Raw genomic sequence first — 841,847 nt, forward strand, 5'->3', positions numbered from 1 at the left:
ACTTTAAGGGGGCTCAAGTTAGTAAACTTCTGGTACCTCACGTTGCACCTTACTGCTTGAGGTGAAAGGGGGTCTCTCTATCAAACAAATTAGCCCACAGCAGTAACGTTCCGCCAGAAGCAAAACAGGTTGAATTGGAGAAAACTGGTAAAATAGCAAAAACCTCAAGAACCCAAAAAGCTAGATCTGGTAAAAAAAAAAATGAGAAAGGCGGGGGAGCGTGTGTGCCCGGGATACAGGAGGCACAGGAGGTACAGGGGGCACAAGAGTATAGGGTGAGTTGTGTCTACAAAGAAACTAAAGATATTAATAAAGAATCTCTGTGAAGTAAGGAATCACTTGGTGGGAAGCCAGTAGGAGACATCGAAGATAGTTCCTCTCCTTATCGGGTCTATAATGGGAAAGGCACAAAAAACACAAGGAAGAAGGGATTTTTCTCGGATCCTAAAGTGAGAGTAATGCCATCCTTGAGGTTGTATTTTAAAATTCTTCCTCAAGTGTTGGATGTGGTGAGACAGGGGGAGTCTCTCAGGGAAAGACGAGGTCAGTCCGGCTTGGAAACGCCGTCTTCTCACCCTGTAAGCATGTCAACAGAGAGTCCCTTGCCCCTGACTGTCTCTAACGAGTGTTTGGTCACACTGCCTACTGCCGATTGCCCACTGCCTACAGCTGGTCCATTGTCAAAATCAACAAACCTACATGCGATGCTTGATTAGCAATCGACCGCACAGCCACCTCGGATAAATGTCTCCGGCTCCCCAGATTTAACAAAAAGTAAAAGGGTTGTGAGCTCAGATGGTTCAATGATGAGTACTGATGTGGTTAACCCGGTAGTGCTGCCTCAATGGGAGCAGCGGGAGCTATTGAGAGTGATAATGAGGTAGGGGGTGCGGCCCCTTGGGATCCAGATGATAAGCCCCCCATAGGAAACTCACTAGAGTAGCTATTTTTCACCATGGCATCTGATATCAAAATGGGATTAGCAGTTTCGGAGTCAAATCAGGGAGATATTAGACTTTTCTGTGAGTCCTTGGGAAAAAAGTTTGATATCTTAAGCTCCAGGATGGTAGCTTTAGAAAAGTCAGTCGAAAAACTTGAAACGGACCTGGGAGCGGTTAAAGCAGATATCTCAACTCTAAAAACAGGAAGAGGCCTCACTCCGAGATCGAGTGGAGACGTTGGAAAACAATTCCAGGCGCAATCATTTGCGCCTCCTGAAGGTACCGGAAAGAAATGACCTTAAATCTTTTATTGTAACCATCATTAAGGAAGCAGTGGAGATTGAGGAGTCGAAAGAAGAGCTAAGGCTAGATATACAGAGGATTCAAAGAGACCGCTTTAGGAGACATCCTAATAGAACAAAACCAAGGACAATCCTAATCAACTTTCTTACTTTTGAATTAAAAGAGAAGATACTAACTGCTGCTCTCACTGAAATCGAGAGACTTTACCTCTCACGAGTCACTTTAGACCATCAGTGGGAGATGGGAAAGAGAATGGAAGATTTTAAGAAACTGGGGGCAACTGTCCAACTCAAATTCCCGCCCAATTGAAAATTATACAACAAGATGCACAATGTACGAACAGTGCAGGAGGCAGACTATCTTCTCGACAATTTAAAAACCTAAAATTATTTAGGAAGTGCCAGCTTAAAATATTTAGGAATGGCAGTATATCTTTTAGAGTGTGTGCAGGGAGGTAGAAACTACTCCGGAAATTCCATCATTATAGCAATCTAAGTCAACGGACACATTAGTAGAAGGTGAGTTTTTTGAAATCTTTAATGACGTAATCGTACTTATTTAGCGGGGTGCAACACTAACATTAAGTAAAAATGAGGCAGATCAGGGCGTACCGGCAGGCAGAATCTGAACTCGTCCAGGTAGATAGGGGAAGGGTTCTCCATGGGGGGTTGGGTGGGATGTCAGGGGGGGTGTAGAGGTAGCATGGGTGGGTGAGCAGATGGGTAAAAAAGAAAAAAAATCCTCTTTCAACTTCTGACCCCAGTATGTTTTACTTTACGTTGCTTTCTGGTTGGTGCTTATACCTTATGGGGTGAGGTAGAGTATATTTGCAGTACCTTTAACCCTCCATGAGCTCGCTTCATTGCTTATCATGGAACGTAAAGGACCTCCGAGTTAAGAGCAGGAGAGCAAAAATCTTTCTGTATTTAAAGGATTTGCATGCAGAGATAATCATCCTGCAAGAAACCCACCTTATAAAAGAAGAAATTATGGAAATCTGTGGGTAACTTAGGTGGGTAGAACATTGTCTCTGTTCTGGTCAATCTGCAAATGTTAGGGGGGTTGCTATTTTAATCAAAAAAGAAGCAGATGTTAGCCTTTTGAAGGTTTTGACTGATGATAGACTCTTCGGTCTTCCACACAAGAGAAATTCCAAGTCCCCAAGGTCACACTTTCCATCGTGGGAGGGCACTCTTTTGCCTACTTGGGTCCTGTTCTATGGAATGCTCTGCCTTTGTCCCTTCGCACGCAATCAAATCTCCTTCTGTTTCGCCGATCTCTCATCATAGAGGCAACATACAAGATATAGGTTATTTGACCACCCATTTATCCGATCATGCGGCAATCTGGATGGACTTGAAATTAGCAGGGAAGGTTCAGCAAAGGGTCTGGTCATTTGACTGTACACTTCTTTTGGATGAGGCTGAAATCGGTTATCTGTCCCAGGAAATACATTTTTTCCTCAATATCAATATTGGCTCAGTGGATCCTATGGTGGTTTGGGATACTTTCCAATCCTTTTTGAAGGGTTTAGTTACAAATAGGATGTCGTACAAATACAGGCAGTATAGGGAAGAAATTTCATCTATTGAAAGACAAATGAAGGAGGTTGAAAAGAAGATCATAAAAGAAATTAATCAAGATCAAATTCAGCTGTTAATAGCAAATCTGGACAGCCTTGGACACACTTATGTTTTGGACCAGCCCTGCCATTTTAGAATATTGGAAAAAAGTGGGGGCTAGTATAAAGTCTATCCTAGGACACCCATTATGTATCACACTTAGTCTAATAATTTTCTGCATCCAAGAGGACATAATTGGTGCTAATAGAGGTTTTTTGTTTTTTGCTATATTGCTGGCCAGACGAGAACTTTGTAAGAGATGGGCTGAGGTTCTACCCTCTACATACTCTGACTGCCAGTCCTCATTGTATAGAACATCTAAGATGGATTTGGCCAGACTAAAAAATAGCAAGAAGAGAACCATCTGGGATTGCATGGTAAACTGGACTCCAGCTTAGACAGACATCACAATAATGCTTTTATACCACCTTTTTGTCATCTTTCTTTCTTTTTTTCCTATGATTAAGCCTCTCGGGAAGGTCTCAGATTGTGCTGGACACTACAGTTATCACGGGTGCACTAGGAAACAGTGATTTAAGGGGGGTGCCCAGCCTACAATATTTCGTCCCTCTAAACCAGGGGAGAGTATGACCACCCTCTCCTTAACAACGAGAGGTCAGCAACAGATAGGAAGCTTGCGTGCCAATGAGAGGCGGGCGATATACGGTTGGGGTGGTACCCCAAACCATCAAAGCGAATCCTACCTCTCCAAGCGAGTAACAGCGCATATTACCAGTTAGCTGGGGTCAGAGGCGAATGAGGGGAAAAAAGAAAAAGAAAAAAAAAGCTTGCCTCTCGGCTGCATGTATCCAAGCCAAGAGTACAGAGTTACCACAAAAATCTCAAAATCGGGGCAAAAAAAATTTCAGGCCCTCTGTCACACCAACACAAATAGGCTTGTGAATAAAATAATAGTGTTGAACTAACGGACTAGCGGAGATTGGTCCATTTGACCGAGAAAAGAGAGAAAAGAAACTACATATGTCTATTAAGTCACACAAGTATCCATCCCTGAAAGCGCAAAGAAAAATATGGAACGATCCATATCACTCAGAAGATATGTTAAGGCAACTTAACTGGTTACCAAATTACATTTTGATTATTTTCTTCTGATTTTTCTTTAGCATTGTGGAAAGGTTGCCCTGGACCTCATGAACAGATCACTTTTGGAAATATATTGACATTCAAATTGGTAAGAGAGAGCCCCGCCCCTTTAAAAAATTTTTGGGCACTTTTTGCCTCAGCACTTAGGCTAATTATTTTCCAGTGCCCATCTTGTAGATTGAGGTACACCTAGGTCACTGTTCTGATGAAGACCCCACTATAGTTAGCTATTTAGGGATTGAAACAGCGGCAACACAAAGCGCTTGGACTGCCTCCTCTTTGGATCTGAGACCAACGGGGTGGAACTTTAGAGTGAACATGCCCCAAACTTCGTGCAATTACCTTAGACAGCATGGATGTTTTTTTATTTTTTTATTCTATGCGAGTACAACTCCTGAGCATTACACCTTCACTATGTGCCTTATCTGTTGACTACTTACCTTGTAGAATGCGGTTTACTCTGTTTTACAAGTGCTGGACAGTGTTACCTCTAGAGTTTCACATGAATCTCAGGCTCATTTGCGTTTTATTTATGGGAACATATTTGAAGAAGATACAGTCCCATTCTCCTATCATTGATAATTTGTGTACCAAAATATTTGCCTTAGGAACTACTGTATGTATGCACAGTCTTTGAAGATGAGCAGACCATCCTCCATGCCTCAATCATCAGTGTAAGTAGGTGCCTTACTAAGGGAATCTTTACAATAGCTCAGTGAGTTAGTTCAAGCCTTGATTAAATCATCATCTGCACGTAGTCCATTTCCTCAAGCTTCACATTATTTCCGAATAGTGGTCGTTGGGAAGGCACAGAGGCAGTCTTTCGAGAATTTATATATATATATATATATGAGTACCCCACTCATTGTTCCCCATTAAAACAAAGAAATGTAAATCTGGGAAATGCCCATAAAAATTACATATGCAAACTGTGAAAGGGCATGCATCAATGCAAGAAGCATTGCAATATATATATATATGTATATTGCAATGCTTCTAGCATTGATGCATGCCCTATGTCACTTTTATGGGCATTTCCCAGATTTAAATTATTATTATTATTATGCTGTTTTGTAACGCGCTCAATTACTGCCGGAGTATCCTGGCGCGAAGAAGAGGAAACAGAGTAACAGCCAAAGACTCCAAAACAAAAAATAACTAAAAAGCCAACCGGAACAGGTGTGTTTTCAGCGCTTTTTTAAAAGAATAAAAGTTCAGGGTATCACGTAAAAATAGTGGAAGCTCATTCCAGGCCAAGGCGGCCTTCACCGCCACTGAGTGCCCTCCCAGCCGGGCCCGACGGAAACGAGGGACCTGTGATAGATGTTGGGCGGCCGAGCGCAGGGGTCTATTCGGAGAGTAACGACTAAATCGTTTCATCAGATATGCAGGCACTTGCCCATTTGTGGCTTTATGAGCCAGTGTTAGAATTTTGAAAATAATCCTTTGAGGAACTGGTAGCCAGTGCAAGCTCTGCAAATGATTTCTTATGCTCACCCGGCAAGGGATATTACCCAACAATCTGGCGGTCGCATTTTGAATCACCTGGAGACGACCCACCAGGTAAGCTGGGGAGCCGCTAAGCAAGGCGTTGGCATAGTCCAGACGCGAGAGAATTAAAGCTCTCGCTACTGACTCTCTTGCTGAGGCGGGAAGATAAGGAAAAACTCCCGAAGCGCTTTAAGGATCCCAAAGCAGCCCCCAGTCAGCTTCTTAATATGCCCTTCGAACCGGAGGTCTTCACCAAACCAGACCCCCTAGTTCTTAGCAAGAAATTGCTTTGTTTTAATGGGGAATAATGAGTAGGATACTTTTATAAATAAAATGTTGTGTTTTTTTTAACATGGAATTGGTATGTAGCTGAACCTGACATTGGTTAACTAATGTTTTTACTATTAGTTAATGGCTTTGCTGTAGCAATGTTTATTCACTACCGGAACAGCCATTCTTGAGAAATACATATGCTTAGAAAGTGTTCACTGCCTGCATCCTATTTTCCACCTACAAAGAACTTTCCCTCATATCAGACGGGCACAGTTACAAGGAGGAAGAAGAGGAACCCATGTGTAGATGCTCTCCTTAAGAACTCCATCTCCATAGTGAAGGGCAGATCAGACTACAAAAATGTCAGAACCCTGAGGATGTTCTTCAGCTCCTTGTGAGTGACTTGCATTAACTCTCACCACCTCGGGAGGCGAGAAATATCACGGAAATCCTCTTGCATGGAAAACAGGAAACGTCCGGCTATTATTTGGATCTGTGCTGTGAACCCAGTAAGCCACGTTGAGAAAGCTGTCTGGAGAGATTCAGGCCGTTAGTAGAATAGCCACCTGTTAAAGCGCAGAGGGGGCTCTGGTGATCGGTTAGGCAAGGCCATGATAGGTCATAGGGTAGCGCTACCTCTTTCAGTTAATTGGAGTGCCTTGCCTCTTTTTCATATAAACACTCCATTTGCAGACACGAATGCACAGAAATCACTTAAAATAACTCGTAACCTACTACTGAAAGGCAAATAACACTCCATATTGTTCTAATAGGGCCATATGGGACATGTAATGAATGTACCTGCTGCTAACAGACAGGCCAGCAGGTTCTGTGCATAAACATATATAGTAACATTGGCTAGCTGCAGCAGTCACTATTCATTTGTTAGCTCACACTAAAACATTATTTCCCCATTTTCAGTGTTGACTGAATATCATAACCATTATTAAAGATAGCAATTTGTGTGTGATGTTTTTAAAATCTTTATTTATGCCTCTTACAATCTCATTTTTATTTACATTGATGCCCTGTCTGGGGAAGGGATGTAACCTACCGCACTCTAGCCCTTTTATGGGCTGCTAATAAGCCCAAGGGGTTTGTGTTGCCTTTATGCTGATAGACTGGTTGATTTTCTTTTGGGAAGTTCATGTACACTACTGAATCTCAGACCTGTGAGGATCGTGCTGCCATCAAAACAACATGCCCTAACTAACAGATAGAATTCTTGATTGTATCAGATTTTCCACCTACGTCCAGAAGAATGGGGTTCACATCAGAATTTAGGAATAATCAAAATGGTTTCAATTTAGATTAATTGCATGTAACCTTATGTAGACAGTCTGCGAATCTGGGAAAGATCCAGGTCTCACATAACAACGCTAGACAACCCAGTCATATAGCAACTTGTGTGTTATTGTTTTCATCTTAGCTGCGTATCATTTTTTTGCAGTGAAAAGCTGTTATCTAGATGCACTTAGACCACTCTTTCTTAGAGTGGGACTTAGAGACAGAAAGTGCAAAATAACTAATTTGAGAGATCCTAAACCTTGCGGTAAATGGATTTGATGTTGTAGTTTGTATCTCAGTCACCCATACTGGAGGAACAGCTAGAGGAGGTATATTGCCACTTCTGCTTCAATCTTTGTTCTTTGCCTCAGAGGTCACTGCGAAAATTAAGCAACGTCCCAGACATCTTCTTTTCATAGTCTTCATCAAATCTCTCATTCTGAGCCACCGTGAAATGGTTCTTCCAGTCGCCAATGGTCCCTGAAGCATGGAAAAAGCAGAGAGAAGGAACAGTTTATTCACAATTCAGAGAATTCAACTCATACCTTCACATTCCAAGTCCGCATCAGAGGTCAACATCTTTCTAAAACACTGCAACACTTTTCTGGAAAACCACCTACACTCATGCCCAAACACACAAGTGGGAGCCAAAATCTTCAGCACCATGGTACTAGTAAGACCTTCGGACAACACTTAGGAAAATAAATGCAGGCCAACCAGACCCCAAAAACCTCACACTACTGAAGCCCCTTCTCACAACACAGACATTTCATCACATCTACCAAAGCTATTATAACAACACCACCAACGGAGCTGCAGACAGACACAGAGCACTCTGAGACAATTAAGTACTGCATCAACCTCTAGCTGTCCCTTCTTTTGGAACCTCCTCAGACAAGCGGAATGCCATCAACCTCTTCAGTAAAGAAAATAGAGAAGGACCAACATCAACAACACAAGCTTGCTTCTCCTCTTAGATCGACCGCTTCTTGTAGCATTCTGCATTGGCCATTCTTTAAAGCCCCACATCTCACAGACCTTGCCAACACTTAACTCCCTCAAAGCCACTTTCAAAATGAAGGTAATATCTTACCTTTGTTCTTCATCAAAGCTCTTGCCAGACAGGCTTTCTAACCTTTACCATTGTTAATACTAATTCCACTCAAGACATCTTAGTTCTCAAGAAAGACCAGATCCTTACACTTCTAAAGAAACATTAGATCCCAATGACCTTGCCAACCACTAGCCCATCACTCACCTATCATTCATTGGCAAGATCAAAACAGCAGTCATGCTCAACTCCAAAATCATATCAGCACCAGCCACCTCCTGCATTACTACCAATCTAGCTTTAGATCATACTGCAGTACTGAGACAGCTACATTGTATCCATTGGCCCACAGACAAAGATGACCTCTGACTCCTGATATTGTTGGGCCTCTCAGCTGTTTTGACACAGTAGAACATGCCGCACTCAAACTTACCCTGAACCTTTGAATGAGATTCACTTGCAACATCCTTCATTGGTTCTCCTCCTAACTTTCCCATTACCACCAGTTCATTCACTTGGCTACCTTAAGGACTCAGAAGCTCTCTATGGCAGCCTGCATCGCCCCCAGTTCCATCCTGTCCTCTGACACCTTCAACTTTTACATTTAGTTCCTCAGGCTCTACTCACCAATAACATCACTAAATTCACCAATATGCTCATGATAGATAATTCTGCTTGAAATTTTCCTCCAGTGCAGGCATCCAGTGCCTCAAGCAGTAACTGCATCGCATCCAGAATTGAATGTCCAGCACCTACAGGAGGTTCAACCCCACCAAGACAGAACTTCTGTTATTTGCCAAGAACAATAGTCAAGAAATACTAAAAATCTGGCTCAATGATTTGAACCTTGAACCCCAACTTTCACACAAGCACAAGCCACTTGAATTCCCCCTGTACACCAGCCTCGCCATCAAATAACATATTCCAAATAAAACAAAGACAAACTGGTACCAGCTATCTATCAAAGAAGGTGAAACCATTTTGCTCACAAAGAGACTTTAGAACTACTGGTAATGTTAATGTTAAAGAAACTTTTAAAGCGCACAAATACCCTGGGGTGTCTTGGTGCTAAACTAGAGTAAGAACTTTACTTTACTTTACTTTACTTTAAAATTATTTATAGAGCGCACTTTCACCAGCGGTTTCATGGCGCTAAAACATGGATGAGGGGGAGTTATCTTGAAAACAACCAAGTTTTAAGCTTTTTCCTAAAGGAAAGGAGAGAGTTAGCATCTCTCATATCAGCAGGAAGAGTGTTCCATAGTTTAGCAGCACAATAGGCCGTACTCCGACCTCCCCAACTCGCAGTTCGAATCCTAGGTATCAACGTAAGTCTGGCATTTGTGGACCTTAATTGTCTGCCTGGGTGATACCACAAAAAGAGATGTTTCAGAGGTACCTGTCCTGTCCAATTTAGAGTTTTATAGGCAAGACAGAGTACCTTGAATTTGACGCGTTGTACCACAGGCAACCAGTGGAGCTTCTGTATCTCTTCTTTAACAGATTGATGCTTTGGTATATTCATTAGGAGCCTGGCCGCTGCATTCTGCACCATCTGAAGTTTCCTTACAAGGATTCATGTTTTCTCTTCTGAATGATGGAAATGCCCTGCTCCATTGACTCCCTGACTCCACACCTGCCCCTTTAAGGGCATCCTACACAATACAACATGTCTCACAAAAGGCCTGAGGAAATACTCACACCACCTCCATCCTGTTGGGACCCCTCTGGCTCCTTTTCCCCAAACCATCCTCCAAACCGTCTGAATATTTTCCAAAACATTAATGACCTGCTCCCACTCTATCTGGCAAATAAGCTGACGACTACTGGTAGCTGTCAGCACACCGAAAACCAGAACATCATCATACTGGAGACATGTGTGATAAAGAAGAAAGACATTTTCCATCTATTCACCCAGACCAAAAAAAACCAGGCTCTGGAACACTACCCGATTCATGTGGACCTTTCCATCTCTAACTTAATTCAGGAAGAAGTTGAAGACACACCTCTTTTAAACTAGGTTTGTGACATACAAATATCACATATATACTTCATGAAAAGCAAAAAGGGCACCACTTTCAAAAGCGGTAAATCTATGTTATGATTCGAGTAGTCTTGTGTAAATTTGAATCTCAATTAACATATCCGTCCCCCATTCTGTACATTATACAGCTAAGTGAACTAATGAGGTAAGACATCAGCAACTCAACTCACAATGCCCTAAAATCATCTGAGCACTAGCACGACATACACACCTTTTCTGAGAAAAGGTGAGATCGAGTGATCAAGAATAAATGAGGGAATGGAGGAATAGTTGGTCATTGGGTTTTTCTTCATTTCCTGGAAGGAAGTATGGTGAATGATCTTTTCAAGAACCGCATCCCCAAGGTCCTTCCCCAAGAACTGCAAAATCTTCTGAATTTCACTCTTTGGGTCCTGAAGGTTGGACAAGAGAAAAAGTAGACATGGCAGTGTCAATGAAAACAGAACGCCATAAATGACAGATAACACTGATGAGTTGTAGGGCAGTTACCCATCACTTCTGGCGGAACCTGAGGCTGTTAATTACCTGAACTACAGCACAACTATTTCCAGGTGAGCATGCCTGTATTAACCAAGCCTGGCCAATTGGTTGTCATTTATGTTTCCACTTTAAGGATAACGTCTGATAGTAGTGATGGAGCAGGGTGAAGAGCAAACTTTTGTTCTAACCTGTGAAGTTAATTTCCCATAATATATAACCTGACTAATAAGTATGTGGTGAAAAGTATTAATCAACTTAGTTTAAAATTGCAAACATCACACGTGGGATTAACTAATGTGCTTTATGTTGCATACGCGAAGAAGAAAATAATAAACTAACTTTGTCTATTGTCTTTGTCAGTATTAAATGCGGCTGTTTAACTAATGGCATGTGCTTATTATATGTGCTTATGTTATGTCTTTTGTGACAAAAGCCTTTGGAGTTCGTGCAGATCCTGAAGAAAAAAGTAAATATATTGCTGCTTACATCTGCTTCGGCTAGGTAAAATATTTAATCTCGTTAATTATTAGAAGGGGGGCGGGTAACAGAATGGGTCTCAATTCTTTAATAAATTAATGTCTTGTGTTTGTTTAATAATAGTTTCCAAAGTGAGGCCTAAAAAGTGGCTCGGAAAAATAGGTCTGACTGAGATGCAGAGGTGAAAGAAACCTTGTCCAGAGTGGAGCCTTGTACTTACGCAATGGAGATATTTGCTGCATAAAACATTATTAATAAAAGAAAGGAAAAAGACTTCTGCTAGAATAAAATGTGCTCTCGGAGAAAAGGCCCAAGGACAGGATCCGTGATTGTCTGCCAAGGTTAGGAAGTAGAAGGTTCAGTGCTCGAAGAGGAAAGATACATATTTGAGGAAGCCAAATATCACGGAAGAAAAGACAATGGGATTATGTGAAGCCCGGAAATTCAAAGATGACCTAATGGTGGACTGACATGGCTCAGCCACTGAAAGACCTGAATTTTGTTGAAAGAATGTAGAATGTAGAGAGTTTTAGATAGGGAAAAGGTATAAAACCTGACATCATGAGCAGGGCAAAAACTGATGGACTTTTGGCGCACATAAGGACAGTAGAATATAATTAATATTTTTTTTTCAGGTGAAGTGAGAAATAGACAGGGAAATAGAATTAGGGTATGGAACTGTTATTTGCTAATACTTCATGTTTCTGAATTTGCTTTAATAAATGTCAGTTTAATAATTCATTGCCTAATGCTGCTTTCTAATTTGCTTTTAAATAAAGACGTTCTAAACGTAAATGCTTTATTTATGAAGAATAAAGACAATAAAAATTAAAAATAGGTTATATACCATATATAGTTAGGAATTAGCATTTACAAAACCTTGAAAATTCACTGAAAAAACCATAGGTTATAGACCATATATAGTTAGGGATTAGCATTTACAAAACCTTATTTTACTCACACAAAACCATTGGAATTCGCATATATAGTTAGTTGCACTAACTATATATCGCGCACCCACAATCCACTGCTGATGATGTCACATATTACATCATTCATGACATGGTCAGTGACATCACTGATGACATCACTGATGATAACTCAAATGACATCACTGATAACATCACTGATGACATCATTCATGTGATAATACGATGAACATCTTCAGACTCTAATATAACCTTAGATACACTCAGTGTAAACAGACACTCACAGATTGTCACTCATCCATGGAGTTACTCATACACCTAGTCAGTCATGCAAAGAACCAATCACACCTCCATTTCCTCAACTATACAGTTATACACACCTTACTTATTCAAACATATTCTAACACATATTTACTCTCTTATACAATCACTGATACAAGTTTACAATGATCCATGCAGCCACTTACACATTCACTGGCTCTTATACACAGTTATTTATATATGTCAACTCTCTCATGTACTGTGTTTTACAAATGTACTTACTTTGACATGTAGCACTGAGATATCCATTCACTCACCAATACACTCATGCACACAGTCAACCACCCATAAAGCTGTTTCCACATGCAGTTTTGAACCCATACATCTAGTGAATCAACTGTTCACACATCTATGCACAGAGTCACACACCTCCAAGCCACCCCCACACACACACTCACTCTCCCATTCAAATACTTGGGCAACCAATCAATAACCCATATAGTTACTCATATAGCTACTGATCAACACATGCAGCAGTTTACAGAACAACAGATATAATGATGCACAAATTAAGACAGTTTAGTCACTAATCCATGCACTCAGTGAGACACATTTAATCACTCTCTCATACAGTCAGTCATGCACCTACTAAATCCTTCATCCAGACACTTATACATCCACTCATTAAGAGCACGTGTGCGCATTAATCAATCTGGCGAAGTTTCCAATGATATCAGCATTGGCAGGGGGGTCAGACAGGGATGTGTGCTGGCCCCCCTGCTTTTTATTCTTTATATTCTTTATATTAATGATTTGAGCAGTTCCCTGAGTACCCTAACAAAAGATGTACCTTACGTAAATGGGACCCCAATACCCACCCTTCTTTATGCAGATGATGCGGTCCTAATGGGCCGCACACCAAAGGCACTGCGCACCTTAATCTCAGGTTTTGTCAGTTTCATGGCTGATCTAGGCTTGACCACAAATTAAAAAAAAAAAAATCTCTTATTATGAGTTGTGGCCCCAAAAAGTATAAAATCATTGAGATTAAATCCGGGACAAACGTCCTAAAAAGTACCTGCACCTTTCCCTATTTGGGGTTGCTATTTTCTAACACTGGTTCCTGGCAACCACATGTGTCTTATGCAAGGAACAAGTTGGGTAAAGCGATAAATTGCATAATTTCTTTACGACAGCCCAACCATGCTGATGTGATTGCGCCACTAGTAAAGATTTATCAAACCCAATGCATCCCAACGGGTACCTATGGCGCAGAGGTATGGGGCTACACAAACTGTATCCATATCCAGACCGAAGAAAATAGGTTTTGTCGGAAGGTGTTGGGTGGGGTTATCTGTTCCCCACACTATATATGCCATAGTGAACTAAACATCTCATATATAGAGGACTTTGTTAGATCAAGACCAGCACTCTTCTGGCTAAAGATATGGATGAACCCGGTCGCCACATTGACCCGTGATATAATCTTGGATTGTTTGAATTGTTATAGGGCACACTGTATTCTGTGGTTAAAAGCTGTAAAAGAATGTCTAGCGAGTGTAGGGCACGGTCATTTGTTTATTTCACCCAGTTTAATACATCGCTCACATAAGACCCTCATTCAAAGGGCCTTATATAATTTATACAGAGAGGAGCGGGAAAGGAACAACTTTTCAAAGTGTACTGTTATAAAGTATATGGGCTATTTTGAACCCTCAAACAGTCACCCAGGCTCTCCACAGAGATACCTACGTTTACATCTTGGTAGATGGAACAGGAGCCTACTGTTTCGTTTTCGGGATGGGAGTATTGTAAACCTATTAAACTTCCCCCTGGGTTACAATAAACATCTGGAAACCTTAAGTTGCCCATGTATCCAAATATGAAACAGAGTCTTATGCACTTTTTGTTCTTCTGTGACTTTTATAAACTGTTTACCGCTCATTATCTAATGCCTTACTGCCGAAAACATAAGTTGTTGGATTTTAGGACAGTACTGAGGACCTTATTATTGTTGGGCTCAGATGAAGTAATACTCAGAGTGAGCTGTTTTCTTAAAGCTGCTGTTTGGTCACGAGCCACTTTACACATTGATGTATAATATTTTGCACATTGCACTATGCACTTTATATTTTTACTTTGCACATTTGAATTTTGCATGTATATTGATCTTGATTTTATTACTGTTGTCGCTATTTTTAGCCGTTTTTAAATTTTAAATTGTATATACTGTTGTTTTTAAAAAAAAGAGAGACATTTTTGTGTTTTTGTGGAATTGATCGGATCATGCTTCTTGTCGGTTGTTATATCATTGTACTGTACTTTCTGAAATTATATTCTGTATGCACTTTTATGGATGTTTTATTCCGAATAAAGATCTTTGACTTGACTTGACATCCACTCATTCTTAAATATGTAAGACATATTTTAACTTTACAGAAACATACAGTCACTGGATGATGTCATCAGTGATGTCATCAGTGAAGTCACTGACCATGTCATGAATGATGTAATATGTGACATCATCAGCAGTGGATTGCGGGTGCGCAATATATAGTTAGTGCAACTAACTATATATGCGAATTTCAATGGTTTTGTGTGAGTAAAATAAGGTTTTGTAAATGCTAATCCCTAACTATATATGGTCTATAACCTATGGTTTTTTCAGTGAATTTTCAAGGTTTTGTAAATGCTAATTCCTAACTATATATGGTCTATAACCTATGTTTTTTTCAGTGAATATATATATATATATATATACATATATATATATATATATATATATTCACTGAAAAAACCATAGGTTTTAGGCCATATATAGTTAGGTATTAGCATTTACAAAACCTTAATTTACTCGCACAAAACCATAGAAATTCGCATATATAGTTAGATGCAATAACTATATATCGCGCACCCGCAATCCACTGCTGATGATGTCACATATTACATCATTCATGACATGGTCAGTGACATCACTGATGACATCACTGATGACATCATCCAGTGACTGTATGTTTCTGTAAAGTTAAAATATGTCTTACATATTGAAGAATGAGTGGATGTATAAGTGTCTGGATGAAGGATTTAGTAGGTGCATGACTGCCTCCGACCCCCCCCTTCTTATCGCCTGGTCCGGACATCACGGATATCAACGCCAGGTGTCGGCGTGGAGTGCGCTGGGAGGGAGAGGCGGCGCGAACGAGCCTCTCCCACCCCTCCAGGTGGGGGCCCCTCAGCTGCACCCCCAACGCTCCACTCACCCAACAAAAGGGTTCCTCCACTCTTGCGATGCAGCGGCGCTGCACTCACCCGACAAAAGGTCTCGTCCACTATTGCGAGGCAATGATGCTCTGCTCACCCAGCGGGGGTCTCCTTTACTTTTGCGGTACAACAACGCTTTTCAGTTCAGCTAGAAAATGAGTCCTGCGTCCAGAAACGTTCTCCTCAACTTTGAAGATTCTATAAGAGCCACGGGGGCCCCCGATGAGAAATGACTGCCATGATCACCCACGGAACGACCACGACGTAGCCGAGGGACGTCGGTGCGCTCATGCCGGCGCCGGCCTCAGTCTTGAAATGATCAAAATCCTGCAAGACTACCAACTTTATCAGTTCCGGTGGGACACCAGTATGACCCGGTAGAAGAGATTGTTTCCTCCCACCCCACTTTCACTGATGGTTCATGTCGCCAGTCCCCTCTGCTACCCTTCAACGAAAACTTTTGGACTGCCGAAAGAGGTCCCGGTCCAACCACGAGTTGGTGGAGACATTTTGACTATACTTGGACCTTCCTGACCTCACCCAAAATGGCGCCGGTACAAATGAAACTCTCAACTCCTTGTTGTGCCCCGATTGCTCAGCCTTGATATCATGAGATAGGTATGCAGTTTTTAGCACATGAATTGATATGGGATAAGACTGATTACACGTTCGAACAATGAATTGATATTAAGTTCTAATGCATCATTGATTACTGTATTTATTATTGAAGGTTGGAATTGTCGACACTAATGGTACTTGCTCACAATGAATTATCGATATGATTTTGTTGCACTTGTCGCACTTTTTACTATAAAATCAACGACCACTGACTCTGTTATGTTTTCCACAAATAAATACCTCCCCCCCCCCATTTACAGTTCCAGCCTGCTCCGTGGCCGGCCCACGTGGTTGTAGGCCCGTATTTGGGCACCAACATTTTTATTAAAGGTTTTTGAAAAAGCAAACGTAGTTGTAACGCGTAGATTGGTAAGTTTCAAATAAATGGCCACTGTTTCTGATTTTTTTTTTTTTTAAAAGCAGGTGAAATGAAGCAGCTCAATTAGTTAAGGGTTAAAAAGTATAGTACGCAGAAACATTGAAAATATGAATGGTCCAGGTTTGTTGTATGTGTTTTTCATTTTTGTACAGCATAAAGCAATCGATAAAGATCCTGGTATTTAGCCTCTACTTTATATGCTACCTGTATCAGGGAAGTTGTTTTAAATGCCCCTAAACCACCCTGAACGAATGTCACCTGGCCCCCCCTAGTACGAACGAAAACGACCCCGTACCACTGTAGGTTATCTCTCTTCCTCAAAAATGACAAAAATTACTTTCTAGGACGTTTTGGACATTGATGATTTTCATATGATCTATTTATTAAAGTAATACTCATCTCTCCGCATGAAATTAATTTTCCACATGCTACACAAGTCAATCTCATCTGCCTAAAGTTCTTTTACAGATTTGGGACTGTTTCCCTTGCCTCTGACTCACTTATTGCTAAGTCATTGGTGGATGTTTTTGCCTGTCGGGGATTATCCACCAAATCTCGAAGTTGTGCTTTAGAATAATTAAGAGGGTGCCACCTCTCCATGTGCCGATGCATGGTATGATTACCATAGCTATATTTTTTTTCGGTCCCTCTCGAGAGTTTTTTTTTTGCAGATGAGGCAGGTAACGAACCTGGCATTAACTTTCTTTTCATGAGAAGGAAAAGAAAAAAATTGCCAGATAAAATTCACTTTCACATGGGACGTTCTTGGCATTTCTTTCAGAAACTTTTACATCACTGTGTCATTTCTTTGTCTATCCTGGTTAAAGCAATGTCATGTAAATAGTTCTTTAAAAAGTTTTTTCTTAACGTGTTTACTATGTTGGAGCGTTGTATATATTTATAAGTTATTAAAGTGTTATAATACTACTACTTTGTTGGAGTGCTATATATTTTTCATGTGACACATTATTGTGAAGACTTTGATGTACAAAAAGGCATCCCTGGAATCTTCCGCTTCAGGCTCGGTCCCACACACCCTTACAGTGAGAATCCCCTCCCCAATCACAATACAGGATCGTTATCAGATAGTAGGAACGCGTGTGGTGTGACGGATCTCATGAGGTGAGGGCCTTGATCTACTGTAACTCCTTTGAACAGGGGTGATTCTTTACAGTTGGGGCCATAAACTACATCCGCAGGGCTAGGTGATAGCCTGGGACCGGCCTGGACAATCGGACACAGAGGAAGAGGAGTGTCAGAGGGTGCGGTAGTGAATAGGGTGAAAGGGTGGTGTCGGGCGGGCACAGGGTGTGATTCTCAGGGAAGAGCAGCGCAGATGGGGGAGGTTTATGGCCCATGCATAAGACAGAGAGCGGGGGTGACCAGTGCGTGGGGGAGATGCTTGCGAGGGTGGGGAGCCATGCTGAGGATCTGCGGCGTACAGAGAGTGGGTCTGATCAAGGCATCTAAAATGGCTGCCGTACACAACAAAAGTGTGGCATTGGAAAAAAAGCAAGATGGCGCAGACAATGTTTATCAATACGGATTCATTTATAACAATTATTTTTAACAATATATTTACTCGCAGTGTCAAAATGGCGATCAACACTTCCTAATTTCCTTCGAATCGAACGTTAACAGAAGTCAGGCGGCAAAAAAAAAAAAAACGCTCACGCGCAACCGCTGGAAGACAAGTATCAACATATATGAGCCTCCTCAACCACCCTCAGAAAACATAGGGGGTCAGGATACGTCTCCCATACCCCCTTATACCCAATACTCACATTGATTTTCCTCCATCTAGTAATTTAATTAAATCGAAACACAAAATGGCGAATTCACGTTTCGCTACCAGTTTGCGACCCGGTTCGCGAACCGAGAAGCGCTTCTACCGCGAAAAATCAAATTTTTTTTCTTTGCCCCACGGGACCCTTTAATAACCCCAACATCATTCCTAGGGGGTCAAGAGGGGTCTACCCTGCCCCCTGTCATTAAATTCCCCCTTCGTTTTTCTCCTCCTCTTGTCTCTCGATCCTACCGAGAGACAAGATGGCGGCCGCACCAGACTGTTTAGAATGTTGACAGACACCGGAGAGCCAATCAGCTTCGCTTTGCAAAGCTCCGTTACGCGAAAAGTACGCGATCTGGAGCGCTATCCGGGACGCTGTCACAGATATATCTGTTTTTTTAAACGTTAATTTCTCAAAATCCACTGGAGCACATATATTGAGACCCAGCAAAGGCACATCGGGCTAACAGTCCCTACAATTTTGCCAAGTTTCGTGTAAATCCATTCAGCCGTTCGAGCTAAAAGTGAGGCCAAAGGCCCTATGGAAAAATGAATGGGAAAAACGCGTTTTGGGACCCCCCTTTTTTCTCGGCCCCCCCTTGACAGCACCCCCCCAAATTATCAGGGGCTGCTCAGAAACAAAATGTGCCATTTTCCTGAAAATTTCAGCCGATTCCGTCCACAAACGCCAAAGTTATTAGACATAGAATTTTCAAAAGTTCCATAGAGAAAAAATCCTAACTATATATACCTACTGGCTATCGCCAGTAGGTAATATATATATATATATTCACTGAAAAAAACATAGGTTTCAGGCACGTTATAGTAAGGAATTCGAATTTAATAAACCTTTGAAATTCACTGAAACAAACATAGGTTTCAGGGGCGTTATAGTTAGCTGGGCATTTTACTCGTACAAAACCATTTAAATTCCCCCATTATAGTTAGTTCAGCCAACTATAACTCGCACGCCCACAATGCACTGCTGATAACGTCACATATTACATCACTCATGACATGGTCAGTGACATCATTCATGACATCACTGATGACATCTCAAATTACATCACTGATGACATCACCCAGTGAATGTGTGTTTTTCTGAAAATGAGATATGTTTTATATATGTATATCTCAAGGTCGATGGAAGAATAAATGGGTATATGAGTGTCTAAATGGATGATTTTTTTGTAAAATTGATTGTATAATGGATTGATTAAGTGTATACATGGGTTAGTGAGTAATGTTTAAATATGTAAATATCTGTATCAGTCTCTCACTGTGTGTATAAGTGACTGCATGGGTTGGTGAGTAACTACATGAGTGTGTATATGGGTTATTACTTGGTTTTTCGAGTATCAGTATGAGTGTCTGTATGGTTCAGTGGGGGTATTACTTAGTGCATAGATGTATGAATGAGTGTGTCACTGTATGTGTTAAACACAGTATGTGTGCAGGACTGTATGGGTGGATGAGTGTGTTTATGGGTGTGTTAGTGAGTGAATGACTGTCTCAATAGTGTCTTTATAAGTAACTACATACATTTTAAACTAGTATATGTGAGTATTGGTGTATATAAGTGAGTATATGTGAGAGTGAGAGAATGGTAGAGTTCCTGTATTAATAAGTATGTGTTTCTATAAGTGATTGTTTAAAAGAGTAAGTATGTGTAAGTTTCTGTAGAAGTAAGTGTGGTGGTGTGTGTATAACTCTATATGCAAGTAAATGGATGTTTGTTTCTTTATTAGCATGAGTGACTATATGTGTGAGTAACTCTATGGATGAGTGGCGGTATATACCAGGATGTATAGGTGTATGAGTACATATGATGGGTGAGTACATATTATGAGTGACTGTATAGGACTGTAGGAGAATGAGTGGATGTGTATGTAGATGTTGGAATTACTGAATAGGTTGTTGTAACTGGTATTGGTATGTCCATTGTTTTGAAAATTGCAGTTTCTATTTTTGAATGTGTATCAAAGGTTATATTAGGGTGAGAGGAGGTCTGCCACTCTATCACAAGGATGATGCCATCAGTGATGTCATCAGTGATGTCATTTGAGATGTCATCAGTGATGTCGTGAGTGATGTCACTAACCATGTCATGAGTGATGTAATATGTGATGTCATCAGCAGTGCATTGCGGGCGCACGAGTTATAGTTAGCTGAGCTAACTATAACGGGGGAATTTCAATGGTTTTGTACGAGTGAAATGTCCAGTTAACTACGGCGCCCCTGAAACCTATGCTTTTTTCAGTAAATTTCAAAGGTTTTTTAAATGCTAATTCCTAACTTTAATGTGACTGAAACCTATGGTTTTTTAAGTGAATTTCAAAGGTTTTTTAAATGATAATTTCTAACTTTAATGTGACTGAAACCTATGGTTTTTTAAGTGAATTTAAAAGGTTGTTTAAATGCTAGTTTCTAACTATGCCTACAGAGGTAGGACATGTGAAGAAAGAAGAAAAAAGGCACAGAAAGAAAAAAAATGCAGAAAGATGCAACAGAAGTCCTCAAAGACTAAGAAAAGTGCAGGAAGAAGGAAAACGTGCAGAAAGAACAAAGAGAGGAGAAGAAAGAAGCCTTGTTGCAAAATCATCCTGTACCCTTAACTTTTTCAGACGGGTACTGGTGGTAACTGAGTCAGAGTAACCAGTCCTAGAGCCATTTTTTTTTAAAAGACACTTACAATACAGTGAAAACACCTACATATACTAGGGAACACTATGTGTTAGGATCCCCCTGTGATTAGCATGACCTCCTCGGTAAGCCCCTAGTATGTAATAGGGCAGGGGGATTAAAACTACCTGTTAAAACGCTCCACGGGGTGTGTTTGCATGACCTGTGGGCGTTTTAAGTTGGGGGATAAAGTCCCCTTGAATCCTGAGGGTCCCTGGGGGCCAACTAATCCACCAGGTATGTCCAGTAAGTGCCACAGAGTTGCATTGCAGAGAGGTGTAAAATGGGGCATGGCCTCGGACCACCTCTCTGCAACGCAGCTCTGTGGTGCTTACTGGAGGTACATGGTGGACCAGTTGGACCCAGGAACTCTCTGGATTAAAGAGGACTTAATTCCCCAACTTAAAATGCGCCACAGGGCGTGTTTACACAAGTCATCTCAGGCCCGTCCCCTCCCTTCACCACTATCTAAACACGCCCAGTGGCCATTTCAATTTGGGAGATTAAGTCCCCTTGAATCCTGAGGGTCCCTAGGGTCCAACCAGCCCACTAGGTACCTCCAGTAAGCGCCACAGAGCTGCGTTGCAGAGAGGTGTAAAAAGGGGCACGGCCTAGACCACCTCTCTGCAACGCAGCGCAGTGGCGCTTACTGGAAGCACCTGGTGGGCTACTTGGCTCCCAGGGGCCCTATGGATTGAAGGGGAATTATTTCCCCAACTTAAAACGCGCCACAGGACGTGCTTGCATACGTCACCTCAGGCCACGTCCACGCCCTTCACCACCGTGTAAACAAGCCCTATGGCCGTTTTAAGTTGGGAGATTAAGTCCCCTTGAATCCTGAGGGTCCCTAAGGTCCAACTAGCCCACTAGGTACCTCCAGTAAGCCCCACAGAGCTGCGTTGCAGAGAGGTGTAAAAAGGGGCACGTCGTAGACCACCTCTCTGCAACACAGCACAGTGGCGCTTACTGGAAGCACCTGGTGGGCTAGTTAGCCCCAGGGGCCCTCTTGATTGCAGGGGAATTATTTCTCCAACTTAAAATGTGCCACAGGGTGTGTTTGTACACGCCTCCTCAGGCCCTGTCCCCTCCCTTACCCACTGTATAAACACGCCCTGTGGCCGTTTTTAGTTGGAAGATTAAGTCCACTTGAATCCTGAGGCTCCCTAGGTTCCAACTAGCCCATTAGGTATCTCCAGTAAGCGCCACAGAGCTGCGTTGGAGAGAGGTGTACAATGGGGCACGGCCTGGACCACCTCTCTGCAACGCAGCGCCGTGGCGCTTACTGGAAGCACCTGGTGGGCTAGTTGGCCTCTAGGGGGCCTCAGGATTGAAGGGTGATTATTTTCCCAACTTAAAATACACCACAGGGTGTATTTGCACACATCAGCTCAGGCCCCGTCCCCTCCCTTCACCACTGTGTAAACGCGCCCTGTGGCAGTTTTAAGCTGGAAGATTAAGTCCCCTTGAATCCTGAGGGTCCCTAGGGTCCAACTAGTCCACTAGGAACCTCCAGTATGCACCACAGAGCTGCGTTGCAGAGAGGTGTAAAAAGGAGCATGGCCCCTCAACACCTCTCTGCCATGCAGCTCCCTGGCGAATACTGGAGGTACCTGGTGGGCTAGTTGGCCTTCAGGGACACTCAGTAATTAAGGGGAATTAATTCCCCAAATTACAACTCACCAGGGGGCGCGTTTGCACAATGGTGAAGGAAGGGGGCGGGGCCTGAGATGACATGTCTGCAAACATGCCCTATGGCGCATTTTAAGTTGGGGAATTGATTCCTCTTCAATCCTGACAGTCCCTGGGGGCCAACTAGCCTACCAGGTACCTCCAGTATGCGCCTGAGAGCTGCTTTGCAGAGAGGTGTTCAGAGGCCACACCCCTTTTTACAACACTCTGCAACGCAGCTACATGGTGCTTACTGGAGGTACGTGTTGGGCTAGTTGGCCCCCAGGGATCCTCAGGATTGGAATTAATTCCTCAACTTAAAACGTGCCACAGGGTGTGTTTGCACATATGTCAACTCAGGCCCCTCCCCTTCCCATCACCACTGTGCAAATGCACACTGTGGCGCGTTTTAAGTTGGGGGATTAACTTACCTTGAATCCTGAGGGTCCCTAGGTTCCAACTAGCCCATTAGGTATCTCCAGTAAGCGCCACAGAGCTGCGTTGGAGAGAGGTGTACAATGGGGCACGGCCTGGACCACCTCTCTGCAAAGCAGCGCCGTGGCGCTTACTGGAAGCACCTGGTGGGCTAGTTGGCCTCTAGGGGGCCTCAGGATTGAAGGGTGATTATTTTCCCAACTTAAAATGCACCACAGGGTGTATTTGCACACATCAGCTCAGGCCCCGTCCCCTCCCTTCACCACTGTCGAAACGCGCCCTGTGGCCGTTTTAAGCTGGAAGATTAAGTCCCCTTGAATCCTGAGGGTCCCTAGGGTCCAACTAGTCCACTAGGAACCTCCAGTACGCACCACAGAGCTGCGTTGCAGAGAGGTGTAAAAAGGAGCATGGCCCCTGAACACCTCTCTGCCATGCAGCTCCCTGGCGAATACTGGAGGTACCTGGTGGGCTAGTTGGCCCTCAGGGACACTCAGTAATTAAGGGGAATTAATTCCCCAAATTACAACTCACCAGGGGGCGCGTTTGCACAATGGTGAAGGAAGGGGGCGGGGCCTGAGATGACATGTCTGCAAACATGCCCTATGGCGCATTTTAAGTTGGGGAATTAATTCCTCTTCAATCCTGACAGTCCCTGGGGGCCAACTAGCCTACCAGGTACCTCCAGTATGCACCTGAGAGCTGCTTTGCAGAGAGGTGTTCAGAGGCCACACCCCTTTTTACAACACTCTGCAACGCAGCTACATGGTGCTTACTGGAGGTACGTGTTGGGCTAGTTGGCCCCCAGGGACCCTCAGGATTGGAATTAATTCCTCAACTTAAAACGTGCCACAGGGTGTGTTTGCACACATGTCAACTCAGGCCCCTCCCCTTCCCATCACCATTGTGCAAATGCGCACTGTGGCGCGTTTTAAGTTGGGGGATTAACTTACCTTGAATCCTGAGGGTCCCTGGGGTGCAACTAGCCCACTAGGTACCTCCAGTAAGCGCCACAGAGCTGCATTTCAGAGAGGTGTAAAAAGGGGCATGGCCTCAGAACACCTCTCTGCAACGAGCTCCCTGGCGCATACGGGAGGTCCCTGGTGGGCTAGGTGGCCCTCAGGGACCCCCAGTATTCAAGGGGAATTAGTTCCCCAACTGCACTCGCATGAGGGGGCGCGTTTGCAGAGTGCTGCAAGGAGGGGGCATGGCCCTCCCTTCTTTTCCTAATATAATTGGCCATGGGGACCCCATCCCCCATGAAAAAAAATTGGAAGGGAGCCTAGTGGCCCCCCTCCTAAGGCCATAATCGGCCCCGGGGACCCCGTCCCCCAGGGCATGGGCATTTTTTTTTCTAATTGAATTGGAGGAGGGCTGCCTGGCCCCCCTCCTGAAGCCATTTGTGGCCCCGGGGACCCCATCCCTTTCCTTTTTTTTTAAAGTGATGGAGGGGGGCAGTGTGGCCCCCTCCCGGGACAATTATGGCCCCGGGGACCCCATCCACCGGGGCCGGCCCTCTCTGTTTGGGACCGCGGGGGGGGGTCACCAATCCCAACACGGTCCCGCCTGCTCCCCGCGTCCTTCGGGAGCCGGCATTGCTTTTCCACATGGGGAGCTGCTAAGTTGCAGCTCCCTGTGAGGAAAAGCAATCGGCTTTGGTTTTTGGAAGAGAGAGCAGGTTTCCTGCTCTCTCTTCCAAAACCCTAAGCAGTTTGCTATGGCAGAGCAGGAGCCGTGGGCACCCCGGGACACTGCAGGAGCCGGCCCTAGGGGGTGGCGGTCCCCAGGGCCATCACAGGCTCAAGGAGGGGGGCCGCGTGGCCCCCCTCCCACCACTTACAAAGCTCCGGGAGTAGTGGTCCCGGGGGCTTGGGGTTCCGTTATTTGAAGCTTTCCTGCTGTTATTTCTTGCCGATAGCACCTTCAAAAAAAAGGAAAAGTTTAATACCTGTGTAGGCTCTTTCTGAGTGGGCAAGCTCTTTGTAGGAATTAATTATGGTCCGTCCGGCCGTGGAAAGAGCCCACCACAAAGGATTACCGGATCTGCTGATCGCACAATGTTATCAGCATGGGCGTGGCAGTATTGTTTCCTGTTGTGGGACAGTATCGGCAACGTGCCACATGGCAGAGGGACACCAACCCACTTGGGAATTTTAAGTTTGCTGCAATTGCAATCGACATAGGAACCCACTTGGGCAAGACATGCGCAGCACTACGTATACCATTATGCCTAGGGGCCCCTTGGGGGATGGGGCATCGTCACTAATGAAATCAGTGACAGCCCAAAACCTGACTCTTTGAATTGCCAGCTTTAGCCTCTGACCAAGGGCGAGTGCACCTGAATGCGTTCGGCTTTATTTGAAGGTTCGCGCTTTGTTGATAATATGGCCCGAAATTAGTTTTATTAATGTAATTGTTTATTTACCTGCAATCATGCAGATTCTGTTGTGTATCACCCCTCACCCTGCCCCTCCCACGCCCGCCATGCCTGCCCCATCGCAAGTCCCTCCACGGGCCGCGGCTGAAAGACACGGTTGCGATCTAGTCATTTCCTGCAGAGTTGTGGGGAATCCTTGGTGAGGCGCGCGCTCACTAACGAGTGCACACTTCACCGAAGACGTTTCGGTGTTGAGACCCGTTTTCATTTGCTCCTTAGACATTCTTGAAGAGAAAGTGGAAATATTTCTGTGAGAGTTAAAGATTGTTGTTTGACAAGTTAGTGAGTAAGTAAACTTACCTGACATTATAGACAATATTGAATGCAGTCAGTCGATGTATTTTCTCTAACTTAAAAGAAGAATCGATAAAATTTGTGATAAGCAAGGTCTTAAGGGAAAAGAACACATTGAGTTAGGAATAGAAGAAAGACTTTTGAATTAAGAAGGAACATTAATGAAAAACACAAGATATTGAAGGATTGAGAGAATATATAACAAGCAACTGCATAAAGAAAAGTTAGTAGAAGAACACAAGGAAATTTATAATATAAAAATTAGACAATAAAGTGAGAGGCCTAAGTTAATGAATTATAGGTTAAAAGCAGTGAGAAAAATAAAGAACTGTAAGCTACAAGGTTGCAGATAAATACTAGAAAAGAGGCTAGTTCGAAATTGGAAGGGGTAGGTAATTAGTAGGGTTAGACTAAGTTATACATAAGGAATAGAGATAGAGTAAACACATGAAGTATTCAAAAAGTGGTGTGATAATGATGTCTAAATATACACAGATACACAGTGTTGTTCAGGACAATGAATACTATCTTTTCCATTATAGTAAAACACATTTACTATTTTGGAAAGGGTAAGGTGAATAGACATATTCTATAGTTTTTAGTAGTGTATTTTACTATACCAGCCTGAGTCTTTTCCTATAGTAATAAGGAGTGATTGCTTTCAAAATTTAAGAAAAGCTAAGAACAGGATATCCTTTTAAGTAATTATAGTTGTATAATTTTGGAAAGGAGTACAACTGTACTAATGGAATGTTATTAGATAATTGTATTTATATAGTATTTTTTGTAGGCTAAAATAGGTGAAAACTGTAGTTTTGTATTATATATTACGAAAAGTGATAACATTAACTGTTTATATGTTTATACAAGGAGCAAGAACATAAAGGAAAATATTATGGAAAGAGAACAGCCTCAAACCCAGGAGATTTTGGATATTATTTTGAGTATAATTGAAGAACTAATCATATCTGTCACAGGCAATGAGAGTGAAGAAGGGGAAATTAGTGCTGCAGACATCAATTGTGATTTTGAAGACAAAAGCTGTGATGCAGATTTCGTTGATGTTTTAAATTATGTTGAAATTTTAGAACACAATAAATCAGAACCTGCTGACGAGGAAATTGATTTGTATGACATATCTGATGAAGTTGTATTGGAATGTCTGTTAAATTATGAGATGTTAGAAGAATACATTTATTGTTGAAAAATAATAAAGGTTTGAGCAGTATCTACTAATGTATTTATTGTACTAAAAGTGAAGCAGTTATGGATTCAGTTATATATTCTTTAAATGTTTGTATTGATTTAAAATATACAAAGTGGGTTTGAGGGTATGGATTTCTTTAAAATCCATATGGAGTATACATACTGTCTTGTATGCAGGTGCAAACTTGTGTTTTATGCCTTCAATTCCCCAGTCTGTATCCTTAGACTTCCATCAAACACACTGCCACTGGTATTTTAGTATTGTAGTGAGCCACTCAGCAGTATGTTCTTTTTAATTGTACAGTGGTAAAACTGAAGCTGTAATAAGTTTAGTGATGAACTTTCTTTGCAGAAGTGTAATGATCCAGTCAGTATCTAGATAGTCATGGATTAAAAGAGGACTTAGTGCATAGGCTGTTTCAAACCTAGATGGACTGTGGATGCACTGTTCTATGCACCAGCAAATTTATGTTTCATACGTTCAATTCCTCAATGTGTATCCTAATACTTCCAGCAAACATTCTCACACTACTGTTTCCATATTGTAGTGAGCCATTCAGCAGTATGTGTTTATCTGTGTACTGTGGTACAACTGAGGCTGTTATAAATTCAATCACGTTCTTTCCTTGCAGTCTTGTAATCATCCACTCACTTTCTAAGTACTCATGCATTAAATAGGCCTTAGGGCATAGACTGTTTCAAAATCCTTATAGACGATGTATGCAGTCTTCTATGTACTTGCAAATTTGTGTTTTATACGTTCAATTTACTAGTTTGTATTGTAACACTTCCAGTAAACACTCTGTCACTGTTGTTTTAGTTTTGTAGTGACTCATTCATTGGTATGTAGTAATCATATCACTACATTAAAACACTAATGGGCACATATACAATAACTGGCATATCCCCAGGAATATGTCAGTTATTGTGCTCCGTGACACTATCACCATGGATGCGCCGTATTTACAATGCGGTGTACCATGGGATAAAAATGGCACATATATGTAATGTACCTGTGCTGTAAAGGTGGGGCATTGTTTGAGTTATGTTGGAAGTGCAAAGTATCTCCAGCAATGGTCTGGGGGCCCTATGCTCAGACTGCTGTGTCAATTCTTACACCTGCTTCAAGGTAGTGCAGGGTTTTGACACAGCATGAGCCCAAAAGTGACAAAGTGAAATCTTGTAGATTGTAGTCAGCCACTTTTAGGAGGTGTTTCTGCGCAGGAACACCCCCCATGTAGGAATGTGTCCTTCTGGTACAGCGATTTACAATGTGACGTACGTCCCAGATACGTCATTGTCATTTGAGATGTCATCAGTGATGTCATCAGCGATGTCACGGACCATGTGATGAGTGATGTAATATGTGACATCATCAGCAGCTATATATATATTCAAAGAACTCCGTTTTTTTCTCCCTCTGCAATCCTCCAGAAAAACGAACACGGACCCATGTAGGTCATTTGCAAGTTTTTAATCTGCATGCAACACAACCTCCGCCATGTCGCGTTTCGGGCCCTATGAGCCCTTGATCACATGACGTTGTTTGGCAAGCCCCCACCCTATAAAGTGCAAATGCAGGTCACCTGACCACTGGGCCTAAGGACATGAACAACAGACTTCCGCCTAATTCCAGTTTTGTTATTTTAGAGAGGTATTATACAATTTAAAATATCAAATACTTTCGTAAAAAACCTCTCAATCAACGCCACCTCTTCAAACAGTTCACAAGTTGCTCTGCATATCTATTGCTGTGCAAAATGAAATTTTGTGCAAAATTCCGCAAATATATAAATATATAGATTATATGGGATCCATAAATAAACATATATATAAAAATATAAATATATAAATACACCATTCTATTTACAACAATAATCTGTGCAAATCTGCCTATAAATGTGCAAAATTGCGCTGAAGTTGTACAAATATGTAGGTAACAGCTGTGAAAATTATGATTGAAATATTGGTTTTGTAATATAGCCCCAGTGGGCTCAATACATTGTCCTGAAATTACTGCGTCCCAACTGCCCTTCTACTGTGGTTGATCAGTGCCATGCATTGCTCGGAGTCAAATAAAAAGGAAAAAGAAAAAAAGGAATATATAAATAATATCATCAACGTGTGGGTCACGTAGACCTACCCTTGTGTACCTACAATTAAAACAAATACTATTGTGTCTGTTGCTTTTTGTTAAATACAGTTGCATGTTCTAAAGATCCAATATCCCAGATTGGGCAAACAACCAATGTAGTCCCCTGATCCCTTCTTTCAGCTATTCATTGCCCTTACATTAGTCCGGGCCCCTAGAGACACGTATGCATGTCCTCACTGATGTTCAGCCCATTAGGTGTCTTAGAGTTCAGCTCGAGGATGTATCGTGTCTCCAATAATCTCAATTGGACCTCCTTATCGCCTCCTCTACGCAGTGGTGGGACCATGTCAATCGCAAAATAACTTAGGCACCCCAAGTCATTACCATGGCAAGAATTGATGTGCCTCGCCACTGGGTATGCCTCATCCCGATTATTGACAGCACGCATGTGCTGGAGCATGCGTTTGTGGACCTGCAACTTGGTACTACCAACATATTGCAGGCCACACACACACTCCAGCACATACACGACAAAGTCTGATTTGCAAGTTATTTTCTTAGAGATGGGCACTGGCACATCACTGAATGGAGTGGTGTAGGATGTCCTACTTTTCCCCAACTTGCAGGCCTTGCACAAGGCACATTTAATGAAGCCTTTTGTGGTTCGTAGCCAGGCGCTACTACTAAAACTTCTGGACTACTTTTCACGAGCATATCGCTCATGGAACGTGCTCGGTTGAATGTGATTGCCGGATTTATAGACAAGGTCCTGCCAATGACGGGGTCACCCTTAACAATTGGCCAGTTCTTGCGAATAATGGTCTGCACTTGTTTGTGCTGCCTGCTATATGTAGTAATGAGCCTCGGTTGATCTGGGACTAACGTATCAGTGACTTGTGTTTTCACAGGGCCTTCCCTCTGGTGTAAATGACTTTGCTGTTGGTTGGCCTTTGTAATAGCTTTGTCTATCACTGCCACCGAATACCCTCTGGTTAAGAATCTCTCCCTACTGCTCATTTGGGCCTGTATGCACTCCCCATCCATACTAAATATCCTCCTCATTCTCAGCATCTCCCCGTAGGGGATGCTGCGAACCAGATGACCAGGGTAATGACTTGAGGCATGCAGGACTGTATTTCCTGCTGTGTTTTTGCGATGTAACCTTGTCTCTAGCCTGCCATTCTCAATGTAAACTTCCACATCAAGGAAGTTTACTGAGGACCTACTCACATGTCCAGTGAATTTCAGATTCAGATTGTTTACATTGATGCCTTCAATGAATGTCTCTGCACTTAATTCTGAACGCCTCCAGATTATTAGGAGGTCATCTATGAACCTGTACCACGCTATAACATTGTTTGACATGGTTTCTTCAAACGTGGTCCTGAGGACCTGCTCCTCCCACAGCCCCATGTGCGAGCACGCGTAACTGGGGGAGAAGCAGGCCCCCATCGCCAATCCCCTTAGTTGTTGAAAAATATGGCTCTGGAAGAGAAAGTAGATATTATAGAGACATGCTTGAATCATCTCACTGATCATTCTATTGTGACTTAACATCAAGACAGGTCTAGTTCGTAAGAAAAATTCTACTGCTCGAATACCATCCAAGTGGTTGATGCTAGTGTAAAGAGCAGTCACATCAAGTGTGATCTGTAGGAAATCATCTTGCCATGTTATTGGTCGGATCTTCTCCAAAAAGTCACCAGTGTCCCGCAAATACGATGGTAGGGCTCTTACATGCTCTTGAAGGAAATGGTCAATGTACCGAGATGTATTCTCAAACATGCTGTGTTTGGCCGAAATGATCGGTCTCCCCCGGTGGTTTCACAGGGTCTTTGTGTATTTTTGGGATCAGGTAAAAAAACTGAATCACAGGGTAATCTGTCTTTAAGAATTTAAACTCATCGCCACGTATTAATCCCGCACTCTTCCAAGCTAATACCTTGGAGTAGAAGTTATTCTAAGCTGATTTTACAGTTGGCCAGTCACTCCGACCGTAGCACTGCCTGTCATTGAGATGTTTCATGGCCTCCTCTATATACATATTTCTTGGCCAAAGGACGATGTTGCCGCCCTTATCAGACTGTTTTATGATTACATTGTTGTCACTTTGTAATTTCCGCATAAGGCGCCCATATGCGTTATTATGTCTGCGATTCCTGTTATCACTTGTAACTGTGGCTTTATGTAGATTCTTGAGTTGAGAGGTCACTAATTCATTAAAGACGTCTATATTGTCATGTACAAGCACAGGATTGAAGGTAGATTTAGGTTTGAAGTGAGTTGGCCATGGGGCATTGGTTTTCAGTGACGATGTGGCATCCGAGTTATTCCCCTTTGTATTCCCTTCTCTATGCAGCTTCCTGTAGGTCACAATATAGTTCATATTCACCAGCTAGTACGCCAGGAGAGCCGGAGATTCCAGTATTACTTTGTCCCAATGTGTTCCGTGGTTTGTTCTTATTGAGAAGATTACATTTTCTTAATTTCAGTTTCCTGGTGAATTTAAATAGATCCAATCTCTTACGGGCATAATCAAAGCTGCTCGGCGGACAGTATGTGAGGCCCAGTGACAATGTGGTTATTTCTTTCGGGCTCAAATGAACATTTTTAGGTTGATTATTGACAGTGAGTCACTTGTCTGCCTACTTATCGGCGCTTCCACTTCTTCTGGATCTTCTTTTTGGGCACCTGATTCTCTGCGCAGCTTGATTTTGCGGCACTGCCTTTGCCTCTTGCGTTTGATGTTGTTCCTTTGTCTTGATTTGGATTCGAAATGTGAGATCTTAGAGTCTGTCTTCGGTTGTGTCTCAGGCAGTCCACTTCCTGAGCCAGTGATCGTTTGGTAAACCCCAACCACGCACTTGCAGCTATTTGTTCACTCTCTGAATCACTCCCAGGTACAGAACTCAGATCAGATTGTGAGGTAGATGATTGAGCTAGTTCCTTCACACCTGTGGATGTTTGCTGGACCCGAGGTGTGTGTTTATCCTGTTTCAAGGAATCATACTTCTTTGCAAAAGTAAAAATGCGCCCATTTTGATGGTCCAGTTTATCTCTCTGGAACTTATAAGTCTTGCGCTTTTTAATCACATCCTCCTCCTTGGCCAACCTGCCAACCATCTCCTCTTGATATTTATTCTCCAAGGCAACATCACCCATAGCTGTGATATATATATATGAAAAAAATATCAAATATCTTAAATAATAAAATATAAAAAATAAAAAAAATAAAGTAGATTTACGTAACATTTTAACAAATAAACTTAAATAAAAAAGGTTAAACACACATACATAATAATTCATATATATTTACTTTAAAACAATTAGTAAACTATTAATTTACATTTATTTTATCATTTTAAAATTATATAAAAATGTACAAATATATATTTGTCATTTTACAGCTCAGCATGCACAGCACTGTGCTAGTCCTATGCCTAAAGACTTTGCTGTAGAAATGGCAAAAGACTTTGGGGCCCATTACGATACCGGACGGAAAATCCCTCCGACTGCCATGGCGTCGTTAAACCCCCCCCCAATTTCCGTCAGTCAAATTACGATGCAACGTATGCAAAATCAGACCGCGGCGGATGGATGTCACAAAACATGTCCATCACGGTTGGAAAAGCTGCAAATCCAACCGCGGCGGATGGGGAAAGCTGTACAATGGCTCCGAAAGACCGCCTCTGCTGCGGCATGACCGCACAGCCAATTATGATGAGAACGTGGAGCTGGCGAACTGAGCACTGAGTCCGACCGCCTCGCACGCACACAGGGCAGATGAATGGCGTGCAGAACCAACCCCACAATTATGCCACAGTGTGCCTGTACTCCCGGCCGCCTTCTATTACAACACACATGCCACAAAGAAACACCCCAACCTTCACCTGGTACGGAAAGCCATGCACAGCATTGAAGAGAAATCTAGAGGTCAACACCCATGTGGACACACCCACATACCACACTACAAAAATAACACCTACCTGGCCCAGCAGCCTTTGTACACCACAAGCAGAGACAGACAGACAGGACACCAATGACTCACACTGCACAACATCACACTCGCCTATCTCCACACAATACCACTCACACTCACACATACTACACATCTCTCCACCATTACCTTGCACCTGCACCCCTCATTCATCTTTACCATGCCCAACATCCCGACTCAGAGTTGAACGTGATGCCAGATGAGACAATAATGCCTGAACCACATTTGCTTGGGCACCTGCTCCAACACAGCCCACTTGCGCGCAAGAATCAGATGTAGGCAAGGACCCACAGCAAAGTCAAAGCCGTAGGGACCACCCTACGCACTGTGCGTGATATCAGGAAGCAGTGGGCCAACCCCAAAGGCCGTGACAAGCATCCGGCCCACATGAACCAGACAGCGGCCCAGAGTACTGGTGGCGTCCCTCACATTCCACCATCAACCGTCGCCAAATGAGAGGAGAAGGTGTCTGCCATAATGCATCCAGAGAATCACACAGGAATCGGGGGGGACTGGATGCTGGTAATACCAACAAAATGATCACATCACACTACAATGCACCGTAGTGCACAACAAGTGAGCTCCACTTGCCCGCCCACATCAAACTCATGTGGAATGCACGCTTGCAATATGAATGGATCACAAGGACAGCATCTCCTTAATCTGCTCAACCCCATCAGGTAGGCGGTAGCTCGTGCAACCTGGCCTCCCACCCAAACAGCATGGCTCACCCTCTCTACCCCACAGCCATGTGGCAGCAACACCGTTGACTGCTTACCAACAGTTAGCTACCCATCTCACTGGGGAGGGGGGATGTTGAGCCCCGACCGCAACACCACAACTCCCACATGGCTCTTTGTCTCCCCTGAGCATGGCTCCAAATGACCCCCACAAGGATGTTGCTGCTCATGAGTCTCCAAAGGAGTGATTTCCCTAGACAAAATGAATCCACAAAGAACTTCACTCCCCCACAACGCTCACCTGACATGACATCATGCTGTATACTCTACCATTGAGAAGTGTAGTGTGACCATGCGCACATCGATGTGCCTGCTGGCTATGCCTTCCAGCTGGACAAAGGGACCGCCTGTGGCAGGGTACAAAACAGTTCAAAAGGGACAGTGCACAGCACTGGTGAGAACCGGCCCCCTGAAAGACCTGTATGTACATCAACACCATGTGCGACTGATGACATACCAACATGAATGCCTAATAAAGCCAAGGCAAAAGTTATGTCACCTCAATTCAAATGTGGCAAACATGAACAGCTGTGTGCTGTGTGCAGAACATGATGACAAAAGTGACCTAAAACCAAGAGGTGACTTGATAGCAACAGCAGGCGGCTGTGCCATGAAAGAGCCCAGCCAGCCCCTGCCCGGAAGGTGAAGCTTCGGATGCAGAGTCCCTAGTCTGAACAGGTGAGGAGAACCTACATGGCCCCTCCTGTGTGCACAGTCCATGCATTACGTATATGGGAACAGTTGCACAATGTGTCCATTTTGTGCCAATGTACTGCTAACTACTCCAGAAGTGATTGTGGATAGTCAAGCGAGGCCTCACATTTCCACAGCGAAAGCATACTTCAAAGAGTGTGCAGGCACAATGAGCCTCTGTGTAGACAAGTATTCACTCCCACACCAGCCAAATGACCTTCGGATACCAGGTGTCTTGACCGTCATGCGCGATTCAGGCAGTGCTGAACATGGCTCGCTCACTATTTTTGCGGTGAACTGACACACAGAGTATAATTGATAGCGTCTGATACTGAAGGTTGTTGCATCCTTTTTATCAGATTTGTGGGCTCTAGCCATGCCCGTTCCGTCCATGCTTTTACGGAAGTACCACAGGGTGTCAGTCCTCCAATTTTCACCCTGCATTTCGCTCTATTCAGACCATTACTTTGGCTGTACAGCTGAACGCTGGGTCTGAGATTTCTCTCACGCCATGTCTGATCGTCCAGTTGGCCAGGCCGAGCCGGGTCTGTTGCAACTGTACCGTGCCCGTATGCAGCTCCTCTTTGGATGTGTCCCACTGGATGTGCTGGGTATCAGTTACAGGCTAACGTTCCATTATGCCTACTTCACCTGCGTGCAATCCGTCTTTTCCTGCAGAAGACGTCTGTTTCAGGGGGCCATGGATGTCTGCTTATCCAACACATCCCTGGCTGACCTGTATCATGAGCTGTGGGTGACTCCTTTGTTGGTCCACGTGCAAGACTGCTTTGGTGAGACACATTTATGGGATGCCTTACAATGTGTCAGGCAGGCTGGCAGCTGAGCCTGTGTGTTAGCGCAATGGCTCCTGTGCATGCCTACATCAAACCTCTCCCAGGTTGCGATGGGATGCTACTTGCAACCTTGTGGTGTGAGGAACACATCTGTTCCTTCATACTACTGGATTTGATGGTGATTCTCTTAGCTGAAGATGAACTGGATCGTCTCTTGTAACTGATTGCCTTCGAAGCTGCCTGTGCCTTTTTGGATTCGTAACTACTTCACAGCAGCAGGAACTGTTGATGACTAATTCAATCATTGTTTCCCTTTCTTCATGCCTCCTGACCAAAATTGCCACCCAGCTCTCTGACTTTGGCCATGTCTGCATTGGCTCGGACTGTGCTGTACTCTGTGGTCTATAGTGCTGTGTACCACAGACCAGGGTGAGTGGAGGCTGTCATCTGACTGTCTTGGTCATTGTCGTCTGGCATGAGCCCAGCTTCCATTATGCAGCTGTAGCGCATGAAGAGGACATGGCATTGTTGATTTGCAAGTACCAAGCGCTCGAGTCTGGGGTACACGCAGGTACACGGTGCCCCCGCTTCGCACGGGTTTGACACCGTCCCCCTACCAAGTCGTTGGCCCCCACAGAGATATGTCTAACTTGTCCCGGGGTACCGTCCAGATCCCTGGAAACGTTCAGCTGCACCAGCACGCTGTCTGCAGTCCATTCCCAGCAGCAACATGCATGCAGCGAGTGTGCCTTCTTTCTCCTCCAGCCGGGCCGAAGAAAAGGGACCATTCGACCTCCTTTTGTTGGTACATGCTGACTGGGATCTAGCTTGAACCTTACATTTGAATGTAGATGCCAAAGAAGGGTACATAGGCTCGCAGCCTGCCATCTCTACACAGCTACTCAAGTGAGGCATGCTTTCGCCTTTTTTCTGTCCCTATATGTCAATGCAGACACTGTCAGATGGGTTAGTCTGTCCCGGTATTTGCACAAATCATGTCATTTGCACTATTTTACTGCTTTCATAGTGCTATGTCATGATGTGAGCTCATTAGCATTTTGTCTTACTTGGTCAGTCCCCCCACTTTCTGTTTAAGACCTTGTGCCCTGCAGGTACGGTAGTACGTCTGTCACATGTGAGATGTCCACAGAGCTTGTTCAATGCGCGGTCCAGGAGTACTGTCTGAGCATTCTGTCCCTGCTCTTAGAACCCTGTCTTTTGTCATTTTGGTCTTTCAGTCCATGGCACACCTAATCAACGAGATCTCACAGCTGCTGGAGGACAAGGATCCCCTTTGATTGACATGTGAATTTGGGCCAGATGCCCCACACTTTGGGGTCATCCATCCAGTGATGAGTGCGACTCAGCCAATGTGGTGTGATGTCACCATGTATAGTCTGGTTAATGGGTTCTGCTGACAGAGCCCATAGACCAGGGACATCCCATACAACTCCTTCCTGCAAGGGGTAGGGGAATATGCTCGTGGTTCGACGTCTGGAGGGGTTGTTGATGCAATATCTTGCTTCATGTTAAATGGATACGTCACTGCGTTGACTGGTTAAGTACTCATGTTTTTTCAACTTGTTTAGCACATATTTTGCATGCTCTGACACTATAGTAAAAACTTTGCATTTGGAAACATTTCTTGTCTTCAACTTGTCTGCTTGTGTACATGCGTATGAATGCCTCCGAGTGAGTAGGGAAGCAAGTGAGGCAGTATGGTAATGGTGTCCTGTGCGTTGTGTTGCTTTGGGGTGCTGAGACCCTTCATGTTGTGTTCTCCACATAGTCCGGTATGTGGATGGAATCTCAGGGACATTTGTCAAAGTCTGTGAGACAACTGTAAGGCATACAGACCCAGTCATAGTCGCTCATTGTTGCATCACACTCAAAGGAAGTAGTTGACGATGAGCTGTAGACGCTGGTCATGGCCTTCTTCCTCACTACTGTCATCGTCACTGTGCATGGGTGGGTTGGGTGCGGGGGTGATGTTGCTGGTCTGCCAGATGTTTCAGTAATGTGCCGAACCTGGGTACTCTGCACACATGTGTGTGATGATCTTCTCCGCCTGTCATACCACTTGCACGTTGATGGGTGGTAGAGTTTGCGATTCCTATAGACAGGTTCACTTGCCTATGGTGGTATGATGCAAAAACCACAGTTGATGGACAGAATGCAGAACAATGTCATACATTCACCCCAGTACAGAGATCTGGGCCTAAATCCATCGTTTTTTTGCACTCCACACCACCCCAGTTCCGACATGGCCATATGCAAATCAGTCTGACCCTGTGCCTCATGGGAACAGTCCAGCCCGAACTGCCAAGCCATGCCTTCCCTGGACCGGAAACAAGCTTCCGAGGACCGGTTTCTGGCATTCCAGCCGTCTTCAGCCCGCTTGCTTGAATCCAGTGGTGTGGAGTGCATGGGACTCACGTCTGAGCATACCCATCCCACTCGGGGTGACAAATGCAAAAACCACAGTTGATGGACAGAATGCAGAACAATGCCATACATTCACCCCAGTATAGAGATCTGGGTCTAAATCCATCGTTTTTTTGCACTCCACACCACCCCAGTTCCGACATGGCCATATGCAAATCAGTCTGACCCTGTGCCTCATGGGAACAGTCCAGCCCGAACTGCCAGAAACCGGTCCTCTGAAGCTTGTTTCCGGTCCAGGGAAGGCATGGCAGTTCGGGCTGGACTGTTCCCATGAGGCACAGGGTCAGACTGATTTGCATATGGCCATGTCTGAACTGGGGTGGTGTGGAGTGCAAAAAAACGATGGATTTCGGCCCAGATCTCTGTACTGAGGTGGATGTATGACATTGTTCTGCATTCTGTCCATGTAAATGTACAGGAATTTATTTAGCGCAAATCACCGAGCGGTTTCTAAGCGCTTGCTTAGGGAACCCGTCCTGGTATTACCCTGTGAGATATCCCCGGCAGGGTATCCGCAAGGTGAAACCAGGCATCCCGCCGCGAGGGGCCGTTGTGGAGATTAAGCAAGCTATTGCCCAGAGTCGCAGAGTGTGAACCCGTGAATCGAGTAGGCACCGGAGCGAGAATTGTCGAGTCCATGGACATTTTAGGACTCAAGACCCCGCCGAACCGGGAATTGAACCCTGGTCCCGGGCTGACCTCTGCTTCCAGGTCTGCCTCCTCTAACCAGTGAGCCACACTTCTCCATCAACTGTGGTTTTTGCTATTGTGGTATGAGGCAGATGTGTGTGCCATCAACGGCTGCCATCAACATTTGGGATGCCTCCTAGGCAGGGCAGGCTAAAGGAATCTTCATTTGTGCATTCCAATGATGCATTCGGGTGGGTCACTGCATGCAAGAGTTGTCACTTATGTATCTCGCCAGGCCTGCTTCAGGGTCTCCCTTTGTCTCTCCTCAGTTTTACAAGAGCCAGGGAGACGCATTATTTCCTTCAATATTCTATTGCTAGATGTTGTCACTCTCAAGACGTGTTATTTCCATTGGAGGTCCTCCTCATGGGAGGATAATGTTTCCTGAGGTAGGAGTTTCAGGCCACTGACACTTCTCATGCTCTCACTCAGGCCCTCCTCCTCGGATTACCTCTCTGCCACCCTCATCCAGCCCTCCTCATCTCTCCATGGCCACAGACTCATGTGCATTTCATTTGTTGCATTGCGCTACTGATATGTGTGTAGGGTGTAACAGTGCTTTACATCATGCACATATTGTAGAGATAGTCAGTCATGCAAGTATGTGAGTACTTCAGGCAACAGAGAATTACCCCCACCGCATGGCCACCCAGCACAGGCGTGACTGGGCATGAGACCCTGCCAACAAATGGGCCAGTTCGCCTATACATGAACAGTGTCTGTGTGCTTACTTGGAATGCATGGGGGCTTCGTGCCACACAAATTACACATGGGGTGCACCAATCACTTCAGCAGATGAGTTGTGATGTGTGATTTCATAGTCAGGGCGCCGATGCAAATGCTGTATGTGTTTGCATGCGCAGTGGCTGGCATTCACGCCGATGGCATGCATTGGCCCCACTTGAAGATTGCAGGGTTGCGGTCGCAGCTTCCGGGCCACCAGGGTGTGGCACACAAAATGTGGATGAGACATCAGCTAATGGGTGCCTTTGGCATCTGTGTTTAGATGTTGCGTTGTGTGCGCTCAGCAACTGCAGGGCTCGTCATTGGCTCCGATTGCATTCGGGGGCACCAAGGGTCACTCATGGGGATTGGGTGGGCATCACATTTTGCATTTGGCAGGTTGCCACATTCACCGCGGTGCCGCCACTCTTGCTGGGAGTTGTAGTTGTTCAGGGGTTGCATGCGTGGAGATGTCTGGTATGTATCTCTGCTGTTGGGCTCGGTGGTGTCTTGTCTGCTAGAGGTGCCGCAGGTGATGCAGCGGGAAGGCACCTGGGTGCAGGATCCATGGCGGGTCCGGGTGTTTAGATGGGTACAGTATCAGCTCTTCCTCTCCGATGTTGTATTTCTGCCATCAGTAACACAGTGTTTTTTGAGTGGCAGTAGGAAGGGTTGTCTGCAACATCATGATTTACTTGGCAGACGGAACGTGTTTCCTTACTCCGGTCCTGCCCTGTTGGCTCTGTCCACCACCCTTGAGTACGCAAAAACACGGGAAGCCTGACAGATGGCTGTGGACGGAAAACTGCCTTTGTGGGTCCATTGTGATTTGTTGGTTGGAATGACAGCACCTGGGGCGGAACACATGATGGTTTTCCGCCACCGCCACCAGCACGGATGGCCTTCTGTCCGGTATCGTAATGTGCCCCTTTATCCTTTCTATCTCCGAGTGCATGGCACTGTGCTATTCCTATGCTTATAAACTTTGATAGAAAAGCAGACATTTAAGGTGAGCAGATCTAGAGTGTCGCTAGTGTTGAGGGTGCTCTATAAGGGAGCTGCTTTCCATCTAAAATTGAGAACTATCCAGAGTTCTCTGCTTCTTTTTTATGTTATATATTTCCCAATTGTTGCTCTTTCCGGATCGCTGGGACCCTTGGAAAGTGGCGCACATGCCTGCAGAGCGTAACTGCAGCAAAATCCACCAAAACAGTCCAAATAAGTGCGCTCTTAGGATACCAAATCGCAGGCCTGTTAGCGAGATGCAAAGTGTTTATTACACTACACGTTTCGACTGCGTCCGCAGCCTTGATCACTTATTTGGACTGTTTTGGTGGATATATGTATATATATATTCACTGAAAAAACCATTGGTTATAGACCATATATAGTTAGGAATTAGCATTTTCAAAACCTTAATTTACTCGCACAAAACCATAGAAATTCGAATATATAGTTAGTTGCAATAACTATATATCGCGCACCCGCAATCCACTGCTGATGATGTCACATATTACATCATTCATGACATGGTCAGTGACATCACTGATGACATCACTGATGACATCTCAAATGACATCACTGATGACATCTCAAATGACATCACTGATGACATCACTGATGACAACATCCAGTGACTGTATGTTTCTGTAAAGTTAAAATATGTCTTACATATTGAAGAATGAGTGGATATATAAGTGTCTGGATGAAGGATTTAGTAGGTGCATGACTGACTGTATGAGAGAGTGATTTAATGTGTCTCACTGAGTGCATGGGTTAGTGATTAAACTGTCTTAATGTGTGTATCATTATATCTGTTGTTCTTTAAACTGCTGCATGTGTTGATCAGTAGCTATATGAGTAACTATATGGGTAATTGTTTGGTTGCCAAAATATTTGTATGGGAGAGTGAGTGTGTGTGTGTGGGTAAGTGGGAGGTGTGTGACTCTGTGCATAGATGTGTGAGCAGTTGATTCACTAGATGTATGGGTTCAAAAGTGCATGTCGAATCAGCTGTATGGGCGGTTGACTGTGTGCATGAGTGTATTGGTGAGTGAATGGATATCTCAGTGCTACATGTCAAAGTAAGTACATATGTAAAACACAGTACATGTGAGAGTTGACATATATAAATAACTGTGCATAAGAGCCAGTGAATGTGTGAGTGGCTGTATGGATCATTGTAAACTTGTATCAGTGATTGTATAAGAGAGTAAATATGTGTTAGTATATGTTTGAATAAGTAAGGTGTGTATAACTGTATAGTTGAGGAAATGGACGTGTGATTGATTTTTTGCATGACTGACTAGGTGTGTGAGTAACTCCATGGATGAGTGACAGTCTGTGAGTGTCTGTTTACACTGATTGTATCTAAGGTTATATTAGAGTCTGAAGAGGTTCATAGTATTATCACATGAATGATATCATCAGTGATGTGATCAGTAATGTCAAATGAGATGTTATCAGTCATTTCATCAGTGATGTCATTTGAGATGTCATCAGTGATGTTATCAGTGATGTCATTTGAGATGTCATCAGTGATGTCATTTGAGATGTCATCAGTGATGTCACTGACCATGTCATGAATGATGTAATATGTGACATCATCAGCAGTGGATTGCGGGTGCGCGATATATAGTTATTGCAACTAACTATATATTCGAATTTCTATGGTTTTGTGCGAGTAAATTAAGGTTTTGAAAATGCTAATTCCTAACTATATATGGTCTATAACCAATGGTTTTTTCAGTGAATTTCAATGGTTTTTTAATAGCAAATATCAAAAGCTGTCAAATGTCAAGTACGTGATAGGTAAAAACATTTTCGTGTTTATGCACACTGATGTGCTTTGAACGCTGCCCCCCCCCGCTTTTCTCTTAGGAGTACTCTCTCTTTGCAGATAGTGAAGGGTACTTACCGCAGGCCTTTGCCCCCGTTGTAATCCGTCGTGCCTGCTTCTCTCTCCATTTGATTGATTGTTATCCAAGCATTTACTGTTTTAGAATTGGTTCTCTTTGGTTCATTCTCTATTTACAAACAAGCACAGAGTCGCAATACTCTGTTTAGTCTTTGCAGATAGTGAAAAATCGTTTAAAAAAAACAAAAGGAATCGAGCAAAATCAGTAGGCCACTAATGGGATCTCTTTTTGACCTCGCTAAAATAGAAACATTAAGAACAACCCCTCATGAGAAATACGAAACTAGTGAGATGAACTGAGCTCCACACGATGATGGCTGCAAGACAGCTCGGCTCCGCCACCCACCCCACCCAAAATAACGACAAACCCTATGCAAATATTATAAATATATACAACACACCAGCAAAGTAACAGGGTAAAACATTTTATTAAATAACTATTTACATAACTATTTTATACTTTTAGTTGCCCGATCCGGCTAGCTCAATCGATCGAGCATGAGACTCATGCTCTCTGATCTCCTTGGCCTCAGTCAAGCATCAATAGTAAGAGTTGCTTCGATGTCACTGCCTTGCACAAATGGCATAAGTCCTGGATGTTGGGTGCCATAGTTCAGAGTTCTGAGCAGCGCTTGTAACACTGTCTAAAGCTTATTTGCACCTGCTGCAGCTTCACTATTCTCAAAGTAAGTGGGGGCCGTTTGTGGACCTGACTGCATTTGAAAACAATGTGATACGGTACCTCCCTAAACCGCTTGACGGAGGCCCCCGAGGGGCGGTGTGATGGCGCGGACTCGGAGAAGGCGCTTGGCTCCGACCCCCTCCCCAAGTCTTGTTGCCCTGGTGTGGCCTGAGATCGCACCCGACATAGGCGGCCGGCTCCTGGGGTCAAGCGGAACTTTTTGCCTTTTGGTGACTCTTCCATTCTGAACATTGTCCCACAATCCGTTTGACCTGAAACGATTACACAAATAAAACATTTGTGAGTTTTAAATTTCCGGAGAAGTATAATTCACCAATACCTTTCTCTGTAGATCTTTTTCCATTAACAATCCCAGTTCCATCACCCGCCCAGGATATCACTACTGTTAGTTGTCATTTTTGCTTCTGTTTTAATAAAAAATGTTTTAAGGTGTTTACTGTTTTTGTTGCGATGTATATATTTATAAGTTATTAAAGTGTTATAATCCTACTAATTTTTTATCGATTATTGCTCTTTGAGATATTCCCTGTCTACAAACAGAGAAGAATAGGAATATTCTGTCTCCCTTTGCAGATAGTGAAGGATAGGTAATGCAGACTTTTGTCCCCCGTTATAATCCGTCATGCCTGTTTTTCTCCCCACTGTTTGATTGATTGGCTGGACATTTATTGTTCAAGGAATAGTTCTCTCGAGGTATTCTCTGTTTGCAAATAACGTGGAATAGAAATATTCTGTCTAGTCTTTGCAAGTAGTGAAGGGTGGGTAATGCGGATCTTTGTTCCCCGTTGTAATCTGTCATGCCCATCTACTCCCCACTGATTGAGAAACTAGTTCCACCCGGACCATTTATTAGAGGTACATCATCTGGCTCAACCGGAGAGTACCCCTAATAAAGAAGACATATGTAAAAAACGAAGTAATCACTGTATCCTGTTAAACAGAAACTTTAGCATGAAACACACTTGAAAAGGAAGGGAAAGAAATCGAACAAAATCAGTAGGCCACTGATGAGTTTTTGACTTCGCTAGAAATAAGAAACATGAAAGTAGTGAAAGAAGCCAAGCTTGACGTTACGGCAGCCACGAGGTAGCTAGGCTCCGCCACCCCCCCACTGCTCCAAGCATGTCTGTCCCACCGCCCGCCACGCCCATTAACGGTAACATGAAATAGATACAAATCAGCAGATACCTACCCACATTCCGGAAACTCCCGAAGTGCAACAGGGCCACGGTTACGCCCATCCGGAAGATGAGGCCTCGACACGTGCAGGGCGGGGCCCAGCTAACCGCCATCAGCCATGCCGTGGATGGGCCGAAATGTACTGGTCTTCCGATTCCCTTCTTCTGCCGCCTTGCAGGCCACGGGGGGGGATGTCTTGCCTCTGCCTCCGACCCCCCCCCCCTTCTTATCGCCTGGTCCGGACATCACGGATATCAACGCCAGGTGTCGGCGTGGGGTGCGCTGGGAGGGAGAGGCGGCGCGAACGAGCCTCTCCCACCCCCCCAGGTGGGGGCCCCTCAGCTGCACCCCCAACGCTCCACTCACCCAACAAAAGGGTCGTCGCGTAAGGTGCACCAGGAGAGGAGCCGAGGCCGACGGTATCTTCTTCTTTCTTCAATAATGGCTGTGACAACACTGGGGGGGGGGGTGTCTTGCACATGCCACTGACCCCCCCCTCTTATCGCCTGGTCCGGACATCACGGATATCAATGCCAGGTGTCGGCGTGGGGTGCGCTGGGAGGGAGAGGCGGCGCGAACGAGCCTCCCCCACCCCCCCCAGGTGGGGGCCCCTCAGCTGCACCCCCAACGCTCCACTCACCCATCAAAAGGGTCGTCGCGTAAGGTGCACCAGGAGAGGAGCCGACGGGATCTTTGGCTGCGACAACACTGGAGAGGAATGTCTTGCACATGCCACCGACCCCCCCCTCCCCTCGTATCTCCTGGTCTGGCCCCGGCTTGGTATGAGCTCCCCATTCGGTCCTGAAGCGGCGCCCTGCAGGCCACGGGGGGATGTCTTGCCTCTGACTCCAACCCCCCCCTCTTATCGCCTAGTCCGGACATCACGGATATCAACGCCAGGTATCGGCGTGGGGTGCGCTGGGAGGGAGAGGCGGCGCGAACGAGCCTCTCCCACCCCCCCAGGTGGGGGCCCTTCAGCTGCACCCCCAACGCTCCACTCACCCAACAAAAGGCCTCGTCCACTATTGCGAGGCAATGATGCTCCGCTCACCCAGCGGGGGTCTCGTCCACTGTTCCGGTGCAATGACGCTTCTGAGTTCAACTATAAAATGAGTCCTGCGTCCAGAAACGTTCTCCTCAACTTTGAAGATTCTATAAGAGCCACGGGGGCCCCCGACCCCCGCAGACACCCCCAATGGGAAATGACTGCCATGATCACCCACGGAACGACCACGACGTAGCCGCGGGACGTCGGCGCGATCATGCCGGCGCCGGCCTCACTCTTGAAATGACCAAAATCCTGCAAGACTACCAACTTGATCAGTTTCGGTGGGACACCAGTATGACCCGGTAGGAGATATTGTTGCCTCACACCCCACTTTGACTGATGGTTCATGTCGGCAGTCCCCTCTGCTACCCTTCAACAAAAACTTTTGGACTGCCTAAAGAGGTCCCGGTCCAACCACGAGTTGGTGGAGACATTTTGACTATACTTGGACCTTCCTGACCTCACCCAAAATAGCGCCGGTACAAATGAAACTCTCAACTCCTTGTTGTGCCCCGATTGCTCAGCCTTGATATCATGAGATATGTATGCAGTTTTTAGCCAATGAATTGATATGGAATAAGACTGATTATATGTTCGGACAATGAATTGATCCAGGATGGGTATTGATTATACGTTCGAACAATGAATTAACATGGGACGGGTACTGATTACACGTTCGAACAATGAATTGATATTAAGTTCTAATGCATCATTGATTACTGTATTTATTATTGAAGGTTCGAATTGTCGACACTTTTGGTACTTGCTCACAATGAATTATCGATATGATTTTGTTGCACTTGTCTCACTTTTTACTATGAAATCAACGACCACTGACTCTCTGTTATGTTTTCCACAAATAAATACCCCCACCCCCCATTTACAGTTCCAGCCTGCTCCGTGGCCGGCCCACGTGGTTGTAGGCCCGTATTTGGGCACCAACATTTTTATTAAAGGTTTTTGAAAAAGCAAACGTAGTTGTAACGCGTAGATTGGTAAGTTTCAAATAAATGGCCACTGTTTCTGATTTTTTTTTTTTTTAAAAGCAGGTGAAATGAAGCAGCTCAATTAGTTAAGGGTTAAAAAGTATAGTACGCAGAAACATTGAAAATATGAATGGTCCAGGTTTGTTGTATGTGTTTTTCATTTTTGTACAGCATAAAGCAATCGATAAAGATCCTGGTATTTAGCCTCTACTTTATATGCTACCTGTATCAGGGAAGTTGTTTTAAATGCCCCTAAACCACCCTGAACGAATGTCACCTGGCCCCCCCTAGTACGAACGAAAACGACCCCGTACCACTGTAGGTTATCTCTCTTCCTCAAAAATGACAAAAATTACTTTCTAGGACGTTTTGGACATTGATGATTTTCATATGATCTATTTATTAAAGTAATACTCATCTCTCCGCATGAAATTAATTTTCCACATGCTACACAAGTCAATCTCATCTGCCTAAAGTTCTTTTACAGATTTGGGACTGTTTCCCTTGCCTCTGACTCACTTATTGCTAAGTCATTGGTGGATGTTTTTGCCTGTCGGGGATTATCCACCAAATCTCGAAGTTGTGCTTTAGAATAATTAAGAGGGTGCCACCTCTCCATGTGCCGATGCATGGTATGATTACCATAGCTATATTTTTTTTCGGTCCCTCTCGAGAGTTTTTTTTTTGCAGATGAGGCAGGTAACGAACCTGGCATTAACTTTCTTTTCATGAGAAGGAAAAGAAAAAAATTGCCAGATAAAATTCACTTTCACATGGGACGTTCTTGGCATTTCTTTCAGAAACTTTTACATCACTGTGTCATTTCTTTGTCTATCCTGGTTAAAGCAATGTCATGTAAATAGTTCTTTAAAAAGTTTTTTCTTAACGTGTTTACTATGTTGGAGCGTTGTATATATTTATAAGTTATTAAAGTGTTATAATACTACTACTTTGTTGGAGTGCTATATATTTTTCATGTGACACATTATTGTGAAGACTTTGATGTACAAAAAGGCATCCCTGGAATCTTCCGCTTCAGGCTCGGTCCCACACACCCTTACAGTGAGAATCCCCTCCCCAATCACAATACAGGATCGTTATCAGATAGTAGGAACGCGTGTGGTGTGACGGATCTCATGAGGTGAGGGCCTTGATCTACTGTAACTCCTTTGAACAGGGGTGATTCTTTACAGTTGGGGCCATAAACTACATCCGCAGGGCTAGGTGATAGCCTGGGACCGGCCTGGACAATCGGACACAGAGGAAGAGGAGTGTCAGAGGGTGCGGTAGTGAATAGGGTGAAAGGGTGGTGTCGGGCGGGCACAGGGTGTGATTCTCAGGGAAGAGCAGCGCAGATGGGGGAGGTTTATGGCCCATGCATAAGACAGAGAGCGGGGGTGACCAGTGCGTGGGGGAGATGCTTGCGAGGGTGGGGAGCCATGCTGAGGATCGGCGGCGTGCAGAGAGTGGGTCTGGTCAAGGCATCTAAAATGGCTGCCGAGCACGACAAAAGTATGGCATTGGAAAAAAAGCAAGATGGCGCAGACAATGTTTATCAATACAAATTAATTTATAACAATTATTTTTAACAATATATTTACTCGCAGTGTCAAAATGGCGGTCAACACTTCCTGATTTCCTTCGAATCGAACGTTAACAGAAGTCAAGCGGCAAAAAAAAAAAAAAAAACGCTCACGCGCAACCGCCGGAAGACAAGTATCAACATATATGAGCCTCCTCAACCACCCTCAGAAAACATAGGGGGTCAGGATACGTCTCCCATACCCCCTTATACCCAATACTCACATTGCTTTTCCTCCATCTTGTAATTTAATTAAATCGAAACACAAAATGACAAAATTCCCATTTCGCTACCAGTTTGCGACCCGGTTCGCGAACCGAGAAGCGCTTCTACCGCAAAAAATCTAATTTTTTTTATTTGCCCCACGGGACCCTTTAATAACCCCAACATCATTCCTAGGGGGTCAAGAGGAGTCTACCTTGCCCCCTTTCATTAAATTTCCCCTTCATTTTTCTCCTCCTCTTCTCTCTCGATCCTACCGAGAGACAAGATGGCGGCCGCACCGGACTGTTTAGAATGTTGACAGACACCGGAGAGCCAATCATCTTCGCTTCGCAAAGCTCCGTTACGCGAAAAGTACGCGATCTGGAGCGCTATCCGGGACGCTGTCACAGATATATCTGTTTTTTTAAACGTTAACTTCTCAAAATCCACTGGAGCACATATATTGAGACCCAGCAAAGGCACATCGGGCTAACAGTCCCTACAATTTTGCCAAGTTTCGTGTAAATCCATTCAGCCGTTCGAGCTAAAAGTGAGGTCAAACGCCCTATGGAAAAATGAATGGGAAAAACGCGTTTTGGGACCCCCCTTTTTTCTCGGCCCCCCCTTGACGAAACCCCCCCAAATTTCAGGGGCTGCTCAGAAACAACATGTGCCATTTTCCTGAAAATGTCAGCCGATTCCGTCCACAAACGCCAAAGTTATTAGACATAGAATTTTCAAAAGTTCCATAGAGAAAAAATCCTAACTATATATACCTACTGGACCGTCAAGTGGTCAACTGGAAAAAAAACCAAAGAACAAATGATTTAAAAGTGCTTTGTCGCTTTTTAAAAACTCAGAAAATATGTCCTTATTTTTGTTTTTGAGAGCACTAACCATAATTTTGGTGCAAAGAAGACCCTCTCATATATGTAATTTCTAAAGGAAATGTTTTAGGTATTACAGTTTTGATTACATCAAGATGACGTCAGGCGTTCCACACTTTTGTAATACATATAGAACATTAGCAATATAGTTGTTCATTAGGATACTTTTGAGAGGCAGAGCCCAGTGGCACGGACTCTGAAAATTGAAGGCAGGTGTAGGGTGCAGAGGCAACAATTTAACCACACAGGACAGGCAGGAAGGGCAGTGGCAGCACAACAGACTATGGAGGGCAGTGGAACGGGGGGCAGGGGCAACACACCAACAATACAGGACTGGCAAGAGAGGCTGTGGCAATATAATAGACCAGTGTGGGCAGAAGGAAGAGGCAGTGGTAGTACAACCATACATGCCAACAGACCCGATTCAGCCAGGAAACATCAAATGTTTTTAAGCCCAAGTGGGCTTTATTTGATCTGTCTCCTGTCTACAATCTCCTCTTTGTCAATGTAAGTCAAAGGGGAAAATCAATACCCCAGTTTTTTTTCAAATTCTCCCTCTTACCAAGTTCAAAATGTTAGCAAGTATGGTACATTGGATCAGGAAAGGCAGGAGGAATTGGGGTAGGGACATGGACTCGGATAACAGAGGACTGGAGGGCCATGGAAAGGTGCACCAAACTGACCCTACAGGGCAGGCATAAGGGTTTGTAGCAGCACAATACACTACACAGGGGATACAGGATGGGAGTGCAGCACAACAATCCATAGAAAGCAATAGGGAGGGGACAGGACCATGCACATGGACAACAGAGAACAGAGGGGAAAGAGGCAATGGTAGCTAGCTGAACATAATGGACAGACAGGAGAGAAAGCTGCAGCATAACGGGCCATGAAGGGCATGAGGGACAGATCAGGGGCATTACAATGGAACAGACAAGCCAGGAGGGAGGGAATAGGGGTCTGCACATGGAAACAGAAGGCTGGGGGCAAGGGGGCAGCAAGATGACCATGGAGGTCAGGCAGGATGGGCACTAGAAGCAAGACACACCATTTAGAGCAACAGTGAGACTATAATGGCATATACACAGACCATTGAGAGAAGGTGGGAAGCGGTAAGGGGCAGCTAGCTGACCACACAAGAAAGGTGGGAGGGGCCGTGGCAGCACAGAAGACCATGCATGGCAAGAGGGTGGGTTAGTGGCAGCACAATGTCTATATGGGCAAGAAGGAGGGTGCATGGGCCTGTACAAAGGACCATGAGGGACCTGGGCACAGACAAGAGAGTTCAGAGGAAGGAGCTTCACAACAGAACATGTGTGGCTGGCAGGAGGAGCAGGTGCAGCACAACAGACCAGGGAGGGCAGAAGGGTGTGGTAGTAAAATGAACCATGGGGGACAGGAGGAAGGGGATAGGGGCATGGAATGTGGACTGGCAGGGTGGAGAATGCATGGACAGGTTACAGTCATCTGGCAATGCTAGGCAGGTTGGAGGGGAGTGGCAGGTCAACAGAACACTCAAGGAGTGGAAGGTCCTTGGAACATGGTGGGCAAAAAGGATGGAGCAGGGGCATGCACACAGACATCGGAGGGCAAGGGGAAGGAGAATAGGGGCAGCAAGCTAAGCACAGAGGCTAAGCAAGAGGTCAATGATGGGGCATGGAATTGGGCAATGGAGGGCAGGAGGAGTGGACTGGTACATCATGCTAAATGGAGGGAAGTGGCAGCACATCAGACCATGCATGGCAGGAGGGAGGAAGCTAATCCATGGATTCAGACAACAGAGGATAGTGAGGAAGTGGATGGGACAGCAAGCTAACTGTTCAGAGAAGGCGGGAAGGCGAGTGGCAGAATAACGGCCACACAGGGCTGTAATAAGGGAGCAGGGATATGGACTTGGACGGCTAGGAGGAGGGAAGGCAGGAGCAGCAAGCTTGGGTGGGGGCAGCACAATGCCAGGCCTTTCTTCCAACCCCCACCATACATTGTGATATGCATCTTCCTTAATGTTAAAAAAAAACTAGAAATTTGCTGAAAAAAACAAAGATTACAGCGACGGTAAAGTTAGACTCAGATTTCACTCCTACACAACCAGTAAAATTCAGTAGTTATAGTTACCTGAGCTAACTATAACTTACGCCCCCTCAATGTACTGCTAGTGACCTCAGACATTACATCATTCATGACTTGGTCAGTTACATCACTCATGACATCACTCATGACATCTCAAATGAGCTGTGAATGGAATAGAACTATAATCGCTAGAACTTTATTTAGGGATAGTGTGTGTATATTAACACCCCTTTTTTTTCTTTTCTTTCGTGTAAGAACCATTATAATATGTAACATGCCCAGATTAATGTGGCTGATAGCCTTTCAATATAAAGTAATGTGTAGTCCGTTGTCTATGTTGATGTTTGCAATCCTAAGTATGTTTATTATGAATAAGTCACATTGACGATGAAACAGGTATGGCGGTATTGGGGCACGATATGCTGAAATGACATTGTGTGCATATTAACACTTGTTTTCTTTTCTTTATTGTATCAATTCCTGAATTTTCACATTGTGACCAGACCAATATGGCCGGCAGCTTTTTGGATTAAAGTAATATGTAGTCCTTTATTAGTGTTGGCAACTTTAGGCATTTGTTCATTTAAATTAGGATGCTACAATGACATTTTGTATCATTATCAAGGTTTGGACAAGCTGAAACGCGAAGTTCACGTCCTTTGCAGATTAAATACTTCCAAACTACAACCTGAGTGCTGATTCCTTCCTTGTAAGAGTGAGAGAAGATTAAATACAGATATATAAAATTCACTGAAAAAAACACAAGTTTCTGGGACATTATAGGTAGAAATTAGCATTTAAAAAATCTCAGAAATTCACTGAAAGAAACACAGGTTTCATGGACGTCATAGTTAGTTGGACATTTTACTCGTACAAAACAAGAGAACTTCGGCTGTTATAGTTAGTTGTGCTAACTATAACTCGCGCCCCCGCAATGCACTGCTGATGATGTCACATATTACATAACTCATGACATTGTCAATGACATCACTGATGACATCTCAAATGACATCACTGATGACATCATCCACGTGATCATCTGATGCACCTTCTCACACCCTAAAATACAGACTACCATTCTCGAAACCATAGACACATCAATACTAGTACAGCTACAATATTCTGTGCACTATGCATGCAGACCTCTAACCAGCTACATACTATTGATATGCTCTTCTAAATACCCAGTTAGTACCTATGCAGTCTAGGAATCCTTCTGTCTGTCCCATGCACTTCTCCATTCACCCATCCAGCACTATCTACGTATCCTATTACTCCACCAATACCTAAGCACTTATAAATTCAGCACGCACTTTCTTTGCAACACTGAAATTACTCCAGTTATTAGTCATATACTTAAGGAATGGCGTAGTCACTAACACAAGTACAGGTACAATATTTTGTACACGATGCATGCAAACCTCTAACCAGCTAAAAACTATTGATACACTCTTCTAAATACCCAGTTAGTACATATGTGGTGTAGGAATCCTCCTGTCTGTCCCATGCATTTCTCCAATCACCCATCCAGCACTATCTGCTTATCGTATTACTCCATCAATACCTAAGCATTTATAAATTCACTATACACTCTGTTTGTAATACTGTAATAATTCTAGTTACGAGTCATGAACTTATGGAATTGCCTAGCTACTAACATAAGTATAGCTATAATATTTTGTGCACTATCCAAGCAGACCTCTAACTAGCTACATACTATTTATACATTCTTCTAAATACCCAGTTAGTACTTATGCAGTGTAGGAATCGTCCAGTCTGTCCCATGCACGTCTTTAATCACTTATCTACCACTATCTACTTATCCTATCACTCCACCAATACGTAAGCACTTATAAATTAAGTGTTCACTCTGTTTGCAGCACTGTCATCATTCCAGTTACTAGTGGTATTCTTAAAAAATGACCTAGGCACGAACACAAGTACACATAAAATATTCTGTGCATAATCCCTGCAAATCTCTAATTAGATACATACTATCGGTCCACTCCATTAAATACTGAAATATTACCCATGCATCGTAGAATACCTTCCGTCAGTCTAATGCAATTCTTCAATCACCCATCCAGCACTATGTTATTATTGTATCAGTCTGCCAATACCTAAGCACTTATGTGGCAGATTTACAAGCACCCTGCGCCACCAGTACGTCACTTTTTGCAATGTAGTGATGGCGCCAGGCACTCCTTCATATTTACAAGGAGAGGAAAAGCCACCCTGCGTGGGTTTTCCTCTCCTTGTAAATACAACCCCTTCATACACAGAACTTTGTGTTGAAGGGGCGTTCCATAGGTGTTGCTGTGGGTGTTCCCACGCAACACCCAAAGAACAAGACACATTTCCAGATTTATGAGAAATCGTAAATCTGCAGATGTGTGTGAATGCTGCACCATCCTAGAGTTGGTGTAGTAAGGCTCAACATGGAGAATTGCTTCCATTTCTTTTAATGTTTTCCTCTCTCAACGCATGCTGCATTCCACAGCATACATTGACAGAAGAAAATGCATTTACTGATTGTTTTTGTGGAGGAAGGTGTCCCTTCCTGTACAAAAACAATCTCTGCACGACACAGACATCCTTGCACCATGGTGCAAGGGTGCCTGTGTCACTGCATGACAGCAGTTTGTGCAGCAGTGCAGAGGGAAGCACAAAGTTGCAACATATTTATGTACATATTTCACAACCCACTGCTTCGGGAGTGCTACCATGCAGTGCAGCTAAAGAGCTTGCAGTGTCACGCTGCAGTATTTCCTCATAAATCTTCACCTATAAATTCACCATACACTACTAATGCATTCTTTCAGTCAATCATGCTGAATACATATATTAAACCAAATTTTCACACATTACCTTGCAATTATAGTTAATTCTTTAACCAGATGAGGTAGTTCTGATAAAAACTTATTTTTCTTCATTTTTCTTTTGTATTTTTTGGAACAATTTTGTATTTTGTTTGGTGTTTTTTCAAAAAATGAACAAATAAAAGAACAACTATAACAGAAAACTTTTGGAATTACTAATTCCAAAAACAAACAAATAAAAAAAATTAACAACGATGGTTGCGTTGCGCAGCACAAACTGCATCCACCGACTGCTGACCGAAGCATGTACGTTTCTTACACTTCACGCAGTTTTGCTCGAGAAAGGTGAATTCTGGCCTAATGTCCATTGTAGGTGTTCCTGAGGACGCTCCAGACGTACATGCCACAGCAGGTGAGGGGTTCAAAGCAGTTCGCCTCATTTCCTCCCGAGCAAGATTGAGAGGGTGTGTGGTCTGGAGATGCTTGTACATAGAAACAGTGCCACAAGAGTATTTTTTTTCACTGCCTCTTGACAGGACTCGGTCACAAATTTTGCACGTCACCTTTCTCGCATTTACTTTCTTCTCTCCAGGTGGAAAAGTGAAGAATTTCCACACAACAGATTCCAGCCTCTGCGGACGTGGTGCCTCCTGCAAGAATTCTTCTTCAGAAGATACTTCCTCCTGCTGCTGCTGCTATCCAGATGCCATGTTGTTTGATATTTTTGAAAAACACCAAAAAAACAAGCTAAAAGGGTTCTTGTAGGAAAAGAGATGTCTCTCTAAAGATGCTCCAACAAGAATGATTAAAAAGGGTGGGGTTCTTCAATAATTGCAGTGGGAAATGTTATGAACCAAAAAAATCTTTTTTTTTGAGGTCACATGGGATCCGCGCACTCTGCGCTCATGAAGCACGCACCCGACAAGACTTCTCGAAAATATATTTAAAAATAATATACATTTATTATAAGTACAACTATATTATTTTTATGAATATCTTAGATAATCCCTTGCCCTAATATGTATATTAAAGACATATACATATAATTTTAGAACATAAAAATGTTTTGCGGGAGTCGCACACCCAGTGTGCCCCAGCACGTAGGTGACGTCACGCGGGACCCGCCACCGAGCAAGCGTTGTGTACCGTAATGTGCATGTGTCGTGAATTCGTGGGAGCAGGAGTCGCGGACTGGTCGCATACCAATTGCAGACAGCGCACAATATTAAATGTATATGTTGTAACTGAAAACCCGCAGCCATCGCACACCGTACATGGATCCTTCATGACTTTTCTAAAATGGCAGCTAAAATCCACGCACCCACCGCAATGTGTACGCTTTGGATGCGCTACTCCGAAAATATTTTGGGAAAAAATGTAAATAATATAAATATATTAAAATAAAAAAATAAAACAAAAACATTAAACAATATTTCAGTTTGTTTAAAAATAAAATGTTTTTTACAATTATCAGAAAAATATATCATGAATAAAATATTGATAAATAAACAGTTAAAAAACTGTAGAAAATCAGGACAAAAAAATAGGTATAACTACTATTACACTTAAAAATTTGCATTTAAAAAATCTTTGAAATTCACTGAAAAAACCATAGGTTTCAGAGATGTTAAAGTTAGGAATTAGCATTTAAAAAAGCTTTGAAATTCACAGAAAAAACATAGGTTTCAGGGGTGTTATAGTTAGCTGGACATTTCATTCATCCAAAACCATAGAAATTCCTTTGTTATAGTTTGTTCTGCTGACTATAACTCGTGCACCCGCAATGCACTGCTGATGATGTCACATATTACATCATATGTGACATCTTCTTTGGAAAGATCTATAAAGTAAAGACAACAGCCCAGCAAGGCTTTTTCTGGAGGATTCAATAGAACAACTGGGGATGCGACAACTGTGGGATCTACAAGGGAATGTGGCAGGCTTCAAAAAAGCAGTAAACAACATTGTCTGGAAAGAATCTCTCTTACAGGACAAAGCTTCACTGACGGAGCGAGCACACGGTTGGCTAACTGTACAAACGTACACCAAACTTACACCACAAACATATCTTCTGACCAGCTTTACCAAAAAACAAAAGAGTCATTTCTAAAATATTGACTAGGAGTATTGCCCTCAGCAGACCATATGGCCCCCCTGGCTGGTCCTCCAAGACCTCCAAAATGACGCCTGTGTGGGAATGATGATGAAAACATCTTACACCTCATTACCATCTGAAAGGAGCTGCAGCAAGACCGCAGGAACCTTCTGAGACCACTGTTAAACAAAAAAGGGATCAGGTCCTGCAGGCAAGCGATCCTGGCATGCTTCTCAGGTGACGAAGTCCAAATGGCTTGTTGACTGATAAAATATATCGAAGCTGCAGAAGCCCGAATCAACAAAAAGAAAGAATAAACGGTTAAAGATAGCGCATTGCCCATATCCCCAGAGCTAAAATACTCGGATTATAAAGAGGCACAGTAGGCTCGCAGGAGCACACGAGGACAGATTACTATAAAGCACGAGCATACAGGGAAAAGAACGTCTTGCATCCTATATGGAATATGGACTGCAACGCACTTAGAATGGGAAAGTAGGTCAGGTCAACTTAAGAAATCCCCCATGAGGAACATAGAAGTGCCTTAGTGGCAGACGAACATTCCTTCCTAACTACTTTTCAACTCTAATTTTTAGTATTGTCTAATTGGAGTTTTTTAATAACTTACCACAAGTATTATTTTCCATGCTGCTATAGATATTAATAATTGTTTTTATCGTTGCTGGTTTTGTAATGGTTTTTATCAACTGTACAATAAAGTATTACCTTACCATATGTGACTTCATCAGTAGTGCATTGCGGGTGCACGAGTTATAGTCAGCAGAACTAACTATAACAGAGGAATTTCTATGGTTTTGTATGAGTGAAATGTCCAGCTAACTATAACACCGCTGAAACATGTTTTTTTCTGTGAATTTCTATGGTTTTTTAAGTGCTAATTTCTAACTATAACGTCTCTAAAACCTATGTTTTTTTCAGTGAAAATATATATATATATATATATATATATTCAATGAAAAAACCATAGGTTATAGACCATATATAGTTAGGAATTTGCATTTACAAAACCTTTAAAATTCAATGAAAAAACCATTGGTTAAAGAACATATATAGTTAGGAATTTGCATTTACAAAACCTTATTTTACTCGCATAAAACCATTGAAATTCCATATATAGTTAGATGCGCTAACTATATATCGCGCACCCGCAATCCACTGCTGATGATGTCACATATTACATCATTCATGACATGGTTAGTGACATCACTGATGACATCACTGATGACATCTCAAATTACATCACTGATAAAATCACTGATAACATCTCATTTCACATGACTGATCACATCACTGATGATATCTTTCATGGGATAATACCATGAACCTCTTCAGACTCTAATATAACCTTAGATACAATCAGTGTAAACAGACAGTCACAGACTGTCACTCATCCATGGAGTTACTCACACACCTAGTCAGTTATGCAAAAAATCAATCACACCTCTATTTTCTCAACTACACAGTTATACACACCTTACTTATTCAAACATATACTAACACATATTTACTTTACTCTCTTATACAATCCCTGATACATGTTCACAATGATCCATACAACCACTCACACATTCACTGGCTCTTATGCACAGTTATTTATATATGTCAACTCTCACATGTACTGTGTTTTACATATGTACTTACTTTGACATGTAGCACTGAGATATCCATTCACTCACCAATACACTCATGCACACAGTCAACCGCCCATACAGCTGTTTCCACATGTACTTTTGAAACCATACATCTAGTGAATCAACTGCTCATACATCTATGCACAGAGTCATACACCTCCCAGCCACCCATACACACACTCTCAGTTTCCCATACAAATACTTGGGCAACCAATCAATAACCCATATAGTTACTCATATAGCTACATATCAACACATGCAACAGTTTACAGAACAACAGATATAATGATGCACAAATTAAGACAGTTTAGTCACTAACCCAATGACTCAGTGAGACACATTTAATCACTCACTCATACAGTCAGTCATGCACCTACTAAATCCTTCATCCAGACACTTATACATCCACTCATTCTTCAATATGTAAGACATATTTTAACTTTACAGAAACATACAGTCACTGGATGTTGTCATCAGTGATGTCATCAGTGATGTCATTTGAGATGTCATCAGTGATGTCATTTGAGATGTCATCAGTGATGTCATCAGTGATGTCACTAACCATGTCATGAATGATGTAATATGTGACATCATCAGCAGTGGATTGCGGGTGCGCGATATATAGTTAGCGCATCTAACTATATATGGAATTTCAATGGTTTTATGCGAGTAAAATAAGGTTTTGTAAATGCAAATTCCTAACTATATATGTTCTTTAACCAATGGTTTTTTCATTGAATTTTAAAGGTTTTGTAAATGCAAATTCCTAACTATATATGGTCTATAACCTATGGTTTTTTCATTGAATTTCAATGGTTTTTTAAAAGCTAATATCTGTAGCTGTAAAATGTATTCTCCTTTAAATCTTGAAATATATTTTTCATGTACTTTAGACAATTTTTTTAAAACATTTTTTTTTGTTTCGCTCCCAGTCCGCGAACCGGTCTGCTTTCCGTTAGCTCAATTTAAAGCCGCGGCTTAGTACGCGAACCGGTAAACGTTCCTTTAGCGTAACTGTTACGTTCGCATGACGTTTTGCGTTATCGCGTAATACGTCATTGGACGCGCCAAGTTAGCGGACCCGGAAGTGGACCGGAAAGCGGAGCAAAGCGCGAAACGTAAATACAACAGGTCATGTGACTCGATAATAACACTTTTCATTGGTTCATTTCACTTTTGGTTTCCTAATGATGTAATACTTGGTCATGTGATGTAAAATTAACACTTTTCATTGGTTTAGAATTTTTCCTTCTCCCAAATGATGAAAACCCCTCCTTTTTTCCTCACTCTGACTTTCATCTTGGTGAGAGAAAGACCCCTTTTGATTCTTCAGCAATGGCTTCAATGGTTGCTTCAGCCAGTGTGCCCCCACCACCTCCTCCACCTCCTCATGGGAAGAAAAGACCACATACTTCACTAATTATAGAAGAGGAAGAAAATCAAGAAGAGGAGGAAGAAGAAGAAATTCCTGAGTTTTTGCCAGAAGAGCCCAGGAGATATAACAGGAAAGAAAATTACATCCGGCAATTTTTTAAATTTCCAGCTGACCAAAAAAAAGTCAATGCCAGATACGTCTTTTGCCGCATTTGCGGCGATCGTCTTTCCAGGGGTACTGACAAAAAGTACAGCTATGGGAATTATACAATGCACAGGCACATGGGTCGGTGGCACCCTAACAATTACAGCAATGCCCAGCTTCGCGACCAACAACAAAATCCCCCAGAAATGTCGAGAAGATCCGTTGTTCAGGAGGTATCGGGACCGGAGGCGAGGGAGGTGATCCCGAACATCCAAATCAACATGGGGGAAGTGAAGCAAGTCTGTGTGTGGTGCAACCAGACACTTTGCTACCGCGAAAGTAGCATTACCCTTATAATGAGAGCCATCAACAATCATGTGTGCCCAAAACGACCCAAGAAATAAATTCTTCTTTTTTTCGTTGCTCCTGTTGAGCCCTTTTCACTGAATCATTTTTGTTTCCCCCCTACCCCCCAAAAAATAAAAAAAAATACAAAATGTTCAGAAAAAAACAAAAAAATATAAAAAATGTTCAAAAAATAAAAATAAAAAAATAAAACAACAAAAACAAAAAAAAAGTTCTTTTCAGAACTACCTCACCATTATTAAAAAAAATTGGTAGAATTCTTTGAACTCTGCCAAGCTCTATTTCTATTAGTTCGCTCCCAGTTCGCACTCCGGTACGCGAACTTTGAGCGAACCAAAAAAATTTTTTTTAAAAAAAGAACAGTAAGTATAAGGAAAGGAAACAGACAGTTATGTTACAAAAAAGACAGCTATAGGGAGTAAAGAAAAGATACTGTTACCCGCAATTCACTTCTGATCATGTCATATATTACATAATTTTTGACATGGTCAGTGACATCATCAGCAGTGGATTGCGAGTAACAGTTTTTTTTGTTCACTTCCTATAGCTGTCTTTCTTGTAACATAAATGTCTTTTCCTATCCTTATACTTACTGTTCTTGTTTTAAAAAATTTTGGAGATCATTCAGAAACAGTAACATTAATAGAGACAGAATTAGTGAATAATAATGACGAAGTATGAGAAGAGAGGGAGTGAGAAAAATACTGGAAGGAGTAGAAAAATTAAGTAATCGAGAAAGGAATGAGAGAAGTAGCAAACACAGGAAAGTAAAGATTAAAGAAATGAAGCAGTAGAACTAATAGATGTTAAATGTGATAGATTAAATGATTGATTGAGGGTGACGATAAGGTGTGTCCTCTCTAAAAGTTTGTTTAAGGTGAACCGTACTCTGGGTTGCATATCAAATTTATGCTTGTTGAAGAATACAGAGGAGATAATAGAGGTGAAGACCTACCATTGTAGTAAAACATGCCCACTTATTACATCATTCATAACATAGTCAGTGACATCATCAGCAGTGGAATGCGGGTTATAAAAGTAGAAAACATTTACCTTATAATTCTTGATAACTTTTAAAGAAAATTTTTCATATATTCAATCTGTAAATGAGAGAACAAACATTTCCAAAAATATTAAAACATGTATTTAAAAATTAGAAAAAAGAAGGGAAAAGGTTCAAGAAGAAACAGTTTTTAAACAACTTTGACACTTACAGAAACCTCTACTTCTCTAAGACCCGTACACAATCCTAAAGATATTTATTTTAAACAAACAGTATCTTCATGCTGATGAAATGAGGCCTATTTTGAAACATGATGCTTCTTTTGCATTGCTTATGTCTCACAATAGTGATGCAATAACAGCGCAAAAGAGATGTAAAACCATCATAAAATTGTGTCTAACATTTTAAATGATTGTTTCAGGATACAAATAAGATGTGTGCTTTCAAGAGCTTTCTTAGAGGTGAGGCCTATTTCTTTTTTTCTCAAAAAAAACAGTACCCAGAAGTACAGCACTGTAAGCATTAGAATTGACACTTACAGAAGACTCACTTTTTCCATATCTACCTCACATTTCTAAATGTATATCATAAGTACAAAAAGCAGAACATTAATTATACATGTTAAATGGTTTATTTTTGCTGTTCTCAGAATGTATCAAATTTCACTTAAATCAGTGATTTGAAGGTATTCATCATGTAACAGCGGGGAAAAAAAACACAATCAAAATGATTGTGTTTAAAAAACCCATACAACATAAGAATTCTGAATTCAAAACTCCTTAAAATTAACTTACTTTCAATAACGTCAAAGGATCTCCTATGAACAGCATCCACTCTGTTGTGCTATAAATATTTTCAGCCCGGCACTTTCTGAAAGAAAACCTCCATCATTTCGAAAAATATGTCACATACAAAAAAAGACTTCTCACATTCTATCACATGTTTCCACTAGGCCAAATCATGTTGCAGCGATTCGCAAATCTTGTAATTCTTCAAATCAAATCCCGTCATTTTCTATTTTCGCATCTTTCAAAAAGAAAACATTTGAGAATATTTTCACAATCCTGGACTACTAATATCTTACTCTTCTTTGTCACTCATGTTCTCCTTTTCCTATGACACTGATACTGCTTACTATGAAGCAGACTTACTTGCATCAGGTTTATATAGTTGGATTTTAAAATTGACATTATAATTAAAAGTTTTGGACCAATAATCTAGACAGCATTGCAGACTTACATTCCCTCTACTTGATGAACAATTTCCAATTCCTCACAGGAAATCCCAAAAAACTTTCTTTAAAATTTTGGTTTTAAAAACACCAGGTAAGAATTTTTAAGGTCAAACGGCAATTTTTTTTTGAAAGTTACAACAGAATCATTGCAGAAAGACCAGCCGTTTCGAGACTTTAAGTAAGCTGTATAATGTCCTGATGTTGTTGAAGGACCATCGTGATAGATAATTGCTACAGTTACAAAAGTCCGCCATGATATTGACAGCTGAGAAGCCACAAATTTTTTTATTAAAGTTGACAATTTTGATCCATCAGGCTTACATCGTTGGATCATTAAAATGACATACTGGCCATATCTACGTATAAATAATGTTGACAACATATCACATTTACATTGGCTACACTCCATGTTGTGATCCGCTGCATTTACTAGCTTATTAAAGGACACTGATTTACTGTCTGGCAAAGTTAAATATATAAATCTTTCTGAGTCTACACTAGTAGTACTTGATACCCTACAGTTCTCGCAGTCATGCTGCCATTGATAAGAAAGCCCAAACAGGTGATCTACATCTACACCCTCATCTTGCAATACATCAAGCATATACATTAAAAACTCCTGACAATCTTGCTGATTATTTTCAGAGAAGTCTGTTTCACCTGAACATTCATCTAACAGATAACGAACTTCAGACACACTTTCTACTTTTGTTCGATCAGTGCTACATTTCTCGAAAACAGAATTCAACAAACAGCATAAAATTTGTTCTGAATTCAACAGAATCTGTTCTTTTAAACTCTCTAGTGAAAAGAGAACATTAACCACTACATTTGCATAGCAGTTGACACCAGAACTGTTTTCAAATTGAAAACCGACAACATCTTCAACAGAATCCACTTTCTTTCTGCTAACAATTTTCGCTTCATTGACTTTTGGTCTTTTTGATACAACCTCCCTACTATTACTGATATTTCTACGTTTCCGCCCTACCACACGTTTCTCAAACAAAGGATATTGAGGCAAATGTGGCGCATACTCTCTTCTTAACCTATTGTATTCCTTAACACAATCTAGATCCGCACAAATGTTTGTGACATCACAGTCAATCAAGTACAATCCCGATAAAGTTCTAACTCGTGACAATGCCACATATGCCATACCCTCCTTGAACACAGAACTGCCAATATTCACCAATGCACTGTCTACACTTAAACCTTGCGATTTATGGATTGTCACCGCATATGCCAAGCAAACAGGAAACTGTTTACGGCGAACATATAAGTCTTTAACAAGCAAAAACCTAGCAGAGCAACGACCAATTAGCTGTACTTCCTCAATGCCATCAAATTTAATTTTTAAAAATTGTATTCCATCTCTATTTCTGGATTTCTCAAAATCAACAACATTACCCATTGATCCATTTACCAGACCTCTTTCTACATGTAAATTCCTTCTCAAAATGATTCGGCAATTTAAACACACATTCAGAGTCTTTTCAAAACCCGCTGTTTTAGGTATAGTCTTCTCTAATGAATCCAATTTTGATTTCAAATTGTCTGACAAAATAATTGTTGATCCCATATGCTCTATTTTGTCGATAGCTTCAAGTTTCACAATCTCTTGCTTTTCTAAATTCAACATTTTGTTGTTGAAGATGGCACATTCTGCAAGAGTTGGCATCAAACATATCCCGGATTTCTTCTCAGTAATTTTCTTAAAAATATTCTCAGGCACAATCTCTTGTTCGGGATATAAATTTGACAGTAATCGTGCATTTAAAGCTTCTTTCCCATGCTCGGTCACTTTTCCAATTCTAATATCTTGTAGAATATTCTTGTTATCTTCATCCTTTGCCTGACGCATATTTTCATGCAGTTCAGCATAATTGAAGTTTAACCATATATTGACGTTGCCAATGCTCCCTAGGCACTTCCTGGTATCTTCATGCGTGAGTATTTTGAACACAGTTTGACCTTTTACTGGTGTCAGCTGCAGAAGATCTCCGAAAACAATGATGTGTTTGCCACCAAATAACACATCATATTCAGTTTTAAGTACTTCTTGCATTCTCAAATGCACAAAGGCAAGCATGACATTGGAAACCATGCTTACTTCGTCAATGATAAGTAGTTTCATTTTCCTCAAGACTCTTGAAACTTCACAGCAAGCATCCCCAGATAACTTGTTGTATTGTAATTTGTTGTCATGCTCCACCGGCAGCATCAGTAGACGATGCAAAGTAATACCTTTAATGTTATGTGCTGCCAGTCCAGTAGGAGCGGTGACAACCCAAGACAGCGATGACTCAGTCCTTTCCTGCAAATAACAAGAGATTGCTTTAATGAGGAAACTTTTTCCAGTTCCCGCTTCTCCACTCACGTACAGTCGGACAGGCTTCAACGATGTACATGAGCACTCGATCTTCTCATGACTTAATCCGTGCTCAATTTCCTTGGTAACTTCATCATATATTTTCCTCTGCTCAACGTTGAGTTGTTTTTCCAAGTCTTCTAAGTTAACTGAATCCTCCTGAGCATGTGCCATGGCTCTTTCTACTTCATTTATAGCAGTGGCAGCTTCATTTTCGATAATAGGTCCTCCAAGTGGATCTTGACTCAATGAAACAGAACTCTGACTGTCCTGAGAACTGTCTTTGGCAATCTCGGCTGCAATCGTTGCTTCCTGCTCAATTTCCAAAGTTAGCATTTCTTGATATTTAGAAAAAGCAGGACATTCTATGGACTCCTTGGCTGCATTGAAAGAGTCTTCGTAACAGAGGAAATCTCCAAGCAGTTCCTCTTCTGCACGCCAAGGCTTGAAAAGTTGCAAAAGTGCTAAATAGAAAAACTCCTTTTTTTCTGGAGATTCACCACTCAATTTTCGATGGTTTACTAATTGGCATTTTCTTTGCTTGACCAGGCATCCCTCACTTCCAATTACAGCATACACTCCTTTCTCAATATCTTCTTTGATGTTCCTCTTGAATATATAATTTTGGAGAACCTCATATAGACAAACATTCTCAAGGTGACTGCTTCGATTTGGATAATATGTATCCAACATGTTGGTCTTCAAAATGTCGGTACTGTTTGGTTCCTTTTCTGCCAAATACTCAATTTCCCGGACAGGTTTTAGAACTCGATTTCGCGTTGCAGCAAGACCAAGACTCGCCCAAACGAGACTCCTGGATTTGGCATAGAGACTTGCTGAAGACAATCGATCAGAACATTCGTAAGCTCCGATTTCTCGATGCGACAACATCTTCAGACTGAAACTGTACAACTTCTTGCTGAGGCTCTTTTCATGGGAAATGTCCTCCCACATATCCTTCAGTTCGGTCTTTTCTTTTTTGGTGATGTAAGATGTCACATACCGAGCCACAGCCATACAGTTGTCAGCCACAAACTGTATATCCATGTTAGCATTCCACATGGACAAAATCACTGGGTTGTAGTCATTGATGTACTTGGACTCTTCGTTCCTTTTCAAATTGTATATATTCTTGGGTGATTTCCTCGTCACATTATGTCGCAGCGAAGACATCAAACTGTTCACTCTTCCTTTAGAAATCACCGGTCGTGGAAAGTTGAAACGACATTTGGTGTAGAACTTGTCCTTGTTTCTGAATTTACGACGACAGTACTTTCCACAACGATGGCTTTGGAAACGTAGAACTTGTTCTCTTAGGCTTTTCTTCTCCGTTGCGTTTGGAACAGCACACGTAGAATACTGTTCTATGAAATTCATCACTAAGTCATCCGGATCTGTTCCAAATTTAGGTGCATCCTTGATCCACAACAACATATGTATATGAGGGGCACCTCTTGCTTGGTACTCCTTTCTCCAGAAGAAATCCAACACCTCTCCAAGAGGTGGATTCTTTTTATTTGTGATGAAAGACATCATAGCTTCAAATCTATGATTGAAGTACCTGCATACATTCACTGGATCCAAAGAACACAGTTCTCCAGGTGTCTTGAATTCAATGTTTTCAATATTTCCATTTGCCTCTCGTAGAAATTCAAGTAAGTCTTCCCAGCCATACTCGGCACAGCTCAGAGTGAGGAACCATGTTGGAGTTCCTAAGTTCCTCAGCATACATTTTAAATCACCATGACGACGGTACCAGTACTCATTAGTACCACGCTGACACGCCATGAGATTAATTAAGTGAGAATCCAAAATACTGTCTTGGACATTGACTTTATGCATAAAGTCACTTGCCGAGATGTTTCGCATCTGTATACCAATTTTTAAAATGTGGTTCACTGCATATGACAGTCCTGACAGATCGCTTTCAAACAAGAGATGAAACAAATAGGGAATGCATTGACGAAACCTAGGATCTTCTGCATACAATCGTAAAGTCCGGTATTGAGACGCAGGAATTTGATGAGGTCGCTCATCATATCTTCCTCCTTGACCTGTGGGAAATAGCTGTGGGAAACACCGAGCTTCCAAACTTTCCTCCCAAACACTAATGGGACTCCCTTTGGCTTGTTTCATTTGAAACAACTCAATTGCATTCCCCATGACTTCCTTGGAATGCAAAGGATGAACACTATAATGTTCATATATTTCTTCACTATTAGACACCTCTACTTTCTCAATTTGGCCAGCACACAAAACGCTATCCTCTTCATCACTTACTTCCTCTTCTGCAACATATACATTCTTATAGTACTTATTATTTTTCTTCAAATACAAAGTTGCATTTTTCACTTTCCTAACATCCACTAAATCTTGCCATATTTTCTTATTCTTTGTCGGAACCCCATTAACCAAGATAACCAGAGGTTCCTCTTCCACTTTCTCAACTCCAATTGTGTTAATGTTTTTGTTCAAATCTAGAGGCAAATAAACAACTCTTCCCTTTAATCCTCTCTGTAAATCTGCTGGAGGCAACTTCCCTGTCTTTGGCTCCATTCTTACAATAGCCTGAAAGGGATGGATACTTTGAATCAAAATAGATTCATAAGTATTTAAATCCTTCAATTCTGAAGGAATCTCAACCAATTCCAGATTATTATGAACCGCCCTAGCAGGCATCTGGTTTTGATTTAATTTATTACAACAATAAGTACACACACGTTGGTCCACTCCCAAATCAAAACAATTTTCTACCATCAAGTATGTGGCAAAATCCTTCCATTCACTATTATTTTCCCTTTCACTTTTTGCATATAAATCCACTAACTTAGTCTGATTCTTATAATAAGTGCGTCGACAACATACACAAGTGAAATTAGGCCTCTCACTTGATTTCATCTGAAACGTGGCAATTTCCTTCTGAAAATAATCTGTACTGGAAACCTGTACATTATCTTCAACATTACCCTCTACTTCAGGGTCAATTTGAACATTCTCATCTTTACTACCAAAGTAACAAAACTCAATTTCTTCACAAATATTCTTCACATCTATTTCAGAACCATGCAAAAGAGCAGCACATAATAATTTAAGCATAATTGCTGGACTCTTAGCATAATACAACATTCTCACTAATTTTCTCACTTTATTATGATGCACTGCTAGCATCCTGAAATGATGAAAAACACTCTGGCATACTCTCCTGGAAAGACAAGCCAGTGAATGACCACGCAAACCTGTCATTTGTCTCACTCTGCAAGGATCTAAATCTTGCAACAACTTCATTTTCTGCTTCAAACTTTTCTTATTAAATGTCCGTATAAAATCACAAAGCAAATTGATGGAAACCTGTCGCACACTGCAAATAGAACTACACTTCCAAATGTACACAGGACCCTTAGGACGTCTTCCTAAAACCTCATCACTTAGCGCCTCTTCTGTCTCTGTTGTCACAAGTTGTTCTTTTTCAACTGGACAACCATCCTTCACTTCATAAGCTCGACCACTGGTGTCAACTGCAAACACCAAATCATTATCCTGAAAATAACTCTCCTCATTAAAAAATGCCTCACAACTTGAACTATGCATCCATTCTCCGGAAAAAACTTCACAAAAGTTAGTACGATTTACTACTCTCTTCCATCTACTTTTTGTTTTGAAATCAGAAATTACCTTGCTTAGTTTCCTAATTCTATTGATTACCAAAATAAACAACTTTCGCTTAATTTCAAAAGCATGATCAATAATTTTCTCTACATTTTTCTTCTTCTTATAAAATGCCGCTTTCTGTTGCCATTTTTTTAAATATTTTTCAATAAATTAACTATTATCCTGTTACGGAACATTCGATTTCGAATGTCCCTAAACTGTTGTTTCCTTCTACTATCATGCACAGAGTTATCTCTTCCTCTACCAGTAACATTTTTGATGGGTCTCTCCTTTCCATTTAAATTGCTTTTCTTTTTGTGGACTGAAACATTTTTTGGAGAAAAACTTTTTTTAGTACAAATATTTCTTAAGAATGATTTCGTGCTCTTACCCGGACCTTTCTTGGTGTTTTGACAAGTATTTGGGGAAGAGGACTGCTGCAATAAAACATCATCCTGCTGTCTTTGACGTTTTCTAGCCTTTCTAATTCTATTTTTGGTAGGCATTTTCCAAACTATGAAAGAATCTGCAGTTGAATCTGTGGAAAAATATAATAAAAAATGTTATTAACCACTATTACCAAACAGTAAATGAATAACAGTCATCTAAAACTTAATGCCCTACTAATTATTTAACATAGCAAATGTTTTCCACCAGCACTGCATCACAAAAATAACACTCAATGGTACAAAACAGGCATAGAACAATCATAAATCACTCCCTAATATTTTAAATGATTAATTCAGGATGACGATAAGATGTAGCCTATCTAAAGATTTGTTTAGGCCCAGATCTTTAGACTGGGGTGAATGTGTGTCAATGATCCACATTCGGTCCATCACCTGTTTTGTTTATTTGAGGTGAGGCCAACACATGGTTGCAGATAAGATTTTCACTGAAAAAAACCAAGGTAAAAAAACATGTGAAGGCCTACCAATGAAGTAAATCATTAAATGAAAACCAATACAGTTCTGGAAATATGCACTGCTAGTGCTTCATAAGTTGTTTTGGGTCATATTTATAAGGCATTTGAGTGTCTATTATGCTATTTTACGTTCTTCATGGTGCAAATTTCTTGTAAATACGCTCCCACCTGCGGTTGGCAAATTTAGATGTTGATTATGGGAGTTACATAGGCATGTTAATAATTTCCCAAAAATGGTGTATGACCCCAAACAACCTATGAAGCTCTAGTAGTACATATTCAGAAATTTAATTGATTTAAAAATTCGTTTTTAAACACCGCATATAAATCAATTGTATACCTGCATACAAGAGGAAATGACTGAAAATGTCCTTGAGACACATGAAAGCGTTTTTTAATGCCCTTGCACCATTTTTGGGACATTTTTAACATGGCTATGTAACTCCCATAATCAAAATCTAAATTTGCCAAGCACAGGTGGGAGCGTATTTACAAGACACTTGCCCCATGAGGAACGCTTTCCATTTAAAAAGGGAAAAATAACATCAAAAACACACAAATGCCTTATAAATATGACCCTAAACAACCTATGAAGCTCTAGCAGTACATATCCAGAAATGTAATTGATTTCAAAAATGGTTTTTAAAAACAACATATCTGTTTCAGCTTACATAAGAGACCATGGAATGGGCTTCATATACAACAATAACTTGTGTTACTGCATGCCAGAATGGTACACCGAATATGCAATTACAATTTCTCAAAGAAACAAAATCTATTTCTATATCACTACAGACAAAGCCACAGTTTAAAAACACAGCTTTCTTCATCATTTTCTCCTTAGCAAGATTTATCGCAAATGCGATTAAAAACGGCCGCAATGCATGAATATCGCTGAAAAGTCAACGATATTCATGCATTATCCAGCAAATGCTCTTAGCCATGTTATCCACCTCCCATTGGATAACATGGCTAAGAACTGCTCGCAAATGCGAAAAAAAACAGCCGCAATGCATGAATATCGCTGAAAAGTCAGCGATATTCATGCATTTTCCAGCAAATGCTCTTAGCCATGTTATCCACTTCCCATTAAATAACATGGCTAAGAACTGCTCAGAGCCCCATGAGGAACGCTTTCCATTTAAAAAGGTAAACATAACATTAAAGACACTAAAATGCCTTCTAAATATGACCCCAAACAACCTATGAAGCTCTAACAGTACATATCCAGAAATTTAATTGATTTCAAAATTCGTTTTTAAACACAGCATATAAATCAATTGTATACCTGCATTCATGAAGAAATGACTAAAAATGTCCTTGAGACACATGAAAGTGTTTTCTGGAATGCCCTAGCACCATTTTTGGGACACTATTAACATGGCTAGGTAACTCCCATAATCAAAATCTAAATTTGCCAAGCGCAAGTGGGAGCGTATTTACAAGACACTTGCCCCATGAGGAACGCTTTCCATTTGAAAAGGAAAACATAACATCAAAGACACTCAAATGCCTTATAAATATGGCCCAAAACAACCTATGAAGCTCTAGCAGTACATATCCAGAAATGTAATTGATTTCTAAAATCGTTTTTAAAAACAACATATCTGTTTCAGCTTACATAACAGACCATGGAATGGGCTCCATGTACCACAATAACTTGTGTTACTGCATGCCAGAATGCTACACCGAATATGCAATTACAATTTCTCAAAGAAACTAATTCTATTAGTATATCACTAGAGACAAAACCACATTTTAAAAACACAGCTTTCTTCATCATTTTCTCCTTAAATCATACTATTCTCTATCTAAATTAAATAAATCTTTTCTCACCTTAGCAAATATTTTTTGAGTTTTGAAAACAGTCTCAGAAATACACCAAATTGTCTTCAGCAGAAGAAAAAGGATGCACTCCAAAGGCTGCAGCTATTGAAAGCACAGAAATACAGATATTCATTTCACATATCTCTCATATTAGCCAATCATAACTCTTCCCTCACTTTTTTCAAATCAAAACCCTTCCCCCCTCTGCCCTCTCTGCCTTTTTTCCATAGCAACCACCTCCTGGAAGACCTCTCATGTTTGCAAATTCACACAACAATGTTTCAATTGAACTCTGAACTCTCAGTGCACCTGCGTATCCAGTGCAATCTTTCATTAACTGTTTCTTCCTTGACCATTCAAATTACATCTTTCAAAGAACACATCCATGCACCCTAACTTTCTGTTTTCAGAAATGGAAATGCACCAATCACTGCTAATGATTCATTAGCATTGGAAATCCACACTTTTTTTTCTTTAGAAACTCCTACTGTTTCAACTGCCCTTTCATTACCACACTTCATCTGACTGCAGAACAACCTTCTCCCACCATGTTTAAGGTCTGGATTGTTGGACATAGTTACATCCACTGGGCTCAAAGGTATGCTGAGAACAGAAATTTACCTAACCTCAATTTACAAGATGTGGAAATTAAGTGGTTGGGCCAAAGAGGATTAAAATGTCACCAATTGATACCATTGGTGAAAACCTTTATGCATTTGCCAAAACCTGACCTGTTAATAGTGCACTGTGGAGGTAATGATTTGGGCACTTTGACAGGGGTAGGTATGGAAATGCTTTTAAAGGACACTTTTGAGCAATTAATGACACTTTTTCCTCAAACTGCCTTGGTATATTCCAATATATGCCAAAGACAGAAATGGAGGTGGTCCAACCAATTTTCTCCACAAATTGAGAAAGCGAGGAAGCATGTAAACAAATCTGTTTCAGCTTTCATGAGAGACCATGGAATGGGCTCTCTGTACAACAATAACTTGCGTTACTACATGCAAGATATCTACAGAGGAGATGGAGTTCACTTCTCAGATGAGGGCAACAGAATTTTCATTCTGAATTTAAGACTGTGCATTGGTACCTACTTATAAGTACCTAAATGTACCATAAACCCAAAAGCTCTTCTCAGAGCTACCCTTCATCTGATCACACACTTTTATTATTTTTTTTCTAACTTTTTTCCTGTAATTTTCAACAAAATACGCTCAAAGAGCGCTATCCGGTACGCGAACTGGAAGCTAACCGCGCAAAATTTCAAAAAAAAAGTTTTTTCTTCGCACATATAGTCCTCCTCAGCCACCCTCAGAAAACGTAGGGGGGCAAAATACTTGTACCATGCCCCCTTCTACCCATTCAGAACATTATTTACCCTCCATTTTATACCTTGATTCGACCGAAACACAAAATGGTGGACTCCCGTTACGCTCCTAGTTCGCGGACCGGACCGCTTCCCGGGAAGCGGTCCAAAAAAAAGGTGGGAAAGTAATTTACAGAAAAACGACTAGAGACACTCTCACCAAATATAAATTAGCTCATACTACATAACAATCCCTTTCATTCTCACAAATTTGATTGACATTTCATTTAGCCATTTAGCCTGTAGACCTCTCCAAGTACCGTGAGGTAAATTACTTCACAAAACACATCTGAACTGTTGGAATTGACAACCAATGAAAATGTTACTTTCATTTTCTACTTTTATTACCTGACATTTGATTGGTTATATACCTGTATATATATAAAGGAAGAGAAGGAAACACAGCCATTTTGACTACTACTTCTTGTTGTACCTCACATTTCAATAGCTTCCAAAAACTTCAACTTCTTTGTGAAGGTAAGTTATAATTTTTAAAAATGAAATATATTGTGCACTATAACTTAATATAGTAGACTTTTTCTGCTAGATATACACTATCCCTCTGTAGTAGTAATGTATTTAGATAGACTTCTCTGTTATAGTTATGAATGGAGTTAGGCTTGTCTTGGTTACATCACATACACTTTTTTATAGTCCTATTTCCACTCTGATACTATACACTGCCAAAAGATAAATTCACTGATAAAAACTGACTATCTAAAATTAATCCCAACAGTGCCCTATCTCTACTAATATATATTTTTAAAATCCAAATTTCAGGCAAAATGGAAGGCGAAAACCAAGTTTCTTTTGAGATGGACCTGCAAGAGAGCAGCCAGGAATTGATTGAACAAATTGACATGGAATTTATGGATGTAAGCTTGGATAATGAACTGCTGCAATGTGTCCAAGCAGTAGATGCCCTCCTTGCAAATGAGGACATTTTACAACCTCACAGATTGCAAACAATATTTCAAGAAAATAATGACATTTCAGACACTGAAATGTTAGAAAGTTTAATAAATTATGAAAAACAATCAAAATAAAAAAAAAACTTTAAAAATAAAGAAAACAAAAAAAAACAACAAAAACAACAAACAATTAACATACAGTCTTTGAAAAGTGTATCATTCTATTATCCTTATAGTACGCTGCCCAGAACGCTTTCCGGTTCGCGTACTAGGCGCTAACCACGCAAAAAAAATAAATACTTTTTTTTGACCCTCCTGGGCCCTTTTAAAACCTCCACATAAAACCTAGGGGGTCAATGAGGATCTACTATGCCCCCTTATGGTAATTTCCCCCTTTGTTTTGGCCTCCTCTTGTCTCTCGATCCTACCGAGAGACAAGATGGCGGCTGCACCGGACTGTTTAGAATGTTGACAGACACCGAAGAGCCAATCAGCTTTCCGTGCGCAAAGTTCCGTAACGCGAAAAGTACGCGAACCGGATCGCTGCCCGGAGCGCTGTTACAGATATATATCTTGATTTAAACGTTAATTTCTCAAAATCCACTGAAGCACATATATTTAGACCTAGCAAAGGCACATCGGGCTAACAGTCCCTACAGTTTTGCCAAGTTTCATGGAAATCCATTCAGCCGTTCGGGCTAAAAGTGAGTCCAACCGCCCTATGGAAATTAACATGGGAAAAACGCGTTTTGGGACCCCCCTTTTTTCTCGGCCCCCCCTTGACGACCCCCCCCAAATTTTCAGGGGCTGCTCAGAAACAAAATGTGCCATTTTCCTGAAAATTTCAGCCGATTCCGTCCACAAACGCCAAAGTTATTAGACATAGAATTTTCAGAAATCCCATAGGGAAAAAATCCTAACTATATATACCTACTGGCGACCGCCAGTAGGTAATATATATATATATATATATATTACCTACTGGCGGTCGCCAGTAGGTATATATAGTTAGGATTTTTTCTCTATGGGACTTTTGAAAATTCTATGTCTAATAACTTTGGCGTTTGTGGACGGAATCGGCTGAAATTTTCAGGAAAATGGCACATTTTGTTTCTGAGCAGCCCTTAAAAATTTGGGGGAAAAAAGGGGGGTCCCAAAACGCGTTTTTCCCATGTTAATTTCCATAGGGCGTTTGGCCTCACTTTTAGCTCGAACGGCTGAATGGATTTTCACGAAACTTGGCAAAATTGTAGGGACTGTTAGCCCGATGTGCCTTTGCTGGGTCTCCATATATGTGCTCCAGTGGATTTTGAGAACTTAACGTTTTAAAAAATTTATATATCTGTGACAGCGTCCTGGATAGCGCACCAGTTCGCGTACTTTTTGCGTAACGGAGCTTTGCGAAGCGAAGCTGATTGTCTCTCCGGTGTCTGTCAACATTCTAAACAGTCAGTAGCGGCCGCCATTTTGTCTCTCGGTAGGATCGAGAGACAAGAGGAGGCCAAAACGAAGGGGGAAATAAAGGAAAGGGGGCAAGGTAGACCCCTTCTGACCCCCTAGGATTGATGAGGGGGATATTAAAGTGCCCCGCGGGTCCCAAAAAAAAAAAAAAACGTTTTTTTCGTGGGGTGCGCCCGGTTCACGTACCGGAAAGCGGTCTGGGGAGCGTACTATAAGGAAACAAGAATGATTGACTTTTAACTTATTGTATGTTTATTGATTGTTCGTTTTGTTTTTTTTTTGTTTTTTTTTATTTACGTAGCTACATGTAGGTACCAATGCAGAGTCTATAATTTAATAAACGCCGTCTCCTTTGTAAATATCTTGCCTGTTGTTATAGAAGTTATTGTGGTATATGGAATTCATACCATAGTCTGTCTGGAAAGCCGAAACAACATGGTGGCAGGAGATGATAAAGAGATGTTAAATACACATTGGGGATTATATAGTGGGAGAAAGGAAGTAACTATGAACAAAGCTAGTATGTAACACCAAAAAGTTGCACAGTATATTTTAAGTCTGACTTCACGGTATAATGCATTTGCTATAGTTTTCAATATACATATAAAAATAAATAATGTGTCAAACAATTTTTGAATTAAGAAATTAAAATATATTTTTCATTTTGTTTTTCAAAATTTAAAAGAAAATCTAAAAAATCGTGATCATTTTTTTCTTCATTGTTCAGTAGAAAATCTACTGCATCTACACATTGCACAAGTTCATTGTTTATTGTGTCGTCGTAGAAATCCATGTCAACTTCTGTCTCCATTTTTTTTTCTGTTTCAGTTTTCATGTTGTTTTGTTGTTCTTCCATTTTCAATTCTGAAAAATGAATTTTTAAAAAATATATCAGTACAGATAGGGCACTGTTGGGTTTCAGTACAGATAGGCAGTTTGGTTAATTAAAAAGTGTTTTTTTCTTTGGGCAGTGTATGGTATCAAATTGGAAGTAGAAATATGAAGACAATTATCAAATAAACTCTTAGTCAATTCTGAATTATACTATAGAAGTCTAACTCTATCCTTAACTCAGGGCTGGCGCTAGGCATGGGCAGCGTGGGCTGCTGCTCATGGTCTCGCACTCAGCCCACCAGCATGGGGCCACGCACTGGTGATGTGTCCTTTTGTTTTCCTGGAGATATATCATAAAGAAAGGTGTCGCCTGCAATTAAGGTCCATTGGAGGGGGCCCCCTCCTTGGGCCTCCCATGGATGGTGTCAGGAGGTATAGGGGAGGGAGAAGGAGACGCTACCTCAATTGCAAGAAGAACATTCACAGACACTGAGGGGGCCCCATTGTCCAGCATTTTTGCGCACCCACAGTTTTAACTTTTAGACCATAATCAATTCTCACACCTATGAAGGTGTGAGAAATGCGTGTGGAGTAAAAGTTAAAACTGTGGGGGCGTCAAAATGCTGGACAATGGGGCCCCCTCAGTGTCTGTGAATGTTCTCCTTGCAAGGGGCCACTTATGTAAATTGGAGGGGGCGTCGCGCACTTTCCTTTTTAGCCCAGTGCCTCGCAAATCCTAGGATTGGCCCTGCCATAACTAAAACAGAGACGTTTTTTTTTTCTATAAGTATTACAGAGTGATAGAATATAACTGTCAGAAAATGTTTTTCTAATTAGCTTTCAGTACAGAACATACTTCAGTTTTATAAATAATATCTTACCTTTTAAATATAAGTTGAAGTTATCAGTTGATTTTTTGTTGTTATGCACTTCACGAAGTAGTAGTCAAAATGGGTGTGTTTCTCTCTCTTTGTATATATATATTCAGGTACATAACCAATGAAATGTCATGATATAATAGTAGAAATTGAAAGTAATCTTTTAATTGGTTGTCATTTCCAACACTTTCGATATGTTTTGTGAAGTAATTTACCTCAGGGATTTTAGAGAGTTCTACATGCTAAATGGTTAAATGGTATTCCAACAATATTTGTGAAAATGGTGGGGATTGGTATGTAGTATGAGCTAATGTTTAATTGGTGAAAGTGTCTCCAGTTGTTTTTCTGTAAATTACTTTCCCACCTTTTTTGAGCGAGTGCTTGTCAGTGTGTTTCCCGGTACGCGAACTTGCAGCGTTACGGGAGTCCTCCATTTTGTGTTTCGGTAGAATTGAGATACAAGAGGGAGGGTAAATAATGTTCAGAATGGGTAGATTGGGTAGTTTAGACGTATCCTGTCTCCCTAAGTTTTCTGAGGGTGGCTCAGGAGGCTCATATATGTCGTTAAAAAAAATTGTTTTTTATCGCGTGGTTAGCTGCTGGTACGCGAACTAGTTAGCGTACCGGGAAGCGAATATAGGTGAAAATAAGTGAAAAAAGGTACATTCGAAATTTCAAAAGAGTACACTAAGTTAAGGTAGCTCTGAAAAGAGCTTTTGGGTTTTGTGTATGTTCTAGAAACTTATAAGTAGGAACCAATACACATTCTTAAATTTAGTATGAAAACTTTGTTCCCCTCATCTGAGAAATGCACGCCATCTCCTCTGTAGATATCTTGCATGTAGTAACGCAAGTTATTGTTGTAGATGCAGCCCATTCCATGGTCCCTCATGTAAGCTGAAACAGACTTATTTACATGCTTCCTCGATTTTTCTATTTGTGGACAAAATTGATTGGACCACCTCCATTTTTGTCTTTGGCATATATTGGAATATACCAAGGCAGTTTGAGGAAAAAGTGTCATCAAATGCTCAAAGGTGTCTTTTAGGAGCATTTCCAGACCTACCCCAGTCAAAGTGCCTAAATCGTTTCCGCCACAGTGCACTATTATAAGGTCAGGGTTTGGCAAATGTAAAAAGGTTTTCACCAATGGTATCAATTGGTGACATTTCAATCCTCTTCGGCCAATCCATTTAATTTCCACATTTTGTAAATTGAGGTTGTGTAAATTTCTGTTATCAGCATACCTGTGAGCCCAGTGGATGTAGCTATGTCCAAGAATCCAGACTGAAAACATGGCTAGAGGAGTTTTTGCTGCAGTCAGATGAAGTGTGGGAATGAAATGGCAGTTGAAATAGTGAAGTTTGTAATGAAAAAAAACTGTGGAGTTTAAGTGCAAATGATTCATTAGCAGTGATTGGTGTATTTCCATTGCTGAAAACAGAAAGTTAGGGTGCATGGATGTGTTCTTTGAAAGATGTAATTTGAATGGTTAATAAAAAATGATGTTATGAAAGATTTCAGTGGATTAGCAGGTGTACTGAGAGTTCAGAGTTCATTTGAAACATTGTTGTCTGAACTTGTGAACATGAGAGGTCTGGCAGGCGGTAGTTGCTATGGAAAAGAGGTAGAAAGGGCAGAGGGGGGAAGGGTGTTGATTTGAAAATAGTGAGGGAAGAGTTTTGATTGGCTGACATGAGAGATATGTGTGATGAATATCAGCGTTTCAGTGCCTTTGTTGGTTCCAGCCTCTGGAGTGCATACCTTTAATTCTGCTAAAGAATAATTGGTGTGTTTCTGAGTCTGTTTTGAATTTCAAAAAGAATTTGTAAAGGTGAGTTATCGTTTATATATTTTAGATAAAGACTAGTATGCTTTTTTGCGTAAATAAGAAAGTCAGCTGTGTATTTAAAATGATGTTTTGCGTCAAGTGTTTTGCATTCTGCTTTCAAAGGTGATTTGGGATTCTTTTACCAATTGTAATTGTAGATAATGTAAATTATTAGTACTGACAAGGTGTGTATGTACATAGGAGCTGTGCTGTGTTTTCAAATTATGATCAGAAAATCGTTTTTAAGGAAAAGGCATGCTTTAAAAAATTATGAGAAACTATGTACTTGTGATGTGACTCCTGCAATGCATCGCTTTTGCGGAACAGATATATGATGCATTTGTGTTGGTATTGTTACGGTGTATATGTAAAAAATGATGCATAAGTGTTGCACGGGCATTGTAAATACTCTCCTATGTGTGCTTAGCAATTTCAAGTCACTTCCCCCGGGTTCAAGGGCCTTGTGAATACGTCCCCATGTGTGTCTGGTCATTTGAAGTCACTTTCCCCGTAGTGCAAGGCCCTTGTAAATACGCCCCCATATGTGCCTGAAAAATTTTCATTTTGATTGTTTGAGTTACATAGCCATGTTAAAAGTTATTGAAAAAAAGGTGCAAGTTCCTTAAAAAAACTTTTTCATGTGTATTAGGGCATCTTAAGTCTGTTCCGCATGAATGTAGGTGTATTATTGTTTTACATAAAAGGTTTAAAAACTTTTTTTGAAATCAAATGCATGCATACTTAGGGCCCGATGTAGGTGGTCGTTTCAGGCCATTTACCGACCGGTTACGGCCGATTTCGGCCGTTTCCGACCGGTAAATGGCCAATCGGTATGTAGGGGCCTAAATCCAAGGCCACATGTAGGTAAATCTACATTTACAGAATCGGAAAAATTATCGGTTCGGTAAAATACCGAATCGGTAATTTTACCGATTCTGTAAATTTCCTATGTAGGGGGGACTCTTCTGAGTCTCAAAGGCCTTAACGAATCGGTATTTTAGCATGAAATCCAACTTCATGGTAAAATACCGATTTCGGTGTGCATGCACATGTGTGCATGCACACCTATGTCATGTGAAAGGCAGACCTGTCCTTAGGGCAGGTATGCCTGCCACATGGCACCTGTGCCTGTTTTGAGGGTGCCAGAGGGTGTCAAAGTGACATCCCCTGCACCCTTGTGAATTCTTTAATTACCGATTCGGTAAATACCGAATCGGTAATGCCTAATCATTGTAATTGTAGACAATGTAAAGTATTAGTACTGATAAGGTGTGTATGTACATAGGAGCTGTGCTGTGTTTTCAAATTATGACCAGAAGAGTCCTACCTACATATGGGTGGCTTTAAATCGGTATATTTATCGATGTTTTATTTTACCGAATCAGTAAAATTACCAATTCGGTAATTTTACCGATTCGGTAATATATTGCCCCTTACATGACAAATTTTGTTATCTGGTCGGTAACGGCCGAAAATACCGTTTTTCGGTCGTTACCGACCGACCTACATCTGGCCCTTAAAGTCTTAGAGACAGATTTCTGATGGTTGTGCGTCTCTTTTGTGCTGTTGGTCCGTCACTTTTGTAACGCAGGAGAGATTTACAAGAAGCACCATGTTGCAAAACAGCAGCCGCAGGTCGAGGAGGGAGTTACGGGGGGGCAGGCATGCGGGGAGGAGGAGGGGCAGGGTGGAGGGACGTAAACACTGGCATATGGATTATTGCAGGTAAGTACACAATTTAATGTGTGTAAAGTTTTATGTGGGCTTTTTTTTGCAGGGTGGGTAGTCATTTGCATGAAAGCCCTGTAATACTATCACTATCACAGTAAAATTAAAAACATTTTAATGAATCATCTTTATAGCGTTGCTGAATCAAATTCTTACTGTTGATTTACTGTTTGGTATTAGTGGTTAATAGCATTTTTTATTATATTTTACCACAGATTCAACTGCAGATTATTGAGAAATTAGACAATGCCATCTAAAGATAGAATCCGAAAGTCTACGAAACGTCAAAGACAGCAGATTACTACATTTTTGCAGCAGTCCTCTACATTTAAATCACCTCAACGCACGAAGAAAACTTCGGGTAAGCGAACGAAATCATTTCTTAGAAACATTTGTAGAAACAAAAGTATAACTACAGAACAAGTTTTAGTGCCGAAAAAGAGAGCCAATTTAAATGGAAAGGAAAGGCCCGTCAAAAAAGTTTCTGCTACAGCTGGAGATAACTCTGTGCATGGCAGTAGAAGGGAAAATGTATTCAGGGACATTCGTAGGCGAATGTTCCGCAACAGGGTAATTGTCAATTTGCTAAAACCATTCAAGAAAGGCCAACAGAAAGCGGCATTTTATAAGAAAAAGAAAAATGTAGAGAAAATTATTGATCAGGCTTTCGAAATTAAGCGAAAGTTATTTATTTTGGTAATTAATAGAATTAGGAAACTAAACAAGGTAATCTATGTTTTCAAATCTAATAGTAGATGGAAGAGAGAAGTAAATCGAAGTAATTTTTGTGATGTTTTCTCAGGAGAATGGATGCATAGTTCAAATAGTGAGGCATTTTTTAATGAGGAGAGTTATTTTCAGGACAATGATTTGGTGCATGCAGTTGACACCAGTGGTCGAGCTTATGAGGTGAAAGACGGTCAACCGGTTGAAAAAGAAATACTTGTGTCTGCAGATGCAGAAGAGGCGTTAAGTGATGAGGTTTTAGGGAGACGTCCTAAGGGACCAGTGTACACCTGGAAGTGTAGTTCTATTTGCAGTGTGCGACAGGATTCCATCAATTTGCTTTGTGATTTTATACGGACATTTCATAAGAAAAGTGTAAAGCAAAAAATAAAGATGTTGCAAGAATTAGATCCTTGCAGAGTGAGACAAGTGACAGGTTTGCGTGGTCATTCACTGGATTGTCTTTCCAGGAGAGTATTCCAGAGTGTATTTCATCATTTCAGGATGCTAGCAGTGCATCATAATAAAGTGAGGAAATTAGTGAGAATGTTGTATTATGCTAAGAGTCCAGCAATTATGCTAAAACAATTAAGCAGTGCTCTTTTGCAAGAAATTGAGTTCTGTTACTTTGCTGGTAAAGAGAACAATGTTGATATTGAACCACTAGAAGAAGGTAATGTGGAAGACAGTGTACAGATTTTCAGTACAGATAAGTTTCATAAGGATATTTCCACGTTTATGGTGAAATCAAGTGAGAGGCCTAATTTTACTTGTGTGTGTTGTCGACGGACTTATTATAAGAATCAGACTAAGTTAGTGGATATATATGCAAAAAGTGATATGGAAAACAATAGTGAATGGAAGGATTTTGCCACATACTTGATGGTAGAAAATTGTTTTGATTTGGGAGCGGACCAACGTATGTGTACTTATTGATTTAACAAATTAAACCAAAACCAGATGCCTGCTAGGGCGGTTCATAATAATCTGGAATTGGTAGAGATTCTTTCTGAATTGAAGGATTTAAATACTTATGAATCTATTTTGATTCAAAGTGTGCATCCCTTTCAAGCTATTGTAAGAATGGAGCCAAAGACAGGGAAGTTGCCTCCATCAGATTTACAGAGAGGATTAAAGGGAAGAGTTGTTTATTTGCCTCTAGATTTGAACAAAAACATTAACACAATTGGAGTAGAGAAAGTGGAAGAGGAACCTCTAGTTATCATAGTTAATGGTGTTCCGACAAAGAGTAAGAAAATATGGCAAGATTTAGTGGATGTTAGGAAAGTAAAAAATGCAACATTGTATTTAAAAAAAAATAAGAAGTACTATAAGAATGTATATGTTGCAGAAGAGGAAGTAAGTGAGGAAGAGGATAGCGATTTGTGTCCTGGTCAAATTGAAAAAGTAGAAGCCTCTATAAAGGAAGAAATTTATGAACATTATAGTGTTCATCCTTTGCATTCCAAGGAAGCTATGGGGAATGCTATTGAGTTGTTTCAAATGAAACAAGCCAAAGGGAGTCCCATTAGTGTTTGGGAGGAAAGTTTGGAAGCTCAGTGTTTCCCACAGCTATTTCCCACAGGTCGAGGAGGACGATATGATGAGCGACCTGTTCAAATTCCTGCTTCAGAATACCGGACTTTACGATTGTATGCAGAAGATGCTAGGTTTCGACAATGCATTCCCTATTTGTTTCATCTCCTGTTTGAAAGCGATCTGTCAGGACTGTCATATGCAGTGAACCACATCTTGAAAAGTGGTATACAGATGCGAAACATCTCGGCAAGGGACTTTATGGATAAAGTCAATGTCCAAGACAGTATTTTGGATTCTCACCTAATTAATCTCATGGCGTGTCAGCGTGGTACTAATGAGTACTGGTACCGTTGTCATGGTGATTTAAAATGTATGCTGAGGAACTTAGGAACTCCGACATGGTTCCTCACTCTCAGCTGTGCCGAGTATAGCTGGGAAGACTTACTTGAATTTCTACGAGAGGCAAATGGAAACATTGAAAATATTGAATTCAAGACACCCGGAGAACTGTGCTCTTTAGATCCAGTGAATGTATGCAGGTACTTCAATCATAGATTTGAAGCTATGATGTCTTTCATCATGAATAAGAAGAATCCACCTCTTGGAGAGGTGTTGGATTTTTTCTGGAGAAAGGAGTACCAAGCAAGAGGTGCTCCTCATATACATATGCTGCTATGGATCAAGGATGCACCTAAATTTGGAACAGATCCGGATGACTTAGTGATGAGTTTCATAGAACAGTATTCTACGTGTGCTGTTCCAAACGCAAAGGAGAAGAAAAGCCTAAGAGAACAAGTTCTACGTTTCCAAAGCCATCGTTGTGGAAAGTACTGTCGTCGTAAATTCAGAAACAAGGACAAGTTCTACACCAAATGCCGTTTCAACTTTCCACGACCGGTGATTTCTAAAGGAAGAGTAAACAGTTTGATGTCTTCACTGCGACATAATGTGATGAGGAAATCACCCAAAAACACATACAATTTGAAAAGAAACGAAGAGTCCAAGTACATCAACGACTACAACCCTGTGATTTTGTCCATGTGGAATGCTAACATGGATATACAGTTTGTGGCTGACAACTGTATGGCTGTGGCTCGGTATGTGACATCTTACATCACCAAAAAAGAAAAGACAGAATTGAAGGATATGTGGGAGGATATTTCCCATGAAAAGAGCCTCAGCAAGAAGTTGTACAGTTTCAGTTTGAAGATGTTGTCGCATCGAGAAATCGGGGCTTACGAATGTTCTGACCGCTTGTCTTCAGCAAGTCTCTATGCCAAATCCAGGAGTATCGTTTGGGCGAGTCTTGGTCTTGCTGCAACGCGAAATCGAGTTCTAAAACCTGTCCGGGAAATTGAGTATTTGGCGGAAAAGGAGCCAAACAGTACCGACATTTTGAAGACCAACATGTTGGATACATATTATTCAAATCGAAGCAGTCACCTGGAGAATGCTTGTCTGTATGATGTTCTTCAAAATTACGTTTTCAAAAGGAACATCAAAGAAGATATCGATAAAGGGTGTATGCTGTAATTGGAAGTGAAGGATGTCTGGTCAAGCAAAAAAAATGTCAATTGATAAATCATCGAAAATTGGATTGTGAATCTTCCGAAAGAAAAGAGTTTTTCTATTTAGCTCTTTTGCAACTTTTCAAGCCTTGGCGTGCAGAAGAGGAACTGCTTGGGGATTTTCTCTGTTACGAAGACTCCTTCAATGCAGCCAAGGAGTCCATAGAATGTCCTGTTTTTCCCAAATATCTAGAAATGTTGAATGCAGAAATTGAGCAGGAAGCAACAATTGCAGCCGAGATTGCTAGAGACAGATCTCAGGACAGTCAGAGTTCTGTTTCATTGAGTCAGGATCCACTAGGAGAACCAGTTATCGAAAATGAAGCTGCCACTGCCATGATTGAAGTGGAAAGAGCCATGGCACATGCTCAGAAGGATGCAGTTAACTTAGAAGAATTGGAAAGACAACTCAACGTTGAGCAGAGGAAAATATATGACGAAGTTACCAGCCAAATTGAGCATGGATTAAGTCATGAGAAGGAAGAGTGCTCATGTACGTCGTTGAAGCCTGTTCGACTGTACGTGAGTGGAGAAGCAGGAACTGGAAAAAGTTTCCTCATTAAAGCAATTTCATGTTATCTGCAGAAACGGACTGAATCATCGCTGTCTTGTGTTGTGACCGCTCCAACTGGACTGGCAGCTCATAACATTAAAGGGATTACTTTGCATCGGTTACTGATGCTGCCAGTGGAGCATGATAACAAATTACAATACCACAAGTTATCTGGAGATGCTTGTTGTGAAGTATCTAGAGTCCTGAAGAAGATGAAACTTCTTATCATTGACGAAGTAAGCATGGCTTCAAATGTCATGCTTGCTTTTGTGCATTTGAGAATGCAGGAAGTTCTTAAAACAGAGTATGATGTGTTATTCGGTGGCAAACACATCATTGTTTTTGGTGATCTTCTGCAGCTGACACCAGTGAAAGGACAACCAGTGTTTAAACTGCTTACACATGAAGATACCAAGAAGTGCCTAGGGAGCATTGGCAACGTTAACATATGGTTAAACTTCAGTTATGCTGAGCTGCGTGAAAATATGCGTCAGGCGAAGGATGAAGATTACAAGAATATTCTACAAGATGTTAGAATCGGGAAAGTGACTGAGCGTGGTAAAGAAGCTTTACATGCACGCTTACTGTCAAATTTATATCCAGAAAAATACGTTTTGCCAGAGGATATTTTTCAGAAAATTACTGAGAAGAAATCTGGAATATGTTTGATGCCAACTCTTGCAGAATGTTCCATCTTCAACAACAAAATGTTGAATTTAGAAAAACAAGACATTGTAAAACTTGAAGCTATTGACAAAATAGAGCATATGGGAGCAACAATTATTTTGTCAGAGAATTTGAAATCTAAATTGGATTCATTAGAGAAGACTATATCTAAAACTGCGGGTTTTGAAAAGACTTTGAATGTATGCTTAAATTGCCGAATCATTTTGAGAAGGAATTTACATGTTGAAAGAGGTCTGGTAAATGGATCAATTGGTAATGTTGTTGATTTTGAGAGATACAGAAGTAGAGATGGAATTGAATTTTTAAAAATTAAATTTGATGGCATTGAGGAAGTACAGCTAATTGGTCGTTGCTCTGCTAGGTTTTTGCTTGTTAAAGACCTATATGTTCGCCGTAAGCAGTTTCCTGTTTGCTTGGCATATGCGGTGACAATCCCTAAATCGCAAGGTTTAAGTGTAGACACTGCTTTGGTGAAAATTGGCAGTTCTGTGTTCAAGGAGGGTATGGCTTATGTAGCATTGTCACGAGTCAGAACTTTATCGGGATTGTACTTGATTGACTGTGATGTCACAAACATTTGTGCGGATCTAGATTGTGTTAAGGAATACAATAGGTTAAGAAGAGAGTATGCGCCACATTTGCCTCAATATCCTTTGTTTGAGAAACGTGTGGTAGGCCGGAAACGAAGAAATATCAGTAATAGTAGGGAGGTTGATGCAAAAAGACCAAAAGTCGATGAACCCAAAAGTGGAAGCAGGAATAAAATGAATTCTGTTGAAAATGTTGTTGGTTTTAAATTTGAAAATAGTTCTGGTGTCAACTGCTATGCTAATGTAGTTGTTAATGTTCTCTTTTCACTAGAGACTTTCAAAGAACAGATTGTGATCAATTCGGAACAAAGTTTATGCTGTTTGTTGAATTCTGTGTTAGAGAAATGTAGTGCTGATAAAACGAGAGTAGAAAGTGTGTCTGAAATTCGTTTTCTGTTAGACGAATGTTCAGGTCAAACAGAATTCTCTGAAAATATTCAGCAGGATTGTCAGGAGTTTTTAATGTATATGCTTGATGCATTGCAAGATGAAGGTGTAGATGTAGATTATCTATTTGGCCTTTCTTATCAATGGCAAAATGACTGCGAGAACTGTAGGCTATCAAGTACTAATAGTGTAGACTCAGAAAGATTTATATATTTAACATTGCCTGACAGCAAATCAGTATCCTTCAATAAGCTAGTAAAGGCAGCCGATCAAAATATGGAGTGCAGCCAATGTAAGTCTGGAATGCTGTCCACGTTAATTTTACGAAGTTATGGCCAGTATGTCATTTTAATGTTCCAACGATGTAGGCCTGATGGAACTAAATTGACAACTTTAATTAATAATTTTGTGGCTTCGCAGTTGTCGATATCAGGAAGGACTTTTAAAACTACTGCAGTTATATATCATAATGGTCCTTCAACTAATTCAGGACATTATACAGCTTATTTGAAATCCGGAAACGGTTGGTCATTCTGCAATGATTCTGTTTTAACTTTCCAAAAAAGATTGCCTTTCCACCTTCAAAATTCTTACCTGGTGTTCTTACAACCAAAATTTTAGGAAAAAAAGCTTGGGATTTGTTCAGAGGAATTTCAAGATGTTCTAATGGCTCCTACTCTATATGGCCTTGTGGATAATTGTAGTACAGAGCGGAAACTGTTTGTTTTTATAAGCAAAGTCAAGTAGCAGATCAAAATAAGGAGTAGAGGAAATATAAGTCTGCAATGCTGTCCACATTATTTATGGAAACTTATGGATGAAATGTCATTTTACAATTTCAACTACATAAACTGGAAGAAAATAAGTTGTCCAGTCTAATTAAAAATGTTTTGGCTACATAGTCATCGATTTCAGGAAGAACATTTGCAACTGCAGCTATTATATAATATACTGGCCCTTTGACAACATCTGGATATTACACAGCTTATTTAAAATTTATAAAATGGCTAGTCTTTCAGCAAACATTACTAATTGACTATGAAGCAATGTTGCCTTTTGACTTGTTTTTTGAAGTCAGAATTTAGGGTAGGTAATTGGACTATAATGATTCTAGGTGTTGCTGTAATTTAGTGTGCTGTTTCAAATTGCTTTGTATGTCTCAGTTTTCTTAAAACAATTGAGTTTATCTTTCAGAAAGTGGCGGGCAGAAAATAGTAACAGCACAACAGAGTATAAGCTGTTCATAGGATATCCTTTGACGTCATAGAAAGTAAGTTACTTTGGAGAAGTTCCTATTTCTGCTTATTTATATTATTTGGGTTTTTTAAACACAATCATTTTGATTGTGTTTTTTTCCCCCGCTGTTATATGATGAATACCTTCAACTCACTGTTTTCAGTGAAATTTGATATTTTCTGATAACAGCAAAAATAAACCATTAAATATGTTTAATTAATTTTCTACTTTGAATTGTGATTTCTAATATATATATCGATTGGTGTGGCTCACTGGTTAGAGGTGGTAGACCCGGAAGCAGAGGTCAGCCCGGGACCAGGGTTCAATTCCTGACGTGGCAGGGTCTTGGGCCATCGTCAGCGGTCTCGATAATTCTCGCCTCGGTGCCTATTCCAACCATGGGTCCCACTCAGCAACTCTGGGCAATAGCTTGCTTAATCTCTACTAACGGCCCCATCAGCGCCGGGGATGCCTGGCTTCACCTTGGGGATGCCCAGGAGGGATCATCTCTCAGGGAAAGCCAGGATGGGTTCCCCAGCGGTATACAGCGCTGGGACGCCTCTTTGCTGGGGCAGCTGTGCGCTTTACAAGTATACCACATTTAACATTTAACATTCATTTTGTCTCATGCTCACACTTTTTTTACCACCTTCTATTAATTTAAATTTTTTTGTTCTTTCTTACACAGATTAAAAGTATAAAAAAGATAATTTAGTACGGTAATGAGAATTAAAAGGTAAGTGTTTAGTACTCTTTACGTTACATGTCTATCAGATTTAACTTTTATTAGTTCCACTGCTTCTTTTCTTTAACCCTTAGTTTCCTGTCTTTGCTACTTCCTTCATTTCTTTTTCTTTTACTTACTTATACTACTCTTTTCACTTCTTCTATCAGTCCCTCTTTCAACAGTAACTGTGTGTTACTCCCTCTATTTGTCTTTCTTTTCACATTTCTCTCTGTTTATTTATTCGTCTTTTTTAAAAAAATATTTTTTTTAGTTCGCTCCCGGTTTGCGTACCCGAACGCTAACCGGGAAGCGAATCAAAAGAAATAGAGGATGCTAGAGTGCTAAACATTCTAGCAATTTTTTTAAAAAGGGAAGGTAGTTCTGAAAAGAACTTTTTTTTATTCTTTTTGATGTTTTATATTTTTTTTGTGTTTTTTTTGAGGAAGGGGAAACAAAAATGATTCACTTCAAAGGGCTCAACAGGAGCAACAAAAAAAAATTACTTTCTTGGACGTTTTGGACATTGATGATTTTCAAATGATGTATTTATTAAAGTAATACTCATCTCTCCGCATGAAATTAATTTTCCACATGCTAGACATGTAAATCTCATCTGCCCAAAGTTCTTTTGGAGATTTGGGACCGTTTCTCTTGCCTCTGACTCACTTATTGCTAAGTCATTGGTGGATATTTTAGCCGGTCGGGGGTTATCCATCAGATCTCGAAGTTGTGCTTTAGAATAATTAAGAGGGTGCCACCTCTCCATGTGCCGATGCATGGTATGATTACCATAGCTATATTTTTTTTCGGTCCCTCTCGAGAGTTTTTTTTTTGCAGATGAGGCAGGTAAGGTATCTGGCATTAACTTTCTTTTCATGAGAAGGATGAGAAAAAAATTGCCAGATAAGATTCACTTTGATATGGGACGTTCTTGGCATTTCTTTCAGAAAGCCACTTGTCCCTTGCTCCTGTTCCTCGTCTTCCTCTTCTTCTTCTTCCTGGTTGAAGATGACCTGGCTAGTCGATCCTCTCTTCTTTGGTGGTGGTGGAGGTGGTGGAGATCCACCAGCTGCAGCTAATACAATTGCCATGTCTTAGCAAACAAAAACATGTCTTTCTCTCATAAAAATGAAAGTCGGAGTGAGGAAAAAAGGTGGGACTTTCATCATTTGAGAAAAGAAAATGTTCTAGACCAATGAAAAGTGTTTATTTTACGTCATATGATCAAGCGTTCCATCATTAGGAAACTAAAAGTAAAATGAACCAATGAAAAGTTTTATAAACAAGTCACATGACCTGTTATGCTTACGTTCCGCGTTCCGCGCTGCGCCTCGGATCGATTCCGAGCCTTTACGTTTCGCGCCTTGGTTCGCGTTCCAGAACGCTTCCGGGTGCGCTAATGCAGAACGTCTTAAGGGACATTACGTAGTAACGCGATATGTTGCGTTTACGGGACGCATCGCGATGTGCCTTTCTAACGCGGTATTTGCACTAACGGAACGTTTACCGTTTCGCGGATCGGCAGCGAAACAAGAAAAAATAATTTAAACTATAATATAAATTGAATTAAAAAAATATAATACAAATATATATAAAATATATTTGTGAATTAGAATAAGAACATATGTTACAGCTATAGATATTTGCTATTAAAAAACCATTGAAATTCACTGAAAAAACCATAGGTTATAGACCATATATAGTTAGGAATTAGCATTTACAAAACCTTGAAAATTCACTGAAAAAACCATAGGTTATAGACCATATATAGTTAGGGATTAGCATTTACAAAACCTTATTTTACTCGCATAAAACAATTGAAATTCGCATATATAGTTAGTTGCGCTAACTATATATCGCGCACCCGCAATCCACTGCTGATGATGTCACATATTACATCATTCATGACATGGTCAGTGACATCACTGATGACATCACTGATGACATCTCAAATGACATCACTGATGACATCACTGATGACATCTCAAATGACATCACTGATGACATCACTGATGATATCTCAAATGACATTACTGATGACATCACTGATGACATCTCAATTGACATCACTGATCACATCACTGATGACACCTCATTTGACATCAATAATCACGTCACTGATGATATAATTGATGTGATAATACAATGCACCTCCTCACACTCTAAAATAACCTCTGTTACACCCAGCGTTAAATACAGAGTCTCATTTTTTGAACCATTGACACACCAATACCAGTTACTACATACGCACTCACTGATTCCTACGTCTACACACACATTCACTCATTCACCCATACAATCACTCATACATACAGTCACTCATTATTACAACACTATCATATGCACTCATACACCTATGCAGACACTCAAACACTGCCACTCATCCATAGAGTTACTCACACACCTAGTCAGTCCTGTAAATAATCAATCACACTTCGATTCCCTCATCTATACAGTTAAACACAGAACACCTTATTTATTCAAACATATACTAACACATACTTACTCTCTTATACAATTACTGATACAAGTACATATTGATGTGCACAGAGTCACACACCTCCCAGCCAGCCACACACACACTCAGTCTTCCATACAAATACTTGGGCAACCAATCAATAACCCATATAGCCACTCATATAGCTACTGATCAAACCATGCAGCAGTTTGCACAACAACAGACATATTGATGCACACTTTCAGACAGTTTAGTCACTAATCCATGCATTCAGTAAGACACATTTATTCACTCACTCAGTCAGTCACGCACCTACTAAATCCTTCATCCAGACACTTATACATCCACTCATTCTTCAATATGTAAGACATATTTTAATTTTACAGAAACATACAGTCACTGGATGTTGTCATCAGTGATGTCATCAGTGATGTCATTTGAGATGTCATCAGTGATGTCATCAGTGATGTCACTGACCATGTCATGAATGATGTAATATGTGACATCATCAGCAGTGGATTGCGGGTGCGCGATATATAGTTAGCGCAACTAACTATATATGCGAATTTCAATGGTTTTATGCGAGTAAAATAAGGTTTTGTAAATGCTAATCCCTAACTATATATGGTCTATAACCTATGGTTTTTTCAGTGAATTTTCAAGGTTTTGTAAATGCTAATTCCTAACTATATATGGTCTATAACCTATGGTTTTTTCAGTGAATATATATATATATATGACAGTAAACTCCTCCATAAAAAAGAGTAGCGACCCATGAGGAGAATTAAAGAAGCACTTTATTGAAGAATCCTCTCTTAGCGAATGCATTTCGGCGTGTCTGCCTTCATCTGTGATCCTCTCCAACTGCTTTGTGTGCTGTGGCGTAGGCAAACCTGCCTCGATGGAGATATGAACACCTTGCTCAGCCCCCTGATCTGATAGGGCTCTCCTGTGTAGTCCTGTGAACACGGACTGCAAGTCCCATGATGCTGCAATGTGGTGCATCCCGGGGAAGGAGAAGCTGCGCGGGGTGACACTGACGGAGTGGTCATCAAAAGCAGGCACAGAGTCAAAGTAAGTTGGGAGGTGAGGCAGTTCGACAGTCCAGTGCCACCTCGAATCCCCCGCATTTACCGCTGCAACCCTTTCGCCTAGAGCCTTTCACGGGGTTGGCACAGGGAACCCGGTCACCCAAAGAGGAAGTATGGATACCTCCTCACCGGGCGTTGTGGTGGGTTCTGGACGAGATTGTAACCGCAATCCAATATATATTGGTCGCCAGTAGGTAGTTATAGTAAGAACCTATGCTCCATAGGAAATTTGCAACATTCTTTTCCCATTACCTTTGGCGCGTGTCGATGAATCTTCGCCAAATTTCTAAAACTCGTGGGGCGCTCCAGTCCGCTCCTATCTTGAAAGTTTTGGGGTGATTCGGCAAGCGGTGTCTGAGAAAAAAGGGGGTCCCAAAACATGTCTTCTCATAGGAAACTTTAGACACGGCTACAGTTTCAAACTGCTGAAAGAAATTGCACCAAATTTGACAAAAAAAGTAGCACTTAGTTCAAAAGATCCCTTTTTGTCAAATGGTGTAAATCCGTTCAGTAGTTGTTGAGAAAATCAAAATTAAAAAAGTTTTGATATCTATGGCCACGCAGGATCCGCGCACCCTTCCAATCACAAGCTTTATGATAATTGGCTGCCAACACTCCAAACCAGGAAGTGTTGGCAGCCATCTCGTGCCTCGGTAGAACCGAGGCATAAGAAAACAATAAAGAAAAATGTAAACGACAAGAAAAGGGGGCAGGGTAGAAACACCCTGACCCCCTAGGCCTGCTCAGGGGGTCCCACAAGGACCCCCAGGGTAAAAAAAAAGCATTTTTAAAAAAAATAAAATCGGGAATATCGGCCGAAAATAAAAAAAAACAAAGCGCAGGCTCCCGCGCTTCGTTTTTATTTAGTCCACGGGTGGGTCAAGTCCCTAGGGCATGGTAAAATAATAGAACTATTTAACATGAGTGTATACATGGAGTGCTCTCTCTCCTTTAGAGGTAACCTCGAAGCTCGGGTATATTACTTTAATTGCCAGATTCAGTGCACTGTATTTTCCGTGTGTTACAGGTATAAAACAAGCGCCCATTCAATGTAACAGGCTCCTCGGTTCACAGATGCACTCGCGCTGTGCCTGCGAGACCTCGAGGGCTCTGAAGGAGGGAATCACCTCTGTGATCGTACAAGGAAACACAGAGGCAACGTATTAACCCAAGAGGTCCATCCTGCTCTTATATTCACTATCTATGCTGGTCTAAGCTATGTCAGTACATGCATCCTTAATATGTGTGTGACTGTGTGTATTTATGCCTGCGCCCGAGTCTGCCATGGCAGGATCGGGGGTGACGGGCCAGGTTTACTGCTCTAATCCCCAGCAGATACACAGCCCCCCTCACTCTCTCCGGCGGCCCACGCCTCACGCTAGATGCCTCATGGTCCTGTCCCTGCCCTGCCATCCTGAGAGGCCCCAGCACTGATCACTGGCCAGGGGCCACTATAATTGAAAGCATAGGCCCGGACATGGAGGCCAGGGTAGCTGGACGGAAGGCCAGCCTTCAGTGTAATAATGCATTGCACGCCATGTGTGTGCAGCTTTGAACCGCTCTGTACATGCTCTTCACAATGCACATTCGCCTGAACCCTGAACCCTGAACCCTGAACCCTGAGAAGCACTGCAGCACTTTGTACATGCTCCCTGGAGGATGCTACAAGTACAGAGAGCCGGTCAGGGAACGGGGGTGACCGCTCTGTACACGCTCTGCACAACGCACTTTCGCCTGGACCCTGAACCCTGAGAGGCACTGCAGCACTTTGTACACGCTCCCTGGAGGACGCTACAAGTACAGAGAGCCGGTTGGGGAACGGGGGTGACCCTCTACACAACTCACTTTCGCCTGGACCCTGAACGGCACTGCAGCACTTTGTACACGCTTCCTGGAGGACGCTACAAGTACAGAGAACCGGTCGGGTACCGGGGGTGACCGCTCTGTACACACTCTGCACAACGCACTTTCGCCTGGACCCTGAACCCTGAGAGGCACCGCAGCACTTTGTACAGCTCTCTGTACTTGTAGCATCCTCCAGGGAGCAAGTACAGAGAGCTGGTCGGAGAACGGGGTGACCGCTCTGTACACGCTCTGCACAACGCACTTTCACCTGGACCCTAAACCCTGAGAGGCACTGCAGCACATTGTACACGCTCCCTGGAGGATGCTAAAAGTACAGAGAGCCGGTTGGGGAACGGGGGTGACCGCTCTGCACAACTCACTTTCGCCTGGACCCTGAACGGCACTGCAGCACTTTGTACACGCTTCCTGGAGGGCGCTACAAGTACAGAGAACCAGTCGGGTACCGGGGGTGACCGCTCTGTACACACTCTGCACAACGTACTTTCGCCTGGACCCTGAACCCTGAGAGGCACTGCAGCACTTTGTACATGCTCCCTGGAGGATGCTACAAGTACAGAGAGCCAGCCACGCAACACGGGACGCACGCGGGCTCAGCACAGGCAAAGATCGGGCCAAGACAGGACCGTCTACGCTCGTCATAGACCGGAAGCGGCGGGCGGGGCCACATCTCTTGGCCCCTTGGTTCAGTAAGAGACTGCATAAAATTATTTTCCTGCATGTGGCACATGTACTCGGGGGGGGGGGGGTCTGAGATTGTTTCAGTGGACACAGACCTGATTATCCCCTGGGTTTGCAAAGTTCTGGAATTTCTGTAAGCCCAGAATTGTTTGTGTGGTGGGGGAGGGTAGAGCTCAATTGAGTATACTGTTTTTCGTTTATTGAAATCTTTTTCACACTGCCACATCGAATTGGTTTGAAATGGGGGAAAGGAATGCTCAGGGTATTTCTAAAACAAGTAGGATGGAAGGCCCTAGGCAGACCCTGTTAAATTATCTCACGGGGCAATGGGGGCCATAGAAAAACAAATAAATTCAGTGGAGGAAGTCATTAATACAGAGAAATTAAGTTCAGAGGGAGAGACAGTGGCAGAAGTCCCAGTAGCAAGCCCTCTGTCATGTCTATCCACTATCCCGGCCCCCGCTTAAGCCCTTTGAGAAAGAATGGCTATGTCTTGGAAATCTCTGACCAGATTTCGGGATGCGAACTGGAAAGCCTGTTACAGCCACCAGATAAACGGCCAAGAAATGTAAAATCTATATCTGTCTCCTCTACAACTCCTGTCTCTGGGGCTACACCCCCGATTCGCAAAGTCCCTAAAAACTAGCAAAGGAAGAAACGATTCAATCGAAACCTAAACAAAGGACTAGGGGTACTGCAGCAGTGGAAAGTGGAAATTCCTTGACTTTTGAATTAAAATCCATGAAACTTACGCTGGAGTCCCTCGACAAGCTCATTAGAGATTTTATGTCCATCGTTACCACCATATTAGATGTTTTGGTAACTTCAATAACTAAGCGAACAGAGCCTCCCGTAGAAGCAGGCCCGTTAAAGAGCTCTGAAGTATTTGCAGGGACTTTGGCTAAGAGGGCTCATATAGATAATAGCATGGCAAGTGATAGTCCAGTAAAACTTGGCCTGCTGCATAAACCCCGTAAGCGTGTACAATTACCTTCACCTAACGGCTTGAGTTCAGGAGTGCCAAATCACTTTCAAAGGTACCCACTGCTCAAAAGATCAGATGTTGGCCCACAACCTTTGGTAGCCACCGATAAGAGTAAAGTGGCAGCGCATTTTAAGCGGGATAACCAGGCAATTTGCACATTAGACCTACCACCGGCAGCTACACCTTATACCGTGATTTTAGGTAATTTCCCGACACTACCACAGGGGACCAAAGAATCTTGGATTTCACTGAGAAACAAAAGTCTAGGATGGTTAGGTACAAAGTTAGGCTACTCTGAGAAATTATTTGCAGAATTCAAGATAGTGAGAAGGATTAGTTGGGTAGGGTGAGGACAAAAAAGGCTATGGGGTGATTGTGTTGTTTTAACATTCGGCAACCATCAGTTTGTGCAAATGATTTTGTCTAGGGGTAGCGAAAAAGGCATTTCCCAAGTCGGCATAAACATTCTCCCCCTGGGCTATTTTTATCAACCAACAAGTGTCTTCCTTGCAACTATACATACAGCTCACCACGCTGTAAACTACAAACAGCAGTACAATGTCCAGGTCCATAACCGATTCGAGGCTCTGCATAACCTAGATCAGGTAGATTGACTAACCACACGCAACCTTAGAAATCACAGGTTTTTGCCTATTTTTTGAAGACCCAGCCCTGAAAAGCATCTGGAATCTCAGCTTGTTAATAATGCAGAAGACTCAAATGGGGCCAGTATTGGACAGTCACATGGCTATAAGGAGGAGGTGGAGGATTAAGTTGGAGTTCTCTGTCCCACCAACATAGAACTTACCACTGACCCACCAGAAGTACAATCCCCCCAACCACCTCCATCATCAATCAATATTGGAGTACTTATAACCCCAAAGAGTGATGACAGGAGGAACTTCCATCCGCTATGTTTTTGGAATGTGGCCAGGTTAAAAACAAAAGTGATAGACCATACCTGGACTGACTTTGTTAAGGAGTTTGATGTATTAGCTGTCCAAAAGACCTGGATCTTGGATCCCATACACTTAAATGGTTTTAGAACCTTTCATAGTCCTGCAACTGCTTCAGCGCATTGGAGAGCCAAGGGAGGTTTATGCTTCTATCTGTCAAACCTCCTGAACCTGGAAAAATCAGTTTTAATTGTCAATGAGGCTAATTATCAAGTCCTGTCACTAAATGTAGACAGATCATTCTGTTTATTGATGGTTCATTTTTATAACAGTATTTCACCAAGTTGATTTGAGAAGGTAGTGAGCCATATTAGCACTACTGTACAGAACATCCAAGCAGAGTCACCTAGAGATGTGTGCATCATATGGGGAGGTGATGTTAACTGTAATATCTGTGACCAGATAGATAGTGGGCGCTGTGGTCTTTCCTGGGATGAGGATCACCCCGTCCAGCACTTTGCACATAATAAAACTGGGGACATCCTTAATGAAGTTTTGCTTTACTTAGATTTGGGCTTTGCCAACATGTTATGCTCTAACCCCGCACCTTTTAACCCCACTTACAATGGCCAGGGGAAATCTTCAACAATAGACATTATTTTGATGCCATGTATATTTGCTACCAGAGCTAAGGATTTTGTCACACATGCTCAGCATTAAGCACTCCACCCTTATGGAGATCCCGACACCAGCAACTAATAGCAATACCCCAAGGATCACGCCTACTCGCTGGTCTTCCTTCCATCCCGTCCTGGAAAAAGTGATAAGCAACCTGATCGCCACCGCTAAACCCTTTTCCCATGCCCTCGATCAGCTTCCCTCGAGATTGACTAAAGACTTGAAGCTTACACTAGCCCCAATTTGGTGCAAGATTATCAACAGCTCACTGAGCGCGGGAACCATTTCAGACTGCCTCAAAATAGGACAAGTCAAGCCGCTATTAAAAAAAAACTGGCCTCGACCCTAAGGACATGAACAACTTTAGACCGGTATCGAACCTTCCTCTCCTATCCAAAATTCTAGAAAGATGTGTTCTTCCACAATTAACCCAACCCCTTGAGAATATCAAACTACTAGACCCACACCAACCAGGATTCAGAAAGGGTTCCAGCACCGAAACCGCAATCTTAAATGTCCTAGACGATCTTCACATGTCACTCGACTCTGACCAATGTAGCCTTCTCATCTTCCTTAATCTGTCGGCCGCGTTTGACACAGTTGACCGCACCCTGCTCCTCAAAGTCCTCCAAGAGAGAGCGGGTATTGAAACAACTGTTCTAAAATGGTTCTCCTCCTTTTTCCACAACCGCACACAAAGAATCAAAATCAACAATTTTGAGTCGGCCCCCCTTCCCGTTAGCAGACGAGTTCCACAAGGGTCAGTACTCTCCCCACAACTTTTCAACATCTACATGGAACCCCTCACCACACTGCTAAGAAACTCCAACATCCCCTTCCACCTCTATGCGGATGACACACAACTTTATCTGGAAACCACCTCGATTGCAGACATTCATTGACTTAATGTCACGCTCTTAGAGGTCCTACTTTGTCTCTCAACCTACCACCTCAAACTTAACCAAGAGAAAAATGAAGTGCTCCTTATCTCTAATAGTGACGATAACCCCCAAATCATTGAATGGCTCAAAGCTTTAGAGGCCCTCAATGGTGCCCTTACGCCAACAGACTCGGTGAAATCCCCAAACTGGACCTGAAAAAACACATTTCAAAGACTGCCAAAAGTGCGTTCATAAATCTGAAACTACGCTACAAAATAGCCAGCTTCCGTACAGCTTGCCTCACGCACAAAGCCTTGCACACTGGCAAACCAGAATACCTGGCCACCAAACTAGGTATGGGCGGATTTTGCGGATCCACGATCCGCGGATTTTGCGGATTTGCGGATCGTAGATCCGCAAAATCGGCGGATTTGCGGATCCGCGGATTTGCCCTGCTGAATCATTTCAGCTTACTAGTTTCAGCGGCCATGTGTGTGTTACTGTGCAATCGCCCGAGGGGCGCAGGGTTCCCTTGGGTGAGCTGTCCATCATAGTGGGTCAATGGTGGGAAGACGGTGCACACTGCGAGTGTGTGGGGGGGGCTTCCAAGCCCAAAGTCAGGCGCCCCGAAGGGCGCAGGGGTCCCTTGAGTGAGCTGCCCATCATAGTGGGTGAATGGCGGGAAGACGGTGCAAACCGCGAGTGTGTGGGCGGGGTCAAACAGGCAGGGCTTCCATGCGAGTTCACACATGCTTCTTGTGTGTATAAAAGGTCAGAGAAAGATCAGTTCAGCAGATGAAGAGAAAGAAGCTCCTGGTCACAGGAACAGCACGGGTATTGCGCTCGTGAAAGTCAAGGATGCAAAAGCCTCTATCCAGCATCACAGCTGATTTTCCACGGCTTTCAGCGGCCATGTGTGTGTTGCTATGCAATCGCCCCGAGGGGCACAGGGTTCCCTTGGGTGAGCTGTCCATCATAGTGGGTCAATGGTGGGAAGACGGTGCATACTGCGAGTGTGTGGGGGCTTCCAAGCCCAAAGTCAGGCGCCCCGAAGGGCGCAGGGGTCCCTTGAGTGAGCTGTCCATCATAGTGGGTGAATGGCGGGAAGACGGTGCAAACCGCGAGTGTGTGGGCGGGGCCAAACGGGCAGGGCTTCCATGCGAGTTCACACATGCTTCTTGTGTGTATAAAAGGTCAGAGAAAGATCAGTTCAGCAGATGAAGAGAAAGAAGCTCCTGGTCACAGGAACAGCACGGGTATTGCGCTCGTGAAAGTCAAGGATGCAAAAGCCTCTATCCAGCATCACAGCTGATTTTCCACGGTAGATTTGGGTAGATTTTCCACGGTAGATTTGGGAAGAAGGCACACCTGCCTCGACGACGCTCACGATTGTTTTTGGGATCACAGGAAGGGCATGTTGTAAATATTTTACGATGGCGCCGGCAAGCTGCCAGCGCCATCTTAAAATACTTACTAAATTAGCTTCAACAGGAAGCTCTAATAGATAAAATAAAGCAAGTGCCAGCACCTGCTTTATTTTTTTTTTCTATTAGAGCTTCCTGTTGAAGCTAACTTAGTAACTATTTTAGGATGGCGCTGGCAGCTTGCCGGCGCCATCGTAAAATAGTTACAAGTTGACAGGCCAGCCAGGCTTCAACTTTTGCCCCCGGAATCCGCCGCTCGCGGATTTGCGAATTTGCGGTAAATTCGCGGATCGTGAATTTACCGAATATCCGCAAAATCCGCGAGCGGAACGGATTTTGCGCTCACACTTGCGCCAAACTCAAAAGGGCCGGTCAGTCCAGGAACCTCAGAAGCTCCAACACGCTTCTTCTCATCCCACTCAAATCACGGAAACACAAAACCTCAAATAGATCCTTTGCGGGAAATGCTCCCAAGATCTGGAACTCGATCCCCCCCATATCAGAATGACCACCTCCTTCCTGAAATTCAAGGCTTTACCCAAAGCCCTCTTCCTAGAACGCTCTCGTCCGTAACGAGAATCCCCCTTTGATTGGGGTAGGACAGCTATCTCCCACTCTCGAAACCCCACAGCCGGAAGAGGCGCTCTTGAACTCTGTTCCTCGTTGCTCTTAAGTTGATGATCTGTAGTCTATTATTTCTCTTATTGCTCTCGTGTTCTTGTTTGCCGCCCAACATTTTCTTGTTCATAACTGTTCATGCTGTGAAGCGCTCTGATACCCCCGGGCCCAGCTAGCACTATGCAAAGCTTCAATAAATAAATAAATAAAAGATATATCAGTGAGTGATAATTTCCCTTTAATTATGCCCTTTAGGTCCAAGAGAAATTTAACTGACCAAACATCGGTACTTATGGGGAACCTTAATGTCTCTAGGCAAAATGGATATGCCCTAAAATGGGATAAGTTGAACCCTGACACCTTTACAAGGAAGGTCATTACAAATTGTAAAGAGGAGGTTATGGCCTGGTTAGATGTAAGCGCCCCAAATAATGAGATCACTAGTGGGTTTCCGATAATCTCGAGGTACATTAAGCAGGAACTGTTTGTGAAACTTAGCAAATCGAAAAAAAACAAGCACGGTTGGTTTGATGCAGCATGTTCCAAGGCCCACGCCAAGCAGAAGCGATCACTACATTCAAAGCCTAGAGTCATGGAGGACGTTAGGTTGCGCGTAGAGAATATAACATGGCCTTAAAGCTAAGGAAAACAACCATTAAAAATGAAGAATTGGCGTGACCTACAGATAGCTTCAAAATTAAACGACCCATCAGCTTTTTGGAAGGCGGTTAACGCACCCTTTTTGGTGGAGAAGGATAGGGCCACGATTGAGAAGTCACACACCAAAGGCAGTGATTGAGCCCATAGCCACTAGGCTTACTATACAAGGTACAGAGGCTGTGACCCTGGAATTTGAGTTCAATTAAGTTAACTTAGTCATTGAGTCGAGTCTGGGAGGTAAGGCACCTGGACCAGATGGCATTCCAGTTCATTTTCTAAACATAATATCCTCTTTTGGGGTCCTATTTTAACCCAAGTCTTAAATGGCTGTAGTTCAACCAGCCCTATAACTTCTTGGTATGAATCAACCTTGAGCCCCATCTTTAAAAAAGTAAATAGGTCAGACCCATCCTGTTATAGGCCGATATCTTTACTCGACTCTACAATCAAGATTATCAGCAGAGTTCTGTTATTAAGGCTACAAGCCTGGGCGGAAGAACACTCAATTCTTAGTAACTTGCAGTATGGCTTCCACAAAGGCATGGGCACAATTGACCAGGGGTTAAATTTGAATATGATGATCGGTAAATACACCAAAACCAAATAGGGAAAGCCATACCTACCGCTTGTAGATTTAACTGCAGCGTTCGATTCTGTAATCCACAAGGAGCTATGGAGAACTTTATCTAATATGAGGGTGGAAAGTTCGATAGTTTTATTTCTGAGACAATTATATATGGGAGCAAATGCTAGGATTCGCTATGGAGTGGGAGGGGAATGCACCAAGCACTTTAGGGTGAGAAGGGGCGTGAGACAAGGTTGCGTATTGGCACCTTTTTTATTCATACTATGTATTAACAATCTGGGAAGTACACTGGGGAAAGCATGCCAGGACCTTCCACAAGTCGGTAAGAGACCTATACCAACATTAATGTATGCCGACGATGCGGTTTTAATGTCCCAGACCCGATAGGGATGCAGAGGCTAGTTGATTATTTTGACGCTTATATGGCCAAACTAAGTCTAAAAGTCAACATTTCTAAAACTTTTGTGAGGATTTGTGGGACAGGGAATTCAAATTTTAGACCCATTTCACTCGAAAAGAAACACATTGACCGCTGCAACACCTTTTCCTACTTGGGAATACTTTTTGATGAGAGGGGGACATGGACCCAGGCTATTAGAAAAAGGAAGCTGCTGTTTTCCAAAGAGCTAGCCGCACTTTTTAATTTTAGTAAGAAATTGGGGAAACGGGCACTAGAGGTCCTAATAGAGATTTACAAGGTGAACTGCATTGCAATAGCCACCTATGGGGCAGGTATCTGGGGCCACGAGAGAGTCAACTCACTTCAATGTATTGAAAATATGTTTTTAAGATTTTTATTGGCTGTTACGGTTAGCGCTTCTACCTATAACTGCCACACTGAATTGGGCTTGCCTTATATTTTGGATATATGTAAAATCCAACCTGTACTCCAGTGGCATAAAATCTGGATTTCCGACTCACTAGAGCTCAATAGACAGATATTTTTAGACTGTGGTAAATTGGATAGGGTGCAAAAGATTAGTTGGTTTGAGCATACTAAAAATGTTGTTCGTAAATTCGGTCATCCTGAATATTTCTCGGAGCCCCTCAGTTTACTAGATATCAGTAGGAAAGAAATTAAAACTAGCTGTCTATATTATCTGGATAATAAGAGAAGATATACAGAATACCAAAATGTTTCGGTCCAAGCCCACCAGTTGATAGTGGCAAGTGACAGACTCCAGCCCTACCTAAATATGTTTACAAGAGAACATTATAGATTCTTGTTGACTCGTTTGAGATTGGTTATTTTTTATCAGCTCGTTACTTTCCCTGCCCAAAACAACTGATCAAAGGAGCTGTGTAAATGTCCTTGCGATGATGTGTCCTTACAATCGACGATGAATGTCTTGTTTTTCTGTAAATTTTACTCCCACAAAAGGCATAGGTGGATTTTGCCAATTTTAAAAGACCGAGGCCTAAGACAATGCCGGCCTGCTTTTCTGTTTTTACAAACACTAGGAGAAGAACAGCTGACCGTTTCAATTTCAATATTTGTAAAGTTGGTGATAAAATGTAGAAATTCAATCATGATGTAAAAAATATATATATATATATATATATATATATATATTTTATTTGATTGGATATGACCCGCACTGTTATCGTATGGATTTTTATAATTCTAATGTGCGTATATATCGTCCCTAATACTGTACTGTGCATTTATGATTACTTTTATAATCGAATAAAGCTGATTGAATTGAATTGAATGTGTGTGACTGTGTGCATTAATGCCTGCGCCCGAGTCTGCTAGGGCAGGAGGGGGGGGGGGGTGACGGCCCAGGTTTACTGCTCTGAGCCCCAGCAGATATACAGCCCCCCTCAGTCACCGGCAGCCCACGCCTCACGCTAGATACCTCACGGTCCTGTCCCTGCCCCGCCAGCCTGAGAGGCCCCAGCGCTGTTCACTGGCCAGGGCCCACTATAATTCAAAGAATAGGCCCGGACATGCAGGCCAGGGCCTGCCGGACGGACAGCAAGCCTTCAGTGTAATATTGTATCGCACGCCATGTGTGTGCAGCTTTGAACCTGAGCTAAGATAGGCATGCATTAACATTAGTAAATACTGTGCGTGTTGGTGTGTTTGCACGTCTGCCTTGAGTTTTGTTTCTGGTTACACATTTATGCTGCAGTGTGCATTTGTGTGTGTGCAGTTTTCAAAGTTAGAAAGCAATGGGCTCGGGGCACTGTTAGACCAGTGTTCGATTGTGTCCGTGCATGTCTGTCTGTATGTGTCTCTATGGGCCTATATATTTGTTTACATTTGTTAATCAGTGCACAGACTTTGAATTCGGTCTTCTAGGAGCACCGTAAGACTAATGTGCGTGTGCTTGCGTGTGTATGCCTGTGAGCACAGGCCTCTATCCAGCCCTGTTTGGCTGTTCACGTGTGTCTCAGTGTACTGCTGTGTTTGAATGTGTGGGTGTACGTGTTTTTATAGACTGATGGACACACATGGGTGTCTCAGGGTGCGTGTGGGTGCAGCTTTTGGGAGGCTATGTGTTAGAAGCATGGTAGGACTAGAGTGTGTGCATGTGTGTTTGTGTGTGTGTGTGTTTACAGCTCTGGAACTAATGGGGTCCTGTGCCAGGAGCACTGTAATACTCCTTTGTGTGTGTCTATACAAGAGGTGTGCCTGTTTACACATGACTCAGTCTGTTTGACTGTGTGTGTGTCTGTGTATGTACGACTGCAGTGTTTATGTGTATGTTTGCCTGCATGAGTCTGTGTGCCTCCTTACACGTATGCCAAGCTCTGTATGCCAGTAAGTGTGCATGCCACATTGGAACTAGGGATGATTTGTGCTTGGGGCATCGTTAGACTGCTGCATGTGCTCCAATGAGTCTGTGTATCTGTTTACAAGTGTGCCTCAGTCTCGGGAGTCTGTTTACATCGGTGTGTGTTTTTTGCCACTTTATGCTGAGAAGAGTGAGCACTCTGGGCACAATTAGGCAACAACTGTTTGCGTGTGTTGGTGTATTGTATTGTAATTGCATTTATATACCGCTTACTACCCCTGACGAGGCGTCAAAGCGATTTTTCGGCGAATAGCACGCTACTTCGGGACCCATAGAGGATTAGTGTTGAATTAGTATAGTGAAACATGCAAGTACATTTTAAGTAGTGGATAGGTTAGTCAGTTATTTGGATTTGGAATGATAGCAGAAGGATAGAGGAGGACAAAGGTTTGTATTTATATAGCGCTTGTTGACGCACACTTTTCAGGAAGCCTACAAAGCATTAGTGGTGAATTAATATGGTGAAATATGAAGTAATTTAAGTGGTGGATATTAGTCAGTTATTTGGAGTGAGAAGAATAGCAGAGGGATAAAAGGGGAAGAAAGATTTGCATTCATCTAGCACTTGTTCCCCTGATGGGTGTTGAAGTGCTTTTCTGGCGAGTAGCACGCCACTCCGGAACCCATAAAGGATTAGTGTTGAAAATTAGTATAGTATAAATATGAAGTAATTTGAGTAGTGAATATGTTATTCAGTTATTTAGGTAGTATATTAGTATAGTTGAATATGGAATTTGAGAAGTGAACATTTTAGTCTGTTAATTTTGATTGAAAAGGATAGTGGTGGGATAAAAGAGTGAAGGATTTACTATTATTTTTTTGTAGGTCTTAGCAGTAGGAGGAGGCTTTTGGATGAGTAAAAAGGCATTTTGGAGTGGAGGAGTCAGAGGGAAGAGTTTAGAAAGGTTTGTTTTAGGGGATCGTCTTAGTAAAAAGAGGTGTCAGATGATGCAAGGAGGGGTAGAGTAGGAGAGAGTTTAGAAAGGGCTATTTTGGCGATCATAGTAGTGGTATGGGGTTTGGGATAAATGAGAGAGTGGATGTAGAGGATGTATTGATGGATGTTTAGGAAGAGAGATAGGGTAGTCCATTGGAATGAGTAGTAGAAAGAAGTTTGAGATGAGTCAGAAGGTTGGGCTAGAAGACATTTTGAGCGAAGTATAGGCTGAGAAATAGGGTAGTGCATTGGAAATGCAAAATTAGAAGAAAGTGATAAATATATAGATCCATAAGTACATTGAAAGTATATAGATACATAAAGGAGGTAAGTATATGTAGATTAAAGATATCGATAGAAGCACAGGATGAGAAATAGGGTAGTGCAATGGATATGCTTTTTCAGGAGAAAAGTAACAGACACACAGATCCAAGTACATGGAAGGTACATAGATGCACAATGGAAGTGTGTAGATGTAGACCAAAGATGATTTGTATTTATTTATAATTATTTTACATGTTTATACAAAGTAATACACAAAGATAGGTACATATCTATAGTGAAAACAATTGCTTATATATTGTGGTGCATGCTGGTACATTACTCTGTGCATAGTGTTGTGCGTGGTGTACATTTGGTGTGAATGTGTTGCTCTGTTTGTGGATGTGGATGGTGGGGGCTGGGTATTGCTAAATGAGAAAAAGGGCATAATTTCTGGCCCTAGTCCCGGCCAGTCTCGAACAGGATCAAACAGGCAACTGCGCTTGTCCTCTCTGCCCATAACAGGATCAAACAAGCAACTGCCCTTGTCCTCTCCGCCCTTAGCCTCTCCGCCCGGGCTGAGACACCCTAAGTCTGGCCTCTTATAGCCCTAGTAATCAGGTGACCCCTTCAGCCAATGGGAACCCTAGCCCTAACACTATCCAATCACAACACAAGCCCTAAAATCTAGAACCAATAGGAGACTAGGACCGTACAGCCAATGTTATCCCTAGTCCAAGCACCCAATAAGTTAAAAAACCCTGATCTCTATGTCCAATAAAGGCCCTAGCCCTACCAGTAGTCCCAACCCAAGTCCAAGCAACCAATGGCACAGGTAACCCTAGTCCCTACTTCCAATAGAAAGCCTAACCCTCCACTTAGTCCCAAAACTAGTCGAGCAACCAATCACACCAGAAGCCCTAGTCGCTACTTCCAATTAAAGGTCTAACCCTAGCCCTAGTCCCACCCTACTCCCAACAACCAATAACATAGGAAGCCCTAGTCCCTACTTCCAATATAAATCCTAACCCTAGCCCAAGGCCCAACCCTACAATGATTGAATCACAGACCCAGAAACCAATAAGAACCGTCAAATACATAACCAATGAGGACATCAACCCTAATCCAATAGAAACACCAGATACAACCACCAATTAGTGTACACATGTACCAACCACTAGCAGACCATATAATGTCCCAGACACCTCAGACAAGGTTTGCTGGCTAGGGAGTTGGAAGCTGCTTTTCCTGTTCAGAATCTCCTAAAGAGACAGACAGGCTTAATCCACCATTTGGACTACTGCAGGTATAGGCCTCACTAACTTGAAATCTAACAATACTGTTTGAATAACACTTTACTCCCTCTGCTAGCCAAAAAACGAAGTGCACAGGCCCTAGTAAACACAGTTTAAACAGCCCACAGAAGCACCCTCTGATGCAGAATATCCCTGTTGCTGGGGGGGGGGGGCAGGGGGGCTGGTTTCACTGGTTTGTGAACACAAAATGGTGACTGGTGGTGCACTGTTTTAACATACAGGTCTTAGCACAGAGCAAATGTGAAATTTGGAGGGAAAACAGATTTGTCACCAAGGTATGAGAGGGATAAACTACAGAGGCTGGACTTCAAATCCAACAATTCAACACGTCAAATGGGAGCTATCATGGGCAGTGAAAACCCACAAGTTTAAAACACAAAACGGGTGATAAAATAGGCAATCACAGGCAGGTCAAAACTACAATTTTAAACTGTAACAACCACAGGCAAAGACAGTAATCACAGAAAGGGAAAATCATTTTTTAAACAACTTTTTGTTTTCAGAAGAGACTAGTCTGTCTCCTTACCACTTCCTGGACTCTGCTCACTGCAGTCTGGGGCACAGGTAGGCTGCAACCCACAAGGTGGAGGAAAATGATTTGGGGTGCACCCAGCATGGCCTTAAGGGGCCTGGGCAGGTGTGAGAGGAGGGCTCAGACTTGCCTGGTAGCTGAATAGCCAATGGTCTGCTGGCCTGTGGGTGGGGGCTGGGGAGTTGCTGTTCCTGTTCAGAATCTCCTAGGAGAAAGACAGGCCACACTTTGGACTACTGCAGGTAAAGGCCTCACTAACTTGAAATCTAACAATACTGTCTGAATAACACTTTACTCCCTCTGCTGGCCAAAAAACGAAGTGCACAGGCCCTAGTAAACACAGTTTAAACAGCTCACAGAAGCACCCTCTGATGTAGAATATCCCTGTTGCTGGGGGGGGGGGGGGGGGGGGGGAGGGGGGATTTCACCGGCTTGTGAACACAAAATGGTGGCTGGCGGTGAACTGTTTTAACATACAGGTCTTAGCACAGAGCAAAGGAGACATTTGGAGGGAAAACAGATTTGTCACCAAGGAATGAGAGGGATAAACTACAGAGGTTGGACTTCAAATCCCACAGTTCAACACGTTAAATGGGAGCTATCATGGCAGGGAAAAAAACACAAGTTTGAAACGCGTTGGCACTAATTTAACCAACAGGGGATTACGTTTTTAAACTAAGTTGCAAGTGACAAAATGTATTCTAAATCTGATAATATTCTATTGCTAAAACTAAAATATCCCTGTTGGATGGTACCCTGAGTTTGCTCTACAGGATTTCGTTTGCGATTCACTATAGTTGACTGGTAGCAATTTGAATTTGCACATATGTGTTAAAGTCTGGATGTTTATAATTTAACAAGTTGTCTCTCAATGTGAACTTTGTATTGTATTATTGTGTCTAATGTGAATTTGGTAATGTGAATTTTTGTAATTTGTGAAGGAAGTAGTGTAATTTGTTAAGTGTTGTCCTTCTTTTGTACTAAATATATTGAAGCTAATCAAATAAACAAAAGAAAAAATTTAATGATTAAATGATTGGATCAAATTATTAAGGATTTTGGTCCGAGTCTGTTTAACTGATGACAGCATATCTAAATGGTCAGCTAGTTATCCCTATTGTTCAGTGTACAGCAGGGCATTCTGTTAGATGGATAAAAGGTAAAACGCCCAAGCTGCAACGTGAGAAAACAGTTTATATAAAGAAGCCTGTGAAACAAGTTAAAAAGAATGGTTTATAGTTCTTTCACTGTCTCACCATTTTAGAACTGACACATTTTTATATTATATTCAACAAAGCCATGGTTGCTGCTTTTTTATTTCAAGCAACTAACAACCATTGACAAAGCCAATACTCCTTGGCTTGTTGTTGGTGTAATGATACTTGCTGTATTATATATCTGGATGCAATGACAGAAACAACATAATACCAGTCGGGCAGAACACTATGCTAAGCACATATTTTTAGCCTAGGTGTTTAAGCCACGCCCTTAATTACATCAAAGACTCCCTTTGAAGAGGCCCCCCCCAGTTTTTTTACCCCGCTTAAGGCCCTGGGAACAACACCATGTCACCGTTACCTCACGTCCTCGCACTGTGCATCATGCATGACTTCTACGTTTTCAGGTCGCCTATGTGCAGGGGCATAGTGAAAACCTCCCCCACCCCTTGCTTCAGGAACTACAGTGAGGTGAAGTTCTTGATGGGCCTCTTCTATCTGCAACTCTGCAGACATAGGCTCAGCTCATAATGTGAAAAGGTAGGTGAGTAAATAAGTGAAGGAATGTGTGAATGGCTGGATGGATAAGTGAAAGGATAAATGAAAGGGTGAATTGATAGATAATGAAAGAAAGGATAGATGAATGAGTGAGTGGAAGGATGATGAGAAAAACGATCGATGGAACGATACATGGTGGATAGGTTTGCAGATCGTTGAATATGTTTGGATATAGACGGGCACACAGATGAAAGGACAGAATGAATGGTGAAAGACTGAATGATAGATAAAAGAATGATTAAACCTTGTAGCACCCATTATCTTAAGTTACCTTTCCTATACATTGACTTTCACGTTTACATGAGTCATTGTCTATATACGATGTGTGTGTGATGTAACGCACTCCGACACCCTGCCCTACATACTTGAGATGAGTAGCATTATAAAAGAAATGAAATACACATGAGAGATGGTCTATGTGAACATGAGGGGCACCATTGGAGGGTGGTAGCAAGGCCGGATTGCCAGACCGGGCATCGGGTGTTTCCCTGGGAGGTTGTAAAGGAGGTGGGTGGTTTGTGACTGGGGGCTGGCACTGCAAAGTTCCTTGTATATCCAGTAGTTTTCAATAAACAATAAAAGCGGACCCACTTTTATTCAGGTGTGGTTCACCATTGTCTGGTGACTAATACCAGCTGGAGCGAGATGCGAGTTTTGAATCGTCTAAGGTAGCAAGCTGCGGGCATACTGAAAAAACGTGAAGTGCACTATTGTCTCAACCAAATACAAACTTCTTTTGACTTGTACTTAAGTGGTTGTCTGTTTACTTGCTTTCATACTATTGCTTGACCTCCTCTGACGTGCCTGTAAAACTTACTTTGTCCCGTAGTTTTGTCCTGAATTTTGACCTCCTGTTCGGAATTTGTGTCCTGAATTTTGACCCTTTGTCCTGAATTTTTACACTCACTGTCCTGAATTTGCACCCATGCCAGTTGGTCACCCTAGTTGGAGTAAGTAAATGGCTGTAAGTGAGAGTGTGTGATTGTGAGAGTGGCTGTATGTATGAATGTGTGCTTGTATAGGAGAGTAAGAGCTGTGTTAGTATTTGTATGACTAATTGAACTGGTGTGTATATAACTGTATAGGTGAGAAAATGGCAGTGTGATTAATTATTTGCATGACTGACTAGGTGTGTGAGTACCTCTATGGATGAGTGGCGGTGTGTGAGTTTCGATATAGATGTATGAGTGCATATAATAGTCCCGTACTGAGTGACCATAAGTATGAGTGACTGTACGGGTGAGTGAGTGGATTTGTGTGTAAACCTAAGAATCAGTGAGTGGATATGTAGTTATTGGTGTGGGAGTGTCTATGGTTTTGACAATGGCAGCCTGTAATTTAGAGTGGGTGTATAAAAGGTTATATTAGGGTGTGAGAAGATGCATCAGTTTATTACATGGATGATGTCATCAGTGATGTCATTTGAGATGTCATCAGTGATGTTCCGTGATGTCACGGACCATGTCATGAGTGATGTAATATGTGACGTCATCCGCAGGGCATTGCTGGGGCGCGAGTTATAGTTAGCTGAACTATAACGAGGAAATGTCTCTGGTCTTGTATAAGTGAAATGTCCAACTAACTATAACTTTCCCTAAAACCTAAGGTTCTTTCAGTGAATTTCTAAGGTTTTTTAAATGCTAATTTCTAACTATAACGTGCCTGAAACCAATGGTTTTTCAGTGAATTTCAAAGGTTTTTGAAATGCTAATTTCTAACTATAACGTGCCTTAAATCTATGTTTTTTCAAAGTGAATTTCAAAGGTTTTTTAAATGTTTATTTCTAACTATGCCGACAGAGGTAGGACATGTAAAGAAAGAAGACAAAATGCACAGAAAGAAGCAAAAGAAATGCAGAAAGAACCAACAGAAGTCCACAAAGACGAAGAAAAGTGCAGGAAGAAGCAAGATATGTACAGAAAGAACCAACAGAGGAGCAGAAAGAGGCCTTTTTACAAAATCATACTGTGCCCACAACCTTTTCAGACGTTTACTGGTGGTAACTGACTCTGACTAACCAGGCCTAGAGCCAGTGCAATGCTAAAAGACAGTTAGAATACTGTGAAAACACCTACATACACTACGGAACACTATGCGTTGGGGTACCCCTGTGATTAGCATGATCTCCTCTGTAAGGCACTAGTACATAATAGGGCAGGGGGATTAAAACTACCTCTAAGTCAGAGGTGCAGAAAAATGCTACTTTAACTAGTAGTTGCGTTTGCAGAGTGGTGGATAAAGAGTTCTGGTGTCCAACCATTGCTCAGGAATTCCGCTGTGTCGGACTTAAAGGAGGTACCAGCAGGGATTCTTGGCCCCCAAACTCCCTCAGAACTAAATTGGACTTCATCCCCATCCCGTAGTTTGCCACAAGGCACGTTTGCAGAGTGGTAGAGAAAGGGGGCCATGGCCTCCGAAGACGTCTTAGGAATTCCACTGTGTGGGACTTACTGGAGGTAACAAGAAGGGTAGTTGGCCCCCAAGGACATCCTTGGGACCAACTTCCCAAACTATTACCTCCAGTCAGTCTCATACAGCAGCACTGGTAAGTACTCGTACCACACCTTGCCAACTTTGCCCACCACTCTATAAACGCTCTCCCTGGCACGCTCTTGGATGGGGAATGAAGTCCCCTTCACTGCTGGGGATCCTTTAGGGGCCAACAAGCCTACCTTTTACCTCCAGGAAGCCCCACACAGTGGGATTGGTGAGAGGTAGACAAAGGCCATGCCCCCTTTCTCCACCACTCTGCAAACACACCCCCTGGCGTGCTGTAAGTTGGGGGATTAAGTTCCCTTGAATCCTGAGGGTCCCTGGGGTCCAACTAGCCCACCAGGTACCTCCAGTAAGCGCCAGAGAGCTGCGTTGAAGAGAGGTGTAAAAAGGGGAGTGGCCTGGACAACCTCTCTGTAACAGGTGCTTACTGGAGGTACCAGGTGGGCTATTTGGCTCCCAGGGGCCCTCAGGATTGAAGGGGAATTAATTCCCTAATTTAAAACGCGCCACAGGGTGTGGTTGCACATATGTCACCTCAGGCCCCACAACCTCCCTTCACCACTGTGAAAACAAGTTCTTTCAGAAACAAGGGCTACCTTTATGCCAAATTAGATGTAATTCCGTTCAGCAGTTCAAGCTGTAGCTGTCTAAAGTTTCCTATGGAAAATGCATTTTTTTACCTCTTTTTTTTACATTTCTCAGGAACTACTGAACAGATTTACACCATTTAATAAAAAGAGTTCTTTCTGAAACAAGGGCTACCTTTTTGCCAAATTTGGGGTAATTCCGTTCAGCAGTTCGGGCTGTAGTTATGTCTAAAGTTTCCTATGGAAATGAACATAGAGAAATCACGTTTTGTGACGCCCCTTTTTTCTCCGCCCTTGCTTGCTGAATCACCCCAAAACTTTACAGATAAGAGCTGATGGGAGTGTCCCACGAATTTCGAAAATTTTGCCAATATTAGTCAACGGGAACCAAAGTTATTGGGAAAACAAAAAATGCTTTTCCTATGGAAACTAGGGGGGTCATTAGGATGGCGGGCGGATTGCCCCCACCAGGCTGCCGGTAGCCACCGCCGGCCTGGCGGGGGCAATCCGCCCGCCATCCTTAGCAAAATGCCCCCCGCCATATTAGTATGGCGGGGGTGACCGCGGCGGACGGAAAGACCATCCGCCGCTTTTCCGCCCCGTCGCCTTGCAACCAGGGCGGAAAAGGTCTAACATGGTGGCAGTGTCTATTTGACACCGCCAACCATATCAGGAGGGCCCAGGATAGATGCCTTCACAGGGGGGGGGTACCTGTGGTACCCCCCGCATTTGCATTAACAAAGCGGCAGGCACAGCGCGGTGCCTGCCGCTTTTTTAATGCAAATGCATTTATGAATGTTTAGCATTGTGACGGGCGGTGCGGGCAGGATGCGCCAGCCAGAGTGGCGGGCACATCCTAATGCCCCCCACGGGACCCCCGCCCTTATGGCGGGCGGTCCCAAAGACCGATAGGTTGGCGGGCAGACTAAGTCCGCCCACCATCCTAATGACCCCCTAGGTCCTAACTATAACTACTTACTGGCGACCGCCAGTAGATATTATATATATATATATATATATATTCAATGAAAAAACCATAGGTTATAGTCCATATATAGTTAGGAATTAGCATTTACAAAACCTTATTTTACTCGCATAAAACCATTGAAATTCCATATATAGTTAGATGCGCTAACTATATATCGCGCACCCGCAATCCACTGCTGATGATGTCACATATTACATCATTCATGACATGGTCAGTGACATCACTGATGACATCACTGATGAAAACTCAAATTACATCATTGATGACATCACTGATGACATATCAAATGACATCACTGATGACATCACTGATGACATCTCAAATGACATCACTGGTGACATCACTCATGATATCATTCATGTGATAATATAATGAACTTCTTCAGACTCTAATATAACCTTAGATACAATCAGTGTAAACAGACACTCACAGACTGTCACTCATCCATGGAGTTACTCACACAACTAGTCAGTCATGCAAACAATCAATCACACCTCCATTTCCTCAACTATACAGTTATACAAACTTTACTTATTCAAATATATACTAACACATATTTTCTCTTTTATACAATCCCTGATACAAGTTCACAATGATCTATACAGCCACTCACACATTCACTGGCTCTTATGCACAGTTATTTATATATGTCAACTCTCACATGCACTGTCTTTTACATATGTACTTACTTTGACATGTAGTACTGAGATATCCATTCACTCACCAATACACTCATGCACACAGTCAACCACCCATACAGCTGTTTCCACATGCAGTTTTGAACCCATACATCTAGTGAATCAGCTGTTCACACATCTATGCACAGAGTCACACACCTTCCAGCCACTCACACACATACTCAGTCTCCCATACAAATACTTGGGCAACCAATCAATAACCCATATAGTTACTCATATAGCTACTGATCAACACATGCAGCAGTTTACAGAACAACAGATATAATGATGCACAAATTAATACAGTTTAATCACTAACCCATGCACGCAGTGAGACACATTTAATCACTCACTCATACAGTCAGTCATGCACCTACTAAATCCTTCATCCAGACAGTTATACATCCACTCATTCTTCAATATGTAAGACATATTTTAACTTTACAGAAACATACAGTCACTGGATGATGTCATCAGTGATGTCATCAGTGATGTCACTGACCATGTCATGAATGATGTAATATGTGACATCATCAGCAGTGGATTGCGGGTGCGCGATATATAGTTAGCGCATCTAACTATATATGGAATTTCAATGGTTTTATGCGAGTAAAATAAGGTTTTGTAAATGCTAATTCCTAACTATATATGGACTATAACCTATGGTTTTTTCATTGAATTTCAATGGTTTTTTGAAAGCTAATATTTCTATCTGTAAAATGTATTCTTCTTTAAATTATAAAATATATTGTACATGTTTTTTATACATTTTAAAAAAAAAAAAATGTGTTCCGCTCCTAGTCCGCGAACTGGTCAGCTTCCCGTTAGCTGAATTCAAAGCCGCGACTTGGTGCGCGAGCCGCTAATTGTTCCTTAAGCGTAACTGTTACGTTATCATGACGTTTTGCGTTGTCGCGTAATACGTTATCCGACGCGCCAAGTTAGCGGACTCGGAAGCGGATTGGATAGCGGCGCAAAGCGCGAAACGTAAAGACAGCAGGTCATATGACTCGATAATAACACTTTTCATTAGTTCATTTCACTTTTGGTTTCCTAATGATGTAATACTAGGTCATGTGATCTAAAATTAACACTTTTCATTGGTTTAGAACTTTGGCTTTTCCCAAATGATGAAAACCCCTCCTTCTTTCCTCACTCTGACTTTCATCTTGGTGAGAGAAAGACCTTTGTACAATCCAGAGAAATGGCTTCTGTTGTTGCTTCTGGTAGTGTTCCCCCACCACCACCTCCACCTCCTCATGGAAAGAAAGGACCACCAACTCAACCAATCTTTCAAGAAGAGGAAGAGCAGGAAGAGGAGGAAGAGCCTGAATATTTGCCTGAGGAGCCCAGGAGGTACAACAGGAAGGAAAATTACATTTGGCAATTTTTAAAATTTCCACCAGGGCAAAAGAAAGTGAACGCCAGGTATGTCTTTTGCCGAATCTGTGATGATCGTCTTTCTAGAGGCACGGACAAAAAATATAGTTATGGGAATTTCACTATGCACAGACACATGAGCAGGTGGCACCCAAATAACTATAGTGCAGCTCAGCTTCGAGACGAACAACAGAATTCACCAGCAATAGCCAGAAGATCGATTGTGCCAGAAGTTACGGGACCTGAAGCAAGGGAGCTGATCCCAAATATTCAAATGGACATGGGGGAAGTGAAACAAGTTTGTGTGAGGTGCAATCAAATATTATGCTACCGCGAAAGTAGCATAACTCTTATAATTAGAGCCATCCAAAATCATGTATGTCCAAAACGCCCCCAAAAATAAATTCTTCTTTTTTTTGTTGCTCCTGTTGAGCCCTCTTCGATGAATCATTTTTGTTTCCCCCCTCCCCCCCCAAAAAAAAAAAAAACAAAATGTTCAGAAAAAAACAAAAAAATATAAAAAATGTTCAGAAAACTAATAAAAAAAATTTAAAACAACAAAAAGAAAAAAAAAGTTCTTTTCAGAACTACCTCCCCATTATTAAAAAAAATTGGTAGAATTCTTTGAACTCTGCCAAGCTCTATTTCTATTAGTTCGCTCCCAGTTCGCACACCGGTACGCGAACTTTGAGCGCACCAAAAATTTTTTTTAAAAAAAAAGGAACAGTAAGTATAAGGAAAGAAAACAGACAGCTATGTTACAAAAAAGACAGCTATAGGGAGTAAAGAAAAGATACTGTGACCCGCAATTCACTTCTGATCATGTCATATATTACATTATTTTTGACATGGTCAGTGACATCATCAGCAGTGGATTGCGAGTAACAGTTTTTTTTGTTTACGTCCTATAGCTGTCTTTTTTGTAACATAACTATCTGTTTCCTATCCTTAAACTTACTATTCCTTTTTTTAACGAGATAACAGATATGCCCACTTATTACATCATTCATAACATAGTCAGTGACATCATCAGCAGTGGAATACAGGTTAAAAAAGTAGAAAACATTTACCTTATAATTCTTGTTAATTTTTAAAGAAAATTTTTCATACATTCAATCTGTAAAAGAGAGAACAAACATTTCCAAAAATATTAAAACATGTATTTAAAAATTAGAAAAAAGAAGGGAAAAGGTTCAAGAAGAAACACTTTATAAACAACTTTGACACTTATAGAAACCTCTACTTTCTACGACCCCTACACAATCCTAAATATATTTATTTTCAACAAACAGTATCTTCATGCTGATGAAATGAGGCCTATTTTGAAATATGATGCTTCTTTTGCATTGCTTATGTCTCACAATAGTGATGCCATAACAGCGCAAAAGAGATGTAAAACCATCATAAAATTGTGTCTAACATTTAAAATGATTGTTTTAGGATGCAAATAAGATGTGTGCTTTCAAGAGCTTTCTTTGAGGTGAGGCCTCTTTTCTTTTTTTAAAAAAAAACAGTACCCAGAAGTACAGCACTGTAAGCATTAAAATTGATATTTACAGAACTCAGCTTACCCATATGTACCTCACATTTCTAAATGTATATCATAAGGACAAAAAGCATAACATTAATTATACATGTTAAATGGTTTATTTTTGCTGTTCTCAGAATGTATCAAATTTCACTTAAATCAGTGACTTGAAGGTATTCATGTAACAGCGGGGAAAAAAAACACAATCAAAATGACTGTGTTTAAAAAACCCATACAACCTAAGAAATCTGATTTCAAAACTCCTTAAAATTAACTTACTTTCAATGACGTCGAAGGATCTCCTATAAACAGCATCCACTCTGTTGTGCTATAAATATTTTCAGCCCGCCACTTTCTGAAAGAAAACCTCCATCGATACGTAAAATATGTTACATAGAAAAAAAAACTTCTCTCATTCTATCACATGTTTCCACTAGGCCAAATCATGTTGCCGCGATTCGCAAGTCTTGTATGGCCGAGATACCCGCCACCCCCTCTCAACACAATCCCCAAAAGGAGGGAAACCGGAAACAGTTCTTGAAGTTTTTGGAAGTGGGATGGAGTGACCATCCCGGCCGTATTTATTAAAACAAAATTAAAACATTAAACGTTTCATGTTATGTACAATTTCATTACCATATTGCGATGTTTGGCTAACCTTAACAGATTCTCTAATACAGAGGTTCTCCTAGCCGAACTAGCATCCTACAAAACATTTGACATATTGAAATTGTACAACCTAACGTTTAAGGGCCAACGGCAAGGTCATAACCGGTGTCAAGATCCCTAACCAGACTTACCCCTCCCACTTGGGCTGGGCGACAGCACGGAGGCGTACCTCAAGTGCAACTATTACCAATTTCCCTTGACTTGACGGGGGCACCTAAAGACTCGACGCCAGTTAAAGGTCGTTCGAATACTCGTGTGAGGTATCTAGAAGGTACCGTAGACCTTATCCCAACCCCACACAACTTACCGCATCTGCCGTCGCAGATGTCACTGGCCCCGGGAAATTCCCCAGGAGGGGGCTGTAACCCCTCCTACAAAGGAAGGGGCCTTGACCGCCTTTCCTTTACTTCCGGCGACCCATCCTTAGAAGGGACCGCCTCCCCATTGAGGGGCCAATGGCCACCTCTCCCGAGCGCTCCCATCCGTGTTGGGTGACGCCCACTCATAGGGATCTACTAATTAGTGCTCACCGATCATGACCTTACCGCCTACCAAAATAAATACGACAGTGCAAATTAACCTACGAATACATTGGCCACTATGACCGAAAGAGCATGCATTAAAAATTCAACACTAAACTGAATATCTTTAATGGCAAACATTCTCAAAACGACCATTCTTTATTAACTCATCAACATGGCACTACAACCTGTATACGAAAACCGAAGCAAAATTAATCAACTTTATTATACACAACTGGCTGTCTTCAGGGGCTGGTGGGTGGGTCAAAATTGGCTCTTCGTTCTGTCCCGAGCTCACGTGCAGCGAGGAGGTGCAGCTTCAGAGCACAAGAACAAGAGGATGTCTTCTGGTCTTGCGTCCCTTTTTATCCGTCTTCAGGGCGGGCGTATACCCGCCCCTGCCTGCCCCGAGGGCGTGGCTGGCTGCGTCGGTGTCTAGGCCAGCCCACTCTAGGGCAGGAACGAGCGCGCCCCAGCTACGCCGCTTCGGGCATACCAGCTGAGACGCGCCTCCCGCCCAAAAATGGCTTCCCGGGGGGATCGAGGCACTCGGCCATACGTTCGGGGGGACCGAGTTGGTCGCCCCTTTCCATATGGCCGAGATACCCGCCACCCCCTCTCAACACAATCCCCAAAAGGAGGGAAACCGGAAACAGTTCTTGAAGTTTTTGGAAGTGGGATGGAGTGACCATCCCGGCCGTATTTATTAAAACAAAATTAAAACATTAAACGTTTCATGTTATGTACAATTTCATTACCATATTGCGATGTTTGGCTAACCTTAACAGATTCTCTAATACAGAGGTTCTCCTAGCCGAACTAGCATCCTACAAAACATTTCTTGACATATTGAAATTGTACAACCTAACATTTAAGGGCCAACGGCAAGGTCATAACCGGTGTCAAGATCCCTAACCAGACTTACCCCTCCCACTTGGGCTGGGCGACAGCACGGAGGCGTACCTCAAGTGCAACTATTACCAATTTCCCTTGACTTGACGGGGGCACCTAAAGACTCGACGCCAGTTAAAGGTCGTTCGAATACTCGTGTGAGGTATCTAGAAGGTACCGTAGACCTTATCCCAACCCCACACAACTTACCGCATCTGCCGTCGCAGATGTCACTGGCCCCGGGAAATTCCCCAGGAGGGGGCTGTAACCCCTCCTACAAAGGAAGGGGCCTTGACCGCCTTTCCTTTACTTCCGGCGACCCATCCTTAGAAGGGACCGCCTCCCCATTGAGGGGCCAATGGCCACCTCTCCCGAGCGCTCCCATCCGTGTTGGGTGACGCCCACTCATAGGGATCTACTAATTAGTGCTCACCGATCATGACCTTACCGCCACAGGCCCGGATAGTTGACCGGCTATCCGGGCCCCCCACAAAACTCCTAGCTAAAGGTCATGTTCCAACGTTTTTAACCATGCTAAGAAGTCTCCTATGAGTAACTCATTTCCCACCCGAGACAAATGCACACCATCCCCTAGATACATACTGTCATCATTAATACAACCGTGCGAGATAGAATGCAATGTCCTGGAACGAAACAACCTACTCACTTTGTTATTAAGTTTTCTAACAGAATGGTTCAAAGCAGGGATCTAAACAGCCCCCCGCCACACTTTTCGTGGGATCATATGAGACCACGCAATTATGCACCCCGGAACTTTCCTCGCCAACCAACTTACAGTGGAAAGCATTGCCTCCAGGAGAAGTCGTCTACCGGTGGTGACCAAATCATTGCCCCCTAAATGTACTATGACTATAGACGGCGGTGACCTCGTCCGCCCTAACAAACCCTCAAAGAATGCCTGAAACTGGTCAATACAGAGACCGCCCCTTCCGTAGAAGGACATTCTGTACCCGTATTCCCCAGCTACGTGAATCATGTCACCTGCTTCGAATACGTCAGCGGCACGCCTCACGTATGAGTGGCCCACGACCCACACCTCCTTTCTCACAGCCGGTGATGTCTGACCGCTGGCCTGGTGTTGGGTCGACTGCATAGTCCGCCCCGCCTCGAAGGCTTGCGTAACTGAAAACCAAACAAAAGACAAGAAGCGTGAGTACATTATTACAGCTTCACAACATGTGCAACCGCACATACCTCTTATAACAATTGGAGGACCAACGCCCCACTTGTTTTACTTGTTCCACATTAAGACCCCTGGCTGTAGCTTCAGTGGCAGCCCCTATCCGAAAGGAATGGGTCCCAAACTCACCCGGGTCCAAGCCCGCTGCGGTAATTGACATCGCGAGCACCCGCTGAAACTGAAACTTCGTCAGTGGGGTGGCGTCCGCGTGTCTCAACAATGTCCCCCCCCATGATGCCACCCTTCGTGCTAGGTAATCTTCTAAACACTTCACCGGACACATGGAAGACCCTGAAATCCTGCGAATGACTATGCAGTCTCCCACCCCACCTTGATCGGTTTTTGACTTGACAAAGGATACAGTCATCGTCTCACCCCTGATCTGAACGTGTTCCCGGCACAAACCCCCCACCACATCCCGCTTGTTCCTTGCTACCAGCTCACTTATCCTCATTGCCCCGTGAAATGCAAGCGTAAAAGCAGCTCGGAACAAACAGGCCTCGAACTGAGACGAGCATGTGGCGGGGAGTGTGGCCAGCAACTGGGACAACCTATCCAGACCTATCGGGCGCCTCTCATCTACTTTGCGACCCTCAAGGCGTTGCCACCCACGCAGCGCTTTCTGTACCACAAAAAAGACGCTGTCGGGTCCTGGATATTATGCGCCCTGGCAACAAAGGAAATGGCAGCACGATGCCTCTGGGCTGTAGCCACCGACTTCCCAGCCTTACGCAAGGACATCAGAAAATGTACTACCCAATCCTCATGCCCCCAAAGCCCCCCTCTCTCAGTCCCCAAAAAGGCTAAATAAGCCCGAAACGCCCCTTCGTATGCCTTCCTCGTCCTTGGTGCTAGACTCTCTCCCACGAGGTAACGAAGTTCGGGGCACCGAGAGACCAGAGAGCTTCGGGAAAGGGTGCTGGCTCTGGGTCCGCTGAGGGAAGGAAACCCAAGAAAGCCTGCATTTGAAAACGAGACAGTGCATCAGCAGCCTGATTCATCACCCCTGGGACATGTTTTGCTCTGAATACCACGTTCAGTTGCATACACAGTAAGACAATTTCTTTAAGCAGCCTTAAAATCATTTTACAACGTGCTGCCTGACTATTGATGCATTCTACAACGGTCATATTGTCAGACCAAAATATGACAGAGTGATTTTTGAATCCATCGGGCCAGGTTCTGAGGGCCACCAAAATGGGAAACAGTTCAAGGAAAGCAATATTACTCGTCAGCCCCTCTTCTTGCCACCATGTTGGCCACCTTTGTGCCGACCATTTTGTGCCGAAGATGGCGCCGAAACCCATGCTTCCCGCTGAATCCGTCCATAGACCAAGCTCTTCAGAGGACAAGGCCGGTTTGTTCCAGACGACTCGACCATTGAAATCCGCCAAAAATGCTAACCAAATACGCATGTCTTGGCGGACCTCGGCCGATAATCTCGTGCGATGATGACCCTCTTTTAGGCCGACCATCGCCTGGGCAATTGAACGGGAGAAGGGGCGGGCCATCGGGATCACCCTTAGGGCAAAATTCAACTTCCCCACCAATTGCTGCAATTGATGCAGCGTAACTTTAGATGCAATAATACACATTTGCAGGGCTGCCCTGAATTTCGACACTTTGGCAGCTGGTAAACGAAAACAACCCTCACTAGAGTCCAACTCGATCCCGAGAAACTCGAGGCAAGTCGTGGGACCCACCGTTTTTCCTGGTGCCAATGGCACGCCAAATTGATTCATTAAAACACAAAATTCAGTCAAGGCCCGGGCACATTCATCATCCCCAGCGGCCCCAAGGAACAGAAAGTCATCGAGGTAATGCATCACATTCCGAAAACCCGTTTTCTTCGTGTAAACCCATTGTAGAAAACTACTGAATTTCTCGAAATATGCACAAGATATAGAGCACCCCATCGGCATACACCTATCCATGTAATACGAACCTTGAAACATGAATCCCAAAAGACGTTGGTCTTCCGGGTATACCGGGAGCAAACGGAACGCTGACTCGATATCTGATTTCGCCATCAGCGTCCCGGGCCCCAGGCGATTCAAAATGGCTACGGCCTCATCGAATGATGCGTACCGCACCGAACATATCTCTGGATCAATTGCGTCGTTTACAGAAAGGCCATGAGGCGCTGATAAATTGTGAATCAATCGAAACTCACCTGGGTCCTTCTTGGGGACCACCCCTAAAGGAGAACAAACAAAATTCTGTACCGGGGGAACACTAAACGGGCCGGCAACCCGACCTCGGGTAACCTCTTTCCGGATCTTATCCTGTACTACAGTCGTATGCTGCAAGACGGAAAGTTGGTTTTTGCACGTCCCGACACCCTGAAAGTTCCCCACCGGGATGCGGAAACCATATGAAAAACCGTTTCGTAGCACCCCAGCTGAAGTACGATCTGGGTATTCGCTGAGCCAGGGAATCATCGCCAGGGTATCAATCGGGGTTGGTAAAGGCGCCCCTCGGACTATATTAGACCTGTTTGGCGCCCCCTCTACCCCCATTTTCACCCGATTTGGCTCTGCACGAGGACTCAGGATGGGGTGCCCCACAACCACTACATTCGTGTTTGAATTTACAAGATCCCGGGGGCCTAGTACATTTACTTCTGTTGAAATTGAAACAGAAACCCCTCTTCCCTGTATTGCCGGCGGGTCTCGGGTAATCGTCTGTACCCGTACCCGACCGAAAGGGCGTCCCCCCATTTTGGCGGGAGGACTCACCAACAGTACTCCCCACCAACGGCACTTTCAACATCCCCGACTCTTTCATTTTATTCCATGTCAAAGAATCGTAACAGTCCCAGGTTAAACTTTTGTTATGCTCCATCGCTTTCCTGAAAAGGTTGTCATAACAGAACCATTGGTTACCTTGGTGCGATGTCGAGTACCCCATAATTCGTGACTGATATACTGGAAATTCAGGGAGCAATTCAGGCCTACGTTCCCCCAAAATTGACGTAAAAATTCCCCAAGCATTACCCCAGTTGCCAATATTCTCATTCACTTTAAAGGCGGCCATTTTTGCGCGCCAAACACTTGGATGCATCAGATCCTTTTGGCCCTTAACAGTTTCAACCTCATAATGATCAACGAGCAAGGAGAAAATGTTTACGTATTCCCCCGCCCAAATCTTTTCCTTTATTGCCAAAGGAACATGTTGCCCCAACTTTTCTCTACGAGAGGGTGTTGACTCATCCCTTGCGATCGGCAATGGCCGCTTACCTGCACCGGACGCTGCCTCCGCCACTCGTGGCTTGTCTATCACCGCATCCGACGCGGGCACCTTGGCTGTATCACGTTTCTCGCGCAACTGTTTAATGAGTGCTTGCGCTTCGGCAGCCGTGGCGCCCTCGCTACTGTCCCCCAACCACGCCGCTAACTGTGCCGCCAACTCGGGAGGCATATCTTCAGTGGATGTCGGGGTGACTACTACGGGGATCGGATTCCCCTCCTTCGGTACCGGGGCCGGTACCGGGGCTGGCGCCTCGAGCGGGGAACAGGGAACCGGGACGTCTCCCCCGACCGGCCCCCTTCTCGGCCTCTTTGGCTTCCCTCCGGCCGGTGGACGCCCCGATCCCTCCTCGCCGTCTCGCTCCGCCAACCGTTTCTTAATTTCGGACATGTCCTTCATGAGGGCCCGAACCAACTGGTCAGTCGACATTCTCTTCGCGCCTTTCTTGGGCATCTTTTCAGACGAAGTATCTAGAAGACAAAAAGAGAGATTAAAACGCTCAAAATTGGCTCTTCGTTCTGTCCCGAGCTCACGTGCAGCGAGGAGGTGCAGCTTCAGAGCACAAGAACAAGAGGATGTCTTCTGGTCTTGTGTCCCTTTTTATCCGTCTTCAGGGCGGGCATATACCCGCCCCTGCCTGCCCCGAGGGCGTGGCTGGCTGCGGCGGTGTCTAGGCCAGCCCACTCTAGGGCGGGAACGAGCGCGCCCCAGCTACGCCGCTTCGGGCATACCAGCTGAGACGCGCCTCCCGCCCAAAAATGGCTTCCCGGGGGGATCGAGGCACTCGGCCATACGTTCGGGGGGACCGAGTTGGTCGCCCCTTTCCATAATTCTTCCAATCAAATCCCGACATTTTCTATTTTCGCAACTTTCAAAAATAAAATATTTGAGATTATTTTCACAATCCTGGACTACTAATATCTTACTCTTCTTTGTCACTCATGTTCTCCTTTTCCTATGACACTGATACTGCTTACTATGAAGCAGACTTACTTGCATCAGGTTTATATAGTTGGATTTTTAATCTAGACAGCATTGCAGACTTACATTCCCTCTACTTAAAATTTTGGTTTTAAAAACACCAGGTAAGAATTTTTAAGGTCAAACGGCAATTTTTTTTTGAAAGTTACAACGGAATCATTACAGAATGACCAGCCGTTTCCAGACTTTAAGTAAGCTGTATAATGTCCTGATGTTGTTGATGGACCATCGTGATAGATAATTGCTACAGTTACAAAAGTCCTCCCTGATATTGACAGCTGAGAAGCCACAACATTTTTTATTAAAGTTGACAATTTTGATCCATCAGGCCTACAACGTTGGATCATTAAAATGACATACTGGCTATATCTACGTATAAATAATGTTGACATCATATCACATTTACATTGGCTACACTCCATGTTGTGATCCGCTGCATTTACTAGCTTATTAAAGGACACTGATTTACTGTCTGGCAAAGTTAAATATATAAATCTTTCTGAGTCTACACTAGTAGTACTTGATACCATACAGTTCTCGCAGTCATGCTGCCATTGATAAGAAAGCCCAAACAGGTGATCTACATCTACACCCTCATCTTCCAATACATCAAGCATATACATTAAAAACTCCTGACAATCTTGCTGATTATTTTCAGAGAAGTCTGTTTGACCTGAACATTCATCTAACAGATAACGAACTTCAGACACACTTTCTACTTTTGTTCGATCAGTGCTACATTTCTCTAACACAGAATTCAACAAGCAGCATAAACTTTGTTCCGAATTGAACACAATCTGTTCTTTTAAACTCTCTAGTGAAAAGAGAACATTAACCACTACATTTGCATAGCAGTTGACACCAGAACTGTTTTCAAATTGAAAACCGACAACATCTTCAACAGAATCCACTTTCTTTCTGCTGACAACTTTCGGTTCATTGACTTTTAGTCTTTTTGCAACAACCTCCCTACTATTACTGATATTTCTACGTTTCTGGCCTACCACACGTTTCTCAAACAAAGGATATTGAGGCAAATGTGGCGCATACTCTCTTCTTAACCTATTGTATTCCTTAACACAATCTAGATCCGCACAAATGTTTGTGACATCACAGTCAATCAAGTACAATCCCGATAAAGTTCTAACTCGTGACAATGCCACATATGCCATACCCTCCTTGAACACAGAACTGCCAATATTCACCAATGCACAGTCTACACTTAAACCTTGCGATTTATGGATTGTCACCGCATATGCCAAGCAAACAGGAAACTGTTTACGGCGAACATATAAGTCTTTAACAAGCAAAAACCTAGCAGAACAACGACCAATTTGCTGTACTTCCTCAATGCCATCAAATTTAATTCTTAAAAATTCTATTCCATCTCTATTTTTGTATTTCTCAAAATCAACAACATTACCCATTGATCCATTTACCAGACCTCTTTCTACATGTAAATTCCTTCTCAAAATGATTCGGCAATTTAAACACACATTCAAAGTCTTTTCAAAACCCGCTGTTTTAGATATAGTCTTCTCTAATGAATCCAATTTTGATTTCAAATTGTCTGACAAAATAATTGTTGATCCCATATGCTCTAATTTGTCGATAGCTTCAAGTTTCACAATCTCTTGCTTTTCTAAATTCAACATTTTGTTGTTGAAGATGGCACATTCTGCAAGAGTTGGCATGAGACATATCCCGGATTTCTTTTCAGTAATTTTCTGAAAAATATTCTCAGGCACAATCTCTTGTTTGGGATATAAATTTGACAGTAATCGTGCATTTAAAGCTTCTCTCCCATGCTCGGTCACTTTTCCAATTCTAATATCTTGTAGAATATTCTTGTAATCTTCATCCTTTGCCTGACGCATATTTTCATGCAGTTCTGCATAATTGAAGTTTAACCATATATTGACGTTGCCAATGCTCCCTAGGCACTTCCTGGTATCTTCATGTGTGAGTATTTTGAACACAGGTTGACCTTTTACTGGTGTCAGCTGCAGGAGATCTCCGAAAACAATGATGTGTTTGCCACCAAATAACACATCATATTCAGTTTTAAGTACTTCTTGCATTCTCAAATGCACAAAGGCAAGCATGACATTGGAAACCATGCTTACTTCGTCAATGATAAGTAGTTTCATTTTCCTCAAGACTCTTGAAACTTCACAGCAAGCATCTCCAGATAACTTGTTGTATTGTAATTTGTTGTCATGCTCCACCGGCAGCATCAGTAGACGATGCAAAGTAATACCTTTAATGTTATGTGCTGCCAGTCCAGTAGGAGCGGTGACAACACAAGACAGCGATGACTCAGTCCTTTCCTGCAAATAACAAGAAATTGCTTTAATGAGGAAACTCTTTCCAGTTCCCGCTTCTCCACTCACGTACAGTCGGACAGGCTTCAACGACGTACATGAGCACTCTTTCTTCTCATGACTTAATCCGTGCTCAATTTCCTTGGTAACTTCATCATATATTTTCCTCTGCTCAACGTTGAGTTGTTTTTCCAAGTCTTCTAAGTTAACTGAATCCTCCTGAGCATGTGCCATGGCTCTTTCCACTTCATTCATAGCAGTGGCAGCTTCATTTTCGATAATAGGTCCTCCAAGTGGATCTTGACTCAATGAAACAGAACTCTGACTGTCCTGAGAACTGTCTCTGGCAATCTCGGCTGCAATCGTTGCTTCCTGCTCAATTTCCAAAGTTAGCATTTCTTGATATTTAGGAAAAGCAGGACATTCTATGGACTCCTTGGCTGCATTAAAAGAGTCTTCGTAACAGAGGAAATCTCCAAGCAGTTCCTCTTCTGCACGCCAAGGCTTGAAAAGTTGCAAAAGTGCTAAATAGAAAAACTCCTTTTTTTCTGGAGATTCACCACTCAATTTTCGATGGTTTACTAATTGGCATTTTCTTTGCTTGACCAGGCATCCCTCACTTCCAATTACAGTATACACTCCTTTCTCAATATCTTCTTTGATGTTCCTCTTGAATATATAATTTTGGAGAACCTCATATAGACAAACATTCTCAAGGTGACTGCTTCGATTTGGATAATATGTATCCAACATGTTGGTCTTCAAAATGTCGGTACTGTTTGGCTCCTTTTCCGCCAAATACTCAATTTCCCGGACAGGTTTTAGAACTCGATTTCGCGTTGCAGCAAGACCAAGACTCGCCCAAACGATACTCCTAGATTTGGCATAGAGACTTGCTGAAGACAATCGATCTGAACATTCGTAAGCTCCGATTTCTCGATGCGACAACATCTTCAGACTGAAACTGTACAACTTCTTGCTGAGGCTCTTTTCATGGGATATGTCCTCCCACATATCCTTCAGTTCTGTCTTTTCTTTTTTGGTGATGTAAGATGTCACATACCTAGCCACAGCCATGCAGTTGTCACCCACAAACTGTATATCCATGTTAGCATTCCACATGGACAAAATCACTGGGTTGTAGTCGTTGATGTACTTGGACTCTTCGTTCCTTTTCAAATTGTATGTATTTTTGGGTGATTTCCTCGTCACATTATGTCGTAGTGAAGACATCAAACTGTTCACTTTTCCTTTAGAAATCACCGGCCGTGGAAAGTTGAAACGACATTTGGTGTAGAACTTGTCCTTGTTTCTGAATTTACGACGACAGTACTTTCCACAACGATGGCTTTGGAAACGTAGAACTTGTTCTCTTAGGCTTTTCTTCTCCGTTGCATTTGGAACAGCACACATAGAATACTGTTCTATGAAATTCATCACTAAGTGATCGGGATCTGTTCCAAATTTAGGTGCATCCTTGATCCACAACAACATATGTATATGAGGAGCACCTCTTGCTTGGTACTCCTTTCTCCAGAAGAAATCCAACACCTCTCCAAGAGGTGGATTCTTCTTATTTGTGATGAAAGACATCATAGCTTCAAATTTATGATTGAAGTACCTGCATACATTCACAGGATCCAAAGAACACAGTTCTCCAGGTGTCTTGAATTCAATGTTTTCAATATTTCCATTTGCTTCTCGTAGAAATTCAAGTAAGTCTTCCCAGCCATACTCGGCACAGCTCAGAGTGAGGAACCATGTCGGAGTTCCTAAGTTCCTCAGCATACATTTTAAATCACCATGACGACGATACCAGTACTCATTAGTACCACGCTGACACGCCATGAGATTAATTAAGTGAGAATCCAAAATACTATCTTGGACATTAACTTTATGCATAAAGTCTCTTGCCGAGATATTTCGCATCTGTATACCACTTTTTAAAATGTGGTTCACTGCATATGACAGTCCACACAGATCGCTTTCAAACAGGAGATGAAACAAATAGGGAATGCATTGACGAAACCTAGGATCTTCTCCATACAATCGTAAAGTCCGGTATTCAGACGCAGGAATTTGATGAGATCGCTCATCATATCTTCCTCCTCGACCTGTGGGAAATAGCTGTGGGAAACACCGAGCTTCCAAACTTTCCTCCCAAACACTAATGGGACTCCCTTTGGCTTGTTTCATTTGAAACAACTCAATAGCATTCCCCATGACTTCCTTGGAATGCAAAGGATGAACACTATAATGTTCATATATTTCTTCACTTTTAGAGGCCTCTACTTTCTCAATTTGCCCAGCACACAAATCGCTATCCTCTTCATCACTTACTTCCTCTTCTGCAACATACACATTCTTATAATACTTATTATTTTTCTTCAAATACACTGTTGCCTTTTTGACTTTCCTAACATCCACTAAATCTTGCCATATTTTCTTATTCTTTGTCGGAACCCCATTAACCAAGATAACCAGAGGTTCCTCTTCCACTTCTTCTACTCCAATTGTGTTAATGTTTTTATTCAAATCTAAAGGCAAATAAACAACTCTTCCCTTTAATCCTCTCTGTAAATCTGCTGGAGGCAACTTCCCTGTCTTTGGCTCCATTCTTACAATAGCCTGAAAGGGATGGATACTTTGAATCAAAATAGATTCATAAGTATTTAAATCCTTCAATTCAGAAGGAATCTCAACCAATTCAAGATTATTATGAACTGCCCTAGCAGGCATCTGGTTTTGGTTTAATTTATTACAACAATAAGTACAGACACGTTGATCCGATCCCAAATCAAAATAATTTTCTACCATCAAGTATGTGGCAAAATCCTTCCATTCACTATTATTTTCCCTTTCACTTTTTGCATATAAATCCACTACCTTAGTCTGATTCTTATAATAAGTGCGTCGACAACAAACACAAGTGAAATTAGGCCTCTCACTTGATTTCATCTGAAACGTGGCAATTTCCTTCTGAAAATTATCTGTACTGTAAACCTGTACATTATCTTCCACATTACTCTCTACTTCAGGGTCAATTTGAACATTCTCATCTTTACTACTAAAGTAACAAAACTCAATTTCTTCACAAATATTCTTCACATCTATTTCAGAACCATGCAAAAGAGCAGCACATAATTGTTTAAGCATAATTGCTGGACTCTTTGCATAATACAACATTCTCACTAATTTTCTCACTTTATTATGATGCACTGCTAGCATCCTGAAATGATGAAAAACACTCTGGCATACTCTCCTGGAAAGACAAGCCAGTGAATGACCACGCAAACCTGTTATTTGTCTCACTCTGCAAGGATCTAAATCTTGCAACAACTTCATTTTCTGCTTCAAACTTTTCTTATTAAATGTCCGTATAAAATCACAAATCAAATTGATGGAAACCTGTCGCACACTGCAAATAGAACTACACTTCCAAATGTACACAGGAGCCTTAGGACGTCTTCCTAAAACCTCATCACTTAGCGCCTCTTCTGTCTCTGTTGTCACAAGTTTTTCTTTTTCAACTGGACAACCATCCTTCACTTCATAAGCTCGACCACTGATGTCAACTGCATGCACCAAATCATTATCCTGAAAATAACTCTCCTCATTAAAAAATGCCTCAGAACTTGAACTATGCATCCATTCTCCGGAAAAAACTTCACAAAAGTTGCTACGATTTACTACTCTCTTCCATCTACTGTTTGTTTTAAAATCAGAAATTACCTTGCTTAGTTTCCTAATTCTATTGATTACCAAAATAAACAACTTTCGCTTAATTTCAAAAGCATGATCAATAATTTTCTCTACATTTTTCTTCTTCTTATAAAATGCCGCTTTCTGTTTGCATTTCTTAATATTTTTTATTAAATTAACTATTATCCGATTACGGAACATTCGTTGTCGAATATCCCTAAACTGTTCTTTCCTTCTACTATCATGCACAGAGTTATCTCTTCCTCTACCAGTAACATTTTTCATGGGTCTTTCCTTTCCATTTAAATTACTCTTCTTTTTCTGAACTGAAACATTTTGGCGAGAAAAACTTTTTTTACTACAAATATTTTTTAAGAAAGACTTTGTGCTCTTACCCGGAGCTTTCTTGGTGTTTTGATAAGTATTTAGGGAAGAGGACTGCTGCAATAAAACATCACCGTGCTGTCTTTGACGGTTTCGAGCCTTTCTAACTCTATTTTTTGTAGGCATTTTCCAAACTATGAAAGAATCTGCAGTTGAATCTGTTGAAAAATATAATAAAAAATGTTAATAACCACTATTACCAAACAGTAAATGAATAACAGTCATCAAAAACTTAATGCCCTTCTTATTATTTGACATAGCAAATCAAGGCATATGACTGTGTATGATGTTATTTTTTTTTTTTAAATGGAAAGCGTTCTTCATGGTGCAAGTTTCTTGTAAATACGCTCCCATCTGCGAAAAGGAACTTTGCAATGCAAAGCTGCTTGGGTCCCCAGTGTCTGTCAACATTCTAAACAGTCCGGAGCGGCCGCCATCTTATCTCTCGGTAGGATCGAGAGAGAAGAAGAGGTGAAAAACGAAGGGGGAATTTAATGAAATGGGGCAAAGTATACCCCAGTTGACCCCCTAGGAATGTTGTTGGAATTTTTTAAAGGGTCCCCTGGGGAAAATAAAAAAATATATATTTTTCACGATAGAACCGCTTCCCAAACACCAAACTGGGCCGCAAACTGCACGAGAATCACGCCATTTTGTGCTTCGTTTTAATTAAATTACTAGGAATAAGGAGGTGCGGGAGACGTATCCTAATCCCTTATATTTTCTGAGAGTGGCTGAGAAGTCTCATATATGTTGATACATGTGTTCCAGCGGCTGTGCGTGATCTTTTTTTAAATTTTTGCTGCGTGACGTCTGTTAACGTTCGATTCGAAGGAAATCAGGAAGTGTTGACCACCAATTTCTCAGTGCGATAAAATATTTTGAGGCATATTATCAAGCCTGTGCGCTAAAATTATCGCCGATAAAGCGGCGACAATGGGCTTGATAATATGCTCTGTGGAATTCCAATCGAAGCCCATTTTAGATGTCTTCACATCTAGCATGTGCTTCGATTGGAAATCCATAGAGAATATTATCAAGCCCATTATCGCCGCTTTATCAGTCGTTTTCGGCCGATAAAGCGGCGATAATTGAAGCGCACAGGCTTGATAAAATACCACATTGTTATGAATGAATCCTTATTGAGACACAATGTCTGCGCCAACTTGCCTTTTTTACAATGCCACAATTTTGTCGTGCACGGCAGCCATTTTACATGCCAGGCTGGTCTCAGCCTATCACCTAGCCCTGCGAATGTAGGGAAATATTATCAAACCTGTACACTAAAATTATCGTCGCATTATCGGCCGAAAACGGCTGATAAAGCGGCGATAATGGGCTTCATAATATGCTCTGTGGAAATCCAATCGAAGCCCATGTTGGATAACATGGCTAAAAACTACTCAGCACCATTGTTTGGACATTATTAACATGGCTATGTAACTCCCATAATCAAAATTTAAATTTGCCAAGCACACTTGTGTTACTGCATGCCAGAATGCTACACCGAATATGCAATTACAATTTCGCAAAGTAACAAAATCTATTTCTATATCACTACAGACAAAGCCACAATTTAAAAACGCAGCTTTCTTCATCATTTTCTCCTTAGCGATAAAAAGCGGTAGCAATGCATCAATATCACGCTGAAAAGTCAGCGATATTCATGCATTATCCTGCAAATGCTCTTAGCCATGTTATCCACCTCCCATTGGATAACATGGCTAAGAACTGCTCGCAAATGCGAAAAAAACGGCCGCAATGCATGAATAACGCTGAAAAGTCAACGATATTCATGCATTATTCAGCAAATGCTCTTAGCCATGTTATCCACCACCCATTGGATAACATGACTAAGAACTGCTCAGAGCCCCATGAGGAACGCTTTCCATTTAAAAGAGAAAAAATATCATCATAGAAAAGAATCGTTTTTAAACACAGCATATAAATCAATTGTATACCTGCATTCAAGAGGAAATGACTGAAAATGTCCTTGAGACACACGAAAGCGTTTTCTGGAATGCCCTAGCACCATTTTTCCGACATTATTAACATGGCTATGTAACTCCCATAATCAAAATCTAAATTTGCCAAGCGCAGGTGGCAACGTATTTACAAGACACTTGCCCCATGAGGAATGCTTTCCATTTAAAAATGAAAAAATAACATCAAAGACACTCAAATGCCTTATAAATATGACCCAAAACAACCTATGAAGCTCTAACAGTACATATCCAAAATTTAATTGATTTCAAAATGGTTTTTAAAAACAACATATCTGTTTCAGCTTACATAAAAGACCATGGAATGCGCTTCATATACAACAATACCTTGAGTTACTACATGCCAGAATCCTACACCGAATATGCAAATACAATTTCTCAAAGTAACAAAATCTATTTCTATATCACTATAGACAAAGCCACAGTTTTAAAACACAGCTTTCTTCATCATTTTCTCCTTAAATCATTCTATTCTATATCTAAAAAAAATAAATCTTTTCTCACCTTAGCAAATACTTTTTGGATTTTAAAAACAGTCTCAGAAATACACCAAATTGTCTTCAGCAGAAGAAAAAGGATGCACTCCAGAGGCTGCAGCTATTGAAAGCACAGAAATACAGATATTCATTTCACATATCTCTCATATTAGCCAATCATAACTCTTCCCTCACTTTTTTCAAATCAAAACCCTTCCCCCCCTCTGCCCTCTCTGCCTTTTTTCCATAGCAACGACCTCCTGGAAGACCTCTCATGTTTGCAAATTCACACAACAATGTTTCAATTGAACTCTGAACTCTCAGTGCACCTGCGTATCCAGTGCAATCTTTCATTAAAAGTTTCTTCCTTGACCATTGAAATTACATCTTTCAAGAACACATCCATGCACCCTAACTTTCTGTTTTCAGAAATGGAAATGTGCCAATCACTGCTAATGAATCATTAGCATTGGAAATCCACAGTTTTTTTTCTTTACAAACTCCTACTGTTTCAACTGCCCTTTCATTACCACACTTCATCTGACTGCAGCACAACCTTCTCCCACCATGTTTAACGTCTGGATTGTTGGACATAGTTACATCCACTGGGCTCAAAGGTATGCTGACAACAGAAATTTACACAACCTCAATTTACAAGATGTGGAAATTAAATGGTTGGGCCAAAGAGGATTAAAATGTCACCAATTGATACCATTGGTGAAAACCTTTATGCATTTGCCAAAACCTGACCTGTTAATAGTGCATTGTGGAGGTAATGATTTGGGCACTTTAACAGGAGTAGGTCTGGAAATGCTTTTAAAGGACACCTTTGAGCAATTAATGGCACTTTTTCCTCAAACTGCCTTGGTATATTCCAATATATGCCAAAGACAGAAATGGAGGTGGTCCAACCAATTTGGTCCACAAATTGAAAAAGCGAGGAAGCATGTAAACAAATCTGTTTCAGCTTTCATGAGAGACCATGGAATGGGCTCCCTGTACAATAATAACTTGCGTTACTACATGCAAGATATCTACAGAGGAGATGGAGTTCACTTCTCAGATGAGGGCAACAGAATTTTCATTCTGAATTTAAGACTGTGCATTGGTACCTACTTATAAGTACCTAAATGGAACATAAACCCAAAAGCTCTTCTCAGAGCTACCCTTCATCTGATCACGCACAATTAATACTTTTCTCTAACTTATTTCTGAAATTTTCAACAAACTACGCTCAAAGAGCGCTACCCGGTACGCGAACTGGAAGCTAACCGCCCAAAATTATTTTAAAAATGTTTTTTCTTCGCACATATGGTCCTCCTCAGCCACCCTCAGAAAACCTGGGGGGTCAAAATACTTGTACTGTGTCCCCTTCTACCCTTTCTGAACATTATTTAACCTCCATTTTATATGTTAATTCGACCCAAACACAAAATGGTGGACTCCCGTTACGCTTCTAGTTCGCGGACTAAACTGCTTCCCGGGAAGTGGCCCAAAGAAAAGGTGGGAAAGTAATTCAAAGAAAAAGGACTGGAGACACTCTCACCAAATATAGATTAACTCATACTACATAACAATCCCTTTCATTTTCACAAATTTGATTGAAATTCCATTTAGCCATTAAGCCTGTAGACCTCTCTAAATACCTTGAGGTAAATTACTTCACAAAACACATCTGAAGTGTTGGAATTGACAACCAATAAAAATCTTACTTTCATTTTCTACTTTTATTACCTGATATTTGATTGGTTATATACCTGAATATATATAAAGGAAGAGAAGAAAACACAGCCATTTTGACTGCTACTTCTTGTTGTACATCACATTTCAATACTTACCTAAGACTTCAACTTGTTTCTGAAGGTAAGTTGTTATTTTTAAAAATGAAGTTTATTGTACACTATAACTTGATATGGTAGACTTTTTCTGATACATATACACTATCCCTCTGTAGTAGTTATGGATTTAGATAGACTTCTCTGTTATAGTTAGGAATGGAGTTAGGCTTCTCTTCGTTAAATTACATACACTTTTTTATAGTCATATTTCCACTCTGATACTATACACTGCCAAAAGAAAAATTCACTGATAAAAACTACCTATCTAAAATTAATCCCAACAGTGCCCAATCTCTACTAATATATATTTTTTTATTCAAAATTTCAGGCAAAATGGAAGGCGAACAACAAGTTACATTTTCAATTGAACTGAAGGAAAGCAGCCAAGACAAAATTGATGACTTTATGGATGACAGTAGAGACCACGAACTTCTACAATGTGTTGAAGCAGTGGACAACCTGCTTCAAAATGAAAAAAAATTACACCCTATAATAAATTATGACATTTCTGACAATGAAATGTTAGAAAATTTAATAAAGTATGAAACACAATCATAATAAAAAAAAAAAAAAAATAAAGAAAACAAAAAAACCCAACAAAAACAACAAATAATTAACATACAGTATTAGAAAAATCTATCATTCTTTTATCCTTATAGTACGCTGCCCAGAGCGCTACCCGGTTCGCGTACTAGGAGCTCACCACGCATAAATATTTTTTATTTTTTTTTTTGCCCTGCAGAAACCTTTTACAACCTCCACATAAAACCTAGGGGGTCAGGGAGGATCTACTATGCCCCCTTATCGAAATTTCCCCCTTTGTTTTGGCCTCCTCTTATCTCTCGATCCTACCGAGAGACAAGATGGCGGCCGCACCGGACTGTTTAGAATGTTGACAGACACCGGAGAGCCAATCAGCTTCGCTTCGCATAGTTCCGATAAGCGAAAAGTACGCGAACCGGATCGCTGCCCGGAGCGCTGTTACAGATATATATCTTGATTTAAACGTTAATTTCTCAAAATCCACTGAAGCACATATATTGAGACCTAGCAAAGGCACATCGGGCTAACAGTCCCTACAATTTTGCCAAGTTTCGTGGAAATCCATTCAGCCGTTCGAGCTAAAAGTGAGTCCAACCGCCCTATGGAAAACTCAATGTTAAAAACGCGTTTTGGGACCCCCCTTTTTTCTCAGCCCCCCTTGACGAAACCCCCCCAAATTTCCAGGAGCTGCTCAGAAACAAAATGTGCCATTTTCCTGAAAATTTCAGCCGATTCCGTCCACAAACGCCAAAGTTATTAGACATAGAATTTTCAGAAATCCCATAGGGAAAAAATCCTAACTATATATACCTACTGGCAACCGCCAGTAGGTAATATATATATATATATATATATATATTACCTACTGGCGGTCGCCAGTAGGTAGTTATAGTTAGGATTTTTTTCAATGTTAAATCTCAAAATTCTATTTGGAATAACTTTGGCACCGGCTGACGAATCTGCCTGAAAATTTCCTGAAAATGGCCTCGTCGAGCTCCGGTCCTTCCTTGAAAGTTTGGGGGGGATACGTCAAGCGGGGGCCGAGATAAAAGGGGGGTCCCAAAACGCGTTTTCCTCATGTTAATTTCCATAGGGCGGTCGATTTCACTTTTAGCCCGAACGGCTGAATGGATTTCCAGCAAACTTGGCAAAATTGAAGGGACTGGTAGCCCGATGTGCCTTTGCTATGTCTCAAGATATGTGCTGCAGTGGATTTTGAGTAATTTAGGTTCAAAAAAATATATATATCTATAGGCGCTCTCCGGTGCGCGCACCGGAGTGCGCTCCAGGCGCGACACGCGACTTGCGCGCAGGAAGCTGATTGGCTCTTGGGTGTCTGTAAACATTCTAAACAGTCTGGAGCGGCCGCCATCTTGTGTCTCGGTAAAATCGAGACACAAGGGGTTTGAAAAAAAAAGGGGCAAATGACCATAAGGGGGAAGAGTAGACCCCCTCTGACCCCCTAGGTTTGATGTGGGGGCTAAAATAGGGTCCTGCGGGCATTACATTTTTTATTTATTTTTTCGTTTTGCGCGGGGGAAGCGCATGGTACGCGCACCGGCGAAGCACGGGGAAAATCCAGGACCATATTTATGAAGGCCTTGCGCTGCCAGTTTTGCGCCGCCCGTGCGTCAATTTTTGTGACGCACCAGTGGTGTAAAAAAATGCGCATTGTTACGCAATATTTAAAAAGTGACGCATCTATCTAGATGCGTCACTTTTTAAATATAGTGCAACGAGGCACATTTTTTTACACTGCTGGTGCGATGCGTCACTTTTCTGTGCGCACTCCTTATGACATTCCAGATGTGTCATATTTAATGTATGACGAATCATGTTGCAAGGAGTTACAGATACATCAGTATTTCTGACATATCTGTAAACATAAAAGTGACGCGAGGCAGGCGCAAGATTTTGACGCAACAGCATCCTAAAAGTGACGCAGAGAAATCTCATAGATTTCAGTACGTCGTTATTACCAAGCTTTTTGCGGGGGAATGCCCCCTCTGCATACATTATACGGTCTGGCAGCCATGATTAACCAAGAAATATGCAAGAGCAAAAAGGCAGGTCTTTCAGTCACAAAAGTGAAAGAAGAAGTGAAGGAAATGGGTGGGGATTTCATTCATTGTAAAAAAAACTGTTAGCAACCAATGAAAAGTGTTATTTTAGGGTCACATGACCCGACGCGTTTACGCTGCGCGCTCCGGAGCACTTCCGGGTGCATTTATGCAGCGCGATCGTGGGCGCTTCCGGGGCGCAAACGTGGCGCGATCGTAGGCGCTTTTGCGTGCGTTTACGCGCCGCGAACGTAGGCGCTTCCGAGGGCACTTACGTTGCGCGCCGAAGTGACGTCATCAAACTTTTACAGAAATGCATAATCATTTTCCTTATTAAAAAAAACTAATTTTATTTGTATGGTCCGAAATGTTTTGCATTATTATTAACTTTTCATTCATATATTTTTTCACGAACGACAGTAGCGCTCTGGGTGCGCTTTCAGGTGAGCTCACGGAAAAGCTTACCGGAGAGCTTAGCTGAAAGCTTCCCGGAGCGCGCACCCAGAGCGCAAAAGAAAAAAATTATATAAAAAAATGAATACTTAAAAAAAAAACAGCAAATTGTAAAAAAAAAAAAAAAGGTTAGAAACTCGATATACAAAGGAATTAGCATTTAAAAAACCTATGAAATTCACTGAAAAAACCATAGGTTTCACACCAGTTATAGTTAGGAATTAGCATTTAAAAAACCTATCAAATTCACTGAAAAAACCATAGGTTTAACACCAGTTATAGTTAGCTGGAAACTTTACTGATATAAAACCATTGAAATTCCCACGTTATAGTTAGATGGACTCACTATAACTTGCGCGTGCAATGCACTGCTGATGACGTCACATATTACATCACTCATGACATGGTCAGTGACATCACTCATGACATCACTGATGACATCATCCTTGTGACAGAGTGACAGACCTCCTTTCAGTGTAATGTAACCCATGAAACACATATTCAAAAATAGAAATTAACATTTTCAAAAAAATGGAGATACACATAAAAGTTACAACAACCAATTCAATAATTCCACCCTCTATATACACATCCACTCATTCACCAACAGTTCTATATAGTGACTCATACATATACTCACTCATCATATGTAGTGATACACCTATACATCCTGTTACACACCAACAGTCATCCAAAAGTTACTCTCACACATACTCACACATGCAAGTAAACTATTGAACATCCATTTATTTGCATATACATCTAAACACACACTACCACCTTACTTCTAAGGAAACTTACACATACTTACTCTCTTAAACAATCACTTATAGAAACACATACTTATTTAAACAGGAACTCTTACAATCTCTTACTCTCACATATACTCACTTATATACATCAATATTCACATATACTAGATTAAAACATATGTAGTTACTGATAAAGACACTAGTGAGATAGTCATTCACGCAGTAACACACACATATACACACTCATCCACCCATACAGTCCTGCACATATGCTGTCTTCAAAACACACACAAAGAGAGAGTCAGTCATTCATGCATCTATGTGATAAGTAATACCCCCACCAAACCATACAAACACTCATACTGATACTAAAAAAACATCTAATAACCCATATACCTACACATGTAGCTACTCACCAACCCATGCAGCCACTTATAAACAAAGTGAAACACTAATACATATATTTAAATATTTAAACATTACTCACTAATATATGTATTCACTAAGATACACTTAATAAGCCAGTTAACCAATCAATTTCTAAAAAAAAATCATCCATTTAGACACTTATTTAAACATTTATTCTTCCATCAACTTTTACATATACATATATAAAATATATTTATTTTTCAGAAAGACACACATTCACTGGATGGTGTCATCAGTGATGTCATGAGTGATGTCACTGACCATGTCATGAGTGATGTAATATGTGACGTCATCAGCAGTGCATTGCACGCGCAAGTTATAGTGAGTCCATCTAACTATAACGTGGGAATTTCAATGGTTTTATATCAGTAAAATTTCCAGCTAACTATAACTGGTGTTAAACCTATGGTTTTTTCAGTGAATATATATATAGATATATATATGGATGCCTGCTTTTACCTGTAACTGAAGGCGAATAAACTGAAGGCATTTTAAAAGCTTGGTGGTTCGTGCTCTTTCTGTTCTGCGTCCTGCGAAGGTACGAAGCAGCTGTAAGGAGTTTTGGGCGATATATATATATATATATATATATATATATATATATATATATATATATATATATTGTTGCTGGCTGCGGTAAAAGAACTGAAATAAAATCGTACCTTGCCTAAGCTGCTGTGGTGGTCTGAATTCCTGCTTCGCCGCACGTCGGAAGTGGTCGGAATTGTTTGATGCATATAATAATCGAGCAAAATGCAGGGACACAATGCACAGTTTTACCAAAAACCGAACTTCATTCCTATGACCCACTGGAGGGTATTAAATTATGTGCCTTAATTGGATTAGTTGCTGACAGTACCCACCGAAGGGGAATAAAAATGCGAGGGAGTACTACAAGTCCCAGGATGCCGGGAATTAAAAACACCTGTGCAAAATCACCAGGAGGCGTGAACAAACACTTAAATATCTGAACTCTAACTTCCTCGCATAATCTGCCTCAACTAACAGAGCCAGCCCGTGAACATGGAGAAAGTGTCTCTGAAACGCGTAGGACTTTTATTTGAAACACTGAATGGAATGCAGGTTTCACTGAAATAAAGGACTCTGTTACAAATGATGGGGTCCTGCTGTGTTTTCGAGTTGCGTCTTCAAGCAAAGGACACTTTTTTTGGTTAATACCTACACGGCCAGCCCAGGCCGGGAAGATTGCACCGCCAAAGGAATATAATGGACTGCAGCGCGATACTGGAATCGAGCAAAATGCAGGGAAACAATGCACAGTTTTACCAAAAAACGAATTTCATTCCTATGACCCACTGGAGGGCATTAAACTATGTGCCTTAATTGGATTAGTTGCTGACAGAACCCACCGAAGGGGAATAAAAATGCGAGGGAGTACTACATGTCCCAGGATGCCGGGAATGAAAAACACCTGTGCAAAATCACCAGGAGGCGTGAACAAACACTTAATTATCTGAACTCTAACTTCCTCGCATAATCTGCCTCAACTAACAGAGCCAGCCCGTGAACAAGGAGAAAGTGTCTCTGAAACGCATAGGACTTTTATTTGAAACACTGAATGGAATGCAGGTTTCACTGAAATAAAGGACTCCGTTACAAATGATGGGGTCCTGCTTTGTTTTCGAGTTGCGTCTTCAAGCAAAGGACACTTTTTTTGGTTAATACCTACACGGCCAGTCCAGGCCGGGAAGATTGCACCGCCAAAGGAATATAATGGACTGCAGCGCGATACTGGAATCGAGCAAAATGCAGGGAAACAATGCAGTTTTACCAAAAACCGAACTTCATTCCTATGACCCACTGGAGGGTATTAAACTATGTGCCTTAATTGGATTAGTTGCTAACAGAACCCACCGAAGGGGAATAAAAATGCGAGGGAGTACTGCAAGTCCCAGGATGCCGGGAATGAAAAACACCTGTGCAAAATCATCAGGAGGCGTGAAGAAACACTTAAATATCTGAACTCTAACTTCCTCGCATAATCTGCCTCAACTAACAGAGCCAGCCCGTGAACAAGGAGAAAGTGTCTCTGAAACGCGTAGGGCTTTTATTTGAAACACTGAATGGAATGCCGGTTTCACTGAAATAAAGAACTCTGTTACAAATGATGGGGTCCTGCTTTGTTTTCGAGTTGCGTCTTCAAGCAAAGGACACTTTTATATATATATATATATATATATATATATATATATATATATATATAAAACATAATATCTATTTAAAAAAATATAAATTAAAATAATAAACCATTTGGATATCTTTAAACATAAATTTCCAACTCCAGTGAGTGCAACAGTAGGGAAATTGTTGGATTGCGGACGGGTAAAAATGACTATTTCCACTCTAATGATTGTAACAGTAGGGAAAGTATTGGATTGCGGAGGGTTACGAATTACTATTCCCACTCGAATGAGTGCAACAGTAGGGAAAGTATTGGATAGCAGAGTGGTACAAAGTACTATTCCCACTACAGTGAGTGCAACAGTAGAGAAAGTGTTTGATTGCGGAGGAGTAACAAATAATATTCTCAATACAGCCAGTTCAAATTTAAAAATGAACAAAATATTAACTACAAAAATATTTAAAAAACAAAATAAATTTAATATATATAAATATGTTCAAATTTAAAATACCATTTAAACAAAGGGGCCAACAAACAAATGGGTTTTTGCGAGAGAGGCGAGAGAGGCATTTGAGGTATTCGAGAGAAGAGCAGCACGGCGGCTGCAACGGTCGCGGCAGCATTCAGCGGGGGTGTGAGAAGTCGTGGGAGGCCGCATTAAACTGCAGGGGAGCGTGAGCCATAATCCGAAAAACCGGGAATAAACCGGGAACCAAGAGGAGGAGGAACAACATACCACAGCTGTGAGCAGTGAGCTGCGAGTCGCGCTGCAGGCCGAGCCTGGCTTGTTGCTCGTGCTGTGTGATCCGGGTGCCGGTGCTGCTGCGGATTACCGTTCTCCCCTTGCCGCTGTGCTGCCGCCTACCGGGGCGTCCGCTGCCTTTCCCCTGACGGCTGCTGCTCTAACGCTGATCGCCGCCGCATCTCCGCCTCGCTGCACCGCCTTGTTGGTTGTGGTTGCAGTCCGTGGAGGCTGGTGGGGACTAGGAGCAGACAGGCTGGGAGGTAAGCCGCAGGGCTCTGAGAGCTTTGACTGTTTGGTGGGATCTAAGTGGCCGGAGCAAAGGTGAGGCAAGGGGGAGTGAGTCCCCTGTGAGGACAGGCAGAGGAGCAACAACCGGCCAGCAACCGCGGGGTGAGGAGCTCTCAGTCCTCAATCCTCAGACTTACAAACTCGCCAGAACTTGTTCCTCTTTCTTTCTTTCTTCACTGTTGAGAAATACCCGGATTGCTTGGGGGTATTGAGTCTGCTGTTGGAGCTCCCTTTGATTCTGCTTGTGCTCTGGAGACACGCCACGGGCAGGCTGCTGATTTATTTTTTATTTTTTTACTTACCTGACAGGCAATCCTCCAGTTTGTTTTTTGTGCTGCTGCGACCTTCCCACCTCTCACGGCCCCCGCTCCGCGGGCGCCGTTCGCAGAGGGAGACTTGGGGGCAATTTACCCGGGAAAAAGAACTCGCACGAACTTGGGACTGCGAGGACCAGCATCCACGGCGGCATTTGATGAGCTGCAGCTGGTCCTCTTCCCTACTCCGCCCTACTAAAAGACTTTCCTGGCACGCGGGACGGAGCACGGGGCGAAGCCCGGGCAAAGGGCGGGCCCTCTGAGGCCCTCAGAGGCACGAGAAGGCAAGGTAAAGCCAGTACCCTAACATCCCAAAACAATACTAGCAATATCCTCAGCGGGATATACGGTAATTACAGAACACTTGTTTATAGACTCTTCACCCCTCCCCCATTCCCGGTATCCAGACGGGGGTCAGCTGGTGGTGGGATACGAGCCGCCGCTGAGTCGCCCAGGTCCTTGGAAAGGGGGAGGTAGCTCTGAGGAGGTTATCAATTTTGTTGTTTTTCCCAACGGAGCATCTGGAGGGGAATTAGGGTCTTACTTGATTTGGGACTCTGTGGGTTTTAGGAAGGGGCTCTCTTCTCCTTTTCCTATGCCCTCCACGACCAAAAAATAAGGGGGATTGTGTTTCCTAATTGTGTAGTGTTGATATATTTTGATTGTTTTTTCCCTCCCCCCGCTCTTGTTTTAATCTTATGATCAAGGGAGCAGTTTGGTTTTCTTGTATGGTGAAAAGTAGATATCCTTAATTAACTCCCGTTACTTTTTATCGAGTGAGATGATGGCCAAAAAATTAAGATCAGGGAGAATTTTAGTAGGAAGGACATGCTCAAAAACCAAATCTAACCCCCTTCGAAATAAGACTAGCCATGTAGCCCATTTGAAAGGCACTTGTCAGCTTTTTAACCTCGGGGAAAGGGGAAAGAATAAAGCTATAATGGTGGATCCTATATATGAGGATATTAAGACTCCTGAGGCAAATAATTCAGGTATGTTATCTAATACAAAGGGAACAGTGACTTTAAATAGAAAGGAAAAAGAGGATAATTGTTTAGTTGCAGCAAGAGTGAAACTTGCATCCTTCGAGAATAGTTTCTCGCCTCCTCTATTCTCAACAAAGGAAAAAAATATAGATCTAGTTCCAGAAGTTATTATAAAAACAAGGAAAGAGATAGAATATGACATTCTGCACAACACGAAATTTCCTCAAGACAATCACCCCTCACTGAATGCCTCTCCTCTGAGAGGATCTCTTAATAATGGCCTGTCGCCCATGGTCTTAGATAAGGAACTCTGTCGAAGATATATAGATACCGATCTAGATAAGGTCCAGACTGACCTAAAAACACCGGCAACATTAAACCATGCAGGCCTCCACCTTTATAGCAGTACCCCCTCTAATGCCTCGCACTCAAATATCTCAATGAGTCCCAACCTAAATCTAACTGGGATAAACACACTTCAACCACATGGGATGGACAAACCTGTTTCAGACTCTCTTTCTTCATTAGAACACCTACTCTCGTCTATTTTGCTATTACTAGAAAAATTTGTTGGGGGCTCCGACTGTGTACTAGAAACAGTGACTCAAATCTTGAAAGTCTTGCTGTGCAATCGACTTGAGAAGGATATTAATCATGACGTAGTCCCAAAAGATCAGGCTCCTATAGCTCAAGATGAGTCAAATATAGGAAAGGAGGATTCTAACCCATGTCTTACTCCTCCAATTCCTATTTCGAGAGCTCCAACGTTAAATTGCTCAATAGATGTTGATTCTGAAATAAAGGTCCCAGGGGAGTCCTCCCCAAAAATTGGAAATGATCTCTTTCCGATTTTCAATAGGCAACCAGGAGAGGGAGATAGGGAGGCATTCGTCTTAGAGGATAATAGTAACAAAGGGAACCAAGAGAAACCTAAAAAGAATGGGAGGAATAAGAGGAAATTAATAAGACGGATAGAAAAAAATAGGCGGAGGAAAATCCTTTTTGGAAAACACCCAAACTCTTCTACAAACAAAGAGTTAGATCAAACATCCCAGGCGGTCGCTGAAAACGAAAACAAATCTGAAAATAAGAATGTAATGGAAAACATCATTCCCCGTCCTCGGTTGTTCCCGTGGTTACCCCCTTCCCTTTTCCTCCTATAACAACTGTTACTAATCACATTTGTCAACCAGTTGGTTTTAACAGGGATGCAGCTGGAGCTATTAGCTCGATACCTTTGGGAAGGGAGTACAACCCTCCAGGACAAGTAAATCCAACTCTCAATCCGTTGGCGACATCCTTTGGGGGAGTAGTCACACGAGGCATATCGCTAAAACAAACTAAGGAGGAAAGTATTGACACTCTTTGGCTAGAGTTTTCCCCCCTTTTTGATGCTGAGTGCACCCTGAATAGATCTCTTCTTCTCAAATACTTCCAAGAATCGGCAAACTTGACATTAATACAATCAGCTGATTTAAACAAGGTATTAATAATAAAGACTGAGATAGGGATGATAACCAGGGTGAAGTTCCAGTCTAAACTAGTAGCAAATTTAATCATGCAAACCCTCTGAAGCTCTCCAGAGCAGAGGGATAGACGTAATGCCCCTGGTAGGGAACACTGGACAAGATAGAGTTTCTAAACTTTTTTGCGGATTTAAAAATATGTATGTCTAAGGACCTTCGTTTAGTGTCCTACGTTAATCCGCCCTTACCATCTCGGCAACTTAATTCTGGAGATGAAAGCCATCGATGGAACTGGCTACCTGGAGTTCTTGCAAGAAAACCCCCAAATATCAATGCGCTAAATCCGCATTTTTAGCGACAAGATGACAATAATATCTTGGAATGCAGCTGGCTTAAAAAATAGTCCGGAAAAAATGCAATTTCTCCTGTCTTTGGAGGCAAACATAATATGCCTCCAGGAGACATGGTGCCCGGATAAAATTCAGGTGGGGAAGGATTATTTTGTATTAGAAGGCAGCGCTACCACTAATAAGAGAGGACATGCTAGTGGGGGGATAGCCTGTCTTTTATCTAACCAACTAAAATGGAATTATGCCCACTATTTGGACCCCTGCAACCTTTTTCAAGCAGTAACATTATTTAGCTGTGGCAATACTGAAGTTCTTAAACCTTTAGTTTTGATTAATGCCTATGTTCCACCGGAAGCTGGTTTTAATGTAACTCTGAAAAAGGTTTTTGTATATCTTCAGAGTATTAGGGAGAAAGACCCCACTATTGCTATAATTCTAGTAGGGGATTTAAACTGCAAAATCTCCAACTTAAGCATGAATTTATTTCGTGATAAATTCAAAGAAGAATCTCTCCATATCCCTCCGGCATTATTCCCCAAAAATATTAAAACAAATAAACGAGGGAAGTTACTTTTAAATGAGCTGGTAGATATGGATGGAATTATTGCGAATGGGAGACTCCCCTCGGATTCCCCTGCAAATTTTACGCATAAATCTTATCAGGGTGAATCGATTTTAGACTATGTAATAGTGGGGATTCACTCTTTTGAGCTACTGAAGGATCTCAGCATTATTGAAACCCCACTAAGTGACCACAAAATACTCTTTATTTCTGTGAATGTAAACCCTTCTAAATGCGACCAGTGGTCTTTTAATAGTGAGTGGGTAAACTTTGGTGTTAAGTCAGGAAGGTGTCATTGGAACGCAAGAGCAAAACGCGAATTGGAGGGAATGCTCGATGTAGCAATAAACGATTTTCCTTCCTGGTATGGTTTGGAAATTGAAAACTTCTCTCTGTTTATGAAGGCAGTAATAACAGTTGCTAAAAACTTTAATAAGAAAAAGCCTGTTAGAATACCACCAAGCCCCTTGAGATTGCTTAATATAGAAATCAACAAATTAGTAAGGGCTCAATTTTTAGTCAAGTCTGTTGATGTAGCACGAACAATATCATTGCTAAAAAGAAAAAGGAGAAGGTTATTGAACACAATTCGTAAAGAAAAAGAGGATGCCGTTTGGATAAAACTAAGAGAAGCCTCTTTTAATGGTGAAATGAGGCAGTTTTGGACCCTTATAGGCGAGGGGTGCGGATTGAGAACAAGACCACTCCCCATCCCAATTGAAGAACAAATATGGGTGGACTTTGTTTCTACCCTCTATGCCAGTAACAGTTCTGTGGCCCTACAAGCATGCCCTAAGGAGGATAGTTTGCCCCTGGTACTCTTCTCAGAAAAAGACATAGACCTAGCTATTAGAGAAATGCGGCTCTCTGGGGCAATGGGCCCTGATGAATTACCTATTGCCATACTAAAGCAAAGTAGGGCTAAATGGAGTAAATTACTCTGTCCCGTGTTCAATATTTGTCTTTTGAGACGCAAGGTTTTACCATCCTGGAAGGGAAGTATCCTGGTTCCACTCTTTAAGAAGGGTGATCGCTTGTCTCCCCAAAACTATCGCCAGATTGCATTGTTGGATGCAATCGGCAAGGTTTTTACAAGATGTTTACTGAAGCAAATAAATGATTGGGTGGATCGATCAAATATACTCCCTCTTAAACAGACTGGTTTCAGGAAGAACCACGGTACTATGGATAATTTAACAGCCCTACAGGTAATAACCGATAAATATATTATGGCTAGAGAAGGGAGAGTCTACGTGGCCTTTATAGATTTTTCCACAGCCTTCGATAAGGTCGATCGACCACTGCTGTGGAAGAAACTATCTGCTCTTGGTATGCCACCTGGGCTTCTAGACTTGGTACAAGACCTACATGATAATACTTGGTGTAGAGTATTTCTGGGGGGAGAGAGAGGTCTATCCCAGGCCATCCCCTCTGCCAACGGTCTCAAACAGGGTTGTCTATTGGCTCCCCTCCTGTTTTCTCTTTATGTCAGTGACCTTCCCCACACTTTATCTCTCTGTGAAGGAATTGCTCCGCGCCTGGGGGACACACACATTTCCTGTCTGATGTATGCAGATGACATATTAATCTTAGACCTTACCCCGAAAGGTCTCAATAATCGTCTGCATGCTCTACACATATTTTCCGAAGCACACTATCTGAAAATAAACATTTCTAAGAGCAAGGTAATGTGTATGACGGGGAAGAAAAAACAGAAATCGGGTCACATTAGCTGGGAGCTGGGAGGTCAAAAGCTGGAAAGTGTACAATCTTATGTATTTTTAGGTAAAAAAGTCAGTAGCAATTTAAGTAACAAACCCCATATAGATAATAGTTCCCGCAAGGCAAAGTCGCAGGGTAATGGTCTAAGAGCCTTATATAAATCTACCGGTAAGAGACATTTTGTGTACCTTTTAGAGGCATTCCGGGCAAAAATCCCTGCAACTTTGCTTTACGGTATTGAACTCATTGATTTAGGACAATGGGGTTTTCTGGACATCATTGAGGGTTCCCTTTTGAGAAATTTAACATCAGTCAATAATGCATGCACGGTAGCATCCCTTCGACTAGAATTTGGATTAAGAAGTAGTTGGGTCCAGGGTTTGGCAGGAGTGATTCGCTGGGTCGCCTGTTTGATTAAGGGAAATCCGGCCACACTAAGATCACTCATCAAAAAAGAGCTACTGGGCCCTCTAAAAGAGTATTCGTTACTCATAAAGAACTTCAGGAAGGCTATTACATTCTTGGATTTGGAGGAATCAATCCTTTTTGGCCTTTCTGCCCAACAGCTAAAAACTACACTAAAACAGGCAACATGGAAGTTAAGTTTCGAGAGGGATCGTAACTCTATCATTTTGAAGAAGGGGGTCACTCAAGTTGTTAATTCATATCTATTTAGACAACTACAACCTTATGCCTCTTGGAACATGCCCCATGGTCTGCGCCGTTTTTGGCTACTTTTGAGGCAGGACCTCCTTCCTTTGAATAAGTTATTAGCCAAATGGTACGGTATTTCCAATATATGCAGTTTTTGTAATAATTCAGTCCAAGATACTGTGCATGTTTTGTTTGTTTGCCCTGCCCTAATGGCTCATCGTCGTAAGTGGGTGAGACCAGTTTAAAAACAATTGGGCATTTTATCGGCAAGGTCCTTCACTGATGCTGTTTTTAGTCCCCCCAATGAAATCTTTTGTTATAGAATTTTTTTATTTTTTTAATGCTTTCTAGAATTGTATTAAATGATTTAAATGAAAATTTGACAGACTAGGCTTAATAGTACGCTGGCTTAATATGTTGTTTTAAACTTTGTATTGTTTTATTGTCATGTTGTTTTATGTGGATCTCAATGGAGTTCCAAATCATATATTCAATAAAATTCAATTCAATTCAATTATTTAAAAAAATATATAGTGGCCAGCCATCCAGTGCTGATGTAAACAAAGCAACATGTTAGAATGCCTACGGTTGGTGACTTATAAATGTAAGACTGTGTAAAGAGAGCTGTTTTTTCCCTAAACCGGATGGCCCCTGTAACACCCAGTATTCAAGTGCCTGGCGTTCCCTCAGTTCGTTATATGAACTATATGAATGAGCAGTGTTTTTGGACGTAACACAAACGTGTCTGTTGTGCTTGTGTTCCGCCTATATTCTGGTAGTAGCTCAACTCTGGCCCCGGTTCTTCTCATTTTGATATAGAACAGTTGGCCCGTTCCTGTCCCGAACCAGGTCAGACATTTTCAAAATAATAACCATGCCACCATGACCTTCGGCTTCTGTGTTACGCACCTTTCCATTTTGAATGCACATAATGTGTACCATTAGCCAGGTTGCGTCATCTTACACTTCAGCACACCTCCTGTGAAATACACCAACAACATGTGCACTTGTTCAGTACCTCCATACCTACTGTGGCCTATATCAGACAGGACAGCTTCAGCTTATACCGGCTCTTTATCCAACACACACGTTTTGCTGGGACTGGTAGGCTCAAATCTATGAAGGGCACTCATTGCAGGTGTATGAATGCTATAATAAAACGTGCTATTGATTTTTTGAAATGTGAAAAGTGATTCAAGGTTTCATGTATCTTCCTGGCAGCTCTAAGGCTCCTGCTGAAATTATTATTTTAGAGGGCAGCAACCAGAACCCGGTCAAAAGGGGGAGAGCACTAAAACCCTGTTAGTTAAGATCGGCAGGAGATAGGTCAACGAAGTGCTGTGCCACACTTCACACCTGCAGGGAGGGTTGAGGGAAGTGGTTAGAGGGGTAACTGAGGCTGTATGGGGACAGGAAGCTCAGACCCTGATGCTACAGGTGTTGAAAGAGCCACAAGGCTGCTTCGGAATCAGAGCCCACAGGAGCTTTTCGAGAGGAAGTACAGACGGTGGTGGGAGGGGTCAGAGGATGAAAGACGAGGCAGATACTGACCAGAAAAAGTCCAGGCATGCTCTGTCTGGTGTGTCTGGAGCACTTGAACAGAAAACAGAGTCATGGACATAGAACGGGGATTTTTTGTAAGCAGAGTGGTCGAGTGCCATACAGCCTCCCAGAAGTGGTGGCCATATTGGGAAACATAGAAAAAACTAAATGCCAACTACACAATTGCTTTGGATCCTCTATTTTGAGGAGAAAACCAAGTGAAACTCCTGGGTTTATTTGGGTATTTTGCTATTACGCTTTTCTGTTTATTATTTTTGACTTTTTGCTATTTCATATAAGACAAGGACACTTTTCGTATTTTTTGTTCACACATAAAAACAATTATTTACAACACAGAACATTTTCATACCATATATACACCAAGTTGTATATACACAATTATTTGTTTTGATATATATACAAAAAACAAGCGTTCATTTTCTTGCAAAGACAAGAGTCACGCTATGGACTCTTAGAATAGACAATTAATGGAAATCAAGAATTAATAGACAACAACTTAATGCAATTAGCTATTCTTTTCAAAGAAATAGACCATAAATTAATTCTTTAGTCTATTAGCAAACTGATGTCTACTCTCTTTTGCGCCAACGCGTTTTGAATCCGGTACCATGGGAGATGCGGACAAGGAGGAATTTTTACAAATCGTAAAGGCACCAACAACAATAGTGAACTTATCCCCTAAAATACTAACAAAAGATGAAGAGTCTGTATTAAATTTAGGATTAAAATGTGTTCCCCGCCAGCAAACAGACTTTACCCAAATGAAACTTGAAATTATCGAATTCTGCCGCAAAATTAGACTTAGGGCTTTTTTTGCCAACCAGCCTCCAATGATTGACAAAGAAACCACTGGGTTACGTAATAAATCACCCTTTATACCTACCCAGAAAATTCCGAAACAGATTTATGCTTTTGAACAAATCATGTTATCTTCAATAGATAAACTAGAAAAGACCAAAAAGTATTTTCAACAAAACATAAGCAAAGGACAAAGGAGTGCGTTACAGAACTTGAGGAACGACCAGTCAATAGTTATCAAGCAGGCCGACAAAGGCGGAGCAGTAGTCCTTTGGCCAAGAGATCAATATCTTGTAGAAGCAAATGCACAGGTTAATAACAAAGTCTGGTACAGAATCCTGCAGGAAGATCCAGTTAAAAGTATACAGGGATTGATAGCCGAGACGGTTAAAACAGGGCTAGAAGATGGTTATGTGGGTGTGAAAGAAGGTGAATTCCTGACTAAAAAATTCCCTAGGACTCCCATCCTCTACTTCCTCCCTAAGATTCATAAAAATCTGAATGAGCCCCCAGGACGACCCATTGTTTCTGGGTGCGATTCCTGCCTTGAACCGCTTGCAAAATATGTGGATTTCTTCTTGAAACCCTTTGTGAGCTCTGTAAAATCATACCTAAAAGACACAATGGATTTCCTGGTAAAAGTAGAGGGGACTGAATTCAATCCAGCGTCACAATTACTAGTGACAATGGATGTCATGTCCCTTTATACCCAGATCCCCCAAGACAAGGCACTGGAAGTAATTGAGCTTTATCTAGAAGCTCGCGAAAGACCACACCGAGTTCCCACTAGTTTTATTCTTAAACTAGCAGAAATAGCACTGCGGAAGAATTATTTTCGATTCAATGAGCAATTTTTCATGCAGACCAAAGGTACTGCTATGGGATGCCCATATGCCCCAGAGATCGCTGTACTGTACATGGCTGAGTATGAGAAAAAATTCATTGAAAATAATAATCCTTACTGTGGTCACATTAAGCAGTGGTTACGGTATATCGACGACGAGTGGCTCCTGTGGCAGGGGAGCCACATTGAGTTGATGGAGTTCCACGTCTGGCTTAATTCCAAACATCAAGACATTAAATTCTCTATTGAGCACAGTGATACAAAAATGACGTTCCTTGATGTGGAAATCACATGCACAGATGGAAGGCTAGTCTCTTCTCTTCACAGAAAAAAGACAGATAAAAACACAATGCTGCACCATCAAAGCGCTCATCCCAGAAATTTGAAGGCCAATTTACCTTATGGCCAATTGCTCCGCATCAGAAGAAACTGCACGGAGCTGTCTGAATATGAAAGGCATGCTGACACATTTTGTAACGAACTAGAAAATAGAGGATACCCTAAAAAACTGTTGAAGAACTCATTCAAGCGGGCACGTTGCACGCCTCGCGAATGCTTGTTACAGACTAAACCTAAAACAGAACTGGACCGATTTGTCTGCATCACTACATTTGGGCCTGACACCAATAAACTGAGACAGGTTGTTTTAAAAAACTGGCACCTACTAGAAAATCTGGATTGTCCTTTCCCACGTCTGTTTTTTGCGTACCGGAAAAATAAAAGCATTGGGCAACAAATAGTACGGGCAGATATTGCATTACCAAAACCCAAGAGTGACCTATTGTCGCAATGGGGGCTAAGACCCATTGAGGGACACCACAAGTGTGGTTCCTGTGCGGAATGTGGGACGACTGTAGAAGGGAAGGAATTTCAACATGGAAGTATAAGGTGGAAACATTTGAGTTTCTCTAACTGTAAGACACGTAATGTAGTGTATGTAATTATTTGTCCATGCGCAAAAATCTACATAGGTAAGACAACACAGCAAGTAAACACGCGCATAACTCAACATAAATCAAGATTGAAGAATAAGGTGCTAACCGCCCCTATGGTGGAACACTTTATTGAAAATAAACATACTGAAAATGACCTCAAATGGTCAATTCTGTACGTTTTGCAACAATCCAGACCTATGGATCCTGATAAAATTCTGCTACAAAAGGAGGCGTATTTGATACTGAAATTTAATAGTGCACTAACTGGCCTCAATTCATTATCTGAAGTATCCAGATTGTAGCTGCAGGATAATACTACACTTTTAATAATGTCTTCAGTAAATAATTCCGCCAGTGAGGAAGTACCAATGCAAAAATTGTGAATAGCGCTGATGTAAATAATGCAAATAAGCTTTCCAACCTAAATGGCAATTCACCTTCTCTGCGCACTTAACATGATACCTTTCCACAGACAACAAACCTACTAAAAGATGGCCGCCGTCTATATCGCCTACATGAAAGCTTTAAAACACCATCCTAAGATGGCTGCCGCATCCAGAGACTGATGAGCCAGTCACCGGGTTGCCGCGATACAAAGTAAGTCCAAAGATACCATATTACAGTGTCGCCCTAGATGCAGTCTGAATGACAAGTTAGTAAAAATCAATTCATATTTTTAGGGAGACGACTGTCGACCCATGAGGACAGCACAAGCCGGAATCAAAATGCGCAAGGTGAGCGCTTGCAGCTAAAAGAAAATAGAGCATATGCAGCCGAAGCAGGAAGTGAAATCGAGCAGGTATGCCTTTCAGAGTAGTTAGCGCTTTCTCTTTCGACTCATTGTAAACATTATTCTAAAACAAATGCCACATCAATTGCAGGCTGTATCCAACCTACAATAACTGAAATTAAAACCGAAGAAAGTGAAGGGGCAAAGACTCGATCTTTAAAGGTACGTCAAGCAGATATGTGCCCTTCGTTATTCTGCCAGGTTAAAATAGAAAAGGTCACTATGTCCCTATTCACTTATAGGTACAGAGTGAAAGAAATTCAGTCAAGAATAAAACTCTACTTGCGGACCGGCGACTTCTGGTAAACAGGTAATATGAGTGACATTAACACTGGACAGATGGAAGCTCAAAAACTATAGACAAAGAAGCTAAAACAAGTTTTGTTTTATACACCTCTAGATATATTCTATAAAGACAGAGCCCTGATGAGAATCCGTTGAGTGAACACACCGGATTCGAAACGCGTTGGCGCAAAAGAGAGTAGACATCAGTTTGCTAATAGACTAAAGAATTAATTTATGGTCTATTTCTTTGAAAAGAATAGCTAATTGCATTAAGTTGTTGTCTATTAATTCTTGATTTCCATTAATTGTCTATTCTAATTCTGAGTCCATAGCGTGACTCTTGTCTTTGCAAGAAAATGAACGCTTGTTTTTTGTGTATATATCAAAACAAATAATTGTGTATATACAACTTGGTGTATGTATGTTATGAAAATGTTCTGTGTTGTAAATAATTGTTTTTATGTGTGAACAAAAAATACGAAAAGTGTCCTTTTCATATATGAAATAGCAAAAAGTCGAAAATAATAAACAGAAAAGGGTAATAGCAATATACCCAAATAAACCCAGGAGTTTCACTTGGTTTTCTCCTCAAAATAGAGGATCCAAAGCAATTGTGTAGTTGGCATTTAGTTTTTTCTAAGTATAACTTATGGTCCAGCCGACCAAACGCCCCAGGACCAGATTCCCCTTTTCTCATATTGGGAAACAAGCATTTGCAATGCAATAGGTCTCTCATGTGCTAGAGTTAGAGCTACTGGCTTTGTAATTGATAATGTCTTTTTGATATATGTGTTTGCTTGGAGTGGTACGGATGTATGTAGCGTGTAGTGGAATTATATGGGTTGGATTGTAATTGTTAGATGTGGAAGTTTATGGGTGGAAATGTGTGGTGTGAGGTGTATTTGTGTAGTTTAATTATGTGGCATGGTGAACATTTGGGTGAAAGATGCAGAGAATAGAAAGAAAGGACGATAGAGAGGGATAGGTAGTTTGTGGCCGAAGTGGTGAATGAACTCCAGAGAGAGAAGCAGAAAGTGTGTTAGAAATAGAGAAAGAAGGGGACCACAGGGTAGAAATGCATAAAGAGGGAGGACATGTGTAGGCAGAAGAAACCCGAAGAAGAGGAGAGTGTGGGTTTGAGGGACGGAAACCTTGAAAAAGCACAGTAAAGATATTGCGCTAGAAGGGATCACTGACATAATATCGATTACACTAATATAGAATTACACAAATATCGAGGATAAAATATCAAATATAAAAATTTTGAATTCCTATCTACAAACAGGTAAGTACAAAAATATCGAATTAAAAATATCGTTTAAAAGTTAGTCAAAATATCGCATTTTTTTAAATGTCTTAAAAATAATTAAAAATTAATTAACCCCTTCCATGCTGGGCCGATTTTTCTCGTGTGCTAGGCTTATTGAAGAATCAATGGCTTTATGACGGCCCCCAGCCGTCATGAGCACACGAGCACTGTAATGCATGACGGATGGGGGCCGTCATCAGCATGGAAGGGGTTAAATTTTAAAAATAATTAACTAAAATATACTTAAAAATACTTAAATAACCTTAAAATTATTTAATATTTTATTTAAGGTATTAAAAAAAATACAATTTTATTTTATAAAAACATATATATATTATTATTTATTTTATTATTTTAAACATTTATAAAGCGCGGCTGACACCTTGCAGGTTTCCTGGTGCTGGTGAATACTCTTAACTCAGGGGAACAGAAAGCGAGGAGCAGGTAAGAAGGGGTTGTTTCTAAGGGAATAACCACGTCTTGATGCGTTTCCTAAAAGGGAGGAGCTGTGAGATTTGACGGATATCAGGAGGCAGACTGTTCCACAGCTTAGCCGCTGCGACTCTGAAAGATCTGCCCCCCGTCCTGACTTTGTTATACTTAGGAACAATCACCAGACGGGCTGAGGCTGAGCGTAGAGCTCTGGAAGGGGTATACCATGTGAACATGGCCTGCAGAGGCTTAGGTCCAGCTCCATGGAGCGCTTTAAAAACAAGGCAGAGGGACTTAAAGGCCACACGTTGTTTAAGCGGAAGCCAGTGTAGTTCAGCTAGGGCCGCTGAGGCTGAAGATCTCCTAGTCCAACCCAGAACTAATTTGGCTGCGGCCGACTGAACTCTTTGAAGTCGGTCAAGCAGGGCCACTGGGGACTCAAGTAACAGCGCGTTGCAGTAGTCCAGGCGACTGAGGATGGTGCACCTGACTATCTGCTCCCGAGCTTGTGCGGGTAGCAGTGGCATAATTTTGCGCAGGGAGCGCAGGAGTGCTGTGCACGTTCCCACCGTTTTAGCAACTTGGGTTTCAGTGTTCATTTTATCATTCAGTGTGGCCCCAAGGTTGCGAACCGATGTAACTGGCCGAGGTTTATCTGCTGTTTCCGGGGGCCAGAAGTCGCAGGGGAATTGCCGAGGAATGCGACTTCCTGCACAATACAGAACCTCCGTTTTGGAGGAATTAAATTGCAGCGAGTTATTGTGTAGCCACCCAGCCGTCTCCCTTAAGCAGTCGTGAAAGGCTGCAAGGGGGGTAGAGTCTTCTCCCTCCCAAGAGAGGATAAGCTGGGTGTCATCCGCATAGTTGATTGTTTTTAACCTGTGTGCCTTTATCAACGTGATCAGAGGTCTAAGGTACACGTTAAAAAGAATGGGGCTGATGGAGGAGCCCTGGGGCACCCCGTGGGGGACAGAAGAGAAGCTAGATTGATAAGGGGGGAGAGACACCGCCTGTCTCCTGTCCCGTAGGAAGGAGTGGAACCAAAGTAGGGCAGTGCCGTCTACCCCAGCCGTCCGGAGTCGCTCCAACAGGACCCCGTGGTTGACCGTATCGAAAGCGGCAGACAGGTCCAACAGGATCAAGGCTACTGCCTGGCCCAAGATACAATATTTTTACCATAGGATAACGGGAGGGTAAAATTTACTAATACCACTCCAGTGAGTACAACAGTAGGGAAAGCGTTGGATAACGTAGGGGTAAAAAATACTATTCCCACTCCAGTGAGTGCAACAGTAGGGAAAGCGTTGGATAGTGTAGGGGTAAAAATTACTATTCCCACTCCAGTGAGTGCAACAGTAGGGAAAGCGTTGGATAGCGCAGGGGTAAAAATTACTATTCCCACTCCAGTGAGTGCAACAGAAGGGAAAGCGTTGGATAGCGTAGGGGTAAAGATTACTATTCCCACTCCAGTGAGTGCAACAGTAGGGAAAGCGTTGGATAGCGTAGGGGCAAAAATTACTATTCCCACTCCAGAGAGTGCAACAGTAGGGAAAGCGTTGGATAGCGTAGGGGTAAAAATTACTATTCCCACTGCAGAGAGTGCAACAGTAGGGAAAGCGTTGGATAGCATAGGGGTAAAAATTACTATTCCCACTCCAGTGAGTGCAACAGTAGGGAAAGCGTTGGATAGCGTAGGGGTAAAAATTACTTTTCCCACTCCAGAGAGAGCAACAGTAGGGAAAGCGTTGGATAGCGTAGGGGTAAAAATTACTATTCTCCCTCAAGTGAGTGCAACAGTAGGGCTAAGTAAATAAATTAAATATTAATACCAATAAAATATTAATTAAAAGTAATTACCAATTTAATATAATATAATATTTAATCAATTAAAAATACAGATACAAATTAATTATTCAAATTCATTACCTATTAATACAAATTAATTAGCAATTAGCAATTAATTAATTAGCAATTGAAAATTAATTAACGATTAATGCAAAATAAATACCAATAAATAAATTAAAATATTTAATTAATTACAATTAAATTACTTCTCACCCTATTCCCCTATAAACCCACAACCCCCTACAGGAAATACATTTATAAAATAACATAATTATCATTAATCAATTAATAAAAAGTAATTACCAATTAAAATTAAATTACCAATTAATAATTAACAATTCACTCAAGATAAATACCAATAAATAAATTAAAATATATAATTAATTATAATTAAATTATTTCCCACCCTATTCCCCTATAAATCCACAACCAGCTACGGTAAATAAATAAATAAAATTAACATAATTATTAATTAATGAATTAAGTAAAATTAATTGCCAATTAAAAATTAATTAATTACCAATTAAACATTAATTAGCAATTAATTCAAAATAAATACCAATAAATAATTTTAAATATTTAATTGATTAAATTAAATTACTTCCCACCCTATTCCTCTATAAATCCACAACCCGCTACAGAATTAAATTACGCAAACATTAAACAACATAAAATTCATTACTTAAAATAAATTATAAAATAAATATACACTTTTCACATATATACTAACATACAAAACACTTAAAAAATTCGATATTATAACAAATTCGATATATTTAATACCTATATTACATATTTCGATATTTTGACTTTCTATATTTATGAAAGTCGATATTAAATGACTTACCTTAAATTCGATATTTTTGTTGACTATTCTGTCCATTCGATATTTTGGCCATTCTATATTTTGACTTCGATATTAGTGCTATTCTATATTTTTGATTCAATATTTTGTCTGTATACCGCTAGGAGACCTGAAGTGAACCAGATGAAAGAGGCAGGAATAGTGTGTGTAAGAGTGAGAGAGAGGGGTGAGAGATGGTATGAGAGAGAGAGGGGTGAGTGGAAGGGGTACAGGAATGTAGCATGTTTTAGTATATATAGAGAGGAGATAAGGAGTGCTGAAGGAAGGTTCAGAGGGGGCAGTGAAATTGTAAGATGAGAGAGAGTAGTGGGAGTGTGAGGGAGAGATGAGAGGGGTAGTTGTCTCCAGAGAATCGTAACTTACAGGTAGTAGTGAACTTTCCGTTCTAATTCTATCCTTGGCCTCTGAGTACACCGTACCCCAAATGAACATTGCGTCTAAGCCTTCTTTGCTTCCGAGTTTATGCTTCCCTCAGGGACAGATATTTAGTAGTACCTGATCGCTACAACGACACTCATCTGTGTACTGGTGTGGTTTTTCTATGATAGATCACTTTTCAGGAACTGTGTCAAAAGAATACATCAGACCATGATTCTCAGATGGAACCAACTTATTTAATGAAAAGCATAAAATTATAAACAATTCCTTCTGTACACTGCAAATTACATGCATCAACTGAGCCAGGTTTTACTTTGTGGAAGATTTGAACACACCACTTGTTTTGGATCCCTAAATGAATGTGCATATTTTAACATCTTGCAACAAAGTAAACAGAATCTTTATATTATGCCGTGGTTCTTGACTACCGAACGTTTTCCTCAGTATGCATTTGTATAAGTAAATATCTGTTAATGGCTGCAGGCGGCACATCTTTGTAAAGGGAATCCAGTGATGAAAGAGTTTCAAACTGCATGTCTTGTTTACATGAACAGGTGGATGCACTGATTTGGGGCCAAGACAGCACCTGGGTCCTGTGAGCAGCAGGTTAACATAGGAAAATGCCATACAAAGGATATGCTGCCTAAACCGCATTGCCAAACATTCTTGCTCACACCATTGGGAAGTCAGAAACTGCACTTAGCCTACCACGAGCTATTCCACATGTTAAGTGTCTGGGCCTACCTGTTACACTCAAGGTAACAAGCAGAAGGTGATGGATGGAATGCTTGAATTACTTCCTCTGCCACTGGAACTTACCTGCACCCGTTTGAATAACCCAATCGGGTGGAAGCAATTGGGATGGGATGTCCAGAGTGGCATGCCTGCAGTGTAGTACAAGGAAGAGCTGCATTCCTTGCATCCGACAATAAAAGCAATTCTTGTTTAAAACATCTATTACACTCCACTGTTGCACTACTAATCCAAACGTTCACCAAAGTGCGCAAAATGCTAGAAATTAACTAATAGCAGGTTGTTGTTGTTAGTATCCGAAAGCCACATCAAGGACATCAGCTTCCCAGAAACATTGCTAAAACGAGAAACAAAAGAAAGTGCCTAACCTATTACCTTCCGCAATGCACATTTTACAATACTTTTATTTCCATTCGATCGCCAAAAGAGGCCCTTCCCTGCCCCAATACCGCACCATTATACCATGAGCCTGCACATTACTCAGAATTCTCAGCCATAAGGCCGGTGCTGGAAGGGTTGTCGTGTGTTTAATAAGCGCCTGACGGAGGATGACATCTGCTCTTCACCTCTGGCTACTATACCTCAACATGGAGCACTTCCTGTTGCACATATTATTTACCACCAACACGCGATATGGTCTTTTATGCAAATAGATGAAACCACACTGCCTCAAGCGGACAGATATAACGGTCTCCTCTAGGCACGATAAATAAACATTCGCTTCAGATTTACACAAGCGATGCATTGTGGGGTAAACTATTTTAAAGCAGATCTAGTTGGCAAAGCTGCAATATTATCCACCCATGCACTCAAACTCACTGGCACATCAACCTCTGTCATAAGGAGCAGTGCATGGAAACAGGTAGGATCAGGCTGCCCAGCGGGCAGTTCACACGCCTTGGGTTGTCTCGTTCTCATTTGTCACCTACAACCAACTGCAAGGCAGCTGCTCCTTCTGCACCGCACCAACACCGGAGCCCTGCCTAGCACAGACCACCCCCTGCATCAACTTACAATGAGCTCAAAGCATGCCGAGCCTCCCTGACAATGCCTGCCCTCCTGCTGTTCCAGCAGCTTAAAGGGACTGCACGGAGGGGCGGTGCCTGGGCCATTCACAAAATGTGTCCTCTCTCTAGAACGTACGTCTAGCAATACGAGACGGCCATGTTAGGTGTAAGAATCCCACTCCAAATCACTAACACCACCCTGTAGTGCGCACAGAGTAGTAGCAGCACTTTGCTTGCCCAGCTTAGCAGTGCAGCATTGTCGTATGATGGTTTGCCAGTGTGTGAAACCACCCGCTGCCATGACCCACTGCCCACGTCCTTCCCCATGCACAGCCAATGATAGGTAAACCAAGTGAAAAGCAGGACAGGCTAATGAAAGCAATGAAAGCAAATGCAAAGGGGGACGGGCTAATGTAAACAAGCAGCGATGGGTGGAAACCAACCACTGAAAACAAGTATATCTTACGGACGGACCCACACACGCTCCCCCCAGGACCTGCAGCCAGGCTTCGAGGTGCTACCTCACGAGTGAACTAACAGATGACATGAAAGCTTCTGAACAAGGATATCTCATGGACGGTCCCACACACGCTCCCCCCAGGACCAGCAGCCAGGCTCCGAGGCGCGCCCTCACCAGTGAACCAGCAGATGACATTATTCCGTGTGAATAAGTATATTGGACTGTTAGAAATGGGGTAGCATGGTGCAGAGCGGGCAGGCCAAACTCCAGAGGACATGTGCAAAGCATCCACGCCCTACACACAGGTGACATACAAGGCACACCACAAAAAGAGACCACACCAGATCAGGTGAAAAGAATAACTTTTGTATTGTATAAAACATACAAGAGTGACCACGTATGTAACCACAGTAGTCCCTAGAACTGCGCCAACTGGCGCCAGGACAATATATACAAGGGGATTATTTACATGGCAGGGCCAATCGGGCCGCTGCCAGAACCATTACCCAAGGATAAAGAATAAATGAAAAAAAAGGTAAGTCCATCAGCTCCAGTGCTACAAGAAGGACATAAGGCATTAGCATACAGCATGAGGCAGGAATCTCTGCAATAAAACCTCTTAGCAGGACATTCACCATAGGCCTGGAATCAGGCAGGACCAGATGGGGCATACGCCAGCCGAGGACATTATTCTCAGGGTAGGAACATTCGGCGTAAGGGCACATTATGCATTGCATCAGCATCCCCTGCAAAAAGAACATTAGGTGTAAAACGCAGATATCCTGGTATGGTATTTAGCCTCCCGTAGGCATATGACTTCTCGGGGTATAGGGCCTTAACCATGAGCCTCGCATAAGATGTCAGGCCAGCCCATGAACACAATATACACAAGCTTGAAAGGAATACACTATTAACCACATTAGCACAGGTGTCAGGTATTATGCGTAACAACAGCAACCTCTGCAGCTGGAGAACTCTAGGCCTAAAACGTACATTAGCCTGACCGCATTCAACATGGGGGCATCCTGCGTTAACTTAAATCACATTGGTAGGGGGGGCATAAGCCATTAGCATAAACATCCTCGCAGTCAGCTGGCATCAACCCCTACAGTCCTTGCCCCGTACGCGGCAGATGAATTTCTGGCGCACTACGCAGTCGCAAAGGGGTCTCTAAACTCACGAAGGCCCCAAAGTTGCAGAGTAATCTATGGCGCCACTGCGCCTTGGAGCCCCCTATTCTAGGACTCTAATCACCTAAACTGCCCTTTAGTGGTACTAAGAAAGGGGCTCTGGCTCCCTTGGCGTACCCTCCTCCAGCTGGTCCACAGGGCGAAAGTCAGAGCCCAGCCCCACTCCTTGGGGGTTGGGAAGGGGAGTCCACCACTGGTGCAGCTCTCTGGTGCCCAAAAACAGTCTGGCCCTGACGGTGCACCAGGAAAGGCAACACTGTCACGGGGCGAGCACCAGCACTGTGCCCCAATGCACCCCCACCAAGGTAGGCCTGGGCCCCCTTGGCCCCCACGTTGCCACTAGAGCCCCACTCACCAGGCTCCTACTGCGTGGCTCCTGATGTCCTCACGGCAGGCAGTAGGTGGGGGCAGCTAGGCTGGAGCATTCACCGCTCTTGCTCCTTGGGTGGCGGCAGGGCTCTCTCACCACTCACAGCCCTGCACGCATCGCGCTGCCTCTGCGTTGGCCTCAGGGCGTCCTCCCGCTGCAGTCCCTTGGGCTGACGAGGCCCCTCTCGACCTTGCTCTTCACCCGGGTCCCTCTCGTGGGGGCCGGGGACTTTGACCTGGAGCCGGCAGGCTCCGGGCTCGCTTTTTGAATACAGCGGGGCTCTCACACTGCACGATAGCCCCACGTCGGCACACAACCATTTCCTCTCAGGGCTCCCACCCACTTCTAGAGTGACGTCTCCGGCGATGTGGGGAGGTTGGCCAGTGCGGGGTTGGCTCCCGCCTGGCTCCAGTCCCAAAAACAAAAATATGCCTTCACAGGATTTGTTTCATACTACTTCAGTTGATACAATTCAGTCACCAAACAGTGATCTTCAATAAACAAAATGCAGGAAATACAATTTGTCGTGTTATTTATTCACAATTTTAAAAGCTGAAATATGGCAACATACATACTACTCCAGTATTTGCATTTAATTATCGGTAGTACAAAAACACTTTTCGCTCCTTCATATGGACCCGTCAATAGACCATATATCACATTCAGTTTTGAATATCAATGAACCCATTTGAGGTCATAACAATGATCTTTATATTTGCGAAACAGTGTTTAACTGTCGACGTTTCGGTCCCCCATTGGTCTATACAATCCTTGGGACCATCATCAGGACGGACAAGTTGCACATAAATATCTACAAATACATACAATCAAAAAGAAGGAAAAACCTTGAATTTCCTGCATAAGAGGTATCGTCTACTCACTTTAAAACCAACCAAGTGATCAGCACCCAAAGTGTTCCCAAAAATGCCCATTGAAATAAGTGCACAATGTGCTGTAAACCAATCAATGCTCATAACCATCTAGTACCCAAACTAAGTTAAATGCTAACCAAACTGAATCATGTAATACTTTTACCAATCACTTCCAGCCGGAAGTTCAGATTCTCCACGTAACTTTAATATCCTCTGATATACTGGACATAGGGAATATAATATAGCACAATGCCAATATCAGTATCCTCAGTCGTGGTACAACTCTTCTTCTTGGACAAAATTAACATAAAGCACTGCATAAATCTGCTCCTCACCTCTGGGGCTGGGAATATAGCGCTGCACTCATCAAGCGCTAGTCAACAGTCCAGATAGGGACAAAAGACAGAGCTCTTCTTCACTGGCACTTTGGGTATAGCGCTCTTCACCTCCTAGGGGCACAGTCCAGCCCAATACAGCGCTCCCCTTTTCCTGGCACTTGTAGTAGCGCTCCTTCCTTCTTCAGGGGCCAGGTAGCAGAGCAGCAGGCACTACTGGGCAAGGTCAGCTGTCAGTGGGAACTCATCAGGACAGGGCGGTAGGCTTTAAAAATCATCCTCCACTGTAGCATGGCACTCCTCCTGTACAGCAGCCTTTACTCCTGCAGTGGGGCTTTCCCTAGCCCTGAGGACAGCAGAGGGGTTTCATTGGGTGCAGGGTCCAGCACACAGGCCCAAGTGGCGGTACCCCCTGGCAGCAGGTCCCCTCACGTTCCTGTCCCTGCTCTATCTGAGCACATGATGGCACAGCCCCCTTATTTATATGCCCCTCACCCCACCTACCAGACAGTGGCAGAAGCTTCTAGAAGCCTCTGGGGAAACTGGTTCAAACTGGCTCGGGGAGGAGTAGAGCACCCTGGGTGCCAGGTTTTCCCTTCAAAAGCTGGGATGGCAGGGAAACAACAACTAGACTGCTAACCCAACACAGTCAGGTGGCACAACACACAGGCATGGCATCCATTTTAAGATCGACATTTAACCCGGGTGCATTTTTACAATGGGGGTTAACAAGTGCACACACCATTGCATTACATTTCACATGACATCTCACTCCCCACATGGCCTATACATTTCTTTAGCATGGGGGAGACATCCTAAAGTAGGAGGGGTGAAAAGCGAACATTTTTGGGAAAATGGGCCAAGTCCAACATGGACCGACTGTCCCACAGGACCAGCAGCCAGGCTCCGAGGCACTCCCTCCCGCTATTGAACCAGCAAGTAATTTGACACTGTTTAAATAAATGTATCTCACCATCAGTAAGAGACAGCCCCTCCCCCGGGACCAGCAGCTAGCCCGTCCGCTCCACGGATGAGCAGCGCATCTAAATCAGATTTTTACTTTGCATTCTGCTCCTCCTAGCCTCTATAAATTCACAATTCAAGTATGAGAATGCAAAAAAAGCTAGATTCAATGGGCCCCTCGTGTAAGGTCTGTGAAACTTGAGAATGCCTTCCTTTCCAAGGTCTGATCGGCAAGATGGTGGCAGGTACAATCGCAGCCGTTGGAACCCTCCCATGTTGCCTGCCTTGGAGCTGTGAAAAGCCCCCCCCCCCCCCCCCCCCCCTGCAAAAAAAGATGAGAAAGTCAGAGGAAATTACCGGAGCAAGGAACCAAGCCGCGGACTGATTTTTTCACACTCCACGCGGCCCAGGTGTATCGGGTCTGGGAGCGGCTTGCACAGCGGCTGACTTCACTCGTGAGCAGGGTGGCTGCTAATGGCAGAGTATCCAGGGAGATCAGTCTGGCAATGTCTCCAGAGAAGACAGCTAAAGCTATAAAGGGTCGGACAGAGCCTGGAGCACTGCCTAAGAAGTCTGCAGGGAAAGCGGACACAGACCTTGTGGCTAAGGCGTACCTGACACAGAGGGTGCCTGGACAACCTTTTTAAACAAGGCGAGGAGGGGGAGGAGGGGGCCACGCCCCCAACCAGATGGCACACTGCACGCAAATAAGTGCGGTGAAGCGGAGGAAAACTGTAGTTAGGCGCCGGTGCTTTGGGACTACACGGAAGTTACCATAGGATCAACAGCCAACAGAAATCAAGAAAACAACATCAATGCCAGACTTAAACCAATCACGAGGGGCAGGAGAAATTACACGGAGTTGAAGTCAATATACAGATTACTTTAAGTCTCGCTGAGATAAGGCGAGACCTAAAAAAAGTATTTTCAAATTACTCCAACTCAAGTTACGAGATTAACGCTTGGTATCACATTTCAAATACAATATGAAAAAAAAACGGTTTTAGTGGAAATGTTTTCCAAATCAGTATTCTTCAAAAATCGAAATTACTTGACTCATTTTCATCCTGTCTACCACAATCAACATAAAACGAAGACATTAAGGTTTTCAGAAGCAGTCAAGTAAAAAACACACTATTATTAATAGTTAAAGCTGCCAGGTTATCACTGTTCTTACAAACCGGCAGCGTGAGGCCAGTCCTTCTATTCCTATCCTCCCAGGCTCCAGATCTGATGGAGGGCAATGTGCTCAATGATCGCGCCTTGTGCTCACCGAATGCTAAATACGAAGGTTTTCGATTTAAAAACAAGTGAATATTAGCCTTTCAAACATCACTTCTTAACTATTTAAAGCATTACATAACACATCAGTAATAAGGCAACTGTGGACAATTTTCAAGGTAAGCCCAAAGAAAACGAGCAGCTGGGAACAGCGCCGTACAAACTGCGAGGGGCGGGTGGTGGTGTTGTGTGGCGTTTTAGGCTCCGATTGCATTTTCCCGATTTATGCCCTTATATAGGTACAATTCTCGTTGTCCTTATAAAATGAAGCCCTTATTTAGAAATAGCCCATGCTACCCAAATACAGACAATGACTACTTCAATCCGTTCACCAAATGTCACAACAAATTCTTGGAAAACCAGCTTAAGATGTTAGGGACTGCCCCTTGCTTGAATATTGATTTCTCCAAGAACTCAGTTAGTTTTACAATGAACAACTATTACCCAGAGGTTCATTTATTACGTTCTTATGCCCGACTTTACATCAAACTATGGCATTCCTAAACACCTTCAAGGTATAAATATACCTTCACTTGCTATAGCAAGATACAGTGGTTTGGAGCAGTTCGAAGACCTACTTGCCTGAAACAGCTTGCTACAGCAAGTGCTGAAGGAAGCTGACTCTCCAGCTGACGCACTGATCAGGAAGCTGCCCTTCTCTGCCGAGAATCCAGCTCCAGTGTTTCCGGCTCCCCTTGCAGGGTGTTGGGAAATCGAGTCCCGAGAAAGAGATACCAGACCTCCTTCATTCTAACAAGGTATGGAGCTGATAAGAACCCAGAGAAACCTTTGGTAGATTTTTGGCAAAAACTAAACCTATGCTAACCAACACTTACTTCTTCCCTGATACTAGACTTAGGTTAGGTACATTGGGGTAGGCATATTTTAGAAGCACCGGTTGAGTATTTTAATCTGTGTTATTTATGTATGTATTTTTATGGCTTAGAAACCATACAATGCTTTTACAGTATTATTTTAGAATACTATTCTCGCAGTACGCATTATACTCTGCATTCTGTCTAACGATTGTAGCAGTTCACCTCTCTTGCATGAGAAAGAAGACTGTTCAATAAACCCTTTTTATTGAAAACGCCTGTCTCTCTATTTCTCTGCAACTCTGTTGAAACGAAGCATGCACGATTGACTGAGTGAAATACTTATCTATTGTTTCCATGAATATGAGAGATATATTCTTATTCTTGGGAAACAAATTTGTCACGTTTATGCAGTTGTCAGAAACGAATCCCTTCTTGTGTATTCGAGAAAGTTTCTAGTTACCTCTGAGTTAGCTGGCACACACACAATTAAGTTTAGTATATTCAATAGAGACCTAGTTGACCTAAGTCCTACGTCAAATTTATAGGATATATTATTCCAATGAGCAGAGCCTATTGGGAATATAGGAACTACACTACATGGCGCCCTACGTTTGGTAAGTCAAAATATATATATATATCTTTATTCAATTCTGAGAATCATAAAAGAACAGTTCATGCAATAATCCAACAATTCCAATTTAAAATACATTTGTGCTTATAAGGTAACTATATGTGCAAAATTGCATTTTGGCGTAAATATACATAACATTTAGGTAACGATCCATTTGATACTTATCTCGAAACATTCATGAAATCCATTACACTATTATAAACAAATGTAAATTACTAGTCAGTAAGGAGCATCGTTTGTGCAAATACGGAAAAATCCGGGGTAAAGTGCCAATACGAAAAGTTCCGACTACCATAGAATTAAAAATATATTCCATGAGAAACAACAGGTACAGACTATGTATTTTATAATAAAATATAAATACTATGAACATTAAAAAGTTAAAAAAACAAGTAGACAAAATACAATCTTAGAAATTTTGAACCTGTTGTGACAAAAAAATACTATTTAAAATTTCAAACCATTCTTCATTCTAATATAGTTAGCAGCCAACAAGAATCTTGCTACTCCAAAAACAACAAGTTGGGTGTTGTCAGTTTTTAAAATACGCAACATTTCCATATAGCTTCTTACACCCAATTTTCTTCCTAATGGTGCAATCCATTTTTGTCTAGCTTTCATGTAACTTGGACAAAATAAGAGGAAATGGGCTATGTTTTCTTCTGCTAACAACTGGCACATAATGCACTTTCTATCTTCTTCACCATTACAAGCACTTCTCCATCCAGCTGTGAAAGCTCTTATTAGAAGTGTCCCGTATCTCAGTTTTAAAAACAATATCTTGGCGAGTTGGGGTTCTATCTGGTCAAGAGAAACCTCAAAACATGGGACAGGTTTAAACATCAGATAATCATTGGTAAGCGGGCCAGTGCAGCTATTTAAGGCATTTTTTTTTAATATTGCCTGGTTCCAATAAACCCTCTTAAGTTCTGTTCTTGAGTTAAGAGTCAGATTTTCTGGATGGGATCAGAACTCACTGAGCCCTAGGTTTATTAACCATCTATGTACATTAGCTAGCCAGGGGAATGTTAAGTGTGTATCCAGTGCAATTAATTCTTTTAGTGCCATTCTATAAGTATAGAGTTCTTCAGTAGCCCATCAACAATAGAGTCATCAAAATTGCTCTATCCTCAATGCGCTTTAATCCTAGGTCATATGTGTACGGAATCATTGGGGTGTTTTGGGGTAAAGGAATAATTGCTTGTAGAACCCTATTTTCCCCTGTGGTAATTGTAGTAATTTTTTCTCCACCCCACAATTCAGACCCATGAAGGGCGGCACTTTGAGCCTTTGATTTGTATACTTCCAATGCCGTGGTGATCGATTTAGTATGAGTGGCATGGAGTTTTTTAAGGATGGGCGCTGAGTTCTGAGCTAGAACAAATCTAGATTTCTCAATATGGGGACGCGATGAAAGCTTGGAATCTAGGGTTATACCTAGGTAAACAAAATTGTCAACCCTCTCTATTGCTGTACCATTAAGTGCAATTGTATTTTTGAAACTTTTATGAGGCTTAATACACATATATTCCATTTTTGATGGATTGATTTCCAAACCTTTTACTATGCAGCACTCCTCCAACTTATTGAGGAGGTTTTGGAGCCTCCTCGCAGTTTGGGAAAGCAAGATAGTATCATCTGCAAAAGTAAGAGCGCATACATGAGAAACATCTAGTTTGGGGGAATCATGTTTTGGTTTCAATAAGGAGTCTATCATGTCATTGATTTAGAGGAGGAACAGAGTTGGCACCAGGACGCATCCCTGGCGCACTCCTCTCCTCACAGGGATCTCCCCGGCTAATTCCCCGCTTGCACCCCAGCAAACTTTATAGTAATTATTTTTGTGGAGTCTAATCAATTGCACCAGAATGTTTTTAGGGACACCTTGCTTTAGCAAATTTGTCCAGAGCAAATCTCTCAGAACTAGGTCAAAAGCGGCCTTAAAATCAATAAAAGCCACAATTGCCAGATCTAAGTTTGGTATACTTCCAGGCAAGGACTTACAATCTAAACACCTGGTCAATGGTGCTGTTTTTTTCCTAAATCCAGCTTGAAAAGGATATAATATATCGCTCTCTAACAACCAGTCATTTAACCTTTCCAAAAGCTGTTTGGCATAATTTTTTTGTGAAATGTCTATCAGGCTGATTGGCCAATAGTTGGCGGGATTGTCCCTACACCCCTTCTTGTGTATAGGGACAATCACCACCCCCTTCCATGAGGCCGGTATGGGTTGACCACTGCTTATTGCATTACAAAGTAAGTTCATGTATTGTGCCCATACATCTAGATCATGTTTAAAAAGGTCCCCCGGCACCTTGTCAGGTCCGGGGGCTTTCGATGCCTTGATAGACGCTATTGCCTGTTTGGTCTCTGAGATAGCAAAAGAAAGTGATGGAATATCATTAGATTTCAGCAACTCACTAATTATATGTGTGTTCTGCCTTGGAAGCAATTCCTCTCGAGCATATAACTGAGCGAAGTGTTTGAACCAGGTAATAGGAGCTAGGTGGTAATCTTGAGCAGGCTTACTATATTTAGTACCATTAGCAATAATTCGCTAAAATAATGAATGGTTTCTTGCTCTTGCTGCAATTAGCAAATCTTCCCAACCTTCGTCCTACCAATGTTTACGCTCTGTCTTTAGGGTCCGACTATAGCTATTCCTTGCTTGTCTAATTAAGACCGGATCTTTAGAGCGTAAAGTTATGATTAAGCCCTTTTTCGCGATTTTACACGTTTCATTAAACCAGGGATTAGCGAACTTCCACTTGTTCTTAGAGCAAGGTTTCTCTGTTGCTGCTCTGGTAAGAAGTGGTTCAATTTTAGCCACTAACATGGAATGGATTTGAGTAATTAAAATTGGAGTTATGGCATCATTAATTAGAAAAGAATATACGAGATCACTAAAAATATTATAAATGGTGGTCAGTGATTCAATGTTTTCTAAAATTGTTGGCCATCTAACAGCCCTTCTATTATTGCATAACATTGGTTGCGGTACCGGCAAGCTTACATAAATCTGGGAGTAAAAGTGTTTAGCATCTAACGATAAACATAAGGGGAAGTGATCGCTTTCCCTCCTTTCCTCCACTCGAAAATCGATCACGTATCACTAATGTGTAGCACTTATCATAATGTAGTCTATTGGTGTAAGTGCTTGGCCCCTTATAAAGGTGTTTGCATGCTCAGTATCAGATGGGCACCTGCCGTTACATGCCCGCAAACCTTTTTCTATGGTGAAAGTAAAGATCTGAAAGGCTGAAGAAGTGCACCTCATTGTTTTATTAGTACTTAACTGGGGAATACCTAATGCAAAATCTTCTTCCTCAGTTATAGTAAGAATGCCCCTAAGGGGTTCATAGCAACAATTAAAATCACCGGCGATTATGATTATGGTCAGACCGTTATTTGTAATAGAATCGATGATCCCAGTCAACTAGGTAAATAACGGTGTTTCCTTAGCAGAGTCACAAGGTCTCGTGTATATATTAAAAAGTAGTAAGGTCGTTTTATTGTTGGTTTTTAATAGTAGTCCCTGTATATCATTAGAACATGTCTGTATTACTTCTATAAGGAAAGTAGGAATGTTTTTTGAACGTCAATCTAGAATGGGCGCACAGCCTGTATGGAAGCACTATTGTGTAGTAGTATGTGGTGCAACTGGGTGAGTGGTAAACCATGTAGCCACCCAATGGAGATGCCAGCAAGCTGACAAGTCCTAACAATTACTAGAGAGACATACCCTATGCACACACTCAATATTAATCTAAACATCGGTCAATGTATAAATTCTTGATAGTTGAAAAGTCATGCAGAGAAACAGATGTAGTAAACAGTAGTGGCAAATGAATATAATAACAAGGTAGAATCCTAGTGTCCTCATTTAATTTTCAAGGCTTAACAACAGCCAGCCGACACGTGTTTCATCGCATCACGCGAATCTTCAGGGCTGGAAATAACACAGAAAAAAACTTTTTGTGGACAATACACATGTACAGTAGGATGAAATACAGTTTGAATATATCATAACCGGCGTTGAAGACAAGTTTCAAGCCATTTAGTATCGTGACTGCTTCGATAGTCCTGAGATGGTATGTGGAAGACATCTTTTTGTGCAGTGCACGAGAAGGGAAGATTGCAAAAACCCATGATCATGCTGAACTATCCATGTCTACATTCATATAGCTAATTTTGCGATATCATAACAGCAACTTGTGCTTAACAAAGGTATCATGCAAGTACGCACACCCGCAAAGATGCAGTAGGCATGTGTGCAGTGATCAGTGAGTCTGTGGTGAAATCATAATTATGTGACACTTGGCACTCTTGTTTGTGACCTAAGTGACATGCGTGAATATCGTGATCAGTGAAAAACTAAATACCATCCAACACATACCTCTAGGTAGCTGTGTTTGAGCCAATCGGTCTATATAGATGTCAGAGAAGAAGAAAAAAACGATAAAAAAGAAGGAAAGGGGAAAGAAAAGGGGAGAAAAAAGATACGGACTGAGTTATTATCTGAGGGTTGGTACTGACTCTGCTGTCAGAATAAGGTGTATGTGGTATGAAACATGGGGCCTGATGAGACTATTGCTCAGCCAGGCACAGTAGGTAAAAAATGGAAGCTCACCGCTCCTCTGGTGATACTTCCGACCCAGTGGGGCCCAAGACCGTCTGTTGCTCCGATTTCAGATAAATAAAGTAGACTAGATCAAAGTGGAAAAAGGACACGAATATTAAAAGAAAATTCTAAGTGAATCCAGGTCATGCTGATCTCTCTCAGGGGATTGATTTTGGTGATTACTACTCTAGAAAGAACAAAGCACCTAATTTCTTAGCTGCTTCTAGTTAAAAAGCATGAGTATGATACAAGAGGATCAGTTTAGTGTTAGTAAAGTATCCCTGCGTTACGTGACATGCTGGTATTTCTAAAAAGTTTTATTATCTTTTAAGTCAAAGACAAATGGACTGGTAATAATTCTCTATGATAAAGTACTATTCCATAATATAAAGAAAACAAATCCAAAGTATTTCTATAGGCAGTGATACCCTTTGAAACCTCTGTCTGAACCGTGATTCTTGTTGAGGGATCATGCGATACCATGGTCGGTGAAGTTCAAAATATTAGAACCTCATTGGAATCAATCGATGGGTTTCGTGGAAGAAAGCTGCTAAAGTTTGATACTAAAGCTCGCGGTCTATTAGAGGAACATGCATTAAAAAATCCGAATTACGAAGTACCTTGAAGCGAAATGCGCTTGTATAACTACCCGGGAAATGTAGTTCAAGTCAAATTTGAGCAGGTATCTTCAGTATCTAAAGGTGTGTAAAGAAAACAGTAAATGGTAATTTTTGTACTAAATAAGCAAAACACGCCTTGATAATATTACGGGAACAAAATCCCTGCTTACCCAGTTAGTGCGTCGTTTGCTATAAGAGCGATGGAGGTAGCTCTGTGCTCTCGTGATGAGTAAATGTCTGAAAGACGGAAAAAGTATAAAGACCGGCTTATTAACTAGATTCCCCGTGTGTCTAGGGAAATTTCAAGAAATGAGAATTGCAAGCGAAAAGGCTGTATTCGGTTCTTTTTAGTAGACTTACTTCGTGGAGTATCAAAAAATGCGCTGTTCCCGGGTCGCCGTGTTTCTGGTAGTGGACACGTGACCCGGAAACCACCTCCTCCTTATGTAGGCATGCCCCTATTGGTGTTCCCAAAACAACTAGAGCGTAAGCTTGACAAGACGTCCACACAGAAGTGAGACGTACTTCCCTCAAGTCGAGCGGTGATTACTATTGTGACCCGCCCGCGTGCGAAATAAAAACAAACGTCCTCGCAGAGAGTTATAAAGGGTAGATGTGCTGTCACACAATGTCCTCAGAAAAATATCTTGGGAGTTTACCTGAATACTGAGAGGCAATCGCCAAAATCTCCTTATTATCAATGTGGTCAAAATTCGAAACGAAATGTTCTGAACAGTGAGTAGAACCTGTTTGAATCAATGCGTGTCTCATGACAGGGAAAATCAACCCTGTTTGTGGAAAAGTCGGTGCATATATATACTGTGATGTAAACTACGCATTGATTTTGAAAAAAGTCAAGTCATTAAGTGGTAGAAACTCACCGTATGTGTGTGAAAATCCTAATTGGCGTGACACATGATTTACATGCACGAAACTGCAGGAAAAAGAGGGTGTGCAGATGTTTTCCCAAGCACTCTTACAGTGTGGTAACAAGGTAATGCAATACAAAGTGAGCATTACAATACTTACAATAAATAAATCTGTTTGAGATTGCAGGTAACATTCTCATATGTATTGTAGGAAAAAAATTCAAAAGTGGTAGACATTGAATACGACTTATTCAGTGAGCAAAACATTCTGTAGATATTCTTGCATACAACACAGTTCATAAAACGCAAAGCCATACGTACAGTACTCTTCTCGTATGGCTAACCAATGTGCATGTTAGACTGTAAATCTGTCTTGAAATAAATAAGTCACCCATGGGTCTTATCTTAAGGCTAGTCTCCTAGAAAGAATTGGAGTTCGGAATCGTAGTTGAGTCCCTGTCCCACCGTGTACATTTTCATGATCCACATCGCTTCTGAGCATCTAAGCTTAAGTTCCCTGTTTCCCCCTCTGACCCCATGTTGACTGTGTCAATGCCATAAAAAGAAACAGCTCTGCCTCTGTCAGAATGTTAGCACCCTGCTACATGTAGTGCCACAGGATATCTCGGGTCTTGTTTCAGTATGGCTCTCATGTGCTCCGAAATTCTGTCTTTGAGGGGTCGTATCGTACTCCCTACGTATTGTTTACCACAATTGCATTCTATTATATACACAACAAATTTGGTCATACAGTTAATGTTTGGTGTTTATGGTAAATGTATCCCCCTTGGGATTGGAGAATTTCTTGGTACCGTGTTTCGCCCATCTACACATCGCGCAGAAACCGCATTTGTAGAATCCTATGCTGCGCGCAGATAGCCAGTTAGTTGCGCTCAAGCCATGTGGTACAGTGGGACTGATTCTGTTTCTGAGGGAGTTGCCCTTCCTGAAACAGATCTGGGGTCTATCTGTGACATATGTCAGTAGAGATTTCTCTGTCTTAAGTATACCCCAATGTTTGGTCATACTCTTTCGTAATATGTGATGAAAGGAATTGAATTCAGTGACCAACCTAATTGTTCTATCTGTAGATTGGGATTGTCTTTTAGATTGTAATGTACCAGTTCTCTTAGCCTTGGCTATTCTCAATTCTGCTTTTCTGATGGTGTTTTCAGAATAGCCCCTTTTAGAGAACCTACTCTTCATGTTATGTATGCAGTCTCTAAATTCAGGTTCTTCACTGCATATCCTTCTGGCTCTCAGAAACTCCTCGTATGGTATAGAGTTTATCTGGTGTGGAGGATGTGAACTGGAAGCATGTAATACTGAGTTACAGGAGGTAGACTTCCTGAAAAGTTTGCTGTGTAAGGTGTCATTGGCGACATAAAAGTCAATGTCCAAAAATTCTATTTTGGTTTGACTGTATGTCATTGTGAATTGGATCTCCCACGTATTGTTGTTCAGATGTGTAAAAAATTCTGTTAGATGTCTCTCTGTTCCCGACCATAATAAGATGCAGTCATCAAGATATCGACCCCAGAAGATAATTGAGTCGATATATTGTGCACCCTTTTGACCCCAGATCAGATCGGCTTCCAGAGTACCCATGAAAAAGTTGGCGAACGAGGGGGAGAATTTAGATCCCATCGCTACACCCTTCTTTTGACGGTACAATTTCTGATCAAAGACAAAAAGTTATTTCTCAAGACTATTTACATCATTTCTGATAACATCTCTGTATGTTGAAAAAGTGATGCCGGTCGGTTATGTAAGAATCTATTCATTGCCTGTAGACCTAGGTCAATATTGATGCTGGTATACAATGATACTACGTCCATTGTCACAAGAAATGTCTCTGGTTGCCATTGGATGTCTGATAGAGTGCTGAGAATGTGTCTAGAGTCTTGAATATAGGAAGGGAGATTCTGTACTAGCGGGCCGAGAAAAAGATCGATATATTCTGCCATCCTCTCTGTTGGACCCCCTATACCTGAAACTATTGGTCTGCCCGGGGGAAAGGGCTGATTATTATGTACTTTGGGTAAGGTATAGATCCAGGGGTAGGTGGGTCTGAAAATTTTCAAATATAGATATTCTTGGTCATTCAATAGTCCTGATTGTTTCCAGTGAAGGAGTCTACCATTGATCTCAGTGGTCAGCGGGCCTATGGGGTTGTAAGAAACTAGCTCGTAGCAAGTAGTGTCTGATAATTGACTTAAAATTTCTCCCTCATAGTCAGTTTGATTCATTACTACTACATTGCCACCTTTGTCGGCCTCCCTGATTGTGATGTGGTTGTTCTTGCTGAGGGTTGTGAGAGCTGACCGCTCCCCTTGTGTCAGGTTGTCATGATATTTAAAAGTGTTAAATAAGTTGTTACTATTGATTCTGTCAATATCTTCTAGTACCCGTTTGTAAAAATTGTCAATAGCATTACCCCATGACAGTGTAGGTATCCACCTGGATTTACATCTCAAACCACTAGAAATGCTATAATCTGGGTCTATATTCAGTTCAGATAACAGTCTGTTCATATCATATTGGGAGTCTTCTACATCAGTGAGTGACAACAGCAAGTGGGTTGCTTGTACATCTTTTATTGACAAGAATTCATTAGTATCCGTCAAGGCAGAAATATTCTTAGCACCAACATTAGTACTGGTTTTATCTGCAAAGTGCTTCTTAAGTTTAAGGTTTCTGATAAACTTCAAAAGATCAATTTTTAGTTTACACACGTCCCCTATGGCATAAGGATTGAAACTAAGGCCTTTGCCTAACAATGAAATCATGTCTGGAGTGAGGTCATAGGAAGAGAGATTGATAACTTGTACATCTAAATGGTTTGGGGTTCTCAATTCCTGTTCGTCCCTGACTTGAGATTGCTCCTGTAACCTCCAGCGTTTTGGTCTCCTACCCCTGCGGGTTTTGGATCTGGCGGATCTCTCTGTGCTGTGAACCTGTTGCCTCTCCTTATTCGTTGTACCTCTTGTAAAAAAGCAGGACCACTGCCTGTAGTGCCTGCTGATGTTTCTGGTTCGCTTTCACTAATGCCTGTGGTGCTAAGTGAGGTGCTTCTGGATGACACCGAGCTCGCCCCTGTGGCTGGAGGGTTGTTCACATTCCTAGTCTTGGTATTTGAAATAAGGGAATCTACTTCTTCAAGTTTATTGTATGATTAATTAAAATCGTTTCAAATATGTAGAACAGTTGAATATCATTACGTCCACAGTTAAACCATGCTACATTAATGCTATATCCTATCAATTACAAGAGAGGATTCTACCAACACATAAAATATTTTTTTAAAAAAAGTACAATAGATGAAATTAGTCCAGCGTTTCTGAGTAGGTCTAATTTACAGTTAAAATTTAGTCCTGCTTTTCTAAGGAGGTCTAGTTTTTAGTCCTTTTATTGCACAACTTATTCCAAATAAGACTATGTTCAGTTGCTCAGACCTCTCTGATCCCCTCCTGATCAGCTTTGAGTAATAGTTTTTTATTTCTGTCAGGTATTTCACTCCTCGGCAGGCCAGGATAATAGAAGAGCCGTCCATCCAGCGTATAACGGCTTGCCTGCATGTGCAAATTTGGAGTTCAATAAAGATAGGTCTTAGGTAGTATCTCCTCCCAGCCGTAACTGCTGGACAAACGCAAAAAAGGTGAGTTAGGGATTCATTTTGGTAGCCGCACAAGCGACACTGAGGTATTTGTTTGGGTTGTTTCCAAGACGGCCGTAGATCTTTCGAAGCGTGCAAACCCATCCTGTAGTTTATGTAAGACTTTTTTAGGTGCCAGCTAAAGTGGGATGTTAGGTAAGCTTGAGGTTTCAATACTTTGTAGGAATAAATAATTGTCCACCCGTGCCTACGTTTAGATGTTGTAATTTTGTCCTCCAGAAAGGATTTCTTTTTTGCTGCGTCGTTTATCACCTTACTAAAAGTTGTTTTTTCTTGGCTTTTTTCCCAATCTGCTTGTATTTCAAGGACAGCCAGGCAGGTTCTCAGGTAACTTCCCAATAAGTTTGATGGTTCTTGACCCGTCTGGGGCTTAATTTCCTCCCAACATAGTCTGTCCATTGAATCTGGTTCTGCAGATCGGAATTTGTGGCAGAGCTTTAGAAACCCGCTCATGCTCCGAAATTTTTGATTTAGAAGGCCGAATTCTAGCCGGACTTGAGATGGAAAGGCTGACTTTGGCAAATTAAAAACTGCTTTATAGATCCTTGTCTGGAGGTCATTGAATAGCTCCACCTCTTTACCACACCAGGTGACTAAACTGTATGACAAAGTAGGCATACTTTGTGCTGACATTACTTTTAGAAGGTGATTATTATTTGGGCAGTCCAATTTAGTTTTTGTGCCTTTTCAGTTAGAATTGCAAGGATTGCCAGGTTTGTTATAGTGCCCATCCCTTGTCTAAAACCTGTTTGAAAGTATGGAATTATATTGTTGTCGTCCGTCCACTCCTGCAGCTGGGCGAGGAGGCAGGAGGCATAGAGCTTGGCCTCAACATCAATTAGGGATATGAGCATGTAATTACCTGGATTTCGACGGTCACCTTGTTTAAATATAGGGTGTATTATGGTCCCTTTCCATGAGTCGGGGACTTCGCTGTGTGTAAAGATGCGGTTGCAGAGTGGAGTTAGGTTCATCGACCAATAATCAGGGTCGTCATTAAAGAATGCATTGGGGAGACCATTTGGACCTGCCGCTCCTTCGGTTGTGAGCCTTAGTATAATATCGCGTAATTGTTTTGTGGTCGTCAGGGTGTTTTTATCACTGCCATCTCTTGCCTGTAATGGGTTTTGCAGAACCAGGTTTTCCCGCTTAGATTTTACTTTCCTTTCTTCCATTACCAAAGTTGATCCTTGCGACCCTTCAATGGGCCCTTTCGCCTTACTGGCATACATAACCCCCACATGCTCAATCCACGCTTCTGCTCCAATTCAGGGTTCTTGTCGGAGTCTTGCTCCCTTATTCAGGATATTTATGATACCCCAAAAGTCCCTGCTACTTGGCAATTTACTTGCATACAGTACGTTTGTCCAAATCGATTCCTTGTAAGCCATTTTAGCGTGCCTCAATGTTTTCTTGTAATGGCTCCTTAGTTCTTTCAATTTACTTTTAATTGGTTTATTACCTAGTCTTGTCACTTGGGTTTGAATTCGTACCTCTCTTGAGATCCTACTCTTTTGATCTCTCAGGTCGTTACTGAACCAGGGATCCCTCCTGGAATTAGATCTTCTTTGACTACCAGATGGTGCTGGAAATTTTCTGGTAATTGCGTAGGCCAAATGTTCCCAGTTTTTTACACGTTCTTCGTCTAATTGTGACCCCAATTCGCTCACAAGCTCCCTTACTGTCTCTTGTATAATTTTCAGGTTTCCCCCTCGCCATTTCAATTTCCGCAATTTAAACCTTTCGGAGGGTTGTATAAGGGATTTAATTTTTTTGGCCCATGTGATGGAATTAGATATTATTGTTATTTGAGGAAAATGTTCGCTTTCTGTGCGCTGGGTGATGCAAAAGGAGTCAATGCAAGTGAGTAACTCGTTACTGACGATGGTAAAGTCTATTTTTGATTGAACGTTACCACTCAAATACGTTATTGCCGCTGGTGTATCCCCCCCGTTGCTTTTCCATTCAGGATGGACAGTCACAGATCTTTTATCTTTTTCCTTAATGTTCGGCCTCCCTGGTTCCCTAACCTCTTTCCTTTTATTTGGTCTTTGCTTATGAGATTGTTGTTAAAGTCTCCAGAGATGAACATAGGGCAGTGTGCATAAGATCTTTGCAAAGTTTTGATCAGGGCCATTAAAATGGAGTACCTTTCTTTCTGGGTCTTTCTCTCAGGATGTACGTAAACGTTCATTAGTAGGAGTTCCCACTTTGCTTTATTTGAAGTAGATATTCCAGAGATTTTTATCACCTGTACCCAGTTGGCCCCCACCTCCAGTTCTTTGGTTAACCAATTATACTTTTGTGAGGTGTATAGTGACAGGTCTCCTCGCGGGTGCCCAAAGTTTGAAAATCTTTCAGCGAGGATATGATGTTCCTTGAATCCAGGAATTGCAACTGGAGTCAGGTTCCAGGTTTCCTGAAGCATGATTATATCTAATTGTTGATAAAAAACTAGTGTTTCGTGGTCCTGGTCCATATCTTTGAACCCGTGAATGTTCCAGGAACAGATCGAAAGTTTGTCATGCTTTGTTCCCTCCGTGATAACAACCAGCTTCTCTTCTCTTACGAATAAAGGAATCATATTTTCTCGCATAGGTGAATATTTTGCCTTGTTGGTAGTCAATTTCCTCTCTTTTAATCTGTCTAGCTTTCCTGTTTTTAATATCAGCTTGTTGTTTGAGAAGAATATCGTCAAGAATGTCGTAGTTCTTCATTGTGGCTTCTGGCAGGTTAAGGTCTTTAATCTCCTGTTCTACCACAGCAATGTCTTCTTGGAATTTAATAACCTTGCGATCTGCACTTTCTATCAGTAGGTCCATGAGAGTCATTGAGTTGAGTGTCAAGGAGTCTTCCCATTTGGCCATGAGATCTCTGTCTAGATCATCATAGGTAGGGAAGATTTAGCCCCTTAAACCCCTAGGTATTCTTTTCAATCTATGGTATTGTTTTAACGTGGTTCCATCCCACCATTTAGCATTTTCTTGTTTTTTAAGTTTTTCTAACTTGATAAACTTGTCTCTTAGGCCCTCTTTACGTGGGGGGTTGGTACTGGTGGCAGCAGTTAGAGTTGACATGCCTTTCGACAGATTATCAAATAGTTCCTCTGCAGCTTTGCCACGGTCCATACTGGATCCCAATGTGTACTAGCGATAGGTAGCAAACAGCTCGAGTGAGAGTGTTTGAAGAGTGCTAGGCGGCAACCCTCGATTGACTGCGACAAAGAGGAAAGTAGGAATGGTTTTTGAATGTCAATCTAGAATGGACGCAAAGCCTGTATGGAAGCACTATTGTGTAGTAGTATGTGGTGCAACTGGGTGAGTGGAAAACCATGTAACCACCCAATTGGAGTTCGAAATCGTAGTTGAGTCCTTGTCCCACCGCGTACATTTTCATGATCCCTCAAAGACAGAATTTCGGAGCACATGAGAGCCATACTGAAACAAGAACCGAGTTATCCTGTGCCACTACATGTAGCAGGGTGCCAACATTCTGACAGAGATAGAGCTGTTTCCTTTTATGGCATTGACACAGTCAACATGGGGTTCAGAGGGGGAAACAGGGAACTTAAGCTTAGACGCTCAGAAGCGATGTGGATCATGAAAATGTACGCGGTGGGACAAGGACTCAACTACGATTCCGAACTCCAATTCTTTCTAGGAGACTAACCTTAAGATAAGACCCATGGGTGACTTATTTATTTCAAGACAGATTTACAGTCTAACATGCACATTGGTTAGCCATACGAGAAGAGTACTGTAAGTATGGCTTTGCGCTTTATGAACTATGTTGTATGCAAGAATATCTACAGAATGTTTTGCTCACTGAATAAGTCGTATTCAATGTCTACTACCTATGAATTTTTTTCCTACAGTACATATGAGAATGTTACCTGCAATCTCAAACAGATTTATTTATTGTAAGTATTGTAATGCTCACTTTGTATTGCATTACCTTGTTACCAGACTGTAAGAGTGGTTGGGAAAACATCTGTACACCCTCTTTTTCCTGCAGTTTCGTGCATGTAAATCATGTGTCACGCCAATTAGGATTTTTACACACATACGGTGAGTTTCTACCACTTAATGACTTGACTTTTTTCAAAATCGATGCGTAGTTTACATCACAGTATATATATGCACCGACTTTTCCACAAACAGGGTTGATTTTCTCTGTCATGAGACACGCATTGATTCAAACAGGTTCTACTCACTGTTCAGAACATTTTGTTTCGAATTTTGACCACATTGATAATAAGGAGATTTTGGCGATTGCCTCTCAGTATTCAGGTAACCGGCCAAGATATTTTTCTGAGGACATTGTGTGACAGCACATCTACCCTTTATAACTCTCTGCGAGGACGTTTGTTTTTATTTCGCACGCGGGCGGCTCACGATAGTAATCACCGCTCGACTTGAGGGAAGTAGTCTCACTTCCGTGTGGACGTCTTGTCAAGCTTACGCTCTAGTTGTTTTAGGAACGCCAATAGGGGCATGCCTACATAAGGAGGAGGTGGTTTCCGGGTCACGTGTCCACTACCAGGAACAAGGCGACCCGGGAACAGCGCGTTTTTTGATACTCCACGAAGTAAGTCTACTAAAAAGAACCTAATACAGCCTTTTCGCTTGCAATTCTCATTTCTTGAAATTTCCCTAGACACACGGGGAATCTAGTTAATAAGCCGGTCTTTATACTTTTTCTGTCTTTCAGACATTTACTCATCACGAGAGCACAGAGCTACCTCTATCGCTCTTATAGCAAACGACGCACTAACTGGGTAAGCAGGGATTTTGTTCCCGTAATATTATCAAGGCGTGTTTTGCTTATTTAGTACAAAAATTACCATTTACTGTTTTCTTTACACACCTTTAGATACTGAAGATGCCTGCTCAAATTTTACTTGAACTACATTTCCCGGGTAGTTATACAAGCGCATTTCACTTCAAGGTACTTCGTAATTCTGATTTTTTAATGCATGTTCCTCCAATAGACAGCGAGCTTTAGTATCAAACTTTAGCAGCTTTCTTCCACGAAACCCATCGTTTGATTCCAAAGAGGTTCTAATATTTTGAACTTCACCGACCATGGTATCGCATGATCCCTCAACAAGAATCATGGTTCAGACAGAGGTTTCAAAGGGTATCACTGCCTATAGAAATACTTTGGATTTGTTTTCTTTTATATTATGGAATAGTACTTTATCATAGAGAATTATTACCAGTCCATTTGTCTTTGACTTAAAAGGTAATAAAACTTTTTAGAAATACCAGCATGTCACGTAACGCAGGGATACTTTAGTAACACTAAACTGATCCTCTTGTAACATATTCATGCTTTTAAACTAGAAGCAGCTAAGAAATTAGGTGCTTTGTTCTTTCTAGAGTAGTAATCACGAAAATCAATCCCCTGAGAGAGATCAGCATGACCTGGATTCACTTAGAATTTTATTTTAATATTCCTGTCCTTTTTCCACTTTGATCTAGTCTACTTTATTTATCTGAAATCGGAGCAACAGACGGTCTTGGGCCCCACCGGGTCGGAAGTATCACCGGAGGAGCGGTGAGCTTCCATTTTACCTACTGTGCCTGGCTGAGAAATAGTCTCATCAGGCCCCATGTTTCATACCACATACACCTTATTCTGACAGCAGAGTCAGTACCAACCCTCGGATAATAACTCCGTCCGTATCTTTTTTCTCCCCTTTTCTATCCCCTTTCCATCTTTTTTATCTTTTGTTTCTTCTTCTCTGACATCTATATAGACCGATTGGCTCAAACACAGCTACCTAGAGGTATGTGTTGGATGGTATTTAGTTTTTCACTGATCACGATATTCACGCATGTCACTTAGGTCACAAACAAGAGTGCCGAGTGTCACATAATTATGATTTCACCACAGACTCACTGATCACTGCACACATGCCTAATGCATCTTTACGGGTGTGCATACTTGCATGATACCTTTCTTAAGCACAAGTTGCTGTTATGATATCGCAAAATTAGCTATATGAATGTAGACATGGATAGTTCAGCATGATCACAGGTTTTTGCAATCTTCCCTTCTCGTGCACTGCACAAAAAGATGTCTTCCACATACCATCTCCGGACTATCGAAGCAGTCACGATACTAAATGGTTTGAAACTTGTCTTCAACGCCGGTTATGATATATTCAAACTGTATTTTATCCTATACTGGATCCCAATGTGTACTAGCGATAGGTAGCAAACAGCTCGAGTGAGAGTGTTTGAAGAGTGCTAGGCGACAACCCTCGATTGACTGCGACAAAGAGGAAAGTAGGAATGGTTTTTGAATGTCAATCTAGAATGGACGCAAAGCCTGTATGGAAGCACTATTGTGTAGTAGTATGTGGTGCAACTGGGTGAGTGGAAAACCATGTAACCACCCAATTGGAGTTCAGAATCGTAGTTGAGTCCTTGTCCCACCGCGTACATTTTCATGATCCCTCAAAGACAGAATTTCGGAGCACATGAGAGCCATACTGAAAGAAGAACCGAGTTATCCTGTGCCACTACATGTAGCAGGGTGCCAACATTCTGACAGAGACAGAGCTGTTTCCTTTTATGGCATTGACACAGTCAACATGGGGTTCAGAGGGGGAAACAGGGAACTTAAGCTTAGACGCTCAGAAGCGATGTGGATCATGAAAATGTACGCGGTGGGACAAGGACTCAACTACGATTCCGAACTCCAATTGTTTCTAGGAGACTAACCTTAAGATAAGACCCATGGGTGACTTATTTATTTCAAGACAGATTTTCAGTCTAACATGCACATTGGTTAGCCATACGAGAAGAGTACTGTAAGTATGGCTTTGCGCTTTATGAACTATGTTGTAGGCAAGAATATCTACAGAATGTTTTGCTCACTGAATAAGTCGTATTCAATGTCTACTACCTATGAATTTTTTTCCTACAGTACATATGAGAATGTTACCTGCAATCTCAAACAGATTTATTTATTGTAAGTATTGTAATGCTCACTTTGTATTGCATTACCTTGTTACCAGACTGTAAGAGTGGTTGGGAAAACATCTGTACACCCTCTTTTTCCTGCAGTTTCGTGCATGTAAATCATGTGTCACGCCAATTAGGATTTTTACACACATACGGTGAGTTTCTACCACTTAATGACTTGACTTTTTTCAAAATCGATGCGTAGTTTACATCACAGTATATATATGCACCAACTTTTCCACAAACAGGGTTGATTTTCTCTGTCATGAGACACGCATTGATTCAAACAGGTTCTACTCACTGTTCAGAACATTTTGTTTCGAATTTTGACCACATTGATAATAACGAGATTTTGGCGATTGCCTCTCAGTATTCAGGTAACCGGCCAAGATATTTTTCTGAGGACATTGTGTGACAGCACATCTACCCTTTATAACTCTCTGCGAGGACGTTTGTTTTTATTTCGCACGCGGGCGGCTCACGATAGTAATCACCGCTCGACTTGAGGGAAGTAGTCTCACTTCCGTGTGGACGTCTTGTCAAGCTTACGCTCTAGTTGTTTTGGGAACGCCAATAGGGGCATGCCTACATAAGGAGGAGGTGGTTTCCGGGTCACGTGTCCACTACCAGGAACAAGGCGACCCGGGAACAGCGCGTTTTTTGATACTCCACGAAGTAAGTCTACTAAAAAGAACCTAATACAGCCTTCTCGCTTGCAATTCTCATTTCTTGAAATTTCCCTAGACACACGGGGAATCTAGTTAATAAGCCGGTCTTTATACTTTTTCTGTCTTTCAGGCATTTACTCATCACGAGAGCACAGAGCTACCTCTATCGCTCTTATAGCAAACGACGCACTAACTGGGTAAGCAGGGATTTTGTTCCCGTAATATTATCAAGGCGTGTTTTGCTTATTTAGTACAAAAATTACCATTTACTGTTTTCTTTACACACCTTTAGATACTGAAGATGCCTGCTCAAATTTTACTTGAACTACATTTCCCGGGTAGTTATACAAGCGCATTTCACTTCAAGGTACTTCGTAATTCTGATTTTTTAATGCATGTTCCTCCAATAGACAGCGAGCTTTAGTATCAAACTTTAGCAGCTTTCTTCCACGAAACCCATCGTTTGATTCCAAAGAGGTTCTAATATTTTGAACTTCACCGACCATGGTATCGCATGATCCCTCAACAAGAATCATGGTTCAGACAGAGGTTTCAAAGGGTATCACTGCCTATAGAAATACTTTGGATTTGTTTTCTTTTATATTATGGAATAGTACTTTATCATAGAGAATTATTACCAGTCCATTTGTCTTTGACTTAAAAGGTAATAAAACTTTTTAGAAATACCAGCATGTCACGTAACGCAGGGATACTTTAGTAACACTAAACTGATCCTCTTGTAACATATTCATGCTTTTAAACTAGAAGCAGCTAAGAAATTAGGTGTTTTGTTCTTTCTAGAGTAGTAATCACCAAAATCAATCCCCTGAGAGAGATCAGCATGACCTGGATTCACTTAGAATTTTATTTTAATATTCGTGTCCTTTTTCCACTTTGATCTAGTCTACTTTATTTATCTGAAATCGGAGCAACAGACGGTCTTGGGCCCCACCGGGTCGGAAGTATCACCGGAGGAGCGGTGAGCTTCCATTTTACCTACTGTGCCTGGCTGAGAAATAGTCTCATCAGGCCCCATGTTTCATACCACATACACCTTATTCTGACAGCAGAGTCAGTACCAACCCTCGGATAATAACTCCGTCCGTATCTTTTTTCTCCCCTTTTCTATCCCCTTTCCATCTTTTTTATCTTATTTTTTCTTCTTCTCTGACATCTATATAGACCGATTGGCTCAAACACAGCTACCTAGAGGTATGTGTTGGATGGTATTTAGTTTTTCACTGATCACGATATTCACGCATGTCACTTAGGTCACAAACAAGAGTGCCGAGTGTCACATAATTATGATTTCACCACAGACTCACTGATCACTGCACACATGCCTAATGCATCTTTACGGGTGTGCATACTTGCATGATACTTTTCTTAAGCACAAGTTGCTGTTATGATATCACAAAATTAGCTATATGAATGTAGACATGGATAGTTCAGCATGATCACAGGTTTGTGCAATCTTCCCTTCTCGTGCACTGCATAAAAAGATGTCTTCCACATACCATCTCCGGACTATCGAAGCAGTCACGATACTAAATGGCTTGAAACTTGTCTTCAACGCTGGTTATGATATATTCAAACTGTATTTTATCCTACTGTACATGTGTATTGTCCACAAAAAGTTTTTTTCTGTGTTATTTCCAGCCCTGAAGATTTGCGTGATGCGATGAAACACGTGTCGGCTGGCTGTTGTTAAGCCTTGAAAATTAAATGAGGACACTAGGAGTCTACCTTGTTATTATATTCATTTGCCACTACTGTTTACTACATCTGTTTCTCTGCATGACTTTTCAACTATCAAGAATGTATACATTGACCGACGTTTAGATTAATATTGAGTGTGTGCATAGGGTACGTCTCTCTTGTATTACTTCTATGTCAACCTCTATTTGATTCCTGATCCAGATTAACATACCGCCAGAAGGTCTGCCTTTATTGTAGTGCGCTGCTGCAATACTAAATGTTCGGTAACCTACTTTAAATGTAGGTTCCAGGGCCCATGTCTCTTGAAAGAGGCATATGTCAAACCTATCCATGTAATTTTGCCAATCTGGTTCTACTAACTTTTTTGTTAAGCCTGCTAGGTTCCACGATAAGATATTAAAACTCTCTGTAGAAGGAGCACTAGCATTTGGAAAAGTATGCCCAATTTCAATCAAAGTGTTAGAGTTAACAGGGAGAACTTCAGTACATCCCCCACTAGGTACTTCTTGGTAGTTTGCATTAGCAGGTGATGTTTCGCCTTCGGGTCCTAGGTGATCTCTGTGCGCCCCATGAGTAAAAAATGACTGGTTCACAGATTCAGCTAGTCAGTCTACTAAATTGAGGTCACTCTGAATAGTCCTATCAGTTGTAGGATCAGTGGGGGTAACCCTATTCACTGTAGTGTTAGTCTAGTTACCATTATTAGTCACTAGTGTCTTGTTTTGTCTAATCCCCATCTTAGACTCAAAGAAACCATGGGTTCTCAAATTGAAGGCTATTAAGTTTTCAGCTATTTCTTTTGAATAAAATGTTAACCTGCTGTCATCCAAGTCCCCACCTTCTTGGTGTTGGCATTCAGCTTGCTTGATATCCGATTTCATTATAGAGAGGCAGTTGCGCTTGGTCCTCAAACAGTACTTTACCTCTCGCGGCCCCCGCTTCACGGGAGCCGCTCGCAGAGGCTGTTCTTATCTTTGACCTTGACTCTGTGGATTCTTCTTTCCTGCAACCCTCGTGACATTTGAAGTCCTGGACCCTGGTGATTTGTGGTGGTGAGAGGCTAAATGGACGGTACTGCGAGGACCAGCAGCCCCGTAATTCCGCTCAGCTGGGTGCCTCTTCCCGCCCCCTGCCTGATTGCCTGAACAGTACTTTACCTCTCGCGGCCACCGCTTCACGGGAGCCGCTTGCAGAGGCTGTTCTTATCTTTGACCTTGACTCTGTGGATTCTTCTTTCCTGCAACCTTTGTGAAATTTGAAGTCCTGGACCCTGGTGATTTGTGGTGGTGAGAGGCTAAACGGGACAGGACTGCGAGGACCAGCAGCCCCATAACTCTACTCAGCTGGGTGCCTCTCGCTGCCCCCCTGCCTTTTTCTATTTCAAGTCAAGAGATTTATATAGCGCGCTACATACCCAGAGGGTCTCAAGGCGCTTGAGGAGGGTGGGGAGTTACTTGTCGAATAACCAGGTTTTAAGTTGCTTTCTGAATGTAAGGTGGTTCTGAGTGAGGCGAAGGTGGGTGGGAAGTGAGTTCCAGGTTTTAGCTGCCAGGTAGGAGAAGGATCTGCCTCCCATGGTGGTTTTGTTGATGCGAGGTACAGTTGCAAGGGCTTGGTTGGAGGATCGTAGGTGGCGGGAGGGGGAAAGTCGTGAGTTGAGGCATTCGGGTCCAAGTTCATAGAGTGCTTTGTGTGCGTGGGTTAGGAGGCGGAAAGTAATCCTCTTGTTAACGGGGAGCCAGTGGAGGTTTTTCAGGTGTCCAGAGATGTGGTCTTTACGCGGGATGTCTAGTATGAGTCTGGCTGACGCGTTCTGGATGCGCTGGACTTTTTTCTGGAGTTTTGCGGTGGTACCGGTGTATAGAGTGTTTCCGTAGTCCATGCGGCTCGTAACCAGTGCGTGGGTGACCGTTTTTCTAGTTTCGGCGGGGATCCAGCGGAATGTTTTTTTGAGCATGCGAAGAATATTGAAGCAAGAAGAGGAGACGGCGTTGACTTGTCTGTTCATAGAAAGTGAGGAGTCCAGGATGACACCTAAGTTCCGTGAGTGGTCCGTCGGGATGGGTGCTTTTCCAAGGGCCTCTGGCCACCAAGAGTCATCCCAGGTGGAGGGGGAGGTACCAAGGATGAGGACTTCAGTTTTGTCGGAGTTCAGTTTTAGACGGCTGTACTTCATCCACTCGGCTACTTCTTTCATTCCTTCATGTAGGTTGGTTTTGGCGGTGTTGGGGTCTTTGGTGAGTGATAGTATCAGTTGAGTGTCATCAGCGTAGGAGATGATGTTGAGGTTGTGTTGGCGTGCGATGGCCGCGAGGGGGCTCATATATACGTTGAAGAGGGTGGGACTGAGTGAAGATCCTTGTGGCACGCCGCAGATGACTTCGGTAGCTTCTGATTTGAATGGTGGAAGGCGGACTCTCTGAGTTCTTCCGGCAAGGAACGAGGTGATCCATTCCAGTGCTTTTCCTTGGATTCCGATGTTTCTGAGGCGTTGTATTAAGGTGCTATGACAAACTGTCAAAGGCTGCGGAGCGGTCGAGGAGGATGAGGGCGACTGTGTCTCCGTTGTCTAGCAGAGTTCGAATGTCGTCAGTTGCTGCGATGAGTGCGGTCTCAGTGCTGTGTTTGGCACGGAAGCCGGACTGTGAGGAGTCGAGGGATTTGTTGGTTTCGAGGAAGGCGGCGAGCTGGTTGTTGACAGCTTTCTCAATGACTTTGGCCGGGAATGGAAGGAGCGAGATAAGGCAGTAGTTTTTGAGTTCGGTGGGGTCAGCTGTGGGTTTCTTCAGAAGGGCGCTGAGTTCGGCATGTTTCCAACTTTCCGGGAAGATAGCGGAGTTGAGGGAGCAGTTGATGACGTCTCGGAGGTGCGTGCTATAATGGAGTCTGCTTTGTTAAAGATGTGCTGAGGGCATGGGTCTGTGGGGGATCCTGAGTGGATGGAGTTCATCAGGCGGATGGTGTCCTCAGTGGAGATTGGGTTCCAGTCGTTGAGGATGTTCAAGGGGGGTGGGGGTCCTACAGAGGGTTGGGTGGGTTGGTCTTCGGGTCGGTTGTCGAAGCTGTTGTGGATTTCTGCAATCTTGTTGTGGAAGAATGAGGCTAGGGAGTCGCAGAGGGCTTGAGAGAGGGTGATGTCGTTGGAGTTGGCTGAGGGGTTGGTAAATTCCTTGACAATGTTGAATAATTCCTTGCTGTTGTGGGCGTTGTTATCTAGTCGGTCCTTGAAAGCGGCTTTCTTGGCATTCCTGATCAGTTGGTGGTGTATACGGGTGGCGTTTTTGAAGGCGTCCTTAGTGCTGGTGTTTGGGTCTTTTTTCCAGGCCTTCTCAAGGGAGCGACAGAGTTTCTTAGATTTCTTAAGATCATCGTTGAACCAGGAGGCCTTCTTGCTGCCTAGATTGATTTAACATTTTTTCAACGGTACTAGGATGTCGGCGCTGTTGGATAGCCATTGGGTGAGGTTAATGGCTGCTTGGTCGGGGTTTGTGGAGTGGGCAGGGGGGTTTTGAAGAAGCGATGAGGAGATCTGGTCGATGGTGATTTTGTTCCAGTTTCTTCGCAGAGTGGGTTGAGGATGGTTGTTGGTTGTGGTCTTGTTGTAGGTAAAGTGAACGCAGCTGTGGTCCGTCCAGAGGAGCGCTGTGGTGTGGCTGAAGGAGACATGTTTGCTGGAGGTGAAGATAGGGTCGAGTGTGTGACCTGCGATGTGGGTGGGCGTAGTGACAAGTTGTTTGAGTCCGAGGTTGGCGAGATTGTCCAGAAGGGTGGTGGCGTTGCGGTCGTTGTTCTTTTCGAGATGAAAGTTGAGGTCTCCCAAAAGAATGTAATCCTCAGAGGGGAGGGCGTGTGGGGTGATGAAGTCCGTGATGTCGTCACTGAATTGTGCACGGGGTCCTGGTGGCCTGTAGAGGAGGGTGCCTCTGAGTGTGGTCTTGGGGTCGATGTGGATCTGGAAGTGAAGGTGTTCAGTGTTGGCGAGATTGACGTCTGAGCTGGTTGAGATGCGGATGGATTTCTTGTGGACGATAGCGATGCCTCCTCCTGTTTGGTCGGTCCGGTCCTTACGGATGATCTTGTAATCTTCCGGGATGGCAATGGTGATGTCTGGGGCTGATGTAGAGTTCATCCATGTTTCTGTTAGGAAGGCGACATCTGGAGAGATGGTGTCTAGTAGATTCCAGAGGTCGATGGCGTGCCTGTGGACAGAGCGGGTATTGAGTAGGATGCATTTTAGGTGGTTGGCGTCAGGTCTCTGTTTAGTGTTAGTGGATGTGGAGTTGGTCTTGGTGCCGTCAAACTTGCAGGAGTTGCACATGAAGGGTCCATGGGTGTGTCCGGGGGCGGCTTGAGCGCAGTCGGAGAGGCGGCGGGGGTTAAGGGCTAGGAGGGTGGATGCCGCGTAAGTAATGCGGGTGGGGTGGGTGGGACGGGGGCCAGGGGGTCTGGCGCTGGGCGCGGTCCAGGCGCGGACGGGCGTAGACGGGCTTACCTTAGGCGCACCTTCGGCGCCAAAGGTCTGTAGTACCCCGCTGCGCGGGACGCACGCGGGCGCACGCCGGGAGAAGCCTAGGACAAGGGTGGGACCTTCTGCGGCCGTCCGAGGCCGGGCTGGGCAACCCACCTAATATCTTGGATCTGGGTTGTGAGACCTTTTATGTTATTGTTCAAAATTTTGTGTGAATATTCCTTGTCCCCCAGCGGTATTTTAGCAGGGGTCTCCAGAGCATCTATCTAAATGGCGCTACGCTCTGGGAAAGGAAGAAAAGTAACTCTTTCAACTACAGGGGAGTTAGTCACTGGGACCACTGACCAGTTAATTACCAGGGCTGCTGTGGTTCTGGAAAAAGAGATTGCCTTAACAGAGAAACGTCTGTCTTTAGACCTTCTTTCAGGGAAGCGCTCATCACTGAGTACTATTGGAACTGCGGTTACTCCGGAACTAATAAGATCTAATGAACTTCCAGGAGTTCCGATCCTGAGACCTAGCCTATTGTTGGTAGGATCTGATGACAGAGTCAGGCTCCCCAGTAAATGTAACCACTGACAGTCTTATTTCTAGTGGAGATAGGCGAAGGGATTCCATATTGCCACTTCAACACAGCCTCCCCAGCATAAACCCAACTCCTGAAATACTACTCAGTAAAGACTCTACAGCTAAACAGTTAGCAGGGAAAAGAAAGAGAGGAGGGGCCCCCAAAAGGGTAGCTCAGGGAAAGTGCCAAAAACAGTTAGAGCAAACCCCGTCCCATTATTTAATAAGCATCTCACTGCCCTAGCTACTAGTTCCTTACACCAAACTGAAACGCCAATCCATTGCGTTGATAAGGAGGAGCTCCTAGTGGAAATGGAAAAACTTGTGAAATCTTTGATGTTACCCCTATTGGAGAGAACCAAATTAATGAACGCAAAATTGGAGAAACTTGAAAAGTTAGTACTAGCAAATTCTAGTATGATGGATAAGGTTGTGAAAGGTATAGAGGGTTCCCTTCCTAAGGTCCCAGATTGCCAGGCCACAGGGTTTAAGACCCTTGGTAAGGACCCTGAGTCAGAATTAATTGGGAGGGCTAAAAATCAAAATACTATGCCCGACCCGAGAAGCACCCCAAACAGAGCGAATCTCGAGGTAGTGTAAGGGAGGGTGATAAAGAGGTGGGTAAGGAGGCTAGAAGCCAGAATGTACCACGTGCTCAGATAGGAGAGAGGCGGACATATGGGAGATTTAAACAGGGCATTGAGAGTGACAAACAGCGGTTGCTCTGTATTAATCTTCCCCCAGAGTCTATACCTTACACGGTAATCTTGGCAGGAGTACCTGGGATTGGTGAAGGAAAAATTGAATCTCATAGGGAACTGAAGAATAAGGTCACTCACTGGCTCAATGGGTACAGAAGGCTCCCTTCATGTATAAGTGCAGAAATCATACATGTTAGAAGGGTGAGCTGAGTGGGGTGTAGACAAAAGGATATAGAGGGCAATTGCGTTACCGTAAACTTCAGGGACCCATGGGTAGTCGAACACATATGTTATGAAGCACGGTCTGGTGGAATGGGTGATATTCAATACTTAGGTTTGAATTATTTTTATGTTCATGTCCATCGAACCGCACACACAATAGTTACATAAATAGACCATGTAACTTTAATCCCAATAACAGGGCCGAGTCTTACGCCACTCTGGCAAACCGCTTTGACCCACTAATGTGTCTAGATGGGGTGGATTGACATGAGAACAGCCCCTATGGTTCTATTACGGCCCAACCATTCGAGTAGGGTAAAAGAAGGTGGAGGTATAACTAGGGAGTCGGGTCCCATAGTAGGAGAGCGGAATTCCAATAGAGAATGCCCAGGGAGTGGGTTGGGTGGTTGCCTTCCCCCCAGGGTAATCCCAGTGTATTCTGGTGTGATTAATCTCGAGAAGAATATGGTAGGAGGGACTGATGGACTGAGACAAGAGAGGTTGGTAACAAGATCCCCAGTTAGTGGGGCATAACAAAATCAGCATAACAAAATGGATAAACCCAATCTGCTCAAAATTGTTTCCTGGAATATTTCAGGGCTAATGAGCAAAATCTCTATAGTAGAGTGGTTGGATTTCTTGGAAGCTCACGATAACCTGATTTTTCAGGAGAGCTGGGCTGTAGACTCTATCCACTGTAATGGGTTTTTAAACTTTTATAAGCCAGCAATAAGAGGGAAAAAAGGTAGACCTTCTGGAGGCCTAACCATTTGGGTTAGGCAGCCTCTTAATTATCGATCTATTGAAGTAATGGTGGAAATCCCTGATATACTTGCTTTAAAGCTGATAAGGCCGAATGAATTGGAGCTTCTTATTGTTAATATCTATGTTAGAGTCCAGCCGGGAGGTCGGAGCTCGGGAATCACAACCGAGCTGGATTCTCTTTTTAATTCTGTTGGGCTGGATAGATATGTGATCTTGGCAGGGGACTTCAATTGCACAGTTGAGCCCTTAAATATTAAGGGCGATGATATCTTTGCAGAGGAAGACGCCCTATGGAACATCCCCCACCTTAATTTCAATCCTCTAAAGAAGTGGACAGATGCTGCCCTTCAGTGGTTGGGCTTCTGCCTTGAGTGGGGTTTGCGAGCAGTAAATGGGCGTTCAAATTCGACAAAACTGGAAGAGTAAAATTTGACAATAGCATCAACTCAAGCCGTATTGATTATATTCTCATAAAGGTCGAGTATTGGTCCTCTCTTGAGGATATGATCATTTCTGCTCGTCCTGAGAGTGACCACAACCCGCTTATAATGAGGCTAAATATTGGAGGTGGCCCAAAGAGGGAAAAAGATACAAGATAGCCACTGTGGAAGCTCTGCTTTCTAACTATATGCGCAGGGTCCGATGGGCTAGGGTAGTTGATGACCCCTTAACCCTAGAGAAGATTTCCCATGTGGGATTCCTGTACGTTGGGAGCGCTTCAGGCATTGTCCAATCAGGAATAAATTATTGAGAAGTCAACTGCTCTCCATGAACAGCTATTTAGGGAGTTGAAATTGTTCTTCTCTAAAAGTGGCATTCCCACAAAGCTACAATCTAAAACCCAAGGAAAATCATAGTACAATAAATCTTGTTGGGTTGCCTATGGTTCTTTGGTGTCAGATATAAAGGCATGATACTCCAAGGATATCAGGATGGCAAGGCTTGCCTATCGTAAAATCCAAAGGCAGGCCAAAAAGGATTGGGATGACCAGCACTGGCAGGAGTTATATGAGGCCAGTAGGCTGAAAAACCAGACTAAGTTCTGGTATATAGTCAAATGGGGAAATAAAGTTGAACAACAAGTACCGGCAAACCACGTGTCTGTGGAGGAGTGGGTCGATTACTTCGATCTCAGTTTATTGGACTGGAAGTATTAACAGATACTGATCCTGCCGACTATCTACCAAGGCCTTTGACTTCCGGTCAACCCTTAGTGTTTGTCAGGAAAGATGTAGAGGATGCCCTAAGGAAGGTCCAAGGTGGAAAAGCACCAGGAATGGACTGCATTCCGGCAGACCTTTTCAAATATGATCTGACCAATTGGGTACCATATATTACCTTTTTGGCTAAGGCCATTGCGAAGGGAGCACCCATTCCGGATTCTTGGCATGTAGCTGAGATCCTGCCCATATTCAAAAAGGGGGATCGTTCCGTCCCGGGGAACTACCGCCCTATTAGCTTAATAGACGCTATCCAACAAATTGTTGCCAGGATGGTGCTAGCAAATATCCAGAGTTGGATGGAATCAGAGGAAGTTTTATCCCCATTACAAGCAGGTTTTAGAGGTCGTGTTAGCACGATTGAACAGGTCTTTAGGTTTATATTAATTTATTGGAAGGTTGTCACTCTGAGTGGTGGTACCATATATGCAGCCTTCGTTGACCTAAAGTCTGCCTTCGATTTAGTCCCGAGAGCAAAGTTATGGGAAGCACTAAGAACTATGGGGATGCCACATGAACTACTTGAAATGGTAATTAGGCTGTATGAAGCAAACTTTGCACAGGTTAGATGGGGCAAACAAGGGCAGGTTACGGAGAGATTCCAGGTGTCCCGTGGTGTACACCAAGGGTGTGTACTCGCACCAACCCTGTTTTTGTTGTTTATTAACAGGGTCGTGCAGTACTTTGCAGGATTTCCAACAGATGCACCTGCCCTTGGCGGCACTAAGTTTCCGCTACTTATCTTTGCGGACGACACGCTGATATTATCAAAAACCCAGAAGGGTCTACAAACCGCCCAAATAAATTTGAGGAATTTTGCCAAATTAATGACCTTCAGGTCAATGTTAACAAAACAAAATTTATGGTTTTAACAAAAAATAGACCTCTGTTTGGTCATGTTACTATGAATGATTCCAATTTGGAACAGGTAAAAGTCATGACATACTTAGGGGTTGTGTTAGAAAATAAGCTCAGCTGGAAACCTCAGCTTGATATTCTATCCCTTAAGTTAACAGGGTGCCTAATCAAAGAACGGATAACCTCACTTACGAAAAGGATAGGTCCTGCGTTGAAAATGTATAAACAGTTCAGTGATCTTGTACGGCGCGGACCTCTGGGCTTTTGCGGCTCTATCGCCAATCGTGAGAATTCAAAATAAATTTTTTAGAAAACTAGTAGGCCTTCCTCATGCCTTTGTAACTGGATTTAGGCTATCATGCAATTGATGATGTGGCACGCTTTAAACCAGTGGCCCTGTGGAGGAGAATTTGGTCCACCCCTGAACTGGCACTTTTTGCTAACGAAATTATGGATGTCAGATCAGTGTTGGGCTCGGGGAATATTCTCTGGTTCAAAAAAGTCAGAATGCTTTTAGAGAACATGGGCCTGAGCCATCTGTGGACTGACCCGGCTAATAATGTTTTTCCCTCTAAAAAGGTATTTAAAGCTTTATACTGGTCTTCTATAAGGCATCATCATATTGACCAGATAAACACTTCATCTTTATCTGGCAGGTTCCTGGAACATAAACTTGAACCATCGCTAGAAGAATACTGGGATATCATTACTAAGAGTGGGGATAGAAAGCTCTATCACCAGTTTAGGGTTGGGTCGCTTCCAGTAAGAAAGTTCACACAAAAATGGAAAGGTCAGGAGAACGAGTTCTGCCCCTGGTGTAAGTACCAGAAGGAGTCCTTTGGTCATTTATTCTTTGTATGCCCACATACTTAGCCCCCGGAATAAATGGCTTAAACCAATTTGTAAAAATATGGGAACGCGGGTGGGGCTGGAGGCTCTGCGTATTATGAGGGTAGATACAACGGAACCTGTGGTAATCGCAGTAGCAAAGTTTCTGGGCTGGTTATGGATCATTAGAACTAAGAACATAGACAGAGGCTAAATATTAGTTATAAATTTAGATGTTATATATGCTCTTCTCTGCCACCAAAACTACACACATTCTATTTGTTTTATTCTTCTGTGGTTTTAGAGTGATATGAATTGTTATGTAATCATCTAGTTTTATGCTCAAGTAATTAATGTAATGCCAGAATGGCTTTTAATCCTTATAATATGGGTAATCCGTGTTTAAGGATGAGGATTGTGTTCACGGTTTTTAAGGTTGTCTTTTCTGATGAAATATTCGAATAAAGACGTATGAATCTGAATCTGGAATCTGTATCTTCCCTAGTTCCTAGCTTCAGTCTCGGGGTATTGGTAATAAAAATATAGGGTTGACTCGCGCCCTTATGTGGTGAACGAGGTATTCGCCTAGCTAATGCTTGATGGGGCATCTCCTGGGATACATCTTTCCTCCCGGTGCTTGTCCTATCTCTGGCAATCACTCGTGCAGTAGTAAGCGGTGAACCATCAGTTGCCTCTTTTCTCTGCTGGCTCACCGGTACTTGTGCAAACCCCCGCAAGCTAACAGGTGGTAAGCTATCAAGAGGCCTTCTCATGTGTGGGGGGATTTGGTCTTGTCTCCAGGGTTTGCGTTGTTCCTGTTGGGTCGATGTTTGTGAGCCCAGATTTTGCTGATAGCCTCTACCTCGATCAACATTACGGGGCCCAGAAGTACTGGGAGCCTGATGGCTGACCGAATTATTTGCTTGTTGGATGCACACAACCGGATTGCTGGCAACCAATCCTGATCTCATCTCACATGGATTAATCTTGTTGTGACCAGGAATGATGCCCCTCTCACTCAATCGACTGTTGTTAATGAGTATTTCTATCATTTGTTTAATCGTGCTAACCTCCTCTTCAACCTTAGTTAGTTTAAGCATCAATGCAGTCATCAAACTTTGGGGTTCGGTTAAATCAGGGCGCTGTGGGGGGCATAGTGCATAAAAGTTATTTGGACTACTACTGGGGATTCGATGATGTTCTAGGCAGGGCTTTGAGCCTTCAGCTAAAGCAGAGAATCTGTTAGAACATTCAATGCTTTCGATTACGTCTTGAGCATTAGTGTCTGTGGACTGGTTATGTGCTTGTTCACTGTGTAAAGCATCAGGTTTACATGTTGGAGCCAATGTCTCTTGGATTAGAAGTGCTTGCGCTGCACTAGGGGAACCTTTTTCTGCTGGCTGGTGAACCATGACTATATTATTACTGGCAACTTGCGGGGTTAGGTTTTTATTCTTCTTACTGTAGTAGGATGAAATTGTATTTCTACCTTTAGTCATATGCTCCTTACCATCAGCTAGGATATTCTCAACCTCTTCTATGAGGCTGTCAATATCCGCCAATGTACAATTGTCAGCTGCAGTTCTTGATTGTTTCTGTGTCCTCACGATTTTTTCCTTACCAGTAGCTATATCTGCAGCTTTTCTTTTCCCCATCTCAACTATTGGTCTTGGGGAAATTGCTAGCCAGAATACGAGCAGCCCTACAAAACCCGCAACCCCTTGTGGCTACTGGGATTCACAATGGAAAAGGGATTAGAGTTTAGACATAATAATTAACCTGATGAGTACAAAGCTAATAGTAACACTTGTCCCCGAAGTACGAATATGGAAATCACCACTTATCCAGGACCGCGTAACATACAGTTCTCTTACCGGTCATTAGATTTTATGGAATCAGGAACAGACCGGTGACTTGATTTTCAAGAGAGAGGGCCCAGTCCAGTGTTAATCGGGCTTAGACGGGCGCAGACAGGCCCTCCCGTGCGCGTCCCGCGCTGCGTGAGTCCCACAGAGTTTTTCTATGCAGCCCCTGGCGCTCTCAGTGACGCGTTAGAAGGGCGCAACTGGAGGCTTCTGGGGGCTGCAGTCCTCTCCCTCCTAGGATGATGAAAATGGTGGCAGCAACACGAGCCGCAACGGCCGCGGGGGAGCAGCAGGCTTCCACTTCCCGGCTATGTGGGCAAACAGGGCTGCTTCAGGGCTCCGGTGAGTTAGATGGTGCAAACAGCGCCTCCCGTGCTGCGTGAGTCCCACAGAGTTTTTCTATGCAGCCCCTGGCGCTCTCAGTGACGCGTTGGAAGTGCTCGACTGGAGGCATCTGGGGGCTGCAGTCCTCTCCCTCCTAGGATGCTGAAAATGGTGGCAGCAACACGAGCGGCAACGGCCCCGGGAGAGCAGCAGGCTTCCACTTTCCGGCTACGTGGGTGTAGTGTGGGGTTAGGGATATACTGGAGACTTCGTCTGGTTAGTGAAGGTTTTATTTTTTGAAGTGCTTTACGGCTACGGGAGGTCAGTCTCTCCCTCGCAAACTCCGCTCGGTACGTGATTGCAGCAGCTCTATTTTTCAGCCGGGATGTTCTTGCCCTCTTTGCCAGTCCGCGACCTCTGATTCCCAGCGTTGCTCAGCCCTGGAAAGAAAACCAAGAGAGGGAGGCCATCAGTTTTGCTATCAGTCTACACGTTGCCCACAAGGAGACCGGGGGGTGAATGGGGACACCAGTGCTAAATATAAACAGTGCTCGGGGATTGTGAGGCACGAGTGTGAGGGGAGGGGAGGGTTGGATGGTGCTGGAAAGATATGGAAGGGTTATTTACAAATCTACAATACTCAAACAAGAGGACCTCCTCCCCTTCTCCCGACCCAGCCTGCCAAACGACGCCGTACCTGTAAAAGCCACACTCCTCCCTCGGGAGTGTGGCACGGCGGTTCACCGGGTCGTTGGCATCCTGGCACGCCTCCACGAACTTCTTCCCGTCTTCTCCGCTCTCTTCGCTTTCCTTCTTCAGCTCCTCGTCTCCTCCGCTTTCACTCCCGACCTCCTTGCTCCGCTCCGCTTCCTCCTGGGTGATGCCGGCACCCCGAGTAGAGGGCTTCCGGACTCTTGACCATCCCGGGCCCTCTGTCGTCATGTGGGGGCGTGGTCTCGTCATCGTAGTACGCCCAGTTAAAGGCACCCTCCTCCCTTTCTTCGGTGTTGGGAAGCAGCGGATAGCAGGACTGAGGGGAAGGAGGGGAGGTAGAGTCAGCGATCCACCAGGTACTCTGGGACGCCTCCGTTACCACCACCCTGCTACATTCCCCCCCCCCTGATTTCTCCCGATTGGGGAGAACTGGTGTTCTGGACAGGGAGTCCGCATTACCGTTCTCTCGCCCTTTTTTATGTTTTACAGTGAAGGCAAAGGGCTGTAAGAACAGGAACCAGTGTAGGACACGGGGGTTTTGGGATTTGTTCCTCTGCATCCATTGGAGGGGTGCATGGTCCATATACAACGTGAAGGGCTGTCCTTCTAAATAATACCTCAGTTTGTCGATAGCCCAGCGAATCGCTAGACACTCCTTTTCCACCGTAGGGTAATGGCGTTCTCTAGGGTATAGTTTTCTGCTAATATAAAGTGGGTGTTCCATCCCGTCCTCCCCCTCTTGTGATAATACCGCTCCAAGGCCTGTGTCAGAGGCGTCGGTGGCTAAGGAGAAGGGTTTTCTAAAGTCGGGAGGTATTAACACTGGGCTAGAAGTTATGGCTTCGTTTAAGTGTAGGAACGCCTGTCTAGCTTCTTCTGGGGGAGGGGAGATGAGGGTATTTTTGACATTTTTCTTGAGGAGTTCCGTTAAGGGGGCTGCTGTGCTTGCAAAATTCTCAATAAATCTCCTGTAATATCCTATGAGGCCCAGGAATGCTCTCAGCTCCCTTTTTGTAGAGGGGAAAGGGGCATGTGTTATCACCTGGAGCTTTTCCTCTTGTGGCGCTATTACTCCCTCTCCCAACATAAAACCCAGATATTTCACTTTAGGGAATGCAGCTCTCGATTTTTTTGAACTGACATGTAGACCTGCCAGCTGTAGAGCAGTCAGGACCCTGACTATGTGGTCTAAATGTTCCTTCCATGTGGAACTAAAGATGATGATATCGTCTAGGTAGACGGAGCTGTATCTTGTATGAGGAGCCAGAACCTCGTTCATCATCCTCTGGAAGGTTGCCTGGCACCATGAAGGCCAAAGGGCAGGACATTAAACTCGAATAGGCCGTCGGAGGTGGCGAAGGCCGTCTTTCGCATATCCTCTTCCCTTAGGGGCACCTGCCAGTAGCCCTTGGTCAGGTCCAATGTGGTGATGTAACAGGCTTCTCCTATTTGTTCTATGAGTTCATCAACCTGGGGGATGGGGAATGCATCGAATGATGAGATAGCGTTCAGGGCCCTGAAATCCATACAAAATCTAGTGGACCCGTCCGGTTTAGGGACCATCACAATGAGTGAAGACAAATTCATTTTCGATGACCGTATGACCCCAAGTTTGAGCATTTCCTGTACTTCCCTTTTTACGTCCCTCCTTCTAGCTGCTGGTATCCTATAGGCTCTCTGCTTTGCTACCTTCCCTTCCTCAGTGTCGATGCAGTGTTCAGCCATATGGGTGCGACCTGGTGTGTCCGAAAAGGGACCGGAAAAGGGACGTAAGGTTTCTAGGAGTTCCTCCCGTTCTGTCTCGGATAGTCCAGGATTAATGGGTAGCTGGTCTAGTGTTGTGCTCTCATCCCGTGAAGGCAAACCGAAATGGGTTGCTTTGGGAAGAGGCCCGATCCATTTTTTTAACAGATTTATGTGAAACGTCGGTTGTCGAGCCGGGGAGATCTGCAACCGATAAGTTGTTCTGCCTATGGTATCAACAACCTGATAGGGTCCCATCCACTCGCTCTTGAACTTCTGTGTTGAAGAAGGGAGGAGCACTAAGGCCCAGTCGCCTTTCTCCATGGTTCTCCACTTCTTGCCCTTATCGTAGTATTGTTTTCGCTTTTGTTGGGTTTTCTCTAAGTTGGCATAGGCCAGCTCTCTTAGTTTACCTAGCTTGGATTTAAGCTGCTGGGTATATTCTAACAATGATTTTTGGTCTGATGCCTCCTCCCGTTCCCATGCTTCCTTGGTTATATCTAGGAGGGATCAGGGCTGACGTCCATAAAGCAATTCAAAAGCTGAGTACCCCAAGCAGCTCTGCTCCTGTTCTCGTAGGACATACAGAGCCAAAGGCAGCAGTCAGTCCCAATAACTTGTTCTCAGCGGACAAAATTTTTTTTAGAGTGGCTTTTAGTGTCCGATTATACCTCTCTACAAGCCCATCAGTTTGGGGGTGGTAAGCAGAAGTTCGTATGTGGTGGAGGTCTAAGGTCCTACATACTTCCTTCATCAACCTCGATACGAAGGGTGTCCCTTGATCTGTTAAGATTTCTCGGTGGAACCCTACTCTTGAAAATAACTATTAACTTCTCTGCCACATTCTTGGTGGTCGGGGAGCTAATAGCGAAAGCCTCGGGAAACCTGGTATTGTAGTCCACCACTACCAGCGTATGGGTATGCCCTCTTGCCGTACGTGGGAGGGGCCCGATTAGGTCCATTCCGACCCTTTCGAAGGGATTCCCTATAATAGGCAGAGGTTGGATGGGGACTGCTGGTGGTCTATACATGTTCTTCTTTTGACACACCTCACATTGTTTGCAATAGGTTTCGGCTTCCTTATAGATGCCGGGCCAAAAGAAAATGTTAACGATGTTTTGCGTGGTCTTTTCTGCTCCGGAATGCCCTGCGGTCATGTGGGTGTGTGAATAGAAGAGGATTTGTTCCCTGAATACCGTTGGAACTACCAGTTGTGGGGGTTCGCCTGCTTTCCCTTCCATATACAACAGGTCATTCTCAATCTTGAAAAGGGGTAGGTTGTTGTAGGGAATGTCTGGGAGACGTGCGCCGCTTCCCAAGCATTAAGGAGGGTGGGGTCCTTGGCTTGAGCAAACTTAAAACTGCGGTCCAATACCCAGGGCTCGGCTGTTATATAAGTACCCTGAGGCTGCTTCCCTAGGTGTTCCTTAACTTCTCTCTGGAACATGGACAGAAAGTCCGGGTTGTCTACCCCTATGATAAGATCTTCTGGCAGGGACTCCACCACCCCCACCTTAACTGAACATGGATTTCTGCCTCCGGGATGGAGGGTGATGTGGGCCACCGGATAGGGTTTTACGTCCCCGTGCACACATCTTATGTGCACCAATACACCAGAACCCACTTGTGAGGGAAGCACTAGCCTTTTCTGAATCACTGATTGTCTGCATCCTGAGTCTAAGAGTGCCCTTACGTATTTCTGATTAACGAGTACCCGTACATAAAAGGAAGGCCCCATCTCCCCTGTGTACATCACCGCTTTGGGGATGTATCCGACCTCCATAGGTTCTTCAGCGTTCCTTTTTTGGGGGCAAAGTCGGGCTATGTGTCCCCATTCCCCGCACTCGAAGCACCGGGGTCCTTTCGTTGGGGTTATCTCCAACCTGAAGGGTCGTGCCTTCTGGGGCTCTGGCCCCATTTTGCTCCTTTTTTCTTGTTTTACTGCAGTGACCGGTTTGGGTCCTTTGTCGGTGTCCCATGGGAAGGAGCGTGGTTGGGCCCTCGCATAATTGGAAGCCATCTTGATGGCCTGTGCAGCAGTGAGGCCAGAGTGCTGTCTCAACCATTTGGGTTCCATATGGTAAGGCCTCCATAAACTGCTTGAGATAAATACTTGACATAATGTCCTCTTTACTACGGCTCTCGGGCTTCAACCACTTATCGGCTGACATTTTCAGCCGCAGAAACAGAGTCTCATGGTTCTCCCCGGTTATCCCTTTTTCTTTTCTAAACCGCAGCCGGTAGGCCTCTGCGTCTAGTCCCAAATGATCCAAAATCACCTCTTTTATGTCAGGGTAAGATGAGGTACCGGAATGATTCGCAACTTGGTACGATGCTTGGGCACTTGTCCTCTGGCCAACCGCAGGCCAACGGGCTGCCTTTTCAAAGTTTGTGAGGAACGCGTCGGGGTCCTCTCCAGGCACATATTTTTGGAGTGCAACCCCAGCGGGGTGAGGCGCTAGACTTCTTCTCTCCAGGGGTGCTGGGGTTCTGTACAACCTTTTGCAATCCTTCTATCTGTAAATGTAAATGTACAGGAATTTATATAGCGCAAATCACCAACCGGTCTCTAAGCGCTTGCTTAGGGAACCCGTCCTGGTATTCCCCTGTGAGATAACCCCAGCAGGGTATCCGCAAGGTGAAAGCCAGGCATCCAGCCACGAGGGGCCGTTGTGGAGATTAAGCAAGCTATTGCCCAGAGTCGCAGAGTGTGACCCCATGAATCGAGTAGGCACCGGAGCGAGAATTGTCGAGTCCATGGACATTTTAGGACTCAAGACCCCGCCGAGCCGGGAATTGAACCCTGGTCCCGGGCTGACCTCTGCTTCCAGGTCTGCCTCCTCTAACCAGTGAGCCACACTTCTCCACCAAGGGTCCGGTGCGCTGATGGTGTTCTTAAAGAGGGTTCTATCAGCGTCTGCGGTGTTTATCTGCTGACTGATAGCCCACTCAAGCTTTTGTTGCCCCTCAATCAAGTGTTGAATAACTTGATCCATCTGGGATGTCTGGATGTAGGGGGCGAATCCCACTTCTGACACCAACTGTAGCGTGGGGTTAGTGATAGACTGGAGACTTCGTCTGGTTAGTGAAGGTTTTATTTTTAGAAGTGCTTTACGGCTACGGGAGGTCAGTCTCTCCCTCGCAAACTCCTCTCGGTCCATGATTGCAGCAGTTCTATTTTTCAGCCGGGATGTTCTTGCCCTCTTCGCCGGTCCGCGACCTCTGGTTCCCAGCGTTGTTCAGCCCCGGAAAGAAAACCAACAGAGCGAAGCCATCAGTTTCGCTATCAGTCCACACGTTGCCCACGAGGAGACCGGGGGGTGAATGGGGACACCAGTGCTAAATATAAACAGTGCTAGGGGATTGTGTGGCATGAGTGTGAGGGGAGGGTTGGATGGCACGGGAAAGATATGGAAGGGTTATTTACAAATCTACAATACTCAAACAAGAGGACCTCCTCCCCTTCTGCCGACCCAGCCTGCCAAACGCCGCCGTACCTGTGAAAGCCACACTCCTCCCTCTGGAGTGTGGAACGGCGGTTCACCGGGTCGTTGGCCTCCTGGCATGCCTCCACGAACTTCTCTCCCTTCTTCTCCAGTCTCTTCGCTCTCCTTCTTCAGCTCCTCGTCTCCTCCGCTTTCACTCCCCACCTCCTTGCTCCGCTCCGCTTCCTCCTGGGTGATGCTGCACCCCGAGTAGAGGGCTTCCTGACTCTTGACCATTCCGGACCCTCTGTCGTCATTTGGGGGCGTGGTCTCATCGTCATCGTCGTACGCACAGTTAAAGGCACCCTTTCTTCGGTGTTGGGAAGCAGCGGATAGCTGGACCAGCCCGTCTGAGGGGAAGGAGGGGAGGTAGAGTCAGCGACTCACCAGGTACTCTGGGACGCCTCAGTTACCACCACCCTGCTACAGTGGGCAAACAGGGCTGCTTCAGGGCTCCGGTGAGTTAGATGGTGCAAACAGTGTGTCCCGCGCTGCGTGAGTCCCACAGAGTTTTTCTATGCAGTCCCTGGCGCTCTCAGTGATGCGTTGGAAGTGCGCCACTGGGGGCTTCTGGGGGCTGCAGTCCTCTCCCTCCTAGGACGCTGAAAATGGTGGCAGCAACACAAGCGGCAACAGCTGCGGGAGAGCAGCAGGCTTCCACTTCCCGGCTACGTGGGCAAACAGGGCTGGTTCAGGGCTCTGGTGAGTTAGATGGTGCAAACAGCGCGTCCTGTGCTGCGTGAGTCCCACAGAGTTTTTCTATGCAGCCCATGGCCCTCTCAGTGATGCGTTGGAAGTGAGCGACTGGAGGCTTCGGGGGGCTGCAGTCCTCTCCCTCCTAGGACACTGAAAATGGTGGCAGCAACACGAGCGGCAACGGCACGGGAGAGCTGCAGGCTTCCACTTCCCGGCTACGTGGGCAAACAGGGCTGCTTCAGGGCTCCGGTGAGTTAGATGGTGCAAACAGCACCCAATGTTTGGTAAGGCACTAATTTAACGCTAGATACTAAAGTTACTCAGTCGTGCTTTTCTCATAGACCCCTTTTTCCGTAAATACTCCAATAAATGTTTGGATTGGGTAAAGGGATAATATCCACCATGGCTGAGTAGGACAAAAAATCCTATGTATTAGTTTTTGTTTTTTTCAACGTTGAAGGATACAGTGTTCCAAAATATTGCGCACCTAATCTTTGTTTCCTTAAAGCTTGCTCTTCAAACTTCCAGTCAACAAAAATGTCCGTAAACTGTGATAACAATCCCGGGACAAGTTTATTTATTTATTTATGAAGTTTTATATAGCGCAAACTTCATCCCGAGGGTTTGTGGCACTGTTGTATAGTGCGCGGTGTGACTTACTTAATAGCTGGTGTCAGGAGTGACTTGCTTAATAGCTGGTGTCAGGGACAATCTCCGTGTGAGGCGCGGCAAGCGTATGAATACGCTACAGCGGATTCAGCCGCTTGCCGCGCCTCACACGGAGATCGTTCCTGACACCAGCTATTAAGTGAGTCACTCCGCGCACTATACAACAGTGCCACAAACACCGACCTAACCCCAAACCTTCACCCCACGCCCCCTCCCCGTTCATCTTAGACCCTCGCAAGTAATATACCCATTCTTCCCACAGCATCCAATACACGGATTCAACTAGTGCTGGCTAACATATTGTTAATTTAATTTCAACATTCGGAATTGAAGCGCTACGGCTGTAGCAGGGCATCGGAAGAGCCCTATGATCATCCTTAAGAGCCAGCCTTCCGCATTGTGAGGTAGGCTGATCAACTCGCTAACCTCCTTGTACAGTAAACTAACTATCCCCTTTGCTAACGTAACATGTAACTGAAAACCTTCTCTCTCTCCCCCTTGACCTCACCACAGCAGAACCCGGCTGGGTCCTCACATGATTTTTTTTGTTCACTTCACACGGGGCACATCACGTTCACACAGGCTGCGCCCTTTTCAAATCCAGGTTACCAACCTTAAGTTAGTCTTCAATACAGTTTCTCGCATGTGTGCCAGTACATGGGCCTAATGCTTTCCCCATCCTATTAATTCTGTAGATGTCCCTACATTGTTAGTCCTGAGGAGACCCCACATTCACAGAAGGGTCGAAACGCCATTGACAATTTTACAGAACGGACCATCACACAGCTAGTGTCATTGTATACCTAGGCTGCTGATATTTTATATTTGAATGGTCGCGTTTTGCAATTTATGGAAACCTTTTTGAAAAATGTTCACTGTATATAGTCACTTTTATGGTTCCATCTTCACTTGGGGACACAATGCACAAAATGTTGCGCTTTTTGACTTTAAGAAAGTGTTTATACCATTTTACTATGTGTTTATAAAAACATTGAATGAACAAACTGTGTAGAAGGTTCATTTTGCCCTCCGATATTACTAGGTCCTTTATAGGCTTATTGCGATTGTGCTTATATATTGCTTGAATCATTTTTCTATTAACCTCTGGAACCACTATTTTCATATATAACATTCTGACCAGGGTCCCGCGTTTAGCTCTCGAGCTTACAAAGAAGCCATGGCCAAATTGGGCGTTGCATTACGATACTCTAGTCCATTCCATCCTGAGGGAAATTCGGTAGTGGAGAGAAAAAAACTGGACATAAAGCAATCTATAACAGCTAGGGTATTATGCTCGGGTGACGGGTGGGTCAAACATCTAAGAAGTGTCCACGTAGTCTTAATAATCTGCCAAGAAGTTCTCTAAGGGGTATCACTCCATATGAAGTCCTTTTTGGGACCAGAATGATAGTATTGGACCTCGATTGTCAGACTTCAGTGGTCGAACAAAAACCCTTTGATATCAAAGATCGTTTGGCTGTTTTACAGGACTTAAATGAAATAAGAGCGAAAAAAATTAACGTGCTCCTGAAGCCAACAACCACTGAAGATAAACCAACCGTCCCAGCAAGGCCTGTCTGGATTCCTAAGCTTGGTGATCTAGTCAGAGAAAAGATCGCGGACAAGAAGGAATTTGGGCCTTCTTACAAACAACCAGTACCTGTCCTAGCAATCCAATGATCAAGAACAGTATTACTGCCGCCCCTTGCTGGTAAAAAGGAGAACAGGGTTGTGTCCATCGACCTGGTCAACCCACATCATGTGGCCGATCATAAGCAGTAAGCCAAGTGGACTCCAAAGATGCAGAAGACACTCTAATCTGGCCACAATCCAAGAGGTTCAAACTGACAGATTCATCACCTTTGAAGAATCTGCAGTGGGAAATGAAGGACTATGCAACAAAGCTATGGAACTTGTACCTCTTGAAACCCAAGTAACAGTTTGTCAAGAAACACATGTCTACAATGAAGTTACAAGTGATAAAGTGGTTCCCGCGATTTCAACGAATCCTGATGCAATCCCAACAATTGACAGAACTTCCTCTGGCTATTTCATAACTTTGATACGTTTTCCAAAGATCCTAGTGAACCTGAAACAATGCCAGCTAAAAGAACTTTCAAAGATAAGCAACAGAACTTTTTCATCACCTGGAAAAGACTTATCTGGTTTCACCATGGATTGAATTTTGGATTGTGTTGGGTGTACTTTTTCTACTACTTTGGTTGACTCTGGTAATAACTTTGAGAATGATGATTAATGGAAGATATGTAAAAAAGGACACAGCAAGTAAGAACATTAGCTTCAAGCCACACAAATCATCTCACTGTGAACAAAAAGACTTGTCATCAGTGAACATCACAGCCGTTCCTATACCAGGGGGTATAGCTTGGGACAGAATTGATTATGACATTTTTGGCCCAGCAGAGCTGTTGAAGATTCCACACCAGTTTAAGATTTCCTTGAATGACTTTGTGTCATCTAGTACCTTTTCTGATGATTGGGACTTTGAAAATATGATGTCAGACTTGTTTGCAAAGTTTACAAATCATGAATACTTAGAAGGTTCGTCAGATTATGAACAAATGTATTGTTATAATCACTATGGTCATCATTGCTTGCACAAATCTGCAAATCCTAGCAATGTACTGATGCATAACCAATGGGAACATTGTCCTACGCAACCATGGGGTAGCTCAAAAACATTTTATGGCAAATTTCCATACTTTTCAGGTTTTAATGTTTCAAATCCAGAATCATTTTACTTCAAAAATGTTAATAAGACAGGAATGTGAAGTATGTTGACAAATACCAAGCAAATTTATTCTGCGGCCTTTTATAATCAGCTGTCTTCGCTAGGGTTCAATTTTTGGAAAGACAACATTGAGACAAAAACCGTCTTGGGCACAAAAGACTGGCATGTGCAGGGATTAGAAGCCTTATTTAGAGCCTGCATCATCCCAGAGCAAATAATGTTTTTGAATGACACTATCCAACAGACATCTGGTCTTGGGTTAGCCAAGATAAAATATCTAAACAAACCGTCCATACCTGCATCTACTCAACTTAGTGATGACACTTCAGAGGGGGAGGTCGACGTACGTACTATTTTGATTCACAACAGAACAGATCCATATTGGCATAAATGGTTAATCTGGCCCACATACACAAACACTTGTCAAGATAGATTCCTGAATAAAACACAAGGGTTCACATTCATTAGGCCAGATCCAAGATATGTTCAGAGACAGCATCCAAGAATAGTAACAACATGCAGTGTAGGGAAACTGTGCCTTGAGTGGCTACAAAAATCTTCTCTCAAAGATGTAAAACAACACTTATCTTCACTTAAAGATGGCCCTGATCTAAAGGACTTCTTGAAAGGACCTACTAAACCGTGTCATAAACATTTTATATATGCCGGTATCTATGCTGCTTATAATGAAGCATGGAAGATAACGCAAGCAGAGACTGCAGAAAGAATACGAGAAATTGATCGTATTCATTTAGAGAAAGCCCTCTCTGTAGTTGACAATGGATTAACGACTCTGTCGTCCAGGATACATTCTTTGGACAGCATAGTATCTTCTGCCATAGACATCATGGAACAGGACTTGGTCATGCTGCAACATGGTTAGTCGCAATTACGTTCTATCATGCTATTAGGCTGGACGTTACAAAACCTTCATTCAGGTTATGTGCCTTGGGGTTTAATAAATACTATGTCACTGTTTTCAGAATTCAATCTCACTGTTAAACAAATCACACTGGCACAAAGGGCAGCAGACTATACAGTGCTGAGCAATAAAAAACTGGAAAGATTGCCATTAACTGTCACTGAAAAGCCAGCTATAGAATGGATTATACACGGAACAATCACTCTGCCTGTTACTATGTTCCATTTTCAGTATTGCCTAAAACCCATACCAGCAGGCATGAATGAAAGGTTGGGTAAAGAATACATCAAGATATCCTGGGAATTACCATACACACGCAGATGTTGGAGTGGGGGGAAAGAAGTGATTCTTAGTGGTAAAAATTGTAAAAATGCACTAAGCGGTTCTCTCCTTTGTCAGGGTATTAATTTACACGGGGCCTGCGATGTTTCCTCTAACAACGTATCCTGCCACCTACAAGGTTCACCAGCTGCAGTGATCGATACAATTTTTGGACAGCTTTCTAATGGAAGTTACCTCATGTTGAACGATCACAGCTGCTGTGGCATGTTGCCAGGTTTAGCCTACCTCGAAACTGTGTTAGCCAGTGTCACTTGCTGTATGCCAGTATTGCTTCCAAAGACCAAGACAGACAGGGAGTCGCCTTTATGGCCTTCACTGAACATCTCTGCTATACGAATTGATACTTTAAGCAGAATGAAAGCCATTCTTTTACAGAAAACTGTGCCACTGACCTCGGCCAAAGAGACCTATGACCTGCAAGTCGCAAGGACTGCTGCAGAGATACATGCCCTCTTAACTACAAACTGTCCTATACATTTCTATAAATGTTAAGTGGTATCTTAAACATGTCTCATACGAGTGGTATTGTACATGTATTTAAGACAGTTTTTTCGGGACTGTTAGCACCTTTTCAAGCAGTCCTAGGAATATTTCCAAACCTCGTGCACTCTGTGTTTGGCGGATTGCCTCTCATTTTGGGACTCGCTGTAGGTATACTATTTTTGCTCCTACTGCTTCGATATGGCAAGCCAATCCACAGCCGACACCCAGATCACAGTGGAGACCATTCTACTGGTGATGAAGTGTTGTAAGCGCATCGTCCAAATTTTGGGATTAACTAATTTAAGAGAATTGAATACCACATGGTTTCTATCATTCAGACCAATTTGGCAAGATTGCATCTTATCTGTTACACGATGCCTGCTTTGCAGAGCAGAATACGTGTTAGACATCTGTCTTACACTCCCATCAGTCATGCCAACGGATGTTGATACTTTGCTTGAACCAGTAACGGCCCATGCACTGTGTTGTCCCCAGCGGCTACCAATTCTGATGACAGCATTCATTGGGATCTCACAGACGCAAAATGCTGATGGTGAGGTACGAGAGGAAACAGGCACACAGGTATCCACTACGAACAATGCTAATGACGGCGATGCTTCACATCTATGTGCGGTTGATCTTCTTAGCGAGGTTATCCAACTTTCCCCTACAATGGTAGACAACTTTTTTTACAGACTTAGAAGATTTGATGTTTTCTCCAAACAATAACACTGACTTTTAAATTTGGGACACAGTGTTCTGAGAGACTATGAATTCGACCTTCATTTTTCAAAACAAAGTTCTATGTGTGGAAATCTTTTTTTTCCTATGATCAACTTTTTCTTTTTCCAAATTTGTATTTTTCTTTTTTGGCACAAAGTAATCTGCTTAAAGTAGAACTATTCATAGAGAACTAGAATTCTTTGAAAACTTCCAGAGACAATATTTGACCTTGTCCACATTCAAGCAGTTTATATAATCTGCTGTGAAATGGTCTTGAATTTTTTCTTCTGTATTTAAGAGCCATTTCATAAATGTATTTTCATGATTCATTCGGATAGCATTTTCAAATGTCAACCTATATGCTTTGAATGAAACATTGCTTTAAAATGCGTACATCACAAATGCTCTTTTCGTGTACAACCAGTACCAATGCATTTTTGTGTATTTTGGGTGGGTTTTTAACACATCATGTTTAGATAACGTGTTTAGAACGCAGTAATGTCGTACATAAGAAAGTGGAGTCGGTGTTGTGTGGTGTTTTAGGCTCCGATTGCATTTTCCCGATTCATGCCCTTATAAAGGTACAATTCTCGTTGCCCTTATATAGTCATAGAAATCAAGTCCTTATTTTGACATAGCCAATGCTACCCAAATACAGGCATGGCTACTTCCATCCGTTCACCAAACGTCACAACGATTTATTGGAAAACCAGCTTAAGCCGTTAGGGACTTCCCCTTGCTTGAATATTGATTTCTCCAAGAACTCAGTTAGTTTTACAATGAACAACTATTCACCAGGGGTTCATTTATGACATTCATATGCCCGACTTTACGTCAAACTATGGCATTCCTAAACACATCAAGGTATAAATATACCTTCACTTGCTATAGCAAGATACAGTGGTTCAGAGCAGTTCGAAGACCTACTTACCCGAAACAGCTCGCTACAGCAAGTGCCGAAGGAAGCCGACTCTCCAGCTGACGCACTGATCAGGAAGCTGCCCATCTCTGCCGAGAATCCAGCTCCAGTGTTTCCGGCTCCCCTTGTGGGGTTTTGGGAAATCGAGTCCCGAGAAAGAGATACCAGACCTCCTTCATTCTAACAAGGTATGGAGCTGATAAGAACCTAGAGAAAACTTTGGTAGATTCTTGACAAAAACGAAACCTATGCTACACAACACTTTCTTCTTCCCTGGTACTAGTCTTAGGTTAGGTACATTGGGGTAGGCGTATTTTAGAAGCACAAGTTGAGTATTTTAGTCTGTGTTATCTATGTATGTATTTTTATGGCTTAGAAATCATACAAGGCTTTTACAGTATTATTTTAGAAGACTATTCTCGCAATACGCATTATACTTTGCATTCTGTCTAACGATTGTAGCAGTTCATCTCTCTTGCATGAGAAAGAATACAGTTCAATAAACCCTTTTTATTGAAAACGCTTGTCTCTCTATTTCTCTGCAACTCTGTTGAAACAAAGCATTCACAATTGACTTAGTGAAATACTTATCTATTGTTTCCACGACTCAGAGTTATATTCTTATTCTTGGGAAACAAAGTTGCCATGTTTATGCGGTTGTCAGAAACTAATCCCTTCTTGTGTATTCGAAACTGTTAGCTGGCACACAGACAATTAAGTTTAGTATATTCAATAGAGACCTAGTTGATCTAAGTCCTACGTCAAATCTATAGGATATCTTATTCCAATGCGCAGAGCATATTGGGAATATATGAACTACACTACAGTGGGGTGATCGCAGAACATTGGCGAGACTGTAAATAAGCTACGAGGGGCAGGAGACTCCAAAAAACTATTAGGGGCGGGAGACTCCAAATAAGCTACAAGGTGCGGGAGGTGGTGTTGCGGGGAAGGCATTGGGACGTTAAGTGGACTGGCAGCAGCGTTGTGGGCCAAATGTATACTCACTGAGGACACCTGCAGCTCGGAGCAAGTGAAACATTTGAAAGCACAGCTACCCATATCCTGTTTTTTTGCTGTTTTCCAAAATCTAATTATTTTATTTGAAAAAAACAAGAGAGGAGAGGAACACTGTTTTTTCTGTAAACGCTTACAAGGCTCTTGTTGCCGCCATGACAGGCCTAGCAGGGCCGGAGCTCTATTCATTCATTTCTTATTCATTCTCGCAATTCATTGAAGTCAAAATAGTAATGTATTGCAAGGATAAATACAAAACTAATTAATAGAGCGCAGGCTCAGCTAGGCCCATCACGGCGGCGACGAGAGCCTCATTAGCGTGCCTCCAGAGACAGTGGCTACCAGAAGCCAGTCCCCAGACCACTTAGTTCAGGGTACTTGGTGGGGAACGATGGAAGGCGGCGAACCGGTCTACAGCTCAAAACGTGGGACGGAAAACATTTCCCTATTCCAAAAGCAGTGCAGAGCAAAAAATGTGTCTTACATGTGTTTGGTTTGGCAGGGATCAGGAACCACGGCTCGTAAGCATGGGATGTTTCTAACATGAAATGGGTGCCATGCTGAAACAGCGTGCCACCCGGGTACCTATGTGTGTGGCGGCTTTGGGAAGCGGGCACCATGATAAAAATCAGCCTTGGGTGCAAGCAGTAACTGCAGTGCAGAGCTGCAGATGGTTGGACCGAGCTCAAATGTAATTGTACTGTGATTCTGGGCAAATTGCGAAATCTTCCCGTACCTATTAAATAATGAATGTATCCTTAAATAGTGACCTTCGGTTCTGGTTCACGCTATATAAAACTACAAAACAGATGGTAGGAGGGAAGAGAGCCCATCACACGCTGTACTGTGTGATGGCCAACCAAAATGCTCTCTGAGTGAAATCGCAGGAAAGAGAGCTAAGCACACAAAGGAGGGACTTTAACAGAAAGCACCAATAGGAAACCAGCATTTCTGAATGCTGCAGCAAATAGCCAATAGCAATGGGTGGGTTTGCCAAGGCCACACAGAGAGATACACAGGTCATTGCTGATGCTCGACCTAAAAATGTAAACAAGTTGGTCCTTCCAGCTAGAACCAGTAGATGGTGGATTATGCACAGCTTGTGACTCTAGAAGAGCTTTCATGCTGCAAACTCAGTATTATTAGAGAGCGTGGTAAGAGGGAACTGAAAATGCATAGCTGCCAAGGTTTCAGATTGCTATGTGTGACATTCAATGAGAATGGGGATCGGCAGGTCCGGGGGAAAAATATTAAAAATGAAAACACTTAACTCTGTCCTCATATCTGTCGGCCGGCGTCTCTCCTCTGTTGCTCCCACTCAGAAGGAAGAAGCACCCAGGCTCCCCTAAGCCAGCATTGTGATTAGTCTGAGCAATGTGGTTCGGCGCTCAGAGGGGGACAGGGAGATTGGGCATATTCCCCACCAGGCTGTGCATTACAGCCTGGTGGGGAACATGCTAAGTGCACATGACTGTTTGGTTGGCTTAAGACGATTGGCCAAGCAGTTAGGTGCATTTAGTGTGCACAAACCACTCCTCCCCCTGTGCCACCAGTTCTGCTCTAACCTAGTCTGGAACCTACGAACAATAAATTGATAATAACAATGTTATAATCATTTTCTTTTTCCTTTTTCCTGCTCTGAGAGCAGTGGGACAATGCTCGTCCCCCTTAGCGGAGGAGCCTCCCCTGGTGACATTTTTATAATTTTGGTGTAATTATAAGAGACATTCAACAACTATGAGTGACACTTTCTCACGAGCAAAAATCAAGCACTGAAGACAAGGGAAACATATAAATATCAGAAATTACACCCATTTGAGCAACCAGAAACTCTAAGAAGATCTTATACCCTTGCAAAGCACCAGTGCTGCTGGCAAATTCCATGTGTAACTAGCTTTGCGAAAGACTGTGATTGCACAGATGCAGCGCACTAACCTACCCCCACCCACTTCTCTATCGGTCTCAGAAGGATAGAATATAAAAAAAATGGTAGTGGTCAGAAGATACAGACAATTGTACGAATGCAGCTATAGTTAGGAAAGCTCCGTAATACTCCTTAGACCAATAGTTTGTCAAATTTCCAGGATTTTTTAAATGGACAGAAAAGTGGCCAGAAAAGTGGCACAGCGTTATCAAAAGTTCGCAAATAAAATAAATACACTCAACAAAATTATATCATAATCTTTTCAGGTATTATGATTTTCAAATAAAACATTAATGTGAGTAAGGGCATAACAAAAAGTAGAAAACACAGCCAAAAACCAAACAAACAGCAACTGCTCGCGCTGTGGTTTGTGTGTACGTACACAACCTTTCCCAGTGACAGCCCAGAAGAGAAAACAGAATATGCCCTAAGCACCTTGAAGAAGGGAAGGATTTAAAAATAATAGTAGTATAGACACAGACAGACAATAAGTAACACACAGAAATGGGGAAAGGGGTTGTCAGGAAACTGCAGGGAATATACATGCCTTGCATGGTGGGGGTAGTCAATCCAAGTAGAGATCCCGAACATTGTACAGTAGGAATGAAACGTCAGCTATGTAGCATGCAAGAAAACACTACTACACTGTGTTTTCAGTGCCATCTGGGGTATATTTACAGTGAAATGTGCCAGCAGCTACAACTGTGAACCCCACGGTACTCCCTCACTTGCTGTGTGGGTGCCACAGGGAAGTGCGAGATCTGTAGTAGATTTCCTTGCTTGTGGAGTAGTCCTTCTCCAGGCTGCTGTACCTGCTGCTCATGCTGCTGTTCCAAGTCATCCATCCAATGGCCGGGGACGGGAGGGCGAGGGGCTGTCCAGCACAGGAACAGCACAGGTTGAGATCAGGCGGAGATGAGCAGGTGGCTGCCTCCTGTTTAGCTCGGGCCATGCAGGAAGTTTGGCACAACAGCAATTAATTCCTGGGTGCCTAGGGACCCGGGCGGTGGGCAGGAAATTGAAAATTCGACACAGCATACGCCGAACAGCCAGGACTCCTCCCCAGCACATAGTGTGTCCACACGGGACTTGACGCGACCCGGGAACCGACAGGACATGTGAGAGCCTCAGAGATAGGTGCCACCAGCAGGCCGAATCCCAAGTGCAAAATTAAAGAGGTCACTGACTGGAGGTGGCCCCTGTTCACATTGCCAGAAAACAGCAACACTCATGTACCAACCCCAAGATAAGCACAAAGTTCTGCAGGCCAGCCATGTAACAGAAAGTCAGTGTCAGAAAGATCAGGAAGCCAGGCTGGCGGGGTCTCAACTGCTGATAATACAGTCAATTGAGCCAAGCCCCACCACGGTAAGAGACCAATAGAGGACGACACTCGAGTCTTAGTCACTGCATTCAGGCTCAGCACTTGCAGGTGATCAGGCAAATATGTGACAATGCATTTTAATGTGGTGATGCGGACCACCACATTAAAATGTGTTAGTCTAATGCCTGATGTGTGGTACTTGGAAGGGTGAAGGTGGTAAATTTCTCTGATTGTGTCAGACATTTCCAACTTTTCAACAGTGTAAGTGTGGAATGTGAAAAAGTGTTGACCGGGGCGTGGCCAAGATGGCAACCTAGGAGGACGTCTGCTCGAGTGGCTCCTTGTCCCAAACCCCCTTAACGCCCTTCTTTAACTGATCTAACCCCCCAATCACCTCCATTCCGGACTGCTTTTTGGGGGACATAAGGCGGCCGCCTCAGGGTGACTGAGCCCGAGCACGCAACACACCCGAGACCCTTGTTGGCGGAGAGCGCTTTGCCCAGACCGGGGAGAGACAACATGGCGGCCGGGCCCGCCGAGTGATCGAGGCCGGCCTGGTCCCCTGCTGCTGGCCATGGAGCGGAGCCGTCCGTGACTTCAAAACCGCTGCCACGGAGGAGGGGGTGTTAAAGTGCGGCAAGAGGTGCGTGGACCCATCGGCGTGACACCGGTGGTGGGACGCAAGAGAGCCGGCTGGTAGGAGCAGTACCCGAGGCCCCCGGTCTGGGCCTACACAGCGGCCGACGAGTGAACTCCCCTGCGCCACGGAGGGTGGAGAGAGCAGACGGCGGAGCCGAGGCCTGCAGGGCCCCCCGCAGAGGTGAGAGGCGCAGCGCCTGGCTGTTAAGAGATCGGAGCTCGGGGGCACTTAATCGAGCCCCCGGCATGGGGCCTAACGAGGCCTATCAGGCATAATCACCCAGCGCACCACACAGAGGCAGGAGAGAGAGCCCTCCAGCGCCCTGGAGGGCGTAGAGCCGGTGGCAGGTTCTGGGGACAATTCGGAGGTGCCGGTCAGGCCGCAGCACACAGGGCCCCACACAGAGGAGACAAGAGCAGAGCCAGGCCGGTGAGGGTTGCAGGCTCGGGGGGCAATAATCGAGCCCCCGGCGGGAGGCCTAGCGGGGCATACCAAAGGCACGACTCCAGTGCAGTGGCGGAACAGTGGCGAGGGGCGGGAGAGGCTTGGGGGCCGAAGCATAAACGCCTGCACGCCCAGAGACAGGGACTGCAATATAGCGCTACAAGGGCCCAAGAGTGGAGGGGCCCACACGGGGAAACCAGTAAAGGGCCACAGAGACAGAGCGAAGAGTGGGCCCTGGAAGGTCACAAGGAGAGTGCCCAAAGCGTAGTGGAGCCACGAGGCCGACCAAGGAACCCCCACCTGACACAGCGCTGTACAGATTTTCGACGGTAACCCCACCTAGACACCTGGGAGTCCCCCGAGCCCAGCACCGGGAACGACTTGCCCTCCTCCCCTGAGCATCTAAACTCCTGCACAGGTCCGCCCCTGATAGTGGGCCTGCTAAAAGAAGAGGCCGACGTGGTGGGACTCGCCGGGACTGCGCGTGGGGTGAATCATGTTTACCACGAACCGCAGAGGGGGACGCACCATCCCTGACATGCTGGCTAAGAGCACCCCAAAATGTGATAAGAGCCCCGAAACGTCAAAGCCGGCAGAACATCCCAAAGAGCACGGGGAGGGAGAGGCCCCCATCACAAAGGCTTTTATGGAGGCCCTGTTCAACTCCCTCAGAGAGGACTTCCAAACCCTCAAGCAAGATATGGCGGGAGAACATAGAGAGCTGCGTCGCGATGTTGATGGCCTCGGGGAACGCGTGGCGGTGATAGAAGACACCGAGCACGCTAGGAGCGAGGAAGTTGAATTCCTACAACAAGAAATTATCAGGCTCCATGAACAACAGACGGATCTGCAGGCACACGCTGAGGACCTCGAGAACCACTCCCGACGTAACAACATACGGGCCCCGGGCGTGCCACCCAAATCGAAGGGGGACAGTGTTACGGCATATCTACAACGACTGTTTCGGGAAATACTGGGAGAACCTGAGGACTTCGAGACCCGAATAGACAGGGCATTCAGTGTGGGCCTGACGCGCCGGGCACCGGCTCCGCCGCCCGACATCCTGGCTTTCCTGCCTGACTACCCCTTAAAGGAACGCATCCTGAAGGTAGCACGCCAAAAGCAACACCTCCAATTCCAGGGATACTCGGTGGGGTTATTCCAAGATCTGTCAGCGATCACATTACAAAAGAGAAAGGCGTTCAAGGTGGCCACAACGTTCTTGCAAGACAATGGAATACCGTACTCTTGGTGCAACCCTTCAGGCTCATTTTCAAATGGAAGGGGGCCCTCCACCAACTCCGGTCCCTATGAGAAACGTGTGAGCTATTGGGCATTGCCAACGGGGAAGACGCTAAGGAAGAGGGGTCCTCTACGTAACCTTCCCAAACAAGATCTCCATGGATGTCGGGGGACATGTGGGCCGCCAGCGATTGCCCAGAAGTAACCTCAGGCCAGATCCCAAAACCATGGCTCAAGAACATGCGGCGGCGATAAAGTCTCCAAAGACACGAAAAATGGGACTTGATGCAGCGCATGTGGGGGGATCCGTATGCACCATCTTAGCATTGAGCTGGGGGGGCGGGACGGGGCCAACAAGGTCGCCACTGCCACACACTCCCTCATTCCGTAACGTTACCACAGGCCTGGACTGGGATTTCATAGGCCTGGGACAATGATCGCTAGTTGGGGGTTCGAGGTTGGGGCCAGGTCGGGGGACGGGGAGGAGGGCAGAGTGGGGTAGGGAAGTTTGGAAGTTGAGGGTAGCTGGGGTTTGGTTGGGACTGGGGGGAGGGGTTCAGGGAGGGAACCAGGGTGGGGGGGAAGGACGGAGGGGGGCTTTCAGTCGGGAGTTGCTTGGGAGCGGGGGAAGGGGCTCAGGGTGGGAACCAGTGTGCCGCAGGGGGTTCCAGGTGCTGGACCAATTGCTGTACACTTACACGTTACACCGCAATGACAACGGCTTCACACAGCACTTCTCATCCCTTCACTTCGAGATGACTGTCTCCGTCTTGAGGGTACTGACCCTTAATGTAAAGGGACTGAATAATCCCGTTAAGCGGAGGGCAGTAATTTCCTATCTCGAAAACTCGGGGGCAGAGATTTGTCTACTTCAGGAAACCCATTTACTAGCAAAGGATTGGCACAGGATGTGATCCTGCGCTTTACCCCAACAATTATTCTCTTCTTTATCTGAGAAAAAGGCAGGGGTGGCTATTTTAGTGTCAAGGCGCTTCCAGGGACAGGTTGGTGATAAAATGGGGGAGATCAAAGGCAGGCTCCTAACATACAGCTTCCCGAGACCTGGTCAAAAGCTGACGATAGTACAGGAACTCTTTCTGAAAGGCGCCATCTCGGAGACACTTCGTTCCCCTGACTCTCATTTGCTCATAGGGGGAGACCTCAACCTGGTGATGGACACTGACACGGATAGATCCGGGCATAGATATGGGGACACGGGCACTTTTTCCGCTGCAGGTAAGACTTGGCTACACGAGCAGGGGTTGGTAGATCTGTGGAGAGCCAAACATAAGGGGACGTCGCAATATACATGTTATTCCCATATGCATCGCCAGACTGGATAACTTTCTTGGATCCTCCGACTTAGCCGCCAGACTAACCGACGTTAGCATTGTGCCAGCAGCTCTCACGGACCGTGACGCTATTGAACTCACTCTCATGATTCCCAAAGTCAGTAGTCCACCGGGGAAATGGAGGTTACGCGAAACTCTCCTGCAACGCCCAGGTCACTAAGCAACTCCGCAAGTGTATTGTTGATTACCTGACCATTAACGACACGCCCGAGATTTCGGCTCCGGCTCTGTGGGGAGCCCTGAAGTCGGTAGCTCGTGGCAAACTCATCGCGATAGCAGCGGCAGAGGCCCAAGACCGTAAGGCGAAGCGGGCGGACATGACAGCTCAGGTTGCCGAACTTGAACGAGTCCACAGCTGCACCGGGGCTCCAAGAGTCTGGAATCAATTAAAGGCTGCTAAAGCCCAACTGGCCAGTCTAGACACGGACAGGGCGGAGTTTGCCGCCTTGCGCCTTCGCCACACTTACTATGTGGGGGGGAATAAGACAGGCCGCCTACTCGCTAGCGCGCTGAGAGCAAAAGCCCAGCGATCGAGGATTCAGGACATAAAAGATGGGAACGGCGATGAAATCAAGGGGGAGGCGCGGATTGCTGAGGCGTTTTGAGACTTTTACGCATCCTTGTACCGAGCCGATACTGTCCCGGGCGAGAACATTGACGCGTATTTGGCGAATGTGGCAACCACCGCACTCTCCCCGGCGAACGCGGAAGCCTTGGAAGCCCCCATCTGAGTGGATGAGGTAGTGGCTGCTATATGCCGCCTTCAACCCCTCAAGTCTCGAGGCCCGGATGGTTACTCCGCCGGTTTTTATAAAACCTTCAGCCCGCTACTGTCTCCAGTTCTCACTCGGCTTTTCAACTCCTTTTGCAGACCGGGCTCCATTCCTCCGGATATGCGGGAGACCGAGATCGTGGTCCTACCTAAGCCTGGCAAGGAACCCACACACTGCTCGGTGTTTCGCCCTATCTCTCTCCTTAATCTGGACTTAAAGCTCTTTACGGGCGTGCTGGCCGCACGTCTTGGGCCCTACTTGCCTGGGATTCTTGAGCCCGATCAATCAGGCTTTGTCCTGAGCTGACAGTGTAGCGATAACACCAAACGGATTCTCCACCTCATAGACAAGGCAAAATTTCAACAATCGGACTCAGTCCTGTTGGCCATCGATGCCAAGAAAGCATTTGATCGGTTCGACTGGTCTTTCTTACAATGGGTCCTGGCTCATTTCAAGATAGGCGATCGCTTCCAATCCTGGGTAGCGAGCTGTTATCACCATCTCCAGGCACGGGTCCGACTGGGTGGCCTACGCTCGAGCCCATTCGAGATTCAACACGGCACGAGGCAGGGGTGCCTCCTCTCGCCTCTTTTATTCGCATCTCTATGTGGAGCCGCTAGCACAGAAGATCCGCAATAACCCGGATATTCGTGGCATCACTTTTGGTGGAGAGTCTCACACGATTGGCCTCTATGCCAATGACATAATAGCAGCCCTCGATCACCCGAGATGCTTGGTTCCCACGTTTCTGGGGGAGGTGGAATCCTTTGGCACGGTGGCCGGCTTCAAGATATACAGGGGTAAATCACTGCTACTACCACTGGGCGGAAACGCCCGTTCTGATGCAGGAACACCAGCACATGGAGGGGGTCTGCAGACGAGCAAGCAAATCCTGTATCTAGGAATCACCCTTACCCCTCCATGGACTCGACGGTCACCCTAAACTATGTGAACCTTACATCCCGGATCCGTGAAGACCTGACACAGTGGTCCAAACAGCCGTTCTCCCTATTAGGGCGTATTGCAGCGGTGAAGATGTGGGCCCTGCCCAAGATTTTATATATCTTTCAAACTATTCCGGTGATCCCTCCAGCTGGCGCCATCGCGACCTTACAGAGTGCCCTTCAACAATTCATTTGGGGGGAAAGCGCCCGCGCTTACACAAACAATTAGCCTACCGAGGCGTGGATGACGGGGGTCTCGGGATCCCCAATCTCCAGCAATACTTCCAGGCATCACAGCTCCACTACATCGTAGAGTGGTATAGACCGGAATCCAAAAAAAGATGGTTATTCCAAGACAGGGCGATGGCCCAAACGTCCCTCTGGAAGATCCCATTTCTGCACCCGAAAGACAGGCCACAGTGCCTCTAGAAATCACCCATCACTGTCTTGCGTGTCTGGGATAAGGTTGCTGTCAGGAGGGGCCTTACGACCTTCCCATCCCCGCTCACTCCCCTCTTTGACATTTCAGAGTTCCCACCGGGCAATGACCCTCACGACTTTCCACAGTGGTGCGGTACCAGCTGCAGATCGGCAGGCCATCTCTTCGGTCTGCAGGGTTTTCTTCCCCTCTGACCTGTCCCAGGGATATGGCATGGTCACCCCGACTCTATCAATATTTTCAACTCCGACAATGGCTCACACATCCTGATTGTGCTCCACTAGTAAGCAGACGTATGACAGACGTATGACAGACTTTGAAAAGTGGCTAGTGACGAAGGAGCCGATAAAAGTCTAATTTCGGAACTCTATCAGCTGCTTTCACCTCCGCCTGCACCAGGTCATGCGGCAGGACAGAAACGTTGGGAGACAGAACTAGGGAGGACACTGACAAACCGGGAATGGCGCTACATATACTACAGAGCTTCCCACACAACACGCAATACTGCGAGCAAAGAGACGGCAGTGAAACTAGCCAGTTACTGACACTTTACCCCGGTTCGACTCAATAAAGGGAATCCAACTCATAGCGCGCTTTGCTGGAGGGGTTGTGGGGAGCGGGGCACCATGACTCATCTCCTTTGGGATTGCCAAGAAGTCAGAGACTACTGGAAAGTGGTTTTAAATGATATCGATAGCACTTTCGACACTGAAATACCGAGGTTCCCAGCCTACACTATCCTAGACCTCCCCAATGTGATCACTATCCCCCTAAGATTTGTACGAGGGCGTCAAATGGGGATCGCCATGCAGGCGGCATCTCAACACATCTTATCACTCTGGGGGACGACCACTAAACCCACTCACACGGGCTGGCTGCACAAAATCTGGTTCACGCTAGGAATGGAACATATTCAGGCTACCCTTACACAATCAGCGGATACCTTCCGCAAAATTTGGTTACCATTACTATCCCTTCTCTCGAAGGAATTTAACGAAATTACATGCCCACGATACCTCCGTTTACTGCGCCTTACAGAGAATCCAAATGACACTCACAGACCTACAGAAGAGACAAGTTAAGCGATACGTGGAAGTCTTGATGATGGTTCCACTAATCCGGCACACTGGTTGGGGTGGGGAGGGACTGGGGGGGGGGGGGAGGGTTTTTTTGATTTTGGTTCAGACTCTTGAGACTACGTCCCTTTCACAGGCTCAATACACACGACTTTTGCCTTACAATAGTGGCCGGACACATATCTTGATTGTAATTTGCTATGTGGAGAAGACATGCTTGTCTGTCTCATACGCTTTCTATATGTGGAACCCTTCCTTTGCAATGTGTTACCTGTGCCTTTTCTTGAAACCAATAAAACAAATTTGAATTTAAAAAGTGTTGACCTTGTGGGTATTAGAGCGCTATCCAATGATCAAGGCAACATCTATAGAAATAATATCATCAAAAACGGGACATAGTATGGGAGAATCCCCTGGAGAGAACACCTATGTTCGCAGAAAATTAGGATATAGTCTGCGAGAAAAAAGCATGTGTTCAGACTTAGGGATAAATCTGGTCCTGGAGTTTAGTTCATGCGTTCTACAGCAGAAATGTGTTAATCAGTATCCTTTTGACTTCTTTCTTGAATGAAGCTGTTGAGGGGTTCATCCTGATTTCAGTGGGCAGTGTGTTCCAGATCCTGGGATCTTTACCCTAGGAGGTTCTGTTATAGGTTTTCTTTACATAACATTTTGGTGGTTTCAGCAGTAGGGAACTAATGCCTTTAGATGCGCTGATGCCGCCAAATAGTTCTAGTTTTTGTGCAAAGTATCTCAGTGTGTTGAAGGGGAGGACTTTATGGGCCATGCAGGTAATTTTCAAATGAATCCTTGCCTCATACGGAGGCCAGTTTAGGGATTTCAGGTCTGGAGTGATGTGATTGTTTCTTTTTTATCCTGTAATGAGTCTATTAGCAGATTTAGGAGAGGCCCTTAGAGGCCCTTAGTGGTGCCAGCTTAGCTCTGAGTAGGCCGCATAGGGTTGTATTCCCATAGTCCAACCTGGAAATCACTAGAGTTTGAACAGCTGACTTGAAGTCACCCGGAAGTAGGAAGGTTTTTTTTTCTAAAGATGTTCATGTGGAAGTTTGCTCCTTTGCTGGCAGAACAGATGTGCTCCTGCATGCTATGCATGACAGGTCCAGTTTGCACCACCGGTATAAATCTTTGAAAAGAGTGTCCATCAGCGTATGTAAATTGCATTCACACAGGGCATCATATTGTGATGGAACCCATATTTCCAGATAATGAATAGGTCCTTCCATGTACTCAACACCTGCTGCTTGAAAGCTTTGTCTCTCACTTTGCTGTGGGTCAGCTACCCCCAATCTTGAGGACTTATCATAGGTAAGGTTAACACAATATATTTTGTAAAAAACTTCCAATTCCAGTTTCAGAGAGGCTAAGGATTCACCTGATCACAAAGAATAATTTTGGTGAATAGCACTAGCTTATAGACATTACCCTTCACTTGTAGGGCATGGAGAGTAGGGTTATCTATCATTTTTAGATTAGAGGTTTCATAGCTAGACACGTCTTTGCATGGACTAATGACTCAATTTAAGTTTCTTGAGTGATCTTGTTTCTGTTTTCAGTCGTTAATTTATGTGGCGTACTTTCGTTTTTGTATTTTTTGCCATGACAAGAGGTTCAGATGTGACTAGGTCCTCTACTATCGATATTTATGTTCACATGCCTTTCGTATAGCTCATTCCGCATCAAACCCCTCGGTCACCACTCGACTACAGTCTCTGCTGTCAAACCTTAGTTTACATTATGCTGCATCCAACTATCCTTCCACCTAGCATAACTGTCTATCATACAGTGACCACAGACCTTCTGCTGGACAGAGTAGAGATGATGGGGCCATCCATGTACCCTTGCTTAGGAGCGGTAGTGGTGAAATTAAGCAGAATTAGAAATCCAACTCCGGTAGACTTTGTCTGATGATGGGCACAGGTGTCCTTTCTAAAAATATGCATCTTGTTTAAGCAAGACTCACCTCGTGGCCATCTTTGTAGATTTCTAAGTTTCAGTCATTTTTAGGGCTCTGCCAATGCGCGAGCATTGCAGATGTCGAGACATATTGGGGCTTTTCCAGAGCTTACCTAAACGGGCGATTTGGTGCTGTGCCCGTGAAAAAGCGCGTGCACAGCATCAAAGCCACCAGCCTCCCTCCACAAGCTTACCCCAGCGTGCGCTCTGGCATTTCTCCTCCCCTAATTATTCACTGCCCACGGCCGGCCGGCACATCAAAGGCTGCTGCTCCCCGTGCGTCAGGCATGTACTTCTGCTGCCTTTCAAGGCAACGTTTCGCTGCCCCGGTGCCATACAGAGCACCATGAGCCTGTTCTGCTGTTCCAGGTGTCCACACCATGACAAAACCAAGGGAAGCTTCGTTGTAAATGTTTATTTGCTTCATTTTATTCGATAAACAGTGCAACGCTGCTTTCGAAGAGAAAAGCCACAACAGACCACAATTTATAGCTCAGCTGTCATCACTGGCAAGGGAATTCTGCGCGAGAGTTCTCATTATGGGCTAAAAATACACTTAAGCTATGTAAACTGGAGCAAATTCGAGTAATAAAGAGACACATTCTCACATGGTTAAATCTCTTAAAATGTGTTACACTGCTCACAAATTCATCAAGAACTGATAGTTAGGGTACTCTGGCTTTAGAGTCAAATTCATGTATATGTTGCCAGTTTTCACCAGTTAGTCAGTTACAATTGCAAACCACTAATTCTATACCATTTTAAATCATACACCTTAAAGGGGTCTTTCAATGAATCATGTCACAAGACATTGCACAGCTTCAGTTCGCAAACGTACCAAACAAAGCAACATCAGAGAGTGGTTACTGATGGTGGCTGACGCCTAAAGAACTGCCTGTCTTTTTATCTGACTCCATGGCCTCTTTAAAGAATTCCTGTTTTATATAACATGTCTCGTTAGAATCAGCATTACGTAATAATCCGAGAGTCTAATGGAGTGCCCAAGAACTATGATTTTAAAAACAATTGTAGAATTTCACAGTTGAGGTCCAGCAAAGCTGGGAAATGGCCAGCAAATGTACCAAATTTTTAACTAAGTCTGTGCGCAGGCCGGCACATCAAAGGCTGCTGCTCCCCGTGCGTTAGGCATGTACTTCTACTGCCTTTCAAGGAAACGCCTCGCTGCCCCGGTGCCATACAGAGCACCGTGAGCCTTTTCTGCTGTTCCAGGTGTCCACACCATGACAAAACCAAGGGAAGCTTCGTTGTAAATGTTTATTTGCTTCATTTTATTCGATAAACAGCGCAACGCTGCTTTCGATGAGAAAAGCCACAACAGACCACAATTTATAGCTCAGCTGTCATCACTGGCAAGGGAATTCTGCGCGAGAGTTCTCATTATGGGCTAAAAATACACTTAAGCTACGTAAACTGGAGCACATTCGAGTAATAAAGAGACACATTCTCACATGGTTAAATCTCTTAAAATGTGTTACACTGCTCACAAATTCATCAAGAACTGATTCTTAGGGTACTCTGGCTTTAGAGTCAAATTCATGTATATGTTGTCGGTTTTCACCAGTTAGTCAGTTACAATTGCAAACCACTAATTATATACCATTTTAAATCATACACCTTAAAGGGTCTTTCAATGAATCATGTCACAAGACATTGCACAGCTTCACAGCTCCGCCGAGGCACCCACCACACAGCTCTACCGATGCACCCACCACACAGCTCCACCGATGCACCCACCACACAGCTCCACAGGTGCACCCACCACACAGCTCCACCGATGCACCCACCACACAGCTATACCGATGCACCCACCTCACAGCTCCACCGAGGCACCCACCATACAGTTCCACCGAGGCACCAACCACACAGCCCTACCGATTCACCCACCACACAGCTCCACCGATGCACCTACCACACATCTCCACCGATGCACCCACCACACAGCTCCACCGATGCACCCACCACACAGCTCCACCGACACAGCTCCACTGATGCACCCACCACACATCTCCACCGATGCACCCACCACACAGCTCCACCGATGCAGCCACCACACAGCTCCACCGACACAGCTCCACTGATGCACCCACCACACATCTCCACCGATGCACCCACCACACAGCTCCACCGATGCAGCCACCACACAGCTCCACCGACACAGCTCCACCGATGCACCCATCACCCAGCTCCACCGATGCACCCACCACACAGCTCCACCGAAACAGCTCCACCGATGCACCCACCACACAGCTCCACCGATGCACCCACCACACAGCTCCACCAATGCACCCACCACACAGCTCCACCGATGCACCCACCACACAGCTCCACCGATGCACCCACCACACAGCTCCACCGATGCTCCCACCACACAGCTCAGCCGAGGCACCCACCACACAGCTCTACCGATGCACCCACCACACAGCTCCACCGATGCACCAACTAAGCTCCACCGATTCACCCACCACACAGCTTCACCAATGCACCCACTAAGCTCCACCGATGCACCCACCACCCAGCTCCACCGATGCACCCACCACACAGCTCCACTGATGCACCCACCACCCAGCTCCACCGATGCACCCACCACACAGCTCCACCAACACAGCTCCACTGATGCACCCACCACACAGCTCCACCGAGGCACCCACCACACAGCTCCACTGAGGCACCCACCACACAGCCCTACCGATGCACCCAGCACACAGTTCCACCAATGCACCCACCACACAGCTCCACTGATGCACCCACCACACAGCTCCACCGACACAGCTCCACCGATGCACCCACCACACAGCTCCACTGATGCACCCACCACACAGCTCCACCAATGCACCCACCACACAGCTCCACCGATGCACCCACCACACAGCTCCACCGATGCACCCACCACACAGCTCCACCGACACAGCTCCACCGATGCACCCACCACACAGCTCCACTGATGCACCCACCACACAGCTCCACCGATGCACCCACCACACAGCTCCACCTACACAGCTTTACCAATGCACCCACCACACAGCTCCACCGATGCACCCACCACACCGCTCCACCGATGCACCCACCACACCACTCCACCAATGCACCCACCACACAGCTCCACCGATGCACCAATCACACAGCTCCACCGATGCACCCACCACACAGCTCCACCGATGCAGCCACCATACAGCTCCACCGATGCACCCACCACACAGATCCACCGATGCAGCCACCACACAGCTCCACCGATGCACCCACCACCCAGCTCCACCGATGCACCCACCACACAGCTCCACCGACACAGCTCCACAGATGCACACACCACACAGCTCCACCGATGCACCCACCACACAGCTCCACCGATGTACCCACCACACAGCTCCACCAATGCACCCACTAAGCTCCACCGATGCACACACCACTCAGCGCAACCACAGCATCACTCAGCGCAACCACAGCATCACTGGTTCAAATATGTTCTTTCAATGTTTCAAACTGTTTTCAAGCTTTCACGCTTTATTACAAATCACAAAAAGATGTTAATATTTCACTTCTGTTCTTGGATTTTTGTCACAATAAAAAACACTGAACATAATCTTCACAAAAGTTATTTACAAAAGTTTAAGCTATTGCCATTACAAATTAAATAAATTATTTAAGTAAAAAATTAAAAGCCATTGTTATTTGTAATATCAATACATCTAAGTTACATAAATACAAAACATGTTGCATTACAAATGCTATAGGTGTCACATTTGCGAAAGTTATAACTATTGGCATTGTAAATGACAAAGCTATTAATTTAGCTATTTTAAAAAATAACACATAAATAAAAAAAAATCATTTATAAGACCAATAGCTCAAACTTTCCTAATGCGAGCCCTATTGCATTTCCAATGTTTGTTATTTCTGCACTGTAATAACTAAGCCAATTTTGTTTAAGCTATAGCAACTGTATAAAAATAAGTATTCGGTTTCTGACAGCTCCTCAAGTAGTGTCACAAGTTCCCTTTCTACTATACCATACCTTTATTACTCCAAGCAGAAGAATTAATTTTTCCTATCTTTTGATAATGTTGCATTCTCATCTACTGCTATTGTCATGTTTTCCCCTTTGACAGGAATGTTGTACCCTCACCTCCTCCAGTATTGTTGCTCCACCAACTACTACTCTCGTGGCATATTTTTACTTACTACAGTAGTTTACACCATCTGTCTAAGTCTTACACTAAATGTAATCTCATTAGTAGGTTTATGCTCCCACCGCTTTCAGTAGTCTCACACTCTCACATCTTGCAGTAGCGTTTCACTCTCTCCTCCAGCAGCAGTGTCACATCTCTCACCTCCTTCAAGTCCTCATAGAAGATGTAGAGGATTTGCTGTCTGTCCTTGGCATCCCACCAGCCTTTGACGTGGTCGTACCAGGAACCCCAGGGCACTGGAACATACAACAGAGAAACATCAGAGGGTCATTCTTGGCTTATGCCGCACACATGGACGTTAGCGATGGACAAGCTGGGTTCTGATAAAAGTGATAAGGAGAGAAACCATGTTAGAAAACTATTGCAACAGAATTATAACCTAAGGGTTGCATAGCATGCGCCTCAAACTACCTAAAGAAAGAGGTGTGTTATTAGCAGGAAAATATTTGGATTTGCTGTGTCATAATAATTTTCATTTGGCATAACCTGGCAGAATGTTCGATTTCTCCTTCAAGTGGACAGTGGAAAACAGAAAGATAAAAGTTGCTAGCAAGCTTCCGTCACAATCTCAAAACAGATTAAAATCAGGGGTCTAAAGTGTGGCATGTATGGGGAGCTGAAGATTGTGAAAAGGTCGTCCTTTAGGTCCTAGTCATTTGGTGGTCACTGTTCCTAATGGTTTCCTACAAGTGCAGAGTTGACCACTATATTTTCCACCGCGACCTGAAGTCCTGTCCCCCTTATCTTTTCCAGCCTCCTGTCATACCTCCTTCACTTCTTTTAACCGAAAGGCCAACCTGGAACACACCTGGGCAGCCATGACCTCCTATGGGTTGAAGCAGGTCTGGGCCATGGAGAGGATGGGCTTCATTGTCAGCCTCCTCTGTGTCTCGGTTGCTGGCATGCTGGAGTATACAGCCCTTGTCTCCTTTGGTTGCGAAGTCCTCCTGCCTGTCTTCCTCTCTTGAGCTTTTTTCTCCTTCAGGGCAGATCTGACATATATTTCTAGAGTCTGTGGCGGTGTTCAGGTGTTGCCCCCGGATTCTGCATCCAGATCCGAAGCTGGTATAGGTGTTGTCTCCTTCCTTGTTCATACCGCACAGTTCTTCCTGGTCAACACACAAAAAGCACCGATTAAGGCTGTTATAGTCTGTATTTTGCGTACTTTTTCTCTCGGTTTGACACTTTTAACTTTCTTATTTCTTTCTTTCTTCTAGTCTGTTTCCGTTTCAAAGTTGATTTGTTCGCACATTTTTACAGGTGGTCGAGGAATACAGTGCTATGGGACTGAAGCGCTGACACCAGCTAAGTCTCTTATACAACTTAAGGTGGGCTTTGTGTCAGCCCCTTGATCATGATTGGTTGGCTTTGCTATCTATTTTAGTTGTCGGATCTTGATTTTAAGGCTTTCCTTTCTAATTCTTGTATTTGTCCTGCCCAGGAGCATTTTCATTTCACAGTGCTCTGATTGAATGAGTTGTTTCTCCTTGCACTGAATGTTTGAAGGGTCTATTTTTATTTAATTAATTTGATCAGGTCTGGGAAGTGAATATGATGGGTTTCAGAGTTTGCTTTCTCCAATGTGTTTCGGTTGCTGGCATGCCGGGGTTTATGGCCCTTGTCTCCTCTGGTTGCGGAGTCCTCCAGGTTGACTTCCTTTCTTGAAGTTTTTTTTCCTTCTGGGCAGGTCCGACCCATATTTCCAGGGTATGCAGTGGTCTTCAGAGATCTCAGGTTGGCCTATTATTTTATCATGGGTGGCACAAATACCTATAGTCACATCTAAGATGGCTGTGGTTTGCTTAGGAAAGCATGCTCCGACATGAAGTTGATGGTTCTTTCACTAAACTGCTTTGAGTGAACTTCTTCTGGGAATACCTAAAGCCTGGAAGACCGTTTATAACAAATCTTTTTTTTTGCAGTTTTGGCTTGTGTTTGTGTTACTAACATTGATTTTTCACATACCAATAAGGTGGACATTGGTAAACATACCAGAGGTGTCAGGAGATGCAGTGCTCACTAATTTTCGAAATTCTTGGGAGTGAGTACTAATTGGCACACCAAGTGATAAGAGAAGACATTGGCTATCAATCATGTCACCCTAAGTGACATCCAGGCATTTTTCAAAAAACATAAAATCGTGTTAAATAAATATCTTAACCTCAGTAAAATAGACACATAGTTTAAGATAAATGTGCATTGATAATATATGCAGTTGTCCAGATTACAAGCGGAGAGTAAGTGACCTTGAAGAAGTGGAACACGTACACTCCATGAGATAAAGGTGATGGACAGCTTGCATGTTGGTGGGTAGATTTTGGCCATCGGAAGATCCCATGACTATTTAGGGTGTCTGAGGAGAACCACGCCGGGGGGTTAAGATTCAGTGCTCATCGCAGTTGGAGATTCAGACTAGTGCGAGAGCTCAACTTAACCTTGTAGACTCTTACTCCAGATGACTGAAATCTCCATTCTCTTGGAGATGGTGATTTGACAATTTCTGCTCACTGGCAATAGAGACAGTTGAATCGGCACACATAATACAGAAATGGGGCATTTGCCATATTCCATTTTAGGAACAATGTGCCCTTTGGAGAATGTATTTGATGCATTAATTGTAGATAGTATTGAGACATTCTAATAGTGTAATTTTAAAGTGTAGAATTCGGGATGCCAGTTAGAGATAATTAGCACTCTTGTGATAATTTGCATTTTGGTGCTTTTTAGTACCGTTTTATGCATTAAAGGTGTGCTGCAACAACAAAATGCAGAAATATTAACTATTTTCAGTAATAAAGTTGAAAGAAGCTGGAAAGTAAAAGAACCTCATTTGAAAAGTGCCTATCACAGATGGCGAATGAAGGATGTTTCCCCTTGAGATTCTAGTGTAAAAATGGAGAGAGGAAGTTGTTACATCTGTCTCCAACCGACATCCACCAGTAAATATTTGAGGGGGAAGAAGAAAAAGAGGACAGTCTTAAGAGAAACAGATGATACACCACAGTACAAACCACTGGTGATGAACATCTTTTTTTTTTTTTAAATATTTTTTTTATTGACAAATTGATAGGGTAAACATACAGTGCATATACAATAAAGAAACCTGAGGTTTACAAAGTAAATATAAGTTATTTCGATACCATAATTCATATTCTATTTGGTACGCAGTTAAAACACAATTCAAAACATAATTCATTTTATACAAACTAAAAAAATCAAGTAGCAGGAGTGTTGCGAGTGTTGTGGTTTGCTTGAAAACCCATTTCAAAGAGAGAGTAGTTAAATAAGATAGTTAAATAAAGTCGCCCCAAATATTTCCAAGTTTTCTTAGGGACGGGGCACCTCTGAGTTTTGCCAGAGCCAGCTCCATAGAGTAAATTTCGTTTACTAATAACCACCAGTCTCCAATGTTAGGGGTTTTAAGAGAAATCCAGGCTCTGGATAGTGTTAATTTTTCACATGATAAAAGAATCGTTACAAGTGCTGGCCGAGGCAGAGAGACAGGATGTATATCCAATAGTACTGTTAGAGCGGTAAAAGGTGGTAGATTAATCTCTTTAATTACAAAGACTTTATATAGTTCTGCCCAAAATTCCTTTTTTAATGCTGGGCAAGAAAACAACATATGCTCCAGGTCTGCTGCTACAGCTTGGCATTTGGGGCACTTAGTACGATCGCCATAAGCGTTATTAAGGGACCACTTGGAAATCTTTTCCGGTGTATAATACAACATACATGTGGTTCTAAACTGTTGCAACCTTAAACTTGACAATCGGACGTAATTATTAATATTAGAGAAAGAGCTAGATATCTGCTTAGGTGTTATATTTAAACCTGGTTTACTGCTCCATTTCTCTGCTAATTTTAAACAATCATCTGTTTTAAAAGCACTAAGACACCTGTAAGCTTCACTTATAGTCGACTTATTTTTAGATGTATATAGACAATGCCAAATGTCGCAATCTAACATTTCATAAATTTTATTTTTCCGTATCAAAAAGTCATGTATCTGTAAATATTTAAATCTCATTGTTTCCGGCAAGTCGTACAATATTTTCAGTGTGTGGAAATCTAAGAACCCAAGTGCGCCATACAGGTCGCCCAAAACATTGATACCTTGAGCAGCCCATCTAAGGGCCATACCGTCATTAAAAATCCCCGGTAAGCCCGGATTACCCCAAAGCTGTAATTTCGGGTGGTAAAAATTAGTCTTCCAAAATACTAATATATTGGACCAGATCTTGATTGCATCCTTTGCAGTCTTAAATTTCACCCTCTTGAAATAGTTGGGGTCGTTAACTCGGAACAAAAACATAATTGAATTAGATTTTAACATAAATGAATGAAAAGAAAATGAGTTTTCACTATTAAGTAAGGACTGGAGATGCTTAACAAACGAGGCACAGAAATATAATATGACATCAGGGAAGTTGAGACCACCCTTATCCAAGCTGTTTTTTAACAATGCCAACGATCTTCACGCTTTTCAAAATCCCCATATGAAACTGCTTAAAATTCCGTCTAATTGCTTAAAAAAATAATTATTCAGAGCTAATGGGATTGAACGGAATAGATAAAGAAATTTTGGTAAAACCTTCATTTTGATTAAGTTGATTCTGCCAATTAAATTCAAGGGGAGTCTATGCCATTTTTTTAGTAACAGAGACGTAGATTTAATTAACTCGTTATAATTAATGTGATTAATTTCTTTTATTTTGGAAGTAATGTTTACGCCAAGTTAAGTGGCGACTTTACAAATCTCTGGAACCACCGTCGTTGGTACATAATTGGCTATAATTTGAGTTTTGTTTATATTAAGCTTGTAGCCGGAAACTTTTCCAAATTTACAAGCCTCTATAGTAATCCCTTGTATGGCCTTTATAACATCAGATGAGTAAATGGCAATATCGTCGGCATAGGCCGTAATTTTCAATGTCTGTAAGCCAGATCTAAAAGGCACGATTCAGGGTTGTAGCTGGAGAGCATATAAAAAAGGTTCCAAAGAAAGGGCAAATAATAGAGGTGATAGGGGACAACCTTGGCGAGTGCCACGTAGGATGGTGAAATCTGAGGAGGTCAGCCCTCCATAGCTAATACAAGCTGTAGGATTATTGTACAACGCCCGTATCCCCTTTACAAATTGCCCCCCGAGCCCCATCTTTGTCATGACACACCAGAGATAATCCCACCCCACTCGGTCAAAAGGCTTTTCGGCATCCAACAAGATCATACCGAGTGGGGTGGATTCCGTCCCTGCCATACCAAACGCCGTTATAGTTATTAACGTGAGTGGTGGTATCCCTCCCAATCACAAACCCATGCTGTTGCGGGTTAACTATTTTGGGCATAAGGGGAGCCAACCTAGTTGCTAATATTTTCGCAAATATTTTTGCATCTGTGTCATTCAGAGAGATGGGTCTGTATGACCCCCTATCCTCCTTAGGTTTGCGCTTTTTAAGGCAAAAACATATTTTAGCCCTGTTCCATGAATTGGGAGCTTTTCCAGTTACCCCAATGGACTGTATGACTTGCAGTAGTAGAGGAGACAGTTCCTCTAAACAGATTTTATAAATCTTGATGGGGATAGTATCTTCTCCTGCGGCCTTCCCAGCAGGTAGAGAAGCAATAGCCTGGCTAAGCTCTAGTCCAGTAATATCTTCAGAAAGTTGGTCCATTTCTGAGAGATTACCAATATTTATCGCATTCTCATCCAGATATTCTTTTGTTAAGTCAACACGTGGTGGAGACTCGGGGTATACAAGGAGCTGTAAAAATTCACAAATTGTTCTAGAATATCATTCGGCTGTTCATATAGCATATCATCAGATGCTCGAATGTTATTAATCAGAGTGCTGGCTCTGTCCTCTGCAAACTTATAGGCCAGGATTTTGCTGATTTTGTCCCCTCCCTCATATTGCGCTATTCTGTATTTATGTAAGTTGGCACTGTTTTTTAAAAAACTTTTGCCTTCGTATCTGCTTTTAATTGCCCTAATTTCAAACTTATTTCAGCTACTGCAGATGGATTTAGCCGTAAAGCTGTAGCAAGCAGTTTTTCTTGTTCGGCAATACTGGAGATTAGTAATTTATTCAATTTACGACGTTCCATATTTTGTCTGAACACATATTCCTGTGTAAACTCCCGGATACTTGCTTTACAGGCATCCCAGACCATGGTGCATGTGGTAGAGTTCTGGTTAAGTTCAATAAAGTTATTAAGGTGGATTTTAAGTTCAGCTATAAAGACAGAATCTGATATTAGATATCTTGGAAAGGAGAATGATCTAAGACAAGGACGATTATGTTGGGTGGAAAATATCAGCATTATCGGATTATGGTCCGAAGAAATTAGTGGGCAAACCTCCATAGAGCTAGTGTTCAGTAAATTATCATTTACTAGAGCCATATCCAAACGAGAGCATGATTTATGAGGCGCAGAGTAATATGTGTACCCAGGAGTGTTTGAATGCATATAGCGCCAGGCATCTTTATTATTATGAATACAGCAAATATCTAGAATGGCAGCCCTGGTTTTGCGCATCCGTTGAAAACTCACTTGGCTCGTAGTATCTTGTTTGTAATCCATAATGCAGTTAAAATCACCCATAATAATGAGTTCCCCCTCCCAATTCGTAAGTTCTACATTCAGATGGTCAAAGACCCTAGGTTCGTCCTTATTTGAACCATAAACCACACAAAAAACGTATTTCTGATTTTCAATACTTAACTGGGCAATGGCCCATCTGCCATCCTTATCACAAGCAGTTTTCATAGTTTCCGCCCTATGTCGTTTATCTTTGAGGATGGCGACACCTCTAATAGAAGCCCCAAATGCAGAACAAATTATATTATCATATCCCATGTGACCTAGCAATTTTTTATCTTTATAAGCGATATGTGTTTCAGATGATAAAAAGAAATGTGGGTTATGTAATCTTAGCTCTTCCGAGACTAAGCGTCTCTTGCTTTTACTGTTTAACTCTGCAACATTCCAAGCTAAGCACCTTAATTTATACATTCAAAAAAACAAAACAATAAAGGCATAGTTAACCAAGTGGAATATTTCTGTTCCTGAGCAACCAACAGCTGTGTATCTTCATTCGTACTTTTATTTCCTTTTATTGCACGTCTCCCTATCAATTTGAATTTTTTTAAATATATTTTTATCCCCCGAACCCCTGCGGAGAGCTGAGACCCCCTCCCTCCACCCCCCTGTCTCCCACCTACCCACCTAGTGGAGAGACCACCCTTCAGCCTCTGCTGCCGCTGTAAAGGCAGCGCCTGAATTGGTGCGCCTGTTGCATGCCCCACCCCCACTTGACAAAATATTCTAGACACTACTTAAGAAGGAGAGAGAAAAATCCTGATCCCCTAAAAATTAAATCTCAATCTCCCTTATCTGCAATATCAGCCTAATAGTTCAGTCTCTTTAATTAATATAGCTAACGCCGGACTCAGGTTAGATTAGATAACGCCAGCTCGGCTTCTTTGATATCAGTGAAAAAATAAGTATGGCCACCTTTAATAACCTTGAGACGGGCAGGTTCCTGAAGGAAAACTTGCCCTCCAATAGATTTAAATGGGTCAATTAATTTGCGCAATTGTCATCGTCTATCCATGGTGGCTTAACTTAGATCTGAGCGAACAAAAAGGGAGAGATTCTCTATAGCTACAGGCGAATTGGGACGCGCTTTTTGCCAAATGGCCTGTCTTAATAAAAAAATTACAGAAACAGATAAGGAAATGGCGAGGAAATTTTCTCTCTCTGTTTCTTTGGACTAAGGGTAAGCGATGAGCCCGCTGGATTTGGGAGTCCCAGTCAGCTAGATCTAGGAAGGCTTTTTGTAATAAATTAACACGATAAGCCGTCGGATCAGACCCTTCGGACCCCCCCGGAACACCAAAAAGTCTCAAGTTCGATCTCCTTTGCAGATTTTCCAAATCTTCAATTTGTAGTTGCAGCGGAATCATCTGAGTGTCATGTTGGCTCGTTACAGTATTGATGCGGGTTGCCACCTCTTCTACCTTCACCACCCGCTGTTGTAAATCTTCGATATCCTGCGAAACCCCTCCAAGTTTTGAGGTTAGTTCATGTAAGGAGGACTGTAGTTTATTATTGTCTTCCCGGAGCTGAAGATAGTGATCTTGTGCCTCTAAACGTTGATTGGTTAAAGTTTGTAGAATAATGTCCAGTGGAGATGTATACGTCTCCAATACATGCTCATGTTCCTGAAGGTTATTTACTGCTTTAGCAGAGGTTACAAGAGTCGCTAGTGTTAATGGATCGGGGGCAGTGGTGTGATTAGCAGTTATGCTAGCGAGGGTTGATGTGCAGTCAAGTGTATTTTCAACTGTACCTGTCATCCCAGTAGTGATAGACAACGCATGATCTTTAAGTGTTAAACTTGGTGAGCCCTCGGGCTCCAACGCAGACATAGTTTCCTGGTCGGGTGTGGCAATTGGTATATCATTACCAGCTTTGGAGATATCGAGCAAGCTTTCCGAGGGAACAAGGTAGCCTAGAGTAGGTTCGGAATCGGTGGGACTGGTACCTGACAGACTTAGAGTTATACTTTTCACAAGTCCTTTTGCCTCAATCCATTTTCTGAGAGGACTTTTGTGAATAAAGACTTTTCTGGCGGTCGCAGTATTGCTTGTGATCAGCCGGTTGGGAGCAATACCTACTTTCCCTCCTTTTTTGCCCTTAGTTTTTTTTTACCCTTGCGCCTTCTATCTGCCAAGAGTTTCGCTGTACAATCAGCAGAGTCAACCGTCTCTTCCTCCACCTCCTCTTCAAACTCTTCGCAAGAGCCCAAATCAGCGCTCTCTTCCACACCCATGGCGATGTCTTGGCACAAACCAGATCCATCACCCACCTCCAGGGTAGATGGCCCAGTTTCGTCTGTGAGGAGAATAATATCCTGTCTCAGGTCAGTAGCAAATGGTACCTCAAAGAAACCAAGTCTGTACTTCCCAATCTCTCTGGATTAGATCCCACATCAAATATCCCTTTTATATTTGAGGTTTTGCTTATGCTCATATTACCCTCCAGATCCTTACTAGTCTCTGCCAGTGCATTTATAGCCTCTACAGTAGGCGAGCTTTTGAGGGATTTGGTTGTTGACAGCATAATTGGTACAAAAGGGGGGCGGTGATGGACGGAGCATCTGAATCAATCAAACACTCACACCCAGTCAAAAGATCTGGGTTTAATCCATCACCGTTCTTTAGCCCACTCTGCCACCCCAGTTCAGGCATGGCCATATGCAAATCAGTCTGACCCTGTGCCTCATGGGAGCAGTCCAGCCCGAACTGCCAAGCCATGTCTTCCCTGGACCGGAAACAAGCTTCCGAGGACCGGTTTCTGGCATTCCAGCCGTCTTCAGCCCGGCTTGCTTGAATCCAATGGCAAAGTGAGCAAGGGACTCACATCTGAGCATACCCTGCCACACTTATGGCAGTCAAAAGCGGTAAAAAAGGGGTGGAATTATTGGTGGAATTGTGACCTTTGTTTTTCTCAAAGGACTGTTCCCATGAGGCATAGGGTCAGACTGATTTGCATATAGCCATGTCTGAACTGGGGTGGCAGAGTGGGCTAAAGAACGGTGATGGATTAAACCCAGATCTTTTGACTGGGTGTGAGTGTTTGATTGATTCAGATGCTCCGTCCATCACCACCCCCTTTTGTATCGCTTTTGGCCGCCATAAGAGTGGCAGGGTATGCTCAGACGTGAGTCCCTTGCTCACTTTGCCACTGGATTCAAGCAAGCCGGGCTGAAGATGGCTAGAATGCCAGAAACCGGTCCTCGGAAGCTTGTTTCCGGTCCAGGGAAGACATAGCATATGTGACACTACTGTCTTATATTAGGGACACGTCAGATTTCCAATGAAAGATCAACACTATACCATGTAACTCAACATATAGGATTGAGCAATGGATACCACTTCCTTATATGCGTCAATTGACCATGAACAAGGGATTGCTGAATGCCTATACTTTTCCCTAGCATGTCTATTGAGTTATTTGCAACACAGAGATGATTGCCACTGTGCTCAGATATTGTCTAACTCACAATATATTTCTATTTGCTAATTAAATGTACCCGCAAAAACAAGTTACAGCCATGGGAACCTCCTTTTCCCACACTTATGTGAACTTGTGCATGGTGTTAGACTAGAAATGTTCCTGCTTAAGTATTATATTATGTAAGTTAGCATTTGCGGTACCATTTTCTATTCAGGCGCCATTTTGAATCATGATCTAAACGTATCCTTTGCTATTTCTGAGAAATGGCCTCCACTAGGTTTCGTTTTTCCAATGTTGGGTTTTGCTTCATTAATGAATAGACTGTTCTTATTAGCCCATAACTTTCTCACTAGATAGAGGCCTTCTCCCACTTATCTGGTGACGGGCCCGACTGGAGTAACCTTGGACTTTACTTTGTATGAGATATGAGCCCTGAGATTGTTTTTCTTCTCGTTTCCATTGCTTAGCAGCACCTGCCTGGAAAATTCCCATTATGGGTGTGTTCTAGCGCAGTTACGAAATGTACTAAATGTATCTGTATGCTTGTTGATTTCAGTCCCTCTGCAGCACTCCTAGCGGCTGGGCGGACTGGGCTCCTCTTTGAGTACTTCTGTATAAACAAATATTGGTTTGTTATCTCTACTATTTGATCTACTCTTCATTTGGTATGGAAGGCTGAGAGGTGGTCATTAGTGGCCCAAGTTTCCCAAATCGGACCACTTCCTTCAGTTGAAGCCCGAACATAGATTTCTTTGGGTTATTGACCCATCCCCTTTCTGTGGACGGGGGAGATCAAGGCAATTGTTGCGTCAGACTGATCGTCCAGGGATCCCTGCATGAGGAAAAAAACACAATGAAAAAAGGCAGTAAGTGGTTAATTGTTGCACCGCCTATATATACACACTAGTATTAAAACAGGTGCTGTATGCAAGCTGCCCACCTCCTAAGTCCACTGCCAAAGGACTTTTACAACAAATAAATCTCAAACAAGCACTTGGAGAGGTAACCAAAAAAACAGTAAAGGGAAAAGTATCAATGGAACAAAATACAGCTGATGTCCTTCATTGAAGTATAAAAAGTCATGTTTTAATGAATCTTCTTGACACAGTGATACATGGTGATACAGTTAGACAGCCAAAATTTTCAGTATCAAAGAACCAATGAAACAGCCAAGAAACAGCCAACACGTTACGTGGCGCTCAAGAGAAAATTGTCTCGTTTACATTTGCGTCCTGTTCAAGCTACGTCATCTCTTATCTTTGATGCCATATCATTATAAGACACGCACCCCAAAAAGCCTTTCTGCCCACGCATCTTTCCATTGGAGATTGTACTACCTTGTTTGCTGTTAAATCAAGTGAATCTTGCCCTAAGGAAGCCCGCTTCAGGCGAAACGCGTTGGCTGTTTCTTGGCTGTTTCATTGGTTCTTTGATACTGAAAATTTTGTCTGTCTAACTGTATCACCGTATATCACCGTGTCAAGAAGATTCATTAAAACAAGACTTTTTATACTTCAATGAAAGTATTTTGTTACATTGATACTTTTCCCTTTACTGTTTTTTGGTTGCCTCTCCAAGTGCTTGTTTGAGATCCCTGCATGAGGACTAGCGATTGCTCACAGCTGCCCCTTCCGTCCTGCCAGATGGTGCCTTGCCCAGTGGTCATCCCGACTGGAGTCCTGAACAGCGAAACCCTTGGATCTGACCTTTTGGTCTGAAGAGTTGGCAGTGGAGAATTGGTTTGTTTGTGCTATTCGTATCAGGTGGATTTGTTTTGGTTGTTTGTGGAGTTGGTACCATTTTGGTTTGAGTTTGGTATGGTCTGAGGACCGTTTTTGATAAAAGCACTTGCAATTGCTTTGCCAGGCACACATAATGAATTTGTTTTCTTTAAAAAATGCCTGGAATCAGTAGTTTTTAGGTTGAGTCTAGCGTTGCAGCGCATGCACTGCACGCTTTGTGAGGCATGCAGTATTCAGTGTAGCGTGGAAGCTTCGTGGAAGCTCTGCCAATCTCCGCCCATCTTTTTGAATGGCTAGTGTTGTAAATGCTGCCTTCTGTTTGGTTGTAGGCTTGTTAGATCCTCCTTATGATGGCCATTTTGTCATTTGTGTCCTTCCATGGCTACTGGCTCCTTTACTGCTCAGACTACCTTCTTCCCGTAGTTCGATGCCTTCTCCCGCCCTTCGTGCCTTGTCGCCCGCATGCATTCCCATTTTACAATGCAATAGGTCTTGCATAAATGGAGTCCTATTGCATTGCCCATGCTTGCTACATGTGCCCTTACTAGTTGTAACAGTTTAAAAAGAATCTCATACTGCCTCTCGATATGAAGTACGTCGCTGATGTACTCCAGTGTGTTTCCGCCTCTGTTTCCCGGGATATAAAGCGCAGACACAGTACTTGGAACGTGATTCATACTCAGTCTAATGACCGTGCGTAGAACCCACTGTGCATGTATGAGTTGTTGTTGTACGTGTAGAGAATGGAGGCCAGACAACGTATGGCAGAAGTTGGTTCTTTCTTAGAGAGAGAGCACACAGTCCGCTACGTACAGTGTATGCCAGCATTCAGGCGCTAAACAAGCGTACCCTTCCCATGATTCCCTACACCGGGTGACGTCATAGGAAGACTAGAATGAGAGACCACACATCTTCCCCTTTTACAATTTTAACAACAAAGAAAAAGGAAAGAACATTCCCAATGCACGTTTTAAAACTATAGTATAAATACATGTTCACATATGAATAAATGCAAGGAATGTTGAATAAATATAAATTGGATTAAGAACAATACATATCAATGAATATTAAAATAGAGTATGAAGAAATACTATGAATGCTAAATAGGTACAAGCTGCATTAAAGGTCAATACATACTAATAAATATTACAATACAAAGTGCATTAACAGTAAATAAATATTTCCGTAATATGTGATGTCAGTGGAAGGCTAACATGTGACTATTGCTAACGAGAGTCTTATGTGTGTGTGTAGAGCCTGGGATGATAACTAGAGCTCACGATGGTTGCATCACAAAATCATCATATTTCTTTGGTAGAATGACCGGCCTCCCAGTACGAGTGGATTTTAGGTTGACAGGGGCAGAGTGCTCCCCTTCTGCAGAAGGGGCATCTCCATGCTGTGCTCCTATGACCTTACATCAGAGGTCTTCAAACTTTTTGATGCCGAGACCCCCTTGTAAAACCTTTTTAGGTGTAAGGACCCCCTTCCGACAAAAGTTTCTAGAAACTGGTACTCCTCATCATCAACTTTTGACAACCATAAATGCGCCTGTTCGACCTCATCACATCCCTCCATCATTCATCCACCCACACTTTCACACATCCATCCATCCACCCTTTCATCCTTCCATCCATACATCCATCCACCCTTTCATCCTTCCATTCACCCTTCCTTCCATCTACCCATCATTCATCACCCACCTTTTCACACATCCATCCATCATTCATCCATGCAACCTTTTATCCATGCATACATCCATCCACCCTTTCATCTTCCCTTCCTTCATCCACCCACCCTTTCATCCTCCCATCCATACATCAATCCTTCACCTATCCACCCTTTCATCCATCCATCCACCCACCCTTTCATCCATCCATCTACCCATCATTCATCCCCCCACCTTTTCACACATCCATCCATCCATCATTCATCCATCCACCCTTTCATCCATCCATCCTTCATCTGTCCACCCTTTCATTCTTCCATCCATACATCTATCCTTCACCAATCTATCCTTCATCCTTCCATCCATACATACATCATTCATCCATCCACCCTTTCATTCATCCATCCACTCATCATTCATCCACCCACCTTTTCATATATCCATCCATACATCCATCATCCATCCAGTCACCCATCCTTTACCCATCCATCCTTCCTTCCATCCACCCATTATTCATCCACCCACCTTTTCACACACCCATCCATCATTCATCCATGCAACCTTTTATCCATTCATACATCCATCCACACTTTCATCCTCCCATCCATACATCAATCCTTCATCCATCCACCCTTTCATCCTCCCATCCAAACATCCATCCTTCATCCATCCACCCTTTCATCCTCCCATCCATACATCCATCCACCCTTTCATCCATACATCCATCCACCCACCCTTTCATCCATCCACCCATCATTCATCCCCCCTTTTCACACATCCATCCATGCATCATTCATCCATGCAGCCTTTTATCCATCCATACATCAATCCACCCTTTCATCCTCCCATCCATACATACATCCTTCATCCATCCACCCTTTCATCCTCCCATTCATGCATACATCCATCCTTCATCCATCCACCCTTTCATCCTCCCATCCATACATCCATCCTTCATCCATCCACCCTTTCATCCTTCCATCCATACATCCATCATTCATCCATCCATTCACCCATCATTCATCCACCCGTCTTTTTACATATCCCTCCATCCATCCATCATTCATCCATCCACCCTTTCATCCAGCCATCCTTCATCCATCCACCCTATCAGTCTTCCATCCATACATCTATCCTTCACCAATCTATCCTTCATCCATTCATCCTTCCATCCATACATCCATCATTCATCCATCCACCCTTTCATCATCCATTCACCCTTCAATCATCCACCCATCTTTTTACACATCCATCCATCATTCATCCATCCACCCTTTCATCCATCCATTCTTCCGTCCACCCTTTCATTCTTCCATCCATACATATATCCTTCACCAATCTATCCTTCATCCATCCACCCTTTCATCCTTCCATCCATACATCCATCATTCATCCATCCACCCTTTCATTCATCCATCCACTCATCATTCATCCACCCACCTTTTCACACATCCATCCATCCTTCAGCCTTTCATCCATTCATCCACCCATCATTCATCCACCCACCTTTTCTGTGCCTCTCTCATGGGGGGGGGGGGGGGTAATCAGTATCTCTCTGGGTTGTCTTCATTCTTCTTTCCCACTCATGGGAGAGCATCTGTGCCTCCTTGCTGGGGGCAGGGGACGTGTCACAGGACCCACAGCTCCAGGTGCGCAACATCCATTGAACTCAAAGGGCTACACTGCAGCCACTCCCCCAGCCCCGCCCCCCCAGCTCCCCCAGCTCCCCCCAGCTCCCCCCAGCTCCCCCCAGCTCGTGTATGTGAACCCGGCTGTAACAGCTTCAGGGACACACACACAGTCACACCCAAGTACTTGACAGGTCTTTAAAAGACCTTTTACTTGTTAATGAGGCGTTGATGTTTTTCACACAGAGGTGTGAATTAGGCCTCCGCCGTGAGCACCCTCAGCCCTATGCCAGGAACTGCACTCTGCAGAATCTGCGACCTCCTTCCTAGGACTCCACGACCCCGCTGGGGGTCGCGCCCCACAGATTGAAGACCGCTGCCTTACATGGTAATTGGTTTGGAGTGTCCTGAGTGGCGTTAAAGTTGTCTGTTTCACTTAACTCTTGAGTTTCACTTTGCACTTCTTCCATTCCACATTCCATGTCGTTGCCAGCTACTTCACCATAGTGTCGAGGTCCGCTGTGGACTTCTAGTTCAGCGTCTCTGCTAGGGCTCAGTACTTCATTTTTCCAAACCATAACCATCTATCTGCTGTATCCGTAAGCCCATCATCCTTTCTCCACCACAAGACTGTATTGCATTTTGCCATCCTAGCAATAGACCAAACTTTGTTGTCGCTTAGCAAAGCGGAACGATTATAAACCTTAATTTGTAGTGGGCCGCTGAACTCCGCATTGTCAATGACCCAGCAAGTGAACGCTGTCTCCTCCTCCTGGTTCAACACCCTCTGCATGCTTCGTTAGATCTACAGATGGATCCCCACCAGTACCAGAAGGACAGTCACCCAGGCCCTTGTCACCAGCAGACTGGACTGTGGCAACGCTCTCTACTCAGGAACATCAGCCAAACTCCAGAAACGACTACCACGCATACAGAACGCCTCTGCATGCCTCATCCTTGACATCCCCCACCACAGCCACATCACAGCCTACCTGAAAGACCTACACTGGCTCCCCGTCAACAAGAGGATCACCTTCAAGCTCCTCACCCACACTCACAAAGCTCTCCACAACACCGGACCAGCGTACCTCAACAAACGACTCACCTTCTGCACCATGAACTGCCAGCTTTGCTCCGCTGACCACGCCATCACCACCGTCCCCGCATCTGTCGATCGACCGCCAGTGGCAGATCGTTCTCCCACCTCGCCGCAAAAACCTGGATCTCCCTACCCACCCGCCTATGACAGACCCACGACCTGCTGGCCTTCAGGAGACTCCTCAAGACCTGGCTGTTCAAGCAGTAGCAGCACCCCCAACCCGCCCAGGGCCTTGAGACCCTCACGGGTGAGTTGTGCGCTCTACAAATGTATTGATTGATTGAAAGACACAGCACCTCACCAGTGCGCATCTTACCTGCTATGAATTGACATTGTTTGCTAAACACATTACGATTAAAAGATGTACTATTCTGAATCCAGCCACGTTACTACCCCTCCCTTCAGAGAATGATGAAGTTGACAAACATGATTGCATTTTCCCAATAGAGGAAGAGACAAAAGGACGGGTTGACTTGACCGGTGTTCCTTTATCTGACCCACGTGGGGAACTATAGGTCAATGGCTCTTGTTTTAAGCTACCAGATGACACTACGACTGCAGCCTATGGTATTACCACATTACGCACGGTAGTGGAGACATCACAGGTCCTTTATCAGTCAGCTGAAGCTGCTGAGTTAGCTGCCCTTATTTGAGCTTGTGAATTGAGCAAGGGACTGGTTTTAGTATCTATACTAACAGTCAATATGCCTTGGGGTTGGGCATAATTTTGGGCAACTCTGGGAGGAGAGAGGGTTCCTTACCTTGCATGTCACCAAGATTCAAAATGGGCACCTTATATTGTGAAATATGGCGCCCACCGGAAGGTCACTGATGATATAGGAAGAGGAAATGCTTTTGAAGATCAGACAGCTAAGGAAACTGCCTGGACAAAGATGAAAGTAATGTTTGCATCAGGTCCAGCTCGATGGACTCCTGAGGTTGCTATGTTTGAAGATACTCTTGAAAGTGTAAAGGAAATACAGAGTGAAGCACAATAGAAGAATTAGCAGTGTGGCAGGAGAGTACAGCACAGCTGAATAACGAAGGGTGTTGGATTGATAAATCAGGGAAACAGAGATGGATGTTGCAGGCTGCATATGTTCTTTCGGAGGTTACTATGGCCCACGGTCCCGCTCATATTAGTGCAAAGGGCATTTGTAAATTGTTAGATCCTGTATGGCAGAATGACAATATCTGTAAGACAGCTGCACATGTAGTGAAGTAGTGCCTGTTATGCATGATGCATAATCCTGGGAAGGGTACCCCTACGGCCGCCTGGTAATTTTGCACCACTCACTTCCCTTTTGAAGTCCTTCAAACATACTATATTGAGTTAGAAAGATGTAATAATCTGACGTATGCTTTGGTGGTTGTATGTGCATTCAGTAAATGGGCTGAGACTTACCCCACTAAAGACAATACAGCCATTACGACTGCAAAGGTACCCCTGAAGGAGTTCTTTCCTCGTTTCGGCTTGCCCCGAGTTATCTGGAGTGATAACAGAAGTCATTTTAATGCAAAAGTGATTTAATTGATTTGTGAGGGTCTCCACGTTAAGCAGAAATTCCATGCCGTGAATCATCCTAAGTCAGTGGGTTTGGTTGAGAAGTACAATAGTACTCTCTAACTTAAATTGGAAAAAAGTCAGGAGATAACAGGGTTACAGTGGCCAAATGCTTTGCCATTAGCACTTTTGTCGACAAGAACGACAGCTCATTGTAGAACAGGATTGTCACCAAACCAGGTCTTATTTGGACGCCTGGCAAATTTCTGGGGTGTCCTGCGCCCTTGTTGGTTTTGGGATATTGAGTACCTGTGTTGATGGGTTATCTTTGTCAGTCAACAGAAGTTTTACATTCTATTCACCAACAGGTGCGTCAGTCCCTGCCGTCTACATCAGAGGGACTCTGCCATAACATTCAGCCTGGAGATTTTGTTCTTCTCCGGAACTTTGAGCTAAAGAAAAGTTTAGAGCCGTGATAGAAGTGGCCTGAACAGGTCCTGCTGGTGACGTGGACTGCTGTATAGGTTGCTAGGTGTGAGAACGGTGCATGGCACCCACTGTAAAAGGGTTCTTCTGCCTCTACTCTACGATCAGTGAGTAAAATACGGCATTGGGGACTCTGAGTGTGAGCAAAACAGAGCAGAAGAGGGCAAAACAAAGGGCAGAAAAATGAGCAGAAAAGGCAAAACGGTTGGCAGAAAAATTAGCAGAATAGGCAAAACAGAGCAAGAAACGAGCAGAGGAGGCACAAACAGAAGCCAGCAGACAGACAGGCGGCAGAGTGCAGCTGACTGTGGGCAGGCTGGACAAGAGAACTGTTGCTGGGGGAGCTGGCAGAGGACCTGTTAGTGGATAAGATGTGAAAACGGTGGCTGAAAAATGAAAAAAGTGAAGGTTGAAGAGAAAATATGGGATTTACTGCACAGCTCAGCAACTGCCAATCCTACCACACTGCTTTGTCGCTCAAATTCTAGAATCCTTTCCATAGGAAGAGTCCATTTTACAACAATAAGCAGGTAATGAGAGGAAGAAACCACACTCCTTCCTTTTTTACAACAATGCAGGAGAAATCAGAATTAAGCCCATTAACCAGTATTAAATGCAATTTTCTTACTTTTTAACAATACAGAGAAATTCAAAAAAAGTAAATGAATTACAGCGAAGATAACTGGGAAAGTTAAACAGTCATTTTAGAAGGAAGAGTACCATTGTACTGTAACAACTTGTAGTGTAAAACCCCAAGGAGAAAGAAAGGTTTTTCTTAAACTTTGAGTAATTTTGGGGGATAAGTAGGTCGAGTACTTGTTGTGCATACCGACCTTCCATAAAAACATTCCATTCTCACCTTCCCACACCTTAGGAATACTTTCAAAATCACTATGAAAGTTTTTGATGTACTTCATTCTTTTTGAATGTTAGGGAACATCATCCTCTTGGTGTGTTTCAAAATATTTAGCTACTCATTCTAGGTTTCAGATCTAGGTTGTGGAGTCCCCGAAGTTTATATACAGAGTGCTTTGTCTGTGCTCAAACAGGATAAAGGGAGGCGCCCCCTTAAAGACATAGTGCGTTTGCGCCCACTACTTTTTTGGGTGCGACTGAGAAGGACCCGGGAGCTCCACAACTACGCAGCAGTTCTAGATGAACTTATTTTGCTCAATACGGGTAACAAGATCAAGTGGCTGTGCAACCTGAGGCAGTTAGTTGTGCAATTGGGCTTAAGTGAATCATGGACGAGCCAAACACCGCCTCCCAAGTTAGTGATTAAGAAGCTCTATGGGGACTGGGTCCAGGAGACGGCCACACGCAGAGGTGTTGGGGGTCCTCTTTCCGAGCGGTTCCTTGAGATCAAGTGGACAAGAAAACTTGAACCCTTCTTAGACTTCATAGAGAAACCTCTGGATAGATCACTTTATCTAAAACTCAGGTTCGGGACTTTACCGGTGAATGATTTCACCTCTGGGTGGAATATTCTAGGTGATCTATCAAAAGCTTGTCCTGGATGTGCAGCCCCCAATGAGTCTGTGGCGCATTTTCTCTTTGCCTGCCCGGCATATAGGGTCGCCAGGAAGATATGGCTAAAACCACTATGCAAGGGGCTGGGCCTTAGGTGTCACAAAATGGCGCCACAGGTCCTCTGCACTGACACGTTCTCTATCACTATGGTGTGTGGGGTAGCTAAATACTTGGGTAGTGCACGGCAGACATGTACAAGGAGGGACAAGCCCACCCCCTATTTAACCTAATCGCCAGATGGCCCCATGGTGGGATGTTTTATTATGGTTCTTATGTATCTGTTTTTAGCGCACATTTTATAGATTTTAGAATTTGGGTACTAAGTGATGCTGTATGTATATAAGGATTGATGGGGTCCTGTCTTTTATCCTTTTAATGTACTGTATAAATTGTATACTTTTATGATGAAATTTTTATCGAATAAAGTACATCGGCATTTATTCACATTTTCCTCTTCTGTGTTTCTTTCTAGGTGCTCAGTTTCTGGAAGATGGGATCTCGGGAGGCTTGCAGGGGCAGAACAACACAAAACAAAGAGGTGGTAAGTATTACTCTACTGATACCAATTAACTTACACCACACTAGGGTGAGAGCAAGCAGGGCCAATGTGACAGCGAAAGCAAAGAAGGTACTGTAGTGTACACACTCCCCTATGGGTATCTTTACTTCAGTTCCCCACTGTTTGGCAGGCTCTCTCATATACGGTCACGCTGTGGCTCTGCTATATAGGGGGAGGGGTGTGTTTGGTGCTATAAAGGAAAACAAATGGCGATGAAAGTGAGGTTAAAAGAAAAACATTACATGCTTTATAGTCCAGGTGGAACTCTGTGCGTTTGTTTTTCCAGGGGGGGTATTGGTTGTGCTGGCATAGCGTGGCTTACTGTTTTAACCCAACACCCCCTTGTACCGCTTGTACCCGCAGCAAGTACCGCCTTAAGCGGTAACTCTCCTTAGGAATCAGTGACATAAGATTGATAGACATAATATTGACTTACACATATATCGACACAAAAATATTGGAAGCAAAAATATATCGACTTCCTATGCATTACAAAAATCTTACAAAAATATCGGATATGAAATATCAACCTACAAAAACATCACTATTATCGACAACATACATATCGAAATATTTAAATATCGAGTACTAAATAATATACACAATAAGTTAAAAATATCGAGAGTAACATTATCGACAACAATAATATCGTTAATTTAGAAATATCAAAAATAATAATTATTATACAATTACACTTTTGATCATTTAAAAATACAATTAACACAAAAATACACAACTCTCGTAACAAACTATAAATACAATTACATTTCACAATTTAAATATATTTAATTCTATAGAAATTTAACTAAAAATATGTAAATAAATTATATAAAATTATCTAACGAGACAATTAATTCGCATTTCCCTTATATTTAAAATAAATACCCAAACATATTTTCAAAAATACTAAGTAACCAAAAAAACACTACAAATACAAATTGACCAATAGCAAACTAATTACTAATTCCAATCCACTATATAATTAATTAAACACTAAACACAAACAACCTGGACAAAAAACGACAAGAGAAAGTACTGTGGATTAATTTGACGACACTTACAAGAACATCAAGATTCAACCTACAATTCAGAGGATAAAAAGTAAGTAATTTAAAAAACCTGAATGAAGCTAACTGCTAAAATGTTAAATAAAAGAACATGATCCAATAACTAAAACATATCTATTTGTTATTTTCTCATCCTACTACAGAATATACTACAGACAAAGAACATAGAACAGAACTCAGAAAACCAAGATACAACTAACAAAGTAAGGGGTCCATTATGATATCGGGCGGATTGCCTCCGCCAGGCTGGGGGTAGCCACCGCCAGCCTGGCGGAGGCAATCTGCCCGATATCATAACCAGATTCCCCCCCCCCCCATATTAGGATGGCGGGGGGACCGCGGTGGACGGAAAGACCAGCCGCCGCTTTTCCGCCCCGGTCACCTTGCGGCCGGGGCGGAAAAGGAATAATATGGTGGCAGTGTCTAATAGACACCGCCAGCCATATTATGATGGTTTTGAGTGCCTTTCCGCGGTGGCGATGCCGCCACGGAAAGGCATGCGGTCTTCACTCTGGGGGCCCCTGCATGCCCCCAGAGTGAAGTACAGGTGGGGGGTACCTGTGGTACCCCCCCTTCATTGTCATTTACAAAGCGGCAGGCAGACAATGTGAAAGTGCATTTTCAGCATTATGGCGGGCGGTGCATAGAGCACCGCCCGCCACAATGCTGAAAATACAGGATGTGCCCGCCACTGTGGCGGGCACATCCTAATAGCACCCCCGGGACCCCCGCCCTTATGGTGGGTGGTCCCGATTTACGATGGGATGACGGGCAGGCAAAGTCCGCCGGTCATCCTAATAAGGCCCTAAGTATTTCCAAAGCTTTTTATAACAACATAAAATAAGTTTAAACCAAAACGTTAGGAAAAAATGTAACTGCAACCTAAAACCTTATTTCCAAACAGTCAACAAAAATAAATACATAATTTTTACAGATAAACAAAATACAGAAAATAAAGGGAACAACTCAACAATGGATACATTCGACTACACCTACAAAAACATCAAAACCCAACCTAAAACTCAGTGATTAAAAAGTAAGTAAATAAAATGAAGTAAATAAAACCAAGTGCTAAATTGTAAAAAATAACTAACATGATCAAATTGCTAATGCATATCTACTTTTTATTTTCTAGCACCAGAACAGAATACTCTACTAACAAACAACATAAAACAGAACTCTGAAAACCAAGATACAACTAACATAGTAAGTATGTCCAAATACTTTTATTAAAACATAAAATAAGTGTAAGCTAAAACTTATAGCAAAAACTGTAACTGCAACTGAAAAAATGTATCAGAACAATTACCACAAATAAATGCTTTCATTTTTCAGGTAAAGAAAAAGCAGAAAATACAGACCACAACTAAACAGAAAACAACATTAAAATCAAAGACTGAATTTCCAAAAAGGTAAGCATGCACAATAGAAATGTTAATAATTTTAAGTTAATATACATACATCTTTATTTTAAATAACTATAAAATATATCTCTTATAGATTAACAAACAACAAAATAACAGAAGGAGCTGAATTTGTTACCAGCCAGAAAGGAAAACTATTACTCTGCTACATGGGTTACACTTATACCCAAGAGAAACAATCTGGGAGAAAAGTTAATTGGAAATGTTGCAAATATTACTCCAAAAAATGTTTTTTTTTGTCCTCATTACCACCATGGTATCAAATGCCAGACTGAATAAGCCTACGACCAGCTGTCTCAGTTTGTTAAAACTGGCAGGGATAGGAGCGAACTTAGTGGGGGCCAGGAATCCCTCAGCTGCTACGGGCTTCATCGTAGAGCATATAACACCGGTTACCTACCCAACGGTAACCATTGGTAGAAGTAACAGCCAACACGGACCCGGCTAGGACCGGACAACGGCTATACAAATGGCGTGAGAAAAAGACCACCATAGTAATGTAATCATCGGACCGGGGGAAAAAAAAAAACCCGGACACTGCACCCATGATAACAGATGCCAATAAGTCCTTTTACTCTGGTTGCCAGACCAAGCGAGGTCCATACGTGCAATCTGCAAGACGCAAGCCTGCCAGTCCCTGGTGGAAGGAGGTGAGAGGTCCTTCCACTTCTTGCAGAACTCCCTTCTTGCCAACTGTACTGCATAAAACACTAAGCTTTTAGCTGCGCTCTGTACTCCTTCTAGAATCCCAAAAATCGCAAGAGGCAAGTCTATGGCAACCGGGGCACCCAATGATATTGTAAGAGTGTTGCTAATTGCTTCCCAAAATGAAGCTAAACGGGGGCACTCGAAGAACATATGGGTATCCGATGCTGCCACCAGCCCACACCTAGCACATGCAACTGAATTACCTAAGGTAAATTTAGATAGTCTAAGGGGAGAGTAGTACGCCCTAGGCGGGGTATAGAGGTGATTTCTACGTAACCATGAAGGCTTCACAATGCTCCCCAAAAGCCAAAATGAAGCGGACCAAAGTTCTTGCAAGTTGTGACCAGTAATTAAAGGACCCCATAGCCGGTCCGGTAAACTGAATTCCCCATTCGATTCCTCAAGAATGAGTTTGTACCACCTTGAGATCTCTTTTTTAGTTGGCCCGCTATTCACTAGATTGGTAATTAATAGGCTATAGCCTCTAAGTGCAAACTTATTCCTTCTAGGGGGTAAAGTTTTATAAGCTTGAGTCCAGCTAGCCATTTGCAGGTATTTAAACCTTGATAGGTTGGGGCCGATCTTAATCTGGAGATGTTCCCATGACAGCAGGTCGCCTTCAAAAAAGAGGTCTCCCCACACTTCAAGGCCCGCCTCTCTCAAGTACACCGCTAAACTATGTCCTAGCCATGCGGGACTTTCAGGTAACCCCCATAGCTGAGTTCTCTCACAGAAATATCCCTGCCTAATAGACTTTGTTACTTCAGTCCACATTTTTGCCAGTCCTTGTAGGACCTTCAGTTTAATCTTTTTAAAATATTTCGGGTTACCAAATTTAAAAAGAAAGCCCGACTGACTGACGCCTTCCCCATCCAACATGGCTTAAAACATTAAGCCCACCCCATAATCGGTGGGCATTTTCAACAACATACGGGTATGGGACAGCTGGAAAGCCCAAGCATATAATTTTAAGTCCGGGGCAGCCAAGCCCCCCTTGTCCCATCGCCGTCTGAGTTTTTTCCAAGCTATTCTCGGCAGGTGGTTATTCCAAATAAAAGATGTGAAGCCTGACTGTAATTTAGCTAAACAGGATTGATCAAAATATAAGGGAATGGTGTTAAATAAAAAAGAAATTTTGGGCAGAATCGACATTTTGGTTAAATTGACCCTCCCAATTAAAGACAGTGGGAGGTGAGACCATGATTGCAATAACTTACGGCACTCCTTAGCTACTGCTGAGAGGTTAACTTGGGCAAGTTTGATAATATCTTTCACAATCTTTAAGCCCAGATACCGCATTAAAGAGCCTGCTTTTACCTCCATAGTACTCCCATCTTCATTCCAGACAAGCATCTCGGTCTTTGCATCTTTGATCTCATACCCAGTGATTCGACCAAATTCATGGGCAATTTCTAGAATTGCGGGGAGTGCGGTACTAACCTCTGACGTGAGGATAAGCACATCATCGGCATATAGAGCTACTTTCCTAAAGAAAAGGGTTTGATGGTGACCTCATCCCTCAGTTGTTGCGCGAAGGGTTCGATATAAAAATCGAATAGTAGGGGGGAGAGCGGGCAGCCCTGCCGTGTCCCCCTAGTGATGGTGAAGGGATACGACAGGTCTCCATTAACCAACAAGGAAGCCGTTGGATTACGATATAGTAGGCCGACCGCCCGGCGGAACCCCGCACCCACGCCAAACTTGGCCAAGGCCTCCAACAGGTATACCCAATTGACCCTGTCGAAGGCCTTCATTGCGTCCAACGTGAGGGCGGCCAGCGGAAGGTCCTCGGCCAAAGCCATATCCATGGGGCCTATCAGATCGTACGTTAACTCATATAGCTATCGCTCCTTCACAAAGCCTTTTTGGTCAAGATGGAGGACCGAGGGCGCAGTCAAGGCCAGCCTAGAAGCAAGAACTGTGGTAAAGATCTTGTAGTCCACATTTAAGATTGATATTGGCCTATAAGAACCGCAGGCGTCCTTTGGTTTTCCCGGTTTCAGAATGAGGGTAATGGAGGCGTTATCCCAAGATGTAGGAGGGGGATGACCTTCAAGTAAGATTTGGTTAAAAAGGATAGTAAGAAAGGGGACTATTTCTATCTCTAGAGCTCTGTAGATTTCAGCCAGCAACCCATCGGGTCCCGCCACCTTCCCCTTCTTACTTTTTTTTATGGCAGACCTTACCTCTTCTTCAGTGATAGTACTGTCCAAAAATTGAGATTGCTGATAGGAAAGAGAAGGTAAATCAATATCCCTCAGCCAGCCCTCAGCAGACTCTGGTAAGATATCATTGTCCTCCATATGAATAGATTGAAAAAACTCTCTGAATGCCTTCCTAATATCCTGATCTGATGAAAAGGTGTTATTGTCCACCGTGATAGCAGCTATGTTATTTCGGACCGGATCTACTTTGGTCTTCCATGCCAATAATTTCCCTGTACCTTCACTATACTCGAAATGAGCCAACTTACTGGCCTCCCATCTCTGTTGGAGTCTGAGATTTAATACCGAGCCCAACCTACCTTTCCAGACCAACAATTCATTCCAGAGGGGATTAAGAACAGAGTCAGAAGCCCTATGATTGATGTCTATGTCCTGTTGGATTTGGAGTATACTTGCTTCAATGGAGGTGATTTCCTCCCTATGCTGCTTCCTACGATAGGAGACTTTCCCCGTAATAAGTCCTCTCAAGATGGCTTTGAACGAATCCCAGATATTCCTAGTAGTCGCTGAGCCGTTATTAGATAACATAAAATTGTGGGCCTCTGACTTGAGATATGCAATGTCCTCTGGGAAGGAGAGAAGAGACCGGTCAAAGGACCATCTAGGGGAGACCTGTTAGTGGGTCGAACCAGTTCCAATACGACTGCAGAGTGGTCCGATAGATGTAAAGGAAGGTAGTCGATGGTCCTAACATAATCTACCAGCCTCAGGCTAACTAAAATAAAGTCTATCCTGGACTGGTGATGGTACTTATAGTTCCGAAAGGAAACCCCTTGTTATTGCCCAGACCTCTCTCTCCAGATGTCAACATATCCATATTGCTTCATCGCACTCTGTAATACGGATCTAGACTTGGAAAGAACTAGGGAGCAACTATTAGCAGATTTGTCCAACAGGGGATCCAATACCTCGTTGAAATCACCGGCAATGATAGTAGGCTCAGTAAAGAAAGCAAGTGTGAAAAAATAGACTCCAAAGAAGACGCGTCATCCTGGTTCGGTCCATAATATCCCAGGACTGTAATTTGTGAACCAGCTATAACCACTGACGCGATGGCCCGTCTGCCACCTGGGTTCACCACCTGTGATACCAACCTAGCTTTGGCCCCTTTTTTGAAAATAACTGAAACCCCTCTAATGTTTGTTGTTTGGCTAGTAGATACAGCAAAGTCAATCCACCTATTTTTCTTGATGAGGGCAAGCATTTCCGACTGAGTTAAATGAGTCTCCTGAAGTATAATGACCTGCGCATCCAAGTCACGCAAATATTGCATGATTCGATTCGCTCTAGGCTTGGTAGGAGGCCATTAACGTTCCAGGAGAAATATTTTATGCTACCCATACCTTGTTAAAAAGAAAAGAAAAAAAAAAAAAGAAGGTGAAGCATTGAATGTCAATTTCTGCCCTAAATCTTTACCAAAAAACTGCCTGTTACCATCCCCTTTAACACATCTTTGCTTTTAAGTTTCAAGAACAACATTTTATTAAAAGAAGGTCAGATAAGGTAAGCATAACATATCATAAAAACATGTTACATAAAAATGAATTCAAATATTCTTAAAGAAAAGAAATAAGTATAAAGCATCGCAAAAGAGAAAAGAATGAAGGTATAGAGAAGAGAGAAAAGAAAAGAGAGAAGGAAAGAAAAAGAAAAATGCAATATGCTATAAGCACGACTAATAACTATAACAAAATACAGCTGAGAAGGTATATACTATACATACCAGTCACAATGAAAACAAATGTAAGTCAGAAATGCAAATCTAAAGTAACAACATGTATTACATTTAAACAATATGGAACATCAAGGCATCCTCACGGAGGCTTAGAAACTTCTTGTTGCAAAGGAGAAATAGGCAAAGAATGTCTGGCACTATCATCAAACAAGGTGGTAACAGGTGCCCATATATTTTTCGTTTCGTCGCAATAGACAATGGATAAACAAAAGTCGTATCTAATCTGTGATTATAACAGACTGCATACCAGCAGGCCTGATAAGATATTTTGGTAAAGTCTTTCCAATTTTTTGTAATTTTTTGAAAAGCAACTGCTAACAATAGATCTATAATTCTGGTACCCATATTGCAGTGTTTCAAATAGGAGAGACACTCCCCAAGAAAATGTGCGAGACGGAAAAGGGGCGTGTGGAGAGAAAAATTTTGTTAATCTGGGACCATACTTGCGTCCAAAAGGTGCGCACTAAGGAGCAATCAAAAAGCATGTGAAAAAGATCTGCTCCGGGCTTAGTACACGACCAGCATGAGTCCGTGACAGCTAGAAATTGCTTGCTTAAAGTAAGAGGAGAAAATAATAGGCGATTATAAATAAAAAATAATGTCTGAGTTGCGCTGGCGGCTCTAAGAAGATTTGCGTAGTTTAAGCAGCACATCTTTGCTTGCTGAGGACATTTTTACATTTTTGCCACCTCCCACCACCAACCCTTCCCAAGTGCCCCCCCACCCACCCACCTCCCACCCCTTGCAATATCTAACCGAAACATAGTCCAGTAGATAGCGCCCCTCCGCGAGCTCCCGCAGAGATGATCCGCCACTTCCCCAAAGGGGAAAAAGTAAAGGGAGACAAAAGGGAAGAGAAAATTACCATGTACCTTAACACTATGGCTGCTAAGGCAATTCCCCTCCTGTGCTGGAAATTGCAATTTGGCTTTATTCATGACGAGCTCAGCTCGTCATGAGCACAGCTCCAGGCTACCTCATGACGAGCTGAGCTCGTCATGAGCATGGAAGGGGTTAAGGGTTATTAACACAGCATATTAATAAAAGAGGAAAAAATATATAAAGAGTAAGGATATTTTACAAAGTAAAAGGAGGCGTCACTAGTATGAAGTTGGCTAAGAAATATTAAGCATAACTAATCATTCACTTATGCTTCATACTCTATTTACTCTCATTGCCCAGCTTCATTAATAACTCATTGGCTGCCTGAACCGATGTTAAACATTCTGTTATTATGCATAATTTTCAGAACCGCCGGAAACGTGAGCTGGGCTGTTGCACCTAACCTCCTAAAAGCATCCAAACGCCTACCAAATTCCCACTGTTTCTCCAAGGTAACTCTGGAGAGATCCGATCTAATTAGGAAAGTAAACCCCTTCCCGGCCAATGACTTTTGTTGTACGGTCTTCCGATAGGTGCAGTATTTGAGGGACTACTTTAAAGTAGGATCGTAGCAATGGGGTAATTTTTGACCCTGTAGATAATACCACTTTAGGGCCTTTGGTCTTAGACTTGGACTTCACCTTATATTTAGCACCTCTGGACTTTACTTCTGTATTTAAATAAGATGAGGTTTTCTTCCTAGCCGGCACCTCGGAGCTAGGGTCAACAGACTCGACGGACTCAACAGACTTACCCCCAAATGAGTCAACTTTCTTTTTACGCCCCCGCCTACCGTACTCCTTGTTGGGAGTATGTAACAAAGGCTCAGATGTAGTGTGGTCAGCTGTCGACCCTGGTGACTTTAGTAGCCCTGCTGATAAGACAGTGGGAGAATTGTCAACACAACAATATCCTTACTGCCTTCCAAAACCTCTAGCCCCTCCACCGTTGCAGCTGTAGACGTTAGTGACTGAGGTTGTTTCTGACCTTCTTTTGGGAATCGCTTTGCCCAGAGCACAACGTGAATTTGCTGCAAATGATGAACCACGGAAAGGCTGCACCAGGCTCTGCAGCTACCTTCCCCTCCTCAGCTCCAGCGCGGCAGACCAGAGCCGTAGCCGCGGCTCTAGCTGGGACTCCTGCGGTGTGAATTCAGGAGCCTCCTGTGGAGAAAAAACGGTAGTGAAGTCACACAGCAGCTTGTGTGCAAAATTCTGAGCAGCAGAGCCCACGGGACAAACATGAAAGCAGCGAACCCGTCGGTCTCCGTCCCCGACCCCGTCCCCAACACAACCGCATGGGCATAGAAAGCGGACTGCCCGGGAGGAGACCTCCGATGAAGGAAAGCATCCCAGCGCGGCTCCAGAAGAAAGGTAGGTGTTTTTCCTCCAAAGGGGACCAAAAAGGGGCAAATTCTATTCCGGCTGTTACGGCTGTAATTCCGCTCGACTATTACTCCAACAAATGTTATGTTATGGAAGGGCAACATCTAGGGAAGCAACAGTCCTTTATACCAGGGAACACAACCACCCACCAAACATAACCGAAATAGAAGTTAGAACAGCATTAGAAAACATTAAAGAAGCAAGTACAGGTTCCCAAAAACCAACAAGCGTACTCTTAAAAGAACAGATACCCCAAATACCTAAAATAGCCACTACCCAAATGCCAAATATATTTTCCCTCAAAAGAACAATATCACGTACCAAAAGAACAACTACCACTACCACTCTACCTCCTAGAACATATAGCGATATACATTTAAATCCTGACCGAACTATAACTTTAAACAAACGACCTTTTGTCATTTACGACAACGAAAACAATGAAAAAAGACTAATAATTTTTGGCAAAGCTATTAACCTCATAAAACTCCAACAAAGCCAATATTGGATGATGGATGGGACTTTTAACATCTGTCCCAAACCTTTTTACCAATTATACACGATACATGGCCTATATCAAAACTGCAATATACCTCTACTTTATGCTCTGCTACCAAATAAAACTAATTCAACATATATGGAATTATTAAACACTATCAAACAGAAAACTAATGACTATTCCCCAGAAACAATAATACTTGATTTTGAACAAGCAATGCTTTCAAGTATTTTAAAAATTCACCCCCATACCTGTATACAAAGCTGCTACTATCACTTTAATCAGTGTCTATGGAGACATTTACAAAAGACAACCCTAAGCATAGAATATGCAACCAATTCATCTTTTGCATATCAAATAAAAAACTAACAGCACTGGCTTACGTTCCAGAAACAGATGTGGCCGAACACTACAACATTTTAATTGATAGCACATTTTACAAACAAAATGAAGCAAAATTAAGTGCACTCTTACACTACTTTGAGGACACATGGGTAGGTAGGCTCCATAGATCTGGCCACAGAAGAAATACAAAATTCTTAATACCCTGGTGGAACGTTTACCGAAGCACCTTAAATGGGGAGTCTAAAACAAACAACGCTGTTGAAGGCTGGCACAATGCCTTCCTACAATCAACAGGCAGAACTAAAACAACTTTAGAAAAATGTATTAAATGCCTCAAAAAAGAGCAAAGTTATCAAGAATTCAGAATGGAACAATCCATTACTGAACTAACTCCAAAAACATCTAAACAAACCAAACAAATGCACAAATACCTAGAACAACAAGTAAAACTGTACCCTAGCACAAAGGCATTGAATACCTCAACATAATAGCCAAACCTCTACTCTAAATTACTCTAACCAACAAAGCAGTCCTAAATAAAATACAAACAATACAATGTAAATCACAAGCATATTTTGTATCTGGAAAATAATTAATGTGTGCAATATATATTATAATTTTTTAATATATGTACACACATTAATATTTTTTTTAATAAATAAAACATAACAATAATTATAATAACATTACCCACCCACAATAAATAAAATGTAAAACATTTACTAAACATATCCCAAAGGCTGTAGAATCCTTTTACACCAAAACAATCCAGTTTAGAAAAATTGTACCCAAAATAAAAAGGAAAAAATACAACTGTTCCAAAACAGATTAGTCCATTCCACGAAGGTATATCAAAAATCCATAAAAATCCATAAAAATGTTAAAAAATAGAAGAAACGCTCCAGGAAAACCGAAAAATTTAAAGAAGTGTTAAAAATCCATTAAGTAATAAAACTAACAAACACTACTTTAAAAAAAAAAAAAACGACTCCTTCCGACATAACGAACTCCTGCAACAAAAATACATAAAACATATATTCCCACCCACACTAAACAACACATAAACTCCTACTAACAGTAATAGTAACATTAGATTTCACTTAATAAACTTTAAACATCGAAACATTAACTCTACAAACAAACCTATACAACGCTAAAAATTACGTACATCTACCATACGTCAATACAACATATCAAAACGTCTAATACAACTAACTTAGTTCTAACCACACTAAATAGTACCAAACTACTATCAAAAATAATTTAAAACACAGTTAAAACATATAAAACAAACCTTACCTTCAGCGACGTGAAGTGTCTCCGAACCGCAAGCTAGTCTTCATCTAAATGACACAAAACGACCCAAGATTAACATAAAATGATACTGTTTAATGTTTGAAAAAATTCCTTTACAGAGTAAAAAATGAATACTATGTATTAAAAATTTGTTTTACTTGTATGAAAATACTTAACAATATCTACATATTTTGTGAAATTATAAAAATAAATGTTATAAAATACATAATATTTATTATTATAATTATTAAAAACAGAACAATTTGTTAAAAATTCTTTCAAAATGTTTTTCAAAATGTATTTAAATAACGCTGTGTTAAAATATGTTTTTATTTAAATATATTGTTGAAAAAATTATTATGATTTTTTTTTAATAATATTAATATAAAAAATTATGTACAACCAACATGTATGACAATGTAAAAATTGTATATAATTTGTAAACATATTTACCTTTTTTTGTTTTTTCAAACCATACTTACAAGTACATAAAGTATGTTTTTTCAATAAAATGTACTTTTTCAATAAAAATGTGAAATAAAAAATGAACCATAAAATGTTATAACAAATATATGACTACATATATTTGTATTACATAAAAATATAATACTAATGGTTTTTGTTTATTTTTTGTTATGTTAATAAAAAAAAATCCAACTATACACAATTAGTATGAAATGTATTTATTCTCATAAATAATGAACTATTCCAACTCATTCTACATTCATTTCAGGTAAGTACTGGACAGTAATTAAATACAATGTAATATTCCCACTGCAGTCTACATAAATATGGAATAGATGCTGGGCACTAATTACATATAATTTACTATTCCCACTCTAGTCTACATTAATTTGGGGTAGGTGCTGGACACTAATTAAATATAATTTACTATTCCCACTCTAGTCTACATTAATTTGGGTTAGGTGCTGGACACTAATTAAATATAATTTACTATTCCCACTCCAATCTACATTAAATTGTGGTAGGTGCTGGACACTAATTACATATAATTTACTATTCCCACTCCAATCTACATTAATTTGGGGTATGTGCTGCACACTAACTAAATATAATTTACTATTCCCACTCCAGTCTACATTAAATTGGGTAGCTGCTGGACACTAATTACATATAATTTACTATTCCCACTCCAGTCTACAATAATTTGAGGTAGGTGCTGGACACTAATTAAATATAATTTACTATTCCCACTCCAGTCTACATTAATTTGGGGTAGGTGCTGGACACTAATTAAATATAATTTACTATTCACACTCCAATCTACATTAATTTGGGGTAGGTGCTGGACACTAATTACATATATTTTACTATTCACACTCCAGTCTACGTTAAGGGGCTCATTAGGATTGCGGTTAATCCGCATCTTCCGGGCCGGCGGAAGCCACCGCCAGCCCGGAGGATGCGGATTAACTGCTGCGGACTGAAAAAAGACCCCAGCCAGATTAGGATGGCTGGGGGATCTTTTTTCCGTCCGCCGCTTTTCCGCCGCGGTCGCCTTCCGACCGCAGCAGAAAAGCTCTAACATGGCTGGCGGTGTCTATCAGACATATTAGGATGGCAGCGGTCCTATGCCTTTACACGGTGGCATTTCCGCAGTGGAAAGGCATACGGACTTTTCTTTGGGGGCCCGTTGCGGGCCCTCAGGGTTGAAGGGGGGTGGGGGGTACACATGGGGGATACCTATGGTACCCCACTGCCTTTGCGTGCATGAAGCGGCAGGCACCACGCGGTGCCTGCAGCTTCGTGCACGCAAAGGAAAACATGGTGTGTTTAACATTGCGGTGTGTGCTGCTTCAAGCAGCACTCGCCGCAATGTTAAAAATACAGGATGTGACCGCCAAGGTGGCGGTCACATCCTAATTTGCACGGAGGGACTACCGCTGCCCCTGCGGACGGTCCCTCCTCCTCTGGGGTGGCGGACGGACGCAGGTTCGTCCGCCATGCTAATGAGCACCTAAATCGGGGTAGCTGCTGGACACTAATTACATATAATTTACTATTCCCACTCCAGTCTACAATAATTTGAGGTAGGTGCTGGACACTAATTAAATATAATTTACTATTCCCACTCCAGTCTACATTAATTTGGGGTAGGTGCTGGACACTAATTAAATATAATTTACTATTCACACTCCAATCTACATTAATTTGGGGTAGGTGCTGGACACTAATTACATATATTTTACTATTCACACTCCAGTCTACGTTAAGGGGCTCATTAGGATTGCGGTTAATCCGCATCTTCCGGGCCGGCGGAAGCCACCGCCAGCCCGGAGGATGCGGATTAACTGCTGCGGACTGAAAAAAGACCCCAGCCAGATTAGGATGGCTGGGGGATCTTTTTTCCGTCCGCCGCTTTTCCGCCGCGGTCGCCTTCCGACCGCAGCAGAAAAGCTCTAACATGGCTGGCGGTGTCTATCAGACATATTAGGATGGCAGCGGTCCTATGCCTTTACACGGTGGCATTTCCGCAGTGGAAAGGCATACGGACTTTTCTTTGGGGGCCCGTTGCGGGCCCTCAGGGTTGAAGGGGGGTGGGGGGTACACATGGGGGATACCTATGGTACCCCACTGCCTTTGCGTGCATGAAGCGGCAGGCACCACGCGGTGCCTGCAGCTTCGTGCACGCAAAGGAAAACATGGTGTGTTTAACATTGCGGTGTGTGCTGCTTCAAGCAGCACTCGCCGCAATGTTAAAAATACAGGATGTGACCGCCAAGGTGGCGGTCACATCCTAATTTGCACGGAGGGACTACCGCTGCCCCTGCGGACGGTCCCTCCTCCTCTGGGGTGGCGGACGGACGCAGGTTCGTCCGCCATGCTAATGAGCACCTAAATCGGGGTAGGTGCTGGACACTAATTACATATAATTTACTATTCCCTCTCCAGTCTACATTAATTTGGGGTAGGTGCTGGACACTAATTTAATCTAATTTACTATTCCCACTCCAATCTACATTAATTTGTAGTAGTTGCTAGACACTAATTACATATAATTTACTATTCCCACTCCAATCTACATTAAATTGTGGCGGGTGCTGGACACTAATTACATATAATTTACTATTCCCACTCCAGTGTACATTAATTTGGGTAGGTGCTGGACACTAATTAAATATAATTTACTATTCCCACTCCAGTCTAATAAAAAAGAGTAGGTAGCTCACTCTCCGGACAATAAACGTGAATTCCTTAATAACTCTGGAGAAATCCAATTAGAACTAGTGAAAGGTAACGAATCAAGGCTAATAGAAAAAAGAATAGTCCAGAATGAGGAAATGGAACTGACAACGAAAACTAAGCAAGAGACTCAAGAAATGATAAATACGAATAAGGAAAAGTATCAAGTTCAAAAAATAACGAAGAGACAAAGGAAAAAAATCGTAAGGCAAGAAACAAGATAAAAAATGAAAATATAGAAAAAATTCATCCTAATTTGAAGCAGTCAGGAGAAATGAAAAACGAAGGATCAATTCAAGAAGAATCTGGAATAGAAAGTATTGAGGTACTGGGGACCCAGTTTGAAAGGGTGGAGAGTAATGAAAAATACTATGACATCTTTAATTGGTCAGCAAAAGTCCAGATAGATAATAAACTACAAGCAACCAATACAACTACGTTAATAGACACTACGGATCAACAACAGCTGGCCCAAAGGCAAACCGATTGTAATAAAAAACAACATCAAGATGAAAGAATTCAAGGCGGAAAACTAACAAGTGGTCAAAAAGGTAATGGATGTATATCTTGGAGCGATGTAAGCGAAATACAAAGTAACATGAAGGAAAAAAAGAACGAGTTAACCTCCACAGAATCTAAGGGCCCCATTAGGATAGCGGGCGGAAAACCACCCCGCCCGCCATGGATGCGGGAAACAACCGCCCGCCATGGAGGCGGTGCAACCGGCAGACAAATTAGGATCGACCGCCACTAGAGACCGACCGCGGCGGTAGCGGTGAAAATGAAACCGCCCGACGTGTGCGGTGATGACAAAACTCCGACCGCGGCGGTCGGAAAAGCAGCTGGAAATACAACACCGCCCACAGGGAAAGCGGAGACACCGCACAGGAAATTACGATATCCCCGAGGGTGGCGCGGGCGGACCGGCAGGCACCGACCGCCGCGGTCGAAGGCAGGATTGCATGGGAGAAATGACGGACAAGCACCAGCAAAGTCACCGTAGCGGACGAACACGAAATCCATCGCGGTCGATGTCAAAGCACCGCAGCGATGCAAAATACTGCATAAACAAAGTAGCCCAGCAACAAATACATACAACACACACACACAGATACAGAAATGGCAAAGAAATACACAATACTACATAACCACACCCACTACACACCTGACAACCACTATCCAATTGGACACACCCACCTACCACATCAACCCCAGAACAAAGTACATCGAGGCAGGTGGAGGGAAGCCCTGCTGTGACCAGCCCAGTCATTGTGGCAAAGAAGGGCAGTGTAGTGGCCATCCCTGCAAGAAGGGACAGGAGGGCAGTGTAGTGGCCATCCCTGGCAAGAAGGGACAGGAGGGCAGTGTAGTGGCCATCCCTGGCAAGAAGGGACAGGAGGGCAGTGTAGTGGCCATCCCTGGGGTAAGTGGGAAGGTGGTCACTGTGGGGGGTACACCTTCCAGAGAGGCTAAAGTGGTCCGGAGGCGTAGCCAGCACAAGCGTACTGCAGGATCAAGCACTTCTCCAGAGGGAGTGGCAGTGTCTGCCCCTGAAGTGGAACAGTTGGGGGGTGTGCAGGTGGTGTCAACGCCACTTCCCATCAACCCCATGACAGGGAAGCAAATTCATATTCCAAAGAAGTGGAAGGGCACCCCTCCAACCTCTCCCACCCACACTGTGTCAAGGGCGTGCATGACTCCACCTCCACGTGCCACGGTGCCACCTGGTCCGCACAGCCCTCCACCTTGCAGGCCCTCTGTTATAGCCACACCACATGTCCCTCTGTCACACCAGTCAAGTCGACCTGCAGTCCCTGACACACAGCCAGGTTCCACTCCACATGACAGCCAGGAGTGAGTTGTCAACACCCTCAGACGCCTGTGCCACACATAGGTGTGCTACAGTACACCATTGTTAGCGATGTGGGTGTGTTCCTGGGCCTGTTGCTCTGATGTGCTGTACCCTGCCAAGGACACTGGGCCTGTTGCTCTGATGTGCTCTCCCCTGCCAAGGACTCTGGGCCTGTTGCTCTGATGTGCTCTCCCCTGCCAAGGACTCTGGGCCTGTTGCTCTGATGTGCTGTACCCTGCCCTGCCAAGGACACTGGGCCTGTTGCTCTGATGTGCTCTCCCCTGCCAAGGACTCTGGGCCTGTTGCTCTGATGTGCTCTCCCCTGCCAAGGACTCTGGGCCTGTTGCTCTGATGTGCTCTCCCCTGCCAAGGACTCTGGGCCTGTTGCTCTGATGTGCTGTACCCTGCCCTGCCAAGGACACTGGGCCTGTTGCTCTGATGTGCTCTCCCCTGCCAAGGACTCTGGGCCTGTTGCTCTGATGTGCTCTCCCCTGCCAAGGACTCTGGGCCTGTTGCTCTGATGTGCTGTACCCTGCCAAGGACTCTGGGCCTGTTGCTCTGATGTGCTCTCCCCTGCCAAGGACTCTGGGCCTGTTGCTCTGATGTGCTGTACCCTGCCAAGGACACTGGGCCTGTTGCTCTGATGTGCTCTCCCCTGCCAAGGACTCTGGGCCTGTTGCTCTGATGTGCTCTCCCCTGCCAAGGACTCTGGGCCTGTTGCTCTGATGTGCTGTACCCTGCCAAGGACACTGGGCCTGTTGCTCTGATGTGCTCTCCCCTGCCAAGGACTCTGGGCCTGTTGCTCTGATGTGCTCTCCCCTGCCAAGGACTCTGGGCCTGTTGCTCTGATGTGCTGTACCCTGCCCTGCCAAGGACTTTGCACTTCCCGATTGTGATTCACCAGTGCATAGTCTATGGCATTTGCACATGATTTTGAGAGTTGCTGTTGTCTACTTATGTTGTGTAGCTACATCTGTGCAATATGTGAATAAATACAGTACATTATGGTGTGTTTTCTCTGTCTCCTTACTGATTAAAGTCATTTTCTTGTTTGATTGAGTTCCATGGTCTATTTTGTACATCACCATTGCAAGGTTGTATGTGGCCATATGATTTTTAGACAGGGGGACAGGTTCTTCAGTCCATTGTGGCCCTGCTGATGTTGTACTCTGTGATGGTTATTTGGCAGGCCATGCAGTTTTCGTGTGGGTGAATTGCTATTGCTGCATACACTGTTCACAGGTCACCTTGGGGGACACTGGCAGCACAGGGTGTGCAGCTGTGCTGTGGTGTAGTAGATGTTTATGATGTGATGAGGTGTGTGTTTCCCATTCTGTGTGCCCTGGCGTGTATGTGTATGGTCGTCTTGTGTTGGCCCTTGGTCCTGGTGGCATGGCTTACATGGCATGTGTGTGGCAGAGGTGTGCAGTGTGAAGGGTGTTAGTTTGTAGTGTATGTATGTGTGCCCCTGTATGGTGTGAGACACACATGTGTCAGGCAGGAGTTGTATGCCTGTTGTATGTTTTGTCTTGCCCTGTGTGGATGTTTGTATTCAATTGTGTGGGCTGTGGGGAGTGCACTGGTGTTGTGTGTCCGTTGTCAGGCAATCCTGCTGTGCCTTTGTCCCTGGTTGTGTGTCGCAGTGTGTGTGTATTGTGCTTGTTGTTACAGTGCTTGTTGATGTGCAAGGGGGTGCACGGGATTGGCACCTGGCCTGTGACTACTTCGGGTGGTGTGCAGTGTTGGTCGGGGTGGTGTGTCGCTGTGATGTTTGGAATGTGTCCATGCCTTGCTGTTGCCCTGCCTTCTGCATTGTGCGCATGTGTTGACCGCGGCGGTGACGTGTCCGTGACCGTGACGTTGCTGCAGGTTGGCCGACGTTGTGTGTTCCGGATCCCGTGGGGTGCCTTGTTCTGAGGTGGGTGATGTGTGGGTGCCCATGTGGATGTGTTGTGCCCCCCAGCAGGATGCCAGTGTTGTGCTTGGGACCTGTGTCGGCATGTGTGTTGTGTGGTGTATATGTGTAGTGACGTACCTGCGGCGGCGTCCGCGGCGGCCCATCTGGCGATAGTGTTGCAGCAGGTACATGACCGGATGCATGTGGAGGGCTGGGTCCATGGGGTTCATGTCGGATCTCGGCGTGCGTGCTCCGCTGTAGACTTTCCGCCTGCTAGAGCTGTGCGGTGTCTCCGGCGCGGTGCGTCAGCTTGTTTGGCCCATCCTAATATGTCGAGCGGGGCGGACGTCATCGACCGCGGTGGAGGGTCTCGATTGGCTGCAGCCGCCGCGGTGGCGGGCGCACCTTGATGGCGGAGCGAGGCGCTGCGCGGCGGACGGGAAATGACCTGTGTTTACATATCCTAATGTGGCGGACGTGATTTCCACTGCTAGCGGGCGGAAAAAGCTGTTTTTCCGCCCCGCCATCGTTTCGGTAGTGCCACCGCCCGCTATCCTAATGGACCCCTAAGACTCTACTAAAGGGGGAAAAAAAAAAATCGCTCGATTGCAAGTCTACAGAGAACAATCCGACAAGATCAAAATAACTTGTTGAACCCAATCGTAAAGTTCCCGCAACAAAGAAATCATCCAGATCCCATAGAACAACAATTAGGTGAATTTTTGCCTAATACTGTTTCAACTGAAAAAAAAGAGAACGACACTAAAGGCTACAAATGCAGCAAGGAAGAATTAATTATTACAAAAATTGGTAGAGAAAAGCAAATTACCTATAAAAACTAAAAGGGTGACACAAAAAAGACAGTCTCAAATATTTACACCACTATATGACTCAAGAGGCAGAGGCGATATTCTGAATAGAAGTAATATTCTACAACTAATGAAATCAATACCTTCATTACAAAAAGTAACAACAACAGATATTGAAACTGTGGGCTTTGTGCAAAATCCGGAAGGCACCCAACCGCTTACACTCTTAACTTTAAATGAAGTCTCCTTAGTTGATCAAATCATGCAGGAACAAGAAGTCTTTCAAAATTGGGGGATAAAGATCAGTCAACCAGTGCCCAAACCTTATCCAAGTCCGTTCATAAAGGAAGAATTTCCAACAAAAAACCGTAAAGAGATAAAAAACAACCCAGTGTATTCAATATTAAAAAAACCCTTAGGTAGCACAAACCGGGATGATGAAAAATGCATGGAAGAAATAAAAGCTGTAGAAACAAAACATGTAAATGAAAACTGGATTAGGGTAGCACTGCACGAGCACTGACAGGATAGAAACGAACAAAAAATAGATCAACGGATGGACCATCTACAACTGATGAGAATATGTTCCTGGAATATAAATGGATTATGCAAAAAGAAAAAAAATGCTCAAACAGATTCCTTGTCAAATCTCTATCAAATCATATTATTGCAGGAGACATGGGAAATGGACCCTTTTTTTTTACAAGGCTATAAAGGGTACTATGTGCCTGCAATAAGACACTGCAAATTTGGACGTTCTTGCGGAGGATTGGCAATATTTATTACGATCGACTTGCAAATCGAACATGAACAGTTGGATAGAAATAGCTCAAATATTCAAGCAGTTAAGATAAAATATGTAACCAGTGAGCAAAAAATTGGAAATACATTAATACTACTTAACATATATATTCCACCAAAGCACTCATCACGGAAGAATATAAGTGTCGCTCTAGCAGGATTTATATTGGAGCAAATAATACTTGACCCGACTGTTAACTTTTTGGTGACAGGGGACTTTAATATAAACTTGCTGATACAATTAACACGAGACGATTTCATCCAGTCTCAAAATTACGAATGGTCAATCCCGGAACAAACGCTCAACCTTAGCATAAATATTAAACAAAATTTGTCTCCTATAGATTAAAAAAAGTGAATGAGAGTGACCATAGCCAACAAATATTAGAAATGGAAATGGCACTTACAAAACACCATGGCGTCGATTCCGATCCGGTAAAATGTGCTCCGAATCGTCGTACGGAGCAATTTTCCCCATACGAATCGTACCCGTAAACGTCCCCGTACGTACGACGAAGTACGATCCGTACCAGGAGCCAAAGACCGTACGAGTCGTGCAGGACTCCGTATGACTAAAATATCCGTACGAGTCTCACTCGGAACCCGCTGTACGTGACATCGTTACGGTTCGCGGCTGGTTTTTACCACCCAGCAAGTACGATTCGTGTCGGGTACGCACCGTACAACCCTTTTTTTACGGGAGCTGGAAACAGCCGTAAACGCATAGTTTGCGCCGAAACAAGTACGGAACGCCCCCCCCGGGGACGCCGCGTACCCCCCATGATCCCCGGGGTACGCGCCGTACCCCTGCGATCATGGGGGGTACGCGCCATACACCCAGCGTACATGGGGTATGCACCGTACCCCATGTACGGTGGGTGTACGGTGCGCACCCCATGTACGCTGGGTGTACGGCGCATACCCCCCATGATCGCAGGGGTACGGCGCGTACCCGTGCGATCATGGGGGGTACGCGGCGTACGGTGTGTATGTGATTGAGCGCTTTTCCGTACGAATCGCCCTTACCTGACGTGGACCGTACAAATAGCGTCCTGATCACCCGGTCCGGATCGTACTCGCCGGGTCGTACGGTGTGTTTACGAGTCGTACGGAAACGGCTCCGGATACGAATCGTACGGACGGGGATTTTACCAGATCGGAATCGACGCCCAAATGTACTTAACTACATATGGTCAGATCGATACGATCAATCATAGGAAAATCATTTGGAAACCGGACAATAAAGACGACATGGAAAGAAAAGCCCAAAAATTAGTTCAAGAGTGCTTTAAAGACCGGTCCACGCAGTCCGCACTTCAGCAATGGGAACAATTTACACAGAAAGTAGTCCAATTGAATGAGGTTACTTCAAGTAATAGAAAAAATCAACACATTACAATAGAAAAAAGAGACACTAGTTTTAACCTTCCATATACGATTGAAAAAGTCAGGCGGATTCGTAATAAACTGAGGAAGCAGTTAACAAGGCTCCCGAACAACGAAGAAATTCGAAACCAACTCAAAAACACCAACAGCACTTTGAGGAAACTATTGTGGAATAAAAAAATAAAAACCGGCAGGAGTTATGGACAAAAATCTTTCATGCAAGTAATCAAGCAAATTCCAGGGAATTTTGGAAAATTATAATTGGCTTGAATAGACCTAATAAACTTGTGGTAGCTTCGCCAATAACGGAAGAGGACTGGATAAATTTTCTCAAAAAGACCCTAGATGCTGAATTGCAATCTAAACATCAGGGTGACAAACAGAAAACGAAGGTCGATAAAAACCAAGAAATTGAACTTGTAAAGGCTTTTTCGAATACTGAAGTGGCCAAATTAATAAAGAAACAAAAGAATGGAGCACCAGGACCTAATGGGATTCCATTTGCACTCTATAAGGAGGATCCTGATTTATGGGCGACCTACCTGACAAAGGTGTATAACGTAGTTGTCAGAACAAGGCAAATACCGGAATCCTGGAGAGGATCTTTAATATCTCCCATTTACAAAAAGGGCAATTGGCAACTACCTGAGAACTATCGCTTAATCACACTTCAGGACACGGATGCAAAGCTATTCGCGGGTATTTTATTAGCAAATTTATCAGGTTGGGTCGAAAGAAAGCAAATATTACCCCCAAACCAAACCGGGTTCATCAAAGGATTAGGAACTTCAATAAATATATTAACCCTATCTGTATTAATGGATAAAGCTCTTCTAGCAAAACAGTCCCTCTATTTTTGTTTCATTGATTTCAAATCAGCTTTTGATCTTGTAAATAGGAATCTTTATGGAAAAAACTTGAAGATTATGGAATCCCGGACTTGCTTCTAAACCTTATCCAATTATTATATTCTGAAAACTGGGTCAGGGTGAGGATTGGTGATGGACGAACATTATCTAATAAAATACTGTTGACACGGGGATTAAAGCAGAGCTGTGTCCTTGCCCCACTACTTTTTAACCTATTTATAGCCGACCTCACCATTGCACTAAATGAAGTTAACTCACATCCACCGAGACTAGCAGGAAAACATATGTCAAATTTGCTGTATGCGGATGATGTTGTGCTGCTGAGTCAGACCAAAGTGGGGCTGCAAAGACTAATTGTTAGAACATCGAGCTACACAAAAGACAATCAAATGGTAATAAATGAGACAAAGACAAAAATAATGGTAGTTACAAAGAATAGAAAAAAGAAAAACAAATGGATGTTGGAACAAACTCAGCTAGAGCAAGTTGATAATTATCGGTACCTCGGCGTATTATTTAATGATAGTGGAAGTTTCCTCCCACAGAGAAATGATATCACTAGGAAAGCAAATAGTTTGGTGACTGCATTTAGAACCATACAAAAGAAATTAACTACACTATCATATGGTCCCTTATTAAAGATCATATCTGCTAAACTACTACCAACCTTGACATATGGCACCGAAGTCTTAAATGGTAAAGATGCACAGATAATTAACAACGCAGTGGCGAAAACCTACAAGATATTATTCCAACTACCGGGTAATGCTTCGCAAGCACAGGTGAGATTGAAGTTTGGGATAAACAATCAGCATTATGCTAGAAAAGGTCAAATTTTGAAAGTCTGGTATCGTATAAAAAATGACCTCGACAATCAACTATCTCGAACATTATGGCAAGTAGTAAAAGACAACCGGAAACTACAAGCTTGGGCATATTTAAATGAAGCAAAAGAAGAATTTGGAATAATGCCAATTTGGGAAAACACAATTACCAAGGAAAGTTTTAAAAGAACAATTAATAAATTGACTATCCGTCTTTCATTGATAAAGGACAAAGAATTATTGGTGAAAAGAAGGCACGCATGGCCAATTATAAATGGATATAAAAAAAAACAAATCCAAAATTACTTAGAAATTCCTTGGTCACAGCAAAGCAAACAAACTTTTATAAGAGTACGTTTTGGCGTTTGGCCTGGTTCGTGTCATCGGCCACTATGGAAGACTATTGAGGACAATACGACATGTAGGTTGTGTAAAAGTGGACAAGAAGACATTTTACAGCTGCTATGTCTGTGCCCTGCAATAGAGGTGGAAAGGAAAGTTATCCTTAAGAGATTATTTAATGCTCTTGGAGTAAGAATATGCAGACAAGCGTTAATGGCATGTCTAAACCCGAATGATGTTCTAATGAATTCTGCATTTGCTAAATTTGTATCTGTGATTGGCAAAAACATTAAGGAAAACATTATTTAGGTTTCTCCTTTTTAAATTACATAATACTAGAATAATTATGTGCATGGTGTTTTAAGCTTTTATTGCCGTTGATATATATATATATATTTTTAATGTCTTTTTGTAAGATTTTAATTAATCAAACAAATAAACTTGACTATGACTATGACACTCCAGTCTACATTAAATTGGGGTAGGTGCTGGACACTAATTTCATATAATGTAATATTCCCACTCCAGTCTACATTAATTTGGTGTAGGTGATGGACACTAATTAAATATAATTTACTATTCCCACTACAATCTACATTAATTTGGGGTAGGTGCTGGACACTAATTAAATATAATTTACTATTCCCACTCCAATATACATTCATTTGAGGTAGGTGCTGGACACTAATTACATATAATTTACCATTCCCACTCCAGTCTACATTAAATTGGGGCAGGTGCTGGACACTTATTACATATAATTTACTATTCCCACTCCAATCTACATTAATTTGGGGTAGGTGCTGGACACTAATTACATATAATTTACTATTCCCTTTCCAATCTATATTAAATTGGGATAGGTGCTGGACACTAAATAAATTTAATTTACTATTCCAACACCATTCTACAATAATTTGGACTAAATACAGTACAAAAGTAAAAGATTAATAATTAATAAAAACATTACTAATTATAAAATAATATAATAAAATAAAATATTCCTTTTTTTCTAATATTTTTTATTTGTAAATTTAAAATTATTAATCACATTTTTTATTAAAAAAATTTAAAACATTGACATCTTTTACTATAATATGAACTTTTAACTTACAAACACAAACCTTAACCACTATAAACAATACAACTCAATCCTAAATGTAAAAATTTTATTTTGAAATGTAAATTTTTAAATTTTTTTAATTGTATTTATTAATTCCAGAATATTAAAATTAGCCCTATAGTATGTACTTTTTACAAACAAACACAACCCTCATACACTATAAACACTGCAACTCAATCCTAATTTTAAAAAATGTATTTCAAATTTTGAAATTCTATAATTTTCTTTATAATTTTTTACAATTTAAAATTGTTCCTGTAGTATGTACTTTTTACAAACAAACACAACCCTTATACACTTTATACATGAAAACTCAATCCTAAATGGAAAAAAATAAATTCTCAAAGTTAAATTTTTTGATTTAAAAAAAAAATTTAACATTATCCTAAATATTTAAATTTTAATGAAATAACCTAACACTATCCACTATAAACACTACAACTCACTCATATATTTATTTAAATTTGAAATTTGAAATGTTTTTTTTCAAAAAATGTTATAATTTTTTTTAACTTTAAATATACTTTTTTTAAAACACTCCCCACCCTTATCCCCTATAAACGCAACATCCCGCTCCTAAAATATCTAATAAATTAATACAAAAAAATTGATTTTTTAAAAAATGTATATATTAATTTTTTAATTTTAAAAATAAACTTTTTATTATACATTTTTAAAACACTCCCCCATCCTTATCTCCTATAAGCCCAACATCCCGCTCCTAAACTTATATATGATTTTTTTTTAAAAAATTAAAATTATTAAAATTAATTAACACATTAAAATTACTAATTTAAAATACAAACAAAATTTTAAAACATAAACATACACATATTACTAAAAACTACACAATATCGATATTCTAACACAACGATATTTTATCATTCGATATTTTTACTTTTGATATTATAACACACATACTACTAATGATATTTTTATAATCGATATTAAACAGTTTGATATATATTACCATCAATATTAAAACATTGATATTCTGTCACATCAATATTTTAATTTCGATATAATGTCTACTTACCCTCCTTAGTTGCAGCGGTTCCTGCACTTCCTCCGGGGACCACCACTCGTCCCACCACACATCAGGGGCTTCTCTGGCCTCGTCGTATTCGGCAATGGCGTCGTCCTTGGCTGCGTCCCGACTATCAGTCCCCTCTGGTATTGCTCCGTCTCCCACTAACTACCCCTTGTTGACAGTCTCCATCTCCTTGACATTTTCCTCGCCTTTAACGGCAGCCTGTCTCGGGTCTTTCTTTTTTCCCGATGCCTCTTCCAGGTTGATGCCCCTCTTCGCTGTCTCCGTTCCCTTTCCTCCTCCTCTCCTTGTCGGGGATTGGTACTCACGGCTCACATGCTTGAGTGAGGGTTGGTCCATTCTCAGGCTTGCTGATTCCCTGCCCTGTGGAGGAGAATGACAGTCCTTCATTGGTGTTTGTGTTTCCTTCCAGGGCTCGCCTTCGTCATCGGTATCCATGGCATATGGAATCCATGGCAGAGGAGCAGGAGGCAAGTCCGGGTTTCCAGGGGGCATCCACAGTAGTTCCTCAATGACCGGTTTCGGGGTTTCACCCCTCATCAGCCAGGATAGCTTGACTCCAGTGGCATGGAAAGCACAGGGCCCACATATGGGCTTACCCGACCCACTCGGGTGACAAATGCAAAAAGAACATTTGATGGACAGAATGCAGAACAATGTCCTACATTCACCCGAGTACAGAGATCTTGGCCTAAATCCATTGTTGTTCTGCTCTCCATGCCATTCATCATCATCATCATCATCTTTATTTCGGCAACATATTGCCATGAAAGATACAAAGAAACATTACATTGAAAACAGCTAAAAATTGAAAAATAAGAACATTATAAAACCAATTTATAAAACGAGGACCAGCCTCATACATACAAACATTATTACTGTAATAGATTTGCAATTTAGCTGTTGTCATACGTCCCCAATTAATAGGTGTCTTCTCTTGTGCCAGACTGTTCCCAGGTATTTGGCTATTGCAAAAACTATAAGCCCAGATAAATCAGTTTTGAAGACCCTATATGCATGCAGACATTGGGAGAACTGTATGTAGAAACAACAGGAGAGGAAGGGTTCAGGGACACTCCTACACCCCAGTCAAAATATCATCTAAACAACAAAGGAGTGACTCCAAGAATTACAAGTAAAATTCAGGCGGTGGTAGTGCCTAATGAAGGTGGAAATACGGGGAGTCTCCGGAAAGCAGATTTTTCCGGTGTGAAGAATACCCGCCCCACCGACCTATGAAGTGCAGATAAATATGCTTTCACATTACACCATCCTGGTAATACCAGGGTAATCCGGTAAACAACCGTGAGTTCTCTTTTGTTCTAATACACTGAGGTTAGGGTACGCCTTAGCGTGTGTATACCGCCCAGTGTCACATTTTTGGTCCTGAGGAAAGCTCGGCTAAAGAGGCCGTTATGAGCAGAAACATGTCGACCATTTGAACCAAAAAACAGGACTGTTTGACTCAAACTAATAGTCAAACCTGTCCGTCAATTCTTTTTAACATCGTGCATGCTTCAACCTTTATTAAAATTGAGTTTAGGTTGGAACGCGCACTTTTTATTCTGACACTGCAAAATTCACTATCACTTTTTTTGGCACTGTTTTAATTCTAGTAACCAGCTCCACTGCAGTTGCAGGTGTAGCAGCACACCAGGTATGCACTTGGCATACCTGGTGAACAACCCGATGATGAAGCATGTCACCCAATAGTTGGGTGAGTGAGGGTTTTATATAAAAATCACTGTGATTTCTTTTCTTTTACACACCCACGTGCTTTTCCTACTTTTTATCCTGTTACTTGTAATTCTTGGAGTCACTCCTTTGTTGTTTAGATGACATTGGGAGAACCCCAGGTTTTTACACACCGGGACAATCCATTGCCTCCTAGCCTGCGCTTAAACATTGCAAAAAAACAGTATGTGTAGCTCAGTTTCCTGCTCTAGTTTACACCCTGGGCAGTGGCTCGGTGAGGACTCAGACCATTTACTGGTATAAGCTCGGATCGGCAAACTGCCGTACCTCCATTGAAGTTACAATTTGCTAAGGGTGATTGGAAATATAACATCTAAGACAGGTTCGAACCTGTAGATGTCCTTAGCCATTAAAATGGTTCCGTTAAGGTGCCCAAGCCTATACTTTGCGAGTGTGCAGCAAGTTTGCTTTCATGATACAGTGTGACAAGCCGCCTCCATGAGACCCTAGAGCATGATGACAGTGGATCAGACCATAAGGTGAGTAGTCCTAATCACCCTAGTTCATTTTTTTATGTAATTTAAGCAGGGAATTTTGAACCTAGACCAATGCACAACCTGATGCTTTGGTCAGCCTTATGGGCTACCACTACAGGAGCCAGGCATTCAGTTACTTCTACCAGTTCTATGATGTTTTGCTTCAATAAACCCAACAATTTTTCCTTGACAGCATCCAGCACACACACAGGTAAATTCCTAACTTTTGAAACCACAGGATTGATGCCGTCCCTCAATTTGATCTTATGTACATGTTTTTTGAGACATCCAAGATTGCTAAACACTTCTAGGTATACTTTCTCAAAACATACACGTTCCTAAATGGTTTGTATCCAAATTTGCAGCTCAGTGTTTGGATCCAGATATACCCCTAGATCCCTTTGCACTGTCCAACCAAGAATATTATCTGCTCTCTCTGATATGTATACATTTGTAACTGCAAGTCTATTTTTATCTTCAATTTTCCCTTGGAATAAACCTTTCATTTTAATAGGATGACCACCATATCCTCCATTCTATGAAGTTTCACATGTACATCAAACAATTCAATTAAAACTTTTTCTGAGAGAAGAGTTAACCTAGAACATGAGTCAGACATGTCTTCAACATCTCTGTCATCCTATCTCAACACATAATTCTTTAACACAATGAAAGGTGTTTCTTTTAATGGGTTTGTAACTTTTACAACATGCTATGTAGTGTCATTTCTTGCCTCATTTATTACATATGGCTTTAACTGCTGGACAATCTCTAGAGTTTGCCATGTGTCCCTCTTTACACACCAAAAACACTTCCCTTTGAAAATATATTTGTATTAACCAAGTACTACAGTATGGTGGTTTCAAAGTAAGTTTACTTCCACACAAAACGAGCAGCCAACAATCACAGCCAAAAACAGAGAGCTCTCTCTCAGTCTAACAGCCTTTCTTGAAACCACCTGAACCTTCTATTCCATGGCATTCCACCGACACCATTCCACCAGCATCCTGCCCCTCCCAGGTTCCAAAATGCAGGATATAACACACCTCCCCTTTTGACAAAATACATTGAAAGATAATGAATCCCTAAAACTAATAAATACACTATATAAAAATATGAAATACAATATGCGAGCAGAACATAAATAAGAACTAATAATACAGTACATTACTCTCACCAAGAATGCTATACATATATACATCCAGCTTAGGGCATGCAATAAATTAATATTTAACATATTCTGAAAAGTTTGCACTTGACCATTTAGTTCTTGAACTTTTTCTTAACACATGTTTAACTCCCTTTGAAAGCATTCCACATTTTGGAGCATTTTCAGATTCACTCAGCCCCACCCCAATATTACACATTGGCACATCCATGAAGACATTACTTTCATCAATTCTCATGGAAAACTGCTCAATACCATTCAACGAAGAAAACAAGATATTTCTACTAGGCCAGGGCAGTGAACTCTGCTCTGTTTTCAGGGTTTTCAGAGTTTTCTGCACTCCACAGAGTACGCGGAGCTCCAAATAACTCTGCACCTAGTTTTTTCCTTTCTTGTGCTAGTCAAAGTTAAGTCGGTAAGCGAAAGCGAGGAAAATCCAACACTAGACTTCCTCCTAGGGAGATTACTCAATGTGGGCCGTTGTGGATGGTCACGACTGCTCATGTTGAGAAACCTTCTGTTCGCGTTGAGGAAGCTGGCATCCGAGTAGAAAATCTACTCGAGTGCACAGAAAGAAGCAGCGCCATCTTGCGCTGTGCATGGTGCAGTTTGCACTGATTTTCCAGCACAGGACAAACAACTGGTGCTAAACATCAGCGCAAACAGCGTGCCCTAATGCATTCCCCACTTGCGGAACTCAGCGTAGCGCTGCAGAGTTTTTGGGTCACTTCGTGAACTCCACACAGGCCTATTTTTTAGAAGCGGAGTCCCTGCTCATGGTCCAAATTTTCCCTCCTTGGGCCTTCATCGGATTTTATCCGATCGTTTTTGGAACCTTGATTTGAACTGACCATTTTGTAATGCCTTCCCTGATACTAGCACCTTCCTGATATGAACCCAGTCACACTGTCACCTAGACAAATTTGAAAATCAGAAGGTCATCCTCTGTTCTTATTCATAAATGTCCTTATTTTTTCTTGATAAAAGTACACACATTCCTTAATCTTCTTAAAATCAATACCTGCATCTGAATCTCCTTGACAATCCTTCAACTGCCACAGGGCCAACTTAGTTCCCGGTTTCCTGCCACAAAGTAGTTCTAAAAGCGAGCACTCAGTAACGTAATTCGGCATTGTATGATATGACTATAATGTGACCTGAAAAGCTTTCTTCCAAGGTAATACACTCTTACAGGCCTGAATAGATTCTCAAACACCTCGGTTGAATCTCTCAGTATGATCATTAAACTGAGGATAATGGTTGGCAGTTTTTTTATCAAGTCAAGTCAAGTCAATCAATTTATATAGCGCGCTACATACCCAGAGGGTCTCAAGGCGCTTGGAGAGGGGTGGAGAATTACTTCTCGAATATCCAGGTTTTAAGTTGCTTTCTGAATGCTAGGTGGTTTTGCAGGGGAAGTGAGTTCCAGGTTTTGGCCGCTAGGTAGGAGAATGATCTTCCTCCCATGGTGGTTTTGTTGACGCGGGGAACAGCAGCGAGGGCTTGGTTGGAAGAGCGCAGCTGGCGGGGGGGGTGTAGAAGGAAAGACGTGTATTGAGGCATTCGGGTCCAAGTTCGTAAAGAGCTTTGTGTGCGTGGTTTAGGAGGCGGAAAGTTATCCTCTTATTGACGGGGAGCCAGTGGAGGTTTTTCAGGTGACCAGAAATGTGTTCTTTACGCGGGATGTCTAATATGAGTCTGGCTGATGCGTTCTGGATGCGTTGGAGTTTTTTCTGAAGTTTTGCGGTGGTACCGGCGTAGAGGGTGTTTCCGTAGTCCAGGCGGCTTGTAACCAGTGCGTGGGTGACCGTTTTTCTAGTTTCGGTGGGGATCCAGCGAAATGTTTTTTTGAGCATGCGAAGAGTGTTGAAGCAAGATGAAGAGACGGCGTTGACTTGTCTGGTCATCGAGAGTGAGGAATCCAGGATGACGCCTAGGTTCCGTGCGTGACCCGTCGGGATGGGTGCCTTTCCAAGGGCCTCTGGCCACCAGGAGTCGTCCCAGGCAGAGGGGGAGGTACCTAAGATAAGGACTTCTGTTTTGTCTGAATTCAGTTTCAGACGGCTATGCTTCATCCATTCGGCTACCTCTTTCATTCCTTCATGTAGGTTGGTTTTGGCGATGTTTGGGTCTTTGGTGAGTGAGAGGATCCAAACATCGCCAAAACCAACCTACATGAAGGAATATACCACAAATTGATAAAGAATCTTCAAAAACCTTACTGACAAACTGGGGTCTGTTGTCAGAGACCAACTTTTCTGTTAACCCTTCTCTGCAAAAAACATCTTTCAAAAATTCAATGATGACCTCTGCAGTTATTTTTTCAGTAAACTCAACTTCCAGCCATTTTGAAAAGTAATCGACTAAGATAATTGCAAAATCTTCTTACTGTGAAACTGTACAAAACAGATTCAAAGTATCCACGCCCACTTTTCTCCATGGACCTGGAGCAAGTTCTTTGGGAGATGATTTAGTAACACACAGTTTCACAGATTTATCACTATTGGCACACAAAATATACTCTCTCACCAAATCCTTAATCATACCATCAATACCAGGCCACCAGTAAAATTTATGACTACGACTCTTAGCGCCGGACATCCCAATATGTCCTTCAGGTTCAAAATGTAAAATGTCCTCCTTTAAACCTAACAGTGGCACAACCTTATCACCCCAAAACAAACAAAACTCACCATACATTAACTAATTTCTCACTTTAAAAAAATGCGGCTGTTTCCTGGCCAACCTAGTTTCTCCTTATGTCCCCGCAAGTTACCTGCTCTCATTGGACAACACCTGGTGAGTGTCCCCATGTCTCAGAGAGTACGGGCTAGAGGCTGCTCCTTCCGTTGCAGGGCGGCTTACCTTTGTAACTCGCTGCCTGCCCGCATCCGTAGCCTCAATAGCTACTTAGAATTCAGGAAGGCCATTAAAACACACCTGTTTCCCGCCATGTAGTCTGTGCCCTACTCCACCCTTTTCATGATATCTGCTCAGCTGTCAGAGCTGGGACGACCCTTTGGTGGGGCATCTGTTGCGCTATAAAAAATAGTGGTCCTTGACAAAAGGGAGATACACTCTTGAATAATTATAGGCCACAATAATAGCTATTATGTGCTAAAATAGCGTTTTTTCTACATGAGTGAAGCTAATTGATTCTATCTTAATTTTAGCTGCTCCCTCCTTTTAAATTGCCTGAGAAATTCCCTACCATGTGTATTGTAAATTGTTTGTCTAGCCTTGCTGGATACAGGATTGTGTCCCACTGTTTATATGTTGATCTGTTATTCTACTTATCACATTATCGATTAAAATTTGAGGTCCGGCTGGACTTCCTGTTCATTATAGCGCAGATTGTGGCCTATAATTATTCAAGAGTGTATCTCCCTTTTGTCAAGGACCGTTGTTGCTCATTTATACTAATACCCTTGGTCCTTGCTTACCGAGTGGGTTCCCTTGTTGCTTTAAATAATAATAAAAAATAATGGTAACATAACATTTCTCTACTCAATCTCCACTGTTTTGGCCAACCTTTATTCATGTAGTCACATTCCAAATTCATTTCAACATCCTTTCTTAGTTGACTTGCCAGTCTTCCATAGAAATCACACCCTGATCTACACTTGAGTGACCCAGGCATTTATGTCTTCCACTGTATCTGCCACTTCACAATCAACCACTGCTTTATTTTCAACATACTTCCCAGTTAAAAATAATAATGACAATAAATCTGCATGAATATTCAATCTTACAGGCTCATATTTAATTCTAAATTGATATGATTGCAATTTTGCAGCCAATTGTGCCAGTCTAGCTCTCAAACACCTGTCCTTCCTGGAGAAAGAACATATACAAGTGCCTTGTGATCAGTCCTTTTCACAAATCATATTGCACATAGAACCTGTCTGAAATGATCTGCAGCCCAGGTGCATGCCAATATACTCTTTTCTATCATAGAGTAGTTTCTGTTCTGGGGGCATACCACACCACACACTCCTCGGATCTTTCTTTCTTGAAAAGAGGGGCCTCTAAACCAAAATTACTGACATCCACAGCAACTATACACGTCCCTCCTTATTTAAGAAAAGGAACGTTGACCAGATCTTTTTTGAGAGCCACAAAAGCCTTGTTATGTTCAACCACTCCCCCCACAAAAAATCCATTGTTCTTTCTTAGCATATTGCACAAAGGTTCAACTTTAGTAGCATATTTGTCAAAAAATTTAAAGTAGAGCTCTGTCAGACCTAAAAATTATAGTAGTTGTTCCTTTAGTGATGGGACAAGGAACCTCCTCCACAGCGTTATAATGATCTTGCTTTGGTTTAATATTATTTTTAGTGATGCAATGAACAAGATATTGTACTTCCTCACATTTCAAGCACTATTTAGATTCCTTCAAAGTTAAACCCTACTGGTCCAAAAGTTGAAGAACCCTCCTTAGATTAAATAAATGTTCTTCTCCATCCTGACCATACACCAAAATGTCATCTTGGAACACTATGCCTCCATTGACACCCTCTGATGTCTTTTTTTATTAATCACTGAAAAAAAACGCTGCACTAGCCAATATGAAAGGCATTCTACAGAACTGAAACATTCCTTCCGGCATGACGAAAAAAATGACAGATGGCGAGACTCTTCTTGTTTCTCAATCTGGTGGCATGCACTGGCAAGGTCTAATGTGGAGAAAACTGTTGTTCCTGCCAGAGTAAAGACAAGTTTATGTACATTGGGCAATGGATGCCTATTAATCCATATTTCGTTATTCAGACTCCTAAGATCCACACATTAATGGAAATCTCCTGAATACTTCAAAACTATAACCACAGGTGAAAACCATGGTGATAATTCTATTGGCTGAATCACTTCCTTCTTGCAGAAATCCTGCAGCATGTCTTTCAATGTCATTGTATTCATCAGAGCAACATTCAACCCTTATGCCTGAAAGGCACTGCATTTTCTAACAAAAAGAATGTGTGATTAAATGCAACACATTTTCCTAATTTTTCACAAAAAACTTCAGAAGATTCTAAATTTACATTATTCATGAACAGTTCATGTTTTCTTCCCTCACAGCATAAACAGAAGGAACAGTGTTAGGGTCTTATTTCAAATGTAATTCTTGTTGATGTGGCCATCCTAAAATCGAATCAACTTTAGTAGCTACCTAAATTTTCCAACAAGTTTTCTTTTCTTTACTATTAAGTCTTTTTATTGAAAGATCATCGCACATACACAAAAGCCATTTGCCAATATAGCCTCCCTCGCTCGTTGCGTAGTAGAGTCCAAAGCTCGAAAGGAACGGGCAAGACCATTCCAAGCTGCGGGATAAGGCATGCCAAAGAGTGTTTTGCATGTGCAAACAATCAATATTAAATGAAAGAAAAAACACAGCTATACAAAGCCCCCAAACTCCCACCCTAACCCTCTCCTCCCCGCCCTCCCCCGTGTTCCAAGTCCACCATTCAACTCGTCCCAGTGCGCACACCCACTAGCCCGTCATCGACCGTTCCATATTAGAGAGGCGTAAGAAGCATAGGTAACGAGGACAGGTGACCTCTCGGAATTCCGAAGCTAACAGAGACAAAAAAGGCTGCCACAGCTCTGCGTACCTAGCTCCCTCCCCTGCCATAGTCAGGGAAAGCTTCTTCATACCCAACAGAAACCACAAACGGTGAAGCCAGCCCTGGAATGTAGGGACATGTGCAGTGTGCCAGTGAGTGAGTATATTCTGCATTGTGGAGCCTAGCGCAATAGCCATCAAGTGACCTTTGTGGGAGCGACAACGGGTAGGTTACTGGGTTTGGCAGACCTAACAGTACGTACGAGGGAAATCGCAGGATCTCCGTGTCAAAATGCGCATCCACCTCATCCAGTATTTGCTCCCAGTACCCCTGAAGATGAGCGCAATCCCAAAGCAAATGCACCAGTGTGCCTACCTGACCACAGCCCCGCCAGCATGTCACCTCTTTAGAGTGCTCCATCGCGTGCAGCTGCTCAGGAGTATAGTACCAGTAGGTTACAATCTTGGTGAGTGTATCAGTAAGCTCCATGTGGTATTCAGAGTGCCTGGCTCTATAATATATGCCTTCCCATTCCTTATGGCTGAGTGTCCTCCCCAGTTCCCTCTCCCAGCGTGCCTTACCCGGGTTGTAGATATGAGTGTATTTGGCTTGAACATCCTGTACAAGTCCGAAATGAGTGTTTTGTCTGATTTGCTTGTGATTAGCCAGTGTTCGTATTGTAGCAGTCCCCTTTCAGCCATAGGACGCACATGCTCGCTAAGTGCCCAGTGTCGCGCTTGTAGATATCGAAGCCTCTCCGACTTTGGCAACCCGTACTCCTGACGGAAACGAGGGAAGGACATAACTCCCTCCACTGCATACAGGTGGAAGAGGTACCTACACCCGGCTGGCCTCCATCTCGCGTAGGCCACCGAATCCATGCCTGGGGTAACATCAGGATTGTCCATTAAAGGGAGGTGGTGAGCTCATGCTTAACATCCCAAACTTCCATGGGGACCCTAGTGATGTAGGAGGCATACAGATTAGGGGGTCTGTGCTGCCTACGTAGGAAGGAAATTTCCTGGAGCGGGTGACCCACTACCACCTGATCTCGAAATAGCCAATGCTTTTCAGACTCCCATCTACTCCACTCCACAAGGAGATGCAATGAGACGCTTGAAAGTAGAGCAATAAATCCGGGAAACCAAGACCCCCACACTCCGGGGGAATTGTCGCCAATCGCAATTTCAGACGAGGTTTCCTCCCGTTCCAAATAAACGGAGCCAATTCTGAATGTGTTTGTTGGATCCAGCCCGTCGTGGCCGCAGGGGAATGGTGAGAAACTGATATAGGATCTGGGGGAGGCCGCCACTTTACCCAACCAGGACAAAGGATAGTGTTTCCACCTCCCCAGTTCCCGCCTAATTTTCTGTCGCAGCAGGGCTTAATTAACGCTTACTGTGGCCGGGAGCGAGTGGGCCAGCTGGATCCCAAAATATGGGATCGCATCCATCGCACAGTAAAAGGGAAACTAGCCCTGCAGAAACTCGAGTGGGTCTCTCCAGAAAGTGGTCAAGTGCCATCAACTTAGTCTTGTTAACCTTGAAGCCGGTTGCTTGCGCAAATAACTCCAGGTCTTCGAGGCACGCTGGCAGAGACTCTCTCGGGTGAGACAACGAAAGCAGAACATTGTCTGCACAAAGACTAATAGTATGAACGTAGCCTCCCAACTTGATTCCCTGTACCCTAAGATTTAGCCTCATCCTCTGTGCCAACAGCTCCATATAGAGGGCGAAGAGCAGGGGCGCCAAGGGACACCCCTGACTCGTGCATCGTTCAATGGCGAACCGGGGGGAAGTGCAGCAATTAAAACGGACCACCGCTGTCAGGAATTTGTAGCAGTTCAGGATGTAAGTACGGAACTTTTCTCCCACCCCCACCTTCTCCACAACTCTTTCTAAATAGGGCCAATGGACCCTATTGAATGCTTTCTCTGTGTCGATAGCCAGCATCATGAATTCCCCCTGCGTACGTGTAGCTTTCTCTACAAGATGCAAGGCCCTTTTGGTGTTGTCAGAGGTTTGGCGATCCAGGATAAAGCCCGCCTGATCCGGGTCGATTAGTCCTCCCATGTGAGGCGCAAGTCGGGCTGCTAGGATTCCCGTGTATAATTTAAGATCAACATTAAGGAGAGAAATAGGACGGTATGCCCCGCATTGCGAGCGATCCTTCCCTGGCTTAGGAATGACCGCAATAAAAGCCTCCAAGATGTGCCCCGGGATCGCCCCTTGTTCTGAAAAGGAGTTAAAAAGACTTGCAAGAAGGAGAGCGAACTGTGCACAGAATGTCTTATAAAAGCTTGCGGGAAAGCCATCCAGCCCTGGTGTTTTTGCCAACTTTAGGCGGGAGATGGCTGCGATAACCTCCTCTGGACGAATATCGTGCTCTAAATGTTGTTCTGCCGGATCTTTCGTAAGGGCTGGGAGGGGAACGGAGTCAAGAAAGGCCTCTCCGGCGGAGGCCCTTGCTGGGGAACCGGCATAGAGTTCGGCGTAAAAATCGCTAAAAGCACAGGCGATATCAGTGTCTTCTGTGAGGCGCCTACCATCCTATCGGAAAATCCCCTGCATGTTCTGGCACTGTCTAGCTTCATGCAACTTGTAGGCGCCCACACCGATCTCCCCCAGTGTAATATGCGTTCTTTAGCTTCAGCGCCGCTATTCCGCCTGATCCTGATCTATAGCCGCTAGTTGTTGCCGCACTGCCTTAAGTTGCCTCCAAATTCGAGGGGCTCCCGTCCTCTGGTGCATTTGCTCCAGCTCCCTAGTCTGCTGAGTGAGTTCCTCCCGCTTACGCGCGCGCTCAATATTATCCGCCTCTGAGATTTCAATAAACTCGCCTCTTATTACAGCCTTCAGCGCTGCCCATTGTGTTGCAAGTGTGGTGTGTGCATTACTATTGTGAGAGAGATAATCAGTAATAACCTGCTGTATCCGAACAACTACCTCCTTGCGGTGCAATAACGTTTCCCGAAGGCGCCAGCCTCATGTCGTGCGTGGGGCAGGGGGAAGGGAGAGGACAATAGTCACCGGTGCGTGGTCTTATAGGGAGGCAGTCCCAATTTCTACAGTGTCGCGAGCGCATGAACGGAAGACGAAGCTAGCAGGTAATCTAAGCGGGCATATGTTGTGTGTGCATTAGAATAGTAGCAGTATTCCCGGCTTAGGAGGTGGAAGGTCTGCCATAAATCCACTAGGCCTCACTCGCTCAAGCAGGACAGCCCTTCAGGGGTGAGGGTACCCACTTGGGAAGTGCGTTGGCATGATCTATCTAAAGCGTTGTCAAAAACCAGATTAAGATCTTCCCCCAGCAAGATATGGCGGTCTGCAGTGTTGGAAGCTTCAGTGATGGCTGAGTGAAAAAACCTCTCATGACCTTCATTAGGGGCCTAAACTGACCCAATAGTGAACGTTTAGGCGCCCAAGGAAAATCTATATGTCAGCAACCTTCCCTTAATCTCCACCCCTTTGTCCAGTACTCTACCCCTAAATCGCTGGCGCACTAAAACTGCTGTCCTTGTAGTACTGGAAGAAAAGAACTGTAATGGGAACTTCCAGGACCGGAGGCGATGGCAATCTTTCTGCAACAAGTGTGTCTCCTGTAGGAGGCAGATATCCGCCTGGGAGTGCTCTATGAGTGAGAGGACTGCCTTGCGCTTTACCAGATTATTCAACCCCCTCACATTTAACGTAAGGAGTTTAGGCTCTGCAGCTGGCATTTACTCAGTTAGGGTCATAAGAGACTGAAAAGACACCCCTGTATGGGAATGTCTCGGGCCGTGAATGTCTCTCCTCCCTAGGTTACTCAGACAAGGGGCACCCATCATAACCTGCAGGGCTCGGTCGACTTGGAACAACAGATCCCTCCCCCCAACCACCCCACCCCAAAGAAACCCCAAAAACAAAACAAGATAAGCACAATCATAGTGTCCATCATCCAGAGATGATTGGAAGAATAGTGAATTCGGGTAATCCATCTAACTTCCAACGGCCCCCCTCCCGCCAACTTCCTAAGAAACATGTCAAGCAAACAGTCGGCCTTAGAGAGTCACGAAAGTCAGCCAGTTGGGGGCAGGTTCCTGTCCAATGCGACCGCTTCCACTGCGGCTCGCTGGCCTTCCACAATCGCAGCAACAGGGGGGCCTGTTGTCGCCACCGGGGCTTAGAGTCATCCATGTCGGCGACCCGGCTTGCCTCCTCGATCTCCTCAGCAGGTAGGTCAATGCCCAGCAATCGGAAAGCCTCCAATACTGACCGCAGTTGATAAAGCTTGTTATCCAGTTTAAACACCAGACGGAATGGATGGCCCCAGCTGTAAGAGATGTCGCGTTGCTGCAGGTGGGTCATGACAGGCTTGAAGGTTGAAGAAGCCTGTGGCGACCCCACCCTATGCGCCCTTTCAAGGTGAAGTTCTAACTCAAGTGGACATCCCAGAATGTGATTGAAGAGTTCCCTGGTGAAGCGAAACAGGTCCTTAGTCTCATCGGTCAGCTTCACATTCCGGATCCACACATTGTGTCGCAGGGAACGGTTCTCTAGGTCCTCAAGATGAGGCTGAAGGTCAATCTGTTGGTCATGGATCCGGAGGATTTCTTGTTGCAAAGCCGCTATTTCTGTGTCCTTCCCATTGTTCTTGTTCTCTAGCTCGGCCACACGCTCACCTATTCCATCCACATCCCTGCGAACCTCCCAGATTTCCTCAGTGAACTCCTTCTTTAGGGTGTGGATGTCCTCTCTCAATGACGTAAACAGTGACTCCAGAAAGGCTTGAGTGATAGGCTCTGATCCTGCCCCCCCCCGCTCTGAGGTGGCCTGAGTAGAGGCTGAAGCCATGGCATTAAGCTACTGGCTTGCTTGGACCTTGGCAAAGAGATCCTTCACAGTCTTATCCCATCACCCTCTGGTAGTGGACGCTCCACTGCGCCCCCTAGACCGGGGCTCTCCTCAATCTATTCTGCCCCAACAGGTCCAACAGACCAGCTCGACTGCTGGTGGATCAAAGCAAGACATTCAAGTTCCCGTGGACCCACCAATAGGGCTGTCGCGTGTGGGCTAAGCTGGAGTGCTCGCTCGCCCCCTCAGTCCTTGGCAAAATCTGCCACACTCTCCCCTTTGCAGGTCACCTCAACGCCAACTGTGGGCTACAATGTGGACCCGCTACACACCGGCTCCTTATTGCTTCGGCATCACACCCCATAGCTCCGCATCTTAGGCCAGTCTGAAATGTAGACCGTGTGGCACTGCGGCTCGTCATATCTATGGGGCCTTCCTGTAGCACCGCATTGACCTGCAGTAACTCTTATGCGCAGCTTCAAACCAGCTGCCCCCCAAGGTGGGGACCACAGAGGTCCGAGGATGCTACTTAGCAGGGGCTCTGTTGATCACTCCTAAGGTCAAGCCCCAATCACCTCGACCGGGGAACACAGCGTGTCTCGTCGGACCCCGTGTCCTGCTCCTAGTTTGTGGGGAATCCCCGGCCGATCCCTCCTGCTCAAGCCGATATGGTGCATTTGGATCTGCCCGGCCCCACCTCTAGCCAGCTTTACCTCAACACAGTCAGAGACGGAGGCCCCCACGCCCCGTAGCGCCTCCTCTTCCGCGAAGCCCTGGCTAGGCAGGTCAGGTGTCACCGTTCAATGTCTCCGCCTTTCTCAGGGGCCCTCACCAGCACTCTAAAGACACCGGCCCTCCGCTCTCAACCCCCCGGGGGACAGAAGGAAGCGTCGTCCCAAAATGGCAGCCTTCAGCTGCTTCACCCCGGTGCCAGGCCGATGCACCCCACTCCAGGCTCTAGCCTCGCCAGCCGCCGGCGCTCACCCATTGCTGTAAGGAAGGCCGCAACCCCACTCTCTGGTAGGCTGTGGACCGCCAATAGCACTCCCAGTCGCCTCTGATGGTAAGCAGGCCAAGCGGTAAGTTCCAACTGCGCCACTCGTCCCTGCGGCCTCGTTGGTGCCTGAGGCCCCTTCCTCCAATATTTTGCTCGGGCCAGGCCTGATTGACTGGATCAGCCCCCGCTGCCCTCAACATAAGATGGCGGCCCAGGCTGGTGCCCCCGCGCCACCCTCAGTCCGTAGCTGCAGGGGATCGTCAGACCCCAGTCCTCCGGGCCGCCGCTGCCGACGCCCGCTCCCCGGTGTCCACGCCGCTGCTCCCCAGTCCACTGGACCCTCTGCCTCGTTCCTCGGGAGTCTCACTGTCGGTCTCAGTGCCCGGGCCGCTCTTCACTGGCGAGGCCGCCAGGCCAATCGGCCGAAGGTCGCGGGCAGCAAACTTCACTGTGGCAGCCACCTCTGGTCTAGAAAGCGCACTCCGGTACAGCTGATCAAGGCTGCCACAGGTGCTCTGGCCGACTGGTGCTGGAACCGTTCGTCCGCTCACTCCGCCATTTTGGCCACGCCCCCCTTTTCTTTTCTTTAAAAAGAATATTAGAACAAAAATAACCAAGCAGGTCAATCCTGAGACCGGTATGGCCGACAGGACTCATATTAGCTTCAATCAACCTTTCATTCTTCCAATTCAATTCCAAAAAAGCTTTACTGATAATGCTATACCACTCCACTAACATTCTTTTCCACATGTATGCGGACGATATGCAAATCTATTTGAAAATATCTTCCCCGAAAACATCATCCTCAACACTACCCTAAAGTCTACTATAAACTGGTTAACTGTGAACCATCTCCTGCTCAACACCTCCAAAACGGAATTCCTGCTCATCTCCCCTCCCAACCACATTACCAAGATAAACATGTGGTTAAATCACCTCACTGCCTTCAACTGCACCCCTCTCATCATAGATTCAGCCAAATCGCTCGGAGTCACCATGGACAAGCCACTAAATATGAAAAATCACATCAGCAAGGTTTGTAAGGTAGAAAACCACTCAGAAATATCAAACCTTTCCTTCCACAAAATGATTTCAAACAGGCGGTCCAAACGCTTGTCTTGCCGAGGCTTGACTACAGCAGCGCTACCCTCTATGGCCTTTCCAAATACACCCTGGATCCACTAAGGGCATCATTGAACACGGAGGCTAGACTCAGGGACATCTTAAGGATTTTGGGGGCCCTGTGCTAAATGTATTTTGGGGGCCCCTGTTGGGAACAGTTTGAAAAGGGGGGGCCCTTGGCCCCCCCGCCCGCATGGCGGCACGGCGATCCTCTCTCCCCTTGCCTCCTGGTGGTGTGGGGGCGTGATCTCCCAGCGTCCAATGATTACGCGGGAGGTGTGCGCCACACCACCGGTCGCGCGGCACCCAATCCATGATCCAGGAGGCGTGGTACAGTCTTCTGCGTCAAAGGGGCCGGCGTCGAGGGATAAGGGGAGGGGGCGGCCCGCCCTCTCCCCGCGTCCCCTGAAGAAAGGAGGGGGGAGCGCTCAGTTGGCCCTTCTTGTCAAAATAGACAAAATGCCGGGAGCCAAGGGTGCTAAGGGGACAAAAATGGAGTTGATGTTGCAGGCCACGATGCGTAAAATGAATGCCATGGATAAGAGATTGAATAAGGTTGACGGCCTAGAGGCTCGTATGATGGAAAGGATTGATGATATCGCAGGCCCACGCGGTAGACCCAAGCGGCAGGTTGCTGCGCCTTTGCTAGAGGGGGATTCCGACTCCTCGCCTAAAAGGAGCAAATCCAAGAGATCGAGGCACAGTGCACCCGCTCATGCACCAGTGGCTGTGCCCACTACCCCGGAGCCGGTAGTCCCGGCTCCCATTGCACCTGCCCCTGCCCTGCCATCAGGGGCCCTTCCTGTCGGGCCGGCGCCGCCTGCCCCAGTTTGCCCACTTCTGTTGCCTCCTGTGCCGGCACCCATGGGGCCCCCACCACCGGTGGTGCCGGCAGCAGTCCCGGAGTGCGAAGCTCCGATCCCACCCGAGCTAACTGCGCAGATAGCGGCTATACTTCCTTGGTTGCAGAAGGGGGGTATGATGACCTCAAGCCTAGACCATGCCGCTGAGGCGGCCAAGATGGTGGAAAAGATTAGGGCGGGAACAGTTGCGAGTGCGGCTGCGGCCTCTGTTTCTCCTTCTCCTGCAGGTTTGGATGCCGCTCGACCAAACGGAAACGACGCGGGACCGGCCCTGGTGTCCGGTAATGGTAAGGAGGTAGCCCTGCCTCTCTTAGGGGACGGTACGATCCCGTCTAGGACTGAGGATTTGGCACAACATGTTTCTCAGGCGGTGAAAGAGATGATTTGGGTGGGAAAGTACATATATATTTTCTCTTTGCTATTAGACAATAGGGAAATGGAAAATGCCAAAATGCTTAAAAAATGGATGCACCCTAGTGAATGGAGAGTACAGTGTGCGAAGTTTAGGGTGGAGGAAACTCTGCGCAATTGGATCAGGGCCTTCTCCATCCTGACGGCTATCACTGTTGAACGCCCTCCAAATGTGCATGCAGCAATGGCTTGCTACCAGAGCAGGATTGTGGGGTGGAGCGAGCAGTATCCTGGGGACGCCTGGAAGGAATATGATGTTAATTTTAGGAAAGCGAATGAATTTGACTTGTCATTATCATGGGACAAGGTTGATTCCCTGTTGTGGCATAAACAGTTCGCAGGGAACACAGCCCCTACCCAGCCCACTAGCGTAGCCAGTGTGTTCCCCGCTAAAACTCAGCAGCCCTTTCGTGCAGCGCCGGGGAATGAGTTCTCTGGGAAGAATAGGGGAGGCGGCGGGGAAAGGAAAGGTGTGTGTTGGGACTTTAATAAGCACTCCTGTACAAGGCCGGCTGGCACATGTAGATTCAGACATGCATGCGCAATCTGTGGTCACACCTCCCATCCCGAGACAACATGCAGATCAAGAAGTGGTAATCAGAGTCAGAGAGGGGGAAAGAAACCAGAATAGCGTAGGATGCGCGGTTAGCCCCTCCCCCGTTAATGTCCTGGCAATGATCCCATGGTTGAATAGGTACCCAGACCACGCTGCAGCTGCGTTACTACAGGAAGGTTTCTCCCAAGGGGGATGCACAGGCAGTGCCATAATCCGGCAGTAGTTATGGCCAAGATCCAAAAGGAATTGCCATTGGGCAGGATAGCCGGGCCATTCCAGGAAGTCCCAGTGCCCGATTTTGTGTGTTCACCATTGTGTGTAGTCCCCAAAAAAGAGAAGGACGAGTTTAGACTGATCCACAACTTATCGGCACCAAGAGGGGCATCCTTGAATGATGCGATAGACGAAGGAATTTGTAGTGTGAAGTATGCTTCCTTTGACCAAGAGGTAGAGCTATTGAGGGGGTTGGGACGGTGCACTCTCATGGCCAAATCGGACATTGAATCCGCCTTTTGTCTGTTGCCGGTGCATCCTTTGGATCATCACTTACTTGGTTTCGCTTTTGATGGAAAATTTTACATGGACAAATGCATGCCTATGGGTTGTTCGATTTCTTGTGCATACTTTGAGACTTTTAGCTCTTTTTTAGAGTGGGTCATGAGACAGTCCACAGGCCACAAACAGGTCATGCATTACTTGGACGACTTCCTTTTCCTGGGAGCGGCGGGGACTCAGGAGTGTGCCTGGGCATTGCAGGAATTTTGGGTGCTCATGCGGGCTTTCGGGGTTCCGCTAGCGCCTGGGAAGACGGTTGGCCCGTCCACCTATTTGGAATTTTTGGGTATCGAGATTGATTCATTGGAAGGGTGCTTCAGGTTACCCAAAAGACAAAGTGTTTAAGTTCAGGGCGGCCTTGTGCCAGTGCCTACTCAAAGAAAAGGTTACATTGCAGCAGCTACAGGAGACGGTGGGTCAATTGAAATTCGCATTGCGAGTCATCCCAATGGCACGCCCCTTCTCTCGGTCGATTGCCCAAGCTATGAAGGGTTTGAGAGAGAAACATCACTGCACTAGGTTGTCAGCTGAGGTTCGCCAGGATATGCGGATATGGACGGCATTCCTGGAGGATTTCGATGGCAGGATAGTGTGGCCGGGCCCCCCCACGACATCAGCAGAGTTGGGTTTATGGACGGACGCTGCTGGTAGCGTGGGCTTTGGCGCCATCCTGGGGACCAAGTGGGTCGCCCAGAAATGGCCTGAAGAATGGGGGTCGTGGGGATTGCCCACCAACATCGGATTCCTGGAATTATTCCCGATATGGGTAGCACTGATGGTCTGGCCGGAACACCTTAGCAATCAATCAGTGGTGTTCTGGTCGGATAACATGAGTGTGGTAGAATGCATTAACCAGCAAGCGGCACGGTGTCCATTCATACTGCGCTTGGTAAAGAAAATTGTGCTACAATGTTTGAAATGGAATGTTACCTTCAGGGCCAAACATGTGCCAGGCGTTCTCAACAATGCAGCTGATGCCTTTTCTCGCTTTAAAATGCAGGTATTCAGGGAGCAGCTTCCAGCAGCAGACCCAGCACCTTTTCCGGTTGCTCTCTGGCGGATTGGTGCCCCAGACTACCGTACCTCGTGGCATCTAGCTTAGCCCCAGGACCAAGACAGCATACGAAGTGGCATTCTTGTCTTATTGTACTTTCTTAGGGCACAATTGGGAGGCTAGCTGGGCGCAGGAGGACAGTTTTGTTGCATACCTAGAGTTGATGCACAGGGAAGGGCGCTCGGTGGCCGCCGCAAACAGGCTCAGAGCGGCAGTTTCCTTCTTCGCGCAAGCCAGGGGCGTAAGGGACCCTACGAACATGTTTGTAGTGCGCAAGGCTTTAAGGGGCTGGCGTCGCATACAGGGACACTCGACAGATTCGAGAAAGCCGATTGGGCTGGTAAGGCTCACAGCCCTGTTGTTAGCCCTCCAGGGCGTCTGTAGCTCGACGTGGGAGGTGCTGCTCTTCAAAGCAGCGTTCACACTGGAGAACTATGGGGCTCTAAGAATAGGCGAGCTAGTAGCCGCGTCAAAGGGTGACAAAATCGGCGGCCTTCAAGTAGGCTGTGTAGTGATCCAGGATGATACGATGTGGGTAACAATTCAAAGATCGAAAACCGACCAGGAAGGAAGGGGAGATACCATAGTGCTTCACCGGGCTCGGACCAACCCTTGTTGCCCAGTCTCGCATGTAGAGGCTTTTAAAAGGCAGCGGGAGGGTACGCTGGTAGGGGCACTATTGTGTCACGCGGATGGTACACCTTTGACCAGGTATCAGTTTAGGAGTCCTGGATCTGGCGGTCGCAAAAGCAGGTCTGGATCCCACAGAATTTGGCTCCCATTCTTTCAGAATTGGGGCAGCAACTGAGGCAGCTGTAAGGGGACTCCCAGTCGAAAAGATTAAAAGGATTGGGAGGTGGTCTTCTGAGTGTTACAAATGTTATGTACGTATTGACATGTTGTGACATGGCCAGATAATTCACGCTTGGTATCTCTTGGTTTTGCAGTTTCTTGAACCTGTCACGCGGGAGAAGAACTCGCCGAATGTCGGCAAGAAACTTCACAACACAAGCAACAAGAAGATCGACGGACAGCGGTGACTTGGATCGTGGGCCATTCTTATGTTCGGCGCGCAAAAAATGTATTTCTTTCCGGTGACAGGATGAGAAGGGCTGAGGAAAAGGGGTTCTCCGTTTCCTTCTTCGGGAGGGGAGGCTTGGGCATTAGGCAGTTCAAGGACTACTTTGTGGAAATATTATCCCAGCAACCCGCTCCACCGTCTTTGGTGATACTTCACCTGGGGGAGAACGATTTGACCAAACTAGGGAGACGCATCCTGATAGACGAAATCATATCCACTGCCGGGTGGGTGTCTAGAACATGCGCGGGTTGCACAGTAGTCTGGTCGCAACTTATTCCTCGTTGGCAGTGGCGAGGGGGGGACTCGGTCAAGGCGTTGAATCACTCGGTAAAGAGGATCAACACTCAGCTGGACAAATTGTTTCGAGCCCCCCGGTTGCAGACGATTCCTCACGGGTGTATTTGGGGGGAGCATTTCTACCTGCGGGACGGGGTGCACTTGACTGAGGCTGGGAATGTCCTGTGGCCGAACAACATATTAGCATGGCTAGAGGGATTTGCGAGGTGACCATGACCTTTCTGAGGAGTAGGAAGGGGGGAGGCCAGATCGTCGGGTAACAATGCTGGCCTGTGCCGGTAAGGTCATGACCGGTGAGCAGCTATTTTAAGCTCTGAGGGGGCGGCATCATCCTTTGGAGGTGTCCGCCCAGGGGGAGATGGGGTCACTGGCCCCTCCTAGAACTTCAGGGGCAGCTGGTAACGCAAGTTAGGGCCCTCCTTCACTGGTTAAATGGAGTTCACAGGGAAGACCGAGTAATTAACAGGCTCGGCTGCATGGGTGGACTGAGTAAATAACGGGCTCGGCTGCATGGGTGGACCGAGTAATTAACGGGCTTGGCTGCAGGGGTGGACCGGGTAATTAACGGGCCCGGCTGCGCATGCGCACCTGCGTAATGGCGCAGCTTGTAAGACCTGACACCGGTTAGCGACCTTGCCATATCACCATAAATGTTAGTATGCAAAAATTTTCAGATGAGGATGTTAGATTCGGTTAGGAAACAAGCTGTATTAGAATCTTGTTAAGGCTAGCCGATCACAATTGTCGATATGAATGTATCTAAATGTTCCTGAATATTTTTGCATAAAAATTGTATATTTTGTTTAACAATTTTATTATTTTGTATCTTAATAAATACCGCCGGGGGGTCTTGCGACCCCCCGCCTTCCAAAGACAAATCCTGTTCCGTGTCGTTGTGTTCTGGGTTGATGTGGGTATACAGGGAGAGGGGCGGTAGCCGTCACTGACCATGTTGAATTCATGATTTAATTTCAGCTCTTTCGTGCAGTCTTTAGCCAGATCACTAACAGGCACACTCATCCAAATTCTAAATATGTTCACATCAAATATTCAGGGATAGTCAAGTGTGTTTTCAATATTGTAACACAGCAGTAGCTCACTAATATTGTTGCAAATAATCTCTGTGAACCCCTCCCATATTTCATATGTGCGGTCCTATTTTAATCTAAAAGAAAGTTTTTTGTATGGATGTTGCATGAAACAAACACAAACTTCCTCTGCAAAATGTCTGTAATAGAGTTTCACATATCACCCACAATAAAAATAAATTAAAGGAAACATGGTATTTAAAATAATCTGTTTAAGAATTAGTAACGGTCATAAGGTAGGACTCCCTGCAGAACAGAGCAAGCTCTATTTGGGGGGCCCCTGGAAGGCTGGGGCCCTGAGCCAGAGCCCACTTTGCCCATGCCTTGAAACGTCCCTGGCTAGACTGGTTACAGGCACCAAATGAAATGAGCACATATCCCCAGTTCTAAAATCTCTTAAGTGGTTGCCCTACGAAGCACGAATTCAGTTAAAGATTGCGGTTCTGGGGCACAAAGCCCTTCACTTCAATACTCCCAGGTACCTTGTGCAAAATCTTGAGCTATCTTGTGGTGTAAGAGCCTCAAGAAGTGCTAATACTTTCCTCTTGAAACCACTCATCCACAGTAAAAAGAGAACTTGTCTTAGAGCCTTCTCCGGCGCTAACCCAAACATATGGAATTCTCTTCCACCGGAAGTTCGCAGAATCTCCTCAACGATGGCGTTCAAATTGGAAGCCAAACGATTCCTTATGAATACATTCTTACCCTAATTGGGCTAGGCTCATCTGCTCGAAGACACTGTTTCCTATGTCTGTTGTACCATCATTTGTTACTGCTCCTCTTTACCGCAGACTGTGACCCCCTTCATTGCCTGTTTATACCATTTTTTTTATTACCCCCCATGGTGCAATTATCCTGGAATCTAATACAAATTATGTTTTTTTTCCCCATAATTGTTGACAATTGTGTATTTATGTCCTTTCTTCCGTCCTATTGTAAAGTGCTCTGATATGCCTCAGGAACTTGTTTGCGCTATATAAAACTTTATAAATAAATAAATAAAGCGTAGGAATCCACCATAACGTCTAAATGTTTCTATTTATGTCGACCACACATTTTGGGAAAGTATTTACACCCACACCCCGAATACATAATATTGCATTGGGAATCAGTTCTTCCTCTTCATCTTCATTCATCACATAATTGACATTAATTTCAGGTTTGATTTGCACACTCTTCTGAAATGCCTTTTTTCTTACTGCGGTTAAGACTTCACATCCGCAGGACATCCTTTAAAATTTCCAAGATGAAAACAACTGCCCCATCTGTAACAATTAGTAAATATTTTCTTTTTGTTAGCTGCAATTTTTTTTCTCCCCATCGTTCTTTTTTTAAAATGTTCTTTATTGGTTTTCCAACATATGACATAACAAAAGGCACAAAGTGCCAACCATTAGCCAGCCACAGCACATGCATAACCCACATTATGGATCAACTCATAGCATTTTTTATCCTAGTATCTAGCCAATTTCAATATATCATTATTTTTACATATAAGATGGTTGAACATATTACAGTGTCAGTACAGTATACGACGTCAGGAGACACAAGTATCAAAGTAAACAATACTCCACAATAATCCAGGCAGACTGCATGTCTCACGGAAAGAAATCATTTAGGCGTTGCAATGTTCCTATGTCATCATCACACATCGTCATATATATCATTTTACATTTCCATCAGCCTCACGTTCTAGTCTACAGAATCCTCGTCTTGCACAGTCTGGTCTGCAGTCGACCGTGTCCATTCCAGGAAAGGTTCCCATATATCATTCGGACGGGATGTGGAAGGCATCTGATCCCAGAATAGCCCCAGTTGAATGTGCCCATAGGTCACGTCAGATAACCAATTTTTTAAGTCTGGAACCCGCTTCCTACCCCAGCGGAGAGCAACCTGTCTACGAGCATAGAGCAGTAGGAGTGCATGCAACTTTAGTCTCTTGGGCAACGTGTCACGCACATACCCTAGAAGACCCAACATTGGGGATGGTGAATCAGCCCTGCCAACAATTTGATTCACTGCAGCATCTACCTACCCCCAAAATATGCTTAACTTCCGGCATTCCCAAGCCACATGTAGCTTGCTCATAACCACACCTCCAGCATCTATCATCCTCTCTTAAACGCATGCGGTGTAAGCTAACTGGTGTTCGATAATATCTATGTAGGAATTTGAAATGAACCAGTCTCAGGCGATAGTTTGGAGACAAGTCAGACAATTGGCCACAGCAATACTCCTATTGCTCTTCCGTCATCTGCGCGTTTAATTCACTATTCCAAAGCTCCATGGATTTGGGCTTCAGAACCGGGTAAGCGGTCTGCATTACGTGTAGAGTCTTGTGACCAACTTTTTAGACGACTGTGTTTTAAGAACATTTTCCAGCACTATAATTGTCGGAGGGGCCTCAGGGAAGCCCGTGTACAGCGCACGACAGGCAGTGCGTATTTGGGGGAAACATCACTTACAACGCATTCATTACAATGCACTACCATTACAACGCAACCATTACAACGCAAACCATTACAATGCATTGCGCTGGGGGGCGCTCTAGGATAGGGAATATATTTAATTTACTATCCAACACCTTCTCTACTATCCACGGGGACTGGAGTTGGAATAGTAAATTAAATAATTCACTATCCAGCGCTTAAAAGCACTATGCGTTGTAATGGTATGCGATGTAAAAACCGCGTTGTAACAGCAGGCATTGTAATAGCCTGCGTTGTAACGTCACCAATCCCGTATTTGGTGATATAAAAAATGTTCAGCAAAAGAAACTACATGTTCGTCTGTATCAAGCGGGGGAGGTCTAAAGCTGCCATCCAGGTAAAGATCAGCAAAGGTTTTTAACTGCATTGTGTCAACTAAGGCCTTCCCAACACCCCCCTCCATGCATGGCAACATAGGATTATGCTCTAATAGCATGGATGGTGCGTAAAGTGTCGAGATATCCACCTTCTTCTGCAATTTGCGCCACACCCAGCGTAGTGTTCCAGCAGTGTCCACATCTTCCCTCGGGTGACTCGCCTTTTGATACAGAGTTACAACCAGTGGCACTGGGGCTACCACGTCCCTCTCAACTGCAACATGAGGTTGAAACGGAGTCTCATGCACCCAAAAATGGAGAAACTGAGCTTGAGCGCATAAGGCATATAATTGCATGTCGGGGGCACCCAATCCACCCAGTCTTAGGGGAAGGGTCAGCAGATTGTACATTTGCCCATACCAAGGATAGCAGTTGCGAGCGCAAGAGCCCAAAAAAGTGTTTGGTGAGAGGAGCTGGCACATTCACAAATAAATAAAGGAATTTAGGCAAGATGACCATCTTCGCCAGGGCCACCCTACCTGCTACAGAAAGAGGCAGCTTAGACCAAATGGCCACTTTCCCTCTAGCCACGAATAGGCCCGATCAAAATTCAGGTTCCAAATGTCCTGAATGTTCCCGATGAGCCACACACCCAAATATTTGACCTCGGTGGCCTCCAATTGTAGTGGGAACTCAGAAGAAACCACCCTCGTGCTATCAGTGAGCAGGAAAATCACTGACGTTGTCCAATTTATAGATATGCCAGCAAACCCCCCAAATAGTATAAACTCATGCAGCACTGGATCAAGATTTTCCTCTGGGTTTAGAATGTATAGGGTGACATCATATGCATATAAGGATATCAGGAGCCTACCAGTGCTGAACCCTATGCTTTTAACGGTGTGGTGCTGCCTTATCCTTTCCGCTAATGGTTCCATAGCTATGGAAAATAATAACGGCGACAGTGGACATCCCTGCCTCGTTCCCCTTGAGATCTTAAAAGGGTCCGATACCATGCCATTCACTCTAATGAGGGCTGTGGGTGCCTCATATAACAACCTCATCTTTTTAATAAAAAGAGGGCTGAATCCCATGCGCTGCAACACCATGAATAGGTATGAGCACGCCTTAGTGGCGTCTAGGAATATTGCCGCAGCCTGGACACTGGGATGCGAATAATGTATCACTGAAAATAGCGTGCGCAAATTGTTCGACGTCGACCTCCCTGGGATAAATCCTGATTGTTCAGGGAGTGCAATCATTGGTAACATCGGTTGAAGACAGTTAGCCAGTAGTTTTGGATAAATCTTGACATCGACATTTATCAGAGACAGCGGTCTATAGGAGTACAATTCTATTTCCGCTTTTTCTGGCTTTAATAGGGTGATGATCATAGCTTACCTCATGGACGAGGGCAAGTTCTCCGCTTCCAAAGCCTCCTCGTATACTGCAAGTAGCCTGGGTGCCAACTCTTCAGCATACGTTTTATAAAAGGCAGTTGTTAGGCCATATGGACCTGGGGCTTTATTCAACGGGAGAATCTTAATCAATTGTGTTACATCTTCTTTTGTGATGGGTAAATCCATATATAGTCTGTGATTATCATTAAACCACGCAAGCGCAATAGATTTTAGGAATTCCGACATGTTATCAGTTTCCGACACCCAGCTGTTGTATATAGAGTTGAGTAAAAAGCATGAAACTCGTTTAACACTCCCCTTTGGTCCCTGACAATCTCACCATCTACACCTTTAATCTGATGCACAAAGGTGACATCTCTTGTTGGCCTAATCATATTCACCAGTGTATGTCCCGGCCTATCTCCCTCGCCATAGCGCCGGCCCGGGCCTCCGCATATTTTCCAAGAAACTTCACCTCCCTATTCGCTTCCTCTTCAAACTACAGCAGCTTAGTTTTAAAAAGGCCCACCATTTTGGGGTCTGTGTGCGAGTACAGCTTTCCCTCCAGATCTTTAATTTCGTTCTCTAGCTTGGTCAGTGTACTTCTAATGGCCTTTAGCACTCCTGCCTGTCTTGCAATGCATTGCCCTCTTATAAAGACCTAAAATGCGTCCCATAGAATAGCTTCAGTGCCCACTGACCCCAGGTTAGCATCAAAATATGACTCAATATCCGACCGTGTTTCCTCCTTGAATGCCTCGTCTAGTAGCGCATTCTGAGGCAGTCGCCAGGTAAAAGCGCACAGAGGGACACTGGGCAAGGACAGCCTGAGCAGGTAAGGTGCATGACCCGACAATGAGCGTGCCATATGGGACACCTCCACTGTCCAAGCAGCAACATCCCGCGAGACCAGCCAAAAGTACAATCGGGACCAGGCCAGGGGGTGAGTGGAGATACATGTACCCTCCCTCAAATTGGGGTTCCGTTCTCTCCAGATATCCAGAAGCCCTCCATCAGCCATTATATCGTGCAAAGCTGTACGCGCCTGAGGATGCAACGGCCTAGCTGTACCCTGTCTATCAGCAGTATCCGAGATAACAGCGTTAAAGTCTCCCCCCCCAAATCACAGTATGGCATCCTATCACTCTGATTCTAGACCATAGTTGTCTGAAAAAATCAGGTGAGTCAGTATTTGGGCCATAAACAGCTGCCAATGCCACCTCCCTTCCGCCCAACCTCCCATTCAGCAGAACAAAGCGACCTCCGGGGTAAACATACGAATAAGAACATTTCCAGTCAGATCCTTTCTTTATGAGAATAGCAACCCCCTTGCATAGCTAGAGTACATTGCTGAGTAAACCTCCCCCATATGCTATTCCTAAGTCTCTGTGATGGTGTAACAATAATATGAGTTTCCTGCAGGAAGCAAATATCTATATCATGCCTCACTAGATATGCATGTACTAGTCTAGCCTTCCGGCCATCATTCAGCCCCCTGACGTTCCAAGTTATAATATTCAGCATACGTACATGTGACATTATTTAGTAAAATCAAGGCTTACATCGTTGCCCAACCCGCTTACAACATGGTACTGGCAATATGTCTGTGTTACGTTCATGGCTGTTATATGCTGTCTCGTAGAAAAGAAAGTCCAACCCCATTCGCCCCCACCGTCCACACCCACCCCCCAATTAGGTTGTAGTATATCCCTCCCAATAACAATTTTTGTTAACAACAAGCAAAACATAGGGAACCTTCCCAAGGGAGCGAGGGTAGACCGGCTTACTCCCCTACTTTCGCAGGGTGGCCAGGTTTTGTTACAGAATATACCCACAATGCGTTGTGAGATCAATGTATAATACTTATTGTTTCTCCATAGGGGGGGGGGGGCCTGCAAGGCCTATGTCAGCGCGCAGCAGTGTAATTGTTATGGGGAGTGCAGAACATTGTGCTACATTAAACAGAATATCAGTACTGGCATGGGAGATACAGACATTTCAATCATTGTCACTCAGCCTGTCTGTATTTTGCTTGTCCCCATCTCCCCTCTTCTTGGGCGCCTTACCAGCAACATGTTTGGCGAATTTAAGCGCTGATTTTGCATCCGTGAAATAGTGCGCGGTTCCATCGTGAGACACCTTTAATTTAGCTGGGTACAACAGAGAGTATGGGATTTGCGCTTGTAACAGGAGGCGCTTGGCTGGTAGGAATTCTCTTCGAGCAGCTTGCACTAATGGTGTAAAGTCTGGATAAAATGATATGGAGTTCCCCTGGTGCGTGATCTGACCCTTCTCTCTCGCCAGGCGCAAGATGGCGTCTCTATCTTGATAGTTCAGCAGCTTAATCAAAATAGGTTGTGGCGTACCTCCCACTGGTGGTTTCAGGCCCAGGGTCCTGTGCGCCCTCTCCACTATGAACACCTTTGAGAGATGCAGATCAAACAGGGCGTGAAGTAGATCTGCCATGTAGTCTTCCATTTTGGACATCGATATTGTTTCCGGAATGCCAGTAACGCGGAGGTTACTTCTGCGAGATCTCGCCTCCAAATCATTGTTCTTCACTCTTATTACTCCCAGGAGTTTGTCCATTTGCATAAGTTGTTCTTTAGTCTCCGTTTGTAATTCATGAAACTCTACATGACGGTTTTCCAGTCCATCCAGTCGCGTTTCATGCATGGAAACTTGAGTTTTCACTGTATCCAGCTGTTGAGTTAGCGCGTCTAATTTGAGTCAATACTTTTGAGACTAGTGCGCATTTCCAGCTGCAGGGCCTTAACATCATCTTCCCCCACTCCATATTGCTCATCCATATCGGAGCCACCATGTGCCCCAGTCTCAGTATCGGCCTGCCTGGTCGAGCGACGGACATCAAATGTTATTTTCGGTTGTTTGGGATCTTGTTTCCCCATACCGTCACCAGGGTATAAATTCCGTCACAACCGCAACCCCCAGGAGGCAGTTCATGAATGTTATAAGTTGGTATCAGTCAGACCTCCGACCTCGTTTCCTGCCAGCCCGTTTTAGTATAGCACCCAGTTGTAGATCGCTTCCTGCCATGGGGTTGCGTGATATTCCGACAGTTGCCGCCAAAGCCCTGTATCTCTTGCTGCTGCTGCACTACACCTTAGGCGTTGAAGTCACACTGGAGTGCCGGCATCTCATGTCTTTATCTCTCTAGCGCTGCAAGTCTGCTTCAGTCCCCATGCGACAGCTCAATACAGCCCCAGCCACTCACCAACCGCTTTTGGCGCCACACAGTCCCTGCGCAATAGTCCACGCTGGTCAGGGTACAGATCAAAAATTCGGCCTCTATGTTACCTGCACGTATCCACAACTTCACGTGTGTCACCACTTCAGCCAAAGCTTTCACTTCCCCAGCTTCTGATATCAACTAGTAACCTCGCCTGTCCAGGAGCTCTGCCATCTACACTCAGGCCGAACTTCACACAAGGCTAACCACTGTACCGAAAATGGTGGCGAGGTGTTTCCCTTCACATACAAATAACAGGTGGTGCCACAGCTGGGGGCTCACCACTTCACGCTGCAGCTTCATCACTAAGCAATCCAATGTCCATAGACCCTCACACGCCTACAGGATTTATCCGCCCATTTAGCCGCTAGTTAATGAATTCCCAGGCAGACGTGGCGTTTCCACTCCTGCACGACTCAGCCCAGCTTCTCAACGGACAAAGATGAGCCAATCTTCAATTTAGTAGGGCATTTCCACATAAAGCGCACCACAGCACCAAATGTCACCTGACGCTTTGCACCGCGAGCAATCTATCCTTGCTTGGGGGGGGCCTGCAGGGCGCCACCGCCTCCACGAGATCACCAGTCGCAAAATAGTGTTGTTCGCCTCATATTTATGAACACCGCAGCGTGTCTCTGTACATATCACACGCGTTGCAGCTCCGCAACTCACAGAGTCTGGGTTTCTCACCTCCCGTAGCATGCCACATCCGTATTAGGTCAGCCTCCAGCTACATCCGACGCCCCTGGCTTGAGTTTGGGGATAGTACAGCGCCAGACGGCGCCAGACGGCCCCAGCGCTCGCGTTGCAGCCGTCACCACTGCTCAGCACCCAGAACTCCTCCAAATCACCACCACTGCTTCCCAATGCAGTTTCGTCTTGTGCTCCGACCTCTCCCCTGCCGGATTCGCAGTTTTAACACGATCTCAATTGTACTCTGAGTAGGATAAAAGCAGGATTACTTCCCCGGCAGGCGGAGCTCGCTCAAGAAGCGGGCATTACGCAGCTCGGATAGCAAAACCCCCCTCTCCCCATCATTCTTAATAGCATTGACACCAGTGCTAGACTCATGTTTTGTCCAATCTCCACTACCCTTTCCACTAGATCGTCTATTCTCTTGACAGAATTTTCAGATTGTTCAATACTCCTGGCGGTAGTAACAGTGCCACTCAACATCATGTTAGTTCCCACCCAAAGTCTTTCTTGCATCATCTTACTTTTAGTTCTCATCATGACCTAATCTCTGAAAACCTGTTCGTAAATGATGGTCTCACAAAACAATGCTAATGCTCTAAGAGCCGATGCATACTCCTCTATGCTTCCTTCATTTTGCGCTCTTGAATAAAATTTGAATCTTTCCATTACAGGGTAAAACTTTTTACCAGATCTATCGGTCAGTTGTTATACAGCATAGTCAAAAACATTTACATTTCCTGGATTTTCCACATGTGGTAAAGTTTTAAATTCTTTAAAACCCACTCCAATGTCTGTTTCAATTAAAGCTACATGGCTAAAAACATTGGCTACCAGAGTTCCCATTCCATAGATGGATCACATTTGTTTTGTAAAAACAAACGAGGTGGAGCAATGCTAGACAAATCTGAATGTTGGTGGTGTATGGCTAAAAAACAACAACAAAACAGGTAGCCAGCAGAGCTATGGATGCAGGAGTGACAAAAACGGTCACTCTCTATGTTAAGAACGCAATACACAATCGGAAGTAGGTTGAACCATTTCTTTATTAATTTCAACAACACGGGCTCCGGAGATGGAGTGTATGGAATGTGCTGCGCGTCAGCTCATCAGTTGTCCACTGTCAGGTACAACTGACAGCTGGTGAGGACATGGGCAGTACGGTGTCCACGCAGGGACAAACAACTGGTAATAACATACGGTGGCCTCGCAGACACACAACTGCTAAACATAACACTCCAGTAATTAACTCCTCTTTGTGAGCGCTGACTTGTTCACATGATATTAAACAACAATGGTCCAAGACCTCTATAGTTAAAGAGAATTGAGTCAATCAATAATTAATCCCTAGCCCTATGATTTTAGAGCATATACACATTAGTCAGCTCCATCCACTGTATGCATGTATTCATAACAACATATAAAGGCAACAGCATCCACTTCCAATTCAAGGACTATGTTTTTAAACTATTGTCTCAGCGTCAAACATAACATTTTTATATACATATTGCAGTTTATAAGTCAATGCAAAATCTTGGTTGCCCCGAACAGAGCGTGCAGAATAGCAAAGGGTGCCATAAGATGTGTAAAGTGATTAGAAAAGAAGAAGGGAAATTCAAAAGACGTGACATAAAATTCAAAATGATTTATAAGACAGTAACGGATCCACAATCAACCGTTCTGCATAACCTAGCCACTCAATTAGTACAAAAAACAAACTCTCATTGTTAATTTAAGACAAATTATATATCATTAATATCTGCACATAATTGGAGAGGGAGAAAGGGGTGGTCTAGGTTTACTGTGTAGGGCGTCGAAGTTTTGACTCGTCTTGGGGCCTTGCGGTTATTTGAGCCTGGGCCCTGCGAATCTTCATCAGGACATTAGAAACGGGGCAGAGAGGGATTTTTAGATGACCCTACAGGGAAGATAGATAATTATATTTAGGGCTGTTGCCGGGCATGTATACCTCAAATGACTGCCCAAGATTATAAATTGCTTACCCATATATGAGTAAATGTGGTGATAATTCCGATATAAAAAGGATGGTTCCAATCCTATAAAACAAGAAGCACCGGAATCTCATCAGAATTCTAACAAAACTTATAATGGCTGTCAGTGACGATAGGACATAGCCAATTGGTTACCTTAAGTCCTCTTCTAGGTGTGTGGACATCAATGTTAGGTGGTTAAGGAGTCTGCAAGGCAACTATAAAGAACCTATGTAAAGTTCCAAAACATCACAATTGATGGTTGAGGGACAGGATCAAAAAAATTAATGTACTATTACCTATTCACTCGTCCAATAGTTTACAAATTCCTCTTTTTTATAGTCTGTGTCCAATTCCACAGAGGTATATGCAGAATCAATTTTATACAACCGGAGGCTGGAATATTATGAACAAAGGAGGAAATATTCAAAACACGCCTTTAGAACCAAAACGCATAATTCTTATTACAAGGAAGTATAGTGGGGAGTAACGGATTCATATCTAGTGCTCACCACGTTGTCCCGCTACCAGTCGGCACAACAGCTCTCAGGGTCCGTGAGCTCCTGAAGAAATTAAGGTACCAATGCCTATTCAGTTGGCGAATTGTGTAGTTATTCCACGGAGGTGTATGGAAAACCAATTTAATACACCCGGAGGCTGGAATATTATAAACAAAGAAGGAGATGTTCAAATTGCATTTTAAAACTAAAGCGCATGCTTCTTATAAAGAGGAAGTATAGTGGAGAGTAACGGGTTCTCTATACAGTGCTCACCGTTTTGTGTACAGCTACCAGTTGGCACAACAGCTATCAGGGACCGCGAGCTCCTGAAGTCAAGTGGAATTTAAAACGCCATTCGCAAAAGGTCGAAAGTAACAAGGGACTTCAGTCGTGTCCCGTCCGAAGTACAAAACATTACAATGTTATAGCTTTGAGAATTAAACGTGTATCTCCAACACCAAATGGTCCAGTCAGTTAACAAATATGATCCCGTGACGTGAGATAAATAATGTCTAAAGGAACGTTTTTTCAATGAGTTTGTGACCGCGTCGGCCATCTTAGATAGGGATGATATTTAGTTCCTTAATTCCTTAGCGATCGTCCCGACACTTTTCATGGCCATTTGGGTGAACAACTATGTTAACACAACCTAATTTACTCATGTGGGTGGGGCGTCGTTATACCTAGATTCTATGGGGGTTCGAGGGTGATATCCTGATTACCATACAATGGTCCGCCATCTAAGAAAGGTTTGAGTCATATACATAAAGGATGGTCATCTCTCCCTTGATTTCCTTCGTGTTCAAATTTCCACAGGCATTGTAGGAGATTTTATATATAAAGAAACAGCAACATTGAAATGTCATAAAAAAATGATTAAGAGTCATCGAATTCACGGTGGCTCATTAAAAATTAATAATAATAGATCATCAATCACGGAACAAATTAATACCAATCCGGGGATATCTTCAAGATCTATTATATACATATATACATTTAAATACAAAAAACATTATACAACAGTGCACATTTACTTACAATCCACCCTGACATTAGACACTACATGGCACTACTGTTAACATAAAACATCATATAGTGCTATGGCAAAACATTGAATAATGAGTGGTCATACAGTAGAGGTCATATCTCATCAGGTATTCATAGGACTGCCACCTGTCTATTGATCTCCTCTAATTCATTCAGCCCCTTTTGGACCGTGTCTAGATGGTGTATCCATCTGCATTCCCTTCTGCTCAAAATACTGTTAAGGTCACCTCCTCTAGGGTTCACTCTCACCTTTTCAATAATCCATCACCTTAGACTACTGGGGTCATGATCAAAGGTAGTAAAATGTTCCACTAGGGGTGCTCCTACAGTTTTCAGCGTATACGACTGGTATGTTGGAGAATACGACATTTGGCTTTTTGAATAGTCTGGCCAATGTACAAGAACCCACAGGGACATAGGATAGCATAAATAACCCCTGTGGTATTACAGTTACTGTGTCCCTTCAGTGTATGAACCTGATTGTTATAGGTAAATGTGGTGCATTCAATCGTGAGGGAACATGCCTTACAGGAACCGCATTTAGTATGGCCTAACACTGGGGGGAGGCCCCATAATGTGGTTTGGGTGACTGAGGCCACCATAGGTAACAGGGATTTAATCAAGTGGTCCCTAATGTTCCTGCCTTTTCGGAATGCATGAAGAGGGGGCGGTAGTCCCCCTACTTCATCTTTTACCAAATGCCAATGACGATTTATCGCTTTTTTGATCGCATTGCTTTTGGTGTTAAAGGTAGCAACACACACAATCCTTTCCTCAACGGGTCCCTTTTCCTGTACATTCAATAAATGTTCTCGGTGATTGTGCCGAGCACGTTTAAGTTCCTTTTCTAACAAACGCATAGGGTAACCATGTTCACTTAGTCTAGCAATGAGAAGTGATGATTCATCAAAAAAAATCTTCCTTTTTAGTACAGTTTCTACGTAACCTCAGGAATTGCCCAAAGGGCAAGTTGTCCCTGAGGTTACGGGGGTGATGACTTGAGTATATGAGAAGCGTATTACGCTCACTACTTTTTCTATATAAACTGGTGCAAAGGCACCCAGAGTCAGACTTTATTTGTATATCCAAAAAATTAATCATTTTATTGTCCGACTCCAATATGAATTGAATATCAACAAGTTGCAGATTCAATCACTCATGAAATCGTGTGAGAGACTCCTTATTTCCTTCCCAAATTAATAGGACATCATCGATGTACCTAGCCCAAAGTGAGATGTGGTTACGATACGGGTTGTTCTCATTCAACACAGAATCTTGTTCGTATTCACTCATCAATATTATTGCCAGATTTGGGGCGAAGCTCGCCCCCATTGCTACGCCCTTCGTCTGACCATAGAATTTATCCTGAAACATGAAAAAATTCTGTGTCATGGCTATAGTCAAGAGTTTGATGATAAAATCAGTTGGGACCCTGTGTGGAGCAAGTCTACGATTCAAAATGACTTCTATACAATCCAACGCTGCCTGTTGTGGAATATTTGTATAAAGGGCAGTAATGTCCATGGTGGCAAGCAAACACGTTTCTGGATCATACTGGCGTCCATCAACCAACTGTATTGTCGCCATAGTATCCCATAGTTAGGTGGGAGTTCTAGTTGCTATAGGCTTTAAAAACACATCAATATATTTACACAGTGGTTCAAGCAAGAAACCACACCCCGAAATGATGGGTCTCCCCGGGGGATCTTCCATTCGTTTATGTACTTTAGGGAGGGTGTATATTGTAGGCATCCGTGGGTATTTGTTGTTCAAAAAATCAAATTAATTTTTAGTGATAAAGACGTCCAGCAACGCTTGGCTAGTTACAGAATTTATGGTTTGACTAATGACTTTCGTTGGATCTTTTTTTAGGAGCCTATAGTTCCATTCCACTTGTAGCTGTGACAAAATCTCGGTTTTATATTTATCAATGCTTTGAACCACAATGGCCCCGCCCTTATCTGCGGGCTTTACTACAATGTTGGTGTTGTTATTCAAAGTGTATAGAGCAGCTTTTTCTTGTTTGCTCATATTATATGGTAGTTATTTTCTTGTTGCCAAGGCCTGATCCACATCACGTGTAACCACCTGTTCTTAAGTTAGGATTTTATTGTCAACCAAATGGGAGGGAGGATTAAATCTTGAAGGAGGTCTCAGCCCACTTGCTGAAAAAGTTGGGTTATAGGGAACTTTGTGAAAATAGTGTCCGAGGAGCACCTTTCTGAAGAATTGCTGTAATTAAATTCTCAAGTTGAAATTATTTGGCATAGATGTAGGAACAAAGGACAGCCCCTTTGATAGCACATTCTGCTCATCCTGCATGAGCACATAATCCGATAAATTAATAACCGGGTTAACTGGTCTATGCACTACCATCTGTAATGCTGGCGCCTCGTCTTGATTTCGCCATGGGAGTCTTGCTGAAATTGTGGTTGTTTCTTCCCCCTGCCTGTCCCTTGAATCCATGTCACACTGCGTCCTCCCCTGGGTCTCCCCCAGGGGCGGCCTCTGCCGCGTGGGCCCCACCATTGGTCCTCGCCTAAGAAAGACTGTTGATCCTGGTAGTTCTGGGCCGGAGTGTTGGTACCAGATCCTGCGCTTGTACCAGGGCGTTCTGAATCACTATCAGAGCTGCTGCCCACTGATGAGCCTGAGAAAGTATTGTACCTACTATATCCTCCACGGCCACGGCTTGAAAGACCACCTCTCTGATCTCTTACGTAGTAGCCTTCCTGGAGGTACGGGTATGTGGACTTTTTATCATAGGCTTTTATGTCTCTCGCTACTTTGTCAAGTTTTGTTCCCTGGGTGTATATATCAAATTCTCGGATGGTTTTCTCTAGTCTTTCCAAAGCCTCCTTTGCATTGACCAAGGGTTTGTCATCAATAATTTCCTTTCTCAACTCAGCTATTTCCCTGGTCAACCTTTCTACTTCCTCCACCTCTGTTTCAATACCCAAACCCATCCAATGTCTTGAGCAGGCATTTGATACAAAGCTAAAGTTCTCCTTAAACTTTGGATTCTCCAGGAAAATAGCTGGTTCATTACGGACTTGTAGTCCGACCAGGATAACATTAGATCTTAAATATGTGGCTAATGTATGACCATGGAGCCTAGTTCTTATTAATTTCTTCTCCAGGCGTTCCAATTTCGAGATCTTTTCATTCAGTGATAAATCACTGGTCGTGGTATTATCAGCTAAAAAGGTTCCCCCTCCTGCTTCCTGAAGGAGCTTATCTATATAGTCTTCACTATACGATAGGGTTTCTTTTTCAGACATCCTCTGGTGGGGAATTTTCAGTGTGAACGACTTTTATATACTTAAACAATACTTACAATAACGTAGTTGACAAAACTTAACACAAAACACAACCCTCGCAGAAAAACTGCTCAAAGGTAGCCATTAAAGTAATGGGGTGACCCATAAGGTACTGGACCTGGGTATCAATCTATATTAAACAACAATGGTCCAAGACCTCTATAGTTAAAGAGAATTGAGTCAATCAATAATCAATCCCTAGTCCTATAAATTTAGAGCATATACACATTAGTTAGCTCCATCCACTGTATGCATGTATTCATAACAACATATAAAGGCAACAGCATCCACTTCCAATTCAAGGACAATGTTTTTAATCTATTGTCTCAGCGTCAAACAGAAAATTTTTACATAAATATTGCACTTTATAAGTCAATACAAAATCTTGGTTGCCCCGAACAGAGCGTGCAGAATAGCAAAGGGTGCCATAAGATGTGTAAAGTGATTAGAAAAAGAAGGGAAATTCAAAAGACGTGACATAAAATTAAAAATTATTTATAAGACAGTAACAGATCCACAATCAACCGTTCTGCATAACCTAGCCACTCAATTAGTACAAAAAACAAACTCTCATTGTTAATTTAAGACAAATTATATGTCATTAATATCTGCACATAATTGGAGAGAGAGAATGGGGTGGTCCAGGTTTATTGTGTAGGGCGTCGACGTTTCGACTCGTCTTGGGGCCTTGCGGTTATTTGAGCCTGGGCCATGCGAGTCTTCATCAGGACATTAGAAACAGGGCAGAGAGGGATTTTTTTATGACCCTACAGGGAAGATAGATAATTATAATTAGGGCGGTTGCCGAGCATGTATATCTCAAATGACGGCCCAAGATTATAATTTGCTTACCCATATATGATTAAATGTTGTGATAATTCCCATATAAAAAGGATGGTTCCAATCCTATAAAACAAGGAGCACCAGAATCTCATCAGAATTCTAACAAAACTTATAATGGCTGTCAGTGACGATAGGACATAGCCAATTGGTTACCTTAAGTCCTCTTCTAGGTGTGTGGGCCTCAATGTTAGGTGGTTAAGGAGTCTGAAAGGCAACGATAAAGAACCTATGTAAAGTTCCAAAACATCACAATTGATGGTTGAGGGACAGGATCAAAAAAATTAAGGTACTATTACCTATTCACTCGTCCAATAGTTTAGGAATTCCTCTTTTTGATAGTCTGTGTCCAATCCCACGGAGGTATATGCAGAATCAATTTTATACAACCGGAGGCCTAAATATTATGAACAAAGCAGGAAATATTCAAACTACGCCTTTAGAACCAAAACGCGTAATTCTTATTACAAGGAAGTATAGTGGGGAGTAACGGATTCATATCTAGTGCTCACCATGTTGTCCAGCTACCAGTCGGCACAACAGCTCTCAAGGACCATGAGCTCCTGAAGAAATTAAGGTACCAATACCTATTCAGTTGGTGAGTCGTGTAGTATTCCACGGAGGTGTATGGAAAACCAATTTAATACACCCGGAGGCTGGAATATTGTAAACAAAGAAGGAGATGTTCAAATTGCGTTTTAAAACTAAAGCGCATGCTTCTTATAAAGAGGAAGTATAGTGGAGAGTAACGGGTTCTCTATACAGTGCTCACTGTGTTGTGTACAGCTACCAGTCTGCAAAACAGCTATCAGGGACCGTGAGCTCCTGAAGTCGAGTGGAATTTAAAACGCCATTTGCAAAAGGTCAAAAGCAACAAGGAACTTCAGTCGTGTCCCGTCCGAAGTACACAACATTATAATGTTATAGCTTTGAGAATTAAACGTGTATCTCTGACACCAAATGGTTCGGTCAGTTAACAAATATGATCCCCTGACGTGAGATAAATAATGTCTAAAGGAACGTTTTTTCAATGAGTTCATGACCGCGTCGGCCATCTTAGATAGGGATGATATTTAGTTCCTTAATCCCTTAGCGATCGTCCCGACATTTTTCATGGCCGTTTGGGTGAACAACTATGTTAACAGAACCTCATTTACTCATGTGGGTGGGGCGTCGTTATACCTAGATTCTAGGGGGGTTCAAGGGTGATATCCTGATTACCATACAATGGCCGCCATCTTAGAAAGGTTTGAGTCATATACATAAAGGATGGACATCTCTCCCTTGATTTCCTTTGTGTTCAAATTCCCACAGGCATTGTAGGAGATTTTATATATAAAGAAACAGCAACATTGAAATGTCATAAAAAATGTATTAAGAGTCATCGAATTCACGGTGGCTCATTAAAAATTAATAATAAAAGATCATCAATCACGGAACAAATTAATACCAATTCGGGTATATCTTCAAGATCTATTATATACATATATACATTTAAATACAAAAAACATTATACAACAGTGCACATTTACTTACAATCCATCCTGACATTAGGCACTACATGGCACTACTGTTAACATAAAGCATCATATAGTGCTATGGCAAAACATTGAATAATGAGTGGTCATACAGTACAGGTCATATCTCATCAGGTATTCATAGGACTGCCACCTGTCTATTGACCTCCTCTAATTCATTCAGCCCCTTATTGACCGTGTCTAGATGGTATATCCATGTGCATTCCCTTCGGCTCAAAATACTGTTACGGTCACCTCCTCTAGGGTTCACTCTCACCTTTTCAATAATCCACCACCTTAGACTATTAGGGTCATGATCAAAGGTAGTAAAATGTTCCACTGGGGATGCTCCCACAGTTTTGCAGCGTATACGACTGGTATGTTGGAGAATACGACATTTGGCTTTTTGGATAGCCTGCCAATGTAAAAGAACCCACAGGGGCATAGGATAGCATAAATCACCCCTGTGGTATTACAGTTACTGTGTCCCTTCAGTGTATGAACCTGATTGTTATAGGTAAATGTGGTGCATTCAATCGTGAGGAAACATGCCTTACAGGAACCGCATTTAGTATGGCCTAACACTTGGGGGAGGCCCCATAATGTGGGTTGGGTGACTGTGGCCACCGTAGGTAACAGGGATTTAATCAGGTGGTCCCTAATGTTCCTGCCTTTTCGGAATGCCTGAAGAGGGGGCGGTAGTCCCCCTACTTCATCTTTTACCAGATGCCAATGACGATTTATCGCTTTTTTGATAGCATTGCTTTTGGTGTTAAAGGTAGTAACACACACAATCCTTTCCTCAACGGGTCCCTTATCCTGTACATTCAATAAATGTTCTCGTGATTGTTAAAAAAGGCACGTAAACGTGCTTGGTACAAACGCACAGGGTAACCACGTTCACTTAGTCTAGCAATGAAAAGTGATGATTCATCAAAAAAATCATCCTTTTTAGTACAGTTTCTACGTAACCTCAGGAATTACCTCAGTGGAATTACTACACGATTCGCCAACTGAATAGGTATTGGTACCTTAATTTCTTCAGGACCTCACGGTCCCTGAGAACTGTTGTGCCGACTGGTAGCTGGACAACATGGTGAGCACTAGATATGAAGCTGTTACTCCCCACTATACTTCCTTTGAATAAGAATTACGCGTTTTGGTTCTAAAGGCGTATTTTGAATATTTCCTGCTTTGTTCATAATATTCCAACCTCCGGTTGTATAAAATTGATTCTGCATATACTTCCGCGGGATTGGACACAGACTATAAAAAAGAGGAATTCCTAAACTATTGGACGAGTGAATAGGTAATAGTACCTTCCTTTTTTTGATCCTGTCCCTCAACCATCAATTGTGCTGTTTTGGAACTTTACATAGGTTCTTCATAGTTGCCTTTCAGACTCCTTAACCACCTAACATTGAAGCCCACACACCTAGAAGAGGACTTAAGGTAACCAATTGGCTATGTACTATCGTCACTGACAGCCATTATAAGTTTTGTTAGAATTCTGATGAGATTCCGGTGCTCCTTGTTTTATAGGATTGGGACCATCCTTTTTATATGGGAATTATCACCACATTTACTCATATATGGGTAAGCAATTTATAATCTTGGACAGTCATTTGAGATATACATGCCCGGTAACAGCCCTAATTATAATTATCTATCTTCCCTGTAGGGTCATCTAAAAATCCCTCTCTGCCCCGTTTCTTATGTCCTGATGAAGACTCGCATGGCCCAGGCTCAAATAACCGCAAGCCCCAAGACGAGTTGAAATGTCGACGCCCTACACAATAAACCTGGACCACCCCTTTCTCTCTCTCCAATTATGTGCAGATATTACTGATATATAATTTGTCTTCAACTAACAATGAGAGTTTGTTTTTTGTACTAATTGAGTGGCTAGGTTATGCAGAACGGTTGATTGTGGATCTGTTACTGTCTTATTAATCATTTTGAATTTTATGTCATGTCTTTTGAATTTCCCTTCTTATTTTTCTAATCACTTTACACATCTTATGGCACCCTTTGCTATTCTGCACGCTCTGTTCGAGGCAACCAAGGTTTTGTATTGACTTATAAACTGCAATATGTATATAAAAATGTTCTGTTTGACGCTGAGACAATAGAGTAAAAACATTGTCCTTGAATTGGAAGTGGATGCTGTTGCCTTTATATGTTGTTATGAATACATGCATACAGTGGATGGTGCTGACTAATGTGTATATGCTCTACATTTATAGGACTAGGGATTGATTATTGATTGACTCAATTCTATTTAACTATAGAGGTCTTGGACCATTGTTGTTTAATATCGATTGATACACAGGTCCAGTACCTTATGGGTCACCCCATTACTTTAATGACTTGTTCACATGAGTCGCAAAACTAAAAAATGCACAACCGAAATAGCAAGCCTTTCACTCGATCCTGTTCACAGGGAACAACTGTTAAAATTTGGTGAGTGTATTACCGACTGTTAAAAATGGTAAACATATCACAGTAAGTATAATATTGTTTGCAACTGCCTTTGATTTAATAAACGGTGAGCATATCACTGTGCACATGCTCTTGAATGCATTATAATTGTGAAAATAACACTGTAGATATGCCCTTGCATGCGGCAACCTTTAAAATGGTGAGCACATCACTGTGTCTGCACTCTTGAATTTGTATTTGAATGCGGGCGCACTCAAAACAGTGAGCCTATCACTGTGCACTCATAGACTGGTTGGACCCAATCTAAGATGGCCGATGCCATGCTTCTTGCATTGCTGCGTGCGTCACTCTTTCCAGTGTCATGCACTTGAGACTGTGCAGGTGCTTGACAGCTCACAAATCAACTGCGTCAAGCGTTCGGGAAGGTGGGCTTGGGGGGGGCAGCCGACCGAAGAAAGGCCCCCCCCCTGGGCGATTTGGGAGGGGCTGTGGAGGGGGGTTTACAGGCAGGAACACCGGCCATTTTAGTTATTGGGCTTTTCCTAGTAGGTAGCCCAAAAGGAGCCCAAGCATAAATGCTTTGGGCTCATGCTCCCAGCCACCATTTTGGGTTTGGTGACCTGGTGGCTGGGAGCTTAGGCAGGATTTTTTTCAGTGTTTATTAAAGTTAGTTAGTTGAGGTAGCTTTTAGTGAGCATATATATTTAATTTGTGCTTACTCTTATCATGGAAGATTACAGGGTCTTGGAGGCGCTTCGACTTCTTAGCGAAGCCGGCAGAATGGATCTGGTGATTGGCGGTGGGCCAGCGCGCCCGTTACGTCAGGCTTCAGCTGGGGTCGCGGCTGCTGTGGCTGCGTGTACCTCCCCGAAGCGCAGAAGGTCGTCTCCGGTAAGTGAGCGGGGCTGTTCCCATACGAGGAAGTCGGCCCGCTGGGTACAGGTTGAGGTGGGGGCGGGGAAGAGTCTGTGGAGTCGGGCGATCCTGCACGATTGGAGCTGGGGGCAGAGTGCAGCGCTTGGCTGGCGAAGGCATTTCTTTAATGGCAGCCCAGCCCCGCGAGCAACGGGAGGAGGCGGGTGCACCACACAGTGAGGCAGTTAAGTGTGGTGGTCGGTGGGGGAGAAAGAAGTGCTCCTCCTCCGCCTTTTCAGCGAGGCGTGTGTCGGGGACTGGAGCCCGTGCGGCGCCCGCTAGTGAGCGCGTTGGTGTTATGACGCTTGGGGAGGGGCGAGGCAGTTGGGAGGAGGGAGGGGATTTGAAAGGGAATGTTTCTGTGTTGCAGGGTGAGAGCGAGCAGGCTAATAGATTAGACGCTAGAGAAGGTTTGTTCAGTGGCAAACAGGTGAATGTTACCTCTGTTGTACTGGCTGCTGCTGCAGCTGGTATTTATGGGGCACAATATTTGGTACAGGGGGAAGAAGTGGATTTAGGCAATGACAATAATACTGGCAGCCCTTTGCTTTTTTCTCCCACAGCATCTTTAAGGGGGGTGTTTTATCTGTCTGAGGGAGTTCTAAGGGTGAGGGTGAATGAGCTCAGATGGGAGGATTAATGTGTGAAGATGGGGTTGCTTCAGGTTGGAGGGCAGAGTAGGCAAGAGGTGGCTTTTCAGGGAAGGATGGTGCATTTGTGGCTACGCGAGTTAGAACATGGGACATGTCACCTGGCGAGAGTGTGGGAAGTTTTGTTCCAAGTTCATTGGTGCAGGTACAAAGGGATTTGGATCCTGCAGGCGGCAGTCAGGCTTGGGAGGGTTTGGACACATTTTCCTCTTGGGCAAAAGGTTTGCAGGCCGTGAGGTGGTTGAACGGTCTTCCCGCTAATTGCAATGGGGGAGTTTCAAGGATACCAGTGGTATGGGTGTGAGACAACAGGAGAAGAGAGGAGTTTCAAAAGAGGTGAAGAGTTGGGGTCCTTCTTCGGCGATGGTAGCAGCTATGTTGGATTGGAGTGAGAATGAGGAAGGTGGTGGTTATTCACTGGCAGTAGGTACTGGCAGGGCTGTACATTTGGGTCGGGTAAGGAGGCGGTCTGCCAGTCCAGTGATTTCTAGTTGGCATGGGTTAGAGGCGGCTTTTGCTATTAGGGGTCCCAGCACACCAGTCCAAACTTTTTCGTTTCAGGACATAGATCGGCGCGGCGCAGCGGACTTGGTAGGGTGTGGAACGGCCCAACTTCGTCGAGGTGAAGGGAGGTTAGGGCCTAGCGCTGCAGTTTCTGTACCACCGAGGGAGCCCGTTGCGGTCAGCACACGAAGGTCCAGCGCGTACTCGCTGGCCCCAACGACTAGCAGGTCTAGTTGGTCTACCTTACCAATGGCTATGGAGCTACAGAGTCAGCGCATGGGGAAGTACCGGTGGGTACAGTCGGCTCCCCCGCCAGAAGGACGTTCAGAGCCCATGAGGGCCAGTGTTGGTAATGCAGGGTCTGGTAAGACCCATGAGGTTGATTTTGATAATGATGGGCTTCAGGTGGTGGAGCCGTTTCTGCTTGATTATGGTGAAGACAGCCCAGAGGAATGGGAATTGCAGGATATGGAGGGGGGAGGGTCCTCTCATTTGTCGCATAGTGTTTTGCAGATTTCGGAGGTGGCACAGCATACACGGAATAAACGAGAGCGCGGCCCCTCGGTGATTGCTCCTCGAAGAAGGGATGCATTGGAATTCTCAGCGAAACGGTTGGAGTCCGCTAGAGCAGCTTCTTTAGAGCCAGGTGAGACCATTGTTACACAGGCCAAACCTAAAATGGCGTCTGTGGGGACTGCAGTGGAGGGGGTCGGGTGTTTTGTCGGAGGGGAGATTGCTAAAAGGTATATATGTTAAGGACACGGGTGTGGGCACTGATGACAGAGTGGTGGAATTGGGTAGTAAGGTGGAGAGTGGGACAAATACAGATGCGGCTGGGGGTGTTAAAGAGCCGCTTGTTGGTAAAGAATTGAAAATTAAGAAGCTGCCTTACATGGGGGTCACCAAACCTTTGGGTGCTCATTTAATGTTGGCAACTAAAGAGCGCATTTAGATGGGTGAGTATGTTGAGATATTGAAACTCCTGCATAGCGAGGACAGGTCTAAAGAAGTTTCTAAGGAGGAAGAGTACGAATTGGCGAAGCGCCCTAAAGTGCCATTGACTATTGAGAACTGGACGGCAGCGTTTTTAATCTATGCAATGTCTATTGTGAAAAATTCCCAGAATGCAGCGTATCTATATTTAAATACATGGATGTGATTCGGAAAGCGCAGCTTACTGGGGAGGGTTATGAATGGATTCAATACGAGTTTCGGGCTCGGATGGCATGGGATCCAGAAGCAAAGTGGGAGGAGTTAGATACAGATTTATGACAGCATACCAAGGGAGCGGCTGCAGGTGGCAAGACCATTTTTACAGCTAGCGGTTTGCCGTTTATTTACCAGGCCTTTCAGGGGAAGCCCACCCGGGGTGGGGTGGGAAGCGGAGCGACTACACAGTCGGATTGGGGCATGCTGGGACTTCAATAAAGGATTATGCACATATGGGGAATATTGCAAGTACAGATACGAAGGCTCAAACTGTGGTAAGCACCATCCCCTGGTTAAATGTTGGGGGCCTAAACAGCAAGGTAATCACCAGGGGAATCAGTCGGTGGCCGGTACATCTGGCACCCCACTGTAGTTTCAGGGGGGTCGGGAGGTAGAGGGGCACAGGGCTCTGGGCCAAAGGGCTCCTATGCCAGTTAGGCTGTCAAAGCTGGAACAGGCACTTCAAGGGTATGAAGATGTGGGAGTGCAACAGAAGCTTTTGGAAGGTTTTCAATTTGGATTTCATTTAGGTCATCTGGGACCAAGGCGGAGACGGTGGGCGGATAACTTGAAATCAGCTTCCGAACATAGAGGGGCGGTGCGAGAAAAACTGAGCAAAGAAGTGCATGAAGGGAGGATGGCAGGCCCTTTTGATGATTGGCCGATCCAGAACTTGTTAATATCACCGATTGGAGTGGTGCCCAAAAAAGAGCAAGGGCAATACAGGCTAATTCAGCATTTGTCGTGGCCTGAGGGGTCTTCGGTGAATGATTTCATTGATAAGGAGGCTGCCTCGGTTTCATATTCCTCAGTTGACGTGGCCATGTCACTTGTAGTGACCGCGGGTGCAACTGCAGAGATGGCAAAATATGACATTAAGTCTCTATTTCGGTTGCTTCCAGTCCATCCGGATGATTGGGATCTTCTGGGTATCCATTTTGAGGGTAAATGGTACGTGGACAAGGCATTACCGATGGGTTGCTCCATGTCATGTGCTCTTTTTGAATGTTTCAGCACCTTTTTGCAGTGGCATTTCACGCACCACTCAGGTCATACTTTAGTAACGCACTATTTGGATTATTTTTTCTTTGTTGGTTCCCCGGGCTCCATGGAGTGCCAGACAACTCTGGACACTTTCCATGAGCTCATGGAGGATATGGGCGATGCCGTTGGCTCCTGAAAAAACAATGGGACCTGCTACAGTTTTATCCTTTTTGGGTATTGAAATTGATTCAGTGGCAATGCGGGCTCGCTTGCCAGATGGAAAAAAGTTGAAAATGCTAGAATTACTGGTCACCATGCTGTCAAAACAAAAGGTGAAGGTGAAGGAGATTCAGGTCTTGCTGGGATATCTTAACTTCACTTGCAGAGTGGTTCGGGCAGGGAGAACTTTTTGTAGGAGATTGGGCAGAGCCTTGGCTGGTCAGCATTTGCCTCACCATCGTGTACGCTTGTCAGCGGGAGTGAAGGAGGATTTGCGGATGTGATCCCTTTTTCTCAATTCATTTAATGGTGTGCTACTTCCATTGTTAGTGGCATTGACCCTTTGGGGGGGAGGAACTGGCACACAAGAAGGTACTTTTTCCTGTGGACAACATGGCAGTGATTGAGATCATCAATAGGCAGTCAGCCTGAGATGAACAGATTTTTAAGTTAATGAGAGTTTTTGTGCTAGGCTGCCTGAAGCATGACATTACATTTTGTGCGTTGCACATTCCTGGTGTGGACGATGACATAGCTGATGCTTTGTCTCGTTCGCAGTGGGGGAGTTTCCGTGGGCTGGCTAAGGAGGCGGACAGTACACCAACCCAATGCCGGAACATCTGTGGTATGTAGGCAACGTAGGGTATTGGATGTATGACGTTATAACGCATACCATTACAACTACCTACCATTACAACGCGACCATTACAACGCATACCATTACAACGCATAGCGCTTAGAGGTGCTGGATAGTGGTAAGTATAATTTACTATTCCAACTCCAGTCCCCGAGGACACTAGGGAAGGTGTTGGATAGTAAATTAAACTTATTCCCTATCCTAGAGCGCCCCCCAGCGCAATGCGTTGTAATGGTATGCGTTGTAAAAGTTGCGTTGTAATGGTAGGTAGTTGTAAAAGTTGCGTTGTAACAGGTGTATACCAGGGTATTACAACTGGTGGTAGGTTCTTTGTCTGCGTCCACGCGAACAGCATATTCCTTGGCATGGACGGAATTTTTGGCTACTGGGGCTTGTAGATGTGAAGAAGCTTGGCGTCATTCTGAAGATGTAGTACAGTTCATTTTGGATCTTATAGAGAGAGGCCTTTCACGGGTGACCATAGCAGGGATGTTGGCAGTATTTCATTTATGGGGAAACTCTTTTGGGGTTATTCTCCTTCGGCGGGTGAGGTCGGGAAGAGAATGCTTGAAAGTTGGGCTAGGGAGCGGGGAGGGGTTCAGTTGTCCCGTGCTCCCCTATCGTGGCAGAACTTGGCTCATTTGTTGGAAGTTTTACCTTTAGTTTGCAGGAATAACTTTGAAGCTTGTTTATTTGCCGTTTTGATGGCATTCATGTTTTTTGAGTCTCGGAGCTTTTGTGTTCCAAATCAAAAAAGGGAATTTCTTGGCAAGAGGTGTTTTTCTCTGAGGAAGGTGTGCATGTTTGTCTTTCTAGTTCTAAAACCAATCAGAGGAAGAGGGGTAAAGGGGTCTGGTTGGAAGCGAGGACTCCTAAAGTTACTTGTCCATTGCGTTTGGCCCGCCGCTGTAAGACATCGTCAAGGGGGTCAGACTGCAAGCTCGTTTTTTAGCATATTAATGGGGCGCCAGTAACAGCATATCAACTGCGCATGGTGTTGGGTAAAGCTTTGCAGAAGATTGGGTTGAATGGGGAGCAATATGGAACACACTCTTTTAGGATTAGAGCAGCGACTGAAGCACATAATAGGGGATGGTCTCAAAGGGAAATTATGCAGTTAGGGCGCTGGTCGTCAAATTGTTTTCAGCGGTATGTGAGGGGCAACTCGGGGGAGGCGCATGCTTCATCCTCTTTGCTTTGAGATTTATTGTATTTTTCTCTTTACAGGTTCTGTGGCTGGGCCCCAATCTAAATAAGTGACGGTTTGGATAGTGGGGCATTCGTTCATCAAATGGGCCCAGGTTTTGGCGGCCCAAAGTTATTTTGGAAAAATGTTGGGTTTTAATGACCAAATGTTCAATATTGTGTGGAAGGGAAAAGGGGGTATGCTTTGGCGGGAACTCATTCCATGTTTGAATAATGCGATGGTGAGGGGGGTATGCCGGATATTCTATTGATACACTTGGGAGAGAACGATCTTTGTGGGGTAAAAGGAGTGGTCTTGCTGCGGGCTATGAAGAAAGATTTATCTTTAATTAGAGAGAGATGGTCCGGTTGCCATGTTTTATGGACAGAATTGGTTCCGCAAAGGATCTGGAGAGGGGCGGTGAATCCTAGAGCCATTGATAGGGCCAAGAAGAAGGTGAATTCAGAAATTTCTAGGTTTTGCCGTCAGTTGGGTTTCGGGAGAGTGTCTCACAGGGATATCCGCTTTGAGTCAGTTGAGTTCTTTCGTGATGATGGAGTTCATTTATCCAGGTTGGGAATGGATCTTTATTTGCTGGAGATTAGAGAGGTCTTGTCTAGATGCTTGAATGTTTCGAAGTGAGGATTCTAGAATTTGTCCTACTGGGGGGGCAGAAAGGGGGGTAGGGTCCCTCCCCCGCCTTTCTGGGTGGCGGGGTCTATTTGTTTTTGGGCAGTTTTGGCAGAGGTTTGTTGATTAATGGGTAAGTAGTGTTATAGATAGGAATAGGATAGGTTGGTCGTTTTTAGTTAGGTTACACGTTTTGGGGGATTTACAGATGTCAAGGGGCAGGCATGGGAGTTGGTTAACGGAGGGCTTGTATTTATAGGTTTTAATGGTTGATATGGTGATGTAAAGTTTTTGTAATGTTTATAATGCTGTACTGTATGGGTGGGGGCGGGGTCATGAAATTTTAGGGGAGTGGGCGGGGTTAGGGATGTTACGTATTTAGTGAGGCTTAGTTTTGGAAGGCTTTTTGCCAAGGTTTATTTAATATGTGATGCACACCTGTTCCAATAAAAGCGGCCTTTTCCACATATTCCTTGTCATGGTCTGCTTTACCTCCTCTCACCCCTCCCTCCCAAGGGGGGCTGGAGGGGCGGGGCAGCCGACCAAAGGGAGGTCCCCCCCGGGCGATTTGGGAGGGGCTGTGGGGGGGTATACAGGCAGGAACACTGGCCATTTTAGTTACTGGGCTTTTCCTAGTAGGAAGCCCAAAAGGACACCAAGCATGAATGCTTTGGGCTCCTGCTCCCATCCACCATTTTAGGTTTGGTGACCTGATGGCTGGGAGCTTAGGCAGGAATTTTTGCCCTCCCTTCTCCCCAATTTTCTTACATTTAGTGTTTTTTCTTCCTTTTAGCCAATTAGGTCTTTTTTCTTAAATTTTTTCAATTTTTTTCTTAATGTTTTAATTTGGTTTGCTTCTTTGGAACAGGGGAGCAGGGTTTTTTAGCTGTATTCTGTCGCTTGGAGCAGGAGCTGTGCGGGGTCTATTTGTTTTGGGGCAGATTTGGCAGAGGTTTGTTGATTAATGGGCAAGTTGTGTTATCGACAGGAATAGGATAGGTTGGTCGTTTTTAGTTAGGTTACACGTTTTGGGGGATTGACAGATGTCAAGGGGCAGGCATGGGAGTTGGTTAATGGAGGGCTTGTATTTATAGGTTTTAATGGTTGATATGGTGATGTAATGTTTTTGTAATGTTTATAATGTTGTATTGTATGGGTGGGGGCGGGGTCATGATATTTTAGGGGAGTGGGCGGGGTTAGGGATGTTACGTATTTAGTGAGGCTTCGTTTTGGAAGGCTTTTTCCTAAGGTTTAATTAATATGTGATGCGCACCTGTTTCAATAAAAGCGGCCTTTTCCACATATTCCTTGTCGTGGTCTGCTTCACCCCCCCCCCCCCCCCTTACCCCTCCCTCCCAATGTGCATGTGGTTTAACCAGCAGGCTTGAGTGTCAGCTTGATGAGCGAATTTGCCCTCGCATCTCCGCTTAGGTTACTGTCAGTAAAGTCAAATACAGTGCCCTCAGAATTAAGCTGTGCAAAAACCTGGTGATCTCTTGTTCTGGCGATTTTCACTCGTATGTGTCAATTTCCACCCGTAAGTGCTCAACATTACAGCTAGACCTTTTGGCTGCTCCTGCTCTCAGTCATCGTGAATATGTAGTGATAAAGTACTCCTGTACAATGGTTTCAAAGTATGTTTATTTCCACACAAAACGAGCAGCCAATGACCACAGCCAGCAACGGAGAGCTCTCGATCTGTGTACTGCCTTTCTTGGAACCACCTGAACCTCCTATCCCATGACATTCCATCCATACCATTCCACCTGCTTCCTGCCCCTCCTAGGTTCCAAGATGCATATTATAACAATATTCACCTCTTTTGTTTACATACATTTTCTTTTCTTTGCCAATGCTTACTGTATCGTTATCTTTGGGATCTTTACTCTCCGTGTCATATCTTATTTCTTGAACATACAACATGTGTTTAAATTGTTTTGCTACAATTAACACCTCATTTGATGGAGAGGTTGTTTTTCAACCGCAACTACTCTCATACTCTTTCTATATTGCAAGCAAGTAAAACAAGCATTGGCATAGCCAAAAGGTTTCTCCTTTGGAACCTTATAAGTGTTTAGCCAGTCAACAGTTGATGTAGTTGCACCAAGGAGATTGTGCTGGGTAACTAAACACTTATAAGGTCCCAAAGGCGAGACCTATTGGCTATGCTAATGCTTGTTATTTGGAGAGAGTGGATGTATGAACAGAGACATATCTACAGCACTGTCTAGAGGACTTAGAATTTTTATTTACAGATGACACCAGAGAATCAGGTAGCTTCACTGTTTAGAGGACTTAGAATGTGGAATTACCGATGAGACCAAAGAAGCAGCTAGCAGAGCTGCCTAGAGGACTAAGAATGAGGGATTGCCACTGGTAACAGAGATAGAGCTGCAGCATTGCCTAGAGGACTTAGAATGTGGAATTACCAACAGAACCAGAGTAGCAGCTAGCAGCACTGCTTAGAGGACTTAGAATGAGGATTTACCACTGGGTCGAGAGACACAGCTGCAGCACTGCCTAGATGACTTAGAATGAGAAATTACTGACCAGACAAGAGTAGCAGCTATCTATCAGCACTGCCTAGAGGATTTAGAATGAGGAATTACCAACGGAATCAGAGAAGCAGATTGCAGCAATGCCTAGAAGACTAGGAATGATGAATTACAACTGGAACCAGAGAAGCAACTAGCAGCACTGGCTTGAGGACTAAGAAGGATGAATTACCACTAAGAACAGTGGCTGCTGCAGCACTGCCTAGAGGACTAAGAATGTGGAATTATGGATGGGAACAGTGACATATTCGCAGCACTGCCTAGAGGACTAACAATGAGGAATTGCCGACGGGACCAGAGTAGCAGTTAACAAAACTGCCTAGAGGGCTAAGAATAAGAAATGACCTACAGGACCAGAAAAGCAACTAGCAGAACGGTTTAGAGGGTTTAGAATGAGGAATTACCAACGGGACCTGAGAAGCAGCTAGCAGCTTGCCTAAAGGACTAAGAGTGAAGAATTACCACTGTGATCAAAATCACAGCTGCTATTATTTCAGAGAACAATGGTCCTGAGCATACAAGGGATTTTAGGAAGAATTCATATAGACTTTGATGAGTACTATATATATTTCCAATGCCCAGCCGGACAAGGCACAATGGCAAGAACCTTGGACCGGAGACGCACATTGCTGCAATCTCCCCACGAGACTCCTTAGAGCTCCTTCAGCAAGGAACCACCAACCAACGCGGTCACACTGAACATCCCATTGGCCCTGCGGGCACACTGCTACACGCAACAACGGACCATGGAATAACTTCCAAGGACCGCACTCAGAGAAGGAAAGGATTGACCCCCACTCGAACCTTATACATTTTTACGGATTCATGAAACACCTCCCATGAATCATGACTTCAATGATACACACCAGGCAATTGTATTAATATTAGTCCTGATGATGATCCCCCTAAATTAAGAGCTTGGGATCAAAACGTCGACTTTCCTAAACAGTGCCACAAATTGACCATTGTGTGTAATTATTGTGGATATTGTTTGGCAGAGCTTGCTTTACTATAGATTTTGAGTGCAAGCCACCATCGCTCCAAAGTTATTGCCTGATAATTTGTTTGTTTTACACTACTAATTTGTTTTCTTCCCTCACTCCCTTCCTAATGTTGGGTACAGGATTGTGCCCTATTGTAATTGTTTGTACGTCTATTCTTGCTTCTATTTAAACATTGACTTAAATAAAATTCCTTGTCCGGCTTGGCATTGGAAATATATAGTACTCATCAAAGTCTATATGAATTCTTCCTTCCTCCTACCCACGGTCCTCAGCTACCTATCGGGTTCCCTTGTTTATAAATTGTAACAAAAACACAACTGCAGCACTGCCTAGATGACTTAGAATGAGGAATTACTGACGGGCCAAAGTATAAGCTAGCAGCATTGCCTAGAGGACTCATAAATGAGGAATTACCATTGGGACCAAGTAAGCAGCTGCAGTTTTGCTAGAGGACTTAGAATGAGGAATTACCACTGGGACCAGAGGCGCACCTGAAACAGTGTGTAGAGGACTTAGAATGATGAGTTACCACTGGATTAGAGAAGCAGCTAGCAGCATTGATTAGACCCACCTGGATAATTAGTACAATAAATAGAGAGCAGCGTGTGCAGAGTATGACAATCAAGGGCAGCACCACAATGCACTCTAAAAGTATTTCAGAAGTAGCAGTCCAACAAGAAATATAACTGCATAAAACAGCAGGGAGCAATGTGAAGGGATACCAAGAGTTCACAAGTGGGACGTGATACAGAATGAAGCCTTCCTGAAATGGCAGCAAAAGGCCACATAACACAATTGACGCCTCTGATCCTGCAGGGGTCTCAGAGCAGCTCTGGGGCTATGGGAGGCTTGAGGGTGGCGGATGGTGGCCTCATGGGAGCCCTGAGGCTACAAAAGGATGAAAGGTGTACCGAGGCTGGAGGGGAGGCCAGCAGAGGGGCTCGGAGGATTGCCGAGGCTTGAAGGAGTCAACGATGAGATGACTGAGGCTGAAAAAGCGGTTTCAAAACAGCACCGATCCTTGGCGGGTCCGTGGAGCTCTGAGATGGCGCGGGAGTGAAGAGGCTGCAGGGGTGTGGTTGGCGGAGCCTTGAAGCTGTACGGGCGGGACCCTGGTGCTGCCAGTTCATAGGGGTGTGAGAGCCATACCAATTATGCTGCGGACTCGGAGCGTCATTGGAGTTCTTGCAGAGGAAGTACACATGGGGGTGGGAGGAGTCACTGATGGGAAACAGATAGTCATGGACACAGAGGTAGGACTCTTCGTTACAGAGAGAGGCGGCCAAGCCCAGAGGGCACGAGGCGGCTGCGGGACACGTCTAGAGAGGCAGCGCGAAGAAGGGAGACAAGAGAGATGCTCCCTTGACATCCAAATAATATCGCTGGGGTAGTACATGAAAGACACAGGTAGATTAAGTGATTTGCCCAGAATCACAGAAAGTTCGCCGAGAAGCGAGACGGAGAGGGCGGAGCGAGTGAGTGGCCGGGACGGATGTGTGGGCAAGGAGAGAAGCCCGCACCCGCGCTTGGGAGAGCAGTCTGCTCTTTTTGGAAGGACATACTCATGCTTGTGGCGCGCTACTGCTCACTCCCGCAAGGTGGATGCCGCCACAAGCACAAGTATGTGCTTTCAAAAAGAGCAGAACTACGGCTAAAGATCTCCTATGCAGCGCATGCGCACTGCGTAGGTGAGACCTAAATATGGGTCTCTTATGCATTTTTTTGTTGCTGTTTCAAACTTACATGTTAAACAAAAGACTACTGGGTTTGGGCTCCCAACAGCACTGCTTGCCACAAGCTACTAAACAACAACAGAAATTGCATGTGCTGCCAATCACTTAACTCTCCTATTTTGAGTTTGAACATCTGACCATGAAACAAATGTTACTAATGACCAAAATGTGTCGTTATTTAATATTTTATTTTGAAAAAGGGTTATTTTATATATTCTGAATCTCCAAAGAATTTAAGAATTTTCAATGAAAAATTTAAGACCTTATGTACAACAACAAAATAATCATTAATCAAAAAGAAACAAACTTTTTTTCAAAGGTCGAAATATTTTTAGACTTTTTAGACAACATATAGTACATACATTCAATCATGCCACTCTCAAACCACGCTATTTACATATATACAAACACAACAAAAAGAGAACATATAAATTGTATCTACAATGTAATCACTTTGATTTACAAAGAAGCCTAGAAAACATTCATATTTTTCGAAAACCATTCAAAAGTAAATATCACAGTTTTTTTGTTTTTTAAGGCTTGAAAAGTCTACGCGTTTCGAACTCATATGAGTGAATGAGTTCTCGTCAGGACCAAGGTCTGTGAAGAGAGAAAGGGGAAACTTATTGGTATGCTGTTTGTGTTGCAACCACACTGCCTATCCCTACTACCAGCTTATGTCTCTTACCTCTCAGTCACTAGGAGACCAGAAATATATGTGAGGTTACCGGGACATCAAACCATCTGTCATGGAAGAAATGAATCACATCAATATCTGTCAATACCTAACCATTTATCACTACAAGCGTACTACAACTACTCTCGTCATGCTTACATGGATATATGGAGGGTCCGGGCTTCGCAATGATTCGGGGTGGTGGGCTCCGGCTGTACGTAAAAAAATGGGATTATGTCAGTAGTCGGCAGCTCTAAATTTAAAGAGCGGCGTTTAACCGAGAGGAGGGTGTGTTCTCACCTGAAGACCGTAAATGTGTCCTAATGGCCGGCCCTGATGCAAGATTTCGTAGGATGCGTTCTCTGAGATCGTTTGGAATCAATCTAAGAAACCGGGACAGAAGGAACCTGTCAGCAAGTGTGTACTGTTTGTTTTTGAGGTCTGGAGAAGCACAGCTGAAGCGGATCTTACCTTCAAACGGGCGCGTCAACACGGAGCAGAGTTCTGTTCTGCCGGTCGTCCACAATGCGCGAAGCTTCCGGGTCCGCAAAGGATCCTGGGAGTTTGGGCGGATGCGCAGTGTTCAGTGCTTTCAATCTTTTAAAGGGCCACGAAGCTCGTCTAATGGGCAGTCAAATTTCAAAATTGCGGTGGACTGACCAGTGATCTACTTATCCTTTTACTCATAGGGATTTATACGAGCCTTCATTTAAAGCAACAGTGAATCAGTTAGTTTCTAGTTGACCTGATGTACAATGGTTTCTGGGAGTTGTAGTGCTCCGTTTGGTAATTCCAATGACGACGATTTGTGGAAATTGTAAATATACTTGTCGTTGTCATTTTTTTGGGGACTGCGTGGGCTGTCCATTGAGTGGTCATATGAGGTTGAAGTGACCGGGTGTCAACTGTGGTCCACGTGACGGTGCTAGTTTGTGGTGTGGTTATGATGTGGTCGAGGTACAGGTGTTTTAGAGGATCATGACTGGTTTCCTAAGCAACTGTTGATTTCTAGAGTTTGAACATTTCTGACATCTCGTTTAGCCCATAGAATGCTGTGTTGAATTTGACGATTAGCATCGCTTCCATTTTTGTTAGTTTAGCGTCAAGATTACCACCTCTAGTGTCACTTTCCACTTTCGCAATGACTGTCCAGATTATATCCGTCTCTTTATGTTGTTTTTCTTTCCAGTGATTGACCAGAGGAGCTGTGGCCACATTGTTCCGAATTCTGGATTTATGTTGTTGTATTCGGAGGCGGACTTCTTGATTAGTTTTTCCAATGTATGCCAATTTACAAGGACAAACGATTCCGTATACCACATTGCGTGATTTGCAGTTAGAGAACCTTTCATGTTTCCAACTGATATGGTTGTAGGTGAAAACAGATCCTTCAACCGTAGTATCACAGCATGTGCATGTGCCACATTTGTGGTGTCCCTGGATTGGTGGAAAATTCAGCATAGTCCTCAAGTCTGGATTTGTTTTTTTGGGCCTAGCTGCTCTGATTAGTTGATTGGCGACACTGTAATTCTTTTTGAAAGCAAAAAGTGGTTCTTTATTGAAGGTTTGGTCTAAATTGCGCAGTAGGTCCCAATTTTGTTTCACCACTTTTTTCAAAGCGTTTGAATTAGGGCAAAATGTAGAAACAAAGACCAACCTGTCTGTTTCATTTTTTGTTCTTCTTTCAAGAAGGCTTTCCCGTGGCGTCCACCAAGCTCTTTTGGCTGATTTCTTTAGCAGTTTTTTTGGGTAGCCCCGTATTAGTAGATTTTCCGTGAGTTTGTCCGCATGCTTCCAGTATTCTTCTTTGAATTGGCAATTACGTCTCAGACGTAAATATTGCCCATATGGGAGGTTTTCCTTTAGACTCCGTGGGTGGTTGCTACGGAAGTGTAGTGCCCTATTCCGATCGGTTGATTTTTTATATAGCGTTGTTATTAATTCGCCTTCATAGGGGTACACTTCTACGTCCAGGAACGGCATTTTCTCTGATGAATGTTCCATGCTGAATTTTATAGTTGGTACTCTGTTATTAATCCAATCATGGAATCGTTCAAGTTCCTCTGTTGGTCCAGTCCATATGAAAAAAATATTGTCTATATAACGATACCAATGGGTTATCCATTGTATGTATGGATTGTTATTATAGACGAATGCCTCCTCATATCTAGCCATGAATAGCACAGCAAATTCCGGGGCAAATGGGCATCCCATTGCCACGCCACCGACTTGGAAGTAGAATTCTCCATCGAAATTAAAGTAATTCTTTTTTAATGCGAATTCTGCAAGTCTCAAGATGAAATCCGTTGGTATTGGATGAGGTCTTGGTCTTTCTTCCAAAAATGCTTCAAGGACATAGATCCCTTCATCTTGCGGGATTGAAGTATAGAGTGAAGTAATGTCCATTGTGACCATTACTTGAGAGTTTTTTTCAAACTTAATTGTCATCAACTTCTTAATAAAGTCTGTAGTGTCTTGTATGTGAGATTTGACTGTCAACAAAAAAGGTTTAAGAAAGAAATCAACAAACTTAGAAATAGGCTCCAGTAAAGAATCACAACCAGACACTATTGGGCGTCCTGGGGGCGTTTTTTCATTCTTGTGTATTTTAGGCAATACATAAAAAAGAGGAGTCCTAGGATGTTTTATTTTTACGTACTCAAACTCCTTTTGGCCAAGAAATACCTGTTCAAAACCATCATCAATGATCTTATGAAGTTCATTTTTCAGTTCCAAGGTCGGATCTTTGTTCACTTTCCGATAACATGTCTCATCATTCAGTTGTCTTTTGACTTCCATTTTGTACAATTCTTTGTCCCAGATGACAATTGAGCCACCTTTGTCGGCCTGCTTTATAATGACCGACGTGTCTGTTTTTAGATTGTTTAGGGCTTGTGACTCAGCTTTGGATAAATTGAATTTGAGGTGTTTTTTCTTTTTCTCCATTTCCATAACTGCTGACAGTAAGGTCCGTTCGAAAGTGATCACCTCCTTGGGTATTTTACTTGTAGGTGGACAGAAAGATGATTTGTTCCTTAGTCCTGTTATTTCGAGCCTCGGTTGGTAGGGCTGCTCTGTGAAGAAGGTTTTTTGTCTTATTTTTCGACAAAATTCAATGACCTCTGTCTTAAGTTTTACAAAGTCTGTGTATTTCGTAGGGACAAATGTGAGGCCTTTTGTTAAGATATTTTCCTCTTCAGGTGTCAAGATTTTGTTAGACAAATTGAATATTGGTGACGGTACTAGTTTTTGTAGTTGTGTCGTCTTGTTGACATTTCCCATGTTTGGGGGGCAAAGCGAGTTTTTCCACGTGGTTTGGGTTGGCCCCTGCCTAAAAAAGGTCCTTGTTGTAGTTGTTGGAATCCCTGATTTTGTTGGAATCCACCTCTCCTATTGTTATTTCTCCTTGGTGCGGGGTCGTCCCCTTTGTTCCCACTTGCCGATGACGTGTCTGAAAAGGTTGTAAATTTGTTAAACGATCTTCCCTGGTATTCTTGTAGATGTTTTCTAGAATCTGGTTTAGAATAGAAGTCGGATTGTAAATACGGATAAACTTTTTCCAAGTTGAAATTTTTCTTGTCTTTTTCGAATTGCACCGTTTTTTGGTTTATTGTGTAGTCTTTGAACTCTCCAATCTCTTTTTGTAATTTCTCTAGCAATGATTTTGAGTCTGTGATTAGTTGATTTGTGGAGATTGATGTTTCAAGAGCCTCTATTTCCTCCAATTGTGTTTTTGAGAGTTTTTGGGCGGTTTCTATTGTTAACACCATCAAATCACAGCTGCATTTCGTCTCAATATAACTATATCCCTTTTTATATATAGGATCTTCTGTAAATATTACAGGTACGTTTTTGATCTGTAATCCTGCAGGGATTGTACCTCCTCTCAGGTGCTGAAGCAAAAAATGACCATGCAGGTCGGTACGAATTTGTTTCTTCTTTAAGCGTGTTAATTTATCTATTTCATTCTGGTTCTGGGCCGAGACGCTCAGAGAAGCAGAAGCGAATAGGGGTGGGTCAGCTAGTAGATTTTTTATATGGTCTTCAGTATACGCAAAAGTTTCATTTTCACTCATACTCCTAACAACCAATCTACACCTAACTAAACACAAGGTCACTCTACCACATAGGCTACCACACACAGAAAGCAAAACCAGCTGCTTAGTGGTACACAACAAAACAAGGACAACTTTCCACTTAACACCTCTCCTATTTCGAGAGATTAGGGACCACACAGACTACTGTCTGCAAGTGACACCTTAAACAAAAGACTACTGGGTTTGGGCTCCCAACAGCACTGCTTGCCACAAGCTACTAAACAACAACAGAAATTGCATGTGCTGCCAATCACTTAACTCTCCTATTTTGAGTTTGAACATCTGACCATGAAACAAATGTTACTAATGACCAAAATGTGTCGTTTTTTTATATTTTATTTTGAAAAAGGGTTATTTTATATTTTGAATCTCCAAAGAATTTAAGAATTTTCAATGAAAAATGTAAGACCTTATGTACAACAACAAAATGATCATTAATCAAAAAGAAACACACTTTTTTTCAAAGGTAGAAATATTTTTAGACTTTTTAGACAACATATAGTACATACATTCAATCATGCCACTCTCAAACCACGCTATTTACATATATACAAACACAACAAAAAGAGAACATATAAATTGTATCTACAATGTAATCACTTTGATTTACAAAGAAGCCTAGAAAACATTCATATTTTTCGAAAACCATTCAAAAGTAAATATCACAGTTTTTTTGTTTTTTAAGGCTTGAAAAGTCTACGCATTTCGAACTCATATGAGTGAATGAGTTCTCGTCAGGACCAAGGTCTGTGAAGAGAGAAAGGGGAAACTTATTGGTATGCTGTTTGTGTTGCAACCACACTGCCTATCCCTACTACCAGCTTATGTCTCTTACCTCTCAGTCACTAGGAGACCAGAAATATATGTGAGGTTACCGGGACACCAATCCATCTGTCATGGAAGAAATGAATCACATCAATATCTGTCAATACCTAACCATTTATCACCACAAGCGTACTACAACTACTCTCGTCATGCTTACATGGATATATGGAGGGTCCGAGCTTCGCAATGATTCGGGGTGGTGGGCTCCGGCTGTACGTAAAAAAACGGGATTATGTCAGTAGTCGGCAGCTCTAAATTTAAAGAGCGGCGTTTAACTGAGAGGAGGGTGTGTTCTCACCTGAAGACCATAAATGTGTCCTAATGGCCGGCCCTGATGCAAGATTTCGTAGGATGCGTTGTCCGAGATCGTTTGGAATCAATCTAAGAAACAGGGACAGAAGGAACCTGTCAGCAAGTGTGTACTGTTTGTTTTTGAGGTCTGGAGAAGCACAGCTGAAGCGGGTCTTACCTTCAAACGGGCGCGTCAACACGGAGCAGAGTTCTGTTCTGCCGGTCGTCCACAATGCGCGAAGCTTCCGGATCCGCAAAGGATCCTGGGAGTTTGGGCGGATGCGCAGTGTTCAGTGCTTTCAATCTTTTAAAGGGCCACGAAGCTCGTCTAATGGGCAGTCAAATTTCAAAATTGCGGTGGACTGACCAGTGATCTATTTATCCTTTTACTCATAGGGATTTATACGAGCCTTCATTTAAAGCAACAGTGAATCAGTTAGTTTCTAGTTGACCTGATGTACAATGGTTTCTGGGAGTTGTAGTGCTCCGTTTGGTAATTCCAATGACGACGATTTGTGGAAATTGTAAATATACTTGTCGTTGTCATTTTTTTGGGGACTGCGTGGGCTGTCCATTGAGTGGTCATATGAGGTTGAAGTGACCGGGTGTCAACTGTGGTCCAGGTGACGGTGCTAGTTTGTGGTGTGGTTATGATGTGGTCGAGGTACAGGTGTTTTAGAGGATCATGACTGGTTTCCTAAGCAACTGTTGATTTCTAGAGTTTGAACATTTCTGACATCTCGTTTAGCCCATAGAATGCTGTGTTGAATTTGACGATTAGTATCGCTTCCATTTTTGTTAGTTTAGCGTCAAGATTACCACCTCTAGTGTCACTTTCCACTTTCGCAATGACTGTCCAGATTATATCTGTCTCTTTATGTTGTTTTTCTTTCCAGTGATTGACCAGAGGAGCTGTGGCCACATTGTTCCGAATTCTGGATTTATGTTGTTGTATTCGGAGGCGGACTTCTTGATTAGTTTTTCCAATGTATGCCAATTTACAAGGACAAACGATTCCGTATACCACATTGCGTGATTTGCAGTTAGAGAACCTTTCATGTTTCCAACTGATATGGTTGTAGGTGAAAACAGATCCTTCAACCGTAGTATCACAGCATGTGCATGTGCCACATTTGTGGTGTCCCTGGATTGGTGGAAAATTCAGCATAGTCCTCAAGTCTGGATTTGTTTTTTTGGGCATAGCTGCTCTGATTAGTTGATTGGCGACACTGTAATTCTTTTTGAAAGCAAAAAGTGGTTCTTTATTGAAGGTTTGGTCTAAATTGCGCAGTAGGTGCCAATTTTGTTTCACCACTTTTTTCAATGCGTTTGAATTAGGGCAAAATGTAGAAACAAAGACCAACCTGTCTGTTTCATTTTTTGTTCTTCTTTCAAGAAGGCTTTCCCGTGGCGTCCACCAAGCTCTTTTGGCTGATTTCTTTAGCAGTTTTTTTGGGTAGCCCCGTATTAGTAGATTTTCCGTGAGTTTGTCCGCATGCTTCCATTATTCTTCTTTGAATTGGCAATTACGTCTCAGACGTAAATATTGCCCATATAGGAGGTTTTCCTTTAGACTCCGTGGGTGGTTGCTACGGAAGTGTAATGCCCTATTCCGATCGGTTGATTTTTTATATAGCGTTGTTATTAATTCGCCTTCATAGGGGTACACTTCTACGTCCAGGAACAGCATTTTCTCTAATGAATGTTCCATGCTGAATTTTATAGTTGGTACTCTGTTATTAATCCAATCATGGAATCGTTCAAGTTCGTCTGTTGGTCCAGTCCATATGAAAAAAATATCGTCTATATAACGATACCAATGGGTTATCCATTGTATGTATGGATTGTTATTATAGACGAATGCCTCCTCATATCTAGCCATGAATAGCACAGCTAATTCCGGGGCAAATGGGCATCCCATTGCCACGCTACCTACTTGGAAGTAGAATTCTCCATCGAAATTAAAGTAATTCTTTTTTAATGCGAATTCTGCAAGTCTCAAGATGAAATCCGTTGGTATTGGATGAGGTCTTGGTCTTTCTTCCAAAAATGCTTCAAGGACATAGATCCCTTCATCTTGCGGGATTGAAGTATAGAGTGAAGTAATGTCCATTGTGACCATTACTTGAGAGTTTTTTTTCAAACTTAATTGTCATCAACTTCTTAATAAAGTCTGTAGTGTCTTGTATGTGAGATTTGACTGTCAACAAAAAAGGTTTAAGAAAGAAATCAACAAACTTAGAAATAGGCTCCAGTAAAGAATCACAACCAGACACTATTGGGCGTCCTGGGGGCGTTTTTTCATTCTTGTGTATTTTAGGCAATACATAAAAAAGAGGAGTCCTAGGATGTTTTATTTTTAGGTACTCAAACTCCTTTTGGCCAAGAAATCCCTGTTCAAAACCATCATCAATGATCTTATGAAGTTCATTTTTCAGTTCCAAGGTCGGATCTTTGTTCACTTTCCGATAACATGTCTCATCATTCAGTTGTCTTTTGACTTCCATTTTGTACAATTCTTTGTCCCAGATGACAATTGAGCCACCTTTGTCGGCCTGCTTTATAATGACCGACGTGTCTGTTTTTAGATTGTTTAGGGCTTGTGACTCAGCTTTGGATAAATTGAATTTGAGGTGTTTTTTCTTTTTCTCCATTTCCATAACTGCTGACAGTAAGGTCCGTTCGAAAGTGATCACCTCCTTGGGTATTTTACTTGTAGGTGGACAGAAAGATGATTTGTTCCTTAGTCCTGTTATTTCGAGCCTCGGTTGGTAGGGCTGCTCTGTGAAGAAGGTTTTTAGTCTTATTTTTCGACAAAATTCAATGACCTCTGTCTTAAGTTTTACAAAGTCTGTGTATTTCGTAGGGACAAATGTGAGGCCTTTTGTTAAGATATTTCCTCTTCAGGTGTCAAGATTTTGTTAGACAAATTGAATATTGGTGACGGTACTAGTTTTTGTAGTTGTGTCGTCTTGTTGACATTTCCCATGTTTGGGGGGCAAAGCGAGTTTTTCCACGTGGTTTGGGTTGGCCCCTGCCTAAAAAAGGTCCTTGTTGTTGTTGTTGGAATCCCTGATTTTGTTGGAATCCACCTCTCCTATTGTTATTTCTCCTTGGTGCGGGGTCGTCCCCTTCGTTCCCACTTGCAGATGACGTGTCTGAAAAGGTTGTAAATTTGTTAAACGATCTTCCCTGGTATTCTTGTATATGTTTTCTAGAATCTGGTTTAGAATAGAAGTCGGATTGTAAATACGGATAAACTTTTTCCAAGTTGAAATTTTTCTTGTCTTTTTCGAATTGCACCGTTTTTTGGTTTATTGTGTAGTCTTTGAACTCTCCAATCTCTTTTTGTAATTTCTCTAGCAATGATTTTGAGTCTGTGATTAGTTGATTTGTGGAGATTGATGTTTCAAGAGCCTATATTTCCTCCAATTGTGTTTTTGAGAGTCTTTGGGCGGTTTCTATTGTTAACACCATCAAATCACGGCTGCATTTTGTCTCAATATAACTATATCCCTTTTTATATATAGGATCTTCTGTAAATATTACAGGTACGTTTTTGATCTGTAATCCTGCAGGGATTGTACCTCCTCTCAGGTGCTGAAGCAAAAAATGACCATGCAGGTCGGTACGAATTTGTTTCTTCTTTAAGCGTGTTAATTTATCTATTTCATTCTGGTTCTGGGCCGAGACGCTCAGAGAAGCAGAAGCGAATAGGGGTGGGTCAGCTAGTAGATTTTTTATATGGTCTTCAGTATACGCAAAAGTTTCATTTTCACTCATACTCCTAACAACCAATCTACACCTAACTAAACACAAGGTCACTCTACCACATAGGCTATCACACACAGAAAGGAAAACCAGCTGCTTAGTGGTACACAACAAAACAAGGACAACTTTCCACTTAACACCTCTCCTATTTCGAGAGATTAGGGACCACACAGACTACTGTCTGCAAGTGACACCTTAAACAAAAGACTACTGGGTTTGGGCTCCCAACAGCACTGCTTGCCACAAGCTACTAAACAACAACAGAAATTGCATGTGCTGCCAATCACTTAACTCTCCTATTTTGAGTTTGAACATCTGACCATGAAACGAATGTTACTAATGACCAAAATGTGTCGTTTTTTTATATTTTATTTTGAAAAAGGGTTATTTTATATTTTGAATCTCCAAAGAATTTAAGAATTTTCAATGAAAAATTTAAGACCTTATGTACAACAACAAAATGATCATTAATCAAAAAGAAACAAACTTTTTTTCAAAGGTAGAAATATTTTTAGACTTTTTAGACAACATATAGTACATACATTCAATCATGCCACTCTCAAACCACGCTATTTACATATATACAAACACAACAAAAAGAGAACATATAAATTGTATCTACAATGTAATCACTTTGATTTACAAAGAAGCCTAGAAAACATTCATATTTTTCGAAAACCATTCAAAAGTAAATATCACAGTTTTTTTGTTTTTTAAGGCTTGAAAAGTCTACGCGTTTCGAACTCATATGAGTGAATGAGTTCTCGTCAGGACCAAGGTCTGTGAAAAGAGAAAGGGGAAACTTATTGGTATGCTGTTTGTGTTGCAACCACACTGCCTATCCCTACTACCAGCTTATGTCTCTTACCTCTCAGTCACTAGGAGACCAGAAATATATGTGAGGTTACCGGGACACCAATCCATCTGTCATGGAAGAAATGAATCACATCAATATCTGTCAATACCTAACCATTTATCACCACAAGCGTACTACAACTACTCTCGTCATGCTTACATGGATATATGGAGGGTCCGAGCTTTGCAATGATTCGGGGGGGTGGGCTCCGGCTGTACGTAAAAAAACGGGATTATGTCAGTAGTCGGCAGCTCTAAATTTAAAGAGCGGCGTTTAACCGAGAGGAGGGTGTGTTCTCACCTGAAGACCATAAATGTGTCCTAATGGCCGGCCCTGATGCAAGATTTCGTAGGATGCGTTGTCCGAGATCGTTTGGAATCAATCTAAGAAACAGGGACAGAAGGAACCTGTCAGCAAGTGTGTACTGTTTGTTTTTGAGGTCTGGAGAAGCACAGCTGAAGCGGGTCTTACCTTCAAACGGGCGCGTCAACACGGAGCAGAGTTCTGTTCTGCCGGTCGTCCACAATGCGCGAAGCTTCCGGGTCCGCAAAGGATCCTGGGAGTTTGGGCGGATGCGCAGTGTTCAGTGCTTTCAATCTTTTAAAGGGCCACGAAGCTCGTCTAATGGGCAGTCAAATTTCAAAATTGCGGTGGACTGACCAGTGATCTATTTATCCTTTTACTCATAGGGATTTATACGAGCCTTCATTTAAAGCAACAGTGAATCAGTTAGTTTCTAGTTGACCTGATGTACAATGGTTTCTGGGAGTTGTAGTGCTCCGTTTGGTAATTCCAATGACGACGATTTGTGGAAATTGTAAATATACTTGTCGTTGTCATTTTTTTGGGGACTGCGTGGGCTGTCCATTGAGTGGTCATATGAGGTTGAAGTGACCGGGTGTCAACTGTGGTCCAGGTTACGGTGCTAGTTTGTGGTGTGGTTATGATGTGGTCGAGGTACAGGTGTTTTAGAGGATCATGACTGGTTTCCTAAGCAACTGTTGATTTCTAGAGTTTGAACATTTCTGACATCTCGTTTAGCCCATAGAATGCTGTGTTGAATTTGACGATTAGCATCGCTTCCATTTTTGTTAGTTTAGCGTCAAGATTACCACCTCTAGTGTCACTTTCCAGTTTCGCAATGACTGTCCAGATTATATCTGTCTCTTTATGTTGTTTTTCTTTCCAGTGATTGACCAGAGGAGCTGTGGCCACATTGTTACGAATTCTGGATTTATGTTGTTGTATTCGGAGGCGGACTTCTTGATTAGTTTTTCCAATGTATGCCAATTTACAAGGACAAACGATTCCGTATACCACATTGAGTGATTTGCAGTTAGAGAACCTTTCATGTTTCCAACTGATATGGTTGTAGGTGAAAACAGATCCTTCAACCGTAGTATCACAGCATGTGCATGTGCCACATTTGTGGTGTCCCTGGATTGGTGGAAAATTCAGCATAGTCCTAAAGTCTGGATTTGTTTTTTTGGGCATAGCTGCTCTGATTAGTTGATTGGCCACACTTTAATTCTTTTCAAAATATAAAATAACCCTTTTTCAAAATAAAATATAAAAAAACGACACATTTTGGTCATTAGTAACATTTGTTTCATGGTCAGATGTTCAAACTCAAAACAGGAGAGTTAAGTGATTGGCAGCACATGCAATTTCTGTTGTTGTTTAGTAGCTTGTGGCAAGCAGAGCTGTTGGGAGCCCAAACCCAGTAGTCTTTTGTTTAAGGTGTCACTTGCAGACAGTAGTCTGTGTGGTCCCTAATCTCTCGAAATAGGAGAGGTGTTAAGTGGAAAGTTGTCCTTGTTTTGTTGTGTACCACTAAGCAGCTGGTTTTGCTTTCTGTGTGTGGTAGCCTATGTGGTAGAGTGACCTTGTGTTTAGTTAGGTGTAGATTGGTTGTTAGGAGTATGAGTGAAAATGAAACTTTTGCGTATACTGAAGACCATATAAAAAATCTACTAGCTGACCCACCCCTATTCGCTTCTGCTTCTCTGAGCGTCTCGGCCCAGAACCAGAATGAAATAGATAAATTAACACGCTTAAAGAAGAAACAAATTCGTACCGACCTGCATGGTCATTTTTTGCTTCAGCACCTGAGAGGAGGTACAATCCCTGCAGGATTACAGATCAAAAACGTACCTGTAATATTTACAGAAGATCCTATATATAAAAAGGGATATAGTTATATTGAGACGAAATGCAGCCGTGATTTGATGGTGTTAACAATAGAAACCGCCCAAAGACTCTCAAAAACACAATTGGAGGAAATAGAGGCTCTTGAAACATCAATCTCCACAAATCAACTAATCACAGACTCAAAATCATTGCTAGAGAAATTACAAAAAGAGATTGGAGAGTTCAAAGACTACACAATAAACCAAAAAACGGTGCAATTCGAAAAAGACAAGAAAAATTTTAACTTGGAAAAAGTTTATCCGTATTTACAATCCGACTTCTATTCTAAACCAGATTCTAGAAAACATCTACAAGAATACCAGGGAAGATCGTTTAACAAATTTACAACCTTTTCAGACACGTCATCGGCAAGTGGGAACGAAGGGGACGACCCCGCACCAAGGAGAAATAACAATAGGAGAGGTGGATTCCAACAAAATCAGGGATTCCAACAACAACAACAAGGACCTTTTTTAGGCAGGGGCCAACCCAAACCACGTGGAAAAACTCGCTTTGCCCCCCAAACATGGGAAATGTCAACAAGACGACACAACTACAAAAACTAGTACCGTCACCAATATTCAATTTGTCTAACAAAATCTTGACACCTGAAGAGGAAAATATCTTAACAAAAGGCCTCACATTTGTCCCTACAAAATACACAGACTTTGTAAAACTTAAGACAGAGGTCATTGAATTTTGTCGAAAAATAAGACTAAAAACCTTCTTCACAGAGCAGCCCTACCAACCGAGGCTCGAAATAACAGGACTAAGGAACAAATCATCTTTCTGTCCACCTACAAGTAAAATACCCAAGGAGGTGATCACTTTCGAACGGACCTTACTGTCAGCAGTTATGGAAATGGAGAAAAAGAAAAAACACCTCAAATTCAATTTATCCAAAGCTGAGTCACAAGCCCTAAACAATCTAAAAACAGACACGTCGGTCATTATAAAGCAGGCCGACAAAGGTGGCTCAATTGTCATCTGGGACAAAGAATTGTACAAAATGGAAGTCAAAAGACAACTGAATGATGAGACATGTTATCGGAAAGTGAACAAAGATCCGACCTTGGAACTGAAAAATGAACTTCATAAGATCATTGATGATGGTTTTGAACAGGGATTTCTTGGCCAAAAGGAGTTTGAGTACCTAAAAATAAAACATCCTAGGACTCCTCTTTTTTATGTATTGCCTAAAATACACAAGAATGAAAAAACGCCCCCAGGACGCCCAATAGTGTCTGGTTGTGATTCTTTACTGGAGCCTATTTCTAAGTTTGTTGATTTCTTTCTTAAACCTTTTTTGTTGACAGTCAAATCTCACATACAAGACACTACAGACTTTATTAAGAAGTTGATGACAATTAAGTTTGAAAAAAACTCTCAAGTAATGGTCACAATGGACATTACTTCACTCTATACTTCAATCCCGCAAGATGAAGGGATCTATGTCCTTGAAGCATTTTTGGAAGAAAGACCAAGACCTCATCCAATACCAACGGATTTCATCTTGAGACTTGCAGAATTCGCATTAAAAAAGAATTTCTTTAATTTCGATGGAGAATTCTACTTCCAAGTCGGTGGCGTGGCAATGGGATGCCCATTTGCCCCGGAATTAGCTGTGCTATTCATGGCTAGATATGAGGAGGCATTCGTCTATAATAACAATCCATACATACAATGGATAACCCATTGGTTTTGTTATATAGACAATATTTTTTTCATATGGACTGGACCAACAGAGGAACTTGAACGATTCCATGATTGGATTAATAACAGAGTACCAACTATAAAATTCAGCATGGAACATTCATCAGAGAAAATGCCGTTCCTGGACGTAGAAGTGTACCCCTATGAAGGCGAATTAATAACAACGCTATATAAAAAATCAACCGATCGGAATAGGGCATTACACTTCCGTAGCAACCACCCACGGAGTCTAAAGGAAAACCTCCCATATGGGCAATATTTACGTCTGAGACGTAATTGCCAATTCAAAGAAGAATACTGGAAGCATGCGGACAAACTCACGGAAAATCTACTAATACGGGGCTACCCAAAAAAACTGCCAAAGAAATCAGCCAAAAGAGCTTGGTGGACGCCACGGGAAAGCCTTCTTGAAAGAAGAACAAAAAATGAAACAGACAGGTTGGTCTTTGTTTCTACATTTTGCCCTAATTCAAACGCATTGAAAAAAGTGGTGAAACAAAATTGGCACCTACTGCGCAATTTAGACCAAACCTTCAATAAAGAACCACTTTTTGCTTTCAAAAAGAATTACAGTGTCGTCAATCAACTAATCAGAGCAGCTATGCCCAAAAAAACAAATCCAGACTTGAGGACTATGCTGAATTTTCCACCAATCCAGGGACACCACAAATGTGGCACATGCACATGCTGTGATACTACGGTTGAAGGATCTGTTTTCACCTACAACCATATCAGTTGGAAACATGAAAGGTTCTCTAACTGCAAATCACACAATGTGGTATACGGAATCGTTTGTCCTTGTAAATTGGCATACATTGGAAAAACTAATCAAGAAGTCCGCCTCCGAATACAACAACATAAATCCAGAATTCGGAACAATGTGGCCACAGCTCCTCTGGTCAATCACTGGAAAGAAAAACAACATAAAGAGACAGATATAATCTGGACAGTCATTGCGAAAGTGGAAAGTGACACTAGAGGTGGTAATCTTGACGCTAAACTAACAAAAATGGAAGCGATGCTAATCGTCAAATTCAACACAGCAATCTATGGGCTAAACGAGATGTCAGAAATGTTCAAACTCTAGAAATCAACAGTTGCTTAGGAAACCAGTCATGATCCTCTAAAACACCTGTACCTCGACCACATCATAACCACACCACAAACTAGCACCGTCACGTGGACCACAGTTGACACCCGGTCACTTCAACCTCATATGACCACTCAATGGACAGCCCACGCAGTCCCCAAAAAAATGACAACGACAAGTATATTTACAATTTCCACAAATCGTCGTCATTGGAATTACCAAACGGAGCACTACAACTCCCAGAAACCATTGTACATCAGGTCAACTAGAAACTAACTGATTCACTGTTGCTTTAAATGAAGGCTTGTATAAATCCCTATGAGTAAAAGGATAAATAGATCACTGGTCAGTCCACCGCAATTTTGAAATTTGACTGCCCATTAGACGAGCTTCGTGGCCCTTTAAAAGATTGAAAGCACTGAACACTGCGCATCCGCCCAAACTCCCAGGATCCTTTGCGGACCCGGAAGCTTCGCGCATTGTGGACGACCGGCAGAACAGAACTCTGCTCCGTGTTGACGCGCCCGTTTGAAGGTAAGACCCGCTTCAGCTGTGCTTCTCCAGACCTCAAAAACAAACAGTACACACTTGCTGACAGGTTCCTTCTGTCCCGGTTTCTTAGATTGATTCCAAACGATCTCGGACAACGCATCCTACGAAATCTTGCATCAGGGCCGGCCATTAGGACACATTTACGGTCTTCAGGTGAGAACACACCCTCCTCTTGGTTAAACGCCGCTCTTTAAATTTAGAGCTGCCGACTACTGACATAATCCCGTTTTTTTACGTACAGCCGGAGCCCACCACCCCGAATCATTGCGAAGCCAGGACCCTCCATATATCCATGTAAGCATGACGAGAGTAGTTGTAGTACGCTTGTGGTGATAAATGGTTAGGTATTGACAGATATTGATGTGATTCATTTCTTCCATGACAGATGGTTTGGTGTCCCGGTAACCTCACATATATTTCTGGTCTCCTAGTGACTGAGAGGTAAGAGACATAAGCTGGTAGTAGGGATAGGCAGTGTGGTTGCAACACAAACAGCATACCAATAAGTTTCCTCTTTCTCTCTTCACAGACCTTGGTCCTGACGAGAACTCATTCACTCATATGAGTTCGAAACGCGTAGACTTTTCAAGCCTTAAAAAACAAAAAAACTGTGATATTTACTTTTGAATGGTTTTTGAAAAATATGAATGTTTTCTAGGCTTCTTTGTAAATCAAAGTGATTACATTGTAGATACAATTTATATGTTCTCTTTTTGTTGTGTTTGTATATATGTAAATAGCATGGTTTGAGAGTGGCATGATTGAATGTATGTACTATATGTTTTCTAAAAAGTCTAAAAATATTTCTACCTTTGAAAAAAAGTTTGTTTCTTTTTGATTAATGATCATTTTGTTGTTGTACATAAGGTCTTAAATTTTTCATTGAAAATTCTTAAATTCTTTGGAGATTCAAAATATAAAATAACCCTTTTTCAAAATAAAATATAAAAAAACGACACATTTTGTTCATTAGTAACATTTGTTTCATGGTCAGATGTTCAAACTCAAAATAGGAGAGTTAAGTGATTGGCAGCACATGCAATTTCAAACTTACATGTAGCAGTCAATTTTCTGAGCGCTGATCCAAATCCTTAACAGTTTCACCCTCCCTTTCCATCCTCCTCTCAAAATGGTATCTTACTAATAAAGTACTTACACAAGGCAAGAAAAGCATATCAAGTTAATTTATGCAGAGCAGAGCATTGAACTCCCTTCCTCTTCCCCACTAAACTCTGGTAAGTTCACCAAAATTTCTCGCCCCCTCCGCTTCCAAACAATGGTGTAATAGAGGAACTTTTCTTTCAAAACCTACGTTTGGTCCACACGCATTCACATAGTTATTAAAAAACTTTTTACATTTGCTCAACTTCATCGGGGACTCTCCTGCACTGGTTTAAAAGAATGGTGGATTACTTACATTCAGCATTTTTCCTTTCTTTCCACTATGACCCTTGACAACAGCCAAGCACAAGTCACTAAAATAACTAGTCAATTAAAAAGAACACAATACTTTTAAATACAAGAGTACAGTGCACCAAAGGCAAGCCTGTCTGTGCCCAAACAAGACCAGGGGACAGTGACCCTGGTACAATCCAAGTAAGTGCACAAGATATTCCTGTGGACAGCTTCTTGCTCTACAAGGCACTCCCCATAATGACTGCCTTCACTCAATCAACACCACCAAATCTGATATAATCTTTAGACATTGTTTGAAGACCCTGTCCCTAGACCAACACCCCAGAACTCAAACCCCACACCAGGGACAGAACTAGTCTACATGTATTCCTAAATAAATTGAAGACCATTGCCCAGTCATAAGTCTGAACTCTTCTCTCTTCTTAGAGGAGAAAAATCCAGATGCTGTTTTTTGGACAGAGACCTGTCCTTTCCCCAGGCTATTACATCTAACACAAGGATCGTGAGGGAAAGAAGGGTGGAGGGATTGCCATGTTACTCAAGAAGAGTGCAGATGCTTGTTTGAGCTGATATCACTCCCAGGCTGTGAAAGTGTCTCTTTCTTCATTTCTATTTCCCCTGCTACCCCCTTTTTCTGGGGTCCTATTATATGGGCCCCCAGGCCCATGTGGGAATTTTCTCAAGGCGCTCCCAGAAACCCTGACAGCGTTAGGATGTACAAAAGCGAACTTCTCCGTATTAGGAGATTTTAATATTCACTTGAAGGAGCCAAACTTCAGAAAAGACTCCAGTGAATCCAGAACGCTTCCGCACGACTCTTCCTGGACATCCCCCGACACAGCCACATCTCTGGCCACCTGAGAGACCTGCACTGGCTCCCCGTCAGCAAGAGGATCACGTTCAGACTCCTCACCCACGCACACAAAGCCCTCCACGACCTGGGGCCCAAGTACCTCAACAACCGCCTGACCTTCTACACGCCCACCCGCCAGCTACGATCGTCTAGCCTCGCCCTCGCCGCCGTACAACGCACCGCAAAGCCACCGCCGGGGAAAGATCCTTCTCCTAACTGGCAGCCAAGACATGGAACTCCCTCCCGATCCACCTCCGGCTGACCCAGGATCATCTCTCCTTCAGGAAGCTCCTCAAGACTTGGCTCTTCGAGCAGTAACGGACCCCTCCCCCCCAGCGCCTTGAGACCCTTCCGGGTGAGTAGCGCGCTATACAAATGCCCATGATTGATTGATTGATTGGAAAGCGCTCATGCCTCTAGTCTTCTTCAAGATCTTTTAGCCTTCCAACTCACCTGGAGGGTGACTGGTCACACTTATGAGAAAAGCTATTTTTTTAAGCAATATCTTGTTAAAAGTGGGCACCTCTACTCATGTAGTTTGGTCTGATCATTTTTCGATACACTGGAAAAATGTTATCCTCCCCTATGTCCCGAAGCCATCACATATAAAGACCTTTCCTGGTCTAAACTTTCCACTGAAGCCTGGACTAAGATCCATAATTATACAAGCCCTGCCCTGGGCTCAGACCCGGTAATAGCCAACGAAAAGGTATCAGAGTGGATTACTTCCTCCCTTGATCAAGTATTTCCTACCAAAACACGCACTAAAAGCACAAAAAATATGTCTGCACCATGGTACACTACTTCCCTTCCAAAACACAAATACCAGGAAAAGATTAGACTCTATGAATTAGAAATTAGATGAGCCCAAGCAATATACTATGAGGAAAGTATCAAGCTTGCCTCTAATTGTGTTCAGGAATTGTTTTAGTTGGTAAAAACACTATTAGAGCCTTCCTCCAAAGGTCCTTCCCCTTTACCCTGCTCTACTCGTTGTAATGATCTTGCTGAATTTTTCCATGAGAAAGTTCAGGATCTTTGTTCAGAATTTTTAACCCTCCATGGAAGCTTGACTGTGGAGAATCAATCACTTTTATCTCCCGATGCACTCACTGCATTTCCCACCTTCAGCTTGGATAACTTCCGGGACATTCTATCCAAAGTCAAATCAGGCTCACCTGGAGACTCGGCCCCTTGCCGTATTTTAGGGAAGGATGCAGATACAATTCTTCCCACCTTGGTAGATTTACTAAACCTCTCACTGAGCACAGGAATTGTCGCTCCTCCTGGTCTAAACTTTCCGCTGAAGCCTGGACTAGACTTGGGTATACAGAGGACTGTAGACAAATTTAACACCTATATGAAGCTCCGTGGCTTAAGAATAAATATATCTAAAACTTTTACAATCGTTTTTGGGAATTGTAGAAAAAGGGCCCCCTGCCCAATTTTCCTCGAAGATAAGAGAATTGAAATCACAGATACATTCTCTTACTTAGGGGTGAATTTCGACAGGCAGAGCTCTTGGAAAACAGTGGTTAACGCCAGGAAACTAGCATTTCTGCGCTCTATAGGCGCCCTGAGAAACTTTTCTACCAAACTGGGGGGGAAGCCAGCTAAAGACCTAATTTACATTTACAAAGCTAAGTGCGTCTCAACTGCTACCTATGGTGCTGGTCTATGGGGAACCGAATACGCACAGGTGATACAAAGCTGCGAAAACCAGTTTCTTGCCTACTTACTGGGGGTACCCAAAACTACATCCTCGTACATGTTGCATATAGAAGCAGGCCTCTCCCACATAATAGATTCATAAGGATCTCTCCCATACTTCTTTGGCATAAGGTCTGGGTTACCCCAGAAACTTCACTAAACAGGGACTTAATAACTGACTGCCTTCTGCTAGACGGGGCTTCTAAAATCAAATGGTTACATTATGTGAGAAACATGTTCAAGGAGATAGGCCACCCGGAATTTTTCGTAAAGCCAAGCACCATGGAGAAGGTATCAAAAAGTTTGCTCAAAAAGATGGCCCTGGACCACCTTGTGTTATCTAGGTGGAATGTAGAAAAAGAAAAATATACCACCATTGGGTATCAGCAAATTACCTCGCACGAAGGGTTGCAAAAATATCTAACATTAGTGAGTAGCCCCCCTATGCCCGTATGTTGCTTACTCGCTTTAGGTTAGGTATTTTCTTTCGACTGGTCACGTTTCCCCACTGTAACAACTGGTCCATGTCAAAACTTGTATGCCCTTGCGACGATAATTCGTATCAATCAAACATCCATTGTGTGCTATTTTGCAAATTTTATCAGGCACCACGCAGGGTGTACTTACTACCTATCCTTAGGACATGGGGGATCCGAACCTGTAAGCTAGCCTTTCTCAAACTGCAACGGCTGGAAGAAGACCATGTTATCCACGCACTGAACTGTTTTTTAAAACTTCTAGTAAAGTTTTGTAATACAATGAGTTGATCATAAATTACTTGATGAGAAACACAGAACTTTTTAATGGAAAAATGTATCTCCTCGACCTGAAAATGTTTTATTATATGTGTCATTCTTGTAATAACTGTTTTTAACATGTGTGCTTTTATGATTTTAAATTACTAAATCGAATAAAGCCATTTTTGATTTGATTTGAGTGCAGATGCTTGCTTGAGCTGATATCACTCCCAGGCTGTGAAAGTGTCTCTTTTTTCATTTCTATTTCCCCTGCTACCCCCTTTTTCTGGGGTCCTATTATATGTGGGAATTTTCTCAAGTCGCTCCCAGAAACCCTGACAGCGTCAGGATGTACAAAAGCTAACTTCTCCGTATTAGGAGATTTTAATATTCACTTGAAGGAGCCGGAAAGCGCTCATGCCTCTAGTCTTCTTCAAGATCTTTTAGCCTTCAAACTCTCCTGGAGGTGAGAAAAGCTATTTTTTCAAGCAATATCTTGTTAAAAGTGGGCACCTCTACTCATGTAATTTGGTCTGATCATTTTTCGACACACTGGAAAAATGTTATCCTCCCCTATGTCCCGAAGCCATCACATATAAAGACCTTTCCTGGTCTAAACTTTCCACTGAAGCCTGGACTAAGATCCTTAATTATACAAGCCCTGCCCTGGGCTCAGACCCGGTAATATCCAACGAAAAGGTATCAGAGTGGATTACTTCCTCCCTCGATCAAGTATTTCCTACCAAAACGTGCACTAAAAGCACAAAAAATATGTCTGCACCATGGTACACTACTTCCCTTCCAAAACACAAATACCAGGAAAAGATTAGACTCTATCAATTAGAAATTAGATGAGCCCAAGCAATATACTATGAGGAAAGTATCAAGCTTGCCTCTAATTGTGCTCAGGAATTGTTTTAGGTGGTAAAAACACTATTAGAGCCTTCCTCCAAAGGTCCTTCCCCTTTACCCTGCTCTACTCATTGTACTGATCTTGCTGAATATTTCCATAAGAAAGTTCAGGATATTTATTCAGAATTTTTAACCCTCCATGGAAGCTTCACTGTGGAGAATCAATCACTTTTATCTCCTGATGCACTCACTGCATTTCCCACCTTCAGCTTGGGTAACTTCCGGGACATTCTATCCAAAGTCAAATCAGGCTCACCTGGGGACTCGGCCCCTTCCCGTATTTTAGGGAAGGATGCAGAGACAATTCTTCCCACCTTGGTAGATTTACTAAACCCCTCACTGAGCACAGGAATTGTCGCTCCAACATGGAAACAGGCAATAGTGAAGGCTTTGCTGAAATCTAGACCCCCTCGATTTTGGAAATTATAGACCCACTCCTCTCCTCTGGGCCATGAGTAAGCTTCTGGAGAAGCATGTGAATTACATGCTAGATGATTTCTTAGAAAGCCATGGTATTCTTCATGACTCTCAAACCAGATTTCATCCACACTATGGCACTGAGACTGCCCTCCTGTCAATGGTGGAGGATGCTAAAGAGAGGCTGGGTCATGTAGGAATGGTAGTCATCATCCTCCTCGATCTCAGGGCAGCATTTGACACTGTCAACCATGACATCCTCATTAAACGTGTTAATAGCGCTGGAATCCTGGGTCTCGCTCTTGCATGGCACAAATCCTTTCCCAGAGAACAGATCCTTCCAGATCTTTGAGGGTGGCTGTACTTCCATCTCCTTCCTTCCTGCTTAATTGTGGTGTTCCACTAGGGGTGAGGCGTGCATGAGTTTCAGTGTTGCGGCCCACAGAGGTGAGGGCCCGCACATAGGTCGGGACCGCTGGAAAAGAAGGTAGGAGACGGCAAGCTACTGGGGAACCCCTCCGCACGCAGAAGTTGTGCGCCTTCCCGCTGTGGCGCGGAGGTGCTTGCTGGCGTGAGCTGCTGGGCGACCGGGATAGAAAGAGAGAGTGTTGAGGCAACCTGGCGTACCCCCGGCCTGCAAGGCAGGCCTGCAGCAAGCACGCAGGAAAGTGCGGCCTGATCTATGGATCTCCTCCACAGTTGACATCTGAGGGGTGCTGAGGGTGCCTTAAGCCGCACTGAGTCTGCCCATGGGGGCAGGCGAAGCATAGGAAGCCTAAGGCCTGCTGGGACCTGCCTAGCACTGCGGAGAAGTGAGGGCCCACTTTGGTGTGTATCAAGAGGGTGTGCAGTTCCTAACTTGAGGTTCAGGGAAAGGAAGGTCTTTCTTTGTGATGCCCTCACACAACCCGAAGGATGTCATGCTTCATCATTGGGCCAAGCTCCTCATCGGGCCGGCGCTGCAATACTCGACGGGCTACCGTAAACGGGGCTCTTTGACAGAGATCTTTTGAAGAAGCCGCAGTGTGCGTGCGGGTGTGAGGGTATAATTAGTGCACAGGTAAGTGGGTTTAAATAAGCCGGGAGCAGTCCTACTCTGGTCTGTTTTATTATTGAGGTAGATCTAGCTTAATTAAAATGAGTGCGTCCCCATAGTGGATATAATGTTCCTATAGGGCTGTCATGGTGTAATGGGTCGACATGTTGTGTGCCTAATTTGCCCCTAACGGGTCAGGTGGCACTTTATCAGGACAAAACAAAACTAAAAGTGAGTGGTGCACTACCGTGGGTCTGGTCCCCTAAATATGGTTTGATGACCAGACGCGGAAGAATGTACCCTTGTAGACATATACTGGGGTATTGAAGACCTAGTGGGAAAAGAGAGGGAAAAAAAGGAAAGTAACAACCAATGGAGAGTTAAGGTAAGGACGTTCTGCACAGTGCTCCTAGGCAATAAAAACAGTAAACACAGCTACGATATAACTGTGGTGTTGCATGCGCATGCATGTGCAATCTTATGATTTCGGATCCCAGGTGACTCAATTGGGTTCATAGTGCCAAAGAATATAGTGACACCAAGGTGCTAGTATTTGCGACAAGTGCCTGAAACAACAGATATCCATTCAGACGGCATATGGTGCTCCACATTTGCATCAGTGATCCATGAGAGCAGTGAGGTGCACATACATGTACACTAAGCATGGGCGGAAAATCAGTTTCGCTCGCGGATTTTGCAGATTTTCGGTAAATTCGCAATCCGCGAGATTCGCGAATCTCCCGCAAAATCCGCAAATCCGCGAGCAGCGGATTTTCCTCGCACTGTTCGCGTGAGTTCGGGGCTTCCCAGTACAACTTCGCGCCCCGCGAATAAGCGCTAAATTGCAGAAATACGATCTTAGCAAAACTGAAACTACTTACCAGGTTCAAAAGTTCAGGCTCATCATTAGTAGCCATTTCCTGTAGTGCTTCCTGAGGGGCCCCTCCAGAGTTCAGTTGCCTACTTGCAACTATTATGTGACCCTTCTCTGAACCTCAGAATAGTTACACATATGCCACAAAGGTCCTGAATTACAGCTAAGGGAGACAAGCAGGAGCCAGGCTGGAAGTTCAAATCCATTAATCAGCCCCTAATTCATTATTGTCAGTTGGGGCAGGCCAGGTGTTGTAACTAATTTTGCAACAATGAAAGCACTTAGCAAGTGCAAAAGATCACTAATCAGGAAGCACTAAGGAAGCAGGTGCCAGCTAAAAAAATATTCTGTGACACATTAATCAGCCCCAAATTAATTCAGGTCACTTGAGGCAGGGAAGGTGTGCTTTGCTTTGCCACAATAATGTACACTGACTGGACAACCAGAGGGTGCTGTGATGAAACAGAGGGTGGCATGGGTGGGCCAGAGGGTGGCATGAGTAGTCAGAGAGTGGCAGTGGTGACAGAGAGTGGCAGTGATGAAGAAGAGTGTCCCAAACAGGCTGGACACGTAGAAACAACAAGTTCGCAAAACTTGCGACCCGACAGGTAAGTTCGCGTTTGCGAAAATTGTACAAAACCCTTGCGAACTGGCAGAAACCCGCGCGAACACACAAAAAAAAAATCTGCAAATTTGCGAGAATTCGCGGATTTTGCGAATTGCGAGTTCGCAAATCCGCAAAATTCACGAACGCGAGATTCGCTAAATTCGCCCATGCTTAATGTACACATAGAAGTGAACTCACTTTCACTATGTTGGTATTCGTGACACAAATAAATGCAGGCGTGCTTTTTTGGTGCCTAAATCATGGTGACTGGCGCCAACTGTTGCTTTATGCTCAAGAGGCAAGTCGAGTCAACTGGTAAAGTACACCCGCTAAGTAAAAACTACAGTGGCCATAGTGCACTTGTTTCAGAATGTGATTGTGGGCCTGCACATCCTGGGCATGAAATCGCATTACTGTGGCCCCCCGGCTTTGCCGCTGTGGTGCTCCCCTGTGTTGCAGTAGAGAGGAGGAGGCTACTCCACTGCTGCTCTGTGACTGGACTGTCAGTGCATCATTGAGGTGGTGTGAGGGACAAAACGGACGGCCCACAACATGCAGAGCGGGCCTGGGCTGTATGCCTAAAAGGGAGAGACTTCAAACTCTACAGTGGGCAGCCCACCTTCGGAACCCCCCCCTTTTTTTACTCCTTGCCTACATCGAAGCAACACTGTGGTGCCCTACCCCCCAAGTACTCGGAACTGCTTGTGGAAGATGATGCACACTGCAGGTGGGCAAACTGCTGCCATCTAGGCGGTGTTGCGTGGCTGACCTGGGGCCTTACTTGTGTGGATGGACCTGGGACTTACAAGCGCAGGAACCGACCAGGCGCGGATTTGCCCAGAGATCGGATCGGGCCTAGGCTATCTGCCTGCAAAGGTTATAGACCAGCTTGCCCTGCAGAGCCCAAACACAAACGTGAGGAGGCGCTGTGCACCTGCGCCACACTGATTTACGCACCGCCATGGTGCCGGAGAAACCGCGCCAAGACTCTCAATGCAGAGCGGTGCTGACCAAACCTCCCTGTGCGTACCCTGAGCGAAAGTGGTAACCCGGTGATAGCACACATGTGTGCAAGTTGTTCACACATGTGCTGGCAGCTGCCAACCTCACACGCTGCGGGGGAGGCTTCTCTGCGCTGCCGGGCCTGGCGACACCACCACAGCCCTGAGATGAATGGCAACTGCGCAGTTGTAATGGGATGCCTACATACCAAAACCCAGCAACTGGGTGCACGAGCTGGGGGCACAAGGTAGACAGCGGCGGACAGTAACACAAACAAGGAAATGCCCCGAGCAACGCTCGCTGCCAAGCTGGACTCTATTATTGTGGCTGTGGAGGGGATAGGATCGGTGCTGGACCAAACCCGCTCCTCGCTTGAGTCCAAAATAGACAAAGTTACCTCTGATTTCACCCTCCTGAAAGCCAACTCCACAAACTTGGAGACAAAATACGTCTTCAGGACCACACTCTTGTGGAACTCATGCCAGTCACACGTAACCACACCGCAGCACTCCAAGACTTGATAGACTGGGTACACGAGTTTGAAGACAAAATGGAAGACGCGGAGGAGCGCTCCCGCTACAACAACATTTGCGTTGTGGGTCTTCCAGTGGGGCAGGAGGGATGGCAGCCAGAGAACTATGCTGAACGCTGGATCAGAGACTTGCTCCCAATGGGTACCCTGTCCCTGCACTTTGTGGTCATGAGAGCACACTGCTTCCTGGCGCAAAAGCCACCACCGGGAGCCCGCCCATGCCCATTTCTGCTTGAAGTCCTCAATTACAGGGACAGAGACTCGATACTCCATGAAACCTGTAAGGTGGCAAGCATACAGGTAGGAAGCAGCCAAGTCATGGTCTTTCCAGATTACACAGTGCAGGTTCAGCGCCGCAGAAGCGCATACGCAGCGCTCGGAAAGCAGCTCCGTGACCTCGGTGTACCTTACTCGCTGCTATTTCCAGCTCGGCTCCGTGACGTAGCAAAAGGATCAACATGCTTCTTTGACTCGCCCGCAGAGGTTTGGGACTGGCTAGAAGAATCAGGGACATTGACGGGTCCCAGGCTGCCTGCAGAAGAGGAGCCCAGAAAATCCAACAGGAACCGGAGCCGGCGGAACAGGTGCAGCAGGCACCGCCCATAGACTGCTGCACCACCAAGGCCCCTGGCCTGGCTCAGAGAGAGGCGGATAGGCAAAGGAGCACTACAGATGGGCTCGATGCTGGGAACCACGACACACCATTCAAACAGCCAATTAAAGACGGACCAGGTCCTCGACTACCGGGAACTCTACACCGTCCAGACTGGAAGACCCTGAAGAGTTTCCAATGCAGGAGGTTACACTGCAAACGGCCAATGACAATATATGATTCTTCCCAAGGCCGCCTGTGAACTGTTGAATTTAACTCATGCAGGACCCTGCCAAGCTGGGAGAATGCTCTCACGCAAGTACCCGCTATACCTGCAAATGTTATGTAATGTTATGTGAAATATTGATTATGCCACTGTCTCTTTTTGCGCAGTGCGGTGCAGCCCCATGCATTGCCATGTCCAACACGCACTTAGTATTAAGTCGAGGGGTGCACGCGGCCAGCGCTATTCTCCCATGTGCTGCAGATGGGCCGTGGGGATGCATGACTGAAAAATGAAAACAAGGGGCGCACCACTCTTTGCCGCCGACACACTACAAATACCCACCCCACACGTCAGTCTGACAAAAAGTTTGTAGCCCACGGTTGAGCAACATAGTTTGGACGAACCTCCATTTGAAGCTCGCCCTCATGGTTTTACACAGTTTAATTCACTCACTTCCCTCCTGGTTTTTTGTAGAGCTGAGCTGGAACACGTCCCTGCAGGACATGATCTGTGACACTCCGTCCCCCCAATACCGGCCAAATCAGTGCAAAGCAGAGATATGACACAAGTCAATGTAGTTACATGGAACATGCTCGGTATACACACCCCATCACACAGATACTCGATTTACGCCTACCTACACCGCAGAGCCACCGATATAGCACTGTTCCAAGAAACACATATGTCCCATGTGGAACTGGGGCACCTCCGCCGCCAATGGAGGGGCCAAATACATGGCATTAGCTGCTCAGTGCAGGTGCGAGGCGCCCTCATCTGGATACGATTCAGAAAAGGGGGTGGTGATGGACAGAGTATCTGAATTAAACAGAACACTCGTACCCAGTCAACAGATCAGGGCTTGATCCATCACCGTTTTTTAGCTCACTGCACCATCCCAGCTCAGAACCTGGCTACATGCAAATTAGCCTGTCCCTGGCCCAGTGCATCATGGGAACAGGGCAGACCAAACTACCAAGCCAATTCTTATACTGGAAAGGAAACAAGCTTCCGGGGACCGGTTTCTGGCATTACAGCTGTCTTCGGTCCGGCTTGCTTGAATCCTGATGGTGCAGTGAGCAAGGGATTCACATCTGAGTATACCCTTCCACGCTTATGGTGGACAAAACAATTCAGAAAAGGGGGTGGTGATGGACAGAGTATCTGAATTAAACAGAACACTCGTACCCAGTCAACAGATCAGGGCTTGATCCATCACCGTTTTTCTGGATACGAGCAGGGGTACCGTTCACATGCGAAAAGACACTAATTGACCCTGAAGGCAGGTATGTGCTTGCAAGTCAGAGACTTAATTGTCAACTGATCCTTATTGGATTCATTTATGTCCGAATGTCAGTCAGCCCACATTCTTTGCAGACCTCACAAGAGTCCTAGCAGGGTGGAATAGAGTCCCTTTACTCCTAGGGGGGGACTTAATTCTGTACCTAATGTGGACCTGGACAGATCGTTCCCACCCCTGTCCAGGACAACAGCAGCGTCCAACACGCAGGCTCTCACTGACTGGTTGGCACACTGGGCGTTATTAGACAAATGGCGCACCATCAATCCTGAGGCCCGGCTCTACTCACATTACTCAGTGGAACACCGCCTCCACATACGTCTAGATAGGATGGTGGGATCCCCTGAGCTGCTTCCTTACGGCTCCACATAGATTATTTAGGCCGCACACACTCTGGTCACAACCCCCAGATACTGATCAGACCTGGGAACCTGAGCGCCCCCGCTCCTGCGTGGAGACTCCAAAGAACTGCACTCAAAGATCCCCCTTTCCACTCATCTCTGGGTACCGCAATCCTTGCATATTTTGAACTTAAGGAGGACACAGCAGGCGATGCGCTAATAGAGTGGGAGGCACACAAAGTTTCGATGCGGGGACACTGCATGGGTGCAACATGGAGCATACGTAAAACTCTCACCTCCAGTTTCAACAAAATAGAGCTAGAGCTGCTGCGCCATGAATCCGAAGGGGAAGGTAGAAATAGTCATCGCCTGGGTGAACTGCGTACACAACATGCAGAGTTGATGGAACGCCTCTGCTGCCATAACTACGCCACACACACAGCCCACATGCATGCTACTGCTGATCACCTGGCCCCCTTTTAGCCTGGCCCGAACTCCGATAGCTGTGCTGCGCAATGACACAGAGCTCCTAGTGCACCCGCAACAGGACATCCCGAGGCCCTAACGCATTACTACCAGCGGCTGTATCAATCCCATAGTCACCAAGTTTCACATACCCTCTTGTCCTTTCTAGAACAGGTGCAACTACCTGAAGCATCGCAGATGCACAATGAGACATTGAATGCCCAGATCTCGGAAGAGGAGATCCGAGAAGCAATTACGCCCCTGGCCACGGGGAAGACCCAGGGACCCGATGCTCTCCGGACAGAGTACTACAAGGCATGTCAAATATCGCTGGTCCCGGGACTGTGCGCCCTTCACGCGGCTGCAATAGATGAAGGGTGACTCCCTCTCACTCTATGTGAAGCACACCTGATTTTACTGCCCAAGCCTGAAAAAGACCCAACGGACATGAGTTCATATCGACCCCTCGCTATGCTCAATACTGATTATATAATCTTGGCAAAACTACTGGAGGATCAGTTAGTGCAGACAGTCCCTGATTTGGTACACGCGCCATCCAGAAGCACCTCACTCAATGTGCGCCGTTTTTTTCATGTCACCAACTACTCTGTGCACGACTGGCCGAGGGCGGGCTGCCATGTTCTAGATCTCGAAAAAGCGTTCGATTCTCTTGAGTGAGATTGCATGTTTGCAATGCTCGAGGAATACAAACTGGGCCCCAGTTTCTTACAGTTAACCTGCCTACTCTACGCAAACCCTGTGGAGAGAGGGAAGCTGGGACCTTACGTTTTGACTGCCATCTAGGTGCGGCTGAGAACGAGACAGGGCTGCCCGTTGTCCCCTCTCCTTTTCACGCTCAAAATGGAGCCACTGGTGGAGTTACTAAGAACACAGCTACAAGATGGTACACCACTAGGCAACAGCACCCATGTGGTGTCACTGTATGCAGACGATCTGTTGATCAACCTAAGGGAAATTACTTGGGTACCAGAGCGACTAGCCCAAATCCTTTGGGACTTTGCAATTATGTCTGGGCTGCAAGGGTAATTGCTTAATCTAAATGATATGCCTTTAGTGAGAATAGCCGTGATCCAGGCCTTATACTCAATGGTGTGAGAGTACAATGGAGCGCTGATACATTCCGATACCTAGGCATACGCGTATATCGCCAACCACTGGACCTGTTTGACGGAAACTTAGGTAGAGCGCTGACGGCAGTGAGATCTCAGATGCAATTCTAGAGTACGCTCCCTCGTGCAGTGGTTGGTAGAGTGGCACTGCTCAAAATGGTGGCCCTGCTGTGATTCCTGTACTATTTTGCAAACCTGCTCATCAATGTTCCAGCCTCCTTTTTGTCACACTGGAGAAGTTGGCCAGGGACTTTATCTGGGGCCCCAATCAACACAGGGTGGTGATTCAAATACTATACCTACCCGTTAACCAGGGAGGCCTGGCGCCGCCCTGTTTTGAGCACTACCACCTGGCGGCCCAACTACAGTGGATCACCAGAGGGATGGCAGACCACCAGCGTGATAACACAGCGACGACAAGCCCCTCGTACGCTCCCCCAGATCATTGCACTCTTTCACCCCGGGACAAGGGTGCGCCCGAGCCCCGATTTCTAAAAGTAGCGTACAAATGCTACAGTAGAAGCCTTTACCTCACCCAGGACCAATACCCTACACCCCTGCACTCCCACTGGAGGGGACCTATACCGGCCGGGCAACAATTATGTCCACCGAACTTCAGCACTGGCACGGCGCGGGTATGCACACTCTGGGTGATCTCTACCATGAAGGCACGCTTGTTTCCTACACCACACTAGTGGCCGACGAAGAGCTCCCTGCAGGACAATTCCTTCTGCATCGTTCATTGATCGCTACGCTCTCCGAGAAGTGGGGAGATCTTGCCACTGAACCGCATACACACCTTACTGTGCAATATATACATGTTATGGGGCGCGGCAGGCATCTGAGGCAGTGGTTCGAGGCCTCACTACAGCAACATGCAGAGGTAAGTCTAGGCCCCCTCCATCATAAATGGGAGCACCATCTTGGCCGACAATTCACAGATAAAGAATGGGAGCGGGCGCTGGCCAGCCCGGTGCAGATTCCCAAGAATGCTAGATTTTGACAAATCCAGTACTACATAACATAAAGGGCGTACCTCACACCAGGTAACATCAACTGATATTTTCACCACGCTGACTCAGCCTGCCCCAGGGGTGCTGCTGTAGATGCAGACTTGGTGCACATGCTCTGGGACTGCGTCAGGCTGAATGAATACTGGGAGGCAGTGGCATTCACACTACACACCTGCACCCATAGAGAAATACGTTTTGATTGGCCAACATACCTGCTGCGCATATTCCGTAGGACACGAAACACTAGAACCACCTCTAGATTCCTAGACCTGGGTATGGCGACAGCCAAGAGGCTCATTACAAAAAGGTGGAAGGCACCTGATCTCCTGCACATACAGGCATTGGTCCCTGTCCTTGCCCTACCTGTAACGCCCCTAAATTCAGTATTTAGGGCCTCCCTGAACCTTCCTTCCTTAGATCCAGATACTGAAACAAGAAAGAAGAACAAGAAACAAGAAGACCTGCTGTGCAGCTGCTAAGAACTGATTTGGCCCCAGCCCTACCGGCCTGTCGACCCTCGAAACTGCTCCTGCTAAACCCCGGTGTCTCCAGTGGTCAGCAACCTCAAAAACCCCAGAGGACCTAACTGCCTTGTGACTCTGACTACCTGGGTCTCCCACGAGCAGTGGTACTGCTCAAAGCAAGTAACAAGCCCTGGCATCAGCCCGGAACCGCGAACCCTGCACACTCTGCACCCGCCAAGCCTGGCCTATGCTGGAGTGAACCAAGACCCTGAGGACATCCCCCCGGTGATTCTGACTCGGAATCCAGTGCCCAAGGACCGTCCTTGATGACCAAGACGGCGCCTGCAGCCTCAGGACAAAGGACCCCGTCCGACCGTGACCAGCAGGGGGTAAGATTTCCCGACCTCAAAAGACACCCCTGCAGCCACCGCCCCGACCCCCTGTGCCCAACTCCTGGGTACCTACCTATCCTCCAAGATCCCAACTTACCCCTCGAAGTGTTGGTCGCTCCTGAAGATCCACCGTCCCCGAGCCTGCAGCCTTTGTTCCCTTTTCAAGCTCCTGTTTGAATAATACTGAGCGCCCGACGGCTCAAAAGCACCCTGCACCCAGCCGCCCGAGTGCCCATGGCAGTGCAACCTGTACCCTATTCTACTTCCCCATTTGCCCTGAGCAAATGACCAGGAGCCCAGCTCCTACAGCTGCGTGGCCTGCTAGCCAGCAGCCACCAACCGAAGGCCCCCTGCCTCTCCTTGGATAACACTGGGCCTAACTACCTCTGCTCCTGGTCGCCCCTGTGCCGCTGAGGGTGTACTAACTGTACCTACCTGACCCTGGGGGACCCCTAAGTCTATGCCCAGAACCTGAACTTCCCCAGTCGAGTACTCACCTGAAAACCGATGACTCACTTTCCTGCCATAGGATAACATTTGACTGGTTTGACTCAAAAATTCTGTTTTGGAACTTTAAAATATTCATCTAAAATCAGCCGAATAACGAATTTCGAATTACTCACATGTGATCAGGAGAGAAGCCAGTACTGTACCTTGTAGCCCAGTACTGAATCGCAAAAGTAATTACAACCGTGTTTGCTAGTAATCTAAATTTCTGCCAGAGGAAACCATTGACTGTTTTTCTGTGAAATTTCTTCTGAGTGTGAAGTTTTGAAATGTTAAAATATTCATTTAAAATTAGCCGAATGTCGAAATCCGAAGTACTCACCTGTAATCAGGAGAGAATCCAGTGCTGTATCTTTTAGCCCAATACTGAACCGGAAAAGTAATTACAACCGTGCTTACTAGTAATCTAAATTTCTGCAATAGGAAACCATTGACTGTTTTTCTGTGAAATTTCTTCCAAGTGCCTACTTTTGAAAATTACAAATATTCCTTAAAAATCGTACCGACTACTTAAATGTAATTGCTTACCTGTTTTAAGTAGAGATCCCAGTGCTGGCCCTAGGAGCCAAGTCCTGGATTACAAAAGTAACAAGAACATACTTTAACTGCAACTTGATTTTCCTCCCGTTGGATACAATTGCCAGATTTTCATAGAAAAGTTTCTAAGTGTGAACTTTTGAAATAGCTTTATATTTCTTAAAAATCATAGCAATAGCCAAATCGTTTTTGCTAAACTGTTTCCAGCTTAGACCCCAAGACTGAAACTAGGATCCAGTCCCGGGACTGCAAAAGTAATCGATAAAGTAACTAACTGCATTTATGTAGGAAACCCATTGAGCTCAATATTAAATTGTGTTTAGAATTGTGTTGCCTGCTGCAACCATTGTACCTATTGTGTTTACAAAGTTTATTGCCTCTTTGCAAAGTAATTATATGAGACGAATCATATCGAGAAAAGTAACTTTTTATACCTGTTGGTTATAAAAATAAAACAACTATATATTTTGATATAAAAACAATTGGCCTAGAGTTCAGTCCTTGAGTGTGTGAAACCTTTTGCTGACTGAGTGAGTACAACAAATGCTTTACACTGTCCTCTGGTACTGCCTTACTGCTCGACCAAGCTACCACTTTAGAGAGTAAGGTCACACCTGGCTTTAACCTCTGTTATACCTCGAGGGTTTGTGGACCCTATACACACTGTACCTTATTCTGGTCCAGTATATATAGAGCCACTTTCTCACAGGCACTCTACCCATGCGTGAGCCAGGTCCGAGGGAATAGCGATCCCATGAGAGGAAACCATGGGCCTCAGGAAAATACCTATTGCCGCAAGCTCAGAGGCGAACCTGGAGACACTACAAAACTGTGTGGATCTATCGGATCAACCCTCTCACAGACTTGACTCGGTGGGGTAGCCCCACGCATGCGTTCAGTAACCCTAAACCACTTGTAGAAACCAGAGCCGCTGTAACTCTGCTATGCTATGGCGGACTGGAGCACACACCCACCAGATACCTTCTTCTAAGGCTATTCATGGGGGCACACAAAACGAAGGGTGCATACGTAAACGCCAGCGAGCATGTGGGGTTGTTTCAGCTCGATTCCAAGTTCAGTACCCCCTTTCCCCTGTTTTCCTTCTCCTTTGCATGTACAAAATGTCTGTGGAACTCTAATTGAACTTGATCCGGCAAGACAATCGTAGTACAAAAACTCTGTACAGTCCACACGTTATAATGTGCCGCGCATATAGTAGCCGGACTAATGTAAAGTGTGCATTTCTATGTAACATCATATCCATTGCAGGAATATACGGAGAGTTTGGTATTATGATTAAGTAAGTCAAAGAGGTTGTCGCTACAAGTTGTAACAACTGTTCCAGCGGTCAGACATGGAAACTTAAAATTTTGTAAATTCAATAAAAATATATACAAAAAAGGTGGTGTTCCACGGGGCTCTTTTTTGAGCCCTACCATTTTTTAAGTGAAGTAGTGTGGCTCACTGGTTAGAGGCGGCAGACCCGAGAGCAGAGGACGGCCCGGGACCAGGGTTCGATTCCCGACGCGGCAGGTTTCTGGACCAGGGTCAGCGGGCTCGATAATTCTCTCGCCTCGGTGCCCACTCTGATCAGCGATCACACTTGGCAACTCTGGGCATTAGCTTGCCTCATCTTCACTAACGGCCCCACCAGACCGCCGGGGATGCCTGGTCTCACCCTGGAGATACCCATTAAGGGACCATCTCTCAGGGAAGCCAGGAAGGGTTTCGCAGCGGTCGAAGCGCCTTGGGACCCTACGGGTAAGTAGTGCGCTATATAAATGCCAATACATTTACATACAACCTATATATGAGGCTATTGGCGAATGTCATCCAACCCTCTGGAATTTCAATTGTAACCTATGCGGATGACACTTAATTGGTCTTCTCTCTCACACAAAATCATAACCCTCACTCTGCCACCCTAGGCCCATGCCTGTAGAAGGTTGAATCCTGGATGAATAACTTGTCTGAAACTGATTGGAAACAAAACTGAGCTCCTGATTCTTGGCAATAATCTCAACCCCTCATTGGTTTTTGGCTGGCCAAACTTCCTGGGGCCTGCACCTATTCCCAAGCCGGTCATAAAAGATCTGGGTATATGGCTTGACTCCTCTCTAAATTTGGAGGCCCAGGCAACAAATCTTCCTGCATTATACTTTGGCATTATTAGGACGCTCCGAAAAATCTTTTCTTTGCCTCCATCACTTTAACGAAGGCTAGTGGTCAAGGCCCCTATACTTTCTTGCCTGGGCTACAAACATTCTCTCTATTTAGGGGCCCCCAAAATGACCATACGGAAACTGCAAGTTGTGCAGAATGCACCGGCTAGTATCCTCTATAATGCTCCTAAACATCCCTCCACTAACTGCCGGTAGCAGAATGTATCAAGTTAAAAGCACTTTACATGACCTACCGGGCCTTTCTTAATACCGGGCCTTTGATCACTTGTTCTCTGATTTCTCCGTATGTCCCTGTGTGAACCCTTCGCTGCTCTAGTACCTTCCTTGCCAACTGCCCCTCCATCAGAAGATCCAGATGGGGAGGTCAGTGTTTCCAATTCAATGTAGCTAGGATGTGGAACTCCCTCACTCTGAGATCCACCACGTGGGGATTTCCGTTCCTTAAATTACTACAAACCTGTCTATTTCAGAACAGTCCCCTTCGACGTTTGGAACAGTTGTCTCTCACTGTCATCATTGGGAGGCTTTTGGTAGCTATGTGCTTTATAAGTGCAACATAGAATAAATACAACTAGTCACTTCTTTATAGTGTGCGGATCCCTGTAGGTGCAGTAATCAAGGTCGTGTGTGAATCACTGCTTAGGACTTGAAGGGAATGGTACAAAATACATTATGTTATTTTTGTTGTAGGTGTGTATCTTTGGAAATACATAATCCACGACTTCCAAACCACTGTAACTCAGGTTAAGTGTGTGGATCACTATATAGCACCCTGAAGTTAGAAGTATGCTGTACTTCTTATTTGGAGAGCTTAGTGTGTGCATCACTGGAGATACCAGTTCCAGTTAAAGAGGCTTTATTCGAGAATTCTCTTAAAAGCATGTACATACATAAATAATTAAAAACATTATTAAATTCATACCTCATGAAATATACAAACAGTTAAAAAAAACCAGAAGAGATAGATAAAAACACAATACCCAATACATTGGTATAAAACAATTCTAAAATTCTTGTGTTTAGATGTATCCTAAAAAATGGAACTCTGTCTAATGGACCAAGCCCACCCCAAGAATTTTGCTGCTGCTACACTTAGTTGGAAGCAGGAGCTAGTGGAAATAATTATCATAGCTACAGAGCTGCTGGGAGTGCCTATGTTTTTGCAGGCAGGAGCTAGCCAAATACGGCGAGGGGCCGCATAGGCTTTGCAGGAAAACAAGAAGTGCCCAATAGATTCCTTTGTAGCACCACAGGCAGGGCAGGAAGTGTTGGACAAGCCCCTCCACCTCCCTGATAATGACCGTAAAGGGAGGGCACCTATCCTCAATTGAAAGAAGAGTTTCCTGTCCCTTGGCTTAGTTATAGTATCCCAGAACAGTTCTAGTGTAGGGAGGGGCTTTACTTCCAGGAAGCGACCCGTCATAGAATCAGCATTCGATTTTCTCCATGCCTGCTCGAACACATAGGCCCAATACAACTCCTTAATTGCTTGTTTGCTTAGGAAGGATGTTTCTGCAGGGGTATCCCATAACGGCTTCAGCCCAAGCACGAATAGCAATGTTCTAAGTTTACTCAGCCATTGAATCTTATGAAAGACCTCAGCATTGATCACTGCTACAAAGCCCTCTACATAGTGTTTTAGTTCTGGCGTAGTCCAAAGCCGCCTCCAGTATAAAATCGGGCGCAACCTGGCTAAATCACTTACTGCCTTCCTTCCCAGATCAAATCTAAGGGGGCGTACAGGTGTACTTTTGGGGAGGCCTGCTAATGTCCTAAAGAACTTATTCTCAGACATCTGCATTGAGTTAAGATTACCAAATCCCCACAATTCTGCACCATACAGTGCGGACCCCAGCGCGTTTGCTTCGTACACCTGTAAAGCTGGTGCAATAGGTTTTGACTGGGATTTTCTATGCTCAAGCCCAAGGACTCCAGTTACTTGCCTATGCCTGAGAACAGCCAGATCAATGTGCTGAGCCCATCTTAAATCTTCAGTTATATATATGCCAAGATAGGTAAAGGCTCTAACTGTGTCTAAGGGTCTTTGGTTTAAATACAGCTTGGCTCTAACACTACGATGGGGGTTAAAAAACATAAGCTTCGTCTTTGCTACATTGACTTCCAAGCCATTATTTTTACAGAAGTTGTCAAAAATGCAGAGGGCACTTTGCAGACCACTGGGAGTTTTTGACAAAATCAGTGTGTCGTCGGCGAACATCAAGATCGGAATCTTGATGCCCGCCAACGAGGGTGCGTCCACATTAGCGGATAGCAGTCCTGCTACTACCCCATTAATGAACAATGAAAAGAGCAAAGGGGCCATCGCACACCCTTGTCTCACACCCCGTTCCACTGGAAAATCATCAGTAGTCTCACCCTGCTTGCCCCACTGAATTCTGGCGAAATTCGCCTCATGCAACCGCATGGCCAAGGTCAACAAGTCATCGGGCAAACCCAGGCTCCTAAGTTCAAACCACAGCTTGGGCCTAGGTACCAGGTCGAAGACAGCCCGCAAATCTACAAAAGCAGCGTACAGGCTGCCACCGCCCAGTACCACAGTCTTCCACCGTACCAGAGTGAATCGAAACACCTGGTCCATTGTGCTGGTAGCCCTCCGGAACCCTGCTTGGAAGGGTGATAGAGCATTATGCTCATCAACCCATTCCATAAGCCTATTTACCACCATCCTTCCCACAACCTTTTGGGTGGTTGCTATCGGACTAATAGGCCTATAGTTACAAGGCGATCCCCTATCTCCCTTCTTAAATATGGGAATAATAATTGCACCCCTCCAACTGAGCGGTACCGGGGCACCTTGAGCAACTGCATTAGCAAGGAGAAGGATGTATCTGCCCCATCTATCTCTATCATTAGTAGAAAAAGGTCTGCCGGGACCCCGTCCATGCCAGGAGCTCTGCCCGGGGACACTACACTTAGCGCCAACAGCACCTCCTTCAAGTTAAAAAATTCTTCTTTGGGGTAGACAGCCTTAAACCCGTCCATCTCCCTGCCTGGGTTAGATTCTGCATACTGAGGTTTGAAATATTTAACCCAGTCCCTTTCCTGGACATTGTTATCCGGGGAATCAGGCTCGCCACCCCTTCCCCATTTAACAATACTCCAAAAGAGCCTGGAGTCCTTAGAGCCACATGCTTCCAGTAGCTCTTTCCAATGCATCTCGTCTCACTCCTTTTTTGCTGATGCGATGCAATCTTTATATTTCCTTCTGGCAACACGAATTGCCGCCAGCTCCCTGGCCTTGATAGCAATGCCCAAAGCGAGCCTTGCCTCCCTGCACTTTGCATTGCACCACTTTGCAGTCCTAACTTGAGCCCTACTGGAATTCCTAATTACCCTCTGGAAATGTGACTTGATAGTTGCAAAAAGATTGTCATGGATCGTTGTCACTTCCTGCAGCCCCTGGTTAATATTAACAACCCGCTCCAAGGCCTCTATTGCTCTATCCACCTCCATATTTATGCTAGCCATAGAATCCTGGTTAGCCAGCACACGAGGCCATTTTAACCGGCGTGTATCATTGGTAAGAGCCGGTAAGGGGAGACCACTCCACTCTATACGAGCATTCGCATTGGGCAAGGTCCACCATCTGTGGCAGATGCACAGTGGGTTGTGGTCACTTTCCAACCTAAGCGTGACCTCCATGAGGCCCAGGCAACAAAACTTCCTGCATTATACTTTGGCATTATTAGGACGCTCAGAAAAATCTTTTCTTTGCCTCCACCACTTTAACGAAGGCTAGTGGTCAAGGCCCTTATACTTTCTTGCCTGGGCTACAAACATTCTCTCTATTTAGGGGCCCCCAAAATGACCGTACGGAAACTGCAAGTTGTGCAGAATGCACCGGCTAGTATCCTCTATAATGCTCCTAAACATCCCTCCACTAACTGCCGGTAGCAGAACGTATCAAGTTAAAAGCACTTTACATGACCTACCGGGCCTTTCTTAATACCGGGCCTTTGATCACTTGTTCTCTGATTTCTCCGTATGTCCCTGTGTGAACCCTTCGCTGCTCTAGTACCTTCCTTGCCAACTGCCCCTCCATCAGAAGATCCAGATGGGGAGGTCAGTGTTTCCAATTCAATGTAACTAGGATGTGGAACTCCCTCACTCTGAGATCCACCACGTGGGGATTTCCGTTCCTTAAATTACTACAAACCTGTCTATTTCAGAACAGTCCCCTTCGACGTTTGGAACAGTTGTCTCTCACTGTCGTCATTGGGAGGCTTTTGGTAGCTATGTGCTTTATAAGTGCAACATAGAATAAATACAACTAGTCACTTATTTATAGTGTGCGGATCCCTGTAGGTGCAGTAATCAACGTCGTGTGTGAATCACTGCTTAGGACTTGGAGGGAATGGTACAAAATACATTATGTTATTTTTGTTGTAGGTGTGTATCTTTGGAAATACATAATCCACGACTTCCAAACCACTGTAACTCAGGTTAAGTGTGTGGATCACTATATAGCACCCTGAAGTTAGAAGTATGCTGTACTTCTTATTTGGAGAGCTTAGTGTGTGCATCACTGGAGATACAGTAATACACAGTAAGTGCATGCGTGGATCACTGTGTAAAACGCCAAAAAGAAAAATCTGCTTCGGGTACTAATATTCTTTTTGTCTACTTTTAGGTGACGGTCTTCCTTAAACTCACTAAATGGCACTGCTTCCCTTCTCCTGATGTAGCTTGAATCTTGACAGGAGTTGAAGAGGACCGTCATCAACAAGATACACACACCAGAAGGAGGAGGAGGCACCAGAAAAAGTAAGGATTATTCTGTTGTGCCTCTAATTCAGTATCTTCACTTCCATTGCTCACCTTTTTACTTTATGTTTGTGGTAGATAAAAAAAAACATTCAAAAGCTATCAATTGAATAAGTCTACTCAGTCAGCCACTCGGAGTGAGTACACACAGTGACATCGAGCGCACACCCTGGAACATTCTTCATAATTTACTCACGATCGTCAGGCTCTGGCAGGGGCAGGGAAGCAAGCATGTTGGAAACTTGATCCCACAAAAGATCGTGACGCAAGCCAATCCAAATTCAGCGAGCACCCTTTAGAAGCAGTCTATTGTTGTGGGAAGGACTCGATGACACAAGCAAGGTATCTATATTTTTTCCTCTTCCTTTATTCACACGAATTGTATTTAAGTGTGTTTACAAAGTCTGAAGTAACTCATTGGAGGCGACCACCACTCACCCTGATAATGGTTAATGAAAGACTTCTTCAATAAAACTTGGGATTCCTCACAAATCCCTGTATGCTTGGGTGAGAGACAGACTCCATCTTCAAACTAGATGAGGCGCTCCACTGTGGGACTGGTATCTGTCAAAACTCTCCATCAATGTAGACACCATCTGGAGAGGCTGGTATTTTAGGGCATCTTTCCTGACTCCCATCCTTGTTGCCAGTGTGAAAACGGTGGCAAGGATAAATGTTGAAGACAAAAGATGGGAATAATTGTACAGCCCCAGCCTCAGCTCAGCAACTGCCTGTTACATCACAGAGCTTCATTTCTCAACATTCTAGTATACTTTCCATGGGAAGAATCCATCAATCAACAATAAACAGGTAATGGGAAGAAGATACCATACAAGATGATTCCGTCCCATATCACTCTTGCCCTTCCCAGTGAAGGTGCTCGAACGCTGGGTCAGTAAATGCCTCTCAACCCACCTCGAGCAGCACCATTTTTTGGACGAATTCCAATTTGGGTTTCGCCCAGCCCATGGCACTGAAACCGCGGTGCTCACGGCCATGGAGGAGCTCCGAATGCGCGCAGACAGGGGCCAAGCTGTGGCCCTCATTTTACTTGACTTGTCTGCCGCATTCGATACTGTCAATCATAGAGTCCTGCTCCAGCGGTTGAGAGCGGCAGGGATCGACGGCACGGCCCTAATCTGGTTCCACTCTTACCTCAGCGACAGAAAACAAGCTGTCTCCCTCCCCCCTTTTCAATCGGTCTTCTCCCCGGTCCCTCACGGTGTCCCCCAGGGTTCCTCTATCAGTCCGATTCTTTTTAACGTTTACTTAAAACCTCTGGTCACGTAAATTAAGTCACACAACATGACCACAGTAAACTATGCGGACGACACACAGCTCCTTCTCTCGTGGGAAGGCGAAGACTCCATCTCCTTACAAGCCTTCCATGACTGCCTACGAGACACGGCATGCTGGCTGCACCGGAACTCACTTCAGTTCAACTCCTCGAAGACCGAGGTGATGTACTGCCCTGCGAGTCGCATACCCCGCCCTCTGCCCGCTGAGTTCTGGCCCCCGGAGAACTCCAACAACCCCCCACCAGTTACCACCGTCCGCAACCTGGGCGTCATGCTCAACCACCAATTGAGCATGGAGACACAGGTCTCAAGAACAGTCGCAACCTGCACCGGCCTTATGCGCTCACTGCGCAAAGTCTTGCCTCTGCTTCCATCCTCCGCCAGAGCACTAGTAGTCAGGTGTACTATTCTTAGTCGCCTTGACTACTGCAACGCCCTGCTGCTTGAATCTCCGGCGACACTACTAGACAGACTCCAACGAGTCCAGTCGGCAGCAGCCAAACTGGCTCTGGGATGGACCAGGAGATCCTCGGCCACTGCCGCACTGGCCGAGTTACATTGGCTGCCTTTGAGGCAACGCATTGCCTTCAAGGCCCTTTGTCTGGTCTTCAAGGCACTACATGGAATAGGACCCAGACCTCTTCAACGTCTATTCTCCTGGTATACCCCTACCAGAACACTTAGGTCCACAACTGCTTGCCTCGCGAGAGTGCCCAGATGTAAGAAGGCCAGGATGGGAGGAAGATCGTTCAGAGTAGCTGCAGCCAAGCTATGGAACATTCTACCTGCCGACATTCGCCATATCCCTCATCTCCTCCCATTCAGGAAACGTATCAAAACTTGGCTCTTTCCCCTGTCCCTATAAAAACCGGCCTTTCCTAGCCCACCCCCGTCAATAAACCACAAGAGTAGCTACCAGCGCCAGGATACCTGCCAGGTGACAGCCGCGCTTTATAAATATTTTAAATAAATAAATAATCTATTTGTGATATGTGAGGGTGAGGAGGACCTTTTAAAATTGTTCTTGGAAAAGCTGAACATAAATGAAAACAATATACATCTGACATAGCAAGTGGAGTAGATCAAAGAATTTGATTCTTAAAATTGGCTCTTTATGTGGAAAATCAGAATATGCATAAAAAAATATTCAGGGAGGCGACTTCTGGAATCTCCTGTTACATGAGAACAGTGAGCATTCAAAGTCCTTAAAATGAAGCATTCTGTATAGCCAGTTATTACGTGCAAAAAGACTATGCGCACAAAAGAGTCAATAGATGATTTCTAGATTCCTCACAAGAGTATTTCCTAGGAGTGTGCTGCTCAACGCATCCAACAGAGCAAAATCAAAAGCAGCAATTATTATTTTGATCAAATAAAAGAGGAAGAAGTTGCAGTATTAGGTCATGAAAAGGTTTTGGAGTGTGTATATTGTTCATAAATTACAATGTGGAGTATACAACTATGAATGGGTTGCTATCAAAAAATTGGAATGTATTTTCTTCAACAATATCAACACCCAACCTTCCACCCTTGACCCCGATGACCTCAACCAACCAGCAAATACCAGCCAAACCATCACCACCAGGTTGTTGCTCACTTCCCTGACTACCTCTGCCATCATGTCACCAATCCACTCCGGGGTGCCCACTGACCCCTGCCCCACCACCTCTACAACCTTACAACAAACCCAATCAGCACAAAACTTACCAGTTTCCTAAACACCTCCATCTCCACAGCATCCTTCCCAGCCGGATGGACAACGCAGACGTCAGACCCCTCCTAAAGAAAGCCTCTGCTAACCCCAGTGTTCTCGGAAATTACTGTCCAATTTCTCTGCTCCCCTACCTAGCCAAAGTTCTCGAGAAAGCCATCAACCAGCAGCCCCCAAATTCCTGGAACAAACCCCCCTACTGGACACCTCTCAATCAGGATTCCAATGCCATGCCAACCACAGCATTGAGACCACGCTGATTGCCACCACAGACAACATCAGAACACTCCTTGACTGTTGCAAAACCGTGGCCATGATCCTTCTTGACTCTCCACGGCATTCAACACAGTCTCCCACAACAACCTCATCAACAGCCTCAACAACACAGGCATACAGCAAGACACCCATAAGTGGATTGCCTCCTTGCTCACAGGACACACACAGAGCATCCGACTACCTACCTTCACCTCCACACCCAAGGACATTATATGCGTGGATCACAAGGATTATCCCTCAGCCCCACCCTGTTCAACATCTACATGACCTCCCCCTCGCAGACGTCATCAGATCCTAAGGACACAATATAATCTTCTACACAGATGACACTCAACTGATCTTCCCGCTCACTAAGGACCCCTCCAACCACAAAACCAACTTCTGCAATGCCATGACCAACATAGCCGAATAAATGAAAGACAACTGCCTCCAACTCAAATTCAACAAAACTGACTACTGATCTTCAAGAAGAAAACCTCCGCATGGGACCACATCTGGTGGCCTACAGAACTGGGACCCATACCGACTGATCCAGTCAAGGAGCCAACCACCTGGCTCAATAAGGAAAGTGGGGAGTTCTGAAAATGTGGGGGTTGCAAAGAGTGGAAGGTTGAAGAAAATATGAATGAATACACATTTGAACGTAAAACATTACTGATAAAAGAAAGGATCACCAGCAATACAGGATTTGTAGTCTATGTTCTGGAATGCAGTTGTAAGAAACGTTCTGTAGGAAGTACAGCCAAAACATTTAGAGGGTGAATTTTCAACATTGAAGGGCAATAAACAATCATGCTAATAGTTAGCCCATAAAGAAAAATATGTGGCATCAGCACCAAAGTGATCTTTAAAGTACTATGGCATCAAGCATGTGAAAAGGCGCTTGAGGGGGTGCTCAAGAGTTAGAATTGAGGAGACAAGAGTCTACCTTAATGTTATCACTGGTAACAGAACACCCTTGAGGGACACTGTTGTATCGTTATACCTGACCTCTGTCTAGAAACAAGGCAGGCAAGCAGGAAGGGGCGGGACCGGAAAGGGAAACAGAAATGTGGGAACAAGTTAGTACGAGCATGGTAGTCGGTAAATAAAGACGCACCATCATATGCTCCGACTCCGGTGTCTTCTTTATGGGGTATGCGACAGACACCATTTGGATGCAGAATGAAAACAATTGTTTTCATTGTTCAAACAAACTTTATTCAGCCGTGAGGCAATGAAAGATACACAGTACAAAATTATGCAAATCTTACATACAGTACACATTTGCTATAGAATACATTAAAAAAAGATCAAAACAAAAACGTATCATTGTTATATCTCTCCTAATTGAGGAACAAATGAAACTGGTAACATGACAAACAATTTTAGATGATAAACGTTGCAAAAATTTAAGACTCTTTTTTAGGGGATCTAAAATCAGAAGAGCGTACAATAGAACGTAAAAATTGCATTCTAGGAGCAGAATAAACAAGCATTTGTAATGCAATCGGTCTCGCATTTGTGGAAACTAGAGCTATTGGCGTTGTAACTGATGTTTTTTACTTTTATTTTTTTGTTTGCAGTGGGGGATCTTATGTGCATTGCGTTCTTGCCATTCGTATGACCTTGCAGTACTGGAGAACCAGAAAATGTGGAAATAGGTTATGAGGGAGGGGAGGTGGAAAATAAATGACACCAATTTAAAAAAATAATTAAAAGAAAGGTGCTTATGGCGCACAGTGCGCTTGGGCCTCACGGGGCGCTGAAGTGACCAGAACACTGGGTGCTGAGGTTAGGGTTTGGGGCTGGCATATTGAAGGTACTTGTGCTTTTCACCATGTAAGAAGCGTGATAAAATATATACGAATCTACACAATAAAGCAGTATTTTATTAAGCCTCGCAGTCATCACTACATTAAAATACAGGAAAACAAAAACATTCAGCAGCCATACCAGAAAAGTCCTGACGCATTTGGCCCTCTCTTCTCAAGCACAACCCAATTATCTCTTCTGTAAATGAGTCAATAAAAAAACAAGCATTGGCATAGCCAATATGTCTCACTTTTGGGACCTTATACTTATTTAGTTATGCAGCAAAATATCCTTGGTGTAACAACATCAACTGTTTCATGGCTAAACACTTATAAGGTCCCAAAGGTAAGACCTATTGGCTATGCCAATGCTTGTTTGCTTAGGCAACGAACGTGCAAGAATCTGAACAGCGCATGTGACTGAAATTGATGTGCTTGCAAAAATACTTGAGCAAGGCATAAGGTAAGGGATTTTTGCCACACACTTAGCGTTTTATAGGTCATAAAAACAAGGCCTGGTAATACCTTCAGTAGTACATGTACATGCGCATAAAAATCCAAAAGGCTAGCCGTAGATAGGGTTAAGCTTAACTTAACCATATCCAATCCATTCTAACCTATCCCAGTTTAACCATTCCAATTCAACCTCATCCAATTCAGTCCAGTCCAACACATCTTCTTGAGCCCAACCTTAATCAATCCAACCCAGTTCAACTAAAATGCATGAAATAAAACGAATTTGTATGTAACATTCGCTAAACTAACATTTGTTTAATAGATGACACTATTTGGTTGCAATTTGTTTTCTTTCACCACTCTAGAAACATCAAGTGATTGGCTGTTTTTGCTATCAAAATAAGCTCCCTGAACAGATTTTGAGAAGCATTCGAAATGGAAAGCACTATATGCAGACAGTGTGGCTGTTCAATGGCGTTAAACAAATGTTTTGACTGTGAGCAAATTGCGTCAAGCACATAGGCCAGCGCTGTGAGTAAACCCTTAGGAGCTACAGCAAGTCTGTCACAATCAATGTAAACAAAGAGCTCCCAGAGTCTCCAGGGTGGTGAAACTGAATCTGGAAGGGGATTAGTGTGAACTGAACTGCACATGATCATTTACCCTTTAGAAGTCTGTTTATTTGAAACAGTGGAACAGGCTCGAGACAATGCAGGTCACAAGTGTGCTCTTATTCAAAGGCAGACACTAACAAAAATATATGTTACATTTTCCAAATGATGGCTGCTAGTCCTGGCACACATCTGCAATGTGGCCCCCAGGCAAGTACAGAATACACACTAAAAATGAATGTGAGTTGCTGTGAAACGGAAAAGGGGGATGGGTTGCTGTTATGTAGAAACAATGTAGAAACCTGCTACACTATGCATTTCCTCCTAAGTGGGGATCAGGGCTGGACAGGGACAGGTAAACCCACTCTCTGGAATGAACTCACAAGATCGGCCCTCAGCCCGGAAGCCCCTTTCTCAAGGCGCTTAGGGCCGGATGTAGGAGCCTTAATACCAGTCGGAAAAGGCCGATTTCGGCCGTTTCCAACCAGTATTTGGCTTTTGAGATGTAGGGGGCATCTGATTTACAGAATCGGTAAATTTACTGATTCGGTAAATATACAGAATCAGTAAAATACCGAATAGGTAAATTTACCGATTCTGTAAATCAATATGTAGGTGGCACTTCACAGAGTGCCACAGGCCCTTTAGGAGTCGGTATTTACCACCCAATCCTATTGGGTGGTAAAATACCGAATTCAGGTGTGCATGCACATCTGTGCATGCACACCTGTGCCATGTGACACACAGACATGCCCTTAGGGCATGTATGTGTGCCACATGTCACACAAGCCTGTACTTGGGGTGCTAGAGGGTGTCAAAGTGACACCCCCTGCACCCTTGCAGGATTCGGTATCGAATCGGTATTTCCCATTGATTACTATGGGCTTCAAGGCCCATAGGAATCAATGGGCAATACCGATTCGGTATTTGCCGAATCGGTAAATACTGAATCTTACAGATTCGGTAATTGTGTTTTAAAAATTACCTACATCTGCCACCTTCTAATTTACCGATTCATAAATACTGAATCGGTAAAATTCGGTATTTATGAATCGGTAAATTAGATTTACCTACATCTAGCCCTTAGTTGTTTAAAGACTTTCAGTGCCATGTATGCACATTTCTGAACACATAACGACCCAGCATAAAAGAGGGGACTTAACTGACATTACATATTACCAGAGGCGTGTGACACAACAGAACCCACAACAGAGCACATCAAAATTGCATTACAAAATTTTACACAACACAAAAACGCAACACCACCACAGGAGGGTAGTAGGAAGTGCTCACATAACAAAGCATGCCACAACTAGATCTTGAGACAAGATTTCCAGGATCTGCCTAGGAAGTATGCAAAACCAGACCCGAGCAGCATCGCAAAAGGACAGATGCAAGATACCAGCGATGCCAGATAAGGGGCTGTCTCTTTGAAAGGAGTCCAGACTTTAGAACGCTCTCTCGCTGTGCACGTGTGGGTGCCCTGCAATGTGACAAGACAATAAGTAGCATATCCCCCTCACACACACACAGACACACACCCCTTCTGTGTTTTTACAGACACACAAAGGTGTTGGACAGACACTGCCAACATTCGGCTGCCAGATGTACATAAGCTTGAGACGCTGCTGTTCTCCTTCAGATGGCACGAGCGGCAGAGGCAGCCACCCCCACGCCCCACCACCTCGCGAACACACACACAATTAAAAAGGTCTCTGTGGAAAACTATTAATAACCGTCCCCAGCAGCAACCGTAGCCAGTCTTTTTAAAATATGTCCGAGTTGCTCAGTGAATACTCATTACACGTTACTGTAGTAACAGTGGTGCCACACAGTTCACACTCATCATGGGTGGAAGGGAGAGTAGGTGTGAGCGCGCAGGCCGCGATCAGGAAACTGTGCAGCGATTCAACTATTTTAAGTCCAGCATTATGTTTCCATTCCGAGTAGTTTCCTCTCATTTAGTTGCTTCCCTGTGAAATGGATCCAAAAAAGACAAGCGCGCGCGCCTCACACTGAAGAGGAGAGGAGGAGGCAGCAGGGGGAGGGGAAAAAGGAGGGGGCCAGCAGCTGTTTCGTTTGCGGGAGCCAGCTTTGAAACCATCTGTTAATTACTAACAGATGGTTTTAAAGCTCACTCCCTCAAGGGAATCGCTAAACATGCATGTGTTGCCATTAAAAGCAATGCAACGCATGCACGTTTTTGCCTGAAAAAGGGAATCCTTGGCTAAAGATCTTTTTCCTAGGCACCGCATGCGCACTGCTAGGCGAGACCTAAACAGTCAATCAGCTTTAAAGGAGCGTGTGCAGGCAGTCAGGTCATTGACCAGCCTTAATAAGTATGTGTGCACAATATCTTCATACAATGTTAGAAGGGGCACAACAATCTAGTTGCTTCACATCAAAAATAAAAAAAGCTAGGTGTATACCATTTGCTACATAAAATAATACATACCTGGAACATCCTGTTCTTATAGCATGCAGAAGATGAACACCATTTTATAATAGGAAAACAATATGCAATGCTGTTACTTAAAATAAATGTAAAGTGCTGTAAAATGGGCTAACAAAAGAGAGAGCAAGGGATCGTGTTCACTCACCAGTGAACGGAGAGTACTCATGTTCCCCTGTGGAAGGACTAAATAAACAAAGAGAGGAGTACCACCATTAGAGGATCAAAGGAGTTCCTAATGGGTTGGTTGGCTGACAAAAGGAAAGAATTCATCCTTTTGTTAAAAACCCCTCACTCACCAACCTAGTGGTGACATGCTTCATCATTGGGGTCCACCCTGGCGGCCTAGCGTCACCAGGGTGTGCTACAACACCTGAAATACAGTGGAGCAGGTTGTGAATGTGGGTGCAAAAAAAGTGTGTTAATAACTGTCCTGGTTTAACTTAGTGGGGAGATAAATTTTACTTACAAGTAACTGGACAATATTAAAAAAGTGAGGCGAGATACTGTGAGGGAAATTAAGGCCAAAAGTATCTCTATATGTGTGCTGGTCTACATGTTTCAACCAAGGATGGAAAGTACCAGGTTTTCATCAGGACCATAAAAAACAAGGAATTGAACGGTATGTACCCCCGAAAAGGCACACCCAATCCTAATTCCTTGTGGACCAGTTAGCGATTTTGCTAATGGTAAGAAAAACTCTAACCTCGGTGGGTGAGTATTGAAAAGAAAAAGTCAAAAGACCTGTTGGAAGGAAGAAAGAAAAAGAGAAAAACAGACATCAATCTGACGTGAACTTTTTACATGCTTGTTACGTTGTGCATTGCCGTGTTTCTTGTCTTCATGCTTCATGCCATTCCAATTAGGAAGATAATGTTGGTATCTTGGTGATACATTTGTTATGTGGCCCCACGGGGGCATGCTAATTCGCCAAATCACGGATGCTTATCAAAAGGTGCGTGCTCAGTGGCAGCGTGCTCAGTGGCATTCACTACATTTATTCAGACTCACACATTCATAGTAACTTTATCGTGGCGTGATATCAACTCTCGCATATCTGCTATTGTGGTCGTGAGGGTTATATTGTGTATAGTTTACCCGTAAAAGACAATGGACATACCAAGACTTACTGACATATAACGTAAAAAACACAAACACAGATAGTGATTGGAGATAGTGGACTTACTCCTATTCTATAGTCTTTTGCATCGGAGGGCAGGGGGTGGTATCGCCACGACTGAAACGTATTCTGTAAATACATGGAGTCAATTGTTATTGGGAGGGTTACCGATAGAGTTCAGTCGCGTATTGCAGTTGATTCCATGTTCCCTGTCGATGTAGCTAGGGAAACCTAAAAGGCAAGGCTGCTCTACTTACAGTTAATTCGTGGTTGAAAGGCCGGTTACCTATTTCGCTCCTCCGCTGCCCCGCTACACTGTTCGCGTTTCTCATGTGAGTAAATGTAGCAGTCAGGCTTCCGGGGTGGGTGGGGTTGCGTGAGTGTCACGTGGGCCAGGTGGGTGCGGTCGACTACGGGTGCTGCTCTGGGACCAATTTGGTTGTAGTCTTCAAGTCAAGTCAAGTCAATAAATTTATATAGCGCGCTACATACCCAGAGGGTCTCAAGGCGCTTGAAGAAGGGTGGGGAATTACTTGTCAAATATCCACGTTTTAAGTTGCTTTCTGAATGCTAGGTGGTTCAGAGTAAGGCGAAGGTGAGTGGGAAGTGAGTTCCAGGTTTTAGCTGCCAGGTAGGAGAAGGATCTACCTCCCATGGTGGTTTTGTTGATGCGAGGTACGGTGGCAAGGGCTTGGTTGGAGGATCGTAGCTGGCGGGAGGGGGTGTAGAAGGACAGTCGTGTGTTGAGGCATTCGGGTCCGATTTTGTAGAGTGCTTTGTGTGCGTGGGTTAGGAGGCGGAAAGTAATCCTCTTATTGACGGGGAGCCAGTGGAGGTTTTTCAGGTGACCAGAGATGTGTTCTTTACGCGGGATGTCTAATATGAGCCTGGCTGAAGCGTTTTGGATGCGTTGGAGATTTTTCTGGAGTTTTGCGGTGGTACCGGCGTAGAGGGTGTTTCCGTAGTCCAGTCGGCTCGTGATCAGTGCATGGGTGACCGTTTTTCTAGTTTCGGAGGGGATCCAGCGAAATGTTTTTTTGAGCATACGAAGAATGTTAAAGCAAGATGAAGAAACGGAGTTGACTTGTCTGTTCATCGAGAGTGAAGAATCCAGGATGATGCCCAGGTTCCGTGCGTGGTCCGTCGGGATGGGTGCTTTTCCAAGGGCCTCTGGCCACCAAGAGTCATCCCAGGCGGAGGGGGTGGTGCCTAGGATGAGGACTTCTGTTTTGTCTGAGTTCAGTTTCAGACGGCTGTGCTTCATCCATTCGGCTACTTCTTTCATTCCTTCATGCAGGTTGGTTTTGGCGGTGTTAGGGTCTCTGGTGAGTGATAGGATCAGTTGAGTGTCATCGGCGTAGGAGATGATGTTGAGGTTGTGTTGGCGTGCGATGACCGCGAGGGGGCTCATGTATACGTTGAAGAGGGTGGGGCTGAGTGAAGATCCTTGTGGTACGCCGCAGATGACTTCAGTGGCCTCTGACATGAATGGTGGAAGGCGGACTCTCTGGGTTCTTCCGGTGAGGAATGAGGTGATCCATTCCAGTGCTTTTCCTTGGATTCCAACGTTTCTGAGGCGCTGTAAAAGGGTGCTATGACAGACTGTGTCGAAGGCTGCGGAGAGGTCGAGGAGGATGAGGGCGACTGTGTCTCCATTGTCCAGTAGAGTTCGAATGTCGTCTGTTGCTGCGATGAGGGCGGTTTCAGTGCTGTGCTTGGCTCGGAAGCCGGACTGTGAGGAGTCGAGGGAGTTGTTGGTTTCGAGGAAGGCGGCGAGCTGGTTGTTGACCGCTTTCTCGATGACTTTGACCGGGAATGGAAGGAGTGAGATAGGGCGGTAATTTTTGAGTTCGGTGGGGTCAGCTGTGGGTTTCTTCAGAAGGGCGCTGAGTTCGGCATGTTTCCAGCTTTCCGGGAAGGTGGCGGTGTTGAGGGAGCAGTTGATGACGTCTCGGAGGTGCGGTGCTATAATGGAGTCTGCTTTGTTAAAGATGTGGTGAGGGCATGGGTCTGTGGGGGATCCTGAGTGGATAGAGTTCATCAGACGGATGGTGTCCTCAGTGGAGATTGGGTTCCAGTCATTGAGGGTGTTCAAGGGGGGTGGGGGTCCTGCAGAGGGTTGGGTGGGTTGGGCTTCGGGTCGGTTGTCGAAGCTGTTGTGGATGTCTGCAATTTTGTTGTGGAAGAATGAGGCTAGGGAGTCGCAAAGGGCTTGAGAGGGGGTGATGTCGTTGGAGTTGGCTGGGGGGTTGGTAAATTCCTTGACGATGTTGAATAGTTCCTTGCTGTTGTGGGCGTTGCTATCTAGTCGGTCCTTGAAAGCGGCTTTTTTGGCATTCCGGATCAGTTGGTGGTGTATGCGGGTGGCGTTTTTGAAGGCGTCCTTGGTGCTGGTGGTTGGGTCTTTTTTCCAGGCCTTCTCAAGGGAGCGACAGACTTTCTTGGATTTCTTAAGATCATCGTTGAACCAGGAGGCCTTCTTGCTGCCTAGTTTGATTTGTCGTTTTTTCAGTGGTGCTAGGATGTCGGCGCTGTTGGATAACCATTGGGTGAGGTTGGTGGCTGCTTGGTCGGGGTTTGAGGAGTGGGCTGGGGGGTTTTGAAGAAGCGATGAGGAGATCTGGTCGATGGTGATTTTGTTCCAGTTTCTTCGCAGAGTGGGTTGGGGGTGGTTGTTGGATGTGGACTTGTTGTAGGTAAAGTGAACGCAGCTGTGGTCAGTCCAAAGGAGAGCTGTGGTGTGGCTGAAGGAGACATGTTTGCTGGAGGTGAAGATAGGGTCGAGTGTGTGACCTGCGATGTGGGTGGGGGTAGTGACAAGTTGTTTAAGTCTGAGGTTGGCGAGGTTGTCCAAAAGGGAGGTGGAGTTGCGGTCGTTGTTCTTCTCAAGGTGAAAGTTGAGGTCTCCCAAAAGGATGTAATCCTTGGAGGGGAGCGCATGTGGAGTAATGTAGTCCGTGATGTCTTCACTAAATTGTGCGCGGGGTCCTGGTGGTCTGTAAAGGAGGGTGCCTCTGAGTGTGGTCTTGGGGTCGATGTGGATCTGGAAGTGAAGGTGTTCAGTGTTGGCGAGATTGACGTCTGAGCTGGTTGAGATGCGGATGGATTTCTTATGGACGATAGCGATACCTCCTCCAGTGTGGCCGGTACGGTCCTTGCGTATGATCTTATAGTCTTCCGGGATGGCAATGGTGATGTCTGGTGCTGATGTGGCGCTCATCCATGTTTCTGTTAGGAAGGCGACGTCCGGAGAGATGGTGTCTAGTAGATTCCAGAGGTCGATGGCGTGTCTGTGGACCGAGCGGGTGTTGAGCAGGATGCATTGTAGGTGGTTGGTGTCAGATGTCTGTTTTGTGTGCGTGGATGGGGAGTTGGTCTTGGTGCCGTCGAACTTGCAGGAGTAGCAAGAGAAGGGTCCATGGGTGTGTCCAGGAGCGGTTTGGACGCAGTTGGGGGAACGGCCGGGGTTGAGGGTTAGGAGGGTGGTGGCATCGTAAGTAATGCGGGAGGGGTGGGCATTACGAGGACCAGGGGGTCTGGCGCTGGGCGCGGTCCAGGCGCGGACGGGCGTAGACGGGCTTACCTTTGGCGCACCTTCGGCGCGGACGTAGCGCGTGGACGCTGCGCGTCGGGACATCAGGCATAAGTGAAATCCGGAGGGGGTGGAGCGTGGGAGGGTCAGCTGGGAGGCGGGGTCTGGGAGGAGACACGGGAAAAATACAAACAATCTTAAATGGCCGCCCGGTGATAAAACGAAACTGGGGCAGAGCCGGAGTTACACTCAATCAATACAGATACTAAGTTCCCAAAAAGACGCTTCTACCACAGTTACATCAGCCGCTATGAGCAGTGAAATACAATTAATCAATGCGAGAATAGACGATGGCAGGCGCTCAACCTTAATGCGTTAATTAATACAAGCAATGCGCTCACAAAACGATACCAATTACGCGGAACAACAAAGACACGAGTTGCTGTGGCTGTTGCCACAGCAACTCGTGTCTTTGTTGTTCCGCGTATGACGCGCTAGAAAATAATAGATCGGGAGCCAACTTTAACAAAAAGGACGATCCCGTAGTAGAAGCAGAATTATGATGGAACATGGATGCGTGCCATGTTTGCAGTGCTTGTTTAATAACAAAGCTAAGGCAACACCGAGGTGTTAAAGTCTATCAGAAATGTCTAGGGGTAATATTGCGATCGTGTAGTCAAACGATCTGTGCTCAACTGTGAGCGTGTGTAGTGTGGCCACAAAGTTTGTTATGAGTGATTCAGATTCGTATTTGGGTCTGCCTTCATAGGAAGTGGTGGAGGGAGCTCATTTTTTAAAGCAGCAGTACAATGGATGTTCCAGATGGGAAACAGATCGAATTTCATCATCAGGTGGTGAGGAAGATCATTTCAGGACAGTGGCCCAAGGGATATTGTCATTCAGGCCTGTCTTGTGTGTCAAAAGTCTATAGATCCAGCGTTGTTCTTTTTCGAACAAGCGCTTCTGTGAAGTGGGACCTAGTTGTACCTGTTCTATGACTGTCCATTGCATGTCATCCGGTGTGTGACAAGCAGTCAAGAAGTGATCTGTAAGTTTTGTGATGTTTTTCTTGCAGCGTATTGTACTCCTATGCTCGCTGATGCGTTGCTTAACTATGCGCGTTGTCATACCTGTATAAGGTTTCCCACAGATGCACTTGATCATGTATACCACATTGGTACTGTTGCAGTTAGTGTGTGAACGCTGTTCCCAGGTTTTTCCTTCTTCTCGTTTGAGAGTTTTGGTATTTTCAGTGAGGTGGCATACGCTGCAGTCGCCACACTTGGAGTGTCCTGTTACCGGAGGGAGCACCCAAATCTGTGTGATGCTGGGGTTTGCATTAGTGGTTATTATCTTGGGCCTGGTGTTGACCAGGCTGTCTTTCAGGCTCTGTCCTTTTCTGTATGAGAAGAGGGGTTTCTTCCATTTGAGATTTCCAGAATTGAGTATAGACCAGTGCTTGTTAATGCTCCTACTTACTTGGTTAGATATTGCGTTATAGGTGGTAACGCATGTGAGTGGTGTACCCACAGTTTTGTTTGTTTTTTCTTCAAGTAGGGCATCCCTGGGCTGGTTTCTTGCTCTTTTTTGACATTTGTTCACAATTTTGGAAGGATATCCCCCTTGTTTCAATTTTTCAGTGAGATCTTCCGCTTGGTTTTTGTAGTCTGTTAGTTTGCTACAATTTCTGCGGAGTCGGAGGTATTGTCGATAGGGGAGGTTTTCCCTAAGTGGGCGAGGATGGAAACTTTCATATCTCAAAAGATTGTTTTTGGCTGCAGGTTTAAAGTGGGTTTTTGTTATCAGGTGGTCTTCTTCCCTGTTGATCTCAATGTCCAGAAAGATCATTTTATCCTTGTCATAACAATGTGTGAACCGTAGGTGTGGGTCACGGGTATTGATCCATTGTATGAAATCCATGAGTGTTTCTTGTGGGCCTTGCCAGACTGCCAGGACATCGTCTATATACCTACGCCAAAATTTGATGTGGGTGGTAAAGGGATTGTCATCTGATAGGATGTGTTTTTGCTCAAAATCATAAACGTATAGCCCTGCTATACTTGGGGCAAAAACACTGCCCATGGAAGTGCCCCCTGTATGAAGGTATAGTGATCCCTCATATTCAAAGTAATTTCTCTTGAGGGCAAGGGTGGCACATGCCAGTATGAATGTTTTAGGTGTTTGGTGTTCCCAGGTGGCTTCTTCCAAAGTTTTCTTGAGTACAGTTATGGTAGCATCTTGTGGTATGCTTGTATAGAGACTCTCTATATCAAAGCTTAAGAGGATGGTATCTGTCTCCATTTTGATGTCCTTTAAGAGTCCCAGTAGGCTTTTTGTGTCTTTCAGATATGTTCTGGTACCTTGTACTAATATTTTAAGGAAGAAATCACAAAACCTAGATAATGGTTCTAGTATGAACCTATCCCCGAAACAATAGGTCTGCCTGGTGGGGGAATTTTGCCTTTGTGCATTTTGGGGACTACATAGAAATATGGGGTTTTGCCTTCAGTTTGACACAGGTAATCTGCCTCCTGTTTTGAAATCTTGCCAGTGGCTGCTGCTGTCTCCACAAGTTATGTGATTTCAATCTTTAGGTCTTCTGTGGGATCAGATTGGAGAGGTCGGTAGTTCCTAGAGTCTCCTAGTAGTCTCCTGCACTTGGTGTTATAATCCGATTTATCCATCAGTACTAGGCTTTAGCCTTTGTCTGCAGGCTTGATTATGATGGTGTCGTCTGATTTGAGGTCTGAAATGGCCTTCTTTTCTGTTCTGCTGTTGTTCTGGAATTGTTTGGCAACTGTCATTGATTCAATGTCATTGAACACCGCTTGCTCAAAGGTGTTCATTTCTACGGGAGTGGCATGTGATGGTGGCACAAATGTAGATTTGATTCTAAGGCCTGTCTCGTTGGGTACTTCTTCACTGGTGTTAGACTCTTGTTTTTCAAAAAGAAGCCTTGAGTTTGAGTTTCCTGAAAAACGCTGCCAATTCGCAATGCAGTTTGAATTTGTCCAGAGTTGCTGTTGGTACAAAGCTGAGTCCTTTGTTAAGGACCCTTATTTCTGTCTTAGTGAGTACCCTGGATGATAAATTTGTTATTAGTTCATCGCATTGCTTGGTCCCGCTTTGTTCATTCCCGCTTTGCTCCTGGTGTAGCTGCCCACAGGGTCTTCCTCCTCCGATTGGACATTGTTCCCTTGTTTTTTGCGCCCTCTTCCGCGCCTGCCTCTGTTGGGAAAAGGAGGATGGAATTGGTTCTGCTGGAAGGGGTATTGTTGGAATGGCGGTTGCAGTCGTGGCGATACCACCCCCTGACCTCCGATGCAAAAGACTATAGAATAGGAGTAAGCCCACTATCTCCAATCACTATCTGTGTGTGTGTTTTTTACGTTATATGTCAGTAAGTCTTGGTATGTCCATTGTCTTTTACGGGTAAACTATGCACAATATAACCCACGCTACCACAATAGCAGATATGCGAGAGTTGATATCACGCCACGATAAAGTTACTATGAATGCGGTGTCTGAATAAACGTAGCGAATGCCACTGAGCACGCACCTTTTGATAAGCATGCGTGATTTGGCGAATTAGCATGCCCTTGTGGGGCCACATAATAAATGTATCACCAAGATACCAACATTATCTTCCTAATGGGAATGGCATGAAGCATGAAGGCAAGAGACACGGCAATGCACAACGTAACAGGCATGTAAAAATGTTCACGTCAGATTGATGTCTGTTTTTCCCTTTTTCTTTCTTCCTTCCAACAGGTCTTTTGACTTTTTCTTTTCAATACTCACCCACCGAGGTAAGAGTTTTTCTTACCATTAGCAAAATCGCTAACTGGTCCACAAGGAATTAGGATTGGGTGTGCCTTTTAGGGGGTACATACCGTTCAATTCCTTGTTTTTTACGGTCCTGATGAAAATGAGGAAATATAAATATTGGTCAAGTTGTGTTCTCTAGCATGTACCCCACCGTCTCCATGTACGAGTTAAAGTGCATGTAACTTCCCTCCTGTACCAGCTATGAAGACGCAAATACATTTGCGTCCAACGTCAACATGTCTTCTTTCAGACCCACCCTGAATGGGTTGGATAGCCCGTTCCTAAGTATACTATGCCAACGTCTTCTTGTAGTGTATTCTACATGTTTTTAGCTCTGGCAAAGTAGGCCCAGAATATCTGCCATCGAGCCTTTTTCTCCCTTCTGACTCCGGGAGCCTCAGACCAGGCTGCCCAGGCTGCCCCCGTACACGTGAACTCTGCCTTACTTCTAGCGCGGCCCAGCGCGTTCAGCTCAGCCTGCTGCCTGCCAAGATTGACTATAACCTTCGAGTTATCTGTTCTGCTCCTCGAAAATACATTCCTGCCTGCTAGCTTCAGTAAACACCCCCCCCAGCTACAAGGCCAAAGGGCCGACCTGTCTCCGTGCAAGTAATTCATAGCTTCTGTTGCCATGCTCCCATGGAAGGCCCATGCCCACGCTTCTCATGCAGACACTCAGGCGCTTATACACGCACTCACAGTCAGTATAGAATAGCTTCTGCCCCAGAGACCTTTCTGCCCAGATAGCTCAGTTCCTAAACACCAGATATCAGAGATGATAGAAGCACAAGTTGATCTGACATGCCAGACTTCTGTCTCTTTCCGTCAGTGCAAATGTCAAGCCCCCTGCACCCTCCAGTTTCACGTCCATCACACGTCATGCAGCTGCGCGCGCATCCAAGCTTCCGATTTCTGCTGACATTGCAACATTTCTGCTTAGTGCCACCCCTTTTGTGACACCTATCTGTGACGTCTCCAGCTCACGCCTAGTCCATGCCTTCTGATTATGTACTAGTAACACGTGGCTACTGTTATCTTGTCTTCTCTCAGCTGTTACGCCTACTGTACTGTTTTCCATGACATGAATTAAGTATATAAGCTATGTACTGTCAATAAAATGCAGCGCGCTCCCTATCCCTTCTTCCACCCCTGTGGTGGGAAGAATATGATATTCTGGTCTAGACCATTCCTTTTTAAGGAATAAAACCCCTAAGAACTCTAACACCACGGACTCTGTTTTCTTTCTTTCTGATTGAGTTATTATTGATTAAGTACTTACCTGCATAGAAATTACGACGGTAAATTATATATTTACATCATTTTGGCGCCCGAATAGGGACCCCTCCCCCACCTCACGCGCCGGTTGGTGCGTTGTAAACTCTGTCCCCTGCCATCAGTTAGAAGGAAACTACGCGTACCGGCAGGATTTCCTGTATCTCCCTCTGGCCCACGGAGGTGACGAAGATTACGATCAGTACCCAGACGAGGCGGTGAGGAGTGCGGAGGATCCCGACCAGAGCCCAGCCGAAAGAAGCAAGGTCCGAGGTGTCAAGAGGCCCACCAGTTTTCCGAAGTTTTCCGAGGTTTTCCGAAGTTTTTCCGAAGTTTTCCGAAGTGTTGAGTCCAGTCGAGTTTTCCGAGGCCTTCTGTTTCCGTGCTTCCCGGTGAGTACCATTGCTGGGACGTATCTAGACGGGTTTGGGTACACAAGTCCGGTCTGCACTGTTTTAGACAGTGTATCTGTACTGTTTAGCAGTACATCCGTTCTGCACCGCTTTAGCAGTGTATCTGTGCTGTTTAGCAGTACATCTGATATAGGGGGTAGTCATATATGTTTTCAAAATGTCTTTTCATGTGATTAATGTCGTGGTATGAGTGTGACTGTTTCCTAATGTGCATTTATGTTTTCTTGTATAACTAGCTGTATTCAGTATCAAGTAGCAAGGATCGAGCATTCAGTACCAAGTAAACAAGATGCCGTTTTTTAACAAGTTAAAGCAGATAGGAACTAGGAAAGGGATACTAGAGGAAGAAATTCCTATCCCCCCTAGGGACACCCCAGGTAACTTTATGTACCACAAGCATGGCATAGATGCCATATTATACCTCGATTTATGGGCTGACTATACCAAACATCTAGACGAAAGACACAGATGGCCCGTTACCGGAACATGGGATGCCGAGTGCATCATGAAGGTAGAGGAAGCACTATGGAAAAAGAAAGCCAGACAATCTCAGAAAGACGCCATAGAATTCTGGCGTAAGGAATCACATAAACGTGCTGAAAGAACATTACGTAGAGAAGATAGACTTAAAGAATCAGAGAAAGCCCAAGAAAACGAACTAGTTACCGAGGGGATCCGAGTAAAAACTGAACAAATAGACCGCGCACGAAATAATCTCGTAAACGGTATGTATCTCGCGGCCGAGGGTTCACCTGAGGCCATTTCAGAAATACCGAAAGACCTACCGCCCCCATTGGTTCCAACCAAAGTAACTCATAGGACCACTAAAGACATATTCCTGAATTCCTATCTAGAGGATGTAGCACCCGCTTACACCAATCTGCCTGTCCGCGCCCTGCCTAACGACGGGGACGGGGGTGGTAACCCGCCCCAAAACCATATTCTACCAGTATCACGACAGGTTTCCCCTGTTCCACCAGCTCCACCGCTTCCCGTACCTAAAACTGATCCACCAAAACCACTTCTACCTGATCCTACTAAAAGACACATTCAAGTTCAGGTACAGACTCCACAAAGAAATAATGCTCAAGCTTCCGCCTCAGGGGGTGCTACCGGGGGTCTTCACACCCCGCCACCGACACGCAGGTTACCGCTTGGGGACTTGCGGAATCCTTTTTCGTTCAAATCACCCCGTCTTGACGTGTTTAAAGAAACCATTTCAGTTTGCAGATATGATCCAGTACCCGGCAAAGACGATATAATGGTGATGGCATCATTACGGTTAAGATCTGCTACTGATTCCCTGCTGTGTTATGCAGGAATGAAGGAGCGCCTAGATAGAATATATGAGTTTATTCAGACTGGGAAAGACCCCGACAGTATTAAAGATGCCATGGAGCGTCAGAAAGTTGACATTCAAGCACAGATACTACGTTTTTTCATAAATTGCCTAATAAGAGAACGAGATAGGCCTGGGACCGACCAGAGTGAATTAGATGCATTAACCAAGTGGGGTCAAAATATATCTGAAGGAAAACACGATAAGGGGACTTGCATAGCTAGTATGTACAAGAAAATTAGAAAAGCAGTGATAGACATACACCAAAAAGAGAAAGAGAAGGCTTCCTCCGAGGGGGAAGAAGAATGTGAAGAATCAGAAGAAACTCTAGACACTATAGCATATGTAGGTAAGGGAAATTACCTTAGGAAAGGCATCCGTCCAGAAAGCAAGAGAGTTCTTTTCTGTGCCTTAACAAATCCGAATTCTGCTGAGCATCAGTTCCAGGAAACTGATAAAAGGCTTCGAGATCGAGTAGGGTACCATGTACTCAATTCTATGGATGAACAAGAACTAGCCCGGTCAGCCATATCATGGGCCGAAAATCCAGACATATATAATGATGACACAGTAGCGCAGACATTTCTGAACCTCTCCCCAGACGAGCAGAAATTAGCAGGTGTATACATGATTCAGCACCTTCTCATAAAGTACAGACATCAGCATTCGGATCCAGGTCCCTTACCCGAATTATTAGAAGCGCTACTCATGGATAGATGGAGAGGTCTAAGTACCAAATTAATTCAAATAATTCTAGAACAACGCCGTAGATATGACACTTTCATAAGCTCTGAATATGTTCCTGCTCCGCCCCCAGAAAGGAAAACGTATCACATGCAATGCCTGGGTGGTATTGAAAGTCAGAACCCCTTACGAGAAGTACACCCAGTTATGGGTACGGACAATCTCTTGAAACGTGTATATGTACACACGCCATTGACCAAGTTAGAACTGTTAGAAATGAAGAAACTAGTCCCGAGCCATGATAAAGACCCTGCAGGTTTCCACAGAGAGCTTAAAGACATGTTACTGATGGGGGATTACACATATGATGATATCATGAAAATGTTAAAGGTACTGCTGCCCACGGGCATCTACGAGAAACTAAAGGAAAAGGAATGGGAGGTGGGAGACACAAAGATTGCATGGACAGAAATAGAAGATGAAGAGAACAAACGGGTCCCAGGGGTAGGCCTTGGGGACAAAACTAAAGCATTACCAGGTTTAATAGTACAGGTTCTGCCAAGATTATTGGCAACTAGAAAAGAAGACTGGGATGCAATCTCAGCATGTAAACAGAAGCCCGACGAAGATACTAGTGACTTTTATTCAAGATTCGAGAAATGTTTTATTATTAATAGTGGTCTTAAACCAAGTAGCGAATCGTACCCGCATCTTTTTGTATCAAAGTTAGTTGAGAATTCCCTGTTAGCAGTCAAGAATCGTGTATACAAGGTGGAGAGTACATGGCAAGCAAATACGCCATCTCAGATGTTACAAATGTTACAATACCATCAGAATAGAATTAGAGAAGAACAGGATCAAGAACAGAAACGTATGAAAGACACAAAAATGAAAATGTTAGTAGCCCAGTCGGTCCATACCGACGGGAATAGAAAAGGTACGACCCAGACAGGTCACGCTGCAGCTCCCGTTAAAGGGACATGCAACTACTGCAAGCAGCCAGGTCACTACGTACATGAATGCCCCGTTCTGAAACATAACATAGCGACAGGTAAAACTAAAGAAAGACCGCATCCGCCTAGACAAGACCATAACCAGCATCAGTCTTCACAGAATACACAGCCTATACATGCTTCCTCACCTCCAGCACAGACAGTAGCGGTACCACAGCCACAGCCCATTGCCGCGACCCAGCAAGTTTCACAACAGATGTACCAGTATGCCCAGTCCGCTTACCCTGATTATCAACGATATACATGAAACAGCCTAGAGAGGGAATTTGGCTTGCCTCTTATTGAAATTCCTGTAGATCAAGAAGGTCCGTATGTACACAGTCAAGTATTGGGAAAAGACAGAAAGTTTTTAATTGACACAGGGGCAAGCCGCACCACAATAAGTCATAATGAAGTCCCAGGGGCACCCCTCTCAGGCTCACAGAATGTTTCCCTTGGCTTTTCAGGACAGCCCATTGTAAATGAAGTATCAGAACCAGTCCCCCTGGCTGTGGGTCCATTATCACGTGTTACAGACTTGTTACTTACGAAATCATGTCCAGAAAATCTGTTAGGAATTAAAACATTGAAGGCTCTAGGAGCTATAATCTGCTGTTCCCCGGAGGGAGTTAGACTCTTTCTACGGGATTTCAAGGGTCATTATGTTTTGCGAGAATTCGATGTCAGATTGAAAAATGTACCAGACCACCTGTGGGCAAAAGGCCCAACTGATGTAGGTTGTATGCATATCACACCATACCGTGTTACACTCAAGACAGGAGTTGTACTACCACGAATCAGACAATACAAGTTACCACCCGATGCTGTAGTGGCTTTACTGGAAATCATTGAAGAGCTCATAGCACAAGGAGTGGTCGTAGAGACCGACTCCAATATCTGTAATTCACCCATTATTCCGATTCTTAAACGTACTGACCCCAATGCACCGCCAGTATATCGACTGGTGATTGATCTTCGAGAACTGAATAAATGTATTGTGCCACAGTACCCTGTGGTTCCCGATATCTCATCCTTATTGACTGCTATTGATTCAGAAGCAGCGTTCTTTACTGTAATTGACCTCAAGAACGCCTTCTTCAGCGTGCCTATTGATCCAGAGAGCCAATTTCTCTTCGGATTCAGTTTAAATGGACGCAGTTTCAAATTTTCACGCGCACCTCAAGGATTCACAGAAAGCCCCAGCATCTATAGCCAAGCACTGAAAAGACAACTTGATTGTATCACAATGCCAGTTAACACCGCTTTACTGCAATACGTCGATGATCTGCTGATCACCGCACGAAGTGAGCCCGAATGTGAACAAGCATCACTGACAGTTCTACATTTTCTGGCAGACAAGGGACATAAGGTGTCTCCTTCGAAGCTACAATTCTGTGTTCAGCAAGTTGTGTACTTGGGTCACTTGCTGTCCAAAGTGGGGAGACAGCTCACTCCTGATCGCATTCAGTTAATTGCAAATATGCCACAACCCCAGACACAAAAAGAAGTGCGGGCCTTCATAGGCCTCACCTCGTACTGCAGACAATGGATTCCTCAGTATGCATTTCTAGCTAAACCACTCATTCAGTTAACAACGCAGGAGGCAGCAACCTCGACTGTCCTTCCTTGGACTCAGGAACATACACAAGCCTTTGAGGAATTAAAGAAAGCATTATGCCAAGCACCAGTTTTAGCGACACCATGTTACAGCAAACCGTTTACACTTTTTGTTACAGAACGTGATGGTACAGCGTTGTCTGTCCTCACCCAAGATCAAGCAGGTTCACATAAGCCTTGCGCTTATTTTTCAAGTACATTGGATTCAGTAGCCCAGGCACTCCCTGCGTGCTTAAAGTCAGTAGCAGCAACAGCACTAGCAATCAGACAGAGCGATTCAATTGTTTTAGGACATCAGTTAACCGTACAAGTTCCACATTCTGTTGAGGTTCTTTTAAACAGAACCCAGACTCAGCACTTGACTATAGCACGACTGACAGGTTACGAGTTAACGTTATTCCAACCACACATAGAGATCAGACGCTGCAGCATTCTGAACCCCGCAACACTGTTACCTACAATTATGACAGATCCTGCCCCGCATGATTGTATAGAAATCATTAATGCAGTAACAAAGCCACGGCGAGACTTAACAGATGTCCCACTGACAAATCCAGACCTGACACTTTATGTGGATGGTTCATGCATGAGAACAAGTACAGGAGAATTAGTGGCCGCGTATGCAGTGACCACTGAAACTGAAGTTAAAGAAACACATCGTATTGACACACTGTCTGCTCAAGCAGCAGAGCTCATCGCTCTGACCCGAGCTTGTATACTAGCCAAGAACAGAAATGTTAACATATACACTGATTCCCGTTATGCGTTCGGAGTCGTACACGACTTCGGAATGTTATGGCAAGAACGAGGTTTCCTGACCTCTCATGGTGCCAAGATACAACACGGTCCCCTCATTCATGCGCTGTTAGAAGCAATACATCTGCCCTCAGGTATATCCGTCATGAAGTGTAAAGCACATACTAAGGTTACAGATTCTGTTTCCCAGGGTAATGACCTGGCAGATCAGACAGCGAAACATACAGCATTGACTCACACTCAGACAACTGACATGACAAAGACAATAGGACCGACAAATTGTATGACAGTTAGGGATCCCGCGCTAGATGTTATCGATATTCAGACACATGCTACCCCAGATGAACTAAAGAAATGGATTGAACTAGGAGGGATCCAGACAGATCAAGGTTGGATGACGAAGGGAAAATCTACATGGTTTCTCCCTGACTCTATGGTTCAAGTCATAATCAATACAGCACATAGTCCAGCACATCTAGGGGAAAAAGCAATGTTAGACAGTTTACAGAATCTCTGGAGCAATAAACACTTACGAGCAGCAGCAAAACAGAAAGTGCGTACTTGCATGATCTGTTGTCAGTTCAATCCAGGTAAAAGCGTCCCTGTAGAGCAAGGTGGATTTCATCCTCCCGATCATCCTTTTGAAGTCCTCCAGATGGATTATATCCAGATGGACCGATGTTGAGGATTTAAATATGTCCTCGTAGTTGTTTGTGCACTGTCCCGTTGGACCGAAGCCTACCCAGTCCCAGATTATACTGCTCCGACCACTGCCAAGCAGCTGGTTCGTGAATTCTTCCCACGGTACGGCATGCCTCGTGTCGTGTACTCAGATAACGGTCAGCCATTCTCATCCGAATTGATGAAACAGGTTTCCTTGCTGCTAGGATATCAGTGGAAATTCCATTGTGTCCGACATCCCGAAGCCGCAGGCCTTGTAGAAAGGCATAATCAGACACTAAAGACACGTCTTGCTAAAATATGTCAAGAGAAGGGAGTCGACTGGATAGTCGCCCTGCCAGTGGCACTATTCTATATGAGAATGGTTGCCCATTCGAGATCAGGACTATCCCCGTACGAAGTGGTCTTTGGAAGACCACTGAATATGTGGGGGACGCCCATTCCTAAAAAAATTACCGATGTTGATTGCAATATGTTGACAGATTACCTTGCCTCCTTGATGTCTGCACTCCAATCATGTCATTCACAGGTTGCCGCAGCCTTCCCTGACAACACTGATGTAAAGACACACGATGTCCGTCCAGGTGATCTGATCCTCATAAGGAACTTCGACCGGAAAAGTCCGTTGGAGCCCCGCTGGAAATCGCCGAAGACCGTTCTACTTACTACGAGGACAGCGGTGAAGGTCGAGGGCAGGAAGGGGTGGGTCCACATGAGCCATGTTAAGCTGTGTAATGAACTGAAATCCAACCCAGGCTCATCCACCCCTTCCAAAGACTGTATCAAGCCCAGTGACTTTGAAGTTTCCAAACGAGAGAAAACTCCCCAAGAGGAGTACAAACTCAAGCTTCGATCTAGCAAGTCAGACAGTTTAATTGTTTAAGTCCTCCCCTAGGTGAATCGGTTAAATAGTATCTGACATGTATCCCCTAGATCGAAATAGAGAGAGAGAGAGAGAATTCAAGAAACGTACATACTGCAAATCATTGCGTAGTCACTGTATAGTGACATTATTAATCATGTTTTTTCTAAGTATTCTGATAATTGTTGCAAGCGTACTTCTCCCTATCTATTGCCCTATTTTCAAGAATGGACAATCTGCTTACAATGTTTCTGCTGAACACTCTTTTAGCGAGTTACCTCCACACGAACTCTCCTACAGACTTGCGCTGCGCAACAACACATTCATTAGTATGCTGCATCATTCCCATCAGACTAACAATGCTACAGACTGCTGGATATGTGGCCGACTCCCTCCCTACCAGAATTACAAGGGAGCTCTGCCCCTCTTTCCGTACCCATTCACTCACAATGGCTCCTGCGGGGCATGGTTTAAAATAATTAATTCCTTAGATCCTGATATTGCTGTTTTCGATGGGGGCTGGGTTTGGGGAAACTTGAACTTGGTCCTGCTCGACGTCTGTTACCCTGATAAGGAGGGACTCCCCACTCGAATAGGAACTGATCTAGAAAATGAAGTATATGGATTAGGTAATTACACAATTAGCCTTATGATCCTTACTGTTGAATCCGAAGCTGCACCAGTCCTGCCCGCTATGCTAGTATTACCAGTCACTGGTGAATTATGTGTCAGAAAGAAAGGTTCAGTACACTTAGGTCATAGTAAATGCACTACTGTGGTCAAATTCAGTGATCATGGTAAATCGTCCTTCAAAGCTATCAGTCACTCTTATTTTGTTTGTGGTCATACCGCATACATACGCCTGCCTCCAGATTGGGATGGTACTTGTTATATTGCATTCCTTCTGCCACCTGTTTTTCTAGCCCCTCCTGATTACCACAGAAACGCAAATCTAGTAAAGAATAGACTCCGAAGAGATCTCCCGCTTGTCGACTATACAGAAACGGCATGGGAACAATACACCGATTTTAATAAAGGATTCTTTTTCTTTTTAGGCCCCGTCCAAAACAGTAAATTAATACGTAGATTAACTAGAACACTTGAAGCTGTAGTACATGAAACTGCCTCCGCCTTAGGTAACCTAACAGAGGAGCAATCTGCCATGCGGGTTGTTGTTCTTCAGAATCGTCTTGTTATTGACGTCATCTTGGCAGATAGAGGTGGAGCCTGTAAGGTCATCGGGTCAAGTTGCTGTGTTTTCATTCCACAAAACGCGCCATCTGTATATCAAGCTATCACCCGTCTGCATAAAATTGCAAATCAGATACATCAGAATCCAGGCACCTGGACTTGGTCCGGTTGGTTCTGGACAACGTTAACAGCTTGGGGATGGAAGATCCTATCCTTCCTAGGTTTTGGCCTTGTCATAGTATTCAGCTGCTGCCTGTGCCTACAGTGTGGGCCGGCGATATGTGGACTGTGTGCCACTTCGTGCATTGAACATTCCAGTTTTCTCTCAAATAGACAACGGAAGAGAGACGAACAAATTATGTTACAAGAACAAACTGATCAATTTATGATGATTGATATATCATGAAGGGTCCGTAGGGAACAAGGAGGGAATGAGGAAATATAAATATTGGTCAAGTTGTGTTCCCTAGCGTGTACCCCACCGTCTCCATGTACGAGTTAAAGTGCATGTAACTTCCCTCCTGTACCAGCTATGAAGACGCAAATACATTTGCGTCCAACGTCAACATGTCTTCTTTCAGACCCACCCTGAATGGGTTGGATAGCCCGTTCCTAAGTATACTATGCCAACGTCTTCTTGTAGTGTATTCTACATGTTTTTAGCTCTGGCAAAGTAGGCCCAGAATATCTGCCATCGAGCCTTTTTCTCCCTTCTGACTCCGGGAGCCTCAGACCAGGCTGCCCAGGCTGCCCCCGTATACGTGAACTCTGCCTTACTTCTAGCGCGGCCCAGCGCGTTCAGCTCAGCCTGCTGCCTGCCAAGATTGACTATAACCTTCGAGTTATCTGTTCTGCTCCTCGAAAATACATTCCTGCCTGCTAGCTTCAGTAAACACCCCCCCCAGCTACAGGGCCAAAGGGCCGACCTGTCTCCGTGCAAGTAATTCATAGCTTCTGTTGCCATGCTCCCATGGAAGGCCCATGCCCACGCTTCTCATGCAGACACTCAGGCGCTTATACACGCACTCACAGTCAGTATAGAATAGCTTCTGCCCCAGAGACCTTTCTGCCCAGATAGCTCAGTTCCTAAACACCAGATATCAGAGATGATAGAAGCACAAGTTGATCTGACATGCCAGACTTCTGTCTCTTTCTGTCAGTGCAAATGTCAAGCCCCCTGCACCCTCCAGTTTCACGTCCATCACACGTCATGCAGCTGCGCGCGCATCCAAGCTTCCGATTTCTGCTGACATTGCAACATTTCTGCTTAGTGCCACCCCTTTTGTGACACCTATCTGTGACGTCTCCAGCTCACGCCTAGTCCACGCCTTCTGATTATGTACTAGTAACACGTGGCTACTGTTATCTTGTCTTCTCTCAGCTGTTACGCCTACTGTACTGTTTTCCATGACATGAATTAAGTATATAAGCTATGTACTGTCAATAAAATGCAGCGCGCTCTCTATCCCTTCTTCCACCCCTGTGGTGGGAAGAATATGATATTCTGGTCTAGACCATTCCTTTTTAAGGAATAAAACCCCTAAGAACTCTAACACCACGGACTCTGTTTTCTTTCTTTCTGATTGAGTTATTATTGATTAAGTACTTACCTGCATAGAAATTACGACGGTAAATTATATATTTACATCAAAAACCTGGTACATTCCATCCTTGGTTGAAACATGTAGACCAGCACACATATAGAGATACGTTTGGCCTTAATTTCCCTCACAGTATCTCGCCTCACTTTTTTAATATTGTCCAGTTACTTGTAAATAAAATTTATCTCCACACTAAGTTAAACCAGGACAATTTTTAACACACTTTTTTTGCACCCACATTCACAACCTGCTCCACTGTATTTCAGGTGTTGTAGCACACCCTGGTGACGCTAGGCCGCCAGGGTGGACCCCAATGATGAAGCATGTCACCACTATATTGGTGAGTGAGGGGTTTTTAACAAAAGGATGAATTCTTTCCTTTTGTCAGCCAACCAACCCATTAGGAACTCTTTTGATCCTCTAATGGTGGTACTCCTCTCTTTGTTTATTTAGCCCTTCCACAGGGGAACAGGAGTACTCTCCGTTCACTGGTGAGTGAACACGATCCCTTGCTCTCTCTTTTGTTAGCCCATGCCCTGGCAGCGCACAGCTGCGAGAGTCCACACATAGCAATTTTACCTGTATTACAATTGGACACACACTGCAAACATGGCAGAAAATCAAGGCTTAAACTATTTGACCGAGGAGTATTACTCCATCATGAGTAACCTCACAGTATTTGCAGATGCTAACATCAGCAACACCATTTCACAAACCTCAGATTGGGATAAACTGTCAGAAATGAAACGCAATCGAATAAGAACTATATTACACTGGACAATACTAATAAGAGTATGTAACAAACAATATGGCACCCAAGGGACTACTTGTCACCAATGCCCCACGCATTTTCCTAGATGACCCAGAGTTCAGAAAAGATTGGGCCCTCATCGCATGGCATTGTACACACGACTGGATTATGCTGATCCTCAAAACCGCTTTACGCCTATCTGAAAAGATCCAGATAGAAATACAAGTCACTGAATCACAAATCAAAGCCAGTATCACAGGGTACAAAAAGAAACTGGATGACCTTAACAAAGAAATTAACGAATATAGGGATCACCTCACACAACAAAAGTATCAAAATTCCAAAAAGATCTCAAAAGATTTACCTTTGTAAAGGCATACCGTTATTCAGATCCAGACTATAGGGCATCCGCAACACCAGAACCTGATTCAGATACCTCAAGTAATACCTCCAACACCTCCAACAGTAGTGGAGGATCCGGGAATGGGACTCCAAGACAAAGACAGAGGGGAGGATACAGAGGACACTACCAATGGCCACAATATAACCAGCCCCCCTTCCAAAACCCGTTCCAACCACCACATCAATTCCCGATGTATGGATAGCAACCGCCATTCCAACAATACCCCTTCCAGCAGAACCAATTCCCTCCTCCTTTTCCCAACAGAGGCAGGCGCGGAAGAGGGCGCAAAAAACAAGGGAACAATGTCCGATGGTGGGAGGAAGACCCTGTGGGCAGCTACACCAGGAGCAAAGCGGGAATGAACAATGCGGGACCAAGCAATGCGAAGACCTAATAACAAATTTATCATCCAGGGTACTCACTGAGACAGAAACAAGGGTCCTTAACAAAGGACTCGGCTTTGTACCAACAGCAAATCAGGACAAATTCAAACTGCATTGCGAATTGGCAGCGTTCTTCTGGAAACTCAAACTCAAGGCTTTCTTTGAAAAACAAGAGTCTAACACCAGTGAAGAAGTACCCAACGAGACAGGCCTTAGAATCAAATCTACATTTGTGCCACCACCACATGCCACTCCCGTAGAAATAAACACCTCTGAGCAAGCGGTGTTCAATGACATTGAATCAATGACAGTTGCCAAACAATTCCAGAACAACAGCAGAACAGAAAAGAAGGCCATTTCAGACCTCAAATCAGACGACACCATCATAATCAAGCCTGCAGACAAAGGCGGAGGCCTAGTACTGATGGATAAATCGGGTTATAACACCGAGTGCAGGAGACTACTAGGAGACACTAGGAACGACCGACCTCTCCAATCTGATCCCACAGAAGACCTAAAGATTGAAATCACACAACTTGTGGAGACAGCAGAAGCCGCTGGCAAGATTTCAAAACAGGAGGCAGATTACCTGGTCAAACTGAAGGCAAAACCCCATATTTCTACGTAGTCCCCAAAATGCACAAAGGCAAAATTCCCCCACCAGGCAGACCTATCATTTCGGGGATAGGTTCAGTACTAGAACCATTATCTAGGTTCTGTGATTTCTTCCTTAAAACATTAGTACAAGGTACCAGAACATACCTGAAAGACACAAAAAGCCTACTGGGACTCTTAAAGGACATCAAAATGGAGACAGATACCATCCTTGTAAGCTTTGATATAGAGAGTCTCTATACAAGCATACCGCAAGATGCTACCATAACTGTACTCAAGAAAACTTTGGAAGAAGCCACCTGGGAACACCAAACACCTAAAACATTCATACTGGCATGTGCCACCCTTGCCCTCAAGAGAAATTACTTTGAATATGAGGGATCACTATACCTTCAAACAGGGGGCACTTCCATGGGCAGTGTTTTTGCCCCAAGTGTAGCAGGGCTATAGGTATATGATTTTGAGCAAAAACACATCCTATCAGATGACAATCTCTTTACCACCCACATTAAATTTTGCCGTAGGTATATAGACGATGTCCTGGCAGTCTGGCAAGGCCCACAAGAAACACCCATGGATTTCGTACAATGGATCAATACCTGTGACCCACACCTACGGTTCACACATTGTTATGACAAGGATAAAATGATCTTTCTGGACATTGAGATCAACAGGGAAGAGACCACCTGATAACAAAAACCCACTTTAAACCTACAGCCAAAAACAATCTTTTGAGATATGAAAGTTTCCATCCTCGCCCACTTAGGGAAAACCTCCCCTATGGACAATACCTCCGACTCCGCAGAAATTGTAGCGAACTAACAGACTACAAAAACCAAGCGGAAGATCTCACTAAAAAATGAAACAAGGGGGATATCCTTCCAAAATTGTGAACAAATGTCAAAAAAGAGCAAGAAACCTTCCCAGGGATGCCCTACTTGAAGAAAAAACAAACGAAACTGTGGGTACACCACTCACATGCGTTACCACCTATAACGCAATATCTAACCAAGTAAGTAGGAGCATTAACAAGCACTGGTCTATACTTAATTCTGGAAATCTCAAATGGGAGAAACCCCTCTACTCATACAGAAAAGGACAGAGCCTGAAAGACAGCCTGGTCAGCACCAGGCCCAAGATAATAACTACTAATGCGAACCCCAGCATCACACAGATTTGGGGGCTCCCTCCCGTAACAGGACACTCCAAGTGTGGCGACTGCAGCGTATGCCACCTCACTGAAAATACCAAAACTCTCAAACGAGAAGAAGGAAAAACCTGGGAACAGCGTTCACACACTAACTGCAACAGTACCAATGTGGTATACATGATCAAGTGCATCTGTGGGAAACCTTATACAGGTATGACAACGCGCAAAGTTAAGCAACGCATCAGCGAGCATAGGAGTACAATTCGCTGCAAGAAAAACATCACAAAACTTACAGATCACTTCTTGACTGCTTGTCACACACCGAATGACATGCAATGGACAGTCATAGAATAGGTACAACCAGGGCCCACTTCACAGAGGCGCTTGTTCGAAAAAGAACAACGCTGGATCTATAGACTTTCGACACACAAGACAGGCCTGAATGACAATATCCCTTGGGCCACTGTCCTGAAATGAGCTTCCTCACCACCTCATGATGAAATTCGATCTGTTTCCCATCTGGAACATCCATTGTACTGCTGCCTTAAAAAATGAGCTCCCTCCACCACTTCCTATGAAGGCAGACCCAAACACGAATCTGAATCACTCATAACAAACTTTGTGGCCACAATACACACGCTCACGGTTGAGCACAGCTCGTTTGACTTCACGATCGCAATATTACCCCTAGACATTTCTGATAGACTTTAACACCTCGGTGTTGCCTTAGCTTTGTTATTAAACATGCACTGCAAATATGGCACGCATCCACGTTCCATCATAATTCTGCTTCTACTACGGGATCGTCTTTTTGTTAAAGTTAGCTCCCGATCTATTATTTTCTAGCACGTCATACGCGGAACAACAAAGACACGAGTTGCCGTGGCAACAGCCACAAGACTACAACCAAATTTGTCCCAGCGCAGCACTCGTAGTCGACCGCACCCACCGGGCCCACGTGACACTCACGCAACCCCGCCCACCCCGGAAGCCTGAGTGCTACATTTACTCACATGAAAAACACGAACAGTCTAGCGGGGCAGCGGAGGAGCGAAATAGGTAACCGGCCTTTCAACCACGAATTAACTGTTAGTAGAGCAGCCATGCCTTTTAGGTTTCCCTAGCTACGCGACCGGGAACACGGATTCAACTGCAATACGCGACTGAACTCTATCGGTAACCCTCCCGATAACAATTGACTCCATGTATTTACAAAATACGTTTCAGTCGTGGCGATACCACCCCCTGCCCTCCGATGCAAAAGGCTATAGAATAGGAGTAAACCCACTGTCTCCAATCACTATCAGTGTGTGTGTTTTTTACGTTATATGTCAGTAAGGCTTGGTATGTCCATTGTCTTTTACAGGTAAACTATGCACAATATAACCCTCGCGACCACAATAGCAGATATGCGAGAGTTGATATCATACCACGATAAAGTTACTATGAATGCGTGTGTCTGAATAAATGTAGCGAATGCCACTGAGCACGCTGCCACTCAGCACGCACCTTTTGATAAGCATGCGTGATTTGGCAAATTAGCATGCCCCCGTGGGGCCACATAATAAATGTATCACTAAGATACCAACATTATCTTCCTAATGGGAATGGCATGAAGCATGAAGACAAGAAACACGGCAATGCACAACATAACAGGCATGTAAAAATGTTCACGTCAGATTGATGTCTGTTTTTCTCTTTTTCTTTCTTCCTTCCAACAGGTCTTTTGACTTTTTCTTTTCAATACTCACCCACTGAGGTTAGAGTTTTTCTTACCATTAGCAAAATCGCTAACTGGTCCACAAGGAATTAGGATTGGGTGTGCCTTTTAGGGGGTACACACCGTTCAATTCCTCGTTTTTTACGGTCCTGATGAAAACCTGGTACTTTCCATCCTTGGTTGAAAGATGTAGACCAGCACACATATAGAGATACTTTAGGCCTTAATTTCCCTCACAGTATCTCGCCTCACATTTTTAATATTGTCCAGTTACTTGTAAATAAAATGTATCTCCCCACTAAATTTAACCAGGACAATTTTTAACACACTTTTTTTGCACCCACATTCACAACCTGCTCCACTGTATTTCAGGTGTTGTAGCACACCCTGGTGACGCTAGGCCGTCAGGGTGGACCCCCATGATGAAGCATGTCACCACTAGGTTGGTGAGTGAGGGGGTTTTAACAAAAGGATGAATTATTTCCTTTTGTCAGCTAACCAACCCATTAGGAACTCTTTTGATCCTCTAACGGTGGTACTCCTCTCTTTGTTAAGTGCTGTAAAATGACATGAGCAATAGATATACCAATTTCAATCTGATTGCCCTACACCCAGAGAGAATAATTATGGAAAGATGCAAGGATTCACACCATCCTTTCCTAAATAAATAAAGAGAAAAACATTGTAATGGCTTGCAGTTCTCCCCTGAAAGCAAATCACAAGATGGTAAATAGAACTGCACGGAGAATCAAGTAAAATGCAACTCGTCCTTCAAACATATATCTCATATGATTAGCTGCAATATAAAACAACGAGGTAGCACAGAAGTGGATGCCTGCTTGTTCCCTGGGGGCAGTGCGGAGTGAGCGCTTGATCAGAGTATATGAATGCATTCTTAATTCTTTTTGCCGGTGCTTGTAGCCCCTTTCAAACCACCACATTAAACAAAATGTAAACGCTAATTAAATAAAGAACACATTCTTTTAAAATTGTGTGCATTATTATTAGTGGGTACACAAATAAACCTCTTGGGCCTAGTGACACATAATTCACACATGCTTTTAGAAGTTACATGAAGCGTAAAAGCACAAGGAATAGGGGCCGTCCATATGGGAGGTTGCATAAGTGCAAACACGGAGACTAGAAAGCCATTTCACCAATCAAAACCCGAAATTTATGAAAGATATTAAGAGGAGCCAATAGAAAAGATGGGGTAGGGGCTTGAAGCCCATATTCTAGATACTGGGGTGGTGTGGTGAGCAAAAGAATGATGGATTAAACCAATATCTTTGTGACTGGGGGTGGATGTTTGCATTGTCCAGCATTCTGTCAATTGTATTTTTTTGCATATTCTAGATACAGCATACCTCGTAGAGCAGTGCATGATCTGCATAGGCTTGACCTAAAAATTACACAAAACATGATTTTCTTCTTTGTATTCGCCTGGAGGTGGAGAAACATGGCGGCTGCGAGCTAAGCGGTCGCGGCTGATGTTCCCTTGGGTCCTCGCCTGGTCTTGACTGGTATCCCCGGAATGAAACCCGCTAGTTGAGATTTGCTATTCTTTTTGCTTTTCTGCCTACATTCTACCTGAAGCGGTTGGCTCTACTTGTTTTTTTCTTCTCTCCGTCTCTCGTTACCGGTCGAGCGTGGTGCATGGATCCAGAGCGTGGTGGAGGCTCGCCGGTGCTCCGAGCTTCGCTGTGGGAGGGCGCTGCTTGTGAGTGGCGGCGAACCGGCGTAGTCTGTTCACAGGTCCAGGCTACAGGTGGCAGAGTCGGCACCGGAGTCTAAGCCAGCATGGGATCAGGTTGTCGCGGTGAGAAGGACGGCGTTATAAACTCGGTAGTCCAGGTAGGGCACTTGGAGCCGCTTTTTGGCAGGAAAGTTGGCAACAAGACTGGTGGTATTTATTGTTTGAAGGAAGGTAAGAGCAAACTTGAGGTATTGCTGGACTCTTTATCTGGGTGTGCTCGTATATGTCAGCAGGTAGGTTCTCTCTATTTGATTACCCAGACTACCCACATAATCACTAAAGAAGAGGAGTTTTACAAGTATATGGAGATAAATAAAGTGCAGCAACTTAATTTGTCTCCGCCCAGAGACTGTAGATACACGCTGCGCGCCAAGGCGGTTCAGTCTTGAACTAATACTGATATTACTCAACTAAGCCTGCCTACTCGAGTCTCCTACCCTGAAGTTGATGTACGACTTTCTGTGCCGGTAAAGCAAGCTATAAGTAAAGGTGTTAACACTGAGTCTGCCAACGGGGCCAACTGTAGAGGAAAGGGCAGGAGTAAGAAAAATTAACCACAAAAGTGAAAATAACCCCATCTCTGAAAGCGTTCTATAAGGTTATATCTTCATCCTCTGCTACATCCCAGGTTACGGACAAGGAAGGTTCTTCCAGTTGTAGTAGGTCACAGTCACAGTCTGCTATACCACCTATACTACCTGACTTTATACCACCAGACCCTATTCAGCCAAAGCTTCCTAGCCTGTTCTCTCTTCCGCAACGTAATATGCAGTCACCAGGTAGTTCCGACACTCTCGGGGTCTTGAGTACTGGAGATATGGACCTCAAGAATTTAGAGAACCCTTCAGGGAGCCTGTCTTCCATCATCCATCCTGCAGTGGATATCTCAAATAGATTTTCCCCACTAGAGGCCTTTGATACATATGATGGGGAGAATTAAACGATCCCCCCCAGCGATGGATAAACCAGCGATGCCAACATGCTCCTTGGCAGAAATGTTACTCTCTCTTAAGGACGAGATGAGGAACAGGTTTTACAGTATCAGAGACTAACCAAGCAGTGATTTAGGCGTCCTTTGTGGTGTTAGTACAGAAGCTGGAGGAGGTCTCATTAAGAACTGATGCATTAGAACAGAAGATACCGAAAATGAAGGAGGTACTCTATACCGCCTGTACTGCATTTGCCATTTTACACGTGCTAAATTACATGTTGACCTCGATTCCATGCAATGCTCTGATGTTCCATTTTGTTGCATCGCACTTCCATTTTGTGCTGCCTTGCCCTGTAGTTACACTTCAGCAGTAACATAAACATGTTTTTCACGTAAACCAGTACAAGCTGGTGCGAGGCATCTCGGGGGGATGCCTCGTGAGGTTATGTTGTACCTTCAGGGTGTTTTCGTGCATTCTATGCTTATCTCTAGGACAGAGGGAGGATGGCCGTGCAAAGCTCCAAGTCCGGAGTTAGGGAAAGAAATGTCTTTTGCCTTGGCACAACCCAGACAGAATCTGGCCAGGTCTATCTGGGTGGATCTGATGCAGAGATGGGGCCAGCACCTGTGAATAGATGAGCGAGAGCGCCTACTAGAGGCTTCTCAAACATGTTGATTTAAACTATAAAAAGCAGTGTCTGTGGGGTGAAGCTCGGGAACTCAGTCTTGGAGTAGACGCACTTGTGGGACAACTTTGGTGCCCGGAGCGATTACTTCCTGAGCCCCCGGTCTCTACAGGGTTCTCGACTTGGTGTTCAGTGCTTGGCCAGGGATGTTGAATTCTCCGGTGCGGACGCATCTGGTGAGGTGCTTTGTACATTAACTGTTTATATACCTGTATTCACAGTTTCATATTTATAGCTATATAGTGTGGTGTATTCATTGTCTATTGCCTTTCACTCGGTGCCTAAGAATTTATTAGCTTCAGTGACTTATTGCCTTTGCCTACAATATTAATAAAGCTCATTTGTACCTCTAGAGGAGTGTTGGAGTTTCTGTGTGAGTAAGTGGTGTGCGTAAGTTCAGATTACGCAAGTGGGCAAAGCAATACACCGCCTCAGGGGAAATGGTTAAGCTAGCTACTACCCAGAATTAGGAATTGAAGGAGGATCTTGAGCGTTTGGAAAACCACACTAGGAAGAACAATCTGAGACTTATTAATGTCCCTGAAGCACTAGAAGGTGCAGATATCAGGGGGTTCATGGTTTCCTTGCTGAAAGAGACAGTGTTAAATAACTCTCCCAACATTGATCTGGCCAAGGAAATTCAACAGGTACACTGCGACCCGTTTAAAAGAAGCCCTGCCACACAAAAGCAGAGGAAAATCTTAATCAATTTTTTAACATATACTGTTAAAGAAACAACTCTTGCCTCGGCTGTAAAGGAAGGAAGTATAGCATCTAAGTCTTCCTCTAATCCCTTCTCTTTTTCCATCAGATCGGATGTATCGCATATCACTGCTACAGAACAGTAGGAGTTGGGCAAAAGGATAGAGGCTTTAAATAAGCAGGGGGCTAAGGCTCAATTGAAGTTTCCAGCATCACTCCGCATTATGTGGAATAACCACATGTATATGTACCGCTCAGTGGAGGAGGTGGATGCGCTTATAGAAAAGATTGAAGGTGGGGTGTAGGTAAGAGAGGTGGAAGTGAGGAGGGGTTCCTGTCATTGAGACCTGTGATAAATGCATCATATATTTGTTGTTCTTTTGTGACCCAAGTGAACAAGGCTGAATAGGCTCCTGCCTAATAGAAAGGAGGGTTTCCCGAAGGGGGTAGGACACAGAGGGGGGAGTGGTGGTGGGTTGCACTGGGTGGGGAGCCGTGGGTAAACTTTTTTTTTTAAAAGTCCTCAATCTCACGTTTATAAGTGATTGGCCGCTATGGATTTTAACACCAGATGGCAGGCATATCCCCTTTGAGTAGTGAGCTTAAGTTTATTTAGTGGAATGTTAATGGATTGAGGTGCTCCCATAGACAACGTTTGGTGTTGACGTACTTAGAACTATCCCCTGCTCAAATTTGCCTTATCCAGGAGACACATTTAAGTCATGCAGAGTGTTCTATTATTATTCCCAAATACTCTTAGGTAAAATATTTCTGGTCTTCTGAGTAGATGGTGCATAGCAAGGGGTGGCTATATTTATAACACAGGGGGCAGAATGCTCTATTAAAACCATCCATTCTGACCAGTCAGGTCGGTGGATAGTGGCCATATAAGATTTTGGAATCCTAGAGTTAGCATGTGCTTCCTTTTACGGTCCCAATAATGACGACCCGACGTATATTATAAAATTATAAAATTACAATCTAACCTGGTTGAAGCTATCTCGCCAATAATCATAAGAGGCCATTTTAATGTTCTCCTTGATCCCGTACAAGATAGATCCAATCTTAGCCACTATGTGGGGACTCCTCGAGTACGACAAGCATTAAAAAATATGTTACGGGACCTGGAGCATGTGGACATCTGGAGGGCAAAGATGGGTGATAAGAAGGGATTTACGTTTCACAGTAAGAAGCACAGCCATTCTTCAAGAATAGATTATGTTTTATTGGATTGGCCAAGCCTAGATAATATGATCCGTGTAACTGTCTTGCATAGCCAAATATCTGACCATGCTCGGTGGTTGTTTTCTTATGTGGGGAAAAGGCATAATTTACGACCCAGGTGGACACTTAAAAGGTCTATGCTGTCAGACGTGGATATAGTAAGGGCTCTCAAACTGGCTACCCAAGATTACTTTTCTATAAATATGGGTTCGACCTCCATGGACTATGTTTGGGATGCCTTTAAGGTTAATATAAGGGCCCTTTTTCATGGTCTTCTATGTTCAAAGAATAGAGAAGAGACACCGGAGTTGTGTCCCTGGAGAGGAAAATCCGCTTACTGAATGAGTAGAGGTCCCAGATCTGTTATGGGAATCTCAATAGGCTCTCACTAGTTCAGAAAGATCTGGAAGATGCCCGTCATGAGTATAGGGGGAGACTCGAACTTAAATGCAGGGCACAATGGAGGACTAAAAATATGCAAAATGTGCAAAATGTTGAGTATGGAGAGAGGGCAGGTGCCCTCCTCGCATGGAAAGCAAGAGTAGATCGCTCTAAGAACAACATTAATGAATTGATAATAAATTAAAATATGGAGAAGTCAAGCAACCCGGAGGACATACACACCTGAAATCTCTGTCAACATTAACTAACGAAGGTTGTGAATGCTTAGATGCTCCAATTACTGAAAATAAAATAAGAGACCAAATAAGAAAGAGCAAAAATAATAAGGCCAAAGGCACTGATGCACCTCCCAGTGAGGTTTATAAATACCTCCTGGATGAACTGGTCTCAATAATGGGTATCCTGTTTAATTCAGTCTTTAGGTTGGAAGGACAGGCTCCAAGCTTGTGGAAAGAAGCAACCATCATATTGATCCTAAAACCTGGGAAATACCCCCAAAAAGAGTACTCAGAAAGACCAATCTCCCTGCTGAATGCGATTATAAGATCTTTATGAGTGTTCTTGCAGGTAGAGTGGTCAAGTTGGCCCCTAGGCTGATTAATTCCGACCAAAAAGGTTTAATTCCCTGGAGATATATTCAGGAACAGACACACCAGCTAATTGGTAAAATCGATTTGGCTATGGGAAGATCGGACGCCTTGGCCGTAGTGGCACTAGACGCAGCCAAGGAGTTTGACAGAGTCTGCAGGGTATACCGCTGGGAGGTATTTAGGGTGATGGCCTACGGGCCTATTTTTGTCCAGACATTAATGAAGTGTTATCAAGGAGCCTCAGCAAAAATCATGCTGAATGGTTTGTTAACTTCTAGTTTTAACGTACACAGAGGAACAAGACAGGCTGTCCCATTTCTCCGTTACTATTTGATCTCTACATTGAGTCATTAGCACAAGCAAGAAGACTGGACAACCAGATTTCTCCCTTTAAATCTCAGCAATATAGTAGCAAGCTGGCTCTTTACTCTGATGATTTGCTGCTATATACCAACGATCCAGGGGTGGTTATACCCAGGGTCGAAGCTCTATTGGGAGAAGTTGGTTCCCTTTCAGGCTCTCTTTCTAACACCTCTAAAACAGAGGTGATGTGTTGGAGCATCGACAACTGGGAGGGTACCATGAGCAATGAGTTTAGGTACCTGGGTATCACCATTGTTAAAGATCTAGATAAAATCCCCCAGCCTAATCTGAAGAGGACAGTTAAAGATGTAGAAAGGTTATTTGCTAGATGGAATAATCTCCCCTTAACAATTTTCAGTCGGGTCAACTTGGTAAAAATGGTTATTTTACCTAAGGTGACATATCTGTTTAATGCGATCCCTCTTGAATTCCCCAGTAAAGACATTGGTAGAATACAAAGTAAGATCGGAAGCTTTATCTGGGTAAATAAAGGTGCCAGACTGTCATGGAAAAAGCTGAGACGTAGGCTCACCAAAGGGGGGCTTGCTCTACTGGATATTAACTGGTATTCTGTAGCTTTCCAATTTAAAAAAGGATGTTACTTGTTAAACCAGAAGAGTCATCCTGGGGGAGGCTACTGGGGGAAATGGTGAAGGCAGAGGGTGGTGGTGGTGGGGAAGGTTTTCTCTACAAATTTGGGGCACCCAGGTTCTTCAAAAGGGTACAGTTGAAAGTCCTGAGGACCACCCTTAGTCTATGCTCTATGGTACAAGATTCGAAGTAGAAGGAGGATTGGGTATTATTCAGATTATGCCCCATTTTGGGATTCCTCGGGGACCCCGGTATGTTTGAAGGATAGCCTAGCGATCCCCATTGAAAGAGCGGGCATTACTATCTGGTCAGAGCTTATATCCACTGACCGAGTGTATCCTTGGGAGTTTTTAAGAGCGAAGGTTGGCAATAGCCTTTCTAGATTTAAATTCCTGCAACTAGTCTCCTGGTTTACAGTGGAAAAGGAGGACATAAGAGGAGATTGGGAGAACGATCCTTGCAAAATGTATATCCCAAAAGAAAGGAGGTAGCCATCTGGTACAAAAGGTTACTAGAGGTGGAAGAGAGGGAACAACCTCAGCAGCATGCAGTGTGGAATCTGTCTCCATTCGAGTCTGAGATTGAAGATTTTTATAAACCTTCTTTGAAGCTCCTTTATAAATATGTTAAACCAGCTAGCTTAAAAAGAACCATTTCTTTGTCATCAAAAGGCTCTATTATACACCTGTAAAAATTGCTAAATTCGCTCCACTGTCCTCCCCAAATGTCCTAGATGTAATCTTATGAGCTCTAACGATACACACATCTTTTATAAGTGCCCCGAATTTAAGGTTTTTGGGAGGGGAGTGGGGGAAGTTCGAAGCGGTATTTTTAAAATAAAAATTAAGGTAAATGTCTCCCTGGTAATATTTGGGGATGACAGTGTGATTGGAAAGAATCTTCAGCAAGAACAAAACATGGTTTATTATTATACCTGGTTTTAATAGCCCGAAGGGAAATCTGTTTGAAATGGAAAGAACCGTGCCATACAATGAATGAGGAATGGTTAAAAGCTGCATTTGCCATGGCTCGCTTGGACCAGGGTGATGAGATCGAGAATGGGGTGAATATCTGGTCTGCCATGGTCTCCTGGGGTAAGGCGCGGAACTTGGTTTGGCTCCTTTTAGGCTCAAACTGGTCCTATGATTACACCAACCTTCCAAACAAAGGAGGCTGGCCTGGTTTGGCCTATGCAATTGCATCAGACCCAGGGTGAACAGTTTTGAACGTTGGCTTCTCTTTCTGAGAAAATACAGACGTTTATTGGTGAAGTGAGGACAAAAAAAAACATGAAATGCAAACAAAATTACTGTCTTGTCCCATTACAAAGGTATTGGGGTAGGGATGAAAAACAGCTGCCCTGTTGAGAGTAAGCAATCAAAAAGTGTACGTGGTTCAAACTAAATCAAGTTAAGTAGAAACAGTGCTCTGAATAAGGCCTCCAGTGCAAATAAAGTTCAGATTGAGTCAGAGTGACAATCTCCATATGATAACTTGCTGAAGGTTTTTCAACTGATTTATATTACTGTTATGTAGAAAAAAACAGTGGATCAGAGCCTGTAATGTACACTTTATAACTATATATGTGATGTGCAGTTACAGCCAATGTTCCCTCTAATGATTTTCCTCGTGAGCGATAGTAAGGTCTTTGTGCAAATATCACTCCAAACTTTTGCTTCAAAAAGTGAAAAGATGGTGCATTTCCTCACATACAGCTCCACGTGAACGGTGTTAAGGTAGGTTTGAAACCATCCCACAGAGCAATTTGAAACCTTAGCAGCTATGTTGTTGCATTTCTTTTCTTAATTGAGCTGGGCTGCGGGGTGATTGTGTGCATTTGTTCAAGTTGTCATGTTAATTTCAGCTCATGATGGGCGCTGCGATTAACATGAAAACTCTAACAAATGCTATCTTTGAGCAGAAAAATAAAATGAAAATAACGTTATTAAAATGTTACTTTTCGCAGTTTCAGGGCTGGGTTAAGGTAGAGCTGCATCACGCTTCCGACTAACACATTTTAATGCTAGTGTCTGCATTAAAATGCATTAGTCATGTATTCAAGCGCCCCTCCGACAATACTGCAATTGAGGCACACTGCCAATGAGGCAGCATCAGATGCTAAAATTGTCTAACATATGAGAGTATGCAACTGTGCCTTCAAATTTAAAATGCTATGCGTCAGAGATATAATATTCATGAATAGCGCTGAGCAGGTAGGCCATAATTTAACAGATCAATTAGCCGTTCCCCAAACAGCCTTCCTAGATTCTACTCTGGGGGTACCAGCCAACACGAGGGTGATCCATGGAGCGGGTCTTGCCTGCTGTTTGAGCCTGTGTTGTTTGTCACAAAAAAAGTGTCAGTTCCGCAGTTGTCAATAGTCACAATATTGAAATGGGTGCGGCCTGCTTGATAAGGGCCAAGATCCGTGGTTCTGAAAGGGCAGTCTGCCTGGATGTGTCCCGATCCACTTTTTTGTGACGAACAACACGGGCTCAACAGAACTGGCTCGCACCATGCACATCTCAGGACATGGCTGTTGGACGAACCACTCTCCTCCCCGTCCCATCAACCACGATCGCCCTGAAGAAGTTCATTGCTAAATTAACAAAACGCATTGGCTGGAACTTTGTATTGTCGGATGACATAGAATATAAAAGATTGATTTTGATACAACCCAAACAAGTGAACATTTTTATTGACCTGACCACATGGGTAGTGCACCACTCCAAATTTTGGTGTAGCAGGAAGGATTGTTTTAGAATGCTTGCAAACATGGGCTGAAGATAATAATATTTTAAGTGATGTACAATACGGTTTTAGAGTGGGCCTAGGTGTAAATGAGCAAGTCCTAAACCTCAGTATCTTAATTGGAAAACATTCTCAGGCTAAACCAGGAACGTTTCACCTGCCATTTGTCGTCCTCATACTGCTTTCAACTGTGTGGTCTATAGTAAATTATGGAACATTTTAGCCAATCTAAAGGTAGACACAGTCCTAGTTCAGTTCCTACAACAATTATATATTGGGGCAACTGCAAAGGGTCGATATGGAACCAAAGGAGAATGCTCATCATCATTTCACTTAGAGACAGGGGTGAGACAGGGATGTGTCTTAGCCCCATTCATGATCACTCTGTACACCAATGCACTGGAGTAGGAGTTAGTGGCCAAGACGAGGGATCCACCATACATTAATAAACGCCCAATAGTCTCCCTCCTCTAGGCAGATGATGCTGTGCTTATTCCACACATCCAGGTAGGACTGAAGAAAGCTCCTGTACCCTATACTGGTTTTATGGAGGATCTAGGGTTAAAGTTAAATGCAAAGAAAACGTTTGTAATGACTTGAGGGCAAAGGAGAAAAAAATGCAGGTGTCTTCAAGTTTGGAAATACAGGATAGAATCTGCAAATATGTTTACATACGTGGGAGTCCTGTTTAACAGTACTGGCTATTGGTGTCAGGCTGTTAAGAGCAGGAGTCTTCTTTTCATGAAATCTATTGTGGCCCTTAAAATCTTCAAGGAAAATGGGCAGAAGACCCCCAGAAATTCTCTTAAAAATTTACCAAGCAAAGTGTGTGAGTGTGGCCATTTTAGGGGCGGGAATTTGGGGTTTTCATGATCCCTCCCCTACCCAATTGATTGATAATTCTTTTATTTTCTCCAATTTATATTGGCTGTTCCTGCTAGCTTCCCTGTTTATAACTGTCACTAGCAGCCCGTCCCGACGTTGTCCGGGTCTGAATTGCTGCAGGCCAGTAGTATATTGTTTTGTAGGATTTCGTTTTGATAGCATTTCTTATCTGTGACAGGCCTGTGAAACGCTCCGATTCACAGTGCACTGCTGATGCACTTAAGAGTGCGCGTTCAGTAGTGTGTGAACTCGAGTTTCCCTAGTTTATTTTTCCTTGTAATATTATAAAGCGCAAACTCGACAACATGGCATGAGCACAATTTACATTACAGAAGAACACATTCATTTGTGGTAGGCACGAGGAGACAAAGTGATTTGCCTGAAATCACAGGATGTTGAGCTAATGCCGAGATTCGAACGTAGCTCCCCAGCTCTAAATTCGCAATTTTAGAACTTGTGGCGGGAGGTATGTCTAAAAGTGTATGTCGGTGCTGGCCATCAATGAGAGAGACCTGTGCATTTTTCAAATTGGTAGTTGTGAAATGGCCCCTCGGGAGCTGATCCAGGGGACCCCGTTACGTAAACCACCAGGGCTACCGCCACTCAGACACTCACCTATCCTGGCGGATTCGTCGACAACAGCGTCCCTGACAACGAGAACCCCTCCCCTCTCTGTTTTGCAGGAACCAACCCGGAGAAACCAAGAACCGGAAGCACAACCGCCTGACCCTGGAAGTCCCGCCTCCACACCGCCGGCTACTGACAGAAAAGACGGAAGTGGGAGAGCAGAGGCCGTCGGAAGATCGTGGCAGGAGATTGCAACTAGAGTGGAGGAAGAGAACAGAGAACCTGAAGAAGCAGACGAGTGGTGCGAGGACTGGTGGAGTCCCCAGGAGGAAGCTGAAGAGCGGCCGCAACTCACCCGGAGAGTTGCGGCGGAGCACGTGAGTAACACCTAGCCTCTTTGTTGCCCCTGGAAGTACCTGTATACAGTGTAGAGGGTTTTTCTTCTTACCTAACACTGCTTAGACACGTTAACCCTGCTAGCTCACTGTAAATTCATGTACAGCACCCTTATGTAAATAGCCCCGAATTACTAACCATCCCTCGCCAACACTACTCACGCTGCTGCTCAGCCCCTATATCTTTGCCCTAACCCCGTCGTCCTAAACAACCCTTCCCTCCTTCCCTCACGGTACTTTTCAATCCCCTCACGAACCGGTGATTAATGGAGGTAATACTGTTCCCAGTTCGGTGGGACTAACAGCTCCTTTGTCTGTCTCCTCTTACTGCCCTCCGGAGAACTCCCCAGGACGGAGCGGACCTTCACCCAAGACCCGGACCGTCACCCCAAGATACGGACCTTCACCCAAGACCCGGACCTTCACTCAAGACCAAGACTTCCCCGCCCTCTCACCTTGTTTGAACTGCGCAACCAAGACTCTCCCTGTTTAATAATAAAAACCCACTATTGCACGCTATATCCGGCCTCCTTGCCTGATTTTCCAGCCCGCCAACCGCCCACAACCACATCTGGTGTCAGAAGTGGGATTGCCTGGAAGCATGGAGGCCACGGTGAAAAGGATGGCCGAGTCCCAAGAACAACTGGGGAAACTCATGGAGCAGTTCCTTAAGACCGCCGAGGATGACCGTGCCCAACTACACGACGTCTTGAAGGGACAAGGGGACTCGCATGACCAAGCTATGGGGAAGCTCACAGACGTCCTGGGTCAACAGAGGCCGATGACCTCCCTCCCCTCTGTAGTCCTTCAAAAGTATGTTCCGGGGGAAGACCGGACTATTTTTTCACTAACTTTGAGAGGTTAGCCCAGGCCGCTGCCTGGCCGAATGATCGCTGGGGTCAATATCTGGGCCCATTATTGACGGGAGACCAACAGGCGGCATACCAGCAGGCCAATATACAGGGCAACACGCCATTTCCGGATATCAAGAAGTGTATCCTGGAACGTCTCGGTATTGATGATGAGAGATATCAGGTAAAGTTGAGACAGATCCGAGAAGGACCCCAGGAAACCCCCAGAGCCCTGTCCTTTCGAGTTAGGGCCTAACCAACAGATGGCTCAGACCCGAAGTATCGACTAAGGAGGAGATCCTCGAGAAGCTGTACCTCGAGCAATTCCTGGCCTCCCTACACCCGGGCACTCAAAGGTGGGTGAGACAACACGCCCGCCTCACATTGGAGACAGCTGTGGAAATAGCGAGCGCATATAGCCGGGCACAAGAACAGCAACGACACAAGGAAGAACACCCGTTCAAACTTCACCTCCCTACAGGCGTCCGCCCTCACCGTCCCTCTTTGCCCCGAAGACCGGAACTGCCTCCTGTTATACCCGCACCGATCCTGTACAGGCCGACCAGTCCAGGGCCGCAGTGCTACAGTTGTGGTGGGTTTGGCCATATTGCACGGGTTTGCCCTCAGAAAGACGAGCCCAAGGAGGTGGGCTTGGTACACAACTATGTATGCTCTCCTCCTGAACTGGCACCTCCCCCATATCGATGCCCAGTGAACATTAACGGACATGAAGTTCTGGCCCTAGCGGACACTGGGTGTCGTCAGAGCGTGCCTAGACCACAAGACATGCCTTCTCCGGTTGACCATCCATCTGGCATGGTTATTATTATTATTATTTCGCGATTTCTAAAGCGCCTGGTGACCCGTAGGCATCCCCGCGCTATTAAACCTGTCGATATCCAGAAGGGGGAAGAGGGAGTGCTTTATTTGGGAAACAGGAATGTTTTGAGTTTCCTGCGGAACACTATGTGGGAGGGTTCCAGACGTAGGCTGAGGGGGAGTAGGTTCCAGGCTGTGGAGGCTTTGACCGAGAAGCGGCGTCCGCCGGAGCGGGCCTTCCTGAATTTGGGCACCGTGGCAAGATGTTCGGCGTCGGAGCGAAGGGATCTTGAGGCTTTATATGGGGTCACCATATGTTTAAGCGCGTCAGGGCCAGCACCATTAATGAGCTTGTGGGTGGTACATAGGGCCTTGAACTCTACTCTCTGGCGCACAGGGAGCCAGTGTAGGGCTTTGAGGGCGGGCTTAGCCGACACTCTAGGGGAAAGGTTCATGATGAGCCTGGCCGCCGCATTCTGGGTGCGCTGGAGTTTGGCCAAGGTGTACTCAGGGGCCCCCAGAAAGATGGCATTGCTGTAATCGAGCCGTGCCAAGACAAGGCCCTGGACAAGTAGCTTCCTGGATGGGAGGGGAAGAAGAGGCAAGATCTTACGGACGGACCGCAGTAGACCGAAACAGGTGCCTGCTGTCTTGGTTGCCTGCGTTTTCATGGTGAGGTCTGGTTCTAACCAAACTCCTAGAGTTTTGATTTCATTTTTTGGAGAGGGGATTTCACCGAAGGTGTCGGGCCAGGACGTAGGCGGAAAGGTCGTCCATTTATTGCCTAGGAGCATGATCTCAGTCTTTGCGCCGTTCAGCTTCATGGCCGAGTCACACATCCAGGTATGAATGTCCTGGAGACAGTGGAGCAAGCTGTCCGGATGGTTATCCAGGTGGGACAGGGATACGACAAGTTGGGTGTCGTCAGCGTAGTTGATTATTTTTATCCCGTAGGGGGCCACTACGTCTTCCAGGGGCGCCATATAGACATTAAAAAGGGTTGGGCTGAGCGACGACCCCTGGGGAACTCCATTCTTCAGTGGAAGCGGTTCTGACCGGGAGTTGCCGTCCCACACCTGAAAGGATCGATGTGAGAGGAAGGATTCGATCCAAGCTCGCGCCGTACCCACAATTCCTGCCTTGGCCAGGCGGTGTAAAAGGACACGGTGATCCACCGTATCGAAAGCGGCGCTAAGATCCAGGAGGATCACTGCCACTGATCCCCCTGAGTCTAGGATACACCTTGCCTCCTCGATGACAGCGAGGAGCGCGGTGTCCGTGCCATGGCCGGGTCGAAACCCAGTTTGGGATTGGCGCAGGATGTTGTTGGTTTCGAGAAATTGGGATAGCTGTGAGTTGACTAGTTTTTCTGCCATCTTACTGATACAGGGGAGCAGTGAGATTGGTCTGTAATTGGACATGTCGTCCGGGTTTAGTTGGGGCTTTTTCAGCAAAGCCTTCACGACTGCGTTCTTCCAGTTGGGGGGAACCGTTCCACCAGCGAGGGAAGAGTTGATAAGGTCCCTGATGATAGGGGCTATGGTGGAGGACACTTTTTTTAGGAATCTGACCGGGGCTGGGTCCAGGGGGGAGCCGCTTTTCATTTTATCAAGCGTGGACGTCACTTCGGGGAGGGAAACTGCTCTGAAAGTTTTCAGCTGTGGACAATTATTTTCATCCGCTGTGGCCAGGATGGGAGGGCTGATGTGAGGGAGGGAGTCCAGTATCCGCAGAATTTTAGAGTCAAAGTATTTGGCCAGATCCTTGCTTCTGTCTGTGGAGGGGGAGTGAGGGGGAGGTGCGGTTGGGATGTTTAGTAATTCTTTGACAATCTGGTAGGATTCTTTGGCTGAGTTGGTCGCGGTTTTTATTCTGTTGTCGTAAAACAGTGATTTAGCTGTTTTCAAGGCAGTCTTGTATTGTCTAACCGCGTTGTGATAAGTATCCTTGTTGCTGTGGAGCCAATCTTTCCTCCAAGCTCTCTCAGCCTTTTTACACACTTTGCGAAGGGCTCTAAGGTCAGAATTGTACCAGGGAGCATTGCCCTTGGTTTTGTTTTTCACCTCTCGATTTTTGATAGGGATGAGGCTGTCGAGGGAGGAGGAAATCCAGTCTCTGAACTGGGTGTCCGCCGTGGTGGGATCGGCTGCAAGAGTGGGGGTAGACGCGTCGAGCGCCGAAGCCCAGTTGTCAGTCGAAAGTCTGGCCCAGGATCTATCCTTGGTGAAGGTTGGGGGGTTGTGGGGTTTCTTAAAGGCCCCTGGGAGATGGGTCGAGACCAGGAAGTGGTCTGTCCACGGGGGGGGATGGAATTGGTGAACTGGAGGGAAGGGATGTTCGAGAATACAGGGTCGAGTAGATGTCCTTTCGCATGCGTGGCTCCTGAGTTAGTCAGGGAGAAGCCAAGGGCGCCAAGTTCACTGATTAAATCGGACGACCCAGTGTCTGTTAGGTCATCGAAATGGATGTTGAGGTCGCCTGTAATCAGGAAGTTGGAAGTTTGGTAGGCCAGGGAAGAGACGGATTCCAAAAAAGTGGTGGAGAAAGGGCCGAAATGTCCAGGGGGTCTGTAGACCAGAAGGCCTGATAGGGAGTAGGTCGGCGAGAGCGTCAGCGTGAACAGACAGCTCTCCGACTCCTTGCTCTGGATCTCTGTAGATCGGCAGGTGAAGTAGTCTCGGTGGATGATGGCTATCCCACCACCTCGACCTAAAGGGCGGGGTTGGGACATGATGAGAAAGCCCGGGGGGAGGGCTGCGACTATGTCGGAGTTAGAATGTCCGGTGATCCAGGTTTCGGTGAGGAATAGTATATCCAGGTCGTGGTCGACAATTAAGTGGTTAATGAGTAGGGCGTGTTTGGGGAGCGATCTACAGTTGAGTGTCGCTAATTTGAGGCCCGGGAGAGGGACGGCCATCCTGGGAAGGAGTAGGTTTCCAGGTTTGCAGATGTTACAGCCGGTGAAGGGGACGTTTGGGTCATGTATGGCATGACAGGTGGTGATTTTCGAGGGTCTGAGGCTAAGGAGATCTCGCCGAGAGTAGAGTCTCCTAATGGCGGTAGGTTCCGGCATGGGGGCTGGCCCTAGGCCCGGTCGTGCGCGGACGGGCGCAGACGGGCTTACCTTAGGCGCGCCTTCGGCGCGCAAACGGCGCTCCCGCTGCGCTCGTCCGCTGCGCTGGTATGGCCGGCACATTTGTAGTCCTTGGAGTGGGCGTGGCCTCGCAGTGGGCGTGGCTTAGGCCTTGGGCGTTCCCTGTCTCAGCGCGGACCGCTGTCTCAGGGAAGAGTGAGGAGGGCTGTGTCAGCGCGTGGTGTGGGCGCTTAAACAGGTGAGCTCCTTGTGGTTTTTAAAAACACAAATTCGGCGAAATACACAATTTTAAAAGCAGTTTTTTTCTAAGTGGGCACAGTCCTCCGGCTTCCGCCTCAGAGGATAACAAACAAATTGTGGTGCACGCTAATTTCCTAGCGTGTTTTGTAGTCCTTGGAGTGGGCGTGGCCTCGCAGTGGGCGTGGCTTAGGCCTTGGGCGTTCCCTGTCTCAGCGCGGACCGCTGTCTCAGGGAAGAGTGAGGAGGGCTGTGTCAGCGCGTGGTGTGGGCGCTTAAACAGGTGGGCTCCTTGTGGTTTTTAAAAACACAAATTCGGCGAAATACACAATTTTAAAAGCAGTTTTTTTCTAAGTGGGCACAGTCCTCCGGCTTCCGCCTCAGAGGATAACAAACAAATTGTGGTGCACGCTAATTTCCTAGCGTGTTTTGTAGTCCTTGGAGTGGGCGTGGCCTCGCAGTGGGCGTGGCTTAGGCCTTGGGCATTCCCTGTCTCAGCGCGGACCGCTGTCTCAGGGAAGAGTGAGGAGGGCTGTGTCAGCGCGTGGTGTGGGCGCTTAAACAGGTGAGCTCCTTGTGGTTTTTATAAACACAAATTCGGCGAAATACACAATTTTAAAAGCAGTTTTTTTCTAAGTGGGCACAGTCCTCCGGCTTCCGCCTCAGAGGATAACAAACAAATTGTGGTGCACGCTAATTTCCTAGCGTGTTTTGTAGTCCTTGGAGTGGGCGTGGCCTCGCAGTGGGCGTGGCTTAGGCCTTGGGCGTTCCCTGTCTCAGCGCGGACCGCTGTCTCAGGGAAGAGTGAGGAGGGCTGTGTCAGCGCGTGGTGTGGGCGCTTAAACAGGTGAGCTCCTTGTGGTTTTTAAAAACACAAATTCGGCGAAATACACAATTTTAAAAGCAGTTTTTTTCTAAGTGGGCACAGTCCTCCGGCTTCCGCCTCAGAGGATAACAAACAAATTGTGGTGCACGCTAATTTCCTAGCGTGTTTTGTAGTCCTTGGAGTGGGCGTGGCCTCGCAGTGGGCGTGGCTTAGGCCTTGGGCGTTCCCTGTCTCAGCGCGGACCGCTGTCTCAGGGAAGAGTGAGGAGGGCAGTGTCAGCGCGTGGTGTGGGCGCTTAAACAGGTGAGCTCCTTGTGGTTTTTAAAAACACAAATTCGGCGAAATACACAATTTTAAAAGCAGTTTTTTTCTAAGTGGGCACAGTCCTCCGGCTTCCGCCTCAGAGGATAACAAACAAATTGATTGTTTGCCATACAGTGTGTACATGGGGACACTAAGAGATATCCCACCACCCGGGTACATGTTCAACACCCTAAGGACCCCGGTACCGCTCTCACCGTGGGTCTCATACCCGCTCTACCCGAACAACTCATACTGGGAAGAGACTACGCAGGCTTACCGCAGCTTTTGCAGGACCCCACCGATTCCCTGACCAAATGGTGGGAAGAAGCACCATATCCACACGAAATGTCTCCGCCCGCTAAATACCCCACGGTACACAAAACCCGAGCCCAGAAGAGAAGAGAAAGGAGAGAACACACAGAGGTGTACCTCACAACATCAGAAGATCACCCGTGGCAGACCGACAGAGAATTCAGGGCGGCACAACTGGAGGACCCCCTCCTGCAAGAGGCGTGGGACAGAGCCCTTGAAAACGAAGACCCCCTGAAAGTAGGTCCATATTTTTTTTAAAAGAAAGGATTATTGTACCGTAAGGGAGGGGCCCAACAGAATCCCCAACTCCTGATCCCTGGACCCTTCCACGATAAGGTCCTCTACCTGGCCCACAGTCACCTCCTGGGCGGCCATTTCGGTAACGAGAAGACCAGCCAAACCGTATTGGATAAATTCTACTGACCTGGCGTTCATCAACGTATCAAAACATACTGTCAGGAATGTCCAATATGCCAGAAGCACAGTAGATACCGACCCCCTAGAGCACCGTTACGCCCTCTTCCGGTGATAGACGTCCCGTTCAGCCGCGTAGGGATGGACATCATCGGGCCCATACTACCCTCCAGAAGCGGTTGTCGATATGCACTGGTGATTGTGGACTACGCCACGCGGTTCCCCAAAGCCCTTCCCCTACGTCAACCCACTACCCAGAACATTGCCAAGGCTCTCATTTCCGTATTTTCCAGGGTGGGGTTTCCCCGGGAAATCCTAACCGACCAAGGCACCCCGTTTGTCTCAGCACTCATGAAGCAGGTCTGCTCCCAACTGGGTATAAAACAAATCCGAACTTCGGCCTACCACCCGCAAACAGACGGCTTAGTCGAGAGGTACAATGCCACCCTAAAACAAACATTAAAGAAACTATTGGGACTTGAAGCCAGACGATGGGAAGAGATGTTGCCGCTTGCCTTGTTCGCCATCCGGTGCAAACCCCAAAGTAGTACCGGATATTCCCCCTTCGAACTCCTGTATGGACGTCCCCCTCGCACACTGTTGGACATGGCCCAAGAAGCATGGGAAGCGGAACCAGATCGCACCTGTCCCCTTCCTGAATATGTTGACAACTTAAAAACTCATCTATCCGTGATCCGGGACATAGTCCTGCAAAACATGGAGAACGCCCAGCTCGCCCAGAAAGGCCAATACGACAAGGGTACGAAACCCCGGGAGTTTGTCGTAGGTGACCTGGTTCTCCTGATGATGCCATCCTCAGACCAAAAACTAGGGGCCAATGGCAGGGACCGTATTCGGTCCTACGAAGGGTGACACCCGTCACGTATGAACTAGAACTGGATCCCAACTGTGGCACGACTCAGATCTACCACGTGAATCTACTAAAAAAATGGGAAGGACCTCGCCCTGTCCTAACGGGCTCTACCACATCTCTCACTCTCTCTTTTGACCCCTGCTTGGATCCAGACCTGACGACCACACAAATACAAGAGATACAGAGCGTTCTATACCCCTTGAGACAAGTGTTTTCCACCTCCCCCGGAAGGACCTCTGTAACCGAACACGTCATACAAACCGAACAAGGGAAAATTGTCCGCCAGCATCCATATCGAGTGCCCGAAGCCCGCAGAGAGGTTATACGGAGGGAAACAGAACAGATGCTGAAAATGGGGATCATAGAACCCTCGGTGAGTGACTGGAACTCCCCCCATCGTCCTCGTCCCGAAGCCTGACGGGTCGGTTAGATTTTGTATTGATTTTCACGAAGTCAACAAAATCTCCACCTTTGATACGTACCCTCTAACCCGCGTCGATGAAATGGTGGAACGGATAGGGAAAGCGAAGTACATCTCAACGTTGGACCTTTGTAAAGGATACTGGCAAATACCCCTCCAGACTGAAGATAGAAAGAAGACAGCCTTCTCCACCCCTGACGGGTTGTTTCAGTTCCTCGTCTTGCCTTTCGGATTACATGGAGCACCCGCCACGTTTCAACGAGCAATGAATCACGTTTTAAGACCTCATTCCCAATATGCTGGAGCATACTTAGACGATATCATCATCTATAGCAACAGTTGGTCTCAACACCTGGAACACCTGAAGAAAGTAGTCTCCTCCTTGGGGTCTCTCGGTTTCACCATCAACCCCGCTAAAACCACCCTGGCAGCCCAAACCGTGAAATATCTCGGATATCTCCTAGGCGAAGGCCTGATAAGACCACAAAAGAACAAGATCGATGCCATCCATACCCTTCCCTTTCCTCAGACACGAAAAGACCTCCGGGCCTTCCTAGGATTCTTAGGCTATTACCGAAGATTCGTTCCTAATTTCTCGCAAAGAGCTGCCCCCCTCACCGATCTCCTCAAGAAAACCACCAAAACGGAAGCTGCCCTCAGAGATCCTACACCCCTACTATGGCAAGCCTTCACTGATCTAAAGAACGCCCTGACATCTAGTCCCGTATTGGTGAGCCCAGACTATACCCAACCATTTCTACTCCAAACAGACGCCTCTGACCAAGGTTTGGGGGCTGTACTTTCCCAAAAGGACCACCAGGGGAATGAAAAACCAATTCTCTACCTCAGCAGGAAGCTGTTCCCAAGAGAGAAAAATTACGCCGTGGTGGAGAAGGAGGCCCTTGCCATCAAATGGGCCGTCGAAAGTCTGCGCTATTACTTTGAAGGCCGTGATTTCATCATATATACGGATCATGCACCCCTAGAGTGGATGGCACGAAACAAAGGGCGAAATGACCGCGTCCTACGTTGGTTCCTCTCACTGCAGCCGTATCTTTTTAAAACTCTCCATCGAAAAGGAACCCATCAGGGAATGCGGACTATCTCTACCGATACCCCAGATCCCCTACCGGTACAAGAAAGACAGCGAGGGAAAGGGGATGTGAAATGGCCCCTCGGAGCTGGGCACAGTCCTCCGGCTTCCGCCTCAGAGGATAACAAACAAATTGTGGTGCACGCTAATTTCCTAGCGTGTTTTGTAGTCCTTGGAGTGGGCGTGGCCTCGCAGTGGGCGTGGCTTAGGCCTTGGGCGTTCCCTGTCTCAGCGCGGACCGCTGTCTCAGGGAAGAGTGAGGAGGGCTGTGTCAGCGCGTGGTGTGGGCGCTTAAACAGGTGAGCTCCTTGTGGTTTTTAAAAACACAAATTCGGCGAAATACACAATTTTAAAAGCAGTTTTTTTCTAAGTGGGCACAGTCCTCCGGCTTGCGCCTCAGAGGATAACAAACAAATTGTGGTGCACGCTAATTTCCTAGCGTGTTTTGTAGTCCTTGGAGTGGGCGTGGCCTCGCAGTGGGCGTGGCTTAGGCCTTGGGCGTTCCCTGTCTCAGCGCGGACCGCTGTCTCAGGGAAGAGTGAGGAGGGCAGTGTCAGCGCGTGGTGTGGGCGCTTAAACAGGTGAGCTCCTTGTGGTTTTTAAAAACACAAATTCGGCGAAATACACAATTTTAAAAGCAGTTTTTTTCTAAGTGGGCACAGTCCTCCGGCTTCCGCCTCAGAGGATAACAAACAAATTGATTGTTTGCCATACAGTGTGTACATGGGGACACTAAGAGATATCCCACCACCCGGGTACATGTTCAACACCCTAAGGACCCCGGTACCGCTCTCACCGTGGGTCTCATACCCGCTCTACCCGAACAACTCATACTGGGAAGAGACTACGCAGGCTTACCGCAGCTTTTGCAGGACCCCACCGATTCCCTGACCAAATGGTGGGAAGAAGCACCATATCCACACGAAATGTCTCCGCCCGCTAAATACCCCACGGTACACAAAACCCGAGCCCAGAAGAGAAGAGAAAGGAGAGAACACACAGAGGTGTACCTCACAACATCAGAAGATCACCCGTGGCAGACCGACAGAGAATTCAGGGCGGCACAACTGGAGGACCCCCTCCTGCAAGAGGCGTGGGACAGAGCCCTTGAAAACGAAGACCCCCTGAAAGTAGGTCCATATTTTTTTTAAAAGAAAGGATTATTGTACCGTAAGGGAGGGGCCCAACAGAATCCCCAACTCCTGATCCCTGGACCCTTCCACGATAAGGTCCTCTACCTGGCCCACAGTCACCTCCTGGGCGGCCATTTCGGTAACGAGAAGACCAGCCAAACCGTATTGGATAAATTCTACTGACCTGGCGTTCATCAACGTATCAAAACATACTGTCAGGAATGTCCAATATGCCAGAAGCACAGTAGATACCGACCCCCTAGAGCACCGTTACGCCCTCTTCCGGTGATAGACGTCCCGTTCAGCCGCGTAGGGATGGACATCATCGGGCCCATACTACCCTCCAGAAGCGGTTGTCGATATGCACTGGTGATTGTGGACTACGCCACGCGGTTCCCCAAAGCCCTTCCCCTACGTCAACCCACTACCCAGAACATTGCCAAGGCTCTCATTTCCGTATTTTCCAGGGTGGGGTTTCCCCGGGAAATCCTAACCGACCAAGGCACCCCGTTTGTCTCAGCACTCATGAAGCAGGTCTGCTCCCAACTGGGTATAAAACAAATCCGAACTTCGGCCTACCACCCGCAAACAGACGGCTTAGTCGAGAGGTACAATGCCACCCTAAAACAAACATTAAAGAAACTATTGGGACTTGAAGCCAGACGATGGGAAGAGATGTTGCCGCTTGCCTTGTTCGCCATCCGGTGCAAACCCCAAAGTAGTACCTGATATTCCCCCTTCGAACTCCTGTATGGACGTCCCCCTCGCACACTGTTGGACATGGCCCAAGAAGCATGGGAAGCGGAACCAGATCGCACCTGTCCCCTTCCTGAATATGTTGACAACTTAAAAACTCATCTATCCGTGATCCGGGACATAGTCCGGCAAAACATGGAGAACGCCCAGCTCGCCCAGAAAGGCCAATACGACAAGGGTACGAAACCCCGGGAGTTTGTCGTAGGTGACCTGGTTCTCCTGATGATGCCATCCTCAGACCAAAAACTAGGGGCCAATGGCAGGGACCGTATTCGGTCCTACGAAGGGTGACACCCGTCACGTATGAACTAGAACTGGATCCCAACTGTGGCACGACTCAGATCTACCACGTGAATCTACTAAAAAAATGGGAAGGACCTCGCCCTGTCCTAACGGGCTCTACCACATCTCTCACTCTCTCTTTTGACCCCTGCTTGGATCCAGACCTGACGACCACACAAATACAAGAGATACAGAGCGTTCTATACCCCTTGCGACAAGTGTTCTCCACCTCCCCCGGAAGGACCTCTGTAACCGAACACGTCATACAAACCGAACAAGGGAAAATTGTCCGCCAGCATCCATATCGAGTGCCCGAAGCCCGCAGAGAGGTGATACGGAGGGAAACAGAACAGATGCTGAAAATGGGGATCATAGAACCCTCGGTGAGTGACTGGAACTCCCCCCATCGTCCTCGTCCCGAAGCCTGACGGGTCGGTTAGATTTTGTATTGATTTTCACGAAGTCAACAAAATCTCCACCTTTGATACGTACCCTCTAACCCGCGTCGATGAAATGGTGGAACGGATAGGGAAAGCGAAGTACATCTCAACGTTGGACCTTTGTAAAGGATACTGGCAAATACCCCTCCAGACTGAAGATAGAAAGAAGACAGCCTTCTCCACCCCTGACGGGTTGTTTCAGTTCCTCGTCTTGCCTTTCGGATTACATGGAGCACCCGCCACGTTTCAACGAGCAATGAATCACGTTTTAAGACCTCATTCCCAATATGCTGGAGCATACTTAGACGATATCATCATCTATAGCAACAGTTGGTCTCAACACCTGGAACACCTGAAGAAAGTAGTCTCCTCCTTGGGGTCTCTCGGTTTCACCATCAACCCCGCTAAAACCACCCTGGCAGCCCAAACCGTGAAATATCTCGGATATCTCCTAGGCGAAGGCCTGATAAGACCACAAAAGAACAAGATCGATGCCATCCATACCCTTCCCTTTCCTCAGACACGAAAAGACCTCCGGGCCTTCCTAGGATTCTTAGGCTATTACCGAAGATTCGTTCCTAATTTCTTGCAAAGAGCTGCCCCCCTCACCGATCTCCTCAAGAAAACCACCAAAACGGAAGCTGCCCTCAGAGATCCTACACCCCTACTATGGCAAGCCTTCACTGATCTAAAGAACGCCCTGACATCTAGTCCCGTATTGGTGAGCCCAGACTATACCCAACCATTTCTACTCCAAACAGACGCCTCTGACCAAGGTTTGGGGGCTGTACTTTCCCAAAAGGACCACCAGGGGAATGAAAAACCAATTCTCTACCTCAGCAGGAAGCTGTTCCCAAGAGAGAAAAATTACGCCGTGGTGGAGAAGGAGGCCCTTGCCATCAAATGGGCCGTCGAAAGTCTGCGCTATTACTTTGAAGGCCGTGATTTCATCATATATACGGATCATGCACCCCTAGAGTGGATGGCACGAAACAAAGGGCGAAATGACCGCGTCCTACGTTGGTTCCTCTCACTGCAGCCGTATCTTTTTAAAACTCTCCATCGAAAAGGAACCCATCAGGGAATGCGGACTATCTCTACCGATACCCCAGATCCCCTACCGGTACAAGAAAGACAGCGAGGGAAAGGGGATGTGAAATGGCCCCTCGGAGCTGACCCCGGGGACCCCGTTACGTAAACCACCAGGGCTACTGCCACTCAGACACTCACCTATCCTGGCGGATCCGTCGACAACAGCGTCCCTGACAACGAGAACCCCTCCCCTCTCTGTTTTGTAGGAACCAACCCGGAGAAACCAAGAACTGGAAGCACAACCGCCTGACCCTGGAAGTCCCGCCTCCACACCGCCGGCTACTGACAGAAAAGACGGAAGTGGGAGAGCAGAGGCCGTCGGAAGATCGTGGCAGGAGATTGCGACTAGAGCGGAGGAAGAGAACAGAGAACCTGAAGAAGCAGACGAGTGGTGCGAGGACTGGTGGAGTCCCCAGGAGGAAGCTGAAGAGCGGCCGCAACTCACCCGGAGAGTTGCGGCGGAGTGCGTGAGTAACACCTAGCCTCTTTGTTGCCCCTGGAAGTACCTGTATATAGTGTAGAGTGTTTTTCTTCTTACCTAACACTGCTTGGACACGTTAACCCTGCTAGCTCACTGTAAATTCATGTACAGCACCCTTATGTTAATAGCCCCGAATTACTAACCATCCCTCGCCGACACTACTCACGCTGCTGCTCAGCCCCTATATCTTTGCCCTAACCCCGTCGTCCTAAACAACCCTTCCCTCCTTCCCTCACGGTACTTTTCAATCCCCTCACGAACCGGTGATTGGTGGAGGTAATACTGTTCCCAGTTCGGTGGGACTAACAGCTCCTTTGTCTGTCTCCTCTTACTGCCCTCCGGAGAACTCCCCAGGACGGAGCGGACCTTCACCCAAGACCCGGACCTTCACACCAGACCCGGACCGTCACCCCAAGATACGGACCTTCACCCAAGACCCGGACCTTCACTCAAGACCAAGACTTCCCCGCCCTCTCACCTTGATTGAACTACGCAACCAAGACTCTCCCTGTTTAATAATAAAAACCCACTATTGCACGCTATATCCGGCCTCCTTGCCTGATTTTCCAGCCCGCTAACCGCCCACAACCACAGTGGTGAAAAAATAGGAGTATGTTTCTGGAGATTTGGGCCGCCGTGCCTCCAATGTACTTACCGGGGGAGGGTAAACACCCATTATTCCGCAACTTTCTTTCCGCATACCATCACTCCGCATACTTTCATTACGAAAGTACCATGACTCCGCAATGCCATTATAACGCATGGCATTACATTTTATATACGTTTACCACGCATACATTTACAACGAAATTCACTGTAAATGCATGATTGGTAAAAGCATGTTTTTAAAAAAAATTTGGATAACGTAAGTATGGGTATAGGGGTATATGTTTTGGGGTACTGAGGTATATGTTTTGGGGGGTTTGGGTATTTTAAGGGTTCAGATATAGTTTTGGGTAGTGGGGTACAGGGGTAGTTTTAGGGTTTAGGGATAGGTATGGGTTTCGGGGTACAGGGGTATTTTTAGGGTTCAGGGCTAGGTTTGGGTTTTGGGGTATAGCGGTATTTTTAGGGTTCAGGGGTGGGTTTGGGTTTTGGCGTACAGGGGTGTTTTAAGGGTTCAGGGCTAGGTTTGGGTTTTGGGGTACAGGGGTATTTTAGGGTTCAGGGGTAGATTTGGGTTTTGGGTTACAGAGTTATTTTTAGGGTTCAGGGCTAGGTTTGGGTTTTGGAGTATAGGGGTATTTTTAGGGTTCAGGGGTAGGTTTTGATTATGGGGTACAGGGGTATTTCAAGGGTTCAGGGCTAGGTTTGGGTTTTGGGGTACAGGGGTATTTTACGGTTCAGGGGTAGGTTTGGGTTTTGGGGTACAATGGTATTTTTAGGGTTCAGGGCTAGGTTTGGGTTTTGGGATACAGGGGTATTTTTAGGGTTCAGGGGTAGGTTTGGGTTTTGAGGTACAGGGGTATTTATAGGGTTCAGGGCTAGGTTTGGGTTTTGGGGTACAGGGGTATTTTTAGGGTTTAGGGATAGGTTTGGGTTTTCGGGTACAGGGTATATTTATAGGGTTAAGATGGGTTAGTGTTTAAGAGTGTTGGGGTATTTTAAGGAGTAAGGGTGGGTTATGATTATGGGGTGCCGGTTTATTTAAAGGGAGCAGGGTGGGATTAGCACACGATATGAGACATGGCATGAAGAGCGGAACGTACCACACGCCCCCAACGTTTGTCTCGCCCCAGCACACGCCCACAGCACAACGCAGACACGCCCACAAGGGACTACTTTGCTGGCACGGTTCTTTTACCTTTTAAATGTATATGGTGGGCGTCTGCATAGCCTATGTCCTTCTGCTGCAACTGCCCTTTCCAACGCTGTATTGGGTGTTGTGATTGGTGCTGTGGTTCCTGAGATTACCCGTCTCAAAGGTTTGGGCTCTCTCTTTATTATATTAGTATGGATTGCGAGTTAGGGATACCATATATCTCAGATACCATCCGGGTACAACCTGTGCTTCAGCAGCACAGCCCTAAATCACGAAATAATAAGGGACTCTATGGAGTTGGATCATGCTACAAAGATTAGCTGGTTAAAGTACATAAAAAACGTTATGCATGATCTAGGGCATCTAGAGTATTATACATCCCCAGAGTCACCGAAAGGTATTAATCGGAAGGAGTTTAAGGCAATCTGCACGGCCCATCTGAAAGCAAACAGGTTGGTAATGGACATTAAGAAGCCTGCGGTCATCCAACATCAACTGACCGTAATCACGTACGACATCCAACCGTACTGTCTACGCTGTCCGGGGGGGGGGGGGGGGGGGGGTATGACAGGTATGTTGTAACGCGTTTTAGCTTTTGGAACTTTCATAGACTAATTAGCTACCCTGAAATTAATATATGGTCCAGAGAACTATGTCATTGTCCCTGTGACGATCTTTCCCCTACAGACAACAATTCATGCAATCTTATTCTGTAAACTATATGTTAAGGAAAGATTCAGGTGGCTCTTGCCCCTATTAGAATCAGGTGGATGGAGACAATGTCGACCAGCCTTTTTATATCTACAACAATTAGAAAATGACTACTGCATTGGAGTTATGGCGGGTTTCTTGAAGAGCGTACTGAGAGCATGGAAATGGATTAATGTTTGATTATTGTTCGATAGTAAAAACTGAATATCTTATATTACGTACGACAGTCTCATTTACCGTATTACACAGATAACATTCTTCTTTGAATAAGCCTAGTAGTATGTAATGAATTATTAGAACTGTGTACATATGCATTTTTACAATTCTATGAAATGACGATTTTAAATGTGTAACTGTGTGCATATGCTTTTTTTAGGATGTTTTTATGAAATGTAATTTTATATGTTTTTATCTGCTTATTTTTGTGATTTTACAAGACTAAAATCGAATAAAGCTCTTTTTGATTTTTAATTTGTTGCGAAGTAATGCCTCTTTGTGAGAAGTTGGCCTAATATATGATGTCTCCAATTCTGGGAGCACCTTGTATCAGTCCAAACAATCCCTTATGGTGATGGTTGTAAGTCAACCTTATAGACAAGCTATCCTAAGGGTAGCATGGACTAAGTAGCCTTAAAGGCTTAACTCAAGAGGTCGTGTTAAGCAAGCTGTTTTACCAATCACAATCCTGTAACATCAAATGAAAGGACACCACACAAGTATATAAAATATAAAATACAAAATATATGTATTTATTACTAGAATAATCCTCTGTACTCTTTATGAGTGCAGAGGCACAAGCGTTTAAACAAAAGCACAGTTAAACATATAAAAGTAGCACAATTATGGATGAGGCCGGGGGGCCACGCAAACCATATATTAAAAAAGTGGTATAAGAGTTACCAATCGAACAGTGGTTAGGCCTAGGGCCTAGGGAATCGCTGGAGCAGTCGGGACTAGCAATGCTGAAGCCAGGAAAAGCCCACGGGATTCGGGTGCAGCGCTTAAAGCACACACATGCACCAATGCAATGTCAATGGTGCGTAAAAGTTATAAAGTTATGTTAAAGGAGACTTCCGCTTAACCGAGAAAGACGAAACTTTAGACACATACACTAGAGGTGTGCACCAGTGTAGGAACACCAGCGTTGCTGAGTTACCTCACCCACAGGAAGCGGGTGCACAGGTGCGAAGTAGTGTCGGGTTTCGTCACGCAGGTCGATGGTGCCTGAAGATGAAGATGCTGCAGGCGTTGAGAAGAGAAGTGTCCGGTGTGATCCAAGGGTGGATAGAAGATATAGATGATCTGAAAGCAGAGGGGACCGAGTCTGGGTCACTCAGCAGTGACCAGGGTGGAACCAGTAAGGAACCAGGCAATGTCAGGCGCTTTCAGGTCGTTGTCGCGAAGCTTCTCTCCGCTGCCACGTGGACTCTGGGGCACCGAGGATGTCCAGGAGAGGATCACGCGCTGTCCCACGAAGGCTCTCGCTGTCAGCGGTGTCGGCTTCTGGTTTGGAGCAAACAACCCTTGGCAAGTGCAACCCATGCAGGATTCAGAGATGGCCTAATACTCGGACCAGGAGGATCAGAGCGGATGCTCCTTTTCAGGGGAGCAAGGGCAAGTCTGGAGCAACCAGACTCAGAAGTTAGATTTCAAAGTTCGTCGGTACTGGGGCCACTAGCCAACGGGCAAGTGACCGGACCAACGCGTTGAGCCAAAAGATGCAGAAGGGCCCCACGCAGCACTTGGTGAGTGTAGAGGGGTGAGCTTCGGTGCAAGAGAGACTCAGGGCTGGGGCTTCTCAAACCCTAATGCACAGCTTCGAGGGTGCCTCTGGAGCTGCACGGTCAGCGCCTCATGGTCTTTCCAAGATGGCAGGCCCCACGCTTCCGGTCGCCTCCACGGGTCTCAGCTCTGCAGGGACTGTGGATCGGGCTGTTAGAAGGCAGGCACGCTGGGTCTTGTTGAACTCTGTCGCTCGAGTTCCGGCGGGAACTGCAACAAAGCAAACGTTGAGGTGCTGGATGGTGCCTGTTTGCACAGGGTGGTCACTCCTTGACCACAAGGGAGACTTTTCAGTCTTCTACGTCGAGTAGGATGTCGAAGGGTCCTGAGTCTTGTTTCATAAGTTTCAGTCAGGATAATCTGAGTGCGTAGGCACTGCTCCCATTCTTATACCAAGCTAGGGGGCTGGATTACCTGCTAGGTCCCTCCTATGGGTGGGACCCAGGAAGGGGGTGGTTACACCCCTTTCCCTCTGTCCAGGGTCGCGCTGAGACTGGGGCTGGTGTGCCCCAGAACCGGTTTGACCGGATTATGCAAGGGGAAGCCTTGTGCGCCCCAGGCACTGTCTAGTTTCTTTCAGCCCTCCCTGCCCCAATACACTATCTCCTGTCTGGGGTGGTGTAGCACCTCCCTGCGACAGGAAACTCTTTGTCCAGGCCTCCTCTGCCAAGTTTCAGTCAGCAACAGGAGGTCAGACTTGTGTCGGTAGCAGCAGCCTCCATTTTGTGATGCTGAGGCTCGGGTTAGGATTAACTGCGTTTTAGTAAAGTAACATGTCTTCTCCCTCTAGAAGGGTGGAATGCTATCCACGTCAACAGAACTGTCGAGGGGATAGTATTCCAAATCGTATGACACCTTACACGACATGTTTTGATAAAGCCAAACCAAAGTTAGCACATAACCGCGATGGATTATAACGCACTTAAGAGTATATGGTATGGCATTATCCCGGAACAGCTTAGGGAGTTGTTTCCGACAGCTGCAGACAGACTCAACTCATGCTCGAGGACCATCTCACGTTAAACCAAGCACTCTGCCTCCAGGATTGATAAGGCCTGCCATAGGAGTGGCTTATAGGTTTATTTGTGTCCAGATATAGGTTTAGATATAAGTATACTATATCTAAGCAAGAGTTGATTACACCAACTTTCCCCAGCTGAGTGATCAGCCAGTTGTGTCAATTTAAGAACCAGCTAGGGGTGGCAAAAGCTATGCTGCAGCCCCTGGTAGGCCTTGGGTGCACCTATGCCCTTGGCACCTATAGTACACTGTATAAGGGCTGACAAGGTGTCCAGTAGCAATCTGGTTATGTACTTATAGTACATGTCTGTGAATTTAGAGAGAGAACAGCAGGCTGTGGGTCTTATTAGAAGGTCCACAGCCACATTAAGTCGAAAACCAGTGAAGCAAAGAGCTAAAATTGGGGTGACCATAGGATAGCAAACCATACTCTCCTACACAACCCCCCCCCCCCCCAAACGCAGGGACATTAAACTTAACCTTGACCAGATAAGTCTTCATGTTCTAAGTGGAAGTACCTGGAGAGACCATCTGCATTACCATGGTCAGTCCCTGTTTGGTGCTCCACTGTAAAGTCCATCACCTGTAGGGAAATGGACCACCTGAGTAGTTTGGGGTTTTCACCCTTCATCTGAATTCGCCACAAGAGGGGCTTATGGTCTCTCTGAATTAGGAAGTGAGTTCCAAACAAGTATGGCCTCAACTTCTTCAGGGCCCAAACCACAGCAAAGGCCTCCCTCTCAATATCTGACCAACGTTTCTCCCTGGGGGTCAGCTTCTGCTAATAAAAGCAATGGGCTGGTCTTGACCATCTACATTAAGTTGTGAAAGCACAGCTCCCACCCCCAACTCAGAAGCATCTGTTTGAACAATGAACAGTTTGGAGTAGTCAGGACTCTTCAGGATAGGTGCAGAGCACATGGCCTTCTTCAGGTCATCAAATGCCTTTTGACAGCTAACTGTCTACTGAACCTTTTTGGGCATCTTCTTGGATGTCAAGTCATTTAATGGCGTCACAATGGACCCATAGTTCTTTACAAACTTCCTGTAATACCCAGTCAGGCCCAAGAAGGCTCTGACTTGTGTCTTGGTAGTTGGAGGAGCCCAGTCCTTTATGGTCTGGATCTTACTCTCCAGTGGTTGAACCTGACCCCCACCTACTAGGTGGCCCAGGTACACAACCTTGCTCTGCTCTATCTGGCACTTGGTAGCCTTGATAGTCAGGCCTGCCTTTTGCAGGGCCTCTAGAACCTTCTTCAGGTGGATCAGGTGATCCTCCCAGGTGGATATCATCTAGATATGCTGCACAAAAGTCATCCAAACCAGCAAGGACTTGATTCACCAACCTTTGGAAGGTGGCAGGTGCATTCTTCAAACCAAAGGGCATTACCACAAACTGATAATGTCCACTAGGGGTAGAGAATGCTGTTTTGGCTTTAGACTCTTCAACTAACCTGATATGCCAATAGCCAGCTGTCAAATCAAATGTGCTCAGAAATTTGGCAGAAGCCAACTTATCAATGAGCTCATCTGCCCTTGGAATGGGATGAGCATCTGTCCTAGTGACAGCATTGAGACATCTGTAGTCCACACAAAACCTCATTTCTCTCTTTCCATCTTTGGTATGGGGTTTTGGCACAAGGACTACTGGGCTGGCCCATGGGCTCTCTGATGGCTCAATCACTCCAAGTTCAAGCATCTTTTGCACCTCAACCTTTATACAATCCCTGACGTGGTCAGGTTGCCTGTAGATTTTATTCTTCACAGGCAGACTGTCACCAGTGTCCACCTCATGGGTGCACCAGTTAGTTTGACTGGGTGTGAGAGAAAACATATGTCTATGGGCCTGCAACACCTGTCTGCAGTCCATCTGTTAGTGGTCAGTGAGGCTGCCTGCCAAGGCTACTCCATCAACTGAACCATCTTTAGGGTTCTGGGACAACAAGTCTGGGAGAGGGTCACTCTCTTCCTCCTGTTCCCCATCTGTGGCCATGAGCAGGCTCATGTCCTCCCTGTAAACAAATGCTTTCAATCTGTTAACATGGAGCACCCTGTGGGGGCTCCTAGGGGTTCCAATGTCCACCAAATAGGTGACCTCTCCCTTCTTTTCAATGATGGTGTGGGGTCCAGACCATTTGTCCTGGAGAGCTGCTGGGGCCACTGGCTCCAACACCCACACCTTCTGCCCTGGCTGGAACTCAACCAGAACAGCCTTTTGGTCATGCCAAGCTAACTGTAATTCTTGGCTGGCCTCCAGGTTTTTGGATGTTCTTTCCATGTACTCAGCCATCCTGGAGCGGAGACCAAGTACATAGTCCACAACATCTAGCTTAGGCTTTTTGAGAGGTAACTCCCATCCTTCCTTCACCAGACACAATGGACCCCTCACAGGGTGGCCAAACAAAAGTTCAAAAGGGCTGTAGCCAACCCCCTTCTGTGGGACCTCTCTGTAACCAAAGAGCAAGCAAGGTAAAAGGATCTCCCATAGTCGCCTAAGCTTCTCAGGTAACCCTTTTATCATTCCCTTTAGGGTCTTGTTGAACCTTTCAACAAGCCCATTGCACTGAGGATGATAGGGTGTGGTAAACTTATAGTTTACTCCACACTCTTTCCACATTGCCTTCAAGTATCCAGACATGAAGTTGGTACCTCTGTCTGAAAGAACCTCCTTTGGAAAGCCCACTCTTGAGTAAACTTCAAGAAGGGCCCTTGCCACAACAGGAGCTGTTGTGATCCTCAGGGGAATTGCCTCTGGGTACCTGGTGGCATGATCCACTACCACCAGTATAAATCTGTGCCCAGATGCTGTTTGAGGATCCATGGGACCCACAATACCTACTCCAACTCTTTCAAAGGGTACCCCCACCACAGGTAGTGGTATCAGGGGGTCCTTTGTTGTGCCACCAGACTTACCACTGGCTTGGCAAGTGACACAGGAGCGACAAAACTCCTTGACATTTTCTGACATATGAGGCCAGTGAAAGTGAGGGACAAGCCTGTCCCAAGTCTTGTTCTGGCCTAAGTGTCCTGCAAGGGGAATATCATGGGCCAAGGTAAGAAGGAAGCCCCTAAATTGCAAAGGTATGACCAACCTCCTGGTGGCACCAGGCTTGGGGTCTATAACCTCTGAATAAAGGAGCCCATCATCCCAATATACTCTATGGGTACCTTGAGCATTCCCAGCAGCCTCAGCAGCAGCTTGCTGTCTGAGGGGTTCAAGGGAAGGGCAATCTAATTGGGCCTGCCCCGGGTCTGCCCTTGAGAGTCCCCTGTCCCCAGAAACTCAACCTGATCAGGCTCAAGTTCTTCGGAGACAGTCTCCGCTTGGACTGCAGAATCAGCCTCCTGTGAAGTCTGATCCTCAACTTGGGGCAAGTGGGAAGGCACACCCTTAAACCTCTTGCTCCTTCTCTTAGATTGTGGTTGGTCTATAGTTTCAAGATCCACCACAGGTTCAGGTAGGCACTTCTTTGCCTGAGTTCTGGTTACAGCAAGGACATTTTCTGATATCCCTAGCATTTCTGCGTGAGTCCTGTACTCCACCTCTGACCAAACTGAGTTCTCTAGATCATTGCCCAACAGACAGTCTACTGGCAGGTCTGCACTCACAACAACTTTCTTGAGGCCAGTTACCCCTCCCTAGGAGAAGTTAACAACAGCCACACTATGTGTAGTAGTGGCATTGCTTGCATTGGTCACTAGGTAATTCTCACCTAGTACAATTTGTCCAGGGTCCACAAAGTTATGTGTCACCATAGTGGCACTGGCACATGTGTCCCTGTAGGCCTGAGGCAGTTTCTCATTAATTAAAGGCATCTGACTATACTTGCCCAAGTTACTGGGACTCACAATAGTGGGCATGGTCATGTCCACATCATAGAACAGAACTGCCTGAGTAGGGATTCAGACTAGGCTAGACTCCATCTCAGTACCCAGGGTCAACCCTACTATACCCTTAGGTTGTGTACCACCACTGCTGACTGTACTAAGGGGTGCAGGTGCTTTAGGAGCTGCAGTGGTTGGAACTGGATTTTCTTGGTGCATTCACTTCCCCAGTGGGAAGTGGACTTACAAGTATTGCACCAAGGTTTCTTGAGGCCATCATTCTTCTTCTTCTTGTTACCATTTTGGGAACCACCCTCCTTATTAGAATTTTGTGTGCCTGAAGAAGACTTCTGGTCTTTTTCTTTATCTTTCTTATCCCCACCCTTCTGGTCTGTTTTCTTCTGGTCACCACCATGGGTCTGGGGTGTCTGCTTAATCCTTGTTCTGACCCATTTGTCTGCCTTCTTTCCCAATTCTTGGAGAGAGGTCAGATCAAAGTCAATAAGGTATTGATGCAACAGCTGGTTCTGACAGTTATTAAGGATCTGCTCTCTCATTATAAGATTGTACAATCCTGTATAGTCTGAGACGTTACTTCCCTGCAGCCAACCCTCCAGAGCCTTAGTGGCACAATCAACAAAATCAGTCCAGTCCTGAGTCTGAGCTTTTTGGGTATCTCTGAACAACAACCTGTATTGCTCAGTGGTTAGGCCAAACCCTTCAATAAGAGCACTCTTCAGGACAGAGTAGTTTTTGGCATCCTCAGGTCTAACTGTGAGGAGCCTATCCCTCCCTTTCTCAGAAAAAGAATGCCATAAAATTGCAGCCCACTGAGCTTGAGGAACCTGCTGTACCATGCAGGCTCTCTCCAGAGCAGTCATCCATTTGTGGATGTCATCCCCTTCCTTGTAGGGGGGCACAATCTTTGTGAGGTTTCTATTATCATTGGACCTGTCTTTCTCTCTAGGAATTATGCTGCCACCAGTGGAATCTAATCCACTCAACTTTTGTTCTCTTGCTAAAGCAAGTTTAGCTTGAGCCAGGGCTACCTCTTCCCTCTCTATCTGGAGTTGGACAGCCCTCATTCTGGCCCTATGCTCTTTTCTCTGGGGGAAGTCATTCCCCTTTGAGATTCCCTTGAGGCACTAGAAATATGAGAATCCCTTGAGGAGGATCCCAGCCTTCTATTACCTGAGGGAACTATGTTATAGGATCTGGGGAGGTGCTCGCCCTCTCCATTCCTATGTAGGTCCATGTTGGTTTGGTTAAGCCTCCCCACTAGTACCTGGTTTGTCCTCTGATCTTGATCTAAATCTTCATTAGTATCTGATTCAGGTTCCTCCTCTATCTCTGGGGAATTCTCAATCTCAAGGGGGTTCACTCCATCTCCTGCATCTAAGGGAACTGCACTCGCCTTATCTAAATCCTCCTTTTCCAGGATGGCTATCAGGATAGGAATGGTATGGTTGTGACCCTTTCTCAGCCCCCTTGTAGTGCACGCAGGTCCTTATGGCTGAGGGTGTCATAGCTGGAAGGTGCCTTGGTAAGGTCAACCAACACAGGTGAAGAACCTGAAGTTCCCTCTCTGCCAGCCATGACTACTAGTGAGGTGTAAATGGTGCACTTACCTACACTAAGTGTTTTCCTACTGTACCTTGCTAGTGAGTTGTAGGCAGGGTGTGCTAAGCCCTTTGATCTACAACTACTAAGTTCAGTAGAACTTAAATATGCTAAGCTTTGTTTATATGTACCTAAGGTACTTGATGTGATCTTTCAATTTGATAAAAGATTGCAATGGTAAAACAACAGCAAGCTCAAATCCGCCCCGCTGCTCACCAATGTGAGAAGTTGGCATGATATATGATGTCTCCAATTCTGGGGGTCCTTGTATCAGTCCAAACATTCCCTTACGGTGATGGTTGTAAGTCAACCTTATAGACAAGCTATCCTAAGGGTAGCACGGACTAAGCAGCCTAAAAGGCTTAACTCAAGAGGTCGTGTTAAGCAAGCTGTTTTACCAATCAAAATCCTGTAATATCAAATGAAAGGACACCACACAAGTTATATATTATAAAAATATATGCATTTATTACTAGAATAATCCTCTGTACTCTTTATGAGTGCAGAGGCACAAGCGTTTAAACAAAAGCACAGTTAAACATATAAAAGTTGCACAATTATGGCCACACAAACCATATATTAAAAAAGTGGTATAAGAGTTACCAATTGAACAGTGGTTAGGCCTAGGGCCTAGGGAATTGCTGGGAGCAGTCGGGACTAGCAATGCTGAAGTCGGGAAAAGCCCGCGGGATTCGGGTGCAGCGCTTAAAGCACATACATGCACCAATGCAATGTCAATGGTGCGCAAAAGTTATAAAGTTACTGTTAAAGGAGACTTCCGCTTAACCTAGAAGGACGAAACTTTAGACACATACACTAGAGGTGTGTACCAGTGTAGGAACAACGGCGTTGCTGAGTTACCTCACCCACAGGAAGCGGGTGCACAGGTGCGAAGTAGTGTCGGGTTTCGTCACGCAGGTCGATGGTGCCTGAAGATGAAGATGCTGCAAGCGTCGAGAAGAGAAGTGTCCGGTGTGATCCAAGGGTGGGTCGAAGATATAGATGATCTGAAAGCAGAGGGGACAGAGTCTGGGCCACTCAGCAGTGACCAGGTTGGAACCACGAAGGAACCATTCAATGTCGGGCGCTTTCAGGTCGATGTCGCGAAGCTTCTCTCCACTGCCACGTAGACTCTGGGGCACCGAGGATGTCCAGGAGTGGATCACGAGCTGTCCCACAAAGGTTCTCGCTGTCGGCGGTGTTGACTTCCGGATTGGAGCAAACAACCCTTGGCAAGCGCAACCCACGCAGGATTCGAAGATGGCTTAATACTCGGACCAGGAGGGTCAGAGCGGGTGCTCCTTTTCAGGGGAGCGAGGGCAAGTCTGGAGCAACCAGACTCACAAGTTAGATTTCAAAGTCCGTCGGTACTGGGGCCACTAGCCAACGGGCAAGTGACCGGACCAACGCGTTGAGCCAAAAGATGCAGAAGGGCCCCACGCAGCACTCGGTGAGTGTAGAGGGGTGAGCTTCGGTGTAAGAGAGGCTTAGGGCTGGGGCTTCTCAAACCCCAATGCACAGCTTCGAGGGTGCCTCGGGAGCTGCACGGTCAGCGCCTCATGATCTTTCCAAGATGGCGGGCCCCACGCTTCCGATCGCCTCCACGGGTCTCAGCTCTGCAGGGACTGTGGATCGGGCTGTTAGAAGGCAGGCACGCTGGGTATTGACGAACTCTGTCGCTCGAGTTCCAGCGGGAACTGCAACAAAGCAAATGTCGAGGTGCTGGATGGTGCCGGTTTGCACAGGTTGGTCACTCCTTGACCACAAGGAAGATTCTTCAGTCTTCTACGTCGAATAGGATGTCGAAGGGTCCAATATTTCGTTTCACAAGTTTCAGTCAGGATAATCTGAGTGCGTTGGCACTGCTCCCATTCTTATACCAATCTAGGGGGCTAGATTACCTGCTAGGTTCCTGCTGTGGGTGGGACCCAGGAAGGGGGTGGTTATACCCCTTTCCCTTTGTCCAGGGTCGCGCTGGGACTGGGGCTGGTGTGCCCCAGAACCGGTTACCGATACTATCTCCTGTCTGGGGTGGTGTAGCACCTCCCTGCGACAGGAAACCCTTTGTTCAGGCCTCCTCTGCCAAGTTTCGGTCAGCAGCAGGAGGTCAGACTTGTGTCGGTGGCAGCAGCATCCATTTTGTGATGCTGAGGCTCGGGTTAGGAGTAACCGCGTTTTAGTAAAGTAACATGTCTTCTCCCTCTAGAAGGGTGGAATGCTATCCCCGTTGACAGGACTGTCGAGAGGATAGTATTCCAAATCGTATGACACCTTACACAACATGTTTTGATAAAGCCAAACCAAAGTTAGCACATAACGCGATGGATTATAATGCACTTAAGAGTATATGGTATGGCATTATCCCGGAACAGCTTGTTGCGTTCTAATCTAGGACCCTGATCGATACTGTGACCTTATGCCCCTATACGGCTATAATCCCCTTATGCCCCTATATTGGCATAACCGATCAAATGCAATATTCAGAAACTCGTCTCTGGCCTCACACGAACAGAGCCACATTTCAGAATCGCTTCCTCTGCCACTTCCTTTGCAGCTAATTAGTGCAATGACATAGCAGAAGTTACTATCTAAGATTCCTAGATTAACACTCCGAGTTCTTCAACAAGATAAAAACTCAGCAACCTGGGAAAGCCCCGCTTGCTATGTTTTGATTAGTAATAGAACTCTAATGAGCACTGATAGACGATCACTTCCTAGTGACATCTTTATTGACGTCTTATGTCCAAAAACTTACGTCAAACAAGGCACCTTTCAGGTATAAATATTACCAACGTTGCCTTAAGCAAACGCTGAAGTTGCTGCTGTTTTCGCTGATGCTGCTGCTGTTTCACTGAAGCTGAAGCTGCTGTTATGCTGATGATACCATAGCTGCTATCGCTACTGCTATCGCTGCTAACGAGCGAACGATGGTGTGGTGAACTTAGGAGCTGAACAGCCGTCCCCTTCAAGAGCCCAGCAGATGCAAGCTGCCCGCGGACGCTGCCCCTCCTCCTCCTCCTCGACGCGCTGAGAGAGACGCTGTCTTTTCTCCTGCAGAGAAATCCAGCTCCGGCATTTCCAGCCTACCCTTGCGGGTGACTGGGATATCGAGTTCCCTGAAGGAGATACCAGACCTCCATCATTCTATTCCAGAGGTATGGTGTTGACTAAACCCTTAGAAGAGAATTCTTGAAGCAAACCTTGGCAAAACCAACTTAACGTAAAGCTACTTGCGTACTCCCCTCCCAAGTATTAGGCTTAGGTCAGGTACACTGGGGTAGGCATAGTTAGAAGCACCAGTTGAGTATTTTAGCCTAATGTATATATGAATGTATATATGTTTTATTCATTTTAAACCATTGTATGGCTAAGAAACCATATCAATGCTTTTACAGTATTATTTCGTTATACTCATCTTACTGTACGTACTTTTTATAATAACAAGTCTTGCAATTGTGGCAATTCATTTCTCTTGTACGAGAAGAAAGACTGTTCAATAAATGTTACCCTTTATTGAAAACGCCCGTCTCTCTATTCTCTACATATTGTGAAAAGTAATCTGCACAACAACTGACTGAGTAAAATAACTGTCTATTGTTTCACACGACCCTAGAGATTGACTCTTATCTGAGGAGCAAAGTTGTCATGTTGCACGGTTGTTGGAAAACTGAATCCCTTCTTGTCTGTGCCAGGGAAACTGATCACTTCCCATTCAGAGAAGAAAGTTTCTAGTGACGTCTGAGCTAGTTGGTAACACACCCAATTAAGTTTAGCATAGTCAGTAGAGGCCTGGAAGATCCGCACTTCTACGTCAATACTACTGTTTATGTTATTCCAATGCGCAGGGCCTATTGGGAAAATAGGAACTACACTACATGGCGCCCAAACGTTTGGTAAGGCGATAAACTAACGCAAGACGTTAGAGTAACTCAGTCGTGCATTTTTTCACACAGACCCCTTTCTCCCGTAAATACTCCAATAGACGTCTGGAGTGGGTGAAAGGTTAAAATCCGCCCGACCTCAGTAGGAAGAGATTCCTATGTAAAGCTCTGGTTTATTCAACGTTGAAGGATACAGTGTTCCAAAATATTGTGCACCTAATCTTTGTCTCCTTGGAGACCTGCTCTGCAAAAAACCTGCATTTATAAAATGTCAGAAGAAAACAACGGAGCTGATGCCGCAGTAAATGAGACTCAGCAGGGTCCCGACGGGACTACTGAACCGGGTGCAATAATCATCCCTGCACATTTAAGAAAATCTAGAACTTCAAAACTTATAGAAAATGGACTGACCACACAAGGTGGCACAGTCGTCTTCGTGATAGAGGCACACGAATATCGGCAGACAGAGGTATTCTATTCATGGATAAAATTTCCAGCGGCAAACGCCGCAACACACAAATTCCACTACTATACAGTAGAGGATCCACCGGAAGAGTACGCTCCTTTCGAGGAGACTGAAATCCCATTAAAATACCAAGAACATTTACTTTGGTTTAAAGGCGCCCTAAAACATAATGATCATATTACCAGGCTCGGTCCACTAGGTAGACCAGGAGCAACGTGGCCGGTTCTAGCCAGCTACACACCACATCCGGACATTGAGAAAATGTCAAAAGAAGAACTGTTAGTACAGCTAAAAACACTTATAAAAATACATAGGCAATTAGTCCAATATGTAATGCCGACTGCAACAGTCCAACCAGCTGTTAATGTACCACAGCTGACCCCTCACCAGGGGAACACTAATAAAATCACACCACAGAACATACAATCATGTCTTGGTAAAACACCCGTAAAACGGGAACAAATTCCTTTCTGGTTAGCGCAGAAAATCACTCAAATAGAAGCAGTATTTCCGAATACTACCCCTATTGAGAAACACAGAATCTTGACCATCTGCCTTCCTATGGGGGTCGCACCACACATAGAGGACTGTGACACTTGGGGTACAGTCTTTGCTTCCATTTACACAAAAACATATGGTGTTCCGTCAATGGCGGTAATACCAGAAGTGCTAAAACAGATTCAAAATGAATACGGTCCAGAACCTGCTTTAACTCTTGGTATGAAATTACTGAAAGACTTTAAGCAGGTCTCGGCTATATTATTAGCCAATATAAAAGGAGAAGCAGCATCTGTGGCGACCCACCAGAAGTTGAGGGAAACAGATATAACAGATCAACCTATTGAGCTTGCCAGAATCATAGAGAAATGCTATGAAGAATTAGGTAGAGACAGCTTGGGTGGAAAACCAGTAAAGCCCCAACTGCTCAGAAATCCTGAAAAATTATTTACTAAAAATAATTCAAACACTCCTAAAAAGAGCTGGGATGGAAATAAACAATCCACTCCCAAGGAAAAAGTTTTCCAGTCCAGAGGAAGGTCTCCTCGACGGAGGGAAAGAACTCTGACTCGAGAACACCAGTCTCCCCAGAGGGAGCCCTCTGAGAAAAGATACAACCTTAGAAATAGGGATAATTTGAAGAAGCCTGATAGATATCAAAGTATTGATACACGTCACTCTCGATCTTTTTCGCAGAAATCGGAAAGAAGAGGAAGGTCAGACCCAGGAGAGCACACCAAGTCCAAAGACAAGGAACCTGCTCAGATTAAAAAATCTCAATTTCCAAAAAAGAAGGTAGCCAGTATTAGAGTAATCAACCATGCAGAGAATACTGAGGACACAGTTGAAAAACGGGGAGTGGGCACAGACAATGTTGGACAGTGCAGCAGAAATCACTATAGCCCGCAAGATCTTGATGAGTCATCTGGAGACAGTGGACACGAATGAATACATTCAGGTTGAAACTGCCGACACCAGACTTAGCGAGCCCCATAAGATATACGAAATAACATTGCGTATAGAGGGTGACAAGTCTAGGAAAATAAAGGGTCTATTTTGGGATAAACTCTCAAAAGGCTATGATATTCTGTTAGCTGAAAAAGATTGGCCCCCAGAGTTTGTCAGGGAGTGCCCTCGTGGCGAAGAAATGATTATGCCTGCCTTCTCGAATCACATTCCAATTCACAAAAAATATACTTATGCAAGGAAATGGGCAGTAGCCCAGACACCAGCATTATATAAAAATCATGTAGGATGGGATGAGGACTCACCTCCTCACAAAATCCAGTTAAAAAGTGAACCAACTGCCCAAAGGCAGTATCCCATTAAGCAAGAAGCTAAAAAACAAGTCAGGGAGATCTTAGATCAACTTGAATACCAGGGGGTGATTGAAACATGCACCTCTCAAATGAACAATACTTTGTTTCCTGTCTCCAAGCCAGACAATTCATATTGTCTAGTTTTGGACTACAGACACCTTAATGCATGTTGCAAAACTTTTGCAGTACAAAATTTGCATAGTGCTGCACTAATGAATAACATAGTTAGGAAAAAATATAAAACGACATTAGACATATCGAATGGTTTCTTTTGTCAAAACATTGCACCAGAAAGCAGGTATTTGACAGCTTTCTCCGTAATGGGGTCTCAGAAAAATTTATGTAGGCTCCCACAGGGGTTCAAGAACAGCCCAGGACTATTCTCAGCTAGAGTAACAGAGTTACTACAAATATATGATGATGAGGCATTATCTTACGTAGATGATATCTATCTCACAGATGACGACTTGGATACTCACTTGAAAAGAGTGAACACCATTATACTTGGGTTCGCAGCAGAGGGTTACAGATTCAACTTTAAAAAGTCTCGAATTGCCCATCTGACAGTATTATTTTTAGGATACGAATTATCAAGTGAAGGAAAAAGCCTAGCGGACAACTTCTTAGAGAAGTGCGCTGTACTCCAAGCTCCAAAAACGCTGAAGAATTTACAATCGATTCTAGGCTTTCTGAATTTCGGAAGAACTTGCATTCTAAATTACGCAGAGAGGGTTAATCCTCTCTACGAACTAATCAAACCTGATTTTAAACAAATCAATTGGACTCAAAAACACACAGAAATTTTGAGATCACTGCAAACAGACATGTTAGCAAAAACAAAATTAGATACACGTGACAACACACGCGATCTTGTAATCCGAGTCATCCCAGGAAGATGCGGATTCACGTACCTAACCTCTAATGAGGGAGAAAAGGTACCAATTTCAATTAAATCTCACTTGTACACACAAGCAGAAAAAACATTCAGTCACACAGAAAATACTGTGAAAGCAGTGCAAATTGCATTAGCAAATGAACGAGAACTAGCACATGGCAAACGGATTAGTATCCACACAGCGGAATCCGCCTTCGAGGTGCTATTCAGCCCAGTAAACCTGCCTACAGTGTCACTGGATCCGAAATGGATACAGTGTATAGATTCTCTAGGAGCGGAAGATGTGAAATACTATTTCGCCCCGCAATTCGAAGAACTGAATGATTTAGAATATGAAGAAGAATATCCTCTGCCAATCGAACTTCTGCCTCTCCCACAGTACGCCTGTATAATCTATACAGATAGATTTGTACAGCATTGCAACGTAGAGAGCAAATCCTACGATGCAGCCTGTGCGATTGTTAAAGGTCGTTGGCTGTGAGGTAAATTCAGACAGAAAATAACAAAAACTGAATCAGTAAGAAACTGTTCGGCTCAGAGAGCTGAAATCAGATCTTTAAAGATGGCGATTGAAAATGCAGAACGTGAATTCCCGACACTTATCGTGTGCGATTCTCATTTTTGCGTCAACTCTTACAATAATAAGTTGCAGAGCTGGATTGAAAACGATTACAAAGATGACACAGGTGCCACAATAAAGCATAAATTGCTCTGGAACCAAGTAGCTCTTTTACAGAAAGAACTACAAAAGACTCATGTGATACACGCACAGAGTCTTCAACGTGATGGCGTTCACGTTGCAGGGAATTCATTGGCTAACACAGCCACAGCGGAAGCAACTAAACCGGCTTCCGTAGCCACAAAAAAGCGTGCAGAAAAATACATAGACGGGGAAACCATGCTGGCAGTCAAAACGTCCGTAAAAGGCGACTGTGCAGCACTGCCCGTGAACTATCCACTCAATTATGCATACGTAATCGATGCAAACTCCGTTCCTTTTGCTCGAATCCCTGGAGTGGGGGATAGGGTAATTCCAAACAGGGACCGGAGGGGCTTCCTCACACAGGAAGCACATATGGGGTTGGGTCTGAGACACCAAACAATCAGGGACTCTCTGAGAGAATTAGAATCAGAGTACTGGTGGCCGGAAATGATTGAAGGTATTCATGAGTTTGCAAAAAACTGTGAAGACTGCAACATAGATCGCAGTGAAGAACCAGCAAGTGTAGTGTCAGAAGCCCTAATAGAAAGCATTAGCTAATCTATTCGCGCTATCAAAAAAGAGAAACGCGTCCCATTGTACATCATTAAGGCTAAACACACTTAAAAAATGTGGCCCCAGAGCTCGGCTGACGCCAGAACGGTTATAAAAGATCTGCGAGTCTTTATCGGCACATACGCGATTGCCATGTTCCATTCTGACCAGAGTCCTGCTTTCAGCTCTCGAGCTTATAAGGAGGCCATGGCTAGCATGGGAGTTGGGTTGCGGTATTCTTGTCCGTCACACCCCGAAGGGAACAGTGTGGTAGAAAGAAAAAACCGGGACAGAAAGCAATCTATAACAGCGAAGGTATTAGGTTCGGGTGCTGGGTGGGTCAAACATTTAATAAGTGTCCAAATCAGTCTTAATATTTTGCTAAGAAATTCTCTAAGAGGTTTCAGCCCATACGAACTATTGTTCGGAACTAGAATGAGAGTTCAGGACCTAGATAGTCAAGTATCAGTGGTACAAGATAAGAAAACAGACTTTGACATCAAAGATCGTTTGGCTGTTTTACAGGACTTGAATGAAACAAGAAAATCCTTAAGCAACATAAAGTTAAAGCAACAGCCAGCTACCACTGACGAGGCACCACAAGCAACAGCCCCAGCAAGGCCTGTCTGGATTCCAAAGATTGGGGATCTAGTCAGAGAAAAAATAGCGGTGAAGAAGGAATTTGGGCCTTCTTACAGAAAAGCAGTACCTGTCTTGGCAGTCACCGGAACAAGATCAGTAGTACTACCGCCCCTTGCTGGTAAAAAGGAGAACAGAGTTGTATCTATCGACCTGGTAAAACCACAAGCATGTGGCCTATAATCAACAGTAGGCCCAATGGACTCCCGAGAAACAACAGAATACCCAAACTTGCAACAATCCAAGAGGTTCAAACTGAAAGACTAATCACATTCGATCAGCCTGCAGTGCACAGAGAGAGACTATGCAATAATGCCATGGAACTCGTGCCTCTTGAGACACAGATTGAAACAGTTCGTCAAGAAACACCAGTCTACAATGATGTGGCATCAGAAAGTGCTACCGAAAGACAAATTGAAAGAACAATTCCAACAATTGACAGAACTGCCTCTGGTTATTTCAATGACTTCAACAACTTTTCCGAGGATCAAAGCAACCCCGAAGTGATGCCAGAAACAAAAAAGACTTTTAAAGAAAAAGCAACAGAACTCTTTCATCAACTGAAGGAAATCTACCTTATTTCTCCATGGTTAGAGCTCTGGTTTGGTCTAGGTGTATTTTTCCTCCTGCTTTGGCTCATCATGGTACTTTGTTTGGGAAAATTCATTGAGGGAAAATATAGTACAATGGACACAGCAAGTCAGAACATCAACCTAGTCCTCAAACCACACAGATCATCTCACGTGAAGAAAAGAGAACTGTCAACAGTAAATGTCACAGCCATTCCAATACCCGGTGGGGTAGTATGGGAGAAAACTGACTGAGATCTATGGTCCGGTTGAGATCCTGAAGTATCCTCATCAACTGAAGGTTTCCTTAAGTGACTTTGTAAAACCTAGTACATTCTCTGATGATTGGGACTTTGACAGTATTAATAACATGATGTCTGATTTAGTAATGTCAGCTAGATTCACAGAACATGATTATTTACAAGGTTCGTCTAGTTATGAACAAATGTTCTGTTTTACACATTATGGCGATCATTATTTGAAGAAATCTGCACAGCTTAGAAATGTTTTTAAGTATAATCAATGGGAACATTGTTCTACACCACCTAAAAGCAATTCTAAAACATTCTTTGAGAAATTCAAGTACTTCTCAGGGTTTAACACCAGTGATGCAGAAACGTTTTATTACAAACTGTTAGATAAAGCAGGATTGAAAACAATGCTGACAAACACTAAATTGATATATTCAGAAGCATTTTATGAAAAAATGATGACATTTAGTTTTGATTATTGGAAAAATAACATTGAAACAAAAACCATTTGGGGTACAAAAGATTGGCAGGTACAAGGCCTAGAAGCATTATTCAGAACCTGCATCATACCAGAACAAATGATGTTTTCAAATGACACAATTCATCTAACATCCTGTCTTGGCCTAGCTAAGATCAAAGACCTAAACAAACCGTGTATTCCGAAACCAACACCTGAAAATGTAACAACAGATATTGAGATAGACGTAACTAAAATTTTACATTTAAACAGAACACATCCTGATTGGAAAAAGTGGTTAATCTGGCCTACTGACACAAACAACTGTCAAGATAGATTCCTGAATAAAGCACAGGGGTTAAAAATGACCAGACAAGACCCTAGATACTCCCAGAGACAACATCCAGGGATAGTAACAACATACAGTGTAGGGAAACTCTGCCTCGAATGGCTAGGATCATCCACACTGGCTACAATTAAGCAACACTTGTCTGTACTTAAAGAGGGTGCTGATTTGCGCGATTATATTATGGGACCACGCAAACAGCGTCAAAAGCGTTTCATAGCGACCAGTATCTATGCTGCATACAACGAGGCTTGGAAATTCACCCAAATTGCAACAGCAGAAAAAATACGAGAAATTGATCGTATTAATTTGGAAAAATCACTTTCTGTAGTGGACAATGGGTTAATGACTCTGTCCTCCAGAATATATTCGTTAGACAATATTGTATCCTCTGCCTTTGATATAATAGACAGAGACTTGCTAATGTTACAGCATGGCCAGTCACAATTACGTTCTATTGTACAATTAGGCTGGACGCTGCAAAATCTTCGTTCAGGCTATGTGCCTTGGCGTTTAATCAACACAACGTCATTGTTTTCCATTTTTAACCTTACTGATAAACAAATCAGCTTGGCACAGAAAGGAGCAGACTATACAATCCTGAGCATCGAAAAACTTGAGAGATTACCTTTGACAATGTCAGAAAGTCCTGTCATTGAATGGATAATACATGGGATTATCACAATTCCGATAACAACTTTCCGGTTTAAAAAGTGCCTTGAATACATACCTACTGGCCAGTATGAACGATTAGGTAAAGGTTATGTTAAGTCAGCATGGAAATTACCATACACACATTCATGCTATAGTGACAGCGACAAAAATGTATTTCTTAGTGGTGAAAACTGTAAACGTTCACTAAGCGGTATACTTTTGTGCCAGGGTATTAATTTACATGGAGCCTGTGAAGGTAATTCTAACAACCTTTCATGCCACCAGCTTGTCACACCTGCAACGCAGATAGAGCCTTTCTTTATGCAACTCGCGAATGGGAGTTACATTCTAAGAACGGATCACAGATGTTGTGGCCTTTTGCCAGGAAAAGCGTATCTCGTAAGCGTAACTTCCATGGTCAAATGCTGTATGCAAGCATTGTTCCCGAGCGGCCCTGGAGACATAGAGACTCCCATCTGGCCTCGTCTGCATTTCTCTTCTATACGAATTGATACTTTAAGCAAAATGAAGTCTGTGCTTTTGCAGACAACAGTGCCCATCACGTCATCAAAAGAGACGTATGATCTCCTAGTTGCAAGGACAGCTACGGAGGTTCATGACCTTTTATCAACAAATTGCCCCGTGCATTTAGTAGAAATCCTTAGCCAACTCCTTAACATGTCTAGTGCCACAGGCATCCCAGGCATATTTAAGACGATTTTTACGGGACTGCTAACACCATTTCAAGCAATTCTGGGAATCGTTCCAAATTTTGTCCACTCTGTCTTTGGCGGCATACCCCTATTTTTGGGACTTGTAGCAGGGATTTTATTTATGACCCTCCTGCTCCGATATGGCAAGCCACAGCTCAGACATGACTCCTATGGGAATGGAAGAAACAATCCTAGCAGTGCGCTACCGGGACAGAATAACTAGAGTCCTTGGATTGGCCAGGCTGAGAGATCTAAACATGACCTGGTTCCTTTCATTCAGACCTATATGGCAAAACTGCATCTTACCTGTACTTCGATGTATGCTATGCGGAGATGAGTGCGTGTTGGACACCTGTCTTGCACTTCCATCAGCAGTACCAATGGATATCGATACTTTGCTCAGTCCGATAACGGCTCACGCATTGTGTTGTCCCCAGCGGCTACCAATCCTGATGACGGCATTCGTTGAGACTCCTGTACTATGACTAGGTGGTAACAGTGGAGCGAGTGACAAAAGCAACATCACCCAGGTACAACCTTCTGTGAACATTGCTGATCCAGCCTTTGATGACAGCATTCATTCTCACACCTGCCAAGTTACAGCACTATCGAATTTGATCGAACTGTCACCTGATTTTGTAGACCAATTCTTTGAGAGCCTGTCTGATATGATGTTCTCACCCGAACAGAAACAATAACTTTAGAGAAGCATTCCGACACACAGCGTTCCCATGAAATCTGAATTCGGCCTTCAGTTTTGAACAACAAAAACTGCTAAAAGCGTTGGAACTCTATTTTCCCCGTTCAAGCAATAATTCTTTTGAATTGAACACTTTTTAATATTCACCTTTTTTTTCTGGCACGAAAAATTCTTTGCTTAAAGTAGAACTATTCATAGAGAACAGAAGCTTCTACTTCTATTTTTAGATACATCTAGAGACATAATAACTTTACACCAGCCTCTAGCACATTTTACTGCAATGCATTTATATGTGATGAAATTATCTCGCCCTTCTTTTCTGTATTCAGAGATATTTCATGTGTAATTCTTTTTGCAAAATCGTTCATTGATTGCATATACTATAATTTGAATGATTTCTATGCTTCAAAAACGTACAGTACCTATGTTTTCACGTATTACAAATACGCCTATTTCAAATGCATATATGTATTTTGGGGTGGGCAATGTTACACATGCATCTAATTGCTCTAGTTTTAGTAATTTGATGGACATGAATTCGTGGAGTGGGTGTTGCGTTCTAATCTAGGACCCTGATAGATCCTGTGACCTTATGCCCCTATACGGCTATAATCCCCTTATGCCCCTATATTGGCATAACCGATCAAATGCAATATTCAGAAACTCGTCTCTGGCCTCACACGAACAGAGCCACATTTCAGAATCGCTTCCCCTGCCACTTCCTTTGCAGCTAATTAGTGCAATGACATAGCAGAAGTTACTATCTAAGATTCCTAGATTAACACTCCGAGTTCTTCAACAAGATAAAAACTCAGCAACCTGGGAAAGCCCTGCTTGCTATGTTTTGATTAGTAATAGAACTCTAATGTGGTGTAGAATGCAGGACATACCTTTTCCTTCCAACTCTTCCATCTGAGTTGTGCGAGCGCCAAGATACTCCCTGGAGTGAAAGTTGCGCGATAGAAATGTCTCTTACATTACATTACATTACATTACATAATGAGCACTGATAGACGATCACTTCCTAGTGACATCTTTATTGACGTCTTATGTCCAAAAACTTACGTCAAACAAGGCACCTTTCAGGTATAAATATTACCAATGTTGCCTTAAGCAAACGCTGAAGTTGCTGCTGTTTTCGCTGATGCTGCTGCTGTTTCACTGAAGCTGAAGCTGCTGTTATGCTGATGATACCATAGCTGCTATCGCTACTGCTATCGCTGCTAATGAGCGAACGATGGTGTGGTGAACTTAGGAGCTGAACAGTCGTCCCCTTCAAGAGCCCAGCAGATGCAAGCTGCCCCTCCTCCTCCTCCTCGACGCGCTGAGAGAGACGCAGTCTTTTCTCCTGCAGAGAAATCCAGCTCCGGCGTTTCCAGCCTACCCTTGCGGGTGACTGGGATATCGAGTTCCCTGAAGGAGATACCAGACCTCCATCATTATATTCCAGAGGTATGGTGCTAACTAAACCCTTAGAAGAGAATTCTTGAAGCAAACCTTGGCAAAACCAACTAAACTTAAAGCTACTTACTTACTCCCCTCCCAAGTATTAGGCTTAGGTCAGGTACACTGGGGTAGGCGCAGTTAGAAGCACCAGTTGAGTATTTTAGCCTAATGTATATATGAATGTATATATGTTTTATTCATTTTAAACCATTGTATGGCTAAGAAACCATATCAATGCTTTTACAGTATTATTTCGTAATACTCATCTTACTGTACGTACTTTTTATAATAACAAGTCTTGCAATTGTTGCAATTCATTTCTCTTGAACGAGAAGAAAGACTGTTCAATAAATGTTACCCTTTATTGAAAACGCCCGTCTCTCTATTCTCTACATATTGTGAAAAGTAATCTGCACAACAACTGACTGAGTAAAATAACTGTCTATTGTTTCACACGACCCTAGAGATTGACTCTTATCTGAGGAGCAAAGTTGTCATGTTGCACGGTTGTTGGAAAACTGAATCCCTTCTTGTCTGTGCCAGGGAAGCTGATCACTTCCTATTCAGAGAAGAAAGTTTCCAGTGACCTCTGAGCTAGTTGGTAACAAACCCAATTAAGTTTAGCATAGTCAGTAGAGGCCTGGAAGATCCGCACTTCTACGTCGATACTACTGTTTATGTTATTCCAATGCGCAGGGCCTATTGGGAAAATAGGAACTACACTACAAGCTCAGGGAGTTGTTCCCGACAGCTGCAGACCGGCTCAGCTCATGCTCGAGCACCATCTCACGTTAAACCAAGCACTCTGCCTCCAGGATTGATAAGGCCTGCCATAGGAGTGGCTTATAGGTTTATATGTGTACAGATATAGGTTTAGATATAGGTATACTATATCTAAGCAAGAGGTGATTACAACAACTTGCCCCAGCTGAGTGATCAGCCAGTTGTGTCAATTTAAGAACCAGCCAGGGGTGGCAAAAGCTATGCTGCAGCCCCTGGTAGGCCTCGGAAGCATCTATGCCCTTGGCACCTATGGTACACTGTATAGGGGCTGACAAGATGTCCAGTATCAATTTGGTTATGTACTTATAGTACATGTCTGTGAATTTAGAGAGAGAACAGCAGGCTGTGGGTCTGATTAGCAGGTCCACAGCCACATTAAGTCGAAAATCAGTGAAGCAAAAATTGGGGTGACCATAGGATAGCGGACCCTACTCTCCTACACTCTTTTTAATGTGCATGCTATTATGTGCTTTATAACTGTACTCATGTGTCCTGCAGCTTCTTATTAATTTAATGACTACAATTACACTTGTAAACAAATGTAGCCAGTGTGTCATGCTTTAATGTCTTTATAGTGTGCTTTCAGTGCTCTTTTATGTCATGCTCATATAAACATTTAACTATTATATTACTAATTAAAGCTGTGCCATTTATTACAATTTCCCATCTTTTTATCTATCTGTATCCATCTACGCAACCTTACTTGTCTGTTTACCTATCTACCAGTCTACCTACCAGTCTAATCTGTCTTTCTGTCTAACTACCTGTCTGTCTACCTACATGTTTATCTATCTACCTGTCAGTGTGTCTACCTACCTGTTCATATACATGTCATTCCGCCTACCCACCTGGCTACATATCTGCCTGCCTGCCTGTCTATCTATCTATCTTCGCAGTTCTATCGATCTATCTGTCTATCTATCTTCGCAACCCTATCTCCAAGACTGACTATCTATCTATCTATCTATCTATCTATCTATCTATCTATCTATCTATCTATCTATCTATCTAGCTATCTATCTATCTATCTATCTATCTATCTATCTATCTATCTATCTATCTATCTATCCATCCATCCTTCTCTACTGTGTCAGGCTGTCTACCTACCTGCCAATCACCCGACTTGCCAATCTACCTGTAGGTCTGTCAACCTACCTGTCGACTATTCACTTGTCTGTCTTCCTATCTTCACAGCTCTATCAGTCTGTCTGTGTATATATCCAAGCAAACCCATGTGTACCTATCTTAGCTACCCTATATAATTATATATGTCTATCTTACAACCGTATATCTGTCTATCTATCTACCAGTCTGATATCTCTGTCTACCTACCTGTCTGTTTAGCTATGTTGATCTGTCTACCTACATGCCTATCTACCTGTTGGCCAGTCTGTCGATCTGTCTATCTGTCTATCTATCTATCTATCTATCTATCTATCTATCTATCTATCTATCTATCTATCTATCTATCTATCTATCTATCTTTGCAACTCTGTTGGTCAAGCGGTTTTTATTTCTATCCTTGCAACTCTATCAACGTTCACACTTCTGTCTAAGTAACACTATCTCTGTCTGTCTGTCTATCTACCCTGGCAACTCTAACTATATTTATCTCAGAAGCCCAATCTATCTTTAATCTCTCTATTGAGCCTTATCTCTAATCTATCTTGTTAGCTCTGTCTATCTGTTTGGAAATATATCTCTATCTGTCTTTACAAATCTATCTCTCTATCTGTATTTGCAGGCAACGCTATCTTTCTTTCATCACAAGCCTCTCTGTCTGCCTTTGCAAGCCTCTTTGTCAGTAATAAACATTTACCAAAACATTACAAAAAAAGCAATTAGGTCTGGTGATAGCCAAGACATTTTCATTTTACAAAAATTATCTGTATAACATAGTTAGTTATTGGGGTTTTCAGCCAGATGTCCTCAATTTAGTCTGCTGTCAATCACATTTTTCTTCCTCCCACTCCAGCATGCATCGTGGAGCAATGGGTCAACCCACTTCAGCCACAGACTAATTTCACTGTGAATTCTGGAATTTTTGCACTTTCACAAGAAGCATATCCACACACAAAGTAGTTCCCTTCCATGCTAGGGACTTCTATAGCAATTTGTAATGTTTCGAGACCAAAAATATTTTTGCCTTTAGCTATTTTTCATGTTTTATCTTTTAGATTGAATAGTGCCCAGCAGCTTCCTTAATAATAGGGGGGCATATTACCAACAACTAGCGATAATTTTTGTCTCTAACTTGTTTAGAGACAAACATTATCGCCGCACATCGGCGATTTTTATCGCAGATAAACCTTGCTATTAGCAAGGTTTATCGCAAATGCGATAAAAAACGGCCGCAATGCATGAATATCGCTGAAAAGTCAGCGATATTCATGCATTATCGAGCAAATTCTCTTAGCCATGTTATCCACCTCCCATTGGATAACATGGCTAAGAACTGCTCAGGGCAGGTGTTAGCTTTTGGAGATATTCCCGCTTAGCGCGAATATCTCCAAAAGTTGGTAATAGGAGATAGCGATGTTAGCGACTGTTTTCAGTCTCTAACATCTTGGCACGCCCACTTTGCATCTCATTAGTGATAAATATCACTGACATGCAAAGTGGGGCCCAAGATGGTCGCTATCTCCTACTAGCTGTCGCTAACTGGTGTTAGCAGCAGCTAGGTAATAGGGAGATAATTTTATCTCCGCTTTCTTGGCTTTTAAAGCCAAAAAAGCGGAGATAAACCCCCTTGATAATATGCCCCAAAGTTTTCAAGGACCCCGAGAGAACAAAATAAGGATTGTCAAAAGGGTGACGGCCAATGCCAGACCTGTTGGCATTGCCATACTTGTTGTGAAAGTTGTTAAATTGTCTAAATGAATAGACTTGGCAAACCGAGTAATAGGATGAAATTCACTACTTGTGCAGTAGCAGTTGAAGATTAATAGATGACAATATCGATTTAATTCAATGCATTGTCACTTTATTATTCATCGTGTAACATGGTAACATGTCGTTAGGAACTTTATTGTGGAATATTGCACATTGCCGTAGCACTTTGCTGGCTATAATATCTGTCAATATCGATTTAATCGACTGTCACTTTATTGCTCTTTTTGTAACACGGTGACGTCAAATTAGGATCTCCAATTGCTAAATGTGCACATTGCAATAGCACTTTAATCAGCATTACAATATCGATTTACTTGGAAATGTTGTCACTTTATTGCTCTCCTTTTTACACAGGGATGTCAAATTTCGGAACTTTACTACAGAGTTTTGCACATCAAAGTAGCACTTTAACCAGTATTATGGTAACTAATGAACTAAAAACAGGAATAAATCCACTGTTTATTAGGATCATAATCATAGGTTCAATGAACTGTCACTTTTTTGTTCCACGTGAATGAAAAATATAGGGATTTCCACATACCACATCGTCAGTTGTGACTCCTCCGCAATGGCAGAGGAGGGTCACCCTACTGGCTGGCGCAGAGCCAGCAAACGAAAAACAAAATACTTTAGCATTGTTTTATTTTTCGTTTGCCAGCTTGTGCATGTGGGGTGGGGCATGGGCGGGTGGAGGAGGACTGCTTGTGCATGCCCTAATGCTCATGTCTGTTTGGCCAGGCCGTGCCAGGCCGGACAAAACACACATTCGCTCTTAGGTTTCTCCATGCATAGGGTGACCAGGATTTTAAAGCCAAAAAAACTGGATATTTCACAAAAATAGAGGAAGGACTATAGTTTTATTTCAAGCGAGCGCACAGAATGTCAGTGCTCCTCAGCAGAGAATTACAGAACAGGCAGCTAGAACATAAATAAAATGCAGTCAGTCAAGAAATAAAATGCAATTTTTATACCCAGAAGCTTGCCTGTTTATTAGATTGCTTTCTTGAAACAACTGCCAACTATCCCTGCTCTGTAAAACATAAACAAGCATTTACAATGCAACGGTCTCGCCTTCGGAAAAGTTAGAGCTATTGGCATTGTAAATGACAAACTTTTTATTTATGTGTTGGTTTTGAAAACAGATAAATAAATGGCATTGTCATTTACAATCCCAATAGCTTAATCTCTCGCAAATACGAGACCTATTGCATTTGCACCCATTCCCACACACAGAGAGACACACACACACACCCAGAGCCACACACACACACACACACACAAAGCCACACACACACAGAGCCCCCCCCCACACACACACACAAAGCCACACACACCCACACACACAGAGAGCCACAAAAACACACACACACAGAGCCACACACAGAGAGAGCCACACACGGGGCCACACACACAGGGAGCCACACACACACACAGAGGCACAGAGCAACACACACACACACACACACACACAGCCGAGACCTAAACAAGCAGTCAACAACATTTGCTTCCTTAAGCCAGCAAAGGGAAGCAAATGCGTCTCTAGCCACATAAAATGCAGATGGCAGACTGCGTTTTTTCCTTTCCCCAGATCTTGGGAGCTGTGCGCAGCGAGAGTTCCCAAGATAAGGAAGTGCTGCAGGCTGCAACAAACACAGGCATTTTCCTCCCAGCTGGGGCATGCCCTTCCCGGAGTCACACTTCCTCTCACTCCCAGACCACAGAAAACAAGGGGATTCCAGTGAAAGGCTGGGCACGGGAGGGGAGAAATTAAGCCAACAAGCCAATTCCCCTCGTGGTGCAACACAGGCCCACCTTACAGTAGGTGCAATCATGGAAAAGCACAGGCTAAATCTTAAAGAGGTGGGCATAGTTTGCCAGCCCCGATCACTCGAGTTTTTGGAGTATTAATCAAAGATGATCCCGTCCACGAACCCTTGCGGTGCAGTACACAGGAGCTAGCAGTCCCTACTAGTGTAAATGCTACGGCAAACGTAATGATTGGTTTGACAGCTAATACACCCAGGCAAGTATCACTCGCAGAAACTAGTAAGAAACATGGCCAGCTCATTATTTGATGAGTAGGCAACATGTCAGATGTTAAAATCCAATGTTGGGAAGAACAGATGCCCCAGCCTTTTCGCCCTACTCCCCCTTCACCAATCCATCCGAGCCTCTCGTTCTTATTCGCTCTTCTTGAAGAACGTTACCGCCGGTTGGTAAGCACCAACCGGTTTCTTCCTCAGAGGTCTCAGTAGTTGTACAACTACTGAGACCTCTGAGGAAAATCTATTGCTTTGAAACGCGTCAGGTCGCCAGTACCAGAAAATAAATCTCTCTTGGAGCAGCTTCGCGTGGTCTTGTTTCCTTAAACACAGCGCCTAAGGGGATGCGTGCAGTGATAATGAACCGGTTGGTGCTTACTTGCATATATTAGAATCCTGAAAATAAGAACAGGTCTGAAGTATGATGAATAAACATCATTCGACGTGATTATATGGATACAAACAAGAAGGGATATTTGGCGATTCCTTGAGGTCAAGAACCTTCATTTTGAACTGCAGCTTTGATTACTCATAGCAAGTTCTAATTTTAGAATAAGGGTCATCTGCACTGCATTAAATTTACTGTCCTGATGATGGTCTTTGGATACAACCTTTGAGACCGAAACGTCGACATACCGGTCCATGTCTACACCCTACATCTGACTTTCTATTTTCATTCTTAAAAATAAGTCAATTTTACATACTTTGGATAGACTGGACTGTTTTCTTATGTATTATTGGTTTGTTTTGTCATCTCCATGTACCTAAGATTTATATGCAACTACTTTTAATTTTGTACCCTTGAAAATTTGAACTCAAAAGAATATAAATAATAACCTTTTTGAAAAATAACTGTTCTGTGTTGCTTCACACTCATTTATTGAGCAGAATTATATAAATCTCTTTACAACTGTTTGAAATTGATTGACTTACATAGGGCTAGTGTGGTAGTTTCTATGAGGTCTACAGATAGTAACATACATAACAGTGACTGTTTTCTCTCAGATGATAAGTCTTAGTAGTATAGACCTCATCACACTGTAAAAACTGTGGTTTGTGAAAGAAATCCCTTGCTGGCACTTTTTGCTATAACCATTTTGAAGTCAGGCGGCTTTGTCCAATCCCCTGCCAGGGATCTTCAGCGGCCATCTTGAAGTCAGGCAGAGAGCCTGAAAGCCTTCAAGCACTGATAAATGCACGGTGCTCAAGAATAAACAAGCACTGGCGAGTGCAAGAAGCATAATAAACAAGCACTGGTGTGTGCAATGAACAAGCAAACAAGCACTGGTGAGTGCAATCAGTAAAGCAAACAAGTACTGGCGAGTGCAACAAAACAAATAAACAAGCACTGGTGAGTGCAAGAAGCAAAGTAAACAAGCACTGGTGAGTGCAATGAACAAGTAAACAAGCACTGGCAAGTGCAAGCAGTAGCAAATACAATCAAAGAATTGACAGAAAGGATTTTGTCAGCACGTTTCGATATAACGGGATCGCGCGATGGCTGACGCCATCCCCATGGGTGTGCTGGGAGTCTCGTTCCTGTGCCCTCCATAGCCCCTCACTCTTGAGTCTGGCGGGGGTATGGGCTTGCGGTGGTAAGAATGGCTAGAAGATTTCACAGACTTCATGAAAGGGTCTCAGGTAACTGACGTTAGGCAGCAATTGATTGCTCTCTAGAATCTCGTAGGCAAAGAAGTTGGACAGATCATTAAAGAGTTGCCTGCTGAGTCCGCTGGTTCATATGATAAAGTCTGTGAAGCACTCAACTGCAAGTTCCTCCACAAAAAGAATGTCGATTATGAGCGATATACATTCAACCTGGCTTCACAAGAGAAAGGTGAGCAAACGGGTGTATTCATCACACGTCTGAGACGCTTAGCAAGATACTGTGACTTTGATAATTTCTCCACCGAGGATGCCCTCCGATTGAGAATTATAGAAGGCTGTCTTTCAGAGCCCTTGAGACGCAAACTGCTCAAGAAAAGTTACCCGCTAGAGGAGATTAAGGAAATGACAAGAGTCGATGATCAAGCCGACGAGCATGCGAAGAATATGGAAGCCGGGAGAAGCGAGAAACGTGAACAGGCATTCAGGACGCAGTCTCGACAAGCGCACGGATGGTCCCCACCTCAAGTGCGCTCCTCCAGATCCAAGAAGCAATGCCACCCTTCAAGTCGTCGACGCAGAAGCGCAAGTCGCACCAAGAAAAGATCAGAAAGACAACTGAAGTGCTACAGATGGGGCTACGATTTCCCACATGCAGACGCATGCCCAGCACTAGGCCAACGATGTCGGAAGTGTGATAGAGACAACCATTTCGAAAGCATGTGTGGGATGTCGCACAAGAATGATCAACGAGAACATGCCCGGCAATATCGTCCCTCAAGCAGTTGTCACCATGTCAGAGCAGTACAGGATAGACGAGACTCATCCACAGGGTCATCACAATCCAGCTGTCATTCCTGCCGAACATATCGATCTCGACGATCGTCATCAAGAGAGTCAAGATCCCTATCACCCTTCTCACAAGACCGTGACGAATATATATGTTTTGTAGCGGATCCTGATCGTCTAAAAGAATATCCACAGCTAGACATCAGAATTGGTTCTCATCACACCAAGTTTGTGCTGGACAGTGGGGCCCCACTAATCTACCAACCTGTGGTGGAATATCAAAGAATGAAGCTACCACCCAAAATGGTCAATGCCCATGTGCGAGTATATACGTGGATGTCAAAGAAACCACTCCCCTGTCTTGGGAAGTTCGCGACCGATCTATAATATCAAGATCTCATGATACAAGCCTACATTCACGTCATCGATGAGCCTGAGGCAGACTGCTTACTAAGCCTGCCCACCGCAGAACGACTAAAGTTGGTGGACATACTGTACAAAGTGGATGACAAACCAGACATCACTCAGAAGTTCCCTAAGCTCTTCCAAGGTCTCGGGAAGATGAGAAACTGCCAAATCAGACTGCACATCAACAAGCAAATCACACCAGTGGCACAACATCACCGAAAAATCCTGTTTCATCTGCAGGAAGCCGTGGAGAAGGAGCTCCAAGACTTACTCGAGGCTGACATCATAGAGAGAACTGATGGACCAATACCATGGGTCTCCCCGGTCGTAGTGGTTCCAAAGAAAGGAGAGACAGACAGAGTCCGTCTATGCGTGGACATGAGAGCACCCAACACAGCGATAGAAAGGGAGAGGCACCCAGGCCCCCACATCAGTGACATGATCACGTCACTCAATAGAACCCAAATATTTTCAAAATTGGACCTTAACAAAGGATATCACCAACTGGAGTTGCATGAGCGGTCCCGATATATCACGACATTCTCGACACATCTAGGGCTGTTCAGGTACAAAACACTCAGTTTTGGGGTGTCCTCAGCAGCGGAAATCTTTCAAGAAGCAATCAGGAGAACAATTCATCATGTTCCCCATGTACTGAACTATAGTGATGACATCCTGGTATATGGAGCAACCACTTAAGAGCATGACATGGCGCTAGATCGGGTCTGTCATGCACTGACGGTAGCCAACCTCACGCTCATTCAGGACAAGTGTGAATTTCATAAGCCAACGCTGAAATTCTTCGGCCACGTCTTCTCTGGAAATTGCATGAAACCGGACCCCGAAAAGGTTTCAGTGGTGCACTCAATGTGAACGGGCGTTCAGAGAGATCAAGGAAGCTGTGGAGTCTGCTGAAAACATGGCTTACTTCAATCCAAAAAAGAAGACAGAAATAACAGTGGATGCCAGCCCCGTAGGGCTAGGGGCCATTTTAGCACAGTATGACAGAGATGAAGATCAACGACACATTGTAGCATATGCCAGTAGGAGTCTAATAGACACGGAGAGGGCATACTCCCAGCCAGAAAAGGAAAGTTTAGCTGTCGTATGGGCCTGTGAACATTTCCACATCTTCATCTTCGGAAAGCATTTCACCTTGGTCACTGATCATCAAGCTCTGATCACAATTTTCGGAAACCCTCGAGCCAAAATGCTGCCACAAATAGAGAGATGGGGCCTCAGGCTACAAGAATACACGTACACCATTATACACAAGCCAGGGAAAGCTGCAAACCCTGCCGACTACATGTCCAGACACCCCACCAGGACCAGCAAATCCGAACAATCGATTGCGGACGAATATATACACTTCATGGTAGATCAGGCCAGACCTCCTGCTGTTCCGCTGGAAGCAATCTGTGAGGCGACACAGTCAGACGTCACCCTACAAGAAGTAAAACGCCGGATACAAGCCAATAGCTAGCGACATTCAGATACCAAGGGACAAAACGACCACAAGATGTCAGCGTTCAAACACGTCCATGACGAACTGTCAATAGCGACAAATAGTCTCATCCTAAGAGACACTCAAATTGTGATCCCACGACAGCTAAGACAAGGGGTCATAAATCTAGCACATGAAGGACACCGGGGCATAGTAGCCACGAAAAGAGCACTCCGCAAGAGAGTCTGGTTTCGAACACTGGATCTAATGGTGGAAACAACACTGAAGTGAGGTTCCGTGACGGTTCCGTGACGACCTGAACCCGTGTTTTCAAGTTTGTCGGAAATACATAAAATTAGTATCAGCGAACCGCAAATGATCCATTTAGTATATCCTAGTGTTTTCGCTACGCTACGAGCAAGAGCACTCCTTCCACTGACACATTTCTGATATACACACGGCATCCATCTTAGATCATGGCCGCCATTTTGTGGTTCCTTGCCCTCACATATGCAATAGCCTCTGATCATTTCATTCACTTCACTTTGATTAAGGACACGTAGCCTTAGCCGGAGATTCACCTCTTACATGACACGTGCACCTTAAACCAGATCACGCTGAAGCTGCATGACTCGACAAAGGCTGCCTCCTCTGCCCGAGGCCAGCCCACCTGAACTGGTTTTCCTGTCCATTGTACCTGATCATGATTAGGCGGCCGAAGCCGGTAGCCTTGCCCATTTACAACCCACAAACATCTCTTATCCCGTTTTCTATCTTCTGCACCTGGCTCTGCTCCTTTCCTTCTGGGCCTTTATTAGGGGGAGGTAACGAACTTTACGATGAGGCGGTCCGGGTCTTGAATACAATATTGACAAGGGATTGTGATGGACTGGTGGGAACCCCTCTTCGTGATGTTTGGTATCAGATATTATCGACAGTTCCTGTGTAACGCCAAATATTTATTGTTTAGAGACACAAAGGTTTGGGAATGTACCGACATGTGAAATATTTGCCTAGAGCACAATTTTTAGTATATAAGGAGCAACCCACTTTGTACAAATCGAACAGTCTCCTAGATTCTGCCCGTGTGTAGATTCTGTGACTTCTGTGTCCCTGCAGTAATAAACCTTTGGTCTTTGACGCCACCATCGAGAAGCCTGTGTTTCTGTTCATTTGTGCACCAAGGCAGGTGGGACTCCGGGGTCTTTGGGTGTTGTACCCTGACACCTCTGGACGGAACCAAAAAGTCCAGAACTCCAATTGGCGCCCAACGTGGGGCGACGTCATTCGGTACCGGTCCAAAAGCCTGAAGAGTTCGAGAAGCTTCGTGTGAAGATTCCTGAGGGAGGCGCCCCACTTCATCGATCCCGGCATATCGCAAAAGTGGCCCTGAAGTTCTCTTCCACGAGGGTTCCCGTTCAGGACGGCTGCAGTGGGCCGTTGCCTTGACCGTCGCCCTGTCTTGGACCCGAAGTGGTGCAGTCCTTAGTACGGCGAAACGTGACGGGTTTCTCCTTGGTGACGTCTTCAGTGCCTCAGTTAAGTATTTAGTAATAGCTAGCTGGTTACTTTTGTGAGGATTGTTAAAAATCCTTGATCGGTTCTTGGTTTGGTTTGGTTTTGTAAGATTATCACTAGTTGTTCTGGTTACGATAATCTATTTGGTTCAGTTTTGGGTATCGATACATCAGTTCGTTTTTTTTTGTAGGCCTAAGTTCTTGGTTCAAGTGCACAAATTTGTTTCGTGTTTGTTTGTTTTGTGTTCCGGACTGAGAATGGTAAGTCGGAAAATGTTGTCTTGTTTTAGTTGCAACAGTGACTCACAATTAGAGGATTCCTGTCTGGTTCCTCCGATTGGGACTCCCCTATATGACCTATATTGTAAGTATGGTGTGGGTCCTATAACTTATAATGAGATATGGGTCCGTTATTGTAAGAAGGATGGTGTCCTTAGTTGGCCACTGCATGGTAGTTTTGAACAAGAGATTCTCGACAATTTAGAAGCGAAATTGTTTAGGAAGAAAGCCCGGCCGGCAATGTTTGATTCCTTCCGTTATTGGCGGAAAGAATCCAAACAGAGAGAAATGAAAAGGTTGAAAAAAGAGCAAAAAGAACTAGAAGAGTTAACTCTAGAGCAAGCGACTAAGCAGTTGCAGGCTAACGAGTGTGAGAAAGCCATAGATGTAGCCATTAGAGAGCGTAACTTAGCGATTGACAAGTGCTATCCTGCCTTGCCATCGAAAATGGCTAAGATACTGGAGGATTCCGAAAACGATCCTCTGCTATCTTATCTGTTACGGTCGCCTCCACCGTATGCACAAGGTGCTGCGGCTCCACTTATACCGGATGTTCAATTGCCGGTTGCTGGACAACCTGGTGTTCTTGTTCCTCAGAATCAAGTTCCTATACCTCCTGTGGTGAATGTAAGTGTTCCTACAGCTCCTCCTCTTCCTGCACTGCCCGCTCCTATACCTACCACTGTACCTATTGGTCCTCAAACTATTTTCCTCGATACTCCTACTGTTTCGTCATCTATTCCTACCTCTACTGCGTTCTCTATGTCTGCGAGTGTACTAACTCCACTTTCTGTTCGTCGAAGAATTACTGATTCTGTTACTAATATGCTGTCGCCTATATATAAAACCTTGATTAAGACTCCTACTCCTGACTCTGTTCAGAGACGGAGTCAGCTTCCAAGTACTGAGGAACGGGGAGTTTTAGACTCCACAGCTCTCAGATGGATTACAAAAGTTAGAAGATATAGTACGAAAGATGTGTTAGAGACATTTATGCAATGGGGAGAGCCAACACAGCGATACGTCTTCGACGAGATGTGCTCGTTGTTGCGTGAGGAAATAGAAGAAGACGATGTCGAATCAGATTTGGAAGATTTAATTAAGATTCAAAAAGAGTTTGCTGCTGGAATGATAGTGGGCGATAATATAAAGGAAGCGATGGAACTCATTTTGAGTTTTAGGAATGATCCATCTCTTCGTTCGCCGAGAGATTTAGAGAAAGGTAAAATGAAGCTAAGTCGCCAATATCCTATGAGGGAAGTTCCTCCAATTTGGCGCGAAGCAGTACAACGTGATGATAATGCGGGTATTGCAGCTGCTCCAGCACAGTTCCAAAGAGTATGGATACATATTCCGTGGAAGCGAGCAGAAGTGTTAGCAGTGAAACAGGCCTTGCCAGATCCACGTAAGAATCCAGTCGGATATTACAAGGAATTGACACAGACAGTTGAGGCTTGTATAATGAACTTAGCCGACATTGATATGTTGTTTGGTAATGTAGTTCCACAACCAGTGTGGGCTAAAATTCGTAGAGAGGATCATCAGGCTGCTTTAGGTGGTGATTGGGCAGCTATCACTGCAGCAGATGCTCAACAAATAGGTGGTGCGAAACCCGAACCCCTAATTGCTAATCTTCCTGGCAGAATAATAGATTTAATGAAGACTCTGATGCCAGCATTGCGTGTTAATTGGGATAAATTATCCGCATGCAAGCAGAAGAAAGACGAAAGTGTCTCCGACTTCTTCACGAGGTTCGAAGAGACTTTTGTAGACCATAGTGGTCAGGATATGAGCACTGAAGGAGGACAGAGATTGTTTGTCGATAAATTTGTGCATAATTTGTTACCCGAATTATGCAATAAATTGAAAGACTCAGAAAGTGCGTGGGCTGTATCTACGACAGCGCAAATACTTGCGACTGCACAGTACTATGAAAATAGGGATAAAGAGGAAAAGGAGAAATCAGAGAAGAAAACGAAAGATTTAAAGACTAAAGTTCTTTTACAGCAGGCGTATCCGCCTCGCACGAATCAGACTAATATGCAACAGAATTCGTATCAAAAGACAGATTATAATTCGACCAGGCCTCAATACCAGTGGAATCAGTGTGCGTACTGTAAGAAAGAGGGTCACTATAAAAATGATTGTCAGATTTTAGCGCAAAATAATGCGGCAGCAGCTCAGAGAGGTCGTGGTGGTTTTGCACAGAATTCTAGAGGTCGGGGACGAGGTGCTATGCCTCCACAAACTAATGATCGTCCTTCTAATCACTTTGATCAGCGAAATGTACAGTCAGCTCAACAGAATAGATCTCAGCAATATCTTGTTGAGGATTATTGTGAAGTTGAAGAGGGATTTCAACAAAATGGGTACTAGGACAGCCATAGACAGAGAGAGGGAGTAGTATCAGTTCCAGTGGATCAGAGTGGGCCTTATGTCGCAGTAGCAACATCAGGTGTAGTCGAACCGTTTCTGTTGGATACTGGTGCCGCAAAAAGTTCTATCATGCATGCGAAACTCCCTGGCGCACCTTTGTCTGGCTCAACAAATGTTTCCGTAGGTTTTTCAGGCGCCCCTGTGTACAACCCGATATCTGGTCCTTTGTCTATTTCTGTTGGACCGTGTCAATTGAAAGCACCCTTAATTTTGACGACAGGTTGTAATGAAAATCTGCTTGGTTTAGATTTGTTAAAACGACTATATGCGACATTGTACTGTTCTCCGGAAGGAGTACAGCTTACTTTGGGTAAAAGACTCACCTCTCCGATGTACTTGTCAATGGACGCACTCCCGCCGGAGCTACGTTCACTCCCTGATTCTCTTTGGGCGACTGGTCCCAATGATGTAGGTCTACTAGAGATTCCACCGTATGTAGTAACTTTGAAAGCGAATGTGAAATTTCCAAGAATTCCCCAGTATAAAATATCGAGTGAAGGTGAACATGCACTCTTATTGATTGTGCAAGATTTGATTAAAAAAGGTGTGGTTGAAGAAACGCGAGGAAATGTTTGTAATAGTCCTGTATTGCCGATTTTGAAACGAACAGATCCTACAAAGCCTCCAGTTTATAGGTTTGTCATAGACCTTAGAGAAGTTAATAAGATTGTAATTCCGCAGTTTCCTGTAGTGCCAGACATTACTGCTTTGTTAACATTGATTCCTGCTACAGCTACATGGTTCTCAGTCATCGACTTGAAGAATGCCTTTTTCAGCATTCCGATAGCCGAGGAAAGCAGAGATATTTTTGGCTTCTGTTTAGGAGGTCGGAGTTTCAGATTTAAACGCGCTCCACAAGGCTATTGTGAAAGTCCATCCATTTACAGTCAAGCTTTAAAAAGTCAGCTAGATTCTTTTGTCCTTCCTCCAGGCTCTGCCCTAGTACAGTACGTAGACGATCTTTTGGTGGCTGCCGATGACAAGGAAACTTGCAAGGCAGCTACAATTTCACTATTGCATCATTTGTCTAATTTGAATCATAAGGTGTCACCTTCCAAAATGCAATATTGCTGCCAAGAAGTAACCTATTTAGGTCATCTCTTGTCAAAGGAGGGAAGGAAGTTGACCCCAGAAAGAATAAAAGCAATTATGCAAATGAGTGTTCCACGCACACAGAGGGAAGTACGTGCCTTTCTAGGTATTACCTCTTACTGTAGGCAATGGATCCCAAATTTTTCACTTTTAGCAAAACCGTTGGTAGCTTTGACTGGGAAAAATGTTCCGAGTCCGGTGCCATGGTCTGATGAATGTCAAGAGAGTTTTGCTGAATTACGAAAAGCTTTGTGTTCAGCTCCTGTATTGGGCACACCTGATTACAGTAAGCCATTCACGCTCTACGTTCACGAAAGAGAAGGTTGCGCGTTGAGTGTCTTGACACAGAAGTTTGGTGATAAACAACGCCCTTGTGCGTATTTCTCATCAACATTAGATCCGGTAGCTAGAGCATTGCCTAGTTGTTTGAGGGCTACAGCGGCAGCTGCAGCTTCCATTCGACAATCTGCTGGTTTGGTGATGAACAATATGCTAGTGGTCATGGTTCCTCATGCAGTGGACACACTCATGAACCGAACGAAGACACAACACCTTACTAGTGCGAGATTATCTGGTTACGAGCTGACGTTATTAGCGAGTCATATTCAGATCAAAAGATGCAATGTATTGAACCCAGCAACATTGTTGCCGACTGATCAAGAGTCGAGTGATTCTGAGCCACATGACTGTTATTTCAAAACGGAGGAAGAGACAAAAGGTCGTATCGACTTGAGAGATACTCCTCTATCCGACCCAGATGGTACGCTGTATGTGGACGGGTCATGTTTTAAATTGGAGAATGGTGATGTGACTGCTGCCTACGCAGTAACGACTTTGAAGACGATTGTGGAGACTGCAAGAGTGAGTCAGAATTCTGCCCAAGCTGCAGAGTTAATAGCTCTTACGAGAGCGTGTGTTTTAGCTGAGGGAAAGAGAGTGAATGTGTTTACAGATAGTCAGTACGCATTTGGCGTGGCCCATAGTTTTGGCCGGTTGTGGAGAGAAAGGGGTTTCATTACGTCCCATGGGACTAAGATTCAACATGGTCAGCTAGTTAACGACTTGTTAGAATCTCTAACCTTGCCGACTGAAGTTGCGATTGTGAAGTGCAGTGCTCATAAAGCAATCACGGATGATGTTGGTCGGGGAAATGCCTTTGCTGATGAAACCGCTAAACAGACAGCTAGAGACATGATGAGTAGAATGTATGTTGCTACGTCTGCAAGATGGATTGCTGAGTCTGGAATGTGTGAGGACACAATGGAAAGTGTGAAAGAGATTCAGAAAGAAGCGACTGAGGAAGAGAAACGCGTATGGAGAGAAAGTACGGGCAAATTGGACTCGAATGGATGTTGGATCGATTTGACAGAACAGCAGCGTTGGATGTTGCCTGATGCATATGTGCTTGCAGTAGTGACGATGGCGCATGGAGTAGCGCATATAAGTTCTAAAGGGATATGTAAGATGTTAGCTCCGGTCTGGAAGAATGAGGGAATCAGTAAGTGTGCAGAGAGAGTGGTGAAAAATTGTATGGTGTGCTTGATGCATAATCCTGGCAAGGGAACTCCAACTCCAGCTGGTCATTTTGCTCCTCCTTCCTGTCCCTTTGAAGTAATACAGTTAGACTTTATTCACATGGAACGCTGCAACAATTTAAAATACGTCCTGGTGGTGGTTTGTGCTTTTTCCAGGTGGATAGAAGCATACCCACTAAAGGACAACACTGCTTTATCAACTGCCAAAATTCTTCTCAAAGAATTTTTCCCTAGGTTTGGAATGCCACGGATTGTATGGTCAGATAACGGAAGTGAGTTTATAGGGAAAGTTATGCAGAGTGTGTGTGCTGGTCTAGGATTGAAACAAAAATTTCATAGTGCGAACCATCCCCAGTCTGCTGGTTTAGTCGAGGGTTACAATGGCACCCTCAAGCTTAAAATAGCCAAAATTCAAGCATCCACAGGTTTGGCTTGGCCAGACGCACTTCCTTTGGCCTTGTTATCAACGAGAGCAACAGTGCATTCTAGAATAGGGCTTTCTCCATATGAGATTATATTTGGCCGCCCGGCAAATGTCTGGGGTGTGCCAAGGCCTAAACAATTCTGCTCCATTGAATATCCTATGTTGATAGACTATCTTTACGACTTGACTGCTAAATTAAGTCTTATTCATCAACAGGTCTTTGATGCTTTGCCAAAACCTCCGGAGAGTCCAGGGCATCAGCTGAAACCCGGCGACCACGTGGTGGTCAGAAATTTTGCGAGGACAAAGAATCTTCAGCCTCGCTACATCGGCCCCTTCCAAATCCTGCTGGCGACGAGGACAGCTGTACGTGTTGCTGGTCGCAAGCACTGGATCCACGCTTCTCACGTAAAGCGTGTTCCACTGCCGCTGCCCTACGACGACTGGGTGAAGAAGGGAATTGGTGCCTCCGAAGCTGAAACAACTCCGAAATTTGTCCCTTTCAGCGATGCCGATTTGATTTCTGACACTTTGAAACGTGACTCTCCTCTTGAAAAGACTGCTTTGAACATTGAAAATTTGTCTCCAGCATCAGAAGAAACTTTGCCATCTGCGAACTTAAACTCTGCAACAGCTGCTAGTGATACACTATTCTCCGATCAGACAGTACCAGCGAAGCAGAAATACAACCTTAGAAGCCATAAAACGAACTTATAAAGCAGGCAACTGCATATTGTGATTTTGATATTTATATACATTGGACTTTTTTGCTTTTCAGCCAGGAAGTTTGCTATTGTTTATTGTTTTTAATAAATTGCCTTGCCGTCTGGGTAGCCGTAGGGTCGTGGCTGTGTGCCTAGTTTGAATTTGCAGGGGTCTGACACAAGGTCGATCTTTCTGTTGGTTCTGGGAACTCCCAGGGCTGACAGAGGCATTTTCATCTACGTACACATCATCAGTGGTCGCGAGCGGATTGTAGAAGATGGAGCTTCCTGCGCTGCAACGAAAGAATGTGATTTACGTTCGCAGAAACAGACTAAATAGAATTCTTCATAGCAAATGTTTCTTGATGCAATGTGCCATTACATTTTTGATTGTTTTAGCAACACTGGTGGGTGGAATTGTCTTTAGCATAAATTTGATTTTTGTGCCAGTATCTACAGTACCTCCCCTTGATCCTGCTATTTCTACTGTTTCTTCTATACACTCTTTTCACTCGTTTCCGGAACATGAGCAAGCTCGACGCTCAGAATTCATTAATAATACTTTTGTACAGCTCTTGCACCAACACCAACTGGTAGTTAACACGACAGACTGTTGGGTGTGTGGCTTGATACCCCACACTATGGATAAAGGTATTCCCTATCTGGTTTTGCCTTTCAGCTACAATGGATCATTTCAGGCCCTTCAAACCATCTTTGCTTATGCTCTTGAGACCTATCCTCCACGCCCACCACGCTCCACTAAATATAACTCTGCCAACAAAGCTTTAGTCCAGGGAATTATTGACATGGTCAAAGACGTCAATAATACTCCATCATACCCTAGAGACGAATTGCGAGTATATTTAAGTTGGAATACTTCAGAGTATCGCCTTAGTTTAGGAGAAAGCAAGCGTAAAAGCTCAACTCCAATCTGGGTCGTACCTCACCGAGGTCAGGTCTGTTTGCAAGGTAATGGGAGAAATCCGAGAGCTCAGCTAGGGAGGAGTGAGTGCGTAGAGACTTATGTGTTTCCGGCTAACTCTTCCCCTGCCTTTCTTACTGCTAGGGGTACCTATTTCATTTGTCGAGACAGAGCTTATACATGGTTGCCTGCCGACTTCTCAGGATCATGTTATATTGCTCGATTATTGCCTCCGACATACACTGCTTCACCTGATTACCACAGAACAAGAGTAGCGAGAGGTGTCTTCAGCAAGGAAGATACAGCTGGTCAGGAAGCTGGAGACTTCTTCAAAGGCTTCCTTCCGTTCTGGGGGCCTATGGCCAATAGTAGAAACATACGTCAGCTAACACGGGTAGTTGAATCTACTATTACCGAAACTGCTGGTGCCCTTAGCAATCTGACAGCTGAGCTTCAGGCGGATAGGCTCATGACATTGCAGAACCGTATGGTTCTAGATGTTATACTTGCAGATCGAGGTGGGGTATGCAGAATGATCCAATCGAGCTGCTGTGTCTTTATTCCTAATAATGCTCCAACAGTCTACGAGGCGATCTCTAAGTTGCACAAGATTTCGGACTCAATACATGTAGACAAGGGAAACTGGTCCTTCATGGAGTGGTTTTGGACTCTGATCTCAGCGTGGGGATGGAAGGTTCTAATGGTCATTGGTGTCATCTTAATATTACTATTCTCATGTTGTCTGATTATCCAGTGTGGTCCTGCTCTGTGTAGTCTTTGTGCTACAACCTGTTTTAGAAAACCACCTGCGTTTGGAGAAAAGACACGAGAAAGGATGATGATACAACAGCATGTCACTGACCTGATGAGCATAGAACTAGATTCAGACATAGATTGAGTAATTGCCTATGTAAGGGCAAAAGGAGGGTCTGAGGTTCCGTGACGGTTCCGTGACGACCTGAACCCGTGTTTTCAAGTTTGTCGGAAATACATAAAATTAGTATCAGCGAACCGCAAATGATCCATTTAGTATATCCTAGTGTTTTCGCTACGCTACGAGCAAGAGCACTCCTTCCACTGACACATTTCTGATATACACACGGCATCCATCTTAGATCATGGCCGCCATTTTGTGGTTCCTTGCCCTCACATATGCAATAGCCTCTGATCATTTCATTCACTTCACTTTGATTAAGGACACGTAGCCTTAGCCGGAGATTCACCTCTTACATGACACGTGCACCTTAAACCAGATCACGCTGAAGCTGCATGACTCGACAAAGGCTGCCTCCTCTGCCCGAGGCCAGCCCACCTGAACTGGTTTTCCTGTCCATTGTACCTGATCATGATTAGGCGGCCGAAGCCGGTAGCCTTGCCCATTTACAACCCACAAACATCTCTTATCCCGTTTTCTATCTTCTGCACCTGGCTCTGCTCCTTTCCTTCTGGGCCTTTATTAGGGGGAGGTAACGAACTTTACGATGAGGCGGTCCGGGTCTTGAATACAATATTGACAAGGGATTGTGATGGACTGGTGGGAACCCCTCTTCGTGATGTTTGGTATCAGATATTATCGACAGTTCCTGTGTAACGCCAAATATTTATTGTTTAGAGACACAAAGGTTTGGGAATGTACCGACATGTGAAATATTTGCCTAGAGCACAATTTTTAGTATATAAGGAGCAACCCACTTTGTACAAATCGAACAGTCTCCTAGATTCTGCCCGTGTGTAGATTCTGTGACTTCTGTGTCCCTGCAGTAATAAACCTTTGGTCTTTGACGCCACCATCGAGAAGCCTGTGTTTCTGTTCATTTGTGCACCAAGGCAGGTGGGACTCCGGGGTCTTTGGGTGTTGTACCCTGACACCTCTGGACGGAACCAAAAAGTCCAGAACTCCAGAAGGATTGCCCACAATGTCAGCTAGTTGAGCCGTCCAGATCCCCCTGCACCGCTGCAAATGTCTCCACTGCCGGAGGGTGTCTGGCAACACATTGCCATTGATTTCTTTGGGCCATTCAAGTCGGGCCAATATGTCCTGGTCATCATGGACGAATATTCCAGATTCCCCATTGCACAACTGTGCACATCCACAAAAGCCTCCAGCGCCATACCAATTCTAGATTAAGTCTTTGCTGTGTGGGGCATTCCTCAAGTGGTAAAATCTGACAATGGGCCCCCATTCAACAGCCACGACTTTGCCAAGTTTGCTCAACACCTAAACTTTAAACACCGCAAAATCACACCACTATGGCCGCAAGCGAACGGAATGGTTGAACGCTTCATGGCCATTGTCAAGAAAGCCATTCAGCAGGCAGGGCTCACTCGAAAGAGCATCCAGATAGCACTAAATGAAGTACTACGGGCCTACCAAAACACGCCCCACTCCACCACGGGCAAATGTCCGGCCACCCTCATGCTAGGCCGATCAGTGCGCACCAGATTACCCGTGATGAGTGTCTCGGTGAGTGAACAGTATCCCGATTCTGACCATGAGGAGATTGCGGCCGTGGACAAGCTGAAGAAAGAAAAAATGAAGGGCTATGCGGATGAACGTCGACATGCCTCTCACGCTGAAATTCGGGAAGGAGACTGGGTGTTGGCGTGGCAAGAGCAACACCAAAAGACTGACTGCAAATATCATGAGACTCCGCTGAAAGTGGTGCAACAGAAAGGAACTATGATCACCGCGGAAACCGACGGAAGACGAGTCACCAGGAATGTGACACACTTTAAGAAGTACAGCCCTAATGTCAAAGAACTACTGACTGATCCGCGAGTGGAGAAAAGGGAACCAGAGACACCACTCAGCCGCAGTCAGGTCTTGATGGAGACTACGGATGAGCACGAGCGAGACATCCCTGATCCTCAGTCGCGCCCAAGACGGACCATTAGAAAAACCGTCTCGCCTCATTGAAGAACTTTAAGTGGCGATTTTCAGCGACGTGAAAGCAAAGGGTGTAGATAGATTGCTGTGTTTTTCTATTTGTTTACAGAGGGGGGAGATATAATGATGGGTGCACACACATGGGTCACTAGGACCTGCCCGAGGGAGGACGAGGGCGGGCGGATAGGGAGGAGCCCAGGACCAGGGACGGCAGTTAGCCGATGTACCAGGACGACGAAGGAAGTACAATAAAGAAGCTCCCAACTACACCATGTGTCCGTGTCTCTATATGCCAGGCAGGACACTACACGCACACCCAAGATCACACAGAGATGTGTACTCAACAGGCACTAGCGCGGGCGAGGCTCAAGGAAAGGGGGGGGTGTCTGCCAGCACTTTGTACACATTAAATGATTTATGATAATCACCCTCAGCATACAGCCTGGAAGTAATAGAGTCATGCAGGGAGGCCTGAGACGGGCGCCGCTAAGGACAGACCGCTCTGTTGCTGCGGGTGAAGGTGCACGGCCCAGGGGGGTAATCCTGGAGGGGTGGATTCCTGCTTGAAATGGCGGCGCCAACTGCGAGAGTCCTGAGACCGCTACCCCTGGCGAGGGGGGACCTCCTGGTGGGATCGACGGAGGCCCCCAGTGAGGACATAAAGAAAGTAAACTCAACACAGTAAGCTGCATGGCACACTGCTAGGACTAGGCTGCGTGATGGTATTGTGGGGGAGGGGCGAGAAGCTCGGGGGTAACATAGCGCAGAGAGGTTTCACGGGACGGGCAGAGAATGCAGGGAACACTCACCACAGACCAGCAGAATAAAATACAATACACGAGGAGGCAATAGTGCAAGAGAAGCTACTGCGCAAGCGCCCGGTTTCACCCACGGGCATTTGGCGTCATATTTCTTTACATCAGTTGCCACCTTCTGCACCCCGGTGACTGTACTCGTAGATTTTTGCTAACCCACCCAGGTGGTGAGCTCAATAAAAAAGATAGTGAGAAAATAAAATATTGCAACACCAGCGTAGACAAGCCCGGAGGTTGTGCGGGAGAGAGTTTGGGATAATGATCATTATGGAGAGTTGAACAGGCAGCAGTATATATTGCGTTTAAAACTGCACCCCCGACAGCGAGGCGCTATGCCACAGAAGGAGCAGCATCTTTCCAGAGGATGCAACTTTTTCTTCATCACTTTTAAAAATGCACTTTTTGCCCGGATTTCACCTAGCAAGAAGTATGTCACATACATTTGAAGAGCAATACAATATTAAAAGATACACGTGTCCCGGGTTCTAAGTGCGCTTCCTTGTATTTGCATAAGCAATGAACACACGCTGCAGACCTGCCCGGTGCCAGGCGAGTTTGGACAGTTGTGCTCCGTGCATGCTGCTCTGGAGGCCCGGACAGACCTCCGGCACGAGAGGCAAGGCCGGCTCAGATGGCACCGGTCAGTGCGCGCAGGGAGCGGGCAGGAAGCTGGCGGCACGTACCTCGTGGGGTGCGTGTCTCTGGCCCCGCTGCTCGGAGCCCCGGAGCCTGCAGCCCGGCGGTGCTTCATTCTCCTGCTTGCTGTGTCCAGACACAGAGCCTGGTGAGGCAGAGAACACTGGATCCCCACCCCAGGCCAGCCCCTCGGCTCCTTGTGAATGAACGAGGCGGATGCGCAGGGTTTACAGCTCCATCCTAGGGAAGGAGAGAGGTGAACAGTGAGTGACGCGGAGCTGGGAGGCTGCTGGGCGGGAAATGTGGCACCGATGCCGGGGCAGCAGACCCTGGCACTCAGGAACCTGAGGCCAGCATGGGACTGGGGGACCCAGATGCCTGTGTGAGCTCAGCGGTGACTCAGAGCATGCAGTCATGCTGCTGCACGGCAGGCGCAGGGTGAGGAGCAGCGCGGGTCCTGGCCGAGGAGGGGCGCACTGCGGGGAGCATGCTCGGCTGCAGGGTACTGGGGTGCAGACGCGCGGCCGCCGCTCGGAACTGCACGTTTGCACAAGTACTCAAGTTGTAGGACAACTTTACTTTGAAATGAATGCCGGTTCAGCGCTAGGGTAAACACAAAGGAACTAAGCCCGTCCTTTTGCGATTGGGGGGCGTGATTTTCTTTCTTCCCTCTTCTCCATTGGCTGGAATGTAAACAACGGGCGTGTTTTTGACTTGTTGTTTACCATTTCAGCCAATGGAGAAGAGGGTAGAACAAACCTAAAAAACACGAACCTCAATCCGAAAAAGACGGGGCTTAGAGCGAGACAATGACAACATTGAGACCTCTTCTCCAATGGCTGGCCGCCGTTTGGGAGGCCAGCCAATGGAGAAGAGAAAGGGGGGTTTACCCTCGCTACTCAGAGTCATTAAGTCTCGCTGGCTAGACTGCGCATGTGCGCAGCCTACACCAGTCTCGACCTAAAAAGCACCTCCCACAGTTTTCAGTCGCCCCTCCCTAAAAACTGGGACAGGAGCTAAATTTCCTGAAATTTGCCCGGACAACAGGTGAAAAACAGGGACCGTCCGGGCAAATCGGAGACACCTGGTCACCCTATCCATGCATCCAGGCTGGGAAAACCCCCACAGACTCCCTGGTCTGAACAGGGCGTCTATTCAGCCGCTCAGACAAATCCCTGTGCAGCTTGCAGCACAGTGATTGGTTGTGAGTCTGTACCAGGGGCTCCTGCGACCTAGGAAGAGCCCAGTGACGCTGGAGACGGCCGGCAGAGGCAGGTACGTTTTGTTCATTATTATTACCCAGTCCTTTGTCCCTCCCCACCCATGCTCGCTCTCCCAGTCGTGGCCCCCTCCACCTGTGCTACCACCCTGTGTTTTGGCGGCTGCCACAACTTGTTAGCACTATATACTAATGATGTAAATTGGCATATTACAAACTTTAGGCAGTTGCAGAGTGAATACATTTACATTTTGGAATCAAGTGAATGTAAGCCGTAGATCCAAACGCAATGTTAAATGAAAACAATGTGCAGTAAATAGGGTTTATTGTCACATTTAGCACATTTGATTGCTACCACTGAAATTAATATAATGCAAAATAAGTAATGAATAAAATTTCATGTATGTTATAACTTCGTGTTGGGGACGTAATAGTAAAACAGTTGGGCTCCATAATGAATCGTTTGAATGTCAAAGGAGGAATAATAAAGTGATTAAAAAATGATAAACAAGCACTGGCAAAGCCAATATGTCTCGTCCATGGGCACGCTATTGGCCTTGGCAGTCGGATGGGTGTGGCTAAGGGAGTTGGAGCGGATAATGGAATGATTAGAAAAAATGCCAGAAAGCGGCTGCCTCGTATCACTTATTCTCTTAGGTCGGGGAGAAGAAACAGGTAGAAGTCATATAAGAACCAAGGACAGGAGAGCAGGTGTGAGGGTAGAAGAAACAGGGAGCGGTTGGGCATAAGCTAAACAACAGCGCTGTTTCTACCATTAGGCAGGACTAGGCGGCTGCCTAGGGCGGCAAAAGGGGGAGGGCGGCAAAAACACGAGTTTGGGAATCCCCAGTCCATCCAGCAAGTGGGTTTAATCTACAGTTCAAGAAGAAAACGTGCAATCTTGTCACTATTACTTTGTTAATTTACCGAGATACCCTGGCAACAGAATACTGTCACAGATTAAACATGACCCCGTCACCTATGTGTTCCTGCAGGCATTAACGCTTCCCTCTTTCAGCATTCGCTAATTGCTCTCCAGCCGGCAGATTGCACAACTTTTTTACTTGATACAGTCAGCGTGGGTTTGCTTTTAAATGTAGAGTCAGGGCTGCATGTTGAAATAAGAAGGACCAGATCGACAGCATCAAATCACCAACGACTCTAAAATATATGCGCACTGTTTAAAAGCACGTTTATCTTAGATGCAATCCAATAAAGCAGGCTCTCAATCTAATTTATGATGGCGGTGTTAAAGGGGAGGCAATATCGTTCTGAAAAAGTACAAGTCTTAAAAACTGCTGTGAGGGACAAACAGCATACATTTATTTTTATATCTGCTTAATTGATAAGCGAGGGTGCCTTTTGAACATGCAGAACCTGCTATTTATGAGTTTACGTCGGTCGCTGATGAAAATATGGACTATTAAGTACGTAATATACAGAAGTTATTGGCAGCTGGAGATGGGCTGGACGTAACTTTCAAACTAATTAGTTCATGTCTTCTTCCACCTGACCTTTCCCTGTCACCTTCCTTGTATGAGTCCTCTGTGGTACTAACTCTGAGCTTTAATAGCTAGCAGAGTCAGGGCTACCTTCAGGCACCCCTGACCCGGCTAGTAGCCAGCCAATCCTGAGGCACAGAGGACCTCCCAGTGGACTTGACAGTAACAGAGATTGCAAGCCCCTTTCTAATGAACATTCCTAATGCCGCCCTAAGAATCTTGTTTACCTTTTTTTATTGTTTTCATTCAACATATAGGCAATAATGACAGTATACAGAGAAGCACATAATGTAAGTAGGTGATATACATACGAATACTTTGCCGTTATGGATTCAATAGCAATCTGACTTTTCTGTAGTGTCTCCCTTGTCGGTACAGGTCACACCAATCCCACCCTCCAACCCTCCTTCTTCATCTGTGCTATCGTCCTTAGAGTCTGGCATCATTTACTTTCTATAGTTTCCAGCCATTACACTCAACTTAGCCCCACTGTAGCCAATAGGAAGCTGCTGAGGGGTGAAGAGTTGGACAAGAGATCAACCCTGTGATGCTATTGGAGTCACAGGGAGTGTGATGTTCTCCTGGTCTTTTCTTGAATCAAGATAAGGTAGACGTGGCATTTTCTGTTGAAAATGCTTCCATAATTCACATTCTAAAAAATATATAATATCAATCTAAAAATGAAAACGAAAATAAACAACTGCGAGTATAATAAATGCACACGCCTGTGAAAGCATTTCAGAGTTGGGCATAATTCGGAGTACAAATTTGCTTTTAAAAGTTATTGGATTTGATAAATTCGTAAGTGTATAATAAAAGTGAACACAAATCGCTTTAATACCAAACAGGGTCAATTATTCCCTTTCGTCTAGTAAAAGAGAAAAAACAGGTCTTTGAAACCTTTCCCTTATAATCTCATTAAGGTAGACTGGAAGGCGTGCGTGGAAGTGAAAACCTGTATTCCGAATCGTTGTACCTTGGTGGACGTTTAGGCCTCGAGGTGCAAGACTAAAAGGAACGTGTTTTCTGTATTGTCTTCATAAAGACAATTTCCTCGGGTAACAATTTTTCCCTCTCCACAGGTATTAATAAATGCCTTTAAAAATATAGACATCCAACCAAGCATTTCTGCTTCCAGCAGAAACGTTACCCAGTTTTCAAGTCAATATTTATTTCATCATAGCCAAGACATCATTAAAGAAAAAGTTTATGAACGAAATGTTTGAATGATTCTCAGCTGTTGGAAACAAATCTGAGTTTCAAACCAGTTGATCAAATAGCCCACAATGCTTATACAGATTGAGGCCGGACATTTTCAAAACATACAAAGTCCTGTTCTAATAGGAGCAGTCCAGTCTGACCCAATAGGTCAGATCCCACCTATATGACAACACAAGTAACCCTAAACTGGTGTTGTCCTTCAAGGGCCTCCTTCCTTAGTGAGAAGCAGCTTAAGTCATACTGCAACCAGAGCACGAGTTCGAGTTCTGGGAATACCCATAATACTCAGAACATCTCACATGGAAAAACAAAAAAGGCATGGTGGGATCTTTCTATTAAATTCAGCCACTGGTAACTACATGGTGCATCATCCAAATTCATACTTTTTTTCACCCACTAAGCCACTTCAGCCATTTACAATTCAGTACTGGGTGAGAGGGGTCAGAAAATTAATGAGGATAGGCAATGCAAAGTCTGGTTGAGAGTCAGAGCAGAAGCTGAGCCATCCATCAGCCTGTCCAGTTTTCAGTGTTTATTTTGTTGTGAATTTCAGTGGTATTTAATGTTTGATGTGTCTTTCTTCTAGTCTGGATGACGGGGAGAGGGTGATGGTAGTAAATGGGAAGGGCGGCATTCCTAAATTCTCGCCTAGGGCGGCAAAAGACCTAGAAACGGCCCTGCTAAACAAACATTTGCAATGCAATCTGTCTCACAATTGTGAAAATGTGAGTTATTGGAATTGTAAATTGTATTGTTTTTTATTTATGTTTAGTTGTTTGCAGTGCAGTGGATGTATGTTGTTTGTAGTGGAATTATGGGGTCTGAATTGGGCTTGTTAGTTGTAGAATTGTGTGGGATGGAATTGTGTGGTGTGTATTGTATGTGTGTATTGTAAATATGTTGTATGGTGAATTGATAGCGGTGAGAGCTAAATAAATCAGAGGGATAGGTAGTTTGAGTATAAAGTGGTGAATGAATTGTAGATTAAGTAGTATAAACAGTGTGTGAGAAAGACAGAATGTTATAGACGCATAAAGAGGCTGCAGTTGTGTATGTAGAAGATAGTGAAAGAAGAGGAGGGGTATGTATGTTTGTTGTTATTTGAAAAGTTATGGAATTGAAAGTGTGCAGAAAGATATGAAGTGAAGTAATATGATAAATGCTGGATTAGTGTGTGTGTGTGTGTGTGAGAAAGACAGTGGTGTGAGAGAACGAGAGAGTGAGGGAGTTGTGGGAGGGTGATTTAGGGGGAGGTGTGAGGCAGAGCTGTACCCAGTCTGAGGATATAAAGGTTCGGTTTACACCTCAAATGTCAAAACTCTGCCCATGATTGGCGCCTTTGGCATGCCTTCACATATTTTAGGATATTGTTGTGTTTGCTGTAGTTAGTACTATTTACTTATGAGGAGAACAAAGTAAATATATTGTTTTGTAAATGGATTATTACATCAAGTAGGCAGAAGAGGACGTTAACGAACAGGAGAACATGGAAACAGTGTTAAGGTATATGTTTAATAGTTTTAGACAAAATGGGGTTTCGAAGTGTTTGGTGCACAATAATCGTGTCAAAACTAGTCCAAAGCAAGACAATACATGTAAAGCTATGACACAGAATGCACTTTTACTTATTTGCTATACACTGGAGATATGTTTTATCTGAGAGACCCAGGGGGGTATTGCAAACGGCCATTCAACAATAACAGAAAATGTGAGTACATTAGTGTAGTGTTTTGGGCCCTGGACCCACATGCTACTAAACAGGGACTCAGACACACCGTAGCTGAGTACTGGAACTGGCCCAGGACACGTGTGCCCGGACCCTTTTATTAGCAGGGTCACCTGACCGGTGACGCCTGTGATGTGTGGGTGTATTACACCGGCAGAACACTAGAACGTGTCCAGCAAGACACTACATCCCTCCCAAACTTTAATAAAAAAAAAAGTCCAACCTATAAGGAAAACAAATAAGCAATACACAACACCAATTGAGTCTCTTCAGGCCATCTGCCAGGCAGCGCTGGTACTTTGGACGCATGGTCAGGATGATATAGTCCACCTTGGCGATGTAGTTCAGACAGGCATGGTCGCGCAGTGAAGAAGTCTATTTACATGCTTCTTATATCAGTGCATCTGGAGTGGTGATGAAGTCTACTTTGGAGATCTTGCAGGTGCTCAGGTTCCTGTGGATGACCAACCTACAGCTATCGAGGACGACCATGGTGGAAGAGCTTCAAGTAGCTTCAAATGTGCCTCTCTGGCCTGGACTCCTCTCTCACTGGAGTTTTCTGGAAGGACTTCCTGCTGGCCTGACATGGGACCGTGTGGACTGTGCAGGCTTTGTGTATGCTGCACGAAGGCGTAGCTGAGGAACTGCCAACAGGATCACAGCCAAGTCGCTCATGTAGCCGCAGAGGGTGGTGTCTCAGTCTGGGTGTTCTCGCTATAAGGGCTCAGGTTCTAAGCCTTCCTCAGTTGGTCTGTGGGTGACCAGTCTTCATCTGTGACATCCGTGCTTCCCGGTGCCTGTCATGGAGCTGCTGCCGACGCATCTCTGAAATCCAGATTCCCCTCTCACAGGAATTCCGTTGAGGCCCTTGCCCCTGGATTGCCACATGTCCACGTGGGCTGTTCGGGTCTTTCGTAGGCTGAGCCGAAAGATCAATGCTGAACTCCCAACAGGGCCACAGCCAAGCCTCGTGTAACCCCAAGGGGTGGATGGTCCAATTGTCGGGAACGCTCTTATTTGACATTCGTCCGGTTCACCGGGACGCGCAGAATGTTCCTAGGTGGAAAACGTCCCACCAAGTCAGGAATGCCTCTTTGGATTCCGGCTGTCTCGAGTGATTGGATCCACTCTGGTGGTACGGTGCTCCTTGGATGTTCTTGGTGATGATGCACTTTTTGTATGATGAACATGGTAATCCCTTCAGTTGGCAAACAGGCGGCGATCTCTTGCTATTCGATGACATCATGAATTGAGGAGGACTGGAGGGATTTCGCAGCCCATATCTGCGCCTTGCTGAGGCTGTTCTTCACCTTTGGCATCTGCGATCGAGAGCAGGGATGCCGTCCGACTTGGACTTCTGACTCTCGGGACTGGACGGTCACACTGCGAAGTGTTGGAGAGAGACGCGGTTCGCGCTAGTTGCGGCTTACACTTGGTTCTTCCATTGGGCTGTCTCCAGGGACGTCGGCCTGGCTTGGTGGCTCTCTGGTGTCTCTGGGTGCGCTCAACCCCCTCACCACCACATTACCCCACTCCCCACACCACCCCACCCCCAAGCTGATCGTCAGAAATAATGGATAAAGATCAGACAACATTTCATACAGGTATTCCAAATGTTGAAAAGAGCATAATAGTTGATGTGTACTAATGAACCAGTCTAAACTTGTGTAGGATGTGGGTTGGGGAATAAAGTAAGAGTCCCTCACATAGGGGTGCATCACAAGTCATATGGCTTTCAACTGACCAAACATGCATTGAACCCTTTCACCACATTCAAGGTAGGTGGTGCTGCCAGGGAAGGATGGGATCTATCCACCAAAACATCGGAGACAGAATTTTAGTCTCCACCCCCAAGTGAGACGTGGACTATTTAACAAACAGATTGGTTGCTACTGGGGCCAAGAATTGCAGTGGTAAAATATTGGGAGTTTGTACACACAGCAACATCACAATAATTAGGTCTAGTCTTCCAATGACTGTTAAGTACCATTTATCTCTGTAATCTAGTTGTAAACCTTACCCTTTAGCGTTTCTGTAATCTGTGTTTCTCCTTAGCCATGTGCATTTCCTGTAAAACTGTGCAGGTCCCTTTCAATTTGGTAACATACTCATTACATATGTGATCACTTTAAATAGACAGTCACTCAGTTACTTAATAACCTCTACATGTGCTATTGCGATATTAGGAGGAGTTGCTCACATGTAAATATTGGTGGATGTAAACAAGAAATGCAGGTAAGGAACCCACTGAGCAGCAGGACCTTGGTCCCATCAAGGTAAGTGCTCCAGCTCAGCAACAGGAAATGTAGTCATTCAAGTCGCACCCAAGATAGTGTTGGGTCCTTAATAGACTTCAGCTGCTAAACGGTGCCATAAAATGGTGAAGGATTGGTCAGTATGGCATAATAGCCCGAGTTAATCTAATATGCTGCCATTGGCATGGCAGACCCCACAAAATCTCTCTCAAAATATACCTCTGACAAAGTCTGTACCAGTTATTGAGGTATTCACATATTCTAATAGGGTTGGATGGGACTCGTGAGAGAGAACTGGGTCGGAATTGGTCTATTGTACAGTGGCATCACCCTTGCTTTGGGCAATGGAAGGTTTCTTTGGTGTCTCCTGGTATGCAAAAAGAACAAATGATGGACGGAATGCCAAACGATATCAAACATTCATCCCCCAGTAGAGGATCTGGGCCTAAACCTGTCATTTTTTGCCATTCCACTTTAAACCCAGGCAAATCAGTCTTGACCCTGCTCCCCATGAGAACAAGCCAGCCCGAACTGCCAGGCAAGTTCCTCTCTGGACAGTAAACAAGCATCATGGGACCAGTTTCAAGGAATCACCTCTCAGCCAGGTTAAGTTGAAACCAGTGGCATGGTGAGCACGGGACCCACGTCAGTGCATACTCGTCCCACTTGGGTAGCAAATGCAGAAAGAACGGTTGATGGATGAGATGCTGAACAATGTCAAACATTCACCCCCAGTACAGAAATCTGGAAAAAGATCCATCGTTTTTTGCCCACCATGCTATTCCAGTTTAAAACAAGCCATATGCAAATCAGTCTTGCCCCTGATCCCCATTGGAACAGTCCAGCCCAAGCTACCATGCCTGGTCCTCCTGTACCGAAAAAAAGCATCCTGGGACCAGGCTCACTGTGCCACTGGATTCAAGCTAGCCTTGCTGATAAGGGGTGATACCCCGAAACCCGTGCCAGGATGCTTGTTTCTGGTCCACGGAGGACCTGGCTTCGCAGTTAGGACTTGAAGGTTCCCATGAGGAGCACGGCCAAGACTGATTTGTATATGGCTGGGTCCACACTGGGGTGGGATGGTGACCAAACGAATTATGGATTTAACCCAGATCTCTTAACTGGGGAGGAGGGGAGTGTTTCATTTTTTCAGCATTCTGTTCGTCATTTGTGTGTCTCTTGGTATGAGCTAAATATCTGAGTTGTGGCCACCACACAGTACTATGACCACCACAAGGATCTCACTGTCTCAATGCAGTCCATGACAGCAGTAGCTTCTGTGAAAAAGTGGACTCTACCATGTGCCAGAAATGTAGGATTTGACTCCAAGAACAGAAGATATAGAAGTCCCCGATTTCAACTGTGTCTTTGCCTTAAAAAAAGAAGTTTAGGTTATGATTATTACCAAGAACTGAAACACTCAAGATTGAAGTATTCTGAAAATGAATGTGGCTGTCGTGCCATGCATGTTTGAAGGATGGGTTCCTAGTCTCTTCAGTTGATCAACCTGTCAATGATTGGGTGAGAACAGTGCTTGATTTGTGCCAGTGTTTCCGGTGCTTGGCACCGGTACTTCATTATCAGGGCCAGGTCTACACGCATTGCTGCACACACGTCATTGATTTTTATTTGTTATATTAAATATTTACCTCACCAGTACTGGCACAGAGTGTTGTGTTGTGCAACTTCAACAACTTATCATCCGCACTACGCAGAACTGTCTGTCTGTGTCTCCCGAGTCCCAAAGGGACTCTGTCCCACTCCCAACACAAAGCTGTGATGAGCGAGCCACCTGGCCTGCCCTGACTGAGCCAAGAAGAGAATGGAGATTAATGAATGAATATCAAACTTTAATCTTGTTGATGGTGTGGCGGACGCAGCCCTTAGTTTAATCACAGTGTTGCTGGTCCGGTGGGTGGGACACTGATTTTGGGCTGGATTTTGGTTTTGCGGGGGTTGGGGCTGTGTGGCAGCAGGCAGCGTGAGCAGTTTTTTTCAGCGGCCACGCTCCAGCATACCCGCACGACAGCACCTCACCACCGAGTCCCCAACGGCCGTTCAAGACAGCCAGTGCGGCCTCACCCGACCGTCCGACGACAACGTGAGGACTGGCAGCAGTAGCGCTGCCCCAGTACTGGCAACAGCACCAGCTGAGGCAGGCAGGCCGGCAGGCAAGGCCTAATCAGGTATTGTTAATAGCTTAAGCAAGGTGGTGTGAGTGCAGTCAGTGTGTGTCCCGGCCGCCCACTTGGCCCACCACGAACGAACCAGAACCAAAGTTAAGCAAGCATAGAAGAGCTGCAGTACAGTACTGAAAAAGTTAAATAACTAGTAGTAGCAACGTAGAGTAGCTGCCATTCCATGATGCCAAAATTGCCAATATGCCATTGGTAGGTGGGTGGCGGTGGCCCATGCCAAAGCAATGCTGCATTTTTGGTGGGGGAGCATAATTGTGGCATGAGTCGACGGTGGTTATGGTGTTTTTCAAGGTTTGATAATTTAATAACGTTGATGCATCTTTATTACACTATTTGTTTTGTAGGAGGACTGTTGTGAGAAGTTGGCCTGGTATATGATGTCCACTATTCTAGTAGGCACCTTGCACCAGTCCAATCGACCCTTATTGATGGTAGGTTATAAAGTCAACCTTATAGAAAGCTATCCTAGTGGTAGCTGTGGAGAGAAACCTTCAGGCTAAGACTTGGAGACGAGTTAAGCAAGTTGTTTTACCATTTATAATCTCTTGAGTTATGTAAGCACACCACACAAGGTATGTATCAAATATATATGTATTTATTCTAAACACAACCCCTCTGGACTCTTTATGAGGTCAGAGGTAAAACTACAATACAAGGAACTTAATTAGCATACGATAAGTTGCACAGTATACGTTTTGCCCTAGGGGCCTCACAACCCATATACTAAAGTAGTGGTATAAGAACCACGTGAGAGTTAGAAAGCAGGCCTAGGCCCTGTGGAATCGCTGGGGCTTCTAAGAACAACCAAAGGTTAGGATGCAGGAGGCCCACGGGAGACGCGTGCAGTGTCTAAACACAGCCGCGGGTTACCCTTGACTTTCTATGGAGAACGAACAAGTTACAGTTTTAAAGATTAAGGGCACAAGGAGGTGAAGTATGATGGAACCCTTTTAGAGTTAGACACTTCTAAAGTCAAGAACCACGAGACTACCAGAGTAGTCGAGTTACCTCACCCACAGAAGCCGGGTGCATAGGTGTCTTTCGATGTCGGGTTTCGTAGTCGATTCCAATGGAGAGCTGCGAAGAAATGCTGCAGGCGAGGAAAAGTGTCCGGGTGGATCCAAGGGTGGATCAGAGATGTGAAGAAACTGAAAGCAGAGGTGACAGAGTCTGGATCACTAGCCAGTGACCAGGGTGGAGCTAGGAAGATGCCAGCCGATGTCGGGTGATTTAAGGTTAAAAGGTGAAGTTTGTCTCTTCAGCCACGAGAACCAGAAGGCGTCGACGACAACCAGGAGCTGGATTCGAGCTGTCCCACAAAAGATCTAGTTGACTGCGGTGCCGGTATCCGGATTGGACCCAACAAGCCTTTGCAAACGCAATCCACGCAAGATGTCGAGATTGGCTTCGGTGCAGACCAGCAAGGTCTGAGGAACTTATCTTTTGGGAAGAAGTTGGAGCAGGCCTGGAGCAACCAGGAAAACAAAGGAATTCAAGATTGGTCTTCGGGCGGGCTCACTAGCCAACAGACTAGAAACTGTGAAGACGCGTCGAGCTGAAATGCATACAGGGGGTCCACGGGACACTCGTGGAGTGTGGGCCTCTGAGCTTCGGTGCAAAAGGTGCTTGGGCTAGGGCTTCACGCACCCCAATGCACAACTTTGGGATACCTCGGGAAGTATGTGCAGCGTGCAAAATGCAGGATGTCCAGTGTAGGAGAGTAGGGTCTGCAATCCTATGATCACCCCAGATTTTTGCTTTTTGCTTCACTGGTTTACGACTTCTCTGGCTGTGGGCCTGCCAATCAGACCCACAGCCTTGCTGTTCTCTCACTAAATTGACACGTGTACCTTAGGTGCATTAACCAATTGGTACTGGGCCACCTTATCAGACCCCTTAACTCAGGGCATAGGTGTACCCAGGGCCTACCAGAGGCTGCAGCATGTATTATGCCACCCCTGGCTGGCCATCTAAATCTGACACAACTGGCTGCACGACAGCTGGGGCAAAGTGGTGTAATCACCCTTTGCTGTAGATATAGTATACCTATATCTAACCCTAAAATGGACACCTGTATTCCTATCAGTCACTCCTATGGCAGGCCTTAACAATCCTGAAGGCAGAGTGCGTGGAATCATGTGAGATGGTGCTCTGGCATGAGCTGAGCCCATCTGCAGCTTGCGGAACCAAGTCCTAATAGCTGTTCTATGATAACGCGTATCATATACTCTTAAGTGCATTATAATCCTCGCGGTTATATGCCAACTCTGGTATCGCTTTATCAAAACATGTCGAGTAAGGTGTCATAAGAATTGGAATACTAACCCCTCACCAATTCTGGCGACGGGGTTAGCATTCCACCCTTCTAGAGGGACACGACATGTATGTAACTGTGAACCCCGGTTAAAGTTAACTCGAGCCTCAGCATCACAAAATGGATGCTGCCACCACAGACACAAGTCTGACCTCCTGCTGCTGGGAGTCCTTCCAGCGAGGAGAGCTTGGACAAAGGGTTTCCTGTCAGGGGCGGTGCTAGCACCATCCCAGACAGGGTTTTGTGTATCCTGGGTAGGCAGGGCTTTAGAAGAAGGTGACTGCAAGTGGCACCCCGGTGCTCACTATGCATAGGCCGGCTAGAACCAGTTCCAGGGGCACACCAGCCCCTGAGCTGGGGAAAGTCCGGCATGGGAGAGGGGTGTAACCACCCCCCTTCCTGGTCCCACCCATGGGCAGGACCCAGTCACGTGCCAGCCCCTTTCCTTAGTATAAAGATAGGAGCGGGCCCCCTTCCCAAATTAGATAATTCCGAATCTTGATGACTTTCAGCGAAAGAACTCTTGAACCTTTCAGAAGACTCTCCCTTGTGGCTAAGGAGTAGCCACCCTGCACAGCAGGCACCATCCAAGTGCTGTAAGTCTCTCCTCCGGATCAAGACTGCCCAGCTCGACGAGAACCGGCTTCCCTGGCACCTCTGACCTCTACCTGCATCATCAGCCCAGCTGAGATCGTGGGTGTGACGAGCCCTCATGGGACCGGCCATCTTCAGAACTGCACGACGCTTATCCAGCACGACCGCCGAGGGATCCTCGAGTGAGTGCTTTGGGGTTTGAGAAGCCCTAGCCCTGAGCAGCTCCGGCACCGAAGTCCAGCCCCCCCAGCATCCACGAGATCTGCGTGGGGCACTTCTGCTCTTTGCTGCTCACCGCGTTGTCCGGCTACTTGCCTGCTGGCTTGTGGCCCTCCTGACGACGCACCACGACGACAACACCGCTGGTCTGGTTGCTCCAGACTGGCCCTTGCTCCCCTCCAACAGAGGAGCACCCGGACCCTCCTGGTCCACTCCAGACGCCATTTTAAGTCCATTCGCGTGGGCTTGCATTTGCCAAGACTTGTTGCCCCAATTCTGGGTCCAGCGACGTCGACAGCAGATACCTTTGTGGGACAGCTTGCACCACCATCCTGGTCGCCGACAACGCCTCCTGGTCCGAGAGACTGCAGAGCCCAGCGTCGCCCACTCACCTGGTCGAGGTGACTTCGTCCGGTGCCATCCTGGTGCCCATCTAATCACTGGCTAGTGATTCAGAACTTGGTCCCCTCTGCTTACAGGTAGCCTCCATCACCGATCAAGGCTTGGATCACTTCGAACTTCATCACTGGTCGCTTGCCAGCAACTTCTTCTTTCAGGCTCCATAGACTGCAACGAGGATTCCTGACGTCTTTCCAGACCTATGCAGCCGCAGCCCCTGGGCTAGGTAACCTGAGCATTTCGGTGCTCCAGCATAGCTTAACTATCCAAAGGTCCAGATCCTTTTTCGTTTCAGCTCTACCTAGTCGGATTCGTCCGATATCACTAACTTTACGAAATCTAGCATCCATAGACTTTGTCCCGCATCCCGCGTGAGAGTGCACACTCTGCACCCGATCTCCCTAGGCCTCCTGCTCGTAATCTGAAGGTTCAGTAGTCCAGTCCTAGCGATCCTAAAGCCTATTAGAGTAGTACTTACCTGCTAGTAATTTTGCATTCCACTTTTAGAGTATATGGTTTTTCGTGCTCCACTTTTAGAGTATATGGTTTTTCGTGCCCCTTGGGCATTTGTGTAAATTGTGCGACTTTCAGTATTTTCTTAAGAGCTTTGTATTGTGCTTAGCGCCCTGTCCTCATAAATAGTCCAGGGCTGTTGTGTTCTAAATAAATATACTTTATTTTCATAACAACTTGTGTGGTGTCATTTCACTTGGTGTTCAAGGGGTATATGTGATGGTATAACAGCTGGCTTAACACGCCCTCTAGAGTTTAGCCTAAAGACTGCTCTTGTCCATGCTACTAGGATAGCTGGTCTAACGGTTGACTTACAACCAATCATCAATAAGGGTCGTTTGGAATGATACACAGTGATCACTAGAATAGTGAGCACTACATATCAGGCCAACTTCTCACATTGGTGAGCAGCGGTTGGGATTTGAGCTTGCTGTTGTTTTACCACACGTATCCTAACAATATCATTTGAAAGGTCACATAAGTACCAGGGTACATATAATTTAGCGTAGAATACTCTGAGTTCTACTGAACCAGCTGTTGTAGTTCAACAGGGCATAGAACACCCTGACTACAACTCTTAGCAAGGGATCAGTAGGCAAACAAATAGTGTAGGTAAGTGCACCACTTACACCTCACTAGAAAAGCATGTCAGACAAAGGAGGGAACTCAGAGGCCCCCCTTGTGTCAGTTGACCCTCCACAGGTCGTCTCAAGATATGCAGCTCTTAGCTTCCAGGAGATGAGACAGATATGTACCTCCAGGAAGCTAAAACAGGGTTCTAACCCTACAATTCCCTTTCTGATTGGTCTCCTAGAGACTTATGATGCCAGAAGGACTGCTAACACAGACCCTTCTAATCCAGATGGGAACATGCCCCCCTTAGAGGGAACCCTTGGGGACCCTGAATTCAACCTCAATGCAGCAGTTAGTGAAGGTGAGGAAGAGGATCAGGAGTTGTCAGGGGATGAGGCAGACAAGGGTCAGGTAGAAGTCAGTAGACTCACCAGGACCAACTTAAGAAGGCATGAGAATGGATTTGGGGGACCCCCAGGGCCACTCTCAGGCAGACTTAACATTGGGAATGGACGAGATAGGTCTCTATCCAGAGGCTCTAACAGATCCATTCAAACCAATGGCTCTCAGACCTCTTCTCACAGAGGGATGACATCCCCTCAGAGAAGAGAGCATGAAGCTAAGATGAGGGAAGTCAATCTGAGGATTGAAAGGGAAGAACTTGCCCTGGCCAAAGAGAGACTTGCCCTTGCTAGAGAGCAAAAATTGTGTGGGCTAGAGCCCACTGGTGGCAGCATTTTACCTAGAGAAAAGGACAGGAGTTTAGACACTAGACACCTGAGTAAGATAGTGCCCCCCTTTAAACAAGGGGATGATACCCACAAATGGATAACTGCTTATGAGAGGGCCTGCACTGTCCAATGCGTCCCCCAGAGTCAGTGGGCAGCTGTCTTGTGGCTCTCCTTTGAAGGCAAAGGTAGAGATAAGCTCCTCACTACTAGAGCTGAGGATGCTAACAATTACCAAGTCCTGACAAATACACTGATAGATGGGTTTGGCTTAACCACTGAGCAGTACAGGTTGCTGTTCAGGGATACCTAGAAAACTCATTCTCAGGATTGGTCTGATTTTGTGGATTGTGCCACTAAGGCTTTGGAGGGCTGGTTGCTGGGCAGTAAGGTTACTGATTATACATGATTGTACAATCTGATCATGAGGGAACAGATTTTAAACAATTGTCAGAACCAGTTGTTGTATCAGCACCTTGTTGACTCGGATCTGACCTCTCCCCAAGAATTGGGAAAAAAGGCAGACAGATGGGTCAGAACAAGGGTTAAGCAGAACCAGGGCCAGAACCAGGGTGGTCAGAAGAAAGCAGACCAGAAGGGTAACAATAAGAATGAGCAAAATGACCAGAAGTCTTCGACAGGCCCCCAACAAACCAAAGAGGGTGGGGGTCAGGCTTCCCAGAAGAAGAAGACTCAAGAAGGCCAGTCTAAAAGGTGGTGCCAATACTGTAAGAGTAAAACTCACTGGTTTAGTGAGTGCACCAAGAAAGGAGGGCAAACTCCTGCCACTGCAGCCCCTAAGGCACCTGCACCCCCTAGTACAGTCAGCAGTGGTAGTGCGCCTCCCAAGGGATTAGTTGGGTTAACCTTGGGATCTGAGGGGTATGACAACTTAGTTGGCACACTCACTCAGGCTGTCCTTGTCTGTACAGGGGATATGGATATATCCCCTGATGCAAGTCCCAATACTTTGGGAAAATACAGACAGACACCTTTTATAAATGGAAAGATGGCTCAGGCCTATAGGGACACTAGTGCCAGTGTCACAATGGTGACACCTAACTTTGTGGACCCTGGACAGATCATACTAGGTACAGACTACCTAGTGACCAATGCCAGCAATGTCACTACCCACCATAGCATTGCAATTGTGGCTTTCTCCTGGGGAGGGGTAAGTGGCCAAAAGAAGGTTGTTGTTAGTTCAGACCTCCCAGTTGAATGTTTGTTGGGCAATGATTTGGAGTCATCACTATGGTCAGAAGTGGAGCAGAGGACTCACATGGAAATGTTAGGCTTGCCAGCACATGTGCTTGCTGTGACTTGGTCACAGGCCAGAAGATGCCCCACTGAACAGGTGCTGGATCCTGGAACAATGGACCAGACACCTTCCAAGAAGAAGAGCAGTAGGGTTAAGGCATTGCCTTCCCCCTTGCCCCAGGTAGAGGATCAGGTCTCAGAGGAGGCTGACCTCAAAGAGCTGAGGGAAACTGAGCCTAAAGAACTTGAACCTGATCAGGTTGAGTTTCTGGGTTCAGGGGGACCCACCAGAGAAGACCTGGGGAAGGCACAGTTAGACTGCCCTTCTCTTGAACCCCTCAGACAGCAGGCTGCTGCTGAGGCTGCAGGGAACGCCACAGGTACCCACAAGGTATACTGGGATGATGGACTCCTATACTCTGAAACAAGAGACCCCAAGCCTGGTGCAACCAGGAGGCTGGTCGTCCCCTTGTCACAGAGAGGTTTCCTTCTTACCTTGGCCCATGAGATTCCCCTTGCAGGACACTTAGGCCAGAACAAGACTTGGGACAGACTTGTCTCACACTTTCACTGGCCTCATATGAATGAAGATACCAAGGAGTTTTGTCGCTCCTGTGTCACTTGCCAAGCCAGTGGTAAGTCAGGTGGCACAACAAAGGCCCCCCTTATACCAATGCCTGTGGTGTGGGTGCCCTTTGAAAGAGTGGGGATTGACATTGTTGGTCCAATGGAACCCCAGACAGCATCAGGGCACAAGTTTATACTGGTGGTGGTGGACCATGCCACCAGGTATCCTGAAGCTATTCCCCTTAGGACCACTACAGCACCTGTTGTGGCAAGAGCTCTAGTTGGAGTGTTCTCCAGAGTTGGCTTCCCCAAGGAGGTTGTCTCTGCCAGAGGTGCAAACTTCATGTCAGGATATTTGACTGCTATGTGGAAGGAATGTGGTGTCAACTACAAGTTCACCACACCCTATCATCCACAATGCAATGGGCTTGTTGAAAGGTTCAACAGGACCCTAAAATGATCATTCATGGACTACCTGAAAAGCTCAGGCGTAGATGGGATGTCCTGATACCCTGCCTTTTGTTTGCTTACAGAGAGGTCCCACAGAAGGGGGTTGGCTACAGCCCTTTTGAACTTCTGTATGGGCATCCTGTGAGAGGACCCCTGTGTTTGGTGAAGGAAGGATGGGAGAGACCTCTCAAAAAGCGTGCAACCAACATAGTGGACTATGTACTTGGTCTCCGCTCCAGGATGGTGGAGTATATGGAAAAGGCTTCTAAAAACCTTGAGGCAAGCCAAGAACTCCAAAAAGCTTGGCATGACCAAAAGGCTGTCCTGACTGTGTACAAGCCTGGACAGAAGGTGTGGGTGTTGGAGCCAGTGGCCCCAGCAGCACTCAAAGACAAATGGTCTGGGCCCCACACAATCATTGAGCAAAAGGGAGAGGTCACCTACCTGGTGGACCTTGGAACTCCCAGGAGCCCCCTCAGGGTGCTCCATGTGAATAGGCTCAAGGCATATGTCGACAGGAAGGACATGAGCTTGCTCATGGCCACAGATGAGGGACAGGAGGAGGAGAGTGACCCTCTCCCAGACCTGCTCATTCAGAACCCTGATGATGGGTCAGTGGATGGTGTTGTCTTTTGTGGCAGCCTCTCTGAACATCAGCAAAAGGATTGCAAACAAGTTCTTCAATCTTTCAGACATATGTTCTCTCTGACACCTAGTCAAACCAATTGGTGTACCCATGAGGTTGACACTGGTGGCAGTCTGCCAGTTAAGAGTAAAATCTACAGGCAGCCTGATCATGTCAGAGACTGCATCAAATCTGAAGTGCAGAAAATGTTGGAGCTGGGAGTCATTGAGCCCTCAGATAGCCCTTGGGCTAGTCCAGTAGTTCTAGTGCCAAAGCCTCACACCCAGGGTGGTAAGAAAGAGATGAGGTTTTGCGTAGACTACAGAGGCCTCAATGCAGTCACTAAGACTGATGCCCATCCAATACCAAGGGCAGATGAACTTATCGATAGATTGGCTTCTGCCAACTACTTAAGCACATTTGACCTGACAGCTGGGTATTGGCAAATCAGGTTAGCTGAAGATGCCAAGCCCAAGACAGTATTTTCTACCCCTGGTGGACATTATCAGTTTGTGGTAATGCCCTTTGGTTTGAAAAATGCACCTGCCACCTTCCAAAGGCTGGTGAATCAAGTTCTCACTGGGCTGGATGACTTCTGTGCAGCATATCTTGATGATATAGCTGTCTTTAGTTCCACCTGGGAGGATCACCTGGTCCACCTGAGGAAAGTGTTAGAGACACTGCAAGCAGCAGGTCTCACTATCAAGGCCACAAAGTGCCAGATAGGGCAGACACAGGTTGTATACCTGGGCCACCTTGTAGGTGGAGGCCAGGTTCAGCCACTGGAGAGCAAGATACAATCCATCAAAGATTGGGCTCCTCCAACCACCCAGACTCAGGTTCGAGCTTTCTGGGGCCTGACTGGTTATTACAGGAAATTTGTCAGAAATTATGGATCAATTGTGACTCCACTTAATGACCTGACAAGCAAAAAGATGCCAAAGAAAGTTCAGTGGACAGCAGGCTGTCAAAAGGCATTCGATGACCTAAAGCAGTCCATGTGCACAGCCCCTATCCTAAAGAGTCCAGACTACTCCAAACCATTCATTGTCCAAACAGATGCTTCTGAGTTGGGTGTGGGAGCTGTTCTATCTCAGCTGAATTTTGATGGTCATGACCAGCCAATTGCTTTTATTAGCAGAAGGCTGGCCCCCAGAGAGAAAAATTGGTCAGCTATTGAGAGGGAGGCCTTTGCTGTGGTTTGGGCCCTGAAGAAACTGAGGCCATACTTGTTTGGCACTCATTTCAAGATTCAGACCGACCATAAGCCCCTCTTGTGGCTAAATCAGATGAAGGGTGAAAACCCCAAACTGCTTAGGTGGTCCATTTCCCTACAGAGGATGAATTTTACAGTGGAGCATAGACCTGGCACTGATCATGGCAATGCGGATGGGCTCTCCAGGTATTTCCACTTAGAGCAAGAAGACTCACCTGGTCAAGGTTAGTTTATTGTCCCAAAGTTTGGGGGGGGTCATGTAGGAGAGTAGGGTCTGCAATCCTATGATCACCCCAGATTTTTGCTTTTTGCTTCACTGGTTTACGACTTCTCTGGCTGTGGGCCTGCTAATCAGACCCACAGCCTTGCTGTTCTCTCATTAAATTGACACGTGTACCTTAGGTGCATTAACCAATTGGTACTGGGCCACCTATCAGACCCTGTAACTCAGGGCATAGGTGTACCCAGGGCCTACCAGGGGCTGCAGCATGTATTATGCCACCCCTGGCTGGCCATCTAAATCTGACACAACTGGCTGCACGACAGCTGGGGCAAAGTGGTGTAATCACCCTTTGCTGTAGATATAGTATACCTATATCTAACCCTAAAATGGACACCTGTATTCCTATCAGTCACTCCTATGGCCGGCCTTAACAATCCTGAAGGCAGAGTGCGTGGAATCATGTAAGATGGTGCTCTGGCATGAGCTGAGCCCGTCTGCAGCTTGCGGAACCAAGTCCTAATAGCTGTTCTATGATAACGCGTACCATATACTCTTAAGTGCATTATAATCCTCGCGGTTATATGCCAACTCTGGTATCGCTTTATCAAAACATGTCGAGTAAGGTGTCATACGAATTGGAATACTAACCCCTCACCAATTCTGGCGACGGGGTTAGCATTCCACCCTTCTAGAGGGACACGACATGTATGTAACTGTGAAGTGTGGCTCACTGGTTAGAGGAGGCTTACCCTGGAGTAGAGGTCAGACCCGGGACCAGGGTTCAATTCCCGACGCGGCAGGGTCTGAGCCCAAGTGTCTATGGACTCGATAATTCTCACTAAGGTGCCTTCTCGAATCACGGGTTCACACTCTGCAACTCTGGGCAATAGCTTGCTTAATCTCCACTACGGCCCCCGCGGCGGGATGCCTGGCTTTCACCTTGGGGATGCCCAGTACGGGTTATCTCACAGGGAAAAGCCAGGACGGGTTCCCAATGCAAGCGCCGAGATGCCCAAGGGTAAGTCGAGCGCTATATAAGAACACACATACATACATACATACAAACCCCGGTTAAAGTTAACTCGAGCCTCAGCATCACAAAATGGATGCTGCCACCACAGACACAAGTCTGACCTCCTGCTGCTGGGAGTCCTTCCAGCGAGGAGAGCTTGGACAAAGGGTTTCCTGTCAGGGGCGGTGCTAGCACCATCCCAGACAGGGTTTTGTGTATCCTGGGTAGGCAGGGCTTTAGAAGAAGGTGACTGCAAGTGGCACCCCGGTGCTCACTATGCATAGGCCAGCTAGAACCAGTTCCAGGGGCACACCAGCCCTTGAGCTGGGGAAAGTCCGGCATGGGAGAGGGGTGTAACCACCCCCCTTCCTGGTCCCACCCATGGGCAGGACCTAGTCGCGTGCCAGCCCCTTTCCTTAGTATAAAGATAGGAGCGGGCCCCCTTCCCAAATTAGATAATTCCGAATCTTGATGACTTTCCACGAAAGAACTCTTGAACCTTTCAGAAGACTCTCCCTTGTGGCTAAGGAGTAGCCACCCTGCACAGCAGGCACCATCCAAGCGCACCGCGGTTTGCTGTAAGTCTCTCCTCCGGATCAAGACTGCCCAGCTCGACGAGAACTGACTTCCCTGGCACCTCTGACCTCTACCTGCATCATCAGCCCAGCTGAGATCCGTGGGTGTGACGAGACCTCGAGGGACCGGCCATCTTCAGAACTGCACAACGCTTATCCAGCACGACCGCCGAGGGATCATCGAGTGAGTGCTTTGGAGTTTGAGAAGCCCTAACCTTGAGCAGCTCCAGCACCGAAGTCCAGCCCCCCAGCATCCACGAGATCTGCGTGGGGCCCTTCTGCTCTTTGCTGCTCACCGCGTTGTCCGGCTACTTGCCTGCTGGCTTGTGGCCCTCCTGACGACACACCATGACGACAACACCGCTGGTCTGGTTGCTCCAGACTGGCCCTTGCTCCCCTCCAACAGAGGAGCACCCCAGACCCTCCTGGTACACTCCAGACGCCATTTTAAGTCCATCGCGTGGGCTTGCATTTGCCAAGACTTGTTGCCCCAATCCTGGGTCCAGCGATGTCGACAGCAGATACCTTCGTGGGACAGCTCGCACCTCCATCCTGGTCGCCGACAACGCCTCCTGGTCCGAGAGACTGCAGAGCCCAGCGTCGCCCACTCACCTGGTCGAGGTGACTTCGTCCGGTGCCATCCTGGTGCCCATCTAATCACTGGCAAGTGATTCAGAACTTGGTCCCCTCTGCTTACAGGTAGCCTCCAAAACCGATCCAGGCTTGGATCACTTCGAACTTCATCACTGGTCGCCTGCCAGCAACTTCTTCTTTCAGGCTCCATAGACTGCAACGAGAATTCCCGATGTCTTTCCAGACCTATGCAGCCGCAGTCCCTGGGCTAGGTAACCTGAGCATTTCGGTGCTCCAGCATAGCTTAACTATCCAAAGGTCCAGATCCTTTTTCGTTTCAGCTCTACCTAGTCGGATTCGTCCGATAACACTAACTTTACGAAATCTAGCATCCATAGACTTTGTCCCGCATCCCGCGGGAGAGTGCACACTCTGCACCCGATCTCCCTAGGCCTCCTGCTCGTAATCTGAAGGTTCAGTAGTCCAGTCCTAGCGATCCTAAAGCCTATGAGAGTAGTACTTACCTGCTAGTAATTTCGCATTCCACTTTTAGAGTATATGGTTTTTCGTGCCCCTTGGGCATTTGTGTAAATTGTGCGACTTTCAGTATTTTCTTAAGAGCTTTGTATTGTGCTTAGCGCCCTGTCCTCATAAAGAGTCCAGGGCTGTTGTGTTCTAAATAAATATACTTTATTTTCATAACAACTTGTGTGGTGTCCTTTCACTTGGTGTTCAAGGGGTATATGTGATGGTAAAACAGCTGGCTTAACACGCCCTCTAGAGTTTAGCCTAAAGACTGCTCTTGTCCATGCTACTAGGATAGCTGGTCTAACGGTTGACTTACAACCAATCATCAATAAGGGTCGTTCGGAATGATACACAGTGATCACTAGAATAGTGAGCACTACATATCAGGCCAACTTCTCACATCCAGGAGTTCCAGTCTCACATCTCTTGTGTCCGCCACAGGTCTCAGCTTTGCTGGGAGCGCAGGTCAGCATCAGAGATGTCTGGAAATCTGTGTCCTGAGTCGCAGATTCTTCGGGATCCGGCAGGAGCCTCGAAAATGCAGACAAGCAAAGTTGCTGTTGGCGCCTGTTTGAACAGGGTGGTCACTCCTTGACCACAAGGGGGATTTCTTTCGTGTTCCAGTCGATATGGAATGCAGAGGGTCCAGGATGTATGTTGCAGAGTTTCGTTCAGGGTAATCTAGGGACTGGAGGTTCTATACTTATAGTAAGTTTAGAGGTTGGAGTAACTCTAAGGTCCCTCCTATGGGTGGACCTGGGGGGTCCAGTTTGGCATCAGAGCTGGGGCTGAGCGACCCAGCAACCGGTTTGAACTGGGAAATGCATGGAGCACCTTGTGTGCCCGAGGGAGTGTCTGAAAAGCATTCACTGAATGCAACCCACCCTGCCCCAATACACTAAAGCCTGCCTGGGGAGGTGCTAGCATCTCCCTGGGCAGGAAACCTATTGTCCAAGCCTCCCCTGCCGGAGTTTCGTCCAGCAGCAGGAGGGCAGACTCATGTCTGTGGCAGCAGCATCCATTTTGTGATGCTGGGGCTCTGTTTAACTTTAACCGGGTTTACCAGTAACTGCATGTCTTCTCCCTCTAGAAGGGTGGAATGCTACCCCCCCACCAGGACTGGTGGGGGGTTAGTATTCCAAAGTGTTTGACACCTTACACGACCTCTTTTGATAAAGCCAAACCAAAGTTAGCATTAACCGCGAGGATTATAATGCACTTAAGAGTATATGGTATGGCTATATCATAGAACAGCTGTAAGGAGATGGTTCCGTAACCTGCAGACGGGCTCAGCCCATGCTAGGGCACCCTCTCACACAAAACCAAGCACTCTGCCTCCAGGATTGTCAAGGCCTGCTATAGGCGTGACTTATAAATTACTATGTGTCTATATATAAGGTAGATATAGGTATGCTATATCTAAGTAAGGGGTGATTACACCACCTTACCCAGGCTGTAAGTACAGAACTGTGGTGTCAGTTTGGAAGGCTAACCAGGGGTTGCACAATACATGCTGCAGCCCCTGGTAGGCCTATGGTGCACTTATGCCCTGGGTACCTAGGGTACACTATACAGGGGCTCAAAAGGGTGACCCAGTAACCAATCTGATATGTACCTAAAGTACATGGTATCAATTTAGAGAGAGAACAGCTAGGCTGTTGGCCTGATTAGTAGGACCACAGACATACAGACATACTAAAGTTGAAAAACCAGAGAATCACAGCAAAAAGTGGTGGTAACCATAGGAAGCAGACCCTATTCTCCTACAATTGTGTCATGAATTTTAAATAGATCCTAACTGTACGGATGTTGTAGATGTAAATCCTTGGAAATGGCCCACCTCTTGTTTCTGAAACGAGCTATAAAGCTTTTATATGTGGGAGTACATCCATGCTCGGCCTCTAGAAGGCGTTGGTGTTTCACATATGCCCAAGGTAATGTTATATTCCATATAGGTACCCAGATATAGGCCTAGGTAACATTACAACCTTTCACCTATATTCATCCCTACATTACATACATAACGGCCACTAGGACTGACCATTTACCTAGTTACAGTACTCCTTACAGAACATGGGGTTTTCCCTGACCAACAGGCTCATACATTATGCATGAGGATTCAGGATTCTTGGAAAATCAGCACGACTAGCATTTCCTGCATAATAACTATGTACAAGGTTCATTCCTGACATCATACTAAGTCTAACAGTGGCACAGCAAGGTAGAATCCCTGGGGATACCTACGGCTATATAAACATCACATCTTGCTGAGATAGTCAGAGGAGATCACAACTTCCATACCGACACACTGACGTGAGATGCTGAGATTCCTGCATGCAGACAATTCAGCTCGCAGAGGTCTTAACACCTCTTGCAGGGTGTCCAACTCTAGACCAAGACGGGGTCCCACAGTCTTTCACTTCAGGTAATGGGGTGGACTTTGATCAGCGATTTTTGGCTTTAACACCTAAACACATGCTAAGTACACTTAGGCACATCTAGTTAGGATTGCATTTTAGGAGTACGCATTGTATTGTCCTCTATTTTATATACCAGCCTGTATTCATGATTATAACAAAATGTTAGGGATTTACCATCCTTTGTCTTTTCTAGTGCTTCTAATCATTTATATCTGTTATTGTCTCATGTTTGTCTCAGTACGCCTATTTTACACTATTATGACGAATGTTCAATAAATGCTTATTGAAAACGTCCATACCGTTTATTCTGTGTACATCTCTGAGACTAAGTGAGCACGAGTGACTGAGCGAAAAGTATTCCACGATTCTGAGGAATCAGGGTTGTCATTAAGTATGGGCGGAAAATTCGTTCCGCTCGCAAATTTGCGGATTTTCTGTGATTTCGCGATCCGCGCGAAATCGCTGCAAAATCCGCGAATTCGGGAGTGGGACGAATTTTGCTCAGGAAGCACTTACAGGGTTACAGCAGGTGCCCAAGTTGAAGCTAATTTCTTTGTAACCATTTACAAAATGGTTACAAAGAAATTAACTTCAACTTGGGCACCTGCTGTACCCTGTAAGTGCTTCCTGAGCGGCGCCTCCTTGCCTACTTGCAACTATTCTCTGACACTGCTCTGACCCTCGAAGCAGGGTCAGAGAATAGTTACATGTAGACAACGAGGCTCTGCAGGAAGCACTTACAGATATAGATAAAGCAGGTGCCTGAGTTGAAGGTCAAATTCAGTAACTCCTTAATCAGCCCAAAAAAATGTGCGTTTTGTCGAGGCTGGGCAGGTGTGTGTTCTCCCCATATCTACCGTCGAAAATTAGCTATGATGCTTGATGGAGGTCTTTGCATCCTTGACTTTCACGAGTTCTATCCCCGTGCAGTTCCTGTGACCACAAGCTTCTTTCTCCCCGGATCTGCTGCTCTGATCGGTGCCTGTCCTTTTATACACACAAGAGGCATGTGAACTCGCATAGAAGCCCGCCCGTTTGCCCCACCCCACACACACTAGTGGTGTGCACCGTCTTCCTGCCCTTTAGCCACTATGATGGACAGCTCACTCGAGGGACCCCGGCGCCCTTCAGCGTGATGGCAAAGTTAATCAGCCCCCAAAAAATGTGCGTTTTGTCCAGGCTGGGCAGGTGTGTGTTCTCCCCATACCTACCGTCGAAAATTAGCTATTATGCTTGATGGAGGCCTTTGCATCCTCGACTTCACAAGCTCTATCCCCGTGCAGTTCCTGTGACCACAAGCTTCTTTCTCCCCGGATCTGCTGCTCTGATCGGTGCCTGTCCTTTTATAAACACAAGAGGCATGTGAACTCGCATAGAAGCCAGCCCGTTTGCCCCCCGACACACACTAGCGCTGTGCACCGTCTTCCCGCCCTTTAGCCACTATGATGGACAGCTTACTCGAGGGACCCCGGCGCCCTTCAGCGTAATGGCAAAGTTAATCAGCCCAAAAAAATGTGCGCTTTGTCGAGGCTGGGCAGGTATGTGTTCTGCCCATATCTACAGTCGAAAATTAGCTATGATGCTTGATGGAGGCCTTTGCATACTTGACTTTCACGAGCTCTATCCCCGTGCAGTTCCTGTGACCACGAGCTTCTTTCTCCCTGGGTCTGCTGATCTGATAGGTGCCTGTCCTTTTATACACACAAGAGGCATGTGAACTCGCATAGAAGCCCGCCCGTTTGCCCCCCCCACACACACTAGTGGTGTGCACCGTCTTCCCGCCCGTTAGCCACTATGATGGGCAGCTCACTCGAGGGACCCCGGCGCCCTTCAGCGCGATGGCAAAGTTAATCAGCCCCAAAAAAATGTGCGTATTGTCCAGGCTGGGCAGGTGTGTGTTCTCCCCATATCTACCGTCGAAAATTAGCTATGATGCTTGATAGAGGCCTTTGCATACTTGACTTTCATGAGCTCTATCCCCGTACAGTTCCTGAGACCAAGAGCTTCTTTCTCCCCGGATCTGCTGCTCTGATTGGTGCCTGTCCTTTTATACACACAAGAGGCATGTGAACTTGCATAGAAGCCAGCCCGTTTGCCCCCCCTCACACACACTAGTGGTGTGCACCGTCTTCCCGCCCTTTAGCCACTATGATGGACAGCTCACTCGAGGGACCCCGGCGCCCTTCAGCGCGTTGGCAAAGTTAATAAGCCCCAAAAAAATGTGCGCTTTGTCGAGGCTGGGCAGCTTTGTGTTCTCCCCATATCTACTGTCGAAAATTAGCTATGATGCTTGATGGAGGCCTTTGCATCCTTGACTTTCATGAGCTCTATCTCCGTGCAGTTCCTGTGACCACAAGCTTCTTTCTCCTCATCTGCTGCTCTGATCGGTGCCTGTCCTTTTATGCACACAAGAGGCATGTGAACTCCCATAGAAGCCCCCCATTTGCCCCCCCCACACACACACTAGCGGTGGTGCAAAATCGCCCAAAAATCCGCGATTTCGCTGGGAAATCTGCGAATTCACGGATTGTTTTGCGATTTCGCGAAACGCTGATTCGCAAAATTCGCCCATACTTAGTTGTCATGTTCGATAGTTGCCAAGAACTATTCCCTCCTAAATCAGAGGAGTTTCTAGTGGCACTGTGAGCTAGCTGGCACACAGGCCAACATACTTAGTGGGAGAATCTGCAATCAGTTCAGATATCAAGCCTGCAGTGCATGTTGTCTAAACGCGCAGATCTTATATAGATTTATAAGAACTACACAACAGTAATGACGGCGCTGTTTAGAGAGTCAATGTTGAAGTTCACACCTGAGTGCCCCGGCCATATCATTGACTTGTTGCTTGTTTGTCGGGTCATTACTAGAGTTTATAGATGCAGGAATTATGGCACGGCCAGCTTTAATGACATCTTGTCAAAGGCGCTGAGGGACATCTCTTTGATGTATTTATAGATGTGTTTAAGAATCCTTTTAGCCCATTGAGCAATTTTAGATTTAAACATGCCTATTAGAGCCTAGGATATCTGTCAGTGTCAGTGTTCTTTCGCCTAACAAGTGCACGTGTGCATGATGGAGCGCGTGCAGAGAAGAAAAACAAAAGTGAGGTGCGAAAGAAAAGACATTTCTAGAGTGGGACATGTAGAGTCATAACTAAACCAAAGCACAACCAAAAGTGTCAGTTCAGAACAAAAATGTTGTTAGAATGAGAAAATAAATGTTAAAAGCACAGAAAAAACCTTATTGCTCCATATTTTTTCACACATTTGCTGAATGCGGGTCCTGTATTGTTTTTGCGGAGTGCAGTCAACCCTGGACTCCCAAAAATGATCATAAAATAACAATTACAATAAAGAACTTAGAGTTATTTTGCTTCTTTCCAAAAACTCCAAAGGGCAAGATTTGTGGCAGCTTTGCATTTGTGCTGAAATGGCTGTTGTAGCACCAAGTAAATGTTTGTAGGTCGAGAGTAAACTTATTTTCCTTTGTACCAATAACATTTTGTGATTCACAAAGTCTGCTTAAAAACGGAGCAGACGAGTGTGCTCTGTTCACCAAAGTAACTGAAGGGGGAGATACGAAGGCCAACGTTAATGATTCCGGCAGGTATCTCCACTTCAGTATTCACAAGTTACCTGGCCCGGGATCACGGAAAACATGTAGGTCTTGGGCTTACTAGGCCCATTCCTGCATGCGGTTCCCTGATCCCAGTGTAGAGGTAGGCCTCAGCCAGGCCTACCAGTGCTAGGGGTTCACCCTTCTCTGCAAACAAGTCCTCAGACCAATAAATACAGGTTGGCACGGAAACTGAAATGTCAAAAGGAGATATTTATTAAACCTCATGAGGTGGAACTACATTTACACAACACCCTTCGGTAGTGTATGAAGTAGCACAAGGAGTAGAAGAATCATGGGTCTTTTATACCCACAAAGGAGCTCAAAAGAAGGCGGTACAAGCACACATAGGAGAGTTACATACATAAATGGTCATACAGAAATGCACAGTCAACAAAGAAGGAGGAGTTAAAAGTTGCTGACTTCAGTAGAAACATCCTGACTGTAACAAACCTAAACAGGTGCATGGGCAGCTACAAGCTCAATTGAGCATGTGCAGAGAAGCAGAGGCTAAGTATCGCCAGTCCTTTGAGTGGAGCACAAGGGTAAACAACAGAGAAGAGGGAAAGAGCACACGGCGAACACATGGCAGACAAAATGGCTTCCGGAAACAAGATGGCTTCATCTAAATGCTAACATCGATCACTGCCAATTTTCCACACCAGGCCCTGGTGTGGACGTTTTCCTTCTGCTTCTGGCTGGTGGAAAGTGTGCACAGTAAAGCATTGACAATTCTTGTTTTTTGTTTGGAGTTTTATATAGTGGGAGCTTTACCTGAAGATATCAAAGCAAACTTACATGAGCACCAGTTGCATTACAAACAGACACAATAATGTTTTTATGTTTGGCACAGGAGATTAAGCGATCTACCCAGAATCACAGGATGTTAAGCGTCCCGGACGAGAATCTAACCTTGTTCCCCAGGTTTGAGGTCGACCGCTCTAGCCCTTAGGCCACATCCTCTCCATTTTCCTGTACTCAGAGTTTGACTGGATCAGAAAGTACAAATTAGGGGTGTGGCCTAAATCATAAAAGCTAGAATCATGTGCTTAAGAAATTCATAAAGTTGCATTTAACAAAGGATAATAAAATAGCAAAATGTTGCATGAGACCTGTGCACAGCTTAGCCAGGCAAGACACACAAACTAGCATGCTTAAACAATAATGATCTAGGGAGTGTGTCATGGGCCCTGGTGCAAGAAAGGATATGGATTAAAGTTCTGCGAGGGGTTTGTAAGTATTCAGAAATAGATTGGCGCACAATAGGTAGTGGTTGGGTAAAAAGAAATGTTAGTTTGTGGTTGGTGCAACTGGATCAGAGAGAACCCTAAACTCTGAAAGGCAGGGGTGGAGGAATTCCTTCCCTGTAGTTAATTGTAAGTCAGGTCCGATGCACACAACTAGTAAGTGTGATATGAATGATCACCAACAAGTAACAAGGATGGAGTCGCACAGATGTGTTCTTTTTGTGTCGTTTTATTGGAATACATATATTAGGAACATGAGACCAGCCAGGCTGGTCTCATGTTCCTAATCACTCAATAGTGGTCCCTCTGTGGAGTGGTGCGCTACAACGGATCCCACATAGCCACGGTGTGGGGAGCTGGGACACAACACAGCACCTGCTGTGTGACCTCATGGAGGGGGAGAAACTGCCGGGAGTCATCCTTGTAGCCCTCTGGAGGGGGCGCTGCTTCTGAGGCCGGGTGCTCCTTGACACGCTTTGCGACTGGTGTGGAGGACCCCTCCTCATTACCACAAGTACACGAGACCCGCACTTGGAGGATGTAGCAGTATACCAGCAGGCTCAACTGGGATTGGTCTTGGGGAGCGGAGGAGGTGAATTGCTGACTCTGTACTGGGAGGGGATTGCCCGTGCTAACCTGGGATCTGACCCGGGAGCTGTGTGCTACGATACGCGACGACGAGGCCTGACTGGACTGCGCCTGCGGAGTTATCTATCTAGCTGGCTGGCAAAACCGACCCACTGATTATTCCCGTGCACTCCGGTCGAGGAGACCTGAGAAGATGGTGAAAGGGGACAAGACCCAGAGCAAACTTCCTTTCTCACAGAGGTGCTCACAACAACAGGGAGCCACGGCTGTCGAACAGGCGCCCACGCCATTGGAAGACGAGATGCCGGCAGGACCAGACATTAAATCTCTCCTGCTGTCCATGGAGAAGGGGATACAGACGAGTATCTCAGCGCTGGGCTCTAAGATTGACGCTCTGACCTACAGAATGGACCGCATGGCGGAACGGATAGATAAACACGCAGAGAGACTGGACATGTCAGAGCGTAGGCTCACGGAGGTGGAGGAGGCCCAGACGGAACTGATACGGGGCACAAAAAGCTGGACAGGCTCATGCAGACACTCCAAGATAAGACGGAGGATTTGGAGGCCCGTTCCCGGCGATGTAACCTCAGAATCACGGGTCTGCCGGAGACCACCTCAACGGGGCCTATGGAAGCGTTTGTGCGGAAACTCCTCACGACTCTTCTGGGTGAGGGTGCTTTTTCACCGATGTTTGTGGTGGAAAGAGCACACCGTTCATTGGGACCGAGGCCGCGTCCGGGTGCCCACCCCGACCTATCATAGCGAAGTTGCTCAACTATCGGGACAGAGACACGGAACTACGGCTGGCCAGATCTAAACCTACTCTGCAATATGAAGGTTCGGCCATCTCCTTGGACCCGGACTTTACCGCCAGAGTGCAGGAGGCACGGAAGCCCTTCATCCCGTACAAGAAGAAGCTGAAAGATCTTGGTTTGGACTAGGCGATGCTGTACCCGGCGAAACTCAGGGTCAATCGACAGGGTCACTCACACATATTCACAGACACTGCCGCACTTCAACATGCGATGAAAAGCTGGGCCAGGGAACGATCTAATAATATGGATCGACCGCACGAGGAGGAGGAGGAAAGCAGTCGGCTTGATGAGCAGGAGTAGCTGTACACTATACAGGGTGGTAGGACTTGATTGAGGCACCGCATATCACATGTTGCTATTGCATTGGATGTTTGTCTAAGCGGTATGAATGGGCGGGATAGTCACTGCTGAGAACAATGAGATACTTGGGAGGCTCCGCGCTTGGTAGTTATGCTGCGCTTAATGATGAATCAGTTCTAGAACTCTGGGCTGAGGGGAGGTGGAAGGGGGGAGTGACATGGGCGAGAAGTAGACCAGGACAAAGAGGGGTACTTTTAACCCAGACCAGGTTTATTGGGTCGAAAATCAGAACAAAAGAGAAGAGGACGGGAATGTCCTTCCCAAGGCTTGTTGGAAAGTCTATTGCTGGCTTTTCAGCAAGGAATTATGGGTGGTGTAGTCCAGTAACTTCCTGGTGACAAAGTATATCCGCGTCTTGGGCAAGCTCTTCCTTCAGTGGTTGCTCCGCGATTTGATGGACCCAGGTGGAGAAAAAAAAAGAGAAAAGAAAACCATCAGGAAGGGGATCTCCTTCTTTCTAAATGTCGCGGGTGTGCCGGGGACTGTAGGGGGGGGAGGAAACCACCTCTACCGTCACCAGTGTAGCGCTCCTGCAGTGCGGGCTCTAAGTTTACTCAAGCGCACTACCCCCACCCTTACGCTTCAACCGCTCTGCTCCCCAAGCTATCCCAAGGCGTCCCCGTACTTTGTGTAACCACAACCCTTCTCCTGGGCTGTGGCGGGCCTCTAACAGCGGGGCTTCCTCTGTAAGCGGGTCCGCGTCTTCCGTGAACGGCTGGTCCTGACTCCACGGGGGTACCGCAAATGTTGCCACCAGTTCAGCTCCCGGTCCCGATGAACAACCTTCTTCTCCGGCGTCTTCCTTTTTCAGCTCCTGTGACGCGGGTGACCCCGTCACGTGATCGGTCCAGCCAGAGGATTTAAAGGGCCCACACTCCCCGAGGACGTTCTGTAAGTACAGAAGGGGAGAACAGTGAGGGGGAAAGTGCCCCAATTGCTGCTCCAGAAAGTCAGCGTCGTCACAGGGGGATTGTATGTAAAGTTGATGTGTTACATATTACTTTTACGCTCAGTTGATGCTGATCCACTGAGTGCGGCGGTAGCGGGGGACGGCTCTAGGAGCATGTTGTGCATGGATAGCATACTGTGGATGCAAGGTGACCTTGACCCCAGCGCGCAACGCACTACGTGGTTGTTCTATTCACGGTTGGGTTTGGGAGGGGAGGGGGAGGAGGGCGGGCAGGGTGTCGGCCAGGCCAGGTTGGGGGAGGTATGATGTGGGAGGGGGATGGGTACTGTTTCATTGCAATGCACAGGAGGGATCAGTAAGGGGGGAAGTGGCTGTTGTCACGACACAGATTGAGCTCACTAAGTAGGGTACATGGCTGGAGACCTCGCGCTTTCGCACTATGCACACCATCTCAGGATGACTAACCCACCTGAAGCGCAGGAGCATGCACAGATGGCCACCATACATGCCCTCACTTGGAACCTTAGGGGGCTGAATGATTTCAGGAAGCTGAGGAATGTGCTGAGTTATTTAAAAAGACAAAATATAGACATAGCGCTGCTGCAGGAAACCCATTTGCCACTCTCTAGCAGGATGCTACGCAGCAGAGGTCTGGAGGGGAACATAGCAGCGGCAGGGTTCACGATGCATGCCAGAGGGGTCATCACATGGGTTAACCCGCGGTCGAAAATCATACTGCACACACTAAGAACCGATCCTGAGGGTTGATACGTCATAGCGACCTGTAGGGTATGGGGCTGGACTTACTGGTGGTGAACGCTTATGGTCCCAATTATGATGCCCCGGAATTCTATGAATCACTAGCTGCAATGATTGGCTCATATGGCATGCCCCAAATACTCTGGGGAGAGGACTTTAATCAGACGCTTAACCTAGACATTGACAGGTTGACTGGCTCACCTTGCAGGCCATCGGCTGCGGCACAGATGCTGTCTGCTAGACTTCTTGTTCTAGACATGGAGGACGTATGGAGAAGCAGAAATGCTGATCCGGGAGGATATACCCACTACTCGGCTTATCATGGAGTGCACACCAGAAAAGATTATTGGTTTGCTACCACGGGGGTGCTTCGTAGTATTAGGAATTGCAGGGTCCTGCCGCGCACGCTGTCGGACCACTCCCCCATACTGTTGGTCATGGCGGCTCCGCCTAGGAAAATCCCCCCCTTTATGTGGCGGTTTCCACCATACTCGCTCCTAGACCCTGCTTTTAGAGGGGAACTGCCAGAGGAGATAGACCTATTTTTTCAAAAGAATGTGGGGTCAGTGGAGGACTTCCACACGGTATGGGAAGCGAAGGCCATAAGGCACCGGTTATCGGAATTAGAAAGCCAGCTGCAGGTCCTAGAGAAACGGCAACTGAGCCGACCAGATGGCGCCACGGAGGAGGAAATAAAGAACCTCATTGCAGAGTACCATGATGCAGCAGACAGGGAGGTAAAACACTTGGGCAAATATGCCACTGCCCGCACTTATGGTGAAGGTGAAAGGCCTGGCTCTGTGCTGGCTAACATTCTTAAAGGCAGGAGAGGGAAGCCACTGGTCACGGAGCTGAAAGCGACTGATGGCCAACGCGCCACGGATGAGGCAGATATAGCTAACATATTCAGAGACTAATACTCGGAATTGTACTCCTTGAAGTGCGGGGATTTGTCAGCTGAAATTCTAGATTACCTGGAGCATATAAAGCTCCCATTTCTCACTAACTCACAAAGGGAATTCCTCATGTTTCCTATACAACACGACGAGATTAGGGAGGCCCTGGCCTCTATGCGCGCGGGCAGCGCACCTGGTATAGATGGCCTGACGGTAGACTTTTACAAAACATTTCAGGAACAACTGCTACCACATATCTCCACTCTGATGAGTGACATCTGTATTCAGGGCAGCATTCCGAGCTCCGAAAGGGAGGCAATGATAGTCACTATCCTCAAACCGGATAAGACACACCACGAGTGCGGTTCATACCGGCCGCTGTCACTACTGAACGTAGACACCAAGTTATATGCCAAAGTCCTGGCGACAAGGCTTGCGTTGCTAGCCCCCGAATTAGTGGCCCCTGAGCAGGCAGGATTTATACCTAGCAGGAATTTGACGTATAATGTTAGAACGGTATTAGGGACAATCCAGCATGTCAAACAGGACACAGCAGCCATGGCAATATTCTTCGACTTGGAAAAGGCATTTGACTCAGTGGAATGGCCATTTGTACTCCAGGTATTACGAAGGATGGGACTGGGGGCTGCAAATGATTGGCGCCCTTAACAAGGGACCCTCGGCTAGAGTGTGAGTTGGCAACGCGGTCTCGCAATCCCTCTACATCGGCAGAGGTAGTCGCCAGGGGTGCCCCCTATCCCCGTTGTTGTATGCTCTAGCTACAGAACCGTTGGCTTGCGCACTGAGAGAGTACCATAGCCACGAGGGCATACGAATCCCGACCTACAAAATAGTAGTGTCAATGTACGCTGATGATACGCTGCTCTACGTTCATGACCCCGCGACAAACCTGTACCCGCTGCTGAGAGAGGTGGTTCACTTTGGTGCGCTCTCGGGCTTTAAAGTCAATTGGGCAAAATTGATTGTTTTTCCTCTCACGCCTGCGACTAGGCAAATAGAGATGGAATTCCCGCTCCAGTGGTCCGAAGACCCGATCAGATATCTTGGAATACAACTCCACACGGACCCGGAGCTGCTCATCAGCCAAAACTACGGGAGAGCAGTTAGTAAGCTGGAAGACGATATAGTGCTCTGGAGTAGACTCCCACTCACTCTCATGGGCCGCATAGCCGTTATGAAAATGGTGGTCCTACCGCGGGTCCTTTTCCTATTTAATGCCATTCCAATAGTACGATCTCAGGCTTTCTTCCAGCGGCTGACGAGCCTCATGATTAGCTTGGCGTGGGCGGGTAAGCAACCCAGGGTCAGGTGGTCAATTCTCACTCTGCCCTACAGTATGGGAGGCCTGGGCGCCCCAGACCTTGAACTTTACTACAGAGTAGCACAAGCGTCGCACCTACACACTTGGGTACACGGCGACAAGGTGATCCCACATGTCTGCATGGAGCGACTGTTTGCACACCCGCAACCGCTCCCGGCAACGATCTGCATGCCTTTGGACCGTAGAACTGGAATACTGGACTCCATAACTGCTACTAGTCATGCATGGCACTCGCTTCTACAGCGGCGGGGAGGGGTGCTGCTATATTCACCAGATATGCCCCTGGAGTGGATGCTCTGGCTTCCGCCGTTGGGAGAGAAAGGTGTAACTAGGGAGCTGGTGAAACTCGGAATACACCAAGCGGGCGAGCTATTCCAGGATGAAGTGGTCAAAACCTGGGACCAAGTAAGCGGCGAACGCAGAGATATACCTATGCTGCAACGATTTCAATTCCACAGGGTGCGAAGTGCTCTATTGGAGTTGCTTGGCGCGGACATGGCAGAACCACCAGAAGTCCTAGAACTGGCACACGTTATCAAGGTCAAGGAGTCCCGCAAACTCCTCACGAATCTTTATACGATAGCTAGGTCGCAAGGAGAGCACCAGCTCATAAAAGCGAGACTGGCATGGCAAAGAGACCTGGAGACCACGATAGACAACGCAGTGTGGCGATACTGTGAAAGCACGAAGCAGATCTCGCTCAATGGGCGGCACAGGTTGATCCACTTTAAATTCCTGCAGAGGGTCTACTACACTCCGGAGAGACTCCATAGATACGGTCTACGGCAAACGACAGACTGTGAACGATGCCACACTGCTAATGCTGACTTCATGCATTTGGCGTGTAGCTGCCCGGGCATCCGGGCGTTCTGGTGCGACATCTTCTCGGAAATGAGTAAGATCCTGGAGGTAGACATGACTCCGGAGCCTGGCTTGGCACTAATGGGCAACTCCAAGCGGCTCCCAGTCGCGATTCGCCAACTTACGGATATGGGGATGTTAATGGCCAAGAGAGTAGTGGCACATTGTTGGATGAGAGGCCCGCTCCCTACCAAACTAGATGGGCGCGAGACATGTTGAACTGCAGCACCCAAGCGGAGCACTATAGTGAATTACTGCCCCCCCAAAAGCCGCCCTAAAAACTTTTCGGCTTTGTACCAAACGTACCTCAGTGGCACAGAGCTGGATGGGACCGCAAGTCCGGAGACGGTGACCCCGGGCCAGCAGACCGACAATGGCACGGACTCGGTACTTCGAACAGTGGGACTGGAGGGAAGCACACTTGACTCAGTGATTGATTCACGGAGCTCGTCAGAGGGGGAGTGAGAGACGAGCTATGGACAAAGGGCGGGGTGGAAACGCGGACACACTGCTTACCTCACGGATGGCTGGGGAATCGAGCCTGCAGAAGACACTCTGGCCTGGGCGGCTCTGATGTGGCGCTGGCATTGCTCTTGCGTGCATTTAAAGAAAGAGTGGATGTGAAACTGGACACGGCCTCTTTATGGCACTTACACCCTTACCACAAACTGTGAAGCAATGAGGGCAGGGAGGCTGGGGTTGGAGTCCTCACTTGGAATGTTGTTTTTGTTTGTTAAAGTTAAGACACGAACGCACCTAACTTCAATCTGAGCTTCAGTGTTGAGGGGGGAGAGAGAGGGGTTGAGCTGTTTGGGGAAAAGACTAAAACCACGCAAGATAACTGTAACGTGCTTTGTCAGAAAGGCTAGCTGGTTGATTTATCTGCCCCCCCCCCGAGGCATACGCTGCCGGACCCCCGGGTTGTCGGCTGAAGGGCTGTGTCTACACATGTCTGATGTTCAGTTCAAATATGCATAACGCGGCCGGCCCCTGAGGTTGTAGGCCAAGAGCTGTGTTCTGAAGTTCGTGCCAATAAAAGACTTAAAAAAAAAAAAAAAGAAAAACAAGTACAGCTTTTATGGTGTTCTAAACCCAGTCTCGTAATTGGCAAGCTATCTGTTTTGGTTTCCCATGTTAAAGGTGCTCTCTCAGGTGCTAATAAAAACAAAGTTTACAAAATGCTTGTTAAAATCTTTACACTTCTTTAAACTTAAATAAAGTTGTTATTTAGGTAAGTTCTTTCCTTAAATTCTGTTGTGGGAAGAAGACTTCTTATTCTCTTTGCATCTGTTATATACCAGGATTGCATTTAAACCTTATTCTAAGCTACTGTGTAATATCAAACACATAGAAACAGTTTTTATAATTGAAAGGCCTAATTTATGAAAGTTATTAACTGCCTTAACTGTTGCACAGGAGTCTATAGTGGAGCTGCCTAAAGAGAGTTGAGTTTGGACTGATGAGTGTTAAGAGCACCATTTGAAGTATGATTTTAACAAAATGATTTATAAAAACAATTTTCAACAAGAGGGCAAAAAGTCTCAACATGCGAAGGCCCTGGTTCCTTAGCCCAGTTGGTAATCATATTTTTGTATTGTTTCTCTAAAAGTAATCGCTTTAACGTATACTCTACTATTTATTAAATCAACAATAACCCTTCATCCACTGGAAGTGACTGACTCATTCAAGTGTATTGCATGATTTTTTTCAGTTTATCTGTTTAGAGTGTTTTCAGAACATTTTGGTTTATTTTGTCACATACGCTATGTCAAAGTTGTATCTTTGAACTCATAGACTCAAAATGGCATACCCTAGTATTGTCCTTTCCCCAAATCGCCACATAGAGCACTGAAATTGTCCCTTTTCAGTGCATTAGTGATTTTAGCTAATTTATTCCAAAATTGTGCTTTAAATGCACTTTTGATTTAATCTTTTTAAAATTTTTCACAGGGCAGGGGAACCTCCGATCAAAAGCTTACTGTGAGGAAGGCTCCCTTGCTGAAATTCAGATTGGGTATTACATCTGACTTTTAGCAGTGCCTAGTTGAGGATGTGGGTGGAGCTAATATAGTAAGTGGGTGGAGCCAGTTGAGGAAGTGGATGGAGCCATGATAAAGTAGGTGTGGCCTCCGTTAAAGATTTGAGCACCTGCACTTCATTTTTTACAAATTAAGCACTGAACTGGGTGAGATGTTGCTCCAGGCTGGGGGAAGGCACTGAGGAGTCCCTCTTCCACAAAAAAAACCTTGAGGTCCTTTAAAGCCACCTGTTCAACAACCCATTTCTCAAAGAATGGTTTCATGCTCTTATTTAGGTCATCAATGTTTAGTGTGTTGATCACTCAGGGTTGGACTAGGCACAAAACTAGGTGCTCTGTTGGTAGCTAGATTGGCAGAGACCCTACCTTTAAGGTCCTCAGCAGGAGGAAGTTGGGGAAAGTAAGTTACAGCACCCAGAAGTGTAGTTAGGAGGAAATTGAGTAATGATAATCTCTCCAATGAATCGTGATAATACAAACCAATAGTTCAGAACCTCCTTTACAAGACTACAACTTAAGACTTTGGTGCACTCTTCACATCTTAGAGCAAAGATGTGCATAATATTACAGTCAGAAGAGGTATCAAACCCTGGAGCCAAATATGTGCCAGCAATTCAACAGTCCAGTTCTGTGGAAGTCTCCTGGCCCTGGGCACACAAGCTGCTACTTCTGTAACATTAATCCCTCATCTTGTATAAACACATTGGTGGCAGCCAGTGACCATACACCTCTGCAGGGCTTCTTTCAACAGCACTGGCCAAGCTGGAGTAGGTGGGCATTGGGGATCTTCGTTTGACCCCTGTTGGAGCTTAGCACATCAGGCTCGGAGTCCGTGACACTGGGTCTTTCAACGATCCAGCTACCTTTGCTCACTCTCACTGCTGTACCACCAAGATATTAGCCTTAGTCAACTGTTGCTGTAACTGCCAGACCATTCACCTATTCTTTTCAGCTGGGTTGGTCTACACCAAACTCTTATCTGAGTGTAGCATAGTAGGCCAACAGCATTGAGTCGGGGCATGAGCTGCAGAACACACTTCAGTGCCGGGTGCCTCCCAATGTCTTCTGTCAGCTACTCAAAATCAGTAAGGCCATGTGAACCTCAGGTGGAAAGGCAGCAGTATCTAATTCACACACTTCTGTTGCCCCCAATACATTATGAAAGGACCACCTGCAGATAATTGAAAGGCCCCACCCTCACAGATGATATAAAAAGGTGTCAAAACCCAAGAGCTCATTGGAAAAGAAAGACCATGATAGGGAGCTACATCAATTGGCAACTTTACATTCTGGTAGATAACCTCACCACTTCCTGTACCCTTTGTTTCCTAATAAGGGTGTAGAAAATCTTATTGTATCATGTAGACATGGTATATCCTCATCAGTAACAGTGCCTCCCTCACCTGCCTGTCAGAGTGTAATAATAAAGCCCCACCCTCTTTCTCTCCTGACACTAATGGCCTCTAACTTACCCTCCCCAGCGAGAAAGGCATCAAAATATTCATCCCAGGTTCCAGGTGCCGGCAGCCCATAGTTCATCCGCTGGAAGTGGTAATAGGATACTAGGCTGTCCTTGGGATTGCGAGCCACATAGATTACCTGGAACAAAGTAGACAGAGGTTAAATGTATCAATGACAGCTCTCGCCTTGGCTCCTAAATTGAAATGTTGTGTCTCTAAGGTACAAGACAAATTCTAGGTGGTCTGAAGCAGCGAAAGCATCAGCTTCCTGCATGATGTAGGTGTCCCCAGCAGCTAAGGATACGCTGCGCTTCTCATCTAGGACAGGGAGACAAGGTACAGACGTCCCTATAATCGTCTACTTTACAAGGACTCTGCCTGGAGGGGACAATCTGTTGGTGTCCAGAGAGGCTGTCAAGCTAGATCTCTAGATCCTATGATTATTTATTGATTATACCTGGCGAAAAAGGTCAATGAATTTATGACGTACCTCAGAGACGAGGGACATGGGCTCATGCTATGCATGAAGGCTACATAGCATTGCTTGACACCTCAGCTTTATCCCATGAGAGAACGTTTACCTTCCAAGGTATAGGCTACAACTAAGGCAGAAACTCAAGGTTGGTAAACAACAGAGTATCCAAGAACTACTGCTTCTAAAGGGAAGCTTAACACATTGACCGCGGCGCGTATTCCGCCACTGTGCTGGGATTCTAATTAGTGGGCAGGGTTCGGACGGCCCCCGGCCATCTCTGCACACGCCCACCGTTATGTGGGACGGCTGAGGGCTGTCTGTAGCATCAAAGGGGTTAATCACTAAGCCCATTAATAACATTCTTAACTACCCAGTGAAGTCTTTGACATCTTGAAGTCCCCTTTACCTTGCAGCCCTGCTTCCAGAAGGACAGCGGGACCAGTTGGACAGGAAGGTGTGTCTTGATGCATCGTGGAGGAGACATCGCCTCTGCCAGCTCAAGGCCTGCAAAAGATAAAATGGAGCATTTACACCTCATTAGACTGAGCATATATTGGCTATGTCAGTAATCTCTGTTCCAGCCACTCACTAGTTATTACTATCTGGAGGCTCATTGAAAAGTTGGAACTGTGAGAAGTTGGCCTGGTATGTGATGCTCACTAATTCTAGTGATCACCTTGTACCATGCCAAGCAACCCTTATGATGATTGGTTGGAAGTCAACCTTATAGACCAGCTATCCTCGTAGCGTGGACAAAGCAGTCTTAGGCTAAACTCTGTAAAGGCATGTGAAGCAAGCTGTTTTACCAGACACAATCCCCTTGAATACCAAATGAAAGGACACCACACAGATATATATAGAATATATATATATTTATTTATTTACTACAAAATCCCCTATACTCCTTATGAGCACAGAAGCAAATGCGTTAAAACAAAACACAGTTTAAATATACAAAAGTTGACAATATGGATGAGCCCTAGGGGCCACCTAAACCATATACTAAAATAGTGGTATAAGAACCACCTAGCTGAAAGGAAGTAGGCCTAGGGCCTTGGGAATCGCTGGAGCTGTTCGGGACTAACAGTGATGAAGTCGGGAAAGGCCCGCGGTACTCGTGTGCAGTGCGGAAAGTGCACGCATATACCAATGTTAAGTCAATGGTGCGTAAAAGTTACAGAGTTAGTTATTAAGGAACCTTCCGAGTGACTTAGAGGAGTGAAACTTTAGACACAGACACTAGAGGTGTGTACCAGTGTAGGAACACCGGCGTTGCTGAGTTACCTCACCCACAGGAAGCGGGTGCACAGGTGTGAAGTAGTGTCAGGTTTCGTCACGCAGGTCGATGGTGCTTGGAGCTGAAGATGCTGCAGGCGGCTCGATGTGAAGAGTTCCGGTGGACCCAAGGGTGGATCTGAAGTGGTGAAGTCCTGAAAGCAGAGGGGACAATGTTCAAAGTCACTAGCCAGTGACTACCGTGGAACCAGGATGAAACCAGGCGATGTTGGGTGCAAACAGGCGATGAGGTGTAGCTTCTCTCTGCAGCCACGTGGACACGAAGAGGTCGATGACGTCCAGGCGTTGGTCACGAGCTGTCCCATAAAGGCTCTAGCTGATGGCGGTGTCGGCAACTTGATCGGAGCAAACAGGCCTTGCTAATGCAAGCCACGCAGGAATCGAAAAAGGCTTATCACTCGGACCAGCAAGGTCAGAGCGGGTGCTCCTTTTCACAGGAGTGAGGGCAAGTCTGGAGCAACCAGACCCGCAATGTAGATTGTAGGTTTCGTCACCAAGATGGCCGCTCACCACGTGAGAAATGGCCAGGATGGCGTGTCGAGTGGCACGATGCAAAACGGCCTCACGCAGATCGTGAAGATGCTGGGGGGCTGATCTTCAGTGCAATGGCTGCTCGGTTGTAGGGGTTCTCAATCCCCAAAGCACAGCGTCGAGGGTGCCTCGGGTGCTGCGCAGTCAGCTTTTCGGGGGTCTTCCAAGATGTCCGGTCCCACGTCTCACAGTGCCTCCACGGGTCCCTTCTTTGCAAGGATTGTGGATCGGGCAGTGAGAAGTCTGGGAGTCTGGGTCTCGTCAAGCTCTGGGCTCGGGCTCTGGCAGGAGGCGGCGGCAAAGCAGACGTCGAGTTGCTGGATGGTGCCTGTGTTCACAGGGTGGCCACTCCTAGGCCACAAGGGAGATGCTCTTCAGTCTTCTGTGCAGCAGAATGTCAAAGTCCGGCGTCTTCTTAATTTTAAGTTGATTTCAGGATGATCTGAGGTGCTATGGCACTGCTCCCACTCTTATTCCCAATCTGAGGGGTGGATCACCTGCTAGGTCCCTCCTCTGGGTGGGACCAGGAAGGGGGGAGGTTACACCCCCTTTCCTTTGTCCAGCTCCTCGCCAGGCCTGGGTCTGGAAAGTCCCAGGCCCGGTTTGGAATGGCTTATGCACAAGGACACCTTGTGTGCCCTGGGCATGTCTGATTCTATTCAGCCCTGTCCTACCCAATACACAATATCCTGTCTGGGGTGGTGCTCGCACCGCCCAATGCAGGAAACCCTTTGTCCAAGCCTCCCTTGCTGGAAGGACTCCTAGCAGCAGCAGGTCAGACTTGTGTCTGTGGTGGCAGCATCCATTTTGTGATGCTGAGGCTCTGGTTAACTTTAACCGGGGTTAATGCTATGTACATGTTGTGTCCCTCTAGAAGGGTGGAATGCTATCCCTGTTGACAGAACTGTCGAGGGGATAGTATTCCAAATCGTATAACACCTTACTCGACATGTTTTGATAAAGCCAAACCAAAATTAGCATATAACCGCGAGGATTATAATGCACTTAAGAGTATATGGTATGGCAATATCCCAGAACAGCTAAGGGAGTTGTTCCCGACAGCTGCAGACAGGATCAGCTCATGCTAGAGCACCATCTCACATGAAACCACCCACTCTGCCCCGAGGATTGCAGGGGCCTTCCATATGAATGGCTTATAGGTTAACATGTGTCCAGTTAAGGCTAGATATAGGGATACTATATCTAAGCAAGAGGTGATTACACCAACTTACCCCAGCTGAGTGATCAGCCAGTTGTGTCAAATATGGAGGCCAGGCCAGGGGTGGCACAATGCATGCTGCAGCCCCTGGTAGGCCTTGGCTACACCTATGCCCTGGGTACCTATGGTACACTGTTACAGGGGCCTATAAGGTGAACCAGTTCCAATTGTGTATGCACCTAAGGTACATGGAGTCCATTTTAAGGAGAGAGCAATTAGCCTGGTGCCCTGAATAGCAGGATCCCAGGCCAACTATGTCAAAAACCAACTAAACACCAGGCAAAACGTTTGGGGGTAACCATAGTCAGATATCCACCTTCCTACACAACCCCCCCCCAAACAAAAGGAGATAAGGCTATCCTTGACCAGGTAAGCCTATATTGCCTAAGTGGCCATATAAGGAAGTACCAGCTCTGGCTTGGTTTCCAAATCATTACCAAGTAGGCAATCTACAGGCAAGTTTGCTGACACTGCCACTCTCTTTGGGCCAGTGACACCTCCCCAGCTAAGATTGACTACTGCCATGGGATGTTTGGTTTCTATGCCATCAATGTTTGTCACCTGATATGTGGCATCAGGTAAAAGTTGCCTTGAGGGGACTAGACATTCAGCCACCATGGTGATGCTAGCCCCTGTGTCTCTGAAGGCCTCAACTTTCAAGCCATTGATGAGGGGCTCCTGTCTATACTTAATCAAAGTGTTTGGGCAAGCAGTGAAATTGGCAAACCCCATGCCAGTTTCATAGACAAGAGTATCTGAGGTAGGGGACCTGGTTAGGCCAGAATCCACCTGAGTTCCAAAGGTAAACCCACCCAAATTCTTGGGGGTGCTCTCACCACCTGGGGGAATACTGCTGACAGTGACAGGAGGTGTTGGAGCCTTACATGGAGGTATATTTTCCTTATTACCATTCTTGGGACAACAGCTGTCTGATTTCCAATGTCCAACCTGTTTACAGGCATGGCAGTAAGGCTTTTTCTCTGTAGAGGAAGTGTTCTGGGACCCACCCTTTCCATTGGAGTCTTCTCTTTGGATTTATCCCCACCTTTCTCTTGAGGCTTGGTAGTCTCTTTCTTTTGGTCACCACCCTGGTTCTTAGGCCTGATCCTGGTTCTGACCCATTTGTCTGCCCTCTTACCCAATTCTTGTGGAGAGGTCAGATCAGAGTCAACCAGGTGCTGATGTAGAAGCTGATTTTGACAATTACTTAAGATTTGCTCTCTCATAATTAAATTATACAATCCTGTATAGTCAGTAACCTTACTTCCCAGCAACCAGCCCTCCAGAGCCTTAGTGGCACATTCAACAAATTCAGACCAGTCCTGAGTCTGTGTCTTCTGGGTATCTCTGAACATTAACCTGTACTGTTCAGTGGTAGGTATGGGCGAATTTTGCGAATCTCGCGTTCGCGAATTTTGCGGATTTGCGAACTCGCAATCCGCAAAATCCGCGAATTCGCTGATTTTTTTTTATGTTTGCACGGGTTTCTGCAAGTTCGCGAGGGTTTTGTACAATTTTGCAAATTGCGAAATTGTACAAAACGCGTGCGAACTTGCAGAAACCTGTGCGAACACAATGTGCCCAGTAGGGTATGTGCCTCGTCTTGTGTGAATAAAAGGTCAGAGAAAGATCAGTTCAGCAGAGCTCCTGGTCACAGGAACAGCACGGGTATTGCGCTCGTGAAAAGTCAAGGATGCAAAGCCTATCCAGCATCACAGCTGATTTTCCATGGTAGATTTGGGAAGAAGGCACACCTGTCCAGCCTCGACGACGCTCACGATTGTTTTTGGGCTAATGAATGAGTCACTGAATTTGAGCATCAACTAGTTCGAGCGTCCATGTGTGTGTTACTATGCAATCGTCCCGAAGGGCGCAGGGGTCCCTTGAGTGAGCTGTGAGCTGTAACTATTTTACAATGGCGCCAGCAAGCTGCCAGCGCCGTTGTAAAATAGTTACAAAGTTAGCTTGCACAGGAAGCACTTAGATAAAATAAAGCAGCACCTGCTTCGTTTTATCTAGTGGTTCCTGTGCAAGCTAACTTTGTAACTATTTTACAACGGCGCTGGCAGCTTGCTGGCGCCATTGTAAAATAGTTGCATGAGTGGGGGTTCAACTTTTGAACCCGTTACGCTCGCGGATTTTTTTTTGCGGATTGTGTGGGAAATCCGCAAAATTTGCGGATTGCGGATTTCCCAAAAATCCGCAAAATCCGCGAGCGTAACGGATTTCCCGCTCACACTTATTCAGTGGTTAAGCCTAACCCATCAATCAGAGCACTCTTCAGGACCAGGTAGTTTCTAGAATCCCATCACTAACTGTGAGGAGTCTGTCTCGGCCTCTACCTTCAAAGGAGAGCCACAAGATTGCTGTCCACTGCTCCTGAGGGATCTGCTGTACTTTGCAGGCTCTCTCAAGTGCAGTCATCCATTTATGGATATCATCCCCAGCTTTGTAGGGGGGCAAAATCTTACTCAGGTTTCTGGAATCAAAAGACCTGTCTTTATCCTTAGGGATAGTGCTGCCACCAGTGAATCCTCATCCACTCTCTCTAGGCTGTCTTGCTCTAGCAAGTTTCTCTTGGGCCAGGGCAACTTCTAGTTCTTGCTTCTGGATCCTAAGCTCAGCCTCTCTCATTTTAGCCTCATGTTCCCTTCTCTGAGGGCTAGTCATCCCCCTTCTGGAGCAACCATGAGAGCCTCTAGAAGCTTGGGAGGTGTTGGATTCACCTGAGTGATTCCTCCTCCTCCTTTGCTCCTGGTTAAGTCCATTTGGGGGTCTGAATGGGTTGGACCCACTTTCAGTCCCAAATAGGCTTAAGTTAGTCTGGTTAAGCCTGCTGACTAGCACCTGACTATTTCTGCCATCATCAGAATCACTGCTCCCCCCTTCTGTCTCCTCTTCTTCTTCCTCCTCATCAGGCTGAATATCTCCAGTGACTTGGTCATCCTCATCTACCTGGACTATGGGGACAGGGGCATCAGAATTGTCATCTTCAGGGGGAGAGCCTCCTTCAGCATTCCCTGTGGGGTCTGCTTTAGCGGTCTTTAGAGCCTCAGACTGGTCTAAGAGCTCTCTAAGGTGGTCTGTAGTAGGGGTTGGCCCTGTCCTAAGACCTCTTAAGGCACAAAGCTGCTTTAGTTCCTTAAAGGAGAATATAGCAAATTTGGATGGTGCCCTTGGAGGGTCACTCTCAACAGAGACATTCCCAGTGGAACCCTCTGCTCCAGACATTGCTCTAGTGTGGGTGGATATGTTGCAATCTACCTACACTGGTGTTTACCTACTAAAGCTATCTAGTAGTTGTAGTCAGGGTGTGCTACTCCCTATCCTCTACAACAACTACGTTCTGTAGAACTTAAGTATACTAGTCTTGTTTTATATGTACCTAGTAGGTACCTGTATGATCTTTCAAATGATACTCTCAAAGATTGTAATGGTAAAACAAACAGCAAGCTCAAATCCCAACTGCTGCTCACCAATGTGAGAAGCTGGCCTGGTATGTGATGCTCACTAATTCTAGTGATCACCTTGTACCATGCCAAGCAAACCTTATGATGTTTGGTTGTAGATCAACCTTATAGACCAGCTATCCTAGTAGCGTGGATTAAGCAGTCTTAGGCTAAACTCTGTAAAGGCATGTGAAGCAAGCTGTTTTACCATACACAATCCCCTTGAATACTAGATGAAAGGACACCACACAGATATATATTGAAAATATATATATATTTATTTACTACAAAATCCCCTATACTCTTTATGAGCATCGAAGCAAATGCGTTAAAACAAAACACAGTTTAAATATACAAAAGTTGCACAATATGGATGAGCCCTAGGGGTCACCTAAACCATATACTAAAATAGTGGTATAAGAACCACCTAGCTGAAAGGAAGTAGGCCTAGGGCCTTGGGAATCACTGGAGTTGTTTGGGACTAACAGTGATGAAGTCGGGAAAGGCCCGCGGGACTCGGGTGCAGTGCGGAAAGTGCACGCATATACCAATGTTAAGTCAATGGTGCGTAAAAGTTACAAAGTTAGTTATTAAGGAACCTTCCGAGTGACCTAGAGGAGTGAAACTTTAGACACAGACACTAGAGGTGGGTACCAGTGTAGGAACATTGGCGTTGCTGAGTTACTTCACCCACAGGAAGCGGGTGCACAGGTGCGAAGTAGTGTCGGGTTTCGTCACGCAGGTCGATGGTGCTTGGAGCTGAAGATGCCGCAGGCGGCTCGATGTGAAGAGTTCCGGTGGACCCAAGGGTGGATCTGAAGTAGTGAAGATCTGAAAGCAGAGGGGACAATGTTCAAAGTCACTAGCCAGTGACTACTGTGGAACCAGGATGGAACCAAGCAATGCCGGGTGCAAACAGGCGATGGGGTGTAGCTTCTCTCTGCTGCCACGTGGACACGAAGAAGTCGAGGATGTCCAGGCGTCGGTCACAAGTTGTCCCACAATAGCTCTAGCTGATGGCGGTGTCGGCAACTTGATCGGAGAAAACAGGCCTTGGCTAATGCAAGCCACGCAGGAATCAAAAAAGGCTTATCATTCGGACCAGCAAGGTCAGAGTGGGTGCTCCTTTTCACAGGAGTGAGGGCAAGTCTGGAGCAACCAGACCCACAGTGTAGATTGTAGGTTTCGTCACCAAGATGGCCGCTGACCACGTGGCAAGTGGCCGGGATGGCGTGTCGAGTGGCACGATGCAAAAAGGCCCCACGCAGATCGTGAAGATGCTGGGGGGCTGATCTTCGGTGCAAGGGCTGCTCGGTTGTAGGGGTTCTCAATCCCCAGAACACAGCATCGAGGGTGCCTCGGGTGCTGCGCAGTCAGCTTTTAAAGGGTCTTCCAAGATGTCCGGTCCCACGTCTCTCGGTGCCTCCACGGGTCCCTTCTTTGCAAGGACTGTGGATCGGGCGGTTAGAAGTCTGGGTCTCATCAAGCTTTGGGCTCGGGCTCTGGCGGGAGGCGGCGGCAAAGCAGACGTCGAGTTGCTGGATGGTGCCTGTGTTCACAGGGTGGCCACTCCTAGGCCACAAGGAAGATGCTCTTCAGTCTTCTGTGCAGCAGAATGTCAAAGTCCGGCGTCTTCTTAGTTTTAAGTTGATTTCAGGATGATCTGAGGTGCTATGGCACTGCTCCCACTCTTATTCCCAATCTGAGGGGTGGATCCCCTGCTAGGTCCCTTCTCTGGGTGGGACCAGGAAGGGCGGCGGTTACACCCCCTTTCCTTTGTCCAGCTCCTCACCAGGCCTGGGTCTGGAAAGTCCCAGGACCGGTTTGGACTGGCTTATGCACGAGGACACCTTGGTTGCCCCGGGCATGTCTGATTCTATTCAGCCCTGTCCTACCCAATACACAAAATCCTGTCTGGGGTGGTGCTCGCACCTCCCAAGGCAGGAAACCTTTTGTCCAAGCCTCCCTCGCTGGAAGGACTCCCAGCAGCAGGAGGTCAGACTTGTGTCTGTGGTGGCAGCATCCATTTTGTGATGCTGAGTCTCTGGTTAACTTTAACCGGGGTTAAGGCTATGTACATGTTGTGTCCCTCTAGAAGGGTGGAATGCTATCCCCGTTGACAGAATTGTCGAGGGGATAGTATTCCAAATCATATGACACCTTACTCGACATGTTTTGATAAAGCCAAACCAAAGTTAGCATATAACCGCGAGGATTATAATGCACTTAAGAGTATATGGTATGGCAATATCCCGGAACAGCTAAGGGAGTTGTTCCCTACAGCTGCAGACAGGCTCAGCTCATGCTAGAGCACCATCTCACATGAAACCACGCACTCTGCCCCCAGGATTGCAGGGGCCTTCCATAGGAATGGTTTATAGGTTAACATGTGTCCAGTTAAGGCTAGATATAGGGATACTATATCTAAGCAAGAGGTGATTACACCAACTTACCCCAGCTGAGTGATCAGCCAGTTGTGTCAAATATGGATGCCAGGCCAGGGGTGGCACAATGCATGCTGCAGCCCCTGGTAGGCCTTGGCTACACCTATGCCCTGGGTACCTATGGTACACTGTTACAGGGGCCTATAAGGTGAACCAGTTCCAATTGTGTATGCACCTAAGGTACATGGAGTCCATTTTAAGGAGAAAGCAATTAGCCTGGGGCCCTGAATAGCAGGATCCCAGGCCAACTATGTAAAAAACCAGCTAAACACTAGGCAAAAAGTTTGGGGGTAACCATAGTCAGATATCCACCTTCCTACAGGAACCAAACCCTAGTCTGCTCTAAAACCTTGCTTCATGTCGATAGCAGCATGTCAGAACTAACCTATCTCTAAGCATTCTGCGAAGATGTGCCTTAACCAAAAACACTCACTGTCCAGTCGCCAGAGTTTGCATTGCTTTGTTTCATCTCCTATAGAAATGGAGGAATTGGCACACCTTTACCTGAGCTGTGCTGGCTGCTTTTTCCTGACACACTGGCATGAGTTATTTATTAGTTTGTAGTTGTAACTATTTTTCATCAACCCATTTGTACATGACCACGGATTTTTGTACCCTTCACTCTGTTTCGCGTACTAAGAATTTCGGTACAGTTCCTATAGCTGGAAATTTGGAATTAAGGTTGTAGTCTTGGGGCTATCATCCCTGGGGCATTGCAGATTCCCGCACAGTTCAAGGTTGCTATAATTTCCTCTCTTCTTGTGGTTACCATTCCAGAGAACATACACTGTTCCTGTAGGTGGTAGCACTGGCATAACAAAACTTGAGGGGGCCCCCCTGCAAGGCACGTTGAGGGCCTCCTTGGGACTCAATCATGAGCTCTCCCGCCAGAGTAATGTGCTGAGGGGACCCCCTGGAACTTGCACCCCCCCCACATGGCATGGGCTGCAGGGACCTGTGTTACACCACTGGGTGACAGGGTCTGCATTGGTCTGATGCAAAAGCAAATAGGAACTATGCTTTGAGTGGAATTCTCCAGGGGACAGTGGGACTCAAAGCACAGCCGGGGGTCACATGCGCCCTTGGTCAACAGCAATAGGCTGCTGTTTTCTTGATTGAACAGAAATAGCCACAGGCATGCTAAATAAACGGGTAAGCGTTTATTTACAGTTAACTGAATTTAAAGAAAGGAAGTAACCAAGGTATCCTGCACCACTCAACTTTAGGAATACCTTCATTGTTTTAGACATGTTATGTTATGTTAAGTAAGTATTTATAAAGCGCAGAGCTACTCAATAGGGTGTCCCGGCGCTAAGACGGAGCTGGCTGTGTGCTGTTGAAACCAGGTCGAGTACTATTGCTGGAATAACCAGGTTTTCAATGACTTCTTAAACCCAAGGAGGTCCTGTATCTGTCTTAGTTCCAGTTGCAGGGTGTTCCAGAGTTGAGCTGCCTGCACCTGAAATTGCGTGCCAACTGTAGCGCTGAAGACCTCAATGTTCGGTACAGGCAATAGAACTGGACTCTCTTCCTGATGTACACAGCACCTGTGCCGTGGAGAGCCTTAACGCCAGGACCATTGCTTTAAAACAGATCCTCTTGGGAACTGGCAGCCAATGTACGGATTTCAGATGTGGAGACATCCTTGATCTCGGACTAAGCATGAGTATTGCTCTGGCTGCTGCTTTCTGAGACACCTGCAGCCGTGCCAATAGATATTCTGGTAGCCCTAAGTACAGGATATTTATGTAGTCCAGCCTGGAGACAATCAGTGCCGGGACCACCGTTTTCCTGTGTGTAATAGGCAGAAGGGGCAGAAATTGCTTTGGCGTGTTCAACATGCCGAAGCATGATCCAACAACTGTCTGAATCTGGGCCTACATGGAGAGATTATCATCCAGCTTCACTCCTAAATTTTTAACTGTCTTTACCAAGGTTGTGGGAGGGGACATGTCCACTGACCACCAGTTTCGCCAAACGTTGCTATGGGGAAGGCCAAAAAAGATGATCTCTGTTTTTTCGGAGTTACATTTAAGTTGATTTGATTAGAGCTAGGAGAACACTTCTGATAAACAGGACTTAATCACATCTCCTTTAAAATCCGAGTCTTTGTCGCAGGTAAAGAGCAGCTGTGTATCGTCCCCATACAATACAATGTTTGCTCTGTGAGCCTCTGCCAGATTCGCTAAGGGGGTCATATATATATTAAAAAGAGTTGGGCTCAGAATCGAACCCTAAGGACCTCCCACCTCCAGAGGGGGGTGGCAAAAGGCAGGGACCAAACTGTTTGCTGGAGATCCTTTAGAAAGGAGGCAAACCAGTTGAGTACCGAACCCCCAAAACCGCACTCCTGGAGTCTCAACAGGAGTCGGTTGTGGGGGACAGTATCAAAGGCCACAGATAAGTCCAATAATATCAATACAGCCTTGCCACCCTTGTCCAAAACATCCTTTATGGCCTCCGAGACTTCCAATAGCGCCGTTTCAGTGCTAAAATTTGCCCTGAATCCAGACTGGCTCTGGTGGAGTGCCTAATTAGATTCAACAAATGGGAAGGTGACAATATTTACAAATTTTTTCAGGACCTTGGAAAAAAGGGAAGCAGAGATATTGGCCTATAATTAGAGGCTAACTCTGGATCAAATGTCGGCTTTTTTAATAAGGGGAGAATTTCTCACCATCTTCCACCTGTCAGGGACCAGTTCTTCTGCAGAGAGAGATTTCGAATCCGAATAACCACAGGATTAATAATTGGCTGGGCACAGGTCGCAGGGGGAGCCAGATTTAAAGCGTTTCATGATTTCCAGAGATTTGACCATGGAGACAAGGGAAAACTGAGTGAAAGACGGTTTTCTTACTTGTTTTTGTTAGCTGCTGATTCAATTTTAGAGGTGTTTACAGGCACTCTTACTTTTCTTGAGGGCTGTTGTGAACCATGGGGCAGAGGACCGAACAGTCTTCGCAGAGCGCAAAGCAGGGGGTGCAAGCTCCCTTGCACAAAGCTGGAGCCAGTTGTCCAAACCCGCAGCATCAGCCTACAGGTCTCCGCTAAAGGGAATCAGCTTGAATGTTGATGACAGAGCTCAAAGCGTCAGGTGTGATAAGATGGAAAGGTCCGAAACTACTTATACAGGACTTCCCAGAGGAATTAGGGTGATTTGATTCCTTCCTGATTATGAAATCAAGAAGGAAGTGATCAGACCACACAAGGGAAAAGGGGTTGGCCAGCTTCTATTTTTACCGTAGAGAAGATCTGATCTAGAATGTGTCCCTTTTCATGGGTAGGGTAATGTACGTAAGGGGCCAACTCTAACATCTCCAGGGACTCTTGTAATCTGATAGAGTCTTGGTCATCCGAATTGTCCATGTGGATATTAAAATCGCCTAACACCAGACAGTGTTTGTATTTTGTAACAAAGGATGAGGCAGTGTCACTAATGGACTCAAGAAATATGCCGTCGGGGCCCGGGGTCTGTATATTAAAATGCCCGCCAGTGTTTGATGTGAAAACACCCCCAAATAGAAGCAGAGGCTTTCAGCTCCCAATACTTCTTCCAAAGAGAATATTGTGCAAGAGAAATTATTTTTAAAGATAATAGCAAAGCCTCCGCCAATGCCATCATACAGATCCTTCCTAATTATCGGATAGCCCGTCGGGATAGCAGAGGCAATGGTAAGATTTGAAGGCTCAGTAAGCCACATCTCTGTTAGACATATATAAAGTCCAGGCTTTTATCCACTAATAGGTCATATATGTTAAGGGCATGTTTTTTCATAGACCATGTATTAAGAAGCAAAGCCCGTAGTTGATCAGTCTCTTGAGACTGATTGACATCGCTGGGACTGGAATTACTCCAGACACCCTCTTTAATATGGGCCCTGTCTCTATAGTAGAAGCAACCCAGCCACATTGTAAGCAGCCAGTTTTAATTGGCTCCAAATGAAGGGGAAGAGGAAGAGGGGAGCCTCAGCTCGCACCCGTTCCTATTTCTACGAGTGCATGTCTGCTACAGCATAAGCTGGAAGTGGGGTTAGAAAAATTACCGGCAGCTGGGCTGGCGCAGGCCGCCTCTGGGACGCTGACAGGTTGGTGTGCCTTCTGCACGGTCGAAGCATTGTGCTTTTTATAGAGGGGGCGAGAGAAGACTAGAGCGCTGACCGAGCCAGGCGGGCCCGCTCTTACAGGCGGGTACCGCATGACACGCTCGAGTGTTAAACTAATTAAAATGGTCTCAATGCACCAACAGTATAAAATCCGACAACAAGTGGAAAATACAAATTTATAAAAAACTAGCAGCATTAATTGGCCCCGTGTAGAGAGCCACTCGGGCTCTCCACTACATTGTTGCTTTTCCCCCACGCACGCACGCACAACCCCGGGGCGGGCTCGCGCCGGGGTATAAATAAACAAGCGGAAGACCGCTCGTGGTCTTTCCAGCTAACTGTTGTCTAAGTGTCCGTGTGCCCTTATTGCTTGCATTGTATAAGCACGTGGTAGGCCTCACTTACCACTTTACATTGGCGACGAGGCGGTCGTATGCCACGCGTGCCCGCCGCCTCCTGCTCATCCTGCTGTGTGTGCTCCGGCCGCAGCGCCTAGCCGCTCCTGCATGCGGCACCCGGAGACCGAGACCCGCCCACGCGTCACCCGTGAGGGTGCGCCTTCAGCCGGCGGGACTCGTGGTACCGGCGCGCAGCCTTCGCTTCCTGCGGGTGAGTGATCCCTCTGCCCCGCCTGCGCGCGCTCACCGCGCCCCCGCAGCTCGCCGGCCAGCGAGGGGATTGAAGGCACCGGCGGAACCACGTGTTCGCGGCCCGGAGCAGGCCCGCCTCTTCTTCTCCGTCGGAGACCCCAGGGAGACGCCTCTGCCACGTGCGCGCGCTGGGCTCCGCGCAGCTCTCTCTCCCTCGGCACGCTGCATCAAGCATTGGCTGCTGCAATTCCGGCACACCTCTGCCTGGCCACGGAACGCTGAGGAACTAACAAGCATTGGCCAATGCACTTTGAGCTCCGCTCATACCCATGAACAGGGGTGTCTGTAAGGCCTGCTACCCTGCGGACTAGGCGATTAACTGAGCACAAGGGAAGACACTAGAGTCCATCACTACACCCAAGGTTACCAGCGTGCAGCTGAACCCGGGCACACTGCTAGGTGCACCAACACGACCCCGGAAAGCACCACACCTCCTCAACAACAGCGCCACCATGAGTCAAGACGCTGGCGCAGTACAAGACGGCGTCGCCCAGCCTCCGCCACCTGCCATTCCCCCACAGGCCAACGCCCAGGCGGGGAACCAGGCCCCTGCTGGGCCCACTACTCCTGCACAGCCTGCCCACCTGCACGCCGGCGCGGCGCCCATCCCGCCATTCAGCGAAACGTCGGATCCAGCCACAGCTGCCCTCCGATGGAGAGCGTGGGTCGGACGCCTCAATCTATACTTCAAGGGAACCAGAGAAACCAATGGTACGGTGAAGAGGTCACTACTCATCCTCTATGGGGGTCAAGAAATCTACGACCTATTCGAGTCGCTCCCAAACACCGGTGCCGAGAACGACTACGACGCCGCGGTCGCGGCCCTCAACGCCCATTTTGATCCGCAGCTAAACAACGACTTCGAGAAGTTCAAGTTTAAGCGCGCCTGGCAGACTGAGTCTGAATCCGTCGACATGTATTATGCCCGGCTCCGTCGACTTGCGAGCACATGCCCGTTCACAGACCCCAGGGAAGAGATCAGGGACCAAATAATCGTCGGATGCAAGTCCAAGCTTCTTCGCAAATTGATCCTCAGGCAGCCAGGAATTTCGCTTGATGAGATCCTCGTCCTGGCCAGATCACATGAACTGTCGGATGCGAGGGCTGAAGAGATGGAGGTGGCGTTGCGCACGCCAGTCATCGTTCCAGCGATGGCGCGAACCCCGACCATCAAGGAAGAGCGGGTGGACGCCATCCACCGACGATTCCCGCCAGCGAGGCAGAGACAAGGCCCTCCACGGACAAACCGCTGTGGGTACTGCGGTGAAGATCACCCGGCCGCCGCCACGTGCAGCGCCAGAGGCAAGACGTGTCTCAAGTGTGGGCGCCTCAATCACTTTTCCGCCGTTTGCCGGGGAGGCAAATTCAAATCGGCAGGCCCACGTGCCCGTGCGGTGACGCAGCGAATTCACCAGCTGTCGCTTGACCAAGACCGGCCCCCGCCGGATACCGAAGCACAAGACCGTCGGCCCAGGTATGAGGACGACGAAGATGACGAGGTATACATCGTCTCCTATGTCAGCCGAGCATCTACGAAACGACGGCCTCCACCCATGTGCGCCATCACCGTCGACGGGACGAACGTCAATGCGCTGATAGACACAGGGGCATCCGTCAACGTCATGGATTCGGAGCAGTACGACAGTATGTCCCCGAAGCCGACGCTGTCACCGTCCACGGCAAGAATATACACATATGGAAGTACGGAACCGCTCCCGCTCCGAGGGGTAATCCAAACCACGGTTGTCAATGGAGACTACTCCACAGAGGCCAAGTTCCACATCACTGAAGGCAAGAAAGGCACCCTCCTGAGCTGCCATACCGCGGAAGATCTCGGCCTGGTCTTCTTCGCCAACCAGGTGCACCAGGCCCATGCTGACTTTATGCTCAAAGACTTCCCCGAGTTGTTCAAGGGCCTTGGCAAGCTCAAGGGGAGGAAGTTTAAACTTCACATAGACCCAACCGTGAGGCCCGTCGCACTCAGGCATAGGCGGGTACCTTTCAATCTACGGCCACAAGTAGAAGAGGAGCTACGGAAGCTCGAAGAGCTGGGGGTAATAGAAAAAGTGTCGGGACCGACACCGTGGGTCTCCCCGCTGGTCGTGGCCCCCAAACCGAAGCAGCCAGGAGCCATTCGCCTGTGTGTGGATATGAGACTCCCAAACACTGCCGTCAAGCGCGAGAGGCATATCACGCTCACCATGGAGGACATCATAGCGGACCTCAACGGGGCGAAGTGGTTTTCGAAGCTGGACCTAAACTCCGGATATCACCAGCTAGAGTTGGAGCCGGCCAGCAGGTACATTACCACGTTTTCGACACATGTGGGGCTACGTCGATACACCCGGCTCAGCTTCGGCGTGTCATCGGCAGCTGAAGTATTTCAAAACGCCATTCGGGAGGTGCTGTCCGGACTGACGGGTGTCATCAATCTGAGCGATGACATCCTTGTCTACTCATCAACCCTAGAAGAACATCACACCCACCTACGAGCAACCCTACAGAGGCTTGCCGAAAACGGGCTGACCTTGCATAGGACCAAATGTGCTTTTTACCAGGAAGCAGTGGACTTCTTCGGGTACACCTTCAGCAGAGAGGGCCTCAAAGTAGACCCAAAGAAAGCGGAGGCGATCAAAGCGGCCAGCACACCCCGGAACCCAACGGAAGTGCGCAGCTTCTTGGGCATGGCCACGTACTGCGGCCGGTTCATCCCGAACCTGGCTGCCATCGCGGAACCACTCCGAGCCCTCACCCGCACCGATCAGAAGTGGGACTGGACCGCGACCGCCAACAAGGCGTTCCAGAACATTAAAGCCGGTCTTCTGGACAACACCACCATGGCCTACTTTCAGCCAAGAAGGAAAACCGAACTGATTGTGGACGCCAGTCCCGTGGGGCTAGGAGCCGTTCTTTTGCAAGAGTATGGTCCGGAAGAATGGAGACCGGTCGCCTATGCCAGCAAGGCGCTGACGGACACGGAAACTAGGTACGCACAGATAGAGAGGGAGGCCCTGGCCATCAAATGGGCCTGCCAGCATTTTCATCTCTACCTCTGTGGACAAGAATTCACCGTGGTCACAGACCACAAGCCGCTCCTACCGCTCTTTGCGGGAACCTCAAGACTAGCCCCTCCACGGATCGAGCGGTGGGCCGTCCAGCTACAAGGCTATCGCTTCAAAGTGGTGTTCCGGCCTGGCGCTCATAACCCCGCCGACTACCTGTCGCGGCATCCGGACGTTGCCACACAGCTGCCATCCAGAGAGGACGGAGAAGAGGTGGAGGAGATAGTGCATATGGTCACGCAGGCCGCGTGTCCTGAAAACATGACCCTTACAGAAATCGGGGAAGCCACGGCGGGGGATGAAACCCTCACGAGAGTACGCCGAGCCCTCGAGGAAAATCAATGGGCCCGTTTCCTCGATGGTGCCTCGAGCCTTCGTCCGGAAGTCAGCCATGCGAGGCAGCAGCTCTGGCACGTCCGCAGTGAACTCAGTATAGGAGAAGAAGGAGTAATCCTGCGGGGACACCTCCTCGTCGTGCCGGAAAGCCTTCAACAACGCGCATTAAGCCTAGCCCATGTGGGACACCAAGGCATGGCCAAGACAAAGGCGCGCCTACGCAGCAAGGTATGGTTCCCCGCGATGGACAACCAAGTGGAGGCGATGGTCCGGTCCTGCCATGCATGCACGATCACTGGGGGCGAACCCCATCCAGCACCAGTGATCACGGAAGATGCGCCCCGGGCTCCCTGGACCCAACTCAGCATTGATTTTGGCAGCTTCCCAGACGGGAGGCAGATGTTGGTGCTGGTGGATTCCTTCTCGAAGTTTCCCGTCGTGGAAGTCATTGCGTCCACCGCTTTCCCACACGTCAGAAAGGTGCTCAACAAAGTGTTCGCAACCATGGGACTTCCGGAGGAATTGAAGTCAGACAATGGCCCTCCCTTTCAAGGGCGGGAGTTCCAATCATACCTGGACTCTCTCCGAGTCAAACATAGGAAGATCACTCCGTTGTGGCCTCAAGCCAACGGAGAAGTGGAGCGACTGATGCGGACCATAAACAGAGCCCTGCGGATAGCTATGGACAATGGGGAAGATCCGGAGGCAGCACTGGATCAGTTTCTAGGAGCCTATCGGCAGACACCGCACTCGACAACAAAGTGCGCCCCAGCTCACGTATTGTTCAAGCGGGCCCCCAGAGACGGCATACCCACAGTGAGCGAGTGGATGCCGGCAGAAAGAGACGCGGAAGCCACGCAAGCCAGGAGACGGGTCACCAATGCCAAAGCAAGCCTGCACCGCCATGCCAAAGAGCCGGGCATCCAAGAAGGGGACGCAGTGGTCGTCAAAGATCGTTACCCAGGATGGAAGTTTCGAACACCGTTTGAACCAGAGGTGTGGAGAGTTGAAAAGGTGCAAGGGACAATGGTCACGGCCAGGAGAAATGGACAAACAGTCACGCGAAACATCTCCTGCTTCAAAAAGGCCACTGAAGCAGCCGTGGGACACCAGCGAGAGGAGGAAGTTGCAGAGGAAGAGCTAGTGCTAGGGGAACCAAGCTGTCCTAGGTCCCCGAGTCCTCTGCCAGGACCGGCACGTGGAGAGAGTCAACCGAGGCCAATGCCACCCGGCCTCGGCACCGAGCGGAGTCAGCCAAGGGCCTCAGAGGCGAGCGAGGATCCGAGGGCAACCCCGGCCGGGGCTGCCGAACCATCAGGGATCCGGAACCGGCGATACAGCCTGAGGCCCAATCCGGTGCCCAGCCAACGGCTGAGGGACTTTGCATGGACATCTCCGTGAACTGTCATTCGAATGCCCGAGGGCAGAAAGAACTAAAACAAAGGAGGGATGTAGAGAGCCACTCGGGCTCTCCACTACATTGTTGCTTTTCCCCCACGCACGCACGCACAACCCCGGGGCGGGCTCGCGCCGGGGTATAAATAAACAAGCGGAAGACCGCTCGTGGTCTTTCCAGCTAACTGTTATCTAAGTGTCCGTGTGCCCTTATTGCTTGCATTGTATAAGCACGTGGTAGGCCTCACTTACCACTTTACAGCCCCGGAGAGCCTCACCACACAGCGGTACGTCACACACTGCACCGACAACTTGCAACAAAGCTGTAGAACTATGAGAGTCTCACCAAATTTCAACAGTTATTGGCAAAGCCAATAGATTTCGCCTATGCGATCTGCTGTACAACATTGCTTATTAAAGAAGAAAAAAAACGCAGCCAGCACTGATCCTGTCATAGTACTTTTTTTAAACTTTAAGTCAGGTTGCACGGCAGCCCGCATTGCAGTGCAACTTGTGAAAAACACAGCGCAGGGGAGTTGGAACTTGAGGGTGGGAAACACAATAGAGAGCAGGAGAGGGGGTGGCATGCATTTGGAGTTGTGCTAAAAACATAAGGCCACCACAGCTCATGCATGAGAATGGGCAGCAGGAGTGGGGGAGCAAAATGGACAATGAGAAGAGGGCGCTGGCTGGGAGGGTGAAACAACCGAAGGCATGCAGGCGGAGAGTAACAGCAATGGGGAGGAGGGAAAGAAGGTGAAGGAGCAGTGACAACAACATACTACAGGATTTATTGATTTATCTTTGGTACTTGCAAGATGTGAAAGAACTATGATCTGGAAGGCGCACAGTTCCCTTAGGATGGACGGGCATGGTCCGGAGGGAGTGCCCAGCCTCCAGCTGGGAGGATGAATCTGAACTTCATGTTATCTTTTTTTGTCCAGACTATAAATCAGCAAGGAAATCTTGGATTGTTCCTCTCTGTAGGAATTTAGGGTTTGCACATTGTGCAGAGGCATTTACATTTAGAGTTTTAAAATACGACACCGGCAGACTCATTGTATTTGCTGTATCGCGATTTTTGACCTCTATGTGGTGCAGGTGCTGGAAATTGGTAGACAAGATCAAACAGCAACAAAATCAATCTTGTCTTCATAAACTAAAGGTCCTGCAAATAATTTCTACCCCTCATTAGTTTTAATTCACAAAAAAACAATTAAGCCGGCATGTTTTTAGTAGTATAAATCACTGTCTGGTTTTATTTAGTCATAACATGTACTAAGGAACTGATATTGTATGGCTATTTTACATTTTTAGACAAACTCACATTATTTGGACCATGTTTGTTAATACTCATGGGCTTCCACTAGGGCTTTGTTTGAGCAGCCAGTGCCTCTGCCTATGAGCTCATGAATTATTGTATATAGGTGAGGTGCCATTGTACATTTGTTTCTACTGTTAGATCTGTGTAGGTGCTGTACCTAGATCCATGCAAACTAGTATGGCAACTACTGTATAATTTTGAAGTGACATGAATTTTAATGTACAATTTTTCTAGGCACGCTTTTATGGTCGCTTGGCCGAAATAAAGTTTTATGAAAGAAAGAATATTGTTATATATGTCTTATTATAAATGCTAACAAAGGTTTGTTTACATTAAAAAAAAACAAGCTGGGTGACCAGAAGTCTGCCTGCAGATGCACTTGTATTGGGTGCTCAATAGGAAATGGAAAAAAATGTACTTTTACAGGGCGTAGCCAGTGGAAGGACACTGGCCAGTGACCAGTGACTGGAGGCTGTACTTGGGCTAAGCTCCACATCATGGCATGGATTGCAAAGCAGAGCAGGAAGATGTGCAGAGCGAAAGCAGATTCTGTGCTTACCAATCAGAAGCATGTAAATTTGGCAATGTTGGAATCAATGAATTATAAGTTCAAGTAAGTATTGGGCGGTTCTAACCCCCTTTTAAGAAAAAAAAAATTCAAGAGATTTTGCGAGCGCGATGCAGGAGAAACCTTGAGCCGGTTATGATGGCTCTGTGGATTAATGCATCCACTGCAGGGGCCTGTGTTCGACCTCGTGGTCACAGGTACAAACACTGGCGGGCCTACTCAGCCTCTCATCCATCTGATGTCAATAAAAAGTGTACCACTGAGCTGGGTAACAATAAACATCTGTTATTCAGTGCCAAGATACCAACAGGTGAACATTGACTTTACAAATACACGTTATTTTATGTTTATGTTATAAAACCTAAAAAGTATATTTCATTAACATGCAGAAGCATTTCCCCTTGGTACATCAAATGATATCAATGCATTGAGAAGTATTTTTAAAGTGATCGTTTTCAAGCATGAATTTTGAAACATTCATACTACCCCGCCCTGAAAACAATGCCATTAGTGAACAAAAAGACACATCAATTTTGTGCACCCTCTGGGTGGCCTTGTTTGCTATTAAACATGTATAACAGATATTTTCCCCATGGGCAACAAAGTTTGGTCTGTGAACAAGGGCCGCATTGATGCCAGCAGGGTGGTGGTTTGGTGGGGGAGGGGGCAGTGAGGTTGGTAGAGGGGAAGCATGGCATATACATCTAGTGACTGAATTGCACAATGTAAAACCCGAAAACCTGGGAATAAACCCGGATTTCCCCTTTACCAAATAGTGTGATCTACGCAATTGATTTATTTCACTTTCCTTCCTTTTTCTTAATTGTCATATATAAGTTGACATCGAAATACATGACTTCAGGATGTCTGCTGCACAAAACCTTCTCCTGTGTTTGGTTTAATAAAATATAATGTCATTCATGTATAATAGGAACCTAGGCACCCTAAGAGTGCACAAAACTGACGTGCCTCTTAGTTGACTATTGGCATTGTTGTCAGTGTTTGGGTAATGATGAATGTTTCTAAATTCATATCTGGAAACTGTCATTTAAAAAAAATGCTTCTCAATGCACTGATATGATCTGATGTACTAAGGTGAAATGGTTATGCATGTTAATGAAATAGACTTTTTGAATTTTGAAGAAACCTTATCATATTTTTACACTTTTGCTCAAATATGGTTTTGAAAATGAAGGTGTTCCTAAAGCTACACTGTGCAGGACAGCCTACTTACTTCCTTTCCTTAACTTCAATGAACTTTTAAATAAAGGCTTATCTGTTTATTTAACATCTTTTTAATTGTCGTGCTGATTCGAGTGAACAGCAGCCCAATGCTGCTATTAGCCAGGGAGCAGCATGTAAAGGTCAGGAAGGCCTCCCCCAGGCCACACTTTTAGTTTGTCTGTATATTGTTTGTTAAATCAAAGACATGAGAAGGTTTTGTGCAGTGCCTAAGTCGTGTATTTCGAGGTCCTCTTATATGTGATAATGAAGGAAAATGAGGCAAAGTGAAATAAAACCATTACCTGGGATCACAGAATTTGGTCACGTGGGAAAGTGGGGACTGATCCCAGGTTTTCTGGCTTCAAGCTGTGCAGTTCAGCCACTTGATGTACATCCTTTGCTTTCCCTACGCCTACCTTACACACCTCTCCTAACCCCCACCTACCACCCTCCTGAATCAATGCAGTCCTAGGTCCCACCACAGACCAACCTTTTTGGTCCCAGTTTGCTCTAGGGTGTCATCAGCCATAACTTGCCTCAAAAAGTGACCTGACGAAAAACATCACTTTATCTAGGCTGCAAGAAATCCTTGAAATTCCCATTATGTCAAAAATACTAATTGCCAAATACTACACGGTTTTGTAAGCCTTAAGTCCATAGCTGCAAACACCAGGCAAAATGCTAGTTGTATTCAGTGATCTGGCGTCCTTTGTTAGATCACCCAGCAGCTGCTTGGTGCAGTGACATGGGACCACTGCCAAAGGTGGTTGACCCTAAACAGCCACAGATAAAGCTCTGAAAAACATGCAGGCCTACCTGGCTACGTACAGAACAGCATGCCATCTCACAAGACGCAGCGGGTTCATTCTTGGGTGAAACAGTTATCGACGCATACAAGTCTTGGTCCGAGTACTCACGGGGACCTGCAGAATAACTCATAGTAGCCAAGTGAAGAAGAATTCACCGCACACGCTCTCTTTTACTGCCACTACACTAAGCGACACAACCCAAGCAGGGAAGGACTGGGAGGGAACCTGGTGCAGTCCTGTCTAAAGGTTTAAAACAGACTGCTCCTTCTTACTCTTTCTCCATCTCTATATCTTTCCATCCATTTTCACTCATGTTAAATCAGGTCTTCAAAGAGAAACGCAGAGAAGACTTGTAGAGAAGGAAGGTTCTTTAATGTAGTTCCTTCACAGCAAATGCAAAGCACATCAGCCAGGAACAAGGGTCAGGCAATAACTGACACTAGTTAGAACATAGACCATAGAACCATAAAAGCATTCCAATAACAATAGAGTAATAAAGAAATACAGACAACCCAAAACTCTGAACCATAGATACCACACATCTCCCTTCCCCAAACCAAAAACAAAAAAACACTTAAAGATAAACATCCTTGAGATAAGCAGGAGCACAGGTGTTGCGACTACTCCGCCTAAGGACAACAGGAACATCATTTGAGGCTGAAACAGAAAAATCAGGTAAAGAATTGGAAGGCACATCATTTGGAGCTGAAACAGAATAATCAGGTAAGGAGCTGGAAGCACTGAAATCATCAATGACATCAGGAAGTGAACAATGCTCTGTCAAAGCAGAAGAGGGACCAGGAGGTTCTGAAACACCAGCTCCAGACAGAGAAAAAGAATCCCTTTGAAGAGAAGACGAAGAAAGCTGCAAATCCGGAGTAAGACTGTCCGAAAAATTGCTGTCCTTCAGGCTTTTGCAGTCTCTGAAAACAGGAGGATTAACAACAACAACATTCCTCTTGCTCCACCATTTGCCATTAGTAAGTAATACAGCATTCTTAGAAACCCTGATAATTTTTGAAGCAGGATAAAATTTAGATTTCTGACTATTGTTTTTTGAAGGTCTTTTGACCTTAACAAAATCACCCACACTGAAAAGAACATTTTTAGTTTTAAATTTGTCATCATAAGCAACTTTCATTTTGTTTTGTACAGAAATCACTCTGTCACGAACCTGATCAACAGTGGGTAACTTCTCATAAACTTTTGTCTTGTCAAGGACCCATAAAGGACTAAGTTTTGAAGAACCAAAATGTTTCTTTAACAAGACGAAAGGAGTAACACCAGTTGTGGAATGAGGAGTGTTATGATAGCTCCACAACCTTTCTTGGACAGCTTTAGAAACATCCAAATTCTGCATGCAGGCTAACTGGATAGTGTCTTTTAACATCTTGTTGACCCTTTCGACCATGCCATTGCCTTGTGGGCTGTATAGGGCAACAGTCAAATGTTTGATGTCAAGATTAGATAAAAACTTTTGGGTGACATGGGACTTGAATTGGACACCATTATCAGATACTAGAAATTTAGGAATACCTTCTCTATGAAAACGATCATCCAAAAAATCAATAACACCAACAGTGGAAGGATCAGACATGAACCTACATTCAACCCACTTAGAAAAGTAATCCACAAGGACTAAGGCAAACCTTAAATGGGGTTTTAAGTTGTACATAGGGCCAATGAAGTCAATGCCCAGTTTCTCCCAAGGGCCCTGAGGATAAGGAACAGGAAGAAGAGGAGAATTCCGCAGCTTAAGAGATTTGTCTGCTTCAAAACAACTAGAACATCTACCGACAAAATGTTCTACGTCAACATCCATATTTGGCCACCAGTAATAGAGCCTTAGCCTTTTCTTAGTGCCAGTGATCCCCAAATGACCAAGATGAGCCAAATTCAACAATTTTATCTTAAGCTTGTTAGGAGGAATTAATAAGGAGCCTCTCATCAAAAAGTCATCCTCAACAGTGAGCTCATCTTTGTCTTTAGAAAACAAACGTAAACCAGAATCAAGATTCCTATCATCGGGCCAACCCTTGATAATATGACCCTTGACTAAGTCTTGAACCTTATCTAGTTTGACACAATCCAGCCATTCATCCTTGCTGATGATACTCTCCGAGAACATCAATCCATCCACAATACCAACAACACACTCCGAATCCTCACAAAGGGAAGAGGAATTTTCTGAATAACTCAAAGGACATCTAGAAAGGAAATCAGCACGGGTATTTTTACCTCCAGGGATATGTGTAATGGAGAAATTGAACTCATACATCCTGGAAAGTAACCTGACTAACCTAGGGCTGAGATTATTGTGATCTTTCTTTGACAGAAGGAACACTAAAGGCTTGTGATCAGTCACTAAAACAAATCTCCTACCCCAAAGATAAGTTTCAAAGTGCTTAGTGGCCCAAAGACAAGCCAGAGCCTCCCTCTCAATGGTGCTGTATCTCCGTTCCGCAGGTGAAAGGGATCTGGAAGCAAAACCAACGGTCTGTTCAACGCCATCAACTAATTGGGAAAGAACAGCCCCTAAACCGATGCCACTTGCATCCACAGTGACCACTGATTGGATGTCATCTCTAAAGGAATGAAGAGAAGGAGCCTGTACAATGAGTTTCTTTAAATGCACAAAAGCCTCATTTACTGAATCATCCCAAGAAAACTTTTCACCTTTCCTAAGCAATTTCCTTAAAGGTTCAGTTTGCAAAGCAAAACAATCCACGAATCTAGAATAATATTCACAAACACCGAGGAAAGACCTGAGTTGATCCTTGTTCTCAGGACTAGGACTGTCCACAATAGCCTTAATGAGATCCTGTTTGGGAGAAATGCCATTACAGGAAATGTGATGACCAAGATAATCAATGCTGTCGACCATGAACTTGCACTTCTCTTTTTTTACAGTAAAGCCATTGGTTTCAAGAATGTTCAACACTTCAGACAGTTTCTTTAGATGATCATCATCACATTTGGAATAAATCAAAATGTCATCCTGGTAAGCTAAAATGTTGCTACAATTACCAAACAATTTGTACATGAGTTTCTGGAAGACTGAGGCAGCAGACGCAAGCCCGAAAGGCATGCGTAAGACTCTATAGGGACCAAAAGGGGTATTGAAGGATGTCAAATCACGAGAGTCCTCAGAGAGTTCCACCTGGTGATACGCAGATCTTAGGTCCAAACACGAAAAAACTTTGGCATCACCAAGTTGAGCTAACATGTCTTGGATCTTGGGAAGGGGAAAGCAGTCAACCAAAATGTTTTTATTCAAGGATCTCAAATCAATGCATAATCTTATGTCCTTGCTACCCTTTTTCTTTGCGATAACAATGGGGGCAACCCATTCTGAAGAATTTATAGGTTCAATAACCTTGTCAAGACATAGCTGTTCTAAATGTAGCTTGAGTTGGGACCTAACAGAAAGAGGGACATTTCTTACTTTATGGATAACCGGTATGGCATCCTTTTTGAGAACAATACGATGCTCAAAGTCATGAACAAGACCCAGCTTGTCCTTGAAGAGGGAACTATGTTTGATAAGAAGTTGGTGTAAAGCCAAATTAGAGGAAGAACAAACATCAACCAAGGAAATGGGGCAAGAAGTCCCTGGTCTTAAGACCATACCAAACTTGCCTTGATCTTTCCATCCCAAAATGTTGTACCCATTCTTAGCTACATATATTTTAGTAGCAATGCACCTGTCCTCAAACTTAATGGTGTCATTGAAAAACCCTAGCATATCAATGGAATGACCCCCAAACGAAATAGTGTGAATATCAGGAGGAAACAGTTGTGAGGATTTCCAATACATGTTAAATAAACTGTCAGTGACAAAGGTGATTGGAGATCCAGAATCCACAGTCACTTGAATTACTGTATCACCAATGGTAACATCACAGATAGGACCCCCATCATCCAACTCAGCATCTATGTATAAAACAATCTTTTTAGAAGAGACTACTGTACATACATTCTCAGGATCAGAAAGTTCAATATTTTCAACCGTGTTAACTTTTACAGGGTTTCTGTTACACACCCTAGTGAAATGTCCGGTTCTTTTACAATTAAGGCAGGTTTTAGTAAGAGCTGGACAACTTTTCGAATTGACTAAGTGTGAAGAAGAACCACACCTGAAACACGCAAAATTTTTCCTAGGCTCTTTAGAGTCTTTGTTTTTAAATTGGAAAGATTTTGGTTTAATGCTTAATGCATTGACAGCTTCAGCAACTGCTTCACTTTTATTTTTATTCAAAACCCTTTGAGAAGAGACAGATCTCTCAATACCTCTCGCAAGCTCAAGAGTTTCTTTGAGAGATGGGTCCCTGCAACATAGCAATCTCTCTTGAACCTTTTTGTTATAACAATTTACAATTATTTGATCTCTGAGATAAGAATCAATGTTACCATCAAATTCACATGTAGCAATCAAAACTCTAAGTTCTGTTAAAAATGTGTCAATTGACTCAAATTCAAATTGATGTCTGGTATAAAATTTGTGACGTTCAACAACTACACTGGTTTCATCAATAAAATACTTGGCTAGTCTGGAAACAGCCTCTTGGAAACAATCCCAATCAGTTTCATGAGATTGAGGGGAAATGGGTAAATGGTCAAAAATGTGTTGACCCTCAGCTCCAAGACTGTTATAAAGTAAGGCTAATTTCCTATCTGGATCAATTTTCTGACCATCTAAGGCAATAATATAACTACCAAAACCTTTGAACCATTGTTTCCATTTAGTTTTAGGTACACCTGGATCAGGAAGAAAGTAAGGAGGAGTAACAATATTTTGTGACATATTACTATTAAATGTGAGAAAAAAAAAAATGAAAATGAAACAATTAAAGGTAACAAGAGAACACAAAAGTGAAATTGTCTCTTAAACAATTCTCTTGACTGTTTTTAAAATACTTTGCAGGATGTGCACATCATCGATTAAATTCACGGTGAAAGGATGTGCAGTAGTGAATGTAGAATCGAAAAGTACTTGAGAAAATATCGAAGGCAAACCTGACAAAGGTGTAAGCTGTTTGAAGAAGAAATCCAGGACAGCGCAGAGGAAAAACACGATGTAGAATGAAAACGCTGTGAAAAAAAATGAAAAACGTTGACAATCGTAATGAGTTGTGAAAAAAAAAACAGACTTTAGAAGTCGAGCGTGTGAAACTGACTACGTATTCTAGTCAGCTTGAAGGACTTCCGTGAACTGTACCAAGATGGAGGCACGTAGCGCGAACCAGCGCAGAATGAGTCACTCCGTCATTGTTAGACGGAAGAAAGTGACGACTGAGGCTGATCGGGAGGCGGACGAGGATGGCAGGAGAAGAAGACTCAGGGGTAAGAGTTCGATGGAACGTAGAGTCTTTGTGGCGCTCGAGCCGTAATTCGCTCGAGCTGTATGAACGTGGAGTCTTTGTGGCGCTCGAGCAGTAACTCGCTCGAGCTGCCAACCAAAATGCGCAGTGAAGCAAAATTGGGAATAGCGCTAGGTGGATGAGGAATTTTAGAAAAATAAAAATTTCATACGACCTTAAAGTCAATAAAGCGCTTCTTCACAGAAAAGTTCAGGCGCATATAGATGAGAACACCTCCCGGTGCTTCGAAAATGCTGGAGAAGTGAAGGACGAATCCCAAGCGTCGCCAAATGTTAAATCAGGTCTTCAAAGAGAAACGCAGAGAAGACTTGTAGAGAAGGAAGGTTCTTTAATGTAGTTCCTTCACAGCAAATGCAAAGCACGTCAGCCAGGAACAAGGGTCAGGCAATAACTGACACTAGTTAGAACATAGACCATAGAACCATAAAAGCATTCCAATAAGAATAGAGTAATAAAGAAATACAGACAACCCAAAACTCTGAACCATAGATACCACAACTCACCCATCTCTTCTCTCTCTTCTCCTTCTCTGCTTAAGGTGACCAACTGGCTTGGGTGCAAATTCAGGACGGTAAGTGTAAAAATTCAGGACAAAGGGTCAAAATTCAGGACAAAAATTCAGGACAAAGGTCAAAATTCAGGACAAAAGGTCGGACATAAGGTAAGTTTTACAGACACATCAGTGAAAGTTGCGCAATAGTATAAAAGTAAGTAAATAGTCAACCATTTAAATACAAGTCAAAATAAGTTTATATTAGGTTGAGACAATCGTGCATTTCACGTTTTTTTGGTATGCACCCAAGTGTGAGCAACTGTGCAGGTCTTTTTGTGGTACTTCATATGATAATATTCTATTTATATGGTTACTGCACTGGGTTCTCCAGTCTGATATTTTGTTTACAACTCATGGTCCTGTAAATTACGAACAAGACAACCTGACCAAGGTTTAGCATGACCACAACACAAGTATGATGAATTTAGCTCTGGTGCAGCACACTTCCTGTGCCCGTCGTCCCAAGGCACAAATATGGTCAACAGTTTTCTTCAAATGGCGGAAGGCGCACTCATTGAAATATAACTAGAAAAAATCTTCTCAGTCCAAATAGTTTAATTCTTTATTGCGGTAAATATACCAAACAAGTCACACAGCCAACGCGTTTCGTTCCTTGGTGGAACTTCGTCAGGGCTGAAAAGACCCAAAAGGATTTATTACAAACTAAACTTTCCACAAGACATACATAAACAAAATACAATATATAAAACAAAGGATGGGATTAAAAACACGGCTTCATCAGGATGATACAAAAAATAGCGGGATTGATTGCCTGTACACGCTCATTTTCACACCTGAATATATACACATTTAAAAAATATATAAGGAACACATATATATATACAATTATAAACATAGATATATACACAATTCACATACTACATATATATACAAATAAAAACAATGTTTTATATACAATTGCTCTGATGTCCATGCGTAGGGACAGATTATAATTATGTGAAGTCATAATGACTCATAGTGTATTTTATAGATTCATTCCCAAATTTTGTAGCTCCAAAAAAGTGGACATTGCCAAAGATATAATAATAACAGAAAAAGAAAAAAAGGAAAAAGGGCAGAATAATCCAGTGAAACTGATACGCAATAAGAAAAGGGAGAAAAAATGAATTCATATAATAATATAGAATAAAGTATAAGACAAGAGAAGGAAGAAAAAAAAGAAAAGTATAAACTGCAAAGAGCGACATGAACGTAATACGACATGAAGGAAGACCGAACAAACAGATTGCGCCTACTTGGTTGCCTCCCAAACCCTCTAGTTTTTTCACCTGTGGTTCATGCAACATATGCCCATTTGGCCGCAATAAAACCACCACCTTCATGTGTATATTTTCAGGTGTGAAAATGAGAGTGTACAGGCAATCAATCCCACTATTTTTTGCATCATCCTGATGAAGCTGTGTTTTTAATCCCATCCTTTGTTTTATATATTGTATTTTGTTTATGAATGTTTTGTGGAAAGTTTACTTTGGAATATATCCTTTTGGGTCTTTTCAGCCCTGACGAAGTTCCGCCAAGGAACGAAACGCGTTGGCTGTGTGACTTGTTTTGGTATAATTATCGCAATAAAGAATTAAACTATTTGGACTAAGAAGATTTTTTCTTGTTATATTTCAATGAGTGCGCCTTCCGCCATTTGAAGAAAACTCATGGTCCTGTGCAGGCATGTTTGGTGAGAGAAGTGGTCAGGAAGATCTGCTTGGATAGACTTTGTCACCAGGATCTCATATCTGAGTGACAGTGTGAGATGTGAAGTGGCACACTTAGGTGAACTAAAGGGAGGATTGCTGTGATGAACCCACTGGAGGGAACGTATTATGGGTGTTTCAGCAAGTGGAACTTACAATATGGAATCTGACTTTGCTTATGGGGGCTTCGCAGGAAGTTGCATTAGCTGACAGAAGTCACAAAGGTGCTTGTCCCTGAAGCTTTTTTAAAGAAGGCACTGTTGATACACTATTACATAGTTTATTTTTGACACTTTGCCTATAGCTACAAACACAGTATATATTTCAAGCACAGCTCATGGCACTATGAGGCTCTCCTCAAAACCTTACACCTAAAACAAAACATGCAAACATTTACAATCACTGGTGTAACATTCAAGTAGCAGTTTGGTGCCACTCAAAATGTCATATGCATGATGTATAGATCCCATACATGAGCACACAGCAAATACAGAATAGTAACACATAGACAAGGGAGTAGCCAGAAAATGTAAATACCTCCCGCTTTGAACTAAAGCTCTTATTTTTATTTTATTTTAATTATTTATATAGCGCAGCTGATACCTTGCAGGCTTCCTGGCGCTGGGGAATACTCTACTGAAGAAGAGACCGAAAGTATGGCACCAAGAAAGCAAAGTAAGTCATCACAACCCTCCCCAAAACAGCTCTATTGTCCAAGGATTTTGCCAAGCTTCCATCCATCAAACTCCTGATATACACCATTTAAAATGTAATTCTGTCATCTATGAATTCTTTCATCCATCATTCAGTCTTCCACCATTCATTCTGTCCTGCCATCTGTGTGCCCATCCATATCCAAACCTTTTCAACCACTTGCAAATCAATCCATCATCTATCCTTCCAGCCATAGTTTCACTCATTCATCCCTCCATCCACCCTTTCACTCATCCATCCATCATCCACCTACCCTTTAACCCAATCCATCCTTTCACTCATCCATGCACTCTTCCACCGATCCATCCAACCATTTACCCTTTCACCCAAGCCATCCTTTCACTTTCATTCACTTTTCCACTCATCCATCCATTAACTCATCCATTCAACCATTTACCCTTTCACCCATCCAGCCACCCTTTCACTTATTCATCCATCCACCCAGTCACTCATCTGTCCACCGATTCAACCTTTTACTCATCCATCCTTTCTTCCAGCTCTCAACCTTCCCTTTCATTCATGTATGCATTCTTTCACTCGCCCATCTTTACATTCTTCTTTTCACTCAACCATGCACCCATTTGCCCATTCATTCTGCCAATAATGTATCCAGGCTTTCACTCATCCATCCATCCATTCTTTCTGTCTCTATTCCCCTTTCACGTAGACACCCATCCTTCTATCCACCCTTCCCCATCCACCCACTCATCCATTTACTCATCCACTCATGAATCCATCCATTGAGCCTATCACTCATCCATCCTTTCACTCATCCATCCATCCTTTCTCCCATCCATCCATTCTTTTACTCATCTATCCATTCTTTTGTCCATAAACTCTCCCTTTCACTCACTCGTCCATCTTTACATTCATAATTTCTGTCATCACAAACCCATCATCCACCCTTTCACTCATCCATCCATCCTTTTACTTATCCATCCACCCTTTTACCCATCCATCTACCCTTCCACCCATGTATCCATTTATTTACTGTCATTCATTCTTCCACTTACACATCCATCCATCCTTTCTCTCACTATCCATCCATTCACCTTTTCACTCGTCCATTCATCCTTTCACTAATCCATCCAGCCATTTACCCATTCCTTCACTTAATCACTAACTCACCTTTTCACATTAATTATGAGCTGAGACTTTGTCTACTGAGTTGCAGACAAAAGAGGCCCATTAAGAACTTCACCCTCGCTCTAGTTCCTAATGCAAGGGGTGGGGTGGGGGAGGGTTCACTATGCCCCTGCACATGGGCCGTCAGGAAACTTGGAAGTCATGCATGATGCACAGTGCCAGGACGTGAGGTGACTGAAACATGGTGTTTTTTTAGGGCTTTGAGTGGGATGAAAAAACTAGTGGCCTCTCCATGGGACGTGTCCGATGTAATTAAGGGCATGGCTTAAAACACCTACGCTAAAAATATGTGCTGAGCATAATGTTCCCACCCGCCTGGTATTTTGCTGTTTCTATAACGGTATCCAGTAACATTAGACCAACAACAAGCCATGACTATTGGCTTGGTCAATGGATGTTAGTTGCATAAAATAAATAAAAAAACAGCAACTTTGACTTTGTTGTATAGAATATTAACAATGCTTCAGCTCTGAAATGATAAGACTGTAAGATCTATAACCTCTTCTTTTTAACTTCTTTTGCCAGCTTCTTTTCATGAACTGGCACATAGCAGCATGGGTGTTTTTTTCAATTAATTTTTTTACATTTCTTCCATTTAATCCTCACAGAATGCCCTATCGAAGACCACGGCAGGAGGAGGCCACCACATGCTTTAACAGCCCAGACTGGACCATTGTCATGTATGTGGCAATGGCAATGTTGCACCACACTTTTTCCTTTGGTCCCTGCCCTCAGCCCCTGCACTGAGCAATTTGCTATCGCTACCTGGTCTTGGCCTGTGTGGTAAGGGTCCACAGTAGCAGAACGGGAAACTGAGTTCAGGTCCAGGACTGCTATTAAAAATGCTGACGCGCCCGCAGCACGGGTCGCGCTTTTAAACTGCTGAGAGCACCGAACTTTTTCCTTTGGTCCCTGCTCTTGGTGCCGGCAATGAGCACTTTGCTATCGCTCCCTGGTTCTTGGCCAATGAGGAAGGGACCCATAGCAGTAGCACCGGAAACCGAGCACAGGAGCGCTATTAAAGATGAGGCCGGGCTGGGCCACCCCTTGATCAATTTTTTCCGGGACCTACAGTATAAAGGGTGAGTTTCCCTTATGGTTGTTGGAAGTCTGGGACGTACTCCCCTCCCCGAAGTGGTCCAATGTAAATCTCATACTGGAATTTGCTCAGAACACAAAGAGAGACTGCAGCACTGAATTTATTAAACAACTGAGCAGAAACTATAGTATTTCCTTCTTGCATTGGCCCTGGGACTATTTTAGAACAGTACTGAGTGAGGGTGCTCCTCCTATCTGTACATCTAGCTCTGAGAGCATATTGTATTTAATACTTAGAAATTTAGTGGGGATTATAACTAACATTTAGAAACAGCGTAGACCCTCAAGCACAAAAGTTTGTGTAGTTTAGTCTTGGGTGAGAAAGATGGGCAAAGGAAAAGCTGTGAGTTTGCCAAAAGTAGCAGGGGGGCCCCAGCAATCTTTAATGAAATACGTAATGGAAGCAATGGGAGCTATAGAAAAACAAGCATTGGCATAGCCAATAGGTCTCACCTTTGTGACCTTGTAAGTGTTTAGCCATGCAACACTTGATGTTGTTGCACCAAGGATATTGTGCTGGATAACTAAACACTTATAAGGTCCCAAAAGTGAGACCTATTGGCTATGCCAATGCTTGTTTAAATGTCTGACAGGCATGTAACAGCTTTACTCACTTGACTCCATAGACACAAAGAAAATCAAAGCACTAATCTCTTCCTGACAAAGAGGTTTTTCAGCCAGTTTCTCCGGGAGACACACAAGTGTTAATGCAAGGTCACTTACATTGAATCAGACTGCTGCACTATAATATGGCGCGCAATCACCAACCAGTACGCTTTTTAATGATATTCACTGAAAAGAACTAGACATAATAAAGTCCATTTAAAATGTGTCCTCCCAATCTTTTGCATCTGTAATTTTCCCATTACATTTAAATGCCCAAGAGGCATGCTATTTGCATTACATTGCATTTACCGTCTTTAAAACCAACTGTAAATCCCTCCTCGTTTTGTGTGGTTGATGCTGTGTGTATAAATACCACTATAAACCTCAAAGGGGGAAAATGGTGACGGTAAATTCAGGTTTTCAAGTCTAGCAGCATCTTACCAGCTGATCCCTTGATCTTGAGCAAGACTGTTAACCTCCACCACTTTGCCCTCTTGAACTCACCTTTTTTCTGCTGAGCCTCCTCGTAATTTATTTGTGGAACACCTTCTCTCCTGCAGAAGTCAATGCCAGGGCGGGACCGGGCAGTTAATGAAAAAACGACAGTGCAAGCTCAGTTCAGTTACCTGGTTTCTCTGCTGTATCAAGACACAGCGAGGGAGGCTGTGTAACCGGTGAGACAGGGTATTCTTTGTGAGACCCAAACCTGTCAGTTTTATATCCCGTACATATTCGGCCGGTTTTCTAAGACGGGGGAGCGGGGTGTCAAACCCCCTCCATCAGAGTTTAGTCTCTATAATCATCGCTATATCAGAAATCCCCCTTATGAAATCCTGGAATTGCCTTTATTGTGATGCAGATAGCGGGGGAGGCGGGGTATGTTTGAAAGATCAGTGAGCGAATTGATTTGCTAAATACAGACCACGTGATTTTGTGGAATTTCCCAATCTCCCATATGGTTTCTGGCAGACTCTGGGTTAACAATTGCTTCGGTGTTTGTCTTTAAGTTTGAGCTGTGAAGACTGGTGTTTTGTTTCAAATCAATTATTACCCCCTTAAGACTTGGGGCAATGAAGGGTGGGTCTAGTCAATCACAAAACACTACTCAAAGCAAAGGTAAGGCTGGCTATTGAAGGGACATCTGCTTTGAATTATCATGCATGCGTCTGGACACGATAATTCAAAACAGATTGTGCCTGTGCAGGTAACAGCAGCAAGCAATAGGTCGTGGGAGGAGCAAAGGCGGGACATGCACCCGCTTTTGCTGAATTGTGTGCTGTCTTTCTTAGAAAGACGCAAGCAAAGGCCAATAGCCTCTGACCAAAAACAAACCACACGCACGAGCGTGTGGTCAGATTTTGAAGGCCCCTTACAAAAAGTCTCGCAGCGCAGCGCATGCGCGCTGGCTCAGGCGAGACCAAACAAATACACTCTGTGGAGGAGACACTAAATCAAGGTAAAAAGGTGGGTGAGGGACATTTGAGCTCCCTAAATCTTGAGTGTATTACTTCCCAAGTTTTACTACCAGAAAATGCAAATGACTCAATCAAAATGAATGGTTGCGTACAGTATGTGTCAGACCACATTTATGTGTCTGATCAGGTACGCGAGCTACAACCCATGTCAAAGCGCTCCAGGAACCCAGAGGTTATACTAGAAACCCCTGACGAAGAACCACCTGTATCCAGACTTGATGCCCTAACAAAAAAGCGTAAAGAAACAACTAAACAGAATAAACCAGATAATGGGAGAAGAGGACCACCCCCACCCACTACTTGAACAAATAACCACATTGTGGACTCTAATCAGATATTTCTTAAAATAGATGGGTTGAAAAAAATACTTACTGAGGCCCTATCAAACCAAATTTAATGGCCAGGGTGGCAGCCATTAAAGATGCGGAGAAGAAGCTTTTAGTAGTACCTAGCAACACTACTACGACTAATATGCTTAACATAGCAGTGGGCCCAGACAGCGACTTACTCCCCCGGCAGGTTAAACAATTACAAAAGGGGGTTTATCATAAGGAGTCACAAAAAATGAAAGGGTCACTAGTCATACACAATCGTAGTCACATAGCTAAAGGCCTAATTTCCCCTAATAGAAATACAAATAATAAGAAAGAAAATATGGACAATAAATTAAGGGGATCGGCTTGCTTTAGCACTAGGACTAATTCCCCAAACCGACCATCATGCTCAAGTAAATCTGACATAGAAGGCATCAGGTTGGACTTGCCACCTGCGCCACTCCTTATACCATAGTCCTGGCCAATGTGCCTTGCCTACGAGTCCAGACGGCAGAATCATGGACTCATTGAAAAATAATGCTCTCTTCTGGCTGGGCACAAAAACCAGGTTAACAGAGCTTTTATTTGGCGAATTCAAGATGGCATGAAGGGTTGGGTGGGCTGGGAGAGGCGATAAAATGGTTCCAGGTGATTGCATAATCCTGACATTTAGGAATCAATCGTTTTTATTAGATGAAAGTCAGAACAACTGGACAGAGCTTCCTGCCTACATCCATTGGCCGCACAGCGAGTGCAAGGCAGCAGTACACAGCGTTCAAGCCAACAACCCGGAGGCCGGCCGCATAATAAGCAGGATTGCTGTTCGTTAAATTGCATCTTCCAAATTTGAGGAGATAAAAGAAATAACAAAGAGAAATAAGACAAAAGCGAAACAATACTGAAGCAAAATCCCTCCCAAACCCTTACGTCCCTCCCCCACCCTCCTCAGCACCAACTATTGCCTCCCAATGCTAATCTGAGCCTCTAGGCATAGGTGTTGAGAAAGCCTCATACTCATGTTGCCAATGTCTGGTCTATAGGTAGCCGCTCCAGTGGAAGCAATTTAAGGATCTGCAGATACTTAGGACAGGTGACTTCCCTCATGTCTTTTGTTAGAAGTTGTAATAAAGTCACCCACAATTTGGAAAATTCCCTTTCTTTGCCCTCCACGCCAAGAGACATGCGCTCCATAGCTAAGAGATACCAAAGGCGATGGACCCAGGACAGCACCTCAGGTGTAGACGTCGTGCCCCATTGAGCTAAGATGACCTGTTTGACTGCCAGCAGCGCTAAGGCTATTTGCCTACCACATACAGATTTTAATGGAAAGGCCCTGGGGTGAGAGAGGCCAAGGAGGGTGTATTCTGATGAGCAGCACGAAGAGATATCAAACACTGCATCAACGTTGTCCAGGACCTCTGTCCAGTAACGTTGCAGCTTTGGACAGTGCCACAGCAAGTGAGCCAAAGTGCCAGACACCCCACAGCATCTCCAGCAAAGGTCCGTTTTGCTTTTCTCTGTGGATTCAGACAGGAGTGTATTACCAATATGAAAAAATCTTAAAGGCGGACTCTGTCCCAGCTGTGTTGTGCGCAGTGTGATGTGTGCAGTATAGGATGTGCTCCCATTCCTTAGGAGATAGTGGCCTGCCTATTTCCGTTTCCCAACGAACTTGTGCCCTTGTGCGCTGCCCAGTGAGACATGCCGTAAGCATGGCGTACAATTTAGATATGAGACAGCGGTCATCGCGTTTGCAAAGTAACCATTTTTTGAATGCGGTATGGGGCCTGGACATTTGGGCTTAATTGGAAGGCACTGTGATCCAGTGATATATTTGACGATAGGGGTACTCATCAGTCGCTAGAAGATCATACGAGATCAGCCCTTCTGTATAAAAGAGGAACGACCTTACTCTTTTACAACCCTCCTCCCGCCATCGCTGAAACACCACAGAAGTCTGACCTGGAAGAAAATCAGGATTGTCTACAATGGGGGCCATCGGTAAGGGAAAGGAGGTCCAACCTTCCTTGATAGCCACCTTGTCCGAGGTCCTAAGTGTCAGCGAGGTGACAGGGGAGGAGTAGAGACCCCAAGCCCTTTGTTTGCGAGGTAACAACAATTCCCTCCAAATATTGACGCCAGCGACTAACTAGTCCATGAAGTTCCATTGTTTGCTGGATAACAGTCTATTCCATTCCACCAGGTATCTGAGGCTTGCTGCTTGATAGTAGCCCCCGATCAAAGGTAGGCCCACTCCCCCCTGCGCTTTCAGACATGCCATCTGGAGGAGTGAGAGACATGGCTTTCCCCCCCATGCACACTTATTAATGAGAACCTGTTATTGTTTTATTGCCCGAGGTGGCGGAGACATACGGATCATTTGAAAAAATATAGAGAATGCGCGAAAGGATTGTCATTTTCACCGCCGCGATCCTCCCAAACCATGCTAGGCGCAACCGTGACCAGACGTTCATCACCTTGGTCGTCTGCTCCAATAACGTTATGTAATTGAGCGTAACCGTTCGGGCAATGGTCAGAGCTAGTCTAATACCTAAGTATTGTATGTCACCCTGCGTCCACTGAAATGGGAATTGCTGCTGTAAGGTATCCACCTCTTCCGGGGGGATCGCCAGATTAGGAATATTGGATTTACCCAGGTTAACCATAAACCCCGACGCTTCTCCAAAAGTGGATAGTTCCGCAAGTAGGGCAGGCAGGGTAGTCTGCGGCTGCCTAAGGGAGAGGATCACATCGTCAGCATTGAGACTTATTTTATGGACGTCTGCCCTGAATTTCAAACTTACTATGCGTTTATCCGTTCTTATATGTTGAGCCAAGGGCTCCATATAGAGCGCGAATAAGAGCGGGGATAGGGGGCACCCCTGCCGGGTCCCACGAGAGAGTGGGAAGGATGCCGATCTGCTACCGTTGACCCTCACGAATGCTTAGGGTGCACAGTAAATGCACCGGATCCATTTAATAAAATTGTCGCCGAACCTATAACAACGCAGTGCCTTGAATAGATAAGTCCACACCACACTATCGAATGCCTTCTTGGCGTCTATAGACAACAAGAATGCCTGCCTGCCCAATCGCTGCATGCTATCGAGAGGTGGAAAAGCCGTTTAGTGTTGTCCCCTCCTTGACGTGTGGGGATAAAGCCCAATTGGTCAGGGTCTGCTAGGTCTGCCATGAGAGGATTTAGTTGTGACGCTAAAATACCTGCGTAAATCTTCGCATCTATATTAAGGAGGGAGATAAGTCTATAGGATCCACAATCTCGTGGATCCTTCCCGGGCTTCAGGATGACGGAGATTACCGCCTCTAACATGGAGGGTGTTACCGCTCCCGTCTCCAAGAAGGAGTTAAACAATTTGGTTAAAAAAGGAGCCAGCTCCTGGCAAAAGGTCTTGTAGAAGGAAGCAGAGAACCCATCGGGACCTGGTGATTTGCCCAATTTCAATCTAGAGATAGTCGAGATCTCCTCCTCTATTCTGATCGCAGAGTCAAGCACCTCCGCTGTAGTCTTGGGGAGAGGTGAGATCTCACAGGTATTCAGGTAAGCACTTGGGTCCTGCGCCGGCAGATCCTGCCCCATGTATAGAGTGCTATAAAGCATGTGGAAAGCATCCACGATCTGTTCATCCACACTCTGTTCCTCGCCGGTGTGGTTTTATATCGACTGAATCAGGGACGCTTGTGTTCTGGCTCGCAGTCTATGGGCTAGCATCTTACCGCACTTATCGCTACTAAGGTAGAATTTGTGACGGAGGCGGAGTAGGGCATATTCTGCCCTGTCCAGGTCTAGATGTTTTAGCAGGCGTCTGCAATTTTCGAGTTTCCTCCACACCCTCGGGTCCCAGTGCGATTGTGAAGCGATACAAGTTCCCCCATCCCCTTTTCAAGTTTGCTACGCTTCTCCTTACTGAGTTTATTATACGTCGCAGAAATGGCAATGAATTCCCCCCTTGTGACTAGTTTCAGAGCCTCCCAAACGGCCGACAATGGCGTAGAGCCAACATCATTGAGAAACAAGTAATCTTCTATTGTCTGTTTGATTTATTGGACCGTATCTGCAGAGTGGAAAAGATTCTACCGGAGGCGCCACCCTGGGGAAACGCCAGCGATCGCTGCGCAGGGATGTGAACAGTGATGAGAGTGTGATCCGAGAGAGAGCGAGGCTCTATCGTGGCCGTGTGTAGGTGAGGCAGTAGGGAAATAGAGGTCAGAAAGTGATCTAGCCGCTCGTAGGTTTTGTGGGACACGGAGTAGTAGGTGTAATCCTGTTCCCCGCGGTGATGTGTGGAGCAAATATCATTTAATCCATTGTCCCTCAACCACTCCTGCCCCTTTAGAGAGAGTGCCCCTGTTTGATGTGTTCGCTGTCCAGACCTATCTAACTCTGTGTCCATTACGAGATTCTGATCCCCTCCCACCAGAATCGTCGTATCTGGTGACGTGAGGTCCTCTGTGAGGGCTGAGAGGATGAAGGGTTCCTGTTGTGTATTTGGAGCATAAAGTGATGCTATGGTGAGGTGAGTCCCGCCCCATTGCACTCTAATGGCTAGTATGGGTCCCTTTATTTCTGCGACAGTCATTAAAACTTTACCAGGGAAGTGGGCCCCAATCAGGATTGCTACGCCAATCTTTTTAGACAGCCGCACTGACCAAAATTGTTGTGGGAAGCGCCTATCTCGCATACGTGTGGTGTCCTTGGAAATTAGATGTGTCTCCTGAAAGAGACATTCGTGGCCCTTTGCACTTTTGAGGAGGGACAGCACTGCTGCTCTCTTCGCTGGATTGTTTAGGCCTCTGACATTGAGGCTAACTACCTGAAGGTCTCCATCCGTTGAGTGTGGTAAAATTTCTACTGAGTGCGTCTACATTCCGGTGACCGAGCCTGTGCCGACTTAAGCGCTGCATAGCCGTCCCACAGATGCAAGACTTATAGGTCAACTGGTGCGGAGATCCTCATCTAATAACCTCAACAACCCCCCCCCCCCCCAAAAAAAGAGAAATTAATTGTCAAAGCAATTATCAAAGGCAGGATATGACCAAAGTCTGTCGAAGCAAGAAAGATCCAGGCGGACATGGCTCAGGAAGCCGCCCAGCCCATAGTGGCCCTGATTTGTACCCACCCATCCGCGGAAAGTTTGTCAGCAATCTTCTTAGGACAACCCTCTCTGTGCCCCCGACACCCAGCTAGGCACCCATCCCTGAGCTGCTCACTGTATGCCTCACGGGGTGTCCGGACGATCCGTCGATTGCGACAGCGAGGAGATCACTGCCTCTTGTTCTTTGTCCCTTGTGGGCCTGATCCGGCTTCAGTACGGATGCTGCCTTTCCCACTCTGTCATCTTTCTGTGCGGCGGGCGTTCAGATCCCTAGACCATTTTGCCTGTTCCGTCGCTGGTGTACCTTCTAGGATGAGGATCTCCATAGCTTCTGCTAGAGAGCAGATCTGGAGCAGCTTCCCTCGGTGCTTGAAAACAATGCGGAAAGGATGGCCCACGAGTAAGGGATTCCTTGCTCATGCAGGTTTGTGGTCACCACCTTGAATTCATGTCGCTTGATGAGTGTGGAGGTTGCCAGGTCCTGGAATATGGCCGGTGAGTGGCCTCGAAACTGTATGGGCTGGACCACTCTCGCCTTTCGTATGATGCGCTCCTTCAATTGAAAGTTGTGTACGCACAGAAGGATGTCCGGAGGTGGCGCATTGTTGCCACGAAGGAGACCTACTCTATGATCATGATCCATCTTGATGTCCATCACCTCCGTCTCTCCCAACACTTGCTGGAATAGCGCCCCCACATAGGCCTTGAGGTCGTCCCCCTCCTTTTTCCACGGAATGCCTCTAATATACAGATTGTTCTGCCAGGATCGGTTCTCCAAATCTTCAACATGGGCCTGTAGATCAAGTTGTTGCTCCCGAAGGCGCAACATATCTTTCTGAAGTTGGTGGAGTTCTTCTTCACGATTGACATTGTTCTCCTCAAGCGTGGCCACACGCTCTCTGATTTCGTACACATCCCTACGTACTTCCCGAAGGTCTGCGTCGAGTTGACCCTTAAGCTCCTGTATGTCCTCTTTGATGGCTGTAAAGAGTTCCAACATGAATGTCTTGGTAGCAGGGGAATCATCACTATCCGCCGTTCCAGGATGTTTCTCGCTAGGCACAGAGGCCGAGCCCGGCTGCTTCATGTGCAGCTCCTTTAGCGTCTTCTCCCTCTTGTTGCGTGCTGCCGCCATGTCGCACTGAACCAGTTGCCAGTGCCCATCTTATTCTTGTCTCGAAGCAGTAGCCCCAAGGTCGCTGCACAGGCTAGAGGGGCTGCTGAACCGCTAAGACCTGTCACCTCTCTCTTCTCTCAAGAAGTAAGCACTCTCACCTTCCTTGTGCTCGCTGGCGGGCTCGCCATAGAGTGACAGGGCCAGCAAATGCCGCGAGCCTCGTCACTTCACAGCCCCAGTAAAAGTTTCGCCCTCAGACTGCTGTTCTGACTCACCATTTGGCGTGCGCGTGACTCAGCCAGGCCCACAGTGGCACTGTGTTTAAGGGGGCCCCACTATGGCAAATCGGCCAGCTACGTTCTCCCAGGCGAGGCACCGGCTACAGTCGCTGTTCCTAGCACTCTGGCACTCTCATGCGATATCTGCTCCAGCAGCAGTCCTCGTCCACCAGCCCACAAACCACAGAGACCTGTCTGTAGGCCATTCCACCTAGCATCTCGCACCGGGCCGCTGTTCTCCACTCACACTAGTCTGCATAGCTGTTGCTCCGCATCGAAATGGCGGCCGGCGCACCTCACTCTCCAGGTGGGACACTCTACCCGTAGGGGACGTCAGTCTGCCGTCCCGCACCAATCAGCTCCAGTCGGGCCACCAAACTCACCACTCTGCTCGTCAGCCTGGCTTCAACCTCAGCAGTCAAACTGGCACGTCCGCCGGGTCTGCGCGTTCCGCCGAAGCTCCGCTGTAGCGAGGAGCATAAAATGGCACCTGCCCACCAATCTTTGCTCCGGCAGCAGTATCGCTCCTTCTTCGCTGTCACTCACCACCGGCTTGCTGTCAGGTAACCACCGCTCCTCCCTTCTTAGGCATCCGCTAGTCGACAGCTCGCATGACGCTGTAACCAGGCCACACCCCCTCAGTCACTGCCCGGGCCGCTGTTCCGCTCACTCGCAGCCCTGCTAGGCCCCTGCCTCGCCTCGGTGTGCCCGGGGACCATCCACTCATGGTCGCTGGGCAGGAAACTTTCTCCACTGGTGCTATTCAGCTCGCCGGAGTCATCCGGGCCCGGTATGCAGTCAGAAGGCACCGGGGACAGGGGATATTACAATGTGTTAGCGTAGCGGTGTCCGAGGGACACGATCCTGCGTCCTATTAAGCCTCTATCTTGGCCTCGCCCCTAGTCCTGACATTTACAACTCCGCCGTTGACAAAAGAGATCCTCACTAGAGTCAGCAATGAATACACCACGACTATCAATATTAATGTAATGCCCCTTGGATATTTTTATCAACCATCTAATTGTAATCAGATGAATATCTGCACAAAAGGCTTTTATGGTACCACATTTTATAGCATTCCCACGCAGAACCTTTTTAACATACTGCCCTCTTTGGAGGTCATTGATTGACTTGAAACATCAGACAACTGTGTAACTGCAAATAAGGTTGAGGTTCTGTATAATACTATCATTAAATTGACCCTCCATGATACTATGGAATCTCTTCCTGTTGACACAAATTCAATCAATGATAGAACTATGTCTACTTATAGTCAGAACCTACTGACACCTGCAGAACATCACCCTAGTATAGTAAGTGACAACATAATTAAATAGTTCAGTAACCACGATCATGGGAGGATACCAAAATGTGAAGTATTACTTTGGAATGTGGTAGCACTGTATGCTAAACTTGCTAACCCCTTATGGCTAGACTTTGTAGAGGTTTGTGATTTTTTTATGCCTGCAAGAAACCTGGGCAGAGGGTACTTTGCATATCAATGGTTATAAAAACATTTCACACCCTGGCGGTATTATCATTTAATGGGAGCAATAAAGGCGGTTTATGGACATATGTCTCCCACATAGTGAATGTCAAAAAGATAGAAAATTTGATTTCAGACACTTTTTACCAGGTGTTGATGCTGCATGTTGATAACATGCATTGCACTGTCCTCCTGAATTTTTAAACAACATATCAAAAGACCAGGTTGAGGTGACTTTGAGAAATGTACAGAGGTTATGTATACTATGCAGAATGAGATAAATAAGTATATGTGTGTGATTTGGTGGGGGGGGCTTCAACTATGCCCTGTGTCCTCATACTACAGGAGGTATATGTGGTCTAATGTTGGATGATGGAATTGATGCTGCCCACTTCTTTCATGCATAACTTGGGGACCATTTAAATACCATCAAGTTTTCTTCTGATTTGGGCTTTGCTAATGAATTATGTTCCCCTACGGTCCCATTTAGCTGCACTTTTAATGGTCAAGGGATGTGTTCTATTATCGATTATGTATTGGTCTCAAATAGATATGCTAGCAGAATACATAATTTTGTAACCCACCCTGTTGCATTTAGTGACCATTTTCCTATAAGCATTACCTTTGATCTTCCAAGCAATGTGTTAAACACAAAAGGCCAATACGAACATCTTGTACAGGATATTGCCCTAAATAGTAACTTCTCGACAACTGTAAATCAGACTTTGCAGTCTGTCTCGATGAGACTGCTGCGAACTCTGATATTTTGAATTCCTTTTTCGTAATATCTCCAGAGATCAAGGGGAATTGATTTTTGGAAAATATAAAACCCCATATCAATAAGTTGGGTAGATTCTACACTAATTGTTCTAAAGCCCACACAGCCGTGAAAAATGCATTTCATAAACCCGTTAGAGATCAGCCTGAAATTAAGGGGGCCAGAATGGCATATAGACTTGCCCTCAAAGAACGAAAAGAAGCCCTAAGATCAGAATCATGGCGAGCTCTACAAGAAGCCTCTGAACTTTTGTAAAGCTGTGAATGCGCCCTTTTTGGTACTTAAGGATCAACCAAGAATTGAGATAACTATTGGAGAGGATCAATGCATGGATCACTTTTCTAACTTGTATAACGACAGTGCCTGTGTGTGATCAACTGTAAATTCTAGTCATACCCCGGTGATAGAACAATTACATTATTTTTCAATCAAGATTGATATCACTGTCGATGAAACCATCAACGCAATAAAGGCAAGTGCGGGAGGCAAAGCCCCACGCCCAGATGGTGTGCCAGTAGATTTATATAAATTTAGGGCCATATGTAGGAAGCCTAATTGCGCTCGCAAATGCTGAAATTCGTAGAATTTCATCATTTGCGATCACAATTTGGGCAGTGTTCTATATAGCACACGAAAAGCCACACGCAAAATAAGGAATCGCAAAATAAGTGATTCCTTATTTTGCGATTGCATTTAAGGAATTTCAAATTGCAATTCCTTAAATGCAATGTAGGAAGCACTCAAGTTGTGTGAATTGTGGCTTAAGGAATCGCAAAATACCACCAACTTTCAGGTTGGTGGTAAATTGCGATTTCTTTGAAAAATGCATTTCTTGGCATTTTTCAAAGTGCCATGTGGGTCACATACATGCCCTTAGGGCATGTATGTGGGCCACATGTGCACACATGTTAATTTCAGGGGTGCAACAGGGTGTCCTATTGACACCCTTGCAACCCTGAAATTGCATTCTCAATTTGCGATTCTCTAATTGAGAATCTCAAATTAAGAATGTCTTCCAATTCATTCCTAAGGGCCTTCTAGCCCATAGGAATGAATGAGAAGGTATTCCTTATTTGCGAATCGCAATTTGCTTTTCGCAAATAAGGAATAATTGTGACTCGCAAACAAATTTGCTAATCCTACCTACATTTCGTTTTGCGATCCTCTAATTGCGATTCCCAAAAAATCGTAATTTGAGAATCCCAAAACAAAAATTACCTACATATGGCCCTTAATCCTTTACCCCGGGGCCCATTATTAAAACCGGTTTTAATAGCCTGCTACAAACAAGGTTTTATCTCATCCTGTTCAGAATTGATTCTGGCCCCTATTTTTAAAAAGGGAGACTGTAACGATCCCATATGCTATAGACTCATTTCAATTATAGATTCATTTGTAAAAGTGGCCGGTAAAATTTTACTAAATAGATTACAGACGTGGGCTGAGGACCTTGGCGTAATCTCAGAACTGCAATATGGTTTCCGACAAAGCCTTGGTACTATTGAACAAGGGCTAAACATCATCTCAGGTATATATACGCAAGCTAAACAGGGGAATTTTTGGATCTTAGTTTGCCATTTGAATCTTTTAGTCACTATAAACTTTGAACATCTTAGAAGACATGGGCGTGGAAACACCACTGATAAACTTCTTGAGGCAGTTGTATCAAGATGTACAGGCCAGGGTCTGCTATGGAGCACTAGGAGAGTGTACTTCTAAGTTCCCAGTCAGGAATTGGGTGAGGCAAGGGTGTGTTTTAGCCCCTTTTCTTTTTACTTTGTATATAAATGGCCTATGTCCTGTTTGAACCAGCGAATGCCAGGACTTCCCATATATTGGTAAACGTCCAATTCAAGACTTGTTGTACGCGGAAGATGCTGTTTTCATGTCCTGTACACAACTAGGGCTGCAAAGAGTCATTTCCAGCTTCTCAATCTTTATGTAAAACGTTGAGATATCTTCATCAATAATAAGAAGGTAGAATTCATCAATTGCTTTTCATATTTGGGGATTTCTTTGAAAAAAGGGCTTCTGGTCACATGCTATCTTATCCAGAAAATTGCAGTATTGATGAATTTTGCTAGAAAATTAGGCAAACAACCAATTGCAGAACTAATAAAGATCTATAAAGCAAAATGTGTCTCAACTGCCATGTCTGGAGCTGGCATTTGGGGCCACGCTGACCCACAACCTTTACAGCTAATCAAGAATGTTTTTTTGAGATATTTATTAGCGGCTGCAAACAGTACTGCTACTTATATCTGTCATGATTAACTTAGGTTGCCATACATATCAGACTTAATTAAGATTCAACCGATTCTGCTATGGTATGAGATATGGTCAACTACTTCTACTGGTTTTAATCGGGACGTGCTACATGACTGTCTTAAGTTACAAAGGGTGTTTTATATTCCCTGGATCAAAAATGTCAAAACAACTGGTGGATCTTGAGCACCCCGAATATGTTGATGACCCGGTTAGTATAACCACAAACTCAAGGAAATCACAAAAGATTGATTGTTTTGAGCTTTTGGAGACCAATAGATTTTCCATCAAAATATTAAAACTCACAGTTAGAGAAAATCAATCACTATTATTACAATCAGGTGTGCAAGCTTATCTTGTAAATGTAAATGGGGGATATGATAGGATGCTGTTGACCCGTTTTTGTTTAGGGAACTTATATAGACTACCATCCTTCCCAAACACGAAGGATTGTTTGAGATCTTTATGTCTGTGCCCATGTGATGATATATCTAGTATATCTACTCAATCTACTATGCATCTGTTGTTTTTTTTGTAAATTTTATACTGTGATACGAAAAAGATGGTTAGTACCATTACTACGGGAGCTAGGACTGAGACAATGCTGCCCAACTTTCCTCATGTTACAACTTTTAGAATATGATGTGTTTACTAGCCACCTAACTAAATATCTGAAGGGTGTGGTCAGAAGTAGAAAAACAATATGATTGATGGAACTTGTCTTTTTATGATCCCAATTTGATTGCTTAAGTTTGACTATGAGTTTCAAGTTTAAGTTTATTTGATTTAATTCTCTGCTGAGAACAACACATTTTTAAAAATAAATTTGTTATTAAATATTAATAAAATAATAATTTCAATACAATTTTTAACATTTTTTAAAAATTTGAACAGATTATGACACACAAATTCATGAGGCAGTGATTTAAGAAGCGGAATCAAACTCTATACTCTATACTTATGTACTATTGCATCTAGTTTGAATTAATTTTAGGTACAGATTTCTGGCCTCAACCAATGTCGGATTAGGGTATACAAAGAGAACATGCTTCAAATCTTGCACTCCTCCATTGCAGAGATAACATACACTAGTGGCATTTTCTTTGTGGTTCCACTTAGAAGTAAAAGATTTTAAGGGGAGAATCCCAAGCCGTAGTAATATTATGTATCGTCGTACTCCGTGCCTTAAGGTGAAACAAATGTAATGTTGCAAATGTTTACATTCTATTGACTCTGCATAAAGTTCATAATGATGCAATTTTGGAACAATGTTCAATGTCAAGATTGTAACTTATCCTCAGCGTTAAATGTTTTAAGAAGAGCCTCAAGTGCGCAGGAGTCCAAGATTTCAATAGTGCAGTTGTACAGTTCGATAATTTAAAAGCTGTAATTAAAATTAAAATTTGAATTAAAATATAAGTATACATAGATGGTTCGAGTTCAAATGTCTCCATTTTTAATAAAAAATCTTAAGGTGCCTTGTTCTGCATGTATGAGGTTATAAGCCCATCTTATGATGTTGGTAATGGCTCTGGCATATGAGCTTAGTGAAGATAGCTCAAGGTGCAGAGCTTGTGCAGGAACTGCTAGGTTAACTTTAAACAATTAACAAAGTATTTTCCCTTCTTTTGTTTGTATTTGTTGCCATTGTCTTATTGGAATGTATTCCAAAGTGTACAATAAAATGGGTGGAATTTTGGAGCTAAAAACCTGTAAAAGAGGAAAAAAGTACCTGTGCCTGGAGGAGAAATATAAACGTTGGAGTGCAGCGACATGTATGTCTGCTTAAGTTTGACTATGACAATGTACTTGTAAGATATTGTGATTGTTTTGTATAATGTTCTTTTATGATTTATTCTTTTAAATCGAATAAAGCTTATTTTGATTGATTGATTGATTGATGCCCGATCAATGCTGTTGGACACTCTGCCAGGTGACAGAAAATGACCTTTCAGAGTATCCAGCAGTAACCAAGTGATATGTTTATGAAAAGCACATGTTCTGCCTGCTTCAAAAATAATGCTAATTTTGGGCGGGGTTGTGGGGGGAACGACAATTTTGCTTTTGTTTGCTGCTGAATTTGCTATCCCAGGCTACATAATCTTGATAAGAACACTGCTCTGGTACCTTACACACACCCCAAACATGCTACATAGATCACACCGCCAATAAAGTACTCTTCCAATCAAGCACGCAACCAGTCTGGCAATGCGCTTTGATGCTTTGTAAGGATTATGAAGTGCTACACAAATGCGATTCAGTGGCGTGACACAGGCCACTGCAGCCTCTGCAGTCCAGGGGGCTTCCACCAGTGGCGTAACAAAACTTGATGCGGCCCCTCTGCAATTTACATGGAGGGACCCCTTGCAGACTCACTTAGGAACTCTCAGGTCAGGGAAATGTGCTGAGCGAGCCCCCAGGTGCTCGGCACCCCTGCAGTTCGGGGGCCTTTTTTACGCCCTGGCTCCCACCCCTTCAAGGGGCCCCCATATCGCCAGAGCTAATTAGTATACATGAGATATGGGGGACTTGGATCCCACCTCACTTTCTGCAGGGGGGGGCATAATTTTGCGTTACACCACTGATGCAATTATATTTACTGTCTCAGAACAGTTACTGTCCCAGACCCAGAAGTATCGGAATAGTTCATCAGCTCCTTTCCAGGACAACTTGTAAAACATGTTGATTTTTAGCAAATATAAGTGGAAAATTATTCTGTTAAATGAATTGTGGACTCCATTTTTTTAAAATCAAAATGTTAAGAGAACAACCTTAAAAAGAGCTTTCTATACTTGAGGTCTTACCAGAAGGGACTGGCTTGGGGGCCACGATCTCGATGAAGGGGTGTCGGTCATAGGTTGGCGCCCTCCTACACATCTGCTCATCTCCACCATGGTGGATCATATCCACGATCTCCTGCATCCAGGTGGTCCCTGCTCCGCAGAATGGTAGAGAGTTGCAAGGAGAGTGACAAATGTAGGACAACAAAAAGAAGATTAGGGGAGCAGAGACAAAAAGGAGAATAGTAAATAACAGCATGCGAAATGGTATATCACATTTCTTTGTGTAATATCAACTATGATCCCACATGATTTTTGCTTCCTTTCCAGTTTCCAGTTGTGTTTTTCCTTGTAACCTGTGCATGGTCAGCAGGTGAAGGCGCTGGGAAGTATTTGGCCAAATTCATCTGGCAACCTAGCCCTTTAAAGCACTGGTTTCGAAGGCATGTGATCAACAGAGTAGATCAGAGGTTACATTTGAAATCTGGAAAAGATTTAATCACTTGGACCGTAGGTTCTAGTGGAGTGTGATGCTTTCTATTTAGATCGGGGGTCTCCAACATTTTGTATAATAAGAGCTACTTATTTGCAATGAGTATCACTGTGAGCTATTAATAGTGCTAGTGTTGCAGTAGTGACCACATCAGGCAAGGTTACTTTAGTGGCCACCAAATTACTAGGAGTGATCACCTCAGTGCATCAAAAAGGGTTGCCAGGGGTAATTTAAAAACAGATTGTGTCAATTGGTAATGCCTCTAAATAGTTAATACATAACTACCAAAACTGTAATGCCCCTGCCACACAAAGTAATAGTTATCATTTGAAGGTCTCTCACCATGATTTATCACTCAAAAATTAGCTTTAACTACTATGTAAATGTAGCCATTTTTCCCCCAAATATCAGCTTATGCACACAACGTTATCTTGAATACACAGTTTTGGCACACATCCATTAATTCAACTAAGAATATTGTTATAATTCAGATGGCTGGGATGCACATAGGAGAGAAAATTACAGGTACCTAGGAAGCTACCAGTGGCTCTCTAGCTACTTGTTGGAGAAGCCTAATTTAGATCAAGGGCACCTTCTGGGTAAAATAGGGTTGGGGAGGGGGATTTGAAAGGGAGGTGGAATTAATCCGATTGGCTACAGAAATGGATGTTGGAATACGAGAACAGCAGACCCCCATCCCTATGTTTGCATTCTCAACCGGGGAACTTTTTTTTCTCTTTAAGCAGACGTTGTTCCTAAACAAACCAATACTGCTTTAAAAAAACCTTTCCATTTTGGTAAACTTCATGGGGTGCATCTCCTGAACCACTGCCTACTCCCCCTGAGGCCATCCAACACCGTTTTACAAAGGTGGACCTCTCCCTCAGCGAATCATTTGCCCCTTCCTTTGAGGTGTTGGTAACTGATCAATGATTTGCAACCTCATTTCCAGTCTCAAACCACTGATACGTACTAGACTGAACTTCCATTAGAAGTGGACGCTCCTTTCATACTACTTCCTAATTGCCATTCTCTTTGGATTATTAAACCCGTTTAGCAAGTTGTCAAAGCTTTTTTGACTTGCAAAGTGGATTTGATGTATACTTAAAAGCCATTGTGTGGTCACAAACCCTGTGATTTTGCAAATCGGTGTGTTTGTTAAATTGCTTTATACACATGTCTCCAAATTGCTCAGGTACTAGCAGCCAGTATTTTTCAGAGACACCATAATCCGGTAAGAAGCATACTCAGTATACCCTCTTAATAACATATCTTTGTTATGTGTGATTGCCATCTGGTCTCATTGCATGGGTGAAGGTACACATTGTGATCTGGCAACGGTAGACCCAGCATCTAAGTGGACAGGATGTTGGCTACTACATCTCAGTCTGGGGGTCAAAGAAGAGATGAACCTGAGGGATATTATCTTGAAAATAAAGTAGGCCCTCAGAATAGTGACCCTTTGAGGAGGGGTTCATGGTGGAATCTTGTGAAAATACACTGCTTTATTTGTAGAGTTTTTCCTTCGAAATCCACAGTTGATGTGATGAATGTCAGTGTACTAAGGATGTAAGTTATTGATTCCTTATGACTCTTTCTTCCACTACCATACCTTCCTGCCCCTTTAAGTCTATCTTGTAGGTTCTTTTTCATCCCTGCTTTCTCCTCTTGTCACAGTTTGCTATTTTTGTGGTACTCTTGCTTAGGCTCAAAGATTAATGTGGAAAAGGGAGTGACGGTTTGCAGAAATAAGTACCAGTCAGCCCCACTGGCAGCCACCAGCTCAAATGCAGCACTGATATTATGTAGGTACAGTATCAGTACTAACACCCAGAGGTCACAGATGGACATGAATCCACCTCTGTGGTGCCCACATTACAAGGGAAACATTCAGTGATAGGGCTTGGGTAGAAAGAAGAGTTTGCAATACACTATGACATGCAACTTAAAGTCAAAGGGGTACTACATAATCACTAGGCCTTTACCACCTGTGCTGCTGGTTAAGAGAAAGTCCTACTACCTGTTTGCAGAACGAGGGACAAGGGCTTGATTGTTATCTTGAAGGAAAAAATGGAACACAGCCATTGAGAGGCACACATTTTACACACTGCACCTGGATAAAGTGGTGGAAGTGGATAGTATCCCTACATTCGGATCAGTTGAAAAAAATGTGATTTTGATCCTTTCTGAGCAAATCTTGGTACACACGAGTGCTACGAAGGTTAAAGGATAGGTCTTAGTATTGATGTAACTATTTTCTAATTTGCCTATGAACATGAACTATTTTGCAGTTGACACAATAATGCTGTGATGTACAGAACTGTGTTTTTCTTGACCTATGCTAACTAGGCTGAACTCCATTTTGTATTAATATGGCTGCCTCATAACATTAATTGTGTGTTTATATTTCTCATTGACACAGCACCAAAATATGCATTGATGCTTATGTTGACATGCAGTTCTCAAAGTACTCCGGAGGAAGCCTTTAATTACTTTTCAAGGTCTTTCCTTTTTGCCCAGTGTACTCTATTTATCTAGGAGTTTGCTTATGCAGCGAGAGTTTGTCTTACTCCCACAATGACATTAGGTGCTAGGACCCTGTTGAGAAGGCCATGGGCAAGTAGAAGTTACTGGCCCCAGCCATGGGAGTTAAGTAATTTTACTCCTGATGTCCAGGGGCCTGGCCTACTATGGAGCCAGAGCAACTGACCCAAGTACCTGTTCAGCACCTGACTCTCTGTGGTAGCGCAGGTCAAAGAGTCATCTTGGTGGGGAGTGGGTGGTTTGGGGGGATTGATACAGGAAGGTAAACACAGGCTCACAACTCAAAGTATGTTCAATAGCAGCAATACATGATTGCCCAGTCAAATACTGTGTTTTAGGACAACATTTGTATTTGTACACAAACATAAAAATGTAATATGGCATATAACAACAATAGACAGTCTCCTGAGGTCAGGGCTCTAGTGTTCAATAGGCAGGTCCCTTAGTTCCACTTCAATCTTACTAGCAGTAGTGGTTATTCTCCATTCACTATAGGGGACATTAAGGTGAGGCACCACTAGCACTTCAAAGTCTTAGGAGTCCTACTCTGATTCTGTTAGAAAAATCAAAAGTGTTCCAGGGCTGGAGCATTATGTGGCAAAAAAGTACCCCCAGCCTTTCAGCCCGTTGATCAGTCTTATCCGTACCAGCAGCTCTGCAGGGCCTGTGTCTGGGTGTCCTCGGCACACCTCCGATGTAACAGTAAGTTATATTTGGCCTTCTCCACAGGTGGGGAGGCAGTCCTTTGGCTGCTAGTTCTGGTCCTTAGTCAAGGAACGGGCCCACAAAGGTCATCACTATGGCCACTCCTCATGACAATGGCATGAACCAGGCTACAATACTTGTCTTGCCTGATACCCCCCTCTTGCACACTGGGTCACCACACAAGCTCCTCATTCGGTCAATGGCCCAATCGGTACAGCAGCAGGTTCCTGATCACTGCGTTCCCCTCTGGCATATGGGGTCGCCGACTTGAACTTGCACACAGGCAATGAACCGATCAGTGCAGTAGCCATTTCCTCACACCTAACTACAGGAATACACTTGCCAGGATCCCCACTGGATCTCGTTCCTTCCAGCACTTTCCTTTTTCTCAAAGGGCTCACTGGTCTTGACAAGCTGACAGGCACCGCTGCTCCAGGCTACAGGGGAAGGCGGTCCTTGATGCCCGCTCACCCAGCTGGGAGACTGTCAGGCCTTAGCCTCCAGCTGTAGTCACTGGCAGACGTCTTGCAGAGTGTCTCCTCCTCACTCAGCCTGACAGGTTGCTTGACAGTTGTCAATTTTAGGAGCCTCAAGCTCCCTTTCTTATAGTCCATTTTCAGACACAATATGTGATTTAGGGCCTAAGTCTTTGACATTTGTGTTGGGGTCTGCTCCCTTTGAAGTGCCCACTCCTCTGCCCTTGCTTTGCTCCCGTAAACATTTTGTCACAGCAGGAGTGACTTCAAATCTGATAGCCAAATCACAGGCCATGGGAGTAACTAGAGGTTCACACCTGGATGTCAGTCACTGTGAAATGTGTATCAAAAGGTTTCCGCAGTGCCCCAGCCCTGCTCCTTATGATTCTCCTATCAGCCCCAGCTCCTTGCTGAAATGTTGCCGGGACCCTTTCCAGTGACCTCTCCCTAAATCAAAGAGAACCCTTGAAGTATACTGGAAAGACTGGCTCTTCCATCCTCTAGTGTCTCACCCAGCTCTCAGGAATGCAGCAGTCCACAAATCTCACTGGGGGTAATCCTCTACCTGCTTATGCTCCTCTGGTCAACCCAGGGTCTCCCAAAATGAAATCCAGAACCTTCCATGTATTGTACTATTCACTAGCACACATGCATATGACATATGCACTGCACAGCACTACATACTTTCTTGTTGTAGGTCAAAGGTGAGTAGAGCACACAGCTGCTGAACTTTACATGAGTGAGCCTGTAGGCCTTACTCAAGAGACACAGGGAAAAATGCCTGTTCACATCTACTGATAGTTACACGGTATGCTGCCACCACCACATTTGTGCTACTTAACTGCTGGCAAAGGCAGTAGTCTTTCACCACTATGAGAGTAGCCCTTTGGGCGCCCCTTACAGACCAAGACTGTAATCCGTGAAACAAGACTATGTCATGGCGCACACACATGATCTGTGTTCGCCCATGAACCACCAGGGATCCAGACATTGTGCAGGTCTGTCACCCTGCAAGTGACTTTTCAGTTCAAGCATTAGGTCTACGGAGTCTCATTATTATTCTCTTGTTGGGGGTGGGGGGGTAGTGCTACAATGGTGGTATTATGTGGCAATAATGATTATGTCCACAAGTTGCTGTTATATTTATTCATATACTCACCCTATGCGGACTGTAAGCTAGTCATTACTTTTTACGGGAAACTTGTCTATAAAACCCCGGTTTTTGTGCTGTGTCTGGCTTCTTGGGAATCTAGTAGGGATGCGGTCTATCTATTAGGGATGTATGACGTTACAACACATACTTTTACAACTCCTACCTTTACAACGAATTTTTTACACCGCAACATCCATTACAACGCATACCATTACAATGCATGCCATTACAACGAAATCTTTGAAACTACCTTTACAACGCATTCCACTACAACACATGCTACATTTACAACGCATACCATTACAACGCATAACATTACATTGCATGTAAGGTAAGTATTGGATAGTGTAGGGGTAAAAATTACTATTCTAACTCCAGGGGGTGCAACAGTAGGGTAAGTGTTGGATAGTGTAGGGGTTACAATTACTATTCTAACTCCAGGGGGTGCAACAGTAGGGTAAGTGTTGGATAGTGTAGGGGTTAAAATTACTATTCTAACTCCAGGGGGTGCAACAGTAGGGTAAGTGTTGGATAGTGTAAGGGTACTATGTGTTGTAATGCTATGCGTTGTAATGGCATGCGTTGTAGTGGTGTGCGTTGTAGTGTCATGAGTTGTAATGGTTGCGTTGTAAATGCATGCGTTGTAATGGATGTTGCATTGTAAAAGTTTCGTTGTAATGGTAGTGCATTGTAAAAGTTGCGCTGTAAAGGTTGTTTCCCATCTATTAGTCTATTTTCCAGGTTGTTCTCATTGCTGCATCTATTTTAAATGCAAAGAGCCATCATACAATTGATTTATGAGCCTTAAGATTGATTTATTGTGACTAACTATATTTTTGTCATCTGTATTTAACTTTATTATTTTAATAAACCTTCATGGTTTTTCTAATCTACTGATCTTGAAACTTTTTGAGTCGGTCCTTATTTATTGACTGTTTTATGACTTCACTTTGTTGAAGCCTCAACTGCTTGATCCAGTTTGAAAAAGTAGGATTTGTTCTTGCCACCATTTTGGCTGTTGTCAGAGTCAAACAACCCAGACCCAAAGAAGAGTAAAGGTGAAATGTGCATGAGTAGAACCAAATCTTCAGTGCACAATTTTTTGCACCTAATGCTAGATTTGCACTTGCAAAAGGTGACCTTTAATCCTGATCATTGTTACCTCCACAGTGGGTTATCCTGACCTCAGGGGCGTAACAAACACCCCTGCAGCCCCCGCAGTGCGGGGGGGCCCCACTGTTCAGTAAATGAAGGGAGCCCCCTCAGCTCTTCGGTAGAGAGCCGGTGCCCAGGACTGAAGAGAAACAAATTATAAAATTACATTGTTTCTTTTCAGTCAGGGCCACGAGCCAGGCTGGAAAAGGATTTGGGGTGGGGGCCCCAGAGACTGCATTCTCCACAGGGCTCTGCTCCTCTGAGGCAGCACAGAGCTGACAGGGGCAGGAGAAGGATTGCAGCTTCCTCCAGGAACAGGGTCTGCTGGGACGCATTGAAAGGTAAACAAGCATTTGCACTATATGGTTTTGCAATATCTGCATTTGCATATATGCAAGTCATATATGCTTTGTATTGGAATAGCTAGTTGTGGAATTGTGTTATGTGGATTGAATATGTGTAGTGAAATAATGTGGCATGGTGTGCAGTTTAATTATGTGGATAGTAATTGTGTGGTATTGAGTGTACTGGAATTCTATAGTGTGGGATTATGTGTCATGGAGTGGGATTGTGTGTCTTGGAGAGAGAGTATTTGCAATGGTATTTTGTGTTGTGGAGTGGTATGTAGTGGAGTTTACTTATGTGGTGTGCTGGTAAATATTGTAGCATTGTGTGGAATTTTGTGGTATAGATTGGATGTATGTGGTGCATTGTGCAATTGTGTTGTTGGTTTGAATTATGTAGTTTGTTGTTGAATTATGTGGTGTGGAATATAAATGTGTAGAGTTGACTTTGTGTGACGTGGAAGTGTGCGCTGTTGAGTGAAAATTATGTTGAGTGGTAATATGAGGCTTGGTGTGAAGCGTAGTTATGTGGAATGTTGCTACGTGGCATAGACTGGATTTATGTGGAGTGTATTTATGCAATATGGAGTACAGCATAATTATGGGGAGGTAAATTATGTGGTGCTGAGTGTAATTATGTGGAGTGTAATTATGTTGTGGGATGAATTGTGGAATTGTGTGACGTGTGAAATTATATGGCACGGTGTGGTGTATAATTGTGCTGAGTGGAATTATGCATATTTACAACAAGGGGTGGTGAGGGACAGAGTCTCTGAATTAAGCAGAAAGCTCTCACCCAGTCAAGAGATCAGGGCTAGATCCAACACCGTTTTTTAGCTCACTGCACCATCCCAGTTTCAGAACCTGGCTGTATGCAAATTAGTCTGTTCCTGTCCCAGTGCATGATGGGAACAGGGCAAACCAAACTACAAAAGCCAATTCTTACACTGGGAAGGAAACAAGCTCCCGGGGACCGGTTTCTGGCATTACAGCCATCTTCGGCCCGGTTTGCTTGAATCCTGATGGTGCAATGAGCAAGGGTCTCACATCTGAGAATACCCTTCCACGCTTAGGGTGGACAAAAATATTTACAACAAGGGGTGGTGAGGGACAGAGTCTCTGAATTAAGCAGAAAGCTCTCACCCAGTCAAGAGATCAGGGCTAGATCCAACACCGTTTTTTAGCTCACTGCACCATTCCAGTTTCAGAACCTGGCTGTATGCAAATTAGTCTGTTCCTGTCCCAGTGCATGATGGGAACAGGGCAAACCAAACTACAAAAGCCAATTCTTACACTGGGAAGGAAACAAGCTCCCGGGGACCGGTTTCTGGCATTACAGCCGTCTTCGGCCCGGTTTGCTTGAATCCTGATGGTGCAATGAGCAAGGGTCTCACATCTGGAGTGGAATTATGCAGCATGTTGCAGAGTTATATTGTGTGGAGGGTAATTATGTGTTTTGGAGTGGACTGTCAATATGTTGTGTGAAGTATAATTATATAGGTTGAAGTGGAATTATGTGTAGTTGAAATGTGTTGTGTGGAGTGTAATTATGTGGTTTGGAGTGCCATTAAATTGTGTGGGATGTTATTATGTGATGTGGAATTATGTGGTATGGAGTGAAGTGGAAATATGTGTTTTTTTAATTGTGAGGATTGTAATTATGTGGTATGGAATGTTGTAGGGTTACATTATTTATAGTAGAATTGTGTGGCATGGAATTATCAGATGTTCAAATGTGCTGTGTGTGGTAGATTTAGCATAGCTGCCAAGGTTTCAGATTGCGATGTGTGACAGTTTCATAATTTCAGTGTAATTATGAGTGACATTTCAACGACTATGAGTGACACTTTCTCGTGAGCAAAATCAAGCAATTAAGAGGAGGGAAACATATAAATATTAGAAATTACGCCCATTTGAGCAACTAGAAACTAAGAAAGTCACTGAACTAAAGTGCGCTAACATCAGGCTATTAAAAACTGAGCAGAGTCAGACTGTGTGAATGCCACCCATTATTACAGTTAAATTATGAAAAAGTCAATTTTGCCAATCTGAAACCTTGGCATCTATGAAGAAATCATTGTGAAAATGTGCTCTAATTGAGGTGTATTCCTCTGCACGCTCATGGTGACAAGCCTTCCAGGTGTCTTTGCAAACTTGCAAACACCAACCAGTTTTTCACCAGCTACATGTTAATGTAACTATACAAAATAAATACATAGGATGTTCTCTGCAGAAATCAGAGGTTTGCCTGCGCCAGGTTATACTTACTCCAGCACTTTAAAAGTGTCACTGCATTCAAAGTCCAATCAGACCTCCCATAATATCTGGTTACTCTGCGTAGAAATGCTGCAAAGTTGTTTTTAAATGCTAATCTGCTGTTAGAATAAACCTTCCAAAAAGAGCTGCTTTCATCTATGAGTAATCAGTCCGTTTCTGGGATGCTAAAATCACGGTAAGACCCAGTGACTTACCCTCTAGTGCCTCCTCAGTGATCTTCTGTCTGGGGTAGGGTGCAACTGGGATCTAACATATTTTAGGACTATGTGGTCTAGACTGCCCTAGTCTGAAGTGTTTCATCCATTTAGCCAGGAGTGTGGAGGAGGGGAGATCCAAACCTGAAGCAGTATGTGTAGTGGTGACTCTGATGCTCCCAGACTAGAGTTATGACACAGCTCCCTGCGCCACGGTAAGCACAATCAGTGCAATCAGTTTGTCTGAGAAGCAAGGACTGTAGGTGCATTAATACAACACCTGCTGGATGAATCGGGACCCGAGGCCTCTTCTGTGTATGTGTAAATTGGGCCTCACAGGCCTGCAACCAGCAGGCAGCGGCTCGAACTTGAGAGGCTGGATGAGGCAATATAGTAGACTGTTAGAGCATGTCTTTCGATGGACTCTGGTCAAAAGAAGGGCATTGGGGACCGCGGGAGGGCCAACAGGCGTTGGATGACTGCGAGGTGACTAACCACAGTAACAGGTGGAACTACGAGAGATAACTGGAGGGCCTAACCTCTGAGGAGCAATAATTCATCGCAGTAAGGTGAGGGGAGATTATGTCTATGCACTCCGAGAGTGTATTGTGTGATATCAATACAATGTCACCTGGGTACAGTAATGCTTTCGGAAACCATTGTCACTCATTTAGCAATTACTCATGCAACACCCCTAATCAGTGCAGCAATATATCTATCTTGCACCTGAAGAAATCAACGCTCTGACACAGGTAAGAGTTACCAATACACCTAGGTCACAGGACTTATGGGACCTTCCCCCTTGTGAATATTTTGGGCTGTGCTCCTCACCTTCTTAGGTTACCTTCACAATTAACATTTTTGTTTTTCATTCCGGTATGTCTGCTGCTGAAAATAGCTTTTACCGCCGTGTGACAGTTTTGAAGAAAACAAGTAGGAATCAGCCTGGAAACAGACTCCCGCATGATATTCCTTTAATACTTACTCATCGTTATTTATATTCCCCCAACAAAACAGCAATAAAATTTGGCACTTTAGCACTGTGGTGCCATCGTGTTGGAATCTCAGATCCCGGCTCCTCCATGCAGAGCGGCCGTTTTTGCACATCGCTCCCTGCAGGGAGGCAGAGGTTATCCCGAGTCACACCGCCCACTCCAGAGCTCCGGTGCCCTTCTCAAGCCCCTAGCTCCAGTCAGGAAGCAGTCCTTGCAGATGTTGCACTCGAAACAGCTGACATCGAAGGGCTGCCGGTGCATGGCTCAAGCCTGCAACAAATCCTCGCGAGACCTAACTTTATGTACATACTATGGAAATACGGCAAAATGTTGTGGGCATAGAAAAGGGACAGTCAGTACAGGACTACCACACAGGCAGCTGTACTGCATAACAAAATGTACTGCCTCAGGTTAAGGAGACAGGGGAAGTGTAGGAAAGTGGTTTTCTGGTGCAGAAACCCCCCACTCACTTTTGCCAGTCTACTAGTGTGCCATGTCTACAACCCACTGCCCTGGCATAGATCAGTCACCCCTCTAGTTGGGTGCACTATACCAGTGGTGAGGGCACAGGTGCATGAACCCTGTACCCCAACAGTGTATAAGTCCATTATTTGACATTGTTAGTGCAGTGCTGCCATTAAGAGAATATGGTGCTGGGAGTTTGTCATTACAAACTCCACAGCACCATAATGGCTACAGTGAAAACTGAGTAGTTTGGTATCAAACTTCACAGCACATTAAACCTGCATGGATTTAATCCTGTGGGATTTAATGAAAAATGCACACAGAGGGCATCTCAGAGCAAGGGCGTAACAAACACTCCACAGCACCCACGGTGCGGATGGCCCCCACTCTTCAGTAAAAGAAGGGGGCCCCCTCAGCTCTTCTGTAGAGAGCTGTGAGAGAGAGGCTTGTTCTAAAGCAAGCCTCTCTCCCTCTAAAGCAGCCTGCACTCAGCTGCTCCAGGGTGACCCAGGAATGAAGAGGAACAAAGTATCAACTTACATTGTTTCTCTTCAGTCAGAGCCACTGAGCCAGGCAGGAAATGGATGGGGGAGGGGGCCCCAGAGACAGCATTCTCCACAGGGCTCTGCTCCTCCAAGGCAGCACAGAGCAGACAGGGGCAGGAGTTTCAGCTGTTATGTTTATTTCACCACTATAATATCACTTGTTTTTCCTCTGGACTTCCATAAAGCAGTGCCATAAAGCCATTTTCCAAAGTTGAAACTAGAAGAAACCATTTGCAGATGTTCAACTGGAATTTCTACTAAGGTCCACAATCTAAAAGGGCGAGTGCTGTAGTATGAATGGGTTTCTCTGGTCTCAATGGCTACTTTGGCAGGTTTGGAAAGGGTTCTTAATATTAGATGCATATACTGCCATGAATAGAGAGTCATCTGATTGGGGACAGGCCAAGCTCATTCCACTGCCTATAGTAAGTTCAGTTTATAGCACACACAAATGTTTTAGGCCCAGTCAGCCAAGATATGCCAGTTTGAGCTGTGAAATAAAACATGTGTCAGTGTAAGGATTATAGGGGCCGGAGTTTTTAATAGCGTGAACTAGACCCGAGACATTGGGTATCAGAGCGCTGTACATGAGCACCAGTTTCGTTTCAGATGGACACATTCATTTTTGTTAGGCATGGAGAGATTAAGTGATTTGCCCAGAATCACAGGATGTTGAGCGTCATCGTTGAGACTCGAACCCGGTTCCCCAGCTTTGAGAGCAACCGCTCTAGTCGTAAGGCTACATCCTCCTAAATTTGGCAATTTGTTTTGCCAAATTCTTCTACCCAATAAATGGACAGTTGTGGAGAGCTGCCTGCCCAAACTTTGTCAAAATAGGAAAACTGACAATATCTTTATAAACACACAAATTAACTCAAAATGTACATGCATATGCACTTGATTCACTTTAGGGTTCAGTCGTGTTTAAAGCAGATATTTTCATGAGAACACAGCATGTAAGAAAAATACATCAGTTTTAATTAATGTATAATAATATAAAACTTTACAACCTTTAATACGGTTGTGCTGTGCTAAATTTCCATTGTACTGTTTTGACATTTTGATACATCCACTTATAATTCAACTTACAAAGTTCTATTTTAATTAACTTCCCCATCATTTATGAACATATTTCATGCAGAATTGCAAAGCACATAGAGCAGCCAGAAGCAGTGAACACAACAAAGGATTGAGTCAGCCACACTGTTTACCCACACCTATCCTTCTATCTATCTATCTATAATGTATATATCTATATATATTCACTGAAAAAATCATAGGTTTCAGGCCTGTTATAGTTAGGAATTATCATTTAGAAAACCTTTGAAATTCACTGAAAAAACATAGGTTTCAGACATGTTATAGAATACCTAGATTGAAGTGGTCCACCCCAAGGAAGGAAGGTGTTCCCACTTGCCTTTTCCCACAGCCATACCCAGAAGACAATTCAGTAGCTTCCCTTGGAGGAGTGGTAAAACGGGTCTGCTGACAGAGGAACTGAGGAGGAGGAGGGGGACTACACCTCCCATCAACTCTAGCGCGCAGGCCGCTGATCCGCGGGGGCGAAGCCCGTCCATGCCCAGAGGGGGCTGGACTGGGCCCTCCTCTGACTCCCAATATCCCCTAAGAGCCACCAGATCATCGCTAGCACCTGGGGGTGCTTGTATTGCGGCCAGGGCTGGGCAGGGCAGCCCTCTGACGTCCAGGATCTAACATGGGTAAGTGCAAAACAACGTGCTCTAATGACCTGCCTAAGACCAAAGCTAAAATTCCCCGGAATTGTGGCTCAATAATGTCCTACAAACGAGTGCTGTTGGGGCAATTACTTCAGAGATACATAACGTAGAAGCACAACTGGGAATAGGTGGCGAGACTGCCAATACCAATACTTTACCATTGTTAGCCCCCAGCACATCAGGGATGGACATTGCTAGGGATGCTATAGATAACTTGGTAGGGGATCAAGGCTCCACTCAAGGGATAGTTACCACGTCGCCCCCACTTTCTGGACTTTCACTGGAGACTGTCAACATACCTTCAACCTCCTTAATTGCGCCGCCCCGGACTGATAAGGAAAAAAAGAACGAAAAGCGCTAAGGGTATCAAGGAAGGTCCCATTAAAAAGCCTTTGCTCCCCTGGTGGTGCCTGGTACTCAATTGAATCCCACAAAGAGCCCTCCCGCTCCCTCTGGAGCTACATCCATGGACACTCCTATGGACATAATTTTGACCCATATTGACACTCTATTTGAAACACTGAGACAGGAATTAATTAATTGTATGAAATATGGGGTGGATGGATTCATGAAGAAATTGTCTAACTTTGAGAATAAATGGATGGGTGGAGCAGGAGGGGCATCTACGAATGTTACAAAAGGGAGTGAACATGAAAATAGCAAAAGTGGCCAGCATGAAGTAGCCAGCAGGAATAGTAACCTAAATAGCACTACAAATTTGGGTATCAGGTGCGTTACAAGTGTAGCTTGTCCTAGAATTCCTGGTCCTGACCACCAGAGGAATGTTGATCATCCTCAGGAAGGTAGCAGTATTTTGGCTCAACAGGGCAACTTAGAACGCCATTGAAGGGATGATACCAACTCGAAGGTCCAATTCCCCAATTCAAGTGGTTTGATGAGTCAAGTTGGGATCCACTTGCCTTCGGAATCTACTCCATTGGTCGCAGTCCTTATTGGGGTACAGCAACTTAAAGTTAAAACAAGGGAAACTACAGAAGATCTAACCCGTAAAGTAACATATTGTTGCTCTAGACATTCTGAGGGCGGTCTAATGTCGTCCTCCCATGTTATAATGGCAAGACGTGTTGATTGTGTTGGTCATTGCCCCAAATTGTTTTGAAAACAAGGATGGTGCACCAAAGGCAAAGAGTCCAAGGCATCGTGAAATTGTAGAAAGAGTGAAATTGTAGAAAGTCAATCCTTTATTAATTCAAGCTTTAAAAGGCCTCAGCCAACGCGTTTAGTTCCTGTTGGAACTTCGTCAGGGCTTAGAAATCGCTTTATCAAGCTAGTACAGAAATCAGGTACCCGATGTGGAGAATGTCCACTGTGTGTCCGGAGCGCTTTCTTAGGTCATGTGTATTGTAAGAAAAACGCCGGCAGCTTGTAGGGCAACCAAATATCCCCACACTCAGTAAAGGTTTCAATCCAATGGAAATCAGGGATCTGTATTATCCAAAAAGTAACGCGCCATGAGGACTTAGATAACCCTCCGTTTTAAATGAAGTAAGGGTAAAGTTCAGGGCGGCAGTCATTCAGCTCAGAAAAATATCAAGATTGGGACGTATATAACCCCTCGTCGCATGGATACCTGTGTCTGCCCATCTACATGTGTCCCTCCTAAGCAAGCGGAGTAAGCGCCTCTGTAAACGCCAGCTCGTGAAAGCAGGTGGGGCATCTACGAATGTTACAAAAGGGAGTGAACATGATAATGGCAAAAGTGGCCAGCATGAAGTAGCCAGCAGGAATAGTAACCTAAATAGTACTACAAATTTGGGTATCAGGTGCGTTACAAGTGTGGCTTGTCCTGGAATTCCTGGTCCTGACACCCGGAGGAATGTTGATCATCCTCAGGAAGGTAGCAGTATTTTGGCTCAACAGGGCAACTTAGAACGCCATCAAAGGGATAATACCAACTCGAAGGTCCAATTCCCCAATTCAAGTGGTTTGATGAGTCAAGTTGGGATCCACTTGCCTCTGGAATCTACTCCATTGGTCGCAGTCCCTATCGGGGTACAGCAACTTAAAGTTAAAACAAGGGAAACTACAGAAGATCTAATCCGTAAAGTAAAATTTTGGTGCTCTAGACATTCTGAGGGCGGTCTAATGGCATCCTCCCATGTTATAATGGCAAGACGTGTTGATTGAGTTGGTCATTGCCCCAAAAATACTGAGGGAGATTGTGTGGTGGTTAATTTTGACAAAAATAATGTAGCAGGTTGGCTTTTTGATGGTAAACAGATGGGTGATACTGTGGGTATTAGAGCTCTCCCATTGGGGGTGTTTTATCCCCCTAAAACATTTGAAAGGCCGAATAATAGACCAAGCTTTGAGAACAGATCCTCTTGCATAGAAGACCAACACTTAGCTAGTGGTACTTCTACTTTCCCTTTAACGACTCGGGGTTGCAGTAGAGCTGGTTTGACTACTAGTGGGTTGAAAACTTTGAATAGATATGATGCCCTTTCACATTTAGATGGCAATGACTGACTAACCACCACCTCACCTATTCGGGTGGAAGAGTTAGACATACAGAGGAAGCATTTGCCTGTTATACCCCACTCCTTGCCATCTGGGGACACACTTAGGGGCTCATTAGGATGGCGGACGGAAGTGCCTCCGCAGACGCAGAGCATGCGGAGCATGCCTATTTTCCGTGCGCCCGCCGCGGACACTCCGTCCGCCAAATCAGGATACGAAATATGGGCCAAAATCCGTCCGCGGCGGTAGAACACGGTCCGCCGCACCACCACACCCAACCACGCGGCGGACGTAACCTATCCAGAGACTCCGCCGTACGGACTGACGTCTAGGACCGTCCTCCAAATCAAGATGGCGGAAAATACACATAAAAGCGCTGCGGAAAAACAACCTGCCTGAACACTGCGGATGCCCCACAGCGACCATACCCACCACGAGCCGCTCGCCGACATGGACCCTGCACTACACGCTTACCCGATACTCTTCGCGATCCACTACGTCCTAGTCTTGGCCCACCATCGAAAACATTCGCTGTCTGGAGAGGAGCACCTGCAAGGTCCGTGACGTAGGGAGGGGGGAGTGACATGTCCCGGAAACCACATATTCTTGTGTACGACAACGCCTCCAAGGGTCGTGACCCAGGTAGGGGGGAGTGACATGTATCTGAACCCACCGCCCTCAAGTAAATACAAATGCACACCAGCATCACACACGCAAGAATGACTCCGACAACCCACGACACATGATTGACAATTTTATTTACGCATAATCGGAGTAACATCACAGTCTAGGATCGAGCATGGGCAGTGTGGACACCAGAGCAGGTACATCAGATGCAGTACATCAGAGGCCATACATCAGTATGAGAATAGCAACAGGGCAGTGTGGACACCAGAGCAGGTACATCAGAGGCCATACATCAGTATGAGAATAGCAACAAGGCAGTGTGGACACCAGAGCAGGTACATCAGATGCAGTACATCAGTATGAGAATAGCAACAGGGCAGAGTGGACACCAGAGCAGGTACATCAGATGCAGTACATCAGTATGAGAATAGCAACAGGGCAGTGTGGACACCAGAGCAGGTACATCAGATGCAGTACATCAGTATGAGAATAGCAACAGGGCAGTGTGGACACCAGAGCAGGTACATCAGAGGCAGCACATGAGAGGGGCCAGGTGCATCAACAGTCCATGGCATCGAACAGCTACATAAGAGGCAGCACATGAGAGGGGCCAGGTGCATCAACAGTCCATGGCATCGAACAGCTACATCAGAGGCAGCACATGAGAGGGGCCAGGTGCATCAACAGTCCATGGCATCGAACAGCTACATCAGAGGCAGCACATGAGAGGGGCCAGGTGCATCAACAGTCCATGGCATCGAACAGCTACATCAGAGGCAGCACATGAGAGGGGCTAGGTGCATCAATAGCCCATGGCATCGAACAGCTACATCAGAGGCAGCACATGAGAGGGAAGCCAGCAGTATCAGAACACCAACAGGGCATTGTGCCCAACTGAGCAGGTACATCAGAGGCCATACATCAGTATGAGAATAGCAACAGTGCAGTGTGGACACCAGCGCAGGTACATCAGATGCAGTACATCAGTATGAGAATAGCAACAGGGCAGTGTGCCCAACTGAGCAGGTACATCAGAGGCCATACATCAGTATGAGAATAGCAACAGGGCAGTGTGGACACCAGAGCAGGTACATCAGACGCCATACATCAGTATGAGAATAGCAACAGGGCAGTGTGGACACCAGAGCAGGTACATCAGATGCAGTACATCAGTATGAGAATAGCAACAGGGCAGTGTGGACACCAGAGCAGGTACATCAGATGCAGTGCATCAGTATGAGAATAGCAACAGGGCAGTGTGGACACCAGAGCAGGTACATCAGATGCAGTACATCAGTATGAGAATAGCAACAGGGCAGTGTGGACACCAGAGCAGGTACATCAGAGGCAGCACATGAGAGGGGCCAGGTGCATCAACAGTCCATGGCATCGAACAGCTACATCAGAGGCAGCACATGAGAGGGGCCAGGTGCATCAACAGTCCATGGCATCGAACAGCTACATCAGAGGCAGCACATGAGAGGGGCCAGGTGCATCAACAGTCCATGGCATCGAACAGCTACATCAGAGGCAGCACATGAGAGGGGCTAGGTGCATCAACAGTCCATGGCATCAAACAGCTACATCAGAGGCAGCACATGAGAGGGCAGCCAGCAGTATCAGAACACCAACAGGGCATTGTGCCCAACTGAGCAGGTACATCAGAGGCCATACATCAGTATGAGAATAGCAACAGTGCAGTGTGGACACCAGCGCAGGTACATCAGATGCAGTACATCAGTATGAGAATAGCAACAGGGCAGTGTGGACACCAGAGCAGGTACATCAGAGGCCATACATCAGTATAAGAATAGCAACAGGGCAGTGTGGACACCTGAGCAGGTACATCAGAGGCCATACATCAGTATGAGAATAGCAACAGGGCAGTGTGGACACCAGAGCAGGTACATCAGAGGCCATACATCAGTATGAGAATAGCAACAGGGCAGTGTGGACACCAGAGCAGGTACATCAGAGGCCATACATCAGTATGAGAATAGCAACAGGGCAGTGTGGACACCAGAGCAGGTACATCAGAGGCCATACATCAGTATGAGAATATCAACAGGGCAGTGTGGACACCAGAGCAGGTACATCAGATGCAGTACATCAGTATGAGAATAGCAACAGGGCAGTGTGGACACCAGAGCAGGTACATCAGATGCAGTACATCAGTATGAGAATAGCAACAGGGCAGTGTGGACACCAGAGCAAGTACATCAGATGCAGTACATCAGTATGAGAATAGCAACAGGGCAGTGTGGACACCAAAGCAGGTATATCAGATGCAGTACATCAGTATGAGAATAGCAACAGGGCAGTGTGGACACCAGAGCAGGTATATCAGATGCAGTACATCAGTATGAGAATAGCAACAGGGCAGTGTGGACACCAGAGCAGGTACATCAGATGCAGTACATCAGTATGAGAATAGCAACAGGGCAGTGTGGACACCAGAGCAGGTACATCAGATGCAGTACATCAGTATGAGAATAGCAACAGGGCAGTGTGGACACCAGAGCAGGTACATCAGAGGCCATACATCAGTATGAGAATAGCAACAGGGCAGTGTGGACACCAGAACAGGTACATCAGAGGCCATACATCAGTATGAGAATAGCAACAGGGCAGTGTAGACACCAGAGCAGGTACATCAGATGCAGTACATCAGTATGAGAATAGCAACAGGGCAGTGTGGACACCAGAGCAGGTATATCAGATGCAGTACATCAGTATGAGAATAGCAACAGGGCAGTGTGGACACCAGAGCAGGTATATCAGATGCAGTACATCAGTATGAGAATAGCAACAGGGTAGTGTGGACACCAGAGCATGTACATCAGAGGCCAAACATCAGTATGAGAATAGCAACAGGGCAGTGTGGACACCAGAGCAGGTACATCAGAGGCCATACATCAGTATGAGAATAGCAACAGGGCAGTGTGGACACCAGAGCAGGTACATCAGATGCAGTACATCAGTATGAGAATAGCAACAGGGCAGTGTGGACACCAGAGCAGGTATATCAGATGCAGTACATCAGTATGAGAATAGCAACAGGGCAGTGTGGACACCAGAGCAGGTACATCAGATGCAGTACATCAGTATGAGAATAGCAACAGGGCAGTGTGGACACCAGAGCAGGTACATCAGAGGGCACACAACAGCAACTTACATCACACTATCAGGTGGATTGCGTGAAGTCCCCGCATCGGACAGACTGCCAGCACCAGAAACCGGAGTGTGACACACAGCCACAGATGTAGTGACTGACATGTGAGCCACAGACCCAGATACACTGCCAGCACCTGATACATGAGTGTGAGACACAGCCACAGCCCGAGTGACTGACACATGGCCCATAGACCCAGATACACTGCCAGCACCTGATACAGGAGTGTGAGACACAGCCACAGCCCAAGTGACTGACACATGGCCCATAGACCCAGATACACTGGCAGCACCTGATACAGGAGTGTGAGACACAGCCACAGCCTGAGTGACTGACACATGGCCCATAGACCCAGATACACTGCCAGCACCTGATACAGGAGTGTGAGACACAGCCACAGCCCAAGTGACTGACACATGGCCCATAGACCCAGATACACTGGCAGCACCTGATACAGGAGTGTGAGACACAGCCACAGCCCGAGTGAATGACACATGGCCCATAGACCCAGATACACTGGCAGCACCTGATACAGGAGTGTGAGACACGGCCACAGCCCGAGTGAATGACACATGGCCCATAGACCCAGATACACTGCCAGCACCTGATACAGGAGTGTGAGACACAGCCACAGCCCGAGTGAATGACACATGGCCCTTAGACCCAGATACACTGCCAACACCTGATACAGGATAGGTCTCGACTGATACACTGCCACTAACAGACACATGCGAGTCAACTGCAGCAGCGCCACTGGGACCACTGAAATGAAGAGCCACAGGGCTGTATGGTCCAGGAGGCAGGGTGGCTCTGGGAGCAAGGGATAGTTGCAATTGTCCGACATCGGATTGTGCATGTGTCAATGCTGTGTGTCTACGTTTCTTGTGGACATGTGCCTGCACCCTGGACAGGACAGGACTGACAAGTCGGCCAGACTGAGAAGAAATTTCACCCACCATGGGAGGTGCATCTGCTGGTGGGGGAATGCTCTCTGGGGACGTGCTGGAGCCTGCTTGTCGTTTGCTGTGTGGCTGCCTTGTGGCCTCTGCAACATGTGTCATGGGGGATGCTACTACAGTGTCCACCTGCATCCGTCCCTGACGGGCCCTGATGGGAGTGGAGGTAAGTGGTGACTCCACTGCGGAGACATCTGTATTCCGTTTCCCAGAAAACAGCAGCCTCAGTGCATCAATGGGTGATGTATGCCTGTCCCTGACAGCGCCACTGTCCATGGGAGATGCCTTGGCCCTTGGATGTTCCATTTCTGTAGGAGTACTGTTGTCTGCGGACTTTCCCTGTTCCCTGGATGGTGCCCTGTTCCAGGCAGCAGACTTGTCGTCTGTGGTGTACATATCCCCAGGACACACCTTCTCCCTGTGTGTGTCCCTGCCCCTGGGAGTGTCCGTGCTCTTCTTAGGTGCGTTTGTCTTGTGACTGTCCTTGTCCCTGCCCTTGGGAGTGGCTCCTTCTTTCCTACTCTCCCTGCCCTTGGGTGTGGCTCCTTCCTTCCTAGTCTCCCTGTCCTTGGGAGTGGCTCCTTCCTTCCTAGTTTCCCTGCCCTTGGTAGAAGCTCCTTCCTGCCTAGTCTCCCTGCCCTTGGGAGTGGCTCCTTCCTTCCTAGTTTCCCTGCCCTTGGTAGAAGCTCCTTCCTGCCTAGTCTCCCTGCCCTTGGGAGTGGCTCCTTCCTTCCTAGTTTCCCTGCCCTTGGTAGAAGCTCCTTCCTGCCTAGTCTCGCTGCCCTTGGGAGTGGCTCCTTCCTGCCTAGTCTCCCTGCCCTTGGGAGTGGCTCCTTCCTTCCTAGTTTCCCTGCCCTTGGTAGAAGCTCCTTCCTGCCTAGTCTCGCTGCCCTTGGGAGTGGCTCCTTCCTGCCTAGTCTCCCTGCCCTTGGGAGTGGCTCCTTCCTTCCTAGTTCCCTGCCCTTGGGAGTGGCTCCTTCCTGCCTAGTCTCCCTGCCCTTGGGAGTGGCTCCTTCCTTCCTAGTTTCCCTGCCCTTGGGAGTGGCTCCTTCCTGCCTAGTCTCCCTGCCCTTGGGAGTGGCTCCTTCCTTCCTAGTCTCCCTGGCACTGGGAGTATGCGAGCTCTCAAGAGATTTATTCGTCTTCTGAATGTCCTCGTCCAAGGTAGTGTCAATGGAAGTGGGAGTGAGGCTTGCCTTGGTAGTACCTTGTGTGTGGGATGGCTGTGCAGCATGTGTATCCATTACACCCAACCCCTCTTTTGCTTCACGTGTGTGTACTCCACTATATCTGACGTTGTCCTTGTGAACAGATTTAGCTGATCTAGGGGATGGGGTCTGAGGCCTCTGTGCCTTGACATGCTGGCTGACGCTGCTTCTAGTGCAATAACCTGTATTAGAGTCCTGGTCAGAATATTCACTCCCCCCTGAGACATCCAGTGTTGTAGATGGTGGAACAGAAGTACCACCCAGTCCATGCGACTGTACAATGGCAGACGACACACTTTTGGCCAATGACTGCACTGTCCTGTGTACACCAGCCAGATCACCATGCATACCTTCCATGAATGCCACCGCCTGCCCCAACTTCCTATCGTGGTCTTGGAAAGCATTTATCATATTGGTCTGCCCCACACACAGCTGTCGCAGCAGATCAACAGTCTCTGCACAAAGTGCATTTTGGCTCACCGAGGCTGGGGCAGCGGTGCCGACACCGAAGGCCACTCTGCTCCCCCTACTCCTGCGTGCACGAACAGTACATGGTGCAGTTGACGGCAGGGTGGGCCCTGTGTGCTGTGTCCTGACCGAAGGTGTTGATTGTCCACTCCCAGTCTGTGACAACAGTGCTGACTCACCAACACTGTCGGAAGATGATGACGATGTTGTCTCCACATGCGAGTCCTCCGGGACGGTCCTGTCCCCCTCTCCGGCGCTGGCCCCTTCGGTGTCAGTCTGCGTGTGCGCGACGTCTGATCCGGATGCATTGCCTTCTATCATCTCCGCCGTCTGTGGCTGAGTGCCCTCTGCCAAAGCTGAAATGCACAGGAAATTGGTGTAAGTCATGGGCACACTCACGTACAGTACTGCTACGGAATCCCTAAAGCCACTGATGACAATGTCCATCGATCCCCCAACCTGCACACGGCCCACCCCAACCAGTCATCCTCACAGGAATTAAGTGGCGTTGGCCGTAATACATGTACAGCATGCAGACTGGGCATGAGGAACTACATCTGCACACTAGTGTTGCCAAGGGGTGACAGAGCACTACAGCATGTGCATGAACACTGAACTGCTTAGCGGGTGGCGTCTCAACATGCCGCACCGGGAAGTGAAATTTTACTGCGCCAATGTCACCAACATGCCATTGGAACGAGCCACACGATAGACGGAAGTCACTAATGTGTGTGGGCAACAATACATGCATTGCACTCACAAGCAACATACACTGACAGTATGCTTACCGCCACGTTGCTGTTCATCCACACGCAACCGCTCGGACAGGTCAGGATGCGTCACAGCTATGATACGGTGCATGAGAGGGGTCATTGAGCATCGGGCCAGACGTGCCGTCCTTGGAATCATCCGCTACATTCTTGCTCAGTCTGGAAATGTCGTCCCAGCGTTTGTGGCAGTGTGTATGTCGTCTATTGGACACCCCCACTGCTCGTACATCACGTGCAATGCTCCTCCACACGTCCTTGCGAAGGTGCAGCTTGACCTACCATGATGGGAGACAAAAGGGTGCAAGTCAGTGGACAGTTGGCCAGTCACACAGATAGGGGCAACACATTTCTCTCTGCAGCCATGCACATTTCGAATCTTTTGTTGGTCACACATCACACCGCCAAGTTTCCAGAGCCCAGGTGTCATAGGCCACCTCATGCACAGACTTATCCCCCACTGCACTTACCACCTGTCCGTGTGCGCCGTACAGGCGTCCGTAGTTGCGGAGCACACCGTCCACGAGGACATCAAGCTCCGCGGCGGTAAAGGGACGAGACCGGATCTCTTTGACTCTCGACATGCCAAGGTCACGGAGTATGGCACTAGAGCGGCAGTCGGTGGTCAGCTCCGCAGCAGCAGGTGGAGGTGATGGTCACAGGCAGCAGTCGGTGGTCAGCTCCGCAGCAGCAGGTGGAGGTGATGGTCACAGGCAGCAGTCGGTGGTCAGCTCCGCAGCAGCAGGTGGAGGTGATGGTCACAGGCAGCAGTCGGTGGTCAGCTACGCAGCAGCAGGTGGAGGTGATGGTCACAGGCAGCAGTCGGTGGTCATCGTAGAATGTATGCTTTTGCACATCACACATATATAGGGCCCTGTGGCCATGTCAGTGGCATACGGCGCCAGCCATTGGTCAGCCGTGGAAGCGTGTTTGGAATTGGGCCAATGATTAGCCCTGGTGTTGCGGTGAACAGCATACGGTACTTACTATTGGGCACACGTGGCCCATGTTCACACCTCCCATTGGCTGCACGTGCACAGACCGTCACGCTCACACACCGGCAAGTGCATGTGCTAGACACCGGGACGGATGCATCATTTGCACCAAAGTTCAAACAGTGGCGCCACCATGGCGGGGCACGTATTCGGCGGGGGAGGTGCAGGCCAAAACATCCATAAGCTGATGTCAATGCACATGGCAGTTCATGACCCCCCTTACAGTGACATTGCATCAGCCAGCCTACACCGGCCGGCCCAGCCCTGCCCATGACCGCCGTGCCGGCCATGCCAACTACCGCCGTTTCGGCCCCCTCCACTACCGCCATGCCAGGCCCTGCCCATGACCGCCGTGCCGGCCATGCCAACTACCGCCGTTTCACGTATTCGGCGGGGGAGGTGCAGGCCAAAACCTCCATAAGCTGATGTCAATGCACATGGCAGTTCATGACCCCCCTTACAGTGACATTGCATCAGCCAGCCTACACCGGCCGGCCCAGCCCTGCCCATGACCGCCGTGCCGGCCATGCCAACTACCACCGTTTCGGCCCCCTCCACTACCGCCGTGCCAGGCCCCGTCCACTACCACCGTGCCAGGCCCTGCCCATAACCGCCATGCCAGGCCCCGCCAGGGCACGGCGGTAGTAGAGGGGGCCTGAAACGGCGGTAGTTGGCATGGCCGGCACGGCGGTCATGGGCAGGGCCTGGCACGGCGGTAGTGGAGGGGGCCAGAAACGGCGGTAGTTGGCATGGCCGGCACGGCGGTCATGGGCAGGGCCTGGCACGGCGGTAGTGGAGGGGGCCGGAAACGGCGGTAGTTGGCATGGCCGGCACGGCGGTCATGGACAGGGCCTGGCACGGCGGTAGTGGAGGGGGCCGGAAACGGCGGTAGTTGCCATGGCCGGCACGGCGGTCATGGGCAGGGCCTGGCACGGCGGTAGTGGACGGGGCCTGAAACGGCGGTAGTTGGCATGGCCAGCACGGCGGTCATGGGCAGGGCCTGGCACGGCGGTAGTGGAGGGGGCCGAAAACGGCGGTAGTTGGCATGGCCGGCACGGCGGTCATGGGCAGGGCCTGGCACGGCGGTAGTGGAGGGGGCCTGAAACGGCGGTAGTTGGCATGGCCGGCACGGCGGTCATGGGCAGGGCTGGGCCGGCCGGTGTAGGCTGGCTGATGCAATGTCACTGTAAGGGGGGTCATGAACTGCCATGTGCATTGACATCAGCTTATGGATATGTTGGCCTGCACCTCCCCCGCCGAATACGTGCCCCGCCATGGTGGCGCCACTGTTTGAACTTTGTTGCAAATGATGCATCCGTTCCGGTGTCTAGCACATGCACTTGCCGGTGTGTGAGCGTGACGGTCTATGCACATGCAGACAATGGGAATGTTGAACGCGGGCCGCGTATGGCCAGACGTAAACAGCGGAAGCAGTGCACCGCCATGGCGGGGTCAATGATTGCATGTCAGCTGACGATGCACCTTGTTCCATTGTCTGCAGCTGCATGATGACGGTTGTGTGCGTGATTGCGTGACTCCACATTTCATGCTCTATCCCATGTGTGTCCATACCATGCTCATCGGTGTGCCACAAATGTCCATCACATGTGCATGTCGACATCGGTTATTTCCATACACAAGTTTATCGTACCTCACATCTACACAGTAGATCCCGGATGTATTGGCACATTGTGATTCAGTTGTCAGTGAGTGGTATATGTGTGATATTGACTATGGTGGGGGTTCACTTGTGTTCAGTGCATGCGTGTTGCCTATTGGGTCACCATGCATGTGATGTCCGTTTGGTCACCATTATTGGTGTTGCCATTGGTGCATCAAGAAATGGTGTGTGTATATTTTCGTTTGTGTGCATGCACTTGCATGTGTGTATGTCATGTTGCGCATACACATGTGGGTCATGTCACATGTCTTGTTGGCAGTAATGTTGAGGTGAGACAAAGTGCATTGCACATGTTGCAACACATCATGTAGCTAGTGGATGCACATTGTTGCTACGTCAATCCATGTTGTAGTGACAATCAGAGATGTCACACATATGCTAATTAAACACTGCCTATTACATGTTGGATAGAGTGCGATGACATGTGAGTGAGTTGCACAGACATGCGTTGTATGTGAATTGACTTCCATTCCATTTACTCCCACACAGGAGGGCTCAAAATGTCCATCGCCCATACACTGTGCTGGAGGATATGGTGGACGAGGAGGTGATCAGGAAATTCAGGCATGATCGACGTCTATTGCTGGAGCTTGTGAACCAATTGTCTCCTCACCTGCAGCCGCGAAGAACCTATCCAGGTTCCATTTCACCCACCCAAAAGGTGATGGCGGCACTCCATTTTTTTGCAACAGGCACATTTCAGTACACTGTTGGACATGCCGGGGGAATGTCACAGGCCATGTTCAGCACGGTACTTCGGGATGTACTGACAGCCATGATGCTGTACAAGCATGACTACATACATTTTCCACAGGCGGCAGAGTTGGCAGCGGTCAAAGCAGACTTCTATGCACTGGGTCGCATACCACACGTTGTGGGTTCCATTGATGGCACGCATATTGCGATCATTCCACCACAGGTACGTGAGCAGGTGTTTAGGAATCGGAAGCACTTCCATTCCCTAAACGTGCAGGTGGTGTGCCAGGCCGACAACATAATCTCACATGTGTGTGCAAGATTTCCTGGCTCTGCACATGACGCCCACATCATGCGGAGCAGCATTGTCCCCCAACTGATGGCAAATCTGCGTCCGGCACAAGCGTGGCTTGTTGGTGAGTATGCTGTGGTGACAGGAGTGATATCTGTGTGGCATGGTGTGCCCACATGTTCAGGTTGTGATGTTTCTCTCTCTCTCTTATTTCCACAAACACAGGAGACTCGGCTTACCCAAACAAGCCTTGGCTTCTGAGTCCAATACGCAATCCCACTACAGCGGGAGAAATGCGATACAATGATGCCCATGGAAGGACACGTCGAGTGGTAGAACGAACATTTGGCCTGCTTAAGTCTAGGTTTCGGTGCCTGGATAAGACTGGAGGGGCCCTGCCTTACTCACCAGGCAAAGTATGCAAGATCGTGATTGCCTGCTGCATGCTCCACAACCTGGCTGTGCGCAATGACATTGAACTGCTCTTGGACCCAGATGAACAGCAAGTTCCTCGCCCTCCCGACCCACCCATGTCGACTGATGAGGATAGTGGTGAGGAGGAAGGGGTGGACCAGAGGCGCCAGCTCATTGATCGCTACTTCCCTTGATTGTGAGTGTGCCCCTCTTGTGCTGCTTGTGTATGCCCTGTGTAGGTTTGCTGCTCTTGTGTCATTGTGTTGGGCATCATCTATGTGTTCTGTTATGTGATGTATGCATGTGTGTGTGTCTCTTCATTTATGAGTACATGCACGTCTCCATGATGTGTGTAGTCTCATCCATTCCTGTTGTGATGTGTGTGGTTTGTTGAATGTTGCACTGCAGTGTGTTGGGATGAGTGTGATGGTGTTTCCTAACGTGTGTTTGCGTTTTCTATGTTTCCCTAGGTCACTCCCTTGCGGCATGATTCTGTACCAGTTGGATCCCTGAACCTGGTTACGTCTGTTTCTGATGCAATCATGTGAATAAACATGGAGGCAACACATCATTGAGTGAGTAAGTGGTATTTATTTACAGATTGTGCATAGGTGTAGGTGCATATTTACAAATGAGTGAAGGGGTGGGGGAGTGAGAGTCAAAGGTTATGGCAGATGAGATGTCCGTGCAAACACCACATAGGGTGGTGTCTGCCTAGTGCAGCAGGCCTGTGCCAGGTGGGACCGGATAGTTGGCAGGGTGAATGGCAGGCTCAGGTACTCAAAAAGTCATTGTCGGCTCCTCTTGGAGCGTGTGGCAGGAGCTTCGACACTGCTCTCGCCCACTTCCAGCCTCGGACGGCCCCTCCGTCTTTGTGTCGGGACGGAGTCAGCTGGGGGCGCTGGCTGATCAGGTACCACATCCGCCGCCAGTGGCGCAGGTGGTGGTGGTGGTGGCGGTGGCGTTGTTTGAGGGGGTGTGGGGAGGGTGGTGTTGGCGGATATCCATGGCATCCACATGGTATTAGTCGTGCTAAAAATGTCCACGAGTTGGCCAAGCCGCCTCTCGATGGCCCCCAACATTGCTGTGTTGTCAACAAAGTCCTGGTGGGCCCGGTCTGCCTGTGCCTGGCCACGTAGATAGTTTTCCTCCACCCTGGCTAGTGCTTCTAGACACTGTTGCACGGCATTGGGTGTAGTTGTTTCATCATGCCTTCTTTGTGCTGTGCTCCTGCCTGCCGGATCTGGCCTTGCATCTGTGGTTTGCCTCACACTCTCCTTGCGTGGCTGGGATGGCGCTGGCCCAGCGTTGGGCGGTGGGTTGGGCAGGGTGGCAGGGGCAGAAGTGGTGGTAGTAGTGGTGGTGGAGGTGGTGCTGGAGGTAGCTGTGCAGGTCACAGTAGCCGGTGTTGTGGAAATGCCAGAGGCCGTAGTAGTTGTTGGTGCAGGTGTGACCTGGGAGGCAGATGTCCCTGGCTGCCTGCTTGAGCCGGCACCATCCTCAGCCCCGGAGGTGGCTGGCCAATCGTCCCCTGAAACTTCTGAGTGTGGGGAGGCTGGAGGCCGGGTGTTTATTGCAGCTGTCAGATTAGGATCCCCTGCAAAACAAAAATGTGAGGATGAGTCATGTGGCCATTACGTGTAAATTTATTTATATTTGACATTCAGTCGGCACTGGCACACACCCCACCCACCACCACCACCCTCTCTATGGACATGGGGGCCTGTTGGGAGTTGGTCTAGTGACCTGTAGCACACCCCACCCACCACCACCACCCTCTCTATGGACATGGGGGCCTGTTGGGAGTTGTAGTTCCGTCCCCTCACACACCCCACCCACCACCACCACCCTCCCTATGGACATGGGGGCCTGTTGGGAGTTGTAGTTCCGTCCCCTCACACACCCCACCCACCACCACCACCCTCTCTATGGACATGGGGGCCTGTTGGGAGTTGGTCTAGTGACCTGTAGCACACCCCACCCACCACCACCACCCTCTCTATGGACATGGAGGCCTGTTGGGAGTTGCAGTTCCGTCCCCTCACACACCCCACCCACCACCACCCTCCCTATGGACATGGGGGCCTGTTGGGAGTTGGTCTAGTGACCTGTAGCACACCCCACCCACCACCACCACCCTCTCTATGGACATGGGGTCCTGTTGGGAGTTGTAGTTCCGTCCCCTCACACACCCCACCCACCACCACCACCCTCTCTATGGACATGGGGGCCTGTTGGGAGTTGCAGTTCCGTCCCCTCACACACCCCACCCACCACCACCACCCTCCCTATGGACATGGGGGCCTGTTGGGAGTTGTAGTTCCGTCCCCTCACACACCCCACCCACCACCACCACCCTCCCTATGGACATGGGGACCTGTTGGGAGTTGGTCTAGTGACCTGTAGCCCACCCCACCCACCACCACCCTCTCTATGGATATGGGGGCCTGTTGGGAGTTGGTCTAGTGACCTGTAGCACACCCCACCCACCACCACCACCCTCTCTATGGACATGGGGGCCTGTTGGGAGTTGTAGTTCCGTCCCTTCACACACCCCACCCACCACCACCACTACCCTCCCTATGGACATGGGAGCCTGTTGCGAGTTGTAGTTCCGTCCCCTCACACACCCCACCCACCACCACCACCCTCTCTATGGACATGGGGGCCTGTTGGGAGTTGGTCTAGTGACCTGTAGCACACCCCACCCACCACCACCACCCTCTCTATGGACATGGGGGCCTGTTGGGAGTTGTAGTTCCGTCCCCTCACACACCCCACCCACCACCACCACCCTCCCTATGGACATGGGGACCTGTTGGGAGTTGTAGTTCCATCCCCTCACACACCCCACCCACCACCACCACCCTCTCTATGGACATGGGGGCCTGTTGAGAGTTGGTCTAGTGACCTGTAGCACACCCCACCCACCACCACCACCCTCTCTATGGACATGGGGGCCTGTTGGGAGTTGTAGTTTCGTCCCCTCACACACCCCACCCACCACCACCACCCTCCCTATGGACATGGGGGCCTGTTGGGAGTTGTAGTTCCGTCCCCTCACACACCCCACCCACCACCACCACCGTCTCTATGGACATGCGGGCCTGTTGGGAGTTGGTCTAGTGACCTGTAGCACACCCCACCCACCACCACCACCCTCTCTATGGACATGGGGGCCTGTTGGGAGTTGTAGTTCCGTCCCCTCACACACCCCACCCACCACCACCACCCTCCCTATGGACATGGGGGCCTGTTGGGAGTTGGTCTAGTGACCTGTAGCACACCCCACCCACCACCACCACCCTCTCTATGGACATGGGGGCCTGTTGGGAGTTGTAGTTCCGTCCCCTCACACACCCCACCCACCACCACCACCCTCCCTATGGACATGGGGGCCTGTTGGGAGTTGGTCTAGTGACCTGTAGCACACCCCACCCACCACCACCACCCTCTCTATGGACATGGGGGCCTGTTGGGAGTTGTAGTTCCGTCCCCTCACACACCCCACCCACCACCACCACCCTCCCTATGGACATGGGGGCCTGTAGGAGTGGTTTAGACGTTGGTGAGTATGTGGACTGCATGCATGGGTTGGGGTCTGGGAGATGTGTCTTCAGAGTTGTGTGAGGCACACCGTGTTGTTGTGCTTGTGGTGCTTGGTTGGTACTTACCAGCCTCTTCTCCCTCCTCAAGTCCATCAAGGCTCTCAGGGTGCAGGATGGTCAGCACCTTCTCCTCCCACTCGGTGTACGGTAAGGGCTCCGGAGGGGTTCCACCGCCTGTGTGGTTGGCCCGGAGAAAGTTCTTGGCTCTGATGGATTTCACCCGGGTCTTGAGGTCATGCCACCGCCGCTGAATTTCCTGCTTCGTCCTCGGGACGGTCCCGGAGGCATTGACCCTGGTGACGATCCGGTCCCACATGCTGTTTTTCCTAGCTATGCTGGTCTGCTGCACTAGGGCCCCAAATAAGTGGGGTTCGACACGAATAATCTCATCGACCATAACCCTTAACTCGGTGTCGGTGAATTTAGGGTTTTTCTTGGGTGCCATGGTGCTCGGGGTGTGTGTTTGTGTGAATTGGGAGGTGCTGGTGTGTGGTGTTTAGGGATGGTGTGGTGGGTCTTTGTGTACAGGGTGTGTTTGGGTGTGGGTTATGTGTATGATATGTGTTTTATGCTGTTGGCTAAGTGGTGTCTCCTGCTAGCAGCTATGCTGTGATGCAGAGGATTTCTGGAGTGGGTGGGAGTTAATTTATAGTCTGTGTGTTGGCCCTGTGTGAATGGTGATTGGCAGTCAGGTGATAGGTGGGTGTGTTGGCAGGTGTGGATTATGCGGTTCTTGGGGGTGGGTCATTGTGTCTTGTGTTTGGTTTAGATGTGTCAGGTGGGTGGTCGTTCATTTTCCTGTGTTTGGTGATAAATTCTGTCGCAATGTATGGCATTGGTTTGACTGTAGGGATGTTATTCGTGTTGGACTTCCGCTGTGGTGCACGGTTTCTCGTAGCATTGGTACCGCCGTGGACGTGGATCGCGGTGGCTACCGGGGTACTTGCGGAGTTATCCTAATTGCGGACACGGACACTACGCAGGTATCGCGGGGAGGTTGTTGTTTTCCTGGTCATGTGCGTACGCGGCGGTCGGTGTTCTTTTGGTTCCGTCCGCCTGCCGCGGCCTCAGGTGTACTTCGACCGCCGCGGACGGAGATTGGTGTGCTCCGTCCGCCGCGATCGGCGTTTCTATCAAATTTGATCCTAATCGCTGTTGCGGTTTTTCCGCGGACAGGTCCGGAGTTTCTTGCCACCTTCCTCGGCGTACCGAACACGTTTCCGTCCGCGATCCTAATCGACCCCTTAGTTGGAACATTGCTGGGCTAAGAAATAAAATTGAGGACGATAATTGGGTTCTCTTCTTAAAAGATTATGATGTTATTGGGCTTCAGGAATCGCGGGAAGAAAATAGCCCGTTATGGTTAGATGGTTTTACATCTTATTTTGAACCAGCTAGACCATCTAACATGGTAAGATCAAAAGGTGGATTGATTACTCTGATTGCCCTAAAGGTTAATGGAAGTCACCGTAAGCTAGAAACTGGACTACCAAATTGTCTAGATGTTGAGACCATCCCAGCAAATTCAAGCAGGATTTTAATTGTGAATTATTATAATTCATTTGATAGGATTACAGTCACAGAAAACTTGCTCAACCTAAAGACCTACTTAGAGGGTCATAGGGAGAATTATTCTGCACCTTATTTGGTTATTATTTTATGGGATTTTAACATACATCTACGTCATAAGCAATGTGGTATTTCTGATTGTTTAGGGCCCAACAGGTTTCCCAAGCCCCACTTTGAACGTACCATACAAGGTGAATATTTGGAGCAACTTATAGCAGATCTGGGCCTCATTTATCCATCTGATTTCGGTGACCTAGACGCTATCCCAACATTTAAAGGGAGGGGAAACAGTACAACTATCGACTATATTTTTTTAAATACCGCTCTCGAACTATTTGTCAAGGATTATACAGTTTTGTGGTCTCAATTTAGTGACCACAATCCTATACATCTGGTTTTGGGGGGTGGTATTAGCGTTAATTTGGAGGTTAATAAATCGGTTTCCACTGCAGTAATCAAAAATATAGATCAGGGTCGTAGACTGAAGTAGACTTAAGTGGAGTATGGTCATTACTGCAGATTTCTGTAATGGATTAGCCAGTACAGTAGGGTCAGAATTGGAGTTGTGCTGTGATAGTGAGGCAGGAGATGATGGTGTTCTAAGTGAATACGATAAAATTAGTAGGCAAGTGGGCCAAGATTTTTCACACCCTCTCAAAGAACACTTAAATAAAGGAGAAAGGTGGTTTAATCATAGTTGTTCAGCTGCACATCAAAAATTAATGTGCACTAAAAAATAGCACACAAGATAAGACCTACATAGCTGATTGTAGGAAAGAGTATAAATTAGCTACAAACACTCATAAAACTCAGATTAAAAATGATGCTTTTATGGAATTAAAGTCTATTAACGTGTCAAAAAACAGCGCATAATTTTGGAGCATAATGAATAGACCCTTTTTCTCCGACTGTAAAACTGGTATGTTGAAGTGTAATATTCCTGAAGAGGATTGGTATAATCATTTTAAAGTTATATATGGGGACCAGGGAGAAAACAAACCGAGGGATTCTATTTATGTGAGTAAGAAAGATTTTCTAACCTTTACAGTTAGTGAGGTAGCAAAGGCTATAGCGCAAATGTCTAAAAATAAAGCCCCTGGCCCGGACGGGGTTCCCGACGACCTCTTCTTAACAAATATATCCCTTTGGTCTAAACTGCTTGCCAATGTTTTTAATAAAGCCTGTAAAGTGGGTTTACCTAAATCCTGGTCGCTGTCAGTAATAGTACCAGTTTTTAAAAAGGGTTCTAGAAGTGACCCGCACTGTTATAGGCCAATTTCTTTGATCGATTCTTCTGTGAAAGTGGTAGGACAAGTGGTTTTGGCCAAGCTTACAGACTGGCTGAATGATGCTAACATCCTCTATAACCTCCAGTATGGTTTTAGGAAGGGGAGAGGTACCACCGATCAGTGCCTTAACTTGCTCTTGTTGACCGGGAAATATACCATTGTGAAGAAGGGCACACTTCATTTAGCATTCATGGATCTTTCTTTGGCTTTTGACCGAGTAAAAAGGTCCAAGTTATGGCATCTGCTCTTGAAATTAGGATTAGATGAAAATATATTACATTTTCCGGCAGATCTGCATCAAGATCTGGGAGCCACAGTACGATACAGTCAAAGAGGGAACCTATCTTGTAGCATCTGTATAATTAAAGGAGTGAGACAGTGCTGCATTTTGGCCCCTTTGTTATTCACTTTATATATTGACAATCTTGAAATTGTTCTATCGGGTGTTTGTAGTGATATCCCGCGTATAGGAGAGAGATTAATTCAGATGACGCTGCTCTACTAGCTAGAACGGTGAATGGCCTACAGCAGCTTTTAACCACTTTTGCTTCATTCATGAAGTCCCTGGACTTGGATGTAAATTTCTCTAAGTCCCACATTATGATCATGGGGGCCAAGCCAAAGAAATGTAAAAGTCACTATTGAGAGGGAAACAATCTCACACGGGTAACGTCATTCTCATATTTGGGAGTGTTATTTGACGAAAGGGGCTCCTGGATCCCACAAATTCAGGCCAAAAGAAATTTAATGGCAAGATCAACTGTTGCTGTTTTAGATTTTGTTCGCAGATTGGGCTCTAAACCCATACAAGCTATGTTGAATATCTACAGGGCTAAATGTCTGGCCATTGCGAGCTATGGTTCAGAACTTTGGGGATACAGAAATGCCGGGAACGTGCAAATAGTGGAAAATCAATTTCAAAAAAGTTTGCTAGCCGTACCGTCATCGACATCCACCTACATTATTCATCAAGAAATGGGCATAGGTTATATAACAGACACCATTGGAATGGCTCCTCTGCTCAAATGGATAAGCCTTTGGACAAATCCGGAGCTGGAGATGAACCGTGTCATCATTCGTGACTGTTTCACTCTTGACTTGGCAAGTAGCTTCCCTTGGTTACATTATGTCAGAAGGACTGCAGCTTATTTAGACAGACTTGAGCTCTTTAGTTCCCCGGAGAAATTGTTAAAAGCAGACAAATTGTGGGCTAAAAATATGTATGTTCAGGTTTCTCAAAGTGATAGAGAGCAGAATGAGTTAAGCAAACCGTCTGTTCGGGCTCATCAGCTGATATGTACATCATTAACGATTGAGGTGTGAGTAAATTACCCAGGCAACTATATAAACCAACTAACACATATAAAGTGGTTTAAACCACATAAAGAAGAGATATTTCACTACTGCTTGTACATATATAGAATTCAAATTTAATACTCATTAGAATAGCATCACAATTGATAAAATTGGCATAGTTATGCACACAAGATATAAAAAATTATTTTGCATTATAGCATATGCATGACTACAAAATATACAATGATTCATAAATATAAAAAACTGTTGGATGGTTCACTGTCTCCTGTCTACGCGTTTCGACACTTTAACGTGCCTTCTTCAGGACTGTACCATCGTGCTATTATTAGGGTAAAACAGGATAATCGTCTCTGGCCTAAACTGAACAATGTTCACAGCCATAAAGGGTTGCATAGAGAGATGGTTTGGGTATGGGTTTCAAGAATGGTAAAATCTCATTATAACACACATTCTTCAGTTTTCATTGTCCATTGGTGCCATATTTAATGTTTTTCAGTCCACATTAGAGGAACATCATCCAAGGTCTAACATGTGGGTGAGCGCATTACCAGCGTTGTATTCAGCGTTTATACTCTCTGGTAATGTTATTCAAACAACGAGGGAACTTGGAAGATGCCTTCGCTCAGTATTTGTTGTTTACGGTAGCTTGTTCCGCGCTATATGAGGATATGTTATGGGCGCGGCTTAATCTTGTTTTTCAGAACAGACCTCATGAGGCGGCGTTTCAGCGGTTCCGGTATTTCAGTATATTTTGTAGTCATGCATATGCTATAATGCAAAATAATATTTTATATCTTGTGTGCATAACTATGCCAATTTTATCAATTGTGATGCTATTCTAATGAGTATTAAATTTGAATTCTATATATGTACAAGCAGTAGTGAAATATCTCTTCTTTATGTGGTTTAAACCACTTTATATGTGTTAGTTGGTTTATATATTTGCCTGGGTAATTTACTCACACTTGAAATTTGCCCTGACCCAGGTAATTGAAAGGTATCAGGGGGTCCTTGTTGTCTCACATACATAATTAACGATTGAGCCATACCTAACCATTGTGTCTAACCAGCACCATCGATTCCTATTGGTTCAATTTAGGTTAAATCAACTACATTTGCTTTTTGCCGAGCCAAAGGGATGGAAAAAGCTGGAGGACTTAGATGTATGTACCTGTGACAATTTCTCTACTCAGGATTCTGCATTTTGTTTTATTTTGTGAATATTTTTTGCATATCCGTAATTGTTTTATAAAACCGATTTTAAAAGGCAAAGGTTTTACTCATGCAAAACCGGCTTTTATTAATTTGCAAATGTTGAATAATATATGGGAAATTTTTAATATAGCCAGTTTTTTAACCGCTGCTGTCAGGATTAAGAAGAAAGGAAGTGCTGCTAATAATGTGCATCTGGTGTCAGTACTTGTATGACATTTTCCCCTTTTTATTCTGTATATTAATAATTTAATTATGTAATTTTTGATAAATTGTGATGATTATGTTTATTTAATATTTTTTGTAAAAAAAATTGTAATGTATTTTTATAGTATACTTTCATGGTTTTAATTAACCGAATAAAGTGAATTTGACTCACTGACTGACATGTTATAGTTAGGGATTAGCATTTAAAAAACCTTAGAAATTCACTGAAAAAACCATTGGTTTTAGGGGTGTTATAGTTAGTTTGACATTTCACTAGTACAAAACCATTGAAATTCCTCCGTTATAGTTAGTTATACTAACTATAACTCGCGTGCCCGCAATCCACTACTGATGTCACATATTACATCATTCATGACATGGTCAGTGACATCACTGATGACATCACTAAAACAAATGGTGTTTCGTCTATGGCGGTGATACCTTACGTCCTGAAACAAATTCAAAATGAATACGGGGCAAAGCCTGCTCTGAATTTAGGTATGAAATTACTGAAAAATGTTAACCAGGTCTCATCAATAAGATCTAATATTAAAGGAGAAGCAGCATCAGTGGCAATCCGCCAGATATTAAGGGAATTTGATGTAACAGAACAACCACAAGAACTAGCCAGAATAATTGAAAAACCCTATAAAAGGTCTTTACTAAACACAATCCTACATCTTCTAAAAAGAAGTGGGAAAATAGCAAACACCATTCAAAAGAGAAAGATTCTCAATCCCGAGGTAGGTCTCCTCAAAAGGAGCCCTCTGAAAGGAGGTATAACCTCAGGAGTAGGGATAATTTGAGAAAACTTGACAGGTATCAAGATACTGATTCACGTTCCTCTTGTACCTTTCAGATATCGTCACAGACATCCGAAAGAAGAGGACGGTCAGAGAACAAGGAAGAACGTGTGAAGTCCAAAGACGATCAACACGTTCAGAAAAGCAAACCTACACCTCAATTCACCAAAAAGAAGGTAGCAGGTCTAAAAATCAGACATGCCAAGGATTCTGAGAACACAGCTCAAGAACTGAGAATGGGCTCCGCTCGGAATGCGCAAAATTAATTCATCACAAGGTGGTGACACAAACTTTTCGTGTCACAAAAGGGTAGCACAGCGGAATTCACGTGTGTGATCAAATATCCACGTACTCAATACTGTTTGAAACAATTCATCCAGTTTATTTGACAATTTTCTCAATCTTGATAAGTCACGCCAAAGAAACAGAGTTACATCTTTTCTCGCATCTTCAATTGCACAAGAATTGCCAATCCGGGCTTATTCACTGGCACGTAAACACACGTGTTGCTCCACCACAATAAAATTCTCCCAATGCATTTCGGTTTTCAAATGACCTTCTTCAGGGATATCTACGATGATTAAAAAATATATAGCAGTCCCATGAAATCAACATTCACTAATCATTCCTAATGTCAAGTACATTATACTTGCCCATTATGAACCCATAAACAAAATGCATATCCTCGTTATAAACATGTGAAAAATAAAAACAAACACAAATCCCTTGTGCCCAAGCTCACCCCACCAAACAATCACGTACAACCTCCTGACAAATATCATAAACCTTGTGGTTAACAAAAACTAAATTTCACTAGCTCGTGCCCTTTCTAATAAAAGCCTCCAAAATCATTAACGTTTACCTTGCGATGAAAACATCATTATGCCAGACTTCTCTAACCATATTCCAGTACATTTAAAATATACTTATGCCAAGAAATGGGCAGTTGCCCAAGCCCCAGCATTATACAAGAATCATGTAGGATGGGATGAGGACTCACCTCACCAGAAGATCAACTTGAAAACCAAGGGGTGATTGAAACATGCACCTCGTCCATGAACAATCCTTTGTTTCCGGTCTCCAAACCAGACAATTCATATCAGCTAGTTTTGGATTACAGACATCTAAACTATTGTTGCAAAACATTTGCAGTGCAAAATGCACACAATACAGCATTAATGAATAACATTGTGCATAAAAAATAAAAAACAACGTTAGATATTTCAAATGGTTTCTTTTGTCAAAACATTGCACCTGAAAGCAGGTATTTGACCACTTTCTCAATAATAGGGACCCAGCATAAATTCTGTCGTCTCCCTCAAGGATTCAAGAATAGTCCTGGGTTATTCTCAGCAAGGGTAACAGAGTTATTATAAACTTATGATGATGAGGCATTGTCATATGTCGATGATATCTGACAGACGATGACCTGAACAGGCACTTGAACAGGGTGAACACCATCATACTGGTCTTCACCTCTGAAGGATATAAATTCAATTTAAAAAAATCAAGAATTGCCCACCTCATCGTCCTTTACTAGGATATGAACTATTAAGTGAAGGCAAAAGCCTGGCAGCCAACTTTTTAAAAAAATGTGAGCTGCTCCAACCTCCAAAAACGCTGAAGAACTTACAGTCGATTCTAGGCTTCCTGAATTTTGGATCAACTTATATTCTGAATTATGCATAAAGGGTTAAACCTCTCTACGAATTAATCAAACATGATTTTAAAACAATAAATTGGACACAAGAACACACAGAAATTTTGCTTTCACTTCAAGCTGATATGTTAGCAACTAAACATTTACAAACACGCATAAACGTATGCAAATTAGTGATACGAATCATTCCGAGTCAATGCGGATTTACCTACCTAACTTTTAACGAAGGTGAAAAAGTACCAATTGCATACAAATTACATTTGTACACATAAGCAGAAATGAAATTCACTTCAACAGAAAAAATTCTGACAGCAGTTCAAACCGCTGTAGCAAAAGAAAGAGCCCTAGCACAGGGAAAACGCATAATGGTTGTGACACCTTTACCAGCCTTAGAGGCAGTTACAAAAGCGAGCATTCCGAATGCTAAAGCTTTACATCCGAGATGGATACAATGGGTTAATTCTCTTGCTGCAACTGATGTTGAATACTTTTTTGATCCTTACTTGAAAACACAAGCATTCCTGCAATACGAACAAGAATGTCCTCTGCCTACTGAAATTCTACCTTTAGACCAGTATGAATGTATAATTTATACTGACTGATCTGCACAACCCGCTACGGAAGTAAGCAAGCTTATAGTGCAGCATGCGTGATCGTTAAAGGTCGTATGCGCAATGGCAAACTTAGACCTATGGTCACAAAAACGCGATCTGTAGGAAATTGTACAGCTCAGTAAGTTGAACTACAAGCATTCATAATGGCACTTGAAAATATGGATCATGAAATCCCCACACTCATAGTGTGCGATTCCTTCTACTGTTACAAAAGATTTGCGAGTCTTTATCGGCACATACACAATAGGCACACTGCACTCTGACCAGGGCCCTACGTTTAGCTCTCGAGCACACAAAGAAGCCATGGCCAGTTTGGGCGTAGAATTGCGGTATTTTTCTTTATTCCATCTTAAGGGAAATTCTGTTGTAGAAGGAAAAAACCGGGACATAAAGCAGTCTATAATAGCAAGGGTATTAGTTCGCGTGATGGATGGGTCAAACATCTTATTGGGGTTCCACGAGCACTTAACAATTTGCTAAGAAGTTCTCTAGGGGGTGTCACTCCATATGAGGTCCTATTTGGGACAAGAATGTTGGTTCCGGACTTTGATTGTCATGTAACAGTGGTGGAAAATAAGAAATTTGATATCAAAGGTTGTTTGGCTGTTTTACAGGACTTAAATGAATAAAAACGAAACAAAGCAACATGTTCCTGAAGCCAACCCCCACTGGGGCAAACCCAGCCGTCCCAGAAAGGCCTTTCTGGATCCCAAAGCTTGGTGATCTAGTCAGAGAAACAATTGCGGACAAGAAGGAATTTGAGCCTTCTTACAGACACCCAGTACCTGTCCTAGAAATCCACAGTTCAAGAACAGTAATACTGCTGCCCCTTGCTGGAAATAAGGAGAAGAGATTTGTGTCTATCGACCTGATCAAACCACACTATGTGGCCGATACTAAGCAGTAGGCCAAGTGGACTCCGCCAATGTAGCAGATACACTCCTCTAGCTTCAATCCAAGATGTTCAAACTGAGAGACTCATCACCATTGAAGAATCTGCAGTGCGAAAAGAAGGACTAAGCAACAAAGCTATGGAACTCGTTCCTCTTGAGACCCAAAAAACAGTTTGTCCAGATACACCTGTCTACAACGAAGTAACAAGTGAACTTTAGATTGTGTTGAGAATATTTTTTCTTCTACTTTGGTTATCTCTGATAATAACTCTGGGTAAGCTGATAAATGGAAGATATGTAAAAATGAACACAGCAAGTAAAAGAGTGAACTTACTTCTCCAGCCACACAAATCATCCCATCATGAACAAAGAGACTTGTCAGCAGTAAACATCACAGCCGTTCCTATACAAGATGGTATAGTTTGGGACCAAACAGAATATTAATTTTTTGGGCCGTCAGAGCTTTTGAAGATTCCACACTTATTCAAGATTTCATTGTGACTTTATTACCTCTAGTACCTTTTCTGATGATTGGGACTTCGAGACTGTTAATAATATGATGTCTGATCTAGAGATGTCTGCAGTATTCACAAATCATGAATTTTTAGAGGGTTCATCAGACCATGAACAAATGTATTGTTATAACCATTATGGTCATCATTTCTTGCACAGATCTGCAATGCCTAGAAATGTATATATGTATAACCAATGGGAACATTGTCTTACACCTCCAAAGGGTAGCTCAAAACCTTTTGCGAATAAGTTTCCATACTTTTCAGGGTACAATGTATCCAATGAAGAAACATTCTACTTTAAAAATGTGAACAAAACAGGAATGAAAAATATGTTAACCAATACCAAACCGATTTATTCTGCAACCTTTAATGCCCAACTGTCTAGACAGGGTTTTGACTTTTGGAAAGACAACATTTAGACAATAACTGTCTGGGATTCAAAAGATTGGCAAGTGCAGGGGGTAGAAGCTTTGTTTAGAGCCTGTATCATTCCTGAACAAATTAGGTTTTTGAATGACATTGTCCAACAAATGTCTTGCCTTGGGTTAGCCAAGATCCAAGACATGAATACACTGACCATACCTATACCTGCAAGTAATAGCACTACACTGGGAGGTCAACGTACATAACATTTTGCATCACAACAGATCAGACCCAGATTGAAACAAATGTTTGCTCTGGCCCATAGACACAAACAACTGTCAAGATCGATTCCTGAACACGACTCAGGGTTTCAAAATCAATAGGCCAGACCCAAGATATGTTCAACGACAGCATCCTGGAGTAATAACAACATACAGTTTAGGGAAACTATGCCTGGATTTGCTACAGACAGCTACACTACAGGATGTAAAACAACACTTATCTTTACTTAAAGATGGCACAGACCTTAGGGAATTTTTGCTAGTACCAAGAAAACCGTGTCAAAAACGTTTCATATATGCCGGTATATATGCTGCATATAACGAATTATGGAAGATTACCCAAGCAGAGACTGCAGAACGAATACGAGAAATTGATCGTATTAATTTAGAGAAATCTCTCTCTGTAGTAGACAATGGGTTAACGACTCTGTCGTACAGGATATATTCATTGAACATCATTGTGTCTTCTGCCATACACATCATGGAACAAGACTTGGTCATGTTGCAAGATCATCAGTCTCAATTACGTTCTATCATGCTATTAGGCTGGAGGCTACAAAAACCTGCGTTCAGGCTATGTGCCTTGGCATTTAATCAACACTACGTCACTGTTTTCAGAATTCAATCTCACTGATAAACAGATCAAACTGGCACAAAGAGGAGCAGAATACGGTGTTGAGCATTGAAGAGATGGAAAGATTACCATTCACAGTGGCAGATACACCAGCTACTGGGTGGATAATATATGGATAAATCACTCTTCCTGTTACAATTTTCCATTTCCAGTATTGCCTAAAACACATACCAGCAGGCAAATGTGAAAGGTTGGGTAAATAATACATCAAGACATCCTGGGATTTACCATACACACAAAGGTGTTGGAGTGGGGGGCATGAAGTATTTCTTAGTGGTACTAGCTGTGAAAGGTTCTCTCCTTTGTGAGGGTATTAATTTACACAGGGCCTGCAATGGTTCCTCTAACAACTTATCCTGTCACCTGCAAGGCTCACCAGCTGCAGTGATTGATCCCATTTTTGGGCAACTTTCAAGTGGAAGTTACTTCATGTTGATCGATCACAGCTGGTGTGGCATGATGCCAGATACCCCATATCTAGTGACTGTTACATCCAGGGTCACTTGCTGTATGCAAGTATTGTTTCCACAAACCAATACAGCCAGTGAGTCGCCTTTATGACCTTCACTGAACATCTCTTCTATACAAATTGATACTCAATTCAATTCAATTGCTTTATTCGATTTTCACCAAGTAATAAAAAATCATAAAAGCAGTTCATACAAGCAAAAATCACATTGCAAATACATATAATAAATAGTTATAAAAACAATATTAAATCAAGTTTAGGTGATTAATAGACAATTATTAAATTCATGATAGGTTCCTTAGTTTTACAACACTTTTTAAAAACATTGACATGGAACTAATACAAAGAGGGTTTCTTAATTGTTGGAGATTTAAATAAGCCGGCCTACATTGCCTCCAAGCCCCATCTCTTAGATAGGGTTTCAGCCATCTCACACGCTCTTTTTTATACAGTTTACAAAAAAGTACAAGATGGAAGGTCGACTGGGTGGATAAATTGTCACATGGGCATAGGGCCAAAGTTCTTTTCCAGTCGTTTTTATCCGGATATGAGACCAGTCGGTGAAAAATATTAAACCTGAATCTAGTCAGGACAAAGCGCTCAAAACCCAAAGTGATGAGAGTTAAGTACGGTTGCATTTTGTAGGTAGTCAGCAGCGGCTGATGGTCGAGCACAGTTCTTTTGCTGACTTCGTTCCCAAGCCTTAAGGTATTAAAATGTTCCATACATAGGTTTTTTAAGGCTTTCTTAGGGATTTTCCCAATTAATTCAGGTTTATAATACCAATCTGGCCTTTCCATGTCCGTCAGGGCTTTCCTCACATATTCAAGCCATTTAATTCTTTTAACATTGGCTAATGACTTGACATCAATGATTATTTCTCGGTTTAGGCCCAGTTCTTGCGACGCCCAAATTCTCCTCCATAGTAGAATTGGCTGGGTTTTAATCAAATCTGTCAGATAATCCATACCTAGTTCTGCATGGGAATTATAATTTGATATGCTTTTTGGGAGAGACAAAAGATATCGAAAAAAATTATTTTCGATAATCTGGAGCATCGTCACATCATGGTACCCCCATATCCCTGCCCCATACAGGGCAATGCTTCTGCATTTGGCGACATATATATTGAGCATTATGCCAGGTTGTTTTCTGCCCAATTTGCTAGCAAAATGTTTTATAGCCGCAATTGAACGTTTAAATGCTAGCGCTCTATTTTTTACCTCGGGACCCCAACCCTGTTAGAACCCGGAGCTCTTAGGGGAAGCCTAGGTCTTTAGGGTCTGTTCAGAGTGTGTTGTAATGTGTTTTTCCGCCTAACATGGACTACAAGTCCCAGGATGCTTTGAGGCGTTCTAAGGAAACCATGCTCCTTTCTGCACCAATCAAATGCAGACTGGGAGGTTCATATTCCTCCTCCCTCTTCCTGGCGGTGCTTGGTTTTCTCGTTTGGATTCCTGCCTGGGTCCCGACCCGAGTATCCTCGATACTATCCTGTGCTCCCGTGAACTGTGTTCGTGTTCCTCCTTCTCCCCGAGCTAGCGCTACTCGAGACCGCGTGGGCTCACGCGGTCAAATCCAAGAACTTTCTCTCTACGGTGTTTTGGTCCGAATCTCTTACCTCTGCAATCACCGGAATTGAGACTGTATTTCCTCCGCCTCCTAAACTGCTCACAGGTGAGGCGCTTGGAAGCGTTGCCTTGTCCTGTGAGTCTCTCCTCGGCTCCCCTGCTCCCTCGAACCTGAACGCTGTGGAAGCCTGCAACTCCCTCGAACTTGAACGCTGGGGAAGTCTGCAGCTAACTCGCTGCATTTTGTTTGATTGAAGACAAGTGCCCACGTATTTCTTTTCTTCAAGTGTTTATTTTTGTTCTAAGGTACGCTGGGTGATTATAGCCGGTTTACTTATCCTTGGTGAAAAAACGCCTACGTCTGTGAATAAACTTTCGTTGGCGAACTTTGTTTTTGTTTTGCCTGCGCAGAGCGGATCATCATTTACCTACAATACTATTTGTTGGATTCTTCGTATTGGGAGGTGATTCAAGACTATAAAACTCTCACGAGGAACTATTTCTCTTTGTTTTGGAGAGACCAAAGTATACACCCTTCTTTTGGTTCGTATATTCCTTTTATTCATTGGATACCTTTTGGGTTTGCTACAATCTTTGGGCAGGTAAGAGCATTGCAGCACACTCGGTACAGAAATTTAGTTAAGCTCCTTGTTGTTACCTTTTTGAGTCTACTAAAGTCCCTGTTGTGTGTTTTGTTTTCTTTTCTCCTCTGCAGGATACTGCGTCCTAATCGCTTGTCACTCCTGATTGCCCTTTCCTCTATTCAGGAGACCTATGGGTTTTGGTCTTTCTCTTTTTTGGCGACCACTCAGACCTGTGTGTGTATATACTCGCTGGGTGTGTGCTGTCGTTTGAAACAGAGAGGGACACTGTCTACACTTCTGAGGAAGCTGGTTTCTGCCTGGAGCTTGTTATTCGCCCGACAAAAAAACCAAGCCCACGTTTATCACTCCTCCCGAGTGTAGACAGTCATGGACGACGCAGCCATGCTAGGAGAGGCAGATGAGGTAACATTAAGAGAATTAGCAACCACAGTTGTGAACTTGCAAACAGAACTAAAATTGATTAGAAATGAAAATCAAAGGTTACTGACTGAAAACGCTAGATTAATAGAAGCAAGTAAAACCCCGAGATACAAGCTAGACATAGAAAAAGTTATATACAACCTTCTCATTTTCAAATGTCTAGCATTAGTTCCCCTGGGGACTCTCATGCCTCTACACCTTCTACCTCTCCTGTTCAGGTCACAGTGGTTACCCCACCTCAAACTCCATTAGCAATGCCAGAAAGATTTAGCGGAGACAGTCAGAAATTCAAGGTATTTATGAATCAATGCCACCTGATGTTTTTGTGTAAAGCCGCTTCATTCCCTGATGACGCGGCTAAGGTTGCTTTCATCATTTCCTATTTAAGCGGGAATGCTGCCTCTTGGGCGGTGGCTTTGGTAGAGAATGACGATCCTGTGTTATATAATCTTGACCTATTTAAAGAGCGGATGAAAAGCCTTTTTTCTAGGCATACCTATATGCAGGCAAGTGATAATGAGCTTCTTAATTTGAAACAGGGCTCAAAGGATTTATTGACATATATCACCGCCTTCAATAGATTAGTGACAGAGACCCACTGGCCTGACGATAAGAGAACTTCGATATTTTATAGAGGGCTGAGAGACGAACTAAAGGACATCTTATCGCAAATAGTGGATCCTCCAGAAAACTGTTCCGAGTTCATTGACCTAGTGGTCAAATTAGACCACAGACTGGCTGAAAGAAAGGGAGAAAAAACTCGTAGTGACCTCCCTAAATTCTTAATAACAAAACCTGAAAAAAGAGAACCCAAAGACACAAGCGAACCCATGCAGATAGGAGGTATTCGTGGCCCCCTAACGCCCGAAGAAAAGGAAAAAAGGCGTAAACTAAATCTTTGCTTATATTGTGGAAAGGCCGGCCATTTTGCCCGAGAATGCCCTGTAAAACCCAAAAGTTCCTTGAGAGAAGGGTTACCTAAATACTCTAAAACCATGTCTTCGGGAAACTAGTTGACTTGGGGAGTACCGAGGTCGCTCTTCCAAGTCCCTCGCTTTCTCAGACCTCTAAATATGTGGCTAACACATATTCACCCATTCCTAAACCTTTTACCATTACGGTTGTGTTAGTGTTGCCTTCACAAGGAAGGCATTCCATTGCTCTTCTTTTGGATTCAGGGGCAACAGGAAACTTCTTGGATATTACTCTAGCTAAATCCTTGGGCATACAGTTCATTAAAAAAGAAGTACCTGAAAATGTCAGGGCAGTAGATGGGTCTGCCCTATCCTCTGGGATGTTGAAATACCATACCCCTGAGATTATTGTGTTGTGTGACAATGGTCATAGTGAAAGCATATCCTTTGACCTGATCGATACACCCAATTTCGGTGCTATATTGGGAGTACCCTGGCTTCAGACTCATAACCCCCATATAGATTGGGTAGCCAGGACTGTTACCCTACGCTCCGCTCACTGCCTTACTCATTGTTATAGAGACATCAACCACTGGCATACTCCTGTGTATTGTGCTTCCACCACTATTGATGGGGCTACATTACCCACTGAATATAGACAATTTTCTGACGTTTTTGATGATGTGAAAGCAGTTGCTCTACCGCCACATCGTCCCTACGATTGTAGGATAGATCTGGTACCTGGCGCTGATTTACCTGTTAGTCGCATTTATGCGCTTACGGAGACAGAGACTAAATACCTTCAAGATTATCTACAAGACATGTTGGCCAAGGGTTTCATCAGTCATTCCACCTCTCCAGTGTCATCCCCCATTTTTTTTATTCCTAAACGGGAAGGGGGACTCAGAGCTTGCCTGGACTACAGGGTGCTGAATAAAGCCACGATAAAAAACAAATATCCTCTTCCCCTCATTTCCACGCTGCTTGATCAGGTTAGGAAGGCCACCATTTTTACCAAACTCGATTTACGAGGAGCCTATCACCTGATCAGAGTTAAAAGAGGGGATGAATGGAAGATGCTTTTCGAACGAAATTTGGGCTCTATGAGTACAACGTCATGCCCTTTGGGCTATGTAATGCTCCCGCAGCGTTTCAGTTTTTTATAAATGAGATACTGCGGGAGTATCTGGACATTTTTGTCATCGTGTATATCGATGATATACTGATTTATTCCTCTAATGAGTCTGAACATGTGTCCCATGTACAAGCCATATTGGGAAAACTACAAGAACATTACCTGTTTGCTAAACTTGACAAGTGCATCTTCCATACCCACAGCGTAGCTTTTTTGGGGTTTATTATCTCCCCCAAGGGAATACATATGGATCCTGCCAAAATATCTGCCATCATAGAGTGGCAAGTCCAACTTCAGTAAAGGAGATTCAATCCTTCTTAGGATTTGCCAACTTTTATAGAAGGTTTGTTGACCATTTTTCTGACCTGGTAGCTCCCATTACACGCCTGCTTAAAAAGGGGGTTGAGTTCATCTGGGATGCGGAAGCTGAAAAAGCCTTTCAGGCCCTTAAAGCCAGTTTCACTTCTGCTCCCATTATGAAACATGCGGACGAAACGCAACCCTACTTCTTGGAAGTGGATGCTTCACAATACGCGGTGGGTGGTGTGTTATTGCAACGTGACCGCATAAAAGGTACCCTCCATCCTATTGCGTATTTTTCAAAAACCTTGACCCAATCAGAGCAAAACTATACTATTGGAGAAAGGGAACTCCTTGCAATCAAACGGGCCTTTCAAGGAAGGCGTCACTACCTTTAAGGATCCCCCCATGTGATCACTGGTTATTCTGATCATCAGAACCTGCAATACTTCCGCTCAGCCAAAGCCCTTACACCGAGACAGCTACGTTGGGTTGCATTCTTTGGGGAATACGATTTTTTGATTCACTTCAGACCAGGGATAAGACAGGGTAAGGCTGATGCTCTATCCAGACTAGGTAAGGAGAACAAGTGGGTTCAGGAGAAACCGTTGCCTCTTATTCCTGAGAGTAGAATAGTGGCTATAGGGGAAAGAATCCTTGATTCACATACCTTCATGGACCAATTAGAACAGGCTTATGCCCCTCTAGACCCTCTCACTTGGTTGCAAGACTCGAACAACACCATTGTGGACAATCTGTGGTATCATGACAAAAAAATCTTTTTACCTACTACCGAATTGCACAACCTTGTTTTACAATGGTGTCACAATATGCCCTTAGCCGGTCATCCGGGGGAAAACAAGACCAAAAGTCTCTGTCAACGATGGTTTTGGTGGCCACAACTATCGCACGATGTTAAGCAACACGTCAAGGCCTGTTCCACCTGTGCCCGCCAGAAGGCCTCACATTCTGTTCCTGCAGGGTTATTACAACCCCTTCCCGTGCCCAACAGTCCCTGGACTACCCTTAGCATGGACTTCATAACAGATTTACCTAACATACATGGATATACCACAATTCTGGTTGTCGTAGATCTGTTGTCCAAAATGGCCCATTTCGTACCCCTAAAAAAGATCCCCTCAGCTGTGGAGTTAGCAGCAGTGTTTATCCGAGAAATTGTCCGGTTACATGGATTGCCTTCTGTTATAGTATCAGACCGGGGTCCCCAATTTATTTCCAGATTCTGGCAAGGGTTATGCAAATCTCTCTACATTGATCATAGGCTATCTTCTGCTTATCACCCCCAGACAGACGGTCAACCCGAAAGGACAAACCAAACCTTAGAGCAGTATCTCAGGTGTTTAATAACTACTACATGTCAGGATTGGGTACAAGCACTACCTCTAGCAGAATTTGCTTACAATAATTCTACTCACTCCGCCTCTAAGATCTCTCCTTTTTTTTTACCACTGGTTATCACCCCAAAATACTCCCTCTTGAGGTACTCCCCTCTGACACGCTAAACCCTGCGGTTCTTGATCATCACCAAACTCTGTTACAGATATGGGAACAAGCCAAAACAGAATTAACTCAGGCAAAAGAACAAATGAAGGCCCAAGTGGACAAACATCGAAGGCCTGCTCCCGTTTATGCAGTGGGTGATAAGGTTTGGTTATCATCAAAGAATTTAAGACTAGAAGGTCCACGCAAGTTACAACCCCGCTACCTAGGGCCCTTTGAAATACTAAAAGTCATCTCCCCTGTGGTCCTCAAATTGGTTCTGCCCCCTGATATGCAGATACATCCTGTTTTTCATACTTCCCTTCTGAAACCTTATGTGGCCCCTCTACTCCCTGAACCCCCTCCGCCCCCAGTCATGGTTGATGGAGACATCGAATACGAGGTGCGAAGGGTACTAGACTCTCGCAGGCACAGAGGTAGACTCCAGTATTTAATAGATTGGGCGGATTATCCTCCAGAGGACAGAACCTGGGAACCAGCCGAACACATCCATGCCCCTAGACTGGTGCGTAGGTTCCATGCTCTTAATCCCTCCAAACCTCGACCTGTGAGAAGACCTTTAGGGGGGGGGGGGGGGTACTGTTAGAACCCGGAGCTCCTAGGGGAAGCCTAGGTCTTTAGGGTCTGTTCAGAGTGTGTTGTAATGTGTTTTTCCGCCTAACATGGACTACAAGTCCCAGGATGCTTTGAGGCGTTCTAAGGAAACCATGCTCCTTTCTGCACCAATCAAATGCAGACTGGGAGGTTCATATTCCTCCTCCCTCTTCCTGGCGGTGCTTGGTTTTCTCGTTTGGATTCCTGCCTGGGTCCCGACCCGAGTATCCTCGATACTATCCTGTGCTCCTGTGAACTGTGTTTGTGTTCCTCCTTCTCCCCGAGCTAGCGCTACTCGAGACCGTGTGGGCTCACGCGGTCAAATCCAAGAACTTTCTCTCTACGGTGTTTTGGTCCGAATCTCTTACCTCTGCAATCACCGGAATTGAGACTGTCTTTCCTCCGCCTCCTAAACTGCTCACAGGTGAGGCGCTTGGAAGCGTTGCCTTGTCCTGTGAGTCTCTCCTCGGCTCCCCTGCTCCCTCAAACCTGAACGCTGTGGAAGCCTGCAACTCCCTCGAACTTGAACGCTGGGGAAGTCTGCAGCTAACTCGCTGCATTTTGTTTGATTGAAGACAAGTGCCCACGTATTTCTTTTCTTCAAGTATTTATTTTTGTTCTAAGGTACGCCGGGTGATTATAGCCGGTTTACTTATCCTTGGTGAAAAAACGCCTACGTCTGTGAATAAACTTTCGTTGGCGAACTTTGTTTTTGTTTTGCCTGCGCAGAGCGGATCATCATTTACCTACAATACTATTTGTTGGATTCTTCGTATTGGGAGGTGATTCAAGACTATAAAACTCTCACGAGGAACTATTTCTCTTTGTTTTGGAGAGACCAAAGTATACACCCTTCTTTTGGTTCGTATATTCCTTTTATTCATTAGATACCTTTTGGGTTTGCTACAATCTTTGGGCAGGTAAGAGCATTGCAGCACACTCGGTACAGAAATTTAGTTAAGCTCCTTGTTGTTACCTTTTTGAGTCTACTAAAGTCCCTGTTGTGTGTTTTGTTTTCTTTTCTCCTCTGCAGGATACTGCGTCCTAATCGCTTGTCACTCCTGATTGCCCTATCTTCTATTCAGGAGACCTATGGGTTTTGGTCTCTCTCTTTTTTGGCGACCACTCAGACCTGTGTGTGTATATACTCGCTGGGTGTGTGCTGTCGTTTGAAACAGAGAGGGACACTGTCTACACTTCTGAGGAAGCTGGTTTCTGCCTGGAGCTTGTTATTCGCCCGACAAACCCCCTGTTGCCTCAATAGTGACTCCTAAATATGGAAATGTTTTTGTGGCTTGTAGTAGGGTGCCTGCCGCTTTCAATTGTTTACATCTGGCTCCGCCTTTGCCAGATGCCATCACAAAGGACTTTTTTGCATTCAATTTGAGGCCCCTCTCTTCCATGTATGTAATGTATCTATTCAACACTTTTTGTGCGCCAACCTTTGTTCTTGCCATCAACACAGCGTCATCCGCATACAAAAGGGAGCTGATCTGCATGTTCCCGGCCTTAGGAGAGTCTATATTGCTGGCACCCAGTTCCTTCTCCAAGCTGTTAGTGTATAAAGAAAAAAGAAATGGGGCCAGCACACATCCTTGCCTCACCCCCTTCTGTATGCGAAAAGACCCTGTGCATTCCCCTCCCAAACCGTATCGAACTCTGGCAGAGGCATTCAAGTATAGTTGTCTTAGAAAGACGACTATCGAAGAATCCACTTTCATCTCCTCTAATGTTGACCAGAGTTTATCGTGTATAACACAATCAAACGCCGACGAAAGGTCGACGAAGATTGCGTAAAAACACCCCTCTTTTGCGCTGGTATATTTCCCTTGCAAAAGAACAAAATTAAGCACTTGTTCCACAGTACCCATCCCTAGCCGGAATCCATATTGTACTGGGGTCAAGATATTCTGTTCTTCTGCCCAGTCCTGGAGCCTAGTCAGGACTACTCTACCTGCTATTTTTACTAGCGAGTCTAAAAGTGATATCGGTCTATAATTTGATGGGCTTTCCCTATCCCCCTTCTTGTATATTGGGATAATCAGTGATTCTGCCCAGGTTTTAATGAAGCCTATATCACAACAAGGCCCCATTACTCGTAAGCAGATCGGTGCCCAAAGATCTATGTTCATTTTGTAAAGATCACTTGGGATCCCATCTGGGCCCGGGGCTTTGTTATTCTGAGAGGACTTAATAGCTACCTTGACCTCCTCAAGTTCGAACTCTAGTGGGATCCGGTGATGTTTACTCGGTAGTTGTTGCTCTGTCAGAGTGTTACAGTACAGTTTAGAGAAAAACTCCACCCAGGCGTTTCCATCAATAGTAATTTCTATTTTCGCTGTCACCTTGTTGTTCATGAATGGTGAATTGACTACCTGCCAAAATGACTTGGGGTCTCTGCTTTCCGCTGCCACCAGTAAGTCTTGCCAAGCCTTTTCCTTAATTGCTTTCTTTCTTTGGTCTCTTACTACTTTATATGCTTTCCTTAATGCTCGAATTGTCTCAAGATCCCTTACTGGATCTTTTAGGGCCTTTTTTAGCACATTGTGTGCCTTGGTGCATTGGGTGTCAAACCAGCCCTTGGGGGAGTTGTTCTTTTTTGGACACTTCCTGGTCAGAACACCCTTTATGGTCTCCGTGATGTTATTAAAGGCCTCCAATATTTCTCCACTTGTGGGATTGTCCTCTAAACATACAAGTAGTGAAGGGAGAGCATCATGCACGATTCTTTGTAAAGTTTTTTCAGGATCGGCCATGCTCCATTTTAAAGCAATACCGTTTTGGCGTGCTACCGCTAAATTTTGGGTCCATGATAAAGTCTCAGTTAGTGAGGTTGTTTTGACACCCGGTATGTTAAGGACAATCTTTAATGGTAGGTGGTCGCTCAGACCCATAGCAAGAGTTTCAAAGCTCGTAACCCTACTACCAAACCTATTCGGGAGAATGATAAAGTCAATGATTGACTGTAGTCCTCTTGCCATGAAGGTGGGGGTAAATTCAACCTTGGGGTGGCATAACCTATTTGCAAACCCTAGGTCAAACTTGGCCATGATATCATTTAAGATTTCCCCTTTAGTATGGTGTGCAAAGTGACTGCTATCCCCACGTTCCCCCACCCCATATTCCTCGAATCCACATGTGTCGCTAGAACATATGTTCACGTTAAAATCGCCAACCCAAATCCAGATTACTTCCTTCCCTTTTAAGGGTTTTACCTCCCTCATTTCTTTGGAGACTTTCAATAGTTCTTCCCTAAAATGTGCGTTCTCAATGTTATTATAAAAATTGACAACTATCAGCACATTTCTACTGTTTAAATTAATCGTGACCAATTGAAAGTAGGGTGTCGTAGATCTACCTACACTGGTACTGGTGTTAAGACGATTGGACACAGACACATAGACCCCCTTTATTCCTGCCATGATTGGAGGTGACTGCGGGAACATGGAAGGTTTTAAAACCATCCATGTGCACCTCCTTTAAAGCCCATGTCTCCTGGACACAGAGTATGTCCACATTGGTAACAAACTCAACCCAAAGAGTTTCTGTCACTTTGTTGGCAATCCCACACACATTCCACGTTGCAACGCTTATAAGCTGTTCTTTTGGTCTAATTAACAGATTCGCTTTCCCTACAGCATTCTTCCTTATTGCCCTCTCTGTTATAATTTCATCGCCCTTATCCTTCATCCTATGTACCTTTTTAATTTTGTTCTTCGTCCCTATATCATAGACTGGGGTCGTATTCCTCTTACTTCCTACTCTTTGGTCGGATGAGAGACTCTTATACATACTTTCCTTTCCCCTCGCCTGGCTATATTTTGGCTTATTTTTTGGTATATCGAGTCAATCGTTTTGGTCTAGACCCAAGAGTGGTTCATAGAGATTATGGAGTGGAATATTCCAAAAAGGATTTGGGTTTATATGATGATAGTTGTTATCTAGGCCATGATCAAATCTATTGGGATAATGCGGCACGGAGATAGGTGGCAGATCATTGTACCAGTGCCTACTTAGGCTGTGGTCAAATCTATTAGAATAATGCGGCAAGATACCCGGTGGCTGCTCATGGTACCTATGCCTAACTAGGCTGGGTTGTTGTCTATAGTTAGCTGATGCACGTGAATTGCGGTGACCCCACTTTGAGGGATGGATACGGGGCCTCATCAAACCTTCGGGATAAAAGTAACTCAGATTTCGAGTGGTTACAGTCCTCTCCTGCCTTTCTGAGAACCAGTCCGAGATATGGTTAACCACCCTATAGTCCCTGAAGTTTATGATGATCACATCGCCATCTATGTCTTTTGGTCTTACTCCCACCCAGTCGCAACGTCTAACAGATATTATCTCCCCGTTTAGGTGTGGCGGGAGAGGTCTGTTAGCCCGCAGCCAATGATTTACTTTATTTTTTAGGCTTGTGTCTGGCTCTATACTGCCCTCTGGTATCTTGGGGACCCCAGTTAATATGATGACATAGTTTAGTGACTCCGGGGGTAGATTTACATTTCTTTTCTGATTTGTTATGTAGTGGTTTTGTGGCGGGTTATTTATTTTCCTCGCCTCTACCGCTTCTGGCACCTTTTTAGTCATGATGTTAGCTTTTCCCTCCTGGGGTACCAGAATTCCCTTTGGAGTTACCTTTTTGTCCTTATAGGTAGGGTTTTTTTTTGGCTGGTCATTAGTATGAATCAAGGTGTTCTGTGGGGGGGGGGGTGTATCTACGTGGCCATTATCATTCCCTTTACTTTGTCCCGTTACCTTGGATGTTTGTATTTCCAGAATACGCTCCACAGTTTCTCCCAACCTTTTCACCCTCTCTAAAATAGGAAGCATGAAGGATCTGAGGATGTGTTCAATGTCCTCTACAAGTCCCCCGTGCGTCTTGCTAGATAGAGGCACGCTCAGTTCTGCTTGTGGCTTATTTGGTACTTCTTTCGCAGTGGCCTTATTAGTTTTATCGGTAAAGATTTTAGCTAGCGGTGTTACTTTTGTAGTAGTGGACCTTTTTCTACTCCCTGCCTTTCTCGCTTTTTTCCTTGGTGGAGAATGGCAAGCTTCATGACTTCTCTTACTCTGTGTCTTTCCAACTGGTGGATTATCTATGTGTTTTCCTCCTTGTGACCCTTCTTCTGTGATAGAGATAACTACGGGCAAGGGGTGGCATGACACGTCTAGATCCGGAGTTATTGGTGAGTTCAATGCAATAACCTCTGGAAGTTGCAATAGTTTTTGGGTGGTGTTAATGGGGCTAGCAAGCTCCTTGTGAATTGTTTCAGGTAGACCTTCTTTGAAAATCAAGGGGATGTCATTTGTATTAAATAGGTCTATATCTGTCTCTCCCTCTATAGTGTTATTTGGCGTTGAAGTAACCTCAATTATGGCGGGTGTTAAGGGTTTCTGTTTTAGCAGTTCAATAGAGAGGCGATGCTCTGCTCTCCGCTCAGCCAACTCTATCTCTCTGTCTATGTCCCTTTTTGCCCGTGCAAAAAATTTATCAAGAGGGCCCAGTATACTCACTCCAATAGTTGCTGGTAACGAGGAGTTCCGTTCTAGGCCAGCCATTATGCCAGCCGTACGTGGGTATTTCAATGTAGTTGGGAATGCTGAGCAGACCTGTGTAACCCCTGAACAGCGATGGAATTAGACCAATGATCAGCAAATTATAGCATGAACATGACTCATTCACCGGTACCTTAGGTGAGTGCCTGGAGAGTGTGACCAGTCCACCGTTAGAGGGGGAGCCCAGCCCGGCCGCCGTCGGCCCCGGACGGCCACAGACGGCCCGCCCTTTGCCCGGGCTTCGCCCCGGGCGCTCCCGCGCGCTCCCGCGACGCTGGGGTGACTCCTCTTTAAAGCGCCGCCTGGCGCGCTCTCACCGCGGTATTCTCGCCGCTGGGGCTGGCGGGAGTTGCAGTCTTTGATCCCTGCAATCCTCCGGTGCCAGACGCCCCCCTCCGCTCGGCGGCCGCTAGGTGATTAATGCGGCGGCGGGAGGGGGACAGAAGCGGACCCAGCTGTTGTTGCCTTTTCTCGCCCTCAGCAGGTATAGGATGCAAAAGTGTTCGGCAATTCTCCACAATGTTTTTAGAGGTTCCCCCGCTCCTCCGGGGTGACGCCTCTTTAAAGCGCCGCCTGGCGCGCTCTCACCGCGGTATTCTCGCCGCTGGGGCTGGCGGGAGTTGCAGTCTTTGATCCCTGCAATCCTCCGGTGCCAGACGCCCCCCTCCGCTCGGCGGCCGCTAGGTGATTAATGCGGCGGCGGGAGGGGGACAGAAGCGGACCCAGCTGTTGTTGCCTTTTCTCGCCCTCAGCAGGTATAGGATGCAAAAGTGTTCGGCAATTCTCCACAATGTTTTTAGAGGTACTCTAAGCAGAATGAAAACCATTCTTTTGCAAAAAAACTGTGCCACTGACCTCGGCCAAAGAAACCTATGATCTACAAGTCGCAAGGACTTCTGCCGAGATACATGCCCTTTTGAATACAAACTGCCCTATACATTTCTCAGGAATGTTAGGTCATATATTAAACATGTCTGATACAAGCGGTATTGTACATGTATTTAAGAAAGTTTGTTCCGGTCTGTTAGCACCTTTTCAAGCAGTACTCAGTTTAATTCCAAAACTTTGTGCACCCTGTGTTTGGCGACTAACCCTACTTTTAGGACTCATTGCAAGGATACTATTTTTGCTCCTACTGCTAAGATATGGTAAGCCAAATCCCCAGCGACACCCAATTCACAGAGGAGAGAGCTCTGCAGGAGATGAAGTGTTGTGAGCGCATCGTCCAAATTTTGGGTTTACCTCGTCTAAGAGAATTAAATACCACATGGTTTCTGTTATTCAGACCAATCTGGCAAGATTGCATCTTACCTGTTCTATGTTGCCTGCTTTGCGGTGAAGAATGCGTGCTAGACATCTGTCTAACACTCCCATCAGTCATGCCTACGGATATCGATACTCTGTTGGACCCTGTAACGGCCCATGCTCTGTGTTGTCCCCAGTGGCTACCAATCCTGATGACGGCATTCATTGAGATCTCACAGACGCAAGTTGCAACTGCTGAGTTACGAGAGGAATCAACAGGCGCGCAGGTAACATCCGATTCGAACTATGCTGATGCGAACAATGCTGAAGGCAGTAGTTCACACCTAAGTGCGATTAATCTTCTAAACGAGGTATTCCAACTTTCACCTACAACGGTAGACAACTTTTTGTCTACAGAAATAGATTTCATGTTTTCTCCAAGCCCTAACACTGACTTTTGGTTTTGGCACACAGTGTACTGAGAGACTCTGAATTTGACCTTCATATTTCAAAACAAGGTACTAACTTTGGAACTTTTTCCTAAGATTAATTTTTTTCTCCAAATTTGTATTTTTCATTTTTTGGCACAAGAAATCTGCTTATAGTAGAAGTATTCATAGAGAATAGATTTCTTTGGGGTGAGGCAAGATGGCGTCTGCGCGGACGTGTGTGTGAGGAGCTCCTGGTTAGCTTGTCTTTCCCGTTTGTTCCCGGAGGTGGCCGCGCGGCAGCAGAGATTTTCGGACCGGATTGGAATTTCTTTTGGAGCTTGTTTTGCTGTCGCCATTGAAGTTTTGTGAAGTTGGTTTACAACAAAAAGGAACCACCGCACGTACGGCCGCAAAACTAGCGAAGCACGGCAATAGTAGCGTCGGAGCGGCACCGGGACCAAAGCCACACCTGAGCTGGGTTGCTAACGGCTGTGAGGTTTGTGTGTCATTGAGCTCACAGCCTGGCTCGTGGTCGGGCTTGGAATTCAAAATACAGAGAGCAGCGGTATATCTAACCTTTGCCGTTTTGGGGAAGCAAAATCCCTCATCAAACCCCTTGCTACAAGTTATTCTTTGACACTATCCTGCTACAAAACAACTGTCGTTGGGCTGCGAGCAAGTGGACTACAAGAGAGCGGCTTGGTTTATTAAGGCTCTGGTGAGTGTGTATACAGGGCCGGTTCATGTGTAAAAAACTTAAACTTTCCTTATGAACTTTTTGCTAGTTTTCATTACATTTAAATTATGCAGCCGCAGTGTTTGATATCTACTGTCTTTGGGCTGTTCTGGGACACCGCAGGAGGTCTGGTATTGTGCCTAAAGTTGCTCATGGTGGGAAAACAAGAGCCACTGGGGAGGCTACGGTAGGAACACGTGCAGAATTCACAGCAAAGAGCTCTAAAGAAATGTTTGGCGGCAAGTACCAGGAAGGTACTGTGCAGGGTAAGGGTCTTGTACAAGGGACACCCAAGATATTGTAGATTTTCCAAGCAGCTGCTGGTAAGAAAGCTGTGACTTCTTTGACAGTCTCTCCAAAGCCCTGTATACTCGACGCCCAGCAAGGGGGGGGGTGAACTGACCGGTTTATCTCCTGCGGAGAGCCATGTGCATATGGAACATGATGAGCCACCCCAAGCTGATCTTGATACTGTTTATGAGCCTGCCTTAATGGACGACAATAGCATCAACAGTGACAATAAGAATGAACCCAATGGTAGCATGGAAAATGAGTTTTACTCACTTTCAGAACATTCAGAGGAGTCAGATATGGATGGGGATTTCCAATTGCAGGAAGAGGGGTTTGGAGTCACTACCCCTATAACCATGGATGAAAGTCATTGTAAGAACTCTTCCTTGGGGGGTGTATCTACAGAAGCACCTATTGTACAGAAGAAAACCAAGGAAGGAGTGGCTGGACCAACAATGACAGAAATGCCAGACTGGGAGCGTTCTAGTGGGGAGCAGATGTTTGAAGGATTGGATTTATCTGACCAGGCAACTGGGGGCCCGGCTGAAGAAATACAAAGTCATGTATCGCTGGAAGAGATCTATGGATCAATCTCAGAGCATAGGTTGGAAACACGGGCAGAGAATTTAAAAACGCACACCGCATGCAGGAAGTTGCAAAATACAGTTAGACGGCTGACAAAAACATGTAAACATTTTACTGAGAGGATGGCGGAAGCGGAGACTCGCATTTCATTGTTAGAAGATCAGATGGTGGCTCAAAAAGACACTGTCGCAGACATTAAAGCCAATAAAGATGATGTGCATGACAAGTTAGTTGATTTAGAAAATCGCCTGTGCCGCAATAACCTGCTCATTTTAGGTGTGCCAGAAGGACTTGCGGGGCAAGATGTCCGAAAATTTGTAGTTGAGTTGGTTGAAGAAGCGCTCCCCGAGCTGAAAGAATGGAACTGGACGCATGAAATTCAACGGGCGCACAGATTTCCGTTTTGGCAAGGGCCAGCAAGGAGTGGGCTAGCAGTGCAGCAGCCGCGGGCCATTCTGATCTCTCTTAATAATTTCTTGGCTAGGCAGGCACTTTACGATCTGGCTAGACAAGATAAGAAAAGAACTGGTAATGGGACGCAATTCTTTGTGAGACCTGACTATTGCCATTCCATAGTGGAAAAGAGATGGAAATTGCAGCAGCTGATCACTCCTCTCCAAGCAAAAGGCATACACGTTTTTCTACTACAGCCAGCTACTTTAAAGATTGTTAATAATGGACAGATATGTTTTTTCACCTCTGACATTGCAGTCAGAGAATACCTTCAATCCTTGGATTGAAGATAATTACAAAGGCAAATGGATGCGGCATGCAATGACATGATTTCTTCTCTTGTTATTTTTTTTGCTGTTTTGTTGTGTGGCTTTTTAAGCTCCGAGTGAATTTTCCCGAATCATGCCCTTATATAGGTATGATTCACATTGCCCTTATATAGGCATAGAAATCAAGCCCTTATTTAGGCATAGCCCATGCTACTCAAATACAGGCATGGCTACTTCCACCAGAACCAAATGTCACAACGATTTCTTGGAAAACCAGCATAAGCAGTCAGGGACTTCCCCTTGCTTGAATAATGATTTGTCCAAAAACTCAGTTACTTTACAAAGAACAACTATTCCCTAGGGGTTCTTTCCTGACGTTCATATGCCTGACTTACGTTACGTCAAACTATGGCATTCCTAAACACCTTCAAGGTATAAATGTATCTTCACTTGCTATAGCAAACTACGGTGGTTCGGAGCAGATCGACAGCCTACTTGCCTGACGCAGCTCACTACAGCAAGTGCCGAAGGAAGCCAGCTCTCAAGCTGACACACTAATCAAGAAGCTGCTCTTCTCCTGCTGAGAAATCCAGCTCCAGTGTTTTAAAGCTCCCCTTGCGGTGTGTTTGGAAATCGAGTCCCGAGAAAGAGATACCAGACATCCTTCATTCTAAACCAAGGTATGGAGCTGATTAGAACCTATAGAAACCTTTGGAAGATTCTTGGCAGAAAAGAACTAAACCTATGCTACACAATACGTACTTCTTCCCTCGTACTAGACTTAGGTTAGGTACAGTGGGGTAGGCGTATTTTAGAAGCACCAGTTGAGTATTTTAGCCTGCGTATTTATGTATGTATTTTTATATGGCTTAAAAAACATACAATGCTCTTACAGTATTATTTTATAATACTATTCTCATTCTCACTGTACACCTTATACTTTGCAGTCTGCATAACGATTGTAGCAGTTCACTTTTCTTGCATGAGAAAGAAGACTGTTCAATAAACCCTTTTTATTGAAAATGCCCATCTCTCTATTTCTCTGCAACTCTGTAGAAACGAAGCATGCACAGTTGACTGAGTGAAATACTTATCTATCGTTTCCGCAACTCTGAGAGATATATTTCTTATTCTTGGGAAACAAAGTTGTCATGTTTATGCGGTTATCAGAAACTATTCCCTTCTTGTGTATTCGAGAACGTTTCTAGTGTCCTCTAAGTTAGCTGACACACACACACAGCTAAGTTTAGTATATTCGTAAGAGACCTAGTTGACCTCAGTCCTACGTCAAATCTATAGGATATATTATTCCAATGCGCAGAGCCTATTGGGAATATAGGAACTACACTAAAGGGTGCCCAACGTTTAGTAAGGCACTAATTTAACGCTAGATACTAAAGTAACTCAGTTGTGCTTTTTTCAGAAACCCCTTTTTCCCGTAAACTACTCCAATAGACGGGGGCGCTAGGTGGCGCACAACCAAGATGGCCGCGCACCTGTGAGGCTCCAGCCCTGCCAGGCAGAAAACTATCCTTTAATGTCATCCTTTCATATGTAGGAATAAATTCACCCTCACCGGTTGCTGAATCCGTAGATACCCTTCTTGTGTGTGTGGACAGTCGGGCTGATGAGAAAAATACTGCTGTTGCTGGTGGCGGTCAGAAGGCAGGTTGTGCAGAGGCACGAACGCGGCTGCAGTGACTGAGACAGCCCGAGGCCAGATCTGCGGTAGAGAGCGGAACGCTGCGTGGCGGACAGTGGTGGGCGCGCTCGGCTGCCTTCACGGCCCTCAGGCAGCGGAGCACAGAGCAAGGAACCACGCCGGTGGATGTTGTGCCGCCCCCCCCCCGGAATTGGTTAAAGACGCAGACTGCGGCCCGAGACTCTGGAGGTGCCTTGGCAGGGACCCGGGGGCACGTGCGGTCCGGAGCTGTGTGGCTGCTGTGAATAATCGCAGCAGAAGGCAGGTGCAGCGGGAGCTACATCAGTGGAGTCCCAGGGTGCCGGAACGTGCCGGTGGCCCACGGAGGTGATCTGAACGAGAAGACCCTTCCCCCCTCTGCCAGAAGCTTGTTTTAGACCCTGGAGGTGGTCTGGGAGAGGTGTGGCCGCCATTTTGAATTGATACAAAGGGCAGCGTCATGGCAGGAATCCACCATTTTAACAGCTCTACACACTTGGGGGCCCGGCTATAATATCCTCTGCCCATAATCATAAATGTAGCTTCAAACTCACTAGACAGGACTTGTCGACCAGTGTCACGTTCCTTAGTGAATCTTAGAAGGTGGATAGATACTGCCAAATAAGGACAGTGAGAGGCCCAGTGGGGCCCCCCCACCCTGCCCTTGAACCAAGCGGCTAACTGGCTTCAACAGGGTAGTGACCGGGCCGGTTACCCTACTTCACCATTCGAACCTGAGGAGTCAAACTACTGCTACTGGCACTTACACAATCACAGCACCTACGGCTGACACCTGTTCCTGACCTTGGGGACCATACCTCTGTGCGGGCCCCGGTTGGTACGGAGGCCTCCCCGTGGATGATCACTTCCGTTGCCGTGGCTAATTCGGCACCCGCATATTGTAACATTTCTAGTACTTCAAGACGCGGCTGGTCCCCTCCAGGGTTGCTGTGTGCTGCGCTCCATCCCCTTGAGGACCGACTCCATCTTGTGACATAACCAGGAACCTGTCGAGATGGGACGCACGGACACTAAACAATCGAAGATCCCGTTTGAAACGCGCAAGGTGCCCAGATCACAATCCGTGGAACACGCGGACTCGGGTGCCGCAGGGGAGATGGCGGAAGACTGGAAGGCCCTCCTGTTGGGCATGAAACAAAGTCTCACATCCATAGATGCCAAAATGGACACAATGTACTCGCGGATGGAAGCAGTGGTTAACAAACTTGACCAGCACGAAAATCGCATCAAGGAGGTCGAAACCAGGGTGTCCGACCTGGAAGATGGCACCACCAGAAGTAAAGGTCAACTCACACACATTGATAAACTGTTCCATGTCATAGCCGAGAAAAATGAGGATTTGGAGGCGAGATTCAGAAGGAACAACAAAGGAATCCTAGGCCTGGCAGAATCCACCAATGTGGGCCGGATGGAGGACTTCGTTGAGAAACTGGTAGCAGACCTGTTTGGTAGGGAATCCTTGTCGGTTCACCTGGTGGTGGAGCAAGTGCACAGGTCCCTAGCAGCTCACCCCCCTCCGGGAGAGGCGCCACTGCCGGTGATAGCCCGATTCCTGAACTATCGTCATAGGGACACGGTTCTATGTCTTGCTCGCAAACGTAAGCAAGTGCACTATTAGAACACAACCTTGGCATTCTTTCCCGATTTCACTCAGTCAGTACAGGAGGCTCGGCACAAGTTTTCCGCAGTTAAGAAGAAACTTCAAATGCAGGAGATCCCCCTACGCTATGCTGTACCCAGCCAAACTGAAGATTACTCATCTTGGGAAGCAACAATTTTTTCAGAACCCACAACAGGGGGAGGACTATCTTCAACGTCACCGGAAGGCTACATCAGCAGGATCTGGAACACGAGATCACTCCAGGTCTCACTCTCCTTTATCGGACCCAGACTGAGGACTCTACTAACTCTATAAAATTTGCAGGCCTCCGAGCCACTCCGTTGCTGAAGTTCTGATCTGCAAGGGTGACGTATAAAACTGTTTACTACATATGTTTACTATACAATATGCCCGGCAATCTGCCCCGTCCCGCCGTATCTGACTGTCGCAAGAGGGTTTAGGTGGCGGGGGAAAGTATGGAAGGCAGAGGGCGGGTCGTGTACCCCTGGTGTTTACCCATGTGTTCATTCCCCATATTGACATGTTAAAATGGAGAAGAAAGAGTTGGGTTGGGATAGTTCAAAGGGTGGGCGGGATTTGTATACCTGGCAAATTGGGGGAGCCGGAAGGGGGAGGGGGGAGACAATACCTTGGATGTCACATGACTACCTATTCATGCAATAATAGCAACAATAGCACAGTTAAACACAGCCTACTTCCACTGGGATGATGGAGGATAGTACACGAGACAAGCACATTGTTACAATATTGTCATGGAATGTGCGAGGGCTGAACAACCCGAGGAAGAAGAGGCAGGTGCAGGGATACTTAGATTACCACCATATTTCAGTTGCCATGTTAAAGGAAACGCACCTGGGCCCTGAAACTACGCCCCTGTTTGAATCGTGGTGGGCGTGATATCGCTCCTTCGCATCCTACTCAACCTATGCCTGAGGGGTTGCGATCTTAGTTAAAAAGGGAGTGGCATTTGTACTAGGAGGAACGGCAACTGACACCGGTGGATGCTATTGCCTCCTTTATCAAGAGACTAAACTCATATGACGTGACTTTTGCCAACTACTACAGCCCCAACAGTGATGACCCTCACACACTCCTCCAATTATGGAACAAGATTCAAGAGATAGGCACTGCATATGTGGTATGGGGTGGGGACTTCAACACAACGATGCAGCCTCAACTGGCCAGGTCTAATGCCTCCCCTGCCCACTACCACCCCCTTTTGTACCACTATGCTAATACAAGCAAGATACTGCAGGAACTCATAGTGGACAACTGCCTATTAGACTCCTGGAGGCATGTACATCCCACTGGGAGGGAGGGCACCCATTACTCGGCGGTGCATTCCTCTTGGGCTAGACTTTATTACATATTTTTATCCACAGGAATGGCACATTGGCTGGGGCGCGCAACGCATTTAGCTCGTACCTACTCTGACCACTCGCCTGTCACAGTAGATCTACAGACCCTGTTACAACACTCCCCTTACAGGAGCTGGCACCTCAATCCTCTACACTTGCAGGATGCAGTCTGCAAGGCAGAACTAGAGCAGGATATTCAGGACTTTTTTAATGTAATATAGACTTGGTACCTAGGGTTACCACAGTGTGGAAAGCCTTCAAGGCCATGGCTCGGGGGTGGTGCATTTCCAAAGGTGGGGGTATTCTCAAGACACTACGTAATGACCTTAGCAAACTGGAAAAGACACTTAAACAGCTCGAAACTGACATTGCCACGGACCCCAATTGACATACCCTTAAGTCCAAAATGCGTGACACGCTGACAGAATACGAAGAACTGACTGACAGAGAGAGCAAATTCCGAGGCAAACAATACACAGCGAGAATATACAATGAGGGCGATCGGCTGGGGAAGGCTCTGGCGGCCGCAGTTACGGCCCCTATGTTTTCTAATTGTATTACGGTCATACAAGATGCACAGGGTAACCTCCACAGAAATCTCCCTGACCAGCTCAATACATTTAAAGACTTTTACAGCACGTTATATTCTTCCCAGAGAGGGCCCCACTAGATCTAGCAGCCTACCTGGACGACACGGCCTTGGCGTGGATGGGAGACACTCAGCGTAAGTTTCTGGATCTTAACCTAGAGCTAGACGATATAACGGACGCCATCATGCAAATGAAGTCGGGGCGGGCCCCGGGTTCGGACGGGCTACCGTTCGAATTTTATAAAGCATATGCCCCTATATTAGCCCCTACCCTTAGGGACATCTTTAACGCAGCGTGGGAGGAGGGATGCCTACCAGAGTCTATGCGTGAAGCATTGCTCACTTCATTACTCAACCCGGGGAAGCCCCCAAAAAGCTGTGACTCATACCGGCCCCTGTCTTTACTAAACTACAATACGAAAATAGTTGCAAAAGTTTTAGCGACCAGACTTAATTTGCTGATGCAAAGACTCGTGTTACCCGACCAGGCGGGGTTCATTATGAGTCGCGCCACAGCGCACAACCTCAGAACCCTGTCCGCAGTACTGAAAGATATAGACCCCAAGTGTGCTGCAGTGGCAGTTTTCCTTGACGCTACCAAGGTGTGGGACTCTCTGGAAAGGGATTATTTGATAGGCATATTGTGCCGCATGGGAATGCCTACCTCCTCCCTCCAATGGATACAACTACTCTATTACCGTCCGGTGGCGTCAGTGCTTTTAAATGGGGCCAGATCCTCCCCCTTTCCTATTTCCAGGGGAACACGTCAGGGCTGCCCCCTATGCCCCATCCTATTTGCTCTGGCCATTGAACCTCTTGCTGAAAAACTGTGTCAGCATCATAATGACAAGACATTGATCTTCCCGGCCAGACAGTTGCCTATTTCCCTATATGCAGATGACATGACCTTATATGCCCACAAACCCCAGGAAAATCTGAACCCCATCCTCAGGGAAATAAACAAATTTGGGGTTATATCCGGTATTCAGATTAACTGGTCTAAGTCTGTAATTTTTCCCCTAACGGATGCCACCCAACCACACCAGCTAGACTACCCATTGGTCTGTGAATCGGAAGAACTCAAATACCTAGGCATATACATCACTAGGGACAGGGACGCTTCGATGAGGGTTAATTACAGCACAGCTATGGATACACTCACTGATTCCATCACTAAATGGTTGCGCTTGCCCCTCTCTATGGCAGGGAGGATTTCACTGATCAAAATGGTGTTGCTGTTCAAATTGCTGTATCTCTTTATTATTATACCGTACTACCGAGGGAGCTTTTTTTTAAAACACTCAACTCACAAGGCTTATTTGGGGCGGGAAACAGTTGTGCCTCAGCCTGAGCACTATGATGTTGTCCTATCATCAGGGAGGATATGATGTGCCTAACTTCTAATACTATTACTATTGTGCACAGGCCCACTTCGTGATGTATTGGTTCCACCCACCACCCTATATGCCCCACCTGGCAGTTGAGGATGGATACATGGCGCCAGCGCCTCCATCGGCTCACGTCGGTGAGGGACCACGGGCGAGATCCCTCCACTGTAGACTGTACGGTAGTGGTGTGGCAGCGAATAGCTCGTAAACTGAAATCCTCGATGCTATATTCTCCCAAAATGACCCTGATCCGAAACCCCCTGCTAGCTATCACAGGCGAGGGAATTTGTCGCAGGATGCTTGAGAGCCTTAACTATTCCACTTGGGGTGATCTCCATCTTGGTGGGCAATTTCGTACCAAGGAACAATTCTTCATCACACACCCACCTACGGTAATGGACACGTTCCTCTGTACTCGGCTTCGCCAGAGTGTGAAGGCGGCAACCCCTGCAATTCCGGAGGAGCCGACTATGTTCGACCCCTTACATGCATTCCTGCAGGTGGACCCTCCCAGGCACGTAGTTTCCCTTCTCTATAAGCACACACAGGCAGCAAGGCCACCTCACGAGATTAGAGCCAGACAAGAATGGGACAAAGATCTTGAAGTCCCACTATCTGATGACCAATGGGAACGTAGCTTTACACATACGGAAGCCGCTAGCGGGAATAGCAGATCGCGTCTCATACATTTTAAGTTTCTGCATAGACTATATCACACCCCGACCAGACTACACAGATTTCATCTCAGGGAGGATGATAGGTGCATTAGATGCGGCAGGGAGGGAGCGGACTTTCTGCATCTTGCATGGAGTTGCCCCCAAGTAGCAACCTACTGGACACAAACATTTGAGGGCCTATAAACTATGCTAGGAATCTGACTTGACCCCTGCCCACTTGTGGGCCTACTGGGGTTATCCCATGACATCAACACTCCACACAAAAAAATTCTAGCTATGAGTTTGCTCCTGGTGAAGCGGCAGGTGGCTTGCCACTGGGGGAGAGGACGCGCACCCAAATTTAAATGCTGGATCCACGACATGACTATATGGCAAGACGATCGGAGTTTTTATGCAGAAATGTTACCCATGAAGTCCCGTCCGAAGGATATTTGGGGCCCACTCACTACTTATCTGTTAACACAGGATAATACTGCTGATGAAGGGCTGGAGGGAACCGCCACAGAGGCGGAGAACAATATCGAGTCTGGGGTAGGCCCCCTCTAAACTCTCATGAAAGAATAGCTAAGTGGAGGTTTGAAATGTGTTACTGCTGGATGGGATGCGGGAACTGTTTGGGGCAACTCGGCCGAACCACACATGTGAATGGACAGGAATGGCAATAGTGGAGAGAGGCCCAGTAGTTGGAGGGTTGAGCTCTTGAGTGATGTGTAATCTAACTAACTCCAACTTGCATAGAGAAGTGTTACTACCTGCAATGTATGTTTCTATTTTCTTCTGATTATGTACTCGTTTGTGCTGAAAGGGCTTGTGTAGACATCAAAGATATTAACGGGGGAATTACTATTAAAATGACATAGTTACGGGAAGGTGGCAAATGTTGATGTACAATGCAACTTCGGATCCGCTGAATGTGTATTGAACTGATGTACCGTAAAATAATTCAATAGAGGTTTTTGAAATCCAAAAAACAAAAACAAACGACTCCAATAGACGTCTGGAGTGGGTAAAAGGATAATATCCCCCATAGCTCAATAGGACGAAAATCCTATGTATTAGTTTTTGGTTTGTTCAACGTTGAAGGATACTGTGTTCCAAAAGATTGTGCACCTTATCTTTGTTTCCTTGAAACTTGCATTGCAAACTTTCATTAAACAAAATGGCCAACAAAGATAATCACAGTCGAGCTGCGGCTGATCCAGTCATTCAAGCTTTTAACATAACACGCTTTAATGAAGCCGACGAGGATGCTATAAGAATTCCAGAAAATTTAAGGAAAGCCATCACTATAAAACTTATCAGAAATTGCCTCTCAGGAAGAGGTGGTAGGGTAGTTTTTGTGATAGAGGCACACAAATATTACCAGACAGAGGTATTCTATTCATGGATTGTCTTCCCTGAAGCAAATCCAGTAACTAAAGTGTTTCACTTCTACAAAGAAGATGATCCACCAGAGGAATACATTTCTTTCGAAGATATCGAAATTCACTAACATACCAAGAGCATGCGCTCTGCTTTAAAGGTGCCCTAAATCATATAAATCACATTACCAGGCTCGGTCCACTAGGTAGACCAGGAGCAACATGGCCGGTATTAGCCAGCTATGCACCACATCCTGCCATTGAAGAAATGACAGATGAGGAACTATTAGTTGAACTCAAACAACTAATCAAAATCTGTAGACAATTGGTACAATATGTCATGCGGACTCTAACAGTCCAACCTCCTATAAGGATTCCACAACACACCCCTTACTAGAGTAACACAAATAAAATGACACCACAGACTATACAATCAGTCTTTGTTAAATTACTCGCAAAACGGGAACAAATTCCATTCTGGATAGCTCAAAAAATTACACAAATCGAGGCAGTATTTCCTGATACTATCCCTCATGAGAAACACAGAATTCCAACAATCAGTTTTCCTATGGGGATCGCACCACACCTGGAGGACTGCGACACATGGGGTACAGTCTTTGCTGCAATCTGCACCAAAAGACATGGTGTTCCGTCAATGGCGGTTATGCCACATGTCCTGAAACAGATTCAAAATGAATACGGGGCAGAGCCTGCTTTAAATCTAGATATGAAACTACTGAAAGATTTCAAACAGGTCTCAACAAAAATATTAGCTAATATTAAAGGTGAAGCCGCATCCGTAGCGACCTTCCAAAAGTTAAGAGATTTTGATGTAACTGAGTAACCTAAAGAACTAGCCAGAATAATTGAAAATTCCTATGAAGAACTAGGTAGAGACAGTTTGGGTGGTAAACCTGTGAAACCCAAACTGACAGAAATTCCTGAAAAGGTCTTTATTAAACGCTCTCCTACTCCTCCTAAAAAGAAGTGGGAGAACAGTAAACAAACTTCTAAAGAGAAGCGTTCTCAATCCAGAGGTAGATCTCCTCAAAAGGAGCCCTCTGAAAGGAGGTATAACCTCAGGAATAGGGATAATTTGAGAAAACCTGATAGATATCAAGATACTGATACACGTTCCTCTTGTACCTTTCAGACTTCCTCACAGAAATCCAAAAGAAGAGGACGGTAAGAACAAAAGGAATAGCCCGTGAAGTCCAAAGACGACCAACACGTTCAGAAAAATAAGAAAACTCAATTCACCAAAAAGAAGGTAGCAGGTCTAAAAATCAGACATGCCGAGGATCTTGAGGACACAATTCAAGAACGGGGAATGGGCTCAGACAATGTTGGACAGCGCATCAGAAGTCATCATAGCTCGCAAGAACTTGATGGATCATCTGGAGACAGTGGACTTGAATGAGTACATCCAAGTTGAAACTGCAGATACCAGAGTTAGTGTCCCACATAAGTTATATGAATTAACACTCTGGATGGAGGGGGACATAGCAAGAAAGATAAGAGCACTCTTTTGGGAGCGGCTCTCTCAGGGTTATGACATTCTTCTAGCTGAACAATACTGGCCACGTGGATTTGACAGGGAGTGCCCACATGGTGAAACATCATTATGCCAGCTTTCTCCAACTATATTCCAATTCATTTAAAATATACTTATTCCATCGCACTTCTTCAGCCGCCCGGAGGAGGCCTGGCAATGGCTGGAAGAGAGACCCCTGTTTCGAGAGGCTGAGGAAGAGGGTCGCAGAATCAGGACAGCGCTCGCGGCAGCCAACTTTCGGAGGAATTCACCGAAACACCAGAGATCTCAAATTCCGCGAATGCGGAGAGGCTCACACCCGTCACCATATGTGAACCCCCGTCTGAATAGCAGAGGATTGCTGGACTGTGACGCGTCCTCTGCTGTCACTGACCAACGGGAGACCGGATCCAGTGGTCGGGCCCCTTGGATCTCAACGGACGAGGGAGAACTGGACAACGGAACATTATCAGAGGTGGAAGAAGCGACGGACCGCTCGACACACCCTCTGGAGGTGCTGATACGGGAGATGGAGCAAGGGGCGACAGGTGGAACACAGGAACAGGACATTGACACGCAAGACTCACAGTCGTGAAGTGGTTTGGGACCTACATTCATGTTGGCGGCGGGCCGCTGCTGACACCACGCAAGTTATACATACTTTCTTTCTCTTCTTTTCACTATATGGACTCAGTTGGGTGCTTCTGGGATGCGGTTGTGGGACATGTGGTCTGATTTGCTCCAGATACGACAGGACTCGGAACACGACGCACCCACGAAGCAGGCAGCCCCTGTGGAACTCACGTTTTGAGCCCTGGGGCTAGTTTGATATCTGTCCTATTGGGTGGGCGACAGACCTTTTACTGCCTGAAAGTCCTAGGGGCGCATGGTTTCTTGGAAGGACTGGATGGGGGAAAAGGTAGGGAGGGGGGTGGTAGGAAGGGAACAGTTGCTACAGTTTTTTGCGGGGAAGGGTTCTGGTTGAGGGATTGGGGGGGTAAGTTGGTTTTTTGCAGTCAAACGGATTGGTGCTATGAGCTGTACTTCCACGCCGGAGGTCTCCCGACCTTAACGCCCGGATGGCTAATGCAATGCTGACATCAGATATGGCCTTAGAGAAAATACGGGTTCTGACATGGAACGTGAATGGTTTGGGTAACAAAATCAAACGGGGTCTGGTGAATAAATACCTGAAGAGAGTAGGCCCAGACATAGTTTTCCTACAGGAGACTCACCTCAGGGGTTCGGCTTGTGCCTTTATAGCGAGAGGTAGATATAAAGTGCTGGGTCACGCGGGCTATACGACTGACTCCAGGGGGGTGGCGGTTATTGTCAAGACTGCTTTCCCATTCCGTGTCACACGTACATGGGATGACCCACTAGGAATGTGTGTAGGAGTACAGGGAACGTGGCGTAGGCGCACCTACACTCTCATCTCAGTATATGCACCCCCGAAGCTGCAGGCTACGGCTTTGAAGAAGCTAGCGACCATACTCCTGGACACCTCAGACTCTATTCAGTTGGTGGGTGGGGATTTTAATGACGTAATGGATAAGACTATGGATAGGTCAGGAACGCCCAGTACCCATGGCTTGCGGACCCCCCTCGCTCAAACAATGTCTGACATAGGCTTAACTGATGTCTGGCGACTGCTGCACCCGGACACCATTGCGAAGTAGTGTGGCTCACTGGTTAGAGGCGGCAGACCTGAGAGCAGAGGACGGCCCGGGACCAGGGTTCGATTTCCGGCGCGGCAGGTTTCTGGACCAGGGTCAGCGGACTCGATAATTCTCTCGCCTCAGTGCCCACTCTGATCAGCGATCACACTCGGCAAATCTGGGCATTAGCTTGCCTCATCTTCACTAACGGCCCCACCAGACCGCCGGGGATGCCTGGTCTCACCCTGGAGATACCCATTAAGGGACCATCTCTCAGGGAAGCCAGGAAGGGTTTCGCAGCGGTCGAAGCGCCTTGGGACCCTACGGGTATGTAGTGCGCTATATAAATGCCAATACATACATACAATACATACATATTCCTTCTACTCAGCTGCACACAAGGTATTCTCTAGGCTGAACTATGTATTTATGCACAGGCAGGAACTAACCATGGAGGACACAGCAGAATACCTGGCGAGGGGTCTCTCTGATCACTCGCCTCTACTAGTATCGCTAGGCCGCTCTAGACATAGAGGAGAGACCTCGTGGCGCCTGGCCGCCTGGGACCTCACGAATAAAACTATACTTAAAGGCATCAGAGCCGATGCCGGGGTCTACTTAGCTGACAATGACGGCTCGGTAGACTCAGCTGTGACCCTCTGGGAAGCGCTGAAGCCGGTAATGAGGGACAGAATAAATGGGAGACTGGGGGAGGAGAAGAGGAGGCAGCAGGAGGAGGTGGGAAACGTCGAGAGAGAAATAGTGGAGCTCGAGAGGGAACACCTCCGTACTAAAAGCATTACAGTGCTGCGTAAACTTCTTGACACTCAGAGGCGATACCGGGAATTGGTCTTAGAGGAGGCAAGAACACAAAACTTGGCAACACTCCATAGATTATATGATGTAGGGGATAAGTCGGGCAAACTTCTAGCGTGGCTTAGCCGTAAAGAGCGAGCGGCGAGATGGGTGGAGGGAGTCAGGGACGACAGGGGAAGGATGGTGTGCACGGACCCTCATATTGCAGACACATACGCAGCTTACTATGAACGCTTCTATGAAGCCAGACCACTGGGCACACGCGACGACGCCCTACTCTACCTGACACAGGTCACCCTGCCCGTGGTGGACACTGCGGCCCTTCCAGCATTAGAGGCTGACATCTCCCTGGAGGAGGTGAAGACCGCCATCTCGGAGCTGAAACCGGGTAAGGTCCCTGGACCGAATGGATTTCCCCCGGAATTCTTTAAGGGTACAGTAGACATACTAGCCCCCCACATGCGGAATCTCTTTACTGCGGCCTACCGGGAAGGAGGCCTGCCGGCTGACCTCGCCATGGCAATCATTGTACCTATACATAAGGAGGGCAAACCTCGAGAGGACTGCGCCTCGTACCGGCCTATCTCCCTATTGAACACGGAGGTGAAGGTCCTCGCCACGGTCTTGGCGCGACGGTTAAAGGCGGTACTGCCTGACCTGATACACCTGGACCAAACTGGTTTCCTGCCGGACCGAGCCACGAAATTCAATCTCCGGCGCACACATAACTGGCTGCAGGAGGTGCGGGTTAGGGAGCTGCCGCATTGGTTCCTCTCCCTAGATGCCGAGAAGGCCTTTGACTCGGTACACTGGCCGTTCCTGGAGGCCGTGTTGCAAAAATTTGGCCTTGACCCAAAATTCTGTGAGTGGATACGACTTTTATATACCGGCCCACGTGCCAGAGTGAGAGTCAATGGGAGGCTCTCCCGCATCATTAATATCCAAAGGGGCACCCTTCAGGGTTGTCCCCTATCACCGATCCGACTATATTGAAGTGTTGGCGGCCAAGATTAGGCAGAACCACAGGATCTCAGGCTTCCGGGTCGCTGCTGCGGACGCCACGCAGGAAAAAATATCGTTATATGCGGACGATATCCTTCTGTACATCACCAACCCGCGGACTACAGTGCCCGAATTATTCAGAGAGCTGGAGCGCTATGGCAGCCACTCCGGCTATGCCATCAACTGGCACAAATCTGTCCTCTACGACCCTAGTGGAGGTGCACGAGTGGAGGTGCTTCCGGAACGACTGGTAGTCTCTGAGGAGGGCTTTCAATATTTAGGGATCTACGTCACGCTTGACAGGCAACTGTCGCATCGCAAAAATGTAGACGGAATACTCTTGAACTCCCCTTGACACTCCTGGGCAGGGCAGCGATGTACAAGATGATCATACTACCTAAATACCTCTACGCTCTCCAAAACGAGTACTATCTGCTCCCAGACAGCGTACTACGTAAAGCCCATGCAGACCTCCGAGCCTATATATGGTTAGACAGACAGCCGAGAGTAGTGTTGACCACCCTCCAACGACATCAATATAGTGGTGGAATCTCGCTCCCCAACCTTGAAGCCTACTATTGGGCAGAACATGTATCCCCCATGAATGACTGGTTGCACGCCCCGGCAGATCACCCCACGTATGCACTGGAACGGGCCAAACTATCCACCAATGCTTTGCTAACGTACCTATATGGCAGAACAGCGACGAAGTCGCTGCTCCCGGCCACAAACATCACACTCCGAGCCTGGAGGATGGCCACCAGACGCACAGGCTGGGATAAGCGGCCCACAAGGCAGACCCCGCTTTGGCATTGCAAGTGGCTACCTGAGTTGTATAAACTTACCGGGTTTAGGAGATGGGATGATATAGGGATATCCACGATAGGTGACGTAATCGCTAGAGGTGACCTGAAACCCTTTGCGACCCTACAGGCAGAATATGGTTTACACCGAACACAGTTCTATAAATACACCCAGCTGCGGCATGATTGGAGAGCACAGTCCCTGACTTTAGAAGGTCTCCCCGAGTATGCCCCGCTGGAAGGTAGACTGCTACAAGAACGGATACCGAGCAAGGCTGTATTGCTTACATATAAAACACTTACCAATAACATGCTGGGGGACCTTGCGAGCCTTAGAACGACATGGGAGAATGATGTAGGCACACTTGAGGACATAGATTGGGACACAGTTTTAATGCACCCCAGGGAGGTGGCCATTAAATCCCGGCTTCGTCTAATTCAATATAATGTACTACATAGAACATACTATGATAGGGTGAGACTGTTTAAAATGGGGAGAACCAGTCCGCCAAATGCCTACGATGCCAGGGCGAGAGAGGGGATTTTTTCCATACATTGTGGACATCTGATAGAATACAGTCCTACTGGACCCTAATCTTTGCTGAACTTAAAGATGTCCTGTCAGTGCCACTGGAGCAAGAGCCCAAACTAGCCATCATGGGCATGACAAACGATGTTGATCTCCCACGTCCTTTGCTGGTGTTCCTGACCTTGGCGCTAGGGGTGGCAAAACGGGATATTGCAAGGTACTGGGGGGTGGAGACAGTCCCTACTGTGGAGGAGTGGAGGAGAGGGTTGGATCTTTACATGGCAGCAGAGTGTGTGACATACAAGGCCAGGGGCTGCCCGAACAAGTTTAAGAGGGTCTGGTCGAAATGGAGACATTATCATGGGATGGATGGGGGGCTGGGATTGGGGGGCGTGTGACTCATGACTGGTGAGATGGAAAGGGGGTGCAAAGGGGATCGGGGTACTTGTTTTGAATTGAATCTGATGCAACAGGACCGCACTGAGAGTCCAGCATTCTTACACAAACACCTGCCAGGCGGGATGGGAGGTTGGAGACTGAAGGAACTGTATGGTGCCAATGTTATGACTGCGCAGTTAAGTTCCGAACAAGAGATGTTAAGATGATTTTTTGCATACACACTATGTTGTTTGTTCAAGGGAAGGGGGAGGGGGAATTAACAAAAAAAAAATCAGTCGCTTGACTGGTTCACATGAGTGCCTCCCTCATTAATCGATTGGTATGAGGAGAATTGGACATTGATATCGCCGAACTGTTTTTGCTGACCATCCTAGGACAGAGCGGAGGACTCCGTGGATTTACTCTGTAGTGTACTTATGCGTACTTTGAAACATGTATGTTGATTTAGATTTCTACCCATTTGAGCGTCTGCAATAAAAATATTTTATAAAAAAATATATATATACTTATTCCAGAAAATGGGCAGTAGCCCAGGCTCCTGCATTATATAAAAATCATGTAGGGTGGGATAAGGATTCTCCTCACCGTCAGATCCAGTTAAAAATATCAACCAACTGCATAAAAGCAGTACCCAGTTAAGCAAGAAGCTAAAAAACAGGTCAAGAAGACCTTAGATCAACTTGAATACCAAGGGGTGATTGAAACATGCACCTCGTCCATGAACAATCCTTTGTTTCCTGTCTCCAAACCAGACAATTCATATCGTCTAGTTTTGGATTACAGACATCTAAACTCTTGTTGCAAAACTTTTGCAGTACAAAATGCAAACAGTGCAGCACTAATGAATAACATTGTGCACAAAAAATATAAAACCACATTACACATTTCTAACGTTTTTTCTGTCAAAACATTGCACCAGAATGTAGGTATTTGACCGCTTTCTCAATAATGGGGACACAGCGTCACTTCTGTCGCCTCGCCCAGGGATTCAAGAATAGTCCAGGGTTATTTTCAGCTAGAGTAACAGAGTTACTACAATGCTATGATGATGAGGCATTATCATATGTCGATGACATCTATCTAACAGACGATGACTTGGACAGGTACTTGAATAGAGTGAATGCCATTATACTTGGATTCACCTCAGAAGGGTATAAATTAAATTTTAAGAAATCGAGAATTGCCCACCTCACCGTACTTTTTCTAGGATATGAATTATCAAGTGAAGGCAAAAGCCTGACAGCAAACTTTCTAGAGAAACGTGCGCTGTTCCAACCTCCAAACAGTAAATTCTAGGTTTCCTGAATTTCTGAAGAACTTACAATCTAAATTACGCAGAAAGGGTTAAACCTCTCTACGAATTAATCAAACCTGATTTTAAAACAGTTAATTGGACTCAAAAACACACAGACATTTTGGGTTCATTGCAAACAGACATGTTAGCAACTAAACATTTTTCAAACACACGTAAACGTACGCAACCTAGTGATCCAAATCATTCCAGGACAATGCGTATTCACGTACTTAACCTTTAACGAAGGAGAAAAAGTACCAATAGCTTACAAATCACATTTGTACACACAAGCAGAAATGAAATTCATTTCAACAGAGAAAATTCTGACAGCGTTTCAAACTGCAGTAGCAAAAGAGAGAACACTCGCACAGGGTAAGCACATCATGGTCGTTCCTGCTGTACCTGCCTTAGAGGCAGTGACAAAAGCAAGCATTCCGAATGCTAAAGCTTTACATCCAAGATGGATACAATGGGTTAATTTTCTTGTTGCAATAGACGTTGAATACTTTCTTGACCCATATTTGAAAACACAAACATTTCTACAATATGAACAAGAATGTCCTCTGCCTACTGAGATTCTGCCTCTAGAGCAGTATGAATGTATAATTTATACTGACTGATCAGCCCAACCCGCTACTGGGGGCAAACATTCCTTTAGTGCTGCGTGCGCGATCATTAAAGGTCGCTGGCGAGATGGCAAATTCCGACCTATGGTCACTAAAACTCAATCTCTAGGAGATTGTACAGTTCAGTGAGCTGAACTACAAGCATTCAAGATGGTGCTTGAAAATAATGATTGCGAATTCCCCACACTCCTAGTGTGCGATTCGTATTATTGTGTTCAACCTTACAATGAATACTTGCAGAACTGGATTCAAAATGGTTTCAAAGATGCAAAAGGTGGCACAATCAAGCATAAGTTGCTTTGGAAACAAGTAGTTCAGTTACGACAGGAACTACAAAAGGCTCATGTGATACCTACACTGCGTCATCAACGGGATGGCGTTCACGTTGCAGGGAATTTATTGGCTGCTAAAGCCGCGAAGGCAGCTGTAGCTGCAATCATTCATTAAAAAAACGAAAATAGACAGCGAAATAATGCATGGTGTCAACGCTTCAAGCAAAGACAGTGCTAAAACATTACCAAAATGCTTTCCACTCAAATACTCATACATAACTGATGCAAATAATGTTCCGTTAGCTTGAATCCCCTGAGTGGGGGATAGAATAATTCCAAACATGGAACATAGATTAGGATTAATTTTAGCAGCACATGAAGGGCTTGCCTCTGCACACACAAGTGTTTCCGCGACAGTGTCATTATTAAAAAAGAGATACTGGTGGCCGCGCATGAGGAAACATACCAGGAACTATGTTTTGGAATGTGAAATCTGCCAAAAGATGAAAGTCTCTACAGTGAAACGTCCTGTGCAAACGCCCCTGTTAATTTCGGATAAACCATTAGGTGGATCACTGCGATCCCTTATAGAGGGATGGTAACTATAAATATATCATGGTTGCAGTGGATTCGTGCACAAGATTCATTTGGATGTGGCCTCAGTGCTCGGTAGATGCTCAAACTGTTATAAAAGATTTGCATGTCTTTATCGGCACATACGCAGTCGACACGCTACATTCTGACTAGGGTCCTGCATTTAGCTCAAAAGCTTACAAGGAGGCCATGTCCAAATTGGGGGTTGCATTGCAGTACTCTATTCCATTCCATCCTGAGGAAAATTCGGTAGTGGAGAAAAAAAATGGGACATAAAGCAATCTATAACAGCTATGGTATTAGGCTTGGGTGACGGGTGGGTCAAACATCTAATAAGTGTCCAACGTAGTCTTAACAATCTGCCAAGAAGTTCTCTAGGGGGAATCACTCCACATGAACTACTTTTTGGAACAAGAATGATTATTTCGGATCTCAATTGTCACACTTCAGTGGTAGAACAGAAACCCTTTGATATCAAAGATCATTTGGCTGTTTTGCAGGACTTAAATGAAATAAGAATAAGCCAAAGTAAGGTGTTCCTAAAGCCAACAACCAATGAAGAAAAGCATCCATCCCAGCAAGGCCTCTCTTGATTCCAAAGATTGGGGATGTAGTCAGAGAAAAGATCGCAGACAAGAAAGAATTTGGGCCTTCTTACAGACAACCAGTATCCTGTCCTAGCCATCCACGGATCAAGAATAGTAATACTGCCATCTCTTGCTGGTAAAAAGGAGAACAGGTTTGTGTCCATCGACCTGGTAAAACCACATCATGTGGCCGATCATAAGCAGTAGGCCAAGTGGACTCCAAAGATGTAGCAGACGCCCTAATCTGGCTACTATCCTGGAGGTTCAAACTGAGAGACTATCCCCTTTGAAGAATCTGCAGTGCGAAAAGAAGGACTATGCAACAAAGCCATGGAACTTGTACCTCTTGAGACCCAAATAACTGTTCGTCAAGAAACACCTGTCTACGAGCATCTGACTAACAAATGTAACAAGTGATCAAGTGGTTCCAGTGATTTCAACCAATCCTATTGCAATCCCTACAATTGACAGAACTGCCTCTGGCTATTTCATAATGTTTTCCTAGGATCCCAGTGAGCCTGGAACAACGCCAGCTAAAAGAACTTTTAAAGAACAAGCAACAGAACTTTTTCATCACCTGGAATAGACTTATCTGGTTTCACCATGGATTGAACTTTGGATTGGGTTGGGTGTACTTTTTCTCCTACTTTGGTTGACTCTTGTAATAACTTTGGGAATGCTGATAAATGGAAGATATGTTAAAAAGGACACAGCAAGTAAGAACATCAAATTACTACTCAAGCCACACAAATCATCTCATCGTGCACAAAGAGACTTGTCATCAGTGAACATCACCGCCGTTCCTATACCTGGGGTTTATAGCTTGGGACAGAACTGATTATGACATCTTTGGTCCTGCGGAGCTGTTGAAGATTCCACGCCAGTTCAAGATTTGCTTGAATGACTTTGATTCATCTAGTACCTTTTCTGATGATTGCGACTTCGAGACTATTACTAATATGATGTCAGACTTAGAAATGTCTTTAAAATTTACAAATCATGAATACTTAGAAGGTTCATCAGATTATGAACACATGTATTGTTATAATCATTATGGTCATTATTTCTTGCATAACTCTGCAAATCCTTGAAATGTATTAACTTATAACCAATGGGCACATTGTCCTATGCCACCAAAGGGTAGCTCAAAAACATTTTATGGCAAACTTCCATACTTTTCAGGTTTTAATGTTTCAAATCCAGAATCATTTTACTTTAAAAATGTTAATTTTTACAGGAATGAAAAGTATGTTGACAAATACCAAGCAAATTTATTCTGCAGCCTTTTATGCTCAACTGTCTACGTTAGGTTTCGACTTTTGGAAAGACAACATTGAGACAGAAACTGTCTGGGTCACAAAATATTGGCAAGTGCAGGGGATGGAAGCCTTGTTCAGAGCCTGCATTATCCCAGAACAAATAATGTTTTTGAACGACACTGTCCAACAGACATCCTGTCTTGGGTTAGCCAAGATCAAGGAGTTAAAGAAACCATCCATACCTATACCTACACCTGATAGTAGTAACACTTCAAAGGGGTTGGTCGACGTACATACTATTTTGCTTCACAGCAGAACAGACCCAGATTGGAAAAAATGGTTAATCTGGCCCACAGACACAAACACCTGTCAAGATAGATTACTGAATAAGACAGAAGGGTTCAAATTCACTAGGCCAGATCCAAGATATGTTCAGAGACAGCATCCAGGAATAGTAACAACATACAGTGTATGGAAACTGTGCCTTGAGTGGCTACACAAGTCTACACTAAAGGAAGTAAAACAACACTTATCTTTACTTAAAGATGGCGTTGATCTGAGGGACTTCTTACAAGGACACACTAAACTGCGTCATAAACATTTTATATACCCCGGTATCTATGCTCTGTATAATGAAGCATTGAAGATTACGCAAGCAGAGAAGGCAGAATGAATACGAGAAATTGATCTTATTAATTTTGAGAAATCTCTCTCTGTAGTTGACAATGGGTTAACAACTCTGTCATCCAGGATATATTATTTGGACAGCATAGTATCCTCGGCCCTAGTCATAATAGAACAGGACTTGGTCATGTTGCAACATGGTCAGTCGCAACTACGTTCTATAATGCTATTAGGCTGGACGTTACAAAACCTTCGTTCAGGCTATGTGCCTTGGCGTTTAATCAACACCATGTCACTGTTATCAGAATTCAATCTCACTGATAAACGGATCAAACTGTCACAGAGGGGAGCAGACTATACGGTGCTGAGCATTGTAAAACTGGAAAGATTGCCATTTACAGTCACTGAAAAACCAGCCATTCAATGGATAATACACATTACAATCACTCTGCCTGTTACAATTTACCATTTTCAGTATTGCTTAAAACATATACCAGCAGGCATATATGAAAGGTTGGGTAAAGAATACATCAAGACATCCTGGGAATTACCATACACACACAGATGTTGGAGTGGGGGGAAAGAAGTCTTTCTTAGTGGTAAAAATTGTGAAAACACACTAAGCGGTTCTCTCCTTTGTCAGGGTATAAACTTACACGGGGCCTGCGATGGTTCCTCCAACAACTTATCCTGCCACCTGCAAGGTTCACCAGCTGCAGTGATTGATCCAATTTTTGGACAACTTTCTAATGGAAGTTACATCATGTTGAACGATCACAGCTGGTGTGGCATGTTGCCAGGTTTAGCCTATCTCGTAACTGTGTCAGCCAGGTTCGCTTGCTGTATGCAAGTATTGTTTCCAAAAACCAAGACAGACCGGGAGTCCACGTTATGGCCTTCACTGAACATCTCTTCTATACGAATTGATACTTTAAGCAGAATGAAAGCCATTCTTTTACAGAAAACTTTGCCATTGACCTCGGCCAGAGAGACTTATGATCTGCAAGTTCCAACGACTTCTGCAGAGATACACACCCTATTGACTACAAACTGCCCTGTACATTTCTCAGAAATGTTAAGTCGTATCTTAAACATGTCTGATACAAGTGGTATTGTACATGTATTTAAGACGATTTTTTTGGGACTGTTAGCACCTTTTGAAGCAGTCCAAGGAATATTTCCATACTTCGTGCTCTCTGTGTTTGGCGGGCTGCCTGTCATTTGGGGACTCGCAGCAGGGATACTATTTTTGCTCCTACTGCTCCGATATGGCAAGCCAAATCACCAGCAATACCCAGTTAACCATGGAGAATACTTTTCTGGCGATGAAGTGCCGTGAGAGCACAGTCCAAATTTTGGGATTAACTCATTTAAGAGAATTGAATACCACATGGTTTATGTCATTCAGACCAATCTGGCAAGATTACAAGATTACTTCTTCTACGATGCCTGCTATGCGGAGAAGAATGCGTGTTAGATATCTTTCTCACACTCCCATCAGTCATGCCAACGGATGTTGATACTTTGCTTGGACCAGTGACGGCTCATGCATTGTGTTGTCCCCAGCGGCTACCAATTCTGATGACGGCATTCATTGACATCTCACAGACGCAAAATGCTGACGGTGAGGTACAAGAGGAAAACGGCACACAGGTACTATCCAATTTGAACATTGCTAATGCGACCAACGCTGAAGGCGATGCTTGACATCTATGTGCAATTAATCTTCTTAACGAGGTAATCCAACTTTCACCTACAATGGTAGACAAATTCTTTTCAGACTTCGAAGATTTGATGTTTCCTCCTCACAATAACACTGACTTTTGATTTGGCACGCAGTGTTCTGAGAGACTCTGAATTCGACCTTCATTTTTCAAAACAAGTTTCTAACTTTGGAACTCTATTTTTTCTATGATCAAGCTTTTGTTTTTCCAAATTTGCATTTTTTTATTTTTGGCACAAAGTAATCTACTTAAAGTAGAACTATTCATAGAGAACTAGAAATTCTTTGAAAACTATGTTTGACCTTGTCCACAATCAAACAGTTATATTATGCCATGAAATGGTCTCGTCTTTTTTCTTCTCTATTTAAGAGCCATTTCATAAATGTACTTTTCGTGATTCATTCAGATAGCTATTTCAAATGTCAAACTATATGCTTTGAATGAAACATTGCTTTAAATGCGTACAACACATATGCTTTTCGTGTACAACCATTACCCATGCATTTTTATGTATTTTGGGTGGGTTTTTGACACATCATGTTTAGATATGTTTTAATGTCTTTAGAACTTAGTAGTGTCGTACATAAGAAAGTGGAGTGGGTGTTGTGTGGCGTTTTAAGCTCTGAGTGAATTTTCCTGATTCATACCCTCATATAGGTACAATTCGCACTGCCGTACCAAACGTCACAACGATTTCTTGGAAAACCAGCTTAAGCAGTCAGGGACTTCCCCTTGCCTGAATATTGATTTGTCCAAGATCTCAATTACTTTAAAAAGAACAACTATTCCCTAGGGGTTCTTTCCTGACGTTCAAATGCCCGACTTTACGTCAAACTATGGCATTCCTAAACACCTTCAAGGTATAAATATACCTTCACTTCCTACAGCAAACTACGGTGGTTCGGAGCAGATCGACAGCCTACTTGCCCAACACAGCTCGCTACAGCAAGTGCTGAAGGAAGCCGACTCTCCAGCTGACGCACTGATCAAGAAGCTGCTCTTCTCCTGCCGAGAAATCCAGCTCCAGTGTTTCCAAGCTCCCCTTGCGGTGTGTTGGGAAATCGAGTCCCGAGAAAGAGATACCAGACCTCCTTCATTCTATACCAAGGTATGGAGCTGATTAGAACCTAGCAAAACCTTTGGTACATTCTTGGCAAAAAAGAACTAAACCTATGATACACAATACTTACTTCTTCCCTCGTACTAGACTTAGGTTAGGTACATTGGGGTAGGCGTATTTTAGAAGCACCAGTTGAGTATTTTAGCCTGTGTATTTATGTATGTATTTATGTATGGATTAGAAACCATACAATGCTCTTACAGTATTATTTTATAATACTATTCTTGCTGTAAGCATTATACTTTGTAGTCTGCATAACAATTGTAGCAGTTCACTTCTCTTGCATGAGAAAGAAGACTGTTCAATAAATCCTTTTTATTGAAAACGCCTGTCTCTCTATTTCTCTGCAACTCTGTAGAAACGAAGCATGCACGATGGAATGAGTGAAATACTTATCTATTGTTTCTGCGACTCCGTGAGATATATTTCTTGTTCTTGGGAAACAAAGTTGTCATGTTTATGTGGTTGTCAGAAACGAATCCCTTTTTGTGTATTCGAGAACGTTTCTAGTGACCTCTGAGTTAGCTGGCACACACACAATTAAGTTAAGTATATTCGATAGAGACCTAGTTGACCTCACTCCTATGTCAAATCTATAGGATTTCTTATTCCAATGCACAGAGCCTATTGGGAATATAGGAACTACACTACCGTTTCTTCTAAGCCGTATATATAAAAGGATGCGGGAAAGGCGAGTACCAAGTGGGCTATTCACCGAGCATCACAAGGGCGATCGACCATAAGGGCTCTGTGACGAGGGGGACCCAGACTCGGGCCCCCCTGGCCTGCCTATTCATGTGTCTCCTCTTTTTACGCAGCACACGGAGACCTGGAAAACCCCTGACGTCGTCGGATGCCGTCCCGGGCTGGACTCAGAAGATCCCTACAGCTTTAAGTGGGCGGATCCGGATTTGGGACACGCCCTCTATACCGAGGTAAAACCCATCCCTGAATCCACACAGGTGTGCGAGACACCCGGAGGTGGAGAAGGAGACTGGTGGCGAGAGAACGGAGCGGAGTGGGATTCAAGTGAGCAGGAAGAGCGGAGGACGGAGGAGACGTACAAGCAGGAAGATCGGAGGACGGAGGAGGCGTACAAGCAGGAAGATCGGAGGACGGAGGAGGCGTACAAGCAGGAAGATCGGAGGACGGAGGTGGAGTACAAGCAGGAAGATCGGAGGACGGAGGTGGAGTACAAGCAGGAAGATCGGAGGATGGAGGAGCCGAGGGCAGGGACGACGAGGGCGGAAAAGGCAGGAGACCGAGACAGCGACTACCGCAACAAGCCAGGAGGCCACCGGGATAACGCATCGCCCAGCCACACTTCCCGAGAAGTGTGGCTAGACCAGGTACGGTCAAGATTCAGTGGGTGGGCGGGCCGTAGATGGAACAAGCCACCCTGAGGACACACACGACTCCCTCGGCACATAAACCCCCCCCTCACTGGGTCCCGACACTCGCCCTGGGTATTGTGTTGCACGTGTGTTATCCTCACCCCCTTTACCCATGTACAGAGTCCATGTTAAGGACAGTCTGACTCAGTCCTGTTGTTTTTCCTTTGCCGGTACCGGGAGACCCTCGAGACGGCGGAGAGACGGCCTACAACTCCCAGGAGGCAGTGGGAACGGCGGCCGGGAGCAGGGAGATCCACGACGGAGGAGACTGACAACCCCCTCCCTTTCTACAGAGTGCCTGTCCAGAAACGAAGACTGTACAAAATAATAAAACCCTCTTTACCAAGAGCACCTTTGTCAGCAAACCTTTTTGAGAACACCCCCGACACCTCACAAGTGGTGGAGAATGCGGGCATAACAGAGGACACCATCAGGGACACAACGATGGATGCAATTCTACAGGCACTCGTGAAGGGTCAGGAGCAGCTGGGATGGGCGGTGGAACAACACCTCGCCGCCGCCCAATTGGACAGAGACACCTTTCGAAGTACTGTCGTGACACAGCTCGAGGGCATGCGTCCTACAGTCGACCCAGCCAGCATTCCTATAAGAGAGGGACTTCCGCCGGCTACTCCAGCTGGAATTTCCCTGCAGAAATATGTTGCCGGCGAGGATCCAGATGCGTTTCTCACGAACTTTGAGAGGGTGGCACTGGCGTGTGGATGGCCCCTGGAGAAATGGCCGTTCTTTCTGGCACCCCTGTTGAGTGGTGAGGCACAGGCGGCCTATCAAGTCGCCAATGGGAACGGACAGACCCCATACGGACAAATTAAAGTTATCATCCTAGACCACCTGGGCTTAGACGCGGAGGCGTATCGAGTGCGCTTCCGTAAGGAAAGGGGACAAACAGGGGAAAACCCGAAAACCTTGTTCTTCCGCCTAAAGGCAGCCGCAGACAAGTGGCTCACCCCGACAACCAGTACCAAAGAGGAGATAATGGATAAAATTTATCTCGAGCAATTTCTTGAAGCCCTCCCCTATGGGACACAGAGGTGGCTCTGCCAACACTCCAATCTGTCAACCACCCAGGCGATGGACATGGCGGCCACTTATGTCCGCGCACAGCCTCGTTTACATACGACGGAACCTGAGAAAGCAGCCAGACCCCTTCCCAGGCCGGAACGCAGGATGAGAGCTCCCCCTGGGCTACCCATCCCCTTACCAAGACCTGTGGCAGCCGACAATCCCCCCTTCCGAGGGCCGCAGTGTTTCGACTGTGGAATGTGGGGGCACATCGCACACCTCTGCCCCCAGAAACGGCCCCATGAAGAACCCATGGACGTCAACTACTTGCCCAAGGCCGTTCTATTTTCAGCAGAGCTGGGCGGAGCCTATCACGTGAGTGTTAAGGTCAACGGGATGGTGGTTAGGGCCCTCCTAGATTCGGGTTGCAAACAGTCCATAATACAGGGTTGTTACGTGAAGCCCCTTCAGGTAATATCAGACGCATCAGTGTTTATTAAATGCGTTCACGGAGATGTGAAGGAATACCCGGTAGCTTATCTCCCCATTACAGTAGAGGGAAAGGACACTGTCGTTGTGAAGGTGGGGGTACTGAACTCCCTTCCCGAAAATCTGATATTAGGTACGGACAATCCACACTTCCTTGATCTATTCAAAGATCGACTTCACCCGGATAGAGGGAACGATGAGATAGCCGTCCCTGCCCTGATTTCCCCTGATCCCTGGGAGGGTGATAGGAGCTTCCGCTTTGCGCAGGCCAATGATGCCAGTTTGTTCAACGCCTGGGAACAAGCCCACAGTGAGCAGAACAATCCACAAATCCGATATCCACACTTTTTGATTAAAGAAGACCTTCTATACCGTCAAGCCAAACAGGAGAATCCCATGCAGCTGTTAGTACCAACATGTTTTCTGGAACAGATCATGTTTTATGCGCATACGCATTTACTTGCGGGACATATCGGGAGTGAAAAAACCATGCAACATGTGCTCAGAAGCTTCTACTGGCCAGGAATATACCACAATATAAAAGCACACTGTCAGACCTGCGACCTATGTCAGAGGAAAAACACCCAGAGACCCCCAGCTGTACCACTACAGCCTCTGCCTATAATTGGAACCCCTTTCGAGAGGGTTGGCATGGATCTTATCGGACCATTACCACCGACAAAGAGGGGATACAAATACGCACTATTTATAGTGGACTATGCCACCAGGTTTCCGGAGGCATTTCCCCTGAAAACCCCCACCTCCCGGAACATAGCTGATAAATTCATGGAACTGTTCTCACGGGTGGGGTTTCCCAAGGAAATCCTCACGGACCAGGGGACCCCGTTCATGTCAAGGGTCATGAAAGAAGTATGCCAGCTGCTTGGACTCCACCAAATAAAAACCTCGGTATATCATCCCCAGACGGATGGCCTGGTGGAGCGGTATAATGGAACATTAAAGTCAGTCCTGAAAAAAATGCTGACTGTGAATGACACAGATTGGGACATGCTTCTTCCTCTGGCCCTCTATGTCATCCGAGGGCAGAAGCAAAGTAGTTTAGGGTGCTCATCATTTGAGATGCTGTATGGAAGACAACCCAGGAGTCTCCTGGACATGACTAAAGAGGTGTGGGAGACAGAACAAACGGGAGAAACCAGAAACCTGTTGGAGTATAGCACAAACCTGAAGACTAAACTGGGTAAAATACGCGAGCTAGCCTTTGCCCACCTCGAAGAGAGTCAAAGAAAACAGCAGGTTCATTCTGATAAAGGGAAAAAGTGGAGACAACTCCTTGTTGGCGATTGGGCCCTGGTTCTCCTGCCCTCGCCCTCCAAGAAGCTTCAGAACGAGTGGCAAGGCCCGTACGAAGTCACTGAGACCATTGGGAAGACCACCTATCGCTTGCGTCTAAGTGGGAGGAAAACCCAAATATTCCATATAAACCTTCTGATGAAGTGGCTGGGACCAAAACCAGCGGCGTCCAACCTGGCAACCCCGATTGAGAATACCGCAGAGACCACGCTAGGGGATCTGGTTATTAACGATGAGTTGTATCAAGACGAGCAGGAGGGATTACACAAGATCCTACGCCCGTTTGAATCGATCTTTTCCAACCTCCCCGGCATGACTACGCTCGCGGAACACCGGATCGAGACCCCGGTTGGCGTCACTGTCAAACAACGCCCGTACAGGATACCGGCGGCCAAGAGGGAGGCCATAGGGAGAGAAGTAGACGAGATGATCCGGTTAGGGGTGATTCGACCATCCCGGAGTGAGTGGTCCTCACCCATAGTAATGGTGCCAAAACCAGACGGCAGCAGCCGGTTCTGTATGGACTTCCGGGCTTTAAACGCGGTGTCCTCCTTCGACGCATATCCCATACCCCGGATCGATAAGCTCATTGAAAAGCTGGGAGACTCGAAATACATAAGTACCCTAGACCTGACCAAAGGGTACTGGCAGGTACCCCTGCGGGAAGAGGACCGAAAGAAGACAGCCTTTGCCACTCCGGACGGACTTTATGAATTCAATGTTCTCCCCTTTGGCCTACATGGTGCCCCTGCCACCTTCCAGAGACTGATGAACGAGGTCTTACGGGGACACCAGAAGTACAGCTCAGCGTATCTCGATGATATCATCATCTTCAGTCCATCTTGGGAGGAACACATACAACACCTACGGATCATACTCCAACAACTAAAAGACGCCGGACTCCACGTCAATTCGAAGAAATCCAGGATAGGATTCCAGAAGGTCAAGTATCTGGGATATTTGCTGGGTCACGGGGCCATAGAGCCACAGATCGAAAAAGTGAGAGCCATTGCTGACACCCCTTTTCCCAAGAACACTAAAGACATGAGGGCCTTCTTGGGATTAGTGGGCTATAACAGGAGGTTCATCCCAGCGTTCTCAGAGGTGGCGGCTCCCTTGACGGACACGTTAAAAAAACACCGTAATGGAATCGACTTCCACAATCCGTCGCCAGCTATGTGGAAGGCCTTCCAGACTCTCAAAAGAGCCATCACAAAAAGCCCTGTATTGACGTCACCGGACTTTTCTATGCCTTTCATCCTGCACACGGATGCCTCTGACTTCGGCATCGGGCCGTTCTATCACAGGAGTCGGGGGAGGGGGGTGAAAAACCCATCCTTTACATCAGCAGGAAGTTGTTCCCGAGAGAGGTGAGATATCCCACTATCGAAAAAGAGTGCCTCGCCATACGATGGGCTATAGACAAACTGCGTTATTACCTGGAGGGGCGTCCGTTTGTGTTATATACGGACCATGCCCCCCTGTTATGGATGAGCAGAAACATCTCTAACAACCCGAGGGTTATGAGGTGGTTTCTCGCCCTGCAGCCCTTCCGTTTCCAAGTCCGTCACAAGAAGGGGACTGACAACGTCAACGCAGATTTCCTGTCCAGGTTTCCTCTCCCCGATCGGGAGAATCATAGGGGGAGGTGTGTGACAAGGGGGACCCAGACTCCGGCCCCCCTGGCCTGCCTATTCATGTGTCTCCTCTTTTTACGCAGCACACGGAGACCTGGAAAACCCCTGACGTCGTCGGATGCCGTCCCGGGCTGGACTCAGAAGATCCCTACAGCTTTAAGTGGGCGGATCCGGATTTGGGACACGCCCTCTATACCGAGGTAAAACCCATCCCTGAATCCACACAGGTGTGCGAGACACCCGGAGGTGGAGAAGGAGACTGGTGGTGAGAGAACGGAGCGGAGTGAGCAGGAAGAGCGGAGAACGGAGGAGACGTGCAAGCAGGAAGATCGGAGGACGGAGGAGGCGTACAAGCAGGAAGATTGGAGGACGGAGGAGGCGTACAAGCAGGAAGATCGGAGGACGGAGGTGGAGTACAAGCAGGAAGATCGGAGGACGGAGGAGCCGAGGGCAGGGACGACGAGGGCGGAAAAGGCAGGAGACCGAGACAGCGACTACCGCAACAAGCCAGGAGGCCACCGGGATAACGCATCGCCCAGCCACACTTCCCGAGAAGTGTGGCTAGACCAGGTACGGTCAAGATTCAGCGGGTGGGCGGGCCGTAGATGGAACAAGCCTCCCTGAGGACACGCGCGACTCCCTCGGCACATAAACCCCTCCCTCACTGGGTCCCGACACTCGCCCTGGGTATTGTGTTGCACGTGTGTTATCCTCACCCCCTTTACCCGTGTACAGAGTCCACGTTAGGGACAGTCGGACTCAGTCCTGTTGTTTTTCCTTTGCCGGTACCGGGAGACCCTCGAGACGGCGGAGAGACGGCCTACAACTCCCAGGAGGCAGTGGGAACGGCGGCCGGGAGCAGGGAGATCCACGACGGAGGAGACTGACAACCCCCTCCCTTTCTACAGAGTGCCTGTCCAGAAACGAAGACTGTACAAAATAATAAAACCCTCTTTACCAAGAGCACCTTTGTCAGCAAACCTTTTTGAGAACACCCCCGACACCTCACAGGCTCATTGATGGGGGAGGGTTACGGGCAGGGTGGGTGGGGGGTACTTTGGGGTGGTGGTGGGAGGGTGCAGACAGTCACTTAGGGAGTTAAGGGTTGGTTGGGAATCTGTTAAAGGGTAAAAAGTAAGTTCATAGTATGTGCTGTAGGAGTCTTGGAGTATATTTTATTTATATATTGATGGCCATGAGATATTTACATAGTAATGGCAGATAGGAGGCTCCGCATATGTTCATTTAATGTTTGTGGGCTGAACAATGTCCTTAAAAGGAAACGTGTTATTGCTGAGTTGCGGCTAATAAACCCTGATATTCTTTGTTTGCAAGAGACGCATGTCCCCTGGTCCAACTGTAGGATATTAGCTGAGCTGGGATTTACATTGTTAACAACTTCTAGACAATCTACTGTGAACAGGGGGGTGGCGATCTTGGTACGTCATGGTATAATAGGTACGGGTAGAGAGAGGGTGAATAATCTGGGGAAGTGGGCTATTACAGAATGTATTTTAGGGGGCACTACGACTGCGCTTTGTACAGTATATGGTTCAAATTTGGATGAGGCTGAGATTTCCGCATTTCTGAATGTTGAGCTGGCACTCTGGGGGACCCCATTGATACTATTAGGGGATTTTAGTACACATGGGGATGGGCAGACGTGAGATTCTTACTTAGCTAAGTATAAAGGGTGTAAGCCTAAAGTATTTAGGGCTTTGCAACAGTTGTTACAGAATCATATACTAGTTGATGGGTGGACAGCAGTGAATCATGGAGATCCGGGGTATACATTTTTCTCGTCCCCACGCAATAAATTTGTTCGGCTAGACTACATTTTTTTACCTCGGTCATTGACCGTTGGTGCGAAGATGCAGGTGTGGCCCTGTATTACATCGGATCATGAACCCGTGGTTACGGATCTTGCTAGTCTTAGCCTCCCGAGGGAACAGAGGTCCTTTACATTTAACAAAAAACTTTTAAGTGATGAGGAATACATTCATCATATCCAAATTGGGCTGCACTGTTTCTGGATAGCAACAGAGGATCGGCTGCCCAACCATTCATCTGGAATTCTTTGAAAGCTGGGCTAAGGGGTGAAACGCTTAGCTATGATTGGGCTAAGCAGAAACGACAGAAAGAACAAATGCTGGGTTTACTTGAGGAGTTAAAGAAGGCTCAGTGTGAACTTATACAAGCGGTTAGATCAAATGCCGATAGTAAAGAAGAGCAAACCAAGACTGCCTGCTGTAAGGCCAGGATTAATGGGGTATGGAGTCAAGAAATAGCTGTTCAGTTCAAAATACATAAGCAAGAAGGATATGAATATGGGGAAGCAACTGGTAGATGTCTAGCTCAAAGATTGCGGGGTAGACAAACTTCCCAGCAAATTGAAATTTTGGAGGATGGTAAAGGGGGCACATTTGAAACCATGGAAGGAATCTAGTGGAGCAGTACAGTATAGTGCGGTACTTGCACAATTTTGATCTAGCTGAGTTAGGCCTAGCTGAACGGGAAGAGCTAGAAGCTACCATTACCATGCTAGAACTTCAGACAGCACTAGATGGATTAGCACTAGAGAAAGGGTCGGATAAACTTGCCGTGGAGTTTTATCGGATAGTTTTCTCTATTAAAAAGAATTATATTCTGACTACTTTTATAGAGGCTCATTGTGGGAATTCCCCACCATCTTGGGATGATGCCAATATAGTAATTTTTAAAAAGAAGGATAAGTCTCCCAGGCTTCCTGGGTCGTATAGACCCATATCATTAATAAATGCTGATGGCAAGGTGTATTCAAAAATCCTTGCAACTCGGTTAGCACAAGTTATATCACTGTTGGTATCTAGACATCAGCATGGTCTTTTGCCTGGTAGGAGTACGGTTAATCACTTACATAGGGTTATTGCGCTGTTAGACTACGCTAATACACTGCAAAAGCATATATGTATATTTTTTTTATTTGCTGAAAAAGCATTTGACAGCGTATCGTGGTTGTTCTTATGGGCTACAATGCGAAAGATGGGGTTTGGTCCCCAATTTTTGTTAGGGCTACAATGCGAAAGATGGGGTTTGGTCCCAAATTTTTGTTAGCACTACAGACTATGTATAAACGTCCACGGGCTAACATTTGTACAATGGGGAAAGAGTCATCTTTTGTATGTATAACTAGGGGCACCCGGCAGGGATGCCCCTGTTCGCCTTTACTTTTTGCTATTTTTATTAACCCATTGTTGTAAATATTGGAGACCACGAATAGTATAAAGTCAATGGTAGTGGGGCAGCATCAAGAACGTGTTCTTGCTTACGCTGATGATATAGAGGTAGTAACATCTGATCCAGAGCAAGCACTAAGGGAGATTGAGAACCAGACTCAACAGTTCAAGAAAGTTGCCAGGTATACGTTAAATGTTTCTAAAACCCAGGTTGTTTGCACCGAGGGACTTTGTCCTTGTGAAGTACATGTTACACCAGAAGCAAGATATTTGGGAATGAAGATTAGAATGTCACTTGAAGAGATGGTTGAAGTGAACTGGGCAGACATACTAGCTTCAGCAAGTAGACAATTGGAAACGGTTGGTGTCTTCATTTATAAATGGTAGGCTGATGGAATGCTTTAAAAATGTGTATACTCCCAAGGGTAATATATTACTTTAGGACGGTACCACTAGAGCTGACACGATTACAATGCATGCAGCTTCAGTCTGTTGCAGATAGGTTTATATGGGGCTGGAAGAAAACTCGGCGTGCTTCAAAATATATGACGCTACCATTGGTACGTGGTGGGTGGGGGGGTGCTGAATTTTACTTTTTATTATCTAGCTTGTCTTCTGCAGAACATGCAGTATTTGGTGACCGGGATTGAAGCAAGGCCATTCGAAGCTCCTAATATATATCCGATGTTAATGGGGACTCAGGCGAGCGAGGCTTTGCTTAAGTTCTATGAACCAAGTTATTTTAAAAGAACACAATTTAAAATTGCTTCTGCTGCATATAAGGTGTGGAAGTTGATACGCAAAATTGTATCTATAAGCCGGATCAATTATTACACGCCTTTTAATTCCACGGAAATATTTCCTTTGTTTTTTTTGGGATACAAAGATGGTTACCTGGGGGGACGAGGGGATACGACGCCTAGGGAATATCTATAGTGTTGGGATAATTGTTTCTTTTTCAGACTTAGTCGAGTGATACAAAACATCTAAGAATGATTTTTTTTAATATTTGCAAATTCGTGACTTTGTTAATAAACATTGTAGATACTCACCCATAATAATTAATGATTTAGTAGATGCTTTGAATAAAAGAGCCAAGATAGGGGCATTGTATGATATATTAGTGGCGACTCAGGGGGATGATATTGAGATGCACAAAGCAAAGTGGAGGGATAGAATTGGCAATACTGGCTCATATGTGCAATTATCAATAGATATGGCCAGTAAAGTCATACTGATGGCAAATCTACGCACCCAACACTATATAACTCTGTTTAACTTATATCATACACCTGTGAAAATGAGGAAGTGGGGTGGACTCCACGACGGGAAATGCTTTAATAGTCAGGCGGAGGAAGATGACATTGTACATATATTTTTTGATTGTATAGTTTTAAAACAATTTTTAGGTGACATCTCAGAACTTCTATCACAAACTACGGGGGTTGATGTTTGTATTTCTAGAGAGATCATGCTATGAGAAGTGGGTGAGGATATTTAACGCACTCAGATTTGTTATCCTTTTCGATATTTTTTATTTATAGCTACGGCTGTTGCCCAACTATGCGTCGCCTCTATATGGCTACAACCAGAGGCGCCATCATATGAAATGTGGCGTGCTAAATTTTACAATGTGTTTAATCTTGAATTTAGCTTGTATCGTATAAAATCGCTGAGGAAGAAACAACTAGGGATTAAAACCGGGCAGCCTATGTTACAGCATATGGAGATGTCGATTTGAAATTCAATTGTTTTTGATTGTCTTCATGCTCCTTTCTTTTACTGTTTTGTTATTCACATTTTGGTGTTATTATTCATAACTGTGTAACATTCCTACATTATTGATTTAAAGGATTGATTTATAAATGCTATATGCCATGAACTGAACAATAAAGAAATTTAACCAAAAAAAAGAATAGAATTCTTTGAATACTTCCAGAGACAATATATGACCTTGTCCACAAACAAACAGATTTTATGTAATCTGACATGAAATGGTTTCAGCCTTTTATTCTTCTGTATTTATGAGCCATTTCATAAATGTATATTTTCATGATTCAGTTCGCATTCAAATGTCAACATATGCTTAGAATGAAACATTGCTTTAATATGTACAGCACCAATGCATTTTTATGCTTACAACCAGTTCTAATGCATTTTACAATGTATTTTGGCACTTTGTGTGTAGATATATTTTAGATATGTTTAACATGTTTAGGATTTAGTAATGTCGTTCATACGAAATTAGAGTTGGTGTTGTGTGTCGATTTAGATACTGTATATAGATTTCCCAATTCATAACCTTATATAGGTACATTTCACCTTGCCCTTATTTAGGCATAGAAATCAATCAATCAATCAAGAAATCAAATCCAGCCCTTATTTAGGCATTGCTCATGCTAACCAAAAACAGGCATGGTCAACTACATCCGATCCTCTTCGTCACAACGAGTTCTTGGAACACCAGACTCTTAAGCCTTTAGGACTTCCCCTTGCCTGGATAGTGATTTCTCCAAGAACTCATTTATTATGCATGAACATCTATTGCTCAGGGGTTCATTCATGACAATCTTATGCCCGACTCGTATATCAATACTGGCACTCCTAAACACCTTCAAGGTATAAATATACCTTCACTTGCTATGGCAATGCACAATGCGGTTCGGATACCTACTTGCACGAAGCGGCTCACCACGTGTCGTGAAGGAAGTCAACTTCCCAACTGACGCACTGACCAGACACTGTTGCTGAGAATCCAGCTCCAGTTTTTCTGATTACCCTTGCGTAGTGCTAGAGATCGAGACCCAGGAAAGACATAGCAACCTCTCTCATTCTAAGGTACGGAGCTGATTAGAACCTAGAGAAACTTTTGGCAACTCTTGGCACAACTAAACTAAACTATAGCTAAACAGCACCTACTTCTTCCCTCGTACTTTACTTAGGTTAGGTACACTGGGGAAGGATTATTTTAGAAGCACCAGTTGAGTATTTTAGCCTGTGTTATTTATGTATGTATTTTTATATATGTCATAGCTACAGATCACGCTATTGCAGTATTATTTTATAGTACTGCTAACGCTGTACGTATTATAATTCGCATTCTGTCTTACGATTATAGCAGTTCATATCTCTTTCATGAAAAATAAGAGTGTTCAATAAACACTTTTATTGACACACCCATCTCTCTATTTCTGTGCAACTCTGTAGAAACGAAGCATGCATGATTGACTGAGTGAAACTGTAATCTATTGTTTCCACAACTCTGAAGATATTGTTTCGACTCCAAGGGAAACAAAGTTGTCATGTTTATGCGGTTGTCAGAAACTAATCCCTTCTTGTTCATTCGAGAAGTTTCTAGTGACCTTTGAGTTAGCCGGCACACACAAGTAATTAAGTTTAATGTACCCGATAGAGACATACTGACCTCAGTCCTATGTAAAATCTATAATGTATATTATTCCAATGCACAGAACCTATCAGGGCTATAGGAACTACACTACAACATGAAGGGTGGTATATGTGAGTACTGGAGTTTTCTAGTAACTGTATGTGAGAGTGAGTGATTGTGAGAGTGGCTGTATGGATGAGTGTCTGCTTGTGCCAATGATTGCATAAGATAGTAAGTATGTACTATTATCTGTATGAATAAGTGAGGTGGTGTGTGTAGTACTGTATAGATGAGTAAATGGCAGTGTGATTGACTGTTTGCATGTCTGACTAGGTGTGTGAGCAACTCTATCGGTGACCCAGGATCCTTTGAGGGTCGCCGGCATCTGGAGCAGCCCTCCCTTTCCACCCGGTGTGCGTAAAGCCCAGACATCATTTCCGCCCCGCGGACGTGCGCGGGCGCAAGCCGGGCTAAGCCCGGGACAAGGGCGGGACCATCTGTGGCCATCAGGGGCCAGCAGAGGCTGGGCCGGGCCACCCCCCCTTGGTCGTAGATATGGGGAAACGCAAGCTCATCAATGTTGCAGGCGAAGGTAGGAAAGCTAAAGTCCCTAGGAAGTCTGAGTCTATAATTTCGTACCTAACATCGGTAGTAGGGGTTCTTAGTGTAGAAATTCCTAATGCAGAGAAAGAACTGGGCCTGAACATCGCCCCTACCACTCATGATGTCTCTGATACTGCACCTAATTTGGATTTTGTTCCCTCTATTCCACTTGAGCCCACAGTAGTGATTGCGAACCCTCCCAAGGCCCCTCAAATCGACCAAGATCCGACTGAGGCTGCCATCCAGGATACTGAGGAGCTTACTCAGGGTCAAGACTCTTTAGGACCGAAGGCGAAACGAAGGTACACTAAAAAAACCCGCAAGCAGAAAAAACCTAGTATGGTCACCGAAAATGCTACAATTAACTCAAGGCTCCCGGCTCAGCTGGCAGATTTGGTGGAAGGGCTGTTTGAATCTCGGCTGGAGCCGGCCCTCGTGAACATTGCCAAAGACATTGTGGACGGGGAACATCCTTTACAACGCATGTGTGGCTAGCCTATTAAATAAATGCAAGCTCATTGATTGTTTTATAAAGGAATATAGGGCACAACATCTTAGGCCTATAGTGTCACGGGAGGAACGGGAGAGCCCCATATCACAGATTGCTCACTGTGCAGTATCTGAAACTCCACCGTGTGATATTTTCGCCAGTAAGACTCCAAGTCAAGAGAAGCTGCGACCCAGGGGTGAGGTTAATTTTAGTGAGCGGCTGACCAACTCTGCAGAACCTACATCAAAGACAGGACCTGGGTTAGCACAATGTGAGAAGTTGGCCTGATATGTGATGTTTCCAATTCTGGAACCACCTTGTATCAGTCAAAACAATCCCTTATGATATCTGGTTGTAAGTCAACCTTATAGACAAGCTATCCTAGTGGTAGCATGGACTAAGCAGCCTTAAAGGCTAAACTCAAGAGGTCGTGTTAAGCGAGCTGTTTTACCAATCACAATCCTGTAATACCAAATGAAAGGACACCACACAAGTTATATATAAAAAGATATGTATTTATTTCTAAAATAATCCTCTGTACTCTTTATGAGTGCAGAGGCACATGCGTTGAAACAAAAGCACAGTTAAACATATAAAAGTTGCACAATTATGGATGAGGCCGGGGGGCCACGCAAACCATATATTAAGAAAGTGGTATAAGAGATACCAATCGAACAGTGGTTAGGCCTAGGGCCTAGGGAATCGCTGGGAGCAGTCGGGACTAGCAATGCTGAAGTCGGGAAAAGCCCGCGGGATTCGGGTGCAGCGCTTAAAGCACAAGCATGCACCAATGCAAAGTCAATGGTGCGTAAAAGTTATAAAGTTATAGTTTAAGGAGACTTCCGCTTAACCTAGCAAGATGAAACTTTAGACACATACACTAGAGGTGTGTACCAGTGTGGGAACACCAGCGTTGATGAGTTACCTCACCCACAGGAAGCGGGTGCACAGGTGCGAAGTAGTGTCGGGTTTTGTCACGCTGGTTGATGGTGCTTGGAGCTGAAGATGCTGCAGGCGTTGTGAAGGAGAAGTGTCCGGTGTGATCCTGAGGAAATATAAATTTTATGGTCAAGAAATGTTCCCTAACGTGTACCCCACCGTCTCCATGTACCAGCTTAAAGTGCATGTAACTTCCCTCCTGTGCCAGCTATGAAGACGCAAATACATTTGCGTCCAACGTTAACATGTCCTCTTTCAGACCCGCCATGAACGGGTTGAATATTCAGTTTCTAAATATGCTATGCCAACGTCTTTTTGTGGTGTACTTTACACGTTTTTCAGCTCTGGCGAAGTAGGCCCTGAATTCTGCCATCGAGCCTTTTTCCGCCTTCTGACTCTGAACGCCTCAGCCTGGGCTGCCTCTGTACCCGTGACCTCTGCCTTACTCCCTGCGCGGCTCACGGCGCTCAGCTCAGCCTGCTGCCTGCCAAGACCAAATTCAACCTTCGCATTATCTGTTCCGCTCCTCGAAAATACATTCCTACCTACTAGTTTAAGTAAACATCCCCCCAGCTGCAGAGCAAAGGGCCCGGCCTCACTGTCTCCGTGCAAGTAATTCATAGCCTCTGTTACCATGGTAGGCCCATGCCCCCTCGCATCTCATGCAGACACGTAGACGCTTATACACGCACTCACAGTCAGTATAGAATAGCTTCTGCCCCAGAGACCTTTTCCTTCTAGATAATATGGTTCCTAAACATCAGATATCAGATATGATAGTGGTACGAGTTGATCTGACATACCAGACTTCTGTCTCTTTCCTCTAGTGTAAATGTCAAGTCCCCTGCACCCTCCAACTTTACGTCAGTCTCACGTCATGCAGCTGCGCGCGCATCCTAGCTAACGATTCCTGTTGACTCTGCACTATTCTGTCATAGAGCCACCCACTTCTGACACTTACATGTGACGTTTCTAGAACACACCTCTGTGCACGCCCTAGTTCACGCCTTCTGATTACGTATTGCCTACACGTGTGCACCTTTATCTTGTCTCTCTCAGCTGTTACGCCTTCTGCATTGACTTCTATTGTGTATATTAAGTATAAAAGTAATGTAATGTCAATAAACTATGCTCTATCCCTTCCTGCACCCCAGTGGTGGCAGGAACCCGATATCCGATCTGGTACCATGACCATTCCTTTTTAAGGAATAAAACCCCTAAGAACTCTAACACCACGGACTCTGCCTCTTTCTTTCCGATTGAGTTATTTTTGTTTAAGTACTTACCTGCATAGAAATTAAGACGGTAAATCCAATATTTACCACAATTTACCAATATTTACCACAAGGGTGGATCAGAGTTGTAGAGTCCCTGAAAGCAGAGGGGACAGAGTCTGGGTCACTCAGCAGTGACCAGGGTGGAACCAGGACGGAACCAGGCAATGTCGGGCGCAATCAGGTGGTTGTCGAGGAGCTTCTCTCCGCTGCCATGTGGACTCTAGGGCATCTGCGATGTCCAGGAGTGGATCACGAGCTGTCCCACGAAGACTCTCGCCGTCGGCGCTGTCGGCTTCAGGATTGGAGCAAACAACACTTGGCAAGAGAAATCCACGCAGGACTGGAAGATTGCTTCTCACTCGGACCGGGAGGGTCAGAGCGGGTGCTCCTTTTCAGAGGAGCGAGTGCAAGTCTGGAGCAACCAAAATCACAAATTAGATTTCGTAGTTCTTCGGCACAGGGGCCACAAGCCAACGAGCAAGTGACCGGGCCAATGCGTTGAGCCAAAAGAAGCAGAAGGGCCCCACGCAGCACTCGGTGAGTGTAGAGGGGTGAGCTTCAGTGCAAAAGAGGCTCAGGGCTGGGGCTTCTCAAACCCCGATGTACAGCTTCGAGGGTCACTCTTGGGCTGCACGGTCAGCGTCTCGTGGTCTTTCCAAGATGGCGGGCCCCACGCTTCCGGTCGCCTCCACGGGTCTCAGCTCTGCAGGGACTGTGGATCGGGTTGTTGGAAGGCAGGTTCGCTTGGTCTTGTCGGACTCTGTCGCTCGAGTTCCGGCGGGAACTGCAACAAAGCAAATGTCGAGGTGCTGGATTGTGCCTGTTTGCACAGGGTGGTCACTCCTTGACCACAAGGGAGATTCTTCAGTCTTCTACGTCGAGTAGGATGTCGAAGGGTCCAGAGTTTCATTTCATAAGTTTCAGTCAGGATAATCTGAGTGCTTTGGCACTGCTCCCATTCTTATACCAATCTAGGGGGCTGGATTACCTGCTAGGTCCCCTCCTATGGGTGGGACCCAGGAAGGGGGTGGTTACACCCCTTTCCCTTTGTCCAGTTCGCGCTGGGGAGTGTCTGGTTTCTTTCAAACCTCCCTGCTACAATCCACTATCTCCTGTCTGGGGTGGTTTGACACCTCCCTGTGACAGGAAACCCTTTGTCCAGGCCTTCTTGGCTGAGTTTCGGTCAGCAGCAGGAGGTCAGACCCGTGTCTGTGGCAGAAGCATCCGTTTTGTGGTGCTGAGGCTCCTTTTAAAATCAACCGTGTTTTAGCAAAGTAACATGTCGTCTCCCTCTAGAGGGGTGGAATGTTATCCCCGTCGACAGGACTGTCGAGGGGATAGTATTCCAAATCATATGACACCTTACACGACATGTTTTGATAAAGCCAAACCAAAGTTAACATATAACCGCGAGGATTATAATGCACTTAATAGTATATGGTATGGCATTATCCCGGAACAGCTTAGGGAATTGGTCCCGACAGCTGCAGACAGGCTCAGCTCATGCTAGAGCACCATCTCACATAAAACCAAGCACTCTGTCTCCAGGATTGTTAAGGCCTGCCATAGGAGTGACTTATAGGTATATATGTGTCCAGATAGGTTTAGATACAGGCATACTATATCTAAACAAGGGGTGATTACACCACCTTGCCCCAGCTGAGTGATCAGCCAGTTGTGTCAATTTTAGATAGCCAACCAGGGGTGGCAAAAGATATGCTGCAGCCCCTGGTAGGCCTTAGATGCACCTATGCCCTGGGCACCTATAGTGCTCTGTACAGGGGATGATAAGGTGACCCAAGCCAATCTAGTTATGCAACTAGGGTACATGGAATACATTTTACAGAGAGAGCAGATAGCCTGGGGCCCTGATTAGCAGGGAACCAGGCCAACTAAGTCGAAAACCATCTAAACACAAGGCAAAAAATCTGGGGTAACTATAGTCAGGTAGCTACCTTCCTACACACAATCTAAACCGGTTTCAGGCCATACAAAGCCTTCCTCCAACAGGGGCCCTATTTTAAATCTTCCACCTGATGCTGCGCCTTAGTAGCAGTTCTAACTGGGGTTCCCCCTATTAATATTGGTGCAGTGGAAACCGAGTTTGATCTTTTGAGGAAGACTCAATTGTGGTGTTCTCAAATTAACAGTGGAGGAGCTGACATCACCTAGCATATTATTTTTGCTAGACGGGTTGCGTGGGTAGGGAGGAGAAGTAAAAGTATACCTGGTGATTGTGTGGTTGTAAATTTTAACAGAGCTAATGTGGCTGATAGACTGTTTTGGGACGGATCTGAAATTATGGCCTCTGGTATTAGGCCGCTTCCCCTGGGTTATTTTTATCCCCCGGTATCCCATACATATAGAAGTTCTTCTAGGTTACATGTTCAAACAACTAGAAGCCCTCAATCTGAACTAGCAGTCATCAACAATAACACATACCAAGCTCAGCAGACTTCATTGAGGAAGGAGAGAAGGAGCTCACTTTCCCAATGCTCGATGGGTACTCATTCTATTCAAAGGCCCACAGATCTAATCTTGTTAAATAGGTTCACATCTCTCTCCAATATGGAAGTTAATGATTGACTACACAAGACAGAATCAGCCCCTTTAGGTTGTAATAAGGCGGTAGTTCATTCCTCTTCCCGTAAATTCCTTAGTTGGAATATAGCAGGACTAAAGAATAAATGCACCGATGAGAGATGGAAACATTTTGTCAAGCAACATGACATTATTGCTCTACAAGAGACCTGGGACACAGATAATAGTTTTTTTCTAGATGGGTATTCCAGTTTTGCTGTGAAGGCAGTTCCGGGACTAGGGGTTAGACCTAAGGAGGATTGCTTATGTTTATTTCATTAGAGCTATGCAGCTCTTTTGAACAGCTTGAGCTGTCTTCAGATAATATACTAATCCTGGAATGGACAGGCCCCAATCACCCAACTACTCTCTTGAATAATTTCTACAATGCCATGGAGAAGGATTTGCGTAACCTACACCTTAACTCCCTGGCGGGTTTTTTAGAGGACTATAAACTCTTATACAACACTTTATTCGAAACCATACTGATGGGAGATTAAGGGCCATATGTATCAAGCCTTTTGCGATTCGTTAAGGCCGTAATTCGCAGAATTTCGGCCTTAGCGAATCGCAAACGGCCTTTTACCGATTTTGAAATGTAAGAAACATTAGCAAAATAATGAATCACAAAAAATTGCGATTCCTTATTTTGCTTAAGCAATTAAGGAATCGCAATTTTGCGATTCCTTAAATGCTATGTATGAAGCTTTTTAGACTTGTGATTTCAGGTTTAGAAATCGCAAATTACCACCAACTTGTAGTAGGTGGTAATTTGCGATTTCTTGTAAATATGCACAATTGTGCATTTGTGAGGGTGGCATATGACGCACATACATGCCCATTGGGCATGTATGTGCGCCATATGCACACACATGTAATTTACAGGGGTGCAGCAGGGTGTCCTTGAGACACCCCTGCACCCTTGCAATAATTCTCAAATTACGATTAGCAAATTGCGATTTCGCAATTTGGGAATTATTTCGCAATCATTCCTATGGGCCTCCTGGCCCATAGGAATGCATTGGAAATTATTCCTTAATTGCGAATTCGCAAATTGCGAATTTGCAATTAAGGAAGATTAAGGAATCGCTAAAAAAAAGCGATTATCTTCATATATACCATTTTGCGATTCCTAAATAGTGATTCCTTAAAAATCACTATTTAGGAATCGCAAAACGAAACTATGATACATATGGCCCTAAAACATTCATCCGTGTAGCTGGGATTGCCTGGCAGATCAGCAACTAGGCCCCGCTGGATCCATCACTACACACTTTGAACATAGCCCACAGGGGGAAGCTCTTGAGGACCTTTTGGCCAGTATGAATTTGTTTGAGGTAGATGGTTTTGGGGGGGGGGGGGGGGGAATAGGGCTCCGACATTCAAAGGAAGAGACTAAGACACGGTAATAGATTTTATTTTTGTTTCAGCAGGTTTGGTGAATAAGGCCACCTCATATGAAGTAGTAGTCTCTGTTTTCAGTGATCACAATCCTCTTATTCTGGTTCTGGACTTGGGGGACGTAATAATAATTAGACAGGAGCTGAGTACGATAAACACCAACACTCTGACTCCCAAGGATCAAGCCAGGAGGTTTAACTGGTCTAAGGTAGTTCCAGACACCTTTATGTCGGATCTTCTCACTAAGGCAGAGGAGGACTCTGCAGTCTGCCTAGATAGCAGAGCCACTGGTAACAATATTATTGGCGCTTATGTCGCCATCTGCACTAGAATCAATCAGGATTTAAAAAAACAAATCTAGACAGAAAGAGTCTAACCATCCTAGGTGGTTCGATGCTAAATGTTCCAAAGCACATAAGGACCTTCTACAAGCCCTTAAACTGAAACCACGGAATAGTGAGCTCATTGCCAGTATGAGAAAGACCTATAAACTGGCTATGTCCTGTAGGAAAAAAGCCCTTAAAAACGAGGCCTGGAATAATCTAATTTCTACAGATATCCTAAAGGATAGCAGCAAATTTTGGGCCCAATAAATCACCCTTTTTTCTCCGGGGTTGATAACACGATTATGGACTGTGTGATCGCTGATGATCTATGGGTATCACATTTCAGTAAGATTTATGACATCGAGGAGTGTTTACCCGTCATAGCTGTGGGTAATACTTCTTCATCCTAAGCCCCCCCGTTACATTTTGAGATGGCCGAGGTTCAAAGGACGATAGAGGAGACGTCTAAAAATAAGGCTCCAGGCCCAGACGGAGTCCCAGCGGATCTCTTTAGGACACTCCCAAAATTCTGGGCAAAGATACTTACAAACGTCTTCAACTCCTCAAGTATCAGTGGATTCCCCCAATCCTGGGCAACATCGATTAAAATACCTGTGTTTAAAAAAGGTTTGAGGAGTGACCACTCTTGCTACAGGCCCATCTCCCTGATTGACTCTGCCGTTAAAATCTTGGGCAGAGTCATTCTGCACAAACAGGAAGATTACCTGGAGGAAAGGGGGGTTCTCTCCAACCTCCAATACGGGTTTAGGGCAAAAAGAGGAACCTTAGATCAGTGTCTAAACCTGCAGATGCTTATAAGCAAATATACCCAGGCGAAGGAAGGTATGCTTTACGTGGGGTTTATGGACCTCTCTTCAGCCTTCGACCTGGTAAACCAGGAGAAACTTTGGCTGATTTTATCTAATTTAGGTTTGGATCCCTCCTTGGTTAACTTTCTAGCGACCCTTCACCAAGGACTCTTGGCGACAATCAGAGTTAACAAGGAGGGGGGTTTCACTAGCTATTTTAACTCCAAGCGAGGTGTCAGGCAGAGGTGTATCCTGGCCCCCCTCTTGTTTACCCTATATATAAATTGATTGGACAAACACCTAGAGGGGGCCACCCTGGATGTCCCGCGTGTGGGAGACTCTGCAGTCCCAGTCCTTCTTTATGCGGACGATGCGGTTCTATTAGCCCGCACTGGACTGGGGCTGCAGAGACTCTTGGATGCCTTTGGTGACTTCATGAGGTCACTAGACCTACAGGTAAACACTAAAAAGTCCCATGTCATGGTGGCAGGCAAATGTCCTAAGGCCCAAAAAATAAAACGTTTTACCTGCAACGGGGCGGATATATCCAGGGTACCGGTTTTCCCACATTTAGGCGTCATTTTTGACGAAAAGGGTAACTGGGCCCCACAATTAAATGCCAAAAGTATAGCTGTCGCAAGATCAACCTCAGCTTTGTTGGGCTTCGCAAAACATATGGGATCGAGGCCCATAGAAGCTTGTCTATAGCACTGTATGGTGCCTCTCTTTGGGGCTACTTAATCGCTAGGTAAAATGCAGATCATGGAGAATAAGTTTCTACGGTCATTACTAGCTGTCCCTCAATCTACCCCTGTATTTTCCCTGCACTCGGAGTTAGGCCTGAGATATATCACGTTTTTTCTCTTACAGTTGGCCCCATTGTCCTGTTGGATTAAAACTTGGCTTAATAGTGAGATCACATTGAACCACTCCATTTTAAAAGATTGCATGGCGTTAGACAAGGCTGACAAAATACCCTTGCTAGTGTATATCAGAAACTCATTTTGTAAATTGGGTTGACCTAAACTGTACTCGTCCCCAAATTTGCTGCAAAAGGGGGACCTAGAGTGGATTAAGAACAATGTTTTGAGTCTAGCGGAGCAAGATCGGGAGAAGTCGGAATTATTAAAACCATCTGTCAGAGCAAATTATGTTCTGACGACCTCCCCACTTCCTGAACCATATCTAAAGATTGTGACAATTCCCTTTCACCGTCATCTTTTAATCCGATTTAGATTCAATATTGTTCATTTCTCCCTCGGCCACTTTCCTGTATGGGGCAGACCCGAGTCATCTATTCCTTGCAGCTGTGATAAATTTTCTAGCACAACCCTCATGCATTTTATCATGTTCTGTGATCACTATGCCGACATCAGGAAACAGTACTTGGTACCACTCCTTAGAGAGGCGGGGTTCGTTCAAGTAAGGCCCGCACTCATGTACTTACAATTTTTAGGCAGTCCCCGGGTGATTTACGGGGTTGCCTGTTTCCTGGTGGCTGCGGTTCGAAACAAAGCCAAAAGATTAGCGGCAATAGAGACTGTGATGTGATTTTATTTCTCCTGCTACCTAATTTTTATCTTCTGTATTTTAACTTTTTTATGAAACTTATGTATATTTATGATGAACATTGGTTTTATTGTATTTTTAACATATGTATGAACTATTGTCACCACTTTCATGATTTTAATTAATCGAATAAAGTGTTATTTGACTTGACTTGACTTGAATGTAAGTCCTTTTGTATCGCCTTTAAAGCTCTTCATAGGCTTGGTCCTGATTATTTTAACACACAGATTCATGTGGTATGTCCCAGAAAGCCAGCTTTGCTCTACCTCATCTTTTATTTTTGTAATCCCAAGGGCAAAAACTGACTTCTGGGGGGGAAGAAGTTCCTGCGGCAAGCACATTTAGCCTGTGGAATTCTTTACCTCTGGCACTTAAGAAAGAAAGCAATCTTCTCGCTTGTCACAAACTTCTAAAAAACCTTGATGTTTAACAATTAGCTTGAGGTCACTTATCCAGCCTGTTCACCTTCGGGTAGCCTTTTTTTCAGATCCGCCACACCTAGACACCCTTGAGTATGAGTGCGTGTTATAAATTAAAATGTTATTTTATTTCCAAACAGCTCTCAGGAATTCCGATGAGTAGAACATACAAGAGGTACCAGGAGGGCTTCTTGCCCCCAAAGGTCCCTCTGGAGTAAAGTAGACTTCATCCTCCAACTAGTAGTGCACGAGGAGGCACGTTTTCAGAGTGGTGGACAAAGGTGGCGTGGCCTCCGAAGACCTCTTAGCAATCCCATTGTGTGAGACTTACTGGAGGTAACAGGGGGGGTAGTTTGCCCCCAAGGATGTCCTTGTGGTAGAGATGCAAGCAAAAGATATTAAAAGGGAAAAACAACTGGTGAAAGATGTGATACTAAATGTATGATCTATGGGACATATAGATGAGTGCAAGGATTCTAGTAGAGTGAAGTACTATAAATCCAGATATTTGGGTCACAAAGACTCCGGCACAGCAAGGAATGTTGATTGTAGAGTATGTTGAAAAAAACATAACTTTCTGAGAAAGTATGTAGTTCAAAAAAAGTACAAAAAGGTAAAATAAGTTGAAAGTGAAATTGTTTTTGAAGTTGATGGCTACAAAGAAAATTAACATTTGAGATAGTTAAAATTAAATGTATGGATAAAATAGACAAGCCATTCTGCACAGCCAGATGTTAGGGAGGAACCCTGAGAAATTGGTGGATTTGCACAGTTGATATATGCGAATTATCGAAAAATCCACAGATTGGAGAAGCAAAATATGAATTAAACAAGATTTTAGGGATCAGAACCCCTCTCCAGGAACCACAGGACAGGCAGTGTTTACGGGGCCCCACTGTGGGTGTAGTAACATTTTTCTCCTGCTGTCCCGGGGCCCTACATTCTAGGAGTCCTGAAAAGCTGGGACAAGCACTACCCCTTCAGCCGTGACTCTCAATGGTTGAGCAGTCCAAAGCTTTGAGGGAGAGGTAGGTGCGAGGTGCAAGGGATGCACAGGCACAAGATTAGAAAGTATGACCAGAAACTCCAGAAAACTCAATTGTCCAGTCAAATACTCACTTTTGGGATAAAAGTAGTATTTAATATAGGCACTCAAAGCATGCAACACACTAAATAATATCCACAGTCTCCTGAAGCCTGCATGCTACTGTCATCCTTGCCAGTGCCGCCAAGTCCCTCCTTCCCTTCTATTGGAGTGTGTTATTACCCCATTTGGTAATGGGAGGGAACTTTCAGATGAAGCCCATGCTACTCACTGCAAAAAAGTATTGTTCTGGCCTTAAAAGTCAATTAGGCAGCACAAAGCGCTAAGTTTGTGAAAGTTCCTGTGAAGCCTGGTAGCCCAGCAACACTCGATCAAGGGCAGCCAGAGAGTGCAGCCAGCGAGTTCAGGGAAGCCTGGGGCACATCTTTGTGACAGCCCAAATCTTCATGATGGACCGGGATCCACTCCACAGGATTCCTCCCTGGACTTTCGCATAATAAAAAAAGTACCATTTTAAAACCAAAACACACTTACATTTTATAGGTTACTGACATGAGTATAACTTGGACCATTATGATGAACTGCTTAGGACTTCACATATTACATCACTAATAACATCCGAAATCTATGGTGTTGCAAAATTACTTCTGTTGCAGTTAATTATAACCAGTGAATTTCAGTGTTTTTTTTTGGTTTTAAGATAGATAGATAGATAGATAGATAGATAGATAGATAGATAGATAGATAGATAGATAGATAGATAGATAGTCATTTAGAGAAATTTGACTCCCAGGATCACATGATGATTGCTCTGTGTTATGGAATACAATTCTGAGGTACAAAGTGTAAAAGTTTTTTGGGATGTTTTTGCTGAACAGCTGTCAAAGATAGCAACAAATGTTACCTGAAATTGGATATACAAGAAACAGCAAAGGAGCTTGAGGTATTCATGATTGTGGGAGATGAACTGGTCCAGCACTGTGTGACTGGGATGATGGCATGGAATATGGCATGGAGTATATAGGAGGGCGGATCACACTATTAGCACATCCAGCTTACTGAAGAATGGAACTGAGCATAAGACAATCATTCTGCTAGTTTGACTTGGACAAAAGAGAGATAAGAGTAAACAATTGATACGTATGGGCCAATAACGACTAAGTTAATATTGTTTGCTAACCACACTCAAAAAGTTAAATGAAACCATGGTAGGAGTTAGCTGCAGATGTTCTCAGTCCAGTGAATGTGTTGGGAGGCAGATAAATCTGCATGATGTGAGAATAAAGACTTTGTGGAAGAACAGTAGCATTTTGTGACAATTCCTTCACTCACTCATCCATCCAACTAGTCACACTCCCTTATCTAGCAATCATTTGCCACATTTTGGCTTTTACCCATCTGCTCAGATGCAGCCTTCTCACTGAGGAAATACTTTTCATAAGTCAGATCAGTTTATTTTTTTCGTATTCCAAAGATGATCCAAATGAATCTATCCCTTTTGTGTTTTTTGAACGTACCTAAGCAAAAGCAGATTCTTTTTGGCCTCTTACCAGAACAAAGACAACTAGGATTGGCTTCCCTTTCCATGATATATATTTTAAAAATTAGCTCTTCTACGGCAGCTGTACTTTTTGCATACAATATTTTCCCATGCAAGAGGGTTTTCCAAACACTCAGAAGAGGGTAGTTTTGAGCAACATGGTCTCATCTTAAAGCAACCATTGAAATTTGAAATGTTCTGCCCCATTCTTGCTACCATATCCCGTTCTCATTATCTATAGAGGAGTCATGAAATGAAGAGTGGCGCACTCTATACCCCACCCTTATATGTCACTTTCATACAATTGTATACTCATATTTGACATTATAATGTCTGTGTGCCTTAACTTCATTAGCATGGGTAAAGCATTTAAACGTATTAATGATATGTACTGATTGTAGGAATTAGAGATTTATATATGTGACCAGTTGAAACGTATAAACATGCACTCTTTTATTCATGTTTTATGTTTATTCTTCAAGTTACACATGTTTATGTATAATCATGTATTTGAGATCTCATCAAATGCTCAGCTAATTTAGCCTGACTACAGGCATCAATTGAAATGCATTTTACCTTGCTAGTAATCCTTTCTTTCTTTGTTATCATGATTCTTGTTAGTTAGAGAAAGGCTTATTGTTTATATTAGACTGCTGATAGTGAGGCGTGCAGGTGAGAACTTGGCAGTGAACAAGGAGAATTAATGATCGAAAAAGGCCTTCTGATCATCATGTACCAAGACAGAGAGATGTTCAAGGTTGAGAGCTACAATCGAAGTTTCAGTGCGATAGGAAACTGAAGGTATCATCTTTATTCAATTCAAGTGGAGAATCATATAGTATACATTACAATACGATAAAAAAATTAACAGGATTTAAACATGAGTGCAATAAGAAAAAACACAGTTTAAAATACATCATTTGATATCTTCCTTCTGGAAATAACAGCCCTCATGAATCTTGCCAATGTCACACATGTAAGCAAATTTGGAAGCAGATGTAATAATAAATAAGCTGTCTACATTGTCTAAAAGTGAGTGCTTTCAGTAAAGGCTTGATAAAAATGATCCTTAAATCAGTAAAAGAAATTACAGAAAAAAGCCAATGATGGTCTATTGACTAGATGTCTTATCACAGGGACAACCTATTAATTGACAAGACCAGTTATTAGTGTTAGGGAAACTAGTTAGACGGTGAAAGAGATCTAACCTGCAACGCTTCAGGACAAACCTGTGTTGGGCAATTAAAACGCTGATTAAATACGGTTGCATCGTGAAACTTGCCAAAACCATTTGGTTATGCTGTACAGGGAGCTTGACGAGTTCCAACATAAATCTCTTTTCCTCCAAGATTTTTACAGATTCTTTTATTGATAATTTCCTCGAGGTATGCATCAAGATTTCATAATTATCATAATATTTGGGTGGCAAATATCGGACATAAAATTCTTAATATATTTTAGCCATGAGATTTTCAAGGCGTGCTCAGAGCCATAACAGTCATGTGCAATTCCGCAATTAAATCCCATACGATCTGATGTCCATGGTTTAGGACTGACTTTATGCTTATCAGATCTTCTAAATAAGTTGCACCCAATGCTGCATGACACAGAAGGTTGGAACAACTAATTGGGAGCCCAAGGAGAATAACAAAAAAATCTAGCAGCTGTAATGAATCCACATATTCATGCCCCACAGCTCGGAACCATACATCGTAATTGACCGACATTTAGCATTATAAATATTCAACATTTCTTTAGGGTATTTATGGCACAATTTCCTTGAGAAGTTACACAGGCCCGTAATTGATCTATAAAACTGCAGCCTTCTCGAATTTACTGCACTTTTCCAATTGCCATCACAATCAAATACATTTCTGAAGTATGAAAAGGTAGGCGTTTGAGGTATAATCGCATTTCCTATTACAATATTGCGCCCCTTAGATAACTTTTGGACAGCTTTCATAACTTACGTTTTACTTATGTTAATTAATAACCCCAAGTTTTCCATAAAATATACAAATTTATCTAAAAGGTGCTGCAGAGCCATGGTGAGTGTGGGCCATAAGCACTGCGTCGTCCGCGTATAGCAATGCTGGTATGGCCGAAGTATATTTGAGGCAGGTCCATACAAGAGTCCGCAAGGGTGCTGCCCAAGCTGTTAATGTATAAATTTAATAAATACGGGGCAAGTACACACCCGTGGCAGACTCACTTTTTAATGTCAACCGAGTGTGTACATTCACCTCTCATACCAAAGCGAATCTTTGCATAGCTCATTGAGTATAAGTATCTAAGGAAATTGACAATGGTGCAATCAACGCCCATTGAAGTCATGATAGACCAAAGTTTATCATGAACAACACAGTCACATGCAGAGGTCAAGTCCACCAAGACCAAAAACAGATTGCCCCCTTTTATATGTGTATATTTGCTCACCAGTAAATTCCGGTTAATGGCCTGTTCAGTGGTCCCAATTCCCTGGCAGAAGCCATATTGAAAGTCGAACATGATGTTGTTATGGTCTACCCACTCCTGTAATCTGCCCAACACAATGCGGCCCACCAACTTAATTAGAGAATCCAGCAAAGAGATGGGTCTGTAGTGTGTGGGCAGTTATGATCCCCCTTTTTAAATATCAGCACAATATGGGATTTGGACCAGGAACTTGGGAAGCTGGGATTCCGGCAAGACTTAAAAACCAAAGTCAAGTGAGGGCCCCAAAGATCAGCATTGTTTTTGAAAATATCAACCGGGATCCCATCCTGGTGCTTTTCCTCCCTTGCTTGATCTAAGTGCTCTCGGGTAATGATTTGGTTGGTGTCTGGTGGTGTGAAAGGAGATAAGGTCATTTTTAAATATCCTATTACTTTTCATTGGTTTTCTCACAGTTAGAGAAAGCACATTCTCTCTAGACTTCGAGGTACAGATCTCTCTGCTAGCCTTATTCTTGAAGGAGTTGGCCTAACAGCTAGGGTGGTCAACCTCGAATCTGGGAGACTGGGTTCGAGTCTCTGCAATGATGCTGAACATCCTGTGATTCTGGGCAAATGACTTAACCTCCCCGTGCCTAACAAAATTTAATGTGTCCTCATGTAATGCAACTGGTGCAATGTAATGTGCTCTGATACCTTATTCAGTTCAAGTTCACACTGTATAAAACTCTGTAAAAAAATATATATATACACATGTTTGTCTTGATCTGTTTTTCTATTGTTGTGTCTATCACAATTCTGTATTTCAATTTATCATGGCTCAAGCTACTAAGATATTTCATCTTATCTGCTGTATCCATCTATTGAACTTATTTTTGGTTTGCTTATATACCAGATTGATTGGTAATCCAAAATAAAATCACTTGGAGCAATATTTGGCAATTCTTGGTCCTTATTGTGAAGTCACATTGGCTTTACAAATTTGAGCTGTATTGTTGATGTCTACTCCCTTTCAATTCTTCATATCAACCAACAAATGTGAATATGACCAACAGGGAACAATCTTTGTCGACATTCCCAATACGTTGAGGTTAAGCACCAGTGCTCCTTCAAATGTCAAGTAGAAAGCAGAATTCCTTTTTCAGCAGTGAATGCACATCTTTCCATTTTTTTCCCAGTGAAGCTATAAAATCGATTTTTTTAAATAAACTAAAACATGTTCTTATAACATAAACATGTTAAAAAGAAGTTCCTTTCAAGGGGCAAGGTATTTGGTACCCACCTGCTTTCGGATAAGCTGCCACCAGCAGGTCTTCTGATGAAGCTTGGAAGTCACTGATTTTAGGCCAGGTGTTACATGTGTTCTCATCCAGAAGGATTCCACCAATGCGCCCCATATTAGGCCTAGTCATGCTCTCTGCCTTCAGGTCCTTTAAATTCTTCTGGAAAGTCATTCTGGGTTCAGGAGAATAGAGAAATATGTGAGCTCTGACTGCAAGGGTCTCCCCCTCCCTCCGTCCAACAACCAGAGCTATATCCGGCACTCTTACTTCAGCCACCAAGCAAATAATTGTAAAAGGGACAACAATTTTTCATTAATTTATGTACTATTTTGTACGGTGCACACTTCACCCATAATAGGTCTCAGAGCAATGTACAACAAGAGTGGAAGCAGCAGGCATGTAGAGTGCATACTTGAACAACAAAACAAGCGTAATGCAGCAAACCGTGTTGTTAGGGGGTCTCTAGTTGGCACAGGTAGGTACTTGTGACAAATAGGGACCCTTGCCTCTAGTCAGGATAAGGGGATTACACTCCTAAAAAAACCTGCTCACCCCCTTGGTAGCTTGCACAAGCAGACAGGCTTATCTCAGAGGCAGTGTGTTAAGCATTTGTGACCACATACAGTAATTCAGTGACAACACTACAGATGGACACCACACAAGGTTTTTATATCAAAAATAGGTATACTTTATATAGAGTTACCACAAGACCATAAACGACAAGAATACACAATACTGTTACTTTAAGATGGTAGATTTAAGCTTAGTTCAGTTCAGTTCTTGAGATGCGACACTTTGCGTCAATGTACCTAAGGTTGCGTTGCGCTTCCACGACAAGCAATGTCGCAGCGAGGAAAATGCAGCAAAGTTCAGGTGCCAAGAATTAAAGACGTAAAGATCTTCTCCGGGGATGCAAGAATTTCTCGGTTCGATGCGTGGACTGCAGCGGCAACACCCTTGCTCCGTGATGCGACGGCAGCAGCTCCAGAGACGACACTTTTCTCCCACGATGCGTGAAGCTTCCGCACGATACGACAACTACAGCGGCGATATCCATGATGCGATGGCAGCAGCTCCGACGGCAGTGCGCTTCTTGGGGATGCAAGGTGCTCTTCTTCGATGCGGTGCAGTGTGACAATTCCAGCGGCGACACCCTCCTTCGGAGTTGCGAAGGCAGGCACAGCGACGGCGACACACTTCCTCTTCGTTGCGACACTCTTCTCTCGATGCGGTGCAGTACGACCGTGCCAGCGGCGACACCCTCCTTCTTCGATGAGTTGTGCTTCCAGCTCCTTGTGACACGCAGTCCCTCAGAAGGCCCAAAACAGCAGAAGGCAGTTCCAAAGAACTCTGGGGAGCTGGGGTTGAAGTCTATTGTCCCTTAGACTTCAGCAGGAGGCAAGCTCTTTTCCAAGCCCTTGGAGATCCTTCACAAGTTGAAAGCAAGGTACACAAAGTTCCTTTCTCCTTCTTTTGCCAGTAAGGCAAGGCCAATCCCCCAAGCAGCACTTCAGCTTCGGAATAGTCTCTCCTCAGTTTCTTCAGGTTCCTCTCCTCAGTAATTGTTTCTTCTTATAGTCCAAAAGTGATCTAATTTCATGGGATCAGGGTCCCAATATTTATACCCCAAAATCCTTTGTTCTCTGAGGGGAGAGGGGTCTTTGCCCAGTCCAAACCAGTTCTGTAGCACTCAAATACCAGACTTTTCCTTTCCTTTCACGGTGCAGGGAAGAAACATCAGACGCCCCACAGGAGGTGGAGCTAGCATTTTGGAAGGCAAGTACAGTCCTGGAGCACTTTGTTGACAGGACTCTTTCTCTTCTTTTCAGTGTGCAGGGCAGAGACATCAGCCGCTCCCCAGGAGGTGTAGCCAGCATTGTGGAAGGCAGGCACAGCCCTATTCAAGCTTCAGGTGCAACTCCTCCCTCCCATCTAGATGCAGATCTCTCTATTCACCACTGGGCTGACTCATCCTGTCTCTTGGAATCCCCCAGCCCTGTCACTCACAAAACAAGACAAAGGAATACACAACCTAGCAGAGGCAGGCTTTGGATAGTTAGACAAGCAAATACCTGCTTTCTAAAAGGGGTATTTGCAAACACAGAATGTTAAAACCAACTTCACTAAAACATGTATTTTATCATTCTGCGTTCAGGCATACTAAACTCGAATTCTACCATGTTCTCTGAGTCTGTTAGGATTCTAAACATGCAATAATCTAACAGCCCATTCTGGCCTATGGAGAAATGGTAGCCTTGCAATAGTGAAAAAACGAAAATGGCTGTAATTCACTATTAGGACATGCCACACACACCAGGGCTTGTCCTACCTTATACTTACAATGCACCCTGCTCTTGGGCCTACCATAGGGGTGACTGATATGAAGAAAAGGTAAGGTTTAGGGACTGGCAAGTGGGTGCACTTGCCCAGTCAGCATGACAGTACCAGACTGCACGCAGGCTCTGCAATGGCAGACCTTAGATTGATTTTATTTGTAGTTTTATAAAGCGTGCATATGCCCATGGGCGTCTTAGCGCTGAACAGAGATGTATGAGCAGTACTGAGAGAGTAACATGGTTATTGTAAATTAAAGAGCCAGGTTTTAACCAACTTTCTGAAGGGCAGCAGGGAGGTACAGTTTTTGATGGCCTGGGGAAGACGGTTCCAATCCTTAGCTGCATGCAGTAGGAAACTTCTGCCGCCCCACCTAACTTGTTTGAAGCGGGGAACCTGAATTAGTTTGGCTTGGGAGGAGCGCAGTTCTCTAATAGGAACATACGGTTTAAGATGCGTTCTGATACATTTTACAAGGCTGCTTCTGTGGGTGGCACAACCAGTGCTTCAAGCCCACCAGCAGCATTTGGATTTACACGCACTGGGCACACTCCGTGCACTAGACTAGGGTCTAACAAGTAAACCAAATAGCCAAACATGGAACCACTGATAAATACATCAATTTAAAATAGGGAGAGCATATGCACTTTAGCACTTATCAACAGTGGTAAAGTGCCCAGAGTCATAAAATAGCCAACAGCAGGTCAGAAAAAATATAGGAGGAAGGCAAAGAGTTCAAGGATGACCCTGCAAAAAGGGCCAAGTCCAACACAACCCCCTTCCAGCCAAACCGCAGAGTAGACCAATCACTACCTTGATGGGCTTCCCTGCTTTGGGTGATAGAACATGGACCTGGCCCGCAACAGCAGGGACATATTCCAGTTCTATGCCATTCTGAACCCATTTCAATTCCTCTGTCCATACTCTCAGGGTCCACCAAGCTAACCCAGGTGGAACCATTCTCCTCACCTGTGGACACCACCTGTGCAGTATCTAACCTTAACTTGCTCACAGGTGTGTCCCAACAGATAGACAGCAAGCCAGTGTAGCCACTTACAGTAGTCGTGGATGAGACCCGGGCCTTGTGCCTCTCAGGGCTCTCAAACCTCTGTGGCATCAGAGAGCTGGGGGCAGTAACCCCAGGTGCTTGGCACTCTTTGTCCATTCTCCCTCCTGTCATGCCAGGTATGACATCCTGACACTGACCCACCAGCCCCAGGCCTGTACCCGGCGGCTGTACCAGAGACTGGGGTGGCCTCTCCCATACCCGATCCTCCTCTAGTTGAACCGGGGTCAGAGGCAAGGACTCCCTCCCTCTGCACCCCTTCAAGAGTGCTGTACCTTCCCACCTGGAGTGGTACCCCCAGAAGCTATGTCGGTCAGGACACTGATTACAGTTGCCCCTTCCTCCAGGTCAGACAACATCTGGACCTGACTTCCCAACTCAGGAACCAAACCCTTCGGTTGAACAATTGCCTGGCAAACCTGGACTTTCTTGGGAGCACGCATGCTCCCCCGAGGGTGACACATTACTCCTGTGTAGTGTGACAGTCTGCCTGGCTCAGATCTCCCGGCCCCTGTCCACCTGACAGTGCGCGAAGATCCCCCAGGACAGAAGTGGTGTCACTATGGTCATTCACTGGTGACATAGCCTTTCTGGCTGGCCTCTGACCCACTGGTTCCTCCACTGGGGACTCTTCCCCCTCTCCCCCCTCAGTCTTGACCTCTGTACCCTCCCAACTGGAGCGGCACTGCCAGACACCAGAACTGAAAGAGGTAAGATTACAGACACTCCCAACTCACCAGACACTAAGGGATCCCCCTCAACAGGCGGACCATCAGGACAGCCTAGGCTCCCCACCTGGTGTTCCCTTAAAGAACCATACAGGTCCTGAGACTGGGTTTAGGGCACCTTGGGACATGCAGCCCCACACTCACTCCTTCTCCACTGAGACAGGACGTGAGCCCCTACACCCCTCCCACTACAATGGGACCCAGCTGGGCTACTCTGCACCCCACCACTCTGGGTTGGAAGATACCTGAGCCACTCCTCTTAAGATCTCCCCCAAATGCCTCTCCAGACCCTCTGGAATCCACCAAAAGTCCTTAGATTGGCAAGACAGTATCTGGCTGTCTCTGTCATTCAAACCACACTCTTCTGGGCGGCCTTCACACTCACATACCCGGACTTTAACCTTTGGGGAACCCCTTTCCCTGCACCTCTCAATCAATCAATCAATCAATCAAAGACATTTATAGAGCGCACTACCTACCCGTAGGGTCTCAAGGCGCTTGGGGGGGGGGGGGGGGGGGCCGCTACTGCTCGAACAGCCAGGTCTTGAGCTTCTTCCTGAAGGAGAGGTGGTCTTGGGTCAGGCGCAGGTCGGCCGGGAGGGAGTTCCAGGTCTTGGCGGCCAGGTAGGAGAAGGACCTTCCTCCTGTAGTGGCTCTGCGGATGCGAGGGACGGCGGCGAGGGCGTGGTTGGCAGATCGGAGGTGGTGTTTGGGAGCGTAGAAGTTGATGCGGTTGTTGAGGTAGCTCGGGCCTTGATCGTGGAGAGCTTTGTGTGCGTGGGTAAGGAGGCGGAAGGTAATTCTCTTGTTGACCGGGAGCCAGTGCAGGTCTCTAAGGTGTCCGGAGATGTGGCTGTGTCGTGGGATGTCGAGGATGAGTCTGGCTGAGGCGTTCTGGATGCGCTGGAGTCTCTTCTGGATCTTGGCGGTGGTTCCGGCGTAGAGTGCGTTGCCGTAGTCCAGTCGGCTGGTGACGAGGGCCTGGGTGACGGTCTTCCTGGTCTCTGTGGGGATCCACCAGAAGATCTTCCGAAGCATGCGCAGGATGTTGAAGCACGACGAGGAGACGGCGTTGACTTGCCTGGTCATGGAGAGGGAGGAGTCCAGGATGAAACCGAGGTTGCGTGCGTGGTCCGTCGGTTTGGGTGCGGTGCCCAGGGCGGGGGGCCACCAGGAGTCGTCCCAGGCGGAGGGCGAGGAGCCCAGGATGCTAGAGTCAGTAGAGTGTCCCTCCCACTACTAGGATCATGAACCCCTGCGCCAGTTACCCTATTCCCCTTAGGGACACTGCGCACTACTGGAGCTAACTCATGTCCTTGAACCTCCAGGTGTATGTTAACCCCCTCCAAGGCAGGTGCCAAATCTCTAGGTGTGTGTACCACTCCCTCAGCACTAGATAACTCACTTTTGCTGCCACCATCTGAGCTGGACTCCACCTCCAACTCAGCAAATCTCACTTCCTGAGCTGCCCACATTTCTTCTTCTTGGGCTAAGGCTCTTTTGGCCTCATCAAGCTTTCTCAGCTCTTCATCAATCTCTTACAGCCTCTGCTCATGAGCCAGAAGCCAACTATCTTTTTTGTTTCTCCCTCATTTTTAGAGAATTCCTCCTTCTCAGACTCAACTGGTAGTGTTGCTTTCCAGCTGGGTAACTCATACTGAAATAGGGATGCCTCTAGATCCTCCCTGGACCTTTTCTTCACAGGCAGCCTCCTTTCCTTTCAAAATACACGTAGCTCCTTCATTGTGTAAACAAACATGTGCCAGAAGTTGAGTTCCATTTTGCAACATCTAACCAGAGACATAGTATCAAAAAATACCTTCAGGGGGCACCATCAAACAGAAAAAACAGTATGTGGTTGCGTTATGGTCTGCAATCACTAAGTAGTTTTCACCAATTACTGTACATGAGTCACAAATGCAAGTCCAGAATCCTCACTGCTGACCACCAATGTTAGATTTGGGGGTCTCTGGTTGGCACAGGTAGGTACTTGTGACAAATAGGTACCCTTGCCTCGTCAGGATAAGGGGATTACACTCCTAAAATAACCCCTGCTCACCCCCTTGGTAGCTTGGCACGAGCATATAGGCTTATCTCAGAGGCAGTGTGTTAAGCATTTGTGACCACACACAGTAACTCAGTGACAGCACTACAGATGGACACCACACAATGTTTTTATATCAAAAATAAGTATACTTTATATAGAGTTATCACAAGACCATAAACAACAAAAATACACAATACTGTTACTTGAAGATGGTAGATTTAAGCTTAGTTCAGTTCAGTTCTTGAGATGCAACACTTTGCGTCAATACACCTTAGGTTGCGTTGCGCTTCCATGACAAGCAGTGTCGCAGCGAGGGAAATGCAGAAAAGTTCAGGTACAAAGAAATAAAGATGTGAAGATTTTCCAGATGCGGCACGCTTCTCCGGGCATGCGAGAAGTTGTCAGTTCGATGCGTGGACCGCATCAGCGACACCCTTGTTCCGCGATGCGACGGCAGCAGCTCCAGCGGTGACACTCTTCTCCCAGGATGCTTGAAGCTTCCCCGCGATGCGGCAACTAGAGCGGCGACATCCAAGATGCGATGGCAGCAGCTCCGATGGCGGCGCCCTTCTCGGGAATGCGAGGTGCTCTTCTTTGATGCAGTGCAGTGCGACAGTTCCAGCGGCGACACCCTCCTTCGGAGTTGCAAGACTTTTCTCTCGATGGGGTGCAGTGCAACAGCTACAGTGGCGACACCCTCCTTTGGAGTTGCGATGGCAGCAGCAGCGACTGCAACACGCTTCCTCTTCGTTGCGACACGCTTCTCTCAATGTGGTGCAGTGCGACAGTTCCAGCGGTGTCACCCTCCTTCGGAGTTGCGACAGCAGGCAAAGCGACCGCGACACGCTTCTTCTTCGATGAGTCACGCTTCCAGCTCCTTGCGACACGCAGTCCCTCAGAAGGCCCTCCAAAGATCTCTGGGGAGCTGGGGGTTGAAGTCTGTTGTCCCTGAGACTTCAGCAGGAGGCAAGCTCTTTTCCTTTGCAAGTTGAAAGCAAAGTACACAAAGTTCCTTCCTTTCTCCTTTCTTTGGCAGTAAGGCAACCACTGCAGGCCAATCCCCCAAGCAGCACTTGAGCTTGGGAATAGTCTCTCCTCAGTTTCTTCAGGTTCCTCTCCTCAGTAAAGGTTTCTTGTTGTTTTTTTTATTTGCAGAGTTTTATATAGTGTTGAACTGACCGGTGGGTATGTAGAAGGGGGTTTGAGCTTCTGAGGTTCTTGTTCTGTCCTCCTTTTTTGAGTTTAGCAGCCATGTATTCCGGTTTGCTGGTGTGTAGGGCTTTGTGAGTAAGACAAGCTGTTCTGAAATTTTCCCTCATTTCGACAGGGAGCCATTTGAGTTCTTCGAGTGCCGGTGAGATGTGCTCGTATTTCTTGAGTCCAGTGACCATTCTGGCAGCTGCGTTGAGAGTAGTTTTAAGAGGAGCAAGATGCACTTTTGAAATTGCTGTGAGGGCTGCATTACCGTAGTCTAGTCTTGACAGCACCAATGATTGAGTGGCTTGTTTGAGATCTTTGGGTGGGATGAAAGGTTTAATTTTGTTCAATACCTTTAGGTTGAGGAAGGAGCTCTTAGCTGAGTTCTTTATGTGTTTGGTCATGTCCAGTTTCGGGTCTAGTGTGATGCCTAGTGATTTAACAGTCCGCCAGGGAGAGGTTTCCATTGAGCGCAACTATAGTTTTTAGCCAATCTACCATTTGGGGTTTCTCTGCTTTGTTTGATATGAGGAGTAATTCAGTTTTGTCAAGATTTAGTTTTAGGTGATTGCTTGTCGACCAAAGTTGGACTTCCTTCTGTACGGCGTTGAGTCTTAGAAATCTCAACTGCGGAGGACATTCAATGTAGTTCTGCGTATCATCGGCATACAGATGAAAGGGTAGTTTGGCTTTCTTGAGTAGGGCAGTGAGGGGTTGCATGTAGATGTTGAATAGTTGAGGGGAGAGCACTGACCCTTGAGAAACTTCCCTGTTGATTGCGTGTAGGTCCGATTCAAAGTTGTTGATTTTGATTCCCTGGGAGCGGTTGTGTAGGAAAGAAGAGAACCATTTGAGGACTATCTCATCGAGCCCTGCCCTTTCTTGCAGAGCTTTGATGAGAAGTTTGTGATCTACCGTATCGAATGCAGCCGATAGGTCGAGGAGAATGAGGAGGTAGCATTGATCTGAGTCCAGAGATTTGTGGATGTCGTTGATGATGTTGAGGATCGTGGTTTCTGTGCTGCCAGAAGCCAGAATGATGGGAGTCAAGAAAGTTGATACTCTCCATGTGTTGCGTTAGTTGTTGTAGTACACATCTTTCAAGGATTTTGGCTAGAAGAGGGAGGTTGGAGACGAGTCGGACGTTGTTCCGATCTGATGTATCTAGGCCAGGTTTTTTGAGCAGAGGGGGGACTTGACCTACTTTGAGGCAGTCTGGGACGATTCCGCTATTTAGGGAACTGTTTATAATCTTGCACCAAAGTGGGACGAGGGCGCATTTCAGTTTTTTGGTCATTTGTGTAGGTAAAGGGTCTAAGACATGCTTGGAGTTGGAGATCAAGTTGAATATCTCTGCTTCAGGGATGGGGTGGAAGAGTAACCAGGGTTTGGTGTGGGGTGAGAGAGCGGTGCCAAGGAATCCAGTCATGCAGTTATTGAGAAGGGAGAGGCTGTTATGGACCAGAGAGAGGTCGATCTTGGAAATCTTATCATTGAAGAAGTTGGCGAAGTTATCGCAAAGACCTTTGGATGCCTGAACAGTGGACGGGGCTGGTTTGGATGTTTGTTGTCTGATGATATTGAGGAGCTCCTTGGGTCTGTTCTTTGCATTGTCTAGAGCGGAGCGGTAGAACGTGGATTTTTTTTCCTTGATGTGGTTGTTTTACTTCTTCCAGAGTGATCTGAGTTGATCGCAGTGGATATTGGTAGGATTATTCCTCCAGCCTCTTTCATAGGCTCTTAATTGTCTCCTTTCTTCGTTTATGTCTGAGTCAAACCATGATCTGGAAGGGATGGCTCTGCTTTTTTTTTTCTTCAAGGGAGCTAGTTGATCCAGCAGGCCCCCCATGCTCTAATTGTAGGACGAGGTGTGATCTGTTGTAGAGAGAAGCTCGTTGCCGCTGGGGAGTAGTGTACTTAGCCTCTCTTCCATGATGTCCAGAGGAATCTTGGTAAGATTCCTAGACCACTTGGGTGGGTCTTGTGTGGGGAGCCGGAAGAGCACTTTTTGGTTGATACGGAATAGGATCATGTGGTGGTCCGACCAGTTCCCAGGGAGCATGTAGTCAATCGTGATTGCATCTCGCTGAGCGATCATGGCATCCAAGGTAGCTCCTATGTTGTGAGTTTCCTCTGTGCAATGTTGGAACAGATTGTTGTCAGAAGATTGCTTAGGGTTTGAATAAGCGCGTTGCTCGATTCGTTCCATCGTAGGTTCAGATCACCCAAAATTAGGTTGTTGGCGTCTCCGAGTGCGCAGTATGAAATCAGGTCTGAGAAATGTTTCCCGAAAGTTGTAGTGTTACCTGGAGGGTGGTAGAGTAGGTGACATATTAGTGGATTGTTGGCCTTGGTTTTGATGTTAACAGTAGTAAGACATTCAAAGGAGTTGTATTTACATGCGTCCATTTCCAAGATGTCGGTGTGGTCCTTGTGAATGATAGCCACACCTCCACCACTTTGATATTTCGTATCTTTGTTTATGATAGTGAAACCAGGAGGCACAAGCATTTCTAAGCATGGTGGGGAGATCTCATTTAGCCAAGTCTCCGTGATAAACACAATGTCTATGTCTTGAGAGAGGATGGCTTCCGCTAATTCTGTTGCGTGTTTAGTGGCTGATCTGCAATTGATGAGCATGCAGTTGGTGGAGAACCCTGATTTGCTGAGACTTTTTCCCGGAGGGGCCCTAGGTATGGAGGTGAGGAGGGGCGGGGGTCTAGGGGTTTTTGTGAGGCGTAGTCTCTTCTGACGCTCATGATTACTTGAATTTTAGAGTTGGGGGAGGTTGTGGGGGGAGGGTTGTAAGTGGAGGCTAGAGCTGCTGCATCTTCTTCAGACATTACAGCTATGGGTCTGGTAAGTCTACATGTCTGGGTCTCTTCAAACGTTGCAGCTGCGTGACTGGGTCTCGACCTCTTTTCTTTGGAGACTTTGTTTCTAGGAAGCCGGGGCTATGGTTTTTGTGTGACTCAGTAGCAAGGTCTCTACGTCAGATCTAGTGGAACGCTGTAGCCCGGTCTCATGGGTGGGTGAAGCTGCTATCCGGTGACTTGGAAGGTTAAGGTTGGTCAGAGTAGGAGACCTAGGTTGGAGTTGCTGGGGCCCAGTAATAATATTTCTAGCTGGTTTTCTAAGAGGGTCAGACGGCGGCCATGTTTTCCGGAGCAGGGGAGATGATGGCTGGGTTAGGACCTTTCTTAGGTGTAGGGGGCTGGACTGAGTAAAGTTGTTTCTTGCTCTTCGTGTCTTTCGCTGTTTGTGTTGTTTTGCTGCCTCTCTTATCAGTCCTTGCTGCGGGGTGCCAAGGGTCGTAACGGGAATTCAACCTCGTGGTTTCTGTAGGGGTGGCATAGTGGGCGTGGGACGCGAGTTCTACAGGGATGCGATGAAGGTCGGGACCAGAGCCAACGGAGTAGGGTTCGCGTGTTCCTGTTGGTGCGACTGAGATGGCGGTTGAGTTTGATGCTCGTCGCAGGGTAAGGGGATGCCCTTCGCTAGGGCCGTGGAGTGAGTGAAGGTTCGGGAAGGGAGTGCAAGGGGACTGGGAATGAATGTTTGCTCTAACTGGAGGGAGAGGTTGTCCGGGGAAGGGAGTTGGACCAAGGTAGGTAGTGATCTAATTTCATGAAATCAGGGTCCCAATATTTAAACCCCAAAATCACTTCTTCTCTGAGGGTAGAGGGGCCTTTGCCCAGTCCAAACCAGTTCTGAAGCACTCTGTTTACCAGACTTCTCCTTTCCTTCCACAAGTGCAGAGCAGAAACCTCAGACGCCCTACAGGAGGTGGAGCCAGCATTGTGGAAGGCAAGTACAGTCCTGGAGCACTTTGCTGACAGGACTCCTTCTCTTTTTCAGTGTGCAGGGCAGAGACATCAGCCGCTCCCCAGGAGGTGGAACCAGCCTTGTGGAAGGCAGGCACCGCCTTTTTCAAGGTTCAGGTGCAACTCCTCCCTCCCATCTAGATGCAGATCTCTCTATTCACCACTGGGCTGACTCATCCTGTCTGTTGGAAACCCCTAGCCATGTCACTCACAAAACCAGACAAAGGAATACACAACCTAGCAGAGGCAGGCTTTGGATAGTTAGACAAGCAAATACCTGCTTTTTAAAAGTGGGATTTGCAAACATAGAATGTTAGAACCAACTTCACTAAAAGGTGTATTGTAAAATTCTGAGTTCAGGCATACTAAACCTGAATTTCTACCATGTTCTCCGAGTCTGTTAGGGTTATAAACATGTAATAATCTAACAGCCCATTCTGGCCTATGGAGAACAGGTAGCCTTGCAATAGTGAAAAACGAAAATGGCTGTAATTCACTATTAGGACATGCCACACACACCAGGGCTTGTCCTACCTTATACTTACAATGCACCCTGCCCTTGGGCCTACCATAGGGGTGACCGCTATGAAGAAAAAGGAAGGTTTAGGGACTGGCAAGTGGGTGCACGTGCCAAGTCAACATGACAGTACCAGACTGCACGCAGGCTCTGCAATGGCAGACCTTAGACACATTTTACAAGGCTGCTTCTGTGGGTGGCACAACCAGTGCTGCAAGCCCACCAGCAGCATTTGGATTTACATGCCCTGGGAACACTCCGTGCACTAGACTAGGGTCTGACAAGTAAACCAAATAGACAAACATGGTACCACTGATTAATACATCAATTTACAATAGGAAGAGCATATGCACTTTAGCACTGATCAGCAGTGGTAAAGTGCCCAGAGTCCTAAAATAGCCAACAGCAGGTCAGAAAAAATATAGGAAGAAGGCAGAAAGTTCAAGGATGACCCTGCAAAAAGGGCCAAGTCCAACAAGTGTCAATTTGTCAAGTTGACGGAAAGGGTCTAAAAAATAAAGCGTGACACAGCAACATCATAAAGTCATTTGTAGTCAGCAGAGAATGCTGCACGGTTACAGTGGGCTGAATCATATGATAAACAGCAGGTATGGACATGTGACTTGCCAGAGGAAAGACACCATTTTAAGCACTTAAACTTATCAATACAGAAACATGCACAACTCAACATTGGTAACATAGGCAGATACATATGGTACGGAAGGTCGACTGGTGTTGAAAGTAAAGAGGATGAGGAAGGACTTCTAGCAGTGCAGGAGATTCGTATTCCCTCTTTAACAGATTGCAAACAATTAGTGAGAGAGTAAATACTTTGTAGAGGATGAAATCAACAGATTGGGCAAATTCAGAAGAAAACAGAAGCTGCAGTCTGGCATGAGTAACTTATCTAAAATGGGTTTTTAGGTCGAGCCTGGGCAGTGCATGCGCTGTTGCGAGGCATGTAGTAGTGGAGTATGGACTCAGCTCACGTTCCGTCCCTATTTTTGATTGTCTTGTGTCATTGTCTTTCCTAAACTCTGTCTTGCGATTCGTTATTAGGCTGGTTAGCCCTTCTTGGCACTGTCTTGTCTGCATTTGTTACCTCCCATAATGACTGGACCTTTTACTTGTCTTGTTACACGGTCAGCTTTATTTTGGCTGTGAGCATTATTTTATTAAATAATTTGGCTCTATTCCACCCACTAACTCGCAGCACGCCACCCGCTTTTATTTCATGTACTATTGGCGAGCGCGCACATGACTTTTTAGTTATTTATTTTAGTAACACTGTCTGCTTTAAGTATAGCGGCTGCGCTTACTTATTTATTTACTTACTTTTTTTGCGTACTAGCGCCCATGCAGCGCTTTTACATTTATGAAGGCTGCGTGCCTTTCTTTACAAGCAGTGTCTAAAGGAACAAGCTTGACCAACATCAAAGTGAAAGCGTGTCATGGGCGCTTTTACTCCCAAAAAAACATTGTTTGTCAACTTGACAAACAGATGCTTTTTTTTGGTCAAAGCCCCGATGCAGCGCTTTCACTTTAAAGTCAACCACGCCCCTTCCTTTTGACCTGGCTTGTCTAAAGAAAGGGGCATGGGCTTCATGAATGTGAAAGCGCCGCATGGGCGCTAGTGTGAAATAGTTCTCACATTTGCGAGAGTTTAAGCCAAGGTACAAGTTCTAAAAAAAGAGTGGAGGGGCGCTGTCACCGGAAGTGACGTCACAACAGGAAGTGACGTCACGAAAGGTGGCTTGCACCATCGGGCTCATTGCCTCCCCTCACTCACCCTTTAGATGCGATTGCATCTGAGAAGTCAGTGTGTGAACAGCTCCTCGTCCCAGAGAGGCGAAAGAGTGAAGTCCAGCTGTTTGGCAGGGGGGACAGCGTCCCCCCAGTAAAATAAGTGGGGGGACGCCATCCACCCGCGTGGTACCCCGACTCGAGTCCTGGTTTCAGCTATTGCATTACCAATAGCGTAAACTCTCGTCAAGTATTTGCAATGCAATAGGTCTCGCATTGTTTCAACGAGGGACTTTGAAACCTGCATTTACTTTGGTAGAAAAACACTACAAGTTCCAGAATGCACGAATAAAACCAGGACATGTTCAGCTACTCACACATGCCTCAGAAGAAAGTTCCTAGTTCACCAGTTTCATGCGTTTGTGAGGTTTAACCAGTCTGCTTTCTTTGTACTCTTGATATGTTTTATGTTTATCCTGTTATAAAATCAGTATTGCAAGCCACAGAAAACAAAGAAAAAACCAGGGCTGCATCGGAAACTCAATACTGACCTGAGAAAAGCGCTGTGCATGGAACAATCTGAGAGGGGTGGGTAACTTTCCTTGGAAGCGCTCATACACAACAGCCCCTGAGCCACATGCTCATGAATCAGAACACCTACATCAAACAGTGCGCCTGCACCTCACAAGTATTTACCATCACATCTTAGCAGCAGTTAGAGGGCACGGTTCTGACACAGAAACTAGGAACACACACCATACTACAGTCTCCTCACAAAGCCTGCGCTCATCAGCATACCTACAACAAATACAATGAAGAATGCAGTTCCCCCAGCAGTCCTATAGGATTGCTCAGATCCAGCACACTTACACCATGCCTCATAGCCGCATCTTAAAACACTTGATCGCATCGCAGCCAGAAATCCTACCGAATCCACCTTAGCAAGCAATCCTACAACATGCCAGTCAACCACAAACGTACAGACTTTACCGCCCGCAGTGTTGGTGCCGTAATTACTCCACATCACCTGGGACAGTGTGCTCATGTTCCCGTTTCCAACCGTATTGGTTTAATTTGTTCCGTTTAAATAAACTAACACTACATCCCCCACAATGCATTACGTGAGAAAAGAAAGCCAGCACCGGAAAATAGCGTCCGTGATAACATTTGGATAAACTCATCAGCAATCCTATTCAGTGCTTCACAGCGAGCAGTCATAACCCACCTCTAGCAGCCAGCAGTCCTATACCATACCTCAGAGCCAGCACTCCAACATCACCCACCACAGGAAACACTTCTGCCTAGGGGAACCCGCAATAGCTATAGTCTGCACTCCTACCCTTCTCCCAGATCGACTCCTGCACGTGCAGTTTAGATTTTCTTCCAACTCTCACGCTCTGCGTCCGAGTCAGTAAATAATTAACAAACACCTGGCCCTGAGCCAAAAACATTCCGCAGGCCACGTTCTACTATAACCTTACCTTTCAGTTTATCAAGGAAATTGATAGAGATGGGGTGCAGTGCAACAGCTACAGTGGCGACACCCTCCTTCGGAGTTGCGATGGCAGCAGCAGCGACTGCAACACGCTTCCTCTTCGTTGCGACACGCTTCTCTCAATGTGGTACAGTGCGACAGTTCCAGCGGTGTCACCCTCCTTCGGAGTTGCGACAGCAGGCACAGCGACCGCAACACGCTTCTTCTTCGATGAGTCACGCTTCCAGCTCCTTGCAACACGCAGTCCCTCAGAAGGCCCTCCAAAGATCTCTGGGGAGCTGGGGGTTGAAGTCTGTTGTCCCTGAGACGTCAGCAGGAGGCAAGCTCTTTTCCTTTGCAAGTTGAAAGCAAAGTACACAAAGTTCCTTCCTTTCTCCTTTCTTTGGCAGTAAGGCAACCACTGCAGGCCAATCCCCCAAGCAGCACTTCAGCTTGGGAATAGTCTCTCCTCAGTTTCTTCAGGTTCCTCTCCTCAGTAAAGGTTTCTTGTTGTTTTTTTTATTTTCAGAGTTTTATATAGCGTTGAACTGACCGGTGGGTATGTAGAAGGGTGTTTGACCTTCTGAGGTTCTTGTTCTGTCCTCTTTTTTTTGAGTTTAGCAGCCATGTATTCCGGTTTGCTGGTGTGTAGGGCTTTGTGAGTAAGACAAGCTTTTCTGAAATTTTCCCTCATTTCGACAGGAAGCCATTTGAGTTCTTCGAGTGCCGGTGAGATGTGCTCGTATTTCTTGAGTCCAGTGACCATTCTGGCAGCTGCGTTGAGAGTAGTTTTAAGAGGAGCAAGATGCACTTTTGAAATTGCTGTGAGGGCTGCATTACCGTAGTCTAGTCTTGACAGCACCAATGATTGAGTGGCTTGTTTGAGATCTTTGGGTGGGATGAAAGGTTTCATTTTGTTCAATAACTTTAGGTTGAGGAAGGAGCTCTTAGCTGAGTTCTTTATGTGTTTGGTCATGTCCAGTTTCGGGTCTAGTGTGATGCCTAGTGATTTAACAGAGTCAATCTACCATTTGGGGGTTCTCTGCTTTGTTTGATATGAGGAGTAATTCAGTTTTGTCAAGATTTAGTTTTAGGTGATTGCTTGTCGACCAAAGTTGGACTTCCTTCAGTACGGCGTTGAGTCTTAGAAATCTCAACGGCGAAGGACATTCAAAGTAGTTCTGCGTATCATCGGCATACAGATGGAAGGGTAGTTTGGCTTTTTTGAGTAGGGCAGTGAGGGGTTGCATGTAGATGTTGAATAGTTGAGGGGAGAGCACTGACCCTTGAGAAACTTCCCTGTTGATTGGGTGTAGGTCTGATTCAAAGTTGTTGATTTTGATTCCCTGGGAGCGGTTGTGTAGGAAGGAAGAGAACCATTTGAGGACTATCTCATCGAGCCCTGCCCTTTCTTGCAGAGCTTTGATGAGAAGTTTGTGATCTACCGTATCGAATGCAGCCGATAGGTCGAGGAGAATGAGGAGGTAGCATTGATCTGAGTCCAGAGATTTGTGGATGTCGTTGATGATGTTGAGGATCGTGGTTTCTGTGCTGCCAGAAGCCAGACTGATGGGAGTCAAGAAAGTTGATACTCTCCATGTGTTGCGTTAGTTGTTGTAGTACACATCTTTCAAGGATTTAGGCTAGAAGAGGGAGGTTGGAGACGAGTCTGACGTTGTTCCGATCTAATGTATCTAGGCCAGGTTTTTTGAGCAGACTTTGAGGCAGTCTGGGACGATTCCGCTATTTAGGGAACTGTTTATAATCTTGCACCAAAGTGGAACGAGGGCGCATTTCAGTTTTTGGGTCATTTGTGTAGGTAAAGGGTCTAAGACATGCGTGGAGGGCTTGGAGTTGGAGATCAAGTTGAATATCTCTGCTTCAGGGATGGGGTGGAAGAGTAACCAGGGTTTGGTGTGGGGTGAGAGAGCGGTGCCAAGGAATCCAGTCATGCAGCTATTGAGAAGGGAGAGGCTGTTATGGACCAGAGAGAGGTCGATCTTGGAAATCTTATCATTGAAGAAGTTGGCGAAGTTATCGCAAAGACCTTTGGATGCCTGAACAGTGGACAGTTCTGGTTTGGATGTTTGTTGTCTGATGATATTGAAGAGCTCCTTGGGTCTGTTCTTTGCATTGTCTAGAGCGGAGCGGGAGAACGTGGATTTTGTTTCCTTGATGTGGTTTTTTTACTTCTTCCAGAGTGATCTGAGTTGATCTCGGTGGATATTGGTAGGATTATTCCTCCAGCCTCTTTCATAGGCTCTTAATTGTCTCCTTTCTTCGTTTATGTCTGAGTCAAACCATGATCTGGAAGGGATGGCTCTGCTTTTTTTTTCTTCAAGGGAGCTAGTTGATCCAGCAGGCCCCCCATGCTCTAATTGTAGAGCGAGGTGAGATCTGTTGTAGAGAGAAGCTTGTTGCCGCTGGGGAGTAGCGTACTTAGCCTCTCTTCCATGATGTCCAGAGGAATCTTGGTAAGATTCCTAGACCATTTGGGTGGGTCTTGTGTGGGGAGCCAGAATAGCACTTTTTGGTTGATATGGAATAGGATCATGTGGTGGTCCGACCAGTCCAAAGGGAGCATGTAGTCAATCGTGATTGCATCTCGCTGAGCGATGATGGCATCCGAGGTAGCTCCTTTGTTGTAAGTTTCCTCTGTGCAATGTTGGAACAGATTGTTGTCACATAGAAGATTGCTTAGGGTTTGAAGTAGCCCGTTGCTCGATTCGTTCCATCGTAGGTTCAGATCACCCAAAATTAGGTTGTTGGCGTCTCCGAGTGCGCAGTATGAAATCAGGTCTGAGAAATGTTCCCCGAATGTGGTAGTGTTACCTGGAGGGTGGTAGAGTAGGTGACAGATTATTGGATTGTTGGGCTTGGTTTTGATGTTAACAGTAGTAAGGCATTCAAAGGAGTTGTATTTACATGCGTCCATTTCCAAGATGTCGGTGTGGTCCTTGTGAATGATAGCTACACCTCCACCACTTTGATCTTTCGTATCTTTGTTTATGATAGTGAAACCAGGAGGCACGAGCATTTCTAAGCATAGTGGGGAGATCTCATTAGCCAAGTCTCCGTGATAAACACAATGTCTATGTCTTGAGAGAGGATGGCTTCCGCTAATTCTGTTGCGTGTTTAGTGGCTGATCTACAATTGATGAGCATGCAGTTGGTGGAGAACCCAGATTTGCTGAGACTCTTTCCCGGAGGGGCCCTAGGTATGGAGGTGAGGAGGGGTGGGGGTCTAGGGGTTTTTGTGAGGGGTAGTCTCTTCTGACGCCCATGATTACTTGAATTTTAGAGTTGGGGGAGGTTGTGGGGGGAGGGTTGTAAGTGGAGGCTAGAGCTGCTGCATCTTCTTCAGACATTACAGCTATGGGTCTGGTAAGTCTACATGTCTGGGTCTCTTCAGACGTTGCAGCTGTGTGACTGGGTCTCGGCCTCTTTTCTTTGGAGACTTTGTTTCTAGGAAGCCGGGGCTATGGTTTTTGTGTGACTCAGTAGCAAGGTCTCTACGTCAGATCTAGTGGAACGCTGTAGCCGGGTCTCATGGGTGGGTGAAGCTGCTATCCGGTGATTTGGAAGGTTAAGCTTGGTCAGAGTAGGAGACCTAGGTTGGAGTTGCTGGGGCCCAGTAATAATATTTCTAGCTGGTTTTCTAAGAGGGTCAGACGGTGCATCATGTTTTCCGGAGCTGGGGAGATGACGGCAGGGTTAGGACCTTTCTGAGGTGTAGGGGGCTGGACTGAGTAAAGTTGTTTCTTGCTCTTCGTGTCTCTCGCTGTTTGTGTTGTTTTGCTGCCTTTCTTATTGGTCCTTGCTGCGGGGTGCAAAGGGTCGTAATGGGAATTCAACCTCGTGGTTTCTTTAGGGGTGGCATAGGGGGCGTGGGACGCGAGTTCTACAGGGATGCGATGAAGGTCGGGGACCAGAGCCCACGGAGTAGGGTTCGCGTGTTCCTGTTGGTGCGACTGGGATGGCGGTTGGGTTTGATGCTCGTCGCAGGGTAAGGGGATGCCCTTCGCTAGGGCCGTGGAGTGAGTAAAGGTTCGGGAAGGGAGTGCAAGGGGAGTGAGAATGAATGTTTGCTCTAACTGGAGTGAGAGGTTGTCTAGGGGAAGGGAGTTGGACCAAGGTAGGTAGTGATCTAATTTCATGGGATCAGGGTCCCAATATTTAAACCCCAAAATCTCTTCTTCTCTGAGGGTAGAGGGACCTTTGCCCAGTCCAAACCAGTTGGAATTGGAATTGGATTGGAATTGGAAATAGATTTATTGAGCGCGATTGCTGCCCGGGGGCGTCCAAGCGCTGGGGGTAAGAATCGAAGGGACCGGTGACGTGACACATTATAGCTCGGAGACTTTGGTGAATAGTAAGGTCTTCAGCTTTTTACGGAATGACAGCAGGTCCGGGTTGGAACGGAGTGAGAGGGGGAGGGTGTTCCAGAGTTTGGCGGTGTTCACCGAGAACATCCTACCCCGGCTCTGGCTCTCTTTACTCGGGGGACCACTGCCAGAAGAGCCTCAGAGGAGCGGAGGTTCCTGTTTGGGTGGTAGGGGATGACGAGCTTGCTATTAATAGCAGGTCCTGTTTTCCAGAATGCTCGGTGTGCAATGCACAACGCCTTGAATAACACTCTGTGTTTAACTGGCAGCAGTGAAGACTTTTTAGTGCAGATCTGGCTGACTGAGCTCGAGGAATCTTTAACAGGGTGCGTGCTGCGCAGTTTTGCACTATCTGGAGTTTCCTGAGGGTCATCTCGGGAGCCCCCACGTATAGAGCATTGTTTGTGTCAAGGCGGGACTGGATCAGGCCTTGGACTGCCACTTTACTGGCTTCTGGAGGCAGAAGTGGAAGGACCTTCCTTAGGGTTTTGAGGATGCCGAAGCAGGTGGCGGACAGTTTGGTAGCCTGGGTGGAGAAGGACAGCTTGCTATCCAGCCACACTCCTAGGCTCTTGACGCTTTCCTTGGGGGTGGGGGGAGTGCCCAGGGCTTGGGGCCACAAGGAGATAAAAGGTGTTGGCGAGCCAGGGCCTAGAAGCAAGAGCTCTGTTTTATCTCCATTTAGTTTGAGGGAGGAGCTGGTCATCCACTCCTTTATGTCCTCTAGGCAGCTCAGCAGGCCTCCTTGGGGGTGACTGATGTTCTTTTGAGCCAGTGATACCACTAGCTGAGTGTCGTCGGCGTACGACACAATTTTGATGCCGTACGGTTCGACGATTCCAGCCAGTGGTCTCATGTAGACATTGAATAACACAGGGCTCAAAGAGGAGCCCTGTGGTACTCCGCAGCTGAGGGGCTTGCTGGCTGATATTGTGTCCCCATCGAAGATCTGAAATGATCTGTCGGACAGGAAGGAGCCGAACCACCTTAGAGCATTGCCAGAGACTCCGATGTCCCGGAGACGGTTCAGCAGGGTGGCATAGCTGACCGTATCGAAAGCAGCACTTAGATCAAGGAGGATCACTGCCACTGATCCTCCCTGATCCAGAGCCCTTCGAGATTCCTCGGCGACCGCTAATAAGGCAGTTTCGGTGCCGTGTTTTGGCCTGAAACCTGTCTGGGATGTATCCAGTAGGGAGTGGTTTTCAATAAACTGGACCAGTTGGACGTTTATATATTTTTCCAACACCTTGCCGGCCCAAGGGAGGAGGGAGATGGGGCGATAGTTGGAATAGTTGTCGGGGTTCAAGTTTGGTTTTTTTAGCAGCGCCCGCACCATGGCTTGTTTCCATGCTATAGGAACAACACCTGAGGCTATAGATGTGTTAAGGAGTTCTAAGATAACAGGCAGGGTGGCTTCGTGAGCTTGCATCAGAACTTCTGGTGGGGCTGGGTCGCGTGGGGAACCCGATTTGACTTGCCGTGCCATTTTACCGAGGGTGTCAAGGTCCAGGGGAGGGAAGTGCTCGAGGGTTGACTGGGCATGGGGAGGGAGTGTTCTCGGGGGGGGTGGGTCAGCTGTCTCTGGAACTGTGGCTCCTGTTTGAAAGGTGGAGTAAATTTTCAGGACTTTATTATGAAAAAAGTCCGCAAGTTCATTGCATTGAACTTGGGTTTTAGTCGGAGGGGGGGCAGTGGTGACATTAGAACATTGTTTTATTATCTGGAAAATTTCCCTGGGTTTTGATTTAGCCTCTAGGATTTTGTCAGAGTAAAAGGTTGCTTTCGCCGTTTTGATCCCCTCTCTGTTCTGAAGCACTCTGTTTACCAGACTTCTCCTTTCCTTCCACAAGTGCAGAGCAGAAACCTCAGACGCCCTACAGGAGGTGGAGCCAGCATTGTGGAAGGCAAGTACAGTCCTGGAGCACTTTGTTGACAGGACTCCTTCTCTTTTTCAGTGTGCAGGGCAGAGACATCAGCCGCTCCCCAGGAGGTGGAAACAGCCTTGTGGAAGGCAGGCACAGCCTTATTCAAGGTTCAGGTGCAACTCCTCCCTCCCATCTAGATGCAGATCTCTCTATTCACCACTCGGCTGACTCATCCTGTCTGTTGGAAACCCCCAGCCATGTCACTCACAAAACCAGACAAAGGAATACACAACCTAGCAGAGGCAGGCTTTGGATAGTTAGACAAGCAAATACCTGCTTTCTAAAAGTGGAATTTGCAAACATAGAATGTTAGAACCAACTTCACTAAAAGGTGTATTGTAAAATTCTGAGTTCAGGCATACTAAACTTGAATTTCTACCATGTTCTCCGAGTCTGTTAGGGTTATAAACATGTAATAATCTAACAGCCCATTCTGGCCTATGGAGAACAGGTAGCCTTGCAATAGTGAAAAACGAAAATGGCTGTAATTCACTATTAGGACATGCCACACACACCAGGGCTTGTCCTACCTTATACTTACAATGCACCCTGCCCTCGGGCCTACCATAGGGGTGACCGCTATGAAGAACAAGCATTGGAAATGCAATAGGTCTCGCATTAGGAAAGTTTGAGCTATTGGTATTGTAAATGACACTTTTTTTTATTTACGTGTTGGTTTTGAAAGTAGCAAAATTAATAGCTTTGTCAGTTACAATGTCAATAGTTTTAACTTTTGCAAATGTGACACCTATAGCATTTGTAATGCAATGTGTGTTGTATTTACGTGACTTAGATGTCTTGATATTACAAATAACAATGGCTTTTAATTTTGTAAATAATTAATACTTAAATAAAAGTTATTGTAATTTATAATGGCAATAGCTTAAACGTTTGTAAATAACTTTTGTGAAGATTATGTTCAGTGTATTTTATTGTGACGACAATCCAAGAACATTGCATTTGCACCTACACACACAGAGCCACACACATGTAGATGTGGTGGTGGTGGATCTGGGGGATATGGTGGTGGTGGATGTGGTGGTGGTGGTGGATGTGGTGGTGGATGTGGTGATGGTGGTGGATGTGGGGGTGGATGTGGGGGTGGTGGTGGATGTGGTGGTGGTGGTGGAGGAGGTGGTGGTGGTGGAGGTGGTGGTGGTGGTGGATGTGGTGGTTGTGGATGTGGTGAAAGTGGTGGTGGATGTGGTGGTGGAAGTGATGGTGGTGGGTGTGGTGGATGCGGTGGTGGATGCGGTGGTGGATGTGGTGGTGGTGGATGCGGTGGTGGATGAGGTGGTGGATGAGGTGGTGGTGGTGGTGGATGCGGTGGTGGTTGATGTGGTGGTGGTGGATGTGGTGGTGGTGGTGGATGTGGTTGTGATGGTGGTGGTGGATGTGGTGGTGGTGGATGTGGATGTGGTGGTGGATGCGGTGGTGGTGGATGTGGTGGTGGATGTGGTGGTGGATGTCATGGTGGATGTGAAGATGATGGATGTGATGGTGGATGTGGTGGATGTGGTGGTGGTGGATGTGGTGGTGTTGTGGTGGATGTGGTGGTGGTGGATGTGGTGGTTGTGGATGTGGTGGTTGTGGATGTGGTGGTTGTGGTGGATGCGTTGGTGGATGAGGTGGTGGATGAGGTGGTGGATGAGGTGGTGGATGAGGTGGTGGATGAGGTGGTGGATGAGGTGGTGGATGAGGTGGTGGTGGATGCGGTGGTGGTGGATGCGGTGGTGGTGGATGTGGTGGTGGTGGATGTGGTGGTGGTGGATGCGGTGGATGTGGTGGTGGTGGTGGATGTGGTGGTGGTGGATGCGGTGGTGAAGTGGTGGTGGATTTGGTGGTGGTGGATGTCATGGTGGATGTGATGGTGGATGTGGTGGTGGATGTGGTGGTGGATGTGGTGGTGGTGGATTTGATGGTGGATGTGATGGTGGATAAGGTGGTGATGGTGGATGTGGTGGTGGTGGATGTGGTGGATGCGGTGGTGGTGGTAGTGGTGGATGCGGTGGTGGTGGATGTGGTGGTGGTGGATGCGGTGGTGGTGGATGTGGTGGTGGTGGATGTGGTGGTGGTGGTGGCGGTGGCGGTGGATGTCATGGTGGATGGTGGTGGTGGATGTAGTGGTGGTGGGTGTGGTGGTGGTGGTGGATGCGGTGGTGGTGGATGCGGTGGTGGTGGATGCGGTGGTGGTGGATGAGGTGGTGGATGAGGTGGTGGATGAGGTGGTGGATGAGGTGGTGGATGAGGTGGTGGATGAGGTGGTGGATGAGGTGGTGGATATGGTGGTGGATGTGGTGGTGGATGCGGTGGTGGTGGATGCAGTGGTGGATGTGGAAGTGGTGGATGTGGTGGTGGATGCGGTGGATGTGGTGGATGTGGTGGTGGATGCGGTGGTGAAGTGGTGGTGGATGTGGTGGATGTGGTGGTGGATGCGGTGGATGTGGTGGATGTGGTGGTGGATGCGGTGGTGAAGTGGTGGTGGATGTGGTGGATGTGGTGGTGGATGTGGTGGTGGATGCGGTGGATGTGGTGGTGGATGCGGTGGATGTGGTGGATGTGGTGGTGGATGTGGCGGTGGATGTCATGGTGGATATGGTGGTGGATTTGATGGTGGATGTGATGGTGGATGTGGTGGTGATGGTGGATGTGGTGGTGGATGTGGTGGTGGATGTGGTGTTGATGGTGGATGTGGTGGTGGATGCGGTGGTGGTGGATGCGGTGGATGTGGTGATGGTGGATGTGGTGGTGGTGGTGGATGTGGTGGTGGTGGATGCGGTGGTGCTGGTGGATGCGGTGGTGGTGGATGTGGTGGTGGTGGATGCGGTGGTGGTGGTGGATGGGGTGGTGGTGGTGGTGGATGCGGTGGTGGTGGATGTGGTGGTGGTGGATGTGGTGGTGGATGTGGCTGTGGATGTCATGGTGGATGTGGAGGTGGATGTGATGGTGGATGTGGTGGTGGATGTGGTGGTGGATGTGGTGGTGATGGTGGATGCGGTGGTGGTGGATGCGGTGGATGTGGTGATGGTGGATGCGGTGGTGGTGGTGGATGCGGCGTTCCAACCCGTCACACAGCTAGTACTTGTGGTTTAGAACAACAGACATATGAACTTCGATTATTTCAAAAGCCAATTTCCAACATGAAAATATTACCTTGTCTGACACCGACTCTTCTCACTGTGGTAAGTGTAATGCCAATAGTTAAACAGCGCGCAGGCTCCTGTAATTATTGTTGAGCACGTTTGGCCCACACCTGAATTGCTTACTTTTTCCTCATAAGCAAAAATATCATGCAGTGCTGTCCCTCTCCCGCTCAGACGCTGGAATTCCTAGATTGTATATTTTGTTTGAAGTTGATAGCCGTCTGAGCTAATAGCAAGCCTCAGAGCAAGATCGGACAGACTCCCAGCCGGATTCAAAGAAGGGCATGGAAAACCCCAGCAGGCAACTAAGGTTATTCGAAAGGGGCTAAGAGACGTTTTTATGGGTCGCTGCATCAGCACTTCTACTTGGAAGCATGCCAACAGAAGGTTGGTTGGGAACATTGTGCGCAAAAGTGGATTAAATGTCCAAGGTCAGGGGTGACCAGAACTAAAAACAGTGTTAAAACCCTCACTGAGGAAATCGGACAAGATAAAGCTGTCTCGAAATGCAAAGTGCAACAAAACGTTCCCATAAATGTGAGGTCTGCTGCTATTCACATGTGACATGGAGACCTAACCTTTCTTGCCTGAAAGTCATTTGCTTTTTTTTTTTATTTTTCTTTTTTACGGAAGACTAAATTCTAACATGTTTTACATTTTGGAAGTAAATTGTATTCTTAAATAAAAACAAGCATTGATAAAGCTAATGGGTTTGGCATCGAGGTACTAATCTATGCAGACTGCAGTTTTGATTGTGAAATGCCTTTGTCTTAATGCATTATTACACTAAATCAAAACCCATAAGTTTTTGTTAATGTTTGTTTGTTACAAGCAGCGGGCTTGTACATCTGTCCGTGTAAACATAAATGTGTACATGTGGGCATAACTCGAACACAGTTCCTGACTAAACATTAAAAAAGTCTTTCTCTGTGAAAAAACAAAAATGGTTTGCTTTGAGTATACTGTGTAGGTATGATATTAAGAATGTAATGATTCAGTGTACTCCTTTAGATATTTAAACTTGTCTTTGCAATACGAGTAGTCCTTAGGCAGTGACATTATACCTCAAGAATCTAATCGTATGAGTTGAGAGAGAAATACACCGCTGAATAGAGCTAAAACCCACTGGACATACATTTCTAGGAAATTGTAACAATAGGTCCTGTGGACAACCTTATTGTATAGCAAGACCTAATATGAACAATAATGAGGTGCGGGCAAAATAATTTCAACACAGACATCATTTAGGGCTCGCAGCTGCAACCCTTCGCATCCCAGCTGCAACCTCTGGCTTCCCCCTTGCAATTCCTGGTACCGGCTGTGTTTCCAACCCCTGGCCTCCGAGGTGGCAAAATCGGTGCCAGGAACGCAGAACTATGGGCTCTTATCACCTGGTTTTCTACCCATTGATTATTACACTAGCAAGTTAAATATTGTTCGATTATTAACTGTTACTGTAATAGAAAATTGAGCGCCAGGGACTAGAATGAGACCGTCACTGGCAGCGGAGTAAGAAAAATAAAAAGTGCTCAATTTTAAATGTATGTCATGTGCGTGCTTGTGAGTGGATGTGTGAGCATGCGTGTGAGTGCAGGGGGGTGAAATTAATTGGCAAGTAGTTTGTGAAAATGAGTGGGACTGAGTCTATGTGAATCAGAATGAAAGAGTGACTGCAAGTGAGGAAGGTGGGTGTCGGAGAATGAATGAGTAACAAGTCTGGGGAGTGTGAGTGAGACTGAACAAATGACAGTGAGTTTATCTGTGATTGAGAATGAGTAAGAATTCGTGTGAGTGAGAAAGTATGAGTGAGTCAGAATATGAATGAGCAAGAGTGCAAACGAGTGAGAATTAGTGAATGTGAGAGAGTGCGCGAGATTGATTGGACAGAGCGAAACAAGGAGAAACAAGAGAGACGGCCAGCGGCCGTCAAAGTGAAAGTACCGCTGGCCGGCTGAGGGCATTGCTGTGGGGAGGGGGGATGAGAAATGCGACACGGCGGGCAGGGGAGGGGGCGGAGCGGGGAGAGCGGCATGAGGGTGTGAAGCAGCAGGGGAGGAGTGCTGCTGGCGGTTGACTGGCGATTTGATGATGTGCACGCGCATTTTAGGTCAATGCGCTTGCGCATTGACCTAAAAGCCACGGGCACAGCATCAAATCGTCAGTCAATCGCCAGTCTAGGTAAAGCTTATTTAAGCCCCTATAGAGCTTGCCAGCTATGCGCATGCGCACAGCAGGCGAGCCCTAAAAAGGAAGGTTTAGGGACTGGCAAGTGGGTGCACGTGCCTAGTCAGCATGACAGTACCAGACTGCACGCAGGCTCTGCAATGGCAGACCTTAGACACATTTTACAAGGCTGCTTCTGTGGGTGGCACAACCAGTGCTGCAAGCCCACCAGCAGCATTTGGATTTACACGCCCTGGGAACACTCCATGCACTAGACTAGGGTCTGACAAGTAAACCAAATAGACAAACATGGTACCACTGATTAATACATCAATTTACAATAGGAAGAGCATATGTACTTTAGCACTGATCAGCAGTGGTAAAGTGCCCAGAGTCATAAAATAGCCAACAGCAGGTCAGAAAAAATATAGGAAGAAGGCAGAAAGTTCAAGGATGACCCTGCAAAAAGGGCCAAGTCCAACAAGTGTCAATTTGTCAAGTCGAGGGAAAGGGTCTAAAAAATAAAGCGTGAAACAGCAACATCATAAAGTCATGTGTAGTCAGCAGAGAATGCTGCACGGTTACAGTGGGCTGAACCATATGATAAACAGCATGGTATGGACATGTGACTTGCCAGAGGAAAGACACCATTTTAAGCACTTAAACTTATCAATACAGAAACATGCACAACTCAACATTGGTAACATAGGCAGATACATATGGTACGGAAGGTCGACTGGTGTTGAAAGTAAAGAGGATGAGGAAGGACTTCTAGCAGTGCAGGAGATTCGTATTCCCTCTTTAACAGATTACAAACAATTAGTGAGAGAGTAAATACTTTGTAGAGGATGTAATCAACAGGTTGGGCAAATTCAGAAGAAAACAGAAGCTGCAGTCTGGCATGAGTAACTCATCTAAACTGGGTTTTTAGGTCGAGCCTGGGCAGTGCATGCGCTGTTGCGAGGCATGTAGCAGTGGAGTATGGACTCAGCTCACGTTCCGCCCCCATTTTTGATTGACTTGTGTCATTGTCTTTCCTAAACTCTGTCTTGCGATTCGTTATTAGGCTTGTTAGCCCTCCTTGGTACTGTCTTGTCTGCATTTGTTACCTCCCATAATGACTGGACCTTTTACTTGTCTTGTTACACGGTCAGCTTTATTTTGGCTGTGAGCATTATTTTATTAAATAATTTGGCTCTATTCCACCCACTAACTCGCAGCACGCCACCCGCTTTTATTTCATGTACTATTGGCGAGCGCGCACATGAACTTTTAGTTATTTATTTTAGCAACACTGTCTGCTTTAAGTATAGCGGCTGCGCTTACTTATTTACTTACTTACTTTTTTGTGTACAAGCGCCCATGCAGCGCTTTCACATTTATGAAGGCTGCGTGCCTTTCTTTACAAGCAGTGTCTAAAGGAACAAGCTTGACCAACATCAAAGTGAAAGCGTGTCATGGGCGCTTTTACTCCCAAAAAAACATCTGTTTGTCAGCTTGACAAACAGATGCTTTTTTTTGGTCAAAGCCCCGATGCAGCGCTTTCACTTTAAAGTCAACCACGCCCCTTCCTTTTGACCTGGCTTGTCTAAAGAAAGGGGCATGGGCTTCATGAATGTGAAAGCGCCGCATGGGCGCTAGTGTGAAATAGTTCTTGCATTTGCGAGAGTTTAAGCCAAGGTACAAGTCCTAAAAAAAGAGTGGGGGGACGCTGTCACCGGAAGTGACGTCACAACAGGAAGTGACGTCACGAAAGGTGGCTTGCACCATCGGGCTCATTGCCTCCCCTCACTCACCCTTTAGATGCGATTGCATCTGAGAAGTCAGTGTGTGAACAGCTCCTCGTCCCAGAGAGGCCAAAGAGTGAAGTCCAGCTGTTTGGCAGGGGGGGGGCGTCCCCCCCAGTAAAATAAGTGGGGGGACGCTGTCCACCCGCGTGGTACCCCGACTCGAGCCCTGGTTTAAGCTATTGCATTACCAATAGCGTAAACTCTCGTCAAATATTTGCAATGCAATAGGTCTCGCATTGTTTCAACAAGGGACTTTGAAACCTGCATTTACTTTGGTAGAAAAACACTACGAGTTCCAGAATGCACGAATAAAACCAGGACATGTTCAGCTACTCACACATGCCTCAGAAGAAAGCTCCTAGTTTACCAGTTTCATGCGTTTGTGAAGTTTAACCAGTCTGCTTTCTTTGTATTCTTGATATGTTTTATGTTTATCCTGTTATAAAATCAGTATTGCAAGCCACAGAAAACAAAGAAAAAACCAGGGCTGCATCGGAAACTCAATACTGACCTGAGAAAAGCGCTGTGCATGGAACAATCTGAGAGGGGTGGGTAACTTTCCTTGGAAGCGCTCATACACAACAGCCCTGAGCCACGTGCTCATGAATCAGAACATCTACATCAAACAGTGCGCCTGCACCTCACAAGTAATACCATCACATCTTAGCAGCAGTTAGAGGGCACGGTTCTGACACAGAAACTAGAAACACACACCATACTACAGTCTCCTCACAAAGCCTGCGCTCATCAGCATACCTACAACAAATACAATGAAGAATGCAGTTCCCCCAGCAGTCCTATAGGATTGCTCAGATCCAGCACACTTACACCATGCCTCTTAGCCGCATCTTAAAACACTTGATCGCATCGCAGCCAGAAATCCTACAGAATCCACCTTAGCAAGCAATCCTACAACATGCCAGTCAACCACAAACGTACAGACTTTACTGCCCGCAGTGTTGGTGCCGTAATTACTCCACGTCACCTGGGACAGTGTGCTCATGTTCCCGTTTCCAACCGTATTGGTTTAATTCGTTCCGTTTAAATAAACTAACACTACATCCCCCACAATGCATTACGTGAGAAAAGAAAGCCAGCACCGGAAAATAGCGTCCGTGATAACATTTGGATACACTCATCAGCAATCCTATTCAGTGCTTCACAGCGAGCAGTCATAACCCACCTCTAGCAGCCAGCAGTCCTATACATACCTCAGAGCCAGCACTCCAACATCACCCACCACAGGAAACACTTCTGCCGAGGGTACCCCGCAATCGCTATAGTCTGCACTCCTACCCTTCTCCCAGATCGACTCCTGCACGTGCAGTTTAAATTTTCTTCCAACTCTCACGCTCTGCGTCCGAGTCAGTAAATAATTAACAAACAGCTGGCCCTGAGCCCAACCCGACATGGCGCCAAAAACATTCCGCAGGCCACGTTCTTCTACTATAACCTTACCTTTCAGTTTATCAAGGAAATTGATAGAGAATAAGTGGTGGTCATTGTTGTGCCTACAGGTCTTCATATATTCAGGACTCAGTCAGTCGCGTCTCCACCACCCTTCATTCACAGGTATTGGACTGATGCACGATTGCCAACTGCCTCTATGCCTTGAGGATTCAGAAAAGGGGGTGGTGATGAACAGAGTGTCTGAATTAAGCAGACCACTCTTACCCAGTCCAAAGATCAGGGCTTGATCCATCACAGTTATTTATCTCACTGCACCATCCCAGCTCAGAACCTGGCTATATGCAAATCAGTCTGTCCCTGGCCCAGTGCATCATGGGAACAGGGCAGACTAAACTACCAAGCCAATTCTTCACCAGAAAGGAGACAAGCTACCGGGGACCGGTTTCTGGCATTTCAGCCTTTTTCGGCCCGTTTGCTTGAATCCTGATGGTGCAGTGAGAAAGGGACTCATGTCTGAGTATACCCTGCCACACCTATAGTGGCCAAAAACGATTCAGCAAAGGGGGTTATGATGAACAGAGTGTCTGAATTAAGCAGACCACTCTTACCCAGTCCAAAGATCAGGGCTTGATCCATCACCGTTATTTATCTCACTGCACCTTCCCAGCTCAGAACCTGGCTATATGCAAATCAGTCTGTCCCTGGCCCAGTGCATCATGGGAACAGGGCAGACTAAACTACCAAGCCAATTCTTCACCAGAAAGGAGACAAGCTACCGGGGACCGGTTTCTGGCATTTCAGCCTTCTTCGGCCCGGCTTGCTTGAATCCTGATGGTGCAGTGAGAAAGGGACTCATGTCTGAGTATACCCTGCCACACCTATAGTGGCCAAAAACGATTCAGAAAAGGGGGTGGTGATGAACAGAGTGTCTGAATTAAGCAGACCACTCTTACCCAGTCCAAAGATCAGGGCTTGATCCATCACCGTTATTTATCTCCCTGCACCATCCCAGCTCAGAACCTGGCTATATGCAAATCAGTCTGTCCCTGGCCCAGTGCATCATGGGAACAGGACAGACCAAACTACCAAGCCAATTCTATCACCACCCCCTTTTCTGAATCGTTTTTGGCCACTATAGGTGTGGCAGGGTATACTCAGACATTTTGTCCACCATTTTTGTCCACCATAAGCGTGGAAGGGTATACTCAGATGTGAGTCCCTTGCTCATTGCACCATCAGGATACAGGCAAGCCGGGCCGAAGACGGTGGAATGCCAGAAACCGGTCCCCGGAAGCTTGTTTCCTTCCCAGTATAAGAATTGGCTTGGTAGTTTGGTCTGCCCTGTTCCCATGATGCACTGGGCCAGGGTCAGACTAATTTGCATATAGCCAAGTTCTGAGCTGGGATGGTGCAGTGAGCTAAAAAACGGTGATGGATCAAGCCCTGATCTTTGGACTGGGTAAGAGTGGTCTGCTTAATTCAGACACTCTGTTCATCACCACCCCCTTTTCTGAATCATTTTTGTCCACCATAAGCGTGGAAGGGTATACTCAGATGTGAGTCCCTTGCTCATTGCACCATCAGGATACAGGCAAGCCGGGCCGAAGACGGCTGAAATGCCAGAAACCGGTCCCCGGAAGCTTGTTTCCTTCCCAGTATAAGAATTGGCTTGGTAGTTTGGTCTGCCCTGTTCCCATGATGCACTGGGCCAGGGTCAGACTAATTTGCATATAGCCAAGTTCTGAGCTGGGATGGTGCAGTGAGCTAAAAAACGGTGATGGATCAAGCCCTGATCTTTGGACTGGGTAAGAGTGGTCTGCTTAATTCAGACACTCTGTTCATCACCACCCCCTTTTCTGAATCATTTTTGTCCACCATAAGCGTGGAAGGGTATACTCAGATGTGAGTCCCTTGCTCATTGCACCATCAGGATACAGGCAAGCCGGGCCGAAGACGGCTGAAATGCCAGAAACCGGTCCCCGGAAGCTTGTTTCCTTCCCAGTATAAGAATTGGCTTGGTAGTTTGGTCTGCCCTGTTCCCATGATGCACTGGGCCAGGGTCAGACTAATTTGCATATAGCCAAGTTCTGAGCTGGGATGGTGCAGTGAGCTAAGAAACGGTGATGGATCAAGCCCTGATCTTTGGACTGGGTAAGAGTGGTCTGCTTAATTCAGACACTCTGTTCATCACCACCCCCTTTTCTGAATCATTTTTGTCCACCATAAGCGTGGAAGGGTATACTCAGATGTGAGTCCCTTGCTCATTGCACCATCAGGATACAGGCAAGCCGCGCCGAAGACGGCTGAAATGCCAGAAACCGGTCCCCGGAAGCTTGTTTCCTTCCCAGTATAAGAATTGGCTTAGTAGTTTGGTCTGCCCTGTTCCCATGATGCACTGGGCCAGGGTCAGACTAATTTGCATATAGCCAAGTTCTGAGCTGGGATGGTGCAGTGAGCTAAAAAACGGTGATGGATCAAGCCCTGATCTTTGGACTGGGTAAGAGTGGTCTGCTTAATTCAGACACTCTGTTCATCACCACCCCCTTTTCTGAATCATTTTTGTCCACCATAAGCGTGGAAGGGTATACTCAGATGTGAGTCCCTTGCTCATTGCACCATCAGGATACAGGCAAGCCGAGCCGAAGACGGCTGAAATGCCAGAAACCGGTCCCCGGAAGCTTGTTTCCTTCCCAGTATAAGAATTGGCTTGGTAGTTTGGTCTGCCCTGTTCCCATGATGCACTGGGCCATGGTCAGACTAATTTGCATATAGCCAAGTTCTGAGCTGGGATGGTGCAGTGAGCTAAAAAACGGTGATGGATCAAGCCCTGATCTTTGGACTGGGTAAGAGTGGTCTGCTTAATTCAGACACTCTGTTCATCACCACCCCCTTTTCTGAATCATCTATGCCTTGAGGGGCACCTTCATGTAGTCCTGTGTTTTTTTTAACCAACAGTGTAACACAGTTCACAGTCTAATAGCTGGGGTGGGCGGAGCTAGGTGGGCTGAGGGGAAGAGGAGGGGTCAGGACAGGATGAGGGTCAGTTAGAGTAGGGACAGGAAAGATACTGGAAGTGTGTAATAAAGCTCCAGTTAAACATCAAGCAGTGTCTGTATTTCTTTGTAGCACTATGCTACAACTGGCGACGAGGGTGGGATGCTAAACTCACTGTCTGCAACACCCTGAAAGAACACCCTGTCCCAAGCAGCATCGAGGAAAACGCTGCCGAGTGGAACCACTCTGCCGCCTGAAGGACGAGGCCAGCAGCTGTTGAACCTGCCCCTCCAGAGTCTGTGAGGGAGCCGAAAGGGGCCGCAGAAACGAGCGCTGAATCGCTCAACAGCCAAGAAGCTAATCGCGTTAAAACACGTCTCACGCTGGAAGCGTGTGCCCTAGGTGAGTAGTCCGTGTACAGAGATCGGGAGCCCACTCCGACCCTGTGTTGCGCCCAAGAACGAAGAAGAAGTGCCCCCAGAGCAGCGGACATCGTCCGTGACGTGCTGCTAGCAAGCGCCGCTGAGCGCGCTACAATTAGAGCCCGGGTGCCGTCGGAGGTCGGAAAACCTCACGCCCGATGCGTGAGGTTTGGCGCGCTATCGGCGCAGAAGAGCGGGAACTGAGAAAGTGAGCTGGGAGCCCACCCCAACCTCACCTGGTGGTCGCAGTGGCTAAAGAAGAGTGAATCCTGGTGTGGACTGCCCCTGAAGACGATCGCCGGTGAGTCCTGAGTGAATTGGAGGGGATGAACCTGGAGAGAAAGCCTTGTGTATGCCTGCAGTGACGGCGGCCATCTTGAAGTCAGGTGTTTTTCAGGACAGAACCCTTGATTGTTGCAGAGCGGCCATTTTGAAGTCAGGCACCCAGCAGAAACAAGCATTGATGAGAACAAATAAACAAGCATTGGCTAATAGAAAGAAACAAGCACTGTTGAGCGACCACTGTGCCCTCGGCCTGGTTGCCCCCTCGCTCCCCGCCTGCTGCCTGCCTCTTACCTGCTGCCTGCCTGCCTGCTGCCGATCCATCCCGGCGCCCCAGCCGCCGCAGGGCCGCCCGCCTCGATCGCCGATCCAGCCCGGCGCCCCAGCCGCCGCAGGGCCGGCTGCCTGGATTTTCGCGCCGGTTTTTGACGCGACCCCGCCCCCCGCCTGCCGATAGGCCCACGCGCTCCCCGCCTCCCGCCTGACCCGCCCTCCCGGATCCCTTCTTATGACGCCCCCTCAGCGACCGCGCAGCGGACGCGCGCAGCGGGAACGCCGACTGAGCGCCGAAGGTGGCCCAAAGGTAAGCCCGTCTGCGCCTGTCCGTGCCTGGACCGCGCCCAGTGCCAGGACCCCTGGCCCCCGCAGATCCCAGCCCACCCGCCGGACGTACGACGCCGCCACCCTCATCGCACTCAACGACGGACGAGTCCCGGGATGCTACCGTGCCACCCCGAGGCGCTCCCACGGACCCTTCTGCTGCACCGCCTGCAAGTTCACCTGCATCCGGACCTGCCTCGCACCAGCACCCGCCAAGACGAACACCAGCAGCAACCACCTCAAGTGCATCCTGCTCAACACCCGCTCAGTCCACAGACACGCCATCGAACTCTGGAACCTCATCGACACCACAGCTCCTGACGTTGCCTTCCTCACGGAGACCTGGATGAACGCTTCTTCAGCGCCCGACATCGCCATCGCCATCCCAGAGGGCTACAAGATCACCCGGAGGGACCGCACCGCCAACCAGATGGGAGGAGGCATCACCATCATCCACAGGGACACCATCCGCATCACGACCTACACCGACGACATCCTGACTACCGCCGAACACCTACACTTCCAGATCCACATCGACCCGAAGACCACCCTCAGAGGCACCCTGATCTACCGACCCCCGGGACCACGCACACAATTCAGCGAGGACATCGCCGACTTCGTCAGCCCGCATGCCCTCCCCTCCGCTGACTACATCCTCCTGGGGGACCTCAACTTCCACCTGGAGAACAACAACGACCGCAACACCACCACCCTGCTCGACAACCTCGCCAACCTCGGACTCAAGCAGCTGGTGACCACCCCCACCCACCTCGCCGGACACACACTCGATGCCGTCTTCTCATCCAGCAAAGACATCGCCTTCAGCCACGCCACAGGACTCCACTGGACGGACCACAGCTGCGTCCACTTCACCTTCAGAAGAATGACGATCCACCACCACCAGCAACAGGTCGCCCGCAGAAACTGGAGCAAGATCACAGTCGACCAGCTCGCCGCTTCCCTGAGCCAGCACCCTCCCGCCAGCTCAGCGAACCCCAGCCAGGCCGCCGACAACCTCACGAAGTGGATCAGCAACTGCGTGGACGAACTCGCCCCACTGAAGACCCCGCCCAGCAGACCCGGCAGCAAGAAGGCCCCATGGTTCACCGACGAACTCAAGAGCTCCAAGAAGAACTGCCGAGCCCTCGAGAAAGCCTGGAGAAGAGAGCCAACAGCTTGACCACCCTCAAGCTTGCCACCCGGAAGCACCACCAGCTGATCCGCGACACCAAGAAAACTGCATTCAAGGACCGACTGGACAACAACGCACACAACTGCAAGGAACTCTTCAACATCGTGAAAGAGCTCTCCAACCCCAACGCCGGAAACAATGACATCACCCCATCGCAAGAACTCTGCAACTCCCTCGCCTCCTACTTCCACAACAAAATCGCGGACATACACAACAGCTTCAACACCCAACCGACGAACGCCACGTCCGACTCAACCGAACCACCCTCCGCGCCTGGACTCCTATCAGCACCGAAGACACCGTCCGCATGATGAACTCCATCCACTCCGGATCTCCGACCGACCCCTGCCCTCACCACGTCTTCAACAAGGCCGACGCTGTCATCGCACCCCACCTGCGGGACATCATCAACACCTCATTCGACACCGCCACCTTCCCTGAGAGCTGGAAGCACGCCGAACTCAGCGCTCTACTCAAGAAACCAACAGCGGACCCCACCGAACTCAAGAATTACCGCCCCATCTCGCTCCTCCCGTTTCCAGCCAAAGTCATCGAGAAGACCGTCAACAAGCAACTGGCCGCCTTCCTCGAGACGAACGGATCCCTCGACCCCTCACAGTCTGGCTTCCGAGCCAACCACAGCACCGAGACCGCCCTCATCGCTGCCACCGATGACATCCGAACCCTGATGGATAACGGAGAAACAGTGGCCCTCATCCTCCTAGACCTCTCCGCGGCCTTCGACACCGTCTGCCACCGCACCCTAGTGCAGCGCCTCTACAACGTCGGAATCCAGGAGAAGGCACTGGAATGGATCATCTCCTTCCTCGACGGAAGAACCCAGAGAGTCCGCCTACCACCGTACAAATCAAAGGCCACCGAAGTCATCTGCGGCGTACCCCAAGGATCCTCGCTGAGCCCAACCCTCTTCAACGTCTACATGAGCCCCCTCGCGGCCATCGCACGCCAACACAACCTGAACATCATCTCCTACGCCGACGATACCCAGCTGATCCTCTCCCTTACCAACGACCCCGCCGCCGCCAGAGCCAACCTTCACGAAGGAATGAAAGAAGTAGCCGAGTGGATGTCGACCAGCCGCCTGAAGCTGAACTCGGACAAGACGGAAGTCCTCATCCTGGGATCCTCGCCCTCCGCCTGGGACGACTCCTGGTGGCCCCCCGCCCTGGGAACTGCACCCAAACCGACAGACCACGCACGCAACCTGGGCTTCATCCTGGACTCCTCCCTCTCCATGACCAAGCAAGTCAACGCAGTCTCCTCGTCGTGCTTCAACATCCTGCGCATGCTACGGAAAATCTTCCGGTGGATCCCCACCGAGACCAGGAAGACTGTCACCCAGGCCCTCGTCACCAGCCGACTGGACTACGGCAACGCCCTCTACGCCGGAACCACCACCAAGCTCCAGAAGAGACTCCAACGGATCCAGAACGCCTCAGCCAGACTCATCCTCGACATCCCACGACACAGCCACATCTCCGGACACCTAAGAGACCTGCACTGGCTCCCGGTCAACAAGAGAATCACCTTCCGTCTCCTCACCCACACACACAAAGCCCTACACGATCAAGGCCCGAGCGACCTCAACAACCGCATCAACTTCTACGCTCCCAAACGACACCTCCGATCAGCCAGTCACGCCCTCGCCGCCGTCCCCCGCATCCGAAGAACGACAACAGGAGGAAGGTCCTTCTCCTACCTGGCCGCCAAGACCTGGAACTCCCTCCCGACCGACCTGCGCCTGACCCAAGACCACCTCGCCTTCAGGAAGAAGCTCAAGACCTGGCTGTTCGGGCAGTAGCAGCACCCCCCCCCCCCCCCTAGCGCCTTGAGACCCTCCGGGTAAGTAGAGCGCTCTATAAATGTCTATGATTGATTGATTGACTGTTAAGAGCAAATAAACAAGCATTGGCGATTGAAAACAAACAAGCATTGATAAGGGCAAATAAACAAGCATTGGCTAAAAGAAAGAAACAAACATTGTCAAGAGCAAATAAACAAGCATTGGCGAGTGGAAACCAACAAGCATTGGCGGAAAGAAACAAACAAGCATTGAAAAGAGCAAATAAACAAGCATTGGTGAATAGAAAAGGAAAATAAAACACAAGCATTAGTGAGGATAAATAAGGACACAGCGACACCATGACGACCCCAGCCAATTCACCGCCGCGGAATGAGGTCAAGGGAGGAACACACCTGCGAGTACCAGAACCCCTGACCGTGACCACAGGTGGGAGCATGGGCCCCAAGTGGCAAGAATGGCTAGAAGACTTCGAAGACTACATCGAGGGGTCTAAAGTAACAGCAGATAAGGAAAAGCTAATTGCCCTACGCAACCTAGCAGGCCGAGAAATAAGCAAATTGATCAAAGATATCCCTCCTACGGATGCTGATACGTATGACAAGGTGCGTGAGGCATTAAATAAGAAGTTTCTTCATAAAAGAAACGTGGACTATGAACGCCACACATTCCATCAGGCACGTCAGGGGAAAGAGGAAGCGATGAGTGCATTCAACCCCCGACTACGACGGCTGTCGAGGCATTGCGAGTTCGAAACCTTCTCGCCCGATGCTGCCATCAAATCGCAGATCATAACTGGCTGTCACTCAGAAACGCTCAGAAGGTGGCTGCTAAGAAAACCCCATGAGCTAGAAGAGATTGAGGAGATGACTCGCCTGTACGACCAAGCAGAAGAACACCACGCCGCCACCATTGAAACGGGACACAGTGTGAGTCATGAGCAAGCACACCGCGTTCAAGAACAACGCTGGAGCGGACGAAAGTATTCACAAGAGAAGCAATGGAGGCCAAGACAATCATCGCACCAACGACGCCCGGAATATAGAAGAAAAGAACCAGGGCGAAGAGACCGGAAGCCAGAAAGGACTCGACGATGTTACAGATGTGGATATGATTACCCTCATATAGACTCCTGTCCAGCCATGGGCCAGCGCTGCAGGAAATGTGGGCGATCGAATCACTTCGAGGCCATGTGTGGGGACTATCACAAAGAAAAGCGAAGTGGAGCAACAAGATCGCCTCGCTCAAACACAAGGAAGCATCACATCCGGGCCGTCCAAGGAGAGCCCGTGCGGCCCCCAAGTTCATCGCGTTCCAGCCGAGAGTCGCGCAGGTCCCGATGAGAACGCAGATCTCCATCTCGAGAGTCAAGATCATCATCCTCCAGGGATTCGGCCTACACCGTGGAGTATGTAAACATGATTGCCGATCCCGATCAACTCAAAAGATATCCACGCCTACACATAAAAGTGGGGAATCATGACACCAAATTTGTAATGGACAGCGGGGCTTCGCTGAACTACATTCCAGTTACGGAACACGAGAAAATGAATCCGAAGCCTCCACTAACTTTTGCATCAGTCCGTGTCTTCACGTGGATGTCCAAAAAAACGCTTCCTTGTCTGGGTAAATTCCACACGACACTCACGCATGACAACATTTCCATACCGGCAGTAATACACGTCATCAAGGGCCCTGAAGTGGACTGCCTACTCAGTCTCCCCACTGCAGAGCGTTTGCGTCTAGTGGAAATACTGTTCAAAGTCAGTGATAATCCAGACTGCATCAGCAAATTTCCCAAGCTGTTCCAAGGCCTAGGCAAGCTAAAAGGGTGTCAAATCCATCTGCACATCAACGAACGGATCAAACCCGTTGCACAGCACCCACGACGTGTTCCATTTCATCTGCAAAGTGCCGTTGAAGACGAACTACAGGAACTTTTGTCCGCGGACATCATAGAGCGGACAGATGGCCCGACGCCCAGGGTGTCCCCGGTGGTCATTGTACCCAAGAAAGGAACTCCCAACAAAGTGAGACTATGCGTTGACATGCGCCTGCCGAATACTGCGATTGAAAGGGAGCGACACCCTGGACAGCATCTAAGCGACATGATTGCTGCGCTGAATGGCGCTAAAGTATTCTCAAAGTTGGACTTGAACAAGGGCTATCACCAACTTGAGCTAGACGTCAACTCTCGCTATATCACCACGTTTGCTACTCACCTGGGACTTTACAGGTACAAACGGCTGAGTTTTGGTGTCTCTTCTGCCGCTGAGATCTTTCAGGAGGCGATCCGGGAAATTATTCAACATATCCCCAACACCTTGAACTATAGTGACGACATCCTGGTCTATGGATCCGATGTTCGCGAGCACGACATCGCTCTTGACTGTGTCTGTCATGTCCTGTTGGAGGCAAACCGGACGTTGAACAAAGAGAAATGTGAATTTCACCAAGCTACTCTGAAATTCTTTGGCCACATCTTCTCCGATGAGGGCATGAAGCCAGATCCAGACAAAATTGCAACTCTGAACAATACCAGGAGCCCCCAAGATGTCAATGACTTGAGATCCTTCTTGGGGATGGCCAGCTACTGTGCCCGCTACATCCGTGACTATGCGACCATCAGTCACCCCCTTCGGGCCCTCACCAAACAGGGTCAACCATTCGACTGGACCCCTGAGTGTGAGCGAGCATTCAAGGACATCAAGCGTGCTGTGGAATCAGCTGACAGCCTCTCGTACTTCAACCCCCAGCGGAAGACTGAGATCACAGTCGACGCCAGCCCCGTTGGCTTAGGGGCCATCTTGGCTCAATATGATAACGACTCTGACCAAAGGCAGATTGTTGCCTATGCCAGCCACAGCCTCTCTGATCCTGAGAAGAAGTACTCACAGCCAGAGAAGGAGAGTCTTGCCGTGGTGTGGGCATGCGAACACTTTCATGTTTTCATTTATGGCAAACATTTTACCCTGATCACGGATCATCAGGCGCTAGTCACCATTTATGGCAACCCGAAATCCAAGATGCCTCAGAGAATCGAGAGATGGGGTCTCAGGCTTCAGGAGTACACGTTCACAATTGTTCACAAACCGGGGAAGGCGGAGAACCCGGCTGACTACATGTCCCGCCACCCTCAGCCTTCTTCGGAATCCAAACCATCGATCGCTGAGGAATACATCCACTTCGTGGCTGACCAGGCATTGCCACCTGCCATCCCCATGGATGTTATCCGGGAGGTCACAGCCCAAGACACCATCCTGCAAATGGTACTCCACAGGATCCAAACCAACAGATGGAGATATAACCCGCAGGAAGAGGACACCGACCCCACAATCCGGAAAGAGATACAAGCATTCCGGCACGTCTGCGATGAACTGTCAGTCACCACTGACGGAATCATTCTACGAGATCATAGACTCGTCATTCCTAGTCAATTAAGGCAGGGAGTTGTCAATCTGGCCCATGAAGGCCACAGAGGAGTAGTATCCACCAAGCGCGCATTAAGAGAACGTGTCTGGTTTCCTTCTCTTGACCAAATGGTAGAAGATACATTGAAAGACTGTTATCTCTGTCAGCTGACCAGCAAAAGCAATCCTCCGGCACCACTGCAAATGACCACCCTGCCCAGCGGAGTGTGGCAAGAAGTTGCCATGGACTTTTATGGACCACTTCAATCTGGGAAGTATGTGGTTGCTATAATCGACGAGTACTCCAGATTTCCTATCGCCCAAATAGTACCGTCCACCAGCGCCTCCTGCACACTCAAGGTGCTTGACGAGGTATTTGCAACCTGGGGTGTTCCCAGAGAGGTTAAAACAGACAATGGGCCCCCATTTAATGGACACGAATTTAGTGCATTTGCAAAGCACATGAACTTCAAGCACAGAAAAGTTACACCACTCTGGCCACAAGCCAATGGCACCGTTGAAAGGTTCATGGCGACCATCAAAAAGACCTTCCAGCAAGCGACAGCTGAGAAGAAGGAGCTGCAGGCTGCCCTGAATGAAGTTCTCAGGGCTTACAGGACGACTCCTCACTCAACTACCGGGCAATGCCCTGCGGCCCTCATGCTGGGGTGGACAATGAGAAATCGCATCCCGACATGGGAAGGAGCCCTGCAAGAGGCATTGCCAAGTCACAATCACCAAGAAATGGCCGTGATCGACAGACACAACAAAGACAAAATGAAGGCATACGCCGACGCCAAAAGGAGAGCGAGGTCGCCATCCCTGCATGAGGGAGATCATGTCCTCGTCAAACAGGAGCAACAGAAAAAGACTGATTGTCATTTTCGTGATGAGCCACTGCTGGTTACCCAACAAAAGGGCACCATGCTGACTGCGGAATCTGAACACCGTCGAATTACCAGAAATGTTTCTCACTTCAAGAGGTGTCCTCAAGACATGGAGGAGCCGGTGACGAGCGCAACCAGCACTCCTGCACTTGTAGAATCTGACCATGGTCACCCGGAAAACAAAGGTCAGCAGGATGGGCCCTCGCCAAGTGCGTCTACTGGGACCATGTCCTTGCGACCACGTCGTGACATTCAGCCACCAAAGAGACTCATTGTAGAGATGGACTGAAGTTGGTTTGTCTGTTTTGCTTTATTAAGAAAGGGGGAGATGTAACACAGTTCACAGTCTAGTAGCTGGGGTGGGCGGAGCTAGGTGGGCTGAGGGGAAGAGGAGGGGTCAGGACAGGATGAGGGTCAGTTAGAGTAGGGACAGGGAAGATACTGGAAGTGTGTAATAAAGCTCCAGTTAAACATCAAGCAGTGTCTGTATTTCTTTGTAGCACAATGCTACAAACAGCACTTGACATACCGGGTCTAACCAACACTCGAGATGTTTAAAATACAAGTAGTACCCAATAAAAAAAAACAGGACTTAATGAACAGTTCAGACGTCAAATAGTTCAGTGCGCTAGTTCCCGCCCATGTTAACTTGTAGGTCGTTTTCTCTAGTCCTGCTGGACTTACAGGAATCCTCAACCCGGACTAAGGAACAGAACGTTAGACAATTAATCTACCTAACAAAGAGGCAAATAAATCAAAAGCTACATGCTAGTACACTCATAAGATATCACCGAGCCCTGCGTATACCTAGAGGCCTAAGGATTTCCCTAAAACCCTCTCTTTGCAAGAACTCGAAGGCTTTCCAGGACAAATGGTTCGCTATCCTTAATAAATGTTCTCTGGACCTCATCCTATTAATAATAGAGGTACTATCAGGAATACTAGATGACCTAACAAAAGAAATAACGGACGTCTCAGAGGAACTATCCAAAATGATGACCGAGGAAGAACTAACACAAACATTGGGAGACATAAAAGAACAAATGGAAAAACATACAAGGGACATAAACGAAAGAAAAATCAGGAAATTCAAAAGGGACACCCTTGACTACAAGTTAGGGGAAGTGTACACTTGGGCTGACATCTACGCTCAAAAAAGAAGAAATCGTCCATACTCTCCCAACACCGATACATCCTCCTCAGGAAGTGACACTTCACAGAGAACCCAAAGACCACAACCAAGTTCAAAACAACAGACTCCAACCGGCACGGATCAAAGGTCTCAAATAGAAGTAAGAATACAAGAGAACACTTTAACTGAACAACCCACCACAAGCGTCCCATTAACCGTCAATCCTTTTTTAGAACAAGGCCAAGCCCAAAAAGGAGACCCCTGAGAGGAAAGAACAAAAGAAAAAGACAAGGAGAAGGAACAACCCAACACGAGGAGCACCACGATACCGAGGAAAGACAAGGACAAGAAAAAGACTCAAACGTAAATCAACTGGTTATAAACATCAGCGATTATCAACCCAGCAAGTATGAACTCAATCTACTACAAAGAGGCACATCCTTTGTGCCCACGACTAACACGGACACATTAGAATTGGAGGTGAGTTTTTTCAAGCTCATGCGAAAAATAAGACTGCACCATTTCTTTGACAACATTCTTCCCCAACAAGACAAAGAATCCGAAGATCAACTATGTGGCCTACGAGCCACTAGCAACTTCCAAGCTCCAGTCAGCCACAAAACGCTGGATATCTTTGAAAAAATGGTGAAACAAGAACTAGCCCATTTAAAATGTGATAAACGCATCAAGAAAAACATGACCCAAAAGGATCTCGGTTGCTTAAGGAAATTGGCCTCAAACCCCAACTTAAGGTTCACCAAAGCAGACAAAGGGGGAGCTTTAGTCATCATGAATAACTCTATGTATGAGGCAAAAGTTCTAGAACACATTTCAGATGGAAACACTTACATGCAGTTAAGTGGAAATCCCACAATGGAATTCTCCAAAACAATAGGAACCATCATTGAAAAAGCTTACGAAATGGGGACCATTAACCTAAAGACTAAGAATTTCCTGACCAAACCAAACCCTAAAAGTCCGGTATTATATATGATACCGAAAATACACAAGAACTTAATGGATCCGCCTTTACGCCCAATAGTCTCAACACGAGGAAGCATTCACGAACCCATTGGTCAATTACTAGACAAACACTTGCAACCCACGGTTAAAAATATGAGAACATACGTCAAAGACACCACAGATTTTTTACTCAAATTAGAGACCATAACTATGGAGCCGGAAGAAGCCCTCATCATCTGTACAGCAGACGTACGTTCCTTATATACCTCAATACCACATAAGCTGGGCATGCAAGCTATAGAGAAAGCTCTATTAAACACAGACTTGAACCTTGACTTACAAACATTTCTGATGGAGCTCATGACATTCACTCTGTACCAAAGTTATTTCAAATACAAAGACCGATGGTACCAACAACTCACAGGAACAGCCATGGGAAATCCGGCGGCGCCGGTATACGCTAACATCTTTATGCAGGACTACGAAGAAACCAATATCTTCTCTAAAGCAGTATGGAATAACAATATCAAATTCATCGTGCGATACATTGATGATATATTCATCATCTGGAAATCCTCAAAAGACTTGTTACATTCAGCCCTATGTGAATTCAACAACACAGACAGCCGGATACAACTCACATGGGATATCTCAGACACCACAGTAACCTTTTTGGATGTCAGAATAAATATCACAGATAAAGGATTTGAAACCAGCATGTATCGAAAAGAGACAGACAGGAATAACATGTTGCATTTCGTAAGTTTCCATCAACCCAGTCTCAAAAAGCATCTACCGTACTCACAGATGACAAGAGCCAAAAGAATTACCTCTGACAGTACGAAAGTGGACGCAACACTAGAGGAAATGTCAACAAGGTTCTTGAACAGAGGTTATCCCAAAGAAGTTCTTGAGAACGCAAAAAGCAGGGTTAAAGCCATTGAAAGAAAGGAACTTCTGAAACCAACCACTAAAAATGAAGAAGCTCGGATAGTAACGGTATCTAAATACTCGACACAGAGTCATAATTTCAAGAAAATCATCATCAAACATTGGCAGATGCTTAAGCTTGAACCAGATTTCCGGAAATCTTTCGACCAAACACCGCTATTTGCTTACACAAGAGCCCAAAACTTGGGAGAAATCCTAAAACAACGTCAACCTGCAATCAGAACCTACAAGGGCACGAAACCCTGTCTAAACTGTGGGAATTGCAACAGCATCATCAAAGGTAATATAATAAATCACCCCATGAAAGGACATGAAATCAAAGTGAGAGTCAATGCGACATGCGAAACCAAAATTGTAATCTACGCGCTGAAATGTCCATGCGGAAAACTATATATTGGTAAAACGGAAAGAAGCGTAAAGACAAGGCTAACAGAACATAAATCTAATATCCGCATGAAAAACACCAAATCATCAGTAGCCACACATTTTTTGGAGGCGCAACATAACATCTCCCAACTAAAATACATGATACTGGAGACGGTGGCAAAAACCGAAGGAAGGGAGAATACCAAATTCATGCTGCAACAAGAGAATTTTTGGATTCATAAATTGTGTACCCAGAGTCCACATGGGCTCAATTAACGTATGGAACTGTCTTGTAACAGAATTTATGTTGTTCCTTAATCTGGAATGGGTAACCTGCGAGGGTATATTTCATTTTGTAATTCTTTCATTTTCTAATTGGTGAGTAAAAATAGCAATACTGTGTATCCTCACATCACCCACACTCTTCTCTCTCCACGAAGATAGCACATCAGGCTGGTGATGGGTTTAGGCACCACACCACGAGGGAGTTCGACTCCCTAAACACCGTTTTTCATTTTTCACCACGCTCATTTAATTTTTTGTCTTTAGTTTTTGCACCCAACAGCAGGACTGGTCATAATGTAATTTAGGATAAAACCGGTCGGAACACGCCTCCATTACTAGATTGGAAACACGGTCTTTGAGTAGACTGCACTTTGTCGAGTCTCATAGTCACGTGATCGGAGCATTAACCTATAGTGGAAGCTGTCGGTTGTTTATATGTTGAACGGCAATAACAGAAGGGCGTTGGAAGTTTGGCGGGAAGAAGGCGACGAAGACGCTGCTACGTCGCAGCTAAGGTTAGTTTTACCTCTAGTGAGCGAGCGCAGAGTTAGCGTTAGGCTTGGAAGATGTGATTCCAGATCTAACAAGGAATCTTACAGGGCACTTTGTCTTTTTCTTTTTGTCTTTTTCTTTTTAGCGTTCTTAACATGGATTAAGATTTGTACATGAGCTAAGCACAAGCACAAGCGCGACACGTAAGTGCTTGTCATTGAGACATAACTCAGTTTGTGTTGACACAGGCGTATAAGGTTTCCTTTTGGTGATATCGGTAACACACACACAGTTCTAGTTTTTCGCTCCTGATGTTGTATTGGAATCGGTTTTGTTTTCACTGGAGGCATACACAGTACATTTACTCATGGTTTTCATTTTTTATTTATAGTGTTGATTCCCTGACGAAGGGCGGGATAAACACGCCCGAAATGCATTGGATTTAAATTACAATTGTGGCGCTGATATGAATATGATAAACTGATTACAAATATCATAATGGCAAATGTATCAAAAGGATAAATGAAAGAAGAATAACAATAATAAAAGAAAGCATACAACAATAAGCATAAGTGTTTGGAATCCTCTTTGTGCGCATAGAGGAGAAAAGGTGTGCCCAAAGGGATGTCTTTAGTGTCCCACTAAAGACACTTGTTGGGACTTACAGAGACACCAGCCTGCCAGGTACCTAACGTGCTCCCAATCTCCTGGCCATGAGGACAAGAGATGCACATGGGGGACTTGGGGGGGGTAGCCGACCACAGCCTTCCCCCCCTACCCAGCGGTTTGGGAGGGGCGGGAGGGAAGGGGGTTAGCATCCATCAAGCAGGCATTTTGTATTTGGGCTGTTTTTTGTAGCCCAAATGTAGCCCAAGGTATAAATGCCTTGGGCTACTGCTCCCAGCCACCATTTTAGGTTTGGTGACCGGGTGGCTGGGAGCTTTAGTCAGGGAAACATGTTCAGGGCTATTTTGGCGTGGTTTGTTTAATTAGTAGCGAGATTAGAGCGGTCTACTTATGGCGGCAAAAGATATTAGAGTGCTCGAAGCCCTCAGGCTCCTGAGCGAAGCTGGGCGAATGGACTTGGTCATTGGGGACGTGACCGGGCCGCCGTACCCGGCGCGGCAGGCCTCAGCGGGCGTGGCAGCAGCGGTGGCTGCCTGCACTTTGCCTAAGCGTCCCAGGATGACCCCCCTGATTGAGCGGGGCCGCCCGCGTTCAAAGAAGGTGGCCCCGGTGTTTTGTTTACTGCCCGGCGGAGAAGGCATTGACATGGAGGTAAGAGCTGGTTTGAGGGAATGCGGGGGAGGTGTGGCGGGCGGGAGCGCTGCCGCATTGTCAGCGGGGGAGCCTATTTTTGCGCCGGTATCGGGACAGGGGGCTTTATCTGCCCCCACGCGGAGAGGAAAGCGCGGGGAGGGCGGGGCAGCAGCAGGCGCTCGGCCTCGTTATCAGCCGCGTAAGACATGAATGAGGCAGCGTTGGGTAGGCGGGAGTGGGGGTTTTGCCAGGAACCCAGCGCGTCTCCCAAGTTTAGCCGAGGGAGGGGGAACAACACAGTCATATTGCTCCCTCTCCTGTTAGGATGGAGCAACCTGGTTGTAGCCGGGCAATTGAGGGGGAGCAGCAAGGGCATATTGCTCCCCCTCCTGTAATGGTTGCCGGGAGGGAGACTGTTGGTGTTGTAGGAGGAGGGAGTGGGCCTCGCAGGTGAGGGTTCCTTCGGGGATATGGCCCACCTTCTCTGAGCGCGGTGGCAGGGGCGAGGGAGCTGGGTTAAGCATGGAGGCTGTAGGAGGGAGAGATACAGCTAGCCCTCTCCTTTTTTTCTCTTCCTTATTCCTCTAGAGAGGAGATTATATCAGTGGGGGGCAGCTCTGCTGGAGAGGGGGAGTGGGAACAGGTCAGTGGGTGGAGGGGCTACAATCTCCTGTGGTGGAGCAGAGGCAAAACATTAGGGTCGGGGAAAGCAGTGTGGGGGCTTTTGGGTTTTCAGATGAGGTCTTGGATCCGGCTGAAGGGGGTGAGGCATGGGAGGGTTTGGATGTTTTTCCGTCCTGGTCAGAGGGGGGGGGCAGGGATTTGGGGCCGGGGGTCGCTGTGAGTGTCTTAACCCGCCCGGAATAGTGGCAGCATGGGAGGTGCGGGAAAATCAGGGGGAGAGGAAGGGGCGAGGGTTGGATCCCTTGGGGGTATTGGGGGGAGGGGAGGGATAGCCGGGTTTTGGGCCCTTCTGCCACGGTGGTACAAGCAATGTTAGAATGGAGTGGGGATGAGGAGGGTGGGGACCCCTCCCCTCCCTTCACCCTTCAGGTAAGTAGGGTAAGAGCAAGGTGCGCGGGCGGGGTATGGATAAGGTGGTGGGGGTAGTTTTTTGGACAGGCAGGAAAGTAGGTCAGTTCGTGTTTTTGGAGGGCCCAGCACACCAGTCCAAATTTTTTCTTTACAGGGTAGGGAGCGTCGCTGGACAGCAGACTCAGTAGGGTGAGGTGCGGCCCAACTGCGCCAAGGAGAAGGGAGAGTGGAACCTTGCGCAGCACATTCTGAACAGGCGAGGGATCCCGGCATGGCCAGCATACGACGATCCGGCGCGACCTTTCTGGCTCCAACGTCAAGCGGGACTCTTTGGTCGGCATAGCCATTGGACAGGAATTCTCGGGAAGGTCAACGCAGGGGGAAGTATCGGCGAGTACAGTCGGCTCCCCTGCCAGGAGTGAACACAGGGGCCGTTAGGGCTGGTGCAAACAATGTTGGGTTTGATAAGGCCTGTGGTGTTGATTTTTCTGCGGATCCTCTACAGATAGAGGAGACGGTTGTACTGAATTATGATGAGGAGAGCCGCGAAGAAGGGGAATGGAGGGACAATGAGGAGGGGGGTGCCTTCTCATGTGTCTTCTAGTGTTTTACAGGCACCAGAGGCGGTGCAGCCAGGAGGGCAGTGTCATTGGGACACAGAAGAGAGCGCGTCTGCTTGGTGAGGGATACTCGGACGGTGGACCACGTGGAGCCAGTGGCATGGAGGTTGGCGTCCGGCCAGGCAGCCTTGTTAGAGTCAGGTGAGAACGTTGTACCACGGGCCTGTTGTAACATATCTAGGGCTCTAGTGTAATTTTCCCGATTCATGCCCTTATATAGATATAACTTATCATATCCTTATATAGGCATATTTAGACACAGCCAATGCAGTCCAAATACGGCATGGCTACTTCCACTAAGCTCCTAGAGTACAACGAGTTCTTGAAGACAACCAGCCTTCAGCAGCCCGGGACTTCCCCCTGCTTCAGTATTGATTTGTCCCAGAACTCCTGGAGCGTGTAAAGAACTGAGAGTTCTTAGTGACGTTATTATGTCCACCCTTACGTCAAACTCGGCACCTTCCAGGTATAAATATGCCCACATCTGCCCTAGCAAACACACAGTGGTTTTGGAGCAGATCGACTGAACTACTTGCCCGACGCCCTGCTGTAGCGAGTGCCGAAGGAAGCCGACCCTCCAACTGACGCACTGAGAAAGACGCTGTCTTTTCTCCTGTTGAGAAATCCAGCTCCAGTTTTTCCCTGCTACCCTCGCGGGTTACTGGGAGATCGAATCCCGAGAGAGAGATACAAGACCTCCTTCATTCTATAACCAAGGTACGGAGCTGATGAGACCCTTAGAGAATTCTTGGACAGATTCTTGGCAGAAACTATTTAACTCCAGCTACACCTCACTTACTTCTTCCCTTGTACTAGGCTTAGGTTAGGTACACCGGGGTAGGCGTATTTTAGATGCACCAGTTGAGTACTTTTAGCCATTATTTATCATTGTATGTATTTTATCTATTTTAAGTATCTTATGGCTTAGAAACCATATAAATGCTTTTACAGTATTATTTCATAATACTCCTTTTACTGTACGCACTTTACTTCATAGCAAGTATTACGATTGTAGCAATTCACTTCTCTTGCATGAGAAAGAAGACTGCTCAGTAAATAACCTTTTTATTGAAAACGCCTGTCTCTCTATTTCTCTGCACTTCTGGGGAAACGAAGCATGCACGATTGACTAGGTGAAATAGCCATCTATTGTTTCCGCGACTCTGGAGATATACTCCTTATTCTTGGGGGAGCAAAGTTGTCATGTTATATGGTTGTCAGAAACTAATCCCTTCTTGTGTACTCGAGAAAGTTTCTAGTGACCTCTGAGCTAGCTGGCACTCACAATTAAGTCTAACATATTCAATAGAGACCTAGTCGACCTAAGTCCTACGTCTAAACTATCGTTTATGTTATTTCAATGCTCGGAGCCTATTGGGAATATAAGAACTACACTACATGGCGCCCAACGTTTGGTAAGGCGATAATTCAACGCTCGATACTAGAGTAACTCAGTCGTGCTTTTCACACAGACCCCTTTTTCCGTAAAAACTCCAATAGACGTCTGGAGTGGGTGAAAGGTTAGTATCCGCCAGAACTAACTAGGACGAGAATCCTATGTATTCGTTTTTTGGTTTTTTCAACGTTGAAGGATACAGTGTTCCAAAATATTGTGCACCTAATCTTTGCTTCCTTGAAACTTGCTCTGCAAACTTTCTGTCAGCAAAATGTCAGAGAGTGACGAAGAAAGGGAGAGAGCTAGAATAGCAACTCAACTATTAGAGGAAGACACAAGTCTTCAGCAAAACAACCCGGATGCAATAATCATCCCGGTAAATGTAAGAAAGAGTGTAACTTACAGACTAATAAATAGTTGTGTATCATCGAGAGGTGGTACAGTTATATTTGTGGTAGAGGCACATGAATATCGGCAGACAGAGGTATTCTATTCATGGATAAATTTTCCAGCAGCAAATGCTATAACACATGAGTTCCACTACTACAAAGCAGAGGAACACCCAGCGGCATACGTTCCTTTCGAGGACGTTGAAATTCCACTAACTTACCAGGAGCATCAGCTCTGGGTTAATGGCGCCCTAAAACATCAAAATCACATTACCAGTCTCGGTCCACTAGGTAGACCAGGAGCTACATGGCCGGTTCTAGCCAGCTATACACCACATCCTGACATTGAAGAAATGTAAGACAGAGAACTTTTAGTTCAACTAAAACAATTAATTAAAATACATAGACAATTGGTCCAATATGTCATGCGGACTCTAACAGTCCAACCAGCAATAAAAATTCCACAGCACACCCCTCACCAGGGGAACACAAATAAAATCACACCACAGACTATACAATCAGTCATTGGCAAATTACCCGCAAAACGGGAACAAATTCCGTTCTGGTTAGCTCAAAAGATTACTAGATATAGAGGCAGTATTCCCTGATAGTACACCTCATGAAAAACACAGAATTCTGACAATCTGTTTACCAATGGGGATCGCACCACATGTGGAAGACTGTGATACTTGGGGAACAGTCTTTGCTTCAATCTACACAAAAACCCATGGTGTTCCGTCTATGGCGGTTTTACCAGAGGTACTAAGACAGATTCAAAATGAATACGGTCCAGAGCCTGCTTTAAATCTAGGTATGAAATTACAGAAAGACTTTAAGCAAGTCTCGGCTATATTACTAGCCAACATAAGAGGAGAAGCAGCATCTGTGGCGATCCACCAAAAATTAAAAGAAACAGATATAACAGACCAGCCTTTTCAACTCGCCAGAATAATTGAAAAATCCTATGAAGAATTAGGTAGTGATAGTTTGGGTGGGAAACCACTAAAACCACAACTAACAGAAAATCCTGAACAAACGTTCATTAAAAATAGTTTAATTACTCCTAAAAAGAAATGGGAAACTACCAGACAGTCTCTTCCTAAAGAGAAACAGTTTCAGTTCAGAGGAAGGTCTCCCCAACGGAGAGATAGATCTCCAGAAGGGGGGGGGGGTAGGTCTCCAAAACCGGAGCCCTCTGAAAAAAGATACAACCTTAGAAATAGGGATAATTTGAAAAAACCTGACAGATATCAAGATAATGATACTCGTCCCTCTCGATCTTTTCAGACTTCCTCACAGAAATCGGAAAGAAGAGGACGGTCAGAACATAAAGAAGAGCGCGTCAAGTCCAAAGACAAGGAACCCGCTCACCAAAGTAAAAAATCGCAATTTTCCAAAAAGAAGGTAGCAAGCATAAAGATAAAACATGCCGAGGATCCTGAGGACACAACTCAAGAATGGAGAGTGGGCCCAAACAATGCTAGACAGCGCAGCAGAAGTGATCATAGCTCGCAAGATCCTGATGAATCTTCTGGAGACAGTGGACACAAATGAGTACATTCAGGTGGAAACTGCAGACACCAGAGTTAGTGTACCCCATAAATTATATGAAATAACATTGCGTATAGAAGGGGACATAACTAGGAAAATAAGAGGTCTCTTTTGGGACAATCTATCTAAAGGCTATGATATTCTTCTAGCTGAGAAAGACTGGCCCCCAGAGTTTGTTAGGGAGTGCCCACATGGTGAAGAAATGATTATGCCTGCCTTCTCAAATCATATTCCAATTCATAAAAAATAAACATATGCAAGAAAATGGGCAGTGGCCCAAGCCCCTGCATTATATAAAAATCATGTAGGATGGGATGAGGATTCTCCTCACCATAAAATCCAGTTAAAAAATCAACCTACTGCACAGAGGCAGTATCCTGTTAAGCAAGAAGCTAAAAAACAAGCCAGGGAGATCTTAGATCAACTTGAGTACCAGGGGGTGATTGAAACATGCACCTCACAAATGAACAATCCTTTGTTTCCTGTCTCCAAACCAGACAAATCATATTGTCTAGTATTGGACTACAGACACTTAAATTCTTGTTGCAAAACATTTGCAGTACAAAATTCACACAGTGCAGCATTAATGAATAACATCGTGCACATAAAATATAAAACGACATTATATATTTTGAATGGTTTCTTCTGTCAAAACATTGCACCAGAAAGCAGGTATTTGACCGCTTTCTCAAGAATGGGGGCCCAGAGGAAATTTTGCTGTCTCCCCCGGGGATTCAAGAATAGCCCAGGATTATTTTCAGCCAGAGTAACAGAGTTACTACAAATGTATGATGATGAGGCATTATCTTATGTCAATGACATCTATCTAACAGACGATGATTTGGACAGGCACTCGAAAAGAGTGAACACCATTATACTTGGATTCGCATCTGAAGGGTACAAATTAAACTTTAAAAAATCACGTATTGCCCATCACACTGTCCTATTTCTAGGATATGAATTATCAAGTGAAGGGATAAGCCTAGCAGCCAATTTCTTAGAGGAATGTGCGCTGCTCCAAGCTCCAAAAACGCGGAAAAACTTACAATCAATTCTAGGTTTTCTGAATGTTGGAAGAACTTACGTTCTGAATTACGCAGAGAGGGTTAAACCTCTCTACGAATTAATAAAACCTGATTTCAAACCAACTAATTGGACTCAAACACACACAAAAATTTTACGTTCACTACAAACAGACATGATAGCAAAAACAAAACTGCAAGCACGCGTAAACGTACGCAACCTTGTAATCCGAGTCATCCCAGATAGATGCGGATTCACGTACCTGACCTATAACGAAGGTGGAACGGTACCAATAGCTTACAAATCACACTTGTACACACAAGCTGAAATAAAATTCACTTCAACTGAGAAAATTCGGACAGCGGTTCAAACTGCTATAGCAAAAGAAAGACCCCTGGCACAGGGAAAACGCATATCAGTCGTTACACCTGTACCTGCCCTGGAGGCAGTAACAAGAGCGAGCATTCCAAATGCTAAAGCTTTACATCCAAGATGAATACAATGGGCTAATTCTCTTGCTGCAACAGAATTTGAACACGCTTTTGATCTCAATATGAAAAAACTAAAATATCTAGAATATGAACACGAATTTCCTCTGCCGACCGAAATTCTGCCTCTTGACCAGAACGCCTGCATAATTTACACAGATGGATCTGCGCAACATTGGATTGTGGAAGAACAAGTATACAATGTGGCATGTGCGATTGTAAAAGGTCGCTGGCGCATAGGCAAATTTAGACCAATGGTCACTAAAACTCAATCACTCAGAAACTGTATAGCTCAGCGAGCGAACTACACACTTTAAAGATGGCGCTTGAAAATGCTGATCGCGTATTCCCCACACTAATAGTGTGCGACTCGTATTACTGCGTCCAGTCTTACAATGAATACTTGCAGACCTGGGTTCAAAACGGTTTCAAAAATGCAAAAAGGTAGCACAATCGAGCACAAAAAGCTTTGGGAACAAGTAGTTCTTTTACAGGAAGAACTACGAAAGACTCACGTGATCCATACACGGAGTCATCGACGTGATGGCGTACGCGTTGCAGGGAATTCCTTGGCTGAGAAAGCCGAAAAGGCAGCTGTCTACACGGCTTCCGTAGCTACAATCAAGCGTTCTAAAAAAAGAATAGACGGTGAAACGCTACTAGCAGTAAAAGCCACAATGGAAGGCAATTATACGGCGTTACCTCTAAACTATCCACTCGGAAATACATACATAATTGATGCAAACTTCGTTCCTTTTGCACAAATCCGTGGAGTGGGGGACAGAATAATTCCAAACAGGAAACGGAGGGCTTACTTGTGTCATATTCAGCTCCGCTGTGCGCTTGGCCGAATGCAGGAAACTACAAGAACGGCCGACGATGGGACTACGTATCCCGTGAGTCTGTGCGCCGCGCATGCGCGAAATGCAGTGACACATAAAAACAGAAGCGGCGCCGGGCGACAGCATCGGATATTGCAGGGATCGAGGGAAGACGCCGGAAAGGTAAGGGACAAGCGTTCCCTGTTCTAGGTTTGACTCAGCGAACTCGTTGCCTAGCCTTAGACGCCCATAGCCTTTCAGCCTGGTCATCCCAACCCTGGAGTTCGTAATCGACTCAGCTTTGGCACGAACTCGGGTGCCCCGGTTACATGACAGACCTCGTCAGTTACACGCTGACAGGATTCCCTAAACCGGTGAGAGAGAGCAGCAGCTCCTTCTCCTTGAGCTTTAAGGACAATTCAAACCCTCGTGTGGGATAAATGGATGAGCAGATGCTCGTAAGCTATCCCAAAACTTAACAAGCACTGGCAAGACAACTACTGACTCTTGGGTCTCTGGTGCATACTTAACTAGGACGTGCTGTACCCCACGTTGGAAGGTGCTGGGACCAGCACCACTGAGGGGGACGGTTTAAGAACAGCTGGCTAGCTGTTCGAGAGTCGAGTGGCATTGTCGGCCACTGCTTAGCACAGTGCCCTCCGTTGGAGAGTGTCAGGACGACACTCATGCGGAGGACGGTTTAGACAGCACCCAGAGGAACAGAGTGGAGTAACTCTTAGTAATACTTGAACCGGTGTCTGTGTTCTTTATAGAGTAAAAACCTGAACCATACCACATCAGTCTGCGACTGTTTTCTTTCTGCTTTGTGCGACTAAACAGAGGGGTGTCACCATCCAATCCTGTGTGCAATCAGGGTTTACAACTTGGTTCAAGAAGCACATATGGGAGAGGGTCTGACACATCAAGGATTCTTGAAATCTCTAATAGAATTACAAATGAAGTACTGGTGGCCGGGAATGAGTGTGCAAATTTACAACTTTGCAATTAATTGGTAGAACTGCAACAGAGATCGCAGTTATGAACCGGACCAGGTAACTGACAATAGCACAGTCAGTCCATCCCAGACACCTCTGTTAGATAGCATTAGACTGTCTACACGCAGGCGTCCCTACGGACGAATGCGGCCCCACAACTACTAAGACAAAATTAATTTGGAAGTGGCCCCAGCGCTCTGCTGATGCCAGAACTGTTATAAAAGATTTGAAAGTCTTTATCGGCACATACGCAATTGGCACGCTACATTCTGACAAGGGTCCTGCGTTTAGCTCTCGAGCTTACAAGGAGGCCATGGCCAGCTTGGGCGTTGCATTGCGGTACTCTAGTCCCTTCCATCCTGAGGGAAATGCGGTAGTGGAAAGAAAAAACTGTGACATAAAGCAATCTATTCCAAAACAATAAGAGAGAGTAAGGGTATTTAACAAATCTGTGAGGTAGGAACTCCCGGTCCCCTTCTTGAGTATTCAACAACAAGTGGAGGAGTACCCCCTGGAGGCGTAACAGAGAAAGGCTCTGTACCTAGAGCTTAAGGCTCAGTGAAGCACAGTGTGCCCAACCTTTTTTGCAGGACAAAGCATGTCCTTTTAGAAGACCCCTCACTCACCAACCTGGTTGGTGACATGCTTCATCATCGGGGTCCCACCCTGAGGGCCGAGTGCCAACAGGGTGTGCTTCAACACCTGACTACAGTGTATATTTTCTTTTTATATGTGCAATAGCTCTAAAAGGTGATAAGTGATTTAAAAAGGGGCCAATTCTACTCACTGCAAGACTTCCAAAGTGATTGACCCCCATAAAAAATATGTGACACCTATGTCTAAATAGGTAGACTCCGGTGTCTAAGACGTATAGTGTTTAAAATAGCGAAGTGTGCTATGTGATTTTAAAATTTAGGTCTACATGTTTCAACCATCTTGTGATTGTGGGTTTTCGTCAGGACCAGTATGGGTGACCTGGGCGGTACGCACACGCTCAGGTGCGCCCTGCCCTCGATCACGTGAAAATTGTTTGGAACCACAAACTTGTGGACCTTTGCAAAATATAGTCTTCTCCCCAATCTGGAAGAAAAACCGGTCAAGGGAAAAGGGGGGGGGGTTGGGATCACGTAGACAAGCAGACAAACATTTGTTGTACATTTAACATATATTGTGCTTATAGAGGTGGTTAGCAGAATTAGCTGCTCAGCTGTTGACCCATGCTAGTTGCTAGTATCGCACCAGGACACACATAAATGCGGTGGGGAGGTGCAATTGTGTACTTAGCAGGCTGGGCAGAGGTGGTTGTTTCCACAGGGCCTCTCATAATAAGAGCCTGGCAAAGCGCCTGGGGTTTTTTTTTTTAGAGGAAAGTGCGGGCAAATTGATTGTGAGGTAAAAAATTGTGCTGCGGTAGTCACAATGCTGTGGGATATGAAACATGTCTGACATACACCCAGGGTGCTACAACTATAAATCCAAGTGGTAGGATTTTCATTCCAAAAATGTAGCCCTGTGAAGCCCAGATTTATGTAAAACATTAGGCTTTCTGAGAGAGCGGTGTGAGCCGCTACATGGGCGCCCGGGTTCCAAGAGCTGTGCTTACGTCACCTGGATAAAAAAACACACAAGCGGGTACATACCGAAATGAGCGACTTTGCGTCATCTCCCATGTTTTGGTCAAGTCCCGTGGGAACATTGAAGTACGACTTGCTTCTATAAAAGGGGGAGTGCAAATCTCTCCTCGGTATGAATTCCATTGACCCCATATCCTGCCCCTCTTTTTGGGCCTACCACGGGAGACATATACCATTTTCTCTCTGAACATGCACCAGTCCATGTTCTCTGTCCAAGTTGAAACCAAAGGTGCCCTCTGAGAGCCCCACAATTGGGCAATGTCCCGTTTCGCAATCATGTTGCCAAGGGTGACCCATTGGGTCTGAGCAACACTGCAGTCATTCGGCTCCCAGATGTTCAACAAACAACGTCTGGCCTCTGGCAATAACTCAACACCCGTCACCTCACCCATAACCGCATGCACTCGATTCCAGAAAACCACCACCTCCGGACATTGCCATATAATGTGAAGGAAGGTAGCAAGCATACCACAACCACGCCTACATAGCCCATCCGCAGAATAACCCATACATGTCAATCGTGGACCCGTGACATAGACGCGGTGCAGAATCTTTAATTGCACCAGCCGGAGACGCGCCGGAATCGCGACCTCTTTGGGAGAGGATATCGCAGCCTGCCAGTCTTCATCGTCCAACTCCAACCCATCAGCAGTCCAAGCCCCACGGAGCTGTACAAGGAGGTCCGAACGGTCATTAATGAGTTTTTTATAGATGAGAGATATAGTGCTATCAGGGACATACCCGTCAAGCACTCTATCTTCCAGGGGAGAGGACTCCGGAATAGTAGTCCCAGCTGGGAAAACCGACTCAAGTGCGTGGCGGACCTGGAGATATTGGAAATATTCCCTATCACCCAATTTATATTCCCGTTTTAGTTCGTCAAAGGTCTTAACTCTGTCCTTGACCCAGAGGTCGCCCACTTTACTGATACCAATAAGGTCCCATCTGTCGAATCCCTTCGTCGTCCATAGGCTACCCAGTCTCTCCGCAGCATATAGGGGAGTTGCTCTAGTCAGCTTGTCCGTCCATCCCATAGCCGTAGTCGCACTACCCCATACTCGTACCGCCACCCCGGTGGGGCCCGTGAGATTCTTCCTGGCAGCTCTAGAATAGAGCGCCCTATTATAGTCGCCCCCGGGTAACTGCCACCTATCCATCTTGAATGCGGGATTCGGAACAGGACCGTACATAGCATGGTTGACCGCACTCAGTTGGGATGCCCAGTAATAGCGTTTGATATCAGGCAACGCTATACCACCATCATACCAGGGCAAAGTCAATTTTGCCAATGCTATGCGAGGTCGCCCGCCCCATACCAGTTTCCTCTGGAGGCACTCAATTTCACGGAAATAGCTGGCAGGCACCAAATCAATGGTATTTTGAATGGCATACAAGAATCGAGGGAGAGACATCATCTTGAATAGGGCTGCTCTCCCCAAAGGGGACAACGGCAAGCCACACCACGCCGCGACATCCGATCTGAGCCGGGCAAGCAGAGGCAGTAAATTCCGCTTGTAGCGTACTGCGGGGTCCAAGGATATATAGATTCCTAGGTACTTAAAACCGGCGCTCGAGACGGGTATCGGGCAAATGCGGGGCAGAGGGGGCAATTCTCCCGTGAGAGGGTAGATACAGGACTTGGCCCAATTGATGACTAAACCGGAATTTTTCCCAAAGGAACTCAAGACGTCGAACAGGACTCCCAGGGACTTGCAGGGAGAGGTGAGGTACAACAAGATATCGTCCGCGTATAACGATATACGATCCTCGAAGTCAGGGGACCATCGAATGCCCTTGAGCGAAGGTTCCCATCGGAGCCACGCGGCAAGGGGTTCAAGGGCAAGCGCAAAAAGAAGTGGCGACAAAGGGCATCCCTGCCGCCTGCCGCGTTCGAGAACAAAGGGTTCCGAGGCCCTGCCATTGACCACCACCTGGGCCAGCGGTTGCTCATATAGAAGCCTGACCCACCCGATGAAATTAGGGCCAAAGCCAAATTTGGCAAGGGCCGCCCACAGGTACGGCCATTCCACTGTGTCAAAGCCAACAAGTGAAACCAAGATGGCCGGCTCACCAAGAGACCCCGCCCTTGCTAAGACGCCATGAAGACGGCGAAGATTAAGCGCGGTGTTTCGATGGGGGATGAATCCAGATTGGTCCGGGTGTACCAAGTCGTTAATCACCGTAATCAGCCGGTTCGCCAACAGCTTCGCTAGGATCGCGGGTTCCACATTCAGAAGCGAAATCGGCCGGTACGATGAACATTGGTCACGGGGTTTTCCGTCTTTATGGATGACCACAATGGACGCCAGTCTCTGGTCCCAGGGAAGGGATCCGAGATCTCGCGATGCCGAAAACATCCTGCGAAGATGTGGCGCCATTTTATCAGGGCACAGCTTGTACAGCTCAACCGGGATGCCATTCGGGCCTGAGGCCTTCCCCGAGCGAATAGAGCGGAGAGCGAGCGCTATTTCATCGGTGGAAAATTCCACCTCCATAAGCTCTTTGTCCGAATCCGACAGGCTAGGCAACGCAATATCCCGAAGCAACAAATGCGAGTCTTCCTCCGGCCTATCCGAGGCCGTGCGTAAACCTTCTGAAAGTGCTGGGCAAAGACCTCAACTATCTCAACCGGGTCCACCACTCGCGTACCATCCACTTTTTCAGCAACAGGCACCACCCGATTCAATCTATCTCTTTTGTCCAACCAAGCAATCAACTTTCCCGCTTTATCACCAACATCATACAAACGCCCCTGTTGCTCACGATTCATCGCCTTTGCCGCGTCAGTCACCAGAGCTCTATAGTCAGACTGAGGGCCAAATAAAGCATTCCCTCGGGTGTAACCCCAGACTCCATCTGCTCCTCCAACCCGGTGATTTCGTTTTCCAGACTCACCACTTCCGCATTCTTACGTTTCCTCTCGCTAGCAATCAAGGACGGAGTCTGACCACGAAGTCTTACAAGCCTCCCACAAGGAGATGGGGAGGACCCGAACCCTCATTCTCTGCAAAGTAGTAATCCATACACTTAACCACCTTGGTTCTAATTTTAGGGTTACGAAGGTGCCAGGGGTTAATCGGAGCAACCCGACCCCCGGCCCCCAACTGTACATCAATAGTGAGCCAGAGTGGAGAGTGGTCCGAGGTCCCCCTAGCTAAATGCCTAATTTTCCTTACAGAGACCATCTGCACCGCTGGTATAAGGATATAATCGAGCCTCGAGAGACTCCCATGAGGTCCCGAATAGAAGGTATATTGGGATTGTCCGGGATGTAGTTGCCTCCAACAATCCGTTAAACCCAGAGCATCCAAAAAAATTGCCCAGCCATAGTTGCGATGTCAGGAGGATTCTGGGGGGGCCACGATCCTCCTCCCCACTGACAACCGAATTAAAGTCGCCACCCACAACCAACATGCCCTCAGGGAACCCCAGGACCACCCTGCCCAAATCAGAAAATGTGGTAGACTGTAGACCGGATGGGACATACACAGACAAAATGGAGATCGTCTTCCCTTCCCATCGGCTCGTAATAGCCGCATAGCGGCCTCTATCATCCAGCACAGTGCCATCTATCTCTAGGGGGAGGGAGTTTATAACCAGGATGCCCGCCCCCCTCGACCCAGTGGTGAATCCAGAATGAGCCGCCAGGCGGTAGCCCCGTCTATTCAGTGCATGGCACGTGTTTCCAATGAGATGCGTCTCCTGGAGTAAGACTATATCCGGGGAGCAACGCTTCAAGTATTGCAGAACTATTCCCCGCTTTATCCTATCGCCCAGACCATTGACTTTCCAGCTCAACACCCTCAGCCCCCTACCCCCATCCCAGAAATAAACACTTTGCCCCCGCCAAGAAACAGGCACAAAAGATATGATATGCAACAAAGCGCAGCCTCGACACAAACAAGAAATGAAAGACCCCCCACCACCCCCCAGAGAACCCCCAAAACACACACCCCCACCCTGCACCCCTGCGGTAGACCAAAAAGCCACCCCAACTTGCAGTGTGCCTGTCGCCCCATAGAACTAACCTACAAGAAGAGAGAGAAAAGCCCCTCGAGGAGGAAGAGTCCCGATTCCCCCCCACCCCCGGGTATTCACACCGTATATACAGAACAGTCATTGAGCCACTGCCATAAGTCCATAAAGTTGGCTCGCCGGTACAGACTCACTACTCCTGCTCTTCCAGGCCACCTTCAGCGCCCCTCGATCTTTCAGGGCTGGTACGATGTGTCGGCAGAGTGTCAAGCCAGTCGCTAACCACCTCGGGCGATCAAAAAAGAACGCACGTTCCTCATATTCAATCCTCAGGCGGGCCGGAAAAAGCATGGCGTATTTCAGTCCCATGTCCCTGAGTCGCCTTTTAACCCCCGTGAAGCCCATGCGTTGTTTCTGCACCGCTTGTGTAAAGTCCGGGTTGAAGCTGATCGACGCATTTTCAAATTTGGTGGGACCATTGGTGCGCGATGCCTGAAGGATAGCGTCTCTGTCCCGGAAATTAAAAATCCTGGCTATTATAGGCCTCGGGGCGGCTCCCAATTTTGGGCTTCCCGTCGGGGACTCTGTGGGCACGCTCCACCGTGAAAAAGATACTGAGGCCCTTTGGTGCCAAGTGATTCAGAACAAGGTCCTCCACCAAAAGATCTGTAGATAAGTCTGCAGAATTCTCTGGAACACCTACAATGCGGACGTTGTTGCGCCTGGCCCGGCTCTCGAAATCATCCAGCCGACGGGCAAACAAGTCATTAGACGTCCGGAGATTGCGGACTTCGGTCTGAAGATCCGAGACATCCGTAATGAGGCTTGTGGTCTTGATGTCCAGGGACTTGACCCGCTCATTGGTTTTCCCCAAGTCCGTCCTGATAAGGTTGACTTCGATCGCCACTGTGTCTATCTTAGCAGCCACGGTTTCGTACTGCTTGCCCATAGATGTCTGAACACTTGCGATGGCGCCCATAACGTCCTTCAATGTCGGCTCCTCAGTTGCAGGAGAGACATCTCCAGTCTCCTCGAAGACCTTACTCGCTCCGCCAGGGGATCCTTTCGGGCGGGTAAAGCGATCTATGGTATGGGATTGGGCAACCCCCCTCGATATGTGCCTTTGGTTGCACGCTTCTCGGTATCCGCCTTGCCCGCCATGATGGGCGACGAGCTCTGATGGAACCTTTGGGATCTAGTCAGAATGGTTCCCTGCGCAGCAGACTTGGAGAGGCAAATGGACGAGGGTAAAGGACAAGCGTAGGGCTGGCAGCAAGAATCAGGTCAGCCGTGTCGACCGGCAGCAAATTGCCGTCAACAATGACCAAAAGCGAAACCGAAAGTACCACAGGGGCAGTGGACGTGTCGCATCAGCCGTTGTTGTTCAATTGCCACCTGGGTACCTCGGGGACTCAAGTCCGTGGTTGGTCTTCGGTGTAGGCCGCAAATTTCAAAGTGCAGTAAGTCCGGTTCTCGGCGGCCAGATCGAATTTTGAAAAAGACTTTCGTGTCAGCAGGGCATCAGCTAAAAGTACCCGTCGTCCAAATCAGGATACGTTGCAGGATAGATGCGGGAGGCGGAAAGGGTCTCGGGAGCCCTGTGCTCAAGCGTCCATCTTGGATACGCGTTAAGCTCTTCCCCTTAAAGCGTTATTTGACAAGAGGAATGACACCGCTTCCGATGAGGACCCGAACGAAACTGGTCAACGAACAAAGTCAACCTTTATGCCACCACCACACACGATCCCAGTGGAGGTTACCACCTTCGAGCAAGCTGTTTTCAACGAGGTAGAGACACTAACCCCGAAGAAAACATTCATGAACCTGACTAGACAGGAGAGGATCGCCCTGGACCAACTAAGAGACTGTAATACCATCGTAGTCAAACCCGCGGATAAAGGAGGCGGGGTGGTGGTGCAAGACAAGTCAGCCTATCAAATTGAATGCCAAAGACTACTGTCTGACGAGACAAACTACATCAGACTACCGGTCGATCCTACAGAAGACCTACGTAGCGAGATAAAATCGCTTGTGGAATATGGAGAAGCTGAAGGATACATCTCTAAACAAGAGGCTGATTTTTTGTGCAACAGTGAAGGGAGAATACCATACTTTTACACGCTCCCGAAGATGCACAAGAACAAGATTCCCCCACCTGGGAGACCGATAGTTTCTGATCTGGGTTCACTTTTGGAACCTCTCTCCCGTTTTTGCGACGTTTTCTTAAAAAAACTGGTCCAGAAGACCAGCACTTACCTCCAGGACACCAAAAGCCTGTTACAACTTTTGAATGATCTCACCATGGGCGATGACACCATCCTGGTGAGTTTTGATATCGAGAGTCTGTACACAAGCATTCCCCAAGATGCGACCTTGGAAGTACTGAAAAATGCTCTTGAGAAAGAGGAATGGACCTCCAGAACTCCCAGGCATTTCATACTAGAGTGTGCAAGGTTGGCCCTCAAGAGGAACTATTTCGAGTTCGAAGGAACAATATACCTCCAAACGGGAGGGACTTTGATGGGGAGTACTTTTGCCCCCAGCGTTGCAGGGCTCTACGTCCACGATTTTGAGGAGAAGTACATACTCAATGACAGGAACCCCTACAGCTCAAACATCCTACTTTGGAAGCGATACATTGACGATGTGTTGGCTATTTGGAAGGGACCAGAGGATTCGCTGGTCTCCTTCTTCAATTGGTTAAACACATGTGATGACAACCTCAAGTTCACGTATGTTAAAGACCACAGCACCATGGTGTTTCTGGATCTAGTAATCAAAAAAGAAAATGGAGTTTTCAAAACACTGACACACTACAAACCAACAGCAAAAAATAACTTGCTACAATTTGAAAGCTTCCACCCCAGACCCTTACGGGAGAACCTGCCCTACGGACAATTTTTGCGAATTCGCAGAAATTGTAGTCAACTCAGTGACTACAAAAAACAGGCCAGTGACCTCACTCAAAAACTCAAAGTCAAGTCAAGTTTAAATTTGTATAGCGCACTACTCACCCAGAGGGTCTCAAGGCGCTTGAGGGAGAGGGGGAGCTTTACTTATCAAATATCCAGGTTTTTAGTTGTTTTCTGAAGGAGAGGGGGTTCTGTGTGAGGCGGAGGTGGGTGGGGAGGGAATTCCAGGTCTTGGCCGCTAAGTAGGAGAAGGATCTTCCTCCCCTGGTGGATCTTTGGATGCGTGGAATTGCGGCGAGGGCTTGATTGGATGATCGAAGTTGGCGGGTGGGGGTGTAGAAGGACAGGCGCGTGTTGAGGTATTCGGGTCCTAGGTCGTAGAGGGCTTTGTGTGCGTGGGTGAGGAGGCGGAACGTTATTCTTTTGTTGACGGGGAGCCAGTGGAGGTCTTCAGGTGATCGGAAATGTGAGCTTGGCGGGGGATGTCTAGGTTGAGTCTAGCAGAGGCGTTTTGGATGCGTTGTAGTTTTTTTTGTAGTTTGGCTGTGGTTCCGGCGTAAAGGGTGTTTCCGTAGTCTAGTCGGCTTGTGACCAGTGCATGGGTAACCATCTTTCTTGTTTCGGTGGGGATCCAACGGAAGATTTTGTTGAGCATACGTAGGATGTTAAAGCATGATGATGAGACGGCGTTGACTTGTCTGGTCATCGAGAGGGAGGAGTCCAGGATGAAGCTCAGGTTACGTGCGTGGTCCGTTGGTATGGGTGCGGTTCCCAGGGCCGGTGGCCACCATTAGTCGTCCCAGGCAGAGGGGGATGATCCTAAGATGAGGACTTCCGTTTTGTCTGAGTTTAGTTTTAAACGGCTGTTCTTCATCCACTCGGCTACTTCTTTCATCCCTTCGTGTAGGTTGGTTTTGGCGGTGTTTGGGTCTTTGGTGAGGGATAGGATCAGTTGAGTGTCATCTGCGTAGGAGATAATGTTGAGGTTGTGTTGGCGCACAATGGATGCGAGGGGGCTCATGTATACGTTGAAGAGGGTGGGACTGAGTGAAGATGCTTGGGGTACGCCGCAGATGACTTTGGTGGCCTCTGATCTAAAAGGGGGGAGGCGGACTTTCTGGGTTCTTCCGACGAGGAACGAGATTATCCAGTCCAATGCTTTTCCTTGTATTCCGACGTTGCTGAGGCGTTGTATAAGGGTGTTATGACAGACTGTGTCGAAGGCTGCGGAGAGGTTGAGTAGGATGAGGGCAGCAGTTTCTCCGTTGTCCAGTAGAGTCGAATGTCGTCTGTTGCTGTGATGAGGGCGATCTCGGACTGTGTTTGGCTCGGATGACGGACTGTGAAGGGTCGAGGGATTTGTTGGATTCGAGGAAGGCGGCGAGTTGACTGTTGACGGCTTTCTCAATGACTTTGGCAGGGAATGGGAGGAGTGAGATGGGGCGGTAGTTCTTAAGTTCAGTGGGGTCTTCTGTAGGTTTCTTTAAGAGGGCGCTGAGTTCGGCGTATTTCCAGCTTTCCGGGAAGGTGGCGGAGTTGAGGGAGCAGTTGATGACGTCTCGGAGATGGGGTGCGATAATGGAGTCTGCTTTGTTGAAAATGTGGTGGGGACATGGGTCGGTTGGCGATCCTGAGTGAATGGTGCTCATCAGGCGGATGGTGTCTTAAGTGGTGATTGGGTTCCAGGCGTAAAGGTTGTTGGAGGGGTGTTTTAGTTCGGAGGTAGGTGGGGTGGGCTCGTCTCCAAAGCTGTTATGTATGTCAGCGATTTTGTTGTGGAAGAACGAGGCTAGAGAGTCGCAGAGGTCTTGGGATGGAGTGATGTCGTTGGTGCCGGCGGTGGGGTTGGTAAACTCTTTGACGATGTTGAATAGTTCTTTGCTGTTGTGGGCGTTGTTGCCGAGTCGATCCTTGAATGCGGATTTCTTGGTGGATCGGATCAGCTGGTGGTGTTTGCGGGTGGCGTTCTTGAAGGTGGTCAGGTTGTCAGTGGTTGGGTTTTTTCGCCAGGCTTTCTCGAGGGTCCGACAGATCTTCTTGGATTTCTTAAGGTCATCATTAAACCAGGGGGCTTTTTTGCTGCCTTGTTTTATTTGATGGTTTTTCAGGGGTGCTAATTCGTCAGCGCTGTGGGTGATCCATTGTGTGAGGTTGGTGGCTGCTTGGTTTGGGTCCGATGAATTTGCAGGAGGGTTTTGGTGAAGCGATGTGAAGAGCTGGTCGGTGGTAATTTTATTCCAGTTTCTCCGGGGGATTGGTTGTGGGTGGTTGTGGGTCGTAGTCTTTTTGTAGTTGAAATGAACGCAGCTGTGGTCCGTCCAATGGAGAGCTGTGGTGTGATTAAAGGAGATGTGCTTGCTGGAGGTGAAGATTGGGTCGAGCGTGTGCCCGGCAAAGTGGGTGGGGGTGTCAACAAGTTGTTTGAGTCCGAGATTGAAGAGGTTGTCCAAAAGGGTGGTGGTGTTGCTGTCGTTGTTCTTTTCCAGGTGGAAGTTGAGGTCTCCCAGTAGGATGTAGTCCTCGGAGGGGAGGGCGTGAGGGCTGATGAAGTCAGTGTGAATCTGGAAGTGAAGGTGTTCGGCGGTTGTGAGGTTGTCATCGGAACTGGTCGTGATGCGGGTGGTGTTCTTATGAACGATGGCGATTCCTCCTCCTGTTTAGTTGATGCGGTCCTTTCGGATGATCTTGTAGCCGTCTGGGATGGCTATGGTGATGTCGGGCGCTGATGAGGCGTTCATCCAGGTTTCTGTAAGAAAGGCGACGTCCGGCGATGTGGTGTCGAGTAGGTTCCAAAGTTCAATGGCGTGTCTGTGGATCGAGCGTGTGTTGAGTAGGATGCACTTCAGGTAGTTAGTGTCGGAGCTCTGTTTGGAGTCTGTGGATTTGGTGTGGGTCCTGATGCAGTCGAACTTACAGGAGTGGCAGGTGAAGGGTCCATGGGTGTGTCCTGGGGCGGCTTGGTAGCAGTCTGGGAGACGGCCGGAGTTGAGTGCGGAGAGGGTAGCGGAGTCGTACGTTATGCGGGTGGAGAGGAGTTTGCGAGGGACAGGGGATCTGGCGCTGGGCGCAGTCCAGGCGCGGACCGGCATAGACAGGCTTACCTTTGGCGCACCTTCGGCGCGCATAGGGCGCGACCGCTGCGCGTGAACGCTGCGCGCAAAAGCATCTGTCATAAGTGGATAGTGGAGGGGGGTGGGGCGAGGGAGGAGCAGCTGGGAGGCGGGAGCAGGGTGGAGGGACGGGCTGGGATGCAAACAAACAACAAAATGGCAGCAGAAACAAAAGCGAAACAAGGCGAAGCAAACACTCAGGCAATGAGATATAGCGCTACGATACCAATGTGGTACAATTGACAATGCAGGCAATGTAACAGTCCAGCGCTGCGCTACGATACCAATCTGGCACAATTTAAAAGCAGGCTATGTAGCAGTCCAGCGCTACGCTCGCAACCAGCCCAGGGATGCACTTCTGGAAAATACAGAAAAAACGACCGAGGACGCTCCTCTTACCTGCGTCACGACATACAATACGATCTCCAATGATGTGACCAGGGTAATTAACAAACATTGGTCCATTCTGAAGTCTGGTAAGATGAAATGGGAGAAACCCTTGTTCTCCTACAAGAAAGCGAGGAGCATCAAGGACGCAGTAGTAAACACCAGACCGATCAGAAAAGCAGCAGAAGAAGAATCAGTGCTGAACGCCTGGGCTTACCGAAGGTGACAGGCCATTACTAATGTGGCAATTGTAGTGTGTGCCCTTTCACTACCAACACCAAGACACTACAGCTCGAACCAGGTAAGACCTGGACTATCCGAGGACACACAAACTGCAACAGCGAAAATGTGGTGTATATGATGACAAACAGGGAAGCCACGGACGAAGGAGGAAGCACAATCGTGCTAGGGGTTGATTGGGACCTCAAATACCCTTTGTCCAGAGCTGGCTCATGGGGCATTGCTCCCTACCTCCCTAAGCATACTACATCAGTATTTCTGTTTTAGTTAGGGCTGTGTATATTTATAAAATATATACATATACACATTGATAGTAACAGTACCATTACACTAGTCTGTACATACACCTTTATATATTTTTTTCTTTTTATTGTGGAAAGACATCAGTGAGTGACAGGGGGATCTGAACCCGGTCCTGACGGTCCTGACGAAGGGGCGTGGCGCCCCGAAACATGTTGACCCACACAGGAAAGGAAGCACATTAACCTGCTTGCTCTTTCCGAATCACCTTTTTTTTAACAATACCAGCCAGTGTTTATTAAATAGTTTTTTCTATCACCAGGCCAGGTATTTTTTCACATCACGTATTTATCTCACCCCTGACCCCACTGACACTCACTCCATTTCACTCACATAGCACTTTCATCTCAAAAGGTGCTCCAGCGTAGCCGGGCGGGAAGACCCCGATGATGAAGCATGACACCAAGGGCCCTTTTGGTGTGTGAGGGGTATTTTAACACATTTTGTGTATTCCATTAACTACAGGATACATACTGACCCTACGTGAGGTGGACCTTGTTGATTAATAGTATAGGATAACCTGCCCCTGCAACCTATACTACGTAGGCATGACCAATAGAAAAGTGAAATTGCGAATCAGCTAGCAGAGAAGCACCATCAGGTGCAAGAAGTCTATGACGAAGCTTACAGAACACTATCTGACGGCCGGGCACACGCCTGAAGACTTACAATGGACAATTATTGAGCAGATTAGTCCTGGGAACAATCAAAACCAACGCCTTTTCGAGAAGGAACAGAGATGGGTGTACAGGCTGGCCACCCACAGGACTGGCCTGAACGATAACATTCCCTGGAACTCAGTTATGGGATGACAGTGGGCATCTTTGTGTATTAAGATCACAAATGTATTAACACCTAAGAAATAGGCTAGTGGTACCTGACAACATTGACCCTTTCGAACCAGCAGGCCATGAAGTATTGACCTTCATTGGCCACCCATTACTCAAAAGGGGAAGTGACCACCTCTTAAACCCATCCCCTGTACAACCCCTCCAGTGCCAATAGAAACATAAAACTCAATTCGAGTGTGGTCACAACCGTAAATACACGTGTTAGACAGACCTATATGATGGTTGAGAATCATACAGGCATCATTAGGCCAAAAGGTTCTGCCCTCCCATTTGACTATCAGTCTTTTTCTCCCTTTGTTCACCACTGTGTGTTTCTCAAGTTGTTTTTCTATCCGTTTGTTTACCTAATTAATTTATAGATAAATGCATTCATATCTACCGCTTTCCGCTCCCTTCAAATATGGAGCGGTCTGTGTCCATCAACATGCGAAAACTTTAATGCTCACGGACACTCGATCGGGTTTTGGTTCCCGTGGTAACCTCTCCCAAGCCTCGCTCACGTGAGACACCCCGGTGATTGGTTCCTTGTCCCACGTAACAAAGGGCTCGCCCACCCCGCCCCTTCCAGGAAGCGCTGAGGTACAGATTTACTCCGACGCTGACACAGGCAGCTAAGGACTTCCACGGGGCGTACTGAACAGGAACCAAGTAGGTTTCCAGTCCGATGAGCAGAAGCCACAAGTAAGTCGTACTTCAATGTTCCCACGGGACTTGACCAAAACACGGGAGATGACGCAACGTCGCTCATTTCGGTATGTACCCGCTTGTGTGTTTTTCTATCCAGGCGACGTGAGCACAGCTCTTGGAACCCGGACGCCCATGTAGCGGCTTACAACGCTCTCTCAGTAAGCCTAATGTTTTACATAAATCTGGGCTTCACAGGGCTACATTTTTGGAATGAAAATCCTACCACTTGGATCTATAGTTGTAGCGCCCTGGGTGTATGTCAGGCATGTTTCATATCCCACAGCATTGTGACTACCGCAGCACAATTTTTTACCGCACAATCAATTTGCCCGCCCTTTCCTCTAAAACCCCCCCCCCCCCAGGCGCCATGCCAGGCTCTTACCATGAGAGGCCCTGGGGAAACAACCACCTAAGCACAGACTGCTAAGTACACAATTGCACCTCCCCACCGCATTTAGGTGTGTCCTGGTGCTATACTAGCAACTAGCATGGGTCAACAGCTGAGCAGCTAATTCTGCTAACCACCTCTATAAGCACAATATATGTTAAATGTACAACAAATGTTTGTCTGCTTGTCTACGTGATCCCAACCCCCCCTTTTTTTCTCTTTACAGGTTTTTCTTCCAGATTGGGGAGAAGACTATATTTTGCAAAGGTCCACAAGTTTGTGGTTCCAAACAATTTTCACGTGATCGAGGGCAGGGCGCACCTTAGCGTGTGCGTACCGTCCAGGTCACCCATACTGGTCCTGATGAAAACCCATAATCGCAAGATGGTTGAAACATGTAGACCTACATTTTAAAATCACATAGCACACTTCGCTATTTTAAACACTAAACGTCTTAGACACCGGAGTCTACCTAATTAGACATAGGTGTTGCATCTTTTTTATGGGGTTCAATCACTCAGGAATAAAGTCTTGCAGTGAGTAGTATTGGCCCCTTTTTAATTCACTTATCACCTTTTAGAGCTTTTGCACATATAAAAAAGAAAACATACCCGCTCCACTGTAGTCAGGTGTCGAAGCACACCCTGTTGGCACTCGGCCCTCAGGGTGGGACCCCGATGATGAAGCATGTCACCAACCAGGTTGGTGAGTGAGGGGTCTTTTAAAAGGACATGCTTTGTCCTGCAAAAAGGTTGGGCACACTGTGCTTCACTGAGCGTTAAGCTCTAGGTACAGAGCCTTTCTCTGTTACGCCTCCAGGGGGTACTCCTCCACTTGTTGAATAAAGCAATCTATAGCAGCAAGGGTATTAGGTTCGGGTGACGGGTGGGTCAAACATCTAATAAGTGTCCAACGTAGTCTTAATAATCTGCCAAGAAATTCTCTGGGTGGAATCACTCCGTATGAACTTTTGTTTGGTACTAGAATGACAATCGAAGACCTCGATAGTCAGACTTCAGTGGTGGAACAAAAAACCTTTGATATCAAAGATCGTTTGGCTGTTTTACAGGACTTAAATGAAACAAGAAGAAGTCTGAGTAACAAAAAGCAAAAGCCTACGGCCACTGAAGAAAAACCACCTGTCCCAGCAAGACCTGTCTGGATTCCAAAGATTGGGGATCTGGTCATAGAAAATATTGCGGTGAAGAAGAAATTTGGGCCTTCTTACAGAAAAGCAGTACCTGTCTTAGCAATCAGCAGAACAAGATCAGTAGTACTACCGCTTCTTGCTGGTAAAAAAGAGAACATAGTTGTATCAATCGACCTGGTAAAACCACAACCATGTGGCCAATAATAAGTAGTAGGCCCAGTGGACTCCCAAGATATAGCAGAAGACCAAACCTTGCTACTATTCAAGAGGTTCAAACTGAAAGACTAATCAAATTTGATAAACCTGCAGTGAATAAAAAAAGACTATGCAACAAAGCCATGGAACTAGTCCCTCTTGAAACCCAAATTGCAACAGTTCGTCAAGAAACACCGGTCTACAATGATGTAGCCTCTGACTATACTAATATGACAAAGGAAGAAGCAAATACTAAGATTAATGGGAACCCTGAAGCAATTCCAACAATTGACAGAACTGCTCTGGCTATTTCATCAATTTCGATGACTTTTCTGAAGATCCCAGTGAACATGAAGAAAAGCCAGCAAACAAAACTTTCAAAGAAAAAATTAGAGAACTCTCATCAATTTGGAGAAACATATCTGATTTCACCATGGATTGAATTGTGGATTGTGTTGGGTGTACTTTTCCTCCTGCTCGGGCTAATTTTGGTTTTAAGCTTCGGAAGAATGATTGATGGAAATGCAGTACAATGGACACAGCAAGTCAGAAAATCAACTTGGTCCTAAACCCTCACATGTCATCTCATGTTGAAAAAAGAGACCTGTCATCAGTAAACATCACAGCCATTCCTATACCTGGAGGTGCAGCATGGGATGCTACTGATTACGACATCTATGGCCCGGTTGAACTCGTGAAATATCTACATCAGTTCAAGGTTTCTTTAAGTGACTTTGTCTCACCGAGCACATTTTCTGATGATTGGGACTTTGAGACTATTAATAATATGACGTCTGATTTAGAAATGTCAGCAACATTTACAGATCATGATTATTTAGAAGGTACATCTGATTATGAAGAAATGTATTGCTTTCATCATTTTGGGCACCACTATTTGCATAAATCTGCAAAACCTAGAAATGTTTTTACTTATAATCAATGGGAACATTGTCCAACACCGCCAAAAGGAAGCTCGAAAACATTTTAAGAGAAATTTCCATACTTCTCAGGGTTTAATGCCACCAGAAACGTTTTATTTCAAAAATGTGAATAAGACAGGAATGAAAAATATGTTGACCAATACAAAACTGATTTATTCTGAAAAATGTTATGAACAATTGTCCACATTTGGTTTTGAATTCTGGAAAGATAACATTGAAACAAAAACAATCTGGGGTTTAAAAGATTGGCAAGTACAGGGATTAGAATCATTATTCAGAGCCTGCATGATCCCAGAACAAATAATGTTCCTGAATGACACCATTCAACAAACAACCTGTCTTGGCCTAGCCAAGATAAAAGATTTAAACAACCTGTCTATACCAAAGCCTATGCCTGATAGAAATAACACTACAGATGAGGGGTTAGACGTGTCCCATATTTTACACCAAAACAGAACTGATCCTGATTGGAAAAAATGGTTGATCTGGCCCACAGACACTAATAACTGTCAAGATAGATTCCTGGACAAAACACAGGGGTTCAAACAGAACAGGCCAGACCCAAGATATTCCCAGAGACAACATCCAGGGATAATAACAACATACAGAGTAGGAAAACTATGCCTCGAATGGCTACAGAAATCCACACTGCCTGAAATTAAGCAACACTTGACCTTACTTAAAGAAGGTGGTGCTGACTTGCGAGATTTCTTATTGTGACCTCGCGAACAGCGTCAAAAATGTTTCATAAACGCCGGTATATATGCTGCTTACAACGAAGCTTGGAAAATAACGCAAATTGAAACTGCTGAAAAAATACGTGAAATTGATCGTATTAATTTGGAAAAATCACTGTCTGTGGTGGACAATGGGTTAACGACTCTGTCCTCCAGAATTTATTGTTTGGACAGCATTGTATCATCTGCTATTGATATAATAGAACCGGATATGCTAATGTTACAACATGGCCAGTCCCAATTACGTTCTATTGTACAGTTAGGCTAGACGTTACAAAATCTGCGTTCAGGCTTAATGCCTTGGCGTCTAATCAACACAATGTCATTATTTTCTATCTTTAACCTTACAGATAAACAAATCTCGTTGGCACAAAAAGGAGCAGACTATACGGTGCTGAGCATTGAAAAACTAGAAAGATTACCATTAACAGTTTCCGAGAAACCGGTCATTGAATGGATAATACATGGTACCATAACAATACCAATAACGACATTCCAGTTTCAATACTGCTTACAGCATATACCAGCGGGCCTGTATGAAAGGTTGGGTAAAGAATACATTAAGTCGACCTGGAAATTACCATACACACAAAGATGTTGGAGTGGGCGTAACAAAGAAGTATTTCTTAGTGGGAAAAACTGTGTAAACTCGCTAAGTGGTACACGTCTGTGTCAAGAAATTAATTTACATGGAGCCTGTGAGGGTTCATCTAATGATCTTTCTTGCCACTTGCACGGCACCCCAGCCACACAAATAGAACCTGTTTTCAGGCAGCTTTCCAACGGTAGCTACGTTATATTAAGTGACCACAGCTGTTGTGGCATGTTGCCAGGAACGGCATATCTCGTGAGTGTTACTTCCAGGGTCACTTGTTGTTTGCAAGTATTGTATCCAAACAGCTAACCAGACAAGGAGGCAACGCTTTGGCCTTCATTGAATATCTCTTCTATTCGAATTGATACATTAAGCAGAATGAAAGCCATTCTTTTACAAAAAACTGAGCCTTTGACCTCGTCTTGAGAAACGTATGATCTATCAATCAATCACGTCATTTGTATAGCGCACTACTCATCCGGAAGGGTCTCAAGGCGCTGGGGGAGGGGAAAGTTACTGCTCGAACAGCCAGGTCTTGAGCTGCTTCCTGAAGGCGAGATGGTCTTGGGTTCGCCGAAGGTGGGTGGGGAGGGAGTTCCACGTCTTGGCTGCCAGGTAGGAGAAGGATCTTCCTCCAGCGGTGGCTCTGCGGATGCGTGGTACGGTGGCGAGAGCGTGGCCGGTCGATCGTAGCTGGCGGGTGGGCGTGTAGAAGGTCATGCGGTCGTTGAGGTACTTAGGGCCCAGGTCGTGGAGAGCCTTGTGTGCGTGGGTGAGGAGTCTGAACGTGATTCTCTTGCTGACGGGGAGCCAGTGCAGGTCCCTCAGGTGTCCGGTGATGTGGCTGTGTCGGGGGATGTCGAGGATGAGTCGGGCGGAGGCGTTCTGGATGCGTTGGAGTCTTATTTGAAGTTTCGCTGTGGTTCCGGCGTAGAGGGTGTTCCTGTAGTCCAGTCGGCTGGTGACGAGTGCCTGGGTGACGGTCTTCCTGGTTTCCGTGGGTATCCATCTGAAGATCTTGCGGAGCATGCGCAGGGTGTTGTAGCACGAGGATGAGACGGCGTTGACTTGTCTGGTCATTGACAGGGAGGAGTCCAGGATGAAGCCCAGCTTGCGTGCGTGGTCCGTCTGTTTGGGAGCGGTGCCCAGGGCCGGGGGCCACCAGGAGTCGTCCCAGGCGGAGGGTGATGAGTCCGCCTCCCTCCGTTCAGATCCGAGGCCACCGAAGTCATCTGCGGCGTACCACAAGGATCTTCACTCAGCCCAACCCTCTTCAACGTCTACATGAGCCCTCTCGCAGCCATCGCACGCCAGCACAACCTCAACATCATCTCCTACGCCGACGACACCCAGCTCATCCTCTCCCTCACCAGCGACCCCACCACCGCCAGAGCCAACCTACACGAAGGGATGAAAGACGTTGCCGAGTGGATGACCAACAGTCGCCTGAAACTCAACTCAGACAAGACGGAAGTCCTCATCCTGGGACCATCTCCCGCCACCTGGGACGACTCCTGGTGGCCCCCTGCCCTGGGCAGCGCACCCAAACCAACGGACCATACACGCAACCTGGGCTTCATCCTGGACTCCTCCCTCTCGATGACCAAACAAGTCAACGCCGTCTCATCTTCATGCTTCAACATCCTACGCATGCTCCGTAAGATCTTCCGATGGATCCCCACCGATACCAGGAAGACGGTCACCCAGGCACTCGTCACCAGCCGACTGGACTACGGAAACACCCTCTACACCGGAACCACAGCCAAACTACAGAAAAGACTCCAATGCATCCAGAACGCCTCAGCACGACTCAACCTGGACATCCCCGTCACAGCCACATCTCCGGACACCTGAGAGACCTGCACTGGCTCCCCGTCCACAAGAGAATCACGTTTCGACTCCTCACCCACGCACACAAGGCTCTCCACGACCTGGGCCCCAGGTACCTCAACAACCACCTGACCTTCTACACCCCCACCCGCCAGCTTTGATCGGCCAGCCATGCCCTCGCCGCCGTTCCACGCATCCGAAGAGCCACCATGGGAGGAAGATCCTTCTCCTACCTGGCAGCCAAGACATGGAACTCCCTCCCCATCCACCTCCGCCAGACCCAAGACCACCTCTCCTTCAGGAAGCAACTCAAGACCTGGCTGTTCGAGCAGTAGCAGACCCCCCTCCACCAAGCGCCTTGAGAACCTCCGGGTGAGTAGCGCGCTATATAAATTTCTTGATTGATTGATTGATTGATTGGTTCGGTAACGGCTCATGCAACGTGTTGTCCCCAGCGGCTACCAATTCTGATGACGGCATTCGTTGAGACCTCACCATTACGACTAGGTGGCGGTGAGGTACGAGATGAAAACGGCACACAGGTACAACCTTCTGTGAACATTGCTGACCCGGATAATGCTGACGGTAATGCTTCTCACAAATGCACTATTTCCACTTTTTTCGGAAATGGCCCAACTTTCACCTACTGTGGTAGACGAATTCTTTGCCAGCCCATCTGAGTTAATGTTTTCTCCTAACAACGAGAATAACTTTTGAGAAACAAGCACACAGCGTTCCCTGAACTTTGATTTCGGCCTTCAGTTTTGATAAACAGAACTACTAAAATTTGGAACTATTTTTTACTACAACAAAATTATTTTTTCTCATTACCAAAATATTTTTGGCACAGAGTAATCTGCTTAATGTAGAACTATTCTTAGAGAACACGATTTCTATTTTTGAAACCTAGAGACAATATTTAAACTTAGCCTCTAGCACATGTACAGTATTATATATATATGTGATGAAATGGTCTCGACCTTCTCTTCTGTATTAAGAGCCATTTCATAAATGTAATTTCGTGATTCATTCAGCCAGCACTTCAAAAGTAAAAATATATGCATTGTTTGAATGATACCACTGCTTTGAAACGTACAGTACAATACTCATTTTTCGTGTACATACCATTTCAAATGCATTTTATGTGTTTTTGGGGTGGGATTGTAAACACATGCTTAGAAATGTTATAACTGCTTAGTATTTAGTAAAGATGGACATTCTACGTGTAGTGGGTGTTGTAACGTATCTAGGGCTCTAGTGTAATTTTCCCGATTCATGCCCTTATATAGATATAACTTATCATATCCTACAATAGGCATAAGATTCATAACCATATTTAGACACAGCCAATGCAATCCAAATACGGCATGGCTACTTCCACTAAGCTCCTAGAGTACAACGAGTTCTTGAAGACAACCAGCCTTCAGCAGCCCGGGACTTCCCCCTGCTTCAGCATTGATTTGTCCCAGAACTCCTGGAGCGTGTAAAGAACTGCAAGTTCTTAGTGACGTTATTATGTCCACCCTTACGTCAAACTCGGCACCTTCCAGGTATAAATATGCCCACATCTGCCCTATCAAACACACAGTGGTTTTGGAGCAGATCGACTGAACTACTTGCCCGACGCTCTGCTGTAGCGAGTGCCGAAAGAAGCTGACCCTCCAACTGACGCACTGTGAGAGACGCTGTCTTTTCTCCTGCCGAGAAATCCAGCTCCAGTGTTTCCCTGCTAACCTTGCGGGTTACTGGGAGATCGAGTCCTGAGAGAGAGATACAAGACCTCTTTCATTCTATAACCAAGGTACGGAGCTGATTAGACCCTTAGAGAATTCTTGGATAGATTCTTGGCAGAAACCATTTAACTCCAGCCACACCTCACTTACTTCTTCCCTTGTACTAGGCTTAGGATAGGTACACCGGGGTAGGCGTATTTTAGCTGCACCAGTTGAGTACTTTTAGTCATTATTTACCATTGTATGTATTTTATCTATTTTAAGTATCTTATGGCTTAGAAACCATGTAAATGCTTTTTCAGTATTATTTCATAATACTCCTTTTACTGTACGCACTTTACTTCATAGCAAGTATTACGATTGTAGCAATTCACTTCTCTTGCATGAGAAAGAAGACTGCTCAATAAATAACCTTATTATTGAAAACGCCCGTCTCTCTATTTCTCTGCACTTCTGGTGAAACGAAGCATGCACGATTGACTAGGTGAAATAGACATCTATTGTTTCCGCGACTCTGGAGATATACTCCTTATTCTTGGGGGAGCAAAGTTGTCATGTTATATGGTTGTCAGAAACTAATCCCTTCTTGTGTACTCGAGAAAGTTTCTAGTGACCTCTGAGCTAGCTGGCACTCACAATTAAGTCTAACATATTCAATAGAGACCTAGTCGACCTAAGTCCTACGTCTAAACTATCGTTTATGTTATTCCAATGCCCAGAGCCTATTGGGAATATAGGAACTACACTGTAGGCCAAACCAAAAATGGTGTCTGTGGGGACATGGGGTGAAGGGGTAAGGGGAGTGCTGGAGGGGAAGCTACATAAAGTGAAATATGTTAAGGATCAGGGGGTAAGGACGGGCGATGTGGGTGCACCGGGCACAAAAGTGGAGAGTGGAATAATACTGACCCAGATGTGCCAGGCAAGGAGCCTTTGTAGAGTAAGGAGTTAAAGTTTAAAAAGCTGCCCTACATGGGTGTGACGAAGCCTCTGGGTGCTCATTTGATGTTCGCGACTAAAGAGCGCATTTGGAAAGGGGACTATGTTGAATTGCTCAAAAGAAGGGTCCAAGGAAGAGGAGTATGAGTTGGCTAAGCGGCCTAAGGTGCCGTCAACAATTGAAAACTGGACGGCGGCATTTTTGATATATGCCAGCGAGTATTGCGAAAAATTCCCCAAGCGCTCCGTGGCCATTTTTAAATATATTGATGTAATTCAGAAAGCCCAGATCACGGGTAGTGGTTATGCATGGGCGCAATATGATGAAGTGTTTAGGGCCCGTATGGGTTGGGATTCGGAGGCAAAGTGGTGGGAGTTGGACACTGATCTGTGGCAACACACAATGGGTGTACCAGCGGTGGGCAAGACCATATTTACAGCGAGTAGCTTGCCATTGGTTTACCGGCCCTTTCAGGGGAAACCCACCCGGGGAGGGGTGGGGAGTACAATAGCTACACAATCTGGGTCGGGGCGTGCTGGGATTTTAATAACGGTATGTGCACAAGGGAGTACTATAGGTTCAGACACGAATGCTCTCAGTGTGGAAAGAAACACCCCTTGGTCAAATGTTGGAGAGTCAAGCCGCAGGGAGGCCAGCAGTGGCAACAGACAGGTGCTAGCATGTCTGGGCCCTCACAGCAATTCCAAGGTAGTAGGGGAGGTAAGAAATCTCAGGGGGCTGGGCCAAAGATCTCCTACTCCGATTAAACTGGAGGCATTGGCGACAGGATTGAGGGAGTATGGGGATTTGGAAGCAAGACGGATACTGTTGGAAGGATTTGAAGAGGGGTTTCATTTGGGTTGCAAGGGGCCACGGCGGAGGCGGTGGGCACAAAATTTGAAGTCAGCGTTGGAACATAGATCAGTGGTGCAAGACAAATTTGATAAAGAAGTGCGAGAAGGAAGGATGGCGGGTCCTTTTGATGACTGGCCAGTTGAAGACTTGATTGTATCTCCAATTGGGGTGGTCCCCAAAAAAGAGGTGGGGCAGTACAGACTAATACAACACCTATCGTGGCCTGAGGGGTCTTCGGTCAATGATTTTATTGACGAGGAGGCGGCCTCAGTGTCATATTCCTCAGTTGACGTTGCTATGTCACTAGTCGTGACAGTGGGCACAGCTGCAGAAATGGCGAAATCCGACAAAAAAAATGCATTTCGGTTGCTTCCCGTCCATCCAGATGATTGGAGCCTACTTGGAATTTGAAGGTAAATGGTATGTGGATAAGGCATTACTGATGGGTTGTTCAATGTCCTGTGCTTTGTTCGAGTGTTTCAGCACCTTTTTACAGTGGTATTTCAGTGGTATTTCACACAGCACACTGGTCATGAGTTGGTAACACACTATTTGGACGACTTATTTTTTGTTGGTTCCCTGGGCTCCACGGAGCGCCAGGTAGCGCTGGACACGTTCCATGAGCTCATGGTAGAGTTGGGGGTGCCTTTGGCACCTGAGAAAACAATGGGGCCATGTATGACCATGTAATTTCTGGGAATTAAAATTGATTCGGTGGGAATGCAGACACGGATACCAGCAGATAAGAAAGCAAAGATGTTGGACCTGTTGGAAGAAATGTTAGCAAAACACAAAGTGATGGTGAAGGACATCCAGGTTTTGTTAGGCCATCTCAACTTTGCCTGCAGGGTTGTCAGGGCAGGGAGAACTTTCTGTAGAAGACTTGGACGAGCATTGACAGGAAAGCACTTACCTCACCACCATGTCCGCTTGTCGGCTGGGGTGAAGGAAGATTTGCGTATGTGGAAAGTATTTTTGCACTCCTTTAATGGAATACTATTGGCCAGGGAGGATGACTTTCACTGGATTGTTCAGATTTTTTCGGATGCAGCAGGCAGTGATGGTTTTGGCGTGTACTGGCAGGGCAGGTGGTGTGCTGAGAAGTGGCCTGAGCAGTGGAAGGATGATGGGAGGAACATTGCCTTTTTGGAGTTTTTCCGGTACTAGTGGCATTGACGTTGTGGGGTGAGGAACTGGCACATAAGAAAGTTTTGTTCCAGATTGACAATATGGCAGTGGTGGAAATCATCAACAGGCAGTCGGCAAGAGATGAGCAGATTTTGAAGTTGTTGCAGGTGCTTGTTCTTGGCTGCCTTCGACGTGATATTGCGTTCATGGCACTTCACATCCCTGGTGTGGACAATGACATTGCAGATGCTTTGTCGCATTCGCAGTGGGAGAAATTCTGTGGGCTGGCCAAGGAGGCGGACAGGACACCGACCTCAATGCCGGAGCATCTTTGGTATGTAGGCAACGTAGAGTTATACAGCTGGTTGTAGGTTCTTTTGTCGGCGTCCACAAGGGCAGCATATGCACAAGCCTGGAGAGACTTCATAGCATCAGGTGCATGTCGCCGGGATGAGGGATGGAGGCGATCAGAAGATGTAATACAGTTTATGTTGGACCTCATTGAGAACGGTCTTTCTAAGGTCACCATCACAGGGAAATTGGTGGGTATTTGTACTTCTGTGGGGCTACTCCCCTTCCGCAGGGGAAGTGGGGAAAAGGATGTTGGAAGGTTGGGCTAGAAAGCGGGGCAGGAAGCATTTGGCACGTAGGCCGTTATCATGGCAGACTTTGGCGGGTTTGTTGGAAGCGTTATTTGTTGTTTGTAGGAATAGTTTTGAAGCATGTTTGTTTTCTACCCTTATGGTATGGATGTTTTTTGGGGCTTTCAGGGTTTCTGAACTTCTGGGTTCCAGGTCAAAAAAGGGAATCACTTGGCAGGAGGTCTTTTTCACAGAGAAGGGGATACATATTTGGTTGGCCAGTGCAAAAACAGACCAGAGGGGGGGCGTGGCTTGGCGGGCGAAGATGGCGGTCGCAGCCTTGTAGAGCTCCCGCCGGCCCGGACTTAATCCGTTCATTTATCCTGGCCCCCGAGCCCGCTGTTGATACCCAGTGGCTGGCGCCGATCTGATGAAGTCTCCTGTCTGCTCCGGTGTATCGATTCTGCATTTCTCCCCTTCCTGTGATCGGAGAGAGGCGACGGCGACGTGCGGCCTAGTGACCGGCCGGAGACCGGGGTCCTCGAGTTTCGAGACGCCTGGTGGCAGTCGCGGTCTGGCGGGTGGAGGTGGCATCCACTGCGCCGCTCTTGGCTCAGCTCTACTGCTACGGTCGCCTGTGGACCACAACAACGCCACTCGTTCCTGCGCCTTGGGCGAACAACTTTCCCCTTCGTGACCAGAACGAGGCGACGACACTGTGAGGCCTCGTGACCGGCTGGAGACCGGGGTCCTCGAGTTTCGGGACGACCGGTGGCGGACTGGCGGGTGGTGGTGGCATCCGCTGCACCGCTCTTGGCTCGGCTCTACAGCTACGGCTGCCCACAGATCGCAGAGCCGCAACTCATTCCTGCGCCTTGGACAGACGCTCGTGGCGACGAGCGTGGAGGAGGCCTGTCCCTCCTGGGTGAAGCCGGGACCTCGATTTTCGCGACATCGGGCCTGTGCCGACCTGCCCACTTCCTCCTTGGGGACTCCGATACTGACGTTCCATCCAGAGCTTGTGGCAGTGCCCAAGGGTTCCTGAGCCTTGTCGGGAGTGGTGCCCGCCCTGCCCAGTGTGTGCCATGACCAGGGATAGAGGAGGTGGTCCGCCTAAACATGGCCATATCGATAAGTTCACAGGGCCTAGTGGTGGCTCTGGGGCGGCCGGTGGCAGCGGTGGCCCCGGGCCGGATAATGCAGCTATACTGGCGGCCATCACCCAATCCCGGGACATGCTTGATGCCAAAATTGGGGCGGTAGGAGCGGATGTTACGCTGCTGCGCCAGGACCTCCGCAAAGCGGTGGAGCGGATCACCGGGGCTGAGTGCCGCATCACAGTGACCGAAGCGGACATTGGCGCCCTGAAGAAAAGGTTGGCGGAGGTGGAGGGTGTTCAGAAGACACTGGCGGCCCGAGTGGAGGACGCCGAAGGGCGCGCACGGAGGAACAACCTCCGCTTCATTGGTTTTCCGGAGCGGTGCGAGAAGGACGACATGGAGCGGTTTTTGACCCAGTGGCTGGAGAGCTGGCTCCCCGAAGGGACACTGTCCGCGTGCTTTGTTATTGAGAGAGCTCACAGGGCCCTGACCCAGCGGCCACCGGAGGGTGAGCGCCCTAGGCCAGTCATCGCCCGGCTGCTAAACTATCATGATCGCGATGTTATCCTGCGGGAGGCGAGAAACAAAGGCTCGCTCACCTTCGAGAATCACACCATCATGATCTTTCCTGACTACACGAAGATGGTGCAGCAGCAGAGACAATCCTTCGTGGCCGCTAAGGCCAAGCTGAGGGGCCTCAAGCTCCAATACTCTCGCTTGTATCCAGCCCGCCTGCGAGTGGTGTACCAGTCCCGGACACATTTCTTTGATTCACCCGAGGAGGTATTCCGCTGGACCGACGAAGCGGTGCGACTCAGACCGCATCCCCAGCCGGGGCTGGACCCAGGCAGGTCCCAGGGATCGTCGCCGGAGCGGACAGATCGCCCGAACAGGAAGGGCCGCTATCGGAGGTCTCGCTCTAAGAAGAGGTCGGCCTCCGCCAGTGCATCGCAGACGGGTGGCACCAGGGACTCGGAGCACTCCGATGCCGGCAGCTGAACATTGCTGGGACTGGACCTTATTTGCTGAGTACTGAGTTGCCCTACATTGGCTGGTGAGACTGTTCCATTATGACTTTCATATGCCAGTCAGTTCCCATGTGAGGACTCCTGTTACTTTTTCATGGGGACGCAGTGGGGCTCGGGGGGCACCTTTTGTGGGCCTCAGACCCTCACGGTTGTGAGTGTTGTTGGGGGGGTGGTGAGTGTGTCATGGTTGGGATGTTGGGATCCATTGGTATGGCGTGCCCTGGGTTCTCTGTTCTGGACCCGGGTCTCTCCATGCCGCGACAGATACTTCAATGTTCTCTGAGGTATTGGGGTGGGGGGTGCGGGGTGAGGGGGGAGGTTCTTTTGTTGCTGATGTTTGGGGGGGTCTGGATCTGGGGGGGGGTTGCTGAGTGTTCGGGCTGGGAGGGTGGGACCGCACGTGTATATGGCTTTTGATTTTGTTGCTTTGTGGGGTGCGCCAGGGTGGGACGGAGGGCCGGATACTGGACCCTGTGATGATAATGGCTGCTACTGTGACTATGTCTCCTCAAAAGACCCTGCGGGTTGTGACGTGGAATGTGAGGGGTATCCTGGATAAAATCAAGCGTGGGGCTGTGCTGCGTTGGGGGAAGAGAGAGATGGTGGATGTGCTACTGCTTCAAGAGACCCACATGCTGGGCTCCAAGGCCCTTAGCCTCCAGAGGTTTGGATATCAACAAGTGTACCATGCGGGCTTCACGAGGGGCTCGCGGGGGTGGCTATCCTGGTACACCGCAGGGTGGCTTATGTACATGAGAAGCAATGGATTGATCCTCAGGGCCGGTATATCTTCATCAAGGGCCTGTTGGGTACCAAACAAGTGGTTTTTGGTAGTGTGTACGCCCCCCCCTGCAGTGGGCCTTGTCTGAGCGGCTTTTCGCGCTGTGGGATGAGATTCCGGAGGTGCTGACCATGGTGGGGGGCGATTGGAACGAGGTTATGGATGTGGGCCTGGATCGCCTGAGGCGGGTGCCCGTTGTGTTGGATCCCCCCCTGCTGCTGCTCCCACCAAACTGTGTGCGACTGTGAGTGGCCTGGGCTGGGTTGATGTATGGCGGCACTTTCATCCTGCTGTGCGTGAATTCACGTATGTGTCGGCGGTGCATGGGTCCTTTTCGAGACTAGATTATCTGTTTGTACCGGGTGCCTGTCTGAGTCGAGTCAGAGATGCCGCAATACTCCCCAGAGGCCTCTCTGATCATTCCCCTGTCCTAGCTACCATGACCCTCCCCTCCAAGCGACAGCCATTTCGTTGGCGGATGTCATCTTGGCAGCTGCAGCGGCCTGAGTACGTGCGTCACCTACGAGAGGCGATTGATCATTTCTGGCGCGAGAATTTGGTGGGGGATGTGGATGCACTGGTTGTGTGGGAGGCGCTGAAGCCCACGCTCCGGGGCATTGATATAGCTTGGTGCGTGGCAGCTCGGCGAAAACATCGGGAGGCCATTGTGACCGCCGCGGCCCGCGTGGAGGAGCTGGAGCAGCGTGGTCGGCTCGGGGGCGACGAAGGTGTTGTGAGGCAGCTCCTGCAGGCCCAACAGATGTACGCCTCCGTCCTGTACGAGGAAGCCCGGCAGGCGTGGCTCGCCACGCGCAGCAGGGTGTATCAGTGGGGCGACAAGTCCTGTACTATGCTCCATAGGCTATGCCAGGCGACTTTCCAGCCCCTGGTGTTGCCGGGTCTTGCGGCGGACGACGGCTCGGTCATAACCGATCCGGATTTGCTGGCGGCTAGCTTTGCCCGTTATTACGAGGCGCAATACGCTCCTCGTGATCATTTGAAGACGGACGAGATATCTACGTACCTCGATGACCTGCTACCGCAGGCCGTCCCCGATGAGACCAGAACCGCCCTAGAAGCCCCGCTTACGGCTGAGGAACTCGGGGAAGCCCTTGGTCAATTAAATACTGGTAAGGCGCCCGGCCCGAGTGGCTACCCAAGCGAATTCTATAAAAAGTTTCACGTCCAGCTGGGACCCCACTATCGCCGCGCCCTGGAGGCGGCACGGGCTCAGGGAGAGCTGCCACCGGACTGGCGTCATGCCGAAATCGTGGTCTTCTTGAAGCCGGGCAGGGCGCCGGACAGGCACGACTCTTACAGGCCGATTTCCCTTCTCAACATCGAGGCCAAGATTCTGGCAAAGGCCTTAGCGAACCGCCTCTTGCCTCACATTGCTGACCTGGTCCACCCCGACCAGGCCGGATTCATGCCTCACAGGGCCACCCGGCATAATATTCGACAGGCGCAGGCAGCGGTAGATGGCATGGGTGCTAGGGATGAGCAGGCGGCACTCCTCCTGGCGGACATGGACCGAGCCTTCGATTCGGTGAGTTGGGCATATCTGTTCACCTTGTTAGCCCGCCTCAACCTAGGGCCGGTTTTCTTGTCGTACATTCGTCTCCTCTACACTAATGTTACGGTCTCGGTCCGTGTGGCCGGTGCTACCTCTGGGCGCTTCCGCATAGGTCGCGGTACTCGGCAGGGTTGCCCGTTGTCCCCGTACCTGTTTGCCCTTGCCATGGAACCCCTGGCGTCGCGGATACGAATAGATGCCCGGTTGCGTGGCTTCGTCTGGAATGAGGACCTGGTGGATAGGATTGCATTGTATGCGGATGACGTCCTCCTATTCCTCACTGATCTACGGCACTCGGGTCCCCGAGTTTTGGAGATCATGCGGGCGTTTGGCGAGGTCTCGGGTCTTCATCTTAACCTGAACAAATCGACCCTGTGGGTGCTGGGTGGCGGAGTGGTTGCCGACCCCTGGGCCGCCGAGTTGCGTGTGGCGACCGATGGCCTAAAATATCTGGGCGTTTTCCTCTCGGAGTCGCGGGCCGTGGCCTGGGCGCGTGGTGTCTTGCCGGTGTGGGAACGGGTCCAGGCTGATGTTAAGACTTGGTCCAGAATGCCACTCACTATCTTTGGGAGATCAGCCATCTTCAAGATGGTGGCGCTTCCGAGGCTCCTATACCAAATCCAGAATTTCCCGCACCCCATTGGCCTGGAGTGGTTCCGTCAGGTTAATTCTGTGCTGGGCCGCTTCCTGTGGGATGGCGGTGCGGCCAGGGTGGCCTTGAGGGCGTGCTTTCTGTCCACGTACTGTGGTGGCCTGGCCACCTCGGACCTCCTCTCCTACTACCAAGCTTCCCAACTACTTGTCCTCAATGAATGGTGGTATGGTGACAGAGGTGATCCGGCTTATGCCCTGGAACGATTGCTCATGGGGGATCGCACGCTCCACACCATCCTTTATTCGGCTCGCCTACGCCGTGGATTGCCGTCGGTCACCAGAGTAGTATTTGCGGTGTGGCGGCAGTCCCTACGCCGCATGGGATGGTGGGGCAAATTGACGGCTGAGACGCCGCTCTGGCACAATGGTCTGCTTCCGGAACTGGCGGCCCTGGCCGGGTTTGAGGGCTGGGAGGCCATTGGGGTTAGACAACTGGGCCAGGTCATGTCCGGCACCACCCTCAAATCCTTCGAGGAGCTCCGCACGGAGTTCCAGATGCCTCAGTCCCAGTTCTTCCGCTACCTCCAGCTGCGGCATGCCCTCGCCCCGAGCATCGCCGGCCTCGACTCCCTGCCGGAGTTCAGCCCGATTGAGGCCAAAGTGTTTATGGGGGACCTGGGGGACAGGAAGGTCTCTAGGATCTATCAGACGCTTGTTATCCATTGCTCCTCCACCCTACACTCCCTTCGGGAGGCGTGGGAGATGGACGTGGGCGCCCTAGATGAGGACGATTGGAGGGAGGCGCTGGAATCCCCACGCGGCACCGCCATTGCAGTCCGGCTCCGACTGATTCAATTTAAATACTTGCACCGCGCTTATTATACGCGTGAACGTTTGTGGAAGGCTGGTTTGATTGCATCCCCGGAATGCCTGCGTTGTGGGGTGGTGCCTGGCTCCCTGATGCACACGGTGTGGTCGTGTAGCCGATTGACTGGGTTCTGGAGGGGTGTGTGGAATTGCCTGGCTGAGGTCCTAGGTTGGGACCTTCCTCGTACCCACCGGCTGGGTCTCCTGCATATTATGGAAGGGGTTGGGGGCAACATATATAAGCGTCACCTGTTGCTCTTGGGGCTGGTAGTGGCTAAGCGGGACCTGGCCCGGGCATGGAAGTCAGTGAGGGCCCCCCCCCTGTCTGCATGGAAGGCTGGGCTGGATTATTTTATGGGTCTGGAAAAGCCGATCTTTGAGGCGAGGGGCTGCCCGCGCAAACATTTCCAGATCTGGAAGCGTTGGGCCGACTACCGTGGCCTATCCTTGGACCCCCCGGCGGAGCAGGAGGAGGACATTTGATCACAGTGACACTTTTGGCCTGAAGCGGCAAAGCCCTGGTGGCATTACACCTGCTTATTCTTTTTACATTTCCTTTTCTGTTGCCTTCTATACACGTGTGGTAGGGGGGGTTGGGGGGGGGGGGGGTTGGAGCGGGGGGGCAAAGTTGTGGGTTAGGGTAGGTTGCTGGGGAGTTTTTTATACTGAGCTTATTTCGAATCTACTCCATCCTTTACTGCCTATGTAATTGCTACATTGATATTGTTGTGGTGATCTTGGTGTGTGGAGATACCACATTCTTGATGCTCATTTGCTCAATAAAATTGGTTGTGAAAAAAAAAAACCAGACCAGAGGAGCCTAGGGAAGGGCGTATGGATGGAGCAGCTTCTCCGGCGTCGACATGCCCATTACATTGAGCCAGGCGGTGGAGGACTCTGTCTGGGGGGAGGGAAGTGAAAGGGTCTTTCGACACGCTGATGGGGGCCGGGTAACAGCTGTGCATGGTGCTGCGTAAGGCTTTGAGGAATATTGGTTCGGATGGAGCACAGTTTGGGATGCATTCTTTTAGGATCGGGGCAGCAATGGAAGCCTGCAATCGGGGCTGGTCTAGGGGAGATATTATGCGGCTAGGGTGCTGGTCATCAAACTGCTTCCAGCGCTATGTGAGGTGTAATGCTGAAGAAGCGCTTGCGCATTCTCTTTACCTTGAGTCTCATATTGTTTTTATTGTTACAGGTACAGTAGCTGGTCCTAGCTCCTCGGAACTGACCATCTGGATAGTGGGCCATTCTTTCGTCAAATGGTCTCATGTCCAGGCTTGTCATTCTTATTTCGGAGAAATATTGGGTTTTAATGAGCGCTTGTTTAAAATTGTTTGGAAAGGGAAGGGAGGGATGTTGTGGAAGGAATTGGTACCTGCCTTGCATAAGTGGCTTGTTGGGGGCCAGAGCCCGGATGTTTTTTTAATACATTTGGGGGAGAATGATCTTTGTGGGGTCAAAGGTGTAGTGTTGTTAAGGGCAATGAAGAGGGACTTGGCTCTTTTGAGGGACCAGTGGTCGGGTTGCCATGTTTTGTGGACGGAGCTGGTGCCGAGGAGAATTTGGAGGGGCGCCCTGAATCCCAGGGCAATTGACAGGGCGCGTAAGAAGGTGAATTTGGAGATTTCAAGATTTTGCAGGAATTAGGCTTTGGGAGAGTGGCTCACAGGGACATTCGGTTTGAGTCAGTTGAGTTTTTCAGGAGTGATGGGGTTCACTTTTCCAGGATGGGTATAAACCTTTATTTGCTGGAGGCTAGAGAAGTTTTATCTAGGTGCTTGAATGTTCAAGAGCATTCGAGAGAGGCATAGCTAAGTTACTTTTGGTTGGATGGCAGAAAGGGGGGTAGTTTCTCCCCCCCCCGGCTTTCTGGGTGGCGGGGATTAGTTGAAGTTTGCCAGGGTTGGAAGAGTTTTTGTTGTTTATTTTAAAGTTGGGTCATCGACAGGGACTGTTTAGGCAGGTTGATTGTTGAGGTAGTTACAGAGGTTGGGTGATCGTAAAGTGGTGAAGGGGCAGGCAGGGGAGTTTGTGTAACAAATGGTTTGGATTTATAGGTTTAAATGTTTATGCATTGTATTATAGTGTTTGTAATTTTGTAATGTTGTAATGTATGGGAGGGGCGGGTTTGCGAAAATGTTAGGGGTGGGGGAGAAGAAACGGTGTTAGGTAAATGTTTTTATTTAGGTTTAGTTTTTTAAGGCATTGGCCGAGGAATGTAATTATTATGTGCACCTGTTCTAATAAAGCGGCCTTTTACACACAAAAGCTGGTTGTGGTCTGCTTCCCCCCCACCCCTCCCTCCCAAGGGGAGATTGGTGGGGTAGCCGACCACAGGGAGGTCCCCCCGGGCGGTTTGGGAGGGGAGGGGCGGAGGGGGTTAGCATCCATCAAGCAGGCATTTTGTATTTGGGCTGGTTTTTTGTAGCCCGAATGTGGCCCAAGGTATAAATGCCTTGGGCTACTGCTCCCAGTCACCATTTTAGGTTTGGTGACCTGGTGGCTGGGAGCTTTAGTCAGGGAAAAATTACCAGCCCCCCACCCTTATATTTTTCTTAGTTCTTTCTTTTTTACTGTGTTTTTTTCTTTAGCCCTCCTTTCTTTTTTCTATAGGTGGCTTTGTTGGTTTTGGTGTGCATGGTATGTTTCTGTATTGTCGCTTGGAGCAGGTGCAGTGCGGGGATTAGTTGAAGTTTGCCAGGGTTGGCAGAGTTTTTGTTGTTTATTTTAAAGTTGGGTCATCGGCAGGGACTGTTTAGTTAGGTTGATTGTTGGGGTAGTTGCAGAGGTTGGGTGATCGTAAAGTGGTGAAGGAGCAGGCAGGGGAGTTTGTGTAACAGATGGTTTGGATTTATAGGTTTATATGTTTAAGCATTGAATTATAGTGTTTGTAATTTTATAATGTTGCAATGTACGGGTGGGGGCGGGTTAAAAAAAATGTTAGGGGTGGGGGAGGGGTGACGGGATTAGGTAAGTGTTTTTATTTAGTGAGGTTTAGTTTTGTTAGACATTGGCCGAGAAGTGTAATTGTTAAGTGCACCTGTTCCAATAAAGTGGCCTTTTACTCACAAAAGGTCATTGTGGTCTGTTCCCCCCACCCCCCCGACACCCCTCCCTCCCAAAGCCTCAGTCCTACTTCCTGTTCAGAAACATTGCCCGGGCATGAGGCCAAATGTGTCGTAACCTGGGTTACGAGATGGCCCCATGTCACTTGTTCTTGTTGTCTTCAGTCTGTTATGCAAAATGTCATTTAATTAATATTAAATAAAAATTAAATAAACATCCAGAAATGAACCATAGGATATGCTAAAATAGCTATATGTTACTATTTAAGTTATAGAGTAAGCAATTATGCACATGTACAAACTACTAAATGCTTAAAACGATAAAATTAGAATTTACATTGAATAGGAATATAAAGGCCTCAAAAACGAAATTGTGTGTTTTGAAATAAATAAACAATTAAAAGCATTTTCCTTAGATACATTGAATTAGATAATAACAGGCAAACACATAATCTGAATAAATAGGATTTTTCTGAACTGCACACACATTTTAAAACAAGAAAGGTTTTAAATAGACTGCCACCGTGCTCATGTTTCAACACTGAGAAAAGCTTTTACTGTCGCTAAGCAAACAGCTGTCGTTTTGTAGGCCACGAATAGACAGGAATCTTCACTCAGCCAGGACTTTGTCAGTTAAACACAGGTGAAACTCTGCATTTCAGATTGCTGTTTTTCAAAAGTTACAAAAATGAGGTTCATTATTTTGGATAACAGGAAAATATTTAACTGGATTTCCTTTTCTTGAAGCCTTTTTTTCTAAGCACATTTTTGGTTCTGATGCTAGAAAATGACTGTCCTTTTAAAAAAAAGTGCGGCAAAACGTTTCATGTTTCAAGTTAGGCTTCTGTTCTTAGGCTTGTGAATGAATGCGTCTAAATATGATAGGCAAGGGATGCAGCTTGCTTTTCCTATGTGGAATTATCAAAATGATTTGTTTTATTATAAAATTGTTTTTATTAATTATGAAAAATTATTAATAAAATAACTGCTTTTAAATTCGTTTTTTAATAGTTATAAATCTTAATACTCATACTGTGACCTTCTAGCATCCAAATTAAATGTAAGTTGTGCTGTACAGCATAATGAGGACATTTGCATGTGGAATATAACTCTGCGTAGGTGTAAAAAACTCATTTTTATAAAGGTATAAATGATTATTTTCAATTTCTAACTCCTAGGCTATGTAATGAACATTCTGATAATGAATATTATGCAAAAAAATTATAGGATATTCAATTTTAAGTGCCCCAAATATCAAAGTCGAAATTGGGTAAAAAGCACTATTTAAACAGCATTTTTTTCATTTAGAGTAGCTTTTGCAGTAAATGCATACATTTAGGTATAAAACAAATAGCTAACCTTAATTTTGCTGCAAGAGCATATTGAACACTGCTTATAATTGAAAAATGTATAAAAAACCAGCAGAAGTTATTCTTTTAACTACAAACAGGGGGAGAAGTGCTTTCCAGCTTTCTGTCTCTAGGCGAATTGGGACAGCCGCATGGACACCCTTGAATACAGAATACATTAGGTGGGAAAAGTTAAATGTCAGATCTATATTTAGAAGCCTGGCAGGGCTCCCACAGTAAAGTGCTGCTTTGACATTCTGACATCTGAACTTTTTTGTAAGACAAGTTGGTAGCACATGGAGGAGTTGTGCTTAATTTTTTTGGCGAAGCAAGTTTTATGCACTTATGTGATAGAAAATGATATAATGGTATATGTGAACTTTGATTAACAGATAAGCTTTGCCATATATATACAGCACTAATGCTTAAAAGCTAAGGCAATGAAATGTGTACTTTTGCTAAAAGGATTTTTAGCCCTCTCAAAAGTGCTATGTACCTCCTATAACTTTGTTTATGCCTAGTTGCTACATATAGGGGTTGATAGTGTTGACAGAAGTGAAACCTGCTTCAGGTTTTCCTACTGTCAAACTGGAGGAAGGAGGCTATCTCCTCTACAAATTAAGGCTAGATAATGTGTATGTTGCTCTCTCCTTTTCTCAATTTTTTTTAGCCTGTCTAAACTGTCTGTGAAATAGTAATGAGACATTTAATTGGCTATTCAGTAATACTGTTTTAAACATTGTTAGCATAAATAAAATGAATAAATATATAGGTTTTATTACTGCCCATCCTCTTTGATGAAACTATGACAGGATCAGTAGTTTAGACTGTTGTTCACTTAGTTTGATCTTTAAGGAGAAATAGATGTGGGTAGTTTTGTTCTACAAGTCTTAGGTGATAACACCATCATTGTAGTTTTGCAAGGGCATTGCTACTTAAACTGACAGTCCTTATTAGAGCTGATGTTATATAGTCTGGATCAGGAAAAGTAGAACACAGGTAGGATGCCCATGTGATCCTTAGCAAACAAATGTTTTGAAGAAAATGTTGTTTTATAGATAAGAGCCCCTATGAAATTAGCAGTTTTAGGTTTTCCGCTGCTTCTATAACATGAGAGCATGGTCCTAAGCATCCAATCTAGGTTATTTTTAGTAAGAAGAATCATTTTAGAAGTGTTTGCAGTCCTGTACGAGTAATGTAAAATTTATGAGCAAAAGTGTAGAAAATTTCCATTTTTCCTAAGAGTTTCCAGCAGATAGACTTCCCATGTAGCTATCGACCCTTAAATGGCAGAGGATAATGCTCCCACATTGAAGTTAGTGAGGATAATGAAGAGTACCCAATTGAAGAGACTAGAAGTACTGCCTTTGCCTTAGAGAGTGACAGTGCATTCTAGACCAGAGTTGTCCCATGGCTTCTGGCCACTCCTTTGAAGATTACAGCCATCTGCCTGCAGTCCCATTGTTAAATACAATGAATTGTTTTTGTACTATATTGAAGAAAACTAACAACTGTGTCACATTCCCTACATCACTAGGTTCTGCGGGATCTTCCAGAGTAAAAGGAAGAGTCATAAAACCCTGCAGAACGGTGATAAAGATGAGTCCTAATTCCCATCATGACAGCTACAGATGAAGGGCAGACGTCTTGGACCTACAGTCCCAGCACCCAGAAAGTAGCAAGGCTGGACAGCGATCACCAGCGCGCCATCAATGGCATCTCCAGAGCATCGTGCTTGCTCCATCAGACAGCGTTGGACATCAGACAAGAAGGAGATGCTGGTTCCCTGTTTGTCACAGAACCAGAGTTTCAGTGCAAAAGTGCGAAAGATAAGGATCCCTGTTGTTGATGGCAGGACTGGTTTGAGGCTTCAGTTTTCTACCTGTCATGTGCTGGTAACCTCTGACAGCGTGCGGTCCCTTGAGCCCCTTGGCCTGAGTTTTGGCCACCTCCCCCTTTTCTTTGCTCCGATGGAAGGGCAGTGCACCAGAGGATCCAAGATTGGCAAAAGGAACTACATTGTGGTACCCGTGTTGAAAGGAAAAATAAAATGAAAGAGCAGCCCAAGCGTACTCTGACACTGAAATATGAGTGTTGGAGCCTGAGAATGTAGCTGGACATGAAATGTTATTGCTTTTTCTGTTTGAGCAGTTCCCGGGTCTGCACAAGATGATCTGTGCCCACAACCAACGAAGAGCACAACATCTGTAGTGCCTGCCGCAGAGGAGAGACACTGGTGCACTGCATTGAGACATTGAGACTTTCGAGTGAGCTGTGAGTATTTGCCAGGAGGGCACTCCAACAGATACTGAGAATCATTATTTTCATGGAAGGCCTGGATCAAGAGGCCCAACGTGGAAGACGACAACGGAAGCAGATTTGATGGACGATAGAAGCCTAACAAAGAGGCTTAGAACGGACTTTGGCATAGTTGCACAAGTGTTTCCAGTGCAACTGTATAAAGTGGGTGTTGGATATGTTCCCATTTGACTGAATTGCCATGGAAGAGTAATAGCCTCTAGTGGCTCCGCCCCTAGCATCCACAATGGTCCACCAGAAGTGAATTTGTGTGACTGTTCTTACTGTTCTGCTGGTATCGTTTTAAAGCAGTGTTCTGTCTGTACTCTGATAAAGGGTATTCCCATTTCCCCTGAGAGCATTGATAAGGATCGCCACTGTCTCACCTGAGTATATAATAGTTACTGAAATGCATAGGAGACTTGAAAATGTTTACTAGATGATTTTTGCATTTTCTTTTGCTTAGGACTAGAAAAAATGATAATTCTATAGTGGTCATTGCTTTCTACTGCTATCTGAATGTTAATGATGACTAAATGCTCTGTTCCCCTTGTATTCCTGCTCATACAAGCTTAATGAAATGTTTAGAATGGAAAATGCCCACCTAGCAATGAATTAGGAAATTGATAAAATTATGAAAATTAATGTCTGTCGTAAATTGACAGCAATGGGTTAGCATTTAGCTGAAGCCATCCTGTATTTAGAAGTTATCTTATCCGCTTTGTGAAAGCCATTTTGTATTTCTGGCAGCCATTTTGTTTGCCATGTGCTCGCTCCTCCCTCAGTGTTAACTGCTCTTGAAATCTGCCTAGAGACAAACTATATTCAGCCTCTTCCACTTCGCACATGCCAAGAAGGGCCTAGCTAGTAGAATGCACCTGCTTCTCTAGTATAACTGTCAGACTATTTTTTTTTGCTGTATGGAGAAGTATCTCTCCTCCACTTTGTTGAGCAAGTAGATCTTGTATGCCCACCTTAGTCATTTTGCATGCTTACATGAGCCAGGACTGCCCCTTGGTTTTATGCTTACTATGTAACTCTAAGCATATATAAAGCCCCCGTTTTTCTGTACTCCTAAGACTGCCTCATTCAGTTGCTAAGGCTTCTGTGTTACGTAGTCTCACCTCATTTGAGGTTAATCAATATGATCTTTTATATTTCAGCTTCTGTACCAATTTCTTCTTTGTTGGTTTAAAAGGACTAAGTATCAGTGAGACCCCTGAGAAGGATTTTTGATTACTTCACCCTTTTGTACCGCTTTGTTCGCCATAAGTTGGCGGGGTATGCACGAACATGAGTCCCTTGCTCACTTTGCCACTGGATTCAAGCAAGCCTGGCTGAAGACGGCTGTAATGCCAGAAACCGGTCCTAGGAAGCTTGTTTCCGGTCCAGGGTAGGCATGGCTTGTCAGTTCGGGCTGGACTGTTCCCATGAGGCACAGGGTCAGACTGATTTGCATATGGCCATGTCTGAACTGGGGTGGCAGAGTGGGCTAAAGAACGGTGATGGATTAAACCAAGATCTGTTGACTGGGTGTGAGTGTTTGATTGGTTCAGATGCTCCGTCCATCACCACCCCCTTTTATACCGCTTCTCTTGAATCCCTCAGACATCAAGCTGCTGCTGAGGCTGCAGGGAATGCTAGTGGCACCCACAAAGTATATTGGGATGAAGGGCTCCTGTATTCAGATTGTAGAGACCCCAAGCCTGGTGCTACCAGGAGGCTGATCATACCTTTGGCATTCAGGGGCTTCCTTTTAACACTAGCCCATGATATACCCCTAGCAGGACATCTTGGCCAGAACAAGATTTGGGACAGGCGTGTCCCTCACTTTCACTTGCCTCACATGTCAGAAGACACAAAGGAGTTTTGTTGCTCCTGTGTAACCTGCCAAGCCAGTGGCAAAGCAGGTGACACTACAAATGCCTCCCTTATACCACTACCTGTGGTGGGGGTTCCCTTTGAAAGAGTGGGGATTGATATTGTTGTATCAATGGATCCTTAGACAGCCTCTGTGCACATGTTTATCCTGGTGGTAGTGGATCATGCCACCAGGTACCCAAAAGCTATACCACTTAAGACCACTACAGCACCTGTTGTGGCAAGAGCCCTCTTGGGAGTTTTCTCAAGGGTGGGTTTCCCTAAGAAGGTTGTATCAGACAGAGGTGCAAACTTTATGTCTAGTTACTTGACTGCAATGTGGAAGGAGTGTGGAGTGAACTACAAGTTCACAATACCCTATCATCCACAGTGCAATGGTCTAGTTGAAAGATTTAACAAGACCTTAAAGGGTATGATTAAGGGTCTTCCAGAAAATCTCAGGTGAAGATGGGATATCCTGCTACCCTGCCTTTTGTTTGCATACAGGGAGGTTCCACAGAAGGGGGTTGGCTACAACCCATTTGAACTTCTGTTTGGCACCCTGTCAGAGGATCACTTTGTCTGGTGAAGTAGGGATGGGAGTTACCTCTCAAACCTCCCAAACTGGATATTGTGGACTATGTACTTGATCTCCGCTGCCGGATGGCTGAGTACATGAAAAAGGCAACCAAAAACCCTGAGATTAGCCAGGAATTACAGTGTTGCGTGCTTATCTAGGATCCTGATCGATACTGTGACCTTATGCCCCTATTCGGCTATAAATCCATTTATTCCCTATATTGGCATAACCGTTCAAGTACAATATTCAGAAAGTCATCTCTGGCCTCACACAAACAGAGCCACATTCCAGGATAGCTTTCTCTGCCACTTCCTTTGCAACCAATTAGTGCAATGACAGAGCAGAAGTCGCTATCTGAGATTCTTAGATTAACACTCTGAGTTCTTCAACAAGATAAAAACTCAGCAAACCTGGAAATCCCCGCTTGCTGTGTTTTGATTAGTAATAGAACTCTAATGAGCAACTGATAGCGATCACTTCCTAAGTGACATCTTTATTGACGTCTTATGTCCAGCAAACTTGCGTCAAACATGGCACCTTTCAGGTATAAATACTACCAACGTTGCCTTAAGCAATAGCCTGTTGCCCGTCGCTTGATGAAGCTGCTGTATGCAAGTCGCTGATACCATTATCGCTGCTAAAGCGCGAACGATGGTGTGGTGAACTTAGGAGCTGAACAGCCGTACCTCTGCAAGAGCCCAGCAGATGCAAGCTGCCCGCGGACGCTGTCCCCCCTCCTCCTCCTCGACGCGCTGAAGAAGAGACGCTGCCTTTCTCCTGCCGAGAAATCCAGCTCCAGCGTTTCTGGTCTACCCTCGCGGGTGACTGGGATACTGAGTTTCCCTGAAGGAGATACCAGACCTCCATCATTCTATTCAGAGGTATGGTGTTGACTACACCCTTAGTGAGAATTCTTGAAGCAAACCTTGGCAAAACCAACTTAACTTAAAGCTACTTACTTACTCCCCTCCCAAGTATTAGACTTAGGTCAGGTACACTGGGGTAGGCGTAGTTAGAAACACCAGTTGAGTATTTTAGCCTAATGTATATATGAATGTATATATGTTTTATTACTTTTAAACCATTGTATGGCTAAGAAACCATATCAATGCTTTTACAGTATTATTTCGCAATACTTATCTTACTGTACGTACTTTTTATAATAACAAGTCTTGCAATTGTGGCAATACATTTCTCTTGTACGAGAAGAAAGACTGTTCAATAAATGTTAACCCTTTATTGACAAACGCCCGTCTCTCTATTCTCTACATATTGTGAAAGTAAACTGCACCAACCTGACTGAGTAAAATAACTGTCTATTGTTTCACACGACCCTAGAGATTGACTCTTGATCTGAGGAGCAAAGTTGTCATGTTGCACGGTTGTTGGAAAACTGAATCCCTTCTTGTCTGTGCCAGGGAAGCTGATCACTTCCTATTTCAGTCAAGAAAGTTTCCAGTGACCTCTGAGCTAGTTGGTAACAAACCCAATTAAGTTTAGCATAGTCGGTAGAGGCCTGGAAGATCCGCACTTCTACGTCGATACTGTGAAGTAGTGTGGCTCACTGGTTAGAGGCAGCAGACCCGAGAGCAGAGGACGGCCCGGGACCAGGGTTCGATTCCCGGCGCGGCAGGTTTCTGGACTAGGGTCAGCGGACTCGATAATTCTCTCGCCTCGGTGCCCACTCTGATCAGCGATCACACTCGGCAACTCTGGGCATTAGCTTGCCTCATCTTCACTAACGGCCCCACCAGACCGCCGGGGATGCCTGGTCTCACCCTGGAGATACCCATTAAAGGACCATCTCTCAGGGAAGCCAGGAAGGGTTTCGCAGCGGTCGAAGCACCTTGGGACCCTACGGGTAAGTAGTGCGCTATATAAATGCCTATACATTTACATTTACACTGTTTATGTTATTCCAATGCGCAGGGCCTATTGGGAAAATAGGAACTACGCTACATGGCGCCCAACGTTTGGTAAGGCGATAAACTAACGCAAGACGTTAGAGTAACTCAGTCGTGCACATTTCACACAGACCCCTTTCTCCCGTAAATACTCCAATAGACGTCTGGAGTGGGTGAAAGGTTAAAATCTGCCCGAACTCAGTAGGAAGAGATTCCTATGTAAAGCTCTGGTTTATTCAACGTTGAAGGATACAGTGTTCCAAAATATTGTGCACCTAATCTTTGTCTCCTTGGAGACCTACTCTGCAAAGCCTGCATTTATAAAATGACAGACAGTGAAGAAGAAAGGGAAGCAGTTAGACTGGCAACCCTACTAATAGAGGAAGACACGAGTCTCCTAGACACTGACCCGGATGCAATTATCATCCCGGTCCACTTAAGAAAATCTATAACGTTAAAACTTATAGAGAACGGACTGACACCACAAGGTGGTACAGTAATTTTCGTGATAGAGGCACACGAATATCGGCAGACAGAGGTATTCTATTCATGGATAAACTTTCCAGCGGCAAACGCTAGAACAAAAGAGTTTCACTATTACAAAATAGAGGAACCACCGGAAGAGTACGCTCCTTTCGAGGAGACTGAAATCCCACTAAAATTCCAAGAGCACCTGCTCTGGTTTAATGGCACCCTAAAACGTAATGATCACATAACTAGGCTCGGTCCACTAGGTAGACCAGGAGCAACGTGGCCGCTTCTAGCCGGCTACACACCACATCCTGACATTGCAAAAATGTCTAAAGAAGAGCTGTTAGTACAGCTAAAAACATTAATTAAAATAGATAGGCAATTAGTCCAATATGTAATGCGGACTGCAACAGTCCAACCAGCTGTTAATGTACCACAGCTGACCCCTCATCAGGGGAACACTAATAAAATTACACCACAGAACATACAGTCATGTCTTGGTAAAACACCCATAAAACGGGAACAAATTCCTTTCTGGTTAGCACAGAAAATCACTCAAATAGAGGCAGTATTTCCTGATACTACCCCTATTGAGAAACACAGAATCTTGACCATCTGCCTTCCTGTGGGAATCGCACCACACGTGGAGGACTGCAACACTTGGGGTACAGTCTTTGCTTCCATTTACACAAAAACACACGGTGTTCCGTCTATGGCAGTAATACCAGAAGTGCTAAAACAGATTCAAAATGAATACGGTCCAGAGCCCGCTTTAAATCTTGGTATGAAATTACTGAAAGACTTTAAGCAGGTCTCGGCTATATTATTAGCCAACATAAAGGGAGAAGCAGCATCTGTGGCGATCCGCCAGAAGTTGAAGGAAACAGATATAACAGAGCAGCCAGTTGAGCTTGCCAGAATCATAGAAAAATGCTATGAAGAATTAGGTAGAGACAGCTTGGGTGGAAAACCAGTAAAGCCCCAACTGCTCAAAAATCCTGAAAAATTATTTATTAAAAATAATTCAAACACTCCTAAAAAGAGCTGGGATGGAAATAAACAATCCACTCCCAAGGATAAAGTTTTCCAGTCCAGAGGAAGGTCTCCTCGACGGAGGGAAAGAACTCCGACTCGAGAACACCAGTTTCCCCAGACGGAGCCCTCTGAGAAAAGATATAACCTTAGGAATAGGGATAATTTGAAAAAACCTGATAGATATCAAAGTATTGATACACGTCCCTCTCGATCTTTTTCGCAGAAATCGGAAAGAAGAGGACGGTCAGACCCAGGAGAGCACACCAAGTCCAAAGACAAGGAACCTGCTCAGAGTAAAAAATCTCAATTTTCAAAAAAGAAGGTAGCCAGTATTAGAGTAATCAACCATGCCGAGAATACTGAGGACACAGTTGAAAAATGGGGAGTGGGCATTGACAATGTTGGACAGTGCAGCAGAAATCAGTATAGCCCGCAAGATCTTGATGAGTCATCTGGAGACAGTGGACACGAATGAATACATTCAGGTTGAAACTGCCGACACCAGACTTAGCGAGCCCCATAAAATATACAAAATAACATTGCGTATAGAGGGTGATAAGACTAGGAAAATAAAGGGTCTATTTTGGGATAAACTCTCAAAAGGCTATGATATTCTGTTAGCTGAAAAAGATTGGCCCCCAGAGTTTGTCAGGGAGTGCTCTCGTGGCGAAGAAGTGATTATGCCTGCCTTCTCGAATCACATTCCGATTCACAAAAAATATACATATGCAAGGAAATGGGCAGTAGCCCAGGCACCGGCATTATATAAAAATCATGTAGGATGGGATGAGGACTCACCTCCTCACAAAATCCAATTAAAAAGTGAACCAACTGCCCAACGGCAGTATCCCATTAAGCAAGAAGCTAAAAAACAGGTCAGGGAGATCTTAAATCAACTTGAATACCAGGGGGTGATTGAAACATGCACCTCTCAAATGAAAAATCCTTTGTTTCCTGTCTCCAAACCAGACAATTCATATCGTCTAGTTTTGGACTACAGACACCTTAATGCATGTTGCAAAACTTTTGCAGTACAAAACTCGCATAGTGCAGCCCTAATGAATAACATAGTTAGTAAAAAATATAAAACAACATTAGACATATCTAATGGTTTCTTTTGTCAAACTATTGCACCAGAAAGCAGATATTTGACCGCTTTCTCAGCATTTGGGTCGCAGAAAAAATTCTGTCGACTCCCACAGGGGTTCAAGAACAGCCCAGGACTATTCTCAGCTAGGGTAACAGAGTTACTACAAATATATGATGATGAGGCATTATCTTACGTAGATGATATCTATCTCACAGACGACGACTTGGATACTCACTTGAAAAGAGTGAACACCATTATACTTGGGATCGCAGCAGAGGGTTACAAATTCAACTTTAAAAAGTCTCGAATTGCCCATCTGACAGTATTATTTTTGGGATACGAATTATCAAGTGAAGGGAAAAGCCTAGCGGACAACTTCTTAGAGAAGTGCGCTGTACTCCAAGCTCCAAAAACGCGGAAGAATTTACAATCCATATTAGGTTTTCTGAATTTCGGAAGAACTTACATTCTAAATTACGCGGAGAGGGTTAAAGCTCTCTACGAACTGATTAAACCTGATTTTGAACAAATCAATTGGACTCAAAAACACACAGAAATTTTGAGATCACTGCAAACAGACATGTTAGCTAAAACAAAATTAGATACACGTGACAACACACGCGGTCTTGTAATCTGAGTCATCCCAGGAAGATGCGGATTCACGTACCTAACCTCTAATGAGGGTGAAAAGGTACCAATTTCAGTTAAATCTCACTTGTACACACAAGCAGAAAAAACATTCAGTCTCACAGAAAGAACTGTGAAAGCAGTGCAAATTGCATTAGCAAATGAACGAGAATTAGCACACGGCAAACGGATTAATATCCTCACAGCGGAATCCGCCTTCGAGGCGCTATTCAGCCCAGTAAACCTGCCTACAGTATCACTGGATCCGAAATGGATACAGTGTGTAGATTCTCTAGGAGCAGAAGATGTGAGATACTATTTCGCTCCGCACTTTGAAGAACTGAATGATTTAGAATATGAAGAAGAATATCCTCTGCCAATCGAACTTCTGCCTCTCCCACAATACGCCTGTATAATCTATACAGATAGATTTGTACAGCATTTCAATGTAGAGAGCAAATCCTACGATGCAGCCTGTGCGATTGTTAAAGGTCGTTGGCTGTGCGGTAAATTCAGACCGAAAGTAACAAAAACTGAATCATTGAGAAACTGTTCGGCTCGGAGAGCTGAAATCAGATGTTTGAAGATGGCGCTCGAAAATGCAGAACGTGAATTCCCCACACTTATCGTGTGCGATTCTCATTTTTGCGTCAACTCTTACAATAATAAACTGCAGAGGTGGATTGAAAACGACTACAAAGATGACACAGGTGCAACAATAAAGCTTAAAATTGCTCTGGAAACAGGTAGCTCTTTTACATAAAGAACTACAAAAGACTCACGTGATTCACGCACAGAGTCTTCAACGTGATGGCGTTCACGTTGCAGGGAATTCATTGGCTAATACAGCCACAGCGGAAGCAACTAAACCGGCTTCCGTAGCCACAAAAAAGCGTACAGAAAAATACATAGACGGGGAAACCATGCTGGCAGTAAAAACGACCGTAAGAGGCGACTGTGCAGCACTACCCGTGAACTATCCACTCAATTATGCATACGTAACCGATGCAAACTCCGTTCCTTTTGCTCGAATCCCTGGAGTGGGGGACAGAGTAATTCCAAGCAGGAGCAGGAGGGGCTTCCTCTTACTGGAAGCACACATGGGGTTGGGTCTGAGACACCAAACAATTAAGGATTCTCTGAAAGAATTACAATCAGAGTACTGGTGGCCAGGAATGAGCATAGATATTCAATGTTTTGCTCAAAATTGTGAAAACTGCAACAGAGATCGCAGTAATGAACAGGCCAGTGTAGTTTCAGGAACCCTGCTAGACAGCATAAGGCGGTCTATCTGCGCAATCAAAGAAGAGAAGCGCGTCCCATTGTACATCCTTAAGGCTAAACACACTTAAAAAATGTGGCCTCCAGCGCTCGGCTGACGCTAGAACGGTTATAAAAGATCTGCGAGTCTTTATAGGCACATACGCAGTTACCACGTTCCATTCTGACCAGGGTCCTGCTTTTAGCTCTCGAGCTTATAGGGAGGCCATGGCCAGCATGGGAATTGGGTTGCGGTATTCTTGTCCGTCGCACCCCGAAGGGAATAGTGTGGTTGAAAGAAAAAACCGGGACATAAAGCGATCTATAACAGCGAAGGTATTAGGTTCAGGCGCTGGGTGGGTCAAACATCTAATAAGTGTCCAGTCCAGTCTTAACAATTTGCCAAGAAAATCTCTAAAAGGTTTCAGCCCATACGAACTATTGTTCGGAATTAGAATGAACATTCAGGACCTCGATAGTCAGATGTCAGTGGTACAAGAAAAAACAACAGACTTTGACATCAAAGATCGTTTGGCTGTTTTACAGGAACTGAATGAAACAAGAAAATCCTTAAGCAACATAAAGTTAAAGCAACAGCCAGATACCACTGACGAGGCACCACAAGCAACAGCCCCAGCAAGGCCTGTCTGGATTCCAAAGATTGGGGATCTAGTCAGAGAAAAAATCGCGGTGAAGAAGAATTTGGGCCTTCTTACAGAAAAGCAGTCCCTGTCTTGGCAGTCACCGGAACAAGATCAGTAGTACTACCGCCCCTTGCTGGTAAAAAGGAGAACAGAGTTGTGTCTATCGACCTGGTAAAACCACAACCATGTGGCCTATAATCAACAGTAGGCCCAGTGGACTCCCAAGAAACAACAGAATACCCAAACTTGCAACAATCCAAGAGGGTCAAACTGAAAGACTAATCACATTCGATCAGCCTGCAGTGCACAGAGAAGGACTATGCAATAATGCCATGGAACTCGTGCCTCTTGAGACACAGATTGAAACAGTTCGTCAAGAAACACCAGTCTACAATAATGTGGCATCTGAAAATGCTACTGAGAGACAGATTGAAGGAACAATCCCAACAATTGACAGAACTGCCTCTGGTTATTTCATCAACTTCGACAACTTCTCTGAAGATCAAAACGACCCCGAAGTGATGCCAGAAACTAAAAAGACTTTTAAAGAAAAAGCAACGGAACTCTTTCATCAACTGAAGGAAATCTACCTTATTTCCCCTTGGTTAGAGTTCTGGTTCGGTCTAGGCGTATTTTTCCTCCTGCTTTGGCTCATCATGGTACTTTGTTTGGGAAAATTCATTGAGGGAAAATATAGTACAATGGACACAGCAAGTCAGAACATCAACCTAGTCCTCAAACCACACAGATCATCACACGTGAAGAAAAGAGAACTGTCAACAGTAAATGTCACAGAAATTCCAATACCTGGTGGGGTAGTTTGGGAGAAAACTGACTATGAGATCTATGGTCCGGTCGAGATCCTGAAGTATCCTCATCAACTGAAGGTTTCCTTAAGTGACTTTGTAAAACCTAGTACATTCTCTGATGATTGGGACTTTAACAGTATTATTGACATGATGTCTGATTTAGTAATGTCAGCTAGATTCACAGATCATGATTATTTACAAGGTTCATCTAGTTATGAGCAATTATTCTGCTACACACATTATGGTGATCATTACTTGCATAAATCTGCACAGCCTAGAAATGTTTTTAAGTATAATCAATGGGAACATTGTGCTACACCACCTAAAAGCAGTTCGAAAGCATTTTTTGAGAAATTCAAATACTTCTCAGGGTTTAACACCAGTGATGCAGAAACGTTTTATTACAAACTGTTAGATAAAACAGGAATGAAAACAATGCTAACAAATTCTAAATTAATATATTCAGAAGCATTTTATGATAAAATGATGACATTTGGTTTTGATTATTGGAAAAATAACATTGAAACAAAAACAATTTGGGATACAAAAGATTGGCAGGTACAAGGCCTTGAAGCACTATTCAGAACCTGCATGATACCAGAACAAATGATGTTTTTAAATGACACAATACACCAAACATCCTGTCTTGGCCTAGCTAAGATCAAAGACCTTAAAACACTGTCTATTCCAAAGCCAATACCTGAGAATGCAACAACAGATATTGAGATAGACGTGTCACAAATTGTACATTTTAACAGAACACATCCTGATTGGAAAAAGTGGTTAATCTGGCCTACTGACACAAACAACTGTCAAGATAGATTCCTGAACAAAACACAGGGGTTAAAAATGTCCAGACAAGACCCTAGATACTCCCAGAGACAACATCCAGGGATAGTAACAACATACAGTGTAGGGAAACTCTGCCTCGAATGGCTAGGATCATCCACACTGGCTGAAATTAAGCAGCACTTGTCTTTACTAAAAGATGGTGCTGATTTGCGCGATTTCATTTTTGGACCACGCAAACAGCGTCAAAAGCGTTTCATAGCGGCCAGCATCTATGTTGCGTACAACGAGGCTTGGAAAGTCACACAAATTGAAACAGCAGAAAAAATACGAGAAATTGATCGTATTAATTTGGAAAAATCACTTTCTGTAGTGGACAATGGGTTAATGACTCTGTCCTCCAGAATGTATTCGTTGGACAGTATTGTATCCTCTGCCTTTGATGTAATAGACAGAGACTTGATAATATTACAGCATGGCCAATCTCAATTACATTCTATTATACAATTAGGCTGGACGCTGCAAAATCTTCGTTCAGGCTATGTGCCTTGGCGTTTAATAAACACAACGTCATTATTTTCCATTTTTAACCTTACTGATAAACAAATCAGTTTGGCACAGAAAGGAGCAGACTATACAATCCTGAGCATCGAAAAACTTGAGAGATTACCATTGACAATGTCAGAGAGTCCCGTCATTGAATGGATAATACACGGAATTATCACTATTCCAATAACAACTTTCCGATTTAAAAAGTGCCTTGAATACATACCTACTGGCCAGTATGAACGATTGGGTAAAGGATATGTAAAATCTGAATGGAAATTACCATACACACATTCTTGCTATAGTGACAGCGACAAAAATGTATTTCTTAGTGGTGAAAACTGTAAACATTCACTAAGCGGTATACTTTTGTGCCAGGGTATTAATTTACACGGAGCTTGTGATGGAAATTCTAACAACCTTTCATGCCACCAGCTTGTCACACCTGCAACTCAGATAGAGCCCTTCTTTATGCAACTTGCAAACGGGAGTTACATTCTTAGAACGGATCACAGATGTTGTGGCCTTGTGCCAGGGAAAAGTTATCTAGTAAGAGTAACATCCATGGTCAAATGCTGTATGCAGGCATTGTTTCCGAGCGGGCCTGTAGACACAGAGACTCCCATCTGGCCTCGTCTGAATCTCTATTCTATACGAATTGATACTTTAAGCAAAATGAAGTCTGTGCTTTTGCAGACAACAGTGCCCATAACGTCATCAAAAGAGACGTATGATCTTCTAGTTGCAAGGACAGCTACGGAGGTTCATGAACTTTTATCAACAAATTGCCCCGTGCATTTTGTAGAAATGCTTAGCCAACTCCTTAACATGTCTAGTGCCACAGGCATCCCAGGCATATTTAAGACGATTTTTACGGGACTGCTAACACCGTTTCAAGCAATTTTGGGAATCGTTCCAAATTTTGTCCACTCTGTTTTTGGCGGCATACCCTTATTTTTGGGACTTGTAGCAGGGATTTTATTTTTGACCGTCCTGCTTCGTTATGGCAAGCCAAAGCTCAGACATAGCTCCCATGGGAATGGAAGAGACAATCCTAGCAATGCGCTACCGGGACAGGATAACTAACGTCCTTGGTTTGGCCAGGCTGAGAGATCTAAACATGACCTGGTTCCTTTCATTCAGACCTATATGGCAGAACTGTATCTTACCGGTACTTCGATGTATGCTATGCGGAGATGAGTGCGTGTTGGACATCTGTCTTTCACTTCCATCAGCAGTACCAATGGACGTCGATACTTTGCTCAGTCCGATAACGGCTCACGCATTGTGTTGTCCCCAGCGGCTACCAATCCTGATGACGGCATTCGTTGAGACTCCTGTGCTACGACTAGGTGGTAACAGTGGAGCGAGTGACAAAAGCAGCATCAACCAGGTACGACCTTCTGTGAGCATTGCTGATCCCGACTATGATGACAGCAATCATTCTCACACTTGCCAAGTTACAGCACTATCGAATTTTGTCGAACTGTCACCTGATTTTGTAGACCAATTCTTTGAGAGCCTGTCTGATGTGATGTTCTCACCCGAACAGAAACAATAACTTTGGAGAAACATTCCGACACACAGCGTTCCCATGAACTCTGAATTCGGCCTTCAGTTTTGAACAACAAAAACTGCTAAAAGCGTTGGAACTCTATTTCCCCGTTCAAGCATTAATTCTTTTTGAATTGAACATTTTTAATATTGACCTTTTTTTTGGCACGAAAAATTCTTTGCTAAAAGTAAAAACTATTCTTAGAGAACAGAAACTTCAACTTCTATTTTCTACACACATCTAGAGACATAATAACTTACATCAGCCTCTAGCACATGTTATTGCAATGCATTTATATGTGATGATTTATATCGCCCTTCTTCTGTTTCAGAGATATTTCATGTGTAATTCCTTTTGCATAATCGTTCAATGATTTCATATGCTATAATTTTTGAATGATTTCTATGCTTCAAAAAAACGTACAGTACCTATATTTTCACGTATTACAACATACGCCTATTTCAAATGCATTTATGTATTTTGGGGTGGGCAATGTTACACATGCATCTTATTGCTCTAGTTTAGTAATTTGATGGACATGAATTCGTGGAGTGGGTGTTGCGTGCTTATCTAGGATCCTGATCGATACTGTGACCTTATGCCCCTATTCGGCTATAAATCCATTTATTCCCTATATTGGCATAACCGTTCAAGTACAATATTCAGAAAGTCATCTCTGGCCTCACACGAACAGAGCCACATTCCAGGATAGCTTTCTCTGCCACTTCCTTTGCAACCAATTAGTGCAATGACAGAGCAGAAGTCACTATCTGAGATTCCTAGATTAACACTCTGAGTTCTTCAACAAGATAAAAACTCAGCAAACCTGGAAATCCCCGCTTGCTGTGTTTTGATTAGTAATAGAACTCTAATGAGCAACTGATAGCGATCCCTTCCTGTGACATCTTTATTGACGTCTTATGTCCAGCAAACTTACCTCAAACATGGCACCTTTCAGGTATAAATACTACCAACGTTGCCTTAAGCAATAGCCTGTTGCCCGTCGCTTGATGAAGCTGCTGTATGCAAGCCGCTGATACCATTATCGCTGCTAAAGCGCGAACGATGGTGTGGTGAACTTAGGAGCTGAACAGCCGTACCTCTGCAAGAGCCCAGCAGATGCAAGCTGCCCGCGGACGCTGTCCCCCCTCCTCCTCCTCGACGCGCTGAAGAAGAGACGCTGCCTTTCTCCTGCCGAGAAATCCAGCTCCAGCGTTTCTGATCTACCCTCGCGGGTGACTGGGATACCGAGTTTCCCTGAAGGAGATACCAGACCTCCATCATTCTATTCAGAGGTATGGTGTTGACTACACCCTTAGTGAGAATTCTTGAAGCAAACCTTGGCAAAACCAACTTAACTTAAAGCTACTTACTTACTCCCCTCCCAAGTATTAGACTTAGGTCAGGTACACTGGGGTAGGCGTAGTTAGAAGCACCAGTTGAGTATTTTAGCCTAATGTATATATGAATGTATATATGTTTTATTACTTTTAAACCATTGTATGGCTAAGAAACCATATCAATGCTTTTACAGTATTATTTCGCAATACTTATCTTACTGTACGTACTTTTTATAATAACAAGTCTTGCAATTGTGGCAATACATTTCTCTTGTACGAGAAGAAAGACTGTTCAATAAATGTTAACCCTTTATTGACAAACGCCCGTCTCTCTATTCTCTACATATTGTGAAAGTAAACTGCACCAACCTGACTGAGTAAAATAACTATCTATTGTTTCACACGACCCTAGAGATTGACTCTTGATCTGAGGAGCAAAGTTGTCATGTTGCAAGGTTGTTGGAAAACTGAATCCCTTCTTGTCTGTGCCAGGGAAGCTGATCACTTCCTATTTCAGTCAAGAAAGTTTCCAGTGACATCTGAGCTAGTTGGTAACAAACCCAATTAAGTTTAGCATAGTCAGTAGAGGCCTGGAAGATCCGCACTTCTACGTCGATACTACTGTTTATGTTATTCCAATGCGCAGGGCCTATTGGGAAAATAGGAACTACGCTACAACAGAAAGCCTGGCATGACCAAAAGGCTGGACTGACTGTTTATCAGCCAGGACAGAAAGTGTGGGTGTTGGAACCTGTGGCCCCAGCAGCACTCCAAGACAAGTAGAGTGGACCCCACACTATTGGTAAACAGAAGGGAGAGGTCACCTATTTGGTAGATCTTGGAACTCCCTGGAGCCCCCATAGGGTGCTTCATGTCAACAGACTGAAACCATATGTTGACAGGACAGACATGGGCTTGCTCATGGCTACCGATGAAGGGCAGGAGGAAGAGAGTGAACCTCTCCTGTAGTGTAGTTCCTATATTCCCAATGGGCTCTGCGCATTGGAATAGTGTATCCTGTAGTTTAGAAGTAGGACTGAAGTCGACTAGGTCTCTACTGAATATACTAGACTTAATTAAGGGTGTGCCAGCTAGCTCAGAGGTCACTAGAAATGTTCTTGAATGAACAAGAAGGGATTAGTTTCTGATAACCACTTTAAACATGACAACTTTGTTTCCCAAGAATAAGAAATCAATCTCTAGAATCGCAAAAAAAATAGATAGTTATTTCCCAGCAACCTGCAAGGGTAGCCTGGAAACACTGGAGCTGGATTTCTCGGCTGGAGAAAGTTCAGCGTCTCTCAGTGCCTCAGCTGGAGGGTCGGCTTCCTTCAGCACTTGCAGCAGCAGGGCGCGTCGGGCAAGTAGATAGTCAAACTGCTCCAAACCACCGTGTGTTTGTTTGGACAAGTGTGGGCATATTTATACCTTGAAGGTGCCGAGGTTGAGATTGGACATAATAACGTCATCAGAGACTTAATTCTATGAAAACTCCATGAGTTCTTGGATAAATTAATATTCATGCAGGGGGAAGTCCCTGACTGCTGAAGGCGGATTTTTCCAAGAAATCGTTGTAGATTTTCTGAACTAGTGGAAGTAGCCAAGCCGTATTAGGACTACATGAGCTATGTCTTGATATGGTTCTGATTTCTATGCCTATATTAGGATACAGTACTTTATATCTATATATGGGCATGAATCGGGAAAATTACACTAGGTTCCTAAATGGCTATACAACACTCCCAGACCTGCTCTCTCAGAACCCTGATGATAGACCAGTAGATGGTGTAGCCTTGGCAGGCAGCCTCACTGATCAGCAGCAGGCTGACTGCAGACAAGTTCTGCAGCAGTACAGACATATGTTTTCCCTGACTCCAAGTCAGACTACCTGGTGCACTCATGAAGTGGGCACTGGAGACAGTCTGCCTATTAAAAATAATATTTACAGGCAAACTGATCATGTCAGGGGCTGTATCAGGACTGAAGTCCAGAAAATGTTAGAATTGGGAGTAATTGAACCTTCAGAGAGCCCTTGGGCCAGTCCAGTAGTCCTAGTACCCAAACCTCACACCCAGGGTGGTAAGAGAGAGATGAGGCTTTGTGTAGACTACAGAGGTCTCAATGCAGTCACTAGGACTGATGCCCATCCAATACCCATAGGAGATGAGCTCATAGATAAGTTGGCATCTGCTAAATTTCTGAGCACATTTGATCTGACAGCTGGCTACTGGCAGATCAGACTAGCTAATGATGCAAAGACAGCATTTTCAACCCCTAGTGGATATTATTAGTTGGCGGTATGCCCTTTGGTCTGAAAAATGCACCTGCCACATTTCAAAGGTTGGTGACTAAAATCCTTACAGGCCTGGATAACTACTATGCAGCTTACCTTGCTGATATTGCTGTCTTTAGCTCCACCTGGGAAGATCACCTGATCCACCTGAAAAATGTTTTGGAGGCCCTGCAAAGGGCAGGCCTAACTATCAAGGATACTAAGTGCCAGATAGGGCAGAGGCAGGTTGTGTACCTGGGCCACCTTGTGGGTGGAGGCCAGGTTCAACCATTGCAGAGCAAAATCCAGACCATAATGGACTGGGTTGCTCCCACCACCCAGACTCATGTCAGAGCTTTCTTGGGCCTGACTGGGTTCTACAGGAGATTTGTCAAGGGGTATGGTTCTATTGTGACAACCCTGAATGACTTAACTTCCAAAAGAATGCCAAAAAAAGGTCAGTGGACAGTCAGCTGTTAAAAGGCATTTGATGAACCGAAGCAAGCCATGTGCACTGCACCAATTCTGCAAAGTCCTAACTACTCCAAAGAATTCATTGTACAAGCGATTCTTCTGAGTTGGAGGTAGGGGCTGTGCTATCACAATTGAATGATGAAGGTTGGGACCAGCCAGGAACTTTCATTAGCAGAAGGCTGACCCCTAGAGAGAAACGTTGGTCAGCTATTGAGAGGGAGGCCTTTGCTGTGGTTTGGGCTCTGAAGAAGCTGAGGCCATACTTGTTTGGTACTCACTTCACAGTTCAGACAGACTATAAGCCCCTCTTACAGCTAAAACAGATGAAAGGTGAAAATCCTAAACTGCTCAGGTGGTCCATTTTCGTACAGGGGATGTACTATACAGTAGAACATTGACCTGGGAGTAACCATGCCAATGCATATGGACTCTCCAGATATTTCCACGTAGAACATGAAGGCTCAACTGGTCAAGGTTAGTTTAATGTCCCTGCGTTTGGGGGGGGGGGGTGGTGTAGGAGAGTAGGGTCTGCTTCCTATGGTTACCCCCACTTTTTGCTGTTTCACAGTTTTTTCGACTTTAGTATGGCTGTGGCCCTGCTAATCAGGACACAGCCTAGCTGTTCTCCCTCTAAATTGATACCATGTACTTTCGGTACATACCAGATTGGTTACTGGGTCACCCTTGTGAGTACCTTAGGTACCCAGGGCATAGTAAGCATGAGCGGATTTTGCGGATTGGCAATCCGCGAATTTTGCGGATTTGCGGATTCGCAATCCGCAAAATCCGCGAATTCCCGCGAATTTGCGGATTTTTTTTTTTTTGTGTTCGCCCGTGTTTCTGCCAGTTCGCGAGGGTTTTTACAATTTCGCAATTTGCGAACTTACCTGTCGGGTCGCAAGTTTTGCGAACTTGTTGTTTCTACGTGTCCAGCCTGTTTGGGACACTCTTCTTCATCACTGCCACTCTCTGTCACCACTGCCACTCTCTGACTACTCATGCCACCCTCTGGCCCACCCATGCCACCCTCTGTTTCATCACTACACCCTCTGGTTGTCCAGTGTACATTATTTTCGGCAAAGCAAAGCACACCTTCCCTGCCTCAAGTGACCTGAATTAATTTGGGGCTGATTAATGTGTCACAGAATATTTTTTTAGCTGGCACCTGCTTCCTTAGTGCGCCCTGATTAGTGATCTTTTGCACTTGCTAAGTGCTTTCATTGTTGCAAAATTAGTTACAACACCTGCCCTGCCCCAACTGACAATAATGAATTAGGGGCTGATTAATGGATTTTAACTTCCAGCCTGGCTCCTGCTTGTCTCCCTTAGCTGTAATTCAGGACCTTTGTGGCATATGTGTAACTATTCTGAGGTTCAGAGCAGGGTCACATAATAGTTTCAACTGGCAACTGAACTCTGGAGGGGCCCCTCAGGAAGCACTACAGGAAATGGCTACTAATGATGTGCCTGAACTTTTGAACCTGGTAAGTAGTTACTTTCAGTTTTGCCAAGATCGTATTTCTGCAATTTTGCACTTATTCGCGGGGCGCGAACTCACGCGAACAGTGCGAGCAGTGCGAGCAAAATCCGCTGCTCGCGGATTTGCGGATTTTGCGGGAAATTCGCAAATCTCGCGGATTGCGGATTTCCCGAAAATCCGCAAAATCCGCGAGCGGAACGGATTTTCCGCCCACGCCTAGGGCATAGGTGCACCAGAGGCCTACCAGGGGCTGAAGCATGTATTGTGCCACCCCTGGAAAGCCTTCCAAAATGACACCACAGGTCTGCACTTGCAGCCTGGGTAAGGTGGTGTAATCACCCCTTACGTAGATATTATATATATATATATATATATATATATATATATATATATATATATATATATATATATATTACCTACTGGCTATCGCCAGTAGGTATATATAGTTAGGATTAATTCCCTATGGGATTTTTGAAAGTTCTATGTCTAATAACTTTGGCGTTTGTGGACGGAATCGGCTGAAATTTTCAGGAAAATGGCACATTTTGTTTCTGAGCAGCCCCTGAAAATTTGGTGGGGTTTCGTCAAGGGGGGGCTGAGAAAAAAGGGGGGTCCCAAAACGCGTTTTTTACATTGAGTTTTCCATAGGGCGGTTGGACTCACTTTTAGCTCGAACGGCTGAATGGATTTGCACGAAACTTGGCAAAATTGTAGGGACTGTTAGCCCGATGTGCCTTTGCTAGGTCTCAATATATGTGCTTCAGTGGATTTTGAGAAATTAACGTTTAAATCAAGATATATATCTGTAACAGCGCTCCGGGCAGCGATCCGGTCCGCTTACTTTTCGCGTTTCGGAACTTTGCGCGCAGAAAGCTGATTGGCTCTCCGGTGTCTGTCAACATTCTAAACAGTCCGGAGCGGCCGCCATCTTGTCTCTCGGTAGGATCGAGAGAGAAGAAGAGGTGAAAAATGAAAGGGGAATTTAATGAAAGGGGGCAAGGTATCCCCCTCTTGACCCCCTAGGAATGTTGTTGGGGTTATTAAAGGGTCCCGTGGGGAAAAGAAAAAAAAAATGATTTTTCACGGTAGAAGCACTTCACGGGCCGCGAACTGGGCCGCAAACTGGTAGCGAAACGGGAATTCGCCATTTTGTGCTTCGTTAATTAAATTACTAGGTATAAGGGGGTGCGGGAGACGTATCCTAATCCCCTATGTTTCCTGAGGGTGGCTGAGGAGGCTGATATATGTTGATACATCTCTTCCAGCGGCTGTGCGTGAGCTTTTTTTTTTTTTGCTGCGTGACAGTCCGGAGCGGCCGCCATCTTGTCTCTCGGTAGGATCGAGAGAGAAGAAGAGGTGAAAAACGAAAGGGGAATTTAATGAAAGGGGGCAAGGTATCCCCCTCTTGACCCCCTAGGAATGTTGTTGGGGTTATTAAAGGGTCCCGTGGGGAAAAGAAAAAAAAAATGATTTTTCACGGTAGAAGCGCTTCACGGGCCGCGAACTGGGCCGCAAACTGGTAGCGAAACGGGAATTCACCATTTTGTGCTTCGTTTTAATTGTTTAGAGACAAAAATTATCGCCGCACATCGGCCACAATGCATGAATATCGTTGAAAAGTCAGCGATATTCATGCATTATCCAGCAAATGCTCTTAGCCGTGTTATCCACCTTCCATTGGATAATATGGTTAAAAACTGCTCTGTGCGTGAGCTTTTTTTTTTTTTTTTTTTGCTGCGTGACGTTTGTTAACGTTCGATTCGATGGAAATCAGGAAGTGTTAACCACCATTTTGTCACTGCGAGTAAATATTTTGTTATAAATGAATCCTTATTGATAAACATTGTCTGCGCCATCTTGCGTTTTGTCCAATGCCACAATTTTGTCGTGCACGGCAGCCATTTTAGATGCCTTGACCAGGGCCACTCTCTGCACGCCGCCGATTCTCAGCATGGCTCCCCACCCTCGCACGCATCTCCCCCACGCAATGGTCACCCCCGCTCTCTCTCTCATGCATGGGCCATATACTTCCCCCATCTGCGCTGCTCTTCTCTGAGAATCACACCCTGTGCCGGCTCGACACCTCCCTTTCACCCTATTCACTACCGCACCCTCTGACACTCCTCTTCCTCTGTGTCCGATTGTCCAGGCCGGACCTAGGCTATCACCTAGCCCTGCGGATGTAGTTTATGGCCCCAGCTGTAGAGTATCCAGACATGCCAACCCTCCCGATTCAGGCGTGAGACTACTGATTTCAGTGCTAGTCTTTCGCTTCCCGATTCCTGCAAGGAAAAACCCGGGGGCATATTACCAACAACTAGCGGTAATTTTTGTCTCTAACTTGTTTAGAGACAAAAATTATCGCCGCACATCGGCGAATTTTATCGCACATAAACCTTGCTATTAGCAAGGTTTATCGCAAATGCGATAAAAAACGGCCGCAATGCATGAATATCGTTGAAAAGTCAGCGATATTCATGCATTATCCAGCAAATGCTCTTAGCCATGTTATCCACTTCCCATTGAACAAGCGCATGGTCTTTTAAAGATTTGTGAAGTACTCGGGGCGGCGGTGTGTGTGTGCCCTCTTTCAGGAGCGGGCGGGGGGGCACTGCCAGCAATTTGCAGGCCAGGCAGTGTTCAACACGTGCATCACCCTTTCTCTGCCTGCTATTGCGCTCCATGCTTCGGAAAGGTAAGAAAAAGAACGTGCATTTGAGTTTGAAATGTCCGATCTTGTAGCAGTACACTTGCAAAGCCCACACATGACAATAACCCGATTCAAGGCCCCATTCACCCGATTTTTTAAAAAAATATAGTACTCCAAGACAGTTACATTTTAAAACTTTATTAACATTTAAATATAACGAACGCAACAAAAACTGTAAATATATTTAACCATTTTTTGAAATTAACCAGAACTATAACGATAACAACAACATCAACAATAATATAACTTTTATGCCTAAATTACGCAAACATTTAGCTAATCTGCTAAAGGGGGGAGTCGCAATTTCTTTACAATAATCAATAATGAAAAATCCACATCAATAGGGTTGTCCGTTTTCTCGATGCAGCACTATAGTGCAATATACACAGCACCTGGGGTGTCAAGAGTGAACAGGTCTTTCTTTGTTCCTTAAGATGTTATCTCCGAGAATGCTGATGCATTGGTGTCTGTACACTTCTTTGTCAATTCTGTCAAGATGATAACTGCTTTATAAACAGACGATATCTTTGTTTAGTCATTAGTGTTAAGTGTGTCTGAAACTACAGTTCCCTTCTGTTTTTTTTTCTTCAGGCTCTACAGAGTTTTGTGTGTTGTTCTTTTGAGCGACAATTATTCCAGAGGTTTCAGGTTCACTTGTTTTGTCCTGCAGTGAGTTAACAGCTTTAGAGAGTTCATGTTTATTTGCTATGTCCTGCTGTTCGTCAACTGCTTCAGAGACGTCAGCCTCATTTTTTATGTTTCAGTAGATCCTGGACCTGCCCGGCCGCGCCCAAAATGGCGCCGGTGTAAATGGGACTCGTAACTGCTTGTTCTGTACTGGTTGCCCAACCTTGATATCACGAGATACATATGCAGTTTTGAAGCACATGGCGGAGGCTTGTCTGCTGTAGTGGGGCGCCCCTTTATCGTTTCAGTCGCCATTCCGCCCGCTTTTGCTACACTGTGCCTTTTCCGCCGTTCAGCTGTTTAGCGCCCGCTCTTACGGCTACAGCGTCTCGCTCACCATGTAGTTGAGTTGCTCCCACTCTTGCGGTGCAGCGATAGGCGGCTGCCACAGGACTCTTAAAATGGCGGCCGGCTCTTCGGATTTGGGCCTGGTCCAGTAAAATGGCCCTGGGACACCTTGGAACTCGGACGCTTGTCTGCCAGGGCTTGGGTTCCATTCTCAAAAGCGTCCCCTCAGCCTTGAAGATTGTACAAAAGTCTTGGGGGCCCTCGACTCCCGCAGGCTTCCGGTGGGGAGCGGCTGCCATGATTGCTTGCGGAATGGCCACGACGGAGCTACGAGATGGTGGTGCTCTCATGGTGACGCCAGCTTCAGTCTGAAACATCCAGAAACAAGGTGGGGCTTTCATCGTTTGGGGAAAAAAAATGTTTTAATCCAATGAAAAGTGTTATTTTTAGGTCACATGACCTAGTCTTACATAATTAGGAAAAGAAAAGTAAAATGAACCAATGAAAAGTTTTATTAACAAGTCACATGACCTGTTATGCTTACGTTACGCGCTGCGCGGCGCGCTCTGGATCGTTTCCGGGAATCTGCGCCTTGCGCACCGGAGCACTTCGGGGTGCGCTAACGCGTCGCGTCATATGACGCATTACGCGACAATGCAGTTGCAGAATATAGTCAAAATGTCTCCACCAACCAGCGGTCGGAATACAACCGCTTTCAGCAGTCCAAAAAGTTTGGTCAAATCTTAAGAGCGGGAGCAACTCAACTACATGGTGAGCGAGACGTTGTAGTCGCAAGAGCGAGCGGTAAACAGCTGAATGGCGGAAGAGGCACAGAGTACCAAAAGCGGGCGGAATGGCAACTAAAACGGTAAAGGGGCGCCCTACGACAGCGTGTCTTCAGGTGAAACGGATTGTGGGACAAGGTCCAGAATGAAAGATTCTTCAAAAGGGAAAAAATTCCGCCGGACCCCGGGAGCCGGCCGCCTATGCCGGGGGCGATCTCAGGCCTCACCAGGGCAACACGACTTGGGGAGGGGGCAGGAGCCAAGCGCCCCCTCTCAGTCCGCGCCATCTCACCGCCCCTCGGGGGCCTCCGTCAAGCGGTTTAGGGAGGCACCGTATCACATTGTTTTCCAATGCAGTCAGGTCCACAAATGGACCCCACTTACTTTGAATAGTGAAGCTGCAGCAGGTGCAAATAAGGTTTAAACAGTGTTACAAGAGCTGCTTAGAACTCTGAAGTATGGCACTCTACAACCAGGACTTATGCCATTTATGTAAGGCAGTGACATGGAAGCAAGTCAGGGACAAAAAGCATGAACGAACATTCACGTATGAAAATCTTATTTGGAGAAGGGGTAGAATCCAAAAGCCCCCTGCCAGTTCGCGCCACTACACCGTATGTGGAAAATCTGAAGCCATCATTCTACAAACTCTCAACGCTTGTTATCAGTGCATGAGTTTCATGCTCGATCGATTGAGCTAGCCGGATCGGGCAATAAAAAGTATAAAATAGTTATGTAAATAGTTATTTAATAAAATGTTTTACTCTGTTTCTTTGCTGGTGTGTTGTGTATATTTATAATATTTGCATAGGGTTTGCCGTTATTTTGGGCGGTGTGGGTGGCGGAGTCGAGCTGTTTTGCAGCCCTCATGGTGTGGAGCTCAGTTCATTTCACTATTTTCGTATTTCTCATGAAGGGTTACTCCTAATGTTTGTATTTTACCGAGGTCAAAAAGAGATCGAATTAGTGGTCTACTGATTTTGCTCGATTACTTTTATTTTTTTACACAATTTTTCACTATCTGCAAAGACTAAACAGAGTATTGCGACTTTGTGCTTGTTTGTAAATAGAGAATGATCCAAAGAGAACCAATTGTAAAACAGTAAATGCTTGGATAATAATCAATCAAATGGAGAGACAAGCAGGTACGACGGATTACAACAGGGGTAAAGGTCTGAGTTAACTACCGTTCACTATCTGCAAAGAGAGAGTACTACTAAGAGAAAAGAGGGGAGTGGGGGGGGGGGCAGCGTTCAAAGCACATCAGCGTGCATAAACACGAAAACGTTTTTACCTATCACGTACTTGACATTTGACAGCTTTTGATATTTGCTATTAAAAAACCATTGAAATTCACAGAAAAAACCATAGGTTATACTCCATATATAGTTAGGAATTTGCATTTACAAAACCTTGAAAATTCAATGAAAAAACCATTGGTTGTAGGCCATATATAGTTAGGGATTTGCATTTAGAAAACCTTATTTTACTCGCATAAAACCATTGAAATTCCATATATAGTTATAAGCGCTAACTATATATCGCGCACCCGCAATCCACTGCTGATGATGTCACATATTACATCATTCATGACATGGTTAGTGACATCACTGATGACATCACTGATGACATCTCAAATGACATCACTGATGACATCACTGATAACATCTCATTTGACATGAGTGATCACATCACTGATGATATCATTCATGTGATAATACCATGAACCTCTTCAGACTCTAATATAACCTTAGATACAATCAGTGTAAACAGACAGTCACTCATCCATGGAGTTACTCACACACCTAGTCAGTTATGCCAAAAATTAATCACACCTCCATTTTCTCAACTATACAGTTATACACACCTTACTTATTCAAACATATACTAACACATATTTACTTTACTCTCTTATACAATCTCTGATACATGTTCACAATGATCCATACAGCCACTCACACATTCACTAGCTCTTATGCACAGTTATTTATAGATGCCCTCTTTCAGATCCACCATGAATGGGTCAGATATTCCGTTCCTAAGTGTGCCTTGCCAACGTCTTTATATGGTGCACTTTCATGCTTTCTAGCTCTGGCGAGTTAGGCCCTGAATTCTGCCATCAAGCTATTCCCTGCCTTCTGTCTTTGGATGCTACAGCCTGGACCTGCATCTGCTTCCTGACCCTTGACTTACTCCCTGCGCGGTGAGCGGTGCCTGGCTCGGCCTGCATTGCCTGCCAAGACTGTATTCAACCTTCAAGTTATCTGCTCCGCTCCTCGAAAATACATTCCTGTCTAGTAGTTTAGGAAAACATCCTTCCCAGCTGCAGAGCAAAGGGCCCGGCCTCACTGTCTCCATGCAAGTAATTCATAGCTCCTATTACCATGGTAGGCCCATGCCCCCCTTGCTTTACAAGCAGACACGTAGTCACATATGCACGCACTAGCAGTCAGTATAGAATAGCCTCTGCCCGAGAGACCTTTCCTTCTAGATAATACAGTTCCTCAAACACAAGATATTAGATATGATTTGGGATTAGGTTGTTCTGACACCCCAGACTTCTGTCTCCTCATGTAGGGCTAAATGTCAAGTCCCCTTCACCCTCCAGTCCCACGTCAATTACACGTCATGCTGCTGCGCGCGCATCCCTGCCACATATTTCTGCTGACACTGCAGGATTCTTCTATGGATCCACCCACCTGTGATACGTTTCATGTGACGTTGTCTAAGCACACACCTCCGTGTACGCCCTCATGCACGCCTTCTGTTACGCACATGTTTCTTATCTCGTTTCTCTCAGCTGTTACGCCTTCTGCATCTGCCTTTACTGTAATGCATTGACTATATATATGATAAACTGTCAATAAAGTATTGTCTATCCCTTCCTGAACCTTCGTGGTGACGGAATTCGATTGCCTGGTTCGAACCAATTCCTTTTTAAGGAATAAAACCCCTTTTAAAACCTCAAATATCACGGATTCTGCCTCTTATTTTTGACTGAGTTATTCTTATTGAATAAATTAAGTATAGGTAATTTAAATTTACCACATAATTGGCGCCCGAACAGGGACCCCTCCCCCACCTTACGCGCCGGCGGTGCGTTGCAGGCCTGGTCCCCTGCCACAGCCGGACGGACAACTACGCGTACCCGCAGGATTTCCTGTATCTCCTTCAGGCCAACGGAGGTGACTGAGGCTGCGATCGACACCCAGACGAGGCGGTGAGGAGTGCGGAGGATCCCGACCAGAGCCTAGCTGTGAGAGAGCAAAGTCCGAGGTATTCAGAGGCCCACCAGGTTCCGAAGTCCCGAAGTGTCTACGTCACGAGTCGAGTCCGGTCCAGTCCAGTCCAGAGTTCCCGGTGAGTACCGTTGCTGGGGACGCATCTAGACGAGCGCATTAATTTGTGCCGGTCAAGACAGTTTGGGTACGCAGACCCGGTCTGCACTGTTTTAGCAGTGTATCTGTACTGTTTAGCAGTATATCCGGTCTGCACTGTTTTAGCGGTGTATCTGTACTGTTTAGCAGTATATCGAGTATGCAGGTGGTTAGTTTTATCCTAATTGTTATTGTTCGTTTTAAATTGTTTTAATGTGGTTTTTAAATGTCGTGGTATGAGTGATTGTTCGATCTTCATTATTGTGTTTATTGTATTAATTGTGTTCGAATCCAAGTAAGTATCAAGTATCAAGCAGTACGGCTGAAACATGCCGCTGCTCTCCAAACAGACTAATTTGCATACAGCCAGGTTCTGAAACTGGGATGGTGCAGTGAGCTAAAAAACGGTGTTGGATCTAGCCCTGATCTCTTGACTGGGTGAGAGTATTCTGTTTAATTCAGAGACTCTGTCCCTCACCACCCCTTGTTGTAAATATTTTTGTCCACCCTAAGCGTGGAAGGGTATACTCAGATGTGAGTCCCTTGCTCATTGCACCATCAGGATTCAAGCAAGCCGGGCCGAAGAGGCTGAAATGCCAGAAACCGGTCCCCGGTAGCTTGTTTCCTTCCCAGTGTAAGAATTGGCTTTTGTAGTTTGATTTGCCCTGTTCCCATCATGCACTGGGACAGGAACAGACTAATTTGCATACAGCCAGGTTCTGAAACTGGGATGGTGCAGTGAGCTAAAAAACGGTGTTGGATCTAGCCCTGATCTCTTGACTGGGTGAGAGTATTCTGTTTAATTCAGAGACTCTGTCCCTCACCACCCCTTGTTGTAAATATTTTTGTCCACCCTAAGCGTGGAAGGGTATACTCAGATGTGAGTCCCTTGCTCATTGCACCATCAGGATTCAAGCAAGCCGGGCCGAAGAGGCTGAAATGCCAGAAACCGGTCCACGGTAGCTTGTTTCCTTCCCAGTGTAAGAATTGGCTTTTGTAGTTTGGTGTGCCCTGTTCCCATCATGCACTGGGACAGGAACAGACTAATTTGCATACAGCCAGGTTCTGAAACTGGGATGGTGCAGTGAGCTAAAAAAACGGTGTTGGATCTAGCCCTGATCTCTTGACTGGGTGAGAGTATTCTGTTTAATTCAGAGACTCTGTCCCTCACCACCCCTTGTTGTAAATATTTTTGTCCACCCTAAGCGTGGAAGGGTATACTCAGATGTGAGTCCCTTGCTCATTGCACCATCAGGATTCAAGCAAGCCGGGCCGAAGAGGCTGAAATGCCAGAAACCGGTCCCCGGTAGCTTGTTTCCTTCCCAGTGTAAGAATTGGCTTTTGTAGTTTGGTTTGCCCTGTTCCCATCATGCACTGGGACAGGAACAGACTAATTTGCATACAGCCAGGTTCTGAAACTGGGATGGTGCAGTGAGCTAAAAAACGGTGTTGGATCTAGCCCTGATCTCTTGACTGGGTGAGAGTATTCTGTTTAATTCAGAGACTCTGTCCCTCACCACCCCTTGTTGTAAATATTTTTGTCCACCCTAAGCGTGGAAGGGTATACTCAGATGTGAGTCCCTTGCTCATTGCACCATCAGGATTCAAGCAAGCCGGGCCGAAGAGGCTGAAATGCCAGAAACCGGTCCCCGGTAGCTTGTTTCCTTCCCAGTGTAAGAATTGGCTTTTGTAGTTTGGTTTGCCCTGTTCCCATCATGCACTGGGACAGGAACAGACTAATTTGCATACAGCCAGGTTCTGAAACTGGGATGGTGCAGTGAGCTAAAAAACGGTGTTGGATCTAGCCCTGATCTCTTGACTGGGTGAGAGTATTCTGTTTAATTCAGAGACTCTGTCCCTCACCACCCCTTGTTGTAAATATTTTTGTCCACCCTAAGCGTGGAAGGGTATACTCAGATGTGAGTCCCTTGCTCATTGCACCATCAGGATTCAAGCAAGCCGGGCCGAAGAGGCTGGAATGCCAGAAACCGGTCCCCGGTAGCTTGTTTCCTTCCCAGTGTAAGAATTGGCTTTTGTAGTTTGGTTTGCCCTGTTCCCATCATGCACTGGGACAGGAACAGACTAATTTGCATACAGCCAGGTTCTGAAACTGGGATGGTGCAGTGAGCTAAAAAACGGTGTTGGATCTAGCCCTGATCTCTTGACTGGGTGAGAGTATTCTGTTTAATTCAGAGACTCTGTCCCTCACCACCCCTTGTTGTAAATATTTTTGTCCACCCTAAGCGTGGAAGGGTATACTCAGATGTGAGTCCCTTGCTCATTGCACCATCAGGATTCAAGCAAGCCGGGCCGAAGAGGCTGAAATGCCAGAAACCGGTCCCCGGTAGCTTGTTTCCTTCCCAGTGTAAGAATTGGCTTTTGTAGTTTGGTTTGCCCTGTTCCCATCATGCACTGGGACAGGAACAGACTAATTTGCATACAGCCAGGTTCTGAAACTGGGATGGTGCAGTGAGCTAAAAAACGGTGTTGGATCTAGCCCTGATCTCTTGACTGGGTGAGAGTATTCTGTTTAATTCAGAGACTCTGTCCCTCACCACCCCTTGTTGTAAATATTTTTGTCCACCCTAAGCGTGGAAGGGTATACTCAGATGTGAGTCCCTTGCTCATTGCACCATCAGGATTCAAGCAAGCCGGGCCGAAGAGGCTGAAATGCCAGAAACCGGTCCCCGGTAGCTTGTTTCCTTCCCAGTGTAAGAATTGGCTTTTGTAGTTTGGTTTGCCCTGTTCCCATCATGCACTGGGACAGGAACAGACTAATTTGCATACAGCCAGGTTCTGAAACTGGGATGGTGCAGTGAGCTAAAAAACGGTGTTGGATCTAGCCCTGATCTCTTGACTGGGTGAGAGTATTCTGTTTAATTCAGAGACTCTGTCCCTCACCACCCCTTGTTGTAAATATTTTTGTCCACCCTAAGCGTGGAAGGGTATACTCAGATGTGAGTCCCTTGCTCATTGCACCATCAGGATTCAAGCAAGCCGGGCCGAAGAGGCTGAAATGCCAGAAACCGGTCCCCGGTAGCTTGTTTCCTTCCCAGTGTAAGAATTGGCTTTTGTAGTTTGGTTTGCCCTGTTCCCATCATGCACTGGGACAGGAACAGACTAATTTGCATACAGCCAGGTTCTGAAACTGGGATGGTGCAGTGAGCTAAAAAACGGTGTTGGATCTAGCCCTGATCTCTTGACTGGGTGAGAGTATTCTGTTTAATTCAGAGACTCTGTCCCTCACCACCCCTTGTTGTAAATATATAGCTCTCCAAACTAAGACAGATAAAAACTAGAAAAGGGATACTCGAGGAAGCTGTTCCCATTCCACCTAGGGACACTCCAGGGTACTTTATGTACCACAAACATGGCCTAGATGCCGTATTATATCTCGATTTATGGGTGGATTACACCAAAGATTTAGCAGAAAATCAGAGATGGCCCGCTGCTGGGACATGGGATGCAGATTGCATCATGAGAGTAGAAGAAGCATTATGGAAAAAGAAAGCCAGACAGTCACAGAAAGATGCCATTGAATTATGGCGTAAAGAATCGCATAGACGCACAGAGAAAGCACTCCGAAAAGAAGAGAAAAGTAGGGAGGATTCAGACAAAGCCCGAGAAAACGTATTAGTTGAGGAAGGTATACGAGTAAAAGCAGAACAAGTAGACAGACAACGAAACACTCTTATGAATGGTATGTATCCTCTTCTGGCCGAGGGTTTACCTAAGGCCACCCCGGAAGTACCAAAAGATCTGCCACCTCCATTGCTTCCGACTAAATTGCACCACCAGACCGCAAAGGACATTTTCCTTTCTTCCTATTTAGATGATGTAGCCCCCGAATATGTTAATGTTCCGCCGCCACGCACACCACCTGCTGACGGCACTCCCCGAGTTAATCTACCCCCACCTCTGCAACAACATACTCCTCCTCCCGTTCCACATCTTCCGCCCGTTCCTCCACTCCTTCCTGCACCTATTCTCCCTACCATACACCCAACAAATCCTTTTGGGCCTGGCACCTCAGGAGGTGCCATAGGAGGTTTTCAGACCCCGCCACAAGCACATCGATTGACTTGTAGGGATTTAGCACAACAACGTACACCTCAAACATCGAGTTACGACATACTTAACGAGCCTCTCACAGACTGTAGATATGATCCAGTACCCGGTAAGGACGACAGAATGATGCTGTCATCAGTACGTCTGCGACGAGTCGCAAACTACTTAATGTTACTACCAGGAATGATTGAACATCTAGACAGAATATATCATTTTGTCCAAACAGGGCAAGGTCCTGAAAGTATTGGCGAGGCCATGGCATACCAGAAAGTTGACACTCAAAGGATGATATTACGCTTTTTCATAAACTGCTTGATAAGAAACCAAGATAGGCCTGGTGTAGACCAGGAAGAAATGAAAGCACTTAACAAATGGGGTCAGAATATAGCAGACGGAAAACATGATAAACAGAGTAGTATAGAGAATATGTACCGAAGGATCCGAAAAGCAGTAGAACAAATACATGAAAGAAGACAGCCCGAAAGAGAAGTAGATTCAGACAAGATTGAATCCTCGGAGGAGGAGGAAACACCAGAAACAACAACAGGAACATTGCAGTTACCAGCTAGAGAAATGATAGCATATGTAGGTAAGGGAAGACCCTTTAATAATTCGATACGCCCGGTACGTCCGGAAAGTAAGAGACTTTTTCAAGCAGCCATGTCAAATCCAAAGACTCCTGAACATCTATTTCAAGCTACCGATAAAATACTTCAAGAACGAATGGGGTACCATGTACTCGATTCTATGGATGAACAAGAATTAGCCAGGTCAGCAGTACAATGGGCTGACAGTTCTGATAAATATAGTGATGACGCGTTAGCGCAAACGTTTTTAAATCTTTCCCCAGACGAACAGCGTTTAGCTGGCATGTACATGATACAACACCTCCTTATATTATATAAAAGCCAGTCCCCTACCTGACATATTAATAGAACTACTCATGAATAGATGGAGAGGTCTAGGTACCGACTTAATTAAAATAATTCTAGAACATCGGCACAGATATAGTGCCTTCCTGTGTTCACAGTTTGATCCAGCTCCCTCCATGGAAAGAAAAATGTATTACATAGACAGACAGGATCCCTTGCGAGAAGTGCACCCAGTCAAGAATGATGATAATACTTTTAGACGCATGTTTGTATACACACCCATAACTAAAATAGAACTATTGGAAATGAAGAAATTAGTGCCTAGCCATGACAAAGATCCAGCAGGTTTTCACCGTGAAATTAAAGACATGTTACTCATGGGTGATTATACCTATCCCGATATCATGAAAATATTAAAAGTTTTGTTACCTGCCGGTATTTACGAGAAACTGAAAGAAAAAGAATGGGAGGTGGGAGAGCAAAAGATTGTTTGGGCTGAATTAGAGAACGAAGAAAAGACTCGAACTCCAGGCCTAGGGCTCGTGGACAAAACTAAAGCATTACCAGGATTATTGGTACAAGTATTACCACGATTATTAGCGACGAAAAAGGAAGACGGGGGTGCAATCTCAGCCTGCAAACAGAAACCCGATGAAGACACTAGTGATTTTTATTCCCGATTTGAGAAATGTTTTGGTAGTAATAGCTGCCTGAAAGCAAGTAGCGACTCATATCCACATCTTTTTGTAACAGAATTAGTCGAGAATTCCCTGCCCCAAGTTAAGAATCGTGTTCTGAAAGTCGAGAGCACATGGCAAGCTAATACCCCTTCACAAATGTTACAAATGTTACAGTACCACCAGAACAGAATTAGAGAAGAACAAGAACACGAACAAAGACGTATGAAAGACACGAAAATGAAAATGTTAGTTGCTCAGTCAGTTCCAGCTGACGGTCATAAAAAGGGTATGACACAGTCCAGTAATTCGGCGGCTCCTGTTAAAGGGACATGCAACTACTGTAAACAGCCAGGTCATTATATAAACGATTGTGCAGTTCTAAAACACAATATTTCTACAGGTAAAACTAAAGAGAGACCGCGTCCACCTAGACAAGATCAAATGCAACAACAAGTATCACAGAATATCCAGCCTATGCAAGCCTCACAACAGTCAGTACAGACTGTGGCAGCACCACAGCCACAGCCCATTGCCGCAACACAAAACACGACACAACAGATGTACCAGTATGCACAAAATGATTATCCCGATTATCAACGTTACACATGAAACAGCCTAGAGGGGGAGGTTGGCTTGCCTCTTATTGAGGTTCCTGTAGATCAAGAAGGTCCTTATGTACATAGTCAAGTATTAGGGAAAGACAGAAAGTTTTTAATTGATACAGGGGCAAGCAGAACAACTATAAGTCACGACGAGGTTCCAGGGGCACCCCTCTCAGGCTCACAGAATGTTTCCCTTGGATTTTCAGGAAAGCCTATTGTTAATGAAGTATCGCAACCACTTCCTCTTGCAGTTGGTCCATTGGCACGTACTACAGATTTATTGCTCACGAAATCATGCCCAGAAAACTTGTTAGGTATAAAGACACTGAAAGCTCTAGGAGCTGTAATATGCTGTTCTCCGGAGGGAGTACGACTATTTTTACGTGACTTTAAGGGTCACTATGTATTGAGAGATATAGATCACCGGTTACAGAATGTCCCTGCACATTTATGGGCACAAGGCCCCACTGATGTAGGTTGTATGCACATTACACCATATCGAGAGTCACACTCAGACCAGGAGTAGTCTTACCACGAATTCGACAATACAAGTTACCCCCAGATGCTGTAGTGGCTTTACTGCAAATCATTGACGAGCTCATTGCACAAGGAGTGGTCGTGGAAACCGACTCCAATGTATGTAATTCCCCTATCATTCCAATTCTTAAACGTACCGATCCCAATGCACCTCCAGTTTACCGATTAGTTATCGATTTGCGCGAATTAAATAAATGCATTATACCACAATACCCCGTGGTCCCAGATATCTCTTCATTGTTGACAGCTATTGATTCGGAAGCAGCGTTCTTTACTGTAATTGACCTCAAGAACGCCTTCTTTAGTGTTCCAATAGACCCGGAAAGCCAATACGTTTTCGAATTCTGTTTAAATGGACGAAGCTTCAAATTTGCACGCGCACCTCAAGGATTCACAGAAAGCCCCAGCATCTATAGCCAAGCACTGAAAAGACAACTTGACAGTATTCACATGCCTGAAAACACTGCCCTACTTCAGTATGTCGATGATCTATTGATCACCGCCCGAAGCGAACCTGAATGTGAACGGGCTTCACTGACGGTTTTGCATTTTCTGGCCGACAAGGGGCACAAGGTGTCCCCTTCGAAGCTACAATTCTGTGTTCAGCAAGTTGTTTACCTTGGGCACTTGCTGTCCAAAGGGGGGAGACAGCTCACACCTGATCGCATCCAGTTAATTATAAATATGTCACGACCCAAGACACAAAAGGAGGTGCGGGCCTTCATAGGCCTCACTTCTTACTGCAGACAATGGATTCCCCAATACGCATTTCTAGCAAAGCCACTCATACAGTTGACAACCCAGGAGGCAGCGACATCGACTGTCCTCCCTTGGACTCAGGAACATACACAAGCTTTTGAAGACTTAAAGAAAGCCTTATGCCAAGCACCTGTTTTAGCAACACCATGTTATAGCAAGCCTTTTACACTTTTTGTCACAGAACGCGAAGGTACTGCCTTGTCAGTACTCACTCAGGAACAAGCAGGTTCACACAAACCGTGTGCTTATTTTTCTAGTACATTGGATCCAGTAGCCCAGGCCTTGCCTGCGTGCTTAAAATCAGTAGCAGCGACAGCTCTAGCAATCAGACAAAGCGATTCCATAGTGTTAGGACATCAATTGACAGTGCAAGTTCCACACTCCGTGGAAGTTCTTCTAAATCGAACACAGACCCAGCACTTGACTATAGCACGACTGACAGGTTATGAATTGACATTGTTTCAGCCACACATAGAAATCAGACGCTGTAACACATTGAATCCTGCTACACTTTTGCCATTAAGTGGAGCAGACCCATTGGCGCATGATTGTATTGAAGTCATTACTATCACGACGAAACCCAGACAAGACTTGACAGACACTCCATTATCAGACCCAGACCTGACACTTTATGTGGATGGTTCATGCATGAGAACAAGTACAGGAGAGTTAGTGGCCGCCTACGCAGTCACAACAGAAACTGAAGTTATAGAAACAAATTGTATTGACACTCTGTCAGCTCAAGCAGCAGAGCTCATCGCTCTGACACAAGCCTGTATTCAAGCGAAAAAGAAGAGAGTTAACATATACACAGATTCACGTTATGCATTCGGAGTTGTACACGACTTCGGTGTATTATGGCGAGAGAGAGGTTATTTGACTTCTCATGGTGCCAACATTCAGCACGGTCCCCTTATTCAAGCTTTGTTAGATGCAATACATCTGCCTACTTCTATATCCATCATGAAGTGCAAGGCACATACAAAAGTCACCGATATCATTTCCCAGGGTAACGACCTGGCAGACCGAACAGCTAAGCATACAGCTCAGAATCGGACTCAAGCAACTGACTTGACAAAGACAATAGTTCCGACACCGACACACTGCATGACAGTTAGGGATCCCGCCCTTGATGTAATTGATATACAGACACATGCTACACCAGATGAAATCAAGAAATGGACTGAACTAGGAGGGATCCAAACAGATCAGGGATGGATGACGAAGGGAAAATCTACATGGTTTCTCCCCGACTCTATGGTTCAAGTTATCATTAACACAGTACATAGTCCAGCGCATTTAGGAGAAAAAGCTATGTTAGACAGTATTCAAAACATCTGGTTCAATAAACATTTACGAGCAGCAGCCAAACAGAAAGTGCGTACTTGCATGATTTGTTGTCAGCTCAACCCAGGTAAAAGCATTCCCGTAGAGCAAGGTGGATTTCATCCTCCCGATCACCCTTTTGAAGTCCTCCAGATGGATTATATCCAGATGGAACGTTGTCGAGGATTCAAATATGTCCTCGTAGTCGTATGTGCACTTTCCCGATGGACAGAAGCATATCCAGTCCCAGATTACACTGCTCCGACCACTGCCAAGCAGCTGGTTCGTGAATTTTTCCCACGGTATGGTTTGCCCCGTATCGTATACTCAGATAACGGTCAGCCATTCTCATCCGAGCTTGTAAAACAAGTTACACTCCTGTTAGGCTATCAGTGGAAATTCCACTGTGTCCGACATCCCGAGGCCGCAGGTCTCGTAGAGCGTCATAATCAGACTCTGAAAATTCGACTTGCTAAAATCTGCAGAGAGAAAGGAGTCGACTGGATAGTAGCTTTGCCAGTCGCACTCTTTTACATAAGAATGGTCGCACACTCCAGAACAGGGCTATCCCCGTATGAGGTGGTCTTTGGTAGGCCACCAAATATGTGGGGGACGCCTCTGCCTCGCAAAATTACTGATGTTGACTCTATTATGCTGACCGATTACCTTGCCTCCTTGATGTCTGCACTACAATCTTGTCGTTCACAGGTAGCTGCAGCCTTTCCCGACAACACCGAGGTGAAGCCCCATGAAGTGGTTCCAGGAGAATATGTTTTTATAAGGAATTTCGACCGAAGAAGTCCGCTGGAGCCCCGCTGGCAAGCACCAAAACTAGTACTTTTAACAACAAGGACAGCCGTGAAGGTGGAGGGCCGCAAGGGCTGGCTCCATTCGAGTCACATAAAAAAATTTCATGGACTGCCTCCAGATTTGAACTCTCAGCCGCCCTGCCCTCCTCCACAGACTGACTCAAAACTCCCCCTGGCCGAGAAAACTGCTTCCCAGGAATATAAACTGAAACTAAGGTCTAGCAAGTCAGACAGTTTAATTGTTTAAGTCCTCCCCTAGGTGAATCGGTTAAATTAGTTTCTGACATGTATCCCCTAGACCGAAATAGAGAGAGAGAGATAGACAGAAACAGCTCAAGAAACATGAATATTGTAAATCACTTCGTAGTCACTGCATAGTGACATTACTGACTATGTTTTTTCTAAGTCTTCTGATTATTGCTGCAAGTATACTGTTGCACATATACTACCCTATTTTCAAGCGTGCACATTCTGCTTTCAATGTTACAGCCGAACACTCTTTTAGCGAATTACCCCCGCATGAATTGTCCTACAGACTTGCGCTGCGCAACAATACATTCATTAGTATGTTACATCACTCTCATCAGACCAGCAACGTTACAAATTGTTGGATATGTGGCCGACTTCCTCCCTATCAGAAATACAAGGGAGTTCTGCCCCTCTTCCCGTACCCGTTTACACATAATGGTTCCTGTGGTGCATGGTTTAGATTAATGAACTCTCTAGATTCCAATTCCGTAGTTTACCAGGGCAACTGGGTATGGGGAAACCTGAACACAGTTCTGCATAGAGTATGTTACCCTTACAAGGAGGGTCTGCCAAAAAGGACAGGGACTGATCTAGAAAATGAAGTATATGGATTAGGTAACTTTACACTTAACCTCATGATTCTGAATGTTGAATCCGAGTCCGAACCAGTCTTGCCCGCCATGTCAGTACTACCAGTCAAAGGTGAATTATGTATCAGAAAGAATGGTTCAGTACACTTGGGTCATAGTAAATGTACTACTATGATCGAATTCAGTGATAAGGGCAAGTCTGCGTTTAAAGCATCACGTCATTCCTACTTCGTTTGTGGTCATACCGCATATATACGCTTACCTCTAGATTGGGATGGCACCTGTTACATTGCATTCCTTCTGCCACCTGTTTTCCTAGCCCCTCCTGATTATCATAGGAATACCCATCTATTACACAATAGACCCCAGAGAGATCTCCCGATTGTCGACTACACTGAAACGGCATGGGAGCAATACACAGACTTCAATAAAGGTTTCTTTCCTTACTTAGGTGCTGTCTTTAATAGTAAACTGATACGAAAATTAACCAGAACCCTCGAAGCAGTAGTGAATGAAACTACTTCCGCCCTAGGTAACTTAACAGAGGAGCAGTCTGCTATGCGGATTGTTGTTCTTCAAAATCGTCTCGTCCTTGACGTCATACTGGCCGATAGGGGCGGAGCCTGTAGAGTCATCGGATCGAGCTGCTGTGTTTTCATTCCAGAAAACGCGCCATCAGTATATAGAGCCATCACTCGTCTTCACAAGATTGCAAGTTTGATACACCAGAATCCAGGCACCTGGACTTGGTCTGGTTGGTTCTGGACCACGTTGTCAGCCTGGGGATGGAAGGTCCTATCCTTCCTAGGTATTGCCCTTCTCATAATATTCAGTTGTTGCCTATGTCTACAATGTGGGCCAGCGATTTGCGGCTTGTGCGCCACTTCATGTATTCCTCATTCGAGTTCTCATCCAAAACGCCATATGAAGAAAGAAGAGCAAATGATGTTACGTGAACAGATTGATAGATTTATGAGGATCGATATATCATGAAGGGTCCGTAGGGGACAAGGAGGGAATGAGGTAATATGAATTTTTATGGTCAGTTGTGTCCCCTATCTTAGACCCCACCGGCTCCATGTACGTGCTTCAAGTACATGTATGTTCCCTCCACTTCCAGCTATGAAGTCGCAAATACATTTGCGTCCAACGTTAACATGCCCTCTTTCAGATCCACCATGAATGGGTCAGATATTCTGTTCCTAAGTGTGCCTTGCCAACGTCTTTATATGGTGCACTTTCATGCTTTCTAGCTCTGGCGAGTTAGGCCCTGAATTCTGCCATCAAGCTATTCCCTGCCTTCTGTCTTTGGATGCTACAGCCTGGACCTGCATCTGCTTCCTGACCCTTGACTTACTCCCTGCGCGGCGAGCGGTGCCTGGCTCGGCCTGCATTGCCTGCCAAGACTGTATTCAACCTTCAAGTTATCTGCTCCGCTCCTCGAAAATACATTCCTGTCTAGTAGTTTAGGAAAACATCCTTCCCAGCTGCAGAGCAAAGGGCCCGGCCTCACTGTCTCCATGCAAGTAATTCATAGCTCCTGTTACCATGGTAGGCCCATGCCCCCCTTGCTTTACACGCAGACACGTAGTCACATATGCACGCACTAGCAGTCAGTATAGAATAGCCTCTGCCCGAGAGACCTTTCCTTCTAGATAATACAGTTCCTCAAACACAAGATATTAGATATGATTTGGGATTAGGTTGTTCTGACACCCCAGACTTCTGTCTCCTCATGTAGGGCTAAATGTCAAGTCCCCTTCACCCTCCAGTCCCACGTCAATTACACGTCATGCTGCTGCGCGCGCATCCCTGCCACATATTTCTGCTGACACTGCAGGATTCTTCTAGGGATCCACCCACCTGTGATACGTTTCATGTGACGTTGTCTAAGCACACACCTCCGTGTACGCCCTCATGCACGCCTTCTGTTACGCACATGTTTCTTATCTCGTTTCTCTCAGCTGTTACGCCTTCTGCATCTGCCTTTACTGTAATGCATTGACTATATATATGATAACCTGTCAATAAAGTATTGTCTATCCCTTCCTGAACCTTCGTGGTGACGGAATTCGATTGCCTGGTTCGAACCAATTCCTTTTTAAGGAATAAAACCCCTTTTAAAACCTCAAATATCACGGATTCTGCCTCTTATTTTTGACTGAGTTATTCTTATTGAATAAATTAAGTATAGGTAATTTAAATTTACCACAGAAGGGGTCATGGTAGACTTATCTTGACCCCCTAGGTTTTCTGAGGGTGGCTGAGGAGGCTTATATGTGCGGAAAAAAAACATTTTTAAAAAAAATACCGCGAGGTTAGCTTTCGGTTAGCGAACCGGGTAGCGCCCCGGGGAGCGTATTTTGTGGAAAATTAGTGAAAAAAGTTAGAGAAAAATAATAATTGTGAGTGATCAGATGTAGGGTAGCTCTGAGAAGAGCTTTTGGGTTTATGGTACATTTAGGTACTTATAAGTAGGTACCAATGCACAGTCTTAAATTCAGAATGAAAATTCTGTTGCCCTCATCTGAGAAGTGAACTCCATCTCCTCTGTAGATATCTTGCATGTAGTAACGCAAGTTATTGTTGTACAGGGAGCCCATTCCATGGTCTCTCATGAAAGCTGAAACAGATTTGTTTACATGCTTCCTCGCTTTCTCAATTTGTGGAGAAAATTGGTTGGACCACCTCCATTTCTGTCTTTGGCATATATTGGAATATACCAAGGCAGTTTGAGGAAAAAGTGCCATTAATTGCTCAAAGGTGTCCTTTAAAAGCATTTCCAGACCTACCCCTGTCAAAGTGCCCAAATCATTACCTCCACAGTGCACAATTAACAGGTCAGGTTTTGGCAAATGCATAAAGGTTTTCACCAATGGTATCAATTGGTGACATTTTAATCCTCTTTGGCCCAACCACTTAATTTCCACATCTTGTAAATTGAGGTTAGGTAAATTTCTGTTCTCAGCATACCTTTGAGCCCAGTGGATGTAACTATGTCCAACAATCCAGACCTTAAACATGGTTGGAGAAGGTTGTGCTGCAGTCAGATGAAGTGTGGTAATGAAAGGGCAGTTGAAACAGTAGGAGTTTGTAAAGAAAAAAAACTGAGGATTTCCAATGCTAATGATTCATTAGCAGTGATTGGTGCATTTCCATTTCTGAAAACAGAAAGTTAGGGTGCATGGATGTGTTCTTTGAAAGATGTAATTTGAATGGTCAAGGAAGAAACATTTAATGAAAGATTGCACTGGATACGCAGGTGCACTGAGAGTTCAGAGTTCAATTGAAACATTGTTGTGTGAATTTGCAAACATGAGAGGTCTTCCAGGAGGTGGTTGCTATGGAAAAAAGGCAGAGAGGGCAGAGGGGGGAAGGGTTTTGATTTGAAAAAAGTGAGGGAAGAGTTATGATTGGCTAATATGAGAGATATGTGAAATGAATATCTGTATTTCTGTGCTTTCAATAGCTGCAGCCTCTGGAGTGCATCCTTTTTCTTCTGCTGAAGACAATTTGGTGTATTTCTGAGACTGTTTTCAAAACTCAAAAAGTATTTGCTAAGGTGAGAAAAGATTTATTTAATTTAGATAGAGAATAGTATGATTTAAGGAGAAAATGATGAAGAAAGCTGTGTTTTTAAAATGTGGCTTTGTCTCTAGTGATATACAAATAGATTTTGTTTCTTTGAGAAATTGTAATTGCATATTCGGTGTAGCATTCTGGCATGCAGTAACACAAGTTATTGTTGTACATGGAGCCCATTCCATGGTCTCTTATGTAAGCTGAAACAGATATGTTGTTTTTAAAAACGATTTTTGAAATCACTTACATTTCTGGATATGTACTGCTAGAGCTTCATAGGTTGTTTTGGGTCATATTTATAAGGCATTTGAGTGTCTTTGATGTTATTTTTTCCTTTTTAAATGGAAAGCATTCCTCATGGGGCAAGTGTCTTGTAAATACGCTCCCACCTGTGCTTGGCAAATTTAGATTTTGATTATGGGAGTTACATAGCCATGTTAATAATGTCCAAAAAATGGTGCTAGGGCATTCCAGAAAACGCTTTCATGTGTCTCAAGGACATTTTCAGTCATTTCCTCTTGAATGCAGGTATACAATTGATTTATATGCTGTGTTTAAAAACGATTTTTTGAAATCAATTACATTTCTGGATATGTACTGCTAGAGCTTCATAGGTTGTTTTGGGTCATATTTATAAGGCATATGAGTGTCTATGATGTTATTTTTCCTTTTTAAATGGAAAGCGTTCTTCATGGGGCAAGTTTCTTGTAAATACGCTCCCACCTGTGCTTGGTAAATTTAGATTTTGATTATAGGAGTTACATAGCCATGTTAATAATGTCCAAAAAATGGTGCAAGGGCATTCCAGAAAACACTTTCATGTGTCTCAAGGACATTTTCAGTCATTTCCGCTTGAATGCAGGTATACAATTGATTTATATGCTGTGTTTAAAAACGACTTTTTGAAATCAATTACATTTCTGGATATGTACTGCTAGAGCTTCATAGGTTGTTTTGGGTCATATTTATAAGGCATATGAGTGTCTATGATGTTATTTTTCCTTTTTAAATGGAAAGCGTTCTTCATGGTGCAAGTTTCTTGTAAATACGCTCCCACTTGCGGTTGGCAAATTTAGATTTTGATTGTGGGAGTTACATAGGCATGTTAATAATGTCCCAAAAATGGTGTAAGGGCATAATCAAAATCTAATTTTGCCAACCGCAGGTGGGAGCGTATTTACAAGAAACTTGCCCCATGAGGTACGCTTTCCATTTAAAAAGGAAAAATAACATCATAGACACTCATATGCCTTATAAATATGACCCAAAACAACCTATGAAGCTCTAGCAGGACGTATCCAGAAATGTAATTGATTTCAAAAAATCGTTTTTAAACACAGCATATAAATCAATTGTATACCTGCATTCAAGAGGAAATGACTGAAAATGTCCTTGAGACACATGAAAGCGTTTTCTGGAATGCCCTAGCACCATTTTTTGGACATTATTAACATGGCTATGTAACTCCCATAATCAAAATCTAAATTTGCCAAGCACAGGTGGGAGCGTATTTACAAGACACTTGCCCCATGAGGAACGTTTCCATTTAAAAAGGAAAAATAACATCATAGACACTCATATGCCTTATAAATATGACCCAAAACAACCTATGAAGCTCTAGCAGTACATATCCAGAAATGTAATTGATTTCAAAAAATCGTTTTTAAACACAGCATATAAATCAATTGTATACCTGCATTCAAGAGGAAATGACTGAAAATGTCCTTGAGACACATGAAAGCGTTTTTTGGAATGCCCTAGCACCATTGTTTGGACATTATTAACATGGCTATGTAACTCCCATAATCAAAATCTAAATTTGCCAAGCGCAAGTGGGAGCGTATTTACAAGAAACTTGCCCCATGAGGTACGCTTTCCATTTGAAAAGGGTAAAATAACATAATAGACACTCAAATGCCTTATAAATATGACCCAAAACAACCTATGAAGCTCTAGCAGGACATATCCAGAAATGTAATTGATTTCAAATAATGACTTACTTCATTGGTAGGCCTTCACATGTATTATCTCCTTTGTTTTCTTCAGTGAAAATCTTATCTGCAACCATGTGTTGGCCTCACCTCAAACAAACAAAACAGGTGATGGACCGAATGTGGATCAATGACACACATTCACCCCAGTCCAAAGATCTGGGCCTAAACAAACCTTTAGATAGGCCACACCTTATCGTCATCCTGAATTAATCATTTAAAATATTAGGGAGAGATTTATGATTGTTGTATGCCTGTTTTGTACCACTGTGTGTCATTTTTGTGATGCAGTGCTGGTGCAAAAGATTTGCTATGTTAAATAATAAGTAGGGCATTAAGTTTTTGATGACTGTTATTCATTTACTGTTTGGTAATAGTGGTTAATAACATTTTTTATTATATTTTTCCACAGATTCAACTGCAGATCTTTTCTTAATTTGAAAAATGCCAACGAAAAATCGAATTAGAAAGGCTAGAAAACGTCAAAGACAGCAGGATGATCTTTTATTGCAGCAGTCCTCTTCCCCAAATACTTTTCAAAACACCAAGAAAGCTCCGGGTAAGAGCACAAAATCATTCTTAAGAAATATTTTTAGTAAAAAAAGTATTTATCCCCAAAAATATTTCAGTTCAGAAAAAGAAAAGCAATTTAAATGGAAAGGAAAGACCCATCAAAAATGTTACTGGTAGAGGAAGAGATAACTCTGTGCATGATAGTAGAAGGAAACAACAGTTTAGGGACATTCGAAAACGAATGTTCCGTAGCAGGATAATAGTTAATTTATTAAAAAATATTAAGAAAGGCCAACAGAAAGTGGCATTTTATAAGAAGAAGAAAAATGTAGAGAAAATTATTGATCATGCTTTTGAAATTAAGCGAAAGTTGTTTATTTTGGTAATCAATAGAATTAGGAAACTAAGCAAGGTAATTTCTGATTTCAAAACAAAAAGTAGATGGAAGAGAGTAGTAAATCGTAGCAACTTTTGTGAAGTTTTTTCCGGAGAATGGATGCATAGTTCAAGTTGTGAGGCATTTTTTAATGAGGAGAGTTATTTTCAGGATAATGATTTGGTGTTTGCAGTTGACACCAGTGGTCGAGCTTATGAAGTGAAGGATGGTTGTCCAGTTGAAAAAGAAAAACTTGTGACAACAGAGATAGAAGAGGCGCTAAGTGATGAGGTTTTAGGAAGACGTCCTAAGGGTCCTGTGTACATTTGGAAGTGTAGTTCTATTTGCAGTGTGCGACAGGTTTCCATCAATTTGCTTTGTGATTTTATACGGACATTTAATAAGAAAAGTTTGAAGCAGAAAATGAAGTTGTTGCAAGATTTAGATCCTTGCAGAGTTAGACAAATGACAGGTTTGCGTGGTCATTCACTGGCTTGTCTTTCCAGGAGAGTATGCCAGAGTGTTTTTCATCATTTTAGGATGCTAGCAGTGCATCATAATAAAGTGAGAAAATTAGTGAGAATGTTGTATCATGCTAAGAGTCCAGCAATTATGCTTAAACAATTATGTGCTGCTCTTTTGCATGGTTCTGAAATAGATGTGAAGAATATTTGTGAAGAAATTGAGTTTTGTTACTTTGGTAGTAAAGATGAGAATGTTCAAATTGACCCAGAAGTAGAGGGTAATGTTGAAGATAATGTACAGGTTTCCAGTACAGATAATTTTCAGAAGGAAATTGCCACGTTTCAGATGAAATCAAGTGAGGCCTAATTTCACTTGTGTATGTTGTCGACGCACTTATTATAAGAATCAGACTAAGTTAGTGGATTTATATGCAAAAAGTGAAAGGGAAAATAATAGTGAATGGAAGGATTTTGCCACATACTTGATGGTAGAAAATTATTTTGATTTGGGATCGGATCAACGTGTGTGTACTTATTGTTGTAATAAATTAAACCAAAACCAGATGCCTGCTAGGGCAGTTCATAATAATCTGGAATTGGTTGAGATTCCTTCTGAATTGAAGGATTTAAATACTTCTGAATCTATTTTGATTCAAAGTATCCATCCCTTTCAGGCTATTGTAAGAATGGAGCCAAAGACAGGGAAGTTGCCTCCAGCAGATTTACAGAGAGGATTAAAGGGAAGAGTTGTTTATTTGCCTCTAGATTTGAACAAAAACATTAACACAATTGGAGTAGAAAAAGTGGAAGAGGAACCTCTGGTTATCTTGGTTAATGGGGTTCCGACAAAGAATAAGAAAATATGGCAAGATTTAGTGGATGTTAGGAAAGTCAAAAAGGCAACATTGTATTTGAAGAAAAATAATAAGTACTATAAGAATGTATATGTTGCAGAAGAGGAAGTAAGTGATGAAGAGGATAGCGATTTGTGTGCTGGCCAAATTGAGAAAGTAGAGGCCTCTAAAAGTGAAGAAATATATGAACATTATAGTGTTCATCCTTTGCATTCCAAGGAAGTCATGGGGAATGCTATTGAGTTGTTTCAAATGAAACAAGCCAAAGGGAGTCCCATTAGTGTTTGGGAGGAAAGTTTGGAAGCTCGGTGTTTCCCACAGCTATTTCCCACAGGTCGAGGAGGAAGATATGATGAGCGACCTCATCAAATTCCTGCATCTGAATACCGGACTTTACGATTGTATGCAGAAGATCCTAGGTTTCGTCAATGCATTCCCTATTTGTTTCATCTTCTGTTTGAAAGCGATCTGTCTGGACTGTCATATGCAGTGAACCACATCTTAAAAAGTGGTATACAGATGCGAAACATCTCGGCAAGTGATTTTATGCATAAAGTCAATGTCCAAGACAGTATTTTGGATTCTCACTTAATTAATCTCATGGTGTGTCAGCGTGGTACTAATGAGTACTGGTACCGTCGTCATGGTGATTTAAAATGTATGCTGAGGAACTTAGGAACTCCGACATGGTTCCTCACTCTGAGCTGTGCCGAGTATGGCTGGGAAGACTTACTTGAATTTCTACGAGAGGCAAATGGAAATATTGAAAACATTGAATTCAAGACACCTGGAGAACTGTGTTCTTTGGATCCAGTGAATGTATGCAGGTACTTCAATCATAGATTTGAAGCTATGATGTCTTTCATCACAAATAAGAAGAATCCACCTCTTGGAGAGGTGTTGGATTTCTTCTGGAGAAAGGAGTACCAAGCAAGAGGTGCTCCTCATATACATATGTTGCTGTGGATCAAGGATGCACCTAAATTTGGAACAGATCCGGATGACTTAGTGATGAATTTCATAGAACAGTATTCTACGTGTGCTGTTCCAAACGCAACGGAGAAGAAAAGCCTAAGAGAACAAGTTCTACGTTTTCAAAGCCATCGTTGTGGAAAGTACTGTCGTCGTAAATTCAGAAACAAGGACAAGTTCTACACCAAATGTCGTTTCAACTTTCCACGACCGGTGATTTCTAAAGGAAGAGTGAACAGTTTGATGTCTTCACTGCGACATGATGTGACGAGGAAATCACCCAAAAATACATACAATTTGAAAAGGAACGAAGAGTCCAAGTACATCAACGACTACAACCCAGTGATTTTGTCCATGTGGAATGCTAACATGGATATACAGTTTGTGGCTGACAACTGTATGGCTGTGGCTCGGTATGTGACATCTTACATCACCAAAAAAGAAAAGACAGAACTGAAGGATATGTGGGAGGACATTTCCCATGAAAAGAGCCTCAGCAAGAAGTTGTACAGTTTCAGTCTGAAGATGTTGTCGCATCGAGAAATCAGAGCTTACGAATGTTCTGATTGATTGTCTTCAGCAAGTCTGTATGCCAAATCCAGGAGTATTGTTTGGGCGAGTCTTGGTCTTGCTGCAACGCGAAATCGAGTTCTAAAACCTGTCCGGGAAATTGAGTATTTGGCAGAAAAGGAACCAAACAGTACCGACATTTTGAAGACCAACATGTTGGATACATATTATCCAAATCGAAGCAGTCACCTTGAGAATGTTTGTCTATATGAGGTTCTACAAAATTATATATTCAAGAGGAACATCAAAGAAGATATTGAGAAAGGAGTGTATGCTGTAATTGGAAGTGAGGGATGCCTGGTCAAGCAAAGAAAATGCCAATTAGTAAACCATCGAAAATTGAGTGGCGAATCTCCAGAAAAAAAGGAGTTTTTCTATTTAGCACTTTTGCAACTTTTCAAGCCTTGGCGTGCAGAAGAGGAACTGCTTGGAGATTTCCTCTGTTACGAAGACTCTTTCACTGCTGCTAAGGAGACCATAGAATGTCCTGCTTTTCCCAAATATCAAGAAATGTTAACTTTGGAAATTGAGCAGGAAGCAACGATTGCAGCCGAGATTGCCAGAGACAGTTCTCAGGACAGTCAGAGTTCTGTTTCATTGAGTCAAGATCCACTTGGAGGACCTATTATCGAAAATGAAGCTGATACTGCTATGAATGAAGTGGAAAGAGCCATGGCACATGCTCAGGAGGATTCAGTTAACTTAGAAGACTTGGAAAAACAACTCAACGTTGAGCAGAGGAAAATATATGATGAAGTTACCAAGCAAATTGAGCACGGATTAAGTCATGAGAAGAGAGAGTGCTCATGTACATCGTTGAAGCCTGTCCGACTGTACGTGAGTGGAGAAGCGGGAACTGGAAAAAGTTTCCTCATTAAAGCAATTTCTTGTTATTTGCAGGAAAGGACTGAGTCATCGCTGTCTTGTGTTGTCACCGCTCCTACTGGACTGGCAGCACATAACATTAAAGGTATTACTTTGCATCGTCTACTGATGCTGCCAGTGGAGCATGACAACAAATTACAATACCACAAGTTATCTGGGGATGCTTGCTGTGAAGTTTCAAGAGTCTTGAGGAAAATGAAACTACTTATCATTGACGAAGTAAGCATGGTTTCCAATGTCATGCTTGCCTTTGTGCATTTGAGAATGCAAGAAGTACTTAAAACTGAATATGATGTGTTATTTGGTGGCAAACACATCATTGTTTTCGGAGATCTTCTGCAGCTGACACCAGTAAAAGGTCAACCTGTGTTCAAAATACTCACGCATGAAGATACCAGGAAGTGCCTAGGGAGCATTGGCAACGTCAATATATGGTTAAACTTCAATTATGCTGAACTGCATGAAAATATGCGTCAGGCGACGGATGAAGATTACAAGAAAATTCTACAAGATATTAGAATTGGAAAAGTGACCGAGCATGGAAAAGAAGCTTTAAATGCACGATTACTTTCAAATTTATATCCCGAACAAGAGATTGTGCCTGAGAATATTTTTCAGAAAATTACTGAGAAGAAATCCGGAATATGCTTGATGCCAACTCTTGCAGAATGTGCCTTCTTCAACAACAAAATGTTGAATTTAGAAAAGCAAGAGATTGTGAAACTTGAAGCTATTGACAAAATAGAGCATATGGGATCAACAATTATTTTGTCAGAGAATTTGAAATCAAAATTGGATTCATTAGAGAAGACTATATCTAAAACAGCGGGTTTTGAAAAGACTTTGAATGTGTGTTTAAATTGCCGAATCATTTTGAGAAGGAATTTACATGTTGAAAGAGGTCTGGTAAATGGATCAATGGGTAATGTTGTTGATTTTGAGAAATACAGAAATAGAGATGGAATAGAATTTTTAAAAATTAAATTTGATGGCATTGAGGAAGTACAGCTAATTGGTAGTTGTTCTGCTAGGTTTTTGCTTGTTAAAGACTTATATGTTCGCCGTAAACAGTTTCCTGTTTGCTTGGCATATGCGGTGACAATCCATAAATCGCAAGGTTTAAGTGTAGACAGTGCATTGGTGAATATTGGCAGTTGTGTGTTCAAGGAGGGTATGGCATATGTGGCATTGTCACGAGTTAGAACTTTATCGGGATTGTACTTGATTGACTGTGATGTCACAAACATTTGTGCGGATCTAGATTGTGTTAAGGAATACAATAGGTTAAGAAGAGAGTATGCGCCACATTTGCCTCAATATCCTTTGTTTGAGAAACGTGTGGTAGGCCGGAAACGTAGAAATATCAGTAATAGTAGGGAGGTTGTAGCAAAAAGACCAAAAGTCAATGAACCGAAAATTGTTAGCAGAAAGAAAGTGGATTCTGTTGAAGATGTTGTCGGTTTTCAATTTGAAAACAGTTCTGGTGTCAACTGCTATGCAAATGTAGTGGTTAATGTTCTCTTTTCACTAGAGAGTTTAAAAGAACAGATTCTGTTGAATTCAGAACAAATTTTATGCTGTTTGTTGAATTCTGTTTTCGAGAAATGTAGCACTGATCGAACAAAAGTAGAAAGTGTGTCTGAAGTTCGTTATCTGTTAGATGAATGTTCAGGTCAAACAGACTTCTCTGAAAATAATCAGCAAGATTGTCAGGAGTTTTTAATGTATATGCTTGATGTATTGCAAGATGAGGGTGTAGATGTAGATCACCTGTTTGGGCTTTCTTATCAATGGCAGCATGACTGCGAGAACTGTATGGTATCAAGTACTACTAGTGTAGACTCAGAAAGATTTATATATTTAACTTTGCCAGACAGTAAATCAGTCTCCTTTAATAAGCTAGTAAATGCAGCGGATCACAACATGGAGTGTAGCCAATGTAAATCTGAAATGATGTCAACATTATTTATACGTAGATATGGCCAGTATGTCATTTTAATGATCCAACGATGTAGGCCTGATGGATCAAAATTGTCAACTTTAATAAAAAAATTTGTGGCTTCTCAGCTGTCAATATCAGGAAGGACTTTTGTAACTGTAGCAATTATCTATCACGATGGTCCTTCAACAACATCAGGACATTATACAGCTTATTTAAAGTCTCGAAACGGCTGGTCATTCTGCAATGATTCCGTTGTAACTTTCAAAAAAAAATTGCCGTTTGACCTTAAAAATTCTTATCTGGTGTTTTTAAAACCAAAATTTTAAAGAAAGAATCTCGGGATTTCCTGTGAGGAATTGCAAAAGGTTCATCAAGTAGAGGGAATGTAAGTCTGCAATGCTGTCTAGATTATTGGTCCAAAACTTTTAATTATAATGTCAATTTAAAAATCCAACTATATAAACCTGATGCAAGTAAGTCTGCTTCATAGTAAGCAGTATCAGTGTCATAGGAAAAGGAGAACATGAGTGACAAAGAAGGGTAAGATATTAGTAGTCCAGGATTGTGAAAATAATCTTAAATGTTTTCTTTTTGAAAGTTGCGAAAATAGAAAATGACGGGATTTGATTGGAAGAATTACAAGAGTTGTGAATCGCTGCAACATGATTTGGCCTAGTGGAAACATGTGGTAGAATGTGAGAAGTCTTTTCTTGTATGTAACATATTTTTCAAAACGATGGAGGTTTTCTTTCAGAAAGTGGCGGGCTGAAAATATTTATAGCACAACAGAGTGGACGCTGTTCATAGGACATCCTTCGACGTCATTGAAAGTAAGTTAATTTTAAGGAGTTTTGAATTCAGATTTCTTAGGTTGTATGGGTTTTTTAAACACAATCATTTTGATTGTGTTTTTTTTTCCCCGCTGTTACATGATGAATACCTTCAAGTCACTGATTTAAGTGAAATTTGATACATTCTGAGAACAGCAAAAATAAACCAATTAACATGTATAATTAATGTTCTGCTTTTTGTACTTATGATATACATTTAGAAATGTGAGGTAGATATGGAGAAACTGAGTCTTCTGTAAGTGTCAATTTTAATGCTTACAGTGCTGTACTTCTGGGTACTGTTTTTTAAAAAAAAAAAGGAATAGGCCTCACCTCAAAGAAAGCTCTTGAAAGCACACATCTTATTTGCATCCTGAAACAATCATTTAAAATGTTACACACAATTTTATGATGGCTTTACATCTTTTTTGCGATGCTATTGCATCACTATTGTGAGACATCAGCAGTGCAAAAGAAGCACCATGTTCCAAAATAGGCCTCAGTTCATCAGCATGAAGATACTGTTTGTTTAAAATATATATCTTTAGGATTGTGTAGGAGACGTAGAGAAGCAGAGGCTTCTGTAAATGTCAAAGTTGTTGAAAAACTGTTTCTTCTTGAACGTTTTCCCTTTTCTTTTCTAATTTTTAAATACATGTTTTAATATTTTTGGAAATGTTTGTTCTCTCTTTTACGGATTGAAAGTATGAAAAAATATTTTAAAAAGGTAACAAGAATTATGAGGTAAATGTTTTCTACTCTTTTTACCCGCAATGCACTGCTGATGATGTCACTGACCATGTCATGAATGATGTAATAAGAGGACATGACTTACTTCATTGGTAGGCCTTCACATGCATTATCTGCTCTGTATTCTTCAACAAGTGTAAAATTGATCTGTAACCCTGAGTAGGTCTCACCTTAAACAAACCTCAGGAGAGATCACACCTTATCGTCATCCTGAATTAATAAATAGATCTATTAAACAGTATCTCTGGTTTACTCCCTATAGCTGTCTTTCTTTTAACATTACTCTCTGTTTACTTCCCTTATACTAACTCTTCTTTTTTTTAAAAAAATATTTTTTTGGTTCGCTTCAAGTTCGCGAACCGGGCAGCGAACCGGAAAGCGAACCAAAAGAAATAGAGCTTGCCAGAGTGCTAAACAATCTAGCAATTTTATTTGAAAGGGGAGGTAGTTCTGAAAAGAACTTTTTTATGTTTTTGTTGTTTTATGTATTTATTTATTTTTTCTGAACATTTTTTGTTTTTTTTGTATTTTTAGAACAGTTTTAGGTTTTTTTTGTGTTTTTTATGGAGGGGAAACAACAAAAAACAGGCATTGAAAAGGGCTCAACAGGAGCAAAAAAAAATTACTGTTTGGGTGGGTTAGGGCACTTATGGTTTTCGTACACCATGTTGATTAAGTTCACACTCATGTTCCCACATGAGAGCAGAGCACCACAATATATGCAGGTTAGCTTCATGTGTTTGAAGTTTGGTTGTATGTTTGGCACAGTTTCCTGTGCCTCTCTTCCTGTCAAAGATATAGTTGATTTTGATCTGGCCACAGGAGTTGTCGGGGGATTATCTTGAAGGTCCCTTAACTCTGCCCGGCTGTAGTTTAATGGATGCCACCTGGCCATATGGCGATGCATAGTATAGTTGCCCATACTATACTTTTTGTCAGTGCCTCTAGATAATCTGTATTTGCAGATTAGGCAGGTGGCATATTTCGCATTAACCTTCTTCTCCCCTCGAGGGATTGAGAAAAACTGCCATATGAAACTTGTTTTCCTTCGGGAAACACGGGGCAACTCCTGTATAAATTGAGGTTCATCTGTGTCCTCTTCTTCTAGGTCCTCCTCTTCCTCCTCTCTGTTGGAGATGAATTGTGATGGTGGTCCTCTCTTCTCATGAGGAGGTTGAGGTGGTGGTGGGGGTCCACCAGCTGAAGCAAGGATAGAAGCCATTGCTGAAATACTGGAAAATGGTCTTTCTCTCACCAAGATGAAAGTCAGAGTGAGGAAAGAAGGAGGGGTTTACATGATTTGGGAAAAGCAAAAGTTCTGAACCAATGAAAAGTGTTATTTTTAGGTCACATGACCTAGTCATACATCATTTGGAAACCAAAAGTGAAATGAACCAATGAAAAGTTTGATAAACAAGTCACATGACCTGTTCCGCTTACGTTACGCGGTGCGCGCCGCGTCCCGGATCGTTTCCGGTTCGCGGTCCGGAACACTTTCGGGAGCGCTAACGCGGCGCGTCATAAGACGCATTACGCGACAACGTGATACGTCGCGCTTCCGCGACGCGTCACAGTTGCGCTAACGAAACGTTTACCGGTTCGCGGACTAGGTCGCGGCATCAAGTTGAGCTAACGGAAAGCTTCCCGGTTCGCTTACCGGAAGCGAAGAAAAAAAATATTTAAAAAAAAATTATCAAACATCTAAAATATATTTTGGGATTTAAAGAAGAATACATTTTACAGCTACAGATGTTAGCTTTTAAAAAACCAATGAAATTCACAGAAAAAAACATAGGTTATAGACCATATATAGTTAGGAATTTGCATTTACAAAACCTTGAAAATTCACTGAAAAAACCATAGGTTATAGACCACATATAGTTAGGGATTAGCATTTACAAAACCTTATTTTACTCGCATAAAACCATTGAAATTTCATATATAGTTAGTTGCGCTAACTATATATCGCGCACCCGCAATCCACTGCTGATGATGTCACATATTACATCATTCATGACATGGTCAGTGACATCACTGATGACATCACTGATGACATCTCAAATGACATCACTGATGACATCACTGATGACAACATCCAGTGACTGTATGTTTCTGTAAAGTTAAAATATGTCTTACATATTGAAGAATGAGTGGATGTATAAGTGTCTGGATGAAGGATTTAGTAGGTGCATGACTGACTGTATGAGTGAGTGATTAAATGTGTCTCACTGAGTGCATGGGTTAGTGACTAAACTGTCTTAATTTGTGCATCATTATGTCTGTTGTTCTGTAAACTGTTGCATGTGTTGATAAGTAGCTATATGAGTAACTATATGGGTTATTGATTGGTTGCCCAAGTATTTGAATGGGAGACTGAGTGTGTGTGTGGGTGGCTGGGAGGTGTATGACTCTGTGCATAGATGTGTGAGCAGTTGATTCACTAGATGTATGGTTTCAAAAGTGCATGTGGAAACAGCTGTATGGGCGGTTGACTGTGTGCATGAGTGTATTGGTGAGTGAATGGATATCTCAGTGCTACATGTCAAAGTAAGTACATATGTAAAACACAGTACATGTGAGAGTTGACATATATAAATAACTGTGCATAAGAGCCAGTGAATGTGTGAGTGGCTGTATGGATCATTGTGAACTTGTATCAGGGATTGTATAAGAGAGTAAATATGTGTTAGAATATGTTTGAATAAGTAAAGTTTGTGTAACTGTATAGTTGAGGAAATGGAGGTGTGATTGATTCTTTGCATGACTGACTAGGTGTGTGAGTAACTGCATGGATGAGTGACAGTCTGTGAGTGTCTGTTTACACTGATTGTATCTAAGGTTATATTAGAGTCTGAAGAGGTTCATCAGATTATCACATGAATGATATCATCAGTGATGTGATCAGTAATGTCAAATGAGATGTCATCAGTGATGTCATTTGAGATGTCATCAGTGATGTCATTTGAGATGTCATCAGTGATGTCATCAGTGATGTCATTTGAGATGTCATCAGTGATGTCACTGACCATGTCATGAATGATGTAATATGTGACATCATCAGCAGTGGATTGCGGGTGCGCGATATATAGTTAGCGCAACTAACTATATATGAAATTTCAATGGTTTTATGCGAGTAAAATAAGGTTTTGTAAATGCTAATCCCTAACTATATATGGTCTATAACCCATGGTTTTTTCAGTGAATATATATATATATATATATTACCTACTGGCGGTCGCCAGTAGGTATATATAGTTAGGATTTTTTCTCTATGGGACTTTTGAAAATTCTATGTCTAATAACTTTGGCGTTTGTGCACGGAATCGGCTGAAATTTTCAGGAAAATGGCACATTTTGTTTCTGAGCAGCCCCTGAAAATTTGGGGGGGTTTCGTCAAGGGGGGCCAAGAAAAAAGGGGGGTCCCAAAACGCATTTTTCCCATTCATTTTTCCATAGGGCGTTTGGCCTCACTTTTAGCTCGAACGGCTGAATGGATTTGCACGAAACTTGGCAAAATTGTAGGGACTGTTAGCCCGAAGTGCCTTTGCTGGGTCTCAATATATGTGCTCCAGTGGATTTTGAGAAATTAACGTTTAAAAAAACAGATATATCTGTGACAGCGTCCCGGGTAGCGCTCCGGTTAGCGCACTTTTCGCGTAACGGAGCTTTGCGAAGCGAAGCTGATTGGCTCTCCGGTGTCTGTCAACATTCTAAACAGTCCGGAGCGGCCGCCATCTTGTTTCTCGGTAGGATCGAGAGTCAAGAGGAGGCCAAAACGAAGGGGCAAATGACCATAATGGGGCTTAGTAGATCCTCCCTGACCCCCTAGGTTTGATGTGGAGGCTTTAAAAGGGCCCCGCGGGGCAAAAAAAAAAAAAAAAATCATTTTTTTTCGTGGGGTGCGCCCGGTACGCGCACCGGAAAGCGGTCCGGGGAGCGTACTATAAGAAAACAAGAATGATTGACTTTCAAAATATTGTATGTTTATTGATTGTTCGTTTTGTTGGTTTTTTGTTGTTTTTTTTTATTTACGTAGCAACATGTAGGTACCAATGCAGAGTCTATAAATAAATAAACACCGTCTCCTTTGTAGATATCTTGCAAGTTGTTTCTGAAGTTTTTGTGGTATATGGAATTCATACCATAGTCTGTCTGGAAAACCGAAACAATATGGAGGTAGGAGATGATAAAGAGATGTTAAATACACATTGAAGATAATATAGTGGAAGAAAGGAAGTAACTATGAGCAAACTTACTATGTAACACAAAAAAGTTGCACAGTATATTTAAAGTCTGACTTTACATTATAATCAATTTGGTACTAGTTTACAAAATATATATAAAAATGAATAATGTCTCAAACAATTTTTGAATTATTAAATAAAAATTTATTTTTCTGATTCTTTTTCAAAATTAAAAAGAAATTCTAATAATTCATTATCAGTTTTTTTTCATTTTCAAGAAGGAAATCTATTGCTTCCACACATTGCAGAAGTTCAAAGTCCCGTGAATCATCATAGAATTCAGAGTCAATTTCTGTATCTGTTTTGCTTCCTGCAACAATTTCCAAGTTATTTTTCTGTTGTCCTTCCATTTTGTATGCTGTAAAATAAATTTTAAAAAAATATATCAGTACAGATAGGGCACTGTTGGGTTTAAGTATAGACAGGTAGTTTGGTTTTTTAAACAGTGATTTTTTCGTTGGGCAGTGTATGGTATCAAACTGGAAGTAGAAATATGAAAAAAATTATGAAATAAAGTCAATTCTTAATTATACAAGACAAGTCTAACTCCATCCATAACTAAAACAGAGAAGTCTATTTTATTCTATAAGTATTACAGAGTGATAGAATATAACTATCAGAAAATGTTTTCCTAATTAGCTTACAGTACAGAACATACTTCAGTTTTTAAAATAATATCTTACCTTTCAAATAGAACTTGAAGTTATCAGTTGAAATGTAGTTGATATTTACTTCAAGAAGTAGTAGTCAAAATGGCTGTGTTTCTCTCTCTTTCTTTATATATATTCAGGTACATAACCAATCAAATGTCATGATATAATAGTAGAAATTGAAAGTAATATTTTAATTGGTTGTCAATTCCAACACTTCAAATGTGTTTTGTGAAGTAATTTACCTCAGGGAATTTAGAGAGTTCTACATGCTAAATGGCTAAATGGAATTCCAACCAAATTTGTGAAAATGGTAGGGATTGGTATGTAGTATGAGCTAATGTTTAATTGGTGAAAGTGTCTCCAGTGGTTTTTCTGTAAATTACTTTCCCACCTTTTTTGAGCGAGTGCTTGTCAGTGCGTGTCCCGGTACGCGAACCTGCAGCGTTACGGGAGTCCTCCATTTTGTGTTTCGGTAGAATTGAGATACAAGATGGAGGGTAAATAATGTTCAGAATGAATAGAAGGGGGTACTTTAGATGTATCCTGACCCCCTAGGTTTTCTGAGGGTGGCTGAGGAGGCTCATATATGTCGAATTTTTTTTTTGAATTTTGTGCGCGGTTAGCTGCCGGTACGCGAACCGGGTAGCGAACCGGGAAGCGAACATAAGTGAAAATTAGTGAAAAAAGGTACATTCGAAATTTCAAAAGAGTAAATAAAGTTAAGGTAGCTTTGAAAAGAGCTTTTGTGTTCTGTGTAAGTTCTAGGTACTTATAAGTAGGAACCAATACATATTCTTAAATTTTGTATGAAAACTCTGTTCCCCTCATCTGAGAAGTGCACGCCATCTCCTCTGTAGATATCTTGCATGTAGTAACGCAAGTTATTGTTGTAGATGGAGCCCATTCCATGTTCTCTCATGTAAGCTCAAACTTGTAATTGTAATTGTAATTGTAAAAGTATTTATTGAGCGCGGTTGCTGCACCCAGGCGTCCAAGCGCTGGGTTGAAGGGAAAGTGACTGGAAAGGAGCTAAGGTACATAGGATTGAGCAAACAGCAGTGTCTTTAGATTTTTCCGGAATGCGAGGAGGTCTGGGTTGGAACGGAGTGAGATGGGAAGAGCATTCCAAAGCCTGGCGGTGTTCAAGGAGAACAACCTACCTCCAGACCTGGCTCGCTTCACTCTGGGAACAACGGCGAGAAATGCCTCCGTCGACCGAAGGTTCCTCTTGGGGTGATAGGGGGTGACCAGGTCGGTGTTTATGGCAGGGCCCGTTTTCCAAAAGGCGCGGTGCGCCAAGCATAGCGCCTTAAAGGCCACTCTCTGCCTCACTGGCAGCCAGTGGAGACTTTTTAGAGCCGGTTTGGCCGACTGGGTGCGCAGAATTTTCAGCAGGGTGCGTGCTGCGCAATTTTGAACAATTTGCAATTTCCTGAGGGTCATCTCCGGGGCCCCCAAGTAAAGCGCATTGTTTGAGTCCAGGCGGGATTGAATAAGACCTTGTACTGCCACCTTTTTGGCCTCTAGGGGAAGTAACGGGAGCACTTTCCTCAGGATTCTAAGTAGGCCAAAACAAGTGGCAGACAGCTTTTTGGCCTGGGTGGAGAAGGAAAGTTTGTTGTCCAGCCAAACTCCCAGGCTTTTAACACTTTCCTTGTGAGTGGGGGGGGACCCAGAGCACTGGGCCACAAGGAGGTGAAAGACGCAGGGGAGGTTGGGCCTAGGAGCATGAGCTCCGTCTTGTCTCCGTTTAGTTTAAGGGAGGAGTTGGTCATCCATCCCTTGACGTCCTCTAGGCAATTTAGCAGGTCTGCTGGGGAGTGAGTGTTGTTCTCCGTGGCCAACGAGACCACAAGCTGGGTGTCGTCGGCATATGACACGATTTTAATGCCATATGGTTCGACAACACCCGCCAGCGGTCTCATGTACACGTTGAACAGTACAGGGCTCAGAGAGGAGCCCTGTGGCACTCCGCAGCTCAAGGGTTTCCTGGAGGATACTGTCTTTCCGTCGAAGATCTGAAACGACCTCTCAGACAGAAAGGAGTCAAACCACCTTAAAGCGTCACCTGAAACTCCGATGTTATAGAGAAGGTCCAGCAAGGTGGTATAGCTGACCGTATCGAAGGCGGCACTTAGGTCAAGGAGGATCACTGCCACTGATCCTCCCTGGTCCAGTATCCTTCTAGTTTCTTCGGTGACCGCTAGTAAGGCGGTTTCAGTACCGTGCTTCGGTCTGAAGCCTGTCTGGGATGTATGTAGTAGAGAGTGGTCCTCCAGGAACTGGACCAGCTGCGCATTTATGTGCTTCTCTAACACCTTGCTCGCCCAAGGGAGAAGTGAGATGGGGCGGTAGCTGGAATGGTCGTCTGGGTCTAGACTGGGTTTCTTTAACAGTGCCCGTACCATGGCCTGTTTCCAAGCCATGGGGACTGAGCAAGCGGATATGGATGTGTTAAGGAGATCTAGGATTGTAGGCAGGGTGGTTTTGCTAGCCTGCATCAGGATCTCTGGAGGGGCAGGATCACAGGGGGAGCCCGACTTGACTTGTCGTGCCACCTTGCTTAAGGTGTCGAGGTCCAGAGGGTGGAAGTGCTCGAGGGAGGGCTGGTCTGGGTGGAGGGGTGGTCTAGGGGGGAGTGAGTTGCTGGAGTCCAGGGATGTGGCTGCAGTTGGGAATGTGGAGTAAATTTTTTGAACTTTGTCGTGAAAAAAGTCCGCGAGCTCGTTGCATTGGTCCTGGGTTTTGTTAGGTGGGGGGACCGTGTTGACATTGGAGCATTGTTTTATAATTTGGAAGATTTCTTTTGGCTTAGATTTTGCTTCTAGTATTTTCTCAGAGTAGTGGGTTGCCTGGGCTGATCTGATCCCTTCTTTGTAGGCTCTGATCGCCTCTTTGTAGGCAGCCTTCTTGTCTGGGAGGAAGTCTAAGAGCCAGGCTCTCTCTCGTTGTCTGCAAAGGCGTTTTAGTTGTCTTAGAGAGTCGGAGAACCAGGGGGCAGATTTCTGTAGTCTCTTCGAGGAGGACCTACGAAGCGGGAGGATCGCGTCTAGCGAGTGGGTGATCCAACTCTCATAGTGGGCGTTTGCCACATTAGGGTCTGCGCAGGGTAACGGGCGAGTGGAGTCCAAGTTGTGCATCCAGAGCTCCAATGGGAGTTTTGACCAGTTCCTCCTGGTGGTGGTTTGGGGAGGTAGCTGGGGGGTCTTGTGTTTGACCCAGGTAAATGGGATCAAAAAATGGTCCGACCATGGAAGGGGGATGGGTTGATCCACAGTTAGATTCAGGCAGTTACTGAAAATAGGGTCGAGTAAATTGCCTTTTTCATGGGTCGGGCGGCAACCAGTTGGAGAGCTTCCAGGTCCTCTTGTAGTTCCTGAGCAATGTGGTCTGAGGGGGAGTTAAAGTGGAGATTGAGGTCACCTAGGATTGTGTGGTTGGCGGAGGAGAGGATTCTTTGCGCTGTAATTTCTGGGAGAGACCTGTGGAACTCTTTTACAGGCTCGGGGGGCGATAGATTAGGGTGCCGGAGAATGTGCTATTGGCGTTAAACTCTATGCAGAATGCTACACTCTCGCACTCAGGGATGGTTTCTGCTGTAATGCGGCATCGGTACTGGTTCTTTAAAATGATCGCCAGACCTCCGCCTCTCCCTACCGGTCTATCCACTCTGAGGATGTAGTAGCCTACGGGTAGGGCTTTTACCACGTCTGGCTCGGAGTGGGCAGTGAGCCACGTTTCTGTCAGGAATGCCGCGTCTGCTTTTTCCTTCTCAAGCAGCATGGAGATCTGTGTGCTGTGTTTAGGTAAGGAACGGCAGTTTAGCACGTACATGCGGTACGTTTGTGTCGCGGTCGACGGGGGTTTGCAGAAGGAGTGTTTGCACCCTGAACATCGGGCAGGTAGATCTGTGGGTGCGAAGATATGAGAGCACTGGGGGATAGTAGTCCTACCTATGCTGTATAAGGTCGCCGAGCTGTAGGTCCTGCTCTGGGTGGGGTGGGAGCCAAGGTTTGTGGCCCCGGGTCCCAGCTGGTCGCGGACGGGCGCAGACGGGCTTGCCTTAGGCGGGCCTTCGGCGCGCAAACGGCGCTCCCGCTGCGCTCGTCCGCTGCGCTTCCTGTAGATGCACATATTTAACCAGAGGGGGGGTGTGGCCCAAGTGGGCGTGGTCAGCGTGCACGCCTCGTCTGATGGCGGCCGCTGGGGCTGGTGAGGAGCGTCAACAGCGTTTTGATCAGCTGTGCGCTAAGTGCAATCAGGTCCTGGCGGTGGTGCAGGTTAAAAGCAACACGTTATGTGACACCACGCAATATATAAAAGTAAGCTTTGTTTTTTTTAAATAGATTTACACAAGTATTTGCTAACACTCGTACCTCCAGCTCTCGGCTTTCCGCCTCAGGAACTGGGTCAACAGTCTACAGGAGCGCTAGTGTTCAGCGCTTTTGTAGAGCGATCGGGGGGCGTGGCCTAAGTGGGCGTGGTCAGCGTGCACGCCTCGTCTGATGGCGGCCGCTGGGGCTGGTGAGGAGCGTCAACAGCGTTTTGATCAGCTGTGCGCTAAGTGCAATCAGGTCCTGGCGGTGGTGCAGGTTAAAAGCAACACGTTATGTGACACCACGCAATATATAAAAGTAAGCTTTGTTTTTTTAAAATAGATTTACACAAGTATTTTCTAACACTCGTACCTCCAGCTCCCGGCTTTCCCCCTCAGGAACTGGGTCAACAGTCTACAGGAGCGCTAGTGCTCAGCGCTTTTGTAGAGCGATCGGGGGGGCGTGGCCAAGTGGGCGTGGTCAGCGTGCACGCCTCGTCTGATGGCGGCCGCTGGGGCTGGTGAGGAGCGTCAACAGCGTTTTGATCAGCTGTGCGCTAAGTGCAATCAGGTCCTGGCGGTGGTGCAGGTTAAAAGCAACAAGTTATGTGACACCACGCAATATATAAAAGTAAGCTTTGTTTTTTTAAAATAGATTTACACAAGTATTTGCTAACACTCGTACCTCCAGCTCCCGGCTTTCCGCCTCAGGAACTGGGTCAACATACTTATTTACATGCTTCCTCGATTTCTCAATTTGTGGACAAAATTGATTGGACCACCTCCATTTTTGTCTTTGGCATATATTGTAATATACCTAGGCAGTTTGAGGAAAAAGTGTCATCAATTGCTCAAAGGTGTCTTTTAAGAGCATTTCCAGACCTACCCCAGTCAAAGTGCCCAAATAATTTCCTCCACAGTGCACTATTATGAGGTCCGGGTTTGGCAAATGTAAAAAGGTTTTCACCAATGGTATCAATTGGTGACATTTCAATCCTCTTCGGCCAATCCATTTGATTTCCACATTTTGTAAATTGAGGTTGTGTAAATTTCTGTTATCAGCATACCTGTGAGCCCAGTGGATGTAGCTATGTCCAAGAATCCAGACTGAAAACATGGCTAGAGGAGTTTTTGCTGCAGTCAGATGAAGTGTGGGAATGAAATGGCAGTTGAAATAGTGAAGTTTGTAATGAAAAAAAACTGTGGAGTTTGAGTGCAAATGATTCATAAGTAGTGATTGGTGTATTTCCATTGCTGAAAACAGAAAGTTAGGGTGCATGGATGTGTTCTTCGAAAGATGTAATTTGAATGGTTAATTAAAAATGATGTTATGAAAGATTGCAGTGGATTAGCAGGTGTACTGAGAGTTCAGAGTTCATTTGAAACATTGTTGTGTGAACTTGTAAACATGAGAGGTCTGGAAGGCGGTAGTTGCTATGGAAAAAGGGCAGAAAGGGGCAGAGGGGGGAAGGGTGTTGATTTGAAAATAGTGAGGGAAGAGTTTTGATTGGCTGACATGAGAAATATGTGTGATGAATATCAGCATTTCAGTGCCTTTGTTGGTTGCAGCCTCCGGAGTGCATACCTTTTATTCTGCTAAAGAAAAATTGGTGTGTTTCTGAGACTGTTTTGAAATTCAAAAAGCATTTGTAAAGGTGAGTTATCGTTTCTATATTTTAGATAAAGTCTAGTATGCTTTTTTGCGTAAATAAGAAAGCCAGCTGTGTATTTAAAATGATGTTTTGAGTCAAGTGTTTGCATTATGCTTTCAAAGACGATTTTGCATTCTTTTACCAATTGTAATTGCAGATAATGTAAAGTATTAGTACTGACAAGGTGTGGTTGTACATAGGAGCTGTGCTGTGTTTTCAAATTATGATCAGAAAATCGTTTTTAAGGAAAAGGAATGCTTTAAAAAATTATGAGATTTTATTTACTTGTGATGTAACTCCTGCAATGCGTCGTTTTTGCGGAACAGATGCATGATGCATCTGTGTTGTTAGTGCCCCATGCTGCTCTACAGTGTACATGTAAAAAATTATGCATAAGTGTTGCACGGGCATTGTAAATACTCTCCTATGTGTGCTTAGCCATTTCAAGTCACTTCCCCCTGGTTCAAGGGCCTTGTAAATACGTCCCCATGTGTGTCTGGTCATTTGTAATCACTTTCCCCGTGGTGCAAGGTCCTTGTAAATACGCCCCCATGTGTGCTTGAAAAATTTTGATTTTGATTGTTTGAGTTACATAGCTATGTTAAAAGTTATTGAAAAAAAGGTGCAAGGACCTTAAAAAAACGTTTTCATGTGTATTAGGGCATTTTAAGTCAGTTCCCTATGAATGTAAGTATATAATTGTTTTACATAAAAGGTTTAAAAACGTTTTTTGAAATCAATTAGGTTTCTTGATATGTACTGCTAGTGGTTCATAGGTTGTTTGGGGCATATTTACAAGGCCTTTGAGTCCCTTTGACGTAATTTTTCCAATTTTAATTTAAGACATTTCCCCTGGAGCAAGGTCTTTGTAAATACGCTCCCATGTGTGCTTGGGTAATTTAAGTATTGATAGGGTGTGCTTCTACATAAGACGAAAACTACATCTGCATAATGAGATAAGTAAGCTGAAGAAATACAGGTGATGTGATTGTTAAATGTGCAAAAATATTTTCACGTTTTTCAATTATATCACTTGTGTTTCCTAACATTAAGAATCACATTGTGCAGATGATATTTAGTCATGTTCAGGGAGATAGAGGAGGTCTGGCCTTTGTTCAAGAGTGCAGTGGACATGATTCACTTCTTTGGTAGGCCTGTACATGTCTTATCACCTCTGTACTCTTCAACAAGTGTAAATTTCATCTGCAACCCTGAGTAGGCCTCACCTCAAACAAACTTCTAGATAGTCCACACCTTATCGTCATCCTAAATCAATCATTTAAAGTGTTAGGGGCAGATTTATGATGGCTGTGCGTCTATTTTGTGGTGCTGTTGCGTCACTTTTATAATGCAGGAGAGATTTTCAAGATGCACCATGTTGCAAGATAGCAGCAGCGGGTCGTGGAGGGAGTTACGGTGGGGCAGGGAGGCGGGGAGGGGGAGGGGCAGGGTGGAGGGACCTAAACACTGGCATATGTATTATTGCAGGTAAGTACACAATTTAATGTGCGTCAAGTTTCATGTGGGCTTTTTGTTGCAGGTAGGGCAGTCATTTGCATGAAAGCCCTGTAATACTATCACTATCACAGTAAAATTAAGAAGATTTCACTGAATCATCGTTATAGCATTGCTGAATCAAATCCTTACTGTTATTGATTTACTGTTTGGTAATAGTGGTTAATAACATTTTTTATTATATTTTACCACAGATTCAACTGCAGATTATTTAGAAATTAGACAATGCCGTCTAAGGATAGAATCCGAAAGGCTACGAAACGTCAAAGACAGCAGATTACTAAATGCTTGCAGCAGTCCTCTACATTAAAATCACGTCAACGCACGAAGAAAGAGAACAAAATCATTCCTTAGAAACATTTGTAGAAACAAAAGTATAACTACCGAACAAGTTTTAGTCCAGAAAAAGAGAGCCAATTTAAATGGAAAGGAAAGGCACGTCAAAAAAGTTTCTGCTAGAGCAGGAGATAACTCTGTGCATGGCAGTAGAAGGGAAAATACATTCAGGGACATTCGTAGGCGAATGTTCCGCAACAAGGTAATTGTCAATTTGCTAAAACAATTTAAGAAAGGCCAACAGAAAGTGGCATTTTATAAGAAAAAGAAAAATGTAGAGAAAATTATTGATCAGGCTTTCGAAATTAAGTGAAAGTTATTTATTTTAGTAATTAATAGAATTAGGAAACTAAACAAGGTAATCTATGTTTTCAAATCAAATAGTAGATGGAAGAGAGTAGTTAATCGAAGTAATTTTTGTGAAGTTTTCTCAGGAGAATGGATGCATAGTTCAAATAGTGAGGCATTTTTTAATGAGCAGAGTTATTTACAAGACAATGATTTGGTGCATGCAGTTGACAGCAGTGGTCGAGCATATGAGGTAAAAGATGGTCGCCCGGTTGAAAAAGAAAAACTTGTGTCTGCAGATGCAGAAGAGGTGTTAAGTGATGAGGTTTTAGGGAGACGTCCTAAGGGACCAGTATACACCTGGAAGTGTAGTTCTATTTGCAGTGTGCGACAGGATTCCATCAATTTGCTTTGTGATTTTATACGGACATTTAATAAGAAAAGTTTAAAACAAAAAATAAAGTTGTTGCAAGAATTAGATCCTTGCAGAGTGAGACAAGTGACAGGTTTGCATGGTCATTCACTGGCTTGTCTTTCCAGGAGAGTATGCCAGAGTGCTTTTCATCATTTCAGGATGCTAGCAGTGCATCATAATAAAGTGAGGAAATTAGTTAGAATGTTGTATTATGCTAAGAGTCCAGCAATGATGCTTAAACAATTAAGCAGTGCTCTTTTGCATGGTTCTGAAGTAGATGTGAAGAATATTTGTCAAGAAATTGAGTTCTGTTACTTTGCTGGTAAAGAGAACAATGTTGAAATTGACCCACTAGAAGAAGGTAATGTGGAAGAGAGTGTACAGATTTTCAGTACAGATAAGTTTCACAAGGAAATTTCCACGTTTATGGTGAAATCAAGTGAGAGGCCTAATTTCACTTGTGTGTGTTGTCGACGGACTTATTATAAGAATCAAACTAAGTTAGTGGATTTATATGCAAAAAGTGATTTGGAAAACAATAGTGAATGGAAGGATTTTGCCACATACTTGATGGTAGAAAATTGTTTTGATTTGGGAGCGGACCAACGTATGTGTACTTATTGTTATAACAAATTAAACCAAAACCAGATGCCTGCTAGAGCGGTTTATAATAATCTGGAATTAGTTGACATTCCTTCTGAATTGAAGGATTTAAATACTTATGAATCTATTTTGATTCAAAGTGTCCATCCCTTCCAGGCTATTGTACGAGTGGAGCCAAAGACAGGGAAATTGCCTCCATCAGATTTACAGAGAGGATTAAAGGGAAGAGTTGTTTATTTGCCTTTAGATTTGAAGAAAAACATTAATACAATTGGAGTCGAGAAAGTGGAAGAGGAACCTCTGGTTATCATAGTTAATGGTGTTCCGACAAAGAGTAAGAAAATCTGGCAAGATTTAGTGGATGTTAGGAAAGTCAAAAAGGCAACATTGTATTTGATAAAAAAATAATGAGTACTACAAGAATGTATGTGTTGCAGAAGAGGAAGTAAGTGAAGAAGAGGACAGCGATTTGTGTGCTGGACAAGTTGAGAAAGTAGAAGCCTCTAAAAAGGAAGAAATATATGAACATTATAGTGTTCATCCTTTGCATTCCAGGGAAGTCATGGGGTATGCTATTGAGTCTTTTCAAATGAAACAAGCCAAAGGGAGTCCCATTAGTGTTTGGGAGGAAAGTTTGGAAGCTCGATGTTTCCCACAGTTATTTCCCACAGGTCGAGGAGGACGATATGATGAGCGACCTGTTCAAATTCCTGCTTCAGAATACCGGACTTGATGATTGTATGCAGAAGATCCTAGGTTTCGTCAATGCATTCCCTATTTATTTCATCTACTGTTTGAAAGTGATCTCTCTGGATTGTCTTATGCAGTGAACCACATCTTGAAAAGTGGTGTACAACTGCGAAATATCTCGGCAAGGGACTTTATGGATAAAGTCAATGTGCAAGACAGTATTTTGGATTCTCACCTGATTAATCTCATGGCTTGTCAGCGTGGTACTAATGAGTATTGGTACCGCCGTCATGGTGACTTAAAATGTATGCTGAGGAACTTAGGAACTCCCACATGGTTCCTCACTCTCAGCTGTGCTGAGTATGGCTGGGAAGACTTGCTTGAATTTCTACGTGAGGCAAATGGAAACATTGAAAATATCGAATTCAAGACACCCGGAGAACTGTGCTCTTTGGATCCAGTGAATGTATGCAGGTACTTCAATCATAGATTTGAAGCTATGATGTCATTCATCATGAGCAAGAAAAATCCACCTCTTGGAGAGGTGTTGGATTTCTTCTGGAGAAAGGAGTATCAAGCAAGAGGAGCTCCTCATATACATATTCTGCAATGGATCAAAGATGCACCCAAATTTGGAACAGATCCGGATGACTTAGTGATGAGTTTCATAGAACAGTATGCTACATGTGCTGTTCCAAAGACAAACGAAGACAAAAGTCTAAGAAACAAGTTTTACGGTTTCAAAGCCATCGTTGTGGAAAGTACTGTCGTTGTAAATTCAGAAACAAGGACAAGTACTACACCAAATGTCGTTTTGCATTTCCACGGTCGGTGATATCAAAAGGGTTAACAATTTGATGTCTTCGCTGCGACATAATGTGATGAGGAAATCACCCAAAAACACATACAATTTGAAAAGAAACGAAGAGTCCAAGTACATTAACGACTACAACCCAGTGATTTTGTCCATGTAGAATGCTAACATGGATATACAGTTTGTGGCTGACAACTGTATGGCTGTGGCTCGGTATGTGACGTCTTATATCACCAAAAAAGAAAATACAGAACTGAAGGATATGTGGGAGGATATTTCCCATGAAAAGAGCCTCAGTAAGAAGTTGTACAGTTTCAGTCTGAAGATGTTGTCGCATCGAGAAATCGGAGCTTACGAATGTTCTGACCGGTTATCTTCAGCAAGTCTCTATGCCAAATCTAGGAGTATCGTTTGGGCGAGTCTTGGTCTTGCTGCAATGCGTAATCGAGTTCTGAAACCTGTACGGGAAATTGAGTATTTGGCGGAGAAGGAGCCAAGCAGTACAGATATTTTGAAGACCAACATGTTGGATACATATTATCTAAATAGAAGCAGTCACCTGGAGAATGTTTGTCTGTATGATTTTCTACAAAATTACGTTTTCAAGAGGAACATCAAAGAAGATTTTGATAAAGGAGTGTATGCTGTAATTGGAAGCGAGGGATGTCTGGTCAAGCAAAGAAAATGTCAATTGGTAAATCATCGAAAATTGAATTGCGAATCTCCAGAAAGAAAAGAGTTTTTCTATTTAGCTCTTTTGAAACTTTTCAAGCCTTGGCGTGCAGAAGAGGAACTGCTTGGAGATTTCCTCTGTTACGAAGACTCTTTCAATGCAGCCAAGGAGTCCATAGAATGTCCTGTTTTTCCAAAATATCTAGAAATGTTGAATGCAGAAATCGAGCAGGAAGCAACAATTGCAGCTGAGATTGCTAGAGACAGTTCTCATGACAGTCAGAGTTCTGTTTCATTGAGTCAGGATCCACTAGGAGAACCAGTTATCGAAAATGAAGCTGCCACTGCCATGACTGAAGTGGAAAGAGCCATGGCACATGCTCAGGAGGATAAGGTTAACTTAGAAGATTTGGAAAGACAACTCAACGTTGAGCAGAGGAAAATATATGACGAAGTTACCAACCAAATTGAGCATGGATTAAGTCATGAGAAGAAAGAGTGCTCATGTACGTCGTTGAAGCCTGTCCGACTATACGCGAGTGGAGAAGCAGGAACTGGAAAAAGTTTCCTCATTAAAGCAATTTCATGTTATCTGCAGAAAAGGACTGAGTCATCGCTGTCTTGTGTTGTGACCGCTCCAACTGGACTGGCAGCTCATAACATTAAAGGGATTACTTTGCATCGGCTACTGATGCTGCCAGTGGAGCATGATAACAAATTACAATACCACAAGTTATCTGGGGATGCTTGTTGTGAAGTATCTAGAGTGTTGAAGAAGATGAAACTTCTTATCATTGACGAAGTAAGCATGGTTTCCAATGTCATGCTTGCCTTTGTGCATTTGAGAATGCAGGAAGTTCTTAAAACAGAGTATGATGTGTTATTCGGTGGCAAACACATCATTGTTTTTGGTGATCTTCTGCAGCTAACACCAGTGAAAGGACAACCAGTGTTTAAACTGCTTACACATGAAGATACCAAGAAGTGCCTAGGGAGCATTGGCAACGTTAACATATGGTTAAACTTCAATTATGCTGAGCTGCGTGAAAATATGCGTCAGGCGAAGGACGAAGATTACAAGAATATTCTACAAGATGTTAGAATCAGGAAAGTGACTGAGCGTGGGAAAGAAGCTTTACATGCACGATTACTGTCAAATTTATATCCAGAAGAAGACGTTTTGCCAGAGGATATTTTTCAGAAAATTACTGAGAAGAAATCTGGAATATGTTTGTTGCCAACTCTTGCAGAATGTTCCATCTTCAACAACAAAATGTTGAATTTAGAAAAACAAGAGATAGTGAAACTGGAAGCTATTGACAGAATAGAGCATATGGGAGCAACAAATATTTTGTCTGAGAATTTGAAATCTAAATTGGATTCATTAGAGAAGACTATATCTAAAACTGCGGGTTTTGAAAAGACTCTGAATGTGTGCTTAAATTGCCGTATCATTTTGAGAAGGAATTTACATGTTGAAAGAGGTCTGGTAAATGGATCAATGGGTAATGTTGTTGATTTTGAGAAATACAGAAGTAGAGATGGAATTGAATTTTTAAAAATTAAATTTGATGGCATTGAGGAAGTACAGCTAATTGGTTGTTGCACAGATAGGTTTTTGCTTGTAAAAGACCTATATGTTCGCCATAAGCAGTTTCCTGTTTGCTTGGCATATGCGGTGACAATTCATAAATCGCAAGGTTTAAGTGTAGACACTGCTTTAGTGAATATTGGCAGTTCTGTGTTCAAAGAGGGTATGGCTTATGTAGTATTGTCACGAGCCAGAACTTTATCGGGATTGTACTTGATTGACTGTGATGTCACAAACATTTGTGCGGATCTAGATTGTGTTAAGGAATACAATAGGTTAAGAAGAGAGTATGCGCCACATTTGCCTCAATATCCTTTGTTTGAGAAACGTGTGGTAGGCCGGAAACGAAGAAATATCAGTAATAGTAGGGAGGTTGAAGCAAAAAGACCAAAAGTCGATGAACCAAAAATTGTAAGCAGGAATAAAATGAATTCTGTTGAAAATGTTGTTGGTTTTGAATTTGAAAATAGTTCTGGTGTCAACTGCTATGCTAATGTAGTTGTTAATGTTCTCTTTTCACTAGAGACTTTAAAAGAACAGATTGTGATCAATTCGGAACAAAGTTTATGCTGTTTGTTGAATTCTGTGTTAGAGATATGTAGCGCTGATAGAACAAGAGTAGAAAGTGTGTCTGAAATTCGTTATCTGTTAGATGAATGTTCAGGTCAAACACAATTCTCTGAAAATATTCAGCAGGATTGTCAGGAGTTTTTAATGTATTTGCTTGAAGTATTGCAAGATGAAGGTGTAGATGTAGATTATCTGTTTGGCCTTTCTTATCAATGGCAGCATGATTGCGAGAACTGTAGGCTATCAAGTACTACTAGTGTAGACTCAGAAAGATTTATATATTTAACTTTGCCTGACAGTAAATCAGTATCCTTCAATAAGCTAGTAAAGGCAGCCGATCAAAAAATGGAGTGTAGCCAATGTAAGTCTGCAATGCTGTCCACGTTAATTTTACGAAGTTATGGCCAGTATGTCATTTTAATGTTCCAACGATGTAGGCCTGATGGAACTAAATTGACAACTTTAATTAATAATTTTATGGCTTCGCAGTCTTCAATATCAGGAAGGACTTTTGTAAATACTGCAATTATATATCATGACGGTCCTTCAACTACTTCAGGACATTACACAGCTTATTTAAAATCTGGAAACGGCTGGTCATTCTGCAATGATTCGGTTTTAACTTTCAAAAAAAGATTGCCTTTCCACCTTCAAAATTCTTACCTGGTGTTCTTACAACCAAAATTTTAGGAAAGGAATCTTGGGATTTGTTCAGAGGAATTTCAAGAGGTTCTAATGGCTCCTACTCTATATGGCCTTGTGGATAATTGTAGTACAGAGCGAAAACTGTTTGTGTTTATAAGCTAAGTCAAGCAGCAGATCAAAATAAGGAGTAGAGGAAATGTAAGTCTGCAATGCTGTCCATATTATTTATGGAAACTTATGGGTGAAATGTCATTTTACAATTTCAACTACATAAACTGGATGAAAAAAAGTTGTTAAGTCTAATTAAAAATGTTTTGGCTACACAGTCATCGATTTCAGGAAGAATATTTGCAACTGCAGCTATTATATATTATGATGTTCCTTTGATAACATCAGGATATTACACAGCTTATTTGAAATATAAAAAAGGCTAGTCTTTCGGCAATGGTTATCATTTTAGTATGAAGCAATGTTGCCTTTTGACTTGTTTTCTGAAGTGAGAATTTAGGGTAGGTAACTGGATTATAATGATTTGAGGTGTGGATGTAATTTAGTATGCTGTTTTAAATTGCTTTGTATGTCTCATTTTTCTTAAATCGATGGAGTTTATCTTTCAGAAAGTGGCGGGCAGAAAATAGTAACAGCACAACAGAGTATAAGCTGTTCATAGGACATCCTTTGACGTCATAGAAAGTAAGTTACTTTTGAGGAGTTCTGATTTCTGATTAGTTATATTATTTGGGTTTTTTAAACACAATCATTTTGATTGTGTTTTTTTTCCCCCGCTGTTATATGATGAATACCTTCAACTCCCTGTTTTCAGTGAAATTTGATATATTCTGATAACAGCAAAAATAAACCATTAAATATGTATAATTAATTTTGTACTTTGAATTGTGATTTATAATATGCATTCATTTTGTCTCATGCTCACTCTTTTTTTACTACCTTCTATTAATTAAAAATTTTTTGTTCTTTCTTACACAGATTAAAAGTATAAAAATGACAATTGACTACGTTAATGACAATTATAAGGTAAGTGTTTAGTACTCTTTACGTTACATCTCTATCACATTTAACTTTTATTAGTTCCACTGCTTCATTTCTTTAACCCTTAGTTTCCTGCCTTTGATACTTCCTTCATTTCTTTTTCTATTACTTATTTATACTACTCTTTTCACACCTTTTCTCAGTCCCTCTTTCAACAGTAACTGTGTGTTACTCCCTCTATTTGTCTTTCTTTTCACATTACTCTCTGTTTACTTACTCGTCTTTTTAAAAAAAAAAAAAAAAAAATTGTTCGCTTCCGGTTCGCGTACCGGCGCGCGAACCGGGAAGCGAATCAAAAGAAATAGAGGATGCTAGAGTGCGAAACATTCTAGCAATTTTTCTTAAAGGGAAGGTAGTTCTGAAAAGAACTTTTTTTTATTATTTTTGTTGTTTTATATTTTTTTGTGTTTTTTTGGAGGGAGGGGAAACAAAAATGATTCATTACAAAGGGCTCAACAGGAGCAACAAAAAAAAAAGAAAGTTTAGTTTCTGGGACGTTTTGAACATTGATGATGTTCATAAGCTCTATTGATTAGAGTAACACTCCTCTCTCCACATGAAATTAATTTGCCGCAAGTTAAACATGTCATTTTCATTTGTCCAAAGTTCTTCTGAAGATTTGGGACCGTTTCCCTTGCCTCTGATTCTGTCACTGCCACTTCATTGGTGGATGTACTGACAGGTCGGGGGTTATCCACCAAATCTCGAATTTGGGCAACACTGTAATTAATCGGGTGCCACCTCTCCATATGACGATGCATGGTATAATTACCATAACTATATTTTTTTTCGGTTCCTCTGGAGAGTACATCGTGGCAGATGAGGCAGGTAACGTACCTGGCATTTACTTTTTTTTCATGTGGAGGAAATGAAAAAAATTGCCAAATAAAATTTTCTTTAATATGGGACCTCCTTGGCTGTTCTTTTAAAAAACCCTTGTCCCTTGCTCCTGTTCCTCTTCCTCCTCTTGTTGGAGGATGACCTGAGGAGGTGGTCCTCTCTTCCTTGGAGGTGGTGGTGGTGCTGGGGGTCCACCAGCTGCAGCTACTACAGATGCCATGACTGAACAAGCAGAAACAGGTCTTTCTCTCATAAAAATGAAAGTTAGAGTGAGGAAAAAAGGTGGGACTTTCATCATTTGGGAAAAAAAATGTTCTAAACCAATGAAAAGTGTTTATTTTACGTCATATGATCAAGCGTTCCATCATTAGGAAACTAAAAGTAAAATGAACCAATGAAAAGTTTTATGAACTAGTCACATGACCTGTTATGCTTACGTTACGCGCTCCGCTCCGCGCCTCGGATCGTTTCCGGGGCTCTGCGCACCTTGGTTCGCGTTCCAGAGCGCTTCCGCGTGCGCTATCGCGGCGCGTCATAAGGCGCATTACGCAGTAACGCGATACGTTGCGATTACGTGACGCGTCACGATGTGGCTTTCTAACGCGGTACTTGCACTAACGGAACGTTTACCGGTTCGCGTACCGGCAGCGAAACAATAAAAAATAATTTAAATTATAATATAAATTAAATTAAAAAAATATAATACTAAAATATATTTTTGAATTAGAATAAGAATACATTTTACAGCTTTTGATATTTGCTATTAAAAAACCATTGAAATTCACTGAAAAAACCATAGGTTATAGACCATATATAGTTAGGGATTAGCATTTACAAAACCTTGAAAATTCACTGAAAAAAACATAGGTTATAGACCATATATAGTTAGGGATTAGCATTCATAAAAGCTTATTTTACTCGCACAAAACCATTGAAATTCGCATATATAGTTAGTTGCACTAACTATATATTGCGCACCCGCAATCCACTGCTGATGATGTCACATATTACATCATTCATGATATGGTCAGTGACATCACTGATGACATCACTGATGACATCTCAAATGACATCACTGATGACATCACTGATGACATTTCAAATGACATCACTGATGACATCACTGATGACATCTCAAATGACATCACTGATGACATCACTGATGACATTTCAAATGACATCACTGATGACATCACTGATGACATCTCAAATGACATCACTGATGACATCACTGATGACATTTCAAATGACATCACTGATGACATCACTGATGACATCTCATTTGACATTACTGATCACATCACTGATATAATTTATGTGATAATACGATGAACCTCTTCAGACTCTAATATAACCTTAGATACAATCAGTGTAAACAGACACTCACAGACTGTCACTCATCCATGGAGTTACTGACACACCTAGTCAGTCATGCAAAGAATCAATCACACCTCCATTTCCTCAACTATACAGTTATACACACCTTACTTATTCAAACATGTACTAACACATATTTAGTCTCTTATACAATCCCTGATACATGTTCACAATGATCCATACAGCCACTCACACATTCACTGGCTCTTATGCACAGTTATTTATATATGTCAACTCTCACATGTACTGTGTTTTACATATGTACTTACTTTGACATGTAGCACTGAGAAATCCATTCACTCACCAATACACTCATGCACACAGTCAACCGCCCATACAGCTGTTTCCACATGCACTTTTGAACACATACATCTAGTGAATCAACTGTTCACACATCTATGCACAGAGTCACACACCTCCCAGCCACCCACACACACACT

At 45.0% G+C, this 841,847-nt stretch overlaps 1 protein-coding gene across 4 annotated transcripts; it reads right to left on the bottom strand.

Moving 5' to 3' along the window:
• Nucleotides 1-6,701: 6,701 nt before the first annotated feature.
• LOC147705734 (sulfotransferase 1C1-like) lies at nt 6,702-705,065 on the bottom strand. Of its 4 annotated transcripts, none has more exons than XM_086932178.1 (8): nt 704,932-705,065; nt 675,381-675,553; nt 563,794-563,922; nt 514,952-515,049; nt 514,083-514,209; nt 227,707-227,801; nt 10,328-10,508; nt 6,702-7,501 (listed from the first exon to the last, which is right to left on the bottom strand). In XM_086932178.1, exons 2-8 carry the CDS (start codon nt 675,550-675,552, stop codon nt 7,389-7,391), a joined length of 915 nt encoding a protein of 304 aa, XP_086788304.1. In that variant the 5' UTR covers nt 675,553; nt 704,932-705,065; the 3' UTR covers nt 6,702-7,388. The 4 variants fall into 4 exon arrangements, with proteins under 4 accessions (XP_086788304.1, XP_086788305.1, XP_086788307.1 ...); XM_086932179.1 differs by lacking the exon at nt 704,932-705,065 and adding an exon at nt 690,092-690,197; XM_086932181.1 differs by lacking the exon at nt 563,794-563,922 and having other exon boundaries at nt 704,932-705,044.
• Nucleotides 705,066-841,847: the final 136,782 nt, after the last annotated feature.

The sequence above is a fragment of the Lissotriton vulgaris genome, chromosome 7, assembly GCF_964263255.1.
Source record: "Lissotriton vulgaris chromosome 7, aLisVul1.2, whole genome shotgun sequence".
NCBI classification, from domain to species: Eukaryota; Metazoa; Chordata; class Amphibia; order Caudata; family Salamandridae; genus Lissotriton; species Lissotriton vulgaris.

What these genes read in the sequence shown, in the direction of transcription:
- LOC147705734 (XM_086932178.1), bottom strand. Translation starts at nt 675,552, where the DNA reads ATGACTTTCCAGAAGAATTTAAAGGACCTGAAGGCAGAGAGCATGACT. An exon ending in CCCCAAGCCAGTCCCTTCTG is followed by an intron (nt 515,050 to 563,793) that starts GTAAGACCTCAA and finishes TATCTTTTGCAG; the next exon opens with GCCTTGAGCTGGCAGAGGCG. An exon ending in TCTGGAAGCAGGGCTGCAAG is followed by an intron (nt 514,210 to 514,951) that starts GTAAAGGGGACT and finishes ACTTTGTTCCAG; the next exon opens with GTAATCTATGTGGCTCGCAA.